The following is a 931,950-nucleotide window of genomic DNA, read 5'->3' as shown; positions in this document are numbered from 1 at the left end:
CCTCGGAAAATCCCTCCCTGACTCCCGCGGCCGTCCAGGGAGGAGACGGAGGCGGCCTCCTCCTCCTCGCTGGCTCCTGCGTCAACTTTCGGGACGAGTTCAAGTTCCTGCAGGCGCCGCCTCCTCTCCCTCCGGGGCCAGGTGAGCGCCTTGCTCTTCTCCCCGCCCAGCCCAGCGCAGCGCAGGCAGGACGCGCCTCTGGCGCTCTTGCCCAACACTCTTCGCAGGCAGCTCGAGCTGGAAGCCGCTCTGAAGGCAGCTGGGCTGGCCCCCCGCCAGGACCCTTCCTTCTCACTTCCTGCCCCACTGGAGAACTGGGGCCTTGCTAAGCAGCTGCTCAGCATTGTTGGGGGTTAAATTTCTGCTCTCTGGAGGGTGCCAGAGGCAGGCATGGAAAATCTAGTCCTGTGGGCATGGGGAGTGAAAGGGTGGGGCGGCACCCAGTACCGCCCTCGTGGCAAGACTGTCTGTGCACGCATCTCCACATCACAAGGCCCAAACCTTTCCTCTGCCATTGAGATCTCGGTGTGCTTCCTCCAGTGGAAGACAGGGAGAGGCTCAATGAAAAAGTTCCCTAAAGTTGCAATCCTGTGTCCGACTTCAGGTGCACTCCTAGCCAACTTCCCATCCCTGGCATAGCTGTGCCAATGTGGCGTGCACCGCATCCTGCAGTGGGGAGGCAGTCAAGGGGGCCTGTTCAAGGTAAGGACATGCATTGCAGCTCGGTCAGTGCCAGAAACGTGGTTAGGATTGCGACCTTATAGTTTCAAATGGATTGTTCTAGTGAGGGGTTTTGTTCACAATTGATACTGTTCAGCCACTCAGTATTCACCTCTGTCATTAGTGCAGGGCAGGCCTTAGAAGCTGTGGGGCCCAATTGGAAACACTTTTGGGGGGGCCCCCTCTACTAATTTTTTTAGCTCATAGCAGGAGCTGCTTCCAAAGTGACCCAATTTCAGGCCAAATGGAAGCAGCGGTGGGTGGAAGGGCAGTGTGGGGCCCCCACCATGCACGGGGTCCAACAGGGCAAAATCTCCCCAATTACCTAAAAGATGGCCTTTTATCAGTGGAAGAGAAAAGGGAGGAAAAATGTCCTCAGTCAGGGCTATTCCTCTTACACTGTTCCAAACCCCCCCCCCCATCTATCATCTGAGGCAGTGTTCTTCAACCTTGGGATCAGGACTCCAATGGGGTTGCAATGCCTTAGTTATGGGTTTGCAGCAACTTACAGGAATGAAAAAGGTTTAAGACCATTGGACTTGAGCACCACCAGATAAAGGGGGAGACATCTGGTTTAGCCCTTCAGGTACCAGGAGATTGTGTCCCAGTCCTCCTCAGGTTCTTAGCAATTGTGCTAAAGTAGCTTTCATTAGTGCCAGGCTTCACTGTAGCTTTTTCTGCTCTCTCTAACAAGAATATTTTGTTATAGTGGGCAGGGAATGGGCAGTAATGGGAATGAGGCGGGTGGATAGAGTCCCGGGGGTGGATTTTATATAGAGAGAGGAGTCATGGCATGAAATAGATTGAAAATCACTGATATTAGGAATAACTAGCTAGGATTCCTTTAGTGGGAGCTAATAGTTAGAAAATGTTTCTCTTGAGTGGACAATTTACCAAGAGACTAGGGATAAAGAGGAGTTGGTATTTTAAATTTGGAAACCAATTTGGACAAATAGAGACAGATTGAGCTTGAATTTGTCTGAGGGCGGGTCTTCAGGGGTCCATGCTCCCTGGAAATTTTGATGCAGTATCAATGTGGGTTTGCTGTCCTAAAACAGTCTGTAGGCCCTGCATGTACATTTGTTTGATCAACAAATATTGAAAGGACATCATATATCTCTAGTGTATGGTGTATAGTCTAGTGCAGGGGTGCCCAAACCCCGGCCCTGGGGCCACTTGTGGCCCTTGAAGACTTCCAATGCGGCCCTCAGGCAGCCCCCAGTCTCCAATGAACCTCTGGCCCTCTGGAGACATGCTGGAGCCCACACTAGCCCAACGCAACCGCTTTCGGTGTGAGGGCGACTGCTTGACCTCTCGCATGAGCTATGGGATGAGGGCTTCCTCCATTGCTTGCTGTTTTACGTCTGTGATGCAGTAGCGGAAGCAAAGGAAAGGCCAACCTCGCTTTGTGCAAGGCCTTTTATAGACCTTGAGCTATTGCAAGACATTCATTCATTCATAGTTCATCTTTAATATATTCATTTATGTAAACCTATGTAAATTTATTCAAATTTTAAATGTAAATTGATTCTTTTTTCCCAGGCCCTCGACACAGTGTCAGAGAGATGATGTGACCCTCCTGCCTAAAACTTTTGACACCCCTGGTCTAGTGTCTCGTCAGTGTCTAGGGTATAGTGTAAACCAACTGAATAATGCCTGTAATGTCCTATTCACCATCGGTTATGTAACAAGAACAAACCAATAGATGCCCATCACAATCCTTTAAAAACATACACTCCTCTATCACAGGAGCACTGATCTCATTGATGCAATTCCCCTCTTCCCCCAGGCCCTAGAATTCTGGTCCTGTTTTAAAAGGTGTTTATTGTGTTATGCACTCAACGTCGTTCCCCTCAACGGAGCAGTCAAGGCAGGAAACAGGGACAAGCATTGCTGTCGATGTGGCCACCCCAACGAGACCCTGCCCCATGTCCTCTGCAGCTGCCAGCCCCACTCAACAGCCTGGAAACACCAGCACGACGCAGTGATGCGGCGCCTTGCCAATGCCATCCCTGCCTCAGAGGGGAATGTGTCCCTGAACCGGACAGTGGCCAACACTGAGTGGCCAGCTGAGACCTGACATCGTCATCCACGATGAGGACAAGAAACGGATCACCATGGTCGATGTCACCATCCCCTTTGAGAACAGGAGGGAAGCCATGGCAGAGGCCAGGGAGCGCAAGCACCAAAAATACGCACCCCTGGCAGACGTTCTGAGGCAGAGAGGATACGAGGTCTCCGTCCACGCTCTGCTGGTGGGAGCCCTTGGTGGCTGAGACCCCAAGAACGAGCCCGTGCTGAAAGCCTGCGGCGTGGGCAAACACTACGCCAAGCTCATGCGCAAGCTGATGGTGTCCGACACTATCCGGTGGTCCTGAGACATCTACATCGAGCATCTCTCAGGACACCGCCAGTACGAGGCTCCACCCTGCCCCCCAAACTCGAGGATGGGGGGACCACAGCCGGCCTGCTCCCCTAACCCCAGAGAGGAGAGGCCACCGGGCGCTCGGACTGCTGGCCTGCCCCTCTGACCCAGTGGGGGGAGGCCATCGCGGCTCGCCCTCCAGACCCAGTGGAGGGGAGCCACCCACGGCTGGCCCTCCAGACCCAGTGGAGGGAAGCCACCCACGGCTGGCCCTCCAGACCCAGTGGAGGGGAGCCACCCACGGCTGGCCCTCCAGACCCAGTGGAGGGGAGACGCCCACGGCTGGCCCTCCAGACCCAGTGGAGGGGAGCCACCCAACCTGCCAGCCTCCCATCAGCTCTGGGAGCGCTGGAGGCAACCTGCATCGCAGGTGGACCCCCCTGAAAGCCCCTGAGCCAACCAAGAGACTGTTCTGCTTGGGGGCGCCTGGGGGGACATGCCACCTGCCCCGTGCAGCGAGGAGATGGGCCTTGCCCGCCTCCAACCTTGGACTCTATACCACTTAAGAAACTGCACCTGCACATGCTGTCAGAAGGACTGACATACTCCTTTCCTATATTACTCTCTTTTTGTCTTTAATTACTTACTGCTTTGTATGTCACCTTATGCTGATCTGTGCCTCACTATTACAACGTGTGAACAACCCACCCAGAAGCCAGACACGCCGGCGACAACCGTGGAGGCCACCCACGGAGGACCCCCTGGATCCAGGACCCGCGACCGGAGGCTGCCCTCGGCGGAAGAAGCCTGGCCTGGCACTGCTGGCCATGTGCAAGGCGGGAGTGAGCGCGTCTCGCTCTAGCCTTGAATATAGTGACTTATGGACTTCCAACTCACCCCATGTAACCCCCTGGAACGGACCTACATACCAGACTTGATTGCTCTGTGTTTGTGACTGACAATACTCTCTCACCGTATGTAGCCGTGTTCTGGGATCTTATATTTGCTATCCAGTTGTTTTTAGGCTTATGAAACTGAAACATTCTCTAATAAAAAGTTAATCCACTTCTCTCTACTTTCATGAGTGGTATGAAGTTTCATGGGCAGTGCATCCATGTTTGGCAGTTTCCTTTTGGGTGTAAGATCACTAGCGATTTATGGTATCTTTTGTAACATTTATTTATAAATATACATGTTGAGCATGGAGGAACAAATAGGCACCCTGGCAGGCAACCTTAGCATGTAAAGCAGCAGTATACATTAGCGCCTACCACCACCACCACCGCAATGTACCATGGCTCCTTCTAGTAAAGTAGTTGCAAAAATTAAGTGTGTTTTATCTGCTAACTGCATTCTGGCTCAAAATGTTCTTTTCTGCCCTTCCATCCACTGCAGAACACTCTTCTTGACATACCCAGGCTGGTGTGCCAAGCCTCCAGCTTACCACGGTTTTGGAGGCACATCTTCCAGACATTAATGCCCATTTGAGAAAACATCTTTGGTTATTTAGTAATAAAAAGCATAGAGAAAGGTAATATCTTCCATTGGAATCACACAGTATCATTCTGTTTACAATATGCATGTGATTCAGATCTTTCAGTTTTTAGACAAGCCACCTGTGGCTACAATGGTTTGAGTAAAACTTAATAGGGGAGGGGAACTTGACAGAGTAAACAGAGAAGCCTGTGTTTTGTGAGAGAAAAAAACCAATCATATTAAAGTCAAATCTCAAGATGTAGGTTCTGTTCTCCCTGCTTCTTTCATTCCAACTGCACTGTAAACTGCTCTTCCTGCAGCAGGGTTTGTCTGTGTTTTGAGGAGCTTTTTTAAACCCCGCTCTTAGTCAGTTGTAAACAATGCCACAATTATCTTTGCAGCATAATCACTGAAAGCCAAGCTATTCTTCTCTTTGGTTTCATTTTACAAACCCTCACTCTTGGGCATGTCATGCATTAGTAAACTCTTCTCCTAATTCCTAATAACTCCTCCAACTTAACTCAGTGGCGTCGCTCTGGGGGTGCGGGGGGTGCGGGCCGCACCGGGTGACGCGCACTGGGGGGGTGACGTGCATGGGGCGGGTAACATGCTAAAACCACAGTGGTTAGGAGTAACCCCATCATATTATATACTGTTGGATGCGGAAGTTTGAGCGGAATGCAATACAAAAAATCAGAGTGAAATATCTCCTTTCTATCAAAAGTTATGGCCAAAACACAGAAGAAAAAAAATGCATGGGAGCCCTGTGGAAAGTGAAAGTGAGCAGTATCACCGGTTTACTTGCGAGTAGGCGAACTTGCCTTAGTCCATGGAAAGGGCAGGCTGAGAGGAATCCAATGTCACCAGAATGGTCCTGATCCAATGAATGCAGCCCCCAAAAACACCTGAGAAGGAAATCTCTTCCTCCAAGCAGATGAATGTATTGAGCCCTATGGAAAGCGAAACTAAGCCTCACAGTCGTGTTTACTCACAAGTAAGCAAATGTGCCTTGGCTGGTGTGGAAGATCAGGTGAAGGAGAGTGCAAGGCTACCAGAATGGTCCTGATCCTACGCGCCTGGAGCTAAACAAGTGCTTCAGAAGGCAGCCTCCCCCCCCCCCACTAAAAAGGATCAAAACAGAGGCTTCAGCTGATAAGGTAAACTTTTTTGAGACTTGCAAAGCCAGGTGGATCCTGACAGTGATCTGGTTTAAACAGAAGTTCTCAAATTGATCTGGGCACTGGGTGGGACTGAATGGCTTATTGATTTTGGAGGGGGGGGTGTTATTACAGGCAGGCTACAGAGGAAATTCACTTGGTGGAACAGGGCTGGCTTCTGCTTATTTAATTATTTGTTTTACATTAATTATTTATACTTATTTATTTTAATTTGCCTGATGATGTCACTTCCACCATGACATCACTTCTGGTGAGTCTTGGACAGATTGTCATTCTAAAAAGAGGGTCCCAGTGCTAAAAGTTTCAGAACCGCTGCAATAAGGTGTCAGTAAGTTGACACCATGAGGGTGGGGTGACACCACTAGCGACCAAAATCACTAAAATCACAATTGGGGAGAATAATAGCATCATGTTATATATCAATCAATGAGTAATTTCATGCAGAATGTGTTCTAGCTTTGTTCCATCAAAAGGTACAGCCAAAAAACCAGTGGGGTCGGAGTGATGGTACATCACCATGCCCACCACCTGGGGTGTTGCCCCACCCACTGCATGGGTGTGACATGCTAGTATCCCGCACTGGGTGTTGCGAACCCCAGTGACGCCACTGACTTAACTGGATGTGCCAGAACTGCTTGTGAGTAACTGAACTCCAACTGTATGCAGTCACATGGTTCACAAAGGAGGGCCATAATTCAATGACAGAGCACATGCTTTACATGTAAAAGGTCTCAGATGTAATCCTCAGCATCTCCAGTTAAAAGATCACAAATGGCAAGTTGCTGGAGATGATCTCTTCCTGAACTTAGAGTTGCTGCCAGCTGAAATTGACAGTAGAAAGTTAGATGGATCAATGGGTTGAGCCAGTATAAGTCTGCTAACAGAGTTGTCCCTAGATGGGTGCAGACAGGGTATGGGCCCAGGGCAACTCAAGTAGTACAGGGCTCCCCTATTATGGTCATGAAAGTGTGGGGCCCAGAGCAACCACCCCAGTTGCCCTACCGAGATGGCTGCTAGCATCATACATTTCTCCCAAATATCTTTTGTCTTCCAGACCATCATAGCTTTGGATACTACACATTTCTACTGCATATTTTGTATATCAGAGCTCTAGAATTCTGTGAGAAGGTCAACAGGCATGTGGATGTGGGCAAACCCATTTATTATATCCATTTATTCTGGATTTTCAGAAGGCATTTGACACAGTTCCCGAGAAAACGCCAGTCAGGGAATAAGAGGGTGGGACTTCTTATGGATTAGGAACTGGTTAAAGGCCAGGTAATAGAGAGTGGGTGTCAATGGGCAATTATCACAGTGGAGAAAGGAGAAAAGCAGTGTGACCCAAGGATTGGTTTTGGGACTTGTGCTTCTCAACTTGTTTTTAAATGACCTTGAGTTGGGGGATAAGCAGCCAAGAGGCCAAGTTTGCAGATGACTCTAAACCAGTGTTTCCCAAACTTTTGGGCTTTGTGACCTCCTCTTGTCCATGGTAGGTTGTGGCCCTACCACCAGCTGCCGGGCTTTCAGGCAATATGGGGCCTAACATAGAATTTGTTACCAGTTCATGCCAGTGTACAACTGTGTCATTGGTCACGTTACACTCTATAACGTGATGCGTTCCCAAACTGTAAGCCACAACCTAATTTTTGGTTGGTTGCGGGCCTGCTGTGACCAGAAAGCTACAGGGCAGTCGAGGGCATGACAGGTCACAACCAGTGACATGGGTCATGCGCCAGCATTACATGGAAGCGACTTCCATGTCACGTGCCATGATGCCTGTCAGCTTCCTGATCACAGTGGACCATGACCCACTGGTGAATCACGACCCTCAATTTGGGAATGCTGCCCTAAACGCTTTGGAGTGGTGAAGTTTAGAAGGGATTGTAAAGAGCTCCAAAAAGATCTCTCTAAAGTGGGGGGAATGGTTGGCAATGCAAGTATGTGTAAAATAATGCACATTGGAGCAAGAAATCAAAATTTCACATATATACTAACTGGTTCTGAGCTGTCTGTGATTGATCAGGAGAGAGATCTTGGGGTGCTGGTGGACAGTTTGATGAAAATGTGGACCCAGTGTGCAGCACCTGTGAAGAAAGCAAATTCCATGCTCACAATAATTTTAGAAGGCATTAAGAATGAAACAGTCAATATTATTATGCCATTGTACAAATCGATAGTAAGGCCAGATCTGGAGTATTGCATGCATTTCTTGTCACCACATTTCAAAAAGGATGTAATGGAACTGGAAAAGGTGCAGAAGAGAGTGAGCAAAATGATTAGCTAATTGGGACACCTCCCTTACAAGGAAAGGTGACAACATTTGGGGCTGTTCAGTCTAGAGAGACAGCATCTGAGGGGGGACATGACTGAGGGCCCAATCCAAGGGCCTAGGAGAGGGGGGTAAAGGGGGTAATTTGTAGCCCAGGATCAGAAAGGGGGCCCAGGAATCAAAGGAGGGGGCCCAGAAAGTTCCTGGGACCTGACATTTTCCTATCTCACCCAAACTCACTGCCTGCCATGATGATGGGGACACAACCACAGGCATACAGTGGCAACTGCTGCTGCAAGCCATACACACCAGGCCCAGGAATGCATCCATGACCCTCCAAACACAGTGTCAAATCTGGGAGGAAACTGGCCTGCTACAGTAGCTCTTTGGCTTGTGGATCCACTAACCACGAAGGAGTGAGTAGGAGCTCAGGACGCTGCTTCGGGGCTACAGCTGCTTCAGAAGTACATTTTGGTGCACACAGCATGCTTTCCATCTTAGTGTGAGCCTAAACACAATGATGCTAATTTTCTGCAATGGGTTTTGTATATTTCAAAGATTTTAGAGAGACTTGGGAGTGAGCTTCGTTTTCCATATTTATTTAAATGTCAATACCACATGGTCAGGTAGATTTGGACTCCGCGTCAAGAAGCCTAGTACACCTGGGCTCCAAAGACTATTCTGGCGGTCAGCAGCCTCCCCCTGCCCTATTTTGCATTCTGTTCTGCCTGCCCCCATTGCCGCCCTCCCCCTTTGGGAAGGGGCCCAAAGGAAACTTTGTACCCCCTGATAAAATTCCTTTCAGAGGGCCTGCCCAATCCTATCCAACTTTCCAGCACCAGTGCAGCTGCAATGCAGTCCTGAGGTAAGGGAACAAATGTTCCCATATCATGAGGAGGCCTCTGTGACTGCCTCCCCAATACAGGAAGCAGTGCATATTTCATTGGCACAGCAGCACTGGCACTGGAAAATTGGATAGGATTGGGCCCTGAGACATTTAGACTTAATGCATGGGATGGATAGAGGGAAGTTCTTTTCCCTCTCACACAACCCCAGAACTAGGGGACAGCCACTAAAATTGGGATAGAACAGACAAAATATTTATTTACCCAGCGAGTAATTAATCTGTGGAACTCCTTACCACGGGATGTGGTGATGGCACCTGGCCTGAATGCCTTTCAAAGGGGAGTGGACTGATCTATGGAAGAAAAGTCCATCACAGGTTGCAAGCCATGATGATGTTATGCAACCTCCGAGTTTTAAAAGTAGTCTATCTCAGAATGCCAGATGCAAAGGAGTGGCAACAGGATACAGATATCTTATTATCCTATCAGGTATCTTTTTTGTTTGTTGTTTTTGTCTTGTGTGCTTCTAGTGGCAACTGGTGTGCCACTTTGAGACACAGGAAGCTGGACTGGATGGGTCCTTGGTTTACCTTGGCACTGTTTCTCTGAATGCCAGGGTTGGGAATATGTGGTAATTGACTTTTTGCCCATTGAGCTGACTTTGTGCTGACATCAGGCCATCACTCCATGGATGATGGGCTGTGTCAAGGTTTCCATGGATGCTGGTGGAGTTCTTGGGAAGGCTCCTCCATTGTGGCATTGCTAGGCTCTCATGTTCCCCCTCCCATTTTGTGCTTGACAGGCTAAAGTTATGGAAGTTATCCTGCTGATGTTGTACTGTCATTACTGAGCTGCTGGTGTGGAATCAGTATAGCACTGGGTCATAAAGTAGCTTCTTGGGGAGAGGTATGGTCAATAAGCATTTGTTTGCTTTTAATTTGATATATGTATTCTAATACGTAATATATGTATTATATGCATTTAAGGTGATGTCACTCAAAGTAAAAATAAAACATGGTATCCCAAAATGGCAGCCTTCTGTCACTTTGATTTGATATGTTAATCAGAATATCTTTCCAAGCATGAAAAACTACAGTATGTGTCATTTTTATTGTAATTAGTGTGAATTTATCCTCCCCCCCCCCCTCAAAAAAAAGAAAATTACAGGCCTATTGGAGGAAGGCTGGAACCAAAAATAAATACTGTAAATTCCACATTCTCCTTTTTTCACTTAAGTTCTTGTCTCAGATCTGTACTTTTTAAAGCCTCCAATTTTAAGAGAAGAATCTCTTTGCAAAAGCAGTCTTCCCCAACAGATGGAAATTTTTTTAAATAAAAGACTATTTTTAGCACAGTCTTTTTCAAAGCTTGCCTCCTTTCATCCAAAAACTATGCACAGATGAGCAAGTTTTAGCAAGACTGTATTTATTTAGGCAGCAAGACTGACCAGACAACTTTTTTTTCTTTAGCTAACCAAGCTAGCCTGTTTGCAATTAATGCTATAGGTTTGCCTCTTTATGTGTGGATTACTAGGCATGCAGAGCATGGATATATCTTTTCCAGTGTGCATTGCTTAATATTCCAGGATATTCTTTTGATAGTACATTTAGCTCCATGATATAGAAATGCTCCTTTGAAAACTCACACACATCATTGGCTTCACTAAATGAACTTTTTATCAGCCATCAGTGCAATTCTATGCACTTACATAGGATATTTCATTGAACAGAATTGGGCTAAGCTTACAAGTAATCATGTATAGCAGCGATTGGCAGACTATCTTTGCTGCCATGACCCACTTCATTGGTCGTGCCAGTTGCATTGCACCCCAGAATGCCTTGCTGCTTTTGGGTCGTGCCTCAGAATGCAAGCCTGCAAAGTATTTGGAGGCATGATGCGACCAACAAAGTGGGTAGTGCTCCAGCACTACCCAGAACTGAAATTCTGGGGCGCAACTTGGACCCAGCCCTGTGGCCAACCACAAATCAGGTCACAACCCACAATTTAAGAATCGCTGATATATAGGATTACACTGTATGTTTATTTACTTAGAATATTTTTATTCTACTTTTCCATAGCTCAAAGCGGCATACAACATCATAAAAACATCATTTAAAATAACTAAAAACTATATTAAATTCAATGACAAGTGCTTGTTCATTTATGTTATTCAGGTATTTTCATTTTGCTATTCTCCCAGTTGACTAGTGTTACTTCTGCTGTACATAAGAAGAATCCGACTGGACGAGATCACAGTCTGCCAAGTCCAACATCCTGCTTCCCACCATTCCCTGCTCTGGAAAACTCACAGAGCTTGAAGGCAATATAGGCCTCTTGTGGTTTCTCTCAGCAGCTGGTGTTCAGACATGTATTGGGGTGTTCTGCAGTAGTTTGGCTGGACTTGCTAATGAGCTTTACTCTTACCATCCACTGAGAGCACTACTGTGAATGCAGCATAGCTATTATTTAACACATGGCTCACCTTAGTATATACATTGTATGTTCAAATATGTACACATATTCTAATGAACCCTATTTCATATGTATGTCATTGTAGAAAACTTGCAACACTCAGAACATCTAAGGGAAACAATTGAAGAGATGTGTGGAACCACCCAAGCACACACGTTAGTGGATGTCTGTAGTTCCTTTAAGGCCGAATCCTATCCAACTTTCCAGCACTCTGAGTCTGCCTCCCACACTGGAAAATTGGATAGGATTGGGCCCTGTGTCGACAATGTAAGCAGTCTATAGATACCAGTGGGGGAAAATGTTGAGCACTTGCTCTAATTAATTAACAGGGTCAAGCAACTGCTAATGTGTACACAGTATATGTGTGAATTATAATACTATTAATGTTCAGTAAATGTATGAATTATAGCATAATTAATTTGACACTATTAAGTATGTGTGCATTTCTTGAGATACCTTGTAGAATTGTTATGATACAGCAAATTTTATCTTGTTTAATTGTTTTTAAATGTTTTGTATTTTTAATGTCGATCTGTATTTTTTAACTTGATTGTTAGCCGCCTTGGGTGCCCTTCGGGGAGAAAGGCGGAATACAAATCCAACAAATAAATAAATAAATTTATTTATTTTAGTCCTCAATATATGAGAAATGAAAAACCCATGCATTTCTCAATAACAGTGAGTTTCAAGTCCTTGGTGGAGGTGAAAGAACACTCCAGAGTGGCTCCCAGCAGAGCCCTTTCACTACCGCGTGCCCTTCCATTCTTCTCAGCTGTAAACAGCAGCCATCTCTCCACCCTGCTTGTGGCAAATAGGAGAGACAACAGGGAATCTAGCTTTTGAGTGATCTTTTGCTGTATCTGGTTGGGATGGGGGGGGGATAGGACAAGGACAGCCATCAGGACCCTTTCTCATTAGCACTTTGATCCTCTTTCCACTGGAGGGGTGGGAGGTGGTGCTATTTATGAATCCTGCTATCACTAAGAAGTGATAGCACTATTAAGTGCTCATTTAGTGACCTCAGAAGGGTGAACCCTCAGGGGGTAGTTCCCACTCTTTTGCCTGGCAAGTCCTGCTGGGATTCATGCAGACACAAGAAGACTGCATAAGGGCGATTGGCAAGATCAGAAGAGGGACCAACACAGCTTTTGTTTCAAAGGAAGCCTTGCATTTCAGTGAGTGCGTGGTTGCAAATCCCATGTGAGCTGAAATCTACGGATGTGACTCAAAGATCTGTTTTCCCCCATAGAATAATTGCAAGTTTGGAGCATTTCTCAGTCTGCTCCCACCCTCAATCAGCCATATGGGGATAGAAGTTGTGACATACACAAAGGAGTTATTGTAAGGTTTACACCAAAATAATATATGTGAAGCATGTTTTGGACTCTGTAGAACACAAAGACAAGTTACGTATTATTAAAATGCTTGCTTTGGTTTCTCAATGTGCTGTGACAACCCAGCTCTAACGTAATTGCTTGCCTTAGTAGACAAAACAATCACATCTGTAGAACTGCAGGGGCAGATTAAATAGTTTAAAATGAGTTTCAAACAGAAGGTGGTGGGAATGAAACTTTCTTGTTCATTTAATAAATTACTCCCATTATTAACTTATTTAAATCCCATTGAGCTGCATCCTCCTTTCAGTGCAAGCAGGCAATCAGTGGAAAAGCCTCCCCCTGAGTTTCAATTAATCTCTATTAATGGCAACTGTTAAAGTGCCTCTAAAGCAAAAAAAAAAAAAAAAAAAAGCTTTATAAACTGAAATGTTTAAAGCTGACTTTATAAATGCATTTCCGATGGTTTTCCTTTTCAGTGAGCTAACCAGTTGATTTGTTTTTAAATACATTATTCTTTGGGTTCTATTTCTGTTGCTCTAATGCAGCAATTTTCAAACTTTTTCATCTTGTGGCACACAGAGAAGGTGCTAAAATTGTCAAGGCATACCATTGGTTTTTGGGCAATTGACAAGACACACCATGCTATAGATATGACCCTCCCCCAAATTCCCATGGGACACCAATGAGCTGCAGCATGGTGGTTGAAAATCACTGCTGTAATGCATCATTGCATGTATGCAATTAAATCAGCAAATTAAGAATGTGGTTATTCACTCAAATATCCAACACAAAAATCACTTTTACGTGTACATATTTAATAAGGTTGTTAAGTATCGCCTGACATACATTATTTAATAATCAAGTTGCTTACTGGTAGTTTGGAAAAGTTCTGACTCACATCATGTCTCAGTGGAAATGTACTTAGCAAGAACCTCCTGTAAATACAATGGCCAACAGATCACACTTTGTTAAATTCAAAAGGGCATCTTTTTGGCGGGGGGGAGAGGGAGTCAAATACCATAGTTCCAATGCAAGATGGCGTACTTCCTCCAAAGCAAAACATGGTGCATGCCCTAGGAGCCATTGGATGGGGAGTGCCAGAGCATGCACTCCAACTACTTCCCCGTCAGGAAGCAGTTGGTGCACATACACCATGTTGGCAGCTGGTTGGGCAAAATGCCCAGCTGGCTGCCGATCGCACGCCCGTCAGGAAACAGTGGAAGTGCAGGCGCACTGATGATGTCATGATGCTGTGTGGCATCATGATGTCAGGTGTTGCCCTGGACACCAGAAGCCCTGGGAATGCCATTGCCTAACTTACAAACAAAACACAAAGCACAAACCAAGCATAGCCTTCTAGCAAGAACCATATTTTAATAATGAATAGAACAGTTTACCCACATCCTCTGCAGGGCAGGAGAGTAACCCTTAAATTAATCTAAAGTTTACCAATGGAGTCAACCAACATAAATAAACCATCAGGAGACTCACTAGGGATACATGGTTGACTATCTTGGTCAGCCGGGAGAGGGGGATTATTCCCTGGCTACTACTATCTATGAGTTCAGTTTCATAAGACACCTCCATAGTCTTTTGGTCCTATGAGGCAAGGACAAAACTGTTTCAGGCTACACTGATGTGTCCACTTTTGAACAGGTTCTGAAACCAAATGGGCATCCCAATCTCATGTGGCGTTACCACCATTGGAACTACTTTTCTTGCAGCAGAACATGCTTTACGACTATATCAAAGAGTGATCCATAGGCATGCATCTGGACTGCCACTGGAGACACTGTGAAGGCCCCATTTGAGTGGAGAGAAAACCCAGTAGTGTTGGTGAGTTGATGGGGTTGGCATGATGGAGGAAGGGCCAGGGGTGTGACGCCTGGAATAGGCAACTTGCACTGGCTGCTTTTCCCTCTGGAGAAAGCTGTCACAGTCCATGTCTCCTGGGGTCTTCACCAGCTAAAGAGGTGGCAAGGAGACCCATTGGCAGTCGAGTGGCTCAAAGTAATATTTTTCCTTTCCCCTCCCAAGCCACCTGACTGGCGCTCCCCCACCATAGCATGCAGAGCAGTCCATTTAGGGGAAGCTGGAGGCCTACAGGCTAACTCCCCGGCCTTTGTAAACTCTAAGTCCCCCAACTTACAGGACTCAAGCCTCGAGGCTCTGGTTTGCTTCAGTAGTATGACCAAGTGGACCAGGCCAGACTTATATGGATTAGTTCCTTTTCACTCACACAGACACAAGCCTGTAAATATATAAGATTTATTTAAAGAACAGAAATATGGTTACATGTTCATTAAAGGCATTTAGAGTACAAACCTAAGGTGCTCTTGGGCTGGTGCAAGTCCCTTCTAGGTGTCGTTCTCTGCCACTAGGAGAGTTGGCAGGCCAGCACACGGAGGTGCACTGGTCTCTGGAGGCTGAATCCAGCCTCTGTGGCACTGACCCAAGGTAAGCTTGCATCGACCTACCTCAGCTGGCAACAGGTCTGGGGAGGGCAGTGGGAGGAGTTTCAGGAGTGTTCCAGGGTGGGGGTTAAGGGCAGGTGGCAGACAGGCCAGTGGGAGAACTGAGGCCGGGATAATGGACTAGGATCCTGCACTTCGGCCAGATCCTAACTACCTCCTGAGCAGCCCAGCCTTACACGGGACTGCTCAGATCTGTGCCACCTATTTAGGTGCCACAGATCTGAATTGCCCCATTTGACTCACTGCTGCACTACTCACAGTAAGAGGAATTACTTCCCCCTGCCTCAAGTTGTGCTGCAGCAAGCTGCCACCCTGATCTGGCTCCGGGGCAGGCTAGGACTGGGCTGACCATTACTTGTTACATACAATGCTAATATGATAAAGCTGAGCTCCTAGACTTTGAGCCCAACCCTACCCAACTTTTCAGTGCCGATGCAACTGTGCCAACACGGTATGTGCTGCATTCTACGGTGCGGGGGACAACGACATGGAGGCCTCCTCATAGGGAACATTTGTTCTCTTATCTCAGCACTGCATCAACACTGGGAAGTTAGGATTGAACTGTTACACAAGGTAAGAAAAAGTATCTCCTGGGCATAAGAAAAAGTAGCTCTACCTCATTATACCAGGAGAGAGACACCATGATGGAATGGGAAAGAGCAGCAATGGCAACCTCCTGTGCCCTAGTATAGTGTTGTGTCTCAAAGTGTGCTCCTAGGAATCCTGGGTCCCCCTAAGATGCCACACATGCACTGGAGGGACTCCCTGAGACTTTGTTTAGGAGTGTAAAGGGCTCTGGTCACCAAAAAGTTTGAGAACCACTGTATTGTGTGTCCTCCAGTACTTTCCTTCTTTACACCAATAGTTGCAGTAAGTAGAGCAGAGGATGGTGAATACCCAAAGCTGAATTTTCAGTAGTTCCAAGCTGTTAAAGAGGCCTCCAGTACAGTCACACTATAACAGCAATCCAGAAGTAACTGCTTTTTGGGGGGGGGGGGTGGCTTTTCCATGCATTTTAGTAGTCGCATGGGCTCCTAACTTAGAAAGAAAGGAGGATCTTTTACCTTCATCACCAAACAATGTACGCTGGGTCTAGCTTACATGTGAAATGCAGAGCACTTCAGAGCAAAATGCAGCCCTCTAGCAGGAAAATACTTTGATAATGAACAGAACCTTGCCCCCAACCACTTCCCCACATCTCCTGTAGGATGGGAGGTAAACCCTTAGGAGGCCATAACTTTTAAATCCTTAGTGATTTTCAATGCGGATAACTTGATTAAATTTCCCTTATGGGGTCGGTTCCTGCTCCTCAGATTATTGGGAGATGACCTTCATTAAACTAGTTCTGTTCAGCTAGGGGGCAGAAGTGCTGAGCAGGGAGATGGTGAACAATTACTGCACTATTTACTAAGCTAAATGTGTCCCCTTGGTGGAACTGCGTTCCAAAACATTACCAATCCAGTAGTTGCAAAGCATTCTTGTTCTGAAAGAAGCAGAGAGGAGAAAAATTATCTAGGTCAGGGGTGCTCATTATGTCGATCGAGAGCTACCAGTCGATCTCCAGGCGAAATGAGTCGATCACAGGCTTTTCTCCCGTCCACGCATCCCTAGGAGTGAGCCCCTAGCAGGCTTGTGAGCCCAGGGAGTGAGCCCAGGGAGTGAGCACCTGGCAGGCTCCTCCCTGGGAGAGGAGCCGCTGGCAGGTTTTTCTCCTGTCCACACATCCCTGGGAGTGAGCCCCATTGACTCTACTGGGGCTGACTTACCTTTCCCCTGTTTTTGCACTGGTATGTATGGAGATCTGCCCCCCCCACTTCCATCTGTTGATTGTGTGAAAGGGGTTTTGCACTGGTCTTGCTGTGATGTCTATACAGAGATCTTCCCTCCCCCACACCTTTCCCCTGCTTTTGCACTGGTATGTATGGAGATCTGCCCCCCCCCCAACTTCCATCTGTTGGTTCTGTGTGCAAGGGGTTTTGCACTGGTCTTGCTGTGATGTCTATATAGAGATCTTCCCTCCCCCACACCTTTCCCCTGTTTTTGCACTGGTCTGTATAGAGATCTGCTCCCCCCCCCCACTTGTATTGGAATCGAGGAAGATCTGGTGAGGAGGTAGATGTGGTGTCAGCAGTGGCCCCTTTAAGGGTAAGGCCTGGGCATCCAGCAGACTGTGCTGCACAGCTGCAGCCACTTGAAGGCAATAGGGCCCTCAGGGATATAAGAGCACCTGAGGCAGGAAGGGTTCCACTTATTTATGTGAGTCAGCCTTTTCCTACAGGAAGATCATTAAGTCCAAGTACCATTCCACCATGACTGATGAACATTTGGAAGTGTGCTTGAGGCTGGCTGTCAGCAGCTACTGTCCGGACTATGCATCCTTGGCTGATTCACTTCAGTGCAAGTCATCAAGTAAACTCAAGTAATTACAAAAGATGTTTATAGTTAATTATGTTGTGTTGTGCAATATTGGCTCATGCGGTTATGCAAGGTACACCAACATACATTGTACACAAATGTTATATGTTATGATGGCGTGAACATTGTAAAAAAATTCTGGTAGATCTCCGGGCCTTGCTGGGTTTCAAAGTAGCTCTCCAGCCAAAAAAGTGTGAGCACCCCTGATCTAGGTAAATGTTTGTTTGGGTTTCAAAGGGTGAGTTTTAGGTGACTGTCATTCTAGATCTTTGGCATGGAAGTCTAAGCCCTCCCCCCCCCCAAAAAAAAAACAAAAACAAAAATCAATCCAGAGAAAGAGGTTAAAAAATTGCTGGGGATTTTCCTAACACTATCTGCTTCTGGGTTTCAGTATGGTGTGTTTTGCTCATTTTTAGAGTGGAAGGTTTTAACAGTTCTATAAAACACAGAAGGGTATCACAGTTGCTGAAGGAATGGCCCAGCTTTGTTATGCTACAGGAGCTGTATCAGAGAGGATGATCCATCCTTCTCTAGGTAAACTTAAATAATAAGACATTCACCTTGGCCTTTACAAACACTCTGGCTGAATTTACGTTTTCTGAGAAGATGCAAATTATTCTTTTGGAAGAACACATTCAACAGAACAAACAAATCATCCAGAGAAATGGCAAATGGGCTTGTTGCAAGGAACAAATAGAAACACCAAAATCCAGCTCCAGTTATTACTGTGCAAACAAAAAACAAGTACAGGGAATTGTGTGCTTGCCTGACATTAGACAGCTGGTTAAATGTAAGAAGTGGCATGATGGTTTGGCCACCTGTGGCGGCCCTGTATTGAGAATGTATGCCACCAAAATACAAGTAGATTTATATCTATTGAGTTCAAAGCTACTCATTCCTACCTGCAGACCTATTCCTTTTCTCTTATGTTGTTCTATGATAGGTCAAACCTTGGTTTTGTTAACCCCTTTGCTTCTGCATTCTTACAGATATTTTTGTATACTTTAAGAGGGGTCATTTTCATGTTGTGCTATGTCTTGATAGCTGCCTATACACAAGCTTTCTGTTAGGGGAGAATTACAGTGTAATTTTCACAGTTCATCCTGTATTCCACCAGGAAAAGCTCTTCCCAGCAGGAAAGCAGCAGGAAAGCTCTTCCCAGCAGACTACAGAAAATATGAGGCTATTATAAGTGCTTGTCATCAGTCCAAAGTACAAATAAGTCTGATTTCATAATCCAGAGTCAACAACTGTAAACATCACACAGGCTTGAAAGAGGGAGAGAGCCCTTCTAAGATCCATTCCTCCCAAACCTAAAATAGTAAAATATATTTTACAATTACAGTAAAAACCAAAACCACCCTCACGTTTTGCTTTGCTAAATTGCCAGACAAATGAGGATTTGTCTACACTGTATTAATATAAGCTGAATGTAAGGTAGAGAGTGAGAAGTAGGTCAGTGTTCACACATACGCTCAGGTAACAGCAGCCTCTGCAGCTTCAGAATTAACAATTCAACACTGCCAGTAAGCTGAACCAGGGTGCTGGCTTAGCACTGAATACAATATACTATGTCATATGCAACAGTGCACCTGCTAAAACAGATGGCCTTTTGCATGAGAGACTGTATCGTTGTCTTGGCCAAAGCTCTGCATCTGGTTACCATGGGACACAAAGAATGGAATCCAAGTCCTTGTCTAGCTGCCCCTCTGCAGAATGAGAACATTTTATTTTGTGTCACCTCTTTGCCCATATTGCCAACGAAACATCAGGGTGTTTCATACTCTGCACCATACAGCATTGATGTAACCTGCTAAATTCAGAGATGGTTTTGGACTTCAAAGCCCTAAAGAATCTCAGAAAATACGTCCTCCCATATGAGCCTCCCTTCAGTTTAACATCCTTTGTGAAGGCTTGTGTCTCCTCATTGGTGTAGGCCAGGATTCTACACATACTTGTGCGAATTCACTGACATGCACTTGGCAAAACAAACAAAAACCAGAGAAAAAAAATTTAAATACAGGCAATTCTACCTGGCCATGCCCCTTACTAATTACATGCCCAAGAGTGAGCCTGTAATTGATTGAAATGAAAGCCGTAGCACTGCAGGGCATGTGTGTCACCTTCTTCTAAGGCCTTGCAAATTTGGTCTTCCCACCTTGACATAATCTCATTTGCAATCACAGTCTTCCTGTATAATAAATTAAGCCTAGCTGCCCAGTGGCCAGGTCACCTGGACAGTCGTTTCAGACTACTTCTCCAGAAAGCCTCTCCCACCAATGACCTTAAGCATGGGTGCAGCCCACACCTTGCCATCCATTTTGTCTCTTCAGGAACTTCTTGGATTGGGGTGCAATTAAACCTTTGTACCCTCCTGAAAGGAGACACTTTAATCAAGCCCAGGAAACTTTAATTCTGATTACATATGGCTTGGAAGTTTCACTGAAAGGCAGCTTAGAAATATTTTAAAATTTAAAAATTCTTAAAGACTAGGGCTAACTGCAGGACCATACCACCATATCCAGATGCATCCTTTTTATTCCCTCCCTGTACTTTTTTGTTGCTCAACTATCCAGTAGGAAGAGTTAAAAATTTATGGTGTTCTTGAAAGAGAGATCATAGTTCTTGGAATGCTCTATATCGGCAGTTCCCAAACTGCGGGTTGCAACCTGATTTTTGGTGAGTCGCCAAAGGGTGATGGAAAGACCAGTTAACTAATTGCCTCAAGCTCTGAGTCTATTCAAAAATCAGATACGATAACTGCTAATTATCCTGCAAACAGCTCAGCTCCTGCAGTTGTAAGCATGTGTAAATAGAGGGAGATAAAAGTTTGAGGGTCTTTTCTGGTTATTATTACTTATAAACAAAACAAAACAAATAAATTTCTAGATCTTTTTTTAAAAGGCTGGTAAACCTAGGTGGGTCCCAATAGATTGTTTAAAAAAGTGAGTCCTGGTGCTAAGAGGTCTGAGAACCACTGCTCTAAATTAGCCCCCCAACAAAAGTAATGTGACTTTTTTAAAAAAAGGAGAAAAATGAATGAAATTGCTTATGCCTTTTGAGAAGTACAACACAAATACATAGGAAGGCAAGAAATATACTGATGAACAAATTTCACACACAAGCCCCTTATTTGTATAAATATTTATGATCAATTTAAGGACTTAATTTGCTAGAAAGTTACAGATCCCCATGTTCCAAACGATCTTGTTACTCACATGGCTTTTAACTGCCTCTTTCATTCTTCTCTTCCCAAACAGTTTGTCTGTTAAAGATGCTGTGCCTGAAACTTCTAGGTCATCAGGACTAACTCAAAGTTTGGCAAAAAGAAATCCTCAAAGAACCAGTTACGAAGAGTTTGACACAAAAAGTGAATATACAAATGCTGAAAAAGTGGTGCTGTGAAAAAAGTGCTTAAAAATTTTCTATACACTTTGCAATAATTTCATAAATTGCTTCTACATGCAAGATAGATCTTATTACATTTGGTGTAACATTTATACATTCTTTACAATTTGTACATATATTTCAGTGGCTGCATCTTAACACTTTATGGAATTTGAACGACGCACAATTAAGAGAAAAAACAAAGAAAGCATGTAGAAAAAGATAACAGAATATGACAGTGAAGAGCATGTGGGAGGGGTTTACATTCTGGGACATTTTTTAACAGAACTCTATATTATGCAGCCAGACCCAGATTCTGTCTTTATTATTCTTAAAGTTATCACAAGCACATAAATGACAATAGCATAGAAATAATCAGAACTTAGAGAATGCACCCGTCACACAGAATGGCTTGGTGGGAAAAGTAATATATTTAAATTGCTTATCTCTAAAGCAAATATTCATTCTAGTGAAACTGTATTTGGCACTGCGGTCTGTTTGTGGCACAGTGTCTATCTTACTTCATTTTGGCCAACTTCCTATAGTTCAGGCCTCTAGTGACCTAATGTCGCCTTACAAAAATTATCTAATACCCATGCTCTCTTCATAACCTTTCAAGCACAGCTTCATTTTGAAATAGCTGTTTCTTATTTCCCTAGGATATGAAGTGATAGCTATATGGAAGCAACAGACCTGTATGGCTCAGTTGTACATAAAGGAGTAGAAATATTGGATGGAGTATTTTCCAGATGTTTGGAATTGCTATCTCCAATTCTTCTTTGTTATATAGCCAGGAAGGGAAATCTAGCCTTCAACTCTTGAGGCATTTGTGATACAAGAATAGGATATTTAAAGGCTCTTAAGAAAAATATATGCATCAGCAATTTTATTACAGACACTCTATGCCACAGCTATGCTAGAGAGCATGGCTCTCAACAGGATACACTTGCTTTACAACATCAGGATAAAAAATGCAATGTGCTTATTGTCAGACAGCTACACATCTAGAGATCTTTATTTTGACCTTTTATTTTTCCTTGAAAGAGTATCTAATTGGATGATATCAAATATGTCTGAAGAGATCCGGATTATGAACCTTTTTTTAACTCCTGACAACAAACCATTTCACCACTTGAATCCCTACCACCTAAAGCACTTTCCAGTTTTGTTCAGATAAACAGATAGAATGAGAAAACATTTAGGGTAAAAATGTACATAAATATCCAAGGCATTTAGGTTAACAAAGTAAACATCTGAAATTTCACTTTTTTGCATCCCATATTTTAAAAGGCTTTTTGGATGGCAAAGACAATTACATCTTTCTATTTGCACCATGTCCCCCCCTCCTCTGCTGAAGTCAAAAAAGCACTTTGGAGTTGTTCTTCATTATCTGTCCCTGTATCTACATCACTGGAAAGCGACTGAGAGCCTGCCTCAGCTTTTGTGCAATCTGAAAAAAACAAGCACTATTCATGAAAGACATGACTATGTTCTGATATTCAGAATTATACAGTTTTACTTTTACACATCATAGGAGGGGGAATTTTGAATGTATTCCTTTATTTAAAAAAAGGAAAATATGAGAACTGATTGAAGTACAACCAGTAAGGTACATTAATTCTGCACATTTAATGTTCAAAATGTTGACCTAAAATTTCATAAAACACAGGCACATGCATGTAGATCAGCATAAGAAATTGCTTCTTTGCACTGAATAAACCTATTCCCTACCTAAATGGGGTGGACCTGCTTGCTTGTGTTTTGGCTGGGCACTAGACCCCTTAACTGCAGAGCAGCTGAAGAGGGACAAAGGTTTTCAAATAGGTAACTAGTCAATTCACAAACCACTCTCCAACTAACAGGACACATAACTGTACACATGGAAAGCAAACTCAGAAACCTTAATTCGGCAATACTTGTGGGTAGGTAAAGCTATCTTCTTAAGTGAATTTGTCACAAGACCTGGCTTGTGACTTCTGCACACATTCTGTCCCGCTTGCTGTCAGGGATATTACATTCATATAAAATTGCATTTCCCAGGTCAAGTGTTACCTTCCTACAGTGTCGGGGGGGGGGGGGAAGAGAAGGAAAAAAGAGAAGTGCAAGGATCAGAGACAGACCCTTGATTGTATATGTATCTGCTCACAGAAATATTATCCAATGGGCCTACAAGAGAGATGCTTTACAAAACAAAGTGCTCTTTTGTCTAATGTCCACTATACCTCCTCCCATTTTATATTTCCTTTAAATCTTTAATGGCTCTCTCTCAGGCCGAAAAGAAGAAAGTGAACATTAAACTGAAATGTCTTCAATTTTGGTGGTACAGACAGAATGAAGTTTGAGAATTAAGTGGAATAACTGCAAACAGCGTAATCATTATCTTTTCTATGAAAGAAATGAAAGAATTGCTAATGAATTGCCAAGTGCAACTCATTGTGCAACTGTGCCAAAAAGCAAGTGGCAGCTGCAAAGTCTTGTTATGCAAAGTGTGTGGCACAGGAAGGATTAACAGTGCACAATAGTTTTTCCTTTTCTCCTTAGAAAATGCCATTTCTTAAGTGTATGTTTTAAAAATAAATGTGTTACTACAGGTTGTTTCTGTAATAAACATGGTCAAGGTCTCTCACTCTTAATCCTTCATTGTCCATGTTCTTGTTAAGTATGCAATGTAAAATGTGAGCACAGAAACCAGCACCTAGCTTGCCATTTATAGAAGGATTGCATGGGACAAAGAAGCTCAGATACATTGCAACTTACTGTTTCATAGAACTGTGCTTGCTGCTCCAAGTACAAACGGATAACGCTATTGTAATCATAAATCCGGTTACTGTGGAAATGATTCATTTCAGCTGTAAATCAAAGCAAGGACACATGCATATTAGACTCACAAAAAGGAATCATTTACATTTGTTACAGAGGAACACAAAAAGGTCAGATTGACTTGTTACTGGCATGCTTGCCATCACAAAACCCATTACCTTCCACCCTACCATGCAAAACACTCTCCTGTCAGCATCTCTGAAGAGGTGAAGACTGGCAGGAGGAATTTTCAGGTGTTAAGGTGGGAAATGTGTAAAGAAATACCTATGATCTTAACATATGGAATCCATTCCCACGTTGCAGTGCAGTTTTGGACTAGTCAAACTACTGCAGAAATGCATGAATTGGAAATGATTTCTGGTACAACTATATTGTAATCTTTGCACTCTGTACTCAAAATTAAGACTAATTCACAAGTGTTTTGCTTTCTATCAAATTTTTCTTTGTCCAAATCTGTCAACTCCTGAAATGTATTCATTTCTAGACTTCATATTTATTCCATCTACCTCTCTTGCACATGCACAACTCCTTGTACAGGTCACATGTTATTAAATGTGTGGAGACAAGCACTTGAAATAGTATGGTGTGAAAAATGGAATTCATAATGAAAAGTTTAGAAGGGAGAAAATCTACTTTATATGAGTGAACAACAGCATACAGAAGCAGTACAGAAGGATACATTTGTAATTGCTCAACTTAAGCTTTGAAAAGGAAATCTTGATTCACACTCCTATATATGGGAAATAAACAGAAACACATACTTCAGCAGTATTTCCAGTTAGGAAACGTGGAATACACCGGTGGGACCTCTATACCCATGGATTCCGCATCTGTGATTTGCCGCATCACAAATGCCAAACCCCTGGATTCTCCCCCCCGCCAGACCTCCCAGATGAAACCAGAACCTTGTTCCAGTAACGTCTTGGAGAGGCCGCATGAGGTGGCGGCAGCGGCAGCATCCCCGACGCTTGGACTGGCTCCAGAGCTTCGGTGCCAAGACGGCTCTGAAAATTGTGGATTTCATTATTGGCAATTTTCAGTATCCACAGGGGGTCTAGGAATGGAACCCCCGCAGACAGAGGCTCCACCTGTATATGAAGCTGTGGTGCATCTAGATCCAGGTAGACCACAGCTTCTAGGTCAGTGCTATCTGACTGGTGGAAACACTCCATGCTGGAATCTTGGAGAGTCTCGCAAGCCTATCTGAAGATAGCAAGCCTACCTGAAGAGATTGAATGCAGGACTTCAGCAAAACCAGTAATTACGACTAAAAATTAAAGACTGCACAACTATGCAGTCTTTAATAAAAATCAAAGACTCTGCATAAAGACTGCATCCAGCTTTTACTGGATGAAGAACGTATACAAAAATCAAGTGGGAGTGTAAAAAGGGGTGGGGTGAATTTTATAGCTCCAAGTCAATGGGACTTAAAGGTCAATTAACAAATCTAAATTTTTGACACTGATCTGCAAATTCTCCAGATTTTCAAAGTAAAACCCATTTTAATACAATTCACTACAACGTACCCACTGAGGCCATCACTACAATACTATATAAAGTTTCCAAACTCAATTTAGATAGATGACAGAAAAATGAAGTTGCCTACATAGATATGACAACCAACGTCTTTATCTCTGAACAGCAAAAGGAGCAGAGGAGCAAATAGCCCTGCCTATTGCCTTAATATGAGTAATTCTAGTTTTGTTCCAGAGCAATATTAGCTAGTTTTCATTATCTTCCAGTATGCTCCTCATCCTTATATTTTGTTTATATTCATATTTTTACCATTTCCTTTCACTATTTCTCCTTATCGATTATCAAGGTAAACATGCCACTTAATGCCAAGTACCCTTTACCTTGTAGTGCATACGACATGGTGCTTACACGCTTCAGCATGTTTTGCTTGTCCTGTGGGGTAATTTTGCTGGTAGCAACTAGTTTATCACTTTCCTTCACTTTTTCAACTGCTCCCTGTTAAGACAAATTCCACATAGTTTGAGGGCACATGATACAGCCACTTTGCTGAAGCCAAGCAGGTCTCAGTCTGGTTAGTACCTAGATCTCTCATGTACACCACCTTGAGTTCCAGGATGGAAAAAGGTGGGAATATAAGAGTAACAAATGGAAAAACAACAAAATAACCAATATTTTGGGCAGGAGGTCTGGTCGAGAGGGTAGAGCCTTCATTTGCCTGAAGATTAACATCCACAAGGTCACCAGTTCGAGGCCACTGGCACCATGCGACCTTGAAGCAGCTGACAAGCTGCAGCTGAGCTGTTCCATCTGCTCGGAGCGTGGGAGGATGGAGGCCAGAATGTTAAACCAGATCGGAGTGTAACACCTTGAATGTAGTGGTTCTTGAAAGAAAGAACCTTCTTTAAATTTGTAAAAATCCCTGCGTGGATTTAATAAGCCTGCCTATGTAAACCGCCTTGAATAAAGTCTTGAATAAAGACCAAGAAAGACGGTATATAAATACTGTATATTATATATATTATTATTATATTTTGAGCAAACTGAGCAAATATTTTTTGATTAGTCAGAATGCCCATATTACTCGTCATATGTTATATGGACTAATTGCTTTAGTTGTATTTTAAATGTTTTGTTGCAAACCTGTTTCTTCTTAATTGATGCTCATTGTTTACATGAAAATATTATTTTGTGACACTCATCTGAAAAACGATGTGTGTGCATACACACCCACCCGCCTGCTTGCCAGAGGTAAATCACTAGCATTGAAATTCACCAATTCACTGAAGTATCTTCAGGTTCCTGAGTTTTTCTTTACGTGGGAATCAGTTTCAAAGTTCACCTTATCACCATGAGTGGGTATATATGGATTCTGGAGAACAGTCGGCAGAATTTATTCACTCCAACAGCTCCAAAAACTAGAGTATAAAAAGGCTCAATACCTCACCTTGTGAGCCCCTATGATATCCGGGAAGCAACCAAGAAACCCTTTGTATTCATGATTGGTTTCCATCAGAAAATGCAGGTCCTTCTTTGGCTGATAAAGAAAAACACAGTCAGTACCATTCCATACTAACTCCACATCTAAAATCCTAAGAGAATGTATATTAAATAAAAGGCAGCCCCTAAATCTTGAGCATCCAAACGTGATAAAAGCAGAAGTATATCTGGGTCTGTATAGAGGCAACAATGTTTTAAAAAAACACTGCATGTGTATAGACTTTGTCATGGGATATCTCAACTGGAAAAAACCATTCTAAGTAAAAGTCTGTCCCACTTCCTCTCTCCCACCAAGAGAGTTATACCCATATTCTGTTTTTGCTGTTAAACATAGTTAAACATATGTTAAACATAGTCCTGTTTTTGCTAATATTCACAACAGGTTCATAATCACTTGTAGTAGTTTAAGGCATTTCCTGCTTTCTGATATTACAGCATAAATACCTGCTCTGCAACAAGAGTAGCAATTTCTTCATATGTTTTACCGGCTTCTGTTATTGCATCATTGAGGTCAGATTCCCCTAAAAATAAAAAATGAGTTCTTTTCAAGTCAAAATGAATAGTTCAAGCAAATTTATAAACACAGTTTTCCCCAATATGAATACTTATATTTTAAAACAGTCATTGTCACTTTATTAATATATCACTTCTCTGCATACACTGTGCTTAAGTTGTTCATAACAAGTAAAAAAAGGGCAAACATACATATCTCCCTAACAAACAATTCAATAAATCATTTCAAAAGGACACCGTTGTTTCAGAATTAAACCATCTCAAATTTTAAAAAAAATCTACATACACGTCATAAAAATATTTACTAAAGGAGATTTGTATCCCTCCTTGATACATTAAAAATGGAAAGATCAAAATTAAACAATGCACTAAATCCATACAAGGGCCAACATTTTGCTTTGGAACACTTTGGAAAACGAAGCATACAGTAAGAACCTAGACTCACAGCTGCTAGAGCAGCCATTTTTAGCCACTGTACCATGGTACACTGGTGTGCCGTGAATAGTCCCCAGGGTTTGGTGGAGGGTTACTTATTAATAGGACCATAGGGGATATGAGCCTCCTACCTACAACATGGTGTGCCTTGTCAATTGTCCAAAAACTGATGCTGTGCCTTGACAATTTTAGTACCTTGTCAATGTGCCATGAGACAAAAAAGGCTGAAAATCACTATGCTAGAGGAACACTAGAGGAGGCGACAGAATGCCAACAGGAAGCAGAGTCTAACATTCTCGGTGTTGTCTAATTGCCATGTGCTTCCTGTTAGTGTTCTCACTGTCGCCTCCTCTATCAGCTATGAGTTATGACAGCTTCTTGCTGTCTGCTTCCTTTTTGAAAGTGTTCCAAAGCAAAGAAGTAAAAGACACCTTCTGCAAAATGTATGAAAATGAAGGGGGATGAATAATGAGTGTGACGGGGGAATTTTGAGTAGGGTTTGCTACTATCTGTTTTGGGTAACCATGGTAGCAGCAGGAATGTACCCCCTGCAGATATGGGGGGACATCTGTATAAGCAAATTCAAATACATAATTCATGTACGTATTTTTTCATATAAGCATTTAAGAGCTGGTTTATCTATGTCCTAACATTCAAACCAACCAATAAGGAGAAATACTTCAACAAAAACACTGAGAAAATTAAATTTTAATCCTAGCAAAATTATGACCAGAAGTAGCATGACAACATTAACAGTGCAATCCTATCCTGTGCTAAAACAGGAAAGCCAAGAGGCTTGTGCTGTATCCAGCGCAGGATATGGGCCCAAAGCGGCTCAGCCAGAGGTAAAGGGAAACTTGGAAAAAGACACTGGACCTCTAAAAGAAGTGACAATTTTATAGCGCAAACCTGAGCTGCAATTGGACCAGCACAAGTCCCAGGTAAGGCACCCTGGCCCCTATGGGTCTCCTTGGATTTGCACTACCTCCTGAGGTGGCACAAGTCCAAGGAGAGAGGAGCAGCTTCAAGCCGCACCAAACTCCCCGGGAACAGTGGTTGGAATCTGGCATAACTGCCAGGTCCCAGCCCCGCTCCCCGTCTGCCCTGGAACACCTCCCTCCCACCTCCTCCCTGCCCACCCCAGAGTCTTGTGTCGGCCCAGCTCAGTTGACATAAGACTCAGAGCCTCCATCGGTGCAGTGGCTTATTCCATTCTCCGCAGGCCAGTGCGCCTCTGCCTTGCCGACTCCGAGGAGGCGCAAGCATGCCTTACTAAACACCTGAGACCCTCCTGGGCTGACACAAGGGACCTGCGCTGGCCCAACTGCAGCTCAGGTTCGCGCTGTAAAATTATCACTTCTTTTAGAGGTCCAGTGTCTTTTTCTAAATCATGCATGTTTAGATACTTCTGCTAGATAAAACAAAAAGTTTGTTTTTCTGGCAAACTAAAAACTGTATTTGAATAAAAAACAGGATTCATGCAATCAGATTCCATCCATGTTTTGTTTATGATGGGCCACAATGTTTTTGATTGCACTCTTTCAAGTGCAGGTCACTTTAGTGTGTGAACACAGTCTAAACACATCTACATTAGAGAACATATTGCTAGTATTCATTTCTCTACTTAAAAACCATAATCTTAATACCTGATCCTTACAAAGAGAAGGATTACAACTTCTTAAAATGCAGCTTGAACATAATTTGGCAAACATCGCAACCCAAAATGATTATTTTGAGTTTGATGCTTAAGTTCCCATTTTTCAGAACAAAATAGTTAGAGGAAAATACCTTGATAACCACTGGTACTGAAAACCAGCGCTAAATTTTGTAAAGCTTTTCCTATTTTCTGATATTCCTTCGGTAATGCTGAAAGAAAAAAATTTAAGATTAAAAGCCACTGAAACTACACAGTAAATAGTAAGCACACACTAAATAGGAAGTACTAGATACTACTTAAGGACATATCAATATGGCAGACAGCAAGTGTGTACTAAGCCCCCTGTCCACTAACTTTCACATCCTGTCTGCTTGTTGTGCTTCTCTAGGCAGCTTGTGTTTATCTGCTCTGATCAGTGTGCCTACATAATTCTTGCAAGTGATTTCAGCTGCTTAGTCCTTGCACCACCAATATCTCTTACACCACTGAGGATCCAATGCAGGTCCAAGGTGTCATGGCTCCTCCCAGTATTTCAGCTGCCACAATGTCATTAGGACCTTTCAAATGACAGCTGATTGCATAAGAATCTTATGAATACATAAGATTACAATTCTGGGCCCCATAGCTTAGAACACCTCTTGATGTAACTAGATGTTGCTAGCATGAAATGGACATAGCCACCAGGTGAGTAACTGTTGCACCAGAACCTGGAATTGTTGCACAGATACCAAGGGCCCACTCTACAACCCACTCACTCTGAAAAAACAATGGTTTGTCTCCACTCAATATCCATCTTTTAAATGAATTTAATTTTTTTCGCATAACGTCCGCATCTAACTGCACTGAAATGTAGGACACTGCTATTCTACTGCAATTTCAGACAACTGCCTATTTTCCAACTGAATAAAATATAATGTACATTTACTTGTGCAATCCCTGAACATTTTTTGTTCAAAAAATTCTGCTGGTTACTTATGAAGCAAGGAAACATCTAATGAAGTAAACATTTAATGAAGCAGGTTTTACAGATTTCATATTCTATATGAACTTGTGCAGTATTCATAAAATGAATATAATCAAGCAGGCCTGCATTTTTGCTATAAGGGAGGTACGATGCAGAATTCACATACAAATAGTAAAAAACCGTCAAGTCTCACAATATAAAATACATATGCAACACTTACGTCCTGTACAACGTTTCCAGTGCTCATGACCCACTGTCAGCAACTCCTTAACTCCATCATCCATGGCTTTGGTGAACCTACCAACTGCATCACATTTTTGTTCACTGTGTAACAAAACACACACACCTACTTAGGTACATCGTTTTATTTATTTACTGTACCTAGATTTTTCTGGCTTTAACAATTCCTAAAATAGCAGACTATAAATTTGCAGACCTTGTCCTTGATACAGCTCACCATGTTTTACAAATTCTAAAACTAGAGCATTTTATGCACTTTTATGCACCTTGCACTTACCCAAATTGTAAAAAATATCTGGGAGACAAAATAACGCTGACATGAAACTCAGCAGCTAGCAACCTTTAAATTGAACTACTAAAGTTCAGTTGTGTTCCCTGGGTCAATGCAACCACAAAGCTGTCTTAACCTAGTGCATTAGTCCTATCTATGTGCCCAACGCCACTGCCCCAAGTCTCCTTGTTTAATAGTTCCGTGTAACATCATCACATCAGTAAGTGAAAGTGGTTTGCAAGTTTTAAATAAGATCCGGTTATTTTAACAGTACAAATGCAATTGTTTAATAATGGATCAACTGCGCTGCCAGGCCCCAGAAGCACCTGGGGCCAGATGAATTCACAGAGGGTGGCATCCACGTGCGCTGTCACTCCTCACTTTCAGATGTGCAGCCCTTGCCACCAAAAATGGCTCCATTTGGAGTTGTACAGAGTCGAGGGCAGACCAGCCGATTTCATGGCCTGAAGTGAGTGCCATCAGACACCTCCAGCAGAGGTGATGGAAAACTGCCACTCTTCTGCAGGAGTCCATGTACCTCCCCCTATAACTCAGCTACATCACTCTAATGGATTAAAGCCAGGGAAGGAATTAATGTGAGAGAAGAAAATATGCAAGCCCACAGTCTGCCTTGAATCTTAGTAGCCCTGATCTTTTATCAGTGGTTAAAAGCCTGTCAGCAATACTCCTGCACTGGCCAAAGACTATACTATTCAGACATAAACACAGATCAGCAGTGTCACTCCTGGTCCTTTGTGATTTTAGAAGAGTTTTAATATTTGAGGTAATTTTCAGTCAGATCTTGCTAAGCTACAAGGTCACAATGTTCACCTAAGCTTCATTCAGCAATGTAGAAGAGTTTGGATACAAAGCAAAAGCCTATTTTACATCTTTTCCTCAGATATCAGCATATTTGTAATACATTGAATTGGAACAATCTGACATCTTACATTTCTATCATATCCAAGTCAGGAGCCTCTGGTTCCATTGTAGAAAAGATCATAACACCCACAATCTCATCTTTTTCTGCCTTCCGTTTACCTGTTTTCCATTCCTAGGAACGAGAGCAAGTGTGGCAACATGAGAAACATTCTTTCGCAGTGAAATGCTGAACAGCCATGTTCCATGTTGATATTTTGTTGGCTCCACCCTCTCCTTTAGAGCAGACCCCTTCCTCCCTCCAACTGACAGCTGCTGTTTGGCTAATAATCAAGCGTGACTGAAGTCACAATTCAGAAAGCCACATGGCTAGTATCATATGCATGGTAGGGTTTAAATTATTTTTAGACCTAAGATTTCTAGTCGCATATTACTTGCTTTTAAAACTTGTATAAGTTCTCCAATGGTTTTTGATGCTGTTATTTGAAAGAGGAGAAAAAAGCTTAAAACCCTACAGCAAGAGCACAAGACTTTACATATAACTGAAGAGGATCTTTGAATTATGGCTATCTATGTCAACATCTATTCCAACAGTACATACAGACATTGCCAGCCACCAGCACTGTTAGACCTAGGAAAAGTTAGATATAATGTTACCCAACACACTTTTCAAGCTGCGACTTAAGTAAGCATTAGTGTCCATGGCAAACTCCTTCTGCAACCAAGCGTAACACTTCCTAGAAAAGTCTGCTTGCCATGTCAACAGAATGCTCATTTTATGCTTGTTTTCAACTACACACCAAAACCTACTAAGTCATGGCAAAACAGAGTATTTACTATTACATGGGAGGAAGACCTTTCGCTACATTGCATAGTTCAGAAAGAATTTTAGAGATTTCTATCAAGTAAGAAGGTTGATTCATCCATTCTTCCCTTTTAGATGTCCAAAAGTATTTTTTTTTAAAAAAGGGATGTGTTACCTTTTCATCACGGAAACTAAGGAATTGCTGAAAAACTTCACTTTCTGAAATAACTGGATGACGACACATCCTGGTCATCCAGCCTTGCAGCCTCTCCATTCGCATTTTGATGAATTCTTCCTCAAAACGCCCTATAACACAATGAGCAACAGTCAGAAACATATTTAAACACATCTGCACCCTCCCCCAACAGGTCATTTTCAGATACACGTATGGTAAATTATTGAATATATCCTGGCAGCTGATGGCTTGCTTTGAGAAGTACCGGTTAAGGGCATTCTCAATAGCAAGGAAATCTACTGCTAGATCACTACCAAGACAGGTCTTCCTTTGTACCCTGCTTTTAAACTTTAGATGGTTGCTATTTTCAAATCAGATTGATAAGTCTGCAACTTTAACAACTAAAGGGTAGGTATTTTAGCCTTTGCCTTTTTATTGTTGTGTTTTACAATTGTTGGTTTTTGAAATAATTATTTTCTGCTTTATTGTTTTTGGTTTTATTACTTTGAACACTTTGGGCTATAAAGTGGTTTAGAAACATAAGAACAAAAACAATTAAAATATAAGGCACTATTTGTTTTACATATGCTAAAAATTAAAATTAAACACTGAAAATGCAATTCCTAATGAAGAATGTACCGGTTCTAAAATACTCAAGAGCAAACTGATTTTCACTGATGCATTTAACAAAGTCAGAAGGCAATAAGGATCCTTATTAGAAATTCAAATCTTTCTTCAATTTCACATCAAAGAAATAAAAAAGAATTATCTTTGACCCTGAATCAACAACTACTCTCAATGGACTAAAAACTCAGTCCATTCTGTTCTCTTCCAAGTTCATGCATGCCTTTTAGAAAATACTGGTGGAATTCTAAGCCTGAAGCTAGCCAAGGGAAAATTAAATCACTTCCTCAGTTTTCAGTTTCCTTGGCATCCATCCTAGTATTTGCATCAATGCTCAATTTTCTTCCCATACAGAACACTATTGCATTTTCAGCAGTGCACAGAGTTACATGGCTGGCTGTGTGCCCAATTCCTTATTGCTGGCTATCTTTAAGTTAACTGTTTCGAAGAGGGGACCCAAACATTCAGCTGCCAGGGCCACATCACTGACTTCTGCTTTATGGTGAACTTTAACAGATCGTTTGTAGAATACGTACATAAAAATTTTGACAATAGGAGAAGAATATTTACAAGTTTGTTAATTTATCATCACTAGTGGAGGGGCATGTAGCTATAATGTGGTAAGCTCTCATGCTTGAGGAGGCAGGTAGAGAACACTAGAAAAAGACATGCAGAATAAAAGGCCCCCTCTTTGCCCTACTTCAAGAAGGTCTACGATTTCTGCAATATAGTATTCAAATATTACACACTGAATTAATTTACTCGGGTACAAAAAACCTTAAAGTTCATAAAACTTTGAGTAAAACAAATTTTAAAGTACTTTTAGCAATGTCACTAAACAGCCCAAACATACAGTGAAATCAATGAAAAAACTAACCTAGAAATCATCACAGTGGTGTGAACACAAAGGTGAAAACACTTTTAAGGAAGTATAGCAAATATATACTTTTGGATTAAAATATATTACTTTTGAGCAAACCAGCAACTGTATACTCTTTGGTCTGTATTTTCATTTTCTAAGCTTTAAAGTGATAATATCACAACAGCCAAATAAAAGTTGAAATTTTTCCCACTTCCACAGCAACCTCAATCCATTAATGTTAATTAGGAATTCTATTTTCATGGAAAATAAAGAGAAAACACCAAGTAAATTTAAAAAATCAAAGGCTGAATAATTACCTGTAACCTGTTTGTCTGGAAGGCATGGAATTGGAATGGCTGATCCAAACTTGATTAAGAGCCGCTCATACAACCAGTCAAAGTGTTTATATCTGTGGTTGACAGATCGATTAGTGTTCTGTAAAAGACAAAATCCTTGCTCATTACTGCTCTAAAATGCATACTTACTACAATGTTTGTACTGCTCAATGCGATATTCAGACCACTCTGCTTACTGGAGACATTGAGAGGTCATCTGATGAAATGTCTCTGGTACGCACTTACTGTACATGTAAGCTGATATTCGATGTAGCTCTTCAGACCATACATTTTTGAACCTTTTTTTGGATCAGCCACAATGCAGTCAAAGGTAGAGGTAGGATAAACCCACATTGGACCATAATCGCCAATCTACAGAACAAAAAATAGTTGTAAACTGTACATATGCTACACAACAACTTACCTAAAATATGAACTCAGATCCTCACAGCCAGCAGTTCTATCTCAAAGCCACTATGCTTGCAAGTGTCAAAACTGAAAGGATGCATCAACAAGCCTGGTGCAGCAAAAAAATCCAACGGAGCTCTATGCGCTAAATTTCAGCCAGCATCAGGTACTCAGTGCATACTTTGCAAACAGACTTTCAGGGTCTTCCAGAGATATCTGTTCTCTCATTTATGAATCTGAGTAATGCAGTTAGCATGCAACATAATTCCAGCTCACACAGCACAAAAAGGTGTAAAATATACAGAAACTTGAGAGAAACCGTTGGATGCTGAACAAATAATGAAGTTTAGTCCACGATTACAGAAAACAATGCAAATACAGTAAATTAAGGGTTTGATTTCAGGGAACTGTACTGGCACTCCCCATAAACTCAACAGATATGCAAGTTATCCAGTATGGGTAAGACCCAGCAGATTTTTCCATTCAAGCAATGCTTACTGGGGCACATATTGTTAACACCTAATGGGGGTATTTAAAGTATTTATACAAATGTCTCATGTAGTTGCCACAGACAGATATTTTAAAAAAAGACAACTTACAATTACAGGAATTTTCTCTTTGGGTTTTACTAGCTGCTTTGCCAACAGATATTGTTCCAGTCCAGGTTTTGCAAATCCAGGAAATCTGATCAAAGAAATAAAATGACTGAGTCCTTTTTTCAGAGGTTCTTTGACAGATTCAGAGCTGCCAGCCATTATCTTAGACACATGGCCTTTCTAACAAGGTCAATGCAGCTACTACCAAGCAAAATGCCAAAATGATCTATTACTGACTGATCAAAAACTATACTAGCCGTGTATAAATCTGTATGTATAATTCAAACCATCTCTGGTTGGCTGAACTAAATACGAACAAGGATGTCAGAGGAACAGTTGGTACCAACTGCCACAATAACACCATCCAAATGCCTCTGAATTCTCTTCTGGCAGTTGATAAACTGACAGCTATATTCTCATTCAGTCCATGTGACATTCTCAATTGAGCAACCCACTCCATTTCTGTAAGCGTTCAGTAAGACTTTCACCTCGTCACTGCCTAATCAACTCATATTCCCTGATCACACTTCAAGCTGTTTTTAACTTTCTAGAGTTTAAAAAGCAGGTCTCAGTGCAGTGTTGGATAGAAGGAGGCTGCTGTTAAAGCTCTCTGTCTCCTCTCTCTCTTTATAATAGCCCCACTGTACAGGCAGCCTGTTAAGAAAATTGCTGCAATCAACTCAAGCCTATCAAACAAAAGGCAAAAGACAATGACTAGCCAACTATTTCAAACAATTCAATGCTCTATTTGAACAAGTGTTCTGTGCCACCCATGAGACGTCAACATTTTAGTCTAGGTTTTCCACATGATAGATGATTAATCTATTTCAAATGCATTATTTTTGTTTGAAAATGAAATCTTGTTTTTCTTCTCCTTCAAATAAAGAATTCTGAATTTAAACCCCTTTCATAACCAACCAACTGCATTATCTTTATGCTTCACACTTTGCATCCTGTTTAATACACGACCAAAGAAAATTTGTATTTACACAACCAAAGAAAATTTGTATTTAGACCATGACTGTTCCCTTCAAAAATTTCCCTTTAACTTCTATTTTTCCATCCCATTCAGTGCTACAAGTTTTACTTGTTCAGGGGTATTTTCATAGCACCCCCACGGCTGTTCCCACGTTGAAGCCCTGCTGGATCTGTGGGCTCTGTCTCTTTATAACCAAGGTATGGTGCAGGTGTCGATTTTGGGTCATCCCAGTCATCATCCCAATCGTCATCATCTGCAGCCGCTGACAGAAAGGGCAAACGGATTAGCTACACACGTGCATACTCCCTGAAAAGCAGAAAAAGAAACTTGCCTTCTTCAAAAACTCTTCCTAGGCTAAATAAGTTTTTAGAACGCTTGTCTTACCAGATACTTAGAGTCATCTGCTTAAGTTCCATTGCTCATTTAAAAATGCCTGACTGCAACATTCACATAGAGCTACCAAACAACCTACAGTGCAAAACATACCATTTGAAGAGAAAAGCATATATTTAGGAGACCCCAGACAAACATACGTCCCTCAGTGTCTAACCATTAACAGAACCTGTTGCTTGTTCAAGAGCATTTATCTTGTTTTTGCAAAATTCTAAAAAGTATCAAAGAAAATTCTCTTTTAAATTATGCTTATCTTGAATTCCTCTCTTACCCACTTTACAACAACTCATTCCAGGTAGACAAACACAGCTCACCTGGGCCTTGATATGCCTGTGGGTGACCAAATGCTGCTGTCTCCCAGTTGTTTGCAGCATTATTTTTCTGCTTATTCTCAGTTTTTCCTGCCCAGCCATCAGCAGCTGCTGCATTGTCCCAACTTGACCAGGGGTCATTTGCATTGGCAGCCTATGTTAAAAAATAAGAGGGTAGGGGAATGAGTGGGAAAAGGAGAATACCCATATTTTTAGGTAACAGCATAAGGAGTAAAATTAGATCTTTTAGGTTACATACTCTAGCCACTGCAACAGCTATTTTTGAACCTATTAGAACCAATCCATTAGCAAATGAGACATGTACTTAACAGCAACTAATGGGAACCAAATCACCTGCAAAAAGAATTACTTGGCTGCCAATGAAAACCTCATCCATCTGAGGCTGCTTTATGTTCCTATAGAGGAGAACTTCCATTGCCTAACATTCTTAACGGGTTCATTATGGGTTACAAGTCATAGTAGGTATGTGCAAGCTCTTGGTTTTAGAGGCAGGCTGCCTCTGATTGCCAGATGCAGGGGAGGGCACCGGGACGCAGATTGTGTCTGTTGTCTTGTGTGGTCCCTGGGGCATTTGGTGGGCCACTGTGAGATACAGGAAGCTGGACTAGATGGGCCTTTGGCCTGATCCAGCAGGGCTCTTCTTATGTTCTTATTCTGACCCATCTATACCAGAAGACTGGATAGTATTAGAGAGCCTTCATGCCAAAATTTCAACAAAGCAGCAGTGTCCCATTTTGAAAATATTTCCTAAATGCAGGATGGATGACATCTATAAACGTACTTTAAGTTGTGATAATACCCTCAGCAAGTGACTCAAGGAGTCAGTGAGACCCAAGAGTCTTTGTAGCTTTGTTGGTCTTGGGAATTTCTGTTGCTCCTTCACATACTGGAATCCACTGGGGATTTCCAGTAGCAGTAGGAATTCATATCCAGGTTACCAAATGCAAGCTTTATTTACTATTACGAAGTGTGTGTGCGAGTATGCCTGTGAACACACATAACAGGCAATTATGTTTTAATTACCCCAAAAGAATGAACAACAAGCAGCTTGGGTCATCCTCAACCTATCTCTCAACCTACAAAGTCCAAGATAACCAACCTCAAAGTTCTACATTTAGTATTTTTTAAAAAGGAATATTCAAACAAGTAAGAGAAAAGTTTATCTCATTTATTAAAAGGGGGGAGGGATACACATAAGCAGGCAAGGTCTTCACAGGTACTTTACCTAGTAGGCACACATGGAAAATGAAACTCAACTGCAGACTGTATTCTTGTTAAAAATCCAGCAAAACGATTTTCAAATTGATGTGCATGTATCAATGTGTGCAGCTAAGTTCAGTTAACAGAAATAAAATATATGCTATGCCTGTACATTTGTGGTATATGCCACATTCCATTCTTGCAAAAGAGCTTCCAAAATTCTAATGCTGGATCAATTTAAGATTCTGTTTATTCTCATGAGATAAATTTCATAATTTCTATAAAGTGCCTGATTTATTCCAGTCACATCATTTGATCTTAATGAAACACAGGCAAGGTAAGAGAGGACATGTCGTTTAGTGCAGCATTATGGTACAATTCATGAGTGAGGTCCCTTCTTACATTATGTTAGCAATGTATGAGCTGCTACTGCACAAGGTGACCTCGAGCCTCTTGCACTACTTCACACAGAAACAGCCACAGTATAGCAACTACTATGCTCCCTGTCTAAATAGGGGAGTCAGACTCGTTGTACCCACAGAAGATGTCTGTAAATGCTTTTTTGAAAAAAAAAAAAACGTTAAGAGATACACTTGTGCATTCATTTAACCATTTTGTACCCAGGTAAAAATTAGTTTAGATAACTAGTATAAACAAAAACAATTATTCTTAACAGTTAATAAAATATAAGGTATAATAGTCATTGTCATGATTCTTGATAAGCCTAATGTAGACAAGGCAACATTTATTAGAATCAGCAGCTCACTGAACGGTGTCAAAGGCAACCTTTACTTTTTCAGAAAGTAGAAGTCAATTAAGAACATACTGTATAAAGAACACCAAATCAGGAAAAAAAAAAGGAAGCTGACAGTAAAGGTTCAAAAATGAGAAGGAGGAGCACATTGCTAAAAATATCAAGGCAGAACAAAGAAAACATAATTGCATACATCAGGAGTGGGAAGTCTGCCCAGGAAGCAGCAGGATTGTTAGATAGTAAGGGAGTAAAAGGGAAGCTTAAAGAGGATCTGGAGAATGCTGAGCTGTTGGCATCCTTCAGTCTCAGAAGACTATGGTATCGCGCTCTGAATGGTGGTTCTGGAACAGTGTCCTCTCCAGTGCGCGAAGCCTGGGTAAAGTAGATATGGAGGATAGACTGTTTCCCATGCAGCAAATCCCCCCTCTCCACGTCGCTGAAATGGTCCAATGGAAAGGCAGAAGCCAATACGGTTGGTTCCAGCGGCGTCGCAGGAGTTGCCAGAACGTGACTGTGTTCAGCCATGAACTGCCTCAGGGACTCCGGCTCCGGATTTTGCCTCAAGGTTGACTCCTGAAGCCTTTTCCATAACTGGATGTAGCCACAAGGCAGTGGAGGTTTGGGATCAGAGATTTCCTTCTCTCAGATGAGCTGCCTTCCCAGGTGGCTGTTTAGTCGCCTCTTACTACAAGTACAGCCAAACTGAGGGCCTATTCTTATCCCCAGCCCCCAGGGGATTGGAGAATGCACAGAAGCTGAAAACATTCTTGGTAACCATCTTCACTACAGAAGACACAGCACAGAGTTTCCTGGGATTGAGTATGAAGAATTGAATCCAACAGATGATGTTCTATCTAGAGGCAGCTGGTAGAAATAAGATGCTGCAGTAGATGGGCCTGGAGCCTGACCCAGCAGGGCTTTCCTTATGTACTTACTAATAGCCTGATCCTAGTTGGAAGCAGGTGCTTATGCCCAAGTAACTGCGCATAGGATTGTATTCCAAGTTTAAATATAAAAATATGCTGCTGAATGAATGAATGAATGAATAAACCTTTATTAGGCATAGATAAAGAAATCATAAAAGCAAACATAATCAGTCCTAATCCCGTTTATCAAAAATGGAGTTAAGATACTAAATTACTAATAATACATTTACAGTTCAGCATAAAATATCAATATTTTGGCAAATTACATTTAGAAGGCTTAGAAATCACCAAAAGTAAAAATTTAGAAACTCCCTCTAGCACATCTGGAGAGCAGTCATTTAGGAAACAATTCAGTTTTGCCTCATCCAAAAGCCCATTCATTTTGCTGAGAAGTGGAGTCATATAAGTGTGGAGGGATCTAGTGTGCCGAGGACAATAAAAAAGAATGTGTATGATTGATTCAACATTTCCCAAATTACAAGGGCAGAGGCGTTCTTTATATGGTATTTGCCTACATCTGCCTTCTGTGACCTTGGATGGAAACACATTGAATCTTGCCAAGGAGATTGCACGACGTTCAGAAGGGTTGATCAGAATACTCAGATAAGGAGCCATTTGCCCATACTTAAGCGGGATAGAGAAATTAAGAGGGGAGCAAATTCTAGAAGCAAGTTCAAAGAGGTTTTGTGCCTCAATGTCTAGCATTCTTTGCTTTACCCTTTGATAAACTCCAGGGAACGGATAGAAACTTAAAGAATCCAATGCAAAATCAATTGATTCAATATTCAATTTAATTTGGCTATACCATTTAAAAGAATCAGACTCAGATAACATTCTGGATAGGAGACTGCCTGGTTTCACATTATAATGTAACTGGAGCCAATAGGGAATGGTTAAAAGCCATGCTCTTGCTACTAAGAGCGATTGTCCGGTCTCCAAACATAATGCAGAGTATGGTACAGATTTAGGTAAACCCAAGATAGCCCTCAAAAATTTAGCTTGGATACCCTCACGGGTGTGATTTATAGCGCTAATCCAGATAGGGCACCCGTATAGGAGCTGTGCCGATACCTTGGAATTAAATACCTTGAGAGCAGCTGGTATATAACGATTGCCCTGACTAAAAAAGAATTGATTGGTGCTCTGCAAAGTGACACCGGCCCAGTTTGTAACCAATTTTTGATGAGTACCCCAGCAAAGTTTGTAGTGGAAGTGAATTCCAAGGTATTTAAAGCTTTTGACCTGTTCTAGTTTCTCCCCTCCAATAGACCAAGTGCCTGGGCTCCATGATTTTGAAAAGACCATAACTTTGGTTTTCTGAGAATTTATTTTCAAGCAAGCCACATTCAGGGAAATATTTTCTTTTCATTTGTTTGCTCTCAGCAAGCTTGCAAACATCCCTGTTAGCAATGTGGGGGGGGGGGGAAGACAGTGTTTGTTCTTCAGTTGCATCCCAGCTCCATCCACTGAGTGTTACTAGATCCATTTGATCAAGGTCTGCTTTGTGCCCATCTAGCTGAGTTAGGCATTTTCCATCAGCCTTCTTGTACCTTTACTATCTCCTCCTCCTTGTTTTAATTACTTCTTGTTTGAACTTGTTTGGGGCATTTGGTGGGCCGCTGTGAGATACAGGAAGCTGGACTAGATGGGCCTATGGCCTGATCCAGTGGGGCTGTTCTTATGTTCTTATGAACTTTTAATAAGTTAGTTATATTTTGACTCTGCCTGCTTAGCCCATGACCATAGTTAATTCAGTAACTTGTCATGTCTCTTTGCCCAGCAAATGTTATTGTGAATTTGATTTTCAATAAGAATCCCTAGGGCTCAGTGATCTCATGGGAGATGGGTTTTTCCCCACACATCCTCTCCCCTTCCTGGTCTCTGTAGCCTGGGATGGTGGCAGCAGTTAAAAGCTACCAAGTTTCTCACCTATTCAGCTGCTGATCCACTAAAGCAGTGGTTCCCAAACTTATCTCCTGGGGCAGGAGGTCTGGTCTAGAGGGTAGAGCCTCCGCTAGCCCGAAGATAACATCAGAAGGTCGCCCGTTTGAGACACCGGCAGCTCCCTGAAAGGCTAAGAATGGCGAGACCTTGAAGCAGCTGACAAGCTGAGCTAAGTGCTTCCACCTGCTCTTGGTGTGAGCAAGAAGCGTCTTGGCTGCCCTCCATGTGAGAGATGGAGCTACTTGTCAGCCTGCGTGGGAGAACTGGAGGCCAGAAATGAGACCAAAACCAGGAAGATCCATTCTGAAATGTTGTTGGTTCTTGAAAGAGAGAACCTCTATGATTGTAAAAATCCCCTCGAGGGATTTAGAAATGCCTGCCTATGTAAACCGCCTTGAATAAAGTCAGAGGAGTAATCCGATGACCAGAAAGGCGGTATATAAATACCTAGTTATTATATTATTATTATTATTATTATCTCTGCCCATGATGCCCTGTTATAGTGCTGCCATTGTGCAAAATTTTGCACGATCTTAGGCCAGGAAGAAGAGGCTGTGTGAAGGAAATCACTACACTAAAGTGCAGGAAGGGGTACACACTAACCACAAATGCTACTTCACTTGAACAGCCTGTCTTCTCCCCGGGTTCTTTTCACATTAAAAGAGACAACAGGTCCATACCCAATACTGCCTATTCTAACTTACAGTGCTTCCACAAAATTGCTGGAAAAAAGGTTCAGTTTCTGCAAACAGCAAATAAGACGGACTTATTCCCCTCTCAAAATGAGTAAAAAAAGTGTTTGAACAGAGACACATATAACCGAAATAGATAGAAACTTACTATACTTTAATGATTTTTACAGTAGTGCATCATTACTGGCAGGATTCAAACAAGTTTTATTTCTTAAGAATCCATGTTGGAGGAGGGGCTCATGGAAGTAGCCTGCCTCCTGTAAATCCAACTTAAACTTTTGCAGCGCTGTGGAACATGAAAGGAACTGCTCAGTAACCCAAGAGGAAGCCTACTCCTTGCATTGAAAGATTACTTCTAGAAGGAAACAATTATCTTCAAACAGCATAGGGCTGTTATGATGCTCTAGTTAATTTCTCCAGTTTTCCAAAGCTATAGAACCTTAGTGTATTTTAAACTAACACAAGAAAAAGAGAATCTGTTGGTAACCCAAGGTTCATTTTCAAGTTCTCACTTTCCTTACAGATGTAAAAGCGACATCTCCTACGATTCACATTCTAATCTACACAAAATAGAATGTCTTTTAAAACTAAGTGAACAATTTCCTTAATAATCTCTAGGAAAATCCCATTAGTTCTGTGCATCTTCACACAATACCAAGAGTGTAACAATGACTGAATTTACACATTCTGACAAATGTAGGCAGAGCAGAGTTGAGCACAGCTGCTGCCCTATATTTTTCTGCTGTTACTACCATTGTAGGAAGCAAAATTATAAGTGATTTGCAAAATAGAGCAGGAAAAGATGAAGTTATAACCCCTTTTGGGCAAGCTTTTAAAATTTATTTTACCTTTCTTGTAGAAGGAGTTGAAGGTGGAGATTGAGTAAAGATTTCCAAAATAGTTGTATGAGTGGCAGATGCCAGATCATCCACCTTAAAAATAAGAGGCACTCAGTGAAGGAAGAAAAAGAAAGAGAAGGAGAACCTACAGTATATAGAGTCCAGTAGCAAACAACTTCTTTCAGGCAAGGCAAAGTGCTAAAACAGAAGCATGCCATTCAACTCATGCATATAAACACAGATTATTTTCTGAAGGTAGTAAGACTTTGCCCTCTCAGGTACATTCAAACTACACTACAATATACAGCTTCTAGGTGTTGTGCATAAAACACAAAAGAAGACGCTTCCCCAAAAAATACACTGCAAAAACCATGCAAGCAAATACAGGACACGGTTTCTGAAAGTCAAGCAACACCTTCCATTATAAAATAATCACACAAGAAATGCTTCCTAACATTTGTAGCCTTTATACTGTAATCACACCATTCCTAAAAGTCCAATATGACAGCATTTTGTTGCACAAGCTACTGAATTTCTTCAGTACTCTCATTCAACAGAAGCAATAATGTATTTTTATGGTTTATGGTTACTACACAAAAGTTCATCCACCCATTCTATTAGAAGCATTATGAGGATTTGAGACTAAAAACATGTGTTCAGAGAATATGAACAAAGCCTTTGTCCACATGCAATGTAATGATTAAAACAGCATACTACTGTATTTTGCTGAGGAGATTAATGAAAATATACAGATGATGCCTAAAAGTGGTTTAACAACCAAGACGCTAGGCTTGACTTACAACTGCTGAGTAACTTGCCTGGATTATGTCTTGCCTCAGCACTTCTAGGAAAGCTAATAAGAATTAAAGTGCTTTATAATAGTTTGTATTCTGACATAACTGTACTCGGGTAGCCACTGCATATTGTCGGAGCATGTTTACACTAGAAGCAATAGACCACCATTGTTTTCCTATGAGTTCAAAAGGCAATCTTTCAAAGAACATTTTTAGACAGTAATATTTTTAGAATACCAAGAATTCATTGCTATTTACTAGTTATTGTACAATCTGTGAGTCAACTAGGCTTGGCATAGACAAAATGATTAGCCTCATCTACTGCTAGCTACAGCGTGTTGTCTTAAACCTCAGTTAAGTTCTCAAGAGGACACATGCCATAGTTTATAGCTTGCTGAATAATGATTTCTTTCTGGGGGCGTCTGAAGGGAGACACCAGCAAAGTGTTTATCATCTTGTTTATCACATTGATGTGGCTCAAAGTGCCAAATTGTAAAAGCAGAGAGGGGAGTGAGGCAGGGAAGCTGCCTGCTTGGTTTGCCTGCTACAGGTAAAATGTTTTAATGATAACTTAACCCCGGCTAATTGGGTAAGAGGCACTTTTTCAAGTGGGTGCTCCTTTTTTTTTAGCAGGGGGAGAGTAACTGGCCCACCTCACCCCAGCACTGTCTGTTTTAGTGGCTGTCTGCTGGTATTCTTTTTGCATCTTTTTAGATTGTGAGCCCTTTTGGGACAGGGAGCCATTTAGTTATTTGATTTTTCTCTGTAAACCGCTTTGTGAACATTTAGTTGAAAAGTGGTATATAAATACTGTTATTGTTATTATTGTTATTATTATTATTATTATAACTTCCAAAGGCATTCACCGTGGCTCACAATTCTGGCTTGTGGCCAGTGTATAGCTACGATCGCAGCATTTAAACACAATTCTTTAACCGTGTTTAAGCATTATGCCTGCATACAACTCTTGTAGAAAGAATTCAAGAAAGAATTGTAAGAATGGTCTAAAACAGCTGTCTCCAAACCGCAGGACCACTGCATTCAAAAAAGTCTTCCCCCAGCAGTGCTGAGCAGCCTGTCCCATGCCGCCACATCTATCAAGTTGATTTTTGCAACAACTCTCTCTGATCAGCTATTTTTGCCCCAAAATCAGGGTGCAAAATTACCCTGCTGGGGCAATGGACAGCAGAAGATGATGTCTGGTACGAGTTGTTGTGAAGATCGGCTTGAAACATAAGATGCTGCGGCAAGAAACAGAGAGATAAGTGCCGTCATGGGAAGACTTTTTCAGGCACTGGTTCTGGTCCATGGGCCAGAGTTTGGCACCCACTGGTATAAAAGATAAGTGAGCAGAAGGTAGCTCTAGACCTACTGGCAAATTTCTGGGTGATCTGATCAACAAAGATTTCCAGTTACCTTTTGGACCAGGAGTATCAAATATATGGCCTGTGGGCTGGTCTCAGCCTGTGAAAGCTCTCTGACTGGCCCACATGGCTCCCAAAGCCACCCTTTCAGCAGTACCACATCTGCCTAGGCACTGGGAAGGAGAGGCAGAAGGAGGCTTCAGAAGGCAAGGCACACTACAGAAGAAGGGACAGACCAAAAGGAGTGAGAGACACTGCTGAGGTGCTGGGAGGGCCTAATTATCATGCACGTCATCCTTTCAGTAGGCTGCCTCTGCCTAGGTGTCACTTCGCAGAGCACCTCTCACAGCAGCAAAATAATATGTCAGCAGTAGCAGCGCTGCTGGAAAGGGAGCTCATGTGATACTTGGGCTTGCCCAGCACTTCCATCAGTTGCTCAGCCTCTCTCAACTACTGAGCAGCTAATGCATCGGTAGAAGCAGCATTGCCGAAAGGGCAGCCCACATGAAAACTGGGCTTTCCCATATCTTGAAAACAGTTATACAAATCTTGATATTTTCATTTACAGTTAATGAGTTCCTATGCAAGAACAAAGGGCTTATTTCTGGCCATCATCTGCTTAATGATGTCACTTCTGGCCCTCAGCAGGCACCATGGATGCTATTTGGCCCACAGTATGAAATGAGTTTGGCAACCCTGTTTTAGACCAACCAGTCCATACAACACTAAAAGTAGGATGATGAAACAAGCTTGTAGAAAAATACAAGACACACAAAGATGTTCAGTTCTAGTACCAAAAATGAAATCCTGAGCTTAGAATGAGCTCATAGGCACTGTGTTCCTTAACTCTAAGTGTGTTTCTGCACCTTGTGCTATTATCTTGCATTTAGCTCAGATGGGTGGACTTTGAGATTAGAGTTTTAAAAAAGAAAGAAAAAACTCACCACAACACAAAGTACATGCTGCAAGCATGAACCCTGCTGATACCTACCTAAGATGTTCAACAAGCCTAAGTCTCCATGTAAGTATGTTACCAAGTGTATATATTTTCACATCCATATTAGTAAAGATTATGACAGTAAGGAAAACAAGAGTAAAATTATAGTTTATCAAAAGAACAAGGTTGTTTTACTTTCTGTATAATTTTGGGGAAAAAAAATGAAAATACTTGTATCCCACCCTTCAGCACCGAGATGTCCCTCAAGGCAGTTCACAATAAAATCAAGTTAAAACATCAGTAAAACCTTCCAAAAAGGAAGCAGAAGCAATGAATAGCCAAGAATCAATCAGAGACCACAAATGGGGGAACTCAAGCAGAAAGCATTATAAAAAAAGTTTTAACAAATCTCTTTATGACAAACAGAAAGAGGTTCAACCAGGCCTCCGAGGATTGGGAGCACCTCAATCTGGGAGTAACAAATGATAAATTCCTGTCCTGTATCCTTCTCACTGAACTGTTAATGTAATACCATCAGTTTTTTGTATCCGCACACTCCTTTCCCAAGTTCTCTTCACTTCACCACGGGAACAAGAATGCAACTCACATCATGCCATCCATTCAGCTATTGGTGGCCATCCTGATGCTGCAGATTCTCTGCATCTGCAGCAGCCATCCCGAAGCTGGCATTCCTGACCAGGTGAGCTACCCCTCCCCCTGCCCCCACTGATCCTTAAGGATCAATAATTCAGTATCCATGGATTCATTATCCACTGGGTTTTCCAGGAACCTAAACCCAGGTTATATTAACTGACTGTATTATGGTCAGAATAAAACTTGGGGGCAAAATTGGCAGCAAGGATTTGAGGGCAGCAAGGACTGCCTTTTCAAGAGTTCCAGTTCTGTGGTTGGAAATGTGCACTTCCTTCTCTTGAACAGGAAAGTTGTGTACTTTCTCTTCATCTGTATAGGATTTTTCAGTGTACACAGCACATTACTATTCTTTTCTGAACTCACAGCCACTCTAGGAGACAGACTGGGCTGATAGCAGATAGCCAACAAGCTTCTTAGATAAGCAGGAATTTGAACTCTGGTCTTCCAAACACAAATCCAGTTCTCTATACCAGGCAAACTTGCCTGGTGTTCCAATAACCTTTCTAAAACAAATTTGTAAACAAAGAGTTGTCAAGCAACTGTTTCTTCTGTATTTACTGAACTTCAGCTTTTAGTTTCTAAAAAGTTTTCAACCTTCATTGTTTCAAACATTTCATTCACAACAACACGGTTTATACTTTGTCAGGAGTTCTTAAAGTCCTTGCACTGAAATTGAAGAGTTAGATTCAGCAAATCAGAACATTTTTCAAAGGTTAATCAATGAATAAATTCTGCCAGCACAACCATGCTACTCAAATGCTTGTGTTTAGCACAAAAGACCTTTGAACCTGGAAAGGAAAATGTATCATCCTGCCTTTGTCTACTATGGCTATTGCAAAAGTAAGAATGTTGAAAGATATTCTACACATGTTTTTATTTCATTATGTTTTTATCCTGCATTTTTTCCAATCATGGAATTCAAGGCAACTTAGCTAGAGTTTCCAAGCGCAAGGTGTTATCACCTTCAGCAAGGTGTTATACTATGTGTCATCAGGCCACACCCTACAACCCACATTGTGATACTGTAAGGAATGTTGTGGTAGTGAACATGTAGTCTTTAACAACTGGCTGAACTTGCCCTAATTTCACAATGCTGCAGAAGAGTCTCTCATGGCTCAAACCCTAGAGAAGCAGGATGGATAAAAGGGCCTTTAAAAAAAGGAAGGATAAGAAAACCAAGGGCCTGGGAGAACAGAGGTCTGAAGACAACAGCCAAGGGAAGTTGGGGCCTAAGAACTGAGTGCTTGAATGAGTAGTCCAATGAGTGGAATTGATGCAGCTGGCAGCAATGGCATATTAAGTACATGTGCAACAGTACTCTCTCTAAAAGCTGGCAAAAACAAGGGAAAGAGGGAGTCTAGAGGGAGCAATCAGATAAACCAGTGTTCATCAAACTGTGGGTTGGGACCCACTAGGTGGGTTGTGAGCCAATTTCAGGTGGGTCCTCATTCATTTCAGTGTTTTATTTTTAATATATTGGACTGGTATGTGACTGCATTTGGGGAAATGTGAAAGATCTGTACCTTTAACAGGTTGCTATGTATATGCTTTTAACAATGATAGTCAATGGGACTTACGCCGGGGTAAGTGTGGGTAGGATTCCAGTCTAGAAGTGTTAAAAATTTTCCTGCTTCTGATTATGTAATTTCTGATCATGACATCACTTCTGGTGGGTTCTGACAGATTCTCATTCTAAAAAGTGGGTCCCGACATTAAAGTTTGAGAACCACGGAGATAAAGAAAGGAAAACTGGGAAACAGAATGGGCAGAGAGGAGAGCTACTGGTTGAGAGAAACTAAGAAAATGCCCCTCCGGCTAGCCTGATCTCCTGGACTGGTGGCAGCGGATTCAAACTACCAAGGCTTTCCCCTGGTAAGCTGAATGTACAAACAATGGAGAGAGAACAGGGAGCACTAAGCACTGCTGCCCTGGATCAACATGTGGTCACTGGCAGTCCTTCTTCAGACCCTGACCCCTCTGAAGAAAGAGTTTGTGGGTTTTCAGTTTAGATCAGAGGTGTCCAAACCTGGTAAGAGGGCCACATCATCTCTCTGACACTGTGTTGGGGGGCTGGGAAAAAACTTTACATTTAAAATTTGAATAAATTTACATAAACATATTAGAGATGGAACTTATATGAATGAATGACTCATGATAGCTCAAGGCCTATAAAAGACCTTGCGCAAAGCAAGGCTGGCCTTTCCTTCGCTGCCACTGCTGCTTCACAGACATGAAACAGCAAGGGGTGGAGAGAGCTCTTGGTCCACAGTTCACACGAGAGGTCAGTCACCCCTTGCTCTGAGAGTAGTTGTGGTGGGCCAGCACGGGCTCCAGCAAGTCTCCGGAGGGCCAGAGGCTCTTTGGAGACTGGGGGCTTCCCACAGGCTGGATTGGGAGTCCCTAAGGGCCGCAATTGGCCCCCGGGCCGGGGTTTGGGCACCATTGGTTTAGACAGCACACACACAGGATACAATAAGACATTAGAAAATTATGAGAGGTCCTCAAAAATGAATTAAAGGAAAAACATCTACCTCTCAAAATAATAATAATAATACAGGTTGGGTCGTTATTCATGAGAGTTCCATTCCCAGAACTCATGTGGATGGCAAAAATCACACTAAAGCAAATACATTTAAAAAACAATGTCCTTTCACTCAGTAATTTAAAAATAGCCTTGCTGACCTTTCGTAATGCATACAGAGGCAATCAGTCTCTAAGCACTTAGAAAGGCTTCACTCAGCAACCCCTCCCTTTCCCGGGAGCCCAGCGCAAGGAAAGAATGGAGGTGATAATGACTTGCATTCTTTTATGTGCTCAGGGGGAAGGGAGGGGTCACTTGCCTGGGAGTGAGGCTGTTCTAAGTGCCTGGAGAGAGAGTGATTGATGGATTGTCTACCAGCTGCCCTCTCTCCCATTCACAAGGCTACTGTTAAACATATTTTTTCCTTTGATTTAAAGGGCCCTTCTCATCCTGTTGAAATAAAACTGCAGGTAAAAAAAATCCATGGATAATCAGGTTATACCTGTACCCTAGTTCACACAATGAAACTCAGGGCTCTGTCCTATCCAACTTTCCATTGCTGATGCAGCTGCAATGCAGCCCTGAAGTAAGGGAACAACTATTCCTTTACCATGAGGAGGACTCCAATTGCAGGATGCAGTGCATGCCTCATGATCCTGACAGCTGCATCAGCAACAGAAAGCTAGATAGGATTGGGCCCTCATTGGCATTAGATTCAGGGCAAACAAATGATAGGCATAATGCATACTTACTGAATTGTACTGTCAAGATGCAGCAATAGCTACTAACTTAGCTGGTTTTAAAACTGAGATCAAAACATTTACAAAGAATGGCTCTAAGAAATGACATAAATCTTCATGCTCAGTCATAGCATCCCTTTAAATACTAGCTGATGGAAGACAAGCAAAGAGAAAGGGCTGCGATCTCCATGATCTGATTTAGGTTTCCTAAAAACAAATGATTGGCCACTGCCAGAAACACCCTTGGTCTGATCAAGCAGCACTCTTCTGCCATTATGAAGAGAACGTACTGCTTTCTCTTCATTCCCATCATTATGGGCTATGGTCAACAAATTAATGATCAAAGGATTATAGAAGATGAGCAGTTATCTTTCCTGTGCTTGCTTTGATAACCCTTTGCAAGATACTTCAAGTTCTTTAGCTCTATGAAAACTGTCATGCTTCTGCTTTTGAAGAAATGCAAGCCCTTATTAATTATTTAAAAAAGACAGACCTACCTGACTATTGTTTTTCACAGCTTGTGAATTAGTCTGTGCTGTATTTGAGGAGAGGCAGTCAAAAAAGGCTTGATCAGCTGCTGAAATTCCATCTTTGGCACCTTCAGGCAAAATCTAAGAGACAGAATACTGGTCAAAATGCATTTCTGAAATAAAATAAATCTTTATATTTTAAAAAACCAACTCCAAACTATAGAAAGGCACTATAAAAATCCAAGATTATGTATTTTTCCATCCTGAACCAGAATAGCTCTAATTCTAATTCTGAACAAGAATAGCTCTAATAGTTCACAAAACATTTCCTCATAAAAGGAAGACCATTTATTTCCTCTTTATTCATAAAAAGCTATTTCAACCCTATCAATTCAGCCCTAATGCAAGCACAATGTCTATGTGTGGAGGGCTGCTTTTTTGCAGAGTTCTGTTTCCCTTCTCCCCCAGGTACAGGCACTCAGCAGCATGCCTGGATCCTGATACAGATGTTACAGGAAATGGGACGCTGACCTGCAATTCTCATATCACTTTCCTACAGTTTCCTTTCTGCTCAGTCAAGGAACACAATCCTAGCCACAGTGTTCCTTAACCAAGCAAGAGACTTGGTTAAGGGGGCACTGCACCCACAGAAAGACTGGATCAAGCCCTCTATTTCCATGCTGTGTTTTGAGATGTGCTTCAGTAGTTTAAGGCTTTCGGAAGATTGAGCTTTAGCTTAGTGTACCATGGGCCTCTTTTCATAAAAAACTTAAACACAACGAGGAATTCTGTGCTTATTAATGGCTACAACATGAAACGTTTGATGTCTCTAGCAAAAACAAAGTCACCTACGTATCGAACATGTAGCAGTTATATTTACCATGCTGATGCAAAGCTATATTCTGTTACTTACATCAACGTAATCACTTGGAACTAGACCTCGTTCTCCTTGGCTGTTTTTGCCTTCCAGCCAGCCTCCACCTACATCCTACAATAATAAAGCAAACAATGGGTTAGTGGTTTAATATTAAAGTCAAGACTTTACAAGCTTATTTTTAGAGGGGGGGAAAGATTTCTAGTGTATATTTTGTTCAGTCTGCTGCAACTTCAGCTTACAATTTTTATCCCAAGCTTTTCTCCAAAGAGCAGAAGGCAACATGCATAGAGTTCCCCCAATTTACTTGCACAACTGCAGGAGCAAGGTTGGACTGAGAGACAGTGACTTATTCCAGGCCTAGCAGTCAATATCTCATGAGCCCAGGTCTTGCCAGTCCATGTTAAACACTCTTAACTACAGCCCATAGGCATTATGGAAACCAAAGGAGGCAAAGGCAGTAATCCTACAAACACTTCCCTGGGAGTCAAACACAATAGGACTCCCTTCTGAGTAAACATGCACAAGACTGGGTTAAACATCTGATTCTTGGTCACTGCAAGCTAGAAATATTCTACATCCAAAAAAATCTACATTCATTTTAGATATGAAGAGTAATATTTGCTTAGTAATAGTTCAAACAGAAGCAGCTGTGACACAAATTTTTGCTGGCAGATTTGAAAATTCAAGTTACCTACACAAAGTTAATCTTTTCATCATTTATCCTTAGAATTTCATTATTGGCTACAGAGATAAACACACACAACTCCTAGTGGATAACAGTTCAAAACTCTTCACAACTGCACAACAGTAAGCTGCAACAAATTCAGTGGTACTTGTTCTCAAGCGTACACTGAGTTACATCTCAAATCTTTGTATTTCTCAAAATATTTGTAACTTTAAAAGAAATGTTCTGAGCACATCCTGTAAAATTACCTTTTTGGTCTAGCAAAAGGCATCATACGAGTGATTCACTACGTTTGTAGCTTCTTTGAATTGTAATTTTGTGGGTGTTATTGTTTAGTAGTTCAATACGAAGTAACCTTCAAGATAGGAGTGAGAACATGCAAATACTGGTTCTATAAGGTTTCCAGGTTTAGCAATGGAGTTATTACTCAAAAGTTTTCTTTATAAACATTTTAGGAACAGGATCAATTTCCACTGGTTACATCTTACCGGATTGGTAATTATGATAATTTCTCCTTCATTAACTGTTAGCTCATTGTTTCCAGGTTCAGCAGCAAAGTCATACATAACCCGAGCCTGTAGAAGTACAAAAAAGCTGTATCAATGACAACATTCTGCATTAAGTTTGTCACAAACTTGGCAATATTGGGCTCTAAACAAATGGCAGATATGAGTGGAACGGAAAAGAGGAAAGAAGAATTGATGACACATCGCACAATGAAGGTTAACATTTTGAAAACCTGAACTCCATAATTCATACTACAAAACATCCAGTCTCAGTAGCAGTAAGTGCTTCTTGATCCAGATTTGTTACTAAGAGTCCTTGTAGCTTCATAGCATGTGACATCTTCCAATAGCCAAGGTTGGTATACCAACTACAACCCTTCTAGGATTAGCTTAGCCACAATTATCCATGCTGACTTGGAAATGTCCAGGTTAGATGATTGCAATACATTCTACAGCCTCTGAAGACAATAATCAGAAAATACAATTAGTAACCTAGCAACTATGTTTTGCTCTAACAGGGGAGTTAGAATTTAGGAATACAGTACAGTTCTTTTCTCAGGTCTTTTTTTAAACACCTGTTGAGTTTTCAACACACACTTATTTTAAATACTGACCTCTTATTTGTTACTTGTCTTGAATTGTTTGTGATTTTATTTATAACAAAACCACCCTGGGAATCATGAACTGAATGGCAGTATGGGAAAGTTTAAAAATAAGGAAACTATTATGCTATTGTCACCCTGTTTTTATTACCTTTTCCTGTGCCTTTAAAAACAGCCCAATACCTAGAAGTTTCATATGCAATGTTTTTCCCACTACACTGGGAACAGAATAAAGCAATTTCACCTATGAAATTTTTGGGTAGCAGGCTGCTCATAAAACACAGGGAAGGTGCCGTATTAAAAAAAGCGAGTAGCCTTGTTTGTTGCTTTCATAAGATGTAACCCCAGAATAAGATATAAAATCTGAACAGAAACGATAATATACATATGCATTGTTTAGAGATGTGGGAACAAGAAGAAAGCAGAAATGAACAAACTGCACAGTTCTTCACACGCAATGTGCAAGTAGAGACCAAGAGCCAATAAGGCTTCTTTTTCTCCAAGGGACCAAGTAACTTACACAAGCAATGAAGAGGTAGAAGACCACATAAGAAGAGCCCTGCTGGATCAGGCCAAAAGCCAATCTAGTGCAGCTTCCTGTATCTCATAGTGGCCCACTAGATGCCTCAGGGAGCACACCAGACCAGGAGACCTGCATCCTGGTGCCACTCCCTGGCATCTGAGATTCTGAGGTAGCCTACTTCTAAAATCAGATTGCACATACCCATCGTGGCTTGTAACCTGTGATGGACCTTTCCTCCAGAAATCTGTCCAATCTCCTCTTAAAGGCATCTAGGCCAGATGCCATCACCACATCCTGTGGCAAGGAATTCCACAAACTAATGACACACTGGGTAAAAAAAATACAGTTTTGTTCGTCTGTTCCAACTCTCCCAACACTCATTTTAATGGCTGTCCCCTGGTTCTGGTGTTGTGTGAGAGGGACATAGAAGTTTACACGGACAATCATTTGACCCACAACATCAAGCATTAACCCCATATTCCCATTTCATAGATCATATCTGCACAGCCACCACTTTATAAAGTATGCCGGCCCGTGCTGTAGTCTTGAGTTCTTGCAACTGCAATAGGACTTTTTTGCTCCTCTTCACCTTTTGTAAAAACAACAACAACTCCTCCTCTCCTATTTAGTCTGTGTCAACTTCTTAGCTGTGCTGTTTGGTTTTCTAAGTAATACTGCAGGATCTATTGAACCATAAGAACATAAGAACATAAGAACAGCCCCACTGGATCAGGCCATAGGCCCATCTAGTCCAGCTTCCTGTATCTCACAGCGGCCCACCAAATGCCCCAGGGAGCACACCAGACAACAAGAGACCTCATCCTGGTGCCCTCCCCTGCATCTGGCATTCTGACATAACCCATTTCTAAAATCAGGAGGTTGCGCATACATATCATGGCTTGTACCCCATAATGGATTTTTCCTCCAGAAACTTGTCCAATCCCCTTTTAAAGGCGTCTAGGCTAGACGCCAGCACCACATCCTGTGGCAACCAAAAGAACAGCAAGTTTATTTCCACTAAGCACAGTACAGGGCAACTTCATATTACAGGTTACAAACATTAAACAGAGTTTGCATCATGTATAAATGTAAATTTACATTTTTCTTCTCAAAGATAAATATGGGCAGATCCAACTCTTACTTGGGATGCACATTTGCTATTTTCCAACTAACTGATTCATAACCTATTTATCAGACAAAATTTGGTTCCCAAGTGGCTTATAACAGTTAAGTCCTACTACAAAGATATAAGATGTTAGAAAAGGATACTGAAATAAATGCCGGAGAATGGGGAAGGATACCACTGCAAGTTTCACTTATTTTTTGCGAGTATTGTTCTGTTGGATTAGTATCTGCCATGCTTTTTATTCATCATATATATGAACAAAGAATTCAAGTGTCAATACAAGTTTGTAAATTAAAATAAGTTTGTTGGAAGTCCTACTTGTTTTAATTCAATTACTGAAACTTACTTACATTAAGTGTTAAGATTAGCATAGAGATATACAGTCCTTTTTTTCCCTACATAATGAAAAAGAACCCTGCTTAATTTGACCAAAGGCTCATCTAGACTAGCATCATGTTTTCCCACTGTGGTCAACTAGATGACTCTGGAAAGCCCACAAAAAAAACAAAACAAAAAAAACCTACTTCTGTTGCTTCCCAGCTACTAGTACTTGGAGGCAACATGGCTCTGTGAGCCTGGGAAGCAGCATACAGCCTTCATGACTAGCAGTCGTTACTTTCAAGATCCCCTTGACTGTCATATAAGTTGTGACCATCACCACATCTTGTGGCACTTAACTCTGTAAGTTATGCTGATAACTTTATGCTCCTACATTCTATGAGGTTCTTTTTGTCTCAAATCCCTTGCCAGAGAGTCCCAAATCTTGCCATAGAGTCCCTGGATTCTCTTCACTAGCCATTCTCTCAACAGCATGCATGGTTTTAAAAAACTCTGTTTTACCAACTCAATCGTTTTTTTCCCTAAATATAAAAGCTCCAAGCTTATAGCCTTTCCTTACAGAAAAGGGGCTCCAATCCTGATTGTGTTTGTTTCCCTCTTCTGCACCTTTTTCATATGTAGTTTCATTAAATACTTAACGAAGTCCTGTTAATATGTGACAGACCTCTAAAAAGTTGGTTCTATCAGTTGCTGGAAATGTGACTTAGATTTTTGTCCACCACTCTCTGAAGTTTACCTTCAAGCTGCTGATAGCTACTCAAGGTTCTACAACAACATCCTAACCTAATAAAGGCTTCTCTTCCAGAAGAACATCTCTACCAGATGGTCAGGTTCTGGCACTCTGAAAACTACTAAATAAACCATCCATATTATTGATATGTATTTCCAGAGGTGTATCTAACTGCCCTGGCACCCAGGTAATGAAGTCACAATGTCACATCCAGGTTTGTGTGAGAAGGAGGCAGCTGCTAGCAGCGAGTTGGCCAAGGCAGCGCACTTTGTTCACCACCCTTTCTGCAACACCACCTCAATCACATGCTTATACATCTGGTTGCTATGGCAGTTCCATCTTTGACAACCTACATGTAAACACCTTATTCCCCTCAAAACAGCAGACTGATGCTGTCCTGAGGCACAACTGAGAAGAAAGTCAAAGCTCCTGGGAAGCTTCAGCCCTCAACTTTGACAACCCCCGCCATGCATCAAACCACCATGTAGCTCCTGTAACAAGTGCCCCCCCACTGCTCTAAGGTGCCCATCAGCTTTTGTTCTTTTCCTCCCCCCCCCGCTCACCCTCATACAGCTCAACATTTGACCAGAGCCACATTCGCACTACAGAAACCAGCAGCAAAGGGGCAAAAGTTGATCTGCTCCAAAGAGGAAGCTCAGTTCCAGCAGTACCAGAGGACAAATTGTGCCATTCATCAAGCCTGGGCAGGCAAGCCTATCATCATCCCCATGAATAAAGGGATAATAAAAAAATTTTTTCTTATCTGAGTGCTTTTTCTGGAAAAACTTATGTCTACTATCAGAGAGCTTGTCTAGTTTAGTGGCCAAGAGACTTGGCTATGCATCAGGACTTCTTCCGCTCAAATTTCACCTCTGCCATGAACTCACTAGCTGACTTTGGGCAAGGCACCCCTTGTCATGCACTGCACCCCAACTGCAATATGACAATAATGCTTACCTTACAAGGTTGTTGTATTAACTTGATATAATCCTTACATATGAAGTAATTTGCAGGTTCAGAAAGTACTTTAGAAATACTGTAATACTCAATATTTGTATTATGAATTATTTTTTCTAGCTTGCCATTTGCTTTGGCTCCCCAGTTCCCGCCTGTCCTTAAACGCTCACTGAATCTATATTTTAAGACTGTTTTAGTTTTGCACATTTCATTCTAGCAAGGTATCTTTTTCTGAAGGAAGGTTCAAACAAACATTAAAAAAATGTATTCAATAAACAAATGAACAAACAAATAAGTCTTAGCAAACATGTTACATCTGTTATCCTAGCAAGGACAGTACAATTCTGCTTAAATTTTATACAACCAATATACACTGCCCAAGTTTCATGTCTAGATGACTGTGTAGAACTAGGCATAGGAGTTATGTGCACAATATTTATGAATATGCAAGTAGGTTGTGTTAAATGATTTTTAACACATAAAGCAAGTTTTATCACTGTCAGAAAATCTGCTTATGTGATCCAGAGACAAACAGGTACCCCACTCTTGAAAACAGTTGCAAGTTCCACTGAGTGGAAGTAAACTCTTCAGCACCAGTGTAAATGCAACATGCCCCAGGTCTTCTGCAAAAGTACAGAAGTACAGATACAGTACAAAAGTACAAAAGTACAGATACAGTCAAAAGTATCTTCAAGAGGAAATGTTTTCCACATGGTTCATAACTGACTAACACAGATGAAGTAACTATATCCAAGAGAAGCGGCTTGTTACCATACACTTGGCTGATAAAAGTGTTTTGGACACACACACACACACACACACACACACACACACACACACACACACACACACACGGGGAGAGAGAGAGAGAGAGAGATTAAGGGATTGTTTTTAATTACCTAAAGCTTCTTACAAACTCATGGCAAAGGTATCAGGCTTATTTTAATTCGACTGCATTGGTGACTGTAATTAGACTACACTGGTGTTTAGAATACTACCACGGAGACTGATGTGTATTTTAGAAGAAGCAGTATAATGGTTTTCCTTTTTTGTCAAGCCAGCAATAAATGATATGCAGACATGTACAGAAGCCTCTGTACAACTAAGACAATACAGCACAGTAGTTCAGTTCTAAAAATATGTTTCAGTCATATGTTTGTTGTCATACTAATTTCCCAAAAGGTGAGCCACTCTTAAGACCTAAATTAGCTTGAGAAAAATGAAAACTGCTCAGCTAGCCTAGTCCTAAATGCAGCAGTTTCTTAAAAACTAAAGGAAGAAATCTGCTGTCAGTTAAGGCCAATGTACACAGACGCATTCCTATGTGCAAACTTTCTCCTGGGAGGGGAAGAAATCACAGTCCAACTACATTTATGGAAAACGTATACTAGCAATACAATAAGCACAGAAATGTTCCACAAAAGGAAACTACAGTTGGCCTGCATCTTACAGAGGGTTTTAATCTTTTTCTACACGATTTTACCCCCTTTTTGCTTCAGATAGATGGACATTTTTCCAAACTAGGTTCAATGCATATTCCAGCATTGCTTTATGCAGATGATGCAGTGCTAGTATCCTGTACACCTATTGGACTTAAGCGACTTTTAAATAGAACTTCTGACTATCTGAAATGTAACAAACTTGAACTGAGCTCTCAGAAAACCAAAGTTATGGTCTTTCCAAAATCATGGAGCCCAGGTACTTGGTCTATTGGAGGGGAGAAACTGGAACAGGTCAAAAGCTTTAAATACCTTGGAATTCACTTCCACTACAATCTTTGCTGGGGTACTCATCAAAAATTGGTTACAAACTGGGCTGGTGTCACTTTGCAGAGCACCAATCGATTCTTTTTTAGTCAGGGCAATCGTTATATACCAGCTGCTCTCAAGGTATTTAATGCCAAGGTATCGACACAGCTCCTGTACGGGTGCCCTATCTGGATTAGCTCTATAAATCACACCCTTGAGAGTATCCAAGCTAAATTTTTGAGGGCTATCTTGGGTTTACCTAAATCTGTACCATACTCTGCATTATGTTTGGAGACCGGACAATCGCTCTTAGTAGCAAGAGCATGGCTTTTAACCATACGCTATTGGCTCCAATTACATTATAACGTGAAACCAGGCAGTCTCCTATCCAGAATGTTATCTGAGTCTGATTCTTTTAAATGGTATAGCCAAATTAAATCAAAAATTGAATCAATTGGTTTTTCATTGGATTTTTTAAGTTTCTATCCATTCCCTGGAGTTTATCAAAGGGTAAAGCAAAGAATGCTAGACATTGAGGCACAAAACCTCTTTGAACTTGCTTCTAGAACTTGCTCCCCTCTTAATTTCTCTATCCCGCTAAAGTATGGGCAAATGGCTCCTTATCTGAGTATTCTGATCAACCCTTCTGAACGTCGTGTAATCTCTTTGGCAAGATTCAATGTGTTTCCATCCAAGGTCACAGAAGGCAGATATAGGCAAATACCATATAAAGAACGCCTCTGCCCTTGTAATTTGGGAAATGTTGAATCAATCATACACATTCTTTTTTATTGTCCTCGGCACACTAGATCCTGCCACACTTACATTACTCCACTTCTCGGCAAAATGAATGGGCTTTCGGATGAGGCAAAACTGAAGTGTCTCCTAAATGACTGCTCACCAGATGTGCTAGAGGGAATTTCTAAATTTTTACTTTTGGTGATTTCTAAGCCTTCTTAATGTAATTTGTCAAAAATGTTGATATTTTAGGTTGAACTGTAAATGTATTATTAGTAATTTAGTATCTTAACTCTGTTTTTGATAAAACGGGATTAGGACTAATTATGTTTGCTTTTATGATTTCTCTATCTATGCCTAATAAAGGTTCATTCATTTATTCATTCATACAGAGGGTTATATTCCAAAGACAGCGTATAGGGGGAAAAATTTTTATACAGTATTCAAAATTACCTTTAATATCCCTGACATCTGAAAAATATATATTGTATCTTAATAAAAACTACAAGAGGTATGCAAAACCGAGACTAACTGAATTGGCTTTTCCCTCATTCTCCTGTCTCATGTTCACTCCAGGGCACATAGAGGCAACTCTCAATCTATGTGGGGATTACGGTCCTGGGTAAAACTGGACTGGGTCAGGACCCATTGGGTCGCAACCCTATTTCAGCTGGGTCATGTAGCACCTAGCTTGGCCATCACTGAATCAATGTACAGTTCAAAATACAGGGTACAAAGTTACTGGGCAAGGAGAGTGGCATGGTACTTTGCCCTGAATAGGTTGGAAGATGGGAACTGGAAAAGGGGGGGAGGGCTATGTGACTGGAGAAGGATCCAAGTCTGCTTTGACTTCCAAAGCTGAAAATGTTTGAATTATAAGCTATGCAAAATGACAGCACAAATTGGCTGTGTAATGGGACCTTTGGCTGATCACAGCTTAGGTTTGAAGCCTAAATTGATTATGAAACTTCCAGCCATGATATCATTTCCATATCAGTGACATCACTTCTGGTGGGTCCTGGCAGGCTGTCATTCTAAAATGTGGGTCCCAGTGCTAAAAGATTTGAGAAACACTGGGTAACGGAAAAGTCATTTAACACTCAATGGGCGCAATCCTAACCCCTTATGTCAGTGCTTTCCAGTACTGACATAAGGGTAATGCAGCTCTGAGGTAAGGGAACAAACATTCCCTTACTTTGAGGAGGCCTCCGTGAGTGACACCCAACTGCAGAATGCAGCACATGTCCCATTGGCACTGCTATGCCAGTGCTGGAAAGCAATGACATAAGGGGTTAGGATTGCGCCCAATGATGACTAGTGACTGATGCTTGACCCAGATGGTATAGAGGAAGGTTGAGAAGGGAGGCTACTAGGGACAGGAGTGCTTACTAATGTCAATGACTGAAAAAGCAATGAGGGAAAACAAAGATGCTGGGAAGGAAAACTGAGGAAATGATAAGCAGCCGAACTTAGTCTTAAGCTGACTTCTTGTCAGTTATCTTGAAGAAAAAAAGTACTTGCTGCTTCTGATTCACACCTTTCATGTTGCAAAAGGCAACCACAAGGGATTGTTCTCTCTCTCTCTCTCAGTGAGTGGCAAAAAACTCTTCCCCCCCCCACTCAGAAGATATTCAGAAGTCTCCCTTTGCTGCCTTCCCCAGCACTTATCTCCAAGCACCAGTGTAAGCTCCACCCTTGCTATCAAGCAGAAGAAATTTTACAAGATATGCAGCCACAGCAAACTCAGAAGCTCCTTGAACACATTTTCTTTGCCTTTTTCATCTTTAGAGGCTTTAGAGGAGAGCCCCTCCCCCCCCACACAGGAAGCTGCCAGAGTCTAAAGGAGCTATTCGTTAGCAACATAGAAAGCAACCAACCAACCACATTTCAAAAACAAGCCCATATTAATCACATTCCCAGTATTAATTTGTAAATTGTTTTTAAAATGTGCAAATCCACACCATGTTAAGCAAGAGCTACCTGTACTTAGTAAGGAGAATGGTGGGCAGAATCACTCACATTATCTAAACCACTGATTTTCAACCTTTTTTATCTCGCGACACACTGACAAGGTACTAAAATGGTCAAGGGACACCACCAGGTTTTTTAAAATTGACAAGGCACACCATGCTGCCAGTGGAGGCTCACATCTCCCACTGGCCCTATTAATAAATGACCTTCTCCCAAATTCCTGTGGCACACCTGTGAACCACTCGCGGCACACCAGCATGCCACGGCACAGTGGTTGAAAATGGCTGATCTAAACTGTTCTAATTTTTTCTTGTTGCAGGTCCGCAGCTTGGGGGTCCACCTGGATTCGCAGCTGCTCCTGGATTCCCAGGTGGCAGCTGTGGCTAGGGGGGCCTTCGCTCAGCTTCGGCTGGTGCGCCAGCTGTGGCCGTACTTGGATCGGGCAGACCTGGCCATGGTGATCCATGCCACGGTGACATCGAGGTTAGATTATTGTAACGCGCTTTATGTGGGGCTGCCCCTGAAGACGGTTCGGAAACTGCAATTAGTGCAGAATGTGGCGGCCCGTGTGGTCACTGGAGCTAGGCAGTTTGACTCTGTCAGCCCGCTTCTCCAGGGGCTGCATTGGCTGCCCATTCGTTTCCGGGCCCAATTCAAGGTGCTGGTTTTGACCTTTAAAGCCCTATACTGCTCTGGGCCAGGCTATCTCAGAGATCGCCTACTTCTGTACAATCCGGCTCGTCCTCTTAGGTCATCAGAGAAGGCCTTTTTACAAGTGCCGCCGCCTAAGGAGGTACGTGGGGCGGCGGCAAGAAATAGGGCCTTCTCAGTAGTGGCACCAACATTATGGAACTCCCTTCCCCTTGACTTGAGAATGGCTCCCTCTCTTGAGACTTTTCGGCGAGGCCTGAAGACATTTTTGTTTAAAGAAGCCTTCTGAGTGCATGGCCTTTTTAAACATCTTTTCTGTATCTTTTTAGTATTTTTACAGGCCTGATTCCTCTGATTTGCTACGTTTTGCTCTTTTTATCTGACTTTTTATCTGACTGTGGTTTTTATGGGTATATGTTAATGTGTTTTTAATATGTTTTTATTTGTGGTTAAATTATGTTTTTAATTTGTTTTTAGTAAGTTGTGAGCCGCCCTGGGTCCCTTTGGGGAGAAGGGTGGGATATAAATAAAGTTTATTATTATTATTATTATTATTATTATTATTAGGTAAACCTTTATTGGCATATAAAAATCCATCGATAATAATAAATATAACAAGGCAAAGAGATACAACTTTATCAGTTATTAGCTTCTGGCCTTTGCCATAGAAACTGCCGCAAAAAATTCCGCCACCAAAATGGTGATGGAAGGGGAATAATCACTAAGAAGGACTGGGAAAGGATCAACAAGGGAAACGGGAAGAGAAGAAAGAAAAGGGCCAAGTAGGTGGGACCTGAGATTATGATGGGCAGTACACCAAAGAAGAATATGATCCAAAGTATCTGGTTCAACTGAACAAAACAGACATGATCTATTTGAACGAGGGATTTTAGAAAATCTCCCTTGGTGTACTGCAGATGGAAATATGTTCAATCTCACTAACATGAAAGCCCTTCTTTTGCTGGGATTAGTGAGCTGGACAAAATAATTCGCAGGGCGGCCAAGGGAGGGGGACAATCCAAAGAAGAGGGGTGAACAGGTCGGATTTAAATTAGACAGTAATGTTATGTATTCTTGCTCCCAGAGTTTGAGTTTAATGAGATGATGCACTTTTTGAAGGTCCATATCAGCTAAAAGTTCAGGAGAAAGATCTAAGGAAGGTAATTTGGTAAGGATAAGTTTAGACCAATTGGATGAAAAAGGGTCTTTCAATAAATCTAAGAGAATGGAATTCGGGTGAATATTAAGATGGAGTCTAAGCCAAAACTTAAAAGTGGAAGTCCAAGCTACAGTAGTGGGAAGATGAACACCCAGTTCCAAAATCATAGTGGACAACCTAATTAAGTTTGGCACTCCAAGAATTCTTCTCAGAAATTTGGCTGCTGCTTTATCTATCTCCTGATTAACTGCTTCAATCCAGACAGCTACTCCATATAATAATTTAGGATAAACTTGTATTTGGAGAGCATGAATGGCAGCAGGAATATACTGGTTACCTTTATGAAAATAAAACCGAGCAATCACATTCTGAGATAACAGGGCTGAGGAGATGGCAGATCTATGGTGGTATAACCAAGAATGTCTATAATGAAAAATAATTCCTAAGTATCTGAAGGATTTGACTTACTGGAATATTAAGTCGTCAGTCCTCCAGGAGGACAATGTCCAAGATTTAGAAAGAAACTAGAATCTTTGTTTTTTCGGAATTGATAGAAGATTAGAAAGACAATATTCTTGGAAGGACCTCAGCAATCCACGAAGACCCAGTTTAGTGACAGATAGTAGTACAGCATCATCTGCGTATAGGAGGATCGGAATAGAGGTACCATTTAGGGAAGGGGCAGAAATTCCTAAGGTAGGAAGAGAAGAGGGGAGATCAACAAGATAGAGATTGAACAAAAAAGGAGCCAGAATACATCCTTGTCAGACACCCTTGTTCACCAGAATACTATCAGACATGGCACCTGAACAATCCAATCGGATGCGGCAGGTGTTAAAAGAATGCAACTGTTGAATCAGGAAGAGGAGGCGGGGTTGATCCCCCATTTAGTCAATTTCTTCCACAGAATATTTCTATTAATAGAATCAAAGGCACCTTTAAGATCAATAAAAGCAGAGTATAATTTGGTGCCGTGATGCACAGAATACTTGCTAGCTGAAAAGGAAAGAGTAAATATATGATCTACAGTGGAGGCTCCCGGGTGGAAACCAATTTGTTCCCTACCTGGGAGACCTACTGAATCTGCCCAGGATATCAATTTAAAAGATACCTGGAGTACAGGTATCTTCCCCTGGGGGCTGGGAATAAGAATAGGCCCTCAGTTTGGCTGTACTTGTCGTAAGAGGCGACTAAACAGCCACCGGGTAGATGGGGCTCATCAGCCTGGGAAGGCAACTCATCTGAGAGAAGGAAAACTCTGATCCCAAACCTCCACTGCCTTGTGGCTACATCCAGTTATGGAAAAGGCTTCAGGAGTCAACCTCGAGGAAAAATCTGGAGCCGGAGTCCCTGAGGCAGTTCATGGTTGAAAACAGTCACGTTCTGGCAACTCCTGCGACGCCGCTGGAACCAACCGTATTGGCCTCTGCCTTTCCATTGGACCATTTCAGTGACGCGGAGAGGGGGGATTTGCTGCATGGGTAACAGCCTATCCTCCATACCTACTTTACCCAGGCTTCGCGCACTGGAGAGGACACTGTGTTCCAGAACCACCATTCAGAGCGTGACACCATAGTCTTCCGAGACTGAAGGATGCCAACTCATAGGAGTACAACTTCCCGATGAAAGAAAGGAGACTGATTGGCCTATAGTTGTTGGGAAAGGCCGGGTCTCCTTTCTTGAAAACTGGAACTATTACAGAGGCTAGCCAAGCAGCAGGAATTAAACCAGATTTATTGATTATTGTAAATAAATTGGACAAAGGGGTGGACCACCATAAGGGATTATTAATAAGAAACTCAGCTGGAATTTCGTCTGGGCCAGGAGCTTTCCCAGATTTAAAGGAGCTGATAAGCTCCATAATTTCAGAAGGCAAAACGGGTGACCACTCCGGCAAATCAGGAGGGCAAGAAGATTTTTTCTTGTTAAGCATGTATATTTGAATTTGCACAAGTGTGCATAAGATGCAAGCCAATTGTACTTTCAGGAATGGACAACAAAGCATGAAGTACAATGCATTTATACTAATGCAATCTGTAACTTAAGGGCATACCTTGGGCAAGTCCCCTAGCGAGGGAAAGGAGGGATAAACACTTTTTCAATAAGGACAGAACAGAACTTTGAGGACTGTTTGCTGGCCTTCCACATATACTTTACAGCATGATGAGAATGCAAGGAAAAGAGAATGAGTGCCTGGATGATATGGCAACACACACAGAGAGAGGAAAAAATACAACATCAAATGCAAAACAGAATACAGTACAATATAATGTGTTCCAAGATTAAAGGGATTCATGAATTGCAAACTTTCATTCAACACTAAACTAGATGCAATATATTGATCTTCCATAAGGTGACAAACAGGAGTAGAGCTCTGAAGAGATCTTCAAATTAGTGATGGTGCTGACTCAGAGAGAGGGTCAGAAAAGGTGAATTCAAGGCTACAAATCAGGTTCATGAGAATTCTTGTCTTCCTAATTCAAAAATTAATTAACAGTAGCAACACAGAGGGCTGCCTAACGTAAGACCTCCATTAGGCACTCAACACAGCTGCAGCAGTATTCCAGGGGCCAAACCAAATGCAACATGTTTCCTATAGTACAGGGGTGCCCAAACCCCGGCCCTGGGGCCACATGCGGCCCTCGAGGCCTCTCAATGCGGCCCTCAGGGAGCCCCCAGTCTACAATGAGCCTCTGGCCCTCCAGAGATTTGTTGCAGCCCGCACTAGCCCAACACAACTGCTCTCAGCATGAAGGCAACTGTTTGACCTCTTTGCATGAGCTGTGGGATGAGGGCTTCCTCCACTGCTTGCTGTTTCATGTCTGTGATGCAGTAGTGGCAGCAAAGGAAAGGCCAGCCTTGCTTTGTGCAAGGCCTTTTATAGGCCTTGAGCTATTGCAAGACCTTCATTCAATCATATAAGTTCATCTTTAATATATTCATTTATGTAAACTTATGTAAATTTATTCAAATTTTAAATGTAAATTAATTCTTTTTCCCCCAGCCCCTGACGCAGTGCCAGAGAAATGATGTGGCCCTCTTGCCAAAAACTTTGGACACCCCTGATCTAGACAAACTATGAGGAATGCAGTTTCTGTTTCTATAGCAGGGGTGTTCAAAGTTTTTGGCAGGAGGGCCACATCATCTCTCTGACACTGCGTCAGGGGCTGAGGAAACAAATCCATTATCTCAAGGATCTAATACAGTGATGCCCAAACCCCGGCCCTGGGGCCACTTGCGGCCCTCAAGGCCTCTCAATGTGGCCCTCAGGGAGTCCCCAGTCTCCAATGAGTCTCTGGCCCTCCAAAGATTTGTTGGAGCCCACACTGCCTGACGCAACTGCTCTCAGCATGAGGGCGACTGTTTGACCTCTCGCATAAGCTGTGGGATGAGGGCTCCCTCCACTGCTTGTTGTTTCATGTTTGTGATGCAGTAGCAGCAGCAAAGGAAAGACCAGCCTTGCTTTGTGCAAGGCCTTTCAAAGTTCATCTTTAGTATATTCATTTATGTAAATGTATGTAAATTTATTCAAATTAAAAGTGTAAATTAATTCTTCCCCCCCCAGCCCCTGACACAGTGTCAGAGAGATGATGTGGCCCTCCTGCTAAAAACTTTGGATACCCCTGATCTAATATGTTGAACAACATCCCTCGGGGATACATATCATTGTTGTAGGTAGGCTGGAAGGGGGGGTACTACTGATGACAGTGTGACTTCACACTGTGGCAAACACTAGAGTATAATTGAGATAAACACAAAATAAGGCATAGTAAGCAATTACTTAAAAAGGGATTCACTAAAGAGAGTCACCAGGAAAGACAGAAAGGGAATGCAGCTCACTTCCTTGCCAACATTCCTAGGTCAGTTCTAGTATGAAAAGGGTAGGGTTAGGATTTAGTTTGAGCTAGTCCTCTGCCAAAAAAACTAGCATTTGATACAGGTCTCCCTTGAAGAAAGAAGTTAACAGAGTGCTCTGACAGCGTACAAATTGCCTTTCCCACACTGACTAACCACAGTTCTCTCTCATTACTTTAAGACTAGGCAGAACTTTCAGATCAAAGAGTACAATTTTCAGGCACAGTTAACAGTCACAGCCTTTTTTCTAAATTACTCTAGGTGGAACCCAATTCTGAGCCAACATATTCCCTCTGTTTATATTTCTATCACTTGAAATGCTTTTGGCACTTATATTGAAGAGAGGAGATGAGTGTATTATGGAGGCTGTTTATAAAAGGCTAGGGATCTTTTGAAAGAGAAAATACTAATCCTCACAAAAATACAATTCCCAGGATTAGGACATGCTATGACAACTCCATAATGCGCATAACAACCACATTCTCAGGTAAATACTGTATTCAAAAGTGTATAGCATTTAAAGAGAAAATAATGGTTCTAATCTAAAAGGAAAATAATTGGTTAGAATGACATACTGAAAAAATAATGCAACATCACATTAAAGAGGACAAACTGGTATACGAATAATTCAAAAGGAATACTGATAGCTTTGTTTACTGCAACTCCTAGTTGTACAAACAAATGATACATCCCAAACTAAATAGAAATGTGAATACATTAATGTTTTGAAACTTATATTCTAATAATACATATTAGTTAAGACTCTTTGCTAAAGTCAAAGCTCTTCCAGTCACAAAAGTTGTGTTTTCATTCCATCATTCCTTTTGGTCCTCAAAGTTTTATGCAACAAAGCTGGTTTGTACCTTTTTAGCATCAACAAAGTTAAGTTTAGTCAAAGATGACAGGAAATGGTTACTTGTAGCACATCTTGCTAAAAATTTGGACAGCCTTACTGCAATGTATTGAAATAGAAGGTAAGGAAATAGTTTGTGGAAATAGTTGCTGTAGATTGGCTGCACCAAAATGAACAAAAAAAGCCTTAGGGCGCAAACCTAACCCCTTGTGTTAAACAGAAGGAATATGTTGGCTCAAAATTGGGTTCCACCTAGAGTAATTTAGAAAAAAGGCTGTGACTGTTAACTGTGCCTGAAAATTGTACCCTTTGATCTGAAAGTTCTGCCTAGTCTTAAAGTAATGAGAAAGAACTGTGGTTTCTAAATAGATGAAAGTCAGTCAAACAGGACCTAGCATCACCTCCTTCTCCAGCTGTACTTTTAAAGCTGAACTGAATGCAAGTTGCACAATCCTAACCCCTATTTCAGTGCTTTCCAGCACTGACATACGGGTAATGCAGCTCTGAGGTAAAGGAACAAACATTCCCTTACTTTAAGGAGGCCTCTGGGAGTGCCACCTAACTGCAGGATGCAGCACATGTCCCATTAGCACTGCTATGCCAATGTTGGAAAGTACTGACATAATCAATCAATTAATTAATTAATTAATTAATTAACAGTATTTATATACTGCTTTTCAACTAAAAGTTCACAAAGCGGTTTACAGAGAAAAATCAAATAACTAATGGCTCCCTGTCCCAAAAGGGCTCACAATCTAAAAAGATGCAAAAAGAATACCAGCAGACAGCCACTAGAAAAGACAGTGCTGGGGTGAGGCGGGCCAATTACTCTCCCCCTGCTAAAAAGAGGAGCACCCACTTGAAAAAGTGCCTCTTACCCAATTAGCAGGGGTAAGATTGTGCCCTAAAATCTTCACAAGATGCATGTTGACTGTGCCAGACAGCAGCCTGTGTTTTGTTGTATGGAGAATAGAAACACAACCCAGTAGTAGGCGTTCTTTAAAGTTGAACAATGCAAGTGCCCCTACCTACTCTCACAGAATCACCAACTGCCTTTGGGAAAGAGATGAAAGTCAGTCAAACAGGACCTAGCATCACCTCCTCCTCCAGCTGTACTTTTAAAGCTGAACTGAATGCAAGTTGCTTTGAGAGCCTCCTAGGTGGTGACAAGGTGGCATACAAATGTATTTATTGTATTTAAAATATTTTTATCATGTGTTTCCTCTGCTGTAGCAGATGCCCAAGAAGTCTTACAATTTTTAGATAAAATATACAATTTATAAAAACAATGAATAAAATCAGAAAAAAATAAACTAATTAGAGGAAGGCAAAACTATTTACACTCAAGGATCTGCTACAGAGGCACAAGAGGTAGACAAATGCCCTGACAAATAAATGAACACAACATTAAATAAACCACTAAATACACAGATATGGCTATACCTACTTAGAAACATTTCTTGTGATCACAGCAACAAATGCATTGCTGCTGGGAAATTTCCTACCAGGAAGCTCTGGATGTATCAAGAAGAGTCCCACTAGATCAGATCAAAGGCCTATCTAGTCCAGCTTCCATTAAAACATCTGACTGATTTCTTGCAAATATACCCTGTCAACAGTTGAAGTGGATCACATGGAAGAGACTTTTTTTTGTCTCAAGTAGTCCTTTGTATTCCCTCCCTTGCAGCTACATTAGTAGTTGATTAGTTATAAGCCTCAAATAAAATCTCTCCATATTGTGTTTCATTTGCATGTCATTGGTAACATACCAACAATGTGAAAACAATAAATCCATTAGTCTTCAAGGTATCACTAGACCAGGGGTCGGCAACCCGCGGCTTTGGAGCCGCATGCGGCTCTTTCAGCTGTCTGCTGCAGCTCCGGAGACCAGGTACTGAGGACCTCCCCCTGCCGCCCCTCTCCCGCAAGGGACCTGCGTTCTTTAGGGAAGGACCTGAGCCCGATGAATGGCCCCCGCTCCCTTCATTGAGCCCACTGCTGCAAACTTCCTCCCGTCCCATCGCCCTCTCCCCAGCAGGGGTCGGCTGCGCAAAGACCCTGCGCTTTCCCAATCATCTCTGTGGGCACCCACTCCACCTGCAAAGAGAGGGGTGCTGGAAGGCAACCCCACGCTGCTGATCTGGGGGGGAGGCCCTGGGAAGGGAGAGAGACGCTGCTGGGCTGCTTGGGGGCAGATCTATCCCCGGAGGCATGGACAACGCCTCTCAGCTGGGCAGCAGCCGGTGGGATGAAGGACCTCTGCTGTGGGTCCCTCTGGATCGCCTGGCTCCTCTGTGCTGCTGCTGGTGGTGGTGGTGGTCGTGGTGCTGATGAGCGGGTGATCTCCACCTCTGTCTCCCCCTTTTTTGGATGGATGCTATTTGGGGGGGTGGTCTCTTTCCCTCTGCCTGAGGCTCTGAGGCTGCGGTCCTCTCCACACTTTCCTGGGAGGAAGCCCCACTGCCTCTAATGGGACTGACTTCTGAGGAGACAGGCAGAGGAGGGGCTCTGAGGCTGTAATCCTGTCCACACTTTCCTGGGAGGAAGCCCCACTGCCTCTACTGGGACTGACTTCAAAAATGCAGCACACTATAGTTTTTTTATACATAGCATAAAGGTAAAAAAAACTATATATGCAGTGTTATCTTCATTTTAGATGTCATAAGGGTTTTGTGGCTCCCGAGGTTTTCTTTTCTCCGGAAAACAGGTCCAAATGACTCTTTGAGTGTTTAAGGTTGCTTACCCCTGCACTAGACTGTTGCTGCTGCAAGAGACATACATGGCTATCCTTCTGGAATTAGCCAGAGACCTTGCTTGCTTTTGAGGCAACTGCTCTCAGACTATAGGTCACTGGTCCGAATTCCATGCATATACCTGCAGAGTACTGGTGGAAGGACAGTCTTGCCTTGCAGTTCAGGCCAAGGCTAATGGTCTCTCTCAGTATTATGATTAAACAATCTTGACTGCCTTACAGACCTGACTTCACAAAGGGCAAATACACTTTCAGATAAACTCTTAAATATAGCAACAAAAACTCCACTATTCATCAACTGCCTTCTCATTTGAAACAAGACAAGTTTTCTAAAAGGTAACCACCATAACAGCAAGTTGCACCCATTCCACACCGAGAACTTGGGATTCACCTATGGAGATGCACATGGAGGCTTCCACAGCATTGTACATGAAGGAAATTCAAAAATCAACCACAGCTACACAGGTAGATTGGGCTGTCTGCAATTCTAACCTCAGAAAAGCAAAATCTACACAGAACAATGGCAGTGAAAATAGGAGAATGACAACAGGAGAAGCCACAACAACACAGTTGAGAGTATGATGAAATGGTAATTCTGTGCCTCTGAAAGCAGTGGGTACATAAATTTTCACAGATAAAGCTTTTGCTGGCATGGAGATACAAACTCCACATGCTAAATTAACAGTAGGTCACACTGCCCCTACAGGCACAAGAAAACTGTCAATCTGAAGTATCCACCATCTAATCACAACTGTGTAAAGACAGGAATTTCAACAGATGCAGCTTGTTATCTCAGATGACAAGCTGCACCTGCTGAAATTCCTTCTACAAAAAAGGGTCAATCCATCTAATCCAGGGGTGGCCAGCCTTTCAACTTTAGGACTCCTGGACCTTTATCAACTGTGTAAAGGTGGGAATTTCAACATGTGCAGCTTGTCATCTGAGATGACAAGTTGCACCAGCTGAAATTCCCTCTTCTACACCATTGATAGGTACAGGAGTCCTAAAGTTGAAAGGCTGGTCATCCCTGATCTAATACAATCCTAATAATGACCATTGTGAAAACAGTTGGTGCAGCATAATGGCTTAGTAGCATTTCCTATGAAAGTGCAATTCCAATCTTAAATCATTTTTGCCCAATGTTGCATATACACTACAGGGATCAACTGTGTGCACCTGTGGCAAAAATGGGTTAACTCAGCTACAAATTCAACCAAATAGGTTTAAGCAACTTACCATCTTTTGGACCCAGTTCTGCATCTTAACCCATTTCTGCCCAACACTGCATATATGCAACAAGGATCAAACATATACACCTGTGGGCTGGGCATAAATGCGTTAATATAGGTATAAAATTACAGACCAACCTGATACATTATTTTGGTAATCCTTAGAAATCAAGATGCCTTTGTGAAGCACGAATATCCAGTTACATACAATGGTAATATTAACGTGAATTACACAATTAACAGAACATCAAGGTTTCAGCAAGTTATATGGAAAATACACCAAAGTAAATAGATAATGCTCTTACACATGTTTAAGAGCAATTCAAATAGCATACTGACATTTCAGAAGTAGACAGTTCAATGTACCAATTTTTGTAGCTTTAACCTCCTATGGTCTTTCAATGCTTTTATAAAGAGTTTGATTTTTTTAAAAAGCTAAGTTGGAAGATTCCAAAAAGTTTCTCTATCAGAATCTCATTGTACATGTGTTAAAAAATGAGAAAATGTAAATAAAAGCGAATGAGAAGCTTCCCTGCACATTAATTTCACATTCTAAATCTTAATTATTCCTGAATATTTCCCAGAATTTCAGAAATCTTTTGCTGTAACATCCACAGTGCCATTTCAGCTGATTAAAAGATAGGGCAATCTATAGTTTCCTTCGGAAAATGAGCAGAATAAAAGGTGCCACAAGCCTCTGTGTTTACATAATGAAACAGCATTTGTCTGGCAACGAGACAATGACCCTTCACTTCCTTTGAACACAGTGCAGTAGCCTATTCCAAACACTGAAAAAAGCACCAATTGGACTGCTGCTGGAAATCTTCCAATAGCTTCATCTTTTAACAGTTGGCACTGACATCCAATACTGAAACATGCTTCGTAAGAGGAGTTCCATCACACTGATAACAGACAGAAATCAAGTGCAGTACTAGAAAGCTTCAAGAACAAGCAATATATTTCTATTTCATTTTTTCAATCCTAAATGTAGGTAACAAATAATATATCAGTGGAAGTATATAGGATATGATTTTAATTGGAATATAAAAGTTATTTGTTCATGCACTGCCCACTAAAAACTGAACGAAACTCTCCAAGCAAGTCAAATAGATCATGACTAGATAGACACTTCTCATGTCAGCAGTGCTGTATACAGGCATACAGTACATTCCAAACTTTAAAGCTCTGACTGCCCTTCTAAACTTACTTTTTGCCCCCTTCCCAAAATCCAGAGACCATCATCTGGTTGATGGTGAGCATATAGAGATTCTACACACAAGCAGACATGTACTTGCCAAATGCAATCCATGAGAATTTGTGGACTGGGCAACAGAAGATACTAGTTTTAGGAGATAAAGAACTAAAAACTTTCTGGAGAGCTCCTTCTTTCTCCACACTCTCAAACCCAGCTCAAGACACTTACTAAATTCAGCACTGGTTCACACAAAAGAATGGTAACAAATCACTCTTCCAGTTCCACTGTGTGCCTGGAGTTTCCCAGTGAGGATTTGCATGAATTAAGAAAAAAAACTTCAGGCAAGTTATTAGAATAACTATTACTACTAAATAGCGCACAAACTGGCAACTGCTGCAGAACTGCATTGTGCATTACTAACCCTTTTCCCCCAGAAATCATGTTATTTCATTAACTTTATATACACTGTTAATGCCAAAAAATACTTAAGCCACTGTAATTGTCAGTTTATAATATTACTTGATTAGTATTGTATATATCATTTTAAGTGCCAAAGAATATGCAGGAGGAAAATTCAAATACTATAAATAAAACAAAACCTCATGTAGATCCCCCCCAAGCTTGGGCTGCAAAACTGAAGGTATTGATTTCCAGGGCAATACACCAGTATTGTTAGGATTCAAACAACTGTGCATTTCAACATTCTTGTTGGCATCCTTCAGTCTCAGAAGACTATGGTGTCACGCTCTGAATGGTGGTTCTGGAACAGTGTCCTCTCCAGTGCGCGAAGCCTGGGTAAAGTAGGTATGGAGGATAGGCTGTTACCCATGCAGCAAATCCCCCCTCTCCACGTCGCTGAAATGGTCCAATGGAAAGGCAGAGGCCAATACGGTTGGTTCCTGCGGCGTCGCAGGAGTTGCCAGAACGTGACTGTGTTCAGCCATGAACTGCCTCAGGGACTCCGGCTCCGGATTTTGCCTCGAGGTTGACTCCTGAAGCCTTTTCCATAACTGGATGTAGCCACAAGGCAGTGGAGGTTTGGGATCAGAGTTTTCCTTCTCTCAGATGAGCTGCCTTCCCAGGCTGACGAGTCCCATCTCCCCAGTGGCTGTTTAGTCGCCTCTTACGACAAGTACAGCCAAACTGAGGGCCTATTCTTATCCCCAGCCCCCAGGGGAAAGGATTGGGGATTCAGGATTGGGGATCAATAAGATCAATAAGATTTCAACATAGCCACATAGTATTTAATACTGAAAAGTCTCCAAACAAGAATGGACAAAAACCAAAGAACATTCAAACCAGATGAACAAAATTAAGCTCAACGAGTTTCAATATTACATCGTGGTTACGACATATTTAAAAAGATACTCCACAGGAAACAAAACAGCTACGTATAGACATGGATGAGGTAAGAGTATTGCTCAGCAGTTGTGCCCTGTGATTAATCTTTTTTAAGAACTTAAGTCTAAACTCATTTTTTCCTTTCCTGCTTGAATGCTGAGCACTGACAAAATACAGGAAAAAATAGAGAACTTGATCCAGTTCTGAAGATGCTGACTGCTCAAAGGTCACGAGTGGAAGACACTAGAGATCTTAAAAGTAAACCTTGGGAGTTTTGACTCAACTAGTCTGAAAGTAAAGGACCATTATGATCCAATGGAATCAGTCCTCCCTCTGCTATGGATTTAGTGAAGCCACACAACTCTCAACTAAGTCAGCTCATATATAACGAGAGGAACAGCTAGGGTGGATACTGTAGGAAGAAGAAATACAAGAGAGACAACAATAAAACACTTTTGCAATATAAAAGTGCTTTACAAGTAGGTAGCAGGCATAATGCTGTAAAGCAGTGGTTCCCAAACTTTTTTGACTGGCAGCTCCCTTGACCTACTGGGCAATTGGCTGAGGTTCCCTATTACAACCCTATACATTGTAACAGGGAAGTGGGTTTTTTGCAATGATTCCACAGCTCCCCTGACTGGTTTCCACAGTGTCCCAAAGACCCATGGCTCACAGTTTGGGAACCACTGCTGTAAAGTGATCATTTTTATGGTAGAGGCCGAGTTGTTGATTTTATTCAGTTTCCAAAAGTTCACTTGATCAAACTGTAAGGATTACACTTCATTTAAAAAAAATTAAACTGGAGGTGGCTCAAAACGCATGATTGAGTTAAACCTTTAAAATGCAAATTCCAGGGTAGCAGATGGAGACTAAAACATTACTCATTTGTCCCCATGATTGTTTTTTTTAAAAAACAAGCCAGCCACATATTTTTCCATCATATGTAGGAAACACTAGCTGAAAACATGCACTAGTGATTCAAACCGATATATGGCAGCTATATTTTCATTTCTTCTTATTTAAAAAATACTCAAGTGGCTAATTTTTCATGACTGCCCTTTGAACAAAATATCAGAATAGAATGAATTTAAACATTTTCACTACGAACACTACACTGATTCTTTTTTATCAGCTACAATCAGCTACAAAATTCACAACATCAGAACTGACGGACTTGCTTAGCAGTAATCAGTTGTTCCCCTGGGATCTTTTAGCGCTCTTCCCTTTGCCACAGAAGTGTTTTGGAAATGTTTTCCTACACTTTTACACATACATTCAGGTACTACAGATCAGTAATATTTTCACTGCATTATACCAAATCTCCTTCCCAAATTCAGATCTTTCTCAGGCTTACCAAACATACTGCAACCATTGTGTCATCCAGAAACAGGAGCAGGCAGAGGGTGCCCGCAATTGTGCCTTCAACACATGAGCACACCTACAAATACAAGGCAGGGGACTGGAAAACACGTTTTTAATATACATCCTCTTTCAGCACTGAACCTAAGAGAAGGGACTCCTGAACAGACTAGAGCTAGTGTACTCCAGCTAGGGTAAGGGTCTCTTTCACACCATGTTCTCCTCTTCATCCAATAATTCATTCTACTTCAGCATTTCTTAACCTTTGTCCCCTATTGTACCACTTTGCATGGTCCACCTATTCTAAGTGCCACCAGAAGTAACTGGCGATGATGTCATCACTAGTTACTTCTGAACTGGGAGGCCAGATGCAACCTGACAAACACCAGTAAGGAGCTCAGGGTGGGCAGGAGGGCTTTTTCAAGTGTGCAAAAAGTGCGTGTTGGAGCGCTGCCCGCTGAGCTGAGCCAAACCTCCTCCTGCTGTTTGTCTTGTTGCATTGCTGGTCTCTCTGCCAGGTGGCAGAGATCTGGGGTACCACCAGACAGCATGAGTGCCACCAGACACCACCTCAAGTACCACCAGTGGTACCAGTACCACTGATTGAGAAACACCATTCTACTGTTTAGGAGTAGTTACTGAACATATCAGTCATGGGGTGAACATAGCAGTTATGGGGGGCTGGCTGCCTTCTGCCACCAACCCCCCCCCCCAACATGTGCGACTCTCTCCAGCCCTACCACTCCTACTTGTGGTCCCAATGGGGAAAGTATGTCCAAGGCCCGAGAGGGAGGATATCAAGAGGCAGCCACAGCCATTCCCTCCAGCATTCAACGGCGGGGGAGAAACGCCCCCAGGCTCATGACGCCCCCAGCCCCGGAGTCCCTCCAGAGGGTCTCCCCCGGCCCACCCCGCAGCCTTCCCCTCAGCACCAGCCCTCCAAGCGACCAGGGAGGCGGCGGGTTGGCGGGCGGGCTGCGAAGCTCAGTGCGGCCGGCGGGGGGGCGACGACAGCCAGCCAGCCAGCCAGCCGGACGGACGGCGCCTGCTCCTCACCTTGGTGGCCATGGCGGCGAGTCTGCCCCGAGCCGGGAACGGCCCTGGCTGCTGCCTCTGGGTGCCTCCTGCAGGGCCGCGGCGGCGCTGGGGAAGGGGGCGGCTGCGGCGGCTCCCGGGGCGGGGCGGGGCGGGGTGGATGCCGTCTGCCTCCTCGGCCAGGCGGAGCAGCTTCCTCCCTCCGCCAGCCAGCCTTTCCCTTCCCTCTGCCTCTTCCTCGTCCGCTCGCCCATGTCCAGGGGCGGAGTTTCGCTGGGGCGTCCCGAAAGCCAGGCCGGGGAGAGGACGGGAAGAGAGGCGGCGGCCAGCTCCCGGGGAACCCTCGCACCGCGGCCGGCGCCCGGGAGGAGCCCCCCACTCGCCCCCCGCCCTGTTGGGGGAGGGCGACCCGCTGTGGGAGACCCCCTTCTGAAGCCCGCTTTCTGGCGGCATTTTCACGGGGACGCCACCTGGAGAGGCAGCCCCGCTTCTTTCACCCTCGTAGGCTGAGCGCCTTGTAGCCCAATCCTGAGGGGTCTACTCAGAAGTAAGCCCCATTAGGTGCAGTGGGGCTTGCTCCCAGGAAAGTGTGGAAAGAATTGTAGCCAGAGAGCCCAATCCTGGGCATGTCTACTCAGAAGTAAGTTCCATTATAGTCAATGGGGCTTACTCCCAGGAAAGTGTGATAGGATTGCAGCCTTAGGCCTATCCACACTTACCTGGGAGTAAGCCCCAGTGACTATAGTAGGACTTCCCTCGGAGTAGATATGTTTAGGATTGGGTCCTTAGGCTGTAATCCTATCCGGCTTACCTGGGAGTAACCAGGTAAAGAGTGAGTTCTTTGCATCTGTCTCTCAGATACCACTGCCTGAAAGGCCCCTCCTGACCAAGGAATTAAGCCAGATAGAGGTTGAAAGAGAAGATGTTTCAGACCTCACTGATGAATTAAAGATCAATAAGTCACCAGGCCCTGATGGCATCCACCCAAGAGTTATTAAGGAATGGAAGAATGAAGTTGCTGATCTCTTGACTAAAATATGCAAACTTGTCCCTCAAAATGGCCACAGTGCCAGAGGATTGGAGGATAGCAAATGTCACCCCGATCTTTAAAAAGGGAAAGAGGGGGTACCCGGAAAACTATAGGCCGGTCAGCCTAACATCTATACCGGGTAAGATGGTGGAATGCCTCATCAAAGATAAAATCTCAAAACACACAGATCTTGGGGTGGTGGTGGACAGGTCGATGAAAGTGTCGACCCAATATGCGGTGGCAGTAAAGAAGGCCAAATCTATGCTGGGGATAATTAGAAAAGGTATTGAGAACAAAACGGCTAATATAATGCCGATGTACAAATCGATGGTAAGGCCACACCTGGAGTATTGTGTCCAGTTCTGGTCACCGCATCTCAGAAAGAACATAGTGGAAATGGAAAAGGTGCAAAAGAGAGCGACTAAGATGATTACTGGGCTGGGGCACCTTCCTTATGAGGAAAGGCCATGGCGTTTGGGCCTCTTCAGCCTAGAAAAGAGACGCCTGAGGGGGGACATGATTGAGACATACAAAATTATGCATGGGAAGGATAGAGTGGATAGAGAGATGCTCTTTACACTCACATAACACCAGAACCAGGGGACATCCACTAAAATTGAGTGGTGGGAGGGTTAGGACAGAAAAAAGAAAATATTTCTTTACTCAGCATGTGGTCGGTCTGTGGAACTCCTTGCCGCAGGATGTGGTGACAGCATCTGACCTGGATGCCTTTAAAAGGGGATTGGACAAGTTTCTGGAGGAAAAATCCATTACGGGGTACAAGCCATGATGTGTATGCGCAACCTCCTGATTTTAGAAATGGGTTATGTCAGAATGCCAATGCAAGGGAGGGCACCAGGATGCAGGTCTCTTGTTATCAGGTGTGCTCCCTGGGGCATTTGGTGGGCCACTGTGAGATGCAGGAAGCTGGACTAGATGGGCCTATGGCCTGATCCAGTGAGGCTGTTCTTATGTTCTCCATTGATTATAATGGAACTTACTTCAGAGCAGACAGGCATAGGATTGGGTTCCAAGGCTGCCATCCTATATCCACTTTCCTCAGAGTAAGCCCCATTGAATGCACTGGGAATCACTTCTGTGTAGACTTGCATACGATTGCGCTCTAAAAAGGCTCGGTGCTGGAGGGAGACCCTGCACTCAACATCCCATGTGTTGTAGAATAAGGGCCTCATCCTATCCCGCTTTCCCACAGTGGTGCAGCTGCATGGCAGACCCTAGGCAAAGGAACAATTGTTCCTTTTTCTTGTGGAGGCCTTCATCACTACCTTCCCACCACAGGATGCAGCGCAAACTCCATTGGCTGGCAACACCAGGGCTGGAATGTTGGATAGGATTGGGCCCTAAAAGTACCTTTGTGTTTCAGATCCTCTTGTTACAAAAAGCATGGCAATTGCAAGCTAAACTGAGGCCTTGATTTCCACACTGTGAAAACAATTGTCAGTCTGCACTGCAGTGGTTCCCAAACTTTTTCCACTGGTAGCTCCCTTGACCAACTAGGCCACTGGCCACTGCTCCCTATTAGGGCCACAATCTTATCCATTGTATAGGGTGGCAGGGTTCTCAAAAGGATTCAGTGGCTCTCCAGACTGGTTTCACAGCTCCCTAGGAAGCCACAGCTCAGTTTGGGAACCACTGGTATATGGTGTCAAGTGCTCACTTACAACTTAGCCTCTATGTGACCACATACCTCCCATTCCCCACCTTCATTGTCTTCATCTGCTTCAGTTCCTTCCCTTTAAATCCTTTAGTACTGTCAGTGACCCAAAAGTTAAATATTAATAGCCCAATGCTATGTGTACACAGTTGGGGATAAATACCAATGAAATTTTGTTACTTACTATGTGAGTAACCTCACATAGGAGGAGGCTGCAAAAACTCAGAGGGCATTTTTGGTATTATAACTCAGAGGGACATGAGTATTATAGAAGACATGGTCCAGCATGCCATGAGGTGCATTTGAGATAGTAAATACCTGGAGCTGCACAGGCACCTCTAGGTAGTTTTCTGGTTTGTGGCTCTGCAAAGCTGAAACAATTTCAATATTGAAATGTAATTTGCCATCATAAACATGCTGGTGAGTATAATTCAGATCTTCTCACTTTGTACTTGACTGTGTGAACCTGTAGCAGTAGCTATTCAATTTTGTAATCCTGACAAACAAACTAGGTCCCCCCCCCCACCTGAAAATATTACATTTTTAACATCCTGGATTACGTCTTCTTGATTATAAACAGCAGCAGACCCTTGTGTAACTGCCTAATAACACAGGCCAACACACATTTTGCTTCCTTAAACGTTACACCAATTCCTGGGTATATTTGGGGTGCCGATTCTAAAAATGGCATCTGTTTTGCCCTATCGCGTCTAGTTTTGGAGACACAGCATAGCCTCTTTAGTGAATGGTTCAAGCAGCTTCCTCATGAGGAAGCCTACACCATGGCTTCCTCATGAGGAAGCTGCTTGAACCATTCACTAATGAGGCTATACTATATCTCCAAAACTAGACGTGATAGGGCAAAACGGATGCCATTTTTGGAATTGGCACCCCAAATTCATATCAAACCACCATAAAGTTTGGGAAAAACTTTTCTGACCCTCAGTTTTGTAGGCCTGTGTAATCACAGTTGAAAAGTGTAATATTTGCTCTCTGCCTTGATTGCTATCCATGGCATAGTCTGATGAGCCAGGGTACATATAGGAATGGGATGGGTATTCTGTGTTAAAGGGCCAGTTGGTTTGAGAGTTGATAGGGCCAGCACAACAACTTGTGCCAGCCTGCCAGCACCAGATCTGGTCCCCACACCGGCCAGCACAGGTAAGTTTGCATTAGGCAGACAGGGTGGTGGGAGGGTGGAATGGAGTGATGCTTCAGCTATGGGAACAGACTGGATGAATACAGACTTGGGGGAATAGCACCTCATTGGGGGGCAGCAGTGGGCACTGCAGAGGGTGAAGGAACTGGAGGCCCCAGTCTTAGTTTAGGCCAAAGGCCATTAATATCAAGATGGTCGAGGTCTCTGCCTACACAGTTGTGTATATTGCTCTTTGTATGGGTATGCCGACTTCATATCACATGCATAACTTTTTGGTAGAATTTTTAAAAATTCTGAACTCTGGAATGTTTGCACTACAAAATGCTGCTTATTACAACTCTTTTGAAATTAAGGTTGTAGAAAGAACAGAATTTAGGAATATTAGTAATTCTTTTTCATGCACAAGGAAAGGAAATTAACTGTCACTGTATCATGCCAAGATGGATGATATTCTGTGTTTGTGAGTTTCTTTATTCTAGAAAAGAAGTTTTCTTATTTCTACAGGCTCTGCTAAAAATCTTGATATCTTTTTCATGCCAATTCTGACCTTACTGTATTATTTGAATGTAGGTCTATAGTCTGGCACTGTATGGCTTCCAGGCACTTTATAAATATTTAATTGTGATGCTTTGCTGCTTAAAACTTAAAACTTTTTATGCTATTTATTTATGGTATTTCTGGGCTACTTTTCAAGCTTATGCTTCCAATGCAGACTACAGCCTAAAACCAAAAAGAACAACAGTATTAAAAATGCAGTTATTCTGGAGCCAGCATGCTAAAGGTAATGCTGGCTCTATTCCAAAATGATTTGAGGATTGCAGCTTAATAGTCTTTCAGAGCAGAGTGAATGTCTAATTGATCTTGTCCTCTGATTTAAGGCAGTGTTCTCTTGCAAAGTATTAAAAAAAAGAAGTGGTTAGGAAATGGAAACATCGAATGGCTCAACACTTTTTTACAGTGCAAAACTTTATGTTCCTTTCCTTGCTGATGAGAATAGAAAATTGAAAGGTTCAGAAATACCACAGAACACATTTGATGGGTTCTCTCCTCTCTTCTAGTTTTCTATCTGCAGAGACTCTTTTCTTTTTTAAATAGAGAAGGATTCAATAACGTGAGCTGAGCTCCTCCCAAACAAGTGGTATGAACAAAGCAAACAAGTGGTATCACTACAGGTGGGGGGGGGGGTTGTTTAACTACATACTGTATACTGCTAAATTTTCACATATACACTGATAGCAGCAAATATGGGCTATAACCTAAGAGTCATTGTCAACATTCACCCTGCAACTACTGTAAATCTTTAGACCAGCCATTTTCAACCACTGTGCAATGGCACAATGGTGAACAATGGTGGCACAATGGTGAATGGTGACTAGTCTGCAGGTGTGCCACGGGAGTTTAGGGGAGGGTCATTTATTAGTAAGGCCACTGAAGGATGTGAGCCCCCCATCAACAGCATGGTGTGCCGTACAGTTATCAAAAAACTGATGGTGTGCCTCAACAAGTATCTTTTCAGTGTGCTGTGAGATGAAAAAGGTTGAAAATCACTGCTTTAGACGTTCAGCAGATAAAAAAAGAACTAGATCTAGAATCTAAATATTGGGTAGCATCCTTACGAGCACTTCTGCAGCTGAGAGCTCCCTCTGCAAACAGAAGCTGTCTCCATGATTGGAAGGAGCATTTTGCCCACACAATGGGTCCTTGCATGAGTAGACGCTCCTTCCATTAACGGAGGAAGTTTCCATTCAAGGAGAAAGTTCCAGATGATGGAAATGCTGGTTGGGATGCTACCCATTGTTTTATATTAAGTGTAATCCTTTCACATTAAGTTTTTCAGAGTAACACAAGCTGAAGATAAATTCACAAGGCAAGTAACTTAAGCTCCCTAGCCCAGGGAGTATACAACATAAACATAAGTTAAGTAAAGCTGTATCTGTCTGCAGATAGAGAAGTTACTTGATCACTCTGCCACAGTTCTTCCCCTGGATACTGTTGAAATCTTGCTCATCTGCCCAAAAAAAATTGTCATATTCTTTTGGACAGGGCTGACCTACCCTAGTATTGACTGAATGGCTTGCATTGAGTGGGGCATTGGAGGATGTCGTGAACTGACAAGCCCCCCCCCATCTGTTCACTTGGAATGGGCCTGCATTTAGGATGGGGTTAAGTCGTAGGGTTATTTGTTTCAGAAAAGGGGTTCCACAGATGAGCTTTCAGAATAGGGCAAATTGCATACACACACCAGAAAAACTGGACCTCAAAGAGAAAAATGAATCACTGCTCTGGATCTAAGAGTTGACCCAAAAGTGAATTGTTTCCAGTAGAATTGATGTACTTCTATGAGAAAGGGAAATTTGATAACATTGCATTAAATGAAATATTCATTGAACTATTCTGAACTGACAATATTAAACTTTTTAAATGAAATCTATTCCCTTCAGATAACTAAAGAATGAAAGTTTGAAAGAATGAAAACTGAGAGCCCAATCTTTTGCATGTCTACTCAGAAGTACATTAAGTCCTATTATAGGCAATGGGGCTTACTCCCAGGTTAGTGTGGATAGGATTGCAGTCGAAGGGCCCAATCCTATCCAACTTTCCAGCACCTGTGCAGATGCAATGCCACCCTGAGGTAAGGGAACAAATGTTCCCTTTCCTTGAAGAGGCCTGTGTGACTGCCTCCCTGCTACAGGATGCTGCACATGCCCCATGGGCACAGTTGCACTGGAGCTGGAATACTGGGTGGGATTGGGCCGTAAGGCACATTTAGTCTGTTGGAGTATAAAATGGCATTTAAGTAAGCTGACTGTAGTGAGCTCTATAGACTTCCCAGGGCTCCACTGGCAGTCTTGCATATAAAGATTCTGTTCTGAATAGAGTGCTGATTTTCAGGTGCTAGATTGCCAGAGATACCTACTTCACCACATATAGAATTCAACATGGCATGAATTCCTTGCCTCTTGTTCTCTGGCTAGGTGGCATTCCAGTGCTTAGTTATCTGAGAGGAAGCCCCACTGAGCACAGTGGGTCTTACCTCTGCGTATACGCACAGAATAATTTATCTAAGAAATGTTCATTCATTCAGTGCTGGAAGGAAAGCAGCATACCATACAGTCTTTCCATCAAGATGTTTCCCAAGCTAAACAAAACACGAATTACCTTAGCAGCAGTTATACTAAGAAAAGTGATTTTACAATATTTTGCTATCTGTGGGCCCAATCCTATCCAACTTTCCAGCACCAGGGCACCCACAATGCAGCCCCTGAGGTAAGGGAACAAATGTTCCCATACCCTGAGGAGGCCTCTGTGACTGTCTCCCCAGCACAGGAAGCAGTGTTAGGCACAGCAGTACCGGCACTGGAAAACTGGATCGGATTGGGCCCTGTATCTACTACTGAATTCCGCATTCTGAATGAGAGTGGTTTATTATACAGTGGTGCCTCGCATAATGAAATTAATTCGTTCCGCAAGTCCTTTCGTCTTGCGAGTTTTTCGTTTTGCGAAGCGCGTTTTCCCATAGGAATGCATTGAAATTTAATTAATGCGTTCCTATGGGCAAGAAAAGTCAGAACAAAGTCAAATTTGGTTTACAAAGTGTTTATTAAGTGCTCTTTAAAGGCATACATACTGTACAGAGGATTTCAAAAATTTCAAGCACAAAACTTCAACTTTTTAAACATGACAGAAAAACATTTAAAAATCAGCAGACATGAGGCAGGACCATCTGATTTGAGGTTCAACACTGAAACTGAACAGAAACAGTCACAAACAGTCCTTGGACTGTGCAAAACTCTTCAGAAAGTACATTTTTAAGGCATATAAACAGGGACATCATACAGAAACCAATACAGAAACTTTTTAAAATCACCAAAGGACTCTCTAAGGCTCTAGGGGACACTTGTACACAAACATTTTAAGGTGACCAAGTGAGGCTGAAGTGTCTCAACCTACAGGACCAGTCTTTTAAGTCAGGAAACTGGAGGCAGACAGAACTGTCTCCACATCACAGCAGCAGTCTTTTACGTTCCCAGAGCTGCGGAGGGTCTCTCTGGGGATGGCACGAACGCTGGTCAACTGGGAGAAGGCGCAGTAGAGTAGGCAGGGACACTGGCAAACGTGGAGAAGGCGCATGCAGGAACGGTCTCAGGCTGTCTAGCTAGGACAGAAGCAGTTTACAGTTAGCCAAAGACAACCTGGAGACAGACCCCTCTGTCCCCCAAGTCTCAGCATCACTGCTCTAACTTACCAGACAACTTGGATAACGCTGGACAACTTGGAGAAGGCTTCAAGGCTTGACTTCAAGGCTTCTAGGAGGACGAGGAGGAGGAAGAAGGCAACTGGGCACCACTGGTAGAAGCAGCAGGTTCCTCTTCCACTCTTTGCTTCTTCATGATGAACTTCTCCACGGTCTGCTGCTTCAGCCGCCTTTTCAGCACCCCTCTGAAAGAGGACATGATCCTTGTATCAAACGTGTTCGCAAGGTCACGTGCCAGAGCCTTGTCTGGGTGGTGCCGCTGTGCATAAGTCTGCACGTTTTTCCACTGTTGGCAGATGTCCTTCATTTCCTTGGAGGACAGCTGTTCCTCACTTGTCACTTCTTCCTCTTCCAAAGAGGCCTGCTCCTGCGTAGCCTCTGCCTCCAGGAACTCCGGGGCAAAGTCCTCAGCCGCAGGAACATCGGAACTGGCAGCCTCTCCATGCCTGACCACACTGTGGATTCCAGATCTGGTTTTGAATCTTTCAAACCAGCCTCTGCTTGCCTTGAAGACTTCTGGCTCGCCTGAGGTTCCTGGCTCTTGCTGTATGAGGTCTGCGTGCAAGGCCTTGGCCTTCTCACAAACGACAGCCTCAGTCACTGAGTCCCCTGCACGCTGCTTCTCTTCCATCCAGATGAGCAGCAACATCTCCACCTCCTCCAGAACAGCTGGCCGGTTCTTCATGATCCTGGTGACTCCCTTGGCTGCATCTGTCGCAAGGATCTTCTCCCTCATCTTCAGGATGGTCCTGATGGTGGATGGATTCCTCCCGTACTCCCTGGCAAGGTCTGTCACTCGCATGCCTCCGTCGTGCTTCTGGATGATCTCCTTCTTCATTTCTAGCGTCATCTTTGTCCTCTTCCCGGCCTCTGCAGGAGCAGCCTTCTTGGGACCCATGTCAACAGTTGCTATGTTCGCAAAAACAAAAGGCAGTGCTTCACATCCACTTCATGCACACCTTCCCACCCCTGGCCAAACTTGCCCAGGACAAAAAAGTGGCATAACAGCCCCCCCCCCAACACAGGAGAACAAATGCAGATGGTGAAGCTACGCTCCCTACCTTTCCACTGCTTGAGATGTCCCTGTGAAGAAGCTCCTTAAATCCTGGTCTGGAAAAACGGTTGCAAATGAGTTCCACAGATTCCCCAAACTGCTGGAAAAACTCCCCTAACCTCCCCAAAACAGCAGGCCAAAACTGGCCAACTGGCCAGCTGGCCCCCCCCAAATGTACCTCAAATGCTGGCCACCACTTCCCAAAAGTTATGAAAAGTTCAAAGAAACTTACCTTAACTGCTGGTAGTAGGTTCCCCAAGGAATTGGTGAACTGCTCAGAACTGCTCAGAACAGTTGACCAAAGATAGGGTTCGCCCACAGCACAGGCCACAGTTGCTCCTGGAAGTCAACCCTGGAACTGCACATGGAGAAGTGAGCCCAGGCTGCATTGGGGAGGCTTTTTAAACCTCCAGGCACAATGCATCCTGGGTATTAACGGTTGTGCAATTTAAAACAAACCAGGACAATAAAAAAAGGAAAAAATTCGTCTTGCGAAGCACGGGTCATAAAAATTCGTTGTGCGAGTCACCAAAAATCGCAAAACGCTTTCGTTTTGCGAGTTTTTCGGTGCGCGAGGCATTCGTTATGCGAGGCACCACTGTATAAAGAATATAGTGCCGTAAAACCCTAATAAGTGAAAAGTCAGTACATTAGGTAATAAAAAGAGCAGAGTTCCCATATGTAAGACACACAGTGCAATCCTGTGTGTGGCTGTTCAGAAGTAAGTCCTACTGAATTCAAAGGAATTTACTCCTATGCATTTACGTATGCATAGGATTACAGCCCAACTCTGCTGCTGCTTAAATAGCAGTTTTATATATGATTTTCTCTAGGAGCCCCGTGTCAGAACATGAGAACAGCAGCTTGTTGGACAGGTGTTAGAGCTCCAGCATGAGTGTAAAAGCACAAATGGAGCCCTTCTTTTGGGTTTCTCAGTCCCAGTCTCACCCTTACATTCCCCACTTCTTTGCTGAAGCATAGCAGTACCTTGCAAGGACATGCCTTTGGAATGATGACAAAATCTTGTCCCTGATGTGGGATTCTAATGTGGCCAGCCCATACATGATGTGAGCAATGACATTTGGACCAGTGGCAGATTGGGCGGTGCAGCAAACCAACACACACAGTGCTCAGTTCAGAGCTGATGCAGCCACTGCCCTTGCCTCACTCCTTTCTCTGTGCAGGCTCTTTAAATGCAGGACATGTGGAGCATGCTGGGACTTTCAGCATTTTCTGCTTTGTTTAAAGGGAACGCGTGGAGGAAGAAGTCAGGTAACGGGATGGTGGGAGCACTGCGTTCCGATCCTTGGAGCCTGGTGACCTGATTTCCTATGTTGTTTAAAGGGTCCTCATGGAGGAAGGAGCAAGGTGAGAAGGCCTCGGGCAGCCCAGTAGCTTTAGCCCACCCTGGATTTGAATGATGCCTTGAACTTATATGAGCAAAAGATACTAATGTAAACCTGCTTTGGCAGTGATTTGTAGCAAGTGAAAGGAGGAAAACAGGCTACAGTTTGCTGTGGTCTTCTTGCCAGGTATTGGGATGAGACATTTTGCCTCAACTATAAAAGCCATTGGCTGAACTACAGGGAATAATCTAAAGCTTAGATCTAAAGTAGAAAGAATTTAACTCAATTTTGTGCCCTTCCTCACTAGGGAACTTGAGCATGGTAATGCCCAGGTCACTAAATAGAGGACTGATAAGTGCACAAAGGCCTCATAGGTGCAGCTTATTCATATAACTCACATTGGCTGAAAAGAAAACATAAGAACAACCCTGCTGGATCAGGCCATAGGCCCTTCTAGTCCAGCTTCCTGTATCTCACAGCAGCCCACCAAATGCCCCAGGGAGCACACCAGATAATAAGAGACCTGCATCCTGGTGCCCTCCCTTGCATCTGACATAGCCCATTTCTAAAATCAGGAAGTTGCACATACACATCATGGCTTGTAACCTGTAATGGAGTTTTCCACCAGAAATTTGAGGTACAGCAGTGCTTCCCAAATGGCTAACACATGCATCCGTTGTAGTCTGGCTACGGTTGTGTATTCTGGTGTACCTCCCACTGCTCTTGCACGTTGCCTTCTGCACACTCTGATGGGGCTGGATTGTATCTATTGTATTTTAATTGGTTTCAGAAGGCACAAAGACACTCTCTAGCTTCTCTTGAAATGTCTAAGCAGCCTTCATACGCCCAAGAAACTCTTTTGCTGCAAGTACTATATTTTAAATATGTTATTATTAATGTGCTATTTTGTGCTCATCTGCACTTCTGTAATTATGCCCTCATAGGGGAATCACACAGCTTCAGTGAACAGCTGCAGCTTCTTAAGTCCCTAAAGCCTGCACCTTAATGGTCTGACAGATTCCAAAACTGACAGCAGTTCTCATTCTTCCTCTTGCTAGCCGAGTTTCCTTTCCCCTTGCTTTAATATTGCTGCCAAAATAATCAAACATATCTAGATTCTGATGTGGGCGTTGTGTCACTACAGAACATTGCAGCAATCATGAAAGGGCTTTGATTTTATTTCAGCAATATTTCTTTGCCCTTGGGCTTGGTTTTCACATCTAGCAAACCAACATTATGCTTGATGAGGTCCTGAATATCCCCATGACTGTGTCTACTGGAATGCCTTCCTTAAAGCAATTATGACCCAGTTCCTTTTTACCAGAGGGCACATGGGTGCTCACAGCCAAGCCATTGCTACTCAGCTTTCATTCCAGGCTAATGGCCCAACAATGCCTCACAGCAGTAGGGAACTTTGCAACTACTATAGGGCTAAGGGTGAGTGTGTACATGACAATGCCTGGAGTGCCCATGTCACCAAAGTACAATACTTGGCCTCCAGCTTTGAGCAGCATGACCAGGATTGCTTCCACACTTGTCCTTTTCTTCAGAATTACTGTACTGTATTCACTTAGTTACTGAGAGAGCATCCAGGTCACATTATCATTAATGGTTTTTAGTGTTTTCCTCTCCTATTCTTTCAGATCTGATTGTGGACATTTTTCTTATTTTGAATGGAGTTGAAATGCTAGTTCAGGGTTGGGGAGCAAAGTCCAGTTGATACAGCTGGAGTTTTGCAATATTCTTATTCCTTTTTGAAATTCTTACTTCCAGTTTTGTGCCAAAAAAAAAGTACAGCAATAATGGAGTCAGTTCTGATAAAGGAAATCTTGAGATGTGAGCTCCATGAGAAGTGTGAGGCAATTTGGGGGCAGGGGGAGGATTGTAATGTTCTGCTGCAGGAATAGACCACTTGGTCTGCAAGAGCATCATGATCAGTGTTCCCCACTGGAGGAAACCCAGTGCAAGGAAGTTACTTCTCTGCTTATTCCATACTCTCTTTCTGCACTATATATGTGTATTGCGGGGGGGGGGGGGAGAGCAACTGGGGCTACCTAGATCTCAGCAATGATGTTGGCTTTGGGGACCACCATTGCATAAGCATAGTGGCTCCAGGCTTACTGCAGCCCATGAGGCTGTCGTGTCCCCAGCCCCATTCATCCAGCTGTTCTGGTACCTGCAGAAAACTTTTTTTTTTTTCCCCCAGCAGGTTTTTTCATCTATCTGGGAGTTCATCTATTTGCAGTGTGTGTGTGCTGGTTTTATTTCTGCTACAGGTTCAGTACTATTCAGTTTCTTTGATATATTGTTTTATTGCTTTATATCTGATTCTTAACTGATGTTATTGGGGTGGGAATGCAGGGCATATGTTTTTAAGAATGAAATAAATACACTGTAAATAAATCACAGTATTTCTCTTCACTTTTGCTTCCCAAACAGACAGGTGTTCTGGGTCAGTATCAGAACCCAGAACAAGTTATAACTGTGGAACAAACAAAGGAGGTTCTCTGGGGAAAGGATCTGCTCAGAGGATTTTCTCTGAAAATGTTCCTATTCTTTCATAGCCACTTGTTGTCCCATATTATCATCTTATTGGGGAAAAAATCTTGGGGGAGTGCCAGAAACCATGCCACACATTTGAAGATCATTTATTTATAATACAAAACACAAAATGTACTAAAATAATGAATACAATTACAGTATGTTGAAACTGCATGCTGGAATCAAAATAGGAATACATGTATGATGAATTATGAATGGATAGAAATACATTAAGTTGTTTGTGACCTGCTTTTGCTCATTTATTTGTGCCCCTTTTGTCTGTATTGCTTTGACTTCTGTACCTGACTGAGGGCGCAATCCTAACCAACTTTCCAGCTCTGGCATAGCAGTGCCAGTGGGGCATGTGCTGCATCCTGCAGTTGGGGGACAGTCATGGAGGCCTCCTCAAGGTTAGGCAATGTTTGTTCCCTTACCTTGGAGTTGCATTGCCCTTACGTCAGTGCTGGAAAATTGGTTAGGATTGCAGCCTTAATCCAATATAAAAACAACACACCGAAGAAATAGCAGCAGCAAAATAGCAACAGCAGACAAAAAATGTATAACAACTAGGGCCCAATCCTATCCTTCCCTCACCTGCTGGTGCAGCCGCGCCAAAAATTGCCGTACTGTATCTAGCAGGGGGGAGGGGGAGTGGAGGCGATCAGGAGATTTCAGAGGAGAGAGTTAAATCTTCTTATTCCTCTGTAAGCCTACTGCACTGCAATGGGGCTCCTCAGACCTACACCAGGGATTTTGCTGGCACAGGTTCATGGAGACAAAGAAGATAGGGAGGCTTGAAAAAGATGGGAAAGGATCCAGCGTGTGCCATCACTGCTGGATTCACCCCTCCCACAGTCTCCCCACCCTACATAGGATTGGGCCATAAATCAATTAAAAACAGATCCAGGTGAATCTTCCTTGGGAAGATGTCCTGTAATCTAGTTACCAATGCACACTGTTTTGTGCATTGCTATCTGCACACTTAATGACAGTGGAACACAGAACAGAACCTCTGATGTCAGACTTGATGCTAAGGCAGATTCATGTGGGAGAGGGTGCTTCTAAAGATACTTCCATATGCTCCGATATTACTGTTTTTCACCATACTCTGAACAAGATTTCCAAGTAACCAATCTTTGAAAGCACTGTGGGCAGAACAAGGAGAAGTGAGACATTTCACTGAAAATGCCAGCTCACTGTGCTGCAACAATGAAAAAAAAATGCAAAGTCTGTGAAAAGGGTGTGTCCCCCCCAACAGCTGGTTTTTCCCTGTGCCACTCACTTCATAGATTCAGGAGGAATTCCTGGATAAATTAATATTTTGTAGGCCAAGGGGTGGAGTGCAGCGTTTGGCTGAGCTGACTGAAGGGCTCTAAAACCCTTGTCTGTGGTCAGCCTGGCAGTCTCAGCAAGGTATCAGAGTAGTGAAGCAGACATGTCCCACCCATTCCCTTGCTGCCTTGCTTCTGCTAGACCAGATTGGTGGTACCCAACCTCAGCCTAGCTCCACTTTCTGCCTCTGGCCTTCTACTTAACTGCAGTCCAATACCCGACACTGGCCTGTCCTTGGTTACTCTGCCTGCTCCATCTGGCCCTCTGTTTATAGATAATCCACATCTCCTTAGCAAAAGGGTGATACACATGGAGCCCTCTGGAGTGGGCAGGCTATGCTCTCAACTTTTTCTTTTATCCCAGGTTAGGCTTTTGCTTGGATTGACACCCAATTACTTGGGGACAAGATATCACACTACTGTATTTTGTTTGTTAGCCCCCTCCCCCCAACCATGCAGTGCAGCCTGCTTTCACACAGATGCATGCTGTGTTGGGGAAAGGATAGGTTTGGGCTGTTTGTGACATTATGCCTTGTTAGGAGACTACGGGTGCAATCCTAACCCACTTTCCAGCGCCAACATAAGGGCAATGAAGCTTCAAGGTAAGGGAACAAACATTCCCTTACTTTGAGGAGGCCTCGGTGAAGTGCCACCCAACTGCAGGATTCAGTATACGTCCCACTGACACAACTTTGCCAGTGCTAGAAAGTTGGTTAAGATTTGGGCCTATCATGCCTAGTGGTTGACATAACATCACAAACTCTACCTGTGCCCAAGTGTACTATAAAGTTTACAAACACTGTACAAGAACCTTCACAGCACTTTTTCAGCTGAAAAGAGACTAACTGGAAACTTTCTACTTTGATAACATTTTTTGGCAAGAAAAAAAAAAAAACACCAAACAAAGCATCAAAGTTTCCAGAGGCTACAGTTAGAGCTGGAGAGGGTCAGGAAATGGCATGATTTTGAAAGCTGTATAGGTAAGACCTGAATCCATATTCCAGTGCTGCTGCTGCTGACACTCAAGGATGCAGAGCTCTGCCATCATTACTTTTTCAGAATTAAATGGTTTGAATGTCATCATTCTTAAGGGGGGGGGCCGCAGTTGAATTAACTATTAAGTACCTATGGGACATCTTGACTTCAAGCCTGATGACTAACATGATCTGTTAGTGTTTGCAGAAGCCTCATTATTGGAAATGCAGCAAAGCTGTCCTTTGGTTAACAGCAAGCCCTACTCATTGAAAGCAGTTACTTTGGTGCAAGATGCTGACAAAAGTTCTTATGTTGAATTTTCAGGCTGAATATTGAGAATTGTCTCTTTTCTTCATGAATGATGGATGAACAGAGAAATTTGCTAATGTAAAGGAAGTGTATAGAGTACAGATGTATAGTCATCTTCCTGTAATTAATCAGAAATGCCATCTTTCCCTAGTTTTATAGAAACTACATCTGAGGATAGGAAGGACAATGAAAGACAGCATAGCCCTAGCAAAACAGACACCCAACCTGGATTTTCTTGGATGATATAGCCAATCCCTTTATGGCTTTTAAGGAAATATCCAGCCTTACAATATTTTTGAAAGTTCCTCCCACATGGGGATAATTATGTCTGTCCCTAGAGCGACCTCTGCAATACCTGCTTTGCAGACCAAAAAATGCTGTTATTGTGGAGATTGTACTATCTAACATATTTTTGCCATGCCCTTCTCACAGGATATGAAGCCAGAGTGGATGGAGTTACCCATGTTATTCTTTCAACTCAGGGGTTTGTTAGGCTGAAATATCATTATTATAGGCATTTTAAATATTAAGAATTGCTAGAAAGCTGGGAAACACACCATTTCTAACCAAATACTGCAGTTATGATGGGTGGGTGGCCACTGTGAGATACAGGAAGCTGGACTAGATGGGCCTATGGCCTGATCCAGCAGGGCTGTTCTTATGTTCTTATGATGTCATGCAGTACCACCTGCTACTTCTTTTCCCTATGATGAATGGCAATTTTTTTCTTTCTCATACAAGCTCATCTCTGAGCTCCAACACAATCCCATTAACTGCTAGCTAGGCAGGGCCAGTCTGAGAAGCTGGGTATCCTGGCAATTTCATCCAGCTTGCATCTAAGAGGAAGTGCTTTCCCAAGGATTTCCTTCCCCTGGTATCCAGGAGAATTTCACATTTTGTTTATTACATCATATTTGAATATAGGCAGATGTGATCTGACCAGTACCTGCAATTTCTATTAGGTACATAAATTCACATTGTCTGTATGAAATGAACTGTTCATCAGGTCTTTGCCACTGTAAAACCAAGTTGTCAGCCTATTCCACTTCTTCCTACTTTTGAGTTGCGGCAGTGGAAAGTCCATGTACACAGTTAAATCACTATTTACCACTAAAGTTCATCGCATACAACCTCCTGACTCATGAATACTGTAGTCAGACAGCAAGGAATCTAAAAGAAACATTCTCAATCATGCCATTATTTACAGCTTTACCTTACATTTTGAAAAGAGGTTTGGGAAAGTCCATCAGTAGTGTTTCCCAAAGCAAGATACCAGCAGGAATCAATTTGTAGATTATAAGTGTAGTTTCAGAATTTTGAGTATGCTTTTCTCCTTCTATTAAAGCATAATCCAGTAGTCACTGCTACTCTATGTCAGTCAGTCAATACCTTTATTGGCATATATAAAACAGAAATTACAGTTTCAAATACAAATTATAGTGATAATAATTAAGTATCCCCCTGAATTCCAGATCTTAATGCTGCTGTATGACTTGTATTCATTCAGTAGGACTTTAATGGAACTCACACAAACTAAGACGAAGAGTTCTTTGTGAAAATCTGTTTCTGCCATGTAATATTTAAACAGTGGAACCTTATATATGTCTACTCAGAAGTCTCATTGAGTTAAATGGATCTTAGGGACCAATCCAGCCCTAGCACTGGTGCCGGGTGTCATAAATGAGCCATAAAAAACATTTATTTGTATGCTAGGAGTAGTGCACATCAGCTCTGGACCAGCACCATCATGACAGGATGGCTGGCTGGCACTTCTGCAGTGCCAGCCAGAGGTAAGGCTTTTTGGGGTGGGGGATGTGGGAAGCGGACAAAATAAGGCAGCAAAATAGCTGGTGCAGACTGGAGGAGACTCATTGCAGGACCTACACCCTTACTCAAATGGATGTCCTGTTACCAAAAGGGTTGTTTTGTTTAGGGGAATTATTATACTGCCCTTATTGGAAACTTAGGATCGCAGGCTGGATAACAAGATGGCGTAATGCAGAGAAATTCCCTTTTGCTTAAAAAGGAGACTGAGAGAAAGACAACTTCCAATAAAAGATTATAGTTTTATTACAAAAGCACAAAGGTAAACATAATGCACATGGAGAAATGATAAGTGTATGTTTCTTGGTCCTAATACTTGAATCCAGTGTACCTAGCTTTCATGGTGGTTGCGTGTAAAGAGTATTTGGTGCATTTGAGACAATTAGAAAAAGGAAAGGTTGTAGAAAAGGATTTTAGGGGTCCCTGCTATGCCATCCCCAGCTGCTAACTAAAGATGGGGAAAGAAGGGGAGAAAAGGGGGGGGGAGAAGGGAAAGAGTTCCAGTCGCAAGATAGTTACCTTTCCTGTAGAGCCAGTTGGGGGGGGAGAGTCCTGTGGAGAGGACTCTCTGACACAACACTAATGTGTTGGTCCTTGGAGAGAGCCAGAGAGAGCATGTGAGAGGAAGCCCTCTCTTAAAAAGGGGTTTGCAGACAGTGTTGGTAGCTTCATTACTACCACACAGCAGGGAAAACATTGAAAGGATCAGGATGTCAAAATTCAGTGGGGTCAATGGCTGGCTTCCTAGATGCAGGAACTTAAACAATACGATGATTCAGCAACACAAGAAGGCAGTTCAAGTCTGCATACAGTACTTAAGCAGTGATTGGGTTAGGAGACACTTTTGCATACAGTTCTTAAACAGTGATTGGGTTAAAACAATACAATGAATACAGTAATGTAGGAGACACTTAAACAATGATTTAAGATGCCAGACTTCCTCCCATAATGTGTGACCATAGGAAGGTGATGGTTGTGTAACCATGAGCTTGTGACTTGACCAGGGTTTTGGAAATATGGCCTGTGTGAGAAGTTTGGCCTGCATGATATTTTAGTAACATAACCAGATATAGAGAGAAAATTACAACTAAAAGGAAAAAGGGGATTTTCACGTAATAGTCCCCTTCCCCCAAAGAGACCTCCGGTGGCTGCTGTGGCACTCATAGGACACGGCAGGAGGCAGGAGGTCTGGCTCAGTTGGTAGAGCTGCCGCCTTGTATGCCTGAAGATCTGAGGCTGCCAGTTCGAAACAACCGAAGTACCCGAGAACTGACAACACGCTGATATACTGATGAGCTGACCCTCAGTGGCAGAGAGGAGTTGCCGTCAAGTGGAGCGTGGGAGGCAGAGGGCCAGAGAGAAGCCAGACCAGGAAGGAATCCAGCTGGAAGGAGGAGTTCTATGAAAGACTAGAACTATTCAATTGTAAAAACCCCTACGGGGGTTTAGAACAGCCTACCTATATAAACCGCCTTGGATTAAAGTTTGAGGAGAAATCTGACGTCCAAAGAAAGGCAGTATATAAATAACTGTATAAATAAATAATAAAATATGCTTCTGAAAAAGGAAGTAGTTAACTTGGATATCGTGTTTGGCACACATGAAGTTAGCAAGTGTTGTCTGTGTTGGATGTCTCTTGTTTGCAGTCTCAGAACTATGGCAACTTCTAGGAAACTCTCTTTGCAAACTCTCTGTCAAGATTCAAAAGTAAACTAAAATACATTGAGTCACAAGGCTTAAAAATTGATTTTAAGTTAAAAGTCATTTATTTTCCTGCATAACTAATTGCTACAGAGATTTAATCTGCAATATGTGAAAAATCTGCTTGCTGTAGAGCACTCTAAAATTAAGCGTCAGGGTTAATCACACTAAACTAATTGCTGGCATTCTTGATGACATGCTAAATGCAAAGCAAAATTAGCTTTGCAGGAACAAAATATTCACACATGGTTCGATGAGATTCCAAACAGTGACTAATATTTCCTGTTTTCTTTAGTGCAGTGCTGAAGAGACCATGTGATGTTTTCCTTCAGTCACCACAACAGCAGTATGCAACTGAAATCACAACACAGAACACTGATAAGTTACTGTTTTGTTGCAACTGACATAAGACAGTGAAGCATTTAGAACTACGCCAAGCCAGCTAATGTCCAGAGTAGCAGAGCTGGTAAGTCTAGAACCGGAATTTACAGTTCAAAGTGATGTGGACAAAAGTGACCGAACATCTGTAGCAGCAGTTTGCTTAGAAATGGTATCCCTTCCTCAGCTGGCTCCCCACAATTTCTATAAATACATCTTATCGGTCTTTCTCTCTGTTTTATGCAATGAAGCAGATCTCCAGTCTGTCTCTCACAACCTACGCTGCTCTTCGTCACTGCTTCCTTCCTGCCTGAACTTTTAGTCTACTGCCCTAGTTGTCCACTCCTTTTTTACAAAAGCAGTATTTTGAACAGCGCAAGGGCTGTTTAAGGGTTGCATTGCTCCACCTATGAGAATCAAGACACAGGAGAAGGGCTCTTTTACCTCCAACCCCTGAAGCATAAATTTAGTTATTTGATTTAGTTATTTGAGCCATTTAGTTATTTGATTTTTCTCTGTAAACCGATTTGTGAACTTTTAGTTGAAAAGCGGTATATAAATACTGATGATGATGATGATGATGATGATGATAATAATAATAATAATAATAATAAATCTCAACAGGGGCTTGAACAGAATTCTCTATATATGCTCACTCCCATTTGAAGCTGCCTTGGCTTATACATCAAAATGAGCGCCTACATCATTTCTTTTGCATTGTTTTTAATTTATGAGCCCCTTTGAGCAGGGAAACTTCCATTCATTTGTTTAGCTGTGTAATGAACTACTGTATTTGAACTACTTTTTGATGAAAAGTAGCATATAAATATTCCAAAATAAAATATTAGTATTATTGTAGTGGTCAGAGTGCTAGATATATTCCCTCCTTAGCCATGAAGCTCATTGGCCAATCTCTCTCCTTCTCAACCTAACCTACCTCACAAGGTTGTTGTGAAGATAAAGGAACAAGGATCGTGTCCTTTATGTTGTCATTAATTCTTTGGAGTAAGAGTGGGATAAAATTGGAGATACTGCTGTTCAGATAGCAGGGGTGGAGTTTGAAGAGCTGTTTGTCTCAGCTGCAGTAAAGGAGACCAACAGAGGTGCTTAATTGTGGGGTAGAGACCTTGAAGGATATGCAAAATGGGGCAGGAAATCAGATAGTGGAAGCTTCACAAATATCAGCTGACCTAATCCATTCTTACCCGGGACTGTGACCTTGGCTATGATATAAAAACCTGGTTCTAAATCAGCATTCAGCAAGATATATACAGGTGCAGCCTATTGATCCACGAATTTTTTATCTGCAGATTTGTCTCAACTCCAATGGGGTAGGGGAGCCAAAAGCCACACACACCTTTGCCTCCTTTGCCCTGCACTGGCATCTCGATCCATTTCCAGGCAGCCCAAAACACTGCAAAAAGGCTCTGTCTCGCCCAGGCAGGGAAATAGCCCTGGAGCCCTGAAAAAGGTTCCCCTTGCAAAGGAACAGTAACACTCCTGGAGCCCCTGAGCCAGCAAAGAGGCTGAAGAGGGAAAGGGGGGGGGGTCAAAAATCTCTGTAGCCAGAACACATGCAACAAGGTAGAGCTCTCTCTCTCTCACTCACTCACTCACTCACTCACTCACACAGGGGGAGGTATGGTAGCAACAGAGGGGATTGCTTTAAAAAACCCAGGGAGTGTTTGCCAAATCCCCCCCATTGAGATGGTGCAGGCAATCACAGACACAAGCAAACCTTCCCACCAAGAAAAGCATGAGATATAGCCTACAATCCTCTCCACACTTTCCTGGGAGTAAGCCCCATTGACTGGAATGGGGCTCACTTCTGAGTAGAAATGCATAGGGCTGGACTCTTAAAAGATCAGCATCCCATGTGAAAACCAGGCAGCTGGCAACGGGGAGGGCTGAGTACGGAGGGGAGGGGAATTGATAACCGCTGCCTTAGTTTCCTTCCATCCAGAAGTGTCAGGCTGCAGTGTACTTGTGTAACTCTATGGAATTTAGCACAATGCATTTTTGTTAATTGCGCTGAGTGGAACTAACGCAGATAAATAGGCTCCACCTGTAGTTTTATCTTCTTTGAGGTATCAAGCAGCTCATCTAAAGGATAGTTACCCCAACAGCCATTTGTGCAAGTTCTGCACTATTAGCTGAACAACTGGTAAGCTACTAATGAGAAGTAATGAACTCACAAAATACACATTTATTAACAAAGCTATGTCTAGTCAGCACAGAGGCTGTCTTGGAGCTGGAAAAGTGCCAGTTTGGTCTCATTGCTTCATGCTGTGCATATCTATCTCTCTGTCTGTAAAATGGAAGAGCAATCATCACAGAGCTGATTCAACTATGAGATGAAAACACTCACTCTGTCCTTAAATGTAGGATGGATGACAAACAAGAAGGCTCTTATTTTTAAAGTATCTAATACACCGTTCCCTCTTTATCCGCACCTAATCCATTCCTGAAAACAGCCCTTATAGTGAAAATCTGCACAATTATTACATTAATTTCAATGGAAAAAAATTCTAACCATTCCTAGTTCATCCTCAAATCACCCTAAATGCTTAACAGTATAAGGAGAAATTTGCATGACACAGTAAAATAGAATAAAAATTTAATACCAACCTTATACAGGATCAATAAAGTGTTAGATGACAGAAATGTTTCAGAAGTTCCAGCATCCCATGAAGTTTAGCACCTCAAGCTTTAGTTGCAAACTATGAGCGACTCTTACATTTCACCTGTTTTTCCACTGTTCATGAGTTTTTTCTCATCTTCTTCTGTTCCTTAGGACCCATACTCATATTAATTTATATAAACACAACACAAAATCAGATACACTGTAAAAGGAAGCGTGTAATACTTTCAAGTGTGAGGATGCGCTACCCATCAGCCAATGCATCTCACATGGAGGGCACCTCTTCCCCAGCCATGCTCCGTGCTCTGAAGGTCCCAAAGAGCGCTTCCCCTCAAGCCTGCAGGAGCACATCCAAGAAAGGGGACCCTTCTGGACTTCTGTCCTGCTAGGAGAAGAAATACAAAATCTGATCCAACCTCCTGGAACTTTTTGGGCAAGTGAAGCAAATTTGTCCTCTTTTCTGTCTCCGAAGCTCAAAGTGGAGGTGTAGACACTGGGTAAAATGGGAGGTAGACCTTGTAGGTTCTTTTCTTCTCACCCCCACCCCGATTCTAGATGGGCAAAGGCATGAATAAAGAGGGATGGTCTTAATATGTGCAGTACAGATAAGTGAAAATCTGTATAGTGAAAGAACCTATAGAGGGAAGAGGGTATTGAATTTGTATGTATTTCCATTATTCCCCACCCAAATGATTTGCTCTGAGTAAATTTGATGCCAATTTAGTACATTCCTTCCTGCTCATGGGGTGTGCATGAAATTTTTCATCCCACCATTACTGTACCATTTTTTTCTCCTTCAATTGGGTTGACTCTCAGCTGTAGCTGTTTGTTTAAACATCCTATAGCACAAACCACTTTAAACATTGTTAAGTCCAATCCTAACCTGCTCTGAGCAGTCAGGCCAGTAGGTCTGCCCCGCATCCAAGGCAGGGTTGGGGCCCGTTGCAGGTCAGCCTGAGTCAAGCGGAATTGCTTCCCTTACTCCAGGTAACGTCATAGCAGCCCCCATGGGACTACTTGGATCTGCGTCACCTATAGAGGTGGTGCAGATCCGAGCAGCCTAGAACTGCCCTGGGCAGCCTGCTAACAGAGACAGGATAAGTGCCAGATCCTGGCCCTGCTCCCCCCATCCGCCACCCACCATCCATCCTCCCCACTCCCCCCTAGACCCCCTGTGCTGGCCTAGCTCAGCCAGTGCTGGCTTACCTTTTAGGCTGGCTGAATGGGGCTTGCATTGGCCTCTGGAGGCTGGCGCACATCCATGCATCAACCTCTCCTGGTGGCGTGAAAGTGCTTTACACCACTTTTGTGATACCAATGGGCTGCCACAAGTCCCTTGCCTTTTTAGCATTGCACTCTGTGAGGTTTTTCTTCCCAGCAAACCAATTTTCTACCATCCTGATAACACCTATATGGGTTTTATTTATTTTTTTACCTTGTTTGAGACTGCTTGTAGAATTTACCCTTCCCCCCGATAAATCAGAAGTGTAGAAGTGGAGGAAAAGATGTGGAAAACAGGTATAGCATGCCCAACCATACCCTCTTTTCTGCCCCAAATTCCCCTTCTCAGGCAGCTTTTGTTCAATCAGTTAATCTAAGAGGTTTTAAATATTCAGAGGGATAACATGATTTTCAAGATACCCATGTTTGCACAAGATGCTGTTTTAGCACAGTATACCTATTAATGCATAAACTGTTCACAGTTCCTCCTGTATATGGACATCAATTCTTCATAGGTGGTACCAATGAAAAACATTCAAGGGTTTTATAAGATCCATTTTATTTAATTAAACAAGTAGAAGAGAAAAATAGAAAAAAAAGACATATATTGCTTAAAACCATCACTTCAAAGTGGCTGATGTTTGTCCTCAACCTCATGAACAACAGAATCTTGAAGTACACGTAATGGGCTAAATAACTGAGTGGGTGCTGCATGTTACATTTTACTTAGAGCTCATTAAAGTGTGAAACTATTTTTGCTGATGGAAAAGCAGGAAATGTTAACTATACTGCTTCTAAAATTCCTGTATACCAGTGTTTCTCAACCAGTGGTACTTGAAGTGGTGCCCATTGGTACTTGCAGGACCCGTGAGCCCCTGCTGCCTGGTAGCAAGATCCGGAATATGACACAACAAAACAGTGGTAGGAGGCTCAGCTTGGTGGGTAGAGCTCCAAAGCATGCTTTTCTCTGCTTGAAAGGGCTCTCCCATCCGCCTGGAGTCTCTTACTGGAGTTTGTCACACTGATCTGACCCTCCTAACCCAGAAGAAACTTGCAATGATGTCATCGCCAGTTACTTCCAGGTGGTACTTTGAATAGGTGGAACATGTGAAGTGGTACAGCAGAAGACAAACGTTGAGAAACACTGCTATATACCATTAACTGAGAACACGATTAATTAAACTCACACTCAGTTCCATTATTTTCCAGCAGATGTCATCATGAGTTAACAGTGTAAGAGAGCTAAGATGTCATGGTAACTAAAAGAAACAGATAAATCAGGGATAGCGAAGAGAAATAGAAAAGCTTTAAATAATGGTAAAAAAAAATATTAGAACAAAAGGAAATGCTTAAAAAAGGCTGTATTTTTATTCTTTGCCACCAAGGCAAAAAAGATTATAAACAAACAGGAAAAATATTGTACATCAATGCAAATGAATAGATTTGTTCCATATATAGGTCTTCACAGTACTTTATTTTTGTCATTAAGCATTTTCTTTCCTGCAAACACTAAGTAAACCAAAGTATTCTACTGTGACAGTGTAGGGTTTTAAAGCTCTACAGAAAGGGGCTTAAAAACAATTGCAAGACATTCTTACCTCCCCTCACACAGTAAAAATGCTATCAGAACCATATTCTGGACCTACATCATGCACAATGCTGTTCAGCATTCCTAACAGAAAGGGTATCCAATTGCTCTATTAAAAACTTAAATATTTCTGTAAAAAATGCAAGCTGATGAGTTTATACAGTTCTACTTTAACTCCACAGCTGTGAAGCCTTAACGGAAAATTAAAATATTTATCATTGTTGATATTCTACTCTACGAAGAACACAGGCTCCATGTTCTAGCATCTGCAGAATGAGTAAAATATTAAGATGAGTTTTGTTAAACAAATTAACTGATCTAATCAAATATTGGTGTTTGATTTAAATACAGTAATATTGTCCACATAGATAGATAACTATGTTGACAGAACTTTCCCTTCAACTGCTAGTAAGGGCTATTTCAATGTATTGAGTCAAAAAGGAATGTTTTCATTTTAGTCTCTCCCCCCCCCCCCCAATACAGGAAAATCAAAGTGCTGGCAATAGAAAGGAATGATAGCAAGAAATCAAAACCCCTCAATTTTCAGAATATATTATTTTAATGCTAGTCAAATCCTGCTGCGCACTTCATAATATTATTAGCTCAAAAACTCAAAAACTATTTGGGATTGTTGCCTCTGAGGTGTTTAATTGTGACACTGAAATGTATGGCTGAGATTCTGAAAGTAAGTTAATTGCATGCATCCCTGTTGAGAATGTCCTCCTAAATCAGCGAGTTTACTTTGTTAAACTGGTGCTTGTAATAGTTCAACTTCTCCTCTGGCTCCTGCCAGTACAGTAATCAAACCAAAAACATTCATCTCAAAGTCATTGTCCACCCTTTGGAACAGGCATGTGCTAAATGGAAAGAGTATATGCAGGATTCTAAAGAAATCCTACAAGGTCAGTCAGGAAGAGAGGCAATATCCCTTTATATGAAAGCTTGTAAACATTTTAATTGCTAGCAGCCATTACATTTTAATGGCTCACAACCAAATAACTGCAGATCATGCATAGCTTTCACCAATATGGAGAAAAATGAGCAACCTGTGGATATAAAAATTTTCTCTAGCTATTTCCTATACATGCAACAAGGTGACAGGCTGTATCACTGTTTAAAGAAAAATAATATCTTCTATAAAATTGTACACAGTGTGAGGGTTTCTGCTAATATGTTCCCCGGCATTTCTGAAAGAGATGGCCATATTCCAATTAAAACATTGTGCTTTTGTTTTCCTTTTAATTGTATTTTCCCACATGTTAGATATGCAATAAATTCACACCTTCATGATCCAAGTTTTTAAAAGTAGTGGCCTGCAAGTGATGGTTCAAAATTTTGAAAATGCTTTGTACTAAATTTTGTCCTGAGAAGAGATTATTGCAGGTCCTAGTGTTTTAAAAGCAAGGCAAGATGCAGTGATATATAGCATTTGAATTTTCATTGTATGTTTTCTTGGGTTATCCCTGAGGGCAAAGTCTTTTTCTTTAAGCAGTAACTAACTTTTCCAATACCCAAATTTTTCCAGACCCCCAAGCATCAAATATATTTAAATCAACAGAAGAAAATATATAATTGAAAATAACCATGACTAATGACAGTTATCCCATAGCGTAGATATATTCCAGTGTCTTATCTCTTTTTTCACTGAGGCCTAGAGCCTTGACATTCTTACCTTGCAAACCTGGGGTTCCTATGGATACCATTGTTATGGGTCCCAAAGGAGCTATAAATGTCATGACATTTCAACACGTAGGGTAGCTGCGGACATTGTGTCCTAACAGATTAATAAAATCACACACAATACTAAAACAAAACAGTTCATAATCAGATAATCAGGCTATACCTTTGGCCTTCTAAAGAGCATCAACTTGAGGAAAAAACAATTTGTAATCCACATTATCCACAGGTGGCTGCTTAGTCATCAGCTATGCAAGGATAAAACTAAACACATATCTGAAGAAAAAGAGGATCCCATTTTATTGGATACCCACATCTAATGTGATCAAATGTGCAATTGGGGGCTGGGGGTGGAAAGAAATTCATGGTATGGCACAACACAATATCTTATTTTAGACACTCAAAGTTAAATGATATGTAAAAACTGGTAGCCCTCCACATTTGAAGTACCACCAAATCATTTATTTATATAATAAGCTTGACTAAGTTGAGAAAAAACAATTCTCCATTCATTTGTCACACTGTCTTTTACATGAAACAGCACTTTTGAACTCACAAATAATCAATCAGCACTTCCTCTCAATACCAACACTACTGTAACATATGCTGTAGCATGGCACGCAATTCCACAACTGTAGTCCTTTTTTTTGTATTAACAGAATGGAAATCTTCTGTTTCAAATATTAGTAGCACAGTTACATGAAACGGGTAGGCCCTCTGGCTACGAAGGCAGTATTATACAACAGCTTCATAAAATATCCGATGCTTGTATCCAGAATATTTGTAATGTACTATAATAATTGCCTTTGTAGAAACCAAGATTCTAAGCTGCTGGACTCCATTCCTCACCAAAGAGGGTTAGTGTACATTTCTGTGATTTAGACATCAGTGTTGCCATCAACTCCAACTCATCCAAATCTCAAACAATATCATAAATCCACTGCACAAAAATATTTTCTCCTTTTAGTAGACTTGGTCACATAGCAAAGTTTCAGCTACAGAGACATGTCACAGAGTCCAAAAGCAGCACTGCAAGTTTTTTTACATTGGTAAAGAAGGTCTGTATAACCATTGTCATATTCAAAATTGCTCAGACCGAGCTGAGTTTCACAAGGCCACGTACTGAGTCTTCGTGCAACGAGTCCTGGCTGGCTAGATTGAGGACATGCATGGTTCGGCTGTGTGTCACAGGACTCCCAATTGGCAACATCCCTGGTGGTGATGGAGCTTCATCAGGAGTGAGAAACTGATGACCTTCAAGGTCCTCTTTTAATGGGATCATGTCTGTCAAACCTGTGTCTGAGGTGAGATTTGGCATGGAGGAGGGTGGTGTTGGCTGTCCTAGTGTTAATGTGGCACAGGGAGCACCAATAGTGGTCTTGCCTGGTAAAGGTAGCTCTTCACTACTAATGCTGGGCTCGCTCTGGAGAAGTGGTGTGGCAGCAGCCTGCAAAACGAATTTAGTGCTCTGAATGCACTGATCTTGATCACACTGAAGAAATGAATGGTGCCAAAATAATATACAATGCAAATGTGTGGGGGGGGGGAAGAGGAAGGAAGGGAGGGAGGGAGGGAGGGAGGGAGGATATGAGCAAAAGAGGAATGGGGAGTGAGGAGAAAGAAGAAGTTGTTAGTATCAATACTCCTTTGTTAAGCTGACAAACAGAGCAAGCACAACAATTTTGGACTTTTTAAAAAAAGACAATAGGCATTATAAGCATTTGCTATATGTGAGAATAAATCTCATTTATTTCAAAGGCAAAGATCTGTAAATAATGCTGACTTTTCCCAGTTTAAGTTCCATTTATTCTTCTGTGCAAGCCTTGTGGTTACTCTTGCTCAAGTTATCCTTTGGATTGCAGAACAGCAGCAGAGCACCTTACACCCGGCAGCTAACCAACTATGATGCTGCCACTTTTTCTTTGGGGCTATTTTGCACGTATATTTAACACATCAGAGTCTCCAATACTCTGCACAGTAATTTTCTCTATTAAGACAGGTACAGTTTCAAAGTTCATGCTTCTAATGATGTTTAGTAGCACATCTTCCATAACATGATGCTGCAGAAGGAGCTGTCCAGAAAGCATGTGCTTACACATGGTTCCAAACATCCTATGAGCAGAAAACTGTTGACTCAAACATGTTAAATGCACATACACACAAGGTCACCTGCATTTAGATTTAAAAAAAAACTGAAACAAAGCTTCCAATTTGTCAGAGCTACAAACTGCATGGAGAATTGTTACTCTGTATAGCCAGAGTCACTAACCATGGAACAGGCTCTTTGGATTAAATTTGCCACACAGTCATCATACCATCCAGATGTATGAGACTATCGGTCCAATTCTATCCAGCGGTTAGGCCACCAGAATACACTTTCTGGTGGTGTAACAGGTTTTCTAGCTGTTGCAAATGCAACAATGCCGGACAGTGCGACCTGACCACTGCCAGAAGCAGCGAGCAGCAAGGTTCACGTGACAATGGACTATGTATGCCTACTGCCCCATATAAGGCCACATAGGGGTTTGGAGGGTGGTGGGGTGGGGGTGGAATGGGCCCAGAAGGGGGTGGGTTTGATGGCAATGGCACCTGCTGAATCCTAATCCCCTTTCTGGGCCTGATTCGCCTGCATTGGTCAACTCTGATTTGCACCAGTGATATCATTGGTGGATGCCACACTGGTTCTACTGCATAACCACACAGGGAGTTAGGTAGGATTGGACTGGCCTGGGGCCAAAGGTAATATTTAAAAACAAAACTAATATTTATACAGGTATAAAACTTGTAACATGAAACATGAAAGCAATATGTGTTTTAAAAAACTGCATCTTATGATGCAGAATCCTCAAAAACCTAAACTATGTTCTTTGCAATAATTTATTGTTTTATTATGTTCATAAGTGGGAGTATAACTGCTTATGACCTGGGTGGTATGAGCTGGAATGCTTCCCCCAGCTGACCTCACAGCTGCTGCCTCAGCTATGATGCTGTAAAAAAAACAAAAACAAAAACAATTTGAACTATGCTTCTCGTGTGGTTTTGCCAAAATGTGAACCCCCCCCCTTTTTTTTTAAAGGAATGGCATACACTGTGTCTAAATAAAGCTGGGTCCTGGATTTCTGATTTTAAGGACAATGCATGGGGAGCAAGGTAAGAAGGGGGGTGTTCTGCTTCTCACTCAGGTAAGAGATCATTGTAGCTGTGACAGCAGCAGGTACAGACTAGGGGTGAAGTGCACCCTGAATCCACAACTCCCTCAGATCCCTCACAATCCACCACTGAATCCAATTCACCTTGCCTCAAGGTTGGGCCAGCAGTGCTTATTACTTTATTTTAGACTCTCTCGTTGGGCTTGACTTCTAGCACATTTTAAAAGCAAAGACCACTAGCTGAAATCAAAATAAGAGGCACATGACTCCACACCAAAGTTGCATTCTAATTCTTCATCATCTGTAGCAGCAACAGCTTTCATAAAGTGTTCTTCCCCAAGTGCTCACGTATTTCATAAGTGTTAAGAGCAATCTATACAACTGCCCTATAAAGTGGACTAATATTATTCACACACTACTGGCGGGGGTCTGATACACGTGATAGTAACTTGTCATGGCTCTCCTGCTTTACCTGCACAATGAACTGAGCTGCTGACTTCTCAATTCACACTTCTTGTTGCAACACTATTCCAATTCTATTTTGGTCTACTTAAAGCTTGAACAAGAAAATAACAAAGCCATGAGAAATCAGTTCTGTGGTTTTAGATCCAAAATTGCAATACCATTATGGTGGTGCAAAGCTACCTGTAGAACATTTTTATTTTCCAATCTAGTGCAGTTACCCTTGGCTGGCTGTTTTGGGACCCTAGAAGGGTTTAGTGTAACAAGTCCATGAAAAGTCTCAGATCTCTGCACTAAAATGTTTCTCATTTCTGCAACTAGATAAGATGCCTCAAGAAGACCCAAGGGTTGCATACATTATACAAATTCATGCTTTTTTTTTTTTCTTGGTAGATTCTTGAATAGTGTGTCTCAGGGATACAGGAGAAGGCGTGATGCATTGAGATGATCAAGCATCTTCCACCTCAGTTTTGAACTGCTCTTCTGAAGGAACGTTTTCAAGTTTTCCATAGGCATAAGGATGAAAAACTAGCTATTTTTTTAAGTCACTGTCAAGGAGAAAATGTGCTGGATGCTCAATAGTACTTAATCATTTGTGATACACTCAGATGGCATAAAGGCTACATCGTCAACGATTAAGCAAGAATTATATAAATCTATTTGGTTTGAAATTCATCAAATCCTGTGCATTCTGTGAGTGTGAGAAGTGCTGCTTCTCGCTCTCAGTGGGCATGTGCTTGGTACTTTCTATTTACAACTTTTGCCTGAGAAAGTTAAAATCAAGGTCACTATCTCCAGAATTCTCCATAAACACCAAGTTATGTGAGAACATGAACAGCCCCACTGGATCAGGCCATAGGCCCATCTAGTCCAGCTTCCTGGATCTCACGTAAAATACATGTAAAATATTAAATAAAATACCATATACAAAGAAGTGCCAAATTATTCATGATGTCCATTATTAGCCCTCACACAATTGCTTTTTCTAGTGTAACTAATGCACAGGGACAATATTCAGATCAGGAATGTGGGATGGGGGGCAGTTTAACCCTACTTCTCCCTGTGGTCATGATTTAGATAGCGGTCTCCAAACTTTTCAGTGCGAGAACCACACAATAGCCACTTTGTATATTTTGTACATTTTTGCAAGATTTTTGCAAGTTGAAAAAAACAGTTTTAAGAACATAAGAACAGCCCCACTGGATCAGGCATATGCCCATCTAGTCCAGCTTCCTGTATCTCACAGCAGCCCACCAAATGCCCCAGGGAGCACACCAGATAACAAGAGACCTCATCCTGGTGCCCTCCCTTGCATCTGGCATTCTGACATAGCCCATTTCTAAAATCAGGAGGTTGCACATACACATCATGGCTTGTAACCTGTAATGGATTTTTCCTCCAGAAACTTGTCCAATCCCCTTTTAAAGGCATCCAGGCCAGACACCATCACCACATCCTGTGGCAAGGAGTTCCACAGACCAACCACACGCTGAGTAAAGAAATATTTTCTTTTGTCTGTTCTAACTCTCCCAACACTCAACTTTAGTGGATGTCCCCTGGTTCTGGTGTTATGTGAGAGTGTAAAGAGCATCTGTCTATTCACTCTGTCCATCCACTGCATAATTTTGTATGTCTCAATCATGTCCCCCCTCAGGCATCTCTTTTCTAGGCTGAAGAGGCCCAAACGCCTTAGCCTTTCCTCATAAGGAAGGTGCCCCAGCCCTGTAATCATCTTAGTCGCTCTCTTTTGCACCTTTTCCATTTCCACTATGTTCTTTCTGAGATGTGACGATCAGAACTGGACACAATACTAATTTTATTGGGTTGTATCCTAGGAAAAACAAGTCCATGGAAGCTCATAAAAGGCAACTTTCCAGCCTTTTCCTCCTACAGCCTCATATGCTCCTGAAAAAGCCTCTTTTGAAACCCCCTCCATGGGGTCAGATGGAAAGTTGGGAATTTTAGAAAAAAGGGCAATGGCTCCTTCTGTGAATGGAGCCCTGCTCATAGAAGGTATCCTTGCTCAATTTTTAAAGAAATGTTGCATTCCCCTGTAACTCCATTTCAGAAGTCTCTAAAACTTCAAGAAAAACTTTCCAGAGGCACAAGAGGCTGCTGTGCAGGGACAACGACCAGAAAATTGATCGACATTCACTAAAATTGAGTGTTGGGAGAGTTAGGACTGACAAAAGATTTATTTCTTTACTCAACGTGTAGTTGGTCTGTGGAACTCCTAACCACAGGATGTGGTGATGGCATCTGGCCTAGATGCCTTTAAAAGAGGATTGGACAAGTTTCTGGAGGAAAAATTCATCACGGGTTACAAGCCATGATGGGTAAGTGCAACCTCCTGAATTTAGAAATGGGTTATGTCAGAATGTCAGATGCAAGGGAGGGCACCAGGATGCAGGTCTCTTGCTGTCTTGTGTGCTCCCTGGGGCATTTGGTGGGCCATTGTGAGATACAGAACCACATGGGTCTATGGCCTGATCCAGCAGGGTTGTTCTTATGTAGAATGGCCTCCTTTGAGGTCCCCTGCATTCATAATTCTTGGGTTACAACAACAACAACAACAACTGTATTTTGTCTTATTCTGGTATTAATATTTGAAATTATCCTTTGCTGAGTATACTTCAACTCTGAACTATGCTATTAAGTAACTGTTTTTTTTAATTCTTTACTGTTACACACACACATTCATTTTGATCATAGTTCACTGTACTTCAGACTCAATTCAAAAAAGCACTTAAGTTGAATTCAAGGCCAGAAGTATTCATCATGTAGCACATTAAAGATTCAGCTTGATTCATAAATTGTTTTTCAGAAAATTCTGCTCAAACAGCAAGACAGGCTGATGGGGTGCAGTGAAAAAGCACTGGAAGGATTCTGAACTTTTCATTTTGTTTAAATAAACACTAAATATTTTCTATATTATCAAGTACAGTAGTTGAAGTTGGCAAATTGAGAAATGCTTCTTTTGTACTGTAAGGAAAGACACATGTTCTATAGCCATATTTGCGATAAATTACTATGGGAACTAATTTGGGAGTCTTCAAAACAGATATTGAACATGTTCTACTTCAAGTTTTCTTAAACCTGATAGGCATTGCACTGTGGTTTAGTAAACATCTACCCTTTATTTAAAATACAGATTAACAGCCCAATCCTGAGCTGCCCGCAGCACCCAGCCTTGGCTACTCCGTGGAGGGCTGCTGCCAGATTCAGTGCCTCCCGCATACCATGGGAGGCACCAAGGGAGAAGGGGATGTTCGTCCCCTTCCCCTGAGTAAGGGAAGCAGCCTGCAATGGGGCTACTCTTTAGCACCGACCAAAAGGTCGACGCTAAAGTAAAGGCACTCGTGTAGGGCGTGCAGCCCTCCATGAGCGCCTTGGATCCTGAGAAGCTCAGCTCAGCGGATCCACCTCTCCCCCTCCCCCTGACACGCCTCCCGCCCATCCCCAGCATGCCTCCCCCCTCCCTGGAATGCCTCCCCCACACCCCTGGCCAAGCCCCCGCCTCCTGTTCCGCATCCCAGTGGTCCAGGAGACTGCTGAGCCGCGGAACCTGGGCGACTGCCGCATGCTAGCCCTGCGCCAGTCAGCACTGGGCTAGCTCCAGCGGGAGCCTGGTGGTGAGCCCCACAAACATGCCTTATGGCACGTTTGCGACTGTAGTCCGCTGCACGGAGCCATGCCGCGGAGCACAGGATTGGGCTCTAATGCTTTGTGACTACATCAATGCCCTATAATTTTCACAATATAAAAGGGTATAATGTTAAAACTGATGTGAAACATTTATGAATAAAATAGGTTAAAGTTTTTTTCCCCCAAAATTGAAATTTCCTTTCTAGAGACTAAAAGCTGTTGACTTAACGGCCTTGCTTTTTTCTATGCCTTCCAAGAAGCCTACTAATCATAGGCCTTGTCAATGCTCTTGTGTTTCCACTATTACTGAAGCATAACAAATCGTGGGGCTACAAGAAAGTTCACTGTTTATTCAACAGTGTCTCATAATGTGGCATGATAGATAAAACGTTGGGGGGGGGCTGACTAGCAGGAGTTGTATAGTGGCATTTGGAGTTAACAGGACAGCTACTACTGTTCCGTCAGCAGACATATGCCTATTCTCTGCTGGTCAAGCTACTCTCTACCCTCCAATGCCATAGGAGTCCTGCTGATCGAAGTGTGGGGACCCCTCCTCAGTTACTGTTCTGAGGCAGTGGCCATATACTGCTTGCACCACGATATCAGTGACTTCTACTGCCACCTGTCCAATAAACTAAAACTTAAAAGAAAAAAGTGTATTAAAATAGACTGTCAGAGCACTGCTATATGCCCAATCCTGAGCTGACTGGCATGCGGGGCTGCTGCGGCACCAAAAATGGCTGCCACAACATCCTAAGTGCTATCCGGGCAGTGCTGGGGGGAAGGGGACTTTCATTTCCTTGGCACGTAGCCCTGCAATGGGGTTACTCGATTCTACAGCAACCCTTGGTTCGCCATAGAATCAAAAGCCTCTGTGTCAGGCCAGCGGCCCAAAACGGAGGCACAGGATCTGGTGGAGCAGAGCTCCACTGGTGCCGACTCCCTCCCGCACCCCTCCCCTGGCACGCCTCCTTCCTGCCCTCCGTCCGCCTCCCCCACTCCAGAATGCCTCTTCCCTGGCTCCCACCATGCCCAGCCTACCCCTCCACCACATGGCAGTCCATGTGACTGCTGAGTGGCGGAGCATTGGCACCAGCGCTAAGGCCTCACAAATGTGCCTTATGGCATGTTTGCGACAATGCACACTGGTGGTAAACCAGTGTGTACTAGTTAGGATTGGGCCCATAATCTCTGTTCATTTCAAGTGATTTGCCCTATGAAATAGTAGTGGGTTGCATCCAACCTTGCACATGCACAGTTCTACTCAAGGAAGATGCTTGTATGCAGTTTCTAGGGATTTCGCCCTCTCCATGTGTCACATTCTATGCCATACCCAAGACTCCCCCAACAGGAGCAGCTTTTCAAGAGATTTCAATGGAGAAGAATGGGAGATCCCATTCACAAGAATTGCATTACTTGTGCAGGCCTGAGTGCAACCCATTGTCCTTATTTGCAACTACAGGTATCAGGTATATGTGCACTTTAATATTACAGCCTCACATCAATAGCCAAGTGTTAAATGCAAGTTAAACATAGGCTAAAATTCCAGTTCTCTGTCATATGAGAACTTTTAATTGTTGACAGGCTGGCTGGCGTCCTTGCTTCTTGTTTTTTTATAAGAGAATCCACGGGGTTTTGTTTGTTTTTTAGATTTTTAATTATTGTAAATTGTTTTAATGATTGTTTTTAATGTTGTATTTTAAATTGTTTGTAAGCCGCCTAGTGTTCCCTTTGGGCAAAAAGGCGGGGTATAAATTAATAAAATAAATATGACTGATACAAAAACTAATTAGAAAAAAGTTTAATATCTTAAAAGAGGATATTTTTTAAAAAGATATTTAAAGAAGATATTACACAAATGCAGTGGTTCTCAAACTGGGGCGTCATGATGCCCCAGACTGAGGGCCCTGGACTCTGCCCCTTAAGGGGTGGGGGAAGGTAGCAATGTGATCTCCAGGATCGCATCACTAAGGGGGGGCACAGGGGCTGGCATGTACTTACCAGTCCCTGTAGCAGCCTCCCAGGGGTGCGGGGAGCCCTTGGAGTCCCTCTGCAGGGCTCCCTGAGCTTTTGAAATTGAAAGTGGAGTGATCACGTGCAATGGGACTTACTTCCAAGTAGACACATAGGCTTGAGCTGCAAATCTTTTTATGTGATCAAAAAAATCAAATAGTGTCATCTGCAACATTTCATAATGTTAGGGTGCTTTGGCCAAGTCTGCGGAAAAGCAACACAAAGTAATATAGTGATACAAAATTTTAAAAAAAGAAATAATTTTAAACATTAAACAGTTTTAGTCAGTCTAAGATGATTAAGCTATGACCAAAGTGGCATAATGATGATCTAGAAGAGAATTTCAATAGCTGGAATATCATGTTGATGTGCATATTCTAGGTAGAAGGATGCATCTCAGTTCAAAATACTAACAAGCTATATTTTGATAACTGAAGCAGAGATGACATGTTTAGGGAAGATATGAAGAATGAAGAGGAAAAATAGCTTGGGCAGTGGTTTTCTGAAATATGCCACTGAGAAAGATAAAAAAGCAAGTTAAATTTCATTTTAGCAAGTGCTATCAAATTAAGAAACACATACTCATGATAAAAATTTACCTAGGCCTCTGCAATGTTCACTATAGTTACTATATGAGAAACAAATATAATTCAGTATCACTTTGGAAGTCCTCTTTGTCATTCAGAAAACAGATAGAAATATACAGATCATTATAAAAAGAATAATAAGAGTCCCATGGCCAATCGGTTCTCAAAAGAAAGCAAACAAACAAAAAAAAAAAGACATGAACAAAAGAGCTCTGCAATTTAACACATGAATTGATAAACAAGTGTTAATAGCTGCCTTGTGGCTTACTAAGAGTGGGTGCTAACATCATGCTCCTCGACTGACACCTAATGATAGTAACAAGGAACCGGCCATGAGAAGGTATGCTCCATTTGGTCATTTGCTCACCTCTTATTTACAAGTTCGCTATCTTCAACTGTAGTTAAATGTTATAGTGGCAGCAGTTTAACTGCGATTAACTCTTAACAGAGTTAATTCATAACCAGGGTTTGAGGCAAGTTAAAAATCCTGGTTAACAGTAAACTCTAGTTAGTGTTAATCACAGTTAACCACTGTTCATCTCATTTTTAACCATGGTTAAGCGCAGCAGGAAGGAGAAAGAGGAAATTCTTACATAAGATGAGAGGGGTTAGTATGAGAATCAAAATCCAACAGCCCACTTCCAACTCTTTAACCCATTTCCGCCCAGCCCACAGGTGTACACATTTGGTCCCTGCTGTGTATATGCAACATTGGGCAGAAATTGCAAAAACCATTTCTGTCCAATGTAATGCATATATGCAACACTGGGCAGAAATGGCGAAAACTATTTCTGCCCAACATTGCATATACACAACAGGGACCAAATGTGTACACCTGTGGGCTGGGCAGAAATGAGTTAACCATGGTTAACAGATCAGTGCGTTTTGTCTGCACCATCCCAACATCAAGTAGGAAAAACACGTGTAATCTGAAACTGAAAATGCAGAAAGGTTGTTGTGCATAAGGACAAGATTAATATCACAGAAAAAGAAAATATTGGCATATCCTGGATTAAAGGATATTAACGCTAGTATAGAACTAAGAAAAATTAAAAAAAAACAACAACACACACAGATATGAGGAAGAAAAAAGTATTTCTAAAATGATTGAAATGCTATCTTGTTTTAAACTTTTTTCAAGAGTGAGTGGGGCAATTATGAAGAGAGAAGTACTTGAAGTAAATGGGCACAATCCACAACATTGAATCTACAGTAAGTCTCCTCTTAAAATAAATGGGATTTTTCTGAAGCAAGTGGGTTGTGAATTGCAGCCATCGTTACTAATGAGAAGATGATGACATATTTAGGAAACATGAGTAACTGTGAATCTGTGGGATCCCATGACAAGCATCTATGGTGTAAGGAAATGAATTTACAAAACTACTAAGAAGTGATGGGGAGCTGGGGGTATACTAGGAGGAAGAAAGCACCAAAATATACTACCAACCTTCAAAAAGGAAAGGGTGATCCTGCCAATTATCACCTGGTTAATCTAACTTCAGTCCCCTATTAAAATAATGAAAATATTGAGAATAACATAAAAAACCAAACACTGTAACATTTAGGTGTATTTAGTAGTGGGTGTTTGTAGAGGAAAGTACATGAAAGAGGGTCTGATTTTTGAGGCTGTGTTATAAAGTTAGAGAACAATAAGAAGAATTAACTAGATGGATCAGATGGAATAGGAAGGGTTTATTTGGTCCTTATATCAACATTTCACAAAATCCCTGTGGCAACACTAAGTTGTCTTGAAAGGAACTATGCAACATGGTTTATTTCATTTTCTGCAATACAATTAAAATTAAAATATTTCAAAAGGGATGTGAGGCACTTATAGAGCAGTAATAGAGATTGCTGTTGGACGTCAAATTTTCAATCTTTACTTGTAATGAAACAGTAAGAAAGGCAAACGGCACATCAAATTCACAGAGTTATAGCAGATTTAGACTCAGAACAATGTCAGCAATTTGGCATGACAGATCAATCTAGCGAGACTACAATCATAGGGCGAGTTAGGTGATCTGGAATGCTTATAGAAGAGCAGAAAAATCTGATGTACTGCTGAAAGACAGTCATAATAACAAACAACAAATTATCAAATGATAACACTAGAAGGTGTGACATTTCATAAGACCACAACCTGAAAATCTATCTAGCTTTAGAATTTATCAAGATAATGGATTACTAACTTCCTAAGTCAGTATTAGAAAACAAGTTGACATCCAAGTATGTTCATCAGAGTGGATTAACTTAAAGCACATTCAATAACTGACACAAAATATTATTTATATAACTGAAAAGATTGACAGATTTAGAATCACTTGAACACTGTTTCCTATTTTGAAATGCATTTACTTCCCAAACCAACATGAATTCTGATTACAGAAACAGTTAAAACGTATTGGTTTGCAACTAAACAGAACATTTCAGCTTGTCATATTGCCTGGTGCCTAAGGATTTTCCTCTGGCAACATGGTGGTGAAGCAGAGTCCCCGATTTGTAGCACAATCCCTAGCATGCACAAAATGGTGATAGAGCTTGGCTCAATACTAGTTGAGAGCCCAGGAGCTCTGCAGGGTATCCAAATGACACATGAAACCTGCCAGTACCCCTTATTTTCACAGGGCAACAGTGGTGCACACTGATGTGATTGGTTGGTGGGATGGTCAATGTGAAGCATGTGCTGGTTCTACAGTCTTCCTCCACTCCCCACTCAGTAACACACACAGGGGTCCTCAATTCAAAGTGCTCAAGAGCCCTCAAGAGAAAATAGTCTGAAAGCTAGCCTGCTTTTGTACTTTGAGGGCTATACAAGGTTGCTCATGGTTATATACAGTGTGCAAGAAAGATACTTTACTAAAAGCTTGGAGACTACCTATTACAGGGGTGGCCAAATACGCTTAACATAAGATCCACATGCAATAAATGTTTGAGTGCTGCAAGAGAGTCGCAATATTTAACAAGCATTTAAATTCTTAAATATATTTGTGTACCATGAACGTTAAACTTGTGTTTTAATCCTGTGGACTCTCAGTTTATACCTGGTAAATAATCATAAAGCTTGAAATTTCTTATTTACCTTTATATTAATTGTGACGCTAAAACAAGTTCAGCTAACATATATCTGAGAACTGCACATTGTAGGTCAAAGAACTGCATGTGGTTGGGCCGCCCCTGACCTATTACTTGAGTTGAGCAAAAGTAGCAAGCACACATTCTGGACTTGCTAGCAAACCCTGGCTCAAATGTGCTGGGGGAGGAAGAGAAGATGGAACATCTTAATGTTCATCTCATAGTTATTTATATAAATAGTTATTTATACTTATAAATACTTATAAATATATTTATATTTATAAGTAACAATAGCACCAGACCATCAGCATTCAGAATTTTCAAGAAGCAAGGGCTAATAATTACTAGAAAAATCAGTATTTCTGCATGAGGTGTCCATATTGTCTAGTTGGCTGAGTCATTCATATTGGCCGAGTCATCTGAGAACTAAACCATGTTCTCCAGATGCGGCCACTCAGACTGCTATTTCACAAAGAAAAAAGCACAACTCATGCCAGTAGAGCTTCTTCCTTGAGGAAAACAGTCACCATGTGGGGGGAGGGGGAATGGCTACTAAGTAGAGAAATCTAGATTAGTATTTTGGTGGAAGGCCCACTTCCCTAATGCCAGTGCCTCTTCCCAACCTGCAGCTGCTCACGAAAAAAAAGTATGTAAGAACCAATTAAAAAAGCGTGTAAGAACCAAAGCATGCATTAAACACAATATGCTTGGTTAATGGGTTGTCTCTTTAATCTCTTATTCACAATTTGTTTACTAAATATTTAATTTCATTATTTATTAATATAATAATTTATTAATGATAATTTTATAACCCTAGAAATTGCCAATTTTAAAAAATGATAAGAAGTTCCATCACATGCAGTGTACCAGATCTGCTGATCTGTCCATATCACTTCTACCCAATTTCACCATTCCATCCAGTAATTGTCTCAGAATAAATACAATTCAAATTAGTTGATCAATATCCACTAAGGATATCTGAATCCACTAAGGATCCAATCCTATGGTCATCTGGTGCCACACAGTATCCTGCAGGGCCAGAGAAGTAGCCGGAGGTCTCCTTGTAGTAAGGGAGTATCAGTTCCCTTACCCTGTGTAGTGATCCCACAACCCCTAAGAGTCGACTCAAATCTGTACCACTGGTCTGAGAAATCACTGGTGCAGATTCAAGTAGCCCATGTCAGGCTTTCAGGTGTGGGAGGGGAAGAGAGGATCCAGTGGCAGCCTCTGCCCTCTCCTGGGCTTGAACTGCCCCGCAGGTTGCCCTTCTCCCACCCAGAAACATCACCTCTTCACCATCCAGTGGGGACACTTACTGCCACGTGTTCCTCTTCAGCACGATGCCAGTATGGCCGCCCAAAGCCTACTGGTGCTGGCCTCTCCACTGACACAACTTGTTGCTTGCCATCAGCAAAGTACTTTGCAACAGCTGCTGCAGGGGCAGCACATGGGTTGCCAGCACTACCCTGGTATTGGATCAGGCTGCAAGTCACGCAGCAAATATGTCAGGTTAGATTTCACCTCCATTAAAACTGAAGATTGCAAGCTACAACTATATGCCAGAAGGTATATGAGTGAAATAATCTGTGAGGGCCTGGGACAGGGAATTATTTCTATTTGCTCTGGAAGACTGTGGTCAACAAGCCAGGCAGCTGATGACATCATCCAGCAGTGATACAGTCACACTGAACAATGAGGCCACTCAGCAGTAGCACTTTTGTCAGGTGGGGTCTAAAAAGTGAGATGGAATAGCATGCAATGAAAACAACAAGCAAGGTAACAAAGTTGAAGGAAGGCAAGGAGTACAGCAAAAGGCAGGCAAGCTGGAAACCAGAAGGAATATTGGTGTTATGATGCAGTGAAGCAGGGAGACACATACAGCCCCCAGAAGACCGCCTGAAAGAGATGGTGAGCTAGAGAAGTAGATCTGTGGGTGACCTCACCTTCCCCGTGTGTAAGCATGGGCCAAGATCAAGACCTGGTCTCTTCAGTTCACACACGGGGAACCATAGTAAAGGGACCTGACTTGAACAGCTAAAAACTGGCTAGGATTAAGAGGCTTGCAATTTTCCTTCAAACCTCCCCCCTCCCACAAATGTCCAGTGTAAAATTATAACAGAAAGCAAATGCCATTAAGTAAACACTAAAATAACTTGACACCTAAGTCAAAGTTTAAATGTACAGATTTATTTGTAATTTTTTAGATATTAGTTAAAAAAAAAAGACTACACATCATCTCTGTCTACAAAATGGCAACGTTCTTCTATGGCTACAGTGACCAGAAGACGCAGAACAGAGGGCCTACTGTCACAATTATCTATGCCAACATAAGGTAAGCAAATTATTCATGTTTTTCAGGCCTTTATACTTCAAGAAAGTCTCCTGGAGTTGCTCTGAAAGCGAACATAACCGTAAGTAGCAGAGTGCTCATGCTATGAAAACATACAATCGATACTGGGAGTTAAATGCATTGGAAATGTTAGAAACGGATACTGCTAGCAAATGTGAAAAGTGAGAAGTGAACCAACTCATATATGCTAACAAGTGCTTTAATCAACAATATCATTTCTAAAAGTATTATAAGACACAAAGAGTAACATAGCTTTGAAAAGTGTGTCTGTTTTGTTTAAGAAAAAAAATCTGAAATGGTTGGGACTGGCATCTCTTCTTTTCCTTCAAAGACTGAGAATAAGCCAAAAATATACAAAATCTTTGGCATCATCTTTATGTTAATACGTGATGGAAGAACAAGAGCACAGTGGAGTACTCAGGTATGCTTTTCTACTGAAAAAGTTTCCTTATGCTGTTATGTGCTCTGTTGGCACTGAAAAAAAATGTACTGTTCCCAAGAAGGCACAATGGGAGTCAATGGCACATTTTAAAACACCACACTGCTTTGACATGTAAAGTAGTTCAGTATGGTCTCAAGAAATTCAAAGACTTCTTCTATACATTTTATAGACATTTGTCAGGCAGCAAGAATTTTTGTATAGCACAATCAGTAGTGCCTGAGGTAAATAATTTTAAAAGCAAAGAATATGCTATATTTAATAGCCAACAGTCTACAGGTAGAACATAAGCACTGTTTTTTTAAAATTATCCTTTAGTTTAAAAACCAGCCATTTGCTACTTAGTGCTTTTGAAAAGCTCAATTTCTTATTTCATCCTACTACAGTAAAACTTCTCCTATCACACAGTATCAGTAACATCCAGTAAGTTTAGTGATGTGATTAGTGCAATAGAAAGTGGAGAAGGGAAACATTCACAGGGTTCTTGATCAACATTATGGAATGGTTCCTACCATATTACTCTGAGACTGCGTGGCCCCATACATTGTAATGCCATTTGAGGGTGCTGCTGGCTGTGGAGTGTCTGGCTGTATAAATCCTCTTCTGTCAATTAAACTATAGAATAATAAAAGGTTTTGTTATGAACAGTTCTTAAACAATAAAGGAAAAACGAAAACTTTCAAGAGACCATCAAGTCATACTGCACTTACGATAACAGTGTAAACACTTTTCACTGAGCAAGAGAATAGAAATATAGAAAATACCTTTTTATGCTCCTAGGAGTTTGATAGTAAAAAGGCTAGAGTTACATTTGGCAGCCCATGATAGAGCTTTTCGGTAGCAGCTCTCTAATTTTGAAGTTTCTGCACCTGGCAGTTTCTTTGACTAGGTTCCAGGGACAGGTTCAAGTCTTTACATTTGGCCTGGCTTTTCAACACACAATATTCTTCTTTTACTGCTGCTCATTTTATTCCTGCTGATGTTATATTTCTTACTTTGTCTGCTGCTGTTTTATTCAGTTTTAATTGGATGTAATGTTATTTTAAAATTATTGTAAGTCGCCTTGTAAGATTCTACTTAAAAGGTGGGGTATACATTAAAAAAAACATACTGTACAAACAACCTATTTGGTTTGGATAACAGAAAGTCACAAGTGTACATAATGGGCCAGAGGACCATTCAAAAGTCATGTGACGCCTATAGCAACTATGAGATAGTGTAGGTTAGGCATCCCTTGCTAAAAGGTCCCCCCCCCCAAAAAAAAAAAGATAAAAGGAAGGGGGGAAGGACACTCAGCAAATGCATTATACCTCTTACCTGGGAGAGATGGGCCCACAGAGTGCAGAACAACAGTTAGTGAAAATGTTGCCATAACTGTATGGATTGTAGTTCTCTTTACCTCTTTTATTTGACCAGGATCCCTTAATCTAACAAGAAATGAAGACAGTGCATTATTTAGCCCTTTTGTAGCACTCTTTGTTGGATAAGTGCTATAATTTTTATTTATTCTCCTGAAAAGCTTATGACGTAGGTTAGGTTGAGAAATAATGATGCCTAAGGCCACCTCAGCATCCTACATCTCAACACACCAATGTAGCCACTATATTTCATTGCCTCCCCACATGTAACACACTGTCAACACGATCATACACATAACTACTTAGAAGCACTTATAATTACTCAGTTTATGAGAATTACCCCCAGGTAAGTGTATATAGGATCACTCTGCCACATATTACTCCAAAGGCAAAAGGGAGCAACTGTACCAGTTGGTGCAGTTTCTACATCATCCTAGGATGAGTTGACATTTTCCGCTGCATCATTTTTGTACCAAAAGTTGCCCCATGAAGTGGTCGCTCGCCCTGGAAGGAATCACGGGCAGGGGGGCAGACATCTTGAAGATTATTTGGAAAGTGTTAATCCCTATTACTATGAGTGATACCCTTAAGGACAGATCTGCTCTCCTTTCCCCAACCAGCTAATTTTTAAACAGGGAAGGACCACTTCTGGTCCACTTCCATCTTAAAAAGACAGCTCAACATTGCATGTAGTCTGGTTCTAATTCCACATCAATGTTCCTCATGATCTCTTTGGAAAAGAAGAGGATATTTCAGAAAGAGAGGCCTAAATAGCATCCTCTCCATTTGAGTTGGGAGGACACTGTCAATTCTCCTTAACTACTGGGGTTCCCTCAGACCCTCACCATTATATACTATATGAACTTAAGTTAGAACTTTTTGTAAAAGGGTTTTCAAATATAGCAATGAAAATGTTGTTCTGCTTTCATTATAAGGCCTTTCATCTCTCTGTCCCATTAATCTAAATTTTGCATATACACTCACTTAGCTCGGATTATGCTATTACTGTGTTCAGTTAGCACTTAGCACTTAACTTGAAGTGTTAAGCTGGCAAGAGTAACTGAGAGCATGTGGTGACTTGTTAAGCCAGCGAGAACAACTGAAAACATGTTAAACTGTGAGGACTGAAGCCATGAGAACTGCATAGTAGGTGAAAAAGCCCTCAGAATTTTTTAGTCCAAAAATGGGTGCAAAGAGACCACATGTGTGGCAACATATGTAACACTTTTATAGACACAGATAAGATAAACCATGGATTGGAGTCTGTGGTTAATGAGAATTGACTGTAGTATATAGTATGATAACACGGAACACCCATATGCACTTAGCAATAGGAAACCTTTTGGAAGAATAGGTCTTACACCTTTTCTAAAAACTTGCACTGCCTATCTTACCAATCAAGAAGGTGTTGGGTACCAGATGAAAGCAGCTGAGCATGATGGTTGTGGCCTATGGATCACTAGTTGACCATCCTTATCCTAAAGAGAAAATTGTTCCCATCCTCCAATCCAGCATCAGATGTGAAGGTAATACACCTACTTGTGAGTGATGAAGTAGAAGCTAATGCAACTAAAGCCTGGAGCTGCCATAGCTTTATGAGTATGTGCCACAGCATTTACAACATATTATAGCACTCAAAATAGAACATGGCCAGAGATGAAGACTGCCCATAACCCAGTTAAGGCTTTCCTTATGGTTCATTATTTAGAGGGAAACAGAAAAGCAGATTTACAATATTGTTAATGAAAATAGCAGGTGATTCATCCTAAAACATTGCCATTTACTTACTGCATTAAGTAATGAAAATGAGAGCATAATGATTAAGCCATAGTGAACTCGTCTATTCAACAAAATGATTCAAGAGACCTCTCTTATTGCTCTTTCTGGTCACAGTTCTTTACTGTTACCAAGGCCAACCTTGCCACGCAGCAACCTGAAATGGTCGGAGCAGAACTTTTGGCAGGGAAGTGAACAGACAAGCCTCCAGCCCAACTGTCCACCACCCTCTCCAAGTTGCCACTCCATGGGCAGCTCTGATCCTCTTCTGATGCTAAGACATGTCCAGCAGTGGCAGCTACTGCTGGAGGGGGAAGGAGGGGAAGCTGCAGTGGCTCCAAATTGCTTCTCTCCACCTACTTTGTAAGCACCAAGTAACCAAGAAAAGGCAATCTGGAATCTTTTGACAAGCTGCTCCCTGCTCTGTGCTGCTTCTATTTCTTGTTCAAAGAGAAGTGGCACCAAGTAGGGAGGTTGCCTTTTCATGCTCATCATAAAGTAAAGGGAAGGGGGGGGGATGAGGCCGTGCTTTCTTACTTATTTGCCTATCATCCTCTCCCCTCATCCATCTATGCACCACTCTCCTAATCCCCCCAACAGGAACCCCTCACTCTGTGACAAGCTTGCTCCTCCTCTTCCTCCATGTCCTCCTCCAGGAATCAATTCTGTAGTCCTGCTTCAGCTACAAGTTCTTTAAAAAGGGGTAAACTGTTTTGTGAACTTTTAGTTGAAAAGCGGTATATAAATATTGTGAATAATAATAATAATAATAATAATAATAATAGTAAGGAAGTACACTGTAGTTGGGAGAAATATTTGTAGTACAGATCCTGCATGTGCAATTTCATCTGTGCCTCTCCCGTGGAAAAAAAAAATCAGCTGAAATGCATCACCCCCTTGGGACAGAGTGTGTGCAACAGAATCCATTCTATCAGTCTTGTTTCAGTCAGAACCTTTATTGGCATACGTAAAATACTGGTTACAGTTTCAAATTCTATCAGGTTAGCAGGCAGGTCAGCAGGCATTTAATTTTCTTTTAAAAAAATAAACAGAACTATGAACCAAATATATACTAGTTACCAGGCGAAGACAAATAATTACAACACCAAGTAAAAAACTTACATCCTCATTTGTTGTTTGATTGGAGCTGATCAAATACGTATGAAAACCTGAGAGCCCAACAATGGACCAAACTGAGAAGAAACAAACCACAGCTTCCAGCACAGTGATTGAAAGTCAAGGCAATATTAAGTGAGAAAGTTAATATTAAGATTACCTATCATGAAAGATTGTTTATTAGCAGCTATTTGTCATGAGAACTAGAATAAAACTTCCTGGTGATAAGTACACTGCTTCTGATTATCAGATACTGGGGACAAACATGGGATGTCCATTACCATCATGCTGTGATTCTGAACTGATAGAATGTCAGACTAGATGGACTTGACCTGTTTCATCAGGATATATGTTATGGTCTTATTCACTAACAAATTTTCAACATCCTTACATTCAGAAGCCCATCCAAAAGCATTCTTTACATTCTCTTAATACCTTATAAATGAGCTATATGAGACGTTTGTTTCATAAAAGGCAACTCTGCATTTTAAAACTAGGACAAAACAACAAAATAATAAGAAATGACATGGCTTGCTTAGGATTATGTTTTGACTTAGTGACAAAACAAGTACTGAAGTTCTAGCCTAACAGTCATAACTGCCACACAATGCCTTTTCCACTCTAGCCAGTTATACCTTATCAAGAATGAAAATATCATTGCACAAATATGCTAGAACTCTGCATACTCTTTTATCATCATTTTAAGTTCCTGTCTTCTTCAGCCAAAGGAGCTGGGAAAGGAGCCAAGCACTTGGGGGTAAAGACTGGACAGTGCATCTTTGGATTCTTAGGCTTATCTATATGGTTGGTAATGACACACATAAGTACCTGTTATTTGCCAAGCTGTTCTGGAAAGTCAGTCCTGCTATGGCTTTTGGAGAACTTGATAGGACTGTATGTAGATAGTCAGGCAAGGGGCCAGAATGATGCTGCCCCCTGCTTCTGTCACCATCTTGTTACACCAGCTGGTAAGAGCAGAGATGCCTGTGCCCATTCTTCTTCTGTCTGCAACTGTGGCCTCTTATCTGCTACCTCATCTTGCAAGCTGCCACTGGAATTAACCCAGAGCCAAGAGATTGCTAGCTGCAATCAGAGTAAGACGAAACTCTTACTGATGAAACTCTTGGCCATTTTATTCAACCTGACCAAGGTTTGATTTAAACTTTAAACTATACTTTGATACATTACTCAGAAATGAAGATATCAATGAGAACCAAAAGAAAAACCAAGATATATTTACAATGCAATGCTAAGCAGGTTTACTCAGAAGTAAGTCCTAGTGAAGTGAGACTTACTCCTAAGTATGCATGCATAAAAGTGAAGCCTCCACTAGCTTACAAGCATAACCCATGCACAATTTAAACTACTTGTCTATGTCAAGGGGGAAATGTCCGTTAAGCGTATGAACTATTTGTCTAGTAATGGTTTTGACTGGAATTAGAACCACTCTCCCACTTCTACTGGCTTCACACAGGAGAAGGTGAATTATTTAATAGTTTGTGCCTTGCCTTCCCTCCACATTGTGGGCACCCAAGGTGACGAACAACAAAACAAAATATGGGGAGGGGGTTCCCTGAATCTGCGGAATCACTTCTCCGCAAATTGGGTCCACATACACCCACACCCCCACTCTGGAGGCGAGGGGAGTTCTGCTTCCTTGCCTCCAGAAGGTCCTCTGAGCCCTCTGCTAGGCTCAGAGGACTGTCCAGAAGAGAGGGGAGCAAAGGTCCCCATGCATCCAGAGGGTGGGGAGGCATTCCCTGGTATCCACCATTTCAGTTAAGCATGGGGGTTCCAAAATGAAATGGATAAGCCAATTCATGACTGCAAGCGCCTGAGAGCATCTCAGTTTGTAGCAGCATGTTTAACATTGTGGCTATGTGTGTGTATATAGAGCAGGGGTTTCCAAACTTTTTGGCCAGAGGGCCGCATCAAATATCTGGCATGGTGTGGAGGGCCGGAAAAAAAATTTAAATATAAAATTTAAATAACTAAATTAGAGATGGAACTTAGATGAGTGAACAAATGAATGAATGGGTTCATTCACTGAACCTCTCTGGCCCTCAGAACACCCTCCAGACACAATCAGAGCACAGTTCTGGTCATGTTCAGTTGAGTGGGCCAGAGGCTTTCAGGGAAAAGAGGTTGGACACGGGTTGGAAAGAGACTTGCTGAGGGCCATATCTGGTTTGGACACCCCTGATATAGAGGGAGGAGCCAACATAAAGGCCGATGCAATGCAAACATAAGGCCTTAGTAGTGTGTTTAATGTTACAATGGTCCCTGAAGAATGCAATAGGCACCTTTTAGAGAGGGAAATAACTAAATTCTGTGGCAGAGACTTCAGTGTTAGAAACCTCAAAAACAATGAATTGTTGGGTTCACATTACAGTATTTTCACAATACAATGGCGTCTCTGGAACAGAGTGGGGTTCCACAGTATAATTCCTCTATCCTTAACTAAGTACAGGATAATCTTTTCCTCAGAGATCACTCCTAAGCCATAAATCTTTGTTGCAGAGGGATGAATAAAATGTGTGAAATGAATGAAATTAATATATTAATAATTAATTAATATATTATAATAATATATATAATATAATTAATATATTAATAATTTCAGTATACCTAAATTGGCTAAATAAAGTCTACAAATGCAATAAACTCCTCTATGTTCAGGGTTTTAACAATATGAAAATAAAGCGATGGATACTCAGAACCACAAGAGTGCTCTGCTCTGCTTGCAGAACAGGGCCTTCCTTTCTAATTCCAGACAAAGTCATGAACCGTATAGAGACAGTATAATTTATTTACAGAATAGTTCACTTACTTTTGTTACACCCAATGCCAAGCCTTTGGCATGCCAGGCCCTGAATTGTTGTAAGCCAGGATGTGGCAGGAGGGGCCTTGATGTCCAGGCCTGGTGTAAAATGTAAGTAAAGGAACAGCTGCACTGTGTATAAGTATGCTGATGCAATCAGCTGCACCTGTGTTAGGTGGGAGCCATGTGACCTGGGAGGATGTGAGCAGAGTCACAAAGGCTATGGTGGAGTGGTGCAATGCACCACTGGACAGCCAATCAGAGTGGGTCACAAGACTGTCTTGTGACTATGAGGTTGCCCTACTCTGATTGGCTGGCCCCGGTATATATGGGGGCAAGAGGAGATATATGTGGGTTGCTGTGGTGAAATTTCTGCGTGTCATGCTGCTGGTTTGTTCTGTGAGTTGGACTGTGCTTATTGTGACTGTGCCTCTCTGTATCCCTGACTTCTGGACCATTTGACTGACTACTCTTCTGCCTGCTCCTTTACCAATACATGCTTCTGCAACAAACAAGCCTGTGCCTGCTTCTCTGGCTCTGTTTGGGATCGCCTGCTACTTGTGCTGTCTCCCAATGCTTCCGTGCCACTCTACTATCAGGAAAGCAAGGGCTATCCTCCCCTGCTGCCCTGACAACTGTCAAAAGGACAAACACTCATTAATAGATAAGAAGTTACTATTGCCTCAGACAAAGTGCTGGTACACTTGCTGCTCTTATGTTGGGTGTAACAGTAAAAAGTTACAGTAATTTTGTAAATCAATTATTTTCTTAAGCACCTTGTAAGATTTGCCTGTCTTTTTCCAACCAATTGTCTTTTGCTACTATGCCTATAGTATCTTAGAAAGTCATTTCTGAGGATCAGTGGACCCTCTAGAATATTGTTTGAGACTACTTGGGGGGAGAAGTGCTGGAGAAAAGTTGATTTAAATCAGGGATCCCCACTTACAGAAATGGAATTGTCTTTCCACTTGCAGCACAGATTAATCAAAGTCAGAGCTGTTAAACTGTCCTGTTTCTGCATTTTTTTCACATATTGGAAGACACATTCTAAAAGAGAGTTCCTCAATTTACTATTAAGAGAGTTATGAAATCTACTCCATACTCAACATGTGTACAAAACAAAAGAAAAAGCTTCTTGTTATTATGAATTAAGAACTTCATTATAAGTTGCTGAAGAGTTCTCAGCTGCTAAGTACATCTTCTGGATATAAGTTTGTACACAACAAAATCTATCATACTTTAGACACAGCAGCTGAAAAATATATTTCTCCTCTGTTCATTGAAAGGTATTAGTAATAATGATGCAATTATCTACTCTTATGAAAAGCAGCATCCAAATCTTTAAGCTATCCAACACATTATGTTCATTGGTTTCTTTTATCAAACATGGTTTTTTCTGATTTTTTTAAGGGCTGGCTTGTCCTTAAATGCAAATTACAGATAAACAGCTAATTGTCCTAGTAGAAGAATTCACAAATGTGGAATCAGTCACCTTTTGATTCACAACAACTGAAAGCCTCTTACATTTTTAGAGCACTGAAATGCCCAGAGCACTGAAATGAAATACATGATTAGAAGCATTTGTAATTCTTTTAATTGGAGGCTATTGTGTTATTTACAAAAGCTATGTTTGAACATAAGCTATTCAAACAGAGAGGTGCTTGTGGGCATTTCTACCCAGTAAGTACACAAAGAAGTGAATATGGTAAAAGTTATACCTGCAGATCCTTTGTTTCTAAAGAACCTAGGCTGCTATCCAATCCTTCATATTTCCAAATGTACTTATCACTACAGAGATTGTTCTGTGTGTAATAAGAAAGTGACATGTTGACTTTTGCCTGGACTCCCAGCACTTCAGAATGTTATGCTGGAAACCCACAAGCTACAGAAAACTGTGCCAATCTCAGTGCTGACCTTTGCTAGTCCAAACACACTAGGAAGATCAGCACTGACCCATCTCTCTTTCTAATTACCTTAATTAGGATAAATATGCTTCTACAAATTGAAAATTGCCTCACATTTTAAACAATAAGTGTTTAAATTACAATATAAACACAACATCCATCTTCAGTGACGGTCATTGAACTTTGATGCTCTATATGTGCAAGTAAGCTTAAATGTCATACAACTGCAGAATCTGTAAGTCTGCGAAAAGAAAACAAACCCAAGTATCTAGGTATTAATTCTCTTAAAATAGGTGCAATACTAAGTACACACATGCATTTCAGTAAAAGGATATCTTGCAGGGCTGTCCTTGAGTGCAGTTAAGAACCCTGTTGACTGAGAACCTGTATAGGAAAAATAAATGCAAACATTAAATGAGACTATATGAACAGAGGTGGAGCTATATAAACATAGTATCTACATGAAAAGGGTATCTCAAAAATCAGATATACAGTTAGGTGTTCAGTGAATTGCACATGCTCCCTGTGCTATACATGGTCCAATTTATGGAGGTCAGAGGTCTCAATTATGGGCAGCTGCATCAATACTTATACACGGTCCAATTTATGGAGGTCAGAGGTCTCAATTATGGGCAACTGCATCAATACTTCCGTACAGTGCATATTTTGCTGGTGCTTCTGCACAGGTGCAGTGGTGCTGGGCCAGCAAGGTCAGGCTGTTCCAACTTACATCAGTTTCAAGTTACATACTGACCTCCAGAACCAAACCTCTCCATAAGTAGGGGACTTAGTGTACAACAAATAGTTTGCTGAAACTATTACATAACAAATGAAAGTAGTAGAATGAGAGAAACATGCACTGGTTATTTTTTTCCCCCGTGACACCAGATTGATATCTGAATAGCTTTCCATAAAAAGCAATTTTCAGTTACCTCTCTGTTCCTTCCCACCCTAATATGGAAACAAAATGAGGCAGGCTAACTTTCCTTCATAAAATGTGTTCAAGGATTTATTCTGTCTAAAAAAATATGTTTTTGTTGGTTCAGGAAATCCTGCAAATGCGCCAAAGTATGATCCAAATTCCAAGCTGCTTAAGCTTGATCTGGAAACATTTGGGAGACAGTAATATGAGAAGTCAACAATGGCTTCCTAGTTTAATGCATTATTAGACGCAGTTTCAGTCTATATCACGACAGAATTCACTGAATGGATGGTTCAGTAACCAGCTCTGGAGAAGCACAATATCCCACCACTACTCTCATACAGTGAGGAAAAAAATCAGCTTAAGTAGTCAAAAGTTTCCCTTAGGAAAAATGCCTGGGGAAAGCACCAAGTTCTAAAGCCTTATTCCAAACGGCAGCTAAGACATAAATGAACTGAATGCCTGCTAACAGAGGGTCCACACTGATTCACTTTTGATTTGGGGGTGGGACTGGCTGGTGATCCACTTAATAGTTTCAGCAAATTATCATTTCAATATAATTTGGCAGGAGTTGCTGCTTTGTTTCAAAAATATTTCCATAGGTTTTTTTTAGAGGGATCAGAGATATCCTGTTATTTTCCTTTTCTAATTCCAATGTTGGATTAACATCACAAGTGTTGAGCAATTCACATTTCCCACAAATTCAGTCTATCAAACAAAATAACAATTCCCAGAGGGCATTAAAATAATGCACAGACATTCAACTACACACATGTGCCTATATTACAGGCTGGAAGAAAACTGTTGGAAACAAATGAGCTTTTTTCTGAACATTTGTAGAGAAAAATTAAACTCAAACTGAGGACATTCAAACCTCATTAGAAATAACAGCTCAGATTTGTTTTGAATGATCTGTATCTGATGTACAGTCACACAGTGGCATACCTGGGGGGGCAAAGAGTGGAAATGCTTTGGGTGCCAGGAATTTAAGTGCCCGGGGAGATGGTGGCACTGCGACCCAATGCCCCAACACTGGTTTTTTCGCAGTCAGAAACTGCACCTGGAGTGGCTGCAGAAGCACATCCACAGATCTGAGGGCTGCCTTCTTCTCCTCCCCTTTCTTTCCAATCAAGCTCAGAAGAAGCTGTCTGCGCTGCTTCCAGCAGTGCGGAAGACTCCATCAGAGCTTTTAGGCATTGCTGGAAGGTACCCAGGAGGTGGGCAGCACTCACCTCCTGGGTGACTTCCAGCAGCACAAAAAAACTCCATTGGAGCCTTCCATACTGCTAGGATTGGCAAGAATAGCTCCTTCGGTGCTTCCTCCCACCCCCTTATTTTCAAAGGGGGAATGGAGGAGGTGGTGCTCTGGAGGTAATTGCAGTGACACAATTACTTCTGGGTCAGGGGAGTGGTGAATGGGTGAGTGGCCCCAGCAGGAAAACCATCAGGACCACCACTGTAGCCGCACAGTCATTCAAATTGCTGCTTAATGCCTGATGCACCCAGAAGGTAATTACATATCTGGTATTGCAAAGGACATTATTCCTGTGCAAATGTTCCATGAAAAGTTGCCATTCCGAAGTTCAAAATGACAAAAACTTTCTCTGTACAAAACAACAAAAGCCTTCTCTGTAACAATACGTACAATACTCAGTATCTATGGAATGAATATATGATTGTGGGAGATTGTTATGTGAATATTCAAACGTTTACCCACACTTTTTGCTCAGCAGTTTCCAATGCCCAACAAACAAACTCTACTGCATTTAACAGCAACTTGTCTTTGCAGCTGTTTGGAACAGCTGCAAAAAAAAAAGGGAATTAACCCAGGTCTCCACCTATGCAGGCATTTGCTTCTACATTCATTTTCTGAATCCTGGTTCAAGACCACAATCTTACCATTAACTCTGCATGAGGAAGAATTGCTTCATTGGTTATTCTGAGCCACTTTCTCCCTCACTTGTAAGAATAATCTATTCATGTGAGCTGACAGCTTATGGATCTTGGCCACTGAAGATTTCATAATGTGTGAATTGGGAGTGTGTGTTACTGTGATGGAAGTTAGCTGTGACCTACTAACAGGATATATGGCCCTTTTCTTAATTTTGGGATATATAATGACAGATTGCTTGACTTTAGTTCCTGTTTTTATTTTAGGGAACAAACATCCTACAAAAATATTCCTCTCTCATATATGAGATGTGTTAGAGGAGAGGCTTTTTGAAAACAGAAAAATCTATTCAGGATGGCATTTGATAGCTGACATAGTGGGCTGGTGTTTTTTAACAAATGTAATATTAACCGTTTTATGTGATCCACTGGGATGTGCTTTGTATTTATTGTTTTAACTGTTTTAATGGTTATTGTTTTTAAAATTGTAACCCAACTTGATTGCCCTCACTGTGAGAAAGGTGGGATATAAATTCTTTATTATTATTATTATTATTATTATTATTATTATTATTATTATTATTATTAATACTTGTCCTTTTTTAAAGAATAAATATATCCTGGTTTGTGTGTTTTCTTATTTTTGACTCTCTAGAATCTAATGTTTTCCCTACAGAATGGACTAAAAATTTGCATACAAAAGTTGTAATTTTTCCAATTCTAATAAAAGACTACAAAACAATGAAAGTTGTCAGTTGGAACAACCATTTCCTTCTGTGTTAACTACTCCACAGATGTACAGCAAACAAATGAAAAAAAATTTAAAAAATAAAAAAGCATGCATTTAAAAATTTGTATTAAAATTTGCCATGTTTCTGAAGAAGACAAGCTACGAGATGGCAGGAAACCATGTAGGAATAAAAATATCCTGAACGATCTAAAAAAATTAAGTCTTAAGCAAGCTCTCGAGCAAACAGCTACATACATAATTCATTTTTACTAGCATACTTACGATGTATGACGTGGGTAATAACAAATGCAAATATAAAGACTGTCAGAAAGGACAGAGATAAAATAAACATATAAAAAAATCTGTAGTTTCTTTTCCCCACACAGTTGCCTACCCATGGACAGTGGTGATCAAACCGTTCTGAAAGAGAAAGCAGAAAATAATTGGAACACAATTAAGAGAGACCTGCTTGAGGGAATCTCTCTTACAGTTATAGCACATTTCCAATAAAGATTGTACAATACTATGCTGCTTTCTCATTATGGATAACTTTATTCATCATGGCCCTCTCTCATGTGTTTCAATCCACAGATCTGCTGAAAAGATCTCCCAATCTTCATTCATTTTTGTTTTGTGCAAGCCCTTTCAGGTCTATATATGCCACCACTTCCTTTTTTTAAATTTGCTTATGTATTTATAGTCAATTCTCATTATGCGCTAGATTAGGTTCCTGGAAACCCCAGGGTATACCAAATCAGTGAACACTGAAACATTGATTCTATGGAGAAAATGGGGTTAGGTTCCTGCGGACCCTCTTCGCTATACACTGTATGAACCTGAATATTACCTTGAAGTCTATGGGCTGGATATCGAGGGGCAGCATCCAGTAAACCACATTGTCTCTTTAATATGGAACAATTCCTAACTTGAGCAAACTAATTATTCCTTCCTGACAACATTACGCAAATATAAAGGGTATTGCACAGTATGTGCACAGCATCCAAGAGCTTGAAAAGTTCTTGGCCTTTATCCTGGAAGCCCAGAGGGAGCACAAACAGTTCGCATTGTGTTGCAAATGGCATTCAACAGATAACACATACCAAGCAACTCCAAAAGAGACTGATTACCTTTTAAATGAAGCAAGGCAGGGAAAATCTACTCCTAGAGCAATGTGGAGACCCCCTCCCCCCCCCCATGCAAGGAAGGGAAAGTCTGTTTGCTCCTAGAGCAGGGTGTTCCAACTTGGGTGGTGTGTGGGATTTTTGCGTTGTCCCCAGCTAGGCCAATGCGGACCAACCCAGAAGTAATTGGTTGTGACATGATCACTGACAATTACTTTCGTGTTCTGAGCCTGCCAAATGAGTTCAGCAGACTCAAAGCTGAGGCAGGGGTGGGAGGGCTTTTCTTATCTCCCCGATGTACTGTTCCGCCTTCTCCTTCAGAGGAGAATCTGGAACAGTGTGGCAGGGAGACCAAAAAGCCAGCAGCATGCCCTGCTCCACTCCAGCTGAAGCACAAAAGTGAAGAGAGCCTTCATGCTCTTCAGCTGGAGTGGAGTAAGGCATGCTGGGGGAGCTCACAAGGCCAGCTGGTATCATGAGAGCTAGCACCCTTAGCAACATAGTAATGGATCTTAACGCACTATTTCATTTCAGATGCTTTCATTTCTGGGCAAAGGCCACTTAACATACACGGTGATCCATGCCACGGTGACATTGAGGTTAGATTATTGTAACGTGCTCTATGCGGGGCTGCCCTTGTAACGCGCTCTATGTGGGGTTCAGAAACTGCAATTAGTGCAGAATGCGGCGGCCCATGTGGTTACTGGAGGTAGGCGGTTTGACTCTGTCAGTCCGCTTCTCCAGCGGCTACATTGGCTGCCCATTTGTTTCCGGGCCCAATTCAAGGTGCTGGTTTTGACCTTTAAAGCCCTATACTGCTCTGGGCCAGTGTATCTTAGAGATCGCCTACTTCCGTACAATCCGGTTCGTCCTCTTAGGTCATCAGAGAAGGCCTTTTTACAAGTGCTGCCGCCTAGGGAGGTACGTGGGGCGGCGGCTAGAAACAGGACCTTCTCAGTAGTGGCACCAACGCTATGGAATTCCCTTCCCCTTGACTTAAGAATGGCTCCCTCTCTTGAGACTTTTTGGCGAGGCCTGAAGACCCTTCTGTTTAAACACGCCTTCTGAGTTCTCAGCCTTTTTAACATCTTTTCAACATCTTTTAATTTTTTACAGGCCTGATACTTTTATGACTTGCTGCTCTATGCTCTTTTTACCTTTTTACTACTTTTTATCTGACTACTGTTTTTATGATATGTGTTAATATGGTTTTATCTGTTTTTAAATTATGTTTTTAATCTGTTTTAACCTGTTGCAAGCCTCCTTGAGTCCCTTCGGGGACAAAGGCAGGGTAAAAATAAAATTATTATTATTTATTATTAACATATTAGAGCTGGCAAACTTTGCTTGGTATAATTCTGTGTCTCCATGTCAGAGGACTGAAATATAGCCAGTGTAACAACAATGTTTAAAAAGCGATCCGGGAAATTGTAAGTCAGTCTGCTTAATATCTGTTCTGGATAAAATGGTGGAAAATGTCACATTTGGGTAGAGCAGAGCTTTGTATTACTTCATCTGTAGTTTTAGCTACTGTTCACTACTAAAGACATGACATTCATTTAGATTGGGGTCTCCAAACTTTTTGGCCAGAGGGCCGCATGAAATATCTAATGCAGTGCTGAGGGCCAGAAAAAAATTTAAATATAAAATTTAAATAAATTAGAGATGGAACTTAGATGAATGAATAAATGAATGAGTGGGCTCATTCACTCAGCCTCTTCAGCCCTCAGAACACCCTTGAGATGCAATCAGAGCACAGCTCTGGTCACGTTCAGTCAGGTGGGCCAGAGGCTTTCAGGGGAAAAGCGGTTCACCATGGGCCAGATAGAGGCTCGAAGCAGGCTACAACTGGCCCATAGGCCGGGGCTTGGAGACCCCTGATTTAGATCAGTGGTTCCCAACCTGGCGTACATGTACCCCCAGGGATACTTGCCAGGACCTTTAGGGGTACTTGAAAAATAATTGAATGATAGCAGAAAAAGGCAGGACTGTATTGTGGTGTTGGCAAGGCAAGAAGGAAGGCAACTAGGTGGTTGCAAAAGCTCCATCAACTCCTAGTTCTTGTCATCAAATTTTGTATTATCACATATAGATCAGTTGAAATAACTATTAAAATATAGTTGAAACAACAGCAACTATATTAATTGCAAACATTTTGCTAATATGAGGGGTACAATTTATGGAAATGGGCTGCCAAGAGGTATGCAAGTGAAAAAAACCGTGAAAATCACTGATTTAGATGGACCATGAATATGAACAAATATTGGAATTTCCATTTTATTAAACTGGAGGGAAATTTTAAGAACCTCCCACTGGATTTCCCCTTAGCTTTCAATCCTGGAGGTAAAAATCCCCCTTTCTTCTCAAACATAATATACTTAGGATCAAAGCCCACATCAACTAAGTCACAACTGGACTATCTTTAAAAGTTTTGATAATATGCTCAAGGTTAATTAAACAGCACCCTAATAATTCTACCCAAGAAACAATGTTCCTGTGGTGTGGCATGCAGTACTAATCCTTCAAGAACAGCCCAAGTTCTTTGAATACATCTTGAGAGGTTAGTAAGCCATGGAGACTGCAGGAAGATAACTTGCTGCAATCATCTTCATAACTTTAATTATATAGGCATTAAAAGATTATTCTTCAAAAAGATTACTCTGGACAGAAGAAATTATCTTAACATAAGAACAGAAGAACATAGGAACAGCCCCACTGGATCATGCCATAGGCCCATCTAGTCCAGCTTCCTATATCTCACAGCGGCCCACCAAATGCCCCAGGGAGCACACCAGATAACAAGAGACCTCATCCTGGTGCCCTCCCTTGCATCTGGCATTCTGACATAGCCCATTTCTAAAATCAGGAGGTTGCACATACACAACATGGCTTGTAACCCATGATGGATTTTTCCTCCAGAAACTTGTCCAATCCCCTTTTAAATGGCATCCAGGCCAGATGCCATCACCACATCCTGCGGCAAGGAGTTCCACAGACCAACCACATGCCGAACCACAATCTTGGAATTACTCTGCCTTGTTTAACAAGAACAGTTATCCAAAAACAGGGATAAGGATACAGAAATGGTAGCGACAGACCAAAGGGTAAATCGAAGCGACAGACCCTTAAGGGTAAATGGAAGTTTCAGTTCTTATAAAGGAAAACAAGACAATTTACATTTATTCAGGAACCTGAGTGAGGAAAAATAGTAAAACCACTGTTTCTCAAAACTGTGTGTTAGGACTCACAGGGTTGCGAGTCACTTTCAGGGGAGTTCCCATTCATTTCAATATTTTATTTTGAGTATCTTAGACTTGATGTCAACATGGTATATGACTGTATTCGGGGATATCTGTGCTTTTAACAAGCTACAATGTATATGCTTTCACAATGATAGTCAATGGGGCTTACTCCTGGGTAAAAGTGAGGATAGGACTGCAGCCTGGGATTCCTGTTTGATGATGTTACTTCTGGTTATGACATCACTTCTGGTGATGACTGTCATTCTAAAAAGTGGGTCCTGGGCTAAAAAGTTTGATAACCACTGACTTAAACTCATTTGTGTACAGGTGTGTTCCTCTATGCTTCCCCCCCCCCGTGTGGATACTCCCTAAAAAGATAGGGAAAGTGAAGATGAAAGCCAAAAATAGCTGTGCCTTCCATACTACAGCAAGACTGCTACATCTTTAGGGTTGCAGGCAATCCTCCAAGCCTCTTCCTGGTTGCTCCAATACTTCTCCTTTCACTCACTGACACCCCAGAATGTATCACGATACATTCTCTTCCTGGTCACTATGCATTCTAGGGCAACACTGAGTGAAAGAAGGTGCCTTGGAGCAACCAGGAAGAGGCTGCAGGCAGCTCAAAAGACTTCCTGCTGCTCTGAAAATGCAGCTGTTTTCCTGCATGACGGTAGGCACAGTAATTTTTGGCTTTTACCTTCACTTCCCCTATCTTTTTTAAAGTGGGTCCCCCATATCCTCCAGATCTGCAGATAACTGAAACTGCCAATACTGGATCTGTGGATACCTGGGCCTACCTGTATTCAAAATAAGAAAAAGAAAAATAAGGAAGATGTTTCTCCTGGCAAATATTTTAAAAACTAATAAATTACAATTGCAAATAAAAAAGCTGCATAATAATCATAAGATGCCAGGATACTAGTGCAACAAGCCTTACACCATGCTGGCTGTAGGAAACATCACAGCACAATGTTGGCAATATGCAGCAGTTGGACACAATCCTAGATAGACCTCTTAACTGAAGCGCCAACTCCTAATAAGAGCTTTCATTGTCTTCTCAGCTGGTAACAACTACTGATTAAAAACATTAAAGCTGCAGTAGACATCCTTCTGGCCCATTTACCAAATGACTTCTAGAGTATCAACATCAATGACCCCAGGGACACTGTACCCCTCAATCAGTTATTGTTTTGAAAGGAACAAAACATACCCACACATTTGATCACTTAATGGATCTGTTTAGCAGAAACTCTGCAGAGTTTCTAGCAAACTGACATACCTTGCCAATGGAACTTTGGAAAAAATGAAAATGCCATTTGAGACTGAATTAGCAGAGGCATCCGATATAATTCTTACTCCTCAGACAGCCCTTAGCTACAATTGTCTTCTTTTGCACTCACCATTTTCAGCTGGTGTTGTGTTTCTAATACATGGCACTGCAAATTAAAGTAACATGGTGCAATGTGACGCAAGACAGCTGTATCTTGCATCATGGTCACATACTCTTATTAATTGATTAGATGAATGCATTAAACATTTGCAACCCTAGTTTCTGCTCATTTCCAAGATGACCTTTTCTGCCAATTGCCAAGAGTAGCTTTCTGTTGGTTTTTCAACCAGGGGTGTGGCTGGTTTCCACAAATATCAAGCTAATTTATAATAAGTCATGCACATTGGGGCAAAAAATCAAAACTTTAGATATAGGCTGATGGGTTCTGAGCTGTCTGTGACAGTTCAGGAGAGAGATCTTGGGGTGGTGGTGGACAGGTCGATGAAAGTGTCGACCCAATGTGCGGCGGCAGTGAAGAAGGCCAATTCTATGCTTGGGATCATTAGGAAGGGTATTGAGAACAAAACGGCTAGTATTATAATGCCGTTGTACAAATCTATGGTAAGGCCACACCTGGAGTATTGTGTCCAGTTCTGGTCGCCGCATCTCAAAAAAGACATAGTGGAAATGGAAAAGGTGCAAAAGAGAGCGACTAAGATGATTACGGGGCTGGGGCACCTTCCTTATGAGGAAAGGCTACGGCGTTTGGGCCTCTTCAGCCTAGAAAAGAGACGCCTGAGGGGGGACATGATTGAGACATACAAAATTATGCAGGGGATGGACAGAGTGGATAGGGAGATGCTCTTTACACTCTCACATAATACCAGAACCAGGGGACATCCACTAAAATTGAGTGTTGGGCGGGTTAGGACAGACAAAAGAAAATATTTCTTTACTCAGCGTGTGGTCGGTCTGTGGAACTCCTTGCCACAGGATGTGGTGCTGGCGTCTAGCCTAGACGCCTTTAAAAGGGGATTGGACAAGTTTCTGGAGGAAAAATCCATTATGGGGTACAAGCCATGATGCGTATGCGCAACCTCCTGATTTTAGAAATGGGCTATGTCAGAATGCCAGATGCAAGGGAGGGCACCAGGATGAGGTCTCTTGTTATCTGGTGTGCTCCCTGGGGCATTTGGTGGGCCGCTGTAAGATACAGGAAGCTGGACTAGATGGGCGTATGGCCTGATCCAGTGGGGCTGTTCTTATGTTCTTAATTTAACCTAAAACTAGAGATTGTGACGGAGACAAAATGTTGCTTCTCAAACCATAATTGAGGTTAAAAACAGACTTTTGTAACTTTAATTTGCTACACTTAGACTAGGACAGTGTATTAGTTGGAATGCATTTTATTTTATTTTTTTAATATAATGGCCAAAATTTATGCCCTATAAATTCTACTTTTTGTTAAATATTTGTTTTGCTTTGCTATAGGTTTTTCAGGCGTTCTGACCCACAAAAACCACCTGGTACAAAAAGTTACAAGTGTGACATTTGATTTTGCACCAAACAAAAGCATTGCAGATGAATTTCAAATTGAAAAAATCAAGAGATATCATTGTGACACGCAGCAGAACGGAACTTTCACCCAGCAGAAGAACTGAATTGATGCCTAACCTATAAAATGCACAAATAGATAGGTCTGATATACTAGACCAGGGGTGTCCAAACATTTTGGCAGGAGGGCCACATCATTTCTCTGACACTGAGTCGGGGGCCAGAAAAAAAAAACACATTTAAAATTTGAATAAATTTACATAAATGAATTTATTTAATGAATGGAACTTATATGATGGAACTTATAGGAATGAATGAAGGTGTTGCAGTAGCTCAAGGCCTATAAAAGGCCTTGCACAAAGCAAGGCTAGTCTTTCCTTTGCTGCCGCTGCTGCATCACATGCATGAAACAGCAACTAGTCGAGGGAGCCCTCATCCCACAGCTCAGGTGAGAGATTGAACAGTCGTCATCATGCTGAGAAAAGTCGTGTCAGGCCAGCATGGCTCCAGCAAGTCTCTGGAGGGCCAGAGGCTCATTGGAAACTGGGAGCTCCCCGAGGGCTGAATTGAGAGCCCCCGGGGGCCGCAAGTGGCCCCCGGGCCAGGGTTTGGGCACCCCTGTACTAGACAAAGTTCTACCTTCTCTAATGAGAAATACAGAAATTAATACACAGTCCAGCCTATACCAACACTCTGCCATAGTTAGCAAGTCTGGTATATGCCAAGTTTTTTGTGTTTTTTTACTCACCGACACAGTTATCACAAAGGCTGCAATGGGAGGCACGAGGTGGACGGAAGATCTTGCAGGTAAAACAGTATTTTAATTTCACAGTCTGTCCATTTATGACTACTTCTTTTGTTCTGGGAGGTGGACGGTACCCTCCTGAACTGGAACCATTTGCAATTTCTTAATTAGAAAATAAAAGCAACAAAAAAGTGTTTTCATTACTTCTCGTACCCTTGGGATAATTACTATAATTTCATTCTACTTATCTAATATGAAATGGATATGCCTCATAGTATATTTAAGCCCTTTTTAAATATAATAGGAAAATGCATAAACCAAATGATGGATCTCCTTTTGACAAGAAGCATATCATGTAATACAACAAGCTTTCTTAGTTCATTTATATTAAACACTTAATGGTAACATTTGCAAATGCTCTTCTACAGCGTCAAAAAGACATGATTAACACAATGTCTGTGTATTCCAGCATCTCCTTTGTATTTGTCCCATGAAGAACCCCCTGCCACCCAAAACCTAGTTCTCAAGAAAAAGGAATAACAGTCAATTCATATCATCAATCCTGGATCTATACAATACCATATAGTATAGTATTTCAACCACATTCATTAGTATAATAAAAGGTATCATTTTTCAATATGCAGATTTCATCCTTCACTGATAAACACAGTAAAAAAACTTCTACAGTTACGTTATTAATCTATTATCATGTAGCAGTCAAATTTCTCAAGCTAAAACTATTTACAATTTCTCAGTTCAGGAAAAGGAATGGATAGAAACAAAAATGTTCTTACGCGGCTGGCCCTGCAACATTGGTGGAGGCACATCATCTTGTTTTGATAACAAAATTTCATTTTACAGTCTCTTCATCCAAACTAAAAACCACTGGGAAAATTAAACGTGTTCCTTTCTACTAAGTCCTTCTTACTAAGGAATTAAGAACAGCTCCCTCTCTGGAGACCTTTTGGCAGTGCCTCAAGACATTTATTTAGGAAAGCTATTAATTGACACTGAGGGCCGGTGCTTTTAAATTATTTTTAATTGTCGTGATCATGGGTGTTTTACTTTTATGATTTTATGTACTGATTTTATTGTTAGCTGCCTTGAATCCCCTTTGGTGTGGTGGGATACAAACACTATAAATAAATAAATAAACCCATGGATCTGAAGAAGAGCTTGCATGAACAGAACAACACTTCTACTCACACAAAGGGAGGAATAAGTTTTCCTCAGATTCTCCACCTTACCAGCAACCTTCTATGCTATACCATACACTATTCCAGAGAGTCTCCAGACTCTCAAGATTGGCTTTTTGTGGCATAGGGGTGCCTACAGCCCGGGGGAGGGAGGGAAGAGAAACACATCCTGCAAGCAGTGTTCCACTTTCAAGATTCTGGATCCAGCCTCCGTTTTACATAACATTGAAAAATACCAAAATTATATTTAGCCTGTTGAAACTCAAGAAACACATTTTTAGCACTCTTGTTTCAGAGGTTGTTTTCTAAAGAGAGCTTCCAGAGACATGTTAAATGTCCATTTAACTGACTCTATGAAGTTATGATGGATAGAGTTAAGATAACCAAAGCAAAAGAAACAATAGAATATACAGTATTTGACTTTTAGGTTTATTTTTATTCAGACAAAAATCAAAGTGATCATCTGCTGCTGGACAGGCTGAGCCAGGAACTTCAGACAATCATCTAGCAATAGCTACAGCATACAGTACAGAAGAGGAATAATATCAATTTTATCCTGAAAGTTGATAATAAACAGCAACACATTTTAAACATTGAAAGACAAATTAAATAGCAAATTAAATAGTACTGACAAGTTTCCCTAAAAACCCGAAGAAACAAAAAGATTTGTGAAAAGAAATCATCAGGCACACAGGCAACAAAGGTGTAGAAAAGATGAGAGAATTCTATACAAAACATAATAAATTATATGCATGTCTGAATGTAGGGTTTTTTCTTTTTGTGGTGGTGGTGTGGTACCACAGAAACAGTTAAGCACATCTGATTTCACTAAATTCAAGATGGAATAGCACCAGTGCAGAGGCCAGCACTAGTCAGTGTTGGGCCTCCATGCCAGTGAGATGACAGTCAGGAGCCATCAGCAATGAGTATCCTGCCAAGTGGCAGGAAGGTGTGCCGGGGTAAGAGTAAGGAATAGGAAATGTGGGGAGGGGGGCCCAGGAAGGGGGTGGGGACAGCAGAGGCTGAAACCTATCTCCCCTGCTGGGCTTCAGAGTCCTTCACAGGTCTCCTCAGTTCTGTGCTAGCTAAATAGGGTGTGCTAAGGCCCAACACACAGTAAGGGAACCAACGTTCCCTTGCCCTGAGGAGATCTCCAGCTGCCTTCTTGGCCCCATGGGATATAATGGCAGCCATTTAGGTGCAGCTGTACTGAAGGGCAGCAGCCACAATAGAATTGTGCTGCCTGTGTAACTTTAGTACTGCACAACTCCTGATTAAGCAAATATATGAACAGGAAACAGTCTAATGTGACCACACCTTTGACAATGATGAACTTATGAAACTTTCTTAGTCTGAGTCAGACCCTTCCATTCCTCCCCGATATATTCCAGAGCATGGGGTGGAGGTGTAGGCTGTGCCTGTTTAGTTGCCACTCAGTTAAGACACTCCATATGTCAAGACTGAGTGGCAGTCAGGGACCTTTCCCTCCACCCCTCCCCTCCGCTTGATGGCAGGGAAGAGAGACACAGAGCATATCCTTTCATCTGCTATTTGGCCAAAGCTCCTCAGAAGCTGCAGCTGAGCAGCAGCTGCCAACATCCCTCATCTCCCTTTCTTGATCCTGAGCAGGATTGGGTGGTGGTGGTGAACTTGCCAGTTTGACCTGGTGTTGCTTAAAAAAAAAAAAATCCTGAGCCAGACAACCTAAGCCTTCATTCAACCCTGGAGCCATAACTAGATTTTAGGTGCCAGCCCCGTTCAGGACAGAATACTTATTTCAGATTCCTAAGAGTAAGTTTGAATTTTTCAGCTCCTGAGCAAGTAGGTTTCTGTTTGTTCTAAATGCGGTTGTTATTCATTCCGAAATGAACCTTAGAGACAGAGCAGTCCCTAAATTTTATTCATTAACTCTCTCAGCTGAGGTTGCAACGCATAAAATCAGGTGTCCCTTAGGAGACATGGGAGTCACTAGACCAATTTTGAGTGAATCAATTATGTATAAGAGTATTTCTTCCTAACCTTAGACAAAGACTTTTTTAAAATTGTGGAGAGTGCACTCAGGGCAAGTGGAAGAACTACTGTGTTTATTAAGCAGTATTGCAATATTAGTCTATGAAAGCAGTGTGCTGAATGGGCAAGTAACGTGGCTTATTTCGTGCCATCTGAAAGCACTCCAGGGGAAATCTGTTACAATCCCCCAATTAATAAGGATTTTAAAAACAAACACTTCATTCTATGTGGGCTAACATCTAGAGGTTCTTTATACTTCTGCCACTCAGTTTGGTAAGAACAAAACTATAATCACATTGCATAATAATCACTTAAATCTACTACTAACACGGCCACATCAATGCCATGAGTGCAATGAATTATTCCAAAGTCAGGCACTTAGGGTCAAAGAACTCATTAAACAAGAAATCCTTAATTGAACTGAAGTCCTTGAATCAGAGTTGAAGTATAAACGTATCAGCACCGAGGAAGACCAGACACCATTCATATCAGTACCGCAATGGCACTGTAATCATGCACCTGCTCAAGGAATTTGTCAAACACCCATGAGTTAGTATTTGTCACAGTAAGATAGTAACCAGGAATTCCTAACAAATATCTTAAACAGAGTACAAAATAATCATAGCAATATCACATATGATCCTTTTTAACTTAAAAAGTTACATTATGATCTGACAATAAAATGTAAACAACGTAGAAGATTTTTTATTCTGCATTCACGGGGAATAGAGTTGATAGTTACAAAAATATGCAGACGAACAAAGCTTTTTCAAGCCACCATCACTACCACCAATAGAGGTTCCTCTGCAGTGCTACTCCACACTCCTTCCTTCCCCACAAGAAGGCCCTCAAAGAACAGAAAACATAAGAGTATTATTTCTTTAAGGGTCCGCTTTAGGAACTAGAGCCTCCATTCCTAGAGGAGAGGAGAGGAAGGAGGATGAGGAGCAGGTAGCAGGTATGCTATACACACCACTGCATCATGCAGACTGGTGAGTAATAGGATAGGGCTAGAAGCATGCTGCTTAATGAAGTGTCACTTAAGCAAGTTGCTTGCCCACCTCACAGCCCTTCTCACATACTTGATACAGAGGTACTGCTGGAAATTGGGCACTGGTCTATATTTACTTAGCTGGTGAGGAGCCTAAGGGGCATGTCAGGCCATGGAAAGAGGGACAGTATCTTAGAGTGTGCTGCTGCCAACAAGATCCTTCCTCTCTTGCCCCTGAGCCACCCCCAGTTTGGTGCAGTCTACACCCTGATTCTCCCCTGAACAGGGCCCTGCTGCTACCTTTCTTGCTCTGGTGGGGTGTCTGGGAGCCTGAATGTGGTACAACTCACACTCCATCAGAATGGGGCTTATGGCAGTGTATCACAAGATCCATTGTCATAGATTCTGAATAGGATTGGGCCATTATCTCAGAAAGGTGCCGATGCAGTGGCAGATTCACCCTCCCCACCAGGGCAAAAGACCACAAAGCCACCTCACTGCAAGATGCTGCCCCCTGAGCATCAAGTCACTCCCTCCTACCTTTGGAGTATGACAGAGCCTCGTGCGACTGTAGGACCAGCTGGGGAAGTCTCAGAAGGCTTCCCTGCAGTCTTAAACTGCACTTCCAGAAAACCAGAAGTGCAGTTTCCGACCATGTCGGGAGCCTCAGTGAGACTTCCGGTGTGGTTCTGGAGGTATGCAGACCCAGTGTCCAAGGCATTTGCCTGTTTGCCCAGTGCTAGGTCTGTAGCTGTGCCAATGCTAATTAAGAAAGTTCCAGTTAAGCAAGTTTCCCCTACATTTAAATAAGCAAATTTCAAGCGGCAGGATGAAACCATCTTGATTTGAATAATGTAGGACTGTCATGCTCTTTGCACATCAAGTATGAACAAGAATCAATAGCAGCCTAATCATCTCATACCCCAAACAGATGAAAAATCCTTCAAACTCTGTTCTCAGTGCAGCCTTCAGATAAATCTGCTAAAATATAGGTGAAAATAACCTATGCTGTGGCAGACTGGGTCCCTGTAGTACACCTAGCCCACTGGGTTGGTCCTGGGGTGCTAACTCTTGGCTAGTGTCCGAACCCTAACACCATCCTGTACTAAGTAGCCGCAGCAGAACAGTTCACAGCAAAATAACCAGAGAGAGTGAAGCACAGGGCTGCCCTAAGCCAGCTAAACATGCACTTCAGTTTTTTCTTCTCTTGTAGTTTATTTGCCATATTTTTATCCTGTCTTTCTCCCCAAGGGGACTCAAGGCAGCCTTACTGCCATTAAGCTTTAGTACTGAATCAATAATAAGCCCTAATGAAAGTTAAACTTGTTTTCAGAAGCAAGTCAAACTTTATATAAAAATTTGCTTCATATGAAACACTTTCTATTTTAAGAGCAGATTTAGTGGCAGAAGACATTTTAAGGTTCATTTACATTGGAAGTATTTCTAGTCTGCCACATCCAAAAGGGCAGAGGCAGATAACCATAATTACATTCTACTCTATAGCTGGAAGCCTATATCCATACCCAGATATTGCCAAGTAAGTTAGGACACACATAATGAATAATATTTACTTAGGAATACATGCCTTCTTTCCACTCTTCGGTGAGCTTAAGGCAAGGTAAATCACTGCATAAGTATTGTTCACTTTGGAGGCTCTCTGTCACACACACACACAGGGGCAACTTGCTTATAATGAAATCTCTTTTTTCCAAGATCAACTTTATCAAATTCAAGACCACATCAGGCTACTTTGGTTATCACTGCTCCAGAATTATGAAATTATTGAACTCATTTCTCTGAAACACACAAGTGATGCCACAAGTGATAACACATTAAAAAGCCACAGGACAATGACAGACCTTCTGTGTTACCTATTTGTCTTTCCAGATCTGCCGCTTCATCTGGTGTTGCACGAGGCAGGACTCCAGGATCACTGAAGCTAGTACGTAGCAAGGTTCCCATCACAAAAAGGAACATAACTGCTCCTACTGCAGGAATAGCAGGGGTTATATGTTTTGATAAATATGGACAACTGCAAAACAGGGAAAAAAATAAAAATTAAGTGTTCACTACACTATTAACTACACGATAGTTTAAATGAACTACACTGTATACTATTAAATAAGCCAGTACTATTACTTGCTAGGGAGAAGAACCGCTACAACTCGCATGCACTGATCAAATATAAGTTACACCCACTCCTCAAGATGTTCAAGGAACATTTCTTGCATCTTCAATGTAAATAAAGTTTTTGTTTTTTTTTTAAAAAAAGACCATTCTAGCTGACAAGGCATCAGAGTTCTTTCCCCATTTTAATACAGAAATACCAATGTCCGAGTTTTATTTGAGAACATGCATTTTACCAAAGTTTCGGGAACACTGCAGGATTATGCTGTTGGGTAGTGATATATTGGACAGAAGTCTGTCGTTTTTTGTCAACAAATTACAGCTATCATTAAGAATATTACTTGTTTATTACAAGGATTAAATATTAATTAATTACTGTTAATTACAAAAGACAAAATATTATTTAGCATAGCTACAGAACACTATATAGATCACTTTTTCCGGAATACAGACTCTTGCAAAGTTAAAACTTTATTTTGGGAAAACAAGACCCTAATTTAAAATATGGAAGCTTGCAAAACTGAAGTATACCAACAAGATAAGCCAACAGTTACATTTCCTTAGTTTTTACACTTTTTGACCAGTCTTTAGTATTCAGAGTTTTTAAAACTGTATTTGAGGTTTACAAGGGTGCGAAGGAGAGAAACCAAAATTGCTGGAGGATTACAGCCCAATCCTGTGGTCAGTGGCACAGCTCTGTGCCATCGGCCACAGTCGCAAATGTGCCGTAAGTCACGTTTGCAGGGCTCACCGCCGGTGCTAGTCTAGTTCCGCAGCTCGGCGGTGCTAGCCCAGTTCCACGGCTCAGCGGTCTCCTGGTCCGCCAGGCAGGGGTGTGGTCCGGGAGGCGGGGTGTGGACTGGGGCGTGGGGGAAGCATTCCGGGGAAGGGGGAGGCTGGCGGGGGCGGGCGGGAGGCGTGCCAGGTATGGGCGGGAGGAGGATCTGCGGAGCTGAGCTCCGCAGGATCCAGGGCGTTCGTGCAGGGCTGCACACCCTACACAAGCGCCTTTACTCTACCCTAACCTTTCACCGCCAAACTTTGGGTTGGCGGTAAAGTGAGTAGCTCCATTGTGGGGCTGCTTCCCTTACTCGGGAAGTCCCCTTCTCCCGAGGAGCCTCCCACGGTAGCACGGGTGGCACAGGATTCGGCGGCAGCCCTTTTCGGTGCTGCCGAGCCTGGGCGCTCTGGGCAACTCAGGATTGGGCTGCTAGTCTGCCACAGCAGACTTGTTAAAAAACAAGAACAGAACATCTTGCTAATAAGGAGAGATAACAGTCAATTACTAAACTAAATGAAATCGAACTACAGCAAAACCTTGCACTTTTATATGGTTAAGGACCAAAGTACAGATGAAAGTCAAAAGGGGATGAATGTCTAAAGCATAGCCTTACTTAACTTGCAAGTTTATTTTGGCCAGTGAAGAGTGTAAATAACTATATAAAACATGCAAATGCACGTGAAAACCTAAACAAACAGAAATAAAATAAACGCAAGAACATTGAGGAACTTCATCTGATTTAGAAGAACTTCATCATTGGACTTCATCTGATTTAGATGAAATCAGAGAAAAGAGGAAATTACATGGATTAAATTTGATATAATTAAAAGCAGTAGAAAGAGCAAAGTGATGAAGGTCAAGTGGATGAAAGTCATTCATTTATAGTATCTTCACTGGCATAATGAAAGTTAAGGTACGCCTGTAAATGGCCTAAGGCTGAGGTATTCAATCTGTGCATTGGGGCTCCCTAGGGAGGCGTGGCTAGCCTCCAGGGGTGTTGTGAGGCATCTCAGGGAGAGAGGTGGCCATGGCTGCTCAGCTCAACTCAGCCGCATGTGCTGCCTCCTACTTGCTGCTTTTCTGAGGCTGTGAAGAGTTGAGTGGGGCAGTGTAAGGTCCAGTGGGCGTGTGAAACATGGTGGGGGGAGGTGGTGGAGCCTCCCTGTCAAGCCGAGAGAAGGCTGGCTGGGCAGCAGAGGAGGTGCTGCATCTCATCAGCACCTCATCAGCACAGGGCACGATCCTGGCAAGCTTCAAACTGGGAGGCAAGCCTGACCTAGAGAGAGCACCTCAGCACTTTCCTCCACTTGGGAAGGAGGGAACCCAGCCTGCTCTTAGTGGGTGGGGGTGTCCAAATGCCACAGCCTGCATTCCTCCGTCTTGTCTGGGGGGAATAGGGATGGCATCTGCATGTTGGGGTGTATGTGTGTGAGCATGCCCCCATCTACTTTGGGGGTGAGTTGTAATCTTGCTCTGTGTGACTGCAATCCTATCCACACTTTCCTGGGAATAATAATAACAATAACAATAACAATAATAAACAACTTTATTTATATCCCGCCCTTCTCCCCGAAAGGGCTTACAACATATTAAAAACAGATTAAAAACATAATTTAACCACAAATAAAAACATATTAAAACACATTAACAGATATCCATAAAAACAGTAGTCAAATAAAAAGATAAAAAGAGCAAAACGCAGCAAATCGTAGAGGAATCAGGCCTGTAAAAATACTAAAAAGATATAGAAAAGATGTTTAAAAAGGCCATGAACTCAGAAGGCTTGTTTAAACAAAAAGGTCTTCAGACCTCGCTGAAAAGTCTCAAGAGAGGGAGCCATTCTCAAATCAAGGAGAAGGGAGTTCCATAATGTTGGTGCCACTACTGAGAAGGCCCTATTTCTTGCCGCTGCCCCACGTACCTCCTTAGGCGGTGGCACTTGTAAAAAGGCCTTCTCTGATGACCTAAGAGGATGAGCCGGATTGTACAGAAGTAGGCGATCTCTGAGATACCCTGGCCCAGAGCAGTATAGGGCTTTAAAGGTAAATAAGCCCCATTGACTCAAATGACACTGCTGAGCAGACCTACATAGACTTGAGGTCTGTGTCAGCTTAACCAAGGATCTTCACCTCTCTCTTTTTCCTCCCCCTTCAAAAAAGAAAAATAAGTCACTCTTGATCAGTCAAGCTTTTTCTCCAAAAATCAATTAAAAAATAAAAATACCCATTCCTTTTCAGCCATCCCCCTTTTTCCTCCTGCCTCCTTGTGGGGGAGGGGTACTTCCCATGTTGGCTGCTATTATAAGACAAAAGACACAATCCTAGCTAGGTCTACTCAGAAATAAGTCCTATTGTGTTCAATGGGACTTACTCCCAGGAAAGTGAGGTTAGGATTGCAGCCAAAAGTCTCAGGGTCTCAGTTTCACAACAGTTTGCAATTAGTAGATACACACAAAACAAAATCTTCCCCTCCCTCAGCAAATTAATCACTTCCCCCCTCCCTTTCCAAAACCCTCCCGGTGTGCTGCTAACAAACTCAGGGCACAAGCCTAATCAGGTCTACTCAGAAGTAAGTCCTATTTTGTTCAATGGGGCTTATTCTCAGGTAAAAGTGGTTAGAATTGCAGCCTCAGTGTGCTGGCAGCTGTTTTTTTTATTTCTAATGTATAATTATAACACCTTCATTCCCATTTTGGGGGTAACTGAGGTGAGGTGATGTAATGGAGAGCCGTAGCCAACGGCCACAAGGATCAGGGGAGCCGCAGGCCAGAAAAGTTCGAGAACCACTGGCCTAAGGAATGAGAGTCTCCTTGAAGACATCCAACAACTCCTTTAATTCCTTAAAAAGAATACTGAGAGTTGCAAGCAAGCAAGCAAGCAAGCAAACGGCATGATGAAACAGAGCAGCAAGTACTCTAATACCTCACAGTTTTAAAACAAATACCAAAAAGCCTATTTAGAGATGCTCACTAATGGGGCATTTTTAACAGATCCCTATGACAATCATTAGTTAGCAACCTTCAGTCTCGAAAGACTATGGTATCACGCTCTGAATGGTGGTTCTGGAACAGCGTCTAGTGTGGCTGAAAAGGCCGATTCAGGAGTGACAATCCCTTCCACACTGGGAGCAAGTGCAATCTGTACCTGCTCTGTCTCCCTGGCTATGGGCCTTCCTTCTTTGCCTCTTTGCCTCAGTCTGTTGGCCAAGTGTCCCTTCAAACTGGGAAAGGCCATGCTGCACAGCCTGCCTCCAAGCGGACCGCTCAGGGGCCAGGGTTTCCCACTTGTTGAGGTCCACTCCTAAGGCCTTCAGATCCCTCTTGCAGATATCCTTGTATCGCAGCTGTGGTCTACCTGTAGGGCGCTTTCCTTGCACGAGTTCTCCATAGAGAAGATCCTTTGGGATCCGGCCATCATCCATTCTCGCAACATGACCGAGCCAACGCAGGCGTCTCTGTTTCAGCAGTGCATACATGCTAGGGATTCCAGCTTGTTCCAGGACTATGTTGTTTGGAACTTTGTCCTGCCAGGTGATGCCGAGGATGCATCGGAGGCAGCGCATGTGGAAAGCGTTCAGTTTCCTCTCCTGCTGTGAGCGAAGAGTCCATGACTTGCTGCAGTACAGAAGTGTACTCAGGACGCAAGCTCTGTAGACTTGGATCTTGGTATGTTCCGTCATCTTCTTGTTGGACCAAGACTCTCTTTGTGAGTCTGGAAAACGTGGTAGCTGCTTTACCGATGCATTTGTTTAGCTCGGTATCGAGAGAAAGAGTGTCGGAGATCATTGAGCCAAAGTACACAAAGTCATGGACAACCTCCAGTTCATGCGCAGAGACTGTAATGCAGGGAGGTGAGTCCACATCCTAAACCATGACCTGTGTTTTCTTCAGGCTGATTGTCAGTCCAAAATCTTGGCAGGCCTTGCTAAAATGATCCATGAGCTGCTGGAGATCTTTGGCAGAGTGGGTAGTGACAGCTGCATCGTCAGCAAAGAGGAAGTCATGCAGACATTTCAGCTGGACTTTGGACTTCAGACAGTCATTATGACACTTTATTAAAGAGACATCATATATGTCTCCAAAACAGCATCACCTTGACTTGCTAGTCTGCACAGGTGTAAAGTTGACTAACCATAGGTAAGGTCAACCACTTAGTTACTATTAAATAAAATAAATATTTAAATCTGAGCCTTCCCACTATAAAAGCTGGTGCCCAATGCAGTTTATATTAGAATCCAGATAAAACACCACAACAAACAATAAAACAGTGGCAAAATCACAATAACAAGTATAGCATAACACACAGTAAAACATCTGGCAACTACCAGGATAAAAAGTACAGAAAAGTAGATTAAAAGTATTTGAGGCCCAGCAGAAGGTTATTAGAGATGGAACCAGACATATGGTGGGAGATTTTCAAAGCCTGAGAATTACTGCAGACATTTGTTTGATTGGCAGGGGCACAGGAGAGGTTCTCTTTGCTGATCTTACCAAGCAAGCAGGGTCATAAAGTTCTTCAGGTACACTAGACCCAAGCCATTTAGGGTTTTATATGGCACAACTAGCATCTTGGACTGTTCCCAGGAACATACTGAGAATCAGTGCAATTGCTCACATTCATCCATCACCATGGCCAGATCTGACCCATTCAGGAATTGGCATTGTGTGCACACCAACTGAAACTCACAAAGAAATTCCTGGCCACAGCTCAACCCAGACATCCAGGCTCTGAATTGGTTCCAAGAGCATCCACAAAACTACAAACCTTTGATTTCAAAGGGAATGCTACATCATCAACCACAATCCCTCAGATGATGGTTCTACTAATTATGAACACCTAAGTCTATTTGTTTGCCCTCATTAACAACTCCAGACACTGGTTAATGATCTCAGCAATTTCTCTGGAAGATGATGGAAATGAGAGATACAGCTGCTTGCTATCTAAGAACATGATATAAGGAGTCCTGCTGGATAAGGCCAAAGGCCTATCTTGTTCTTATTGTATCTTGTATCTCACAGTGGCCCATTAGATGCTGTTGCCACTCCTTGCACCTAGCATTAAGAGGTAGGCTACCCCTAAAACCCAGATGTTGCGTACAGTCATCATGGTTTGTAATCCATGACCTCTAATGGACTTTTCATCAATAAATCTGCCCAGTCCCCTTTGAAAGGCATGTAGGCTTTCCGGTGCTATCACCACATCCTGTGGCAAGGGGCTCCACAGATCAATTACTCAAGTAAAGACATATTTTGTCTCTTCTAATTCTACCACCAATCAATTTTAGTGGATTCTGCATTCTGCTGGTACTAAACTCAAAAACTCTGGACAACCTCCCACAGCAGTTTTGTGTAGGTGTTAAAAAGCATGGGGGCAGAATAGAATCCTGTGGGACACAAAGGCAGAAGCACCACATAGGAATCTCCCAGCACCACCTTTCGGGTACGCTAGGAAGAACTAGAACCATTCTTGTGTCTGGTATAACTAATAAGGCCAAGAGCATTTGTAAAATCAATAAAAAGAATCAATCCAAGGTTTCTAGGTTGATTTCCATGTTCCATCATTTTATGCTAAGGACTAATTTAGCCAAGTATCCAAACATTTTCAAGATTACGTTTAAATCCAAGATAGAATTGAACCAAGCACTTCAACATGTCATTCACAGTTGTTTTCTAATATTTCATTATAATTTCAGTTACTTCCACTACTGAGTCATTGCCATAACTGTGTCCAGTAATTACCACAGAATCCAAAATATGAAGTAACTTCCACAAATACTAAGTAGCAGGGAATACAGAGCACAAGGTATTACTGCTCTCCTTCCTAGAAAGTTAATTTCTACAACTTAGCGTGCCTATCTTATTTTGTAAGGCTGCTGAGGCAAAAAGACGTTTAAAAGGCATTGAATCATCTCATCCATTTTAATAGCAGCTTAAAACATGTTTACTTTTCAGATTTGGGCTTATATAATTTGTTATGGCTTATGAAGCACTATGGCAATTCACACTAAGAGGTATGCTCTGTTTGTCACATTTTATATTAGCATTTACCAGTTGAAGTTGAACTGTTTTTTGTTTGTTTTAACTTTCTTTTCCTGAAAGCAACCACATCATGTGGATCTACAATATATGCAGAACAAAACTCTGATATTGTCCTGAAAAGCTGGAATATATCATACGAAAGTGAAATAGGAGATTCATTTTACCAGAATATTCTATCAGAACTCCTTTGGTCATTCTCCAAAGAGTAGATAGAAAAATGCAAATAACTCTTGACATGGTCAAATGTTTGAAATCCCAGTAAACTGCTTAGTTTGAAGCTCAACAATTTTGTACAACAGGAAATGGATAACATGTGCACAAAACTTATACATGTTTTTATTTGGATAAACAAGGCTTGAGCCAAAACGAATACATTAATCATAACTACAGGACATATTTGCCAGATGTTTTCAAGCACGAATCTCAACTATAGCCTCTGGACCAAGCCTGCCTAATTCTGAATTTAGAAACACAACATGAGATTAGAGAAATCCATCACAGTGGGATTGGGGGAGACCAGGGCAGGAGTCCCCCATGATTGCACAATCATTCATAGAATCATGAATCAGAATTGATCCACAAGGTCATCTAGTCCAATCACTTGCATGTAGCATGAAATCCACCTAGAGCAGGGGTGCTCAATAGGTGGATCGTGATCTACCGGTAGATCGCGAGGCAAAATGAGTAGATCGCGGAGTGCTGACCCCCCCCTTCAGGTGCCTCTGGGAGGAAACGCCGGGAGTAAGGCCCATTGTACTCAATGGGGTTTACTCCCAGGTAAGTGTGGCTAGGATTGCAGCCTCACAGCCTAATCCTAGGCATGTCTACTCAGGAGTAAGTCCTGTTATACTCAGTGGGGCTCAAGGTACACCAACATACATTGTACACATAAATGTTACATGTTATGATGGTGCAAACATTGTAAAAAAAACTCTGGTAGATCTCCGGGCCTTGCTGGGTTTCAAAGTAGCTCTTGAGCCAAAAAAGTGTGAGCACCCCTGACCTAGAGCATCTCCAGCAGGTACCCGACAAGCCTCTGCTTGAAAATTCCCAGTAAGGGAGAATCCAGCACCTCCCCTGGCAATCTGTCCCACTGTCAAACAGCCCTTACCGTCAAGAAATTCTTCCTGATGTCCAACCAGAATCTTCTCTCTTGCGGTTTGTATCCATTTGTTCTAGTTTTAATGCACCAGATTCTCATGATGTTCTGGTATGCCACTTCCCACATGCTAAAGTGCAGGGAGGAAAGAAACATGGCTATATGGAGTTCTATGGAGATACTCCTGCTTGTAGATACTGCACTGTTGTCCAGGGAAGGAACACAGCATATATCCTGAGTGTTCTCAGACTGATGGTACCCGGAGCTAGATAGCATCATGATTGTACAATACAGAAACATTTACTAAATTTTAAATGTCTTTAAGCTGTCTTTACAGAGAGTAGTTATTTCTCGAATTAATAAGATTTCATGAATTTCTTCCCATGACCCTTTCCTGACATCAAAACCATAGAGAACAGCTCCCACACTGCTTGCTAATTCTCCACAAGAAAGCAATGCAATCACTTTTTCCCATAAAGAGGGTTGGATTACACAGATTGTTCTCAGACAACTAAACCAGTTTATCAGCACATACATATTTGTTTTTAATCTTATACCCCACCCTTCTAAATTTAGGTCCTATATTAAGGACACCTTACCAACTAAAACAATGAACAAATATTCGTACCTGATAAAGGAAGAAACTGACTATATGAAGTTTTGTATAGTAAGTGAATTGCCAATACCCAGGGGAATTTAGTAATTGGAATTGCAGTTGTGCTTCAGAGTAAGTAATATTTCCTTTAGTACTAAATCCAGTAGACTCAACAAGATCGTAAAAAATTCAACTTTGTTTTCCAATTTCTGCTGAATTTTTAAGAAAGTTGAAATTTAATCTCAGCTTCTTAGCAGACATCCAGAGCCTCATTGCCTCCAGACACAACTCGAGGGTTTCAACTGCTTCCCCATTAGATGACAGTTACAGTTGGATACTGCCTAGATACAGATGATACTAAAATGCCCATCCAGGTTTGCAAAGTCCCTGTGCCACACAACAGACAGGACTCTGTGAACCTGGGTAGGTGGCTCTAACGTTCTTCGTCTGGCATGCAGCAAACTGGGCAGGAGGCTTCACCTCCCAAGTCAAGCTCTGCATGGCTGGCAGGCTGGATCCGGCCCCACAGGCCACAGGTGAGCAATCCCTGTTCTAGGATCTCTAGGAAGGACCATAACCACAGCCACACAACGCTCTCAAGACCCACCCTTGTTTTCCAGAAGAATACCTTGGTTGACAGCATTGAAAGCTGCTGGAAGGACAAGCAGAAGAAGGAGAGATACACTCCCCCACCCAATCTGGGTCATCAACCAGGGCTACAAAGTCTGTTTCCATTCCAAATCCTAGTTGGAAGAGACTGAAATGGATCCAGATAATCAGTCTCATTCAGGAATTCCTGTACTTGATAAGCATCACCTGCTCAAGCACCTAGACCAGGGCTTCTCAAACTAGGGCATTGAGACACCCCAGCCTGAGGACCCTGGACCTTACCCACTTAAAGGGCAGGGGCAGGCAGTGATATGATCCACAGAATTGTGTTGCTAAGGAGGCTGCAGGGACTGGCATGAACTTACCACCTCCTGGGGGTGCGGGGAGTCCTGTGCGACCCTCTACAGGGCTCCCCATGTCTTAGAAAGTGAAAGCAGAGCGGTTGAATTCCAGTTTTGTGGGGGCAGGGCGCAATTGCTCCGCTTTCACTTTCTGAAGCTCGGGGAGCCCTGTGGAGGGTCACGCAGGGCTCCCTGTACCTCCAGGAGGCTGCAGCAGTGACTGGTAAGTTCATGAGAGTCCCTGCAACCCCCTTAGTGATGCAATCCTGGGGACTGCATCACTGCCTTCCCCCCGCCGCCTTGCCCGCTCTAATGTAGGCATTTACTGTGATCCTCAAACTCCCTGAGAACTTAAGAACCACAGACCCAGACAAAGAACAGGAGGTTAGAGGCTGGCCAGTAAATATCCAGAACAGTAGAATCAAGTGATGGTGTCTCCAGGAGACGGCAAACAATTGCCATCTTAAGTTGGGTAGAACCACATTCTTCCTGAAAGAAGCATTTATCACCTTCCCACTCTGGTCAGTTGATCCCCGGGTAAGATCTCACTGGCCATTACAGGCAAAACTCAAGCAGGCATGTCGATACCTCACACTCCCAACAATCCCGTCCACATCCTCAGGCTTGAAAAGAATCCATAACAACTGGACAAGCAGGTGCAGAAGGTACAGTATGTCAACAGAAACTGTAAGTGCAGAGTTCAGGTTGTGGTGGATGTGAGCCACTGTACCCACAAAGCATCTTGCAAATTGGTCACAGTGAGCCAAAGTGTCCTCTCCCCTCACCCCACAAACCCAGTCATAAAAGGTCATGACAACTTGGAACAGCTCCACTGAACAACCCTCCATAGACACAATGGTATCAGAGAAGTATATTGTCTTTGCTGCCATTATTGCCAGCAAGCAGTTCCTTAAAAGGGCTCTAGTATGCGTTTAATTAAATTTGTTGAGTCTTCCTTCACCACTGCTCCAGATGTCTGCCCAGAAGCTTCCTTGCCAACAGTTCCCCAATAAACCAGGGAGCTGTCCCAGCGCTATGGTTGGACAGAGGATGTCAGGTACAATCATATCAAAACAGTTTGACTCTAGTCTAAAGTAGCCAAAGACATCATTTTCAAAAATATTGAGAGCAGTCTTCCTAAAAACTAAAAGCAGGAAGATCTGTACCTCAGAGACTAAAAAAAGATGACTATGCAGATGCAGTTTTCCAAGAGAACCAATTTCAACATTAGGTTCTTGTTAGTGGGGTGGAGAAAGGAGAGAAAAAAAAGAGCCTCCAAATCTTGGCTAGATAATTTTTAGGTGCTGTTGTATAGTTCAGGGTATTAGTCTTTATCTATGTTTAAGCCTTTTCATAACAAACTCAAGATAATTTGTATGCGGTTTAACCTTTGAACTATTCACTGGCTTTCGTGTGTCCTGTGTCTGAAGTACAACGACATTCTATTAAAAATAAATGAAAAAGAGGGCCACAGTTCAGTTTGTTATGTCAGTCTTGCTCAAAAATTTGGGCCTGCAGGACTTCTATTCAAGCAGCTGTCTTCCAGGCCTCATTGCCAACTTTTTAAAGTGTTCCCAAGTTCAAAACAGTTTGCCACATGATGCAGAAACTCTCTGAAACAGACAGATTCCCATTTTTAATGTTTACAGTCATGTCAGTGGCACAATATTTCTATGCTCATGTATCAAAACAGAGATGACTAAACTAACTTTGCTGGCAACAACTTTTAACAAATAATATAAAAAAATGTGAACTCCAGTATTGCCTAAAAAGGGAGGAAAACCTAACAATACATGCAGTACCTTGTACTGGGAAACAGGGATTCCCCTGGAATTACTTCCTAGGATGAAATGGCATAGGCCAGTGTTTCTCAACCAGTGGTACAGGTACCACCAGTGGTACTTGAGGGGGTGTCTGGTAGTACTTGAAGGACTCCTGAACACCTACAACCCAGCAGAGACTAGGAACATGACACAACAAACAGCAGTAGGAGGCTCCCTCTTCCATGTTTGAAAAATCCCTCCCATCCACCCTGAGCCTCTTACTGGTGTTTGTCACATCACATCTGGCCTCCCAACCCAGAAATAACTAATGATGATGTCATCATCAGTTACTTTGGGTGGTACTTTGAATAGATGGACCATGTGAAGTTTTACAGTGGGGGACAAATGTTGAGCAACACTGACATAGGTGGTTCAGTCATGGCTACACCGCCTATCCAGTTAAGTCAGCCACATCATCGCAAAAGGCCTTTAAGACAGCTGTTGGCCTAAGTGTAGCAGAATTCAAAAAGCAACCTTAACCATATAACATGCATTCTTCACAACCCAAACAACTACACTGGCACACTTAGGGTTCAATTAGATGTGTCCTTAATCATGCAACTCATTCCTCCTCTTCCCTGCCTTTTACTTCCCTCATATCTGGTTTATCTTCACTGTACCGGGCAGTCAGTAGCAGCAGGCCTCCAGCACTGCCACCTTTTTTGACAGAAGACCTGTAATGGCCACCATATGACAATTTCTAGCAGCGGTACTGTGTCCCACTGTTATAAAGGGACACAGTCAGTCTAGGATGTCAACTAGGATGGGCAATTAATCACCCACTTGATGCTTGGGGCATATATTTAATTATATAAATCATAGATTTAATTATATATAAATCAGGGCATAGATTTAATTATAAATAGGATGCAGGGTGGGCCGCAAAATAAGATGAAATCATAGCAGAGAATACCTTCCATGGTTTTCTTCCCAATCATACACCCCGGAACACCATTTTTAAATGAACAAGAAATTTTCAACAGTTTCCAATAGAATTTCTTTTTTATTTAAAAGTATCACTGGGGGGGATTGAGATGAAAATTGCAGTTGGTGCAAACTACCGAAGCGTCTTTAGCCCCACAGTTTTACCCCAATTCATATACCCACTTCCTATTTCTAATTAACTAAGCATCAAGTAGGTGATTAACTGCCCATCCTAGCTAGGACTAGGCTGCCCTTTACAACAGTGGGACACAGTGCTGGAAATTGTCATATGGTGGCCATTACAGGACTGCTGTCACAAAAGGTGGCAGTGCTGGAGGCCTGCTGCTGCTGCTGGCTATCCCCAACAGTGAAGGTAAGCCGGATAAGAGGGTGGTACGTGACAGGGAGGGGGAGGAATGAGGGAGTTTCTAGCCGGGGAGGGAGCAGGCAAGAGACAGAACAGGAGAGGGAGGGGTGCATCTTGAAAGCACCAGTGTGTGCCAGATCCTAACCCCTTTCCCTGTCCCCTTTCTTTCCTTACTCTCCTTGGTCTTGTATCAATAGCTGGTGCAGATCTGAGGAGATCCACTGGGGTAGCAGAGGCTTGTCCTGTGGAAAGGGAACAATGAAAGTCCCCTTACCATGAGGAGGTCTCTGGACTGTCCCGTCCCCCCCAAAGCAGGTTATAGATGCAGCTGCCGCCTCTCCATTGGCATGGCTGCTGGGGGGGGGGTAGTTAGGATTGCGCTGTAAATGCGTATCTAACTAACCCTTCATTCACTTGCATATATCCAATCAGAACATCACTTTTTTCCCCAAACTGCAAAGTTACTGGGCAGGAGGTCTGGTCTAACATCTGAAGGTCGCCAGTTCGAGGCCACCGGCACTGTGCGACCTTGAAGCAGCTGACAAGCTGAGCCAAGCTATTCCATCTGCTCTGAGCCTGGGAGGATGGAGGCCAGAATGTGCAACCAGATCATGAAAGAAACATCTGAATGTTGTGGTTTCTTGAAAGATAGAACCTTTCAAAATTGTAAAAATCCCTACGGGGATTTAAATTTGGCTGCCTATGTAAATCGCCTTGAATAAAGTCCAAGGAGAAATCTGAGGACCAAGAAAGGCGGTATAGAAATACCTGTATTATTATTATTACTACTACTTTGAATTGGGGCTACTTGCTCAGGTAAGTTACTGAAGAGAACAAACATTTTCTAATTAGGGTTTCTGTAGCGCAGAAGTCATAATTTCCCAATTTCTCATAATGCTTCTGGGAGTTTTAGGCAGTGGCCCAGTCACGTGATATATAATGTCACGCATTGCAATGTCGTAAGTCAGATTGTGCTATGAGCCTATAATAAGCCATAAGATAGGGCTATTAGACTTCTCAAAAAGTATAAATTCATGAAATGTTGTACTACTTCATTGCTTTTTTTTTTTTTAATTTTTTATTATTTTCCAAAATTCATTGCTAATTTTTAAGGCCTATCCTATGTATGAGCAATGCATTTGCTGGCTCATATATAGCTTATTAATTTTCTTGGTGATTCATTCCATTCTTCTATACATGTTCTGACTACTGACTTAGAACTATTCACATCTTATCCAACAGAGCAAACCTGAATTTGCTACCAAGTGTACATTCAACAGGGAGCCATGGCCAGTCTCAGCTTCCTAAAAATGTATTTGTATTATATACCACTTCTAATTTTGTCAGTTACTATGCATAGTAGCTTGTATTCAATACAGAGACTATCAGTTAGAGCAGTAGTCTCCAAACTGGCCTGCGGTGCATGCCAGGATTATCCTTCTAGGTGTGACAGTGGCAAAAATCTTACCATTCCTTGCTGCCACCTTCTATCTTCGCTGCCGATATTTGTGGAAACTCAAGCCAGCAGTATTTGCAGAAACTCATGCTTCCACTGCCCATCACCCCACATGGCTCTGCACCCTGATTTCTGGGGAGAAGCTAAGAGAGAGAACTCATGGCTGCCCGGCACAGATTTCTGCAAAATGGAATATAAGTCTTTGCCACTGCCACGTCCAGAATCATTATGCTGGTGTGAAAGATTCAGCCTATGGGTTAGGGTTTGGAGGCCCTTGAATTAGAGCAGGCCCCCATCCGGCCCCCAGGGGGTCCCCCCATCTCCTATGGGTACTTGGCCCTCACCCCAGCCTGCGCTGGACCACCATGGGAGCTCTGTGCCTTGCTTTCCCTTGCTGCCGCTGAGCTCAGTGGCAGCGAAGGAAAGACAAGCCCAGTGGGCACACAGGGCCTTTTATAGTGGGAAGGTAACGTGAGAGTTACTTCCCACTATAAAAGACCCTGTGCGCTTGCTGGCTGGTCTCTCCTTGCCTTGCCCATGGGCCGGGCTGGGCTGTGCTCAGCTGGGCTTGGTTCCCCTCCTGCAACCTGAGCCAGGAGAGTGAGAGAGATCCTGCGTGCAAGAGGAGAGGGGAGCTGAGCCCAGCCAGCACATGCTTCCTAGGGATCTGAGGGAGGGAGGGCTGGCTGGCTGGCCGGCCAGGCAAGCAGCAGTACATGCAGCCCTAGCTAGCGAGGAAGGGCGGATAGGTGAACAGGCAGTCAGACAGGTAGGCATGCAGCTGGGCGAGCGGGCAGGCAGCCAGCCAAGCGGGCAGCCAGGCAGCAGCACATACCGCCCAAGCAAACAAGGGAGGGAAGAAGGGAGGGCAAGGGGCAGGCAAGCAAGCGGGTGTATGTGTGTGAAAGTATGGAAGACCCCCCCCCCGTTGGTGTGTATGAATGAGATCATAAACAGACTTGAAGATCCCCCCCCCCCATTAGGGTGAATAGAATCATAAACTGGCCTGAAGATCTACCCCTCCTTATTAGTGTGAATGGAATCATAAACTGCCTTGAATTCATTTATTCATTTTCTGTCTCTAATATATTCATTTATGTAAATTTATTCAAATTTGAAATGTAAATTAATGCTTTTTTCCCAGCCCCCGACACAGTCAGAGAGATGATGTGGCCCTCCTGCCAAAAACTTTGAGCACCCCAGAATTAGAGGAAGGACAAGTTTCAGATAGGGGCTCAACTATTCTGTATTGATTTGGCAATACATAGTGGGCACTATCCAAAAACACCAGATTTCACTTGTCCATTTCCAATATCCATTAACTAAGAAAAGGAGCATGCATATTTCAAAAGTCTATATACAAATAAAAACTTGTTTCAAAGTAAAATATTCCTTATGCCCTGTGAACCTAACATGATTTTTCTGCAATCCCTTTTCTCAATGCAATGAATTTTCCAATCACAGTTTTATCTTGGTGTAATATCCTGGTTTGTTAGAATCACTTAGGCCACAGTTTCTATGATGGAACGTAACAGAAAAGTGTATCTCAACAGTCCAGGAAGTTTTGCATTTAAATAAGCAAGTGAGGAGAAGAAGATACAAGCAGACTTGCCTACTCACATGTGATAGTTTGTTGGATCACCTGCACTGGACCTACATGACCAGAACAGAATTCATCTGAACAGCTACTAATCTCTCAGAGAGTTCTCACAAGTTAACTTTTAGATAAGCATCTTTAATTTCTTAAAATTAGTAAAATATGTACTTTAACAAAACATAATCATTTACAAAAAATCGCTAGCCTTTAAAATTCTGTTTAATCATCCATTACATTAAATCTCCAACAAGATTTCAATCTAAGTTCTCACAAAGAAGATTTTTGTGATGAGCCATCTTGAATAATTCAGCAGGAACACAATCCTATTTTAGACTTACACTGATTCAAGATAAAGCTATTAGATCTGCAACTCCTCTTTGCTTCCAAGTTTTCTTCAAATATTAGCCAAGTGTATATTTGGATTCAAGTACTGACGTTCAAAGTCATATTTTAGTATGAAGGCCAGTACAGTATTTGCATTTGCTAACCACTGTCTGCCCTTCTGCCCCCCACTTTAAATAAATAATCATGGGCTTCATTATCTTGTCGTGAATCACAGAATCAAATACTCAAGGCTGTTCAACGAAAGTACAGCTCAAGTTGACCTGGGAGAATAGTTCAACAGGGGAAGTAGTCTCCCAGACCTCATGGCATCTAGTCTCTAGGGTTACTATTTTGCAAACAATTGAGATTTCTTTCCCATACCAGTCATGTTACAATAAAGACCTGGAATTCTGATAACTATTCACTGTCTTTATTTTTGTATGAAAGATGTTTATTTCCTTTCTTTGTAACAACCACTCTACTTCCAGTCAGTGGCGTAGCAAGCAGGGGGTGGAGTGGTCTGCCCAAGTACAAGTCTGGAAGGGAGTGCTTGGAATACACACTTCAGCCAGTGTTCTGATTCGGGAAGCTACTGGAGTGCATGCACACCCATAGAGGTGGCTATGACGATGTCTGAAAAGCACCAAAGCTGTCACTGTGAGCGTGCTGGCACTCTCCAGCTACTTCCCAAGAAAGAACTTAGTCTTTCTGCTTGGCAAGGCAGCTTCTCAGTCTGGCTGCTGCGCCCTGTTCTATTTCCTTGAAGACTCTCAAGCCTCCAGGTGAGAGGGTGTGCACCAGCTTTGGCTTCCTCCTCTTTGTGTTTGCCAAGCTTAAAGAGGAAAAGGCCTCCGGGAGAACCTGGAAGTGATGTCACAATGTTGAGTAACCACACTGTCACCACCCACAGGTGCCACGGCCCCAGCAACGCTGCTGCTTCCAGCAACTACTAGACCTCCCCACATCTCAGAAAACGTCCTGGATGCGAGGATGCGACCTCTGGTCATGTCCAGGAGGTCTTCCAAAGTGGTTTTGTGAACATGGGCTTGTTGAGCCAAATCCATGGATCCCAAACCTGCAGAGGATGGGGACCCAACTGTACTGTGTATTCCACCAGCAGCTGGCACTCAAGAGTGTTTCGCAGAACTGTTAGTGTTAACGGTTTTCACTGTTAGCAGTAAAACCTTTAATTCTACCTACTAATCTACAAGCAGCCATTGTAAAGAAAAGAAAGCAGGAATAATATGAACATTGCCTGAACTAGTGGTTCCCAACTGTGGGTTGGGACATGATTTTTGGTGGATCACGAAACTGACAAGCTGATAGCCAACAAGGAAAATGTATAGAACACCATGGAAACAAAAACAGAGCCACATGTGTGCATTTACTCAGGAGTAGGCAATTGTGCCTCGGTCTACTTCAGAGAGCAGGCTGATGGGAACAACTCCACTAAAATGGTTTGATCTGATGAACATAAACCTCAACCAACTCTCAAAAAGGAAGTCCCCTCCCCCACAAGCTGATAAAGAAAATGTATTGAGCCCCATGGAAAGTGAAACTGAGCCACATGTGCATGTTGACTTATACGTAGGCAACTATAACTCAACTCTTATTCAAAGACCAGGCAAAGGAAAACACAAGGCCACCAGAATGGTCCCAATCCAATGAATAGAGCTCAACAAATGCTCCAGACAATGATTCTCTTGCACCATAGTAAAAAAGATAAAAACAGAGACTTTAGCAGCTGGTAAAAACATTTGTCTTATAAAGTTAGAATCCAGACAGAGTTTTGTTTTAAAAAGTGGATACGAGTAATAAAAGGTTTGGGAACCCCTAGCCTAAACCAAAAAGTAACTGTGCTGCCATATTCTGAAAAAAGCCATGTTCAGAAAGAAGCAAAGAAGAAGTTCAGCTGAAAGTCCACACAACAAGAAATTGTCAGACCACAGGGCATAACGTATAGGAAAACTTACAAAGGCTTTCAACATAAGATGTAAATAATTCTAAAACTAGAGGCTCTTGCAGGTTTTACACAAGCTTAAACCTTGAACTGAAAATAAAGCAAGCTAGAATGCAATCCTGTACAATCATACCTGGGCGTAAGTCCCATTAAATTCAATGAGAGTTACTTCTGAGAAGACTTGAACCCTAATGCTAAAGCAGAGCAGCATGCAAAGTTATCAGGGCATAACTGTTCAAGGGATAGAATTAGATGTTTTCAGAAAAACTGGGTTCCCGAATCAGCATTTCCTCATAAGGCTAATGCAAGAGCTAGGAATACTTTCAGGTGGTAGATGGGTACTTAAAAATTCTCCCCTGCAAAATGCCTTCCTGCAGGTTTTCCCCAGATGTGCCCCCCAAAAAGAAGCAAACCCACAAGGGGGAGGGAAGAATTGGGGTTCCATATAAAATAATGGGTAAGCAATAAAAAGCAAAAAAATAATCAAAAGAGCAGAAATGCACAATAAAACGAAACAAACTTTATCTCAATTAGTATAAATGAAAAGACTTGGTAAGGTGTTTCTTATACCCAGGGTAGGGTTCAAAAACTGAGTATTCTTGAACTTAACATAGAGGAACACAAGTATCAACTAAATTTAGTTTTTGCCTAAGCAGCACATACCTGAAGCAACAACATCTTTGCCTGACGTTTTTCTGCTCATTTTAATGCTGTGGATGAGAAGCATTTTAAAGTATTGATTTATAAAAGCAATCATATAATCACAAATCATTACATGAAGCCTGTGTTATGCTCATTCCAAGCATGTATTTACTCTGCATTCACCCAATCACTAATGGCAGGTAATACTGCATCCATACCAGCAGGAATGAATCCCTGTGGTCCAATGTTTATACAGAGCTGCACCATGAAGATTGCACACATAGTTCCCTCTTTCTCCCTTCTAACCTTAAAGAACAATTTGCTCTTAAAGTTAAATGGGAAATAAGAGCTAATTGCATAGACTCAATAAAGCCACTTTGTGTAAACACGGGCCAGCAACATGGCAGTTAATCATAGGGTTCTCTCTCCTCCAAGGAAGATGGCTAATACATGATATGAAGTAGCCGATTTCCACTTGCCAATAAGTTGAGACAATAAATATTTTTTATTTGCATAGTTTACCAGTAGTTCAGTGTTCACACAGAAACATTTTCAGATATTTATCTTTCACATTTTTATATCACCCCTTCCTCCAAGAAGTTCAGGGTGGGGTACATGGTTCCTTCCCTCTTTGTGTCCTCACAAGAAACCTGTTACATACATGAGGTTGATAGATGGTGACTGGCTCAAGGTCATATAGGAAGCTTCATGGTTGAGCAGGGTTTTGAACCTGGATCTTCCAGATCTAAGTCCAAATCCAGAAACATTACACCATCCTGGCTTTTATAAGAGCTCAGATATGAGTTCAAAAAGCTCGAACACATGCAGCGGTCCCATTTGTGGTTTGCTAAACTATGACTTTTTATTTCAACATTTACATTTGCATGAAGCAGAGAAAATTCAGAATAGTTTCCAAAGAACAGAGGCTGTGGGATAGAGTACAAGAAAGAAACAAGACATTTACTAACAGGTAAGTACAGTAATAAGGAGAAACAGATAAAAAATATAAATTATGGGGAAATCAACTGCCCAGAATCTAGATCAGCAAAACTGGGATTAAGAAGCAGATTGGTTCACCTGCTAACTGACTGACTAGTACTGCCTGATCAAATATTTATGAACTCTAGAATGCCCTTGTATAAGCAACTTCTCTCTTTTGCATTCTGAGGTTGTCTCATAGGAATGGCAGGAGTAAGCAACCCGTTTCATAAGCCTTCACGAATCAGGATCATGGTCCTACTCACCATGAGTTAGATATGAAGAATGTGAGAAGGAAAGTAGCTGCTATCACTGTTCTGCAAATGCTTGTACAAAAGGTTCACAGAAGGTTGAAAAAGGCAGTGGCAACACTAGGAGGGTGCGGGCCGCAATGGGTAACGCACAAATGGGGGATGAACCACTAGTGACCCAAATCGCTACAATTGTGATTTCTAGGAATAGTACCATCATGTTATATACCATCCAAAGTGTAATTTACAGCAGAATGCAACTTAAAAAACTGAGTCAAATATCTCCATTCTATCAAAAGTTATGGCCAAAAAAACCAAAACTGCAGCTGTCTTATGTAACAAAAAAGTACATTTCCTTAATTCAAAACGAACCAATGAGACTGATTGTTCTAACAGTCATGAGATGTTATTATGACACAGCATGGAACGAATAAGATGTTAGCAAGTGACCAAAATAGCTAAAATCAAGGTTTGTAGGAATAATACCATCATGTTACATATCAATCCATGTGTAATTTTGTACAGAATGCAATGAAACCGCATTGAAATATCTGTGTTCTATCAAAAGGTATAGCCAAAAAAACCCAGCAGGAGCTGGGCAATAGTACATCACCATGCCCACCACCTGGGTCATTGCCTCAGCCACTGCATGGGAGGAGGTTCATCATGGGGGTGACATGCTGCCCTTCCATACCGGGTGATGCAAACCCTAGTGACGCTACTAGTAACAGGTAGGTTCTATAGCAGTTCTCATGCTTCCACAAGAACAAAAGCAATACAAACAATATACATCAGTATTTCTCAAACTGTGGGTCAGGACCCACGAGGTGGGTTGTGAGCCAATTTCAGGTGGGTCCCCACTCATTTCATTGTGTATTTTGTTTTTAATATATTAGATTTGATTGTACCATGGCATGTGATTGCATTTGGGGAAAGGTTACAGATCTGTACTTTTAAGAGGCTATTATGTATACGCTTTTAAAAATGATAATCAATGGGGCTTACCCCCTGGGTAAGCATAAATAGAATTGCAGCCTTTGGGGTGTCTGGGGAATTTTTTTTAACTGATCACCAATTGCTTGTGATGGTTCTTTATTTCAAATAAATTTTTAAACTTATATTTATTGTAAAACTTTTAATTTACTTAATCTGATTTTGTCATATGGGGATGTTAAAAACTTTTCTTGCTTGATGATGGCACTTCTGGCCATGACATCACTTCCAGGTTAATGACATTACTTCCAGTGGGTTCTGACAGACTGTCATTCTAAAAAGTGGATCCCAGTGCTATGAAGTTTGAGAACCACTCATACACAGTAATTTAAAGAACAAGAGAACTTTTACAAGAATGTAGAACCATTATGTGAGGAACAAACACATGGAAGGAAGCACTGCAAATGTATGTGTCTTCTCTAATGCTTAAAGTAGAAGATACAAGCATATATGCATGACTATATGCTATAAAATATTCATACATACATTTGTTTTAATGATTGTATTTCCATTATGAATGAGTCATTAAAATTTACTGCATTCCAAAATGATCCTATCCAACACGTAGTTTAATAGTAATAAAAAATCATGTACTTATAGAACAGTACCTGGATTTCTTCCTAAATAATCAGATAAACTTTGTATAATAATGTTCAAGACACTATTGCACTGTAAATACCAGCACCTAGGTTCTTTTCACAATAAATGGAAACAACACTCATAGTTCAATTAGATAAGGGTAACTAGAACCTGTTCAAGTGAAGCAGAGTGAAGAGGCTCTGCCTGACAAAAAAAAATCCCCTGAATATGATAGATTGTGGCATGACTGCCAGGACAGAATTCCTTTCCTTTTCAGGGTGGTGCAGAAACATACATAGATAAACACCCTTACTAGAGATACCACAACAGAAAAGGCCCTGCACCTTGTCACCATGACTTTGGCTTTAGATGGTGATGGTAAATAAAAGTTACCCGCATTTTGCCACAGATAGGTTGCAACATTTGTTTATTTGCATGTTTTGACATTACTGTATATAATATTAACCATTATATGCATCTGTTTGCTTTAATACATAATTTCTTCTTTTTGTTCTGGATCAATGACTATAAAGTTGAGGCACAGTATGATGCCATAGTTGCATGATAAATCACATATACCTTGTTAAAAGATCCCAGATACTTCTTGTTTTCTCCCTATCTATGTTGTCTTCTAATTAAACCATACACTGAGAAATGTTGTGTACTTGTCAACATTTTAAAAACAGTTTCTTAAAAATCAAAATCAAGCAAAATATAGCTCTTCCACTACTGGGCAGATTTACAACTTCAAAGAATATGAAAACACAACCACCATCAAATTTGCTTTTGGCTTCTTTATCCTAAATACTTGAATTTTCATTTCCTCTAATGGCAAACTCAGGTGGTAGACTATAAATTTGTAAATCAAAATAAAATTTAATTTTTACTTCAGCTCCCTGCTTCTAAGACATGTCCCTCCTACTGGAGTACAAGAGATTAGAAAAACTGCTTTACATCATTTTACCATAGAACTCCTTTTATAAAATGCTCACTGGTGTATTCTCAAACACTCTATAGCTGTTGAGTGCTTCAAAAAAGCATGTACGGTATTTATCATTTAGTAAAAGGTGGTTTAATGTCCACAGTTGATGTACAAAAGTATGTACTAATCAACAAGCAGATTACTAACTGCTGTGTGTGCCATGCAGCATATACCACACAATACTCTCCAAGTTTCCATTTTTTACAACCTGTTGTTAGTCAGCACACACAAAAACATAAAAATTAATTAATTCTCAGGGGAACTTCAAGTACCTCATGCATATAAAGAAAGACAGCTTAATTATAGTTGTATAGCTGTCTGCACTTTGTATTTAAAAAAAATAGAAAGTAAGGGAAAATAATTCACTGGCTAATGTGTGTTCACTTTCATAGTAGGAGGATAGTCCCTAAAGTCTGAGGAGAAATCTGACGAACAAGAAAGGCGGTATATAAATACCTGTATTATTATTATTATTATTAAAACGTGTGTGAGGCATTTCCTATGAAAAACTTAGCAACTGTGCAAATGTTGCAAGAGTGGTTCTCAACTATCACAAAGAGTCTTCTGCACAGACATGGAAAAATATATAATCCTACACAAATATGTGGAATAGAAATCTCTTCCTAATGCCAACCTACATAGCTGGTCAATTATTTTAACTAATTGCCAAATCAACCACATCAAAGAAATGCTTAACAACTACAGTAACCACACAAACCAGGGACAGGTGGGTGGAGGGAGGCCTGTAGGGCATTTCAGACAACTTCATCCTTGCATGAAAATAAGTGCTGAAGTTATTGGGTGATACAAGATATTGAAGTGAAGGGAGAAGTGGAAGAGGGAGGGGACTGAAAAGAGAGATTTCACTTTGATGAGAAGCGATCCTAGGCTGGGAGCTAGGAACCAACCAGAAAAGGATCAGCGATGGTTAAGGACTGCAAGCTGAGCATACTCGGTACTTGCCGGATGGGGGTTGGAGTTGAAGAGCGAACACAGAAGGTGGCAGCCTCGGAGTGGAGGGAGAAGAGGGTGAGGCGGCAGCAGCCACTCTCGCAGCTGGGCAACTCCCATTTCTTCTGCTTTAAAAAAAGCGCAGATGACGGGCAGAAGACGGGCTCATATTCTGCCCAGGGGTGTGACTGTATCACTTCTAGAGGACATCCCACGCCTCCCTTTTGAGTTCTTGGAGCCTCCCTAAAAAGCCACGCTGCACAGTTTGAATAAAACTTACATATCATCTATCCCTATGGAACTTTTTCAACTTCTGCATGCCAGAGATAACAACTTTTCTATAGTTTATACCACTTATCTGAAGATCCTCATCCACAAGTTCACCCCTCAAGTTCACATCATCCACAAGTTCATCCCTCAAATATAAAACAGAAAATGGAAACTCTACAATTAAGAGATCATAAAAATACAGTATCTTCAGTAAATTGTCAGACTCCACCAAAGTTATATACGAAAACATTCCCGAAGACATGAGAAACACATACTACTCATCTATACCAAAAATAAATATGCACTATACTTAAAACAAAACAAGAAAATGTTCAAATCATATGCTGAGAATGATTGTCATTTAAGTTGAGAAAAAAAACATGCAAATTGTCCCTGCTTGCTTCCCTTGCAAAACATTATTTCACCAAAGAATTCATACATAGCTCAGTTCATATCATCTTATACCTACTAAACTAGTTATCAAAACAGACATTGACCCAGTAAACTATTAAGATCAATTAATTTTTCCATCAAAGTTCAAAGCATACCTGTTCCTAGAAAACATTTCTTCAGTATATGAGAAAGCTCACATATATATTTTACCGAATTTTGCACAAATATTTAAGTCACTACGAAGCAGATTTATAAAGTATTAAATTAGTCTTAAGTTAGCAAGCCTGCTATGAACATAACTTTAGGGTATCACAGTAAATCCAGGCAGATGATATATACAAAGCAAGAAAGGTTACTTATGAGGTGTTATTTCTTCTCAGTTATGAAATGATATGGGCCCATTACACAGTTTCCAAATACAGAAACTTTTTCCTTCTCAATCCTAGTTTTTTAAAAATTTTGTTCATAAAACACAATATTGAATTTGCACAATTGCACCAATAACTGCACCAAAAACCAATGGGAAAGAGATCTTGAGACTAGGTCTCAAGGTATCCAAGGATGTGCAAGATTAGAAATACTGTACTGCCTTTAGCCCTCCAAAAGACAAATAAATGAAAATGTCTCAGGTGAACAAATGGATTTACACAAAATGATATATTTTTACCAAAAAAGTGGGAAGTCTCATACAAAAGGGAAGAGTTGGAACAACTGCTGGAAAGAAATTCTGAAATGTTTATTCAGTCTCATCACAGAGACATTGGTATCTCTTTGATGAAGCACAAATCCTCATGCAAATAAACTAGGAAATAAATAATGACAGATCACATGTTGACTACCTTTAGTACCAGGCCAATATTGTGTACATGGTAAGATAGAGAACCAGAGCAAAAGGAAAATGTAATCACTTGATGCCTATGAAGTAATGATTAGGTATGAAGCTTGAAAGTTAGTTCCCATTACCTCACTTTATTGATAAATGATATTCTAAAAATTATTCAGCTAGATGCAAGAAATGAACTTCCTTTAAAAATCCTCAATTAATAAGAGCTATTTAGGTGCAAATACTGCAAAAAAAAATACTATGGAATGGTACCTCTTGAGGAATCAGAGACAGAGGAATTACTAGTCTTTTCATGAATATTCAGTCCATGCTGTTGGACATATTAGAACATGTAACTTAACAATATCTATTTTAAATTGCAGCTGAAGTGGAATTACACTATTCAATCTTAAATATACAGTAAACAGAGAAGGGGGAGGAAGAAAACTTCAACACAACTTACTCAAATGCAAAGAAGAGTCCACTAGTAACCATGATAAGAACAAGTGTCAGGTAGAAGACTCCAGTCTGGCGAGCCATCATGATCCTTCCATTGCAAAAGAATTTGTTTCTTCCAGGGAAAACCTCCCATTTTCTCTTGCAAGCAGCTTTCTTCTTCTTATGGGGAGACTCCATGGGAGAAGAGGAGCTGTGAGTGCTGATCTGACTGTATTCACAGTCTTTCATGGGCCCTCCTCCACCACTTCCAGGAGTCATCAAGAGCAACTAAGGAGGGGGAATGCCCCCTCCCAACAAATATAGGGTAAAATTTTGTCTCCTAGAAGCCACTATTAGATATTGTACTAAAGTTTACCTGGGCATTATACAATACCCAGTGAACTGCTGAGAACCCAAAGCTGTCATTTCAGAAATAAGTTGTCTTTATCTTCTTCACAAACAGTTCAAAATAATCCTTCAGAACTGCATAATCATACAAAAAACAGGAATTAAAGTTAAAATAGAACTCAACTGCCAATTACTGACAACACCGTCACAAAATTTTGAAGCATAGTGCTTCAAGCTACTCAGTTTTTACTTCACAGTCACTCCTTTAAGGATATCTTGGTCAAGATCTGAGGCAGGCAGTTTTGTAATTTGGTAACCTCCTTTTTCCAAGGGTGTGTTAAGATGTTTTATAAGCTCATTTTACAAAAATAAAGATTCCTATTAGTTCTTCCAAACACATACATCCAGATCCAAACCAAGCTGACAAACAATCCATAATATCCGATTTCTTCCTAAACTGTGAAGAGTCTTTCTTATTTTCCTCCAGCTGCTCTAAAAGACAACTGAGAACATCAGTTTCTAGTTTCACTATAGAAAGGGAAGCTTTCTAAGTATGAAAGAAATGTGGTCAGTCAGGAGGACTCACAAAAGAAAATACAGACAAGTTTGGAACCAGTCTTCATTTTTATTTGCAGGCAGAAATATCCTCTTTTCCTTTGGGAAATTTTTTAGGGGACGGAGATGCAAGGTGGTTGTTCAGAGGCTACCTATATGACAGACCTTGCTGCTGCCTCCTCTTCCTCCTGATGGATGAGAAAACAGACCTTGAAATCAGCAAATAAAGGAGTGTCACTACTTCACCTCTCCAGGAAAGTCATTTCAGCAGCTTCAAGACATGGATGATGCATTCAGAAGCGTGGGGGCACCCAGGATCCGTCCCCGCTGCACAGAAGCTACTCACTAGTATCCTCTACCTCCTTCCAACTGGGGGTGGACTCAAAAGAAGCACAGCACTTGGAGTCCTTGGGCTTCTCAGCCACTGGATGAAGCACCCACCGAGGAAGCAGGGAGAGGAGGCGCGCCTTCCTTTCCTCCCCCGTGGCTCTTTATCTGCATCTATCCCCAGCAGCCAGCACGAGCAGCAGCCGCAGCAGCCATCTCTTCCTCTTCGTCTCCAGCAAGGCTGGCGTGGGAGAGGAGCCACCGTCTGAGTGACACATCGACCACAGCGGCGGCAGCGGGGACAGCGGGCAGCCTCTCTCCTTCCCGGTGTCCACGCGCCCCCGTTCAAAAGCAGGAGGAGGCTGCTGGCGGGGGGAGGACGGTCCTCAAGGCCAGCCCTGCAGGCAGCGCAGGCTCCGTCTCCCCGGACAAGGAGAAGCGGAGTCACTTCGGGTCAGAGGCGGGGAGCTGTCCCTGAAGGAAGCCCGCCACGGGGGTCGGGTCACTCCGAGCGGCGGCCGCCGTCTCGCTCCCCTCCGCCCCCTCCTCGGGCGTCGCCTTCCAGCTTCATGCTCGGCGACGGAGCGTCCGCCTCGCAGGGCTCCCCTCTGCCCAAGAAGGCGGGCGGGCGCCCTGCGTGTCAGCCTTTGTCCGCGCCGCTCCAGCCCCTTCTCGCTCCCTGGGCGCACGTCCTCCGCTCCGCTCTCCTCAGCGGCCGGAGGAGGCAGCAGCGTCCCCCGCCAACCCCAGGCGGCAGCCACGAGAACCGCCGCTGCCTGCCGGCCACCAATGCGCGCCTCTCTCAGAGAAAGCTCAGGTCCCTCAGCCACGTCCCCCTCCTCCTAACGCCCCACCCCCACTTTCCACACCGCGGGCTTCTGGGAAATGTAGTCCACACAGCTTTCTGTCCGACCCGTGGCACATCTCAAAACACAGCCTCTTACCGACACAAGGAGGAAGTGAGGTTTGGGTTAGGGAAACAAGCAAGCAGGACTACAAATCCCAAGGTGCTGCACAGAGCAGGACTACAAGACCCAGGGTGCCCATCGCCACGCCTCTACTTTCCCCTGGTGATTATAATGCATCACCTCAGGGTAGTGGGAGTGGAAGAGGAGAGTAAAGCAACTAAGGGGAGGGGTGGAGTGGCAGCAAGAGGAAGTGTGCTTTTGACCCTTCCCCAATGCCTTTATGATGGATTAGCGTTGATTGTGGTTATATTATCATTGCTATTCCGTTTAGCCCTACCCCAGCCTTTGGAACTTGCAAGGGCTTTGCATCTTTTATAGGGGGAAGAAGGGCTAATGGGGAAATTCCATAACACACACACACACACACACACCACCTGAGCCTTTAAGGCTGCAATCCAATCCACACTTACCTGGGAGTAAGCCCCATTAACTATAATGAAACTGACTTCTGAATAGTCATGCAGAGGGTCAGGCTCAGGCTGCAATCCTTTCCACATTTTCCTGGGAGTAAGCCCCATTGACTGAGACTTACTTCTGAGTAGACATATAGAGATTGGGCTCTAATTCAGTTGCTAGAGATTGCACAAGTCCAAGGAGACCTATTGGGGCTCTGGTGGCTTACCCAGGGATAAGGGGAAGAGTTTCCCCTTGCCTCCAGCTAAGCTGCACGCCTCCCGGCCTGCCTGTTCTAGCACAAGACAGGATTGCGCTGCACGTGAGATGTCAGTAGGGCATGGACCACCATAACTGGATCCGACTGACTCAAATATGGTCTCAGCCAACACACCAGCCGGAGCTGGCAAAGACTCCCCTAGCCACAGATGCAACCTGACCAGAGGCGTACTGCCCCTGCGGCGCAAGGTAGCTCATGCCATGGGCGCAAACTGGAGGGTGGGCACAAGAGGAAGTGCTCCAATTGCTTCCCCACTCAAGAAGCAATTGAAGCGCATGCACCCTCTCAGTAGCCAGTCAAGCAAAATCGCCCAGCCGGCTGCAGAGCGAGCACTCCAATGCACATACGCCCTAATGATGTCTTGACGCTTGTGGCATTATGACCTCACGGTACTAAAAGCATAAGAACATAAGAACAGCCCCACTGGATCAGGCCATAGGCCCATCTAGTCCAACTTCCTGTATCTCACAGCGGCCCACCAAATGCCCCAGGGACCACCAGACAACAAGAGACCTGCATCCTGGTGCCCTCCCTTGCATCTGACATAGCCCATTTCTAAAATCAGGAGGTTGCACATACACATCATGGCTTGTAATCCATAATGGATTTTTCCTCCAGAAACTTGTCCAATCCCCTTTTAAAGGCATCCAGGCCAGATGCCGTCACCACATCCTATGGTAAGGAGTTCCACAGACCAACCACATGCTGAGTAAAGAAATATTTTCTTTTGTCTGTCCTAACTCTCCCAACACTCAATTTTAGTGGATGTCTCCTGGTTCTGGTGGTATGTGAGAGTGTAAAGAGCATCTCTCTATCCACTTTATCCTTCCCATGCATAATTTTGTATGTCTCAATCATGTCCCCCCTCATGTCCCTCTCTTTTCTAGGCTGAAGAGGCCCAAATGCTTAGCCTTTCCTCATAAGTAAGGTGCCCCAGTCCAAGCCCTTGGTCTGCCTCTGCACCTGACCATCCAGGGACAGCTTTGGACTCTCAAGCTGTGAACCTGCTTTTTCAGAGAGAATGCTTCCCCATCCAGAGCAAGTTGTAGATTAAAAACCTGCATGATGGTTTTCTGGATCAGGATGACCTCTCCCTTGTCCGGATTTAATTTCAGTTTATTAACCCTCATCCAGACCCCAACTTCTTCCAGGCAGCACCCCAGAACTTTGACAGTCTCCTTGAAAACTGTGACACATCTGTCATCAGGCCCACCTCTACAACAGCAGGACTGTCATTGTGTCAGTTCCTTGAATCAGGGAAACATTTTTTTTTCTTATTAAAAGTAAACTGCTTTGAAAACTTTTGTTGTTAAAAATCAATATATACATAGTCTTTGGAGTAGAAGGATACACAAATAGAATCTTGTCCATTGCTTGTTGTCAATAGTACTGTTCCTACCATTTCCAAAGACTCTCCTGGGTTAGTGTCACTATGTTTTCTCATCTGAATATTTCTGACCACCTTTCTGACTATCACTGAGAACAAATCCAGAGAGAGAAAAATACTCCAAAAACTCTTTTATGTTGGATAGGATGGCAATGCCTAAGATCTCCAAACATCAAGATACTGTTCTGGTCACAGGATGTATACTGCTCTGTAGTGAAACATCCTTTATTCTGTAGTGTTTGATAATGAAATTGTAATATTAAAGTGGTATTTTGAAGTTCTATAAGTTATCTGAAGCATATCTAATTCATAAAGAGATGTATTTCTAATGCATAAAAATGTGTCTGTCCTGATCTGCTATCCAAGAGGATGCATGTCTTTTAACTTGATCTGCCAGAGACAAAGGATAAATCTATCCTGTACATATTTGCTAGGTATATCCATTTCCATTTTCTGTCTCCCAAGCATGTTAGCATCTATGAAGCAGAAGCTGCCAGTAGCAATAGCACAGCCTGTCAGGCTTCAAGGAAAAGAGGAAGGAGCAGGGGTCTTCTAGCAGGAAGACAGCAGGAAAGGGAAATATGAAAGCTCCAGAAATTATGAAATTCTCAGCTACCAAATTATCAACTTTTTTCTGTAATTATAAATTGAATGGTCTCATCTTAATAAAGGATGGAATTCAGTGTAAAATTTGCTATGTGATTTTTGAGCACATATGAAATCACACTCACTAACAACGGTTAGTCCCTGATCCTTTCAATATACTAATCTGCTAATATGTCTTTTATTATATTGCTATATATTTTGTATTAAACAGGAAGAGAAAAAAAAATGAATGTGAGAGGAAATATAATGGAACAATTCACTTTGCATCTAAATATTAGTCATTTATTCTTCTCTTGTTTGGAAGTCAAACAATATGGAACATTAGCTTCACCCAAACTAAAAATCATGATATAAAGTCTGCTGTTTTCAATGCAGAAATGTATGAAGTACCTCATTTTAAATATGTCAGCAGTGAAAAACACAGCTTAATGTGTCTGAATTTTTAGGTTCATATCAGATTGCCAAGAAAGTATCTATAGAACATATTAATTAGTTCAGGGATCTATTCTATCATTAGTCAATCTCAGCCCCAGTGGTGATAAAATTAACAACAATACTTCTTGTTTCCTCAGCTTATCTAAAGATACCTTTTAGTTACTATAGCAACAAGCAGATGGCTACAGCCCATGCACACTTACTTGTGAGTAAATCCCTTTAACTCAATAGGATTTACTTCCAAGTAAACATACACATGAAGCACTGCTCAAGTACGTATATTAAATGCTGTGTATATAATAAGGCAATGAAACAAACGTTCAAAGAATCTCTTCTGTTTCTGACTATATAATGCCTCGGAACAATGTTTTATACATGGAAATGAATAAACCTTCTCAATAATAAAAATGCAATACCAGACTTTTGGCCCAATCATATCCCCCACTTGTGCAGGTGGAGCATGTGTTCGGTTGTCACAGGCTGTAGCAAACGTGCCATGAAGCACGTTGTAGCAGTGCACCAGTTAGGAGCGCCAGTGGGAAGGCCTACACTGTCCTGCCGGCACCAGTGCAAGAAGTGGCACATGTGGAGCATGTAAGAGAGTGTGGGAGGTATAGCAAAGCAGGGGGGACAAGGAGGGGATGTAATCGGGTAGGAGCGGAGTGGGCAGATTGAGCTGAGTAGGGGAGACAGAATCTGTGGCAATAGCAAAGGCCGTATCTTATTCTTTCCAGGCCTGATCCACTGACACAGGGCAATATGGACTTGCACCAGCTATTTAGCAGGCGAAGTTCTGAGTTGCCCCACTTCGCCTTCTGAGGCTTTCCCTAGTGAAAGGGGACAAATATCCCCTTACTTCATGGAGACTTCCAGCATGCAAAATTCCCCTGCAGGATGCAGCACAAGCTGCTCTGGCACAGTTGCATCAGTGTGGGGGAATGTGGATAGGATTGGGCTTCCCATCTGGTTATCATAAGGCTGCAAACCTTTCACCTTCTTCCTTAGTCCTAGGAATACAAATGCTGATGCTCTTTAAATGTAATGATTATATTTGATTAAGAAAATGTCACATGAACTGGTTCCATTAAAAAGCCTGCAATGCAAGCAAAAACAAGCAATTTATCTCACCCACAATTATACTTTTTTGTTAGCCAGTCTCTTTTAAGCAACTGTTTAGACTGGCTATATTTAAAGATGAAAGTGTCATGGGTTACAACATACCATTAGCAACATTTACAAAAAAAATTTGGCCAACTTTTAGTAGATTAACAAACCTTACATTACTGTAATTTAATTTCTGTCAAATTTTATGGTGATCCTGCAGCTATGGTGGCAATAATATAAACGGATAAGGTAAAGTTGGGTCCAAGCCCCAGAGCATGGAGACAAGTTAGGGTGCAATCCTAACCCCTTACATCAGTTCTTTCCAGCACTGGCATAGTGGTGCCAATGGGACATGTGCTGCATCATGCAGTTCAGTGTCACTCATGGAGGCCTCCTCAAAGTAAGGGAATGTTTGTTCCCTTACCTCAGAGCTACATTGCCCTTATGTCAGTGCTGGAAAGCACTGACATAAGGGGTTAGGATTGTGCCCTTAGGGCACTTTTCAGCACTGGTGCAGCTGCAATGCAGCCCTGATATAAGGGAACAAATGTTTCCATACCTTGAGGAATCCTCTGTGACTACCTCCACACTACAGGATACAGTGCATGCCCCACTAGTACAGCTGCACCAGCACTGGAAAATTGGATAGGATTGGGCTCTTAGGGCCATATCCCATCCAACTTTCCAGCACTGATGTAGCTGTACCAATGGGAGGGGTGCTGCATTCTGCTGTGGGGGGACAGTCATGGACACCTCCTCAAGATACTATAACATATGTTCACTTACCTTGGGGCTACATTGAGGCTGCATTGGCACTGGAAAGTTGGTTAGGATTGGACCCTTAGTTAACAAAAACTAACTATGTATATGGTGTTTGTATACATATATGTAAACAGTGTTTTTTGACAAAAAGTGCTCAAAGCAATTTGTATAGCAAAAGAAGTGAAAAGATGCAGCGGTGATATCAGGTGTCAGCCAGTTTGGACACTAGCTGAGGGCTACAATCCTATCCTATCCGCACATACCTGGAAGTAAGCCCCATTGACTATAATGGGACTTACTTCTGAGTAGACATGCATAGCTCACAAGTAAGTTCTGTTATAGTCAGCAGAGCTTACTCCCAGGTAAGTGTGGATAGGGTTGCAGCCTTAGGGCACAAACCATGTCTACTCAGAAGTAAGTCCCATTGTACTCTGTGAGGGTTACTCTCAGGAAAGAGTGGATAGGGCCTCAGCGCCCAATGCTCTGCATGTCTACTCAGAAGTAAGTCCCATGAGAGTCAACGGGGCTTACTCCCAGGAAAGTGTGGTTAGGATTGGGCTGCCCCACGGAGCTCAAGGGAGCGCGCAGCCCTAGTGAGGAGAGGCTCAAAGGAACTGCCTGCAGGGAGCCCAGCCAGGGGCGGGCAGGCGGGTTCTGTGTTGGCTTCCGTGGCTGCGGCGGAGCCTCATCCCGGCAGTGCAAGCAGCGCGTGCGCCTCCAGCGGCGTCTCCATCCGGGTGGCGGGACTGCCCTCCCTGTCCGCGGAGGCCGGGCTTGCTTCGAAGCATGGATCCGGCTGTGCCCGGGACCAGCGGCGGCGATGCCTTCCAAGGGCGCCCCGTGACAGCAACGCCTCAGCCTCGGGGGAGCCCCAGCCCCGCCCAGGCGGAGGAAGCGCAGCGCCGACGCTTCTTGGCGAAAGGTGCAGAGTCCTGCCGCCTCTTCTCTTCCTGGGAGGGAGCGGTGGTCAAAGCCTACAAGGGAGAGTGTGTCCAGAGGGGAGCCCACTCCCATGCATGTCTACTCAGAAGTAAGTCCCATTAGAGTCAATGGGGCTTACTCCCAGGAAAGTGTGCATTGGATTGGACTGTTAGGTTGCAGTCCCAATCGCACTTACCTGGGAGTAAGCCCCACTGGCTGTAATGGGACTTACCTCTGAGTAGCTATGGATTGGGTTTTTAGAGCACAGTCCTGTGCATGGTGATTCAGAAGTAAGTTCCAGTGTGTTTAATGGGGCTTACTCCCAGGAAAGTGTGCATAGGATTGCAGCAAAGTGTGCTGCAGTAAAAAAATGAAAGCACACCAGGCCTCAGACCTGCTGGGATCCAGTGCCCCTCTCCTGAGGAAGGTTGCAGTCCTGTGCATGCTTAGGAAGAGTAACATCCATTTATTTAAGCCATTTCTGCCCAACGTTGCATATACGCAAATGTATACACCTGTGGGCCAGGTAGAAATGGGTTAACTCAATCCTCTTCTGCATGGGCATGCATAGGATTGCTTTGTTAGAAACCTCTTTGTAATCTCAGGTGTATGTGAGTAATAGTTTGTGCATGTTCAGTTGTACTTTTCTTGAGCATTGTTCCTCCTGTTCGAAGCCCTGGCCCAACCATAGGCTTTGATACTGCATTCCTGTCAGGGTGACCAGATGTCCTCTTTTTCCAGTACATGTCCTCTTTTTTAACCTTGTGCCCTGGAAAAGAACTTAAATGTCCTCCCTTTTCATGTGGGTAGGCCCCTGCAGGCGGCACATAGCCTTCTTGTAATAAATTATATGTAATATAAATGTAATACTAAATAATAATAGGGTTTTAATTGACCACATGAAATCAATATATGAGTATTTTTAGCTTTTATTTTGTCATGTCCTACATTTTTCTTGGATGTCCTATGTTTTGGGGTGCCTTGTCCCCTTTTGTGGTTATGACATCTGGTCACCCAATTCTGGTACAAATTAAAACTTGAGAAGGAAGCGTCTCCACTTCAGTATGGGAATCAGAGCAGTTGTAGGGATGCCACTTGCACACGTTCCCTCTAACTCCTGACACAGTACACAGCATAAAGTTCACATTTCTTGGCTGAGGATGAAAGAAAGAGCTGGAAATGAAGCAATTCATAGACTCTGTACTTGGTCACCTTCACAAACTTGTTCATCAAATGGGATGCCAAGTCTGACTAAGCTATTCCTAGAGATTCCCCGCTCCCCCCAATGTGATAAAATTTGGAAATTCCTGGAATTTCCTTGAGAGAACTGAAATCTCCAGGAATGCTTTCAGTAGTCTCCTAGAGATTGATGCTCTTTCCTGGCAGTCCTGGTGGAGGGGAGGGAGTGTGGGTTTATGGGTGCTAGTCCTGCTCCTCCTTCCATGCAGTAAGCAGGTGGCGTGAATGGGACTATGTGTGTACCACTGTATAGTATATGGAGGCTCTATGCATTTGGGAGGCTTGCACATATGTGTATAGTTGTATTTGTGTACAAGCCCCATCCACACCTTCCTGCTTCCCCTCCGTGCATTCGTTGTATGCAGTTTTGAAGGTGGGAATAGGGTTTGAGGCTGTTGGGATTTATTGGTTCAGTTACATAGAAATGCCAGGTTATTTGGCATGTCTATATTGTGTCACTAAGGTCATGGCAGGTGAAATTAAGTTCTGAAATCTGTGGGGCTTGCTTTTTAAACAAATGAATTCTAGATTGTGTTCTTAAAAGTAATTGTTCTTTTCATTCTAGTAAAACTGATTATCTGACAAATTGTGAGGTCTGGGAAAGGGTTGTAACTAGTGGTATTTCCCATTGAGACCAATGAGCAATATCTGAAAAAGAAAGGACAAAGCATTACTATCTTAGTAGTGTTTCCATATCTAGGAACAAGGAGCAAAACTTCTCTTTCTCTGAATATGTCTGCATAAGGCATATTGTTGTTTTCTTAATTTTGAAACATGGACCATTTAGAACCAAATTAGTATATGAAGAACTCTTGTAAGGAAATTATTAATGGGGGTTATAAAAGAGGGAGTTTATAAAAATTGTATGGCAATTTGTTGAATCAGTGTCTCCTTGTAACTCATTCTCTTGAAATGAGATGGCAAAATACTAATTCAGTTATTTAGCAACCTATAAGGAAATGGATTTTGTAGAAAATTATATGACATTGCATTTTCATAAAGTCATGTTTCATTGATACCTTACAGCATATAAATTTTAAAAAGAAATTGACACTGTGGTGCATACAAGGAGCTGAAGATATCATCATAAGCTCGGACACATTGTGCATATATGTTGATTTTACTTTGAGATTAAAAAATACAGGAAAAAACCAGAGAACAGACCAATTATGGGTTACTGAATTGCCAAACAATCCAATGACAATAATTTGATATTTTCTGAATGTTGGAAAAATTAACTTATCAAATTTAGTTTATATTAAATTTAGGTTATAAATGCATTGAAAGAGAGAGGAGAAAAAATGAACAGAAACTTAGGTACAGCTCTCAAAACACCTGAAACTGTATGTTCTTTTGCTTGCTTCTCTTTATTTACAAGCATATAGGAAGGATTTCATTTGATCCTTAATGTTAGAACATGAATGGTAGCTTAATGTGATGGAAATTCCTACACAGACAACACTTACATGTAGCAAACATTGAATGGCATGAATGTAAATCATTGCACCTGAGAAGTACAACTTCTCACACTGTAAAACTGAGAGCGCTGAAAGTGTTCCTGGAAAACCTGGTATATTTTATGTCTCTGGTACTCCCCAGCAGTAAGTCTGTTCTCATGGCTGTACTGGTACTTAAATAGTTCTGTCACCTGGGAGGACAAGTGAAAGGTGAGCATATACATCCTGCCTGTGTCAACTGTGGGGATTGGATACACTCCGAACATCTGGTTTGCTAAATTAGAGGTGTGTAGATGTGCCCAAAGGATTTAGAAGAGTAAATCTGTCAGACATAAGAGGGACAAAACTAGAAACACAAGTGCTGAATGTGGCATGGTCTCTTCAAATACCAACACATGTTCAAGTGACAGCTTGATGTAATTAATGCTGTGGAAATCAGGTTTACATCTCCCTTTGGAGGGGGAACTGGCAATGTGTAGCAACTCCATAGAAGCACTAGCAAGAGACAGGTTGCCTTGGTGACAGAGAAATATGGAGGACCAGGGTCATCCCAAGCTATACCTCTTATGTGTTCGGCATTTGCACCCTGGATGTTCTGTGGATCGTTCTGTAACTTGTACAGTAGGGGTGCCCAAACCCCGGACCGGGGGCCACTTGTGGCCCTCGGAGGCTCCCAATCCAGCCTGCGGGGAGCACCCAGTCTCCAATGAGCTGCTGGCCTTCCAGAGACTTGCTGGAGCCCATACTGGCCCAATGCAACTACTCTCCGCATGGGGATGACTGTTCAACCTCTCACCTGAGCTGTGGGACAAGGGCTCCACTACTTGCTGTTTCACGTCTGTGATGCAGCAGTGGCAGTGAAGGAAAGGCTGGCCTTGCTTTGTGCAATGCCTTTTATAGGCCTTGAGCTACTGCAAGACCTTCATTCATTTGTTAAGTTCCATCTCTAATATATTCATTTATGTACATTTATTCAAATTTTAAATGTAAATTAATTATTTTTTTCCCGGCCCCTGACACAGTGTCAGAGAGATGATGTGGCCCTCCTGCCAAAATGTTTGGACACCCCTGTTGTACAGTATTAGGAAACAGTCCAGAGATTTAAGGTGCTACTGTGATTTTAAGGAGTTGTAATACTCATCATATTTTGGGATTTTACCAGGCAGCTTGATAGTTCCTTTTGGGAGCCACAAGACAATCCTCAGTTTCAAATAGGGTTTCAAGTGGATTTAATTTCTGATTATTTTGTTCATGTTTGTTTTTTCTGTGTTGGCAGGGGGAATTTTTCTTGCTACAGTGGCTACTGCAGGAATTCTAGCAGGCTTTGGTACAACACTTGCCATGGCTAAAAAGAAAAACCCCAACTGGTTCAACAAGGTTTGTTTGTTTTGAGCTCCTTTGTATCCATGGTTAAAATTTAGCTTTATAATGATAGCCATGTTATTACCTGGATCCCACTAAGTTCTGTTGGAAAATGGAAGAATTATTTTTTAAAGGGAGATAACAGAACCATACTGCAAAATATGCAGTATGGAGTCAAGAGTGATAAAATAGATGATTTAATAATATTCTCCTGATGTTAAACTTTAATTTTTTCAAAATAATTTTAATTGGGTGTATTCTAAGCAATTATGCTTTTATACAAGGAGAAGGGGTGATTTTTGCTCTTCTCCCCCTTTCTTCCCCTGTGCCTCCCTGAAAATCGACTCCTGGTGTTTTGGTGAATCTCAAGAGCCAATTTTTGGAAAGATTCACAGAGAAGTAAACAGTAAAAATCATTTGGCATTATAAATCAGGCAGCAACTTCTAGGGCCTCTAAAAAGTTTGGGAACCACTGATACAGTGGTTTATTTACAGTTTATTTATGAACCACTGATATAGTGGTTTATTTACAGTTCAGTGGACTGGAAGTGGGTCATCTAATATTAAACTAAATGAATTCTCTTATCTATTGTTGAGCACTGTAACTACACAGCTACTAGAGCTGGTCCATCCATGAGGCCAACAGAGGGCCAAATCCTATCGAACTTTCCAGCACTAGTGCAGCTGTACCAATGGGGCACACGCTGCATTCTGTAGTAGGGGAGCAATCACAGAGGCCTTCTCCAAGTAAGAGAATGTTTGTTTCCTTTCCTCGGGGCTGCATTGCTGCATCACTGGCACTGGAAAGTTCGATAGGATTGTGCCCTTAAGCAGTTGCCCCAGAGAGCAGATTGGTGGGGGGGGGGCATCTCTGTCTGCCTATTTTCTTCCACTGCTCCTCTTCCTTCCACTCCCTGGATTGAAAAAGGCACAGAAGGACAGAGAAGCAGAAGCATGAAGGAGAAGAGATTGCTGAGCTAGAACATTGGAGAGTTAGAGAAGCAGAGGCTGTCGGTGGGCCACAGTTGACAGGCTTCCTTAGGCATCAGGAAGTCTTAGGCCTGCCCCGAGGACCATAATGCCTTTTATGGTATTTAATGTAATTCAAAATCCCAAAGTACTGTACTCTTAAAATTATTGAGGATCACCAAGGATACAGGAATATGATACTAGAGCTATGCTACCATTTAGGATGTAATGAAAAAGTTATGTTTCTCATACCTTGTGTCTATCACTTACCATTCCTGAACAAACAGAAATAATCCCACTGAAAAATATTAAAGGTCACCAGATAACACAAAGGTCTTTCTGTTTTTATTTCTCCCATATGTCTGTGGGGATTTTTGTTGTTCAAATGCACAGAAGTGCCCTAAATTCATTTCACAAGAAAAGAAACCCTGCAGTATAAAGACAGCAAGCAACAAACATGTGACTAAACTCCCTTTCTTTAAAATAGTAGTTTATTGCTGCTTGCTCTTTTTTCTTCTGTTTGTTTGTTCCCATTTTTATCAATGAGATCTTTTATCCTATCCCAAAAATACTGAGGAAACTCCAAAGTGGCCTTTTCTATTAATTCATTCATCACATGTCTTGGAGGTTTAAATAGCTTTTGTATGCATCATATGACAAAGATTTTCGCTAAACAGCTCATTCGTATACTATGCATATTATGGCCTCAAGGAGATATTTTATGTGAACTTATAAACTCAGATCAATATTATTCCATTATTACTTTTTCAAGGGCACTCAAGCATTCAAATCCCTTTCATTTTTGCTCAGTTTTTTTGTGTAAAGAATACCCAATACCTCTTTTGCAAACTCCAAGAAATAGTTTCTTCATAATACAAAATATAAAATAATACATAATACAAAATGGAAAACAAATCTTCATTTTAAATGCTCCATTTTGAATCTTCTACATACTGTAGATATTGATTTTTGTGTGATATTCGCAATTCATAACTAATATGATTCATGAGCAACTACACAAATTTTAAGTGTATATCTTACAGCCCAGTCCTATCTGTCATTTAACTGTGACAGTTAAACTAGTTTAAATAAGTACATACCCTCCTTTGCACACATGTATTCATAGATGTTTAAGCCATTTCTGGCCAACGTTGCATATATGCAACAGGGACCAAATGGTATACCTGTGGGCCGGGCAAAAATGGGTTAAAGATCTGTACTTTGGGTGATGTTTTAGGGCGCAGTCCTAACCTGTGCTGGCTGCTGAGCTGGCATATGTTTGTGCACTAGCTCAGCTGCCTTCTGAGTAGCTGCAAATGTGCTTTATGGCACATTCATGAGACTCAGAAGCTGGCCCAAGGGACTTGTGCTGGCTCGGGGGTGTGTGTTGAATTGCGCTGTTAGCTACCCTCTGGTAACTGTTCTTTAGTTAAAGATTTAGTTTCCTTTTGGAAGAGTTGTGGATTTCCACAATCTTATAAGCCAGGGAAACCTTACAAGGTGATTTTTTTCCTTTTACATTTTTCCTTGCTGAACATATCTGTCTGTCTATGTGTGATGACCACTTTTTCATTAAACATTTTTTAGGGTATAATTGCTACAGCTGCTTTGCCAGAGAGTGGTTCATCACTTGCCTTGCGAGCCTTAGGATGGGGTTCATTGTACGCCTGGTGTGGAGTAGGCCTGATCAGTTTTGCAGTCTGGAAGGCTTTGGGAGTTCACAGTGTAAGTATCAGCGCTCAAAAAATTATGATGCTTTAGAAATTTCAGATACTTATGGTGCTAACTCACATTAACCCACAAGCATAATATCTAGTTATCTTCCCCATCTGTCACAAATATCTATACACGCATATTTCAGTTCCTTTCCTTCACAGTGTGGACATATTAATGCAGTGATTTTCAGCCTTTTTTGTCTCATGGTACACTGATAAGGTACTAAAATTGTCAAGGCACACCATCAGTGTTTGGACAACTGACAAGGCATACCCTGCTGTTGGTGAGGGGCTCACATTCTCCAATGGCCCTACTAATAAATGACCCCCAAATTCCCATGGCACACCTGCAGACCTTTTGTGGCACACTAGTTGAAAATGACTGTATTAATGCAACCTTTAACTGTTGTATATGTGAATGAAAAAATGTGAAATGAAAGCACAAAGCACATGAATTTATTAAGAGAAGTGATGTTTTCTTATTTGACCCCCAAAATTATAGAACTTGAAAATAAAAGACCTCTCACTACTTGGAGCATCTCCAAAAACACGTTGTTGTGTATGCATTAGATGAGTAAATAAATAAATAGAGCTCTATAAAGACAGGACTGCCAACTGGCATCTTCTGTACTGTTCTGGAGAAAGAAGGTATCTTTCACGTCAAAGCATGTGTCTTCTCAGCCTGGGAAGCTAGCTGTATTTCAGGCAGTGTAGGTCAGGTGCCACTATTCGGCAGTTTTGTGGACAGGACGAAAACCAATATGAAGCACCTCCATCCTCTGGGCTGCAGGAACTGGACTAGGCGAAGCAATGCTTGGAGTTGCTTAATTAGACCTGCCCTAATTTGCCCATGCCCTGAAGATATGTGAGAAATAACTGGCTGCCCAACCATACGCATCAAATATTTGTAAACTTTGTTATTTGGTTTGAGTCTTGAACTCTCTGTGCGGTGCTTACTGTGCCAGAGCTAAAAGGCGGAAGAGTTGGAAGAAAGTGTTTGCTAACACAAACGCCAGTACTGATTACAATAGCACTAGGTGCTGTGGTTGTGTCTTACACAATTTTGGCTACAGAGTCACTGTTATAATGCTGAGAATTACTGCGTTGCTTTTCTGAAAAGCAAAATTCCCTTTATTGCACTTATTCTGCTGTTTAAAAAAGGGAAATTTTCGCAACATGACATAGCACAGGTCAGAAATGACATGGGAACGCCTCTAGGAAGTCTGACTTCTAAATATGCAATTGGAGGAGACTTCTGGGAAAGTCCTTCATTGCACCATAGCTACATCTGCTGGTAGGAGAGGAAATGAGCCAAGCTTCAAATGTTTTTCAATAGCAATTCATTTTTGTCTTCTGTTTGTAGTATTAGCTTTTAATGCGTTATTTCTTTTATGTCTTCCACTTTAAGAGTATTATGCTCACTGTCTAAAATGCATTCAGGAGCTATCGGAACATTCTAATGTGTACAGTGGTGCCCTCATTTCTCTTTCTAAGATTACCCAAATCACTCTGGGATGGGGACATTTAGAGCAGAGAAGTGGCAGGGAAGGAAAACCTAGGAAATGAAACCTCTCACTATGTGAAGAACTTAAACAAGGCAAACAAAACAAAGTTGTTGTTTTGCCAAATTCCTGTTCCAAGCTTCGCCTATAGAACTTATGTCCACTTTAAATTAATTAAATCATTTGGACATAGTTAGCATAACATATTTGTGGGATGTTGTAGCTTGATGTTCTTGCTTGACTTTTTGAATGAAACATGTTCCTGTCACTTTGTGTGTTGTTTCTGCAGTGTGCTATGCCTGAACATGGAATACTCCTTATTCAGTACACATTTCTGGGTACTCAGGGTTATAACAATTTAATGTCGGAGTGGAAATAATATGAAAGTTTAGCATGCTAATGCCTACTACATTGTTGCTAGCTCTGTTGTATTTGCTTTAGTATGAGTGGTAATAATCTATGAATTATTTACATGAGCATAGTAGATTTTAATGTAGTTTTCACTGCATTTAATGCAGTGTATGACTATTGCTATATAGGCACTCCTTAGTACCCTTCCCTAGTTCCTTAAACCAAATACCTGTTTGAGACCAGGAGTGATGAGAAGAAGGTAGGGGGTTACATTTCAGGCATGGGATCTACAGTGCAATTTGTGATTCCTCCAGTTTGTCACAATCTGATAAACTTGCATGCCCCCTCTGGTCCAGCATTTCTCAGTGTTTGTCACCTGCCATATCACTTTGCATGGTCCACCTATTAGAAGTACCACCAGAAGTAAGTGGTGATGGTGTCATTGCCAGTTACTTCTGGATTGGGAGGCCAGATGCAACACTACAAACATGGGTAGGAGGCTCAGGGTGGACGGGATGGCTTTTCTGTGCTCAAAAATCCCATGCTAGATCTCTGCCTTCTGAGCTGAGCCTCCCACTGCTGCTTGTCTCATTGCATTGCTGTCTCACTGTCAGGCAGCAGGGATCTGGGGATCCCATGCATACCACCGAACACCACCCCAAGTACCACTGGTTATTTGAGTACCACTGGTTGAGAAACACTGCTCTAAGTCTGTATTCACCTATGCTGTGGTTGGTTCACTAACTACCTGCAGCTTTTCTCCAACGTCGTACACTGTATCTTAAAATATGAATATGAACTGCAACAATATAAGTGGTAGGAGCAAGTTGTTCCTGAGACACTGTCAACTTTTAGCCTTTAATGGAAAGGCTAGCAATGACCACTGCACTTAACAATACAAACTTATACATGTCAGAAGGAAGTCTCACTGATTTTCTCCCAGGAAAGTGTGATTAGGATTGCAGCCTTAGTGTTATAGAGTGTTGTGAGGGTTTTTTTTTTTTAAATTTAAAATAGATACAAGGCAAACTGTAGTGTGTTCCTGCAGCAAACATGTTTTTGTACATGTGCGAAGGAACTTGTTTGTTTGTTTGTTTGTTTGAGACTGCTTTCTTAAGGAGTGCTCACTGTGTCAAAGTTTGCTACAATTGGTATTGTATCCACTGTGTATAGAAAATCTAAATTCTGTTTTGTGGCATCTATCAATCTGCTCTGATACAACACTTCGTTCTCCAGAAATATTTATTGATAGTAATTGGGCAGGGCCATTATCTTCAACAAAGAGTACATTTTAACTGGAGTGAAGGGGATGCACAAGAGTCCCACTGTCTTGGGTCAGCAGATGGAACAAAAAATGTTAAATATCTTGAGTTTTTTCTTTTTCTAAATCTGTAGGCTAATTGCAAGTATCCTCATGAGTCAGTTATTTTTGAAAGAATGTACCTAAATATGGCAAGCTCTCTGCTAATTTTCACTGCAATTTCCATACTACAATAATCACTGCATTATGTCAACAGAAAAGCCACTTGATATAAATATGTAATAGTTTTCCAGCAGTTAATGGTTGAATTATGGTAATTTATTTTTAGAAAGAGGTAATAAGCAGTGTTTCTTTATATTTAATTAAAATAGCAATTGCAGCACTTGCTAGCAATGGAACCATAACTTAGCCTCTTTGCTACTCCTCCCATCTAATGTTTTTATTTCTTTTTAAATATAAAATCAAGAACAAAGATTTCAGAGTGTGTAGTGATTCATGGCAATTAACAAGCAAGATGAACTGTGCAATAAAAGCCCTTTTGCTCATGGTGTCCTTAATAAATCAATTTTTATCACCTCAGAAGGCAGATGCTATCTTTTATTTCATAGCAAGGATGAGTCATAAAGGATATTTTGTGCTTTAAAAAAAAGAATTGTTATTACAGCATATACATCTGCTGAATGTGCACCAAGGAAAATACTGTGAGGAGGGATTCTGTGACCTTATAATTTATAATCTTCACGACAAAATTCCTAATCTCTTTGTTTTCCACGCATGTTAACCTTTACAAATGCTAAAAATAAGGTGGCATTGTGAGCTTTCATTATGTATAATTAAAATAGAGGATAATAAGTAAATAAATTTAAATTTAGCATTACATCTCCTGCCATTTTTGTAAAATTAGAGGTCCTCTGAATAATAATACAATTGAAAAGATAAAAACAATGCATTAAAAAAACACATCTCAGGTTTCTAAAGCCAGGCCAAGTCATGCTGAATTCTTATGGGACATTAACTTGCTTAAACACAATTCTTTGAGCTTGATTCAGCAAGGAAGAGCTTAAGCACTTACCAAGCTTAGATTTTTAATAGTTAGGGCCCAATTCTATCCTGTTTTCCAGCACCTATGCAGCCATGCCAATGGGTGATGTGCTGCATTCTGTGGTGGGGGAACAGTCATGAAGGCCTCCTCAAAATAAGAGAACGTTTGTTTCCTTATCTTGGGGCTGCACTACGGCTGCTTTGGTGCTAGATAGGATTGGATTGGGCCCTTAGAATAATGTCTAAAGCAGGGGTGCCAAACATAAGGCCCACAGGCCGAGTTGCGATCTGTGGAAGCCTTTCTTTCTGTCCCTCAGGCTCTCCCAGCACCACCATCAGCTGCTAAGCTATGTTGTTCAGCAGGTGTCACTGATGAAAAGGCAGCCCACATGATAATTGGTCTTCAATATCTTGGAAAATATGATCAAGATTTGCGTATTTTCTCTTGTCATTTGCAGGTAATAAGTTGCTAAGTGAGAAAAAAGTTCTTATTTCTTATTTCTGAAAGAAATCTTAATCATGACCTGATTAATGGCATCACTTCCTGCTTAGTTACATCACTTCCAGCCCTCAGCAGGCATCATGAATACTATTTGGCCCACTGAATGAAATGTGTTTGATACCCCTGATATAAAGTATTTCTCAGATATGGTTTTTTTACAACCCAGTCCCATGTATGACAACTTGAAATGAGTTCAGTGCTCCCAGGTATGAGATTTGGAATTGCAACCTTCATTAGAGTATATCTGTGGACTGATTATTTCACCTCAACACATTTACCCAGATGCAGATCCCCACTTGGATCAGTGGAATGTGGTTGGCTATCTGGTGCTTTTTCATGCTTTTCTTTACATTTGCATAGCTTCAAAAATGTACTTGGGAGGTGCAGTGTTTGACAGCAAGCATTAAATGCCTGTGTGCTGATACCATTTACGCAATATATCATTGCATATATACGTACGATATCATTACGTAATAAACACTGGCATGAGAGCTGCTGGCAATATGGTTCTGTAACATTTGAAGGATGCTAGTTACGTGAATAGGTAATTGAATATATAGTAACCTGGCATGGTCAGTGCTTATGCCAGCACTCTTCCATTCAATGCATTTGTTATCAGCAATGGCATAGAACTATTACTGTAGCTTAGCAGCTCCCTTGCTAGCTCTGATACTGTGTGTGTGGTTTCCATCCTGGTTTGGGGACTAAAAAAATCTTTGTTGCCCTGATCATTGATCTTGACTAGGTACTGGATGGGGATGTGTGTTCCTTTTGGCTCTGCTTGACCTCTCAGCAGCTTTCAGTATCGTTGACTATGGCATGATATGTTTCTGGGCTGCTTGGCCAGGATGGGGCTTGGAGGCACCATTTAAAAGTGGCTCCTGCCCTTTTTGGAGGGCAGATCTCAGAAGATAGGTTCCCCCCTCCCATTTGGCATCATGACCTGTGGTGTCCCACAGAATTCCATCTTGTCAACCATGCTATTTAACATTTACATAAAACTGCTGGAAATGGATCATCCAAAGACTTGGCTGTCAATATGCTAATGATACACAGTTCTGTCTTTCATTTCCATTTCAATCCATGGAGGTTGTGGTGGTGCTGAATCAGTGTGTGAGATCAGTGATGGGTAAGATGTGGGCAAACAAACGGAAACTCAAACTGTACAAAACAGAGAGAGAGAGAGAGAGAGAGCTGCTGATCCAGGGACAGGGGATCAGTCTGTTTTGAATAGGGTAGTACTCTTGCTCAAGAACCAGATTTGCAGTCTGATATTTCCCTTGGATGTAGCATTGCTTCTGGATGTTCCAGTGATTGCTGTGATTAGAAGTGCCTTTGCCCAACTTAGGATAGTGTGCTACTTCTGCCTATTTATGGAGAAAATAGACCAGGTTATGGTCATACATACCTTAGCTAGATCTCCTTTAGGTGATCTGCACTGGGATGCCTTTGAAGACCATTTGGAAGTCTCAGCTAGTGCAAATGACACTGCTGAATTTTTAGACCAGAGCACATTACAGGTCCAACCTTGTTATACACGGATTTTTTTATACACAGATTTGACTCAACACAAATGGCCACTGCAAATGAGAAGGAATGTGCTTATCCTTGGAGAAGGGGAAAAAAGCTTCCCTTTAAAATCACAGTTTAAGAAACTGCCGGTGCAATTCAAACCCCTTATGTCAGTGCTTTCCAGCACTGGCATAGCAGTGCCAATGGGACGTGTGCTGCATCCTGCAGGTGGGTGTCATTCACGGAGGCCTCCTCAAAGTAAGGGAATGTTTGTTCCCTTACTTCAGAGCTGCATTGCCCTTATGTCAGTGCTGGAAAGCATTGACATAAGGGGTTAGCACCCTGCTTTTCTTACTGTTGTAGAGAGACAGGCATGCAAGTGATCATGCCATTCTTCACCTGAGCCAGGCAAAAGCAGGGGTTCTAATTGCTGACTGCCTCCCTACAACAGTAAGGAAAGCTGTTTTAAACCACAATTTTAAAGGGATGTACTTTTTAATTTTTTTAACTGCTTTTATTTAATACATTTTATGGTATCAGCAGGGAGTCCCAGAATCAAACCCCTGTGGATGCTGAGGCACAACTTTATTCCATTAGGAACAGTGGGTCTTTAAATCTATTTTTCCACCTTTTTTATGCATGGCTTTTTTTTTTAGTCCACTAGGAGTTCCAGAACAGAACCCCAGTGGATAATGAGGGGTGACCTATACTTAGAACTTGTCACTTCATTTTTGCCTTGGCTACAGTGGTTTCTTGTCTGCCCCAAACTACAAGTCAAAATGCTGATTTTTTTTGTTAAACTAAACAGCTTGGAGCCAGCTCTAGAAGTTCTTCATCCTCCTCTCTAAATGAGTGAGAAGAAGATGGGACAGCCAGGTGGAGCCTCTGGGCAGGCAGCGGGCAGGGAGTGGGAGGAGATGGGTATAGGGCATCACCTGCCTGCCAGCCACATGAAGCAAGCAGTTCACCCCACCTCATGACAAGACCACCTCTGTTTCTACTCTATGTGATGTGACAGGAAGGTATGAGAGAGCATTATCTGTGATGGCATCCAGAATTTAGAACTCTGGCAGTTCTAAATTTAGGGCAGGAGGTCTGGTCTAGAGGGTAGAGCCTCCGCTTGCCTGAAGATAACATCCGAAGGTTGCCAGTTCGAGGCCACCAGCACCGTGAACGGCGAGACTTTGAAGCAGCTGACAAGCCTAGCCGAGTTATTCCACCTGCTCTTTGGCCGCTGTCAGCCTGTGTGGGAGGAAAATGGAGGCCAGAATGTGATACCAGATCATAAAAGATCCATCTGAAATGTTTTGGTTCTTGAAAGACAGAACCTTCTTTGAATTGTAAAATTCTTCTTTGAATTGTAAAAATTTCTATTGGGATTTAGTATAGCCTGCCTATGTAAACCGCCTTGAATTAAAGTCTGAGGAGAAATCTGATGACCAAGAAAGGCGGTATATAAATACCTGTAAAAAAACCAAAAAACTCCCTGCCTGGCACAGGAGAGTCCACATCTATACTTTTCTTTGATAAGTTGCCTATTTCAGCAGATGTTTGGTTAAGTTGTGAGTTTTTGTCACTGTTGGCTTTCTGCTCTTCTGATTTGTTTTTAATCTGCTTCTAGTACTTTTGTCTTATGACAGTGATTGCACTTTTACGGTGCAATCCTAACCCCTTATGTCAGTGTTTTCCAGCACTGGCATAGTGGTGCCAATGGGACATGTACTACATCCTGCAGTTGGGTGTCACTCACGGAGGCCTCCTCAAGTAAGGGAATGTTTGTTCCCTTACCTCAGAACAGCGCTGCCCTTATGTCAGTGCTGGCAAGCACTGACATAAGGGGTTAGGATTGCACCCTTAGTGTATAAGCTGTTGGGTGTGTGTCTCTGGCATGGAAAGACAGGGTAAAAATCCCTATAATAAATATACCGGGTCAACTGCAGATAGGAAAGATCTTTGCTAGGTTTGGTCAGGGCAGCCAATTGCTGTAACAGTGCTGGGAGTTCTAAATCCTGGAGGAGCTAGAGATCTTAAAGCTCCCATTGCAAGAGTTGGCCCTGAAGTTAGGCTCTCTCAGAAAGCACTAACAGCCACCCACCCACCCCATAGCTCCTTAGATAGTAAATTACAAGAATGCATGGTGTCTTCCCCAAGAATCTGTCCCTGCAGAAAAACACAGGTCAGAAAATCTCCCTATTCAGTAGCGTCTGTTATCTCCTTTGAAAGGGGTAAAGAACACCAATAACTAGGGTTTGTTTGGGGTTATAACTGCAGAATTGATTCTATGAGCTGTGCTTTTCCCTCTTGCTCCCTGACACCCTAGCATTTCCACTTGAATAGAACTGTTTCAGTTGGAGCCTCCTGTAAGAGCATAAATTACCTCATAAATTAGAATCCCCTCTGCTTTTCCCTTTCTCTGTAAAGACTTGGAATGGCATGACACATACAGTCTAATAGTTGCAACATCATAGCATGTGCATGAATTAAGGTGCAATATCCTGGTGTTCCCTGATTGACCTTTTGGGTGCTATATTCTTAGTCCTTCAAAGTCTTAGATTCTTAGGCACTTTGGGTAATTGTGAATGTGTACAGCAACCTAAGTTGAGATTTGAGGGTCTTTTTAAAAGAGAGTTGTATCCCTGTGTCTTGCTTAAAGGTCAGCTGATGCATTCATAGGAGATCATTGAAAATCAATTTTATTTCAGGAGCTACTTGAGCTAGTCGACTGTTTACTTTTCCCCTATTAACATAGTCTGTTTTCATAAGACTAGCCCAGATTTTCCTGCATGGTATAACCGTGGTCCTATCTGACATTTGGGAGGAAAAATACATAATCAACATCTCCCAGTAATGCTTTCATCAAATCCAAGACATCCAAATTTAGTAGAGTTCTCTCTCTTATCTTCATGCTGTATAGAGCAGAGAAAAGCTCACAGTCTGTTTTTACTGCCAGTCAGGACTCTAGTTCAAAGAACCACACGTTCTTTCAGAGGGAAGCGGAATGTAAGCAGTTCTTAATGTCACAAGCTAAACAAGGTCTGACATCTGTACTTTCCAGCCACAATTCAAAGTGTTGTTTTTAACCCAAATGCCTTGGGTCTTCTGTTGCCTTCAGAGATGAGTTTCCTCTGAAGCTTCATAACTTATTTTAAAAGCAGTGGAGGGGATCTTTTTGACTGTACTATCCCTGTACCAGGCTCATGCAGCCAGTGCCCACAGAGGCACATTCTAAGTAGCTGTTCTAGAATGGGAGACTATGCTTCCCCCCAGAGGTCCATCAAAGTTCAAGCCTGAATATTTTCTAGTTATAAAACTTTTGTTAGGAACCTGGTATTTAGCAGTGTGGGATAAGAAGACCTAGAATAATTTTATTTGCTTTAGTCTAGCTATTGAGCTGTTTGTATCATGTAGTTTTCTTTAAAAATTGTTGTGGCAACTTTCAAGCCCGAAGAATGTGTGTGTGTGTGTGTGTGTGTGTGTGTGTGTGTGTGTGGAAATGGCAATTAGCTGAATAAATAAAAATGAAATAGAAAGCTAATAAAATAACCAGCAATGAGTTGACCCCTGTAGAATATCACACAAAAAAGTGGACATTTCTCTGGGGGAATTCCCTTTAGCATTCCATCAGAATCAGACAAGTCTCATTTTCTCCTTGCCCTCCTCCCCCACCATACAGATTAGTATGAACAGATGCACAAGAGCTCTGCAACAGCACAGTCTTATTTTTTTGTGTGACATCTTGTCAGTGATGTAGATTTAAAAGGCAACATGGAATGAGAGATGCTTTTAGGGCCTTTTATTTTTGCCTGCTGATGCAGGATCATTAGGTTAAGATTAGAAAATAACTGTGATCCCTAACTGTTAGGGATTATTTGATGAGGGGAGGAGGATAATATTCTTTTTAGGGCAGAAAGACTGACAGTCTGAAGTGGAACAGTTACTATATATATTTACACACACACACACACACACACACACACTGTTTGAGAAAATTGCCAAGAGTAATTTTTTTTCCTTCAGGCAGTGTGAAACAAATACAAGTTCTGCTAAGTGAAATTCACTTCAGAGAGTTGCCTTCAGGAGTCAAATGTCCTGAAATGTTAAGTCAAGTGTTGTGCATTACAAACTATTCATATAAGCTTAAGTCAAAGAACAGCCTGTGAAAATGTTCTGTGCTATGCTAAGCTTAAAACAGTTCACATGTTAGCAGAAAAAAGGAAGCATTTTTACCACTGGTCTCAGTAGCAGCTAAGGAAGACTTTTCCCATGAGTGGTATACAAAACTATTTTATTCCAGAACATCAAACCTGGCATTTTTGAAGCCCAACACAGTTCTTTGACAGAAGACAAAATAAAAAGAATGTTCACCTTCTACTAATATGCCGGGAGATATCCCTTCTATCCTGTATTTCTACCTACTAATGAGTTCTCCGTTGTTATTGATTTAGGGTGCAGTCCTAACCAACTTTCCAGCATTAGCATGTGCTGCATCCTGCAGTTGGGGGGCAGTCATGGAGGCCTCCTCAAGGTAAGGCAATGTTTGCTCCCTTACTTTGGAGTTGCATTGCCCATACCTCGGTACTGGAGAGTTGGTTAGGATTTATTTATTTATTAGATTTGTATTCTGCCTTTCTCCCTGAAGGTCACCCAAGGATTGCACCCTTATTTACATATTTACATTTCTATCCTGTCATTCTTCTGTCATGGAGTTCACATAGTGTACATATGGTACACCAGGTGGTCTTCCATCCAGATACCAACCAGACCTACTTTGTTTGACAGTACAGTACTGAGCTCTACCAGTCTCCTACCAGTTATATGGGGCTTGAAACTCTTGGGTTTATCTTTGAATAAGAGTTTTGAGCTGTGGAAAGAGACCCTTTTGATGACTATTATTAATTATTATTATTATTACTACTACTACTACTACTACTACTACTACTATTAACAGTACTGTGATCAAGTAATGCAAGATAATTAATCTTTGTCATTGAATCTACTAATGTGTTATTGCAGTTGAACATTTCATACTGTAGCTGATGCTAATAAAAACATTTTTGAATTATTTGCTTGAGTTAATTTCAGAGTTCCTGTTCTTTTCCACCTTAAAAAATATGTATGTGATTGAGTTGTAGTTGCCTCCATGTGTTATGCTTACATTTATGTCTCTCTCCTCTCTTGTAGATGAATGAATTTCAAAACAAAATTCAATCAATATTACCATCAGTTCCCAAAAATGCAAAACATCCTGTTGAATGGGAGGACATTCTGAAATCCAAGTGAATGGCACACGATGGAACATAGACCACTAGACTTTTAAAACGGCAGAGGAGTGAAGTACACACTGAAGTGTCCCACTTGTATGCCATACAGTGTATGCTTTGTCACTTTGCAAGGCTAAAAGTCGTTCTCAAATTATGGTTGTTACCTTAGGGTTTGGTAAGAGCTATAATAAATGTGGATGAAACTCTGTATGAAGAAGCTAGCTCAATGTATTTCAGCGAAACAGACAAATCTCAATTGGTAAGCATCATTGTAAAATTCTATAACAATAGGATTGGAGAAGATTGTAACTCTGGGATGCAGGTTGCCACTCACCTGTTCATCTGAGATGAAAGGATGTTGCCAACAGGCAAGCAGGTGGAGAGCTACATCCTCCTGCACCCACAGGGTGCACTACAATACATAAAAATAAGCAAAGCATACCAGATGTCAACTTCTACCTGCTGTGTTTGTACCACCCATCATAAGCCAGCTCAATTAGATCCTCCTCCAAAATATAAAAAGGCGCAGCCTGATGGCTCTGTCTGGTACACTCATTTCTGTCTTTAGTCAGAGCATTAACAAGTTTCTGCAGATCTTCAGCTTGCTTAAAGGACAAGAGAGGCACACTAGGAGACAAAAGCTTGCTCTTTTGACTTAAATACTGATAGTCTCCTGAATTGCACTCATTGAGAATGGCATTCTGTTTTGTCCTTTGCCTATCACAAGACAGTAAGTTGACATAAATGAACAATGGCGATTTGGAGATTGTTCAACAACAAGGGCAGAGTTGAAGATAAAAAAAACTAACTCCTTTGAGCTCTAGCATGACATATAGGGAAAGAAACCCTCCCTTAATCAATGGTATGTGGAACAATGGGCTATTCATTAACCCTTCAGGATGAGAATGTCTTGGAATAGCAAGTCTTTGTTTTACAGTTCTGTAAAAGAAAAAGGACTAGCCTCTATTGGAAATGGTCCACAAGAGACCATGTGTCATCCAGGAAAACTATTCCCATGTTTGTATTTAATATCACCAATAACACTAACAGCAATATTTCTGTGATGATTCAATGAAGGTATTATGAGCTTCCCTGAAGGTCCTATTTTCATTGTGAATTTCATTTCATTGTCTATTTAAGAGTAGAGATGCAGATAATTTAAGCTAAGACAAGAAGGATGAGTCAACACCATGGAAATTTCAAACCCTAGTTTCTAAAAATACTGTTGCAAATGTATGCCATTTAAATGCTCCCAAGTGGCCAAAATGGTTGTTTTAGCAGTTAAAAGTAAATTTTTCAGAAGAGTAGTGTTTTCTTATATTTATGAGAATCTCTCCCCATATTGTTAAATTAGTTACTTTAAATTAGTAACTAATCTCTCCCCTCTATGTTAAACTAGTTACTGGACTGAGGGTTCAATCCTGTCCAACTTTGCAGCACTGAGGCAGCCACAATGCAGTCCCAAGGTAAGGGAATAAATGTTCCCTCCATTATTGCCTCCCACCACCACAGGATGTAGCATGCACTCCATTGGCACGGCTGCATCGACGCTGGAATATTGGATAAGATTGGGCCCTGAGGCATTTAAAAGCCAATGTCATGTGTTACGTAGGGCAATCATCTGGGTGTGCCTGATTATAAAAGAACAGAATTGATATCAGGTTTCAGCTTTGCTTCCCTTACTGTCATTATTTTGTGCAGAATATGACAAGAAGCCACATTTATCTCCTGGAATGTTAAAAGCTGTAATCATTTTGTTAACCAGGAATACATTTTTCAAAGGAAGAAGCTACACGTTTAGGGCCCAATCCTATCCAGCTTTCCAGCATCTGTGCAGCTGCAATGCAGCCTGGAGGTAAGGGAACAAATGTTCCCTAACATTGAGGAGACCTCCGTGACTGCCTCTCCACCAAAGGATGCAGCACACACCCCACTGGCATGGCAGCACTGGCCCTGAAAAATTGGATAGGATTGGACCCTTAATCCTCACAAGCAATCTATTTCCTGGATTGTGAGTACTAGAAACTTAAGGCAAGTTCTTTTCCTAGTCATGTCCATGTACAAATATTGCAAGAGACTAAATATTTAGTATATTGGAGCCCTTAAAAATCCTGAAAATACGCACTTCAGAGCACAAAAGGGCTTTTTGTGTATTAAACAGGAGAAAATAAATACTGTTGTCCTCTGTTTTTTCATGCATGAAAATCTCAGATTATTTTCTTGCTCTAGCATCACAGCCATGTGGGGTTCTGCTTACTAAATATGTTACAAGAGAACAGGTCAGTTATTCATTCAAATGTAAGTGGACCATTTGTTCTCATTTCTCCCTGATGTGTTCCACATATCAACAGAGATCAAGAAAAGCCACAGAAATAATTCAAAGTTCTGTCTCTGAAGTCGCACGAATGTGAGTTGCTGCAGCCTAAGGTTGGAGCTACTCATTATATATAGTTCCGTGGCTATTTTTCAGCTATTTTCCCCCAATACAACACAGCCACTGAGACTGCAACTTGAAGTGGAAGAACAGTGCTTGAGGAAAGGGTCTTCTTAACCATTTCCACTTGCATAATTTTCTCAGTTAAACTCACTCTTCCAGCTACTTTTAAGAGAAAATGTTTTTTCTTAAAAAAAACATTTTTGTTCTTTTTGTTTTTGTTCTTACAGGAACATGTTTTTTCAGCAGCAAAAATATCCCCCAGGTCGCTCTCTCTCTCTCTCTGCCCATGGTTTTTCACTTCAAATCTGCAGCCTCACCAGCTGCCTTGTATGAAAAAAAATCCACTCTCAGACTCTGGAGACCTGCTGCCTGTTGCAGTAGACAAGACTGAACTCCAGGAAACAATGGTCTGAGACGGTCCAAGACAGCTTCACATGTTCAGCAGTAACCTTACTCCATAGGGAGTAAGAACTCCATAGGGAGGATACTGCTAATGAACAATGCAACACCCTTCTCCAGTCCTGCTTTTGTGGTTCCTTTAGCAGAGTCATAGCAAGGACATCAACGTATTACATACTTCTAGTTAAAAATATGAGCCAAAATATGTTATTAAAGAGAGGCAGCAGCAGAAAGTAAAGAAAGCAATATGCAGTCAGAATCTTGTAGGCAGTACTGGGAAAAGTCTTGAATCAGGGTACTTTGAGCTTCAGGAATGAGAAGTATGGCCACCATGGAATAAGAATACCAACAGTTTTCTTTACAGAGCACTGGCAAGTAATGACCTTATGTTCAGCTTACTTACAGCATTTATATAGTGCTTCAAAGCACATCACATACCTTATTTTGTTGAAATCCTTACCCCATACAGTAAATGTGGGGCTAAGGCTGAGAGAGTCAATCACAGCTGCCTAGTAACTTCATAATTGAACAAGATTTTTACTACTTAATTAGCCTCTATGCTACAACAGCTGACCCTCCATTCTCTCTTCAAGTGATGTTATGCCTATGTGTCAATGTACAACAAAGTTGCATCCTTATTTTTCCCCCAAAATATGGGGAAGTTTTTAGGGTTTTTATGATCTTACATAGCACAGTGTTATTCCATTGCAGGAATAGGTTATAGTAGGGGATTCCATTAGACCTCATTATTTGTTAGTATCTAACCACCCTTTCCTGAGCAAGGTGATTGAGCAGGTGGTGGCATCTCAGCTCTAGAGAGCCCTGGATGAAACAGATTATCTGGATCAGTAGATCATCAGATTATCTGGATCATCAGTCTTGCTTCAGGCTGGGCTTTGGGATGGAGATGGCCCAGGCTGTCTTGTTTGATGATCCATGATAGGGACTAGACAGGGGGAATGCATCTCTGTTGGACTTCTCAGCTGCTTTCTACACCACCAGCCAGGGTGGTGACTTCAGGGTGGGTTGACTGAACTGGAGCTTGGAGGCACTGTTTTGTAGTGGTTCTGCCCCTTCTTGGCGGACAGGGACAACTTTTGGGCATTTTGGCAGAGTGCCACAGGATATATTTTGTCCCCCATTCTATTTAACATACATGAACTGCAAGGAGAGGTCATCCAGAGAACTGGAGTTGGGTATTATCAATATACTGATGACACTCTGCTCTGTCTTTTCCATCCAATAGCAAGTGTGGAAGTCAGGTTTCTTGTGAAGTTGAGAACTGGATGGGGGGTGGGGTTGGTTGGTTATAAACTGAAACTAATTCTGGACAAAAGCAGCAATGTGGCAAGGTCCATTAAATCAGATTAGGGAACAGTCTGATTCTTTATTAGCTATCCACTTTGTTGTGGTCCATATCTGGCTATGACCTGGTACAACTTACTACAGATATGCTAAAAATCAGTCACTCTCTGTAATTGAAATAAACATAACCCTAGATGAAGACTTTAAACTGACCATGCTAAGACCAAATCCACATGAGCAAATAATCCATTTAAATTAGTGTTACTATGAGTTACCAACTCTAGGATTAGGGAAATTTTTTTGAGCCCAGCTATTTGTTTTACTGATGTGCAGGAGATTGCCCTAGTAACTGTACTTCGGTCTTTTTGATATGTATGAGGTTTTGAATATTTTATAGTGGTTAAGGTTGTGTTCACTTCAGGCAGCAGCTTCAAAAAGCATTCACAGATGAATTAAAATCTCAATAAATTCTTTGTCTTCTAAATCAGCATGGAATAATAGTTTGGATTTTTAAATGCTCTGCTTTGAAGATTTTTCTGGTTGGTAATATTAGAAGCATCTTCCCATAAGAATAATTTTTTTAAGTCTGTTTCTGGCCTGATTTCTCAGACAGATAATGAGTGTTAATACTTCATGCGAAGAACAACTAAGGCAGAATTCTAAAGATGCTACAAAAGAAGGCACTGGGGAAAAACATTTGTGAGCGATCACCAATCCTCAGTGAAATGTAGGCATAAATTCTGCACACATCAGATCTTAATAGAACATAATATACTCAAGAAAGGGTAGAGATAATGCATCCTGATATATTCAATATTTGACTTTGATGTAAGCTTAAGCATTATTCCATATGTTTAATTCTGTCACAAAATTAATCTTGACTGGATACCACTGCACATTAATTATCAACTATGACTAAGTCCAACTGGCTTGTTTCCATAAGACTATGAGGTATCCACTGTGAGACAGCAAGGTTTTAAGAATATCATTAAGAACTGTTATCGCTAATATGTTAATATTGCCGCTTCCCTAAGTTTTTTGTAAGAGCTGCATGTGAACAGGTTATTCTTCATCATATGTGTAAGATGATATAATCAAGATGTTTTTAATATATTTAGGGCGCAATCCTAACCCCTTATGTCAGTGCTTTTCAGCTTTTCAGCACTGACATGAGGGCAATGCAGCTTTGAGGTAAGGGAACAAACATTCCCTTGCTTTGAGGAGGCCTCTGTGAGTGACACTCAACTGCAGGATGCAGCACATGTCCCATTGGCACTGCTATGCCAGTGCTGGAAAGCACCGACGTAGGGGGTTAGGATTGCCCTACTATATTCAGGCTTATTCCCAGGTAAGCATGTATAAGATTGCAGATTTAAAAGTCTTAAATGTAGATGGATCATACACAATAGTACAGAGTTAAGTACATTTAAAGCTCTTATGTTGAAATCCATACAGCTTACAGCACAATCCTATATGTGTCTACTCAAAGTAAGTCCCACTAAGTGGGACATACTCCCAGGTAAGTGTATGTAGGATTGCAGCCTTATATGTGTTTAAGGATAAAAGCGCGATACCATAGTCTTTCGAGACTGAAGGTTGCCAACAGGTGTGATACTAAATGTGCGTAATCCTTACTCAAAAAAAAACAACACAACAAAGAGCATAAGGCTTCAATTCCCAAAGTTTCCAGGGCTGTGATACCCTCAAAACCCAGAAGCGAGTGTTGGTAACACAAAACACGTCATGCAATGATGTCTCTGGCCGCTCACTCCTGGGGTCGGAGGTTGTTGCAAGCCTCCAGAGTGTGATAAGAGAGTCAGGCGGATGGGTGGGTTTTTTGCAGCATGCGGTTTTTGCTTGCTGCAGCTCTGCCCACTGTGCTGAGCCTCCTGCTGCTGGTTGGAGGCTTGCACTGTGGTCTGCTACTGGGGCCATAGATGGCCTGCGACACCCTGGCAATTGCCATGCAAGCGCAAGTTAGGCAAGTGCCTAATGCTCCAGGGCATCTTAACACACAGGCATAAGTGAAGGTGACAAAATGCAGGAATAGGGGTGGTTTGGTACTTTGCCCCATTGCAGTTTTGATCCCACTCACTCTATCCCAGAGGTCATTTGACACCCAGGGCCCATATATTTTTGTCACCCCATACGACACAATCAATTAACTAATTAATCAATTAACTAATTGACTGATTTAATTAATTAAAGTTAGTAATTAACTAATTAAATATTTATTAATTAACTGAGTAACTGATTAATTAATTCACATTTTTATATGTGAATTCCTCCCTCTAAACAGCTCAGGGTGGCATACATGGTTCCTCCCTTTATTTTGTCCCCGCAACAGCCATGTGAGGTTGGTGAGACTGAGAGATAGTAATAGTCATGACATGAAATTAATAATAATAATAATGGCCAGAAAATAAATGCAGTGAATATTTCCCCACAAGCAATGGATGAAATTCTGCATCAAATGGTATATAACATGATGGTATTATTCCTAAAAGCCACAATTTCCAGAGTTTTGGTCACTAGGGTGTCACACCCCCCTCCCCCCCCAGGATGTCTCATTGGCCTGTTTTGAGTTAAGGCAGTGGTTCTCAAACATTTAACACTGGGACCCACTTTTTAGAATGACAATCTGTCCAGCACCCACCCGAAGTGATGAGAGAAAAAATTCGGATGAAGTGATGAGAAGGAGAGAGAAAAAATTAAAGACAAAAAATCCCATCTTTCCCAGTAGCTGGTTGTTGTGTTTGCAGTTTTTGTACAGCTTCACAAGTACAACCCCAGATACTAGATTGTCCAAGAAATCACATATATGGCTCCCCCATCCAGTGTGCATGTGGCCATCTCTGGATTGGACCATTGTGGCATAGTGCAGAGGAAGGTGAAAGGCCAGAATGGAGAAAACTGTAAAAGAAGGCAAGAACTTATTTCCTCGCTTTTAAGCTCTATACCAGTGGTACTCAAACTTTTCTGGCCAGTGGCTCCCTTGACTCCCATGGCTGTTGGCCATGACTCTCCATCATGTTCCTGAGGGCTGGAAGTGACATCATTAAACAGGAAGTGGCCAGAAATATTAACTATATTAAATATATTAAATATAATATTATAATATTATATTAATTATAATATAATATAAAATATTAAATATATTAACGATATTAATATTAATTATACTAATCATATCATTAATTAAATGCAGATCTTAAAAATGTATTATTAATACACAGCAATATACATGCTTTATAAATGATCAGCTGCTGATCACTGTTGGAAACAGGATGCTGGAGTAGGTAGATTTTGTCTGGTCCAGGAGGACTCATTTTTTAAAACTTTGTAAGCATACCAATAGAATTGTTTTATCAAATGAACTTTGTGAACAACCAGTCTGACCAACATTACACACACACACCCCTGTGGACCCCAATCCAACTAGTCATTTCTCCCATTCTCCTTGGATAGGATTGAACCCTTTATTGATTTAATGAAATTAAATTTTTCCAGCAGCTGGTGGGGAAAACAAAAATAGACAATGAAAATATATCAGAGCTGATAAGGGTTTGGTTAGGAAGCTAATTTGTCTCCTATACTAGGAAATGCACAGCTCAAGCCTATGCATGTCTACTCAGAAGTAAGTCCCAATAGAGTCAATGGGGTTTACTCCCAGAAAAGTGTGGATAGGATTGGGCTGGCAATCACTTCATCAATGGCTGATAAGTATTCCCTTCAAACAGCAAGATTCATCACTTTAAAAATACAGCCTCTCCTCTTCAGTCAAACAAGATTAATAAATCACTTTAAAAACAGTACCCTTTTTCTGCTCCTGGCCAAGTAAAGTGTGAGCTTGTCTCTCTCCTCCCCCTTTGCCAACTGCATGGAAGCAACTTTAAGAGCCCTGGTGACTGGTAAAATAGGAAGTCGTTTTACCAGTGTGGGGAGGGGGAGGAAAGTAGGAAGGTTTGGAGAGTAAAAGGGGGGAGCGGAAGAGGGAGGGGGTTGAAAAGAGAGATTTCACTTTGACGAGAATTGATCCCAGGCTGGGAACTAGGAACCAACCAGACAAGGATCAGCGAGGGTTAAGGACTGCAAGCCGAGCATGCTCAGTACAGCAGCAGCCTCAGAGTGGATAGAGAAGAGGGGGGGGGGGGCAGTAGCCATTAAAAACTGAAGACAACAGGCAGCAGAGGGGCTCGTATTCTGCCCAGGGGTATGACTGTATCACGCGAGAGGACATCCCGTGCCTCCCTTTTGAGTTCCTGGTGCCTCCCTAAAGAGCCGCGCTGCACAGTTTGAATAACACTGCTCTATTCCTATATTTCACTGAAACTTGGAACTTCTGCTTTTAAATTCTCATTACTTTTATTTAAATAGATTTCACTCCCTATGTTTCTCTTGATATCTTTGTTTGCATTGTCTCTTCTTCATACTCTTTAGAAACATGTAACCAATATTTAATTAGGCACATTCATAAACATTTCTTTCTGAAGTCATAATCAGATTCTGTGTACCCGGTTTCTTACTGCTTGAAGAAAAGGGAAGAACAAATAACTTCAACCCTATTAAGGGCTGCATCTCTTTGCTAGCAAGACACCCTGGAAATTGTGATGGTGGAATAGTTGTCTCCATAGGACAGCATGGTGAGCAGATGTTCATAGTCCCCAAAGGGACATCTGAGCACAGCATGATGGTTCCTTCTTATTTCCAAATACTGGATTCCATTAATGAAGACAAATGTACATTGAATTCTCCCCCAATACTACTTTTCCATGTTAGGCAATTGCAATTGCTACAGTTGTAACTGCAGGAAAACAGCAATTAACAACAATCATGCAGTTACTACTGCGACAATATCCTTCTAGTGTTTGAAGGATGTGTTGCACACAGTTACCAATGGGACACAAAATTATCTCTGCATCAAAAAGTGAATTGTTCTATGAAAACAATTGCAGTTTCCTGTATACAGTAATCTGTTTCTTCAGTGTAATAACACTAATCAAGTAATGAGACAATGTTATTTTACAAACAGAAAGCGGAGTGTTCTGAAAACATTCAGACTTTTTCAGGAAGGATGAAGAGCTCCTGCAAGTCTTGGCAAAAATGGGATTACATCACCTTAAGTGTTTTGGTTCAAAATTGCAATTGCCCCATTTTTACTCTGCAGTGATGCAGTATGACAAGCTGTATAATGTGATATTTCTAAATGTTTGGTTTGGCTCTTTATTTTGAAGTTTTAAGGTTAGTTTTTATAACTTGAAACTGAATAGTTTCATTCCTATAAAATGTCTTCAGGTGCCAAAGTGTTCTTTTTGGCCAAAAAGTCAAATGTATTTATATGATGAATTCAGTCATATTTATTCTAACTGAACAAAAATTGTGTGTGCTCTTTACGTACTTCAGACCTTGTATTAACAGCACAATTATTATTATTATTAACAGTATTTATATACCGCTTTTTAACAAAAAGTTCACAACATATACATGTCTGCTCAGAAGTAAGCCACATTAAGATCTGTAGGGCTTACTTCCTGGTAACTGTGAACAACCTTCACCTTGAACGAAATAATTCAAAGCTTTGAACTGTGTATTCAGATTAAAACAAAAACCACTCCAGGCCTATTTTGAGGTAAATAGTTAATGTCTGTCTCATATTTTGAGGTAAAACTACAAATTAATGTCTGTTCTTTCAAACGATAACATTATTCTGACTTACTCACATGGAAGGGAACTAAATTTCAGTTCTAGTGCAGGGAACTCTGAAAGCCAACAACAGAGGTCAAATTTAATATCCAAAATCCTTTGGTTTAAGATCATTATTAAGATGCTTACAAACTTCCTATGTCTGTAGAAAATGGAAAATTTAGGGTGGTCCCTTGAACTTCAATACAACGTAAGCCATAAAGACCAGAGATGGGCAAATCCAATGTGACTTGAGTCGTCACAAGTCTCCACCCCTTTAACTTGACTTGAAAACGTGTCCTAATGGGTGGACTTTTGGAGTCACCCAGAGCATTTTGGGGATGTTTCCATTAAAAAATTGAAAATGCCAGTGCTCTCTAGCATTGTCCCTGCTCAGGGCTCACCACTGTCAGGGGCTCACTTGATTTGGACAAGGTTAAAGGTTATTAAATGTGATTTGCCTAGAAGCAACCCAGGAAAGGCCTTCTGCTACATATGTGTCTTCTCAGGTTTCTTAGCCCTGCCTGCAGTCAATTGTGACCAAGGCAGGTCACAAGAGCATACAACTCAGATGCAGTCTGCTCACTGACAGAACAGCTCATTCTCCAGTGGCTTCCATTCACTGCTGTCAGTTGGTCCCTATGCCTTTGACTTTGAGAGTTTTCCATGCAGGTAACTTTGGCTGCAATTCTGTATACCTTTACCTAGGGTCAGTCCCACTGAGCTCAACAGAACTTACTTCTGAGTAGACATGCATAGGCTTGTGCTATCTGTCACTTGAGAAGGTTTCAATTATTGGTTGCTTGAAAAATGTTATTGGATTAGTCTGTGATAGGCTGAATTAGCAGTCATTTTTTTTTCTGTTAAAAGGAATTCCTTCATGGTAAGAAAAAATTCTGTTTTAGAACATTGGGTGCTCTGTACCTGATGATTTCTCTGGGTCTGAACTGATTTTAGCAAAGGAGTAATACAAATGTGCCCCACTTAATGAGTGGGTTACATTCTCTGATTCCTGTTGTTATGCAGTTAGGTCATTAACTGAACATTCAGTCCAATCTATTGCCATTATTATGTAAACAGACACTCCCTGCCAGACACTAGCTGGCTGCATAGACTACTGGAGATAGATTGCCTCTTCACTCTGCTACAGGCTATGATGGGAGATGCAATTGCCTCATTAAGAGCATCTTTATTGTGCTTTGACCACTGTCATATATGCAATCCATCATTAAGTGAATGGTTGTTAATCAGTGCATGACTGTATTTTTAAAGAGGTATTATGTGATAGGGTCAAACAAATGTGGAAGGGAGAATTGCCAAGAGAAATGTATTTGGAGAAGAGCAGAAGATATGGAGGAAAAGAGGAGGAATGAAGTAGGACCAGAAAATGGAGGGAGATAAATGAAATTAATTTGGTTAGTGTTGAGAGAAAATGAAAGGGAGAGAATGAACAGGAATCAATTAGAACTGGAATGGAAAAGGGGAGGCAGAAACTGAAGATGGGGGTTGGGACTGAGTGCTAGGTAAAGGTGGTACGACAGTTTATACGATCATGGAAGGTAGTAGCACAGCATGCTGCAAATTCAGAAGTCCTATTCAGTCCAACAGGACTTACCTATATCAGTGAACATTCTTAAGACTGCAACTTTGAAGCCTCTTCAGAGTTGGCTAAGCTGCTCTATTATGAGGAAGTGGAGTGGCCTGACCCTGCCAACCCTTCCTGTTCCTGAGGTGACCCATTGCCCTCACCTGCCCCTGCTTGCTTGTGTGCTCCACTTCTGCCAGAAAGGGAGCCAAACCATCACTGAGTGACAAAAGATGGTCTCTACCACTACTGCTTTTACCCACCCATACATTTCTTTCTTCCTCTTTTGTTTAAACATGCCTCAGAAGTGGAAAGAGGAGGGAAGGGCAGGTGGACTTCTGATGGACTAATCCAGGGGTGGGCAAACTTTGAAATTTAGGGATCCTGGACCTTTAACAATTGTATAGAAGAGGGAGTTTCAGCAGGTGCAGATTGTCATCTCACACATGATGAGCTGCACCTGCTGAAATTCCCCCGCTCCTATACAATTGTTAAAGGTCCAGGACCCTTAAAGTTCAAAGTTTGCCCACCCTGGACTAATCCACAGTTAAAATCTCAGCACCACTTCAACCACCTGGGGTTGTTTTCTGCTTGTGGTTTTTAATCAAGCTACTGTCTCATGCTGACTCTCAGATCCCAATCTGATGTATGTCTCCTTAGAAGCAAGTCCCATTAAGAAGCAATGGGACTCACTCCTAGGTAAGTGTGGATATAGTTGCACCCTCAGACTTGACTTCCTCCTGCTCCTTTGAGGAACCAGCCTCTTGATTACCTTCTGAAGAACCAGGCCAGCATCACTTGATGGGTGAGTTTCTAATTACCTTTTCTTTAAAGTGAATTGGTTCAAAGGTGAGTGGCAAATTGTGCCTTCTTTTCAAATGAGTTTTGTGTTTTAGTAGTAAATGTTTGAAATGAATGGCTTGGTGTACTGGGCCCCAGACCTGAACTCTTTATTGAGTGTAGTTTTTGACCTTGAGCAAGTCACTTCTTTAGTCTGCATTTATGTTATTTTTTTTCTTGCTTTCTGATTGTGTCACAATTGTTTGCATCGTGTTCTGTGATTGTCTGATGCATGTAGATAGTTTTGCTTGGTGGTATTATAGACAGTAGCGGTACACCTGAGTTTAAATAAAGTGTGGATTCTGATGGGAGTTGTTTGACATGGCAAATGGACTTGGAGCACCTCCAGCTGCCACTGGCTCTTCATTTGCTGAAGGTGTACTGTAATTAGAATGTCTAATGTAGGAAAGTTATGAGAGACTCGTGCTAGACTTGATTTAGGTGAAAGGTTAAATAAATAAAGGTTACATGTTTCAATTGGTTACAAAATATCATAATTTGGTTACTAGCCGAAGAGTATTCCCAAAAGAAAAGCAGTTTTACTTTTGTGAGACAGTACTATTATAAAATAATTCAAATATGTTTTTAACTTTCACTGTTAGGGTTATGGTTAGCAGTCCTAATATGTTATTGTAAATACATTTAGTTTATTAGATTGTATGGTGTATTCTTAAAAGTGAGGCAGGGTCTACTCATTTATATTGCCAAGGGCCCACCAGTGTCTTAAGGTGGTTCTGGGTGAATTTCCTAGTGTCCATCCTGAGCAGAGAAAAACATACATTGATGGAGAGGTGGCAGGTGCAAGTTAGTCATATAAAGTTATCTTTTACCCAGGGCTCCAAGTAAAGAACTTAAAGGGATCTTAGGATCATGTAGTTCTGTATTCCACATGGGAATAACACTAAATGAGTGGCTTCCAATCTGTTGGGACCTGTGACAACCCTGTTTGAGCACACAGCTTCTAGAAGGGACTGGCAGTTACTTCTGAGGTCAGAGGCTCAAAACATCTCCACAAACAGCAGTTACAAGGGCTGGGGCGGATGATAGGGCTTTTCCCAGCGCATGATTTTTACATACTGGAGCTCTTTCCATAGCCAAGCTTCCAACTACTGTTTGGAGTGGTATGGCACAGTTTTCCTGCTGGGGCAGTGAGTAGCCTGCAGTGCCCCAGCAAGTGTCTCACAATGTCCTCTTGAATCAGTTTGAGGACCACTGCACAAAAATATCATAGAAATGTGATTAACTAGCCGCCTCTTAAGTATTCCCAGAAATAATTCCCAGCGCTCTGGGATCCCAGTCCTAAACATAACAGGTTGAGGGAAACATTGGGTGCAAAAAGTAGAATGGAAAGGCCTACTAAAGGTGCAGTTACCACTAATTTTCAGTAGATGGAGCCACAATACTACCCACTCTGCTTGCCTCACTCAGGCAACATTTGTGCAAGCTGAGAGGGCTTTGCCAAACAGACTGAAATGAACCAAAGAATCTGGCATGTTCTAACTAGATCCTTTCCCTGGCTAAGTCACTTTGCCCTGAATGGGTTCTCAGACTCCTGCAACTAGAATCTTCCTGTATGCTTGGGGTTTTTGCATTCACTGGAGTGCCGCCATGCGCTCCCTGATTGGAGGAGTGGAACAAAACAGTCAGGCATGTGAACCAGTCATCAGGCATACTAAATTTTTGGCAGGAACTCACTAACTAGGACAAAAGAGTTTCCCCTCATGGCTAGTAGCCTGTAAGTTGATCCCAGCATCTGAATGGTACAGACTGCTGCTGGCAAGCCAAAACTGCCCCAAACATTGGAAAACAGGTGAAAAGATCAGGAAATACAGGGGATTTATCACAGTTGGCATTTAAGTTGTGCCCTCCCCTGGGTCTGACTCAGTATGAGGCACCTTCCTGAGTTCCATTGAAAGAGAAAGCCACAGGGTAATGACATCTAGACATGGAGAGTCCTGATAAAGATATTTGGATTGTGTTGGGCAAGTAAGATATATGGGAAGGCATGCCTTGATTTTTCTAAGTTTAAAAGATTAAGGAATATGAATATTTTTGTTTCAGATATATTCCTAGATTTCAAATCAGTTCTATCAGTTTCTTCTCTGTTTCCTGGATATGTCTTTGAATAAAAATGATGAATGAATTAAAAACTTTAGCACTCCATTGATAAGAGTTTTGTCATGGATGAAATAAATATTATCCAATTGGATAATGTCATTTGGATGAAATAAATATCATCCAATTGTTCTGTATTTAAAGAATTTATGCCCTGTCTGAAAGAGCAATCAAAGTGACTTACAAAGTTTAAAACATCACAGTAACAGGTTAGAAACTTCAGGGGAATGGTTTCATAGTAGAGGTTTGAGACTAAAAAACAGGAACAAAAATCTTAGTTGTCCAACTAAGGCTGCAATCCTAACCTCACTTTCCTGGGAGTAAGTTCCATTGAACACAGTAAGACTTACTTCTGAGTGGACCTGGTTAGGATTGTGCCCTAAATAAACCTTATCTGGTCATGTTATCCTAGCCATAGGGGTGCTGCTTTTATTTATTTGATTATATTTATAACATTTGTATCCTTTTTTCTGAATCAGAATAACCTTTATTGGCATACACCCCAATAACAACAACCCAGCAAGAAGTATTGGTGGTAGGGTAATGATTTCTATAAAATTTCATACAACTATGTCAGGTTATAAGATTAAACAAAGCCTAAATGATCTTTAATAACTAGAGAGCATAAAAGAAAAATGGTAAATCTATGATCTATACCATAGTTTAACACAACCTTCACAAATTTTGAGATCTCCTTCAATTTCTCCAGTGAGCAATCATTTAAGAGAAGCTTTATTTTCACCAAATCGGAGAGACCATCCCTGTTAACCAGGTTGGGCATCAAATAGGTGGAGTGTCCTTTTCTATTTAAGTGGCCCAACCATGTTTACCTTTTTTGATAAAACAGGTATCTGCCCCCCTGATTCCAGAGATTTGATCAAACAGGACCAATAGAGCCTATGTAGTTAGATCATGGAAATGCTACCCCAGCCATGTGGACAGGGCCTAGGAGAGAGGGGGTAATTTGTACCTGGGCCCAGGGTCAAAAGGGGAGTCCAGGAGCCAAAGGAGGGGGCCCAGAAATTTCCTGGGATCTTACAATTTCCTATCTATTCAGACTTGTTGCCCACACAGGATGCTGGCGACCCTACCATAACTAGGGGTGCCGGGGACAGTACTGATGCCACATGGGTTCGTAGACCTGGGCTCCAAGGACTTTTCCAGTTGTCTCTACTCTCCCGCACTCTGTTTTGCCCCTCCCTTCCCCTATTCTGCTTGCCTGTCACAACTCTCCCCCACTCTGTTTCACCCCTCCCCCTTTGCAAAGGGGCCCAAAAGAAACTTTGTATTCCCTGACAAAATTCCACTCAGAGGCCCTGCATGTGGATCCCATTACAGGTGGGCCCCCCTATGCACTGGGATTATGTTCTGGGCATCCTGCACATAAGGAAACCATATATACAGGGGAATGCTATATAAAAGGTGCCCCTGAACCCCCCCCCCAAAGCCCATTGTGAGCACATTTGTTTTACTGAAGTAGTACTTGCAGCACAGGTGCTTCTTGCTTAATATTTTAGCTTAACTAAAGAACTGAATGTGCAGGCAAGCAGGCTCTATGCTACAGAGACTAACAGGAAGCAGGAACTGCCCTACTTCCTATTAGTTGCCCCTCGATTTGCATATCCATAGATTAGTGAAACAGTGAATATTGGATCCACAGATATTGTGGCCCACCTGTATCCTTCCTCATTTTAGAAATTGGCTGCTTCTGAAAAGAAATATCTTTTTCTTCTCAATAATTCCCATATTTCACTGTTTTTTTTCCTTTCAAAGTTAAAAGCTTAAGCTAAAAGGCCTGGAAATTATCCGTTATATCTCAACTTTGAGAAACTATAACTCAGAAGTTTTCCTATTTTGCTACCTTTTCTGTTTGTTTTGAAAAAGTCCTGACATTTATTAGCCAAGAGCCTGATAAGTTCAAAAGAACCTGAAGCCTTTGAAAAGACAGCAGCAGGAACATCTGAACAACAAGCAAAGGAACAAAATGTTTCCTTAGGGAATTAGACATAATGCACTGGGCTTTGTGTAGATCTTGTCTTTAGTTTAGGCTCACATGAATTCATACTTTAAAAAAAAAGTCAATGCAAAATGAGACAAAACTCCCCTATCTTACATTATTTTATTTCAGAATTGCTAGGTTGACTCAGCTTTAATGTCAAAATAGTCAGTCAATGTCTATCACAAGTTCAGAGCAGGCTTGGATGTTACAAATATCTTTTGTTTGACTGGTAGTATTTTATTTTTTTATTTTTTGAAGAGTGATTGCTTGTTATGCATCTCAAGAGTCCTGTACAGATGGAAAAATGGGGAAGAAATATTTTGAAATAGACAAAGTATTCCAAGCGAGATATATGATCATTTGTTATTGGAATCAGCAGCATTTATTTGCTATGGTGAAAGGTGAATGCATGCTGGGCTACAGAAGTGCACTTAACCTATGTATATCCCTGTGCAAATTCTAATTTGGGTTAAGGGCTTTCCAGCACTGATGCAGCTACAGTGCAGCCCCAAGTTACTGGAACAAATGTTCCCTGACCTTGAGGAAACCTCTGTGACTGTGCCTCCACCCCTGCAGTATGCAACAAATATCCCATTGGCATGACTGCATCAGCGCTGAAAAGTTGAATAGGATTGAGTCCTAAGACACACTGCTTGCTGATTATGTCAGTAACTCTACATTAGCAGTATTTTGTAATGCTAAAACTGTGTCCAGCCACAGTGCACAACAGACAGATTTAGTAGCAGACTTGAAATTAAGGGAGCAGTCTTCAAGGCTTACATGGAAGCCAACGTCATTGAAATCTAAGCAACTTTCTTTAAGGCAAGTGTTTAAGCCTGAGGAATTAGTCGGAAAAGCTCCATGCAATTCTATTACTTCATTTGTACTACCACATTTTAGAGTGAAATGATAGGTTGCTTTAAGCCTGAGTGATGCAGCCACATCCTTGTTTCTTCTTGGTGCCAATGAAGAAGCACCTGTGGGGAGGGGGGAGGGTGGTCTGGACCAGAACTATACTGTATGAAAAGGTCTTACACCCTTTCTTCTCACCATGGCCCCTTTCCAGATCAGCCTCCTGCATGTGTAACTTTACACAGATAAAAGAAGCATATCACTCCATAGCGCATGCTTGAAGTAACATGTAGTTTGACCCTTACTAACATTACACAAGAGAACAATGGAGTAAAGATGGCCAACTGTCCTATGGATTCATCTAGGATTTTGGTTTCCTAGACAAATCCAGATTACTTGCTGCTTTTGAAAAATATTTTCAAATATTGCAAATTAAATAGTTCAGAAGAATTGTGTCAGCATCAGTAGAAACTGCTTCATTATGCTTGTTGTTGGCATCCTATTCTTATCATTATACTGATCCTAAAGATTTTACTCGGATGTTGAACCTCATTGATTTTAGTGGAACTGACATCCAAGTGATGCATTTGAGGATCTGAGTTAAGGATTATGACCTTTGCAATACAATGTTTTCAATCGTCCTGCAGCAAGGGTGCATGTATATTAGCACAGGATGGGCTGAGAAGCCTACGAGAAGCTTAATTTTCTAGTCAATCCCACTGAATTTTTCCTTCAGGGAAACTAGAATTACATAAATTGCACTTTCTTTGCAATTCCTTCAATATATAAATTATACCACCTTGCAGTGTCCCTGGGCCATATTCAATTCTTTGCATTCAAACTGTGACTAAAGCATGTTACCTTATATAAAAAACATAGAGAGGGTAAATTTTATAGGAGACATTAATCTATGCCAAAGCTGTTAGTCACTCATAGTGGGTGGTATTAAATTTGCATGCTCTGCCTGTTGTGCAGAACTCCAGTGGTCATTCTCTCTAGAAAAGAAAATAATTATGAACTGAGAAATGAATTCAACTGCTGTTTATTGCTTGCAGAAATAAGTACTATATTTCCAGGTTATACACAGATCAAGATGGACAGTAAAAGTCCTTCATCCAATTAATACTTCCTCTGATATATCCAACAAATTGTCTCAAGTTTCTTCCTTACATAAAGATGCTGTCGCTCCACAAATACATAGACGTCAGTATTGGGAAGGAATGACTTTCAGAAAGCTAGAAGGTTAATATGGACAGACTTCTGCTGAAGCTCCATAGGCAAGGATTTCATATGTGAAAGCCATCAATAAATACCTGTCACTGATTGATGAACATTTTGGCAGGGACAGCAAAATATATGCTTCTATGAGATAATAGACATCTGCTCAATTTGTATTCCATTACCTGCACTCTGGTCATTTTGGCCATACGTTTCCATATTGCTTGCTCAGTTTGCATTAGGCCTTGAGGTTATGGAATCCAGCCAGCTATTCTGAGATGTAGATTCAAACCACTTAGCATGCTTGCATTGTATTTCTTTGATCAAGCTGTCCTATCCTGTCTAACAGCTATGCAAATATTTAATAAGGTAGGCAGTGCAGTGCTCTTAGAATATTTCTTAAATATTGTAGAATAATGTCTTTTTTCCCCTATGTGCATTTTTCTTTTAAATATCCCTCTGTGATGCATTTGCATAATAAAAGACTCTGACACCGTGAAACGTCTTATTGAAACGTCTTATTGTTTAGGCGCAAACGGTTTTAATGCTTGGTAAAGAAATCAACAATGTTCCAAAATATTATGTTACTAGATTTTGAATCTAGGCAATATTACACAGCTGTTAAACCAAGAACAAATGACTAGATATTCACAAAATGCCAAGAGGTTCCTAAAGTTAAGCTAACAAGATTAAGGGAAGCAAGAAAACATTTTGCAGGCAGCAATTCATTTTTCCTCCAGTAGAGTGTAGTCTAAGTATGTTATAAAACCAAAAATCAGACCTACTTACATGTTAGCACTTTCTTATAATAAATGTCCCAGTGCTTGTACTGGTTGCTGATAATAATTTTGTAAAAATTAGATTCTACACTTGGGCATAGGGGGTGAACTCTATAGCAGGTATGTACAACACATTCAACATGTTTGCCTCATGATGATTATTATACATGATAACTGACCTCGACAGATTTGAAGAAGAGCTTGGATCCCCAGATTGGCTATCACTTTATCCCTATTTTATGAATGCCTAGGCCAGAGGTTTCCAGACTGGGGCATCGTGACGCCTCAGCCTGAGGGTCCTGCCTCTTTGCCCATAAGGGGCAGGAGCAGCCAGGAGGTAGGGAGGAGGCAGGGGATTCCTGGGGTCAGCTCAGGGGTCTACAGGGTCTTGGCTGCACTTACCAAAGCCTCCTACAGCTTCCTGGGGGTACGGGGAACCCTGCGCAGCTGCCTGCAGGGCTCCCTGAGGCTTCCAAAGTGAAAGTGGGGCATTCATGCCCCGCCTCCACAAAACCAGAAGTGGAGCATGATCGCTCCGCTTTCACTTCTGATGGAGCTGCAGGGACTGGAGTGCACTCACCAGTTCCTGCAGCAGCGTCCTGGGGGTGCGGGGAGCCCTGCATGAGCCTCTGCAGGGCTCCTCAGGTCAGCAGCAGTGAAAGTGGAGTGATCGCATTCCACGGTTTTGCGGAGGCAGAGCGCGATTGCTCACTTTCACTGCTGCTGACCTGGGGAGCAGAGGCTTGCACAGCGCTCCCCGCACCCCCAGGACGCTGCTGCAGGAACTGGTGAGTGCACCCCAGTCCCTGCAGCACCCCTGAGTGGTGAGATCCTGGGGATTGTGTCACTGCCCCCCCCCCCAACAAGGACTTACTGTGGGTTTCAAACTCTGGGAGAGTTTGAAAACCGCAGACCTAGGCGGATGCTTTGTTGCTTTCCTCAAGGTATGCTATAACATGTTAGTTACATTATTAGTCCTAACTTGCTTGCTTTTTCAGATGTAAGTTGCATGTGAGAGCATGATCTGAATCATGCCCAAGGCAGAGAATAAGGAGTTTTAACCTTACTGCCTGCTGTGGCTCTGATCCTTTTGCTATTTACACCTGAAAAGAGCCAATGCCAGGGTGTGATGTCTAAATCAGGGGTCTCCAAATTGCAGCCCAGGGGCCATATCCAGCCCACCACAAGATTTTATCTGGCCCTCAGCAACTTGTCTTTTTTGTTAGAGCATTTGCTAATGTTTGATATTTTTACACATTATATATCATTTCGCAGTTTAAGCATGTAATTGTCACATTTCTCTTTTGTTCTGAATCGTATCATGCTGATTACAAAAAAATCAAGTAAAACCTTTTCATTTAAATGTCATTCATTCATTCATTTATAAAACTTACAGGTGTAAGTAAGTGTAAGATCATGCACATTGGGGCAAAAAATCAAAACTTCACATATAGGCTGATGGGTTCTGAGCTGTCTGTGACAGATCAGGAGAGAGATCTTGGGGTGGTGGTGGATAGGTCGATGAAAGTGTCGACCCAGTGTGCGGCGGCAGTGAAGAAGGCCAATTCTATACTTGGGATCATTAGAAAAGGTATTGAGAACAAAACGGCTAGTATTATAATGCCGTTGTACAAATCGATGGTAAGGCCACACCTGGAGTATTGTGTCCAGTTCTGGTCACCACATCTCAAAAAAGACATTGTGGAAATGGAAAAGGTGCAAAAGAGAGCGACTAAGATGATTACTGGGCTGGAGCACCTTCCTTATGAGGAAAGGCTATGGTGTTTGGGCCTCTTCAGCCTAGAAAAGAGACGCCTGAGGGGGGACATGATTGAGACATACAAAATTATGCAGGGGATGGTCAGACTGGATAGAGAGATGCTCTTTACACTCTCACATAACACCAGAACCAGGAGACATCCACTAAAATTGAGTGTTGGGAGAGTTAGAACAGACAAAAGAAAATATTTCTTTACTCAGTGTGTGGTTGGTCTGTGGAACTCCTTGCCACAGGATGTGGTGACGGCATCTGGCCTGGATGCCTTTAAAAGGGGATTGGACAAGTTTCTGGAGGAAAAATCCATTATGGGTTACAAGCCATGATGTGTATGTGCAACCTCCTGATTTTAGAAATGGGCTATGTCAGAATGCCAGTGCAAGGGAGGGCACCAGGATGCAGGTCTCTTGTTATCTGGTGTGCTCCCTGGGGCATTTGGTGGGCCACTGTGAGATACAGGAAACTGGACTAGATGGGCCTATGGCCTGATCCAGTGGGGCTGTTCTTATGTTCTTAAAACTGTTTTTTTCAACTTGCAAAAATGTACAAAATATACCAAGTGGCTATTATGTGGTTCTCGTACTGAAAGGTTTGGGGACCACTATCTAAATCATGACCACAGGGAGAAGTAGGGTTAAACAGCCCCCCCCATCCCACGTTCCTGATCTGGATATTGTCCCTGTGCATTAGTTACACTAGAAAATTGTATGAGGGCTGATAATGGACATCATGAATAATTTGGCACTTCTTTGTATATGGTATTTTATTTAATATTTTATATGTATTTTGCGTTTGCTGTTGAAGCTGGGTGCTTGATTTTTTTTTTGTTAATATAGTCTTGCTTGTTTTAAAAGCTTGGTTTGTCTGTTTTAATGTTGAACTGTATTTTAAAGTGTTGTGTGAGCTGCTTTTGCAGCTTTGTATGAAGTTTGAAGCCAAAAAGATGGATGAGCAAAATAAATAACTCCATGCCTCTGAGTGCACGATCACACACCCATCTTTGGCATCTTCTGCAGTGTGCATTTGCAGAGAACAGGTTTGTTTTCTCTTATTTCTGATGGACTGCCTAGTGCCCTCTTGTTGCTGGGATTCTTGCAAATACAGGTCATGTCTCATTGTCCACTTAACCCCAAGTGGATTAAAAAAAAATCAGTGGATACCAAATCTGTGGAAAAATGACTTTAAAGACCCACTTTCAGGATTTTTGCTCCTCTATTGTCACCCCAGAATGCATCTGTATAGACGCTATGCCCCATTCAGCCACTAGACGGGGTGAATAATGGAATCTAATGGAATGAAATTATAATTTAATAGTGAGAAGGCAGGAAATTGGATGTTGGTACTTTTTTCTTTGTTACAAGGCATTTAAAGGTGGACCCCAGTATCAGTGGGTTACCAAATCGGTGGATACCAAATCAGTGGATACTGAGGTCCCACCTGTAACTCTGGACTAGGTAGATCTTTGAAAAGTCCAATCCAGCAAGGTATAGTCCTAAGCAGGGGTTCACACTTGGGGATAAATTTAGTTATGTTATAACTGGAAAGACATCCTGGGTCTGTCTTTGTACCCTTAAAATGCAATAATGTGGAAAAAAATATGCTCTGTAAGACTGAAGTCCCTCCATTTGTGTTTATACTGTTATCACTTGTCCTAAATGCTAGTAGAAATATTACCAGGTAACTGTGCCTTAATAGCCCCTTTTATGTGCAAGGGCTCTGTGGAAAAGGTTAACTTTTTCTTGCAGTGTCTCCTCGTTATTTTCTTAATATATATTAATCATAAAGTGTTAAAAGTGCTGAACAGAGAATAGAAGTAGGCTGATCAATGCTCAAAGGGCTTAAGGTAGAGCTGCTGCCCCATTGAAGAAACCTGAGTTGATTAATCATAAACGTTTGAGTCAATCAGTCGATTAAATCTACATAAATTTGCTTATGAATAAAACAATACTTCCCTGTTATATGATGCATTCATATATTACACCATTTTCTAATGGTGGTGCCAGCCCTCTTCAGTTGGTGTTGGTTGCTGCATTTTAAAAGTATTTGTTTAAAAAAGTCACCAAAATAATTAGTGGTACTTTTTAGTTGATTAAAAGATTTTAATCAGTTAATCATTGCAGCCCTATCTTATACTCTGGATTAGATGGATGGAAAAAGAGAAGAGGTCAAGAATGGACAGGTGATTAGGGGAGATGGGATAGGGGAGGGGATGGATGGATGCATGTGCAGGGTGCTTTGGACCAGAGATTTCGATCAGGGACTTGATAAAAGTTAGGAGATAGATAGCAGGTGAGTTTGTAAACAAAGTCACCTCTTACCTCATTTGTATACAGCTGATTCATATATGCTGGTTGCTTGTTTTCTTTCTGCATGGTATTGCAGACAGACCTTGGCATGAGCCACACAGTGTCATGGATTCAGGGCATAGTAACCATTTCTGTGATTGTGGTAGCTGGAAATATGTGTTGCCATGATCAGAGAGAGGACCACTGGCTTGCTCACGTGTGTGAACGAACACAAGTTTATTTTCTTGTTAATGTACTTATCACTAGTGCAGTGGTTCTCAAACTCTCTGGGAGAGTTTGAGAACCACTAAGTACTTGCGTGGGTAGAGGGAGGCAGCTGCACGATCCCCAGGATTGCGCCGCCCTGCAGGGGCTTGGGTTCACTTACCCAAACCTCCTGCAGCCTCCCCAGGCTGCAGGGAACCCGGCGAGACCTGCTGCAGGGCTCCCCACAGCAGTGAAAGTAAATGTGGAACGATCCTGGGGATCGCACCACTGCCTCCTCCCAGCCTCCTGGCTGCCCCCGCCCCTTAAGGGGGCAGAGGCCAGGGCTCATAGTCTGGGGCGTCGTTACACCCCAGTTTGAAAAGCCCTGCACTAGTGTGATGGGCCTGCCTGTTTGTAAGAAGGACCAATTTTAAAAGAAAAGTCAGGAATGACAGGAAATGAATTGCTCTTACAAAACCACACAAGGTAGTCCTGGGCATTAATGAGATGACATCTACAGGGTGTCATTTCCTGTCTTTGGAAATGCATCCTTAGAGACTTGGAAAAAAATCCCCCCCATGTATGTTGTAAATATACATATATGTTAATTAGAATCTGCCCTGCCAATGGACTCTGAATCACTTTGCACAGGTTTACAGAAAGCTTCACACTAATGTTCACAGATACATAATGTAGCCATATGTCGAGGAGGGAGCAGCCTCTTATCTGTTGCTGCCTGCGGAATGCAGCCTCAAAAACTCAGCCCACAGGATAGAGAGCACTTCAGACACAAATCCTTCATTATTTCAGTCTGTATTTATAAGGTAACGGAAAATAACAGCAGCATAGCAAAGAAAATAGAGACAGCGCAACGTGCTACATACATGACCACCAGTCTCCCCTGCCTTCTACCATATGAGGGCTCTTACAGTCTTTTTATATGCCCTGTGTGTGAATCAGGAAGGGTGGTGTCTCCTCCTCCTGATGCTAGCTCATCACCTGTCTCATTAGAGAGCTCTCTTTTCACCTGATTCTTGGTGACTCAGCATTTTACACAGCTTAGGCCCTACCTTATCCAGGCCAAATTTCCCCGGGTTGTTTTCTAACCCTGACACCATAACGAAACAGAAAGTTAGTTGAGCTCAAACTTCTGATTGCAGTGCCCCAAAGAATGCTGTTTGCTGTAACATGTGGGGCTTAGAGAAAATATGCCATATAATAAACCCATCATTGTTTTCACCTTTTTGGAAATCTTTTTTTCCCTATAATGGATTGAAACAATTGTCTATAGAGTTGTCACAAATATACTTTTTAAGAAATAGAATGTTTTTCATATAGCCTCTCTGAATGCCCTTCAGGGAGGTAAAGTGGGGTAGAAATTTAGTAAATAAAATATTGTAGTCCTGCCATGAAATCCTGATCTGAAAATTCCAGAGGGTGTTTTGCAGACAATCAATCCAATTTGTGAGTTATATTTATATGAATAAGGATTTGTATTCTTGTGATATCCGCTTGATATTCTTTCATGCCAGATTATCTGTATATTCATGCTATCTTAATTTTTCTTCAAGCATCTCTATTCCGTTGTATTTTAACTCATCTCTGTCAAAGCAGAGTGAAACATGCATGCCCAAGAAATGTGTTTACTCACCCCTAACACTATCAGTCCCATGATGCAGTGTGCTTATGAGCAGGACACCTATAGATAAGTACCTCTGGGCACTTTAACTGAAGACTGGAATTGACAACATTGAAGGAACTGCTGTGCAAAAATGGCAAATGCATTCACTATGGAAAGCTGCAGCTTGGGGTTTTGGAAACCAAATGGAAGCCAGTGTTCTGTCTGTGAGTTCTGCACAGTGCTGTTGCAACTCTCTCTTCCTAACATATGGACAAACCATGGAATTTGATGGACCCTCTCTTGCTGTTGGATATACCCTCTACAAAGTGTCCATGTATCCCTTATTTAAAAGATTGTGTGGAGCTCCCAGTCGTGGCTCAGTTACATTTTTTCAAACTTCTTATTGAAGCAAATAGACATGCATTTAAATTCATGAATAACTGTAGCTCTAATATCTGACGCACCCAAGCCACTCTTTGTAGAAAGGAATAAAAATGCTATAGGCTTTGTACTGAAAGTGCAAGTTAGAAAGATTTCTGAAAGCACTTCAAGTAAAAACTATTTTTAAACCCAAAGAAACAGCAAATGCAGTGATGGGAGGGGAGAATGGATTTTTACCATTAACTATCTTCTTGGTCAGCTTTAAGTGGCATTTCCCCAAAGAAATAGGCTGCCATGCTGTCCACAAAGACTACATGATCTTGAAAGGTAGTGATGGTATTGACATTGTGTTTTCACTGTCACTGCAATGACAGGACAGGCTAGATCAAAAAGTTTTAAAAGGAAAATAGAGGTTAGATCCATTATCGATACTCTAAATTAAAAGAATAAATGAATCACCCAACTGTAGTTAATGGGCAATTAACATAATTCTGGACCGGTGTAGCTGAAAGATAATGAAAAAGCTGATTGCAAATGAACCAGGAGTAATGTGGGAGGTCGTAATAGTCCCATAACTCTGAATGAGACTCCTATTCTCCCTGTTTAATTCTGGATGCTTTGATTGGTAAAGTTCTTTATTATACCATGAAATTTACCTGCTAAAGAGGAGGACATGGAAGGAAGGAGGCTTTGTGATGGGGTTGCATGTGGGCATAGAGAGAGCTCTCTGCATCTCTCCTGGCTATTGGAGATCAGGCAGGAATATCCTTCACAATGTGCAGGGTAAAAGTTGAGTGCTGTATGAAATGATACTATAGAAGATATTGTTAAAGATAAGGCAGGAAACTGGCATTGATGGGCCCCCGCACTTCCCAGAATGCCCTGCTCCCATTGGCTACAATAACTGTCAATCATGCCAGAATAAAGAGCACTGTAGTAAACCACTGTTAAAGGAAGCAGTATTATAGGAGATGCTGCTGTACTAGAAAAGAGTGGAAGGGGGGGGGAGAGAGAGAAGAATGAGAATTGGCTGGTAAAAGTGCCATAGAAGTGACTGCCGGATCCATAACACTTTCAATAGGCACAGTACCACAGGGTAGAAATGTGCCAGTCCTAGGCTGCTGTCCTCTGTATACTTGAGTGTAAGCCTCACTAAAATAAGACAGAGTAAATATGCCTGGATCACGCTGTTTATGTATTTGGCAAAATGGGGAGGGGGGAGAGAGAGATCCTGAAAAAGTAACAGGCCACGATAGTGAATGAAAGTTATTCTTTCTTATTATAACTTCTCAGAACATCCATGTAACTTATGAAGCTGGATAAAACCTCAAATTCACCTGTGTAGACTGCTGCACCCTGTGTCTCCAAATGGCATACTGACACCCATGCATCTGCGGCGTTGCAGCCCTGAACACTGTCTGATTCTGCCTTGAGTCTATAACCTCTGGGCTAAAAAACAAACCAAATCCCTTACCATGTTCCACATGCTGTGGTGAAACCCAGAAGTATATGAATTCTCACCCTGTTCCTGTAAAAGTATCGCACTTCTGGGTTTCACAAGTGCGCGGGGAATGTAGAGGAGGAAAATCAGTGCTGCATGGATTGGCAGCAGGATGGAAGGAGGTGGCAGTGGCCTCAGGATGAAAGGCACTCTGAATCTGCTGCCCCTCCAGACTCCTTGCAATCTCCTGCCAATGAAGTCCACTTCAGGGGGCTGCATGAATAGGCTGGCACTGCAATGCATGACCAGTGCAGGAAATGCTCTGCTCATTGCGTGCCAGGGGGGTGATCTAATATGAATTTGGCTCTAGCAGCAGTAGAGTGGTAGGGGGAGGAGTATGTAACTCCCCAGAGAACCATCTCTGAATTAAAATAAGACTCCTCAGCCTCTTCTCCCCCCCCCCCATGACACACATCTCAGCAGAGAGGTGACTTGCTAAGTAGTATGGATGGGGTGTGCTTGAGATGTAGTCTAGGGAGCCCATTGATAGCTTCTTGATGACTGGGATGGGGGGAAATTAAAATGTGGAGATGGCCCTCATATGGGAGACTGCTTCAAGGGCATGTTTCTAATCGGGGCCGTGTGTTTGAACTGGGTGGATAATCTTCATAATGGGTTTAGTCTCCCTTGTGCTCAATACAATTGTCTGAGCTCTATATGAGCACCTAGATTCATTTAGCAAAAAGCCACTGTTTGAAACATATAATGCTGTGACAAGATCAAAAGGAGAATGTCCATTTTTTCTTTGCAGAAGACACCTTATATAGCTAGATTTTTTAAAGCAGATAAGTATGCTTACCTGTTAACGGGGACGACGACAAAATGATTTTATTATCGCATCCTAAATTATACACAAAATGGCAAACAAATTGCAGTCCTGGAAAAAGCTAGCACTGTAGATTCACTGACTTTTTAAATGGACTCACTGAAAAATGTTCATGTATTGAAAATTATATGTCATCACCCCAAGTTCCTTTCCAGCCAGCTAAACTGAATTACCACAGATTTTATGGAGGCATTTCATAAATGCCTAAATCTGGGTTTAAAATACTGCACCTCATAAGCTGTTGTCTAGCTGCCTTGCAGTGCTGCTGAATGCATAGTTAAAATACTATAAAAATGAATAAGCATACTGGCCATAACTATACTTGGGCCTAGGATTGTATAGGGGGTTGCTGAGCAGCTATAACCTTTACAATACAGTCTCCCTCCCTCACCCTACAAATGCATAAATAAATTACACTCCTAACTAAGGTATAAAGCTAATTTGCCCATACGGCTATAGTGACCAGTTAGAAATACCTATAATGAAAACAGACTTTCACACACAACTTATGGTCCAGTCCTATTCACATGCTGCACTTGGGGTGCATGGATGCTGGTGCAGTGATTGCTGTATAAGCCTAGCCAGCAAGAAATGAAGGAGTAACACCCAAGGCCAGGCAATCTGGGAGGCAAGACCCTCCCAGTAATACCCCAGTGTTTATGGAAACTCAGCCTGTCGTCCGCGGAGCAGCATCATGACATCAGTACAACATTGGTGTGATGTTGGTCTGACATCCAAGGAACTAGCCACTCTGTTCACCCAGCCCCAATGCTCATGGCCAAAGAAGCACCACTAGGGTGGAACTGAACTGTAGGTGGGAGTAGATGCAAAGCCAATGAGAGGCCACTGCTGGGGTGATGCTACTAGCAATGGGCAACACAGCAACAGCTATCATAGTCAACCATGGGGAATGTTCCAAGGAGATGCATGAAACAAAGATGCCACAGACCCCCCCCCCCCCACAAGAGCTACTGTAGTGCACACAGCAAAGGGGTGGAAGCAGAAAGCTGCTAAGTATCCCAGCACCAGGATTCAAATCTCAAATTATGAACCAAATTTGAATTCAAATTATGCCATTCATGCAAACACACATGTCCAAGAAATAACTTTCTGACCACAGAATGCAAGAGTAGAAAGGTAGCCTTGGAAGAGGGCTGCCATGCATTTGTTACAGACAAGTCTCTCTATGGCAGGGATTTGAGTTCCTCGCAGGGAGTTCACCAGCTGGAAGCAACACTTTTGTTAGGGACAAATCACAATGGGAGCCTCAAGAGGTAACCACACCCTCCCCATGCTATTTGCATTATTCCTGGGAAAGCTGTCAATATGCTGCCCTCCCTATGCCCCTGCAACTGTCCTTGATCACAGCAGCAGAAAACAGGGGGCTCATGTCCACAGTATAGAGAATTACAGGCATTTCTTAATTCTCACTGAAATGAACATGATTAATTTGCATGTCAGATATGCCTTTCTCCCCACTGGATTTCACCTCTTAGTGGTCATCTCTGCAGAGTTCCGAGAACTCCCACACATGCCCTTGTATCAGGTTTGCACAGGACAGCCATTTTGAGGATCCTTCCCATAATCTTTCTAGTTTTTTGGCAGAGTTCATAGAAGAGACCCATCCAATGATTTAGGCAACTTTCAGAAATGCGTGGTATTAGGCAAGGTTCCGATTTTTTTTTATCCAGTACCTCTAAAGGTCTCCACCACTAGCTTCAAAAAGTTCTACCAACAGGCACTCTTATTTAGTTTCCCAAAGCCTGCCTTGTATGAGCCCTTGAAAACTTTTCAACCGAATGCAGTTTCTGATGTAGGTAGGGTTTTTATGCTCAAAAGTGCTTGTTCCATTGCTGTAAAGTGCTGCGTATGCTTATTAGCTCCAAGAAGTCAAATATGACATCATAATTCTGGCAAATCTGGGTGGTAGAAGAGAGAGAAATTTTCCTGAGGAAGAACTGTTCACTCTCAGTGTGGATGTGTGCATGTTTGTGTTTTTTTCTGGAAAGCTCAAGGGAGCTTTATTTCCAGCCCTGAATCTGCTATTTTCAGTCAGAGGAAGTACTTCATCTGCTCATCTACCCAAATACTGTACTATGAAGCTCACTGGATGACCTTGGGCCTGTCATGCACACTCAACCTAAGCTATCTCCTAGCATTGTTGTAAGGATAACATGGGGAATGACTTCCATGTTTATACAGTATGCTACTGTCCTAACACTTTACAAGAAGAGGAACATACTAATGAGAGGGAGGTTAGCATTTAATATAGCAACATCTCATTCTATAGTAAATATCAAATAGAATCTTTTTCAGGTTTGACTGCAATTTTTAAAAGTATTGCAGTATCTCTTTTTTCCTAAGCATTTTAACACAGTTGAATTGAAGCACAAAATTAATCTAGCTGCTTCAAAACAAATTCAGAATCAAGTCATAATATGAAAGAAAGAAAATTTCTCAAGCACAGAAGCTTAAGGGAGAAGGGGAAAAAATAGAGGTTTGAGTATATTTAAATCCTGCTAAATACTCATAAGCTCATCAAACTCCCTCAATAACACATTTAAATAGCTCAATTTAATACAAAGGTTGAGCACCTCCCCCTTGTCATCCTCTTCACAGCATTCCAATGTATTTGCAGAAAGGCTTCAGGTTATCAGCGACTTAGGGCCCAATCCTATCCAATTCTCCAGTGCCAGTGCAGCTGTGCCAATGGGGTATGCACTGCTTCCTGTGTTGAGGAGAAAGTCACAGAGGCCTCCTTAAGGGGCTTACCCCGGGGCTGCATTTCGGTTGCACCAGTGCTGGAAAATTGGATAGAATTGGGCTGTTAGATTTGCATCAAATTAACAAATGCACCAAGCTGGGAAGAGCAGCTAAGGTAACTGAAGACAGTAGAGGCATTCAGGACAGGTGGACCTTGACTGAATGGAATACTGGGCTGAAACTGACAAAATGAAGTTCAACAGAGATAAATCCGAAGTTCTTTAGGCAAAACAAAAAACCAAACAAAAAAACACAAAGGAATGGGTATAAAATAGGCAGTACAACACATGAAAGGGATCTTGGTGGATCATACTGGATCACAAGCTGAACATGAGTTAGCAGTGTGATGTGGCTTCAAGGAAGGCTAATGTAATTTTAGGCTGCACCAGTAGATCCATTGTTGCAAGGTCAAAGCAAAGTTCAAAAGCAAACTCAGTAAGCAAGAGTGGTGATCGTCTGCAAGCTTTATTTTGTTGCCAGCAACGGGCCTCTCAGGGACTCCTGTCCAAAGCGAAGAGAACAATGAGAGCCATGTGGGAACTCTCAAAGCCCTCAGAGAAAGCGCAATTTTCCAGTGTGTGCCTCTCCCTTATATTGGATTCTGGCTCCTCTGTTTGAGGAGTCTTACATTTCATTGGCTGACGTGTGACATCAGAAATGGAGGCCTTCTCAGGATTGGCCACAGATAATTTTATGTCTTTTGCTCTTATCTTTTGGCACTCCTTATTTCTTTGACCCTGACACGTTTCAAACAGCCATCTGCTTATCTATTCAACATTCTTTCTGTCTGGTCTCATTAATCACTGTGGGCTTTCTATCATCCTCTGTTAAACTAAGCTCTTTTGGTTTTTCTTCTATTCTATATGTAATTCCCTATATGTGATCTGTATAGTGGTGTAATTTCATTTATTTAATATAGGACAAACTAACTTCTTATTGTAAATAAGGATTTTAAGAGTCCTTTCTCTTTGTTTCAATTAAATCTAGCCCCTCCTGTCAGCTTTTAGCTCTGACAGAGGCTCTTAAGAATGTCTTGCTAATTAGGGGCTTTCTCATATTATCTTGTTCCTGTCCAGCTGTTTCTGCGGATGTCTGTATCTTGGAAGACTCCATCTCTGTCTGTCAAACAAGATAAACTGTCTTCTCATTAAAACTGCTTCTAACCTGTGTATAACCCTTAGTTTTATGTTTCTTGGTGCCAAGAGATATCAGCTTCCTGATTAATTGGTGCAGGCTTCCTGCCTCCTCCCTAGTTTTCTGTATGTTGTAAATCTGTCTCTGAGTTGTAATCTAATCTCACTTTAGGTTGTAACTCTTTTAGTTCCAATTAAAAGTATCTAAAACTGTCACTTTGAGTCTACAGAGTTGGAAAGTTTTTGCTTGAGATAAGAGTCCTCCTTGTTAATTAACTTCTGCCAGACATTTGCCTTTTCAAGGTTGCATTGGAATTACATTTTCAAACTTGTGGCTTTAAGTAAAACTTAATAACTTTTCCCCTTTCTGTGTATTTCATGCTTTGATCTAACTATTCTGACAGCTAAAACTCACTACTTTGGCTTTATACTGTATATTGATTACATTTAAAAAAAAAACAATCTCTATAATTATTGAGGCATTAAAGAACTATTGGCATGCAAGCATGCTCACTTTGTAATTTATTTGGCACTTCTGTGATGCTCTGGTGTCTCTCAGTATTCATAACATTGTCCTTCTGAAAATATAATTTAAAAGTCCAAAAATGCTTTTTTCCCTTTCAATTCTCTGCTTAGAAGCAACTTGAAGGTGGAATTTGCCTCTCTATTCAGAGACAATGCTTTATCTGATGCTTTAGTATAATTATACAAGCTGTAAATTTGATTCCAAGAGAAGCTTAAATCATCTGCCCTACTAGCAATTAGCTTGACAGATGGAAATTTCAGCCTTATACTCCCTTTTCCATGAAGCGTTTACTTTATCTGATGTCCTTGACAGCTTAGCAAGAAATATTCCTTGATTTACAGCCTGTCTCTGTTTCAGTTTCAGACCTCTTCAGACAAAGTGGATTTCATATGTTTTAAGCATCATTTTCCTTATTTCTTAAACATTATTTGTTTTAAACTATTTAGCTATAAACACCCATAAACATAGCATTAACATTTGGTTCATTAACATAAGTATAAACATTTGAACATTTTCCCTATTAAACTGCTAAGCATTTGCTCTGCCCAAATGATCTGTTTTAACATAATTGGCTGGCTTTCATTAGCCTGTATCACCATAACTTCAAAGAAGTAGTGGTTCCACTCTACTCCACACTGCTCCACACTCCTCTAGAGTATGGTATCCAATTCTGAGTGCCACATTTTAAGAAGGATGCTGACAAACTGGAGTAGGTTAAGAGAAAGGCAACGAAGACAGTCAGGGGTCTGGAAAATAAGTCCTATGAGGAATGGTTGAGGAAACTCAATATGTTAAACCTGAAAAAGAGAATGCTGAAGGGAGCTCAAGGCTGACTACTCTTCAGATACCTAAAGGGCTGTGACATGGAAAAGGGGGTATTGGTCTGTGCTGTCTCAGAAAGTAGGACTACATCTAATGGGCTTAAGTGCAGGAGAGGAGATTTCAGTTATCAGGAAAAATTTATTGATGGTAAGATTGGTTTGACAAAGGATTACAAAGACGTAAATTCTCCCTCATTGGAGATCTTCAGGCAGATTTTTGACAGTCAACTAGTAATGCTAGAGCAGTGGTTCTCAAACTGGTGGGTCACAACCCACCAGTTCCTGTAAAGCTTCCCCTGTCCCTTTAAGGGGTGGGGGAAGGGAGGGAGGCAGTGATGCAATCCCCAGGATCACATCACTAAGGGGGGCAAGGGGCAGTACTTTTGCTTACTGTGGGCTTCTGCAAGCAACAGGAGGTGCAGGCAGTCCAGCGCAGCCCTCCACAGGGATCCCTGAGTTTTAGAGTGTTGAGAAACGGTGTGTGCAAACCACTTCCGGTTTGCAGGATATTTGCTTCTTCATCCCCGTGGAGGGCTGTGCTGGACTGCCTGCACCTCCTGCTGCTTGCAGAAGCCCACAGTAAGTAAAAGCCCCCTCTTCCCCCCCTTAGGGACATGATCCTGGGGATTGCGTTGTTGCAAGGTGCAAAAACCAAGATGTTACAAGGGATCCTAGATGTTACAAGAGATCTCAGATGTTGCACTGTAATCCCAGGTACCAAAGCAAACTCAGTAGACAAAAGTGATCAGATCCAGGCTTTTATTGTAAATCCATCAGCAAAAGATTGTAAATCCATCCATGTCCCCAAAGGAGACTGTGTGCATCAGAAATGGGGAGAAGAGAAGCCCCAAAGGAAATTGCTTGCACCAGAAGTGGGGAGAAGAGAAGCGTGTAATGCCTCCTTTAGCTGACTTTTATTACAATCTAGGGTTCCTTCCTTGAAACACATTTGGAGACAATTCATTGGTGGGTTCAAAACATCCGTTGTTTTATAATAGGCCATCTCACACATCTGCCATATACAATATACCCCCAGCAGTTAGCCAATGGCACTGCACACAAACCTGACCTCATCCATAACCATTGGATGATGTTCTGTGGCCTTCGTAAGGCAACCTGTGAAATGCAACATACTTGTTATTGACGTCACGGTGTGTGTGTTCATCTAAAAACTGCTGTGAAATGATTTTCTCTGGGAATCTGACCTTTGCAATGTGTTAATCCGGAAGTGCTTTGATATCATGTCTCTTTAAACTCTAGAATACAGTTAGTCCACTAAAACTCAGTTAAAATATTATTATTTGTTAGTCACACTTATGTGTACCCCAAAACTGATTTCAAAATGAAAAACAAAGAAATATAAAAAGCGAAACTTACTAGTGTTCTTTTATGAGAGCTGGTGTGAATACTTGCTTTCTAGCATGTGTGTGTGCAAGTGGTGCTCAGACAAATATTGTATAGCTATCTACCTGTATATGAAGTCTGAGCTTAAAACTATGCTGCTAAGCCTATATATTAGAGACAGACCGAATTCTAAAAGTACCCAGAAAAGATTTTTTTTTTCCTGTGGTCTGAAGACAAAGGAGCTTCTTCATTGTGCTGGCTAGTCTTATCAGTATGTCCTGAGAACAACTGTCTTTCTGCCAAGTCCAGCCAAATATGTGAGTTAAAACCGAAACCGTTTGTGAGAACCAATTTTTTACTCAAGTTGAACTTGCTTGGACATTCAGAGATGGACCATGCTATTTACGTTTCAGATAAGCATTCTATACTATAACTTTTACTGATAACACCTTGCATCAGCATCACTGCCCTTGCCCCTCCTCCGCAGAAACTTACTCAGGGAGTATTGCTCCCTAAAAGTTTGAGAACCACTGCTCTAAAGAGGATCTTTCTGCTTCATGGCAAGGACTGAACTTGATGGCTTTGAAATTCCCTTCCAGTTCTATGATTCCGTGATTCCTATTTTGAATTTAAACTGAAAAAGTGATGGGGTGGAAGATTAGAAATATATTCCTCAAAACCCTGATTATAAGAACGTGCATGTTATTCAACACTGTCCATTGTTTTCCCTATCTGCCATGCTGCCTTTTTAAAGTTTCTTGTTCTGCTTCTTCACAGATTAGTTTTATGAACAGTATAAGTCAATTAGGGATCATGGATGAATGGATGATATCATGATGCTACATAACCAAATAGTTTGGGCTATATCAGGGGTGCTTGAACCCCAGTCCAGGAGCCACTTGTGGCCCTTGGAGACTCCCAATCTGGAGCTTCCAGTCTTCAATGAGTCTCTGGACCTCTGGAGACTTACTGGAGCCCGTGCTAGTCCAATGCAACTGCTCTCACTGTGAGGGCGGCTGTTTGCCCTCTCACATGAACTGTGGGTTGAGGGTTCCCTCCACTGCTTGTTGTTTCACGTCTGTGATGCAGCAGTGGCAGCAAATGAAAGGCCAGCCTTGCTTTGTGCAAGGCCTTTTATAGGCCTTGAGATATTGCAAGACCTTCATTCATTTATTTGAGATCCATCTCTAATATATTCATTTATGTAAATTTATTCAAATTTGAAATGTAAATTCTTTTTTTCCCCAGTCCCCAACACAGTGTCAGAGAGATGCTGTGGCCCTCCTGCCAAAATGTTTGGACACCCCTGGGCTAGATTATTGCATCAATGTGTATGAGGGCAGTGCTTCCTGGAGACATATGGGAGAACTCAGTCAGCCGGGATCAGATAGTGAATTGGATGATGTCTTTACATTATATAGCCAATTGGATTATTTGATGTCATTTGGCTATATGGTGATTTTACTTAAGGTGAATGAAATTGGCAGGGAATTCAACAGGGCAATGGAAGTAAATAGGCAAACATTTCTGCAGAAATTGCTGAAAAATAATTGATGGGGTATGCTTTCTACTGCCAACAAAATCCTGAAAAAGTAAGTCGTTTTGGCCTGGCCCTGCTCACAGTGAGAGACTGTCCTAGGAATGGTGGTTCAAACTCTAACTATGCTGAACCTCTGCCTGGTGGAGATTCAGATGTTCCCGTCCTGCTTTTTGGCCCACCTGATGCCAGGGTCTTGCTGATATGAAATATGTCATTTAGTGTATGTTATGTCCGACAAGTAATGGCTTGATCAGTGACCCTCATTATTATCCTTCAGTCTTTCAATGAAGAAAAGCAGGATGGCAACTGTAGCAAAGAAAACTTACAGCCCAATCCACCTGGCCTGCCCCGTATCCAGCATGGGGTTGGGGCAGGCTGCAGCTCAGCCTGGGACAAAGGGAATTAATTTGGCAGCAATTGTAATCCAAGGAGAATTAATTTGGCAGCAGTTGAATTTGGGAGTAGTAATGTGGCAGCAGTCCCAATGGGGCCCACCTAAGGAGGTGGCTCAGATCTGAGCAGCACAGCACTGCGCTGGGTCACCCTGGGAGGGGTTAGGATCCAGTTGAAGTGCTCGATCCTGGCTCCACCCCCCTGGGCCCAGGTCACCCACAGGACCACCTGCCTTCCCTGAGCCCTGGAATATCCAGTTCCACCCTCTCCCAGACCCCCATACCAGCCTGACCTGGCTGGCACAAACTAGCCTGTTGCTTGTGCGAGAAGACCGTTGCATGTCCTTGCGCCAGCCTCCCCAACTCGCAAGGAGGCACAATTGTGATACTCCTGGGCCAGCACATAGGATCTGTGCCAGCCCAAAGAGTGCTTAGGATTTTGCTCTTAAATGTTCTTGCTTGTATCTCTTGGCAATAGATGTCTGTGAAGATATTAGATAAAAATTGTCTTTGTTCAAAAGAGCAGATTTCTGCGCATCTCCTTTGCAGCTCCTATACTTTGACTGGGTTTGGAATTAGCTGCATTTTACACCCTTTTTAATAACAAGTAATACAATTTGGATATTATCTGTTTGCATTAAGCACCACGGATGAACAATAGCTCAAATTCTGAAAGTCAGGGCTTCAATAATAAGGCCTGATTTTCTTAGCAATCACATGCAAGCACATTCATAGGCACCCACACACATGTCTCTGTGAATAGGACTCAAAACAGCTGCAACCTTCTAGAAATTAATTGGATTCCAGATCATTTGCATTTTACATAGTTTACCAATAAAAGATTGAGATAGCGGCTTTATTAATGTGCAAACTAAAAATCTTCCATAAATAAAGTAGGGAGCACTTTGCCAAGCTGTAATCCAAATTTTAATAAATATCCTTACCACCTCCTCCACTCCTGATAATACTGCAGGGCCCCCTCTAAGGTGGGAATTGATATGCAGAACTAAAACGCAGGCAGCTGTTATAGACGCCTAGTGATTGCCTAGGGCCCTTACAGGACTTCATCCGGCTAGGCATTATGATTTGATAATGGCCATTTTCAGACAACACCGAAGGCAATTCTAGGATTTGCTGTCACAATAGACAGACTAAAAATAAAGTCGGTGTAAATAGATTAAGAAACTGACAGAATAACAAGGCAGAAAGAATTAGAATGAAAACAGACATGCCAGATGACAACTAAATGCATTCTGCAGTTGTGGAAATGGGATAAGGGAAGAGGGGCTGGTGGATTTATCTGCTGACTGGAATGTTTTCATCCTGTTTCAGTCCCAGTCATGTGAATGGTTATTCTGTTGGGAAGAAATTAAACTGGTATTGTACTATTCATAGCTATCTAGCTGCCATGGAGCCTTGCTTTCTCCTTTACCTAGATGGATCCATGTTTTAGATCCAGAGGTGTCACTGCTCAGTGGTCACAAAAACAAGATGCTGCTTGCATGGGTATTGATTTATGAGCTGGAATTCCTGGTATGTATGTACTGCTGAAACAGAGATGCCTGTGTAAGCTTGGTCATGTCGTGAGAATGGGCGATGGCCGGATCCCAAAGGACCTCTTCTATGGAGAACTCATGCAGGGAAAGCACCCTACAGGTAGACCACAGCTGCGATACAAGGATATCTGAAGGCCTTAGGAATGGACCTCAACAGGTGGAAAATCCTGGCCTCTGAGCATCCCGCTTGAAGGTAGGCTGTGCAGCATGGCCTCTCCCAGTTTGAAGAGACACTTGCCCACAGACTGAGGCAAAGAAGGAAGGCCCATAGCCAGGAAGACAGACCAGGGACAGACTATGTTTGCTCCCAGTGTGGAAGGGATTGTCACTCCCAAATTGGCCTCTTCAGCCACACCAGACGCTGTTCCAGAACCACTTTTCAAAGTGAGATACCAGAGTCTTCTGAGACTGAAGGATGCCAATGGATGCATGCATGGGTATTGATTTAAAAGGCATGGCATTTTAAAGCATGACACATTGTCAAATGAGAGGTTTGTGTCACTGTCACCTCTCATGCTGTGGCACTGACGATCAGCAGAGATCAGTATCCTGTGGTGGAGAAAGGATTGAACTCTGGCTGGGGCTGAGGGCTGGGGATATCTGGATTTGAATTCCAGTTCAGCCATGAAGCTGACTGGGTGATGTGATATTGACCCAAGTACCTTCTCTAGCCAGCCTTACCTACTTCATTGGGTTGTTGTAGAATAAACTGCATGTACATATCTGGAGAAATAACAAGATACATGTGTGCAGTGCTTTTTTTGTAAAAGAAAAGGTGCAGGAACTCACAACTTGTTAATCTTTTATTTATTTATTTATTTTTAAACCATTTTTTTATTGGAGAAATAAAATATTTTTTATGTGCCTCCCCCCTAAAGATGAACTTACTTCTGAGTAGACATGCATAGGATTGGGCTGTCAATCTCCACATCCCCTTCCCCCTAGCTACTTTTTCTACACAGGGGGAAAAATACTGTACAGGTGCACTTGTAGCGTGTAGTATGTAGTGTGGCACTACTTCGAGGAGAGGAAGCAGTGAATGGATTCCAAAAAATGGCTTACATGAGTTCCCTGTAGTAAAATTACTCTAAGCAACTGTGGGAGTAAGGACAAAAAAGGAATTCTTACACGAGAGGGGTCCTTAGGTGCACATAGAAACAGCTACGTTTGCAAACAAGCGATTAAATATGGTTTAATTCAGGTATCAGAATACTCTGTCTTTGGGAAGGCGCTTGGCATGCAATTGTATGTTCTCTGCTGCCCTGAGCAGCTGCTGTGCATTGCTGGAGAGGAGCTGCAAACACTGGCTGGCAGAGGGCATGCTTGTGGGGGAAGGGTGAGGAGGATCTCTGGCAAGGCTGGACAGCACTTTGTACACACGTAGAATCCCTTTTCACCTGCCCTTAGCATGTGAAAACGGGTGCAGATATATATCTCTGCCAGGATTAAGAGCCCAATCCTAGGTATGTCTACTCTGAAATAAGTCTCATCCTAGTCAATGGAGCTTACTCCCAGGAAAGTGCCTAGGATTGCAGCCTAAGAGCCCAATCCTATGGATGTCTACTCAGAAGTCCACTTTAGTGAATGGGGCTTACTGCGGATAGGATGGCAGCCTCAGGGCCCAATCCTGTGCCTGTCTCCTCAGAAGTTAGTCCCACTGTGTTCAGTGGGGCTTCCTCCCAGGAAAGTGTGGAGAGGACTGCAGCCTCAGAGCCAAAGCCTACGGCTGTCTCCTCAGATGTCAGTCCCAGTAGAGGCAGTAGGGCTTCCTCCCAGGAAAGTATGGAGAGGACTGCAGCCTCAGAGCCCTTCCTCTGCCTGTCTACTCAGGCTGCAAGGCTATGACACTTTCCTGGGAGTAAGCCCCATTGAACACAATGGGACTTACTTCTGAGTAGACATGCCTAGGCTCTTGCTGCAGATTGGCACGGGGGCTGCACCAGCCAGCTTCCTTCCCCTCCTCCTCCGCCAAGCCAGTACCTGGGCGTTCTGTGGGTGCCGCAGCCCATCTCCCTGGCTGGCTGGCTGGATGTCCATCCTCCTCCTCGGCATTGGCGCGTGTCCCCCGCGCCCTCCACCGGCTTGGAAGCTGCGCAGGGAAGTGGAGCGCGGGGGGAGGGGAGGCGGGCTGGGCTCAGGCGAGAGCTTGGGGATGGGGCAGGAGGGGGTCATTGTGCGGTCAGGCAGGGGCCAGGTGCCCGCCCACCCTGCACCCACCAGCACCTACCCAGCGAATACCTCTGTTTTGCTCCCCCCCAGAATGCCTCCAAAGGGGAGGGGCCCCTGCAAAAAGGTGCCGGAACTCCGTCCCCCCGCGTTCCATTAGAAAAAAAGCCCTGCATGTGTGTTAACTTAAAAATGTGGAGTCCTCATCTCATTTATTGTGCTGATTCGTATTCAGTTAGTACTCTTCCTCCTGCAAATCAAGACAGAAATTGGGAAAGTATTCTCCCATAGCAACTTGTCCACACCTCCTTTGTCTTTAATGCTATGTGCATTTTTAAAGAAGAAAGTTCAATTGAGCTAATACCCAAGTAAGTATGTTGCCTTAGAGAACAACATATCATTGAGCCAGTTTGGACAATACTCTGTTTGTCCAGCTCTTTCCCATATGGTAAAGGATATGTACATTCAACCTAGCCCCTTCCCTCCCTTTTGGGGAGTTCAGGGAATTAATCACCTAAGGCAGTGGTTCCCAAACTTAACTGTGGTCATGGCGCCCTTCTTTCATGGCAATTTCTTCTTCCCAGGTCTCTTGGCCACAGTCTTCTTGCGTTTTGCATTTCTTGCAGGATCTTGTGTGATTCTTGTGGTATCTTGCATGATCCAAGATGGCAGTGCCTGGGAGACCCAGGAAGAAGAGGCCACTCGGGATATTCCACAGTCCCACTGTGAGTTCACCACGGTACCTACAGGCGCTGCAGCACACAGTTTGGGAACAGGGGGAAGTTGTTTTGTTTGAACTGCTTTTCCAAGCCTGCTGATAAACCTACTTTAAGCGTAGGTTAATCACTGTGCACAGAGGAGTGGTTCATTCAAGCTGCCCTCCCACACACTTATGGAAATTTGCTCAGAAGGGAGGTGAGGGGCTGGAACGTGTGCAGGTCTTCCCTTGTTTATTGCATGGGGCTGGTTGGATGATTGGAGTATCGTCTGAACAAGCCCATGTTTTGTAAATCATTGAAACCCATTGATCTAGTAATTGTCCAAGGAATTGCAGGGCATGATTCCTTGGCCAGCATTTTTAAAAAATGAGAAAGATCCATAAACTGAATTGTTTCTGGCAAACCACCTAAATACAATAAGATGCATAATGGAATGATTAAGTGTCTGAGCACAACAGCATGATCTTATTTATTCGAATTTCATTAACCTTTGCTGAAAATCTGCCAAAGTCCCTTTGACAACTCTGCAAAGCCAAAGTAGTTTAACATTTATACAGCCGGGTAGAATTTTGAAAGACAGAAGCTCCTGCCATTTGTTCTTCTTAAAGACTTTATAAGACATGCTAGCTTCTGAACAGTCAAAGGGGGCTTGGATTCCTGGAGAGGGCTTGTTTGTCACTGACAAGGAACTCGGTGATTGCTGGCTCAAGATAATGAAAATGAGTCCATTTTTTTCATGTTGTGCACAGATTTTACTGCATAAATAGGAAAGAGAATATAATAAAGGGGGGAAGCAGAGAGCAAGTCTACATGATTGGATATTGCATTGGGGGAGATACACCACAGTGTATCTCATCAGTGTGATGATGATGGGATAGTAATAGTGGTAAGTATGTAGGAAAAATAATAGTAAAGATGTAGGAAACCAAGCCTCCTGGAAGATGACACGTAAGTTGTGGTGTGCTTGTGTATGCGAAAGTTGGGCAGAATGCAGTAAAGTTGGAAAGAACAGAGGAAATGACTGGAATGTACAAGAAGGAAGAGCATTTTGGGGAAGAAAACACCAAACAATACCTGTTGCACAAATCCATGATTCAACGCTATAGCCACCACAGATGCAAGTCATGTTCACACCTTACTCTCTATCCTGAGGTTTCTCTATCCTTGCAGCACCTTTGATGGACTACCATACAGGGCTCAGTGAACCACAACTGCGGTGATCTACCATTAGGGAAAATGTGCTATTAGTTCTGAGAATCTTGAGATAACTCTTAACATTCCTGTGTCAATTAACAGCAGAGCAGTGAAATATGACCTATTAAATTTTATTTAAGTGTAATACTTGCTATTGGTAATAGAAATTTCTTAAATGTCAAATGGAAGCCATCCTCCTTTCTTGCATAGTTTGGTGACCATTCTGGAGGATTCTTCAGGAGAAAAAGGTTTCACTTTTGAATGAAAGCTTGAAATCCTTCTGTCTTTGCCCTTCAGTCTTCCATTAAAAAGCCTGTAATGTTACAATGCTCCCCAGAGTAGAAGTAAAAATATGAAGTTTAAGAAATAGGTAGTAAAAAGCCATGATCAGAGGCAATTTGCCAGTGAGTATTAGATGGTCCCAACAATCAGGTGACAGCCATTCCCTGCTGGTTCAGAGTTATCTTGCTGGCTCCTGTTGTAAACTGGATTAGATGGATCTAGGTCTGATTCAGCAAAGCAATATTTCTTTTCTTCAGTTCTTACACCTATTGAACAAAGTAGTATTTTTTTCCTGTGCTATACACTATAGTTTATTGGATGGTCTTCATAGATATGTTAGAAGCCAGCTAAAGGGCTAAATCAATACTTCCTTCTTGCCAAGGATACAGTTATTCTTGATATATCTTCCGTGTTGTCCGGTAAGCAACTGGCCTTCCACACCTTTCCAAATGGAACAGTTTCTATTCTTAAAAGCATTTCAGGACATTTCCAAAATCTCCGTAGTGCTTTCACCAAGCCCATATATCTTGCTCTTTCAATTTCTCAAATGTAGGGATAATTTTTTGCACCCTTTGAGAACCATCCTCCCCTTCACCTCTCTAATTTGTCAACACAGCTATTTAGGCTAATGCAGCGCTTGGCAAAGATGATTCAATTTCAGTTTGCTAGGATGGTTGTCAGCAGAAAATCTTTAAAACAAGGAATTAGGTTTTCCAAACATAAAAGCCTTTGCTAGGATTGTACAGATTTTTAATTTTTTGTGGTGGTTTCAATGCAGTTCCTAAGCCTTTAAAGGCAAACTGCAATCATATTGTCACCCTTTCCCCACTAATAGGATGAGATGTTTAACTGAAATGAAGTAAGCAATGCAGAAAACTCACAACTGGAAAGGGGTCTGGTTTGGACTCTTCTGAGATTTCCTCATGTCTCTAAACTGCTGTGTGTTTGGCTATGCAGACCATACGTAATAATGATTAAAAAAAGAAACCAAAAAATCCAAAACCCTCGACACAACTGCTATGCATTTACTGGGTCCATCTCTCTCCTTTTTATGGCAGTGTTTTCTCCTATCACAGGCAAGCCTTTGACCAGAAAGAAAAATAAGCTATATTTCCCTCTGAAATTGAAGGAGCATTGTTTCAGGATTCCCTGAAGATGAGTCCATTCAAAAATGGTCTGGTCGAGCAAAGAGATGAAAGAGGCTGGTTTTGCTTGACAGTGCAAACGTTGGTAAGCAAGCTGAATTCTTGGGAAAACTCACTTGGCTGCACCTAGTTGCCGTATCTGCCTTCTCTCTTGACTTGCCTCTTGACTGCTGTTTATGGTAAACACAGCACACTATTATGATAATCTGGATCTCTGACCAAGCACTTATCACTGTGGTCTGTGTGGTAAATGCTCAGGGATGGCCATCTGACTTGGGTTGACTCAACTTGATTTGTGCAAAAATACTGTTTTTGATGTCTCAAGTTGACGTGAGTAATGGATGTCACTGATCCTGATGTGACTTGAAATTTTTTTCAAGTCAAGTCATGATGGGTGCACACTATGACTCACAAGTTGAGTTGCGGGGTTGCTGACTTGGGAAATGACTTGTGATTTGGGCTCCATCCCGTGAAAACATACCTAAAATTAGCAGTCTTGAATTGGTCTTATCTCATATGTTACATGTCCAACATATCTGGACAGACAATGTGAATTGATAGCAGCTGTAAAAACTAATTTTACTGGTTCAAGCTAATTCAATTTATTTCCTTGTAACCTGCCAAGTAGTGTTTTAAATTAATTTTAAAATTCTTATTTTTATTATCTGCTTGGTGTAAGCTCAGCTTGACTCAGTTCACATTCAATGATGAATCTTTGCCTTAAATAGATTCATTTGGTAGTTGCTGTACCGGTGAGACACACACGTCTGTAGTCATCTGTTTCCTTGTTTTGCAGTACACATATTAAGTATGCCATGAACATGTTAGATCTGTGCCTAATATTTCCATCAGTGACTAAGCACCTTTCAGTCATAACCGGAGTCATTAATTTAAGTATCAGCCTTGTCTGGATGCACTGTTCTTCCACAGTGCCAAGGATGTCCAGGCAGTCATTGATTTAAGAGACAATAGCACTTGCTTCCAAGTTTATGAGGCAATAAACAGCTCCCGCATATTGATGAATGCGAAGGTGTTTGCTCAGCACATTTGCCAGAGCTGTTTATTACCAAGTGCTGTGCTTTAAAAGCAAATGAAATTGCAACTATTCTCTTTTAGGTTTCTGGAGGGGTGAGGTGGGAAGGAAAGGGGAAAGAAAATAAAACCTTTTGTTTTTAATTCATTCATCCACTTACCTTCCTCCTGCAAGTAATTAATATGACTGGCATAAGCCTGCTGATTTCCTTCCAGTAGAATGGTTTAAGGTAGCATGTGGAGTTCTTATGCTGTTTTGGGTGAAAATACTTTTAAACCTAGCAGGAGGAGAAATGCAAAGCTCTGGTGTCCTGGGTTAACAGTAAGCTTCAGGGTTTGGTATGGGCCTTCGAAAATGAACAAGTGTGTGTGTTTTTAATGTATCTTTGTACAGCATAATCACAGAAGCTCTACCACTTTTCCGCAATTCCCCTAAACAAGTGGAAAAAATATTAAAATAAAAATCCTTTTTTTTTTCTCAGTCACTCACAGCACTCCTTTTAGCTGAAGTTCCCTAAGAGGGAGCTCTTCCAACTTGCCTTCATGCCAAGTCTTGGGAATTGCTATTGGCAGATGATTATTCATTCCTTTTTCAGTTTGATGTGCTGTTTGATAGCTTCAGAGGCAGAGGAGAGTGATAGTTAAACTAAAGGTGAGCCTCCCAAGTCAGTCAGAATGCTTTTCTTGGAATCTGGTTTGGATATACTGTACATTATTGGGAGGAAAGGTGGTATCAGAAAGGGGGGGGAGATTAATTACGTAGCTGTGTGCCAACTGTGTTGCGGAGGCCAACCAGGAAAACAACATTTGAAAAATGCATTTTAGAATGATGATCAAAAACATGAAACAGATTTGTAGTTCTAGTAATCTCATTCCGCACTCTTCATTTCCGTAGTGGTGAGAGATTATGACTTTGTTTTCTTGCAAGATAATGCACCCAATCCGGCAAGGGGAATGTGTTTGCAGAAATGTATTTCTGTTACAGAGCCCATGCCCTGTTTGCCCTTTTGGGTTGGGTCTGGTGTATGAAAGTCTGTTTCTACAACAAGGCCCTGTGCTATGATGAAGGCTCCCGCAAACGTGCAGTGCTCTTTGCTGAATTGAAGCCAATGAACTGCAGGACAGGTGGCTGGTGTTGACAGCTCTGATTTGTGCTCGCGCAGAAATACAGCAGATCCCTACGTTTAGGCTGTGCTATCAGCATCAAAAAGCGCTTTTTAAACACTGTATAGCATAAAGTTATTTATTTATTGCCCCAAGGCTGATTTCTAGGGCATCTGCATTCATGCAGGATTCCTGTAGCTCTAACCCTTGCCAGCCTTCAGCCAATATGTGTTCTAATAGGATCACCCAGCATCTACCCTCTAATAGTGACCTGACTTCCCCCCCCCCCAATACTTTTCTGCCTTTGACCCATGAAGAACCTGTACCAGATCCTATGGTCACTCTGTTGCTATTTTCAGTGACATGCACAAAATGCTTTTGGGACGAATGAGGAACTTGCTCCATCAACAGTTTTATATTAAGGCTCTTTCTGACCACTGTAAGTCCTTTTCGTTGCATTTTCAACAAAGGTGATAATCTGTACAAGGTTAATGTAGACAGCCCTACACTATCCAGTCCAGATCATCAAGCTTGTGTGTTACGGCTAATCTCCATTGTTTCACTCTTCAGACATAGCTTGCCTTATTGTGCTCTTTGAGGAGGAAACCTAAAGTCCAGAACCAGGACATTTATGAGACCTAATCCAGTTTGGGACTATACCTCTGTGAATGCTGATTCCACATGTATGTACAAACAGGTTTAGCAGTCACAGCTGTGCATAACTGGCCTCACTCAGAAAATTCACATCTATTATCTGGGTGGGTGGCAGAGTAGGAAGCAGCACCTGTTCCCTTTCCACTGAATATTGTTGGCAACCTTCAGTCTCGAAAGACTATGGTATCATGCTCTGAATGGTGGTTCTGGAACAGCGTCTAGTGTGGCTGAAAAGGCCGATTCGGGAGTGACAATCCCTTCCACACCAGGATCCCTTCCACTATTCCACTGAATAGTGCAGGTGAATATGACAGGACTGTATGAATACAGCCCTGGTAGTTGCTGTGTTTTACACACACACACACAACACAGCACCTTGCTCTGGCAGGCAAGCATGCAGTTAACATGCCTTAGATTGCAGTGAGTGTGCTGCACAGCTGCAGCCACTTGGAGGCAAAAAGGCCCCCAGGGTTAAAAGCAGCACCTTGTTGTTGGCATCCTTCAGTCTTGGAAGACTATGGTGTCGCGCTCTGAATGGTGGTTCTGGAACAGAGTGTCCTCTCCAGTGCGCGAAGCCTGGGTAAAGTAGGTATGGAGGATAGGCTGTTACCCATGCAGCAAATCCCCCCTCTCCACGTCACTGGAATGGTCCAATGGAAAGGCAGAGGCCAATATGGTTGGTTCAAGCGGCGTCGCAGGAGTTGCCAGAAAGCAGCACCTGCAGGAAGGAAAAGGGTGTGGGTAGTAGTAGGAGGAAAGCCTGGAGGAAGGAAGGAGAGAGAACTAAACTGATGGATTAATGGACTGAGGAACTAATGGACTGGCCGATGGACTAAATGACTAATGGAGAGACTGGGTGAATGGACTTCTAAGGATGACTGGAACACAGACTGCTGGAGACTGGTGTGTGGCTGCTACATCCAAGACCTGCTGAGGACCAAGGTGTTGCTGTGGTGGTTGGAGAAGCCGCTGGCAGGAGAGGGAAGGAAGGAGGACCTCTGCAGGTTGAACTGGCAAGCTACCCTGGTGGTGGGGTCCAGCAGAGCTGCAGTGCAGAACTAGAGCCATTGTTGGGGAATGAAGGGCAGTTAATTAGCTTAGGTTCTCTAGGTGAAACTTGGACCGAGAATTTGGCAAAACAGCAACTACTCCAGCAATCTTTTAAATGATTCCCTAATGATCAACATCAGCATGGTGGTGAGGAATCCATAGTCCACTTGTCATGCATGGCCTTTTGCTTGGTGTCCTGACTCTCCCCACTGGCCCTACAATCACCCCACTCTGTGCTCACAAGTGACCATGCATTGGATAAAGCAGCTCCATAATGGTATGTGAGCATTTGACAGGACATCCTGCTTTTGAACCTTTCTTTGTGGCACCTGCCCTCCTCTCAGCTGTGTCCTCAGTATGAAGAACCTCCTGACCAGGGGCTGCTTCTCAAGCTACATTTTTCACTTGGGTAAATTGACTTGGGCCACGTACCAGGAGAAAAACCTTCCTCAAAGCCAGTACAAAGTCTATAAAACAGCTTGCAATTTTAAAAACTCTATCAAACAGTGTGCTCTAATTGCTTTCCAATTTCAGCAAACTGTTTTATCTTAGAAATTTAACATCAGGATTATACTTTATTTCATGGCTTTTGTTATTTTAATCATAAATTATTGGAAGATGTTACTGTGTGGAGCGTGTGTCTTTGTAAAGGTAGGTGGTCCTCAAGTAACTGATTAAGCATTTTAAAATCTGCACAACCTACTCAGTTTTTAATTAGTTCCATAAATTATCATGAGGCACCATAAATCCAGAGCCATCTTTATTAGAATAATACACTGATACTGGGCTGACTTTTTTTCATTTTGTAAAGTATTTTAAGAGGCTCGCTAAATAATCCTGTGGGGTAAGTAATTATCTGTATTTTGTGAAAGTGGAAACAAAGATCAAGACAAACTTACTTGCCCCTGTTCAGAACAGACACATAATATGTGAGTGCCTGGCTCTTAGTTTGGTCTCCTCATTGCTAAATCATTCTTTTCTGTTCTTTTAAATAAATTTGTGCAATGTAGCAGTCCCAAAATGCAGGTTATTTTATTGCTATACTGGGCCAAACAAAAATACCTGGTGCTTCCTTATCTATCAAAAAAGTCAGTGGAGTGGTGATGAGGCAGGGAGGAAGGCGGATCAAGCCCTGGTGTGGGGCAGGTTCACTGGTGGTTGTGGTGCATGCTGAATCCTGACCCCCTTTCCGGGTCTGATCTGCATTTGTTCCCTTGACCCAGGGTAATCACCTGCAGACCTGATGGGTCACCTTGAACCTGCACCTGCTCTTTAACTGGCGCAAGTTGGCATTGACCCTGGAAGACGGATCAGACCTAATGAGAGAATAAAATTGCTGCCTGCAGAACTGATGGCCAGGATACTTATTTGAATCTGCATAGCTGGGTGGAGTTTAGAATTGAATATGAGGACACTTCCTTTTGTCTGTGTAACTGGATGAGGCTTGTTTATATAACTTTTGAAATGTAGGATGATGCAACAAATTGTTAAGGCCAGAATTATGCTGTGGCCATGCCTAAAGTGGAAGAAATTATGGTAGATACTTCTGGCATCATTCAACCTAATCTCTGAGTGAAAAGTACTAAAGCAGAACTTAGTGGAAGTGGCAGAGATTCTTTGGTAGAGGTTTTCTTAGCTTAGATCAGTGGTTCCCAAACTCTGGGACTCCCAAACTCTGGTGGGTCGCAACCTGATTTTTGGTGGGTCACCAAAGGATGATGGAAAGATCAGATAACTAATTGCCTCAAGCCCTGAGTCTATTCAAAAATCAGATGCTGTAGCTGCTAATTTTCCTGCAAAGAGTTTAGCTCCTACAGTTTGCAAGCATGTGTAAATACAGTCGTGCGTCGCTTAATGACACGGATCGGGACCACGATCCCGTTGTCAAGTGGGGCTTGACACAATCCGGGCCCTCCGCAGGGAAGGGGATGCTCTGCCTCCTCCACTCTGGTGGGTCATCAGAGCTTCCCAGAGGCAGCGTGCGTCTGCATGCTGCCTCTGCAGAGCTCAGACTGAGGGAAATCGCATCTCTCGCGCAACTTCCGGTTTCATGAATGAAACCGGAAATTGTGAGAGATGCAATTTCCCTGAGCCTTGCAGAGGTGGTGTGCAGACATGTGCTGCCTCTGGGAGGCTCAGACAACCCTCCGGAGGGGAGCTGAGCTCCCATCATTTTCAGAGAGTTGAAGTGTGCACTCCCCGACAACCACGTGAGCACACATGGTCATAGGTTATGCGATCCTGGTGTAAGCTGGAAGGTTGCAAAGCGGCACACACCTGTTTAGGGAGAGAAATGTTTGAGAGTCTTTCCTGGTTATTGTTACTTGTAGATAAATAAAATATTATTTCTTTCTAGATCTCCTTTTATTAAAGTCTGGTAAACCTAGGTGGGACTTGATAGAGTGTTTTAAAAAGGATCCCGGTGCTAAAATGTTTGGGAACCACTGGCTTAGGTTGTTAGCGGGTGTGTGTTATTTTAGAGGTCTATGCTATTAAAGGACAGTAAGGTGATTATTGTAAACCTACTACAGTTACCTCTATCTCAGAAAAATGCATTGAGCTAAGATTGTTGCAGCTATGTGGATCTCTTTCTCACTACTCTTTGGTGAAATACTTTGCTGTCAAGACTGCTGACTCTGATGAGATGAGATCATTACTGAGCAAGCTTGTATGCCAGGCCACCTGGTTCTGTCAAGACAAATGCTCTCAATTTGGAGGTCACCCCAGGCGTGAAGTGCATAGGGTATTTACTAGCAAGTGCACCCCAGTAGGACTGTGACCAGAACATGGAGACTCAGGTGTGCAGTTGTGTACAAGACTTAAAGGCAAAGTTTATTTTGCCTTGTGTGAAGCCATTGTTCACATCTGAAATCAGTTCGTCATGCATTTTTAAAAATTTGAATAAATGTATGTTCTGTTTGTGGCAAAGCATTCATGCAGGAATACAAATTGGAGCCCCAGCCTTTCTGGGTGGGATCTGGAGCCATTATGGTTGAACAGGATGAAGGCAACCTCTAGACTAGTGCAGGTCCAAGATTACTGTGCCTTTCAGGGCAAAGCCTTGCATGGGGCCCATGACATCAATTGCCTAGTCCTAATGGTGTTGTTGCTGCTATCAGTACCAAGAGTACTGATGGCAGGGGCAGCCTGTCTGGGAGGACCCTCTGATGGGTATGGGCCCAATCTGGCTACCTCCTGTGGACAACTGGGTAACCTTCATTCACAGCTTCCTCTCTGCAGCTGTGTCCAGGGTCACGTTCAGCCACAAATACTGTAGTGAGAATCCTCATTTCTCAGTTCTTGGTCTTGTTGTCAGTCTAATGAAATGTTCCCAGACTTTGCTTGCATCCAAATCCTTTGGGATGCTGAGTCCTCATTCAAATTCCTTCCCAACACAGATTTGGTGGCTCTTAGGAGGGCTCACTCCAAGCAAGGCTTCATGGGATATATGCAAATAGTGTGGGTTAAGACTGGATTTTCATATGATGCTTTGTTTCGGCCTCCCCGCTTCACCATGAGCATACTGGGACATTAGAAGCGGGCGACCTTCCCTCTGCATTGTAAGTGCCCCGCAGGTGGCAGTGGCAAAATCTTGCACAAATAGCACTTGGGGAGAGGAGAGAAAAGTGGTGGTGGCTGTGCACGGTTTGCAGATGCTCTTTTTAGTTTCCAGAAAAGAAGTACATGAAAAAATATGGCCCTAGGAGAGCTGTAACCAAAACACATTTACACATTTATATATGTATATATTCCTCCAAAACATCTCCACAAATGTTATTTTAAGCATGTCTGTAGAGATTTGGCTCAGTTATTTATATACCTATGAGAACATGTTTCTGAGGTAATTTAGTGTTGTTCCTTTTATTACGATGACTGCAATTTTAGAAGGCCCTTAGGAGCCAAAGTTCCCTTGACTTTCAATGAGGCACTGATGCTTCAGGCGGCTTTTAAAATATCTTGCTAAGTCTCTTCTGCTGGCAGGCACCATGGTCCAAGCAGAATGCTCGTTCAGCCTGCCTGTCATTCACCCAGTCCTCATCTGTAGTCATGGGGCAAAACGAACACCTGCCCTTCAATTAACACCTGTAGGGTGTCTGGCAGTCTGGGGGAGAAGGCAGCTTCTGCTTGGGGATGGTCCCTGTTTGGGCCCTTCAGGAGGCCTCAGGTTGGCTCAGGGGAGGGGGTTAAGTCACCCTGGTCCTCCTCCCTGGCATAGACTGAGTCCTAGGCAGGAGCTGTTGGAGACACAGCCTTCTGCCTCTCCAGTCCTGGCTTTCTCCCTTTATCATGGGCCTCCTGTCAGTTATATAGGCTGCTTCCTTCTCCAGCCCTGCCTTACTGGGGAAGGCATAAAAGGGACGCTGCCTAGGGCCTCTCTTCCTGGTGTTACCTCCCTTGTCTCTCCCTCCTCCCTGGCCTCTTACTGGGTCAGGTCCTTCAGGCCTCCCACCTTCTCCCCAACACCAGGTGCTCCAGTTAGGCAGAGGTGCCCTGTCAGCAGGCCTCTTCCAACAAGCTGGGGATGTGGGAGGCTGTCGGGCAGACTTGCTTGCCCTGGGCGGCTCTCCCTCTTGCCTGGCCAAGCAGCCTTCCCCTTGTGTCTCCTTGGCCCCCTTGCAAGGTAAGTCTGGGTCTGGTGGGGAGGATGGCATCCCAACATGCACATTTTCCCCCATAGAGTGAATAGGTATGATTGAGCGATGACATTCTCAAACCTTTTGAGTTGAGTGGGGGACTCTTTACACCCCTGAGGAATATCATGAGTTTAACTGGGTTCCATTGATTTTTGGCTTGCTCATAATCATAATCTTTTAAGAAAACCATCACTGTATTGAAGTGGCCCTTAGTAGCCACATTGGTTTCAAGGAATTGAGAATCAAAAGAGGCAACAAACAATATTGCCAGATAATGTGTAAGGTTGCAATCCTAAGCATGTTTACTAGGGAGTAAGCCCCGCCGACCAGCGCAACTTAATTTAGACTCAACATGTTTAGGATTGTGCTATCAGAAAAGTTATTTTATATCCTTCTGTCCCTTTCTTTTAAAAGCTCTCAAATGCAGCATGTAATTATGAATATGTAACAAGGCACCTTTTTAAGGGAATGGTCTAGCTAAAGTTAAAACAAATTGATTTCAATTAGTAGCTAAACATGTACTTAACTCTCTCCCTGAAATAATTATGGTTTAAAAGTACTTAATTTTACAAGTTTTATCATGGTGTTTTAAAGTTTACGATCTTTACATATTGAAAACGTCTTTTTCAATAATATTGACAATTCAGTGGCCTAATAAGGGTATTGATTTACTTTTTGTGTAACATGTTTCTCTAAAAGTTGTTTTTTCTATCTCTTCTCTAAAAGTTGTTTAGTATCTTTTGAAACTAAAATAGTTTCAAAAATATTTAAACCAACAGCATTAGGACTACAGTTGTATGCAAAGTTAGGTGCATCTAAGTCCACTGACTCCAATGAACTTAGATAAATCTAATTCTGCGAAGAATTGAACTGCAAGTCTGAGAATAAATTGGTTCCACTAAATTGTCATCTTTTTTCCTTCTCTCAGCATAGAAAACATCTTTTTCTTTCCCTCCAAGAGCTAAGGGCAAACGCCTAATATATAAACTACTTCAAAGTTTGTTAATTATGAAGGGAGAAATGTAATTAGTCATCATAATTCTAGAGATCAGTTTATAGCCAGTCTTTTTCAATTAAAATTGCAATCTATAATTTTCCTGGAGGAGTTACATGTCTCAGATCTCAGCAGATTAAATTCAGTGTGTATTAAGAAAAGTTCCATAAAAGGTTGCCATAGCGAAGTGAATTGACATAGCTTGCATTGTTCGGGGGGGGGGGGAAGCTGGCTTTTGTCACTTGTGGTTTGTAAAGTGCATTTTAGTTAGAATATTGACCAGTCCTACAATTACTTTTGTTAATGGTAATGTCTCCAGAGGTTGCTGTATGCATATTTTTGTAGATGTTACTTCTTCTGTAGTCTTACAGACAGATGTCTCAGTCCCAGTTTTTCACAACCCCTTGATGTCTCTGCGAAGTCAGACCTGGGATGCAAGCAAGGAAAGAGTCACAACCCAGCCAATGCATGTGAAGGGGGAATCAGAGTATGCTGACTAGCTATACCTCCCACACGAAGGCTACAATCCTATCCTCGCTCATCTGGGAATAAGCCCTGTTGGTTATAATGGGACTTACTTCTGAGTAGACATGCATAGGATTGGGCTCTCAGTTTCTGGGTATGCTCAGACCTCCATTTGTGGCACTTCTGGTGGAGGATACTTCAATATGTTCAGTGCAGGCAAACATTACAGGGAGGATGCCCAAGGGACGTGAGCAGCAGGACACCGCAGCATGAAGAGCATGCTAACTAGAATCTCTATTTTTCCCCCTTTTTCTTTCCATTCAGGGAGAGTAGCTTCTGAAGAAAGTTTTTGCCACTCTTATAGGAGAGAGCCACTGGCTTGACCAGAGGTATATCTAGGCACATGCAAGTAGGGCACATGCCCTGGGCACCACTTGAAGGGAGGTGCCATTGAAGTAATTAGAAGAAATAGGAACAATAGGAAGTAATAGGAAGAAATAGGAACTGGATTTCGGGGTGGTGGCAGCTTCTACCTCATGTTTTAGTGGTTCCGTGGTCCAGCTGCTGCCCCTGTTCCTTCTCCTTTGGAAGCTTTTGTTGGGGTTGCCGTTGCTGCCAGCACTGCCTCCTCAGAAGTAGAACCCGGAAGTGACATCACTGTCCTAGGTGCTGCATGGTTGGTCTGTGGAACTCCTTGCCACAGGATGTGGTGATGGCATCTGGCCTGGATGCCTGTAAAAGGGGATTGGACAAGTTTCTGGAGGAAAAATCCATTACGGTTTACAAGCCATGATGTGTATGTCCAACCTCCTGATTTTAGAAATGGGCTATGTCAGAATGCCAGTACAAGGGAGGGCACCAGGATGCAGGTCTCTTGTTATCTGGTGTGATCCCTGGGGCATTTGGTGAGCCACTGTGAGATACAGGAAGCTGGACTAGATGAGCCTATGGCCTGATCCAGTAGGGCTGTTCTTATGTTCTTATGTGCTGCTGCCTCCCACAACGGCTTTGGGCTTGACCTTTGGGCAACATCAACAGAATGTCATGCTTTCTAGGTACAGGAGCAACTCATTTATTAGTGCCACAGTAGCATGAACCTGGATTATGGGAATAGTTGTAGCTCAGTGGAAAAGAAACTGCTTTGTGCATAGATGAAAGATCACAGTTGCGGTTTCCCTTCCCACTTTATAAGAAAGGATAAGGTAGCAGCTCCTGAAAAAGGACCTCTCCCTGGAGATCCACTCTCAGTCAGTGTAGATACTATTGGGCTAGATAGACCAATAGCCTGACTCAAAGAGAGGGTCATGTTATTGTTGTTCAGTAGTGTGCTCATAACTGAGAGACAGAGCACCCTCCTGGCTATCCTGTTTTCTCTTTTTGGAGTGAAGTTTTCTGTCCCAAGGGAGGGAGACAATGTTCACTCTTTAAATGAAAAGAGAGAGAATTTTTCAAGAAAATATTTTAAGAGAAAGTATTCTTGAACTGGCAAGTGTATCACTTGTCAAAGGTGTTACAGGCTCTAGCCAGCCTCAGAGACACAATGTCATCAGCTCAGCAGTGACAGTTGCACTTTTGGGATCCTTGTTTGGTTCTGGTAGTATCTCCTGAGATACTGCAAAAAGATGGGTTCATCATGACAGGAATGATGCAGGCAAAATAATGTCATGTGTACTGCTACGGCAAAGGAAAAGAGAAAGAATTGCCTTCCAAAAAGGATTTCATCTGTACGTAGCTCAAAAGTTAGAAATAATTCTAAACTCTTGAAGATGAAAACAGGGATTTCTGTGTAGAATGCCATGGGAGTGATGGCTCTGCTCACTGATTTATCCATGGGTCCCCATTGTTGTGTCTCAATTAACCGGACAACAAACATTTGCAAAGGTCATGCCCCAAGATTAAAATAGGAATTTCTTATAGATTTTGAGGTGCTGAACATGAATGTGACAATGAAAATGCAAAATTGGCAACAGTTTTGAGAGATCCACAATAGACAGGTCCATAGACATGTACTGGTAAATGTCCACATATATCTCAACACCTGTGTACACATTGTGTTTGGTTTCTCCTAAATTAGAGCCAATCAACATATTTCATTGTCATTTTTGAGTTCAGCACATCAAAATTAGTGAAGATTAGCTATTTTCATCTCAAAGGCAAATTGTGTGTTGTCCAGTGACCTGATTTGTGTATGTAATCTATTTAACCTCCAAATGGTCTACTTAAGGTCTACTATTTGGCCAAGATGGGATAGTTTATGATTCTCTTCTAGGTTGCATCATTCAACTAATGAGTCTCAATTGCCAGTCTTTTCAAGGTAGCATTCTAACCATTGATGTCTGAGATAAATTTGAAAGCAGGTGGGTATTGCCTGATGAAACCTTATAAGCTGAAGAGATCAGAGAGAATTCCCAGTTGTCACGGAGGTGGGACATCAGTGTTCCAAATAATTTATAATATCCTCCCCACTGACTATTGTAAGCAGAATAAATTATGCAGAAAAGGCAAATAGAGACAGATTTGGAAGATTTATAAATAAATAAGAATAAATGTATTCATATCACATAAGTGAGTTTTTCTTAGCACAGAATCCAGGATACTTTGATGAAATTGGATTTCTCTTGGCACTGATTTCAAAGATGCACTCACTTCCCACAGAAACAGATGTTTCTAACACAAAACCAGCTACAGAAATGGTTCTTCTTTTATTATGGGCCCATTACTGGAAGTGCCAGTGGCTATAATTAGTTGAGGAAATTGATTTTGCAGGAAGCAGTGTGTGTTAGACCATGGAGTGTAGGTCGCAGGCAGGTTAGTTGAGAGCTATAATTGGAAAGCTTGGAATTCAGGGAAGGCAGACTCTGGGGGAGAAAAGGACCAGTTGGCAGATCTAAATATATTTCAGTAGAGAAACTGCCTACATTCTTCTCAGAGGGTAACTGACGGGACTCTTGATTCTGTGTAAAGATAACAGAACTTTCCTGTTTTCATGAGAAAGGGATCAAGGAGGGGGGGAGGAATTGAAGATGAACTGGTTTATATGAGGTACTCCCAGATAGTCTTCCAAGCACTAGAGAAACTATACTGTGGCACGTTTGTATGACTCTACTCTAGTTACTATAATCAGGGAGTTATAGAATGCAACTAAAGCCACTGGGGAACAGTGGGGGAAAAGGGAACCTTGCTACAATGAAACCTCATTGTACTGAAATGAGTTCCATGAATTTTGAAGAGACAATTGTTAGGCCTCCTTCCTGTAAACAACATGATCTTTGGATCCCACCACCCTGGTCAATTATCAGCCAGTCTCAGATTTGACATTTTGGGACAAGGTGATTGAACAGCTAGCAGTATCTTAACTTCCATCTCTCCTAGATGATACTAATTATCTTGATCATTTCCAAGCTGGGTTCAGGCCTGGTTTTGGAACTGAAACTGCCTTCGTTGGAGACCTGTGCTTGGAACCAGACAAGGAGACTGTGACCTGCTGATTCTGTTGGACCTTTCAACACCTTTTGATACCATTGTATATGATGTCTGTTAGGGATAGGTTTATGAGGCACTGCTTTACAGTGACTACTACCTGTTAGGTAAATTCCAGAAGGTGGAAATATGGTAGTGCTCAGTCTCCTGCCCATTGGCCTATGGGGTCCTGCAGAATTTCATCTTGTCCCTCTTACATACAACATCTATGTAAAATGGCTGGGGTGGCTGATTGGGGATTTGAAGTACAGTGTCATCAGTATACCAATGACTTGCAGCTCTCTTTCCCCTTGCCAGCCAGGAAGACTGTAGATGTTCGAAACTGGAGTCTGGCTGTGATGAAAGACTGGATGTGGATGAATAAAATGAAATTTAATCCAAGCAGGACAGACATGCTGCTGGTTAACAGACATGGTTTGTGTTTGTGTTTATAGTCTGTTCTGAATGCGCTATGTCCATTTGTCCAGCCAGTTCTTTCCAGCATCATGAACTACCATTTTTTCCCCCAGATCCAATTTAAGGTGCTGGTGCCCTCTAAAAATTTGAACCCAATTGTATCTTGCATGAACTTGCCATTCACTGCAGCCTGTCATAAGGGGCCCAGCTTCATATTCTATGCCTGCACAAGTGTGTTTGGCTGCAACATGGGATAAGTCCTTTTCGTTAGCAGCACCTAGCTGTGGACCACCCCCTCACCCAGAAACATAACTGACCCAGTCCTTAAAACAGCTTTAATACGGGCAGTGAAAACTTGCCTGTTCCAGTTAGCTTTTTTTTATTGATATTTTTCTGCTGCTTAAGCTTGTTTTTGGTTGCTGTCTTTTTTTGGTTTAAATGTTAATGTGGTTTTAAGGGGTGTTGTGCTTATATGAGTTTTTAAAAAAATACTGTAAACTGCCTTGATAGTCCCTCTGAGTACAGAAAGGTGCAACAGAAATATCTCAGGTAAATAGGGAAGATCCTGCTGCCTAGAATGGGAGGGGAGCTTTACTGCACACAACCCTACAAAAAGACTCCAGCATTTTAGTTATGTGAGACCCTCCCTGGAGTGGCTAACAACCTGAGAAAAATTTGAGAAAAGTGCCTAGTTGGCTGTTGGAATTTGGCTGTTGCAATGCCACCTGCAGGTCTCTGGAGGGCGGTGTAATGTCCAGCCAACTGAGATCTCCTTACCTGCCCTCTATGGTTCCTGCAGGAGCTGTGGTCCTAACACTACTTCTGTCCTCCTCTCCTTCTCTCTCTCTTCCTTCCAGACCATTTTAGAAGGATGTGTGCTCTGTCTCCACAATGGCAGACTATACTCCCCATTCCTCACATTTCCACACAAAGGAAACAGTATGAGGGTCTCTGTTCCAAAATAGTATCGCCTCTGAAGAAGATGCATTTATACAACTATGAACTGTGACTAAAGTATTTTTAATGAACCAAGCCTCCGCTACTGTGTATGTTTTATTGATAGCAACTAGCCTGAATGATATTTTTTTTCATAGGAAAAGGGTGCTTTTGCTGATTAATTTGCTTCCCCCCCTTCCAACAGTGGCAAGACTGTTTAGCTGGTTGCCTAGTGGGCGAGAGCCTTTCAAGAAAGCCTTCAGAGTCTGAAGGGTGAATTTATGCTATTGGAGATCCATGTGGATTGATTTGGGGAAGTGGCTGTAGCTAGGGCTGCTTTGTGTGTGAAAGGTCTCTGGTTCAATCCTTAGGGTATCCAGGTAGGACTGAGAAAAGACCTCAGTCCTGAAACCCTGGAGAGCTGCTGTCAGCAACTTCCTATGTTTGTAATTAAATTCACACATCCAATTTCTTTCTGTAACTTGCAGCAATTTTTGGTTGCTGGTGAAGCATCTGGAGTACATTTACCAGCAGAATCGGATAATCTAGGATATAGAATGCATTTCAGAGGTCATTCTGCTTGTCTTTTTCCTAAGAGAAACAAAGCAGTTCCACCCATCTCTAGCACAGACCCACATCATGTAGACAGTGCAGCTGTGAGCAGAAAGATGTTTTGACCAGCAGCCTAAAGTGTCCTTTTATCATCCTCACAATCCCACATGTCAGAGTGTACTCTGTCAGGGTTGGGAACCCATTAGCACTCTGGGGTGTGTGTGTTTTGGCTTAAGACTAACTAAAGGAGAAGGTGAGTGATTCCATGGACACAAGAAGAATTGAGAAGAAGAGTGCTAGTTGGAATTAACATTCCTAGAATGAAGCTTTTAATAATTAGATTGTTTGAGACATCAGGTTCTGAACCTGATGGTTCAGATGAAGAGCTAGAGTGGCGTAGTGGACAAGAGACTGAGCTACAAATGCATGTCTCTGGTCTGAATCTCTGTGTGAGATGCTGCAATGCCCAGCCGGCAAGAGGGAGGTGTGGTTCCACTACCTGGCAGGGAGGCAACCTGTGCAGTACCACTGGTGAGCTAGGGGGCAGTCCATGCAATGCCCACTTGTTTGGGAAGCTGGGAGGCAGATAAAGGATTTCTGCCCATGGGAGGAGTTAGGGGGTTGTGGTTGGTGATGACACTGGTTGCTGCTTGTTCCCAGAGGGGTAGGCAGGCAGCACCTGGATGGGCCCAGCCCTTAAAAAGAGCACTGGAGGGGCCAGAATGGGAGGAGGCAGAGGAGAAGAAAGACATGGAGAAATGAGGAGAGGGAGGAAGAAATGGAGCCAGTATAGGCAGAGGTGGGAGGAGGAGGAAGGAGAGAGAGAGTGAGGGAGAGAGAACAGGCAGAATAGGATTTCTCTAAAGGGACAAGGTGGAAAACCACTTCTGCAGGCCCAAGGGGGAGGCAAGAACAAATGCTCAGGGTACCAAGGGAGAGGGGAAAACTCCTCAAGAGTTGCTGCCTCCCCCAGGGAGCCAGGAAGTGGGGTCCCAGAGGGCTGAACTCAATCTCTGGGAGAGACTGGGAGGCCCTGCTGTCACAGTAGGATACCTGTAGCTTGAGGTGCCCCCATAGGTCCTACCTGGGCTGCTGTGTAGGAGGTGTGCCTCTACATGAAACATTGACCTCCAGAAGTCCAAGGGCCCCCAGAGCAGGAGGAAAGGACAACATCTTTGGTATCTGTTAAAGACATATGAGAAAATGAAATTGAAGATGCTCAGGAGAGTTTTCCTCTTACCTTGGCTGCTATGTCAAGATGCTTTGTGAACCTCCTGGAGATGGAGCTTCCTTCTTGGAGGAGGGAGGAGGAGGAGCAGATAAAGATGGCACTCACCTCTGCCATGAATTCTCACTGGTGGCCATGCTTGGTTACTGTGCTACATCAAGATAATACATTTGAAGCACCTCGCACCATTAAAAAAGATGCCAATCTGTAGTATTACTTAGTATTATTTAGATACCTTGCTGCTTTTTTATTGAATATATGTATCTTTCCTAAAATAGCTCAAAGCAGTTTACCAAAAAAATCAAATAAACAAAAAAGAAAACTTCATACCATACATTAACCATAAAGAGCCAGCCTAATGCTGACTGAAAAGTCTCATAGCCTTTCTGTAACTCTAACAAAAAGACTTCCAGATTTATTCAGGAAAAAGAGTCCAGAATTTTAGGGCTAGGATAATAAAAAGGAGAGGATAGACCAGGGGTGTCCAAAGTTTTTGGCAGGAGGGCCACATCATCCCCCTGACACTGTGTTGGGGGCTGGCGGAAAAAAGAATTAATTTACATTTAAAATTTGAATAAATTTACATAAGTTTACATAAATGAATATATTAAAGATGAACTTATATGAATGAATGAAGGTCTTGCAGTAGCTCAAGGCCTATACAAGGCCTTGCACAAAGCAAGGCTGGCCTTTCCTTTTCTGCCGCTACTGCATCACAGACGTGAAACAGCAAGCAGTGGAGGGAGCCCTCATCCCACAGCTCACGCGAGAGGTCAAACAGTCACCCTCACGCTGACAGTAGTTGTGTCAGGCCAGTGTGGGCTCCAACAAATCTCTGGAGGGCCAGAGACTCATTGGAGACTTGGGGCTCCCTGAGGGCCGCATTGAGAGACCTCGAGGGCTGCAAGTGGCCCCCGGGCTGGGGTTTGGGCACCCCTGGGATAGACCATCTTGATTTGGCTGAAGGAGAAAAGTGGTAGAAAAAATGGACTACTTTGGGTTTACCATGACTTGAAAGCAGGGCCATTCTATGGACTTCATTTCCTCCCCTTACCTTCTTTTTCATTTGTTGTTGTTTTTATTCATTTTTTTTTTAAAGATAGAAGTTCTTAAAAACAAGGAGACAGCACAGCAATTTGGCCAATTTTATTTACATTATTTTGTTACTTACAACAGTGCACATGCATGCATAAACTCTGTAACCCTCAGTATGCTGTGGGTGTAAAATGGAGGAACCCCCCCCCCCTTTATGGATCTCCTTGCTCAGTGTCATTTTATATGATAATAAGTCAGGAGGATTGGTAACTTGTACCCTGAATGTTTAAAGCACCCTGAATGTTTAAACCCTAGCCTGAAGGCCACATCTGGCTTGTGAGGTTCCCCAGTGTCTTGGAGCTAAAAATAGCTCAAAAGTCACACTTATGGGTTTCCCAGTATGGTATGGTATATACTGCATTCAGCCACTAGAGGCTGGAAAACCTGACCACAAATACCTGCAGTTTGGGGGGAAAATTGTGGCAGTTCACAACAGTGGAGACAAGAGAGTTTTGATTACAGAAGCATTTGTCCCAGTATGTGTGGAAGTGCAGGGCTCTGTGACTTTTACTACTACAGACTGCACAGCTACTCTTTGTTAGGCTCTGTAAACTCGTCAGTACCTAATATCCCTGTTTCAAATGTTGAAAACTGACTTACTAGCATACCTGCTTAGCCAAAAACAAATGAGTTTTTGACTATGTTCTTCAAGGAAAAATATCAATTTATTTCATTCTGTATTTTTTTCCAGTTTACATTTGTTGTTGGTTTAAAAAAATGAAACAGAATGAACTGAAGATACATTATCACAAGATCCTTCATGATTCTTGAGAATATAATTGTGATCTAGGGAAACAAACAGAAAAGCTGGAAATAGGTTTCTGCACACAGAGCAGCTGCCAGTGCAAAATGCTACTCTGAATGGGAAAAACCTGAATCTAGCACATGAACGTTGCATGAGTAATAATTCTGCATGGTATGTGCCTCTGCCTAATCATGTATTCATTGTGGCCAATGTTGAAAGCTTCAGCTATCTTTTAGTAGGCTGAGGAAGATATAGCAACTGCAATTGGTTTGGAGGCTCAGCTCTCCCCTCCCTGCTTCCTGACAGGTGATCAGCTATGTGTTTTTGGACAACGCTGGAAAGTCGCAGCATTAGACAGAGAGTGTAATGCAAGGGCATCATGAGTGGACACACTGCCTTCTGCTTCAGTTATGGTCCTCTAGGTTGGAGTCTTCAAGGTAAATAGCATCTGAATAGAGTTCTGGAGAATGAAATGTTGTGGGCAGGTGAACTGAAGCCAACACAGGCAGTAAGTACATGAGGCTGAATGATTTAAGTCCTCAGGTTGGCCATCTCCACATAGCAAACTATTTGTGAGCATCACGTGCATGTGACAGGTTCACAGCATCATGGGACTATCGTGCTATAGCAAATAGATTCTCCAAGGTGACTTGGAGAAAATTCTACGTGTTGCTATATTTTTATAGCAGCATTCTTCAGGTGCTCTCACTGCATACATCTTTGCCTAGCCAGAAATGAAGCTGGTGTTGGAGCCAACAAAGAATTGTTGCTTAAAGAAAACCTAGCTGTTGAGGACAGGAGGGTGGGCATTGTGGAAGGCAGTGACAGCTCCTCCTCATCTCTGAGAGCACAGGGTACGGTGAAAGTTCAGTCAGCCCCTGAAGCCTTCCTGTATTTGTTACATAATCATCGTCAAATAATGGCATCTGAAGTCTACCTTTCCTTCTGATTTAAGAGAGACAGGAAGTCTTTAGGGCTAGAACACAGGTGATCAGCCTGTAACATGTGATCCTCAGGTCAGGTGGCAGAGGCAATAGGAGTTTGTCTTGGCACTCCTGAATGCAGTAAAGGCCCATGTAGACTTTGCTCCAGTACAGAGTTACGTTTTCACTCCTGCATGCCTTGGGCTGTGTGGTTGCCTGCTCTCTAGCTCAGTAGACTTGTGACAAATACCTGCAGCACGGGCAAACAGTGGTAAGGCGTGCACTATCTATAGTATATAAGACACGTGACTGGTGGCATAGCTCCTCGGTGGGGGTGACACCACTAGTGACCACAATTTGTAGGAGCAATACCAACATGTTATATACCAATTGATGCATAATTTACCGCAGAATCCATTGAAAACAATCCACTGAAATATCTCCACCCTATCAAAAGCTATAGCCAAATAACCAGAAAAAAACACAACTGCCTTATGTCACAAAAATTGGATTTCCTGAACTCAAAACTGACCAATGAGACTGAATATTCTGAGAGCTAAAGAGGTGTTGCTATGAAACCAATAAAATTTTATTATGAGTCACTTCCCTTTTCCATGTTTCAGAGCTAATACTAAAACTCCTATTCAGTTGTGTGAGTTGGCCCGTTTTTTTATTGGTTACTCTTTGGTTTGGTAACCTGTACTGCACTATAGTAAGATAAAGTTAATGGGGGTGACATCATGAGTTACCAGACTGGGTGACACTAACCCTAGTGATGCCATTGGTGGAAAGATTGGGTGTTGTTATTCACTGGCTTAGATGACTTTTAAAGATGACTTCTAAACTTTCATGGTGGACTATAGTCTATCAGTGGTTATTAACCATAATGGCTACATTGAACCTCCAGATGCAGGGACAGTATGTCACTGGCTACTACACGCAGGGGAGCAATAGCGGGGAGGGCACTAAGGGTCATCCATTGCTTGTGGAGAAAAATTCACTGCATTTATTTTCTGGTCATTATTATTATTCATTTCATGTCATTACTATCTCTCAGCCTCACCTACCTCACAGGGTTGTTGTGAGGACAAAAGAAGGGGAGGAACCATACACACCACTCCGAGCTCCTTAGAGGAAGGGTGGTATAAAATTGTGAAAAATGTAAGTAAAATAATTTTGTCATATGAAGGGTGACAAAAATTTACGGGCCCCAGGTGTCAAAATGATCTAGCTGCTCATGGCACTCTTCCCTTGCTTTGGACTAAAGATATGGTACTTTGTCAGTTGCCACTGAGCTACAATGAAGGGCTAGGTATGCAGCAGCCATGGCATGAAGATGATACTCTCTCCTTGCTGTGGAAGGGTAATTTTAGCAGCGACAGGGATGTGCTTGGTTGCCTGGAAAGCACTTATTGTTAGCCAAGGGTGCCTGGGCCAGTGCTACACTACAAAGCTGCCTTGGAGTTCATAATTAATCATCAACTGGAAGATGAATATATTTAGGTGGGGTATTCAAAATGTCAGAATACTGAGTTTTGCAGCAAGATGACTCAGAGGAAACCAAGGCCTTTCAAAACAGGTGTTAGGAAGAACAAAAAGAGAGCCAATCCTTCCTTTTTAATTTTGTATTTAGAAGCATGCTAATATGCCAGGACAATAAGTTTAATTAATTGTAAAGTGGAGCTGGAACATGAGGTGAGGCCCCTGATTTTAAAAGTGAGACATCTGGAGCATAACCGGGAGATGCAGCCTTTTGTTTCATAATGGCTTACTTTAAAAATATCTGCCACGTATTTCAGAATCTCCAATAATTAACTAGACTTTATGCAACTATGGAACAAAAATGATTTAACTGCGTAATGTAGGGTCATACCATAGAAGCTCTAGTCTAATGAGAAAAAAAAATCTTGCTGAAATTAGACTTTTGTTTTGAAAGATCTCTCCCTCAGTCCCCTTTCCGGACTGCTTGTGTTGTAAGAATATTAGTTGGGTTGGGGAGGAAGAACATGTGAGAGATACTAGTTCATTGTTTTTGAAAATCAAGCTGGCGATGGGTGCACACGTTTCACTGAGCAGCACTGCAAAATGAGTCTGCATGTTTGACTTGTGTTTGACTTTCCAGACATGACAGTCTCATGTTTGTGAGCCATGCTGTGAGCTACCTAGCAGAAGTGTCATCTGTGAGTCCTCCATGGTCCAACACAGTCTGTAGGACAACTGAGTTCAAGTTCAGTAAAGAACATGGTGGATGTTCTAAGACACATTTTATTCTCCTTAAGGTTAATTTCTTAAATACATTCTGTTGTGACTTGGCCAATGGCTCCATTCCCTAAGTGCTGGTCCTGCAGAGACATTATAGTAGACGAACCAGCATGTTAAGCAGACATACACACATCACACAGAACAAGGCACCTGGAGTTTCCTGTAATAGAGTGAAAGCTGTTATCTTGTTTGGGTGCACTTGCAAGTGGTCCGGCAGCACAAGAAGTTCAAAGATATGGTGTGAACTCAGTCAGTTGAGCTGGACCTCCAAGGGTCAGGAGTTTCTGCAGGAACCAACCACAGACAATTCTGGAAGGAGCTGTAGAACAAATTGAGCAAGATCTGGCATTCAAAGTAGATTCTGCTGCAGTTCTAGCAGAAATGTGGACTGGGGGTTTGTATAGCTTCTGAAGCGTTTAAGGTCATAATTAAGAATATTTACATATTTTCAACAAAACAGTTCAAAGCACTTCACACAGCAAAATTGATAAATTGTTTCCTCTCCCAAAGGGCTCACAACCTAACAAAAGATACAGAAGTGACATCGGTGACAACCACTAGAAATTATGTTGGGGTGACGAAGTTAGTTTTGCTCCTTCTCCTGGATGCTAGTTGTGGCTTAAAGGCACCCAATTGATTTTCCAGATGTTGACCCATATGGCTCAGGAAACTGAAGCTCCCTTGCAAGTTCTTCTAAGGAGAGACGCATGGCTGTGTCATATGAGGATAGAGGGGTTTTTGACTAAAATTCCCACACTGAAGTTTTGGAAAAGGGATATCTTGAATCCGGTCCCAGGGGCTTCCTGATTCTGTTGCCTCCTTGGGCTCATCTATCTTGTCCACCGCTTATGGAGACCACGTTCATGAGTTTATGACAGTGAAAGTACTATGATTTAACATAATGCAATCTGCAGGGTGTCTCGAAAAATGTGCACACATTTTAATAAGCTAATTCATACACATTTCCTTGTAGAAAACTTGCAACACTTAAACATCTAAGGGAAACATGAAGAAATGAGTGGAACCATCCCAGCACACATGTTGGGGGATGGCTGCAGATGCCTTTGGGCCCAATCCTACCCAGATTTGCAGCACCAGTGAAGCTACGATGCATCGCCAAGGTAAGGGAGCAAATGTTCCCATACCTTGAGGATGCCTCTCTGACTGCCTCCTCATCACAGGATGCAGCACCAGCACTGGAAAATTGAATAGGATTGGGCCCTTAGTCAACTATGACAGCAGGGTACAGATGCCAATGGGAAACATTTTGAGTAATTAACTAACTACCTGGGTCAAACAACTGCTTCTGCGTACCCCATATACAGTGTATGTGAAAATTATATTGTTGCATATGTGTAAATTGCAGCATAATACATTTGACACTACTGTATAAAGCAGGGGGTCCAAAGATTTTGGCAGGAGAGCCACATCGTCTCTCTGACACTCTATTGGGGGCCAGGGAAAAAAAGAATTAAATTACATTTAAAATTTGAATAAATTTACATATGTTTACATAAATGAATATATTAAAGATGAACTTATATGAATGAATGAAGGTCTTGCAATAGCTCAAGGCTTCTAGAAGGCCTTGCACAAAGCAAGGCTGGCCTTTCCTTTTCTGCCGCTACTGCATCACAGACGTGAAACAGCAAGAAGTGGAGGGAGCCCTCATCCCACAGCTCACGCGAGTGGTCAAACAATTGCCCTCACGCTGAGAGCAGTTGTGTCGGGCCAGTATGGGCTCCAATAAATCTCCAGAGGGCCAGAGACTCATTGGAGACTTAGGGCTCCCTGAGGGCCGCATTGAGAGGCCTCGAGGGCTGCAAGTGGCCCCAGGGCTGGCGTTTGGGCACCCCTGGTATAAAGCATGAGTATATTTTCTTGAGTTATGCTTTGAACTAGGGGTGTCCAACATAAGGTCTGTGAGCTGCCTGTGGCGCCCAGAAACAATTTATTTGGCCCCTGTTGTGACTGGGCTCTCCCAGTATGATAATTGGGCTCTCTCAAACCTTGAAAATATGAACAAGATTTGCGCATTTTCTCATCTGTCATTTGCAGCTAATGGATTTCTATGTGACAACAAAATGCTTATTTCTGTCCATCATCTGCTTAATGACATCACTTGCTTAATGTTGTCAGTTCCGGTCCTCAGTAGGCACCATGAACACTAGCTTTGGCCCTCTGCACGGAATGAGTTTGACATTGATGATCTAAACCAGGGGTGTCCAAAGTTTTTGGCAGGAGGGCCACATCATCTCTCTGACACTGGCCGGGGAAATAAAGAATTAATTTACATTTCAAATTTGAATAAATTTACATAAGTTTACATAAATGAATATATTAAAAATGAACTTATATGGATGAATCACGGTCTTGCAATAGCTCAAGGCTTATAAGAGGCTTTGCAAAAAGCAAGGCTGACCTTTCCTTAGCTGCCGCTGCTGCATCACAGATGTGAAAGAGCAAGCAGTGAAGGGAGCTCTCATCCCACAGCTCACATGAGAGGTCAAACAGTCACCCTCACACTGAGAGAAGTTGCATTGGGCCAGTGTGGGCTTCAACAAATCTCCGGAGGGCCAGAGGCTCATTGGAGAATGGGGGCTCCCTGAGGGCCGCATTGAGAGGCCTTGAGGGCCGCAAGTGGTCCCCGGGCCGGGGTTTGGGCACCCCTGATCTAAACCATTGCAAGCATTAATAAAAATACTTCAGCAGAGCCCAGGAAGTCTTCTACTATGGAACAGTAAAATGAACCAGTTGGGTACTCTTGCTTTGAATGGACAATGTGCCATTAAAAATATGCCTTTACAGCCTGTGCATGTCCTATCTTTCAGTTCCCAATGAGTTTCTTCAGTTCTTCTTCACACCTTACTTAAAACTGCACCTCAAGTGCAGAGATTGAAGAGACTCATGGGGAGGGGAAAGACCAAGCGCATCATGAGCATGCACACTTTTAATCATGGGGGGGCCAGTTTGGCAACAAGCTCAATGAGTGAGGGCATGATAGAGGGCATCCTCAATAGGGAGTTGGGCAAGATGGTGTATTGGGGCTTTTATGACTCTAACCACAAACATGCTGGAGTTCACCTTCAACTCCTCCACTAATCTACATGCAGAAGCAGCTCTCACCTAAACAAAATGTGGAAGCAGCTAGTGAAGGCTTTGGGAAAAATTAACAAGCTAATGCAATGGAGGAAGCAAATGTGTCATAGCGCTACCAGCCTGCAGTCTTGTCCACAGAGCTAATTTCTGTGTATCCTATTTGCTTCAAGAACTCAGGATCAATCCAGAGATAATGCCCCTTATGTGGAAATAGATGAAGCAACTTCATCATTCTAGATTCTCTACACTGCAGGTGTAGGGTATAGAACAACTCAATCTGCTATCAATGGTGGTATGGGTAATCTCCAAGCAATGTAAGTGATCAATAGGGTGAGCTAATTTACATATTACACCTGCCACATGGAGATACCACCATCGGGGAAGCCAGCCTCTATGCGGATTTTGTGTAACACACAACCTATAAGACTTAAGCCCATAGGACAAAGCAAAGCTTTGGCCATCTCTTCTCCCTGCCTTTCCAGTCTCCCATCCATTTTTTTCCAGTAAAAGATGTTCTTGAATACTGTCACAGAATGATTCATTAAAAAAAAATTAAAGAGACAGTATATTAGAAGAGATGTGATATTTTTTGCTACAAAGTGCCTTGATTTGTCACAGTGGCAAAAAGGTTTCAGGGGATACCTGAAGCAGGCTCAACTGTTTGTTGGTGTTCTGTTATTTCTTCGTTGTCTTCCTCCCTAAGTACTTAACACAAACAGGACACCTGCATTGTGGAAAAAGTAGGCAGGTTACAACTGTGGTGAATGAGAATCCCTTTTGCTTCCTTAGCTACTGCTGGTTGGTGGTCTTGGTGTGTAAAAATGTTATCTTTTCTGTGAATAGGTAGGAAATCAAGGACATTAGACTAAAAATAATGCAGTAGTAATTAAAGTTTGCGCCTATATTAATTGATTTTTTCCACATCTTCTATTTGCTTCTTTTCTCCCATTAAACATGAAGAAATGTAAAGGATACTTCCTTAACTTGGAAGAATAAATTCCATAACACTCTGTTACATAACATACTCCATAACACCATAGCCACTTCTCTTTGTTGAACTATTCCTCAGACAGCCCTAGTTTGCACACAGAACCTTGGGTCCTAAATAAGAACTTGTTCAACTCAGATAATAAACAGAAAACACCTCATAATTTAAAGCATGTCTGATAAAATACAAGTCAACCACCATGTCTCCTTGACCACAGAATTCCAAAATATGTGCTCTTCTATTTTGTACAGTACTTTTTACCAAATGATAGCATTCATAAATTTATGCTACTGTTTGATACTTGATTTGTAAAAACTTGCATGGATAATTGCTGAAAAGGTTCACCAGCAACAGTGAATCTGGAAGCAGCAGTAGCTAGATCAATTTCTATTGAGTGTTATGAGTTATTGAGTTTCTATTGAGGTGTTATGAATAAACTTTTTAAGGCTTAGTTCTGTTTCAAGAAATCTGTTCCTTTAAAAGAGAAGCTTAACTGAACGGTTGAACATGCTGGCCAACAGTACTGCTCCAGGTTGGTCTGTGGTGCATTCTCACCACGGACCAGCAAAAGACCTTGATGAACAACGCACTTCATCAAAAACCCAGATGGGAACGGCTTACTTCCTCTTCAGTGCCATTCTAATGTATGTTAGCCATTCTAAAAGTGAAGTGCAGAGGAACTTTTTGCTAATAAGGACCTCCTAAATCATACCGTGAACTAAAGGAATACACAATGCAGACAGAAACAGCAGAGGTTAAGTTAGGTTATGAAAGCAGACTGAATTCATTTGTTAAAATTACTTTGCTTAACATAGCTGAAAAGTCAGAAGGGCTTTAGATACCGCTTCCCACCCCATTGCTTTAAAAGTTTTTATAGATTCCTAAGTCTGCTTCTTTTCACTATGTGCAGTTACAAGTGGGTTATAATTTAACACATATTTCTGAATGCATTGTTATGTGAGAGAGAGAGAGAGAGAGAGAGAAGGAAGACTGTTACCGTAGGTGATAGAAGAGTGAATAGATTACAACAGAAGAAAATCTAGAAAGAAAAATTACTTTTTATGACACAAGGGAGTCACATTTCAATCTTGGGTGATAATGGTGTGTACTTTGCCTGCCTATAAAATCATCTTCTGTATTAATGTGTTATAGCAAGTTATATGAACAAAATTATCAGAACCCCTACAGGGATAACATTTTTTTTGGAGCCCCACAGTGAGTAAAAAGGAGGAAAAATGTAGAAGCATAAAGCAGCGCTTATGTTGATGTTGAAGATAAACAGGAATGATTAATGCTTGAACAAAATTCAAGATACAGTGTCATCAAATTAAAAGTGCAGGAAAATCAGAGCAAGTCTTTGAACCTGAACAATCCCTGAGATAGGGTCCTAATCCATTTCAGTGGTCCCATCAGTAAGAACTTCAAGGACTGATTCATACTTTACCACAGTAATGTAGGAGTTGCTTTCCTGTGGCAGCATCTTGCACTACTGTGGCAACATGTGGAGGAAGGAACCAATTGGAGGAGACTAATTATTTGTTTCCTTCCCATGTGAACGTGCTCCCTGGCTGAGTATCACTGGAGTGGGTAGGAATCAAGTTATTGGTTCTTCCCCCCCCCAATGATACCACAGCAGGGACAGAGGAGCTTCATGTGTTTCCTCCACAAGATGGTTTCCTCCATGGTTTCTTCATCAATATTTTGTGGAGGAAACATGGTGCACCATGAAGCTGCTCTGTCACTGCTGTGATACCATGAACTGACTCAAAGTTCATGTAAATAGAAATAAGCTCCCCAACTCCAGAGCCTACATGTGCTCATTCATTTTCATGAGGAGGCCAGAAAACATGCTTGTGAATTTGCTGTGGGATGAATGGGTCAGCTCTGGTGGGCAGATATTCTTCATGGAGGGTGGAGCTCTTGTGCCCATAAGAAATTGCTAGATCAAACCTGTGGTTATCTTTTATGGATACCAAATAAAACTCAAGTTTAGTCAGCTTCTTCAAACTACTTACTGCTAGCAAAAACATCCACACAATTGTTTTTTAAACACTTGAACACTTCTAGCCTTGAAAGCAGCAGTGTTTGTAGAGGTAGAGTGCAAATGATCAATCACCATTCCCATTGCTGTCTTCTATGGCCTACTTTGGCCAGTAATAATGACTGGTAGCCATCATTCCCGAATTTTCAAAAGGATAATAACTGGTTGCATCACTTGAACAGATAAAAATAATTTGATTAACTGTTATTAGTAGGAAAAAAGTACACTGTCACTGTTTTGCATTGAACGGCTTTGATTTCATAGTGAAATGAGAACATTATTCAAAAACACCAATCACAGTGCTTAACAAGATTTAATGTACATTTATTCTTAACATGTGGAACATATAAAGATTTTATACTGAATAAATGATATTCATTAAGCCAGAGGAAAAGGAGGAATTTACATCAAGTTTTTTTGTCTTTTTTTTTTAACTACATTATTCTGAAATACAAATGCGGATTCTTCTCACTGAAAAATCTTTTAAGTTGGTTCTTCCTTTTTCCCCCATATATGTGTTTTTTTTGTATGTAGACTGGTAACCATTTTCTTAAATCAATCCATATGTAACCGTTTCCACATCTTGATTTATAAAGCAAGTTCTGAGCAACTGCTCTTCCGAAATAGAGCATGACTTTATACATACAGAAACTTGTACATTACCCTCGTGGTGGTTAGTTTTGTTTTGTTTTGTTTTTGTTTTGGAGACATGGCCCAAACAAAAAATAATAATAAAATTAATTCTACCATCACTTTGTAGTTACCACATCATGAAAAAAAGAATTAAATCCTTGTACTTTAAAAAGAAAAGAAAAGATGAGGGTATGTTTAATGTACAACTTCTATATACACCACGGCCCTCAGGCAATAAAAAATATTTTTAAAAATGATTAAAAGGAATTGTGAAGAACTGTCATTGCGGAAGGTCAAACAACAGATACTGATGTGACAGTTCTGATGAGGAAGCAATTCATGTTGATCGTCTTCAGGTTTGCACTTTCCTAAAGAATTTGTTTTGCTCCTAGCCTAATGTAACCATTCTCCTGTGGAGAAACCAAGATATCATATGCAGACTACGGACCGACTCCCTTCCTTGATCCGCTACACCTACATCACTAACATTCTTCTATTGCACAGAGCGCTTTGGGCAATGGCATAAAGGATAGCTGGGTTTTCTTTCATTCTTGAAAAATAAAATATACAGAAACTTAGTATATTTTCCACTTTTGCGCTTCAGAGTGACAAGCCTATTTGTCTCCTAAAGAATCATGTTTTGCATTATTTAACCACCCAATATTTCTAGTTTGCTTCCCCCCTCCAAAAAAACATGTGATACAAACATGGAAAAAAAAAACATTGAAAAAGGATATCTATGGAAAAAACTGTGACCTTTGAATGTACTAGACAGAAACTTTGGTTAAAAAAATAAAATAAAAAGATGTCCTTATACACATAGACAGCAAATATTAATTCCATAACTGTTCAAATTATTTTTTTTAAAATTCCCAATTGGTAAATAGTGAATGGGGCAGAGGAGCAAAGATTCTTTTTCTTTCCTTCGTCCTACACTGGATAAACAAATACAGAAAACAGCCAGTTATATGTGACCCTCTAATCTCCACTCACACATGCTTGGCTTCTCACTTATGTCATAACTGCCCAATCTGAAAAAGTACATCACAGATGACAGATGCAACCAGAGAGTTCAGGACAGCAGATATTGAGATATCCAACAAACGGCCCTCGTGTAAAAGGAACTCTGACCGGTTCTCTTCCACCCGGGCCATGGCCAGCAAAGCCTTGGCTGCCCTGCACATCATGTCTACACTAGGCGGCTCAAGAGGCGGAGGTTGCATGTGCATGAGGTTATGCTGGCTCTGCTGGTACTGGGCCATAGTGACCCCATCCTCAAGGAAGCTTATCAAGTTTCCGATGCTTCCTTTCTGCACGGCTATTGCCCTTGCTGCTAATGTGTCCCCCTGGGCAAGGTTCGATAAGAGTGCCATGGACATTTCTCGGCAGACTGGATTTTTGCGGTCCCCAACGTACCTAACTAAAGTAGCATAGAGTTTCTCCTGACGACTGAATGGGGGAGTGGCCAAGATAAGGTCCACATTATTGTCTTGGATACTGAGTTTACACAGGGTTTCCAGTACGAGTCTCTGAGGTGACAGGACTGAGTTGGGCCCCACAGTTGGAAAAGGATCCTGTGCCTCTGCAGACGGGCACACCATCCAGTGCAGTAAGCCATCCAAAATTGGCAAACAGATGCTTTCTGTGTAAGCAGATAAGTCTAGCTGCCCAGAAATGTTGGCTAATGTGACCAATGTATTATCCCTCAAGACCTCAAGGCAATCCCACCACCATTCATCTTTGCTGCAGGCCACCCCTTTGTCCACCTCTTCCTCTTTTTCATATGTCTGTGGTGCACGCTTTCTTTCTGGATGCTCATGATGGAGAAGGATTAACTTTCCCAGGATCAGCACCAAGCCTGGATGTTTTGACATCTCAGCATCATTGCCAGGCACAAAAGACAAGCTGCGGACGATATTTGACACACAGATGCAACGCTTGGCCAATGAATCCTGCCAGTGAGTTATGGTGCATAGTGGAGTTTCATCCCGGCTGCGTGGCTCATCTTCTAGCAGCTTGATATTCCGATGACTTTTGGCTTGATGAATCCCAAATGGAAATTTACTGCTATCTGTCTGAGAACCAGAGTCTGTCTCTTCAGACAGTGCTCCAGGACGAGCTGACAAGACATCGTCGATGGTGGCTGATATGCTTTTGTCTTGCTGTTCCTCAGATTCTCCTTTCCCCTCGGTATTCTTTCTACTTGAAGAGTTTGATGGTGGAGGTGGCCTCCTTCGAGGAGGGATCTCCATTTTACTCTCAAAGTGGGTCTGGATGTGTTCAGTTGTATCACCCCCACCAAGCTGCCAGTGGAGAAGCCCACTGTTGAATTCCTGAACACGCCCCAGTCTGTCAGAGCGGTCAACAACAAAGAGGTTATTTTTCTTCACAATTCTGATGGGCAGCTTATCAAATTTACTGGCTTGTTTGGGCCTCTCGCTTGGATCAGCAATGGCACCAGGGGGAGCAAGAACAGTGCTTTTTTCTTCTCCTTCAGGGTTCTCATTTTCATCATCATCCTCTTCTTCCTCATCCTCAAATTCCTCAAAATATTCATTACATTCATCATCATTTTCTTCCGCTTTTCTGGCATCCTGTGTTAAAGATTGGCCATCTTCTTTCCTAGCTGAATTATGATCCAGTAGTTTGGGGCTTGGATGTCCCACTTCATATTCCATAAGGATCCCAAAAATATCAATCAGACATTTTCTAAAATATTCCACCAAAAGCTCAAGGAAACCAGATAACTGGAAATAAAGGGGAAAAGAACAGTATCAAATGTTAAAAGGAACATTTCAGACCACATCGAAACGTGTTGCATGTTTCTAGACTACAAACTTGTTTCCAGACTACATGGAAACAGTTGGTAGATATATTTCAAATAAGATGTTCAATTTTTCTTGGATAGTCTTCTAGGCTTCAAAATATGCTAAGTTAGGAAAGAGAGACTATCTACCCTACACATAAAGGAATTTTCTTGATGGTACATTCTCTTAGGTACTGGCATTCAGTGCTTTGGGGATCCTGATTTATTGGTAAAAATAAACGTACAATATAAAAGTACGAGTGTTGACTATGAAACATTTCACTTTTTCTTAAAACACTACTCATTATGGTAGTGAAGAAAATCTGAAACCATGGTTATATTGATACAACACACAGTATATTTCAATGTAGAACTGCCACTGAAATACAGGGGTACAAGACAAATACATTTGAAGTCAGGATGAGGCCGCAGAAGCCATAACAAGGGAAAGTCTTTCCCATGACATATAATTTGTATTGCTGAAATCCTTAAAAAGGCAAACGCTACCTCAAATTTATTTATTTAGATCCTATTTCTTTCCAGTTGTACCCCAATGTTTGACCCACCTCAGTCAGTTTATTATTAATATGGTCAAAGACCAGCATAAACAGAACAAAGTAACGTTGCCATGTATTGAACAAAATTTTTTTTAATTTTTTTTTAAACAATTGAATACACATCATACCCAAAACAGGAAAACAGAGAAAAGATAACTATTAAAAATTTTTCTTGTATCTAACAATACCCTTAGGGGTTCTGCAAGTGGCTGCCAAGAAACTTGCACTCCACATTATGGACTGTGAATTAGTTCCCACAAGGCGTTTCTTGGCCATCTCTGCTTCGGGCAGGCCTGAAAATTTCCTAATCAGAGGACTAATAAATTTAGCACATTTCCCCTGATAAAATGAGCAGTGAAACAGAACATGTTTGGTTGTTTCCACCTCACATGTGTCACAGAGACACACCCTTTCAGGGATAGGGATCCTTCTTTAGAAGCTGAGGAAAGAGCTCTCCATCTGGCTAAGAAGGAGGCTTCCCTAAGCCCTGGAAGTTCAAGTACTGAGAGATAGGTGACTGGTGCAACAATATATCTGGTGGCCACTGTGGCTAAAAAATTTGGGGTTCTGCTGATATCCTCTTGCCTTTTGATGTCCAGCAACCTCTGCCTTATGTTTGCGCTTGCCTGATTCAGATCCATTGCCAGTACAGCCTCTGGTGAGAACCCCAAGTGTCTTAGCTTCATGTGAACTGCCTTGAGCCAGGTCATTTGGAAGTTACATAAAATTAAAGATTTTAAACCCTGGGCACTGAAATTTAAGTTGAGCCAGAGACTAATAGAAGCTAGAGAAACCCTGGTCTCAACCTTTAGCAGGCTGGAATCCAAGCACAAACTTGCGTTGGAAACACAGCTAGACCCTTGGAATAACCATCTTAAAAACCTGGATTGAAATGCTTCAGAGAGGCAAACCAAGAGGAGGGAGGGCCTAGAATTGCCCCATATAAAAGCTGCAACAAGGTTTTCTCTTGGTATAATTTAATTGCCGCTGGTATATAATGACCACCTTTAATATATAGAAACTTAACTATTGCTCATGCAGATTTCTGACCTGCCTCAGCTGCATACTCATGGTGCCCGGTTCTGGCTCCAGTTGAGTGCAGCATTATTTATGCCTAATAAAGGTTTGATGGATTGATTGATTGAGTGCAGCATTACCCCCAGATATTTGTAAGTAGCCACCTGATCTATCCTATGGCTTTTGATACTCCAAGTCCTGCTCATAGATCTCTTGCTGCAGGACAGAACTTCAGTTTTCTGATAGCTGAGTTGCACCCAATGTCTGTGGACAGGCTATCGTATATACAGTACTCATTACAATTTACAACATGGCAACCTCGTGAGGTAGGTTAGGTTAAGAGATAGTGACAGAACAAGAATTTGAACTTGAATCTTCCACCAGAATTGGAAATAAAGCTACAGAAGTTTTTAGTCCTTAAATATTGATAATATCCATCCTACCAACATATACCTATACAGGTGTTTATGATACTATACTTCAGAAGTCTGAAAGTAAAAATTAAAGCCAACTTATTCTAATTTTTATCAAGGCTTTTCCATTTGGTTGCTTGGAAAGGATTATTACTTCACTAGAGGTGAACAGGCAAGTGGCAGTTACAAGGCTGGCCTTCCTCATCATAACAGATTCTATGCTCTGTATTCTTTGTTGTGAGTCAGATATGGAGCAATGCACAACACTGCTTGTGAATAGGGAAGTAAGGCAAGATGACTGTTAACCATACAAACTATTACAACTGTGTGGCAGGTGGAAAAGTATTTAGACTTATTTCTTATTTCTTGTGTACACTTCTGGGTCACAGATGGCACTTGTCAGTAGTGACATCTTGTCAATTTTGTATAGATAAATTTTTACAATCTTTTTTTAACAGGCTACCACCTAAGCCTATCCTTCCCCTGGCTGATGCAGCAAATGTGTGTGTGTGTGGGGGGGGGCAGTGCATATGGGTCTACCTGAACCCATGTGAACTCATGCTACAGGATTTGGTCTGGGAAGGGGGCTTGGATTCAGTGATTGTTACTGCTGCTGAACCCACTCCTTCCCAGATCCAATCCAGCCTCCCGCCCTGTTCCACCCTCCCCTGCCCCCTTGCTATCCTACCTGTGTTGGTCTTCCGTATCACCTGAATCTGTGTATTGCTAGAGAGCTTTTTGTGCTAGTTCTGCCAGTGCACAAGCCCAATAGTATCAGGCTGCTAGTAAGGGAAGAACTGAGGCCTTCTAATATGGTGACTACACATCTGATCTTTCAGATCCTGTGTAAGCAATGATTTAAATTGCTTGCTTGTATCATCCTCCTTTCTTACTTCACTGACCCACTGTAGTCTTCAAGATAAGGAAGAGCTGTCAAGACATCTGTGGTGTCCAAGGCAGCTTTCATGCCAGCCATGATCTCTTAAAATGTTTTATTAGTGCTTGACATATTCAACATCCTTTCGTGTTAAAATTTACTCCAACCAAGGCATTCTTGAGTTCTTCCTGGTTACTGAAAGCTATCTGTATCATACATGCTGAATTTGGAATTATACAAGAATTTTAACAGGTATTTATGTAATTTTAAGGGTAAATCACTTGAGTACCTCTTGACCAGGACATTTTGTATTAGTAAGTTTTGGGAAAGGATGGTTTACCTACCTGAGAGAGATTGAAAGTAGTAACAGTACTGTCATCATACAGAAGAATATTGATAGTGTCTAATGCCCAAGTACTTTCAGCGAGAAGGCCTGATTTAAGAGACATCATCACTCGCCAGGCCTCAGGAGTCACTAGAAAATAAACAAAGAAAGAATTTAACATGGATGCTGTCCAGATAAGATGGCATGTGGACTTTGAATCAGTATTAACAATGAATGCTTGCATTTCAGTTTAGGGTATGAATTATGGTTTCCTTGTTGTGCTCAGTGTTTTTAAGCCCATTCATGATAATTTCCTCAAATGAGGATTAATCGTGTTGTAATAGGTAAAATGATATATATTTAGCATAAAAGAGCCATGCTGCTGTTTTAACTGCTTGAAGACAGCAATACAAAAAAAAGCAAATTGCAGAAACCTTCATATGCTGATCTACAAATGGCATCTCGAGGTTACCAGGTGATGGGGCCAAGAAGTGCTTTGTTGATAAGGCTACTGGACGCCCTTTCTCTTCAGGAATGTGCACATATGATTATATCACACCTATTTCGCATAGTCCCAGTTGAACCACTTTTTGCACAGTCTGAGGAACTATTAGAGTAGCTGGAAAACATCTGTTTGAATTCTGCAGTCTGGATTTTGGATTGCTATATGGACATTACTCTTTTGTCAAGCCACTGGCTTGCTTCTGTATTCTCACAGTGCTTGCTCAGCCTGTACGTCTGCAATATGTAAAGCAAAATTGATACACCAAAAAATACCTGGTACATTTTTCTCTGTCCCAAATAGTAGGAAATTCAAGGTAGCCTTTATAGGCTTTTGGAGGAAAGGGCATAGTGGCCATAAAGAGTATAGAAGCTGAAATATCAGCTGTGGCATATTTTCTGTTTTCTAGGTACATATCCACAGTATTATAGAAGATATTACTGCAATTAGAATAATCGATGGGGCAAAACTTGCTCCCATAACATGACTTTTCCTGATAAAAAACCATTTTGGACACCATGTTAATTTAGCAGAGCTAATTTTTCAAAGCAAGGTAATATGAAATTTAAAAAATTATAATGAAAAGGAAGATTCTCTTGCATATTACATCAATAACATGGCCCTTACCAATATCTTTTGAGGTAATCTTTCGTCTTGGTTTCAAGACTGGTTGGGATGCTTCTACAGAGCCTGGAGGAAAAGTTATTTCCCGCCTAATTGGTGGTGGCTGGGTTGGAGGACCTGCAACTTGTGGAACAGTGGGCATGACTTTCGGCATCTTCATGGAGGGCAGGAAAGGGGATTTGCTTGGAGACATACGGTTTTCGTGGGATCTTGGGAAAGATGCAGGACTAGGTGCACGAGAGATGTGATTTGGCATTGATGGTGGTGTCTGGTAGGATGACTGAGGAGGTCGAGTGATAGGCTGCATGGAGGCAGAAGGTGACATGTAAGAAGCCTGACGCTGGTTGACATGAGAAGGCCACTGACTTTCGTGGTTTATCCTCTGGTCAGGTACCATCATATCTTCAGTGCGGTTCATCCCTGGGTAAGGTGGGGCTTGGGCAGGGCCTCCTGGACCTTGCCTATTTTGATAAGGGTAAGGTATATCATTTCTTGTGGGCCACATGTTCTGTTGAGAGCCTTCACTCGAGGCTGATGACTGCATAGGACCACCAATCATTTGAGGAGGTATTCCATGTTGCTGCATTTGTCCTGGACCCTGCATTCTCTCCCTGTTATAAGGATATGGATATTGCCCCTGCATGGGCCTCCTGTCTGGTCCAGAGTAAGCACTACTGTACTGATTAAACATATCCTGCTGTTGGTTGCCATACTGCATATTGAACATTTCTCCTTCATGGCGTTTTGCTGGAGGCCCATACATGCCATCCATATGGCGTTTGTAGTTCTGAAAAGGAACACCAAGATTGGTTAGGTTTAAAAAAAACAAGGAAATTATTTTTCATTTTCTAGTGCAGAAAATAATTTCAGACCATGTACCATTCAGATTTTGATGCAATTATTGCCTTGTACTTTCATTATCATTTTGATAAGGCACATAGTTATGCTTTAATTATTCTAATAAATATACAACTATTAGAAGAAACTTTGTCTTCCAGCTGTAGCAACCTAGAACTATATAGAATGATGAGTTTAAAGGCTAAAAATGCTTGTTGTTATAACAGATATAGCCCTTTCATTTTAGGAGACTGTTCTGATGTACTTAAAACTTTACTTTTAAAGGAAATTAGTCTTAGGCTAATATTTCTCATGTTAGTTCTCCACCCAGAGGTGAATTGTTTTAGAGTTGTTGTTTTTTGTGTGTGTGCAGGGCATTCTGAAGTTTGAAAAAAAACCAACCTTTTTTAATTGGCTAACAGTCCAATCCTATGCTTCCTGGTACCCACTGGAGCAGCGGCATCAAAGCTGCTACCACTGTATCCAGCAGGTACTGGATAGTCACCGGGAGTCTCCTTGGGGGAAGGGGACTTTTGTCCCCTTTTTGTCCCCTTCCACCGAGGAAAGCCCCGGCCCCAGCAATGGGTCTTCTCACGTCTGCACTGGCTATTTTGCTGGCACAGACTCAAGAGCCTCTATGTCAGGCCTTCCGGCCTCTCACAGAGTTCAGGATCTGGTTCCACCCCGCTCCTGCACCGGTTTCCCCTGTCCCACCCTCCCTTTGCCCCTCAAAGACTGCACCACTGCCCGGTGGTTTCATTTACCCCCAATGGCAGGACGTTCTCATTCTGCAGTGTTGGGCCCGCCTCCTGACTAGTGCTCCTGACCTACTCTCCAGGTGCTTTACGGCACATTTATGGCACCCAGCACCAGCCCTAGATAAGTATAGGATTGAGCCCTAAGGCATTTAGATATTTGCTTAACACAGAGAAAGCTGAAAAATTATCTATATGAATAATAATAATAATAATAACAGGTATTTATATACCGCCTTTCTTGGTCTTTATTCAAGACTTTATTCAAGGCGGTTTACATAGGCAGGCTTTATTATTAAATAGGGATTTTTACAGTTTCAAAGAAGGTTCTTTCTTTCAAGAACGACTACATTCAAGGTGTTTCATTCCGATCTGGCTTCACATTCTGGCCTCCATCCTCCCACGCTCAGAGCAGATGGAATTGCTCGGCTTCAGCTTGTCAGCTGCTCCAAGGTCGCACGGTGCCGGTGGCCTCGAACTGGCGACCTTGTGGATGTTATCTTCAGGCAGACGGAGGCTCTACCCTCTAGACCAGACCTCCTGCCCTTTCTATATGAACTTTGTAGCTTGTTATACTGTTCAGGAAGTGCAAGTTCTTCTGACATCTTAAAAAAACACACTTTTAAGCATATTAAAACATCCATATGAATGAATACTGTGAATCTCTTGATTGACTTCTGTAAAGGGAATAGGTATTTACCTGCTGCTGTGGAAACATTCCAGGTTGGTGTCCTCCATAGGGTGGTTGTCCTGAAGGAGGTGCTTGCCCTGGATATTGCTGCCCGTATGGTTCATGCCTGCAATGATGAATATGAGCAACTAGTTAGAACTGATGATCTCCCAAGTCAATTGAATCCGACAGCTGTTTATAAGAAACCTTAAAGCTCTCCACAGAATCTTCCCTCACTGCATATGATACCTGTACCAAAATGTGTTTTCAGACAGAAGTGATGTGAATTTTGCAAGATTATTGACACTAATGCAGTTCTATTTGTTTCAGTTAATGAACGATGTCCACTTTAGAATCCATTTCAACCATCTCTATGGGTCCATGAAGACTCTGAATGAAAGAACTTTCTTGATGCAGGGGAAACAGGCCCAGGTTTTGGGACAAAATATACCTGTCCCTGTAGGTAGGACATAACATGTGGCACCTGGAAGCACATGAGATTCACACAAGCTTTCCTTTAATCTTTTATGGAAGTTGAAAGGATGATGGCAACTGAGTGAAACTCCTGTTTGTATGCTTGCACTTCCAGATGACTTGTGCCTTTGTATTTATGCTGGGGGGACACACATGTAAACCCAAGACGCAGGCCTGCACTCTATCATGTGTGGTGCAAGATCACTTTATTTGACAATATCTGAGCTATTCCAAGCTGTGAAGCCAAATTTGTTTGCCATCCCATAGCAGATAAGAACAAATCCAGCAGAGTGGCTGAAATTGTTTCTGTGCTTGATTCACACAAAAATTGCCATACAGAGAAGCAAAGAGAGAATATTTGTAGAGGATATTTCATCCAGAAATGCAACATTTTAAAAAAGTAGAATTTTAAGTGACATTTGTTATTGAAATGGACCATACAATGCAACAATGAGAGTAGTTGTGCCACAAATAACATTAAAAATAAACACACACAGAGTAACTCACTGACCCTAAGGTTGCTGGCAGATTTCAACTGGAGAGAACGCTGCCATCCGTTATGACAACATCAGATCTAAACTATTCAGTTTCAGATAGTTTGTGAGATCATGCTTTAATTTAGAAAAAAATAAATAACACATTTAGGATTGACTGCAAATCATAGTAATAGCACCGTTTGCTGATCCAGGTTATCCTGCTGTTGGAGGTAGTCTAAGGATACAAGTCATAGTTAATAAGTAGTAATATTTATAAGTAATATTATAATTTATAAGTAATTTACTTATACTTATAATAATATAATAATAATATATATTATAATATTATTATATTATATAATTATATATAATTATATTATTATTGTATTATATTATAATAATATATAATTATATAGTAATAAATAAGTATAATTATACTTATAATTTATAAGTAATATTAGTACTCAAGACATAACAGGATGAACTTGCTTTCCTTGATTTATTTAGGATGCTTGACTGGTAAAGCTGGGGTATGCTGCTAATATGAAGTATTTCTTTATGTTGAATGTGTAAGATATTGCTATGGGAGAGGGAGGAGTATGTGACTGTGTGACAGAAGAACACATGCTCTGAATACATCAGGCCACTGGTTCATACTCTGTATTTCTAGTTAACTTGGTCTCAGACATAAAAGACCTTGTCTGAAAGCCACTGCCAGGCAAGGCTGACAGTAGTGGGCCATCTCTCTCCCTTCCTTCAAATCCTTCTTCAAAATGCACTGACCCTATGTGGCCTATGGTTTATCCCTTCAACCTTCATTCTCCATTTTTATTGCAGCTACTTGTATTCTTCTTTGTTGCTCTCTCCCTCTGTTATTTTTCCATCATCTGTAAGCTCACTGAGAGCCAGTGCTGCCCAGTTTGCCTATGTAACTGTTTACAGTACCATGTGTACTGTAATGATGCTGGTGGTAAGTATGTAATAATACTTAAGTATGTAAGAAAACCCCAAATGAGAAAGTTTGATATTAGGCTGTCTGAATTCAAAGCTCAGTATCAGAAAGAAGAGAGTGTGGGTTGATTTTTAGGTTGTCTCCCATCCCTTCCGTACCTTGCCATTTCAATGGCTGTTTTGCTACCTGGGACTTTAGAGAGCTTTTGTTTTAATGCTGGCTGGCTCTTCATTTCATTTTGTCAATGCTTGAATTTTTTTTTGTATTGTCAAAATGTTTTAATTGTACCCTGCTTGGGACTCTGACAGGATTGAAAAGTAAGCTAGAAATAATTTAAAGGAAAAAAAAATTTGGCCAGAAGCATATAAAGTGATTCTATATACTTCCACAAAGTATACCTATGTTGTATACTTCTGAATATCACAGTAAGTACAGGAGTTTCTAGAATGGGGGGAGGGAACCGTTTGAGGGCTGAGAAAAAAGGTGAACAACTTTTTTTGTTGGTGAAAAAAGGTGAACAACAAAGGTGAACAAAAAGGTCTCCAGCTTACTTCGGGAGCAGACACTTTGATGAGAAGAGTCTGTGCCTAAATAGGGTGACTTTTGGAACTGAGGAGATGCATATACGTAGAATATTAGTGGCTATAGAGTTTCAGAAAGGTTAAGCTATACTTTTCAGAAATTATTAGATTCATTTATCTATATAATTTCACAACCAAAAGAAGATGGGGAAAAACTCAAGTGTGTGGAGTTTAAAAGTAACCTTAATACCCAAATTGTATTGAGCTTGCAAAGAATACTCTGCACTGATACCAGGTAGAATAGTGACTTTGTATTTTTGTGTAGTTCTTTGGAAGTATTTTATAAAAGGTCTTTTGTAATTCAATGTCTTTTACAAGCTCAAAATGAATTCATTGTTATAGTCCAAAAATGAAATAAGCTGCATACCAAGCTCTTGCAAATTTTTGAAATGCTACACCAAACACTTCAAAAGCACTGCTGCGCAACCTCCACTGAACTCAAAGGAGCTTAGGCCTGGGATCTGCACAAGTTCCAGTAAAATGAATAGAGTTAAATAGTATCTTCTGTCCAGTAGCCCTTAAGGTTTCCTTAAGGTTTCATATTATCCGGTTAACATAGATATTTCAAACAGATTAAATCAGGCTTTCCCAAAGTGTGGGCCACCACCCACTGGTAGGTCACAAGCCCATGCAAAGTGTTAAAGAATCTCTAACAAAAGAATTTCTAACAGAATTTCAGTAGGGCTTTTTTTTGTGTGTGGGGAGGGAAAGGTATTAACAATAGCTAAAGAAGCTTGAACAGACTGATGGCCCAATCCTATCCCCCTCTACTGGCATAACTAGCACTTCACTGGCAGAAGCTGCTCTACAGCAGTTGCAAAGCATTTTCTGCTGGTGTGCCCTGCAGTCTTGTAGGTGGGAAGGCTGGAGTGACCTCCTGTGTGTGAGCAGATCCACAAAGACCCACTGAAGCAGGTAAGCCTGTACAGGGGTTTGGAGGGAGACGGAAAAGGATAGAGCAGGGCAGGGGAGTGGGTGGATCAAGCCCAGGAAGGGGGCTGATTTGGCAGCAGTACTGGCCAAATCCTAACCCCCCTCCCTGGGCCTGATCTTCATGGATCAACACAGACCTGCACCAGTGATATATCCCATAGCAACTACTGAGGCTTATCTCTGCAAAAACCCCAGCAGAAAATCCACATAGAGATTTAGGTAGGATTGGGCTGTTTGTTGTAGAACCATCTAGTACAGGGGTGTCAAAGATAAGGCCTGCAGGTGTCAAAGATAAGGTCTCTCCCGAGCTTTGGTCATGGCCAGAGGGGATCTGGGAGCAGGAGCCGCTGTGTGTGGCTTCCCTGGCCCTGACTAGTGGCAGGTAGGTGGGGCCTGGGGGGGCGACTGGGAGGCTTGGCTGGCTGAAGGGCAGGGGATGCTTGGTGGTAGAATGGGGTCTGGTGTGGGGTGAGGTAGCAGAGTGTGGGGGAAGCCTCATCTTTTTTAAAAAACAGGAAGTGATGTCACAAGTGACATCACTTCCTGTGTTCAGGTCACTTCCAGGTGCCACACCTGGAGTTCGGCCCTCAGCAGGTGCCATGAAAAAATGTGGCCCCCAGGATGAAATGAGTTTTGAAGACCAGAAGTGATTGTGAGGAGCTCCAGAAGGATCTCTCCAGACTGGCAGAATGGGCAGCAAAATGGCAGATGCGCTTCAATGTCAGTAAGTGTAAGGTCATGCACATTGGGGCAAAAAATCAAAACTTTAGATATAGGCTGATGGGTTCTGAGCTGTCTGTGACAGATCAGGAGAGAGATCTTGGGGTGGTGGTGGACAGGTGGATGAAAGTGTCGACCCAATGTGCGGCGGCAGTGAAGAAGGCCAATTCTATGCTTGGGATCATTAGGAAGGGTATTGAGAACAAAACGGCTAGTATTATAATGCCGTTGTACAAATCTATGGTAAGGCCACACCTGGAGTATTGTGTCCAGTTCTGGTCGCCGCATCTCAAAAAAGACATAGTGGAAATGGAAAAGGTGCAAAAGAGAGCGACTAAGATGATTACGGGGCTGGGGCACCTTCCTTATGAGGAAAGGCTACGGCGTTTGGGCCTCTTCAGCCTAGAAAAGAGACGCCTGAGGGGGGACATGATTGAGACATACAAAATTATGCAGGGGATGGACAGAGTGGATAGGATGATGCTCTTTACACTCTCACATAATATCAGAACCAGGGGACATCCACTAAAATTGAGTGTTGGGCGGGTTAAGACAGACAAAAAATATTTCTTTACTCAGCGTGTGGTCGGTCTGTGGAACTCCTTGCCACAGGATGTGGTGCTGGCGTCTAGCCTAGACGCCTTTAAAAGGGGATTGGACAAGTTTCTGGAGGAAAAATCCATTATGGGGTACAAGCCATGATGTGTATGCACAACCTCCTGATTTTAGAAATGGGTTATGTCAGAATGCCAGATGCAAGGGAGGGCACCAGGATGAGGTCTCTTGTTATCTGGTGTGCTCCCTGGGGCATTTGGTGGGCCGCTGTGAGATACAGGAAGCTGGACTAGATGGGCCTATGGCCTGATCCAGTGGGGCTATTCTTATGTTCTTATGACACCCCTGATCTAGTAAATGAATGGAGCATAACACCTATTTCTTTGTTCGAGGTCTGAAACATATTTTGATGTTCAGTTGTCCTTCGCAGTGCTCTTTTCTGCTTCCATCCAATGCTTTTCTTTCGTAAGTGCTTCTTTGTCAAGGCTTCATGACAATAATTAATAAAGCAGTTCCTTCAGCTATTGAACAGAAATGCCAACAGGGTCATATTCCTAGTTACACTACAAGAATGCAGAGATAATATTTAGCCAGGAAGCACATACTACCCAAACACAGAGCAAAACACAGCCTGAAAAATGTACAGGTATAACCTAATTATCCATGGATTTTTCACCCACAGTTTCATCTCATCTCAGATGAGAAGGGCCCTTTCAACTAAAGGAAAAAAGTCATTTAACTATAGCCTTGTTAATGTTGGAGAGGGCAGCTGTCAGACAATCATCAATCATTCTCTCTCCAGGCTTTACTCAGAGTTGACTCCTCCCTTCCCCCTGAGTATGTGAAGGAATGCTGCTAAGTGGAAGTCACCACCTCCTCCATTCTTTCCCACATTGCAGCTATGAGTGAAGGCTTTCTAAATACCTGGAGAGAGACTGATTATCTGCCTGCTGCATTACAAAGGTCAGCCAGGCTGTTTTTAAATAGTTGAGCAAAAGGACATTGTTTTTTAATGGATTTGCTTTAAATGGATGATTTTTGCCATCCACATGAACTCTGGGAACCCTGCAAATAATGAGATTCAACCTGTAAGCTTCCTTTTTATTTGAATACAGAAAGAAAAGATGTCATTTTCAGTATCAGTATGAACTTTTCATGAAGTTTTGCTTTTCACTATACACATGGCTGTTTTGAAGGAATTTTCTTGTGGAAAAATCCACTTTTTTGGGCTTCTTTGTGGCCACCGCTCTCCTCTGATGCTGCTTTGGTTCAAATTCTTTTTAAAAATATGAAACAGCTTCTTTGTTGTGTCATCCCAACCAAGTGGAAATCATGTAATGAACATGATGCTGTCACAGTGCCATGTAGCCAATTGAATCTGACAATAAACTGAGGGTTTTGACAATGAATCTGAGGGTAAACAAAACCCTCCCTTCATTCTCATTCTGAAAGAGGAACACATTCCTGTTCACTTGACAAACTGGTTGATGCACTCTGTTTTGCCATGTTAGACTGGCAATATTTTTGTCTGGCAGCACTGGAGGACAAGACTTTTGCATCATGCTAGCTGTAATCACATGTAGTTATACATGTGCTTCACTTAATGACCATCTGCCTAAAAATGGACAGCATATAACAAGGTGAACAAAGCACAGCAAAGAGGCTCTTAATGAGGCAGTTAGGTCTCCCATAGCCTGCAGCAGAGTGTCTGTTTACACAAGGAAGAGGTTCTAAATACAGAGATGAGACAATCAGTTTCCAGTAGCCTGCACAGCCAGAGTGTCTGTTTACACAACAAAGGCAATAAATTGGGCTGAATGATCCTTTAATGACCTAATGGTTAAGTGATGCACACCTGCAGTTGGAATGGATGTTCATCCAAGGTACATTCAAATATGAAAGCTACCGAAAGTAATACTGTGCTGATGGATGTCATCCATATTTGCATGTGCAGTGGATTAGCTTCAAAGGGACCCATCTGGTGCAGAGATGCATCCGAATACATATCTCTATTTCCCATTTTTCCCCCAACTAGTCAACCCTGCATTACTGGATTGGAGTCAGGGGGCTTGTTGATTTGATGACAGGGATACATTCATCCTCCTTCCAACACCCACCCCTCCCCTGTGTGACTGTGTGAACAGTCACTGCATTTTGTGGGAGCAAAAGCATTCACACGTAGCACCTTTCCATTTTTGCTCAGCAATATTTTCACCCATCACAGCAGCCTAAAAGAAGTAACCATCAAACATGGCCAGCTGGAAACCAGCTAGCCTCCCTCCATTGACTAATTCCTGCAAAAAACAGACTCTGTCTAGTGACTGGTTTCAATCACTGATTCCTGATTCCTTGGTGGTGTGGAGTAGTCAATTTGAAGAATGCAATTGGAAGGAGGGAGACCAGGTCAGGACCCTGTTCCTTAACAGCCTTTTGAAGTCCCTGGTGCCACTTACCTCCGGTCATAACCACTTCCATAGGGAAACTGCTGGCGCTGTCCTATACCCATGTTGGACATTGCTCCAGAGGGAGTCTGGTTATACATGTCCTGCATTCCACTGTTGGGCATTTGTCCAGGAGTCATGAAAGATTCACTGTTTCCAGGCACTACAAAAAGAAAAAAAAAAAAGCAGCACAAATTAAAAATGTTATTTTAAAAATGCTTTTGCAGGAAGCATGAAATGACATCATTTAACTGAAGGCTAGAGACCTAATCTTGCCAAAGAGATTATTATCAGACAAATAATATGAGAGCAAAGGTGGTGTATAAATCGGCACTGGTGCTAATTGCAATTTGTCAGAATATCAACTATGTACAATGGACTACAAAAAACAGATACCGAAACATGGATACAATTTGGTTGCCAAGTGCACATGACTAGTTACACAGCTAGTAGATGACTATACCAAGACCCAGAGTTGAAATCCAACCACATCTCCTTTTACAAATCTCAGATTTGAATAAAAAGTTTAAGCAATTGCAAGAGGAAAGCACCAGCCCTGTATCCTGTAATGCTCAAAGGATTCAACAACTGAGTGATATTTAGGTCATCAACCCTCCCTGCAGGTCCAAATAACAGCAGCGTTGTGTCAAATGATGGTCAGCCCAATTCTGAGCTGCCTGGAGCACAGGGCTGCAGCAGCACTGAAAATGGCTGCTGTGATATCCTGAGCACAACTGGACAGCCATTGGCAGCTCCTTTGTCCCCTCCTCCTGGGTAAGGAAAGTAGCCTCACAATGGGGCAGCTTTGAAGCTGCCACAGAATCAAAGAGTTCCGTGTCAGGTCACATGGCCTGAGACAGAGTTCAGGATCAAGTGGAGCTGAGCTCCACTGGTCCCACCCTCCTCCATCCCCGGCACACCTTCTCCTCACTCCAACCTACCTCTCTGCTGCCCCACAGTTCAGGCGACTGCTGAGTGACGGAGCACCAGCTTTCCACCAGTGCTAGACCAGCACAAGCTTGTGCTGGACTAGCTCTGGTGCTGGACCGGCGCGAAGCCCTGCAAACATGCCTTTTGGTACATTTGTGACAGTGCATGCCAGCAGTAAGCCAGTGCGCAGAGCTCAGGATTGGACTCTGAATCTGTAGGTGGCAGGAAATGGAAGATGGAATTATTGGCTCCTATCAGAAGTTTTACTTAATTTCAGAGGCTTATAAACAGAGGCTTTTTCCAAGAACAACTGAAACCAACAGGTAACTGGCTTTGAATCAAGTCTGTTTACATCAACGAACTTCCTCAGCACTATATGATTTGTGACCTGAAGCTGACCTATCTGGTATTTTGTGGGATTTTTTCTGAAAATTGAAAGGTTAAACCACTATATGTCTAAATTCTTTTGCTGAATTTTATAATTCAGCTGTTTTATAATCATATATGCTACTAAACTTGGGTAGATACAGCTATACATATGATAATGGCTTATGGGGTGCCATTTGAGGAAGATAAATGGGGCCATCCTTGGAAGCACCTATAGCTCTCTCTGATCAGCATACCACTTTTATACACTGTGGGCCCAATCCTATCCAACTTTCCAGCTCTGATGCAACCTCGATGCAATTCAGAAGTAAGAGAACAAATGTTCCCTAACCTTGAGGAGGCTTCTATGACTGCTCCCCTACCACAGGATGCAGCCCACACTCTGTTGGCACAGTTGCTTTAGAACTGGAAAAATGGATAGGATTAGGCCCTGAGTGACTAATGATATAGACCAGTGGTTCTCAGACTGGTGGGTCGCGACCCACCAATTCATGTAATGCTTCCCCCGGCCCTTTAAGGGGCGGCGGAAGGGGAGGGAGGCAGCGATGCCATCCCCAGGATTGCGTTGCTAAGGGGGATGAGGGGGGATGCTTTGCACTTACTTCAAGAAGGCAGTGCTGTAGCAGGTTACAGGAGGTGCAGAAAGCCCTGCGCAGGGCTCCCCAACGCTTGGAATGTTTGCTAAAAGTGGGCAAAAATCACTTCCGTTTTGCAGGAGGTGCTTTGCGCTCGCTTTTAGCGAACGTTCCAAGCCTCGGGGAGTGCTGTGCAGGGTTCCCAGCACCTTCTGCAGCCTGCTGCAGCCTTGCCTACATAACGTGAGTGCAAAGCACCCCCCCCTTTGTCCCCCTTAGTGACTTGACCCTGGGGATTGTGTTGCTGCCCTAGCCCCTCCCCCGCAAAAACTTACTGAGGGAGTAAAGCTCCCTCAAAGTTTGAGACCCTCTGATATAGACAGATGAATGGACCTAAGTACTTGGTATGCTTCCCAAGTCGCTTTGCTAAAAAAAAGGCAATTGTTTGTTGAAATCATTGCCTAGCTATTATGACATATAGAAAGTATCAACAATGTTATTTTTGAATTCACTGCTATTTCTTAAATGGATGAGTGAATATTAAACACTTGCTGATGATGCTACCCCTACCACCTGCTCCATTTGACATGGCATCTCAGTTTATCAAAGGTGGGGAAAAAGCCAAGAAGATAATCAGGAAGTGATTTTACATCTCAGGGATAAAAAAAATATTTTTAGACTATTCCTGCTACTATAACTTTTGATCATGTTAGTGTACAAACAACTATCCAAAATACACACAAAAGCATAGAAACTAGAATACTGTAACTAGGAAGGGACAATTTAGTTAAAAACTCAGCAGGTACCTTTTCTCATCCCACTGAAAGGGTCCTTGTTTGGTTCATAGGGCATCCTTCCCATCATATCTGGCATATTCATTGTCTGTTGATAGGGTGCATTTGGGGTCAGGGAGTTTCGCTTTGGGAACGTGGAATCACTTACATCTGAAAAGGGATCATGCACGCTAACTGAACTATTTCTGAAAAAATGAAAAAAATAAGAAAGCATTAATGTCACTGCAACACAATTGTATGCATTGTGATACTAGATTGCACGGTGGCCCATGTAGTTTAGGAAGCTAAACTGCTTTGAAAATAGTCAGTTTTACCTTTAAAGCAAATAGAAACAGTTTTGTTGAATATTTTTCAAATTGGAGGAGACAATTTCTATTTTTGGTAATTAAAATCTGTGATAGATAGGGTTGGGCACCTGGCTGTCATAAAAATATCTGACCAATCAAATATTGATCAAATATCGGCCTGTTTCAGATAAACCTCAGGTTCACACACTTCCCTTGTTCATGTGCAAGAGGAGGAGAGTGAAAGCTTATGCTTTTATTTTTGTGTAAACAATCACGATTTCCTGTTTCATACAAACTCAGAGAACTCAGGTTTATTTGAACTCTGTTTGGCTAAGCCAGGATCAAACTACAACTTCATATCCTGGCTGGAAAGTGGGTAAGAATGGGAGTAACTGCCATCCAAAGTCAGTGATGTCATGGACACCATCTTAGATACTATGATACTCATGTGGTCATATTCTACACCAGGGGTGCCCAAACCCCGGCCCGGGGGCCACTTGCGGCCCTCAAGGCCTCTCAATGCGGCCCTCAGGGAGCCCCCAGTCTCCAATGAGCCTCTGGCCCTCCGGAGATTTGTTGAAGCCCACACTGGCCCAACGCAACTTCTCTCAGTGTGAGGGCGACTGTTTGACCTCTCGTGTGAGCTGTGGGATGAGAGCTCCCTCCACTGCTTGCTCTTTCACAACTGTGATGCAGCAGCGGCAGCTAAGGAAAGGTCAGCCTTGCTTTTTGCAAGGCCTCTTATAGGCATTGAGCTATTGCAAGACCTTGATTCATTTATATAAGTTCATCTTCAATATATTCATTTATGTAAACTTATGTAAATTTATTCAAATTTGAAATGTAAATTAATTATTTATTTCCCCGGCCCCCGACACAGTGTCAGAGAGATGATGTGGCCCTCCTGCCAAAAACTTTGGACACTCCTGTTCTACACCAAGAACATTCTCTCAATAATCATGCATTGCACTTTGAGTCAGAAAAATGCTACACCTTTGAAACAGAGATAGGGTATTTGGGTTTTGTGAAATAAATGAGCAACAATTGTGCTTATTTATTGCACAACAAACCAAAAGTCCAGAAAGGCTTTAAGAAAGAGGAAAGAAAAGTTAATATGTCTTACCTGCTGCCCTGCATAGGTGTCATCTGTCCATGAGGAGTAGATGCTGGTGTTGGAGGCTTGAGGTCACCTGGCACTTCTGTCATGGAATTGCTACCAGTAGACTGAGGGGTCTGTGGACCTTGAAGGGAACCCGAGTTAGCTGGCAAATACAAAGAAAAAAGAAAAAATGAAGCATGTGCTTTCTTTTGCTTCAAAAAAAAGGCAGAGAGTTGGAGACAAAGACCAGGTGTCTCATAATACACTCAAAAATCCACATAATTATTTTGACTAGTCTGAATACACCTTAGAATAATAGAAGGGCCTTTAAAAGATCAAGTCTAAGACCTCCAATGACAGAGTGTCTACCACCTTCTTGGGCAACCTGTTTCACTGTCAAATATTTTGTATCACCATGAAGTTCTTCCTAACATTTAATCGTTAGGAATTATACTTGAGATGGTCTATACGTTATAAAATTTCTATCTATCCTGTGTCTAAGAAATCAGCCTACAGATGGTCAGGACTCAAGGTAGTATTGGAAAGAGTGGCTAGTTTGTGTCCACACACACACACACACACACACACACACACACACACAACCTTTCATTTTATGTGACAAATTTCCTTTGTCTAGCACTCTAGTCACTCTATAAAAATACCAATCATGCCCCACCTCAGATCCAAACCAAAGCAGCCAGAAAGAACTAATCTACTATTCTAATGTGGAGCTCTAATGTGGAGCTCTCTAATGTGGAGTTTCATAACTTGAAAGTAATTCCTTGAAAATAATTTGAAAATAAAATTTAAACTTGAAAATAAAAACCCACTATAAATAGAGATGTAGGAGCTGAACTCAGTGATTTGTGGTATAGGAACAATGGGGCAAACAATGGAAAATAGGTCTGAATTAATCCTAAAATATGCATAATTTCAGGTTTTTGTGTATATCAAGAAACTAGTTGCTCTGTCAAGGAAGTGTTTGCTGAAATATTAATAATCATTTTTGATTTAACAAAAATTAGAACTGAAAAGGAAGCCAAGAATCATTTGAAACTGTTTACCAAAATATCAAATACTGAGTACATTTCAAGCTTTCCTCATGGCAACTTATTAAGGACAAATGACATTTAGTATTACCTTAACCCTAATAAAGATGAACTTAATTCAGACTAAAATGCAAAAACTAACAGTTGGCAGGACACGCCTGTAGCATTTACAAGAAATACGAACAGTACAGTATTTTCAGGACTAAATAATGATCTCTCTCACAGTGTATACTCATATAAGTACATTTGGCATTAAAAGAGAAAAGAAAACAATATACCCAACTGTGAATCTGCAGGCAGCTTTCTACCTACTTGTCATTATTTTTGAACTTACTTGCTAGAATAAGCAGCTGCAAAACGGGATACAGAGTGGAAGAAAAAGGCCTCAGTGATGATACAGAAGAGGTAATTTTGAGGCCTGCCAGTGCTATCCTGTATGCATCTACTCAGAAGTAAGTTCCGCTGTGTTCAATGGGATGTTCTCCCAGGGCAGTGTGTATAGGACTGCAGCCTGAGCATAGTTGGTCAGTGCATTCCAATAATTTATCTATTTTAGACTGATAGCTAGTCCCTTCTGTAGAGGATCACAGCAAGCAACAGCTTTTATTTTTAAAAAAATTCCAAAGACAAGTGCAAAATTATCATAACGCATTTTCGATCTACTTTTTTAATGACAATTTGAAATTATTATAAAGGATTCATCACATTCAGCCACAAATCATTTCCCCAAACAAAAGGGTCTTACAGTATCTTTCCCAAACAAAAGGGTCTTATGGTATAGTAGAAGATGCTCAGGTTTTTGTGGAAGTCAGGAGAGACAGAACCACCACCGGAAGATTCCTTTCTCTGTGCTCTAGTGGTTCCACAGATTCTCTGTAGGGGAGAGCAATCTCAGCACCGGGGTTCCACCCATGAGACCAGGTGAAGAAGCAGCTTTGAGTGGCAGGCTGGAGGTGCCCTGAATGCCACAACCACTCACCATACCTGGGCCTGCCTGGCTTCTCCACTTGGCTGCTACCCCATTCTTTTCTGATTGAACTCCCTGAAGACTGAGCCAGAAGAAGATGAGCTTACCTCCTCTTGCAGGGGCACTCCTAAACATTTAGCCACTGCTATTATCCTGTTTCTGATCAAAGGAGTCCCTGTTACTTCATTCCTCCCCTGCCACTTCTTCTAAACTGGTTGGGCGAGGAGAATTTTATCTCAGGATCCTCTACACATAGCCAGTTTAGAAGAAGGGGAGGAGGTGATAAAGGTGATGGGGGGGCGGGAAGAGAGAAGCAAATGTTTGCACAGAAAAAAAAAGGGTAGGAATCAGATTTTGGAACCCAGACATGGTCGGACCCCATGGTCGGTTGTACAGAAGATTTTCCAGGCGTAGTTAGCAGTGGGAAAATTCCAATTTCCCTATGGAAGAAGGGCCACTCTTGTTTTAAATGGATGAACAAGTCATTCTTAAAGTGAGACCCCAAAAGGAGGTGACAAAGGGCCCACCCCTATCCAATTTACCAGTGCTGATTCAGTGGTAACAGTGGGGCCTGCACTGAACCCTGTGGTGTGGGGGCAGTCAGGGAGGCCTCCTCAAGGTAAGAGATTGTTTATTCCCTTACCTCAGGACTGCATTACAGCTTCATTGGTGCTGGAAAGTTGGATAGGATTGGGCCCAAAGTTCCCCAAACAATTTAACACTGAAAACCAAATTAAAGTGAGCTTCAGGAGGATCCAAAAGATGTACCAGTTTGTTGATAATTTGCAAAAACTGTTGCCTACTTTCTTCCCAGAAGATTGGATAATAATGACTGCAGTACACAATTTAGTGTTTGTTCTTTGAGTAGAATTTGTAGGGTGTTGAGTGAAAAGTTGTGTTGGAAGGAGGGGAGGCATGAGGATGCTCCTCACCTTCTACAGGGATCCCTTAAATAAATCATATTGTGGTCTTGTTAGGGCTCCTACTTACAGTCCCCAGTAATTTCATTTTTCACCGATATGAAAATATATCCCTTGTCCTCTGAATCAGGAAAAGCCTGCTGCGAGGTGGTGGTCACTCTCAGTTTTCCAAGAGACTCCTATTGCCCCTGAATTTGTAGGGAAACCGCTAGTAATAACTGATTATTGACATATGCTGTCAGTATTTTACATTGTATTTTACATTACATACATACATTACCGCTTGAATACATAAATTACTGTGACAAGTAAAATGCTTAGATTCCTCTGCACTTTGCCACAGTTTTTGACTTGTTTTTGACTTTAAATGTTGGTTGCTTTGGTTTTTACTTTAAATCCAGCCTCAGTTTTTGGTAGAGACGAAATAATAAGTCTTTCCAGATCATCTTGTTTCACACTGCAAATATGTGTCTATTACTTGTTTGTTGAAGAAGATCCAGACATGTTTCCTCAAGGTTTAGCTTATCATCTCTTTAACATGACCTTGCTCCTGTGGCTTTAACGGCAGCCCCACAAAAAGAAATTAAGCAAGTCAAATATTTCCCACATTTTATTTTTTAGAGCAGGGGTGTCCAAAGTTTATGGCAGGAGGGCCACATCATCTCTCTGACACTGTGTCGGGGGCCGGGGAAAAAAAGAATTAATTTACCTTTAAAATTTGAATACATTTACATAAGTATACATAAATAAATATATTAAAGATGAACTTATATGAATGAATGAAGGTCTTGCAATAACACAAGGCCTATAAAAGGCCTTGTACAAAGCAAGGCTGGCCTTTCCTTTGCTGCTGCTACTGCATCATAGATGTGAAACAGCAAGCAGTGGAGGAAGCCCTCATCCCACAGCTCATGCGAGAGGTCAAACAGTCGCCCTCATGCTGAGAGTAGTTGCGTCGGGCCAGTGCGGGCTCCAACAAATCTCTGGAGGGCCAGAGGCTCATTGGAGACTGGGGTCTCCCTGAGGGCCACATTGAGAGGCCTTGGGGGCCGCATGTGGCCCCAGGGCTGGGGTTTGGGCACCCCTGTTTTAGAGTGAAAAGCTTATATGCTGCCCTTCTCCTACAGAACCTATTTGAGACAAGAAATAACAATAACTAACATAAAAACAATAAAGTCCTCACGCAGAATGTGCTGCAGCACTGCTTGGAGTGTTACAAGATGACATTTGCCTGCAAGTACGAATACTTTCAAGAGTCCTTTTATTTACAGTGGCTCAAATACCCAGTTAATAATAAAAAGGAGAGAGAGGCGAGAGGAAAAGAAACCTCTTCCACTTGCCAGCCATTTTTTTCATCACGCTAAAAAAAAGGAAACAAGAATGCAACCCCTTGAAACTCCATTAATAAGAGGCCTAACACGCTCTCTAGGATATCCCTACCTTTTGCCAGAAGCTACAAATGTATACTCTAAAGTAAACAATGGAAAGGTTACTGAAGGTTAAGTACATTCACATACTTCAGTCTTAACAGCCAGACGCCAGGCTGGGAAGATAATTTACACAGCATGAACTCCGTGCCCTAATTCTGACAAGGTTTCGTGGGATGCGTCACATGTCCACAGTGAATGGAGGTCAATCAAAGGGCACCTTTGTTTATAACCCAGACCCCTTTCTCATTTATCTTCCGCTGGGGATTCCCTGGCTGGCTGCGTGACAGATTTTGTGACATCACCTGTCAGCTAATAATAGAAATTCAGTCAGCCACCTGCCAGCAAAGATAGATGGGTTTTTGGTTACAGATTTACTAATTAAATGACTGGCTTACGCCTTCTTCCCCACCACTCCCCCCCCCCCGTTTCTCAGCTGCCAAGGAAACCTAGGGAGCAGCTCCTTGGTGTTCTCTGTTACAGCAGTCTCAGCTCTACAAGTTTGCTGTAATGAGCCCTTTTCTGACATCATGAAAATGAAAGTCTCTCAAATATTAGGGGTTGCCTCCGTTGAAGTAGAAAAACAATGAATGAATCTGCATATCAATCAGCTTAATAATGGTCACGAGATAACATGCATCCCACTGACTACGGGGATGCCTGCCAGAACACACACCTTGTGGTAATACTTTGGCATTTTTTCTCAGATGATTTCTGGGGAGAAATAGATGCAGTGTTATGAACCACAACAAATACTACACACATGCATCCCAATACTCCACTGATAACCCACGGCCCAATACTATCCAACTTTCCAGCACTGGTGCAGCCGCAATGCAGCCCCGAAGGAAGGGAACAAATGTTCCCATACCTTGAGGAGACCTCTGTGACTGCCCCTCCCTCGCAGCACATGCCCCATTGGTACAGCTGCACCCGCACTGGAAAACTGGATCGGATTGGGCCCCCAGTCATCATCATATTACTATTACCCTGCAGCAGTAGGTTCTGTTGCTTTCAGTGGAGTTTACTTCTAAGTTAGAAAGGTTAAGAAGGATTAGATCTTTAAAAATAAAGGCCTGGGTTGATGCAGGAAAAATCTGCTTTCTGCTGAACAAGATTCACTGTCCTTCCCTTACTTAAAATAGTCCAGTCTCTCTCTTTGGAAATGGAGGGCCATCAAAATGGCATAAGCACATTCAGGCGAGAGGGTTATTGAACAGGCACTGGAAAGAGCAGGCATCTCTAACTATGAATGTATACAGGGTCAAATATAGGGCTGCTCTTATCATTCCTGGGGGTTCCATTCCAGGATCCCCTGCAGATAAGGAAACCCACGGATAATGAAATCTGCAAGTTTCAGGGCTCTGTAATGCTCCAGAAGGAAGGGGACCTGTGCTGCCCCTGGCTTTGGGGAGTCCAAGTAGGTCCAACCCATGGGTTTGGGGATCCATGGATACTGAAATCCGCAGTTCTAAATTCGTGGATATGGCAGGCCCGCCTGTATGCTGTGCTGTGTTTATGTCTTCCCTTTTTTAAGGGGATCACATGGGCATATGCTCAAATGTATGTTCCACTTGCGTCCTATCACGTAACAGGATTCTTGGCCATAGAGTGCAATGCAATCGTAAACACTCCCTTTATCTGTTACCGGTCAAACAAAGTGAGGCCTGTGCTTTACGTTGCCCATTTGACATTCTACTTTTTTGTCTGTAACTTTTTAATAATTTCTACAACATGGAAATATCAGAAGGAAAGTTGGTACATACGTTCAGAACACCATTCTACATTTCAACTTTGAATCCCAACTTGACTCCTTTATTTGTTCTTGTGGGGACCAGAAAAGCTGCGATGCAATAACTGCCTTGCAGGTTAAGGCATGAGAATGAAGTGGAATGTGGAAACCTGGTGGAATGCGGAGAATCAGTGGAATACCGCAATCCCAGGCTATAAACTCTACAGGAGGGACAGGGAGGGGCATGTTGGAGGTGGGGTGGCCGTTTATGCGCCAGCAGTCTGTTGGCGTGTACATTTAGGACTCTATTTTGTGTTTCATGTTCCCCAGCTCAATCCCTGCATCAATTTTGAAAGGGACCAGGGAAGATATAAAATACAGCACAATGAAATATACGCCCTGAACATTGAAGATATTGCAATAACATTTAGATATCTGTTTATGATATAATTCCCTAGCTGAAGTTAGAATAACTGATTTAACCCACCATGATTTTTGATGGGAAGATGCAAAATACACTGTAATGTGATATCTGAAGCCAGACCTGTCAAATACTATCCTTTACATAAGAACATAAGAAGAGCCTTGCTGGATCATGTCTAGTCTAGATTCCTGACTCTCACAGTGGTTCACCAGATGCCTCTGGTAGCACACTAGTCAGCCAAGATATCTATATTCTGTGGCCACTCCCTTGCAACTGGCATTCAGAGATAGGCTAACCCAGAGAGTGGGTTTAACCCTCTAAACGCAGACATCATATAGCCTGGAATGGATGCCTGGAATGGATTCCAGGCATCCTGGAAGGTAGCGTTCTCTGAAGTGCTACCTGTTCCACGCGCAGGGCCAGCTAGGCAGGCGGAGATCAGGGGTCTCAATGCGTGGGTGAGACGGTGGTATAGAGAGGAGGGGTTTAGATTCGTTAGGCACTGGGGAATGTTTTGGGACAAGCGGGGTTTCTACAAGAGGGACAAGCTTCACTTGAACCAGAATGGAACCAGACTGCTGGCACATAACATTAAAAAGGTGGCAGAGCAGCTTTTAAACTGATCCCTGGGGGAAGGCCGACAGGAGCCAAGGGGCATCCGGTTCGGGACTCTTTATCCCTATGGGACGAGGATGGGGAGGTTAGAGAACAACGAGGCAAAGACAGAGTAGGAGAAGAAATTGGGAATGGTAGCGTGATGGGATGTGATGGACGGTTTGGCACAATGAGAGGATGTGGGGACAAAGGAGCAAATAAGCAGCCCATCCTGGGGCATTCCATGTACAAATGCTTTTATGCAAATGCCTGAAGTCTCCGAGCAAAGATGGGAGAACTGGAATGTCTGGTGACAAGGGAAAATATTGACATAGTGGGCACAATGGAAACCTGGTGGAATGCGGAGAATCAGTGGGATACCGCAATCCTGGGCTATAAACTCTACAGGAGGGACAGGCAGGGGCGTGTTGGAGGTGGGGTGGCCGTTTATGTTAAGGAAGGGATAGAATCCAGCAAAGTAGAGATTGAAGGTGGGTCCGACTCCATAGAATCTCTATGGGTTAAATTACCAGGCCTGAGGAGTGATGTAATACTGGGGGCATACTATCGTCCTCCAGACCAGAAACCGGAAGGGGACCTTGAAATGAGGAAACAGATCAGGGAGGGTTGTAATCATGGGGGACTTCAATTATCCTCGTATTGACTGGGTCAATTTGTGTTTTGGTCACAAAAAGGAGACCAGATTCCTTGACATGCTAAATGACTGTGCCTTAGAGCAGTTAGTCAAGGAGCCCACCAGAGGACAGGTGACTCTGGATTTAATATTGTGCAGTATTGAGGACCTGGTTAGAGATGTCAACGTTACTGAGCCATTGGGGAACAGTGATCATGCTGCGATCCGTTTCGACATGCACGTTGGGAGAAAATACCGGGAAAATCTCTCACAAAAACTCTTGACTTCCGACGAGCGGACTTCCCTCAAATGAGGAGGCTGGTTAGAAGGAGGTTGAAAGGGAAGATAAAAAGAGTCCAGTCTCTACAGAGAGCATGGAGGTTGCTCAAATTAACAGTAATAGAGGCCCAGCGGAAGTGTATACCGCAGAGGAAGAAGGGCTCAACTAAGTCTAGGAGGGTGCCCGCATGGCTAACCAGCCAACTTACAGAGGCCATAAAGGGCAAGGAAGCTTCCTTCCGTAAATGTAAGTCTTGCCCTAATGAGGAGAATAAAAAGGAACATAAACTGTAACAAAAGAAATGTAAGAAGGTGATATGGGAGGCCAAGAGAGACTATGAGGCCAGCATGCATTAAGGGGAAAAATAAAAGCTTCTTCAAATAAAATGTTAAAGCAAATGTTAAAGCAAATGTTAAAGCAGGAAACCCGCCAGAGAAGCAGTTGGCCCTCTGGATGGTGAGGGAGGGAAAGAGGAAATAAAAGGAGACTTAGAGATGGCAGAGAAATTGAATGAGTTCTTTGCATCTGTCTTCACGGCAGAAGACCTTGGGCTCCTCCTGACCAAGGAATTAAGTCAGAGAGAGGTTAAAAGAGATGTTTCAGACCTCATTGATAAATTAAAGAGCAATAAGTCGCTGGGCCCTGATGGCATCCACCCAAGAGTTATTAAGGAATTGAAGAATGAAGTTGCTGATCTCTTGACTAAAATATGCAACTTGTCCCTCAAAACGGCCACAGTGCCAGAGGATTGGAGGATAGCAAATATCACGCCAATCTTTAAAGGGAAAGAGGGGGGACCCGGGAAACTATAGGCCAGTCAGCCGAACATCTATACTGGGTAAGATGGTGGGATGCCTCATCAAAGACAGAATCTCAAAACACATAGACAAACAAGCCTTGCTGAGGGAGAATTAGCATGGCTTCTGTAAGGGTAAGTCTTGCCTCGCAAACCTTTTAGAATACCTGGAGTACTGTGTCCAGTTCTGGTCACCACATCTCAAAAAGGATATAGTGGAAATGGAAACTGTGCAAAAGAGAGCAACTAACATGATTGCTGGGCTGGGGCACCTTCCTTATGAGGAAAGGCTACGGCGTTTGGGCCTCTTCAGCCTAGAAAAGAGACGCCTGAGGGGGGACATGATTGAGACATACAAAATTATGCAGGGGATGGACAGAGTGGATAGAGAGATGCTCTTTACACTCTCACGTAACACCAGAACCAGGGGACATCCACTAAAATTGAGTGTTGGGAGAGTTAGGACAGACAAAAGAAAATATTTCTTTACTCAGCGTGTGGTTGGTCTGTGGAACTCCTTGCCACAGGATGTGGTGACGGCATCTGGCCTGGATGCCTTTAAAAGGGGATTGGACAAGTTTCTGGAGGAAAAATCCATTATGGGTTACAAGCCATGATGTGTATGTGCAACCTCCTGATTTTAGAAATGGGTTCTGTCAGATGCAAGGGAGGGCACCAGGATGCAGGTCTCTTGTTATCAGGTGTGCTCCCTGGGGCATTTGGTGGGCTGCTGTGAGATACAGGAAGCTGGACTAGATGGGCCTCTGGCCTGATCCAGTGGGGGTGTTCTTAAGTTCTTATGATTTTCTTCCATAAATCTGTCCATTCCTCTTTTAAAGGCTTCTAGGCCAAGTACCATCACGATGTCCTGTGGCAAGGAGTTCCACGTATTCATTATGTGCTGCATAAAGATATTTCTTTCTCTCGTAGTCAATTTTAGTGGCTGTCCTCTTTACTAGTAAAGTGAAATTCAGTTATAGCCCAAGTAGTACCAGTGGCTTTGAAGGGAGGAAAATCTAAGTTGTAACTGAATCCAACATACAAACTTTTTTCCACTTTTCAGTACCTAAGGATGGGAACTGTATTTGAGCAACTGACTTTGCACTAGTTAAATGTACTTCAATGGAGTGAAAGCAGAATCACTGGAACTACTGTGTTTTCCTGTCTTTACTGCAAAGTGGGATTATCTATCATAACTTGCAACATGCCACCTTTTGTATGGTTTACAATGTCAATGGGTTCATAAACTGTTTGAAAAGAAACAAACGCTAACAATTAGGTGCCCAGACCCTATGTATTAGGCACAATCTATACCTCAGCAGGATTACATGTACTGAAGTTATTTCCTGCTGGGAAAGCCTTTGCTGGCACAGATGCATCATTTATTCAGGGTCTCCTGCCCAGCAAACAAAACAGTCCCTTTCCTGGTTTTAAGCCCTGTTGTGTTTTAATTTTGGAAAGAAAGATTTCATTCATCCTTTGACCCAAATATAATGTTATGAAGACAGAGAGAACAAGGTTATATATATTAATAAATACCCAGTGTGGTCCTGCATGTTTGTTTGTTAAAACTACCTAGCAGGTGGGAAGAAGCAAACAGGATTGGGATTTAGGTATGCCGGGTTAGTGCTATTTAACCCTTTCTTTCTGTGTTGCAGGCCTGCTGAAACTTGCCTGCAGCCCACCCAAACCTGTTAGTCCAAGGAGGGAAAAGGCCCTTGTCACCACTGGAAACTTTCCTTCCATGCTAACAGCAGCTGGGAGGGAGGGGACATTTTCATGGTTGGAAAGTGTTAAATACCCATGAGTCATGGTTTTGATTCAGACCAGCTGTTATTTATTTGGGGGGAAAAATTGATAAAAAAAGACCTGCAGGACCAAATGCTTATTGTAAAGTGCAGCTCAGTCCTTAAACTTGGGATCTTCATTTAGAAGTACAGGTTCCTACATTTTTCTGCTTCACCAGCTATTAAAAAAAAAGTTAGATTTTTTACTTGGAATCTGACAACTTCATACTGTTAAGAAGGTAGAGAGGTGTAAATGCTGAGAAGTAAACACTGGCTTAGTACTGGGGGAAAATTTCCTAGCACTGTATGTTACTTGTTTATAGAACAGTCACGAAGCTAAGCGGTTCCAGCATCATAATCGCTTGAAATATGCAGGGTTCTCACAGATGTAATGGGGCTTGCCTCCGCAGTGCAGGAGGAGTCAGAGCTGATACCAACTGGAATTGTTCTTATTGAACTAGACTGAGGTGACATTAGTAACTAAACTTCCTGAGGAAATGTGGCATATCTTACAGCTCTTGCAAAAGCAGATGGTAGAAACATCCAAAACACTGCAAATCTTGATGGACAGCCTGTACAATTACTCATTTTTGCTAAACACCTTAATTATCATGCATATTGCAAACATGAAACTAGCTGTAGACTGGAAATGATGGCATGTCCAAAGGAATAATGTCTTTACAACCATAAGTATCCAATATTTTTTTTCTAGTGTGATAACCTGTTTATAGATTTATATCTTCCATGACTGGATCCTGATTGATTATTCTGTACGGAACACTCCCAAAGTGGGCATGATGCCTTATAGTTCCAACTTGGCATTTTTAAAAAATGTGCAGAGAATTACACTGAAATCTCCCTACTATAAGGACTTCAAGACATAGTAGTTGAAGCTTGGCAAAAAGCAGCCTAGATATATCACCAGTATTTTCTAAGAGGGGCAAAGAGAATTGATTATTGGATTTCATTGATTTAGGGTGTTTTCAGTGCTCGTTATTATTCGCGTGCACGTAAACACCACAGATATTTTTACCATCTTCCTCAGCATGACTATTTAGTGTGATTTTTTTGGTATCTTTGGTACTGCTTTGTGGATAGGGTGGGACTCACTTCTGAGTAAAATCCATAGAATAAGACTGCACTGCATGTTGATAATTCAAGCATCTATTATGGGAGATTTCAAACTATAGGACAAAGAATGGTCTGCATTCAATAACACAGCCCCTCCTTCATGAATATGGGGAGGAGCTTCTCTGGCCTGATTCCACTCCCTGCACACATGGGTGGAACGCAGGGCAGCGATTTGGGGGATACAGAAAGTAAGAGGAAGACCTAGCAAAGAAAGGCTTGGCTGCTGCTCAGCACCGTTCTCTGCTGCACTGACTCACCCACCCACCCTTTGTGCACCATCTGAAGCCTTGCTGGTTGCTTGTTAGGGGGTCAGATAGGAATTTTTGTCCCCTACGCCTGGTTGGCTTTAAGTAAGTAAGTTATTTTGCCTACCCTAGACTGACCAAGGGGTGGGTAGTGCTAGGAAGGACATGCCTGGTGGGTCAGTGTGGCCCAGGAATAGGGAAATGGTGTCTGTCCTTAGGCAATAAGAATTGTGAGGGAACAACCAGAACTGGACTGCAGAGGCTTTCCGGCACAGGGATCCAGGCTGGTAATCCCTCAGAACAGTTCCCATGAAATCCATCTTCCCCACTTATGTAATGCAGACAGTATGCTTGGAGGGGGCTGTACCTGTTCTTTCACACCCCTTATTTTGTGGTGGGCAGGTCAGTATTGAGGATCTGCTGGAGAAATACAATCATGAAATATTATGGTCCAAGTTGGTCAAATATCTTCCATTCATTCTTCTAGAACAGCGTATCTCAAACTGTAGGTTGGGACCCACTAGGTAGATCATGAGCCAATTTCAGGTGGGTCCCTGTTCATTTCAATATTTTATTTTTAATATATTAGACTTGACGCTACCATGGTATGTGACTGCATTTGGGGAAATATTACAGATCTGTACTTTTAACAAGCTATTATGTATATACTTTAAACAATGATGGTAAATGGGACTTACTCCTGTGAGTAAGTGTGAGTAGGATTACAGCCTAGGATTGCTAAAAATTTCCCTGATTGAGGATGTCACTTCCGGTCATGGTGTCACTTCCGGTGGGTCCTGACAGATTCTCATTTCTAAAAAGTGGGTCCCAGTGCTAAAAGCCTGAGAATCACTGTTCTAGAATACTGTGTGTTGTCTTCCTAGTTTCCATAACTTCTCTTCTTCGGGTCTCCTGTTCTTTCTGGCACTTATTCCTCAGCTCCCAATTGCCTTTTCTGTGGTCATGTTGTCCTCTTTGCTCAAACTTCTTCCTACTGCACTGCTCTTTTTCTAGGATCTCAGTCTCCTCCAAATATAGACTCCTCTCTAGCTGTTCAATCACTGTGTAACATCATCATCCAATTTCTGCCAGAAATGTCTCCACCTCAGTATAAAATCTTATCCTGCATTACCCAGCAGAACTGAAAATGTAGGATGGGTAGGACCAAAGGTTTATTTCCACTGAATGAATGAGCTGTTCCATTGGAATAAAAGAACCTTTTGATCCAGCCTGATGAATGAATAAAAAAAAGAGAGTCTAAACAAAACTGGAAATTCACTTTAAGGAAACTGGTATTCTTGACATCCTATTTACAATCAAATTACTTGTTAGATGAAGTCCAAACAGAATAATACTGTGATCACTCAGTAGGCCTATCACTGGTGAAATTAAATAAAATAAAACAAGGAGGTCAGATATTGCTTTTCATATTTCATGATTATATTTGTGTAAACTCCAGCAGCTCCTTGATATTGTATAAATAGATGCTTTAACAAGTTAGCAATTGAAACCAGTGGCAAAAACTCTGGATACATTTAATTAACTAGATTACACTTTAATAGTTTAACCAAGAGATAAGATGAATGGTGGAATTATTCACACTATACAGTTTATGTTTGCAAAGGTTAGCATGAAAACTCATGTATATTTATATGTAATCACTTCTGAGTTAACTGCTTATATAGGTTGTCCCACACTGCCAGAATCTATTTCATTCAGGAAATTTGCCAAGTTCACCAGGAATACTCAATCGTAATAGAGGCTCAGAAAACATAGGGTGTTCTGTACAAGTAATTCCATCCACTCTGCACTTTTAGAAAATGTTACCCAAATGCCTGTAGTTCTTCAGCTTACCAGGAGATGGCGGCTGAATCTTTGGTTGCTTCTTGGTATCTCCAGTGCTGAAGACCTCTGGAGGGGGTTCCTCCCCTCGTTCAATTTTGCATTCAAAGGCAAACAGGTACTGAATATATTGTTTTTTCAGGGAACTGGCCGCACTGCTTGAAGTGCCAACGTTTAGGTTGGTTGCCAGCTCACGCCACTTCTTATTTTTATTAACCTAGCAAAAATAAATAGCAGAATCAGTGGATTGCAGCAAAGTGGATTGATTAAAGCCCAGAAAACAAAATCAAAAAAGAAAAAGCACTTAAAGCCTTGGTTTGTTGTTTTATTTGCCTCTTTTAACTAACGCTCATTACTCCCACTCTCTGTAATGCACAAACAGCATTTACATTTATAAAACCATTAAGAACCTGCTGATCACCATGTTAAAAAAAATGCTTTGCTTTTCAAGAGGCATCTTCAGGCTGCCACTGCTGCTTCTTCTTCTTTTATTTTTTTGCACCTTTTTGGGGCCTGTGATGTACAATTAGCCAATTTACCTTCCACCTGATATGTACTTTGTGTATGTACACCTTTGTATATGTACACCTGATATGTACTCTTTGACACAAATATGCATTCCAACTCTAATTAAAAAATAACTTCTAAAAACAAATCTAAAATAGTAATAATAAGGTTGCTATTTCACTATTTAAGTGCTTTAACACTGCTATGAAAGGTAATTGCTCTTCCAAAATAGCCACCAGTTGAAGGATCATTTAGCCACTAATGCTTGACTCAAGTTATTTAACTTCATGGCTTCTTGTAAGGGAGATCAGCAATTTCTTTGCAAAACAAGATGTACAGTAAAATAAAGCCCAGTATGAATTACAATGAATTATGAATGAATGGAGACAATTCATTCCAAGTTCATTATTACAGACTTTCTAACAAATGATGCATTCCTGAAATGATTTTTGCTATGCACTAGATAACATTTAAAATTATAGTTCTTAGGACTGCAAACATGTGCTTTTCCTATGTAAGGAAAAACTGCGTAATATGTATACTCTTACATGTGAAAATTGCAACTTTCAAACACATTAACATAATGTAAAATACACAGTTGGGCATTCTTGACATGTGATAGCATACCCAACTTCATTATTTTTCCTGTACCTGATTCTTTTTTACAAACACATATCATATTGGCAGAGAAAAGATCTGAAATGTGGAATGAAATATGGAACATTTTTTTTAACCATACGGCAGTATTTCTGAGGTGTTTAGTCAATGAGTTGAAATTGCCTCAAATCCAAATGTTCTCATTATTTAGAACATTAAGTGCAATATAAGTACTTTGGCTTAACTGACTTGAGAATGGGGATGTATGTAAAACAGAACTTAAATCCATCAGTGTTTTGCTGAAAAAAATAATAGCTGCCAATGGAACTGAAAACCATGATCCAGAGCACGCTTAGTGGGGAGCCAGCCCAATGGATTTTGAAGGAACTTCGATATAAGCACATTTAGGATTACTGCCTTGATTTGCTTATCAGCTTCAAACTGAACAATTCCTGTGTATGTGTTACCCAGTTCGAGTTCAGGGATTAATATGAGAAATCAAATGATCACAAAAGCATTTTTTACCTGGGCTAAGCCTCCAATCTCCTTAACACAGACATAAAGCCTGAAAAGGTCCAGTGGCTTCTTGCCTACAGCGGGAAGGCTGGCTACAGGTGTGCCCCTCTCTTCCATGAAGCTAAGATAACGATCCACCCACATTTTGCGCTCTGGTTCATTTCCCAGCTCATACATTTTTGTGATCTTCTCTCCAGTTGTGGTAGAGGAACTTGATTTCTAAAGCAAGGACATTTCAAAAAAGCAATTGGGGTAGGGGCAAGAAGGGAAAAATATAGTAAGCAATTCACAACATTGACAAAGAGAGGATATTAAACTAAAGCTATCACACAACAGTCAGGAATGAAGGCTACTAGTTCAGGCACAAACAATACATTCTGTCCACATGCTGCAGGTTGATTATCTAATTTGTGAAACAAAGGGCCCAAACTCCCCACTTTTATTATTTTTCTGTTTCATTCATTTAAATGAGCTTTGGATCTCAGAAGGCCTCAGGTCATTCAAAATGTAGTGGTGTTAAACTATGTGTCATATACACAAAACACAGGACTCCCAGTCTAAAAAGTAAGACCACCAGAGTTAAGCAGTTAAAACAGATGCCACTACAGACAAAAGAGAGTCAGGAATCTCATCTTCAAAGAAATAACCTAAGAATTGGGTAGGACTAACCATTTCTATCAAATCTAATCTTTTGCCATTAGTGGCTGAAAAACTGCTAAGTTTTGTATTAGAAACACTTGTATTAGAAAAAATGTATAAATTCTGTTCAACTGCAGTGCAGGCATGTGCAGTGCATGCGTTGTCAAAATACTTAATAGTGATCAATATATTAGTGATCTAGAATTTTCTATGGTCTTCTGAGGTCTGTTCAGGTTTTGATTTATGAAGCCATTAACTGACATGGATCTTTCACATATGGCACACCACCACTTTTTGTATCTTCCTTGAGTTAAGTCCACACAATAAAGATTCTTAAAGAGAGGTTTCTCAACAGCTGGAGGTTTACCAACGTCCGAATCTCTTTCATAGTAAGACTTTCCTACTTATAACCACCTTTTAGTAGCTAGGGTAAACCTGGTAGGATGTTGGAAAGGATTTTGCCAAGTATGGATTTTGAGAGTTTTAAAAATGTCAAGGTATGTATGAATTTTACATGTTTTATATAGAGAGAGCTTGTTTTTTAGCTTTGGTTTGGACGTGTTGTAATGTGCAATGAGTCATAAACAGATAATGAGAAAGGGCTCAGAGCACAATCCTGACCCAGTGCTAACTCGACGCAAGTCCCTTGTGCCATCCCAGGAGTGCTGCGAACATGCAATAAATAGTTCATGATTACTCTCCAGTTGGCTGAGCCAGAGCAAGGACATGCACTGACTCCCAGATCCAGTTCCCAACCAGGTAAGTTCACGCCAGGTTGGAGGTGGGAGGGCAGAATGGAGGTGGGGAGGGGGCATTTTTGGGTGGGGGTGGGTAGACTAGAGAAGGATCGGGCCCAGGAGGGGGGCAGGATTTGTTGCGGCACCTTAGGCCACATCCTAACCCCCACTACCGGCCTGATTGGCCTTACACAGGCCTCTTGGATTTGCGTCAGCGAATCCCCCATGGTGCAATAATAATCTGAGCTCTCTATAACAGTAGTTCTCAAACTGGTGAGTCGCGACCCACCAGTTTGTGTAAAGGTTTCCCTATCCCTTTAAGGGGCGGGGGAAGGAAAGAGGGCAGCAAGGTGATTCTGAGGATTACATCACTAAGAGGGGCGGGGGGTGTTTTTTACTTACTTTTACTGATGTAGGGCTGCCGCAGCCTCCAGGAGGCATGGGGAGCCCTGCCGAGCCCTCCGCAGGGCTCCCTGATGTTTGGAATGTTGAGACATTATCGTGCGCAAAGCACTTCCTCATTGCATCGCAAAGAGGAAGTGCTTTGCGCGCGATTATGTCTCATTGTTCCAAGCATCAGGGAGCTCTGCAAAGGGCTGCACAGGGCTCCCCGCGTCTCCTGGAGGCTGCAGCAGTCCTATGTTAGTGAATGTAAGTAAAAAGCATCCCCCTTGCCCGCCCCTTAGCAACGTGATCCTCAGGATTATCTTGCTGCCCTGGCCCCTCCCCAGCAAAAACTTACTTGGGAGTAAATCTCCCTAAAAGTTGGAGAACCACTGCTCTATAACAATCAGTTCTCCCATTGGAAAACAAACTATTCTACCTCTGTCTCCAAAAGAGAGCAGCAGCCTTCTCTGCAACCTGCTCAGGGTGAGTGGCAAAGATGGTTACATGAACTGATGCCCTAAGCCAATGGTTCTCAAACTTCCAGGGAGTTTGAGTCCCGCTGTAAGTCCTTGCAGGGGAGGTGGGAAGCAGCGACATGAACACCAGGATCATGTCATTTTGGAAGGGCGCAGGGGCTTGGCTAGACTTACCACAGCCTGCAGCAGCCTCCTAGGTGTGCGGGGAGCCCCACGCCAGCCTCTGCAGGGCTCCCCAACATGCAGAGACAGGCAAAACAATGATCACAACCCACTTCCATTTTCTCGATTGCAAACTGGAAGTGGGTCGCATTCATTATTTGTGCATTCTCTGCAGGTTGGGGAGGCTGGCACAGGGCTCCCTGCTCACCTGGGAGGCTTCTGCAGGCTGTGGTAAGCCCAGCCAAGCTCCTGTGCCCCTCCAAAGCGACATGATCCTGGCAATCGCATTGCTCCTTCCCCCTTCTCCACCACATAAGGGGAAGTGCCTTAACCACTGCCCTAAGCCATTTTTTGTTGCCCCACTGGAGGCACACCTCCTACTCTTCCCACCATGCTGATTCCTGCAAAGAGAAGCTGGCAATCTTACTACCTTACCTAAGAAGGCATCTGTGATTGCACAGAGCTCATGATTATGTGAGTGGCAATCAGAAAGCATCTGCAGGCCCACACAAGCATGCAGCCTAGGGGGAACTCAGCCAGCCACTCTCCCAGTTGTGCTGGTGTTGTGGCTGGCACTCTGCTCAGCCTTGCTGTACCAAAAGCCAGGAAATTTGGGGCCAATTTAGAGAAACTCTGGGGACATTCCCAAAAAACCCTGAGACTGTCCTGGGAAAACTGGGGCATCCAGTCACCCTAAAAATGAGAGGCTCTGGAAAAGTTGTTTTTAATTAAGAACAACACCATGACCCTGACAGCCTTTTGCCTTACAAAAGGAATCCTGTTGACAGTAACATTTCCTATACAGTGTTAGCGCAGCATGAAATAAAAGATCAAATTGGTTTTTAGAGTATTTAACTAATGAAGAATTATTAATTCATTACTAGGTTGAATTTGGACTAAGAAATGCAAATAAAGGTTGCAGTGGGATAATGGGTCTTGACACAAGACTTACTGTACTGCATCCCCCACAGCTACATTGCTTAATTTCGGGGGTTGTTATTTCGTCCACAAAAATTGTCCTTCAGCAATTACGCAGCGAACTGTTTGAGGAAGGGTTTTAGAAGTTGAAAACTTCTAAGGGCGCAATCCTGAGTGCATCTTGGGCCACCGCAAGTTCCTTGCACCAGCCTAGGAAGGCTGTGAACATGCTGTAAAAGAATTGACTGGGCCAGCACAGGGATGTGCGCTGGCCCACGGAGGATGACTCCAGCCTCCATGCCAACTCTGACTGGGAGGGTTGTGTTGGCTGAGCTTGGCTGATGCAAGGATCTGAGGTGGGTGGGGGGGGGAGGTGTTCTGGGGTGGGGGAGGGCAGTCCCATGGGTGAGCGGATGGGGGAGCGGGAGGCGGGCCTGGAACCCGGCTGTTATGCTGGATCCCAATGCCATTTCCCAAGCAGTGCAGAGCGACTGCAAGCCTCCTGAGATGGCACAAGTCTGAGGAGACTCATTGGGGCTGAGGTGGCTTACCCGGGGGTAAGGGGAAGAGTTTCCCCTTGCCTCTGACTGAGCAACTTTGGGTCCCTATCTTGCGCTGGATACAGCGGAGGCCTCCTGGCCGCTGCACATATTACATATCTTTTTGGATATGCCAGAATCAGCTTGGAACCCTAAGATGTCTTTGCAGCTTTGAACAGCAATGCAAAACAAGCAAACACATTATTTATTGCCCCTGAAGAACAAATTACTGCAGCTAACATTGGTGGTGTTAATTAATTTCTGTATTTTCTCACTTGTGATATCACATGCTGTATAGTGGAAACAAATGTTATCTCCATTTCATACAGCCCTTAATAATTTTTCACTCTGCTGCCATACTCTGCTGCTTGCCTATTACAAGACACATTCAGATTTAATGACCAAACAAAAGTTTTCAATTTTAGAGAGTGAAACGCTGCTTCTTGTAATGCTGTATCATCAGAGAAAGAAAAGTACTTTCAGTCTTTTCTTTGCTGGGCACTTGTGCTTCTATATAAAGGAAAATCACTTTTCAGCAAGGTGGCAACAGGCCACAAAGTGACAACATAATCTGAAAACCTCACAATTTACAGAAGGTAAGAAGGACTTCTCACTGCTGGAGCTTTCAGGCTGTCAAGCTCAGCGAACCGGGTGCAATTTTCTTCTAAACTGAAATATTAACTTTGAAAGAATAAGGAAAAATCTTCCCAGAAAGGGCTTGATTTTCTACTGGCTGCACCCCACAGCTAAAGACATTAAAAATTTCACATTTTGCACATGCCACAGCTCAGCCATGCACAAATTACAGGAGTGCTGTATGGACGGATTCAAGCTAGAACATATACTTCCTTGAAGGAAGCTTTTTATAGTTCTAGGATTTATTATGCCACACTACTGATAAATTATAAACTAAAGTCAATTCAAAAATCAATTCTGGAACAAAGAATTTAAAAAATAAATGCCCAATAGAGTTTTGTTGATCTACAAAGAATGCTTTCTTTAAACTAAAGTAACTGGTGTGAGTTAAGCAAAAATATTGATTAAAGGTGATTTCTGAAACAAGATCATATAAATTTCCATCTCCAATTTATTTTATCCTGTGTTGTTTAGAAATACGTGTAGCAGCAACAAACTCTGCGGATGCAGATTTGCTCCATCTACACTGGCATATGAAACATGCTTTTTGCAGCAGTTGTGCATTTCTTATCTTAATCTTTCAAATTCTTTCTATATTGGATTAAGATCTTGTCAAAAGGCACATTGCAATAGATTATTTTTAACATGTGTGCATGCAACACATGCACACAAAGGTATGTATCTAGAAAAAATGGTTACAGTAAAACACATAAAAAGTTCCCATAGGAGCAGAACACCATGTCTGATATATTTCTGATTGCTTGAAGGATTCTTCAGATTGCAAATTCCTCTCTGCAAGAACTGTTGCAAGAAATAGCAAGGATCACCAGCAATTTGTATGTTATTGCAAATGTCAAATACAGGGACTGTTGATTATCACAAGGGAAAGTTGGCTATCCTGCACACATCTGGTAAATATCCAAACTTAGGAGTTACAGTAGTAAATGTTGATGATGACCATGTGGTGACTACCCACATTCATTGGTCTATGTGTATTCAGATGATTACCAGATATGTGAAAGATTGCTAACATTCCCTTGTGATTGTTGAGTAACTCCATATATTGGATATTTATTGTGACATATTAGGAGGTAGACTCCTTCTGTGTCAAGCAGGATAGGTGTGAAAGGAAAGCCAGTATCTGAAAGGGGGCCCTTGGTGGGAGGCAACAGAGATGACATGATGGGACCTTGTATGGTATGGTATGGTATGTATGATTCTTGTATATACTATATTGATGATACAGTGAATGTTTTAAGTGCTTTCACTTTGTGTATGCACAAACACTCTCTCTCTAAAACGTACATGTTGTTATTTGTCCTGTGTATGTAGACACAAAGTAAATATAAGCAGACCATAGGAGCAGGAGAATTGCAGAGACTCAGCTGGAAGCCCCTGCAATAAATAATTACATGACCAAGTACCTAAAACTTCTCCCTCTCCAATTTGCATCAAATATTGAAATTAATAGACTTTGGGCGCAATCCTAACCCCTTATGTCAGTGCTTTCCAGCACTGACATAAGGGCAATGCAGTTCTGAAGTAAGGAAACAAACATTCCCTTACTTTGAGGAGGCCTCCGTGAGTGACACCCAACTGCAGGATGCAGCACACATCCCATTGGTACCGGAAATGCTGGAAAGCACTGACATAAGGGGTTAGGATTGTGCCCTTTATAATGTAGGGGTATAATCAACTAACCTGTACCATGTTGGGTTAAGAATTTACTTGTGGCTGGAATTTCTTGCAGAATTTAAATTTAGTGAAACTGTGGATATGATTTTTAGATGACCAAAACTTGTACTAGCCAGCTGACAGAAAGAACATTAAACTGCTAAATTGATCACCCAAGGTATGATGGTTTATATTGTATAGTCAGCAAAACCTAACAAGTTGTTTCTTGGAAATAATTTCCATAGAAATAAAAGTACTGGGTTGAAAAGTAGACAGAATACCTAACTTGGGTTATCCACAGTGACCTACAACTTTTAAACCCCATGTAAACATAGATATGTGCTCTGTGAACATTTTGGACTAATTTTGAAGACTGAAAGAAGAGATGAGAGTAAAATCTACATTGAAAACACTTCTTCACCACCCCCCCCCCCAAATTGAAGTAGTTCTTTCTAATTTATGTTGAAACAAAACATGCATTTCTAACAGGTCTCTTGTGGATGAATAACAAAGAAATCATGTATATTTCCTACTCAATAAATGCAATGGACTTCTAGAAATCTTGGGAAAGAATAACAGTCTATGCAGTTAATGTTTCCCTGTCCCCATGTAACAAAAAGTAAAATACTATCAAAAACAAAAGCTCATCACCAGTTTGTAGAATTGTCCATTTGGTCAGTTGAATTGTCCAGAAATGGTCAGATATGGTCAGTTTTGAGCTTAGAGGGAACGCACACCACCAGATGCCTTCTGAGACTCAAAGTCATTGTCTTGTTGGCCTCAAAACTAGGCTTGTTGTTTCTACACTTCTGCCTTTTCCCACAAGTCTTAGATGTGCAAAGTTCTTTTCTACTTTTGGTGCTGTTTTCACACCAACAGCAAAGGGCTTTGAACAAAAATATCAAAATTCTTGAGAAGAAAATTTATTTGAGAGTTGCGAAGGTCTTTTGCAATGGTGATTGGTACTGGTAATAATTTGGCCCACTTAGAAGAACATAGCAGCCTACGTGTCAGAGAAGCAGTTTAACTGGGAAGACTCACAACCCAATCCTAACTAACTTTCCAGTACTATGCAGCCACAATGCAGCCCCAAGGTAAGGGAACAAAAGTTCCCTTACCTTGAGGATGCCTCTGTGACTGCCCCAGCACAGGATGCAGTGCCTGCCCTGTTGGCACCTCTGCATTGGCACTGGAAAGTTGGTCAGGATTGGGCTGTCAATATGTACAGGCTGACTGATCTATTTTAGTCTTAATGGTCCAAACTAGACCTTATGATGAGCATGTGGCTGTCATTGGAATTCTCAGTCAAGTATATAGCTCCTATTCCACCACTGCAATGACTAATACAACTTACTCATGTCCTAGTATCATGACATTCTATTCTTCCTTTTTAATGGCAACCAGTAATGTGGAGCAGGGTAGGGAAATGCAGAACACTGTAATATTAGAGTATGGATAAGTCCTTTTCTAGTTTATCCCTCCGTACCCTCTAGCACACGTGGCTGTTGTTTTCAGTGGCAGACCCATGTTTATCAAGTATCTTTCTGATGAAGTTAAATGGTACAAAATCTTTTTAGGATCCTGTTAGAGACAATCATACTCCTTCTTATTCATTGTTTTCACATCTTGTCACTTGAGATATTCTCTTCTGTAGCTATCTTTGTAAAAATCAGGTTGTATCTGAATCAGGGTGACTCTTAAGCATAATTACTGAACTGTTGAAACTGACAAGCAGGACTTTCCATTCTTCATGGGATCCAACAGTAAAACGGTGTTAATGGTAATTATTTTTCTAATTTAAAAATGAAGTTAAGTCAAGTCATCCTAGGTGTTTGTATTTTAATTTTTTAAATGAAGAAATAATTTTAGATTTTATAATGGTGTCTGAAAATTATATGTGGCTTTCTCAAAATGGACAGTGTCCATTTTGAAAATACTGTGCATAAACATACTTTACCCTGTGCAATTTTTACTGAGTACAATTATATTTGGAGATTACTGCATTGAATTATAACTTACATGATTGAATGATTCCTTAAGATAGGAGAAATTTGCATCTAGGTTCCCCCCCAACCTATTTTTAAGACCAAAATCATTAAGCAAGTGGGAAAAAAACAATTTTGCAAAGAGTTTGGACCCAGTAACGAAGACAGAATGTCCTTATCAACACAGTTAGCATGCTCTGTAAGCTGATGCATTATGAGAAATATGTTTTCTTCACAACATCTGCTGTATTACAAGAAAAGCAAACTTCTGTGATACACATGAAATTAATCTTTAATTCGGGCTGGACCAAATTTTGCCCTCAGTCAAGCAAGCTCAGTTTCCATCTGCAGCTGAACCAAAGAATGATGAGCTGTGCCTCAGTAACAAAGGGCAGAATTTAGTCTCTTTTGTCAATACAAAGAAAGATAATCCTTTAGCGGATAAATAATGAAGAAAATCTATAAAACAAACAAGCAAGCATTAAAATATAATTAAGTACAAAAAAAATAAAAACAAAAGCCAGAGCCACTTACAGGGCTTGATGGAGTCTTTGGCCAGCCTGGGCTGCCAATGCTATCACTCTCATCTCCATGAAATGAGGAGATGCTAGCAGAACTTGGGGACATTGGGGAAGGGACTGGCAGGTTGCCTGGGGTTGGGGGCTGAGAAATACCCTGAGAGCTGTAGCTATCCTGTGGTAGAGGAATAAAAAAAAAGGACAAAGGCAGGGCAAACTTTATTAAAAATGAAAAAAAAATACATCCAGTTTAACAGATTGACCATTTTTTTCTTTCAACTGTATAAAATATAAACAGAGAGAGAAAGACACACAGAAAAACATACACATCAATATATATAAGATATTAAAACAACATTAATATAATTTGGAAAGTTTGCTGGATGCTTGGCTGAAGTCATTATGCCACCATGCTTCCTTCAAGCTAAATGGAGTGTCAAGCATGGGTTTCCCCTTATGAGATAAAAGGAAAAAAAACAGCTGTTCACCTTATTTTAATTAAATAAGGCAGGAAAGCAAAATATTAAAGTATGCTGCTGCTGCTGCTGCTGCTGAAACGGCCAAAACAGGAAGCTGGAACTAAAGATAGAGAAAAATGGCTGCAGGTATCAAGACCAAGGGAAGACCAATTTTTTTCCCCACCCAGAGTCTTAGCTGAATTTCCACACACCTTTTTGCTTAAATGTCTTTGCCCCCATGGGTTAAATGCCATAAGAACTAGTAACTTTCAGATCCACACAATGAAGGGAAGAAAAGAACGGAGATTGCACATGAATGGAAAAAAAAGAGCATGCAGGACAGAACAGAAAAAGGCAGGCAGTCAGAGAATGAAGGACAACATAGCAGTTCTGCTGTGCCAAACCAACACCGCATGCGGCGGAGGAAAGTACCTTTTTGCTGTCAGGCTGAGGCGGCCCTTCTTCTTTTCCATCTGGTTTGAGAGGAATAGGCAGTTTGGACTCGCCTGGAGTCATCATATCTGCAAGACCCATAGGTGCTAATCAAAAACAGGAACACAGTTTAGCACAAAGCGGTTGGCTTCTTGTTGATACAAAACTGATGGTACAAGAAATGTATGATATACCAGTACCCTTCCTTTTGTGGTAGTCTAGGGATGCCAAGAAGTCCTTTAGATTTCAGCAACTAATTTTTGATAATGTGTTATGTGTAGTAGGGGAAAATGTTTCCCAATTAGTGCATCATCACAGCATTTTCAAACCTGAACTACCTTAAAAATATAAAGCATGTATACAAATTATCGCATGATTCCCTTTAATTACTTACAACAACATAAGCCCAAACCATTTATGCTTGCCATGGTAATGCTGGAAAACAATGACTGACTTCATTAGGCACCTCTTTGATTTGTTGGTTGGCAAACCACACTGAATTCTTAGATTCAGGGTCTCAAGTACAAACATTACTAGAACATTATTATTCGTGCTGCTTTCAGATATAAAATAATTCAGCCATACTCACACTACCAAAAAGTTCCTGTGATTACTAGCATTTATTTAACAGTTATGGTAGTAGAAGCACCAGTCAAACAATAGAATAGCAAACCAGAGTACCCAGACCCAAGATAAATTTCCTGGCCACCTGGGATAGTAAAAAATAAGAAATGGATGATTTTGTTCCCATGAGGGTGTTTTTGTGTAACCATTATGGGAACTGTTTTCTTCCACTTCCCCCTAGTTGTGAACAATCACTGACTCATTTATGGTTAATCTATACATTTACTTTGTTAGCAGGAATGACAAACTCCAGACTCGTTCCCACCTCTCCTTCCCCACTGATGTCCCATCACTGATACACAATGCACAGGCTTGTGCTGTGAACCAAACTGTTGCACCCACAAATTATTACAGGCCAGTCAGATGAATGAGCTAATAATTCAGACATTATTTTATTAGCATACAAATGGAGGTGTGAATGATGCTCACATCAGCTATTCCTGCTAATCAACGGAGGTCTGAATGGGCCGTTGTGGTATGTTTTCGGAAACACAATAAACACAATAAAATTCTTATGATTACATCATAAACTCTCACATAATATTTCTTTGAGCCTCTTAGTAACCAAATCTCAGGCCTACACCTGGCTCAAACGCAGCTACATTCTTCAACTCTGATATGGGCATTCGGGTCTTTTCCTCCTTTAAGAAGTCAACTGGGAACACAGCTGAATATTGATACTTCTTGTTCAGATAACACTTATGCAAACACTTTACAGAGGTGTGCCAAAGAAATGTTCTTTTTTTCCTCAGTGTTATGAGAACTACAGTATAGGGTCATTGTTGCAGCTCTGCACTTCCCGCTTCAATTCTCAGGGCAAAAGACCCACTCTGATAAAAAATGTGCACTGTATTTGCCCTGTACAGCTGGGTGTGCAAAAATTCATACATGACATATGAAAAGCGCAGGCTTTGTACTCCCAATTCCCAAATTCACTTATTATGGAATACATTTTTAATTTTTTTAAATTCTAGTCCATTGCATCCCATAGGATCGGCTGACTAGCAATATAGGTGCAGCCTATTTATCCACGGATTTTTTATTTTTTGTCTCAACTCGAATGGGGGTGGGGGAACCAAAAGTCACACACACCTTTGCCCTGCGCTGGCGTCTTGCTCCATTTCCAGGCAGCCCAAAACACTGCAAAAAGCCTCAGCCGCACCCAGGCAGGGAATAGCCCTGGAGCCCTGGAAGAGGTTCCCCTTGCAAAGGAACAGTAACATTCCTGGAGCCCCTGAGCCAGCCGAGGCTGAAGAGGGGAGGGGGGGGCAAGAACCTCTGTAGACGGAGGTGGAGGTGGACCCAGAGGACAGAGGTGGAGGTCTCTCTCACTCACTCACTCACAGGGGCAGGTGCAACAGAAGGGATTGCTTAAAAAGAGAAGAGGGGATTTAAAGAACCCAGGGAGTGTTTGCTGAATTCCCCCCCCCCCAGATGCTGCAGGCTTTCACAAAGCCTTCCCACCAAGCAAAGCATGCTATTTACAGCCCAATCCTCTCCACATTTTCCTGGGAGTAAGCCCCATTGACTGGAATGGGGCTTACTTCCGAGTAGAAACACATAGGGCTGGACTTTTAAAAGATCAGCATCCCACCTGTGAAAGAAGCCGGGCAGGTGGCACCAGGGAGAGCTCAGGAGAGGGAGGCAGGAGGGGGAGGAGAGGGGATTGCTTTAAAAATCCAGGGAGTGTTTGCCAAATTCCCCCCCCCCCCACGATGCAGGCTCTTGGGAAGCCTTGGAGAGACAGGTGACGGTGAGCAGAGAGCCGGACTACAAGTCCCAGAATGCTCCGGGGCAAAGGAGTTTCTATGATGGTGGTTGGGAGGGTTGCAGGAGTGGCAGCAGCAAAGAGGAGGAGAAGAACCTGTTGGTAGGCTGCCTGGGACACAGGCTTCCCAAGCAAGTTCACCATTCCAACTGTGAATGGAGCAGGGGAGGCGAGGGAATTGAGAACAGCTGCCCTAGTTTCCTTCTAACCAGAAGCGTCAGGGCTGCAGCCTATTTGCTCCATGGACTCTACCTCTATGGACTCAGCACAATGCGTTTTTTGTTAATTGTGCCAAGTCACGGAACGGAACTAATGCGGATAAATAGGCTCTACCTGTACCGTACTTCAAGAGTTGGTTGTGCCATTCTTTCCAACATGTCTTTGTCACATCTTTTCACAGCTCCTCTGCTCAGATCATGTGACTTCCCTCATCAAATCTTACACTAGCTTTCCTTCCACATCCAGCCTGTATGATGTGTTCTTGCTGCTTTCTACAGACTTGCTTCACGTTTTTGGCCCTTATTCCAGTTCTTGATTTTTAGTTCTGACTCACTCTTAGCTGTCCCAAGGTCTCTTTCTCTGGCCACTTTCCCTACATGCCCCATGGGTGCAAAACATACACTGGGTGCCATCTCTCTTTAAATTCACCTCAAAATGCACCTTTTTTTGAGAGGCCTTTTACTTAACTCTTTTATTCTCTTTCTTGGCTATAAATCTGCTGTTTTCATTCCTTCCTTCCTGTGCTTGTTTCCCCCTCCCATCATCTTGTCTTCTCTATTGCCTATTTTTCTAACAAGTTATTTGGGAGCAGAGACCTTTTCATTTTTCACATATGCAAAATTGTAAAGCACTCTGTGCATTGATGGCATGGCAATATATGAAGAACTAAATTAACTATACCTGTGAAAATGTCTAATTCTTTTGAAGTATACAAATCGATACAAACAAGTTTAAGGTATATGTATATTTGTACAGTGTTTTGTTCTTGCTATATTACTATTACTATTTGTCAAACCTCCATTACTTTGATTTCATCCTGAAATCAAAATAAGAAAAGCCTGACAACAAATCTTAATAAAGTCACAAAATTCGGAAGGAAAAGGAGAGTTCCGCATTTGTTATTAAATATATAATGCCAGATTTGAAACCATAAAGAGCATGCAAAGAAAGGGGGAGGGGGAAGAGGGAAAGCCTAAACAAAACTGTTAAGCAAAATAGGATGGATATTACAGAATAATGAAACCGAGCGTGATTGTTATTGGGCTGCTTGCTTTTCTGCAAAATGGTAATGCAGCCAACATGTGGGGGAAGAAGCCAAAAGGGAAGGGGGGAGCTTTAAAAACACTTTACAGATTGCCCACTGCAAAATGATTATTGCACATATTCTTGTATTACTTTGTTTTAAAAAATAATTAGATTTAATTACAGCAGTGAGAGGGAGAAAGAGAGCAAGACTCTGGCGAATAAGCTGGCAAGCTTCATGGTGCTAATTTGCTAATATCTTTAGCTTCACATCACTGCAGGTTGGGAGAATGGCTCTGCCAAAAACCTACCCAACCACGCGCCATATGAGTTTACAGCTAACAGTATACTTAAAACTAATCTCTGAACTGCTGGAGGTTTTCACGTGCTTATTTTTATGTTGTTGTAGTGTATTTCCAGGCCAATCGAGCCTTATAAGTCACTATAATGCAGAAATTATTACTTAAAAATATTTTATAATACAATCCCACTAAGCATATTTTTACTCAGGAGTAAGTCCCACTAAGTTCAGTGAAAGGGCCCAATCCTATTGTGCCCTAGTGCCGGTGCTGAGCTCTAGCGCCAGTGATGGGTGTCGTAAACATGCTGTAAAGCACATTTACAGCACCCTCCAAGTAGAGAGCACTGGTGCCAGTCCAGTGCTGGATGGAGGATGCTGTGAAAGCACTCAATGTAAGTTGCACTGGGGCAGAGGGAGGGTGGGGCAGAAGGGTGAAGCAGCCCATGAAGGGGGTGGGACTGGTAGAGCAGGGCTCTTTCGGATCCTATCCTCCATGTTGGGCTGAAGAGCCTGACAAGGTGATTCTCTCGTCTGCACTGGCATAATAGCCGACGCAGACTTGAGAAGCCCTGTTGTGGGTGCTGGGGCTTTACTCGGGGGAAGGGGAGGAAAGTCCCCTTCCCCCAAAGAGACCTCTGGTGACCTCCACAGAGCTGCTGGATACAGTGGTTGCCATTTTGGCAACCCAGCAACCCCACTGAGGATACGATTGGGCTTTTAGGGTCCAATCCTACCCAACTTTCCAGTACCAGTACAGCTGTGCCAACTGAGGGTGCTGTTGTGGGAGGCCAGTTGGATAGGATTGGGACCTTATTCCCTAATAAGCTTGTGGTTAGGATTGCATCCTCAGTCTAAAAAACACTTAAGAAAAAAAAAATAAGTTTTTCACATAATGCAAAGATTGAATAAAAGTCTGTAGGGATCAGCTAAACAGCTAGATGTTTATGAAAGCATGTGAAACCACAGCTAAGCAAATAGGGTAGACAGAGAAGACTGACGACATAAGGCCATCCGAGCTGGAGTCTAAACTCACTTATGCTGTGGGTCTGATGCCTAAATCAGGAAACCACTTAGTTTGTGGCCAGCACATTTTTCCTTTCTGAATTGGATTGCACTGGTGGTAGTCTGAATTGGTTTGCCAATTCACTAGCTGCAAATCTGCACAATTCCATGATAGATTTCCCTAATGTGGTTTGACTGGTGATGTGCAAAACAGCAGTTTGTACTAGTGGTGAATTATTCAAGTGGCTTGTTCAATTGCTCACTCATGAAAATCTGGGTGGAAACTGTAATTAAAAGTTTGACAAACAACTGTAGTCCAAAGCAAGAAAAATTACAAACCTTTTTTCAGGAATCATGTGGGATACAGATCCTCTAAAAATGCTCCTAATTTTTTGATACCCAATCAAACAACAGCATGTATTCTGGGTTGCCTTCTGGGTTGCAAATATACAAACACATATCCTCACCTGAGAATGGGAGTCAGATATCAGCCTCGTTCGGCACTGGCCATGGGCCCAGCTGGCTGGGGCAACCTATGAACCCTCTGTGGCAGTGGTAGCAATCAATACACTACTGGGGGTACCAAGGGGGTTCGGTACATGGCTTTGCCCCAGACCCCAGCTATCTGCCAACAGCACTGCCCCATCTGCACAACAGTGCACACATATACAGATAGTTTAAGAGCACTGTGCCAAGAGGGAGGCACCAGTGTAGTTTCTAAATGGGGAACAAGGACATATAGGATTCTTGTAGCAATGGTAGGTATTTTTTCATCCTTTGCTGAATGTTGCTTTATAGTCTTACAAGAATACTCCCAACTGATTTGCAGCTGGCATTCCTTTGCTTTCTGCTCCAATGAAAAACTCAGAGGATTATTTTGACCCCTTTTCAAGAAGTGAAAGAAACCATTATCACAAACGCTGATGATTACAGAACACACACACACACACACAAAATCCTGTCCACAAAGGGCAGACCAAATGATATAAAACCTAAAAAAAGAAAAAGGTAACAGTGAAATCTGTGACTGAAAAGGTGTTGCAATGTTGCCTCAGGCTTTATTATAAGAAGTTGTAAGTTAGAATAAATTTAAAAAGAAAATATGGGTCAAGGTCCTGAATTAGTGATATCATTCAAAACTTAGTTCAAAGGCAAGTACAATGCAAGCTGAACTGTAGTCAACTTCTTTCTTTCTTTCTTTCTTTCTTTCTTTCTTTCTTTCTTTCTTTCTTTCTTTCTGCTAAAAGCTTTGTTAAATAGTGGGAGATAGCAAAATACTGTAAGAAGGAACCCCCATGAATGCTGAAATCCATGGATAATTGAATCCGCTGATTTCGGGGCCCATAAAACCTCTGAAGGCAACTGGAGGTGTCTGCCTGCGGCCTCTGCAGACCTCTGAATGTCTCTTTTGGGCAAAAAAAAAAACACCCCCAAACATGTTTAACAATGAAATGTTTATGGTTAGGTGGAATGTTGGCAACCAAATCTAAAACACATCCAATACAGCATAGACCATGGGACTAAAAATGCTATGAACAAAAACTAAATGCATGCTTCTAGCTGTGATTTGGGAATAGTATTATGCAGTATATATTAATAAAACTTAGCATTTACTGAGTATGCAAATTGCTTCACATGTATTATCTTGATGCAGTCCTTAACAACAAGGACTGTAAGGTGAGTTTTTTTCCTGGCCCCCGGTACAGTGTCAGAGAGATGATGTGGCCTTCCTGCCAAAAGTTTGGACACTCCTGATCTAGCCTAATCCTATCTATTACAGGTGGAAGCAGTACCCCCAATTTTAGGCAGAGGCTTTTCACAGCACTACTACCTTTTATAAGCAACAGCTGGAGAGTGAACTGGGACCTTTCACAAAGCTCCTAATGCATTTCAACCGGGCTCTGCAGGGACAGTTCCTGATGTATGCAATTGTAAAGCTTTGGCAAGGTGCTGTAAGGCATGCATATTTTAATATGAAAAATGAAAGCCCTATTTAGTTGGGAAAAGTAAAAGATAAGCATCAAGATGGACTTGACTTTGAGACAGGCGAACTTCTTCTGGTAAGAAAAAAGAGGTATCATTCCATTCATTGCTTGAAAAAGAAAATAGCCCAAAACAATTTGGACAAACATAAATGTAATTAAATATAAGTGGAATGCAAGACTTCATAGTGAAACTCTACCAGCAGCATAATTTTAAAGAAGTTTTTGTCAGCACATGCAAAACTCATGCACTGGACTTGCTTGCTTTAAAAGCTACCAAAGGCAACCAAAGCTCTGCAGAATCTGTATCATTCACATATGAACAAAAGTTTCTTTTAGTTTGCTCTGGCTATAAAACAGTGTTATAGGCATGATAGTGCTGAGATCTGGACTCTGCACAATGACTCCCTATGCAGCCGAAACCAGAAATTGGGGTAGTAGAGGATCAGACCATGTTTTTTTAAGTTTCTCTTGAATGTATGAAACAGACAGCCCAATCCTAACTCTGGAGCAGAGAGCCCGGTGGGCCTGCCCCATATCCAAGGCAAGGTTGGGGCTGGTAATGACTCAGCCCAGGGCAAGGGAATCGCTTCCCCTTACCCCAGGTAAAGTGGAGGCAGCCCCAATGGGCTACTTGGATCAGGTGGTGCAGATCCGAGTAACCTGGAGCTGCCCTGGGCTGCCTAGGAATGGGGAAGGATCCGGCATAAATGCAGGATCTTAGCCCTGCCCCCTGCTTCCCCACTGCCTGCCCATAGGCCCACCAGCTGCCCACCCTTCCTCCCACCCTCCCCACATGCCTCCAAGACCCCCGCATTGGCCTAGCTCGGCCAGCATGGGCTTACCTGTTGTCCTGGCCAAGCGGGTTCCACACTGGCCTCTGGCCTCCCTGCTCCTAAGTTGGCATGAAAGTACTTGATGGCACTTTTGCGACAGTGATGGGCTGGCGCATCTCCTCCTCAGGTCTGTGCCCAGAGACTCACAAAATGATGGGTTGCAAACTCAAAATTTGTACCCTACTGTGTATGCTAATGACACTATTACTTGATCCAACAAACTTTTACAGGTATAGCAGCTCCAGCAATTGCATAGAACTACTGCATTCACTGACACAGAACAACTAATGTGTGTGCATATTTTTTTTTCATGTGTTTGAACTGGCTCTTCCCTAAAAGACTGAGGAATCTTATGGCCCAATTCTATGGGCCCTGTATGACAATGGATCTTCCAATTTGCTGTTGTAAAAGATCCAGTGATGGCACATTGCCATCGCACATGATGGAACCGTTGGAAGAACTGGCCAGTGTTTCCCTGTGCATGTCAGAACTGCCCAGAAGTCGTGCTGAAGCAGGTAGGTTGGTGGCATGGGGACTTCATGAGAGGTTTGTAGGAGGTTCAGGGTGCAAGGAGGAAGAACTGGAGGCAGTTTGGGAGACGGATGGGTAGATCCCAGCATCAGCAGTTTGCATGGGATGCTAGCCCCCTTTTCACTGCCCAACACGTACCCTTCCTCTCCTTGGACTTACACTGACATAGCTGGCATGGGTCCAAAGAGATATCTTTGCCAACTAGGCGGCCTATTAAGAGGTAACTAAAATTTTATTTATCTCTTGTTGGACTTCTGGTTGCCCCACCATAGCATGCAGTGCATACTCTGTTGGTGGGGCAGCACTCTATGGAGTGGCAGGGGATAGGATTGGGCTGTTAGCTTATACTTAGGTATATACTTAGGTATATGTGGTCGGGACGAAGCTACAGAATAACTAAGCAACAAAGCACAGGACCAATTGGCTATTACTGCCAATTAAAATTTTTAAAGCAAAATTGTAAAGACTGATACTTATTTGTAGTTATAATAAAAATTATAAAACCTAATTGCATTAAAATATATTCTCATACACTTAGCAATGTTATTAATATGTTACAGTTTTTACTAAAATAAGAAATTAATCTCCAATCGTGTGAGCAACAGAAAAATAGCCTTCTGTTCATGGAATAAAATCTTAATATGTGCTTGGTGTCTTTTTAAAGAAATTCCCCTCCTGCTTACCATATTTTTTCCCTGGCATTCTAGCCGAAGAAACAGTTGTCATATTCGTACTCATGCTGACTCTATTTAAATAATTACTTGCTCAGCGAAGCCTGTAACAATTTGTCACTACACAAGAGATTGGGGGGGGGTGCCTTTTACGTTATTGAAGATATATTTTCTGTAACTGCCATGTTTTCCTAACAGAACAGAGAGATGGCTGAAGTGCCAGTCATCTAAATTGGTGTCTGCAGCATTGTACAAATTCCATTGGCAGACCTACAACTGTCACCTTTCGTTTGCCCTTTTCTTGTTCCAGAGCTGCAATCTGGGGCAGTTGCAGATCTCCCTGAAAACTCAGGTAATCTTGCCTGTGTTCAGAGTCATAATAAGTATGTTTGTGGCTGGTTACAGGCCACATGCCTATCTTAGTTTTAGTCATAATCTAAGGATTGCATTTGAACATACAGCGGGATCTATTTTATAATTTTCTACCACGTAAACATATAGTTCGGGGACTATATGCAAGGACTGATTTGGGAGAACAGAGGAAGGGAGAATTGTGATTTCTATTTTCAGATAATGCAGAAAACCAGTGCTGAGGCTCTGCTTATGTGCATGGGTTTTGAAGATGTTTTCCTTGGGTTGGCAACTCTTAGCTTGAAAGTTAACCTCTGAGAATGGAGAAACATACTGAGGACAGGATGCAACATAAGCTACCCGACAGCAAAATCACAAAGCATCACTGGCAGATATGCCAATACAACAAGGGCTGAGACCAGACCGGTTTTTGAAGCCAGCTAGTGATTTAAAAGTGTTGCACGATATGGTGGCTCAGAGCAAGAATACAGTTGACCTTATTTTACACCCATGCTGAGAGAAACTTGATTGTTTCCTGAATGCATGGATGCAATGCACATTAAATCACAAAGAGTTAGGCCTTGCCCCCCAAAATGCAATTTATTATTATTATTATTTTAAAGTAGCACTAATTGCACAAAAGATACAATTTCATCTTTTTTTCATCTCTCAGGGTCACTTCACATGTTACAACTTGTGGCAGCATGCAAGGTGTCTTGTACTTTCCCTTTGTGCCACAAGCTGTAAGGTATAAAGGAGAAACTTGCATGAAGAAATGCACAACCACCAATACAGGAAGAGCTCAAACATTTCATGGGGATGATGCAGGGGTTCTCTTTCTGCACAATTCAACTCAAGCATCAGCTGGCTCCTGCAAGTTGTAACATGTGACCACATGTGCTGCTATCAACATCGCCACAAATGCTCTCAGATTAAGGTATTAGACCTAATAACTGTACCAGGATATCTACTCAGAGCACTAAAACAACATCCCTACAATGACGTGTTGTGGGTGCTGTGCTGTCTTGGTTGGCTGGTGAAGTAATGTCCAGAACTGAACCTTGAAGCATGCCTGTAACTGAGCTGTGCAGTTTGCTAATGCATATGTGCTGAGCAACACTACATCACTTTTAGTTCATATCATATTACTTATGAATCTTACTTAACTTCTGGCTTGAGATATGCCGTATGTCAGAAGTTATACTACCAAGGCCTTATTTTTGTGAACAGACTCAATTAAACTCCACCAGTCTCAATACCTGATATCACAAAAGTGCTCCTCTGCTTATATTCCCTCCCTGTAAATATGATATAAGCTGAAAGGTACATTACAGTTTTTCCACAAATTCTTTTGAGGATATATAATGGCCAGCTGCTAAATCAGAATTTAAATAATTCTTCAGGGACAAAGTGTGCAAAGTGATCGATCTCAATTGACAAGAGTCATATCAATTCTGTACCTGGTATGCAATGATAAAACTTCATTATAGTCTGAATTTAGACTGCTCAATTTTACAAAAAATTCAATCCAGAGAACCCTGACTGTACTGAAAGTCCAAAAAATGCCCTTTGTAGTTCTGGATGGTCTTATGTCCTTGTATTTGGAAGGAGGAAACGCAGGAGGACATCCCTCATTTTATGCTTCATTGTTCCTTCTCTGAAAAGGTATGTAATAGATTTTTTTTACAAGTTATGGAAGCAAGCAAACAGAGACTATAAATTTTTGGGTACCTAAAAACTGGGAGGTAACTAGAACTAAAATATGGGAATTTTTGCCTTGGCTGTGGTAAAGTTACAACAGAATTTCTTTGATTCTCAAGTGGTAGATCACAATTTGGATATTGGCAGAAGAATTTTATTTAAAATGTGCAAATTTCTGCTGCATAAATACTTTCTTTTACAGCCCAATCCTACCCCACCATACTGTAGCATGCAGCTGTGCCAGTGGAGCTTGTGCTGCATGCATTTGTTCGGGGGGGGGGGATTGGATGGCTAGAAAATTGTGTTAGAAAACTGGGGATAAGATCTGGCTTGTATCTTTACTGCAGCGATCACCCCCTCTAGCCCACGCCCTGCTCTTGCCACCAACTTACTGACTCTGGCACAGCCTCACTGCACCTCCTGTAGTTTATGCCAGAGCCCCGGAAGCATGTGATGGCATACTATTTTTCACGCCACTGCAAAGGGCCTTGTGCTGCTGGACTGTGAGCTCTAGCAGCGCAAGCCCAGGTAGTATTGGGCTGATAGTTTGTATGTTCTTGTTTATGACTGCTGGACTGTTTTATTGCTTAAAGCCATTACCTTGGTCTTCCAGTTCTCTTTTATGACCAATGGCTGAAAAAAAATATTACAACCCCTAGTTCACACAGTCTTAGTTTTTGTAAGATTACCTTTGAATTAATAAACATGGAGGCAAAAAACTCAGACATTCACAGACAAAAAAAGAAAGCCCTAATACATGGTTAAATGACTTAAAAATCCAATATTTTGGAATGCATAACACAATGAAAAGACTATGACTATCCTGCACAAAAGACTGCTAGGATAAATGGTTTTGCACTGAACAGATTTCCACTGTATGAAATAACGAATGGCTGAATTATCTGAACAAAAAAACCCCTCTGTGAATCTTCCTTTAAACTGGTTATTTCTTTGCAATACATAAATCTTCTTAGGCAGGGCTCTCTGCCATCTGTTTGTTGTTGGTTATTCTTGCAGCTCTGGGGGCCAGAGGAAAAGGGGCAAAAAATTACTGCTGCTAAACAGCGAGCCGGAATTTATAGCACAGTTTCAATGTTCAAAAGTAATTTTATTTCAGCCAGGCAGACAAAACACATAACTACATAACCCAAACACAGTATTACCTGGGACAGCTCTGGTGGAGGGGAAAGCAAGCTATTATCTAATGACCTGTTCAATAAATTTTTTTCTTTTCAACTGGAGGAAAAGTATGCTGCTCAGGCAAACAAATGGCCTCCTGCCTCACACTAAGAGAGGCAATTTTATTTTACGTTAAAAAAAATTCTCTCTGATTAACAGAGAACAATTTTTATTCTTTCTCTTACCCTTGCTGCAAACACCACATAAAACCATTATTCCCAAACACGTGGGATTACCTCTGTTAAACTCTTGTCTAGAGGGGAAAAAAGCAGGCATAATGAGGCCTTTCAATAACGTGTATTTTCAGCTATCAGAAAAAGAATTACACAGGATGAGTGTTAAGCAATCAAAAGGTTGAAGAGAAGATGAAAAAACAGGGTGTGTGTGTGTGTCACAGAGAGAGAGAGAGAGAGAGAGAGAGAGAGAGAGAGAGAGAGAGAGAGAGAGAACCTGAGATTTTTGCTACGATCACACAATTAATTTCACGTAACAGAAACAGATGCTGCTTAAGCAACAGATAATCTAAATTTTGGAAGAATCACTATAGCAGTACAGACAATTTTCAAATTGCCCTATAACTGTTGTGGAAACTAGAAGGCAAAAGAGTCCCTTCCCCCAGTGACCAAGTACAGGTGGCAGCAGCTAGAAAGGCTTGCCCTGTGAGCCTTGAGAGAAGGACAAGACCTGCTGCCACTGCTGCCACAAACTGACCCATCAGCACCAACAGAGTGAGAGAGATACTTTGCCTTGCAAAAAGATGCTACTGCTGCAAAGAGCTGGTCAGTGCAACAATGGTGGTTTCTCTCTGCTTTCCAGGCACATGGGGCAAAGCAAGAGGGTCAGTCATTCCTACAAGCCTTTCCAGCTGTACTGGCTTCGTTCTGGTGGAAGGTGGTTTGCTGCACTGTGATATTCTAAAAAAGGGCAAAACAAGTTTGTTTTCCCCACAGTGAGGGTAATGCGTGAATTGACCCACAGTTGCTAAGTTACCATTCTTTCTGAAACATTTTAAAAAATTTTTCTTGTGTTTTTGCAATATCCTATAAAGGTAACAGTAAAAATCACACTGCAAACTAGCCTTCAAGAGTATGGCCAGTTAGAAAAGAGCAAGAAGACAAAGAAAACATTGGGTAACAATTGGTTAAGTATGTGCTTCTGCAGAAACATGATCAGCAGGATGCCTGATCACTTTATTCTTATTCATGTAAAAAATAAATAAAAATAAAAACATTTTTAAAGGTATCAGGTTTTACATTTCACTTAGATGAGTGTACTGTACAGGTGAGCTTTTTCTCTAAAGTCAGACATCACACTTTTAAGCCAAGAATTTTTACTGAGACAAGACACACGACATCCTGCCAGTGCAAGATGACTGCAAAGGCATGTAGATTTTTCAAGTGCATAGGGGATCCCCTTTACAAGTCTGGGTTAAGGGCCAGAAAACTTGGTCTTAGAGTGCAGTAATTTATAAAGGGGAACTTCCCCCTCCCCCCAGAAATAAGGGGTTGTAAATAGGGATTACCAGAGATTAGCAGCTAAAATAGTGTCTGTGCAGTAAATCCAAATAGACAGAGAGGATAAAACACAAATGCTGCAGTCCTGTAACAGTTACCAAGTTTTATTAAACTCAGTGGGGCTTACTTCTAAGTAGACATGCACAGAAACTTTCTCTGTTACTCCACTTAATGACGACACACAAAGTCAATCACAACAAATGCCAACATTGATACAGTACTCTTATACTGCAAATAATGATGCCCTTTTAAGAGCTCAGAGGGTGGGGGGAGGAGGTGAAAGAAGAGCACATGGACTTGGCAATGGCAAAATGTAAATACCCAGTGCTGTCTGTTTTAACAGCTTGGCAGAGAACAGAGCCTGCAGTCACAGTGAGGGCAAATTCCAGGGCTATCTCTTTAAAAGCTCCAAGGAGAAAGAAGATCCTGCACAAGGCAAAGGATGTAAATGCAGAGAATTTTAGCATCCAGGCCCTCAAAAAGTGGAGAACTGAAATGTATAACAGGAAAAATGTAACAAATATAAAACACATCAAAAGGCAGTAAGAAAGCTTAGAATCAGCAGGATCTTAATCATGCGATTCTAGAAATCTCAATGAAAAATCATTCCAAAAATGAATAATTTCGCTTTAAGACCACCCCATATGTTAAATTCGTACCCCATTCAGAACACCTTCACCTCTGCTTAATGATAGCAATGAGATTAACTGGGCACAGATACTGATAGCAGATCAACATCAGGGCATTTTTCTTAACAAAAGAAAAACCTGATTTCAACAGTCATTTATACAAAACACTTTTTCAAGAGCTAGAAGAGATTGCCAAGTTAAAGTACTTTTTCAAAACTGTTTTCAGCCTCTTGCTGGACTCAAAAGATATTGTTAGCAAAAGAATGTACAGTATAGGTTAAAAAGGGTGTGAGAAAAGGCTGTGAACATCTCAAAATGAGAAGGTCTAAGTGCCTGTTTGTGATCAGGGAATAGGTAGGGAATGGGGTATCTGCAAAATGTCAAAACACTGAGCACCTGTTCTTCATGAGCTTAATTTGCAATTGTGCACTGGATAAAGGACGGTCATCTTCAGAAAGGTCACAAAACCTATGTAGACCACACTCTTTCCATCTCCCCATCTCTCCTTGAATCATAAAAATGTGGTTTAGGAATAAAAGGTAAAAGGGAATGTTGATGGTATGAGTTTAGTTCTTCACTCTATCCATACCCTGAGTGTAGATTGAAGAAATGGGTTGTTAGTTAAGTGCAAATGGAGTATGGAGTAAAAGAACTTTTTCCAAGCTAGTTTGACAGCATTTAGGGAGCAATCCAAACTGCAACCTATGCTGGCCCAAGTCCCTAGGGCTGGCCTGGGAGGGTCGCAAATGTGCCATAGAAAACGTTTGCGCCTCCTCAGGAGGAAGCCAGACCGGTGCTCCGAGAAGCGCCGGCCTGCGGAGGCTGACAGAAGCCTCCACACCAGCTTCCCCCCAGCTCCTTGCATCGGCTCATCTAGGCATGGGGGGCAGGGAGGAGAAGGGAGGGAGGAAAATTGGAATTGCTGTGGACCACATGCAACTTCCCATCCCTGCATACAGAAAAATACATTAAAATTTGTAATACAGGTGGCCCTCATTATCCATGAGAGTTCCATTCCCAGAACCCCTGCAGGAAAAACATGGGAATTCAAAACCGGCAATTTTCAGCCTGCCCCTGAACCCAACTGGAATTCAGTCTGGAGTCTCTTCTGAAGCCCGCAGAGGCCATGGGTGGACACACGCAGCCTCTGTGGGCTTCAGAAGAACCTCCAGAAACAAGAGGAGTGCAGCTCCTCTCACCTCCAGAGGCTCCAGGTCAGCAAGCACCACAGCTTCGGGACCCACAGATGAAGAAATTTGCAGGTACACCCAAACCCATGGATAATATGGGCTGCCTGTAATTAGAAAAATTTTATTAGAGATTTATTATTTATATAGAAGATTTGTGGTTTGCTGCTTTTTCTGCCAGCTGCAGGTTGTCCATTCTCTGCCCTTTCTGGTGGTCCATGAAGGACTGCTTGCTCAGAGAGAAGCTGGAAGTGATCAAAAGCAATTTTTTCCCCTAAGATCTCACAGATCACTTCTCAGTCTTGTGGACCACAGGTTGGGAACCAGTGCTCTAAAGAAAGCACAAACATCAAAGGTGAAATGGAGCAGCCCTATTTTGTTCCTCTACATAACCTAATAGCATCTGAGTCTAGATGACTACAGCAAACTACAGCTTTGAATTTTGTATAAAACAGATGTATCACCTGCACAACATTGGCCTCAACTTGAATTTTTCCCAATGAACCAAAAAGAGATGGCTACTTCAATATGCCAAATGCTTTTTGCGCATCAAGGAACAGGAAGGAACTGGATTATTAGCTGACTTGGTCAGATAAAGTATACTGAGCAGTCTACATATTGAATCAACAATATTCTGGCCAAGAATATGCCCCTGTTTAGTCAGTGTGGAAGCAACTCATTTATTTAGCCTAGTCACCATGAATGAATGAATGAATGAATGAATGAATGAATGAATGAATGAAAATCTTGCCACCCTGGTTAAGCAATGCTACAGACCTAGGATCTTCAAGATCCTTGTCTGGTTTGGGAATCATGATAACGAGACAAATATTCCTGACTCCTGGAATGTTAGTACCTTTTAAGAAGCTGTGAAAGAGGACAAGCACACACATAGAATATCAATACATTTCTTGTAAAACTCACTTGGGAGCCCATCTCTGTCAGGGGTATTCTAGTCAGGGCTGGCCCATCCATGAGGCTGACTGAGAGCCCAATCCTAAGCATGTCTACTCAGAAGTAAATCCCATTATAGTTAATGGGGCTTACTCCCAGGAAAGTGTGGATAGGATTGGGCTGTGAAGCAGTTGCCTCAGGCAGCAATTGGTCGGGCATACCCAACTCTGTCCACCTACTTGCCTACACTGTTCCTCCTTCTTCCACTCACTGGACTGAGAAAGGAAGAAGAAGAGTAAATGTGGAGGGAAGGAGAGTGATGGGCTAGAACACTGTAGAGTGGGAAGAACAGATATGGTACATCATCAGGTAAGGGAGGTAACATTTGGCATTTTACCTAAGGTGTCAGGAGGTCTTGGGCTGGCTCTGATTTTAATATTTTAACTTTTTAATTACTGCCTTGATCTCTTCCTCCACAATCCATTAATTAAGACTATCCAATTCCAGAGTCTATAGAGAGGAACTCTCAAGAAACCCATCAATCTCCATAAGATCTGGGCAACAAATTTATAAAGATTAGAATAAAGGCATGCAGAAATCTGGCTAACTTTAATTTCATCTTGGATTTTACTTCCATTTGTCAATTTTAGGTAGCCTATTTTAGCCAGCAGCCTGGAGTACTTATTGCCAAACTCATAGTATTGTTCCATAGCTGGTGGTTTTCCATCAAATCAAAGAATCTGCTCCCATATAGCTTTCACTTACTCTTTCTTGTCCAAATGAGTGTTCCATACTAAAATCAAAATCACCACCTAGGATCACATCACCCATTTTCAAAACAAGTTAACTGTAATGTAGAGTATAATTTAAGGAGAAATTTGCCTGGAATTGGGACAGTATAACAAACCCAACATGCTATGTTTGCTATCAATCAAATCTTTTACAAAAATAAAACACCACTTGGAATCATGGAAAACCTATGAGGATATAACAATCCTTTTACTCAATTGCCACTCACATGACCTGGAGGAGTGAAGTGAGGTGAGGTGACTGATCCCCAAACTATAGATGGTTAAGGAAGTGTATATTTATTTTCATATATCACTTTCCCTGAAGGTGCTCAGGTGGTGTACTAGTTCCTTCCCTCCTTTGTCCTCACAACAACCCTATGAGGTAGGTGAGGCTAAGAGATAGTGACTGACCCAAAATTACCCAGGAAGATTCATGGCTAAGCAGGGATTTGAACCTGGATCTTTCTTGTGTAGGTCTAATAACATAATCACTACAGCATCCAGGCTCTCTATTTCACTATTTGATAGATTTTCTGCAGCAGGAAAACATCAGATTTGAGACACCAAATTTAGCTGATTGCTGACTGAACCAAGAGAATACCATCAGACTAGGGATAATGGATGATTAGTACAAGTTAGTGAGGTGCTGCTATGTATTATTTCTCTTGCAAAGAAAAGAAGGGTGTTGAATATATAACTTCCAACAACTTGCTCATGGAAAAAATAGACCAAAAGTAAGTCAACCAAAAAGCACAGTAAGATATAAAATGAGAATATTAGCTAACTGGGGAGACAAGGTGTCATTGGCTGTGGCTGACCGAGCTCAAGGTGCCACCTGGTTCAGAAGAGGGATGGTGCCCGTTCATAAACTTCCTTCTCATAGTAAGATTAAAACTGTTATAGCCTACAACTACAAAAGTTATAATAACTCCAGTAGTTAAGAAGGGGAGAAGAAAACAACCATGCACCATTAAAAAATGACAGCTGTAACTGACAATAGCAAAAATACACTGGGAACACCTGTGAAAAACAAAAATCAAACAAAAATCAAAGACAAGCTAAGTGGGTGACTTGAGCAGAAGAAGAAGAAGAATGTAAGGCATATCAAACATTTGTGATTCATACATTAAAACAATGCAAGAGAATTAGGGTCCTGTGCCTTGGGGATAAAATACCTGCCTTGACACAGGTGGTGGTGCTTCAGACACTGTTGTTCTTCAGAACATAGTTGTTTTTTCTGCCCTTAGACTTTGTGTTACACAGGCAGCCCAATCCTTACTCCCTGTGCAGCAATGTAGTAGTATCAGTTACTGTATCCCACAGGGGAGTTTTGGCCTCTGGAGGCCTCCTTGGGTAAGAAAACATTTGTCCCCTTGCTCTGGAGTAAGCTCAAGCAACCATGTAGGCCAGTGGTTCTCACACATTAGCACTGGGGCTAACTAGCCCACTTTTTAGAATGAGAATCTGTCAGGACCCACCGGAAGTGATGTCATGACTGGAAGTGACATCATCGTGCAGGAAAATTTTTAGCTATCCTAGGCTGCAATCCTACCCACACTTACCTAGGAGTAAGTTCCATTGACTATCATTGTTAAAAGAATATACATAGTAGCTTGTTAAAAGTACAGGTCTGTAACATTTCGCCAAATGCAGTCACATACCATGGTAATATCAAGTCTAGTATATTAAAAATAAAATATTGAAATGAATGGGGACCCACCTGAAATTGGTTCACGACCCACCTAGTGGGTCCTGACCCACAATTTGAGAAACCCTGGTGTAGGCAGATCAGGCATGGGAAGGGAGTCAGGATGCAGAGGTCACTGTTGCTGCCAAAACTATCCCCTTCCTGGGCTCAATCCACTCTCCTCCCCACCCCATTTTGACATAGCCCATTAGCCTATGGTAAAAGAAGTCCATGTTGATGAATTTGACAGCTGTGAAAAGGTAATTATATAGGAGAATGAGCAGAGTATCAGGATCAACTCCTTTTCCAGGCATTTTGATGCCAGGTTTGATTATCATAAGGGAAATCTCCTGTGGCTGCTGGTGCATGGAACTGGCTACTTGCCACCTGCAGTGGTGGCCAGGCTTCATGAATGGGCATACTGTGTTTTGCGATGACCAGAAAGTGCCTTATACCACCAGAATGCTTGTTCTGGTGGCATAATGCTTGAATAGGATTTGGCTACTATTGCTAACCATAAAAATGCTGGTTCGCATTGCATTGCATTGCATTCTACTTTGTTTATGACAACTATGTTTCTTTTCAGATATGGTTATGCTTGCAATTTCTACAGATTTATTATCCCCTACAATAACTCTTACAACTAATTCAGTTATTGCAGAACAATTCTAAACTTGTCACCAGGAATCCTATTAAAATTCACCTATGACAACAAAATGGTTTTTGGATCAGTTTTAACCCCTCTTGTCCTCCCTCTCAGAAATTCATGGCTATGTTGTCCTTTCTCCTAAAACTTAAAAACCTAAGACAGTCTGGCTACTCTGCAACTGTATAGCTTACATTATATTAATGAATGAAAATAGTTACGGGAGGGCTGAAAGAAGAAATTTGCTGCTAGGGAGAATGTCTGAGAATTTACATATCATATGAAAATGTTGATCAAATGTATGAAAATATGTTTGAACAATCTTAGAGAGGAACAGATACCATGGCATGGTCCTCCTGCAAGGAAGAATACGTTGCAATGTATGTCACAGTTATCTGATGTGTTCAGTTTTTGTCCATTTCAAACGGACAAAATATAGTGAGTGGGACTTTCAGAAAGTAACACTTAACTCTGAATTTCCAAATGCAGTTAGTGATATTTGGTACCATGATGTCTCGAGTTTCCAACCTGTAATACTGTTAATTACTTTTTATAATTAAAAAAAAATGTAACTGCAAGCCCACCAGCCTCAAACACATTGCTACATTTTCAGCACAGTGCGCTTCCAGGGCAATCAATCAATTTTTGAAGTTGAGATATTCACATCTTTAAGAAACAATACGACTTGAAGGTGCAACATAAACATATCAAAGATATGACACAATAATTGGACACTTTGAATTTGTACACTTGGTACAGTTGCCAAAGAGAAAACCCTGGTACCATGTATGAATATCTGCCTTTGAAAAGGCAGCTGCTCCTGAAATGTTAGCCACCATTACCTGTGGAACTGTTCACCATGTTAGGTGCCATGCTGTAAGGAGGCGCTTGAGGGTTCATCAGGCTGGAGTTGTTGTTCATTGGCTGGGTGTAGGGAGAACTGGATCCCATAATGCCGCTCTGATTCATGCCAGGAAAACTGCCTTGCCTGAGTGAAGAGAAAGCACACACACGTGCACAAGCTCTTATTATGTTTCTTACTGCACAGGACACTTTGGTTAGTCACAGAATCCGTACTTTAGCATTCACAAACATCTAAGGAAGAGGCAGCCAGTTAGTGTTTGCCTGCATGGAAAGGGGGCTATTTGCATGGAAAGGGGGCTTGTTGGATGCTTATTATTGAATTAGTACTCAACTCATTTTAAGGCTGGTTCTACAATTCCAAGTACCATGCAGATCTCTCAATGGAATACATGTTAATTTAAAATGGACACAGCCTAGCACTATGTAAAGAGGTTGAAGTTGTTGCAAGGACACATGTACAAAGTGATGGAAGCACAAAAAAAAAGAGAAAGGGGTGATTGCAACTGGTATAGGTAGGCAAAGTCTGAGTCAATCAGCACTTTAAAAATAAAAATGTTCTTTTGATTCCACTTTGTCCACTATAGTACAAAAGCAAGCAAAAGAAAAAGATGCACGTAAATGGGATGGAGCTATACTATTTTAGCAAAGCAACAAATTATGTGTGTTTTACCAATAGGGAGGTTTGTTTTAAAGGATACCAGAAAATACCACTAATATCCATAGCTGTACTACATGAACTCTTGCTGGAAGATGCTTTACTTTCCTCCAGCAAAGAAAAACAAGTGTATGATGTAATGGCATAAATGCTTCCCCTTCCCTCAATATCACAAAAGCATTTTTTTTCAAAAACTTTTCCAAACTTAGGGTGCAATCCTATCCCCTTATGCCAGTGCTTTCTGGCACTGACATAAGGGCAATGCAGCTCTGAGGTAAGGGAACAAACATTCCCTTACTTTGAGGAGGCCTCCATAAGTGACACCCAACTGCAGGATGCAGCAGATGTCCCACTGGCTGGAAAGCACTGGCATAAGGGGTTAGGATTGCACAAACACTTATAGTGTTTCTGTTGCAATTTAACATTCAGATAGAGAATATTTTGAAATGATTTAGGTGCTTTCCTAAGGGGCATGCACAAAAGCAAGGTTATCTACTCTCTCCTTGGCCCAATAGCCCTCTGTGCCTCCCCAAAACCTCTGGAGGACTGGCAGGACCCTCAAGCAGTGGTGTTAAAATGGGGGGGAGAGGTGCAAGGGGCCGCGGTCCCCAGGTTCCAAGATGCAGGGGAGTGACACCTCTAGTGACCAAAATAGCTAAATCACAGTTACTAGGAATAATATCATTATGTTATATACTATTCAATGCATAATTTACAGCAGAACGCATTAAAAAACCAGAGTGAAATACAGGTATAATTTAATTATCAATGGATTTTTCACCCTTGATTTTACTTCAACACAAATGAGGTTGGCCCATTAAAGTACATAAAAACAGCCTGCTTACCATGGCAATTGCAAACTCTCCCCCCCTCTTAGTGGCTTAGAACAGCTTTTCAGCTTGGAGGCAGACCCCTCCCTTCCCCCAGAGCAGCAAAAGAATGCAAAGTGATAATCACTCTAACTGTTTTGCATTCTGTCCTGTGCTCCAGGGGGAAGGGAGGGATCTGCCTCCAAGCTAAAGTAAAGCTGTTCTAAGCCCAGCAAAGGGAGAGGGAGATTGATTGATTGCCTGACTGCCACTTTATCATGGTAAACAGGCTTTTTTAAAAACTGCTGCCTAAAAGGAATGCTTATCATTTGCTTTTGTTTTAAGCAAAAATCAATATCCATGGCGGTTCCTGGAACAGAGCCCTTGTGGATGCAGAGACTCAATCTGTATCTCCATTCTATCAAAAGTTATGGTCAAAAAACCAGAAAACAAAAATACAACTGTCTTATGTAAGAAAAAGTAGATTGCCTTAACTCTAAACAGATCAATGAAACTGATTATTCAAACAGACAATGAGATGTTATTATTACACAGCATGGAAGCAATAAGGTGTTAATAAGGTCACACCTGGGAGGGGGAACATACCACCAGTCACCAAAATTGTGGAAATTGTGGTTTTTAAGAAAAATACCTTCATGTTATATACCACTCGAGGCATAATTTACAGCAGAATGCATTGAAACAAACCACGTTGAAATAGCTCTGTTCTATCAAAAGCTATAGCCAAATAAGCAGAAAAGGAAATACAATTGCCTTATGTCACAAAAAGCAGATTCCCTTAACTCTGCAGTTTTCAAACTCTCCCGGAGTTTGAAACTTGCAGTAAGTTCTTGCGGGGGCAGGGGGAGGCAGCGGGGGTGGGGCGAAGGCAGTCCCCAGAATTGCGTCGTTAAGGGGGGCTGCAGGGACTGGGATGCACTCACCAGTCTCTGCAGCAACTGTCCTGGGGTGCGGGGAGCCCTGTGTGAGCCTCTGCAGGGCTGCCCAGGTCAGCAGAAGTGAAAGTGGAGCAATTGTGTTCCACTCCCGCAAAACCGAAAAGTGGAGCGCGATTGTTCCACTTTCACTTCTAACGAGCTGGGGAGCCCTGCAGAGGCTCTCACAGGGCTCCCCGCACCCCCGACAGGCTGCTGCAGGGACTGGTGAGTCCTACCCAGTCCCTGCAGCCCCATTAGAAGTGAAAGTGGAATGTTCGTGCTTCCGGTTTAGTGGAAGCAGAGCACAATCGCTCCACTTTCACTTCTGAGCCCTGCAGATGGTAGCGCACCCCCGGGAGGTTGCAGGAAGCTCTGGTATGTGCTGCCAAGCCCCTGCAGTCCCCCAGAGCAGTGCGATCCTAGGAATTCTGCTGCTGCCTCCTCCCTACCTCCTGGCTGCCCCCGCCACTTAAGGGGAAAGAGGCCAGGGCCCTCAGGTTGGGGTGTCCCAGTCTGAAAACCTCTGCCTTAACCCAAAATGGACCAATGAGCCTGAGTGTTTTGAGAGCTAACAAGGTGTTATGACATAGCATGGAACAAATAAGATATTATTATGAGTCAACTCCCTTTTCCATGTATCAAAGCTAATACTAAAACTCCTATTCAGTTGTGTGAGTGTCATCAATTTGGCCACTTTTTTTGTTGGTTACTGATTGGTTTGGTAAACTGTAATGTTCTATAGTAGAATGAATGAATGAATGAATGAATGAATGAATGGGGGTGACACCATGAGTTACCAGACAGGGTGACACCAGCCCTACTGATGCCAGTGGTGGGAAGGGTGGGTGTTGTTGGTCATTGGCTTAGATGTCTTTTAAAGTGGATTCTAAACATTCATGATGGACTATAGTCTATCAGTGATTATTAACCATGATGACTACATTGAACCTCCAGGTGCAGGAGCAGTACGTCACTGAGTCAGGGATGGATCCAGTGATTGAGGGGGCATGAGTACTCTTAACTCCAGAGCCCAGGTCAACCAGGTGGATAGACGTGGGTGGATAGACGTGGGCTCCCAGCTGAACCTCAGCCTCTGTGGCTGAGGTTTGCTGGGTGGGTAGACCTGGGCTCCCACCTGGACTTGGAGCCCAGATCTACCTGCTGGGTAGACCTGGACTCCCATTCTTACTGCACTCTGGAGCCATCTTTTCCAGATGGGTAGATCTGGGCTCCTGTTTGAACTTTGGCCTCTGTGGCTGAGGTTTGCTGGGCATGTACACCTGGGTTCCTGCCTGATTTTGAAGCTCAGGTTAATTTTGTTGATGGGGGGGGCGGTGTCAAAAATTTATGGGCCCTGGGTGTCAAATGATTTAGCTATGCCAGTGTCCTCAAGAGCAGGATTATGCAGAGATGACAATTATCGCATCCCCTCCCTTTGTGTCAATGGAAGTGTCTTTCACTTGCAAAAGAAAAGATTAGACTACAAACTTTTACGTTTATGTTATTTCTAATGTTGGAGTAGGGAAAAAGGTTAGTCAAAACTAGGTTTAATTTTTCCTGATGCCCTGTGAATTTCATCAAAGAAGTAGAGAATATGTGGTATAAATAAAGAATAGACTTTGCAAGTCAATTTTGTCCTTTGCTCTGTGGAAGACAAACTTTACTTCAGTAAAAAGGCAAAGGATTTCCTTTGATATGAAGGAGACAACTGACATATAATGTCATTCCCCTGACAAAGCTTATGATGAGTTGTGGAGAAAAATATTTAAAATGCATGGTTGTAGAATTCTCCAAAGGAAAATTACAAAGCAAAAAAAAGTAGGATCATTTGCAGAATCAAGCTTTTTTATGTAAATATTGTGCTTGTAAAAAGTGTTCTAAAAATGTGGTCGAAGGTATGCATTATGTAGCACAAGCATAAGTGTTACCCCCAAATTGCACCTGTTCTGCATTAACAGATGCTTTATCTTTTTTGACAAGAAATAAATTGCATAATGAAGGATAAGCCAAGATGCAAAAAAACCTACGTTATTTGAAAATGCTACTTATTCCAATGCACTGATTGTTCCTCATGTAAATTCAAGTCAGCACAACCCAGTATGGCCACGATCTAATGTCAAACTATCATTTAGAATTCCAAGAATAAGCCCTGAAGAACCTCAGAGCTCGTACCCTCCTCCTACTCTACACCCTCTTTGTGATGAGTAACCACAGTTTGCTCATTCAGATGAAATAGCACACTATGATACCCTGTAAACTAGTTTCAGAAGTTACTAAATGCCACATGTGAGAAAGGAGGGGCAAAGGAAGAGAACTGGTGTTACATAAGTGAACAACCCTGATGTAAAGAACATCTGAATATACAATACCTCGCATGGCTACTGGATTAATATGAATTTATTCTGGGGCTCCAAGAAATAGAAAATCTTTTAAATAGAATTTAGATTGACATCAGACAAGCAAATTTAAGAGGTTCTTGTTCCAATATTAATTTACTGCAGCGACTCATCTTTAGTTGACATTTCTTGCCCCAGATAGCTTTTCTTAATTATCGGGCTCAGCGTAGGCACAAATGTCTATTCACGCAGACTTGGTCACCTTAATTTGCTATATTAACCAGGAAGGGGGCACTACCTATCAGAGAAACAGGATATAAGTGTAGGCCACAACTAACAGGCCAAAATATTTCACAAATGGAACCTAAATTAGACAATAGGGTAGAGGTGTTCCAGACACCAATGCTAAAGGACTAGACGAAGTTAGTAAAACCTACTTACACAAGTCGATTGTATTTATGTAACAAAATGCAACGGTAAGTGGGAAAAATCCAACTCTTGAAAACATATTTTGGAATTCTGAATAACTATAACACAACAATAATCTTAGTTTTAATTAGTTTTATCCCAGAGAACATATCTCCCTACCACCGTGATGGTGCATTAATTTCCAAGAAATCCACAGCTTTCCAGGAACACACTGCAGAAGTCCCATGAGATAAATCATGACTTGACTTGTGCAAATGTGAAGCTAATGTCACCTGATAAGATGCTCATGTATCAGTTATGCACACTTCTGGCCTAACTCAAAAGAAAGTAAGTGTTTTTCTCAATTAAACGGTACATTTCTGAACTTTAAATTGTGGGTTAAAAACATGAACACAGTAAGTGCAGTGACCTTATACCAATGTTTTCTGATTTACAAACCTGACTTTTCATGTCAGTATTTTGCATTACCTAGGATACTGTTCACCCACCTGGTTCAAAAGATGTAGCCAGCAGCCTAACCCACGTATGCTGGCAGATCTTTCTCTTTTTAACTTATATGTAAGAAGACCCTAAATACAGCTACAATATAGGGGGGCACTCTGCTAGCAGTATCCATGTTATAGGTATCAGCTTTAACGTAGCTTTCTCCTGTGAGTATACAACAAGGCCAACAGAAAGATCCTGTATAGGGAATCACTTTGAAAAGGAACATTGCTTTTGCTGTAGCAGTAAGTAGATCTACTCCTGATGTGTGACCTTCGGGTATTCTTTAAGACAAAGGCAGGAGGTCTGGTCTAGAGGGTAGAGCCTCCCTTAGCCTGAAGATAACATCAGAAGGTCACCTTCTGATGATACTGGTCAGAAGGTGACCAGTTCGAGGATACCGGCAGCTCCCTGAACAGCTGAGAATGGCGAGACCTTGAAGCAGCTGACAAGCCTAGCTGAGTGATTCCACCTGCTCTTGGTGTGAGCAAGAAGCGTCTTGGCTGCCCTCCATGTGAGAGATGGAGCTGCTTGTCAGCCTGCATGGGAGAACTGGAGGCCAGAAGTGAGACCAAACCAGGAAGATCCATCCTGAAATGTTGTTGGTTCTTGAAAGAGAGAACCTCTATGATTGTAAAAATCCCCTCGATGGATTTAGAAATGCCTGCCTATGTAAACTGCCTTGAATAAAGTAAGAGGAATAATCCGATGACCAGAAAGGTCATTATTATTATTATTAAGGCAAAGAAGGAATAGAAGCCCTAATATTGCTATTGAGAAAAGGTTAGGCAACATAAAAGGGGTTCCAGTGATATTAAGACATGGTTAATTACTTCAGGCCTGGCAAGATAATTTTCTTGTGATCTGGCAAGATCAGACCAAGGACTCCACTGGGCCTAGGTGGGTGATGTGAGCGGCTGATAGCACTTTGGTACCAAAGCTTGATCAAAGGCATGGAAGGAAGTAACAAAAATCCCAGCAGGGAGCAGCTGGCAGTAGGAGAATGGTTGAAGGAGGCTGGATAGGTAAATAGAGACCAGCAATGCCCAGAGCCAAATTACAGTAGGGAAGATAGAAAAGTTTCCCCTTTAATATTTTGACAAGAGCTCTAAAATATACAAGGCCATCCTAGGAAGAGAAACGTCCACGTATGAGGCTCATTACAGCAGTCACAAATTATTTCCTTCCTGCATCCACCTCAGCTCCTACAGTCCTGCTCTGAACATATCTAAGGCCCAAATCCTAACCAACTTTCCAACAATGGCATAGCTGTGCCAGTGGAACATGTGCTGCATCCTCCTCAAAGTAAAGGAATGTTTGTTCCCAGCTTCACCTGGCCAGTAATTCAGATATAGGTGCTGGTAGGACCTACACACATTGTTTGCATATTTTTTACCAGTGTTGGAAACTTGAGTCAATGACTTGGACTCGAATTGCGAAAATGCATGGTTTTTGCTGACTTGGCAATTCATGAGTCGCGCACGTGGAAGACTGAAAAAGACTCACTTGTCCCCACGTGTGCTGACTGTCTGTCTGCCTGTGCCTGGGGGTGCCTACTTACTATTTTCGCCACGTGGGCAAGCATTCCAATGGGTGAGCAGCAGGGTTCCAGCCAGGAGGCAGGAAAGGGTTAATGCAAGCAGGAGGGTGAGGTGTGACTGGGCTCTCTTTTCCTGTCTCTCGTATGAAGGAAGGAACAGATGATCATTGGACAAAGGATTGGCATTCTCATATTTCTACTGGCTGAAGGAGGGCAGGAGGTGGAGCAGAGGAGGGGTAAACCTCATTCAATGGCTGGCACAAATGGGAATTTTTGTGGGTAGGGCTGCCAAGGATTGTGTCTCCCTGGTAAACCTTCCAGTTGTTGCTCGTGACCCTCTTCCTCCCTTTTGCCACTTCTCTCCCAGCTCTCTTGCTGTCCCTCCCACCCCTCCTGCTCCCTTTACAGATGGGCATCGACAGCAGGGGAATGTTCAAACAGAGCTCCCACACATACACACACTCACTGGCAACAGCCCCATTTTTTTCACTTTTTAAAGGGCGGGCAACTTGACTAGAGTCCATTAGAGTTACTCAAGGGTGACTCAGAGACTCAGAAAGTGCCCACGTTATGATTCTTTTTCGAGTCGAGACGTGGGGGGCAGTGACTCGGCCACTCAACTCAAGTCAAGCCAAGCCATGCTGGGTTTTCCCATCCCTGTCTTTTACATAAAAGTATGCAGACCACAGTTAATTACAGTCAGGAGAACTTGACAAATGAAATTACAGATGTCTACAGTGTGTTTTATGCAAAATATTTGATCTGGGACACAACCTGGAGTTTGAGCTGATTAAACTGCCCTCGGTGACAGGCAGTTTCCAAGAGTGGGGGTATGGTGGAATTTTATCTTTTCATTCTGGCTTCATAGTGCTCTAGCTTTGAGTAGAACGTTAGCTGAATAAGACACATTGTGCTGCATCTGTTCTACAGTGAGAAGTAGAGACCATTAAGAACTGAGCTGAGATCACCAAAGTGATTTTGATTAACCTTCAGGCCACTGAACACCAATAAATATGTTGCACAGCACAGCTAAATATATTTATATATGCTTAAGGTCACAGCATCATTTGTTGGTTACTGAAGTAGAAAAGAAAGAAAATATGCTTCTGTCAATGCTGTTTTCACTAAAGGGCTATCTGATCTATTCTTTCTGAAGGACTTAGCCTGAAAACACACTTTCACACAGTCCCCTCCAATCTCCATTCCATTAGCATGTGAGGTTGAATTAAGACTCATAGTGGAGGTGTTTAAAAGCAGTTTTTAAACCTGTTGCGGCATTTACAGATGAAAGCCTAACTGTACAACCATGGAACAAATTCAATGAGCCACACACAATTCTTGAAAAGTATAAATACAGAACATGATACTCTGGTTGAATTTCAGCCAGTGGAAGCTTTTCTGAGCAGCGAAATCTTAATTTTGACCTTCGGTCAACTAGTGATAGCAATTAGACATAATAAGGATGGAGAGAAAGGGAAAGAGAACTTTAATTAAATAGGATGCAAAGAATGCTAACCCTTCAAAGGAATTAATAAGTTGACTGCTTCAAATGTGCAGTCATCTAAAATAACTGCATTGAATATATGATTGGATTTAAAGGAAACCATAAAGTTCTATCAGTTTCAAAATTATCTTGCCATTATTGCTAATTTAAAGCTAGTTCCCTTGAACTGAACAATGTTCTCTAAAGAAAAAGAAATCATGGTCACATTATCAGTATTAAATAAGAACATAAGGAAAGCCCTTCAGGATCAGGCCAATGGCCCATCTAGTCCAGCCTCCAGTTATCCACACTGGCCCACCAGTTGTCTTTGCGAAGCCCCAAAACTGAAGAAACAGCATAGATCTCTCCTGCCACTGCTCCTCTGGAACTGGTATTCAAAAGCATAGCTTAGTAGCTGGTGACAGATCTGTCCTTTTTGAGTTTGTCCAATTCCATTTTAAAGCTATCCAAGTTAGCGGCCATTACCACATCTTGTGTAATGAATGCCACAGACTAATTAGTCACTGTGTGAAGAAGCATCTCCTCTTGTCCACCCTAAATTTCCCACCACTCAGTTTTTCTGAATGATCTCTGGCTCTAGTACTGTGAGAAAGGGTGAAAAACGTCTTTCCACATCATGCATAACTTCATATGTCTCAATTGTGGCCTTTCCTAATTACCTTTTTCCAAGTTAACCTTGTAAACATTATAACCTCCTCTTGTAAGGAAGGTGCCCTAGATATCTGATCATTTTGGTTGCCTTCTTCTTTGGTTGCTCTTTTCCAGCTGTACAATATTCTTTTTGAGGTGCGGTGATCAGAAGCATACACAGTATTCCAAATGTGGCAGTATCATGAATTTGTATGAGGATAATACTCATTTATTTATTTATATCCCACCTTTCCCATATCACAGCACATGCTCAAGGTGGCAAAGATCAAACAAGAAAATTTACAATATTTGAAAACAGTAAATAAAATAATTAAAAACACAGAACAGAAAAGTAGCTGTACAAAAATACAGTTACATTGTTACAGAGGCACAGACACCCACTGATCACCCAAATTGCAGACAAAAAAGAAATATTCTGAGCCCTCACTGAAAAGCCATGAGGGAGGGGATAGTTCTTAATTCCCCTGGCAGGGAATTCCATAATTGTGGTGCCACTACAGAGAAGGTTTGCCCTCATGCCACCATCCCTCTGACTTGAGATAAAGGCAGCACTTGTGGGAGAGCCCCCTCGGATGACCTAAATGGCAAGCTGGAATGCATGGAAGAAGGTAGTCCCTCAGATAACCTGGAGCTTTAAAACCTGGGTTTTAAAGGTCAGTACCTACACCTTAAACTGGTCCTGGAAATGAATGGGCAGCCACTGTAGTTGCTGAGGTAGTAATCCACTACAGCTGTCTAAGGATGCAATCATATTTACATGGGAGTAAGTTCTATTTAATGAAGTGGGGCTTAATTCTGAGCAGACATGCACACGATTGCACTGTTACTGCACTTGGCTATTCCACTGTTTACTCATAACACCAGATAATTTATGACCAAATAGTGAGTACAGGTATCTCCCAGTATCCATGGGGTTCTGTTCTAGAACCCCCCTGTAGTTAACTGAAACCGTGGATAGCGGGGAACGCCCCCCACCCTCTGAAGGTGAGGAAAGCTCCACTCCCCTTGCCTCTGAAGGATCCTCTGAGCCCAGCTGAGGCCGCTGATGTCCTTCTATGGCCTCAGCCAGGTTCAGACTGAACCCAACAGTAAAAAAAAATGCTACTTCCAGTTTCTCAGTGAAACTGAAAGTGATGTTTTTAATGTCTTATAAGGCATTTGGAGGACCAGGGAAGCCCTTGGAGGGCTTTCTCTGGCCTCAGAGTGCCTTAGAAGCACAAAAAAGTAACTTCTGGTTTCTCTATGAAACCTGAAGTAGTTTTTTTTTTTTTTTTTTTTTACTGCAGAGCTCCTTTCGCCTCCGGAGGGGGCACGTGGGAAGAGTGCGTGGACCTAATCCATGGATAAGTGAATCTGCTAATATGCCCCCGCCCATATTGATATAACACTTCACAATAGCAATGGAAATGAAATATGAAAGAAATTGTTCTAATGTCTCAGCTCTTTGCCTGTTAGAGAAGATTGTATATTGTTTCATACTAAGTTCAATTTCATTTCCTGTCTCAGGTGTTAATAAATGAATATCTCTCCTACAAAATAGTATAGGGCAGTGATTTTCAACCTTTTTCATCTCAAGGCACACTGGCAAAGCACTACAATGGTCAAGGCACACCATTAGTTTTTTGACCATTGATAAGACACACTGCTGCCAATGGGGGGATCATTTCCCCCCATAGGCCTACTAATAAATTACCCTCTCCCAAATTCCCACGGCACACCTGGGGACCATTTGTGGCACACCAGAGTGCCATGGCACAGTGATTGAGTATCGCTGGTATAGGGGTTCATTCTGTGATAAAGTTTACATTAGACATACTCTTGGAATGATGCCTTTGAAGGACCCTGCTCCCAAAATGCTACATTAGAAAACCTTTCCTCTAGTCAACTTCATCAGAACATGTACAGCAGCATCTCAAGAGAGGAATTTGTGATAACATTTAAAGCAGCAGCATTTCTATAAAAGACTGACACTTTGTAAGGGGGGGGCTACTTGATTACCAACCATGAAAATGATTGTTAGGGTTTGCTCACAAATCACAGGGCACTGACCAAATTGCCCTGTGCTTTATTTGTGCAACGTCTGCCACATGACGGTATTTCCTTCCTCTTTTAAATGTCAGAGCATGATTTGAAGGGTTATTATTTAAACATACTGACCTGCACAATAACCAGAGTATTTTATTTTAATCTGTTTTGAGCTGGGTCTAGCTGTAAAAAGTTATAATCTGTCATACCTTGACATCAAATGGGTTATTATAATGAGAGTAAATCAAGAGTGAGGTCTGCAAATATATTTTCCTGCTAAGATTTTCATATACTCTCTCAGATGCAACCTTGTTGCAGCTTTCCTTCATTGCTACATTGCTTCTCAGGATGATATCACTATCAAGGAAAGGAACAGAACTAGGAGAGTGAGTGCGTATGTAAGAATGTTTGCTTTGCCAAAAAATACTTTGTCAGAACTTAAGTTTGTTAGATCAAAATGCTGATTAGAAAAAATACAAGAAACATGAAAGCAAGCACTGTAATCCAAAATTGCTCCATGGCTGCTGTAGCAAGTGGTGAGTGGTTGAGTCTCTGCCTCAGTGGACACAGAAGCAAACTGGCACCAGCCAGTCAGCAAGGGGGGTTGGGAGGGAGGTGGGAGGGAGACTAGGGTGGGCAGAATAGGGCAGAGAAGGGGGATGAATAGGGTGGAAAGCAGGGCAGACTGAGATCGGGAAGGGGGCAGTATCACAGCAGCACCACCGCCAGTATCCTATTCCCCTTCTCAATGTAAATTTGCCTTCCCAGGTCCACTCAGACTTGTGCCAGCTATATAGCTGGTACAGATCCACGCAGACCCATTCAGATGGGGAGAGCTTTACCCCCAGGCAAGGTAACACATGTTTCCTTATCCAGAGGAGCCCTTAGGGTCCTAAACACCCCCCCCCCACAGGATACAGTGTACAGTGTGCCCCGTTGGTGGTGCTGCACTGTCACAAGGGAAGTTATGTAGGAATGGACTGTCATTATACACCGACATATGAAGCCACCATATAGACAGTGAAACAGTTGGTTCATCTAGCCACAAATATAGTCTACTCCAGGGGTGTCCATTGTTTTTGGCAGGAGGGCAGCATTGTCTCTCTGACACTGTGTCAGGGGCCGGGGGGGAAAAAAGAATTAGTTTACATTTAAGATTGGAACAAATTTACATAAGTTTACATAAATGAATATATTAAATATGAACTTATATGAATGAATGAAGGTCTTTCAATAGCTCAAGGCCTATAAAAGGCCTTGCACAAAGCAAGGCTGGTCTTTCCTTTGCTGCCACTACTGCACCACAGACGTGAAACAACAAGCAGTGGAGGGAGCCCTCATCCCACAGCTCACACAAGAGGTCAAACAGTCGCCCTCACGCTGAGAGCAGTTGCATCAGGCCAGTGTGTGCTCCAACAAATCTCCAGAGGGCCAGAGGGTCATTGGAGACTGGGGGCTCCCCGAGGGATGCACTGAGAGACCTTGAGGGCCGCAAGTAGCCCCAGGGGCAGGGTTTGGGCCCCCCTGGTCTACTCTATATGGGCAGCAGTTCTCAAAGGTTGCAGGCAAAGTTCTTGCTATCAGAAGTCATGTAACTAGAGATGTTGCGTACAGAACTAATGTGTGTAAAGTACGTATGCAATCTTCCTTTGAGCTATGAAGGAGATGACTGCATGTGTGTGCCTCTTTGCACAGATACAGCTGCTCACTGAACTGAAGTCCCCAAGGATAGACAAGCTATGGATGCACTTTGGAACTTCTGGTGCCTGCAAGAAAATGCTGTATTAGGGCACGCATCTGCTTGTTTGTATGTGAAGTGTAGAGAGCACTGCTATGCAATGAAATACAGTACTAAGGACTAAAGTACTGAAGTCTGAACTACTCTTGTTATCATGTAAACACAATTAACCTGAAGCAGGTTGCTTAGTGACCGTGCATGAAAGACCAGAGTAAAATGTGCACTAATTTGCTGTTATCATAATGAAAAAACAGTGCACAGCAGCTTCGCTCAACCTACTGCTGAGAAGTCAAATACACTAGCTATTCTCTTGTACAGCGGGAAGCACGCATTGTGAGTGTGGGGAGGAGGGGAATACGCTCTTCAAAAATGATAGTAATGAACCCTACAAATGTAAACTCTGCTCCCCAAGTAAGCCACATTTCCCTGCTCATTGGATAGGTAGGCTTCGTTAAACTCCCCAAGCCATGACTATTTCAAATTAGTTGGCGGTATGAACAACAAAGGAAAGGCTGGTTAAGCATAACAAATTACTGCTTGAAATTACAGCCATTTAAGCATATCTCAGTTGACGAGTTGTAGAATTTTTGCTTCTAAGTTTTTTGAGTATTATTATTATTTTTATTAATAACAGTATTTATATACTGCTTTTCAAAGTAAAGTTCACAAAGCGGTTTACAGAGAAAATCAAACAAATGAGGACCAAATAACTTTTCCACAGAGAAGGAAAGACAATAGTCTCAACCCAGCTTAAGTTAGCCATGATTAAATCCCATTGAAAGCAATGAACTAATTTACCCAATTGGTTCCAATGAATCTTACAGCCCAATCCTATGACCCACCACTAGCACTGATTAGTTGTGCCCAAAAGGCAGACACTGCATCCGTGTGTGTATGTAACCTGAAGGCAAACTGGAGGTAAGTAAAAAGCATTTTTACTTACCTCCAAGTGAGCCTTCAGGCCACGGGTATCCTTAGACATATACCATCTTATTCTGGCCTATGCTGTGAAAGCCTAAACAGGCATGCTCTATTGTGACTGGATCCACCCCCTCCTGCCTCCTTCCTGCTCCCTTGTTTCCCCCCTCCACGCCCAGAAATGGATCTGTTCCTCCCAACCCCAACACTGAACTGGTGCCCTCATTGCATTTGCTGGTGGAACATCACTTCAACTGGCTGAACATGTGTTCAACTGGTGGATGAGAGGGTTTGAACCGGACTGTTAGTCTTGACCAGTTTGAAAAGGATTAAGGTCATAAACTGCAGCAAAATTTTCTATGTACTGAGAAATAAATGTGACAAATCTAATCTGGGGCATGAATTTTTAATTCACCACCATACAGTAATTCCACAATTGTTTTCTTTAACAACAACTAGTTTGGCAGCTTAAGGGCAGGGGCTTTTCAGCCATGCTAACTTTTTGATACAAGCTTTCTGACATGCATATTTGTGATTAAACACATCTAGGAATTTTCGCAAGATCAGTTTTCTCCTTATAAAAAAAAAGCCTACATTTTTTGTGAAGTGCTACTATTATCCTGTTTCTTAATATCAGTAGTCACATGATTGCTATTATACTCTTCCTTGTATTGTTTCTTTTTGGCTCCTGTAAGCTCAAGGATATTGGCACAATTCTGCAAATGTGATTCGTTCATGCCAGCACATTAAGAACTGGGAATCGCCAAGTAAATTTCATCTGGCTGCCAACAACACAAATGCAATATTGCTAATGCAGTAAATCAAGGAAGAAAAACTGTACCATATTCCAGGTCTAAAAGTAGAATCAGTTATTGAGGGTTTGGCCTTACCTATCTTTTTTTTTTTACTTATGTAGTCCAGGCTCAGTCTAGTCTGCATCCTAGTTATATGCTGGTGCTTAAAAAAAAATTATTATTATTTTTTCATAAAGCAGGGAATGTTCCTTGAAGCAACGAAGAGTGCCTAGTCCTTAAAATTCATCTTGTCATACTGGGTGTGAGAACTTTCATTTCCTGGGGTTAGGAGAAAGAGAAAAAACACAGCCTAAACTAGCTCCCTGCATGTAGACTGCAAGAGAGCGCTCAGCTGGAGTCAGCTCTTGGGTCTCACTGAACATTTTCTACTTATTTCCTGCCCAAATTGCTTAAAAAAAGACCCCAATTTGTAACTAGATCAGACTTAAGTCAGAGTCTGGACCACTGACTGTCAGCAATGACAAAGATTTTTGCAAGGATGCTTGTCTAGTAGCCTGGGGTATATTGATTTACCAGACTACTATTATTCATCCACCATATTTTGTTTAGCTCTTCTTCCATGAACCTCATCATAGCGTACATGGAGTAAATTTTGTCCTCAACAATGCTGAGAGGTTAGATTACATGGTGACTTACAGAATGACTTGCCTAAGGCCAACAAATAACCTTTATTATTATGTGAAGACTTAATCCTGGGTTTCCCACGTCCAAGTCCAGCATTTTAGCACTATTTTGTACTGGGTACAACCTCCATAAGTCATGATGAATATTCCAGAGATGGAAACAGAGGGCACTAAAGTAAAAACAACAGGAGAGGAACCTCGAAAGCACACTACAAATGCTATTCATTACTATGAAATAATACAGAAGGCTTTAACTGTGTGCTGAAAACGTCTCCCAAACTGAAACACTATGGGCATAATAAGTAATGTACCTTTGAGGTCCCTTTCTTGTTATTTTAGGGCCCAATCCTGAACTCATCCAGCACTGACACGGACCCCTAGTGCTGGTGCTGGGTGCCATAAACATGTTGTAAAGCATGTTTATGGCACCTAGAGAGTAAGGAGTACCACCACCAGGCCTGGTGCAAGTCAGGCCCCAGGCCCAATGCTGACAGGAAAAGGACATGCCACCAGCGAGGATAAGGTGTGGCCTCTGGGGCTGCGGAGGAGGTTGGAATAAGGGTGGGGTGGGGGAGGGTAGGTGGGACCAGCAGAGCCCTGCTCCACCGGATTCTGAACTCCATGTAGGCCCAGAAGGCCCAACATGGAGTCTCTCAAGTCTATGCTGGCAAGGTAGCCCGCACAGACTTGAGAAGCCCTATTGCAGGGCTTGGAGCTTTCCCCAGGGGAAGGGGATGAAAGTCCCCTTCCCCCGGGGAGTCTGCTGGCTGCTTCCAGATGCCTGGTGGATACAGCAGTAGCCGCTATGGCACTGTTGCTCCAGAAGCTCAGGATTGGGTTGTCAATCACCACCACAACAGATAACAAACTTACTACTATTTCTCAATAAATTACAAAGCACATATGTAAATAGACAATGGAGTGTTCCTCCAGACATTAATCAAAATAGAACTGATGCTCAAAGAAGATGCTGTTTTCATTAAACACAGGCACATGATAACGCTGCTAAGAAGCACTTCTTAACAGGCTGCTCCTCTTATATTTAGCAAGGGAAGAGCAACTGTTCCTATCCACACTATCATGACATCTTTCCTATTGGCCATTTGCTGGCATGTGTTTTGCATCATTTTAGGTAAGAAAAGTATTTACGGTGCAATCCTAACAATGAGTTAGGCTGGCGCAAGTCCCTTGCGTCAGCCTAGGAGGGTTGCAAAAGTGATGTAAAGCTCGTTTGTGCCTCCTTGGGAGCAAGCTGCACCAGCGCACAGAGGTGCACTGGCAAACAGAGGCTTCAGCTTCCATGGCGGCTTGTGGAGCAAGTCTTGCGTCAGTTGAGCAAGTGGGGTGGGTGAGGAGGAGCTGGGAGGGAGGTGTTCTGGGGTGGGGGGAGGGTGGGTGGAGGACGATCCTGTGGGTGGGCAGGGAGCGGGAGGCAGGGCTGGGATTCAGCTGTTATGCCGGATCCCAACCCCCCATTTCCGAGCAGTGTGAAGCGGCTTCAAGCTGCTCTGCTCTCCTCAGACTTATGTGACCTCCTGAGGTGGTGCAAGTCTGAGGAGACCCATAGGGGCTGCAGTGGTTTACCCAGGGGTAAGGGGAAGAGTTTCCCACTTTGCTGCCCTATCGCACGCTGGATACAGTACACACCTCCTGGATACAGTGCAAGCACAAGTAGGATTGTGCCCTTAGTCATTTATGTACACCACTCTGTGCTTTTCTTTCTTTGGCTGAAAAATGATATATGACTATTCTTAATAATAATAATAATAATAATAATAATAATAATAATAATAATAATAATAATAATAATAATAATACCCTCAAGTCAATCCATACCTACAAATTTTTCTATTTTGACTAATTGCACAATAGACCACAGATCATGCCATGCAAAAGAGCAGGCACATCAGCCATTCTTGGTATAATATCATCTTAATCACCTATGCTGCTATTTCAACTCTATAATTGACAACTTTTTCAGTTCCCTACCATTTGTGAGTTTTTAATTCCCTTTTGATAAGCTGCAATATTTACACAGAGAACTGGTGCTTAATTGAAATAAGCTCCCATTTTACTCTATCTGCTCGCATACTTTCTTAATACCTAGAGATCTCTTCAATTTATGTGCAGTTTAATCTTCAGATTAGGACTGTGATATACAGAATTCATTTTCCTCAACTGCAGCATTTTAAATGTGTTTGGGAAACTCAATGGATTTTCTAAAATATCCCATTAAAACCTAGCAATATTACTTCTTAAACAGCAAAACATACTTTCTATTAAAGATATATTGGAGAATGAGATTGTCACCAAATATTTCACTGAATGCAAACTTCAATAAAGCTAAAATCAAGTTCAAACTGTGTTCTATATCACTAGAGGGAAAACAAACAATGAAATGCAAGAGTAGTATTATGCATGTCAACTCAGAAGCCCCACTGAGTTCAATGAAACTTCCAAGGGTATGTGCGCAAAGGATCGACTTCCAGGACTGCATTCCTATGCATGTCGACATGGGAATAAATCCCACTAAATTCAGTGGGGTCTACTGCTGAGTAAGCATGTTTTGGATCAGCCTGCATCAGTTTTTTGTTTTTTTTAAAACCAGATGCACAGATCCCCCCCAAAATTGGCAGGCCTCAAGGAGACAAAGAGCCTTTCTGATGGTTGAACCCAGTCTGCACACTGGCCTCCCGAAAAAGATCAGATTGACTCCTTCTTGCCCATTCTTAGATGCTACCTGAAGACACTGGTATCTGATAAGGTGTTTTTAACTTTCTTTAAATGTGATTCTTCTTAGCTGCCTCTTTTTAAACAAAAATAGTTGCAATATAACACAAATATAAAGTAAGTTGTTTGCCCTGCATGAAAAGCAGGGCATAAGCACTGTACATACATACATACTCATGCAGAATAAAAATACTGTTGAAATGAAGCATCTCTCTTTAGGCTTGAATTAACCTATGTCCAAATTGAGCTGCATATGCATATATCACATCTCCAAGCTCAGTAGCATCCCAGAACTCCAAAATGCTAAACTGGATTTTCTGTAACTAGGGTTGCCATATCATCCACCTGAATGGGTTCGTCTTGATTGACTTGATTTGCCCCAGGTTTAATCCTGCCACCTGGTTCCTGTTTGGGTTATTAGTTTCACAGCTTCATTAAAGAAAAAGTTTCTAAACCCTGTACAGTAGTTATGTAGATACAAAGGCAAAATGTGCAGACAATGTCTGGGCCTATAGTTAGTACAAAACAAGTCCATCCCCCACTTTCTTTTCTTCTAGGTTAGGGACTATCCCCAATCCTGGCCTTCGAGTCAAATCCAGGGTTTGGAAAAAGCCCTCCCCTTGGTGAGCTCTGTGACACTTACCATTCTGCATTCCTGTGCCCAGATCAGCTTGAAAGAAATATAGCGCCACTGCAGAACAGTAAGCACTGGGATGCCGAGAACTTTTTCAGGACACAGCGGTTCTCAGTTTGGAGACCTCTGGGCATTGAGATAAATTATAGCTAAAACCTGTTTTTGCATAATTTTTAAGGACCAAACTACATGTTATAAGAAATGTGTGACTTGATCAGCGTTTCTTTGCTTCTATTGCTTAAGTAGAGCACAGGAAGTACAAAATGGGGAAAATCACAGTGGAGGATGGGGGGGGGGCTTTAGAGTTGTTCTCCACTATGGTTCAGACCCTGATTGCACACACCTCAAGCTGTTTACAGAAGACAAAAGCTACCATTGGCAGCCAATGGGAGGTTTTCCCCTCATGTACATAATGTAAAGGCCTTGTCTGAGGTTGGAACTGTGGCTGGGACAAACTTCTAAAGCCTTTCTAAACCACTGCTGTAGTTTCACCCAGTTTTATTGCCCCACAAAAGGAAAAAAAAGCTCTCCTCTAAAAGCTTCCATATATGAGTAAAATGCCTCATACCAAATTACACATTCCTTGTCATGTGTCATTTGGCCCCAAGATTATTATAAGTTTGTATTTTTATAAAGAACAAAGATTTTCTTTTTAGCGCATCAGTGTACAAATTTTAAAAACATATCATTAGGACGGAAGAGCTGGAAACAAATGGAAATAAGAGAAACAAGTTATATTGTTTATTATATCTTAAAACTCCATGCATATTTTAAACTGCTAAAACTGCCTTATATGGTATCTCGAGTTCCTTAATGTATTCTGTAAAGCAAAACACACACAAGAAAGGAAATTCTGTTAAAAACAGAAAGAAAATTCCAGCTGGAAGGAAATGGCTGAGTATTTTTAGTAAGGGAAAGGCGTGGGACTTCCAAGAAAATCTATCAATACTGCTCGCAATTCAGCTAAAAACAAAACTTGCAACTAGCACATATTTTTATTCTTTAATCTGAAAGCCACTTACAACTACAGAAATCATTTCACCCATTAATGAATTGAAGCAAGATCTGAAACAAAGAGCAGCAGCAGTTTAACAGTTCATAGCTACACTATACAATCATTTGGGCCAAAAAGCAACCTTCTTTTGAAGCCTAAAAGGAGATTTGATTTTGGAAGCAAAACACTGCTAACCTGACTGGAAATTATTTTTTAATCATCCAAGCCATGAAGACAGGACTTATTTCAATTCTACTTGCTCAGGTCCCTCAGAACCCAAAATCTGGGAATTACAGAATAAGAGTCCCATGTACAGGAAAAACCACTAACATTACAGAAATTAGGATGCTGCAATTTCCATGACTCACACTCCTATTCAACCCCTCGATTATTTCTTTTATAATGGCTGGTTCACATGGATGCTGTGTAGGAGGATACTCAACTGCAGATTCAATACAATGACTGTGGTTAACTGTGGTTAAAAGGTAATAGTTGAAATTCCTTCACATCAGGATATAAGAACATAAGAACAGCCCCACTGGATCAGGCCAGAGGCCCATCTAGTCCAGCTTCCTGTATCTCACAGCGGCCCACCAAATGCCCCAGGGAGCACACCAGATAACAAGAGACCTCATCCTGGTGCCCTCCCCTACATCTGGCATTCTGACTTAACCCATTCCTAAAATCAGGAGGTTGCGCATACTCATCATGGCTTGTACCCCATAATGGATTTTTCCTCCAGAAACTCGTCCAATCCCCTTTTAAAGGCATCTAGGCTAGACGCCAGCACCACATCCTGTGGCAAGGAGTTCCACAGACCGACCACGCGCTGAGTAAAGAAATATTTTCTTTTGTCTGTCCTAACCCGCCCAACACTCAATTTTAGTGGATGTCCCCTGGTTCTGGTATTATGTGAGAGTGTAAAGAGCATCTCCCTATCCACTCTGTCCATCCCCTGCATAATTTTGTATGTCTCAAAAATGTCCCCCCTCAAGCGTCTCTTTTCTAGGCTGAAGAGGCCCAAACGCCGTAGCCTTTCCTCATAAGGAAGGTGCCCCAGCCCCATAATCATCTTAGTCGCTCTCTTTTGCACCTTTTCATTTCCACTATGTCTTTTTTGAGATGCGGCGACCAGAACTGGACACAATGCTCTAGGTGTGGCCTTACCATAGATTTGTACAACGGCATTATAATACTAGCTGTTTTGTTCTCAATACCCTTCCTAATGATCCCAAGCATAGAATTGGCCTTCTTCACTGCCGCCGCACATTGGGTCGACACTTTCATCGACCTGTCCACCACCACCCCAAGATCTCTCTCCTGATCTGTCACAGACAGCTCAGAACCCATCAGCCTATATGTGAAGTTTTGATTTTTTGCCCCAGTGTGCATGACTTTACACTTACTGACATTGAAGCGCATCTGCCATTTTGCTGCCCATTCTGCCAGTCTGGAGAGATCCTTCTGGAGCTCCTCATAATCACTTCTGGTCTTTACCACTCGGAAAAGTTTGGTGTCGTCTGCAAACTTAGCCACTTCACTGCTCAACCCTGTCTCCAAGTCATTTATGAAGAGGTTGAAAAGCACCGGTCCCAGGACCGATCCTTGGGGCACACCGCTTTTCACCTCTCTCCATTGTGAAAATTGCCCACTGACACCCACTCTCTGCTTCCTGGCCTCCAACCAGTTCTCAATCCATGAGAGGACCTGTCCTCTAATTCCCTGACTGTGGAGTTTTTTCAGTAGCCTTTGGTGAGGGACCGTGTCAAACGCCTTCTGAAAGTCCAGATATATAATGTCCACGGGTTCTCCCGCATCCACATGCCTGTTGACCTTTTCAAAGAATTCTATAAGGTTCGTGAGGCAAGACTTACCCTTACAGAAGCCATGCTGACTCTCCCTCAGCAAGGCCTTTTCGTCTATGTGTTTTGAGATCCTATCTTTGATGAGGCATTCCACCATCTTACCCGGTATGGATGTTAGGCTGACCGGCCTATAGTTTCCCGGGTCCCCCCTCTTTCCCTTTTTAAAAATAGGCGTGACATTTGCTATCCTCCAATCTTCTGGTACCATGGCCGTTTTGAGGGACAAGTTGCATACCTTAGTCAAGAGATCTGCAACTTCATTCTTCAATTCCTTAATAACTCTTGGGTGGATGCCATCAGGGACCGGTGACTTATTGATCTTTAATTTATCAATGAGGTCTGAAACATCTTCTCTTTTAACCTCTATCTGACTTAACTCCTCGGTCAGGAGGGGCCGTTCGGGCAGCAGTATCTGCCCGAGGTCTTCTGCTGTGAAGACAGATGCAAAGAACTCATTTAATTTCTCTGCCATCTCTAAGTCTCCTTTTATCTCCCCTTTCCCTCCCTCACCATCCAGAGGGCCAACCGCTTCTCTGGCGGGTTTCCTGCTTCTAACATATTTGAAGAAGCTTTTATTGTTCCCCTTAATGTTGCTGGCCATGTGTTCCTCATAGTCTCGCTTGGCCTCCCATATCACCTTCTTACATTTCTTTTGCCACAGTTTATGTTCCTTTTTATTCTCCTCATTAGGGCAAGACTTCCATTTACGGAAGGAAGCTTCCTTGCCCTTCACGGCCTCTCTAACTTGGCTGGTTAGCCATGTGGGCACCCTCCTGGATTTAGTGGAACCCTTCTTTCTTTGCGGTATACACCTCTGCTGGGCCTCTGTTACTGTTGTTTTAAGCAGCCTCCATGCACCCTGGAGAGATTGGACTCTTTTTACCCTCCCTTTCAACCTCCTTCTAACCAGTCTCCTCATTTGAGGGAAGTCCGCCCGTCGGAAGTCAAGGGTTTTTGTTAGAGATTTGCCTGGTATTCTTCCCCCAATGTGCACGTCAAAACGGATTGCAGCATGATCACTGTTCCCCAATGGCTCAGTAACGTTTACATCTCTAACCAGGTCCTGCGTACCGCACAAAATTAAATCCAGAATCACCTGTCCTCTGGTGGGCTCCGTGACTAGCTGATCTAAGCCACAGTCATTTAGCACGTCAAGAAATCCGGTTTCCTTATCGTGACCAGAACACAAATTGACCCAGTCAATATGAGGATAATTGAAGTCCCCCATGATTACAACCCTGTCCCTCCTTGTCACCTCCCTGATCTGTTTCCTCATTTCAAGGTCCCCATCAGATTTCTGGTCTGGAGGACGATAGCACACCCCCAGTATTACATCGCTGCACAAGCCTGGTAATTTAACCCACAGAGATTCTACGGTGGAGTCGGACCCACCTTCAATCTCTACTTTGCTGGATTCTATCCCTTCCTTAACATAAAGGGCCACCCCACCTCCAACACGCCCCTGCCTGTCCCTCCTGTAGAGTTTATAGCCCGGGATTGCGGTATCCCACTGATTCTCCGCATTCCACCAGGTTTCCGTTATGCCCACTATGTCAATATTTTCCCTTGTCACCAGACATTCCAGTTCTCCCACCTTTGCTCGTAGACTTCGGGCATTCGCATAAAAGCATTTATACACGGAATGCCCCAGGATGGGCTGCTTATTCGCTCCTTTGTCCCCGCATCCTCTCATTGTGCCAAACCGTCTATCACATCCCATCACCCTACCTTTCCCAATTTCTTCTCCTACCCTGCCTTTGTCTTGTTGTTCTCTAACCTCCCCATCCTCATCCCATAGGGATGAGGAGTCCCGAACCGGATGCCCCTCGGCTCCTGTTGGCCTTCCCCCAGGGATCAGTTTAAAAGCTGCTCTGCCACCTTTTTAATGTTATGCGCCAGCAGTCTGGTTCCATTCTGGTTCAAATGGAGCCCGTCCCTCTTGTACAGGCCCCGCTTGTCCCAAAACGTTCCCCAGTGCCTAACGAATCTAAACCCCTCCTCCCTACACCACCGTCTCATCCACGCATTGAGACCCCTGATCTCCGCCTGCCTAGCTGGCCCTGTTATTATTAACAAAATAATTTTGTTAATTATTTATTAACAAAAATAATAAGAACATAAGAACAGCCCCACTGGATCAGGCCATAGGCCCAACTAGTCCAGCTCCCTGTATCTCACAGTGGCCCACCAAATGCCCCAGGGAGCGCACCAGATAACAAGAGACCTCATTCGGGTGCCCTCCCTTGCATCTGGCATTCTGACGCAGCCCATTTCTAAAATCAGGAGGTTGCACATATACATCATGGCTTGTAAACCGTAATGGATTTTTCCTCCAGAAACTTGTCCAATCCCCTTTTAAAGGCATTCAGGCCAGATGCTGACACCACATCCTGTGGCAAGGAGTTCCACAGACCAACCACACGCTGTGTAAAGAAATATTTTCTTTTGTCTGTCCTAACTCTCCCAACACTCAATTTTAGTGGATGTCCCCTGGTTCTGGTGTTATGTGAGAGTGTAAAGAGCATCTCTCTATGCACTTTATCCTTCCCTTGCATAATTTTGTATGTCTCAATCATGTCCCCCCTCAGGCGTCTCTTTTCTAGGCTGTAGAGGCCTAAACGCCATAGCCTTTCCTCATAAGGAAGGTGTCCCAGCCCAGTAATCATCTTAGTCGCTCTTTTGCACCTTTTCCATTTCCACTATATCCTTTTTGAGATGTGGCGACCAGAACTGGACACAATACTCCAGGTGTGGCCTTACCATAGATTTGTACAATGGCATTATAGTATTAGCCATTTTGTTCTCAATGATCTCATTTATTTCTAATGATCCCAAGCATAGAATTGGCCTTCTTCACTGCCACTGCGCATTGGGTCAACACTTTCATCAACCTGTCCACCACCACCCCAAGATCTCTCTCCTGATCTGTCACAGACAGCTCAGAACCCATTAACCTATATGTGAAGTTTTGATTTTTTGCCCCAATGTGCATGACTTTACACTTACTTACATTAAAACGCATCTGCCATTTTGCTGCCCATTCTGCCAGTTTGGAGAGATCCTTCTGGAGCTCCTCACAATCACTTCTGGTCTTCACCACTTGGAAAAGTTTGGTGTCATCCGCAAACTTAGTCACCTCACTGCTCAACCCTGTCTCCAGGTCATTTATGAATAGGTTGAAAAGCACCAGTCCCAGGACAGTGCTCACCTCTCTCCATTGTGAAAATTGTCCACTGACACCCACTCTCTGTTTCCTGGCCTCCAACCAGTTCTCAATCCACGAGAGGACCTGTCCTCTAATTCCCTGACTGTGGAGTTTTTTCAGTAGCATTTGGTGAAGGACTGTGTCGAACGCCTTCTGAATGTCCAGATATATAATGTCCACAGCTTCTCCCGCATCCACACGCCTGTTGACCTTTTCAAAGAATTCTAAAAGGTTTGTGAGGCAAGACTTACCCTTACAGAAGCCATGCTGATTCTCCCTCAGCAAGGCTTGTTCGTCTATGTGTTTTGAGATTCTATCTTTGATTAGGCATTTCACCATCTTACCCTGTATAGATGTTAGGCTGATTGGCCTATAGTTTCCCGGGTCCCCTTTCCCTTTTTAAAAATCGGTGTGACATTTGCTATCCTCCAATCCTCTGGCACCATGGCCGTTTTGAGGGACAAGTTGCATATTTTAGTCAAGAGATCAGCAACTTCATTCTTCAATTCCTTAATAACTCTTGGGTGGATGCCATCAGGGACCGGTGACTTACTGATCTTTAATTTATCAATGAGGTCTGAAACATCTTCTCTTTTAACCTCTATCTGACTTAATTCCTTGGTCAGGAGGAGCCGTTCAGGCAGCAGTATCTGCCTGAGGTCTTCTGTCGTGAAGACAGATGCAAGGAACTCATTAAATTTCTCTGCCATCTCTAAGTCTCCTTTTATCTCCCCTTTCCCTCCCTCACCGTCCAGAGGGCCAACTGCTTCTCTGGTGGGTTTCCTGCTTCTAACATATTTGAAGAAGCTTTTATTATTCCCCTGAATGTTGCTGGCCGTGTGTTCCTCATAGTCTCTCTTGGCCTCCCGTATCACCTTCTTACATTTCTTTTGCCACAGTTTATGTTCCTTTTTATTCTCCTCATTAGGGCAAGACTTCCATTTACGGAAGGAACCTTTCTTGCTCTTTATGGCCTTTCTTGCTCTTTATGGCTAACTTGGCTTGTTAGCCATGCAGGCATCCCCTTGGACTTAGTTGAGCCCTTCTTCCTTTGCAGTATATACTGCAGTAATCACTACTGCAGTTTATTGTGGAAGTTCACAACTGGAAATTTTACATCTATAAATGCCCTGGTTTGCACACATATACGGATGTGAATGAAATAGTAACCTTCTTATGCACAGTGGTTGCAAACAGACAAAACACTGTATCTCAGCTCAGAGAGAAGTCTAAAAACAAAAAGAAAGCCTAGACTTCCAACACAAAAAGAGATAATACCATGAAGAGTATTTATGGCACTGTTCAACTCCTACTGCTATAGTAAGATGCGCATGTCACAAGTATGCTTTTACAAATTATTATAATTTCAAATCAAGTTTTCAAGATCAAAAGGGTTAAACACACAGACTCTACAGCTGCAATTCAGCATGCTCTGTGTGAATACTTAAATTCGGTGTGGGAAAATTTAAACCTACCAGGTTTAATTTTTTTTTTTTTACTGAAACATTTCAACTTCTGAAATCTTTTGCCCTGTTTTCTTCTCTTTGACACTTTAATGCATCATGCCCGTTAACTATATTTCCTTGTCAGTGGCTTCCAGACCATCAGCAGTCTTGCATGCTCAAGGCTCTGGAGGAAATATGGAAAAAGTGCTTTGCTGGCACTAGCAATATGAAATATGAATTACAAATACAGAGACAGCGCTGGAAAATGCTGATGGAGAGCTCAGCTATGTGTAAAAGATTGTTTATATTCAGACCCATACAGTTTACAACAGTAAGACAATATATATTCTGAACTCATCTCTACTAAGAACAATGTAGTTATTCTGGATTTACAGCGGTGTAAATCAGAAAGGAATGTACTGCATGGGTTATTAAGACTTGAATAATATTTCACTAAAGCCAAAGCAAAGATACACCACATTTTTCTGATTCTGCCATGCTAAATTACTATCCACTTTTGATATTGGGCTTCTGACACAGGAATCAAAAGGGAGTCCATCCCAGATTCACTTCATGCCAAACATCAACAAACATATTATCAGGAATACATGTTTTTGGCTATCAATTAATGTATGAACCAGTGATTGAAAACCAGCACAGTAAAAAAACTGAAACATAATATGAGAAGTGATCAATCACCCAGAATTTCTCAGGATACTTCTGGTGCAAAACAGTGCAAAGACACAGTCTTCTGTTCTTCAAACAGATAAAAAGAGAAAACACTGTGATGAATACATGAAGTAAAGGTTTTCATAGAGAGAAGATGAGAGCTTGTATTATTAATTACAACATTTTTGCCAATATGAAGGGTACAATTTATAGAAATGGGCTGCCAAGGGATATGCAAGTGAAGAAGGTTGGGAACCACTGCAAGAGATCCATGAATCAAATCCACCTTTAAGGTATCTGGTGTGTTAAGCCAGAAGCTCTACATATAACATACAAATTGTAACACGTAACTGGGAGTGTGCGATTCAATTCACAGCAGAGATGAGCAAATGCAGCTGCATATAGTTGCAACTCTTTTTACTCAGAATTAGACTCACTGCTTTCCATGGGTGTTATTTTTAAGTAATGGTGCACTGAATTGTAGCCTGGGACTTTGTTTCATATGGAAAGGAGGATCTCATCCTGGTGTTTAAAAAAATAGACCTCTGCCAAATGCAAGCATTTGCAAAAGGGAACCAGGCTGCAGCAGCATGGAATAAAATGGAATAAAAGAAGGAGAATAAAAGGTTAACTTTGGCTGGAATTTCCCAGGGTGGAAACTATCAAAATAAACAACCCTTTAATGATCTGAGTTGCTTCTAATGATCAAGCCCTGCCTGCCTGACACAACTGCTTGAAACTAAAGCCAGGACAGGACTGAGTTGTAAAGCTCTGCCCTCTGATTGACCTCGGAGATAAGATTAAGTGATAATTTCAGCTTAATTACCTGGCAAATTTTTTTCTTACTATAGGCAAGTATCTATGGCAAATAGCTGATACTCATCTTCTGTTATCCCAAGTGACTGTGCCCAGGACTGAAGTCTGATAACACAATATATATACACAGAGACTGAAATAAAGTGGATGATAATGCGCCATAGGATGTCTTTTGATCACAATAAATTACTGATTCTTGACTTGACTCCAGAACAGCAGAAGTTTCCCTTTGTTTGCACAATGAAGATTTTCAACTCTTGGCTTTCAGCAGTAGCCCTGGCACTCCTGGAAGGTAAGGGGCCCTCCACAGCAGCACCCCACTTGTTGTCAGGAGCTGCCACCAGAGAGCAAAATGAGCCACCTCTCTGTGTGAATACTTTGTGCAAACACAGGCTTCTATAGTTTCAAGAATTACTTTCCAAGGTGCTACAGTACTTCTTGTCTACCAATACCAGGGAACAGTAATTCTTAGGAATTTTTCATTATAGCCATGTATTCTCACTGTTCAAGATTACTTCCTAGGCATTACTTCCTAGGATAATACCTAGGCACCTAGAGCAGAAATTAACCCATTTTTACCCAGCCCACAGGTGTACACATTTGATCCCTGTTGCGTATATACAACATTGGGCAGAAACAGTTAACAGAGCACTCCTATGCAGCCTGCTGGTACAGGTGTGCCAAAAAGCCATGCCACTTTCTCTCCCTATTGTCTTACTCACTAACCCTCTCTGTCACAGAGGACGGTAGAAACTCACTGGATCTTGTCTCTTTCATATGTGTTCATATCGAGATCAAAAAGTTAAGCTGCACTCCTATACATACCTGGAAAAGGCAGCCCAATACTACTGGGCTGCCCTGCTGGCGGAACAAACATTCTGTGAGCACTGACTACTGAAAAACAGCTGTAAAGTATGCTTTAGAAGCATGCTGTTGTACTGTGCTGCCAGAGCGATGGCAGGAAGGCATAAGCCTTCCTACTCATATTACCAGGTTATTAGCCACCAGAGCAGGTAAGCCATTTATTAACTGTGGGTGTTAACCAGGTTTCACTTTGGTCTTGGGTATGGGGGGGGGGTCACCTTAGCCTCTGAATTTTTTGCTCCTGAAAATAAGGTGGGCTTCCTGGCCCAGTGATGGTTCCAAACTAGATGCTTTATATGTTGGGAAAGAAGATGATGCATCAACAATAAATGCCAACACAATAAAGCAACTTGACTACCTCCTTCAAATGACTCAGCAGCACTTCCAGGATGTTAAGGCATCAAGTCACCTCTGAGGTGCCAGAAAGGTCCAACCCAGGTTAAAAAATTTGCAAAAAATAAAAGAAAACCAAATGTTCACCCCAAATGGAAAAACCAACAAGCCGTTACACATTACACAAACAGCAGTATTTAAATATGTGAGCGCTCTTTTTTCCAGAGGGAAAGGCAGGATACAAATAATTTAAAGACATAAATACGAGCTTTTACATGGTCCTCTGATCTCAAATTAATGGAATGTATTAAGTTGCCAGCACTCTGAACTTTGAAATGCAATATCTATTCCATGAAACTTAAAAAATGAACAGATAATAAAGTTCTGAGCATGTATGTTAATATATTTTCCCATGTCCCTAGCTATTTTGAACTATAACTAGGAGCGGTGTGGGATGAAGCTCCTTTTGTAACTGTTCACGTCTATAAGCCATATCTCACAATCATTTTGGCCATTGTTTTTTCCCCTAAAGTTATCCTTCAGTATAGACAGGGCTATGATTGTACTGAAAAACAGATACACTCTGCTGCAGTCCTTTTGTTTGGACTGTGGGTCACATCAGCCTCTACTCAACTGTCTCCCCTCAATGAAGTTAGGTTTACACTTCTGCACACCCACTCCGGCAATGTTGGTATTTTACCACACATATAGGCAAGTGCCCAAAGACTGTCACTTCAGTCAGTACACTTGCAAAGACACCTAAACATTCTACAGTTGCTTTTTCATGGCATGGAATCAGAAATGACCTAAAATGATAACTGTACTTGCATGCAGCACTGTGGTGGGACACCACTCATACTTAAAAAAATAAAATAACAAAACCCTTTTGGAATGTCTGAATGAACCAAAAGCGCAGAGGGAAACCGGGGTGAAGGTTACAGAGAAATTCATACTGCTTTACCTTTCTTAAATTTTTCATCTCTAACCTTCCAAATGCTCAAATGAACATACAAGAGAACTAAGGCTGTGTGTGAGCATGTACGTATGTAACTCTGTGCTCATCTACTTGCCCAGGGGAAGATTGTGGCAATCAGTTCCAACACATGATATCTTCCTTCCTTCTCAGCAAACAACCCTTTGAGGGTGCAGGAAAAGGAGTATTCCTCCTATACTTAAAGGCTCTTATTACATCGACATCAACAAATATGCTTATTTTAGAAGTACTACAAGCTACAGCATGTGCTTAGCAGTATCTATTGGGACCTGTGGTGTGTCTTGGGCACCCATCAAGAATCACTCAAAATTGGAAACTCCTTAAAAATTTAATCCCAAGTTTATTTGTTGCTTTTATTACTTCTTCATATCCAACCAGTTGGGGAAGTCTAAAGCTCACTTGTTGTTGCCATCCTTCATTTTTATAGGGTACTCACTGTATCCTTCCATGGTAATTGCAGAGATTTGTCACATGTGAGCATACTCTCCTTATCCATAATATATAGCTTTTGAAAGTCTTGGCCAAGAAAAAAAAGGAAAGTAATTTAACTCTTTACAACTCCCTGGTTTTTTCAAGGTTTTTTGCAGCTCCCCAAGAATGACTCTTGCCTACTGTGTTCAAACATAAGACAAGTAAACCTTTTTACTGGCTTGTCTGTATAGTAGTTAATATAGTGCTCTTATTACAACATACAAAACTGTCCTGTGTGTTAAAGCTGAACATGGATACCAGCTACCCCAAAAGTTAAGAATTCCACAAGGTTATTTACAGCAAATAGAATTTTTCCATGGTTTGTTCTGATTGTATATCTAAATGAAGAAGACCCTAGGCAAGATATCTTGCAACCTTTAGCCTTGAAATCTTGCATGATGTCTGCTCATGAAGGTGTAATGGAAAATTTTTTTTGGCCTAGCATTTGAGTTTTCATTTGGAAATACAGGGTTATGTGGCAAAATTGGGAGTAGCACGCCACAAGTCTACATTTTTCAGGACACACAGTATTCTGGTCAGAAACAATAAAAGGGTATCAGAACATAGACTCCTAGCACATCTTCTGTAAAAATGCCTGAATGTTTCAGGATTTTGGTGGGGGAGGGGGGAGCTTAATCTTTTTGTTTAATTAGAAGGATGCAATTTCTGCACTAGGACACAGGATGATATAACTAACTGCATCTCAGCTCTTGATCATCCAAGTTCTGTTTAGCAAGCATTGATTTTCTGCCTCAGCAGAAGTGAGTTTGCTCTGGTGCATGCCATTTAAATGCATTTTACACAGTTGCTTAATGTGACTTGGCAAGGCAAAGCTAAAGTAGCTTTCTGCATTGAAATAGGATTCCTGAATTTCTAAGAGTAGCTCCAGTGGATTAGCAAATGACAAATTTGTGCACCACACTGGTACTTCTTACAGATATACTATCTGACTTTGAAGACATCAAACATTATTATACATAAAATATGCCAATCTTCTTATGAAAATTCATGCTCACCCGTTCCAGTGAAAGTTGCGTAACAGGGGCTCCTGGTAGATATTTTCTTTGCTATCTGTTTTCTTTTAATCCCACAGTACTCACAGTGTACAGTGCCAATGACTTCTGTACACTACAAGTCCCTCCTGCAAAACTACTGGCATGTAAGGAACACACCTTGTATGTTCTTTATATCCTTGACATTTTATAGCTTTTTGAAAAAAATAAGTACAAAGACAAGGGGCAACTCCTACAGTTTTGAAGTCCTGATGGTTTGCCATGATTTTCCAAGGACTGGTGTATATTTTGTAAATATTTCATGCTGGCAATATTAGGACTCATGGATCTTCCCATGTCTTCAGAAGATGACTGCAGCATCTGGGATTTCTAACTAGGATTGGTCAATAACAGCAGTAATATGACTCGGAATTGACACATTAAATGTGACTATTAAATGTGACACAAAATTTAGAATTTTGAAAATGTGTGGAAAGGAGCATTTTCACAGCAATGTAATCTTTAAAAAAACAAGGTCCTGAAAAACTACAGGTTAACATGGGGTTAATTAGAAAAAAAATGTTCTAGATATGTGAAGATTTATATTCTTTGGTAGGTTCCCTTTCCCCACCTCTTTTACATACATTGTCTAAACTCTGATATAACAGAACGTTTTGTAAACCCCATTAATAACTCCTGTCATGATTTCTGCAATCAGTCTTTGTCAAAAGTGGAGTATTGTACTCTGTGGGAGAAGCTTAAAGCAGTGATAACAACAACACAGTCACGGATATATCAGTGTCTGATGATACAGCTCCTAGACAACAACGACAAAAAAAATGGAGGAAGGGACAAGTAATGATGCAGAAAAACACAAGATTTAATTCATTTTCAGCTGATGGAGATCTTCATTTCCCTCTCAGGCATGAAGGAAATAGAGCCATGCCACAAGCCATGCAGTACGGGTGACATGCAGATTTTTATATTTGACAATTAGTAAAAACAAAAAGAAAATTGCTTTTCAGATGCAAATATTTTACTTGATCTGGGGTAGATCTTCAGTAGCCAAATGGCATGTGACATATAAGAAAAAAAACCTGTCAAGATCCCACAGCAAGTCCAGTTTACATGGCTACCTACCCGTACTGGTCAGGCTGATGCATCATGGGAACCTGAGCGTTGCCATAGTTGGGGTGCTGTGAAGAAAACATGGGGCGTCCGCCAGCCCCAGACTGGCTGGGATAAGCAGGCGACCTAATGTATGGTGGCCTAAAGCAGAACAAAAGAACAGCTTCTTTGGATTTGTTTTGGACCACAAGCATGAACTACCTTGTTGGCTACAATCCTTCCACACAGAAGCATGTAGGATTCTCTGTGTTAGGTGACTAGTCACACAGCTTTCTATTATTCTTAGGAATCAAAGGAAGGAAAAGCTGTTTCTCCAAACTCTGGGATAAAAAGGCTTGATGAGATCCATCTCATCTGCTACTTGTAAATTCCTTTTGTAAAATGTTCCTTTTGCAATGATCTAATGTTTGCAGCCATCATACAGGTGTTAGTTTCCTGGAGTGAGCACTGTGTGATGAAAAGGTTTTGAAATGCTAGATATTTTGACTATGGGCAGTTAGAAATTGAAAAGCAAGCCTGTAAAACCGATTTGAGAGTTGGGGCTGGATTGATAAAGGAATCAGTTATTGAATTTTGTAATAAAATATAAGTACTTTACCCAAATCCATAATGGAAATTACAACCATGAGCTCTATTTTACTGTCAATTATTAATTTTTCAATTGAAATGACTTTTTTTACTACATCCACTTTTACTTGTATAAAATAATGATGGCTCAAAACAAGAAAATACACAGAGCCTGTTTGCCTACTGAAGGCTTCTACAGGAAGCCTAGGTTAGTTTTCTGAAAGGCAATGCAGATTTACTGAATTAAAATAGCACATTTACATTTTTTTTTAATTATTGTTTTATGTCTCTTTGATATTCCATAGCACAAACAAAGTATGCACACCCAAATAAGAAAACCACGTTTAAGTGCATTAACAGACTATGTTGATGTCCTTTTTTCTTTCTGGTCATCATAGAATTGCACACATTTCTAGCTTCAGAAATTCTGTGGAAAAGTCTGCATAATTGGCTGTTTTACAAATAGCCAATGCTATACAATATATATGCTTAATAGAGTGTGTATAAATATGCGTACTGATATATTCATGCAGTTACTATATACAGGCATACACCAGTGGCAGCATCTTATAAAATAATTATGAAATTCCATTTCTGCCTGTAAAATATCTGTTTCTGCACAATGAAACATATGTAGGTCATGATCCCAAGGGACACAAAAGTATGTGTTTCCCATAGTTTCCTATGAAAACTAAAATATCCATAGGCACCACGTGGAAGAAGATATTTGTATTTGGTCCTCAGAACTGCACACAAAGATTGCAACTCACTAACTGGGGGCTTAGAGATGACACCGAAGTAACTAGTTGATGATACTAGCCCCACAGCCCAATCCACCAAAACTCTCCATGCAGTGATGCAGCAGCACCAATGTGCTGCCCACTGCATCCTGTGGGGGCGTTTTAGCCTCTACAGGGAACATTTTGTCCCTTGCTTCAGATAAGCCCCTGGCTGCACAGTGGATCTATTTGGACTTGTGCCAGTGATGGCACTGGCACAAGTCCACATGGACTTGTGAAGGTGGATCAAGCCCAGGAAGAAGCTTGGATTTGGCAGACACCGCAGCCCCAGAACCTGCCCCATTCCCGGTCCAAATCTGCCCTCCTCCTCCTGTCACTGCCCCATTCCACCCACCTGGCCTCCTTCCCACCCCCTTCATTAACTTACCTGAGGTGGGGGATATCCAGAATCTGCTCACTGTTGTGGCAGCAGCCAGCCCATGTGCTCTGGCATATCACCTTTTGCAAGAACCAGGAAGCGCACGGAGCCACTGGAATGCTTGTTCCATAGGCATTGATAGGATTGGGCCCTCAGTGAGTAAATTTCTGGTATTAAGTCAAAACTGGAGCAAGAAGCTTCATGTACGGCAATGACCACAGGATTAAAGATTCATAATCTAGATTTCAATCCTTGATCCTCAGGGTGGTGGATATAATTAACTACTCTGTTTCCTTGAAAAGGCTGGTTATTCACAACGGCTCACATTCAATGGTCAGCAGACACCAAGAAGCTTCAAATACCCAGGAGACAATTTTCAAGTAATGATGCTTCTTCCTGCCTCCCCGTTTTCCCTGCTAATGTGTGTTGTCATCTATGTATGCTTAAAAATTTCCATCGAAAATTTTCAGGAATTACTTTTTTTTTTTTTTTAAATATCGTCTGAAAAACATTTGAGGTTTCCTTTACTAATCAGATTTCTGAATGGAGAACATGTTTTAAAATGACCAGTGCCTGCCATGGCCGCCATCAAAAGCATTCCTACAGTTGAACCATTTGTTTACTTTGTAAGCAAAGAAATTACATCAAGCACATTGTAAATGGTTTCAGATCCTTTCCCCTAGAGGCATACCTGCTTTGGGCGGAGTTTGCAGCAGCCTGCATCACTGCTGCAGCTGCCTCCTGTGCCTTACGGTTCACAGTTGGCATTGGTGGTCCCATCCCTGGGCCTCCCTGCTGAGACATGCCTGGAGAACTGGGGGTCATACTGCTCATATTTCCAGGAAACGGTCTGCTCTGCATCCCAGCTGATGGCATTCTTCCAAGGGGTATGGTACCACAAGGCTGGCCTGGCCCCTGTCCATGCATCTGGCTGTTGGCATTTATACCCATACCAGGTCCTGGGCCACTGTAACTTGTGGTGGTCACTCCAGAGTATGTTGGCTGTCTGGAGTAGTTTCCTAAACAAAACAATATAACAGAAGAAAATAAAGTTACAATTTTTAATTCAATGAAGCAACCTCTTGGACATTCTTTTATGCAACAAAATAATTCAATCCAATAGATGTTATCCAATAGCCACTGGACACTGGTGATCTAGTTTTTATAAGGTAGTGCGTTTGCTTCACTAGTGGGAATATATAAAAGCTGATGGAGTAGCACGGACAAAGACAGGGTGTCAGGGAAACGGCATCTGTGTAGTCATTCTGCAGTACCAGGAATCTAGCTGAGAATAAATTGACAAAGCATGCGAGCAAAAAGAGAGAGAAAAGAGAGAAGGAAATCTAGTTAGACAACTAGAGTTTGTGATTTGTATTTTTGAAATACAAATCATTTTTGAAATAAAAACGTTTTCAAATAAACATTGAACATTTTTGAAATAAAAATATAAGATCCCTTCACCTTCATTCCTTCCCAGATGCCAAGAACTGACCTTGTCATTGAGATCCCACCAGAGAACATAAGAGATATAACCCATCACCCATGTCCTGTGAATTGGCATTTTTAGAATGCCTTCATAATTGGTTCAAATGTAAGTGATATTCTACTGTGCAAGATTTCCCCTCACCCAATACACTTTTAATGGGGTCATTCATTACAAGCTTTCTCCTGAGCTTTAAAAGGAAATTAAATAACACTGATACTTGTTTTAGGAACTAAGGGCATATGTGTGGTTGACACATAGGATTCCCACAATACGATCAAAGAAAAATACAGGTCTACAAATTTAGCCATCTTCTAAATATAACATCATGTTATTTCCACTTTCCACTATCCATCCATGTTCTAGCACTACCACAGGTAATCAGCATTACACTGTAATGGATAAACACCGCAGACACCCGGCCAAAAGGCGATCCCACAGATAAGTCGAGGGCAGGTCTCGAACCATCATGGAATTTTCTATGACCCTCAGATAAGTCGGGGGTTAAACTTAGGGGGGGGGGTGTCTTGACTATAGTTTTGTCTGATTTTACCTGAGGCCAGATCCTGAAAAATATCCTACCACTAATTGTTACCTAAGAATTGTAGTCTCTAATTTATTAAAAACATAGTAAAAGATCATAAGATATATTTTTATTCTTTTTAAATTCTGGTCTTCATCACCTTTTTGTAAGCACTATCAGAGTAAGTGCACTGTAAACATAATACCAGTAAAACAGTGGTTCCCAACCTGGTATTCATGTATTCCCACGGACACTCAACAGGACCCATAGGGGTACTTGAAAAAGAATGGAATAATGGCACAAAAAGGCAGGTCCTGCTCCAGAATGCCTTGCAAGGCAGGAATGCAAGGGAGCAAGGCAGGAAGGGAGGTAGCTAGTTGGCTGTGAAAGTCTCACCAATAGCTAGTTTTCGGTCATCAATTTATGTATGAACCAGCGATTGAAAACCAGCTCAGTAAAAAAGCTGAAACATAATATGGAAAGTGATCAATCATCCAGAATTTCTCAGCACACTTCTGGTGCAAAACAGTGCAAAGGCAGAGTCTTCTGTTCTTCAAACAGATAAAAAGAGAAAACACTGTGATAAATACATGAAGTCTGGGCTTTCATGGAGAGGAGATGAGGGCTTGTATTATTAATTACAAACATTTTGCTAATATGAAGGGTACAATTTATGAAAACGGGCTGCCAAGGGATATGCAAGTGAAAAAGGTTGGGAACCACTGCAGGAGAACCAGGAATCAAATCCACCTTTAAGGTGTCTGGTGTGTTAAGCCAGAAGCTCTACGTACAACGTACAACCCATAATACATAACTGAGACCGTGCAATTCAATTCACAGCAGAGAGATGCAGCTGCATAGCCCTTTTTACGCAGATAATTATCTTTCAAATGAGTATAATATTCAGATTGACATAACAAATATAACTCTAATCTTTGTCATAGGTTTGATACCTCTATATTAAATAAGGGGTCTCCTGTTCAAGACTAAGGAAAACTCACAATGGAACTTCACCAGATTTTATTGCAATTCTTGAGATTGTAACTGTACTGTCAAATATAGTATGAGAAGTTGCCCTCAGTTTTCTTATAAAAGAGAGGTGATCTCTTCTATCTGTTAAATGAAAAGGAACTATATTACTATTTGAAATGAAGTTGGCTCACAGAAGACAACAGCAATATTTTCTTGCAGTCTCTCAAATCCTTGTAGATTTAGGCAAGAAAGTTTGTCTCAACAGGTGGACATCAAGGTCCCAAGAAGAATAAGGGTGTTATAAATGTGCAAGTAAGTGTTTACACATTCATCCCCAAGATACAGCACCCTTCAGTCTGAAAAAATTCATATACGATTGTCTATTTACAATGTATGCCACATCTTCAAATATGGAAGCCCTCCAAGCAGTTATAGTAATTTAAAATCAATAAAAGCAACAATAATACAATAACCATATTTTCATTCCTTCTGCTATATAAAGTGCTTTGTGAACTTTTAAGTTGAAAAGGGGTATTATTATTACTACTACTACTACTACTACTACTACTACTACTACTACTTTTGGCCGATCTCGAATATCCCATTACTGGGCAAGGTGATTGAGCGGGTGGTGGCGTCCCAGCTTCAGAGGGTACTGGAGGAAACGGATTATCTGGACCCATTCCAATCTGGCTTCAGGCTGGGGTTTGGGACGGAGACTGCCTTGGTCGCCTTGGTGGATGACCTTCGCCGGGGGATGGACAGGGGGAGTGCAACCCTGTTAGTCCTGCTGGACCTCTCGGCGGCTTTCGACACCATCGACCATGGTGCCCTTCTGGGCCAGCTGGCCGGGTTGGGGCTTGGAGGCACTGTTTTGAAGTGGTTCCGCTCCTTCCTGGCTGACAGATCCCAGAAGGTGGTGCTGGGGGATGCCTGTTTGGCACCCCGACCTCTTAGGTTTGGGGTGCCGCAGGGTTCCATCTTATTCCCCATGCTTTTTAACATCTACATGAAGCCGCTGGGAGAGGTCATCCGGGGGTTTAGAGTGGGTTGCCATCAGTATGCTGATGACACCCAGCTTTATCTCTCCTTTCCCCCTGATCCCTCCTTTCCCCCGATTCCCCTTTATCTCTCCGCCCCGAGGAGGCGGTTGGGGTCCTGGATCGCTGTCTGGAGGCGGTTAGGGGCTGGATGTAGGCGAACAAGCTGAAATTAAATCCGGATAAGACAGAGGTGCTCTTGGTTCGGAAATCCACAGCTCGGGTGCTGGACTATCGTCCTGCTCTGAATGGGGTTGCACTCCCTCTGAAGGAGCAGGTCCCTCTGAAGGAGCAGCTTGGGGGTTCTCCTGGATTCACAGCTGCTCCTGGAGTCCCAGGTGGCGGCGGTGGCCAGGGGAGCCTTTGTTCAGCTTTGGCTGATTCACCAACTGCGACCGTACCTGAGCTGTGCGGACCTGACCACAGTAACCCATGCCCTAGTGACATCTAGATTAGATTATTGCAATGCGCTGTACGTGGAGCTGCCTTTGAAGACGGTCTGGAAATTACAACTAGTACAGAGCGGCTGCTCGTGTGGTTGCTGGGGCACGTCGGTTTGACTCTGTCGATCTGTTGCTCCGGCAGCTGCACTGGCTGCCGGTTCTGTTCTGGGCCCAATTCAAGGTGCTAGTTTTGACTTTTAAAGCCCTTTACGGCTCGGGTCCGGGGTATTTGAGGGACCGCCTCCTTCCCTACAATCCTGCCCGTGCTCTTAGATCATCTGGGGCGGGCCCTTTTGACTGTGCCGCCACTAAGAGATGTGAGAGGGGCGGCGGCCAGGAAGAGGGCGTTCTCGGTGGTGGCCCCCGAACTGTGGAATACCCTCCCCTTAGAACGGAGAACTGCTCCCTCGTTGCTAACGTTTCGGCGTGGACTGAAGACCTTTTTATTTCAAAAAACTTTTAATTGTTGATAGGCTGGCTGGCGTTCTTGCTTTTTATATGAAAATCCACGGGGTTTGTTTGTTTTTAGATTTTTTAATTATTGTAAATTGTTTTTAATGTTGTATTTTTAAAGTGTTTGTAAGCCGCCTTGTGTGCCCGTTGGGCAAAAAGGCGGGGTATAAATTAATATAATAATAATAATAATAATAATAATAATAATAATAATAATAGTAGTAGTAGTAGTAGTAGTAGTAGCAGCAGCAGCAGCAGCAGCAGCAGCAGCAGCAGCAGCAGCAGCAGTAGCAATCCACAGACAACCTACTGACAACCTGAAATAGTCAAGTTATAGTAGAACAATGCTTTGCTGGAGTTTGCCAATTAATGATGCTAAATTTAAGAAACAGTTATTTTTTATGTGTAGGGGACATGCAACTGTAGACTAGGTACCACTCATAAATACAGGAGAATCATCTCTATAAAAGTATTTCTGTTAAAACAGGCAGGAATATGATAGCCATCCAAATAGAAGTTGATTTTTTCCCCTCGACATTGAAATAAATAATTAAAAAGCAATAAATGACAAGGAAAGTCAGAAACTAGAAGCACAAACTTATTTCCATGTTTCTCTAATAGATTAGTAATTTGTTGGCAATGGCTTTGACAGCAAACAGATGGATGCACCATTAGTTACAATGAACGCAGCAGATGCTGAGCCAGCCCCCATCAGCTGGACATGTCAGGCAGCCAAGTGCAAGAGCCCACACTTTTCAAGTGGGTACAGGTTGGCACAGCAGCTCTGGAACACTAGCATGAAGCCCATTCTCTCTTCAGTCAATAGATTTCAGATTCCAGCTCATTTCAGCACATTGGAATTGAATCCAGGAGGCTTGGAGAATCATGCATAGCAGTTGCTAGTAAACTAGATAACTAGCATTAGAATAGAGAAATGAAGATATGCAAGATAAAAGACAGATTGAAGCGGTTCACTGAAGACTTGAGCACAAAACAGGAAGTTTCTGAATTTCTTTATATGCCTGTTCTACTTTTTGGTAATAGTGAGTAGAATTGTTTGCCAAGGGTCAAAATCAGCAAAGTATGAGCACATGTATCAATGTAAGCTGTCCTAGAGTTATAAGTGGGAACACTCACTATTTTACAGTTTACATTTTTTTCTTTGTACAATATATCCGGCAAGAAAGCAAACAGATGTAAGACAGAACAATAATGTAGACTGTCTAGGCTGACCATTTGAGAATTTAAGCCTACTGAAGCAAGGCCTGTTTCCTTATGTGTTTTGTACATTACTTAGTTTTTGGAGATGCTAAACAAATAATGCTTGTCGTGACCCAGTTTTTATCCAATTATTGGAAAAGCTAATTTCAGACACTGTTCTTTTGCTAATAATGATGGATTTCTTCCTATATGTTAAAATAAGAAAAAAACATTTTTATTCAGCCATTTTATGTTTAACATGGGTTTATGCCATATTATGATTGATGAATGGAGAAATGGAACTCCAGTACATGTACCTATTATTGAGAAGCACGTCAAAGTTTACTACAATTTTACACTGTAAAAAAAATTATGGTTGCCTCAACTACCTGTCATGTATGCAGCATAATCTTTAGAGTATTAATCTTATGATCACCAAAGCATGGAATCATCAGCCCTCTGTATGATCTAGGTACACTTTCTATCCATCACAACATTTACCATGTGGCATTTTTAAAATGTTAAATGACAGTGTGTTTTATTTCTGACCCACCCTCCAAGTTAATGTTTCCATGGTTCCCTTCCTTGACTGAAGCAAAAAACTCATTACATAGACAATTTCATCGATAAAGAAAGGGAGGAAACTGCAAGACTCAGTAGGAATAAGGGCAGAATATTTTGCATGTTATCCCAGTGCATTTATTCGGCATTGAAATACATTCCATTCAATCAGCTTGAACAGATAACATTTTACTACAAAGATAGTTACTATTTTAAAGATTAGGAATCTCAACAGTTTTAATATGACTGGGAGTCATAATGGTAAATTATAAATCTGAGGGTTTTTTCCCCTTTCAGTATAAGTTTGCAGCTTATTAGTGTTCAGTCTGTGTTATTTTGAACATTAGACAAGGAGTGAATCTGGCGGCAGTGGCTGGATTCTATCCCCCTTTACTGCAGCTTTCCCATCCCTTTCTTTCCTTGGACTTGTGCTAGAGAAATAACTAGTGCAGATCTGATAAGACGCTTTGGAGAGAAGGAAGCCTACAGATGTGTAAGGGGATTTTAATCTCCTTTTGCCACTGAAATCTCCTGATTTTCCCCTCTCAGGATACAGCATGCCCGGTTTTGGTGCAGCTGCACCAGCGAGGGTGGGGAGGATAGGATTAAATTGTAAAACATCTTTCTGCCAGCAAAATTCATTCATTTGAAATGGACAACACTTTTAAATGAAACATTTAAACTTTAAATTAAAGTCAGAAAACTTTAAAAATTCCAATGTATGCAAACTTTGCTAAAAGAACATGTAATACGCAGCACAAGATTAAACTCTGAAATGCTATATTCTGATCAAGAAAGAAAAAAATCTATCTCTTTTCTAAATATATAAAAATCAAAGACAACTTTTTAAGTTCAAGGAGGCAGGAAAGAAAAAGTAAGAGGCAGCACAGACATTAGGAAGGAATTCATAGCCCAATCCTGAGCTGCCCGCGGTGCCTCGGTCCGGCAGCTCCATGGCAGGCTCCCGCTGGATCCCATGCCTCCTGTGCTACCACAGGAGGCTCCTCGGGAGAAGCAGACGTTCGTCCCTTTCTCCTGAGTAAGGTAAGCAGCCCTGCAATGGGGCTACTCACTTTAGCAGCAAAAGGTCATCGCTAAAGTAAAGGTGCTCGTGTTGGGTGAGGAGCCTGCCCAAGTGTCTTGGATCCTGCAAAGCTCGGCTCCGCCTCTCCCTTGCCCCCGACACGCCTCTCCCCCACCCCTGACACACCTCCCCCTCCCTGGAACGTCCCCACCTCCTGTTCCGCAGCCCAGCAGTCTGGGAGAGCGCCGAGCTGCAGAACCCGAGCTCCCATCGCAAGCCAGCCCAGCTCTGGCCAGTGTTGGGCTAGCTCCGGCAGCAGCCCGGCAGCAAGCCCCACAAACATACCTTACGGCACATTTGCAACTGTGGTCCACAGAGCGGAGCTGGCCGCGGACCACAGGATAGGGCTCTCAGACAATATCAATATAGCGCATCAGATGACAAAAAGCAATTAATGAAATACTGGAAAAAGATAAGCGGATCTTAATATATGCTATGGAGATCAGGGATTTGAACAATAAGAAATTAAAACTACCATTTTAGAATAGAATAGAAAATTTATTATTTATTTTGTAGTTTATGATGGGCCTAGGTGATACTGGGCAAGCATCAGATTCATCTTTATTGGAAATTTTGTTCATTGGGATCTAACATTTCAGACAAGTTTCAAAGGTATACAAATCCACACAGGATGAGCCAATAAAACTGCAATATAAAACATGGTGAAAATGGAGGTGCATTGGAATTGCAGAAGGTATTGTGAGGAGATAGGATGTAGTATCTGCAGTGGCCCTTTGCTCTGGTAAATCTGGGAGACATGGGGATAAAGCCTGGGCTTTCAGCAGTGGGTGTGCAGCACAGCTGTAGCCACTAGTTGCAACAAGGTCTTCAGGGATATAAGCAGTACCTGGAGCAGGAAGAGTTTGTGGGTTGTAGTTGGAGAGAGAGTGGAGGAGGGAAGAGGAGACTTGCTAGCTTATCAGACTGACTGACCGACTCACTGTTAATGGACTGGCTAAATATTTAATGGACCTGCGGATTGACTGGCAAACTGACCAACGGACTGGAGGATATATAACGAACTGGTGGACTGACTCACGGACTAGCTAACTGACTACCCAACTGCCTAATGGACTGCCTGACAAGCTAGCTAAACAGAGACTGCCAAGTGGTGCAGAACCTGGAACTGCACCTGGAATTGCTGCTGTCTTAGGAACTGGGAGGAGGGACTCTGCAGTTCCATATGCCAGTTTTTTTTTTTACTGGTGTTGGGATACAGTGGTAGTTTTTGTATACTGCTAGAGTTAGCTGTGGTTAAGCTGGGGGAACTAATTAGCTTTAAAGTGGGTATAGGTTCTCTAGAAACTAGTTAGCTTTAAAGTGGGTATAAGTTATCTAGGCCAAGTTTAGAACAGGAATTTGGCAAAATAGAAGGTTACATATAGCTGTCTATAGTTCTTCAAGCACGCATCTGAAGACTAAGTATTACAGTCTTCATGCAAAGACTGCTTAAAAGTACTTCCCCTTGGACCACTCAGCATACAATCCTCATGACTGGCAGTGCAAATGTGAAGACAAATACATAGGCTTTGGCAAGACACTTTAAAACGTTATACCTAACTTGTGAAATTCAGTCACAAAGCAGAATTTTTGGCAGCTTCCTCAGGGGACTGTTAATTGGTCCTGTGTGGTCACATGTTGGTCCTGTGTGGTCGCATGTTGGAAAGTGGTTCCACTGACCAGCTGAGTTATGGGCTCTTCCTGGGCAAGAGATCTGGTATAGAGGGTAGAGCCTCCGTTAGCCTGAAGATAACATCCAAAGGTCGCAAGTTCGAGGCCACTGGCAGCACTGTGAATGGCGAGACCTTGAAGCAACTGACAAACTGAGCTGAGTTATTCCACCTGCTCTTTGGTGTGAGAGAAGAAGTGTCTTGGCTGCCCAAGTGAGAGATGAAGGAGCTGCTTGTCAGCCAGCGTGCGAGGCAACCGGGAGCCAGAAGTGATACCAGACCATGAAAGATCCATCAGAAATGTTCTTGAAAGATAGAACCTTTCTGATATTGTAAAAATCCCCTCGGAGGTTTAGAGAGCCTGCCTATGTGAACCGCCTTGAATAAAGTCAGAGGAATAATCCAATGACCAGAAAGGCAGTATATAAATACCATTATTATTATTATTATTATTATTATTATTATTATTATTATTATTCCTTCTTACCATTCAGCACTAGATCATAAATCAAGGCACTAACAAAGAGGTTGGTCCTTATTCTGCTTCCTCTAATTTTTGCTCTGTCACCCAGACACTCATCTTCCCTAACCAAGTTCTCCAGCCTGTGAAGTAACGTGGTTTGCCTTGCTGTTGAGGCAGCATGCATCTGCTCAAGCATATTCTCTCCAAGAAGCAGATCTTTACAAAGAAAATCACAATTGGGTGGCTGCAGAGACCACTCCTGCATAAGAAGGAAAATTACATTCAGGACTCTGGTTGGATATTCTCTGGTTTCCCAGTAACTTTTATATCCTTTTATCAGAAATGCATGGTTTATCCTTTGCCTCTCCTCTCCAAATAGTTCCAGGGATAGCAAGTGAAGCAATGCATCTTTGTTTGACAGTTTCAACTTGTGGCCTGTTTTCTCTTTCCTTGTATGATACAGAACTAGTCTACTGAAAACTAGATGTATGAATAATGTGGCTTCTAGTTTGATTTTTTAAAAAAATCTATGGCCCTATCATTTTAAATGGCATGTATTTCACAGATTAGTTTGAAATTGTCTCAGTTCAGTGAGCCCTTTTAGGACAGGGAACTATTCATTTATTCAGCTATATGAACTGGTTCATGAAATTTGTTGTTGAAAGGAGGTATATAAATATTCTTCTTAAAATAGTAATAATAATATTAATGCTGGTTGGGGTTAGCAATCAGGAATTCTTCTGTATTTACACACACACACACACACACACACAAATCAGTAAGGGAAAAAAAGACTTCTAAAAGTTTTACTTCAATTGTCATCAGATTATATTTTTTTTAAACAAAAATTGACAAAATAAGAACATTTCTAATTATTCATTTCCAGCATAAGACTCATAAAAACAAAAGATGTGCATACATCTTTTTTCTTTGATAATTTTTTTTTCTGTAGAAAAAGCAAGAGTGATTAAAGATTAATTAAGGCTAGGTCACTTCATGTGTTAATTAGTTTACCTTGTGGCCCATACTGGCTCATCTGAGTTCCGTAAGTACCGCTTGAATTACTCTGTGGAAAGCTACCAATTCCAGAATGCATTTGGCCTCCAGGTGAAGGATGTGGTGACATGGAAGGTCCCGTTTGCTGAGGTGCATACTGAGATAGTTGAGGGTTTCTCTGAATGCCTGTCATAAAACCTAAACACAACAAAGGGACAAATTAAGAATTTTCATATAAATGTTTCAAACACTTATTTAAAAAAAACACATTTAAAATCTGTACTAGTAGCAGTGAAAGTAGTTCTTTGTAAAACAAAAAGCCTTCACATTATGTAAGGTAAATAAAGAAAAAGTAAAAAATAGGAAACAGAAATTTGATATTATCACTCTACTATATTTCTGTTTACAAAATCCTGTCTAACTTGAGCTTCTGGAAAAATAGCAGCTCAAAAAAACTGGGCCACTTTTACATAATTAGTCAGGTAATTTAACAAACATATTAAGAATTTGCTTTTAGAACAAGAGATGTCTATGTTGCATAAATCTACACAGGAGTGCAGCTTGGGAGTCCTCCTGAATCCACAGCTACTCTTGGATCAACAGGTGGTGGCAGTGGACAGGCTTTTGCCATATTTGCTTTAGTTGGACCTGGTCACAGTCGTCCACACCTTGGTGAATCTTAGACTATTGGAATGAACTATATGTGGGCTGCCCTTGAAGTCGGCTGGGAAACTGCAATTAGTTCAGACTGCAACAAACCGTGTAGTTGCTGGGGCTCAGAAGATCACGTCTGTCAATCCACTGCTCCAAGGACTGCATTGACTGGCAATTTGTTTTGGGGTCCAATTTAAGGTGCAAGTGTTAAGCTTTAAAGCTTTAAGCTTTATGGCTTGGGATTGTGGTAATTTAGTGACTGTCTGCTTCCATATATTCCAGCCCATCCCCTAAAATCATCTGAAGTGACCCTGCTTTGTGTGCCACCTTTACCAGAGGGGTAGCAGCGAGAGTCAGGGCCTCTTCTGTGGTGGCATTGCAGCTGTGGAACTCCCTCCCTTATTAGTTAAGAACAGCCCCTCAGAGGTATTCTGGCAGAGGTTGAAGACATTTTTATTTCAGTTGGCATTTTGAAGGTTGGTGGGGTAGAGCTTCTTTTATCCTTGCTGCTTATGGCTTTATTATTGCTTTTAATGACGCTCTTCCGCCATTTAATTTTGGGTGCTTGTTTTTAGTTGTCTATATTGCTGTTTAACTATAATCTGTAATGGGGTCTGTGCATTGATGTTACTGATTAACTGTTTATCTTTTATTGTGTATTTATACTGTTTTATGGTTACTGATGTCTATTATGAACTTGTTGGCTGCCCAGAGCTTTGGAAAGATGGATATAAATCTTTTAAATATATATGGAGGGCTGATACATGACTGCAACACAATGATTCTAACTTTGTGCTCCAGATAATAGAAAAGCATACCATCATTCAGAAATATTATTTGTGAATACAATGCTACTGATGTGGTTTGGATTTTCCTAAATGTGTAAAAATGGTGAAAAATTCAATACCAAGAGAGTTACATTCATATTAAAATAATCTAAGGAAGCAAGCAATTGGCATTCTGACTCAATGCTATGGAAATTAGTATCTCTTTTAGGCAATATAATGCTAAACAGATTTCACAAAGGGGATTATTGGAAATTTATAGAGGTGGCAGTGGATCAGTCAAAGATTTGACCAGTGCTGTTAAATTCACTCAAATGCTTGGACACTGATTCCACACAGAATCTATGCTTACTTTTGGCATCTTGTTGAGTGTCAGTGAGACATCCCAGCTACTTGGGTTGTGGCAGCTGGCCACAAAGATCATATTTAAGACCACAATTTGCCCATATAGCTCGGAGAGCTTAACTAACAACAAGGTACTTTATTCTTTCATTTTGTAGAGGAGACCACTACTAGATGTTTTTGTGCTCTTTATTCAGTCAATGCTTAAAGTTTTGGTGGGTTCATGCTTAATGATTCCACCTTGGTGTTGATAAAATGCGCTTCCAAAGGAAGAGTTTTCAAGTACCAAGTATACAAATTCAATCTGCAAACCCACAAGATAATTGCGCTGGGCTGATCCTTTCAAGTCCAATTGGCAGACGGAAAGATTGTCCTAATAAGGGTATGTTCAGATCAGTACTCCTGTTATATTTTCATTTTTTCTTTCATTGCCTTAGAATACATCTCCATGTGTTTTCCATACATAAATGTTTTCTCATCCAAAATTGCACCAATATGTACCATTCATATCTTTGGGGTGTTGAATCCAAGCACTGAACTTTCAGATCTCAGAATTAAACATATTATAGCTTATATTTCAAAAATTAGATGAGAGACAAGTGGGACTGAAATTTACAAATAGAGGCAGAACTGTAGAAGATAACGTGATGAGAAGAGGCAACAGATAAGGAAATCAAAATAGATATGGACAATAGAACACTTTTCAATGTTTTCAGTGACAAGGTGCTAGGCTAAACAAAATGTTAATAAAACAAAAGACATTAAATTAAATTTTTTAAAAAGGACAGGAATAGTGACCCTAAAATCAAACAAACCAAAAGAAAAAAACACACCAATATAAAGCGGATTAAAAAATCTGAGGTCAAAACTGACCAGCTGATGAACTAAGGCCTCCCCCCTAAAATTACTTTAGCAATATAGGAGCTGCTTTTGTTCAAGGGCCTCCACCATGTGGGCCTCCTCCTTGTGAGGTGCTAGTTCTCTGTTTGGGACCTGCACAATTGCCTGCCCCACCCAGGCATCCAGCTAGAAATTTTTTAAATCATGTCTCAGCTGCACAGGAGTAACTCACAGAACAGCAGCTCAAGAGGCTGCTAGCATAACATTTAAAACATACATTTCTAACCCACATGTTACAAGGGAATCATGAGAAAGGAAGCTGGTGCAAGGCCAGGCAACCATCTTCCATCCTGTGTGCCTGTCTCCCATCTTCTGTGTGTCTCCTAGTCCCTGGGAACTGTCTGCTTTACCACTGAGCTATTCTCATGAGAAGTTGGACTCAAACCAATGACTTTAGAGCTGCACCTGCCCGATACTATGAGAATGGGGTGATAAGATGCATGTCTACTTAAAAGACCCAGGCTATGTTTATCTTTCATGTGTATTAATTTAAAGGCAACTGCTAGATAGCCCCTCTCCCTAATCATGGGAACATTGCTTGCTGGCATCAGTCTGCCTCTCATCCACCGCATATGTCTTTTTAATAAGAACTCTGGCAGTTGCAACATTTACAATGATATAAATTTCTTTGCTGTTAATTCTTCTATTTCTAGCCAATTAGCACTGATTTCCTGATAAGTAAACCCGCTGGGCTATAGAAGACCATGTATTTGGCCATTGCCTTACTCTTGGACCTTGCTGGACAGTGACAAGCTGTGTCACCGTAGAGTCTCCGAAATGCTGTAAGTCTATGCCTAGAGATGCCTCTGGATGCCTGGACGTACTCCTGTAAGTTGATGCTATGTTTTAGCCAAATAAAGCTCTTTTATGACAGCCTTGTACTAGCCTTGCCTCTTTCTCAGATCCAAAAAAAGCTCCAGTACATGGCCACAGCCAGGGGCTGGAACACATCCCTGAAACTATTTCTACTGTCAGGTTGAGGGCTCAAGCGAGAGGTCTCTAGAGTCCACTACTCCTGGCATATCATCATGTGAGAATCTTGTAGAAAAATAGCTGAAGTTCAATAATTGAGCTGGTATAGCACAGTGACTAGAAGATGGAGCTGTGAATCATGACTTTCCCAGTTCAAAGTTGGCCTTTACTAAGCAGGTAGCCTTAGACAAGCCACTTCCTCTTAGCCTCAACTCCTCAGAATAATATATATATAGTACGTACTTTACAGGACTATCGACAGGACAACATTATGTTAATAAAACCTGAACTGCTCTGCACACTCGGAAAGATACAAATACTAAGTATTTTTATTAATTTACTTTCAAGAACATCTGAAAGTATGTTGATTGATTCAGACTTTTAAAATACGATGAGTTAAAACACAACTGACCTAATTGTATTCAGTCTGCAGATGAACATAGAATAGTGTGCTTTCTGCACTTGCATTTTCCAGGACTAGGAAATCAGACAGGAGGGGGAACAGAGATATCCTAGTGTCCATGGTATTACTTGGTCTCTCTCTCTCTCTCTCACACACACACACACACACTCTCACTCTCTCTCTACATTAAAAGCAATGTGTTTCAATTTGGACATGATGTTGGTAACTGTAACTCTTTTCTCTAACATTAATGAAGATGCTCCATTAGACTCATGCATTGGAGACCATTCTGATTACAGGTGGCGCCTGGGTATCCACTTCTTGGACCCCCCCCCCCCGGCAGATAATCAAATCCTCAGATTGTGACACTATCCTCCGATCACGACCAGAACTGCACTCCAGGCCAGGAAGGCCATGTGCAGCCTCCCCAGCCCTCAGAAGGGTCTCTGAACATGACTGGAGCACAGCTCTGGTCACAATTGGAAGACAACAGGTGGGGCAGATCCATGAGTTTGGAGCCCATGGTGAGGTAAAACCATGGGTCCCAAATCTGTGGATAAAGAGGCTCCACTTGTATTTCACTATCTTTAAACATTTGCATTAGCAGTGCATTCTTCTCATCTCATAGGTAGACTCATTACAAAATCAATTGGACCTTCATCAAAGAAGCAATGGATGATGTGGAGAGTGGAGGCAGGATGCTCTTTTAACTAGCCCCTAATAACCCATCTTCCAAAATGTCAAATGCTGCATTTTAAATGTGGAGAGAGGGGAGCTGTAAGGTTAATACAAGTCCCAACTCATCACATTGAGGGTGCAATCCTAACCACTTTTCAGCACCAATATCAGGGCCATACAACATATGGGTGAGGGATCAGACATTGCCATAACCTGAGGAGGCCTCCATGACTGCCCCCCAATTGCAGGACGCAGCACATACCTCACTGGCACAGCTATCCCAGTGCTGTAAAGTTGGTTAGGATTGTGCCCTTAATTTCGCAAACCACCTCAGTATTCTGTTTTTCTCCCCCTACTCTGCCAAGGCAGCCACAGTCTGCTATGCAATTTCATTAGCTAATATAAATGTCAAGAGCTTCTAGCTAGTGTTTCTAGGTGCTACTAAAACACCGAAGGTTCACTGGGCCACCATAATTTCCTTTGTGTTTTGCAAGCCTGACCATTTATGTTCAAGTTTGTATCTGCTGCTGTGTGCAAAATGACTGACATGTTTCTTCACAACATTTCAGCAAAAGATGTTTCCCTGCTTGTGTGAAATCAGTCACGCAACTCACCATCCTAGCACAAGTGAAATTTTTTTCACATTTTTCTACCATAAAGGTTGTTACTGACAATTCCTCTCTAAGGTGCCAAGCTTCTAATGACTGGAGAGGTATGTTCATTTCTTTCTATATTTTTAAATTCTCTATGTTTACATTCTGAATATTCTCTTTGTGTTTGTTTGCCCATTTCTCTTCACAAACTGATTTGCTTTGGTGAAGACAGAAAATAATGACCTAGCTAAAGCTTGAACCTAGACCCCCCAGTGTTCCACCAGCTGTGCTATTAAGTTAAGTGGCTGAATCTCTCTTCCAATTCCTTCTCTGATTCGAGAAAAACCTCATCTATGTATGGCAGGCAATGATGTTTAAATATATCCCCTCCCCCTTCTTGTCTAGCCTTGAAATTAATATCATCTATCATTGATAAACTGGAATCGGGGGAAGGATTAGACAGATCACCCAGATGGTAGCCTGGGAAGAAAGATCCAACCTTTCCTTATGCAAATCTTGCCTAATGCTGTCTTTTATATATATATTGTAAAGTGACACATAAGGGGCACAGAAACCAAGACGTTTGTGGAATTTTGACAAAACAAGGAAGGAAGCAAAGAAGTGTCGTAGCTCACGTGCAATAGATTGTCTTGCTGTGCAAACTTAAACAAAAATTTTTAAAAAACACAGCCATTTAAAATAACAATGCCTGCTGAGGGCCAGAAGTGGTGTCACTAGGCAGGAAGTGATGTCATTAAACAGTTCATAACAAAAAATAAGCACTTTTTCTCACTTAGGAACTCATTAGCTGCAAATGACAGAAGAGAAAATATAAAAATCTTGATTATTTTTCAAGATATGGGACAGCAGTAACTCCTTAGCACTGCTCAGCAGCTGAGAGCCTGAGGGTCGGATAAAAAGCTTCCTTGGGCCACATCTGGGCCCCGGGCCTTATGTTTGACACACCTGTTCTAGAGCTTTGAGAGAAGAGATGTGCAAACCCCATGCTCTTGGGTGGACAGGAATGTACCAAGTTCAGAATGAGAACCTTCCTAATAAGCTTATTCATTGTCACATTATCACTCAGCCCATAACAATGTACAAACTGATGTTAAAGGCATCACTTTCTGAACCAGATAAAAATCAACCAAAACTGGAGTTGGGAGTCAGCAGCATACTGTTAGTACTGCACTCCAGCCTTACAATTTCTGCCAGGGGAAGTTCAGAGATGTCAAAAAGTATTGAAGAGTATTGATAGTACTTCCATGGTGCAAGAGTGCACTAGTGTTTTCTAGTTAAAGAACTCTGACTGTAAGAACTGTTTCCAATATTGATCCTACTCTGTTGTTATAGTAGATGAGAGTCATGTATGGCATCTCATCATTGCCATAGCAATGCTAAGAATCAAGTTCTACAGTCAGCTGTGTTTCGTGAGGTGTTGAGTTGCTGCCTGGCATGTTTCACAGTCTCAGCCTGTACCAGACTCACTGGTACAGTACCTCTTAAAGAAGGTCAGGAATACTATCATGACCCATAGGAAGAATCTGTGCTCATCATGGACAAACTAATATATTCACTAACTGGGAGTGAAAGGTTGTGGTGAATACCTTTTGACTGATAAAGTCCAACTTCTTGCACTTATGTCACAAGGATGTCATTTGGAGTGACTGCTGACCTTGGCCCTTCTGAACCACTGCTGCAATGGAGGAAACCAGCAAATTCAAGCATCCAGATAGTTGAAGAGGATTTCAAATATGACATGGAGAGGATATTTCTACTCGTGTTTGGAGCAAAAAATCATGGAATGTCCTGTGACTCTCGGATAAGTCGGGGGTTAAACTTAGGGGGATGTCTGACTATAGTTTTCTCTGATTTTATCTGAGGTCAGATCCTGAAAAATAACCTACCAGGAATTGTTATCTAAGAACTGTACAGTCTCTAATTTATTAAAAATATAGTAAAAGATCATAAGATACATTTTTATTAATTAATTTTTTAAATTATGGTCTTCACAACCTTTTTGTAAACACTATCCAAATAAGTGCACTGTAAACAACATACCAGTAGAACAGTGGTTGCCAACCTGGGCTACATGTACCCCCAGAAGCACTTGACAGGACCTTTAGGGGTACTTGAAAAAGAATTGAATAACTGCAGAAAAAGGCAGGTAGTGCTGCAGAATGCCTTGCAGGACCAGCAAGGCAGGAAGGGAGGTAGTTAGCTGATTGCGAAAGCCGCATCAGCTAGTTTTTGGTCATCAATTCATGTATGAATCAGTGATTGAAAACCAGCACAGTAAAAAAGCTGAAACATAATATGGAAAGTGATCGATCACCAAGAATTGCTCAGGACATTTCTGGCGCCAAACAGTGCAAAGGCATAGTCTTCCATTCTTCAAACAGATAAAAAGAGAAAACACTGTGATAAATACATGAAGTATGGATTTTCATATAGAGGAGATGAGGGCTTATATTATTAAGATTAATTACAAACATTTTGTTAATATGAGGGGGACAATTTATAGAAATGGGCTGCAAATGGATATGCAAGTGAAAAAAGGTTGGGAACCACTGCAGGAGAACCATGAATCAAATCCACCTTTAAGATGCCTGGTGTGTTAAGCCAGAGGTTCAACATATAACATACAATTTATAACACATAACTGGGAGTGTGCAATTCAATTCATAGCAGAGAAAAGCAACAAGGAATGACTGTGAGCAGCTGTACATAGTTGCAAGCCTATTTACTCAGAAGTAGACCCATTGCTTTCCATGGGTGTTATTCTTAAGCAATGGTGCACTGAATTGCAGCCCGGGACTTTGTTTCAAATGGAAATGGACTTTGCTTCAAATGTGCAGGAGGTCTGGTCTAGAGGGTAGAGCCTCCATTTGCCTGAGGATAACAGCTGAAGGTCGCCAGTTCGAGAACACCAGCACCATGAACGGCGATACCTTGAAGCAGCTGACAAGCCAAGCCGAGTTTTTCCATCTGCTCTTTGGCCGCCCTTCAAGTGAGATATGAAAGATTGTCAGCTTGCGTGGGAGGAAACTGGAGGCCAGAATGTGATACCAGATCATAAAAGGATCCATCTGAAATGTTGTAGTTCTTGAAAGACAGAACTTTCTTCAACTGTAAAAATCCCTATAGGGATTTAGTATAGTCTGCCTGTGTAAACCGCCTTGAAATAAAGTCTGAGGAGAAATCTGATGACCATGAAAGGCGGTATATAAATACCTGTATAATAATAATAATAATAATAATAATAATAATAATAATAATAATAATAATAATAATAATAATAATAAATAAGGACTATATCCTGGTGTTTTAAAAAAACAGACCTCTGCCAAATGCAAGCATTTGCAAAATGAAATGAGGCTTGCTTGATTTCAATGGAAGCCTTTAGCCCTTTTCTCAGGAGGAGAATAAAAGGTTAACTTTGGCTGGAGTTTGCCAGGGAGGTTACCATGGAGAAGAACAGTCCTCTAATTATCTCTGCATTGCTTCTCTGGTGCCAAGACTTACTTGAAAAACCCTAACTGCTGAGTGACCTAGGTGAGAAGGCAAGGTGATCATCTTAGCTTGATTTACTGGTATAAATTTCTCACCCTAAAGGCGAGTATCTACAGCAGTGGTTCTCACACTTTTAGTACCAGGACCCACTTTTAGAATGAGAACCTGTCCGGACCCACCAGAAGTAATGTCATAACTGGAAGTGACATCATTAAGCAGGAAAATTTTTAATAATCCTAGGCTGCAATCCTATCCAAGAGTAAGTTCCATTTACTATCATATACACAACAGCCTGTTAAAAGAACAAATTGTAACATTTCCCCAAATTTAGTCACATACCATGGTAGCATTATGTCTAATATATTAAAAATAAAATATTGAAATGAATGGGAACTCACCTGAAATTGGCTCGTGACCCACCTAGTGGGTCCCAACCCAGTCTGAGAAACATTGATCTACAGTGTGTGTGTGTGTGTGTGTGTGTGTGTGTGTGTGTGAGAGAGAGAGAGAGAGAGAGAGAGTCTCTCTCTTTCCCTCTCTCTCCTCACATGAGTGACTCCTAGGTAACTCTTGTCTCTTGCTTGTTACCCAATGCTGGTACCCGCATCAAAATTAAAATATATGTATTAAGCATGTACTCCTTTGGTGTCTCTCTAAAGTATAGGTTATTGTAAAGTGATGTCCTATAAAGACAAAAAACTAAATCAGTGTTTGTAGGTTTCAGATATGATGTTCAGGACATTTAAGGAGGTCTTTCTAAGGAAGGTCCACTAAGGCAAAATCTCTTTAAGTGACAATGTTTGACAGCAAACAGCGAACCTCAAGGAAGTAAGAACTTCATGGTTCATGAGGGAAACCTCTCTCAGGAACAGTGACCGCATTCAGTGCATTTTATTGCAAGCCTGGTAACGGGAACATCCACTGTCACTTTGTCAAGTCTTTCACCAAGGAATAATTCTCTGATCTATATCTATACCAAAGCCTAGGGAGCTGAGGTTTCAGATACTTCTAACTAAAGAGTGTAGAAATATTTCAACAGAGGTATCTTATTGTTAGCAATTGTATAAAGCCAGAAATAGAATTAAATCCTTTTCTCCCCAGCTTCAGCAACAACAAAAATCCCTGTTTTAGATAAAGTAAATAAAAATTCATCTTCAAGAATGTAACTATGTTTACCACCAGCAAAGAAGAAAAAAACCCAGTAGCCAGCTGCTAGATGACAATATTTGTCTAGAGACTTGATATTAGGTTTGGATTCTGCTGACATGATTATTTAGTTCAAGTCTGTCTTTGCCACTGAGCAGTTTATGAGGGTGGCTCCTTCTCTCCAGATAAACCCTGCCCATTTTGCTTCATACAGAAAGGCACTGCTACTGTATATTTAGCATATGCCAAAACTAATCAACTCAGTATAAAGATGAAGCTGTCTGGGAAGGATAATATGCTGATATTCAAATTCAATCTGAAACTGACATCCATCAGGTGCTGAAACTGGCACTGGGATTCTCCAAGAATAGAGCTGGTTTGGCACTGACATGGCATTAAATGCTGCAGAATATGGAAAGTAACTTCCTGCCCTTGACATGCTCTTTGCAACTAGACCAAAAGTGATTCCGGGATCTTTCCAACCAGAGACCTCAGTCCCAGCAGAAAAAGTAATACTACATTTGCTCCCAACTCTCCGCTGACTGTGCACTAAAACACATTAAAATTATTTCAAAAGCCAGGATAAAGATTCAGCTACTTTCTTGCACGACTTGAATGTGGGTGATAATCTTTCACATCTCCTTTAGTTTTATAAAACCATAACCTCCACAACGTAACCGTTAAACGGGGGGGGAAGGGGACCTGTTGCATTTATTTTCAGGCCAGCACAGTCTGGCCCCAAGTTTTCCTTATATAATTCTGCCAAGAGCTGTAACTTGTATCAATGACTGTGTGACTCCTTATAGCACAATCCTATCCCTGACTAATCAGAGGTGAGTTCAATGGGATTTACTCTCAGGTGTGTATAGGATTGAAGCCTAAAGGTAGCCTAAAGGTAAATATTGTCATCTTATCCTCCAGAAACACCAGTGTTTCCACATGCAGATATGTGGAATGTATAAAGATAGCACTACCAGCGTAGAAAGTCACCCACCAGTTAAAGTGATGCGCCTGATGTGCACAGGCATACACGCGATACACCATGTGTATGTTTGTTTGCAGTAATACAAGGTGTTAAATTGCCAGACATGGTGCTCTTTGCATGTCTCCTGCTGTGGCTGGGTTGTTAGCAAGTAATTTTGGTGGTAGTGTGGCCAACATGAGTTCTAGACACATGTCCTTTCTCTCCTTTTGTCTTGGCTAGTCATGCAAAAGGTGAATGCCTTGCTGGTGAGGGAACGTCCCTCTGTTGGGCTTGAATCCATCTCAGCTGGCTCCACCCTGTGTCTTTGTGCAGTAAGCCACCAGCACCCTGATTAACCCAAGCATTGTTGAAGCTCTCCGTGTGATTTGTCCTGCTCCTTCCCCAGTAAAAGGGCTCTTTACAGCTGGCAAATGACCTTATGGTGACTCAGACTCTTGCCATGAAGGAACCTGCATGTTTCTTTCACACAGCCTTCTTCCAAGGAAGCTGTCTTTCTATCTGTGCTCTGCTCTGCTCAAAAGCAGAGTTTATTTCTTGGATTTATGTGTTTACATGAATGGGATGAGAAGACTTGTACCCTGGATACAGGCGTTCCTAGCAGTACTTTGCTTTTGTCTTTTTGCTGTTGATGCCACTGTGACTCTTGAAGGAGGTGGGGGGGTTGCCACAGTTTCCTTGTGTTTGTATGTAGTGCCCTTGAGCAACTCCCCATGGTTGAGGTGGTGCATGTGGCTGCATTCTTCACTCCTAGGGGCTGCAGGAGGGTGTACCCCAGTACTGTCCAATCACTGGCCACTCACTGGCCTTGTGCCTGTTGCCGCCCTTTACTCAGTTCACCCTGGCAGCGCTTCTCTGGTTGCCAGTGTTGGGGTTTATTGAATGCAGTGACTGGCTCATTGGACATTATACTGATGACACAAGGATGATGTGCCAACTTCATGGTGATGACACATAGATGTCACATGGCTGGTGCAGGAAGAGCCAAATTACTCAGTAACCCAATACTGGAGCACTATGGAACTAGATAGGGAAAGTAACGCCTGCACTGCTCTAGTAACGTATTAAAAGGGTCACAGAGTTGAGTAGTCATAGTGTAGATACTCAATTATTAACTCGGCTTTTCATGGATGAATGTGTGAATTGACATCACTGGAAAGAACAATGTTTGTTATGATGTGAGGTAAAATTCTATGTGAGGTGTTTGAGACAGATATCACATTTATGTGAATCAGTCCTTAGTCTCTGAACATATTTTCCCATTTTCTTGTTATGTAGGTTTTTTAAACAATATTATTCATTATGTGTTACTAAAAAGTGTTCTTAATACTATTATTATTAAGTTTTTAATAATTAAGTTTATTATTAAGTTTTATTTTTGGATAGCAGAAAAAGGAGCATATAACAAAATTAACAGCATTGTGGGGCTCACCAGCCCCAGTTCTTTTGGGGGGGGGAGGCTTCTTCCCTTGCTGTACTTACAGAACCCACTTGCTGGGCCTCCTGGTCATCCCTTTCCATCCACCTGGGAAAGATCCTGCCTAGCCTCGAGAACCTCCTCGGTTGCCTCAAATTGGCTCAGAGCAGTTTTTCTCAAATTGTGGGTCGGGACCCACTATGTGAGTAGCAAGCCAATTTCAGGTGGGCTGCATAGTACTTAGCTCAGCTACCATGAAAAATACAGAGTTGAAAATACAGGGTGCAGAGCTGCTGGGCAGGGTGGACTTCCAGTGGGAGAGAAGCATGGTGCTTTGCTCCAAGTAAGTGGGAAGATGGGATGCTGGAAAGGGCGAGAGCTGTGTGGTTAGAGAAGGATCCAGGACTGTGCTCTGCTTTGACTTCCAAGCTAGAATGTTTGGATTCTGAGCTATGCAAAATAACAGCATGAGCACACTAAGTAATGGAACCTTTGGCTGATTGTGGCTTAGATTTGAAGCCTAAATTGATTATGTCACTTCCAGCCATTATATCACTTGCAGGTTAATGTCATAATTTCTGGTGGGTCCAGACAGATCATCATTCTAAAAAATGGGCCCCAGCGCTAAAAGGTTTGAGAACACTGGCATAGAGAAGGGAAGGGGTTACGCAACAACTGCTTCTTCCTTCTCTCCACAGGACAGCCACCTTGGATTAAGCCTCCTCCAGAGACTGGACTGACTGCTGTTCCTGCCTGATCACTAGTGCAGACTGAATCCTTTACATTGGGGCCTCCTTTATGGGTACGCGTGGCTGTGCCCTCTTCCAGTCCAGGACTCGCCTCCCTAGTCTCTGCCTCAGCAAACATAGGTAAAAGTAGTTGCAGGACCCAACTATGACCCACCTATATGCTACAGTGCTCGCTGTGGGGTTAGGGACTGGTTTGGTAGTTGTGTGCTACTCTAGGTCTAGGTGACCCCTGCATGGGGCTCAAAGGCTGTATACAGTGGGTGGGAGACCCTCTCAGAGGGCCAAGGGTAGGATTGGCAACACTACTCCTGGACAAGCACAATTATATTTCCATGCTCATTTGTGCTCTGGGTCAGATTTCAAATCCCCAACTGCAAGAAAACTTGGAGGGGGAGAAGTTGTAAAAACACTCTTTTAAGACCTAAAAATAAACCAAAATGCCTTTTTAGTTGCAACACGATCAGGATTGTTCTCTCGGTCTCTCACTTAAAGATGGCAAATAGATGTCAGGGAAAAGAGACTCTTTATCAAATGTCAATATTATGCCATAATGGTATCCGAGTGGGAAATATGAGAGAAAATTCCCTAAGTAGTACATATGACTTCCAAAGAGATAAATATGTTTGTGTTTCATTAAACGAAAATAAATGGATGATGAAGCGACAGGCTATAGCTGATGGAAGTAAAGAATGTTAAAAGGAATAAGTAAATCAAGAGCTTGTAGTTACAGAAATTCTGTTTGCTGTTTAGTATGTGTGTGCAGGAAAGCACAAAGAGAACATCAAAATGCCTGATCACATCCCATCTGTTTCTGCTTCTTGCTGATAACAATCTCCACTGCCAAAAAGCCATTTAAATTTACTACACTGCAGCTACTGATAAATATCACTTCTGTGAAGATCTAATACTAAATAAGAACTTGATTTTGAGATAATGCTTACATGCAGCTGTGTCAAATAGATCAAGGTTTTTCTCAGCTCAACACCTGGATTCTATAAGGATGCAATTTGTTACCCACTGTGATTCTTTGCAATACATTTTTTTGAGAACACTCTACTATACCCACCTTCCTTTGACTCCCCCTCCCAAAGGCAAGAAACAAGGGCACATGAAAAACTATCACAAGATGCAGCACAAATGATGGCAAGAATGGGAGGGGGGGAGACCCAAGAGGAAGCAGGATGAAAAGCAGGATATTGGCAAAGGTGGCAAAGACAGGGATTTTTTTGGAAGCTCTCATGATGGGTACCTTCCATGCAGATCTGACAGGCACAGAATGGTGCCATGAAACTGCCTCCAGCAATGGAATACATTTTCCAGTACATCACAGCAACTGCAATGGCATCAATTCTATTTGCAATCCATGTCCAAACAGAAAAAAAAGAAGTTCTCAGTGGTCCTATTTCAGCACATCTCAAGGACTAATTAAATTCTCATTACTTTCTTCTAATTATTCCAGAGCACTGGGATTTCACTGAGCAAGTCTCTGATGGTGCATCTGATGAAAAGGGTTAAATAACCTGTGTTGATTTTGAAAGTCCAGACCTATTCCAGACCTTTAGCATATCATCAGCATTATCATGAATATTTAACTACATACTGCTGTGAAAATTATAATGGGAGAACAATTAAAAGCTTTTTTTAATTAATTCTGACCCATATACATTTTCCTTAATAAATAAAGGCTTTTTAAGCATCCCCTTCATGATAGTGCATGCCAGAGTAACAGCATGAGACTATTTAATGCTTCCATTAAATCCTGTGTTTTTAGCTGTTCCCTATCTACTATTTTAATGTGAATATGATGGAACAGGGCATACTTATTTCAAACCAAGGAGAGCAAATAGATAACTTGAGGGATTTTCAGGGAATATGAAGAAAACCAAACCAAACCAAAACTTACTTTTCATTAATTCTCTCCCAAAGTCATCAATATTAATGCTATTGCTTTGGTCACCTGCAAAAATAATAAAACATTATTTTGTCTTAGTTTCTAGGTGGCCACTTGTGCCACTGAGTTTCTGCCAGAATTTCCTGTCATTATTTTATCTGAAAAGTAGGTGTATTATTACATCATCATTTACACAGATGTACTATGAAACATAAACACCCAATCCTCAGCACACCTACTTGGAAGAAGCACTTAAAATCAAAAAGATTTTGCTCCAAGTAAACAGGTTTAGAACTGAATGTAGATGTTTTAGCTATCTCAGGAAAACAACTATTGGAATAAATTCATTCCTCCATCGTGCAAAATGCTGTGTATCTCCACTGGGATAGTATAACTGACTTTATGCACTTACCCAGTGCCTCTACCCTGCCTCTAACATCACCAAATATGCAAGTAAAGCCATTTCGGTTGAAGTCTAAGTAAAATATGACTTTTTTCTGAATAAAATCCAACGACCAAGGTATAAATTAGGCCTAGGTAAATTGGATTTTACACATGTAGCTGTATTAGCATATCATGTTCCTATGTGGATCACTGTGAACATCAGTGTAGGGAGTGCTCTTGTTCCCTTCCATGGGTATAGGCCAGATTGGGGTGAGGGATTCTCTGTTATAAAGCACTAATCAGATAAATGGCCAGAAGAGTGGTTCTCAAACTTTTCAGAGCCCCTAGAAGCCGCTGCTTAATGTGGCTATAATGGTGATTATACCAAGGGGCGTGGCTATAATGGTGATTGGGCAGCAGTGCTCCCTCCCCCCAAGTGGCAGCTTGTGCACAGCTTGCACACACAAATGGCAGCTTGCCCTATCAGTTTCGTGAGCCACCAAAAATTGGGTCATGATTCATTGGTGGATCTTGGACCCACAGTTTGAAAACCACTGGTCTAGATGGTCCCATGCCATTAAAATATTATATTAGCTTTTCCCACATATGCCTGCATGTGCATTAAAATCTTTGTTAGATGCCTGCTCCAGGGGCCCCTGTGATCCAAAATTTGGCAATGGCCTTTTGGGCTGTAGCACCCACAGGGGTGCTTTCCCTGGCACATCTTTTGGTTTTCCAGTGTAAGTCAAAGACCTGGCCCTCCTTCAGAACTGAATGAATGGCAGTGGCGTAGCTAAGCCATTTGCTACCCAGTGCCAAGAATATTTTGTAGGTCTCCCCCCCCCACCGCAATGACATCAAATTTAATTAATTAAATTGGATCTTTTTTATTTGTTAAAGTGAGTGAGAATGTTAGTTAATATTTTGAAAAAGTAAGCAGTTGTTGAAAGTTAGGATTGGGCCATAAGTTGTATGAATTAAAACTAAGTTGTGTTATTTATTTATTTGCCTATTTAATTTTTTATCCCACTTTTCTTCTGAAGGGCATCCAAAGAGGCTTACAACAATTTAAATATGTATACATCTAAAGTAAAACTGTAAAATGCAATGTAAAAAAACAGCAAAACATCACAGGCATAATGGATGAACACACGAGCACATAAATACAATAAAACATAGAAGTATCAATAAAAGCAGCAGGATGTCAGGTGCTAAAGAAGACTTGCTGAAATAGAAATGTTCTTAGAGCTTAGTGGTAGCTTCTAAAAAGGGAGAAAAACAAAGGAGTCCTCTTTGAAACCACCACCTGTCTTACTTCTGTAAGTGATCACACATCTAAAAGGCGTATCTAATTTAGAGCCCAATCCTGTGACTGTCTACTCAGAAGTAAGTTCCATTATAGTCAATGGAGCTTACTCCCAAGAAAGTGTGTATATACAGTTTGAGAGATATAGGGGGCTGGAGACAATCATAAGAGCCATAACTTTACCTTTGGGAACTGGAATAGAATAGGGATTGATGAATTATGAGTAAATGATGAGATGATGATTACTACTACGAGGTCAGGCCAGGCCTGCTTTGGGCGCAACGTGCTGCTCAGTGCTTCCGCTGCAGCTCGCCTCGCATGCCTTGCCTTGCACGCTCCCTTCTTCAGGTTCTTGCACAGGGAACCCATCACAGCCAACCATCCAAATGAGAACCCAATCCTATGCCTTACTCAGAAGTAAGTTCCATTATAGTCAATGGGGCTTACTCCCATGTAAGTGTGGATAGGATGCAAGGCCAGTGAGCAACTAGATTCAGCTGCAACTGTAGGTGTGCACAGGCTCAACTGTTGCCCCCCCTTGCAGGTTTGTGCACCAGTCCCAGTGCAGTGTGTATGGTTTGCTAGCTTTTCCCTCCCACCCCCTGACAATGTTTGGAGGGGAAGAATGTGGTGAACAAGCCCACCACGACTGGCATAGGGGTGATATCGCAGCCAGGAAAGAGGGAAGGTGAGGGGGGGGAACGGGAGAGGAGCAACAACAAGCAGTTCCATCTCGGCTACCGGCTGCGGGGGGCCAACACCATACGCCTGCAGCCGAACCTACGCTACAATCCTATTCACACTTGCCTGGGAGTAATGCCCATTGACTATAATGGGACTTACTTCTGAGTAGATATGCATAGGGTTGAGCTCCTAAGGGCACAATCCTAACCAGGTCTGCTCAGAAGTAAGTCCTATTTTGTTCAATGGGGTTTACTTTCAGGAAAGTGCGGAGGATTGCAGCCTAAGTCTCTCCTCTCTCCTGTGTGCCTCCCTCCTGTGTGCATGTCTGGACGAGCTAAACTGTTGCCCCCCCCATCTCCCCAGAAGGCAGCAGAGATGGAACTGCTTGTTGTGTGCTGCTGGGGCTCGACATCACAGCGGTCATGGAGGGCAAGCAGCAGCAGCACACGCAGTCCCCAGCCGCCGCCACCATCTCAGTTGCTGGCCCGGTTCCTCTGCAGTGCCTGCTGAGCACCTGCAGTCCAATCTAAGTCACACAAGCGGCAATGGTGAGTGAGTCGACCATTGCCCCTCCTTAATCTACTCTCTCCTCGGTGCATGCCTGTAGCAGCCTGATCGTTGCACACAGGTATTGTTGTGTGTTGCAGCCCCCCCCCGTAGCCCGGTCCATTTGCTACCCCCTGCACCCCTTCAGCTATGCCACTGCTGAATGGCTTCCATTGGCTTCTTGGAATTCTATGCTATATTTTTAATTACTTTGTTATAATTTAGGGGTAATTATTCTGATCTATTGTAACTGACTAAATAAGTGAATAAATATAAAATCTGAGAATGAAAGTGAGTCAGGTCAAGATCATAGGGCTCCTACAGAAAAAGGGACAGCATAGCCTACTAAATGAATTGCCTCAATGGCCAGTGGGCACTTAGTATGGAGTAGACCAGCGGTCTCTAAACTTTCAACCAAAGGGCCGCATCAAATATCTGGCACGGTGTCGAGGGCCGAAAAGAAAATTAAATATAAAATTTAAATAAATACATTAGAGATGGAACTTAGATGAATGAATGGGCTCAAATATCCAGGATTTCTCCAAGCACCAACATAGCCAAGGAAATAAAGCACACACAAGCACAACTCTGGTTCTGGTTGATCAACTGGGCCAGAGGCTCTCAGGGGATCAGAGGCTGGCCGCAGGCTGAATAGAGGCTCTCCGTGGACCACTTCTGGCCCCCGGGCCAGGGTATGGAAACCCCTGGAGTAGACAATAAACATGCAAGTTAAACAAGCTGATGCTCGAATGGATTTCCCCAATAAGCAAATTAGAGATACATGCCATGTTGGCATCCTTCAGTCTCGGAAGACTATGGTATTGCGCTCTGAATGGTGGTTCTGGAACAGAGTGTCCTCTCCAGTGCGTGAAGCCTCGGTAAAGTAGGTACGGAGGATAGCTATTACCCATGCAGCAAATCCCCCCTCTCTACGTTGCTGAAATGGTCTCTGCGCTCTGAATGGTGGTTCTGGAACAGAGTGTCCTCTCCAGTGCGTGAAGCCTCGGTAAAGTAGGTATGGAGGATAGGCTGTTACCTATGCAGCAAATCCCCCTTCTCTACGTTGCTGAAATGGTTGGACATAAAGAACTTATGAGATTTGAAGGGCGTCCTCCTCCTTATGCAGCACAATTCATCTTTCTTTTTAGAACTGACTCCCAAATGAGAAATCAGACTGATTTAAGGTAAATCATGGATCAAGCACATAACCTTCAAAAAGGGGATACCTCAGGAAGATGAATACAAGTCACGTATAAGGACTAGGTTCTGGTCACTGGGGAATTAATTCCAATGTCCCCTGAATTTCAATGTGTCACCAATTTCTTCGCAAGATCAGTTGCTGCAAAAATTGCACCAGTTTTTTTTTCTAGAAATATGATGGTTAGCCACTTAAAAGATAAAATTTTAAAGTCTAACAACCCAATCCTTAGCTTCCTGGCACCCGCTGGAGCAGCAATGCCAAAGTGGCTACAACTGTACCCAGCACGTGCTGGGAAGCCGCTGGGGATCTTCTGTCCCCTTCTCCCGGGGAAAGTCTCAAGCCCTGCAATGGGGCTTCTCAAGTCTGGACTGGCTATTTTGTCAGTACAGGCTTGAGAAACTCCGTGTAGGGTCTTCCAGTCCCACCCCCCATGCGATTCTGCCCACTCCCCAAAGCCTCTCCTCTCTGGGTACCGCAGACATGCCTTATGGCACATTTGTAACGCCCAGCACTGTAGCTGGAGCTCAGTGCTGGAGCACAGGGGCTTTAGGAGTGCGCCCTAAATCTCCAAAAATCACATACATTTTATATGTACACTGCACTCTCTCTCTCTCTCTCTCTCTCTCTCTCTCTCTCTCTCTCTCTCTCTCTCTGAAGTTCTACTTTCTTAGAAGGAAAGTACACCCTTAGGCTTGAAAATATGAAAAATCCCACCTGAGTGTTGAACAAGCATTGAAAATAAGATAAAATCAAATCAAGCACTTTCAGGATGAACTACAGACATGTGCAGCTTGAATTCAGGTAGGGTGACGCTTAAATCTTACATAGGCAGATTTCAGAGAGAATCTGACTGATGATTTATTGCAGAGCATTGAAGATGCTGAGGTATTTTCAATAAACCTATCAGTGGTCTTTCGTTCACACATTCATTAATTTCTCTGAACTGGAAGAGAGATGCTACACAAAGTGTTAAAAGGAACAAAAACAATGTCTGAAATGGAGGGTCGCTTGGTGTTTTTAGCAAGAAATATTTTCACCAGTAAGCCAAATGCTGAAATTACTGTAACAGATGCCTGAGGATCAGGTGTCTTCAACAGGAACGATTTTCTGCTTGGGTTTTTTTATCAGTAAATGACAAGCATGTTTTCTTTGAGCCAGTGTGCTCTGCCCTCTCCTCTCCTCATCTTTCTGAGTTCAGTGAAAAGCAGTTCAGGCACGCAAAAGAATCAACTAATGTAACTGCCTTTTTAAAAGGTGAAGTTTTCCATTTCAAAGAAGTCTCTAATCAATGACAGGGCACAAAAGGGAATGCACACATGCTTATATGCACACCGCACAGAACTTACAGAAGCTTTGGGGAAACATGTTCTGCAAAATCAATATGACCTCAATGGTTACAAATTTTGTACCTTCTGCATGAAACAAATGGACATTTTAAACAAGGTAGGTCACAAAGATTAGCCATGGCCTGACAGGAGCTTCAATAAATATTCTGAATAAAAAGCCAGGTCTGTTGAAGACAAATATCAAAAACACATTTTAGAAACAAAATGGCAGCCAGGCTTGTGCCAGCAGAGCAATTTGAAGATTAAAGTTTAAATTTTCAAACTGCAGGTTACAATAAATTATTCATCAAAAAATAAAACATTTTTATTTGACTTTGTGACTCAGAGTTGGATGCCTTTCTTTCCTACTTCATCAGATTCCACGTCAGGCAGTGAAGACACTGATTTTTGGCTCTGATCAACGACCTCAGTTGGAAGTATTCCCAAGGACAGAGAAATGCACACAGCATAGTGAGATTTCAATCCGGAGAGAAACTGGAATGATGAGCAGCATGAGATCTACTACAGCATGCAAAACAATCCTGTACATTAAACCCTGCTGCTCTACCATGCTTTAGAGTAGACAACCAAAACCAAAACCTTTGCTGAACTCAAAACCATAATAACGGACAGTGGACTTTGGACCTCCTGTACTGGTATATTCATATTGTAGGGTGTTAACAGAGCCCTAGCCCTAGCTCGTCAGCAGGGTCAGAGGTGTAAACCCCTAGCCCAAGTCCCTTCAATGGAAGAAGATTAAGCCACTCCTCTGCTATAAAGTCATAAGGACTTATTCAGCAAGGATGCGAGAGGGAGGAAGTTGTCTGCATACTATGAGCCATCACAGTACAGTGGAAAGCGTAAGAAGTTCCAAGTCACCACTTTCTTGGAGTTAAACCCTTGATACATCTTCAAGATACACAGAACAAGACAACTTTGAAACCAGAGGCCTTGCAAAAGTTAGGTTGACAACTATATGAAATAGAATATGACCACTGAGAATGTGGCATCAATGCATATTGAATGCCTTTGCTAAATACTATGTGGAAAGTAACCCAGGTAATATTAGAGAGCATAGAAAGTCCATCAGCAATTTGACCATGGACAAATATCAGGATATCTTTCAGAAAATAGAAAGGGGTATTCACAGTGGGGAAAGAAAATACATTTTCTCCTTGGTAATATCTCACCCACTCTACTGAATCTTGGCTAATAGACAAATCTAGGCCCCTGGCTTGCTAGCACTTGCCCTGCAAGATATACATGAACTCTCCTTCAGCAGTACAAGGTTGGCTGACAATAATGAAGTGTGACATAGGTCTAATGTTAAGGTATACTTTATATCCTAGCTTCCACTGCACATCCTGAAGTTCAGCCCCACAGTTATACATGCCCACATTAGTGGCTTGCTTTGAAGAACATAGAATGTAGGAAAGAGTTCCCATAGTTCTTGTTCCCTTCAACAGCCCTTGAAATGCGGAATTGGATTAACAATGAATACTTATATTCTAAGTCATAAAAGGTCTAGGTCATCAGAGAAGGCCTTTTTACAAGTGCCGCCACCTAGGGAGGTACGTGGGGCAGCTGCAAGAAATAGGGCCTTCTCAGTAGTGGCACCAACGCTATGGAACTCCCTTCCCCTTGACTTAAGAATGGCTCCCTCTCTTGAGACCTTTCGGCGAGGCCTGAAGACCCTTCTGTTTAAACAGGCCTTCTGAGTTCTCGGCCTTTTAACATCTTTTTAACATCTTTTAATATTTTTTACAGGCCTGATTCTTTTATGACTTGCTGCTGCTCTATGCTCTTTTTACCTATTTTTTTTTACTCTGCTGTTTTTTATGATGTGTTAATATGTTTTTATTTGTTTTTAAATTATGTTTTTAATTTGTTGTAAGCCGCCTTGAGTCCCTTCGGGGAGAAAGGCGGGGTAAAAATAAAGTTATTATTATTATTATTATTATTATTATAAAACTGCAGTCCTTAATGTGGGATTACTGAAATGAGATTATTGCTAACATATCTGAACATCAGTGTGATAGATTGTGACACTTTTTGAGGCAAGAGGAGCAAGAACCTAGCTATTTCCATCCTGCTACACTCCAACATAATTTTGTACAAAAAGAGTTGTAATGGCCTATCCCCAGAAGCACAGCCATTCACCAATATTTAGAAAACTGTGGGAAAATTATCATCTGTAAAGCAGTTAACATTTCTATCCTACAGGGATCAAGTTCCAAGTCAGATATTTATAAATAATGTTTCCTGTATCCACATTTTTAAAGACCTTTAATATTATCTAGGAAGATCATCTGATAAATAATGTTTTCAGAACATTAAGCTCTTTGTTTTCAACCAAACTCTGATAAATATCTATTTTTATTTACTCCCACCCTCCGGAAATAGTCTCATATGATATTTTGCTGAGAGACTAATACAAATGGAATTTCCTTGCTTCTAGGAACACATGGACCAATTATACCCCAATTCTCTCAGACTTTTGTGCTCCTCCTACTACTACTACGCTTATACATATTCTAATACAAACCTCGATCCTGAGGCATTGGGGATTGGCTCAAGGCAGGATGGGAGCTGGATTCTGTTTGGCTACCAGGAGTCTGGGATGTCATCTGGCTACCTGCAACACACATGGAAAAAGAAAATAAGTAATGTCCTCCCAGGAAAAGCAAAATAGGCAACCATTTTTTACAGAGAAATTCTATGCATGTTTACGTGAAAATGAGTTCCATTGTGTTTAATGTGTCATACTCCTAGATAAATATGCATAGGACTCTACTGTAAATGCAGTTTGTAGTCCAGAGAAATTCAGCAACAAGTTGAAGCAAAAAAAAAAAAAAATTTTTAAACCCAAGGAGAAAGCATGCATAAACATATTTAATAACAGGCATCCTGTAATGTTCCATTTTGTACTGAGCCTGTTCCCAACTTCACTGACATGATCCAATTTATAACTGCAAATCTCCTGACACATATTTCTGCAGGGGAGTTTAAACAAAATCCAAGTCTGCTGAACAGTGGGACTCATCCTGTTGAGCTTGAACTGGCCTCCAGCCAGAAGCACATGGACTGCTGCCAACAATACTGAAGTACCAAAGATAAATTCCATCTATGCCATTTGAAGAAAAAAAATCTTCCAGTGAATCTGCAAGTTTCACATTATCTTAGTGTTATAAACCCAATATGTATGTAAAGCCACTTTGTTATCCAATTAAGAACCAAATTAATAATCTATACCTGGGGAAAAGATTACAGCATGAAAACGAGCATGGGGGGGGAAATTAATATTAGCATTTTTAAATGATGGAAAAATTACTTCATAAACTGGACATCATAAACAGTATAGCAGATTTAACAACTTAACTCTAATATGTGCATAACTGTGGGAAGCTATGCAGACAGACTTACCATCGGTCCTCCACTTGCACTGAGTGCTATAAGCGTGATGCAATGGTTGCCACAGAAGCAAGTAGCCCCATTGCAGGGTTACTTTCTTTAACAAGGGAAAGGGGACAAAAATCTCTTTCCCCCAAGGAGCCACTGGAGGCTGTCCTGTTGTGTGCAGGATGTTTCGGCACTGTGGCAGTCCCAGTATAATGGGCAGCTCAGGATTGGACTGCCCTTCCTCCAACTGCTGCTCCAACATGTCTGTGCTGCATTATAACTTTGCAAAGATATACCTCTTTGGCAATGCAGCTTGTTGCCAGTACAACAGCACTACCTCACTCACATTACTATGCAGGTATGCTAAGCTTGCAGTGCTGGTGCAATGTCACAAGTTGTGACACTACACACATGCAGCAGTCCCTGTATCCAATTTATTCTGAACACTATAGCTATTGGATTCAGTTATAGGGAGAAGTGGGTGAAATGGTTTTATTTTTTCATGGAATTCGATGTTTTCCAAAGTTAGACGTGCAAACAGTGTTATGTGCTTTTATTGCAAGAGTGCATTTTTCAATGAATTAAAAGTGTACTTGGTAGGTGACATAGGAGATATAGTGTAAGCAGATGCAGCCACATGCAGGTAGTGGTGTTAAGGAGGAAATATGGAGAGTTGTTAGAATGGTTTAATGTTTTCACAGATTTTGGAATTCCCAGGCCAGGCCCCCCCTTTTTTTTTTTACCGCAGGCACCCACCCATAAGTCGATCCCACAGATAGGCCGAGGGCAGGTTTTGAGCCAAGAATCATGGAATTTTCTATGACACTCGGATAAGTCTAGGTAAAACTTGGGGGGGGTGTCTTGACTATAGTTTTGTCTGATTTTACCTGAGGCCAGGTCCTGAAAAATAACCCACTACTAATTGTTACCTAAGAACTGTAGTCTCTAATTTATTAAAAACATAGTAAAAGATCGTAAAACACATTTTTATTCTTTTTAAATTCTGGTCTTCACCACCTTTTTGTAAGCATTATCAGAGTAAGTGCACTGTAAACAACATACCAGTAAAACAGTGGTTCCCAACCTGGTATTCATGTACTCCCAGGGACACTCAACAGGATCTTTAGGGGTACTTTAAAAAGAATGGAATAATGGTAGAAAAAGGCAGGTCATGCTCCAGAATGCCTTGCAAGACAGGAATGCCTTGCAAGGACCAGCAAGGCAGGAAGGGAGGTAGCTAGTTGGCTGTGAAAGCCCCACCAATAGCTAGTTTCCTGTCATCAATTCATGTATGAACCAGTGATTGAAAACCAGCACAGTAAAAAAGCTGAAACATAATATGGAAAGTGATCAATCACCCAGAATTTCTCAGCACACTTCTGGTGCAAAATAGTGCAAAGGCAGAGTCTTCTGTTCTTCAAACAGATGAAAAGAGAAAACACTGTGATAAATACATGAAGTCTGGGCTTTCATAGAGAGGAGATAAGGGCTTGTATTATTAATTACAAACATTTTGCTAATATGAAGGGTACAATTTATGGAAATGGGCTGCCAAGGGGTATGCAAGTGAAAAGGGTTGGGAACCACTGAAGGAGAACCATGAATCAAATCCACCTTTAAGGTGTCTGGTGTGTTTAGCCAGAAGCTCTACATACAACATACAACCCATAACATGTAACTGGGAGTGTGCAATTCAATTCACAGCAGAGAGATGCAACTGCATATATTTGCAACCCTTTTTACTCAGAAGTAGACCCACTGCTTTCCATAGGTGTTATTCTCAAGTAAGGGTGCACTGAATTATAGCCTGCTTCAGATGGAAAGGAGGATTCCCATCCTGGTGTTTCAAAAAACAGACCTGCTCTGCAAGCATTTGCAAAGCAGAACCAGGCTGTGGCAGAAGGAAGGAGAATAAAAGGTCAACAAATTGCTTGTAAGGAGCTGTGCCTGTCTGTCATTTGAGAAACCAAACTTTTCAGAGTTGAAAGGCTTTGTCCTCTGATTGACCCGGAGATAAGGCAAAGTGATAATTGGAGCTTGATTACTTGGCAAAAATTTCACTTACTATAGGTGAGTATCTACGGTAGTTTTTTGTTTTTTACAAAAATGAGAGGTGCAGAAAGAGGTGTCATATGTTTTTATTTTGTTATCACTGAAAAAGACCCACCTCTATATATATTATATTTTATATAATATATATTATATTTTATAGGACTCGCTTTTTAGAATGCCACAACAAATTGTACGCAATAATAACATAATGAACTTTACATACTAAGTTAACAGAAAACAACAAATAGAAAAGATGTTTCTACATGAAGGTAATTATAATAAGTGATCCATGATGTAACTAAAGGAGCTCATCTATTTCATAATTTGTCAATATTCCTCCTTCTCCAGTTGGTATTAAACCGATCAGCAGACCTACTTCAGTTACCTTCTGAAACCTCCTTTCAGCCATTATGACACCAAGCAAGACTCCTTTTTAATATCCAAATATCAAAAAATTATTGCTGCTGTATTTTCAACATACAGGTGGGATTTCCGTATTCGTGGATTATCTATCTGTGCATCTGGCTCAACACGGATCCCCTGGACCTGCGCTGAGGTCAGACTTGGCCCTCACTGGGCCTCAGAATGTCTTAAAAGGCATAAAAATGTCCCAAGGGAAACCAGAAGTGCATTTTTTTTGCCGTAACAGCCATTCTGAAGCCTGCAGACGCTGCAGGTGGAAGTGTGCACCCACTGCAGGCTTCAGAAGATCCTTCAGAGGCAACTGGAGCACAGTTCTGGCCACCTTCGGAGGGTTTAAAGGGCCAAAACAGAGGATTTGCTTATCTGCGGTTTTTGGTACCTACGGGGAGTGCGAAAACAGATTCCCCTGTGGATATCGTTGTCCTGTGTGTATATCTTATTGTTTTATTAGGATCACTTAAATACTAAGAGTGCAGTCCCATGCATCTCATCCCATGCATCTCAACTAAGAGGTGTCATTGAGTCGAATGGGCTTTAGATCCAGGTAAGTGCATACATAGATTGCGGTCTTAAAACAAAGCACAAGTCAAATTTCAACTTATATTGATGAGAATTTTCTTGGACATCTCATACCAAGGAGTATCACACATGTATTTTTAATGTCTTGGAACTATGGTGGGGATTAATTAAGGTAGAAAGAAGGGGGGGGGGAAACCAAATCAAGAATGTATGCATAGAAGAGACAACAATATAGGGCCTCTCTCTCTCTGTGTATAGTAGCATAGGAACCTTTATTGGCATAATAATGTAAAGACTACACAAAATCCACAGGTACCCCGATTACAGCATCATTGTCGTTCATTAGCCTGGCTCTTTACAATCTCCCCTAGAAAGGCTGCTGTTCTCTCCACTACATCAGCCACCTCTGCGGAAAGAACAAATCAAACCTTTTCCTGGTCTATCCAACCATCCATGTTGGCCCAGATCGAGACTAAAAGTTTCAGGCTCATCTCCTCCTAAAGTGAACAGTCTAAAAGCATTTGTGATTTTGTTTCCACACTCTGCCCACACTTGCAGTGCTTTTCAGAGTATGGTACCCCCTTAAGTCTCCCAGACAGTAGGGCAGATGGCATGGCATTATACCTTGCCAAGGAGTATGCCCTGAGCTTTTGTGGCCCTTTAAGGATGGTGAAAAAGGCAGCCATTTGTCCTGTCTTAATCTAAATATTTAAAGAGGGGAACAAGTTTTGCTGGCACCTTTCAGCAACTCCTGGAATTCTATATCTAAAATTCTCCTTTTAACCACTTGGAAACTTTGCTCTTGACTTAGTGAACCGAATAAGTCAAGATCTATTCCCCATTGTTTTAATTTGTTGACAAGTGTAATAGTCCCTATTGGAGGTACAGAATCTACCACAAAATGATGCGTCAAGACGTCACTATCCACCTTATACATAGCCAGAACCTAATAGAGTTCAGCCAAGCCATTGTTTTCTCTCTCTCTCTTCTGTATATAACATATTTTGCTTTGTATTGCATGTGCTTTGAAAGTGATATGCTACTGCAGCCCTGCAAAGAGGGTAAAAGTCCAATCCTGAGCTGCCTGGCATGTGGGCTGGAATGGTGCCAAATATGGCTGCCGCTGCATCCAGCACACCTCAGGCAGCCAAAACTGCCTTCTCAGGAGAAGGGGACTTTTGTCCCCTTCCCCTGGGTAAAGCAAGTAGCCCCACAATGGGGCTACTCAATTCTACAACGACCCAAGGGTCGGAGTAGAATTCAGAGCCTCTGCATTGAGTGGATAGCCCAACTGAGCAGTGTTTCTCAAATTGTGGGTCAGGACTCACCAGGTGTGTCGCGAGCCATTTTCAGGTGGGTCCCCATTCATTTCAATATTTTATTTTTAATATATTAGACTTGATGCTACTATGGTATGTGACTGCATTTGGGGAAATGTTACAGATCTGTACTATTAACAAGCTACTGGTTGTTGGCAACCTTCAAGTCTCAGAAGACTATGGTATCGCGCGCTGGATGGTAGTTCTGGCACAGTGTCTAGTGTGGCTGAAAAGGCCGATTCGGGAGTGACAATCCCTTCCACACCGGGAGCAAGTGCAGTCTGTCCCTGGTCTGTCTCCCTGGCTATGGCTTTCCTTCTTTGCCTCAGACTGTTGGCCAAGTGTCTCTTCAAACTGGGAAAGGCCATGCTGCACAGCCTGCCTCCAAGCGGGCCGCTCAGAGGCCAGGGTTTCCCACCTGTTGAGGTCCACTCCTAAGGCCTTCAGATCCCTCTTGCAGATGTCCTTGTATCGCAGCTGTGGTCTACCTGTAGGGCGCTTTCCTTGCACGAGTTCTCTATAGAGGAGATCCTTTGGGATCCGGCCATCATCCATTCTCACGACATGACCAAGCCAACGCAGGCGTCTCTGTTTCAGCAGTACATACATGCTAGGGATTCCAGCTCATTCCAGGATTGTGTTGTTTGGAACTTTGTCCTGCCAGGTGATGCCGAGGATGCATCGGAGGCAATGCATGTGGAAAGCGTTCAGTTTCCTCTCCTGTTGTGAGCGAAGAGTCCATGACTCGCTGCAGTACAGAGGTGTACTCAGGACGCAAGCTCTGTAGACCTGGATCTTGGTATTTTCTGTCAGCTTCTTGTTGGACCAGACTCTCTTTGTGAGTCTGGAAAATGTGGTAGCTGCTTTACCGATGCGCTTGTTTAGCTCGGTATCGAGAGAGTGTCGGAGATCATTGAGCCAAGGTACACAAAGTCATGGACAACCTCCAGTTCATGCGCAGAGATTGTAATGCAGGGAGGTGAGTCCACATCCTGAACCATGACCTGTGTTTTCTTCAGGCTGATTGTCAGTCCAAAATCTTGGCAGGCCTTGCTAAAACAATCCATGAGCTGCTGGAGATCTTTGGCAGAGTGGGTAGTGACAGCTGCATCGTCGGCAAAGAGGAAGTCATGCAGACGTTTCAGCTTAACAGGCTACTACGTATATGCTTTTAACAATGGTAGTAAATGGGACTTACTCCTATGAGTGTGGGTAGGATTGCAGGCAAGAATTGTTAAAAATTTTCCTCCTTGATGATGTCACTTCTGGTCATGACATCACTTCCGGTGGGTCCTGACAGATTCTCGTTCTAAACACTGGTCCTATAGTAAATGTGTGAGAACTACTGCGACAAGAGGCTCAGGATCCACCAGCCCTGCTCCCTCCTGCCCCGCTTCCTGCCCTCAACGCCTCCTCCCTGCTCTCTCCCCACCTCAGAATGCCTCCTCCCTGCCTCCTGCACACCTCCACCTACTTCTCTGCGGTCTGGAGGTCTGCGCAACCGCCAAGTGGCGGAGCTCTGGTGGCAGTGCTGGGCTAGCACCGGCACTCCACCAGCGTTAGGGCCTGCAAACAAGCCTTACAGCATGTTTGTGACAGTGTGTGTCAGTGATGAGCTGGTCCGTACTGGTTAGGACTGTGCCCTGAGACTGCATGTTTTCCTTTGGAATCCTTTGCATGCTTTCCTGGGCATAAGGAGTAAATGAACACAGTGGGACATATTTCTGAGTAACCATGCAGAGGATTGTAAGTGTCTCTGAGCCCAATGATGGGCTCGGTGCATCAGTGCATCGGAGTGCTGGCCAGATCCGGGCTACCACTGGGCGGGCACCCAAGCTCCGCTGCTTAGTAGTCACACGGACCGCTGAGCAGCGGACCACTGAGCATTGGAGAGGTAAGCGGGGGCGTGGGGGGGGAGGCATTCCGGGGAGGGGGAAGGAGAGCAGAGGGCAGGGGGAGGTGTGCTGAGGGGAGGGAGGGAGGCAGTACCAGTGGAGCTTTGCTCCACCGAATTCAAAGCCTATGTGTAGGGCTCGCTGCCTTACACAGAGGCTCTTGATTCACCTTCGGTTGGTGGTGATTCAAGTAGCCCCAATGCGGGGCTACTGCGCTTACCTGGGGCAAGGGGATGAAAATCCCCTTCTCCCAAAGTGCCGCCGGCAGCTGCCTTGGGCGCACAGGATGAGGCGGCAGCCATTTTTGGCGCTGCTGCAGCCGTGCACCCCGGCAGCTCAGGACTGGACCGCCCATTAGTAAGTGTCCTTATTAGTTTACAGAAATTCACAGTAGTCCTTCTTTACCAGATTTTGTTACACTACATGCAATTCCACAGTAAATAAGCATTGCTACATGGCTACCAGAAACACAGACTATTAGGTGTTTACACTGCAGTGTGCAACACAATCAAAAGATCTTTTACACTGGAAGGGCAGAAATCAAACTACATTTACCCTGGGAGAATGAATACGAACACAACAACCTTACATGTCTAGGTTTCCTTCTGTGGCTACTTAATTGTCTATTTTTAAATTCATTAAATTTGGGGCATTCAAGTTTATTCTTCAGCTATTGTGTATGTTGAAAATAAAACCTACAAAGCCCATTTGTCTGCAACACAAAACAGAACCCTCAATATGTGCCAACAAAGTAATCTTCTTTTGTTAAAAGGGGATTTACCTCACCAAACAGTCAACTTGCCACAGGAGGAAAAAGAGCAACTCTGGGTTGCCTCCTGGGACTTTCATTCACAGCTAATTTGAGAGACTACTGGACTTGTCAGCAAGAACAGCTGTGAGACCACCTTAGGCAACAAATATTGCTTGGAAACTGTGTTGGTGAGCATGATATAAATGGCAGACGTATCAAATTAATTCTAAGTATTTCTAGAAACACATTAAAGTTTCCAGGGCCTAGGAGAGGGGGTAAAGGGGTAATTTGTACCCGGGCCCAGGGTCAAAAAGGGGGCCCAGGAGCCAAAGGAGGGGGCCCAGAAATTTCCTGGGATCTTACATTTTCCTATCTACTCAGACATATTGTCTTTCTAATACTCTTCTTATTTTCAAAAACACAATGCACTTGATATGTTCCAACGTGTTAAAAGATGTTTCTTTTTTTCACAAGACGGTGAGGTGAACATCATATGTTAACGCCTGTGCTAGAGTGTGGTGCTGGTGGAAGAGAGAACGTGATGCTCAGTCCTTCCTCAAAGCTATTCTGAACTGTCACTGTGCATCTGGGCCAACTGCAAATAGCTGCAATGGGCTGTATGTTTCTTCTGCAGCATCCGTTGCATCATTTTGAAGTAATTAGCCAACTGTTTCCACAGCTGACTTTCAAGGAAAGATGTGAGAGTTGCTTGTAGTATGAGAAAATGTAAGCTATAATTGTTAAAATTCTTAAGTACTTGCTGGCAATTTGGAGACACATTATTTATCCCAAATCGCTATGAGACAGAACCAGCTGAGAGAGATCATTTAGACCAGGGGTGGCCAACCTGCCATACGTGTGCCACTAGTGGCACACAGACACTTGCTATGTGGCACACACGAAGTCACCATGGATTTTTGAAAAAACATTTAAATAATACCAACGAAAGCACTGCAGCAGTTTATGGTCTGCTTGGTTTCTTTGCAATTCTTTACACAGAATTCCCCCAAGTCTGTAATGCTGCACTGGGTGCACTCAGGGCAGCAATGCCTATTCTGCTTTATTTGCTCTGGTTGGAAAATGGGGAAAGAGGCAGGAAAAGAATGATGGACAGAAGAAAAATCCAATAGGGGGAATACTATTGAGCGCAGAGATGGCCAATGAGATCAGCAAAACCCAGGTGGACCAGTTGGAGGAGGTACCATCTTCAGGAAAATCATCTGCAAGTGGATGCCGACTAAGGGCCCAATCCTAAAGAGTGCATGCTGGCTTACTGTTGGCACTCACTATCACAAACGTACCATAAGGCACATTTGCGGGCCCTAGCACCAGTGCTAGAGCAGCAAGAAGGGCGAGGAGGAGGCGTGCCGGGAGGAGGGGGGTGGGGTGGGAGGGAAGCAGAACCGGTGGAATTTCACTCCACTGGATCCAGAGCCTCTGTGTCAGGCTCTCTGCCCGACATAGAGGCTCCGAATTCTATGCCAATCTTCGGGTCGTCATAGAATTGCGGGCAGTGGCGTAGCTAACGATCGTGTAGCCTGGTGCCAAGCTCAAAATGTTGCCCCAGAAGTGATGTCACAACTGGAAGCCACATCACACCCAAGCTTTTTAAAAAGTGAAAAATGGGAGGAACCCACCTCCTCCCCACAGCAGTTCACCACCCACTTGCTCTGCTACCTCCCCCCAGTCAGTGGCATAGCTAAGGCATCTATCTGCTACGTGGGGTCAAAGAAGATTTTGTAGCCCCTCCTGCATGACAAAATCAAAATTTAATTAAGTAAATAAATAAAGAGTTATGGGTTCCATGCTGTATCATAATAATATCTCATTGGCTCTCAGAACAAACAGTCTCATAGGTCAGTTTGGAGTTAAGCAAATCCACTTTTTGTTCCACAGCAGTTGTGTTTTCATTTTCTGGTTAACTGGCCATAAATTGATAGAAAACAGATATTCCAGTGCAGTTTGTTTCATTGCATTCTGCATTAAATTGCCTTTCCAATGATATATAACATGATGATAGTCATACATACCAAGATTTTCACAATTTGGGTCACTAGTGTCAAGCTCAGCTTGTTGTCCCCCTAAAGCATGCTGCCCAGTGCAACTGCTACCCCCTGCACCCCCTTAGCTATGCCACTGATTGCGGGGCTATTTGCTTTACCTGGGGGAAGGGGACAAAAGTGGCAGTGGTGGCTGTCTGGGGCACGCTGGATGCAAAGGCAGCCATTTTTGGTGCCGCTGCAGCCCTGCGCGCCAGGCAGCTCAGGATTGGGCTGCCCAATCATTTCTGTGAATGAGAAGGTGAGCAGGCAGAGACGGCCTGGGATGGGTAAAAGGGCAATGAACACACTTTATATGGAACCCCTGATTTAGACCAAACCCACATCTCAGGGCAGGCAATTCTATACTTGACATAATCTCTGAATGTCTATCAATGCTTTTCTTGAGAACACCCAAGACTGGGGGTTCCATCACTTCCTAGGTAGCTTGCAGAAATCCACTGCAGATTCCCCCATTATTTTTAACTCTTATATACATTTCCATTTAAAAATTCCATAGTTTTAAACCAATTGCTGTCATCAAACTACAATTTTAAAATAATATTATGAGAGATGAAACAAATGCTTGCCTCCACACAGGGCCTCTGAGAGGAATTTTATCAGGGTGTGCAAAGTTTCCTCTGGGCCCCTTCCCAAAGGGGATGAGGGTAAAAACAGGGTGGGGGCAGAATTGGGTTGGCAGAATGGGGGCAAAACAAGCAGGGGGAAAGTGGCAACAGCTGGAATAGTCTTTGGAGCCCAGGTCTACCATTCTTCCCAATGCAGAACTTTAGAGCTACCTGCCTGCCCAGCACTGGCAGCTGGATACAGTAATACGGAAAAACAAACACACTCTTAAGTCTCTCTAAAATATTTCAAATATAGAAAATCATTGCAGGAGATTAGTATCATTGTATTAGGCTCACACAGAATGGGAAGTGTCCTGTGTTTTCCAAAACCAACTTCTGCAGCAGCTGCAGTCTTGAAGCTGTGTTGCTGAGCTCTTCTACACTCCTTTATGGTGAGCGGATCCACAAGCCAAAGAGCTACTGTAACAGGTCTGTTTCTTCCCAGGTACAAGACTATTAAGGAATGTGTGCATTCCTGGGCCTGGTGTGTATGGCTTGTGATAGTAGTTGCTGCCGTGTGCCTATGGTAATGCCCCCAGCATCCCACATGGGCAGTGAGTCTAGGTGAGATAGGAAAATGTAAGATCTCAGGAAATTTCTAGGCCCCCTACTTTGGCTCCTGGGCCCCCTTTTTGAACCTGGGTCCGGGTGCAAATTACCCCCTTTACCCCCTCTCCTGGGCCCTGCCTCCACATTTTGCAAATGCTTGTCTAGAGGCAGAGTTCTTTCTCTAAAGTACCGTATTTTTCGCTCCATAAGACGCACCTGACCATAAGACGCACCTCGTTTTTAGAGGAGGAAAACAAGGAAAAAATATTCTGAACCAAATAGTGTAATAAAATATTTAATAAACTATAACAGAATAACATTTGAACCATGTAAAGTGAACAGCAGTCAACAGTGGCATTAAGAACCATTATCACTGTTCATTAACAAATGGAGAGACTTAAAGGTTTGAGTACTCTAGTTTTCTGGAAACCCCAAGAACTCATCATCGCTAGAGTCAGAATTCATGAAGCTCACAAAAGCAGGTGCACACAAATAGGGGATCACATTATCTTTCTGCTACAATGATGTTCTGTCAAATCCCAATCCACTGGGCCTTGTGCCCGCTTAAGGCTGATCAGTCCCCCTTGTGCAACTCACCAGTGCAGCAAGCAAAAGTGAGTCCAGTTCCAGTCCACAGATGCCAAGTAAATCAGTCCCATCAATCAGAGTTGCCAAATCAGAGTCCAGAACCAACAAGCCAAATTACAGTCCAAGGTCAGTCAAATCCATCAGGGTATCCAAGTCCAGTCACAATCCACAGTCAGATTCCAAATTCAATAAACCCAGTCAGTCTCCCCTCCTACCTCCAACCTGCACTCCTTCAAAACCCACAAACCCTTTCTGCCTCTGGTACTCCTTATATCCCTGAGGGCCCTATTGCCTTCCAGTGGCTGCAGCTGTGCAGTACACTCTGCTGGATACCCAGGCCTTACCCTTAAAGGGGCCACTGCTGACACCACATCTACCTCCTCGCCAGTTCTTCCGTGATTCCAATACAAATGAACAAGTGGAAAGTCCAACCACAACTTGAATTCTCAAGACACAACAAACCTCTGGATTTATGGTGAGAACCTAGCCTTACCTGGGGCTGTGCAATAAGCAAACACTGGCATTCTGACCAAGGAGACAGTTTTTTCTTTGTGATGCGGGGGGGGGGGGGCTTACATTCAGATGCTGGATGAGGTGAGTGAAAGTGCCCCTCCCCTGCTGTGTGAGGGGGGGGCAGAGCATCTGTGTGTGTAAGGGAAGGGGGCAGCCTGTGTGTGTGAGAGAGGGGGAAAGTGTTTGTGTTGCAGAGAAGTTGTGATGCTCCAGGCTTGGGGGGAGGGAAGAGTCTGTGATGCTCTAGGCTTGGGGGGCGGAAGAGAAAAGCTGTGATGCTCCAGGCTTGGGGGGAGAGCAAGAGTCTGTGATGCTCCAGGCTTGGGGGGAGGGGAAAGAGAGAAGCTGTGATGCTCCAGGCTTGGGGGGAGAGAGGATGTGATGCTCCAGGCTTGGGGGGCGGAGAGAGCCTTTCCTGGGAGTAAGCCCCCCTGACTCTAATGGGACTTACTTCAGAGTAGGCATGCACAGGATTGGGCAGCGAGACTGCCACCCCACCCACACTTTCCTGGGAGTGAGCCCCAGTGACTCTGAGACTTACTTCTCAGTAGACATGCTGGCTTGCTCAGCAAGACTGCCACCCCATCCACGCTTTCCTGGGAAGCGGAGCCGAGCAAAGCGGGCAGGGGGTGGGGCCAGGGGCGGAGTTGTTGTTTTTTTTTTTTTTGCAGTATTCGCTCCATAAGACGCACGCACTTCCCCCCCACTTTTTGGGGGGGAAAAAGTGCGTCTTATGGAGCGAAAAATACGGTACATCAAAACAAAATACTATTTGTTGATGAGATGCAACAAGAATACATTTCTAAGTAATAACATGGATAGGATGGATTAAGTGATACCAGACTGTTAACTAACAGTAATGGTTTGTTAACAGAAGGCACAAAGATTCATCCTGTGTATGTCCTGAAGTTCTGCCACCAGATGGGATAGTTCCAAGAAACCTGAAAAATGCATTCAAAAATACAGCACATAAGCCCCAATCCTATTGAGGTCTTGCACTGCCAGAATTCGCATTTATGGAATAGGTGCTTTATGGAAATGTGAAAGCCAGGCTGCTGTTGTGTGCTTCACACAGGCAGAGATGTGGTATACACAGTAGCAGCTACAAAGATCTTCATTGGCGCCAGTAAGTTGGAGGTGGAGGTGTGTCATGGGAAGGAAGGGGGAGGATGGGGGTGTGAAGGGAAGGGGTGGATCCAGTGTCGTCAATGTGTACCAGACCTTATTCCCTCCTTCTCAAGCTGTCCACCCTTTTCCTTCCTCAGATGTACTCCAGCAAATTGGCTGGAATATTCTGAAGAGGTTCATAGCAATTGTGCAGTCTACTGGAGGCTAAGTAAAAAAAATATTTTTACATAGACCTTCCAATCCCCCCCCCCCATAGCATGTACTGCAGTCTCTGCAGGTGGGGGATAGGATTGGAAAGTAAGGCAGCAAAGTACAAATAGCTAAATTAAACTCTTTGGAATTAAGATGATTATGGGCCCAATCCTATCCAATGTTCCAGTTTGGGTGCAGTTGTGCCAGTGGGATGTGCGCTGCATCCTGTGGTGGAGGGGTAGTCACTGGGACCTTCTCAAGGTATGGGAATATGTGTTCCCTTACCACAGGACTGCATTGTGGCTACACTGGAGCTGGAAAGTTGGATAGGATTGGGCCCCTGGTCACCTTTTCCAACTGCATGAAATTTCATTCTGAATGGTAAGCAAAATCTAAGCCAGCATGTTGACATTAGAAAAAAATGGGTGTGGTCCAAAAAGTCCATTTATCTGCCTGCTATGATTTGTACACCATATTGGGGTTTTAAACACATTAATTGTGGCTTTGTACTCCCCCCCCCCACAACTGCTTGCATTGCATCAGAGCATGCTTTTGAAGTTTCAAAGAGTTTCAGGGTAGTTTCTGGAAAGAGCGGTACTCCAGGCATTTAGACAACATATTAAAGTTTTTGCCTTGAACAACTGAAGGCAAATAAGGGTGATGAATGCCTGTACTACCGTAAACTGTCCACATACACACAGGATGTGGAACTTTTTGATGGTGCAGAAGCCACAGAGTATTGTACAACACAGTATCATTTGCCAACAACAATAACCATTACACACTGAGTAACAAAATTTGAACAATATTGTGTTTATTTGACTATTTTGTTTATTAATTTTTGTGTAAGGATTTTTAAAATGCCACTATTTTTGGTATTGCATTAATAGTTTAGCTACAGTTTATGCTATGCTGTTGTATTAGACGAAGTGTACTGGTGAGAGTTGCTAAACGATGGGGATGTGTTTCCCAATACTTGTCATTAAATGATGCTGTACTGAAGTCCTCCAAGCTTCCCCAGGCCTCAGAATACCTAACAAGGCATTAAAAAATCACCCTGTATTTGCTTTTAACAATGGTAGTCAATGGGGCTTACTCCTGGGTAAGTGTGGGAAGGATTGCAGCCTAGGATTGTTAAAAATTTTCCCTGCTCAATCATGTCACTTCCGGTCATGACATCACTTCTGGTGGGTCCTGTCAGATTCTCACTAAAAAGTGGGTCCTTGTGTTAAACATGTGAGAACCACTGCATTAGGCAATAGGACAGATACAAACGCAAAAATTAAGGTAACGAAAAAGGTTTCGATGATACAAAAAACTAAGGTTATTGTTGGAATCAGCACCTCTGAATTGTATAAGAAACATTAAAAATTCAACATAAACAGTATTTTGTGTTATACAGTATTATGTTTATATCTAAAGGATTAGGGAGAAAGATGATTTGCCTTTTAATTTGTTTTTATGTTTTTATCAGAACCTTTCTATCACGGAAATGTGTGAAAAAGTGACTAAGTGACAAATTGCAATACTGTACTATGGAGGACAGTTGCAACCAGCAAACACATATTCATCATCATTATTGCTATCATTACATAGAAGAGAAAAAGCTACTGGCAATTTTTATAGCTTGACGCAATAAAATAGAGCTTTTCACAATACTTATTTTGCACTGCCATTTTTGTAATACTGTGGTTATACACTAGTGAGTCATTTTATTTGCTACATAGGCTAACCACAACCATACGTTTTTATGAATTGAAAACATACCATAAAGAGTAAAATATCAGGCACTGATGCCAGATTTTTAGCAGAGAAACATGTCGAACTTGACAGTATGGATGCCAGTCAAATCAACTGCATTGTATGCTAGCAATAATGACCTTATTACACGTTATGTGAAACGATATGCCCATAAAAATCTTTATGAAAAGCAGCTACTGGTACTTGTACAATAGAAGCCCTTTAAATTTAACTACCTCTTCATATTTGTTGGGATAATGCCTAAAAGGAGGACTCAGTGTTATGCCATAATTGCATGCCAAGCGGTATTTCTTTTTAAGAGTTAAGAGAAATTAGAACTGGTGTGTAAAGTGTTAAGCAATACATTCAGAGTTGTGCAAAAGGTAGTAATTTTTCTATTTTTCACAGATTACTCAACTGCCCTCTTGGCAGAAGTTTCCTTTTAAATGTAAATAATATGAGCTTGGAGTTAATCAGCAGATTTTTTCAAGAGAGCAGGACTTTTTTTTTGCAAGAATGCCTGCTCCTTGAAGAGACAAAGGAGCAATCATCCAGTGACTGAGCTGGACATGTTTCACACTGTCCCTCTTCTCAGTCTTCGACCTACCACTTCTCCTACGTTGATACTCGAATTTCACCTTTATCTTAGATGCTGAATATGCACTGTTGCACTGCTATACCTTTTCACTGTGGACATTTCACTTTTTTCCTCTACTAACTGATTTCAGCCAACAAATTAGCTGCTTAATGATTCCTTCATAAGGTTCCACACTCCTGCCTCAGTTTCTGTGCCACTGGCACACTGTAACACATTTAGTGTCTCTGTGCAAATAATCATAGGCAGAGAGAAATGAGAAAATTAAAGTCTGCACTTATAGCAGGATGTAAGTGTGTAATATACAGAAAACCGGCAAAAACTAGTATTTGGTAAATGAGGAACAAACAAAACATGAAATCAAATGTCACAGGAATATTGGCCTGGATGTACCCAACTTGGCACAGTGAACTGTGTTGCAAACATTAATTCATGAGGCCATATCTTTTTGCCCTTCCTTTAATTCCACAGTAGAGCTAAATGGATAGATTTCCCCTTGACAGTGTTTTACTGCTCACCTGGAACTAAGCCGGGGACCTTGATAATTGCAACGCATTACACACACACTAAACAGCCTTCTAAGGGCAAGATTACACCTTGGCTGATTGGTGTCATAGCGACAATACAATGCAGTCAGAAACCATGTGAAATTGGCCATTTAAGTTGTGTTTATGGTTGCTTCGTGTGCTGATAGATCTGGAATAGAATTGTCACATTTGCTGTGTAGAAACGATTGCTATACATAAACACATATGCCTGGAGCAAGACTGTTTCATTGTTTGTGCTGCATCTAGCACAATGTGACCTGTTCTAATTTGGACTTCTTGGTGCTATCAGAACAGATACAGCAGATTAAACCCTGTTTCTAAGAGATCATAATATTAATCCATTTCCAATCCAAGCTGCATTTTTCTTTTGGAGTAGAATTTAGAATGGAAAATAGATGTCTGAAGCATCTCTAAGCATTTGCTATAGCAGCTGCATGCTCTAGCCACATCTGTTTTCATTAGTCAAATGGAAGGAAAAGCCAACAACATGCTCTGCCTTTTCTCATCTCTAGAACGCTAGAATGGCTGCAGCCCCCTAATTTTGGGAACAGTCACAGAACCACCCAAGCCAGGGCACACATGCAGCTAAGTCATGATTATCCAATCTACTGAAAAACTAAGGTAGGGAAAGACATTTCATGGCAATATGCAGGACACACAGACTAATCTGAGAGACAGTATATTGAGCGAGAACACAACATATTAGCAGATTGGTTGGCTTTCACTAGTAGCCTTGAAATGAAATTCATCAAGAAGAAATACAAAATGTCATACCTGAGAAGAAAAATCATGAACATTTATTACAGGAAGGGGGATAACTGGCTATGTAATACCACTGAAGAGACATATTTATGGGCTAGAGTGGCTAATAGGGAACACATGAGCCAACGAGAAGCGGAGGCACAAAATATCTGTGTTGCCTCAAAAGGAACAAAATTTCTAAGAGCTTGGTAAGTAACAATATAATTTCACTAAGAACTGATTGTGCTTAATTTGGCATGATCAATATACGTAGTATACTGTACCCAACATTCAAGAGCACTATTGACAGACTAGGATAGGTTCAGAGGATCTACAAAGTCAGTCATATGTAGAAAGACTGAAGGACCTGAGTATACTGAGACTGGAGAAAACAGAACTCTGGTAAAATATCATTACTAGAGGGCTCTTTCTGGTGAGTAAGACAGGATTACAGCCAAAATAAAGACCCAATCCTATCCAACTTTAGTGCGCCGACACAACTGCAATGCAGCCCCGAGTCCCTTACCTTGAGGTGGCCTCCGTGACTGTTCCCCCATACAATGTGCACCCCACTGGCACAGCTGCATCGGTGTTGGAAAGTTGGATAGCATTGGGCTCTAAGGGTACAATCCAAAGCACCCATTCAACCAGTGCAAATCCCTTTTGCCAGCTGACGAGTGTCGCGAAAGAGCTGTAAAGCAGGGCCTAGGAAAGGGAGTAAAAGGGGTAATTTGTACCCGGACCCAGGGTCAAAAGGGGGCCCAGGAGCCAAAAGAGGAGGCCCAGAAATTTCCTGGGATCTGACATTTTCCTATCTACTCACACTTGTTGCCCACACCGAATGCTGGGGATACTACCATGAACTTGTGGCGGCAGCTACTGCAGCTACTGGCATGCCATATATGCTGGGCCAAGGAATGCATACATGACACTCCTTAACACAGTGTCAAATCTGGGAGGAAACTAGCCTGCTACAATAGCTCTTTGGTTTGTGTATCCGCTTAGCATGAAGGAGTGTGTAGGAGCTCAGGGACACAGCTGCAGGACTACAGTTGTTAGCAGAAGCAGGTTTTGGTATGCATGGGACACTTTCCAGCCTAGTGTCAGCCTAAATATGATGATGCTAATTTCCTGCATAATTTTCTATATTTAAAAGATTTTAGAGAGACTGAGGAGTGTGTTTGTTTTTCCACATTACTGTATCTAGCTGCCTATGCCAGATGGGTGGGTAGACTTTTCCAGCTGTCTCCACCTTCCCCCACCCTGTTTCGCCTCCTCTACCCCCATTCTGCTTTCCCATCACCACCCTCTCCCCCTCCCACCCCTCCCCCAAAAAACTTTGTACCCCCTGATAAAATTTCTCTCAGAGGCTCTGCTGTAAAGCACTTTCACACCACTCTCAGGGGAGATAGGCCAGCACACAGACATGCGCTGATTTCCCCATGCCAATGCAGGCCCTGGGACAGGGTGAGTTTGCACCGGCCAAGCTCGGCTGGCGTTGGGGTCTGGGGGTGTGTGGGGTGGGCAGGGAGGAGGCTGGAGGGACATGCTTCAGGGGAGCGAGAAGGCGGGCAGTTCCGTGGGCAGGTGGGTGGGGAGCGGAAAACAGGGCCAGGATCCAGCACTTATGCTGGATCCTAGCCCCATTCCTGGGCAGCCTGAGCCAGCCCTGGGCTGCTTGTATTAGCGCCACCAATTTAAGTGATGAGGATCTGAGTAGCCCTGCTGGGGCTGTTGCAGTGTTACCTAGGGTAAGGGGAATTTTTTCCCTTTGCCCCGGGCTGGCCTGCAGTCAACTCCAAACTTGTGCTGGATACAGAGCAGATCCACCGACCTGCCTGAACACAACGGGCTTACTTCTGAATAAAATTAATAACATTTTCAAACACATTCTCATTTTCAAACACATTCTAAAAATGCCAGTAATTAACCCCTACAACAGAGGGACAAAAACCCTAGGGACTATGCACCACAGAACTCATGGAGCATTTAGGAGCATGCTACCACAGGAAGACCCTCTCACAGAGAAGTAGGATTGCCAAGAAACATAATAAATGAGAAGGAGGTAAGAAAAGTTATGCCATTAAGGGCGCAATCCTAACCCACTTTCCAGCACTGACATAAGGGCAATGCAGCTCCGAGGTAAGGGAACAAACATTCCCTTTCTTTGAGGAGGCCTCCATGAGTGCCTCCCAACTGCACATGCTATTGGCACAGCTAGGCCAGTGCTGGAAAGTTGGTTAGGATTTGGGCCTAAGCGACCTCAAAAGCAAAGCTGGAGAAAAAGCTGAGCTGGTAACCGGGGCATCTGATATGTAAGAAGTGAAACCCTGATGAAGCTTTGCAAATTGGAATGAGTTTTCATTCAAATGAACTAAATTATGTTAATAATATGACCATAGAGTGGAATATAGGAAAATAAGAAGACCAGAGGAAATCTGGCCTGGACCCTACAGTGGCAGATTGTGTGTCTATAATTCTGTGGAGTAGTGGAGTGGACTCAGTTCTACCCTTTTCTTACTGCAGAGGAAAAGAGTCAATAAGTGTAGCCAATATTCTATGCAGGTAAAGTATGTCCACTGCTAAATTTCATTAACTGCACTTCCAACAAAGAGTATCATCATGTAGCCACTTGTTCTCCATGACACACATTTAATTTATAGATCTGTTGGAAAAATGACAACTAAAAGAAGTATTCAACACCAATCTAAAACCACCATCATCAATCTTTTTTTTAACTTAATAGGAATAAAGAAATCAAAGGACTGGTGAAAAACCCCAGCAGCCCATTTTTGGGAGTTAAAGGAGCAGAGAGCTGAAAGAACTAGAGGCAGCCTTGGAATCTTCACTGGTAAGGGAAGAGGATACATTCTCCTGACCCAACTACGTACTTCTTAGCTATCTCTTTTCACTTGACAATGTTCTGATTTCACTCACTGTTGAATACAGGTATAACCTAATTATCCATGGATTTTCACTCGCTGTTTTATCTCAACAGGATAAGAAGGGCCCTTTCAATTAAAGGGAAAAAGTCATTTAACAATAGTTTTGTTACTGAGAGAGAGGGCAGCTGGCTAACAATCCATCAATCATTCTCTCTCCAGGCACTTAGAACAGCTTCACTTCAAGGCAAGCAATTACCCCCCCCCCCCAGCACATGAAAGAACGATAATCACTTTGCATTATTTTTGATCTGGGTGAAGGGAGGGGTCCCTGGCTCAGAGTGAACCCTTTCTAAGCACCTGGAGGGAGACTGGTTGATGGATTGTCTGCCTAATGACTCTGCCTTACATTACAAAGGTCAACATGGCTGTTTTTAAATCGCCTAGCAAAGGGACATTGTTTTATAAATGAATTTTCTTCTGAGAACAGAACCCTAGCGAATAATGAGACTCAACCTATAGTTATACTCTCTGGCTCCCAACAACTGGCTACAGCACCCTGACTTTCTGTTTCTTCCCATGTCTTCTGTGAAGGTAACAATGATGTGAAGACTGCAGTCTTGGAGAAGGAAGGACTAGCGTGTATGTGCCTTGGCCTCAGTTGGCTCCAAAGCAAAAAATGAACGAACCTCATTGGACATGCTAGATCATAAGTGCTGGCAAAAACTGGTGGTATTAGGAATTTTTTTCTGTCCACTCTCCAGTTGCTGCCACTGCATCTGCTGAAAGCTTGGTTATAGATACAGGTCTGGAGCGTGGAGTAGTGTCTCACTAAAAAAATCCCTGAAAGTACCCAATCTTAACTTCTAGGGCAAAAAATAAACCAGTCTCATAAGATGCTCCAGCACAGGGATAATAGCAGGAGTTCAATTTCAGAATTCTAAACATATAAAGCTTATAACACTCTGTGTCAGGCCTTTGGCATCCCAGGCCCTGAATTGTTGTAAGCCAGGATGTGGCAGGAGGGGCCTTGATGTCCAGGTCGGTGTAAAATGTAATTAAAGGAACAGCAGCTGCACTGTATATGTATGCTGATGCAATCAGCTGCACCTGTTACAGGTGGGAACCATGTGACCTGGGAGGATGTGAGCAGAGTCACAAAGGCTATGGTGGAGTGGCGCAATGCACCACTGGACAGCCAATCAGAGTGGGTCATGAGACTGTCTTGTGACTATGAGGTCACCCTACTCTGATTGGTTGACTCCAGTATATATGGGGCAAGCACAGACACCAAGTTGTGGGTAGTTGTGGTGGAGTTTCTGCATGCTGTGCTGCTGTTTGGGTACTGATTTGGACTGCCTTCTCATGACTGTGACCTGCTGTACCCCTGACTTCTGGACCATTCGACTGACTACTCTTCTGCCCGCTCCTTTACCAATACCTGCTTCTGCAACAAACAAGCCTGTGTCTGCTTCTTTGGCTCTGTTTGGGATTGCCTGCTTCTTGTGCTGTCTCCCTGCACTCCCGTGCTACTCTGCTATCGGGAAAGCAAGGGCTATCCTCCCCTGCTGCCCTGACACTCTGAGAGTCAATTTTAAAAACAGATTTTGAGACAGGTAATTATTATGAAGATTCAAAGGACACGTTTTAAGTTTTTGAATATTTTAAAGGGTGTCAGAAAGCAGAGGAACAACAACTGCCACGTGATTCATGGAGGACAGAACAAGAAAGAGTAAGCTTAAGTTATACCAGAGGTGCATATAGGCAAAGTGTTCTAACAAAGCATGCTGCTCAAGGGATTGAGGAATTGCTTTACACCAGAGAAGTCTGGACAGGAATAGTTTTGATACGGACATATCCTTGCTCAAAGCAGGGGTTCCTTCCAATTCTATATTTCCATTTCTAGGATAAATTAATAAAAACAAGCCTGACTTTCCCTCCAATCTGCTTGCCTGTTATTCCTTCTCCCCACTATTTATTCCTTTAGCAATTTTTTTTGTTTAAAAAGCTTAATATTTGGCTGCCTTCTGAAGGAAATAGGCATACTGACAGATGAAAGACCTTATTCATCATATAATTCAGAATAGGGGGAAAAATCAACTGCTGTGCATTTAAGATTCTAACAACCCTGCAATTTTGTATAGTTGTTTCCCCCTCACCCCCAACCCGTTCTTTCGAAGAAATCTGCTTTTATTCTGCTAATAACTAACCACAGTTAGAGCAGCATGGATCCGATTAGTAGTTCTTATGGTACAAAGAGGAGGGGGGGGAAAGGCTGTGAACAGGGTTGCCAATTTGTCCACCTGGGTCTCCAGGAGAAAGATTAGATGAAAGCTTGCTCTTTTATTACCCACTTCGTCTCTGCTCTCTATACTTAGGCATTTTCAGAGCTGAGGTACTGCATTTTTAAAGGTCTAATTTGACCACCTCAAAAAAAAGCTTTCCTTCAATTTCCCTCAGTGTCCCTGAGAGCAACTCACAGAACCAGGCAGCATTTAAAATGGAAAAACTAGAGGTAAAAAAAAAAATTCTTATGATGTTCAATACATTCTATCACATTTCTACCGTAATTTTAAATTGCTGCCAACCTCTAGTATGTGAAATATGTGACAGCTGTCTTGGAGAGACTCAGATGTGCACCTGGAGTTTTTGTTGTCTTTCTGATCCAAGCACACTCTCTGCCTCTCAAATTGTTTTAAACTCCTCAAGGCATAAAAAGCTGTTTGTCGTTCATTAAAGAGCACCCGAAATCAAAAGAATCTAACCATGAATGAAGGACATTATCTTGTTGAGGGGCTTTGATAAACTATGGTCAATATGTTCGGAGATGCCCAAAATGAAACACAACAGCACCCAAAATGTTATAATTGGAAACAAACAAACAAAACAAAACAAACAAAAAAATTTGTATGCTTTAAAATGATTTGAGCTAAATCCTGCAGTGTTTATTAAAGTTAACTTCAGAGAAATTATGTCAATACTAAAACTGAAAGTTTTTGTAACAGTAGACATGCAGCAATACATGCAGTTGAGGATATTTTAATTAACCCATTACAAACTTTGCTCTCCAGGTGGTGAGAGTGAATGCAAGAGCATTTTATCATGAGTCCTCTTTTATGCTAGGCCCAGGCTTCATCAGGTGCTACAGACTGTCTTATGCTTCTCCCATCCTGGTTGCCTGTTGGCAGCTGCCACTCACAGCTACCCCAATGCCCGAGGCAGCCTCCAGGGCCTTTGCAGGCCCGTTCATGGCCAGCTCCCAGCCTTGCTGAGTGGGCACAGGCACACTTGGTGCCAGATCTGGGAGCACTGCAGCCAGAGGTGCAGCCTCACTGAGGGAAGACCACAGCCTGCCTCCACAGATGCCCCTGCATCTTCCCAATTCCTGCCCCTGTTGGGAAAAGCAAGCAGGGCCACAGAATCCAAGGTGAGGCCTCATCAAGGCTTTAACCAGCACCTTCATCACAGCTTGCTCCTGAGAGTAGGTCCAATCCTGGACAGAGATGTTTTTTCTACCCTCGCTTGTGAGTAAATTATGATAACATACTGCCCCCTACAAAATACGTGTATTGAAGAGGAGTATCAGAAGCATGTCAGTTGCATCCCAAAGAGTTGTTCACTGCTTTGCATTTTCATTGTTTTGCACTTCTTCACTTTCAAGTATATTACCAGATGTAATTCAAATCCTGATAGCCCAAATGCAGGGAGCCCAGAGTTGGTCCACAATCCATGTTGTTTTGTTATTTCTAAATTGATCACTGGAGACAGACCCAGAGGAGACCAATGGCTCATAATTTTCAACACCTTTTGGTGGTGGTGAACACTCCAACAAGCCACCAAATAAAACTGTGCTGGCAAGTAAAAAGTTATAGTGATGAAATTTCCTTTCCAATAAAAATGCCAGAAGAAGTTGACTCACTCACATGCTCATTGTTGCTTGCGTTGCTACAGTTGAAGTTGGCCTATTGAACTTGGCTGTTGCTCACTCTCCAATAAACCTTTGCACAACCTTCTCAGTCTATTTCATGACACTGATGGAACAGACTTGATGTAACTTTCATATGTTCATGCCATAACAAACTAGGAGGTCTTGAAGCAACATATTGTGAGTCCCTATTTTTGATTTACAGGTGTAGCCTATTTATCCACGGATTTTTTAATCTGCGGATTTGTCTCAATGAGAATGGGGTGGGGGAACCGAAAGTCAAACACACCTTTGCCCTGTGCTAGCGTCTCACTCCATTTCCAGGCAGCCCAAAACACTGCAAAAAGGCTCTGCCTCGCCCTGGAGCCCTGGAAGAGGTTCCCCTTGCAAAAGAACAGTAACACTCCTGGAGCCCCTGAGCCAGCAGAGACTGAAGAGGGGAAGGGGGGGCCGAAAATCTCTGTAGCCAGAACACGTGCAGCAAGGTGGAGCTCTCTCTCTCACTCACTCACTCTCACTCACACAGGGGCAGGTGTGGTAGCAACAGAGGGGATTGCTTTAAAAAACTCAGGGAGTGTTTGCCAAATTCCCCCCCCCCATTGAGATGGTGCAGGCAATCACCGACACAAGCAACCTCCCACCCCCCCATGGTGCAGGCTATCACCGACACAAGCAAGGCTTCCCACCAAGCAAAGCATGAGATTTAGCCTACAATCCTCTCCACACTTTACTGGGAGTAAGCCCCACTGACTACAATGGGGCTTACTTCTGAGTAGAAATGCATAGGGCTGGACTCTTAAAAGATCAGCATCCCATGTGAAAGAAGCCGGGTAGCTGGCAACAGGGAGGGCTGAGTACGGAGCGAAGGGGAGGGGATTGATAACAGCTGCCTTAGTTTCCTTCCATCCGGAAGTGTCAGGCTCCAGTGTATTTGTGTAACTCTATGGAATTTAGCACAACGCGTTTTTTGTTCATAGCGCCAAGTCACGGAATGGAACTAATGCGGATAAATAGGCTCCACCTGCATTTTTCACATTTTTATACCGTCCTTCCTCCAAGGAGCTCAGGGCGGTGTACACAGTTCCTTCCCTCCTCATATCTTCACTGTGACAGCAATGGCAAAGGACACAATCCTAACCTGGTCTAATCAGAAGTAAATCCTATTTTGTTCAATGGGGCTTACTCTCAGGAAAGTGTGGTTAGGATTGCAGCCTAATAGCCCAATCCTGAGCTGCCTGGGGCGCATGGCTGCTGCCACATCCTGCGCGCCTCAGCCTGCTGAGGGCGGTGCCTCAGGAGAAGGGGCTACTTACTTTACCGTGGACCAAAAGTTCGGCTGTAGAGTATAGGTGCTCGTGTAGGGCGCCGAACCCTGCACGAACGGACAGGATCTGGTGGAGCTGAGCTCCACTGGACCCACCTCCTGCCTCCCCACTCCCTCCCCCAGCAAACTTCCCACCTGCCCGTCCTCTCTCCGCCCTCCCCATGCCTCCCGTCCTCCCCGGAACGTCTCCTCCCTGCCCCAGCCTACCGTGCCACTGTTCGGTGGCTGGCCAGAACTGGGTTAGTACAGGTAAGCACTGCGGTAAGCATTGCAGACGTGCTTTATGGCATGTTTGCGACAGTGCGCTCTGGCAGAAAGCTCAGGATTGGGCTCTAAGTTGACTAAAAGTAAAGTTGGCCTCTGTATCCATTTTACCTTTCACAGAGTGCAGCCTGGGTACAGTGAGAAAGTGCCTGATTAAGTGTGCTGAGAAAGGCTTCTGGGGAAGTGGCAGTGGCTGTGTCAGTCTTTAACTTCCTTCTCACATAACTAGCTAATTGGTCAAGGACATCCTGATTAAATGATGAGCTGCAGCTGTGAAATTCAGGAAAAATGGGGGCAAGACATTAGTAAGTGGCTATCATTCACGTAACCTACTGGAAGCCTCAGCACAACTCGACTTACGATTGGCTGGGAAGTGGGAGTCAGGTATAAAGACCCACCATTTTACCAAGAGTGCCTTTTGTGACTGCTTTTCAACAAGGACATTTGCTATGCTGACCATGGCAGTGTGGAGTGACAAGATCTGTCCAGGAGATGAGAGTTATACTTGGTGAGAGAGAGTCGGGAGTTAGATTTTATTGTTTTTATGCTGCTGAAGATTGTCTATGTTACACTATTCTCATTCTTTCTAAGTCCTCCTCTACGTGTAACCCTATTAAAATTCCTACAATAAAGCACTTAATTTATAGATGTGTCTTATTGAGTACAGGGGTGTTGTTTTTTGGGGATTATTGGAGTCCAAGCCTGGCTGCTTGGCCACTACCACCGTTGTTATTCACCCTGTTTAGGCCTACTACTTGCATCTTGAGGCTTTAGCCAGAGCTGAGCCTAGGCCAGGGGTCAAGAGTTGTGCTTGGCACTGATTCAAACCTGTAAGAGCAGTTCCCTTACATTACAGTACTAATACCAGGGCTATTGACTGCTGTGTGCTAAAGAGTCAGTGAACCTGAGGAGCAACCTGTACCTTAAGTACTTATCAAGAACTGCTCATGAACAACCTGCAAAGTTGTGTTCTTTAGAGCGTTCCTGGATGGTAAGAAACTGTAACTGGAAGTTGCCCATCTGATTCACTGAGGTGTGAAACAGTGAGTTTGATTGGTGCCATAAAACATTAAAGGGCTGTAAGGGTTAATTGATTTATGGCCTGACTAGCAGTTCATTGTCACACTCACCTATGAGATAGGTGAGACTGAGAGATAGGGACTGGCCCAAAGTCACCTAGGAAGCTCCACGGCTGAGCGGGGATTTGAACCTGGATCTTCCTTGAGACCAGTAGTCTCCAAACAGCAAGCCACAGTACACCAGGATAATGATCTTGGGTGCAGTATTGGTGAAGCCTTACAGTTCCATACTGCAGGCCCCTCTCTACACAGCTGTTCTTTGCAAAGAGCCACACAGGGCAGCCACTTCTGCCACACACTAACCCAGAAGGCTCTGCACTTGAATTTTCAGGGGCAAGCGGCTGCCCCACCTGACTCTTTGCAAAGATTGGCTGCAAAGATAGGGGGCAGCAGTTTAGAATGGTAAGGCTTCGCCAACACCATGCCTGAGATAGATGTCCAGGTGCATTGGATCTGGCCCACAGGCTAGAGTTTGGGGGCCATGCTGTGTAGACTATAAAGCAGCCTTCTGTGTGAAAATGATTTGTCATACTAGCCTGCCCATCCTGTTACAAATTTCTTTTACACTTTCACCACTTTACACACCAGGTGTCTTTGGCACCAGTGACTGGCAGCCTATACACCATTGTTTCCCCACTGTTACACATAAGATGTGAAAGGGAAATGTGCATCACCCAACAGAGTATGTGCTAGACACATGTTAGAGAATTGTGACTGGCCACGTCAGCAGACAGCATTCCATGGCAAATCTGAAGATGCGTATCTTCCCTTCATACTCTTCCATGTACAGGCAGCACAACCTGATTGCTGCACAAAGTGCAGCTTAGCTCTCTGAATTCCTCTGCAAACATTTACTCTGAATACATGGTGACTTGGCATTGGTTTGTCATGACATGAGCAAGTCTCAGGCTCATGCATTTCCTCTCCCTCCTCCTTGCATTTGTTCTGCTTCACTTACATACTTCAGGCTAAGTTCATGTTCAAATCATGGTTTCCAATTTTGATCTTTGCAAACCAAATCATAGTTTGCTGATTCAGATAAAAAGGCATACCAAGAAGTAAGTGAACCTATGGTCACCCTTCTAAAGCCAAACGAGAGAGTTCTTAGGAAAGGTGACGACTGCAGGAAGTTAACAGACCAATCCTACCTAATTCCCAGCAGGACAATGCAGTGACATCAATGCAGCATCTGCTTTATCCTAGTGGGGGAGTGTTGGGATGGTGAAGCCTCCTCAGGGTAAGGGGTCATTTGTTTCATTGCCCCAGGTTAAGCTCCAGCAGTCACCATGGGTCAACTCAGACATGCGCTGGTGATATAGCTGATGCAAGTCCACATTGATCCATGAAGGTGGATTGGACCTGGGAAGTGGGTTAGGATTTGGTGAGCACCACTCCTGCCGAACCACCCCCTTCCTGGGCCTGATCTGCCCTTCACCTCATCCCATCTCATCCCTGTTTTGGTTCCTGCCCCCACCTCGTTCCACCCCAGCACGGCCTTACCAGCACCAGCAGGCATTACCAGTCCATTAGAGCACAGACCTAGCTGCTTGTGGCGGTGGCCAGGCCATGCTCACTGGCATAGTTGCATCTGTGACTGCTGTAAAGCATGTTATGCCAGCGGAACGTATGTCCTGCTGGCATATCGTGCCCATAGAATTGGACTGTAAGGCTGCAATCCTGCACACCCTAACCTGGGAGTTAGCCCCACTGAATACAGTGGAACTTGGCTCTCAACCAACATACATAGGATTGTACTATCAGTAACATAAGACTAGAAGGCCCTATCAGATGAAGCAAACCTTCCTCTTGACATTCTGGAGCATGCTGTATTTTAGTATAGGACATGCTTAAACTAGAGCACTAGCTCCTATAGTTTGCAATTCTTTATGTATCTTTAATCAACATGAAACCATCAATTTGGAATCCTCTGCAAGGTCACACACACAATGCTCAGTCACATGCCTATAATGTGGTTTGGAAGTACCAACTCTTATGTCAGCTTCTGTTTGCAAGGGGGAGTAACAGCATTAACAACTCCCGGTTATATCATTTATAAACATGCAGATGTGGATTATTAAAGATTAATGCATTTCGAGATTGGTGTCGGCATTCCGTTTGTCTCATGCCGAAACCAATTCTGTTCTTCATTAGTCAACGACAACCCATATCACCCTGTTGTGGAAGAGAAATCAAAGGCACAAGTGTGAACTGAGAATAAGCGATGAAACTGATTACTAAGAAACTTAACGGCTGTAATCAATCAACACATCACAATAATTTGAGTCCACTGCTATCTAGGGATAAGGAAGGAACCATCCATAGAGGGTTTTGTTTCTTATTTGAAAGTGCCCTTATAAACATGACTACCAATGACTTCTACAGATTTTTTAAATCAAATATTACTAACAAAAACAAACTAATTGATCTTGAATTTATTTCCAAAAATAATATCCTGCCACAGAAAATTATGGACTTCTGTACACAAAGAAGACAAGTTACTCCACCAACAGATACAATTAGTTCTATCTTGAGTAGATACTGACGTTTACAGTACATGCCCACAAATTCTTAAACTTTCACAGCAGAGGCACTAACAATATATCAAGGACCTGATCCATTTAAGTGGAGGTGCAGCACCTACTTGCATAGTTCCACAGTTTTTCCCTGCCTCCTTGCTAACATGAAGGCACAAGGACACATGGAAGCAGAGTGAGATAAATGCCTCTCATAGCTCCATCCAGCCCCAGTGTTGGGAAAACCCAGTGGGGCTTGATTCGAGTTGAGTCACTGCCCCCCAAGACTTAACTCATAACGGGGGTACTTTCCGAGTCGCCCCCTCAAGGCTTGATAGGGCTCAAGTCAAGTCGTCCCCTCTTTAAAAAGCCTGTGCAGCTCAGTGAAAAAAAATGGGGCTGCTGCTAGGCAGTGTCCGTGCTTCGGGGTTCCTTTTCAACTCTCCCCTACCATCTCCGCCCACTCCAACGCTCGGTATCAGTGCGTAACACACCCACCTCTTCCCTTCTCCAGTGCGATTCTGCCCTGGCCTCGATAAAGGAAATCCCCCCTTACTCCACGGACATGGCAGGGTGAGGTGCATCCCGGCTCAGCCAGGCGGGAGGGCGCAGGGTAGGGGTAGCGCCAGCCGAGTAAGCAAGCGAGGAAAAGCCCACCGTAGCTCAGTGGAGGAAAATAGGGCTGCGCTGGGCTGTAGGCATGTCTTGCTATTTCCTTTAAACATTTTCCCGCTGTCCCCCCCACCCCACCTGTCAGGCACCAATGCGGAATGCACCCACCCCTTCTACAAAAGAAAATGCGGCTGAAAATTGACAGGGAAACTCTGCCAAGAGAAGCTTGGGCAAACATGTAGGTGATATAAGTCACCCCACTGCTATTCCCACCTCCATTCCATCTGTCAGGCAGCAGTGTCGAACAAGCCCACCCAACCCCTTCTCTTACTTGTGCCACACGAAATGCACATGGAAAACCAGCAGCAGGATGACAGGAAAGCTCTGCCCTGCCTGCCCAGACTAAACACTAAGCTGGGAGCACGACAGAACGCACGCAACACAAATGCTTGCTTTGGGTGGTGCAAACAGAATGAGGATGCAAGGCATGGGGTGCTACTTTTCTACTCTCTGAGAACAGCCTGACCCCCTCGCTTGTCCCACCTCCTTCTCCTTGCAAAACCCACTTGTCCCTATGGGGAAAACCAGTCGCCTTGCCCTTCCCTCTCCTGGCGATGCATCCTTCGGCCAATGAATGCACCCCACTGGACAGAGGAGCATCCTTCAGCCAATGGATGCAGAGAAGGACCAGCAGAAGCACCTCACCGTCTGGTTCTGTGCAAAACCCAGGCAAAATTGTAACACTTTGCCAAAAGCACAGCAGATGAAGCATTATGAGACCCAGCCAATTTTTTGAAGTGCAAACAAAAAAAGCTAAACCCTTTCACCCCACCCCATCTCTGAGTTACATAGCATACCCTGCGGCTTTTGCTGGAGCTCACATGCACCAGAAGCAGCTTCCCAGATGAACGCAAGAGATTTTTCTTGCAATAGAAAGGTGGTGCAACCTGTGCCAGTTGGCCCACAACTTGAGTCACTGGAATGAAATGCATGTCACAAATAGGAGGGCGCTGACTCAAGTGTTATTCAGAGTCTTCCACGAACGCAACTCACAAGTCACCAAGTCACCCAAAAACACGCATTTTTGCAACTGAAGTTTGAGTCACTTGACTCGAGTTCCCAACACTGTCCAGCCCTGTGTCATTCCAGAAGTAGTGAAAGTCCAGCTGAGTTCAGAAGATAAACATGTCAGAGTTTCATTTAAAAAACATTTTACCAAGGAATAAAGCCCTACAGCCAACAACAACAAAAATTAGTTGATAAAGTAGAAGACGACTAACTGAATTGCCCTGCATATGCATCCATCATTTCTTAATATTGCAAAATATGAAGGAGGAAAAAATACCTTTCCATTTATGATGCAATCACATCAATATTTTATTATGAAAACACATGAAATGGAAAGTGGAGAGTTTAAATTGCTTCATCTATAAGACCATAAACCAGAAATGTATAAAACTCACATTTTCATAATGTAATAATCAAAAAAACAATATTTTTCATGAATGCAACAGTTGTGGATAAAATAAATAAAATAAAACAAAATAAATAAAATAAAACAGTTGATAAAATAAGAAGGATTACAACAATAAAGGAAAATATTTTAAACATTTACAAATCAAGTTTTTTCTTTAACTGGCAATATGAATTAAAGCAACAGGGGCTGCAACTAAATAACACTTTTGTGGCTAACAAAGGTCAGCAAACCCTAATAGTTTTTCATTGCAGACTTTAATAGAAGGAAATATCTTCTATGTACCTTAGAGCTGTGGTTTTTAAACCTTTTACCACCGGGATTCACTTTTTTAATGACACTCTGTTGGGACCCATAGAGTCCTGATAATAATATAGAAATAATATTTTTATTTATTTACTTTTTTTTATTTGCAAAAAAATCCATTTTTCATAATGAGGCAGCCCCTAATGAATAGCCTCAAGCCTTGAAGGGCTTAGTTATGTGACCCAGCCGTCACCTGCCCCCATTACCTGTCACTGACGGACTTAGACACTCATACATTTCTGTCTATATACAAATTGTTTGCAAACTGCAGGAGCTCAGTCCTTTGCAGAGCAGTTAGCAGTTATCTGACTTTTTAATAGGTTTAGGTAATTAGTTATCTGATCTTCCCATCACCCATGTTTTCACTGGAAGGTCTGTGGGACCCTCAAGAAATTGGGTCTGGACCTGTGAGTCCTGGCCCACAGTTTGAGAAACACTGCCTTAGAGTGCCTATATTTAGGCACAAATTAAAAACATTCTTCAGAAAACTATATTTAATAATCTGAGAACCCTGGAGACTTTGATTTAGGAATTTACATAGTTTCAACATATTTTTTAAGTAAGGAGTCAGCCTGACTCTTAAGAGTAACTTTGGCCCAATCCTATTCAGGGCCTACAGCAGCAGATCTCACAATTGGTTGCCATAAGCCCTATTCTGGCGATGCAAAAGCTGTGCTGCTGCTATGTGCTTTGGAGCCACCAGTGCAAATGGTTGGTGACTCTGTGTGTACACCAGTGGCTCCCAGACACCCTACCAGAGCAGGCAAGGTGACTGCAGAGGCCGTTTGGGGAACTACTGGGGCAGGGATTGAGCCAAACCTGGGGTAGTTCAGGGTGGATCTCAGTCACTGCAGTGCACACCAAGGACTATTCCCCTTTTCCTGGCCTGACACTACAACTGAGGCTCCTCAGACTTATGCCAGCTAAACAGTGTAAGACTGGGCAGACTGGTAAGTCTCTTGGGCTGTCTGGTTGCCCCTACCCCCACTATATATAGTGTGTGCTTTGTTGGAGCTGCTGCATTGAGCACACTGGTGGGGGATAAGGTTGGGCTGATAAAGAACTGAAAGGTTACAGAAGTTTATGCTCTAGTTAACTGTTTCTCAGACTGTGGGTTGGGAGCCACTAGATGGGTCAGGAGCCAATTTCAGGTGGGTCCCCAACTCATTTCAATATTTTATTTTTAGTACTTAGACTTGATGCCAACATGGTATGTGACTGCATTTGGGGAGATCTATACTTTTAATATGCAATAATGCTTTTAACAATGATAATCAATTGGGTTTACTCCTGGGTAAGTTTGAATATGATTGCAGCCTAGAATTGTTAAAAAATTTTCTTGCTTGATAATGTCAGTTCTGGCAATGGCATCACTCCCAGGTTAATGGCATCACTTCTGGTGACTCCCAAAAGATTATCATTCTAAAAAGTGGGTCCTGGGCTAAAAAGTTTGAGAACTACTGTTCTAGTTCTTAACACTCACCTGAAAGTTGTGCTACTGACTGCAATCCTATCCCGACTGCCTGTTGAAGTCAATGAAATTTAAGCAGACTAACAGAGCAATCCAGACTGGCACTTAAGCCATTTCTGCCCAACATTGCATATACACAACAGGGATAAAATGTGTATACCTGTGGGCTGGGCAGAAATGGGTTAGGCTGGCACAGGTTCCCTGCGCTGGCCTTCAACTGTCACAGATGTGCCTTAAGGCACATTTGAGCCATCTTAGGAGTCAGGGAGGCCAGCACAGAGGCCCATGTCAACTCCCGACAGCTGAATTCGGACCATGTACCAGTAAGTTTGTGCCAAGGTAGGCGCAGGGATCAGAGAGGGTGGCAGGAGGGCGGAATGGGGCAAGGAGGGGGTATTTTTGGGTGGGGGTGGAAAGACTGGGAAGTAGATCAGGCCCGAGAGGGAGGTGAGATTGGCCTTGGCACCTTAGGCTGCATCCTACCCCTCCCCGGCCTGACTGGCCATACACAGCTGAATCCAAGTAGCACCATGGGGTGGCAGGCATGTGACATGGGTAAGGTGAAAAATAACCCCTTACCCTGAATTGTGCTCCAGTCCGCAACTACGGTGCACTGAATTCAGTTTAGGTCAGTCAGCCTGCCTGTTCCAGTGCAGGTTGATTGCACCCTAATTTATATAGCCTATTATGGTACAGAACTGCAGCCACTCCAATCAACAGCAACTACTTCTAATTATTTTCATTCACTCATTTTGTATCTCTCTTTTCTCCCCAAAAGGGCAACCAAAGCGGCTTACAAAACCATAAAAACAACATTTAAAAGTACAGCTTACGATATAAACATTAAAACATCCTTAAAATACAGCATCACAAATATAACAAAAAACCAGTAGCAGTCACCACTTGCTAATAAAGGGCAAGGCCTATAAAATCTAATCAGCATGGGAACATCCCCACAAAACCTCACAGAAGTCCAGTAATTAAGCTTGTTTAGGATTGTGATCCAAATAATTTCTAGACTTCCCATTTCTTATAAACTATAATTTAAATTTATATTTAAGTTAAATATAATTTAACTATAATTAAGTTTATAATTTATAAACTTGAATTTAAGTCCAGGTCTACAGAGCTTGCGTCCTGAGTACACTTCTGTACTGCAGCGAGTCATGGACTCTTCGCTCACAACAGGAGAGGAAACTGAGCGCTTTCCACATGCGCTGCCTCCGACGCATCCTCGGCATCACCTGGCAGGACAAAGTTCCAAACAACACAGTCCTGGAACGTGCTGGAATCCCTAGCATGTATTCACTGCTGAAACAGAGACGCCTGCGTTGGCTTGGTCATGTCGTGAGAATGGATGATGGCCGGATCCCAAAGGATCTCCTCTATGGAGAACTCGTGCAAGGAAAGCGCCCTACAGGTAGACCACAGCTGCGATACAAGGACATCTGCAAGAGGGATCTGAAGGCCTTAGGGATGGACCTCAACAAGTGGGAAACCCTGGCCTCTGAGCGGCCCGCTTGGAGGCAGGCTGTGCAGCATGGCCTTTCCCAGTTTGAAGAGACACTTTGCCAACAGTCTGAGGCTAAGAGGCAAAGAAGGAAGGCCCATAGCCAGGGAGACAGACCAGGGACAGACTGCACTTGCTCCCGGTGTGGAAGGGATTGTCACTCCCAGATTGGCCTTTTCAGCCACACTAGACGCTGTGCCAGAACCACCTTTCAGAGCGCGATACCATAGTCTTTCGAGACTGAAGGTTGCCAATACAATAATTTAAGTAAGCTGAAAACAAAAAAATGGATGAAAGCTCAAATGTCTGAGTCCATGCATCTACATCCGTAGTTACTGGAACAGGCTGCTTTGTAGGGATCTGGATAGGGTAATATTGTAATAGTGTTTTCCCCATGAAACAACTTGCTGCATATATGCTAAAGCAGATCCCTGCTGCTCAGGAACTGTTGTTGCAAGCTAGGGATATAGATTGGCAACCCTGGAAACTGGCCCTTACTACAATGCAAAGTAAACTGTAACTTTCACTAACTCACAGGAGTCTAGACTTTCTATAGCAGGTATGTCAAACATAAGGCCCGGGGGCCGGCCCTCAGGCTCTCAGCTGCTGAGCCTTATCCGGCCCTCAGGTTCTCAGCTGCTGAGGTGTTACAGCTGACATGGCAGCTCACATGAAAATTGAGCTTTCCCAAATCTTGAAATATGATCAAGATTTGCGTACTTTCTCTTCCGTCATTTGCAGTTAATGAGTTTCTATATGACAACAGGGTCTGATTTCTCGCCATTAGCTGCTTAATGATGTCACTTTCTGCTAAATGACATCACTTCCAGCCCTCAGCTGGAGCCCTGAATGCTAACATCAGCCCTCTGTATGAAACGAGTTTGACACCCCCGTTCTACAGAATACTGTGCCCAATTCTGTCTATTTGGGCTTCAGTAACCGCATAGGGCCAACACTAGAGAATAGCATTTCCCAATTCTTCAGTTAAGTACCCTACAAAGAATTACAGCAAAACTAAGATCCTGAGGTTGTCCAATTTTCTGGTATCACCCCTGCTCCTTGAAAAAGGTGTTTGACTCCCCCCCTCAAAAAATTAGCAGATGTACCTTTTCCCATTATTTCATCTCAATGCCTGAAAATGTCTAACTTGCTAAATTTATGTCATGCAGCTTGTTACGGCACAGGAGTTCTGCCAGGAAACAGTTGGCAACTCTGGCAACTGTCCATTGTTTCCTGCCCTTGCCGTTTTCCCACTGTTTTAGGATTAAACGCAGAACTGTGTATACATGAGGCAATTTCCAGTAAAGAGGCATCAGACAGAAGAGCTGAGAAAGACATCTACTTGAGACACAGGAGAATCAGTCAGGCATAACAGACAGCACTAGGTCAAGAGCATTCTCTAGCATTCTTCCAAAACAAAAACAAGACAAATGGGCAGAGTTCTAGCCCTTATGGTTGCTAAGGAAAGCCTGGCAATGCCTGTTCTGTGTCTGTTTAAATAACTTATGCTAAAAGAATTCCAAAGACTCAGGAGTAGGTTTCAGTGTTCTGCAAAATAACTTGTTTGTCTTATATAGAAACTATATCCCCCCCTTAAATCTTCTGCCACCAAGATAGTGGTGAACTTCCCCCTCCCTGCACCCCAGGCAAAGCTCCTCAATGGTGCCCCCTGTAAGATGCTGCCTCCAATGCACAAAAGTCTCCCCCCACTCACCGGATCGCCATGGAGCCCTGTGTGACTTCAGGATGGACCAGGGAAGCATTTGGAGGTTTCCCTGCAGTCTTACCAACCACAGATTCCAACCGCATCGGGAACCTCAGGGAGGTTTCCCACACAGTTCCCACACTGCGCAGGCTCAGTGCCCAGGGAATGAGGTTTCCCACTGTGCAGGCTCAGCGCCCAGGGAATTTGCCCCATTTATAAAGTGCTGGGTCTGCTACTACATCAAGAAGCATCAATAGTTGCTCTCATCAATTTCACATCCCAGAATGTTCCTTATGACCCTTATGGTTATTTATGGTAGCTCCTTATGGTTACTATTTTTGTAAGATTAGAGGCTCTCCATAGACAGTATATGTAAAGTAGACAAATGCCATGTTAAGTTCTTCCTGCCATTCACTATGCCACTGAGGGTGCAATCCTAACCCCTTATGTCAGTGCTTTCCAGCACTGGCATAGCGGTGCCAATGGGACGTGTGCTGCATCCTGCAGTTGGGTGTCACTCACAGAGGTCTCCTCAAAGTAAAGGAATGTTTGTTCCCTTCCCTCAGAGCTGGACTGCCCTTATGTCAGTGCTGGAAAGTACTGACATAAGGAGTTAGGATTGTGCCCTGAGTTGTTAAAAAACACTATTATGTGAAATGGTGGAATATTTCATTTGCATGGTCCTGAAACAATTTTCAAATCTGTAGAAGTGCTGATGATTTGTTTGCTCCAAGTGATGGGGAAAAAAAAGCATACCACCTTTGTCAATGACATTTTTGACCTACCTACTAACAAACAGCATGCATCTCCTTTGGAAAAAACTGCTGTAAGGTTTTTGATTTTGGAGACCACCAGGAAGAAATGTTTTACAATGAGGGGCATTTGAAAAGGATCAATGATCATTTGACAAACATGTAAGTTCCGTGACATGACCATTTTGCTACAGCACCCTTTTTAGGTGCCGGTTAAATAACAACAAACACAGAACGTACACAATACATCTTTTCAAATTTGCTGTCTTTTTTTAAAACCTTTAAAACTGGTTGGTGTGTGTGTGTGTGTGTGTAAGTCACTCTTGGATTTGGCTGACTGGGAATGAGCCCCAGTCTACAATTTCCTAAAAATAATTAAGTCAAGTCCTTTCCTACTATATACTTCTTTGTTGCCTTAAGTAAGGCAACAGTATGGAAATAAATTATGGCAACAATAAGGAATAAATAAGGAAATTTATTTTTATATTTTTACTATTTCAAGTAGTTAGTACTCATAACACATCATAATCAGGACTTGGGTGTTTCTGTGGCTTCTGGAGAGCCTGGTACTTATGTAATGCTGTCATCAGGAACAGAGAGCCAGCCACTGAACCATGTTCCTCCCTTTTTTTAAAAAACACATTTTTGCTTTGTTGGGAAACTAGGACTTTTGGCTTAGCAGGCAAACCAAGCTAGCATTCACTGAATTTTCTGGCACTAGCAATGCATTTTGATATTATGCCGTGTCAGCTTCCTCCTCAATTATGGCTGTATTAGGGGAAAGCAAATAATCTAAAAAAGCATCACCTTGTACTACTACCAACATACCAGTGGATACAGAAAATGAATACAGTAAAGCATGCGAGTTAAAAATTAAGGGAAAAATGCAATGTACAGAAATATATGCCTGACCCCTCCCTCCTCTTCTGCCGCCAAGCATTTACTTATGCAACCATCTTAGATAGGTATTAGTTATTTCTAAAATGCAAATTGTGCACTGTGGAATTGTTGTAAGGATCAAGTCTTAAATGCATAAAAAGTATTCATGAAATTCTGAAAGTAACTTTTTTTTCTATACTTAACCTTCCTGCAATATTTTATTCCAAAAATGAGGATAGTACAGGAGGGGGGAGGGCATTCACAGAGGCAGTATACAATCTACAATCAGAAATACCTGCCCAGATTTTCAGTGTGCACAAAAAAGATATGATCTTGGGAATCATCCAACATCAGGGCTGTGCCAATCTAGTCTCATATTCACTATAGGTGATCATAAACAGTATGGAAGAGGAAATTTGGAGTGAGGAAGAAAAACATTTAAATATCACATGGGGCCGAATCAGCCATTTGGAAAGTGGGCTGGAAGGCTGGCTGTATGTGCTTTTCGATGTTACTTTTGCTGCCAATTTCATCACAGCTGAAGAAGGGAAGAGGTAAAAGATGCTTTTTATGCCAGCAAACCCTGGGAACACAACACCTTTATTTAACAGCTTTCCCAAAAAGGAACCACATGCTATGTTTTGGCTTTGCTTTGTCATAGCTATCAGCAACACAACAGCTGCTTGTTTTACAATGACTTGCTAGAGAGAAAATGACTGAAGGAACCAATCTATGTCACATGGAGAGCCTTGTAGAAAGACATAGCAGGAGGTAACAGAGGAGGATTGAGGTCAGAACAAACAAATATAGGATGAGCAGTTGGAGAAAATTCACCAAAGGTAAGAAAAGACTATTACAAGAACACTTGACACAAATTAAATCCCACCCCCAAACTCAGTTCAAGGCTTTGGGATTTTGTTGTTGTTGTTTATCTGTTATACAGGAGATGTCAAGAACAAGAAATGGATCTGTGCTTGGTGCTTTTGGGAAGTCTAAGCCTTATTTGCTCCACAGCAACCTACCAGGAACTATTGCTGCACAATCCACGTTCTAATAATAAGAGTGGCCCAAGACTAAAAGTGCTCAGTTCTGAATGATTTAATACAAACTACTGAAAATGTGAAATTTGCCAAAGATAGGGAAAGTGAAACACATATGCAAGTGATGAATCAAAGGTTTAGAAACAAAAAGCACAAGAGGGAGGTTCTAATAATATTTTCTCTTTCTTTTTTAATGAAAAAGCATCCCACCATTTACCTGGAATACTTGCAGGAGAAATGGGACCAGATCTTGACTGGTTGCTTCCAACAGGAGAGCCCACAGGGGAAGGGGAAGGGCCCCCAGGGATGCTGGAGAGATGTGGGGAGGCATGAGGGGAGAAAGGTGACTGTGCTGGGTTGCTCTGCTCTCCTTGGCTGCTTGTAGAACCTGATGCACTAACTGCTGAACTCAGAGTTGCTTCTGTTCCTGTAGGTAGGTCGTCAATGGAGCCAGACAAATCCTGAGAAAAAAGAGGGGGGAAAATCGATAAAGGAATAATTGGCACCAATATCCAAGGATTTCAGAAGTTGGTAGAACAACTTTCAACCTGGGAGCCTGAAACCTAGTTCCGGATTGACAAGACATGATTAAAATTTTAAGCAAAGTTATTTCATAAAGATCAGTTTACATGCACTTCCAAACCTATCACATTTAAAAGAATTCAGGACGGTTAAAGGCAAAGATATACAGATTCTATTGTTTCTTACTAAAATCTTGCTGCAGAGTAGACCATTCCTGAAGACTTTCCTGAGTGGACCACATCCAGATTTTTATGTCATTCCATAAGTCTCAATGTGTCCATATATTGATTCAAATTTTACTATATCCTTCCTTCAAAATCTTAGGGCAGTGTACATATCCCCTTCTTTACCCTCACAACACCCCTGTGAGGTAAATTCAGCTCAAGCAGTAGCTGAACCAAAATCATCATGCGAGCAGATTTGAAACCAGGTCTTCCCAGTCCTGGTCTGGCACTCTAACAACGATACCACTCTGGTTCAAAGTATTTATGTTCTCAATTTTTAAATTTTAATTAGATTAATATACAGTGCCATGGTTTATCCTATTAAACCACTGACATAAGATGAAGGTTTTAAAATATAATGCTGCCACAGTACAGTATTTTCATTCACTTTAAAAACAGATAGAAAAAGTAAGACCTTAATCCCTTGCCACACTGGAGGTGGAAGTACATGAATGCAAGATTTGCTCTGATGTGCTGTTTACATACCACTGATGAAAATACACTGAGCCCATTTAAAATACCCTCAGGCTTCTACAATTTTATTTAATTATTTTCCATAACTGCAAGGAATAATATTGGAACGCATAGTTAAATGGAACCGATGCAACAGAATTGCAATACTAACTTGGCAGCCAATCACCACACAACACAAACACAGCTCCAACAAGGGTATACAGATATATTAACATATATTAACATGCATGGCACAGGGTCAGGCTTCCACAGTTCTTGTTACCGTTCTCACCATGATGAGTGGGTTGGCACCCCATGGCAAAACTGGTGAGGAAACTTTGGTTGTGCTGGAATATAACAGGTGCAGCAGTACTCAACCTCATGATGAAATGATAGGAAAGCTACACCTGTTGTACCTTTCAGAAATTAAGGGTCTTTTATAAAGGGTTCCTGTTATAGCACATGTCAGCAGAGACCTTCTCAGTAATTTAGCATGGATTATCAGGTACTGAGAAGCTAGTAAGTCATGAAACCATGATTCCAGTAAATAAAGAATATATTTTTGTTTTTCATTTTAAAAACTGGTTATTATTATGTACAGAACCGGGATGGAAAAGCTTGATAAAGCACACATTCATTATAGACGTATTTTTACACAGGACTATATGTATTTCGGTTTTGTCTTCAAACAATAAAGTTGCACCCTTGGACAAAGTCAAATGTGTAACAAACACAGCAGAAACAGCTGATAAAACAAACGCCGGTTGCAAAGAATCCAATAAAATAAAACAAATCCCCCCAAGATAGGCTCAGTTGTTTAAAATGAATTCAGAACCTACACACAATGAGAAAGGGAGGGGGGAATTACGTGCCCCCAAGGGAAGCATGTTGCCGAAATGCACAAATACAGCACTTAGGGTAGCCATTTCATTCAGGAAGCAGCCAAGAAATTGATAACATTTTTTGAACTGTAGGTAACCTATTTTATAAGGCCAAGTAATGTTTGAAAATGTTATTAAGTATGTAGCATGGTGAAGGATAAAATGATTTGCAGTTCAGGGATCAAGGCAATACCCAAGAGTCTACTGTAATGCAACAATTTATCTTTGGCTCCCTCAGTGTATGTGAACAAAAGCTGAGGGGAGGGGGAAGGTATCTAAAGTGGCTTATCCCCCCCCCCCCCCAAAAAAAATCAGGTCACATTACAACTTCTCATTTTACTAATCCCCCATGGGGGTGGAGTGACAAGTCCCAGGCCTTTCCTCAAGTGCCTGCCTTCAAGGGATTTCCAAACTTGACACAGCTCATTTATGAAATAAGGAGGAGCACATATGATGCCATTCTGCATAAAGAGTGATGCTGTGGCAAAAAAAAAAAAAAAAAAAAAGGAAGCAAAGTGAGGGAGGGGTAGATCAAACAGCGGTGTACTTTTTCAAACTTAATCTGCTGACCCTTCCAGTAAGACATTCTCCTCTGTCCCTTAACAAAACAGCACATGCACAAGATTTCCTTTCCACACTGGATAAGATACACAGATACTCATTTAGCTTTTCTGCCAATGACATTAGTATAGTACAGCAGGAAATCATCTTTTGCCAAAAAAGAAACCAGATATGTCAGCTCTCGTCAAAACAGTGAACCGATACTTTAATCCTCCAAGATATCCCAATCAAATGTATAATTGTTATATATTTAAAGAGTACCTCATGCAAGGTGAAGAATCCTGCACTAAAGTAATTTCTGTGTGAAACTTATGAGTAATTTGTTGTATGTAATAAGCACACAAATATTGGACTAGCTGCATGAAAATATGACAAGAAAGTCACTGCTAGATATGGCTTCTTGTCACAAATACACACATGTGGGTTAGGGTCACATGCATTTATCGCACATGATGATCTACTCATGGTCTTCACATAATTTCTTAATAGTTACTTACATGTAGGAAATTTTATCTTGTGTAAAAAGCTGCAAAAAGACAATTAAACTGCCTAACAGTGGGACAATGCCACTAGTTCCACCTTCGCTTGTCTTCTCTTCTAATGGAGACTGGTAGTCTTCATTAGAGACTAATTAGTAGTACTGGAAAAAAAATCTTTTTTAAAAAAATTAAGTATTTTATTTATTTATTACAGATACAGGTAAGGAAAATGGGTTATACTTGGGGCTGGTATTACACAGGTTACACATGAGGGTATTGGCCCTAGATTACAATATGCATCATTCAAAAAAAAAAAAAAAAGCAATCGAACGACTGAAAAAAACACAATGATCATCAATGCAAAGGCGATCATATTTATCAGTATAAAAATTTAGATTTATTGAAACACTCAATATTGTTTAACTAAAATTATCTATGCAGTCATAAAAAGGCATCCAATATTTTCTTACTCTACCTAAATCTCTCTCTTTCATTCTTTCTGTTAAAACTTCCATTTCTGCTATTTCATAAATTTTGTCTATTAAATTTTCTGGGAAGGCAGCTCATCTGAGAGAAGGAAAACTCTGATCCCAAACCTCCACTGCCTTGTGGCTACATCCAGTTATGGAAAAGGCTCCAGGAGTCAACCTTGAGGCAAAATCCGGAGCCGGAGTCCCTGAGACAGTTCATGGCTGAACACAGTCACGTTCTGGCAACTCCTGCGACGCCGCTGGAACCAACCGTATTGGCCTCTGCCTTTCCATTGGACCATTTCAGCGACGTGGAGAGGGGGGATTTGCTGCATGGGTAACAGCCTATCCTCCATACCTACTTTACCCAGGCTTCGCGCACTGGAGAGGACACTCTGTTCCAGAACCACCATTCAGAGCATGACACCATAGTCTTCCAAGACTGAAGGATGCCAACTGTAGTTGGCAAGTCTGTAGATTTTCATTTTTGCGCAAACAATATTCTTGCCGCTGTAGCAATATGCACAATAAGGTATTTCTTACATTGGTCTTTAACTTCTGATGTCACATTTAGGAGGAATATTTCTGGTTTGAATGGTAATACACAATTCAATATCTCTTGCAACAATTTATGTATCATTTTCCAGTATTTCTTTACTTTTTCACATGTCCACCACATATGATAAAAGGTTCCTTCAACCTCTTTATATTTCCAACACTTATTTGGTGACCCAGAATACATTTTTGCTAATTTTGCTGGTAGTCTCCATTAGAGACTAATTAGTAGTAGCGGAAAAAAATCTTTTTCCCCAGTTTGCGCTCTCTCTCTCTCTCTCTCTCTCTCTCTCTCATGTCTAACATTTTCTGCATGGAAAAGCTTTGAATTCAAACAAAATTGTTTTTCAAGTACACAAATAGCAAGAATCACCATTTTTTCACGTCACCACACTGATGCAGGCTGTAATGGCAGAATAGTGGAACATAATATATACAACAAAATATGGTATGTGTTTTTATTATTAATAATAATATTTATATATTGCTTTTCAATGAAAAAATTAACTAAGATGCTTACACATCAAAATACGCACATATATTTGTGTTAGAGTATTAGCTCCTTTAAGTGCACATACCTGCCCAAGTCAATAGTTCAGCGAGTTTCAACCACTGTGCCGTGGCACACTGGTGTGCCATGAATGGTCTGCAGGTGTGCCACAGAAGTTTAGGGAAGGTCCTGTATTAGTAGGGCCATTGTGGGAGAATACGCACCCCCCCCCCAAGCTGGCAGTGCGGTGTGCCTTGTCAATTGTCAAAAAACTGATGGTGTGCTTTGAAAATTTAGCACTTTCTCCGTGTGTAGAGAGAAGAAAAAGGTTGAAAATCACTGAAATAGTCTATTTGCTATCAACATATTTAAATGTATCCATTTGCAAAGTTATTGTTTAGAAGGATGCTAACAAGTGAAGTTTCCACAGTAGCTTATATAGGGAGCCTTGTTAACAAAGGCACTCTGTAACTAATACTTCTCTAGAGGACAATTTAATCAGCAGGGCACCAATTCTATTCTTTTATAAGCACTATCAGATCTACAGTGCCTGTAAAAGAAGAAAGAGACCTTGCTTATTGCATCTCATTCAAACCAAGACACCTTCAAGCTACAGTGCTTCTATTTATCTTTTTGGAAAGTTGGCAGGTTGGGTAATTGCTGGGATTCTTTTAAGGGAAGTCCCCATACATACCCCAAAGGCATGCCTAAAGATTCTGCCTCTTTCTCAGAGACTGCATTTGCTAAGGTACCAATTTCCTGAAAGGAAGAATATAAGGGATCTGCCATTAAGTACAAGTATTGTTTTCTCTACTCTTACTTTCATGCACAGTGAATTTTTTTTTTCAGTGTTAATGCTTATTTAGGCTTAAAAAGTCAACACCCAGTAGGGAAAAAAAGAAGAATGAAAATATAAACTCATGTCCAAAGCTGTGTCAAACTTGTACTTTAGGTTAGTCATTATGTCATGACCAGTTCTCAATGCTAGTTTCCAGATAATAGCTTGACTGTAACCAAGCAATCCCTGTTCAGAATTTATGCTTCTTAGTAAAGGGTATATCTGTGGCTATCTCATTTTCTCCACTTCCACCCATGCACAACCTTTATTCTTGTTCATGTGACAAGTACAAGAGCTAAAAAGAAGAGGATCATGTTGTGCTTAGGATTATAATGTTAGGCCTTCCTAGTGGTACACGATCTTATCTGACTTCAACAGAAGAGCTCACAGATTTGCAAGTGCAACACAGTCAGCAGGGGAAGTTGTTAGCAGTAAACTACATACACAGAGGCAGGAAACCCAATGTTACTCAACAGTGAACTGGAGGGGAGAAGAAGTGACAAAGAAACATACACACTGTATGATAAATAAAGCTAAGCGCTGAAAGAGCCTTCCTAGAAATCCTCCTTTATTACATTTCACTCAAAATAAGCCATTTCTATTGAAGCCAGCCAAAAGCTGTAAGCAGCATACTGCTTGCTACAATGTTTGGGTTTTGTTTTCTTTTTTTAAGTCTGCTCACTTCACATTAGGAACAACAGAAACAACTCAATGTATAATGTAATCAAATAACTCCCTCCCCCCTTTAATATATATTTTGCAAAAAGGGAAGCACAACATCCTGAGAAATGGGAAGATAAGACTGTAGCTGTAAAGCAGGGGTGCTCACACTTTTTTGGCTCGAGAGCTACTTTGAAACCCAGCAAGGCCCGGAGATCTACTAGAGTTTTTTTTACAATGTTCGCGCCATCATAACATATAACATTTATGTGTACAATGTATGTTGGTGTACCTTGAGCCCCACTGAGTATAACAGGACTTACTCCTGAGTAGACATGCCTAGGATTAGGCTGTGAGGCTGCAATCCTAGCCACACTTACCTGGGAGTAAGCCCCATTGAGTACAATGGGCCTTACTCCTGGCGTTTCCTCCCAGAGGCACCTGAAGGGGGGGGTCAGCACTCCGCGATCTACTCATTTTGCCTCGCGATCTACCGGTAGATCATGATCCACCTATTGAGCACCCCTGCTGTAAAGAGGCTGTAAGTATTTAGTTGCTAGCTGTTGAATACCAAATTGCCTTTGGCACACACAGTATAGCTATTAGTTGAATTCTATGAAGAAATATTCCAGATCAGACAATAAATTACTGCAATTTTTCTCATATATGAATGTAACAGAACTAAGGGCACATCCTAAACCCTTATGTCAGTGCTTTCCAGCAGTGACATAAGGGCAATGCAGCTCTGAGGTAAGGGAACAAACATTCCCTTACTTTGAAGAGGCCTCCGTGAGTGACAGCCAACTGCAGGATGCAGCACACGTCCCATTGGCACTGCTATGCCAGTGCTGGAAAGTACTGATATAAGGGGTTACGATTGTGCCTTAAACGGGGAGCAAATACATCACTACAGCCAGTCAAAATATTACTTACCATTTTATCACTTCATAAAAGCTTACCATCTCACAGATAAGGATCTCTCATCATAAACTCAAATTGCTTAAGTCTTATTCTCTAGGACAGTGGTCCTCAAACTTCCCCTGTCCCTTTAAGGAAAGGGGGAAGGCAGTGACATGATCCCCAGGATCGTGTCGCTAAGGGGGGGGGAATTGGGTGCTTTTACTTACTGAGGACTTGGGCAAGCAGCAGGAGGTGGGCAGCCCTCTGCAGGGCTCCCCAAGGCTTGGAATGCTGAGAAACAGTGTGCACAAACCACTTCTGGTGGTTTCTCAACATTCTAAGCCTCGGGGAGCTCTGCAGAGAGCTGTGCAGGATTCCACACACCTCCTGCTGCTTGCTCAAGCCCATAGTAAGTTAAAGCATATCCTCTCGCCCCCCCCCCCTTAGCGATGCAATCCTGGTACAATCACTACCCTCGCCCCTTCTCAACAAAGACTTACTTAGGGAGTAAATCTCCTTAAAAGTTTGATAACCACTGCTCTAGAATATGTACAGTCGATTAAACTGTATATATGTGACCTTCCATGGCCTATCCTCGACCTACTACTTTTCTGTGTTTCCAAAGCCATTCTGGAGGGTGGGGGACCCCTTTCAGCCCAGATCCTTTGGGGTACAGTGATAATTGCTTTTCATTTGCCCATACGCATAAACACATATACCTTTAGTTTGTGGCAGAGAGGGTTAGGATGCAACCCTAAATGTATTTTGTGCATATGTTGTGGCAGATATCAGATATTACTGACTGTGTAAATTACATGAAGGTATGGAGAATGAGAATATGAAGAGGGATTTTTAAAAGTGGCCTCTCAGGGTACTGGTGAGATTTGAATGGGTACAAACTGATGCTAACTGGTGCTCACACTGAGTTGTCATTGTTTGCATTCTCCACTTGAGGAGTATGCATACTGTCTAGCAGCCGATAAACTTAACATACAAGTTATGCAGTGGGTCTGGGAGAAGGATTGGAAAAGTGGACACAGGACTCAGCTGTGCTTCTTACAGGCTGGGGTGGTGACTGTCCAGGGATTGATTGCTGAATCCTCCTCCTCACCTCCACAGGTAGCTGTTAACAGCAGGCTCTTGCCTAGAGGCGCGAGCCTCTAGCACGCGCCGAAAGGCAAGAGCCAAAGGGCTCTTGGCCCATGGCTCTTAGCCCATTGATCTTGCCTCGATCTGTTGGACCTTAACCAATCCATCCACAACAAAGAGAAAGAGAGGGATAGGAGGAGGAAAATCTCTGCTACTGTGCTCCTTGGCTGAGCAAAGAGGAAACTCTGATCCAGAGCAAACAAAGTGAAGGTGCTGCGTGGAGGGATTTCGGAAACGATGTTGATAGACGTGACCAAGAAGTGTTGGTGATGGCAACAAAGGGGAAGAAGGAATAAGTCTGCTACTACGTGTAGTAAGAGGTAGCTGGAAACTGTGTTTTGGACTCCGCCCAATGATAGGGAACAAAGCAACAACAAATGGGAGATAATGACTAATATTTAAGCCGTGTTTTATTTTCCTTTTAAAATCAATTTTAGGTAGCATTATAATTGATTTTTAACTTGCCCAGATCCTGATTGTTTGCCTTTTATGTGTTTTTTGTACTCCTAATTTTATTCCTGAAGTGCTATACTGGCTCCCTACTCCTTAATAGCTCATATTTTAACATATGCTTTTATTTTATATTTAATACTTTTAATTCTTATGCTTGGTCTTTGGTGTTTATCTATACCTCCTTGTTTATTTTTAACTCATCTTAGTCAGTTAATTTTATCATTAATTTTAATAATTTTATATTTGTTATTACCAATTTTATTAATACTTTTATTTAATGAATCATTGATAACGACTAATAACCCATACTTAGCTACTGGTTGAAGCATTAGCTAAACTCCCACTGTCTGACAACCTCCAAATTGAATTCTAGTTCTTTTGGGACTCATCTGGTGTCCAAGGCCAGATGCTCACAGTTAGAATAGCAACTTAATTCCAATTTGGAAAACATGCTAACAATCTCAAAATCAGGTACAGAAAATGCAAACAAGGAGGAAATGTTGGGAAAGGCCACCGTGTCCTTCCCGTTTAAAAGTGGGGCTATAGATCCACAGTTAAATCCGCCAGTGATACTGCTGGCCATGGACCCACATTTTGAGAGTGTATCAGCTATTCTTGTTCCAGATGTGCTGTCTTCAGTACGCAGCTCACAGAGCAGCACTGTGGATGGAGGGGCCAGAAAGCCTGAGATGATGGAAAATTTTGAGCAGATTGAGGATCCTCTAGTACTGGGGTCGGCAACCTGCCATTCTGAGCCGCAAGCGGCTCTTTCAGCCTTATCCTGCGGCTCCCTGTGGGGCCAAGCCGTGGGGGGAGGGGCATGCCCCTCCCGTGAAGCAGCCGCTGCTCACCAGCCCGAGCGCACGGGTGCAGCTCCCTCACCTCCTGCGGCTGAGCCCCATAGGAGAGCGCGTGAACGGCTGGCGTTGCAGCTCCTGCCCAAAGAGCCCGCACCGCCTCCGCCACCGCACGTTCCCTCCCGCCCTAGCCGCAGCCCCAGCTGCCTGCCCGTGTAGGGGAGGGTGCGTAAACGAACCTGACCCCATGGAGCCAAGGCAAAAGCAAGCAATTGAGTGCAGCTGCTCTGTCCTCCTCCCAAGCTCAGGGCACAATCCTGTGCGTGTCTCCTCAGAAGTAAGTCCCATTGTGCTTGCTCCCAGGAAAGTGTGCACAGGATTACAGCCTTCAAGCTCCCCACTCAGCATCCCCTGTCACTCACTCACACTGCCCCATTTCCTTCACTTGGAAACTTGAAAGGGGTTTGGAGACCCCTGCAGCAGATGGTATTCTGTATATGTTTGTATACTGTATGTGTAACATACTGTATATGTAGCACCAAAGCATATTTCATGGTTGGGAAGTAATCACTGTTAGCATGCCTTTTATTTTATGCAGTTTTGAACTCTTAGCTTGTTTGTTCAGGAGCACCTTTGTGAACAGTGTTAAGTAGTACTAAGTGGTCTTGTTCAGAGGTAGTATTGTGTGGAAAGGCATTTACAGAAGTACAGAAGTAAATGACTGTAAAGAATGACAGTATCCTTCACAAGCAGTTCACCTGTGCACAATCTAAAACAGTTGTTCTCCAACTGTGGGTCTGGACCTGATTTTTAGTGGGAACTCAATAGTGAATGGTTCATCCCTGTTCAGCTGTTGTTCGAATAAAGGGAAAGCAAGGAGCAGGAAGGGGTGTATATATGTTAAGCACTAGGCACTGCTCCCCTTGGTCAGCCTGCCTTTTCCCTGGAGTCCTTTTCCTGACAGCAACATTCTTTGAGACACTGGGTATACTTTCCATATCTTCATGCAAATATATACAATAGCCAGAGTCAGTCAATTACTTTCCCTCTTTTGCGTTTCTCTTAGATTATGAACTATTATTTTAAACTGTGAGTGCTTTGGTAGAAAGGCAGTATATAAACAAAATACAAAAGTAAACAAGTCACATCAATCCCAACATATATACCACAGTTGGCAACCTTCAGTCTCGAAAGACTATGGTATCGCGCTCTGAAAGGTGGTTCTGGAACAGCGTCTAGTGTGGCTGAAAAGGCCGATTCGGGAGTGACAATCCCTTCCACACTGGGAGCAAGTGCAGTCTGTCCCTGGCCTGTCTCCCTGGCTATGGGCCTTCCTTCTTTGCCTCTTAGCCTCAGACTGTTGGCCAGGTGTCTCTTCAAACTGGGAAAGGCCATGTTGCACAGCCTGCCTCCAAGCGGGCCACTCAGAGGCCAGGGTTTCTCACTTGTTGAGGTCCACTCCTAAGGCCTTCAGATCCCTCTTGCAGATGTCCTTGTATCGCAGCTGTGGTCTACCTGTAGGGCGCTTTCCTTGCACAAGTTCTCCATAGAGGAGATCCTTTGGGATCCGGCCATCATCCATTCTCACAACATGACCGAGCCAACGCAGGCGTCTCTGTTTCAGTAGTGCATACATGCTAGGGATTCCAGCACATTCCAGGACTGTGTTGTTTGGAACTTTGTCCTGCCAGGTGATGCCGAGAATACGTCGGAGGCAGCGCATGTGGAAAGCATTCAGTTTCCTCTCCTGTTGTGAGTGAAGAGTCCATGACTCGCTGCAGTACAGAAGTGTACTCAGGACGCAAGCTCTGTAGACCTGGATCTTGGTATGTTCCGTCAGCTTCTTGTTGGACCAGACTCTCTTTGTGAGAGAGTCACATATATATATACAACATATATACCACTCACATATATATGTGTCTACATTGAAGGATTCAAGTAGAAGTACGTAGAATCATACATTCCACTTTTGTTTAGGAATCATAAAAGGATCAGTGAATACTTTTGACAATTGAGGTTCATTTAGGGCTGAAAGTTTAGCTGGCAAGCACTTATGTGGGAAAAGCCACAAAAAGTTGGTTTGAATTCCTCAGTATTTGTAAAAATACAGCTATCCTTTACTACAAAGTAATAGCTAACACTGAATGTCAAGAAGCCTTCAAAAGCCTTACTGGGTTCACCAACCAGACAGGAAGTAACAGTTTTAAATTTCCTGTGTAACTGAAACAACCACACACCAAAAAGCACAGTAATTATAGAGACCTCCAGAAATGTCCTTTCCTGTACCAATGCTAGTCCCAAGAGCTATCTTAATCCTGGTTCAGTCACACCAAGTATACACAGGTCCTTGAATTGTAAAACTGAAAGATGCAGAAATATTTCTCACTGAGGTGAGCTTTTTCTTTTGAAAATGAACATATAATTTCACGCTAGCATTGTTAATTTTCTAGAGTGTGCTTCCAAGGACAGAACCTTGCACTGTATCTACTGAAATAGGATGTCAAAGTCTACCTGGTAATTATAATCTGACACATTTGAACTAGAATCATTTATCCACTTAGGGGTGTAGAATTGTGGTACAAAAGTTTGTTTCAGATGGATTCTTTATGCATACTTCCTTAGATTGTATCAAAAAAGCACAGTAGTTTTTTCTAAAGATATTCTAAAGATGTTCCTTTTTACACTCCCCCCCCAAAAAAAAAAAAATTCACAGAGGACATAATTTTTCCTTGTACAAGAATCTCAGTCATTTTCCAGATGATATATTCCCTTAGTGTTGACACATAATACTGAAAACACAGAAAAGATTAAACCAAGTTGACAATTGGCTTAAATTGAGTCATTATTTTATATCTTACAAGTGTTGTCAGATTACAGCCAGTGTTTTGTCCATAATTCTGTTACTTAGTAAGTAGAGGATTTGACATACGTAAAGAAGCGTATGTTATGAAAACATCCATTCTCACACATGAAAGTATAAAAGAACACATCTTTAAAGCAGAAAACACAACACAACCCCTTATTTCTCAAATTGTACAAGTTTGGAAATTATAAAACACACACACGCAAACACAAACCCACCCTTAGGTACCACTTGTGCCTTTAGTCTGGTGGCAATGGACTATCCACACTCAGTAGTCTATAGCAACTGCAAATAAATTAGCTTGATCTGAGTCCATCAAAAACACAGAAGAGTCCTCTTTTTGGAAACTCTGCTTAAAGAGTTTGCTGCTTTGACATTATTTCCTATTTGCACTGTTATCAGACCTACACGATCAAATTGCTTGTGATGGTCACTGACATAAATGCATTAACATAGGTTTAACAAATTCATGCAGGAGAGCTATATTATTAACCACAATGATTCGAACTGAACATCTTTGTTCAGAGGCAATATACAAGTGAAGATCAATTGGGAGTGGGTGGGAAGAACAAGATCTGGTTCCTGGCAAGTTCCCTCAAGCTTGTATCTAGTTCCCCAATGGGTCCACCATACCGCACAAGAACAGGACTACTTACAACAGGACACTTCCATAAGACAATAAAAGGAGCTGATATGAACAACAACATGGCATCACATTGTTATGCACCTTTTAAAAACACAACAGCCATGTCATTAAAAAATTTCAGTACTCTGAAAACAAATCAGAGCTTCTTTGTAAGAAAAAAAACCTTAAAAAATGTATGAAATAGACATGAAGTAATTAAAGTAGAAAATAAACTATCAAATCTTTCCCATATCCCCTTAAACAATTGTAATTCTAAAATACATGTACTTATAGTCAAATGTGGGGCTTCCTAGTCTCTGGCTCAGGATGGAGGGGGACTCCTTCCTTCATACTCACAGTAACATCCATCCACCCCTTCTGTCTACATAGGAAGGTTGACATTGTGAACCCTCAAATCTCTATCCACCTTGTAGTATGATTTTCTCCCATATTTTTACTCTGGTGTATGGGGAATGGTTTTTTTTTGGGGGGGGGGACTAGTGTCAGGTTATGTCCATCTCAAAATGCATACTGCCAGAATTTCAATTACTCATTCCAATGTACTGTAAGCTGTTAAGGACTTTGCCCCTATGAATCTTTTAATAAGAGTTTTTGGAGGGGGTGACAAACAAGGATCTGAGATTATGTGCTTCTTCCAGTTCCAACATCACCCCACTAAGGGCAATTTAAGATTTCAAGTGGTTAGAATTCTTCTTTGGCATCCTGGTTGAAAGGGAAATTAGGGCTGATGGCTGTGCACCTTACGCCACACATCCCTCAATCCTAATCTCGTCTCCAGGATACAGTCAGGCTGTTTTCCTGTTTTTGTTCCTTTTTCAACTGACACCATCAAGTTAAAGAGAGACATCCCTCTAATCCCAAACCTGAGCAGTACAATATGAAGTAAGTGATGAACTACATGGAATTGCTTCTCTAGAAACTGTATCAATTTTTGTATTTTTATGTATACAGTATGTACAGATAACATGAGATGAAATAAGCAATATTAATGCATGCTACAGTGTATAATATGCAGCAATATCATTTGGTTATTTGTTACTGCTGTCCATTGTAAAGCAGGAAGAGAAACATTAGATTGGCAGTACAACAATGTACAACATACACATCAAAACATGAAAACAGCTATTAATATTTACAACACAAAACAGACAAATAATAAAATAGAAATAAAAACAGACGCACTGTTCTATTTCTATTCTTTGATAAGAAAAGATCACTTAGCACCTAATCACATTTAGTGCAGCAAATTTATTTCCAATCTGTGCTACCAATGCAATATGGGTCACAGATTTTATGAGACACAGATTTGTCCAAGGAAGCAAGGAGGTAACAAATTTTCACAGCCTCTTCTAGATTTAGCATCACAAATAGAAATTCTGCAAACCAACCAACCAACCTTGTATACAGAAGGTGCATAATGGACAGGGAACTCATAATAGACAAATTCCTCCTCCTGAAGGCCCAAAACACATACTGCTACATACAGACAGGGTCTGGGCATACCTTCCCCCTCAATAAGCAGATGGTACTAATTAAGAGCAGAGAGCCATAAATGCCCTCCTCAAAGGAAAACAATCTAAACTGATATGTTGCAATACTGTAACAGAAGACAATACCACTGACAGAGTCTTTATAAGTCATGTATAAGAGTAAATGATTGAAAATTACTTGGTGAGTTGACTCATAATGCTGGGGGCTGATATAATAGCCCCCTTTCCATGGTCTTTTCACTTCTAATATTCCTCTCTTCTATATCTTAAAGTGTACTGAGGGTTGGCTTGGTCCTGCTTTCTTTAATCTGTGTAACTCTGGATCAGTGATCAGAATAAATGTCATGGCTCAGCAGCTGAGCTGTTTGTCAGGTACAATTTTCTCATGTTACTTTTCAGCACAGTAACGTCACCCTTACCACATCAAAAAGACAGAGAATTGGGTCTCAGGCTTCACTGATCTTTTGGGAGGTTGAAAGAGATTTTCTACCACAGGAAGGTTTGAGGAGCCCTGCTATATTGCCAGTGGTGGTCTGAAGAACAACTGTAAACAAATTAGGAATGGTGGCATCTGAAAATAGACATTCACTGGCATCCCAAGTGTTATTCAGCAGAAATATTAGCCAGAGTTTCCATAAAGGAGAAAATGTTTTTTCCTCCCAAATGTCCAATCTCTGCCGAACCGTGCCTGAAAAGCTGGAGCAAGTGTTATTCCATAACATGTGTTGCCTGAGCATCTCCCCTAACTCCTTGATGGGTCTTGCCAGGATAAAGTGACTAGGTCTGCACAACTGAGGCACAGTTCTTACTGTAGTCCTGTGTTTTCGTTCTACTGTGCTATGTGAATTCTCACTATGGAAATTTCATATACAGTACAAGATTGCCAATTCATTCAGAGCAAAAAAAACAACAAATATCAAGAATGAGAAAGGTAAGTTTCACCAGTTTCCTACCACCTAACTATTGTGAATGGTTCTCCCCTCCCCCTTAAAAAAATTAAGGAATATGTTGAAGCAACAAGCAAGAGTTCTGAATTAAGCAAAGGAGTAAATAAACATGAAAAGCAATGTAAAACCAGAAGCAATCATGCCAGTCTGCTAGGAACTGAACTACTGCCAGTTAGTGGGCCTCAGGGCTCCATACTATTTCTCAGCATAGTGCCAAACTACAGCAATATTGTTATGGTTAGAGAGAAATTTCTCACAAGAGCTAACAGAGGCAGAAGGTCATAAACAAACACAGCAGGATTGCCTTGTCAGTTCTCATTATTAGCGCTGCAGGCACTTGTTTTTCTATGGGCTGCTTGCAGGTTCATTTAAGTGTAAGTGCTCCTCCTCAGAATTTCACATGCTCATAAATAAAGAAAGCATTTCTTTGCCAGCGAAATGAAAGCGCATGCATGTGTGAATGGGTGGGTGGATGTACTTCTGCACACATTCACAAATACTCACTCCAGATGAAGCTGAATTACAGGCAACACTGGAGCAGTTCTTTTACCATGGCCTTCATTATAACTCACGGGCCTCTGACAGACCTCAGCCATAATGAACAAGCAACTGTACTTTCTTGCTACAATAACGGTCATCAGAATTACATCTGAGCAGAAAATGAAGCTGAGCTACTAAACCAATCCTGACATGCATTATAATACCAGGAAGCACAGCTGTGTGATCATTATTGCAATTATAAAATGACATTTAGTGTTAACTTACTTTTTTTTGAAGAGAAAGATAATAACAGTATTTGGAAGGAGTGGGTGGAATAAAGTTCCATAGCAATGGTTCCCAAACTGTGAGCCATGGTTCCCTGGGGAGCCGCAGAAACCTCCAGGGGAGCTGTGGAATCCTGGTAAAAAACCTGCTGTATATAGCAGTATATACAATGTATATACAATGTATATAGCCCTAATGGGGAGCCACGGCCAATGGCCCAGTAGATTAAGGGAACCACCAGTCAAAAAAGTTTAGTACTTCTAGTATTAGAAACCAGATGCCTACACAGTGATTGAGAAGGCAAAATACTTAAGGATTTCCATGGGCAATGATTTTGTACTACTGCCTTGGTGTACCACGACTATTGGCAAGCTTTTTAAAATCTACGTGGTGAAGCATCACAACAGACAGGAGTTGTGGTAACGACTGCTGGAATGTATAGTACTATCAGTGATCAATGGTTTATATGTACAGCTTATGCAGGACGTACTTAATCAACATATCCAATATTATTCTCCTGGGTATTTATCCCTGTAACGTTAGCATTGATGCCAATCAAAACTACTGTTCTACCATATAGCATGTGCATATGGGGACCAAAAAGCTAGTAGCATTGTGGTGGTGCAAGATGCTGATTTGTGGGTGACAGAAGGACAACAGTATTGCTTCAGAATTTTATTTAGCTCTAATCTGAGGTAGAGATGTAAAGACAAACAAATGTTTAAGCTTTAGGAGAGATGAATAAAAATCACTTGCAAAAAATTCTAGAAGAAAAAGGTTTTACCATTTTTCATATAAGTAAGTCCTTGCAGGGGTGGTAAGTCCTTGTGGGGGCGGGGGGAGGCAGCAACACGATCCCCAAGATTGTGTCGCTAAGGAGGCTGAAGGAACTGACATGCACTTATCAGTCCCTGCTGCAGCCTCCCAGGGGTGCGGGGAGTCCTGTGCGACCCTCTGCAGCGCTTCCCAGCTTCCAGAAAGTGAAAGTGGAGCAATTGCGCTCCGCCTCTGAAAAACCGGAAGTGGAGCGTGATCACTCCGCTTTCACTTTTAGAAGGCTGTGGAGCCCTGTGTAGGGTTGCGCAGGGCTCCCTGCACCACTGGGAGCCTGCTGCAGGGACTGGTAAGTACATGGCAGCCCCTGCGCCCCCCTTAGCGATGCGATCCTGGGGATCGTGTCATTGCCTCCCCCTGCCCCCGCCCCTTAAGGGGGCAGAGGCCAGGGCCCTCAGGCTGGGGCATCGCGACACCCTAGTTTGAGAAGCTCTGCCTTAAGGTAATTCTAAGTCATTAGACATAAGATTATGAAATTCAATTAATCCATAAAAAGGGGAAAAAAGATAATGCAAAACCAAAATTGTACGCACTGTATTCTGATGTTGCCATGTAAGTGAAGAATCTATGTTATGTAATTTGGCATTTTGAGAATCTGATCTTTCACCTTTTTAAAGAAAGGGTTTACTCCTAGGGCTGTGGAAAAGCTTGAAAATAAATAAACAGTGTTTGGTGCAAGCTCATTAACTACAAACACAAGGGTTCCATTCCCAGAACTCACTTGGCTGGCAAAAATCGCATTAAAGCAAAACTATTTAAAAATCAATGTCCCTTTGCTAGGCGAAAAAAAGCCTTGCTGACCTTTGTGATGTAAGATGGTGTCATTAAGCAGACAGTTTTTCTCCAGGCGCTTAGAGAGGCTTCATTCCAAGCCAGGTTTCACTCCGACCCCTCCCTTCTCCCAGAGCAAAGTGATTATCTTTCTTTCACGTGCTCAGGGGGAAGGAAGGGGTCACTTGCCTAGGAGTTAAGCCTTTCTAAGTGCCTGGAGAGAGAATGATTGATGGATTGTCAGCCAGCTGCCTCTCTTGCATTGACAAGGCTATTGTTAAACAATTGTTTTCCTTTAATTTAAAGGGCCCTTCTCATTGCATTGAGATAGAAAAATTCATGAATTTTTCCACAGGTGAAAAATCCATGGATAATTAGGTTATACCTGTAATAGCCTGCATGATTGTCTACAACAGTAAGAAAAGCAGTTTTTTTAACTGTGACTGTAAAGGGATGCATTTTCCCCTTCTCCAGGGATCATCACATTCCTTCTCATTTGCAGTGGCCATTCGTGTTGAGTCAAATTTGTGTATAAAAAATCTGCGTATAACAAGGTTGGACCTGTAGTCTAAACAGGATTTAAAATCAATCACTTATTTAAAGGAAAAATAACTTATATTCTACTTCTAGAAGTACTTCCCTCTACCCCTTGTTCAAGATGCATAAACATCTCATACTCTATATCCTTTACTTCTTTTAGCTGGTGGGTTCAGCATAGTGGGTTTCAACACAAATTCTAAAAGTCCAAGAAATAAAAGCAAATTAAATGTTCCATTCCCATTTACCATACCATTGATTGCCAGAAACATCTAAGTTTCGAGAAACCCTGAAACGTGGATGTAAACTATGCAAAATGTGAATATATATATTTGAAACAATTAAAATGCAAAAATATATTTGAACCAATTAATTTTGTCTTCAAATTTAAATTAATAATAACAATTTAATACAAAATAATGGTGACAATTGAATTATGGAGTTGGATAAGGACCGGAGAGATCCAGGTTCAAATTCAAGTATAATTCTCACTGGAAAGACTTTTGGCCAGTCACCATCTCTGTCTGAGCTATCTCATAGGGTTGTTAGGGTAAAAGGGGGGGAACCATATACTGTACCTCAACCTGATTCATATGTGGAACACCATTTTTTAAAAATTTTCTTCAAAATATATGAAGTCTAACATTTTGCTTGTTTTAGCTACTACCAGTGTTGGGAGTGGCAAGAGCTGCAGTGCCTCCTGACATCCTGCATGCCCATCAACCACCTCTTTCAACTTGCACTCAACTTGTCTGTGAGATCAACTTTTACTTGTGTATCTATGGTAGTGATTTTAAATTTTTCTTCTAGCTCAATTCATTAGAACAAACATTCCTCCTCCTTAGGATTGTATAATATCCCTCTACACAAATACATTGCTGGTCTTCACTTTTTATATTCTTGATGCTCATGGTTTGATCTCCTCCTATACAGCAGCAATATTTCAAAACATGACTTCTGAGGATAGCCAAGAAAAAAGGCAGCAACAAAGACAGCTATATTTTTGCAAAGTAAAATAGATTCCCCCCAGTCTTATCTTGACTATCTTCCAATCGAGGAAGTTATGCTGCTAGCACTGATGTATAACAATGGAAGTAGCGGTCAAATAATTGCTTCTCCAGGCTCTGCAGCCTTTCATTACACACCACTCATCATCTGCAGTGTCACTAGATGGAGCAGCATCTTCCAAGTGAAGATTCTCCGTATTTATTTTAAAGAGTGCCAAATTGGGTTACACAGTCTCCAAATTCAGAACAAGATTGTCCATGAGAAAAAACACTTCTAGAGGCAGAGGAAATGGGTTCTGAGATGGAGACGTCCTGAAACAAAGTGCAAATGTTGGACATCGGTTACTGTCAAGGCAAACTGTACTTTCTATTCCATAGTCCATTTGACTCACAAGCAGATTGAGGTTTTACAAAAACAAATTTCTTCATGAAGTGAAAGAGAGAATGGCATACTTCTCAACTCCTGATTACTGTTTTGAGAGAATAGCTGGAAACACAATCAAAACAACAAATAAATAACTGCCTTCTTCTTCACCTCCATTCCATCTATGTCCAGACGGTGTACACAGTAAAAGAAGCACACACTACAGCAACAGTGGGAAACTTACCTTCACACTGGAAAAATAAAGAAAGGTGAGAGGCTGCAAATAATATCTACACTTCATCTATATATAATTAATTTGAATACTATTTGAATTGTAAACGCTAAGCAACTAGTTGCAGATATGCCCTGTCTGGTGTTGCAGTGTGGATTTCCTGACATCAAAAGTGAAAAGTAGTGGTCTGTGTCCCCGCTCTACCAGAATCTCTCCAATTTTGTTGCCCCTGCACCCATGCACCCCCACTGATGAGGGAGGAGGGTGCAAGTAAGTGGCCAAAAGGGCTAGTAAACACTGCCTTGTGAAGGAGGAGAGAGCACCCCCATCCCCTTTCATTTACTTAGCTGAGCTCAATGCACAGCTCCCTCCTCTGCATAACTTCTGTTTGAAATGAACAGGACAGGAACAGCATGTCCTGAGTTTCTGACAATTACACTGTGCATTTCAAACAGAAGGGGCGTGGAGGTGGGAGGCGGCTGCACATTAAGCTCAGATAAGTAGATGGCAGCAGCAACACATATGAGTATTCAGGGTTTTTTAAAATTTCCCAGTTATACAAATTGGTTACATTTCTCAATCATTTACTTTTAGAAATGTCACACAGTTTACATGGCACAGGGGCATGTCCTGCACATGAAGCAAATATAGTTTACCCTAGCTTCTAAGCTGAGGGAGTCATGCCATTCTTCTGCTAATTACAAAAGTCTGAGGAATGACAGCTGCACAGAAGCAAAAGCAAGAAATACAGGTGGAGCCTATTTATCTGCGTTAGTTCCGTTCCGTGACTTGGCGCGATTAACAAAAAAAGCATTGTGCTGAATTCCATAGAGTTACGCAAACACGCTGCAGCCTGACACTTCCTGATGGAAGGAAACTAAGGCAGCTATTATCAAACCCCTCCCCTCCGCTCTGTACTCAGCCCTCCCACTGCCAGCTGCTGGGCTTCTTTCACAGTTGGAATGAAAGCTGAGCTTTTAAGAGTCCAGCCCTATGAATTTCTACTCAGAAGTAAGCCCCATTTCAGTCAATGGGGCTTACTCCCAGGAAAGTGTGGAGAGGATTGTAGGTTAAATCACATGCTTTGCTTACTGGGAAGGCTTGCTTGTGTCGGTGATAGCCTGCACCATCTCAGTAGGGGAGGTTGCTTGTGTCAGTGATTGTCTGCACCATGGGGGGGGGGGGAATTCGGCAAACACTCCCTGGGTTTTTTAAAGCAATCCCCTGTTGCTACCACACCTGCCCATAAGTGAGTGTGTGTGTGAGAGAGAGAGCTCCACCTTGCTGCACATGTTCTGGCTACAGAGATTTTCGGCCCCCCCTTCCTCTCTTCAGCCTCTTTGCTGGCTCAGGGGCTCCAGGAGTGTTACTGTTCCTTGCAAGGGGAACCTCTTCCAGGGCTATTTTCCTGCCTAGGCGAGGCAGAGCCTTTTTGCAGTGTTTTGGGCTATCTGGAAATGGATTGAGATGCCAGGACAGGGCAAAGGTGCGTGTGACTTTCGGTTCCCCCACCCCATTTGCAAATCCGCAAATAAAAAACCTGTGGATAAATAGGCTGCACCTGTAATCTGTTAAATGCCCTGTACTTAATTGCATGCAGGTTGCAAGTATTTAGGATTAGAAATGATTGGCCTACAATAAAATGACTATTGTGAGCATCACATGCATTTTTGAGTACATTATTTGTGATCCTCACCAACATCCTTAAGCAAGACTAGGGGGTGTTGTATCCCTACTGGTTATCTCCTGCTTGATAAAACCTTGCTCAAACTTTTTGGGTGACATCAGTTGGGGGATGCCATAGGCATCAGTTCACACTTATGAGATGCTGCAGGGTTGGTATAATGACCAGACTTAGAGCCTAATCCTGGGCTCACGCGCTGGTTTAATGCCGGCACGCACTGTCACAAACATGCCATAAGGCATGTTTGTGAGGCCTAATGCCGGGCGAGCACCCGTGCTAGTACAGCGCTGGCAGGGTGCCAGGACTCTGCAGCTTGGCGGTTGCATGGACCGCCAAGCTGCAGTAAGGTAAGCGGGGCTGGGGGGAGGAAGCATTCCAGGGAGGGGGGAGGCAGGAAGAGGGCAGGGAGGAGGCGTGCCAGGGGGAGGGAGCAGGGGAGGGAAGCGGATCCAGTGAAACTCCGCTCCACAGAACCCAGAGTGTTCATGTGGGGCTCAGCACCCTACACAAACACTCTTCCTTCACCGCCAACATTTTGGTTGGCGGTGAATCGAGTAGCTCCATTACGGGACTACTTCTCTTACCCAGGAGAAGGGAATGAAAGAAGGGGATGAGGTGCTGCCCATGGGTATGCTGGATGTGGCAGCAGCTGTTTTTGGTGACGCCGCAGCTGCGTGCCACGGGAGCCCAGGATTGAGTTGCCCGTCAATGCTGTTTTTTGGTAGAATATAGCAATGCGTTGTCTCTCAGCATGGCTTTGCAACCCACTTGTTTGCCCATCCTATGTTTTTGCACTATTATGTTACCTCCTGAAGGATACTGAATGTTCTATGTGCCTCAGAAAAAATGGAAAATTTTATTTATTATTTCCTATTCCTGAGCAATGTGGGAGGGCATTCTCTCATCCAATTTTGTTGAAGTCTCATCCTGAAGCATAAGACTTGGTACTGATACCAAATACTACACTTGGGGAAACATGTAGTGCAATCCTATCTCGTGCTGGAACAGGTAGGCCAGGAGGCCTGTGCTGTATCCAGTACAAGAAAGGGCCCCAAATTGGCTCAACCAGAGGCAAGGGGAAACTCTTCCCCTTATCCCAGGTAAGCCACTGCAACCCCAATGGGTCTCCTCAGACTTGGGCCACCTCCAGAGGTGGCATAAGTCCAAGAGAAGCAGAGCAGCCTGAAGCCACTCCATGCTGCTCAGGAATGGGAGCGAGGATCTAACTTTACAGCCGGGGCGCTAACCCCGGTTCCCGCCTGCCTGCCCCTGGCACCACCCTCCACCCACTCTCCCTCTGTCCTGAACACCTCCTTCCCACCTCCTCCCCACCAATCCCAAAGCCTTGCATTTGCCAAGCTTGGCCGACGCAAGGTTCCTTTCCCAAGTTGGCATGGAGGCTGCATTCAGCCCCCACGGAACAGTGTGTGTCCCTGCACCGGCCCAGCTGACTCCCAAGGAGGCACAAACATGCCTTATGGCATGTTTGTGACCCTCCTGGGCCGGTGCAAGGGACTTGCACCGGCCCAAGAGCGACTCTGGATTGTGTCCTTAGCAAAAAAGTTGCTTTTAGAGCACAAGGTATTCTACTTCTCTTTCTGTGCTGCTGAAGTTTCTCCCTTCCCTGTCATTATGCGGTTAAGACAATTAAAGACCAGTAAATGGATTTTTAAGCTACAAAATAACTTGTAATAAAAAAAATTCTTAGGGAGCAAAGTTCTTTCACACTTTGTTGCTTATACATAGGATTCCCAAGAGTGAAATATAGGAGAACCAAATTATGAAAGCAGCCCATTTTGTGAAATCATATGCCATGAAGTCCACCATCTGTGATCTAGCACAGTTCTCATCAAATTATGGGTCCCCATGTAGCTGAATATGATACACAGTTTCTCATACTATTCTGAGCTCATGAGGGCGTTTTTGATTTGTCAGTTGTAGTAAACAAGCATTTCTGAGAGTGAAATATCACAAGCTCAAAAGAACAAAGAAGTTCCCCTCTTTATGTTGCTCTTTTATAATGCTTTCTGATATATCGACCTGTCACTTTGCCACAGAACCGATGTACTATTTCATATTATTAAAACATGTAAATTCACTAGAATTATTGCTTTTGCCTCTATAATAAAAACTTCATTCTTAGTTTTGTTTGACTTTCACCCACATGCTTGCTTAAAACTGATCTGTCTAATCTGGTGCAAACATTTTTTTTTTAAATTTATTTACATGCCTTTCCCATGCCAAACATGAATAATTTTAAATATTTTTTGACATTTGTAGACAAGAAGGTTCATGGTTGCTTGTGTGTAACTAAGGGCCTAATCCTAAGCTTCGTGCACCAGCGCACCACTGGTGCTAGCCCAGCTCAAGTTTGGAATCTTTTTCTTTTTTTGACAACTGGAAAATTTTTTTACTTTTCGTTCTGAGAGAAACTTTGGGGGCCAGACAAAAATGCCCAAGAAAGGGGGAAATGGATCTTTTCTATGGCCCACCAATTTAAATTTTAAATTGAAATCCTTCTTCAAGTTGCCCAAAAGTGAAATTCTGGTAGAATGTTTTGAGGATCTGAACCAACAGCATTGAAAAAAACAAAGAAACAAACAAAAACCTATTAGCAACACCTTGTTGCTTAATTTTTTCCAATGGGATAAGGAAAAAGAAAATAGATTTGCAAAAATAAGGATGAACGGGTCACAATTTCAAAATTGTCTACAATTGTTGCAGCCTACAACCTCTGCATAGAAGTTCTGTCCCAATGGAATCTGAAATTTCCATAGAAGTGTGCTCAAAATTAAACCCTTGGTGTCAGAAGGATTTATGCTTGCAAGATTTGAACTAATTTTATTTATCTCAGAAAAACTCAACAGGCTTTGAATAATTGTAGACATAAATTAATGTAGTGCATTGGACTGGTGACCTACACAGGCTTCTACCTGTCTACATCAACTCTGCCTGACACCTGACCTGCTTTTAGAGGAGCAGCAACCTCATTAAAAAAAATAATAATAAAGGAAGTTCTATTTGGAAGTTGGAGTTTGCCCCTTCATTCTACCACCACAACTGTTTCAATTCCCTAATGATTTCCTTGCAGGGTTCATTTACTAGTTATGGATCAAAGATCAAGAAGACAGAGAGAAAGGTAGACAGTGTACAATGCATTTGAAAAATAAATGTACTGCTCCAACAGTATAAGCAAGTGTAAAAGGTAAATAACATCTACTGATACCAAGTTTAAGATTATTTTTTCCTGATGTAACTGCATAACAGCCCAGTCCTGAGCTGCCTGGAGTATGGGGCTGCAGCGGCATCCAACACACCCTGGGCAACTGCCGCTGTCCCCTTAGGAGAAAGGGACATTCATCCCCTTCCTCTGAGTAAGGGAAGTAGCCCTGCAATTGGGCTACTCAATTTGAATCAGAGAGTCCTGTGTCGGACTTTGCAGCATGGTATGGGGCTCAGGATCCAGTGGGCCAAGTTCCATTGGTCCCACCCTCCTCCCTCTCCTGCCAAGCCTCCCTCCCTCTCCCCACTCCAGAATGCCTCCTCCCTGCCTCCCCCCACAACCCCCTCACCTCTCCACTGCCAGGAGGTTCAGGCAACCACAGGGTGGAAAAATGCAGGTCTGGCACCTGAGCTGGCCCAGTGTGGGCTTGTGGTAAAGGCTCCCAAACATGCCTTATGGCACATTTGTGACAGTACGTGCTGGTGTGCACTGTTCAGGATCGGGCTCTAAGATAGCCCAAAGGCAAATGACACAATCTTTATTTAAGAACATATGAGCCCTGCTAGATCAGATCAAAGGCCTATTTAGTCTAGCATCCAGTTTCCATATGGCCACCCAGATGCCTCTGCGAAGTGCATGAGCAGGACATAAAGTTAATATCCCTGTTCCGCTGCTGCTTCCCATCAACTGGTATGCAGACACATGCTGCTCCTGAACCCGGACACAGCATATTGGTTCAACAGAGACCTTTACTAGGCTACTTTTCACAAGTGTTTTGGAAACATGTGTGTCTTCGTTCTTGAGGGCTCATCTTGGAAGGCCTAAAAGACGTCTGGCCTTGAGAAACAACTCAGAAAAATCACTGATCAGTTCCACATTGAGATGTATACGCCACCCTTCTTAAAAGCACAATTTGAAAAGCATGAAAATCTCATTAACACAGGAAAAAGAAACTGGGTTGACAGTCTGATCACAGGCCCTTTCTATTCTGTGCTCTTCTCCTTCATTCTGTGCCAAGTGAGAACCTACCCACATTCCAATCTCTTCCTTTGCCTTACAATTTTTCTTATACCCATTCATCTTTCTCTCTCTCTCAACAGTTTACTCCAAAACCCGGCCTCCACCCTACAGTGTACCCTTTGCTTCTACTCTGTATCTACTGGAACATATTGATCTTCTGAGGATCAAAATGCAGCCATTCCGCTCTTTCCTCCATGCAGGCTTTTTACACAAAGCTAGCAAAGCAGGCCATGCTAGGGGCACATCCTGCATTGCCTGCTTTGATTAAAGAGCTGCTTGGAGAAAGGAGCTGGTATGGAGGCTGGCTCGGTCTACAGTAGTGGAGTGCAGGGAAAGGGTGGGCATCTGTTTGTCATCCCAAGCAAATAAATTCATTTGCATCATGGATGGGCTGGCCCTGGCTTCTAAACAAGCAAATTCGTTTTTCCAGCCAAATAGCAGGAAGATAGGAAAATAACCATAGAAATGCTTGAATATTCAGGCACTGGGCAGTGAGTGTGTTTTAACATACATCAAGCACTTGAAAGTCCAGAAAAATATCTATTTGATGATGTCATTATGATGTGTGGGATTTTCAGACAATGTGAAAAAGGGTGATGTACGTAACTATCTTTGTATGAGATGCTGTATACTCACACAGTGAAGTAAAAATGAGAAAATCCTTGCTTGTACAACACTGAGCAAAACTTCAGTCCAATATGGGTCAATACTGGGCCATTCCAGGTCCCATTTCAGATGTATGGAAGTACTTTAGGAGCACAGCTTAAGTTAGAACACCTTTTTATTGTGATGAGGAAAGTTTTATGACCAAAAGAAAAATGAATACACTGTATTGGTGAATGCTGTGGAAACCAGCATAATTGAATTCAAAAACAGGAGACTTTTAGCTGTAGCTGCATTTTGCTACATCAGCTGTGCTTTCCAATTCTTCTACGCCCTCATTGTTTACAAGCAGTGGGAACAATTTATTACAACGCCCTTCACATCACAACACTTCCATTTTGCCATTACATGTGCTTGGGGAGCCTATCACTTGGGCACTTTGTTTGAAGTGCTCTTAACTGGATTTTCTAAAGAACAAAGCAGTTTTATACATTTGTCTATAAATCAGAAAGTACTTTTATCTGATAGCTTTTCTTACTTTCAGACCAACAATAAGAGACACAAGATTCTGCAGTTCACTGTCACCAAGAAAGGAAAAGGAGCAAACCACCAATTATCAGTGTTGTGCATGAATGATAACAGGAGCCCCACTCAAACCCCAATTAAAGGAAAAAGGGTTGTGCAGTATCAGCATTTGGAGGGTTGACAACCTACTCAACATCCCAAGAATCCACCACAGAACTGTTCCTTACTTCTTTGGGGGAAAAGGTTAAAAATCCCATATTCTGGCCATTTAAAAAAAGTTTCTAATATCAAATGCATTTTCCTTTCAGATTAAAACAATGCCTTTAAGAGTACAATTAGTCAGAAAAAATTCTGAATTAAATACACACTTTGGTAGTATATATTTACTGAGAACCAGACTGAAACTTTTATTGGTCTAGATCAGGGGTGCCCAAACCCCGGCCCTGGGGCCACATGCGGCCCTTGAGACTTCCCAATGTGGCCCTCAGGGAGCCCCCAGTCTCCAATGAGCCTCTGGCCCTCCGGAGATTTGTTGGAGCCCGCACTGGCCCGACACAACTGCACTCAGCTTGAGGGCGACTGTTTGACCTCTTGTGTGAGCTGTGGAATGAGGGCTCCCTCCACTGCTTGCTGTTTCATGTCTATGATGCAGCAGAAGCAGCAAAGGAAAGGCCAGTCTTGCTTTGTGCAAGGCCTTTTATAGGCCTTGAGCTACTGCAAGACCTTCATTCATTCATGTCCATCTTTAATATATTCATTTATGTAAACTTATGCAAATTTATTCAAATTTTAAATGAAAATTAATTCTTTTTTTCCCTGGCCCCCAACACAGTGTCAGAGAGATGATGTGGCCCTCCAGCCAAAAACTTTGGACACCCCTGGTCTAGATTGGCAATAATGACAGTGGAACTCATTTCCCTTCTGTTAGATGTAAATGTACGCTCTTTACTCAAATGAGGCAGTCATCCTAAGCAAAATGAAGGTAGAATAATCATTAGTTCAACACATAACCCTGTATTCTGAAGTGAACCATCTCTGCTTCTCAGGATAAGGCTTTGGCACCAAAGAAATACACAAGCACCAATTTTTTAAAGTATCTGTTAAATAACCTTTCTTTGGAGCTCCTATTAAGATCTTTTTCACCCTGGTTATATCTGTGGGAAACTCAATACACCTGATGGCTTTCTGACACATGTCTTAAGAGTGAAAAGGACACTAGTATGACTTGTCTCACACTGAGTTCTTATATTTTTCCCTAGCATGACTGCTAATCTTTGCGTAAAGTGGCCCACTTTTTCCACTTGCAGATGTAAGAAATTGAAGAAATTGTAAGAAACAGTGAAGCAGAGGCATCTGTTCTTCAAAGGACTATGAACTGGTATGCTCTAGGACTGTGCTTCTTAAACTGATATGACTGGCAGACAATTTGTTCCCCAATGTTCCAGGGACTGGTAACACCAGTGCCATATTAGTAGTGTTTCTTTCCTGGAAATTTACTGTCGAATGACAGCAGATGGGTTGTGGACAGGCACAGGACCACAGACCACCATTTTGAGTAGCTCTGCTCTAGAACAGCATTTTTTTTTCGGGGCCTTCTAGGTTCTGCCATATGTAACACAGTCTCCTATAACACTGTCCACTATAACACTGTTTCATTACAGCACTCTTTGTCCCTAGTGCAATTTTTACAGCATTATAAAAAAGAAAAATTAAAATCCACAGAACTGTTCAATAGTCAGTGCAGAAATGTACACCTGCCTGTGGTGTGCTTTCAGTGAACAGTAACTGTTTTTTCTTCCTATGCTGTGCCAGCCTACTAGGTACTGGCTAGCACAGGGCAAATCACATGCTACCAGGACAAGCATTGGAGATGGAAACAGCAGGCAAGGCAAATTACCCTAGATATATTCTTCAGCAAAAAGCCTGTAGTTTCCAAGGATGAAGCAGAACCTGGCTCATACTCCTGGGAATGCCTCCTCCCATTATCTTCCACTGCTGCCATAAAGGAAGAGTGACAGCAGTGATAGTCACATAGCCGGCTCCATCCAAATTCATGGGTGCATATTGTTTTGTCAGATTCCCAGTCCAAGGTTCACTTAGAGAACTTATGCCCACTTTAAGCTAATTAGCTTCCCTTTGTTCCCCAACAATGGTCCTAGTTCTGCAATGTAGTACTGCTGGACCCCATCACCAGGGTAGCTCGACTGTTCAACCTGCAGAGGTCCTCCTTCTTCTCTCCTGCCAGCAGCTTCTCTAGCCAACACAGTCACACCTGGGTCCTCAGCAGGTCTTGGGTGTGGCAGCCAAACACCAATCTCCAGTGTCTCCAGCAGTCTCTGTTGCAGCAGTCCTCAGAAGTTCATTCACCCATCTGTCTATTAGTCAGTCCATCAGCCATTAGTTCCTCAGTCCATTAATCCAGGGGTCTCCAAACTTTTTGGCCAGAGGGCCGCATAAAATACCTGGCAGGGTGTTGAGGGCCGGAAAAAAAATTTAAATGTAAAATTTATATAAATAAATTAGAGATAGAACTTAGATGAGTGAATAAATGAACGAATGGGCTCATTCATTCAACCTTTCTGGCCCTTAGAACACCCTCCAGACACAACCAGAGCATAGTTCTGGTCACGTTCGGTCAAGTGGGCCAGAGGCTTTTGGGGGACAAGAGGCTGGCTGCGGGCCAGATACAGGCTTGCCGCGAGCTGCATCTGGCCCCTGGGCTGGGGGTTGGAGACCCCTGCATCAATCCATCAGTTCAGTTCAGTTTGTTAGTTTCCTTCCTCCAAGCTTTCCTTCTCCTACTACCTACATCCCCTTTCCTCCCTGCAGGTGCTGATTTTATCCCTGGCCCTATTGCCTTCAAGTGGCTGCACCTATGCAGCACACTCACTGCAATCTAAGGCCCTGGTGTTAAATCCATGCTTGCCTGCTAGAGCAAGGGGCCACTGTTGACACCACATTCTATATCCTCGAGGGATCTTGCACATTTCCATTACACATACACATCTACATTCAAATCTGTATTAGAAAAGTGTTGCAGTAACCCTCTATAGCATCACTTCACAAAGTCTGCAACGCTCTGCTGCGATGCACAGGCAGCGCATGCCTCCCTCAAGTTACTGGTGATTAGATCATCACCAGTTACTTCTGGGTTCAGAGGCACACAGGAGACCTACAGAACCAGGTAAGAGGTTTAGGGAGGGTGGGTCCTTCAGAGTGTGTGAAAACAGTGCACAAGAGCTCTGCCCACCAAGCCAAGCCTTCTACTGCCAAGGCATCACAATATCCCCAGTGTTACAGGGGATATGTTCCTACTCCCTTACAATAAAATCAAACGGCACTGAGTGGAAATGAAACAGTGAGATAATTTCCTTTACTTGTGCTCACACAAAAGTAATGTGTTTACATAAGAGAACTCACAAACTTTCAGCATCTTTTATATAGACTGACAGGCCATCTTTAGAGATGTGAACTTATCAGGGGTCTGCTTACTGTAAGTATCAGACAAGCAGTTGGCAGCAACATTTCTTTTGCACTAATTACATTCTTTTCCAAAAGTTCACCCTGCCTGGGTGTCCAGGTAATTGCAATTAAGGCAGGAATCTGGTAATTAGAAATTCAAGTGCCCTGCCAAGAACAATACACTTCCTCTTGACATGCTGCCCAAAGAACTAATTTACTTGGAAAGGACAGAAGCTGATGTGAAGTGGCAGAGTAGATGTTTATTAGGCAACAGCCACAGAAAGATTTCCTCCTTTGCCGGTCCCCAAACAACAATAAAAGTTTTTTGTTTTTTTTCAGTGAAGTAATTAATATTCCTCCTTTACTTTCCTTCCAAAATTCTAATTTTCATATCAGTGATTCAGCATATGAAACCAGTGGACAGTTAAGTAAACCCCAAATCTCTTTTATATATTCTTAATAAATCCAACTGCAGATAAGAAAGAATACAGCAAAGACCATAAATAACAGACTGTGATCATCAAAGCATTCAAACCAGATCTAAAAACATACAAACAAAGCACTCCCAAACAACCTTGGTAATTTTAGCTGCAATTTCTAATTCAAAATGTCAACTGTGTTTCCTTATAAATTATTAATATATTAATCTTTAGGTTATTGTCTCTTAGTACAGAGCTCAACACCAAAAATTCAGGATGAAGACACATCCTGGACACATCAACACTGATCCTATAAAAGTTAGTCATGCTGAAACCGAATGAAATCAATGAGAATTAAATTAGCCTCAACTAACCAACCTGGTAGGACACAAGTACAGATAACTTTCTCTGGATTCCAGTGAGTGTCTCTTCATCCACTCAACTCTAGCCTAAAGGCATATACACCGGAGGCTGTTTTTATGTCGTTGATGTATATTATTAGCAATTGTCTTATTTCCTCTGCATCATTTTGGGTTCTTTAAAACAAAAATAGGATCAATGTATCTGGTTTGTAACAGGAATGGATACGAGCACAAGGTATGAGATAGATGAACCTGAAAATTAACTAATGGAATGCATTGCCACAAACTGTGATGATGGCCATTAGCTTGAATGGCTTTACAAGAGGATTCAGTAAATTCACAGATGGCTAAGGGGAATAAATACTGAAATCTGAAAGTGAAATGGTTTTTCTCCATACTCTGAAGCAGCGGTACATTTATTTGTAATAGATTTGTGAAAAGTTGACATAAATGTAGTAAAGTGGAGCGTACGCATTTCTTTGTTCATTTTCATCATGTTACCTGCTATACAAATGCATTTCACAGGGCAGCACATACGCTAACAGCACAATCCTATGCAGGTCTACTCAGAAGTCCCACTAAGTTTAATGGACCTTTCTCCCAGGTAAGTGCTATAGAATTGCAGCCTGACACACAAGTCATATCACAAATCAGGAGATGAAACAATCTAGCTCAGGGGTGTCAAACATAAGGCCCTTATCTGGCCCTCAGGCTCTTAGCTGTTGAGTAGTGCTGAGGTGTTACTGCTGAAAAGCAGCCTACATGAAAATTGGGCACCCCCATATCTTGAAATATGATCAAGTGCGTATTTTCTCTTCTGTCATTTGCAGTTAATAGTTTTTTTCTGAGAACAAAGTGCTGATTTCTGGCCATCAGTTACTTAATGATGTCACTTTCTGCTTAATGACATCACTTCCGGCCCTCAGGAGGTGCCCTGAATGCTAACTTTGGCCCTCTGTATAGAACGAGTTTACCCCTGATCTAGCTATTCACTCTGCCTCAGCAACCAGTTCAGAAAACAGTTGTTCTGACAACTAATGAGGTAAAAGACTGTAAAGCATTTGTGCGTTAAAGCTGAGCTGTTAAGCCTTGCGACACACATTAACTTCAGTGTCTGTACATATGCACCTGCATGTAGATAGTTGGGAACAATCAGAAACAATGTTTTGCATCAAATTCAAGTATGCTGGATCTGCAATGCTTACATTGCAGTTTCTTAGCCTTCCAGGAAACCTGAGGCACTTATGATGAAAACTTGGCTCTTTCCATCATTCCCTGGATCCTTCAGAATGTCCATGGTGCGTGGGACATGGAAAAATCATAATATATGCAAGGAATTGCGTAACCAGCTCAGGGTCTAGTCAGTATTGATGGGGCCACTCAGGGTACATTAGGGCCTAGGAGTTCCTGAGCTATGAGGACCCTCATAGTAACCAATCTGATTTTGCCAGATTTATTTTTAGTCAGAGTAGGGATTGTTTCCTTTAAGCACTTATGTGTGCATTTAATGAACATTAAAAATATCATTAAAAGAAGAGTGCCACACAAACCGAAGCATACTCACAAAACTGTATGCCTAAATGAACCTTTTACCTGCTCAAAGGGCAAAAAAACCGAATGCACATTTTTCTGAAATGACTTTACACAATGAATCTCTCACCAACTCCATAAAATGGGCATATGTGCAACCTGTGCGTATAAATATATTTATTAAATACACATATACATAATGCACCAGATGCTATTGCAAAAAAGAATGTTGAAAACTGTCACTTTTAATAGTTTTATAAAACACTGTAATATCTTGAAGGTTGATATATATAGTGTGTGTGTACTTTTCAAGCATATAAAATTCACTCGATCTACCACAGAGTCTGTTTCTTATTACCCCAGCGGGCTACAAGGATTCCTCAGATCATAGCCAGATATAACTACTGAAAGAACAAGCTGAGATCATCAAAACCTTATGACTGAAACACTGAAAACAAAAATAAAATGTACCATTTTCACAGCCTACCCCAGAAGTACATCAAGAGCACAGTAAGAAAAGCCTACAGTACAAAATTACCTCTCACAAGCTCCAGTAAAGCCTCAGGAGCTAATAATACAAGAAATAAAACCACTGTTATGATTGATAGATCCGTTAACGATTCTTATCACTTATTTCCAACACTGTCAGTCAAATATGTTCCATTTATTCTAAGTGGGGAAAAGGGTGAGTTTTTTTTTTTTTTGGCTTCAACCTTTGAAGTCCCTTTCAGGTGCTTATTTTGAAATTTAAATTAAAATACAAATGTTCTCCAAGTCAAAGAGTAATTGAGAATAAATGTTTTTATTTTACAACTGATTTACAAATGTATTAACTATAAAAGCCAATAAGGACTAATTGCTCTAAAACAGTACTGGATTTTTCTTTCTTTCTCTGTCTCCCACAGGCCACAGAAAGGATGCTATAGCTTTCTTTTTTTCAATCTAAAACCATAACTCTTTGAAGCATTTATACTATCAGAGAGATGTACTAGCAGACAAAGTGGCAGTTCCCAGAACTTTTTGACATTTGTTCACTGAAAAGATAAACTTTGCTGAAAACATGGCAAATGCACAAGTCCTGCATTAATGAAGCAAAAATGAAACCCCATTTTCAATTTCTAGATCAGGGCTCTCCATACCATGTCCTGCAGCCAAATCTGTCCCCTGGGTGAGTGGAACGCTTTGTTCTGCTGGGGAAGCCTCCCTTCCATGCCGCTGATCACCCCCAAACTGCATGCCAGCCAGCTTCTTCCGGGGTAAGACGCCTCAGCAGGTTTTTGTGCCTGGATTTCTGGGCAGATGCGACCAGCCCACATGCAGTTTGGGGGAGACTGGTAGCACAGTAAGAAGACTCCCTGGCGGAACACAGCATTCTGTTCACGCCAGGGAAACCTTTTTACGGAACGCAGCACTGGAGGCCGCTGTTCTAGATATACTTCAACCAGTTTACCATGAGCATAAGTGTCTGAGCACAAAGAGACCATATGACCTGACAGAGGCCTGTCTCCTCCTTCCAGTAGTGGCACAGTCACATGGACACTCAGTGCACCCAAGTATTGTTATTACGGGGATTGGGAAGCTTGTATCCACTTCCCAAATCCAACACTCCCCTCTTTCAGTCAAGGAATGCATGCTTCCAACTAATATTCCTTGACTGAGGAGAGGGAGTGAATGCAGTTTAGTAAGAGAAACACACAGGCTCCCTTTCTCCACAAAGGCTTTGTACAGAAGTGAGAAAAACAAGAACACAGGGATTTCATACAGTCATTTAACAGTGCCCAGCAGCTGTACTTACGGTGAAATGATTGGCAACCTTCTGTCTCGAAAGACTATGGTATAAGCCTACAGCACCTGGTATTCCCAGGCGGTCTCCCATCCAAGTACTAACCAGGCCTGACCCTGCTTAGCTTCCAAGATCAAACCATTCTGCAATTTGAATAGCCATACATTGACCCAATGTATTATACTGTTTAGGGTTGTCACCTGAAGCTGCTGCTCAATCCCATGGATTTTAAGAAACGGGCAGCCCACTCCTAATGAGGCAACCTGTGCTACGATACAGTGGTGCTGAAATGGCTGCCACTGTTATCTCATGGCCATTTCAGGCAGGCAGCCAGAGGTCTCCATTTCAGGGAGGCAGCCAGAGGAACAGTTGTTCCCTTATCTTGTGCGGTGCCCCAGCAGCTTCAATGGGTCTAACTGGAACTGGACCACCACAATAGCTAGTGCAGATTTGAGTAGACCCATATAACCCTTGATGCACATAGCCTAATTTACCCTGTCAGTTTCACAAACCTTTAAAAATTGGGTTGTGACCCACTGGCGGGCTATGGACTCACAGTTCAGGAACCACTGGTCTAGTAGTTCATAATGCTTGTTATCTTAATAACTTCTGTATAATATCATGCATCAAGTGCTTTATAAATAAAAAATTATGATGACAATAACTGCCTACTAAAGTTGTCAACAGTTCACAATACTGGAACTGACGTATTTACCTTATACTTCATTGACCACAGTTTGCTAGATAACTACTGCCCAGTGCCCAATAAGTGGCTACCCCCATGCCATATGCAAAACACCACAAAATTTACCAGTTGGAGGGAAATTCTTGTGACAGGAAATATGAGCAGATTCAGTGAGGCAAGCATGTGTGTTGCAAAACACTCGAGTTTTTAGACCATCCCCAACTCTCTCTCCTTCTTTCTTCTACTATTTCTTCACAAACCACTTCTATACCCAATCCCAACAACCATAGTTCTACCAGGGCCAAGGTTAAGTAGCAAAACCTACCCCCACAATGTGGGTTAATTTTACTTTTATCTCACCTTTCTTCCATGTTGGAACTGTTCCTAAGAGGTCTCTCATCCAAGTGCTGGAAGGACCTGAATCTCTAGTTTCAGAAAGGCCTGTGTAACTTCCCAGCAGACAGGGATTTTTTTTGAGAGGCCCCATCCTATCTTCATTGTTGTGTGCCTGCTGCCACTGTTGCTCCACTAAGGCAAGACACTACCTTTCACCTGACCCAACAATGCAACACACAGGTTGCAAATTACACAGCAGCTGGAGGTGGTGGAGGTTAACAGCCTGATATCCTACGCAGATTTTGGCATGCTTGCACTCACTGAAATAAATGGTTTAGGCATGCCTAACTCTGCCTGTGATAGGGAGCTAAACTTCACAATACAGAGTTATTTGGCTCCTAGGGATTCTTACTCACTAGGATGAAAAACATCCTCACCCTTGGCATGCTGGCAAGAGCTTCTGCTGATGATTCTCATTACATAACATGAAAAAACAAAATCACACACATATAAGCCAATTTTTTGAATATGCACTTGAAAGTCTCCTCTCTACTGACAATTCTGTAATCCTTTATGCTTTATTAAAAAATGACCTTCCTACACAGTGTAATATCATTGTCATTTGTGACTGCATTCTCTTGCTAATTGTATTTTTAAATTCATTCAGCCTTTATGATTATTCATTTTATCTCTTTGTATGCATTGATCATCTATACACAAAAATCTATGTGTCTGCACACGCACACACACACACACACACACACACACACACACACACACACACACACACACAATTATTCCAACTCATCAAAGTATCATATGAAAGAACGATTCCTTTAACAAACATTTCTTCCTGGTAGAGGATGTGAATCTACTGAACCTGCATATTAGTATTTACTGAGCACTGAATTGCATTTTTTCTTGTACATTCAAATTAATAGAGTAAGCTGCCTAAAAGGTCTAGCCTTGTTCTGCTTGCTTCTATCTACTGCTTCAGTTTTAAAGAACATTTTCCTTTATTTCACTTTTCTACAACCCATAAAAAAAACTCATTTCTAATTCATCCGTTCGTTCAGCTTAACCTCTCTTCTCAGCAATTAAAGCACTCTGCGCATCCCTCATCTATCACACAGCCAGCTAAATAATGCATTGCGTCCTCTGCTCATCTTTTATCATCCCAAATGACAGGTATTAGCATATCTCCCCAGTCAATTACAGTGCAGTGGAATAATCACAGCATAATTGGGCGAAAGCCACTCTAATCACCAACCCTGCAAACTCGCAGAATAAAAACTGAGTGGCAGTTCAGACAGGCCTTGCTCTTGTCCATGACTCTAGCCAACAGGCTTGGCAGGCCTCCATTTCCTTTTTCCTTACAAAACGTACTCTTTGAGGTAAACTTCTCAATCAAAACACAGAGATTTAAAAACAAAATAGTATATATCCTGATTATATTTCCTTAAGCGTGATAATTTAGAAATTCTTCAGGGCCTACTGCAAAAACCAACATATTATATCAACATTTATATACACATTCAGCTGTTTAAAATATTTCTCCTTGCACAAAGTGGATAGACATTTTCAACTTTGTTTTAAGGACTTTTTGGTTGGTTATGGTTGAAGGAGGGAAGGACTGCATTCATTTTGCTACTGATTCCAGAGCTAAAAAAAGTATACTTCTGTGTTTCATTCTGTATCATTAAAATAAATGCTGGAACAAAATAAAACAAATCTTCTCCTATTACACTTATACCAACTGCTTTACGCATGCAGAATTCTCTGTTTTTCCTGAACCAGAAAATCTATCTTCTGGTGTAGTCAATGTAAAAGTGCCACTGATGCTAACTGTACTGCATATGAACACACAGACCTATGTAGCTAAAACAATAGACACCAAAGAGATCAGTGGCATCGCTAGGGGTGTGTGGGCTGCACCGGGTGATGCGCCAGGGGGTGATGTGCCCTGGGGGGTGACATGCTAAAATCGTGGCTTTGGGAGCCACCCCATCATGCCATACACCGGTGGATGTGGAATGTCCAGCAGAATGCAATGCAAAAACCAGAACTGAAATAGCGCCTTTCCTTCAAAAGTTATGGCCAAAAAACTGGAAGGAAAAAATGAATGGATCCCTATGGAAAGTGAAAGTGAGCTGTATCGCGCGTTTACTCATGAGTAGGTGTACTTGCCATAGTCCGTCGGAAAGGGCAGGCTGAGAGGAATCAAGGGACACCAGAATGGTCCTGATCCAATGAATGCAGCCCCCAAAAAACACCTGAGAAAGCGGTCCCCCCTCCCAGCTGCGAGTCTATTGAGCCGGAAACGAAGCCACCGTCAGTAGGTGGATTTGCCTTAGTCCGTTGGAAAGGGCAGGCTGAGAGGACTCCAAGGATGTCAGATTGGTCCTGATCCAATGAATGCAGCCCCCAAAAACACCCGAAAAGGAGGTCCCTCCCTCCCAGCTGCTATTGAGCTCTATGGAAAGCAAACTTAGCCACTTGTTTGCTTTTAATCGTGAGTAGGCAGCCGTACCTTGGCTGGTGGTCAGGCCAGGCAAAGGGGAATGTGAGGACCCCAGAATGGTCTCGATTCAATGGAGCTGGAGTGCAACAAATGCTCCAGAAGGCAGCCTCCCTCCCCACTAAAACGGACAAAAAAGAGGCTTGGACTGGTAAGGGGAATGTTTTCTATTTTGCACTTGCCAAACCAGGTGGGTCTTTATCTTGATATGCCTGAAATAGAAGAACTTTAAACTGGGCACTGGGAAGGGCTGGAAATCTCACGGATTCTTTTTGGGGGGTTGGTATTGCAGGCAGAGTAAGCTCCATTGACCACTATGGGACTTACTTCAGAGTAGACATGCATAGGCTTGGGCTCACAGGCTGCAATCCTACCCACACGTTCCTGAGAGTAAGCTCCATTGACCACAATAGGACTTACTTCAGAATAGATTCACTTTGTGGAACAGGTCTGGCTCTCTCTTATTTAATTATTTCTTTTATTTTAATTTAATTATTTATAATTATTTATTTTATTTTGCTTGATGATGTCACTTCTGGCCATGACATCACTTCCAATGGGTCCTGGACAGATTGTCATTCTAAAAAGTGGGTCCCAGTGCTAAAAGTTTGAGAACTGCTGCAATAAGGTGTTAGTAAGTTGTCATGGGGTGGGGGTATGTGAGACTCCACAAGTTTTCAAAATCACTAAAATCAGAGTCTGGAGGAATAATACCATCATGTTAAATATCAATCAATGCGTAATTTCATGCAGAATGCAATGAAACAAATCACATTGAAATATCTGTGTTCTAACAAAAGGTACAGCCAAAAAACCAGTGGGGGAGGGGTGATGATACATCACCACGCCCACCACCGGGGGTGTTGCCCTGCCCACTGCATGGGGTGATGCGCAGGCCTCCCGCTCGGGGTGACACGAATCCTAGTGACGCCACTAAAAGACATACAATATATGCTTACACATGAAGGTCAACATGTGTAACAGAGCATATTCACATGCTCTGAATATTCACATGAATATACAACAGAGCATATTCATGATAAACAGATTAATGACAAGAGACCTTCAGCTCCCCTGATTCCCTTTACATGACTCCATCCTGTTAAGTAAAGTACTATATTATTTTTACTTCTTTGAAAGTCAACTGATTTGGCATTTACGCAGAATGATAAATTTGTTAAGATCTATTTTAGTTAATCATCTAAGTTTCTAATTCTTAAACTGCATGTCCTGCACTCTCTTGCAGTTGGCATTCAGAGACAGCCTGCTCCTAGAATCAGGAAAATGCATATACCCATCATGGCTTATAGCCTGTGATGGACTTTTCTCCAGAAATCTGTTCAATTCCCTTTTAAAGGCATCAAAGGGCGCAATCCTAACCCCTTATGTTGGTGCTTTCCAGCACTGGCATAGCGGTGCCAATGGGACATGTGCTGCATCCTGCAGTTGGGTGTCACACACAGAGGCCTCCTCAAAGTAAGGGAATGTTTGTTCCCTGACCTCAGGGCTGCATTGCCCTTATGTCAGTGCTGGAAAGCACTGACATAAGGGGTTAGGATTGCACCCAAAGGCATATACCATCACTATAGCCACTATCACTGTGGCAAGAAGTCCCAAAGATTAATTACATGCTGTGCAAAGGATGCAGCCTTTCCTCGTAAGGGAGGTATCCCAGCCCACTAACCATCTTGGTTGCTCTCTTCTGCACCTTTTCCTGTTCCACCATATCTTTTTTGAGACATGATGTTGGAACTGGACACAGTACTCCAGATGTGGCCATTTTTTCAATAGCATAATAACAGTGGCCATTTTATTCTCAATCCCTTTATATTTACCTCAGAAATGGAATTGGCTTTCTTTGCAGCCACCTCACACTGGATCAACAATTTCATTGAGCTACCCACCACCAAACCAAGATATCTCTCCTGATCTGCCACAGAGAAATTTTGATATCTTTTCCCAAGAACACCTATGGTAGGAAGAGGTCGTAATAAACATACAGAAGGACCCAAGTCTAATCCATGCCACCTACAAGTAGGGATGAGAAAGCCTATTGCTTGAAACACTGGAGAGCCACTGTCAGCCACCGCAAGACAATACAGAGTTAGAGTGACAATCTTACTCAGCATAAGTCAGCTTCCACTTGTGACGGATCACCTCTTATTATTTTACAGAAGTGGATGGAGTAAGTAGGAATCAGTGGAATCGCTAGGGGGTTGTGGTTACACACTGGGGGAAGGTGACACCACTAATGGTCCAAAGTTGTGAAAATCTTGGTATGTTTGAATAATACCATCATGTTATATATCATTTAATGCGTAATTTAATACAGAAAGAAATTAAACAAACCCATTTGAAATATCTGTATTATATCAAAAGTTATGATCAAATAAACAGAAAAAGAAAAAACAACTACCTTATGTAAAAAAAGTGGATTTCTTTAACTCAAAACTGATCAATGAGACTGATTGTTCCAAGAGCCAATGAGGTGTTATTATGACACGGTAGAGAACCAATAAGGTTTTCGTATGAGTCACTTCTCATTTCAATGCATCAAAGCTAATACTAGAACACTTATTCTGTTGTATGAAAACCAAGTTGGCCACTGGTTTTTTGGTGGTTACTGATTTGTTGGGTGATCTGGGGGTAAGAATAGGCCCTCAGTTTGGCTGTACTTGTCGTAAGAGGTGACTAAACAGCCACCGGGTAGATGAGACTTGTTAGCCTGGGAAGGCAGCTCATCTGAGAGAAGGAAAACTCTGATCCCAAACCTCCACCTGCCTTGTGGCTACATCTAGCTATGGAAAAGGCTTCAGGAATCAACCTCGAGGCAAAATCTGGAGCCGGAGTCCCTGAGCAGTTCATGGCTGAACACAGTCATGTTCTGGCAACTCCTGCGACACCGCTGGAACCAACCGTATTGGCCTTTGCCTTTCCATTGGACCATTTCAGCGATGTGGAGAGGGGGCAATTGCTGCATGGGAAACAGTCTATCCTCCATATCTACTTTACCCAGGCTTCGTGCACTGGAGAGGACACTCTGTTCCAGAACCACCATTCAGAGCGCGATACCATAGTCTTCTGAGACTGAAGGATGCTAACAACAAGGGTGATCTGTACTACTATATATTATAATAACTAAATAGTTAGTGGGGGTTACACCAACCCTAGTGATGCCACTGCAGTTAGGTTGTGTATATGATGTTATAATTTATTCTGTATGGTCTGTATGAGAGGAGGTCTATTATGGGGGTGACACAATGACCTCCTGCACCAGAAGAGAGGCAGGGATTTTATTATTTATCAATGTTCAGATCATCAGATCAGGAAATACAGCAGTAGTTTATTTCCCTATATCCTCATATCTATGCCATGAAAAATATTTTAATTCAATACTCAAAGGTTCCTGTTACCCCAAAGTAGTCTTCCAGAGAGGAGTCTGCAAGCTGCATTTCCCTGTGATTCACTGCTCTGGGCTTGCCGAGTTTCAGTCAACCTCAGGCAGTTCTGCCCTGTCACTACATTAAGTACAACTGAAGCAAATCTGATAAATAACACAGCAGAATTTCTCTCTGCCAGGAGAAGCTACACATTGTGTCTCTTTATGAGACTCTTCTCTGGGCTTGCTTCTTATGTTCTTATGCATAAGACTCATGCAGAAACACAGGGAGAAGGTTCCTCAGAGGGAGAGTCATTCTTTTACACATTAGAAATATAATGCTTTTGGAGATGTCATAGTGAAGAATTCTCCAACTTTAATTCATAAAAAAATGTAAGTCAGTTGATAGAAGTTAGTTGGGAAATAGTGTTTTCCATAAAGCCCCAAGGCAAAACTTATTTAGTAAGATATTCAACTATGATGGTGATGATAAAAGGCTGTATAGTTACACTAAGAAATATCTTTATTTAAACCATGACTAGCTGGAGCAGTTTGCCTCTCATCTTGTGCCCAGCCGCAAGAAACAAAAAAGGCATCCAGTAAGTGACAATGGGCACTTGAGAAAGCAAGGAACAGCTTCATTTTCTTTTCTTTGATAAGACAGCTATAATATGTACATATTTGCACTTGCCTAGGCTCTTCTAGTCAACACCCATTCCAAAATCTCCTCTTGAGGAAGCCTCATTGATCAAAATTCTGTTAGTGTAAGGGGAAAGACTGTGCTGTGCTGAACCAAGTCTTGGACTTCATTAAACATGCAGAACATAAACTGCTGACACAAAGCGATAGCAAATTTGCAGCAGAGTAGGAGAAAAAAGAGTGAAGAAATTGTGGGGGAAGGAGATGAGGCGGGGAGAAAATTCTGCCAAGTACTCCCCTATTGTAGTCTGCTTCTATCCTTCTATTTGAAATATACTGGAGAAGTCTTTAGGACCATCAGCTGAAACAAATATGCTTAAAGATCCTTCTCACTAAAAAAAAATCAAAAACAGGCATCCGACAATAAGAGCTCAGGGAATCCTAATGCAGACATTGCCCCAAACTGTGTTCTCCTTTCTTGAACCAAGTGCCAATGTATGTTCACTAGAGGTGATATACCACCTGTTAGAGCTATTCCCTAGAGTTCAGCTCTCCATGCCAACTGTTTTGGAGCTGGAAACACAGAGCCCAATCTGTACTGCTCCTCCCCAAATAGAGTTTTTCTCCTGAACTATTTTTCCTAAATAGCCAGAGGTATTATTCTGGCTGTTATTACAACTTGAATGGGGGATCCTCTTCCCAATCTCCAGTTGTAGATTCAGAGAAAAGGTTGAGGCTTGGTTAGGGGACCAGGCACAATTCTTTGCAATTGTCTTTGGTGTCTGAGCAGTGCTGCCACAGGGTCTCTGTATTACTAGATGTGTTTGTTTCTGATGAGTTAGATAGGATTACAGGCTAAGACTTTGAACACAATGGACTTAGTTCTGAGTAAAATAAATTACACCGTTTTCAAACACCTCTACCAGCAACAGTCCTTGACTTAGCCAACTGTGGAGTAGTAGTTAATATTGGAGAAGAATGTTTGGGGGGAAAAAGAAACCACTGCATTTCAGAAAGACAAAACATGGCAAACTGGCAACATGTTTGAGTCCATCCTCACATAATTAATTCAATACAGTGTAACATTTTAAGTATAAACATGAATTTTGCTGGATTAGGAACAGTATGCTCAAATAGAGCCAGCAGTTTGTAGACAGTGATCTTGCAAACTATGGGTTGGGACCTGCCAGTGAGTCTCAAACTGGTTGTTGGTGCATCGTGAAACTGGCAAGCTGTTAGAAGACAAAAATGTATTGAGCCCTATCAAAAATGAAACTGAGTGGCATTTCATGTTTACCTGTGAGTAGGCGACTGTGCCTCAGTTCACACTGAAGGGCAGGTCAAGAGGAACACAATGCCACCAGAATGGTCCCAATCAATGAACAAAGGCTCCAAAAATCACTAAAGAAGAAAATCACCCCACCAAGCTGACGAGGAAAATGTACTAAACCCCATGAAAAGTGAAATCGAGCCACATGTGCATGTTCACTGATGAGTAGGTCTGGGCTCCTACTGAAGGCCAGGCAAAGGAGAATGCCAAGGCCACCAGAATGGTCCCAATCCAATGAACGCAGAACTCAACAAATGCTCCAGAAGCCCCCTCCGTTAGTAAAAAAGATAAAAATAGAGGCTTGAACAGTTGGTAAGATAAAACATTTTTTAATCTCATCAAGTTACGTGGGTCCCAATAGAGTATCTAGTCGATTCTGATGCTAAAAGGTTCGGGAACCACTGTTCTAGTAGAACCTAACTGATGCCAATGAGATCAAACTGGGAAAAGACTATTGTGCATGTTGAAAAAGTAAAAGATTTAGCTTCAACATACCTTCTGGTTTTTTACATACTTGTTTTATACATGCTTCTTAAGATATAGACTTATTTTCTTCTGTTTTCTCAAGATGCCTGCAAATATTACATGTCTGTTTCAGGGTGCAATCCTAACTCTCAGTTAGGCTGGTGCTAGTCCCTTGTGTTGACCCAGGAGGGTTGCAAATGTGCTGTAAAGCACATTTGTGCCCCCTCAGGAGTTGATTGGGCCAAGCCAGAGACACACACCAGCCCACGGAGGCTGCGTCCAGCCTCTGCACCAACATGGGGAGGGAAGGTTGCATCAGCCAAGCTTGGCCGATATAGGGGTCTGGGGAGGAAGCGGGAGGGAGGTTTCAGGGGTTTCAGGGCGACGGAGGGCATTCCAGGGGGTGGGGCAGTTATGCCGGATCCCAACCCCATTCCCCGAGCAGCACGGAGCAGCTCAAAGTCACTGCGCTCTCCTTGGATTTGTGCCACCTCCTGAGGTGGCCCAGGTCTGAAGAGACCCTGTGGTAGCTTACCTGGGGGTAAGAGGAAGAGAGTTTCCCCTTGCCTTCGGTTGAGCAGATTCTGGCCCCAATCTCGTGCTGGATTCTGGCCCCAATCTTGCGCTGCAGTCCTCTCCAGGGGGACCTTGATGGGGTGAGGCTGCCGGTGGGCCACAGGCAGGGTGAGGCTCCGGGAGAAGGGCGTTACATCACTCTGCTTTCATCCCTCCAGGGGTTACAGCCCTGAGATGAGTCCCAGGCAGGGAACTGTTAGCTTCACAGTCTCCTGCCTCACCATACTGTCTGCTTATCACTGTCCCCCTCTGGGCTTCATGGAACTGGTCAGCCTCCCTCGGACCCACCCCTTCTTCTCCGGCGGGGTCATAAAGGGGCCCCAGTTCCCTTTCCCTGTCTTTCCCTGGTGGCTGGCAGCACCTCCCTCCTCCCTCGCGGCCTATCTCCCCCCAGCCAGCCTGCTCCCTTCTTGCCTGCCTTGGTCAGGTGCGTCTTCTGCCGTCTGCAGCATTGGGAAGGCTTCCCACCTTGTGTCACCTATGGACAGCAGGTCCTTGAGCCAATCTCCCCCTGGTGGGAGCAGCCAGGGGCTGCGTGTCCATGCCTTTGGCGTCATCATCCAGCGATGACCCAGAAGGCCCCGGGATTCCCCAGCACTTCCCTGTAGGAGCAGTGGGGCCAGGCAAGGCACGGGGAGGCTGGATGCTCGCTTCCCAACAGCTGCTGCCTGGGCCTTCTCACCCACCTCCCTCTGCATCTCCTCTGCTGAGGCAGGTCTTGGGGGTAACTTGGGGGGCTGGGACTTCACCCACACCCTGAAAGCTTTGCTCGTTCGCCCGCCACTCACCTCCTGCTGTGTGGCCCAGTTCCTCACAGGCCACAAACTGGTACTGGTCTGTGGCCTTGGAGTTGGGAACCCCAGCTAGAGGTAACACAAGTAGTACTACTTTTGTCACCTTGTGAGGTCCATGCCTGGGGGCAGTGCAGGGACAGCAGTCAACTTACCTCAGAAGGAAAGGAGGCACTTAGACCTGAGTTTGGCTTGCACAAACTGGTTTAATCTGGTGATATTCTTCACATTCAACAGGACCTTGTTATGCCACAAGGGCCCTGGTATATAGTCCTCAACAAGAGTTTCGCCTCTGTGCAGGTACAACAAGGTTGAATTGTTCAGGGTGCCTCCTGCTGGTTGGCTGTCTGGCTGCTTGGTTGGGCTTCCGAGACCCCCAAGGTCTTCCAACACCCTGGTCCAGGTGTCGTCCAGGTGTGCCCCCCCTGGAAGGGAAGGACCAGTTACCCCCACGAGGGACCCTTTTGGCCCCTACAGGAACAAGTAGAGGTAAGGGATTGCTTACCCTTCCCCCAGCCACTTCTCCCCAGTCAGAGCCCAGGGAAGAGTGACCTCTCCCCATGCCTCCCAGGCTCCTTATGAAGCCAATAGTTGGCCCAGCCAGCCCCACCCTTTCTGGCCATGTGACTGTCTGGAGATCCCATGAGGCCTTGGGCCCTGCTCTCCAGGAGATGCTCTGCCTGGGAGCCCAGTCCAGGCAGTACTTGCAATTTACTCCCAAGGAGACCCCTGCTCCTGAGGAGACCCTGGACACTGGGGCTGGGCCCAGGTGACACACCTATAGGACAGAAAGAAATTGAGGTCCCTTCTAGTAACTAGAAGAAAGTCTGAAAGCATTCAAAGAGGGCAGAAGAGGGCAATCTTTGCAGGAAGAAATGAAATGTGTGCATTTAAAGGGAGTTGCAAGTACAAACCAAAATGTATATATTTTTAACTCACTGTAGACCAATGGGAATGGAGACTTTTTACATTTTCAGCTCCTGAACCTGAAATGGTTTTTAATTCAAAGGCAGCTGTGTAAAACTCCCTACAGTAGAAGCCTGAATTTAATAGGCATGAAGTTGAAGGTGTGTAGCATTTTCCTCTGATCACAAGGAACAAGAACTTAGCTATGAGAGAGATCCACAATGAATCACTGCAGGGTAGAATCAAACACATCACAGGAACATACAGGCCTTTGCTATTATTACTGTAACAGTTGAAAAACACTTTACAACTTTAAAAATGCATCTTCAACCAACCAACCAACCCTTTACACTTATCAAATTATCCATGGTATCATACATATTAGTGTATTCATACTATATGCATTGAGAGTGGGAAGGGAGTGAGTGGGGAGAAGATCAACATTTCTCAGAGAAATTTCTTTGAAGTGTTTATAAATAATGCTGAAATATCGCTTCCAAGATGAAACTGGGCATATTGAGTCATAAAACTGAAATAAATTAATAGAATTCTAACATTTTGTATGGAGTATATTTCTGATTACATTTCTCCAGATGTTTTTTGCAGTGCTTTTTTTTTTTTGGTACTGCAAGCCCCATGTTTGGCTTTAAAGTAAGAACCCAATCCTATTCCTTCCCCTGCTGATGCAGCCATGCCAAAAAGGCACATCACATCACTACTGCCTTCTTCCTCAGTAAGAACCATGTAATTCTTTTGAAATAATATTTTATCTTGATTTGAGGTCAGGGAAATTCTGCTTTGAAGTAAAAGTGGTATCCCCAGTTCAGGTGTTGTGCTGTATTTTTAGCAAGAGAAATGGAGAAGGAATATGCAGTTATTACAGCCCTATAATCAATCTCATCATATGAAGAGACATAGGGAGAGCATAAGAGCAGCCAAGATGGGCACTAGTTGAGGGCCCATGAACTCTACAGGGCCCAGATGACCAACCCTTAACTTCTCCATCAAATTACACCAGTGAAGTAATGTGCTCAGCCCCTCTCTTTCTGGGATGCTCTCTAGGAATCTGGGTTCCTAGAAAACAAGTGCAATTTACTTAGCTATGGGGGAAGGTTGGAAAACCAGTACCACTCTCTGAGGGTCCTGCCACCTTCAGTGGGTTCCCTAGACCTCAGAATGCCTTTTAAAGGCATATAAATGCAACTTTCAATTTGTTGAAATGCTGGAAATTTCAGAGCATATACATATCATTGTTCAGAGCATATACACAGTAGCCTGTTAAAAGTGCAAGTCTGTAACATTTCCCCAAATGCAATCACATACCATGGTAGTATCAAGTCTAATGTATTAAAAATAAAATATTGAATAGAATGGGGACCCACCTGAAACTGGCTTGCAACCCACCTAGTGGGTCCCGACCCACAGTTTGAGAAACACTGGCATAAGGAAAAATTTGTGTGACACAGTAAAATAGAATAAATAACATATAACAACTTTATATAGCATCAGTAAAGTGTTGAAGTTGATGATGAAAATGTTCCAGAAGTTCTACCATCAGATGATGAGGTTTAGCACTTTAAGTTTTAGTTGCAAATTATATGAGCAACTCTCCTATGTTTCACCTGTTTTCCCAATTTTCCCAAGTGCTTTTTTATCTTTTGTTCTTTATGACCCATACGCACAGTAATTTGTAGAAACACTGTAAAAGGGAGCAAGTAATTCACATGACTTGAAAGCAAGGGGACGCGCTACCCATCAGACAATGCATCTCATATGGAGGGTGCCTCTTCCCTAGCCGCGCTTGATCCTCTGAGGGTTCTGAAGAGTGCTTCCCCTAAAGCCCACAGGAGCACACCCAAACTTCTGAACCTCCGTCTTACCAAGGGGAGAAATCCAAAATTCAATCCAACCTCCTGGAACACCTTCTTGGGAACATGAGGCAAGTTCATCCTCTTCCCTGTCTCTGAAGCACAAAGCTGAGGGGAGGAGGTATACCCAACAGGTAAAATAGGAGGCAGACCTTGCCTCTGCAAGAGACTTGGTCCTTCCCCTTCACCCACCATTCCCAGACCCTATATAAAAAACTAGCGTGAAATCCGTGCTTTGCTACTGAAACACAGGGAGAAGCAGAGCTGTGAGGGAAACTAGACTGTGCTACACAACTCTCAAGCAAGTGCCCCTCCCTAACTCTCCTCTCACTGGAACACTGGGATAAGCAGAGCAAGAGCTGGCAATAGCACAGGTTCTCAGGAGAAAGGTATGTCAAAATCTTGGGGTAACAGAACTTCACAGTGAGCCAGAAATACACTTCATTTAATTGTTCAATGTCAACACTAAAATGACTGTCATTTTTCTGTTATTTTACTGTTACTACTCCTTGCCATACCGACTTAAAAAGGGTAACGTTAAAAGGACCAGCCTGACCTCAGTTGCCATGTAGGCTACTGGAGACTGATTGCCTCTTCTTTGCATTAAGAGCCTCTTTATTTTGTGTAAACAGACACTCTGCTGCAGGTTATGGGAGACCTGACTCTCATTAACAGCCTCTTTATTGTGCTTTGACCACTGTCCTATATGTGGTCCATTGTTAAGCGACACACGCCTGTATACAGATATTGATATGAAGAGTGATGGTCTTCATATATGCAGTATGGGTAAGTGAAAATCTGTATTGTGGAAGTACAGTACTTATAAAGAGGGAAGAGTATAATTGCTTCCGATAGAAATACCTCCACTGCACACTTTTTTCCTCAACAAATATTGCAGAACTGCACAGACTTTAACATGTAATGGTTGCTAGCAAAGGCACAAGCTTTTCCTTAGATCCTTTCAGATACGTTTTTTTTAGCCAGTAGGCTGAATGCTAGCCTCTCCCTCTGCAATCTCTTCCATACAGATAGCTGAATAAGATGTGTAACTATGGCTGCAATCCTAACCACACTTTCCTGAGAGTAAACCTCATTTAACAAACTAGGACTTACTCCTGAGTAGACCTGGTTAGGCTTGTGCCCTGTGAAATGAAGACTGATCATCTTTGGATTGGCACTTATTAATCTCCTGTTTCAATTTCCCTAATGCTGCTTCTTCCCTTACTTCTTATGCCTCCTTTATATCCTAAGACTGGGAGCAGAAACTGCCTTTATTTAATTGTTCTGTGTGCAGTAGAAGGTGCCGTAAGCCACAAATATACCTAACTGTTATAATGGAGAAAGGTCAGAAGTGCTGATCCCTCTGATAGGTCCATGTGTTACAGCTTCAACAACCAAGTGTGTCTATCTACAGCGATGCAAAATGTAAAATTCTAGATGGGATACACTTTGCTAGTCTCCTGCGGTGGCTAGATGGTTAGTAAGCAGTGTTGTGGAGTGTTGATGTGGGTTCTAGATCCTCTTCTCTGTCTTTTGCCCCTACCATTGGTGCCATGCAAAAGGTGAGTGCCTTGCGGGTCGAGCAATTTTCTTAGCTGGGATGAGTTACCTTGCCTGGATCCCAGCCTGTGCATTTGTGCCATAAGCCAATGGCTGAGTTGGTGAATGTAGATGTATTATTTATTCTTAGTGGCTGGCAGGGTGGGTGTCCCTCCAGCACGGGCCGTTCTTTGGCCCTGAATTTTCCCCACCAGCTGCTCCCTGGTAGCCTTTCTCAGAGTTTCCATGGAAACTGGGGGTGTTATTGGGAAGGGCTGTGCAGGCATTGTTTTGCCAGGCCAGGTTTGGTATTTGGGTCTTGTTGTGCTGGTGTTGGTGCACTGCTGATGTGATGTTGCCAGGTTGCACTTAAACTTGTGACATCTGCATGGCATCCAAATAGGACTGGGACTCAAGTTATGTGCAAAATATGAAGAGTTATTTTTTGCTCTCCATTCTGGAAAAGAACTTGTCTCTCAAAGTACTGAACAGAGGCACCCCAGGAAGAAATGAAATGGCTGCTACTCTGGTGAACTCCATATGTTCAAATAGTACACAGCTCACTAAAAAAAAACACCTATATACCTGCTTAGCCATCAGAAAGAAAAAAAGTTAAGGCACATCAAGGATTTGTTGAACTGAGTTAACTTTTCATGTAAACATGACCACAGAGAGTTCACTACAGTTGGTCATAACTTTTATGGCACAACAAACACAAAAAAGCAAATTCTACATGCTCATTTAAGAAATACTTCACCAGCACTATTTACACACTCCATACTTTTCTGGCACATGAATCAAATCCAGTTTCTCAGCGGCATTAAAAACAGCTTGACATGTCAAGGCGGTTTACTACAAATAGGAACTGCAATCCCATGTAATTTACCTACCTAAAATCTGTTGTAGTTTATTTGACTTTGAGCAAAGAAATGCCAAGCACTTATTATGTAAATATTGTGATATTGTGCCTGATGTCCAAATTCAAACCAAGAGATCAACTGCTCCAGAAGTATCTATTTATAGATCTCTAATAAAAATCATAGGTACTGAAAAAAACTAACAGTGCATGCCAACTGTAACATATTTGATACCACAGTAAAACCACAATGCAAATCAAATGTGTCATATGAAACTGTAAATGACTCACAGGATCATAGGTACATGACACTGTTAATGTCTTAACAGACTAGCTAGAAATAGCAGCACTATTAACAGACGATTCACGAGCAACTAGTTTGGTAAAATGAGAGTAGAAAGCCATCATCCCACACACTAAAAATCTTCCAGAGAGAAATGACAGTAACACAGCATTGAGTATGGGAATAAAATATCTTTTGCAGAAAAGTGTATAAGGTAAAGATGAACCAGTGGATGTGGCAAATCTACATAAAAGAGCCTGATGGCTTAATTCCAATTCATAGGAGGCAGATGCCCTCATTAAAGAAAGAAGTTAAGTAGACAGCTTTGCATTGTTCACTGGAGTCTCATTTTTAATAAACTATTGCAGTCAAGGCGAGCTTTTGTACTGACTTAGATGAGCACAAAATAAGTCTCAATTCAAAAGAACTTTTCTTGCCATTACCTAGAACAGAGTACAGTTCCTAGAGAACACAGGTGCACTAACAAGGTTCCTTTCTATGAATCATTTAATAAGAGAGACATTTTCTCCTCTCCCATCTCTCGAGAACAAATAATTTGATGTGGCCTGAAAGTGGACAATGAATCTAGGCCAGTGGTTCTCACCCAATTAGCAATGGGACCCACTTTTTAGAATGAGAATCTGTTAGGACCAACCAGAAGTGACTTCATCAAGCAGGAAAATGTTTAACAATCCTAGGCTGCAATCCTACCCACACTTACCCTGGAGTAAGTCCCATTTACTATCATTGTTAAAAGAATATACATAGTAGCTTGTTAAAAGTGCAGGTCTGTAACATTTCCCCAAATGCAGTCACATACCATGGGAGCATCAAGTCTAATATATTAAAAATAAAATATTGAAATGAATGGGGACCCACCTGAAATTGGCTTGTGACCCACCTAGTGGGTCCCGACCCACAGTTTGAGAAAGTCTAAGCAATAACTATGAATGCTACACGGTTTAGGCACTGGACACTTTGAGGACTACCTTCTCCCACATGAAACTATTAAGTCACTGAATTTCATGAGAGGCCCTGGCATGCATCCAACTGCCTCCTGATATAATACTGATGGGGACATGGGGCAGGGCTTTCTCATAGTGGCGCCTAGTTTATGAAATTCCCTTCTCTAGGAAATCCAGCCAGTCCAAATACTACGAACCTTTAGAGAGGCAGTAAAAAAAAAACACTTGTTTTTCATCTAGGTTTCTTTAATTCTACTTCCTGTTTTGAAAAGGGTTGTTGGAGATATGATAAATATAAGGGGGGAAAATTAGATTATTAAGATAAAAAATTGTAAGTACTTAAAATATCTTACTTTGCTCAAGATACACTATTAGAGGTTTTTTTAACTGGTATTTTCTATCTTTTAAAATGCTGTTTTTTATTTTATTGTGTTTTCTTTACAACAACAACAACAACAACAACAAATCTACTTTCCTGCCATCTCTGACACTGAACTCTTACATTTGATTTTTGCTTGTTGGTTGGCTTTGTGTAATTAACAATTATATATTTTTTGTTTTGAGATATTTTAAAAATATTATCTGAATTGGTTGTTAGTCATCCTGGTCGTCCCTTGGATAGAACTGAATGTTGCAGGACCGGAATATTTTAAACACACACTGCAAACTGCCTTCTTCTGTGTTCTTGTCTTCCAAAAATGTATCCTCAGCTAAGATGCAATGGCAAAAAGAACCTTTGCGTATACGAGTCCCAAGTATTTTAGGCATATGAAAAACAAAATATAACTGCCTTAAGAGTGCCACTATCACTTTGGCAAGGCTTGCATATTAAGAAAGCACCATGTGCTTCCTCTACCTTTCTCAGAACCCATCCTGTCCTCCCCCCCGCCTATGCAGCCATGCCAAAAAGGTGCACGCTGAATCCCACAGGTCTCCAAACTTTTCATTTAGAGAGCTGCAATCAATATCTGGCACAGTGTAGAGGGGCAGGAAAAAATTTTTGAACTATAAAATTTAATTTAAATAAACACATTAGAGGTGGAACTTAGACGAGTGAATGGGCTTAACTTTCTAGAATTTCTCCAAGCACCCACACACACCACAGAAATAAAGAACACACTCAAATGGACCCCCATTTCCCCACCTCCTAAGCAGCTTACTTAAATATATATAGGAGTAAATACCTCAGAACCAGCACATCGTAGGAAACACCCAGAGTGTGTTCTGAGGGTTGGGGAGGCCTCCTCGACCCTCAGAAAGCCTTCAAAGGCCTTCAGAAAGCAGAAAAAGCTACTTCCAGTTTTTTGGAAAAACCAGGAAGTGATGTTTTTAGGCTTTTAGAAGGTATTCTGAGGGCTGGGGAGACTGTGTGCAGCCTCCCTGGCCCACAGAACACCCTCTGGATGCTACTGGAGCAGAGCTCTGGTCATGTTCAATCAAATAATTTGGTAACATCTACAAATGTGGCATTCTCACTGCTCATCCCTGACTCTATGTATAAGCTTTGTAAGAAGGAAGGAATTAAGAATGATAATGTTTTCCCATTATGAGAACTGTCACACATGCAACATTTCTACCCAACCTCTTCCAAATACATGATTAATAATCTCTGTATGGTCATTTGATATTTTAACAACATTAATGCAGACAAGCACTCGAAGTGTAGTACTTGTAGAAGTTCTAAGAGAGCAAACCAACTTTCCCCACATAGTCCTCTCCACTGGAGCCCCAAGCTCCCACAAAAAGTTAGGGGACCCTTGATAGTGGTATGGGATGCAGCGTAGGCAGGGGAACTTCTAGCTGATCTGTTGCCTGAATTGGAGCAGATCTGCCACTCCTGCCAGTTTGGCCCCACCTTAAAAAAACAAATCAACAACAAAACAACAAAAAACTTGCACATACATTAGCATGTGCGCGTGCCCCATCACCAGTGTTCCCTCTAATAATTCCTGCCACTGCATGGAGCCCTTACATGGTTATGCGGCAGCAAGGCAGGGTCTCTGAATGTTCACTGATGGTATCACACATCATCACTGACTTCTGGATAGCTGAACTCAAAGCTGCATGGAGCTCAGCTTCAAGTTATGCAGCCATGCAGCTCAGGGGAAACAATGCCCACCACGGGACTTGTACTGGCCCTCCTCCTCATCTGCTCAGCTGCCAGCTGTTCTGCCCTCCTGCTGTCTTGCCTTGATCAGCAGATGGCTCCGGATCTGCTGGCACTGGTAGGAAGTATGTTGCCAGAGCATCTTTCATGACTGTCAACACTAGCAGAAAAGACATGGCGACAATGGCCAGTAAGTATAGGATTGGGCCATTCATGTTTGGTCAAAATACATCACTGAATGTAGTCATCACATGATCACCTATCACAGAAGCAGGAACTCAAGCACCTTCCATCCAGATACTCTGACCAGTATTCTAAATCCACTTAAAAAAAGCAACAACAACAACAAAAACAAAACAAAACAAAAAAAACCTGAGGCGTATAATGCTATCTGGTTTTACTTTACAAATAAAAACTGCCAAATATAGTTACTTGAATTTTTCATATCTATAAAAAATGAGCAAACCTGCCCAGTAGAAGCCAACCTATGCATGTAATCTAGGATTATTTATTAAAACTACAGAGGTACTATATTTAAAACTTTTTTTTTCAAGCCTTGTCCGAGTACTTGAGAGAAAACTACTGATTAATAATCAGAAATCTGTTTTCACACCTGTGTAATTCTTCAAGTCAGCAGAGGTTATATGCAAGGTTACTGCAAAGGCATAATTCAGGCAAAGGTATACATTAAATACACTCATCAACAAATCAACAGAGTCAATACTTAAAACACTCAACCTTAGAAAGGTTAATTGGCTCTAATAAAATTTCACTATCATTTCAAGTTGTAAATAGTATTAGTAACCAGCAGATGGCAGAAGCAGAGGCTGCCTTGAATAGTTCCTTAAAAAAGCTATGCTAACATCATATGTGTAAAAATGCAATATTTAAGAGTTCTTTTTAAAAATCCTAACTTGAATTTCACATATACACATGTTTCAACTGAAAATGTGCAAGTTACACAAAGAATAGTTTGGCCATAGCTGATTTCTTATGCATTTTCCTCTCATCTCTTCCCAGGCCTCACCATTTCATATGCTCTTACTCCTAGTCATAATCCACATGTTATTAATTTAGAAGTCACAGATTAGCTTCACTTTGCATCTGTGCTTGTCCTCATAAATGTGTGAAACTGCTTGTATTGCACCCTGGAGGATTCCTAGGGAATTAAAATGTTCTGAGAGACTGCAGTGTCGTAACATTTGCAAGGGAGAAAAGGAGAAGGCACTTTTTCAAGTGGCTGCTCCTCTTTTATTTAGCAGGGGAAGAGTAACTGGCTCTCCTCACCCCAGCAGTGTCTTTTCTAGTGCTGGTCTGCTGATGTTCTTTTGCAACTTTTTAGATTGTGAGCCCTTTTGGGACAGAGACCCATTAGTTGATTTTTTCTGTAAATTGCTATGTGAACTTTTCATTGAAAAGCAGCATATAAATACTGTTTCCAATCATCATCATCATCATCATCATCCCCCAATGGGACACTACCTTGTAGTGGTGGTGGGGCTTGTGTGCTTCAGTGAGGCAGGGGGCTAAGCTGGACAAGGCCATCCAAACTAGACAGACCTCTGCTGAGAAGTCAGATATAATGTGCCCCAAACCCAAGCTTAGTAAGGTGAGAAAAACAAAAAAGAATCCTATACTGGTTTGGTCGTCACTGGGTCAACAAGGACCGTGTTGGGAGTTCCTGGACATCTGGTGACAAGTGGGTTAGAGGACGCAGGACCACTGGCTGAGCAACTAGGGTCAGAGACTAATGTAGGGTTACTGGAAGAACAAGCATTGCATAATTGATGTTGAAAGTTTTTTAAAAAATTGAGAATAAAGAAATTATGCTCTGCTACTGTGAATCAAATCTAGCAAAGTAGGGTTACAGGAAGAGAATGCATAAGATCTGGAAAGAGAAACATTCAACATTAGAACTCACAGAGATTAGCTGATCAGTGCAGATTTATTATAAGGAATAAAGTGCTTACTGGTGTTGAAATGGAAGAAATGCAGAGAATAGCCCAGAGCACAGAAATACAACAACTGCCATGTTTAGCAGCCCAGATAGTTGAGGAGGCAACAGAGAAGAAGTTGGCAGTAGAGGAAGCCCCTATCATGCATTCGATTAGGAAAAGACTGAAATCGAATGCACGACAGGCTTCCAACTTCTCCTGTTTTGCCTACTCAACTATGTGACCTCTCCTTTGCCTCTACCTCAGCACGAAGAGCAGCAGCGCCCTTTAACTGAAAGCCAACAAGAACTGAAGTTAAAAATAACTGAGCAGAACAAAAAAGATAAAAATAATAGTAGTTAGATTGCCTGAATTAAAACTTGTGGAAATGAAACATCTTGCCACAGTTTTAGAAAATGCAAACATTGTACTAACCACCATAAGCACTAGTTCACTGCAGGAAACAAACCAACTCAGGTACAGCACTGCTGCAGTAATAACTGAAGAACTTGGTTGCAAAACCGTAAACCTAAAACATCAAAATAATGCATTACCAAAATGGAAGATCAAGCTAGAGAGCAAAATTGCCATGCTAAGATCTGACGCCAGCAAGCTGAAGGAGATGAAAGAAAAGAAACTGAAAAATACAAAGACCAAAGAATACCTGATCAACAAATACCATTTAAAAACTAGGAAGATCAAAGAAGCTTTAGAAATAATTAAGCAGCAAATAAGTGCAATTTCAAGAATTGCACTGTACAGGCAGAAACTCCAGTTTCAGACAAATCGGAGGCATTTTTACCAAAGATAACAACAGTGGTAGAAAGACTGCATACAGTCAGCAAACAATACCAAATAAGGATGACATTGTGCAGTTCTGGGCAACCCTAAGAGACAACAAAAAAGAATACAACAAGAATGCAGCTTGGATAAAGGAGGTGGAAGAGAAGAAAACAGGAAGGAAAAGAGAGAAAGTGGAAATAGAAAATCTAGTTATAACAACAGAAATTATTAGCACAAGGGTAAAAAAAATTAAAAATTGGTCTGTACCAGGAGATGAACTGCATAGTTTTTGGCTTAAACACCTGACAAGCTTGCACTCACACAATGCCTAGTAGTTTAATAACATATTGCAAGGAGGTGAAATTGGAGACTGAATGACATCTGGCAAAACCTACCTAATCATGAAAGATCAAGCAAAAGGAGCAGTTCCTAGTAACTACAGACCAATAACTTGCCTACCAACAACATTTAAGTTGCTAACTGGGGTAATAGCAGATGCAGTCCAGCAGTATCTTGTAAAGAACCGGCTCTTCCCATCTGAGCAGAAGGGGAACAAAAGACCAGCTATTAATTGATAAAATGATTCTGGAAAACTGCAAAAAGAGACGAACAAATTTAAATGTAGCTTGAATAGACTACAAAAAAGCTTTCAACTCATTGCCACATGATTGGATACTGAAGTGCCTAGAAATAACAGGCACTGGCAGAAATGTCAGACACTTTGTGCAAGACCAATGGCAGAATGGAAGACGCATTTAATGCCTGTCAGTGGTGATATGTTGGGTGAAGTTAGCATCAGGAGAAGGATTTTTCAAGGCGACTCACTATCACCACTGTTGTTTGTCATCTCATGAATTCTTCTAACAACACTACTAAACAAAACAGATTTGGGTTATCAAACATCCAAAACATCTCCCAAGCTTTCCTACCTTCTTTACATGAATGATCTAAAGTTATATGGAAAATCACCATCTGAAATAGAATCGCTGTTAAACACTGTCTGAATATATAGCCGAGATATAGCAAAGGAATTTGGATGAGACAAATGCTATCAACAGGGGTAAAGTGGTGAGAACTGAAGGAATTGAAATGCCATATGGAAACAACATTAAGCGTTTGAAAGAAGATCACTACAAGTATTTAAGCATTCTTCAGGCAGAAACCATTAAACATGCAGAAGTTAAAAGGAAGATTCATAATTAATATATTTGGAGGGTGAAGAAGATCTTGAAATCCAAACTCAATGCAGGAAACACCGTCAGAGCAATAAACACACGGGCAATTCCAGTCATAAGGGTACACAGCTGGCATAGCAGACTGGACCCAGGCTGAGTTAGAGGTGCTAGACAAAAAGACCAGGATGGTAATGACAATGAACCATGCCCTACATTCACGCAGTAACACTGATAGATTCTATTTACCCAGGAGCATTTGTGGCTGTGGAATGCTACAAGTGCACCAAATTGTACAAGAAGAGAAAAGGGCATTGCAAGAATATATAAAGGGCAGTGAAGAAGATGCATTGAAGCTGATTTACCAAGAAACGCTGAATACTGGAGACAGTGATACAATAACAAAAAAGCTGACTTATAAAAAAGATGAAATGAAGATCAGGAAAGAAAAATGGCAAAGCAAAGCACCCCATAGCCAATACATAAAAGACACTGCAGGAAATGCTGACAACAACAAAACCTGGTACTGGCTAAGAACAGGTAGACTGAAGAAGGAGACAGAGGGATTAATTTGGTTGCCCAAGACCAGGTACTGAGAGTAAATGCATATAGAGCCAAAACTGAGAGAACATCTAAGGATAGCAAATTTTGCTTGTGTAAAGATGCTGATGAAACGGTTGACCACTTGATCAGCTGCTGCAAGAAGATCATGCAGACTGACTACAAAGGCATGACACAGTTGCAACAATAATTCACTGGAACTTGCATAAAAAGTATAAACTGTCTTCAAGTAACAACTGGTGGAGCCACAAAATTGAAAAAGAAGTAGAGAATATCTACTCTACTTCTACTCTAAAGAAGTCAAAGTGCTCTGGGATTTTAGAATACAAACCAAAAAAATCTGCCACACAACAAACCAGACATAACCATCACTGATAAGAAAGTCTGGATAGTAGACATTGCAGTACCTGGGAACAGTAGAGTAGAAAATAAAGAACTGGAGAAAATCACCCAGTATAAAGACCTACAAATAGAAATTGAAAGATTGTGGCACTAGGAAGTAAAAGTAATCCCAATAGTCATAGGGGCCTTGGATGCTATCCCAAAACAGTTGGAAAAACACTTGAACACCACTGGAATCAGCACATGTACCACCAGTCAATTACAAAAGGCTGCCTTACTAGGAACTGCATATATACGGCAATATTTCTAACGCAACATAATGAAGCCCCAAAATAGCTACCTATCCTAGGACCTTTGCAAGGACTCAACAGGTGGATACAAACAAAATCCAGTCAAAAACAACATGACTGTGTGAAAATATAATACATTTTATTGCTCTTGGTTTGAGAGCACTAACTGCTGAAAGAGCTCGACAAACCAGTTCTATCTCTAGATGTTCAGATAAAGACAGTTAAACTGTCACTGATTGTCAGATTGGTAACTGCTGCATCATGGAACACTCCCACTCTGGAAATGCTGCATTATTCTGCAGCTCCTGCGGCTAATGTTGCCCTTCTTCTAACACCCCTTCTCAACATCAGATGCAGGAGTGCACTAGATTTAGTTTTTCTCACACTCTCCTCTTGTGCTGTAGTTTTTCATTTGTTTGCCTCAACTGTTGGCATTGCTTGGATTTCTTCCCATGACTGTGATTCATGTTGCAACAATGATTTTGCAATGTAGATTACTCCAGATTTTGAAGGTGGCATACTTTTATTTTCTCTAGATCTTCTGAGCTGTTTGCACTGGTATCTGGTCTATTACTGAAATGAGTTCAGATCCTGCCAATTCCACTTCTCCATCAGGATTGCTCTTTGTTTGTGTACTGACTTCTGACCGGAACTAGTTCTCGTGATGAAGGTTTGCGTATGTTGTCACCAGAGCTGTAACTAGGGTGGAGGCTGAGAGGCACCTGCCCTGGGTGTTCCACCAAGGAGGGGTGCAAGACTGGCCCCAGAATCTGCCCTAGTTACAAAGGACACTGTGGCTGCTTTCCGTGCCCCATTCCATCTCCTCTGGAGGCTCCAAATGAGAAAAAATGGGGCTCACAAAGCTGCCACAGTGCCTATCCCCTCCTTCAGAGAAAGCTCGGAAGAGATTTCCTCGCTTGCAGTATGAAGGCAGTAACTCTGCTTTCTCCTCCAGGGAGAGCCTGGAAATGACCTTGCCAGATGTACATCACTGCTCCGGGGCGCTGGGATGTGACAGCCTGATGTCACTGCCCTGGGCACCAGGGCAGGACATTACACCTTTGGTTGTCACAATAAGTTGACACTAGTACAATTCCTTCATCTGTTCCTGAAGATCCTTAAATGAAGTTTTGACTCATGTCTTCTTTTTCACATTCTGTAAAATATAATGTGTCTTGTTGTCAGCTTTCCTGTGTATGGATCCATTACTCTAGTACAGCCATTTTTAAGCATTGTGCCGTGGCACACTGGTGTGCTGCAAATGGTCCCCAGGTGTGCCGCGGGAATTTGGGAGAGGGTCAATTATCAATAGGATCATTGAGGGATGTGAGCCCCCACTGACAGCACAGTGTGCCTTGTCAATTGTCAAAAATCTGATGGTGTGCCTTGACCATTTTAGTGCCTTGCCAGTGTGCTGCAAGATGAAAAAGGTTGAAAATCACTGCTCTAGTATTTGGAGCATATCCCACAAATAGACCTGCTTCTGCTTTGGCAATTAACTTTGATCTCTTCTCCTTTGCAATATACAGGTTGAGTCTCATTATTCCAGAGGGTTCCATTCCCAAGACTCAAGTGGATGGTAAAAAACACACTATAGCAAATCAATTAAAAAAACAAAGTTCCTTTGCTCCAGTGATTTAAAAACAGCCTTTTGGACATTTTTGATGTAAGATAAGAGTCATTAAGAAGATAATCCATCAATCAGTCCTTCAAGATCCTCCAAAGTTCTCCTCCCCGCTTCACTCAGCCCCCCCCCTTCACCAATGCAGTGATCACTTTTCTTTCACATGCTCAGGGGGAAGGGAGGGGTCTTGGGCTGAAGCTGCCTGAAAAGAGAATGATTGATGGATTCTCAGCCTGCTGCCCTCTCCCTCCCTCTCTCATTGTTAAACGACTATTTTCCTTTAATTTAAAAGGCACTCCTCATTGTGGCCTGGGTCTGGGAGAAGACTGGGAAGAGTGGACACAGGACTCAGCTGTGCTTCTTACAGGCTGGGGTGGTGACTGTCCGGGGATTGATTGCTGTCCTCCTCCTCCTCACCTCCACAGATAGCTGTTAACAGCAGGCTCTTGCCTAGAGGCGCCAGCCTCTCGCGCGCACCGAAAGGCAAGAGCCAAAGGGCCCCTGGCCCTTAGCCCATTGATCTTGCCTCGATCTGTTGGACCTTAACCAATCCATCCACAACAAAGAGAAAGAGAGAGATAGAAGGAGGAAAATCTCTGCTACTGTGCTCCTTGGCTGAGCAAAGAGGAAACTCTGAACCAGAGCAAACAAAGTGAAGGTGCTGCGTGGAGGGATTTCGGAAACGATGTTGATAGACGTGACCAAGAAGTGTTGGTGATGGCAACAAAGGGGAAGGAGGAATAAGCCTGCTACTACATGTAGTAAGAGGTAGCTGCAAACTGTGTTTTGGACTCTGCCCAATGACAGGGAACAAAGCAACAACAAATGGGAGATAATGACTAATATTTAAGCCGTGTTTTATTTTCCTTTTAAAATCAATTTTATGTAGCATTATAATTGATTTTTAACTTGCCCAGATCCTGATTGTTTGCCTTTTATGTGTTTTTGTACTCCTAATTTTATTCCTGAAGTGCTATACTGGCTCCCTACTCCTTAATATCTCATATTTTAACATATGCTTTTATTTTATATTTAATACTTTTAAATCTTATACTTGTTCTTTGGAGTTTATCTATACCTCCTTGTTTATTTTTAACTCATCTTAATCAGTTAATTTTATCAATAATTTTAATAATTTTACATTTGTTATTACCAATTTTATTAATACTTTTATTTAATGAATCAAGCATTAACTAAATTCCCACTGTCTGACTACCTCCAATTTGAGTTCTAGTTCTTTTGGGACTCAACTGGTGTCCAAGGCCAGGTGTCTCCACTCTTCCCTTCCAGCTTCCAACCACGAAAGGTAAACATGATAAGCAAAGACTTAACACCTAACAGGGGACAGAAAAGATTGTGGATGAGCCCCCACACAAAATGCCTGGAGAGTTCTGACGAGAAATCCCTGAGAAAAGAGAAGAAACAGAAGCAGTTGGGAATTGAAAGTTTCTTTTCCCCCTCCCCGGAATCTGCATATGCTGTGAGTACCAGCAACAATTCTAAGGCTCTGGTGTCAGAACTTGCACAATCTAAAGATGTTTTAGTAACTCAAATGACAGAAGGCAGTAAATCTACAGCTGAGTGGAAGGGGAAGGTCAACAAGCATAACACTTCTCGGAGAAATAGTGCAACTAGCGGTAGAACCTTATCCCAAACAACTACTGACTTCACCCTTCAACAACTGGGAGAAACATGTTTTATATATGCAGAAACCTTAATATTGATATTGGGATGCTTAAATAAAATGGAAGGGCAAATGGAAACCCTGACCCAGGGGTTGAGTCAACCTGATCAGAGTGTGGACAGGCTTCAACCTTTGGCAAACAACAAGGACATCAAAAAATTATCTCCCTTCCTGGATGAAACAGTAAAACCAAGAAGCGCTAATTGTACAAAGCATGTAGAGCAGAGGAGTGTACAAAGAATATTGCAAAGTCACCAGATTTTAATTTGTCTTCCTAGAAGGGATGCTCACCTTTGGAGAAGTAAGGACAAAATTCTTATCTCTCTTGCAAAGCTTTTAAATTGCAGAATAGCTTCAACAGAACTTAATGACTTCTACTTCTTACCTGCTCAGGAGAACCATAAAAGGCTGTTTCTAGACATTAGGTCCAGAACTGTGCCATCGATTTTTTGATTTTTATGGCAATTCAGAAGAATGAATATCTTTCCATGGCGTGTATTTAAAGAGTTGGGTCTTCGAAAATTAATGAATGCTAAACGACCATATAGTAGTCACTTTTGGAACACAGATTTGACATACACATGCAATTCAGTAAGCCGTAAGAAAATAGGAACCCAGAATACTGAGAAGGTAGAGGAACCAATTCCTGGGAAAGTGGAGCTGATGGATCTGAAAGCCAAATTGGGGAAACTTTTTGAGCAGAACAGACAGAATTGCTGTAGTTTGGAAAATGCTTTACTGGAGCCTGAAATGACAAGTGATATGGTAGACTTGGACATTTCTGTAGGATGGTGCTCACCGTTAAAAAAGCAACTTAATTCCAATTTGGAAAACATGCTTACAGTCTCAAAATCAGGTACAGAAAATGCAAACAAGGAGGAAATTTTTTTACATCAAAGGAGGACAGTACGTGCCAGCACTCCTAAAGGAGTGCAGGAGGTCTGGTCTAGAGGGTAGAGCCTCCATTTACCTGAAGATAACTTCCACAAGGTCGCCAGTTCGAGGCCACAGGCACTGTGCGACCTTGAAGCAGCTGACAAGCTGAGCCGAGTTATTCAATCTGCTCTGAGCATGGGAGGATGGAGGCCAGAATGTGAAACCAGATCAGAAAGAAACATCTGAATGTTGTGGTTTTTGAAAGATAGAACCTTCTTTCAATTGTAAAAATCCCTACGGGGATTTAAATAGCCTGCCTATGTAAACCGCCTTGAATAAAGACCAAGAAAGGCGGTATATAAATACCTGTATTAAACACCTGTATTATTATTAAAGGCATATAAAGCAATGGTATTGCCATGTATGTTATATGGCTCACCGATCTGGTTTTTGGGACCAATAGAACAGCTTGAGCGATTCCAGCAAATCTTTTTTCGGAAGCTTTTAGCCCTACCCCCATGCATAGCCTCTGAAGTTATACGGTTGGAATTGGGACTTCCAAAGATTTCAACCTTGATTTGGAAAGCTATTATTGGATTTAAATACAGTCTTACATTTCTTATTTTGGAATTCCATTATCTACTCAACAAATTCATAGTTCATTTGATCCATTTTCCCCTTCGTGTACAGGAAGTTCATGAATGTTTTCCAATTGTCCATAAAAGTCTTGACAGACTTCTCTTTAAGAAAAATCATACGTTTATCCATTTCAGCAAGGTCCAATATCTTTACCCACCATTCTTCAACTGAATGTATCTCTGAAACCTTCCAATATTTTGTATATAATATTCTTGCAGCAACTGTCATATATAAAAGTATAGTTTCAAGATCTTTCTGAGTCGAATCATCAAGTATTCTCAACAAAAAAACTTCTGATTTCATTTGCAGATTTACCTTCAGTATCAATTGCATTTGCTGGTGTATCAAAGTCTAATATTGCTTCGCTTTGGTACAAGTCTACCACATATGATAGAACATTCCTTCTTGCCATTTACACTTCCAACATTTTGGTACATTTTTGGTACATAAAATATTGGTACATTTTCATACATTTTTGCTAACTTGCCTGGTGTCATATACCTTCTCTACATCATTTTGTAAAAATTCTCTACAATTTACATTTAATGTAAATTTTACATTTAATGTAAATTTTAATCTTTTAGTTTACAGACTCTCCCACTGCTTCATTAATATCATGGTCAACATGTCTCACCCAATGTATCAAAGGGCACAATCCTAACCAGGCCTACTCAGAAGTAAATTCTATTTTGTTCAATGGGGCTTACTCTCAGGAAAGAGTGGTTAGGATTGCAGCCATAAACGCCTAAACCCTGCGGTTTTCAAACTCTCCAGGAGTTTGAAAAGTGCAGTAAGTCCTTGTGAGGGTGGGGGGAAGGCAGTGGGGGCGGGGGGAGGGCAGCAGCACGATCCCCAGGATCGCGCCGCTCAGAGGGGCTGCAGGAACTGGGATGCACTCACCAGTCCCTGCAGCATCGTCTTGGGGGTGCAGGGAGCCCTGCGCGAGCACCTGCAGGTCTCCCCAGCAGGTCTGAAGTGAAAGTAGAGCGATTGTGCTCCACTTCCAGAAAGTGGGGGCGGGGGGAGGTGGGGAGGAGGTGCTCTGGGGGGGAATTGAGGGTGGGGAGAGGACAGGGAGGAAGTGTGACAGGGAGGTGGGAAGCAGGGAGAGGGTGGGCGGGAGGTGTGCTGGGAGAGGGACGGAGGGAGGTAGGAAAGGTGGAGCTCTGCTCCACTGGATCCTGCACATTCATGTGGGGCTTGGTGCCCGATATGAATGCTTTTACTTCACCACCAAGCTTTTGGTCGGTGGTGAATTGAGTAGCCCCATTGTAGGGCTACTCCCCTTACCTGGGAGAAGGGGGACGAAAATCCCCTTCTCCCGAGGTGCCACCCGCGGCTGCCACTGGCGTGCAGGATGCGGCCGTAACCGTTTTTCGCTGCTGCCACAGCTGTGCGCCACAGGAGCTCAGGATCGGACTGTCTGTCACCTTTTCACTTCAGAAGTTGAGCTGACATAAGGCTTTAATCGGACTGGATTGATCCTTACTGCTCGTCTTTGCAATGCATCAGTAAGGTTCTTCATCATTTCACTTGCTATCTCAGCTTCTTCTATATAAGTCAATTGCTCATCTGTTAGTGACTTTATTATAAGCTATCTTGTTCTAGCATCTGCAGTTTTCCATTGCAGAATTTCATCTTCGCTGCTTAGACAGTCCTCATCCAACGCAATCAATGTTTTGTGCACCTCCAGATCTACTCTAACCTTGAACTTCACTTCTGAAATGCTTTAGGATTTAATTTTTCCACTGCTTGGAAAAATAAGCCCCTCTGTATTCCTTGAATTAGTTAAACTTGTGTAGTCCAGCAAACAACAAAAAATTGAAAGCAAACAGCCTTCAGAAAAACTTTCCATTTATATAAAAAAAAATTTTCTATTCTTGTGTAGAGTGCGGGTCTGTTGGAGTGGTTGGTAAGCAGATCACAGCGACACACGTAGAAGAAAGATCCTCTTGTAATCAAAATGACTTACTATCACCAGGCTGCTTGCAATTAAGACAAAATGATGCACATAAGCAATAGAAACTCAGGCTGAGGTAAAAGATCAAACAAATACTTCACTTTCCATTCTCAAATACTTATTTGTATAGCATCTGGTTTAGGACCAGAGGTTCGAACAGCTTGGAACACATAAACCTAACCTAGTTTATCTCTCTTGGTTTGAGAGTACTAACTGCTCAAAGAGCTCAATGAAGCACTTCCATCTCTCCAGAAGTTCAGATAAAGACAGAAACTGTCACTGATGACTGACAGGTTGGTAACTGCTGCATCATGGAACACTCCTGTCCACAGAATGTTGTGCCATTCTCTGCAACCAGTGTTGCCCTTATTTTTAACACTTGGAACATAACTCATTGACTTACAATATACAGTGGTGCCTCGCAAGACGAATGCCTCGCACACCGAAAAACTCGCAAGACAAAAGTGTTTTTGCGATTTTTCTGGTGACTCGCAAGATGAATTTTTCTATGGCCGTGCTTCGCAAGACGAATTTTTTAAATTAAAAAGTTGAAGTTTTGTGCTTGAAATTTTTGAAATCCTCTGTACAGTATGTATGCCTTTAAAGAGCACTTAATAAACACTTTGTAAACCAAATTTGACTTTGTTCTGACTTTTTTTGCCCATAGGAACACATTAATTAAATTTCAATGCATTCCTATGGGAAACCGCGCTTCGCAAGACGAAATTTTCGCAATACAAAACGACTTGCAGAACGAATTAATTTCGTCTTGCGAGGCACCACTGTATAGGTTCATATAATAGCAATTTGTTTTTTCATGAGTGGAACCCCATTGTAAACTGAGGCCTAGCTGTATTCTAATTTTGAGTGCCTATCAGTCTGTAGACAAAACAAGGCCACCTACAGACAAGGTAGTGATTTCCATATACTCACTGCTCACCCCCCTACACAAGACCACTGTGTGGATTGAGCCTGCTCAGGAGCCCCCATAAACCATGTAATATTGACATGATGGAGAGCAGCGCCAGAATACTGGAGGTGGGGTAGGAGTAGGGAGAGGAAATTGGCTGCTTGAAACTATTGGGCATTATGGTTGGGATAATGCAATATTTTGTTGTGGGTCTGTTTTGACAATTTATATTACTAAATTGCAAGGTAGTAAAAGTGAACTGACTTTTGTGAAAGAAAAAGCAAGTTTCTAATGGCTAACAGGCTATCAAATACACTGCATTAGGGACATTTATTAGTATGGGCCATTGGGGACATTTATTAGTAGGGCCACTGGGGATGTGAGTCCCTATTGGCAGCACAGTGTGCCTTGTCATTTGTCAAAAAATTGATGGTGTGCCTTGACCATTTTAGTGCTTTGCCAGTGTGCCATGAGATGAAAAAGATTGAAAGTCACTGGAATAGATGTTGGATCTGGTCGCAACCCATCAGCTTGGGAACAACTGTACTATACTGTTAATATTGAGATGAGCTGTGGGGGGCAGTTCTAGGATTATATCTCTGTTCCACAGTTCACAGTTGGTGAGTAGCTGCTTTCAGGTTTAGGACTTACTTTAAAAAATGACAAACCTTCCACTCAAAGCTTCTGAAAGGATACTTTTCCAGGATGGACTGTAGATTATTTTTTTAAGCAGAGGTTTTCAAGAGGTTTTTGCTGACAGTTATAGGTGACAAATGCAATTCTGATAACTTTCGCTAATGAGACTGTTCTGCAGAAGATAACCTGTCAATCTGTATTTTCACTTCTCCAGGAAAGCATTAGATCACCAAGAGTAATCACATGTGTTGCAGACAGTGGACCATGTGGAGTGCTCTGGATGGTAACTGGAAGCATGTAAGTATGTGAAGAACCCCACTGGTTTCCAGTATGAAGTGGTGCTTATATGCTATTTGCATAGTTCCACAGTGGGGTCGGGAAAGTGAACTGGTTACAAGGAGTAGTCATGTCTTAGGTTAACAGTAGGCTGAAAATCTATTTGTGGAACTTCCCAAGACCCTCTTCCATATGGATCAAAGATATCATCAAAGTATCTCAGGTATAGGAGAGCATTTGAATACAGATGCTGAAGAAGAGCTATTCAACATCAGCACAAATACATTAGCATACTGTGGAGCCATGTGAATATCTACAATGGTGCCACTGAAAACACAAACTGCAAATCTGAAATAGATAAGGATAATGACAAAGCAATGAAGTTCAACAGTCAGGTAACTTGTAGTTTGCCTTTTTTCGAAATGTTGATGCGTAGAAGTTCTACAACCATGCTGCCCAGATGGCGTTTTGAGGAAGAACATAAATCAGTTGCAGTGTTCTCAGGAAATCTGTGGTGTCCCATAAATAACTAGAGGTACTGGTAGTATAGGGTGTATGGATAGAATGCACATAGCCAAACACTCTTGCTGTGAAAATGCCAATGCCTGATACAATAGGAAGCCCACAAATTATACAATTTGTGGATTTGGCATAGCAGAGCACAAATACCACCACTGGACATATATGTGGATTTGTTCTTGTACTCCTATAGGACATTTTTACAAAAGGTCGCATAGTTGTTTTTTTTTGTATCCCTTGGTGAAGTCTAAGGATATTAAGCCTGTAGAATGTGATGCTGAAAAATCCACCTGCTACATAAGAACAGCCCCACTGGATCAGGCCATAGGCCCATCTAGTCCAGCTTCCTGTATCTCACAGCGGCCCACCAAATGCCCCAGGGAGCACACCAGATAACAAGAGACCTCATTCTGGTGCCCTCCCTTGCATCTAGCATTCTGACATAGCCCATTTCTAAAATCAGGAAGTTGCACATACACATCATGGCTTGTAACCCGTAATGGATTTTTCCTCCAGAAACTTGTCCAATCCCCTTTTAAAGGCATCCAGGCCAGATGCCATCACCATATCCTGTGGCAAGGAGTTCCACAGACCAACCACACGCTGAGTAAATGAATATTTTCTTTTGTCTGTCCTAACTCTCCCAACACTCAATTTTAGTGGATGTCCCCTGGTTCTGGTGTTATGTGAGTGCAAAGAGCATCTCTCTATCCACTCTGTCCATCCCCTGCATAATTTTGTATGTCTCAATCATGTCCCCCCTCAGGTGCCTCTTTTCTAGGCTGAAGAGGCCCAAACGCCATAGCCTTTCCTCATAAGGAAGGTGCCCCAGCCCAGTAATCATCTCGGTCGCTCTCTTTTGCACCTTTTCCATTTCCACTATGTCCTTTCTGAGATGCAGCAACCAGAACTGGACACAATACTCCAGGTGTGGCCTTACCATCGATTTGTACAATGGCATTATAATGTTAACCGTTTTGTTCTCAATACCTTTTCTAATGATCCCAAGCATAGAATTGGCCTTCTTTACTGCCACCGCACATTGGGTCAACTTTCATCGACCTGTCCACCACCACTCCAAGATCTCTCTCCTGATCTGTCACAGACAGCTCAGAACCCATCCGCCTATACGTAAAGTTTTGATTTTTTGCCCCAATGTGCATGACCTTACACTTACTGACATTGAAGCGCATCTGCCATTTTGCTGCTTTTTCTGCCAATCTGAGGAGATCCTTCTGGAGCTCCTAGCAGTCACTCCTGGTCTTCACCACTTGGAAAAGTTTGGTGTCGTCTGCAAACTTAGCCACCTCACTGCTCAACCCTGTCTCCAGGTCATTTATGAAGAGGTTGAAAAGCACTGGTCCCAGGACAGATCCTTGGGGCACACCGCTTTTCACTTCTCTCCATTGTGAAAATTGCCCATTGACACCCACACTCTGTTTCCTGGTCTTCAACCAGTTCTCAATCCATGAGAGGACCTGTCCTCTAATTCCCTGACTGTGAAGTTTTTTCAGTAGCCTTTGGTGAGGGACCATGTTGAACGCCTTCTGAAAGTTCAGATATATAATTTCTACGGGTTCTCCCACATCCACATGCCTATTGACCTTTTCAAAGAATTCTATAAGGTTTGTGAGGCAAGACTTACCCTTACAGAAGCCATGCTGATTCTCCCTCAGCAAGGCTTGTTTGTCTATGTGTTCTGAGATTCTATCTTTGATGAGGCATTTCACCATCTTACCCAGTATAGATGTTCGGCTGACCGGCCTATAGTTTCCCGGGTCCTCCCTCTTTCCATTTTTAAAGACAGGCGTGACATTTGCTATCCTCCAATCTTCTGGCACCGTGGCCCTTTTGAGGGACAAGTTGCATATTTTAGTCAAGAGATCAGCAACTTCATTCTTCAATTCCTTAATAACTCTTGGGTGGATGCCATCAGGGCCCGGTGACTTATTGGTCTTTAATTTATCAATTAGGTCTGAAACATCTTCTCTTCTAACCTCTATCTGACTTAATTCCTCGGTCAGGAGGGGCTGTTCGGACAGCGGTATCGGCCCAAGGTCTTCTGCCGTGAAGACAGATGCAAAGAACTCATTTAACTTCTCTGCCATCTCTCAGTCTCCTTTTATCTCCCCTTTCCCTCCCTCACCATCCAGAGGGCCAACCGCTTCTCTGGCGGGTTTCCTGCTTCTAACATATTTGAAGAAGCTTTTATTATTCCCCTTAATGTTGCTGGCCATGCGTTCCTCACAGTCTCTCTTGGCCTCCCGTATCACCTTCTTACATTTCTTTTGCCACAGTTTATGTTCCTTTTTATTCTCCTCATTAGGGCAAGACTTCCATTTACAGAAGGAAGCTTCCTTGCCCTTTACAGCCTCTCTAACTTGGCTCGTTAGCCATGCGGGCACCCTCCTGGATTTAGTGGAACCCTTCTTTCTTTGTGGTATACACCTCTGCTGGGCCTCTATTACTGTTGTTTTAAGCAGCCTCCATGCACTCTGGAGAGATTGGACTCTTTTTACCTTCCCTTTCAACCTCCTTCTAACTAGCCTCCTCATTTGAGGGAAGTCCGCCCGTCAGAAGTCAAGGGTTTTTGTGAGAGATTTGCCTGGTATTCTTCCCCCGACGTGCATGTTGAAACAGATTGCAGCATGATCACTGTTCCCCAATGGCTCTGTAATATTGACATCTCTAACCACGTCCTGTGTAACGCACAATATTAAATCCAGAGTCACCTGTCCTCTGGTGGGCTCCATGACTAGCTGCTTTAAGGCACAGTCATTTAGCAAGTCAAGGAATCCGGTCTCCTTTTCGTGACCAGAACACAAATTGACCCAGTCTATATGAGGACAGTCGAAATTCCCCATGATTACAACCCTGTCCCTCCTTATCACCTCCCTGATCTGTTTCATCATTTCAAGGTTCCCTTCCGATTTCTGGTCTGGAGGACGATAGTACGCTCCCAGTATTACATCGCTCCACAGGCCTGGTAATTTAACCCACAGAGATTCTACGTGGAGTCGGACCCACCTTCAATCCCTACTTTGCTGGATTCTATCCCTTCCTTAACATAAACGGCTACCCCACCTCCAACACGCCCCTGCCTGTCCCTCCTGTAGAGTTTATAGCCCGGGATTGCGGTATCCCACTGATTCTCCACATTCCACCAGGTTTCCGTTATGCCCACTATGTCAATGTTTTCCCTTGTCACCAGACATTCCAGTTCTCCCATCTTTGCTCGGAGACTTCGGGTATTTGCATAAAAGCATTTGTACATGGAATGTCCCAGGATGGGCTGCTTATTTGCTCCTTTGTCCCCGCATCCTCTCATTGTGCCAAACTGTCTATCACATCCCATCACGCTACCATTCCCAATTTCTTCTCCTACTCTGCCTTTGTCTTGTTGTTCTCTAACCTCCCCATCCTTGCCCCATAGGGATGAGGAGTCCCAAACCAGATGCCCCTCGGCTCCTGTCTGCCTTCCCCCAGGGATCAGTTTAAAAGCTGCTCTGCCACCTTTTTAATGTTATGCGCCAGCAGTCTGGTTCCATTCTGGTTCAAGTGAAGCCTGTCCCTCTTGTACAGGCCCCACTTGTCCCAAAACGTTCCCCAGTGCCTAATGAATCTAAACCCCTCCTCCCTACACCACTGTCTCATCCATGCATTGAGACCCCTGATCTCCGCCTGCCTAGCTGGCCCTGCATGTGGAACAGGTAGCACTTCAGAGAACGCTACCTTTGAGGTCCTGGCTTTCAGCTTCCTACCTAATAGCCTAAATTTGGCCTCCAGGACCTCCTGGCTACACTTGCCCACGTCGTTGGTGCCGACATGCACCACAGCCGCTACCTCCTCCCCAGCACTGTCTACCAGCCTGTCTAGATGAGAAGTCATGTCTGCAACCTTCGCATCAGGCAGGCAAGTCGCCATGCGGTCCTCACATCCATTGCAAACCCCCCTCTCTATGTTTCTAATAATCGAATCCCCCACTACAAGAAGCCCCCGACCCCCCTCCTACCAAGGAGTATCCTGAGTGTGTTCAGATATGGGCCCGTCCCCTGGAGACGGGGTCCCCCCTAGGGGATTGGTTCCCTTCTCTCCAGGATGACATCCTCCAGCCCCGAGACTTCCCACCCGGGCAGCTGAGGAGCTGCACACCTGAGGTTGGGACGAAGCCTGATCATCCCTGGAAGTCTCCCCACGGTCCTTCTCTGCCTGCCTCTGCTTCTCCAGGTCGGCAACCAAGGCTTCAAGGGAGCGGACGCATTCCCTGAGACCCTGGAGCTCCTTGCACCGAGGACACACCCATGACTTATGCCCCAGAGGCAAACAGTCATACATGTGGCACTCGATGCAGAACACTGGATAGCCCCCGCCCTGCTGCTGGCTGTCTGACTGCATAGCTTTTTTTTTTTTTTAATTTATCTACAATTCAACGATGATCTGTCAGTCTACAGAACAGCTACAATGTTGAAATGGTTTTTGAGGTTGTATATTGCACATTCTGCATAACTTGAGGTTACAAGGCAAGTAACACTGCTTACTCACAATTTTAAACTAAGCAGTTCAACAGAAGCAGTCTATGCAAAACTCAAATCTGGTATTACAATCGTCAGAAGGGATCCAAGCAAAATATCCTTTTTCAGCTGAAAGAATATTTGCTGTGTTCAGGGATGTGATAGAAACATTCATTAGATCATAGTGGAAATCAGCCTCTGAAACTACAGTATGTGTGAAACTACAGTATACAGTATGTGGAACTATATAATGTACAATATACTATATATTATATTATGTATACAGTAAAGCAGAAAGAGAGTCCCTGAGATGGATTAGACTATTCTAGGTGCTCCAATGGCAGCAACTGTTACCCTGCACATGCCTGATCTCGTCTGATCTCGGAAGCTAAGCAGGGTCAGGCCTAGTTAGTACTTGGATGGGAGACCGCCTGGGAATACCGGGTGTTGTAGGCTTATACCATAGTCTTTCGAGACTGAAGGTTGCCAACCAGTGTGCGAATGGACAAATCAATAGTACTGTGGGTAAGTTGAGTAATCTAAGATTGGGTTGGGTAATCTAAGATTCAGACAGTTTAGAAGTTAGTCTTCTGTATGATTTAAAAATGGTTTGCAGCATCATCATTTTTATGTATAAGTGCACACTGCAGGGCATCAGATCAAGTGGACTAAAGGTACTACTTATACTATTCAGACCATAGTAAGAGATGGTCTTACCTATTTATCTGCACCTATTTAGGTGGTGCAGATCCAAGTAGCCCCATTCAGCCTGCTGCTGCATCTCTCATGGTAAGGGAAATTGATTCCCCTTGCCCCTAGTTTCACTGCAGCCAGCCCCAGCCCTGTTCTGGATGCAGTGCAGGCCAGCTTCAGGGCAGGTTACTTCAAGCTGTAATGTAGATCAATTGATATTTTCAATCTAAATGTTTCTATACCTGCTGGTTTGTGGCCATTTATGTAAACTACTTTTTCGTAATTGAGAAACTATTCATAAGTTACTTTTTATAATCAACACTGGCAATTTCATAACTGAAATCACTTTTCCCTCCTACACATGCATTTATGCCCATTCATCATGAATAAACACACAGATTTCTTAAAGGGATGTTTGGTAATGTTAGTAGTTTGCTTACATCTATCATCTCCTTTTAGGGGAGCACAAGGCAAAATCATCACTGAATGAATGCATTTAATTTTAAGGAAATGAAAGAAGGTTGTGTAGATTAACATACATGAATACACACACTGATATTATGCATAATAAATAACTTTATAGTTAGAGGTCCAAATATTATGTACAGACAGAGTCTAACAATTTTTTAAATGATGACACTAATGTGTTACACTAGTGTTGCTCAAAGAGGATGTGACAGAGACTGCACAAATTACTTTTCATACTTTATTGGGGTCAGACCTACAACCAGTCAAGTCTCAAGTGACAACTAGGATTGCTGAATGGAGTATGCAGTCACAAGTCCTTGATTACTGAAAATTTGAGTACAGTACTTATTTTTTTGATATTTCTACTCTGCCATTCTATAAAATATTCAATATTTATATTCCAGCTAGACAATTTTGGGACAATAGTCTCCGAAAGAGGTGTCCCACAGGGAATGGGGAGTTCTCTCAGAACCAGTATTCATGCAATGAGCAACACCACTGGATCTTGCAACATCCAAGAGCCCAGGGATGTCTGCAGCTTTGCAGAGATTGGCTTTCTCAGCTAGGAGTGCAACAGTACAGTTCATTGACTGCACCCTTAGACAGTTTTAAAAGATGTGTCATGATTTCATGAAGTTTGAAAAAACATTCATTTACACAAGCCAGATTATTTAGAGTTGGTACAAGCCTCAGGCTTGCTATAAAATATCATGTTAAAATCCTACTCAAGACTTCAATTACAGATATTAAAGCCACAAGGATGTATGGATTCAGAACTATAAAATCAAAACCATAGAAAAACAAACATGAATAAAAAATTCATTAACAGTATTATTAATTTAAAGAAGTATCAAACTGCCATCTATATATAGTTGATTCTAAGGACTAATTTATACATGACATGAATCAGGGTAAGGTGCTTACTAAAGTGTGCAGTCCACCGACACCTTTTCACTTTTAAAAGCATGCCTTCACTGTGCCCTCCAGGGTTGCTGGTTACTGAACTTGAAGTACTAAACTGAACAGGCCAATGCATACGTTAAGAAATATAAATGTGATGGAGTATAAGTAGAATTCTTATATAGTAAGCACTTTACCTGTGGCCTGTGTCAGACATACATTGTTGCCAAATTACAACTTCAACCATAAAACAATAGCATCGCCTTTTCGAGAATAGGTCAGGAAACAAGAGCTACTGGCCACAATAATCTTCTGTAATACTTCTGTTTACTCAGCTAGCATGAAGGATTATGGAGATGAGTTCACCAGAGCTGACCCTCCAGGTTTATTAAATATTGAGTGAGTATTCTGTATGCATGCTGTGAATTAAATAAAAAATGGAAAATGCTACAGAATACCATATGTTAAATGCTTCAAACACTGGAGCAGCTCTGTTTATTTTTAATAATTTATTTTCAATCAGGTATCACAACATAATAATGGCACAATGGTAAATCAAGCTGTCACAAATATTTAGTAACTTTTAAGGTGTTAATTTAGCTTTCTTTCCAGAATTACCAAAGTCAAATTTGTGCATGATTTTTCTTATAAGAAGCGATTTCTTTTCCTACTGATCATTCCACCTTGGTGTTGATGCCACTTCTATGCCCTTTCAAAGGTATCATTCCATATGGATATTCAATAGCAGGAAACTCGTGATTTAGCTTCATGTTCCCAGATTCCTACACCTCTCCCCTTAGCCATTCTCTCTTCTCACTAGCTTGCTATATAGCCTACACACAATCTGCCTTGCTTGGAATCATCTGCTACTAGAAACGCCTAGAAAGGAGATCAACATCATAACATACATCAGCCACAGTTTCACAAATAAATTAAATCAAAGCTAAAAAGTTTGCAAAGTAGGCCTAAGGCCTCCATCCAATATCTAGCATAACCTAAGCATATGATATCTAGCATAACCTAAGTCAGCCATTTTCAACCATGGTGCCGTGGCACACTGGTGTGCCGCGAATGGTCCCCAGGTATGCCGCGGGAATTTGGGAGAGGGCCATTTATCAATATCAATCCCCCATTTATCACTGGGGGATGTGAGCCCCCATTGACAGCACAGTGTGCCTTGACAATTGTCAAAAAGCTAATGGTGTGCCTTGACAGTGTGTCGCGAGATGAAAAAGACTGAAAATCACTGACCTAAGTCATTGCAGCGTACAGTAGAACTACAACATGAGTCCCCTTACACACTAACAATGGCTATCAGTAGACACATTGAAAGAGGTATATTAACAGAATCCAGAACAAAACTAATTATCAAATACCAGTTTAAAAGCTGCTATTCATCTGTTTCTTGTAGCTTTCTGCTTTTCCAGCTTGATACCCCTAAACAAAATTTCACTCACAAACTGAGAGGATATAACACTGAACTATGTGAATTGTCAACCTCAGAGGATTAAACCCAAGACATTATTTCTAATGGTGAATATGAATTAAAGTTATATATAATCTCCAGGCAGAAAATTAACTTCTTTTGCAAACTCAAATCCTAAACTGAGGACACCTAAGAAAACAAAACTTCATCAACTACAGACCTTGAGTCCAAATGAAGCATCCTCCGAGGCCAAGACTTCAACCTGAAATTATAAGGAGAAATATCATTTCAAAGGTAGCCACTTAAAAAGAACTCCTGACCACAATATCAGAATCCATGGAGTCAAATATGGGAGGACAGAAGAGTACATTACTGTAACACACAAAATCGAGATACAGAATAGGTAGTACCAAGTTTTGGACTAATTATACTGCCGACGCCCCCTCCCCACCAATGCATTTTCTTTTTTAGGGGAGGAAATACAAAGATTTCTCTTCTCGTGTCATAAAAAAAGGCAGTTCAAAAACTGTTGTAATGTATTGTAAAAGAGCTTGACTTCATTCAAGCACTATCCTTCCTGAAAGAAGGCAAACTACACTCCTCTGCTTGCATAGAAAGTTAAGATAGTATGATAGGGAGAGCACAGATAATATCAAACCTCGGGTGGTCCTTCAAAATTTCAGTTTTCTTCAAACGCTGCAAAATCAGATGATGAAAGTAATACATGTACTTGTACATATATCATATATATGTCATAAAGGTATCCACAAACAGAAATTCAAATTATGATTATTCATAATCATTCAAATTACAAATTCAAGTTGGGTATCAACCAAAACTTAAGCTCAGTAAATAACTAAGCACCACATACTGAGAGAGCAATGCAGTAAGTGGTTTAAAAAGCTGTTGAGAAGATTTTTGGAGGAAAAAAAAGGAGGCAAAGTGTTCAATACGCCATACCTCCATGCTGTGGTCCTGATGACTGTATGGCACATAGTCACTACTCATAAGTAAACTTAACACAATGACACATTTAACACCACATGTAACTCATTTCTAGACCCAATTCAAGCTGCTGATTTTGATCTTTAAAGCCCTATATGGCTTAGGACCAGGGTATTTGAGAGACCACCTACTTCTGTATAATCTGGCTCATCCCCTCTGGTAATCAGAGAAGGCCCTTTTTACAACTGCTGTCACACATGGGGGTGGGAAGGGTGGCAAGAAACAGGCCCTTTTCAGTAGCTGTACCAACCTGAAGGAATTCCCTCCCTCTTAATCTACAGACTGTCCCCTCCTTAAAGGCTTTCCAGCAAGGACTAAAGACATTTCTTTTCAAACAAGCCTTCTGAGTTCACTGCTTTTTAAAATAATGGATGTAAATTATTTGTCACACTGATTAGATTATACAGGTCTCACCCTTTCCTAAAAGGCTCTGCTGCTGGTTTTGTATTTTATTGTAAGTTTTTTTTAAGTTTGATTTTAATGTTCAAAGATATTTTAATGATATATTGCAATCAACTGTTTTCAATGGTTTTTGGGTGTTCTTTGGGGAAAATCAGTGATAAAAATTGGGTAAACAAATAAATAAAGTTTTATTGTAAGGCAAAATGTTAAGTATGCAATGTGAGCATCTTTGTGAGATATATAACAAGAAAGGAATGATAATCTGTGTACTTGGTAACTAGTTTTATTAGAACTACCGCAAGAATTAATGATTTAGCATTTCTTGCACTTGAAAGTTATTCAAAGACAACTGCATTTGTCTGCATTTCACAGAATGCCAATCATCACAAACAACAAGTACTGTTAACACTTATCTTGTGTGTATGAGCACATTTTATTGAGCTGTTAACTGATCATTCTAAGTCAGTTGTTCCCAAACTCTCTGGGAGTTTGGGAACTGTGGTAAGTTCCTGTGGGGAAGAGACAAAGGTAACAATGCAATTGCTGAGATCGCTCTGCTTGGGGTTAAAGGGTATTTTTTTTCATTATCTGACGCAGTGCTGGCCTCCTGGGAGGTCTGGGCTTCTCATTCCTCCAAATTTCTGAAAATAATAAAAAAGGGTATTTCCTGTTTCTGTTGTGAAGTGCCTAAGGTGCTGCCTTGAGTGAGGAAAAAAAACCATCTTTGACCCCGGCGGCAGCGTGATTGCAGCAATCACGTTGATGCTTCTGTCCTTCCCTTTCCCCTTAACGGGGGGGGGGGCAGACAGGGCTTCCCTGGCTGGGGAATCGCAACAGCCCAGTTTGGGAACTACTGTTCTAAGTCCACCTCGGTGCTACAGACCTGTCTGGTTGCTACTCATGAGTATACCTGAAGTTCTAACTACATGACAATGCATTTCCATGTTGCATGTGATCTGAGCTTTAGCTTCCAAGGCTGAAAGTACTTCTGCATATGAAATAATAACAGTTCTGCTCAGGACTTGTAAATATGGGTGACAGCAGGAGCAACAAGGCAGATTCAAATAACAGAGTGTTATATAATGGGGGAGCTATGTCTCCTAACATGCCCTAAAAAACAGAATGTACTCTCCTGGGACAGAGACCATAGCTGTTTAACTGCAAGGCAGAATGGAGAATTAGGAACTCAAAAGGATGCTTGATGGTCTATGACTTAGCCAGATATGAAACTGTTGGTGATCAGAAAATCTTAAGTGTTGGTTTCTAGTGCATACAGACAAGAAAAGAAGAACTGAGTTCAATGTTCAATTATACGGCCCTCAGGCTTTCAGCTGCTGAGTAGTGCTGAAGTGTTACTGCTAAAAGAGCAGCCCACATGAAAATTGAACTCTCCCTTATCTTGAAATATGATCAAGATTTGTATATTTTCTCTTTTGTTATTTGCAGCTAATGAGTTCCTAAGTGAGAAAAAAGTGTTTATTTTTGGTTATGACCTATTTAATGACATCACTTCTTGCCTAATGACATCACTTCCGGCCCTCAGCAGACATCATGAATGCTATGTGGCCCTCCATATGAAATGCGTTTGACACCCCTGATCTAAACCACCAAGTTCTATAATGGTGCACAAAGAAATATGTGATTCCTTAAAAGAATGCACTGACAAAATAGATCAGCATAGAACAGAAATGCATTTAAAAAAAGATTTAAATAGATCTCGTTGAACCAGTAAAATACATTTTCAATCTGGTCAGGATACATTTAGTTTTCAAAACAGTTGACAAAATAAAAATAAAGGTATTCACTTGCACAAAATATTACAATTTATCTGTATCCTATTTTACAATGCAAAATGTATACAGGTCTCTATAACCATGGATCTGGTTTCAGCGGATTCAGTTATCCATGGATTCACAGAGCTCCCCCTGTGCCCATTACAGTATCTTATTTTTTGTATAGTTGTGCTGGAAGTGCAGGCATTTCTTGCTTAAACATTCTTACTGAACTGAATAACAGAATGTGCAAGTAACTAGCCTGCATGCTAGTGGGCAACTAACAGGAAGCAGGACATGAAGCCCCTGTTTACAGGCCCGCCTGTATATGGAGATGTTAAACTCACATAAGGAAAACAAGAATCAGGATCACAGGTGGGATTAGAAATTTAAACAATCCATAATGCTAAAATAAAGGGATGAAATAACAATATTGTCTAATGCAGTGGTTCTCCAAATCTTAGCACTGGGACCCACTTTTTAGAATGAGACTGTCAGGACTCAACGGAAGTGACATCATCAAGCAGAAAGAGTTTTAACAATCCTAGGTTGCAATCCTACCCACACTTACCCAGGAGTAAGCCCCATTTACTATCATTGTTAAAAACATATTCGTAGTAGCCTGTTAAAAGTACAGATCTGTAACATTTCCCCAAATGCAGTCACATGCCATGGTACTATCAAGTCTAATATATTAAAAATAAAAATATTGACATGAATGGGGACTCACCTGAAATGGGCTCTAGACCCATCTAGTGGGTCCCGACCCACAGTTTGAGAAACACTGGTCTAATGGGTAATCAATTAATGGTGCAATCCTATTCTGCGCTGGAACAAGCAAGCCAGGAGGCTTGCGCTGTATCCACCGCAGGACAGCGGCCATAAGCAGCTCAGCCAGAGGCAAGTGGAAACTTTTCCCCTTTCTCCTTGGTAAGGGCTACTGGCCCCTATGGGTCTCCTTGGACTTGCACAACCTTGGAACTGCTCCGTTCTCCCCAGGAACGGGAGCTGCGATCTGGCATAACTTCTGGATCTGAGCCCCGCCTTCCCCTCCCCACCCGCCCCCAGGGCCGCCCACCGCACGCCCTCCCCCTCCCGCTTCCTTCCTCCCACCTCCTCCTCGCCTACCTTTTCTTCTTGTATCAGCCCAGCCGGGCAGATGCAAGAGTCGAGGAGGAAGCCGGCTTCTGTCAGCCTCCGCAGGCTGGCGCTTCTCGGAGCGCCGGCCCGGCTTCCTTTTGAGGAGGTGTAAAAGGAACTTGCATCAGCCCAAGGGCGCTTTTGGATTGCGCTCTAAAGTTCTATCTAAAATCTGGGGGAAAAGAGGCAGAATAAAAAATATGCTTGATGCCAGTTTCTGAATACTATATATATTCTTGACTGAAAACGACATAAAATGTATTTGCTTAAAGTTGTCAGTGTAGTTGATTTTTTTTCCTGTCAGATCACAGACTCAAGGAGGCACAAGGACTTGTAACGTTAAATTGTAAAAATTCTGGGTATATTTTATGTACTGAATACAGGCTTTTTTCACAACTTGAATTTCCTATGTGAGACTATCAAACTGCTCAAAAACTCAGTATGAACTTATCCCAGTAGATGGAAGTTCTAATTACAAAATGTGTACTGAACAGCACAGATAATGTCAATTCTATTTTTCTGGAAGAAATCAAAGAACGTTCAAGTGCTTAGATTCAATTCTGAGATAAAATATTTCATTTTATGTCAAGGGCAGCTCTATAAAATACCAACACAGCTATCTTTGTTCAGAAAGACTGATTTTTTTCCTCCAGTAACGTACACTAAATCTTATTCAGTTTAATTTCCTCCTCTCCTATAAGGATGCTCTAGCATCTGTGAAAGGAAATAGTCACAAAGTCATACAGAATAAGCTGTTTGCAATTCAAGCAACATAACAGTTTATAGCATCATGCAAGGTTGCAGGAACTGCTTTTCTTAAAAGAGTTTAAAATCTGGCCTTGAAGGAATCCCCCTCTAGCGGGGACAAGAGGGTACTTCAAACAGTTTTGAATAGATCTTGCTATACACCTAAGATGCAAGCACACCTCTCTGTATTTTTCATCAGCTTTTCAATGATCAAAGTGGATTATGAGTTTGGTTATCATATGAAAGTAACATACCACTAAATGAAGGCCATTAGCAGCTATGTTGGTATCACAGAATTGGAGACAACAATTAGCCATTAACATCCAAGTATGCAAGCCTTTGAACTACAAGTTTTTTCAGGAATAGGTGTTCAAGGCTTGAGGCAGGGGAACTGGGGGAGGGGAAGGCAACTGATTTTACATGCTGCTGTTACATACCCTGGCTGTATATCCTAGATGAGTCTTTGAGTATTTACAACAAAGAAAGCAGAAGGTTATATATAACAGATTTCAGCTGGTACAATAAAAGGTATTTCTTTGACTTATTCGGTTTTCACTGCAGACTTGTCCACTGCAGTTTTGTAATAGCAGGAAACATGTCAGAATAACAAGAATTTCAAGGTACTATCTTTCTCCTTGGAGTAGGAGATCACTGTGAACTCCAATTACTGACTAAAAATTGGTCCATTGATTTTCAAATGAACTTATTCAGCAAACCTTGAAAATTTTCAAGCAAACTTCATTCACTATCGAAATACAAACTTCAAAGTGCAAATAAAGAATTTTTTAAAACGTCACCTCATGTGAATCTGAATGTTTTCTTTCTAATTTTACATTCAAAACTAATTTCAGCACAAAGTAGAAGTTTTATACGTACTCTGACGAAGGCCAAATACAAGTATTTCCCAAAGCGGGGAGCATAATGCCTGGTCAAAGGAAAGAGAGAGAAATCTAACTGGAGTTTATCTCATAGCATAGTGGCATATCTCAGCCTCCACTATTCCATAAATAAACACAGGAATGCTCCTGTGCTTGAATAGATGGCTAGCCCAGTGGTGTGGATTTGTAAACAATAGTGGAGTCAGGGGCAGGACAAGCAATTCAGATGGGGCCAGTACAATCCAGACTAAAATGTGCCATAATAATATAAAATCAACCCTAACAGGATAGAAAATTTAGATTATTTACTTAATAATTCAAATCATTCATTTAAAAATCAAGTTTCCATCTTTCCTATTTGTATATTTACTGAACAAACATACATGCTGATCAGTGGCTGTTAACAAATAAACATACCTGTCTGCAACTAAATAAAATCTGTGAACAATATTACGCCCCATAATACTGCATTCCTTTAGCTCTGTTCTGTTACACTGCTCTTTGCCTTGGCATGACTGGGTAGATATTCTACCCAATGGGAGCAGAACATTCTAGAAAACGCAGAATCAGTTATCAGGTTCTTTCCTTATCTTTAATAATATCTTCTATGGCTTTCAATCTTTTTTTAAAACTGTTTTGGAGACTTGAGGAGCCCTACAGAGGTGTCTGTGGGGCTTCCCACGCTCCCTGGAAGCCGGCACTCCCTCAGGTAAATTTAAACCCCCCTCCTCCCCAGCAGTAGCATGATTCTGGGGGTTGCGTCACTACCCCCTCCTTCCCCCACTTAAAGGGACAGGGGAAAGTGCTGGCTGGTGGGTTGTGACTCACCTGTTTGGGAACCACTGATCTACAGTATATTAATAATACCTGACCCCAGAAGTCAGAAATTTTGCTCCTAGTCATTTTATACAGAAAAACAGATTCAGGGCCAGATTAGATATGATGGCAGCAGTTCAATGCTTCAGAACTGGGAAACTGTCAAATCCTTATAAAGTGGGAACTGAGGGCAATTTAAAGCGTATTACAAGAAGACAGCCAGGTGAGTGAATGTTCCTGTTGCATCCACTACTCTCCAGAACTGCCTCTGGAGAGCAGTGGATGCAAGATGGATACATCCAGTAGATGCAAGGTGTACCATTTTCCTGATGGAGGGACTTCAGGTCCAGAAGTCACCCACCAGTGGGAGAAAATAGGTTGGGAAGCAGCATTTATAGCAATTTTGGAAAGCAGCATCCGCATAATGTAAGACCATAATTCATAATGATTCATAATAATTCAGAGGAGTTTTTTTGTTTGTTATGGACAAATGCTTAAATCCAAACTTGGCTATTTCTCATTGTTTTTACTCAGTCATTACAGAGGCCAGCTCCTCCAGATTTCTGTGGGAGTCTGCTAGTAAGACGTCTGCTTCTAAATTAACCCTAAAATATGGTCCAGTGTTAACTGTGAGCAATAATCGCGATCATCCACAGCAGAGGCAGCTGGTGTGACAAATTAGTATAAATACTGTACTTTCAACAAAATATTTAAGTGAAAGTCTAAATTATTTACATGAAAAGGGACATAGTGCCATACCTTTCTCTTAGCTACCTGCAATCGTGGACTAGCCTTGCACAGGGAATGGGAGACAGGGGATAGTGCTGGATCCTGTGACTGTTTTTGTTTTGTTGCAAAAAGAAAGCAGTGACTTTTACTACAGCCTACTAATCCAATGTCTATTTATTCACCTACTCAAAAAGATTTATCCATAAAAAAAGAATCAGAGTATTGGATATAAATGAGGGTTGTTTCTTGCCCCCCAGAATTCACATGAAGAGGTTTAAAGACACAATGGACACAATTTTGAACCTCCACAGGCTTGCTACTGGAATACATATGCACACCTGAAGTTTCTGCATCAACACACTGCTGTGATTGTACATGTATTCTAGCAATACTCAAAGGTTATTATTACTCACATTTATTTAGTTGTTCATGGGATATCTATTTCACGTTTAAAAGCAAAGATTCAGGGGTCAGACTCTTAGAGGGCTGAAATAAATAAGGCAAGTAGATAATGGAAAAGTTTTTGGGACGGCACACCTTTATTTTTGACTTACACCAATTTCATCATCAGACGGAATGGAAAAGCACAAAAAGTGAGATATACAGAGGACTGTTGGTCACAAATTATAAACGCATTTTAAATTTTGGATGCTGATAGAGTCACAAAGCATTAGCATTTGATTTTTTAAAACACACACACACACAAACGCACACACTTTTAACAGCATTGTGCTACAGGCAATTTATATGACCAGAGGGACAGCAAAAGCAGGAAACACATCCTGATTTTCTGTCTCAGAGAGATTCTCAAAAATGGCTTTTCTTAACACTAACACCATTACTTGAAATGCAAACAAACACACCAAATATTCTCCATGTATCAAAAGCATGCACAAAAATGCACAAAAGCATGCATGTGACACAGTAGGCTCCAGCTGATATCTATTGTGGTCATCTAGTCAGCTTTTGCCTGCCACTATTTGTTGCTTAGATCTTGGTTGTTATTAATTTATATTGGATAATTTAAACATTATGCTCTTATATGCGCCATCAAAACTGTTAAGCCAAAGCTTAACACATGTTAAAACAACAACAAATGCATAATAATACATATATAATATGTATAACAATGTATAATATGGTTATACTGCACATTCATTTTTGTGTTTAAAAGAATTGGAAAGGTTTTTAGAAACATTGTAAATCTTTCTGCATACTACTGTGAGAGTAGAGGCCCAGGCCTATAATGTACTCAGTTGGGTGTTCCCCTTGCTGTCAAGAAAGTCTTCACAATCACCTACATCATAGGCATACCTGTCCTTCAACTGTTTCAGTGGTCCTTTTAAAGGCATATGCCTTTATAGGCAAACTCTCTATCAGGAGTCAAAACACATGCACACACGCACATAGGTGTTTGCTGCAGTTGTGATGAGATCCCCAGGACTGTGCTGCTGCTGGGGATGGGAGGGGTTTTTTTTTAACTTACTTCCAGCCAGCGCAAAACTGGAAGTGCCCTTTTTTAACTTTTTTCACTTACAGAGGCTTGGGGACCCTGCAGAGGGCTCCCCGGACACCCTAGGACTCTGGCACTGGCTGGAGGTAAGTAAATAAGAAACCCTCCCATCCTTGGCAGCCCCACAATCCTGGAGATTGTGTCACTGCCACAGCCCCTCTGCTGCACATACTTACAGTGCTACCAACTCGCTTGTAGGAGTTTGGGAAGCACTGTATTAGGAAATTATGCACTACCATGAGTCTGATTATGTCTGTGTGAGGAGAATATAAGGAACACACAAGGTTATATAAAATCCAGTCAAGGAAGACAAAGCAATGAGGCCTCCTATTGTGTTGTGCCTCCTATACACTGCCATATTCAGCAGCCAGTGCTGCCACATTAGTACCAACTGCCATAAGGTTTTTTAAAACACGCATAACACTGTACCATGCACCAACAAACTCACCTGTGTTTACTATGGGAAATCCATCTTCCTTCTGTTGAAAGTGATATGCACTCCTAACAAATACACAGCAGACTAAATGCAGAAACTAAACAAGTAATTAGGTAAAGCAGCTACCATGTTTTCCAGACTCACAAAGAGAGTCTGGTCCAACAAGAAGCTGACGGAACATACCAAGATCCAGGTCTACAGAGCTTGCGTCCTGAGTACACTTCTGTACTGCAGCGAGTCATGGACTCTTCGCTCACAACAGGAGAGGAAACTGAACACTTTCCACATGCGCTGCCTCCGACGCATTCTCGGCATCACCTGGCAGGACAAAGTTCCTAACAACACAGTCCTGGAACGTGCTGGAATCCCTAGCATGTATGCACTGCTGAAACAGAGACGCCTGCGTTGGCTCGGTCATGTTGTGAGAATGGATGATGGCCGTATCCCAAAGGATCTCCTCTATGGAGAACTCGTGCAAGGAAAGCGCTCTACAGGTAGACCACAGTTGCGATACAAGGACATCTGCAAGAGGGATCTGAAGGCCTTAGGAGTGGACCTCAACAAGTGGGAAACCCTGGCCTCTGAGCGGCCCGCTTGGAGGCAGGCTGTGCAGCATGGCCTTTCCCAGTTTGAAGAGACACTTGGCCAACAGTCTGAGGCAAAGAGGCAAAGAAGGGCAGCCCATAGCCAGGGAGACAGACCAGGGACAGACTGCACTTGCTCCCGTTGTGGAAGGGATTGTCACTCCCGAATTGGCCTTTTCAGCCACACTAGACGATGTTCGAAAACCACCTTTCAGAGCACGATACCATAGTCTTTCGAGACTGAAGGTTGCCAACACAACAGGTTCCCCATAGTGTGATTGTCCCTGGGTGGACACTGAATTTTCCTAAAGTGCCTGAACATTTAATTTTCCCTTAAAAAATAAAACCAAAATGTTTATTACTTCACAAGGCTCTGTAATTGATCTGCAGGGCAAAGTTAAAAATAGTTTTCAGCATAGTCTAAATTGGAGCAAAACCTTTGTGTGGGACAGAATGTTAAAATCACTGTGGAGCATTTCATCCCACTTTCAAAATGGTACTATAGTCTGCTGGGCTGCAACAGTCCATCCTCAGGACTTATTTTCAAAATTCCTTTGGTAGTATTTAAGTTTAGTTAGTTAAGTCCTACTGATTTCATGATGCTTAGTCACAACTAACTACACAGATCTAGCCCTCTTTTCACTCCATAGTTTCCCAATCTAGTTGTGTCAAGTCTATCAGGTTTTAAAAATAGTACTCTTTTTCATTGGTGCATTGGGACAGGCAACATACTGCAATTGTTCAAGAGAAGTTTTAGGAAAGCTCAACCAAATACATCTATTTTGCTGTCCAGTTATGAATGGGACAGAAGGTGAGAGTGGGAAGGCTGCATAGTACCACTGAATAAAAAATGAGTTATGGTTGTAAAATAATGCATACAAATACAGGAGGAGCAAAGCAGCACAAAAAATTCCAGAGAGGTAGTACTGGGCTAGTTTATTTCCTAGGAATAACTGGACAATGATAACCTAGCAGCACATCTGATATTGCTTTGCCAGCAGCAGGGGAAAACCAAGTAGACTGGGATAGCATTCAGGAACTCTGGTGGGAGGCGAGCAAGCTAAAGGATGATACAGAATGCCCACAGTTTTGGTAGCTGAAACCATAGTTTGGGTTCTAAACACTGGTTAGCACAAAAATTGGCTTGGTATCATGTCTGAATTGAATCTGTTTTTCAATACAAAAGAAACTGTGGCAAAAAATGACTTTTGCAGTCAAGCACTGTAAATACCACCCAAGGCTACACATTTATTATTGTTCTCATTATGTATATTTAGAATGTCATCCAAACAGCACTAACATTTAATTAATTTATTATTATTTATTTACTTAAAAGATTATATCCCGCCTTTCCTATGCCAGAACAAATATTCAAGGCAGATTACAATTCAAGAACTCATCTCACGGAGAAACAGTGTTGTGTCCTGTAAACACCAGTTCTTCTTCTGAAAATTTTTAGGCAAGTTTGTGACCATTATTTTTTTTTTTAAAGAGTCAATCAAAAACTGCTAATTTCTTAATTGCATCCATCTCAATAGGTATAATTTTTTTTTAGTGCAAAAGACATTTGGGCTGTATGATCAAAAGGCTTTGGATTATGTTTCTAAGGTAACAAAAAGGTTCTATTTAGTTACTAACTAATATGTTTTAATTGTTATAGCAACTAATTAGTATGCCTGCTTGTTCCGGAAATATATTAATGAAAAAGTAGAAACTTGATTAAAATCAATTATTTAAATCAATCATTTTTCTTGGCGATTTAAATCGCCTTGACTTAAATCAATCTACCCTGCATCCCACACTTGCTTGTTAATTCTCCTCGTTCCCCTTATTAGCATGCACAGACAGTGCAGCAGCTCAAGGACAAGCTCAAGCTCTTTCAAGCTTGCTGAAAGAGCTTTACCTTTGGTTAGATGATGTTACAACAGAAGACTTGATGTTGTCCCATATTATTAAATGCTATTTAGTAGTACAAAATTTAGTAGTACAAAATTTATTTAGTAGTACAAAATTTATTTACAAAATTTTGTAATTTTGTACAAAATTTACTACAAAAGTAGTACAAAATTTATTTACATCTAAAGTAATTTCTTTTGTTTATATTAAATTATTAAATTTATAAAAGAAATTAAAGTAATTTCTTTTGTTTATAGCTAAACACTACACAATGTCAAAAAATTTAGAAGGCCAATTAAAATTTATTTATTTATTTATTTATAGAACTTATTGGTTATTATTTACAACACAACTGTTTGAGTCATTGGCTTCTGTAGCCTACTTCTAGGAATCATATTACTGTATTTTTCAAAATACACTAAAAGTGAAGGGCTAAACAATGGGAAAGTGAAGTAGATAACTATATAATTAAAAGCAGTTGTCACCAATGTGGTAGAATATACAACATCCTGACTTACATCACGTTGCTTTTATTGGGATCAGCTGAAGAAGGGATTGGACACATTTAGATGAAAAGCAGTGCAACAATTCCTCCTCTTTAAGATTACATCTTAAAGTTTTTTTTAAAAAAAAGAGTAGTTAGCAAAAAAGCCCAGACAAACGCAAACTTCCTGACTAAAGTCTTGTGTACATGGGCTCTTTCCTGTGATATGCTGTACAATGTAGTGGAGGATCCCCCCCCCCAGTGCCACATGACTATCAGTACATTCTGTCTTCATCTCTCCTCAGCTGTTCTCTGTGGGAAGGGAGGGAACCAGGACCTGAGAAAGAGAGTGAGCACCTGTGGCAGTTTTGGAATAGATGGTGCCAGACCAGTGAGGGAGTGCTGCCCCCTTGCTTGTCAAATTCCTGGGGTGGAGAATTTTCCCTCAGACTTACCTGCAGTGGTGAGTCACCAAACGGGCCATCCTTTTGGGGAGTTTCAAGGGTCCTCCTTTTTTACTTTCTTCTATCTCAGAACTTGGTTTGGGGCTTGGTGGGGGTGAGAAAGTGGGGTGAAACCTGATCCCCTGTAAGAGGGTGATGAGGGTGGCTGGGTGTAAAGCCTGAACATCTGTGAGAGCGGATGATGATGGATAGCTGTGGGGTACAACTGAGATGCTGACGTGTCTGGGAAGTGTTCTGGGAAGGACTTGGTTGCTTAGACCACCTGGGATTGAGGGTCTTTTACAAACTAGTACTCTTCCTAGTTTCCCTCCCATATTCCTTTATGTGTGACCTGTGGGAAGGGCCTTTTGCTGTCGACCAGGATGTTTGATGAAATAATATCTTGAATGAGTGCATATGTTTATTGTTCTCATGGTGAGGTAAGTACTTGCTTTCAGTGAGCAGCACAGAGGAGAAGGAGGGGGGTATAACTATTTAGATGGTAATGGGCTATGGAAACAGACAAGTTATTCCAAGGGAAGGCAAGTTCACCATAGACAGACTACCCCCTTTACTGGTCCCTCCCCCAACCTTCTGATGACTGGTGGCCTTGGCCTTGACCCCCTGAATCTGAAGTTCCTGCTCCTGAATGCCAGGTCAGAAAATAATAAAATCTGCATAATGCAGGATTTAATCCTGGATGAAGGTACTGACCTGGTGTGTGTTACAGAAACTTGGTTGGATGAGGAAGGAGGAATAAGTTTCTTCCAGCTTTCTCTGCCAGGTTCCTGGGTTTTACAGCAGTCACAATTGCAGGAGCAGGGAGGGGGAATCTTGATGTCTATCAAGAGTCCATCTTCCTTGCCAGGTACCCTATTCAACAGTCCACTGGGTTTGAGTGTTGGCGCATTGTGTTGGAAGGGGAGGGCAGGACTGAGATTCTGTTAGTGTGCAATCTGCCATGATGCCCAACCCATGATGTCTCTCTGTTTACTGGTGAAGGGGAACTTAAATGTTCATGCTATGGCCACTGGGACAGGTGCAGCTCTGGATTTCATGGCTCCCATGACAACCATAGGCCTGTCCCAGAGGATTTTGGCCCCGGTACACAAAAGGCAGGACACTTGTTGAACCAGATATTTACTGGTAACCAAGTACATGGTGATTTGGATGTGGAGATCGCTCTGCTCTCAAGGAGAGACCACTTCCTGATAAGTTTGAGACTTCTCTGAACCACTTACTTCAGCAGAGGAGGAAGGCCACATTGTATGGTCTGCCCCAAAAGACTATATATCCGGAGGGTTTCCTGAAGGCTCTGGGGCAGTGGTTCTCAAACTGGTGGGTTGCAAACCACCAGTTCATTTAATGGTTCCCCGTCCCTTTAAGGGATGGGGGAAGGGGAGAGAGGCAGTAACGTGATCCCAAGGATTGCATCGCTAAGGGAGGGGAGGAGGGTGCTTTGCACTTACTTCAAGAAGGCAGGGCTACAGCAGGCTGCAGGAGGTGCGGGAAGCCATGCACAGCCCTCCCCGAGGCTTGGAACGTTCACAAAAAGCGGGCACAAAGAAGATTCATGCTATGTCTGACTGAACATGGGCTAGAGTTCATTTTATTAGGGCCTACGCTGTGGTGGTGATGGCAGTGAAGCGGACTTTCTTTTTGGCTACCACTGCATTTGCAGAGAGTCATCCAGCAGAATAGCTCTTTATTGTGTGAGGCAAATTTCATCGGATCTGGCCCCTCTGAATGATCAAGGGGAACACATGGAAATCTACTGTAACTCGTTTGCAAGGCATTTTGCAGTTAAAATCACTTGCATCCGCCACAACTTAGATTCCACACTGACAATGTCTGTAATGTTCCCACAGCACCTATCAGTAGTTTTATGGGATTCATTTCAGCTTGTGGATGTGGACAGGATTCCTTGCCTGCTTGATCCTTGCTGAGTATGGTTTATTAGACTCAGGAGGGGCTAGCCAAGCAAACAGGTAGAGTGGTTAATTGATCCTTGAGAGAGGGGATACTGGTGTTGTTATTAAAACAGGAAGTGCACTCTCCTAAAAACTCCTCCCTAGATTCACCATGTTGGACAATTGCTGGTCAGTCCTGAACTTCCCATTTTTGGGCTGGTCCTGGATGAAGCTGATTATCTGGATCCCTTTTAATCTGCTTCAGGCCAGGCTTGGTCACCTTGGTGAATTATGTGGGGCCTGAATGGGGGACTATGTTATTGTTGGTTCTGCTGGATTTCTCAGCAGCAGCTGACACCATTGACCATGGTGTCCTTCTGGACCAATTGGCCAAGTAGGGGGTTGGGGCAACATTTTGTGGTGGTTCCACTTCTACTTGGTGGATAAGGTCAAGATAGTGGTGCTGGCGGATGCCTTTCAAGACTCTGGTCTTTGAAGTGTGGGGTGCCACACGGCTGTCCACCATGCTATTTAACATCTATGTGAAACTGCTAGGAGAAGACATTCGGAGATTTGGCATAGGGTGCCATTAGTATGCTAATATCATACAGCTCTATCTCTCCTTTTCACCAGATACCAAGATGGCTGTTGTGGTCCTGGAGAGCTGCCTGAAGGTGAGTGGATCTGGATGAAGATGAACAAGAGGCAAGAGGAACCACTCACACTTCCCACCAAGTCGGCTTTACTCGCTCTGTCCTCCAGGCAGGCTCTTTAATTGAAAGTGGAAATGCAGAGTGTACTGGGTTCTGTGTGTCCTCTTTCATAGAGCTCACATAGTAAAGAAGTGAAATTGACGCATTCTGCTCCTTAGAGCACAGCAATTTGCATTCTCACTTTACTCCCTTCTCCACCAGGAAGGCAAGGGGTAAGATCATTGCACTCTGAGGATCATAACTGAGGATTTTTATTCCTTCTTTCACATGGGCACTTTAAACAAAAGCGGAAATGCTGAGCATGCTGGGCTTCATTTATTCAGCCCATGCAGATGAAGTGGCAGGTAAGGCAGATGATTCTGACTTACACGTATTTAGAATAATGCTATGAATTATGAGGTTGCAATTATCTAACACTACAACATTATGGACGGGGGGAGTACATTTCCATTTACCATCACAACAGACTGAAATGACAGCTTGCCGAATAACTCGGGAGAATTCCATAAATGAGCAAGGATTAGAGCTCAAGACTCCCAAGCAGAAACTCAACATTCTTCTAATAACACACAGGTCACTAAATGCTATACTGTTGTATTGGCATTTATTTGTTCAGTACTATAGTACTCAACCAACAGGGTTTTGAAAAAGAGTGATGCCACTTATCTCTGGAACATTTATTTGAAGGTTAAGTGTATAGGTGCCTTAATTCCAGCATTCAGCATTGTAATTTCAAGAAAATGAGCGTAACCAAAACGACAAAAGACTGGTGTTTAATGTTGCTATAAAAAATGGCCACTATAGTCCTGGGAACCTTTTCTACACAAGTCCCACTGGGATGAATGAGAATTTCACAAGGATACTGTTGGGTTCCTAAACAATTCCATATTCAAGTCATAAATCTTGCACAGGATAAGTTCCCACTAGACTGTAGCCAATGGCAGTTACATTGAAGGTGCTTATGGGAACTGTCATCTGTAGGAAGGCAGATGCTATGGAAGTGCAGCACTGTACTCTTCACAAAACCTACAACTCCTATAAGTATCTTCATCTCCCTTCCTGTTTGGAGAAGAAGGTAAATGCCTCCTTTTTTTATTCTTTTTGCTGCTGCCTCAGAACTTTCCCAGCAAATCATTTTCAAAGAATTTCACACCTCCTCAGTTTAACCCCCACCCTGGTAAAAAGCCAGCAAGGGCTCAACATTTCCATTGAAATCAAGCAAGCCTCCTTCTCTTTAGATTCAGAAGATCCTTCTGCAGCCATGTTCCATTTTGCAAATGTTTGGCAGACGTCTGGTTTTTTAAACACCAGGATGTTATCCTCATTTCAATTTGAAACAAAGTTCAAGGCTACAATTCAGCGCATAGTTCAGTTATGTAAGAATAACATCCATGGAAAGCAATGGGTCTACTTCTGAGCAAATAGGGTTGCAACTATGTGCAGCTGAACTTGCTCACATTCATTCCTTGTTGCTTGTCTCTCCACTGTACACACTCCCAGTTATGTGTTATATGTTGTGTGTTACATGTAGAGACTCTGGCTTAACACACTAGGCACCTTAAAGAAGGATTTGATTAATGGTTCTACTAGTAAGTTGCTTACAGTGTACTTACTTTGATAGTGTTTACAAAAAGGTTCTGAAGTCAGAATTTACAAAGTTAATGAATAAGAATGTATGTTGGAATCTTTTACTATATTTTAAATAAATTAGAGACTGTACAGTTCTTAAGGCAAAAATTACTGGTAGGTTATTTTTCAGGATCTGGCCTCAGGTAAAATCAGACAAAACTATAGTCAGATACCCCCCCTAAGTTTACCCGTACCCCGACTTATCCAGGGGTGTTTTTTGCTCAAGCTGCCCTTGCCTTATCTGTGAGATGAACTTATAGGCGAGTATTTGCAGTAGCTTCCTTTTCACAGCCCAATCCTATCCAGCGCTGGTGCAGTAGGGCCACACGGCCCACTCTGTATTCACCCCTACGAATGAGGCTGGAGGTTTCCTCACGGGAAAGAGAACATTTATTCCTTTAAATGATGTTGAGCCCCAGCCTGTCCAATGGAACTACTTGGATCTGTGCCAGCAAAATCGCTGGCGCAAGTCTGAGAAGCCCTGTGTTGGGGGAAAGGCTTGGGAGGGGAAAAAGGATATGGCAGACTCACCACCTTCCCCCATCCCGTTACGCCTCTCCCCACCATCCCCCTGGCCCCTGCACTGCACAGAGGAGCTCCAACATGCTTCATCAGGCACAGCTTCAGATGTGGCACTGGTGGGATGGGACAGGTCTTCTTGCCAGCACTCCTTATTCCCAGGGTGCTGCAGAAATGCTTTGTAGGACATTTGTGATACCCTAGGCCAGCACAGCAGCCACAACGCTCACGTAAGATTAGTATAGGATTGGGCCATCACTCAGTACCTGGTAAAATGTACCTCTGGTGAAATGTACTGTTATTTTCTGTGCAAAATTCTCCCATGAACTCGTATAAAGTTGTTGTCAACACCCCTCCCCCCTCCCCAGTAAACTATTACTTTCTAAAAATGACCAAAATAATTATGAATTAATGATAAAATATTTGTGTGCACATGGGCAGTTCCTTGGTATGGTATATTTTGCCATAGCCTAGTCAACAATTTCATCTAAAAGATGAACATCACAGAGCAGCTTTTCTTTGATCAGTAAAATTCAATCCTGTTCCATATTGTACTTACACATACTTTGGAAAAGAAAATGTACTAAGAACATAATAACAGCCCCACTGGATCAGGCCATAGGCCCATCTAGTCCAGCTTCCTGTATCTCACAGCGGCACACCAAATGCCCCAGGGAGCACACCAGATAACAAGAGACCTCATCCTGGTGCCCTCCCTTGCATCTGGCATTCTGACATAGCCCATTTCTAAAATCAGGAGGTTGCGCATACACATCATGGCTTGTACCCCGTAATGGATTTTTCCTCCAGAAACTTGTCCAATCCCCTTTTAAAGGCGTCCAGGCCAAACGCCATCACCACATCCTGTGGCAAGGAGTTCCACAGACCAACCACACGCTGAGTAAAAAAATATTTTCTTTTGTCTGTTCTAACTCTCCCAACACTCAATTTTAGTGGATGTCCCCTGGTTCTGGTGTTATGTGAGAGTGTATAGAGCAGGGGTGCTCAATAGGTGGATCGCGATCTACCAGTAGATTGCGAGGCAAAATGAGTAGATCACGGAGCCCTGTCTCTCCAAACTGTTAATATGTCAGTTTCGTCTAGTGACTAGACGAAACTGACATATTTAGCTAAACTGACACTGAAACTGACACTTTAGCTGCTCTTCAGGCATGCAGCAACAAAACTGACGAAACTGACTAGACTCCAGCAGGGGCTCCATACATTAAAGGGGGTGTCTGTCAGATGCTTCCTTCCCCCCTGGTAGATCTCCGGGCCCTGCTGGGTTTCAAAGTAGCTCTCGAGCCAAAAAAGTGTGAGCACCCCTGGTATAGAGCATCTCTCTATCCACTTTGTCCACCCCTTGCATAATTTTTTATGTCTCAATCATGTCCCCCCTCAGGCGTCACCTTTCTAGACTGAAGAGGCCCAAACGCCGTAGTCTTTCCTTATAACGAAGGTGCCCCAGCCCAGTAATCATCTTAGTCGCTCTCTTTTGCACCTTTTCCATTTCCACTATATCCTTTTTGAGATGTGACCAGAACTGGACACAAAACTCCAGGTGTGGCCTTACCATTAATTTGTACAACTGCATTATAATATTAGCCGTTTTGTTCTCAGTTATGTTCTCAACCTTTTCTAATGATCCCAAGCATAGAATTGGCCTTCTTCACTTATGAATGTCTTTGCTATATAGACATACAATTAAAAGGAGGAAAGAATATTCCAGCTAGACCCAAGAAGCCTACTATCCCATATATAATAATTTTAAAAATAATTTGCAAAAAAAAAAATAAGACTAAGGAAAAACAGAAATTTTACATTTCAGTTATGGCATTTTTTCTTCCCCAGAAGTTTTTAAATGCCATTTTATTTAATTGAGTCAATATCCAAGATGCTAAGTTATTTTGTGCCACAGATATTGAAGGTATATAAGATTGGAGTGGCAAATACAGAAAGATCTTTCAAGGGTAACAGATTTATCAGGAGCACCAAGCCCTGTGAAGAAGGTGATGATTGCTTATGCTGAGAAAAGAAAGGTGTTTAAAAATGAGTAACTGTTCTCAAAAGATCCAACAAATTCCTATTTGTGTTGGAGAAGTCATTAGGCTATTAGATAATATCTGGGGAAATCACAATACATGAGATGTTACTTTTTTTTCAAAAATGTTTCTTTGAAGGGGATGTGCAACTTGTCTGTGAACAGAATCTTTTTCACTCATGCAGAGGTATAAAGGATAATAGACACAACAGCAGCTGCCATACTTGTTTATTCACGTGTCTGGCCAGTTCATGCATAGAGAGATTGGGTCTGATTTTTATATCAAAAGATGCCTGCAGAAACATTTCCATTCCACCACTTCAAACACTTTTTTTCCAGCCTGATTTCTGAACGAGTCAGGCTGGTAATGAGTGCAAGACAACAGCATGGAGAGAGAAAGTGGAGGAAGGAGGGTTTGTTCCCTTAACCACACACCCCTTTTGATATTACAATTAGATCCTCACGCCCCCATTTATATGTGAATAGGGCAGACATATGCATAAAATAAAGTGGCTGCTGCTGTCACATCTAAAATTGATTCTGAGATTTGGTCTGGAGAAATGGGTTTAGTTCCTAGCCATTTTTATAAACTACGGTACATCCTTTCAGAATAAGCACTAAGTATGAAAGAAAGAAATAAAAAAGAAATCTACATGCTACTCTTGTTGTGCCTTACAAAACGGAAGTCTACTAACATTTGCACAGGTAGGCCTTTTACTGCAAAACTGACATTCTGTTTTCATCCTTGTTGTTGGCAACCTTCAGTCTCGAGAGACTATGGTATCGCGCTCTGAAAGGTGGTTTTGGAACAGCGTCTAGTGTGGCTGAAAAGGCCAATTCGGGAGTGACAATCCCTTCCACACCGGGAGCAAGTACAGTCTGTCCCTGGTCTGTCTCCCTGGCTATGGGCCTTCCTTCTTTGCCTCTTAGCCTCAGACTGTTGGCCAAGTGTCTCTTCAAACTGGGAAAGGCCATGCTGCACAGCCTGCCTCCAAGCGGGCCGCTCAGAGGCCAGGGTTTCCCACTTGTTGAGTTCCACTCCTAAGGCCTTCAGATCCCTCTTGCAGATGTCCTTGTATCGCAGCTGTGGTCTACCTGTAGGGCACTTTCCTTGCACAAGTTCTCCATAGAGGAGATCCTTTGGGATCCGGCCATCATCCATTCTCACAACATGACCGAGCCAACGCAGGCGTCTCTGTTTCAGCAGTGCATACATGCTAGGGATTCCAGCACGTTCCAGGACTGTGTTGTTTGGAACTTTGTCCTGCCAGGTGATGCCAAGAATGCCTCAATTCCATTTTAAAAGATAAAAATTAAAAAAGGAAAATTCCCATCAGAAGAACCCATTGTAGTTCTTAGATTGCACATACTCTATTCACCCTGTACAATCCTGACAAATCATCCTTCCACTAGGGACCACTTTGCACATCACTGTAGAACCAACTGGATGCAAACATAACAAGGAGACAGCCAATTCAGGTTCCCTAAAAACATAAAGGGTGAATGAGCTCTAACAAGATACATCTTAATTTCACTTTTTTTTCCTTCTCTTGAACAAGAGGTTCTTCTATGGCACAGATTCCCAAGGGATTAAACTGTCTTTTAAAATTTCAGACTCTACAAGGCTCTGGTTTCATACCAAAATTGCATATAGCCTCAATTTGCACTGCCCTCTGCCTAGCCAAAACAAAATGCACTCATGCTCCCACCATTTCCCATAACTATGTGAGGGCAGTGAAGCTGTATGAAGAGAAGCTGAATAACCTACAGTTGAAAAGCAAAACTAGACTATCTCAATCTCTTCTTTTAGTGCAAAAAGGAGGAAAAGAGAAGAGGGAGCACACACTATCATCTCAACAGAATGTTCATCACTCTGAGGAAAACAGAACAGGTTATAGGGGTGTGTTATTAAAAGAGGCAGAAGAAAAAGAAAAAGAAGATAATATAATTAACATGTTTCTTCCATATATCCTAAACATTTTTAAAAACTTTTTTTACTAGTTTTGACTTTTAAAGCACTTTACAGTTAGGTACCAGGGTTTTTGGTTCCATGGTTCCAGGGACCAGGGTTTGGCTTCTTCCTTCTTCTTCCATATATCTTCGCTACCCCTCCTCTCCGGTCATCAGAGGGGACCCATCTAACTGTGCTGCCAATGACAGGTGAGTGCAGTGGTGGCAAGAAGTGGGGCCTTCTTGGTGGTGGCACCCCATTTGTGGAATTCCCTTTTGGAATTAAGAATGGCTCCCTCCTTTGAGTTTTTTGTTAGAATCTTAAGACCTTTTCATTTGATTGCTGACATCAGGGGCTGGCGACTTTGTATGAAATGTAATTTTAATTGTGATTCATTGGAGTCTGTTGTGTTTTTTTATTTAATTGTTTTTATGTTTTAATATTGTTTTATCTATAATTTTATTGATTTCATTTTGTAAGCCGCCTTGCGTGCCCTTGAGTGCAGTAGAAAGGAAGAATATAATTTTTTTAACTAAAATAAAATACATAAAGGTCCAAATCTAATCTAACTACATGCATCTTTCACCATATGAAAGATAATTTAATTGGACACACTTTAAATTTTTTTTCTAATACAGTATTGCTGTGCTGTGGCTATCTCTGAGGCCAGCATTTAAAAAATTATTTTTGAAAGAGAAGATGATCAGCCTAACAGATGCATACATGGTATGCAGTTACTACAGTAGTTGAGTTAGGGCCCAATCCTATCCAATTTTCCAGCACCAGTGTAGTCGCAATGCAGCCCCAAGGTAAGGGAACAAATGTTCTCATACCTTAAGGAGGTCTCTGTGACTGCTGCCCCAGGACAAGATGCAGTGCATGCACCATTGGCACAGCTTCCCCGGCACTAGAAAATTGGATAGGATTGGCTGCATTCTTAACTGGGGGTATCCGTAACCCTTGGAAATGGAAGCAAATGATGGGGGTATGGGACTCAATTTCAGAACAATTTTAAAAAAAATTATTGGATTAGACTATTAACTATCACACTATAAATATGGATTGAGGTGTTCCGTCCCTAGCTATCCATATGAAAAGTAAAATCAAGCTATTGACATCCTTTGAAGTCATGCTAGTATCCTAAGAGAATTGGTGAATATGATGATTTCGACAGTCTGACGAAGTGGGCATGAGGACATATTGGGCAATCCATTGGTGCCTGTAAATGTAAAAAAAGTTAAGCAACCTTGCCCTAAAGAATTACATTAAAAGTCTGACCACCTAGTATCTGTATGTCAATATTTACAATAGAAACAATTGATTGTGGCTAATGAGATTATCTGTTTTTGAGAGATACAACATAAGTCTGACAAGACTACTGGAAGATGTTTCTCTCCCAACACATTTTAAAATCTATAAATATAATGCATACACTCCAGATGTTTTCCAACCACACCCTTGCCAACTCTGTATTATGAAGCCAGAATCAGTTCAATACACTGGGTGGAAACTGACAACAAGGGCAATGCAAAAACATTCAGGAAGTTAACAGGTTTTAGTCACTCAAACAAGTGAACAAAGTCATGTGTGCAGCAAAAATTTTAACACACCTTGTGAAGTTCTATGCTATCCAATCTAATGAAAAATTTCTTCCGAATTCTAAATGTGCTAATCATGCTAACCCTTGAAAATGGAAGCAGATCCATGAAATCATAAGAACTTAAGAACAGCCCCACTGGATCAGGCCAGAGGCCCATCTAGTCCAGCTTCCTGTATCTCAGAGCGGCACACCAAATGCCCCAGGGAGCACACCTGATAACAAGAGACCTGCATCCTGGTGCTTCCCTTGCATCTGGCATTCTGACATAGCCCATTTCTAACATCAGGAGCTTGCACATACACATCATGGCTTGTAACCCGTAATGGATTTTTCCTCCAGAAACTTGTCCAATTTTTAGGACAACTTGTCCAAACTTGTCCTTTTAAAGGCATCCAGGCCAGAGGCCATCACCACATCTTGTGGCAAGGAGTTCCACAGACCAACCACACGCTGAGTAAAGAAATATTTTCTTTTGTCTGTTCTAACTCTCCCAACACTCAATTTTAGTGGATGTCCCCTGGTTCTGGTGTTATGTAAGAGTGTAAAGAGCATCTCTCTATCCACTTTATCCTTCCCATGCATAATTTTGTATGTCTCAATCATGTCCCCCCTCAGGCGTCTCCTTTCTAGACTGAAGAGGCCCAAACGCCGTAGCCTTTCCTTATAAGGAAGGTGCCCCAGCCCAGTAATCATCTTAGTCGCTCTCTTTTGCACCTTTTCCATTTCCACTATGTCCTTTTTGAGATGTGGCAACCAGAACTGGACACAATACTCCAGGTGTGGCCTTACCATCGATTTGTACAACGGCATTATATTAGCCGTTTTGTTCTCAATACCTTTTCTAATGATCCCAAGTATAGAATTGGCCTTCTTCACTGCCGCTGCACATTGGGTCGACACTTTCATCGACCTGTCCACCACCACCCCAAGATCTGATCTGTCACAGACAGCTCAGAACCCATCAGCCTATAGCCTAAATCAATCATCAAAAAAGCTGATGTTCCTTTAATAATTAAAAAAAGTTACCAGCAGCAGGAACAGATTGCCTATTACACACATCCCTCAAACAATTCTAATGAGATGCAAGCAAATACATATAGCTAATAAATGCTGGCATGTATATTAGCATACAGTTCCAAAGTTCAGGCTCAGGCATGCACATGAGATTACCCAATGTGAAAAAAAGAAATGTTGGTGATCTCTGTACAGAGCAATGTTCTTCTGTCTCCCTACATATGTAAACCCATAAACAGAATGGAAGCATTAACACCTCACAATGCACTCTAGGTACTTTCCAAACCGTTCTGATGAATTTATATTTTCCAGTTATGAAGTCTGTCTCAGTTTTGCACTCTGAGGTGGAAGTACTGAAGGTGAGCTTCCACCAAGCAGCTCTTTTTACACAGGATTTGAGGAAAGACTCAAAGTGCAACCATCAAAGGTGAAAGGCTAGTGCTTTAATCTCTAAACTATCCAGACTTGGCAGGTCTTTTCAACACTTTTATGTTTTCTAGAGTCCATTCCATGCATATAAATGCACTGCACGCATTTTTACAAAAAGTTGGTTTTTCAAAACTAAGAACAAAACTAAAAACAAGGAACTCCTTGCCACAGGATGTGGTGCTGGCGTCTAGCCTAGACGCCTTTAAAAGGGGATTGGACGAGTTTCTGGAGGAAAAATCCATTATGGGGTACAAGCCATGATGTGTATGCGCAACCTCCTGATTTTAGGAATGGGTTAAGTCAGAATGCCAGATGTAGGGGAGAGCACCAGGATGAGGTCTCTTGTTATCTGGTGTGCTCCCTGGGGCATTTGGTGGGCCGCTGTGAGATACAGGAAGCTGGACTAGATGGGCCTATGGCCTGATCCAGTGGGGCTGTTCTTATGTTCTTATGTTCTTAAATGGTTTTGAAGTAAAGAAAAACAGTCTTTGATAACTTTTACTACAAGGTGTATTCCAAATAGTTTACCAGTAACTAAGAGAAAACTTATCTCCATTCCACGCAATGTAGTCTAGAGGAGAAACCCAACATGCTTCTACCAAAACATAAATAGATGGATATTTACGTTGTTCACAAGTATGTATCTAATATAACATAATAAAGTTTGGAAATGAGCCTATCTGACAGCTGAAATAACTTGTCACTGTATGGTGCTATTCACAGGCTAATGATGGCTATAGGATTATATTCAGATTTTATTACTAGATGGATTATGGTAAAATAAACTATATTACATCCAGTATAAAATGCCAGACAAGCATTAACTATCCTCTTTGATTTGATTCAAGTCAGGACACTGCTTCTACAAATATATTTCCAAACATTTCAACTTGTCTTTTTGTTTTCATACAGATGGTATAGTGTAGATGGTATTAAAAATTATATTAAATATACATGGTCTTAGCATACTAAGAGTCAGCTGCAATGAATCCAAACAATTTTCTAAGTAAAAGAACAGCCAGAAGTCAGTCAAACATAGACACATAAATACAAGAAGTTATTTTTTACAAGCTACCTCTTCTGAAAATATTGATTTTTATTTATTCTTTTTTCCCTTATATCCTATAGAATAGACATTACTTGCTTAAGAGTCTGCAGAAGTGATCTCAGACCAACTATTACCAGTGGGTGTCAGCCTAACAGTACAATAACAGCATGGGGGAGGGGAAGAACAAATCAAAAAAAATTTCTAAAAAAAAAATAAAACCCTCAAGAGACTACACTTTTAAAAATATGCATTCAACAAATGAAGTGACAAATGTGTTTTCTTCTGCAATATTCCATTACTGCTGCATTCTCAAAAGGTATTTACCTCTATCCCCAATAGAGGGGGGGGGGGAAGAGGGAGAGGGAGAGACTAACTGACACATTTATAAAATGGAGTGTGAAGAGATTGCCTTTTTAATTAAGAATTCACAAAGTTAAGAGACTCTGTAGACCCCAATTTGGTAACCTGTGCCAATTTATCTAGTACCATTGAAGAGACTCAAAAAATATAAAAATAGATACTCATCCAAGGAGACTGACAGAAGCTAATCAGGATTGCCCTGTCACAACATTTGTCCCTCCTACACATTTGAGTCTGAGGGGGGGAAATGTATAGGTAATTTGCTTTTGCACATGCCTGGTTCAGTAAAAACAGGCTTTAAAAGTAGATATTTAAAATAAAATTCATAGGCTCCTCATTAGTATGAAATGGCTTGTGAAAGCAAAAAGTAAGTGGCTAACAAAGAGTAACTCTTTTTCAGTTATGATAAAAATAAAAAAATTTGGAACATATATTCTAGTTTCAAATCCAGGAGTAAACATATATGTTATTGAAGTTTTACATTCCCGTCTCTGGTTTTTTCAATTTTTATTAGAAGTTTTAAAAAATGAAGACACAGTCTCACATTCATTCACAAACTCTGCATAAGTAGATAACCAATATGAAATCATATTTTTCATCTTTCTGCATCTTTCTTCTCCAATCCACATTCAGCTGTAGCGTATACTGCACAGTTTGTTGGATATATGCATAGAAGATATGAGGTTTTTATTTATTTAGACTTCCCACCATATAACTGAAGCTCACAAACAATATCTTGCAGCACAATCTTATGCACATCTAACTCTGATGCAAGTGGCATTATGTTCAGTGGGGCTCATGCCCAGGAAAATATGTACAGGATTGCAGCCTTAGTCACAACAGCCCTTTGAAGCAGACCAGCACTGAACTCCATTTTATAGATGGTAAACTGTGATTTTCACAATGCAGCATTGAAATTTGAACCCAGGTCCCCTAAATTCACAACCAGCACTCCACTGACACCACCACACTTTTCTTCCCACAAAGAAGCATTCCATTTCCTTCCCATCCATTAATAATACATGTATTAGAATATTTGTGCCAGGAAAGGGGGTTCAAGCAAAAATAATACTCCGTCCAAAAGGAAATAAAAGTTCTATCCAAAGTGACAGACACAAACATTCGCATTCAAGATGTTTTTTAAGGGATTAAAATTTGATGTGAGACAGGGGGGTGTTTGTGTGTCTGTGTTGTGTGTGTGCACGAGTGTGCAAGAAACCTTATGAAGACTGGAACAAAGCACATGTAAAATAAGCTACAACCCTGAAATCTAGAGACAAGAGACTGGAGCAGCCAGCAAGGAGGCAGAAGGGAACAAAAAGTTTGCAGGCGCAGAAAGAGTTCTGCTTTACAAGACACAAAAATGCCCTGAGTCGGTTTTCCCGCCAGTCAAGGATGATGAGGCTGCATTTGGCTCAGACTAGCAGCTATTAAACAAATGGAACCAAAGTGCCTAAGCAGTAACTGCCATCCTGTGCTCTGCTCCCACAGCTGCTCTGGAGCCTAGAAAAGAGCCAATGGTAGGGAGCCGTCCCTTCCCCCACGGCAGATCAACCAGACCTGTTTTTGTCTGCTTCAGCAGTAGCGCTCCAACGCTCTTATAGCTTCCACCCCTCCGCCAGCCTCCCTTCCTCCCCGCATCTTATTTTCCATCCTCTTTCAACCATCATCCACTCATTTTAATTACGCAGAACGAGTTGCAACTCATCCGCCTGGAAGTTATATTAAATGGAGGAGGGGGGAGAAGAGAAAGAAGAGAGGGATGGGAAGGGGAGGGGGAAGGCAGATGAGGGTGGATTTGTGTGCTTAAAGATGGCATGATAAACAACACTCCTTTGCCATGCAGTCAATTTTAAAGCTACATTTCAAGCATCCTCTACTGTCAGCAGAACTTTGGAAACAAATTCCTCTCTGGCCCTTACTCCCATTTTTGGGTTTTGCCTGCATGTAGGCCCCTGGTCGACTGGAGAATTGATCTTTAAGGATGTTCCACACATCATGTGTTTAAAAAAAATGCAGCCAGTCATGTTCTGTTTTTAAACAAGCCACACTACAAATCACTTATTAGGAGACAGAACAAAGCTGGGGAGATGTGGGGTGGATGAGCTTCCATAGATTCTATATGTGGGAGCCCCCGAGGGTTAAACTTAAAAAGCAAGCCCTAACCCTAATGCAAGGAACAACAATTTGGGGTGAAACCAAGAGGAGGTGAGGCAGGGATGCCTTTAAGGAAAGAGAAATGGCCTGCCATTTGCATTGGCCCCATCCTCTGAGGGGAGGATATTTGCCCTCAGCACGCAATCCTTCTCAGCATTTATATGGATTTACAAAGGCACATCTGTGCGTGTTGGAGGGCCAGCCTGACGTGTTTTCTGCTAGCAGCAGCTGCGGTTTCTGAGGAAACAAGGCCGATTTTCTATTCAGGCTGGAGGATTTTTTTCCAAGAGCTCTGTGTGGGGGTGGGGATCAGGCAGAGAAGGAAGGAAAGAGGGAGGGAGGGAAAGCACAGCCATAAAAATCCCAGAGCTCGCAAGGGGGAGGGGAGGGGCAGGGCAGGGCAGGGCAGGGCAGGGCAGAAGAGACTGCTGGGAATTTTCTTGAGCTGGCTTTCTCAACATAGCTTTTCAGTGTTGCAATCTCTTATTTATTTGGAAGATTAAAAACCAGCTTTCTGTATGTGCATGTGCTTGTCCGCAGCTCAAACTGTATGGGGCTGCCTCGAGTCACATGCTAACCTCACATTCCTTTCTGGAAAGTTCAACTGCTGAGTTCTCCCACTTTTCCTATCTTTGCAGTGAGACATCTCACTGTTCCCTGCAGCCCCTCTGCTGTGCTGCTTCGACTTGGGTTCGTGCTTGAAAATATATTTGGTCCACAAGTCACAAGATGCGTTTGGCACATAAAAGCATTTGTATCCATGGAAAGTACCTGAAGGTAGAAAAATATTTTCCTTTCACCCTTACATCTCAAAAGTAGTGTTTTTCTTTTTCATCCAGATCATAGTAACCAATAAAAATAGGTAAATTATCATGCTGATGAGTGTTTAGCTCTGGAGCTGACTTACAGGCCAACATGGAAAGAAGAGAAGGGGAAAGGGCCAGAGGAAAGAGAGCAATATATACAGATATACACATTCACGGAGAGACAGAAGGGGGTCTCTTAGGGAGGCTCTGGTGTAACAACACCTATTGCAATTTTCAACTCTCACTTAGCATAATCATTTTAAATCATTAGAGGTATAACAGGAGAGGAGAGGAGTTATAACAGTGTTTACATTTAACTGTGTATTGATTGTTAGCTTTTGAAATATAAGACTGTGGCACAAGGGTGAGACTTTGAGGTAGAACTTAGTCAGTCAGGAGAAGGAGCCTGTATGTATTGAGAGGTTCTTGAAAATGCTATGTTCATCTAAGGCAGGGTCAGCAACCTTCTTCCACGAAGGGGCCAGAGGCCATGTCTACAAATGGATTCATTTGTAAGAATTCCAGTCCCACCAGTGACAGTGGAGGCTGAAAGACAGAAATCAAACAGAGCCTGAAACTTAGCATAGTTACACTCTTCCTCTCCTCCTTTCTAACCCTCAAGTTCCTAGACCTGACAGATCAGTACTGAATGATATTGTCCCAAACCTACATTCCTCCCAGGCTCTGTCTCCTTGCTCTACACAAGTATGCAGTGTGGGATCCCACCTGGACAACATCCGCAGGGGGCACAGAATTGCATTCTATGCCACAACAACATGCTATAGATGGGGACAGCCATGGACATCAGGCACCTGGGAAGCCTCTACAGGGAAGGACTAGTCTTGTTGCCCTCGCCTCTCCTGCCAGTTCTGACACTACACCACCCCAGATCCAGTCCTACTCACGCCAGCCATGCTTACCCCTCAGTCATGTTGGCAGTCAGGATCTGTATTAGGATGAGCCCCCTACCCACAGGGATGCCACATTGCAGCCTGTTTGCTCACACAGCGCTCACCTCAACAGCAAGAGGGCATTGATTGGCTACTGGTCATTGTCTCCAGCTGTGCACCCTGACAGGAAGCATTAGTAATGTGGTCCATATAAAGAACAAGTCAGGGTCCACCTCAACACAGTTCACTTCTCCAGTGGGGGATCCCAGATAAGATTTGCAACAGTCCAATTAAATTTTGAAAATGTGCGCACACACTTCTAGACCTCACATGTGAAACACGAACACAGTGTAAATAATTTTTTTAAATTATCGTGGATAAGAAAACTGGATGCAGTAATGAAAAACAGTTGTCTCTTTGGGCCATTACTTTCACATCAGCAGGTCACCTGAACTCTAAGGGGATGGGACCATAATTCAGTGGGAGAACACACCTTCTGAATGCAGAAGATTCTGGGTTCAATCTCAGAACTTCAGAGAGCTGCTGTTATTCAGAGTAGTAATACCAAGCTAGGAGGATCAAAAGTTTGACACGTAAAGCAGGTTCACATGTTCAAAGTTTTAGGACAAAATGTTAAGCCACTCATTACTGCTAACAGGTTTTAAAACAGCAGCTATAAAGGATATCCAGATTGTGGTAGGAGGAGAACCCTTTATTGATTTGGATTGAGAACCCCATGTGGCATGCCTACTACTTGATAAGGCAAAAAAGTTCTCACTGACACCAATAGGGCTTTTTTCCCTTGTTAAATAGCAACCACTGGAGCAACCTGGATTAGGATTTTGGAAGGGGGCAGAATCAGCACCTCCTTTGCCACGGTCTCAGTCACCCAGAACTACATAGCTTTTAAGAATATAGCGCTTTGCTGGATCAGGATAAGGGCCCATCTAGTCCAGCTTCCTCTATGTCACAGTGGCCCACCAGATGCCTCAGGGAGCACACAAGACACCTGTATGCAGGGGTTTGAAAATGTGTGAAATGGTGCCTTAGGGCAGCCATTTTCAAACACTGTGCCATGGCACACTGATGTGCAGCGAATGGTCCATAGGCATGCCACAGAAATTTGGGGGAGTAGGGCTATTGGGAGATGTTAGCCTCCCCACTGGCAAAATGGTGTGCCTTGTCATTTGTCAAAAAACTGATGGTGTGCCATGAGATGAAAAAGACTGAAAATCACTGACTTAGGGAGTTGTGCTACACTCACAGGGGCACCGCAGATGTCCCTGGTGGCCTCTCCTATGTGTTCTCCTGGGCACCCCCATCTTGGATCAGAAAAAATCTCATGAGATTTGGTCATTGCAACCTTGGATCTTATGATATTTCAAGAGATTCAAGATGGCAGCACTCAGCTGAGCCAGAAAGAGGAGGCTGCAGGCGTGATGTAGCCCAGGTAAGTTTGGGAACCACTGCCATGTGCTGTTGCCACTCCCTTGCACCTGGCATTCAGAGACTGGCTACCTCTAAAACCCAAAGGATCTATATAGTCTTCATGAGTTGTAATTTGTGATGGACTTTTCCTCCATAAATCTGTCCAATTCCTTTGCAAATACTCTCTTTTCTGAAAGAACAATTAAGCCCATCTTTGCTACTGTAGTTTAGCAGGGAAGCAAATAGCAAAATAATACTGGGTGTGAGGTACTTTGTTCTAAACTTTGGTTCCAACCTTTCACTATGCAAAAAATGAGATGCTGCAAGCCACAACTATAAGAAAGTGGTTGTATGTATCATGTCATATTTTACTATAAACACTATATTTCTTTGCTTTTCTTGTACAGTTTTCCGAGCAATCTGTAAAAAATGGCACAATGAAATTATAGACATTATCAAAATATCTTTTCATGGAAGAATAAAAAATTAATTAATTAAATTAAGAACGTGAAACCACACTATTACGTGGGTTCAGCAGTGTGGCCCCACCATTTCCAAATCCACATGTAAACATTCTGGAATCCTTTTCAAGGTTCTCTATGCTTTCAGTGAATTTGCTTGGACATGTTAGATGTGCAAGTGTTTTGTACTGCTCATTTTCATTACATTTCAACTTTTTTCATCAAACCATCTGTATTTTCAAGACATTTTGACTCACTGTCACACAAACTCTAATTAAACATCAATTACTGTTTATGTTGTTTTAAAATGACAAAAACTGGGTAACTGCAAGTTAAACATGCATGCATGAAAATACCCAAGGTTTCTACTTAAAGCACCGCACTCAATTTGGACTATCCAAAGCACTTGCTTGCTATTGCATCAAGACTGAGACCTGGATGGTTATACCTATAATGATGCTGCCCTATTCTTTGCAACTTTACATAACAATAGAGAAGTAAATCTAAAATTAAAATTCTGCCTTTTCTATCCCTAGGTATTGCGCCCAAAATGAATAAAATAGTTTTTTAGGTTAAAAAAAGGAAAAAAATTAAAAAAATGGCAGGACAAAAACTGAGGGGGGGATCTTCTGTTGCACTAGTGTAAAAACAAAGAGGAAACACTTTTTCTATTAATTGCTAAATCTGCAAATCCTTATGCCTTTTTCAAAAACTGGAACATTAAGCGCAAAAGAAAATTCACCTTTACCAACAACCTGAAAGCTTGAAACATCATATGTCTTTGGTATTTATCCTGTCCAAACTAATAATTGATACTGTGAGAAGAGGAAAAAAGAATAAAACAGCAACACACACACACACACACACACACACACACACACACACACTTTTCGAACCTGTACTAATTATCCAAATGTTATGTTCTTTTTTAAATACAGGTCCAGTCTTGTTATACATGGATTTTTTATACATGGATTTGACTCAACACGAATGGCCCCTGCAAATGAGAAGGAATGTGCTGATCCCTGGAGCAGGGGAAAAATGTACCTCTTTAAAATCAGTTTAAAAAACTGAACAGTCCTTTAAAATAGCCTCCTTAATGAGAGAGAGGGAGAGAGCAGCTGGCTGACAATTCATCAATCCTTCTCTCTCCAGTGGACCCCTCTCTTGCCCCTGAGCACGTGAAAGAAAGGTGATCACTTTGCATTGGTGAAGGGAGGGGCTGAGTGAAGCGCCTTTGTAAGTGCTTGGAGGAAGACTGATTGATGGATTGTCTTCTTAATGACTCTTACCTTATATCACAAAAGTCAGCAAGGCTATTTTTAAATCACCAGAGGAAAGAAACTTTGTTTTTTAAATTGATTTGCTATAGTGCGTTTTTTGCCATCCATGTGAGTGCTTGGAACAGAACCCATGCGAATAATGAGGCTCAACCTGTAGTACACTTGTACAATATATATGTATTGTGTACTAACTAAATATATTGTGACTCACTGTGCGTAACAAACTGGTCTGTAAGAACAGAATTTGAACAAAGACATGACGTATTGTCATTATTCCTCAAGTAACAGCAGTAGCATTATTCACATACAAAATTTGAGCTGTTTCTCTACTGAAGAACTGCAGAGTCCTCAACGTCGAGTGCTAAGCATTCATCTTGTTCTTTAATGAGAATTTTGAGTGATAACTAACTACCACCACTACTGTTTGATATTTTCAAGTGTGCCACAACGCTCTAAGCATTTTGCACACAACACAGAACTGATAAATTCCCTGTAAGGTGGGCAGAGCAAAGGAGATGGGAAAAGATAGGGTTTCAAAAAGAGAGCAACATGGACAGAGTAGGAAGTTAACTGGGAACCTCCATACATACATGTCAATGTTTAAAAATGTAAGTAGAGAGACTTTATCTGTCCTCAAATGATACAAGTAAACCATTATTGTCACTGCCTCAGTACTTTAGGCTGCCTGTTGGGCACGGATACTACCCCTTGGCTATAATATTTATTCAAGTTGCTAAGCATTTTCAGTATCTCAAATGGCTACTTCATGTGAACAAGCATTGTCATATATTGGCCAATGTTGATAAATACAGTACAAAAGGATAGAGAGAATTGAAAGGGTAGCAGTGTGGGCCATTGATGGTAGGAGGAATTCCTACACTTAAACTTTTATGTTTGCCACAGTAAGTCACAGGTTCTCAAACTTTTTAGCACCAGGATCCACTTCTTAAAATGATACTCGCTTGGGACCCACTTGGCTTTACAGGAGTTAAAAAAGTTTCACTTAACCTCTGTTTTTGAACTGTGTTCCACTCAAGCCTCTGTCTTTAACCTTTTTATTATGGTGGGGGGACCACCTTCTTGAGCATTTGTTGAATTCCATGTTCACTGGATCAGGACCATTCTCGTGACCTTGTGTTTCTCCAGTTGCAGACCTACCATATGGTCCGATGGGGCAAAAGCCCCAAGCGAAAGGCACCAGGACCCTGCGGAAGCCTCTTTGAGATTCCCAAAGGGGGTGGAAACTATGCTTCCGGTTTTTCAGAAGCATAGTTTAAAGCATTGGGAACCTCACAGAGGTTTCCCCAACGCGTTCTTGGGTCGCATGAGGCTCCGTGAGCCTCAGGTAAGTAGGAGGGGGTGGATTTCTGTGCGGGGAGGCAGCGATAGCCTGCGGGGAAAACCATCGTGGACCTTTGTCCCTGGCGCAGGGCTGGGCAGGTTCGCTGCTGCGTTTGTCTTCACCTGACCTTCAATAAGAGCAGAGACATGGTTGCCTACTCATGAGTAAACATGCACATGTGGCTCAGTGTTGCTTTCTATAGGGCTTAATATAGTTTCCTTGTCAGCTGGGGAGGGGACTTCCAACTCGAGAGTGTTGGGGACTGTGTTCATCAGATCATGTCCATTCTGGTGGCATTGCGTTCTCATCAGCCTACACTTTAAAGGCACACTCACCTACTTGTGAGTAAATATGCACATGCTGCTCCTTTCATCTTCCATAGGGCTCAATACATTTTCATTGTCAGCTATCAGCTTGTCGGTTTCACCCAAAATAGGGTCATGACCCACTGGTGGGTCCCAACCCATACTGGTCTATGCTGCTCATTTGGAACAATTTTTTATCTTTTGTTGTTGAAAAGATAACAATGTTGTTGTTGTTGACTAAAAAACAAAATTACTAGAGCACATAAAAAGAGTGGGCCTAAAGTCTGCTACTGAAGCAAACACCCTACGTTAATGGTTGAGCACTGCCTAGCATTCTTGTTGCCTCATCGCTGAATAAAACTGTCATTAGCAGAGTGCCCATACTAATATCATCACTTGCTAATGCATAGCTTAAATTGGAGACAAATCTAGTTAATGGAGTCATGTAAATGGGATCCATGTTGGAAGGGTATACTTTGCAAACACGACAGCTTCACCACTAGTGGAATCAAATTCTAATACAACAAAGAGAAATACTTTCTGTGAAAAGCAAAACCTTTTACTTATTTTTTGAGGGAAACAGAAGAATACAAACATTTGTGTGAATTAATTAATTAATTAATTCTCTCTCTCTATATATATATATAAGAATGAATTAATATGAGTGAGTGAGTGAGTGAGTGAGAGAGAGAGAGAGAGAGAGAGAGAGAGAGAGAGAACACACCTGGATAAGCAGAATGCTTAATCTTTGCTACTTTGCTAATCTTACACAGTAGTTAATGACTGTGTAGCCCAAGTGACATCACACCCGGGCTTTTTAAAAAGTGAAAATTGGGAGTAACCCACCTCCTCCTGCCAGCAGCTCACCACCCACTTGCTCTGCTAAGTCCCCCCAGTCAGTGGCACAGCTAATCCACCTATCTGCTACCCGGGGTCAATTTTGTAGCCCCCCCCCCGCATGATAAAATCAAATTTAATTAAGTAAATAAATAAAAAGTTATTGGTTCCATGCTGTATCATAACAACATCTCATTGGCACTCAGAACAAGCAGTCTTATAGGTCAGTTTGGAGTTAGGAAAATCCACTTTTTGTTCCACAAGCCAGTTGTGTTTTCATTTTCTAGTTAGTTGGCCATAACTTTCAATATAATACAGATATTCCAGTGCTGTTTGTTGCACTGCATTCAGCATTAAATTACCTTTCCAATGATATATAACATGATGGTATTATTCATACATATCAAGATTTTTACAATTTTGGTCACTACTGTCAAGCTCAGCTTGTTGTCCCCCTAAAGCTTGATGCCTGCTGCAACTGCTACCCCCTGCACCCCCTTAGCTACGCCACTGATATATATAGGTGTTCTGTCTGATGTTAACTATTGTTTCAACGAATCTGTCTACAACTTAAGTTTGTTCTATAGTTTCCAGATTGGTTGTGACTGATGCTTACATATCAGCAACTTTGCCTGTGTTGTTTTAGAGCATGTGCAATTCAATGATTTTGCATCTTGCCAACATATTACTTTTATGCATCTATTCCAAAATCTCTTCTGTGACACTTTAATGTCTCTGGATCAGACATTTGATTTCTCTGCAGTACCTCTGTAATTCACAAGTGCATTCTTACAAATTGAAAGTTCCTCCTTTAATATATTTTAAAATATTTTTAAACATTCTCTTGGGTGCTATGTTCCATGAAACATCAATAAAATTATCTTCCCAAAGGGAAAATGTGAAAAAGAGGCAGGTGCAGGCAAATCTTAGTAGGGTAAGGATACAGCAAACCAAATTCCTAATGCCAAATAATATAGTTATGGAACTATGGAATCCACAGGACCCTGATTAAAATGAATGAGTCAGCTGAAATCTCCCACTGCTATTGTTCAAAAATCATTCCCTTCAAAGATAGGCAATATTGTTATGGTTATACACATAATTTCCTCAATATTTACAGCTCTGCTATTTAAAATACAGGCTACCCCCATATCCATGGTGTTTCTGTTCTGAAACTCTCCGCCCAATGGATACCGCAAATCTGCAGATAGAGAGGACGCACTTTACAAATGTTGGGAAAGTAAAGAAAAAAGCCAAAAATAGTTTTGCCTACAACTATGCAGTGTAACTGCTGCGTTTTGAGGACTCCAGGCAGTTTTCTAAGCTGCATGCAGCCCTCTTCCCAGTCTGATCTACCTTCCTCTTGACCCACCCCAACCCCTGTTCCATCCTCTTGCCTCCACTACTGTCTAACCTGCCTCAGCAGGTGGCCAGCAATCCTCTGCTGCAGTGGTGCTCTGGCAGCATGCTACTTTGCAGTAGTAATAAAAGCAGATAGAGCTGGTGGAATGCTTGTTCCACCAGCACTACAAGCCCATAGCGTAGGGCTGCAATCAATCTTTTTTTAAGCATGTGCTTGATGGCAATTCTCACCCCTTACATCAGTGCTTTCCAGGGATTCAGCTCTGATGTAAGGAAACAACCATTCCCTTACTTTGAGGAGGCCTCTGTGAGTGATACCCAACTGCAGGATGCAGCACATGTCCCACTGGCATCGCTATGCCAGTGCTGGAAAGCACTGACATAAGGAGTTGGGATTGCACCCTCAGATGCATATATTCCTGCATATTCATGCATCTATACACATGCATGCACACACAAACACATACACACAACTTTTATGAATATCAACACATGGACAGATCACTGTGAGTATCAGGGTCCTTCTATTTCATACGAAGAAGAAAAAAGTCATTAACATTTACAAAAGTGAAACAGTTCATTTATTGGATGTGGAAGAAATACTGTGGTTAAACAGGTACAAACAAACATGCTGTGGGTTGTAATTTACTTCCAGCTTGAGCTACAAGATGTCTAGAGAATTATTTGTAACATACATAAATCTCCTCCTAAGGAAATACATCACCAACACTTGGAGTGACTGCCAACATTTTATGCCCTTCCGGAAAAAAATGCTACTTGGAAAACTAATTTTTTTTATACATACCTTTTACAAAGGGATGAATTTCATAACACATAACACAGTAATCTGAATATTTTTTTAAAATAATTGTTACATTTTCTAATAACAGTTAAGTGAATGAATTGACCTCATCATCTCCTTTTAACCAATCCTTTAGAACACTGAAAAAAACGAAGTAAATCAAAACCTCTCTTCTCATGAACTATACCACACTTCTTTTGTCACAAGCAAATACTGTAGGCATATGACCTAGTGACTAAATGTGGAACAAAACGAAAACGGAAGGTTTTTCTGTATATGTGATGCTGCTGAGTCTTGTTAAGGAAGATGATGAGCAGGTTTAAATAATCCCATTATAAAGGTATAAATTACCTGGATATTGCAGCTAGAGTTTCTTGAAAAACTAGTCCTGAAAAACAAGGTATCTGACAGGTATGTGCTCCAGTCACTGAGCTGAAGCTGCAAGTTAGTGACCCTGCAACTCATGAGTCATAGATCATGGCCATCGTGACTAGATGTGAGCAAAATTTTGATGTGCTTTCTAATCACAAGCAGAGTCATTTCAAGAAATGAGTTGAGTCGAGAGTCAAGGACTTCCCTGAGCAAAACTTCACAGTCCCCCCAAAGCACCCCACAACAACTCTTAAGCCTTTCTCTGCCCCTCAACACCCCCTCAGCCACCATTTCCTGAAACCAACCTACCCTCCTCCCACCACATCTGCTTCTGCAGTTGATCTGAAGGCTGAATTCCAGATTGTCCATGAGGTCTTTGGCATGACGTGGAAGCAGTGAAAAAGAAAATTAAAACAAGCAAGAACACACACTAAAGAGAGTCGAGACTCAAGACATTTTGAGTCCTGACTTTTTTTTTAGTCACTGGCCCCAACTCAAGTCAGTGAGGTTCACGACTCAAGTCGTCCAAAACAGTGTTTTTGCGTGATTCAAACCAAGTCGATACAAGCTGAGTGCCCATCCCTGGAATCTGATACATATACACAAAATAATACTCTAGCAACTAATGGGCAGTCCAATCCTAACTTGCACTGGAACAGGCAGGCCAAGTGGCCTGCACTCTATCCAGTGAAAGATAGGAGCCGGCTAGAGTGCAACTCAGGATAAGGGGATTTTTTACCCCTTACCCTGTGTTGCACAACAGCCACTTCTATGGGGCTACTCGGAATTGTGCCACCGAATTCACTGATGCAAATCCAGGAGACCTGTGCAAAGTGGATTGGGCTGAGAGGGGGGGTTAGGGTATAGCCTAAAGTGCAGCAGCTGATCCCGCCTCTGATCTGCCTCCTGGTCCACCCATCCCACCAAAAAACACCCTCTCCCTGCCACCTGCTTTCCTGTCACCCTCTCCAACCCCCTGTGCCAGCCTGCCTCGGCCAGCACAAACGTACTTAGTCAGAGCCTGGATGCACATCCTTGCACTGGCCTGGACTGCTCCAGGGTAACTGTGAACGTGTTTTATGGAAGGTTCATAACCCTTCTTGGCCGATGCAAGGGACTTGCACCAAATGCTGTGGATTGCACTCTTAATTTTTTTTTTTAACGGCTAACTTTGAGACCATCCAAATAATGTTTCTACATTTGGGCTCTCATTAAGCTCTATTGGCTTTTACATATGACTAGTTCCTCCAGAATGTGTTAAGGGAAGTGTTTCCAAACGTGCATTCAATTGAAGGGAATGCAGTGGCACATATAGGATACCCACATTTGGATGTACATCCAAACAGATGTCCAATGTACGCTCATGGTTTCTGATCCAGCAAGTAACTTTCAGTATATAAGCATCTTCTTATCTGAACCGGGTGTAACATTTCTACTGGGGTGTGTTGCAGGGCTTTAAGCATGCACTACTTTGTTTATACCACCTTTCCTAAGGAGATGGGAAAGGGTCCCACAGAGAGTAAGAGAAAGAGAGTGAATTACCCAACTTAATTGCCCTGCATCTCCTGTGTTTCTGAACCCTAAGTGTCATTCAATGGAAAATCAGCCCTATTCCACAGGGCAGCACAATTTGGGTATTCAGCGAAAGAGTTCTTTGAAAACACACCCAAATCCGAACCTTTAAAGACCATTTAAGTAAATCTAAAGAACCCATTTGATGTGATCACAACTGGATTTCTTCTCCTTTCTAACAGTATTATTTCTGAGCACAACATCTGAACTCACTCAATATAGTTTTTCTTATAGCTATTAAAGTTTCCCTGCTTCACTTATATTTCATGTCACAGGAAGAACAAGACTTCTGTTATTTGAAAGTAAAACTTCTGTACTTGATTTTTCTGTTCTTTATATACTAATTTAGAAAGTTATCTGACATTGAAAAATTGTTCTGGATCCCAGCACCAAGGTGTAAAATTTTAAACCTTCTTTGGTCAAATTAAGATCAATGGAGTTATTATCTGTGATCATCTTAATTTTGAATAAGGAACTGTACACTATGTGGAACACAGGACTGATCAGATAAAAGTTATATCACAGTTACAGTGAGCTATTTACTCAATTTATATACAATATGAAGACTGTTCTGCTGAAATAAGTTACTGGGTTTTGGCAAAAAAACCAGCACTGGCCTTTGCTTAACCACCTTTTTTCCTTAAAACAACAATTATGTTGCATATTAAGCATAAGAACACAAATGTTCCAATTAGTTTGACAAGTAACATATCTAAAAACTTTTTTTTGTAAAGGACCTCAGGCATTTTCAGAGACTTGTATAATTGATAGTCTTTCCAAAGTCTGTGCAGACAAATAATTACTTATAACTCTGGGAGAGTTTGAGAGCCACTAATTTCTTGGGTGGGCGGGAGGGGGGAGGCAGTAGGGGCGGGGGAAGGCAGCGGCGCGATCCCCAGGATTGCGCCGCTCAGGGGAGCTGCAAGGCTGCAGTCTCCTCGGGATGCGGGGAGCCCGGCGTGACCTGAAGCAGGGCTTCCCACAGCAGTGAAAGTAGATGCGGAGCAATCGCACTCTGCCACGGAAGTAGAGTGCGATCGCTCCACATCTACTTGGTTGCCAACTTTGTTTCTGGGATACCGGCAGGACGGAATTCTGGGTCTTCTGCTATATTGTAAATGGGGAGAGGGAGTATTGGATGATTATGATTGTTTTATTTTATTGTTTTGTGTGCGTGTGTGTGTGTGTGTGCCACATGAAAATACATGGTGTACTGTACTCATAGTATCTGAGGCATTTCCCATTGATTACTCCTGCTGTGCTTAGAAAACTGAAAATCACAACTTAAAATAAATTTTTTTAAACATATTTCTAAGGGATCAGTAACAAGAGGACAAATAAAAAGAAACTAATTTTTTCAGTTTTCAAAGATTGATTAAAATCCTTCAGATCTGGGAGTTCAGATTTCAACACAACAGTGCTGTAAAGGTTCAAAGGCACAACAGGATCACAGGCTACAATTCAGTATCTCTGAGTTTACTGAAAGATTTACGCAAATTGACATTAATAAGATACTACTAAAATATGAAAATGAGCCACATTTCACAAAGTTGAACAAGGTACCAATTTCTTGTTTCTTCTCTCCCTTGTTCTAGAAATCAAGGTTTAGAAAAAAAAAAAGCTAAATGAAATAAAGGGAAGTAAACAACAATTGCACAAACAATTGTTACAAACAGCACGTGAGATATGTGGCATTTTCATATCTTCCTCAGATTATTTTTAAAAATTGCAACTGGCAGCCCAATCCAAACAAATCCCAATACAGGAATGCAGTAGTACCAGTGTGGGCTACATTGTATCCACAGTGTCGACCATGAGATTTTTGGCTGCTTGGAGGTCTCCTCAAGGTAAGGGGATGTTTGCTCCCTTGTCCACAGGTAAGCCCCAGAAGCAGCAATGGGTCAACTCGGATCTGCGCCAGATATATTGCTGGTGCCAGTCTGTTGATCTGTGCAGTCAGATCAAGCCTTGGAAAGGAGTTTGGGTATGGCATGTGTCAGTACCACTGATCCTGTCCTCCTGAACCTGATCTGTCCACCTCCACTCTGATGAATCCCCATCCTGCCCTCCCTGTCTTCCCCTCGCTGGACTTAATTGCTCTGGTGGGCCTCTGTCGTCCTGCCAGCAATAGCAGGAAGTCTCCTACCTTCCTGCTGACACACTTGGCCCTTACAGTGTCACAAAAACTTTATGGCACTTTTGTAACAGTACATGTAGGTGAAATCCTTTTAGATTGTGAGCACTTTTGGGACAGGGAGCCATCAGTTATTTGATTTTTCTCTGTAAACCACTTTGTGAACCTTTCATTGAAAAGCGGTACATAAATACTGTTAATAAATAATAATAAATAATAATTAGTAACATGCATTCTAACAGTGCAGGTTCTCATTATGATTGGGCCGCAAGAGTATGCTTTCCTTGTGTTTGTGGGTGGGATACTGTAAGCACAGCTCTAAAAAGAAGATCTGCAGCACTGTGAAACACTGAGCTATAGATCATAGTTTTCCTAAATGCTCCACATCAATGCACAACCTAATAGGATGATGGGGCTGTATTTCCATCTGTAGTCATGGTTGGTATGTACAATGCCCCAAGCTGCAATTGCCACAGAGTGACGTGCCCTAGTCCTTTTACCTGTTCTTCCAACAACGTGGCTACACATTCCATCTGTCTAATCTTCAGCCCTCCTGCATCTTAACTTCTTTGAATTATTGGCCGCTTATTCTCACCTATACTATCTCCACAAGTACACTCCTACCCTAGTTGCCTCTCTCTTCATTCAACTTATGCCTTAATCGTACTGGCTTACTTGAATTCCAAGAAGCCAACAACAGAGCAGAAGCCCAATAAATGGAGCAGCAGATAGGTGGGTGAGAGCCAGTAACGGCTGTCTCATTTTTAAGCCATTTCTGCCTAACTTTGCATAAATGCAACAAGGACCAAATGTGGGCCGGGCAAAAATGGGTTAAGGTGAGTGTTATGATCTGGTCCAACAAGAAGCTGACGGAACATACCAAGATCCAGATCTACAGAGCTTGCGTCCTGAGTACACTTCTGTACTGCAGTGAGTCATGGACTCTTCGCTCACAACAGGAGAGGAAACTGAACGCTTTCCACATGCGCTGCCTCCGATGCATCCTTGGCATCACCTGGCAGGACAAAGTTCCAAACAACACAGTCCTGGAACGTGCTGGAATCCCTAGCATGTATGCACTGCTGAAACAGAGATGCCTGTGTTGGCTCGGTCATGTCGTGAGAATGGATGATGGCCGTATCCCAAAGGATCTCCTCTATGGTGAAGTTGTGCAAGGAAAGCGCCCTACAGGTAGACCACAGCTGCGATACAAGGACATCTGCAAGAGGGATCTGAAGGCCTTAGGAGTGGACCTCAACAGGTGGGAAACCCTGGCCTCTGAGCGGCCCGCTTGGAGGCAGGCTGTGCAGCATGGCCTTTCCCAGTTTGAAGAGACACTTGGCCAACAGTCTGAGGCTAAGAGGCAAAGAAGGAAGGCCCATAGCCAGGGAGACAGACCAGGGACAGACTGTACTTGCTCCCAGTGTGGAAGAGACTGTCACTCCCGAATCGGCCTTTTCAGCCACACTAGAAGCTGTTCCAGAACCACCTTTCAGAGCGCGATACCATAGTCTTTCGAGACTGAAGGTTGCCAACAACATGATCTGATCTGATGACATTTGTATTCCTGGTCATGGCATATCGAGTTGTAGTTTATGCCAGCACTTCATATGTGCTTATAGGACTGACCATCTGATGCTCTCTCCTCAAGAGGAAGCCAGGCTGGCGCTCTGAGAAGTGCTGGCCTGCAGATGCTGACGCAAGTCTATGTGTTGGCTTCCTCCTTGAGTCTTCCCCAGCTGGGCCAACACAAGGAGAAAAGGTAGGCAGGGGGGAGGCGGGAGGGTAGCGTTCCTGGGCAGGGTGAGGGCGAGCAGTGGGCAGCCCCAGGGGCGGGTGGCGAGCAGGAAGCGGGGCTGGGATCCAGCAGTTATGCCAGATCCCAAACCCTGTTTCCAGAGGAGAATGGAGCAGCTCCAAGTCACTCCGCTCTCCTCGGACTTGTGCCACCTCAAGAGGTGCCAGCAGCCCTAACCTCTGGCAGAGCCGCTTCTGGCCCCTATCATGCGCTGGATACAGCGCAAGCCTCTTGGCTTGGCTGTTCCAGTGCAGGATAGGATTGTGCCCTTTGTATGTATTTTGCTTTCCCCCTTATCTGTTCAGTACAGGTATAAACTTCATTCTCTCTGCATCTTCAGCTCAACTGCGCTCTCTCTCTTCAGATTGCATATCATGCTCCAGGATTTCCAGACACTCCCACTTCCCTTGTGTCAAATGGATCACTTTCTTGAGACATCTGGATTGTTTTACTGGTTCATTTCCTTCTGGCACCAGGCAAAGACCTTTTTATTTACTCGGGCTTTCCAGCATGTCATCCAAACTGGCTTTAATCTAGTGCTCTTTATCAGTACTGTTAGTTTTTTCTCTCTCTGCTCACGTTTTACTTTTCTGTTGTGTATTATATTGTTTTTAATGACTGTTATTATTCTCTTGAGAGTTTGTTAACATGAAAGGCAGTATAAAATACATTTTAAATAAACAACAAGAACTCTGATACTTGTTATAAAGAGTTGCCACCTTTTCCTGGAAGGCCTTCTGTGCCTTTAACAGTTCCACAACAGGCAGAAATTCAACAAGCGATGCTTTCTATTTCTGTATCCTTTCAGCTACTACAGGCAAATCTTTCCACCAGTACAATTCCTATCTCACCAGGGTAGATCAGGAAGACCTCCGACTACTGTTCTCTATTTGGAAAAGAAGACTTGTATTTTTAGCAACATGCAGAAATTATAATTAAATACAAAAATTCAACAGAATCTTAAATTAGAATATTTATTAGGACTGCAATCATATTGAACAAAAGAAAATATGTTTGCAAGTGTGAAATGTACATATAGTATATTAATCTTTAAGAAAATACAGAGAGCTTGCCCCCTCTCTGGCCCTAGGAGAATCTGCTTTGCCTCATCTTTATACCTGCCCAATTTCCCCCACCCAGTGTAGTTCTGGCTCAAGACTTCAAATGTATATTAGCTTTAACAGATGGCAGCTCTGAGAGCACAATGTCCAGGATCTCATGATGGAATTACGGCTTAGAGAAAACAGTGTCACCAGCTCTTGGAGACATCACCAATATGCTTCACCTTTCATCCATATAATCATACTACATTGTAAGGAAGAAGTCTGGTGGTCTTTTCATTCAAAGAACACAATGCAGTTTTGTTCATCAGAACACCAACAATTCTGGAAACAGATTTTTACAGCTATTTTGAAAAGCCTGAACAACATTATATGGCACCATACATTATTTCTTTACACCCAATGTAAAAAATCATTCATATAAGTTCCCTGTCGATGGACATTTTCTTTTTAAATACTTTTATCATAGGCAATAGGTGCAAATGTGAGCAAAATAAATAAGGTAGTCTACAGTATGAGAATTCTTTATTTTGAACATATATTTGTTTCGCTTATGCTACAAACACTAAGTGAAGTAGTCACAATAATATAAGAATCAGAGAAAAGCTCTGATGGTCCATCTAACTAGATGCCAGCTAGATGGTCTAAGGCCATTTGGTAAGCACAGCTAAGATGGGATTTGAACCAGGGACTTCCTGGCCCATAGTTTACATGATCAGATACAGTACATCACTTTTCAAGGTTAGAAAAAGCACCAGCTACTTTATTCTGTGAGGAATGAGAAAAAATGTATTTTTCCATGATGTGAAATACTAAGATACCAACCCTGTGTTTCACAATACACAAAAGTGACATTCATATGAACAAGCTTGAGGTATTGAGAACAAAGGTACTGAGAACAAGGTATTGAGAACAAACGGCTAATATTATACTGCCGTTGTATAAATCGATGGTAAGGCCACACCTGGAGTATTGTGTCCAGTTCTGTTTGCCGCATCTCAAAAAAGACATAGTGGAAATGGAAAAGGTGCAAAAGAGAGCGACTAAGATGATTACTGGGCTGGGGCACCTTCCTTAAGAGGAAAAGCTATGGCATTTGGGCCTCTTCAGCCTAGAAAAGAGGCGCCTAAGGGGGGACATGATTGAGACATACAAAATTATGCAGGGGATGGACAGAGTGGATAGGGAGATGCTCTTTACACTCTCACATAACACCAGAACCAGGGGATATCCACTAAAATTGAGTGTTGGGAGAGTTAGAACAGACAAAAGAAAATATTTTTTTACTCAGCTTGTGGTTGGTCTGTAGAACTCCTTGCCACAGGATGTGGTGATGGCATCTGGCCTGGACGCCTTTAAAAGGGGATTGGACAAGTTTCTGGAGGAAAAATCCATTACGGGTTACAAGCCATGATGTGTATGTGCAACCTCCTGATTTTAGAAATGGGCTATGCCAGAATGCCAGATGCAGGGGAGGGCACCAGGATGAGGTCTCTTGTCATCTGGTGTGCTCCCTGGGGCATTTGGTGGGCTGCTATGAGATACAGGAAGCTGGACTAGATGGGCCTATGGCCTGATCCAGTGAGGCTGTTCTTATGTTCTTAAGCTTCTTCATTAGAAAGTTAATGCAAGTAGGCAATGTCTGAGGTTTCCACAAGTATTTGCAAGAGAAAGGAGATAAAAGCAGCTATTTATAAAGAACAGAATATGAAATGTAAAAACCCAGAAATCTCATAACAATGAATACTGTGAGATGCAAATAGGTAACATTAATGCATGTTATTCTTGCTTGAGTTTTAGAAAGGTACAATTTAAGAAAAGAACTTCAGTTTAACTTGATGTTGCCTAAGATTTAGACTACAGCATGTCTTTTTTTTTCCATTTAAGCTATCATTCTTTTAAAAGTTTTTATTATACATACTATTAGAAAAATAAAACCGAGCATAGAGCATAAGTCCAGCATACCGCTACCTATGGTTTCAACTAATGCTTCCATTAGTATAGCTTCCATCGGTATAATTACCTTAGGGCACAATCCTAACCCCTTATGCCAGTGCTTTCCAGCACTGACATAAGGGCAATGCAGCTCTGAGGTAAGGGAACAAACATTCCCTTACTTTGAGGAGGCCTTCATAAGTGACACATGCAGCACATGTCCCATTGGCACCGCTATGCCAGTGCGGGAAAGCACTGACATAAGGGGTTAGGATTGCGCCCTTAATTACTGAGCAGCTTTGTACTTTACCTTTTGATTTAGAAGTGCTTAAGTTTATTTAAAGGGTTCTACCTGGACCCCATCAAGCACTACAACAAAGCAAAGAAAAGTTTGTAAAAACACAACTAGAGAGATCTTAGCTTTCCAGTGTTTCTAAAATGGCATACTTTTATTAAAGGGTACAATAATTTGATTTGTGATAGTGTAGCAACCTTTCTTTATTTGTTATCCTTGTTATTATTAATAGATCACCTTGACTTAAGTGGAATAAAAATGATGCCTTTCCTAGAAGTGTTACTAGCATGCCATAGGTTCACATTTCAGAAAATACTTGTAAGTAGTGCTATCTATTTTCTGTTTGATCTTTCATTTTCTCCCCACTGCTATGAGGGGAAGATGACCTCAGTTAACATTTCAGGGGGGGGGGGATGCAAACCTATTAGATTTACTAAACACACTGCAAACATATAATTTACTAGACAGTATTAATTAGAGTTCAAGCATTCTTCTGACATACGTTAAGTATCCTTAACACATGACATTCAGTGCAAAGCAAGTTTCCTGGAAAGTAGAATAATGCTAATCAATACAACTGACTCAGTGAAAAGTCTTGCACTAATAAAAGAAGGCATCAAACATGAAGACAGATCATTACCTGGTCTAGCAGCTGTCTATCATTTATAGAGAGGTGAAAAACTATTTCTTTAAAACACCATTTTAACTCAGTTCAAACTGAAACACTATTTCAAAAAATACACTCTGTGGGTCTAGTGCCACTATTTTACTAAAATTGGTCAGTTCCCATTTTGCAATTGCCAGAAACCATTGTTATTAGCACTGTTCAAAGCACTCCTACAAAGATTGTTTTACGTCCCCACACTGAGACATTCAGCTAACTTCTTTTAAGTCAGGTGCCTCAGCAGTAAAAGAGATTGGTAAAAGGAAAGGGGTCTCTTTCTCTGTGTAAAGACTGCAGACAAAATTGATCACATTTCCTCCATTGCTACATGTAATATGGATGGTAATACAAGGAGAGTTTAAACCTTCAAGCTAAATTCATCTCCTATTCATTTTATGAATATTCTGATATCCAGTATTAATTTGGTCCCCTTGGTGATCCTTAGAATTTCAACAGAAATTAGGGAAGAAATAGAAACATTTACATAAAAATGAAGGAAGGAATGCTGAACTTAATGTATATGAAGGACTGAATGTACAGAAGTACAGATAAAAAATGTTTTACAATACCGCAACTACCCCTTTAGCTTATAAGGAAGGCATGCAATAAAACATTAAATGCACACACAGCTTCAAAAGCCCTATCATTTAAACATTTCTAAGGATATAATTCTAAGCGAAGTCTATTCAAAATGAGCTGCTTTTCAGTTTTATTATATAAGGCAGTGTTTCTCAAACTGTGGGTCGGGACCACTGGATGGGTCGCAAACCAATTTCAGGTGGGTCCCCATTCATTTCAATGTTTTATTTTTAATATATTAGACTTGATGCTTCCATGGTACGTGACTGCATTTGGGGAAATGTTACAGACCTGTACTTTTAACAAGCTACTACATATACTCTTTTAACAATGACAGTCAATGGAACTTAATCCTGGATAAGTGTGGGTAGGATTGCAGCCTAGGATTGTTAAAATTTTTGCTTCTTGATGTCACTTCCAGTCATGACATCACTTCCAATGAGTCCCGACAGATTCTCATTCTAAAAAGTGGGTCCTGGTGCTAAATGTGTGAGAACCACAGATATAAGGGAAATACAGTTAACAAAATACCATAGATTTCAACAAGAGTTCTCATTCAGTCCCATAAGACATCCTTGTAAAATGACATACGGCAGCTGTTTTCAAACTCTCAGGGAGTTTGAAAACTGCTGTAAGTCCTTGCAGGGGGGGGGGCAATGGGGATAAGGGGAAGGCAGCGACGCAGTCCCCAGGATTGTGTCGCTCAGGGGGGCTGCAGGGACTGGGATGTTCTCACCAGTCCCTGCAGCAGCATCCTGGGGGTGTGGGGAGCCCTGCATGCGTGTCTGCAGGACTCCCCAGCCTGCAGAATGTGACAGTGGAGCGATTGTGCTCCGCTTCCGCAAAATCGTTGCAGGGACTGGTGAGTACATCCCAGTTCCTGCAGCCCTGTTAGTGACGTGATCCTGGGGATCGCGTTGCTGCCTTCTCCCCTGCCCCTGCCCATTAAGGGGACAGAGGCCAGGGCCCGCAGGCTGAGGTGTCACGACGCCCCAGTCTGAATACTACTGGCATAAGGAACCAGGCCCAGTTTAACATTCTTCCTCTTTAGGATAATATATATGGAGATATATGTAAGATAAACACTACACCATGCCAAAAAAACTACCTGGGTCATGCCCTGGAAAGGAGATTGTTTATTTCTCCCGCTGCAGCCAGGTATCCTGTAATAATGGCCTGCTGCAAAGTGGGAAAGTTGGTACATGCAGATACTGTCTTCTTGCTGCTATCAGCACAAGGAAACACACTCCTTGGATCCAGTTCTTACACTGAGAGAGCCTTGTCTGGGCCTCTCTTGTATTGAAAGGCAGGACTTCCACTGGCTTCTTTGGCCCTCAAGCAAGGCTAATCAACTCATGAGACTTGATGAAATATGTTATTTTATTATTTATTTCAAAACTTCTAACCCATTTAATTGCTTAGGCTTATAATGCTTCAAATCATTTTAAAATACTGACATAAAACAGACTAAAATATAAGTGGCACGACTGCATGTAAATAATAATAATAACTAGGTATTTATATACCGCCTTTCTGGTCATCGGATTACTCCTCTGACTTTATTCAAGGCGGTTTACTTAGGCAGGCGTTTCTAAATCCCTCAAGAGGATTTTTACAATCATAGAGGTTCTCTCTTTCAAGAACCAACAACATGCATGTAAGTATCAAGTAGCCTCTTAGAATAAAATGCACTGCTGTGTCCACTATATTAGGCCAGGAACATAATATAGGTAATAGGGTTTCTTCAGAATATAAAATCTTTAAGGTTTTATTACCAAAGCAGAAGCTAAAGAGAATGCCCTAGTTTAATCTCATCTCCATCCTCCTCAGTGATGTTGTCCTAAGGAAAACTGAATATGTACTAATGACAACGTAAAGCTTCAAAGTCTTCAGAAAGAAGGCTTGTTTTCAAGTACCTTCCAAACATAAATAAGGAGTCCATTTGGTCCTTTTGCTAGTTCAAAACTGAGCCATGCACTATCCACATCTATTTGATGAACAACTTCACATTCTTGATGCAGCAGAGCATGTTTTCCCTTCGTTCCCTATCATATCATTTCTTATTCAATCCACATGCTTGAAGAGAGAACTTCGTTGCTTTGAACTTTTCTCTACAACTTTCAAAGGAGGGAGGCGGAAAGGGGGGAACTGTGATATAAGAAATAGATAGAAAGGACGCATCAAGGTGAATTAGATTTCTACATCATTTACCCTACAGGAAAGCACATGCTTTAATCTACCCCAACCCTGACACAAGCATCGTTAGGGCTGAGTTTTGTCTACAAAGCTAAAGGAATAGCAAATGTAATCTTGTGTTTCTATGTCAATCCAGTTTGACCAGTTCCACAAGTTAACTCAAAAAGGAAGCATGACATTTTCATTTGTGGGAACATGAACAAAATCTGAGAACATGGCCAGAAGGTTTTAAGCAAATGGAAATGGTTGGAATGGGAATATGGCATTTAAATAAGTTTTTAATTACATTTTTAGCAGCTAATGAAAGATTAACTGAAATATATCGGTTGAAACTTCAGTTAGGTATTGAAAAACAAATGAATGAGTTTAAAAGAAAAACATTCTAAGTATTTACACATGGCAATTTCTCAGAAGATCTGCACAGAAAACTGGATGGCATATTCTAAGGCCAGGAATATGTTCACACAAAATGCATTAAACTAATATTTGCATTAATATGGGGGATACGAGGATGGTATTATTAGATTGCTGAAAACAGTGAGAACTAAGAGATAAAAGTATTGGCAGAATAAGAGAATGCAAACACTGCTACAGAGGCATGGTTCAACATTTTATTTTCAAAATGTTTGGTAAACCATAAACTGATCACTGATTGTGAAAGCTTAGTAGGGTGAACTTATAGCCCAATCTAGTAGTAGTAACTTTATTGTCATTGTGCTACAGCACAACGAAATTTATGCACCTTTGAGATACAAGCATAAATATATACTACAATTCCAACAATCACACTCTACACACTCACCCACACATTTTATACAACATGCATCATAATATAAAACAGTACAACAGACCATAATGCCCAGGAGCATGGTAACAACTATATCGCCTTATTCAACGTAATTATGGCTGTGGGATAAAAACTGTTCAGGAATCGTGTGGTGTGTGCTCTAAAATTTCTGTATCATCTACCATAGGCAAGGCAACAGTTGAAAGAACTTAGGAGCCGGATAGAAGGGGTCTCAGAATACTATGTGGCTTCTACAGACAGCAAAATGTATAGATGTCCTCCAAAGCTGGTAGATGAAGGTTGATGATGTGCTGCGTGATCTTAATAATTCTCTGCAGAGCTTTTTTGTCCCCTGCAGAGCAATTTCCGTCCCACACCAAGATATCATAGGTTAGGACACTCTCAATGGTGCAACACACCATTGTTGTGTAAGACACACATTGTGTCTTACACACATTGTGGTGTAAGACACAAGCAGCTGCTATGACAAATTTAACCTCCCAAGCTTCCTCAGAAAATATGTGCTTTTGTGCCTTTTTAATCAACGTGCTAGTGTTAATAGTCCATGAGAGGTCCTCTGTGATGTAAATACCTAGGAATTTGAAACTAGCAACCCTCTCCACCTCCTCACCATTTATGTATAATGGTGTGTGTACATCCCTCTTTTTCCAGAACTCAGTTATAAGTTCTTTAATTTTTATGATGTTAAGTGAGAGATTATTTTCTTTGCACCATAATACCATAACTCCTGTACCTCCTTCCTATAAGCAGACTCATCATTTCCGCTAACAAGCCCCACCACTGTAATATCGTCTGCAAATTTTATAATTTCATTGGTGCTATGTGATGGGGTTCAAACATGTGCATACAGGGAATAGAGGAAGGGGCTCAGCACACAGCCTTGGGGAGCTCCTGTATTTAATATCAGAGTGGAAGAATGATAAGAGCCCATCCTAACTGACTGTGGCCTATTTGTCAAAAAGTCCTTTAACCACAGACAAATGTCTTGCTGTATGCCCAAACTAGTCATTTTAAAAAACAGCCTGCTAGGTAGAATGGTGTTAAAAGCAGAACTATAATCCACAAATAACAGCCATACATATGTACCCCGTTGTTCCAAATGATGCAGGACTGTAAGTAAAACAATAGAGATGGCATCATCAGTTAACCTATTACTCCTGTATGCAAATTGACAAGGAACCAAGGTGGGTGGAAGACCAGACTTAATATGTTTCAACACCAACCTCTCAAAACACTTCATAATTACCGAAGTTAGCTGGAGTGCGGGGCCGCCGTGGTGCTGAAAATGGCTGCTGCAATACCCAACACACAACCAGGCAGCTGCTGCCAGCTCCTCAGAGAAAGGAAATGTTTGTCCCCTTCCCCCAGGAGTAAGGAAAGCAGCCCCACAACTACTTCGGCTACTCAGTTCTGCAGCAACCCTTGGGCTGGTGCAGAATCAAAGAGCTCCATGTTGGGCCACAGGGCCAGACACAGAATCCAGGATCTGGTGGAGCCGAGCCTCACCAGTCCTGCCCTCTACCTGCCCCGCTCCCTCCCCAGCATGACTCCTCCCTGCTCGCCTCCACCCACACCTCATCTACCTCTACACCACCTGGCAGTTTGGACAACCACTGAGTGGTGGAGCATCAGCTATCTCCCGGCGCTAGGCCAGTAACTGTTGGCACTGCGTTAATTCTGGTGTTCAGCTGGCGCTAAGTACTGCAAATGTGCCTTATGGCACATTTGCGACAGTGCACACTGGTCGTGACCCAGCGCACACTGTGTAGGACTGGGCCCTTAGACACTATGAGGAAAAAATGCTGATTCCAACACTGTTCCATTTGTAATGCTCATGTGTGGGTTGCAGGGACATTTGCTAGGTGGAATGGTTGAGAAGGGCAGCTACAACAATTCCAGTAGGATAGCAAAACAGTTTGGGAAAATGTACAAGGAAAATGTGTACCCATTTGCTCCCCTAGCACTAAAGCCCTAACCCAATTTAACCCCCTTCAGGGCTTATTTAACTATTTTATAAAACTGGGAGATTCAGTCACAGATCTCCTGCCATTTTATCCGGTTTGATCTTTCTAGTCTTTAGTCTGATCTCTCATTATAGCAATAAAGTACAAGATCCTTCTTGCCTAGCTTTGTTCATGCTCCTGCTAAAGAAATCAAGTAGGAAGGAAGACTGACTGGGTTGTGGGGGGAGCAGGAGGAAGACATGGACAAACATATGGTATAGCTCACTTTGTCCTTTCCCCTCTCACTTCCATGAAAACAATCATGGTCAAAAGGAGATGAGATAGGGCTATGTTTGGAGAAAGAAAAAGTTTTTTTCCTTAGACCAGGACGGATTTGTCCAGTTAGGTACCAGGTTCAATGTTAAAGATGCTAGTTATGCCTGGTAACTGGATTTTTGCATCTCTGCTTATGAAACTTCGTGCATAAAAATGCCAATCACAATCATTTGCAGGTACTGTATACTGTTACAGCAAACAACTAGAACACAACTATGAAGGAGTTCCTACTCTTGTAAAATATTATATACCAAAAGGATTGTTAAATAGTTCCTAGGGAAGTACACAACATATAAGATAGCTCCTTCTTGCAGGCATGGCAGGAATGACAGGGATAGTCAGAAGCTAAACTGAATGAAAGGGCCTCAGGGGTCAAACAGCCCATCCATCCAATAGAAGAACAGGGATTTACATATTTATTTATGTAGCCCAAATTATTTTACATTGTGAAACTAGGGAATCACGTTTTGTACTTGGATTCTGAAGCCAGTGAAGAACAGTCGTGTTGATAATGGACAATGCAGTTCAAATTTTGCTTTCAGAAATTTAGCCAAAAGGCCCCCTGCTGTGATGCTAATGGTAGTTTTCAAAACAAGATAGCCGATCATGGAAGACCAATCTGAGAACAGGAATTTCTCCCAGTAACTTAGATTTATCAGTCACAACTAATGGCAAGGATACATAGACAAGCCAGAGTTTTCCTAAAGCAGACGCAGTTTTTCTATTTACTTATTCATTATATGTATGTTTGCAAACATTTACTTTTATCTTTTTGGGTGCTGAGTGAGAAAGCAAGGTAGGAAGATAATTTGATGGTACCTGGAAAATGTGTCACTTTTATTAAAAGAAAAAAAATACAATCAAACAACCTTAGAGGTTGCAGAATATAAGAAAAATATTTTCATTGGCAGGGAGACTACCTCTGCATGAGTCTCTATTAGTGGCTTATGTCAGGTGAAAAAAACAGTGCCAATAAATTAGATTTTTTGTTGGATTTAATGTGACTTGGACTCACCATACACATTTAAACCTGTTTCAGGCATTACACAGAAAAATCTCAAATGTGGGGAAAAAGAAAAGGTCAGCAAGAGTAAGAGTTTTATTAAATTCAAGAACCATGCATATGTTAAACTGTACATTTTGTTCAAAGATGGCATATTTTGGGATTATATGTCCCAGAGTGCACTGTACCCTACTGAGCGTATGAAATTCAAAATTCTTGGCATGGCAATCCACCAAAAAAACACTGCCAAATTTGCTGGTACTTTTCCAGTCTCATCTTCAAAGACAGAAGGACTTGAGAAGGAGGGAATGACAGAATGGGCACAAAGAGACTCATGTTGATGACAATTTCTATGAGCACTGCTGGACTTTGTGAGTGCAGGGACACAAGTGCAATAAATATAGCATTTTAATATTTAAAACCTTAAATATTAAATATATTAAACCTTTAATGTTAAACAATGTTCAGTATTTGTAACTCTTGTAAACATTCAGTTCAAATGCATGGCAACTGTGGAGTTAGATTTGTTTAATCTATGTGTTTAATCTATATTAATGATCAGAGCTGACGATTTCTGTTCACCAAAAGAAAATACATTTTACTAATTCTCTTTCTAGAAATAGTTACTTCCTTTTCATGGCCAAGATTTATAGCAAACATGCTACAGACAGGTCGTTCCTTGGTGCTCCATTTAGTAATTCAGTGGTTCCTAACCTTCAGGAGCTCACAGACCACTGAGGTAAAAATGGAGTCAATGTGGATGCAAGCCCTATCCACCCACTACACACACACACACACACACACACACACACACACACACACACACAGAAAAAACCACAATTAAATTAGTAATAATTAGAGAAGATTCATTAGATTTATTTATAGAAAATATTTGGGGGCTGCTGCTTTTGTTGCTGGCTGCAGGTGGTCCATTCTCTGCCCTCTCTGGTGGTCCAGAGGGAGTGCATGCTCAGCAAGATGCTGGAAGTGATTGAAGGCAATCTTTTTTCCCCTCAGGGACCACTTCTGTAGTCTGTGGACCATGGGTTGGGAACCAGTATAGCAAATAAACAATTTTTAAAACACAGTTCTTCCTTAAAAGACCATTCTGTTTGCTTCAGTTATTTAAACACAGGATCAGGACAAATTAGAGAGCTAACAGTCAAACTGTTACTTTACATGATACTTCATTGCTACCCACACTTAAGCTTATGATCACAGACTCCATTTATTTCCATTTTAAGTAGCACTGCACCAAACATCTTTTGAGCTACATTAAAGAAAACCAATCTGAAGTCACAACTCTTTCCTCCAATGTTTAATGATAGGTAAAGAAGTGTAGCAAGCTTACAAGTCATAGTTACATCAGTGTTCTCTACTCAGGCACAACACACACAAACTACAGTAATATCTGTAATGCTACAATGATTATCACACTAATGATACATGCCAGCCTACCTTGTGTTTCATTGCTTTTGTATCACCAGGCTTTGAAAAATAACCTATATAGCAACAGTAATGAAATGCAGCTTTTAGTTGGTTCTATTTTGAATTGAGAATCTAGGTTCAATCTGCTGGTAAAAGAAATAAAGATAGCTAGAACTACATATTCTCTTTTCCTCAACTTCCAATAATTTGTTTATATGTCCATATTCCAGTATGTAGCCCTTTCTATTTGTTCCAAATGTATATACAGAAACATATGGAAGTTCACAGGGAACGTGAACACTACCTCCATCCCCACCAATAATGTGCACACAGCACTGCTGTTCTGTGCTCAGTGTGTGTCACTGCAGACAAATACTGAATGCATGGAAGGTAGGGTTAAACATGGAAGTCACAGACAAGGGCCTGGGTTAGCATGAGGCTATCCCGAAGGCCCTCCATGCATTCCTGTACATAGATTTGGAATATCTTTTATTAAAAGCATTTGAAACCTTACTGAGGAGAATGTGAAGGCTTGGAGGGTGGTTTTGTTATGGTTCTCAATTACTAATCCACTTAGAATAATTTTGCTATTTCAACAAAATTACTAATAAAATGAAAATGCTTCTTGTTTATTTGCTACAATTAAAACTCCTTTTTGTGGCTTGAACATGTTGTGTAACTATTGTGGTAATGACTTTCTAAAACTCCTGTTACCCACCCAATTTGGCTACAGAAATATTTCCAACTATATCTGCATATAATTCTCTATTTCAATATGTATATGGATGCACTGGGTCCTTGCACAATTAAACCAAAGTGCACACCTCATATTCTTCTCTCAGTTTTATTTTGCTCCACTATCCTCATAAACTATCAAATACTCAGCATTTCTGCTATGTCTTAGTTTCTGCATTCTCAGTTCTGGGGTATCAAATAATTTGCTTTGTTCCTATCCCCTAATCTGGTGTGCCTTGCTTTTAGCTATGATGAATGAATACGTAGGGCTGAGGCTTTACATGCAGATAATCCCAGGTTCAATCTTCAGCATCTTTAGGTAGAGCAGAGAATCATTCCTGTCTGAAACACTGGAAAAGCCTACTGTCAGTCTATGTTGGCAATAGTGACCTACATAGATCCAGTGGTCTGATTTAGTATAAGGTATATCTACCTTCCTGTTTGTAGCAACAATCTCAATTGTTGTGTCTCCTCATGGTGGTTATGCCTTGAGGAATGAAAATGTTGTAGCGAGTTACTAATATTGGAATTTGTATATTAACCTTCCTCTAAACAACTCAGGTACTGGCCTGCTTGAACGATATTGTTCATATTGGACACTGGGCCTATATGAACATTTTTATAGCAATAACAGATACAGCAACTCAAAATGATTATTTAAAAATTACTAACATTTTCCTGGAGATATCAATATAATAAAAACAGTACTGGTTTATGGCTTTTAGGAAGAAAATGATTTTTTTTCTTGACTGTGGCAAAATAAAACAAAAACAACCACTCTTTGTTGGAACATTAACACTGGAATAATTTAATCCCATATTTATTGACTGAAATTGACTGCCTTTTTCCCATGAATGATGGCTTAACAACAATTCATAAAAATATAAGGTGTCAAAATGTCAGGTATCGGAAAGACCAATACCAATGGCATAGTCAGAGCAAGTGCGCATGTACAGACACATCTAGAAATATATGATCCAAAGACAGAATGTAAATTTTTTAATAATATAAAATTCAAAGGAATAAAGAAAGAACACATTTGCAGAAGCAAATAAAATATACCAGTAATTAGAATGTAGCAGTTAAAACATTTCAGCATCCAATAAAGTCAGGCAAGCAGACTACTGCGGGGAAACAAAAAACAAACTGTGAAACAATTTAGCCTCTAAAAGCTCGAATAAACAGAATAAACTTCACACTGAGCTTCATAGATAAACTGCAAGGCAGGTCTTCCTTGGGAGGGAGTTTCACAGTCAGGTTGCAACAACAGAAAAGGTTCTCTATCCAGCTTCCTGCCTAACATCCACAGATGAGAAAACCAAAGAAGGGTCTCCAGTCATGATCACAACTGCCGGGTAGGTTCACATGGGAGCTGTTAGTCTTTCAGCTATGCTAGTTCCAGAACACTTAAACCATTAATGTCAAAATTAGTACTTTGAATTACTCCCAGAAACAAGCTGAGAGCCAATGAAGATTCTTAAGGATTGCTGGAACATGCTCACACCAGTAAGCCCCTGAAAACAGCCTGGCTGCCATGCTCTGAACCGTTCAATGTTTCCAAAGACTTTTCAAAGGCAGCTCCCTATATAATACATGAGAGCAATCAATTTAAAGCTCACAGGGCACAATCTTTTAATTTCCACTGAAATAACTGGAGCTTTTCCAAAATACAGAATTTGAAGAAAGAGGTTTCAAGGAAGAATAACGGAAATAAATGTGTCGCCAAATATACCATATGCAGATGTTATAAAAATGCTTCCAAGTTTGCTTTTCCATTCCTATGTCATACATTAGATATTTTAGTTATAGCCAATGCCTTGTTTGTTAAAAAGATTGTGCTTCCAGGATGTAATTACTGGATTGATGTTCCACACAAGGCTTTGCAATTGTCATCCCTAACATGCTCAAGTTACTAGCACTTGTGCCATATAATTATACTTGTCTGCAGATCCACTGGGAATGCTGTGGAGCTCAAGCTAGTCTCTAAGGTCCAAAGGCCTCTGAGAAGAAACAGGCCACCTTCTGATCTGTAGATGGAATGGATGGATTAACAAAGAGCCAGGCCAGCTGTTGCAAGCTTTATCAGTACACAGGCCTAACAGATGGGAATCCATTCTAAAAGCCTCCTGAAAACAGTAAGCAAAGCCCTTGTGTTTGCTATCCTTCTGTTTTCTGGCCTCTCTCTCTCTCTCTCTGAGTGTGTGTGTGTGTGTGTGTGTGTGTAGAAAAATAAGCAGAAAACACACCAGTGAAACAGGCACATTTTAAGACACATGAACATTGATACTTTTTTTGACAACTGAACACTAAGATATAAAAATTATGCAATTAGATGTGACAAATACAGAGTTTAAAGGATAGAAAACATTGAAACATCAATGTATTTGTTTCCTCTGTTTTTATTTATTGCATATCAAGCACCAGCTCAAATATTCAGTCACAGAGAAATATCCTGATGGGAACATTTGAAGTACAAAGGATGCTTTTCCTACCACACACATTCCAAATAAAAATAAACCAGTCGTTTTCAGTTACCTTAATTGGAACTGCAACTAGTACTGCCTCTTTGGGCTGTGGTAGTAATAGCACCAGCAGTAGCATATGCCAGTGTAAAACAGGTGCTTCATTTCTTGTGTTGTTCACAAGTATCCATTCAGTATCAGATATACAACCATATCAAGCCTTTAACTCAGACCAATCCCTGGGCCACTCAATTACTGAAAAATCATTTAAAGATGTATTCAACTTCATCAATAAAATAAAGATGCATTCAAAGATGCATTTACCAGCATCTCCCGTAAATTGGCAATTTGTGGTGTTCCCTCCACTCAGTCCCATTCTGACTCTTTACTTGGCGTCACTCTCATCTACCTATATTCTCCGCAAGGTTCTTTCTACTTTTCCACTTTTCTTCAGTCAGATCTATTAAAGACTATTGACCATAATAATTAAGAATTTAAACTCAATTTTCAGAAGACATATCTCTGATTACCAGATGCTAGAAACAAACAACAAGGGGGTGGCTATCTCTATCATGCCCAGTTGATTGGTTTCCATCTGCTAATACTGTTGGAGACAGAAACCTGGCTCAAGTGTGACTTTTGCAACATGATCGGTTGTCTCCCCTGCAGTCATTTCACCTGTCATCTAGTAATGTGAAAATACAGTATCACATAATTTGACTGAATCATATGGGTGCTTCACAAGCTACCATGGCTTCTCAACTGGGCCACTAACACTGACATAGGAGTAACCAAGGTGTTAGGCCTACTCATGTGATGCAGACCTTCAAAAATTAGGATGCTGACCATGAAGAATAGGAACAACACTACAATTCTAGAGGTTGAATGAGGCCAGAGTCTTGAATCTTCAGTCTGACCCAGAAGGCAGTTTTTCATTCTTATAGCATCAAATTTGTTATTTATTTTTATTGCATTCCCACATGTCTGTAATCTGAACTAAAAAAATGCAATAACACAATGCAAAGATATTTACACACATGGACATTTCTTTAACGCTTCCTGAGATTTAGCCATACTGTTAATCTAAGTTAAGAGGACCAAAAAAAATAAAAGAAAAAAAATAAAAGAAAAAAGAAAAAAAAAGATGATTAGCATAAGGAGTGTTGTGTCTGAACAGGTAATAGATCTCATTAAATAAGTTACAGGTATGAAGACTAGATATGCAGAGTTAAGAGTTCCCATTTAAGCTATCTACAGTCCTTGGAAAAATCAAAAGACTAGGTGCATTTTTTTCTACTAAACATTACTTGGCAAGAAAAGAAACTCATGCTGACAACATTATCCTGAAGCGGCAAGCTGTCAAAATGAAAAACAAAAAAGGGGGGAAGACAACTTATAGTGTAAGTCACTTCCAATTTCTTGGAAAACATTTTCTCAATGACTGAAAAGGCTATGACAAACTCAAAAAGTACTGAAGCCAGGCAAGGGAAACAGGAGAACTCTTTGACTCATGCTAAGAGTCAGAGTCAGTTATTCTGCTTCACTAAAAGCACAAATAATGAACAAAATCCAGTCAAAATTAAGCATGTGTCTAAATCAATTACATTACAAGTTACTTGTTTGTGTCCAATACAGCAATATACCTCGACTTTCATTGCTTTGTTCCTTTAGTCATATTAGATTATAACCACATTTCAAATTTTGTCCACATGCTTTCTCTTTTGTACAATTTCATACAACCTTCCACAACGTTTGTAAACATTCTTTTGTGTACAGGTTTGCCCTGGTATCCATGGGGGTTCCATTCCGGAACCCCTCCCATAGTTAAGTGATACCTTGGATACTGGCGAGAGTCTCCCTCCAGGCGTGGAGAGTTCTGCCTGCCACTGGATGGGGCATGCATCGGGGGATGCACCGACTCGATCTGCAGATAAGTTAATCTGCAGATATGGGATCCGCGGATACGGGGACCCATGTATTTTTCTTTTATTTTCGTTTATTTAGAGCTCACACACGTTCATCCGCAGGGTCAGGTCTAACTGTCTGTGGGGATGGAGTCAGGCTCCCTCACCCCCAGGCACAGTAGTCATACCAATGGCCAAAGACCCCCCTTCCACTATCAGAGGAGGCTCCTCCTGTATCAGAGGAGGCTCCGGAGTCCAGGTCTATTGGGCTTCCCAGTGCTTCCCAATGCAGAGCCCAGGTCTACCTGCCTGGCAAAACTGGCCTCCCGGTCAACTCAGCCTCCATCTTTTGCTCTCTGTGAGGCCAGCTGAGATTGCAGGAAATTGCTGGCTTCCCTCCTTTGGTGTCACCCCTTCTGATGGTGTCAGCCAGTGCAGTCCACATTCTTCCCCCAGTGACGCCGCTGATCATGCATATGATTGTGTTGTAAGGAAAACGATATTAAACTCAATATATACTTCAATATATATGGTTGGATTAATTTTTTTTTATTTTTTAATTCTACATATATCAAAATGAACATAGCTTTATTTTTCCCTAAATGTAACATATTCAAAATAATATAGAAGCTTTATGAAGTTAACAGAAATCTATTGAAATATTTTTGGTATGTCGAAATCCAAGTAAAGTTGTAATACAGAAGGGAAATAACACAGACTTACAAAACTGAGGGAAAAGTTTTTCCCAAACTTTATGGTGGTTTGATATGAATTTGGGGTGCTGATTCCAAAAATGGCATCAGTTTTGCCCTATCACGTCTAGTTTTGGAGATATAGTATAGCCTCATTAGTGAATGGTTCAAGCAGCTTCTTCATGAGGAAGCCTCACCATGGCTTCATGAGGAAGCTGCTTGAACCATTCACTAAAGAGGCTATGCCGTGTCTCCAAAACTAGACATGACAGGGCAAAACAGATGCCATTTTTGGAATCAGCACCCCAAATATACCCAGGAATTGGTGTAAAGTTTAAGGAAGCAAAATGTGTGTTGGCCTGTGTAAGCAGAAGTTTCAATTTTAGTGTTACTATTGCAAGATTTGACACTGCACTTCATGGCTAACTGTGAACAACAGAAAGAGCGGGAAGAAACTAGAGAAAATGAGATTCAGAAAGGGTAAAAAATGGGAAGCTTTGAAGTAAACAGCAAGATAGGATGAGAAAAAGGTAAAACTACCAGTTAAATATTTGATACTATAACACACTTGTGCAACCCATCAGTGTAATCTAGGGTATTATCTCTCAAGGTCTGTCCTCTGCTGTACCGCTTCACATGGTTCACCTATTCAAAGTACCATTGGAAGTAACTGGTGATGACATCACTAGTTACTTCTGGGTTAGGAGGCCAGATGAGATGTGACAATGACCAGTAATAGGCTCAGGGTGGATGGGAGGGAGTTTCTGAGTGCCAAAAAGCATGCTTTGGAGCTCGACCCACTAAGCCAAGCCTCCTAACTGCTGTTTGTTGAATTACGTTTCTGGTCTTGCTGCTGGGAGACCGGTGTCCAGGGGTCACACAAGTACCACTGGTTGAGAAACGCTCAAACTCAAACAGACCTTTATTGGCATATAATTGAGAAACACTGATCTAGGGCATGATTACTCTGAAGTTAACCCCATTGAGTCCAGTGAAACTTACTCAAAGATATGCATATTGCAACATTTGGTTGTGATATCCCTTTTGTATATTGTATTGCATGACTTGTAAAGTTCATAATCACTAGTTGCTCTTCTCTTTTGGCTCCCACCCAATAAGTCAAATGGGTAACAGGATCTGTTAGAACACCTCCTCAAACTGAAGGCTCCAACACTTACACTCATTCATGTGTTGTGGTAATTGAGATCTGCCTGAAATCTTTGGGTCCAAGATGTTCTAAACATAGCTACCATTATGTCTGGTAGGCAAGAGATTCAACATTCTAGACTTCATTAATTCTCAAATAAATTCATGACCAAGAGTAGGCATTTTAAAATATAATGTAGATGGATTTTACTTGAATATGTAAAACTCATTTTCACACTGACATGTTTTTCACAAATACTATTTCAGATTTCTTACAGTATTGTAGATGTACAGAGAGCTGTAAGAATGTCTAGGGAACTGACCATAATGTCTGGTTCTCTGCAACCTCATCTTAAGACTGTAGATTGATTTTCTAAAAAGAAAACAGCAGGAACCAAGTATATTTGGAATTCATTTCTACATGACTTTAGCTTGCTCATTGGCTACTGCTGTTGAATAATACACTGAGATATCTTAATCAAGAGATAATGTAGTTCTATTATTCAGTTCCATTCTCCATATGAAGATAAACTGTGATCAGATGATCAATGTATTTATTATTAATGAGGTGGGAACTGTGTCAAGAAGGCAGAAACAACTTAAAATGTAATTTTCTTTAATAATATAAAAATGTACTGGTCTATAGGTCCTAGTGATATTAGCTGAAGATATTAAAATACGATTATTTGAATTTTAAGGATCTAACCTTTATCTCTCAGAAAGTTGACCAAGCACAGCACTGATAGCACTGCTAGTTCAAAATAAAATTTTGTAAATAAAAATAAAAAAGTCTAATTAGGTGGGCTAAGCACAGATCTCCATGGAGGGAAACTGTGCATACCTCCCATACAGTATACTCATCCAGCCTTCTTTCTTTTCCCTGAAATCCTGGTTTGTTATGGCTGACATGCTGCAAAATGTACTAACCCATGCAAGCTCACCAAGGGTCAACCAGGAGGGGAAAGGAGAAAAGAAGGCTCAATGCAAAGACATATCAAGCCTTAAATTGGTCAGTATTTTAACCAATTATCTTCTCCTAATCATGCGTAAACTGCATAGCAAAGGTAAAGCAGTTACATTTCTAAAACAATCACAAGAAAGCAAGGGAACACTCACTGTTAAATGACTTTGGGAGATGCTTCTTCGTGGGAACATGAAAAATAAGATTCTAGACTTGACACACATGAGTACTGTATAGCAGTGGTTCTCATACTTTTAGCACCGGGACCAACTTTTTAGAATGAGAATCTGTCAGAACCCACCAGAAGTGATGTAATAACTGGAAGTGACATCATTAAGAAGGAAAATATTTAACAATCCTAGGCTGCAATCCTACCAACACTTACACAGGAGTAAGCCCTATTGACTATCATTGTTCAAAGCATATACAGAGTAGCCTGTTAAAAGTACAGATCTGTGACATTTCCCCAAATGCAGTCACATACCATGGTAGCATCAAGTCTAATATATTAAAAATAAAATATTGAAATGAATGAGGACCCACCTGAAATTGGTTCAAGACCCACCTAAAGGGTCCCGATCCAGTCTGAGAAACACTGCTATACAGTATTTGATGCATGCGATAAGAAAGTTGTTGCAGTACAGAAAATGGGTGATATAGGGCTGAAATGCTTAACTATTCAGCCTAGAGAAGGTAGATAAAGAATTTTCAACAAAGTAAGTCTGCAGGAAGCTAGTCAAGAGGCAATGGGTTACAATTAACAAAAATGGGAACTCATATTTAATAAGTGAAACAATTTGCTTAATTGAGGTTATGAATTCTACATTTAAAAATTATTTAATCATACACTTAACAAATAAACATCAGAGTAATGAATATCTGCTGAAGTCTAAGGGACAAATCCTATTCAACTTTCCAGCCCTGGTGTAGCCATGCCAATGGGGTGTCCACTGCATCTTGTGGTGGGAGGGTAATTAGGGAGGCCTCCACAAGGTAAGGGAACGTTTGTTCCTTTGCCTTGGGGCTGCATTGCAGCTGCACCGGCACTGGAAAATTGGACAGGATTGGGTCCTAAGTGCAGGATAATGTGTGCAGGAGACCATTTATGATATAAATTGAACTGGAGACTTGATTTTAAAAATACAGTACAGGTATAACCTAATTATCCAGGGATTTTTTTACCTCCAGTTTTATCTCAATGTGATGAGAAGGACCCTTTAAATTAAAGGAAGAAAGTCTAACAACAGTCTTGTTAATGTGAGAGAGGGTAGCTGGCTGAAAATCCATCAATCATTCTCTCTTTAGGCACTTGGAACAGCTTCACTCCAAGGCAAGCAGCCCCTCCTTTCCCCCAGAGCACATGAAAGAACAATAATCACTTTGCATTCATCAATGGTTCTTTCTAAGCTCCTGAAGGAAGACAAATTGATGGATTGTCTGCCTAATGACTGTCTTACATCACAAAGGTCAGCAAGGCTGTTTTTAAATTGCCTAGCAAAGGGACATTGTTTTTTAAATGGATTTGCTTTAATGCGATTTTTGCCATCCACATGAGTTCTGGGAACAGAACTCTCATGAACAAGGAGACTCAACCTGTACTACCTCCCATATAACAGGGGATATATTCTGGAAAATCAAACTAGGTGTGATATAGTGCCATAGGTGACATTGTTAGCAATATGGCAAGAAATTGGTGTTGACGGGACTCATGCTTCCCAGAATGTGCTGCTCCCATTGGCTAGAATAGCTTTCAATCATGTCAGGACAAACAGAGTTGTACAAATCAGTACTTAAGGAAGTAGTGCTATGGAAAGTATTAATAGACAAAAGAAGGCCTTCTGAGGGATGATTATTTTCAGCCCTCAGAACACGTCCTGCTCTGCTCTGGTCACATTCAGAGGGTTCAGACCGAGTCTAGTGAGGGCTTGACGCGGGGTCCTGGGACCTGTGTTGAGTCAGATCTGCAGATGAAAAATCCACAGATGATCAGGCATCACCTGTACTTAGGGAAGAAAATAATTACTAAGATTGTACATGATACAATACAGGTAATAAATCAACTCTGGGGAGAAATTTGGGCTAAATCAACTCTGGGGCAGGAGGTCTGGTCTAGAGGGTAGAGCCTCCGTTTGCCTGAAGATAACAGCTGAAGGTTGCCAGTTTGAGGCCACCGGCACCGTGAACGGCGAGACCTTGAAGCAGCTGACAAGCCGAGCCGAGTTTTTCCATCTGCTCTTTGGCCGCCCTTCAAGTGAGATATGAAGGATTGTCAGCTTGTGTGGGAGGAAACTGGAGGCCAGAATGTGATACCAGATCATAAAAGGATCCATCTGAAATGCTGTAGTTCCTGAAAGACAGAACCTTCTTCAACTGTAAAAATCCCTATAGGGATTTAGTATAGCCTGCCTGTGTAAACCGCCTTGAAATAAAGTCTGAGGAGAAATCTGACAACCATGAAAGACGGTATATAAATACCTGTATTATTTATTATTATTAATTTACTCCCTGGGAATTTTCCTCAAAGCATCAATACTGCTATACAAAAGAATCATAAGTAGAAGTAAGTATTGTTATTATTTAACTTCCAGTACCCTTAAGCTCCTAAATAGTACAGATATCACATTTAAAAACAATAGACTGGATGTCTGCACCCCTGGTGAACCAGAAACGTACTGCAGATTTCTCCTTTGTCCACTTATCCGCCTTGTATTTAAATAGATAATTTCTTCACTCAAGGTCATGTACAGTGCTTAAAGCTGAACCAGTTTGCTGTATGGCTCAGTACTGTAAAAGCAATAAGACTCTGCTGGACTCTGACCTAGGAAGCACAATAGTTTCTAAGTGGTTACCTAAAGTAGTGTCTCAAAGATAGAAAAAAAAATACAGACACATTTAGTACTGTTATAATCCAGCTATCTTACACCGGTTTGTGTTCTTAAAAAAAAAAAAAAAACAACAACAATGAGGCTTTAGCTATTAAAATAGAGCATCAGCCATTACCCTTGTGGTTGCTTACTATTCAGCTGTACAAAAGGTTCGCAGCAGCCAAGTGCTTAAAAATTAAAATAATTACTTGACTTTTAAAAAATGCATATAATACAAGAAAAGGAGGATAATTGTAATGCTAATATTTGAGAGCCCAAACCTGAGTTCCCATGCACGGCTGCTGCCGCTTGCTGCCGTGGGCGGCACCTCGGAAGAAAGAGACTTTCATCCCCTTCCACCACGTAAAGGTAGAGTAGCTCCACAATGGGGCTACTCGATTCACCGCTGACCAAAAGATCGGCAGTGAGGTAAGAGCCTTCTTGACAGGCACCGAGCCTGATGTGAAGCCTCAGGATCCGGTGGAGCATTGCTCCACTGGTTCCACCTCCCTCCCCGCTCCCTCCCCCGGCTTACCTCCCCCCCCAGAACGCCTCCTCCCTGCCCCTGTTTTCCTCTCCACTGCTCGGCGGTCTGTGCAACTGCAGAGCGGTGGAGACCGGGCACCCGCCTAGTGCAAGCCCAGCGCTGGGCTAGCACAGGCACTTTTGTTAAGACCTCACAAACATGCCTTATGGCATGTTTGTGACAGTGCATGCCGATGGTAAGTCAGTGTGCCAAGTTCAGGATTGGGCTCTGAATTCTTTCTCTTAGCTGCTACATTCCCATTTCCCCTAAATTTTTTACATAGGAATCAGAACCCCAGATGTTTCAAGCTCCCAAAAAGTTTTAACAATTACTACCAGATTAGAACCATGTATTGTTTTGTATCTTCTGATGTTTACTACTGCTCTGAAAACATTTGTGATTATATCCTGGTTTTTAAATTAAACTATTTGCTGAATACTGCTGTGGGAAAGTGACAATACTGAGTAAAAGTCTGCATCAACTGGATCAGCTGAGTCGATAATTTAAGAGCAAACAACAATAAAATTAAGAAAGAAAGAAAAACCTTGGCATGACAAATGTATCAATCAATCAATCAATCAATCAATCAATCAATCAAACCAACCTTTATTAGGCATAAAAATTAACACATAATGTCTCTAAACAATCCAATATATAAATATATGTTAAAAAAACAATTAAAGATTAAGGTTAAAACACAACAATTTACTTGCGCGGTAACTCCAGGTTGCTTAGGACCAACAGATTAGCCCTCTTCAAGTTACTCAGGTATAAAAATTTTGCAACTGGAAGGGTCACGAGTTTAGAATCTCCCGCCAACAAAAATTGTAGGCAAACATTCTCAGAAAGACCTTTTTTAGTTCTTAATAATGGGAGAAGGTACTGGTCTCTAAGCACTTGATTGCTAACACAGTGCAAAACAGTGTGTAAAAGAGAGTCTACCTCTCTAAGGCCACAGTTACAGACTCGTTCTTCCTTTGGGGCATTTCTAAACCTGCCAAGTAGGTCTTTAGAAGGCAACACATTGCAGCGAGCTAACGTAAAAGCCCTCCTTGCGAAGGGGCACTCCAAGAAGGTCAGATACTTTGGTTGTTGACCAAATGTATTACTTAGGTGGAAATTCAGGGGCGAACATTTTTTTTGTGCTGCACCCAAAATCTCTTGCCTTTCTATATCAGTTAATCTTGTTATCAGGAGCCTAAGACAAATGTATCTTTATGCACCATAGTGAGCCATGGTGACAGATTCAAATCTTGCCCTTTTCCACATCAAAGGCCAACATGTTCAATGGCAGAACACATGTACGCAAAATACCTGTACAATCCCTGGCATTTCTTGTTAAATGAATCTCAAAAAGCAGCAAGGCAGGCTCTGTCTGAGACTTTAGAGAGCTGTTCTCAGTTTGAGCAAAGAGTACTAGATACAACTGCATCAGTTTAAACTACATATACAGGGGGCCACTGTGTTTGCGGATCCCATATCTGCAAATTCAGTTATCTGCAGATCGAGTCCGTTGGGCTCCCGCACACATGACCCCTCTGGAGGAGAGTGGAGCCCTGCTCCCCTTGCCTCCAGTGGGTTCTCTTAGTCCAGCAGACTCAGCGATGCCCATCCATGGCCTCTGCCAGACTCAAATTGAGCCCTAGAGGTAAAGGGCCCACGGAAAACCCAGAAGGTTTTACCTCTTAGGGCTCAATCTGAGCCTGGCAGAGGCCACAAACAGATGTTCACAGCCTCTGCTGGGCTCAGAGGACCCTCCAGGGGCAAAGGGAGCAGAACTCCCCTTGGCTCCAGAGGGTGGGAGGAGGCATTTGTCCGTATCTGCTGTTTCACTTAACCGTGGGAGACTCTGGAAACCCTGCGGATATGGGGGCATGCCTGTATTCATATTTTGGGCCAGCTATAATAAAAATACAAATGTTCCATTCAAAGAAGTTTTCCACATGGGCCTGATATGAAAAGGCCAACAAATCTACAAACAACTCCCTTTATTTCACTCTGGACCACTGGTCCATCTAGCTCAAGAATGTCTACACCGAGTGGCAGCAGCTCTCCAGGGTTTTCAGACAAGAACGTTTCTCGTCCCTACCTAGGGTGCCAGGGATTGAACCTGGGACCTTCTATATGCAAAGCATAACTGCCACCGCTGAGCTATCATTCAGATTCAACTCTTACTCCAACTGATGTAGATACCAGCTGATATAATTGGACTCCTGGAATAATAATAAAATTGCAATAATAAAATTGCTTGATGTGAAATAAATGTTAACAATAAAAATGTGGAAAGCAATAATGAGATATAATAGCAATCAGAAATAAAGTCGTTGGTTGCTACTAAAACTTTATTAATAAAATATTTAGAATGGATGTATCCTTTTGAGACCTTATTGTTTATCTGGATGTTGAAAAAGGGGGACCTCTAACTCTAGTACTGATTTCTAAGTACGTAGAACAGGCACTCAGACAGGCCAAAATGGGACGTGCCTTGACTGGATACTAAAATATTCATATCTCCTTTCAATGTCAGTTGCATACAAACTGCCTTTCCGCTCATTTTGAAACATTAACCTCTGCTCTCCCAGGTGATGCCAACCAGGCATGGAATTAACACAGACTTTCCATACAAAGTATGTATGTATTCTGGCTACAATAGAGCATCTCAAATGTGCCATTCTTCAAGGTTTTACCCTTTGGTATTTGAAGTGTCCATAAAAAACCTTCAAAGGAATATGTGCTTTGATTATTTTATGTGAAAAAGTTTTTCGTTCAACCTTCTCGCCATTTCCCCCCTTGTAATTGTAACCACTCCCACACTCCACTAGCCTTCATGTCTATTATAAAGACTATTTACTAGAATTATTATGTGATAACCTTAGCTTCATGTGTTCTAAAAAAAGGACATTCAGTAAAAGAGAAGAGTTCATAATGTCTCCCTTGTGGGATACTAGGAGCATGAATAATAATCTCATATGGCTTTATTATTAGAGGACTTTATAAGATAAAGCTCCCAGAAGATTTTTTTTTTTTTAATCTGCCACAGTCAGTTTAAAAGCAATTTGGTTGAAGGTAGTAATCTGGGTTTGTTTGTTTAAATGCTAAGTGTGGTATTTAAAATATACACTGTGATGTTCTTTCTACCAATTTGGATTTCCTTCTTACAAATAAGCAACTTACTAAACCAAGCAAAGAAAGAAACAAGAAAACAAAAATCTCACTCCAAATGAACAATATATTTTTCAATATGAGTATCCTGTGGGAAATCAGTTCTAAATTAGCCATGCAAAATGTGTTAAGAAAATCATCCAGGAGGATATTTTGTGATTCAGAAGGGAGATCTGTGTCATTTATGCCACAGCTAATCACTGCAAGCAAAAGGCATCCTGCTCAAACGTGTTTTTTTTTTTTTTTTTTTTTGCTTCCTATACATTTATTTATTTATTTAATAAGTTTCTATCCCACCTTTCCTCACTTATCAGATTGGGTAACATGGCCAACTTAGAACATGAGCTAGTCAAGGGTAAAGTCTTTTAAGTCTTATTTGTTTCATTATGTATCATCTTCATTTTAGTCTACAAACAAATATTGTACAAATACTGTAAACAATACTGTATTTACAAAACAGAAAAACTCTTGTACAAAGTAATATCCGACTTGTATTTCACTTGCTTAAAATTTTAAAAAAGGAAAGCATTTCTCCTCAAAAGTCTCAAGTCTAATGGGGAATATGCAGGATCTTTCGAATAAATTAATTAGTAATTTATTCAAAGATCCTGCACATACAATCTGCAATAAATTGCACTGATTTCAAGGAAGAGTTGAGCAAGCCTTTCTTACTGAAATCAGTGAAACTTACACAGGCATAATCTTTAGATAAATTATGCTATATATATTTACAAGTACAACTATACTGCATACAGTCAGAGTTAGCAAAAAGGTGTGGAAAACACAAGCAAATTAAAAGGGTGTGATAGTCCTGAGAAGATACATAGATATGCCATAAAACTCCAAAGCACTTGCAAATTATTTTTTGTTAAACTACCCTATTAATGTGCATTCAAAAGAGGTGACACTAGCCAGCTTATCTGACAAACAGATAAGATATGTCAAGTGACTTGCTCAATGATGTGAGACCATGAAAGATTGGTAATAAATTTGACTTCCAAAGTGATCAACCACAGGTTGCAGACAACCTGCTAAAGATTTTACTGCGTTAATTACTTTTCTGTGGAAGAGGAGATTGCTGACTGGAAAGATCAGTGCTATTACAGAATTCTGAGAAGAAGAAAAGAGTGAAGAAAAAAACAAGAATCTTCTTACCACTGTTTGAAATGACAATGTGAACTGCAGTAAATGAAAAGAGGTTCGGCTGGCATATATTTAACTGATTATCTGGATATTCCTCAGCCCAATCCTACCTAAATCCCCATGCAGAAATGCAGCAGCGCTGGAGTTGGCTACTCTACATCCTGTGGAGCATTCTTGGCTGCTGAAGGTCTCCTTACTCTGTGGTAGGCTCCAGAAGCCACAAGAGGTAAACCTGGACCTGTGCCAATAATGTTGCTGGTGCAAGTTCAAGCTGACCTGAGTGGGTGGTTCAGGTCTGAGAATGGAGTTTGAATTTGGAATGCATGCGGCTGCCAAACTTGCTCCCTCCTGGACCTGATCCACTCACTCCACCCCTTCGCCTCCCTGTACTGCACTACCCCGCTCCACTCTGCCCCCTGTGCAAGGTTTACCTGCTCTGGTTGGCCTCCATCGCTCTGCCGGTGGGTGCAGGAAAGCTCTGGCCTTCCCGTCAGAGTACCAGCTCCTGGTGCTTCTGCAAAGTGCTTTACAGCGTTCGTGTCAGCGGAATATGTGTTCCATCAACACTGCCCTTCAACAGAATTGAGTCACCACCGGTTGCACCCCAGTTCCTCCCCCCACCCAGGAAAGCCTCCTCCCCAACCCTGAGGCCCTCACCACTGCCTGAAGTGCCTACTGTGCTCTGGGTGGTATGCATCCATTGCTGAGCTTGGTGCCAATTGGGTGTTGCGAACATGCCTTATGGAGCGTTGGCAGCACCCAGAATCGGCTCTGAGATATCTAAGGATTGGGCCCTAAGCAAGATAAATGATACTCACCCTAATACCCAAGGACAGGGATCTCCAAACCCCGGCCCAGGGGCCAGATGTGGTCCTCAGCCAGCCTCTGTCTGGCCCACGGCCAGCCTCTGATCCCCTGAGAGCCTCTGGTCCAGTTGACCAAACACAACCAGAGTTGTGCTTGTGGGGTGGGGGAATGGGGGTCCTTTTAAGTGTGTGCTTTATTTCTTGGGCTGTGTTTGTGCTTGGAGAAGTCCTGGACATTTGAGCCCACTCATTTATTCATTCATCTGAGTTCCATCTCTAATGTATTTATTTAAATTTTATATTTAATTTTTTTTCCGGCCCTCAACGTTGTGCCAGATATTCGATACGGCCCTTTGGCCGAAAAGTTTAGAGAAACCTGCCCAAGGATATAGCTGAGAATGCACAAGAATAACATTTGGGGAAAAATTCACTTGTATCGCCTGCCTAGCTCCTCTACCTACTTGTTACTTAGTACCACAGTTTGCTGACTAAGGGCACAATCTTAACCCACTTTCCAGCACTGACATAAGGGCAATGCAGCTCCGAGGTAAGGGAACAAACATTCCCTTACTTTGAGGAGGCCTCAGTGAGTGCCAGCCAACTGCAGAATGTAGCACACGTCCCATTGGCACCGCTATGCCAGTGCTGGAAAGTTGGTTAGGATTTGGGCCTAAAAGTCCTTCACTGTGCTAGCAATTGACACAATAAAGAGTAATATCTAAATGCCTCTACTGTTTACATTGCTCCCTGAACACAGAGTATTTTAAGGCAACATTATCTGTTCCTAAGGCTATAAGGCACTGGACTGCAAATGTTCCATGTCCAGACCTACACATGCAGTAAAAGTTTTTCAGTGTTACTCCTTACCATGTGAATTGCCCCACAAAAAAAGTAAGAGATGCTACAACAGATCATTTTGTAGGAGCTACAGAATGACATATTTTTGAACACAATATATCTTTAAGACATATATTTTTCTCCAATAAAAAGGGTTTATTTTATTTCAAAAAGCATTTCCTCTTTGGTCCAAAGTTTTTTCCTTTGTTTTTTCTTTCATTCTTAATTTTTCACTAAGAACATAAGAGCACTGCTAGATCAGGCCAAGAAGCCATCCAGTCCAGTTTCCTGAATCTCACAGTAACCCACCAGAATCTTTTGTGAGCACATAAGACAAGAAAACGCCTGTATTCTGTTGTCACTCCATTGCATCAGGCATTCAGATATAAGCTCTTATAAAACCTGGTAGTTGCATAAAATTACCATGGGTTGTAACCTGTGATGGATTTTTATGCCATAAATCTGTTCAATCCCCCTTTAAAGGTAACTAGGCCAGATGCCATCACCACATCATGTGGCTAAGAGTTCCACAGAATAATTCTGAATACAGAAATATTTTATTTTCTCTGTTCTGACTTTCTGGCTAGTCAATTTTAGTAGCTATCCTCTGGTTCTGGTGTTGTGCAAGAAGGAAAGAACTTACCCTATCCATCAGTCAGAATCCGATTCTATCCAACTTCCCAGCATTGATGGAGCTGTGCCAAGGCATCATGCACTGAATTCTGTTTGGGAATGCAGTCACGGAGGCCTCCTCAAGGTAAGGGATGTTTGCTCTATTACCTCAGGGCTGCATTGGTGCTGGAAAATTGGATAGGAATGGTCCCTCAGTCATGTCCCTTCTCAGGTGCCTCCTTTCTAGACTAAAAAGCCCCAAATGCTGTAGTCTTTCCTTGTAAGGGAGATGCCCCAGCCCACTAATCATTTTGGTCACTCTCTTCTGTACCCTTTCGAGCTCTATCATTTTTGATTCATTAAATCAGTGTTTCTCAAACTGTGGGTCGGGGTCCACTAGGTGGGTCGCGAGCCAATTTCAGGTGGGTCCTAATTCATTTCAGTATTTTATTTTTAATAAATTAAGACTTGATGATATAATGAAATATGACTGCATTTGGGGAAATGTTACAGACCTGTACTTTTAACAGGCTGCTATGTATATGCTTTTAACAATGATAGTAAATGGAACTTACTCCTGGGTAAGTGTGGATAGGATTGAAACCTAGAATTGTTAAAAATTTTCCTGCTTGATGATGTCACTTGTGGTCATGGCATCACTTCTGGTAGGTCCTGACAGATTCTCATTCTAAAAAGTGGGTCCTGGTTCTAAAAGTTTGAGAAGCACTGCATTAAATCATAATGGTATTGTTTTTAATCCCCATTCACTGGCTGCTTCCTCATGAGGAAAGGCTTTTTAGCAGCAAACAGAAGATGGTAAATTGGTCATTAGCCAAAGACACATAGACAAACCACAATGTGACAATATAGATATAGCATAATTTAAAGGAAAGGAGTGGGCTGTTTAAGTTGGTTGACCCTGCCCTGGGTATTCAAAATCTGCATACAGGGGTATTCTGGGTCACTGTATGACCCTCGTGGAAGGGTAGCAGGTTTCAGGTTTCTGTTGCACTGCTGTCTGTTCAACAGGGCCACCGCCTGGGTGGGAAGAGGACTAGTGGGATGGCTACTGTGGAAAGCTTCTCTGCACATGAAGAACCGGGCTGCAGTCTGGGGGCCCAATCCTATCCAATTTTCCAGTGCTGGTGCTGCTATATCAATGGGGTATGCACAGCTTCCTGTGTTGCGGAGGCAGTCACAGAGGCCTCCTCAAGGTATGGGAACATTTGGTCCCTTTCCTTGGGGCTGCACTGCAGCTGCACCGGTGCTGGAAAGTAGGGTAGGATTGGGCCCTAAGCAGGAACACACTATTTTCCTGTGAGTCAGTTATCTCTCTATCACAAAAACAATGAAATAAAAGTAAGAAGGCTAATTTTCTCCCCAGTAGTAGAGACAGCAAATAAAAAAAAATCTGGGAGAGCTTTTTTGGAAGAGTTAAATCTCCATCCGCTGATGTAACCAATCATTCTGTACCGTGGCTCATTTCATACCTGCATTACATAAAAGCCCAGCTGGACTTAAAAGTGTAATGTTGATGTTTTAATGAAATTGTGTCCAATATCAGTTTGTTCCTCAGCAGGCAAAGTTGTCAGCATTCAGATAATATATATAGAAATGAGCATTTCAAGCAAACATTACACAAATTGAACAAGCTGAGATACTTTAAAGCTATTCAAATGGTTTTAAAGTATTTGCTGCCAAGATTTCCCCTGGAAGTCTGCTGGAAGCTCAACATTGTATAATGTTGGGTGAAAATGTCAGAGAAATGAGAAGGGAACCTGATTCTTGTATATAGGATCAAAGACTATAAAACACAGGAGACAATAAAAAGAAAGCAAGCAAGAAAAAGACATATTAAATAAAGGCATGATGAATGACATATACATTCTTGTGATAATTCCTACCCTGCTTTATTGCTCAGTAATGATCATTCAGTGTCATACTTCATTGATCACTGCTTGAATCTAAGCTTCATTTCCGCCACATATGTTAAACACCTTTGACTTGAATTCACTTCATGTAACTGTTCAGTACTTTCTTTTTAGTGTGAAAGGAAATGGAATATAAATACTGAATGACGAAAAATCATTCACCATTATTGTTCTTTAAGTTCTATCGCGCTAGGAAATTCTTTGAGGTTCAAACACTGTCCTGGCAAGCAGGGCATTACAGCAAGATTCTCAACATAGTAAGGGTACGCCTTGGGCTAAAATCCACTTTGCCCGAGAGCCTCAAAAGCTTAATAAAGGGTTCTTCATACAAAGAAATCTTTGAATAGCAGGACAACAGATTGCACTTCCCCAGGACACAGACACCTGCTGAATCAAATTACTCAGCACAGACTGACAACCTGATCCTAAACACATTGTTTAGAAATAAGCACCATATACTTCTGTATCATGTGTTCAAGAACTGGGTGTTAAGTGTTTTCACTACATTTGTATTTTCTACAGAAAGACACAGCCCAACTCTCTCATAGATGACTGCTCTATGTATGGTGCAGCAGCTGTCAGAAGGACTCTACACTCAACCCACCCCACTGCCTTCTGGGTTTTGCTATTATTTCTGTTTCTGAATGCAGATCCAAAGAAAGTTCCCTATATCTCTAATAAAGCCACACAAAAGAGGAAAGAACTTTACCAGGTCTGATTTTTTTTTTAACTTCTTGGGAATGGGACACCTCCCATCATTTTACTGCAAAGATGAGAGAAATTCCATACCCAAAAAGATATACAGGGTCTCTCTCTCAAAAAAAGTACAGTACACACATTTTAATAAGCTATAATTCACATAAATTTCAGACCCATCCAAGCTAACTCCCCATGCAGTGATGCAGCCATGCCAATGGGGTGAACACTGCATCCCATGAGGGACGTTTTGGGGTGTGAAGGCCTCCTTGAGGTAAAGGAACATTTGCAAGCATTTGTTTCCTTGCCCTGGGGTAAGCCCACACATTCTCCCCTGGATCTACTTAGACCTGTGCCATGTATATAAACTGGTATAAATCCGAATGGATTTGGGAAGGTGGATTAAGGCTGGAAAGGGGGACAGGATATTGGCAGCTCTGCTGCTATTGGTTCCACTACTTTCCCAGCCTTGATCTGCTCCCCCCCTGCCCCAGTCTTCTCCCTGTTCCTCTCCCTCCGCAAACTGCACTGACTTATCAGCACCAGTGTGCATTCCCTGTCTGTTGGCTCTCAAACCGGGTTGATTGTCACTTGCAGCAAAAGCCAGGCTACATTGAACAGCATGTCACAGGTTGCAAATGGGAATGCTTAAGGCTTGCAGTGTAAAGCCCTTTTAGGATTGGGCTGATCACTGTAGAAAACCTCAACACCTGAACATCTAAGGGAAGTAATTGAAAAGATGTGTCAATCCATTCCAACACACAAGTTAGTCGATGTCTGCAGATCCCTTAGTCGATCATGTCAGTGATGTACAGACAACCCACTTGAACACTTGGTTTAATTCATTAACTAACAGGCCAAATAACTGCTTCTGTGTACACCATGTACTGTATATGTGTGAATCAAAGTATAATACATTTGACACTATAAAGTGCGCATACATTTTCTTGAGGCAACTAGAAGATATTTAGAGGTAAGTAGTATTTATTTAAAAGATTTCTATACCACTTTTCCTATGCTCAAATGCCATCAAATTGAAGGCAATTTTTTTAAAAACCTCAAAAAAGACAGGGCACTTCTGGTGTCACTTCAGTTAAGAGGGGTTGCGATTAAAACACTAAAAGTGATGAGTGACTTTATCATGCTCATATAAGGACAGAACAAGTGAGCACTCAATTCAATTGACACATAGTAGGTTTAAACGACGATGTTTCTTTCACACAATACACAACTGACCTGTTGAACAGACTTCCACAAAAATGGACTTCCACAAAAAACAGAGCTTATCAATATAAAGTGCTTCAAAAAGAACTAACAATATGAATATTAACTAGGATGCTCCATGCTAATCAAATTGTTAGATCACACCAATACATGAAGCTGCAGGCGACTGTGAATTTAACACACACACACACACACAGGTAAGAGGTGAACTGGCAATGATTTGTTCTTTACACACAAAATATTTCTTTAAAGTTTTAAATCCCTATGTCAAGAGTTCTCAAACTTTGTTATGGTGACCACTGAAAAACAATATTGAAATGTATGTGCTAATATTACAGCTAACGGCAACCTACACTTTGTGAACCCCTGGAGTAAGACAGTTTGCCCATATAGCTCAGCATTGCCTATAGTGCAGAAACTTTCCAGGGTCTCATACAAAGATCCCTATCTGGAAATCCAGAGGTTCAACCTCCTTCAGAGTTTTGCTATGTCCTTCCAAGCTATTCACAACCCCTTGGGGGATCTGTTGGTGCCCCCTTCCCCTTTCCACATCAGTGCACTGGGGGTGGGATGTAGGGCTAATACCAGAGGCTGCTACTTCTAATGTGTATTAGAACAATCAAGCGTAACTCCTTACTAGGAAACAAAGAAAATGAGATTACGAGACTCGTAATCTCGTACATCACCAGTCTGTTGGGCCTTTGCCTCAGGGTCAAGCCTTCTTCTTTCTTTTCTCAAGCTGAACACCTCCTCCGAAGGATATCTCTGAAGACATCTCTGAAGAGATGGAGATAGAGGGTTCAGCTGGCAAGCCACTTTGAGAACTCTATGTAATACTGCCATAGTTATATTCCAGGTAAGCGTGTATAGGATTGCAGCCACCACCCCTTATACCCAGCTAAAATAAATCCTATGTACATTTGCTCATATCCAACTCTGGCCTCTTCCTATCTTCTCTGTTCCATTTGTCCTCACCATCACTCTGGAATTTTAGATCATAAGTGACTAGGAACAGCACTCATTCTTTTTTGCTTACATCACTCTGTAAACTAGCACGTGCATTGACAGTTTTGTATCAATTATGATTAGTAACAGCAATCACAATCACAAGAAAAAGGTATAAACATTTTTTCACACAAGTTCTTTGTAAGTAATTTATGTAGCCCGGTTACACTAAATAAAAAAAAAAAAGGAAATCTGTTACGGAATTTGAACTGGCAATCTTCAATAAACCCAGTTGCCTCCTTACCTGTGATAAAAGGAAGGAAGTCTTTGGTGAGTGAAAAATTATTGCGTCTGGATGGCGCGCACTCCCTCGGTGTTCAAAATGGCTGAAGCAGCGCAGCGTTGAAGAAACAAAGGGGAGCTTAAAAGCTCTCAAGAAAGGGATGAAGCCCCTGGGGAAGGGGAGGGGAGAGAAGTGCACTGGTCAGCAAAGCTGGTCAGCGAGACTTGGAAGCCCGACCTGCTTCCTTGAGAGGCAAGGTCAGTCTGGGAAAGTGGAGAAGCTAGAAGTACAGTTTTTGGAGTAAACAGTGCAAGCCTGTTCTGAACAGGTTGCTGGTTCAATATCTGAATCACAGGTCTCCAGTTCAAGAGGACCTCTATTTTGTCAAGCTTTAACTTCAACTTGCTTTCCTGAAGGTAAATAATCCCAGTCCCTCACTGATCTCAGCCAATGACCTAGGAGTACAGCTTCTCCATAGTTGGGTGGAACAAACGGATAGAGCTGGGTGTAATCTGCATATTGGTGACACCCAACTCCAAATTTACAGATGATCTCTCCTAGATTATCATGTGAAAGTCTCTGTTTTACTACATGAAACAGTGCAACAGTTTCCCACCAAAGAAAGGGAGAAAAAAACAGATTTTGCAAAAATTTGCTATATGCTATCTACCCAAGGTTGATTAAAAGAGGTGGGACTCCAGTTTGAAGTTGCGATGAAGGAATAGACTGGCACAAAAATTAATAGTAGAGGGAAATGAATCCTCAAGATCTCTTTTCGAAAACTGCCTTGCAGATAGGTGGTTCTCCCATGATTTGGAGGAAGGGAAGAAAAAAATTGTTTTTCTTTTGAACAGCAAGGGTCTACATTGAGTACAATAGTGCTCAAATTCCTTGAATGGGCAGCACCCTCAAGCAACTAAAAAGCAATGGCTAAAAACCTAAGCCAAGTGTCTAGAGAGCTACTTTTGGCACATTCAAAGTAATTTGGGCTTGCCATGACCTGGTATGCCCTTTAAAAAGACATTCCTAACTTTGGGATCTTTGAGGACATGTCACTACCCATAATGGCTGAGAATTGTTAGATCTATGTAGAACCTCATATACTTGACACTAAATACAGTGGTACCTCGCATAACGAATGCCTCGCGCACCGAAAAACTCGCAGAACGAAAGCGTTTTGCGAAGTTTGGTAACTCGCACAACGAATTTTTATGACCCGTGCTTCGCAAGACGAATTCTTTCCCTTTTTTTATTGTCCTGGTTTGTTTTAAATCACACAACCGTTAATACCCAGGATGCATTGTGCCTGGAGGTTTAAAAAGCCTCCCCAATGCAGCCTGGGCTCACTTCTCCATGTGCAGTTCCAGGGTTGACTTCCAGGAGCAACTGTGGCCTGTGCTGTGGGCGAACCCTGTCTTTGGTCAACTGTTCTGAGCAGTTCTGAGCAGTTCACCAACTCCTTGGGGTACCTACTACCAGCAGTTAAGGTAAGTTTCTTTGAACTTTTCATAACTTTTGGGAAGTGGTGGCCAGCATTTGAGGTACGTTTTGGGGGGCCAGCTGGCCAGTTTTGGCCTGCTGTTTTGGGGAGGTTAGGGGAGTTTTTCCAGCAGTTTGGGGAATCTGTGGAACTCATTTGCAACCGTTTTTCCAGACCAGGATTTAAGGAGCTTCTTCACAGGGACATCTCAAGCAGTGGAAAGGTAGGGAGCGTAGCTTCACCATCTGAATTTGTTCTCCTGTGTTGGGGGGGGGGCTGTTATGCCACTTTTTTGACCTGGGCAGGTTTGGCCAGGGGTGGGAAGGTGTGCGTGAAGCAGATGTCAAGCACTGCCTTTTGTTTTTGCGAACGTAGCAACTGCTGACATGGGTCCCAAGAAGGCTGCTCCTGCAGAGGCCGGGAAGAGGACAAAGATGACGCTAGAAATGAAGAAGGAGATCATCCAGAAGCACGACGGAGGCATGCGAGTGACAGACCTCGCCAGGGAGTACGGGAGGAATCCACCCACCATCGGGACCATCCTGAAGATGAGGGAGAAGATCCTTGCAACAGATGCAGCCAAGGGAGTCACCAGGATCGTGAAGAACCGGCCAGCTGTTCTGGAGGAGGTGGAGAAGTTGCTGCTCATCTGGATGGAAGAGAAACAGTGGCAGGGGACACAGTGACTGAGGCTGTCATTTGTGAGAAGGCCAAGGCCTTGCACGCAGACCTCGTACAGCAAGAGCCAGGAACCTCAGCCGAGCCAGAAGTCTTCAAGGTAAGCAGAGGCTGGTTTGAAAGATTCAAAACCAGATCTGGAATCCACAGCGTGGTCAGGCATGGAGAGGCTGCCACTTCTGAGGTTCCTGCGGCTGAGGACTTTGCCACAGAACTGAAGGACATCTGCCAACAGTGGAAAAACATGCAGACTTATGCACAGCAGCACCACCCAGACAAGGCTCTGGCACATGACCTTGCGAACATGTTTGATACAAGGATCATGTCCTCTTTCAGAGGGGTGCTGAAAAGGCGGCTGAAGCAGCAGACCATGGAGAGGTTCTTCATGAAGAAGCAAAGAGTGGAAGAGGAACCTGCTGCTTCTACCAGTGGTGCCCAGTTGCCTTCATCCTCCTCCTCGTCCTTCTAGAAGCCTTGAAGTCAAGCCTTGAAGCCTTCTCCCAGTTGTCCAAGTTGTTAATAAGTTAGAGCAGTGATGCTGAGACTTGGGGGACAGAGGGGTCTGTCTCCAGGTTGTCTTTGGCTAACTGTAAACTGCTTCTGTCCTAGCTAGCCAGCCTGAGACCGTTCCTGCATGCGCCTTCTCCACGTTTGCCAATGTCCCTGCCTACTCTACTGCGGCTTCCCAGTTGACCAGCGTTCGTGCCATCCCCAGAGAGACCCTCCGTAGCTCTGGGAACGTAAAAGACTGCTGCTGTGATGTGGAGACAGTTCTGTCTGCCTCCAGTTTCCTGACTTAAAAGACTGGTCCTGTAGGTTGAGACACTTCAGCCTCACTTGGTAACCTTAAAATGCTTGTGTACAAGTTCCCCTAGAGCCTTAGACAGTCCTTTGGTGATTTTAAAAAGTTTCTGTATTGGTTTCTGTATGATGTCCCTGTTTACATGCCTTAAAAATGTACTTTCTGAAGAGTTTTGCACAGTCCAAGGACTGTTTGTGACTGTTTCTGTTCAGTTTCAGTGTTGAACCTCAAATCAGATGGTCCTGCCTCATGTTTGCTGATTTTTAAATGTTTTTCTGTCATGTTTAAAAAGTTGAAGTTTTGTGCTTGAAATTTTTGAAATCCTCTGTACAGTATGTATGCCTTTAAAGAGCACTTAATAAACACTTTGTAAACCAAATTTGACTTTGTTCTGACTTTTTTTGCCCATAGGAACGCAATAATTAAATTTCAATGCATTCCTATGGGAAAACGCGCTTCGCAAAACGAAAAACTCGCATAATGAAAGGACTTGCGGAACAGATTAATTTCGTTATGCGAGGCACCACTGTAAATGCTAAATAGTAGCAGCAATAGTACATTTAAGTTAACTCCTATTCCCCCACAGAGCCAGAATTTCACCATTTATTGCTAAAGTGGTACTCTAGATAGTTTTCAATCAATTGTGCAAGATTACTACCTGTGATGCTTGGTGCAAAAATGCACTGAAAATGGCTCAGAAAAGTTACTTCTCTTTTTTCACAGTATAAACCTCCCATCAGGAAATATTACGAATATTTTCTAATCCTCCTAAGCCAGAAACAGTGGTGGTAGTGACGGGGAAAAAATTAAATGGATTTAAAACTGCTAAAAACTGATGTCTACCATACAAGAAACAAAATAAGTATGTAGTTACATATTCAATGAAAAAATAACTGTTATGAAATATTCATTTGAAAAGTAATTAAGGCTTGCAATTGAAAAGCTAACCTTTCACAACACAAAATAATGATGCAGCTTGAAGATTAACACATTCTCTGTCTTCTAGTCTAGTATTACCATTTACAGAAGATTTCAGGCCATGCTGGTGTTTGGATTGCTTGTCTGTCTATCTCAAAGTATAAGTGAAATCAAATCAAGACTAGAGCTTTACCAGAACCGTCCCTTAATTCTACAAACTGATTTTTACTATGAGAAATTTGCTTAATCAAATGCACCTTTACAAGGGCTGAAAATGACTTCAAGCAAAACTGACATTTCATCTCTTTAAACGATGAGTGATTAACCCATCAAAAAGAGACTTTTAAAAACACTCTTCATCTTAGGCAATCAATATTCCCAAGGATATTTACTTTTACACAGATTTATAAGTGAACCACACAAACTACATGGTACAAATGCAAAACTATCAACTGCTTTAAAATTCAATGTCCTCTAATTTTCAGCTCTAGATTTTTCTTACACTATGTATCACATAATTAGATCTTCTGCAGTCTAAGCACATAGAGAAACTGCGGATTATTCATTAGGAGAAGGAATTAGCAGAATTTTAGGCTTCAATGGTCTGAACATGCTATTAGCCTGGATTTGACTATTTGGTGGGTAAGCAGAGCCGTTTCTAAAGCACCACCAACAGATAACAATAAATTCTCAAAATGAGACTTAACACCTGCTTCTCTAATCTTGAGGAAGAAAAAAGGCTGATTCAGCAGACTTATGGCATCCATTAGAGTAACACACGAGCTCTTGATGTCACACAGAACACAAGCAACACATAGGGATGGAGAGTCAAAGGTCACAACATGAGTTAATAAACCATGCAGCAGAGTCCATGGCAACACAGCCTCACGTAGCAAGCAATATTCAACAATTATGAAAGACAGCATAGAGAATTCATGACTGCTTCCCTTGATGGAAGAGTTTTTGAAAATGAAACAAAAGGGTGGCATGCGGAAAGATGCTTAATTCAAGAGCTATGAATCGGTTGTCCAAAATTTACAGTCTAACTTTTAAAAGATTAAAGAAACTGTAAAGACCTAATACAGAGCAAACCACATGCAAAATCTATACATGAATGTTATATAGTGTGCTTCCTTTCTAATCCCTCTATACCTCATTGAAATGCTAACATTTCTTTTCCATCAGTTCATTTAATAATTCAAGCACAAATGACTGGAAATAATGGTAAATCCTTTAGCTATGTATTTTTTGATTTGAAAATAGTTGTTTTAGATTAGAAGTACATGAAGATAATTTGTGCTTGCACATCTGCAAAATTGCCAGAAAACCTGATAACAGGGCAAAGAAATTTAAAGCAAGTATGGGCAGTAGTCTCCTTCTGTGTTCATTGCCCAAAAGCACTGACTACTATTCAAAGATCCACTTACAACTGGAAATATTACATCATATGAAAGAGGGAGAGGGACAGACAGGGAAAGAGGAACACTAGCAAACTGCATGCACAACTCTGGAGAGGAGCAAGGAGACTGCCTCTACACAACTGATGCATGATAATGACCATGTGTGTAGCTGTGTGCTTGAGACTGGACAAGGACCAGGAGGAAGAAGAGGGGAAGAAAGGGAACTTAACTGAGTCCCACAAGGATCCTCTCCCTTGCACATGTTTTTAAAAATCTAGACCTGTAGTAAAATACAAAGTATTTTGTGTTTCCTATTGTCTGGGGACAAGACTAACAATTGTTAGTCACATTTACTGTTAAGAAGTAACAATAACCCCCTTATTGTGGGTCCACTGGGGTTACTGAACACTATGGAAATTCTGAAGAATACTTAGACTCGAAGTATGTTTATTTACCTGAAATGTCATCAAATTCCAAAACTGTTGGACAACATGCAAGGCTGCTTTCATAAAGAGGGGGCTTAGAAGTCCTACTTTGCAAGAGTTCATTTAACAACCATCTCAAATGAGGCCTTTGATTTTATCAAACCTTTAAAGCAAAGAGGTCAAGTATGAGTCTAAAAACTGCTTTCTTCTCTGTTGTTAATGTGCAGGATGAACCATGCTTAAGCACTGCCATGAAAACTGTCACTGGATATTTCTCTAAACACTCAATCCTATCCTTGAAATATGCCTGGGTAGCACTCCACTGGTCCTCCCACTGAAGGATGCACCAATGTAATGTTGGAAAAATCCTACACCAGCATAACTTGGACATCACTTGGAAATCAGTGCAATTCTGTCAGCAAAATGTATAAAAATGGGGAGAAGAAAGGGATGTGGGGCAGACAAGAAAGTTGACATAAGCCAGACATAACCCCCCTTGAGATAATGGACAGGACAGAAAAATGCTACGCTCACAACAGTGATGGTGTATTTAGGAGGAACTGCATAAAAAACAATGGGGAAGGGGAAAACAGCAGAAAATCCCCTGCCACCGCTTTCCTATGATAGAGCATATAATACAGAGTACATTTGGCAGCCAATCACAGCACAGCAACCCCCCCCATACTAAAGCCCCTGCTAGAGACGCTACACCTTAAATGGCCAGACATGACATGAGACTTTATCACTCTTGTCTATCAAAGGGGAACTTCAGTGATGGGCACCAAGGTGAAAGGGCACTTGCAGCACAAATGGAGCACTTTACATAAACAACTTCTTGTCTTCTGCAACATGCATGGTAACATAGTTTGTTAAAACTTGTTTTTTCAGAATTCTTATTTTAGGTATTCTGCCCCCAGTGCTGGCCACTCACTGACCCTGCCTCTGCCCATACCTCCTGCACAAGCATGCACTGGTGTGGCATTGCCTGAATGGGTTTAGGATATTACAGATGTTATGCTGGAGTCCATGCAACCCAACAATAAGTTTTCTATGAAATACATACCAAATAGAATTTTTAAAAATCTGTTTAAAAGAAACTTAAGAGTCAACCCACACACAAAATTTTTTACTATTATATCTGCAATCTGGCCATACCATTATCTCTTTCAAACCTTTTTAAAAGACAAAACATTCAGAACAGAACCTTAAAAAAAATGCATTCTAATAATCACACTATTCAGTGAATCCGGTCATGACTCTCACTATTAAAAACTTTTATGCACTAGAGATTCTCTTTGGATAAAGCTGCCTGCCCATTTCATCCTACTTTGAGGTTTTCTCAGAGAGACAGTTGTTTTTCTGATACATAAAACCAAGTCAAACTTAAAGGGAAGTCTATCTTGTCATTTTCTTCACTCTATTAAATAAAGCCTACATAATTTTACTGCAGCCCTGCTATACAAATTGACACTGAAAAGAAAAACTGATGACAAGTTTTACAGTGCAATCCTAACTGAGCTTTAGGATAGTGGAATAAAGGTTCCACTACTGTAAATTGCCATACAGTGGCACACCCATTTCGGAACCACTGTTGCAAATGGTGGCAAGTCAGCAGCCTGCTACCCACAGGGGCACAGGTAATTCAGTGCTATGGCTGGGCAGATGGAGGAACAGGGCAGGGGTGAATGGAGAGGGAGAGGTGGAACCCAGCAGCACCAGCATGCACAGTGATCCTATCCTTATTCTCTCTCCTCTTCTTTTTCACTTTTTCACTCTCTTTGGTTCTGCACCAGCAAAATGGCTGGCACAAATTCAGACAGAGGAGGCTTGACCCAAGCCAAGGGAACAAAGGTTCCCTTACCATGGGAAGACCTCTGCATCTGCCCCCCATCATGAGCCACAGTACACTCTCCATTGGCATGGCAGCATTGGTGGGGGGGGGGTAGTTAGAATTGGGCTGTAAATGTATTTGTTTTTACGATATGTAATTTTAATAACTTTATTTTTAAAAATCACAATTAATGAAATGCATCCCCAAGTAAAATCAAAATATCTTAAAAGACTAATTGGGCACTTCTAGTAAGCCTCAAAATCATTATGTAAGTAAAACAATACATCAACATAATACTGCACACCATAAGCATAGGTGCCTTTCTGTTTATTTTCATGTAAAGGTTCTCAAACTGCTCAATCCATTTTGCATCAACAAAGATGCCCTTTAAAATCCACAGATGTCTACATTATGCAGTTTAGTTTCAACCGAAATTCCTTGTGGCTCTTATTCCAATTCTTCCAAATCCTCCTTTTTACTCAGAAGGTTCAAAGGAGGTTGAAGCCAGGTTCAAAGCTGTCTGGTTCAAAGACAGGCCGCTGTGAAATATAAGCCAATGTGCCATTGGCTAAACCAATGGCAGCCAATTGAGAAATAGGTACATAGGAAGCCTCCTGATACCGAGTCAAGACCACTGGTTTGTCTAGTTCAGTACAGCCTACATTGACTGGCAGTGGTTCTCCCACATTCAGGCAGGGTTCTTTCCTAGCTGTCTTGAAGATGCCATAGATTGTTGGCATGCAACAGGATTTTTGGCATGCAAAGCAGATACTCTACTACTGAGCTATGAGACATCTACCAGTAGTGCTTCATTGTAATTCCAGAATTCTATCAGCCAACAGCACTGAAAGCAGAGGAGCAGGCAGACAGCAGACAGATCAAAACCAAGATTGAGTAGTGAAGTACAAGGTGATCAGGGGAAGTTCTACAGATGACTACATATGTGTCCTCCGCAATCTGTCGGGATGGGACACCAAACACACTGCCTCCTGTGATCCACCTACACAAAACTGATTCATGTAACACTAAGTTCATGGGCTCCAAATGTGCAGAGAGAAATGTGCACATAAGTATTTCTGCTATTTTTTCTCATCAACACTGTTCATGTTTATTTTAGGATTCCATAAAACAGATGATAGTTGTGCGCCACTTAATCACCGGGATTGGGACCGCGATCCTGGTCATCAAGCGGGGCTTGACGCAATCCAGACCCTCAGCTGGGAAAGGAATATGCTGCTCCCCTACCCTCCAGAGGGTCATCTGAGCTTCCCAGAGGCGGCGCATGTCTGCACGCTGCCTCTGCAGAGCTCAGACTGAGGGAAATCACGTCTCTCGTGCGACTTCCAGTTTCGTGGAGGAAACCTGAAATCACGCAAAAGATGCTATTTCCCTCAGTCTGAGCCTTGCGGAGGCAGCGCATAGATGTGCAGTGCCTCAGGGAGGCTCAGACAACTCTCCAGAGGGGAGAGGAGGGGATCTCCCCTCACTTTTGGAGGGTTGGGGTGCGCCCCCAATGACCATGTGCATCAGTAATGCAATCCCGGCATAAGCCAGAATGTTGCAAAGTGGCACAGACCTATACAAGCAATACCGTTTCACTAAGAAATATGTTGCCCAATCAGGTGCTACACTACATATTTGGAGACTAATTTGCCAACTGTCCAACTCCAGTTCACTGAAGGAAACGAGTTCTCCTAAGTCAAATAAAATGCATATCAATTCGGATTTCTCATAATATGCTGATGCCATCCAAATGACTGGGCAGTGTGAATTACAGAAAATAACTGGGAAGACGAGGCAAGATCTTAAATGAAAAAAAAGTTTGGCACCCTGTGATGCAGCAGTCCCTGTGCTTCTCATGCAGTAAAGTGGGAATGAAATAAAGGAAGTCACATTCAATGTCATCTTGACAGTGAACTCCTATTCAAAAACTATTATTTTCCCATCTTGAATAAGAGAGAACCAAGAGCTCTTCATAATCACATAAATGACCTACATCTGTGTAAAGTGCTCTCTCCTTAAAGCGACAAAGAGCTATTGCAAGCAACAACAACAAAAAAGGAAATTTTGAACTTACCAATAAATTCTTGTCCTTCCTGGTAGAAGTAGGGTAGTTGGTCCTCAAGGGTAGTAGCTCCCCCTGAAAAGCTAGTAGGGTCTTTAAGCAAGGGTGATATCTTCCAGGAGGAGGGGCTAGAGCACTGCAGAAATCCCTCTCTGATAACTTCCTACTGGCAACCCTCAGAAGAGTCCAAAAAATCTATTATAACTACAACATTAACAGTGAACTCCGAAGCTTTAAATGATTATTAAATATCCTGAGAATAGTCAGGAAACGTAGGGGAAAAGGTATTCCAGGAGTTCCTTCCTTTCCCTTCCTGAGCAGACACCAATCAGTAGGGTCAATCAGACTGCTTAACTTACACTAGAAAGAAAAAGAATTTATGAATAAATTCAAAATCCCCCCTTTCTCTCTGTAGTGTCAGCAGAGCAGCCTGTATTCTGGGATGCACACAAGCAGTTTTATCTCTAGGTGGGAACACAACATTCCTGAACAGAAAATCCACTTTTTAGGACTGCTCGTAACACCCCTATCAAAAGACCTCTCAGTCAAGGATCATTTGCCAGTTCTATAGTGCCTCATAAAGGAACAAACTGAGGAGCAGGTAGACATTCTGCAAATAGCTTTCAAAAAAAAGAAAAAAGAAAAAAAAGAAAAGTTGAAAAGGCAGTTGAGAAGGCAGCTAAGTGACTAGCACTTAGCACAAAACGAAGGCCACGTGCTATTCCTACATACTTCCAACCAAAAAAACCTACCTCCTTTTTTGGTTACAAGGAGCTGGGGGCGGGGAGACTCTGCTTGGACTAGGATGTATGGAGAGAGGGAGGTTCACTCCCCTTTCACATGCTATTCCAAATCAAAACAATTATCCCCATATAGTGGTGACTTTCTGCTGAAGTGGAACGCCCTCTCCCCTGGTGCATCTCAGTCACACTGCATTACTTTCAGCCACGGCATTACTTCTAATTGGAAGTATGCCTAGATAGCATACTTGGGAAACCTTAGCCTCTGAGCATCCCACTTGGAGGCAGGCTGTGCAGCATGGCCTCTCCCAGTTTGAAGAGACACTTGCCCAACAGACTGAAGCAAAGAGGCAGAGAAGGAAGGCCCACAGCCAGGGAGACACACCAGGGACAGACTACATTTGCTCCCAGTGTGGAAGGGATTGTCACTCCCGAATCGGCCTTTTCAGTCACACTAGACGCTGCTCCAGAACCACTTTTCAGAGCGCGATACCATCATCTCCTGAGACTGAAGGATGCCACTGATGATGGCCTAGATAGCACATGCTTGCTGTTGAAGTTCAAAGTCTGGCCCTAAGCCATGAACCCCTGAGGCCAATCTTTATGGGTAGCATATATTCCACATAAAGGGCATTTTGCTTCAGGGAAAGAAGCATGGCTTAAGTTTACCTAAATGTCTCTGTCCAGAATGCCTGCTGGACATCTAACTTGGCAAAAACAAAAACTTGGCAAAAACATTTTCCAAATAATCTATCACATCCCTTTATTGAACTCTCATCCAGAGAGCAGCAGAGAGTGAGAGAGACACTGGATAATTGAGAGTCCTTTTAACAGAAGTTCAAAGGATCCCAGTCTTCTGCATGGTCTTCCAAGGCTCCTTGGAAGGCAAAAGCTCTTCCTCTGAATAGCATCACTGTTGCTTGCTCCTGCCTGCTTCTAGAAGGTGCAACTCCAAAAGGTTAAATTGACCTATTAACACCAGGAAGAGGAAGTATTACTCAACCGCCTCCTTGCTTCAAACCACTACAACAGTGTTTCTCAAACTGTGGGTTGGGACCCACTAGGTGGGTTGTGAGCCAATTTCAGGTGGGTCTCCATTCATTTCCATATTTTATTTTGAATATATTAGACTTGATGCTACCATGGGATGTGACTGTATTTGGGGAAATGTAACAGAACTGTACTTTCAACAAGCTACTATGTATATACTTTAAACAATGATAGTCAACTTACTCCTGGGTAAGTGTGGGTAGGATTGCAGTCTAGGATTGCTAAAAAATTTTCCTACTTGATGATGTCACTTCCAGTGGGTTCTCACAGATTCTCCTTATAAAAAATGGGCCCTGGTGCTAAATGTGTGAGAACCACTGCACTACAACATTTCAGTTTCATAAAAAGGAAAACTCTAAACATAAGAAAATCTTTAAAAAATTGTAACTTCAATTTCATTTTCGTAGCACTACTCTCAACATTTGGAAAAAGCAAATGAATTTAAAAAGGAAGAAAGAGCAGAAATGAGATGCTTCTAATTGCTAAAAAAGAAGAAATTCATGTTTTTAAATTGGCAAAATACAAGGATGAGAGGAAATACTGCAGGCATGCGCCAATATGCCGATCTCACAGATAAGTTGTTTTGAGCCCAAAATCATGGAATTTTCTATGACCCTTGGATGTCAGGGGTTAAACTTAGGGGGTGTCTGACAATAATTTTGACTGATTTAACCGGAGGCCAGATCCTGGAAAATAACCTAAGAACTGTACAGTCTCTAATTTACTAAAAATTTAGTAAAAGATCAAAAGATACATTTTTATTCATTAACTTTTTGAGTTCTGGTCTTCACAACCTTTGTGTTAACACTATCAGAGTAAATTCACTTTAAACAACATACCAGTAGAACCATAAATCAAATCCACCTTTAAGGTGCCTGGTATGTTAAGCCAGAGACTCTACATATAACATCCAACTTATAACACATAACTGGGACTTAGCAGTTCAATTCACAGCAGAGAGAAAAGCAACAAGGAGTGACTGAGCAAATGCAGCTGCACATAGTTGCAACTCTATTTATTCAGAAGTAGACCCATTGCTTTCCATTGATGTTATTCTTAAGTAATGGTGCACTGAATTGCAGCCTGGGACTTTGTTTCAGATGGAAATGAGGATGACATCCTGGTTTTAAAAACCAGACCCCTAAACTGAGCAGTGGCTTCAGCAACTCTTCAAGTGCTAATAGCATTGTCAGCATTCCACTCCTGCCAGTTGCCACATTCTTTTTTTCCTTCTAAACTGCATGAGCGAGCTGGTCCATATAATTTCAAAGGACCATTTCCTGGCACTGTTTAATGCAGCCATCGTTAAACTCGTTATCTCTGCATAATGAAAATGTGGCACCCATTCAGACCACAGCTTACCATTCCGCCAGGTCACTGCATGTCTATCTCCTCATTCTGGGGGCAGGGATGCTCTGGGCAGTTGTGTCTGTTGTCCGGCGTCACAGAAGGCTGCATGGCAGGACATCCAGGCAGACGCAACAGCCCAGAACATCCCTGTCCCCAAAACGAGGAGACAGACATCCAGCGACCTGGTGGAAAGGTAAGGTCCACTCACAGGGTGAACGTGTTAGTGCAAACCCCGGATCCGGCCCCTTGGTTGGGGTTTGGAAAGTCCTGGTCAAGTGGAAGAAAAATGGTGATTGGCAGGAGTCAGTCACAGAGAATGGTGAAGCTGCCGATGCCTGCACAGATCAGTTTTGCAGCTGCCACTCACCTGTGGGAAATTCCACATTTTCAATGGCAACCAGGTTAGTGGTTAAAGACAAGCCTGAAAAAGCATGTCTACATCTAGAGGCATCTCCAGTTGGTCCCCTATCCATCCACAAAAGAGTACTGGGGGGGGGGGAATCTCAAAACAGGTCTCTATGCATGACTAAATCAATGCCCTGACACATGTGATATTCTCTATGAGACAGATGACTGAACCCAGGCCCCCTTCCACCTCATAAGTTGTAGCAGCTTGGAAATGTCAACAAATAGTAGTAATAAACAGAATGATGGCTCAGAAAGCTTTAACATCCATCAATTTTCCTCCCGCTGCCCTTGTATAGTAGAATTGTGTATATTATGAATGAGAGATACAAAGAGGCAACAATTTAGTCTTCTGCTTTTAGCTGCAGAGAATACAGTAAGCCAGAGTAGAAAACAATCATAAGAAAATCCTAGGAGAAAAGTATCCTATCACCAGCATCGCCAACACAATACACGTTCATCGTCTACCAATATAGATGCTGTCTCAATTCTTTATGAGCACCAGGATGAACTATACCCAAATGCCTTCTTCTCTTCCAGACCAAAGATGGTAAAAATGCTACTGTGAGAACAACTGTAGTATATGTTGCTAGTGCCAAAGAAATCACAATAGAAACCTATAACAGTGTAACATGCTCATGGTCTGGGGATGGTCTTTCAACTAACCTAGCTATTGTATCATCAGGTAGAGGCTGTGACCATAAGTGCTTTTGTCAATCTCAGACTGGTGAACAAGCTGTGCTCATTCCTGAGACAACGAGACCTGGTTAGTTACCCATGAACTGGAAACATCTTCTCAATAATGGAAGAGATTTGAGTCCTCATAGCCTCATCCGCAGCCTCCCTCACAATCACTGCAATAGACTGGGAGGGCTGTGGAGTGCACAAGGCTCCCTGCTGGAAGGGACCTGGTTGGGACATTTGCACTGCAGGGAACCCCCCTTCTCTTGCCTCTGAGGGGTTCCCGCTTCCCCCGAGGGCTGGGACTGCTCCGCCTCCCGTTGCATAACGAGGTTCCCAGGGCCCCTGTACCTGTTGTCCTGCTCGTCCTGAAGGTTCCTAGGATGCAGCTGCAGACTCCTGGTCTCCTTTGCTACAGCGGGGGACTCTGGAGAAAGGTTGTGGGTGCACTGGTTTCTCACGTGCAGGCCACTGTTATGCCAAATGCTCCAGGATTCAAGGCCACTCCAGAGGCCCGCTGAGGCTTCAGGTGCGATGGAGGAGTGCTGCGGGGGTGTTCCCAGGCGGTGGCACACTTGCCCGCTTGCTGCTGCTGCCTCGTCTGCTGCAGGGCTCATCAATGGCTGCAGGCGAGAAGGGTAGCACAGTGGGGGCGATCCCGGGCAGGGAGACTGTTGCGAGCTGGATAGACGTTCACACAGCTAGCCGCTGTCCGGCTGCACGGCTTGCCTATCTCCCAAGGTCAGAGCGCAGGCACTCCCGGGAACAAAGACGACACAAGGCAGAAGTCCTCCACCAAACGCCTCTTTACTATGTACAGTATATACAACAGTAACAGTCCAGATAGCACACGAATCACGGATCATACTGACGTAGCCTTCGGCACAAACTCCACTCTGCATCTCCCACAACCCAGCTTGCCCCTGCTGGAATATATATGAGCTACAGCCAATCAGACTGGGCCCAAAAGTGCAAAGTCACTCTGATGGTGCATGGGGTGACATACAGGTGACAGTCACCTGGTATGCATCACCAGATGTTGCATCATCCTCTCCCAAGATGCCGTGCTGTGCTCAGTCAGGCCAAGGCTTCAGGGCCTGCTACTATCCAGGCTGTAAATTACTAGCAGTCACGGGGATGATCCCTTAACAGAGGCGCTCACAAGGCCTCCTGTATCAATGGAGCTGCAGGCAGGTGGCTTGCGTGTGAGAGAAGGGTGGCAGCCGCGCAACTGAGGCCTACCAGTTCTGCCACGTGGAACCAGAGAGGCTTAGAGTAGAGTAGAGCAGAGTAGAGTAGAGTAGAGTAGAAGCTAACCAGCAAAACTCTCTGGAGCTCTGTGAAACCCAACCTGTCCCTATGGGAGCCAGGACCAGATTGGGTTGGGATGCCGTCCCACCAGAAGAGGAAGTACCAATCAATTCTGACCCTGTCTCATGTGGTGGGAGGGGCATACCCACACAGTGAAGAATGCCCCCCTTCCCATTCTAGAGAACACTCACATGAATATTATCTCTGCTGTAGATCTTTTCTATGTTTGTTGACATATGCAACAATTGCTGCACACTAATTATAGAAACTGGAACAAATGCGAGCTGATTATAGTAAATGAAACATTGGCTATAATGGAACTTATGAATAGATGGGCACAGGATTCGGCTCTTAGTGTTTCATTTACTGCAACCAGTTTACCATTTGTTCCAGTTTCTACAATTTGTGTGCAGCAGTTGCTGCACATGTAAACAAACACGGAAAAGATCTGCAGCAGAGATAAAATTCACATGGGCAAAATGTGCCTTTACTTCACAAAAGTTTTGCACCAAAATGTGGCAAGAGATATTGCTAGCCACAGAAGCTCAAACTGGGGCTAATCCTCAGTACAGACAAGATTTTAGTGCTGCTTGGACATGGATTATACACGGAAACACCATCTGGATTGCCATTCTGTTAAGGTTTTGCGTTCTATACCAGTATTCTTTCAATTTTACTGCAAGGAAATTGGTACGCAGAACAAAATTAAAAACAAGGAAGATTGCCGGCACAGGAAAAAGATAATACATATTAAAGAAAATAAACCAATTATCATTTTCCCCCAAAGTTCCTTCTGTGATGCAAGCTTCTAGACAAAAAACTTAAGTGCAAATCAAAGATAAATTAGTACTGTTCTACATAAGTTTGTTGCACAAACAATTATATTCTACCCTGGTCCCTCTCACTATTTTTCACCTGAATATGATAATCTGGAGGTCAGAGATGCATCCTATAGTTCCCAATATGTGGAAGGCCTCCCAAAAGGTATCCAAATGGTCACTTAAGGAGATGAAAGAGCAGGCAGATAACAGAGGCTGGGAACAGAGCAGATAAAAGATGAAGAAGACTGAAAAGACGGCAGAAGAAAAAACAGAAAGAAAAAGGACAATAATTGAGATCTGTGTGAAGATGGCTTTAAAAAAACAAGATACTAGAATTTATAAATGATACTATTTACTGAAAAAGTTTATTTCTTGAGAAGTACTCATGTGTATGATTTAACTGAAGGATTTATACGCTGCTTTAAGAAGTTCAAATGAATTCAGTGCTGTTTCCATAATTTCCACCGTTCGGTGATTTTGTTTAGTTTAGCCTTCATGAACTTATTTTTATTGATCTGTTTTTCCTAAGTTAAGCTATTTTGATATTGCTTTCTTCTGCTGTTTAGTGTTGTCTTTCTGAATGTATTTTTATTGTGTTCTCTAATATGTTGATAGCCAGTTTGATGGTCTCTCTTGCCAGAGGGAAAAGGTGGATACAAATATTTTAAATAAAATAAAAAAAATATAATTTAAAAATCCTTCATTATGGACTCACTAGAGTGTTTTCAGAAGTTTTCAGTGCCTTTATAGAGTGCTGGGTTTGGATCAAAGAAATGTGGTGAACCATTTCACATACCACCCTGTCACCAGGGCTCCATGTAGTGAGAAAATGTCAGGTGCCTGTTGTAACTCGTGGTTCTGACTGCTGTTATAAGATCCCTATAAGATGTTATAAGATATGGAGATCCCTTTCTGACCTGTCAGTTCCTGGTTCCAATCTACTGTTCCAAATTCATAAAGAAGGTAAATACTATTCAAGGGAGAGACCAACAGATCTATCTGGGACTTTCACTCCTCCAGATCCACCATCCTAAACATCCAAAGGAATCTTGATTCCTCAAACACCCCTGGCCCTCCTCCCTTATCCCCTTCAAACTGCCTTCCACAATACGCATGGGCAGGGCAACCAGATGCAATGGAGAACAGAGTGCCTATAACTTTAACCATTGTAAAGAAGAGGGAATTTGGGCAGGTGCAGCTCAACAAGGAAGAATTTAAAAAGCTGCACCTACCTAAAATCCCTCTTCTCTACAATGGTTAAAGTTATAGGCACTCTGTCCTCCATTGTATCTTGTCACCCTTCACACATGCTGCTTCTTTGCTAACTTCCCTCAAATAACTTTCTTAAAGCCCACATTTTTCATGAAGCATTTTGGCATAATGCTTTACTCCCCATTTCCTACTAAACTTAATTACATGTCACTGAAACAACTGCATATTCTTATAAAATGCCATATATATGGATAGCACATACATAATAACAACAAATGTCAGTTTCATCAGTCATGCATGCAACCTGAGTTCGCACATTCCCACAGCCCTACCTCCTCCTCTGGTCACATCCACTCCCATCATTGTTTGTTTAAAACCACACTTCTGCAGAGTTGTGCTTTAACCATGATTAAACCAGTGATTGCAACCAAGATTCAACTCTATTAACACTTGTCAAAAATGCTACCTGTTTCATTCATAAGCTCCAGTCTACCTTAAAGATTTGTGGGAAAATAAAATCAGATCAACCTAAGGGTACAACCTTGAGGTTCTTGTAGGGACAGCAGAATTCATCTGTAGTAAGTGTCATAGGGTATAAGCATCTAGATTCAACGTCAATCACAAACCCATATAAAGATGTTGGTGGCAGAAAAAGTTAAATCTCACTTTCATATTAGCATTTTTGCTTTATCTGCACTGAACTTTGACACACTCCCACTTGGGGGCTGCAGCTTACAAAACCACAAAAGGTGCAATGGCAGCATGACAAACCAACAGCCTACTGAAGACAAAATCAGTAGTAGGACCACACAAGTGCAAAATCTACATCTCTGTACTAAATACAAGAGTCCAGCTTACGGTAAAGCTTAGAATATCTTAAATTCATCTCAACTTAGGAAGCTTTATTTTCCAAAAAGGTAAAGTGTATAGTAGAAGAAAATTTTTTTTTCAAGGACTGATATATGTTATAGCCCTCTTCCTTCTACTATCCAAAACATTTCATCTTATGACTAGAGTTGAATATCTACAGAATAAGCCTTATATTGATAACTCTATATAAGTATAAAAACTCTAAATATGAAATCTGGGAAAACTGTATTCTAGTTTACATTCACATTCTGTAAAGGATGAAAAGAGAAGATGTACAAGACAGGTATAAAGCTGGAAATACACATTTGAGGCATTATACTAAATAAAATGCATTAAATAAAAGCTCAAGGACAAAACATTAGACTGACTTCAATCCCAGGCATTCTGTCTAAAGCCATTGACTGCACAGGTGTTAGGAAGTTGAGCCTGGCTTTTCTGCGGAAGAAAAATAGACTCATGTACACCATTTTGCATGGTTGTTTAAAAATTCAACATTCCCTCCCCCTCAATCCAAGCATCCAGACACTTCTCAAAACTGGAGTCTTAAATTCCTAAGGAAAAGGTTGCGTACAGAAGGGGTTAAGCTCTGAAAGTAAAAGAGCAGCAGAGCAAATCAGACTGCATGTTTGAAAAAGCCTATAAAATGTTACAAGCAAAACAAGAAAGCTTGTGTTAATAATGCATAAACCAAAGGAGGGAAAAAGCACCCCATTTAATGGAATAATGCTTTTATCCTTGCAGTTAAAATGAAATAAACCATGACTATTAATCTGGTAAGACCATGTAAAAATGTAATTTTTAAACATTTACTAAAAGGGGATAGTTCAGTAACCACTCTAAAAATCAAGGCCTTGTGTACAGCAGCATTCAAACGCTAAATACCAATCTCCTCTCTTTGGAGGCCATTACCCGCCTTGTCTCTATAGCAACGCTAACAGTGCGCCTGACTTCAAAGACAAAGATGTAATTTCAGACTTGCAGCAGCCAGAGGGAGTGGTAAGAATACTCTAGCCAGGCAGTGTCAGCTGATGATAAATTATAAAAATATCCAGGAAGGTTAGGAGGTGGACTATACCACAACACTCAGAAGCTGGGGGGGGGGGGATTTTTTCTTTGGTCAACTACACTCACAAATCTGGCTACACTGAGAAATCATCTAGCAAGACTCTCAGTGGAATCCAATGGGAAAATGACAGAGCAAGTAGCCTGGACTTCTTTGAAGTTCATTTCCAGACAAAAATAAAAATAGCTTGTTCTAAGGGAACTGCTACACATCTCTAACTAGGGCTTGTACTGTACATTTGTGAAACTCCAGCATTTTAACCAATTCAAAAACCTTTATTAGGCATTAACAAACAAAACAAACGAAAAGACAAACACGCAACACACAGGGAAAAAGCAATATAAACAGACTCTCTATCTAAAAAGTGGAATCATTAAGGTAAATGGCAGAATTAATTCTGCATCTTGGCAAATTTTTAGCTTGATATTTCAACATTTGGCTTATAACGCATCAGTAGAGGCAAGAAGCGAGCACAAGATTTCAACATCCCATGCCCAAGACAGGCCATCCAGAAGTGGATTTAAAAACATACTTCTGATATCCTTATAACAAGGGTAATACAATAAAATATGGGCTAAGGACTCAGTGACTCCAAAACTACAGATGCAATTAGCAGACGCCTGAGGGTGTCGGTGAAATCTGGCATCTAGTTTACAAGATGGCCCTGTATTTTACCAAAAACTGTTCCAAAGCACCAGACACCAGTCGTGAGAAAAGAAAATCCATATATTAATTGTGCCTAAAGTTGCAGTCTGATCTCATTGTTTCAATGCAATCTCAAAGCAGAAATAACTGAAAAGGGGGGGGGGTAGGAAAGCAAAGAGATTATCAATTTACTTTCAGGTTCTTTGGTCTCTAGTATCAGCTAACAATATTATACTATCCACAGGTTTCCCACAGACACAGACTGAGGGCCCAATCCTATGGGCCTCTACTGCTGGTGCTAAGTTTCAGTACTGGGTGTCACAAACGTGCTGTAAGGCACGTCTGTGACACCCAGAAAGAAATGAGCGCAGGTAAGAGCTCTGGATAGTGGTGAGAGCCTTGGGGATGGGGAGAGGCATTCCGGGACAGGGGGAGGGGGGGAGAAACCAGGGTGGGAGGGGGTAGAACCCACAGAGCCCTGCTCCATCATATCCTATCCTCTGTGTCAGGCTGCAAAGTCCAACCCAGAGATTCTCATGTCTGCGCGGGCAAAATAGCTGGTGCAAACTTGAGAAGCCCCACTGTGGGCTTTGGGCTTTCCCTGGGGGAAGGGGACAAAAGTCCCCTTCCTCCAAAGAGACTTCTGGTGGCCCCGGTGGTACCACTGGATACAGCGGTCGCCATTTTGGTACCACTGCAGCTGGTGGTGATGCCAGGGATAGGATAGGGCTAAGAGTCAACCCACTGGCCCACTGCTTCACCTCAAGAAAGACTGCAGATCCTTTATTACAGATCACCATCAAGACACAATGGCTGGGAAGCAAAGCAATGCAAAACCTAAAATGGTAAAAAGGAATTCCAAACTGCTTTCCCAACACAGACCACTTCTGAGGTGGAGAGCAAACTGGAGAATCCCACAAGAGTACCCACGTCAGGGCATCCTGCAAGCAGTGAATAGCAAGTGAATAGCAGTGAACAGCAAGCCAGCACAGCCGTATACAGACCACTGATAAAGTTGAAATCAAACACGAGGCGCTTTTAAAGAAAGGAAGGACAGGGGGTGACTGCTGAAAGATGCTATCAGTATCTTTCACAAGTAATTCTCATTAACAGTATGGGGGGGGGGGTTGAAAATTGCCAGATTGGCTCCCTGAGGTTGGCCAGTCAGTGGTGAACATCCATTCTTAGTTGCTACTAGCTCTTTCCAGGAGAGTCCCATTACCATGGAGATGATTTTTCTCTCCCGCTCCGGACAGCAACTGTTGCTGCAGACAGATGCTTTCCAAAGGAAGAGCTGGGGGGCAAGGCTACAAGTGTGGTGGTGAGGCTCACAAGGCATACTCACAGCATTCCATAAAAATGAGACTCTCCACAGTCGCAGAAAGTTTGAAACAAGCTCCAGAAAATCTACATTTTGGGTTATTTCTGGTGGCACTCAAATCCTTCATATAACAGAGACTCTCACGACCAGCTGGTGATCACAGGGAGCTAATATATGCAATCATTTCAAGCAACTGCCACAAACCAGATGGGTCATAAGAATCAGCTCTCCTGATTTTGAAAATTAGCCAAGTGCATTCTCTTCCATCTAACTTCCTGCAAAGCGATGTTTCACTATACAAAACCCAAAGGACAAGTGCAGATATCTTCTGTAAAGAAAAATGATGAACTTCCAGATATTTGCACCTTTTGTGATAGTCTCCTCTGGTTGGCTTTTCCATCCCTATGCAAAGTCCAGGAAGCAAGGGCACAAAAAGAGATGCTGTGAGTAACCTTCCCACGGTCTTTCACCACAATCTCAACTAAACTGAAGCCAGGGCACACATTTTAAAGCATCCACAATGTTGCTAGCTTCAGTTTTGGTAGTCAGAGTTATACTGGCAGGGAAATTTGTTCTAGAACAAACTGTTTGTTTCAACAGCACTTTCGATTCCCAATTTTATTTTCATGAGTTATATGTTGTCTCCAATTCCCAACTTTTACAGACTGGGAAAGAAGAGAAACATAACTAAATATCTAATGTGAATACTCTCTAAAAAATCTAAACACATCCTAATAGCCCAATCCTATTAATAGCCCAATCCTAACCAGGCTCTGCGCCAGCAGGGCGTGCGCTCTGCCAGTAAAGACTGTTGTAATCGTGCCATTAAGCACGTTGCAACCGCATACAAGTTAGCAGTATCAACAGGAAGGCTGAAACCTTCCCACTGGTGCCAATGCAATGAGTGGGTAAGTGCTGCACTGAGCAGCACAGGGGCAGGTAAAGGGTGGAGGGAGGGTGTAACAGAGTGGGGGAGGATAGCGACAGTGATGGGAAAGGGGGAATCAAGTCCAGCAGGGAAGCAGGATTGACAAAATATCCCCCCTTCTTGGGCCGACACAATGTGCCGACACAGATAAACTTGGACTAGTGCCAGCTATATGGCTGGTATGGGTCCAAGTTGACCCACTGCACAGACTAGGGCTTACTCCGAGGCAAGGGGACAAATGTAACCTTACCTCAAGGAGACTTTCCTAATGCTAAACTTCCCTGTGGAGTGCAGTGTAGCCTGTGCCAGCGCTGCCTCATTGGTGTGAGAAAGTTTAGGTAGGATTTGGCTGTCCATCATCCAGTATTGAGACCACAAAAACAAAAGAGTTTCCTTCATTCTCACAGTCCCTTTAAATCAAGGGTGGGCAAACATTTTGGCAGACGGGTCCCATCATCTCTCTGTCACTGTGTCAAGTGTCAGGGGAAAAAGAATTTACATTTCAAATTTGAATACAATAGAGACAGAGCTTATATGAATGAAATAATTTTACTGAGCTTATTTATAATACACATGAGACCAATAATACAGGCATCTAGAACTACATGAGAACTATGAAGTGTTTGCCACACATCTCTTGCACAGTGAAAACATACAGACCAATCCAGAAACACATGGAGATATGTTGTTCAGAAGCAATGGTGCCCAGGAAAAAGCAGAAAACACATGGAGACTACAAAAGTCCTTGCTCTAACTTGGCCCACAGCTTGTGTCTGGCTGTCATGACTGGCAGTCATGGACCAGTGTGGGCTCCAACACTCTTCAAGGAGCCAGAGGCACATGGAAGACTGGGGGCTCCCTGTGGGCTGGATTGGGTGTCCCTGAGGGCTGCAAATGGCCCCCAGGCCAGGGTTTGCCCACCCCTGCTTTAAATAAAAGTGGAAGTCCTGAACTTTCCAATCTGAAAATTGCATGATGAAGAATTGTGAGGAAACAGATGATCAAATTTCCACTTGTTTTTAGAAAATGAAAAGCAGATCAAAGTGGTCCATGCCCACAGTGTGTTGGAGGGAGGCAGCAGCAGATTCAGGATGAAAGGCACCCAAATCTGTGAAAGGCACAGGATGAAAGGCAGTCCTCATCCAAGAACTGATACTAACTGAATCAGCCTGCTTCATGGCTGAGCTGGTCCTGACCGAAAGAGAGGGACAACCTTTGGTTTTAGTTACTGACCAGCGTATTACATTAGTGATTTACAAACAGAAATGCAACAGTGTGAAATTTAAAAGTACAAACTGTTCACCTACTTCAGGAGTGCCCAAACCCCAGCCCACGGGCCACTTGCAGCCCGCTGCGGGTTCCCATCCAGTCCCCAGGGGATCGCCCACCTCCTATGGGCACTCAGCCCTCACCCCAGCCCGCGTTGGCCCGCCATACGAGCTCCGCGCTTTGCTTTCCCTCACTGAGCTGAGGGGCAGCGAAGAAAGACAAGCCCAGCTTGTGCACAGGGCCTTTTATAGTGGGAAGGTAACATGAGACTTGTAGGTCTCGCGTTACTTCCCACTATAAAAGACCCTGCGCGCTTGCCAGCTGGTCTCTTCCTGCCTTGCCCATGGGCTGCGCTGGGCTCCGCTCCCCTCCTGCAACCTGAGCCAGTAGAGTGAGACAGATCACACGCGCAGGAGGAGAAGTCTCTTCCCTGCCTTGCCCATGGGCTGGGTTCGGCTCCCCTCCCGCAACCTGAGCCAGGGGAGTGCAGGAGAGAGAGAGATCCCACGCGAGGGAGGGGAGCCCAGCCCGAAGCACATGGCTCGACTGGCCAGGCAGGCAGGCAGGCAGCAGCAGTACATGCCGTCCTATTTAAAGCGGAAAGGCGGTTAGGAGGGCAGGCAGACAGGCAGACAGGCAGGCATGCAGCTGGGCGAGCAGGCAGGCAGGCAGGCGAGCAGGCGGTCAGGCAGGAGCAAATACCGCCTGAGCAAACAAGAGGGGGAAGGAGGGAGGGCGAGGGGGCAGGCGAGCAGGCGGGTGTATGTGTGTGAAAGTGTGGAAGATCCCCCCCTTTGTGTGTATGAATGGAATCATAAACTGGTTGAAGATCTCCCCCCCCCCCTTATTAGGGTGAATGGAATCATAAACTGGCTTAAATTCATTCATTCATTTTCCATCTCTAATATATTCATTTATGTAAATTTATTCAAATTTGAAATGTAAATTTTTTCGGCCCCTCCCAACACAGTGTCAGAGAGATGATGTGGCCCTCCTGCCAAAAACTTTGAGCTACTTCATAAAGAAAGCAGTTAAACATACCCATAACATGCTCAGTGTCCTTGAAGATGATTCAGAAGCTGCAATTAGTGCAGCATGCGACAGACAGAGTGGTTATAGGGACTAGGAGGTTTGATTCTGTTGGACTGCTGCTTCAGTGACTGCCCATTCATTTCCAGGCCCAATTCAAGGTGCTGGTATTGACCTTTAAACCCTTCATGGTTTGGGTCCAGATTGTCTGAGGTACTACCTTCTCCCATACATTCTGGTCTGCCCCTTTAGGTCATCTGAGTTGACTGTCCAACAAATGCAGCTGATGTCCCAAGTTAAAAGGATGACTCTTCGGCAAGAGGTCAAAACATTTGTTTCATTTGGCATTTGGGTGAAGGTTTGATAGCTGCCCTCTGTTCCTTCGTAATAGTGTTTTGGTCCAAATAGTTGCCATTTGGTTGAAAATAGTTTGATCCAAATAGTTGAACAATTGTTTTGTCATTTTTATTAATAATTTGACTTACTATTTTTATGTATTGTTCATTTAGCGTGGGACTTTGTATGCCATCTTGGGCATTTGCTTTGACATGAGAAAAGCAGGATATAATTTTTTTAAAAATGATAGCACAATCCTAACTTGCTCTAGATTGGGGAGCCCAGCATTCCTGCCCCATATCCAACATGTGTTTCGAAATGAAAGTGGCTCAGCCCAGGACAAGGCAAATCACTTCCCCTAACCCCAAGGAGAGCTGCTGCAGCCCAGACAGGGCTACTCGGATCTGAGCCACCTAAAGGGGTGGTGCAAATCCAAGCAACCTAGAGCTGACCCGGGCTGCCCAGGAATGGTGTCAGGATCAGGTATAACTGCCGGCATAATCCCCCACTTATCTCCCATCTACCCACAGGCCTTCCCACTACTCTCCCTCCCTCTGCCCCAGAACTCCCTGCCCTCCCTCTGCCCCCCCCAGACCTCCATGCCGGCAGAGTTCAGCTGGCACAGACTCATCTTCCTCCACTGCTGAATCTGGCATCCGTGGGCCAGTGCACCTCTGTGTGCCAGTGTGGCTGACTTCGGAGGAGGCACAAGTGTGCTTTATGGCACGTTTGTGACCCTCTTGGGCCCAACACAATCTTAGGATCGCGCCCTAAATAAAATAAATATGCATCTCAATTTCCCATCAATATTCTATAAAGTATTGCATCCCATTGCAGAATGCTGAAGATTCCAAGGAAAAACATATCCATGGATGAAAGCTAGTAATAAGTGTTTTCTGTCAAATGTATAAAAAGTAGTAAGAAGAGATTTTAAAGACAATGTTTTAAAACATACTTTAATTCTGTTTTAAGTCAACAGTTCAAGGAAAGGGCCCCTTTCCTTTCCTACTTTTTTCTGCTTATGTTTTTGGTGTTCAATCAGTGCCTGAAAAAAATGATATGGTCTGGCTTTGAGCTTGACCCTACTATATAGCCTTTGCAATCCCATTTCCATAGAAATTGGAAGGCCAAATGAGGAAATATATTGAATTCCAGGGAGAATTTTCTTGTATTGGTGTCTATCTTCTAAAAATGTATTTTCATCATTTTAATATATTTCTGAAATAACAGCAGCAAGAACTAGAACAGAAAGTCAACAGTCAAGAACATCAGCTCTTCTTTTATCTTCGAGATACAATAGCCATGTAAGATTGTGAAAAAATAATATTTTAACTGAATGTAGCAAAATGCATCTCACCCTTTTAATACTGGACTCCACTGTGACTCATCTCTTCAACAAATACTCAAACACAGACAAAAAAAAGTATACTCTTTTTGTTGGTATATGACCATTGTATAAAGTTTATACATCCAGGACAAAAAATGGCAAATTGGCCCATATCACTACATATTTAAAACAGTGTCCCTATAATCCAGAAATAGAGATGTGTTGTATTCTAGCCAGATGCTAAACCTCTGTTTGGCCAGCAGATTACTCAATACATCCTGGTTTACCAATAATACTGATAAAAAATCATTATGAGAACAAGCAGTTAAGGATCACATCAATAAGGCAACTTGGACTTTTAAAAAGTTTTTTTTTTTAAGATACTGAATTTTTAATAACTTAAATCAAATTTTTCTCAATCAGTTACAAATGTACTGGTCATGACCCTTAGTCAACCACACTGAGAACATCTGTTTTTTAAGTAAAAAACAAAAAACAAAAACCAGGGAGTCATGCCCAGCTGTCTGCAGTGCTGTGCCAGGCTGAAAAGCAGGCACCACTGATCAGCTGGGGGGTGGGGGGTGGAGTGATGGTCAATCACATCATCAGTCATTCCCTGCTCTTGGTGAGACCAGCTGACAGCTGGAGCATAGGGGGCAAAGTTGCTATCAGCGCCTAAAACAGTTCCAGGCAGGAGAGAGAGGGAGAAGAAAAGGAAGAGAGGAGGAACAGCAGAGATAGGAAAAGGGAGAGAACACAAGCAGAGGGAGATGTACAAAGAAAAGGTTGAGCAAAGGAGACAAGAGAAGGGCGGTAAGGACGAAGACAGGAGATAAAGGAGGTGGAAGAAGTGAGGTCAGGAGGATTAGAGAAACCCAAGAAGGAAGGAGTGGTAGGAGCAAAGCAGAGAGGAGGAAACATAGGGCTATCTGGAGGACAAGAATTGGCAATAGCAAAGAAAAGAAAGGATGCTGATCCCACACAATCACACTGGGATCATGGGTTGCCTGGCCTCCTCATCATTCGGAACCCTTCCCTACACTGATGACTGGACACTGCAGGATGTGTGGGTGGGGCATGGACAGCGTTTAACTAGCCCCCACCTCATGCAGCTTCCTCTTGCATGCAGTCTCCTGGCATGCAGTTTTGACAAGTTAATGCTTTAACTGTTAATAAAGTGGCCCATTCCCCCATACTATTTTGCCTCACATGTTCACTGGGGAGTGCAAGAGCAAAGAATGTGAAGACAAAAGAGAGAGGAGGGTCAACAGGAGCTCCTGGGGGATCTTTGGCACCATTGCTAATTGCTATTGGAGAAGTGGGGGGGTGCGCAACTGCCCAGAGCCCTTGCTCGCAGGAGGGGGGAGTGCCCTCAAAAAGACTGGCCACCCAGCAAGAGCACAAACCAGGTAGAAGCCATACTGAGTTTACTTGAATTAACTAGCTCATTAACCAAGCTAGCATATTCTTCTATTGATTGGTACATTTCTTAATGCACGGTATATAATTTTCCTGAACTTTTATCACTGTAATTTTAAATAACCTCCCAGTTTCCTCAAAAGACCTGATCCTCTTGACTTTCCCTTTCAATTTCTTTTTGTTTATTTTGTTTTTGAAGAGGACTTCTGTTTTGAAATGAAATGTAACCATGCTGGAAGGGCAACTTGCCACTTTTTTAGAGTTTGTATTTGATAGTAATGTAATCACTACTCCTGACAGATACAACAGTGACAACTGCACCACAATGTGCAAGCCAGAGAGGTTCAGCGTTTATTACAATGTTGAATTTAAACTCAGGAAGACCTGGGTTCAAATTTGCACACAGCCATAAAACTTACTGGGTGTCCTTGAGGTTAGTCACTATCTTACAGTCTAATTCAGAAAAAATACTGGGCAACACTCAGAATTGTCCAGGCCTACTGCCCCCATTGTTGTTTCTACCGTCAAGTCTTCCAAAGTTATTTATTGTATCTAGAAAAGATACAATATTTTCTTTGGAATAGCTGTATCTAGGCAAGTTTTACATCGCCTTGGTTAAACCAATCTTCCCTGAAATACTGCCCATAATACAGTACCACAGTTCTAAATGGCAAAATGCTCCCCCACAAGCCATATTTAGGAGATGCTAGAGTTAAAAGGGAGCTATTTTCAAAGAATTAAAAGTTAAGAGTTCTCAACTTTTTTCTCAAACTGCAGTACAGTAGCTGAAAAAATCGTTTCGGAAAGCTTAGTCACTTTCTTTGGAGCTTAAAGCTTTTCCCCCTCTTTTATTCTAGGCTTAAACAAAGTTCAGTGGGGCATCAAACTGCCTCAGTCTTAAATTACAGTCTATACTTTAAAATAGAATGGATGCACAATATGTTCCTGAAGCTAGAGGGTGGGAGTGTTATTCACTGAAAATTGAAGGCTTGTTGAGTCAATAATCTTCTTTCACAGAGTAACAATTTTCAGCTAAAATTTCTTGACCCAAACAAAGGAAAACCAGATCATTCAGTTATTTTACAACATTGCTAGAGAAAGCAAAATGAAAGGGGGAAAAACACTATTCATTCCACACTGGGTAAAAACAATGTGAAAATTTCAGTCACAAGAATTGCACAATCAAAAGTTTCCTCTTTTTTAATTTACCATATTCCCAAATAGTTATTTTCAGCTCAAGAAATGAACAGAAGTAAATAACCAGGGGCTATGATTGGTACCCATGTGCTGTTCATATATCAGTTGCAGGCTACATTTAACTTCCATTACCAAGAACTAGGTTGCTGACCTTTCTGCAAATCAGCAATAACATCCCTAAATGGTACTTGAATTTTTATTAGTTTTTAGTTTTGTTTATTTGTTCATTCACCTGCAAAGTATTCATTTGGCTTACATAATAAATGGAGTCAAGCTTTTGACTACTGGAGACTTCCCTGTCCACATACTATAATAGCTTTGTCTAGATAATCTTTAACCTTGTTTGTATGTAGGAAGGAAACTATGGAGTATTTGCAGAATCAGAGTTGATATTCACAGACATCACAATGTCAGTGGAGCTGTTGTGCCATTAATACCCTGCATCTCACGACCCATCCCTAGATGAAAAAGAAGAGAGACTGAGAAAGAAAGATTTTGATAGATCCCCATTCTCTTCCTCCTGAACAATACAGTCACTTTAGTACTCATTTCATGACTCAGTGCTGGTTCCACTTCTTGAATATACTAACTTTAATTTCCTATCCCATAGTTTACACAGGTTTCCAGGAGGAAAATGCAGGAATCTAGATCTGCAAGGTCAAAAGAGCAAAGTTGCTCAACTTGTTTTCAGATGGTTGCATCCAAGGCCGGCCATGGAGCGGGCTGCACTGGCAGCAGATTGTGAGGAGTCAGAACGGACAGCAGACTCAGGGTGCCTGTCACCCCAAGTAAGCAGCCACTGCCACCTCCCTCCAATTGCCACCGCTGCCATTCCTCCCTCAATCCAAGAACAATCAGCTTCACACTGGGGTGAGCATGGAGTTGTTTCTGGTTTAGTTTTTTGCAGCTCAAGGGTGGTGGACTTGAGACTGTATCAGGTAGCACATCAGGTAGCACCACTTCTGGTATCATCCCAAGTTTTTCCTTCCACTGAGAGAAGCCCTATTGGAGCTAGATGGAAAGAGGGATTTCCACAGATCTACACTCTGTTCTGCAGTTTTTTCTTCACACAAACACCCCCCCCACACACACACACACACTCCTGAAAATTCGTTCCTTAGGGTTGTGGGCCTCTCAGGAGTAGAAATTCAGGGTCACAGGGAACTGCAAAGAGAAATGTAAATCTGTGAAAACTCTTCTCCCCTTTGTGCAGTCAAGGCTCCTTCTGCTCATGGGAAATTTTGAGATACAATCCAAAATGAGCTTTTATAAATATATAAAATTGCTTATATCGATTATCGTTGAAACAAAACTTTATTGTAAAAATGGTGAAAGCCATTTAATTTCCCATTTCCTGATGTTTCTACCATCTATGTTTAAAACTGACAATATGCTGGCCATCAATGAAAACCTAAAACATACCTGAAAACACTGTGAAACTATTATATTTTTCAAAAAATTATAATCTTGCATTCCACCCTACTCTGGCTTCTCAATTAACTCTGAAATTACACATATTAGGCAAACTGAGGTCATTATACAGTAACATAAATAGCTTTGTGTTAATTTTTGTTATTTATGTAATTTAATTATACACTAACATATTAAAAAATAGTTTTGCCAGCAAACAAAAAAGTAGACACCTGACATCTCTGACCTACTGATGCACACCCTTTTGTCCACCTGAACAGTCCAACCTTTCCCATTTATATGGCTCCATAGAAAAAATTAAAGTGAGAGATTATGAGTACATTCAACAACTCCTCTCATAATCATGGCAGATGTTGGATCATAAGAACTGCTAACTATATTAGTGATTAACCAGTTTATCTATTTCACCACGCAATGCATATCTCAAGCAGTGCGTGCACTGTGATAGCAACAATCCGAGGCAGCCATACATGCAGGTAAAGGAGAAGAGTACATGTACACAGCAATCAAACTTATTTTAAATGAAGAAAGTTTACCTATTCCTATGCCTATTGCAGCCAGATGATTGGCTGCAATAAAAACTTTGAAAGTACTTCTGGCTATGTGCATGCTTCTCTCCCACTCATGCATGTAGCTATCTAGGACTGTGGTCTTTGTGTGGAATATCTATATGTTTACTGTGAACTGGCATTAATTCCAAATGTTCCCTAGAAATTTCACCCAACATGTCACTTTGCTCTTCAGGGAACAATTTAATTTCTTCTCCTCTCTAGAGAACCAAACTCCCTCAATTTATACAAAAAGTAAAATACTTTGATGAACTATAATGGTAAACTAAATAAAGTACTATGAACAGAGGATCTGCAGCATTTTAATTGGACGCTTAGAGACTCGACACACATTCAAATCCTTCTAGGTCAAACTGTCCAGACAGTTATAGAGCGAAAGGAAGTATAATTCAGCATAATGTTTGACAGGCCATTAGGATTAGCTAATAAAATGATGGTTTGTTTGTAGCCATTTGTTTCCAACCCACATTACAAATTTGTCTACTTTGAATTTAACAGGAACATTTGTGCCAGGATTTTTATATACAATGTGCGAAGGAAATGGAACAACTAGCGAACTGCCTAGCTGTGCTTGCTTGAAACATACGCTTTTGGAAAATATCTCCAAAAGCACTAGAGCAACCAGCTTTCTGAGGTGCGAAAAACCTGTCAAAAATGTCTGTTTTTACCAAACTAGTGGATCGAAATGTAGTAATGTCTAAATGTCTTTGCTTTTTAAAATAGATGTACCCATTGATTACTTAGGGGTCCGATTCTGCCTAACTGGCACGCTGGCATTGCGTGAACTCTGCTGATGAACTAGGTCTCCACACTTTGTAAAAGCGCTATAAAGCACTTTGCAATGGTGTGGTGGTTGGGCACGCTTGTGCAAAGACTGAGGCCACTATGCACATAGTGCAGGTTTGGGAGGTTGTGTGATTGCGAGCACCAGTGCACACTGCATCCTATCCCTCTCCTGGACCTGATTAGCCATCATGTATGCAGACTTGTGTCAGCCATACAGCTTACACAGGTCTGAATATATGCGTTGCACAGCTTGGGGCTTTCCCTGGGGCAAGGGGACAAATGTCCCCTTACCTTGAGGAAACCACCAGACTGCAAAATTACACTTTTATTCCCATAAGTTCCAATAGGAAAATATGACAAGTATTTGAAGTACAAATCTAGCACATTCTAAGGTATAATTTTGATATTTTTTGAAGATGGGGTATCCAATCCAGATTTTCTTAACTACGCCCAAGATCAGTATTGTAAAAGAGATGTTTAAAAACAAGACTGAAAAAAAATATTTAAGTATCCCAATGTGATATTCAAAAACATAGCTTTAAATTTAGAGAGGTTCTGGGAATACTATATAGCAGAACATGATTCTCAATTTTTGCTAATTAAACTAAAATGAATACAAAACTTTTTCCACATATTTCAAAATAACGTAATCAAAAAATGTCTCCATCGTGAGCTATAACTGAGGGTGGTTTCACATGTAACATCTGACAAAAGTGTGGTGGCCCTCTGTGTTGTGGACCTATACACACAAAATTTACTGTTACATGGATCATTTGCCATACAAGACCGTTCTAAATAGTTTTCACCTCCATAGAATACAAAGTGTCTTAGTATCTGCTACTTCATCAAAACTCCAATACTTAGACAAGCTCTACACATGTATGTTCATTCACTTCAGCATGTGAATGAATCATTAGTAGAGGTGCTTGAGAGTGGTGATTAAGGGCACAATCCCAACCCCTTATGTCAGTGCTTTCCAGCACTGATTTAAGGACAATGCTGCTCTGAGGTAAGGGAAGAAACATTCCCTTACTTTGAGGAGGCCTCCATGAGTGCCACCCAACTGCAGGATGCAGTACACGTCCCATTGCCAGTGCTGGAAGGCAATGACAAAAGGGGTTAGGACTGCGCCCTTGTAAGTAAACCTACTGTGTTCAGTAACACTTAGGCTGTAATCCTATTTTACTCACTGGAAGCAAACACCTCTAATTATTAGATTTTCAGATCACCTCACACAGCCTCAAATGCAATCATTTTCAAAGTCATCAGTTCGGCTGTGTGTCATCAAACACACATACATCTTGTGTGACACAATATTTAGGCTACAGAATAAAGGTGCTCCTCAGTTTAATCCCACCACAATGTTTAAGGAGTAGGGGATTAGATATATAATGTCAATTATTTCTAAAATAATTAGAATAATGATTATGATTGATGACAAGTCTCTCCCAATACAATAAAATCAAAGTATCCTTAATTTTGAACCGGGGGGGGGGGGATGGAAAAAGAGATAATCCCAGGCTGAAAACTGTGTGCATGTGTTATTTGTATACATTTCAAAATGGAAGATCCCAACATAGTTCTTAAATTGGAAGAATTGGGTCTAAATAAAAATGTACAAGTAATTATGCAATGAATGTCTACATTCAATACTACAAAATAAGCACAAGCAACAAAATGTAAATGTGTACTTTATATGCTATTAATTCCTGGCTTCCAAACTGATACAGAAAATCCACATCAGCAAAATAATGGGTTCTGTTACATTTTAAGCACACAAAATGGCTCTGTGGGCTCCTGAAATGTTAACTGAAGGATTGGTCCTTGAGATCTGCCACAGAGGCTCTGATCCCTGCCCACCATTGACACAGTTATTTCTGGTAGGTACCAGGGACAGGGTTTCTTTGATGGCTACTCCAGGCCTGTGGAATTCCTTGCTCACAGTTTACAAAAAGAAACTAAAAACTGTGCTTTATCTAAGAAGTCTTCTGCACATACTGTGATGTTAGAGCTGTAATTTTTTTTCTGTCATTGTGTTTAGAATGATTGCTGTAATTATGTACTGTATAGTATTTCAATTTATTTGAATTGTTATGTTTTGATTTTTAGAAAGGTGATTTTTAAGAATATTGTAAATAAATAACATTCCTGCACCAGTTTGTTCCTGTTTGTAGGAAGTATTATTATTATTAACAGTATTTATATACCGCTTTTCAACAGCAGCTATGTCTTTTTGTTTTTCAATAACTCGGTTTTTCTTCCAGATGACATGATCCAGTTAAATTAGGGGGAAAAGACATGATCTCTAGTTCCACAAATATATAGAAAAGCCACTGAGATCCAGGTGGAAATTACAAATTACGAATAATCAAAAATGTATTAAATAATCAAGCATGTATCTAGGAATTAAATATATTTAATATCCTAAACAGAGATGTCAGATTCTGGATTGACCGGCAGTTGGTGGGAGCTACCAACCCAGCAGTGTGCCAGGAGACAGGTTGGTGAGGCTCTGTTGGTCAGCTGGGCACATTTTCCCACACACTGCCTGGTGGGCAAACAATTCCTGTGCCAGAGCCAAGCAATGAATTTTTTTGGATGTGGCCTGTTGCATCCCTTTGGATGACCTCACTAATGATGGGAGACCTTGCTCCACAGGCTTTTGGGGGCAGGGATGATGGAATGTGCGATAAGGGCATCTCTGAACAGAAGTGGAGAACCCGCCACAGGCCACCCAAGAAGCAGGTCTTTCTGAGCAGGTCTTTCTCAGACATCCATGGGTTGGCTATGCAAGGCATGCAAACTGAGCTGGTCCACCAGGGGGCTAGGAAGGTATGGAGCCCTTCAACCCCTTCTCTGCCACCCCCCAGCCAAGGATGAGGTGACAGTATATGTACACTGAGGGCAGCAGCAGCTCCTTGGACTACAGATCCAACCCAGCCCAAGGAAGAAGTGTGTCAGGGCTGTAATGATGGACTCAAGGGGGAAATTAACCCCCTCCCTGGAGCAATCTCAGAGGCCTACTAGAACTGTCAAACTGCCTGCGGCAACTCTTTCCACACACTGGGATGTAGACCAGCCAAGAAGGAGAATTTGATCCAAGGGGCATGCACCTCTCACAGCAGCCCTTGCCCCGGCCGACAGATAGAGAATAGAGATAGAAGAGAATTCACCTTGCAACAAATAATGCTATGACATTATTTTTGATTATTTTTTATATTGTAATTTTCACCCAAATCATGGTTGTATTCCAAGTTGCCAGGGATCATACAGCCGGTGGGATGACTTTGGGATTACAATTACATTTGGCAACCTGAGTACCTTACGAATTTAAATCAAAAGCCAGAGCAGGAAACATTGCTTCTGCCCTAATAAGGCTGCTTAATGATTCAAACTGGATTTGGCAATGTGATTTTGTCACAACTATAAATAAGAGCAAGCACAATTCTCTTTACTCACATGCTTCTGGGAAAAACATTTTCAACTCATTTTACAAGTCCTCCTAAACAACTGCAAAACTACTGGGGGGAGGAAGTTTTGCAGGACTTCATGCAATGTACTACCCCAGACTAGCTCAACCCTAAAAATAACTAGTTTCTAAGATGCTGCTTGATAAACTGTAATGCTAAACAGCAAGCAGGATAGATACAGATATTGTATAATGCTATAATAAATGAATAAATTATTTAATTAATAAATAATTTAATAAATTATTTAATTATTTACACCTTATAATTACAAAGAAATAAGAAGTTCATATTCTGAGGTTTGAAATTTTAATGCTAAAAAAAATTCTGTGTTTTCCTGCTGGTGATGTTTCAAATTGAGGAGTGTTACTGCTGAGAGTGAAATCCCTGAGTAAGATCTCGCCAAGGTAAACTCACTTAAAGTTCCATTAATTTGAAAGAAATTATTAAGCACTTGATTAATGCTTTCCCAGTGAAATAATGGGACTTATAAGTGCTTACCTTTGTCAGGATCATTTACAGTATATAAAGGAGAATGTGTGCATATCCATGTCTGTGCTTGACATATGCAAGAGTTTCAGTTGAAAATGGACTGAACATAAAGCATTTTTTGAAGGTTCTGTGACAATCCCAAACTCCCTCTCAGCTGAATTGAGATCTAGGACCTTCCTATTGGCCTACCAGTGGGGGTTAAAAACATTTTTTTATTTAGCCTTCCCACCTTAGTTTCTTTTCTTATTTTTTCTCTTCTGTGGTGTTTTGATTATTCTGTTCTGACTATTGTTTTTGCTATTTCGTTCTTTTTTGCAGGGTTTGGGGGCTCCAATTCTATTCTCTCCCAGTGTTGGCACTGAGCTCCAGTACCAGCACTGGTTACCATAAAGGTGCCGGAAAGCACAGTTAATGGCACCGGGAGAACAAGGAGTGCTGGCGCTGGGTCCAGCACTGGGAGGCTGTTGCCGGGGACCACCAGCAGTAAGGTGGACTGCTGGGTGGAGGAACGGGGTTTCTGGGCAGGATGGGGACACACCAGGGCGGGAGGGTGTGGGACAAGCGGAGCCCTGTTCCACTGGACCCTATCCTCTGTGTCAGGCTGAAAAACCTGACATGGAGCTATTCCAGTCTGCGCTGGCAAAATAGCTGGCGCAGACTTCAAGGAGACCCATTGCAGCCCCTGCGCCCTTACTTAGGGGAAGGAAACAAAAGTCCCCTTCCTTCTAGGAGTCTTCTGGCAGCCCCAATGGGGCAGCTGGATACATCAGTTGCCATTTTGGCTCCACTGCACTCAACAGAACCGCCACTGTTAGGTTCAGGCTGTAAATTCCCTTGTCTTACTATTTGTAGAGGTGTTTGAAAACATTGTTATTTATTTTACTCAGAAGTAAGCCTATTGTGTTCAGTAAGTTTTAGGCTGTAATCCTATGTTATTCACAGGAAACAAACACCTCTTATTATTTGTAATGCTGCTGTCTGCATTACTTTTACTAATTATTAGCTGTTGCATTTTATTTTATTGTCATCCTTCATAAATTTAGGAATTGTTGTTAAGTCACTTTGGGCAGATAATGACAGGGGAAGCATGAAATATCAATATTTTAAATAAATCACTAAATAAAATGTGTCATATGCTAAGCTGTATGGAAAAAGAAAATAAAGTAGTAGGTAGGTAATTTTTTGCCCTTGTGGGGAAAAAAAGTTGAATCACAAACAAAATTATAAAACAGGACTACTGTTCTATACATAGATACGCCCCAGTATCTGCAGGAGTTCCATTCCAGACCCCCCAGATACTAGAAACCATGGATATTACAGGCACCTGACCTCTGAACCCACCTTGCACAATTAAACTTGCCATGGTGAGAGGTGAAATTCTTGCTTAAATGAGGTTGCTACAAGCTTAGGAGCCTAGGCTCTTGCAAATAACTAGACAGAGCTCAACAAGAAGTGAACCTTAACAGCTTCCTATTAACCACCAGTTAGGTTTTTGTTTTTTTTTAAAGGGCCGGGTTGCCTGGAGATACCTTCTCCTTTAAGAAACTTTGGCTGGGGTAAGACCTTAAATGAGCTAATGGGCTCATGGATGGGGGGTTCCACACCTTCCCTTCCCCCACAAGTCCATTAGGATTTTTTACCCCAGCCTAAAGCTCCCTTTGAAACATAAGATCCTAGCAATCTTCTGCTTTAAAGGGAGTTTACCCAAGCCACCTTTTCGGCTGCGGTATGTTCTTGACCTAATGGAGGCAGCCTTCTCCTTTAAGGAACTTTGGTTGGAATCCAACGACATCCCCCCATCCCATTAGGTCATTTAAGACCTTAAATGATCTTACCCAAACCAAAAAGTTTTTTAAAGCAGAAGATCCTAGTGATCTTCTGCTTGAAAAGGATCTTTTGGCTGGGGTAAGTTCCTTTAAAGCAGAAGACCCTAGGAATCATCTGCTTTAAAAACCTTTTTGGCTAAAGACCTTAAACAACCCGGACAAGCCCATAAGCACATTTAAGGTCTTACCCCAGCCAAAGTTCCTTAAAGAGAGGGCTGCCTCCCAGCAGCCTGGCCCTTTTAAAAAAAACTAGCAAGAGGTAAACAGGAAGCAAGTAAGGTCCATTTACTGTTAAGTTCCATCTAGTTATTTGCAAGAGACCAGGCTGTCAAGAGGCAGCCTGAAGGTCACTACAAGCTCTTAAACTCATATTGACCTCATCTAAGCAAAAATTTCAGCTCTTAACCCAATAAGTTCAAATCATGTGGGGGAGCATGCGGGGGGGGGGGGGGGCAGGTGTTTGCAGATAAGTGAAATTGTGAATACAGGATCTGTGGTTACCAAGGCATGCCTGTATGCTATTCAATATGGAAGAGAAAGATACATCATTTGAGAAAATCTATAAAGATTTTGGTTTGGAAATAGGTTCACAGTGATTAAATAACTTAAGTCATTTAGGATAACTTTTATAACACATCCAAATCTAAAACTGCCATATAGCTGCAACCCAATCAGAATCTCTCAAACTATTCTATCAATCACTGCAGTAGTATTCAGCTCCCACCAATTTTCCCTTTCAAGACAATATGCATACCTTTTATAAAGTCATACACAAAATACAATCAGGAATTTGTTGAGTCAAAGCCCTTTATAGATGGATACTACTTTTGCTCATATATAAATTTATTATCTAAGATTTGAAGAAAGGTAATCAAGGCAAAATACTAACCAAAACCAAGTTACAACTCTTCATAAAATGTGCAACAATCAAACAAAATCCACCACAACTTTTAAGGTCATTCCTAAAGGAGCACTTACACAAACAAGCATTGTCTATGTGAGCAAATAACTCACTTCTAAACATGCCTACTTGGAAGTAAATCCCACTGAGTTCAACAGAATATAGTTGCCAGTCAGCACTCGTCTAACTGCAATCATAAACCAAGCTCTTTTGGATTACAACATACATGTACTTCTACAATCACATAATCTTTTGAAGATGTCATCATCATCACTATTCAACATCATCACTGTTTTCTTACCAATTCACAAAATAAAAGAATTATCTAATTATCATTCTAAAGATGTTTTCCATATTATTAATCAAGAAAAGATTCACTCAGCTAAGTTAATAATGTAATTATGTGACAAAAAATATCACATAAAAGTTTTCCTTTAAAGCCCACACCTCTATGCAATCTGCATTGCTTGAATATGATGAGCTGACAAGCTATGGTGTCAAATGATCAGGCCATCCTGCAGTGCTCACCAAAGCCCCACATAAAATATGGTCATGCAAATCCACCCTAATGAAACACTTCTGAGATTTAAAAATTGAAAACGTAGCATTTGAAATGCTGAAAGGTAAGCTATACAAATGCTGGCTTGAATTTTTTTTTTTTTTTAAGTAGTGGAAGAGGAAAAGGCAATGTATTAATTTGAGACTTTTTCTATATGATTTTAAAGCAGAAAATGCAAGAATATTTTGGCCTTCTACAAAAGCCACCTGGAAGACAAATGTGTAGCACAATACCTACAAACATACACAGAGAGAAATGTTATTTTCAACCATGAATGTGTCTGTGCGTGCATACATCTGTGCGTGTGTGCTTATATATAGTTTTATAATGGCAGAGTGATAGAAAATCAGCTATATTTGAGGCAAAAAAAGTTATTCTCTGATCAGTAAAATGACTGTGTAGTGTCATTTTCTCATTTTGAAGTCCAATTAGAAATTTGATACTGAAGCTCATCAGATAGCTAAAATCTTGCTGTGCTGTGGAATTAACAGTATTGTTTTTAACCCCAAATATGACTTTTTTCTATCAAATAACAAAAAGTTCTTACTGGTAAGCTTGATGGTCTCTCTTGTTGTATTAGGTTCAATTCTTCATGGTTAGGCTTGCTTTGGGTGATTGGAGGTTGGGATCTGGTACCATAGCCTTCCTGAGACATGTCCTGGAGAAAACAGACATGAAACTTTCTATTACTCATATGCAACACTAGCCACGATAAAGTCCATGGGAAAGCAGGAAAGAATAACAATTCCTTTTAAGCAATTGATCCAGTCCCTCTGCTGGCACAGCTCACAAACACAGAAGATTTCCATAAGGCTCAAGAGATCTGTTTCTCTTCTCATCCCCTTAAAACTCTAGGAAAGTTCTCCTCACACACAGCATGAGAGCTGGGGTCATGCGCCAAGTTTTTCTGTGGAGGATCCAAGAAGCAAAAGACAATTTGAGCAGCGTTGGATAGTAAATAATCTGTAAGCCTGAAAACTAATCAGTAGGCCCTTCCATTTAGGGCATATCCCTATGGCAAACCTCAAATGACAGACATTTCATATAGCTCTAAAATAAAGGATAAGAACGTGACCCACTCCACCAGGACAGCAATAGAATTGTTTTTCCAGAGGCATGCACCAAAGTCCCTCACCAAAGGCTACTGAAAAAACTCCACAGTCAGGGAATTAGAGGACAGGTCCTCTCGTGGATTGAGAACTGGTTGGAGGCCAGGAAGCAGAGAGTGGGTGTCAATGGGCAATTTTCACAATGGAGAGAGGTGAAAAGCGGTGTGCCCCAAGGATCTGTCCTGGGACCGGTGCTTTTCAACCTCTTCATAAATGACCTGGAGACAGGGTTGAGCAGTGAAGTGGCTAAGTTTGCAGACGACACCAAACTTTTCTGAGTGGTAAAGACCAGAAGTGATTGTGAGGAGCTCCAGAAGGATCTCTCCAGACTGGCAGAATGGGCAGCAAAATGGCAGATGCGCTTCAATGTCAGTAAGTGTAAAGTCATGCACATTGGGGCAAAAAATCAAAACTTTAGATATAGGCTGATAGGTTCTGAGCTGTCTGTGACAGATCAGGAGAGAGATCTTGGGGTGGTGGTGGACAGGTCGATGAAAGTGTCGACCCAATGTGCGGCGGCAGTGAAGAAGGCCAATTCTATGCTTGGGATCATTAGGAAGGGTATTGAGAACAAAACGGTTAGTATTATAATGCCGTTGTACAAATCGATGGTAAGGCCACACCTGGAGTATTGTGTCCAGTTCTGGTCGCCGCATCTCAAAAAAGACATAGTGGAAATGGAAAAGGTGCAAAAGAGAGCGACTAAGCTGATTTTGGGGCTGGGGCACCTTCCTTATGAGGAAAGGCTACGGCGTTTGGGCCTCTTCAGCCTAGAAAAGAGACGCTTGAGGGGGGACATGATTGAGACATACAAAATTATGCAGGGGATGGACAGAGTGGATAGGGAGATGCTCTTTACACTCTCACATAATACCAGAACCAGGGGACATCCACTAAAATTGAGTGTTGGGCGGGTTAGGACAGACAAAAGAAAATATTTCTTTACTCAGCGCGTGGTCGGTCTGTGGAACTCCTTGCCACAGGATGTGGTGCTGGCGTCTAGCCTAGACGCCTTTAAAAGGGGATTGGACGAGTTTCTGGAGGAAAAATCCATTACGGGGTACAAGCCATGATGTGTATGCGCAACCTCCTGATTTTAGGAATGGGTTAAGTCAGAATGCGAGATGTAGGGGAGAGCACCAGGATGAGGTCTCTTGTTATCTGGTGTGCTCCCTGGGGCATTTGGTGGGCTGCTGTGAGATACAGGAAGCTGGACTAGATGGGCCTATGGCCTGATCCAGTGGGGCTGTTCTTATGTTCTTATGCAATTGCAGCTCAAGATGCTGTTAATTCATTAACAGACCAATTCTACATACATAAATCTTCCCAGCTGATGCAGGTGTGTCAAGGAGGAATGTGCTGCATGTTATGGTGGGGGGGGGGCAGTTGGAGAGAATAAGTGAACTAGTTTCACTTGCTCTAGGAAAATGTTCCATAGTCCCTATAGCAGTGTTCAGTCCTGCGCCTGCGCCAGGCATGTAAAAGCAGCAGAAAGGGAGAGAGATAGGATTCTATCACATGCTTATGCTGCCACACCCATCCTCTTCCTCCCTATTCTGCTACCCCAGTGATTTTCAACCTTTTTCATCTCACGGCACACTGAGAAGGCACTAAAATGGTCATGGCACACCATCAGGTTTTTGACAATTGACAAGGCACACCATGCTGCCAGTGGGAGGCTCACATCTCCCATCGGCCCTACTAATAAATGACCTTCCCACAAATTCCTATGACACACCTGTGGACCACTCACAGTACACTAGTGTGCCACGGCACAGGGGTTGAAAATGGTTGTGCTACCCCTTCCTGACCTTCCTCCCCATTCCACCCACTGCCTGCCCCCACTGCCACCATTCACTGGCAGATCGTGTCCTGACCACTGGCAAGCGTGCAGCAGCCCACAGCTGCTGTGGTGACTTGCTATGCTGGCTGGCGCAGCTGGAGCATGCAATGGACTTCTGCCAGGACTCAGGCACTTCTGCCAAATCAAAGCAGTTAGCAATTAGAAATACCATAGATACTCGTCCATAGGGCGATAAATTTGTCCCAACAGATAGCTCCTGAAGCAACCCTTCGCCTTATCTGCAGGGCCACTAGGGGTCAGGGTTGTTTCAGGCACAGCGCAGAGCAGCAGTGGTGCTGCTGAGGAGGGTGATGCGCCACCCACTCCCCAACGCGCGCTTCTCACCTCGAGCGGGGAGCCTGACTGAGCTGCTTGGCTCGCCTGCCGCTCCCGCCTTGCTGCTCCTGGGCATTGCAGTCCCACCCGCTCAGACTCCCTGAGCCTGGTCTTCTTGGCTCTGACTTCCTCCTCCTCCGACCCTGCTAGTCTTCGAAAGGACAGGAAAGGGGAGCAGGAGCCTGGAGCACATCCCATGCATGTCGTCAATGGGGCTTACTCCCAGGAAAGTGCGCATAGGATGGCAGCCTTTGAGCCCAAGCCTGTGCATGCCTACTCAGAAGTAAATTCCATTGTCAATGGGGCTTACTCCCAGGAAAAGACCATAGCTTGAAGACGGGGAGAGAGACAGGAGGGTTGCTTCTTCTTTCAGAGTCTACAGCTCTGCAACTACTTCTTCTGAGAGAGAGGGAGGAGGGGAGCCCCCCAAACAGCCTCCCTCCCTCCCGACTGCCCCCACTCCTGCACTGCCTGCTTCTCTCTGCCCTTCAGCCCCAGCCCCTCTCTTCCCTTCACCAGCCTTCACTGTGTTGTACTGTTTTCTCCCCCTTCTCCTCTCCCACTGTGCCCCCCTTCTCCCTTCCCCACTGTCCCTCTTTCTCTGCCCCCTATTTACAAGCCATGCAATCAGGGAAATTGACCAGGAAACTGAATAGAGCAGCAGACAGCAGTTTCCATTTGCACATCCTCCCCAAGATAGAGAGTAGAGTTGAACTGGCTCTTCAGAATCACCCTGCTTCTTTAAGAGTGAAACCCCCCATGTCAGCCTTGATCCTGTTGTAAATCAAGAGGAGGAAACAGCCCTCAGACCAGGTGAGGGTGGGCCTGTTTCAGCTGCAGGATGCACCTTCCCTGAAAGTGAAAACACTCCCATCAAATGTCTCACAAACTACAATTCGGAGTACCATTACTTAGGAATTACACCCAGGGAAAGCAATGGGTCTGCTTCTGAGTAAATAGGGTTTTAGCTTTGTGCAGCTGCACTTGATCACAGCCATTTGCTGTTGGTTGTCTCTGCTGTGAATCGAATTGCACAATCCCAGTTGTGTTCTAAGTTGTATGTTATATGTAGAGCTTCTGGCTTAAGAGCAGAAGACTCTGCCTTTGCACTGTTTTGCACCAGAAATGTCCTGAGAAATTCTGAGAGATCACCTTTTTTATGTTTTAGTTTATTTCCTGTGCTAGTCTTCAATCACTGGTTCATACATGAATTGATCACCAAAAATTAGCTATTGGTGGGGCTTTCACAGTCAACTAGCTACCTCCCTTCCTGGCCCTGCAAAGCATTCTGGAGCACTGCCGTTATTCCATTCTCTTTCAAGTACTCCTAAAGGTCCTGCTGAGTGCCCCTGGGGGTACATGAACCCCAGGTTGGGAACCACTGTTCTATTAGTATGTTGTTTACAGTGCAGTTACCCTTTGATAGTGTTTACAAAAAGATGGTGAAGACCAGAATTTAAAAGTTTATGAATAAAAATGAATCTTATGATCTTTTACTATATTTTTAATAAATTAGAGACTATCAGTTCTTAGGTAACAATTACTGGTAGGTTATTTTTCAAGATCTGGCCTAGGGTAAAATCAGACAAAACTATAATCAGACACCCCCCAAGTTTATGACCCCGACTTATCTGAGGGTCATAGAAAATTCTATTTCTTCCTCAAAACCTGCTCGACTTATCTGTGAGACCGACTTGTGGGCGAGTGCCCGAAGTCCTTATTAAAGAGATAAGTTTTTAGTTTATTTTTGAAAACCAGGTGGATGGAAGGGAATTCTATAGTCATGGGGCAAACATTGAAATCACAGGTACATGCCAGATATAACTGTATCAGTAGTGGGTCATAGATAAAGGCCTCTGTAGCAGATCTCCATGAGCAGAAAGTTTGTATTGTAGTAGGCAGTCCTTCAGGTAACACAGTACTAGATCACTGAGGTCTTTGCAGATCAAGACTTTGAACTGAGCCCGGAAACAAACTAGAAGCCAGTGTAGTTGGTGCAAAATTGATGTTACATGCTTCCAACTACTTGCTCTCCACCAATAATCTGGTGGTAGCATGATAAGGTCACTGCACATCTTCCATATCCCCCATCCAGTTCTTTTTCTCTACCTGGTCAATTTACTGTGCTCCGGATGTAATACGCTTGGGGTAGATTTGAAGATAAAACAGGGCTCTGCTAAGTTCCGTTGAGGTCCTCTGCACATAGGTGCTACATCCACAGTGGACTGGATTATATTTTAAGAATTTATCTCAGTAATTTTAAAATCTAGTTGCTTTGGAAATTTGGAAATTATTTTAGTAAGCTGTCAGTAATCTTGCCCTCAGTTGCTCTTTAGTGGTACTGAAGTCAATGGGATTTATCGTTATTAGCTGATATCAGAATTACCAGAGCCAAACTTCACAGCATACTTTTCAAGCAAAGTCTGTCAAATGAAAGTAGAACACTGAAAACTGAACATATTACCTATTTTGCAAAGGCTGTCCTAGGGCTGAGGCACAAGTTAAGAGAATGTTGTTTCACCCTTCAACATAAGAAAGCATAAATATATAGCAATCTATGCAGAAATCAGTTTTACTTTAAGTTTACAGGTATGTGTTCATTCCAAGTCTTACCTGCAACACCAGTCAATCTTTAGTTCTTGTTTTTAAGTATACAATCAAGAAATAAGACAGATCATGAAACAGATATTTTAGCATGTGTAACTGGCATAGAAAATTGAAGAACCAGTTTCCAAATGTAGAGAAGAAATATCACACCTTAAAATTCAAGGGAAGGAGAGCTGTTTTTGTTGTTTTTCCCCCATTGCCTAACAGATTGCTCTCTTAATTTGTTTTTCCTGTCTTTTCATTTGCAATTTGGATAAACAACTGAATGAGAACAATTATTTTTACATACAACATTTTTAGCTTGAAATACACGGTAATAATTTTTGCACACCACCCCCAGAAGTACACTCACAATTACACTACTGATCTTTAGGAGGGACTGCCTGTTCTTCTTCTAGACAGAATTGACCCTTTAATGAAGTCATACGATCTTCAAAACGATACATTTTGTTATCCATTATGAATATCTCCAAAAGCTGTATATACTGAAACCACTGTCAACTGAATCCTTCCTCTAATAGCTCCTCTCTTGTCTTCATCCTATATTCCGTAAGTGTAAAAGTTATTAAATGTCTGTATAATAATATAAGTGTAAAAGTTATTTTACAAGTGTAAAAGCGTAAAAGTGTAAAAGTTATTAAATGTCTGTATAATAATATAATAATAATTAAATGTCTGTATAATAATAATATTATTATAATATATATAATATATTATAATAATATAAGTTTCTGTGGAACCTATATGACGACCAATAAAAGCTTCTTCTGGAGAGAACCATAATTCTATTTTTGTATAAAACCTATTTTTATACTTATTCCAAACACTCAACAAAGCATGTCTAACATAATGAATTTTAAATTCTGAATTTGCTTTTAATTTATCATATAATAGAAATCCATGCCAACCTGTACACATGTTCCTGGGATAAAAAATTTTTTATCTATTTAGTCTTGTTGTTTTAATGCGTTTTATGACATTTAAATGTTGTTAGCTACCTTGGGTGCCCTCCAGGGAGAAAGGCAGATTACAAATCAAATCAATAAATCAATAAGTTCCCCTGAGGACTATGGGACTAAATTCTGAGCAGAATATGTGATTGCTCTGTGGGTTAGTCAACTCTTTGTGGGTGTATTAAACACATGTTGACAAGTGGGTCTCCAATCGTGCAAGACAGATGAAAGACACAAAGAGTAAAAAAAAACAAACCTTGAAAGTACTCAAGGCTTTAAAGGTTTTCTTCTCTTTCTGGCATGTTAACTAGCAGAAATGGCATGTTAACTAGCAGAAACGAAGAACTGTTTTCTTCAAAAACAGGGAAACCTGCTAAAAATCATGCTTTTTTATGCTTATCCATTTCTTTTAATTTGGGTTCTATTGAAACATTGTGAATTATAAATTAAATGACAGCAAGAAAAAAAAAGTGTTGGAAATTGTTTTAATGCCAATGAAACTGATAGGTCAATGTCATTTTGCCATGCAAACTATCTTTAAGTATATTCCAAGCAAAGACCAGCTCTTCCATTTGGTTACCAGCAAAGAGTAGCAATTAGGCCAAGAGAGAGAAAGGATGATGGCTGAAATCTTATTATCCACTATGACATGCCCTATCCCCCCTCCTAAACTTCTGCTTGTGGTTCAGTTCTCCTGCTGTGTTGGCCAACAGGTTCTTCTGGATTAACAGCAGGATTTAAAATCAACAAATGGCACCAGGCTTCTATTCAGCAGCTTAGCCCCTGTCACAAAGCAACATAAAGGTGGCAGGACAGATTCACAATAGGCAACCAAATGAGCAAACCTTTGCTTTTTCTTTGAAATTTAAACACACACTTATTTGTTATCATCACAGAAGTGTCTATAATAAATCCTCCACAGAAAACAGTAGCAGTTACATTGTTTGTTCAACCAGCTGTCTTCTTTCTGGTTTACTATTCCAGCCAACAAACAAACAAGCATTAAAAATAGAACTGACATTAAATTTTGAAAATAGGCTGTCAAAGTGGGGTGGAGAGTGGCAGCTAGAAAAGTAAAGTGCCTAGAGAGGGAACAGTTCAGGGAGTAGGATATGGTGGGATCAGGGCCTCATGATTAATTAAGTCACAATTGTTGCATCTTTCATTTTTCATGTCTAGCTCTTTATATAAGCAGTGAAAAAGCTTTAAATTGGGAATCCTAAATGCTCAGCTCAAAAAATGATCAGGTACTATAAGGACCAGAAAAATCAATTAACTTTAAAAGCAAAATTGCATCATTTCTATGCAATTTTAGTGCAGAGTCTTTATTACACTCACCCACTTTCACTGGTACTAACTACCTATAGTGCAATGATTTGCCTGTGCAGTTGAGGTAGAATTACAAGGGCAATCTAAACAACAAGAGTCTCGTAGCACCTTAAAGACTAACACATTTATTTCAGCATAAGCTTTCGTAGAGTCCATCGAATGCATGAGGTGCTATTCTCACTTTGCAGGTGCAGGCAGGTGCACTCACAAATGCACACACAAAATGAGAAACACAATTGTTTAAAAATGGGATGAAAGAGGTACAGTTACTGATCATCATACATACATCAATAGCAAACTCAGGTAGTTGAGTGCCTGTCAGACTGCAAGCAATACAAGGTCAAATCAAAATAAGGTTGCGTATTCTAAACACAGGGAAATGATCACATATGCAGAAGTACATACACTGGTCAATTAACAGGGGAAAAAATCAACACACTGCCCCCAAATACCCTCATATAAACTGAGCATGCTCAACTGGAAAACAACAACAACAGTAGAACATAGGATGGGGAAGGAATTGGCCTGCTTAAGCCATTAACAGCTGGAGGTGAGCATTAGGCTGGGAAGAGAGAATGTTGTTGCAAATCCCACTTGTTATTAAGAAAGTGGAAATACAAGTGGAGCCTATTTATCTGTGTTAGTTCTATTTCGTGACCTGGCTCGATTAACAAAAAACTAAATTCCATAGAGTTAAGCAAATATGCTGCGGCCTGACACTTGTGGCTGGAAGGAAACTAAGGCAGCTGCTATCAATCCCCTCCCCTTCTTCACCTCCCCTGCTCCGCACTCAGCCCTCCCTGTTGCTGCTTCTTTCACAGGTGGGATGCTGAGCTTTTAAGAGTCCAGTCCTATGCATTTCTACTCAGAAGTAAGCCCCATTGTAGTCAATGGGGCTTACTCCCAGGAAAGTGTGGAGAGGATTATAGCCTAAATCTCATGCTTTGCTTGCTGGGAAGACTTGCTTCCTGGGCTGTTTTGTTTTCATAGGCTGGAGCACGAGGAGCCTGCAGCATCTGGGGCGGGGGGGGGGGGGAGGGAATTGGGAAACACTCCCTGGGTTTTTTAAAGCAATCCCCTCTGTTGCTACCGCACCTGTGTGTGTGTGTATGTGTGTGTGTGTGTTGAGTTGAGTTGAGACAAAACTGCAGATAAAAAATCCGTGGATAAATATGTTGCACCTGTACAAGGCATATGGTGCAGTGAGGATCAGTGGTATCACTAGGGTTTGCATCACCCAGTGTGGGAGGCCAGCACATCACCCCCCTGTAGTGGGCGGGGCAACACTCTAGGTGGTGGGCATGGTGATCTACCATTGCCCCGCCCCCACTGGTTTTTCGGCTGTACCTTTTGATGGAATAAAGATATTTCAACATAGTTTGTTTCATCGCATTCTGCATGAAATTACACATTGATTGATATATAACATGATGGTATTATTCCTCCAAACTCCGATTTTAGTGATTTTGGTCACTAGTCGTGTCACCTCCCCCCAGGGTGTCAACTTACTAAAACATTATTGGAGCAGTTCTCAAACTTTTAGCACTGGGACCCACTTAGATTGACAATCTGTCCAGGACCCATCATAAAGCAAATTAAAATAAATAATTATAAATAAATTAAAGTAAAATCAATAAATAAGGGAAAGCCAGCCCTGTTCAACCAAGGGAATTTTCTCTGTAGCCTGCCTGCAATACCCCCCCCCCCCAAAAAAAAGAATCAGTAAGATTTTCACCCCTACCCAGTATCCAGTTCAATTTAAGTTCTTATATTTCAAGCATATCACTATCCGGACCCACCTGGCTTTGCAAGTGAGAGCCCAATTCTATGCCTGTCTACTCAAAAGTAAGTCCTATTATAGTCAGTGGGGCTTACTCCCAGGAAAGTGTGGATAGGACTGCAGACTAAAACAGAAAAAAATTTCACCTTACCCTGTCAAGCCTGTTTCATTCTTTTTTATGGGGGGGCTGCCTTCTGGAGCATTTGTTGAGCTCCAGTTGCATCAGATCAAGACCATTCTGGTGGCCTCACATTTCCCTTTGCCTGACCTGCCAGGAGCCGAGGCACATTTGCTTACTCGCAATTAAAGGTGACCATGTGGCTTAGTTTTGCTTTCCATAGGGCTCAATACATTCATCAGCTTGGAGGGAGGGACCTCCTTCTCGGGTGTTTTTTTGGGGCTACATTCATTGGATCAGGACCATTCTGGTGTTGTTGGATTCCTCTCTGCCTGTCCTTTCAGATGGACTAAGGCATGTTCACCTACTTGTGAGTAAACGCGCGATACCCCTTGGTTTCTCTTTTTGTTTTCCAGTTTTTTGCCAATAACTTTTGATAGAAAGGAGATATTTCACTCCCGTGTTTTGCATTGCATTCTGCTCAAAATTCCGCATCCAACGGTATATAACATGATGGTATTACTCCTAACCACCACGATTCTAGCGAGTCACCCTCCCAGTGCGCTTCACCCCCCTCTTGCGCGTCACCGGGTGCAGCCCGCACCCACCGCGCGATGCCACCGGTGAGGATTCACAATGGCAGCAGATAAAGTAGTCTGTTATAGTAGAGGGCAAAAACTGTAAAATTGTATCATGGATCACATTCTTGTCTCATTCCAAAGCCCACATGAGCTCTGGTGAACACATGGTACTCTTCTGTACATGGGTTGCCTCATTCATTTCAACTGAGAAAGGATCAGTGTGACCAAAGAAATGCATAGGTGGATTTAATCTGCTTCTCCACTTAAATGAACACAGTAGTGCATGCAGCTCTGAGTGACAGACTGAGCTACTGCGTTCATACTGTGTATTTTTAATGTATTTTAATGTTTCATTGTTAGGCACCTTGGGTGAGAAAGGCGGAATACAAATCGAATAAGTAAGAAGCAGAAGCAGTAGCAGAAGAAGCAGAAGAACTGATGGATGGAGGAATCCCACAAAAGTCTCCTTAATGCCGGTTGTTTTTGTTTTAAAATGTGCAACCGAGAAGTCACAGCATGCAGACTACTCTAATTTCTATTTTACTCATAAAATGGTTTTGTATTTTATTTTTTAAAAAATGTTATGATCAAACATTGCAGAATAAACTGCTGAACTGTCTGACTCCTGCTTGTTACAAAACATTCTAAACACTCTAGAAAGCAAAGAATGCTAGAAATAGTTTTTCCCCCAAGTATAAAGGCATAACAAGACAAGACATATTATAGCATAAAGATTAGGTAATGATGTCACATCATTACAGAAGTGCTTGGTTTTGTTTTCAGTATTTTCTTTAAATTGCTGGATAACTTTTTCCTGTATTTTCTGTCCTAAAAAACAACTGCATTGTTAAGAAACAGATGTTTTTTCCTGTATTTCAGCCCTAAAACTTTAAAATGGCTTACCGTGAAAACATAAAAAATGAAACAGTAGCATGGAATAATTTTTTAAATCATAATAAAATATCAGTCATAACAAAAATTCTGATTTTCTTGCCACCAACTCTTTTCATTAAAGGCAGCAACAACTATAAAATCAACCAGCTCTATCACCCACAAAAGAGCAGATGGAAAAGAAACATCTTCAGTAAGCACTTAAAAGAGGACTGTCACTTCTGATTGGACAGGCGAGGGGATCCCAGAGCAATGGATGCCATAACTGAAAATGTCTTATACCTATTAAATGACAAAATGCCAATAGTGTTGGAACCTGAAAAAACAACTTCCATCTATGTGCGTATAAAAGAAAGGCTGACATGGAAGACTGGCACGGAAAACGTTCACTTTAGACCATTTATATTCCGACAGCTGCCCAGAGTCATAGTATCATAAGTAGCAACAAAAGCTTGAACTAGCTGAAAGCACAATTTCCAGAATGAATTAATTGCCACTCCTTCTTTAGGGCTCAGGGCAGTGACAAACATTGGTTCATGCGCCTTAAACAGCTCACAACAGAAATGGTCTTGATAAATGATCCTAAGCAAGAGGCAAATCGTGCAGTAAAGATACATATAATGAGGTTGGTAATTTTTCTCAGATTCCATCATTCATGATTAAAATTCCAGTACACCCAAAAAATAGAAATTTAACCGCACAGATATCAATGGTGGTATTAAATACTGCCCTATACTCTATTTTATTTTCACTTTAGTTTCTTTCTCTCCAGGGGAAGGAGTTCCTGGGAAAAGGTGTCACGTATTGGTGTCAAGTTAAGTAGCACCAACTCTTACTACACACCTTTTAACGTGTTTAGCGTTTTGCTGAACACATGTGAACGTGATTCCTCATTGAATTAGCCTCTTTCCCTCCTTTCATTATTAATATCTGAGGTGATTCAAGCTTTCCTGCAGGAGACAACAGTTAGAATGTACAACTTCTGTGGCACCACTGGAGGACAAATGTGATATATATATAGTATGCCTTCTTGTTTGAGATATTTGCACAGTTGGTAATTCATCCACTATATGTCTATGGAGGGACTGTTTTGGTTGTCTTCCTAACAGCTAACCCTCTAGCTGGATTGCACCTTCACCCTTGCTTTGCTGGGCATGGAGACCAGAAAGCTGCCTCTGGGTGACCTGATTTAGAAAATTCCTTCTGAAATGTGTAGGGCTGGACAACTGCCTGCATTCGGACATGTTTAATTTATTGTGTTCCTGTCTTAATATCTCAGTTTCTCTCAATACTAAATACTGTACAGACATTCTCTCTTTGTGTACTGTTCACTATAACACTGTTTCATTATAGCACTCTTTGTCCCGAGTGCAATTTTTACAGTCCTATAAAAAAGAAACAGATTAAAATCCATAAAACTGTCAAAGAGTCGGTGCAGAAAAGTACAGTTCTCTGCAAGGTGCTTTTAACCACTAGAAGCTGTGCATTCAGGCTAGTACAGTAGCAGTGAAAGCAGCATATTCTGGTTAGCACAGAGCCAATTCACTTGCTACCAGGAAACACTTCAGGACAAGAAACAGTAGGCAAGGCAAACTACCCCAGATGCCTTCTTCAACAAGATGAGTCTTTCTACAGTTCCAGCCAATATTCCAGCCAATATTCATTCTGGTGGTGTAAGGCCCAAATAGGCTGAAATTCTCAAAGTCTGGCCATCTCAAAATTCCATAAATTATTTCTATTGCTTAAACTACAATATTTTGTTCGTCCATTAGGAAAAATGGACTAAGAGGAAATAAAGTAATTGAGATACCAGAGCTTCACTAGAGTTTTACAACTTCAAATTGCAAAAGTCCCTGAGTAACCGGCTGTTCAGTTTTGTTGTGAACTTAAACAGGCTGGTAATAAGACAGTAGATACGAGAAATTATAATTCGATACCAATTGATAAAACTCATTACAAGACATTTCAGTTGATATCGCTGTTAAATCTGGTGTGTTTCTGAGTGGCCCATACAACTACAAAAATAAGAAATGTATCTTCTACGCTACATACTTAGGGCAAATAGAAATGAAAACCAAGATAAAGGTCCCAATCCTATCCAGCTTTTCAATGTTGATGCAGCTGTACCAACAGGGCACGCACTGCATCGGGGGGGGGGGGAGGCAGTCAGTGCTGGAACATTGGATAGGACTGGGCCAAAAGTTCAATTCCTCCTGTGCTCTGTTGCACAAATTCTGTGCCACTGAGACATGTGTCACTCAAAATATTGTAATTCAGGGTCTCATTCCCTTCCTCATCAGTTCATGTGAATCAGAACTGGAAAGAGCTATGTTTTAATCCAAAAACCTTCCAAGCAGTCTGTTGTCATAACATAAGATAATATGGTTGTCTGCAAAGAACAATCAAGCAAATATAGTCTACACAGTGTGTCAACATTTAAGAACTGCTGTCTTATAAGATTTTAAACCTGCCATGTGGTCTTTAATTCAACAGCAATATGTGACAGCAGTAAGATAGGTCAAATCTTGAATGGAGGTCAAAACTCAGCATAGCAGTCAGGGAAAACAGTACAAGACTAATGCAGAAAATTACTTTACCCACCAACATTTAAAACAGAATAAAGCTGCTGCGTTTGAAGCTACAGAAAGAAATGTACTGCAATTCATTTATTCCTGATAATGTCCTACAAGCTTCTAAGTACGTATCTGTTTTCTTTCCATCAGAACAGCATGTATCTCTTTTCTTTCTATCATCTATTTAAGGAAAGAAAACTCATATTTTAAGATATAACCAAAACTTCATTCAAAACTGAAGGCTCCAAAAACAGCTTTCTAATAAAACACATAGACCACTGACCAAACACCAACCACTACAGCTCACGTGGGACTTACATGTAACATCATGATTGCCTTCAATCAGGTCCCAATTATCATTTAGAATATTTATATACCACTTTCCAATATGAGTAGTTCACAAAGCGGTTTACATAGTTAAATAAATTAAATGGTTCCCTGTTCCCAAAGGACTTAATCTTAAAGGCAAAACAAACAAACAAACAAACAAACAAAAGGAGATGCCAGCCACCAGCCACTGGAGATGACACAATGCTGGGATGAAGAGGGACAGTTGCTCGACCCCTGATAAATATAACACCACCACTTTAAAAGGTGCCTCTTTGAAAAGTCAAAGCTTATTCACTGTCCATTTATTGCAAGCTAGCTGCCACTTTGCTTCATCCAGTCCGAATCACAATTGACACTTTGGCAATGCAACATCCCTTTGTGCCAGACCACCTAAGCCTTATGGGTAAGAATTGCTTCCCATGTTATAGCTTTTTAGTCAAAGGGATCCCTTACTCTGAGGGATTCCACATCAAAAGCGAAAACATGTTAAGAAAGTGTATGTATACCTACTTTCACTACGCCAGCAATCCAGGACTGGGAGTTGCATATAACTTATGAAAACATATGTATATAAATTCTTGTGAACCCCCCCCCCCCATAAATTCTGTAATTTGGTAAATGGCCTTAAGTCTGTGCCACATGAAGAATGATATATTATGGAGGGAAATTATTAAAATGTCACAGTTTAAAAAAAACAACCCAAAGTCTCAGAATATAATTTACAATTTGGACCACATAAAGAGTCTTGCTAATGAAGATAGTTTCTGATTTTCAGACATCAAAAACTGTGTGAGTTGTAGATCCAGACCTCAGATGTCAGAAAGGAGAAACAGTTTCACACCATACACCCCCTAGCAACAAAAAATCCTAGGATTCATCTTCTTTTCTACTTTAACACAAACCTTCTCCAACAAAATGACAATAAATGAGGAATGCACCATGGTCATTAAAAAAACCCTACAGAATCTATGGGGAGAGAAGGAAAAAGGTGTATTCAGCTACAGGAATACATTTTATAATTAGAACAAGCAATTGCACCAAAGATACTGAGTCACTGTGAACAGAAAAGCCTAGTAGGAAAGCATATTTTCTCAAATTTGACAACCACTAGCCTGGAGAAAAGTATTGTAAACATTTAAAAGGACAGAGCGGTTTTAAAATGTAGTCATGATCATTGACTGAACAAATGCTGGGGGAACTTAAGGGAACTTTAAAGGCATGATTAGAAGTACTTCCAGGTCTGAATGAAGCTTTATGGATTTTTGATTTATAAGCAGCCCAATCCTACCTTAACTCCCTGTGTGGCAATGCTGTGGTGCCAGCACAGGTCTATTGCAACCTGCTGAGGAGTTTTGGCTGCTGGGGGTCTCCTCGGGAAAGGTGACATTTGACCGCTTACCCCAGGAAAGCACCAGCAACTACTATGGGTCAATTCGGGCCTCTGCCAGTGGATCATGCCTGGGACGGGGATTGGGATTCTGTTTAAAACCTCTAGCTCACTTTAAAGATAGAATTGACATAGAAAAAGCAAACTATGTCTGCAAAAGGATTCATGCTCATAGCAAAAGTTCACTATAATCCTCTCAGTAAAGTGTATAGTAATACAGTAATTTGGGAAATGGCCCATCTTTTTTACATCTTTTTTACAGGCCTGATTCCTCTACGATCTGCTGCTTTATGCTCTTTTTATCTGACTTTTTATCTGACTACTGTTTTATGGTATCTGCTAATATGTTTTTAATATATTTTTATCTGTTTGTTAAATTATGTTTTAATCTGTTTTTAATATGTTGTAAGCCGCCCTGGGTCCCTTTAGGGAGAAGGGCGGGGTATAAATAAAGTTGTTTATTATTATTATTATTATTATTATTATTATTATTATTATTATTATTATTATTATTATTATTATTATTATTATTATTATTATTATTATTATTACAGTTGCCCCACATCTTACATGAGGATTATGTTCCAGAGTCATTACAGAAAGCTAAAATACTCAAAATTACATTGAAAATTTCTTACATCCAGAAAATATGTACCATCTCTTTAAAAATTATGAGAGACAGGTGGGAACTGAGGGCATAGCAGCTTCATTCTCTGACCTCAAGCTCATATTCAGGCACACATTTAGTGAGTGCAACCACTTTCACTGTTTAAACTGCTGTCTTGCTCTGGTTTTTATGTTTCGGGGGTGCCGACTGTATGTAGCTGAATTTATGCCAGTCAACTATGTGTAAGAGAAGGGGTGACTGGTACATTGCTCCTCACTGTATTTTCCTTTATTACACCTTTTACAACTTTCAAATGTTGTAAACTAGTGGTTTTCACACATTTAGCTCTGGGACCCAGTTTTGGAATCAGAATCTGTCAGGACCCACTGGAAGTGATGTCATGACCAGAAGTGACATCATCAAACAGGAAATTTTTTTAACACTCCTAGGCTGCAATCCTATCCACACTTACCCAGGAGTAAGTCCCACTTACTATCATTGTTAAAAGAATATAGCTTGTTAAAAGTACAGGTCTGTAATAATTCCCCAAACGCAGTCATATACCATGGTAGCACAGAGACTAATAAATTCAAAATAAAATATTGGAATGAATGGGGACCCACCTGAAATTGGCTGTGGGTCCCAACCCACAGTTTGAGAAACACTGTTGTAAACAATAGAGTGAAACTCAAAATGTTGAAAAAAAATCTTAATTCAAAAACAGCTTCAACTAAACAGAAAGAACTATACTATATATCCAAATGTCTTAACTATACATTCATGCATATGTGAGCAGAGGTAAACCTCTTCCTCTTTCTATGTTACTCTGTCCATCGCAAAAAGAATGGTCATTCCTCCTGAAAGAGGAATGCACTCTTGAGAACTATTACAGTCGTTACTTAGCTAGAAGGGTGACAAATCATATTCTTTATTTTTGAAATTTCAAAACTGCCTTCAAAAGGCATGTTTATAATCTAGAAACTTCTTCTCTCCTACCCACACATGTCATCAAATAAATAATTTACAGCACAATCCTATGCAGACTTTCATTGGCCGGATGGGCACATGCACTGTCACAAACTCCACCTCCGGAGCCTTTTTGCCCTGACATGAGACTGCTCGGATTTGGGCCAGTGACATTGCTAGCATGGATTCAAGTAGCCCCACAGAGCCTGCTGGAGTTTTGCCCCGAGCAGCCTCTAATCCCACACTGGATGCAGTGGAGGTTGCACCAGAGCTGCTGCAACACAGTATGGCACTTTTGTTGATAATGGGTTGCCTGAGTCCTTTCCTAGAGTTTGAGAAGCATGCATACTGTACAGTACACATTATATTGACTAATGCCTACAGAAGTATTAACAACATGCATCCTTGTTCCTGTAAATTGAGCCTTCATTTTTACACCAATCCAAGATTAATGGCTATTAGATTTCATTGTAAATAAATTACTGTATGAATTGACCATATACAGTAAAAAGCCACTTCTTACATTCATTCAGATAGATGAATAAATAAATATGTACACATATCATGTGCGATTTTTCAAGGAAACACACATATAGAATCACACTTCCCTCTTTCAAATACAAGTTAGAGTAAGAAAGGATTAAGTCTTCAGTCACATGTATTTTAAAGGGAAAAGAGATGAGGCTACATGTCTGATTCAGTATGCCTGAATTTTGTTTACTTATGTCCCTTGGAGAGGAATGAACTTTTCATCACAAATATTCAACAGATATTTATTAATACTGTCAATGTGCAAAGCAAATGAGCGATCTGAAGAACCTGAAGTACAACTGCAGCATGTAAGAAAATTAATAATCAGTTTAATTTAAAATAGACATTCCTACACTGTTTAAATGTCCCAGCATTTGATCAAGTATCATGGACTTGTTAAACAAAATATAAAGCATCATTTACAGATATCGTCTGCCTCTACTCATCTATGGAAATTATAACATACATCCCTCTCTATTTTCCTCCAGCCCCAGAGTTGCTAAAAGTCCTGGAAGAAACTCTTTTGTCTGATTTGTGGGAGACAGAGCTGGGGCTGAAGACTGAAAAGTCAGCAGTACCAGTCAGTTCAGGAGCTAAACAAAATTACAATCTCTTGAGGGTGGCAGGATTAAAAAGATGCTGCTTCTTTATGCTTTCTTGCTGTGCAAGCAGAGAATTTGGGTCTCAATGCTCCATACAGCAGAATCCTCCACCAGACTGCTTGCCACCAGCAAAAGAATATATCTGAACCGCAGGGCTTGCTCACGTAAATGAGGTCATAGCGGTGCCCCAAGCTTACAGTAGAGCCAAAACTCTGAAGACAGCTTACTGAACAAAGGAAAAAGCAGCACCAAGAGCAGCTGGTTCCTCTAGGCTAATAAAGCTAGTTTCTCAAAGATGCTACTTTCTGGGAAACAGTTTTATTTTTGACTCGAGGTGTCTTTCTTACTTAACTATATATAAGGAAAAGATTCATGGAGAGAATTCATCTAGGATTACAAAAACTACAATTGCAGATAAAATTAGCACAATATTTCCCATTAAACAATTAGGACTCTGAAGCGTAAGGATTAAGTATAGAAAACTGAAATCACAATTTATTAGACAACATTCTAAAAACAGATACTCCATAACAGATTGCGTTAAAATAAATAAGAATACTGTAATAGGTTTTTATTTGCTACCGTAGATTAAAAAGATGACTAAATAAGATGCATTCAATCTTCTGGAACACTGATACAATGAAATGTTGATTTTGTTCCCTCAAAACTATTCCATCACAAAATAATCAATTCATTATTATGGATGACATTTGGTCCACTGTGAAATGGAACTGAGAGTATCTCTCTTTGATACATTTGAATCAGGTATTCTGCTGAAGTTGTATTCTGCCCAATCAGTACTGTTCTGCAAACATTTTCTGCACACTTGTTATCTAGTAGTCTTTGCTCCACTTTGAATGAGAGTAACTAAAGATAATGGGACCTATTAATAGAAATTAATTACCAACAATCTTCACAAAGCAGGAGTGCTGGAGTGTTGGGTCTGTCTGGAATTCAATTGGCCTTGAAATAGTGTTTTTTGTGGGGATAACAAAAATAATGCTATGAACTAGGCAGAGACGAGGATTAAAAAAAGGATATGGTTGAGTCAAGTCAGGGGCGTGGGGAGAATTAAGCAAATCTAGTTTGGTGTCATCATGCCCAGTATGTCATCTTGCCTGGGATTATTTAAATATATGAAAGAGAAAGACACCAAAACAACACTGATGAGGAAGCAGGTACAAATAGTCACAGAAAGAAGATCAAGCATCTAAACCTCCCAGTACCTCCCCAATATTTTTGATGAGAAAAGTGAATAAAAGAATTAAAGTGAGATGGTGATAGTGGAAGAAAAGAGGCAGAAAATGGACAGAATCTACCCTGTACTTGGCAATATCTTTCAAAAACACATTCGGATCCTAAGAAACTTTCACACACTGATTTGCATGGTAGCAGATTTCCCATGCTTCTGTCCTACGTGGCTTCTTGTTGGCATCCTTCAGTCTCGGAAGACTATGGTATCGCGCTCTGAATGGTGGTTCTGGAACAGAGTGTCCTCTCCAGTGCGCGAAGTCTGGGTAATGTAGATATGGAGGACAGACTGTTTCCCATGCAGCAAATCCCCCCCTCTCTACATCGCTAAAATGGTCCAATGGAAAGGCAGAAGCCAATACAGTTGGTTCCAGCAGCGTCGCAGGAGTTGCCAGAGCATGACTGTATACAACCACGAACTGTCTCAGGGACGCCGGCTCCGGATTTTGCCTCGAGGTTGTCTCCTGAAGCCTTTTCCATAACTGGATATAGCCTCAAGGCAGTGGAGGTTTGGGATCAGAGTTTTCGTTCTCTCAGATGAGCTGTCTTCCCAGGCTAACAAGTCCCATCTACCCGGTGGCTGTTTAGTCACCTCTTACGACAAGTACAGCCAAACTGAGGGCTATGCTATGTAAATATTGCAACCACACTTGAGAATGAATAGCGCTACATGAATCTTTCGTACTCTCTTGGTATTCTTCTTCCTGCCAGGGTACTAAACAACTGGGACAGATCTACACAATTAGCCACACACATGGATGAAAAGCACAGAAAAGCTCTCATGTGACTTAGTGAATGTGTGAAACATATAAGTCTGCCCTCCTCCAGCTGCTCTATGTAACCCTTCCTAAGCAGTAAAAAGGCAAAGGACATGGGAATTATTAGCTCCAACTCTTCTTCTCTCTGATAAAGATTTGCAGACATTTACAAAAGTCTTATTGTCCACAGGAAATCTACATAAGGGGGCATACAAAAATAAACCATACTAGGAAGAATGAAAACAGTGTGCTATCACTACACCACAAACAAGATGATGGCAGATGCATTTACAAGTAGTCCCAAAAGCAATTAGCTGCCAGAATGGTATCTTGGTTGCCACAAATGTAAATGCCCCAGTTATCACTTGGAGGGCAACTGCCAGGGACGTGAACTCGAGTCAGGTGAGTCCGAGTCGTGAAAATGCTGAAAAACATTTTCACTGACTCGTTTACACTTGAGTCACGCATATGGAAGACTATGCAAAGCACTCGAATCAAGGGTCCTCCTGACTTGGAACTCATCCCAATGCACACAAACTAGAGTCTGTCTGTGTCAGGGTGAGCTTGCTTACTGTTTTCACAGCGTGAAGAAACTTCATGGAGCCATCATTCAGACCGGGCAAGCAGCGGAGAAGTTCCAGCCAGGAGGCAGGGAAGGGTCAATGTTTGCTTTTGCATCCAAGCAGGGGGATGAGGTGAGAGACGGCTCTCTTTTCCTTCGATGATCACTGGACAAAGGATGGGAGGTTTTCTTTGGCTGAAGTAGGGCAAGTGAAGGAATCCAAGGGGGTTCTTGCCTTACAATTGGATGAAGCAGCCCAGGGAGGTGGAAGAAAGCAGGAGCAGGGTCTCTTGCCCATCTCTGAAGGAACTAATGATCACTGGACTAAGGATGGGAGATTTATGTTTATAGGTTTTCATGGCCAGCAATAATCCAACAATTTAGTATGTTCAGATGAAAATTCAGATGAAAAAACCAGGGTTGTGTCAAATTAGAATCCATGCTGTTAAAAAGTCCAACATTTCATTCTGTAACTTTTTCAGAACTTCATCAGGGAAATGTTCCTAGACAAGACATGTTGCTAGAGACCAAGCCAGAAACAGCTGTTAAAAAACCAGCACCATCCAGGTGCTTGGAGTTCCATTTTACTGCTGCATTCTTAAAGCAAACTCAGCCTAATCAAGCTCTTTAATGTCTGTTCTTTTCAGGACTGGAAGCCAGGTATTGCTAATATGTAGAGCCTTTTCTTTTCTGTTGGTATTTTGGGGATATTTAACTGTTTCAATTGCTTCTCTGTGACTGCTTCTTGGGAAATAAAATAGATTACTGGAAAGAACCTGGGTGGCTTTGAAATGTATTTGATGGCCCATTTCTATTGTATACTGTGCTATTGCTGATTGATCCAGGTGCACTGAACAGAAGTGTCTCTCATGTTCTGCAAGTATGGTTTTTATAGAACGCTTGGTAGTGCCTATGCTGACACGGCTACACTCACAGGGTATCCTATAGATAGATACACACCAGGTGTATCTAGCTGTTGTCTCCTATCCTTAGGATTTCTAAGAAGTTGCTGTACCTTGACAGTTGGCATGAAGATTGTTCTGAAATTTGCTTTATGGAGAATATTACTCGTCTGTTGTGTCTTTGATGTAAGGAAGTATAACACTGCTTTTATATGCAGGTATACCCATTGCATTGCAGAACATGTTGGACATGTTGCAATTCCTTCTTCAGATATTGTGGTTCTGAGAGTAATTCTGCTCTATTAAAATGTTGATAATCCCTGGGTTTTTTTTAGGGTGGTGACTGGAACTATGTAAATAACCATCTGATTGGGTGGGTTTTCTGTAAACTTGGTAACCTGGAGAGAAATATGCTTTTCTGTGGATCAAAGAATGGTAGACTTCCATTTTCTTCTTTCTCTGTTGTGAACCTGATAGATGTATGTATCTTGTTAAGAAGGTTGAGAAAATTTTCCAACTCCCTTTCTCTGTGTTCCCAAATTACAGAGATATCGCCCACATACCTTACCCAGAAATTTGGTTTAAGTTTGGCAGGCCTTATAGCCAATCATTCAAATTCTTCCATATAGAGATCTGCTACTATTGGGTTGAGAAGACTCCCCAGTTGTTCCAATCACAAAACAAAACGTTGGACTTTTTAACAACATGGATTCTAATTATTTGACACAACCATGGTCTTCTCACATGAATAAAGATGTGTTAAACTGACGGGAGGTTTGATATTTTCTTTGGCTACGGTAAAGCAGGAAGAAGAGCCCAAGGGAGCTCTTGCCTTATGATTGGCTGGAGAAGCGTGGGGAGGGGGAGGAGGAAAGAAAGCTGGGGGGTGAGGCAGTTCGTAGCAATCACACTTGCCAAGCGCATGGCTCCATTGTTACTGGGAGGAGAGAGCCTCTTTGAATGACTGGCGCAAATGGGACTACATCTGAGTAGAGCTGCAAAGGACTGAGTCGTCCTGGTAAGCCTCACAGCTGCTGTGTGTGACCCTCCTGCTGCTTCTGTCCCCACTCTCTTGCAGTCCATCTCACCCCCTCTTGTCTTTTTTACAGATGGAGACAGCAGGAGAATGTTTAAAGAGAACTCACACACACACACACCTGGCAGCAGCCCCATTTTTGTCCACTGCTGCTTTTTAAAGGGAACAACATGAGTCTTTTCAAGTCACGAAAGGGCAACATGACAACTCGCAAGGGCCCCCATTATGACTTGTTTTCAAGTTGAGTTGTGAGGGGGTGGAGACTTTTGACTCAATTCAAGTCAAGTCATGCTGGATTTGCCCATCACTGGTGACGGCAGCTGATGTGAATCCTACTTGGATGGACTGGCCACTGGAGATGGACACCAGTCCGGCAAAGGTATCCCATGTTGTAGCAACATGCACAGTTGTAGGCATGCTTTTTTTTTTTTTTTAAAGAATAAGCATGTAATTTGTAAACGGGCCGAAATACAGTAAGCAAGATTAAAAATAATGTAGGATCAAACGACCGGCATTTTCTTTCAGAGGATATCATCTAGGTTACAGACAATTTCTTAATGAATGGTAGAATTACTAGATAAGGCAGCAGGGCACAACTGTACAGCATGCCAATTGAACTTTATGAAGTGGGAATGTGGGTATATGGCACAGAAAAAAAACCTGATCATTAATAGATTTAAACAGATATGTGAACTGTAGAAATGAGAGTCAAAATATGGTGCAAACAGGGGGACGAGTAAATCTAACAAGCACTTTTTGCACAGAGATGTCTACAAAGACAATCACAGACCTTCACATGAAAAGACACACTATTAATAATTATTTAAGGATACCCGTTTTTTTCTGCGAGACAATGAACTTTTCTTTCTTTAAAAAATATGATTCTTCTAACTCCTGGCAGGGCTTAGAGAATATTAGAAGTAACACTCCACTTCTGTTATATTAGCTATATTTTGAAAATTCTTTTTTGTCAAGTACAAAGGACGGCTAGAAAACACCTGGGTTACTAGCTCAAAAATCAGAAATGCACACTGCGCAGCCATGCAGCAGTACCTTCTTCTTACCTCTACCAGTTACTCCTGCTAACTGGGTAAGAGACACTTTTTTCAAGTGGGTGCTCCTCTTTATTTAGCAGGGGGAGGGTAACTGGCTTTCCTCATCCCAGCAGTGTTTTTTCTAGTGACTGACAGCTGGTGTTCTTTTGCATCTTTTAGTTTGTGAGCCTTTTTAGGACAGGGAGCCTTTAGTTGTTTGATTCACTGTAAACCGTTTTATGAACTTTTCATTGAAAAGCGGTATATAAATACTGTTAATAATAATGATGATGATTAGAATGATGATGCAAATAGAGGCCAGAATTGAAAAATCAAATGATGCAACATGCAGATTGTGCAAAGAAGCCAAATAAACAATTGATCACATACTTAGGGAAAGTTAAAATCCTGAAAATAGGTGAAAACCGTAAGTACAGACTTTACCAGGAAAAATGAGACTATGTCTCATCTGATATATGAATGCAATAACATCACACAGATGGATTACAGACATGACAGAATTGCGTAAGTATTCCATTGGTCATTATGTAAAAAATACAATTTACCAGCATCAAAAAATGTTTGGGATGATCAGGCTGAGAAGGTGCTGGAGAAAAAATAAATCAAGATCCTGTGGGACTTTAAAATTCAAACAGACTGATATCTCAAACATAATACACCAGATATAACAATAATAGAAAACCAGAATGTCTGGCTAATTAATATTGCAATTCCTAGAGATGCTAAAGTCGATGAAAAAGAAGTAGAAAAAAACCAAGACCTGGTCACTGAAATTACACAACTATGGACCAAATATACCAAAGTGGTCCCCATTGTCATTGGGGCACTTGGAACAATCTCAAAAAGTTTTGTGAATTACTTTAAACAACTGCAGGTTACTGAAATACCATAAGATCTACAAAAAATGGCATGTTTAGGAATATCATACAGACTGCGCTAATACTTAATTGATACTTGGGTCTCAGGCTGTGACTTGTATCAATTCCTCAACACCAGTTTACAACCGTGCTTCATGTAATTTGGATGATGATGATAATGCAATAAAGGCCAGAATTGAAAAATCATCAAATGATGCAAAATGCAGATTGTGCAAGGAAGCCAAAGAAACAATTGATCACATATTTAGTTCCAGCAAGAAGATTGCACAGACTGATTATATTTAGACATAATACAGTGGCTCAAATGATCCATTGGAATTTATGCGGAAATTACAACATCGAAACAGTTAATAACTGGTGGAGTATAAACCAGAAAAAGTGACAGAAAATGAGAAAGTCGGGATCTTGTGGGATTTTCAAATACAAACCAATAAACTTTTGGCGCATAATACACCAGATTTTACAGTAAGAGAAAAAAATTAAATGGCCATTATTGACCACAGTAATATCCGGCAATAGCTGAATTGATGAAAAAGAGCATGGAAAAATTAATAAATATCAGGATTTAAAAATTGAAATTCCAATCTAGCCTCAATGCAGACATAATATTCCCCTCAATCACTTCAACATGATTCAGAAATGCCCCTCAGGTTCACATGCTCCTCCCTTCCTGTTGGGCTCAGGCATTCCTTCTCCCATCTCACACTCAATTTTTCTTTTCATCACTAGCTATGCTTAGTTTCATCTTTAAAAATCTGCTTCAAATGTATTACAAACTCAACAAAAGCTAAGTACAATTAGTGTTCAACCTGGTACAGGTGTAAGCCAACCATTAATGTTGAAAATGGATAAGAGCAAGGAGTTCAAGTGGGAGTGGAGTGAGACAGCATGTAAGCCTGTGGGTTTGTACCCAATCGCTTATCCATGATTAAAAGATCAGGAAATGTTAAATCTGAACCGAACTGGGGGGGGGGGCAGACTGTGGAAGTTCCATTACATAGACTGCCATCCATACACATGTGTATAATGAGGCTGCAATTAAGGATTCAGTCCCACTTTAGCGAGACAGCTAATTACTCATTTTGATATTTCAACTCTATGTTTGCTGCCAGAGCAGCACCCAATATAGTGCACAATCCAATAAAAACAATATAAATCACAGCAATAAAAGTTTCAAATCATTGCAGTAAAAGTTTAAAAAGTACTAACCACTATAATTAAAACACTGCCATAAATACATTTGGCAAACTCCATTTGGGCAGATGTCATTGGAGTCTGGACCATCAACTCCAAAGCTTGCAAAGCCCCAAGAGTTGGATTAAAACAAGTAGATAAAAACAAGTAAATTGATAAAGACAAGTAGATTGATTCTGCCATACTTGCTTTGTGAAGCGCTGAGTAATAGTTGGCATCCTTCAATCTCGGAAGACTATGGTGTCACACTCTGAATGGTGGTTCTGGAACAGAGTGTTCTCTCCAGTACGCAAAGCCTGGGTAAAGTAGGTATGGAGGATAGACTGTTACCCATGCAGCAAATCCCCCCTCTCCATGTCGCTGAAATGGTCCAATGGAAAGGCAGAGGCCAATACGGTTGGTTCCAGCGGCGTCGCAGGAGTTGCCAGAACGTGACTGTGTTCAGCCATGAACTTCCTCAGGGACTCCGGCTCCGGATTTTGCCTCGAGGTTGACTCCTGAAGCCTTTTCCATAACTGGATGTAGCCACAAGGCAGTGGAGGTTTGGGATCAGAGTTTTCCTTCTCTCAGATGAGTTGCCTTCCCAGGCTGATGAGTCCCATCTACCTGGTGGCTGTTTAGTCGCCTCTTAGGACAAGTACAGCCAAACTGAGGGCCTATTCTTATCCCCAGCCCCCAGGGGAAAGCGCTGACAATGCGCTGACAATGCACCTTATTCTGAGGCAAATGAAGCACCAATCTTTGGCCATCCATGAAAGGACATTTGCCCCCACAACTTCGACAATCGTTAAAGGACATCTGCTGTGCCAGAATCACTTCAGTGGTAACCAGATGAAGGCATGAAACAAAAATGCAAAATGGAAAGGATAGAAAACTACATGGAGATGAAGAGGAAAATACATTAAACTAAAAAAAGGTTGTGAGACAAAAGACCAGGCTGAATTCATGCAGTACACAAAGAGAGTCTCTCATGAGACTACCTCTGTGACACTTGACAAACTGAGTAGGACAACATGGGTCACACACATTCCAGGTGAAGCTCCAGCCAAAAACTGTGGCTAAGCTCTAAGGTTCCAAATGAGGCTCTGTATAAGCACAGATCCTATAGGTGTGCCTGCACAAGACCACAGAGGAGGAAGAACCAAATCCAATCACTTTAGCCTATAGAAAACTGCCAGATTTAAACCAGCTGTCAAAATGCTAAACGAGAAATGGCTAACCTGGTTTCCAATGGAGGTAAATTCCCGAACATAGGCCTCACTACAGAAAAGGCTGAGCTTGGAGCTCTTCTAGTCCTAATTCCTATAAAACCTTGAACACGGAGCACTGCTTCCCCCACAGACCCAAGGGAGCAAGTAGGTAAATGCAAGAAGAGTAACTCAAGAGGGGTTACTCATGTTAACCTCAGATCACTTTGAGCCTTAAAATTAATCACCAGCATTTTGAACTGGGGTTGGAATTGAGCTTGAAAGTTTACAGGCAGCCAGTGTAGATGTGCTAACACAGTGATGCGCTGAGTGTCCCTTTCAAGTGGTGTGCTGCGGCACTGTACACTAGTAACAGCTTTCCAAACCAAGGCTCTCTCACACAACAGTAATTCACATGTGAAGTTACTGGCGTGTGCCCTCATCTTGTCAGAACTGTGGCCTCATCTTGTCAGAAGGAAGCAGGTGCAGTGGGCTCACAGCTAAAATGGAGAATACATCCCAACACAGCTGCAATCCAAGAATCCACCAGAAAGAACTCCCAGGCTGGCATCTTATCTTGCAAGGGTAGTTTAAACCAACCCAGTGTAGGTACAACCAGCAACCTTCCAGACTTAGCCTGGTCCACCATCATAACCTTCACTTCATCTGGATTAAGCTTCAATTTATTCATTCATGAACTGCTGTTTCTGGTTGAAAAATGAAAAACTGAGCTGCTGTCACCAGCATATTGATGAAACAACACTTGACATGCTGGAAGATCTCTCACAACAGCTGTATTTAAATGCTAGCAAGCACTGGGAATAAGTACAGTACATCAAAGAACAAGGCCCAGGGCTAAACAGCACCCACTCAGGGATATTCTCTAGAACTGACATGTCAGGTTGGAGAGGAACTTGTACCAAACAGTTTCCCCCATTCCCTTTCATTTATGGGACTACAGAAGGGTTTGATGGTAACTCATGTCAAAAGTCACTGAGAAGTCCAAAGGAAGTTATATTCTCTCTGTCAATCTCTAAATTATGATCCACTTAGGGTAAACATTCCCTTGGGGGCTGGGGATAAGAATAGGCCCTCAGTTTGGCTGTACTTGTCCTAAGAGGCGACTAAATGGGACTAAATGGGTAGATGGGACTCCTTAGCCTGGGAAGGCAGCTCATCTGAGAGAAGGAAAACTCTGATCCCAAACCTTCACTGCCTTGTGGCTACATCCAGTTATGGAAAAGGCTTCAGGAGTCAACCTCGAGGCAAAATCCGGAGCCGGAGTCCCTGAGGCAGTTCATGGCTGAACACAGTCACGTTCTGGCAACTCCTGCAATGCCGCTGGAACCAACCGTACTGGCTTCTGCCTTTCCATTGGACCATTTTAGCGACTTGGAGAGGGGGGATTTGCTGCATGGGAAACAGTCTATCCTCCATATCTACTTTACCCAGGCTTCGCGCACTGGAGAGGACACTCTGTTCCAGAACCACCATTCAGAGCGTGATACCATAGTCTTCCGAGACTGAAGGATGCCAACAAGGGTAAACAATGAGATTTTCATTCCAAACTCTCCTCTGAATCCTCACTGGAAACGGAATGGGCAGTAAAAACAGCTATCCACAGACTGAAATTATTCCTTAGAACACAAGAAATACACCAAAAAGGAAAAGAATAATGCATTCTTTGAGGAGGATGGTAAGAACTGGGTATTTGCTTATGAGCAACACCTATACAAAATTAATCTGAACTAATTGTGACAAGATTTCAATTCAACATGAAGTATTATTTACAAATAACTTAGAATTCACATAATCTCCAAACAAAACTAAGTCATTTTCACTCTGTTCAATTTTTTATTACTTCTTTGAAATAAAGAATATCAAAATTATCTGTGACATATTTTTACACACTGCTTTTATGAGGAAAATGTGAAGAAATATGACTGGGCTAGACCAGCCATGTAAAAGGAATTAATTACTCTTATAAGAAAGGAAACTCTCAAAGCTATTTATCTCTCCTCTCAAATTCCTTCAATAATTAACTTAAAGTAGCTTCTTCAATATTAATGGCTCTACTAAACAGGGAAAAATACCCATAGCCAAAGTTTATTGCTAGAGAAAAAGGAAAAGGAAAAAAATTAAGTATTTTGTTGTAACTTACATACGGGCTTCACTGATAGTTTTCTTTAAACCAAAATCATTTTATCAGCTCTCATTTCAATAGTTTTATTATCAAGTTAATTAATAGACTCCTGTGCTAATATCTAAATGCTAAGCAATTAATGGTACTGAACTATAAATGGCCTGGTCTATGCTCTTCCAGCAAAAATCTTATAAAGCAAATGTAATTCTATCACTTCAGTGATTTAACACAGGCTTTGTGAGGTTAATATTCTCAAGCAGTTACAGAATAAAGAGCTGTTTTAATTAACCTTCTCTGATTTAAATACTGGAAAACAGAGGATGAGAACTTAAAACAACATTATAAGAACAACAATATGAAAATATTTCCTCTATCAAACCCAAACCACAGACGTGATTTCTGGGAACTTTACACTGGAACACACTTTTGATGTATTATAAACCTGGAACTGTACCTTTTGATAAGTGTAGCTTGAGAAATTTTTCATGAATTTTAATGTCTTTTTAAGATTTAACAATTGTTAAACAAGTCAAATTGACTTCCAATAGTAAACAAAGTATCACATCGCAAACGTCTTCTTTTTAAGAAATTGTAATCAAAACAGCATGGATCATTCATTCTCTGCCCAATCAAACATGAATACATTCATGAATGAAACACTGCTTTAGAGATTTTTTTTTTCCTCCCTTAATCCAAAACTTTCTCCCTTTATTTATAAATATGAGTTTACATAAATTATTCTGAGAAAACAACCCATTAAGCCAATTTATATCCTAAATTGTGCTGGTGTAGCTAGCTTTCCAAAGCAGGAAAAGAGCAGGCTGGAGGTTTCCTTAGGGGAAAGAGATATTTTTCACCTTACCTTGAGTAATGCTCCAGTCTGCCCAATGGGGTTACTCTGATCTGCACCAGCTAAATTGCTGGCACAAGTCCAAGAAGCCCTGGGTGTTCATGCCTGAGAGGGAATATAAGATACAGTGGAGGCCTTCTTGCCTCCTCTACCTATCCCGACCTCTCCCAGGCATGATCCACCGTCATTTTGTCCTCCCAGATCGAGAAACGTCCCCTCCATGCCTGTTTCACCCTCCTACTGCACCGTTTCAACGTTTCAAAATAGGGAGAAAAAAAATTCTGTTCCAGGCTATATCATATTTATCTGAACTAAGTATCTATGTAACACAACAAAGAAAGCTCTTGCTTTTTATCCTAAAATGATGAAGATGGGGGATGGGTGGGAGACACTGCATTCAAATAAATTTTGTCCTTGCAGCAACAAAGAAAAGAAGGGCACACAGGAAAGCTTAAACTCTTAGTAAATCAAAATTTATTCTAATAAGTAACAGGTATAGGCTCTTAAAATACTTTGAATTTAATTGAACTGAAATTGAAAGCTTAATGGAAATTTAAGGTTCCTCCTTTTCTCACAGCAATAATTTTATCAAAGGTCATCTTCCGTAAGGCACTGAGGGAAGTCTCTGGGTCCAATCCTATCCAACTGTCCAGCACTGGTGCAGCCGCAATGCAGCCCCAAGTTAAGGGAACAAACGTTCCCATACCTTGAGGAGGCCTCTGGGACTGTCCCTCCACTACAGGATGCAGTGCATGCCACATTGGCGCAGCTGCACCAACCCTGGAAAATTGGAGAGGACTGGGCCCTCAATCTTCAGCAGCTGTACTCCCCCACAAGTGCCTTAACTTCAGCACCACCACACCCTGGCTCTTCAGCAAGCCAGGCAGATCAAGACTCTAAGATCAAGACTCGGCTGCTATTCTGAGCTGAGCATTATCAGCTGATGCGACCTGACAGTGGTCTGTTGACCCTTAATTATGCATCAAGAGGCCATATAAAACCATTGTCTCTAAGTAAGGAGCTGTCTTGTCTATGGCTTGCTGCCACATCCATCCAACCCTCTCCCCCCCCCCCACTTTAGGAGGCTCTAGATCAGGGGTGTCCAAACCCCAGCCCGGGGGCCATTTGTGGCCCTCAGGGACTCCTAATCCATCCCACTGCGAGCCCCCAGTCTCCAATGGGCCTCTGGCCCTCCAGAGACTTGCTGGAGCCTACACAACTGCTCTAAGCATGAGGGAGACTGCCTGACCTTGCACGTGAGCTGTGGGACGAGGGCCCCCTCCACTGCTTGCTGTTTCACATCTGTGATACAGCAGTGGCAGCGAAGGAAAAGCTGTCCTTGCTTTGTGCAAGACCTTTTATGGGCCTTGAGCTATAGCGAAACTTTCAGTCATTCATACAAGTTCCACCTCTAATATATTCATTTATGTAAATGTATGCAAATTTATTCAAATTTCAAATGTAAATTAATTCTTTTTGTCCTGGCCCCCCACACAGTGTCAGGGAGATGATGTGACCCTCCTGCCAAAAAGTTTGGACACCCCTGCTCTAGATCAAGATAGCTTCTTATAATTGTGAAAATAAATCTTTCTTCTTGCCTCTTTGAAGGCTTTGAAGTAGCTGGTAAATAATGCAAACCTTATGAAGGATCAAGACGACCAGCTTTGAGGTGCTACCTGAGCTGAAGCTGAGTCTCTGAGCATAGGCTCAAGAGATGCTGCTTATGGAGGAACTACTGACCCTCTTATTTCTTGGTTCCACTCTAGGAATTCAGACAAGAAGAATCGTTCTCTACATGCTTTATAAATCCAGCAACAACTATTCACTTATGTTGTTGAATAAATGGGGAAATATACAATAAAGGCAATTTAAATATCTGTGATTTTTACATTTTGAAACAAAAACAGCCTATTTTCAGCAACTGTTACCCTGCACATGCCTGATCTTGTCTGATCTTGGAAGCTAAGCAGCATCAGGCCTGGTTAGTACTTGCATGGGAGACTGCCTGGGAATACCAGGTGCTATAGGCTTATACCATAGTCTTTCGAGACTGAAGGTTGCCAACCATTTGCAGCTACTGAGAAGTAGTAACGGGTTTCTAAACCACTACTGTGCAGCCATGCCACAAATAGTGCCTTGCTGTAAACTAATAATTGAGAACACTCTGCCATTGTGACAGTTGCCTATCAGCATTTGCTCATACATGTCCCAAACATCTGATGCTGTCTTCCAACAATGTGAAAACATCCATGGAAATAACTGGAAACTTTTCACATGTCCTTAATCTAAATGCATATTACCATTAGATGGGAGAGTAGCAAAGAACAACTTACAAATAAAGTCAGGGGGAATGCCCTGCTCCACCTGCCTCAGTTACTCCCCCCCCTCCATATCACTGACTCACAAACTCTGTCCTTACAAAGCCATGGCTGCAAGTTACTGCCCACCTGAAACCCACTGTGATATTCTCCAAACATCATTAATTGGTTGACAGGCACTTCAGGGGGAGAGGTGAAGTAAAAATTCAATAAATAAATAATAAAAGCCAGAAACAGGGAATTTTGACAGCTCCACAAAGGTCTCACTCATACAGTATTTCCTTTTATCCTTTTAAAGATAGGCCTTTATCTTGAACAGGAAAACAGGAGGTACACTCCACAATTTCTAGGTCTGTTCAGTGTTGAGCAGCTTTTGAGAAGGAGATTTAGTGAATATTATCACTGGATGCTTCTTTGTGCCCAAAGACTTTCCTCATCTTCCCCCACCCCAAATGCCAAACTTGCCAAGAGATTGAGACATGGGTCAGGTTGTCCTAACATTTACTTTTATACACAACACTATCTTTTTTAATGTTTGCTCTTAAGTGGACTCAGAAATGTAGTCAGTAGCTAGGCACAATGGAGAGACCTTCCACTTTGCTACTCAGATGCTGGTTGACTTTGTGCCCCAGTGAAGATGTTATAGAATCTCATTTCTATAATAAGCATTTCTACGCTAATGCAAACTAGTGACTACATAAGTAAAAGGTACTGTGATGATTTTGGAATCATGTTTATGGGAAGTTTAAATTTTCCTACATTCTTGTAACAGACTAAGAGCCCAACCCTGAGCTTGGTGCTCCGGCTTTCCTCCAGAGCACACTGTCGCAAACGTGCCATAAGGAACGCCTGTGAGGCTTACTGCTGGGCCAGCACCTGTGCTAGCCAAGCGCTGGCCAGCGCTGGGCTAGTGCCGGGCAGGCGCCTGTCCTCCGATGCTTGGCGATCTCATGGACTGCTGAGTTGTGGCACGGTAAGCAGGGGCGGGGAGGAGGCGTTCCAGGGAGAGGGGAGGCAGGCAGAGGGCGGAGAGAGGGCAGGCGGGAAGCGTGCCAGGGGAGGGAGCGGGGAGGCAGGTCCGGGGTAGTCCTACATGAATGTCTTTACTTTACTGCCGACCTTTTGGTCGTGGCAGGCTGAAGCACACAGGATGCGGCGGCAGCCGTTCTCAGCGCCGCTGCAGCTGCGCGCCCCAGGCAGCTCAGGATTGGGCTGTGAATAAAGGATAAAGATCTTGGGTTTTGAACACAAATGCATGAGGGCAGAAAAAGTGTTGTCATAATGTAGATCAGCAGTGGCCAAACATGCCACCGCTGCAAAATGGAAAAGCGGTCCCTGTTTGGACCACTTCTTTCCATTTCATATCAGCACCGTCAAAGTCCCTCTTGTTCGGGGGACAAGGATTCTCTGGGCAGTCGTAACGTCTGCCCGGCATCCCAGAAGGCCACGCAATGGGATGTTCAAGCAGTTGCGACTGCTAAGAGCGTCCCTGTCCCCCAAACAAGGACTTTCCACAGTGCCAAGGTGGAACGGAAAGGTCTGCTCACCACACAGAAGGATGCTACCAAACCCTGGATCTGGCCCCCAGGCCAGGGTTCAACCAGCCCTGATGTAGATTGCTGATCAGATTGCTATCAGATGTGATAGACTTACACAAATTCAAGAATATGTTCTCAGCATGTTCCCCCCCCCCCAAAAGAGAAAAACAATAGTTGAAATAGTGCAGGTGATTCTGCCTACCATTCCACTTACACTGTTTACACCCCTGAATGAGCCTGAAATGGGAGAATAAAGTGGCTGTTCCCTCAGTTGCCATGTGTCTCTCATACTGTGCTTTTAGTTTTTAAAGAGATAGTACATATTTGTTGGCTTTACAGGGGCTTAGACTACATGCAATTTTGGTTTTACATGCTAACCTCAGAACCATCATGTAAGATGCAGGCAGTTCATAAGCAGTTAGGAGTCCTAAGGGTTTAGAGGAGCCATTTTCAACCAGTGTGCCGCGGCACACTGGTGTACCACAAATGGTCCACAGGTGTTCCGTGAGAAATTGGGAGATCATTTATTAGTAGGTCCATTGGGGGATGTGAGCCCCCCACTGGCAGCACGGTGGGCCTTGTCAATTGGTGTGCCTTGAGCATTTTTTAATACTTGTCAGTGTGCCATTAGATAACAAAGGTTGAAAATAACTGATTTAGAGCCTTGCAACACACCAAATATAGAATACAGCTCTGCATCTCATTGCTCTGAATTACATGTATGTAAAGAACTCAAACGGGCAGTAAGCAGTTTTCTAATGGTTTCAAAATTGTAGGCCACTGTGCATATTGCATGCAATGCCCAACATACTCTGTGGTAAGTCTGACCTAATTTCAGTCTGTAAACCAGACTGAAAAGCCAGTTTCTGTTTCAGAGTTCCCTAAATACATATTGAAAAATACCTGACTGGAGCATGAAAATGGTATCAATTCTCCTTTAAGAGAATGCACTAATAATTGGATTATTGCTTGCTATTACTTCAAAAATATTAGTCATTTTAGCATGATGTTATTTGAAACACACTTTTCCCTATTTCAGTTTATACCTGAAAGTTGACCTGCTAGTTTTATAATTGCACATTTTGATCCTAAAGTTCAGAACTGTGTGCCCACTTGCCATAAGCATAGATATACAGTACAGTATTCACAAAACTAGGTAAACTATATATAGACTTGCAAAGAAATGATTGCTAAAAATACCATCGGTCACTTTGCATAATAACCTCAGGAGTACATATTTCAGTTCAAAACTGCAAGCTCATTTCTGCAACTTTCAGAATGAAGAAAAGTATTTCACAATACTTAATCATTATTTTGTGTGTGTGTGTGTGTGTGTGTGTGTGTGTGTGTGTGTGTGTGTACAGTTTTATATAGTATTTATAAAATATTTATTTTTAAAATATTTTATAAATATAAATTTTATATTTATAAACTATATATATAGTTAAATTTATCATTCGTTTTGTGATTTGTGTTATAAGGAAACAAAATGTATAGTTTTCTCCCAAATACCAATTGCATGCTACGAATGTTCTTTACCCTGAATTCAAAGAAACCATAAATACAAATTTAAATAATTTTTGTACAATTTTTGTTATTCAGAGTCATTTAAATCAGCAACTTAGGGCCCAATCCTATCCAGTTTTCAAGCACTGGTGCATCCGCATTGCAGCCCCAAGGTAAGAGAGCAAATGTTCCCATACCTTAAGGGGCCTCTGTGACTACTGCCCCACCACAAGATGCAGTGCATGCCCCATTGGCACAGCTGCACTGGCACTGGAAAATTTGATGGGCCCTTAAACATCCAGACCTTCAAGAGTTTATCCACATTTATATATTTGCATATAATAGTGTGTGGGAGAGGATTACTTCATTTCTCTTCTACCTAGAAATTTACATTTCCAAAGTTGACAAAAATATCTATGCAAAAGTGATCCACCAAAAGCCAGTACCTGAAATTATCTTTACATAAATAAAAATGAGTCCGTCAGTAACTCAGGGTTATATTTTACTGTCAAAAATATAACTTTCTAATGCATACCAATAACACAGTTTATCTCAGATGTATTTCACACATTTTCACCATACAATGTGCATATCCGCAGTAATTTCTCTATATAGCAATATACAAAAATCAATGAAACTGTTAGCTGCAATAAATCTGAGCAACACTAAAGAATTCCCACCATGTTATCAGTATATAGGCATAAACAAATGCTTGTTTTTTTATTATCATGAGAAAACAATCCATACTGAGATGACTGTCACACTGACCTCTGCCTCTCACATTTCCCCCCATCTCATATCTACATGCATCTATTTAACCTGAATTTAGGGCTCGACCTATGCTCATTTGATTCCACATGGTCGAGCAGTACTGAAATGGATGCTGCTATAACCTGCAAGGCCAGAGAAGCAGCTAGAAGTCTCCTTGGGGAAAGGGGAACATTGGTTCCTAACACTGTGTAGCGCCCCTGCAGCCCTTATGGGTCCCCGCCTCTCCTCACTCCAAAATGCCTCCCTGCCATCTGGTAGGGACACTGACTGCTTTTCGCCAGGGCTCAGCCCTGACCACACTGGCCTCCTCAGGAGCAAGAGGCTACTCGGGAGCAGGAGGGTCCTCCGGAGGAGGGGAACCAAACAAGTACTACCTGAATTCATCCCTCAGGCAGGAGGTCTCCCGGGGAGTAGGGCCTGAATTCTCATGAGAGCTCAGGCCAGACATATGGTTGGAAGGGTCGGGACCAACTGGGCTGGCTGCTGGGCTCAGCTCCTGGAGGATTGCCAGGGGAAGCTATGGCTTCCCCAGTACCTTTATTCAGCCTGTCTGTTACCTTGCAGGGGCGGAATCCGCTACTCTACCTGGAACATTGCCCTACAGAGGCAGGGGAAGGCAGGAGGGGGCCAGACCTCTGGGGAGCTGCCTGTTGCACCGAGGAGAGTGGTGCAATAACCCTGCAAACCCCTTCCACATGAGGCAAGGGGTCCAAGACAGAAGAGACCCTGACAGTAGGTGGCAGCACCTGGGCAGTGGACCCAACCCACAGGAGGGTTTCCAGATGCCAACAAGAAGCCTTACCAGACTTTCAGGCTCACAACAGGGTCGTGACACCCAACCTCACCGAAACTCCTGTTAAAATGTGGACTTTGAATGCTGACCCCTTGTGGTGTAACAAGGGAGTCTAACAAGTGAAAAATCGCATACAAGGGGTAGGTGAGCCGCACCCCGCCTGCCACATCCCTTAGCCTCAGACCACCTGGGGGGGGGAAGGCGGGATACCACCATGGACAACACACTGCTCTATACACCTCTTCAGTGACCCACTGGCACAGAAGCTCAGCATCAATGGGCGCTGGCCTCTCCGCTGGCACTGCTCATTGTTCACCAGCAGCAAAGTTCCTTATGGCACTTTCGCAACAGTCATTGCTGGGGTAAACACTGACGGTTCCCTAGCATTGGACTGGGCTGTTAAACAACTTCAGCATGTCTGGGTAATTTCAGGCTCCCTCTTCTTTCATACTTTCGCATATTAGGTTGCAGTATAGTCCCAATTTAGGAAGACTTCACTAAGTGGTTTTACCCAGGCTTTAACACTTTCACCTATAACATTCTTATGAATTGTTTTGGGGTTCTTCCTCCAGCCATTTCTGGCACTGAGTCAACTAACTTTTAGGTCAACAAATAACCCACAAATATTAACTCTGACACAACCCACTGACAGAAAGACAGAGAGCTTGTTTATACATAATAAAGATTCTGTCTCTATAATCAAAACAACAAACTACTATGGAAGTGCACCTTACAATTAGCAACATCAAGCTATAAGGATCTTGGGTTGGACTGGGGAAAAATTCTCAAACCTTGGAAATAATCGATCAGGATAGACAATACTAGTCTAGACTAATAATTGTAGGACAGTTTCATATGCTTTCCCCATATGATATAGTAATTTCAGTATGTAACTCAAGTATATTAACACAGAAAACATTGCTTCCAATGCGGACTATCCAATAAGCGGTCTTCAACATGGGTAATGAGCAACATCGAAACCCAACCCCTTTCATTATGTAAGAATCACAGGTGTTGAAACTCTTTATAGCTTTCCACCAAGCAACCATTCCTAGAGATACCCCTTGGCTAGCACATCTCTGACAGAGTAAGCTCCATATTCCAACACAACTGCAGATTCTCAACAATTATCTGAACATCTTTCACATAATCATACATGTTTTCTGACACCGAAAATGCTTTCTGTTCAGCAGACAGCAATAACATTCCACTTACTTGTTAGGCCTTAAGGTTACAGATATGGGTTTAAGAGTTGGGGGGGGGGATTTAACAGAGCATCCTACACAAAATGATCTTAACTGCTGTTCCTTCATGACTGAGATGTTCTCTCTTAAACATTGTAGTATTTTTAGAAATGGCAACAGGACCACTGGCATTACTTTTTAATTCTATTTTTGTCAAAATCAAATATTGTTCTTCAGCAGGGCCCACCAGGTAAATGACATAAATACAAAAATGTTTTACAAATCTTTTGCTGACACAAGGTCATTAGCTGTTCAGTTTTGCTACAATGCAAAAGGATACTAATTACATTTTGGTTTCGGTTTTCCCTCTCTTATTGCTTCTTTTTTGAGACAGCCCTTTAGGCTGCGGTTATTCGAGGAACTATATTTGGAACTTAGCCTACCAACACACAAACCTGGACTAAGATGTCTCCAATACAGCATTCTTCTTGTTTGCATAATTTAACGCTAGCATACTGAGCCACCCTTTCACCTCTCCTGAACTTAGCTATTTTATAAACAAGATTTACTTTTTTTTTTTTCCTTTTGGCTGAACATAGAAATTCTGTCATGATCATATTAAAACATCCATTAAAATAAATGCTTGGTCTGGATAGCATAATTGGATATAACCACAGAATAGTAACTAGTTGGAAAATTCCCTTTTTAGAACATCTAATCTTCAATGCAGAATTAAGTATATTACTTTTTTCCCCCTCTTTCCATTCCCATCAGTCCCCAGAGGGTTACATACATATATGCATGGTTGTGTGCCACTGTGATGTCAGCACTATATATAAATTTCAATTGCTAAACTATATAAACTGAAATTGCTTATTCTCTGCTTTAGAGAACATCACTAGAGAACATCACTTTCTTTAAATTCCATAGCAGTCTCTCAAATATGCCACAACTGTCTTGTAAGTGTTCTACTAAAGTACAACTTAAAACAATGACTATGGGCCAGCCCAAGGCAAGGGAAAAAAATTTCACTTACCCTGGGTAACACCACAGCAGCCCCAATGGAACTACTTGGATCTGTACCACCTATAGAGGAGGCACAAATCTGAGCAGCCCAAAGCTGCCTCAGGCTGCCTGGGAACAGGGCTAGGATCTGGCATAAGTGCCAGATCCTGGCTCCGCCCACCCTCCCACCACTCTCCCCATGCTCCCCAGAGCTTCGCACCAGCCTGGAAAAGCCTGAGCAAATTCACCTGTCCTGGGGCCCTCAGTGGTACGGGGAGGCTGGTTCACATCCTTGCACTGGCCTCCTCAACTCGAATGGAGGCACAAACGTGCATTATGACACCTCCAAGAGACTTGCGCTAGCCCAAGGGCGCTTCAGGACTGCACCCTAAGTGTTCAAAGTCAGGCATTTCTGGTGGTTCTTCCACAATTATGAACTATATTCCCCTAGAGCAATGTTTCTCAAACTGTGAGTCGGGACCCACTAGGTGGGTCGCAAGCCAATTCAGGTGGGTTCCCATTCATTTCAATATTTTATTTTTAATATATTAGACTTGATGCTACCATGGTATGTGACTGCATTTGGGGAAATGTTAAAGACCTGTACTTTTAACAAGCTACTCTGTACATTCTTTTAATAATGATAGTCAATGATACTTACTCCTGGATAAGTGTGCGTAGGATTGCAGTCCAGGATTGTTAAAAATTTTCCTGCTTGATAATGTCACATTCAGTCATGACATCACTTCTGGTGGATCCTGACAGATTCTCATTCTAAAAAGTAGGTCCTGGTGCTAAATGTGTGAGAACCACTGCCCTAGAGACTGACCTAAGTCCACACTTGAGCACCTTAAAGCAGTGTTTCTCAAACTGTGGGTCGAGTCCCACTAGGTGGGTCTCCATTTCAATTTCAATATTTTATTCTTAACATATTAGACTTGATGCTACCATGGCATGTGACTGCATTGGGGAAATGTTACAGATCTGTAGTTTAACAGGCTACTCTATATATTCTTTCAACAATGATAGTAAATGGGACTTACTCCTGAGTAACTGTGGGTAAGATTGCAGTCTAGGATTGTTAAAAGTTTTCCTGCTTGATGATGTTAGGTCCTGACAAATTATCTTTCTAAAAAGTGAGTCTGGTTGCTACAAGTTTTAGAACCACTGCCTTACAGCTTATTCAACACACATATTGGATGAAAATCAAAATACCAGTCCCACCTCACAGTGCCTACCAGGCTATCCCCCAAGTTAGAAGAGAAAGGAATAAAATTGGACTGGTGGAATGAAATGCAAATAAGAACAAGATTACGAGAAGACCAAAAAATAGGTTTTTATGAAGATATAAGTTTTGATAAAATATTTTTGATTGATGGGGGGAAATATATTTTAAAAATGTACAATTTTCTCCTGGAGATAAGAATGGAGGATGAAATAGTTAAAGATGCAACGGTGTGCTGGACAAAAAATTTTGGATATAATATATTGATGGACGAACGGAAACAAATTTGGAATATAAATATTAAGATAACTAAAGCAGTGTCTTTTAAAGAGCATTTATATAAAATGTTTTATAGATGGTATTTAACTCCACAGAAATTAGCAAAAATGTATTCTGGGTCATCAAATAAGTGTTGGAAATGTAAAGAGGTTGAAGGAACCTTTTATCATATGTGGTGGACATGTGAAAAAGCAAAGAAATACTGGAAAATGATACATAAATTGTTGTGATATTGAATTGTGTATTACCATTCAAACCAGAAATATTCCTCCTAAATGTGATATCAGAAATGAAAGACCAATATAGAAAATACCTTATTGTACATATGGTTACAGCAGCAAGAATACTGTTCGCGCAAAATTGGAAATCTACTGACATGCCAGAGAAAATTTAAGAGACAAAATTTATTAAATAGCAGAAATGGAAGTTTTAACAGAAAGAATGAAAGAGAGAGATTTAGGTAGAGTAAGAAAATATTAGAAGCCTTTTTATGACTGGATAGATAATTTTAGTTAAACAATATTGAGTGTTGAGATAAATTTAAATTTTTATAATGGCAAACATGATAGCTTTAATATTGAAGATTATTGTGTTTTTTTCATTCATTTGATTGCTTTTCCTTTTTTTTTTTTTTGAATAATGCATGTTGTAATCTAGGGCCATTACCTTATGTGTAACCTGTGTAGTACCTGCCCAAAGTCTAACTCATTTTCCTCACCTCTATCTGTAATTAATAAATAAAATACTTAACAAAAATATATAATCCATTGTGCACCTATAAAAATAGGTGAATACCAAACAAGTATTTCAATAATGCTTAAATTATGTATATGATAAAGAGACAACAATAATTTTTTTCCTAGAAATAGAAAAGGTCAGGAAATGTAGTTTTAATTCTGACAAGGTCAGGGTCGCATTAGAGAGCCCCCTTCGCCCTGGGAGGGGGAAGCCCCAACAGAGCAGCTATACCACCACCACACTAAGGTTGTGGGTATAGAGATGGTCTCTGAGATCAGCAGTGAACCTTTCACAGGCCTTGGGCCTTTGCTAGTTGCCCAGTGATGCTAACCCCTGACTTCACCCCTGCATCCTGTTATGTGTGCAAGACAACAAAGGTGGTAAATGCAAAGAAATGCATCTTGGGGAAAAATCCAAGAAATGCTGTAACATCACTATGTTATCTTTGATCAATTTTCTTAAATTACAAGTAGACAGTTTGTCAATATGGTAAATAGGCAGTGGCTTACCTGCTGCGTCTGGTACCTCTGCTGGGCCTGCGACAGATACTGAGCCTGGGGTGGCAGATGCTGAGGTTGTGGCTGCTGGTTGTAATATGGCTGTTGGCAGTAGCCAGTTACACCTTGCTGCCCATACTGAGGTGGCATCTAGTAGAGAAAAATAGCCAAAGCAGATATGTGTTCAGGAGCAAATCAAGCACAGCACGTTTTTAGCATCTGAAACATTTTCTGAACAATGTCTATTGCAGTGCCAAACACATGTTTCTCCATATGACTTAAATGCTAATAAAATTCATCATCTTTGAAAGGTATTAGTTTGTATATTGTATCATGGGCAGCCCAATCTTATCCTGCACTGAAACAGGCAGGTCGGCTGGCCTGTGCTGTATCCAGCGCAGCATTGGGGCTGGCTGCAGAGGAATATAGGGCAAGGGGAATAACTTCCCCTTACCCCGTGTCATGCAGCAGCAGCAATAATGGGGCTACTTGGATCTGCACCACCTCTTAGGTGGTACAGGTCTGAGCAGCCCAATGCTAGGCTGGACTGCTTGGGGGGGGGGTAATAGGATTCAGCCTAAGTCCCAGATCCTGGCACCACCACCCTCTCAGGTCCAGCCCAACCAAGGGTCTGTCCATCCCTGCCTAGGAATGCAGCCATTCCACCCTCCCCCTGCACTCCCTGAACCCCCACACTGGTCAAGGCAGGTCAGTGCATACTTACTTATCTGACTGTACAGCGGGCCCCAATTCAGCCTCCAGAGCTCCTGTTGCCTTTGGAGGGTTCACGTTGGGCTAAGTCTGGCTTGACATGGGTCCGAGGGACCTGTGCTAAGCCAGATCTGTGAATAGAAAATCTGCAGATACCAAACCCCCACCTGTAGTGTGTTATTCACATACTAATGTCATAAGAAAAACCCCGTTGGATCAGGCCTAAGGCTCATCTAGTCCAGCTTCCTGTATCTCACAGTTCATCACCTCAGGGACCACAAGACATCAAGAGACCTTTATCCTGGGGTCCTCCATTGCATCTGGCCTTCTAAGGTGGCCTACTTCTAAAATCAGGAGGTTGCACATACCTGTCATGGCTGTAACCTATGATCATCAATCAATACAATTTCATATGAGTAATCAAACAGCGCAATCCTAGAGTTCAATGGGATTTACTCCCAGGTAAACATGCATATTAACATTGGAGCCTAAGACTGCTTTAAACAGGTAAAAGTCCTCCAAAGAATTGTCCCACTGAAACCTATAAAGCTTGCATTGATATAAACATGTTCAGCATCAGACTGAATATGATGCACACTCTTGAGATCTTGAATATGGATTCTGTGAATATTTATAGGAACAGGACCATATCCTGAAAATTCCTGATTTTCATCAACCACCCTGGTTTCTTGGCAAACCTTTCCAACCAGACATTGGATGCAATGTCTGCCTAGCCTGCTTTGTTTTATGGTTCTGCAGTACAGTAATAAAGGTTGTTGATCTGGAATTTTCAGAGTTCTCTTTGTTATTTCTTTTGGCGGGGACAGGAACCTTTTTTATTTTTTTGGTAGTTGATCCTGCCAAAATATTAGTGTCTATGGGCTTTCAACCGAATAGCTATTTGTCAAGGCTATTCCCCTCAAAAAAATCTGTCAAGGCCAGTATAGGCAAATTCACCACAATTCCTTTAGTTCTGAAAATCCACCACAAAATTACTTTAGTAAGATTCTCATAAATGTTAAAGCACTTATCCTATAATCTTTATAACCATTATAAGCCCTCATGGAAAACTGCTATTTCAGGAGATCCTCTCTCTGCATTCCTCAAGGGAGCGTCTGGAAAAAAAAATAAAACTATTCAGCTCCCCCTCCCCACATGTTAACATATCTGGCCTACTGTGCAGATTCCAGGACAGTGCTCAGTTCCACATACATTAAGATCATACTTAGCAGCTTAAAGCTTTGTAAGTAGAGAGATGACTCTCTTCCCCCTATCTTCCTGTAAAGAGAATAAGTATAATATTCTACATCTATATATGTAGAATACTACATATATTCTTATTCTATGAATTTGTTAGTAAATGATTCTAATGAAAGTTGATTGAAATCTTAAAACACATAGATAAACAAAACCTTGCTGAGGGAGAATCAGCATGGCTGCTGTAAGGGTAAGTCTTGCCTCGCGAACCTTTTAGAATTCTTTGAAAAGGTCAACAGGCATGTGGATGCAGGAGAACCCGTGGATATTACATATCTGGACTTTCAGAAGGTGTTTGACACGGTCCTTCACCAAAGGCTGCTTAGGAAGCTCCATAGTCAGGGAATTAGAGGACAGGTCCTCTCCTGGATTAGAAACTGGTTGAGGTCCAGGAAGCAGAGAGTGGGTATCAGTGGCCAGTTTTCACAATGGAGGGAGGTGAAAAGCGGTGTGCCCCAAGGATCTGTCCAGGGATCTGTGCTTTTCAACCTCTTCATAAACGACCTGGAGGCGGGGCTAAGCAGCAAGGTGGCCAAGTTTGCAGATGACATCAAACTTTTCTGAGTGGTGAGGACCAGAAGAGATTGTGAAGAGCTCCAGAAGGATCTCTCCAAACTGGGAGACTGGGCAGCAAAATGCAGATGCGTTTCAATGTCAGTAAGTGTAAAGTCATGCACATTGGGGCAAAAAATCAAAACGTCACATATAGGCTAATGGGTTCTGAGTTGTCTGTGACAGATCAGGAAAGAGATCTTGGGGTGGTGGTGGACAGCTTGATGAAAGTGTCGATCCAATGCGCGGCAGCAGTAAAGAAGGCTAATTCCATGCTTGGGATCATTAGGAAAGGCATTGAGAATAAGATAGCTAATATTGTAATGCCATTGTACAAATTGATGGTTAGGCCACACCTGGAGTATTGCGTCCAGTTCTGGTCGCCACATTTCAAAAAGGATATAGTGGAGATGGAAAAGGTGCAAAAGAGAGCAACAAAAATGATAACAAGGCTGGGGCACTTTCTCTATGAGAAGAGGCTACAGCGTTTGGGCATCTTCAGTCTAGAAAACAGGCGCCTGAGGGGGGACATGATTGAGACATACAAAATCATGCAGGGGATGGATCGAGTGAGAGAGAGACACTCTTTTCCTCTCGCATAACATCAGAACCAGGGGACATCCACATAAGCTGTGGGAGAGTTAGGAAAGACAGTGTTGGGAGAGTTAGGAAAGACAGAAGAAAATATTTCTTTACCCAGCGTGTAATTAGTTTGTGGAACTCTTTGCCACAAGTAGTAGTTATGGCATCTTGCCTGGATGCCTTTAAGAGGGGATTAGACAAATTTCTGGAGAAGTTCATTACTGGTTACAAGTCATAGTAGGTATGTGCAAGCTCTTGGTTTTAGAGGCAAGCTGCCTCTGATTGTCAGATGCAGGGGAGGGTACCAGGACGCAGGTTGTGCCTGTTGTCTTATGTGTTCCCTGGGGCATTTGGTGGGCTACTGTGAGATACAGGAAGCTGGACTAGATGTGCCTTTGGCCTGATCCAGTGGAGCTCTTCTTATGTCCTTATTGATAGGAACAACTGTTTTTGGTTGCATAAAGGGATTATTTAGTTGATGGCTCTTTCTTACTAATCTAACACAAACAGTTCGGGGGAGGTGGCTAACAGGTAAGTGAAGAGAGGTGTGGAGGCATGGGGATTGTGGTGGGAGGTGTTTCCGGGTGGGCAGGGTGGGGGAGGGCTCAATCTGAGGACATGGGTGGGACTGGCAGAGGCCTCCTCTGCAGAATCCTATCCCTCATGTCAGGCTCAAAAGTGAAATAGCTGGCGCAGACTTGAGAAGCTCCACTGAGTAAGGTTCTCTTACTACGAGGAGGCCTCTGACCTGCTTGGATCCAGTACAGGATCCAGGAGTAGCCATTTAGCGCTGCTGCTCCTGTGCTGGGTAGGATTGGACCATTAGATACAACAAATCTAATCTTACCCCTGGAAGAATGTCATGTATGGTATCTTCATCATGCCTTTTCAGTGAGTAGTATGCCTTCAAAGTTACATGATTTGTATGACTTAAAATATCAATCCATTCTAAGAATGCATTATGAAATGCATTAATAACAATGTAAGCATAATGACAAAAGTACTTTTTAGCTTTATGTAAGTAAAATGTTTACTGTATGACATCTACATAATGTGAAATGCTGCCAAATCAATCTGTTGTGTGAACTATTCCGTTGTGCAACCTAGACAATATAGCAGTATCATTTTTACAGGTAACTGTATATGGAATCGTACTTCCAATTTACATGTCAACATATTTTTTATGGACTGAGATTTTGAATAAGTTTGCTAGTCTTCACAGTGAGAGCCAAATAAATAAGTCTTCTACAACAAAACAGTCAATCATTTTTAAGAAAATATAATCTCTCCTTCCATGAAAACACAACACAATTTCATTGTCATGAATTGATAAAAACTGTCTGCCACAAATGCTAGATCTATGTCATTATAAACTGTCTCCTTTTCTGGTAGAAAGAAGCCCAATACAAATATCTACGTATGTTAAAAATATGAATTAATCCAGTATTGCAAAATTAAATAACTATAATTCTCATTCCAAGACTGCGTTTCTACCAATTCATTTCTTCCTGGCCTTTCTAAAACTCCAAATCAGATATGAATGCAATAAGAAATATTTTGATACAGAGTAATGTGTTTCCTCTCATCACCCCAAGTTTGTGATAGTTACTAAAGAAAGTTTGTACTATGATGTAAACAAATGCTCCCTCGTAGATATATATCCATTGATGCACACTTTTTCATTTATTTTAATTATACTCCATCTTACATTTAAACTTCAATGTAGCTTACAAATCTTCTATTAACATACTAACTGAAATTTAAATACCTTTTAAAAATACCATCTAAAAGGCAGCAACAATGTTAAAAAGGCAGAAAACAGCAACATCAAACATTATTTGCCCAGGCAAATCAATATGTGCCTCAGACTCATGAAATTGGGTATCTGGTGAGCAACCCTGGAAGAACATTCCAAAGTTCAGATGCCACCACACCTCCTTTCCTAAGGAGGCAACACCCAGGGAAAGGCCTGATATTATAAAAGATGGACATGTTGAAATGGGAGCTGGTTCTTTATTAAATACCTGGATTCCAATCTAAATGAGGCTTAAAGTTTAAACTAGCACTCTGAATGATGTTTGGACATGGACAAGAAGTCAGTAACACTACTTTAGATAGAACTGTCAAGATGCGTTCCAACTGATCAGATACTGAAGGTTGGGTTTGCATCAGTATTTTAACAGATTGGGAACAATCTAGTTATGGAAACAGAAAATCTTTATTGCTTATAGTCTAAAGCCTGCCAAGTTAAATATAATAATGTTAAATAATGGTAAGGAGATAATACTACAAATGTATGTATATTGTCTAACAAGGAATTAACACAATGTGATTTATGGCTATTATGTGCTTTAAAACAGTTATAATAAAGTATACTGACTACTACTTTAGTCTGCAAGTCTCTCACTCTTCTGGAATCCAAGTTCTAACCACGCATTCTGTTTTCTGTTTTCAAAAATTTAGAAAACAAGAACCCAGATTTGCTATATAGCCATCTCAATATTAGTACACAATACATTTACTATCTGTACTGAAAAGGTTTGTATAATCAGAGTTATCAATTATTTGTTTGCTTTTTGTATTTATAAACTGCCCTTCAGTGCAAGATTCCCAGGGCAGCATAGTATTTAGAATAAAAACAAATATACAGTGGGTGACATGGAGGCATTCAACAATACCTGAAAACAACTACAGGTTGAGTCTCAGTATTCATAAGGGTTCTGATCCCAGAACTCATGTGGATGGCAAAAATCACATTAAAGCAAATCCATTTAAAAAACAATATCCCTTCACTAGGTAATTTAAAAACAGCCTTGCTGACCTTTGTGATATAAGACAGAGTCATTAGGCAGATAATCCATCAATCAATCTCTCTCCAGACACATAGAAAGGCTTCACTCTGAGTCAGTGACCCCTCCCTTCACCCAGAGTACAGTGCTGGGAAAGAATGCAAAGTGATTATCTTTATTTCATGTGCTCAGGGGGAAGGGAGGGGTTTGCCTTGTGCCTGGAGAGAGAATGATTGATGGATTGTCAGCCGGCTGTCCTTTCTTACATTAATGAGGCTATTGTTAAATGACTTTTTTCCTTTTAATTGACTTTAAATAGAATTCTAAGCTATTTAGGGCTTTATTGATAACAACCTGTACTAAGACTTGTGCTAGAAATGATTCAGTAGCTAGTTTAGCAGTTCAGCAAAGGCAAGATATGTTCCATCTAGCTTAGCAATTTTCATCCCCTTTCATCTCATAGCACATTGACAAGGCACTAAAATTGTCAAGGCACACCATCAGGTTTTTGATAACAACCAAGGCACACCATGCTGCCAGCTGCTCACATCCCCATTGGCCCAACTAATAAATGACCTTCCCCTAAATTCCTGTGGCACACCTGTGGACCAATGTGCCACAGCACATAAGAACATAAGAACATAAGAACAGCCCCACTGGATCAGGCCATAGGCCCATCTAGTCCAGCTTCCTGTATCTCACAGCAGCCCATCAAATGCCCCAGGGAGCACACCAGATAACAAGAGACCTCATCCTGGTGCCCTCCCTTGCATCTGGCATTGTGACATAACCCATTTCTAAAATCAGGAGGTTGCGCATACACATCATGGCTTGTACCCCATAATGGATTTTTCCTCCAGAAACTCGTCCAATCCCCTTTTAAAGGTGTCTAGGCTAGACGCCAGCACCACATCCTGTGGCAAGGAGTTCCACAGACCAACCACACGCTGAGTAAAGAAATATTTTCTTTTGTCTGTCCTAACCCGCCCAACACTCAATTTTAGTGGATGTCCCCTGGTTCTGGTATTATGTGAGAGTGTAAAGAGCATCTCCCTATCCACTCTGTCCATCCCCTGCATAATTTTGTATGTCTCAATCATGTCCCCCCTCAGGCGTCTCTTTTCTAGGCTGAAGAGGCCCAAACACCGTAGCCTTTCCTCATAAGGAAGGTGCCCCAGCCCCGTAATCATCTTAGTCGCTCTCTTTTGCACCTTTTCCATTTCCACTATGTCTTTTTTGAGATGCGGCGACCAGAACTGGACACAATACTCCAGGTGTGGCCTTACCATCGATTTGTACAACAGCATTATAATTCTAGCCGTTTTGTTCTCAATACCCTTCCTAATGATTCCAAGCATAGAATTGGCCTTCTTCACTGCCGCCGCACACTGGGTCGACACTTTCATCGACCTGTCCACCACCACCCCAAGATCTCTCTCCTGATCTGTCACAGACAGCTCAGAACCCATCAGCCTATATCTAAAGTTTTGATTTTTTGCCCCAATGTGCATGACTTTACACTTACTGACATTGAAGCGCATCTGCCATTTTGCTGCCCATTCTGCCAGTCTGGAGACATCCTTCTGGAGCTCCTCACAATCACTTCTGGTCTTCACCACTCGGAAAAGTTTGGTGTTGTCTGCAAACTTAGCCACTTCACTGCTCAACCCTGTCTCCAGGTCATTTATGAAGAGGTTGAAAAGCACCGGTCCCAGGACAGATCCTTGGGGCACACCGCTTTTCACCTCTCTCCATTGTGAAAATTGCCCATTGACACCCATTCTCTGCTTCCTGGCCTCCAACCAGTTCTCAATCCACGAGAGGACCTGACCTCTAATTCCCTGACTGTGGAGTTTTTTCTGTAGCCTTTGGTGAGGGACCATGTCAAACGCCTTCTGAAAGTCCAGATATATAATGTCCACAGGTTCTCCCGCATCCACATGCCTGTTGACCTTTTCAAAGAATTCTATAAGGTTCGTGAGGCAAGACTTACCCTTACAGAAGCCATGCTGACTCTCCCTCAGCAAGGCCTGTTCGTCTATGTGTTTTGAGATCCTATCTTTGATGAGGCATTCCACCATCTTACCCGGTATGGATGTTAGGCTGACCGGCCTATAGTTTCCCGGGTCCCCCCTCTTTCCCTTTTTAAAAATAGGCGTGACATTTGCTATCCTCCAATCCTCTGGCACTGTGGGCGTTTTGAGGGACAAGTTGCATATTTTAGTCAAGAGATCTGCAACTTCATTCTTCAATTCCTTAATAACTCTTGGGTGAATGCCATCAGGGCCCGGTGACTTATTGATCTTTAATTTATCAATGAGGTCTGAAACATCTTCTCTTTTAACCTCTATCTGACAACTCCTCAATCAGGAGGGGCCGTTCGGGCATCGGTATCTGCCCGAGGTCTTCTGCCGTGAAGACAGATGCAAAGAACTCATTTAATTTCAATGCCATCTCTAAGTCTCCTTTTATCTCCCCTTTCCCTCCCTCACCATCCAGAGGGCCAACCGCTTCTCTGGCGGGTTTCCTGCTTCTAACATATTTGAAGAAGCTTTTATTATTCCCCTTAATGTTGCTGGCCATGCGTTCCTTATAGTCTCTCTTGGCCTCCCGTATCACCTTCTTACATTTCTTTTGCCACAGTTTATGTTCCTTTTTATTCTCCTCATTAGGGCAAGACTTCCATTTACGGAAAGAAGCTTCCTTGCCCTTCACAGCCTCTCTAACTTGGCTTTTAAACACAGTGGTTTAAAATGGGTGATCTAGCTAATAACAGCTAGTGACCAGAACCTTGCACTAATTTCTGAGAAGGATTCAAGGTCACAGTATTTGATAAGTTTTCAGGTCAAGGATAAATGTGGGGCTACCTCTGACCAGGTAGTTATAGCTTTGGCAGCAGCTGGGCTGTGTGTGCCACAGATGGCACCTGAGCATGAAGTGACAGTGCTAGGTCTATTGCTATCTTCAGACATGGTAAAAGCACTGCTCCTAAGTCCTGTTTATTTCTAGTGGTCACATCTTAAAGATGAGAAACACTGAAAAGCATTCAGCAAATATTAGAAACATCATTAAATCTAGGTGCTGGCAAACAAACCTTATGATGTGAACCATAAAGAAATCAATCTAGATTGTTGCCAAAGCAAATATTTAGGAGGTGCCTAGATTAGTGAGCATGGATTACTAATGTCCCATGTAAAAAACATATGACAGCAACAGGCTCTTGGATTTTTCCAGAAAACATACAAAGTAGGATTGGATTTATGCAAATTCCACACCTAAATTAGATGCAACTTTCTGCAATGGAGTGTAATGAATCATGGTGGAATTAACAATGAATTCACAGTGATAGTAGAGAGATTTATCCTTGTTTCAAACCTCAAAATAAGATGCCTTTGTAAAAAATATACTATTATTCAAATGTATAAATTTCATCTTTAGCTGTTTCTGTCCTTCATGCACATGCACACACACTCTGGTGAGTATGGATAGATAAATGGGGACAGGCCAGTGGTGGCAGGTCTCAGCTTTTCATGCCATCTACCCATTTAATTTTTAAGAATCAACAAAGCTTCTTAATTCTAAATATGCAGAAACAGTTTACAGATGTTCACTGGTCAAAGCATGACACTGTCTGTACTCTGAGGAACTGTTATTTCACGTGTGCTTCTTCACAAAAAGCCTGATCAAGGAACAAGAGATTGATGTCTAACTGACATGGTTAAAGGAAGGGATGAGGTTTACAGCATCAAGTTTTAACAGAAGCTGTAGAAAATTGTTTCTACACTGCAAGACAATAATGGTCAGTTGCTCATTTGGTGTGAAAAGGTAGGAAAGCATCCATTCAGGAACAACAGGAAAGAGCCAAACACCACAGACACTCGCCTATAAGTTAATCTCATAGATAAGTCAATGGCAAGTTTTGAGCCAAAATCATGGAATTTTCTATGACCTTTAGATAAGTCGGGGGTTAAACTTAGGGGGTGTCTGACTATAGTTTTGTCTGATTTTACCCAAGGCCAGATCCTGAAAAATAACCTACCAGTAATTGTTACCTAAGAACTGTACTGTCTCTAATTTATTAAAAGCATAGTAAAAGATCATAAGATACACTTTTGTTCTTTTAAAATTCTGGTCTTCACCACTTTTTTGTAAACACTATCAGAGTAAGTGCACTATAAACAACATATCAGTAAAACAGTGGTTTCCAACCTGGAGTTCATGTAACCGAAGGGGCACTCAACAGGACCTTTAAGGGTACTTGAAAAAGAATGAAATAATGGCAGAAAAAGGCAGGTAGTGCTCCAGAATGCCTTGCAGGGCCAGCAAGGTAGAAAGGGAGGTAGCTGGTTGGCTGTGAAAGCCCCACCAATAGCTAGTTTTTGGTCATCAATTCATGTATGAACCAGTGATTGAAAACCAGCACAGTAAAAAAGCTGAAACATAATATGGAAAGTGATCAATCACCCAGAATTTCTCAGCACACTCTGGTGCCAAACAGTGCAAAGGCAGAGTCTTCTGTTCTTCAGACAGATAAAAAGAGAAAATACTGTGATGAATACACTGAAGCATGGGTTTTCATATGGAGGAGATGAGGGCTTATATTAAGATTAATTACAAACATTTAGCTAATATGAGGGGTACAATTCATGGAAATGGGCTGCCAAGGAGTATGCAAGTGAAAAAGGTTGGGAACCACTGCAGGAGAACATTAATCAAATCCACCTTTAAGGTGTCTGGTGTGTTAAGCTCTACGTATAACATACAACCCATAACACATAACAGGGAGCATGCAATTCAATTCACAGCCCAGAGATGAGCGAGTGCAGCTGCACATAGCTGCAGCCCTTTTTACTCAGAAGTAGACCCACTGCTTTCCATGGGTGTTAATCTTAAGTAATGGTGCACTGAATTGTAGCCTGGAACTTTGTTTCAAATGGAAATGAGGATCCCATCTGGTGTTTAAAAAAACAGGCCTCTGCCAAATGTAAGCATTTGCAAAAGGGAACCAGGCTGCAGCAGTATTTGCAAAATGGAATGAGAAGAATAAAAGGTTAACTTTGGCTGGAATTTCCCAGGGAAGTTACCATAGAAATTAACAGCCCTCTAATGATCTCTGAATTGCTTCTAATGATCAAGAGGTGCCTGCCTTGAAATGCAACTGCTTGAAATGAAACTCAGGACAGGACAAAGCTGAAAAGCTCTGCCCTCTGATCGACCTTGGAGATAAGGTGAGGGGATAACTTAAGCTTGATTACTTGGCAAAAATTTATCACCCTATAGCTGGGATAATCCCCTGCGGGCTGGGGATAAGAATAGGCCCTCAGTTTCGCTGTACTTGTTGTAAGAGGCCACTAAACAGCCACTGGGTAGATGGGACTCATCAGCCTGGGAAGGCAGCTCATCTGAGAGAAGGAAAACTCTGATCCCAAACCTCCACTGCCTTGTGGCTACATCCAGTTATGGAAAAGGCTTCAGGAGTCAACCTCAAGGCAAAATCCGGAGCCGGAGTTCCTGAGGCAGTTCATGGCTGAACACAGTCACGTTCTGGCAACTCCTGCGACGCCGCTGGAACCAACCGTATTGGCCTCTGCCTTTCCATTGGACCATTTCAGCGACGTGGAGAGGGGGGATTTGCTGCATGGGTAACAGCCTATCCTCCATACCTATTTTACCCAGGCTTCGCGCACTGGAGAGGACACTCTGTTCCAGAACCACCATTCAGAGCGTGACACCATAGTCTTCCGAGACTGAAGGATGCCAACTACCACTGTAGCAGGGGTCTCCAAACGTTTTGGCCAGAGGGCCACATCAAATATCTGGCGTGGTGCTGAGGGCAGGAAAAAAAATTTAAATATAAAATTTAAATAAATGAATTAGAGATGGAATTTAGGTGAGTGAATAAATGAACGAATGGGCTCATTCATTCAACCTCTCTGGCCCTCAGAACACCCCCCAGACACAATCAGAGCACAGTTCTGGTCATGTTCAGTTGAGTCGGCCAGAGGCTTTCAGGGGACAAGAGATTGGCCATGGGCCGGAAAGTGGCTTGCTGTGGGCCGCATCTGGCCCCCAGGCCGGGGTTTGGAGACCCCTGCCCTACAGGCAAGTATCTATGGTAGGTGCACTAGAAATTATCTAAAGGAGATGAGAAGTTTTTAACTGAATATTTGTGAAAACGTATTGGGAATCTGGAGAGTTTTTGTCCATATTTTGAAGTGTGGCATAAATTCCATTGCTACTTCATTATTTACACATTTTTATGACTGAGTTTTCCTGCCTTGGTTAAGATTTCTTTACCCCTGAAGTAATATGTTTGAATCTTATTGCACCTGGAAGCTGCAGGTGGTAACTGTGACCAAAAGAACCTTGTATACTGCCAAGCTTATTCTTGGAGGATAAGGCCCTAGCAAACTTACAGCCCACTCATATGAGTTCCTTCCACTGACAGAACTAGTGCCAGGCCCATGCTGTAACCAGTGCTGGCAGACAGGTCTCCTCAGGGTAAGGGAACATTTGTTCCCTTTCCCCAGGTTGACCCCCAGCCTGCTCAATGGGGTTACTCAGGTTCACAACAGCTAAATAGCTGGCACCGTAGCCCCATGTAGGGTTGACAGCCAAGGAGAGGGGTTAAGATATGGCAGAGACTTGCTACACCACCATCACCCCCCTCCCCCTCTCCTACTCCCAAACACACCCTCCTAGCCTCTGCTCTACTCCCCTCCCACCTCCTTGCCACAGCCTTAGTGGCCATCGGGTGAGATGAGGTGCCCACGGGGTGGTGCAGGCCTTCCCACTGGAGCCACTTACTCCTTGGGTGTTGAAAAGTGCTTTATGGTGCTTTTACAACACCCAGCGGCAGCGCTGCAGTACGGGTGCTATCAGAATATAGGACTGGGCTGTTAGATGAGTTACAGTCTTTCTACTTCACCCTCACTTCCCCATCTACCGTAATAAAATTATACTGACATATCTAATAGGGTTGTTCATGATAATTGCAAGATAATGTTATGAATGTTTGAAACTTCTCTGTAAACATTATTGTTAGTTACTTGTCTCATTTCAATAGCTATGCTTTCTAGCATGTTACTGGTAGTATCAATACACAAACACTGTCTGGGATTTCATAAAAATTCAAACAGAAAAAACAAAGTGCCTCTAACAAATATACTGGCTAATATTTTAAGCATTTGTTCTTAGTAAAAACTACATCTAGGCCCACTAGTACCTCACCAACAGAAGAGACAGGTAAATCTATAATTATTCTCATGTTGTTCAGAAAGCACAATAAAGATTCAACAAGGGGCATTTCTTGAGGATTTAAGACAAACTGCAATTAGTTACTAGTAATTTAGCCACTGGTTATCAACTCTTTCATGCTGGTTACTAACATACAAGAAGCTACCCCTAGCTTATTATTATTGTAATAAAAATTCAGAGCTTAAAAAACCTGAATGCTTTTGTGTCTAAATAAGATTTGGATTCAGCTTTAAAGCTTTGAAACCTAAATACCTTGGAGGAGTGCTCTTGTTATTGGTTTTCTAGTTTACATTTTGTTTTCTCCTTTAAACAGACAGCAGAACCCTGAAAACGCTTCTAATGAAAAATCATTGCAAGAAAGTTACAGCTGGTTTTGAGAAAGGATTGGCCACTCATTCCGGAACTAAAATGAAATGTATATTGACTTACATCTTTCCAGCTCCTGCAAGTTAACAAGGTATTCTTGCTCCCATATTTTGCGCTAGGACAAGATCTGACACCCCCAGCACTCTTCCATATACCTAAGGGCCGAAGAGCAAACCTCAACTGTCTAGAACAGTGTTTCTCAACCACTAGGTACAGGTACCACCAGTGATACTTGAGCTGGTGTCTGGCGGTGCTTGCGGGACCCTTGAACATCTGCCACCCAGCAGCAAGACCAGGAACATGACACAACAAACAGCGATAGGAGATTTGTCTCAATGGGCAGAGTTCCAAAGCATGCTTTTCCGCTCTCATAAAAGTCCTCCCATCCACCCCGAATCTCTTACTGGTATTTGTCGCATTGCATCTGGCCTCTCAACCAGTCATTTCTGGTAGTACATGGACCATAAGTGGACCATGAGAAATGGTGCGTTGGAGGATAAACGTTGAGAAACTCTAGTCTAGAACGGTAGTTCCCAAATATTTTAGTATTGGGACCCACTTTTAAAACTGACACTCTGTTGGGACCTACCCAGTTTTACAGGACAAAAAACAAAGTTTCACTTTACCAGCCACTTAAACCTTTCTTTTTTTCCCCTTTTTATTATGGAGAGGGAGGCCACCTTCTGGAGCATTTGTTGAGTTCCACATTCATTGAATCAGGACCATACTGGTGGCCTTCCCCTTCACCTGGTCTACCATAAAAGCAGTAGCACAGTTGCTTACTCATGAGTAAATGTGCACAAGTGGCTCGGTTTCACTTTCCATAGGGCTTGATACATTTTCCTTGTCAGCTGGGGGAAAAACTTCTCCAGAGTTGGGGGGGGGGGGCTGCATTCATCAAATCAGAACCATTCTGGTGATGTTGTGTTGCTCTTAGCCTGCCCTTCAAAGTGGACAGAGTACAGTCACCTACTCATGAGTAAAACATGCATGTGTGGTTCAGTTTCACTTTCCATAGTGCTCAATACATTTTCCTCATCAGTTAACAGCTTCTCAATTTCAGTTTCAAGACCCACCAATAATTGGGTTGTGACCCACTGCTGGGTCCCAACCCACAGTATGGGAAACACTGGTCTAGGACACAGAGAAGCAAGATGACAGTACTGAATGTTCTGCTTTCAGGAGTACTGGGACCTATGTAGTCAGTGATGTGTCAGAATTGAAATATTGGGGGAAATGTTGTGAACTTTTCCCAGAGGTTAAATGGGCAATAAGTTATGCCAAAAATGAACTGCAGACACTTGCTGGTTAAGGTCATGATAAATCAACAAAAGACTACTTTAAAGTTTTGAGAACTTTCCAGATACTGAATGCCAAGAAATAAATAAAAACAGCTTATTTAAATAGTACTGTTTATAACGTAAAAAAAAAAATGACATGCATTTTTGCATTACCTCTCTGTTCAGCAAACACACCACACCACTACAGTATGTATCTGTCCAAGTAGGAAAAATACAGTAAAATACAAGAAGAAAAATGAAGAAAACTTCATGTATGGTAACTAATATATATGTTTACCTGAAGTATAAAGATTGTGGAATGGAGGAGGAATGTAATGTACTGATCAGGATTAAAAACCTTCCCTTGTCTGACCCCATGTGTCCTTGTCAGAAATCACTTCTTCAATTTCTACAGTATCCAAATTTTGCAACAGAGGAGGCTATAAGTTCATTTCATATGAATGGTGAGTTCATACCAAATAAAAACATTATACTTGACTGTGGAGTTTTGTTAAAATATAAGGAGACAATTTTAGTATTATCCAACTTGAAAAATAATTTCAGCATGATTTTTTATAACTTGCTATGTCTAAATATTAATTGTTCCCATACATTCATGTGCAGTCAGTTTCTTTCCTTACCCATAAACAAAATGTCCTCCGTCTTTTTTGTGGGACTTTTAATACATGAGTTGGTTAAGCATTTAGAAAAAGCACTTACATTTAGAATAAAAGGATTCATTTCCAATTACAGCTAGTGTTGAACTCACTTATAAGTGTACACAAAAATTAACACACAAGTGTATAATTGTAGTTTCATGCTCAAGTGCCCCAATTATACACTTTAAAACACTTTCAAAGGATCTATTGAGAGTATTCAATACCTCAGATCCATAAAGCCTGTGGAATACCTTCTAATAAGACAGCTGCATAAAAGAATTCTCCAAGCTATAAAACAAACAAAATAATATTTCAATCAAACATACATGCATATGAAACTAACAGCCCAATCCTATATACCCCTGCTCCCAGCCAATAAAGCCATACCACCAGAGCATGTGCTGCATACTGTGAGGGATAAGTCCCAGAGGTCTCCTCTGGGTAAAGAACATTTGTTCTTTTGCCTGGAGATACGCCTCCAGTGTCTACTCAGACCAGCTATTCTGCAGGCGCAAACTTGAGAACCACTGTGTTGGGTATTTCAGTTGACAGGATAGGATGTGGTGAAGCAGTCCCACCCCATATGCCAGTGGATTTCAGACTGGGGCGTCATGACGCCTCAGCCTGAAGGTCCTGGCCTCTTTCTCCTTAACTCAGCATGCAGAAAGTGAAAACCAAGCATGCAGAAAATGAAAGTGGAGCGATGAGCTGGGGAGCCCTGCAGGCGCTCGTGCAGGGCTCCCCGCACCCCCAACAGGCTGCTGCAGGGACTGGTGAGTACATCCCAGTCTCTGCAGCCCTTCTGAGTGGCGCGATCCTGGAGACCACGCTGCTGCCTTCCCCCCGCCCCGCTGCCTCCCCCCGCCCTACAAGGACTTACAATGGTGCAAACTCTCCATTAGAGTTTGAAAACAGCTGCCCTATGCCCCGGTTCCTCCCCCCCTGCCTTCCCCCACCCTGGAGTGCCTCCTCTGTACACCCAGGGTGTACAGGAGTGCACCCTGGAGTGCCTCCTCTTCTGCCTCAAGTACTTACTGCTGCCCGGTGCTCTCTCCTATCTGGGTGCCACGGATGTGCCTTATGGCACATTTGTGACACCTAGCACAATAGGATAGAGTCCTTAAGTTACAGAGTGAGCCTGCTCCTTGTTTCTGTGAGATTTTTTGTCTAATCCCACCAAAAAGTTTCCCTCCAAGACAGGATCATCTATTTTATACAGCAAGGAAGGATCAAAATGTGGAAGGAAGGACCTTAAAGGAAGGACCTCTAAACAGAAGTAGAAAAAAGCTCATACTCCTGAAAACCTCATTCCTTTCCACATATTATCTTCTTCATGGATACTGAGAAACAAACCATAGTAATACCATATAAAATATAATGTAAATGTTTTTGTAAAATGAAAATCATTAAAAACCTTGTAGCACAACAGATTTATTTTTAAAATGTATCCCAAAATAAGACTATTGTGTTACAAAAACTGTCATGGTTAAATATTTTCTATAAGTATTAAATCCAATTTTTGGAGAGGGGTTCTCCTCTAAGGAAACCCCAGTTTTTTTGGATAAAGAACAGAACTTAGCAATGAGGGGAAAAAATCTTCTCTATTAAATTTGGACAGGCCAATTACATAAAGTATCTGTGGCTGAGGCATCTGTTGTTAGACAGACTCACTATAATTAAGTCAGGCAATAATAATAATGTGTCACCCACTGACACACCGCTTACTAGGGAGAACAAAACACACTCAGGACTTATCCAACAAGATAACGTAGGACATTTTACCCATAACTTCTGCATTCAGTAGTAGTAGAAGGAGGAGGAGGAATAGAAGTAGGAGGAGTAGGAATCTTTATTGGTATAATTAACTGTTGCATTTGGTGGAGGGTGTATTCTCCAAAAGTATCATAAAATGATACCAAAATATCCTGCTGCGCCACCATTCCCACCACATTATGAGGACCAGCACGCCACTTGCCCTAAGAAGGACAACCCCTCAGACAGAGACTCCCATCCCTTTCTAAGGGCAAATGCTGAGAGAAAATCTGCCAAAAGATAACTGATGGCACCAGAAGCAAGAATAGCAAGCTTTTTCAGCAAATAAACCCTCAGACTGGAATGAAAACGTGGTTGCAGATCACATGTTTTTCAACTCATGGGTGTGATCCCCCATGGAAAACTGCAGGTCTGATGTGGGCCTCAGAATTTTTTTCCATAAAGTTCTGATATGGTGGAGGCATAAAGTTGCAAGAGTGATTAAACTGAACGTGGAATTTCCGGTTTCGTCATGCTTGCAACTTTCACTATTTAGAAGCCGTGGAGAGCCCTGCAAGCGCTCTGCAGGCTCCCCACACCCCCTGGACCCCCTGAGCATGTATGTTTTGTTAAAAAATAGCACCCACCTCCCCCCCCCGCAGGGGCACGATCCTGGGAATTGCTTTGCTGCCCCTGCCCCCCCCCCCGCAAAGACTTACCCCAGGAGTAAATCTCCCAAATCCTGGCCCTGGGGCACTTGCGGCCCTTGAGGTCTCTCAATGCGGCCCTCAGGGAGCCCCCGGTCTCCAATGAGCCTCTGGCCCTCCGGAGATTTGTTGGAGCCCACACTGGCCCGACACAACTGCTCTCAGTGTGACGGCAACTGTTTGACCTCTTGCATGAGGGCCCCCTCCACTGCTTGTTGTTTCACGTCTGTGATGCAGTAGTAGCAGCAAAGGCTGGTCTTGCTTAGTGGAAGGCCTTTTATAGGCCTTGAGCTATTGCAAGACCTTCATTCATTCATATAAGTTCATCTTTAATATATTCATTTATGTAAACTTACATAAATTTATTCAAATTTAAAATGTAAATTAATTCTTTTTTTCCCGGCCCCCGACACAGTGTCAGAGAGATGATGTGGCCCTCCTGCCAAAAACTTTGGACACCTTTAATGCATCCAACAGGTAAATTCTATTGCAATGATTCTAGCCATAAATCTACTCTTTAGTGCAAGTATATTTTTCTGCCTTTCACAAGAAATATTTTATCAATTTGTACAAAAAGTATGCTTAAGAAGCACCTCATACATCTTATACATGGATTCCAGAAGGCTAATTGAAAATGTTCACATTTTTGACACAACATTTTAAAAAGTTCATTTTAGACACAAGAAGTGGCTCAATACAACATGCTTTCAGTTTTAGAAGTGTAAAAAATGATAATTATTAGTCTATGCAGTCTCTCTTCAGTATAAAATGTGTTTCCTCAGTCAACTGCTCATAATAAATCTAAACATAATCTTTCACTTTAAAAGTAAAATATTTTTCATTACTTGCAAAGCAGGGGAGGATATGTATTTTAAACAGAAAAGTTTGGTGAGGTCACAATGCTTCTACAATATCTAGCAAAACAGATTTGTATGATACCTTAAAAATTCTAAATTTCACCAGAACAAGGGTACAGTCATGACTGAAATGTAATTGCTAAGGTTCGGAATTCCTCCCCCCCCCCAACATTTCCTGGTTCTTCTTTTCTACAAACAGATCAATTACAGAAAACCATACATACTTCTTGAACATCCTAATCAACCACAACAATCATTTCTTACTTACAATATCCCATTAGTCCCATCTTCCCCTTCCTCTACTTGTTTCACAACATATTACTTTGAATTAGAACTGAGTTATGTAATATGGACTGTGTTGTCTCAAGTAAGGTATAACTGATGATAAATGGAATTCATACCCATAATCAAACATCAGTGGATAAATTTATTCTGCTCACAATGCACGTGAAGAATCTGGCACTCTTTTTTCCTTTATCAAATATTTTTTTTAAATAAATGAATGCAGAGCTACAGCCCAATCCTGAGCTGCCCGGGTGCAGGGCTGCAGCGGCGCTGAAAATGGCTGCCCTTACATCCTGTGAGCTCTGGGCAGCCATCGGCGGCTCCTTGGGAGAAGGGGACTTTTGACCCCTTCCCCTGGGTACAGCGAGTAGTTCCACAATGGGGCTACTCGATTCTCAGTCAATCAAAAGGTAGGCAGAGAATCAAGAGCCTCCGTGTTGGACAGTGAGCCCAACACAGAGGCTGTGGATCCAGTGGAGCTTTGCTCCACCGGTCCTGCCTCCCTCCATCCCCACTCCCTCCCCCAGCACACCTCTTCCCCGGCCCCCGCCTCCCCAGAACGCCTCCTCCCCACCTTCACCCCGCCCACCTCTCCCCATGCCCCCACCTACCTCTCCACTGTTTGGCTGGCCGGTGCTGGGCTACCACTGGCGCACGCCTGGCAAGTAGGGCCTGCAAACGTGCCTTACAGCGCATTTGCAACAGTAAGCCGGCACTCACTGTTCAGGATTGGGCAGTCAATACGTTATTAAACTGGCTTTGCACATTGTACCCTTTTTATTTTACATATATACCAACTTTAAAAATGCCATTCTCATAAGGCAGCTAACAACCTAAATGAGACTATAATACACAATAACACATCATATTATTATTATTATTATTAACAACAGTATTTATATACTGCTTTTCAATGGAAAGTTCACAAAGTAGTTTACAGAGAAAAACAGTAATTGGGTTGTAGTCTAACTCTAAAACCTACCCATTTATTCACAAATTACAAATGTAGGAGGTAATTTCCCTACCTCAGCAATTTTCATAATCCATTTGTCCAATGTGAGCCTTTCCAGGGAGATTCTTTTATTATGTGGCATTCCTATCATGTATATAAAAGACTGCCTTGTTCATGTTGGTATTTTCAGCATTCACTATAGGCTTTATCTGAGTGTATTCTATACTTTTTATCAGTGAGAAATTAGTTCACAGTTACTTTTTATACAACATTTGAATGTACTGTCTACTTTTTTATGTAATCCCAAATTCAATTTTCAACTCCTTGGAACATTTATTTTGAAATGGGTTATCTATATACAGGTACTTGTATATACAACATCCTGTGGCCTTTGCAAACACTCCCTTTTTCTGAATCCCACATATCAGTACTCTCCAAGATACTATTAATGTATTCAGTAACAACCCATCATTAAGGATAGATTACATGTTTGATTTACTGTCTAAACCCACCTGTTCCAGTCAAAGTTTGTTCAAAAGAGGTTACTTGATTCCAAATTATCCAATCCTATAATTCCATGTTCCTATAATTCCAATCCTATAAATCCAATTCATGTTTCTATAGAGTCTCAGACATTAATTAATTCCTCTGGATTAAATATTTAACAAAACAATCCTGTGGGCCAGCTAGGATGGCTAACATTACACTGGGGTTTACACTGTTCTAACTAGCTGGGATTCTAGGCTCTCTCAGCATCAAAGTCAACAGCACAATAACAGAAACAGAAAATGAAGGTGCAAAATAGCAACAATGATGACCATTCCCACAGAGTCCCTGAGCAACTCTGAAACCATCCAATAATCATAACACCTTTTGAAACTATGCTCCCACCTTAGCCACATATGGTGTACACCTATAAACAGACAATGATGATAGGTAAACCATGGGCGCAATCCTATCCTGCACTGGAACCACCAAGCCAAACAGCTTGCGTTGTATCCAGCGTGGGATAGGGGCCCAAAGTGGCTCAGCCAGAGGTAAGGAGATACATTTCCTCGTTCTTCCAGGTAAGGCACCCTGGCCCCTATGGGTCTTCTTGGACATACGTACCACCTCTGGAAGTGGTACAAGTCCAAGGAGAACGGAGCAGCTTGAGGCCGCTCCGAATTCCCCAGGAATGGGGGTTAGGATCCAACACAACTGCCAGGTCCCAGCCACACCTCCAGTTCCCTGCCTGCCCTGGGGCCACCCACCACCCGCCCTCCCCTTGCCCTGAAACACCTCCCTCGCACTCACCCCAGAGCCTTGTGTCAGCCCAGCTGGGCTGGGCTGGGCTGGGCTGACACAAGGATCAGTGCCTCTGCTGGTGCAGAGGCTTGTGTCAGCCTCCACTGACTGGTGCGCCTCTGTGCGCCAGACTTGCCAACTCCCAAGGAGGCACAAACGTGCCCTACGGCATGTTTGCAACCCTCCTGGGCCAGCACAAGGGACTTGTGCCGGCCCAAGGGCGCCTCGCCTCTGGATTGCACCCCATGATAATGACATCGAACTCTTTCCATACCACTTCCCACATAGTGAACATAAGAACATAAGAACAGCCCCACTGGATCAGGCCATAGGCCCATCTAGTCCAGCTTCCTGTATCTCACAGCGGCACACCAAATGCCCCAGGGAGCACACCAGATAACAAGAGACCTCATCCTGGTGCCCTCCCCTACATCTGGCATTCTGACTTAACCCATTTCTAAAATCAGGAGGTTGCGCATACACATCATGGCTTGTACCCCATAATGGATTTTTCCTCCAGAAACTCGTCCAATCCCCTTTTAAAGGCGTCTAGGCTAGACGCCAGCACCACATCCTGTGGCAAGGAGTTCCACAGACCAACCACATGCTGAGTAAAGAAATATTTTCTTTTGTCTGTCCTAACCTGCCCAACACTCAATTTTAGTGGATGTCCCCTGGTTCTGGTATTATGTGAGAGTGTAAAGAGCATCTCCCTATCCACTCTGTCTATCCCCTGCATAATTTTGTATGTCTCAATCATGTCCCCCCTCAAGCGTCTCTTTTCTAGGCTGAAGAGGCCCAAACGCCGTAGCCTTTCCTCATAAGGAAGGTGCCCCAGCCCCGTAATCATCTTAGTCGCTCTCTTTTGCACCTTTTCCATTTCCACTATGTCTTTTTTGAGATGCGGCGACCAGAACTGGACACAATACTCCAGGTGTGGCCTTACCATCGATTTGTACAACGGCATTATAATACTAGCTGTTTTGTTCTCAATACCCTTCCTAATGATCCCAAGCATAGAATTGGCCTTCTTCACTGCCGCTGCACATTGGGTCGACACTTTCATCGACCTGTCCACCACCACCCCAAGATCTCTCTCCTGATCTGTCACAGACAGCTCAGAACCCATCAGCCTATATCTAAAGTTTTGATTTTTTGCCCCAATGTGCATGACTTTACACTTACTGACATTGAAGCGCATCTGCCATTTTGCTGCCCATTCTGCCAGTCTGGAGAGATCCTTCTTTAGCTCCTCACAATCACTTCTAGTCTTTACCACACGGAAAAGTTTGGTGTCGTCTGCAAACTTAGCCACTTCACTGCTCAACCCTGTCTCCAGGTCATTTATGAAGAGGTTGAAAAGCACCAGTCCCAGGACAGATCCTTGGGGCACACCGCTTTTCACCTCTCTCCATTGTGAAAATTGCCCATTGACACCCACTCTCTGCTTCCTGGCCTCCAACCAGTTCTCAATCCACGAGAGGACCTGTCCTCTAATTCCCTGATTGTGGAGTTTTTTCAGTAGCCTTTGGTGAGGGACCGTGTCAAACGCCTTCTGAAAGTCCAGATATATAATGTCCACAGGTTCTCCCGCATCCACATGCCTGTTGACCTTTTCAAAGAATTCTATAAGGTTCATGAGGCAAGACTTACCCTTACAGAAGCCATGCTGACTCTCCCTCAGCAAGGCCTGTTCGTCTATGTGTTTTGAGATCCTATCTTTGATGAGGCATTCCACCATCTTACCCGGTATGGATGTTAGACTGACCGGCCTATAGTTTCCCGGGTCCCCCCTCTTTCCCTTTTTAAAAATAGGTGTGACATTTGCTATCCTCCAATCTTCTGGCACCATGGCCGTTTTGAGGGACAAGTTGCATACCTTAGTCAAGAGATCTGCAACTTCATTCTTCAATTCCTTAATAACCCTTGGGTGGATGCCATCAGGGCCTGGTGACTTATTGATCTTTAATTTATCAATTTAATTTATCAATGAGGTCTGAAACATCTTCAGTGCACAAGAACACTGCTAGGAAAAGTCCACAAAGCCTTCTCAAGCAGAGCTGTCGCCATACTCAAGGGATCCCTGAGGTAGGTTTTCAAATAGCCGGTACCCCAAACACAGAGAAAAACAGAGCAACATTTCTGCCAGGGAAACAGCCAGGGCTACACAGAGAAGAAAGAACTATGTTTCCTATCTGCAGTCAGCATGCTCCATAGTCAATGGGCAGGGAGGATATCCACGTGTAGAATCAAAAGGTTAGCACAGGCCTGTTTACCCATGAGAAAGGTTATGGATGGCCAAGGATTTCCACAATGCTAGTAACATTGAACAGCATGTCTGTTTCGCTGCGAGAGGAACAAAAGTTTTGAAATGGAAAGGGAGGAAAAACATTTGAGCAAGGAAGAACAGAGGGAACCCTATCAGCTGCCCAGTAGCTTGCTGAGAAATAACACTGGCTATGGGAAACAAAAGAGTCCCATACCTGGGAGACGGAAATGCAGCCTACCTTCACAGGAGCAGGGACAAAAGGGTGCGGATAGCAGGACAGAACCTGCTCTTCCTGTTCCACAGAGCAACACTCTAGTCTAGTGTATACAACAGAGTGAGAGCAAGAAGGGAGGACGGGGCTCTCCAGTGACTTCAATGTTTTAAAATATACATCACCTCTTAGGCAAACATTATCACTACACCAATATGACATTACTACAACCAGTATATCTCTGTTTCAAGCTGGTACAAGAGGTAACAAAATGTGACATGCCAGCAAAGTTTTTGACACGCCAAGCCCAAAAGGTTCACCATCACTGGCCTACACTGTCACTTTGCATTCAAGCTTTTCTTCACCTTTTGCACCACTCTGATTCAGAAGATCACTTGGTCTTGGCAACTTAGGCCAGCAATTCCTGAAACACTCAGAACTCAAACCAGCAGAAACTGATAGACAACCTTGATCTCTTGCAGATCTGGCCTATGACCCACATTTGGCCTATGACCCCTTTTCTCTCCCTCTCCATTACTGCAAAAGTGAGTTTCCACGGCAAAAAAACCCCAAAAAGATTGGCAGAATTAGGTCATATTGTCCATTATAATCTATGTCCCAACTACTAAGAGAAAAACTATATAATACCCTGCAGTTACATGTAACAAAGCCTGAACAGCCCCTTCTCCTTTGCAAAGTACCCTCAGAAACAGGCAATTTGCACGAGGGAAGGGTTGGGAGGGAAGGTAATGCTTAACCTTATTCCATTAGACTGTTTCCATCTGAAACTTTTCCCAGCTTCTAAACAGCTTTTACTGCTCCAGAGTACCAGCCACATGCTTGTAAGATAAATACAGGTCTGACTGGTATAAAAGCAGTTAAAGGGAGAAAGTTTCAGGGGGAAAGCAACTTACAGCTGGAAAGGAAAGGGTTAAGCACTAGCTTGCTTTCTTTTCATATGCAAAATTGCTGCTTCCTGAACCAGGGTTTGCTTGCATGCTTGGTTTATGCCTCAGAGTTCACATTTACAGCATTAACATGGTATTAACATTTATTTTTGTAGGAAAAACAATTAAAATTGCTTAAAGCAAATACAGAAAACAATCAGACATGCTTATCCAAATTAGTGAAGCAGACAAGAGAAACAAGAGCTCCTTCCTGGTCTGAGGATACATACATATATAAGACAATCTTCTATTTTTGTGAAAACAAACATCAGAAGACATCGAAATCGTCGACTGTGCACTCTTAGCAACTTTATTTTAAAAGCTGTCAGTCAATCCTGCATTATCAGGTGAGAAAGTGGAACATGCAGTTATGATTAGAAAGCATCAAGTTTTCAACTGCACTAACAGTTCCTTCTTGATTTATACTTATTTTTTCATACAAGTATGATGACACTTAGAGGGGAAAAAATTTATCTGTAAAATTTTGTCAAATAAACTGCAAATAACTGCAAAAAGCATCAATTCCCGAACAGGTTTCACTCTATTAATTTACTACTGCTTACTAGGAAAGTAACACAATTCTTTACCTGTTTGTACGTAGAAATAGTTTTATCATTCATGTGTGAATGAGTAACAAATCCCACTATACAAAAGTGCACTTCAGAAAGTTACTAATTTACAATCAGAACAAAGAGATGTAAGCAGTTAGCCAAGATGAACAAGGGAAAAAATAAGGACAGGTTACTCCACATATACTTTATCCATCAATTCTGACATTAGGAAAGACTTGCAGTAACACTTCCAAAAATACTGTATTAAGTTTCTCTACTTTCACAAATATCATGGTTTATTTGTTGAATAGAGGAAGACTTTGGACATACTATTAAAATTGAAAATCTGGATGACCCCATGACTTTATTTTGTTTTGCTAGGATGAGGAAAATATTTGTTTCAAAACTACCTACGTATCTTACCTGAAATAGTTTTTATTCCATGTGCTTATTCATTTATTATTTTTTTAATTTCTAAACTGCCTTCTACCAAAGGTCACAAGATATTAAAAAATTTAAAAACAAAATAAAGACAGAGCAACAATGAAATTAATCTAAAAGACTGCAACAATTTAAAACAGCCATGCAGCACAATCCCAAGCTGCACTTGGGCCAGTGCAAGTCCCTTGTACCGGCCCAGGAGGGTCGCAAACATGTTGTGAAGCACATTTGCGCCTCCTCATGAGCAAGCTGCACCAGCACACGGAGGTGCACCAGCACATGGAGGCTGAATCCAGCCTCCTTGGTGGCTTGCACAGCAAGCCTTGCCTCGGCCCAGCTGAGCCAATGCAAGGCTCTAGGGTGGGCGGGGAGGAGGTGGGAGAGAGGTGTTCCTGGGCGGGGACAGGGCTGGTGGTGGGCAGCCCCAGGGGTGGGTGGGTGGGCAGGCGGGCGTGGAGCAGTTATGCCAGATCCCAACCCCTGTTCCAGGGAGTTCGGAGAGGCCTGAAGCTTCTTCACTCTTCTCAGTCTTGCACCACCTCAGGAGGTGGCGCAGGTCCAAGGAGACCCATAGGAGCCAGGGTGCCTTACCCAGGGGTAAGGGGAACGTTTCCCCTTGCCTCTGGTTGAGCTGATTCTGGCCCCCAATCCTGCACTGGATACAGCGTAAGCCTCTTGGTTTGCCTGTTTCAGTGCAGGATAGGATTGCGCTCTTAATGATTAAAAACATCAGCAGAAAAAATGCAGTATTCACTTGGAAATACAAAGCTGAAAGCCCAGGTAAACAAAAATATTTCTACCTGCCAACTAAACCTATCCTAAGGGATAACTGCCTGGTATACCTCTTTGAACAGGGTGTTCCATAGCTGCAGCATCTCTACTGAAAAGGCCCTAACCTAAATATTTCAAATATCTATTACAGTTGTTCTTTCCTATTATGCAGTCATTTTTGTATTTGTTAATTCTCTTTGTTTAGGTACGTAGGTTTACCTTTACAGCTAGGAGTCTTAAAACCCAATCTGATATAACTACAATCCTGCCAGCATAGAAGTATGTTCGGCAATGAACTTGCTGCTAACACTGGAATAACACCAGAAAAGCGCTGCACCAACGTAGCTTGGATGTCATCGGCATATCAGTGAAAGTCCTCTGAGGGGAGGCCAAAAAAAGAAGAAGAATGGGAAGTGACATGAAAAGGACAAAGACAAGGAGTCAATGTACCAAACATACTATCTCCCCTTCAGACAATGGACATGCCCTTGACACCCGAAAAACTCTGTGTCAACAACAGATTTGGTACAAGTTACATTAACCCTACAAGGGACAATGGAAAAGAGGAAAAAATAGTAAAAAAATTGCACCTCCTGCCACCCCAACCTTCCACGTTCATACAATGGATCATAGGATACAGACTATATTTGGCAGCCAATCACACCACAACCACCTCAGTATTGAAATCCCTGCCAGGGAGACAATAGCACATTTTTTCAGAAGCAGGACACAAGGTTATACAGGGGACTCTTGGTATCCATGGGAGATCTGCTCCCTAACACCCTCCCCCCCACAGATACCAATTTCTATAGATAAATTCATGAGCCCTGAAAAACTGGAAGTGCTTGCCACAAGGCTCCCACAAGCATCTGAGGTGTGGGAGCACTTTCTGGGGAAGCTGGGAAGCTTCACATGGCCTCCCCACACCTCAGAACACCTATTAGATGTGACCAGTAGTTACTTCCGCTCACATCCAGGAGGTCAAGTGAGGCCCTCCAGTGCGGGTTGGCACCTGTGTTAGGTCAAATCTGCAGGTGCCAAATCTGTGGAAAAGATGGGCCCACTGTAGTCCTCTGATCCATCAAAGAGGAACTTTGATGGTGGGAACCATGACTCCAAAAGACATTTGGAGCACAGAGGGAGCACCTTACACAAACGATCTCTAGTCCCTCACAACATGTATGGCAAGATAGTTTGCTAACATTCATCTTCTCAGAATTTTATTGCAAGCATTTTGCCCCCGGAGAACTCCATGGACTTCCAACTGAAAGCTCTACCTAACCACCCCAAAAGGGGAAGCAAGCACAATGTTCCTCACACAAGTAAGCGACGGGAGGAGAAAATCCCATGTGCCAATGTATTGATGCCGCACCTCTGTCTCATGTTTCTACCCCAATGCCACAATCCACTCCCTCATCGCACCCTCCCTGCAGCACTCAGTCAACCGCCAAGAGTATCAGCATGCAGATCTTAGGGCAGCCCCCCCCCCCGAGGCTGAAAATCGTAACTTCCAGTTTTCAGTCAAAAACCAGAAGTAACAATTTTGGGTCCCTAAAAAGCATTATGAGGGCCGGGGAAGTCACAGTCAGCCTCTCCGGCATTCAGAACACCTGCAGCAGGGAGGCAGTTGGTGCTGGGAGGGCAGGACCTCAAGGCTGGCCCTGACACGAAAGTGGTTAGGAATGCCACTGATCAACAGTGTTGCCTAATCATCCCCTCCTTTTGCAACAGCTAAGAACAAGGGGTGCCTGCTCCATTTGACAAATGCAAGGGCTACCCCTGGCACCGCCCCCTTTCTGCCACGTCCTGGCCACAACAGCTACCAGCCTCTCCCCACCCTCAGTGGGTCAACCCCCGCTGCTACCCCTTTTGGGGTAGGTCAGGTCCCCCAGCCTCTGGCAGTCCTGCCCCGGCCTTGCAGCTCTGATGCAGGCTCTGATGACATCATCCTCAAGGGGCCTCCCTCAGGAGGTCAGGACCCAACCGGAGGGAGGGGATTATCTCCCCATGGGTCCTGAGCTGCCTCCCTCCCTGATGTGCTTCCCCACAGCAGCAAAGGAGGCAACCGCCGCCTCATAAGACCCCACTGTTACTTTTCCCTACTGAGTAGAGCGGACAGGCTCCTCAGGAGGGGAGGGTTCCGTGCCTCACCCACCCTCCTGCACCTGGCAGCACCAGAGGTAAGACGGGGACCAGGGCATCGGGAGGGGGGGGGCCGACAAGAATCTATATAATAAGCCTTGCTAGTTATAATATTCACTTTAGTACATGGATATGGAGTACTGATCCAAGAAAACATCACACGTGACAACAATCTCTTTTGTTCTTTATCGTGGATGGTAACAGAAGACTGTCTTAACCCATTTTTGCCCAGCCTACACATATACACGTTTGATCCCTGTTGTATATATGCAATGTTCTTAACTCAGGCTGCAATCCTTTCCACACTTACCTGGTAGCAAGCCTCATTGACTATAATTGGACTTACTTCTGAGTAGAAATGCCTAGGATTTGGCTCTCCATCATGTTTGTAGTCATCAAATCACTTTGACAACTGAGATTCGTATTTTATATGCAAGGAGCAAAATAAAAAAAAATACAAAAGAAAGGAGGTATATATAAAGGAAAGTGAGTTGTCATATTTTTGACAGGCTTAAATCCCAGAAAGTCAGTGTCTGTGTGCCAAGGCATGGAAATATAATATTTAGGCACATCTAGGAAAATGCTTGTAAATTCCACTGGTCCAATGAACAGAGACACAGTTTTCATAATTTTATCATTGTACTCCATGGCTGACTGACTGTCAGACCAGTGCCAAAGCACAAGTTCCCATCTGAATGACATATGGATTCAACCAACCAGAGAGATGTTAGAACATTAAATACCACAACAGCCTGGACAAGAATACAAAATACCAAATTAGCACTCACGTAACCATATATGCTAGTAAAGACCCAGGGTTGTTCTCTAAATTCTCAAGTCCTTTCCAATGCAATAAATGCTGCCTCCTCTAGATAAACAGCTTCACACTTCATAAAACTGAAAGACATTCTGAGAAGCAGAACTCTCAGAAGAAATACCAGGAGAAACGCCTTTAACAAGGTGAAAATATAGTTTCCAGAATACTGAAAAACACAGTATTGTTGTTTTGGGAACCTGCCCCCAGGAGAACAGAAATTTTAGAAATGAATGTTGTGACTTTTGAAATGCCTAAAGCATTTATTTCCCTTCACAAAAAAATGTTCCAGTCATAATGTCGCAAAATGCAGGTCTCAGCTCCTTCGCTGAATTTTAACACAAGATTTTAAAATTCTATTTCTAAAGCAAAAATATAAAACCTCAATAAAAGTCAAGCAATCAGCAAGGTATAAATCAAGAGCAGCTTCTATTCCCACTACATGAAGCAAGAAAATAGTGCAAGAAAGGTTCAAATTAAGGAACAGTCACATTTCAGAGAGAATGTGATTCAATAAGCTTAATTTTGACAAAAATAGAAGTAGCAGGACTTCCCCTTCCCCTCTAGTTTTCTAAATTAAATATAGTTGTTAGGATGGATATACTCCAAAGAAGAAAGCATAAAAAGCAAGCAGCACTCTACATAACTACAATTTTTCACTGAACATATTCAAATAGGTAACCTGGGATGTGATGGCTTACTGTACTGAATCCGGCATAAACAAAGATCTAATAAAAGAAAACATTTCTAGAGCACAAAGGTTAGAACGGTTCTAGTGTACTCCTGGTGGAATTTGTGTTGCCAAAATTTTCTCCTATTAAGCTAAAGTATTAAGTGTTAAAACACTTTAACAATGTGAAATGAACTATGGATGGTCTGTTCAGCTGACTTTTAAAGACAGATATGTCTCAGTTTCTTCTTGTACACACTATTTTCCTACTCTAGATGTCTCTCTAGACATGTTGTTAGCTTTACTGTATAATGTCATCTTTTCCTTCTTATCCATAATATTCTATATTCCTTTTCCTCCTTCCTAAGATTCATATCCTTTATGTGTATTTAAATACAAATAGGCAATTTCATTGAAGGCTTAATTCTTTTTCGAAGCAACTGAACAGGTGAGGAAGCACTGAAACAAAAAGCAAATAAAATGTGAAATTAATGTAGCTAAAGCTTACTTAACTATATGCTAGAATATACCTTGGGATGCAATGCTATGCACACCTCCCTGGGATTAAGTCCCATTAAACACAGTGGACATGCTCCTGACATGCACAACATTCAGCATGTTCTGAATGTACAGAAATTTAACATTAGATTTTCATCCCCTAACCAATTAAAAATATTTCAGGCAATGATTTTAAATTCTTAACAAGTTTAAATATTTAAATATGTTTAAATATTACCTTGTCACTAAAAACTACTGTTTTCTGCCTGCTGGTTGTTTTACTGTTGCTACTTAATTTATTGTTTTTAAATTGTTGTAAGTCACAATGAGTGTTTTTAAGTAGAAGGGCAGGATATAAATTATCAGAAATAAATAAAAAATAATTTAAATCATAACAAGTAAAGAAGCAAGTAGGTCTAAAATAAATATAATCGTATATACTTTAAACTGGGTGTACTAACAGCCAAATCCTGCACTCCCATGGCACATGGCTGTGGTGGCACAGAAAACAGATGCCACTGCATCCAGCACACCCACAGCAGCCGCAGGGGGCAACTCAGGAGAAGGGGACTTTTGAGTAAGGGAAGTAGCCCCGCAATGGGGCTACCTGAGCAAAGAATGTTCGTGTAGGGCGCCAAGCAAAGCTCCACTGGACCCACCTTCCTCCCTCCCTGCTCCCTCCCCTGGCACGCCTCCTTCTTGCCCTCCCCCCACCTCCCCCTTCCCTGGAACGCCTCCTCCCCACCTCCTCCCACATACCTTAACACGGTTCGGCAGTCTGTGCAACCACCAAACAGCAGAGGCCGGGCACTAGCCCAGCGCCAACCAGCGCTGGGCTAGCATGGGTGCTTGCCTGGTAGTAAGCCTCACAAACGTGTCTTACGGTAAGTCAGCGCTTTGAGCCCAGGATTGGGCTCCAAAACATCTACAAAAGTGGTATTTAAGAGGAATGTTAATTTTAACCAAAGTTCATTCTTGGTGAATAATTCTAGAAAGGAAAGAAAAAATTAACATACAGTTGTGAGAACCTATGCTAATTTTTGCTTTCTATTCTAGAATCATTAACTAAAAGTATGAACCTGTTATTAGACCTGACTTTCAAACATCTGCTTTAAAATAATGGGAACAAATACTCACATTTACTCCTCTTCAAGAAAACAAAAGTTGTTCTAAAGGTTTAATCAACATCAAGTGATCTTGGAACAATTAAATGGCCATTCTAACCCATAATAATTATTGTGAAAGTAGGACCAAAAGATTGACTTTAACCCAGATCAATCTGCAGTAAAACTCAATGAGCTAAAAATACAGCCTGCAAAATTCTTTTCAAACAATTATTGTGCACGTGATGGGCAACCTTGTTTCTTTTGTTCATACAACAGCTAAAAGCAAGCTCAGAGAGTATTACCACACTCTCCCCCCCTTTTTTTTATAAGCTCACGGGCTTTAGGAAAAACACAGCCAAACTACTGCAGACACTCGCCTATAAGTCGACTCCAGAGATAAGTCAAGGGCAGGTTTTGAGCCAACAATCATGGAATTTTCTATGACCCTCGAATAAGTCAGGGGTTAAACTTAGGGGGGTGTCTAACTATAGTTTTGTCTGATTTTACCCCAGGCCAGATCCTGAAAAATAACCTACCACTAATTGTTACCTAAGAACTGTAGTCTCTAATTTATTAAAGACATAATAAAAGATCATAAGATACATTTTTATTCTTTTTAAATTCTGGTCTTCACCACCTTTTTGTAAACACTATCAGAGTAAGTGCACTGTAAACAACATACCAGTAAAACAGTGGTTCCCAACCGGGTATTCATGTACTCCCAGGGACACTCAACAGGACCTTTAGGGGTACTTGAAAAAGAATGGCATAATGCAGGTCATGCTCCAGAATGCCTTGCAAGGATCAGCAAGGCAGGAAGGAAGGCAGCTAGTTGGCTGTGAAAGCCCCACCAATAGCCAGTTTTTGGTCATCAATTCATGTATGAACCAGTGATTGAAAACCAGCACAGTAAAAAAGCTGAAACATAATATGGAAAGTGATAAATCACCCAAAATTTCTCAGTACACTTCTGGTGCAAAACAGTGCAAAGGCAGAGTCTTCTGTTCTTCAAGCAGATAAAAAGAGAAAACACTGTGATGAATACATGAAGTCTGGGCTTTCATATGGGGGAGATGAGGGCTTGTATCATTAAAAATTTTGCTAATAGGAAGGGTACAATTTATGGAAATGGGCTGCCAAGGGATATGCCAGTGAAAAAGGTTGAACCATGAATCAAATCCACCTTTAAGGTGTTTGGTGTGTTAAGCCAGAAGCTCTACATACCCACTGCCTGAGTCACAGCTGAGACTACTATGGTGGGAGTGAGGGTGAACCTAGAGCACTTGAGGAGAACCACCCTGTTCTTTCCTGTCTGCAAGGATTTTAAAGGATACACAGGTGTCCACAATGTAACTCCCACACAGAAGAGACAAGTACCCTTCTCAATAGTGGAGACAAATTTTGTCCCACAGCAATGACGCTACAACAGGGCAGGGTTAATTACTTTTAAAAAATGTAAATTATATTAACATAGAGAGAGAGGAGTACAAATTCCTAACATTTTCTGAGGGACAAAGGGAAGCATTCCTCATGATGGTGCTTCAGCTACAGTCAAAAAGGAACTGAGAGATTGGGTGCTTTCCCCACCCAACAGCCACACAGTGCATAATGCTTCTCCATTCAGTAGAACAGAACACCTGACAAAGCTCTGGAAGCTCAGGAGGCTGGCTCTGCACCTGTGCAGAATTCCATTATGTGGGACTGCCCAGAGACCACAAAGAAGAACCAAACACTAGCACCTGCAACTGCACCCATCACTGAGGTGAGGTGAGGGGTACCCCACCCAAATAGGGCACTGACTACTGGCAGAATCTGATCCACCCCAGAGGCTCACAACAGGTGTCAGTAGTGAGCCCCCAGGGATGATAAGGAGTCAGCAGAAGCTCCTTGTGCTGTCCAGCCATGTGCCAAGTTTAAAAATGATACACATTTAAAAAAACAGGGCAGAAAACATTAGATGCCAAGATAAAATAAACACTTCAAATCTATTCAAAAACAATCTCAAGATACATAATTTCTGTCTATAATAATGTCTAGAGCAGATTCTGTCAGCCTATTAAATGCTACTTCCTCTATTGCTTTCCTTGCATTTACCCACCACAAACATTATTGAAGCAAAGCATTTTTAATTAAAAAAACTTAAAAGCTAAAATGCTTTTTTAAAATTACAACTCAATCAGAATTTGCATAATTTAGAGAAACATCATCTGTTTCTCACTTACTGACCTAAGAAGCAATATATTTCTCCAGCTTTTCTGCTGCACCTGTACAATCACATTGTTGTACTCCAGCTTTGCAATTAAACCTGAAAAAATTAATAGTCCTCAAAGATTTTAACTAGTTCCCCTGCCCACACGTATTTTAGTTATTTTTGTTCTAAAGAGCCATCCACATCTGTAAATGTTATATGCCTATTTGACCAGAGACAATTCTTATTTACCACAGGGAATCAAGAGAGACGTATCAAAATCTGTTTGGATTCTAATTGGATCCCTTTTGGGTCAGGAAGCCATTTAGTTATTTGATTTTTCTCTGTAAACTGCTTTGTGAACTTTTAGTTGAAAAGTGGTATATAAATACTGTTAATAATAATAATAATAATAATAATAATAATAATAATAATAATAATAATAATAATAATAATAATAATAATAATTGCAAGCTTCCTGCTGCTATATGCGCTGAAGGCCCATGGGGCGAACTACTCAGGTGTAGAGCAGAGGAAAAGGGGGTGTATAGCTCTGTCAAGCTCCATCATGCATCCTGACAGCCCATTGGTTCCTCCTGGCCTAGTCCTGCTATAAATGTTTTCACATCATGCTTGGGTCTCAGTCAAGTCAACAGCCAGATTCTCTCTGTGGCTCCCAAGTTGCTGCCTACATAGTTTTGCCTCTACTAAACACTGTCAAACTCCAAATCTGCCAATCTCAACTGTCTACCTCAGTGGCAGCTTGAAAGGTAGGAAAGAGGGGAATGAACTGAATAATAAGGGAGGACAAGGAGAACTTCAGACCATTATAACTAGGTACAGTAAGGCAGCAGGGCAAGCAAGGGTGGCTCAGGTAGTAGTACAGAGGAATGGGGTTGATGAATAGCCAGCAACACTCCATGCAAGCAGACAGCACAATCAATCCATAAGAGGTGCACTGGCCAGACACTAGCTGTGTGCCTGTACAGCACTACATGAGCCACTCCTGCTTCCACCGCCACCACACAGTGCCAACATTACAAGAGATCCATCTTTCCATCACTATTCTGGAACTGGACACGTTACTGTCCACCCCACTTCATAAACAACTTTTGGCTCATGAAGTCCTTCAGTCTGAATCTGCTGTGTGTCCTTGTGTCCTAGTTCTCTTTGGTAGAATTCTCATTTGAGACTATTCCCACAATTCTACATCTGTGCTGACCTCAATGTCATCTGTCACCTTGAGGTGAACTAGTTTCTAGGACTAACAGGGTATGCTATATGTCAGGGGTGTCCAAACCCCGGCCCGGGGGCCACATGCGGCCCTTGGGGGCTCCCAATCTGGCCCTTGGGGAGCCCCCAGTCTCCAATGAGCCTCTGGCCCTCTGGAATCTTGCTGGAGCCCGTGCCGGCCCGACACAACTGCTCTCAGCATGAGGACAACTGTTTTACCTCTCACCTGAACTGTGGGTAGAGGGCTCCCTCCACTACTTGCTGTTTCACGTCTGTGAGGCAGCAGTGGCAGCAAAGGAAAGGCTGGTCTTGCTTTGAAAGACCTTCATTCATTCATATAAGTTCCATCTCTAATAAATTCATTTATGTAAATTTATTCAAATTTTAAATGTAAATTAATTCTTTTTTTCCCCAGCCCCCGACACAGTGTCAGAGAGATGATGTGGCCCTCCTGCCAAAATGTTTGGACACCCCTGCTATATGTGGATGAACTATAGATTATTTTATGATATTGTTTTTCTTGCTATTTATTTCAATCCCTAAGTTTTAGTCATTGCAGGACACTGAGGTTATGTTGCATCCAGAATGACTAATTTCCAAACCCAGAATCATGAAAGTGATTCCACACCACTCCACAAATCCACTACTCCACTACTCAAAGCACAGGCCTTGGAACGAACCTGGCATGCCAAATACCAGTTTCCTACTCTCTATGCTGCTGACTCAACCAACCTGAGGATGAAATTGCAAGCAATTCAGGTCAGGGAACTGAATTTTTCTCCACTTGGGAGTCAGGAGATCAAGAAGAGCCAAACTCACTCCATTACCTGCTATATAGGAAGAGAGGTTTTTAAAAACTCAGGAATTTAATAACCGCATGTATTGCTACATTATTTTCATGCTATTAATGTATGCCTCCTAAAAGGTAAAAAAAAAACCCACACAGAACCAATCTTGAGACAAAGAAGCCAGAAAAGACACTGAAAAGAAAGACTCATTTTTACAGCTCAGAACTGTAGCCAGACTATCAATTCATCTTACTATCTTTTTATTGGCTTAAATCCCACTTTCTAATAGCCAACTTCTTCCTGCCTATGAAAAATTATTGGGCAGTTTACACTAACTGCTTTCCGTCATGTTTCATTTCCAAATACCATCTTTCGTCAGTTTATTCCAATCAAACCCAAAATAGATCATTAATGTGAATAAAGAGGATCTGTCCACCAACATCATTAATAGCATGATTCAAAGAATTTTAATCCCTGCTACCCCCTAACTGAAACACTTGAACACCTCACATCTTAAAATAGATTCCCCAAATAATTCAATACTTCAGTCCTAGTAAGGCAGATAGACAAGCATTAAGTTTATTATTTTGATAACATATACAACAGCACCACAATGTATGGCATACATACTCACTATTTATATCTATTAACCAAGAGGAGAAAAATGGGGCCACACCAAAAATCAAGGAAAGAAAAGGATATCAACAGGAAATGGTGCATTATGGTGAGCCAAACACCATTTGAAACACATCAAAAATATGAAACACTTCTTTGGGGTGACTGTCCTTACATAATTATTTCATACAGTCATGCCTCTTGGGTTGTCATCTAGACTTTGAACTAAAACAACTGTCTTGCTAAGGCTATTAGATATTCATTTGAAACTGATACTGAATACAAATTTTCAAAACGAAGCAGATAATCAGATCCAGATTTTCCAAGTGGCAAAACAACTTTAATCTAGACCGGGGTGCCCAAACCCCGGCCTGGGGGCCATTCGCACCCCTTGGGGGCTCCCAATCCGGACCACGGAGAGCTCCCAGTGTTCAATTAGCCTCTGGCCCTCTGGAGGCTTGCTGGATCCCACGCTGGCCTGACACAACTGCTCTCAGGGTGAGGGCAGCTGTTCGACCTCTTGTGTGAACTGTGGGCTGAGAGTTCCCTTCACTGCTTGCTGTTTCACATCTGTGATGCAGCAGCAGCAGCAGTGAAGGAAAGGCTGGCCTTGATTTGTGCAAGGCCTTTTATAGGGCTTGGGCTATTGCAAGACCTTCATTCATTCGTACAAGTTCCATCTCCAATATATTCATTTATGTAAATTAATACAAATTTGAAATGTAAATTGATTTTTTTTTCTTGGCCCCAGACAGTGTCAGAGAGATGGTGTGGCCCGCCTGCCAAAAAGTTTGGACACTCCAGATCTACAGAATTCTAGTTAAAATTTGGAGAAAAAGAAAATAAAATGTTTGTTGTGTAATCTGCAACTCACATTCACCTAGGATTACGGAGATGCCATTTGATAGTTTTGTTTCAGATCAGTTTGCTCTAGATTAGAGCAGGGGTGTCCAAACTTTTTAGCAGGAGGGACACATCATCTCTCTCACACTGTGTTGGGAGCCGGGGGGAAAAAGAATTAATTTACATTTAAAATTTGAATAAATTTACATAAGAATACATTAGAGATAGAAATTATATCAATGAATGAAGGTCTCACAATAGATCAAGGTCGATAAAAGGTCTTGCACAAAGCAAGGCTGATCTTTCCTTTGCTGCCCCTGCTGCTTCACAGAAATGAAACAGCAAGCAATGGGGAGGGAGCCTTCACAGTTCACAGGTTGTGCAAGAGGTCAAACAATCGGCCCTTGTGCTAAGAGCAGTCGTCTCAGGCCAGCATGGGCTTCAGCAAATGTCCAGCGGGTCAGAGGCTCAATGGAGACTGGGGGCTCCCTGTGGGCTGAACTGGGGGTCCCTGAGGACCACAAATGGCCCCCGGGCCAGGATTTAGACACCTTGCTCTACAGCAGTGCTTCCCAAACTCCTATAAAGGAGCTGGGAGCACTGTATATGCGTGTGATGAAGGGGCTATGGCAGCAACGTGATCCCATTATTGCAGGAGATGGGAGGAGGTTTTTTCACTTACCGGCAGCCAGCGCCAGAGTCGTGGAGGCTCCAGGGAGCCCTCCACAGGGCTCCCCTTACCACACTCCTTCTCCATGCAGGGTCATTAAAGCAGGACAAGCAGAGCATGCTGGGAGATCCCATAGTGTTCCTCACTTCTTATTTTGTTTAAAGGATTCATACAGAGTAAGATGAGAGCTAAGGGTGCACACAGTTTCTGTGCTGGTGGCACCTGGCTCTTACTCTGCTTGGGCTCATTAATCCATTTCTGCCCAGTCCACAGGTGCACACGTTTGATCCCTGTTGCGTATATGCAACATTGGGCAAAAATGTAAAACAAAACAGAAAGAATGGAACATGCAAGGAACACTCTGAGTTTGTTCCACACTTTTGGCTTTGTTTGTTTAAAGAATCTGATGGAGGAAAGAGCAAGGTACGGTGCGCATAGCTTTTTCTGGAGGGGGGCATAGTGACAGCACTATATGGTGGAAACTCATTTTAATGTTCATTATTTTCAAAGTCCGTTAAGGTCTATTTGATTTAAGGGTTCACAGTAAATAGATGAAATAAATACTGGAAGAAGAACCCATATAACTCAATTACACATCACAGAAGTTCCAGTCCTATGAAAAATGAAGTTTTGCAGCTGGACATTCTGGGTAGTTTTCTTCACTTTCTGACAAAGCAAAATTGTTTAGGAACTGTAAGCATATTTTGGTACATAGACCTATACTGAATAGAATTTAAAAAACTTAATATCCCCCTTAGCTCCCTAGAATATAATCATACAGGATCATAACTGCCTCTACACTGTTTAGAGAAAGTAGAGTATCTGAAATAACAGCTGAAGTGTACTGTAACATGGCTCCTGGGCATTAAGAACATTATTATTATTAACAGTATTTATATACCGCTTTTCAATTAAAAGTTCACAAAGCGGTTTGCAGAAAAAATCAAATAACTAATGGCTCCCTGTCCCAAAAGGGCTCACAATCTAAAAAGATGCAAAAAGAACACCAGCAGAGAGCCATTTGAATAGACACTGCTGGGGTGAGGTGGGCCAGTTACTCTCTCCCTGCTAAATAAAAGAGGAGCACCCACTTGAAAAAGTGCCTCTTACCCAATTAGCAGGGGTCCCAATTAACATATAATACAAACCACTGGCTATTAATAGAGCCAAAGTAAATTGTTATAATTAAATCTATAACACGTGTCAGTTTTAATGTGTTTCACCGTGGTCACTATTGGAAAGTAAACTGCTAATCAAAAAACTGTTAAAAGAAACTACTTTGGGTAGCAGGCAGAAAAGCAAGGAGAGATAATGATCAAAACTATAAAATCTTAAAACATATTTTCTTGAAATTAAGCTACACTGAAATTAATGGGATACCTGCATGTGAATGTATTTGTAATGCGGACAGTTTTTCTTTCCTTTCCTCATAAGATCCCAATGTTACAAGCAGTAATTTTTCCCCTTTAAAAAAAAAATCAAATCTGTGCATATTATTAAAAGGTTAAAGGATTTGAATCCTGTGAATAACCAGTTCAAATCCTGGCTATTCAAGCCCCTTTTTTCTACGGCAAAAAACACATATGAAAATTTTTGCTAGGAAGGAGACCGGATCATAATTTTCAGTTACAGAAAATCCAAAAACCTGTATGAGAGAAAAAGTGATTAAAGAAAAAGTTAAGTTACACTATATAAAAAGGATTTGATGTCAAAACCTTTCCATCCATAAACCTTTATTGGCATTAAAAAACAATAAATAATAGGTCAAAACCTTGCTGATAAGCTACAACAGCTTTCTCTGTGTAGCACCAACAATAGATCCAGTACTTTTCACCCTCAGCACTGCAGAACACCAAATAAACCCTAGTGCTGCGGTTTTCAAATTCTCGGTGTGTTTGAGGACTGCAGTAAGTCCTTGCAGGGGAGGGGAGGGGAGGCATCGGGGGTGGGGGAAAGGCAGCAGCACAATCCCAGGATCACATTGCTCAGGGGGACTGCAGGGACTGGGATGCACTCACCAGTCCCTGCAGCAGCGTCGTAGGGGTGCAGGGAGCCCTGTGCGAGCTTCTTCAGGACTCCCCAGCCTTCTAAAAGTGAAAGGGCAGCGATAGCACTCCACCTCCAGTTTTGCAGAGGTGGAGCGTGATCACTCCACTTTCACTTTTAGACGACTGGGGCTCCCTACACCAAGGGAAGGCTGCTACAGGGACTGGTGATTGCATCCCAGCCCCTGTAGCACCCCTAAGCGACGCGATCCTAGGAATCATGTTGCTGCCTTCCCCCTGCCCCGGCCCCTTATGGGGGCAGAGGCCAGAGCTCTCAGGCTGGGGTGTCACAATGCCCCAGTTTGAATAGCTCTGCCCTAGTGCCATCTTGTTGGCATCCTTCAGTCTCGGAAGACTATGGTGTCACGCTCTGAATGGTGGCTCTGGAACAGAGTGTCCTCTCCAGTGCGCGAAGCCTGGATAAAGTAGGTATGGAGGATAGGCTGTTACCCATGCAGCAAATCCCCACTCTCCACGTCGCTGAAATGGTCCAATGGAAAGGCAGAGGCCAATACGGTTGGTTCCAGCAACGTCGCAGGAGTTGCCAGAACGTGACTGTGTTCAGCCATGAACTGCCTCAGGGACTCCGGCTCCGGATTTTGCCTCGAGGTTGACTCCTGAAGCCTTTTCCATAACTGGATGTAGCCACAAGGCAGTGGAGGTTTGGGATCAGAGTTTTCCTTCTCTCAGATGAGCTGCCTTCCCAGGCTGACGAGTCCCATCTACCCGGTGGCTGTTTAATCGCCTCTTACGACAAGTACAGCCAAACTGAGGGCATATTCTTATCCCCAGGCCCCCTAGTGCCATAAGGCTGCCAATAATGAGATTGTTTAGGTCATTGGTTCTCACACATTTAGCACTGGGACCCACTTTTTAGAATGAGAATCTGTCTGGACCCACCAGAAGTGATGTCATGACCGGAAGTGACATCATGAAGTAGGAAAATTTTTAGCAATCCTAGACTGTAATCCTTCCAACACATACCTAGGAGTAAGCCCCACTGATTATCATTGTTAAAAGCATATACAAAGTAGTCAGTTAAAAGTACAGATCTGTAACATTTCCCCAAATGTAGTCACATACCATGATAGCATCAAGTCTAATATATTAAAAATAAAATATTGCAATGAATGGGGACCCACCAGAAATTGGCTTGCCACCCACCCAGTGGGTTCCGATCCACAGTTTGAGAAACACTGGTTTAGGTTTTTCTTTAATGCAACTTGATCACCAGATTTGCCAAGCACAACCTTCCATTTAATAAAAATAGTATAACTGCAATCAGGCATAAAAGATACAAATGAACAACAGTTGAAACTCATGTATCTTTAAGAGGCAAAAATGTTGGTCTATACTGGCTCAGACCTATTTCAAAGAAGCATCTGTCACGATTGTGATTCTGGACCAGATGACTTTGGTTGTGACTTGACATAATTATTGGGTGAAGGGGCAGTGCTCCCAAGCAGGTCAGTTCCACTTACTTGAATGAACTCCAACTAAACTGGACTATTTCTGGGTCAGCCTGAGGTAATGCAGCTGTACCAACATTATCACTGGCAGACCAGAAAATAAATCAAGAATTCTCACATAGCCCTCATCTCCTACATGTGCGGTGGTTAAGCAAACTGGATTGGCCACTCTGACTAGCGGATTTCATATCCTGGTATGAGAAAATGACACCATATCATCATTAAATCCAGTGAGGAGGAGAAGACACAAGTTGGGAGGAGGAGTACAAAAGTAGGAGTACAGCAAGTGTTATTAACGGACTGATATTCAAACACTGTAGTTGCCAGTTAAAGGCTCTCAAGCAGCAGGACTGGAAATAGCCTCTGACTGAGACTTTGGAGAATCGCTACCAATCAGACAGTCATGGGCTAGATCAGCGGTTTGCAAGCTGGTAAGTTGTGACCCACCAGGGGAACTGGAAATGGGCCATTCCCCCATTGTGAAGCCTCCAGAAGGGTCTTGGAGACTCACAGCTGCCTTTGCAAGCTTCCCTGCACTGAACTCCAAGTGCAACTCACAAATCAGTGGAGAGGCTTGCAGAGGGATCTGTGAGCCTCCAGGACTCTCCAGGAAGCTTTGTGACCTCCCAGGTATGTTTACATGCCACTGGGTTTCCGCAGCACTGTGATCACCGTGGCACTGTTGGGGCGCGCGCGCACACCCCATTCCCGCACTCACAACAACTTACAGAGTTCCCAACTCCCTCGGAGGAGTTTGAGAACTCCTGGGTTGAATGGACCAGTGGTCTCATTATAAATCAGCTTCTTATACTAGGGCAAAACAGCCTCTTAATCCCAATCACCTGGCAATATTTGAATCCAGAGAGATTTATATGTACCTATAATGGTGACTGGCACACTACAAAAATCTTGATAGCATTTTCATCCCTTCTGACTTTAGCCAACTTTTATTCCTGACATGTATTTAAACTAGGAAAATCTGTAAAGTTAAATCAGGAAAATCGAGGAATGCAATGCCAACAAAGTCTAAAGTACTTCAAACTGGATTACATCCAATATTTATTTCCTGCTATTTTACACACTTCCCCTGAGAATCTTCAGGAGTTTTGCTGATGACTGAAAAATTATTCTTTCAGTACAGAGTAGGGTGCAATAACGCATTGATTACTTTAACACCAGAGTGATATTCAGTTACAAGAGACTGTGGAAGTGTAGAAACAGATTTAAAAAGCACATGGGTTTAATGATGAGCTTTATTCTGCATTCTATGTACCTCTAATCCTTTGCCAACATTTCAAAGTCAGAGAAAGGCTTGCACAATGTAAGAAGTTCCTCTCCTTCAGTCCTGTCCATTTCATCCTGCCTTTCCCTTGACATCTTATTCATTTTCTCACTGGGACCATGTTACTAGAATATTCAGCTTGGATCAGAGGCTGCTGTGAGGTTTGAAGTTGGTGGGGCCCATTTGGGAGTGGAGTAAGTAAACAAAACATTTATTTACCCCTCCACCCCCACATGGTGTTTGGTCACCCACTGAATGCAGCGGAGCCAGTGCCATAGTTGCTTAGTGCTACAGGCAACCTTTAGTTAGCATCAGGCCCTTAAATATCAATGAGAATCACTCACACTTCCAAATTCTTTCTTCCTGTCACATATGAACTGGTGCAAAGGATTAGGATAAGAATAAGAATGTACTCCTGAAATAGGGCTAAGGTTAGACTAATGTGATACCTCTGTCAAAAAGAAAATCAAAGTTTCCAGGAATGTATACTGCCTTTATGCCAAATTGCATAATATATAAACAAGAGAGTAGGAAAAAAAACCTGCTGCAAGTCACTCTGGGCCTTTGAAACAGACTAAGACACAAAGCCACCAAACTGATCAACATATGGATTGGGAAGGTTAAATAAAAAGTGTATGGCAGTAAGCATAAACTAGAAGCTTGCATGCACACAGAAATAATAGGTACAGAATATTTACACCCCCACTCCAAGGGCGATAAGGTTGGCTTAGAATCTACTGCACAGACTCTATCTGAACAATATTTTCACCTGAAGAGACCACAGAACAGGCCATGGCCTAGTCCCTCTTTCATGCCTCCTATGTTCTTCCAACACCATCCTTTTTGTACAAATGACAAAACAGAAGATTATTCCTTCAAATCAATGTGAGACGTTCTAGTCTGGTTGTTTTCTGCTCCCTGCAGTCAAGCACAAGATTCCCTCTTGAACACTTCCCAGGCACAAACCCAGGAGAAAAATGCATCTTAGCAGGGCTAAGTTTTGAATATTTGGGATATATCAGTTCAAGAGGAAAGTGCAAACCTATGAGCAAAGACTCTGGTCTCAGTGTAACACTAAGACAGTGTGATTTGTTTTATAAAGTTATATACCTATGTTAAAATATATTTTACAATATCAATATAGTAATTGGGAAGGAACGGTCTAATTCTTTTTAGGGATCCTCTTATGCCTCCAGCATTTGTTCCTATTTTTGATACATAGGAACTTTACACGTTTCATATTTTGTGATCTGATATGTAAGAGATGTTACTGAACACACTGCAGTCCAACACAGAAGCCAGAAAAATTAATAAAATGTATAGGTTTACCTGGGATTCACTGTAAAAATATCCCCCGGCTAACCACAAATAGGTCTTGCATCCTCAATATTTCCCACTGCTACTTCCTTGCTTTATTCTAAGAACAAAAGCAATGATTCAAAATGGAGGCTCAGTAATTATTTACAGCCCAGTATGTAAACTATAAAATGACTGGCATGGCAAACTTCTTAGCAGATTGACTTCAATATATGTAAGCAAGACATTCTTTCCCAGTGGTAGGCGGCCGCATGTCAAGTAAGTATGTGCTAGAACTTGTCCTGTACTACCTGTTCAAAGGGAGCTGTGCAAGAATATTTCAAGCTCTGACACATACTACTTTGTGCAAAAACATCCACAAGAGTATTACAAAAAGACAGCAGCAATGTTTCAGCAATCCCTGTGTCAAAGGAAAGTGCTTCCCTGCATTTTTATCAGCAAGCAGAAAGTGAATGATCATACCTTACATAATCAGTAGCTGTGGCACCAATACTACTTTGGTAAAGCTTCTCTAGCCCAGCCATTTTCAACCACTGTGCTGTGGCACACTGGTGTGCCGCAAGTAGTCCATAGGTATGCCACAGGAATTTGGGGGAAGGTCATTTATTAATAGGACCAATGGGAGATGTGAGCCCCCACTGGCAGCATGGTGTGCCTTGTTAATTTTCAAAAACCTGGTGGTGTGCCTTGACCATCTTAGTGCCTTGTCAGTGTGTCGTGAGATGCAAAAGGTTGAAAATCACTGCTCTAGCTCTTGTATTTAAAGTTCTGCCTCCCTCCTGTGGGGGTAGAATTGGAGGTGACAAATGGGATACCCTCCTGCATAGTCTTTTTCATCCAGAAGTACCAATTTAAAAAACAGCAATTTTCAGCCCAATAGTACCCAACTCCCAGGGTGGCGACGCAATTGCATCAATGTGGTGTCCACTGCATCCTACAGTGAGAGGTTTTACCTCTGTAGGCCTCCTCAGGACAAGGAAACATTTGTTCCATTGCCACAGGGAAGGTCCCTGCTAGCCTGGTGGGTCTACATGGGCTGCTGGCACAAGTTCGTGTGGACCCATGAAGGCAAACTGAGCCCAGGAAGGTAAGAATTCAGCAGATGACACTGCCACTGAACCCATTCCCTTCCCAGACCATATCTACCCTCTTCCCCACCCTGTCACCTCCCTTTCTGTCCACCCCTGCCCATTTCACCCCCACACTGCTTCCCTCCCACCCCCTGGGCAGTTCTATCTGGGCAGCGGAACTCTGGTGTTGGCCACTGTGTGGAGCCAGCTGTTTGCTGCTTCCAGCAGTGGTCAGCCCACACACTGTGTTACCTTTTGCAACAACCAGAAAGCACATTATGCCACAGGAACACTTGTCCTGGAGGCATAATGCAGCATCAGGATCAGGCTATTTCCCTTTCTTTGGGAGACTATTTTCAAACAGTCCTGTCTTCCATTAAAACTGGTAAAGATGTGATGCGGACTCCAAATCACATTTAATCTGGTTTAAACTGGGAACTGAAACTCACTTTAACCTGCTGCTTTATTAGAGAGCGCTAATGGGGGTACAGGTGGTATCAAAACCTCCCTTAACTACAGTTAAAAAGTAGGAGAGAGAAATTTACTCCAGTGGAAGGTGGTGGAAGGAAAGAATGTTTTCAAGGCTGGCTCCTGATCTAAAAGTCAGTTAAGATGGACCAATGTTATATCTGCACCAGTCCTTGAATGAAGAATGTGCTACAAAACACTTGTGGTGTTTCCTTGCAGACATTGCCTCCATGCAAGAGTTTAGTGTCACACTGATGATTCTGTTATTTCTGAGGCTGCTCACAAAAAGCACCTGAGAGGCAGGAAGAGAACCTGATTAGTTCTAGGAATCTTGCAATGGAGATACCAAATGCTTATGATCAGTGTTCTTTGGAATCCCAGTATGCTATGTTATAGTTTTGAATTTTAGTGTAAGAAAAATGCACAGGTTTATGCTGTATAAAGTGTGGTTTCCCTAGAATTTTCACCTGCTTATGATTTTTCTCATGGCATCAGTCTCAAATCCACAGGGCTAAGAAATGAGAAATATGAATCAATGTTATTTTGAAGATTTGAGTGTTTTGTTGAAGAAGGGTGCATATACAAAAAAATATAATTTCAAAGCCTCTGTAGTTAAATAGATGTTTGTTCACTTAGGTAGTAGTATTATTACTTTGTGGTAATACAACCCTGCTTTTCTGGTTTAATTTCAGTAACTTCTCAAAAGGTAAATTAACAGTCTATTTCATGCACAAACTAGAAAATGAAAATAAAAAGGTAAGAGTAGAGTCTGAAAGGTAAGAGGGAATAAAATGTACAAGGTAGGAAGAAACCTGATCTCCCACAACAGTCATAAAAATTGTACAATGAAAAATATTATACCATATATAACTAGGAAAGTAATGCTATGAATAGCTATGAAGAAAAACAAAGGTAGACACTCTCCAAAGACTGGCATATGTACGTCTCCTTGTATAATTTCTCATATAGATGACTGGATATAATTAATTTATTATTTAATGTATTTATACCCTGCTTTACTTGAACCCATGGGGAGGAGCCTGAAATGACTGACAGTAATTTTTTTCTACTGCACTGTCCTGTATTTTGTTACATTATGGTTTTTAAGTACTACAGTAAATTGTTGTGCAACTTCACTCTAGTCCCTGACCAAATTATACTGCCACTACATTGGCCATTATACTGGGTTTCTGCACATATTTGTGTTTCCTGGTGTGAGCATATTTCATGTGTTTTAAAAAGCACTGCAGATAACTTTTCTAACATATTTTTTTCTACTAGTAACTGTAGTCCTGTGCCAACGGGGCTCACAATCTAAAAAAAATTACATGGGGAATTAAAAGAGGACAAATAAACTCACACATCATCATTAAAAACATAATACAGTCAATTTCCTCCACCTCACAGGCCTGCTGATGTTTCTGTGGGCACTGTTAACATGGGAGGGACACAATGCATGAATAAGGAGGCAACAGCAACTAGAGGTGATGGTGGTGGAGCTTCACTCTGCTACTTATCTTTTCTCCTGCTTTGACTCACAGGACTTTGGGGTGTTTGTTCTCAATTTCTGCAGTATAGGAACCAACATATTTAGTTTACAGAAAAGTGTGTACCAAAATAAAACAGTGCTGTAGTACAGAGGAAAGTTTAAACTAGACTTCACCTACAAGCAGAGATGAAAAATTTCAGGTTTCTGCAGGGAGAGGGAGAGATGCATGCATATATGCATGTGTGTGCACGCACACAAACAAGCATGTATGTACAATTGATACTCATGAAATCTGAAATCTGGATAGGCAGTTGTTGTAGTAAAATGTTCTTACTACAATAGACCAATCCTGAGCTGCCCAGGGTGTGTGGCTGCAGTGGTGCCGAAAATGGCTGCCACTGCATCCTATGCGCTCCAGGCAGCTGCCAGCAGCTTCTTGGGAGAAGGGAACTTTTGTCCCCTTCCCCTGGGTAAAGAGAGTAGCCCCAAAATGGGCTGACTCCCAAAATGGAGTCATCAACCCAAAGGTGACTCGACACAGTGTCAGAGAGATGGTGTGGCCCCCTCTTGCCAAAAAGTTTGGACAACCCTGGTCTAAATGATAAGGCTGATGTCTAAATATTGCTTGTTTTTATTGAACTGTTTTATGAAATTCTGTTTCCATGCTTAGCAGCAGACATAAGACAGAAATCACATAACTTGAGATGCAATTTTGAATCTGATGCAACGTCACAAACCGCAGTTAACAAACTGATGCAGCTGAGTATCCTCACAATTCCAAAATATGATATGCTTACTATTGTTCAGTTTTATGTGGATGCTGGGAAACCTGTGACATATAGTGAAGTGTGTGAAATATAGTGAAAAGGGATACAATTTGCTCCCTTCACATAAGCATCGCAGACAGATCTCACTTACTTTTCCCTAGAGTACAACACTTCACATTGAAAACTAAAGTTTATTTTCTAATATGGATTATATGTTTGAGCTTGCAAAATATTTAATAGCATGTCTGACACCTATTTAAGATTTAACTATTTCATCAGCACATAATGTAATGCTGCAGAAACAAAGCAGGAGGAAGAGATGATATAAAAACGTTTGAAAAAATATTTAAAACATATCCTCTTCTCCTTCCTGACATATTTAAACAATTTTCAGTACTACAGAAATATCTATCTGTACAGGTCTTGGATCAGGTCCTGGACCTCATAAAATAGTGTAGATACAAAGAAAAAATGAGTCAAATTCAGATCAATTAAAACAACCAACAACATGAAGTGTAAACTAAATACCACTACATTTTGAGATTGTCTCAGTAATATTACATTTCCCCTTTTCTTCTCTTTATAGGAATTAAATTTTACAGCAGAAGCAAAAATACACTGTAAAACAAAAGACTAAGCAGAAAAGAACTTTATATGGTACAGAAGGAGATATAATAAAATTCAGCATGTAATTTAAAAAAAATATTACAGATAACCAAGTTATTCTCTGATTTTCACATTAGTACATAAGATTTTAATCCTAAACTTCAGATGCGTGAAAAATATACAACACTTCCATATTTTTTATATGTTCACTATAAACTATAATTCAAGAATACAGGAATATTTTTGTAGCTTAAACTTAATCAGAAATCAGAGTGAAAAGTTCAGGGAACAGCACAGTAAGAAAAATAAGCCCCATGCATTCATAAAACGGTATTTTATAATACAAAAAGGGAGCAGATATGAATAAAATATACTGTATATTAGCTATTACTAGTATACCTATAACTCCCCATTTACATGGTCTTAATTTGCATATTTTTGAAATATGATTTACAAATTGACACCAGAAGTGAAATAACACTGTTATGCTTCCTGTACTTCAACACAAGTGGGATATTAGCAGCCTTTTCACTGACAGACCATGTCTGGAAAACTTCCATCTGCATTGCCCAGGGAGCCTACAGCAAATAAGTCTTGAAAATCCATTACAATGAATGATGAGCTAGATGTGATCAACCAGGTTCAGAAAAGGGACCATGTCTTGGATACTGGCCTCATGCTTGACTTATAGGAGAACCACTATTCATAACATTCAACACAGTGCAGACAAGACCAAGAAAAGTACCCAGTCAGGCACAGCTGCAAGAACAAGAAAGACCTTTTAAGCTACAAATTCCATTAGGAATGCATGGAGTAAATGCTGAACACATGGATAGAAGATCAGAATAGGCACAACATACTGGTCAGCACATTCCTGACCCAGAAGAAAGCCCATGCAAACATGGAAGAGCTGCAGAAAGAGGAAGGAGGTCCACACAAGACATTCCCACAGCCTCTTGAGCAGTGGAATGGAAGAACACATCTCTGCATGCTTCTCACAGATTGTTTGCGGTAGCCATAAAGCAAACCCTGTTGCCAAAATAGGTTTCTGGAACAGGGTTAGTTCTGGCAGTGGAGAAGGAGATAGGGTTGTGCCCTAAGAAGCACTGCCCAAAAGAAAGGAAAATCTATTTCTATCTACCAGTTATGGACATTAATCTTTTAAGCTTTATTTCATAATGTGGAGAATAAAAACAGCTAGCTAAATAGTTCACCTCTGAAAAATGGATGTGAATTAATTATCAATATCATGGTGCTACAGGTTCCATCTGACCTCCTCCTTGATATGGCTGCTTTCCTACACAGACTGCACATAGAAAGTGCATCCTGTATAATAAAATCATAACATCTAAAGTGCCTCTTACAGAACATTGCTCAAACCACTTTAAAGCTCAAGGACAAAATGCTTCTGCCAATACAGGAACTCTGAGGACTACAGCCTAACACATCATGAGTTATTACTACCTGGAAATATATATACTTGATTACTTGGCCTGGATCTTCATTGACGAGCAAGACATCTTCATTCTTTAATTGTTTTAAATTATGCCCCATCTTTCAATTATAAATGTACAAGGCAACTTCTACAGTAGAGCCTCACTTTACAAATTCACCTTACAATCGAATCACTTTACAAAGGAAGTGCACGAGGGGTGATGTGCACCAGAGGGGTGACTTACTAAAATAGTGGTGGTTAGGAATAATACCATCATGTTATATACCGTTCGATGCGGAATTCCCTGTAGAACGCAATGCAAAAAATCAGAGTGAAATATCTCCTTTCTATCAAACGTTATGGCCAAAAAATCGGAGAACAAAAAATGCATGGAGCCCTATAGAAAGTGAAACTGAGCCATATCGCGTGTTTACTCACAAGTAGGCCAACTTGCCTTAGTCCTTCGGAAAGGGCAGGCTGAGAGGAATCCAACGACACCACAATGGTCCTGATCCAATGAATGCAGCCCCCAAAACACCTGAGAAGGAAGTCCCTCCCTCCAAGCAGACGAATGTATTGAGCCCTATGGAAAGCAAAACTAAGCCTCAGGGACGCGTTTACTCACGAGTAAGCAAACGTGCCTTGGTTGGTGGTCAGGCCAGGCAAAGGGGAATGTGAAGCCACCAGAACGATCCTGATCTGATGGAACTGGAGCTAAACAAATGCTCCAGAAGGCAGCTTTCTCCCCTCCCCACCAAAAAGGATGAAAACAGAGGCTTCAGCTGATGAGGTGAACCTCTCTGAGACTTGCAAAGCCAGGTGGATCCTGACAGTGATCTGGTTTAAACAGAAGTTCTTAAATTGAACTGGGCACTGGGGGGACTGAAGATCTTACTGATTTTGGAGAGGGGGTGTTATTGCAGGCAGGCTACAGAGGAAATTCAGTTGGTGGAACAGGGCTGGTTTCTGCTTATTTAATTATTTGTTTTACTTTAATTATTTATACTTATTTATTTTAATTTGCCTGATGATGTCACTTCTACCATGACATCACTTCTGGTGGGTCTTGAATAGACTGTCATTCTAAAAAGTGGGTCCCAGTGCTAAAAGTTTGAGAACTGCTGCAATAAGGCGTTAGTAAGTTGACACTCGGGGGGGGGGGTGTGTGTGACACCACTAGTGATCAAAATAACTAAAATCAGAGTTTGGAGGAATAATACCATCATGTTATCTATCAATCAATGAGTAATTTCATGCAGAATGTGTTCTATCTTTGTTCTATCAAAAGTTACAGCCAAAAAACCAGTGGGGGCAGAGCGATGGTACATCACCACACCTACCACCTGGGATGTTGCCCCGCCCACTGCATGGGGGGGTGACGTGCTGGCATCCCGCACCGGGTGACGCAAACCCTAGTAACGCCATTGATTCATAGAGAAACAAGGTTCATTATACAATGTTACTCACTTTACAATGGGCTCATGACTGCCATCAACAAGGACTTGTGGATGATGAATAAGATGGTGATGTGAATGCAAGCATTTGGCAGTGTCACACCCAACAGTTGAGGTGCTACTGCAGAGTAAGTCCTATCCCTGGTGGCTGCATGCTGGCAGCCCAATCCTATTCCCAGCCAGCCCATAGCATACAGCACTGCTGCCGGAGAGCACACTGTATGCTAGAGGGTGAGAAAGGCAATCAGATGCCCAGGAATGGTGGGTAAAAATCTTTTTTTAGTAACCTCTCTGAAGGCCACTTGGCATCCCATGGGTCTCTCCTCTGACCTTTGCCAGCTCTTTTGCTGGCATAAGTCTGAGGAGACCCATGGGGGCAGGTTGGGTTGGGAAAGGAGGATAAAATCTTGGCATGCTCCACTGATACCAACATCTTCCCCTCCTGCTCCCAGCCAGCCTGTTCCCCACTGTGAACTGCCCCTGCCACCAACATACCAGCAGCAGAAGAGAGTGGCGGAAGTTCAGCAGACCACTTTCACCCTCATGTGGCCCCTTGCCATTTATACTGGTGACCATTCTGTTGGCAACCTTCAGTCTCAGAAGACTATGGTATCGCGTTCTGAATGGTGGTTCTGGAACAGCATCTTGTGTGGCTGAAAAGACCGATTCGGGAGTGACAACCCCTTCCAAACTGGGAGCAAGCGTAGTCTGTCTCTGGTCTGTCTCCCTGGCTATGGACCTTCCTTCTTTGCCTCCTTGCCTCAGTCTGTTGGCCAAGTGTCTCTTCAAACTGGAAGAGGCCATGCTGCAAAGCCTGCCTCCAAGCATGACGCTCAGAAGCCAAGTTTCCTATCTGTCGAGGTCCAATCCTAAGGCCTTCAGACTCACCAAATGGTGAAACAACTGTCACGCCACTGACCTGGGATTTACAGTAGTGGATAGCGAAATATGACACCATAAACCCAGCACAGGCCATAACAGTTCACTTTATCTGCCTGCTTCTTAATTCATTCCTATAACCCTAACCTGATCTTTTCACTTTCATTTCTGGCAAGCAAGAGGAGGAGAAAGAAGGAACTTGGCAGGGAAACTTTTGGTCCTTGACAGTTATCAAGATGTGAAATGAGGCGCAAGTCCAGTCCATACTGTACAATGCAAGTAAGTTTGACTATGTGATGTATAAATATTTAACACAGTACAGGTGGAGCTTATTCATCCGCATTAGTTCCGTTCCATGACTCGGCGCAATTAACAAAAAACGTGTTATGCTAAATTCCATAGAGATACGCAAATACACTGCAGCCTGACACTTCCGGATGGAAGGAAACTAAGGCAGCTGTTATCAATCCCCTCCCCTTCGTACTCAGCCCTCCCCGTTGCCAGCTGTCCCACTGAGCTTTTATGAGTCCAGCCCTATGTGTTTCCACTCAGAAGTAAGCCCCATTGTAGTCAATGGGGCTTACTCCCAGGAAAGTGTGGAGACGATTGTAGGCTATATCTCATGCTTTGCTTGGTGGGAAGGCTTGCTTGTGTCTGTGATAGCTTGCACCATGGGGGGGGGGGTTGCTTGTGTCGGTGATTGCCTGCACCATCTCAATGGGGGGGATTTGGCAAACACTCACTGGTTTTTTTTAAAGCAATTCCCTCTGTTGCTACCACACCTGCCCGAGTGAGTGAGTGAGTGAGTGAGCTCCACCTTGCTGCACATGTTCTGGCTACAGAGATTTTTGCCCCCCCTTTCCTCTTTGCTGGCTCAGGGGCTCCAGGAGTGTTACTGTTCCTTTGCAAGGGGAACCTCTTCTAGGGCTCCAGGGTTATTTCCCTGCCTGGTTGAGGCAGAGCCTTTTTGCAGTGTTTTGGGCTGCCTGGAAATGGACTCCAGCACAGGGAACACAGCACAGGCTCCAGCACAGGGTAAAGGAGGCAAAGGTGAGTGTGACTTTTGGTTCCCCCACCCCATTAGCATTGAGACAAAAAATAAAAATCCATGGATAAATAGGCTGCACCTGTAGTTTCAACAACCAATTCACCTCCGTGTATGAAGATGCTGATCAGGGTAACCTTTGGTCCTAAAGCCCTTTTCAGATGGTATTGGCTCATCCAGATGAGAAAGTATTGCTCAAGGGAGTAAGCATTTTCTGCTTAGCATACAATTCCCCACAACATTTTAAAGAAAAGATAGAAATCCTTGTAATGTTTCTATTTTCCATAATAATGCAATTGTGCTACTTTAGGGATTTTCTTCAGTAAACATTGTTGGATGACCACCATTAAGATGTAGAGCTAAGCTACCATAAAGTTTCCTTCTTGTGTCAAATTTGATTCTGTGATTATCAGTAATCTATGCTCACCTCCCTCTATAGAGCGAATTATACTTAATGGAAGGGATAATTCTAAAGGAGACAATACAACATAAAGCTTTATCCTGCTATGAGCAGCCTTTTTCAATTTAGTCAATGAGGCTTAGCTTCTGACTGAAAGAGGAAAACACTAAACATTTCCCAGCAGTATGAATAGCATACAAACATGCCCCTGCTCAAGAATGTTTTTTATATGTAAAAATATATTAGACCATAAGAATTCTGGTTTCTGTACAAGCCCAAGGACAACTTGATTCTGTAATGCGCAATATGACAAGAATTGCTCTTCCCCTTCATCTAACCCAAATGGCCTTTAAAAAACAAAAAACAAAACAAACAAACAGTGTGCTCAGCACACCAGTGCTGCTATAGGGTCCGGTACACCATAGCAAATCTTCAATAGACATCCCACAGTGGTTTAGGATTGACTGAACCTCTGTAACAATTCCAAACTAAAACTTAGTACACAAGGGTGCAAACAGTTTGTTGCAGGGACTCACTAATGGCCATGGATAGCTGAGAACAGACTGTGACTATAAAGAGGTAGGTGGTAATTCTGCTCCCTGTGGACAAGCGAATTAGTGGGTAGCAAATCCACGTATAGAGATAATCAATTGTACTGTATTTACACAGTGAGATACATACTACTCTACTCTAATACATCAGATACACAAGGCTAAACAACAGTTATTCAATACAGCAAATTAAACAGCTATGGGCATCAAAATTAACAACTTCTTTCAAACTAACTTGTGGCAAGGAGGGCTGCTTGCCTAAAACATAAATTTATGTCCTAAACCAGTGGTTCTCAAACTTTTAGCAACTTTCATCGTGACCAACTTTTTAGAATGAGAATCTGTCAGGACCCACCAGAAGCATTGTCATGACCAGAAGTGACATCATAAAGCAGGAAAATTTTTAACAATCCTAGGTTGCTATCCTACCCACACTTATCCAGAAGTAAGTCCCATTTACTATCATTGTTAAATGCATATGCAGAGCAACCTGTTAAAAGTACAGATCTGTAACATTTTCCCAAATGCAGTCACATACCATGGTAGCATTAAGTTTGATATATTAAAAATAAAATATTGAAATGAATGCGGATCCACCTAGAATTGGCTCGGGAATTGGTCCCAACCCACAGTTTGAGAAATGCAGCTGCACAGACATTTGTTCCCTTGCCCAGGGGTAAGCCTCCAATGCTAGACCAGTGACTCTACTCAAACCCACACCAGTGATTTTGCTGGTACAAGTATGAGTGGACTCGGGAAGACAAATTGAGACCAGGAAGGGGTTATCTCTGGTCCTGCTGCCACTGATATCGCCCTCTTCCCAATCTTGACAAATCACCCTCCCTGCCTGGTCTCTGCCCCATTTCTCCCCCTCCCCACACCATTCTGCCTACCATCCACACAGACTTACCAGCAACAGGGCTTCTTTGCAGGCCACTGGTGTGCAGCCTCACACCATTTGCAGAGGCAGACCAGATGCACAGAGTGGCAGGTAACCTTTTGTGATCGCCATAAAGCATGCTGCACCACTGGAACATGGATTCCAGTGGCACTGCAGGCCCATAGGGCTCTGAATAAGGGATGCAAAAATTTCTATTACCATTCAATCCAGTCTCAAAGATTTTCCATCATTTTTCACAATTCTGCAGAACAATCTCTCGAATAAACACATTTCATGTTATTGGTATGTGCCACTTAACGACAGGGATACATTCTCCGATGCCCACTGTTATGTGATTGGGTCATTAAGTGAACATTCAGTCCAATCTACACAACAAAGGCAATAAACAGGCACTCCCTGCCAGGCACTAGCTGGCTGCACTAGAGATAGATTGCTTCTTCTTTGCATTAAGAACCGTTCCATTGTGTAAACAGACACTCTGCTACAGGCTATGGGAGACATGATTGCCTCATTAATAGCATCTTTATTGTGCTTTGATCACCATCATATATGCTATCATTAAGTGAACTGTTGTTAAACAGCGCACGCCTATATATTCATTTTTTCCCCAGTTTATTAAGACATTAAAATGTTGGTGAAAATTTACCAATTTTCACCACCTCCTATGACTCAGTCTAGATTTGCAATACTTGATATTAGGCAAATACAACAGCAGAACTGCTGTCACAAAGGGTTCCGAAGTACAGCCCAATCCTGGACAGAGTTGTTAGTCAGTGACATCTACTGGGAATTTAATTTTCAACTCTACCACCTTGGATTTTAATTCTTTAAGAGAGTGGTAATATACTGTACAAGCAACTGTATGAGCAACAGGGAACATAACTGGCTTCTGATCATTTGAGGTACACAGAAACACACATGAAGCCTGGCCTGGAGATCCTGCAAAACAAAATCATTCCTAGGTGCTGGGAGTTCATTCAGTAAAAATTCAGTGGTTTTTTTTATCTTCTTATTTCTTCCCCAAAGAGTATTAGTAATCATAACCACAATATTTTCAGCCATTATATGAATGCTAGAAAAGATGGATAGGGCCAGCAGCCAATCACTGTGCCAGATCACTGCTTACTGATGGATCTTCTACAATTAGGCTGTAATTTACAAATGACAAATGCAACACTGATCTTAGCATAACAAATAGCAAAATTTCTTCTAAAAAAATTAAAAGCATGCTTTATTGACTATGCAGCTATTATAATTAAATTAAGAAGTTAAACTTTCTTCTTCTTTGCTTCCAAATAATTATCAGGCAACAGTCCTTACAATCGATCACTTGCATTAGTTCTATTAAGCTACACCAAAATAAGTTGCATGCCTTTATTCAAATACCTAAGTGCAACAGCCATAGCCCTGGCAACTACAAAGCCCAAACTGAATGGTCCAATTTGCTTTGCAACCACAAGCAACTTTCTTTGTATGGTAATATAGGCTTATATTTATGCAACACATGTGGTCCATGTTTTCAGAAGATGAAACACTACACCTCAGCAAAACTGTGAATGTATAGTTACTAGCTAATTAGCCACTTGTTGAATATTCTATGCCAACAGAACAAATATACTTGGCAGATCATTATTTTCCATCTTTGTCATATTTAACATCAAATAATAAAGGAAAATTAATTCTAGTTAGCCACATGTAGAGACAAAATGCTGTTTTCTCTTCATTATCAATAAAGCCTTGTGCTTGCAACCGAGGACAGGCTTCAATAACAAGCCTGATCAGAGATTTATCAGCACAGTCTCTGGGTAGCCTTCATGTATTATTCTTGTTCAAAAAAACAATGACTGCATCCTTCCTAATATATGCTGAGAATGTACGTAATTAACCCTCTGAGATGTGGCAGAGAAGAGGTTGCCGTCAACAGAAAAACCTAACTAGACTAGAAGAGATCCATATAATCTACATACCGTAGATACTCACGTATAGCACGAAATTTTTGCCAAGTAATCAAGCTCCAATTATCACTTCGCCTTCTCTCTGGGTCAATCAGAGGGCAGAGCCTTTCAACTCTGAAAAGTTTGGTTTCTCAAGTGGCAGGCAGGCACCACGCAGGCAGGGCACAGATCCTTTCTACAGCAACTGGGAAATTCCAGCCAAAGTTAACCTTTTAATCTCCTTCCTTCTGCTGCAGCCTGGTTCTGCTTTGCAAATGCTTGCAAAGCAGGTCTGTTTTTTGAAACACCCGGATGGGACCCTCCTTCCCAGGCTACAATTCAGTGCACCATGACTTCAGAGTAACACCCATGGAAAGTAGTGGGTCTACTTCTGAGTAAAAAGGGCTGCAAATATATACAGCTGCATCTCTCTGTTGTGAATTGAATTGCACACTCCCAGTTATGTGTTATGGGTTGTATGTTGTATGTAAAGCTTCTGGCTTAACACACCAGACACCTTAAAGGTGGATTTGATTCATGGTTCAACCTTTTTCACTTGCATATCCCTTGGCAGCCCATTTCCATAAATTGTACCCTTCCTATTAGCAAAATGTTTGTAATTAATAATAAAAGCCCTCATCTCCCCCATACGAAAACCCAGGCTTCATGTATTCATCACAGTGTTTTCTCTTTTTATCTGTTTGACGAACAGAAGACTCTGCCTTTGCACTATTTTGCACCAGAAGTGTGCTGAGAAATTCTGGGTGATTGATCACTTTCCATATTATGTTTCAGCTTTTTTCAATCACTGGTGCATACATGAACTGATGACCAAAAACAAGCTATTGGTGGGACTTTCACAGTCAACTAGTTACCTTTCTTCCTGCCTTGCTGGCCCTGCAAGGCATTCAGGAGCATGACCTGCCTTTTTCTGCCATTATTCCATTCTTTTTCAAGGACCCCTACAGGTCCTGTTGAGTGTCCCTGGGAGTACATGAATACCAGGTTGGGAACCACTGTTTTACTGGTATGTTGTTTACAGTGCACTTACTCTGATAGTGCTTACAAAAAAGGTGGTGAAGACCAGAATTTAAAAAGAATACAAATGTATCTTATGATCTTTTACTATGTTTTTAATAAATTAGAGACTACAGTTCTTAGGTAACAATTAGTGGTAGGTTATTTTTCAAGATCTGGCCTGGGGTAAAATCAGACAAAACTATAGTCAGACACCCCCCTAAGTTTAACCCGACTTATTCGAGGGTCATAGAAATTTCCATGATTGTTGGCTCAAAACCTGCCCTTGACTTATCTGTGGGGTTGACTTATAGGCGGATGGCTGCCGTATCTTCTGATGGGAAAAAATCAACTCAGAAAAAATCAGACTTTTTAGCACATGCTTGGGGTGTGTGAGTGTGACACACCCCAAGCATGTGCTAAAAAGTCTGATAAGGTCATCTTACTACTGTGTTTCCCCGATAATAAGACCTATCCCGAAAATAAGCCCTCCCCTTACTGTGTAAGATTCCTCTAAAATAAGCCCTCCCCCGAAAATAAGCCCTATTGAGATTGCTACTGTAGTGAAGGTGATCCCCTGCGCTACATGCTACATTACGGTACCCTCTGTATGCACCGTTTCCCCCCCCGTGAAACGCACGCTGCGCTCCGAGCTGCATCCAATCAGAGCTGCAGCAGTGAGCGCGTCATCCTGTTCTTCCCCAGTGATTTGCTTGCTGGCGCCATTGAGAGCAGTGCCGCGGAGGAGAGCTGAGGCAGGACAACATAAAAACCCGGTATGTAAGCGGGAGTGAGGGGGCATGATGGACGATAAAAGAAGAACTCAGGAGGCATGATGGAGGATAAAATAAGCACTCAGGGGGCATGATGGAGGATAAAATAAGCACTCAGGGGGCATGATGGAGGATAAAAGAAGAACTCAGGGGGCATGATGGAGGATAAAAGAAGAACTCAGGGGGCATGATGGAGGATAAAAGAAGAACTCAGGGGGCATGATTTGTTCACATTTACCTGTTTATTAAAATTGCTGTCAATGTTCATTAAAATAAGCCCTCCCCTGAAAATAAGCCTTCTGGTGTTTTTCTGTCCAAAAAAAATAATAAGACAGTGTCTTATTATCGGGGAAACACGGAAAGAGTATTTCTTAAACTGACCAATACTGTTCTCACTTCAATAAATTTGAACTGCTCAACCAGCAGTGTTAGTTCAGAAGAGGAAACAACAATAATTTTTATAAAAAAAATCAGATGAATTTGTAACAGTTGAATAATACAAACAAGAGGCTACAGACCAAGAATTATTTTTTGCTGAACAAAAGTCTTCTTCCCTAAAATGCATGTTCTGATCACTCACAAAAGAGCTCAAACAGGGAAGAAAACCGCTAAAGACCTTAAAAATAAGGTCACCTCTTTCCTCCACCTATGGGATGACTATTTTGTTCTGACACAGTTCTTGTGTATTGAATATTATTAAATTTTAAAAAATGCAGGCCCACATAAGAAACGTAAGAAAGGAATGGCACACAAAATCTCTTCACAAACCTGTTGCTGTGGGTACTGCATTCCTCCCATGGAACCTGGAGTCCGGGTCTGCATTCCCATTGGAAAACGCTGTGGTCCTGGAGGTCCATATGACTGTCCTGGATATGGGCTGCTTGGCTGTGTCTGTGTATGAGGACTGTTGCCCACTGCAAACAACTGAGGTCTTTTCATTACCATTGGATCCATCGGGTTGCCCTAGTGATCAGAAAAGAATTAAATTATGGTTCAATATATAAATTTACTATACAAAAAATTTAGAAAACCACCTTGGTTGACGTATTTTCAGAGAACTTCATTTTGAAATCTGATATATCATTCAACATTATATATATATATAACATTTGTTAGTGAACCACATGCTAGGAAAACATGTTCCTAAGGTTTCACTGCCAACTACCTAATGGTGAAGCTCTACAAGCACATACTTGGCAATGGGAAGGACCTATTTGCATGCATAGTTCCTCCCTACTGGATTACAGCCCATATGGTCTAATTACCCTGTCTCTGAGACTCTTAGTGCTGTTATAATTTTGCATTCCAAGTCAGTAAGTGAGTCATAAACTGCACTTCACTTGAAAGACTCTTGATTTTTTTTTTTACTTTGTTTCAGAAAATAATAAACTGGACTGATTTTTCTTGGCAATATCTATAGTGTATTTATAGCATCTTCACACAAATGTTACTCATGGTACAGCAAGGGACACGAACGTCCTATCTGACTTCTAAGGTTTTACGCAGTATCAACTACTGAGACCTCACATCACACGAGAAGTGAATTATGGCATCCATTCCTTTCCAGGAACATCCACTTACTAGATGTTGGGAATCTGTAATGAGAGCAAAAGCTAAAACGAAACAAAGTGTTCAAACAAAACCTCAATCACTGTTGTCCTTTGCTGGAATGTTCTCTTCAGACAGCTCTTGCAACCAACCTCCAACTGCCTTTTAAATTCAGCGAACTTAAAAAGCTGTGTGGTGCTTCAACATGTGTGGGGAACTTTGAAAAAGGACTTCACAAACACTGAAAAACTTTAGTGTCATTCACCTTTGTGGATCATGGTCCAACAACCCAATGTTTTCATTATTGTAGATGCCCTCCTCTAAAGTACCTTTCATTCAGCAATATTTTTAGAAGCAAAAGGTTCATAACTGAAGGTGGTGTTCCAAGGTGATCCGTTTGTGCCTTATAAACAGTTTTGAAAGTTGAACTGGATGGTGGCGTGGGGGACAACACTTGTTGATACGGCTTTTTCAACAGGCATGAATATTCATATACTTAGGTTCCTATGCTTTATAGGTTGCTTTCTGTACTTGTTTGGTATTTTTCAATATTCATTTCTCTCAGTCCTTAAGCTACTAATGGATCTAGTTTCTACCACATACATTTTTCTTTGGTATATTTGTAAGTGTTGTTCTTGTTCATAATTCTTTTCCATTCTATTTATCTAATCTTCTCCTTGTACACTCTAATGGACTCGTTTTTATTTTTGGTTTCCTTCACCTCACCTTCTTTTTCAATACTGATTTCATTCAAACTCAATTATATATTCAGTTTCTTAAACCACATCTGATTTTATATTTCCTCATAGATATTTGAATGTACTTTAGCAGACTTTCATGTACCACTGTCATTGCTATATATGTTTTATTAAAATCTTTGTGTATTACTTTTATTTTCATCAAAACACCTAGGGCTGATGGCAGCAAAACTGGAACAAGAAGTGGAAAACCACAGAATGTAGGGTAAGAGCCCCCACCCTCACACAACTATTCCAATAAACACCAAGTCATAATAAAGAAGGATCTTTATGCACTTCCATCCATCCATCTAGTCTGAAGGCTATTCTTCTTCAGCCTTAAAAAAAAAAATCAAAGTATTCTAGTGGATTGTTTTCAGCAAATGGCTGCTCTGGGAACTACCTGAAGTGTGGTTTTACAGCAGCCAGCCACCAATAAATTATACCATTAATTTCTGAAGTGTCTTTCACCAGGTACATGGAAGAGAGTTTGCAACAACATTTGCTGACATATCTCATATCTGAATAGGCCAAAAAACCCTAAAATACCGGGGGGGGGGGGGGAAAGAAGAAGAGTTTTCAAAGGACATGGTAGAAGTTTTCATAAAGTTTTTCTTTTGCAAAGCGCAATGAGGCTCATAGACTTACCACCTTGTTGATATCTGCTGAGAGTACAAAAGCAGAACAGGTGGAATTTTTCCCCCCAAATGCTGCTTCAGAAATATCAATAAACACTGCACACTTTGTAACTGGAATTACTAGTTTATCCTCAGTGGATAATACAAAATATGCAAACAGGAAAGTGGTGATTATGCCCATTATTATGAAGCTGTGTATTTTTTTCCAATAGTTGTATTTCACACTTTCTGCCCCACAAATGGGACATCCAAGGTGATATAATTGCTCACTTACATATGAAGTAACAGGTCCTGATATTTCAAAATTACACCTTATGTTTTCTGTCATACTTACAGGCTTTGCTTATCATCAACATGCTGCCAAAGCTTCCTACCACTTTATTAAAACAAACATATTGTCCCCACGTGTAACACAACCTGGAGCTCTGAAATACAGATAGTCACCTATCAGCTACAGGAATGATTGGTCATTAAGCTTCTTCCTCTGATCCATGCAGGAACACTTAAGTAGTAATGACTAGCTTTTTACTATAATCTGGTATAAAAGAAGTATTTGGGAAAAATGCAACCCAGACCAGGGCAAGAACTTGTCCTTTATCAATACACATATGAATTTTTCAATCAATAGAATCAAGAGACACAGAATGAGAGAGCAGTATGTGTGTAAACAGAGAAATATTACTTAAACCTTGCTTAAATAGTTGCTTGAGAAGCCAGAGGTTGACCAAGGGGAATAGTTCATTGTGGTTAGTGCTCAGCACAACCCTTCCTGCCCTCTGCTTGGATTCTGTGGATTTACTGGGTCAGTGACAGAATGGGGGATGAGAATGGGTAGATATCCACCACAAGTTGGGGGAAACACAGAGGGAGGGTATGTCTGAGAAAACCTCCTCTTCTAGGAGAGCACAGGAAGTAGTGATTCTTGTTTAAAACCATATCATGATGATTAACCAAATGGATTTAAAGACAAGGCAACCCACTTAATTACAAGTGAACATGGACTAGTTAGGCAATGTGAAAAGGGGGAAGCCCACCAGGAAGGCTTTCTATGTCTTTTAAGGCATCCTGAGGCCTTAAGAAGCCATCCAGGAAGGCCAGGGCTTCCTCGAGCCTCAGAATGCCTTAAAAGGCATAAAAATGTCAGGAAACCAAAAGTAGCGTTTTTTCAGCTCTAAGAGCCATTCTGAAGCCTGCAAAGGCAAGCAGGCAGATGCATACCTTCTCTCCAGGCTTCAGAAAGTCCTCCGGAGGACTTTGGAGGGCTTAAGGGGGCAAAGATTGCAGATTTCATTATCCGTGATTTTTGGTATCAGCAGGGAGTCCAAGAACGGATCCCCTGCAAATACCAAGGCCCCACCTGTATGTCTATTGAGCAAACAAATCATAACAACAAGAAGAAAAGAAATCTGTCTTTAATGAACTACATACAAATTGACTCTTCATAGTGCTTGTCACTGGAAGTGCCAGGTTAAAACAACATTTAAACCCAGTTACATAAATTTTTCATACCCCTGGTCAAAACAATCCTATATGCTGCAAAAGCAAACCACAATGCTTAATACTATTGCCCCTCAAATCTTTTTCTATAATTTGTCTATAATTTGTCTTTTTCTATAATTTTCTATCATCAGTCCAAGTGACTGATGATGCCATACACTGACCTAATTGACATTTCTAACAGCCCAATCTTTTACTCCACATACACTTGTACATTTCTATGTACACCAGTGCAACAAGAGCCCCACCAGCGTAGATGTCCACACACCAATGGACGCCTCATGGATACTGCAGCCCAGAAAATCGCTGTGCCAACATAGATCAAATATCACTTGGATGCCAGTGCAACTCCACAAGCAGAGAGGCCAAAACAGAGAGGAGATTAGGGCAGTGGTTCCCAAACTTTTTCAACTGGAGCTCCCTTGCTCTACTGGGCCACAGGCCACAGTTCCCCATTAGGCCTACAAACCTGTGAATTGTATAGGGCAGTGAGTTTTTTGTGAGCATTCCTCTGCTTCCCTGGCTGATTTCCACAGCTCCTCAGGGAGTCACGGCTCACAGTTTGGGAACCACTGGATTAGGGCATAACACAGAAGAGACATGATAGAAACAAGGAAGAATCAACGTACGCCATGTTCTAACCTTGTGATAATACCAACCAACACCCACCCACAGTAAGATACAGGCAAAGAGCACCTTGTCTGGCATAGCAGGTATGGATTCTAGACCTGACTCCCCCTTTTCTCTGTCTCAAGTGTTTCTGATCAGTCATGCAAATTAAAAAACAACAGAAGTAAAAGAAGGCCATTAAAAATTTAACATTTACAGACAATCTCAAATAACACTATCTATTTAAAACAATCTTAATATCACCCCCACAGTATTAAATATAAAAATAATTTAAATGGGAATGATTTTACAAGCCCCCTAAATTAGCAGTTCCCAAACTCTTCCAAGGGAATTGGGAATGCTATCAGTTGCTACAGGGGTAGGGCGGGAGCAGGTGGGTGACCCCGATAGCACCACAGCACTTGCAGTGCCGGGGAGGACCCAGGGACATGGTAACGTACCTGGGGCGTCCTAAAGCTCAGAGCCCCCTTTGTGACCATCTGCAAGGCTGTACTGTTTTACTACTGTTGTTTTAAATTTTTTAAGGCCCCAATCCTAACCTTCCTCTCCCCAGAAACTACCAGAACAGTGACAACATTTCCAGAATGTCCTGCCCTGGAATCTTCTGGGATCAATAGTTTATAACATCTAGTCTAACACAGGAACTAAAAGGAAGATATTACTCTCAGGCAACAAGGAAATTCAGCCAATGCTGCAAAATACTAGGCTTGTTTACAGTCTCAATGTCAGTGGCACATGATGTAAGCAACATCAACAAGTAATGCAACAGAACCAGGCTAGGGATGATTGTGCATTTTCCTGCTCAGGGTCCCTGTGATCAATGCATTGAGCTGGAGACACTAGTGTCTGAAAGGTACTAGGCAGTATGTGCTGCTTTGTTGACCAGAAGTGCAGAAGGCCAGTCTCCTAATATTTAAACCAGGTATAGCCAATTCAGAAGCTTCATGCTGCCTGCCAACCACAGTGGCTGATGCTGACACCCCTCAAGAGGTGCTTGACAGTTTAGTATGTTCTCCAGTCTAGGTCGCAGCCTCAGGCCCTAAGGTTCTTGACTCAAATGCTCCAATCTCTAATACAATGTGGGAAAAGATTTCTGCTAAAGAGGATGGTGCTGTGTCAGTAGGATGGCTCTACTGCTTTTAGCAGAAAGTAAACTGACACTGGACAATGCAGTTGCATCAGATGTTTGTGGGAATGGAGTTACTGTCAAACCAGGCAGAGATTGGCATCAAGTTGGACCCACAGCAGATAATTCTACAGAAAACCATCTGAATTGTTCATGTATTTTTGTTGGGTGGGGGGGGGGGGGAAGAACCCTAGAAAAGAGACAACAATATTGACATTCACATTCACATTGGGGAAGGGCATGTACAAAAATATATCCACTCTTTTTTATGGTTATACATTATACACAGAAAAATGTATGCTGGTCATATATTCTCAGCATTTATGGCAAATTATTAATCAAGTCCCACCTGAAACAATTTGTTAAATTGATTTTAATCACTGGGCCTCTCATGTGAAGCTTTGTATAATCAGCATTTCATTTACAAAATTAATTGCCTGATTGATTCTCAAGAGGCAGTAGCTGTCATTACACTGCTGTCATAACTTTTGAGAAGGGGTGTCACAGCATGGAATTCTGACAGTATGAAAAGTGTTGCTATTTAAAACCGGGGGGGGGGGGGTTGAAAACAAATGCAGTGACTTCACGAAGTAGTTTTTCTGTCTGAAAGAAAGTTATGTGCATGTGTTTTGTTAAATAAGCATTCCTAGACAGCTTTAGTTTGACTTGTGACTCCTACTTGCAGAATAAATGAACAAATTCATCATTCAGCATTCCTTACTCACTAAGAAGCTCCATGAATTTAAGTCAATCATATCATGACTTTTCTGGCCAAGTATAATGAGGTTATTGGGAGATTAGGGTGTCAATTTATCAGAGGTCAACATTCAGGTTGTCTGTTTTGCAGATTTTTTTTAAAGTTTTCAAAAACTTCACAACTGTTTATAGTGCTGACTTATTGACAAACCGTTCCATTGTCTGAAAACACAGAATAAAAATGTCTCGTATATACAATTCTCAATGCTTCTCTCAAAGTTTGTGTCTGGTTTATGTGGTTTCCAGATGGAATAAAACTAGAAGCCCAATCCTGAAGCCAGTGGTACATGTGTACCATTGGCTCCAGTGTTGCAAACATGCCATAAAGCTTGTTTATGGCACCAGGGGAGAAGGAGTGCTGTGGCTGTGCCTCAGTGCCAGGAGAACAGCTGGCCAGCACTCCTGGAGCACCTGACAATGGTGAGTGTTTTTGGGGCAGGGGAGGAGGGGGGAGTGGGTGGAAAGGGGTGGAGGGAGGACAGAAGAGGCAAGGATCAGGCCCACGAGGGGGTGGAGATGGTGGCAGTGTCTGCCCCTGCATCCTGAATATCCCTTCGAGCCAGGTGCAGGGCCATGGAGACCCACTGCCGCCAGCTGCTATCTGCTCAGGGAAACGGAGCAAATGCTCTCTTCCCTGAGAAGACCCCGACACTAGCCATGGTGCCCCCAGGATCCAGCAGTTTCCCTTTTGGCATCGCTGGAGCCCTGGGTACTACCAGATTCAGGATTGGGCTGTAATTCTCTGGAAGAAAGCAGACAGAGTTGCACCTGTTGCACGCTAGTTGTTCAATATGCAATTCCAGATAGGAAGGCCCAGAGAAAACAAAGACTCCAATTCTGTTCTTTGACTAGACCAATGCCTTCCTGTACTCAACTTGAGAAAGCAGTATTGTCTCTTTGTTTTCCCTCTCTCTGTAACAATTTATGCTATGCAACATTGTTACTTATAATAACTAGCATAAGAAGAGCCTAGGCTCCACAGGAAGCTTTCAAAGTCTTAGTATTTACACCTTCCAACTTTTGCCAAGTGTGCCACACTAATTTCTCCACTTCATGAACACAGTCTAGCTACTCTACTGAGCAGAAGAATCCTAAACTCCTTGAACATGCACTATTAGACTGCTAATTAATAACTTCCCCTGAAGCACCTAAAGGCTTTCAAAGCTCAATGACCAAGAAGTGATGTTTGCTGGAGGGAATTTAGACATTCAGCCAGACTGCCTGCAGAGCTTGTAATGGTTAGCTGGAAACATGACCTCAGGAATCAGAATTGGCAGCACTTTTCTTCATGCTTGGCCTTGAATATACGTCGCACCTAACAGCTTATATAGGTTTCAGATTCTAAGAGACATTTCCAGTTGATTGAACTTAAAATTATCCTTTCCTAAAACTGACACTGAATTCTACAAGCTTGGTTTGTTGTTGTGGTGGTTGTTATTATTACAGTACTTCTATACTGCTTTAAAACGAAAAAGTTATCAAAGTTAATTATATAGTAAAAGAATGTTATGATTTCCTGTCCCAAAGGAGATCACAGTCTAAAAAGGAACAGAAGGTAGACACCAGCAAAATGGCACTGGAAAAGATGCTATTCCACTGCTAAATAGAAAAGAACACCACTTGAAAATCTTCCTCTTTGCTCAGTAAGCAGAGGTTCTTTGCGACATGTATTTGAACCCGATCTACAAACCAGTTCTGCCACAATACTTGGATTTAAATAGCAGTGGAACTAAACTGGATTATATCAAAATACTCCAGATATACCACTTTATAGGCCACAGCTGGAAATAATGCAACTCTGGCTTTTATGTCAATGCAACTATATCACTGCTGACCAGAATGCTTTGTGATAGCAGAATGGAGCACCCCATCAGCAGCCATTTTGGAAGCACTGCTGCAAGAGGTGGCAGTGCTCCCTGTCCATGAGTGGTAGCAGTGCTCCTCGTCCACAGAACTCACTGTGGCCACCAGAGTAGATAAGGCAGCAGTGAAACGGGGAGGGAGTGAAACTGGGTAGGGAGGAAGAGTAATGGAGTAAGGTGATTTTGGGAGGGGGTGGATCTGATGACAGCGGGGTCCACTAGATACTATCCCCTCCATCAGAAGCCTCCCCATCCCCTTTCCCTCCTTAGATTTGCACCAGCTACAGAGTTAGTACAAGTCCAAGGAGATCCACTGCAGAGTGGGAAGCTTACAGAGGGGTGCAGGGATTTAGATATCCCCCTCCAAAGCCTCATGATCTATTCTACACCCTCACTGGATACAGCAAACACTCCTTCTCAGTGTGGCTGCACTGGGCGGGGAGGGCCCCCGCGGGGACATAGGATTGGGCTCGACTACAACGAAGTGCCAGTTCTGCTTTTTGCATTGATAAATCCCACATTAATTCTACAGATGAACAAAGGAAAACATTTTACTGAAATAAGACATTCAAACAAGAAACTGAAATGCAATCTGTGCTGATCCAGATCCAGCTTAAACCCACAGGACCCATACTCATAACACTGTCCAAGAAACTCTCCACTTTGGGTTCTCTAAGGAAGAGAAAGGTGGGGTAGAAATGAGGTAAATAAATAATTTCTCAAAAAAGTCAGGGCCCAAGTAGCTTCAAGACAAGTTTTTTCCTTTAGTTTTGTTTGGTGGTTGTTGTTGTTGCTGCTGCTGCTTCAAAGATATTTGTTAGCCAGAGTTAAGCGGCAAGGAATATTTTTTAAAATGCATATTCCAGTTTATCTACTTTTGTTACTTTCCGGAGCCATCAAGAAAGGATGAAATAAGTACTGAACTAAATAAATACTGGTTGCAGCTTTCCACTGTTTTGTGACTATTACTTGCTCACTCAATTTATTTCACTCAAAAAGGTGATTTAAAGTGGAACTCTAAATTCCAGGGGGGAAAAAACATAACAAAAACTTCTTATCACAGTCAAGGCAAAAAGCAGAAAATCCTATGAGCAAGACTTGAAAAATACTTTCAATTCTAATGAATCAGTCAGGTACTGCTCAAAAATGTGAGGAAAAACCAGGTTCTTGGTACCAGCATCACATTTTTTAGGCAACCAGGTGTCTGAGATCTTTCCAGTCCAGGATAAAAGATATTACATTTTTTTTAAAATTGAAAAATATGAGACATTGTTTAAATCTTTTTACTGCTTGAGGAAACATTAGGAAACTGATTTATACACAAGCTTACAGAAAGCTTCATCCACACTAGATCTTCTATATAATCTAACTCACTTTCAAGTATCACTTTACAATTCTGATTAGGTCTTACTAAAATCTTGTTTATTAAATTGCTTTTCTTAGGCATGCATAGCTGCTAATTTGTTTCCAACTAAATCATGTATCATCTGAAAAGATTATATTGCAACAGAGAAACAATGCTCTTGAGAATACATTTCAACTGGATTTTAAAATTAAAAAGACTAATATTCTACAGTTGTAAATTTCCCTTTAAATAGGGAAGAAGAGGATACTTTGTAACAGTAGAAGTCCAGTGCAAAGCAATTATAGCTTCATCTGAGTTCAACATTCTTATTCAAGAATGTATCAAACAATGGGCAACATTTCAAGGATATGCAAAATCAATTTATTCAGTTTCTAGTGTACCATAATGTAAAGAGCAAAGACATCTCATAGTTAAGTGAAAATCATTATATACAGCAAAAATAAAACTATATAAACTCAAACAATTACTGATTTAAGGAGGCGTGCCTAATATTCAGTGATGTTATAACCACAGAAACATCTATGTAAGTAGTTTCTTTGCCCTTTCCCGTGCCTCCCAACATCCACAGAAACTACTATGTAAGTAGTTCTCAACTTAGCTTCAAAGACTTGAGAAGATTACCAGCAGCAGAAATAGCTTACTTTGCCCATATACATAAAACCTTTGGGTTACAACCTAATAAATTTATTGTGCATTCTGCCTGTGACAGTGATGCCAGCAAAACTGACAGACTGAACATTGTCATGGAATATTGGCATCCCAATCGCTCAAAGAAAAGTGCCAGAATATTTGCAGTTCAGCTTCTAGGAAAGAAAGGGATATTGCCAGAATGAATGGTGTTAAACTCTCACATAGGAGCTAGGGGCAAGAGTAGTTTTGTGAGGCAGACTGAAGACTTAGAAGGGATCCCAGGAAGTTGCTAAGGGGCAGAGAGCCCACTAAAAAGATGTTTGAATAAAGAATGGATAAATCTGAAGGAAAGATTGGTGAAGGAGGTTTGAGGAGAAGAACGAAGGACACAAGTTACAGAATATTTCTCCATGTTGATCAAACTGTTTCATTCTACATGCAAACCCCTGACTTTACGAACCAAAAGGAAACCATGCATGGGAAAGATAAAGTGGATAGAGAGATGCTCTTTGCACTCTCACATCACCAGAACCAGGGGACATCCACTAAAATTGAGTGTTGGGAGAGTTAGCACAGACAAAAGAAAATATTTCTTTACTCAGTGTGTGATTGTGGAACTTCTTGCCACAGGATGTGGTGATGGCATCTGGCCTGGACGCCTTTAAAAGGGGATTGGACAAGTTTCTGGAGGAAAAATCCATTACGGGTTACAAGCCATGATGCGTATGTGCAACCTCCTGATTTTAGAAATGGGCTATGTCAGAAGGCCAGATGCAAGGGAGGGCACCAGGATGCAGGTCTCTTGTTATCTGGTGTGCTCCCTGGGGCATTTGGTGGGCCACTGTGAGATACAGGGAGCTCGACTAGAAGGGCCTATGCCCTGGTCCAGTGGGGCTGTTCTTATGTTCTTATATAAACCATATTAACAGACCAATCCTAAGCTGCCCCAGCACTGTACAGAATAGTGGCGCTGAAATGGCCACTGCTGAAATGGCCACTGCTGTATTGTAGGACCAGGGCAGCTGCTGGAGTCTCCTTGGGGTAAGGGGGGAAAAATGTTCCCTTACCCCATGTCAAGGTCTGTTGGTGGCAATGGGTCTCCTTGAATCTGCGCCCACTGTTTAGCAAGTGCAGAATCAAGGTGGCACTGTCGGGCTTTCAGGCACGGGAGAGGGCAAAGAATTTGTTAGCAAACACTGCCACCTTCCCTGCCCCCTCCCAGACCTAATCCTCCCCTTGGTTGTCCCTCCCTCTGCCCAGTTCCACCCTCTCCTGCCTTTCCCCCAGCCTCCCACTGCCCCAAAAAGCCTTGCCGGGCGAGCATTTACAGTCAGCCACTCCAGCAACACATCTTCCTGGTGTCAAGGCCCAATGCTAAGTGGCGCTGGCCTCTCCACTGACGCAGTGGTCACCACTGGCACCTGAGTGCCTTATGGCAATTTTACGACTCCCGGAGCCAGCAGTGGATCGGGTTCTAAAAGACATTACAGTGTTTATAAAAATGGGAAATAAAGTAGCATTTATAATTTTAGATAATGCACTTGGAAGACCATTGATATCTCTTTTTATTTAGGCATTTCTTATGAGGGCATTGGGTTGCACGCATGTAAAAACGAGCCTGAATACTTGTTGCTGCCTTATGTAAAATTTCTGAAAAACATATTTTCTTTAGACCAAAACAAAAATATCTTCTTATAAGGGTTATGCAACTTGACATCTTGTCAGTATTTGCTCCTCTGTCAGCTATTACTTTACAAAATTATCTCTTTAATTGGTCTTTAAAAGCCAAAACTAAGAATCATGGGAAGGAAACTGAAGGCATAAGGAGCATTACCATCATGTTAAACTATAAAAAGCACAGGAATGTTCAAATTCAGCCATTTTAAACTTTAATTATGATAATAAACACACATTTGATGTTTGTTGTCTCTCATATACAAAGCCCTTATAAGTATTCATTTAAAACAATATGGGTAAAGAGAACTATATTTCTGGGAGCAAGAAAATGAAGCATTCAAGATCTACAAAAAAATTTCATTCTGCCGTACACTGTTGCTACAAAGGCAGCACAACCAAGAAACAGAGGTTAGTCCTCTCTCAAGCTTCATTTCCCCTTATACAGAAGTTATTGCACTGTTAGAACCTAGAGGGAAGCAACTTTTAATCAGGAACACAATTACTTATTTAATCTGCAATTACCCCCTCAGCAATAACCCACAGGGTTATATAAAAAGCACTAGTCCGATCAGAATTGTAATAAAATCTCTTGCAGACCCAGAGAACTAGAAAAGGCAGACTGGACACTAAAGAGTAGAAAGAAGGTATTCAAAAGAGAGTGGTTGGGGTGACATTCTAGCCACTGAAAAGTAAATTTGTCTAATTCAGAGACTGTCCTGACAGACTGAGGCATGGTAGCTGACAATTTCAATAGAACTAATTTACAAAGGAGAGAAAGGCAGGGCAGTAATAAAGGTGATAAATAAAAGTTGTTTTGCTCTTCTTTCTTAAGTAGCAACAGTAGAAACAAGAATTTTGATAATTATGAGAATCATTTATCTAACTTGTGCCCCTTCCACATTACTTCTGTGTAAGTATACAAGATGGGATGCAAGGGTTTTTTAGGCACGCAAAGGCAATTTGTGCGCATACTAGTGACTCACTATCTTCTGAGTACAACTTCTTACGTTGCATTGCAGTTGCTCCCAAATTTCCTCCAAATTTGCTTGCATATCCTTTGCCAACGCTGGGATGGCATAAGTGGCACCTATCAAAGTTGTGCCCTCTTATATTTAGCAGGATGAGAGCAACAATCCCTCTTCACTCCAGGATGACATCTTTTCCAGTGGCTGCTGCTGGTGTTTCTTCTGTATTTTTTTTTGAGATTGTGAGCCCTTTAGGCACAGAGAACAATTCATTGATTTATTTTATGTAAATAAAATGAAAACCATTTTGTAAACTACTCGTGTTAAAAAGCAGTATATAAATATTCTTAATAATATTTCTTTTTTCCCACTCTTTTATCCCACTCCACCCAAATGGCTGGAGTGGGATACAGCAGGAACCTTACTGTAACCATGGAGTTCATCACAGACTTGGATTCCGAGGGTGATCCTAAATTATATGCAAGTCATTTTTACATCTCTCACATGAAACAGGCATATAATCTATCCCAGCGTTTTTGAAACTGTAGGTCGGGACCCAATCCGATTTCGGGTTTCGGACTGCAGAGCCTCCAATGAAAATACGGGTGTTTGAAAGATCAGATAACTCAATGATTCTCACACATTTAGCACCGGGATTTTTTAGAATGAGCACTCATTTTAGCACTCATTTTTTTAGCATGACAATCTGTCAGGGCCCACTGGAAGTGATGTCATGACCAGATGCATCATCATCAAGCAGGAAAATTTTTAACAATTCTAGGTTGCAATCCCACCCACACTTACCCAGGAGTAAGTCCCATTTACAATCATTGTTAAAAGCATATTCAGAGTAGTCTGTAAAAAGTATAGATCTGTAATATTTCTCCAAATACAGTTACATGCCATGGTAGCATCAAGCATAATATACTAAAAATAAAATATTGAAAGGAATGGGAAGCCACCAGAAATTGGCTCGCCACCCACCTAGTGGGTTCCGACCCACAGTTTGAGAAACTGAGATAATTAATTGCCTCAAGCCCTGAGACTATTCAAAAAATCAGCTAATTGTCCTGCAAACACATGAGCTCTTGCAGTTTGCAAGCTTGTGTAAATATAGGGAGAGAAATATAGGAGCAACTTTTTTTTTTATGCGTTTTTTTCCAAGTCTGTCAGTGACAGGTAGTGGAGACAGGTGAAGGTTGGGTCACATAACTAAGCCCCTCAAGTCTTGCTATTCATGAGAGTTACCTCATTACAATAAATGAATTGAAATTTTTGCAAATAATTACCTGTAAATAAATAGATAAAAATATTGCTTCTTTCTAGATCAGTGTTTCTCCACCAGTGGTATGGGTACCTGAGGTGGTGTCTGGTGGTACTCACAAGACCCCTGAACTCCTGCCACCCAGCAGTAAGACAGGTACATGAGGCAACAAACAGCGATAGGAGACTTGGTTCAGTGGGCAGAGCTCAAAAAAGCACTCCATTCCACCCTGAGCCTCTTTCATTGTATTGTACCTGGCCTCCCAGCCCAGAAGTAACTGGTGATGATGTCATCTCCAGTTACTTCTGTGGTACTTCGAATAGGTGGATCAAGTGAAGTGGTACAGTGGAAGACAAATCTTGAAAAACACTGTTCTAGATCACTTTTTTTTTTTTTGAAGTCCTTGTACAGTGTGTAAAGCTAGGTGGGTCCCAATAGAGTATCATTTTAAAAACTGGGCTCCAATGTTAAAACATTTGGAAACCACGAATATACCAAGTAACAGTGAGCAATACGACAACCAGAAAACAGGCCAAAGCTAGGCATACAACAAAATGGAGGGATGTCAGACTTCTGTACTTGAAGAATTAACTTCACATTATAAAAGGGGAGACTGTGGTGGCATTTGGAAAAGGAATTCAAAAAATGAAAACTCCATATATGCAGTTTTCCACACCCTTTAACAATCTCTGGATTAGGAGAGGGAACTTTCACAGGAAAAACTGTTTCAGAAACATCAATTTAGGAACTTGAAAATATGTTCATTTTTCAGACAAATGTCATTTAAATGAGGCATTTCCCAAATGTCAGATCCAACCACCTGCAATCCACAATGGAAGCTGTGTTAAACCCCATTTTGACCCCTGCTGATCTAAGGCCAATCCTATCCAACTTTCCAGCACCGATACAGCCACAATGCAGCCCCAAGGTAAGAGAACAAATGTTCCCTTACCTTAAGGAGACCTCCTTGACTGTCCTCCTCACCCCAGGATGCAGTGTACACCCCATTAGCACAGCTGCATCAGTGCTGAAAAGTTGGATAGGATTGGGTCTCTAATCAGTAGGCCAGAGAGTAACAGGATCAAGAAAGATTGTGCAGTCCGAAAGTACAACTGTCACTCATGTTACTTGCTAGTTTAACCACTGAGCAGTGAGCACACAAAATGAGAACTTTCCTCATTCATCAATTATGAGATGCATGGGTTAAAAATATTCTAATACCATTTAGATATTACACTATTAAAATGCTGAGATCCCACCATACATACACTACTAGAGTATGAGGGCCCAATCCTATCCAACTTTCCAGTGCTGATGCAACTGCAATGCTGCCCCAAGGGAACAAACATTCCTCTACCTTGAGGAGGCCTATGTGACTGCTCCCCCCACCACAGAATGCAGCACACACCCAACTGGCACTGCATTGGTGCTGGAAAGTTGGATAGGATTGGGCTCTAAACTGTTGGTGATGAGCCAGACACATCTCTTGAGAACATGGTGGATAGGTCAATGAAAATGTCAACGTACAGCACCACAGTTGGTAAGAAGACAAATTTTAAGATTACTAATATTGCAATGCCCCTATACAATCTATGGTGTGGCCACTTTGGGAATACTGTGTACAGTTTCAGAAGGCTGGAGCACCTTCCTTCAGAGGAAAGGCTACAATGATCTTTTGGACTTTTTAGCTTGGAAAAAGGCAATGAAAAGAGGGCATGACTGGGACTGATAATATTATGTATGGTATCAGTGGCTTAGCCAAGGGGGTACAGGCTGCAGCAGTTGTGCTGGGCATCAAGCTTTAGGGGGGGCAACAAGCTGAGCTTGACACTAGTAAGCAAAATTGTGAAAATCTTGATATGTATGAATAATACCATTAAGTTATATAACACTGGAAAGGTAATTTAATGCTGAATGCAATGAAACAAACCGCACTGGAATATCTGTATTCTATCAAAAGTTATGGCCAATTAAGCAGAAAATGAAAACACAACTGTCTTATGAAACAAAAAGTGGGTTTCTTTACCTTAAAACTGACCTATGAGACTGATTGTTCTGAGAGCCAGTGACATATTATCATGTTACTGACATGTTGCAATGACATGTTATCATGATACAGCATGAAACCAATAAGGTGTTAATATGAGTCAGCTCTCATTTCCATTTATCATAATACAGTTACCCCTGCTAACTGGGCAAAAGGCACTTTTTTCAAGTGGTGCTCCTCTTATATTTAGCAAGGGGAGAATAACCATCCCTCTTCACCCCAGCACAGTGTCTCGAACCTATCAAGGGCACACTTTTTTATTTATTTACTTTATTAATTTGATTTTGTCTGGGGCTACAAATCTTCCTTGATCCCAGGTAGCAGATAGACACCTTAGCTATGCCACTGTCAAGGCAGAGCAGTTAGGTGGCAAGCTGCTGGTGGGAAGAGGTGGATTTTTACCCACCTCCCAATTTTTACTTTTTTAAAAGCCCGGGTGTGACGTCACTTCTGGTTGTGGCATCACTTCCGGGGCAACATTTTAAGCTTGGCACCAGGCTACACAATCATTAGCTACACCACTGTATGGTATAGAGAAGTTTTCTTCCACTTTTACAGTACTAGAACCAAGGATCATCCAATGAAACATACATACACTGTTTATATTGTTGGGAGACTGGTAGGATATTTAGGACTCAGAGGTGCTGTTTCTCATAGCATAGAATTAATCAGGGGAATTCACTGCCACAAGATGCAGCTATGGCCACTAGCTTGGATGGCTTTGAAAGAGGGCTGGAAAAATTCAAGGAGGACAGATGTATCAATGGCAAATAGTCATGGTAGCTATGCAATACCTCCAGGTTTGGCAGCGGGCCTATCTCTGAAGACCAGACAGGGAAGGAATGATGAGGGAGAAGTATTTTTTTTTCCCTTTTGCTTGAGAACTTCCAAAACGCAGATGACTGGGCCACTGTGGGAAAGAGGATGCTGGACAAGATGGGCCTTTTCTTATTTTCTTTTTTCAGACAACATTAAAAAAGAATTACACAACTACATTCAATGTAACACAAAATGTCTTGCAAAATACACCAAACATCTATTTTAAGCATTAAAAGTTTAGATTTCTTACAGAATCTTAGAAAATACTCAGTAAAATTAATTTTTGATTGCTGCACCTTTCTTCATATTTGAGGGAGAAGTTCTTAAAATTAATGGCCTTATATCCATTTTTCCCCCACTTATACACTGCATAGTTTTGAACTGCATTTCTGATACAGACATCATAAACTAACACTTTGAGAACAGCTGTGACATCTCCTGCACCAATTTAGGTCCTCATAGTACAAAGAGAAGTGGTGAGAAACCAGGTATAATGAAGGAGAAAGGTGCTGTTTACACATTTAACTGTTAGGCTCACACCTTTCCCAGTACACTGCCAGCTACTTTAAAGAGTAGAGTGCTGCAATAATTTGGCATCCATCTATTTGACAATTTGATTCACACCTCATTTGCTACTAAAGTTAAAACATTTCAGACAACCTTAAGAAAGCACCTCTGTCTCCAGAATAATGCATATTTTTATAACACTAAAGGTCTCAGCAAAAACTATAAACACAGATCTTTCAGAAACCAGTCCTAACAAACATGTTGTTTGAGGTGGTAATATTCCTTATACGATACATATGCACACAAACAGATAGGCTTTGGAATCAGTTTGGAAGCTAAGCAAGCATTAAAAAGCTATGTTAGCAACAATTAAAAATGGACATGTTAACACAGAGATATTTCCCTTTACCATGCTGGAAATAATGAAATAATGTTTTCACTTTAGAATTCTAAGACCTTGCATACATATCTGGGAGTAGGAGCTATTATGCTCAGAGTAAAGCAGTGAGCTGAGGTAGTGGAACTGCACTCTTCTACTTCAGACTATAGGTGTCTGGGGTCATAGTTTAGAATGCTTCCTCAATCAAAACAATTCACAGCATATAGCACTCTCGATGAAAGCTATAGCACAGACCAATCCCAGATTTGCTGGTTTACTACATGCAAGACATTCTGTATGAGAAAGAATGAAGAAATATGACTTTGTCCTCACAGTTTGAAATGAAACAGTCCAGAATCTATCACTGTAGTTTACTACCTCACTCAGAGTAACATATGGATAGAGTATCAGTCCCACTAAACTCAGATGATTTTACTTCTAAATGAGCATGCACAGGACTGGGACACTCTGAGAAAGAAAGTTTCACTGAAATCAATGGGATTTCTAAGAAAAGATGCTTTGAACTGGATTTTAATGTTATGTCACACTTGCTTTTGCAACTTCTCTGTATACAAGAGGATAATTTCCACCCCTAACAGACAGCAGCACATGCGGATGGTGTAACACAGCAGCAACAGAAACATATGATGCAAAAGTTGTTGCACATTATCACTGAAATGTTACACAATCAAAAGCACATTTGTTCATGCTGGGGGTAGAAATGAAAACTGCAGTTGAAGTAGTAAGTGCACAGCTTAACACAGCTCTTAGTAAGTTCTTCAGAAGCAACAATTACTACTCAAATGGTTTTAAAAGTAGTGAAACTTGAGTGTGTTAATGGCAAATATTTAATTACCCAGATGTACAGATCCAGTTCCAGCAGACCCAAGTCAAAACACAACAGACTGCATAGCACCGAAAGCCAATTTTTTATATTAGAAGACTGCCACACAAAAAGAAAATTAATAGCACAACCAGGGTTTTCCCACTGTCAGAACATTTGGGAAAGCAGATATTCCCAATGCATTCTCTGAGCTTTGGTGTTCCAAAGCCTGCAATGGGAACTCATAAACTCACAGTGTTCTGGATTACAGTTAGAAGGTGAATTGTTCTACCTGTGACAGTTACTCAAGTAAGTCAAGCAGGTTAATTGCTGAACAATTATTACACTAAGACAGGGGTTTCCAAACCCTGGCCCAGGGGCCAGATGCGGCTCACAGCGAGCCTCTATCTGGCCCACAGCCAGCTTCTGGTCCCCTAAGAGCCTCTGGCCCAGCTGACCAAAGATCTGTGCTTTTGGGTTGGGGGAATGGGGGTCTATTTGAGTGTGCTTTATTTCTGTGGTGTTTGTTAGTGCTTGGAGTAATCCTGGAAATCTGAGCCCATTCATTCATTTATTCAGGGCACAATCCTATCTTGCACTGGAACTGGCAAGCTAGGAGGGCTGCGCTGTATCCAGCGCGAGATAGGGCACCACAGTGGCTCAGCCCAAGGTAAGGGGAAACTCTTCCCCTTACCCCTGGATAAACCACTGCAGTGCCTATGGTCTACTGCTGAAGTGGCACAAGTCCGAGGATAGTGGAGGGGCTTGAAGCTGCTCTGCACTGCTTGGGGAATGGGACTGGGATCCGGCATAACTGCTGGGTCCCAGCCCAGTCTCCTGCTCTCCGCCTGCCCACCCCCAGGGTTGCCCACTGCCTGCCCTCTCCCCACCCAGGAACGTCTCCCTCCCTCCTGCCTCCTCCCCAACCAACCCAAAGTCTTGCGTTGGCGGAGCTCAGCTGATACAAGGCTTGGTCCCTCCACTGGCACAGAGGCTGAATTCAGCCTCCATGGGCCAGTGCACCTCCCGGGCCATCGCACAAGTGTGCCTCAGGATTGCGCCTTCATTCTTCTAAGTTCCATCTCCAACGTATTTATTTGAATTTTATATTTAAATTTTTTTTTCTGGCTTTCAGCATTGTGCCAGATATTTGGTGTGGCCCATTGGCCACAAAGTTTGCAGACCCCTGCACTAAGAGGGAGCTCCATGTTTTACTTAGAACTTGTATTTGTATATAGGAGGTCCTACTTATAAGTCAGGCTTAGAGATCAGAAAACTTGGATTCTCAGCAAAATGACTTAAACCCCAATCCTATGCTTCCCAACACCTGATAGAACAGCAGAGTCAAAATGGCAACCGCTGTATCTCACAGGTGTGGAGAAGCCTCTCACTGGAGGTTGCTTGAGAAAAGCCCTGCAATTGGTCTTTTCAAGTCCACGCCGGCTATTTTGCTGACACAGACTTGAGAACCTCCATGTTGGGCTTTACAGTCTGACATGGAGGATAGCATCCAGCAAAGGAGGCCTCCGCCACATCCCACCCACTCCCATCCTGGCACCTTCCCTTGCTCTGTCCTCCCTCACCCTGGAATGCTTTCCCCCACCCTGAATACATGCCCCACCAGTTGTTGGTGCTACTCACTGCTGGTCAGCATCCTCCTGGTGCTGGGCCCAGTGCCAGTGCTCCGTCCTCCCGCAGTGCTGTAAACATGCTTTACAACACATGCGGACACCGAACGCTGGCGCTGAAGCTCAGGCAGTTAGAATTGGACCATTAGAAAGAGGAACTTTCCTGCATATAATATAAATAGGACTTAATGGGGATCACATGTGCAACTATGCCTTCACTGGACTGACAGGAATTTTATCCTGAGAGAAAACCATAATCCCATAAGATACCCTATGCTCAACCATCACCTCCCCCCAGCCTCCTGCCTCCATGGAGTCCAGACTGATTCCATCCTCTTCTTACACTGTAAGGGACGGGGGGGGGCCTTACCTCTCTTCCTTGGTGTCCAGCACTGCAGCCTCCTCCAATAGCCTGAGCCCAGTATTCCCTCCAAGGACATTAGATGATATAGCTGCTGCAGCACTGGACACTGAGGGAGGAGAGCAGCAACCATGGTGGCACTGGATACTGAGGGTGACAGGTAAGTGCTTTGCATCCAGCATCATCCCTGCCACTGCAGAGGCAACACTGGACACTGAGGGAGAGGTCAATGTAGCTGGCAAGGGTCAGGGGTTAATTTCTTTATTATTCCAACAACACAGAATGACAACAACACAGAAACTGACAATGCTGTAATAAATAATGATGTCCCTTTAAGAGCTTGGAGGTTGTGGGGAAGAGAAAGAGGAGCATGCAGGCCCAGCAACTGCAAAATTTAAGACGTCCCCTTCAAGAGCTCAGAGCAGGGAGGTGGGGAAATGCAGCAATGCAATCCCCAGCATCACACAGCTACCAGGGGCAACGGGGCTTCATTTTACTCACCAGCACCAGCCTCCCAGAGGCATTCAGAGCCCTGCAGAAGCCTCTACGCCGACAGAGAGACCGAGTCTTGCATCGGCTGAGCTCCGCCAACACAATACTCTGGGGTGGGCGGGAAGGAGGTACAGGGCTTCTGCAGGGCTCCCCATGCCCCAGGAAGGCTGCTGCTGCTGGTGGTGAGTAAAACAAAGTCCCCATCGCCCCTGGCATTCCCCCCTCCTCTGCAAAGATTTACTGTGGCTCCCAAACTCCTAGAGGGTTTTGGAACTGCAAAGTTAAGGACTTAAAGGCGGTGAAACATATAATGGTAAGGCTTATCAGCTTGTGCAGGCTAAACCTGTGTTCTATTTCTCTACAAACTCAACTCCGCATTTTGAAATATCACAATTTTAAAATAAATAAATTTTGTAAGAATGAGTAATGCAATGATTTTATGAATGGTTATAAAGTCTCCTAAGCTGTGCTTTATGGCAAAGAGTACCTTTTTTTTTTTTTAATTAACAGAAATCAAATCCGTTACACCACAAAGGAGTCAAGAAGGACTTCATGATGTGAGAAGTCAGGTGCTTGTCAAGTAAAAAAAATGTCATAAGGGGATTACATACACATTTGCTTCAGTATAATAACAAGAAACTGTTGAAAAGACAAATTGTCTTGTGAAATATGCTTCAAATGGCTTGGGATTCATCTGCAATCGTAACAAACATTATTTACATGCTCTAGTCCAAATCACCTGAAGTCTTACTGCTGCAATATGCATCAAGTCCATGAGGCCTATATGAACCCAATACTTCTGGAACTTATTTGGGGAAGTCTGAATAGAAAGCTAGAAAATATGAGAAAGCTTCTGAGAAACAGGCACGGTGAAGCTTTCAATATAACGTGCTCATAAAAGAAGTAGAGTACAACAACCAGGTACTGTGAGTAAAAGACATTAATAAAACAAAATAGTATAATGAATATTTTAAATAAAACCTCTTTATAAAATGACATACTCTCAGCATTGTTTCTTAATCTGCTGCTGTTCACGAAGGATTTTTTAATGTTAAATACTGAGATGGCTTCAGTTATACAAACAACATCTACCTACTTCCATATTTCTGGTGCTGTAAACTTTAAATATTGCCACCTTCGGTCTCCAACTTTAGAAGTCAATATGTGTGGCCCCTCTTCAGAAAGGTGTCAGGATCTTATACAGGAAGTCTGAATAGGAAGCTAGAAAATATTCAAATACACTCATGATTCCTCACATATTCCTAAGCACTGAATCTTAAAGTGACAAGACACATGCTACCAGACTTCTCTGCAGGGGGTGGCAGTTTGAGATATCAAAAGGACTTTAAAAGAGGGAAGGGACAGGGACAGAGCTTGGCAGGAAGCAGAGAATTCTGAACCTTTGGAAATGGAAACATCATAATGTCTTCTACTTTGGTGCATTATATGGAAGCATCTTGGGGGTTTGTGACGTGCTCTTCACTGCTTGTACTTTCCAAGACAATCTTAAAATGCAAAAACCGCAAACGACACATTTCATATTTTAACTAAGTGCAACAAAAGCAACAGCAAATTTCATTTTAAAATTCAAGCGCATACACTTTTTCTCCTAGCTTCGGAAATGCAAGTTGGTTTGGACTTGCATAAGTTAAAGAAGACGATGTGCCTTTAATTAATACAAGCTACCCCACTGGATTAAAGGGCTAGCACAGGGCAAGCAACTCTCCTGGGTAGATAACAAATCTGAGAAGAAAAACTCAGCCTGAATAGCTGATTCTAAAAAATTAAAATTAAAAAAGGAAATATCCAAATGCATTTGGAGATTAGAAGGGAAATTACAATAAATTTTGTGTAAACATATACAGCGCCCAGAACAATGAGTATGGAATATCTTCTCAATGCCTTTCAATGCCCAATATTTAGAGGTGTTTGTTTCGGATAAGTAAGATAGGGTTACAGCCCAAGTCTTACTGAACACAATGGGCTTACTTCTGAGTAAATAACACCATTTTCAAACACTTCTACCAATATTCTACAAATGAACACTGAGAAAGAAAAGTAGCTGAATCTCATACATATCTATTGAGAAGTAAATGTCACTACATCAAATGGAGCTTACTCCCATTCGTGTGAATAGGATTGTGGCCCACACATGAGAACAGAGAGCTGAAAAAAGGAACTAGATTTGACTATTTTATTCTGCACTTAAGACCAGACCCTGCATGCAGACTGCTGAGCACAACAAAAATCCCAAAAAGGCTGTAAAAATATAATTCTCTCCAAACAGCAATCCAGCTGCCAAGCAAGAAAGGAGGAGACTGCAATACCTTTAATCAAGCCTTTCCTGCAAAGCTGGCCAAGGCAAATGAAGAGATGGTCAAGTATCCAACTTTACTCCCACCAAGTAAACAGGTATCACTAAAACATTTCCTCCTGCTGTCCTTTTGGGCAGTAGCTACTGTCCGATGGAAAGACAGGTGATACAATCACAGAACATTTAAATTTATGATAACCAGAAAACCTTTCAAGCACCATAAGCACCTACAAAGGGTGCCTATTTGGAGTTCCCAGCACTGGTACAACAAATGGGGGAGCATTTCATTTCCTGTATTTAACTGATTGGGTAAGGCTGATGGTCTCCTGTCTCCTGGCCCAGGCAAGAGCCAGCATCTTCTCTGGATGCGGCTGAAATCTTCTAGAGAGGGCCATAATTTCTCTTTCATAATCACTGATTACTATCAATGTATTTTCCTTTATACAATAAGTGGTATCCACAATTCCCCTTCCTCCAGAGCAGCAAATTTCAACCGTTTTCATCTCATGGCACACTGACAAAGCACTAAAATTGTCAAGGCACACCATCAGGTTTCTGACAATTGACAAAGCACACCATGCTGCCAGTGGGGGGTTCACATCCCTCCTAATAAATGACCTTTCCCCAAATTCCTGTGGCACTCTTTCTGAAGAAGAGTCCTTGTTCTGAGGAAAGACAACTATGGGTCCCACCCAAAAACTGAATCTCAATTATCTGAAAACTTGGTCAAATCTCTATTTTATTAGCAAGTAAAACTGTATGGGCAATAATACAAAATATAAAAGTTTACCCCAAAATATTTTCCATATATTTGCATACAGCACTAATGTTTTGCTGTAGTCAGCCAAAAACCCAGAAATCTGTTTTCAAGCAACAGCTACAGCTGATTAACAGGGAATTTCATTTGCACCCAATCACACTGTACAAATTAATTCAACTTTTTTTCCTCTTTTTGTTGAATTCATAAGGTGCTTCATTAAGATTGGTTGACTCTACCCTTTTCAAAACACATAAGGAAATGTGTACCTTTTAAAAGTTAAGGCATTATTTAAAGAAAGCTTGTAAAAACACATGAATACGTTTAATTTTCTAAGGGTTTTAATTAGATCCAGTACTCATACAAAGGGAAGAAAAGCTTAGCTTCATAACACTACAAAGAAACAGACTCTGGTAAATGCACAATCGAACCACGAGCAGCTAAAAACTATTACTCCAAACAAACAAAATATCCCCTAAACTTCTCTCATTACACTTCTTTTTCACAGCATCCAAATCAGCAGCTTATCTTTGTCAGTCAGTGAATTATTCTTTCCTCTGCCAGGCAGGAGAGCTACTTGTCTGTGTATACTGCCTGTGTGTTATCTATACATGCATTCCATTTGAATCCAATTTCCTTGCATTACCTCTGCCCAGGTCAGGGATGAATGGCTGTCAAATTCCCTCAGGAATAAAAAGAAAACCCTTTCTTCCTGAGGCAGCAAGTTTCAATTCACAGAGCACATGGCTAATCTACATATGTGAAGGTCACGGCACTTCAGTCAAGGAGGTTAAGAATGGAACAGCTCACGTAAGGGGCTGTCTTAAACATCTTGGCATGGAGCCCAACAACTGAGATTGTTGAAAAGCAATAGATAGCTTCTGGCAGCACCAAGGGTAAAAATATTTTGATCATGTGATGCCATGCAAGCAAACCACTTTGCTTCATGTGAGAAACTTTTACAGACTCTAATACATACCACATTTTGAATCAATTCCAGGCACCAGCCTTTTTTTTTTCTTCTCATGCTGTGCAACTGAGTACAGAGAAAAATAGAAACACTAAAATGACGTTAGTGGAGGCTGGTTATTTCCCAAGTTAAAAAAAAAAATCTTACAGCAAACACAGGGGATATGAATAACAGTTAACTATAAACATCATTACAAATATCACCCTGACAGTACACAAGGAATGCAAACTATTTGTGTCACTGAAGTCAATTGCTTATCTTCATTTATTGGAGGAACTAGAAAATAAAATTAACTCTGACCACCATAATAATTTCTCATTGTACTCCAATGCGCTCCACTGAAATTCTCGACTCTAATGCCAAATACATTTTATTTTCATATTTTACACTTATGGCTTACTAAACAGCACTCTCAAACACAAATTAGTTTTGCATAGTGTGCTTCCATAAAATATACAAGTGGTCAGCTTGGGTCTGTTTTCTACACCCAGGCTGAAAAAATCTACAGGGCTCAGTTGTCCAAATGCCTAAAAGTTTGATGCTGTTGCATAGGAATTTAAAATATTTTTACAAGTCTGATCCACACCCCCTCTCCTATCAGGAGTTTCCCTTTAATAAGGAAGACTGAGAATGACAACATTGGCTCAGATTTAATACTTGCAAGGAACACATAAAAAACATGCCCACACAAAAGCATTTCCAACTGAAATTTTAGCACATGGATTACACAGATCTCAGTGGCCTTCAGATTAAGACACAGCAAATAAAGTCAGCAAATTCTTTATATAGTAACCATAATACACCTCCTTTACTTTTTTCAAAATCAAGAGACTATTAATTACATCTTTCTAGCAATTGTTTGAGCACTTCAGACAATAAAGAAGTCTAATAAAGAAGGTTAATAAGTCAAATAAAGAAGTCTAACAATGTTTGACTGAAACAAACTGTTATATATAGAATAACAGGTGATTTCTATGCAAGAATAAACTTCTACTTGGAGAGCAAATTTATGCTTAGAATTGGGCACGCCAATGGTGCACTTTATCAAATCTTATAAGAAACCATGCCATTACTCAAACACTGCAGAGGCATTATTCCAGCATTGTTAGTATATGTATAGGATTTGGATGCTATGCCAAACAATCCTAAAACTACCCCTTCCAACCTATGTTCTTGCCTCTCACAATATGTAATAACCATTCACGCTGAATAAATGGATTCTGCTTATATACAACCATATAATTCAACAGACTCAAAAAGGCCAGTTTACCTAAACAGAGTTCAGGAAGCTGAAGCAACAGAAAAAAATTCACCTCATATACAGATCCAGCTTTCAATTCTGAGAACAATTTCATGACACCTTCCTAGTGGAATGCAATATGTATGTAGTGCAGGTATGCATGACTTTAGTTTTTTGAGCAACTGACTAGCAATCTGGTGATACATGGTCTGGAGCAGGGGTGTCCAAACTTTTCGGCAGGAGGACCACATCATCTCTCTGACATGGTGTTGGGGGCCAGGAAAAAAAGTTAATTTACATTTCAAATTTGAATAAATTTACATAAATGAATACATTAGAGATGGACCTTATATGAATGAATGAAGGTCTTGTAGTAGCTCATGGCCTATAAAAGGCCTTGCACAAAGCAATGCCAGCCTTTCCTTTGCTGCCACTGCTGCATCACAGATGTGAAACAGCAAGCAGTGGAGGGAGCCCTCGTCCCACAGCTCACATGAAAGGTCGTACAGTTGGCCATCACGGTGAGAGCAGTTGCATCGGGTCAGCGCAGGCTCCAGCAAATCTCTGGGGGACAGAAGCTCATTGGAGACTGGGGGCTCCCTGGGGGCCAGATTGGGAGTCCCTGAGGGTCGCAAGTGGCCCCTGGGCCGGGGTTTGGGCACCCCGGTCTGGTGGATTGCATTTGCCTGATAGAAGTCGGCAGTAAACTGAAACAGAACCATTCAACTATGGCCTCAACAACACTGACAGAACCATTTTCATGCCTAACACCTGAGGTGTAATCCAGAGTGGTGTGCAAGCTCAAAGGTTTTTTGAGAGTTTCCAACAAACAGGTCCACTATAAACTCCCCTTCAAATCTCTTCAACCAAAAACAGTCCGTGGAGGGTATGGACCTGCATGGCAAAATCATCTCTTAAAATTAAAAATGTATAGTTCATACATGACTATTTTGTCCTTTGTTCCTGGAAGTTAAATCTGAACAATGAAAATCCCCCCAAGGTGAACTTCAACCAAAAACTATACATGGAGGATATGGACCTGCACCACAAAATCATACCTTGAAATTTTGTTCGCTTGTCCAGAAGGTCATCCCATTTATTCTTATCAATTCAAGAATGAAGTCTGCTTTAAACATCTTTCTATGCCCATGAAACACTATTGCAAAAATTGGCCTGTTCCTCTTTCACAAGATATTTCATGAATCTCTTTGTTAGATACAGCCAAATTGTGATTTAGGTCAACTATCAAGTAGGCAGTCTTACAGGGTTTTAGCTGGAATAAGCTATTATGAAATCAATTAACTTCCATGTGAGAAGGCAAGACTGAACCATGTTTGAGCATGCAAAAATGTAGCAGATTTACATGTGTAAGCAGACTACTGATAGGAGCAGCAGAAAAATACTTTGCACAATGATCAGGAAAACTGGAAGGAGATCATTCTAGTTAACAATGAAAAATACATTTTCATCTAAAATTATTTCATAAGACAAGCATTCTAACTTTCCTTTTAAATAAAACATTTCCAGAAAAGAAAAATATCCCACAGAAAATACCTGTTTAGGGATTAACAAAAACTTTTAACAATGTGTGGTTTTGCAGACATATTTAAATATTACCTGCACAGCCATGATCAGTTTGCTATTGTGATCAATGGAACTTTGGTTTACATAACCATACAAAAGCACTTATTCATTACTTTCTTCTACAACCAATTAATTTATCAGAACACTCATTATTAAAAAAATAAATCCCTGATCTAAGCATGCTGTCAGATTAGCACAGAAATCAAACAAAGTAAGTTGAAGGGAAAAAGCCATAAAAAGCAGCATCTATAAAGCACAGAAGAAAATGTCTCATAGTACTTATAGTAGCTGACAGATGTATCGATATGTTGTCTTGTATCTTTTTAAAAATAATTATTTCTAATCCCGAACTGCTCTTTACCCAGGCATTATTACAGGGGTAGGGTGGGGGAAGAACCCAAAATGAATGAAAGTATTTGATGCAATAGCAGCCCAAGAGCCCAATTCTGAGCTCAGTGCTCCAGCTTTCTGCCGGAGCGCACTGTTGCAAATGTGCTGTAAGGCACGTCTGCGAGGCTTACCGCCGGGCCAGCACCCGTGCTAGCCCAGCACTGGGTTAGCGCTGGACGGGGGCCTGTCCTCCGCTGCTTGGCGCTCTCACGGACTGCCAAGCCGTGGCACGGTAAGCAGGGGCGGGGAGGGGGCGGAGGAGGTGTTCTGGGGAGGGAGGAGGCAGGTGGAGGGTGGAAAGAGGGCAGGGAGGAAGCGGAAGACTGAGAAAGGGCGGACAGGAAGGAGGCAGCGCCCTACACAAACACCTTTACCTTACTGTAAAGTGAGTAGCCCCACTGCGGGGCTGCTTCCCTTACCTGGGAGAAGGGGATGAAAATTCCCTTCTCCCAAGGCGCTGACCGCTGCAGGCTGAGGCGTGCAGGATGCTGCGGTGGCCGCTCTTGATGCTGTTGCAGCCGCGCACCCTGGGCAGCTTAGGATTTGGCTGCAAGTTCTGTAGAGTACATGTACTATACAGTACATGACTCCAAATAATATACTGAATATTATTATTTATATAGCGCCATCAGTGTGCATGGTGCCCTAGAGTTAAAAAAAGTCTTAAAAGTTCAGTCTAAAAGTGATTGTTTTAAGTGTTGAGAACTCAAGGAAAAGGGAAGTAAATGTGTTGCATTTCCAAAGTAAGTAATACTGTAATATAAAGGGGCATCAGCTAAGAACCAGCACAAAAGTATATATATGTTTTCTATATTCGATTATTTTATTGACTTTTTCATCATTTGAAATGTTATTGACTTTTTCTTCAGTTCTCCTAGTATTTCTCAATTTTCTCACAGCTACGGAAAAATATTGGTTATAAACAATTTTTCCTTTTTATTGTTAATTATAGTAGCTCATACGACTGAAACAGTTACAGCTTTGTTATTATAAATGTTAGAACACTAATTATCATGTCACAATATGATTAAATTACAAAATACCTGTTTTTATTGTTAACACTATTTGAGCAGTACTGTACGTTTTACATAGTGTACAGTGACAAGAAAATTCAATTATTTCAGCAACTTCGTAACAGTTTGTATATTTATATATTCTATGAAGGGCAGAATTCCTAATACCAAACCAAAGTACTGATGTGAAAACAGAACATCTTGTGCAATGGTACTGTGATATCAATATCCATTGTCTTTTATATATTTTCATGTTGTAACATATTTTGAATTAGCCCATTTTGTAAATGAGCCTGAAATAGTTCTGAATGTAGAAGCCCTGTGATAACCTGTGATTCTTGTTTTAACTATGTTTTGCACTGGCTAACATCCTTCCACAGGTGTCACTGAATGTGTAACCGGAAAAAGTAAGAGATGTGAAGCATTATTTTGAATTTAAAGCACTTGGACAAACACACAAAACATGAATCTACTTACACATGGCCATTTTTCTTGCTTGTGAAATGAAAAAGCAGAGTAAATCTAAGTTCATAAAGACACTAAAACTAAAAATAATGCTGTTGGAAAAACCTCCCTCTGAAATCTCCTTATAAACAGTATTTCTTCATCTATTGAAATTCTTAAAATTGACCTCCAAGGCAAGCACTAACCTATTTACCTTTTGATCTTAGTGTAATGTCACCTTTTATGACACTCTCTGAGACACTCGTTCTGTGACTACTAGACATGCCATCCAAAATCCCTGTATGCTGAATTAAGGCTTCAGAAAACTGGATGCACTAAGCTGCTTCTATGCCTTTCTTGCACTAAACACAAATATCAACTCTATCACAATTTCAGTCAGAGGAATTATCTGTAGCTGCACTCTTATAACTTAATACTGTAATATGGGAAGCAGATTTTTGGATCTTTTGACCGTAAAACAGACTCTTTAAATGTTAAAATGAAGCAGAAATAAATTATACATAGTATCTTAGAAAGGCTCTTGTTTTAAAGAATAAAATATATTTTTGGAATCCAGGAAAACAAGATGCTCCAAACTACATGGATAAATGCCTTATGTAGATCCTTATATAGATCCTCATGACTAAAAGAGATTGAGGGAAGCATTGGCAACACAGGACAAGAATCTACTCCTTGGAGCCCATATTATTTCCACTTTAGTTCTAAAATGAAGTTTGAAAACCACTAAGGTATATTGGCAAAGTAAACCTAAATTAATTTAAGTACCATCCCCACCCTAGAAAAGAAAAGCATTTCTACCATATGTAAATAGCCACAAAATTGAAAAATTCAGATATACCAAATGGTAAAATAATCACAATGCTGAAATGTATTCTGATATTGCACAGCTAAACACTTTTGGGATCTAAAATTCTCAAGCCTTAAGCAGGCTCAGCAAGTGAGATACCACTGCTTTACATATCCACAGAGAATCTTCAGTGCCTTCTAATAAATGACACATTTTAAAACTTACAGAAATATAAGGCAAAAATGAGGGCAATTACAAGAACCAAAACACATACTACTACTTAAGCTGCAGCTGATGAACATTTCAGGTCACTCATACTGGACTCAAAATGCTTAGTAAGCACATTGAACACAACTAAAAATATCCCCGGAGTCCAGTCACCAAATAACCTACATATTTGAAGATAAGGGCTAGTAATTTTTTTAATTTATTCAGTTTAGAGCTGGTTCCTAAAAATGAGAAATTTTTTGGTCCTAGCAATAAGCAAAAAAAAAAACACAACACACCAAAATGAAATTCTAGAACACATATCATTCCAATCCAGCAAAAACTATTTATGCATTAAAATAGGTTTCTGTGTCTGGATTATCCTTCTGGATCTGATTCTACATATGCCCCAAAGTGATGCACAGCAGGGGGGGAGGGGGTAAAATAATCTGCATTTGACACCTGAGGGGGCATGTATGCATCCTGCTCCTGCTTCATGCACACACTATAAACCAATGTTTGGTGCTGTCAGTTGCATGGAGATGAAGGCATTCCTTTCCCCTCAACAGCACTTGAAGTCTATTGGAAGGGGAAGATCCTTGCAAACAGCACCTTGCCTGCATCCTACTAATATGCACAAAGATAACAGGATAGAGGCCTATATTATTAAAGAAGGAGTTATGCCTATCATGTATGGATTTACCTTTTGCATTAGCCAATCAAGCTACAGCTATAATTTTATGCTTTTTCCCTAAGGAAAATACATACAACATGCTTCTGACATAGTGGAAATTCTGCAAAAAGGAACTCATTGACCACAATTGTTGCATGCAGTTTTCTTGCATACAAATTTCTACTTAAACTTCAATATTCCATCACTCTTACTACCAAGGAAACCAATGCACACTGATCTTCTATAGTGCTAATAAGTAAAGACAGTTGCTACTAATTCTTGATATTGCTCCCATTATAATTTATTTCTAGATAAAAATTATAGTAAGAAATTTAGCTCTGAATAAGCACATAATGGGAAATGACTTCTCTTTTCCTGCTACTATCCTGAGAATCAATAGACACCTGGCTGACACATCAGAAAGTCTTCAACCACTGGTCCTGCTCTTGCAATCTTTACTTAAGACAAAGCTTGGACAAAATGGGATGCAGCTACCATAAAGAGAGTTGCAGAAGCAAGCTCGACTACTCGACAAACAATGCCCACAGCATGCATTTTAGAAAAGATATATCAGCAACTAGACTGAATTGTCTAATGATTTGTCAATATTCAGTGAAACTAGATATTCCAAGAGAGGAAAAGCAAGAAACATAAACGTATTATCACATATTATGTACAAATTTATATTTTCTAATGTGTATGAAATCCCTGAAATGTGATGAACTAGAACTTAAAATAAACTGAGTCATGTGACTCCTACTAATGGTACACAGTCACAAAACTATTAAATAATGGTTGGTAAGAGTATGCATCTTCCTCCTAATTGTACTATTAAGACCTTATCTGCAACAATATTAAAACTGAAAAACAATACACTGCTCTAGATTTGGGTTTCTTCTTTTCTTTCTGCCATAGGAGATCCCTTTACAGAAGGCAAGTGTTATGAAAAAAAGCAGCCACATTTATTTAAATGCCTTTAAAAAGCGAATGAGAGAGCCTATCCTGTTGATGATGGAATCCATCTCTGCCCCCCCATACTAAAAAATAAAAGTAGACACCAATAAGCAATAATAATGTCATCAAGTTTCCAGTTAGTATATTGTATTCTGTCTTTTTCTTTTATTTTATGAGAAAGGTTAAAGTGCTTGTAAGTAAAATTAATTATATTGTGCACATCTGTACAAAGATAACTACAGATAAATATGCACACACAAACACGTGCATTTATAAACAGATACAATACACATACATTTGAAGCAGTATCAGACCTAAGATACGTGACAACAAATATTCTAGTCCACGCATTCCAAATGCACAGTGCTTTCACCCATAGGGATATGGAAGCTAAAATGTATGTCTACAGTTTTGGTTTATATGTAAGGAAACAACAGGATAGCAAGCAAATTCTTTTCTCTGTCAGTAACATCTGATTTTTAAAAGTAATACAATGTTTAAGACCACCCTCTTCTTAAATTTATCTCTGTGTGGCTCAGATATTAAATTGTAATAAAAAGGAACAAAAACATGACTAATGAACAATGGCTGTTGTAGATGTTATGTGACAAATTAAAGTTTAAAACCTTGCCAAAATACAGTCTAACTGCATCCTGTACACTATGGTACCTAACAGAAATTTGCTACTACAAGCACGACATGAGCCAGTAAAGTACAAACTGTGTCCAAGGGTCGTGATGAGGACATAATGAATTTGTTTTCATTTCAATAAAAATTAAAATACTGTAATGCTAAGAATTCATATCATGAAGAAACAGCTTATGAAAGTGGCGTTTACCTCCAACCCTCCTTGCTATGTCATTTCTATGTATTAAAATGATACATTTTAAACAGCCTACTGTATAAAACAAAGGAGACAAAGCAAATTTTTAAAAATTAAAGGGAGTTTTTGATTACCTAACAAATCTTTGTTTCTACAAATCCTTATATATTGGAAAAGTCAAAAGAAAAAAATTAACTCACTTCATTCTTACTTCCCTATTTTAAAAAAAGAAAAACAAGAAGAAAAACATTAGAGCATTGGTCTGTAGACAATGGACAAATATGTTTTCAACCTGACCGAGGTTCAAATTATTTGTTCAGGTTAGCTCATCACTCACTACTGCAGCCAGTGTCTACTCTAGGACGTAATCATTTTAAAATGCCTTTTACTCTAAAATCAAGCTTTTTGAAGTCTCAAGAGACATACATAGGAATTCATGTCTATTGGACCCATTCCTAAAAAGCATATTCAAAGATATAGCAGTTCATAATAACATCATCTTGTTAAGGAAGTTAAAAGGTCCCCAATAAAACTTAAATCTACTGTTACTCCCTTTTTTACATAATTCACTTCCCAACAAATCAAAGCATAAGCTTGTATTTTATTTTTTATATCAACAGAACTAAATGGAGCATGATGACTGCTGTTTCTGATCTATGAAATCCAAATGCAAAACACATTTGTTAAAAAAATGACTTTCTGGATTTATAAAAATGACTTAAAACAAACCAAAAAAGACACACCAATAACATGAATAAGCAGAAATCTTTTATGTAAGATGTTATATACCTGAAGATTTGGGGGCACACAAAGAGAGATAACAAGCAGACAAATAAAACTAATACTAAAAAATCTGATGCTAAAATAAGTAATATATCATTCTGTCTGTGCAGGATAAGTATTAGATGAGGATTCAGTCACACCAACACAGTTCTTATAATATCGGCGTACATTTCCACAAACTGTTCTGCTATAAATATGCTGGTAAGAAGTCATAACGGTATAAATAACTATCACTTAGTTTTTAACATATTTATTCACACATCCAGCTACAGAAAACCTTTCAAATTTATTAGCAAGGAAGCTACAAAGCAATATAAATTTCAGTAAAGATGCAGTAAAAATCTAAATCCTTAATTTAAAAAATGATGGATTTTTCAATAGTCGCTGGTTTGCTGAAGCCCTTTCAGTCTCAACTATCTAAATACAATTGCCAACTGTTATTTCGGCTTCTTCTACAAAACTGAACCTTGCATCGGTGAGCAAAACTGCTCAGTTATTATTTGTGGCAAGAATTTTTGTGACTGTACTGCTCAGCAATTCTATTTACATCAGCAATACTAAATGCCCAATGGTGAGAGAGGAGCCAATCAGATGGCAGATTAGATGTCAACTCAGAGGCAGCTGTCTGGAGACTATTACAGCCAGTTTACCTCCACAATTCAAATTCCAAACCTTGCAAAGGAGATCAAGTCACTCTTTAGGCTCAGTCTGCAGAGCAAGAAACATCAAGAGTACTGAGTTGTTTCCTATGGCTTTAAAGGTGGCAAAAATGGCAATTTCTATAAACATGACCCAATTACAATCTGATATCTATTGATCGGGCAATTTTCAGGATATAACTAACTGGAAATTACAAGTTGAGCTGACTTGCAACATCCAGGTCTTTTTAGTTAGGGAAAGAGGGCATCTCCCCCCTGATGTATCATAGAGTTTTATCTGTATTTAAGTGAGAGAAACCACAATTGCTTTCTATTTTATAATATCTCACATGCTTTTTAACTGTTTTCAGACTTGTTGACAAGACCAAAGCCACATGCAAAAGGAAAAATAAAACTAGGAGGCATACCCTTTTTTTAGGACTATGGCACACACCGACACAGTTCTGCAAGGTTATCAATACCCCATTTCATCCAAGAGGCACAATGTACCAATAAGCTGAAAGGCCTGTTTCCTCCAGAAGAGAAATAAATCAGGACAGGAAAGGAAAGAGTGTTATTTCGCAGGCTGTGCTGGTGATGACATTGGTTCCTCCCTTCCCCACTCCAAAGTGGTTCTCCTCAGGGCCTGGTGTGTTCAGATTTCTAATGTGCCTGGGGTAGGAGCACTGGGTGGAGTGGAGCTCATGTGTTGTGTAGCAAAAGGATCTGATTTTCAGCAGGAAAGCAAGCCACCCCACCCCACCCCAGTGATGCCTCCCTAACCTAATCAGAGTCAGACACTGTGCATTATCCAACCCTGGGAGGCAGCAAGGAGTTGAGATGGAGTAAGAGAAAAGTAAATTAGAAGAAAGTCAGGCTCGCCTAGCCACCCACCCAGCCACCCTCGCTGCTCTTGGGGCTCCCCATTGTTACCTGGCTCCTGCCGATGGCCTGTCCAGAGTTCCCAGGGCTCATGGCCGGGTGACTTCTTTGTTGTGCTGTTGCCCAGGCAGGGCTGGCAGCTCCATACTGGGAGCCCACGTCCTTGCCCATGCCCAAGCCCGCTCCTGCCTGCTGGCTCCCCGGAGCTGCTGCTGCTGAGGCGGCCGCCGCCGCTGCTGCTACTCCCTGAGCCTGCTGCGTGGTGGCAGCCCCGGGGTTGCCATAGTCGGGGTAGCCCGTGCCGTAGCTCCTCATCATGGGGCTGGGGGAGGTGAGCAGCTGGTTCAGGGTCGGGGTGGCCCCCGACGGGTGCTGGTTCTGCCCGGAGAAGCGCTGGAAGCCGGCGGCCCCCGGCGCCTTGCCCAGGCTGCCTCCGCCGGGGCCCAGCATCACGCCCTGCTGCTGCTGCCTGGAGGAGCTCAGCGCCCCGAAGGCGGAGGACGAGCCCCCATAGCCGCCTCCTGCCGCCGCGGCTGTTGCGCCGCCGCCGCCAGGCCGGCTGTAGGCGCCGGGGTAGTGGTTGTACTGGCTGTTGGCGTAGCCCTCGTGCGAGTTGGGCGCGGGGTCCAGGCTGTTGGGGGCCGCCGCGGGGTGCGCTAGCCCCATCCCGGGGCTTTGTTGTCCGCCATGTTGATCAAAGCAAGGCCCGGCCCGGCTCGCCGAGGAGGCGCCTCCGCCGCCAGCGCCGCCGTAGTAGCTGTTGAACTCCGAGACACCCACCGCGGAGGGGCCGCCGCCGCCGCCCGCTCCCTGAGGCGGCTGCTGCTGCTGCTGCTGCTGCGGCTGGCCGCCCAAGCCGGGGTGGTCGTAGCGGCCGCCGAGGTGCTGCTCGCCCATCTTGTCCGGCGGCGGCTCTTCCTCGTCCCCGCCTTTCTTCAGCGGGGGCTGCGGCTGGCCCTGAGGCTCGGCCTGCGCCCCCAAGCCGCCGTCCTTGCCTCCATGTTGCTGCTCCATGTCTGCGCCGCCGGGCTGAGCAGCGCCGCCGCCGCCGCTGTTGTTGTGCTGCGTCGGCGGCGGCGGCGGCTGGAATTGATTGAGCTGCTGCTGCTGCTGCTGCAGGAGGTGGTGGTGGGCATGGAGGTGGAGGTGGTGGGCACGGGGGTGCTGCGGGGCCCGGGGGTGGCGGGCGGGCGCGGGGTCGCCTCCGGCGCCTCGCAACTTGTGGTTGGGGAGCAGCCCCGTCTCCATAGCCCGGCTGGAAGAGGAGGAGGCAGAGGCGGAAGCCAAGCCCGACGAGCCCGCGGCTTCTCTCAGAGCCGACTCCGCGCAGGAGCCGCCGCTGCAAGTGCTGCTGCCCGTAGCCTTGCTGGCTGCGGCGCAAGCCGCGCTGCTGGCCATGCTCAGCTCGCCGTGCTGGTGCAGGAGACGGGGCTCCACATCGTTCAGGCTGCCGCCGCCGCCGCTCCTGGTCCCGTCTCCGGCCCCCGGGAGAGGAGAGGAGCCCGGACCGGCACCGCCGGCAGCTGCTGCCCCTCCTCCTAGGGGGCCGCCGGAGGAGCCCAGATCCTGGCTCAGGTTGCCCGGCAAACTCGGGCTCTGGCCCTTGTTCTTGCTCGCACCCGCCGGAGCCGCTGCCACTTGCGCAGCCATGATCATGGCAACATTGCAAAAGAGGGGGTGGGTTAAGAGAAAACCCAATTAACTCTCCTCCTAGGGGGAAAAGGGGGGCTGCTATGGGGAGAGGAGCAAGGAAGGAACTACTGTGCGGAGGAGAGCAAGGGGGGAACTGCTATGGGGAGAGGAGCAGGGAGGGAGGAACTGCCATGGGGAGAAGAACAAGGGGGGAACTGCTATGGGGAGGGGGAGCTGCTATGGGGAGAGGAGCAAGGTGGAACTGCTGTGGGGTGAGGAGCAAAGGAAGGGGCAAAATGCTTCCAGGAATAAAAACGTATTTCAGTAAACCAAAGATCATGCCATGCGCGCCCCAAAATAAACGGGGGGGTGGGATGCATAAAAAAACTCCCCTCCCCAAGTGGCTGCTGAGGATGAGAAAGGGTTAAGAACGCCTTACGGTCTGCGCCTGTTCCTGCTGTGTGATTTCACGTTGAAAGTTGTTTTTTTGTTCAGGTTTAAATGAAACTTTTTTTTTCTTTTCCTTTCTAACCCGGATATAGGTAAATACACGTCTAGCTGAGCCTATCTGGCCCAGCATGGCATGAGAGAGAGAGGAGGGAGAAGGGGAGAGAGAGAGCTCTAACAACTATTATCCACTTCTCTCTGATTACTCCGGCGCACATGGAAAACGCGGACTGGATTCCTCTTCTGCAGCGGGAGCAGCTCTGGAAGCAGTAGTATATATACATTCAGGGAAGCCACCCACACTTCACAGCTTTTTCTTCAGCAGCTCAAGGCATTCAGGGCATGGGGTGCTGCCTCCTCTTTTTTTCTATTTTAAAGGAGGAAAAAATTAAATCAAAGGTAGCTCCTTGCTGCAAGGTGTCTTCCTTGCCTCAATTGTCTTCCAAATACTGGAACCCAGTATTTATATTATTATATTATTCATATTAACTTTTTCTTTTAAAAAATAGCATCAATTAGCTAAATTTAGCTCTGATGCGGTTTGCTACAATTTTTTTAATGGCCTGGATCAAACTGTATTAGGACCATTACATAAATATGTTGGTAGCTGATTAAAGGCCCAATCCTATCCAATTTTCTATTGCCAGCGCAGCTCTGCCAATGGAATGTGCACTGCATCTTGTGGTGGGGCAGCAGTCACAGAGACTCCTAAATTTGTTCCCTTACATTAAGGCTGCATTGCAGCTGCATGGTGCTGGAAAATTGGATAGGATTGGGCCGTAAGAGCCCAATCCTATGCACGTCTATGCAGAAGTAAGTCCTATTAGAGTCAATGGGGCTTAATCCCAGGAAAGTGTGGATAGGATTAGGCCAGTGGTTTTCAAACTCTCCAGGAGACTTTGAGCCACTGTAAGTTCTTGCGGGGGTGGGGGGGAGGCAGCAGCGGTAGGTGGAAGGCAGCAGCGCAATCCCCAGGATTGCACTGCTCAGGGGGCTGCAGGGGCTTGGGAGCACTTACCCAAGCCTCCTGCAGCCTCCCCAGGGTGCGGGGAGCCTGGTGCGAACCTTTGTTAGAGCTCCCTGCAGCAGTTAATGTAAAAGCTGAGCGATCCCACCCCACCTCCACTAAGTGGAGCATGATCGCTCCACTTTCACTTTTACTGCTGCAGGAAGCCCTAAAAATCTGAATAAAAAAATCCAGATAAATAAAAGACAGAAAAAAATCTGTGGATAAATAGGCTGCACCTGTATGTACTATCCAGTGACATCAGGGCTGATGGGCTGGCATTAAAAAAAAAACCTATTTACATCTCTTTGTATATAGGAAGTGTATTCAATGGCACTAATATTCAGAAATGACAATGCAGTCCTTTGTATGTCTACTCAGAAGTAAGCCTCACTGAGTTCAGTGGAACTTGCTCTCAGGTATGTATGTATAAAATTACAGCCTTCACCAATTGGCCTGATTTAGTTCCAAATAAATATATTCAAGATTGTAGCCTAAGGTCCAGTCCTTTTACTCTGGCATAGGAGTAAATTATACTAAATTCATGGGATTAGATCCCAAGTCCTTCCTCTAGGGCAGCGATCCTCAAACTTTTTGGTCTTCAGAGCCTTTTCCATTCCCCAGGGTTCTGAAAAGCACAAATTGAGAAATGCTGCTCGAGAACATAAGAACAGCCCCACTGGATCAGGCCATAGGCCCATCTGGTCCAGCTTCCTGTATCTCACAGTGGCTCACCAAATGCCCCAGGGAGCACACCAGATAACAAGAGACCTCATTCTGGTGCCCTCCCTTGCATCTGGCATGCTGACATAGTCCATTTTCAAAATCAGGAGATTGCACATGTATATCATGGCTTGTAACCCCTAATGGACTTTTCTTCCAGAAACTTGTCCAATCCCCTTTTAAAGGCGTCCAGGCCAGACACCATCACCACATCCTGTGGCAAGGAGTTCCACAGACCAACCACACGCTGAGTAAAGAAATATTTTCTTTTGTCTGTTCTAACTCTCCCAACACTCAATTTTAGTGGATGTCCCCTGGTTCTGGTGTTATGTGAGAGTGTAAAGAGCATCTCTTTATCCACTCTGTCCATCCCCTGCATAATTTTGTATGTCTCAATCAAGTCTCCCCCCTCAGGCGCCTCTTTTCTAGGCTGAAGAGGCCCAAACGCCATAGCCTTTCTTCATAAGGAAGGTGCCCCAGCCCAGTAATCATCTTACTCGCTCTATTTTGCACCTTTTCCATTTCCACTATGTCTTTTTTGAGATGAGACCAGAACTGGACACAATACTCCAGGTGTGGCCTTACCATCAATTTGTACAACGGCATTATATTAGCCGTTTTGTTCTCAATACCTTTTCTAATGATCCCAAGCATAGAATTGGCCTTCTTTACTGCCGCCGCACATTGAATCGACACTTTCATCGACCTGTCCACCACCACCCCAAGATCTCTCTCCTGATCTGTCACAGACAGCTCAGAACCCATCAGCCTATATGTAAAGTTTTGATTTTTTGCCCCAATGTGCATGACCTTACTGACATTGAAGCACATCTGCCATTTTGCTGCCCATTCTGCCAGTTTGGAGAGATCCTTCTGGAGCTCCTCACAATCACTTCTGGTCTTCACCACTCAGAAATTGAGGAAGAGTTCCTTGCTCTGGAAGAAGATATCTTGCTCCCAGGAAAGAAGTCCTTCTGAATGACGAAAAGCTCAGGATCCAAACCACTGGAACGTCTGATAAGTGTGTATATGAATGGGCTATAATATGTTTTCCTGTTTTCCAAGCAATAACAGTTAACCTGCCAAATTTAAGATGCAATCCATTAAATAGGACTTCTGTACTTTAGCATGCCTTGCCTCCTCTTGATGCAAATGGACATTATTATAGCATGATTGGTGTATTATAATCTTTGTAAAGCGAAACTAGTGTCTTCATTAAATGTTGTCTGTATCACCCTACATAAAATAAACTTTGATTAGTTAATCAATACTTCGTTTTAAAAGCAAGTGATGTAGCTGATTGATTAAAAACTTTGGTTGATTGACATCCTTTCAACATATGCTAAACTTGATCTTTCACTCTTTTCAGGTTCAAAAGAATGCTAAACTGACTACAAATTATTGTCATTGTCAAATTGTTTTAAGGATTTCTTAATATGAGAATTTCTTTAAATTACTCTGCAAATATCTGCATGTAAAGCATGGATTTTCAAGAGATGTGTATGGTCATCTCAGTCTGATAACTAACAACCAAAACTTATTCTCCCCTCTGCATTGATGCAGCAGTGCCGAAATAGCTACTACTGCATCCTGTGGGGGGACAGTTGTGGAGGTCTCCTCTAGGTAAGGAAACAATCATTCCCTTACCTGGGGGTAAGCCTCCAAGTGCAGGGGGTCTACTTGGATCTTCACTAGTGAAATCGCTGGCACAGGCCTGTGTGGGCCCATGTCGTGGGATCTGTTTTGGGAAAGGAGTATGATTTGGCTGCCACCAAACCCGCTCCCTTCTCAAACCCGATGACCCTCCCTGCTACCTCTCTCCACCTTTCCCCTGCCCCATCTCGCCATCTTAGCATCTTCTTCTGGTTGCTCTGGAGCATTGGGAAGGTTCTGGGCCTTCCCTTTGTCGCTCCAGTAGTGTGCAAGTTCACACACTGCAGGAGCATCTTTTATGGCTGGTGCTCACTGCTTTCCATCAGTCAGTACCAGCTGAACTGCCACCTGGCCCAAGTAGGATTTGGCTGCAAGGGGCTGAGAAAAGGCAAAACACAACTTCATTTCATTGCTAACAAAAAGGTAGTTTTAAAGTTTCCAGTATTTACAGCCCAATCCTGAACTGACCGGTGTGCTGGGCTGCCACAGCACCAAAACGCTTGCCCTGGCATCCTGAGCATGCCAGGCAGCTGCCAGCTGCTCCTCAGGGGAAAGGGACATTTGTCCCCTTCCCCCTCATAAGGAAAATGGGCTACTTGACTCCATTACTCTCAGCACAGAGTAATGGAGTCCCATGTTGGGCCGAGAGGTTGAACACGGGGCTCCAGATCCGGCAGAGCTGAGCCCTGCCTGTCCCACCCCTCCCGCTCCCTCCCTCTGCCAAGCCTTCACCCCACCCTTCCTGCCCTGGAACGCCTCTCCCTATGTTCCCTCACACCTCCACTTACCTCTCCACTGCCCAGCACTCCCATGGAGCTCTGGGCGGTGGTTGCCCTTCCTCTGCCTGGTGCTTGCTGAGCATGGGCTTTTGCTGAACCAGCACCTGCGTTGGCTGGGCAGCACGTGTTGCAGGTGTGCCTTACGGCATGTTTGCAACACTGCACACCGGCAATGAGCTGGCGTGCACAGGTCAGGAAAGCACCCTTAGTCTTCTATTCTTGAATATTATTCAATTCTCTTGAATTATGATGATGATGATGATGATTATGTAGTGTATACCGTTTTCACTTAGTATATCATTGATTTCCTTAATTTGTGGCCATGACATGATTTGCTTACATTGTAGCCAACAGCCTATGGCAATGACAGTCGCTACAGTGTCTAGCTGTCTCAAAGTCCTAATAATCATTTGCATTAATGGTGCTTTTAATACAATTATTACAGGTGGGGCTGTTTTCAACATGCTCTATGAATCTGTATGCAGATCAAGGGTTTCCTGAAGAGAGTAAAACATTTTCAGCACTATTGTTATGTCCCTAAACAATCAAATTACATCTGCTGTATGTAAAATACAGTAGATGATCCAAAGAATGATTACTTCCAATGTTGTTAAATTATTAGTCATAGAAATGACTTGCATTTATATAGCAGCATGCAGCCTCTTTTGGCATTAACAAATTAAGATATATTTTAATGCAATTAAAATATACTGTACAGTGGTAACCATAAACAACTACAGTATATCCTAATCCCCCTACTCAGCCAATGACAGAAATAAATTAAAAGAAAGCAACAGATCTCACAATTGCTTTCAGTTAAAAAATGGGGTATTAAATTATTATCTTTTACCACTACAATAAGTAGTAATATTGTGTTCTAAACAGTAATTAATGTTATATTTTCTTATAGCCCAATCCTATGTTGGCTGCAGTCCTGTGGTACAGCAGTGCCAAAGTATTTGCCGCTGTATGTATAGGGGAGGGCACCAGGATGAGGTCTCTTGTTATCTGGTGTGCTCCCTGGGGCATTTGGTGGGCTGCTGTGAGATACAGGAAGCTGGACTAGATGGGCCTATGGCCTGATCCAGTGGGGCTGTTCTTATGTTCTTATGTATCCCACGGCACCAGCAAGCTGGCAGAAGGTCTCCTTGAGGTAAAGGAACCAATGTTCTTGTGAAAGCCTCCCTCAGCCCCTTTGGGTCTACTCAGATCCGCACCAGCTATTGAGCTGGTGCAAATTTGAGTAGCCCATGTAGGGCTTTCAGGCAAGGAAGAAGAGATAGGATGTGGTGGCAGCCAACTGCCATTCCCACTTCCTCTGAGGCCTGAACCACCCTTGGGCTGAAACTCCCTCTGCCCAGAAATACCCCCACCTGCCTTCCCCCACACCCGAATGTTTTCCAGCTGCTTGGCGGGATACTCACTGCTGGCGGCTTCTGGCGGTTGTCCCGCTGGCGTGGAACCTGTACACTGACTGGCGCTGACCTCCCTGCCGGCACCATTCCACTCCCAACCGCTGTGACATGCCTTATGGTACATTTGCAACAGCAGCTGCTGGGGTACTGCATGGGAATCCAGTGCTGCCCATCAGGCTGTCATTGTGTTTATGACATATTGTCTCCTGAATTGTGATAGAAAAGGTTTTTTGTTTAAATTCTGAAAATCGTTAAAGACTATATGCATAATTTGAGAATAATCCAGTCTAAGTGAAGCACTTTTAAACCTCATTCATTTTAGCGGAAGACTTATGGCCCAAACCTTTTGAAGGCCTATGTTAGTGAATCTTGTGGTCTGCTGCTGTAAGTCCCAGGCCTGCATTGTAAAAGCTGCTCTGCTGTCATACTACAAATGGCTGGTGGCCACTTACATGCAGCAGCAGCTCAGTCAGCCCAACCAGGGTAGAAAAAGTAGCCAAGTTGGATGATCAGAGCAGGGAGCGGGTTGAACCAGGGCAGGAGGGGATGGATCTTGGTGGCAGCAGCACACACCAAGATCATATCGCCCTTTTCCCAATTCAGCCTGCCCTTTGATGCCCAAGTAGCTGGCATATGTCCAAGGAGACCTTTTCATGGCCAGGCAGCTTATGGGAAGGTAAGTAAAAAAGATTTGTACTTACCTCTAGCAGGCCATCTGGTCGTCCTCCTCCCCATCTGCGTGCATTCCATCAGCAGCGCTCTATGCTGTGGGCTGGCAGGTATAGTATTGAGCTGTCAGCAGGGACGGCCTCTTCAGGATCCTCCCCAAGATTGGATGTCCACCCAGGCTCCTCAGCATCATCAGATCTTTCCACAAGGACATGAAGGGCACTGTTGTCTTCGATGGCTCCACATCAGACCCCTTTGACATCCGAAGCGGCGTGAAGCAGGGCTGTGTTCTTGCACCAACCTTGTTTGGGATTTTCTTCGCTGCCCTGCTGAAGCATGCCTTTGGAACTGCAACAAAAGGCATCTATCTCCGGACTAGATCAGACGGAAAGCTCTTCAACCTCTCCAGACTGAGAGCAATGTCCAAAGTCCAGCTGAAATGTCTGCGTGACTTCCTCTTTGCCGACGATGCAGCTGTCACTACCCACTCTGCCAAAGATCTCCAGCAGCTCATGGATCGTTTTAGCAAAGCCTGCCAAGATTTTGGACTGACAATCAGCCTGAAGAAAACACAGGTCATGGTTCAGGATGTGGACTCACCTCCCTGCATTACAATCTCTGAGCATGAACTGGAGGTTGTCCATGACTTTGTGTACCTTGGCTCAACGATCTCCGACACTCTTTCTCTCGATACCGAGCTAAACAAGCGCATCGGTAAAGCAGCTACCACGTTTTCCAGACTCACAAAGAGAGTCTGGTCCAACAAGAAGCTGACGGAACATACCAAGATCCAGGTCTACAGAGCTTGCGTCCTGAGTACACTTCTGTACTGCAGCAAGTCATGGACTCTTCACTCACAACAGGAGAGGAAACTGAGCGCTTTCCACATGCGCTGCCTCCGACGCATCCTCGGCATCACCTGGCAGGACAAAGTTCCAAACAACACAGTCCTGGAACGTGCTGGAATCCCTAGCATGTATTCACTGCTGAAACAGAGACGCCTGCGTTGGCTTGGTCATGTCGTGAGAACGGATGATAGCCGGATCCCAAAGAATCTCCTCTATGGAGAACTCGTGCAAGGAAAGCGCCCTACAGGTAGACCACAGCTGCGATACAAGGACATCTGCAAGAGGGATCTGAAGGCCTTAGGAGTGGACCTCAACAAGTGGGAAACCCTGGCCTCTGAGCGGCCCGCTTGGAGGCAGGCTGTGCACCATGGCCTTTCCCAGTTTGAAGAGACATTTGGCCAACAGTTTGAGGCAAAGAGGCAAAGAAGGAAGGCCCATGGCCAGGGAGACAGACCAGGGACAGACTGCACTTGCTCCCAGTGTGGAAGGGATTGTCACTCCCGAATTGGCCTTTTCAGCCACACTAGACGCTGTTCCAGAACCACCATTCAGAGCGCGATACCATAGTCTTTCGAGACTGAAGGTTGCCAACACAAGATATACTTGACAGAGGGGTCAAAAAGTATTTAACTTTAGCTGGATTGTGCCCATAAAATCCATTCATACTTGGATACATTTTGCCAGAAGAGTGTGTTAGTCATGACTGAATTCCATTTAGTTGTTTGTTAGTAACTTTTGCTGGATTATGCCTTGCTTTTCAGATGTCTCTGGATATGTCACCTACACATTAATAATTCTTATATTCTAATTACGTTTTTCAGGGTCCCCCCTCCGAAGCCTAAACTGTTCTACAGTTGGAAATGGACAGATTAGAAAAAAAATCAGTAAGTAATTCTGGTAGGAAAATCAGGTGCATACCCAAGGGTCATTATAGTTTGTAACAACAACAAATTGCAGTTCTATGCAAACTGTTAGAAAGGGTATATATATCATCTTTGTAGAAAAAAGAGTAGGAGAACTGTAAGATGAATTCATGCCAAGCCATCCATCAGCTTTTGCCAAGAGAATACTATATCTTTGTTATTGAGCCTTTTTGACATTTTCTCCTAGATGTTCTTCTTTTCTGTATTCAAACACTCACTAATTATACACATTAAACCTCATAAGTTGAGTTTTGAACTCTTTCATATGCAAATATGGGGAGAGATGTCTACTTGTATGTATTTATGTACGGGTACATTCTGAAATAAAATATAAACTCAATTACGCATTTATTCTTTCAGATATTTATACCTAAAATGAAATGTGTCATTTAAAAATCCTGATGATACATTGACCATAGCTCACTAGAGGATTACAATATTTTCTCACTTTACAACTAGTTTTCTACAGGATTATAAAATGCAAGATACTGTACTTATACAGCCACCTTCGTGAACCTTTTGAACCTTCGTGATTTAAAAGGTCATGGGGGGCATTTGAACCTGAAAAGTATTAGTAGTTTTTTATTCTAATCTGAGAATCCTTGCTACAGATTGAAGACTATATAATTAGGGTCCAGCACAATTTAATCAACCTGCAATAAAAGACCACACATGGCAGGTTACATTCTCTTCCCAATGGCAGGTGACATACCCTAAAGCAGACAGAAGGCATTACAGTCTGTACAAGTGGCGCACCACACAAAGCAACTACAGTACAACAGGGTAATTTCAGATTTCAATTCATACTGAAACTTCTTAGTTTACAGTATGAGTAGTAGTAGAAATGAAAAACTTTTTTGTTTGCCTGTGAATATATGATCTGCAATTGCCACGTATAGTCTAGTCAGGACCATTGTGTATCCTGGTCAAATGTGTCCCAGTACTGGGCATTTGCATCTGTTCTTTTTGTGTCCCGGACATTTGTGTTCCAGTTCCAATATATGTATATTTATATAAGATACCCTTTTTAATTTTTAAAACACAAAGGTAGAGCGAGGGTTAGGGCTGGGGTAAGAGGCTTAGGATATATAACATGGCATTTGTTGCCCAGTTATGGTGGGATACAAATGACCAGGGTGCAAAAATACCCAGATGAGAATGTCCAGGGATGCATTTGATCAGGACACAATCGTCCAGGATGCAAATACCTTAGTACCATATTCTCTATATGTATTCACTTATTATTTGAGATGTTTATCAATAAAGATGTTTGTTTCCAGTGAGTAAGATTACAAGCCAAGTCAGTGGTTCCCACAGGGGAGTTACAAACCAAGTAAGTCTTTGCAGAGGCGGGGGAGGGGCAGCGGCGCCACAGCGATCACGGCACTGACATGATCAAGGGGCTTTTTAAAGTACCTGGGGAGTAGCGGCAGCTATCTGGAGGGTGTAGGGCTGCGGTTTTCAAACTCTCAGAGAGTTTGAAACCCGCAGTAAGACTTTGTGGGGGCGGGGGGAGGCAGCAGAGGCAGGGGGGAGGCAGCGACACGATCCCCAGGATCACATCATTCAGGGGGCTGCAGGGACTGGGGTTCAGTCTCGGTAGCAGCTGTCCCTGGGTGCAGGGAGCCGTGCGCGAACGCCTGCAGGGCTCCCCAGGTTAGGGAAAGGGAGAGTGGAGAGATCACACTCCGCTTCCGGTTTTGTGGAGGCAGAGGATGGCTGCTGCAGGAACTGCAGGGTGCACCCCAGTCCCTGCAGCCCCATCAGAAGGGAAAGTGGAGCGATCATGCTCTGCTCCCAGTTTAGCGGAGGCGAGGCACGTTCGCCCCACTCTCACTTTCCCTGACCTGGGGAGCCCTGGAGAAGGTCAGGCAGGGCTCCCTGCACCCCCGGGAGGCTGCAGGAGGCTTGCGCAAGTGCACCCAAGCCCCTGCAGCCCCCCTGAGCAGCACGATCCTGGGGATCACGCCGCTGCCTCCTCCCTGCCTTCTGGCTGCCCCTTGCTCTTAAGGGGAAAGAGACTAGGGCCCTCAAGCTGGGGCGTCACAACGCCCCAGTTTGAATACCTCAGGTGTAGGGGGTTGCTCACAGCCCCCTCTGCAGGCTTTCCTGCTGCTCCAAATGACTCTCTTCAGCAATTGCAATCCACTTTCCAGGTTGTGATAGCAAAACTGGAAATGGGTCATGATCACTGAAGAGAGCTGGTTGGAGCAGCGGGGAGGCCCACAGAGAAGACTGTGAGCCCCCTCACCTTCCAGATGGCTGGTGCCACCCCCAGGTAAGTTTAAAAGCCCCTTGATTGTGGTGGTGCCATGATAGCTGAAGCACTGTCACTGCAGTCATTTGCTGACCACTCCCCTTAAGGGGGAATGGCCTCCTTCTTGTTATTCTGGTGGGTCATGACCTACCAATTTGGGAACCACTGGCCTAACACAATGGGCTTACTTTTGAGAAAAATAAATAACACCATTTTCACTCTCTATCACCATTTTAACCTCTATCACTTAAGAGTTGTCCCGGTAATTTATTTTTTCAAACTTTTTTTATATCTTGTATGTTAATTTGGCATTTAATTGAACATACTATCTCTCCATAATTATGTTTCCATGGAAGTTCTTTGGTTTTAAACAGAGTAGGTTTTAATCAATTAATGAGTGTAATTAATCGATTAAATCCTTAATCACATATTTTTAGAAGTTATTTAGAAAGTCATTAGCTTTGTAGAACCAAATATTTGTGTGCTTTAGAAAAATATGTGGCAAAAAGATGTGCATGCTGCCATTCAGACTTGACAACATGAGAACCAGAAAATGTTTTTCAAACAAAAACACCGCATAGCCACGCTGCATCAGGGACTTGTAGAAAAGTAATTCAGACCCTTCATGTGACTGAAACAAAAAATCTTACAGAATGATGAAATAAAGATACTGACTTACTTTCATTCCTATGGGACTTCTGCACTGCCAGAACTAGCATCCAGTGGTGCACCGTGCTTTATATGTTGTATAACACAGTGTGCTGCAAAAGATGACACACCAAAGAGTGCATGTGGTGCCACCACAAGTGGCAAGTGGTTGTGGCTACACACAAGCAGAGCCAGGAGCAGCCCCAACAGCAATAAGTCCGCACAACTGGTGGGTGGGGAAGGTGAGGAATGGGGTGGAAACCCAGGCAGGGAGGGAGCATGTTGAGTGAGGGGGCAGAAATCAGTGCTATGTCACTGAAAAAAACCCATCTCTACCAGTGGCATATCTGGGGGGGGGGTGCAAAGCATTAAGTTTTGCAGGAAGCCTCACTGCAGCATGCAAGCAGCCCCTCCCCTTCAGAGCCATTCTGGACGGGGAGTAAAAGAGGCATTTGCCTCTGTCTGCCTGGAATGGCTCTGAAGGGGAGGAGCTGCTTGCATGCTGCAGTGAGGCTTCCTGCAAAACTTAGGGTGCAATCCAGAAAGTGCCCTGGGCCCTTGCACCAGCCACTGATTGTTGTGAAAGTGCAGTAAAGCACTTTTGCCATGACTTAAGAGTAGGGAGGCCTTTGGATGCTGACCCAAGCCCTGTTGGGCTGGCGCATCAGTAAGCACACGCTGGCCAAGCTAGGCTGGTGTGAGGGTTTGGGGGGGGGCATGGAGAGGATGGGAGAAAGGTGTTTCGAGGAGGATGGGTGGTGGGCAGGTCCATGGGCAGGATGTTGGTGAGCAGGGGTGGTGCCAGAATTCGGCACTTGTGATGCTTGGATCTGCACTGCTTCACACCTCACCACCACCTCACACCTCAAGTGCTCTTGAGGAGGTGCAGATCCGAGTAGTCCCATTGAGGCTGCTGTGACTTTAGCCAGGGTAAGGAGAAGGAATTCCCCTTGCCCCGGACTGAGCCCGCTCTTGGCCACAAACCTGCTCTGGATGCAGGGCAGGCCCACCAGCCTGCGTGCTCCAGGGCAGGTTAGGATTGGGCTGCCCATGCTTTGCACTCCCTGCATCTACACCACTGTCTCTACCTATATAAACCAAGAAACTGAACACCGGAGTTCACCTTGTTGTCCTCTTGCTGGCTTCCTGGAAGAATCTGGCTGGTGTGAGAAAAACGGTACTGGGCCAGCCATTGTAGCAGGGTTCTTATGTTGCTTAAGTTCTTATTGCAAACTACACGCATAGATGGCACGTCCCTTTGACTACAATCCAATGCAGCACAGATGTAAATTCCACTGAACACAGTAGAACTTACAAACGCATAGGATTGTGTTTCAAGACACATGTACGATAGCTGCACCATGGCTGCACCAAAAAAGCTACACGTTTTACCCCATCTAAAACTTTACAAAAGCCAACTATGAACCCTCCTGAAAATGGATCTGAGAACAACTGAATGAAATGCGTGGGCTGGGATAAGATAGCTGTGAGTTGTTTGATCTTCACATCATAGAATGTTAGAATTGGAAATATCTTTGAAGGTCATCTACTCCTACCCTCCTGCTCAGTGCGGGGAGCTACTACAGCATCCTCAATAGATAGCCATCCAGCCTCCTCTTGAAAACTTCCAATGAGGGAAAGTCCACCACTGCATGAAGCAGACTGTTTCAGTGCTGGATAGTTCTTAGAAAATTCTTCCTTATGACTAACCTAAATTTACTTCTCTGCAGTTTCATCAGTTGGTTCTAGACTTGCTCCTAGGATCCACAATGAGCAAGTCTACTCCTTCCATGTGACAGACCTTCAGATATTTTTGAAGAAGGCTATATATGTCCCCTTAGTCTTCTCTAGGCTAAACATATGAACCAATTTTAAGCATTCCCCATAGGATATGGTTTCCAGATTCCTTACCATCTTTGCTGTTCTTCTATGAATGTGTTCCAGCTTCTCAATGTCCTTCTTAAAACATGGTGGCCAAAACATGACACAATATTCCAAGTGAGGTCTGACTAGTGCAAAGTAGAGTGTAAGTGTTACTTCTTGTGATCTGGACTCTATACATCTGTTAATGCAGCTCAGAACTGCATTACATAGAATTGCATTGCATTACATTGCATTATATAGAATTGCATTACTGTTGGTTCATGTTCAACTTGTGGTCCACTAATGCCCCAATCCCATCCTCCGCCTTTGGCACCGATGCAGCCTTGTCATGGAGATGTGCATTGCATCCAATAGTGGAGGGGGGGGTTTGATCAGGAGGCCTCTTCGCAGTAAAGGAACTTTTGTTCCCCAGTTGCAGAGTAAGCCCCTTGATGTCCTGTGGGTCTCCTCAGACCAATGCCAGCTCTCTAGCTGGTGTAAGTCCAAGGGGAAACATATGATAACTTGTTAGAGGAGGAGTCCAAGGAGACTGGCATTAAGTCCAAGAAGAAAAAAGGGGGAGAGACGGGGCAAACAGATGGGGATAGGATGTGAAGCCTATATCTGATCACATGACTCAAAAATTATTTCTTCATAGACTATTTCGCTTTAGAGAGAAGGGTTCTTTCCTTGATATAGCGATCTTTTATGTGCTTTTATTTTAAAAAAGCACCTTTTTTCTATGGAGGTGCTTTCAATCATGTTGAGCCTCTATAGCAGTGCTACAGTCCAGACACAGTTTCACCGCCTCAGGGAGACCAGGCTAGAGTCTTTCCTGGTTCCACAATTCAAGGACTCTAGCAAACTATGATATGTTTTGATTTATTTCTCAGAAAAGTAGAACAGAAATGAAACACGGCAGACTTCCCTTTGTTTCTTACATTTCAAGACTGTTCTTGCTCAATCTAATGTTAAACCTGCTTGTATTAGATGACCTTTTTTATCTGAGCAAATCTTATTTCTTAATGAATCTCAGAACATTGCAAGGATGACTGTACAAAGCCATTGCTTTTTCTTTATTGCCCACTAAAGAAACATTTATGATTAACCAGGAAAGAGAACTAGATCATTCTCTTCAGCTGGAGGCACTGGCCTCAGTAATGGCTTCCCTTCATGTATGGCCTGTTTCAACTAACCTGCTAGAATTGCAACATAAAAACTCAATATCAATGGTACTAACCACTTAGGAAGATGAGCTGGATTACAAGTCATTGCTAAGGTGGGTTTTAGAGAAACTCTTCTCAGCAAACTCTTCTCAGCAAAGGGAACCAAGTGCCTCGGGAACTAAGTGCCAGGTAAGGCACAAGAGTTTAGCATCTGGGTGAGGAGAAGGCAAGGAGACCTCTGAGTTTTGGAGGAGGAGAGCAGGAGGAGCAGGAGGAGGAGGTAAGTGTACTCATTCTAACGCTTTGTCTTTCTAACTCCCTGTCTTCTAACCTTAACCTTACCTTTAAAGCAACCTTAAATCAAAATTGAAAGTTAGCACCTAAGGGAGGTACATAGGGCTACTCTGAGCAGGAGCAGAGTCCTACTCGTGAGTAAGAGCAGAGTTCTACTCGTGAGTAAGAGCCCAAGGGTCAGGCATTTAAATCAAAGTTGAAAGTTAGCTGCACCTAAGGTAGCACCTAATCGAAGAAAGGGAGGAGGATAAAGTGGAAAGCAGGTTTTTCTACTTGTTTAAATTAAACCTATACTTAACCCAGGTTAAACTTAATCTAAGTTAGAACATAACCTAAACAGGTCAGTAAATTGGCACACAGGATCTAGAGAGCAATAAATAATTAAACAAACCCAAATAAAAACTAGCTTGAGGTAACAAAAACAGTCCAGCCTAAGAGAACAGAACTAGGAGGGAAAGAACCTAGGAAGGGCCAATTCCCAACCCATTAAGAGCCCCATTAGGCTTATCCAAGCAGTCCATTCAGGAGCCTGCAGAGTAGGTCACGCCCATCAGCAGCCGTTTGCCTTCCTGAGCTTTTGTAAACTCACCTGGGAAGGCCAGCCCCCTTTCAATCAGGAAGGAAGGAGGGAGGAGGAGCCAGCCAGGAGTATAAAGCTAGGCGGGCCATCGCGTGAGGCTCTCTGCAGACGCGTGTGGCCTCTGGGAACCCAGTGCCTCGGGAACTAAGTGCCAGGTAAGGCACAAGAGTTTAGCATCTGGGCGAGTTCAGCAGCAGGGCGAGGAGGCCAGGGCCCCATACACTGCCCTTCCTCTTCCCTAGAGAAAAGGGCTGCTATCCATTGTACGGTTTTTAAAAGGACCCCTAAATAAAACAACAACAACAACAACAAAAAAGCTATGCAGTCAGACAGCCAGCAGCAGGGTGGGGGCTATCCAGTGTTCTGCATCGAGTGCCACATGTATGATTATATGCCTCTGGGGCATAAGTCATGGGTGTGTCCTCGGTGCAAGGAGCTCCAGGCTCTCAGGGAACGCGTCCGCTCCCTTGAAGCCTTGGTGACCGACCTGGAGAAGCGCAGGCAGCCAGAGGAGGACCGTGGGGAGACTTCTGGGGACGATCAGGCTTCATCCCAACCTCTGGCGTGCAGCTCCTCGGCTGCCCGGGTGGGAAGTCTCGGGACTGGAGGACGTCATCCTGGAGAGGAGGGAAACAATCCCCTAGGAGATTGTAGGGGAGAGGTAGCGGCTGTGGTGCATGTCGGCACCAACGATGTGGGCAAGTGTAGCTGGGAGGTCCTGGAGGCCAAATTTAGGCTTTTAGGCAGGAAGCTGAAAGCCAGGACCTCAAAGGTAGCGTTCTCTGAAGTGCTACCTGTTCCACGCGCAGGGCCAGCTAGGCAGGCGGAGATCAGGGGTCTCAATGCGTGGATGAGACGGTGGTGTAGGGAGGAGGGGTTTAGATTCGTTAGGCACTGGGGAACCTTTTGGGACAAGCGGGGCCTGTACAAGAGGGACGGGCTCCATTTGAACCAGAATGGAACCAGACTGCTGGCGCATAACATTAAAAAGGTGGCAGAGCAGCTTTTAAACTGATCCCTGGGGGAAGGCCGACAGGAGCCGAGGGGCATCCGGTTCGGGACTCCTCATCCCTATGGGATGAGGATGGGGAGGTTAGAGAACAACAAGACAAAGGCAGGGTAGGAGAAGAAATTGGGAAAGGTAGGGTGATGGGATGTGATAGACGGTTTGGCACAATGAGAGGATGCGGGGACAAAGGAGCGAATAAGCAGCCCATCCTGGGGCATTCCGTGTATAAATGCTTTTATGCGAATGCCCGAAGTCTACGAGCAAAGGTGGGAGAACTGGAATGTCTGGTGACAAGGGAAAATATTGACATAGTGGGCATAACGGAAACCTGGTGGAATGCGGAGAATCAGCGGGATACCGCAATCCCGGGCTATAAACTCTACAGGAGGGACAGGCAGGGGCGTGTTGGAGGTGGGGTGGCCCTTTATGTTAAGGAAGGGATAGAATCCAGCAAAGTAGAGATTGAAGGTGGGTCCGACTCCACCGTAGAATCTCTGTGGGTTAAATTACCAGGCTTGTGCAGCAATGTAATACTAGGGGCGTGCTATCGTCCTCCAGACCAGAAATCTGATGGGGACCTTGAAATGAGGAAACAGATCAGGGAGGTGACAAGGAGGGACAGGGTTGTAATCATGGGGGACTTCAATTATCCTCATATTGACTGGGTCAATTTGTGTTCTGGTCACGATAAGGAAACCGGATTTCTTGACGTGCTAAATGACTGTGGCTTAGATCAGCTAGTCACAGAGCCCACCAGAGGACAGGTGACTCTGGATTTAATTTTGTGCGGTACGCAGGACCTGGTTAGAGATGTAAACGTTACTGAGCCATTGGGGAACAGTGATCATGCTGCAATCCGTTTTGACGTGCACGTTGGGGGAAGAATACCAGGCAAATCTCTAACAAAAACCCTTGACTTCCGACGGGCGGACTTCCCTCAAATGAGGAGGCTGGTTAGAAGGAGGTTGAAAGGGAGGGTAAAAAGAGTCCAGTCTCTCCAGAGTGCATGGAGGCTGCTTAAAACAACAGTAATAGAGGCCCAGCAGAGGTGTATACCGCAAAGAAAGAAGGGTTCCACTAAATCCAGGAGAGTGCCCGCATGGCTAACCAGCCAAGTTAGAGAGGCTGTGAAGGGCAAGGAAGCTTCCTTCCATAAATGGAAGTCTTGCCCTAATGAAGAGAATAAAAAGGAACATAAACTGTGGCAAAAGAAATGCAAGAAGGTGATAGGGGAGGCCAAGCGAGACTATGAGGAACGCATGGCCAGCAACATTAAGGGGAATAATAAAAGCTTCTTCAAATATGTTAGAAGCAGGAAACCCGCCAGAGAAGCGGTTGGCCCTCTGGATGGTGAGGGAGGGAAAGGGGAGATAAAAGGAGACTTAGAGATAGCAGAGAAATTAAATGAGTTCTTTGCATCTGTCTTCACGGCAGAAGACCTCGGGCAGATACCGCTACCCGAACGGCCCCTCCTAACCGAGGAGTTAAGTCAGATAGAGGTTAAAAGAGAAGATGTTTCAGACCTCATTGATAAATTAAAGATCAATAAGTCACCGGGCCCTGATGGCATACACCCAAGGGTTATTAAGGAATTGAAGAATGAAGTTACAGATCTCTTGACTAAGGTATGCAACTTGTCCCTCAAACGGCCACGGTGCCAGAAGATTGGAGGATAGCAAATGTCACGCCTATTTTTAAAAAGGGAAAGAGGGGGGACCCGGGAAACTATAGGCCGGTCAGCCTAACATCCATACCGGGTAAGATGGTGGAATGCCTCATCAAAGATAGGATCTCAAAACACATAGACGAACAGGCCTTGCTGAGGGAGAGTCAGCATGGCTTCTGTAAGGGTAAGTCTTGCCTCACAAACCTTATAGAATTCTTTGAAAAGGTCAACAGGCATGTGGATGCGGGAGAACCCGTGGACATTATATATCTGGACTTTCAGAAGGCGTTTGACACGGTCCCTCACCAAAGGCTACTGAAAAAACTCCACAGTCAGGGAATTAGAGGACAGGTCCTCTCGTGGATTGAGAACTGGTTGGAGGCCAGGAAGCAGAGAGTGGGTGTCAATGGGCAATTTTCACAATGGAGAGAGGTGAAAAGCGGTGTGCCCCAAGGATCTGTCCTGGGACCGGTGCTTTTCAACCTCTTCATAAATGACCTGGAGACAGGGTTGAGCAGTGAAGTGGCTAAGTTTGCAGACGACACCAAACTTTTCCGAGTGGTAAAGACCAGAAGTGATTGTGAGGAGCTCCAGAAGGATCTCTCCAGACTGGCAGAATGGACAGCAAAATGGCAGATGCGCTTCAATGTCAGTAAGTGTAAAGTCATGCACATTGGGGCAAAAAATCAAAACTTTAGATATAGGCTGATGGGTTCTGAGCTGTCTGTGACAGATCAGGAGAGAGATCTTGGGGTGGTGGTGGACAGGTCGATGAAAGTGTCGACCCAATGTGCGGCGGCAGTGAAGAAAGCCAATTCTATGCTTGGGATCATTAGGAGGGGTATTGAGAACAAAACGGCTAGTATTATAATGCCGTTGTACAAATCGATGGTAAGGCCACACCTGAAGTATGGTGTCCAGTTCTGGTCGCTGCATCTCAAAAAAGACATAGTGGAAATGGAAAAGGTGCAAAAGAGAGCGACTAAGATGATTACGGGGCTGGGGCACCTTCCTTATGAGGAAAGGCTACAGCGTTTGGGCCTCTTCAGCCTAGAAAAGAGACGCTTGAGGGGGGACATGATTGAGACATACAAAATTATGCAGGGGATGGACAGAGTGGATAGGGAGATGCTCTTTACACTGTCACATAATACCAGAACCAGGGGACATCCACTAAAATTGAGTGTTGGGAGAGTTAGGACAGACAAAAGAAAATATTTCTTTACTCAGCGCGTGGTCGGTCTGTGGAACTCCTTGCCACAGGATGTGGTGCTGGCGTCTAGCCTAGACGCCTTTAAAAGGGGATTGGACGAGTTTCTGGAGGAAAAATCCATTATGGGGTACAAGCCATGATGTGTATGCGCAACCTCCTGATTTTAGGAATGGGTTAAGTCAGAATGCCAGATGTAGGGGAGGGCACCAGGATGAGGTCTCTTGTTATCTGGTGTGCTCCCTGGGGCATTTGTTGGGCCGCTGTGAGATACAGGAAGCTGGACTAGATGGGCCTATGGCCTGATCCAGTGGGGCTGTTCTTATGTTCTTATGTTCTTATGTTCAAATGTGTTTTCACACATACTGCAGGGCATATTGTCAAATAATTTATTTAGCACAGGGGTGCCCAAACCCTGGCCCAGGGGCCACTTGCAGCCCTCTGGGGCTCCCAATCTGGCCCTTGGGGAGCCCCCAGTGTCCAATGAGCCTCTGGCCCTCCAGAGACTTACTGGAGTCCATGCTGGCCCGACGCAACTGCTCTCAGCATGAGGACAACTGTTCGATCTCTCACCTGAGCTGTGGGACAAGGGCTCCCTCCACTGCTTGCTGTTTCATGTCTGTGATGCAGCAGTGGCAGCAAAGGAAAGGCCGGCCATGCTTTGTGCAAGGCCTTTTATAGGCCTTGAGTTACTGCAAGACCATTGATTCATATAAGTTCCATCTCTAATAAATTCATTTATGTAAATTTATTCAAATTTTAAATGTAAATTAATTCTTTTTTCCCCCAGCCCCCGACACAGTGTCAGAGAGATGATGTGGCCCTCCTGCCAAAATGTTTGGACACCTCTACTTTAGAAGGTCACTTGTGCAGAGGATGGAGAAAAACACAACCTTCCCAGGATCGTGTGATGGAAGGAATATTGTTCCTAGTAGGGAAATTTGGATTTCAAAGTATGCTGCGGGGAATTGGAAACAAAATGGGGCTACCAACAGATGATAACATTGTATAGCTGAGAAAAAATGTTAGATGTGCCATGAGTGCTGGGCTGCATTGAAATGTCAGTTGAGGACTTCCAGCTCATGCTCTTATTCTCTATGCTATAGCAAAGAATATTTTAATATTTTTTTTGCTATGAAATATTCAGCTACAACTACGGAAAAATACACCGTTGTTTAAAATAAGCAGCCTCAAGATTGTGGCCACACATTCAGACTTTTATAGCAAAGTAACACATTTAACATACCTGCAGAAAGCAAACTGTTTGCAAAATCATCGCATGCAAAAAAAGTTTGCCGTATATGAAACACAGTAAATTATATATAAATACAGTGAGTGTGATTTTTCCACGCCCATAACATTTTATGAGAATAATAAAATAATTTAAAACGGCATCTCTGCGGAGCACAGGATATTGTGGTGAGTGATAGTGCCCTTGAGTTTGCAAAGCACCATCTGGTGGCAAACCTGTTCAACTGCAGACTGTGTTGAAATGAGGTAATCACTGAAGGGCATGTTGGGAGTAGCAGCCATGTCTTGAAACAGAATGAAGAAGTAAAAGGCACATTTTTGTGTGTATTTCTGGTTTGTTCTTCTTCCAAACTGATGTGAATTAATACATCTTGCTACGACTTGACACACTGTTCTCGTTGCCAAAAACAATAGTACTGTGTTTGCTTCGTGTCTGCAAAGAGTGTAGCCGCTCTTATTTTAGCTTCCATTGTTTTCCTTTGCGGTTTTGATACCTTTTCTGTTTCTCGAGAGCAGGGCCAGGCGCTTGATAAATATTTTTCCAGAGCAATAGAGAAATATGACAACGTGGTTACTTATCGCAGAGCAGTATTTCTTCAAATATGAATCATGATTCACACAACATACAGTATATCCAGAAAGCAGACAATGGTCCCAAGTAAAATATTTCTACAAAGTGGAGGGATGATAGCAACTGTAAGGTAATCTCATACAGATGAAAAGGGAGAACAAAACAGGGAAGGCCCAGGCCAATCATAGGATTTTTTTCTATGTTTCACAGCATCACAAGCCACACTGGTAACAGGAGTCTCAGAATCACACAAGAAGAATCAAAGAGCCAACTATGTGCAACTGCAGCATCAACTCAGCTACAGGAAGAAGCAACGCTGGTGTGAGAAGTGGCCACTCCAGTGTCTTCTTCATCTTAAGATTCTTCTGTTATCAGCACAGTGTGCAAAGCAGTGGCTTCCACACTATTAAGGTCATGAATGAAGGGGCCCAGAAATTTGCTTGACCTTAACTCATATGGCACTACTGCTAAATTGATGCAATTGTGTTATGGCATATAACCTACAAACTGGGCAAGAGGAATTTTTAAAATATCCTCTTATATTTAGCAGAGGGTGAGTAACTGTTCCTTTTCATCCCAGCATAGTGGATGTTGCTGGTGTTCTTTTCATCTGTTTAGATTGTGAACCCTTTTGGGACAGGAACCCATTTAATTACTTGATTATGGCTGCAATTCTAACCAACGTTCCAGTATTTACATAAGGGCAATGCAACTTTGAGGTAAGGGAACAAACATTGCCTTACCTTGAGGCCTCCATGCCTGCCCCCCAACTGCAGGATGCAGCACATGCCCTACTGGCACAGCTATGCCAGTACTGGAAAGTTGGTTAGGATTGCGCCCTATGTCTGTAAACTGCTTTGTGAACTCGTCGTTATCGTAGTAGTAGTAATAGTAGTAATAATGGCAGCCCAACCCTAACTAACCCCCCACTGATGGAGCTGCGCCAATATGGTGCCTGCTGAATCCTACAGGGAATTTAAGCCTCCAGAGGCCTCCTTGGTGGAAGTGAACATTTGTTCTCTTCCCCCAGAGTAAGCCCCTGCTGGCCTGGTGGGTCAACTCAGACCTGCTCTAGTGATATCACTGGTGCAAATCAGCAGGGACCCTTGAAGATGTATTGTGCCCAAGAAGGGGATTGGGATTCAGGGGGTGTTGCTGTCACTGAACCCGCCCCCTTCCCAGGCCCAATCCACCCTCCCCCATCCCATCACCTCCCATTTCACTCACTCCAGATTCATTCCACCCCTCACTACCTCCCTCCAACCCCTGTGCACACTTACTGGCACCAGAAGCCATGTCTATTCTATTGTCATGTGGACCCAGACATCTGCTGCTTGTGGCAGCAGCCAGGCTGTTTTTCAGCATGTCATATTTGCAGCTGCCAGAAAGTGCTGCTTCTGCATTTCTGAGGCACACATCAGTACTGCCAATGGACTGTAGATCATGACACTCACACCTCACTGATTTTTCCTGCTCACTGCAGGTGAACAGGTGTATGATAAGATACTGCACGGTATCTTGGTTGGCCAATAATTCAATCATTGTGCTCATATCCCTTACTTTTACATCTGAGAAATACCCTGCTATAACTACCTTCAGTCTAGTATTGCTTCTTTAGAAGACTGACTCTTCATTTCTATGCCAAGATAGTTATTCAATCAGACTCTGTCTCTGGTGGTGCAGAAGTGACAGCTAACGTTTTGGTTGACCCTGCAAGGCATACAAACTATTTGTATTCTTCTTGCTTTGCTCTTTAGGGATCTGTTTGCATGATACATCCAATCAGCCCCTCCATCACATGAAGAACATGTGTGCATACATGTCTTCTGCCCACCTGATGAGCTGTACTGCTGTCATATAATCATGTGGGGAGTGAGCGAATGGAATGTCTCAGTTAGCTCCACTCTTGATAAAATGCTACTTTGTACTATTTTAATTGTGTGGTGAGGGGCAGTTTGGTGGTTCTACTCCCCCCCATGTCATCATCAGCGCACTGGGGAAACAGGCATGCGCATACTCCTTCCAATGTGACTTAGTGGTCTGGGTGAGTAATATTGTCCAAACTGGCGCTAGGTGGCCTTGATTTCTTTAGCTCTGCCGCTTGTTCCAGCAACATGCAACTTCAGACCATTCTTAATCTCTGATAGTCAATTTTTTTGACAATATGAAAGTCCATTATCTGATATATGTTTCTACCCAAGCTACTTCAGTTGTCAACTGTTGTGGGATTTCAATATCTGACAGCCCAATCCTCTCTCCTCCCCACCCCCACCCCCACAGTGCAGCCATGCTGAAAAGGCATGTACTGTATCCAGCAGGGCACGGGGCAAATTGGAAGACATCAGAAGGGTAAAGGATTTTAATCTCCTTACGCTTTCATAAGTCTGCTGCTCCACAGGGGGTCTCCTTGGACCTGCACCAGCAATTTTGCAGGTGCAGGTCGGAGGAGAGAAAGGGGCAGGGAGGCTGCTATTGGAGGGGATCAAATCCAGCATGTGCCATCACTGCTGGATCTATCCCCTCTCACAGCCTCCCTGCCCCATTCCTCCCACTCCCCACCCATTTCTGTCCATTCCTGCCCCTGCACCTTCACAATCAGATTGTAAGCTTCCCCAAGTATTTGGTTGGCAGTTGTTGGTAATAAAATGTGGAACCAGAAGGATTTTGATCCAGTCCAGCAAGGCAGTTCTTATGAAGAAGAACTTTGTCATAGCACCTGATTCAGATTAATTTTTTAAGGGCACAATCCTAACCCCTTATGTCAGTGCTTTCCAGCAGTGACATAAGGGCAATGCAGGTCTGAGGTAAAGGAACAGACATTCCCTTAGTTTGAGGAGGCCTCCATAAGTGACACCCAACTGCAGGATGCAACACATGTCTCATTGGCACCGCTATGCCAGTGCTGGAAAGCACTGACAATAAGGGTTAGGATTGTGCCCTTAATCTTCCATTTCAAAAATGTTTAACTTCGAAATGAAGAGGCTTGTTTTTTTACCAGCTTAACAATTATTTTAGTAGTCTTCCACATTTGTATGTCTTGAAAAATTACAGTAATGTCTCAATTTTGTGCACCTTTACACCATGTGGTCTTCCCAAACACCACTCTACAAGGCACACCAATGTACTTGCTTTGAAGTCATGTTCTCCCAAGGGGGGAGGGAACACCTTTTTCTTTACCCAAAGTGGGAGGTGGAAACCAAAGCATAGGCTAAAGCTGAGGTATTCAATCTGTGCACAAGAGTCCCTAGTGAGGCATGGCTAGCCTCCAGGGGCCTCCCCAGGCATTTTGGGGAGAGAGGTGGCTGCAGCTGCTCTGTTCTGCTGCAGGTGCTGCCTCCTGACTTGCTGCTTTCCTGTGACTGAGAAGGAGGTGGGTGGGGCCGTGTGAAACATGGTGGGGGAGAGGCATCTCAGGGAGAGGTGGCCACATGAGGTGGGGAGGGCATGTGAAACATGGTGGGGGGAGGTGGGAGAGAAGGCTGGCTGGGCAGCTCAGAGGTGCTGCATCTCATCAGCACAGGCACACTCCTGGCAAGCTTCAAACTGGGAGGCAAGCCTGACCTAGAGAGAGCATTGAAGCACTTTCCTCCGCTTGGGAAAGAGGGAGCCCAGCCTGCGGGGCGGGGTGGTGGTGTCGAAATGCCCAGCCTGCATCTCTCCATCTTGCCTGGGGGGAATAGGGGTGGCATCTGCATGTTGGGGTGTATATGTGTGAGTAGCCCCCATCTACTTTGGGGTGAGTTGTAATCTTGCTCTTAGTGGCTGCAATCCTTTCCACACTTTCCTGGGAGTAAGCCCCATTGACTCAAATGGGACTTACTTCTGAGTAGACCTACATAGGCTTAAAGTCTGTGTCAGGTTAACCAAGGATCTTCACCTATCTCTTTTTCCTCCCCCTTCAAAAAAGAAAAAAAGCCACTCTTGATGGTTTTGTCTCCAAAAATTGATTAAAAAATAAAAACACTCATTCCTTTTCAGCCACCCCCTTTTTTTCCTCCTGCCTCCTTTGGGGGGGGGGGTTACTTCCCATGTCAGCTGCTATTATAAGACAAAAGGCACAATCCTAGCTAGCTCTACTCAGAAGTAAGTCCTATTGTGTTCAATGGGACTTACTCACAGGAAAGTGAGGTTAGGATTCCAGCCAAACAGTCTCAGTCTCAGTCTGCAATTAGCAGATACACACAAAACAAAGTCTTCCCCTCCCCCAGCAAATTCATCACTTCCCCTTTGTGTGTTGCTAACAAACTCAGGGCACAAGCCTAACCAGGTCTACTCAGAAGTAAGTCCTATTTTGTTCAATGGGGCTTACTCTCAGGTAAGTGCGGTTAGGATTGCAGCCTCAGAGTGCTGGCAGCTGTTTTTTTGTTTCTAGTGTATAATTATAACACCTTCATCCCCATTTTGGGGGTAACTGAAGTGATGTCATGGGAAGCTGTGGCCAATGGCTACAAGGATCAGGGGAGCCTCTGGTTGGAAAAGTTCGAGAACCACTGGTCTAGAGAATGACATGACTAGTTCCACATACAGAGTAGGGCTATGGGCTTGTGTTGCTATTTCCCACACAGCAAACCTCTTGAGATTCAGGAGCCTTTCAAAAGCAGTTTGTGATGTGGCATGAGATTGTTTGTGATAAGTCCCCATGGGCTTATGGAAGCTCCAGGGCATGCCTAAAGTAGATATCTGGCTTGTGGCCTGAGTTTGCAGCAACTAAAAAGTGACCATATATTACGGCGGCACATATATTTTCTGCTTTCTTTACCTTGAAAATATCCATAAGTAAGTAAGTTCTTGCTTACTGCAAACAGTAATTAACATTTTGCATCATAGTTCCAGTATGGAACATCAAATACTGTTGACCCGTGAAAAAATTAAAATACTTAAGATGAAGTGTTCATCTTCATTCCAGCATTCCTGCCCTTTACAGTAGGAAGGAGTAAAGTCCTCCTTACTATTCTTTTCCATCATGCTTCTCCTGCCAGGTTATAGGCAAAGGGAGTTGGTAAGAGCATGAAGAACAGGGTGGGGGCAAAACAGGGTGGGGGAAGGAGAAAGAAGACTCTCTTTTCACTCTTCCTGAATGACTTTGAATGCTCCCCTTCCTGCTGTGACTCTTGTTTGGCAAAATGCTCGGCAAACCTGCCTCTTCCTTCACTAGCCAACAACACATGCCAGAAGAAGACACACTTTATATGACCAATCCCTGAGTAGTTGTAGCAGCAGTACCACCAACACATCAATAAGGGGGGCACCATTAGGGGACCACTGCAAGGCTTTGTCCAGGGTCCCCACAGATCTGACACCAACACCAACTTCCTCTCTTGCCTTCATCATTCTATCTTACTGTTTACTCCTTTTCAAAGGGGGACAGACATACCTTAAGAGTTGAAGCCAGCATCTGTGCTAGTTTCAGGTTCACTTTCTTGAAGGATTTGAGTGATTGCCAAATGCCCTCCTTGCTGTTGTTGGCAGACCTTGAAGGTGGCTATCAGTGGTCCCAATTTTATGCAATCAATGCCCTCCTAGAAAAGCTTGTGAGAACCTGATGCTGTTAAATAGATGCTCAGTTGCCAGATATTCTGCTTTTAATGTTTAGGAATCTCTGGTTTTATGGACCTTATCGACTTTTGGTTCTATTTGATTGCAACAACGTTTAATTTTGCTAGCAATCGTAGTTATTATAATGAAAGGTAGAATATAGAGTAACTGAATAAAATGAGCTGCGTCCACTAATTACAGAGCTTCCAGTGCGAGCAAGGGCTTCCCCAGTCACTCCAGTGATAAGGTTGTTGTGTGAACAGAGCTCTCCCCCAATTTTAAGAGAATGCAGAACTGCTTGTTCATGCAGGAGTTCCATGTGCACATCAGAATTTGGTGACACTTTGAACTCAGCTGGCTCTCTTTAAAATATATATACATTAATAAATTTAACACTATTTGGTTTCCAGACATTTTGTAACAGTCTTCTTGTTAAATGTTTTTAACTTGTTTAAGGGCAAACCTCTAGGCCTGTGCTAGTCTTTTCCTCCCACTGCAGTCTCCCCAACCATGAATATTGTAGTTACTTGGCAGTCTCAAAGACTCTTATTATCCATAAAAGCTACTTCCTTCCTACAGGAGTTTTTAAGCTACAGCCATAAAAGGACAAACACATGGCTGCCTGTATTCCAGGGCTTTGCAGTACTAGTGATCTGTTCCAGAAAGCCGATCTGCATGAGCCAATATTGCTGATTATAGCAAAACGCCCCCCACCTGTGTATACATGGGTATTGCAACATTATTCCATGTTTGCCAATGAAGTAGTGTTAAGAGTAGCCCTTGACTACAAGGGCTCCTAAACCAAATTAATATTTGTGATTTAAAGTTTTCTCATGACACAATGACTTCACACATTACATGGTAGGAAAGCCCAGTTTGCCATTGAGGGTATACTCATCAGGACATCACAGTCAAACCGGGGTTCCTGACAAGCACTCCTTTGTGACACACAAGTACAATTGCATGTCAGTGTCCAAAAGTTTCAATTGTAGGTATAAAAATATAAATATCATAGTACTGTGGGACTACATCTAAAAATGTAATGTAATTGGCCTTCACAAAATGGCCTTCACAAAAGTGACACAACCAGCCAACTTCTTTGTGCCCTTTCCCTGAAATATGTGTCTCTCCCATCTTCCAGTTTCAAGCAGACATACTGTATGATCTGCCAATTGGACATCCCAACTGTTTCTTCCTTCTTGTCTACTTCCATGAAGCATCTCCGTCTCTTGATTTTCTTCTGTTTTGCTTTCCTCAGAGTACATTGTATTCCTAGTTCCACTTTAAAACCAGTACAGTACTTCAATGGAGTGTTAAACCCCTCCAAGAAAGCAGCCCTAACGTAAATGGCTTCTTATGTATAGAAACCTTGACCACCTTTGACCTTCTTCGCTTTGAGCTTCCCTTTATTGGTGTGTTGTGAACAGCTGCGTAAACAAAGTAAATACATGATATATCCTTGACACTGATGTGTCAGTGCCAGTCATTAGCTTATTTGAGTGCAGGTGCACATAACACAGAAATGGAGCTTGTCTGTGATTCTGAAAGTCTCCCAGGTCATCCCAAGTAGCTTCCAATCTCTAAGCTGGTAACACCACAACTTCTTCCTTTCTATTCTTGCTCTCCACTCAAGAATGTTCTGGCAGCAAAACAGTGTCTTGAGCAAGAATTTATTTACATGAACACAATTAGATTCTTGAAGGTCCTTCAGAGAGCATCCCTAATTCTCACGGCAGGGACATTCAGATGTTTTAGGTGCTCACTACCTCTGGTTATTTGGCAAGCCAATGTATGCTCCTCCACCTCAAAATACTGAAAGTAAAGGTCATGCTCTCCTTCATAAATTCTTCCAGTGCTAGTATTACTACATTGTGCATCATATTACAAATTGGGTTGAAGTAGGAGCAGGAGACAGGAGGTGTAGTTTGGAGGTAGAACCAGTGCCCTGCCTGATGAAGGTAGGCTGGAACAGCCTGGTTTCTTGCCTTGGATGGGAGACCAAAAGTTGCCGACAGATCTTTAAATCTTTGTGAAAGGCACTGCCAGAGAGTGCACTATGGAAAGCACCATGAGAGGGTATGGAATGCAGAAAAGTCAGCTAGAGATGGATAACATCTTGAGAACCAGGATGACCAGATCCACTGGAGGACAGGGTATCTATACCTTTAACCATTGTATAGAAGAGGGAATTTGGGCAGGTGCAGCTTTTAAAACTCTTCCATATTGAGCTGCACCTGCCCAAATTCCCTCTTCTATACAATGGTTAAAGGTGTAGACACCCTCTCCTCCATTGGATCTGGTCACCCTGTTGACCAGGACGTTGGCTACACTTGGACAGAAACATCTGGTAAACTGAGGGTTCTGTGTCTCACAGAACAATACTGGTAAAAATCTCTTGAAAAAAATGCCTATGTAAATTGCCTTGAGCCTGTGTAAAAACAAAGGCAGTATATAAATAAATACAAATGATATAAATCACACCTAAATTGCTTGCATGTTGTGACTATTCCATATAGTAGCACACACAGAGCAAATACACAATGTGTTAAACCACGGCCATCATCAAGGGCAGACCATAAAATGGTGACCAACATTATATCTTTTGCCACTGGTTCCCAGACTGTGAGTTGTGGAACCCTGGGCAGCTGCAGAAACCAGCCAAGGGAGCAGCAGAATCGTTGCAAAGAACCAGTTGTACTATCAATGTATAGGATTGAAGCCCTAATGGGAAGCTGTGGCCAATGGCCCAGTCGGTCAAGGGAGCCACCAATTGAAAAAGTTTGGGAACTTAGGCCCACTGCATACAGCATTTGCAACTTGTGTGGTCATGACCCTTTGTATTAGCAAACATAGTGCTCCAAAGATTAAATGTGCGTGTCAGGAACCCTTTTTTATTTAGGGGTTCTTGTCTTCAATTTAGTCTCTGATTAGCCTCTTGTTTATATGAGCAAATACACAACTGAAGAAAGTTAGGCTTTTGAGTAGGCTATTAAAATTTACATGCTATCTGAATGACTGTTGTGAAAAAAAATGGCTTGTACAAGAGTAAGTTCTAATCACCGCTAATCAATTTTCCTTAATGTTAACAAATATTTCTGGGGATGAGCAATCTTGCCTGTAAAACTAATTTCATTGTTTGCTAATAAATCCCATTGGGTGTCAATACATTCATCTCAATAACACTGTGCTAAGTCACAGTCGGAATAAAATGACCTTAGCAGAACATTTCCAACCTTCATTTGCAAACCACCCAGCAATTAGTAACAAATCCCTCCTTAGTAATATAGCAAACACTGGAAAGGCAATAAAAGAGTGACTAGGTTGGAAGGAAGGAAGTTTTATGTTGTCTTCTTGTTTCTAAGACATTTCTTATGATTGCATTTTTTTCCTGAGGTATGGCCCATTTTACAATCTTTCTTTGTCTTGTTCCAAAATTGTCGGAAGAAACAAAAGCTATAGTATCTACTTAGGTTGAATATATTGTACTCATTATAGTAGCACCTGAATGCCTTATATATTTTTAAAACTACATATGGGGATATTTATTTAACACTCAGTTGTCACAGTCAGCAGAGATTATTTATTTCACAGCTATTATAGAAAGGAAAAATAAAAAAGTCTGTTAAAATTCAGTTGGGTTATATTTGAAGTAATTCCCTGGCTTACATATGTTTTTATATCACATTCACAAGCTCAGGAGAATTATGACTGGGGACTTGGGAAAAAAAAAAAGGATTTACAATGAAAGTTCATGAGATAATTGTTTTTTGGCCTTATAAAAATTTTATGTGGTAAAATCATGCAACTGTATCCTTCAGGAGTGTGTATGTGTAAATACACATACAGAGAGAGATAGAGAGAGAGAGCCCTCACAAATTTGAAAACAGAAAAATTTGAGATTATGATAGTACATGTTCTATGTACTATGAACATGTACTATAAACTATGGAGTGAAACTGCAGGTAAACATGTTCTGTGTAACTGTAAATAATATACCAGTTGTATCCCACATGATTCTGAAACTTCTGTGATTATTGCTAGTAAGTTTCTTGCTTCCCTTCTTCCTTAACATTTTGTCACTTTCAACCTAGGTGGCACCAAGAAAGCATTCCTCAGACAGGTAGCTCAACCCCCCACCCCTCCATTGTTGGATGGACCCTTGTGGTAAATTGAAGAAAGGCACATTTCCTTTGATTTTCTTTATTCTAATTTATCTATCTGTCTAGCACCATTCCCCAGAAGGATTACTTCTGTTATGTTAAGGATAGGACCATTAATATACTGCATTTTTCTTTTGCAAATCTGACATTTCAGACAAAGTTGACCTTCCCCCAAAAGGTGCCTTGCCTCTTCTGAGTCTCCCCCTGTATATATTGGTGCCAATCCCAAATGGAAGCTCTCATGTGGAAGAAATTATTCTCCAGTTAGCCTTAAGCTTACAAAAATAATCTTGCAGTGTTGTTATGATAATGTTAGCTTGAATATTAATAAGTTAAAGAGCTTGATTTTTCTTTAATAATGCCACTGTTGATCATTATGATTAATCATAACACTACTATGCAAAACATTCAGAAGAGAAAATGAAGAATCTGAAGAACTACTAAGCACTTACAATGCCAGGGCACTGGCATTGTTGAGGGCACTAGGGAAAAAACCAATACCGGACCCCCATGGTTCCACTACCTGCCCTGTCTGGCAAACTGGATGGTACTACTACCACTAGTACTGATGGCTCAGCTGGGTGGGCCATTTGATGGCCAGTGTGCAATCTGGCCAACACCTGATACTACTTACTCTGATAAAAAACTTAAATAGAATGTAGAGAAAGAAATCCCCACTACCCTATGGAGTTTTCTAACTAATATGTGAAACTTTGGGGTATTCTTAAGCTTCTTCACATTGCCTCAGTCCAGAACCTGTCTGCATTCCAATATAATAAAAGCAGCAGTAAACCTCCCCAGCCCCGCACCTGGGGCAAAGGTTCACGATGGCACCCCCCTCGTGGGCTATGGCTGCCCCCTGTGCAGAAATCTGCCCTCCCTACTCACCTGAGGCTCATGGAGCCTCGTGCAAGCCAGGAACGCATCGGGGAAACCTGTATGAAGTTTCCTTTCATACGCTTTAAACTGTGCTTCCAGAAAACAGGAAGCACAGTTTCCACCTCAGCCAGGAGCCTCAGAGAGGCTTCCACAGAGTCCTAGTGCCTCGCACCTGGGGCTTTTGCCCCATTGGATCTTAGGGTAGGTCCGTAACTGAACAAAAGCTGTTCTTGTAATCATGACCTTCCACATACATGCAAATCTGCTTCCTCCATTGCTAAACGAGGAAGGTGTTCCACACGTGGGAGCTCCATCAGACCTGAAGCTCCTTCACCCAGAAAAAGCGCTTGAATTTTTTTGTGTGTGGTTTTTTGCATGTGTGCTGCTGGCTGTTACATAGATACTGCTGTCACTTTCTTTCATGGTATATTTCATGGTATTAAAAAACAATAGTTTTTTCTCCATTACATTTATAGGTACCTTAAGGCAAAGTTGGCATCCAAGGTATACCGGTGTATCATTTTGCCAACCTTCTGAGGCTTGTCAGGCAGAGGATGGACAGATAAACTCTGTGCTGAGCAGTGGAAGGGTTGGGTAGGAAGGGGGTGTAATGGGGCATTGGTAGATGGATTGGGCCGGGGAGGGGGCAGGGTCAGCAGCAGTGGTGCACCCTGTATCCTATTCCCCTTCCTGAACCGGATCTGCCAACATGGATCCACTCAGACTTGCGCCAGTGCTTTAGCAGGCGAAGGTCCAAGTAGAACCATTGCTGCAGCTGGGGCTTACCCCAGTGCAAGAGGATGAAGAGCGCACCAACATTCCAACAACCCCCACAGGATGCAGCTAAACCCACAATGGTGTTGCTGCCTTGGCTTGGGGGAGTTGGATAGGATAGGAAGGGAAGATTACAATCCATAGCCAGTTACCTAGGAGGAAGTATCACTAGACACGATGAAGTCTGTTTTGAAGCAAGCAAATATATTCCGTTCATGCTGTAGATTTCTTATTATAATTCTCATTCCATAAAACTTTGTGAAGTGTTAACTTTTGTTTGATGGTTTTAGAAAGAGTCAAGCAGAGAAGGAAAAAACCTTTTTTCCCCAACAGATAAAGAATGATTTGCTTGGCTGTTTGCATTTGTGTAAACTCAAAAACCAGCAGTTTTTCAAACCTCAGACTTTGCATGGATTAGTGGCTTTGACATGTTTGAATAAATGTAGCTTATTAATAACAATAAATACCAATAATACATATTTATAGAGGCCTTTTTATCTTCAAAGTGTTTTACAAATATTAACTTGTAAATTAATTCTTGCGACACCCATGTGAGGTAAGCAATTATTATCAAAGGGTATGATGCATATATTCATGCACGGCACTTCATTTCCCACTAACTGTGAAATCTCAGACTTAATCAGGAATTGGGGGGGGGGGGGTTTGCTTATAGCGTCAGAATGTTCGTTTATTGTTTTACCACCCCAGAATTCCAAGTCTGCTGTTCACTTGCTCCAATTCATTATTTTTCACCTGCACATTTTCTCTCTCCTGACAAAAATCTGGAATTAACTGGCATAACAATCCTGAATAGTTTTAGGCTTTGCACACCCCTTACATTTGTGCAACATTTGTCATATATTGGTCTTACTTTGAAGTAACTATCCAGTTTGTGCTAAAGGCAGTTTCCAATGACAAAATTATCAGTAACATCCAAGGCAATATAATTCTCTACTTAAAAAAAAAGTCTGTACCAGTAATTCAAATTCCGCTAGAAGAAAAGCTGAATAAATTAAGCCTGTAGAACAAATTTACATATTTTGTGTAATTTGTTCTGCTTCTACTAATAATGACTTTGTGGAGTTCAACATTTGATGTTCTACCCGATTTCGATGGGGTCACACTTCCCAGAAAGGGTCAGATTCACAGTGTGGGGCTACTGGCAGATCCAGCTTTGTTGCTGGAGGCCACGTGGCATGCATGGCATGAAGCACCTTTCCCCAAACTTAGCTGGTAGTAGTTGCAATTAGTTGCAATTCTTATAGAATAATAATGTCTGGCAGCAGCGGCATAGCTAATGATTGTGTAGCCCAGTGCCAAACTCAAATTCTGACCCAGAAGAGATGAAACAACCAGAAGTTTTAACCGGAAGTGATGTCACAACCTTGGCTTTTAACAATGTGAGAATCGGGGGGGGGGGAACCCACCTTCAGACTCATGAGCGCTGACTCATATTAACAACTTATTGATTCCAAGCTGTATCATAATAACATCCCATTGGCTCTCAGAACAATCAGTGTCATAGGTCAGTTCTGACTTAAAGAAATCCACTTTTTGTTTCATAAGGTAGTTGTGTTTTCATTTTCTGGTTAATTGGCCATAACGTTTGATAGAATACAGTTATTCCAATGTGATTTGTTTCATTGCATTCTGCATTAAATTACCTTTCCAATGATATATAACATGATAATATTATTTGTACATACCAAGGCCACTAGTACAATTTTGTACAAAATGTACAATTTTGGTCACTAGTGTAAGCCCAACTTGTTGCACCCGTAAGGCTTGTTGCCCAGTGCAATTGCTACCCTCTGCACCCCCTTAGCTATGCCACTGTGTGGCAGTATTTTGGAAACTATCATCAGAGAACCTTTTCTACACTGGTTAAACTGCTGAGAGCCCTTTCTGTCTGCCACCTGACTTGTTGGTGGAGAAGGTTTTAGGTCTAGGACATGTTTTAGGACACATGGCCAACTTATGCAAAGTGTGTTCAGCTGACACCCGACCACCAAGAATAAAGAGTATGCTTAGTAAAATTAAAATTTGGGTGTGTTCAGCTGACCACCCAAAATTATCTTGGGGCTTTGTGCTCTGTGTTACAGGGAAAGATGAGTAACCATCAGAAAGCTGTTTTTCAGGGACCCTTGTCTATCAGTACTTCCAAAGAACTCCAAGATTTCCCCTACCACAGCCTTGGACCTAACTTGTAATATGGGTTAAAGTTCTAAAACTGGTCTGTTCTCTGGTAGAAATTAAAAATGAATGGTGGTACAACACAATTATGCAAATCAAACTAAATACAGGCACTTGTGTTAAGGAATAATAAAATCAACATTTTGAGAATTTCAGGCCAAAATACTGTAACAGTCACTCTCTTCTACTGTTGTTAGGCAAAATTGTCCTGCTGTGTTGTATAAGTTACAGAGTTAGCACCATTACACACAAAATTTATTGTGTCTGTCCCATTGCATAAGAGTAAGAAAGAACAGAACTTTTCTTTTATTATACAGGGAGGCCCCCATATCTGCAGATCCCGTATCTGTGGATTCACTTATTGGGTCCCCTTGCACACTCCCTGCATGCATACCACCATCCAGAGGTGAGGAGAACTCCACAACTCTTTTGCCTCTATAGCAGGGGTGCTCAAACTTTCAACTTTAGGGATGTTGGACCTTTAACAAGTGTATAGAAGAGAGAATTTCAGCAGGTGCAGCTTGTCATCCCACAGATGACAAGCTGCACCTGCTGAAATTCCCTCTTCTATACACTTGTTAAAGGTCCAGCATCCCTAAAGTTGAAAGTTTGAGCACCCCTGCTCTATAGGGTCTTCTGAGGCCAGTAGAGAGGCCGTGCACCTCCATCTGTGGCCTCTGCGGCCTCTGCTGGGATCAGACTGACTCCTAAAGTCAAAAACACATGACTTCTGGGTTTTTCAAAAAACCAGAACTGACATATTTAATGCCTTATAAGGCACTGGGAGGCCTGGGGAAGACCCAGAGGTTTTTTTTTTTTGTTTGTTTTTTAAACCCAGATGTCAGTGGTGTATCTAGAGGGGTAATGGGGGCAAATGCCCTGAGCACCACACCTTCAAAGTCAGTGTCACCAGTCTTGCCCCCCAACTGCCCATTTAACTTTTTTTCTCTCTTAAAGGAAAAGAAGCCAGCACGGAAGGAAGCTGGCACTTCCGCTGGCTACTTTTGCTTTAAAAAAAAACCTTCCTCCTGATGAAGAAGGGGGTGGCATAGAATCATGCCCAGAGTGGCTGTGAGTTGAGGGCATTTTGGCCACAATTCTGGGCCATTCTTGGTTGCCCCCATCCTCTATAGGAGGAGAGGAAAGTGGCAGCCTAAAGTGGCAGCACATTGGGAATTGTGACTTCGGGCACACTGCTGCTCTAGGCCCCGTTTCCTCTCTCCTTTTCTCCTATAAAGGAGGTAGGGTTCAGCCCAGAACAGTGTTGAATTGCGGCCAGAGTGGCTGCAACTCACAGTCACTTCAGATGTGATTCTGGGCTATGTCTTTCATCTCCTTGGAGAAGATGACAAGACATGACCCAAAGCAGCACTGTGCCCAGAATGGCAGCCACTATGGGTGCGATTCCACACCACTCTGGGGCCTGGACTGTGTCATTTGTCTCCTCCGAGGAGATGATGACACACCCCAGAGCGGCAGCGCACCAGGAGACTCCTGGTGTGATTTCATGCCACTCTGGGCTGCATCTTTCTTCTCCTTTGAGAAGAAGGGGATAGTCCAGAGCAGTGCAGAATCACTCTGGGAGAGGCTTGAATTCCCAGTGCGATTCCTGGAGTGATTGCGGCAACAAGATGAAGTCATCGCAATTGCTTCAGGGTCAGGGTGGGGCAGCAAACAAAGTGGCAGTCCCAGGTGGAGAAAATGCCCTGGATCACCACTACTGGAAGTCATGTGTTTTTCACTCTAAGAGTCAGTCTGAGCCTGGCAGAGGCCACGGATGGATGTGCACAGCCTCTGCTGGGCTCAGAAGACCATATGGAGGCAAGGGGAGCAGAGCTCCCTTCAGCTCTGGAGGGTGGGGGGCATTCTCCTGTCTCCAGATTTCACTTAAATGTGGGGGGTTCTGGAATGGAACTCCTACAGATAACAGGGGCACGCCTGTAGTCCATAAATGTGGAGAGATCAAAAATTGACCTTAATTCTCAATGTAATACTTACTCAAGGATCACGTGATGGTACTTTTCCATGGAGAATTCATTCCTTGATGGTGAGCCAACGATCGATGAAGTGAAGATTGCTATTTGATTGTTGAATAACAGAAAGGCACCCAGAGTGGCCAAGTCACTGCCAAAATGATCAAAGCTGGGAGAGACATCCTGTTGCAAATGTTCAACGTCCTCCTGACATGCATCTGGCGCTCAGAATGCATCCCATTAGCATGGAAAAAAGCCATCATCATGCCAATTCTGAAGAAAGGCAATAGCTGAAAATGGAAGAACTACCACAGCATCAGCCTCCTTTCAATCATCAGTAAGATGTTTATGAAGATCATAAAATCAAGGATGCAGAAACATCGTGAACAAGCCAGCCAAGAAGAGCAAGCAGCATATTGGTTGAGAGGACAACATGCTCCCCAAGTGTCAGCTAAGGACTAAGAAGAAGAAGAAGACTTTTCCAAGGACAGTTTTTCACTCAATACACTTGAGAATTACTGACCACCCAATACCCATATACAGCACAGCCTGATTCCGTGTGTTTTCACATGGCAGATGAGTGAAATTATAGATTGTCCATGGATTGTGCCATTCCCATTGAGGAAACAGTGATGTTGGAATAAAAAAAATTGTGCTATTTACTATATCTTTCTGACGATTCAGTTTTTGTGGCTTGTCTGTATACTAAATGCACCCCCAGGAGCAAGGGAAGACTGTTATGTAGACAAATCCTGATGAGATGTGGTTAAATGGAGATATCATTTATTTCCATTACCTTAGCTTTCTCACTTCTGCCTTCTTAGTGTGGCAGACAAATAACATTCACTACCCTCCCCGTTCACCCCCCACACAACCAAAACCATCAAATAATCAATAAAAATTGCATGCTGAACCAGGCACAAATCTGAAATCATAGACTGAAAAGGGTTCAAAATCTATTCTCAATATTACCATATATGACATGCTTTATTTAATTTTACAGTGTCCCTGGACAAATCATCAAATACTCTAATTACATAAATATTTAAATACAAGATATCCCCTCAGTTACAGAATCATCATAACTGCAGATTATAATAACTCATCATAACTGCAGGCAGGGTGGGGGGAAGGAGTGGGACAGGAGGGGGCAGAAACGGTGGAGCTCTGCTCTGCCGGATCCAGAATCCTGTGTCGGGCCTCCCAGCTTGACATAAGACCTCTCAACTCTGCGCTGGCAGAATAGCTGGTGCAGACTCGAGTAGCCCCAATGCGGGACTTGGGCCTTTCCCTGTGGGAAAGGGGAAAGGATGAATGTCCCCTTCCCCGGAGGAAATGCCAGCAGCTGCCCAAAGCCCACAGGATGCAGCAGTAGCCATTTTGGTGCTGTTGCTCCTCTGGATGCTGGGCAGTTCAGGATTGGGCAATGAGATTACAGCCCAATCCTAGTTCAGGCCAGCACTGGTCTCCCATGGGCAGTCGCAAATGTGCCAAAAGGCCTATCACAGCAGCCAGAAGGAGGGAGGCAATGGCAGGGAGACCAGCTCCGGCGGGCAATATTTTGCTGCAGGACTGGCAGTTTTGTGTAAGAAATCCTTTCCATGTATATATTTATTTCCATAAAATAATTATTTTATTTAAAAGATGCATATCTCACTTTTCCTAAAAATATGAAAGCAGCTTACAAAAATAACATAAAAGCATATCAAATACACAGATACACTGGACAATAAATAATTTATTAAATAACATCAGCTATACTTCAAACATACATATATCACCATAATTGCTATGGTGGGGGGCAGGAGGCATGGGTCGGGGGGCAAGATTGGTGGTCCCGGAACACACTGTATCCTATTCCCCTTCCCAGGACTGATCTAGATTCAGCCTCTCTGGGCCGCATCCATGCACCGGCCCAGCTGACTCCCAAGGAGATGCAAACGTGCCTTATGGCACATTTGTGACCCCCCTGGACTGGCGCAAGGGACATGTGCCGGCCCAGGGTGCTGTTAGGATTGCGCCCCAAGGGTGTTGCCTATCTCTAACAAGTTATGGGTTACCCTTCTGCACTGCTCTCATCTAACATGTTTTTGAGCAGTAAGAAGGCTCTGCAGTGGGCAATTTTAAGACTATTAGTTAACATTTCCTTACTACTAACAATTTTTGTGTAGCACAGAACAAAGAAGTTATGGTACATTGCTAAAGGAATTTAGGTATGGATGGGAAGAGAGATATTATAACATAACAAATGAAATGCTGATCACTTGATCATTTCAGACCTCACAGCAGTTTTTGTTTGCAAGATTGAAATAAAATCTTGATAATTGAAATAATGGCATTCTGTTCCTTAGTCCAAAATCTCCACCACTGTTCTCCAACTGGACACAACAATCTTCTCTCTCTGAGTCGCACTGTTGTGCTGGGCCACTAACCAGATTTCCATGTTGTCCTGCAGAGTTGATTTCACCAGTGGGTTAAGCAATTTCTATAAATAATTTGCAAAACGATTTGGGATCCTTCGGGAGGAAATGTGTGATAAAAATGTGTAAAATTATTATTACCGTTAAAAATGGTGTGTATAAAGCAAGGAAATGGGAGGCCACAGTCTTATGTTAATGAAATGCCTGTTTCATCCTTTTTACACTGGAAAACCTCTGGAAGAACCGTGAAAATGCAGCACTCATGTTCCTGCTGAATACACCAGAGGTCAATAGATGTGTGGCAATCTGTTGAGTTAATGTTGATTGTTCAACTTGAACAATGAGGGCAGGCTGTGAGAAGGTGTATCTAAAACCATTTTTTTTTTTCAAACCCTGGAAAATTGCTTCAACTTTCCTGAAAAAAATATATTGCAAGACAAAGCACTCTAGCTACCTATCACTGCCAAACTCTTTTTTTTTTTTTTTAATCCTTTATATTGTACCCCTTTCCCAATATTTCCTGGAATAAATATGCAATAAGACCAGAAATTAAAATTATGCAAAATTATGCAACACATTTGTACAAGAAGAAAAATATAGGAGACACAGATACCATTTGGACAAGCATAGAAAAAAACCCAAGGTGAGATTTTCCCCCCACTGGATTAATGAACTACATTTATGTGTCCCATTCATTCTGCTTTCAAATCCCAATCATACTGGAGTCAGATCTGACTTGGGGCTGTAGCACTGAGGAAGAGAGGCATAACTTTCCCCCTGTACCATTTTCTTAAAGAAAATGTCCCAACACCCCTCCTCAACTTCCTATTTAAAAGAAAATTTTTACCCTGTTATGTTTTTTACTAAGGAAAAAATATCTGCTTAAAAGGTGATTTTCATTGAAAACATAGCATGGGGGAGAAGGGTCAACTCCTGTTCCCCAGCCCTTATCTGGATTTGACTACAATTAAAAAAAAATTAAAGAGATGGCAATGCATTCATGCACATCTACCATCATATCTAATTTGACCTTAAAACCTAGTGATAAATTTGAATGCGGGCTCCAAATATCTGCATGTACCACTTCTGATAGTGAGTGGGGCTCATATGACTGAATACTTTCCATCAGTTGCGGCTACAATCTGAAATGCAATCTGAAATGGTACAGCCCCAACACACAGCTTACCACCTCTGTGAAAACTAAACTCTATAAATATTCTGCAGGTAAAGTCACACCGTTTCTTACTTTTGTTCTCTTGCATTAAGTTTGGCTGTTCAGATCAGAGCTAAAACCTTGGATCACAAAGCTCCTATTATTCTTCACACTATAGAAATAAAAAAAGATCTGCACTTATGCAAATAGAATAATACTTTCAAATAGCATTTTGCTAGCTAAGTGTATTTTTTTTTCCACTGCGCTATTTAATTATGTGTATGCTTGATTTAACACTTAGTATCCCAAATACAAAAAACTCAAAAGTACAAAATCCTATAGGAAGCACACTATTAAATTGCTATACTGTGTGCAAAGGCATTTTAAGATTCTGATTCTGGAGGAGCCTTATTGAAAATATTTCTTCCTCATTTCTTGAAGCTGAATGGTATCTGAGTGTGATACAGGTGCCATAACAAAAGGAGGAAAGAGAGAGCATGTCTGGTGCATAAGTTGAATACTGGGAATAAATAGTCCAAGTCTGCATTTTTAAGGGAGAATTATGCATCTGGAACTCTCGTCCACTGAAATGGGACTTTAAAATGCTGAACTTTTGACTAGACTATGTCCACAGTGAATTTTACAGATTTATTTAATACTCAGCATGATTATGTTTTATCACGTTCACAGCCCAATCCTATCCTGGCTGCCAGAGCCACCATACAGTGGCCACCGCTATATCTTGTAGGGCCCAGGAGGTCTCCTCAGGGTAAGGGAACATAGTCTCCTCTCCCTCTTCAGAGGGAAAGGGCAGAACCACTGTCCTACGGTGCAGCACAGGAGCTCCTTCCTCCCCAGCTCTGTGGTCTCCCAAGGCCACACTTATGCCAGTTTGTACCCCTTGTGCCTACTCTCCTGTGGACCCGTGAGGGTTGAGTCTCTAGATGAGAGCTTAATCCATGTTTAAGGCAAGAGAAAAATCTACATGCCCTGCTTTAGAAGAGACATTTCCCTTATGTGATTTAAAGCCTTTTCTAAGGTTATGCCTGCCATCAATGGTTGATAAAGTTTTATATTAAGAATAGTTTGTACATTTTTTTAAACAATCTGTTGCCTAATTAATGAGGGGCACCCGCTTAGTCAATTGAAACATGTTTTATTGATTGATTAGTTTGAATTATCAACTAAACGTTATGGCTCCAATGTATACTTTTGGCATGCATAGCTAGCATAAAGACTTGTTTAGTTATTTGTTACAGTTGTTATTAGAAGGATGTTCTGCCAAATCCCAATCTACTGGGCCTTGTGCCCGCTAAAGGCTAATTAGCTTCCCTTGTTAAACTCACAAGTGCAGCAGGCAAAAGTCAGAGCCAAGGCCAGGCCTCCTCTGGATCAGGTAGCATCTCCCTCTGGGTCAGGGTAGCCTTTGGTCTTTCTGAAGCTGTCTTTTATCCTTTGGATGTCTCATCATCCAAAATGCAGCTCAGCTGTGAGCTACCTTGCTAGCCCCTTGTTAAGTCCAAATTAGGCTCAGCTGAGCCATCTCTTCATTCCAAGTCCATTCAAAGTCCCATCAAGGTCAAATGAAGCTCAGGTGTCCATCAGAGTCCCATTGGCCTTGATTGATTACAGCTGTGGAGCCAGCCCTTCCCTTCCCAGAGCTGTCAACCAGCTGTCAAAACATGGAATCGCTGTCAACACCACAGCATCCACCTGATGATCTTCTGACCTTCCATTACAAAGGATAGGGACAGACTCATGACAAACTAGGGTGTGGAAGGGAAACATAGGCATCACAGCCGCCACCTCAAATTTTGGAGGGGGCTCTATGCTGTTTTGTGTAAACAAATCTATAAATAAATGAAATTGCATGCTAAGGATAATTGAAAACATAGGGTCAGATAAGCTTTATGGTTCAAAAGAGTGATGTCTCAAACTAAGGCCGCAATCCTAACGAACCTTCCAGCACCAAGGTAAGGGCAATGCAACTTTGAGGTAAGGGAACAAACATTGCCTTACCTTGAGTTGGCCTCCATGACTGCAGTCCAACTGCAGGATGCAGCACATGCCCCACTGGCACAGCTATTCCAGTGCTGGGAAGTTGGTTAGGATTGTGCCCTAAGATGAACCAGTTGAAAAGTATATTGTGGCCCTTAGTACCTCATCTCATTCCATGTACCCCATCCTCCTACAGTCTCCTTTTCCACCCTTTAGCTTCCTGTTTTCCTATTCCCCCCTAGTCTCTGGAATTTATTATCTTCCTCTGATTTATACTGGCATTCATTAAACTAATCTAGTAGCTAAATGAAACATCAGTAAGCTTCTATATTGCATTAACAGGAATTAATAAGTTGTATTGCTGGTTCCTTCTTGCACATGTGCACATACAGACAGACAGAAAAGTGTTATCACTTCTGCATTTGAAATAGTACTTTCATTTCGTTTTGAGTGCAGCACATCTTTCATTCTTAGCTGGTAGGCTGACAAAGTTAAAGCAACCTGGATAAAAATGTAAGGATTTCAACAACTGTGAAATACTGCATGACATAACGGCCAACATAAAGCCATCATTCTCAGTGTTTACATTGGTACTGATTCTTAACAGCATGACGTTAGCTCAACATAAAGCTATGCTTTTTTGAAAACAACTCAGGTACAAGGAGAGCCTTTTAACAACCAATCATGTTCCATGCCTATAAAGAATTACACTACCAATCCAAACTGACATGTACGTTAAAGCTCACCTATGGGTACCTTAAATTTTTACTCAGAGCCAGGGATTTACTCATCCCAAGAATCACAAGTCCGCATGCCACACTTGCTTGTACATACATCATTCTGGGAATCAATGGATGCTACAGTGTGAGAGTTCTGAATATATTCAATTGTTTTGCAATTAACCCAATATGACATCTGAAGAGGAAATTTAAATAAGGAAGTTCACGTTGCACAGTGTAAATCAATGTGATGAAAAAGCAAGCATTGACAGTGCTTAACAATTTGGCTGCTAGTACAACAGCTTGTTGCTTTGAAGTTATTTATGTCTCTGTGGAGTTGCAGAAAAGGCTGAGATATGCAAAGCCATAGTACTTACACCAGAACTGACTAGCTGCCAAAACAGCTATGTGAAGAGGGTTGCTTGATGTCCCTGGCAGACCTGAAGAATGAAGGAAATGATTGTGATATTCAGGACTACCTTCACCATGGATACCACTTCCATTCCAGGTAGCTGGACTAGATTGTTGCAGAAAAACGAACAAAGAGTCTTGTGGCACCTTAAATCTTAGCACATTTATTGTAGCATAAGCTTTTGTAGACCACTTCATCAGATGCATGAAGTATTAGCCTTGGCCGGCAAGCACTTATAAACATAGGTTAAGGGAAAAGAAATGTAAACAGTGGGGTCAAATGGTCATGAAATGCAGAAGGTACAGTCTGTGATGATTCTCTGCAAAGCTTAAATGAATATTAAGTTAAGCACAGTGACAGTTTATAACAGCAGCAATTGGTGATGGCAAAACACATTTTCTTCTTCTTTTTCTCTATGCACAGGAATATATATGCTTGCCAACTGAGGATAACATTTTATCCACCTGATTCAGTGGACTGCAATCTGTGACACCTTACACTACAAAAAACCTGTAAGTTACTGTAAGTTGTGGAAAGGGTTTTGTGACATCTGAAAGAAGATGTCTTAAAGAGTTTTGTGACATCTTAAAGATGCCACAAGGGGAGTTGGACCGGTGGAGGCCTCCTCCGCTAAATCCTATCTTCTGTGTTGCGCTGAAAAGCCGGACATGGAGGTTCTCAAGTATGTGCAAGCAAAATAACAGACTTGAGAAGCTCCATTGCTAGGCCTGTGCTCTTACTCGGGGGGGACAAATGCCTCCTTCCTCCAAGGAGATCTCCAGTGGCTTCCTGGTACCCACAGAATACAGTGGTTGCCATTTTGGTGCCGCTGTTCCTCCAAGTGCCAAGAAGCTTAGGATTGGGCTGCCCTTCTCTGGTGAGGGTGGTTAGGACAGCAGCTCTACCCTTCATTATGCTTGTAAATTACAGTGGTTGAAAGACTGAACCAACATCCTTAAGAGATAATTGCGGCCGGCTTGTAAGAGACTTTTACAACAAAAGTAAGACGAAAAATTGCAAATTTGGCAGTCGTGGATCTGCTACCAATTAGTTTCTCCTTTACTGAAGAATGATTTCATATCAGACTAAGCATGCACACAAGCATGCATTAAACATTCAAGAGCAATTGTGGCTCAATGGATACAGTGTCAAATTTAGGCTTACCTCACACATTTTAAATATACATTAAAATGGGTTTGGGTACTTTAAAAATGTAGTACAGTGGTACCTCGCATAACGAATGCCCCGCGCAGCAAAAAACCCGCATAACGAAAGCGGTTCGCGAAGTTTGGTAACTCGCATAACAAATTTTTGTGACTTATGCTTCGCATAACAAATTTTTTTTTATTGTCCTGGTTTGTTTTAAATCGCACAACCGTTAATACCCAGGATGCATTGTGCTTGGAGGTTTAAAAAGCCTCCCCAATGCAGCCTGGGCTCACTTCTCCACATGCAGTTCCAGGGTTGACTTCCAGGAGCAACTGTGGCCTGTGCTGTGGGCGAACCCTGTCTTTGGTCAACTGTTCTGAGCAGTTCTGAGCAGTTCACCAACTCCTTGGGGAACCTACTACCAGCAGTTAAGGTAAGTTTCTTTGAACTTTTCATAACTTTTGGGAAGTGGTGGCCAGCATTTGAGGTACGTTTTGGTGGCCTGCTGTTTTGGGGAGGTTAGGGGAGTTTTTCCAGCAGTTTGGGGAATCTGTGGAACTCATTTGCAACCGTTTTTCCAGACCAGGATTTAAGGAGCTTCTTCACAGGGACATCTCAAGCAGTGGAAAGGTAGGGAGCATAGTTTCACCATCTGCATTTGTTCTCCTGTGTTGGGGGGGCTGTTATGCCACTTTTTTGTCCCGGGCAGGTTTGGCCAGGGGTGGGAAGGTGTGCGTGAAGTGGATGTGAAGCACTGCCTTTTGTTTTTGCGAACGTAGCAACTGCTGACATGGGTCCCAAGAAGGCTGCTCCTGCAGAGGCCGGGAAGAGGACAAAGATGACGCTAGAAATGAAGAAGGAGATCATCCAGAAGCACGACGGAGGCATGCGAGTGACAGACCTCGCCAGGGAGTACGGGAGGAATCCATCCACCATCAGGACCATCCTGAAGATGAGGGAGAGGATCCTTGCGACAGATGCAGCCAAGGGAGTCACCAGGATCGTGAGGAACCGGCCACCTGTTCTGGAGAAGGTGGAGAAGTTGCTGCTTATCTGGATGGAAGAGAAGCAGCGTGCAGGGGACACCGTGACTGAGGCTGTCATTTGTGAGAAGGCCAAGGCCTTGCACGCAGACCTCGTACAGCAAGAGCCAGGAACCTCAGCCGAGCCAGAAGTCTTCAAGGCAAGCAGAGGCTGTTTTGAAAGATTCAAAACCAGATCTGGAATCCACAGCATGGTCAGGCACGGAGAGGCTGCCAGTTCCGATGTTCCTGAGGCTATGCAGGAGCAAGCCTCTTTGGAAGAGGAAGAATCGTCAAGTGAGGAACAGCTGTCCTCCACGGAACTGAAGGACATCTGCCAACAGTGGCAAAACGTGCAGACTTATGCACAGCGGCACCACCCAGACAAGGCTCTGGCACATGACCTTGCGAACATGTTTGATACAAGGATCATGTCCTCTTTCAGAGGGGTGCTGAAAAGGCGGCTGAAGCAGCAGACCATGGAGAGGTTCTTCATGAAGAAGCAAAGAGTGGAAGAGGAACCTGCTGCTTCTACCAATGGTGCCCAGTTGCCTTCTTCCTCCTCCTCCTCCTCCTAGAAGCCTTGAAGTCTTCTCCCAGTTGTCCAAGTTGTTAAGTTAAGGTAAGTTAGAGCAGTGATGCTGAGACTTGGGGGACAGAGGGGTCTGTCTCCAGGTTGTCTTTGGCTAACTGCAAACTGCTTCTGTCCTAGCTAGCCAGCCTGAGACCGTTCCTGCATGCGCCTTCTCCACGTTTGCCAATGTCCCTGCCTACTCTACTGCGCCTTCTCCCAGTTGACCAGCGTTCGTGCCATCCCCAGAGAGACCCTCCGCAGCTCTGGGAACGTAAACGACTGCTGCTGTGATGTGGAGACAGTTCTGTCTGCCTCCAGTTTCCTGACTTAAAAGACTGGTCCTGTAGGTTGAGACACTTCAGCCTCACTTGGTAACCTTAAAATGTTTGTGTACAAGTGTCCCCTAGAGCCTTAGAGAGTCCTTTGGTGATTTTAAAAAGTTTCTGTATTGGTTTCTGTATGATGTCCCTGTTTACATGCCTTAAAAATGTACTTTCTGAAGAGTTTTGCACAGTCCAAGGACTGTTTGTGACTGTTTCTGTTCAGTTTCAGTGTTGAGCCTCGTCAGATGGTCCTGCCTCATGTTTGCTGATTTTTAAATGTTTTTCTGTCATGTTTAAAAAGTTGAAGTTTTGTGCTTGAAATTTTTGAAATCCTCTGTACAGTATGTATGCCTTTAAAGAGCACTTAATAAACACTTTGTAAACCAAATTTGACTTTGTTCTGACTTTTCTTGCCCATAGGAACGCATTAATTAAATTTCAATGCATTCCTATGGGAAAATGCGATTCGCAAAACGAAAAATTCGCATAATGAAAGGACTCGCGGAACGGATTAATTTCGTTATGCAAGGCACCACTGTATGTGAATGCAAACACACATATAATTCAGTTTCACTCATAAGGGAGCCATGATTGGCTGTATCTCCCTTTGAAGGGTACTCTGAGTAAATTCCAGGTTTGTCCCTGGGTAAAGTGTAAAATGGCCCTTGAACATGTATGTTCAAGTCAGATTTCAGTCACAGACTCAAAGTCACCTTACATGTTCATTTTCCAAAATTTAGGAAATTTTCAAAAAGTACAAAAACTTGCTTACATAGGGAGGAAAAAGAAAAGTCTACATGTGTGAAAATCAGATACAAGATAATTCACATTCAGGACCACATTAAATTCTACAAAGAAGTAGCTTTGATGGTGTCGCCTTCCCTCAGACCTAGTTCTTCATCTGTCTCAGGATTATTGTGAAAAAAAAAAGTTAAACGTGCTATATAAAACTTTAATAGGCACATCTTGTGCAGAAAGGTGTAATTACGATAGAAGTTCTGCCCTTTGGCATTCAAAATATAGAACAATAGTAGATTTTTACACATGCATGGATAATAGAGTAAGCACAATTTGTTGGACACTTGTTTAAATTGTGCATGACGCTTAGTGTCCACTGCACATAAATGTAGGTCACATGGATTCCCTGCAATAATTGGCAGTAAATGACCTTACCTGCTGCTGCTTATGACTAAAGAAGCTCCAGGCTGTTCAGTGGCAAAAAGAGCAGAAAACTGGACTAGGCATATAATTGCCAGATCACATAGAAGAAGTGGTTTCAAGTTAAGAGAATTGCCCATGGCTAAGGAAATATATGTATATGGAGAGAGAGAGAAAGAGGGAGAGAGGAAGTGTAATCAATCACCCCCCCCCCCAAAATAAAAAAATTCAGGTCTTAAGGCCCAATCCTATCCAATTTTCCAGCACTGGTGCAATTGTACCAAGGGGGTGTGCGCTGCATCCTGTGGTGGAGGGGCAGCCACTAAGACCTCCTCAAGATATGGGAACATGTGTTCCTTTACCTGGGGCCTGCATTGTGGCTGTACCGGAGCTGGAAAGTTGGACTGGGCTCTCAGTCTGCTCTGCAAAAACACTAATGCTTAATTTTATACAGTAGGAGCAGTCTTGTGTTGGTGGAACCATTCAAAAGAAAACTTCAACAAGTGGGTCCTTTTGAAAGCACGCCCATAGCCCAAAGCTTTGTGGTAGGCATGGTCACTCAGGCTGCACATGCAAAACAGCAAAGATCTAAGTAGAAATAGTATTTCAGCCCAATCCAATCAGCCTTTTATTCCAGTGAGACTAGTATCCTGCTGGCATAAAAGGGGCTGCTTTGGTGCAAAGATTGTGCAGCTGCTGGGTTATTTGAGGCATTTGGGTTATCTGCAGCAGCAGATCCCTGCCTCCGTGGACCCTGGATAACATCAGAGCAGGTAGGATGGTGCAGGGACACTTCACTGGTGGAGAGTGGGAGGGCCCTACACCTAAGGAGGCCTCAGGCTAAGGTGATCTACTCTAGATCCACTTGGTCTATTATCGACATGCATTTTTAAGCACACATTTTGATTGTTTTCCATTGTACCATAGAGATATAAATTTTATTTATATCTCTAAGATTCTACAGACCTTGGCTGTGAACTGGGGCCTCCACAAAAATGTTTTCAGTTGGGTCCTGCACCCTCTAAGGCCAGCTTTCACTATGAGAATTGTGAAACACTGTCTGCAAACTGTTCTCTATTCAGTATGAATCAGGGCCTCTGAGAGGAATTTTATCAGGGGGTACAAAGTTTGGGGGGGGCTCTTTGCAAAGGGGGAGGGGTGAAACAGCAGGAGAGGGTGGTGACTGGCGAGTAGAATGGGGGCAGGGAAGGGTGAAACAGGGTAGGGGGTGGGTGGAGAGAGCTTGAAAAGTCTTCGGAGCGCAGGTCTACCCACCCTAAAATCTTTTAACCCACTCTAAAATCTTTTAAATATAAAAAATCATGCAGAAAATTAGCATCATCATATTTAGAAAGTGGAAAGTATCCTGTGCGGACCAAAACTTGCTTCTGCAGCAGCTGTAGTCCTGCAGCTGCATCCCTGAGCTCCTTTACACTCCTTCATGGTATGCAGATCCACAAGCCAAAGAGCTACTGTAGCAGTCCAGTTTCCTCCAGATTTGACACTGTTAAGGAGTGTGATGTATGCATTGCTTGGCCCAGTATATATGGCTTGCCAGCATCTGCAGTAGCTGCAGCCACACGCTTGTGATAGTGTCCCCAGCATCCCATGCAGGCAACAAGTCTGATCAGATAGGAAAATGTAAGACCCCAGGAAATTTCTGGGCCCCTTCCTTTGGCCCCTGGGCCCCTCTATTGACCCTGGGCCTCTATTGACCCCCCTCTTCTAGGCCCTGTTCTGAAACAATCTCATCAGTATTTCTAGTTCCATTTTTGAGAAAATGGACTACAACTTTCAGCTTTTTAAAAGTGAGAGCTTAGTTTCCTCAGGTCTAAGGGCACAATCCTAACTGTGTTTTGCACCGGCCCGGGAGGGTTGCAAACGTGCCATAAGGCAAGTTTCGGCCTCCTTATGAGGAAGCCATATTGGCGCAAGGAGATGCGCTGACACACTGAGGCTGAATCCAGTCTCTGTGGTGGCTTCCCTGCCCGACTGGGCCGATGCAAGAGTAAAACGTAAGCGTGGGGGAGGCGGGAAGGAGGCGGGAGGGAGACGTTCCTGGGCGGGGGCAGGCGGGCAAGGAGAGGTGGCGCAAGTCTGAGGAGACCCATAGGGGCCAGCAGCCCTTACGCAGGTGTAAGGGGAAAAGTTTCTTGCTTCTGGCTAAGCTGCTTCTGGCCACTATCCTGCACTAGATACAGCGCAAGCCTCCTGGCTTGCCTGTTCCAGCACAGGATAGGATTGCGCCCTTAGTCCTTTTGTTCCTTTGCTGGTGGTACCGATGCCGCATACTTCTCCACAACAGCTTAATCGTTGGGACTTTATTCACTTTGAGTTCTACAAATAACGTTAGTGCATGTGCTTTGGTGGGGTATGTGTGTAAGATTCCGACAGAACTAAATTCTTAGAAAATGTTGTGTATGGAAAATGATTTCAAATATTTCCAATGGATACATATATAAGCATTTTAGTGGAATGAGTCAACCTTAAAGATTATCCTGAAAGTTGCAACACTGACCCAAATTGCCCCTTCCTTTCAAAACTGCCCAAAAAGTCACCCAAAAAGGTTGAGAATGTTGATAGGCCTAATTAATGGTATCTTGTGCATTTTAAACAAATGATATGAATTTCAGAATCAATCCAATAAATCTGAAGGGCCAAAGTCCCTGTGCTGTTTGGGAACAACTGAAATTCAACAACTTGACATGCAGGGCAATCCTATCTTTCACTGGAACAGGTAAACCAGGAGGCTCGTGCTGTACCCAGCGCAAGATAGGGCTCCAAGTGGCTCAGCCGAAGTTAAGGGGAACCTCTTCCCCTTACCCCTGGGTAAGCCACTGCAGCCCCAATGGGTGTCCTTAGACTTGCGCCACCTCCATGCTGCTCAGGTAAGGGGGCTAGGATTCGGCATAACAGCTGGATCCCAGCTCCGCCTCCTGCTCCCTGCCCGGCCCAAGGGCGAGTCTGGATTGCACCCCTAGTCAGGGCAAACTATGCTTGGAAGCAGACTTCCTTCTCTGGATTCCCTTGTTGGATTATGTTAGATATACAGCTTTGCTATAGCAGTTCTGCTTTAGGTGAACTGATCTGTGCTATGCTGTGTCTCCTCCAGCACCCCTAAATGGATGATCCTTTTTTTGGGGGGGCAGTGGGGACATGGAATCAGGATACCCTCTCAACAAATGATTAGCACTGTCAGAACTGTTCATCTGCTAAGATGACAAGCATTCACGGGTCTATATACAGACAACAAGCAGATTTGTGAATATGGGCTCAGATCCTTGTATTTTTAAGGATTTAAGGATTTATATACCCTGCCTTCTGAACACTTACCAAGGCAGCTTAATGCCAACAAAAATCATAAAAACAATTACAAAACAATAAAATGCAGCAGCTAAAACAGCTTTAAAATAATCAAACCAGCTGATTAAATCATTTGCCAAAGGCATAAAGACCATGAATCAATTTTTTAAAGCCTGGAAGAACAGAACAAATTTGCCTGGTACCAGACTTTGCCATAAAGATAGGTTTTTGGGGTGCCAAGGGTTCCATAATTTGGGGATCACCACTGATAAGGTCCTCTTTCTCATTACCAATCCTGCCTCAATTCTGTGGGTACCACAGGGTTACCCATAGAAGGGTCTCTGAGGATAATTGCAGCACTGCCCTTTCAAGTCGAATGACTAAAAGTAAACAGAATAACAGCCCAATCCTCCAGGGCCAAGTGCCAGTGTAGGCATGCTGCCATGGGGACAGCTGTTGTGAATGCTGGAAAGGACTTTGTGATGGCTGAGCAGTAGCAGGTGCTGGTGTGAAGGCCTGTGAAGGTGCATGGTGGCCTCCGGTGCCGGTGGGAGAGGCACCAGGCACTGAGGATGGCACATTTCGTGTTGAGTGGCATAGAGATGGAATGGGATGAGGTGGGCAGGGGTAGTTTAATGGGGCAGAGGAAGGGTGGCTACAGGGGCGGGTGGGCGGACTGGGTCCAGGAGGAGGGCCAGGACAGCAGTGGAAGCTCCCATTGGATCCTATCCCCCTCCTGGGCCCAATCTACCAATAAGAGGTTGCTCTGCCTGCAATTTTGCTGGTGCAGGCCTGAGCAGCCCCATATTGGCTGCTAGGACTTTCCCCGGGACAAAGGGACAAATGTCCCCTTACCTCAGGGAGCCTCCAGCAGCCTTGTTTCTCACACTGGATTCAGTGGTGGTCATTTCAGTATCACAGCATGGGCAGTTTGTTTAGGATTGGGCTGTTTATTAATTGCAACAATTAAGCATAGATTTTAAAAGTATACCAGTTAATCAGTAAAAGACCTTACTCTGAATTTACTCTGACTGCTTTGGGGTTCCTAAACATACTTTGCAGGGCAAAGGAAGCCAATTCACTATCGATAAAAAGAATGCCTGTTTTGTTTTCTCAAAATAAAGTGTAGCAGCGTTTGGCTGTGAGCATTAAAGATCCTCAAAAAGAACGATACTGAAATCTTTCAGTGCAGAAAAACAACTGTTTAATCCACCAAGGGCCCAATCTGATCAAACTTTCCAGCACCGGTGTAGCCGCAATGCAGCTCCGAGGTAAAGGAACAAGTGTTCCCATACATTGAAGAGGCCTCTGTGACAGCCTCCCCACCACAGGATGCAGTGCATGCCCCATTGATACAGTTGCAGCTGCACTGGAAAATTGGATAGGATTGGGCTCTGAATCAACTAAAAACCAGCAAGTTGACAGGCTAGGAAAAAAAACTTTCAATCTGTTGGCAGGTCTTTTGCCTAGGAAAATAGAGCCACCCCACATTTAAAGCAACTTTGGGTGATGCTGCTCTTATCTGCGGGAAAGGACGGGGCTGTTAGATCCTTTTCCTGACCTAGTGAATGCACCCGCTGGAAGCTGATGGACCAAACCTGGAAACTGGTGGGAGATCTGCTTAGAGGGGAAAGGTTCGGCTTGCTCTGAACCTGCTCTCCAGTGCACAGCACTGCTTTGGATCCAGTGGCTGCTTTTCTTTCTGGTAACTGGCTGGAGTGCAGCCTTTCTGTGCGTCCCTTTCCCTGCTCTCAGCAGGAGCAGGCGAGAGCTCTTTGGCCGCGGCCCTTCTCCTCCTTTTGCCCTGGGAGGGCCAGCGCTTCCCTCCACGTACTCCAGTCCGCGTTTTCCCCGCAGCCAGCCTGTTCCGCTGGTTCCATCTATTTTGCTACTGCATCCCAGAGAGCGCAGGCAGTGGATCCTTGCACCATTAACTTGCATGCACAAACTTGAGGCTGACTCGGAGGATTCAGCGCCCACTGCTCTGCACCGCCCTCAGTGCCAAGCTGCCCCCCTCCAAAAAGTGTGCGGCTTCAAGACACCCCCTCCCTGCAGCCTGAGAAAGGGAAGGGGGGCCTGGTGGAAGCAGGGACTATTTTCTCTGCCTGTGTCCTCTCCTAGGCTGCTGTAATGAACAACATTCCTCGGTTGAAGCCTCTCTCTGCTTTGTGCCTATTAGCTGTTCCCCTCCCCTCCCTCCGCTGCTTGTTTTCCGCCCTAATAAAGATCATACAGGAAATCAGCTTTTCAGACCCCTTGCAATAGTGGCTGGGAGTTGAAGTTAAGTGCTTCAGCCTCCCCCTCCCCCCAGATCTGCAAGGACGAATGTTTGCAACAGTTCACACAATTGTTTCTGTTGCAAAAAGTGCCAGCAGAACGGGGGGGGGGCATTGCTGTTGCAATTGCTCCACATACATCAATAGTTGTCAGTAAAATCAAACTGACGTCATCCCCGGATAAAAAGAGCTGTCTCTTTTGTTCTCCCCCTTCCCCCCTTACATATAAAAATAAAATATTTCTGCATATCCTGATCTTGGGGGGGGGAATCCCCCCTCCCTCCCATGCCACGTTAATTGCAATGCAAAGGGAGATCTTCAACTACTGGAGCTTGCCTGGGCTGTGCTACATTTTAATGAATGCAAGCGAGCCTTTTGATCTCTGAGTCAGCTGGGTTCAGTTGTGCCGGAAGGTTAGTTGCATATCCTGGCTGATCTGAAATTCGATCAGCAGAGGGGGCAAAAGAAAAAAGAGAAGCCTTTTAATGGGAATCAATCGAGGATCACAGGGGCTTCCAAGGAGAGGCGTGTTGATGAAGCATGTTCTGCGACTGGGGTGTGTGTGTGTGTTTTCAGTGTGCATGGCTTGTTAGGAAAAAGAAAATTAACCACAACCAGCCCAACGATAAATATGTCAAGAGACAAACGAGGAAGGAGGGAGAAGGGGGGGGAGAAAAAAAAAAAACCCAGCTTGGTCGTGCTTTGGTTCCAGATCGAGAAGCAGCCAGCAGACCCAGAGTTTGTGCAATGCTCTCCGCTCCAGCGTGTCCATTTAAAGTCCCACGTCCCGAAAGAGGTCACCCTTGTATCTAAAGGGTGACCACAAGAAAATCAACCCCTGACTCAAAACACTATGAAAACAACAACGTGTGGATGGGCAAAATACCCGCCCCCCCTCCAGTCCCTCAGGGCGTCGAAGTCTTTTTCACTCCATTTGCACATTTTTCACGAATTTGCACACTTTTTCTCTTCCAATTCACTTTGGAATTTGCTGAGGGGAGACTCAGGAAATTCCTTCCCTCTAATTTTCAAAAGATATTCGATTTCTTTCTTTCTTTTTTAAACAAAGGCATCAACACTCAGACTCATCTGCTGCATAAGAACGGAGATTAGCACATAAACCCCTCTTTTCTTTAATCCAGACACACTCTACTGTAAAATGCTGTGTGTGTGTGTTGGTGGGAGGACACACTGATCGCCCAAAACTTTGAGTGACCGGTCATGAGGTCTGATGTAGAGAGTCACAGGGAAAGGACAGCATGATTTCATGGAAACCACTACTCATTTAAGAGGAAGTTCTCTCTCGCGCGGGCGCTCTCTCTCTCTTAAATATAGGCAATAAATAGGGCCAAGTGGATGAAATTGACCAGTAAAACAATTGGGGCCAAGAGGATAAAACTGACTTGGTGAAAGGAGGGGCATTATGATCACAATCCGATTGTTACAGAATGCACATGTGCATGGTCAATAAAAGGACCACTGTATATTCATGGTAGAGGATTATTAAGGCTGCAATCCTAAACACACTTTCCTGGGAGTAAGCCCCAGTGAATATATAGGACTGAGTAGACAGGCAGAGGATTGGGCTGTAAGTCACTCAGAATGCTGCCTCAGACTAGATCTTCAAGAGAAAAACCAAAAAATAAAAACAAAACGGACAAATAAATGTTTCTAAGAGCCTCTGCTCCAATGGTCCTTATTTACCACCAGCAGACAGACTGCTTTTTGGTAAGCATCCCTTGTTAGTTATTGTTTTGTCCCTATTTTTTTCCCCTTTGGGGATGCCTTGTGAACATTTTGTTTTTGTGAGCTGCTAGCAGAATTTATTCCTCACCATTCAGCTCTCTCCCCCGGCATCTCTAGCAGTTTATGAGTTGATGGGTGGATGCATCCCTTGGACATACATGTAAATGCATGCACTTGAACACCAAGGCACCATATAATGTACAACTTCCCCTCTCCTATGTACTGCACTGCAGCATCTGAAATATATTTTGAACTGTTTGTAACATACTGTAGGACAATCCTGATTTTCTAGTATATCTTTAACCAAAGGAAAGGCCACCCTTCTGATCTTTAAAATCCATGACAGACAGGCTGGTTTGGAGTAAACAAATTCATCTTATAGTAGGTTCAACCACAATGTAGATAGACCATTCAACCACAGTGGTGGGGAGCTACAGGGAAGTAGATAAAGGCTGCAATCTATCCACACTTCCCTGGGAGTAAGCTCCATTGACTGTAATGGCACTTACTTCTGAGTAAACAGGCATAGGATTGGGCTCTTAGGCTAGGCATGAGGAGGAATTTTCTGACTGTAAGAGCTATCCTACACTGGAACTGTCTGCCTGGTGCAGTTGTGGGCTCCCCCTTGTTGGAAATTTTCAAGCAGAGGCTGGTCAACCACTTGTCAGGCATGCTGTAGCAGTTGCTGCACTGAGTAGGGGGGTTGGACTAGATGCTCTCTAAGATCCCTTCCATCTATAACATTTTATGATGCTATGGTACTCACAAAATGATCTGTAATATAAGAATAGTAGGTGAACATGTCCCTATTTCCATCTGCGACATGCTGGAGGACGTGAAACTATAATGTGAAGCCCCTATGTGCAGGGCAAGTCTTAAAATGAAATTCATTCCCATCTTCATTTGTGCAGCTACAGTTTATGTGCATTTACAATGTATTTTCTTCTATTAGGAACTGAGTTCAATAGCTCTTTCTCCCAGGTAAGTGGACAGGACTGCAGTGTTATCTGAATTGTTCCCTTGCACAAAACTCTCAAGATCTACAGAAGCATACTGGGCCAAAAAATAAAAATAATTTTTCAAAATCCATGGGGAAGTTCCCTTTTGATATAACATGCCCATCAGAAGCATTGATTGAAACTCACATGGCAGTGAAGTTACAAAATGGCAGTGAAGAAAAACATTGTAACTCATATACATTGCAGATTAATTTAAAAAGAAACAGACCACATGCAAAGGCAAATTGGGTGGTGTTACCCAGCGGTTGGAGCCTGTGATGCTCTCATCCCTAGACACGCTCTGATGTTTAGATAATGGAAGGTCTAGATCAGTGGTTCTCAAACTTTTAACACCAGGACCCACTTTTTAGAATGACAATCTATTGGGATCCTCCAGAAGTGACGTCATGAATTTAGGCTTCTAACCTAAGCCATGGTCAGCCAAAGGTTCCATTACACAGTGTGCTCATGCTGTTATTTTGCATAGCTTGGAATTCAAACATTCAAACTCAGAATGCAAAGCAGAATGCAGACTTGATTCTTTCTCGAACCACATAGCTCCTTTCCGGCATCCCATCTTCCCACCTATTTAGGGCAAAGCACCAGGCCTCTTTCCCACCCGGATACTGACCTGCCCAGCAGTTGTGTACCCTGTATTTTCAGTGGTGGCTGAGCTAGGTACTATGTCACTCACCTGAAATTGGATCACAACCCATCTAGTTCCAACCCACAATTTGAGAAACACTGGTCTAGATTATGTATTCTTGTCCATCTTCTATCTCCATTTCTGGAATATCAATGGGAACAGTCTGGCAACTTGAAAGCTTGCATATTGCATTGCGAGCACTCCCTAACAAAGGTATAGTTGTATTGACCTGGTAAATGTTATAATAGACTGACATGGCCACTTGAATTCGATTAAGCCATTTCTGCCCAACATTGCATATACGCAACAGGGATAAAATGTATACACCTTTGGGCTGGGCAGAAATGGGTTAAATCTGGAGCAAATACAAAAGGGAGTTCTACACGTGGGCAGGTGTGATACCTGACCCTTCTCAGAAATATCTATTTTTCTAAAAATAGAAATATCTATTTTTAAATATATATATATTGAACATCATCCCTAAGTAAATGCCCCTCCTCAGCCCGATCCACCCGAGGCTGGGTGCTAGCCTGGTGTGAGCCCAGCGCTGGGCTAGCACAGGTGCTCGCCCGGCGTTAGGACTTGCAAATGTGCCTTATGGCACATTTGTGACAGTGCGTGCTGGCAGTAAGCCAGCATGTCAAGCTCAGGATTGGGCTCTTAAGCTGTAATCCTATTTTACAAACAAATACTGTATCTCTAAACAAGTTATGCACAAATGGTGTATGATGTGACTAAAGGCAAAGTCCGCAGAACACCATAAACAGCACTAAGAGTTACAGGAGGACAATTAAATGGGTCTGTGCATGTGTGCCAAGCAAAAGAAAACACCAAATGGGAGAAATGTAAATCCCAAATTTTGGCTTAGCAGTGATATGGATAACATGGATTGGTGAACAGTATAGTTGGGCCAAGCTAAGAGGAGAAATGACAATGACGGCAAAATCTGTACTTGGTTTAAATGCTTAGAAGTTGCTCCAAGGTAAAAGTGTGCATGAATTCTAATAAGTCATGGATTTTGCTATGGCATGACAACCTTTTGTGTAGCTCCTTCCTTGGCTGCTGAGGAAGAATCAGTGGCAGTGACTGAGTTGCGGGGAGAAATCCTCACAGTGCAGCCAGTAGTAATACTACTGTAGGCGATGGTGTAGGTTGATTAAATCATTGGCGCACATCAGTGTCTGGAAGCCTCTGATCAGGATCAGGTTACAGTGAAGTTTGTGGCCAATTTGCAGATTCAAGCAGATCAGCCAAATGTTTCGAGAGACCTGACCTAAATTGCAAAATCTGAATTGAATTCTGTTTCTGTCAGAAATAGATGGTAACTCTGCTGCAAACAACTAAAGAATTACACAGGAAGGAAGAAGCGTGGACATATGAGAGGCAAGCCAGCTTAAAGCTATATTGTTTTAGTGTTCAATGTGCTGTGATGGGCATAATAAATAATGGGAAATAATGGGAAAGAGAAACTTTTATCATATACATATTATTTTGGACATAAACAGTTGTGTTTTACTTTGTGTATTTGCAAAGCCTGGGGGGCTTTGTATGAGCCAGGGCTGGACTTTCTTTCTTTCTTTCTTTCTTTCTTTCTTTCTTTCTTTCTTTCTTTCTTTCTTTCTTTCTTTCTTTCTTTCTTTCTTTCTTTCTTTCTTTCTTTCTTTCTTTCTTTCTTTCTTTCTTTCTTTTTCTGAGGAATATGGGTAGTATGAGGGCATCTAGTGTTTGAAAATATCTGAGTAAGATTCATGTCACTGTGGAGGGCTGATTTTTCTTATAATGATTTGCATTCAATGAGACTTGCTTGGAAGGAATTCCTGGTGGAGTGTGATCATTTACATGGAAGTAAGTTCCATTGATTTTGAGATTACTTACTTTCCAAGTAAATATGCTGAGATTTGCAGGATCTATGAGTTCAATTTTAAAAAAATTAGCTGTGACTAGCACTATCAAAATCAGTAGAACAAATTAGTCATAACTAAGATAATTTCAGCGGGATTTAGTAATGACTAACTTTCTTTGGTATGTGCCTTGTACAGATCATGCCTGATACTGGTGTACAAGAGCATATCATTCTGTGGGACAGAGAGCTTAATATACCCCGTGCACACATGGGTGAAGAAAGAGCCCTGTGGCAAGTTTTAACAGAAAATGTTTTTACTTTTATTGATTTATGTCTCAACTTCCATTAATCCTTTGTAGCCCAAGGAACCGTATACATTCATCCAGCTGACAATTTTGAAAATGCCAGCCTTCTAAAGGTTAATTATATTTTTACATATTTGTTTGCTGTGTAATTTATTTTACAATGCAGAACTATTCTAATAGGTTCTTTTGTATAAATTCTGTGTCAAAATACTTCAATGGATTCACTATATGAGATGCAAAGGAAATACCCAGTACAATACACATGGCAGGGAACGACAACTCCAGGGTAATCAGTGGATTAAAGAGGGTGAATATGGTTTTCATAGTACACCTCATGGTTCCAAAATAAAGCAGATCAGCATCTCTTTGGTCCTCCAGTGACCTCTCCATTGAATCATGGAAGGAATTCCACATTATCTGCTGTGAGTGCTGGCCTTTCTCAGAGGCTGGTTATATTCATGCGTGTAAAGCTTTTGATTAGATCTGCTGTTTTGCCTATGGCAGTCCCTGCAAAACACCATTTCTCTATACATCATTTGAGCATTAGATGTGATAAGATTGCCACCCTTTATAGTACAGTATAAAACAGGAACTCTCTTCTAAATAATCTTTTCTCCTGCCTCAGCCTTGCTCAGTTCTTGTCCTAAAGGGTGGTATGAAAGAAAGGGAGACTTCAGAAAACACCGTCCACCTCCGCAGATGCCTCAAGGAACAGCTTCTGTTTAGAAAGGCCAAAACAGATGTCCATAACACTGCATCACATCCCAGGTGGGAGAAAGATGATAATATGATGGATACTTTAAGGAGACTTTACCAAAATGAAAATAGTTCATTTCCAGAGAATGCTCTGAAGGCATATGATGCGGTTCTACCCCTGAAGATAAGAAGGTGAGGGCACTGCCTGGATAGAGACTGCTGGAGGGCAGATTTATGATGCCCCAAGTCCTTTGGAGAAAGGGTGAGACAGAAGAGTAATGAATGAAGAAATGCATTTATATGGGAGTTTATTTGCTTGCTGGAAATGCAACTGGAAGACTTGGTTCTGCATCCTGCACTCCAACCATCTTTCACAGATGGTTTGGTAATAATAATAATAATAAAACTTTATTTTTATCCCGCCCTTCTCCCAAAAAGGGACCCAGGGCGGCTGGGTGTGTACCAAAGGCTGATATTAAAAGGCTACTACATGTGCATGTGTTATTGAGACTCAGTGATGTGCGGTGAGGTCCAGGCCTGGAGAGACAATACCCACCGACTCTTCCCCTTCCCACCCCCCTTAAGTTCATTCTCTGAAACACACTCTCTTCCCTTTAAAACTCTCTTTAAAATAATTTTTTAAAAAGTCAGCTCTTCTTCCCCCCACTTGGAGCTAGGGAGAGCTTGGTGCAGGCCCACCCAAAGCAGTTGAAATGTTGCCTCTCCTGGTGCTTTGCAGAGTAGTCATTTGCACAGGCTCCCTGCTTTTTTCATGCCTTTTTTTAAACAGAAGAGAAGCAAGTCTTCCCGCTGCCTCCCCAGAGCTTGATGATGCAGGCATTCTGCTATTTTTTTTATTGAAAGCCAGCCGCCCTGCTTTTTTTTTTTTTTTTTAAATTGGAAGACTCCTGTGATTACAGCATAACCTGCTGGAGGCAACTCTTCTTGCTGCCTCTCCAGCAACTGTTGACACAAATGCTATCTTTTTTATTATTGAACAAATGGATTTGCCGTCCCTGGAGGGTTTAACTCCACAGGCATTCCTGCCTGTTTTGTCCCTTGCAAGCCACCATTGCGACTGAACTGATTGGCAGCACTCTTTGTTCCCACTGTGTTTGTGTGTGTGCAGAAAGAAGCAGCTTGGGAAAGGCAAAAGGTATGTTAAAAAGATGGTTTGGGCCTTTACTTTTTTTTTAAATTACTTACTGGGTTAGGTGAGGCTCTGCCTCCCCTGCCTGCATGTCACTGTTGAGATCTGACTGGATGTGGCAGCAGGGCTGGTGCTTGTTCAGTTGGTTCAAATCAGTTATTTGGCACAGCTATGATCAAGGATTTGAGGTAGAATATATAATTGTGAGTGCAATCCTACTTGTGTGCTGTGCTGAGGGAAGGTGTTGCAAACATGCCATCAGTGGCATTGCTAGGGGTTGTAGGCTGCACCCGGTGACACTCACGGGGGTGTGTGTGACACCACTACTCGTCAAAATTTTTAAAATCTTGATATTTTCAAATAATACCATCATGTTATATATCAATCAATGTGGAATTTCATGCAGAATGCAATGAAATATCTGTGTTGAAATCTCTCTATTCTATCAAAAATTATAGCCTAAAAAACAGCAGGGGCAGGGCAATGGTATATTACCACACCTACCATCTGGGATGTTGTTCCACCCACTGCATGGGAGGAGGTCTATCATAGGGGTGACCTGCTGGCCTCCCACACTGGGTGACACAAATCTTAGTGACTCCACTGCATGCCATAAGGCATGTTGTGACACCTGGCAAGTAAGAAACTCCGGCGGAGTGGCCTGTGCTGTCCCACCAGTACTGTAGTGTTCATCTATAAGATCTGAGTCTCAGGTATATCGCTCTTCAGTACATCTGTGTTTGGGAACTTGGTACTCAGTTGCTTTGTAGAGCAGGTCCATCTATATATACTAAAAGAAGTTTCTAAATATATCTTGCTACCTTCCAGATTCAAAGCCTTTCTGGCTGCACAAGGGATGAAATCTAACCACCAAAATGACCAGATAACTTTGGTCCCCTCCCAGTATTGATTAGCTCAGGTTGCCTGCTGTCCAAGTAATCTCTCAGCTTGCTCCATCTATATGCCAGATGGTAGTGCTGCAAAGACTTGCCATTTCCTTTCTCTATCTCTCAAGATGTTCTGGCATTGAAGACACTCTTAAGGAATATGGTGCCCTGTTTTGGAAACCCTGTACTGAACAGCAGTATTTTTACTAATTTAATGGGATTTTTTTTTTTCTGTGTAAGCATAGGCTGAGCAACTCATTGGCTTTTCTTCTTACAGACTGAGCTATAAATATGATCTTGCTTCCTATTAATGTTCACAGTTTTCCTCCTTTGCATGAAACCTCTCTGTTTTTGGGTAAAGTGTAAGATAGTCCGTGAGGAGAGGAAGTGGTCAGCTTGCTTATCAAAGGCTACATCTCTGCTAATCTGAAAGCAAGACACAAAACAGAATTTACCTTTTATTTCTCTACCAACTCCTGCCCATTGTATTTCCATTCTTGGCTGTGTCAGCAGTGATAGCCCTTTTTTCCTGCATTGATTGTTGACTTCCCCTGACACCATATCACAACCCATTAGTGCTGAAAACTGACAAGGCAGGCTGCCACAGCAAAATGGCAAGTTTAAACAAAAATGTACAAGGGACAGGCCTATAATGCTATTAATATTAAAAAGTTGTGTTTTTTCAAGCTGTACCTCTGTAAAGGTTAGAAAAGAACATTTATCTTCCTCCTTTAACCCCAATATGACTAGGATTCCCCCCCTCCAATATGCTACTATTTGTTTTGGAAAGAATGTTTTTGTCAAGGGGTTGTATTGAGATGGTATAGTAAGAGAAGATGCTTTCTGGAAATATTTTGCTGATACTGCTATACTGTACTTTTTTTTTCAGGTGTTTCAGATAAATTAGTGGTTTTGCACTGCAGTTCCAGATGTCTCAGAAGGCAGCCCTTTCCTTTGGTGCTGTTTGTTAACTTAGGCGAATATAGGTTTTAGGGGTTTTTTTTTGCTGTTGTTCCCATGGAGTTATATAGTGACTGTATTGTGGAAGTTACAATAATGGGAACAGCAAGTGTTTCTAGTGATTGTACAGATGATTGCCCAGGGGAAGTAAGTGACAACCTCCATAGTTCCGATAGGCCTTGTACATGCAGAGATACAGGGCTGCAGCAAGGACAGGCAACTTGTCAAAATCTTAGAGCCAAGGTCCCTGCTTGATATTACTCTAAGGGCTGCATGCATCCTTTGCTGTATGAAAGCCCAAGGGATGCTGAAAGCAAACAAATGGAGCCTATTAGCTAGCCACCAACTGTTGTTAGCTGCAAATGGTTAAGGGCAGCAGTAGCAACAGGAAACTAGTACAAGTCATAGAAAAGTCTGAAAGCAAGACACTGTGCCTTCTTTTCTAAAGCAAAAGATGAAAAGGCTTAAGTCTACTGGAATCCTAGCATCTGATCTGTATCCTTCCAGCTCTTCCCAGATCTGCAGGGTCTTATTGGAGTTACTCAGTGGTGAGGTACAAGCACTCTGCACATACTTAGTGGCACACACTTCTTTTCTGTTACTTTACATGGTCCAAGTCCAATGGACCACCTGCCCTAGGCACAACCTGGACTAGGGTACAAAATGAACTTCAGTATTCATGTAATATATCTATTCAAGTAATGTTAAATGTTGCAATATTTACAACTTTAGGGGAACAAATAGGCATGTTTTCACGGTGGTAGATGAAAAGTTGGATATGAGCCTGCTCGGTGGCATCACTAGGATTCGTGTCTAGAGGCCTGCGCATCGCCCCATGCAGTGAGCAGGGCAACACCTTAGGTGGTGGGCGTGGTGATGTACCATTGCCCCACCCCCACTGGGTTTTTGGCTGTACCTTTTGATAGAACGTAGATATTTCAGTGTGGTTTGTTTCATTGCATTCTGCATGAAAGTACGCATTGATTGATATATAACATGATGGTGTTATTGCTCCAAACTCTGATTTTAGTGATTTTGAAAACTTGTAGAGTCACAGACATACCCCGTGTCAACTTACTAACACCTTATTGCAGCAGTTCTCTAACTTTTAGCACTGGGACCCACTTTTTAGAATGACAATCTGTCCAGGACCCATTGGAAGTGATGTCATGGCCAGAAGTGACATCATCAACCAAATTAAAATAAATAATTATAAATAATTAAATTAAAATAAAATAAATAGGGCACAATCCTAACCAGTTCTACTCTGAAGTAAGTCCTATTTTGTTCAATGGGGCGTATTCTCTGGAATATGTGGTTAGGACTGCAACCATAGTTAGATAAGGGGGAGCCAGTCCTGTTCCACCAAGTGAATTTTCTCTGTAGTCTGCCTGCAATAACCTCCCCCCCAAAGAATCAGTGAGATTTTCAGCCCTCCCCAGTGCCCAGTTTCAAGTTCTTCTATTTCAAGTATATCAAGACTCACCTGGCTTTACAAGTGCAAAATAGAAAACATTCCCCTTTACCAGTTGAAACCTCTTTTTATTGTCCTTTTTAGTGGAGGGGGGGGGAGACTGCCTTCTGGAGCATTTGTTGAGCTCCAGTTTCATCAGATCGGGATCATTCTGGTGTCCCCACATTCCCCTTTACCTGGCCTGATCACAAGCCAAGGCACGCCTGCCTACTCATGAGTAAACGCGACCCTGTGGCTTAGTTTCGCTTTCCATAGGTCTCAATACATTCGCAGCTGGGAGGGAGGGACCTCTTTCTCGGGTGTTTTTAGGGGGCTGCATTCATTGGATCAGGACCATTCTGGTGTTGTTGGATTCCTCTCAGGCTGCCCTGTCCGACACACTAAGACAAGTTTGCCTACTCGTGAGTAAATGTGTGATATGGCTCGGTTTCACTTTCCATAGGGCTCCATGCAGTTTTTGGTTTCTGGTTTTTTGGCCATAACTTTTGAAGGAAAGCAGCTATTTCGCTCTGGTTTTTTTTGCATTGCATTCTGCTGGAAATTCCACATCCAACAGTATATGGCATGATGCGGTTGCTCCTAAAACTGTGATTTTAGCACGTCATCCCCCCCAGAACTCTATTCCTAATGCAAGCAAACCTCTGCTAACCGAGTAAGAGGCACTTTTTCAAGCGGGTGCTCCTCTTTTATTTAGCAGGGGGAGAGTAACTGGCCCTCCTCACCCCAACAGTGTCTTTTCTAGTGGCTGTCTGCTGGTGTCCTTTTGCATCTTTTTAGATTGTGAGCCCTACTGGGACAGGGAGCCATTAGTTGTTTGATTTTTCTCTGTAAACCGCTTTGTGAACTTTTAGTTGAAAAGCGGTATATAAATACTGTTTAATAGTAATAATAATAATAATAATAATAATAATAATAATAATAATAATAATAATAATAATAATAATAAGCATGGATTCTCAGTTAGAGAGCTCCATAGGACTGGAACCTAACAGCATGATACATTCACCACATGAAAAGCAGCCACATATTGCCACATATTGCCAGGCCTGCTCAGAATTCTGGAAGCTATCTCAGAGAGGAGCAGAGAAGACCAGAGAGACTCATAGGCAAACAAGGAAGCAGGATCTACTGGCTGCCTTTCCATTGTTTATTTCTTCTTAATTTTCAGTTTGACAGCTAATTTTTCCTTGGTTTTGGGAGGGAGATCAGTGGAAGAAGAGGAGTTGGACAGTCCTTTTCAATTTTCAGTTACTAATTATGGCACTGGGCACCGAAAATAGGTTTTGGAGCTAAGCTCAAAATGTATACAATGTGCATAGATAATCAGTTATCTGGTTGTCCTATTTGGTTTTGTGGCAGATACTCTGTTGTTTTAATGAAGTGTTTAATTCTGTTTTATTTTGTTAAGCTTGTGGATCCTAGTGGATGGAAAGATGGAGTACAAATATTTTGCCAAACCTGTGTGTGTCTACTCAGAAGGAAGTTCCATTGACTTCAGTAGGATGTACTCCCAGGTAAGCATGTTTAGGATTTACACCCAGGTAAGCATGTCTATGTATTTATTTGCTTATTACAGGATTTATACCCCAGCTTTCTCATGCACTTAAGGGCAGTCAAGGCGGCTTACAAAATAAAAATACCAGTACAGATCATAAATTTAAAACAATACTAACATTAAAACATAAAAGCAATTAGACAATAAAACAGAAATAGGCCCCACTGGATCAGATAGGACTGCTAAAAAATTGCATTCATTTAAAGCGCCAGCCCTAGATGTCAGCAGTCAACACCTTCCTAAATAAAAAGGTCTTGAGGCCCCGATGAAAGGTCTCCAAAGAGGGAGCCATTCTTAATTCTAGGAGGAGGGAATCCCACAAACATGGTGCCACTACCGAAAAGGTCATATTTCTCGCTGTCATCTCTCTTACTCCTGTCAATGTCTGTACAAAGGCCACCCTCTGATGATCTGAGAGGAAGGGTAGGATTGTATGTATTTATATACCACTTTTCAACAGTAGTTCAGAAAGTGGTTTACACAGAAGAAAAATCAATAAATGGTTTCTTCTGACCCCAAAGGGCTCATGCTCCTTAGAAAAACAGAAGAGACAACAGCAACAGCCACTGGAAAAGACGACATGCTGGAGTGAAGAGGGATTACAGCCAGAAATAGATGAGATTACATCATATCAACATATAGCAACTGTTTTGTGTTGTTTGATTTTATTATATATTTATACTATAAACCACATTATATATTTATTCTATAAACCACTTTGGGTGCCAGGTTTTGTTACCTGGGCAAAGCAGTATCTAAATTTACTTTTAAAAAAATCAATATAATTGACAACTGGGTCCTAGGCATGAAGCTGGGTTGGTTCAGCTGGCCTCAGAAAAGCCCACAAACTGCTTCTATCTTTCCTACAGATCTATTCACCAAATTGGTGGACTTGGGAGGAGTAAAACTCCATTAGCAGTTTGACAGAATATTCTTTCATGGACAGGGAGGAGAGCTGCTTTCTTATGGAATGAGTCACTATTTCCCTCCCACACACATTTACTAGGATCTGCAGGAAAATAGTCACTATGGCTTTATTATTGTTATAGCTATTAATAATAGCTAATGATAATTACATGCCATTTACACAATACATAATCATTATGACAATACAAACTAGTACTTAGCATGTAAGAAGTGCTTTTCATGCAAAGTTCTTACAGCTTTTTCAGCCAAATTTCATTTTTACCCCCACAAAATGAAAGACATAAAGGAAGGGATGTAAAATTTATCCTTTTTCAAGTGAATTGCTAAATTCAAGTGATCAGATGACCAATAACAGGGAAACATACATTATTACCAAGGAAGGTGTAAGAAATGATTTAATCTTTTTTTACTGTTGAGGTAGGAGGAGCATTTCCTAGGTATAAGCATCCTGCTATATTTGTAAATTCACAGAATATTTTTTCAAGTATTTAAGACATTGCAGTTCTATACCAACAGAAAACAAATACCTGCAGGGATCTAACCTTTATCACTGCTTCTTAGGTGTGGATCTCAGACATCTAGACACTGGTGGGAAGATCAGCAGAGATAATAATTTCACCTTTTCCTCCTCTATTCGCTTTCTTCCCTGATGCAATCTCTTGCAGAAATTGACCTATTGGGCAAGTCACTGTGCCAAACCTTGGCAAAGAAAAGGCAAGAGAATTGTCCTTTGATTGAGAACCCATGCTGGTAAAAGTCCACGCTTCACCCAGCAGGGATGGCTTCAGAAGAGACAAAGGCTGTGCTGTCTTCTCCCATCGGGATGTGCATTTCATTCCCATGACATGCACAGCAGATTCCCGTGGCCTAACACCCCTGCAGCCTTGAGTTCCTGCCTGAACTCAGCTCTTCCAAGCTCAGAAATCTAATCAGTCAGCCAGTCAATCAGTCAGAAGCCTAATGTACTTCTGCCCTCCTGCCACCATGTATCTAGCCTTCTTCCTGTCTAGGCACTGACCTTTTAAAAGCTTGTTTGCAGCTTCACTTGCTGCTTTTAGACAAAGTGTCTCATTCCGACTGACCCCCTTAACAAGTGCCTACCTTTTTCACTGGGAAGTTTTGGTAGCAAAAAGTGTAATGATTGAATCACTGTTTGAAATACATCTGAATGTGTGTTAGGGAGAAAAGATTTTTCTCTGCAGAGTAATTTTCTCCCCCTTTTCTGAAGAGCCATGTGGCTCTCTCTGACTCAAGTCTAATTCATCTACTTGTATAATATGGTGAATTGAATTTGTGAAGCAGTCTTCCCTCAAACAGACTTGGTTAATAGATTGTCATCAGAATCACTACCTAGACTCCAAGGACTTCATTCTTGTGTCAACAGAGCCTGAGTAGTTGGGTGGTTTGTGCAGTGGGAAAGGACATGCTTTCTATTGAAAAGGTACAAGGTTTAAGCTCTGCACACCCAGTAGTTTTCGCAGGTGGGGGGGGGGAGGAAAGTGCTAGGTTTTGCAGGGCTTCTCAACGTGCTCAGCAAGCTGCTCCTTCCCTTCACAATTGAAGCCATTCCTGGTGGTGAAAGCAACATGGATGCATCTCCTCCATGTTGCTGTTGCCACTGGGAATGGTTCTGAAGGTGATAGAAAGGGCAGATCACAGGGTGTGTTGAGGTGCCCTGCAAAACCTAGTGTATTGCCCCCCTCTGGGAATGCAACTGTGCACAGTTCCTTTTAAAGCATCAGACACCATTTAAAGCATCACAAGTAACAGGACAGAAAAAGGCAATTGCTTGAGATGATAACAGTACTGGACGATTTGCTCAAAATATTTTGCTTTCAAGATCAGAAATTCCAAGGAGTATGGAAACTTAGGCAAAGGTTTAGGAAAGAGAAGGGAGGATATGGATAGTGGGAATTTGGGGTTTGTAGTAGAAAGGACTTTAAAAAAATCCATGTTATACGAAAGAAGAAAAGATTTCAAGGGTGCAGAAAAGAACAAATTTATTATTTCTGTAAAATTTCTGATGTGTACATGTTTTAGCAGTAGTAGTATTCACCAGCCATAATCTTTTTGGGAAAATTTTTTTTTTAAAACACAACAGTTAGCTTGCTATTCATTTCCTCCAAACAGCAAAATAATATTTATATCCATAATTTGTCTGAAAAAAGCATTTCCATTTGTAGGGGTATGAATCATGGAATTGTAGTGGGGGAAACCGAGGAGGAGCTGTCCAGGGTGCTGGACCCCCTCACCAATGGACATTCTGCTCATGTGTTGTCTGATTGCCGGTGTTTACTCGATGTTGCCAACCCGTTTTAAGAATTTCTGCATTGCGAACAGGAGCACCAGCTTGTTTCGCCCCAATAAATGAACATTAATATTCCCAGGGTACTAAATTTGGGAGTCAGATACCAATGTTTGGACTTGTAGTGCAGACATGCAAAACAAACACAGCCCTGACAGGCTTATGTGATGTTTTGCAGAGAAAGGGCAGTCATTGTCCAGGTTAGTGACTTTGGAAATGGAAACTTGCCATTCAAAGTATTGTATAGAAGCCATAAGTAACATTCAGTATCATATTTATAGCGAATGTATTTTGATGTTTTCTACCAAACTTGGTAGATGAAGCAGTTTTTGTTCTTTTATTCTTCTTACTACTTATTCCATTTCTAATAATACTATTACTAATAATACTATTACTATTAATACTATAAAAACATACCAATACTAAGCTATGTTTAATCTTAATTTAATGAGTTGTAATTTAAAACAAAAAGAAAAAGTATACAGTCTATATGTGAACTAAAGAAAAATACTTTTAAATAAAGTTAAATACTGTGGTCCTGTCAAATAAGGCAGATTTTAATTTTTGACTTATCTCCATCAGTACAAGCCTTCTTATTTCTGTTATTACCCAATCCTATCCAGGATTGGGCACTTGTATGCAGGGATTAACAACAGTAGAACACAGTTCCACTGTTGTAAAATGGCTTCTGGTGGAGCACACAGTGTGCTGCTGGCAGCCATTTTAGGATTGTTGCTGTCGTTGGTGGCAGTGCAGGAGGACTGCTACCAGACCCAGGAAGGTAAGTTGTCAGTGGGGGTGGGTTGGGCAGAATGGGAAGGGGAGAGGGCAGAATGGGGAGGAGACCAAGCAGAGAGGGGCAAATTGAGACCAGGTGTTGCCAATATCTTATCCTCCTTCCTGGTTCTGCACAAACTTGTGCCTGAAAAGTAGCTGGTGCAGATCTGAGCACTCCAATGTATGGAGTGCCTAATCCTGGGCAAGGGAGCAAATGTTCCCTTCCCCAGAGCAGAGCTTCAGGGAAGGAAATTCCCTCATGGAATATAGTACGTGTGTGTCTTCACTGACTGCCCAATCCTATCGTCCGCCACACCGAAGCATGCAGCTCTGCCATGGAGGCATGTGCTCTATGCTATGGGGTATGGGGAGGGAGGTTGACCTGTTTGAGGTAAAGGAAAATATTTTTTCCCTTACTTCTGCATAGGACCTCTGCTGGGCTATGGGTCTGCTCAGGCTTACATAGCTGACGTACATCTGATGAGAGAAAAGGGGCACAGCAGACAAAAAAAATAGCATGTGTGTTTGCCACCAAGGTCCAACCCCTCCGGCTTGCGCCCCACTCCTTGCCCTTCTCAATCCACCCATAAACTTCTCCTCCACTCACCTCCCTGCCCATAGAATACTCCCCTCCCTCAGTGTGGTCCATGGCCCACTTTCTGGCAATGGCTCAAACTTGTGGCAGTGCTCTCTTCATCCTACTGAAGGGCCTTTTATAACAGTTAGATGCACCTCTTACTGTCATAACATGCAGACAGGATTGGGCCATGCATGTGTTATACTCTGTATCGGATACTAGTACTTCTAGATTTGAGAATCTCTAATGATGAAATGAGTCTCTCCAAGTGAACTGCTCTTAAAAGAAACATCAGGTCTTCCCTACCCCACCCCCCTTCTTCTCTGACTGGGAGACACTGTCGCCAATCAAATAAGCCAATCCAACAAACAGAGAAAGGAGCAGATTCCTCATTATCTTCAGGAGGGGAAGGGGACCTTTTCCTTTCTCTTCAGTTCATTATGCAAATATTATTTTCCCCACTTTAATAAATAAATCTGGTTAAATATAACTTACCTTGCCATTCAAACTTAGGGGACAAAGTTTCATTGCTTTGTCTCTCAGGACCTGACCTTTGTGATAACATCCATTGCTTCCTGACCACTTTTGTGTAGCATGTCCCAAAACCATCATGGGCCCAACTATACTTTTCCCTAGGAATAGAGAGTATGTGTGTGTGTTTTTTTAAAAGGGGGATAACATTTTGAAGTGAAGCTGAGGAAAAAAGAAATTCCCAGTGTACTACATATGCAGGTCTTTCATACTCCAGTAGAGGTCAGATACCTACAAGAAAGCTAATTTATTGCAGCATGATAGATTATAACAGTTTGTTTGGAGTTCCATTATATAAATCACTTAAATGTGTATTTACATAACATTCCTATTAATTACCACAAAATCTGTAATGATTCTGTCTGAGCGGTTCCAGTTTATCTTGCAAATTTATATTTAAGCAATTCAGTAACAGGTAATAGTTAATCGATAGACCATAACTGCGCATTTATCATACCAGAGCAGTGCATAAAGAGTGAAGTTTGGACTGGATGAAACTTAATGGACCTGCTTAATATATTGCATTGATAATACAGGGGATGTACATTGTTAATAAGGATATACTATACCTGTACTGTTAAAAATCTTTCTGATGAATGCATAGCCAGGCGGGTGGGGATAGAACCTTTCACTGTCAAATGGGGCACAGTTTTGGTGAAACCCTGTCATTACTCAGCGGAAATTCTGTGACTGGTTGAGGGTTGAATCAAAGCCCCAAAGCCTCTAAACAAAAGTATATGAACTATTCCAAGAAAGCCACAGTCCCATGTTGGGGGTTTTCCCTCCCTCCATTCTGTAATTGGTAGCAACATTTACCCAAATTAGGGCCCAATCCAATCCAATTTTCCATGGCCTGTTTAGCTGTGCCAGTGGGGTGTGCACTGCATCCTTTGGTGGGGAGGCAGTCACAGAGGCCTCCTCAAGGTATGGGAACATTTGTTCCCTTACCTCGGGGCTGCGTTGCAGCTGCACCAGTGCTGACAAGTTGGATAGGATTGGGCCTTTAGTGGCTTATGGTTCTGTGCATTTCCTTGCCTTTGCTAGTGGGAGCCGATGATGTGGAGGGAGAAAATAATGCGTGAGTAGTACTATGCATTGCAGAGGGGGAGGAGGAGAACATGGCAGCCCCATTTCATGGAATGCATAGATCTATCACTGGAATGTCAAGGATCAACAGGTAGACAGAAAAGTAAAAGTAGTGCTCCCAAATAGATGTGAATAGGATTGCAGTCATAATCAACATCAATTTCTGGGTACTGTATTATTATGATCCTGGTTAAACAACAATGGAAGCTGGTTAACATGAAAAAGCAAAAATAGAAAATACACCGTGTGCCATAATTAGGAGTGGAACTTTATAATATCATCCAGACTTTCAACTGAATCTAAAACATGTAATTCCTGGGTTAAGGTAACATTGCTCGTCTCTTCTAGCAATGTTTACTTTAAAAATGAAAAATGACTTTAGTGGTTCTTTTGCTTTTCGTACAGGCTTTAATAGCCCAAACCTACCTAACTCCGTGCATGGCAATGCAGCGGTGCTAGCATGGCTTCTGCTGTATCCCATGGAGGGGTTTGGCTGCTGGAAGTCTCCTTGGGGTAAAGGGACATTCCAGGGCAAGTCCCAGCAACTGCTATGGGTCATCTCAGACCTGTGCCAGTGATACTGCTGGCAGAAGTCCAAATTGATCCATGCTAGCGGATCAGGTCTGGGAAGGGGGTTAGGATTCTGCATGCACTGCCACTGCTACCCCTCCTGGGCTTGATCCATGCCCTGCCCCATCACTGCCCCATTTAAACCATTCCCTTCTCTCTTCCACCCTCCCCTGCCCTCTGACCAGATACAATGAAGGACAGAGTGCCTCTATCTTTAACCATTATATAGAGGAGGGAATTTTGGCAGTTGTAGCTTGAAAAACCCTTCCATGTTGAGCTGCATCTGCCAAAATTCCTTCTTCTATACAGTGGTTAAAGGTATAGGTACTCTGTCCTCCATTGCATCTGGTCACCCTGGTCCCACTCCCTATATGGGCTTACCTCCGTTGATCTGCCGGAGCATGCAGGAAGGCTCCAAACTTCCAAGTTTGCAACAAGTTTTGCAGCAGCCTGTGCCAGCAGAATGCGTGTTCTGCTGGTGCACGTTTTAGAAAGGATTGGGCTGTAAGCTTTCCAAAATCACAAACCCACTTGCAGTGATATCCTTCAGGATGCAATCCTATACACACTTTCTGGGGAGGGGCAACCAGTTCTTAACTTCCCAGCGCCGGAGGAACAGTGGTGCCAAAATGGTGACTGTTGTATCCTGCGGGTGCTGGGAAACCACTTCCTCGGGGGAAGTGTACATTCTTCCCCCAAGGAAAGCCCCAGGCCCCACTATGGAGTTTCTCATGTCTGTGCTGGCTGTTTTACCGGCACAAACGAGAGAACCTTAGGATCAGGCTTTGCAGCCTGACAAGGCGGATAGGTTCCAATTCCCTCCCAGGCCAGTTCTTCTGCCTACCCCACCCTCCCCCCTGCCTTAAAAGCCCATACTGCTGCTTGGAGCACTTAGCTTCCTCTGGATGGTGATCTTCTGTTGTTGGGCCCAGTGCCAACGTGCTGGCCAGGCACCATCACTCCCTACTCTGAGGGTGCTGTAAACATGCTTTGTGGCACATTTACGACACCCAGCGCAGGTGCTGGAGTTCAGTGCTGGCACTGAGGGCCTTTAGGATTGGGCACTGAGCCCCACTGAACTCAGTGATACTTACTTCTGAGTAGAATGCATAGGACTGCACTGAAAATGATAATAACTAATAAGTTGAATATAATTACTTAAATTGTATTCTTTAACGTGTTCAGGGTTGGAACTCCCCAGTCCTCCAAGGCCGTAATCTAACACAGAGAAGTGCAAGTAGGCCCATTGTGTTGCATTGGGGCCCAAATCTTTAAATTGCATTCTGCGTAAGAATCGAAATTTCTTGCAATGAGTAAAATATCTTTAGAAATGGGAATGTACACGGGCAAATAACAAACCTGTAGGAAAGGTTGGGAATTTATTTCGCTGCTGTTGCACTGATGCATTTATGCTCTGTGGTAAACTTTTCCTTCATGTATGATTGTTTTCCCTAAGGGCTTAAAGGACATTAACTACATCTAAAACACTGGTAATTTTATATACCTCAGAAAACAGAGAAAACCTGTGTTCTTAATGCAGTCATCGCAAAAAGGAAAAAAGAAAATGTTGCCTGTCACTTGGTAATCTTATGTTACTTGTGCACCTTCAGGCTTGTAAAAGAAAAAAATGAAGACTAGAAATTGCCCCTTTGAGAGCTGTTCATAAATGATCTTTGGCTGTCTTTCAGAACATTAGTCTCACTCTTTGTGAACTGCACTTGACACCTTGTAAAGTCTAGAGAATTTGCTCCATCTCTGACTATTCTACATGGTTATTTGTCAGTAATTTGTATTTAGAAGATAGGCTGTGCAAAAAGAATAGTCAATTTTCGTTCTCAAGAACTGTGCATATGGACATCATCCTTGCAACCTTTTCCCATCAGCAGAACAGTTCTTATTCAGAAAAGCTGGGCCACTAAAATCAGCAGAAGTACTTTTGCTGAGTAAAGGTCTCAGAATGGAGTTGTTCTCATCAAGTAAAATGCTCATTGATGGTAATATCTATAGAGTATTCCATTTGCCAAAATACCAAGTGATTTCATGTGTCAATGAGGCTTTGGAACAGAGTGATGGATCCTTCAGACTACAGGATCACAGGATAAGTAAGTAGTGGATCATAGACATGAGTAAGGAACAATGCATTTTTTTTTAACTGTAAGCAATCTTTCTGTCAGTTTCTGCAGAAATAGGAGCATATCCTTGTCATGTCGTGTCAAGTTAACATAGGTGTCCAGCTTTAGGGTGTTCATAAATATAATACATAAATATAGTTTTTCTTTTTTCAAATTTCACTGTGAAAAAAAAGAGAACTGATCAGTTACTATGTGTCCAGTGCCCCGATTTTAAAGAGCAGTGTTATGGGGGAGGGGGGCAAACTGCCACCCCACCCCATAGCTTTTGTGCTAATCTCCTTAACTACTGTTTTTAGACTACTGTGGTGGGGATCATGATCTGATTAAAACTTAGGATGATGGTGGAGATTGTGAATTTCATAAAGGTGCTCCCTGTCTCTCCTTCCATAATTCAAACACCAAAGGGTGATTCCCACAAGATACACTCACATCTGAATACAGATGCATCCTATGAATTCGATGAACTGACTGTAACAAGCACATCCTGATGAAGGTGAATCAAACAGTGATGTGCAGGGAGGTCCAAGGCTCAGAAGGCAGACCCAGAAGTATGGTGTGACAGGATGATGCCACACCACAAGGCATTCAGGGTACTACCCCAGCACCTGCACAATCACAGCGGAGGCTGAGCTATCATTGCCACAGCTGTAGTCTCTCAGAGAAATTTTAGCTTGTGGCAATGACAGCTCTGCTTCCCCTGTGATCATGCAACCACTTCATGTGGGTGGAGCACATGCGTGATCTCAGAAGAGGCTGAGCTGTCACTGCCGCAAGCTCAAATCTCTCCCTATATTGGTGGCTCATGAGGCTCTGGGGCTATTTTCATTGGAACAGGACAGGACAGGGGAGGCCCTGCCTCCCTTGAGCACACACCCCTGGAATCAGGACCTCAATAAGCACTTCTGGTTTTGATGAAACTGCATGAGGAACACAGGAAGGAGCTTTTTTGTTTTGTTTTATTTTGCCTAGGGCTAGGCAGAGGTATCAGCCCCAGCATGGGATGCTGCTCCAGATCATGCCACTCCTGGCATCAGGAATGGAAATAGTTACACTATTTAAAAGGAGTGTGTTGTGCTACTCCTTCTCACATTAACTTGGCTCTGAGAACTCAGGGTCCATCCATCTTTCCAGCGCTGATGCCCCCTCCATGACAAGATGCAGCACACACCCCATTGGCATGGCTGCTTCAATGCAGGAAAGTTGGATAGGATTGGGCCCTCATTCACACAATTATGGCAGAAGTGGAAGAATAAATGCAGAATTCTAAGTGAGGTTTGCACCCGTAGAGCAAGTGCTGTAAAGCATGTTGTGACAGCCTGCCATCTAGGTAGTGCCAGTGCCAGTGCAAGGAGCAGCATGTGCCAGACAAGGTAGGTTCCCCGCTGAGTAGTGCAGGGGTGAGGGGAGGAAGCAGAACGGGGTGGGGGAGGGCAGCAGCATGGGTGGTGATGGGTGGATCTGGTCTGGGAGAAGGTGGGATCAGTGGAGCTGGTGCACATTGCATCCTGTCCCCCTTCCTGGGCCTGATCTGCTGACATGGATCAACTTGACTTGTGCCATTGATCTCGCTGGTGCAGGTCCATGTAGCTCCATTGTGCTGGCAAACGTCCCCTTACCTCAAGGAGGCCTCCAGCCTGCAAAGCCCTTCCATGGGATGCAGTGCTAGCTACGCTTGTGCTGCTGCATCGGTGCGGAGGAATTTGCACTGGATTGGGCTGTAAGTTTAAGATTACTGCACACCTCCACAATTATGCTGTCATGTGAAAGCACCTATAGAGAATATGAGTGCATAATTACGCTATAGCCTATCTTCTGTAGTATATTTTGGTGCTCCCCTGTGGGCTGGGAGATAATAATAGGCCCTCAGTTTGGCTGTACTTGTTGTAAGAGGCGACTAAACAGCCACCAGGTAGATGGGACTCGTCAGCCTGGGAAGGCAGCTCATCTGAGAGAAGGAAAACTCCGATCCCAAACCTCCACTGCCTTGTGGCTACATCTAGTTATGGAAAAGGCTTCAGGAGTCAACCTCGAGGCAAAATCCGGAGCCGGAGTCCCTGAGGCAGTTCATGGCTGAACACAGTCATGTTCTGGCAACTCCTGCAATGCTGCTGGAACCAACCGTATTGGCTTCTGCCTTTCCATTGGACCATTTCAGCGACATGGAGAGGGGGGATTTGCTGCATGGGAAACAGTCTATCCTCCATATCTACTTTACCCAGGCTTTGCACACCGGAGAGGACACTCTGTTCCAGAACCACCATTCAGAGCGCGATACCATAGTCTTCCTTGGTATCCTTCAGAGCACTTGGTATCCTTCAGATACTGAAGGATGCCAACATGGATATTTTGGTGTCATGTGACATAGACATGAATAGTCTTTGGGAACAAATTTTTTCTATTCAAGTTCCAGGCTCTTTTGTCCTCCAGGGTCAGCAAGTAGCAATGCCCAGGGCAACTGCTTTACCATTTATGTTGCATTGTTCAGTTTTGCTATGACAAATTATGGCTGCTGCTGTTCTGATTCAAAGTTCTTGGCTGTCAGTGTATTTATGTATTATTTTGTGCTTTGGATTATGTGTTTTAATACTGTACCTCACCTTGGGTGCCTTCAGGCAAAGGCGCAACTGATAAATAAGAATAAATATATTTTAAAGAAAGCACTTTCAAACTGTTCTTTTCAGGTCAGTTATATCCCACTTCAGGGACCTGCTGGCTCCCCCTGCGAGTATGATCCCTTTTTGTTTGATTCTGTCATGCTAAGACAATGTGGCAAATATATATTGCTTCTTTCGTGAGTGACCTCCTGTGCTTAGGTGTTCAGGTGGAAATTGCCTCCTGTTAAGATTGCATCTGAGGAGAGTTTCTTATCTCTCACTTTTGGCAAAGGTGTAAAATGGACAAAGACTTGGAGTATATCTCTGTTCATCCCATGTTGTATCACTGAATGGAAATGTATCACATTGGCCAGTTAAAAGGCCCTCGTTTGTCCCAAACCAAGTGAGGAATATGCTCTTGGTTCCTTCCAAATACTCCATCAACACAATGTTATTGAAGTTACACTAGGGACTTGGTTTCCAGGAAATATGTCACTGGACTGATAGCCAATTGGCTATTGTCAGAATGAATCTTACCATTTGACTAACTGCCCAATTCTACTTAGCTCCCCCATGCCAATGTAGTGATCCCAGCACGGACTATGCTGCATCTGCAGGGAAGTTTAGGAGGTCAACTCAGACCCATGCCAGTGATATCTCTGGCGCAAATCCAAGTTGATCCTTGTTGCCTGATTGGCTCTGGGAAACGGGATAGGACAGCACACACTGACACTGCTGATCCCACTCATCTTGTGAGCCCAGTCTGCCCACTCCTGCCCCCCTCACTGGCCTCCCTGCTGCCTAACACCTCCTCCTTGCCTGCTGCTGCCTTTCTCATGCACCTGAGCTGCTCAGTACAGAGCTTACCTGCTCCTACAAGTGTAGCTCCTGGCACAGGAGGGTTGACCCTGCATATGTCTGATCTTGGAAGCTAAGCAGGGTTAGATCTGGTTAGTACTTGGATGGGAGACCACCAAGGAATACCAGGTGCTATAGGCTTATACCATAGACTTTCGAGACTGAAGGTTGCCAACCATTTTTTCTTGCTGGCACTAATTGGCACACTGTTGGAACATGCTTTATGGCATGTTTGTGACAGCACATGCTGATGGAGCAGGTGCTCTGCCACTGCAACTGGCCCATAGGATTGGGCCATGAGGTTGTAAGTCCTTGCAAAAAGTAACATCTAGATTTTACTCCAGTCTCCCACATGCTCCATTTTATGTAAACTCCCAGTATGAACATTTAACATACACATAGTTTCCTCACATGTCTGGTTTGGCCTTAAAGATGGTGACATGGTCTAATGTCATGGCTGTGTGGGAATTTTAACCTGGCTCTCCTTGGTCCAAGTTCAGCACTCTTCTCACTATACCACACTAGCTCTATATTGTTCTAAAAGGAAAGTAGCAAGTAGTGAAGAGCACTGACAGGGTAATTCCCTCGGAGGTCTAACCAGATCACTACTGCTGATTAACTTCCCTTTATTGCGCAGGGACCTGAGGGCCTGTATACAGTGGCATATATTTTTATGGGTTTTATAAAAATGGGTTTTATGGGTTTATGGGTTTTATAAGGGGTTTAGGCATAGCAGGAAAGTAATGCAATTGTACCTCTTCACTAAACCTCATCTGGATTTTGTCACAGCGGCCCCGCTCCCCCGTGTTAGTCTTCCTAACATGCATATGTGCTTTCTAATCTTCAAATTAGTCTTCACAACAGCTCTGGTGTGTTGTAGTTAGTAATCCCATTACTATCTGAGTTGAGAGACTGAAATTCTCCCAAGGCCATTTGATGAATAGATGTTTGAACCCAGATGGATTTTCCTTGATATTAGTCTGCTTGTGAGGACGTGAGTGGCTAGTATATGTTGATTAATTAAAATGGCTGGCTATTACTAATAATCAAATGCTGATACTTAGGGATACATGCTAAATTACACTGAGTAAGGAGTGTTCATTCACACAGCAATTAAACAGGAATACTTGCATTTAAGTTCAGGAGTGCTTGAACTGGGTTTAAATTATTTTGTGCTCAAATAATTTCAGTCTGTATTGTGGCAAACTGAAGGAATATTGATCAAGGTTCTCTCATCCTTCACCCTTCTGTAGATTTGCTTATTTCACACACACCAGAATACTTATTTCCAAGAGAAAAAAAAGCGTATATATATATTCCACTGCTTAAAATAATGACTCATGGGCCAGAGCCTTTCCTGCAAATTCTCATTTGAAAAACTCATTACCTCTAGATATACCCATTATTTGCATCATATCAGATTTAGAAGACATTTTGCTTCGGGTTGTGCAAGCATATAAGAAAGCATGATTCTTGCAATAAATAACTTAAAGCATGTAAAGGAGTTTATATCTTTTTTTCCATCCAAAGAGAGAGTTTTTCTGTTAGAAGCTCCCCAAGACTTTCATTTCTGGCATTTAATCTTTGCTGTATATGTAAAGCTCAGTGAGGCATTTGTTCAGAATGCTGTGGCATACGTCCTTGATATGGAATCATAGAGCCAGTTCATATGTTGCAGAGAAGTGGAGAAAGCAGTAGTGCGAGTCACTCGCACTTATCCACTTTCCTCCCCTCTTCTTTAATGAATAATAGAATCATTGAATGATAAGAGTTGGAAGGGACCTTGAAGGTAATCTAGTCCAGTATAATCTGCTCAGTATAGGCAACTGCTACAGCATCCCTGACAGGTGGCCCTTCAGCTTCTTCTTGAAAACCTTCAATGAGAGACATACACAACTGCATTAGACAGACAGTTCCCATGCCAGATAATTAGGAAACTCTTCCTCATGCCTACATGAAATGCTGGTGATATGATATGCTTTCTGTGATATGCTGGTATTCTACCTGCAAATATTTTTCCCCCCAACAAGAGAAAATGATGTATTTAGTAGAGATACGAAGAAGTCACCTTAAATTGCCATTTTAGGGGGTGCTGGTAATCATTGTGTTGAGATTGGAACTTACTGCATTTTATTTCAGTCTACATTTTAAACCTTTTTCTTCCTAAGAAATATAAACCAGTTGGTTTCAGATTTATGTTGTTCAAGATAGTTGGACAAAAGGAAAACTATCTTCAGTATTTTCAAATTATTTGAGTATCTTCTATTATTTTGCTTTTGTATCTAACCCCTGCTAATTGGGTAAGAGGCACTTTTTCAAGTGGGTGCTCCTTTTTTTAGCAGGGGGAGAGTAACTGGCCCACCTCACCCCAGCACTGTCTGTTCTAGTGGCTGTCTGCTGGTGTTCATTTGCATCTTTTAAATTGTGAGCCCTTTTGGGACAGGGAGCCATTTAGTTATTTGATTTTTCTCTGTAAACTGCTTTGTGAACTTTTAGTTGAAAAGCGGTATATAAATACTGTTGTTAATAATAATAATAATAATAATAATAATAATAATAATAATAATAATAATAATAATAATAATATCTTACTAGCTTTTGGTTGGTTGATTTGAACATTGATTTATTATATGTGAATTGTTATCTATGTAAAAGAAATCCAAATGATTCCATTCCATTATTTTAGTATTTAATTGCTTGGTAATTAGGAACCCTCCACCTTATTAGAAAAAACCCCAATGTGTAGGTAACACAATGTTGGCTAGGATGAGTCAGTATTGTACATCTCTGCCATTCTGACCTTTCTCACCTGCATGTGTACAGCCAGGCAGAAGCTGGTGCTAAAATTCCACTGCCCATCTTTTCTTTAGACACATGCCCTGCACCTTTATTGCCTCTGCCTTCATTTCCCAACCAGTGTTACTTCTAGGCTGTGTGGCAGCAGAACCTTATAAGTTCTGCAAAGTCTGTTACAAAAACCAGTATGCATTCATGTATTCAGCTTTAAATACTTATTCAACTCATAAAGGATTTTTTTTGTCCAGGGTAACAGGTGATCTTTATTAAGGCTCCAAACCTACTGGAGCCTTGCTTTGCTGGAACAAGTATTTATGGCATGTAAGGTCCTTTATGGCAGCTGGGAAGCCAGGCTGCTGTCGGGCTGTTGCCACAAACAACAAGAGGCTCAGAGTGTGCACTAGAAATTCCAGGAAGCTCCATACATGCCAGTAAGTTGGCAGCAGGGGCAGGCCGTGGGTGGGGAGGGAGTGTAATGTGGCATGCTGGAAGAGGAACCGGGGGTGTGTATTGGGGGAGGAAGGGATGTATCATGTGGGAGTCATGCATGCTGGATCTTAATTCCTCATTTTTCTGCCCAACCTGCCACTTGACTGTCCTTAGTCTTGTGCCAGCAAAATGGCTGACATTGGACTGACCAGACCCCTAGGTAATGGGGCAACCTACTGGGGGGGGGGTAAGTAAAAATATTTCTTACTTACCTCTTAGAGGTTGTCTTATCCCCCACCCCACAGCATGCAGTGCAAGTTCCATTGGTGGGGGATAGGATTGCGCAGTAAATATCCTAAAACGTCTTAATTAAGTGAAACTGCAATTAGTTAAATTATTATCTGGTTGAAATGTTAAAATATAGATAAATCAAATTTTAAAAACTGCTTATTGGGAAAGGATGCATTTTGATTTGTCACGTCAGGTAAATCCGATTTGTGTTATCCTTGGAATCTGTGTCTAAGTCTATGTGTACACTTGCCTATATATAGACAGGAAAATATGAGCCAAGCCTATATTTCTATGCAGATATTCCAAACCAATTAAAGAATCACTGTTGGCAAGAGAGACTACAAAGTGCCCGCCCTTTAAAACAGTGTTAGGAAGTTGCTAATTGCTCTAAAGCAGCTTCCACTGAAGTGTGGAGAAAAGGAACAGATAACAATGAAATGTATTAGTTGCTTTTGTTGCAGCACAAAGGGCAGTACTGAGGGATTAGATTTTTCTCCACAGGGAAAGAACCCTCTCCGCTCCTTCTCTATAGTTCAAGAATCTCAAGATACGCAAAACAATTTGGCAGCTTTAGCAGCAGCGCAGTTTGACAACATGTAGAGTGGCACAGTGTTGCCCTGAAGAATAGTTTCCCAGTGCCCTTTTAAAGATTACAATTTAGGAGTTGTACTGTATGCTGAGAACATTTTAATGGAAACATGCAGAAAACAAACACAGATGGCTTCAATTGCACTCTTTTTTTTCCCCCTAGAGAATAATCAGTGCTTGTAAATAAGAGACTTATTGGTGACAATGAGACAACCCTGTCTCAAGGTCTATTTTTAGAAGGTTTGATTTAAAATAAACAAAAACTCAAACTGACATGGCATAAATCACAAGCAAAGACATATTACTCAGTGATAGATTGTACAAGATCCTCCAACTCTTTTTTTTCTGTGCTCCATTCTTCATCAAAATAGGTCCATATCACCATTCCTGTAGCAAGACTGTTTGTTGTACAAAAAATGCGGATAAGGGAAGTAGAAATGCAGTATATAATGGCTAGGTTCAGGCATAACACAAAACCACAATTTGTTTAGTTAAAAGCCCAATCCTATGCCTATCTACTCAGAAGTAAGTCCCATTATAGTCAATGGAACTTACTCCCAGGAAAGTGTGGATAGGATTGCAGCCTAAATCATGTTTTTGCGTTATGTCTGAAACAGACCCTTTTCAACAGGCAGGTGGGGAGAGGAATCAGGGCAGAGGGGGATGGGACCAGTAGATATTCCCTTACATGGAGGAGGCCTCCATGCCTGCCCCCCCCCCCGCAGGATGCAGCACATGCCCCATTGGGATGACTGCACTGGCACTGGAAAATTGGATAGAATTTGGTCCTCAGTCACACACATTGAACTCATTTGTCATGTATATTATAGTGCTCAAAATGCTCCAAACGTTTTATAGCTGTCCCCCCTTCCCGAAATTACTCCCGCTGTGATATCAAAGTAGTCAGCTACCTACTCCTTCTCTCTAAAATAAACAAAGTCACCGAGCCATTGGAAACTCCTACAGATCCTACCTCTCTGAGGGCAAGCAGATTTTTTTTCCCCACCATGCCTAAACTAAAGATCAAATCCTCTGCCTCAGTGAGGACAATCCTCCTCAGATTAACTGGTACAAATGCAAGTGTTCATGGCCGTGTGGGATGCTGTGGAGTGCATAATGGTTGCCGCATTTGCTTACATGCGGTTAACACCACTTCAGTCATATAATTTGTTCCCCCACAGAGGACTTTACAATGTGCGCCAATTCAGAAAGCTAATCATATGCTGCTACAGAGAATTCAGTCACATTTTCAAGTTCTTAGTGCTTTCCTTGGTTAAGCTCTCATTGGAGTAAACACGTATTTGTCCTGACACAGAGCTGCAGGACTGGCCTGTAAGGCACAAGCTACCCTAGAATGCCTATTGCTCTGCCTTTCCTGGCGGAATCTCAGGCAGAGCATTCAAACACTGGCCTTACAGGGCATTGGGGGCAGGGGATTGAAGGAGAGACATACTGTTAGACAATAGACAAACAAAAATAAATATTTATTTACCCATTGTATATTTAATCTGTGGAACTCCTTGCCACAGGATGTTGTGATGGCACCTGGCCTAGATATCTTTAAAAGGGAATTGGACAGATTTATGGAGGAAAAGTCCATCACAAGTTGCAAGCCATGATGACTACTGTATATGCAACCTCCAGGTTTTAAAGGTAGCCTTCCTCTGAATGCCAGAGGCAAGGGACTGGCAAAGGATAAAGGTATCTTGTTGTCTTGAGTGCTCTCTGAGGCATCTGGTGGGCCACTGTGAGAAACAGGAAGCTGGTCTGGTTGGGTCCTTGATCTGATCCAGCAGGTCTCTTCTTATGCTCTTATATTGTCATTATTTTAGATCCAAGTATATTTTCTTGCATCTCTTGAGATTTTTTTTTGTCTGACAGGCACAGCAAATGGCTAGTAAGGCTAGAGCAGCATTTCTCAAACTGTGGGTTGGGAGCCAGTTTCAGGAGATGCGTAGCATCTAGCTCAGTCACTATTGAAAATACAGAGCTGATAATACAGAGCTGCTGGGCACGGTGAACTCCTGATGGGAAAGAGGCATGTTAATTGCCCTGAATAAGTGGGAAGATGGGATGTTAGAAAGGGGGGGAGGGCTGTGGGTTTGGAGAGGCATCCCAGTCTGCCTTCTGCTTTGACTTCCAAGCTGTAATATTTGAATTCTGAGCTATGCAAAACAGCAGGAGTGTGCTGTATAATGGGACCTTTGATTGATCACAGCTTAGGTTTGAAGCCTAAATTGATGAGGTCATTTACTTCCAGGTTAATGACATCATTTCTGGTGGATCCCAACATATTGTCATTCTAAAAAGTGGGTCCCAGTGCTAAAACATTTGAGAAGCATGGGGGTAGAATATTGTGTCTACACACACTAGAATCTAAAGTAAAATTTGAAATCTTGAAAATTTTAGCTTTTATTTTAAAATATATGCTTCTCTTGTTTAAATTGCAGAGGAAATGCTTGGAGTTAGAGCCTCGAAAGAACAAAGAAAGGCCAGCTGTTTGGCATTTCCAGTTCCTTCCCTTCCTATTCAGAATACATATTACAGAAAAAATATGTATTTTTAACACACTGTATATACTTTTGTAAAAGTCAAAATTTATGCCTTAAAATTGACCTTGAAAACATGGGTACACTTATACTTACACAGGTCAATAAGTAAATAAAGCCTTTAAAGAGCAACTGCTTGGTGAAGTGGAGGTGAGACTGGGCTGAGAAGCAGGATATGGGAGGTGGGGGTGGAGGGAAAGAGCAAATTAACTTACCAGTAATTGTTCTGAGACAGTGAGAGGAAGCAAACAAAAAAAGGTAGCCAGTTTAGCTTCTTCTTCAAACAGGAAGAGAAGTGGAGGCACTTAGAGGAATTGTAGTCTGTATGAGGGCTACTGCTATGGAAATGCAGCACTGTACTCTTCATAAAGCCTACAACTCTGTAAGCACCTTAGGGTGCAGTCCTAACCCCTTATGTCAGTGCTTTCCAAGCACTGGCACAGCAGTGCCAATGGGACTTGTTTTGCATCTTGCAGTTGGGTGTCACTCATGGAGGCCTCCTCAAAGTAAGGGAATGTTTGCTCCCTTACCTCAGCGGTGCATTGCCAGTGTCAGTGCTGGAAAGTGCTGGAAAGCACTGACATAAGGAGTTAGGATTGCACCCTTAATCTCCCTTCTTGTTTGTAAAACAATGTAAAATAGCTCTTTTTCCCTTTTTGGCTTTTTATTGCTGCCTCAGAACAATTCCTGGTAACAATTTCACACACACCTATGTTTTATTCCTGATTTTTCCAAGGGTCATTGAAAATTCCATGATTTTTGGCCCAAAACCTGCTCTTGACTTCTGTGAGATCAACTTGTACTTGAGTATCTATGGTAATCACAAAATCTGGGAAGTAACTGAATGGTCTAACAAAACTGATAGTGTAATTTTTTTTGCACTGAATCCTATTGTGCTAGACAAGAGTATTACCCCTGACCCCCCAACAAGACACCAGGCTGAGGTTTTTGGGTTGAACTAGGGCCACTTTATTAACAACACACACAGAACAGCAGCAGGGCTAGATGGGGCCAGGGGGCTAGCCCCCCAAGCATGCAGGGGCCTAAATTGGGGGAAACGGACCTGGCCGTCTACCTTCCCTGGGGCTCAAGGGCAAACCAACTGACTCGGGCTGCCACCAGTCGATCGACTGGGTACAGCCTTTCTATGTCACCCCCAAAGGGGGCAGGGGAGCTGGCCAGCTGTCTCGCTGGGAAAACCATGCAAGCGTAGCCAGACCAGTCAAGGGGGTTTGCCAGCCTACCTCTTTAAGCCAGCTAGGCATCATGTGGGTGGTTTTGGCTTGCCCCCCCTTGACCTTGATGCCCTGGATGGACACTGATTTGCCCTACCTACCCCGCCCCACATGCATCATGCCAAGTGACCATATGAATGACAAGCTACCAGGAACCACACCTCCAAAGACTGGTCTGGGGTAGGCGAAAAAACTGACACCTACGGCCAATCAAGGTATCAGCAAAAAATTCCTACCCGACCCTGCAATAGCGACCAGCTAGTCTCAAACTGTACCAAGGGAGGGAGGGCAGGGTCGCTGTGGCTCCCAGGCTGAGCTTGTTCGGGTGGGAATTGCCCACGCGAGCTCCATCCCCTCCTGCCAGTGGGAGCTTGCCTCCTCAGCCTGTCTGTACGATGCGGGGCGGGGCAATGACTGCTAGCATGCACAGCGCTAATGGGCTTTCCCAATAATTTAGCCCAGACAATCCAGTTTGTTGAATAATACAACCAGAGAAAGGGAAAAAATAAGTACGCCATGCCAGAAGTCACATCTAGCACAACCAAGTCATAGTGCTAACTTTACAGTGCAAATCTATGCATACTTAAATGGGAGTAAGCCCTACTGAACACAATGAGACAAGCAGCCCAGTCCTACTCAACTCCCTACACGGCGATGCAGCTGTGCCAAGGTGGCCTGTGCTGTATACTGGGGGGAGGTTCAGGCTCTGGAGGCCTCTTCACGGTAAAGGAACATTTGTTCCCTTGCCTTGGGGTAAGCAAACATTGCCCCTCCAGGCCTACTTAGACTTGCACCAGCTAAATTGCTGGTGCAAATCTGTGTGGACCCAAGGCAGGGAAGGGGAATAGGATATTGGATAGCGTTGTGGGTGTCCTCTTGCTGCTGGCACTTGGACCCAGCTGTTAGCTGCTTGTGGCGACAGCTGGGCTGCGCTGAACGGCTTGTAGCATTTTGCAACAGCCATAATGGGTCTTATGCCACTGGAATATGCATTCTGGCGGTGTAAGGCCTAAATAGGATTGAATCAATACTTCTGAATAGTCATGTTTATGATTGCACTGTTAGTGCTTCCCCCCCCCCCCAACAAAATAAAGAGGTATATATCTTGAAGATTTCTAGGCTCTTTTATTTATTAAGTCATGTTCTACCAATTTCTGTAAAACCTCAGAACATTTTACAATATAAATAATAACTTATTCACCAATAAAGATAGACTCTTTCAACAATAACAAAGGCACATGTTTAGCAAAAACCATGACTCTGTCCTTAAAACATCTAATAATGTCATTGAACTTGGAGACTGTTTCATATTTGCTAAAACTAATTAAAAATGTCGGCCACTACTAAGAAGATCCTGTTGTACAGTTTTCTAAAGTTTACATTTTGTCATGGTGGAATCTCAAATAGGCCTTCCACTGATCAGAAATTCATTAGAATACCTCTCATTATGCAAAGAATGACTCTCATTTCTATGTTCTTCATTCATGAGTATGTTGAATGAGCATATGTTTCTCTTATATAAAAGATGTGAAAATGATAATTTTATGAATGTGAAAATTGACAGTTGAGATAGAAAAAAAACTAAAGCATAAAAAAGATAAGGCCAAAAATTTTCAAGTACAAGTGAGGCCTCTTTTTCTGCAGATTCAGCATCTATAGATTTACTCCCCCGCCACGAATTCTGAGCCTCCAGATCACCCCTCCTGCAGACCTCCCAGACACAACCGCAACCTTGTTCAAGTAGCATCTGGTAAAACCAAAGTCATCCAAAAACTGCTCTGGGTGCCATTTTAAGCCTCAGAGAGGTTACGTGAGGTGGTGTGCTGCATCTCTGGAGCTCAGAACAGCTCTAGATATGATCAGAGCAAGGCCCCAGTTATGTTTGGAACAAAGGTGGGTTCTGAAAACAGTGGATTTGTTATCCGCGGTTTTCTGTATCTGCTGGAAATCTGGGAATGGAACCCCAATGGATAAAGAGACTCCACCTGTATACATGTTCCCGGAACAGAACCCCCATGGATAAAGGGGTCCCATTTGTATCCAAAAATTGGGATGCAGTGTAGAAATCACCAAATTCACAAGAAGTGAAGAAAACCATAATACCAAATCAAAAGTGTGGCCATAGAGACGAGATGCTCTATGTATAGATGTTGGATGCATCCGTTTTCTCATGGCTGTTCTTGGTCTTGGATAAGCAAAAAAATTGAACCTGAACATCTTGCTGCAGTCAACAGGTTTCAAAAATGCTCCATAACTGCAAAACAGCCATTAAAGTCCTGGAACAGATGCCACCTGTAATGAGAGGCTGTGGGAGAGACGTTTACAGACATGCTGCTTTCAGACAGATCATGTGCATTGGTTAGAAATTAAGTATTCAATTGTGCCAAATTATTTGATGTAAATACTGATCTGTCTGTGGTTGAACATCTAATTGCTGCACTTTTCTTTAATAATAAATGACTTGCCATGTTGTAATCCAGTTAAGTGTGCTGTTCTTTTACAAATCTATATGTGGTGGTGTATGTTGATGTGTTAAGCTCTTTCTCTATCTGGTTTATGAATCTCCTCACAGAACTGCTACATCAGCACATTCAAATTGCAAAGATCATCTCATGTTCTCCCCCATTTTTGACCTTTTTTCATTCTCCTCAAATTAAGAATCCTTTCTTTCATCTATTTTATATTATCTAAATACAACTGATTCAAGTTTTTCAATTAAATGAAATTTATTTCAGATGACATTAGTAATTGGATGCTGAAACTGTAAAATGCCTTTCTTGTTATACACCAAACTTGAACAATTGTCAGTAGGGCAGTGTCTCTCAAACTGTGGGTTGGGACCCACTAGGTGGGTCCCCATTCATTTCAATATTTTTATTTTTAATATATTAGAGTTGATACTACCATGGCATGTGACTGCATATGGGGAAATGTTACAGATCTGTAATTTTAACAGGCTACTACGAATATGTTTTTAACAATTATCGTAAATAGGGCTTACTCCTGGGTAAGTGTGGGTAGGATTGCAGCCTGGGATTGTTAAAACTCTTCCTGCTTGATCTGTAACATTTCCCTAAATGCAGTCACATGCCATGGTAGCATCAAGTCTAATATATTAAAAATAAAAATATTGAAATGAATGGGGACCCATCTGAAATTGACTCAAGACCCACCTAGTGGGTCCCGACCCACTGAGAAACACTGCCCTACTGACAATTTTAACAGGCTACTATGAATATACCTTTAACAATGATAGTAAACAGGGCTTACTCCTGGGTAATTGTGGGTCAGATTGCAAGGTAGGATTTTTAAAACTCTTCCTGCTTGATGACGTCACTTCCGGTGGGTCCTGACAGATTCTCATTCTAAAAAGTGGGTCCTGGTGCTAAAAGTTGGAGAACCACTGCAGTAGGGTATATACTTGAGGGGAAAAATTAGCCAAGATAAAGGGGTAAATACTAAGGTCTTCTTCCTTGCTCTGGAGGAAAACTTCTTGTTCTGGAGCAATTGGTCTTTCCTCTGGTCCCCAGCCTGGAGGAAGGAAATCTTAGAATCCAATTCAAAGTAAAAAAAAAATCGTTGTTTGGCTGAAGTATTGACAAACTGAGCAGAAACTGCTGAAAAGTTTCAGCTCAGTTTATAAATAGCTTGGAAGTTTACACTTCCCCAGTTCTGAAATTTGGGTGATCATACTGATGTGTTGGGATATTGGAATGGAATGTCGGGAGAGATATATGATAATTGCATTATTCTGTTGTGCTCTAGAGTTTGATACTGGTCATTTATTTGCCTAAGGGGCTATTTACTGGCCATATTGGATTGCTGTTGCAAATTGCCCCTTCATTGTCCTACCACAATAGGCAATCAAGAGAAAATGGTTCTCTGATGCTCAGCCTCCTTATGCTGACGATTCCAGCATCTGAGCAAATGCATTTAGTACCAGCTGTAAATGTAACACATTAAAATTAAAAGCTATGCTCTGTGGAACATTGACTTTGAGCCATCTTCATAGTTAGGCATGAATGAAAAGAAATTATTCAAAAACGCACCCACTTAGGGGCTTCTCCTGCAAGTTTGTTGTACCATGAGACGTGTTAATAAAGACATGCTTTCTGGAAATTAAGAGGCAACACAAACTTCATCTTTCTCCTTAAAATTTTAAAAACACATAGGCGCTAGTAGCGACACAATGCCACTCATGAAAAGCTGACAGATTCAATCACTTCTGTGGTTCTAATCATTTTTAATACATAATGAATGAAGTAATAAACTTGGCTTCCTTTCCATTTCCATTATTTTATAAGCATGTTGCCTTGTTAAAGTTGCATCCATCTGGAAGTTTGCTCTCTTTTCACTTTCTTTCTACTAGAGGATGACACGAAATGTTACTGTGCATATATGAAGAAAGTAATAAGCCTTGTAGCTTTCTTAATTTTCTGTCCCCTAATTTCATATATTATAGCAGAGCCTTGTTCTAAACAACGATTCCTGCACAGGAGTTTCTCTTCTATTCTCTCTCATTCTTTCCCCCAAGATCATTTCTGGTATCTTGACATTTTCTACCAATTCAGTTTCTGTTCCATATAGTTATATTTTTCTACATATGATAAGTGAATAGTAAAAAAAATGAGCAAGATTATAAATGAAATTGCATCATATGCAAATACTAGCGTGATACCCGTGCTTTGCTATGGTACGTATTTAACTACTTTAAATCCATTTGACTCCAATAAACTTTGTTTTGATTGCAATGAACAATTGAAATTTAGCACAACTACCCTGTATCAGGCAACACCCTGTAATTACTGAAAGTCATAGTTCCATCAAATTTTTTTTTTGTTTAATAGATTGTTGTTTTTGTATGTTGGATTGGTTTTGTGCTATAATAGCATAGTACCTGTGCTATGCAAAAGGCATTTGCAAAAGTAAAAGAAAACAGATTAAGAAAAAATATATGTAGTTTGAATAAGCGAAGCATGTTGATGCAGAAAAATTCAAAATATAACATTTGATGAAGAAATAACAAAGAGCTGCCACCAGCTTGCATAAACTACCATAAGTAAAGGGTTGGGACATGTGAGCAAGGTACTCAGTGGAGCTGGTGTAGTTGTCCCCCTTGGTGTCATGGGACATGATGGAGAACTCCTCCCCATGGCCCACCATGTGCCTCACCATGAGCTCATGCACCTCCCTAGCCATTAGCTGAGTGTCATATATAGGAGAGGGACCAGAAGAGGCAGGCTCCATTTCCTATGATGGGGACAATAGTGTGAGGCACTATCTCCCCACTGACATTGAAATACTCAATTGCCATACCGACTTAAATTGAAGAACTGTCAGCAGTTATTTACAGTAACTGCAGTCAAGAGAAAATGCCTCTTGTGAGTGAAGCTAATCTGGGCCACACAACTCTCAAGTCAGTGCCCCTCCCTCACTCTCCTCTTACTGGAACCAGTAGAGGACCTCCCACTCAAAAGGCTTCCCTAGAGGTGCACAAGGCTCCATCCCTAAAGCATTGGCCCCAGGTCAAGAAAATAAATAAAACACCACAATATTATAATCTCCAGTGATCCAGGAAGGGGTAGAAGCAAATCTGCAAGCAGCAGGAACAAGCTAGAATAATTTTACTTCAAGTTGTAGTTATATAGAGAGACTTGTTATCAAGCCATAAATCAAAGAAAATTAAATCAAGCCTACACTTTATTTTTTTTCAGCAGCCCTTATTCTACACATCCTAAGGTACATCTCTTGAAATTTGGAAAAGCAGAAGTGTCTATGAATACAAGAGAACAAGGAGGTGTTTCTGTAAGTGAGCTTTGTTTTAAAACGTTAAAATCTCACAGCTTTACAGACCTACAAAAGTATCAAAATCCCTACTTTGAACAGGGAGCAAGGAAGTAATTAACTCTGAGATGTTGATGAAATTCCAGGGTTTTTGCAAAAAGTCCTTGAATAAGTAACCTCTTTGGAGTGGTATTGGCCCTTTGGAACTTCTGTCCTATGGAGGCTCCCCTACTTTGTCCATTTTGACACCAGCAAAAAGTGACTTTTCCAGAAATCTTTTAATGCTGTTTGAAGCTGCTGAGTTGAATGCTGCTGCTTTTACATAATATTGTAGATTTTGCTATGTTGTTGTCTCATTTTTTTTATAACAGAAGTCTCTCTATATAACTACAACTTGAAGTAAAATTATTCTAGCTTGTTCCTGCTGCTTGCAAATCTGCTTCTATCCCTTCCTGGATCACTGGAGATTTCCTTGACACATTTATACTCCTGAACTTCGCACTGCAGCTCAAGCCTTCTTTTGCACTTGGTTGCAGTTTTTTCAGTAGTGTGCAATTCTTTCAGTAGAATTCAGCAATTCTTTCATAGAGTCTATATAGGAAAGTGTCCAAATACATATATCGGTAGCTTTCGATTTACATGCTCTTAATTTGCACGTTTTTGAAATAGTGCAATTTACAGTTAATACTGAAAGTGCAATTTTTTCAGGCTCATTTTTGAAACAATGCAGTCAGGTGCTAATTAGTTGCTAATGAGCAAACCCATTAGATTCTGGCAGCTTCCTATCTCCTCGAAAGCCAGAAGATAAAACAGAGGCAAAGAAAGTTCATTCACAGAGCTGCTTCCCAAAATCGGCTCCTCCACTCTCTTTGGAACAGATGATGAAAAAGGAAGTCAAGCAAGTCCCACCTCCATAAGGAAACTGCTGTGGTGGCTCACTACCTCCATCTGTGATCACTGGTTACCAGTATGTGGTGCTCCCCACTCTGGAGCTGTAAAGCACCACATTAAAAAAGCAAAAGGCAAGCTTTTCTGGAGAGATGCCTGGAATCTGCAGATCCTTCACTCTGGAGAAATAAGGAAGGTGATAGGATCCCAAGAATCCCTCTTCCTCCGTGCTCAACTTCACACTGTAAACTACAAGTTGCTGCATCTCCACACTCTTGCCCAGCATTCTCCCAGTTCTTGGTATCAACCCTGCAACTTGCCTTCTCCCTCCTTCCCTTCCTCTTTCTAACCCACACTGCCATTTAGTTTTCTTATTAGCATCTTTGTTTTCCCATGTTGCTTTCTTAGCCATAAACATCAGTAGCCACTCCCACTCCTAGTAGCCTCCCTCCTTAACCCTCCCCCTACACCACTGGTTCTCAAACCTTTCCAGCTCCTGCCTCCCCTGATCCTTGTAGACATTGGCTCCCCATTACAACCCCTCACCTCGGTTACCCCCAAAATGGGGATGAAGGTGTTATCTAGAACACTAGAAACTAGAAACAAGGCTGCCAGCACTCTGAGGCTGCAATCCTAACCACACTTACCTGAGAGTAAGCCCCATTGAACAAAACAGGACTTACTTCTGAGTAGACCTGGTTAGGCTTGTGCCCTGAGTTTGTTAGCAGCACACCTGGAGGGTTTTGAAAAGGGAAGTGATGAATTTGCTGGGGGAGGGGAAGACTTTGTTTTGTGAGTATCTGCTAATTGCAAACTGATGCAAACTGAGACCTAGAGACTGTTTGGCTGGAATCCTAACCCCACATTCCTGGGAATAAGTCCCATTGAACACAATAGGACTTACTTCTGAGTAGACCTAGCTAGGATTGTGCCTTTTGTCTTATAATAGCAGCCAACAGAGTACCCCCCCCCCCCAAAAAAAAGGAGGCAGGAGGAAAAAGGGGAATGGCTAAAAAGGAATGGGGATTTTAATTTTTAATCAATTTTTGGAGACAAAGCCATCAAGAGTGGCTTTTTTTCTTTTTTTAAGTGGGAGGAAAAAGAGAAAGGTGAGGATCCTGGGTTAAGCTGACACAGACCCCAAGCCTATGTAGGTCTATGCAGAAGTAAGCCCCATTTGAGTCAATGGGGCTTACTCCCAGGAAAGTGTGGATAGGATTGCAGTCACACAGAGCAAGATTACAACTCACCCCAAAGTAGATGGGGGCTGCTCACACACATACACCCAACATGCAGATGCCAACCCCCCTCCCCAGGCAAGACAGAGGGATGCAGGCTGGGGCATTTGGACACACACACCCCCACTAGGAGCAGGCTGGCTCCTTCCTTCCAAGCACAGGAAACCCCTGCTAATTGGATAAGAGGCACTTTTTCAAGTGGGTGCTCCTTTTTTTTAGCAGGGGGAGAGTAACTGGCCCACCTCACCCCAGCACTGTCTGTTCTAGTGTCTGTATTCATTTGCATCTTTTTAGATTGTGAGCCCTTTTGGGACAGGGAGCCATTTAGTTATTTGATTTTTCTCTGTAGACCGCTTTGTGAACTTTTAGTTGAAAAGCTGTATATAAATACTGTTAATAATACTGCCTGTACTTACTTTAAAGCCTGCCAGGAGCGTGCCCTGTGCTGATGAGATGCAGCACCTCTGCACTCTTCTCTCTTCTAGCCTTGACCAATCCCAGGCTGCCCAGGGTGAGGGGCACACTGGGAAATGTAGTCCTTGGGGTGAGGTTGCACATGGAGAGAACTCCATGATGAGATGTGGCACCTCTGCCTGCCTGCCCGCCCAGCCAGCCTGCTCTCCCACCTCCCCCCACCATGTTTCACATGCCCTCCCAGCCTCACGCTGCCCCACTCACCTCGATCACAGCTGCAGAAAAGCAGCAAGTCAGTAGGCAGCATGTGCAGCTGAGTAGCGCAGCGCAGCCTCTCTCCCCAAGATGCCTGGTGACACCCCTGGAGGCTAGCCACGCCTCAATAGGGAGGCGGGACGCACAGATTGAATACCTCAGCCCTACACCATCTTGGGCAAGCAGAAGTCACCAGTCATCAGCGTATGTGTTAAACAATTTTTCCTGCAACCCAGGCCAATCTCATTGTTTCCTATGGGAAAAGTCTTCTTCATTTTAGTGTTTTTGATATATGTGCCAATTTCCAAGAATGTCACTCCTGTGTAAATCGAGAGCTACCTGTACATATATTTACAGGAGTTTAATTGCTAAACTCATTCCTTTTGTTCTCACAAAAAGGTGGTAAATCTGAATAGGCAGGACAGGGCAGGGATTCTGCTGGTATGCAGATCACCTTGTTGCACAGTGGACTACCTGCCTGAATTGGTTGGGGTGTTCTCGGAGGTGGCATTGGAATGTCCCCTATTGATTGGGCTGGGGCATTTCAGCATCCATGCTGAGGCTCTGGGGCAGGTCCAACACAGGATTTCATAGTCACCATGAAAACCAGGGGCCTGTCCCAGTGAATAACATCCCTGATGAATGTGGATGGCCACACAATGGACCTGATTTTTACTGCTGGGTAGAGAGAGGGTGGAGAAGATTAAACTTTCTCATTTTTCATGGATAGATAATTACTGGTGGGTTGTGGGCTAAGGAAAGCACCTAATCACTGCAAGGTTGGGGGAACCACTGATATGGTCCACCCCAGTAGACTGATGGATCCTTTGCGGAAGTTCCCTCCTACTAGGGTTGGCAACGCACCCACTGGTCTGGAATGGGAAAATGGCCAGAGCAGTGGATGAAATCACTCCTGTGCAGCTTTGACTGAACTGTAGAGTCCACTCAGCTACTTTTTTTTACTAATGAGTTGTGAGTAATGAAACAGCTCAGTAGATGTCTAGAAAGGCATTGGAGGAAGACATGGGGTGAATCTAACTGGACCGGGCAAGAGTACAGCAGTGCCTAGACTGTGGCAGTGACAGCAGTGAAGACTTTCTTCTCTGTTGGCAACCCTGCTGCAGAATGTTGTTCAGCAAAGCTGTTCCTCATTGTGCAGAGTATGTTGTATGCAAAGCCTCAGGAGAGTCAGGGAGATGTGCTCTATGGACCATTTGCAGCAGCCTGTGCTGGCAGAACATGCACTCTGAGAGCTTGGGGTGGGGGAATAGGATTTGGCCACAAGAAATATTTACTGTTGTTTTCTTTCTTTGCTTGGATATTTTATTGTAGGCTTTTAAAATGACCCAATCTTAGGGAGCCCTTCTGTCAGTGGAAGGCCCTCTCTGTCAACACTGTAGATGGCTAGTGATTGCACTTGTGTGCCACCAGAGGCACTGCTGGAGGAGGTATGTTGGCAGCAGGGCTGGGCAGTGGGCTGTGAAGGGCAGTAATGGGGCACTTCAGGGGAAGAACTGGGGTGCGTATGGGGGAGAAGGGTTGGATTGGGAGGCAGTCATGTCTGCCGGATCTTATCCCCCATTTTTCAGCCTGCTTCCTGGCTCTCCTTGGACTTATGCCAGTTATATGGCTTGCGTAGGTCCAAGGAGGCCATAGGAGATCAGGGGGCCTGTATAGAGGTAAAGGAAACATATTTTCCATTACCTCTTGCAGCCTTCCCGGTCACCCCCCTTCCCACTACAGCATGCAACACCACTGCAAGCTACAGTGTGGCAGGGGATAGGATCAGGCTGTTAGCCTCTTTTGCTAACTGTCTTGGGCATCATTTGATAATGGGAAGGTGGGACAAATTTCTATAATAAATTAATAAAATTAAAACCAAGCTACTCTGAAAATACAAAGATATACTTTCCCTCCAACTGTGCTCCAAGGAAGCCATTCAGAGTTTCATACCAAACTCGAAAGCCAAAAGGTACGAAAAGATAGTGTATTAGAAATAACCCACAGAGGAAGAGAAGGCAAAACACTTTCTGCACATTTTCCCAGAAGTACTCTGCTTCGTGGGGCTGAACTGACATGAAGCAAGGAGCTGTTTCCTTGGTAGGCGTGAGATCCTGCTTCAGCTGCTTGCATGGGAGCCACTCCTTCTATGGCCACAACTGTGTGAAAATAGGACACAGTCTGCACTTTCTGCATGTCTTTCCATCGCGCAGTAGAGGAAGCCATGTGGTCTTTTGTGGTGGCCTAAATCTTGACCTCCAGGGAGAAGGCTGGTTTGTGTGCAGCAGACTTTTATGGTTAAAAAAAATCTTATGGCTCTCTCTCTCTCTCTCTAGGAAGGCAACGAGCAGCTTCACATACAGCTGTGACAGAGCCTTGGAGAAACCAGTCATATGTGCTTTCTTTTTTGTCCCAGGAGGGAAAAGTCATATGTGCTTTCTTTTTCTCAGGGGAAAAGGGAATAGGGAATAAAAATGAAGGTGAGCAAAACATCCCCTTTACTTTGCATATTATAAAAGATGTGAGTGCCAGGAAGATGGAGAGACAGGTGGATGATAAAGAGCGCTTGTTTTACCTCCTCAGGGTGCCAGCTTGCCAGTGGTAACCTCGTGATGTGCTGATGTCATCCTCACAAAGCAGTCACTTCTGAAGAGTCAGGTTGCCTCAGATTTTACCATCTGAGGGGAATGATAGAAGGGGAAAAGTGTTTGAAATGGAAAAAAATGTTAAGGTGTCTGTGTTTTACCAAAAGCCTTTGTAGAAGGTTATTAACTTCAAAAGAAACTAAATTTATCATAATGTCTTCCCCCCCTGTGAGTCTGAAGAGAGCACTTGCTGGGATTGTCTGAGCCATCAAGGGCTTCTGGAAGGGTGACCAAGTTCCAGACTCCCATTGCCTTGTGCCTACTGATTTCTAAGGCTCAGTCAGAAGAAGGTGAAACATACCCTTTGGTTGCTCATGGGATTCAAAAGCTGAAATCTAATTATTATGCAGGCTCTCTGAAAATAGGAAACAGGGAGATAATTTCACTTTTAATAACTACACTCAGCAAACTTTTTGTCCATAGGAACAAAGCCTTCTGTAACAGCACAGTCCAAGGTGTATCTACTTAGAATTAAGTCCCATTGGGTTCAATGAGGCTTATAGCCCAATCCTATGCTTCCCAGTGCCCAGGGCTGCAGCGGTGCCAAAATGGCAACTGCTGCATCCAACTGAACTGGGAAGCAGTGCTGGAGCTACTCAGGGCAAGGGACCTTACACCCCCTTACCCTGTGTAGTGACCCGACAGCCCCAATGGTTCTCCTTGAATCTGCGCCTGCTATTGAGTGGCTGCAGATTCAAGGAGACCTGGGTTGGGTCTCCCAGGACGGGAGGGGGGGATAGGATATGGCGGCAGGGCCTGCCCCATCTCTGCCCCCTTCCTGCCCCGTTCCCCCCACCACGCCTTCCCCCTGCACACCTCCACACTGGAATGCCTCCCTCCCTGCCCTGACTTACCATTCCGCTGCCCAGTGCTTGCACGGAGTAAAGTAGAGAGATGCTCTTTACACTCTCACATAACACCAGAACCAGGGGACATCCACTAAAATTGAGTGTTGAGAGGGTTAGGACAGACAAAAGAAAATATTTCTTTATTCAGCATGTGGTTGGTATGTGGAACTCCTTGCCACAGGATGTGGTGATGGCGTCTGGCCTGGACGCCTTTAAAAGGGGATTGAACAAGTTTCTGGAGGGAAAATCCATTACAGGTTACAAGCCATGATGTGTATGTGCAACCTCCTGATTTTAGAAATGGGCTATGTCAGAATGCCAGATGTAGGGGAGGGCACCAGGATGAGGTCTCTTGTTATCTGGTGTGCTCCCTGGGGCATTTGGTGAGCCGCTGTGAGATACAGGAAGCTGGACTAGATGGGCCTATGGCCTGATCCAGTGGGGCTGTTCTTATGTTTCTTATGGAGTCCTGAGCAGCATCTGGCTGGCATCCAACCAGCACTGGCCCAGTGTGGGCTTGCGCTGAGCCAGCTTCAGCACTGGACCGGCACTGACTGTCACAGGCATGACTAACGCACGTTTGTGACAGTGTGCTCGGGTGGTGGGCTGGCATGAGCCCTTAAGGATTGGGCTCTGATTCCCAGGTAAGTGTGCATAGGATTGCAAGCTTACTTCCAGGAGAGTGTGTATAGCAGTGGTTCTCACACATTTAGAACTAGGACCCATTTTTTAGAATGAGAATCTGTCAGAACCCACCAGAAGTGATGTCATGACCAGAAGTGACATCATCAAGCAGGAAAATTTTTTAACAATCCTAGGCTGCAATCCTACCCACACTTACCCAGGAGTAAGTCCCATTTACTAACATTGTTAAAAGAATATACAGAGTAGCTTATTAAAAGTACAGGTCTATAACATTTCCCCAAATGGAGTCAAATACCATGGTAACATCAAATCTAATATATTAAAAATAAAATATTGAAATGAATGGAGACTCGCCTGAAATTGGCTCACGACCACCTAGTGAGTCCCAACCCACTGTTTGAGAAACACTGGTGTATAGATTTGCAGCCGGGCAGCCCAATCGTCACAAGGTTGCCCATGTCACAGTACAGTGGCACTGAAATGACTGCCACTGTATCCTGTAGGGGCAGGGAGGCAGCCAGAGGTCTCCTTGGGATAAGGGAACATTAGTTCCCTTACCTTTTGTTGAGCCCCAGCCTGCCCAATAGGGCTACTCGGATTTGGACCAGCTCAAATGTTGGCACAGAAGCAAGTAGCTCAGTGTGGGGCTTTCAGAATCAGGACAAGATTTAGGATCTGGTGGAGGCTTCCTTTGCCATCCCCACCACTCTCCCTCCAAGTTTTGCCCCTCTCCACCTTCCCATGCCCTCTCCCCACCCTGGAACTTCTCCCCGGCTTGACAGGGAACTTTCCGGTGACATCTCCTAGGGCTCCTCCGACCAGTGCGGAGGCCCAGCTCCCCTCAGTGCTGGTCTCCCCACTGGCACCTCATCCTGGACACTGCAATGTGTCTCAGGGCACATTTGCATCAGCCATCTCCCGGGAAGTGCTTGGGCTGTAAGTCTCCTTTTTCTTTCCATATTGCCAGCTCTGTTCTCTAGAATGAAAGTTACTGGCTAAATGGGCAGCAAGGAAAAACAATTTAGTTATTGTTACCGAATCTTTAACAAATGTTCCCAGCAATTCCAGCTGCCAACAATTTGGTTGCTAGAATGCATTATGGTTAAAAGCATCTATACTGTATGCTGAAAGCATTTTTTTCCATGTCACAATCTGTGTGAACAGAAGAGGAAAAGATTCCAAGAGGGTTCAAGCAATACTAGTGTGAGAAAGTTGGATGTGGCAGTAGGGGGTACCAATAATTGTACTTCACAGTACTGGTTCTTAGTTCCCAATTGCAGCTTGAAGTATTTTCACCTATTAAGCCATTCTTCATTTGTTTTAAAAAATCAGTGTGTGGCCTGTTGCCTCTTTTGTGTGTGTGTATGCGTGTGTGTGTATTTCATTTCTAAAAGGAAGTTATTTATTTGAGATGTGCGTGCATATATACAGTGGGGTCACTAGGGGGTGCAGGCTGCACCAGGTGACACGCATGGGGTGTGTGTGACACTACTACTGGACAAAATTTTTAAAATCTTGGTATTTTCAAATACCATTATGTTATATATCATTCAATATGTAATTTCATGCAGAATGCAACGAAACAAAGTGTGTTGAAATATCTCTATTCTACCAAAAGTTATAGCCAAAAACCCAGCAGGGTGGGGCAATAGTCATCACCGCACCCACTGCCCAGGGCACCCACTGCCCAGGGCATCATGGCAGCAGGTCCATTGCTAGTCTTCTGTACCAGGTGATATGCAAACCCTAGTGATGCCGCTGCATGCATAAAATAGATCTTTTAACAAAAGGAATAAAAATGTACACTTTGTTCTAGCGATAGTTTAGGGGTTTATCCAGATGATCGATCTAAGCATGCACTAACAACAACAACAACAACAACAACAGTATTTATATACCGCTTTTCAACAAAAAGTTCACAAAGCAGTTTACAGAGAAAATCAAATATCTAATGGCTCCCTGTCCCAAAAGGGCTCACAATCTAAAAAGATGCAACACCAGCAGACAGCCACTAGAAAAGACACTGCTGGGGTGAGGTGGGCCAGTTACTCTCCCCCTGCTAAATAGAAGAGGACCACCCACTTGAAAAAGTGCCTCTTAACCAGTTAGCAGGGGTTCTGCTAACCACACTTCAGCCTTTGCAGCATGGCCCTGTAAGGACTAACAGCATGGTAATTATTTATTTCATTTTTACCCCACCTTTCACAAATAGTGCCAAGCTGGCAACAGAATAAATGCTAAACATGTTTTTTTTTTTAAAGTTTACAATAAATCAGACTTAACATTGTAATGATGTTACTAATCCATAGGCAATGTATGAGCTCCAATGCTCATTGATATATTAATAAAACCCCAATAGTCTTAAAATTATCTATGAAAGCATGTTTTGCTCTTTCATCTTTCACCTTCCCTTCCCACCTGCCTTCAGCCAAACAGTTGCAAAAAAAGAATGTGGCAGACTTGTCTGTCTGTCTGTCTAACTCAATTAGCTGGGAGTAAAAGGGTGTGCAGAATAAAATTGCTGAACCAGTGGCAGAACTATGTAGGGATTGCTGTTGTGATTCCATTGGCATGATTCCAGGCTGACATTAGCTGAATGGGATGTGGTTTTTGGCCTGTACCATACAAATCTTCGTGCTTACAGAGCACATCAGCATATAAGCCTGCCTCTTTTTTCCCCAGGTGAAAAAATAAGTCAAGCTAATTAGCATATAGCAGATACTTATTGTTAAGCAAGAGTGCTTGTCCCCTCCTGCCGGGATTCCAGTTAAACAGAATGATTGATAAATTGTTATATTCACGCAGTGTCATTCAGTGATATAATCATGCTTTTTGTAAATATTTAGTCAAGAGAGCCATCCAGCTGTTCCCAGCTAGGTTTCATCTTCTGTCAGCTAGTGTTGATTTATTTCTTGTGCTCTTAAGTCTTGAATGAGATCACATTTTTATGAACCTCTAAATAGCTATAATAATACAGAGCAAAAGAGATAGCCAGAGGAGAGGCAGCAGAAGTAATTCTTTGGGCAGTTATCCAAAATGAGAGGGTCCGGAAATAAGAATATGCAACTGAATTTGTTAACATTTGCACAGCACAAGTGGTTAATAGGTCTGAGTCAACAATCCCTGAAGAGCCAGGGATACTTGGTAAAGCTGGCTGAGATGCCTGGCTGTCTGGGTTCTTTTTTTCCGCCCATAGTGCGCAAAGAGGTCAGCTGAATCATCCATCACAAGCCTAAAGCAAGAACTTGTACATCACCAGTCAACCCGCATTAACAAAGCTTGCCCACCGCAGAGTGGCTTACGCTCCTGACAAATAATTCAGAGAAGTCACATTTGCCAGATGCACAGTGAAACCCAGCTGGGAAAAACAGAAAAGAAAAGGAGCCTGACCAGGCACAAGTGTTTGTAAGAACTGACTCTTGTGCAGTATGTGAAAGTACATGTTTGGGTATTAGACCAATATTTTGGCAAGACGTTAAAGGTGGGAAGGAAGCTATCTGCTCAGAAAACCCTAGGAGAGTTGTCTCTGTAATAGAATCAGTGCTTAGGCAAGGATTTCTGGAATGCTTCTTGCTGCTCTGATATTAGACATTCCCCCATGCCTGGGAGGAGGTTAAGAAAAAAGAGTCCAGACTTGATTTGCGTTGCATGTTATGGGCTGTTGTCCTTAGAGGGAGCTATTGACTGTTTGCGAAGTCTGACTCATTCGCAGCAAGGGGTCACCACCGTGACCTGAGCACACAGCTCTTATTAGATACAGGAGCAAATCTATCAATTCTGCTACAGCTTAATTTCCAGCTTTCCTCTGCACTCTGGACCATTTTTACATTTCTTTAACTTCTGGTAAGTGGGAGCATATAAATATTGCAGTGCTTTATTTTTCCAGGAACATCAATATTTTACAAAAGAAACCGGACACCATGTAATAGCATCAGAAACAGTTGAACAGTTTTTCCTAGAGTGACTCACGCTGACAATCTCTTCACATTAATTAGACCAGGGAGTACTTAGCAGAGTTACAGGTGGAGCCTATTTATCCGTGTTAGTTCCGTTCCTTGACTTGTTGCGATTAACAAAAAACGTGTTGTGCTAAATTCCATAGAGTTACACAAATACACTGCAGCCTGACACTTCTGGATGGAAGGAAACTAAGGCAGCTGTTATCAATCCCCTCCCCTCTGTACTTAGCCCTCCCTGTTGCCAGCTGTCCCGCTGATCTTTTAAGAGTCCAGCCCTATGCATTTCTACTCAGAAGTAAGCCGCATTGTAGTCAATGGGGCTTACTCCCAGGAAAGTGTGGAGAGGATTGTAGGCTATATCTCATGCTTTGCTTGGTGGGAAGGCTTGCTTGTGTCGGTGATTGTCTGCATCATCTCAATGGGGGGGGGGGTAAATTTGGCAAACACTCCCTGGGTTTTTTAAAGCAATCTCCTCTGTTGCCAGCACACCTGCCCCTCTGTGAGAGTGTGTGTGTGTGAGAGTGAGTGAGTGCGCGCGCGAGCTCCACCTTGCTGCACGTGTTCTGGCTACGGAGATTTTTGGCCCCCCTTCAGCCTCTTTGCTGGCTCAGGGGCTCCAGGAGTGTTACTGTTCCTTTGCAAGGGGAACCTCTTCCAGGGCTCCAGGGCTATTTCCCTGCCTGGGCGAGGCAGAGCCTTTTTGCAGTGTTTTGGGCTGCCTGGAAATGGAGTGAGACACCAGTGCTGGGCACAGGAGGCAAAGGTGTATGTGACTTTTGGTTCCCCCACCCCATTCTCGTTGAGACAAATCCACAGATTAAAAATCTGTGGATAAATAGGCTGCACCTGTATTTTAAAGTGAGTTACAGACCCCATCCCTTTGTGAGTCTCTTCACATTCCTCCCTGTAATGAAGATGCCATCCCCTTTTTATTACTATACAGTTTATTTAAAAACACATTACCATGGAAGTAAACGCAGTAATAAATAAATAAATATCAGTAAGATAAATGAAGTGTTAGGAATTATTCAAAAGGGACTGAAAAAGGTTTCAAAATGCTGCTGTATAAGTCCAAAAGTGTAGCCCTGAGCCTAAGGAGGCATAAATAATGGTTGCCAGGTGAAGATCTAGCCTCTGAAGAAAGGGCCTCAATGTATTTGCAGATAGAGTTATTAGAAAGCATTCCTGGTACCTGGTGTAACCTAAACACCTATCAGTTAAGAACATAAGAACATAAGAACAGCCCCACTGGATCAGGCCATAGGCCCATCTAGTCCAGCTTCCTGTATCTCACAGCGGCCCACCAAATGCCCCAGGGAACACACCAGATAAAAAGAGACCTCATCCTGGTGCCCTCCCCTACATCTGGCATTCTGACTTAACCCATTTCTAAAATCAGGAGGTTGCGCGTACACATCATGGCTTGTACCCCATAATGGATTTTTCCTCCAGAAACTTGTCCAATCCCCTTTTAAAGGCGTCTAGGCTAGACACCAGCACCACATCCTGTGGCAAGGAGTTCCACAGACCGACCACACGATGAGTAAAGAAATATTTTCTTTTGTCTGTCCTAACCCGCCCAACACTCAATTTTAGTGGATGTCCCCTGGTTCTGGTATTATGTGAGAGTGTAAAGAGCATCTCCCTATCCACTCTGTCCATTCCCTGCATAATTTTGTATGTCTCAATCATGTCCCCCCTCAAGCGTCTCTTTTCTAGGCTGAAGAGGCCCAAACGCCGTAGCCCTTCCTCATAAGGAAGGTGCCCCAGCCCCAAAATCAGCTTAGTCGCTCTCTTTTGCACCTTTTCCATTTCCACTATGTCTTTTTTGAGATGCGGCGACCAGAACTGGACACAATACTCCAGGTGTGGCCTTACCATCGATTTGTACAACGGCATTATAATACTAGCTGTTTTGTTCTCAATACCCTTCCTAATGATCCCAAGCATAGAATTGGCCTTCTTCACTGCCGCCGCACATTGGGTCGACACTTTCATCGACCTGTCCACCACCACCCCAAGATCTCTCTCCTGATCTGTCACAGACAGCTCAGAACCCATCAGCCTATATCTAAAGTTTTGATTTTTTGCCCCAATGTGCATGACTTTACACTTACTGACATTGAAGCGCATCTGCCATTTTGCTGCCCATTCTGCCAGTCTGGAGAGATCCTTCTGGAGCTCCTCACAATCACTTCTGGTCTTTACCACTCGGAAAAGTTTGGTGTCGTCTGCAAATTTAGCCACCTCACTGCTCAACCCTGTCTCCAGGTCATTTATGAAGAGGTTGAAAAGCACCGGTCCCAGGACAGATCCTTGGGGCACGCCGCTTTTCACCTCTCTCCATTGTGAAAATTGCCCATTGACACCCACTCTCTGCTTCCTGGCCTCCAACCAGTTCTCAATCCACGAGAGGACCTGTCCTCTAATTCCCTGACTGTAGAGTTTCTTCAGTAGCCTTTGGTGAAGGACCATGTCAAACGCCTTCTGAAAGTCCAGATATATAATGTCCACGGGTTCTCCTGCATCCACATGCCTGTTGACCTTTTCAAAGAATTATATAAGGTTCATGAGGCAAGACTTACCCTTACAGAAGCCATGCTGACTCTCCCTCAGCAAGGCCTGTTCATCTATGTGTTTTGAGATCCTATCTTTGATGAGGCATTCCACCATCTTACCCGGCATGGATGTTAGGCTGACTGGCCTATAGTTTCCCGGCTCCCCCCCTCTTTCCCTTTTTAAAGATCGGTGTGACATTTGCTATCCTCCAATCTTCTGGCACCGTGGCCGTTTTGAGGGACAAGTTGCATACCTTAGTCAAGAGATCTGCAACTTCATTCTTCACTTCCTTAATAACCCTTGGGTGGATGCCATCAGGGCCCGGTGACTTATTGATCTTTAATTTATCAATGAGGTCTGAAACATCTTCTCTTTTAACCTCTATCTGACTTAACTCCTCGGTTAGGAGGGGCCGTTCGGGCAGCGGTATCTGCCCGAGGTCTTCTGCCGTGAAGACAGATGCAAAGAACTCATTTAATTTCAATGCCATCTCTAAGTCTCCTTTTATCTCCCCTTTCCCTCCCTCACCATCCAGAGGGCCAACCGCTTCTCTGGCGGGTTTCCTGCTTCTAACATATTTGAAGAAGCTTTTGTTATTCCCCTTAATGTTGCTGGCCATGCGTTCCTCATAGTCTCTCTTGGCCTCCCATATCACCTTCTTACATTTCTTTTGCCACAGTTTATGTTCCTTTTTATTCTCCTCATTAGGGCAAGACTTCCATTTATGGAAGGAAGCTTCCTTGCCCTTCACAGCCTCTCTAACTTGGCTGGTTAGCCATGCGGGCACCCTCCTGGATTTAGTGGAACCCTTCTTTCTTTGCGGTATACACCTCTGCTGGGCCTCTATTACTGTTGTTTTAAGCAGCCTCCATGCACTCTGGAGAGATTGGACTCTTTTTACCCTCCCTTTCAACCTCCTTCTAACCAGCCTCCTCATTTGAGGGAAGTCCGCCCGTCGGAAGTCAAGGGTTTTTGTTAGAGATTTGCCTGGTATTCTTCCCCCAACGTGCACGTCAAAACGGATTGCAGCATGATCACTGTTCCCCAATGGCTCAGTAACATTTACATCTCTAACCAGGTCCTGCATACCGCACAATATTAAATCCAGAGTCACCTGTCCTCTGGTGGGCTCCGTGACTAGCTGATCTAAGCCACAGTCATTTAGCACGTCAAGAAATCCGGTTTCCTTATCGTGACCAGAACACAAATTGACCCAGTCAATATGAGGATAATTGAAGTCCCCCATGATTACAACCCTGTCCCTCCTTGTCACCTCCCTGATCTGTTTCCTCATTTCAAGGTCCCCATCAGATTTCTGGTCTGGAGGACGATAGCACGCCCCCAGTATTACATCGCTGCACAAGCCTGGTAATTTAACCCACAGAGATTCTACGGTGGAGTCGGACCCACCTTCAATCTCTACTTTGCTGGATTCTATCCCTTCCTTAACATAAAGGGCCACCCCACCTCCAACACGCCCCTGCCTGTCCCTCCTGTAGAGTTTATAGCCCAGGATTGCGGTATCCCACTGATTCTCCGCATTCCACCAGGTTTCCGTTATGCCCACTATGTCAATATTTTCCCTTGTCACCAGACATTCCAGTTCTCCCACCTTTGCTCGTAGACTTCGGGCATTCACATAAAAGCATTTATACACGGAATGCCCCAGGATGGGATGCTTATTTGCTCCTTTGTCCCCGCATCCTCTCATTGTGCCAAACCGTCTATCACATCCCATCACCCTACCTTTCCCAATTTCTTCTCCTACCCTGCCTTTGCCTTGTTGTTCTCTAACCTCCCCATCCTCATCCCTATGGGATGAAGAGTCCCGAACCGGATGCCCCTTGGCTCCTGTCGGCCTTCCCCCAGGGATCAGTTTAAAAGCTGCTCTGCCACCTTTTTAATGTTATGCGCCAGCAGTCTGGTTCCATTCTGGTTCAAATGGAGCCCGTCCCTCTTGTACAGGCCCCACTTGTCCCAAAAAGTTCCCCAGAGCCTAACGAATCTAAACCCCTCCTTCCTACACCACTGTCTCATCCACGCATTGAGACCCCTGATCTCCGCCTGCCTAGCTGGCCCTGCGCGTGGAACAGGTAGCACTTCAGAGAACGCTACCTTTGAGGTCCTGGCTTTCAGCTTCCTGCCTAAAAGCCTAAATTTGGCCTCCAGGACCTCCCAGCTACACTTGCCCATGTCGTTGGTGCCAACATGCACCACAGCTGCTACCTCTCCCCCAGCACTGTCTACTAGCCTGTCTAGACGAGAAGTTGCTTGAAGAGTGCCACAAGGTGCTGTACCACAAAGCCTGTGTGCCATGTTTCCATATAGCTAATTTGCCTTTCTTATTTCTGGCCCCTTGATTGTTTGCAGCTGCTTGCTGCTGTGAGATGGTAGCCCACTCATCAATTTCTGACTGAAGGGGCCTGTCTGCCTCCCCTTGTGAGAACTTCTTCTGGCCTGGTTGGTTGCCTCCTCTTCTTCCTGTCCCAAATCTAGCACATGTGCTTGGTTTGCTTGGAAATGGTGCCATGACACCACTCATCCGTTAGGGTTGTCAACCCTCCAGCATTGGCCAGGAGTCTCCAGGAATCAACGTCAAAGGCCAGGTGATCACTGAAAGCAGTTCTGGAGATTTTAACAAGGCTTCCAGGAATATCCGACTCAAGAGACCTGGCATCAGGGGCCATAAAAAGGGGGCTTTGGCGCCTGTCTGTCACTAGAGTCCCTGCCTGTATAGGGGTAGTAGTCTATGTAGGTATCTCAGGGCCACCTGGCTTTTCTCCTGTAGTCTGTCTTCCTCCCCTGGGCCTCACAGCAGAGGCAGAGAGGTTGTTTACAGCACGCTATTCCTCCTCAACCTCAGGGCCTTCTCCAGCCTTTCAGGGCTCTGAAGTCTGTCTTCCAGCCAAAGCCCAGGCCTCAGCCAGTCCCCTCCTTATATTCTCCTGGCCAGGGTCTCTGAGAGAAATTTAATCAGGCAGTACAAAGTTTCTTTGTTGCCCCTTTGCAAAGGGTTGGGGTGAAACAGAGAAGGGGAGGGTGATGACGGGTGAGCAGAATAGGGGCAGGGAGGGGCAAAGCAGAGTGGGGGGAGAGACAGCTAGATAAGTCTTTGGAGCCCAGGTCTACCTACCCATGTGGCATCAGTAGTGTTCCCAGCATCCCCAGTCATGGTAGTGTCCCCAGCATCCCATACGAGCAGCAAGTCTGAGTGGATAGGAAAATGTCAGATTCTAGGACATTTCTGGGCCCCTTCCTTTGGCTCCTGGGCCCCCCTTTTGACCCTGGACCCAGGTACAAATTACCCCCCTTTACACCCCTCTCCTAGGCCCCGCTCCTGTCCTTGGTAGGTCTTTCCCCCCTTTCTAGTTTCACCCACCCAGCCTTCTATGCCACCTGTCCCAGGGGATCAGAAGTTCTTGCTGTGTGAGGAGGCATGCTCTTCTCAGTGGACTGGTGGTTCACACTTTGCCCTGCTTAGGCCTTTCTAGCCCCTCCTGGCCTGTACCTAGACGTGTGCCCACTGGGCAGGCCACTTCCTGAGTCAAGTAAATCTGACTCCAGATACTTGGGTTCAGATCAAATATCCACTCAGCCATGAAACTGACCTTGGGCCAGCAGTATCATGGCCCAGAATCCTGCCCCATGGTACCTTGAGTCTGCTGGTCTCCTCCACACTTAAAAAAATAAAGCAGTCACTGCTTTAGGTGGTAGGCTGAAGGGAAGTGATGATGGAGGCAGACTAGGGATGAAGGGCGCCCCAAATCCTGCACCACTGCTCCCGCAATCTGCATCACCTTGCCTAATGTGTGGGGCTGTCCCTACCTTCACCAATCACTCTCTCTAACCCAAGTCTACCCTCATTGTGTTGTTGTGAGGATAAATGGGGGCAAGAGACCCAGGTATAGCAGAGCTCCTTAACAGGAGTATAAAAATGCATAAACCAAGTGATGTGTGCTATGCCCATATGAGTAATTCTGATTCCCTTTTGAATTTCCCATAAGGAACTATTGGTGACCCCACTTCCTTAGCTGCCTCTGCCCTCCTCCTAATTTCCCCTTCCTTTCCCATACAAATCATGTTGTATGGCCCTAGAACCCTAATGCCATTTAGCTGCTGCTTTCCATCAGCAGAGCTAAGGATACCATTGGAATGTGGGCTGTTAGATGCCTGTTTCCACACAGGCAACTTTGAGTAGTGAGAACCATGGAAACAGATGCTGAGTCTGTAGATGCTGGTCTTTCCTGCGGAAAAACTCCCCAAATGGTGCTTGCAGCTGATGGAAGAAATTAAAATTCATGTAATATCCCTTTAGTCTTCATTAAAGGACCTTGAGAACAATTGGCAAGAAGGTAGTGGTGGCTATAAACCAGCGTTCTGGCAAAATTTCAGCCTAGTTCTCTGCATTCTGCAGATTAAAAATTCCCTTGCTTCTGATTTTGGATAAGAGATTCATTTCTTAACGCAGTGGTGTAGCACTGGCTGATAAGCTTTAGCAGCTGCTACATTCCACTCCAGAAATAGCTGCATCTTGGCAGGAAGAGATCCTTGGATGCACATCATCCCCAGTTCTGTGGAAACATTAAGTGTGTTTCAGAAAAACACTGAAATCCATTACTTTTCGCTTGCTATTTTTATCCGTTCATGAATTTTGCTTTTATATTTTAGAAGTAATGAATACTGCATTAAGCCACAGGGCTAATAATGTTAAAATTAGTCCGAAAAGATGTTGTCACTTGCACTTGAGTCTATATACAACAAACAGATGGGAAACTCGAGAGTCAGTATATGTATAATGGTCTGGCAATGCAATCCTATGCATGTTTACTGAGAGGTAAGCCCCTCTGAGTTCAGTGGGGCTTATTCTCAGAGAAGTGGGTACAGGACTGCAGCCAAAGACTATGAGCTCATACCAATTCCATCAAGCATTTTTTAAACATATATCTACTTCTTCCAAGAAATTGAGTCACATTTTAATATCAGAATCATCAATGGAGCAGGGTAAGCTGAGAGGGAATGCCTTAACTCAGCCTGTGGCTGACTTGATCCTGCATTTCCCATATTCAATCCTGGCACTCTGACACTTATTTTAATTTTATTTAATAAGTATATCTTTCTAACATTCTTGGTGTCCAAAGTGGTTAACAAGAGTACTGCGCAACATGGATTCACACAAACTTATGTAGAAATGTAACAAGAATTAATGTAACAATGTAATATATTGCAAAACTGACAACAATGACAGACCCATCCAGTTAATTATAACATCATAGTATATATAGTTTTTATTAGAACTGCAAACTTGGTAGCTTGATCCTAAGGGTGTGCATTCAGAAGTGAGGGCGCAATCCTGAGAGTGCCCTCAGCTGGCGCAAGTCCCTTGTGCTGGCTGAAGAGTGTTGCAAAAGTGCCATAAAGCACTTTCATGCCACCTTGGGAATACGAAGGCTGATGCACAGATGTGCGTTGGCTTCTGGATGCTGACCCAAACCCCTTTGGGCTGGTGGAGGAGGTAAACCTGCGCCAGCTGAGCAAGTCTGGAATGAAGGTCTGGGGGGTGTGGGGAAGGCGGAGAGGAGGCATTTTGGGGTGGGGGGAAGGCGGAGTAGTTCGGACAGCAGGTGGGCCCATGGGTGGGCGGCAGGTGGGCAGGGGGTGGGACCAGGATCCAGCCACTTGTGCTGGATCCTAACCCTGGTCCCGGGCAGTCCAGGGCAGTTCTGGGCTGCTCAAATCTGTGCCACTTCCTGAGGTGGCACAGATTCAAGCAGCCCCATTGGCGCTACTGTGGCTTTACCCAGGGTAAATTCCCCTTGCCCCAGGTTGAGTCACTTTTGCCCCAACCTCACGTTGGATACAGCTGGCCTCCCCATGCCAGCATGGGTTAGGGTTGGGCTGCCCATTTCATTAAATCAATGAACCTTACTTCCAAGGAAGTTGCACAGGACTGTAATCCTAATAAGGATTGTGGCCCTAATAAATGCAATTGGCCCAATCATATCCCTGGTTGCACTGGAAGAGCACCAAGAATGCCAGCACAATGAGGGTCCAACGACTGCAACAGCCTCTCTACTGGCAGCAGATGCAGCAGCAGCTGGAAAGTCATGCATCTCTGGCAGTCCAGCTACTGTGGGTTCTGTTGGCAAAGGGGTAGATTGGGGCAATGATCAGGGCGGGACAGTTTTATTTTGGCCATCAGAAGTAGTGGAGAAAGAAAATCCCTATGGAGCTCAATATGCTCATTTTATCATCAAAGTCAAAAACATGAAAGACCTGAGACTTTCTGAAAACACGTCCTGAGACTATAACCACTATTCTCAGACTGCCTGTAACTTGTGTCTCTCCAGCACATGTGGAAAAATATTCCTAATAAGCTCTGTAGATTCCAAATTGTCCACAACCTGTGATTAAGCACAACCCATGTTAAACGTTATTATGCTCAAATGCCACCTTTTCATGACTTTGAAAGGCTTTCCATAGTGTTGGTATAGTGAATTTACTGTGGCTTTTTGTCCATGCACAATTCAACCATTTCACATCTAATCCTTTTTAGAAGTCCATGATCTGAATTTCATGCCAAGCTGGAGGGTGCTGCATGTGGATTTCACAAAGCTAGCAGATGAAGGGTATGAGAAGCTGAGTCTGGTTCTCAGAAGTCCGAACCATCAGTTTAAAAAGCGTAAGGCTTTTTTTGATTTGACTGAATACTGTATATTGGCATGGCTGACTAATGTCCCAATCCTATCCCCTGTGAGCCTGCAGTATGCAGCACTGCTGATGGAGTGAGCGCTGCATGCTGTTGTGGGGTGTGTGTGTATGTGTGTGACCAGATGGCCTGGAGAGAGTTTACTTATCTCCCTGTAGGCCTCCAATGGGTCTCCTTGGACTTAGGTCAGCTATTTAGACTGAGGACAGAATCTTGTGTGTCATTGCTGCCAAGATCCTCTCCTCCCGCACCTGAGTTGCCCACAGCTAACTGGCCTAGGTCCAAGGAGAGTGAGGAGGCAGCACAGGCCAAATTTTGGGGAAAGAATCTGGTGCCTGTATTTGCCTCCAAGCCCTGCCCCCTCTGGCCTGCCCCCACCTCCTACCCTCTCCCAAACCACCCAGTTACTCCTTTCTGGCCCCTGGCACTCCTCCCCCACCATCCCACTGGGACTGATGCAACTCCCAGAGCTCCTGCATCCTGTGACTTACCACTTCCTGTTTGTGGCAGCAGCCAGCCGCTGGTGTTTTGTGCCGCCATAAGCAGGTCGTGCTGCCGTAAGACAAGTTCTGGCAGTGGGTAGTCCATAGGATTGGGCTGTGCATTATATTATCAGGAATATCAGCAACAAAAGAGAACCTCACCATTTTTATCTCTTTCCTAGCACAATGGCATTTCCTAATCTTACTGCTTAAATGCGGATATTAACTACTGTTTCATAAACTCTCTTTCTCCATTTCAATTTTATATCTATATATAGACTTTTAATATAAAATTATGACTCGCCTTAGCTTGAATTTTTAGAATTCAGGGATCTTTTTTTAAAACAGTGTTTAAATTTTATCTACTTTTGTAGAGACAAATGTGTTGCAGAATTAAACAGTCAGAGTTTGCTCCACTCTATAAACATGACAGGGAGACTATTTCCTCTCATTTGCTAAATATACAGCTCCTCACAGCCTGAGACATAAATAAGAATGTTGCCTAAGTAGGTCAGATTTGAGCTTGGGTTTTTCAAAAGACATGAAAGCACCCACCATGAATATACACTTCAAAGCCAGAGCCCATTTTCTGTGCACATTTTGTTCCCGAGAAGTTTTCCATCTGTTTTAATGTCACGGCTGTGCCACCGTGGCGTGTCCTCAGACTCTGTGCGCTGACAACTCCTCGACTCTACTTTTTCATCTGGCAGGTAAAGGAGATAATTGGGAGACCTTTAGTGCAGGTTTGGAGGAGGGGCAAATTTTCTGTACTAAATAAAGATGAAGGATGAACTTCCTCAGCACTTTGTTGTTGTAGCTAACTTGATTGGACACCATGAGTTGAAAGACAGCTATTTGCTTTTGAAAGGTTCCTTCAATAGCCAACCTGAAATTAAAAGACTGATAGTATTTGGAGAAGTTAGCAAAGTCCTGTTCACCTGATCATCCGTGGCAGTGTAGTTCTGAATTCAGGGTTTTGACAGCTGTAGTTCCTTCTTTCATCAGAAATAGTGCAACATGATCTGTCTGTCACTTTTCCAAATGATGCATTGCTGACTTCTTCATGTCTCTCTGAAAGGGGAGGAAGGTTTCCCACTTAATGTGTCACTCAAGCCGCCCACCCACCCTCCTACATCTTGAAGCTGGTGTAACTTTAAGAAATGATTTTATACATACCAAAGGCAGTGCTCCTTTTAATGTCGTTATAACTGAGATTCTGTCCAAGGCAAAGGAAATCTAATAAAAATCAGATTTGTTGAAAAATCTGAATGTGCACCAATTCTTGTGAGACTAGAAGCTCTATAGATGAGCCCTATGCTGCATAAGTCATGTTTAGGATTTTTAGAAGTTTGAAACTTGGACACTAGCAGCCCAGTTCTATCCACACTGGGAGTAAGCCCCATTGACTCTAATGGGACTCACTTCTGAGTAAATATGCATAGGATTGGGCTGTTAGGCTGCAATCCTAACCGCACTCACTTGAGAGTAAGTCCCACTGAAATAAATGAGACTTACTTCTGAGCAGACATGCATAGAATTGTACTGTAAGGGTTTAATCTAGTTCACTGTGGTTATACTGGCCAGGCATAAAGTGACAACAATATGGCACAACAGAGCCCTGTCTGTTCCTCCCCTTTAGCACATGCTCGTGGACACATAAGTACAGTTGCATCAGGCCCTTACAAGAAATAGACTGTGCGTGTTTACCTCCCATGTCCCCCCATTCAGCCCACCCTCTTTGTTTGGTCAAGGAACATAATCTCCTAATTACTCATGAAGCAAGATCATCACATCATGCAAACTAAAGCCAGTCTACAGGGGGACACTGAAATACTCCCTTTAAATGTTTTTTCAGTTTGAACTGCACTTTCAGGAAAAAGATGGCTCTTCTGATTGGAAGCATGCCTCTGATATGCGCATTTAGTAGCCTGTGTAGTTTGGCTCTGAGTTTCATTAGTCATGACTAAGGAAGTTACTACCCCTCCCCCTCCAGATCATCAAAGAATAAATTAAGTGGGATAGGGGAAAAATGGGATGGGAAGGGGGTGAAACTGGGTGGGGATGGGGTGTAATGGGGTGGGGAGCTGTGGGAGTGAGTGGATCCAGCAGCAATGGCAATGCCCCTTTCCTGCAGCCTCCCTGCCCTCTTTCTCCCCTTGGACATGTGCTAGAGAAATTGCTAGCACAGGTCTGAGACTCACTGAGGAGACTCATTGCAGAGTGGGAGGCTTACAGTCGTGTAAGGAGATTTAAATATCCTTTTGCCACTGAAGCCTCCCGATTCACACCACTCCTCCACAGGATACAGCGCACCTGTTTTTGACACATTTGTATCCGTGGGGGGCGGAGGAGGAAGGGTAGGATGGGGCTGTAAATTGACTTTTGCTTTAAATTGGGACTTGGGGGCTTTGTGAGGAATAACAGCAATAAAAAATATGTTGCCACCTTCCGATGTATTTAATGTGTTTATATTGTTTGTTTAAACATTTTGAGCAATGTACTTCACCAATCTCTTTTTGCTATATTTTATTATCTTTGCTTTGCCAAAGTTTGTACTCCTTTCAGCTCTAATTTGGGCACGATTCCCTGTTGTCAGAGGAAGTTTCCTTGCCCTTTAAGACCTTCTTGATGCTGCTCGTTACCCATGTATTTATCCTCTTGTATTTGTTTGTACCTTTCAAAATCTGAGGTATACATTCTTTCTGATCTTCTGTTATAATAATTTTGAATAATTTTCAAGTTGCCCAAGAACAACTTCAGTTGGCCTTCAGTGACACAACCAAACTTTAATCAAGGAATATATCTACACAGGAAATGTTCATGCCAGCTTAACAGTCATGGCTTTCTCCAAAGATGCCTGGGAATTGCAGTTTGGTGAAGGCATTGGGGATTCTCTGTTAGAATACCCTAGTACCCCTTTTCCCAGAGTTTCCCTTGGGAAAAGAAGCAACACATTTTGATGTATATTTCATATTATTTTTCTTGTATTATGATCTCATACATATTTTAGAGAGCAAAGGACCAATGCTAAGCTGCCTCTTAAGGGCATCTTTCAATAACTGTCTCTCAGCGATGCCATAGATTGTCTGAGCCCAGCTGTGAAATCCTGACTACTCAGTGATGCCAGTTTTATTACTGAGCCTGATCATCTGTTCTGTGTGTAGGAGGCTCGTCGGAGAATTCCGTGTCTCAGAAGTTCTGCTTAAGCTTTGAATCTCAATGAAAGGGATGAAGATGGAGAGGAGGGTATTGTCGGTCTGGCATGATTTCACTTGTTGCCCAGTAAGAATGACTCTTGTCTAATACTGGAATCCTGGTGGCTTAAGTCGCTGCCTCCATTCTCAACAGAGCCTGACACATGCTTAAATAAATGTGCTGGCTTTCCTCTATCTCACTGTACAAGAAAGGAAAATGCCATGTTTTGATTACTTTCGAGCAATGCCTCAAGAATCATCTGTAAAAAGAGCAGAGCCCCCAAGAGTATATACTTGAGGGCTGAGACATCCCCTCTTGACTCTTCTGAAGTAATTGTCTGCAAAGTAAGAGATCTGAATGCCAGGCTTTTTCTTCTGGTACACATCTTTTCTTTGCTTTCCATTCCCCTATCTACTTTAGTAATTGGAATGGAAAAGAAATAAGCTTCTTGTGCTCAAACAATACATCATATAGCATCTCTGCTGCTATCAAAGGGCTTGAGTTGGAGAGATACTGCGGAGTGCTCTGGGTTTCCATTCATTTCAACAGGATGACTGCAGCACCTCACAGGATCACATCAGGCATCTTATATCCTGATTTATATACATCAAAGCCAGGAGGGGAAAAAAAAAAAACCCCTTGCACACTGCTGCCATTATTAAATGTTTTCGAGTTCTCCAAAATGGCTAAGCTCTTTAAATCAAAAAGACAAATGTATGGTTGCTGTCCAACCTAAATTTAGGAATAACACAACAAAGCAAGGTCATAAATAAGTGCAATGTGAGGCAATGGTGATTTAAGATGTTGAGATCATATGCTTACTCATGTCATACAGTTTTACCATGATGGTTTCAGTAACTGCATTTTATGGCTGTGTGAGCATGTTCGGTATAATGTGCAGTTTAGGTATGTAATCACAAATAATAAGAATTCAGTAGGGGAAACCTGAGAACCATAGATACAATACCTATTTATATATTAGGCCAGTGTTTCTCAAACTGTGCCTCGGGACCCAATAGATGGGCTCCGAGCCAATTTCATGTGGGTTCCCATTCATTTCAATATATATTTTTTTAATATTAGACTTGATGGTACCATGGTATGTGGCTGCATTAGAGGAAATGTTACATATCTGTAATTTTGACAGGTTACTGTGTATATGCTTTTAACAATGATAGTAAATAGGACTTACTTCTGGGTAGGTGTGGGTAGGATTGCAGACTAGGGGCCCAATTTGATCCAATTTTCCAGCCCTGATTAGCTGCAATGCTGCCCCAAAGGTAAGAGCACAAATGCTGCCATACCTTAAGGAGGCCTTTGTGACTGCCTCCCCACCACAGGATGTAGTACATGCGCCATTGGCATGGCTGCATTGGCATGGAAAATTGGATAGGATTGTGCCCTTGGATTGTTTAAAATTTTCCTGCTTGAAGATGTAACTTCCAGCTGTGACATCACTTCTAGTGGGTCCTGACAGATTCTCATTTTAAGCAGTGGGTCCCGGTGCTAAAAGTTTGAGAACCACTGTACTAGGCCTTTAAGCGAACAACATCCTTTGCATGTCACCTCAGAGGTAAATCCCACTACATTCAATAGGATTTGCACTCAAATACTGTAAGTGCACATAAGACTGCAACCTAAACTGGTTTAATGGGTAGTTTAACTTAAGTTCTAGCTGATTAATTGGTGGAGGCAATTTTTAATTGGTGGGGCTGAAAATCAGTGGTGTCACAAGGCTGGGGTGATGGGGGCAGGCTGCCTCAGACAGGGGGTGACACAACACCATCCAAGCCTCCCTTTGGAAATCTTTGGTGCTGCTTTGGGTCCAGCTGTTCCACAATCTTGCATTTGATCATGTTTTTGCCATGTGCTGGTGAGAGCATGTGGTGGCTGGGCCTGAAACAGCCCAAAGATTACCAAAGGAACGCAGGGTATTCACTTTTAAACCAGTGCGAGAGCCCAGAAGGTCAGGGGCAATGTAATTATGTCATTATGCAGTTACGCCAAAGGTAAGTGCCATTGCCACTCCCTGGGTATGCTCTGAGGCAGGAATGCCTCTGTTGAGAATTAATGTTTGTTATGATCCCTGCTCCATTAGTGAGTCTGAACCTGAAGAGGCAGGCCTAGCGCTGGATCCAGTTGGAAGACAGCTGGAATCTGAAGAATCCCTCAGGGGGAGCATCCACAAAGCCCAAGCCCCAAGACCTTCTACAGAACCTGCCACTCCCAGGCCAGGAATCTCACACTCCCCAGTGCCTGCACACAAGGGAAAAGCAGGATGTGACTGAGAGAAGGTGAAGCTCAAGGCTCCGGACCAGAAGACTGCCCCTTTAAGATCTCCACACTTCAGGTAGGGAGGTGGAGTTTAGCAGGGATACTCTGTGTGGAAGTATACTCCATACATCTCTAAGAGCAACTTGCTCCCTTTGAAGTATCCATGGCACTGTGGCTCTGAACTGTCTTGCCTATCTATAGCTTCCCAAGGTCACCTTTTGGTTCTCCACTGGTAGTTCAGACACAGCAAGGGCATAACTGTTTAACAAGGGCACACACCAAAATGTTGCTTCATCTAACCAAACCAATGAGTGACTGATTTGCTTTTATTGGTTGGATATATAGAATAAAGGTGGTGTGTGCCTTACCTTTCTTTGTTCATGTTCTTCAGGAAGAATAGGTTTGGGGTGGGATTTTTTTTTACCCCCTCAGAGGTGTTCTTTAAAAAAAACCTCTGAGCACATGTGCGCACATATATGCAAGCATACATACACATACACAAAGCAGGCTCAAGTTGTTGAGTGCAAATGACATGGGACCACCCTATATTAATAGTACTGTAGTGATTTCTACACGCAGGTGGGACAAGGAGGGTGGCTAGGTATACAGAAGCCCAGAAATTGTAAAGGTCAAAAATATTCCAAGCAGCCAGAGGTAAACTGAACATACTTCAATGCCCATATGAACCATAGGATGTTGAGATGGCAGTTGGAAAGAAAACACCAGCAGAACTTGGGTATGTGCTATGTGAGCCTTTAGGAATTCAAGGTGGGCAAAGAGTTCTATTTTGATGTAACATTTTCTTGCAAGTCTCTTGTGTGCATTGATTAAGCAATAGCTTCCATCACTCATACTTCCTTCATAAAAAAAAATGCACACTGATATTCTGGTACTAGGACAATTAATTAAACTGAATTGACTTATTAAAAGGCAAATCATGAAGCAAATAATTCTTTAAGTGGTTTATGATCCTAATAAATACATTTAAAATTTGCAGTTTACATCGACTTCCACATATTTTCACACCAGGTTGTATCACTGCGTTAGCTGGGCTTCACACTGGAAAGATTTCCAACTATGATACAATTTCAAAGCAGGAAATTGTGTGTACCCTGAACATATATGGATATATTTTGCTGAATGTATATGTAATGCGAAGCCTTGCCATGCCAACTTCTTATAGTGCAATTGACAAATGTGTTTTTCTCACATTTGGCAGTGAGCATGCAGGGTGCATGAATTGCCTACATGAACATAGAAGTGATAACTGTGCTGAATATTTCTCATGTGTGAAATGTCCCAATAGGATTCAGATACTATCTCCTCTATACCTTTTCTTGGCTTTCAGAGATATAATTAAATTGCAATTACACATTATTTTTTTCCAGTAAATGGTGTGTCCCATATTTGTTCTACCTCCTCTGACATCTGATATGGGGGAAAGAACTGGCTTCAACAGTGACATCTTAAGTGGTGTAAACACCTCATAATCAGAAATAGTTCAAGAGTTCAAAAATAGTTCAAGAGTTCAAAAGTAGACAACACAAAACTTGTTGCTTGAAATTCTCTTAGATATTTAAGAGGCAGTCAAATAGGATATTTCTTGGAATACTTAGGACCCAGAACTGTGTAAGTCCCATTGTGTTCAAACAGGGCTTACTTCTGGGAAAGTGTGCACAGAATTTCAGTCTTATGACTCTGTGGGCACAATCCTATCTTGCTCTGGAACAGGCAAGCCAAGAGGCTTGCACTATATCCAGCACAGGATAGATGCCCAAAGTGGCTCAGCAGGAGGTAAGGGGAAACTCTTCCCCTTACCTCCAGGTAAGCCACCCTGGCCCAATGGGTCTCTTCCGACTTGTGCCACCTCCTGAAGTGGCACAAGTCCGAGGAGAGCAGAGCCCCTTGACTGCCGGGTCCCAGCCCCGCCTCCCACTTCCCACCTGCCCACCCCTGGGGCCTCCCACCTCCCGCCCACCCCCTGCCCCAGAATGTCTCCCTCCTGCCTCCTCCCTGCCAACTCCAGAACCTTGTGTCGGCCCAGCTTGGTCAATGCAAGGTTCGGTGCCTCCGTCAGTGTGGGGGCTTATGTCAGCCTCTGTACGCCAGCCTAGCCAACTCATGAGGAGGTGCAAACGTGCCTTATGGCACATTTGTAACCCTCCTGGGCCAGCACAAGGGACTTGCGGCGGCCTGAGGTGCAGTTGGATTGCACTGTAGGTCTGCTGCTGGAATGCTAGCACAGTTGACAGTATCACAAACACTGTTCTGGAAGCATGCATAGCCACACATTTCTGGACCACCACCACAGACAGCAGGAGGACCCCATATGTGGCAGTGGCGAGGAAAGGCCCACTGACATTTCTAAGTCAGCAGGGTGGGCAGAATGAGATGGGGTGGGAGGATTGAGGTGGAGCAAGGGAGGGATGAGAGCATGTTGGAGTCAAGGAAGGGGGTGTCATCAGGTGCAAACAACTTGCACCCAATGGTATCCTCTCTGAAACATGCCAACATGTCCCCTTTGACTCCTTGGACTTGTGGCAGCTAAAGAATTGACGCAGGTCTGAGGAGACCCCTTGGTGATCAAGGAGCTATGGAGGGAAAATAGTTTCCCTTATGTCTATCAAGCCTCCCAATTGGCCCTTCTCATCACAGCATGCAGTGCAGCCTGTGTTGGCATGGCTGCAAGCTATAACAGGGAAAAGGATAACAATAACAATAACAATAACAATACTACAGGTATTATTGGGTAGTACTGGGTTTGTTAGTCACACACCTATAGACCCAAACATTTATTTCTCTTGGGCAACAACTGTACCCAGAAGCATTTATCCTTTTTGGCAGAAGCACAGCTACTTCCAGATGTTTGTTCAGTTCACTGCCTTTGGAAGAAGAAGTTGCACCTGGGAGAAATTGAAGTTCAACCTGGAAAAGAAGATGAGACATATATAAAGTATTGGCCAGGAGAAAAGGAAACAAGAGATTCACTCGTGTGCACTGGTTGGCCTCCAACTCTTTAATTAGAGATGAGCTGAGAGCCTGCCAAATGCAAAGAGCTGGGTTTTGCTTTGTAGATCTTAAGATACAGTTGGAAGCATCCATCATACCCCCAGACAGCTTTATCTTCTGCTTTCTGTTTGTTACAAAAGCACTTTTACATGACCTTAGAAATGAGCTGAAATGTGGGTTGATGGTATATGGAGTTTAAGCACAAGGGCCTCAATCCTACCCTTTCCGTCCCCTGCCAATGCTACCCCATCAGATCTGCCCCATCAGAGCATTTGCTGCATCTTGTACGACGATAGTCCCAGAGGTCTCTTCTGGGTAAGGTGACATTTGTTCCCTTACATAGGGGTCAAGCTTCCAGCACCACAATGGGTCAACCTGAACCTGCTCCAGCGATTTTGCTGGCACAAGCCCAAGTGGACCAAGGAAGGTGGATCGAGGCCTGGGATAGAATGTCAGTGGAGCTACTGCTACCAATATTGCCACCTTCCAGGCCTCATTCTACCACCACCCCCATTCTGTTTTGGTCTCCTCCTTGTTCCTCCCAGTTCAGGTACCACCTGAGTCCTAAGAGTCATCTCAAGGGGATGGGTCTATGTCATAAGGACTGGAATAAGACATGCTCCTACATATGGGTGCTTGTGGGGAAGAGAGAAGGGTCACACAGTGGCCAGGTGACTGGCACCCCAGCTGCCATTTTTTGAACCAGTTCACTGAGGTGATCACACGTTCTTAGCATTATCTTTTTGTTTCAGATTAGCCTACTTTGTCCTAGGAAAAATGGCATTGTCAGGATTAACTGCGTGATGAAGTGTGACGAATGCCCTTTCCTCCCTCCCTACATTTCATCTATTTTTCTTTATTTTTTGGAACTTCTAACCCTCCTCCTCCCCAGAAGTTTCTGTGCTGGTTCAGTAGCCTAAAAGCTGCTGGACCATCCTCCTACAGTAGCCTTTGTGTTTTAAAATGCCATTCCCAGGCAGCCATGTGCTGAATGTGGATTTGGTCATCTATGTTTGGACTAGCCAAGCCTCCTAATGAGACTGGCATTTTCCTACTGATTGGGCAGCCAAACCCAATGTCTCTAGGTGAAGGAGTGCCGATAGCCCAATCCTATCCAGGATTGGACCAGCATGTGGAAGGATTTACAACAACAGAACATGCACCACCAGTGAACATCGTAGGAGCACTGCTGTAAACGGTGGCAGTGTGGCAGGATTGTTGCTAGACCCAGACAGCATCCTGCCTCCGTCCTCTGAGTGCTACTAGTTGCTGAATCCAATTTGGTCAGTCTGTTTCCCTTTGTCCAGCAGAGTTCAAGTATTTTTCACCAACCTGCTTATTACACTTTTCTGTAACCCCCTTTTCCACATTTGTTTAATTTGTTTTTCTTTTGGGTTTTTAATAAACTGGTTATATCTACACTCTTTGCCTGCTGAGCCTATGTTCATGGGTAATTCAGTGGGTTGTCACATGTGATCACTCAAGGGTGCTACTATGATAAGAATACCTGGAATTCTGTACTGTACTGGGAGGGGGTGGTTTATCTCAGGTGGCCATCTTTACCAGCTTCATTTGGGATGGTGGCAGTGGTTAGATCTACCAGATTTCCCCACCCCCCCCCCCATTCAGTAAAAAGAGGAAATAGAGTGCAGGAATGCTAACTACTAGATGCTAACTTGCTCAGCGTGGTCTCTTTGTGAGCTCTCTTTTCCAGACATTGTCAGTGAGGAAAAGAAAGCTAATTCAGAGTGAGGGCATACTATATGAGTTTTGTTAGGAGGAAGAAAGCTGATTTGAAACAAAACTTTCACCAAAGCAGCTGTTGATCAGCACTGCAAAGAGGCTCTAAAGTGCTACTGCATTTCCAGGGAGGAGAACACCAGGGAGAGGGACCACTGAGTGTATGTTGATTTGTTGTACAGGAAACCTGCATTATCCATGGGGATTCCATTCTCAGAACCCCCACAGAAAAAGAAATCATTGGATGTTTCAGGGGCCACTCAAAGCTGTGCTCCTCTCATCTCTGAAGGCTCTTATGAGGACCTCAGAGGCCATGTGCACCCACCTGTGGCCTCTGTGGCCCTTGGAGTGGCTGTTTAGACGGAAAAACACTCCTTCTTTCCTTTTTTTTTTTTTTTTGTAAAATGGGAAGTGATGTTTTTATGCCTTGTAAGGCATTCTGAGGGCTTCCCCAGGCCTCAGAATGCCTTATAAGGCAAAAAAAATCACTTCTCGTTTAAAAAAAATGGAATTAGCTGTTTTTGGCCTAAACAGCCATTCTGAGACCCACAGAGGCAGCAGGTGGTCAGAGGGTGTTTTGAACACGGCCACCTGCTGCCTTTGCGGGTCTCAGAAATGTCCACTTAGGCAAAAAAAAAAAAAAAAGCTACTTCTGGTTTTTTGTAAAACCAGGCGTGAGCATGACACAGCTCTCCTTGCCTCCACAGAGTCCAGTGGATAACAAAAATCTATGGATTCCAAATCTGCACATAAAGAGGGTGAACCTATAGTGTTATACAGACACTTTCACCTCCATCTGCACTTCCCCCAAATCACCAAAGCAGGAGGACAGGTTCAGAAATTATTCACAAAATGCATCTTCCCCCCATTTCAGTTAGGCACACTTCCGTGCTATGAAGTACAGCACTGCCCCCCCATCCAACGCTCTTTACCCTGCTGCACTGCTATAGACATGTAAGAGGCAGACACCTTGGATCTCATCACAGATTAGGCCCTCCCACCCCCAGTCAATTATATATTTTTTCATGATAAATGAGTGAATCATTAGAAAGTGAAAGAACAAATGAAAAAATTGTTGGAGAGACTGGGCTAAATTTATAATCTACTGGAATAGTAATTTAGCTCCAGAAAATAACTCAAGAATATCCAGTAATTCTTACTATAAATTAATATGTAAGTTAATAAGGAATTTGTAGCCGATTAATTCAGTAATGGGAAGTTGTTATTTGCATTATGTGTATTAAGTGGTCATCTTGGAGTCGTATATGAGGAAACTTGAACAATGTGGCAACAGGAAAGTTACTATCTTTTATTACTTGAATAATTTACTATTCCTATGTTGCATATAATAGGTCAGTGGTTCTCAAACTTCCCAGAAGTTTTACTTCCAAGATAAGTCTTGGTGGGGAAAGGGGTAGGGGCAGCAAAGAGATCCCCAGGATCTCACCCCTGCGGGGGGAGAGGATGCTATTTTTTTAACAAAACATACGTGCTCCCAGGGTCCAGGGGTGTGTGGGGAGCCCCGCGGAACGCTTGCAGGGCTCCCCACAGCTTCTAAACAGTGAAAGTTGCAAGTGCGACGAAACAGGAAATTCCACCTGGTTTAATCGCGCTTACAACTTTCACTGTTTAGAAGCCGCAGGGAGCTCTGCAAGTGCTCCATGGGGCTCCCCACACCCCCTGGACCCTGGGAGCACGTATGTTTTGTTAAAAAATAGCACCCCCTCCCCCTGCAGGGACGCGATCTTGGGGATCGCTTTGCTGATTTCCCTCTGTCCCTGCCCCGTAAAGGGAACAGGACATCATTACACGAGCTGGTGGGTCACGACCCACCAGTTTGAGAACCACTGTATTAGGTTATATCCATAGCCTCACTCAGGGCCCAATCCTATTCAGTTTTCCAGCACTTAAGCAGCTGTGCCTATGGGGCATGTGCTGCATCCTGCAGTGGGAGGACAGTCATGGAGGCCTCCTCAAGGTAAGGGAAAGTTTGTTGGCTGCACAGTTTGTTGGCTGCACATTGGTTTGTTCCCAATGTTTGTTGGGAATGAAGGGGCTGCACAGTGGCTGAACCAGCACTAGAAGGTTGGTTAGGATTGGGCCCTCACACAAGAGCATGAGTGCAAAAGGTTGTCCCTCACTCCTCATTGTAGTAGAATACTCCCCCTATCCCCCCTGAAAAGACACTCTTGGAATTTGGGGACCATTAGGAATAATATAACATTCTTAAAGATTAGATGCATGCAATATGCTTGTGCCTATATTCAAAGTATTCTCTCCCCCCCCCCCCACCATTCCCAATGACACATCCCATGTCATCCCCAAGGATCCCTTGCAGTTTTTCAAGGAACTTGGGGAGGGCTGCAGTGAGGAGGACAGGGCAGGGATTCCTTGCACTGATGCTTTGGATGTTATGCATATTTTGTATACTTTTTGATCAAAAACAATCTGTGCCTTCTTTCGCAAGTACATTATCACAATGAAAATAGCAGAAAGATGCTAAGAGACTGCTTTGTGGGTGGGTGGCTTGACACTCTAACACTCCAGTGCATGAGTGTACAGCTCCTGCTATAATAATGCACCCATCCTTTCTGCAGAGTTATCCCAGCAAACAAGGTTAATTTTATCCCCTTCCATTGGGATTGGTGAATAGCAATACCCACTATGGGAACCTCTGTCTGAGGAAACTGAAACACATTAAAGCCCCAAAGAAAATTTGGGTACAAAGGGTGGTCTGCGAAATGTGTCCGATTAAAGTGTTCACCATTTAATGTCATAGGAACTCTGAATAGAATGGAAGCCGTTTTTGTTTTTGAGCTACTACCATTGCAGAAATCAGGATTGTAGCAGTGCAATGCTACTTGGGAAGCACCCAGGGTTTAGAACCTTGGTGCCTGAGGGAGAGTGCTAAAAGCAGAAGCAGTCTGAGGGTTTGAAAGTTAGAACTAGAGCAGCAAGGAGTCAGAGCAATAAGAGACATTCAGAGGGTTGATGCAGGGAGAGCTGAGCCGGAAGTAGGACGGTATGAGATTGAGAGAGAAGTCCGTCCTCCCGGCTAGCTTCCTAGCTAAGAATAAAATGACAGACATGTATAGAAGCGAGATGCAGAAGGAAGGCCGCTGGGATTCAGCCTTCTCTGGCTTTTATTCCCTCTCAAACAATACACAACAGGCTGGGGTTTTCCATTCTCTTATCTTGTTTACAATACTAAGCAATGAGTCAGAAGTCTGCGGCTTCTACTTAACGAGAACAAGGCAGAGGCTTCTAGATGTGTCCAGATGCCAACGCAGGTGTGCCTGCACTTGTTGCCATGCCTTTAAAAGCTTAATGTTCTGTGCATTTTCCTACAAGGATGGTCATGTAGATATATATGAACGGATCACACGGGGGCACTGGTTCACAGAAATGGTGTTCCCAAGGGAGCGTTGCTGGTCTACCAGCCTGGGAAAGGCCACACGAGCTACTGAGGCATTGGTATGAACCATCATCACTGAACCAGCATTGTGAAATCCAATACTGCAGACTTTATTAATACATTCCCTATATCTTTCAAAATGTATTCCTCAAATAAAAAAATGACACCAGTAAAAGGGGCAATGCAATCACTTTAAGGCAATAGTCCAGGTTTTCTTACAGCAGTGGTTCCCAACCTTTAAGAGACTGTGGACCACTAAAATTGGAATTGTCGGGGGCCACATGCAACTTCCCACCTCTGCACAAAAAGAATACATTTAATTTTGTAATACAGGCAGCCCTCATTATCCATAGGGGTTCCATTCCCGAAACCCCTACAGATAAGGAAAAGAGCACATATTTGAAACCTGCAGTTTTCATCCCCCCCAACCCAACCTGAGCTGAGCTCCAGTCAGTCTGAAGCCCGCAGAGGCAGTGGGTGGATGTGCATGGCTTCTGCAGGCTTCAGAACAGCCTCTGGAGACAAGAGGAGCACAGCTCCCCTCACCTCTGGAGGTTCCAGTTTGACCCACACTACAGGTTCTGGGACCCACAGATGAAGAAATCCACATGTACTGAACCCACAGATAATGTGGGCTGCCTGTAATTAGAAAATATTTATTAAAGATTTATTATTTATAGAGAAGATTTGTGGTTAGCTGCTTTTGGTTCCAGCTGTAGACGGCTCTCCGCCCTCTCTGGTGGTCCAGTGAGAGACTGCCCACTCAGAGACACTGGAAGCGATCAAAAGCAATTTTTTTCCCCTGAGACTTTGTGGACCACTTCCCATGGTCTTGTGGACCACCTGCGGTCCCTGGACCACAGGTTGGGAACCAATGTCTTAGAGGCTATGATGTTCGGTTTCTGCCTTTTTGGTAGTGTCACTTCGGTAGATGTGACAGGAGGTCACATGCCTTACTTTGCTGCAGTACTCACCTTCCCTTTCAATGTAGTTTTGCATGCATTTTTTGAATCCAGTGTCAATTTGTTAATATCAACACAAAACTAACTGACTGTTGTCAAAATTCTTCAGTGTCCCTTCAAAAGCCCACCACTAATTTCTTCTAAGCAGAACTTCAGCATCTGCCTCAAAATTTGCTTTAGATCAGTGTTTCTCAAGGCTTTTTTGAGTGTGGAAAAGCATGCTTTGGAGCTCTGCATGCTAAGCCGAGCCACCTACCGCTGTTTGTTGCATCGTGTTCCTGGTCTCACTGATGGGCGGTAGGTATCCAAGGATAATAACAATAATAATACTGGTATTTACTCATATATACCGCCTTTCTGGTCATTGGATTACTTCTCTGACTTTATTCAAGGTGGTTCACATAGGCAGGCTATCTCTTACTCCTGGAGGGGATTTTTACAATAACAGAAAGGTTCTATCTTTCAAGAATCACACAACATTTCAGATGGATCTTTCATGGTCTGGTATCACTTCTGGCCCCCAGTTGCCTCCCACGCTGGCTGACAAGCAGCTCCTTCATCTCTCACTTGAAAGGTAGCTAAGATGCTTATTCACTCACACCAAAGAGCAGGTGGAATAGCTCAGCTTGTCAGCTGCTTCAAGGTCTCGCCATTCACAGAGCTGCCAGTGGCCTTGAACTGGCAACCTTCAGATGTTATCTTCGGGCTAATGGAGGCTCTACCCTCTAGACCAGACCTCCTGCCTGGAATACTATCAGACACCGCCTCAACTACCACTGGTGGTTCCCATACCACTAACTGAGAAACACTGCTTTAGATGAAATTTGATGGCAGCTCTGTCCCATGTCTGAACTAGCCTAGAAGGGCAAGTTGTCCACCATCCCACATTGCACACTAGTTCATCTTGTTGAAATGAGGGTTGAGTGTTCTCAAATGAGATACATTCACCCTTTTTGTTTCCTCTCTTCTTCAGCTGCAGCAGTTTGCGGATCTGAAATGCGCACTGAGAGGAAGTCTCCAATGCCTAGTGACTATTTTAAGCAAAACTTAAAATAGCAACAACATGTACCAAAGGGCTAGGTTTGAGGAATTTGAGAATTCTTCTTCTTTTATTGCTATTGTGAAGAGTTAAAATGGGTTTTTCACTGATTTCAAGCAATTGCTGAGCACAACCTATGCTGTATATTAACGAGTTGGGAATAAAACAGAAACAATAATTTCTATTTCTTAAATTGCTACCAGCCATGAAAACACTGCAGTAAAAGGAACACAAATCCTTTTTGTGGCCAGGCCAGGAAGCCCTCACTGGAAGGTGATGTTAGTATCTCTTTGGCTGTTAAGCGAATGCCATTGTCACTTGCAAGACCTTCCCCTATGGAAGTTGAATATGTGGATATTCTCTGTAGTAACTTATGGCCCAATCCTAAGCAAGAGAAGTGCTGGTGGACTGTGTGTTCTGCCAGCACTGGTTGCTGCTAAAGTGCTTTGCAGCAGCAGAGAGAGTTGGTGTGCTAGTGGAAAGGCTGGAGCCTTCCTACAGATGCCAGTGGAGCGACAGAGGTCTATTGGACCAGGTAAGTCAGGCGTAGGGTTGGAATGGGGTGAAGGAGGGTGGAATAGGGTGGTAATGGGGGTGAGAGTGGGCAAATCAGGCACAGGAAGGGACAAGTTTGGTGGTGCTGGTCAGATACTGAGTCCCTTCCTAGGGCTGATGACCTGCATGGATCAACACAGACTTGCACCAGCGATATCGCCGCCGCAGGTCTGAGTTGGCCCGTTGTAGCTGCGGAGGCTTACCCTGTTGCTACTGCTGGGGCTGTCCCCTTAACCTGAGAAGACCTCTGGCAGCCCAAAATCCACTGTGGGATGCAGCATTGCCCATGCTTGTTGCTTGTGCTGTTGCATTGCCGTGTGGGGATTTATGTTGGATTGGACTGTCCATCACCATAACATAAGGACGTGCTGCCTTTGGCAAAAAAACAAATGACATAGAGCTCTCTCTCTCTGTCTCTCTTGCTGTGCGTGCGTGCACATGTATGCACATATGTATAAAATATATTAATAGAATGACAGCTGTAAAGTCAAGGCAATTTGAATCAGCACATGGCAACAAGTTATATAGCTCAGTGAGGTCAGGTCCTGTGTTCAGCTGTGTAAAAAATGTGAAACAGCCGCTTATAAGCAATCTGGTGTGCATTCTATGTAGTGGAATGTAGGGTAGTGTAGAGTGGATCTGTATATATTGGATGAGCCAAGATGTCCCCAGTAAGGTCAAAAAATAATGGTCTGCTCTGCCCTCAGCCACCTCACATACAGTAGTCTCTCCCACCATCTCACCCCCCAGCTCCGCCACCCATTGTCTTTGATGTCTGTTTTGTGGAACCGTGTTGCTGCCCCACCTTAGTGTGGTTGCCAGCCTGCAGCCTGGAGATCTGTGCTGTACCATTCCTGGAGGCAGTGGGAGATCCAGCTGCAACTTCTCCTGCTTATTCCTCCCCCATTCTTGTCACTTGCCCCCCTTCTTTACCTGGGCAATAGGAGGTGGGAGAAGAATGGGCAGGAGAAGGTGCAGATGTGTTGTCTGTCTCCCGCTGCAACAGGGAATTGAAAGCTGCTTGCAACCTGGTTGTTAACATCTACTAACTGGGTGACCTACTTGTACAAGAACCAATTCCCAGGCTGCTTTCCAATCTTTAGACACAGATTACGTGTTGTTATGGATTAGTCTGTCTCACTACAGCCAGTTGTGATGATCTACCGGTATGGTTGGTGTGTTTTTTCCAAGGTGGAAGTGCTTTCTGTGTAACGTATTTGTCATGTTTGAACTGGCCTCAGGAGGACAAACAATTGTCTTTTTCAACCCTTTTCATGTGACTGCATCATTCTTGTCAAACAGCTTCCTTCAGATAAACACAGCAAGGATGAATTACAGATGAGGGATCAGGTTTGCAATTGGTGCTAATTAAATACTTGCACTAAGCAGCACAAATTTGTCACTGAGAAAAACTCATCCTGGTTCTGTGCAAAGGAGGTGGCAAGCATAGCATAAAAGACGTGAGAATGTTATGTAAGTTAGTTGGGGCAGCTTTCGTTGCTTGTTGGAGGGGTGGGGTCGGAAGGTGTTTATGGGTTGTTAGGCTGCTGCCAACTGTGACTTATGGAAAAATAAATAAAAGTAAAGAAATAAATTGCTTAAAAGTAGGTGAATAATGGCAGTCCTTTGGTTTATAATGCAACGTTATTTGAATTGGATATGTTACTGAATCAGACAAAATATGTATTTATGCATTAAGGTTTTTTGAGATTCCTGGTACAGTTTTTAATGAGATGCAGGAAAAATAAACCATAACTCCACTCTTTTATTTCCAGACTGTTTGTGACAGACATTCAGCACACCCTGCACTGAAAATGATTCATGTTAGGCATAGACAGGAGCCTAATCAACGGTTTCAGGAATAAGCAGTGCCTTACCTAAAAAATGCTGATGCATGAATGAGCATCATTCGCTATGCACAGAGTTACGGTTTAGGGTACAATCACAATATGGCAACTGCATCTAATAAAATTCAGTGCCATTCACAAGTATGTTATGTTGTGAAATCCTAATGTATATTTATTTTCAGGCTGCTGAATGTTCTTGTTTCTCTTTATGGGATATCTGGAGCCAAACTTATCACTAGTACAACTGAAAGATGCCACCTACAGGCCCAGCATAGGTGAATACCTGAAGCCCAGGTCTACCACTAACAGGAGATTGTAGGGACAGGATAAACCCAAGCTTGCTGCACTCTACAGAGCCACTGGGCACCTGTCCTTTTGGGAAATGGGAAATCATCTCAGGCTCTCTAATGACCCATCTCCCATTTCCCAGTGGAAAAGTTGCTTGGTGGCAGTGGAGTAAGTGACATGTACCTGCTTCTTGTGGGGCTGACACATACCCCTTCCAAAGGAAAATGAGAGATTACACCATTGGTCCCTGCTGGGACATCATCTCTTATTTTCTAATGAAAGGGGCGTCCAAAGAGAGTAGGGTACAACTCTCTCTTGCTCTTTATGGTCCTTTCAAGCAGTGTCAAGGTGGCTGATTGTGAATGAGCCAAAAGGAGCACAAGGGAGTAATGCTCTGCTCCCTCTACTGAGGCCAATACCCTTTCTAATGGGAAGTGGAAAACTGCCCTAGCATCCCCTGTATCATCATAGGAATCATGGTGCCATCAGAGGAATTCTACCATTTCTTTTCATCATGACTACTGAAGCCCTGTGAACTGCAAGCTTCTTGCCCATTGTCCATGAGTGAGGGGAGCCTGCAAGTATCACCCCCAATCTGGCTCTAGCCCTGAATTCCTGGGAGCAGGATTATCTCCTAAACAGCCCTCCTGTTCTGCACCTGCAGTATACTGTTGTACAATTAAATGATCTCATGGGCTGTCTTGGTCCATTAATGCATCAGAGTGATGTTGGGATGAGATGGTAACAAGGTGATCATCAAATAAAGTTATGAAGAAATGTTTGACCTTGACATGCAGTTACTGGCAACTGGCTCTACACTTGCCCTCTGCTCCTCAACAACAAAAGGTCATGAATTGGTTGGAACCAAAGTCCTGGCTCAGGGCTCTCAAAATTTGAGGGCCTCCAAAGAAAGGCCCAATATAAAAGGAGAGAAAGACAGAAAAGGAAAGTGAAGAGGGGCACAGAGAAGCACAGAACAAGACCAATAAAGAGTACAGTCATATTCTTTTAGAACGGTGTTTCTCAAACTGTGGTTCGGGACCCACTGGGAGGGTCGTGAGCCAAATTCAGGTGGGTCCCCATTCATTTCAATATTTTATTTTTAATATATTACACTTGATGCTGCCATGGTATGTGACTGCCTTGGGGGAAATGTTACAGATCTGTAACATACAGATCATACAGGCTACTATGTATATGCTTTTAACAATGATAGTCAATGGGGCTTAGTCCTGGGTAAGTGTGGGTAGGATTGCAGCCTAGGATTGTTAAAAATTTTCTTGCTTGATGATGTCATTTCCGGTCATGACATAACTTCCAGTGGGTCCTGACAGATTCGCATTCTAAAAAAGTGGGTCCCAGTGCTAAATGTGTGAGAACCACTGTTTCAGAAGGTAATGAAATGGCACCTACAGTTTTCACTAGAGTTGTTTCTATAAACCTGGTAAAAAGGATATATGAAAATAAATTTCTATTCCATGTGTGTCTTACTTTTTAATTTGATTAAAGTTAACTTATCATGTTATTATTAAAACCCAAATAATATAATAATAATATACAGTATTTATATACCGCCTTTCTTGGTCTTTATTCAAGACTTTATTCAAGGCGGTTTACACAGGCAGGCTTATTAAATCCACGCAGGGATTTTTACAAATTGAAAGAAGGTTCTCTCTTTCAAGAACCACCACATTCAAGATGTTACACTCCGATCTGGTTTAACATTCTGGCCTCCATCCTCCCACGCTCCGAGCAGATGGAACAGCTCAGCTGCAGCTTGCCAGCTGCTTCAAGGTCGCATGGTGCCGGTGGCCTCGAACTGGCGACCTTGTGGATGTTAATCTTCAGGCAAATGGAGGCTCTACCCCCTAGACCAGACCTCCATTAAATTTATTATTTAATGCATAATAAATAACATTATTATGCATTAAAATCTATCTACCTATATATTATTTCTGTATTATTTTATTTTTAAGTCTATTTCTGCAGTCTTATTGTGACTGAGCATCATGGCTAAAGGTCAATTCACTGGCTGAGAGTAAAGTCAAAAGTTAACTGCAAGGTGCTCAACTTGATTTTCCAGTTTTGGATGTGCTGGAGCTGCTTGACTTGTACTCCTGGCCCAATCTTATTGAGCTGATCCGCTGGAGGGACTAGCATTCCACCAGTGGGGACTACCTTATGGCAGTCGTAAAAACCACTCCTGCAGTGCACAAAGCCGCATGCTGCTGGAGCACTGGTAGGAAGGCCCACCCCACAGAGGCCCACCCCACATCAGAGGATGAAGGAGTGCGTGCTGACAATAGTGAATCAGGGGAAGGTGCAGAACAAGGGAAGACAGAACAGCTAAAGAGCAGTGCAAGCCTTTTTGGCATGGCTGCATCTGTGGGAGGCAGGACTGGCTTTAGGCAATTGGGGCAATTGCACCCAATTGGGCCCTGCGCTTGGTGGGGGCCCAGCTCTGCCCTTCCGCCCACTGCTGCTTTCCTTGGCCTGAAATTGGATCACTTTGGAAGGAGCATGCGCACCTTGCTCTTTTCCCGCCCTTTCAGCTCCCAGGGCCAACTTCTCCCCCTGTCTCGCTCTGGAGTGTGCTGCTGCAGATGGGGCTGCGATGGGCCAGAGTCGGGGAAGCTTAATTAGGAGCAGGCAGGGCGTGTACTGTGCCACTAAAGCTACAGGAGTCCTAGTCACATGAACAGAACAGATTTTTTTCTTGGTCTGGATCCATTCAAGCTAAGAGCTAAAAAAAAAATTAGTAGAGGGGGCCCTATAAATTTGGAAGGGGCTCTGCAAAAATGTTTCATATTGGGCCCCACAGCTCCTAAGACCAGTCCTGGGGGGGGGGGAGGATGGGCTTGGACTGTCCATAACTCATCTTTCTGTTGGTGGTTGCTAGCTTCTAAGATTGAGATAAATTAGGAAATTATATACTGAAAGTTTTTAAAACAGTTGCAACCCACTCTAAAGAGTTTGGTAGGTCTTTCAATGAAGACGTTTCACTCTAATGAGGAAATTTAAAGTTGATATTTTTGTTCACGGTGGCATGTGACGCTGGGGACATGTGTATGGGAGGTTCATGACAAGCTTATGCATGGCAACATTTACACTGTGCTACTGTATGACTGGTGAAACAAAACTGCATTTAAAGATTGTCAAAAGATAGCTCTGGCTTTGTGAGTTGTTGGTTGTATTTTGTGATGGCTACCCAGAGTGGTTCTCTCTTTAGGCATTTTGAACAAGGTGCATAATCAACTGTGATGATGTCCCACACCTCACACAGAAGCTTAATTTTGATTGTGGGTCTCTTTGAGTCTCAAGTTGTGTATCAAGGCAAAAGACCCAATTCCTGCCGCACAGTCATCCCCTGCACTTCTGTTACCAATTGAATAAATCTCTTTGCAGTGCAATCATCACAAACAAAAGAAGTTTATTTGCACAGCCTCTCATTTCAAGTCTACAGTTTCTGTGTCTGTATTATCACTAGTGCCATACGCACTCAAGGCTTCCTCCTCCCTTTCCGTTATTCTCCTGGGAATCCAGCATAATAAAACTCTCAACTTAATCAAGAAAAATCCAACATGTGGTGTGCAAGAGAGAGTATTAGGATGAGAAAAAGCAGTAAGCAAATAAACAAGCGAGCCCTTTGTGCTTTCAGACTAATAGCACATTTACTGCCTAGTTTCAGTCTTTTTTGGTGCCTGCACAGTTTCTCTTGTACATCTTTGCTCTGTGATTTGTTTCCTTCTGTCATACAGCCCTGGAGGTTTAGCTGCTACCAAGGGGTGCTGCTGGGACATCAGCAGGTGTCTGAATAATTGGAATAAAATGTCCTTAGAAGATAGCACTTTATAGAGAATGAACACTTGTACTTTTTTTTAGATTGATGGGAGTTTTTGAAAAAGTGTTTTTCAAGGCCATTAGTACTTTCAAGCATTTCTTTATCTTAAAGATTTTAGATCTATATCTATATATCTGAATGTGGCTAGAGCAGATGCTGCATCATCCCGCCCAAGAAAAGTAGAAGCATTTTTACCCTAATTGTTTAACATTTGAAAGCTGGGTGTTATAACACACCTTTTAAAACAGTAAGTGGAAAAGGGGTCGCGGTATTTTGGACAATAATTTGCTTCCCCAGGGTCTGCTTGAAATATTAACTTCAAAATATGCATTTCCTGAAAACCCAGAAAGTATGTTGCTACATTTTTATATTATTCACTTGGGGCCCAGTTCTATCCAACTTTCTCATGCAGCCATTTTCAGCCACTGTGCACATTGGTGTGGCAGCAGTGGTCTTCAGGTGTGCCGCAGGCATTGGGGGGAGGGTCAGTTATTAGTAGGCCTACTGGGGAATATAAGCCCCCCCCAATAGCGTGGTGTGCCTTGTCAACTTTCAAAAACCTGATGGTGCGCCTTGATCATTTTTAATACCTTCTCAGTGTAGTGTGAGATGAAAAAGGTTCAAAATTGCTATATACAGCTGCAATGCATCCCTGAGGTAAGGGAACAAACATTCCTGTACCTTGAGGAGGCCTCTGCGACTGTCTCTCACCACAGAATGCAGCACATGCCCTGTTGGCATGGATGCATCAGCACTGGAAAACGGGATAGAATTGAGGCCTTGGACACTTTCATTCCACAAACGCACCTCACTTATAACACTTTCAATACCCTGCCTCACAAGATGTGTTCAAGAAATGTTGTTGGCAGCATCTTTCAGTCTCGGAAGACTATGGTATCGCGCTCTGAATTGTGATTCTGGAACAGAGTGTCCTCTCCAGTGCACGAAGCCTGGGTAAAGTAGATATGGAGGATAGACTGTTACCCATGCAGCAAATCCCCCCTCTCCATGTCACTCAAATGGTCCAATGGAAAGGTAGAAGCCAATATGGTTGGTTCCAGCAGCATCGCAGGAGTTGCCAAAATGTGACTGTGTTCAGCCATGAACTGCCTCAGGGACTCCGGTTCTGGATTTTGCCTTGAGGTTGTCTCCTGAAGCCTTTTCCATAACTGGATGTAGCCACAAGGCAGTGGAGGTTTGGGATCAGAGTTTTCCTTCTCTCAGATGAGCTGCCTTCCCAGGCTGACTAGTCCCATCTACCCGGTGGCTGTTTAGTCACCTCTTACGACAAATACAGCCAAACGGAGGGCCTATTCTTATCCCCCAGCCCCCAGGGGCAATATTCAAGAAATATTGCCAATTTATATGGACTTCAGGCTGCAGAACATTTTCTGCAATGGAGAGTACTGGGCAAGGTGGACCAATAATCTGATTATTGATTTTAAGTGGTGAAGGACTTCATAGGAACCTTCTCAGCATGGGGGAAGGAGGAGGTGGCACTCTTGCTGGAGGGTGTTGCAAGACAGCTGAGAAGGCATGGAAGTTATTAACTCAGCATCATGCAGGCATGCAGCTGCTAAGTGGTTAGCATTGGCCAATGCAGGTGTGGTCCATGATATCAGTGACAAATGCGAACCATGCATCTGCTAACTATGCATCTTCTGGGGCATCACTGTGCCCCTCTGGTAAAAATGCTGGGTCTTCCTCAGCAATATAACAGGGGTCTCCAAACTTTTGGCACAAGGGGTGCATCGTATATCTCTCACAGTGACAAGGGCTGGAAAATAAATAAATACATGGAGAATTGATGTGCTAAGAATTTGATTGAATATAATAAGTGGGTGGGGATGGGAGGAGCAGAGGGCAATATTGACTTGCACAGGAAGAGGGGAAAATGGATTTTGAAAAAGCATCAAGCAATCTATTACACAAATCACAAGTTTTATTTTGTCTTGGTGTCTGTTCATACAAGTTTAACACAGACATTAATTTATATTTATGTTCCATTTTCCCAGCATTGGTATATATCACATTCAGCCACTAGAGGTGCTGAATGTAATACGATATAATGGAATAATTTCATTCCATTCCATTGCATTACATTCAACACCTCTGGTGGTTGAATGAGGAATATACCGGGTTTATACCTCATTCAGCCTCTAGAGGTGCTGAATGTAATGCAATGTAACGAACTAATTTCATACCATTGCACTGCATTGCATTGCATTACATTAAGCACCTTTAGTTGCTAAATGTGGTATATACCCAAATGACGAAAGTGAATCGTGAGCTATTTTTAGCCCTGAGAGGCTGGGGAACCTCGGGGGCTGGATAAAATCCTCCAGAGGGCCATATTTGGCCCATAGGTCGGGGTTTGGAGACCACTGCAATACAGTGGGAGTGCTACAGGCTAGATGTTGTTAGCCTCCAGTGAGCTTTTTCACAAGCCAGTGTTGGACACAACCTCATATGTTCATATGCAAATGAAGTCTGGTTCATCTTAGGGAGTAGCTGATGTATGATGAAACCACATGAATGCAATAATTACCATCAGGCATCTTACACATATAAAAAGTGTCATAGGTATTTTACTCTTGCTATTATTAAGAATTAGAAACAGATGACCTTCAGAACATTTAAGTTCTGAGTCTAAAATAATGAGCTTATGGATCCTAAAGTTTACTTTCTGCCTAATAGTCAGAACACCAGAGACTCCTAAGGATCACTACCACTGAACTGGCCAGAACTAACCACCACCGAAAGCAGGATACTAGGCTACAAAAACCATTGTCATTATCCCATACAGCGGTTCTTGTTTTCATGTACTCCGATTATTCCAGCATTCATTCAGTTTCTAGGTAATGAAATAAACTGGTAGGAAACCAGGGACTAAGCTGTAAAGTGTCATGGAGACCCAGCAAGAAAATCCATCCAAAGTAATTATTTTCTTCTTGAAGACAACGTAAAACAACTTTTCTGATGACCTGACAGTCCATTTAATCCCCAGGAAACATTCCTTTGTTACAGTTTCAAGGAGAATTACTTGAAATAATCCTTTGTACGATGCTCCCGGCTCTATTTTAGTTTCAAATCAGGTCCCTTTTCTCTTTGAATTTGTTAAGAGAGAGAGAGAGAGAGAGAGAGAGAGAGAGAGAGAGAGAGAGAGAGAGAGAGAGAGAGAGAGAGAGAGAGAGAACTAATCAATGCCTATGTGGAAAAGCTGAGTTTCTCTAGAATGGACTACCCTTTGTACATCAACCCATATTGAAGGGACTAAGAGATTTCAAGGGCTAGACAAGAAAAAAAAAATGAATGTCATAATTAAACTATAGTGATCTAACCATATTTCTCAAATGCTGGAGGACAAGAATTCTTTATACCTCTCTCTGTTGCTGGCATGTACTGTGGCAAAAAAGAATTATCTGTGATCCTGATTCAGAAGAATCTCCAGGAGAAAAGTGAATGAAATTCAAATATGGTTGTCTGCTATCTGTTTTTCCTTCAGAGAGAAGGTATGATCAAGAAAACAACTACTGGTCTTTTACAACTGCATGTCTTATGCAAGCCTCTGTATACTGTCCTGAACACAATGGAACTTTCTTCCAAGGAAAAATGCATAAGATTGCATTGTTACTTTATAATGCAACACAGTATTGGATTGGGCCCCAAGTCCTCTGATGACAAATGCAGTGTACAGGCATGTGGGAGAAAGTCCTAAGGCATTTGGGGCTTTAAAAAGCGTGACAATACCTTGAAATGGAAAGCGAAAACATACTGGAAACCAAGATGGTAATGAATCAATGTAAAGATGTCAGTCAAATGAGTCCCCATCAGGACACAGGCTGCCACATTCTAGACCAGCTAAAGTTTTCAGAGGCAACTTCAAGTAGAATGCCTGACAGTAGTCCTAATTTTATGCAATTAGGACATGGATCACTGTTGCCAGATGTGCTTTATCAGGAAAGAGAGCAGCTGGAGCACCTGCAGAGGCTGAGCAAACCTGCTCCTGGCTCTTTCTGCCACCTGGTTCCCCAAGATCAGAGCAGAGCTGCAGAGCACTCCCAAACTCCAAATCAATGCCTTCAAATGGGAATACAATTCTGTTCAGCACAGTTTATAGCTCCCACCCCAGACTGGTTCTCCCGCTGGCCAACTCTGTCTTCTTGCCTGGATTAAGTTATTACTGCCAAACCTAACCTCTCCCATCATTATTTAGTTCATCAGATACTGTCAATTGGAAGCTGATTAAATAAAGAAATATTACAACAAAGAAGGTGATGCTCAAGCAATATATCCTATCAGAATCTATTGAGTAGGTTACCTAAACAAGGCTGTGGACTGAGTCTAGGCAACAATGTTCAAAGTTGTTCTCTGAATTAGTGCAACCAAGACGTATAGCATAGGTACTAGTTGAAGGGGGTGAGGGTAAATCTCTGCCGTAGACTGGCTATTCCACAATTTGGTCAATACTGGGAGTCTACTGCATTTGTATCCACCTTTCTGCGAAAGGATTTATGGGGAGGATTTATGGGGTGCCCCATGTTCTCACAACAGCCCTGTGAGGTAGGTTGGGCAGGAAGAGAGAGTGATGGAAGAAGGTGACCCACTGAGCTTCATGGCTGAGTGGGGGCATGAACCCAAGTTTTCTTGCTCCAGGTCTTGATTTAGTGTTGTAATTTATGCTGATGGGCTAAGACAGGAAGCAGTGGTGCCAACTTAGCAGTCTACTGTGAAATTCCAAGGGGGAACTTTTGAATGCTTTAAGTGAAAGCAGCTTCAAATGGAGGAATTTCAATAAGTAGCATGCACTCAATATTCCAGTTCATTGCTTAGTCACTCTACCTATTCTCTCTACCTTTGCCCCCCTCTTTTTTTGTTAAAATATATTGCTTTTTGCCTCTAGAGAAAGAAATTCCTTTTGATCTTTAAATAGCTGCACAAGGTGAAATGACAGGGTAATGCTAAAAATATATTATGGAGACATGAATAGTGACTCTGCTGATGAGGTCATGTTGAGATCTGAACTCTGCATAGGACTTAAATCTCTCTGTTTCACACAATGCTGATTGAATTTAGTCTCCAGATTTAGAGCAAAAAGTGCTCAGAGGACAATGGTGTTTCCTGTGTAATTGCACTTAGTACAATGCTGTCTTACTTTTGTGGAAGGAACATCTTCAAACTGATTTCTTTTTTTTAAAAAAAGAAAATTACCTTTAAAAAAATCACCCATTTTGGCTTGATATTAAGGAAATAGAACACTACCTTCTTTATTTAAAATGATGGTGATTGTGAGCTACATGAGCAATTCTCTGATTCTACACTGGTCAACCTCATTCATTCTTCTAGTGGGGAAAGTTGATTGAGGCACATTTCTTTGTGAACCTGTTCCCTCTTTTAAATGAATGAGGACTGGTGGACCACCAGGACATTTCATCCTGTGGTGCTGTGGGGCACTGCTACCTCCCTTCTACCCTTTCCCTGTGCATAAGTGCTGCTGTTGCAGGTTGAGCTGATAAGTGGGGTTTAAAGAAAATAGGGAGTTGGACAGATAGGAATTTGGGTAGCAGCAGACCTCCCCAGTCCCGTGCCCGGGGCAAAGGTCTGCGATGGCACCCCCCTGCAGGCTACTGCTGCCTCCCCAAGCAGAAATCCCCCCCACTCACCTGAGGTTAATGGAGCCTCGCACGACCTCTGCCTGCATCAGAAAAACCTCTATGAGGTTCCCCAATACTTTAAACTGTGCTTCCAGAAAACTGGAAGCACGGTTTCTGCCCCCGTTGGAAGCCTCAGAGAGGCTTCCGCAGGGTCCTAGTGCCTCATGCCTGGGGCTATTGTCCCATCAGATCTTATGGTAGGTTCGCAACTGAATTTGGGGTTTCATGGTGGGTGTGCATGTATTTGAATTTGGACTGGAAAGAAGCCAAGCTACTTCTTGTATTTAGAAAATGGACTTGACTCTTTTTTTTTAAAAACCTATGACCACTATAAGACATGTGAAGATTGCCCATCACTAATCAAGTACCTTGTACACTGAAATGTGCTGCAGAAATTATCAATGGTAATATATTAGTGAAGTTTCAAGATTCAATGCCATGAACAGATAAGGGACGTTGGATGGTATGCTCACAGTGCAAATTTGGCACATGCTGTTGACTGGAATGCATAGTGGGAAAACAGTTATAGTACAGTCAGTTCTCATTATTCACTGGGGTTAGGTTCCCAAAAACCCCAGCAGACAACTAATCCATGGATAGTGAGCCATTGATCTGATAGGATCAATTGGGTGAGGGAAGGAGTAGCTTACCTGCCATAAATGGAGACCCTCAAAATCTAGGAGAGACACTCAAAATTCAGTGGTAACCAACAGCAGAGACCCTCAGGAAGCAAACAGAGATTATTAAAAGGCAGAAGATATGTTAAGAAGATTGTGGAGACCTTCTAGAGAATGCAGAGATCTTCAAAATGGCACCTGCAACTAATGTGAAGCCCTCTAAAATGGTTGGAGGAAGGCAGAGACTGTGGATAGCTGGGATAGGTGTCAATCCTGCTCCTGTGGATAAGCAAATTCACGGTCGCTAATCCATGAGTGTCATAATTAACGGACTGTAAATGGAAAGTTGCTGAAAGACATTCCAGCTGAAATGTCTGCGTGACTTCCTCTTTGCCGACGATGCAGCTGTCACTACCCACTCTGCCAAAGATCTCCAGCAGCTCATGGATCGTTTTAGCAAGGCCTGCCAAGATTTTGGACTGACAATCAGCCTGAAGAAAACACAGGTCATGGTTCAGGATGTGGACTCACCTCCCTGCATTACAATCTCTGAGCATGAACTGGAGGTTGTCCATGACTTTGTGTACCTTGGCTCAACGATCTCCGACACTCATTCTATCGATACCGAGCTAAACAAGTGCATCGGTAAAGCAGCTACCACATTTTCCAGACTCACAAAGAGAGTCTGGTCCAACAAGAAGCTGACGGAACATACCAAGATCCAGGTCTACAGAGCTTGCGTCCTGAGTACACTTCTGTACTGCAGCGAGTCATGGACTCTTCGCTCACAACAGGAGAGGAAACTGAGCGCTTTCCACATGCGCTGCCTCCAACGCATCCTCGGCATCACCTGGCAGGACAAAGTTCCAAACAACACAGTCCTGGAACGTGCTGGAATCCCTAGCATGTATTCACTGCTGAAACAGAGACGCCTGCGTTGGCTTGGTCATGTCGTGAGAATGGATGATGGCCGGATCCCAAAGGATCTCCTCTATGGAGAACTCGTGCAAGGAAAGCGCCCTACAGGTAGACCACAGCTGCGATACAAGGACATCTGCAAGAGGGATCTGAAGGCCTTAGGGATGGACCTCAACAAGTGGGAAACCCTGGCCTCTGAGCGGCCCGCTTGGAGGCAGGCTGTGCAGCATGGCCTTTCCCAGTTTGAAGAGACACTTTGCCAACAGTCTGAGGCTAAGAGGCAAAGAAGGAAGGCCCATAGCCAGGGAGACAGACCAGGGACAGACTGCACTTGCTCCCGGTGTGGAAGGGATTGTCACTCCCGGATTGGCCTTTTCAGCCACACTAGACGCTGTGCCAGAACCACCTTTCAGAGCGCGATACCATAGTCTTTCGAGACTGAAGGTTGCCAATACAAATGGAAAGTACAACAGGAGGATGTAGAGTTACCCTCAGACACAAATTTGCATATTGGGGAAGGTGGAAGAAGAAAAGAAAATGGCGGGGGGAGAATAAGCATGAACAGGTAGGCTAAATGGATCTTGAAAGAATGGTTTGAATGCGCTGAGCTAGGGCTGATCGTTTGATTCAATATAAGGCAGTTTCCTGTTTTTCCGTCTGTCACAATTAAATTAAAGGTTAAATAAATTTGATGAAGACTTTCTGAGGGGATTTTAACCACTATGGATTTAATTTTTCCCCCAGATAAATATCCATTAAAAATAATGTCCTACTAGGCTCGAACAGAGCAAGAAAATTGTCACAAGAGGCATTTAATGTGCAAAGCACTAAATATTTGTGTGACATTGCTAGCCTATTATCCTTGTGTCTTTAACCAAGGAGGCCTTCAGGAGCAGAAATGGCTCTTGACAAAGTTAAGTGGCCCTATATATTGTTTGGGAAATTGCCCCTATTTTGTGTGCTTCTTATTCCAGTAATGGAACCCATGAGCAGAAGATAATTGCAGCAGCCTCATCTGTCAAATAATATTAGAAGTCAACAGCTATAATCTCAGCCACTTGCTTTACCCGGCTTTTCTCTGTATTCTCTGCTAAAATTGTCAGTTGTTTCATGTAAGTGTCCCCATTCTCAGCAGCTGATAAAAGTAAAAAGATTTAAGTAAATCAGTGAGGAGGGCAGCGAGAGTGTCCTGGGCAAGAGCTCTTAGTGCCGTAGCACAGTAAATCATATGACAACTGCACACTGGGCATAAAAAAAATTGCAGGCTGAACATAGTGTCACTTGGGGCTATTATTGGAAAATTAGCACACAGCACAGCGGCAGGGTAAGGAGCATGGAAAGGTGCTGGTTTGATGCTGTGCCAGTTTGGTTTGAATCTCACACACTAAGGGCACAGTCCTAACCAACTTTGCAGCACTGACTTAGCCACAATGCAGCCTCAAGGTAAAGTAACAAACATGCCTTACCTTGAGGAGCTCCCCTTGACTGTCTCCCCACTGAAGGATTCAGTACACATCACATTGGCACAGCTATGTCAGTGCTCCAAAGTTGGTTAAGACTGTGCACTAAGTTTGGTTTGAAGGGGGAAAATAGACACCTTTCAGGCAGAACCAAGTAATACTTCACACCATCAAAAAATGCCTTTGACGGGCAGCCCAATCCTATCCATGGCTTATGGTGGCAGATCTCGCAATCTGCCACTCCTAGATACTCAGAGCAGGTAGGCCAGTGGTGGGAGTGGTTTGGGGGAGCATTGTGGTCAGTTCAGCATGGGGAGCAGGCTAAGTAGGGGGCAGTTCAGGGACAGGAGAGGAAAGGTATTGGCGGCAGTCATGCACACCAAGAGCCTATCCCCTTTCCCTACCTACAAACCATCCTGAGTCTCCTTGGACTCATGCCAGCAAAATAGAGGGTGTAGGACTGCAGCTAAGCAGGAGCAGGCCTGGTTAGTACTTGGATGGGAGACTGCCTGGGAATACCGGGTGCTGTAGGTTTATACAATAGTCTTTCAAGACTGAAGGTTGCCAACCAGGTCTGAGGAGATCCTTCAAAGGCCATGCAGCCTACAGGGAGGTAAGCAAGAAAAAGTTTTATCTCTCTTGAGCTGCCTAGACATCTCCCCTCCCATAGCATGTCGTGAATGCTCTGTTAGCAGCACTGTGTGGCGTGGGTTGATAAGAGATAGGCTTGGGCTGCTAGAGAGTGGAAAAATAAAGTGTAGAAGGGTGAATAGAGAAAGGGTTAAAATGGCACAAAGGGTGACAAATGGGAAAGAGGGAGCAGAACAGTTTGGCAAAGTGACATGCTTTATGGTTGATTTCATACATGTCTCCAGCCTCACATATACTGTAGTGTTAAATATACACACAGCAATCTGTATACATGGCAGGCACCATTACAGCAGAAAAGAACCTGAAGGCAGGTTCCTTACATCTAGTTGCTTAGGAAGCCTGCCCAATCTGGAGCGGTGACGCAGCACATATTTCCACGGTTGCAATGCCAAAACATTAAGTCTTTGGCTTTCAAAAAGAGTCCTGCAGAAGTTTGGAATCAATAATGGTACTCAAGGCTCCAAAATTCAATGCGATGAGATGTGTTGGGTGTGCTTAGGGTGAAATTTTGGTTTATGTGGAATAGTGAGAGCTGGAAGGCCCTGTTGGAACTTTGCATGGACAGTGTGGGCAACCTAGAACATTTCCCAGTAGGCTTTGCAACACACAGGAATTCTACTGCAGATGGGCACTGCACTGGGAGTCAAATCGATGTGGAAAGTGTTCAGTGAACCTAGAAAGTCTGAAAGCATTAGCTGAAATCATCTCATGGCACTCGATGTACCAAACAAAACAAACAAAACATTTTTTTGTTTCCAATGCCACATTAATAATATATTGATCTCATCAGACTGGTTGATTGGCCATGCATCGTTCATGCATACAGTACCCAAGCTGGCGTTTACATATGTGTTACCTTCCTCACAACCGTCACCATGAATGACAGTGGAAGTGCTGAATGATGCAGTTTGTTCACGTTATATTATGAACTGTACTTCATGATGACAATAGCTGCAAAGCATTGATTTTGCTTTCTGCTACTTATCGCAAGCCCATACACTTCGCTTTGCATTATTGACTTTCCTAGATCGTTGCAGGCATCATCTCTTCAGAAGATGTGCAAATCAATGACAGTCATGAAGTATGAGCTGTATTAGACATCTATGTAGGTTTGCACCATCACAAAAGTCATCGAGTGCAGCCCATATCAGATGTCTCAAATAATTGCTGAGCAGGTCTGCTAACCGAGGGCAATTCTGGAGCATGTCAGTGGTGCTGTAGAAAAGTTTGCTTAATTTTTTCCCTGGGTCAAACTTTTTGGATGACTGCATGCATTTTTATGAAGATAATTAGCTCTTTAGATGGTGAACCTGGTGCAGCACCTCAGTGACTGCAGCGTGACATATAGTTCATATAGGGGACACGTATACACAGAGTCAGCAGCTGTGGTACTTCTTGCTGCCAGATACAAAGTGGTGTCCTGGAATAATTTCTGAATGTCAAGGTTGTGTCACGTCAAAACGGCTTGTGACTGGCGCAGTGCATCCAGTCGTAAGTTGAAGGTCGCTGGCAGGAGTTTTGCAACAATAATGCTAACATAGACTGGCTCAAGGAAAGGCTTTTGCCACTTATTTATTTATTTATTTATTTATTTATCCATAAACAAACAAACAAATAAATAAATAACATTTATGTTCCATATTTCTTCCATCATGGAAAGTAAGATGGTAACTTTCACTACGTAAAAGTGGGTGCAAAGCACTTCTGTTCTGCAGGAGGTGCTTTGTCTCCGCTTTTAGTGAATGTTTCAAGCCTCAGGGAGTGCTGTGCAGGGCTGCCTGCACCTCCTGTAGCCTGCTGCAGCCCTGCCTTCTGAAAGTAAGTGCAAAGCACCCCCTCGTCCCCCCTTAGTAAAGCTCCCTCAAAGTTTGAGAACCACTGCACTAAGTCATGGAAGTTTTTGCTGAACACAATGGGCAGCCCAGTCCCACCTAAATTCCTTTGTGGCTAAGCAGTGGTACCAGCACAGGCTACATGTTATCCCACAGGGGGTTTTTGACTGCTGGAGGTCTCCTCCTGGTTAAGCCCCAGCAGCCACAATGGGCCAATTGAAACCTGTACCAGTGATATTGCTGGTGCAAATCTGAGTTGATCCATTTAGGTGGATTGGCCCCAGGAAGGGGGTTAAGATTTGGCATTTGCTGCCACCACTGAACATGCGCCCCTCCTGGGCCAAATCTGTCTATCCCCGTCCTCCCCATTATGCCCTCCTCCTGCCCCATTCAACCCCCACGGTTGGGTTACCTGCTCTGTCAAGCCTCTGTAGCTCTGCCAGCGAGTGCAGGAAGACTCTGGTCTTCCCGCTGGCTCCATGCACTGTTGCAAAGCACTTTATGACACTTTTGGGGCAGCCTTTGCTGATAGAATGCTTACGCTGTTGATGCAAGCCTTCAATAGTATTGGGCCTATTGTGACACTACACATAAGCTAAAATATGGAACACAACTATATAACTGGCTTGCACAAATATTCTGTGTTTGGTTATACTATGCACATCATCAGCATTATTGAAAAGAATTTATTTTCTTTGTGCACCCAAATTTGAGCATCATTATTTCTAATTTTCCACTTAAATGGATGCCTCCTCCCTGCCCTCTCCCCACCCTCCGTCCACCTCCCCCTGCCCTGGAACACCTCTTCCCCTTCTCCCCCCATCTCCCAACCTACCTCTCCAACGCCCGGTGGTCCGTGTGACCGTTGAGTAGCAGAGCTCCGGTGCTCGCCCAGTGCTAGCTCAGCACCAGCCAGTGCTGGGCTAGCACCAGCGCTCCACTGGCACTAGGACCCACAAAAGTGCCTTATGGCACATTTGCGACAGTGCGTGCCAGCGGTAAGCTGGTGTGCACTGTATAGGATTGGGCCCTCAGTTTCCACAACTGTAGAATGAGGCTGTGCAGACAGTCCTACTTCCTTGCTTCCATTTTTGCACCCCTGTATTTCTCCTAAAAACATATTCTGATTAGCAATTTCCTTGGGAAAATGCAATAAAAAAGCATCTTATCCTCAGGGGTTCATCTCTTTGTTACAGTCAATAAATTAACTTTTAATTTCATGAGCAATTTCTTGAGCATTAAAGGCAAAAGTCACCATTAGGTGAGGTTCAGGGGGAAGAGGAGCATTGGGGATAATGACCTACCACTGGACGCTAGCTAGTAGTTCTTTAATACCAGGAGAAAATTGTACATTTGCACATTAAAAGGAAAAGTAAATAGCAATGAAAGGGAAATAAAAGACCACCTAATTAGCCATGTTCTTCTTTAGTGATCACATGAGGCGCGAGAAGGCCGGAGCGGGAAAGAGGAGAAACTCTGCAAATTCCTCAAACATGAGCAAAGAGCTCTGATAAAACCCAACTTTGTGGTAAGCATTTTAATGGACCTTTAATTAGGTTTTCTGGAAAGCTCACTGATGATATGCTGGAATAATGATCCCATATGCTTGAAAACGTCTAGTCATTAGCCAGCATGGTGGCTGAACATACTAATGCATTTGCCTTTTAGACATTGCAGGAATGGTTCGGCTGCTGCTTCTTCTGCTGGTGAGGTCAGCCTTTGTTTCTCTCAATCACGCGTAGTGGTCAGACTCATTTCCTTCGTCAAGGTGCAAATGCCAGCTCTCAGCTGGGAATGACTCAGAATGGGTTGGGCAGAATACACAGGAGTACAGAGGAAGAGCAAACGCTCAGGCCACTTCCCTCCCTGAGTTTGTTTTCCAGAAATGCAAGAGGAGGAACAGGAACTGCTGAATGTGATGGCATGTTGCCATTTTGCAAGAAAATGCTAGGGATGGCGAAATCATCATGATGGCTGCCTGGTGCCTACCTATCACCCTCCATTTTCAAAGAACGTCTTTCAAGAGACTGAAAGAGGTGAAAGATCCAACTTCATTCACAACTTGGGCTGCCATTTGCTACACCACACGGGTAGTGGGTCAGTTCATGCCTTCTGAACGGCCTACGGAATCACCCCGAGAGCTCTGTGAACTAGCTCGTGAGCGATACTGTGCATCAGAGGGCAAAGGCACCGAGAAGCAGTGTCTTGCTCCTGTCTCCCACAATCAGGCCACAGGGAAGCTCTGCGGAGAGTGTGTCAGACGATCAGGTGCCCCCCTCAAAATGTTTGCTAGAATGTTTTCAGTCAACAGTTTCTGCAGTGAAGGGTAGCAGCAAATCTGTAAGTGGAACAGACACTACTACTTAGAAGAGGTTCCTGTTCTTGTGCGTGTTGCTAGAAGCTGGTTTTGCAGCTTCCGTTTTCCTGTTCTCTCTATGTTTGGACAAGCAGCACATTTCAGCACAGAGATCAGGTGATGCCTGGCTTGCGGGATCCAGCAAGTACTGTAGTCGCTGGAAAGATTCAATGTCTGCAAGCGACATGAGGAGCTAGAAAGCAGTATCTCCCACATCTCCAACACAATAACTGGATCCCTACTAACTGGGTAAGAGGCACTTTTTCAAGTGGGTGCTCCTCTTTTATTTAGCAGGGGGAGAGTAACTGGCTCTCCTCACCCCAGCAGTGTCTTTTCTAGTGGCTGTCTGCTGGTATTCCTTGGCATCTTTTTAGATTGTAAGCCCTTTTGGGACAGGGAGCCATTAGTTATTTGATTTTTCTCTGTCAACCGCTTTGTGAACTTTTTGTTGAAAAGCAGTTATAAATACTGTTAATAATAATTAATAATAATGAAGCATGAAAGTAAGAAAGGGATTTGGAGAGCCCTGAAATCAGTAAAAAATGCACTTCTCTTGCCCAATTCATATTGCTAAGTGCTCTGTCTATCTAGAACCTAACCTAGTGAAGAAGACTGGACTCTCAGAGCAGCTGAAACTTGTATATCTATTAAATGATGGCCCAATAGATGCATTGTTGGACACTGCTAACTACCTTTTGTCAGTTGTAGAAAAATGTGGAAACAGACCGGTGTGATATGGTTCATTTGTATGGTTCATTTGTATTTTAATTTTAAAATTTGTGTGTGACTTTTTTTTTCCTTTCGAATTCTATTTTATTTTAATGACTTATTTGTTGGAACAGATAAGTTAATGCCAATAAAGGTCTCTAAATCTAAAAGTAAAAGATGCAGCAGAAAGAGATTTATGTAACACCCCATCTTCCACCTGGTCAAAGGTCAAGGGCCCAAGGTGAGTAAACCAGCACTTTGAGGTGCAGTACAAAGAGGCACTTTTAAAGTGGGTGCTCTTTTATTTAGCGGGGGGAAAGTAACTGGCTCTTCTCACTCCACCACTGCCTTTTGTAGTGGCTGTCTGCTGGTGTTCTTTTCCATCCTTTTAGATTGTGAGCCCTTTTGGGACAGGGAGCCATTAGTTGTCTGTTTGATTTTCTCTGTAAAACGCTTTGTGAACTTTCTGTTAAAAGGCAGTATATAAATAGTGTTAATAATAATAATTAATATACTGGAAAGATAAATTCTCTTGAAATGTATGGCATTTTTATTTTGCAACATGATCTTGCATATAACCAACAGCAAGCAGTTGTGAACCTACCATTATGTCCAATGGGGCAAATGCCCCAGGAACAAGCCTCTAGTACAGGGGTCTCCAAACCCCAGCCCGGGGGCCAGATGCGGCCTGCAGCAAAGCTCTTTCTGGCCCGCAGCTAACCTCTTGTCCCCTGAAAGCCTCTGGCCCACTCAACTGAACATGACCAGAACTGTGCTCTGATTGTGCCTGGGGGGTGTTCTGAGGGCCAGAGAGGTTGAATGAATGAGCCCATTCGTTCATTTATTCACTCACCTAAATTCCATCTCTAATTTATTTATTTAAATTTTATATTTAAATTGTTTTTCTGGCCCTCAGCACCACGCCAGATATTTGATGCGGCCCTCTGGCCAAAACGTTTGGAGACCCCTGCTCTAGTACCCCACGGAAGCCTCTCTGAGGCTCCAGACAGGGTTGGAAACTGTGCTTCTGGTTTTCCGAAAGTACAGTTTATAGTGTTGGGGAACCTCAGAGAGGCTTCCTCGATGTAGCCCTAGGTTGTGTGAGGCTCCGTGAGCCTCAGGTGAGTGGGAGGGGGGCAGATTTTGAGATCTGAAATGATGCACTTGCTTACTCAGTGGCCTTTTCATGGATTCTGTAGTGCAAATTGACCACATCAGTGGGATGGGCATTGCAGTATGTTTCACATGCCCAGAGAACATTCAAATGGAGTTTAATTCCATTCTGCATGTTGTTTTTTAGTCAGTAATTGCAGAAGAATATTTTGTAGCATCCAGACATAAGTGTGACAGAACTAGTTACTATTGAGAGAAGTCATGGAATGAGAGGGATGTTTTTTGTGTCTTCATGCTACATGCCAAACACACACTTTCTACGTATGCCTCATTCAATATTCCATTACTTGTGCCTCATCCAAGTTTCTTCTTATATATATTTCACTGTTCACTGTCTTCGTAATATGTTTCTTTTTTCCATCTAGTTTTTTTTAAATGTCTTGCTTCCTCATTACTGCAACCTAATTTTTATTTTATTATTTTTTTAATTCACTGTGGTTTTTCAGTTCTTCTACGCGTCTCTTTCTCTCTCTCCCAGAGAACTTGATTTAGCTTCCTGGCCTCCTTTCCATCTTCATCTCCATTAATTTCCCATTCTTTCCATTCCCATCCTGCTATGCACCTTCTGCTATTTCTACTTCTATTATCTAATCTGCAGTTGAAGATATTAGCAATGGCAGAGACAAATTAGGATGCACTAATGAGCAAGAGGAACCATTTTTAGGTACAGCCTTAAAAGCGGGGATGTAATGAAAAGGAGGAGAATCAGCACCTCAGAGCTGAAGGACGGGTGGGAGACTGTCCCTTCTCAAATGAGTTCCAAAAAGATGTCAGTCTTTATTCTTGCCTCACATTATTTGGCTATGTAAACCCCACTTCCCTTTGAATGACTCGGTGTCACAATCTCACCACCAAGGTGCTTAGGTCCAGGTAGGTGGTAGCCATCTGACTTGCCAGTTTGTCCAATTTGGTCTGTTAAAGTGACCCGTATTTAAGAAGATGTTATGTGTGCCATGGGGATGCTGGCAAAAAGGGTGTCTCCAGAGTGAAATTTCCCCCTACCTTGTAGAGCAGCAATTTTCAATCAGTCTGCTCCGGCACACTGGCATACCATGAATGATCTGCAGGTATGCCGGGGAAGTTTGGGGGAGGCTCATTTCTTAGTAGGACCTTAATAGGATCTTAGCAGAGATGTATTATCAGGTACCACAAAGAAAGTCTGGTCCAACAAGAAGCTGACGGAACATACCAAGATCCAGGTCTACAGAGCTTGCGTCCTGAGTACACTTCTGTACTGCAGCGAGTCATGGACTCTTCGCTCACAACAGGAGAGGAAACTGAACGCTTTCCACATGCGCTGCCTCCGACGCATCCTCGGCATCACCTGGCAGGACAAAGTTCTAAACTACACAGTCCTGGAACGTGCTGGAATCCCTAGCATGTATGCACTGCTGAAACAGAGATGCCTGCATTGGCTCGGTCATGTCGTGAGAATGGATGATGGCCGGATCACAAAGGATCTCCTCTATGGAGAACTCGTGCAAGGAAAGCGCCCTACAGGTAGACCACAGCTGCGATACAAGGACATCTGCAAGAGGGATCTGAAGGCCTTAGGAGTGGACCTCAACAAGTGGGAAACCCTGGCCTCTGAGCGGCCCGCTTGGAGGCAGGCTGTGCAGCATGGCCTTTCCCAGTTTGAAGAGACATTTGGCCAACAGTCTGAGGCAAAGAGGCAAAGAAGGAAGGCCCATAGCCAGGGAGACAGACCAGGGACAGACTGCACTTGCTCCCAGTGTGGAAGGGATTGTCACTCCCGAATTGGCCTATTCAGCCACACTAGACGCTGTTCCAGAACCACCATTCAGAGTGTGATACCATAGTCTTTTGAGACTGAAGGTTGCCTCTATAATTATCAGGTTCAGAAGGAGGCAAACTAAGAAAAAGGCATAGGGTGCACATGTTAGTGATTTGGCCACCACATTTCCCAAAGGTTATCTGAGAAACAGGAGGGCACTCATGTGACATTAAGGCAACAGGCACATTTATTCAGGAGTACGTCCTGTTGTACACAGTGGGACTTCTGTGGAAACAAGCATAGGCTAGCATTCTAATTACTGTATATGTGTTTGGCAGTGGCGGACCTGCCGTTCAGTGAAAAGGGCAAATGCCCCGAGCGCAGAATCTTGCACTCCTCTAGGATCATGCAGAAGACTCACTGAGGCTCCTGACACAGTTGGAAACTGTGCTTCTGGTTTGCTGGAAGCACTGTTTAAGAATCCGGGGAAGCTTCAGTAGGCTTCCCAGGTGCGTTCCAGAGTCATGCAAGGCTGCATGCGCTCCATATAAGTGCAGGGCAGATTTGTACGGGGGGAGGGGGGGTGGCAGCATCTCACAGAGTGGTGCCACCATGGACCTTCACCCCAGGGTGTGGGGCTGGCGAGGTCCACCACTGGTGTCTGGAATATTTTAAAATCCCATTTTTCAATGTTTATACATTTGTTTTAAAACTATTGTAACTGACTCCCAGAGTTTAGACTGACTTGAGTTCATTCTTTACATAAAGTACAATAAGTTTCAAAGTAAAAATAAGTGGCAGGAGAAAAAAAAAATTCTAATGAAGACCCTTAAAATTTGTTTTAATTTGCTTTAGAGGGTCATGGCTATGTGGATAGCACTATTGAAGGTGTCACAACAAACTCCTGCACTTTACCATGAGACCCCTGCTTACTTGTGAATAAACTCATTGGTCAGTCTTTCTAGCTTGCGACTAAAGTGAGGAGACTTGGTCAAAAATTAATATTAGTACTGTACTGCAGTCTGGTATGAATTGAGAGGCAATTTAGCTAGCCTGAATTATTGGAGAAATTAAAATAACACTCTTGATCTGCCTAAGATATGCAGCCAATAAGGAAGTAAATGGCCAGATCTGTTTTTCCACATCTTTTTCAGATACATCATTTGCAATACCCAGCAATGAGAGACACGAAGTGATTCTGCTCTATTCCCTGGGGAATGCCTGAGTCCATAAGCCAATTAATGGATTACAGCCATGATGGCCATCCATATATGTAATTTTTTCATCTGTGACAGATGCAATATTGATCATATTCTTCACTGTAATATTTAATGACAATCTTCATTGAATAATTAATTGCAGGATAATTTAATACAAGTTACCGAAGCTCTGGAAGTTGAGAAATATTCTCCATTTTTCTTAACTGTTTCAGGGTGCAAGTCCTGCATGACCTTGTGTGCACAGTATCATAAGGCAACATGCTGCCAAGATCTGAGGTGTAAGCTGCCACTACGAGTAGCACAGAAGTGCTCCTCTAGGGGAAGGGCTCTATGAGAGTGGAGAGAAGAGGAAAAAGGACCGGAGGGAAGGTCTGAGTTTGGCCTGGTGGGTTACAAGTGATGTAGACCTGTCATAAAGCATGCACACTGAAACCCAGAGATCTGTTCCCCAGAGTTTCCTTATTTGAAGATGTCGCACTCAGAACCCCTAAAAGGCTTTCAAATATTCTCTGAGTTTAAACAGAAGCACCTGGGGGATTAAGAACAAAAGCTGTTCCAAGGGGAAATGCTACCAATGTGTGGGCACTATTTTTCTCTCAGTTTTTCCATGGAACAACGCATGCAACTAGGCTGAATCCTGTACACACTTACCTGGGAATAGGACTTGCTGAACTCAGTGGGACTTGAATAGATATGCTCAGGATTGGGTTGTAAGTATATGAAACTGCTCTTTAAGCTGCTTTGCTACAGTATTTCTCAAAATCTTGTCATGACAATTATGGACAGGAAAAACTCCACAGAACTAGGCAAACTAGGCAAATCCTCTCAATCCCACAGAACTACACTGGAAAAATACTCCAGAAATGAAGCTGAGGCAAGATATTAATTCTGTTGTCTCTAATGTTTATTGTCTTGGGTCATCGGTTTTGGGAACAACAAAATTTTGGCAGGCAGTGGAAAAGTGTTGGACCTGACTTGAGAGACATCTGGTTTTAAGCCCTTCTGAAGCTTGTTTAGGTAAACTTGGGCAGCCACTACATCTCAGCCAGGTACAGCCCATCTGTGAGCAAGCGGAAAACTTCACCTCAAGAGATGGGTTGGGGAAGGTGGCAAGTTGGCTGGGTGTGCCCTGTACTCTGTGCCCACCCACCACCTCCCCCAGCCTACTGCCTGCCTAAGTGCACAATCCTGCCCTTGACTTGGGCCAGTGCAAGTCCCTACTGCGACCAATAGAGGTAACATTGGAAGCTGAGCTGGGAGCCCAGCAATCCTTCCATAAGAACATAAGAACAGCCCTACTGGATCAGGCTATAAGCCCATCTAGTCCAGCTTCTTGTAATTCAAAGCAGCCCACCAAATGCCCCAGGGAGCACATCAGATAACAAGAGACCTCATCCTGGTGCCCTCCCTTGCATTGGCATTCTGGCATAGCCTATTTCTAAAATCTCTCTATCCACTTTATTCTTCCCATGTATAATTTTGTATGTCTCAATCATTTCCCCCCCTCAGGCGCCTCTTTTCTAGGCTGAAGAGGCCTAAACGCCCTAGCCTTTCCTCATAAGGAAGGTGCCCCAGCCCAGTAATCATCTCAGTTGCTCTCTTTTGCACCTTTTCCATTTCTACTATGTCCTTTTTTAGATGTGGCAACCAGAACTGGACACATATGTTTTGAGATTCTATCTTTGATGAGGCATTCCACCATCTTACCTGGTATAGATGTTAGGCTGACCGGCCTATAGTTTCCCGGCTCCCCCCTCTTTCCCTTTTTAAAGATCGGCGTGACATTTGCTATCCTCCAATCTTCTGGCACGGTGGCCATTTTGAGGCACAAGTTGCATATTTTAGTCAAGAGATCAGCAACTTCATTCATTCTTTAATTCCTTAATAACTCTAGGATGGATCCCATCAGGGCCCAGTGACTTATTGGGTATGGCAGAGACAGCAGTGCTGAACTTGGAGGAGGAAAGTAAGTGAATTGGGCAGTGGGGAGCTCTCAGCAGTGGGGTGCTGCTGCTGCCTCTACCACTTTCTCTTATGGCTAGCACAGGGAATGCTGGGAGCTTTTCTCAAGCACTCTTGGAGCGCATGAGGATTGGGCCACTGGGTAGGTAGGCGAGTGGACAGAAATGTGTGAAATGGAAATTGGTTCCAAAATTCTATCTGATTTTCCCTCACTTTCTCTCTTGCTCATTAAAAGTATCCTGTTAGACATTAGGCAGAGCAGTGTGCAGTTTGCTCATCTGTGGATTTGTTACACAAGCTTGCAATCTGGCATCGGGTTAAATTTGGCATCCTGAGAATATCAGCTTTCATATTGACAAAAACAAGTTTCTACCCTCTTGTTAAAAAAAAAAAAAAAAATTAGAGCTTGGAAATGCACTGGCAGCCCCATTCCTCACTCCATAAGCCAGATTGTCTGAAAGTCAAATCTTGCAAGGAGAAGAAATGAATGCAAATTAGTAAATGCATGCAGCTTTATTTCATGTGTATAATTGATTTTCACTGCAAAAGTTAGGTTTTCTGGTTGTAAAATTTGAATGCATTTTGGCAAAATAACTCCTATCACCCCCAGGATAGGTTTTTCAGGTGGTTGGTACTATGTGAAGAAGGCAGAATGGTAGATCTCTATCCAGATATTACAGGACTTCCTAGAGTCATGCTAATCATCAGGAACATCCTTAACAATGTTGTATATCTGAGCGTGCAGTCAGATTGATCTACATCATGAAAGACATGCTCCAAGGACTATTGGGGTGTCAAATAAGGTCCTCCCAGCAAGTATTTCATTCCCTAATTTCAGTGGCATCACTAGGGGTATGCAGGGGTGTGCATGTGTGGGCCGCACTCAGTGTTGTGACACCACTACTGGCCAAAAAATTTTTAAATCTTGGTATTTTCAAATAATATGATCATGTTACGATCATTTGATGTGTACTTTCATGCAGAGTGCAATGAAACTAACTGCACTGAAATATCTCTATTCTATCAAAAGTTATAGCAAAAAAAATAGCGGGGGCTGGCAATGGTGCATCTCCATGCCCATCGCCCAGGGCGTTCCCCCACCCACTCTATGGGAGGAGGTCCATCATGGGGGGGCGTGTTGGTGTCCTCCACCAGGTGACAGAAACCCTAGTGATGCCACTGCCTAATTTGCATAACGATGCTTCTCGGTATTTGTTTGTGCTGTGTAGGGTGACAAAAAAAGAAAAAGAAATAGCTAATGACAACTATAACATGCTAATTCTTTGACTTGGAAAAGCGTTTCAAAATATATTGACTAACGTGCTATAACTTCTCCATGCTAAATGTGTAGCCCTGGGAGAGTAAAGGCAACACTGTGAAGCAGAAAGGCTTTCTAATCCACAGGTTTGGAAGCACTTTTCAAAGGTACACAACGAGACCATCATTGCTCATATTATTGCTTATAACTGATATGGCATTCTTAGCATGCAAGATGCTTTACACTCCCTGTTCATCCCCATGACAACCCGGGGAAGTAATTCATTAGTATTTTACGCCCCCACCTCTTATGTTGTTACACTAACTTTTTCTAGACAGCAAATGTGAGTACACAATCAGTTAGGCATCTGATTTGTTGTGGGAATTTGTTTGTAGCAATGAACGGAACCCAAGGAGTGTAGCCCTATGGTTTTAGTTCCATTTGTTCTGAAAATGAACAGGTGGAGGAGAGGATCGAGACTAGGAAGGGCAGGGCTGAATTGGGACCCATTTTCCTTTCTATTTTGTTGCTAGAATTAAAAAAATTCACTGCTCTAATTGCTGCTTTGCCACTGCCTGTCTCTAAAACAACACTGTCACATGGTGGGTGACATGGTTTTACACATAATCATGGTGGGAGGTAAAGTCAAGCTGGAGTAATGTGGGTAAAAAATGGTGGCTGTAATTTAGAAAAGAAAACATTGCTGGAGCCAACATTACTGGATCTCAACATAGACAGTGGTAAAGCTGCAATTAAAATAAGGTTGTTATTAAAATTCAAAGGGAGGGGGAGGAACAGGACAGAGACCAAGGCGGGGAGGGTGTGTGTGTGTCAAGGCCGGGAAGAGGGTTATTTCAGTGGCAGTGGTGCCACCAATTTCTTATCCCCCAGCCTTGATCCACCTTCCTTGATCCACTTGGACACGTGCCAGGAAAATCACTGGTACAGGTCCAAGTAGACCCATCAGAGCAGCAGAGGCTTACCCCTGGGCAAGGGAACATATGTTCCCTCACCAGGAAGAGTTCTCTGGAATTGCTCCCCTGCAGGAAGCAGCGTGCTTACTGGTGGCTCAGCTGCGATGGCAGAAGGGTGTTTAGATAGGATTGGGCTGTGAGAGAGCCATCTCTTTTCTTTTTTTATTGTCTTGATGCAACAGAAAAGAGAACGATCACTAAGGCTATCATAAATAATGAGTTGCTTGCTTAATTCCCCATGCCATGCACTTGAAATGTACCCCAGAGGATTCATCTTTTGAATTAGAAACATAGCTTCATATAA

The 931,950-nt window shown here is 42.3% G+C and overlaps 4 protein-coding genes and 1 pseudogene across 18 annotated transcripts; 2 read left to right on the top strand and 3 right to left on the bottom strand.

The window, feature by feature from the left end:
* Positions 1-20,680: 20,680 nt before the first annotated feature.
* Positions 20,681-77,518, bottom strand: SNX9 (sorting nexin 9). 2 transcript variants are annotated; one of them, XM_066616137.1, is made up of 19 exons: positions 77,287-77,518; positions 53,085-53,171; positions 51,948-52,022; positions 51,062-51,175; positions 43,564-43,647; positions 37,182-37,332; positions 36,583-36,736; positions 35,499-35,583; positions 34,738-34,863; positions 34,474-34,591; positions 32,671-32,801; positions 31,762-31,865; positions 30,521-30,624; positions 29,468-29,545; positions 27,176-27,252; positions 26,679-26,768; positions 25,615-25,729; positions 23,696-23,787; positions 20,681-22,388 (listed from the first exon to the last, which is right to left on the bottom strand). In XM_066616137.1, the coding sequence occupies exons 1-19, from the start codon at positions 77,296-77,298 to the stop codon at positions 22,341-22,343; spliced, it is 1,845 nt and encodes a 614-aa protein (XP_066472234.1). In that variant the 5' UTR covers positions 77,299-77,518; the 3' UTR covers positions 20,681-22,340. The 2 variants fall into 2 exon arrangements, with proteins under 2 accessions (XP_066472234.1, XP_066472242.1); XM_066616145.1 differs by lacking the exon at positions 43,564-43,647.
* A 23,825-nt stretch (positions 77,519-101,343) lies between these two features.
* ZDHHC14 (zinc finger DHHC-type palmitoyltransferase 14) lies at positions 101,344-173,689 on the bottom strand. 6 transcript variants are annotated; one of them, XM_066616035.1, is made up of 10 exons: positions 172,936-173,689; positions 171,699-172,764; positions 146,193-146,365; positions 140,140-140,298; positions 132,487-132,624; positions 128,998-129,046; positions 123,944-124,046; positions 121,005-121,114; positions 120,200-120,302; positions 101,344-105,417 (listed from the first exon to the last, which is right to left on the bottom strand). In XM_066616035.1, exons 2-10 carry the CDS (start codon positions 171,950-171,952, stop codon positions 105,061-105,063), a joined length of 1,446 nt encoding a protein of 481 aa, XP_066472132.1. In that variant the 5' UTR covers positions 171,953-172,764; positions 172,936-173,689; the 3' UTR covers positions 101,344-105,060. The 6 variants fall into 6 exon arrangements, with proteins under 6 accessions (XP_066472132.1, XP_066472140.1, XP_066472158.1 ...); XM_066616061.1 differs by adding an exon at positions 115,274-115,332 and having other exon boundaries at positions 105,345-105,417; positions 171,699-173,689; XM_066616043.1 differs by having other exon boundaries at positions 146,205-146,365; positions 171,699-173,689.
* Positions 173,690-179,571: 5,882 nt separating this feature from the next.
* TMEM242 (transmembrane protein 242) lies at positions 179,572-200,103 on the top strand. Of its 2 annotated transcripts, none has more exons than XM_066616023.1 (4): positions 179,572-179,760; positions 183,732-183,832; positions 186,374-186,511; positions 197,852-200,103. In XM_066616023.1, exons 1-4 carry the CDS (start codon positions 179,625-179,627, stop codon positions 197,948-197,950), a joined length of 474 nt encoding a protein of 157 aa, XP_066472120.1. In that variant the 5' UTR covers positions 179,572-179,624; the 3' UTR covers positions 197,951-200,103. The 2 variants fall into 2 exon arrangements, with proteins under 2 accessions (XP_066472120.1, XP_066472112.1); XM_066616015.1 differs by having other exon boundaries at positions 179,572-179,868.
* A 69,199-nt stretch (positions 200,104-269,302) lies between these two features.
* On the bottom strand, positions 269,303-774,710 carry ARID1B (AT-rich interaction domain 1B). 8 transcript variants are annotated; one of them, XM_066615941.1, is made up of 22 exons: positions 773,456-774,710; positions 737,941-738,135; positions 678,233-678,370; positions 636,555-636,665; positions 518,839-518,880; positions 442,890-443,133; positions 403,862-403,951; positions 380,864-381,043; positions 370,649-370,976; positions 368,245-368,373; positions 335,607-335,752; positions 315,229-315,335; positions 314,355-314,513; positions 305,677-305,886; positions 304,060-304,264; positions 290,244-290,382; positions 288,846-289,018; positions 286,160-286,310; positions 279,046-279,142; positions 276,757-277,540; positions 275,647-275,777; positions 269,303-272,379 (listed from the first exon to the last, which is right to left on the bottom strand). In XM_066615941.1, the coding sequence occupies exons 1-22, from the start codon at positions 774,650-774,652 to the stop codon at positions 270,649-270,651; spliced, it is 6,687 nt and encodes a 2,228-aa protein (XP_066472038.1). In that variant the 5' UTR covers positions 774,653-774,710; the 3' UTR covers positions 269,303-270,648. The 8 variants fall into 8 exon arrangements, with proteins under 8 accessions (XP_066472038.1, XP_066472046.1, XP_066472073.1 ...); XM_066615949.1 differs by having other exon boundaries at positions 315,229-315,317; XM_066615976.1 differs by lacking the exon at positions 314,355-314,513.
* On the top strand, positions 515,471-515,587 carry LOC136638169 (5S ribosomal RNA; annotated as a pseudogene).
* Positions 774,711-931,950: the final 157,240 nt, after the last annotated feature.

This window comes from Tiliqua scincoides, chromosome 1 (assembly GCF_035046505.1).
Source record: "Tiliqua scincoides isolate rTilSci1 chromosome 1, rTilSci1.hap2, whole genome shotgun sequence".
Taxonomy (NCBI): Eukaryota; Metazoa; Chordata; class Lepidosauria; order Squamata; family Scincidae; genus Tiliqua; species Tiliqua scincoides.
The sequence above is the reverse complement of the archived record's forward strand: the minus strand, read 5'-3'. Positions and strand labels throughout refer to the sequence as shown.

Excerpts from the sequence above, each read along its gene's own strand:
- SNX9 (XM_066616137.1), bottom strand. Across the intron at positions 51,176-51,947 it reads TTCCAAGTGATTACGTTGAT|ATTTTGCCTGAAGGTGCCAA; the intron begins GTAAGTAACAGA and ends TCTGTCTCTTAG. Across the intron at positions 29,546-30,520 it reads CTGGAAACGTTGTACAGGAC|CATTACCGAAGGAATATCAG; the intron begins GTAAGTGTTGCA and ends TTTTTCTTTCAG.
- ZDHHC14 (XM_066616035.1), bottom strand. The coding sequence starts at position 171,952 with ATGACTCCTGGAAGTGGTGGAGGAGGGCCCATGAAAGACTGTGAATAC. Across the intron at positions 129,047-132,486 it reads TATTACCCACGTCATACATC|GTTCTCAGTCAACAGGGTTC; the intron begins GTAAGTATGCTA and ends TTTCCTATACAG. Across the intron at positions 121,115-123,943 it reads ATCAAACAACAAATGAGGAT|ATTAAGGGATCCTGGTCAAA; the intron begins GTAAGTTTTTTA and ends ATTTCTTGTTAG.
- TMEM242 (XM_066616015.1), top strand. The coding sequence starts at position 179,625 with ATGGATCCGGCTGTGCCCGGGACCAGCGGCGGCGATGCCTTCCAAGGG. Across the intron at positions 179,869-183,731 it reads CCATGCATGTCTACTCAGAA|GGGGAATTTTTCTTGCTACA; the intron begins GTAAGTCCCATT and ends CTGTGTTGGCAG. Across the intron at positions 186,512-197,851 it reads AGGCTTTGGGAGTTCACAGT|ATGAATGAATTTCAAAACAA; the intron begins GTAAGTATCAGC and ends CCTCTCTTGTAG.
- ARID1B (XM_066615941.1), bottom strand. The coding sequence starts at position 774,652 with ATGGAGACGGGGCTGCTCCCCAACCACAAGTTGCGAGGCGCCGGAGGC. Across the intron at positions 518,881-636,554 it reads AGAGACCATCAAGCTTACCA|GTTGAAGTCTTGGCCTCGGA; the intron begins GTAAGAACTTTT and ends TTATAATTTCAG. Across the intron at positions 403,952-442,889 it reads TTCTCCTGCAAGTATTCCAG|GTAGCCAGATGACATCCCAG; the intron begins GTAAATGGTGGG and ends TGTGTGTTGCAG.